Source organism: Schistocerca cancellata, chromosome 4, assembly GCF_023864275.1.
Source record: "Schistocerca cancellata isolate TAMUIC-IGC-003103 chromosome 4, iqSchCanc2.1, whole genome shotgun sequence".
In the NCBI taxonomy this organism is placed as follows: domain Eukaryota; kingdom Metazoa; phylum Arthropoda; class Insecta; order Orthoptera; family Acrididae; genus Schistocerca; species Schistocerca cancellata.
In genome coordinates this window covers 701,592,240-702,745,672 of record NC_064629.1, presented here as the reverse complement: position 1 = coordinate 702,745,672, position 1,153,433 = coordinate 701,592,240, and the positions used below count along the sequence as shown (strand labels likewise).

Genomic DNA, 1,153,433 nt, shown 5'->3' with positions numbered 1-1,153,433 from the left:
TTTCTAATTAACTACTCACCCGAAATCGATGAAACTGGCGTTACTTCTCGACGTAATCGCCCTGCAGACGTACACATTTTTCACAACGCTGACGCCATGATTCCATGGCAGCGGCGAAGGCTTCTTTAGGAGTCAGTTTTGAGCACTGGAAAATCGCTGAGGCAATAGCAGCACGGCTGGTGAATGTGCGGCCACGGAGAGTGTCTTTCATTGTTGGAAAAAGCCAAAAGTCACTAGGAGCCAGATCAGGTGAGTAGGCAGCATGAGGAATCACTTCAAAGTTGTTATCACGAAGAAACTGTTACATAACATTAGCTCGATGTGCGGGTGCGTTGTCTTGGTGAAACAGCACACGCGCAGCCCTTCCCGGACGTTTTTGTTGCAGTGCAGGAAGGAATTTGTTCTTCAAAACATTTTCGTGGGATGCACCTGTTACCGTAGTGCCCTTTGGAACGCAGTGGGTAAGGATTACGCCCTCGCTGTCCCAGAACATGGACACCATCATTTTTTCAGTACTGGCGGTTACCCGAAATTTTTTTGGTGGAGGTGAATCTGTGTGCTTCCATTGAGCTGACTGGCTCTTTGTTTCTGGATTGAAAAATGGCATCCACATCTCATCCATCGTCACAACCGACGAAAAGAAAGTCCCATTCATGCTGTCGCTGCGCGTCAACATTGCTTGGCAACATGCCACACGGGCAGCCATGTGGTCGTCCGTCAGCATTCGTGGCACCACCTGGATGACACTTTTCGCATTTTCAGGTCGTCTTGCAGGATTGTGTGCACAGAACCCACAGAAATTCCAACTCTGGAGGCGATCTGTTCAACAGTCAGGCGATCCCCCAAAACAATTCTCTCCACTTTCTCGATCATGTCGTCAGACCGGCTTGTGCTAGCCCGAGGTTGTTTCGGTTTGTAGTCACACGATGTTCTGCCTTCATTAAACTGTCGCACCCACGAACGCACTTTCGACACATCCATAACTCCATCACCACATGTCTCCTTCAACTGTCGAGGAATTTCAATTGGTTTCACACCACGCAAATTCAGAAAACGAATGATTGCACGCTGTTCAAGTAAGGAAAACGTCGCCATTTTAAGTATTTAAAACAGTTCTCATTCTCGCTGCTGGCGGTAAAATTCCATCTGCCGTACGGTGCTGCCATCTCTGGGACGTATTGACAATGAACGCGGCCTCATTTTAAAACAATGCGCATGTTTCTATCTCTTTCCAGTCTGGAGAAAAAAAATCGGAGGCCTTAGAACTTGAATACACCTCGTACCATCATAGTGCAGCCATTCTCACATCAGAAACATTTTGATATGAGCCACCTGAGTACAAACGACTACCCCACCAATGTACTGCCCTTTTATGCCTTGTTTACGCTATACTACAGCCATCTGTAGTTGCTATCACATGAATTTTGTGATTTCTGTGTAAATAGCAATATCATATCAGATGGTTCAAACGGCTCTGAGCACTATCGGACTTAACTTCTGAGGTCATCAGTCCCCTAGAACTTAGAACTACTTAAACCTAACTAACCTAAGGACATCACACACATCCATGCCCGAGGCAGGATTAGAACCTGCGACCGTAGTGGTCGCGCGTTTCCAGACTGTAGCGCCTAGATCCGCACGGCCAGTCCGGCGGGCATATCATATGGTTTCAATCCAGTAAGCTCCTGACGTGGAAACGCCTAGATGTGATCCGAGGAGGCTCTTCCGTATCACGCATGAGATTTCATTGTAGTGTGTGAATACCGGTTTTACAGTTTGAACGGTTACCTGTAACATATCATATAAATTTCCTGTCGACGAGGACAAGCCCCACCATAGACGTTGGCGTATATGGCGAAGGAGATGGTGATTTCGACGCCCCTGATCGTTAACATCGACAACATCCAGCATTCAGCTGCTACATCGAGATACAGTTCCTCTTCAAGCTTCTCCACAAACTACGTTGGACAACACAATGGATGCTATCAGACACTCGTTAGTGGTTCTTAGGGTAAATATAGAATACACCCTGAAGAGTAGAAGATGAAGATGTCAGAACAGGAGCCCTTCAGTTTCTCCAGCGCGAGAAATAAGAGGCAAAACGAGGTTAGTCTGGACTTAAGGAATTCAGAAACAAGTAAACCAAGTATGTTTCAAATGTAATTTAACATCTTGTGAATGCATCTCCTCCTTCTGATCCGTAACAACAATATTTATAAACATTCCTCCCGTGAAAACTGTAGCTACTTAACGGTCTATTTACTTCCTCAAATGTACAGATAGTGGTCTTTACAAAATTGATACGAAAATTTTGATTATAAACACAGGCCGTCTGTGCCCTATAACTTTATGGAAAATCCTGCATCTTTCCTTACTAGAACTCAAGAATGCTGTAATTAATACACTTTCCGTGGGGAAAAGCAAAGTTTGAATGAAAAACTCCAGAAGAGGTCAATTCTCTAGCAAAGAGCGACGCATTAAAATCTGAAATCTATAATTATAGAAGCTTACATTTCTTCTTTCGTTGTTCACAAACTGAATGTAACATGAAAAATTGATAAAGAACTAAAAAAGCGGATATTTTGGAAGTTGGTCAATTTTTATTCCCTGTTACAGGTGTTAGAAGGTTTACCAAGCAATTTTTAAGGGAGAGTAAAAAACAAATTGTCAGACTGCAGTCTTACTTGTTAGCCTTCGACTCACGAGTTTTACCGGGCCCTGTATCTATTCATGGAGCTACATGTCCTGTGGACCCTTATGTGCCAACTGTCAGACACTGTTTTAACTGCCTCTGATACGGGCACATCGCAAACAATGTAGGTCCCAGATGAGATGCATAAACTGTAGTAGGCCTCATTTTGTCGAATTGTGCGCCTCAGCTATTTCTATTTTGGCTCACACCTATCCACGGAATATTCCTGCCCAAAATATCATAGACAGCGAAGAGCTAAAGAACTAGCTATGTTTAACAAGTGACTTCAGGGATTCCCTGAAAATTACTCGTATGCCAATCCGTTCTTTAATTACTGGGGGTAACAAATGATCAATCCGATCATTTCCTCTCACACACATTACAGCGCTCCAGATTTCAAAAACACACAAATCTTCCCGCCGCTGTACGCCACAAGCATACAAGGTCAACAGTGGGGGCGTAGGGACGGAACTCAATATGCGGATGTGCCTCTACAGACAAACATCGCTCACCGACCTTACCGGCGGCCGCCGCAAGTAAGCAAACACCGTAACGTACATGAGTGGTCTCCATACCGAAAACTACTATACACTTTGCAACATGAAACTACGCCCACATGTTAGATTCCACGTCGCCCTGGTGCGCACAGGTTAGAAACTTCGGAAGTATCACAATAATGACAGCCGCTAAGTCGCGCTGAACTGATCCATAAAATAATGTCGTTCAGAATACGTAATGAAACAGTCATGAAGAGACTCCTCGAACCACACATGTTTAATTCTCTTCTAGCGTAAGTTATTAAGCGCATAGGAGTATTGGAGTGGAACACAAGCAATATGGAAGATAAATAGAGACACATAATAACCGAGCTTCGGCTTCCCTTCATAATAGGTGGTGACCTGAATTCTCATCATGTAACAAGTGGGAGGAGACTTGACAAACAGGAACGACAGGGCTTTGAGGAATATTATCGTAAGCAATGACCTAGTGATAGTTAACAATGAAGCACCTACTGTGATATATTCACCATTCAGTAGAATTTCTGCAGTACATGTAAACCTTTACCGCCCCCCCCCCCCCTATTTTAATGAACTTCTTAATTGGCCCTTGAAACAGATTATGTGCTTTCGGATCATCTCTTAGTAGAATTCTACATTAATATAAACGTTTATACTAAACAAATGTGTTACGCTAATAGAAAGTAGGAAATTGCGGAAGCCAATTGGAAGAAATACAAGGAAATAGTTCGAAGGAAATTCGAAATAACGGGACATGATTTAACAAGTAAAAGACATATACAAAGCTTTAATGAACACTATGGAAGTCGCAGTGAATGTCAACATCCGGAATGCTCTGGAGAAATTGTAAAACGTAAACTTGCTTTGAAAGCTTATACCCTGAAGTATAACTTGGACAGCTTCTTTGAAGTGAGTAACGTAAATATGCATTTAACAAATTCCAGAAAAAGAATCAAGAAAGGAAAACTGAACTAAATTTTGTTTTTCACTCGATAAAGCAACCAGTATGGTAAACATCTGGTGCAAAATAAACGCTTTTAGAAACAACCGACTGCATTCCACTCTACTTACTACAACTGCCCAGATAGAGGAATTTATCTAAACGCTCACTCCTCCCACGGTCCCACTTCAAAAACATCCATCTCCTGTTGAAGATGGCTATCATCTCACCCTACTTCGTCCCTTCTCTAAAGAAGAACTAAATTATATTAAATCATTGAGTGACAGTTGTCCTGGTACTCATTTCAATCGTTATTCTATGCTTGATAATCTGTCCAATGAAATGAAAGATTTGAGCTTGTTCATTTTAATCAGTGTTGATGAAACGGGACCTAATGATAACATGAAAAACACAACTTATATTCCAGTTCTGAAAAATAGGACTTAGCATGGATACGGAAAAAGCAAAAGGACTAAGTCTGTATTCGCTTGCCATGGAAATCACCTCAGCCATTCAACTGAACGAAAATCGGTCTTCGCTGCTTTTCTTGACGTTAAGGAGACTCATGATCAGGTTTGGATACCGATGCCTTTGTGCAGACTGATGGAGATTGTAATTATATGTGGTATCTGTCCGCTGGTCCCTCAAAGAGGTCTATGTCGAATTCAAAGAAAACATGCAACGTTTCCGGGCGGGAAGGAGCGCCTGGTCCCCGGCACGAATCCGCCCGACGGATTTTTGTCGAGGTCCGGTGAACCGGCCAGTCTGTGGATGGTTTTTAGGCGGTTTTCCATCTGCCTCGGTGAATGCAGGCTGGTTCCCTTTATTCTGCCTCAATTACACTATGTCGGCGATTGCTGCGCAAACAAGTTCAAGTACGCGTACACCACCCTTACTCTACCACACAAATATACGGGTTACACTCGTCTGGTGTGAGAAGTTCCCTGGGGGGTCTACCGGGGGCCGAACCGCACAATAACCCTGGGTTCGGTGTGGGGAGGCTAAGGGGTGAAGTGGACTGCGGTAGTCGTCGTGTGGTTGTGGACCACTGCGGCTGCGGCGGGGCCGGAGCCTCGCCGTCCTTTCTAGGTCCCCGGTTAACATACAATACGAACATGCAACGTGCTCGGACTTTTTCTTGTCTCCCAAGGTATGCCGCAGGATGCAGTTTTCAGCCCCTTTGTGTATATTCTGTATACTCATGATTCAGAACGAATAATCCACTCTCTCCGCTAAAACACGCCAGTGTGCAACGATGTACGTTTTTAATCAACTGCAAACTCGTATCTTCATGCCCAAATGCTGTTACTCATTACCACAGAACACGTCGACGAATGTCTGTCAACCAGTGGCCTGGAGATTTAGAATGAAATGTCGGTAATAGTACCATTTACAAGTCATGTAACAAAGGAAAAGTATAATTTCCAGATAAAATCTCATGTTCGATGTCTCGGAATGATATTTGACTCACAGCTAAGCCGGACGCCTCAGATACAACATACTGTTAACAAGTGCGAAGAGAAGTTATATGTAATTCGCTCACTCATCCGCGTGTAGTGTGGTGTGCATGACATTATTCTTGTCACCATGTACCGAGGGATTATCTCAGACAGACTGAGCTATGGTTGTACATTGTATCACAATGCACCTAAGATTTATTTCTCAAAATTAGATACTCTTCAATAGAAAGCCATTGTTATCCGTCTTGGAGCTGTTCATTCGAGCCGGCCGGTGTGGCCGTGAGGTTCTAGGCGCTTCAGTCTGGAACGGCGTGACCGCTACGGTTGCAGGTTCGAATCCTGCCTCGGGCATGGATGTGTGTGATGTCCTTAGGTTAGTTAGGTTTAATTAGTTCTAAGTTCTAGGCGATTGATGACCTCAGAAGTTAAGTCGCATATTGCTCAGAGCCATTTGAACCATGTGTTCATTCAATTTGTACAAATGCCCTTTTAGCGAAGACGTTAGAGATACCCTAGAGAAATAGATGTCAAATACTGTCAAATAAATGTTTCATTCAAACCATGGCATTCATAGATGGTCCTGTCCATAAAAGTATATACTATATTTACCAATAATAGATTGCCTCCAAAAAAAAAGAAAATTCTGGATGTTTCTACAAGCTATGAAATGTGGTCTCCTATCTCACATTTTATGAGAAATTCTTCTCATCTGCCTTTATTTAAATATGATCTTGATACACTCGCCGGCCGGAGTGGCCGTGCGGTTCTAGGCGCTACAGTCTGGAGCCGAGCGACCGCTACGGTCGCAGGTTTGAATCCTGCCTCGGGCATGGATGTGTGTGATGTCCTTACGTTAGTTAGGTTTAATTAGTTCTAAGTTCTAGGCGACTGATGACCTCAGAAGTTAAGTCGCATAGTGCTCAGAGCCATTTTTTTTGATACACTCAGCTGCCAGACTCCAGTCCGTTTTTTTAATAAGAAGAGGTTGGAGAGTATACGTTAAAACTGCAGTTTTAATAGTCCCAGTGCTGCCTACTGGCCGGGCTATATCCATATACGTAGCTGTGCATCCAAAATTCCTCAAGGGTATACTGGATGCGCTTTTTTATGCTCTCACATGCAGATCAGCAATGTCTTCATACTACCTAAGAGCGTTTCGATTTTTATGGTAAAGACAATGGCATTTTTGGAAGCGTTTCAGTTTGTATCATCTATTCCATTCTTTAAGCTTCATTAAAAATATTTAACATTTGAGATAGAATAAAACAACCAATCGTTATGATTATGCTGGTAGTGGTACTAGAATATGTACACAGTAAAAAGAGGAGGAAGGCACTCCATCTGTAGTGGCTGTTATAATGAGGAAGTTGATTTATTAATAAAGCAATATCGAAATTATAGCAACTGTCTTCAACTGGAAATAGCCATATAAAAACTACTCATGTGAGGACAAGAGGCATAAATATCAATGGCAAGAGGGCAACAGGTGTGAAACGTGTTCCAACAAATGAAAGGTGAATATTATGCGGCGGTACAACCTCAAATTCTTACAAGGCCACGATTTACAAAGCCATATTTGGACTGATCAACTATTTCCACCATTATTCGACTCCAACTACATCTCTTTTCCACATCTGCATCTGCATAGAATCAATATTTTGAACATGGTTCTGAGTTAGAAAATAATGTAAACCACATTTTGTGTTTGTGTCCCAGAATTGACAGTGAAAGATCGAAATTTTTGAAGACATTGTTGAGTATGAGATATCACCTTCAAACATTTTCTATTTTGTTTACTACAAAGCCTCTACAACATGACTGTTAATTTCCTCAAGAGTGTAAGGAAAAATCTATGGGTTTTAATAGTATTTATATTTTCATTTTTATGTATTGCTTGCGATTAAATTTATGAAACTGTGTAATTTGATAAGAAAAAATGTCTTATGTATTTCTAATGCTACACTCCTGGAAATGGAAAAAAGAACACATTGACACCGGTGTGTCAGACCCACCATACTTGCTCCGGACACTGCGAGAGGGCTGTACGAGCAATGATCACACGCACGGCACAGCGGACACACCAGGAACCGCGGTGTTGGCCGTCGAATGGCGCTAGCTGCGCAGCATTTGTGCACCGCCGCCGTCAGTGTCAGCCAGTTTGCCGTGGCATACGGAGCTCCATCGCAGTCTTTAACACTGGTAGCATGCCGCGACAGCGTGGACGTGAACCGTATGTGCAGTTGACGGACTTTGAGCGAGGGCGTATAGTGGGCATGCGGGAGGCCGGGTGGACGTACCGCCGAATTGCTCAACACGTGGGGCGTGAGGTCTCCACAGTACATCGATGTTGTCGCCAGTGGTCGGCGGAAGGTGCACGTGCTCGTCGACCTGAGACCGGACCGCAGCGACGCACGGATGCACGCCAAGACCGTAGGATCCTACGCAGTGCCGTAGGGGACCGCACCGCCACTTCCCAGCAAATTAGGGACACTGTTGCTCCTGGGGTATCGGCGAGGACCATTCGCAACCGTCTCCATGAAGCTGGGCTACGGTCCCGCACACCGTTAGGCCGTCTTCCGCTCACGCCTCAACATCGTGCAGCCCGCCTCCAGTGGTGGCGCGACAGGCGTGAATGGAGGGACGAATGGAGACGTGTCGTCTTCAGCGATGAGAGTCGCGTCTGCCTTGGTGCCAATGATGGTCGTATGCGTGTTTGGCGCCGTGCAGGTGAGCGCCACAATCAGGACTGCATACGACCGAGGCACACAGGGCCGACATCCGGCATCATGGTGTGGGGAGCGATCTCCTACACTGGCCGTACACCACTGGTGATCGTCGAGGGGACACTGAATAGTGCACGGTACATCCAAACCGTCATCGAACCCATCGTTCTACCATTCCTAGACCGGCAAGGGAACTTGCTGTTCCAACAGGACAATGCACGTCCGCATGTATCCCGTGCCACCCAATGTGCTCTAGAAGGTGTAAGTCAACTACCCTGGCCAGCAAGATCTCCGGATCTGTCCCCCATTGAGCATGTTTGGGACTGGATGAAGCGTCGTCTCACGCGGTCTGCACGTCCAGCACGAACGCTGGTCCAACTGAGGCGCCAGGTGGAAATGGCATGGCAATCCGTTCCACAGGACTACATCCAGCATCTCTACGATCGTCTCCATGGGAGAATAGCAGCCTGCATTGCTGCGAAAGGTGGATATACACTGTACTAGTGCCGACATTTTGCATGCTCTGTTGCCTGTGTCTATGTGCCTGTGGTTCTGTCAGTGTGATCATGTGATGTATCTGACCCCAGGAATGTGTCAATAAAGTTTCCCCTTCCTGGAACAATGAATTCACGGTGTTCTTATTTCAATTTCCAGGAGTGTATTTGTAACACCTTTATTATGTAAAAAATTGTGATAGCTTGAGCTTTTAAGTCAGCCAGTGTGCATTTGTGTATTTTGTCTGTACAATTAAGTACACAATATAAATGTGTTCCAGGTGGCTTCACAGAGTACAGACTCTGGGTGTAAAATGAAAAAAAAAAAGATAAAATCATGTTAATGCAGCTCTGTCATCAGAATGGTCTGTCGTTTCTCGGGAAATCTATTCAGTTATAATCAATAGGAATGCCATGCCTATGTTGATCAAAAGTGACATTCAACAATCTATAATCGTCATAGCTCCACTGCTCCTTATTAGTAAGGTCTTCCGTGACGCCATCAGCCAACCTACAACAACAGGAAACAAGAAATCCTCTCCCTTCCCCTTCCTCTCCACCCCTCACATTTCCCATCTTTCCTCACATCTGTATTTCCAACCGGTCATAACAGAGTATTAAAACTACAAGGTGGCGAAAATAATCCTATTGTACTAGTAAGAAATTAGAAACTCTTCCCCCTCCTCTTTATCTTCCACCAATAATAATAAAGCATAAAAAATCTAAGATTAGGGAAATAGACCAGGTGTGCTTTATATCCCATCTCCACTCCTCCAACCCAATAGAAAACGTTTGTGGCCGAGGAGTTGTGGACATCAAGTTGTGCCCCAGCTCCCAGCTCCCCCCTCCTTATCTGCGGCCAATTATAGCGCAGTATTAAAAATGTAAGTATGGAAACACACCAATAGCGCCTTATACCCATTCCCTCTCATCTTTTCAACCAGTAATCAACGTGTAGTATCCAAATTAGACACCAGAAACACAGAACAAAAAATTCCACATCATCAACTTGAAAGTCAAAGATAAGCACTATTTCTGTGAAATATATACGTTATTTCCAAGGGATCTTTCCATAACTCTGACATAATACTATCACTATTATTATTATTATTATTATTATTATTATTATTATTCTCATGCATTGAATGGGGCTGTGTTGTTGTTGTGGTTTCAGTCCAAAGACTGGTTTGATACAGCTCTCCATGCTATTCTATACTGTGCAAGCCTGCCGGCCGGTGTGGCCGCGCGGTTCTAGGCGCTTCAGTCTGGAACCGCGTGACCGCTACGGTCGTAGGTTCGAATCCTCGCTCCGGCTTGGATGTGTGTGACGTCCTTAGGTTAGTTAGGTTTAAGTAGTTCTAAGTTCTAGGGGACTAATGACCACAGATGTTAAGTCCCATAGTGCTCAGAGCCATTTGAACCATTTTTGAACCTGTGCAAGCCTCTTCATCTCCGAGTAATTACTGCAGCCTACTTTCTTCTGAATCTGCTAACTGTATTCATCTCATGGTCTCCCTCTACGATTCCTCCCCCCTCCCCCCTCCCCCCCCCCGTACAGCCTCTCTGAAGCACTAAATTGGCAATCATGTAATGCCTCAATGTGTCCTATCACCCAATCCCTTCTTCAAGCCAGGTTTTGCCACAAATTTCTCTTCTCCGCAACTCTGTTTAGTGCCTCCTCATTAGTTACGTTATCTACCCATCTAATCTTCGGCAATATTCTTTAGCACCACATTTCAAAAGCTTCTCTTCTCTTCTTGTCTACACTTTTTATCTTCCATTTTTCACTTCCATACATGGCTACAGTCCATACAGATACTTTCAGAAAGGACTTTCTGACACTTAAATCTATACTCGATGTTAAATTTCTGTTCATCAGAAATGCTTTTCTTGCAATTGCCAGTCCTCATTTTATATCCTCCCTACTTCATCCGTCATCAGCTGTTTTACTCCCCAAATAGCAACACTCATCGACTACTTTAAGAGTCTCATTTCCTAATCTAATTCCCTCAACATCACCTCATTTAATTCGACTACATTCCATTATCCTCGTTTTTCTTTTGTTGATGTTCATCCTCCTTTCAAGACACTTGTGGATTAACGAGCATTGCGCTTTCATTTAAATATATGGGAGAAACAGGGAACCTACAGGAATTGTGGAACGAACGCTATTGTCCAGGACAGCGTGCCACAAAGGGCGCAGGTTCACCACGAGATGGGGAAATTCACAGATGTCTTTTGTCTATTGAGGCCTAAGCACTGTAGTGTGTGAATGAGACAGACGAGAACCTACGTCATAGGGAAATCCAGAACAAGCCGTTTGTGACCGAGGAGACGTAGCAGTGTTAAATATGGCGGACCTAAGATCGGCTATAAAGGGAAATATTTATCGAAACTATTTAATTCTGCAGTAATTCAGGCAATTAAGCCACTGTTATTTTAATCTACCATTCTTCATAAATTTTCATTGTGATTCCAATAAAACTTGAATATTGATCATATCTATAATGGTTTAGGATTTACTGTTAAAGTGAAATTAACAAGTTTTGTAACAAAGATCTGAATGCTAAAATCTGAACGCTTTGGTCGATCTTAACGATAGACATTTCATATATAAGCGCATCATTAAAATGACAAACGTTGTAAACATCAACTCTGTAACTCTATTTGTTTAAAAGATATAGTAAATTTAAATTATCAGTATTTACAGTTAAGCATCAGATCATCAATTCCTCAACATAAAACACACTGAACGATGATAGCATGACACCTCATTGAATCGTTAGGTAATAGAATATTTGTTATAAAGTTTAGTGCATAATAATTACTTTTGTTCTTTATTTGTTTATCAGAAACCACATTGGTGCAAGGCTACTGGTTTTATGTAAAAGTATTTAACGTTTATTATGTAATGGATATTATTATTACTTTATTTAGTACGTGAAAGTGGTCAAGCTTTGATTATTCAAATATGTTAAAATGTAAAATGATGTAGAATAAGCTGTTGCCAATCAGATGGACGGCTTCAGGAAAGGGAACTGCCGTAGTCCGTTGAGAGAGGATATTCGGCGAGCGGGAAACGCGGCCGGGGACGGACAGAGAACAGTGCTGGTGCAGACGCGAAAGCTGATAGTTCGGCAGCAGACACCAAAGGGTACAGTTCGAATTGAGACGCGAAAGCAGACAGTCGGTCTTTAGGCAACTAGGAAGTGAAACGGCTTAGAAAATTTCGCGTTGTGTGGTATCGCGGGACTTAGTCTCTGAGCGGTGAGCAGCCGCGCGCCTGTGGTTAACTCTAACTTTTCCCATAGATAACTTGTATTTTGCGATGGGATTGTGAATGATAGAACTTTGTCCAATGGATATGCGCTCGAGTGTAACAGTAGCTCTAAATACGACCACTTTCGCTTTTAGTTTGCTTTCTGTGTAAACATTACTCTAACCAAATCGCAACTGGGTGGCCTACATCATTTATGGGTCCTTAATTTAGTTCCCGATATTATTATTACTGTTATTATATGCCATAAGATGAGCCAGAACATCTTTGGGATGTTAGCTCGCTTACTATCCATTCCTTTCAACTGTTCTCCCATGTCCCTCGGTGTCTCTGGCAGCATTACAATGTCATTAGCAAATCTCAAAGTCTTTATTTCTTCTACCAGGACTTTAATTGCTATTACATATTTTTCTTTTGTTTCCATCACTGCTTGTTCAATACATGGATTGAATAACTTGGGGGACAGGCTACAACCCTGTCTCACTCCCTTCTCAATCACTGTATCCTTTTGTGCCCCTCTACTCTTATAACTGCCGTCCGGTTTCTGTACTCATTGTAAATAGCCTTTCGCTCACTGTATTTTGCCCCTGCCATCTTTAGAATTTGAAAGAGAGTATCCCAGTCAACATTGTTAAAAGCTTTCTCCAAGTCTAAAAAAGCTATAAAAGTATGTTTGCCTTTCCTTAACCTATCTTCTAAGAGATGTCGTAGGGTCAGTATTGCCTCGCGTGTTCCTACTTTTCTCCGGAATCCAAACTCATCTTCCCCGAGGTCGGCTTCTACCAGTTTTTCCATTCTTCTGTAAACGATTAGTGTTAGTATTTTGCAACTGTGACATATTAAACTGATAGATCGGTAATTTTCACTCCTTCAGCACCTGCTTTCTTTGCATTGGAATTATTATACTCTTCTTGAAGTCTGAGGGTATTTCGCCGTTCTCATACATCTTGCTCACCATATGGAAGAGTTTTGTCATGGCTGGCTCTCCCAAGGCTATCAATCCGGATTGTTGTCTACTCCCGGAGCCTTGTTTCGAATTAAGTCTTTCAGTACCTTGTCAAATTCTTCACGCGGTGTCATATCTCCCTTCTCATCTTCCTCTACGTCGTCTTCCACAATATTGCCCTCAAGTACATCTCCGTTACATAGACCCTCTACATACTCCCTCCATCTTTCTGATATCCTTTCTTTCGTTAGGACTGGTATTCCATCTGAGCTCTTGATATTCATACTGATGGTTCTCTTTTCTCCAAACGTCTCTTTCATGTTCCTGTACGCAGTACCTGTCTTACCCTAGTGATATATAATTCTACATCCTCACATTTGTCCTTTAGCCATTCCTGCTTAGCAATTTTGCACTTTCTGTCTCTCTAATTTTTTAGACGTTTGTATTTCCGGTCGCCTTTTTCAGTTATTGCATTTTTATATTTAAATTCAATATCTCTTATCCTACCCAAAGATTTCTGCTAGCCCTTGCCTGTTACCCAGTTGGTATTCTGCTGCCTTCACTATTACATCCCTCAAAGCTACCCATTCCCCTTCTACTGTATTCCATTCGCCTGTTCTTGTCCGTCGTTCCCGAACGCTCCCGCTGAAACTCTCTACATCCTCTGGTTCCTTCAGTTTATCCTTAAATTCCTGCCTTTTTACAGTTTCTTCAGTTTTAATCTGCAGTCATAACCAATAAATTACGGTCAGCGTCCACGTCCGCCCCCGGAAATGTCTTACAGTTTAAAACCTGTTCCTCGAAATCTCTGTCTTACCATTAAATAATCAATCTGAAACTTTCTGGTGTCTCCAGTTCTCCTCAAATTATACAATCTTCTTCCATGATTCTCAACCGAGTGTTAACTATGATGAAATTATGCTCTGTGCAAAATTCTACAAGGCGGCTTCTTCCTCCATTCCTTTCCCAGAGTCCATATTCACCTACTACTTTTCCTTTTCTTCCGTTTCCTACTATCGATTCCAGTCGCCCATCACTGTTAAATTTTCGTCTCCCTTAATTATCTGAATAATTTCTTTTATCTGGTGATACATTTTCTCAATGTCCTCCTCATCGCCGGAGCTAGTTGGCATATCAACTTGTACTACTGTGATGGATTTGGGCTTAGTGTCCACCTTGGCTACAATAATTCGTTCACTACGCTGCTCATATTGGCTTACCCGCATTCCTATTTTTTATTTATTATTAAATCTACTCCTGCATTACCTATATTTGAATTTGTTTTTACAAACCTGTGTTCACCTGACCAGCAGTCTTGCTCCTCAATAATTTCGACTAAACTTTAACCTATCCATTTCCCTTTTCAAATTTTCAGACCTACTTGCTCGGTAAAGGGATCTCACATTCCACGCTCCGATCCGTAGAACGCCAGTTCTGTTTGTTCCGATAACGGTGATCCGAATGGGGGACTATTTTACCCCCGGAATATTTTACCCAAGAGGATGCCATCACAACTTAACCATATAGCAGAGGTGCATGCCCTCACGAGAAATTACGGCTGTAGTTTCCCCTTGATTCCAGCCGTTCGCAGCCCCATCACAGCTAGGCCCTTTGGTTGGCGTTACGATGCGAGATCAATCAGTCATCCAGACTCTTCCGCTTCAAGCACTGAAAAGGCTGCTGTCACTCTTCGGGAACAACACGTTTGTCTGGCCTCTCAACAGATACCCCTCCGTTGTATCACCGAAGCACGCTAGCCTCCCCACCAAGAGCAAGGTCCATGGCCCATGGATTAAGTTGCATTACATGGTGTTAAGTTACATTATTTCTCTGAAAGTAAAGATGACTGTGTACATGAAGATACACCTGGCATAACATTAAAATAATTTCAAATAAATTCATGTAAAACCGCGCGAGTGCCCGAAAAAAATCACACATACACACGGTGCGATTTCTCATACAGAATAAAACAAAACACACATGTTATTCCATCTCTCAAAATTATAAAAACTACCTCAAATTTTCATACAGTAATGTCCCTTGGCAAATGCATGTAGTTCATTGGGGACTAGATGACATTTGTAATCTTGTGCTGATAAAGAGCTTACATTGTTACATGGTTGAAACAACATCCTCCTTCGAATAACTGAGAAATTGCTCAGTGAATTTTACTTCAGAATCGCGGACATGCCGCTTTCAATCATTAATGGTTATGTCTTAGATATCCTCATAAGACGCAGCCCAGCCGAGAGACACCTGCTAACATTGTGTGTGTGTGTGTGTGTGTGTGTGTGTGTGTGTGTGTGTTGCGAGATGCAAACAAACTATCGAGGGAATAGGAAGGATAACAAAAACCGTCAAACGCAAAGTACGAAAGATATAATACTTACTACAATTTTTTCCATAAATGCCTTTTTTCGCTGTGTGAGCAACTACGATGGATGACTATTTCCAACAAAAAAGTATAAAATTTACATGCAGTCGCAACCAATGAGGTCATGTCAATTTAGCGTCCTCTGGTTGCGCGTACGTGTCGCCTCCCCCATAGGTGACCGCTATGGATGGATGAGGGCGGTCGCCGGCCGCGGTGGCCGCGCGGTTCTAGGCGCTCCAGTCCGGAGCCGCGCTGCTGCTACGGTCGCAGGTTCGAATCCTGCCTCGGGCATGGGTGTGTGTGATGTCCTTAGGTTAGTTAGGTTTAAGTAGTTCTAAGTTACAGGGGACTGATGACCACAGCAGTTGAGTCCCACAGTGCTCAGAGCCATTTGAGCCATTTGAGGGTGGTCGCCCGGCAGCACGTTGGCGGGTGGTTCAAAAACGACGTCTCCCGTGTAGCTGTGAGCCGCTTGCGCCGTGCCGGATGCAGTTGACGAAGATACCGTCGATACCGCACATTGTACCGCGTTGAGATATTTTGAAGTTAGTACGCCCATCCACATTATGCCTCCATACACCGCAACACCATGTTCGACAATGTTTCTGGATGGATTACGTGATCCCATCTCCCATCATACTGTATGATGCTACGTCTAGAATCACTATTCAGACAATCTATTCTCATCCGAGAAGAGCATGCGAACCCACTTCTTGTTAGTCAATGGCTCTGAGCACTATGCGACTTAACTTCTGAGGTCATCAGTCGCCTAGAACTTAGAACTAATTAAACCTAACTAACCTAAGGACATCTCACACATCCATGCCCGAGGCAGGATTCGAACCTGCGACCGTAGCGGTCACGCGGTTCCAGACTGAAGCGCCTTTAACCGCACGGCCACACCGGCCGGCTCTTGTTAGTCCAGTCCCTATGTTCTTGACACCATCGCAAGTGGTGCTGACGATATGCGTGTGTCGGCGGAGCACAACTTACTGATAGTCGGACAAAGAGAAGACCCCCGAGCAGTCGACGTCCCACTGGGGAGCGTGAGATTGCATGCCTTGCAGCCGCGTTACAATCTGTTCATCATAAGAATGAACCTGATGTAAACAAACACAAACGCGATGACTCGTCAGAAGTTGCAGCACACGCACACAGGTGTTGGTACGCTCTTGGAAGTAGGTCCTGCTCATGTATTAGATATTTTATTACTACGTTAAATGAAACCTTAAGATATTCCAATGTATTAACAGCCATCAACGTTTTCCTTAATCACGTTTTAGCCATGTAGTTTTCATTTCAAAAATCGCGTACAGTCACAGTCTATGTACTGCTGTGCTCTGATTATCACGCTGTTAATATGCAACATGAAAGTGGCTGAGGCTGTTGCTCCATAGTGAAAGACGTGTGTGAAAGACGGTTAAAAAGTGCAGAGAAATAGGTTGTTCATGTTTTTCATAAATTTAAAGAAGAAAACCGGCTTTGAAGTTTTCCGAGACACTATATTTGATGCAGGTGAGATACAGATACACACTAGACGTATAGCGGAATCGGTAGCGTAGTACTGTGATATAATCTAGTCATAGATTCACGTCTCGCCTTGGTCATCCTTTTTTTCCATTCCATTTGTAATACCTACATCTCGTAATTCTAAAATTCATTATCATTTTTATGAATAATGCACGCTTTCAGGTTTCTAATTACATATTGTATGCGGAATCCCTATTTGCATATCAAATATAAATTCCTAATTATCGATATTTTATGAAAGACTTAATAAAGGTTGCTTAAATTAAGAAAAGACAGCAATTTAATTTTTTAGAGCAAAAATGAAAAAACAAACACACTATTTGGACTGTGTCCATTGTTATACCTCAGATGTAGTCTCGCACGAATCAGAGTAATAAGTGTAGTAGAAACATGAAAAACAATCTTTTTCGCCGCATCGAGCACACCATACAAATGCTGCATTTTCACATTTGTCACTATGCAATTACAATATGAATCAATAAAACTAATCTTGAGCCAAGTTAAGGGCTTTGTCGCGAGAAATAACAAGACTGTTAAGCTGCCAGACGTACTGGAAGTAACGTACGCAACTTTGTCACATGTCACTGCCGAACGCTGGCGGGATATAGAACGGCGCGTCATAAAAGAGGAAAAAATGCGGCCCCTGTGTGGCTTCGTGGATTCTACTGTTGGTCGAATCGTTATCAGTGTAGGAGATGACAGTTCCAGAACTGAAATGCATTTCTTGGATTCGGATAATGAAGGAGCTAAGAGATTACGAGACGACTGACTGTGATTAATACCTTCAGTTGCTTCAATGTTCAACAATTCGGTGAAATCACTGCAGTATGTTTTTGCATCACACACAGCTCGCTCTGAAAAATTACCCTGCGTTTAAGTTAGGAATTTTCATCAATCTTGTTTGTAATTAGAAAACTATGCTAGGTGTGAACGAGAGCACATTATGCTTTCCGTCAGGTTGCCTAAGATGCGTGCGGTAGTACTGGAGTTTTGCCGAATATTATGTCATTGTTTCTCTGCTCGTCGATTCTTCCGTCTGAAGAGCAACTGCTCACATCACAACTTTTACTAGAGTATTATGATAGACAGCCAGAGAAACAAGCGCTATCATGGCGGAATTTTCTCTGCATGAAGCTAAAATTGTTCAACATGTTCAAATGTGTGTGAAATCTTATGGGACTTAACTGCTAAGGTCATCAGTCCCTAAGCTTACACATTACTTAACCTAAATTATCCTAAGGACAAACACACACACACACACACCCATGCCCGAGGGAGGACTCGAAACTCCACCGGGACCCGCCGCACACTCCATGACTGCAGAGCCTACGACCGCTCAGCTAATACCGCGCGGCTCAACTTAACTATCCACGCTGATTCAATAAGTAAACGAATTTCCCGCGAAAAACAAGGTGCCAGGTACAGATCCCGCCTGACATCACTTTATTCTGCTAGGAAGTTACAAAACAACACCCACTCTGCTGAAGAGGGAAGATTCTTTGACTTCATTCTTTGTTCAGTTACGTATATGGCGCTAAAATATGATCCTCCGCGTGCTATTCACAGCTAGTAGCCGCGCGGGATTAGCCGAGCGGTCTACGGCGCTGCAGTCATGGACTGTGCGGCTGATCCCGGCGGAGGTTCGAGTCCTCCTTCGGGCATGGGTATGTGTGTTTGTCCTTAGGATAATTTAGGTTAAGTAGTGTGTAAGCTTAGGGACTGATGACCTTAGCAGTTAAGTCCCATAAGATTTCACACACACACACACACACACACACACACACAGACAGCTAGTAATGATGTAATAACTTTCTTTCTGGCTGCTCGTCGTCTTTTATATTAAGCTGTAGTTTTAAGCTTCGGCTTCGTTAATGTTGTAGCTTACAGAAATTAGCCTCCTAGATACACAATGAGAACAGCGCTTACCTTCGTGTAGCCAGAAGAGGTAGACTGCAGCGCACCTGTGACTCGCTACCAACAGTCCGTATGCCAGCGTGCCAGCGAAATTGTGCGTATACCTCTGTGTGACTTTAGCATTTACAATATGTGTCCTTCACTTCGTATAACGAGTGATGTTCTACAAGCAGTTCCAGAGATTCTGCAATGTCGTTTTAGAATTCGTTATTTGCCGCTATTGGTGTTCATGATACTTTACATCTAAATCATGACACGGAAACTTGTTATCTGCTCAGCGTCTGAGGTAGCGCTGACGATAGAAAGATATTCAGAAGTTTTAATAGTGTGATATGTGACGTACATTTAATTTCCTGTTTTTCTTTTGTACTAACTAAATTTACACCTTTTTCTTAGCTTGTCTGCATTTTTCAGATGTTATGGCACACGTTCGTGAAATTGTTTATTTATTCCCGGTTCTAATTTTTGCTTTCTTAATGTCTATGCAAGAATTTCCTTTGAAGAAAATTGTTATGAACCATTTTTATTAATTCTTTTATGAAGCATTCAGAGGATTTTTATGAAACGTTCATCTGCAATGTAGCTTTCTGTTCGTCTTATTTGAACTTTTCTCTTGCACTCAGTAATTTACATTCGTACGTGACTTGAGCAACTGAATTATAAAAAGCTGCCGGGTTGGAGAAAGAGCTCTCCTCTTGCCATGCCGAATATTGTAGAACGCTCGGAATGTCGCCAGGTGCGCGCGTGTTAATATATTGCGTTAATTACCTCAATACATCCGACTGGCGTAAAGTGTTATAGGCATGTACGAGAGTCGACGTGTGTAGCATTTGCCTTACTTTCGATGAAGTCACAGCTGGAGGATTTCTATTTCGGAATATAAATTAGCCGTGGTTTTGATCAAAGAACGTTGTTGCCAGTTTCAAAATAACATTTTGTGGAGCTTTTACTCTAACGAACATACGTACATACATGAATGGCGCTGAAGTTCAACCTGTGTGAAGTACTGGCAGATAAACGAGAATCAGTGTGCATACACGCTGAAGAACTTTGGGACCACGAACGACAATGATTAAAACGAAAGATCTGAATCTCTGTGCTTGTGTAAGTGGGGCTGGAGTGTCGTAGTGTCGGACTGAACTTCCAAATTGGCAGTAGGCACGGAATATGATCAGAATAAATAAAAGGCAATCCAAAGATATCATTCTTTAAATTCGTACCTTAATTTCTTAAGTTTTACCATTTTTCTCTCATCTAACAACACTTATTTATACTTTCCTCTACAACTACGTTGTGTCTTAAATGTTTTGTTATCAATTTACGAATCTCTCAAAATTTCAGTGGTTCACACCAAACATGTATTGACTGTACTATCGATAAGTTTGCGCTACGTTGAAATAAATTAAGTTCTTTGAAAAACTTTTGTGAATGCTTAAAGACCGCCGGCCGGAGTGGCCATGCGGTTCTAGGCGCTACAGTCTGGAAGCGGGCGACCGCTACGGTCGCAGGTTCGAATCCTGCCTCGGGCATGGATTTGTGTGATGTCCTTAGGTTAGTTAGGTTTAATTAATTGTAAGTTCTAGGCGACTGATGACCTCAGAAGTTAAGTCGCATTGTGCTCAGAGCCATTTGCTTAAAGACCATCACATTTATCTAATCAGAATGTAGTATGAAGTGGCAATTTCAGAGTCGTTCTAGACTAAGGGGTCTCATTTCTGATTGCCATTTTACGTACTAACATAACCATTCCACGCCAAGTTCTCTGCAGCCTACTAAAATATTTTACCACCAGTCTGATCGAAATTTAGATTGTAGGAAGCTAGCTCGGCTATGTAAGCGCTCATGCTTAAAATCTACCAAATAACGCAGATTATGTTTTCTTGGACTGTTACTCAACAACTACATAGAATCATGGCCACACAAATGTATTAGTCACTAAACTCCAGAAAGTTTACCTTAATTTCCACGCAGGTTTATCACTTTCATGTCAGCCGAATAATTTTCGTTATTAAGCTTTCTTGGAGGCTCTACTTAATTAAAGATTAATATTCGGTATTCAGCCTTTACCTTTATTGCAACTACTGCTGTGTCGTAATGTCCATGAAAAATTTGTAAGATCTTGATACTTACACAGATCATACCCATTACAGCTATCTTTAAACTATATCAGGTTTTTTAACGCAGATATCATTCAGAAATTATTGGTGACAACTACAAATAATCTGTTGTACTGAAGAAAATAACGCGGTCAATCTTCCCAGCAGAAGCACCAGATATGCTCTGTTAGCGAGACAGATCATTTCGTAATGAATTAAAGAAGGCTTGTCTTTTTGCAAGTACACAATTATTGTCCTGCTTTAATACCCAAACATGTTTCACCACAACTGTGGCATCCTCAGTGTTTTTTTTTCCTTTAATTTTTCCTGAAATACTCAGATTTTATTTAAACTAGGAAATATGTTGTATCAGACTTATTTTACATACGTACTTTATCTTTGATTACGAAGTTACTGTCTTGTGGGTGTCAAGCAAAAATTAACCACAGACCTAAATTAATACATCATCTAGTCTGCAAGATATGGATATTATAGCATCGTCTGAATTGAAATTTCGTTTATAATACAACACCCAAATTGGTATATTCCGTTAAAATCATATCGTATACAGCCTTTTTTAAGCTTACCATTGCTGTAATTGGTTTTCCTGAATTGTGACTGCTTTTTATTTGCCTGAAAACCTGTTTTTTTTCTTTTTTTTTGTGCATTTGGAATCACCTGCGGACATCAGTAAAAATTTGTGATGCTTTGGTATGGTTTGGTATTTATGGATTACTTTTCGTATTTTAACAGCATTTACTTAGGTTTTCTCTCGTTCACTGGCGAATTCTGTCTTTTTATATTGCTTTCGCGTGAGCACACGTCAAACTGCACAATTTACGTTTTTGATGCGTTTTTAGCAGTCGCTTGTTTCACTGTTTTGTTTCGTTGTCGATCTTCTTCTGAAATTTCTACATGGCTGTCCGAAATATACTGAATGACAGTCTTTGCAGGCTAGCTCGTATACATACTATGTGATCAAAAGTATCCATACACCCTCAAAAATATATGTTTTTCGTATTAGGTGCATTGTACTGCCACCTACTGCCAGGTACTCCATCAGACACTGTGAGAGAGCAGAATGGGGCGCTCCACGGAAATCACGGACTTCGAACGTGGTCAGGTGGTTGGGTGTTACTTGTGTCATACGTCTGTACGCGAGATTTCCACACTCCTAAACATTCCTATGCCCACTGTTTCCGATGTGATAGTGAAGTGGAAACGTGAAGGGACACGTACAGCAAAAAGGCGTACAGGCCGATCTCGTCTGTTGACTGACAGACCGCCGACACTTGAAGAGGGTCGTAATGTGTAAAAGCAGACATCTATCCAGACCACGAGAACGGAGTTCCAAACTGCATCGGGATCCACTGCAAGTACTGTGACAGTTAGGCAGGTGGTTACAAAACGTGGATTTCATGGTCGAGCGGCTGCTCATAAGCCACAAATCACGCCGATAGAAGCCAAACGACGCCTCGCTTGGTGTAAGAAGCGTAAACATTGGACGATTGAAAGCGGAAAAACGTTGTGTGGAGTGACGAATCACGGTACATAATGTGACGATCTGATGGTAGGGTGTGGATATGGCGAATGCCCGGTGAACGTCGTCTGCCAGCATGTTTAGTACCAACAGCAAAATTTGGAGCCGGTGTCGTCATGGTGTGGTCGTGTTTTTACGGAGGGGGGAGCTTGCATCCCTTGTTGTTTTGCGTGACAATATCACAGCACAGGCATACATTGATGTTTTAAGCACATTCTTGCTTCCCACTGTTGAAGAGCAATTCGGGGATGGCGATTGCATCTTTCAACACAATCGAGCACCTGTTCATAATGCACCGCCTGTGACGGAGTGGTTACACGACAATAACATCTCTGTAATGGACTCGCCTGCACAGAGTCCTGTCCTGAATCCTATAGAACACCTCTGGGACGCCGAGTTCGTGCCAGGCCTCACCAACCGACATCGATACCTCTCCTCAGTGCAGCACTCCGTGAAGAATGGACTGCCATTCCCCAAGAAATCTTCGAGCACCTGTTTGAACGTATGCCTGCGAGAGTAGGAGCTATCATCACGGCTACGGGTGGGACAACACCATACTGAATCCCAGCATTACCGATGGAGGGCGCGACGAACTTGTAAATCATTTCAGCCACGTGTCCGGGTACTTCTGATGACATAGTGTACCTGCTTTGTTGAATTTACTTATGGCGATGTTGGGTATTTTTAAACTTTTCTGCAGTGTATTGTTTGTTGCATCAGTATTCCTTGTTTTCTCAAAATGTATCCTATGGTATAGTATATTAATTTAAACCCTTGGAGTATTTTGGTTGACAGCTACAAGAGACACACACAGTGTAAACAAAAAGTAAAGTACATATCTAATTTAAACAACAAAATAATCCAATTAAACGTAGTTCCTAATACAAATAAAATATGTATATACGTATTTCAAAAAATGAAAAGAAAAAACCCACTGAGGATGTTTAAAGTATGATGAAACATTTTTGTGTGTTAATAACTGAATAATAATGGGGAAAGAGATCAAAATTCCGATAAGATAGATTGTTTCGTTCATTCAACCTACTGAAAGTTGCTTGCTATAGTGAAAATTTCCGTTAATTAAGTTTCACTTGTCTGTTACTCGCGATCAGTCCTCTGCTGCAGTATCTGCACCAGTTATTGATCATCTGTGTAGTCACTTCATCTCTGCTACACAGGTTTACCTTAACTAGATCTTCGAGAATAAAGATTTTCAACCAATGGAATTACAAAGTGATGGTACAGGCAGCGTGGCCTTCAAGTTTGAAGACACACAATGCTTTCGGTTTTCCTTCTGGGTGGTTCCGTTCTGTGACGTCATAAGAAAGTAGACTAACATGAAAGATATTGACAAGGAAATGGGATTATGTATAGCTGCAGTCAGGGTTTGTATCAGTGATATTAAGGGAACTGCGAACCTCATTTTTCTCTGCAGACGAGCAGCGTAAACCAGGCAAACCGCAACAACTTGCGAGCTTGTCGAGCCATGTTTGAAACGTATTCATCTTCTTCTAATGTAGTCATGACGACTTTTAACGTGGGACTTGCAATTTTCAATTCACCTAGCTCAGTCTCGTGTTTTCTATACGGTGCATTGGTTCGCAACCCAAATAACTAGAGATGTTCTCATTCAACAAACATTTTCCGGTATAATAACCGTAAACGAAGTCTTCTCTGATAGTAGTGTAAGCACCACGTGGTTCTTGTAACACTAATTCTGATATTTTATGTAAACTAACTGCATTCCTTGGACTTTAAAAACCGGAGCTCAATATAAAATCTTCAGTCTCTATTAATTCGTTTCCTCATCTAGTTAAATGAAATTACACATGTATTGTTGCCTCGTATAACAATGATTTAGGCTCATAGCCTTGTGTCTTAAGCATGAGAGGTACTTTGACGGAAGCCATCCATTGTGTTGTACAAACAGGACATTATCAATTGCATTATTCAGATTTATGGTTTTCAGGTTCCAAAAGGTATGTTTTCTTGAGTACTTCGGACCAGCAGTAGTTGTACCAAATCTTTTTACAAGGTTTTACGGAATTACCGTATTATCAGTTCCTTATAGTAAGGTGTTCAGAATTATAGTCGACAGCCCAGTCGTAGCACGTTTTCCCTACAAGGCATCATTAACAAAATTTTTTATGGAATCAAATGTTAGATTCAGTGATGAGGAGTTTGCTCATTAAACAATGTTAAATCACTTCAGATGCCTAAAAATATCCATTGCGCTTGGTACATGTGTTTGTATTAAATTATTCCTGAAGAGCAGACAGATCGCGTCACGATTTTTTTTGTCACTTTCACATAGTAGAGTGGGCATCTTTCAAAAGGGAAATCTTATGTGAAACTTGTGGTGTTACTGCCAGACACCACACTTGCTAGGTGGTAGCCTTTAAATCGGCCGCGGTCCGTTAGTATACGTCGGACCCGCGTGTCGCCACTATCAGTGATTGCAGACAGAGCGCCGCCACACGGCAGGTCTAGAGAGACTTCCTAGCACTCGCCCCAGTTGTACAGCCGACTTTGCTAGAGATGGTTCACTGACAAATTACGCTCTCATTTGCCGAGACGATAGTTAGCATAGCCTTCAGCTACGTCATTTGCTACGACCTAGCAAGGCGCCATTACCAGTTACTACTGATGCTGTAAAACATGTACCGTCAAGAGCGATGTTCACCAATTATGGATTAAAGTTAAGTATTCCAGCAGCTACGTACGTTTTTTGCTAGTCTCATTTCCTTGTCCTGTTCCAGACCTCACGCCAGCCTGCGTGAGCTTAAACGCGTGCCTTTCGGCTTCCTCATAGTGGGTTGGCTGTCTTGCCAATGCACAACAAAACTTATTTCCACTAGTTTAACAGTTTTTACATACAGATATTATGCAATGTGTTTTTACTAAAAATAAAAATCATAGATAGGAACTGCAGTTCGTGAGAGGTACCAGTCGATGTTACACTGCAGCTCCTTGGAGCGACTACTCACACCATCTGAAGCCTTTCGTCTGAAGGTGGTCGTCTAGACTGGAAAAGGTTACAGGAATTCAAAATAAACTATTTATTGCGATCTGGACTGGTTTTTATCAAAATATGAAGTACGATCGCTGTGGTTCCTCAATAACGCCAAAATTAGAAAAATCAAAATTCCAGGGATAGATGGCACAGCGCCGAGTTCGTGACAGTCGGAGAGCAAATACATATGTATCTGTCACACGAGACAGAATGAAAGTGCGCACTATATGGTAACGAGATTACTTGAACCCAACGCCTTTACAGAGGCCTGTCGTTCGAAAGCTCACATGTGCCATGAACCTTGCCAATGTCGGGTGGCTTGCATCCCCAACGTTGCAGTTAGCCGTACGCTAGGTGCAACCACGACGGAGGGACATCTGTGAAGAGAACAGACTGACCTATGAGTCCTGAACAGTGGCACCAGAAATTTCAGTAGTTGTAGGGACAACGGTCTGAATGATTGACTGAACTGGTATTATAACGTTAGCCAACATACCATTGTTGTGCTGGTATTGTAAACGGCTTAAATCAAGGGGAAACTATCGCTGTTTCTCCTAGGGCATGCAGCTCTACTGTATGGTTAAATGATGACAGCATCCTCCTGAGTAAAATATTCCGTAATTCGGATCTCCAGGTGAGGACTAAACAGGGGGATATCTTCATCAGGAAAAACAAAACTGTCATTCTTCAGGTGGGAACATGAGATCTTGGATCCCCTAACGAGGCAAGTTGATTAGAGAATTCAAAGAGGAGATGGAGAGTTTGAAGTTATACGTAGTGGGATTTAGTAAAGTGCTGTAACAAGAAGAATGATACTTCTCGTCAGGTAAGTACAAGTTCATAAATACATTATTAAATAAGGGTAATGCAGGAGGAAGTTTAACAATGAATACAGAAAATAGGAATGCGGATTAGCTACTGTGAACAGCATAGTGAACGAATTGTTATAGTCAAAACGGATATGAAGCCAATACCTACCACAGCAGCACAAGTTTGTGTCATCTACCGCCTAAGATGGAGAAATTGAAAGAATGTATGACGAGATACAAGAAATTATTGAGACAGTTCAGGGAGGCTAAAATGTAATTGTGATTGGGTACTGGAATTCGATAATAGGGAAAGGAGGAGAATGGAAAGTAACAGGACGAATGCGCTAAGGAAAAGGAATGAAAGAGGAACCCGCCTATTAGACTTTTTCACAGAGAATAGTTTTATCATCGCTAACACTTGGTTTAAGAATCGTGAAAGAAGGTATACATGTGAGCTTTGCAGACAGTGGAAGGTTTCACGTTGATTGTACAACAGTAGGTAAGACAGAGTTTTCGAAAACATATTTTAAACTGTAAGACACTTTCATTAGAATTTGTTAAAATGACGATAGTTTATTGGTTGTGAACTGCAGATTAAAACTGAAGAAACTGCCAAGAGGTAGGAAATTTAGGAGATGAGACTTGGATAGATTGAGGGAACCAGAGGTTATTGAGAGTTTCAGATAGAGCATTAGGCAACCTTGGACATAAACAGGGGAAGGGAATACAGCAGAAGACGAATGGGTAGCTTCGAGCGATGAAATGGAGAATGCAGCACAGGTTCATAAAAGTACGAGGGGTGACTGCAAAGTAATGTCTCCACCTTCGTAACTCAACAGTTGGCAGCATTGGTATGCGGCAGGTACTGGCTTGTTCCGTAGCTTCTTCTCTACAGCTCCAGTTGGCGAGAAGCCTTAGCATTGAACGGTTGTGTTTTTACAGTGTAAGGTATGGAACCCTGCGCAGACCGTCGGTCAATGCGATTTAAGCAACGTGCAGTCATTGAATTCTTGACAGCAGAAGTTGTCACCCCAAAGGAAATCCACCAGAGAATGAAAGCAGTTTATGGTGATGGTGTTGATGTGAGTACCGTGCGTCTTTGGGCGAGTAAGTTTAAAGATGTTGACGGGGGAACATCTGACCTGCGTGACAAACAAAAAGTTGGTCGTCCTGTGACAGCACCCACAGAGTTTAACAAGCGAAATATTGACAGATTGATTCAGGACGTCGGCATTTCACAAGAACGTGTGGGTCACATTATTGCTTTCCTTGGCTAGCGGTAGATCTGTGCACGATGGGTACCCCAGATGCTGACTCCTGAAATGAAAGCGCACAGACGTGAAATTTGCCAGGAACTCCTCTCGCGTTACGAGAGGTGACGCCTTTCTCCATTCAGTTGTGACAGGAGACGAAGCTTGGGTACACCATTACGACCCAGAGACGAAACTTCAGTCTGTGGAATATCGACACAAAGTCTAGCCCCAGGAAAAGAAATTAAAGACGCAGTCCTCAGCTAGAAAAATCGTTTCCACAGTGTTCTGGGACGCAGATGGTGTTATCCATGTTGACTTCCTTGATCGTGGAGCAACAATAAATTCAGAGCGTTTCATCACAACTCTGCGAACTCCGAAACGGCGGCTATTAAGGGTCCGAAAGGAAAAGGGAAATGTTTCCTTGCACGATTACGATGCCAAACCACACACTTCACGTGCCACCACAGCAGAACTTCAGAGACTGAATCTCACCACCGTACGGCATCCTCCATGGCGTCCAGATTTAGCACCATCTGACTTCCATCTGTTCCCAATAATTAAGGACAATCTGCGGGGACATCATTATGCTTCTGATGAAAACGTCAAGAGAACTGTGAGACTGAGGTTGCGGAAACAGAGTATCGACTTCATCAGTGACGGCTTCAGAAAACTTGTTCATCGTTGGCAGAAATGTATCCAATTAGCTGGTGATTATGTGGAAAAGTGAATATTGGTAATTAAAGATCACATTCTAAGGATTATTTCTGCGTTTTATTTATTAAAATATTCCCATCCAAACCCAATTAACGAAAGTGGAGGCATTACATTTCATTCAACGCTCGTAAAAGGCAGGGCCTAGTAGAAACTCACAGATATGGCAGGAAGATTTGGATTTAATTGGCGACAGGAAAAAATACAAACATGCAGCAAAAGACGTAGGCGAAATGGAATACAGCCGTCTAAAAGTGAGATTGACAGAAAGTGAAAAATTGCTGAGCAGAAATGTCTGGAGGCTAAATGCAAGACTGAAGAAGCTGCACAACTAGGGAAAGACAGGTGCCGCCCATTCGGTAATCAAAATGACAAGTAACTGTGTGAATAGCAAGCCAGAAGTAAGTAATGAAGGAAAAGCTGAAAGGTAGATGCCCTGCATAAGGAGGACAATAACATAGAAAGTGAAGATGAAGTAGGTGAAGGTGAGATGGGAGATATACGGCCAGAAGAATTTGACAGAGCACTGAAAGACCTATGTCGAAACAAGTCCTTTGGAGTAAATGACATACCATTAGAATTATTGACATCCTTGGGAGAACCAGTAATGACATAAGCGTTTAACTAGATGTGAAGTGTGTAAGGTACGAGAATTGCGGAATAACCTCATACTCCGAGAAGAATGTAATAATTCCAATTCTAAGAAAGACCGATGCTCGCATGTATGAAAACTACCGAACCACCAAACTAATAAGTCATGACTGCGAAGTACTGACACGAATTATTTACAAATTTACAATGGAACATCAGTTTAGGTCCAGGAGAAATACAGCAACACACAAGGTAGTACCGTCCTTCTGCCTTACCTAAGAAGATAGGTTAATGAAAGGCAGTCTTACATATATAGCGTCTGTAGGTTTAGAGAAACTTGTTGACAATACTGACTAGAATCTCCTTGAAATTAGCAAGGTAGCAGGGATAAAACACACGAATTGAAAGTTTGTTTGCAACTTGGACAGAAAAAAGAGTGCTGCTTTAAGAACAGAAGTGCGTGGATGGAAGCAGAAATTGAGAAGAGTGTAAGACAAGATTGTAGCCTAATCCCGTTGTCATTCAGTCTGTAGATTGAGGAAGCAGTGAAAGTCTGAAAGGAGATAACAGTTCAGAGTGACACGCAATTCTGTCAGAGACTGCAAACGACTTGAAAGAGCAGTTGAACGGAATGGATAGCGTGTCGGAAAGAACTTATAAGACAAACAACAAAATCAAAACATGGGTAATGGAATGTAGCCGAATAATATCAGATGATGCTGAGGGAATCATTCTAGCAAATGGGACACTAAAAATTGTAGATTAGCTTTGCTTTTTAAGCTTTAATAACAAGTTCACTGTAGAACGAAAGCACGACACCTCTTATTTCACTGTTAAGTATGGAATTGTTCTACCAAGAAGTAAGAGTTGCTATTTGGGAAGCAAAAAAAACTGATAATGGCCGGAGTTGAGAGAATGTAAAATGGAGACTGGTTATAACAAGAAAAGCATTTCTGCAAAAGAGTACTGTTAATATCCGACATGAATTTAAATGTTAAGAGGTGTTTTCTTAAGGTATTTGAAGTGTAGCCTTAAACGGAAGTGAATCATGGACGATAAGCAGTCAGACAAGAAGAGTGCAGAAGCTTTTTAAATATAATCTTACAGCAGAACCCCGTTGATTAATAGGTAACTAATTAATAGGTACATAACACAATTCGGGAACAAGGAAATTAATGCACAACTTGACTAATGGAGGGGATCGGTTCATAGACCATATCCTAATGCATCAAGGACTGGTCAAGCTGTTAATGAAGGGAAGTGTAGAACATAAAATTTGTATAGACGGAGACCAAAGGATGAATACAGTAAGCAAGTTCAAATGGATCTAGCCTACAGTAGCTATTTAGAGACTAAGAGGCTTCCACAAGATGGACTACCGTGGAGAGCAGCAACAGACCTGTCCTCAGATTGAAGACCAAAACAATAAGAACATACTGTGAATAGTGGCTCTGCATAACATCCATTTAAGTTTGCCGTAAGAGAATTAGTGTTTTCTGTGATAATGCTGACAAACACTTTAAGAAGATATTTAATAATGGTGTCTTGTATTCGCTGCGCCACCATATTGGGGCGTCTGGCGGCTGCTACGCTAATAGATAAATAGGCTGATATTTCAAAACTGTGAGCTTGTTAACTGACTGCGGTTAGTGTGAAGAAGTAGAATGTAGTCAAGGGTTTTTAGTAAACTAAACCACGTGTATGTGTGTCTCTTTCTTTAAGCAGTTCTATTTTCCCACTCTAGAAGATAATATTCCTCATTCCATTTAATAGCCTAATTCGGTTGGGTCACAAAAAATTATATTTATGCTAAATCACAGATAGTGGTAGCCACTGATTAATACTAAAATATTGTTAAATACACTTATGTTTCATTTCTCAAAGTAATACTTATGAGTAATAGACAGTGAAATGCAACGCAGAAATCAGTAAGTACTATCTAAATTTCCGCCAACAGTTCGTTAGTGCACAGTAGCTGCCAGTTTTTTTTTGTCAGAGATTCACTGTTGGCCAACTTGAATCTAACTTATTTACTTATTTTGTGTCCGCAGCTCGTGGTCGTGCGGTAGCGTTCTCGCTTCCCACGCCCGTGTTCCCGGGTTCGATTCCCGACGGGGTCAGGGATTTTCTCTGCCTCGTGATGACTGGGTGTTGTGTGCTGTCCTTAGGTTAGTTAGGTTTAAGTAGTTCTAAGTTCTAGGGGACTGATGACCATAGATGTTAAGTCCCATAGTGCTCAGAGCCATTTGAGCCATTTGAACTTATTTTGTAACAGTTTCTAAAAATCGTGTAAAGCTACAAATACAACTTCAATATATAAAAGGGCTCTACACTGGTGGCTAGTAAACCCAGCTGACTCGCAGCCGCATGTTTTATATCACGAGTCTCCGAGCTCCACAGTAACCTACAACACTCACCTGCTTACCTTCCACTACACGAATTTCTCCGACTTTGCTCTCCTTCTGGTGACACATTCGTAAGCTTTCAATTAAATAATAAGCTATGGATGAGGTTGAAACTTCCTGGCAGATTAAAACTGTGTGCCCGACCAAGACTCGAACCCGGGACCTTTGCCTTTCGCGGGCAAGTGCTCTACCTGCCAGGAAGTTTCATATCAGCGCACACTCCGCTGCAGAGTTAAAATCTCATTCTGGAAACATCCCCCAGGCTGTGGCTAAGCCATGTCTCCGCAGTATCCTTTCTTTCAGGAGTGCTAGTTCTGCAAGGTTCGCAGGAGGGCTTCTGTAAAGTTTGGAAGGTAGGAGACGAGATACTGGCAGAAGTGAAGCTGTGGGGACCGGGCGTGAGTCGTGCTTCGGTAGCTCAGATGGTAGAGCACTTGCCCGCGAAAGGCAAAGTTCCCGAGTTCGAGTCCCGGTCGGGCACACAGTTTTAATCTGCCAGGAAGTTTCATATCAGCGCACACTCCGCTGCAGAGTGAAAATCTCATTCTGGTATGGATGAGGTTGTTTGTTGTCAAACTCGTCTGGCAAAAACAGACTGTGTTACTGTGCCTCGGTATCCTCCAACTGAGATGGTATTCATCACCATGATCTTTCGATTAAAGCGATATCTATGTAAAAACAAAATTCAGGGAGACTTCATGGGAGCCACTAGCTCAGAGTGGTCGTTTTCCCAATGGATACTCTACGTAGTAGCGAAACCCATGGGAAATTAAACACACAAGCGACTATTAATCACGCACATTTAACGAAACTAATTAAAATACCCTGCCACGCGGGATTTACTCATTAAATGCTAGGATAGTGAAATACTGTCTGGTACAGTTCAACTCAATATGCTCTACTCTCCTCACGTTTACACAGTCGCCGCTATAAGACCGTCAACGATTATTATCTAAACAACAATGATAACATCGACAGCAAGCTAGCTAGTATAACAACCAGATTGGTGAAAAACGACCCAGTACTGCGGCGTAAGTTTGTTCACCATTGTCTAACCATGCCTAAGCTTGAAAGGACTGTCGCCATAAAAATCAAGCATTTGTTCTCCACTCGGAAGTCACTTCCTATGTGATTTTACATATTTCGCTTGGCACTATCAATTACTGTATCATTTCAGCTTATTACGCCACCAGCAACGTCGTCCGGGCCCTCGGTCAACCATCGTTACGAACCCTCGAAAATAAACTTTTCCCCATCTCTAGCGTCAGATATGTCCATTTTCTTAGATAACATAACCAGAATGCTCTGTTTATTACAGACTGTCATGATACTCGGGAGGAGGAGGAGGAGGATATTAGTGTTTAACGTCCCGTCGACAACGAGGTCATTAGAGACGGAGCGCAAGCTCGGGTGAGGGAAGGATGGGGAAGGAAATCGGCCGTGCCCTTTCAAAGGAACCATCCCGGCATTTGCCTGAAGCGATTTAGGGAAATCACGCAAAACCTAAATCAGGATGGCCGGAGACGGGATTGAACCGTCGTCCTCCCGAATGCGAGTCCAGTGTGCTAATGATACTCGGATCAGCCACTACGACAGTTTTAATATTTATATTTAATTGGCTAAATGGTTCAAATGGCTCTGAGCACTATGCGACTTAACTTCTGAGGTCATCAGTCGCCTAGAACGTAGAACTAATTAAACCTAACTAACCTAAGGACATCACACACATCCATGCCCGAGGCAGGATTCGAACCTGCGACCGTAGCAGTCTCGTGGTTCCGGACTGAGCGCCGTTCGGCTAGACCACCGCGGCCGGCTTATATTTAATTTCAGATAGTACGATTACTGACACACAATGATGTGTGTCACTCTAGTAACATGGACGTGTCCATTCCTCCAGACATCCTCCAGACACAATTAGTATTCCTTCAACACCAGCGTCGCCGCTGGTCATCTGGTCATTTTCCCTTGCGCGCTCCGGAAAAAAAGCAAACATGTCTCCTTCGTTTCTCTGAATTCTCCTGTTTCGCTGTCTCAAAACTGCTAAAAAGTCAAACCTTGGAATCGATTTCCGTGTGGACTGCATGAATGGACTGGTAATTTTCCATTGGATGTTTTCAAACTTAGTAAACAATACTTATTTCTCTAATTAAACTTACACTATTACGTAATGTTGCAGTCGGTAGGGTATTGAAATATCACTGCCACGTTCGATAACGAGTGTAGTCAGAGCTGTATCTATGCTTTCAAGATCGTATAGATATCAAGTTCCATCTACACAAAACTACTGCGTCATTTCATTATTTTACACCGTGTCTAATATAGGACACAAATGCGTTAAATATATTATCTACGTTTCAGAAAGGACTGAAAGGAAAATTCATATTGATGAACATACTCTTCTAGATTCGAGTATTCAGTGAGCAGTATTTAATAATGTTTCCATATTATCATGTGAGACGTGGTGATGTCATGTCAAGTGTTTCCGTCTTTGATTTTTCGAGTTACTTTCCCGACTTGGGTTGACATAATCCTACGCCTTCATGGCGTGAACACTAGAAATGAACACTTGTGCTTAAAGTTTGATAGACATTAAACTAAAATTTCGCCGTAGGAACTGTTATAAATTAACGATTTTGGAAGATTTTTCAAATGGCAAATGATGAATTATACGTAAATTGAAGGGTATCACATGTGTCAGTTGCAGCGTCACATTACGTGGAATCAGCAGCGACGAGCGGAAATGTTTACCAGACCGGGATTAGAACCCTGGATCTCCTGCTTACTAGGTAGGTGCGTTAACCACTGTGCCATTTTTTATTATTAACAGAGTGACTTGGTACTATCATGAAATTTCAGTATACCATAGTCAGATCATCATCATTATCTTGGACAGTTATCAGCCCCTGGGCGTGTTTGTATGGAACATAGGCCTCTCCATCGTCTTCTGTCTTGCCACCATCTTTCCGTCTTCACCTTGGTCCAGTCTTCTTCTTTCTTCTGGACGCATTCCTCTGCTCCTTTCGGCCATCTGTCTCTCGGTCTTTCTCTTGGCCATCATGTAATATTAGGTGCAAATGGGAGAAAAATTAATTATGACAACAGAATATTAAACAAAAAGAGTAAGAAAAAACCGGGAACATACGCGACAACCTCTACCAAGATCTAATAATATGCCTCACCAACTTTGTATTAATTTATATTTTATTATTTTATTAAAATTTCTTATTTTGTGTTTTTATATTTATTTTTTTAGTTTATATATAGAATCTAAAAGCATACGGACAACGAAATCAGATTATATTCTAAGTAGCAAACTAAGCCTTCCGTCTAGCGATATTGATTGCAAGGATTGTATACGCTCAAGTTTATACATACAGCTACACATTTTACAACAGAACTGAAGCAATACTCAGACAAAATGAAAAATAAAATAAGCAGGGTAACCGGGAGAGAACACCTTGCCGACGGATAATAAGATTCAACATGTTGGCGAAAAGGTCTCGATATCGAGGTAATCGCAAGCATGTCCAGTAAGTCGTGATCATGTACTGCCTGGAGGCCATGTAACCGTCCCCCTCACCTTCTACAACACAATGAACGAAGTGCCCAGCAACCACATTATGGTATGGGTTTTCGACCGTGGAAAGAAGGAAGAATCTGGGCGCAATATGATTTTTTTTGTGGGGTTTTAGGGCGCTCAACTACTGAGGTCATTAGCGCCCAGTCACAAATGTAAGTGGACATATAATCTGGTAAAACTCAACGGGGGGGGGGGGGTTCTTACAAAGACGCAGATAAAATAATTAAAAGAGTTAGATGTCTTTGGACAAGTCCGTCAAAGTAATAAAATGAAGAACAAGAGCAGCTGCTCGAGCGTCATCAGCTAAAATTTCCTGTAAGGTAGATGGCAGAGACAGGACAACACGGGATTGATTAAAACGGGGACACGACAATAAAACATGGGGCACTGTCAATGCGTGACCACAAGGGCACTGCGGGGCGGGGTCACTGGATAGCAGATAGCGGTGGCTAAACCAGCAATGCCCAATCCGCAACCTGGTCAAAATGACCACCTCTCGCCGAGATGGTCGGAAGGAGGTTGTCCAAGCTGTTGGGAACGGTTTTATGGCCCGGAGCTTATTTTCCTGAAATGACGACCAAGTATCCCACCATAATGACACAAACCCCTTACAAACAACCCCACTAATGTCAGACGATGGGACACAAAGGGAGGCTGGCCGAGGCAGGAGGACTGCAGCCTTGGCCGCAGCATCAGCAGCCTCATTCCCAGGCACTCCTACATGGCCTGGAACCCACATAAAGCTAACAGGAGAGCCATCATCAGCAAAAGAATGGAGGGATCGCTGGATCCGTTGCACCAAGGGACGGACTGGATATGGAGGTCCAAGGCTCTGAAGAGCAATTAGTGAATCAGAGTAGAATACATACGGAGAATGGCGGTGGCGGCGGACATATTGAACGGCCTGAGAGAGAGTAAAAAGCTCGGCCGTAAAGCTGGAACACTGGTCGAGGACAAAGGCACAGCCGACACCATCGTCAGTTTTGGAGCCATCGGTGTAAATAAAGTTGTTATTAGCGAGTCGCGCACGAAGTTCGACAAACCGTGAGCAATACACTGCATCCAGAGTACCCTCCTTCGGGAGCGAGCTGAGGGCAAGATGAATGTGAACTGGAGCCTGGAGCCAAGGTGGTGTCGGGCTCTCACCCTCTCTGAAGGTGGTAGGGAGGGCAAAATCCAATTGTCGAAGCAGGCGACGAAAGCGGACTCCAGGGGGCAGCAGGGCAGACACATAAAACCCACACTGACAGTCGACAGAATCGTCGAAGAACTATTGATAAGAGGGGTGATCGGGCATTGACAACAGCCGGTAGGCTTACCAACAAAGCAGTACGTCGCGCCGGTAGGTCAATGGTAGTTCGGCAGCTTCAGCATAAAGACTCTCAATGGGACACTCCTGGAAATTGAAATAAGAACACCGTGAATTCATTATCCCAGGAAGGGGAAACTTTATTGACACATTCCTGGGGTCAGATACATCACATGATCACACTGACAGAACCACAGGCACATAGACACAGGCAACAGAGCATGCACAATGTCGGCACTAGTACAGTGTATATCCACCTTTCGCAGCAATGCAGGCTGCTATTCTCCCATGGAGACGATCGTAGAGATGCTGGATGTAGTCCTGTGGAACGGCTTGCCATGCCATTTCCACCTGGCGCCTCAGTTGGACCAGCGTTCGTGCTGGACGTGCAGACCGCGTGAGACGACGCTTCATCCAGTCCCAAACATGCTCAATGGGGGACAGATCCGGAGATCTTGCTGGCCAGGGTAGTTGACTTACACCTTCTAGAGCACGTTGGGTGGCACGGGATACATACGGACGTGCATTGTCCTGTTGGAACAGGAAGTTCCCTTGCCGGTCTAGGAATGGTAGAACGATGGGTTCGATGACGGTTTGGATGTACCGTGCACTATTCAGTGTCCCCTCGACGATCACCAGTGGTGTACGGCCAGTGTAGGAGATCGCTCCCCACACCATGATGCCGGGTGTTAGCCCTGTGTGCCTCGGTCGTATGCAGTCCTGATTGTGGCTCTCACCTGCACGGCGCAAAACACGCATACGACCATCATTGGCACCAAGGCAGAAGCGACTCTCATCGCTGAAGACGACACGTCTCCATTCGTCCCTCCATTCACGCGTGTCGCGACACCACTGGAGGCGGGCTGCACGATGTTGGGGCGTGAGCGGAAGACGGCCTAACGGTGTGCGGGACCGTAGCCCAGCTTCATGGAGACGGTTGCGAATGGTCCTCGCCGATACCCCAGGAGCAACAGTGTCCCTAATTTGCTGGGAAGTGGCGGTGCGGTCCCCTACGGCACTGCGTAGGATCCTACGGTCTTGGCGTGCATCCGTGCGTCGCTGCGGTCCGGTCCCAGGTCGACGGGCACGTGCACCTTCCGCCGACCACTGGCGACAACATCGATGTACTGTGGAGACCTCACGCCCCACGTGTTGAGCAATTCGGCGGTACGTCCACCCGGCCTCCCGCATGCCCACTATACGCCCTCGCTCAAAGTCCGTCAACTGCACATACGGTTCACGTCCACGCTGTCGCGGAATGCTACCAGTGTTAAAGACTGCGATGGAGCTCCGTATGCCACTGCAAACTGGCTGACACTGACGGCGGCGGTGCACAAATGCTGCGCAGCTAGCGCCATTCGACGGCCAACACCGCGGTTCCTGGTGTGTCCGCTGTGCCGTGCGTGTGATCATTGCTTGTACAGCCCTCTCGCAGTGTCCGGAGCAAGTTTGGTGGGTCTGACACACCGGTGTCAACGTGTTCTTTTTTCCATTTCCAGGAGTGTAGAATGCTCCGGTCGCAAGATGTAACCCCCGATGATGGATGGAGTTGAGACGGCGTAAGAGGGATGGACGTGCAGACAAGTAGACGCGGCTCCCGTAATCCAACTTTGATCGGATCATGGACCGATATAAGTGAAGCAGGACAGTGCGATCCGCTCCACAAGGTGAACCACTAAGAACACGGAGGACATTAAGGGAATGTGTACAACGAGCAGCCAAATAAGAGACATGCGGAGACCAACAAAGTTTCCTGTCCAGTGTGAGCCCTAAAAACTTCGTTGTCTCCACGAATGGGAGAACAACGGGACCGAGATGTAAGGATGGTGGAAGGAATGCTTTATATCGCCAAAATTTGATGCAAACCGTCATCTCTTCAGAGAACTGGAAGCCATTAGCCACACTCCATGAGTATAGGCTGTCAAGACAACGCTGAAGGCAGCGCTCCCGGAGGCATGTTCTCTGGGCACTGCAGTACATCGTGAAGTCATCGACGAAAAGAGAGCCGGAGACGTTAGGTGGAATGCAATCCATAATGCGATTGATCGCTATGGCAAAAAGGGCTACGCTCAAAACAGAGCCCTGAGGCACTCCACTCTCCTGGAGGAAGACGTCGGACAATACGGAACCAACACATACCCTAAACATTCGATCTGTTAAAAATGAATTAATAAAAAGGGGCAGGCGACCACGTAGGCCCCACCTGTGCGTAGTGCAGAGGATACCTGCTCTCCAACAGGTATCGTAAGCCTTCTCCAAATCGAAGAACACAGCTACCATTTGGCGCTTTCACAGAAAGTTGTTCATGATGAACTTCGACAAGGTCACAAGGTGGTCAACAGTGGAGCGGCGTCGACGAAAGCCGCATTGAACATTGGTAAGTAGCCGTCGAGATTCAAGAATCCAAACCAACTGACCGTTAACCATGCGCTCCATCACCTTACAGACACAGCTTGTAAGAGAAATGGGGCGGTAACTAGAAGGAAGGTGTCTATCCTTCCCGGGTTTGGGTATGGGAACAACGACGGCTTCTCACCAATGTGTGGGGACCTGACCTTCGGTCCGGACGCAATTATAGGTACGAAGAGGAAAGCATCTGCCTACCAGAGAAAGGTGTGTCAGCATCTGAACGTGAATGGCATCTAGCCCCAGAGCAGAGGACCGGGACAGTGCAAGTGCACGTTCGAGTTCCCACATGATAAAGGGGTATTATAATCTTCTAGATTCAGCGAGTGTAAGGAAGGTAGCCGAACCTCTTCTGCCTCTTTTCTGGGAAGGAAGGCAGGGTGGTAATGGGCGGAGCTTAAACCTCCGCGAAAAAGCGGCCGAAGGCGTTGGAGACATCCACAGGGTCCACAAGTACCTCATTACCTGAAGTCAGGCCAGGTGTCGAGGAGTGGGCCTTAATGCCTGACCGCCGGCTCAGGCCACCCCAGACGACAGAAGAGGGAGTAAAACTGTTAAAGGAGCTTGTGAAAGAGGCCCAACAAGCTTTTTTGCTGTCTTTGATGACTCGACGACATTGCGCTCGGAGCCGTTTGTAATTAATACAATTCGCCAGCGTAGGATTGCGGCGGAAGGTGCGAAAAGCACGTCGACGAACATGGATAGCGTCTCTGCAAGCCTCATTCCACCAGGGGACTGAAACGCGACGTGAAGAAGAGGTAGTACGAGGAATGGAATGTTCGTCAGCATTGATGATAACAGCTGTGAGGTATTCGTCCTGACTGTCACAGCTGAGAAAATCTTGATCCGGAAAGGTCGCCAGGGAGGAGTAAAGTCCCCAGTCAGCTTTTGGTATGTTCCAGCTCGAGGGACATGGGCATGGGGTGTGGTGCAGGAGACGAACGACACAGGGGAAATGGTCGCTCAAATAGGTGTCAGAAAGGACATACCACTCGAACCGAAGGGCAAGAGTGGTAGAACAGATCGAGAGGTCCAAGTGGGAGTAGCTATAGGTAGAGTCCGAGAGGAAAGTCAGTGCGCCAGTATTGAGGCAAACAAGATTGAGATGATTGAAAACATCCACCAAGAGGGAGCCTCTCTGACAGGATGCAGCAGAACCCCAAAAGGCATGATGGGCATTGAAGTCGCCAAACAATAAAAACGGCGGAGGAAGTTGAGCAATCAGGCGCATCATGTCAGCCCAACTAACTGTGGATGACGATGGAGTGTAGACAGTACAAACAGAAAAAGTAAAGGCAGAAAGAGTAATATGGACAGCTATTGCTGGGAGTGGCATGGTCGATGGGATGGTAATAGACATCGTCCCGAACGAGCAACATGACCCCACCATGAGCTGGAATACCGTCCACAGGGGTTAGGTCAGATCGCTCAGAGGTGTAGTGGGTAAAAGCAATACGGTCAGTTGGGCATAACTTCGTTTCCTGGAGACCAATGACAAGCGGACAGTGCAGGTGGAGGACCAGTTGTAATTCCTCCCGATTAGATCGAATACCTCTTATGTTCCAATGTAACAGAACCATCGTGAATCAGAGAAAGGGGGAATGAAATGGGGGAAGAGCTGGTCATCTCGACGGCCATGGAGGGCCAGGTTTCGAGGGAACATCGTTACAACTGTCGGGAGGCGGATCCTGTTCCATCGAGTCATCACCAGCTGCGGCCACATTCCTGGGTTGTGCAGGAGGGGCAGCATCGTCCGCCGACGACAGGCCTGCTGAGCGCCTGGCAGCAGAGCGTCCTTGCGAAACTGAGAACGGCCGTGAGCAGCGACTGTCGGATGGAGCATCAGACGAAACACGCTGGGGGGGGGGGGGGGGGAGAGGGAGATAAAGACTTCTTCTTTGAGGCCTTCTTGGAAGACCGATGAGTCACAGGGATGGTGGGCTGTGGGGGCTGGACCCAAAGAAAGTCCTCACGCTCAGGGTCCTATTTTTGAATGCCGGACCTTAGAAGCCGGGGTCCATAACGTTTTCCCGACGGGCGCCTGAGAAGAGGATCGCTTCTCAGGCAGCGGCAGCGGCAGCGGCAGCGGAGGAGGAGGAGGAGGAGGAGGAGGAGGAGGAGGACGAGGAGGAAGGGTGGCCTCTGGGGCAGAGGGGGCAGGGGCCACGAGGGAGGAAGATTTGGAAGGGAGGATTTGGGCGGTTGAGGTATAGACCCTGGATGGGGTGAGGAGGTCGAGGGGGGACAGGATAGGGGTGAGGATACTGCGGAAGGAGTGGACACGACCGAAGCAAACAACGTTGTCAACATCACGGCATGGATGCAGTCATATTTCTTCATGGCCTCAGAATAAGACAGACGGTCCAAGGTTTTCAATTCTTGTATCTTCTTCTCCTTCTGATAGGCGGGGCAGTCGAAAGATCGAGGTTAGTGGAGGCCAGGACAATTGATGCACTGAGGTGGTGGGGTGGATGTATGTCACTCACGAAGAGGACGTCCACAATCGCCACAAAGGGGCTCAGCTTCACACCGTGACGACATGTGCCTGAAGTGCAAACATCGAAAGCATCGCATAGGAGGCGGGACCTAAGGTTGCACGTCGCACCGGTAGCACATCACCCTTACCTTCTCTGGGAGAACATCCCCCTCGAAGGGGAGGATAAAGGCCCCAGTGTCGACGTGACGATCTTTGGGGCCGCGCTGGACTCGCCGGACGAAATGCACGCCACAGCGCTCCAGGTTGGCCCTGAGCTCCTCATCAGATTGCAGCAGGAGGTCCTGATGGAAAATAATCTCCTGCGTCCTACTGAGCGCCAGACGTGGGACAATGGACACTGGGATGTCCCCTAGTCGGTCGCATGCCTGGAGCGCCGCCGACTGTATAGCGGAGGTGGTCTTTATGAGAATGGACCCCGAACGCATTTTTCTAAGAGCCTCCATTCGCTGTACAAAGAACATGGGCTTGGAGGTGGCGACCGTCTCCCCATCGGTCCGAGAACAGACAAAATAGCAGGGGAAGTATTTCGCCCCAAGCCGGCGGGCCTCTTCTTCCTCCCAGGGAGTGGCCAAGGGGCGAAAGGCAGAAGGACCAGGACCAGAACCAGAACCAGAGACAGAGACAGAACCTTTCCTCTTAGAAGACGCGGCCGCAGAGCGACCTGATGCATGTTGACGTTTCATCTGCGAAACGTCCACCCCGATACCACCCACTCCGACCAGGGGCTCTCCCCAAGGGCGCCACCCAGCCTCAGCAAGGGCCACCTGGCAGGATGACCGTTGCCGGGAGTCCTGATGCCCCAGGTAGACGGGCATCTACTCCTTGGCTTACGTGGGTAGGGTGCAGCTCAGGTATCGGCAGTACGAGCCCTGTGTTGTCAGGGGGTTACAACCAAGGGGGTACATGACGACCCCACCACAACGGGCTGGCTACCGTGCTGGATATCGGGTGCCATGGAAAGTCCATCATGATCGAAGGTGCAAATGGGGACGCACTACGGGCATAACCTGTGCAACACATCGGGTGTTTAGGCCCAAATTGACGAACAGTGGTTGCAGTTACGACGCCGTTACGATGATGAGTGCCAAGGTCTTAGTGCACTGAGGAACGCTGATGCACCACGTAATGTCTCCTCCCCAAAAGGCTCGTACTTTTGTAGAATTTTTAAAAATGGAGGTCAAACCCCAATGGGGACCACCACATTGAAGGCCAAAACGGTTGGAACTCCTTTTAGTCGCCTCTTACGACAGGCAGGATCACCACGGGCCTATTCTTACCCCGGACCAGCAGGGGGGGGGGGAGGAGAGGGCGAGGGGGAAGGAGCAAGGAGAGGAAAGGAGGAGAAGGGGAAGGAAATGCAGCCCTGGAAAGAAGGAAGGCTGCAATAGCTCGGGGCCCCGTGCTCGCCACGCACGTATCCACAAAAGAGTTGTGGACCTCCTGGGGGAGCGCAATATGATGTCTGTAGTGTACACAGTCTCAGAAAATTAAGTAAGGAAGGCCAATTGCGTCCTAATCCAAGACCAGATTGCCATATGACCTCCACAATTAAAGCAATGACGTATGTATCTGTAGACGTACAACGACTACATAAATCCGTGCCAGTAAGCCCAATACGAAAAAGTCGTTTGTTCGTTAGAATAAGGTTATTTACTACCTTATCCCACGAGGATTTTACGCGCATCGGCAAAACGGAAGACTGATATTGAACCGAACTGTCGTTCAGATTGTTTGCGGCAATTCTCTTTCAACGAGATTCGGCCAAGAAACTGCTTCTCAACTAGTCTTTAGGAACTTCATGCTGAGGACGGGTCTCCATCAAATGTTAACCCCTAAATAACTCACCTTACGATAAAGGTCACGAATATGTTGTAACTTATAATTTATGCGACCAACATCGATAGGGCGTTCAAGTCTAGGGGGACGGACACACAGAAATGAACGAGACGTGAATGTGTCAGTTTCTTGAGTCATCGTCAGAACGGTACGTCGCAGATATAGCATCTGCGTCTTCCTTCGTGTATCAGTTAGGCCCAAACCCCCAAGGAAAGAGGTTTCGTCACCATCTCATACCGTAAGCGAAAGATGTCTTTTCCATAAAAAACGACCAGACAGCTGTTTTAGTTTCTTCGCCAGCATCGAGGGAAGCGGATAAACTTGCGCCACGTAATAAGCTTTGCGTGAGACGTATGTAACCAGCATTCGGACTTTCTGGAGCAGAGGAGGAGAACGCCTTTCATATTCTAGTATCGCTCCCTGAACTTTGTTCGTAACAGATTTCCGGTTGAGCGTTGCCATTTTGAGTGGACAACGATCAGTGATGATACAGAGAGACGTATGCCGATCCACAGCAGAAGCCCATGGAACAACCGCGTCATCAAAACCTCGCAAAGTAAGAAGCCTGCATTTTCTTGCATTAAGTAGTGCACCTGAACACCAACAATAATCATCGATTATACTCTCCAGTCGAGGTATCTTCGCAGGATTAGAGAGTAGAACCATCACGTCATCCGCTTAAGCACAAACAGGTATAGTTCCTCCGGAAAGCGTCCGACCTTTCAGCTGGGATGCTAGCATCCCAAGTGGGGCTCCAGAGACAATACAAACAACGTCATTGACAGCGGGCTTCCTTGAGGCACTCCCAGACGGGTATTTATCGGGGACGTCAGTTGGCTATTAACAAACACCGAACTTGAAATACACGTAAACAGATTTGAGAGCACTCACCGTGTGTCTACTACAGTAAAGCCAACTGCCTGCAGAGGCGAAGAGTCATAATTAACACGATCAAATGTTTATCAAAGTCTAGAAAGGCAAGGGCACAAGGGAGGAACGTTACAGCAGCGACCGAAACTACGTTACGACACTAGACTGTTGATGTTGTCTTCAGTCCTGAGACTGGTTTGATGCAGCTCTCCATTCTACTCTATCCTGTGCAAGCTTCTTCATCTCCAAGTACTTTACTATAAGGGTAAAAATGGTACGACCAGGTACGCAGCTTTGATGTTTTGCAACAATTGTCTTCATCACAGGCGACATCCTACTATTAACTGCCCTCGCCATAGTCTTACAACCAAAGCTTATAAAAGTAATTGGGCGAAAGCTATCAGGAGCAGCCGTTCCAGGGCGTTTCGGGATTAAAACAATTTTTCCCACTTTGTACGAGGTCGGCACTACCCTACTCTGTAACACTTCATTCAAAAGAGACGTAAAGGTAGCACCAAACAGCAGCCAAAAGCGCACGTAAAATTCTTTGGGAAGTCCATCCAGACCTGGAGACTTTTCAGAAGGCGATCCCACAATAATTTTGTAAACTTCCCCAGGCTGAAAGGCAGCTAAGAGCGTTTCATTATGTTCAGGTGAATTGTCGTATCCAAGGTGCTGACTGGTAAGTTTTAAAAGGTTTCACTGGACTCATCGATGTTGTAGACGTCTACAAAGTATTGGTGTAAGATGTGCACTATATCAACCTGCGCCGTTACGATATGTCGTCCATCATTGGTCGTGATACAATAAATAGAAGCGCGTCGACGACGGGTCTGATGCCGAAGCAAATAAAGAAGTCAGTTCTTCAGTCAGCAATTGATGTGGCTTGGATCGCATTTTCAGACCTCCCATTTGCATTCTCTTCAAGATCAGTTTTGCCTTTACGCGCCTAACATTCGCAATTCGCAGAGGGGCGTTGTCCTCAGCATCAATGTTCACGCAGGCAGGAATAGTAATATTCGTTAAGTTCTCCGAAAGTCTCCCGCCTTGACAGCACAGAAAAGTATCAATGCTTGCCTGCGCCTCAGGTTTGCCAGTTGTGTCCACCAGTCAAGGATGGAAGACTGCTTCCTAGTGGACCATGGAGTACGCTCTCACACAGCTCGTATCACTTCATCGAGAGAGGGGTCATCTAGGTGAGCGACATTTAACATCCATAGACGGCAAACAAATTTGACCGGTTGCCGTTCAAGATTGAGAGCTGTAGTCACGGCGCAGTTATCTGTAAAGGCAGCTGGGATGGCTTCAACATTAAGAATACCACCGCGATGGCACTCTGATACGTAAAACCTATCTAATCTGCTACTAGAAGTTGTAGTAAAGTGGGTAAATTTCACTAACGTCGGGTATTTACATATCCAGACGTCTTTCAGGCGTAAGGAGCGGACCAATTCATGTAATTCACGAGAGAAATTAAAATCTGGAGACTGATCTGCAGCAGCAACACACAGTTAAAATTACCACTCAACAGAATACCCAGAGGACTCTTACATAACAGATAAACAATTTCCTGTTTATAAAAACGCAAACGAGCCATTGTGCGACCAGTACCAGACGGGACATATGAAAGAACGCAGAGAAGATTAAAAAGTTCACAACCTATGACCCTGCCAGAATCCAACATTTCCACCTCAGCAATAGGAATGCCTTCGCGAAAGAATAATGTGGTAATCGTAGAACATTTGGGTGCTAGATTGAAGATTATACGAAAACCAGGTATGTAGAGATGGAGATGCCTAAATAACACCTGCTTTAAGAACACTGTATCTGCACGTGAACTGATGCAGCGAAGCCAATCGTAATTCTGATTACATAAGATTAACATTTAAGGAAAGGAACGTGTAGTCTTGGGTCACTGACCACAGCTATACAGGAATGTACGGGACGTACGGAGCTGATTTAGGTAGACAGTTGAACGTCAAGGTCTACTGCGGAATCCACAGATTAATCAGACATCGGGGGACCAGAACCTCCGTCATCGCAACCTTTTATCCCAGATTTCTTACGTGCCACCGCACGGTTAGTTTGTAAACGCTGTTTCTGTCGGCTACGTGGCATGGCGGCCTCTGCAGACGGAGGTGTGGGAGGGGTCATAGTCGCAGTCTCCTGCCCTTCAGAACAAGGATCATACACTGCTGGCCATTAAAATTGCTACACCAAGAAGAAATGCAGATGATAAACGGATATTCATTGGACAAATATATTACACAACAATTGACATGTCATTACATTTTCACGCAATTTTGGTGCATAGATCCTGACAAATCAGTACCCAGAACAACCGCCTCTGGCCTTAATAACGGCCTTGATACGCCTCGGCATTGAGTCAAACAGAGCTCGGATGGCGTGTACAGGTACAGCTGCCCATGTAGCTTCAACACGATACCACAGTTCATCAAGAGTGGTGACTGGCGTATTGTGACGAGCCACTTGCTCGGCCACCATTGACCAGACGTTTTCAGTTGGTGAGACATATGGAGAATGTGCTGGCCAGGGCAGCAGTTGAACATTTTCTGTATCCAGAAAGGCCCGTACAGGACCTGCAACATGCGGTCGTGCATTATCCTGCTGAAATGTAGGGTTTTGCAGGGAGCGAATGAAGGCTAGAGCCACGGGTCGTAACACATCTGAAATGTAATGTCCACTATTCAAAGTGCCGTCAGTGCGAACAAGAGGTGACCGAGACGTGTAACCGATGGCACCCCATTCCATCACGCCGGGTGATAAGCCAGTATGGCGTCGACGAATACACGCTTCCAATGTGCGTTCACCGCGATGTCACCAAACACGGATGCGACCATCATGATGCTGTAAACAGAACATGGATTCATCCGAAAAAATGACATTTCGCCATTCGTGCACCCAGGTTCGTCGTCGAGTACACCATCGCAGGCGCCCCTGTCTGTGATGCAGCGTCAAGGGTAACCGAGGCCACGGTCTCCGAGCTGATAGTCTACGCTGCTGCAAACGTCGTCGAACTGTTCGTGCAGATGGTTGTTGTCTTGCAAACGTCCCCATCTGTTGACTCAGCGATCCAGTCGTGGCTGCACGATCCGTTACAGCCGTGCGGATAAGATGCCTGTCATCTCGACTGCTAGTGATACGAGGCCGTTGGGATCCAGCACGGCGTTCCGTATTACCCTCCTGAACCCACCGATTCCATATTCTGCTAACAGTCATTGGATCTCGACCAACGCGAGCAGCAATGTCGCGATACGATAAACCGCAATCGCGATAGGCTACAATCCGACCTTTATCAAAGTCGGAAACGTGATGGTACGCATTTCTCCTCCTTACACGAGGCATTACAAAAACGTTTCACCAGGCAACGCCGGTGAACTGCAGCTTGTGTATGAGAAATCGGCTGGAAACTTTTTTCATGTCAGCACGTTGTAGGTTTCGCCACCGGCGCCAACCTTGTGTGAATGCTCTGAAAAGCTAATCATTTGCATATCACAGCATCTTCTTCCTGTCGGTTAAATTTCGCGTCTGTAGCAGGTCATCTTCGCGGTGTAGCAGTTGTAATGGCCAGTAGTGTATAATGCAGGTCCAGTCACTAAGGTGGAGGCAGTCTGTGGAACCACCACTGCAACAGGTGATACTTCGTCGCTAATATTATTCTCTCTGGAGTTGCTGTTGCCGGAAAATTCAGAAAACCGTCAGGAGCTGAAGACAAAGGATCAGGAGTACATTGCCACATCTCAGACAGTAACGGGGGACACAGACGAAAGGGGAAGGGGGGCGGAGAACTCGTCGCTCCCCCTGCACACACAGGCAGATCAGAAGAAGCCACTTCGCGAGCAGGAGGGATGCCAGAGATAACTTTTCCACCACCCACCGTACCACAGACGGGAGGTTTCGTAACATCGACAGCAGCAGTGGACAAAATCGATGCGGAGGAGGTTGGGGCAGAAGAAGGCACAGACAAATCCTTAGCCTCACCATCACGAATGTGACGCCGCTTGTTTGTCGCTGTTGCAGCTTCTATCCTAGGGGCAATAGTATTGTGATCCTGTCGTGGAGGTAAGGGCGGAAATTCACTATTATTAGAACTGCCTTTTCGTTCATTACGATTCAGAGCAAGAGTAGGTCCGACTTCGGGAATGGATGGAACAATATTAGCAACAGTTAATCTGTGACGCTGCACAAAGGACGGTTCTAATACAAACACTCTCCACGGTCAATTAGACCTAACGTGTCCACTTTCACTACATAGGATGCAGATTCCCTTTTGTCCAGTACACACGGCACGAACGCGGTAACCACACACTTATAAATGTAATGGAATATTGCGTTTGACATGCATTTGCACGGAACGAATTCCGCTATAACAGGGTAATTTGTGTTGAGCAGACCAGCGTTCACGATGGACGTTTTCGCGTTATCTTAAGGAATGAATAAGTCCTTTAGAAAGTTGTCACTACCTTCGGCGGGAGGTTGAACACTCGAACATTTGTATAGCCAATTTCAGCATTTTCGAGTGACACCGTACTAACGGAATTATCGCGATGCCTTAGCGGGGTTTGAGAACCAAGTAGTAACAGTAATCTTTCAACGTTACGTAATCCATAAATTTCACGTAAAACACGTACTCGTCTGCCTCAAAATAAGCGGTGTGGACTTGATCAGAGTTCACACGAATTGTATCCACGAGTCAGTCGCGGATTTCTAGAGACCCGGGCTGCACGTGTCGCGTTGTTGTAAAGCTCACAGTACCTTTTCGTGGAACACACGTAGAAACCGTGGTAGACATAGTGGAGCTGCCGACGCCACTACCAGTAGACGAACAAAACAGACAGTAAGGCGAAGCGGAAGTGCTACGATTCACTCGGCAGACTGAACAACACTAACGAGGAAAACTAGAGTGTCTAAGGATAACTTCACACCAGCGACGCTGCGGCGAGTGAGATAAATAGGAACCTTGCGGCCCGGCGCTCGAAGCGGAACTGCGCCATTCGGGGCACAGCATCATCGCACCTTCGCTTACTGTCTCGGCGCGCCTCACGGCCAATCCGCGTTCCCACCTATCCGCATTCCCCGTCTATTTTGCTCACTGTTCGTTACTCTGAGATTCCCACAGGAGGTCGGGCGTATTTGTGCATCCGCACTGAAGAAATTGGATACACTGCCCAGCTGGGCATATATCTCGGTACACATTTCGCCCGTCGCTGCTGATTGCGTGTAATGTCCCGCTGCAGCTGACAGCAGTGATCCCCTTCAATTTACATAAAATGTTTCACAGCTGCTGATTCTGCATGGTGTCTGTCCTTTCGGACAACTGGCAGTCTCTCGCGTTGGCTGTAGGCCGCAAATCGGGGGCGGAATACGACGCCCCCGTTAATTATGCACTCAGTTCAACAACTATTTATTCACAAAAGATTTAATTCTGACCGTGACCAAAGAACAGTCACCACGCATTCATATATAACTGATATGCCTAGCTGGGCAATGGACCCAATTTATTCAGTGCGGATGCACAAATACGTCCGATCTCCTGTGGGAATTTCAGAGTAACGAATAATGAGAAAAATGGGCAGGAACTGCAGATACGTGGCGCTCGGTGGAAACGCCCAGTTCCGATAATGCTGTGTCCCGGATGACGCAATGGTTAACGCACCTGCGTAGGAAGCTGGAGTCCCAGGTTCGAATCCCGGTCTGGTGCACATTTTCGCTCGTTACCGCTGATTCCAAATAATGTCCCACTGCAGCTGACAGCAGTGGTCCTCTTCAATTCGTATATAACATTTCACAGCTGCGGATCTTGCATGGTGTCTGTTCTTTCGGACATGTCTGAAAGAACAGAAACCACGCATTCATATATAAATATGATGAACTTCGTAGGCCTCACACAGCAAGATTTGAGCCTACTAATGCTTGCAGGATACAGAAATTTGCTCAAGTCCGGTGAGATGCAGGGAGTGTGAGATAGTAATCGCGGCCAGAGAGTTTCACGCTCGATATAGAGATGTACAATACGTAGCGTTGAACGTCATTTTGCAGATAGGTAGTCATATACAATGTCCTCGTGGTATTTAGCAGTCTCTCACGTGGGTCGCAAATCGGTGGCGGATTATGACACCTCTGTTAATTAAACATTCAATTCAGCAACTCCAATTTATTCATAAAACATTTAGCTCTGACCGTGACCAACTAGATACGGAACCTCGTATCGAAATGCAAATGCACAGCAGAATGGAACTGTTTATATCAGTTTTCGGACGAATCCTCGTAGCTTATAGCATATTACCAAGGAAGTCGCAATGCAACAAGTGTGTCACTTACGTCTAGTCTGTACTGGTCAGCCATTTCCGAGCACGATTATTACTTTCTACTAGCTTCTGACAGTTTCCAAACTGTATCGTCCATTACTTCTATTCTGTGATTTCACATTTAGTAAGAAAGCACAATTAGCTTAAAGTTGACAATGCAGTCGCCGGGCAGATTGAAGGCCGCGGCGACATCGAGCCACAGTCCATTTCAACACTGCAGGCTTCATCAGAGAATTACAGAACACTCTCTCATCATACATTGCAATTTTGGTCAAATACATCTGTGAAAGAACCTCTAATCTATAATAACGGCGAATTTGTTATCTTTTAATTTCCTCCTGAGAGTATTTCAGATGCTTATGTTCAGACTGTCTTCTGGACAACTCAAATTGTCGGGCTCCCGTTTTACGCGGTACCTTCCGTTTCTTTAACGCATGTAAACAGAAAGAGGGGACCAAGCGTTGCCCAAATAGCATCACGAATGATGCGAAAACATTCGGATCGTTTTCGTTTGTGGACCTTTGAACATGTTGAGAATAATTAAATGGCTGTCGTGATTGCTATTGCATGCAAAAACTGTAATATAAAATAGAAAGAAGTACTCTTGAAATAGAGTCGGATGATAAATGCCTCATACAGAAGGACCTTCAGACCTGAGCCAGGAAATGTGTCGTTAACTCTGTATGCCTTGTGTACTGTAAGACTACAAGTAAACTTCAAACCATTTCCTATGAAATTAGCACATCTTCTACGTGGATTCTGTGATGAAATACTGCTTTATGAGAGAGATATGGAATCGAAGGACAAATGAAAATGTGTTTACAACTTTTGCTTCACAGGAAACCGTCAACGTCGTAAAACTGCAGGCAAATACAGCAACTGGTTAATGTGCTCAGTATGGGGTGTGACCTCCTCTGGCACCAATACAGGCCTGACTACGACGGGAAAAGCTGCGAATGATATCATCAATCTCGTGTTGAGGCAGTAACGCCCATTCTTCCTGCAGAGCTACTCACAAGTCTTGGAGAGTGGTTGATGGATGCTGACGTGAATCAATCCGTCTCCCTAGTGCGTCGCAGACATGCTTTATGGGTTCAGATTGGTAGAGCGAGCAGGCTGCCAAGCGTGCAATATATTCAGTTCCCCCCAAAAAAACAAAAAAACCACTCGTTCCCTATGACGTCGAGCATTATCGTCCATCAATACGAAGTCCTGGCCCACAGCACCTCGCAATAACCACGCATGAGATGCCAAGATCTCCTCACGGTACCTCACAGTAGTTAAATCTTGCTGATTCACCAGTACAGTTTTATGAAGATGTATTTGAGTGGTCAACACAATCCCTGCCCACACTATTAGGGATCCGCCTCGATATCAGTCTCTTCCTACAATTTCTGGGTCCCAAAATCGTATTCCACTTGCTCTCCAGACGTAAATCCGCCGCGAATCTCTCTCGAGACCAAATCGGGACTCATCTGTGACATCCTACCATTCGACCGTCCAGGTCGCGTGTTGGCGGCTCCAATCTAGACGTTCCCTTCTGTGAAGACACGCCATGGGTAAACAGACAGCCCGATCTCCAACAAAAAAGGCCACTTTGCTGAAGCCTTCTGTACACCGTCTGCCTCGATACAACACGTCCAGGGGATGCTGCGAGGTTAGATGCCAGTTGCAGTGCAGTACTAAGGCGGTACCGTCGTGCCCTTACAGCCAAATAACTGTCCACTCTTTCTGATGTCACACGTGGTCGGCCCTGTCCTGGTCTCCGGGATACAGTTTCGGTCTCTATAAACTGTCGCCTCATCCGAGAAACAACAGACAACAGAAAGATTCAAGTTGAGCCTTCGGGCCACATCAGTTTGCGAATCTCCTGCTTCCATTCTTCCTGTGGCCCTCCACAGCAGAGAGTCTCTAAGTGTATTCCCTGTGACATACAGCACCGTCTGTGACTGTGTACACAGCGATTCTGGATGTGGAGCTACCCTGCTAACACTACCCCCTTGATAGGTGCTCTGAGGTCATTGCTGGCGTTGTTGTCAGTTGATCGCAATGCCATCTCCTGTCCAGAACACGATCGTAACGATATCTGTCGACAGTTTGTACGATTATATCGTGAATTAGGCACAGGTCGAGGATATAACCGTTTGTTGCTTTAATTTTGGACACCAGTGTACATGCAAAACTTGAAACAGTGTAAACAATTAAACCATCGAGAAAAATATGCAATTTACCCCTATCGTCGTTTAAATAAGATTAAAAGTAGTGCCGACTGACTTGGAGTTGTATGTGTCCCTCTACTAGTGACCTGTTAGTGACACAGCCCAATAAGAATAAATCAAGCAGGGAAACATCAGTGAAGGCGCCTTAAATATAATATGGCCTATTCTTCCCATTAACTATTAAGAGTAAGTTTTGAAAGTTTCTGTGATTTATGCAGCTAATAAATATCAGGTGACAATTTAGCAATTTTACAATTTAGTTTTTTCGTGATTTTCTATATGTGGGCATCATTTTCACGACTTTTACTTCGTATGTTTTGTATAAGTGTGTACAAATTCAGAAACACTTTTTTAACAGTTTTTATTCGTTTTATCACGACGTATTTTGTTCCATTCATTATTCGTGTTACAATATTTTTCTAAGGAGTTCAAAAAATTTCGATTATACCGCCTTAGTTTATCATTATTTTTCGATCAATACTATTCATATAAGCACGTGTGTAATATGAAACTGATTACTTAATAGTTTCAAGTGCTATTGTTCAATGGCGTGTGTGGTAGTTTTGTCGCTGCAAATCCATATAAGGGAAACTTAACTGAAGAAAGTAAAACTGGAAAATATGATGACAGGCTACCCATCAAGAACGGATGAATGACATACAACAAAGTTAATCAATTTAGCAGCGAGACAAATAAAGGTACAGATATACTGAAACATGTCTGAATTAAAGATTCGGGAATAATTTATATTTTTCATATGAGATGTGTCATACTCCTGTAAGTATTTTTGCAAAGATGGCTACTTTAGTTCATAAAATACAGTGGATGTTCAGTTCACCTTTTATTTTGCTACAAGTTGAATGTCGTACTGGAGAAATTTATTCGAATCTCAAAGCAAGCAACTTGAAAATAAAGCGTCCATAAGGAAAGCTATTAATGGCACGTCTTTCACAGCAGTATTGTCTACGTATAACCTGTCCTCCGAAACGGATACCTGAATCGAGAGTACTGAGCACATTATAGCGGGAGATAACTTTCGACATGTATTGAAGGAGCACAAGAAAGAAATAATGACTCGAAAATGGACTTTTGTTAATTCTCTTACGAGTTTGAAAACTAGAGAACAGGAATGCGAAAATGGGAAAAATGTTGACACAACAGGCTCTCAGGAACACGAATGGAAAAAATTAGAATTTTTAAGTGATGACTACAGAGTATTTTGCCTTACATGAAATGTATTCGCACCTGCGAATACGAACAACCATCAGCTGTATAAAATAATGAGGACAATGAAAATTTGTGCCGATCAGGGACTCGAAACCGAACTCCACGCTTTACACGAGCGGTCGCCTAACCGGTTTGGCTATCCGTTTACTGCCCAGGGCCAAAGCCAAATTCCACATGTCGTCTTTCAGCATCAAAACAGATCAATCCAGACCTGATTACAATACAGCTACTTTCATATAAAGGACCCTGACGTCTTAACTATTCTCACCAAAATTGTAATCGCAGGTACTTGCAAATAGCGATAAAGCCGAAACAGTTTGTCGTAAATTGCATTTTATAAACAACTATTTCGTGAATCTACTCTAATAATCATGTCGTTACCAAACATATATTATACTACTGGCCCTAAAGAAGAAAAATTATAAATGATTAGAATTATAAAATGTAATGTGACATTGAGAATACAGTATGGCGAAATATTCTCATTTGTCGCAGTAACAGAATAAAATAGGGGCTGGATATAGTCTTTGGGAATCTCTATGCACGCATTTTGTATGAGGGTCCCCAGTGAATCGACTTGACAAAGGTTGCTGGAGAACGGCATCGAAAAGTTGCACCAATTATATCGGAGGCACGTTGATAGGGAACACGAAAGGCGAATGTGCAAACAGTGAAACGATGACACGGGCCAGTTTTTTCGAAAAGGCTTTTACACAGTCTTCATCACATACGAACAGTCATTTTCCTAGTGAAATACGGCCTGTGAGGTTGTCTGGAGTAGGGGCGATAATAATGATGATGATGAGGTCCCATACTCCGAGGATCGTAGTGACCATGCGGGAGACCCGCACCGCCGTACTAGGCAAGGTCCTAGCATATTTATTTATTTATTTATTGCCAAATTATAGACCTGTTACCTGATGTTTAAAACAGGTCGTACATCTTACAATTTTCGATTTTCATCTTTTTACAGTTTTCTTTCCTTTTGTTTTATCTACAACATTTACAAAGAATGATTCAAAATAACAATAATTTGAGATTGAAATATAAATAAATTTTGTTGTTTTTAAGAAGAATATAAAAAGAAAATAGGATAGATGAGAGATTTGTTAGTACCATCACCGAGTGTGACAGACGGTGAATACCTCGGAATGATTTCATCGAGCCGTTGACCGCCAGTCACACAGACACACACAAATGGTTATTAGTAGAGAAATAATTTTTCTTATCCTATTTGTTACTAATCCTATGTATTAACTACATTAGGTGCGCATCCATATACAGCATTTGGTGTTTTCTTGGCTAGATTGCCAGCAATTTTCTTATTTACATTCACATCTCAGCTTCCTCCTCTTGTTCCTCCTCATTGTCACTATTTTCGCTGTCGCTGTGGGTATCGCTGTCCATCCTCTGGAGATTTCTGTTACGCTGCACATAGGCATGTCTGTGATGTCGTGTCCGCATATACTCTTCATGTGTTGTTTTTGAAATACTGTGTGTCAGTGCGTTTAATTGTGCCCATTGTTCTTCGTCTCTTATTGCTGTGTATATATCTATGTCTGTATCTGTGTAATCTAAGTGTAGTGTATGTCTATTGTTCGCGTATTGCCCGCAGAAAAAGACAGTGTGTTCTGGGGAACCTTCTTCCCCGCATGTGCATGTAGGTGTCTGCCTCAGACTCACGCGGTTTAAGTGCGTGGGATAAGGTCCTAGCATAGGCGGTTTGCCATTGCCTTCCTCCGACCGTAATGAGGATGAATGATGATGATGAAGACGACACAATAAAACCCAGTCATCTCGAGGCAGGGAAAATGCCTGACCCCGCCGGGAATCCAACCCGGGACCCCGTGCGTGGGAAGCGAGAACGCTACCGAAGGGACAACGAGCTGCGGACAGGGTCGATACCCTGAACATATAAGCATCTTTTGATGTAGTTGTTGCTGTTCAGACTTCAATCAATACATAGGAGCCCCTAACCGTCACACTTCGCGTTTGACGCTATTCCATTCACCAAGGTAGGATGCCACATTGTAATGGTCAAGACAGCGTCAAACAATTATGCGACTATTGCTGTTGCATTCATGAAACGTGGCTCGAGTAATAATAGTACATTTAGTCACTCAGCACGCCAGCGACGGCGTTCACGTGCCCTCTCCAAACTGAGGCATTTGTGGTTTCTGGAAAGTGGAACCCGACGCAGTGGCAAGCCTCCTATGAGTCCAGCTTACAAGAAACAACGTCGAATCATCGACAAAAGACAGCCTCACGCCCGTTACGATACTCCATCATCAATTCAGCACTAAGAATGAAGATATACGGTCTGTTACTGCAATCCAGAAAAAAATTAAATATCGCGGTATCAAAAATGCATTTTTCTGAGTTCGATTTTCCTAACCGTCCTTAATCATCTTCATAGTGAAATTAGACCGTGTGACGTTGACAGAACGTTCTGACACTTTCTTCCTCGTTTCCGCTTGGTCCGACGGCTGTCGTAGACCTTACTTCGTCTAACACTAACCTATCCAGTTAACAATAGAGGAGATGCTTCTGGTCCCGCGTGTGTGCCAACTGTGCTGCTCTTCTGTTCTAGAAGTCTTCTGAGTTTGTATAAAATTCAAATGCTCAAATGTGTGCGAATTCTTAAGGCACCAAACTGCTGAGGTCATCGGTCCCTAAGCCTACACACTACTTAACCTAACTTAAAATAACTTACGCTAAGGACAACACACACACCCATGCCCGAGGGAGGACTCGAACCTCCGATGGGGAGAGCCGCCCAGACCGTGGCAAGACGCCTCAAATGGTGCAAATGGCTCTGAGCACTATGGGACTCAACATCTTAGGTCATAAGTCCCCTAGAATTTAGAACTACTTGAACCTAACTAACATAAGGACATCACACACACCCATGCCTGAGGCAGGATTCGAACCTGCTACCGTAGCAGTCCCGCGGTTCCGGACTGCAGCGCCAGAACCGCTCGGCCACCGCGGCCGGCAAGACGCCTCAGACCAGGCGGCTAAGTTTGGATACTTTTGGACAGTTTTTTCTGAGTGTTGCAACACTCGTTCAAATGGTTCAAATGGCTCTGAGCACTATGGGACTTAACATCTATGGTCATCAGTCCCCTAGACCTTAGAACTACTTAAACCTAACTAACCTAAGGACAGCACACAACACCCAGCCATCACGAGGCAGAGAAAATCCCTGACCCCGCCGGGAATCGAACCCGGGAACCCGGGCGTGGGAAGCGAGAACGCTACCGCACGACCACAAGATGCGGGCACAACACTCGTAAGCCTTAGTGTACACTGATCAGCCAGAACATAGTGCGACCGACCTAATATCGACATAAAGCCGCCCAGTTGATAGCAGCGTCACCTGGAAAGGAATGATTGCTAGTCAGGACACACACGATACATGTAGTATCAGTGGGCGTGCTGTCAATGTGTTGAATGGGGAACACGCGCCATGTATCTGAGTTTGACTGAGGGAAGATTGTGATGGCCCTGAGACTCGGCGTGAGCATTTCGGAAACTGCACGACTTGTCAGGTGTCGGAGGAGTACAGTGGTGAGTGCCTTCAGCACGTGGCAAAATCAAGGTGAAACCACCTCCGGACGTCGTGGGGTGAACGGCCACCTCTCATTATAGATGTCGGACGTCGTAGACTGGGCAGACTGGTAAACCAGGACAGGCGGCGATCTGTTTCGGAACTAAGATCAGACTTTAATGCTGGGCAGAGTACAAGTGTGTCTGAACACACAGTGCACCGAACACTCCTAACGATGGGTCTCCGCAACCGACGACCCATGCATGTGCCAATGTTAATATCATGACATTGCCAACGACGACTGAAATTAGCACGTGACTATCGGCACTGGACGTTGGTGCAGTGGCAGGGCGTTGCATGATCTGATGAATCACGATACTTTCTTTACTATGCCGATGGGAGGGTGTGAATCAGTCGTCTTCCAGGGGAATGGCTCCTTGACACCTGTACTGTGGGGCGGAGACAAGCTGGCGGCGGCTCCATTATGCTCTGGAGAGCGTTCTCGTCGGCAACCATGGATCCAGTGGAGCTCGTGCAAGGCACCATGACGGCCAAGGAGTCTCGAAAACTGGTTGCAGACCATGTACACTGTTGAGTGGTACTTAAGTAAATAAATTAGTGAAATCAAGGTGAAGTAGAAATTAGAATATAAATGAAAAACTTGGTTTAGTTTAGAGAGTTACATACTGGCAAACAGCGGACAGAACAGAAGAGACAATGACCATGAAGTCAGCAAGTTCCACATAAGCGGGCGCTGTCGATTCAGCCGTCAGGGCATCGCCCGACCGGCTCACGTGTTTCTCAGTTGTCGCATGTGAGCAAAGGCCCTCGCCTACATCCCAAGAGCCAATGACCGACGTTAAGACGATTCTTCGAGAAGCTTTTCAACGTGACAGAAGAGGCAATGACCGGCTCACGTGTTTCTCAGTTGTCATATGTGAGCAAAGGCCCTCGCCTACATCCCAAAAGCCAATGACCGACGTTAAGAAGATTCTTCGAGAAGCTTTTCAACGTGACAGAAGAGGCAATGACCGGCTCACGTGTTTCTCAGTTGTCACATGTGAGCAAAGGCCCTCGCCTACATCCCAAGAGCCAATGACCGACGTTAAGAAGATTCTTCGAGAAGCTTTTCAACGTGACAGAAGAGGCAATGGCCGTGAAGTCGTTCACCTCCAGTGAACTGAAGTGAATAAATACGCGAGACGCGGTGGGCCCGGGTACGGAGAGACGGAGACGAAGACGAGAGACGAAGAAGACGAAGAAGTGAAGAAGCGTAGTAGTAGTTTTCAGTCAGTTTCGGTGCTGAAGACCGTCATGCAAGAAGAGACTAAATCATGCACAGACGCACCAAGTCCGCCGCTGTAATGGAATAGCAAGCAGCAGCCTCGGCGCCAGAAGACAGAAGTTAAAAGGTATTTGAAGTCTGATTTTTACGTACCCGGGTGACTCGTGAGGACGGGAAGGAGACGGCCTCACATCAGCAGTCACCTGTGAGCTGGGATGAGGACCTGACAGCCGAAGACTGGCAAGCGGGAGTCCGTGGTTCGAGTCCGCGACACTGGCCTTCCCCCGCCGCGCCGCTCCGCTGGCCGACGCACAACACACGCGGCCGCTTAGAGAAGAGAAACACTGGGACGCCACATCCAAGGTATCACCATCCGATGCACGACTTCGCTCGCAATAATTAAACGGGCCACCTCGCGCTGCGCGTCTCCAGTCAGCTGGGCGAGACGGCGACACGAGATACACACCGCTACGCGTAATCAGACGATGCCGCCGCCGCCGCCGCCGCTGCCGCAGCAGAAGGCTACGCAAACGACACAGCTGCCGTTCTCCGAACCAGAACGTCCAGTAAGATACAGTTGTACGAAACTTTCAATAAAAGTTATCTTATGTAAAAATTCTGTTTCATTCTACCTCATATCCGAGCCAAGGAAGAACCCACCCTGCCCACATGTTGTTAAGAGAGAAAAGTTAATTTATTTAATATTTTCACCCTGACAGAATGCTTTAGAATGCTCATCCTGACAATTGACAGCATCAAAAGAGAAAACCCAGTTACATTTAGTGACAGAAGTGTTACATTTAGTATCAGAACTTGTAACGCCGGAAACGCATATCCTCCTATTTCCATCTATTGTACTATAAATTTGTTTTCCTTATTTTTGTTACCTGAATATATGACATTTCTGTGTCTTTACATATTGTAATTGTTTTACTATTTGTATATATATATTTATGCATTTATGTCGATGTATAATTGGTTTGTTTCGTAAATATTATTTGTATTTTTACGCTGGGTCTTGCCTAGGGAAAACTGCTATCGAACGATTACATCGATAGGTCGTGTGAAGAATCAAAGTGTGTAGGATCTTTGGTAGGGTTAACTCTGCCGCGTGGAGCGCGGGCAGAGAGAGTCTGGCTGGAGTAGCGAGTGGAGCAGGTGTGTTGTGTGAAGCTCCCGCGAGTTGCCGCGCTTTCGGGGTTTGGCAGCATGTAATTGCGCTCGACTTGCGATGATAGTTTCTGACATGGTGTCGCGGACGGGAAGCATTAGCTGGCGCACATCAAGAGCCCGTTTCGTCTGGTGACCGTGTCGAGAAGAAGGCGCGCCAACATCCAGCTTCTGCAACAGCGACGGCCGACAATGAGTGACTGTCGCCACCTCCTCGATCGACGGCTTCAAACCTTCAATCAACCAACAAGGAAGACTGGAAGCACGTAAAGTTTTAGAACTGTATGGCAGACCTCAGCTTTTCAAACTTTTAAAATTGTTGCATCACAAAATTACAGCTACTTAGCATGAACCTTTGTTGCTCATTGTCCCAATTTCATTACCAAGCAGGGTCCCTTCCTTTTCTGGAATGAACCCGAGTGTCGTTCAAATTCAGACGCCAGCATTAAAGTACAATCATTCCATTTCACTACTTTAATTTCAAAGTTCAGTTAAAGTATTCATAGCTGGCTACAATATTCAGCTTACACAAGCACAAATTAAGAGTGCGAGTTTTGTTACCGTATTTTAGCTTACCTGTGACTGCAGCTCAGCTTGGTACGTACTAAATTTTACTATTGTTAATTGTTCAGAATCATTTAATTCAAGTTCAAAGTTAAATCTCTTATGTCTAAATTGCGTAGATTCAAGTAGCTTTTGAAATGATTGTTGAGGTAGTCCAAGACTAACCGTATTTTACTGAATTTCGATGTGCTTCAGAAAGAAAGCTCACTATTAACTTCAGTCACTAAATTAACTTTCGATTTTCCGGTTTTATTAATTCTTTTGCTAAATTAAGTCAGAGTGTAGCGAAATTTATTACTTCTGACAAACTTTCAGTTTTCACACAACACGTATCAACCTTCAGTTGCCACACTTCTAGTGCTAATTATATGTGTAATAACCTTTCTTTTTCAGTTACTATAGTAATTGTCCTTAGGACTGGCGACCGTAATTTCCCCCAAATCTCAAATATCTAATTACCGCTAGTTAATTGTTAACGTAACGGCCGCACATTTACTTTCTTTATTAACTTTACCCCTTTTTAAAATTAATTTCCACCTGTTTCATTAGCATTTTCCTTTCATTCAGATGTAACCCTTTTCTCCCTCTTTACCGACAGATTAACTTCGGTGACGATTGCTTTTCCCAAATTTCCATTAGGTACACGCGGTTTAATTTTTCACTGTCATTAAGGTCGATAAGTGAGGGGGAGGTTACAAACTGTTACAACACCCCCTGATGACAATAATGTTTCCCGACGGCAGTGACAACTTTTAGAAAGATAATGCACTATGTCACAAGGTCAGAAGTGTGATGGAGTGGTTCGGTGAACACAGTGGTGAGTTCCAATTGATGTATTGGTCCCCCAACTCCCCAGATCTGAACCCCATCGAACACATCTGCGATGTGATTGAACGTGGTCAGAGCTCATCGATCCTTCTCCGGAATTTAAGGGAATTACATGACTTGTGTTCGTGCAGGTGTCGTGCCAACTCCATCAAGCGATCTATCAAGCCCTCATTGCTTCTATGCCATGACGCGTCGCCGCTGTTCTCGGTGCCAAAGATACCGGCTATTAAGGTAGGTGGTCCTAATGTTCTGGCTGATCAGCGTGTAATAATTTAGTAGAAGATTGATGAAAGACTGTAGAGCAGAGACTTCTCTGATATGCAACAAGGCTTGCAGAAGCAATGACTGCAGTCTTGTCTAGCTTCCTGACGAAGACGGAGTGATTAAATAAAATTTAGTTTATAATTACGATCGCAGCTTCGGAGTGCCCGCTAAATTACGAACCTAATGACACAAGTCTCGGGTTCCCCAGATTATCAATTCAAAAGTCGATGATATTAATTGCTGAATAATTGTTATTAAACTAATTTACCAGCAGTCGGAGACCATTGTGGGTTTGCATAAACAGAGAACTATGGTCTCGTGGGGGCAGAGTAATTTTCCGGACCATCGATCAATCATTTCTTATAATGTGGAAGTTGGCGGAATGTTACAGAAGCTTCCGAGCCATTACTCTGAATTTCAAGCCTTCGCCACTTCGAGGCTCAAGAATCCCAGAAATTGCCTCCTTCGGAGAGCTGGTGCAACTTCAGTCTCTCCAACCCCTGAGCGTGGAGGCCAGGCTATCGCTAGTCGCCTCAGATTCTGATCGCCCTCTTGCTAGGTTGGCAATGGTTTCCACTTTCTGCAAACGGATGCATACTGTGTTGTGGACTCCCAATGGATAAAAGGGACGAGAGACGCTCCCGCCAGCTCAGTCGGTCACAGTTCTCAGATGGAATCTGCAGTAGCACGGCCGTTGTCTCCATTTTATGTCTGCGCACAAGCGACCTATACTTGGCTGCCGACATGGACCACGCAGCATATTTCAGTACTACCTTTGCTCGGTATTACGGTTCGTGATTAATAGGTCGTGATTTCCTAGTAATACTTTCGATAGCATCTCAATCGATGCACGTGATGAAGATATCCAAAAATATCCGTGCGGTCGCGATAAGCAAATTCTGTTCAGCCCTTGTGTGCTAACACCGATTTCTTGGTTATTACATATGTCCAACAAAGTTCTCAATTCAATCGCTCTCTCCGTCTAAATGGTGGCTGGATGAGTTATTCATACCCTCCAGCATGTGTATAGCTATTGTTATTATCTTGGCCTGCAGCAAGGCGTTGTTCGTGTCAGGTTGCTGCTCTATACCGTGTGTGGAGTAACCGCTATTATGATGTAACAGGCTACCTCGCATTTCTTGTGTTTACGATCAATATATTCAAATTTTTACCAGATCTTTCCGTCTTATGGTATATGATGTTTCATGCTTCCTCATATAAAAAGTTCTGTTTAGCTGTCAAAAACCGATGTGGGGCGAAACGGAGTCCTGTGCCACAATAGTGGAGACAACAGCAGATCAGTTGGTGATACTAAGTGTTACAGCAAATTGTGGAACAGGTGCAAAGAGTTTGAGCAATCTCACAGCCATTCATTTTACCATTTCATAACCACCCGGCCACGTCATAGTAAGTAGCATCTGCAAGAAGACGGGAAATAACGTTTAGGGAAAAATAAACTTTTCGTGAAGTAATGCAGAAGGAATTATTAAACAAGTGTAAACGCAACAAAAGAGAAAGGTGCACGAAGGAAAGTTCTTTGGAATCAAATACCAGAAGAACCACATCATTATAAAGGAAACGTAAGCAATATGCTTGATAATGAGAACTGGATTGACATAAACAAAGCGTATGTCCTTGTGACACGAGAAATAAATAATGACTAAGGAAAGTAGGCATCAAATTAATCTTAACGCTTTAATTATTAAGAAAGTATGGTACTTAAAGAGTGATTAACTTAAATAAACTTCATACAGAATACAGCAGAAAAAAAACAATTCGCGTTAAAGGGGCAAACACAATGAAGAATTCACGGGTTACTGCAAAAATATTGAAAAAATAGAGGCGAGAATAAAATAAATAAAATGTAAACATGGAGAGGTGGCGGAAGCGGTGTAGAACTTTCGAAATCCAACTTAGAACAGAAACAGATTAAATGAATGAAACAAGGAAATATTTGGAGCTTGTTCAACTAAAGCATTCAGTTTATTTCGAACTCTTTACTGAAACTTAGTTTATTATGTGTTCAAATACATGACGTGTCTCACGGCTGACTGTGTGTTGGCTGGGCCCGCGATAAGCCTGCTACTACTTTCAAGTGCTTTCTGCTCTTTATCTGTCGCATATCTAACACCCATCCGCTGTTATTTGCACGAAACGCCGTTTCGCCAGCGATCTATTTCACACACATTCTCGATAATTTGTCCGGAATCGATTCCAGAATGCTGTTCGTCTGGACTTCCTCTTCAGCTCGTAATGTCGGCAGTTCATCCATTGCAGATTAAGGTCTTCACTGAATATGTAACGGTGATTAAAATACATTGCCTGCCACTTCACAGATTATCTTTAAGTCGGTAAAATAGATTTTAATCACTCCGTTTACAGAGGCCTTTCACATACCGCTTCAAAAATCTTTTAACTAAAAGTAGTAATTTTTAAGAACGACAAACATACTGGCATTTATAACGCCTAACCCTTTTTTTGCAGAGAGATACTTGGAACTGTCTATAATTTGTATGAAGCTTTATTAACTTCCAAATATTGTTTCTCTTTGAAATTAAAGGTAGGATGCTTAGACTCGTCTTTCCGTCAAAGACGAGGTCACAGACACGAATGAGTTGGTACAGACGTTTATGTCGTATCAGATTTTGAAAGAGAGACTGTATGCTGTCTCCTTTCCTTAAAACAGTAAAACTATTAGAATAAGGGCAGCTGTGTTACCATTTTTGCACAAAATTTGACTTGCGTTCCCCTGTGTACGCCAGTACGTCTTATATCAGCACCACAACACTATAAAAGCCTCGAAGTGGAGTGCATAGGTGCTCTTGAAAAAAGAAAATTCCAATCACGTCATGTGCGACATAAATATTATCCAGTATAACTGTTGTCAATAACCGTAACTGCACCAGTTGTGAGGCCATCTCTCCTGAAGACAATTTTGTTTTAATGTTTACTACGACAGGTCAACGAAACTTCTTAATGCGGTGCAGTAAAATTCACCACGAACTTCCAAAGCAAGTTTTCCGTTGCTGTGTGTTTTATCTCCTCGTGTACATATTTTCATAATGCTCTGAAAGCATTTCGATGAGCTTTCGCGGCTTTGTGATGAACACGACAAATGTGTTGAATGTAGTCAGCTAATAATTTACGTAAAGCTAACTGGAAGCGGTTAAAATTTGAATTCAAGCTGTAATCCCTGTAGGGTACAGGATTTAATTTTGACGCTAAATCACATGAACTGGTACGTACAGTGCAGAATAATGTGACACCAGCTTTCCTTCAAAATACAAGAGAAACAAAGACACCCAGTGGTCGACAAAACGTAAAACGAGACTTGCCACCACAAAACACAATAACATGGAGAGAATGGAAAGAATGAGAAAGCTACATGTATGCGACACAACCAAACAGGGTCTACGATGTAAAACAAAGCTATAAACTTGCCAAACATACGTCCAAGTATGTATGTCAGCGAATGCAGAGAGCCTGTCCTATAAATCTATTACGCCTAAAACTCGATTCTTCGCAGTACAGTATGCTTTTAAAGAGGTTCGAAGCTACAGTGAGACAAATTACATGTCAACTCTGCACTAACTGGAGACGTCCCTTCCATAGGTGACATGGGTAAACCAGACGAATCTAGTTCCAAGAGATATAATGCCATTTGTTACACATCGATAGCGTATGTGACGAATGTTGACATGAGCCATAGGGACTCAAATTATTTTTATTAATTTTATTGCTGTTGAAAATGCTAAGTTCTCAGCACATTTAATCACTTGAATATGACATAAGGTCGAAATTTCAATAGTGGAAATTACAATAAATAGAACAGTCGATGGCGAATATGATGTCATTGAAAAGAAAAACAATCTTTTTAAATAATTGTGCACGGTGCAAGCAGTATAGTTGTAGTTCCACTTATTAGAAGACATGTTTGACTGACAGTAACGAAATTAACGTGAAGAAAACATTTGAATAGCCGGAATCATAGCGGTGGGGTTTTAGAGATTAGAGATGAGATACTTTCACATTTTTCAACGTCTGAGAATCAATGATTATTGCAGAAAAGTGTGGCCTAAGATTTCGGAGATTGTGGAAGTCGTAAAACTAAAAGAAGAGAGATAATCAAAAGCTACAGAGCCTCAAATCTGCTTCTAAATGCTTCAGTTCTATAGGTTTTAACGAAACGATACCGACAATGACGAAATTATAGGAGCTTGTGATATTACGAGCATTGCGCTCTCATTTAAATATATGGCCGAAAGAGACAGCCTACAGGAATTGTGAAACGAACCCTGTCGTCCAGGACCGCATGCCACAAAGGGCGCAGATTCATCACGGAATGGGGAAATTCACAGGCGTCTATTGTCTACTGAGGCCTAAGAACAGTAGTGTGCGAGTGAGACAGACTAGAACCCACGTCACAGGGAAACCCAGTATAAGCCGTTTGCGGCAGAGGAGACGTAGCAGTGTTAAATCGACTATAAAGGGAAACCATTTAATTCTGTAGTAATGCAGGGAATTAAGCCGCAGTTACTTTAATCTACCATCCCTCATACATTTTCATGGTGATCCCAATAAAACTTGCATATTGATCATATCTATAACACATGAAGGTATTTTTGATCCGTCATTGCAACTACGAAAATGCGTGATTTTTTCACCATGTTTTGCTTTTTAGATCGAAAAACAGTTCATTAAGAATAGTTTGATTTATACTTACAGTGATTTGTCGCCTTCTTTCTCGCTTATATTGGGAAATACCGTCTGCTAGCACATCGTTGTTTTTCTATGTTAGACACTGATAATTTTCGTCTACTTTTTAGATGTTCTACAGCGCTTCACATTCCTCAGAACACGTTTTTATGCAAACCACTGTATTCTGTTTGTTTTCGTACTTCAAGTATGTACTGACGTTTGCGTTTTGTAGTGTTGCCAACATAACTTTTCCACTATTTTGTCTTTGACCTACAAATATTCTTTTTTAAATTACATTATTTCATGTGTGTAATTCTGCCTAAATATCTAAATAATCTAATTTAAAAAAGAATATTTGTGGGTCAAAGACAAAGTAGTGGAAAGGTAATGTTGGCAATACTACAAAACACAAACATCAACACATACTTGACGTATGAAAACAAACCGAACACAGCGCTGTGCCTAAAAGTGCACTGAGAAATGCACATTGCTGCAGAACATCTAAAAAGTAGACAAAAATTATTAGTGTCTAACACAGAAAAACAACGATGTGCTAGCAGACGGCATTTCCTGATACAAGCGATAAAAGCAGCCGAAAAATCGCCGTAAGTGCAAACTAACCTATTCTTAACGAACTGTTTTTCGATATAAAAAGCAAATCAAAATGTAAATAAACTTAATTACAGACCACAGATGATGATTTACCGCAATAAAGTGAAACGCATCTGGTGCAAAAATCATGCATTTTTGAAGTAGCAACGACGGATCAAAAGCCACAGCTATTTTCTCCACTGAAGGTTGCAGCAGTAAGACGCATTCAGCGAATAACAATACATGTTTCAAGAATTCAACTTCTTTATTAAATCTGTCACAAGGGGGATGCAAAGGCAAACAGGAAAATGCGGAACATATTACTATTCACTGTGACGGAGAATGCAAAACAAGTTTCAGAGAGTGAATTTACTCTCTATTCTAGTTTTACAAAATAATAATAATAATAATAATAATAATAATAATAATAATAATAATTACAAAGTGTGTTCATAGTGCTAGCCCCTTAGTATTTGACATGACTGAAGTTGAGGGGTGCACTCACTGAAAAATACTGGCCATAGTGCGAATATCTTCGTACATTCCATATACCCCTGCAACTCAGTCCTAGTCTGAGATTTCAGACAACACTCTTGAAATGGCTTTCGATGAACTGGAAGCAGCACTTCTTCCAATAATTCTGGCCTCACTTCCGAATAAACGTTGTATAGCTATAGCTTGTGCGTCGATGAGGAACAATGAAAGAGCCAATTAAGTAATCATGTGTCATACCAGGAATCAATTTATTGTAAATTCCTTGACGACCTTGTTTGTAGATACTTTATGTCTTTCTTGCACCAAAGTCTGACATTTTTCAACGTCGAACACATCAGGACGCCTCGCCCACGAGCAAAACATACTCTGCGCAAAGAGGCTGCGTCAACGCAACCCTGCAAAAAGAAACTTCCAGAACACACGCGATGCAAAATCAAGGGAAAATGGCCTGCACTTTCTGAAAACGAAATTGGTGTCTTTCTTCTTAGCACACCCCAGTCCAGAGCATCATACAGTTGCTACGCGCAGCGTGAATGCTTGTGGGTTGTTCTGCGTCAAATGCCTCCAAAACATAACTTTCAAATCTTAGTACGCGTGTGCTTTGCATGTGACTTCCACTGTTTTGACGTCCTCTGTATCACCTAGACAGTGCTGAATAGTGGAAAACAAAGTATCCAGCGACATAAACGAAAGTAAATAGGCGTCTTTCTACATCTGGAAGACTTTTTTTTTTTTTTTTCAAATTTTGCACCATTCGCTTAAGGGGCTCCGGAACGCCCTATACTTGCAATGTTAAAATAACGCTTATAAATTACATCTTTCCTTACAAAGTATTTGAGGTAGGAAGTTGAACTTTTCACAGATTATTTATTGGAATATGGGCTACAACTTAACACAGGGATTTTACAAAATTTTAGTTCAGTTATTAAAGATGATTTTTTTTCAATTGTAATGAAAATTCACAACATTTTTTTGCAATTTTTTATTTATGTATTCAAAAATATACAGTTTTTTGGAAAAAGGCTGTGTTAAATTATGCAGAAGGTACTGTGTAACATTTACTGAAAGTTTGAAACAAATATGTTTGGAAGATCCTTAGAAAACATGTAATTAGTATGAGAAAATAAAAGTTTTGGGAATCGAGCGACAAAGATTGGATTAACTTTTTAGTGCATTCCAGGTCCATAGGGATGGATTATCTTCATCCTCTGCAAACTCCTCCTCCAGCTTCCTCTTGTTCCTCCTCCTGTTTACTCTTGGTTGTATTTCTAGACTCTTTACACCCTGTCTGCAGCCCGAAGGCGTTCCTTGTCTAAAGCAAGCATCGCTCGTACCATGTTAGAACCTATCTTCATTCCCATATTTCTAAATACCTTGAACCTTACAATGTTGCCATCATTGAAAGTCGCAACAGCCACTTTACTTTTACTCATTATTATACTTCAACAAAACAGAGACTCAAGAAACAGAATTAATTACGAATATTTTCGAGATAACGACAGAGTAAATAAACGTGAAACAATCGACAATCACACCAGCGATATATATTGAACCATCACAGGTTAGCCACAACACATACTTTATCTCACATCACTAAAATGTACCTGATGAACATGGACGTTAATAATAACACCATTTGACAGCAGTTTAACAGCGCCACAGTGGGTCACGCCCATGTAGAACACATTTCAAAAAAAATTTAAAAATAGTTGTAGTCTTCGGAATTGAATAAATTATATATCTATTAAAAGGTAATAGTCTGCAGATTCAGAAAACGCAAAAAAGTAAAAATTGAACTTTTCATGATTTTGAGCCTTTCCGGAGCCCCTTAAGAGTGACGCTAGTAGCGCCGCTATGAGGACGAAAATCAGGTTCGTTTAAATAAAGGTTGTAACAGTCGTGTGGGTTCGGTACCTTTCAGGTTGCACGTGGTGATTTGATGTCAGTCTAAAATGCTTTCAAGGCCACAAAGACGCCATTATTAACACCTCGCTGAGTTTGAACGAGGTCGTGTAATGGGCCTTCGAGAAGCTGGATGTCCCTTCTGCAATACTGTAGAAAGACTTGGCATGAATGTTGTCACTGTATATGTTGCTAGCAGCGGTGGTCACGAGAATTTACGCTTGCAAGAAGACTGGGCTCCAGACTGCCACGTGGCACTACCGAGTGCGAAGACCATCGTGTTCAGTGTATGGCTCTGGTGCATCGTAGAGCATCTATCTGCAGCAGCAATCTGAGCAGCACGTGGCACCACAGTGACACAAAAAACAGATAGGTTACTTCAAGGCCAGCTCCGAACCAGACGCCCTGTAGCTTGCATCGCATTGACCCCAAATCACCACCATTTGGGACTTCAGTGGTGCCATCGAGAGCTTATTGGTGGGCAGGGTGGAGGTCTGTTGTGTTTTCTGATGAAACCTGGTTCTGCCTCTGTGCCAGTGATTGCCGTACGTTGATTACGAGAAGGCCAGTTGAGGACCTGCAACCAACCTGTCTGCGTGCTAGACACACTGAACCTCCACCTGGAGTTATGGTCGGGGGCGTGCGATTTTGTATGACTGTAGGAACACTCTTGTGGCTATTCCACACACCCTGACTGCAAAACTGTGACGTCAAAACGGTGATTCGACCTGTTGTGGTGCCATTCGTGAACAGTATTCCAGGGGGTGTCTTCCAACAGGATAACGCTCGTGTACATGACGCTGTTGTACCCCAACATGCTTTACAGTGTGCCGGCATGTTGCCTTGCGCGACAATATCACCAGAGCTCTCTCCAATCGAGTAAATATGGGAAATTATCGGACGATAACTCCAGCGTCATCCACAAACAGCATGAACCGTCTCTGTAATGACAGATCAAGCGCAACAGGCATGAAACTGCACCCAAGAAACTAACATCCGGCACCTGTACAACACAATGCATGCTCGTTTGCATTCTTGCATTCACCATTCTAGAGGTTACAACGGTTATTAATGTACCAGATTTTCATATTTGCAATGGCTTATCTCGCTCTTACATTAACCTGTGATCTTTTAATGTTAATCACTTAAATATGTAACCTAGACAAATGTATTTCCGTATTTTCATTACTCTACATTAATATTTTTTGGTGTTGCAATCTTTTTTCCGTCAGTGTATGCCAGAAAAGGCCGCGCGTAGAATCACCCTTTGGAGGGTCTTTGTGCTCGGTTTCTATATACGTTAGGAACACGGGTTGAAAACTTTTCGGTTTATCCCGGAGCAGTGGTCAATAGCCATTCTAAGATCTCTCTTGTTGTAGCTACGTTACCGTATACTAAGCAAAGTTTGAACGACGAACCAAAACTGGCGCTCAGGCAAATTGTGCGAATCGATGAATTCCTTTTGCAAAAGATTCTAATTTGCCTGAAATTAATGTTCAGCTAATGGCACAATTTGTATGTGCATCGTTCGGATTTTACAAGCAGAAACAGTTAACCTCGTTCCGATTTCACATGCAAAAACCTTAATTAATTCCGGACTGGAACGAGACTGACAGTTCAAATTTGATTCACCAGTGTTTCGGAAACTGGTCTAAGAAAGGTTTTAACTATTTGAAAAAATCTTATTTCGTTTGGATTTTACATGCAAAAAACACGCTTTTCTGGGAGATTTCTGAAGCGCTCTACTTCTATACTTGAAATCTGCACAAATCGGTTCAAACTTTGCACGAAGGTAGATAAATGCATCAAGTCAAAAAGAAATTCTTGCCATCCTATACCCTTTATCCATTCACGGGATACGTTGGTTTAACTTTATTCTGGGAAATTTTCGAAGCCCGCCACTTCTGCACTTTAAACTCGTACGAGTAGGTTCAAACGTAGCACGAATGTAAATAAATGGACAAAGGAAAAAAGTAATTTGTTGCCCAGTAATCTTTATGCGTTGTCGAGATACGATAGTTGAAAGTCGAGCTAATTGTAGCACGTATAATTCGTTCTTACATGAACTGAATACACGGAAACGACAGAAAATGAATCAAATGAATACAAAATGCATTCTTACGATAAAATTGAAAACCCAGAAATTTGAAGAAAATATACAAATAGAGTTACTGAAATTTCATTCGATGCATCCGTGAGTATAGAGTTCATGGCCTTATGCATACTATCCAGTTAAACAGTTTACTGGAGGCATCTAGAAATAGCCTCCTGTATTCACGCAGTAGCCAGAAGGGGCAGACAGTCAGTACAGGTGATTTGAAGACTACATTATGGCTTTTCAGAGGGAACAGTTGTGTATTTCACGAATTAGGTGAAAAACGATTTTCAAGCTAGACTTACGAAACAAAGTGCGCTTATAAACAAGCGATTCACACTAGACTTTGACATTAAAGTAGTTGCCTGAAGCTTTCCCCCCAGATTCTATATGAGAGGCAGATGAGATGCTACTGAAAGGGGTGGGAAGAATTAATCATTTTACAAATGGGGCAATTTAGAGCAAAAGAACTGCCGCTACATGGAGGGAACCCTCATTGGGGATGATAATTTTTTCTAAAAAGAGCACAGCATACGAAAGTTCCCTACTTTAGTTCAACAATTTACGTTATTGATTTCAATCCTCTTTATTTTAATTTGCAGATCTGCATTTATTAGGCTACTGAGTAGGCTGACAGATGTCATTGTTCGGAAAAAGAAACCGATCAGATTCGCGCAGTTTTGATTCTAAAATATTGAGTACAGCCGAGAAATGATCGGAATAAATATCTCAGGTATGTTAGGACACTAATTATACCCGATTGTTCGTGTCCGAACGATCCACAGCCAACCTCGGCTATTTTTGTTTGTAACATGTGGAGAAACCAGCATAAATGATTAAATTACGTGGTAATGCCCTGAATTAATAACGGAGCCGACGCAACAGATAGATTTAAATATCCTTTAACGAACAAGTATGGTTACATCTACGACACTTACGTGCGCTCAGCTCACCTTCCAAACGTCAAAAGCGAATAGTTCAAGAAGAAGGAAAAAACAGCTCTCTTTCATTTATTCTTAGTTGCTTTGCGTTCACCACTTCTACAATTTCTGGAATTTTCGGTATGTTAAGTGCAATCTTTCAACATGTATAAAGATCATAGCTTCCTTCACGGATAAATATGGTTTTCCTTTTTTTACACATTATTACATTTCAAACTATGAGAATAAAAATTAGGGCAAAAAATAATGAAACGTTTTATCGTCCCTTTGATTGCTTGTAGTTATCGTAATAACAGTATACAGTATAAACATTTAACAGTAGTAGGAGGGATCAAAATGTTTCAAATGGCTCTGACCACTATGGGACTTAATTTAGAACTACTTAAACCTAACTAACCTAAGGACATCACACACATCCATGCCCGAGGCAGGATTCTAACCTGCGACCGTAGCAGTCGCGCGGTAGTAGTAGGAGGGTAGAAGTTATCTTTCAACATATTATTTTCATGTTATGTTTTAGTAAAGAAAAGAGTGTAAGATAAGAAGTAGAAAATGAAATATTCGATGAATGATTTGCTAAGGAAACGTTACAAAAATAATAACTTCTTTAAAAAAGTTAGAATAATTGCTTCTTTGATAAGAATGTAAATAAAAACAGAATTAATTTTTATATTTCAGTACTTGATGAGAATTCAACAGTTATTCTAATGTTCTTGTTTCATTTATCGTTTTCAGTTCGCTGACCCTCCTCAACTGGGATCAGCTCGTGGGAAAAAAGAGCCAAGGAGGTAAAAAAATGCAGCAAGCGACTCATCATGCGGTCTGTACATTTAGTGCTTTTATTCAAATTTTATACTTAGTAAAGTGTTCATGAGTCACAGTCATGCTTACTGTACGTACAGAATCTCAGATTTTACACACCTATCGTTATTTACACGCTTTGTTCTCAGGGTGTTAAAAATTTTGTTCTTTTCACACACACAAATTGATTAATAAAGTGATGAAATTTCTCTGTTTGTTTTACATTGATATTTTTCTGCAAATGTTTAGTTCTCAAGAAACATTTTGTACAGGTTGGTGGAAATAAAAGTGGGCCAGAGAACAGAGGCCGGCCGAGGTGGCCGTGCGGTTCTAGGCGCTGCAGTCTGGAACCGCGAGACCGTTACAGTCGCAGGTTCGAATCCTGCCTCGGGCATGGATGTGTGTGCTGTCCTTAGGTTAGTTAGGTTTAACTAGTTCTAAGTTCTAGGGGACTAATGACCTCAGCAGTTGAGTCCCATAGTGCTCAGAGCCATTTGAACCATTTTGAACAGAGTTCCAGGGGAAAAAAAAAACAGCTGAAGACTTACAGCAGTTGTTGAAAGTGTCCACTGTTCATCTCTTTTCACTTTTGGGCCCTGGTCACCAACTTCCTGAAGGTGGATCGAAGATGGGCTGCTGGAATTGCTGCAGTCTCATTCGCAATGTTCTGCAGCAGTCCTTGAAGACTATGAGTGTTGTCGCAATACATCTTCGACTTGACAACTCCCCACATAAAGTAATCGCACACTGGTAGATCAGATGACCTGGCTGGCCAGCTAGGGCCGCGGCGAGACTGACCTCTGCTAACAACTACGTCAGGCGTGAAAATTATGTAAAAGTGCCCGAAGGTTCGTTCGGCTGTATGGATAGTGACAGTGACTGTATGTCTTTTCCTCCTGTCTTGTAGAGTGCGTTAAAAAAAAAGTGTTCACTATTTTGAGTGGTGGTAGTACTCATCGAAACAAGAAAAATAAGTCCTATAACTATGGGTCTGGAGACGCATAGTTTCCGAGATATACACTTGTCTATACGAAGTGTTGCGCGACACTTGATTGCGGATATTAGCATTGGCGCTCCGTCAAAACTGTCGACGGAGTAGTAGATGTCTTTCTCACAGTGCTGTATCTGCCATTAGGTGGTCTGCAGTCAGATGTGTGGTTCGAGTTGTGTTGTAGGTTACAGGTTACGTTAGTTTTCGTCGTGTTTGTGTGCCTTGTTGTACCGTATTGTCAACCCAGGGTACGTGTCATGTGTTACCTTCTTCCAAACGCGGATTCAGTTACGCTTTTACTGTTATTGCGCTGCTTGTACGTACAAATGGTGTAGTACATTTACATTTTCTCTCTTCCACCACATGGTAGGAATGGAAGCCTACTACTCGACAAGCGAAATGACGGTTATGATATTCTGCTATGGTTTAGCAAATGGATGTAGCCTGCGAGGCCGTGCCATCTACTCTGGAAAATATCGACAGTGCAGAGTGCCCTCTGATAAGCTGTTCGGCAGACTTTTCCATCCTGTTAGGGACACAGGTACCCTTCAACTTCGGAAGACTGACAGTGGAAGGTCCAGGACAGTCCATACGCCTGACACGGAGGAGCGTGCTTTACGTTTGGTGGAAGAAACCCCTGGGACCATTGTGAGACAGTTAGCAACAACAGAAGGCGTGGCCCAGTCTTTTATCTATGGGGCTCTTCGTGAGCAGTTGTTGTATCCACATCATCTACAGTGCGTTCAGGCCCTAAGGCCACAGGATCATCATGGCAGACGGCAGTTCTGGCAATGGCTGTTGCAGAAGTGTGCCGCAGATCCACCGTTTTCATCCAAGATTTTATTTACAGATGAGGCAGGGTTCACAAGAGATGGTGTTACGAATTTACATAACCAGCATGTATAGACAAATATAAATCCCTAAGCAATTAAGGAAAGAGGGCATTAACACCGATACTCAATTAACGTACGGGCTGGAGTATTTGGCCATAGGTGAATGTGAATGTCGTGTGACTAGGGCCTCCCGTCGAGTAGACCGCCGGGTGCAAGTCTTTCGATTTGACGCCACTTCGGTGACTTGCGCGTCGATGGGGATCAAATGATGATGATTAGGACAACACAACACCCAGTCCCTGAGCGGAGAAAATCTCCGACCCAGCCGGGAATCGAACCGGGGCCCTTAGGATTGACATTCTGTAGCGCTGACCACTCAGCTACCGGGGGCGGACGGCCATAGGTTAACAGGGAAATACATGCTACCAAAAAGGTTAACTGGGGCGCATCATCTGGACTTTCTCATTAATGTATTGCCAAACTTCCAGGAGGCTGTGCCATTGCAGCAACGAATACAAATGTGGTTCATGCATGATGGTGCACCAGCACACTTTCGTCACAATGTGCGAGAACATATGATGCACACATTTCAGGGCCGTTGGGTTGGCCGGAAGGGCCCCACAAAAATGGCTCTGAGCACTATGGGACATAAGTTCTTAGGTCATCAGTGCCCTAGAACTTAGAACTACTTAAACCTAACTAACCTAAGGACATCATCACACACATCCATGACCGAGGCTGGATTCGAACCTGCGACCGTAGCGGTCGCGCGGTTCCAGACTGTAGCGCCTAGAACCGCTCGGCCTGCTCGTTCCCCATACCTCAATCACCTAGACTTTTGGTTATGAGGATACTTGAAGGAATTGGTCTACGCCACGCCAATCAACGATGTGTGGACACTATAGGATCGCATTTTCAGTGGATGCCAGCAGGAACAACATCCGGGTATACTTCAAAGGGTGCGTCATTTCTTATGCCTGAGGGCACAGGGCTGTATTGCCATGAACGGACGTAGCGTTGAACACATCTCCTGTAAACATGTGTTTATCGCACAAAATATGAATTTCCGTATCCATGTTTATTGGGCTTATTGTTCTTGTTTCGATGAGTACAACACCTCTCAAAGTTTTCAATACTTTTTTCGAACTCCCTGTATATGAGGTTTCCAGAATGAGACGGGCTGGCAGAAGTAAAGCTGTGAGGACTGGGCGTGAGTCGTGCTTCGGTAGCTGAGATGGTAGAGCACTTGGCCGCGAAACGCAAAGGTCTCGAGTTCGAGTCTCGGTCGGGCATACAGTTTTAATCTGTCAGGAAGTTCCCTGTATATGCATATATGCATACATTCACGTCCAAACGTATATTCTCGTCGGGCTCACGTTTGTTTGTCCAAAACCGTGCATATCAATAAAATAACGTCGTCGGAGATTGAACTAAGTTTGGTTGTCGGCGTCGAGTGACCGAAGCGGGCGTCGAGTGTTTCCAGGTAACAACAGGTCGGCGCCATCGTGTCAGTTGGGTTGCGGGGGCGTCAACAGGCACAGCCGTCGGGGAAGACAGCTACCGGTCGTTGAGCAGGTCGGCTGGCGTCTTATTCTTCAAACCACTCTCCAAGGCATACGTGAATCATCCGTAGGGGCAGTATAAGTTTTTCATTAAGATTGCCCTACGATAAAGTTGATTAGTACATTTACGTTACAAACAAACTATAATCTGGACACACAATATACAGGATGTAGAAAAATTCGCGTACTCGGACTTCATAGCGCGATTTCTCACACACTAGCAATACAAGAAGTCTGTCACAAATTTCGTCCTTCGTATATTTCTGGGAGTAAACAGACGTTAAAGATTGGCAAACTGGCGACACTGTAATCATATGTGCAGTAACCATCTCTGTCAGCTTTTAGCAGTAGTGTTATGCACATGGTGTAGTGGGCAACGTCATTAGTTAGCATACATGAGGTTGAAGGTGCGATCCTGAGTCGAGGCTTATTTGTTTTTATTTGCTGAAAGTAGTCTGCGCGCTACAGTACCTGGCTTCTTAACCGTCATACAGCGATTGGGTCTTCTACAAAACATTTTCAGTTACATACTACGAAGACAGAAATGGAAATGTAACCGCGCTCATTGGTCAACTTTTAAAGAAACCTTTTGCGCGTCGTGGACGCGAATTGTTTTGCACCATTGCATCTTCTAATTCCAAACTTGTTTTGTGTGTACCCTCGCCAATTGTCCCATCGACTGATACCAACCATTACTCTTGCCGCATTCGGTTCCATTACGTTTCGTTAGGATCTCATGTTACTAGTAGGGCTAGCTACATGCTTTGCAAATAATTTCGATGGGACCATGGGGGAGAGGGGGGGGGGAGGGTACACAGAAAAAAGTTTAGAATGTAGTAGATGTAGTGGCGCGAAACAACTCGCGTCCACGATGTGCAAAAGGCTTCTTTAAAAGCTGATCAATGAAAACGATTGTACTTACATTTCTGTGTTCATAGCGGCTTTGGGCGCACCACTTTCGGCGCACCTCTTTCTGCTTCCACGTCAAGGAAGCCACAACAATGCTCACCGTGCTGATAGTCCATGGTCCTCTAGCCGTCGTCGTACGACGTGGCTGTACGATCCCGCAAGGCCTAACATAAAATAGGTATGTCTGCTCTCTGGCGCTAGTCGCATGGGACCGCTGGGATGGTGTTACACGTTGGTTATTTTCCTCCTGAGTCCATATTCGCATGAAAGTTGTATGATGCCGACCAAGGCTTTCAGCAGCATCACAGAACAATAAACCACAGTCTCAATAGGACATGATGCTACCGATACATGATTTTTTATTTAAAAAACACAGTTGCGTTAATATCTTAGTATTAACGATCAGGCAACATACTCACACCTTCACGTTCTATCGCTTGTCAAACCCTTGTTTAGATATTTTGAACCGTTTATGAAATTCTGAAGGTCCCCCACATAACTTAGGACAGCTTGACGATAAACAAATGGTTCAAATGGCTCTGAGCACTATGGGACTCAACTGCTGAGGTCATAAGTCCCCTATAACTTAGAACTACTTAAACCTAACTAATCTAAGGACAACACACACATCCATGCCCGAGGCAGGATTCGAACCTGCGACCGTAGCGGTTCCAGACTGTAGCGCCTAGAAACGCTCGGCCACCAGCGGCCGGCGGACTATAAACAAAATTACCATATACTACGAGAAGAACTCTTGAGACTGGTTGCTGACTGTACTACTGCGGAAGTTAACTATTTTTGTTTAATAGCTACGTGAATATTCAGATTCAACCCGAAAAAAGTGAAACCAACTCACAAAACCGTTTGTTGTAAGGACAAATGCAACATTCGATATTTTGGGAACACACTTGATAAGTGTAGCGTATCTACACTGGAGACCGCCTGAAAGACTACTGGGACTTTAAAATAATAGCTACATCGTTGGGACCCTTAACATGTTGGATTACACACAAACGGGGAAAAAATCGAAGCACAAAAAAATAATTAATGTAGAGTAATGACACTTCGGGAATACATTTTTCTAGGTAACATATTAAAGTGATTATCATTCAAGATCACAGGTTAATGTAACCGCGAGATAATCCATCGCAAATGTGAAATGCTGGTTCATTAATAACTAGTGTAACCGCCAGAATGCTGAATATAAGAATGCAAACGTGCATGTATTGTGCTGCACAGGTGCCGGATGTCAGTTCATGGGATGGTGTTCCATGCCTGTTGCACTTGGTCGATCAATACAAGGACGGTTAATGCTGGTTGTGGATGACGCTGAAGTTGTCATCCGATGATGTTACATATGTGCTCGATTGGAGACAGATCAGTTGACCGAGCAGGCCAGGGCGACATGCCGACACTCTGTAGAGCATGTTGGCTTACATCAGTGGCATGTGAGCGAGCATTATCCTGTAGGAAACCATCCACTGGAATGCTTTTTATGAATGGCAGCGCAACATATCGAATAACCAAACTAACGTATAAATTTGCAATCAGGGTGCATGGGATAACCACGAGAGCGTTCGTGCTGTCGTACGCACTCCAGGCCATAGCTCCAGGTATAAATTTCTAGCACGCAGATTGGTTACTTACAGGCCCTCAACTGGTCTCCTCCCAACCAACATACAGCCATCACTGGCACCGAGGCGGAACCAGCTTTCAACAGAAAACACAACTGACATCTGCTTCGACCTCCAATGAGTTCTCGCTTTACACCACAGTCACAAAAGGTGGTGGTTTGCAGTCAGTGGAATGCATGCTACAGAGCGTTTGGGTCGGAGCTGTCCTTGAAGTAACCGATTAGTAACAGTTCGTTATGTCACTGTGATGCAAACTACCAGAGCGATACGCCGAAGACGTTGGTCTACCTCTCCGTAATGCCACGTGGCCTTTCGGATCCCGGTCTTCTTGCGACTGTACATTCTCGTGACCACCGTTCCAGAAGTCAAATGTAGTGGCTACATTCCTGCTAATTTTTCGTGCAGTATCGCAGAAGAAACATTCAGCTTCTAGTAGCCCTTTTACACAAATTCATTCAAACTCAGTGAGGTGTTGATTACGACGTCCTTGGCGCCTTAATGGCATGCTTGACTAACATCAACTCACCACGATCTTTCTCAAAGATAACTAACGCTCACAACCGTTACATAGTGTATTTAAAGCTACTCCTGTGCAACTGGCGTGAAAACACGCCTAATAACTTTGTTTAGGTCTCACAGCTCCTCCTTGGTGATTTCATTTATTTATTTATTTTTAATTTGTGGTAAGGCCTTATGTGACCAAACTGCTAAGTTCATCGGTCCCTAAGCTTACACACTACTTAATGCAGGGCTTAACAACTGGCCGGTTTTGAGCGCGAGTACTCGCGTCTGCTCAGGCACGTGCTCGCGAGCAGCTGCAAGGTCGCGGAGTAGGGAGGGAGGGAGGGGAGGGAGGAGGAGACTCTGAGCACTATGGGACTTAACATCTATGGTCATCAGTCCCCTAGAACTTAGAACTACTTAAACCTAACTAACCTAAGGACAGCACACAACACCCAGCCATCACGAGGCAGAGAAAATCCCTGACCCCGCCGGGAATCGAACCCGGGAACCCGTGCGTGGGAAGCGGGAACGCTACCGCACGACCACGAGATGCGGGCTTGGAGGGGAGGGAGGGGAAATGCGCGCGCACGTTTGAATGTGATCTCGCGTTCTTAGCAGATTTAACTAGCCATCTGAATGCTTTGAACATTTCACTACAAGGTAAAGATCTGCTAATTACTCATTTCATACATCGAATACGAGCTTTTAAAATGAAATTGACACTTTGGGTGAGTCAGCTGGAAACAGGAAACCTAGCTCATTTTCGTAAATTATCATCCATGCAAGATGTTCACAAAGACTGTGAACGTTATTCACGTAGTTTAGTTGATCAGCGCTTTCAAGATCTGACAGCACTAGACAGTGATTTTGATCTGTTCTCTCCATATTCAGCGAATATTTAAGAGATTCGTCCTGAGCTGCAGCAAGAAATTATTGACCTGCAGTGTGACAGAGAATACAGAGACAAATTTCAGAACAAGAAAAACATTTTGGAATTCTACAGACACTTCCCTCGGGATAGATTTCCTCGTTTGCACAAACTGGCGGCTACAATAATATCAATGTTCGGTTCCACGTATGTTTGTGAACAACTGTTCTCTGCAATGAAATGTAACAAGACGCGCCTGAGAAACGCATTGTCTGATCGAAATTTAAACTGCACGCTGCACCTAAAATGCACAAGAACAATTACTCCGAACATAGACGCAATTGTAAAGGGCAAAAAGTACAAGATAACCGAGAATCCCACACTTCAGTGACACCTTTTATTGTGTAACAGTTCACAAATTAATGCGAATGTAGAGGCATACACTAAGCTAATAAAATTATGTGGCATGTGTACATGCTCCTTTATTTGTTTCATTTGTCGCAGTAATAATTCGTGAGTGATATCCCTGCAGGTGGCCGCGGATTTACGAGTACATTGACTGGTGGCAGCTGTTGTGTGCCCCACGTGAATTTCCCCACTCCCCGCTCTGGTCCGGTAGTGGGGGTAGCGTGCTCGTGCTGCTCCGTGCTCACGCCTTGCTGCTCACAGCTTGCTCCGCGAGCACGTATGTTGTGAAGCCCTGACTTAATGTAACTTAAATTAACTTACGATAAGGGCGACACACACACCCGTGCCCGAGGGACGACTCGACCCTCCGATGGTAGCAGCCGCGCGGACCGTGACAAGGCGCCTTAAACCACGCGGCAACCACGCGCGGCCTTCATTTTTTTTTTTCTTCAGTATATGAGTAGATCAGAGGAACTCAGAGGCATGCTACTGCTGTTGCAGTCGGCCTTTCTACCTATGTCACAATATTACGACAGAGATAAGACTCTGGTTGATGTCTCAGAACACTGGAAACGGGCATCTCGGGAAACGTTTTTGAATAACGAAAATCAATATGAAGTTACTAACAAACTGTTGTACTGTTTTACTGATTCTGTTGTATACTTCACGTAAGGATCAGTAGGATGAGACTAAAGAGATAAAAGAGCGTATAGAAACATACGAATAGTAATTTGTGTTTTGAGATTACGTGTGTTTCCTGAGTGGTTGTGGCAGGTATTCTCCTCCACGGTGTGAGTTCTTTTATTACCTTAGCACTTCTGATTCATTCTGACGTCGTCCCAAAGCTTATACATATTCATGTTTAGCTAAAGCCCTCTCGCACGGCAACTGATAATTCTGGGCTATGAAAAAATATGTAAAGTATTGACTAACATGATCGCCACCAGGCTTTGATACCTAAAACGAAGGAAGTAAGTCCTGCTGCTCTGCATGCCTACGACAGAGCAGCGCCTTATTTTCCTAATCACACAGAGTGTCCCGGGAGGAATGGTCAATATTCAGGGATGTGACAGCAACGATCATCGAGAGCAAAATAGTCTAGTAAACCTGGGCTCTGAAGCACATGAACACTTCTTCATATTCTATAAAAATATTCTAAACAAGTCTGTTAAAAAGTAAGCTCTTTGCTTTTCATAGTTTGGGAGATGATAGTATGGACCAGAACGAGAAGAAAATATCCAGTAAGCACGGGCCCTAAAGTGCATACCTTAAGACCTATGAGCACTTGTGCATCTTCGCTGCTGTGAAACGTATCTTCTACTGATCAAGCACTCATAGCTCTTGAGGTACGCATTTTAGAGTCCATGTTTTCTAGACAACTGTTTGCGCCCCTTATATACCTTACAAGACTTAGTACCCACCTTAAATGCCAACAACTCTAATGCACTATGGAGGCCGTTCTACCTGTCAGATATTTGCAACTATAGTCGTTTACATATCCGACAATGGTTTGTACGTGTATGAAGTTGTGTTTACATCCGACGATGCCTTCTGGGTTCGTTACTTCTTTGCCAGGCTGCATATGTTGACCATGAACGATGAGGTGTAGTGTTTATTCGACGTTCCTCCTAGATTCTTTTTCGCGATATCACGGTGTTTGAGCATGAGACTTCAGAGTGCTTCGTCTGGATCACTTAATCGCTGTTTCCAATTTGAATCAGAACGTTAGCACAGACTATACAGGGTGGTCCATTGATCGTGACCGGGCCAAATATCTCACGAAATAAGCGTCAAACGAAAAAACTACAAAGAACGAAACTTGTCTAGCTTGAAGGGGGAAACCAGGTGGCGCTATGATTGGCCCGCTAGATGGCGCTGCCATAGGTCAAACGGATATCAACTGCGTTTTTATAAATAGGAACCACCATTTTTATTACATATTCGTGTAGTACGCAAAGAAATATGAATGTTTCGTTCGACCACTTTTTTCGCTTTGTGATAGATGGCGCTGTAATAGTCACAAACATATGGCTCACAATTTTAGACGAACAGTTGGTAACAGGTAGGTTTTTTAAATTAAAATACAGAACGTAGATACGATTGAACATTCTATTTCGGTTGTTCCAATGTGATACATGTACCTTTGTGAACTTATCATTTCTGAGAACGCATGCTGTTACAGCGTGATTACCTGTAAATACCACATTAATGCAATAAATGCTCAAAATGATATCCGTCAACCTCAATGCATTTGGCAATTCGTGTAGCGATATTCCTCTCAACAGCGTGTAGTTCACCTTCCGTAATATTCGCACATGCAGTGACAATGCGCTGACGCATGTTGTCAGGCGTTGTCGGTGGATCACGATAGCAAATATCCTTCAGCTTTCCCCACAGAAAGAAACCCGGGAATGTCAGATCCGGTGAACGTACGACCAATACAACTGTCATGAAATATGCTATCCAATACCGCTTCAACCGCAAGCGAGCTATGTGCCGGACATCCATCATGTTGGAAGCACATCGCCATTCTGTCATGCAGTAAAACATCTTATAGTAACATCGGTAGAACATTACGTAGGAAATCAGCATACATTGCACCATTTAGATTGCCATCGATAGAATGGGGGCCAATTATCCTTCCTTCCATAATGCCGCACCATACATTAACCCGCCAAGGTAGCTGATGTTCCACTACTAAAACACCTACTTGGGCATCATCATTTGTTTGCGGTCGTGGTTGACGTTTCACATGTAGCTGCACGCTTCCTGTTTCCTTAAATAACGTAACTATTCCGCGAACGGTCCGGACACTTGGATGATGTCCAGGATACCGAGTAGCATACATAACACACTCCCGTTTGGCATTTGGATCACAATAGCTATACATCAACACGATATCGACCTTTTCCGCAATTGGTATACGGTCCATTTTAACACGTATAATGTATCACGAAGCAAATACCGTTTGCGTTGGCGGAATGTTACGTGATACCACGTACTTATACGTTAGTGCCTATTACAGCGCCATCTATCACAAAGCGAAAAAAGTGGTCCAACTAAAACATTCACATTTCTTTACATACTACACGTATATGTAATAAAAATGGCGGTTCCTATTTAAAAGAAACGCAGTTAATATCCGTTTGACCTATGGCAGCGCCATCTAGTGGGCCAACAATAGTGCCATCTGGTTTCTCCCTTCAAGCTAGACAAGTTTCGTTCCTTGTAATTTTTTTGAGTCGAGTTCGCGATGCCGACGAGCAAGGACGATGCGCGCGCGGCCGGGGCAGCCGCCTCGGACGCGCCGGAGTCGGCCGCTGGTCGGTCGGTTGGACCTGGCCCGCCGGACGCCCCAGCGGCCGCTCCACACAGGACGGATCCCAGGTTGACGACCCAGGCTACGGCACCGGTTCATGACAGGATAGAACGACGATCGACAGGCGCTATTCGACCGCAGAAGACTACACACCACACGACGAAACCGTATTCGGACGCCGGCCATACATCACATCACGACGGACGCAGCAATGAAGACGACCGCCAGGACTACGCCAGAAGACTCGATATATGTCGGGAGGAGGACAAAGAAACGCTGAAGGACATACGACGCCTTATCCGCTATTCACGGGAAACGCAAGAGCAGGATAACGACACCTGTCTGGCATCTCCATCTGTGGACTCAGATGTCGAAACACAGCACTCCCACCAAACGGTCGACGACGCGGAGATGGCAGCGGCCTTTCCAGCAGAAAACGACAACGACTCCCCACACGCAGAGGGGGACTTTATGCTCGTACTCAACAAACGGAGCAGAAGCAACGCATTAGCCAAGGACTTAGCCAACCCGGCTAAGAGACGAACGGAGACCATCCCCACAACGAACCGATTCGTCCCACTGACACCACAAGCTGCGCCTCCATCAACCACCAACAAGCCGCAGGCACAAACTTCTAATGCCGCAGAAACCGTAGACAGAGACAAGGATGTGCTTCGCAAAGTGCCCCCAGTCACAATTTATTACACAAAGGATTACGTTCACCTCAATGAAACGCTCAACGGACTTCTAGAGGGCACCCTTAAAGCTATATACCAAAAGGACCGCATCAAATACCACTTTGAGTCCTTCGAAGACCAAAGGCGTGCAATAAAATACTTCACGAACCACAGCTTCTCCTATTTTACGCATCAAGCACCAGACGACAGGGAACTGAAAGTAGTTGTCAAACGCCTTCCGGCGGTAGTTACCGAAGAACAACTTTACTATGCCCTCAAGGAAAAAGGCTTCAACGTGCTACAAGTCTACCAATTTAAGGAACGCGACGAGAAGACGAAGCAATTGATACCGCAACCTGTGTACCGAGTCACCCTCCCATCCGGAAAAGACAGTGACAAGATATATGATGTCAAATACCTGCTCTACACACGAGTGATAATAGAAACCTATAATAGTAAAGAAGGACCAGTCCAGTGCCGACATTGCCAACGTTTCGAGCATACAGCGAACTACTGCAGCATGCCAGCACGCTGCGTCCGCTGCGGTGGATCCCATAAATCATCGAATTGTACCCATCCTAGGACGGCGCCCCCAAAGTGCGCCAATTGTGAACAAGAACATCCAGCGACCTTCCGTGGCTGCCCAACATTTCAAGAACTCCTACGGAAATATACTAGAAGGACACCAAAGAAGTCGACCCCACAACGGCCTATAATTGCTAAGAACTCGGCCATGACAGCGATTCCGGCCACCCAACAACAAGCGGCACCTCTCCCTGTGGAAACAATCGCCTCTCGACCACAACCGGCACCCAGAGTGACTCTCCGACAGACAAGACAACAGCGCTCGTACTCCGAAGCAATACGTGCCCATCCACCGACGCCAACACCAGCGGAGACACCATCTGCCTGGTCGACCACTTTTACACCAGCGTTAACAGATATTCTTCAACTACTCACCGCCCTCCAGCAGAAGCTGACGTCTATCCTCTCGCTTGTCGAAAGCGTACTGACAGCTTTTCAAACACCCTAAATGGATAGACGGCATCACACGAGGCATCTTAACTTCTGCATTTGGAATGCCAACGGCCTGAAACTGAAGAAAATAGAATTCACGGACTTCTTACATCGCCACAAGATAGACATAGCATTTGTCTCCGAAACACATCTCCGCGAGTCAACCGACCTCCGCTTGAGGAACATGCACATCTACCGGACGGACAGACGGGACCAACGGGGTGGAGGGACCGCAGTTCTGATCGAAAAATGTATTCGTCACCACCAAGAACGTTTACCCCAACTCCAGACTTTAGAAGCCACGGCAGTAACAATCCACACGACGCTCGGAAACATTACCTGTATTGCGGCTTACCTTAGCCCAAAGAAGCCTCTCCACCCAGAAGATCTTTACTCCGTTACAGAGGGTTACGACAAGATCCTCCTTTTAGGGGATCTTAATAGTAAACACGTTGCCTGGAATTCCCGTAAGACTAACACAAAAGGACATATGTTGTTTGCACTGGCTGAGAATTTACATGTTTCCGTCCATGGACCACGGGAACCGACGAGGATACCTTACATCCAGACACAAGACCCTGATGTTCTAGACATCGCCATAATCAAGAACATCAACCCGAATCTCCATCTGCGGACGCTGGATGATCTTTCGTCGGACCACAGACCGGTGTTAGGACTCATAGAGAGGGCTACTTTGCAACTCCCACTGCCGACGACAAGAACTTACGCCTGGCAGCAGTTCCAAGCGTACCTCAACAACAATGTGCGACCAACCCAGGTTGTTACTACCAGAGAAGCGATTGATGTGGCAGTCGCAGTACTCACGAAGAAGATTAACAATGCGAAACAACGAACACTCACGGAGCACCTGCAACCAGAAGTCAATTATGACGAGTTTCCACCACCACTGCAGGAACTTAAGACAAGGCGCAATCGATTTCGGAAACGATGGGTCCGTTTCCGCCATCCGGACGACAGACGGGAGACTCACAGACTAACCCGAGAACTCCGGCGGAAGGTTCAGGACTGGAAGAAACACACGTGGGAACTCAAAATGGACAACTTTCTATTACGCACCAAAGATGAATGGCGAATAATTAAAAGTCTCAGACAGCAACAGCCCCCCAAAAGGGCAATTCGAGGACCCCATGGCCTCTTGTACGACTCACTGGCGCAGGCGGAGCTGTATGCGGATACATACCAACAACAGATGACTACGCCCCCCACTGAGGATGGAGATGATGCACTCCACCGAGCGGAGGAGGACACAGCGGCGGAATGGGAAGCTATTCGGGACGCCCCGACTAACACTATGCCCCGGCTGACAACGCCGGAGGAAATTCGGAGGATTATCAAGTATAGCAAACACACCTCACCTGGAGCAGATAGAATCAGCAATACGGAATTGAAACACCTCCCGAGAAAGCCTGTTGTGCTTCTCACCCGGATAGTGAACAGCTGCCTCAGGACTGGATACTTCCCAGAGGCATGGAAGATTGACAGAATAGTGCCAATACCAAAACCGGGCAAGGATCTCTCACACCCTGACAGCTACAGACCCATAAGTTTACTGCCGACGCTGGGAAAGGTACTGGAACGTGTCCTACTGAAACGCATGCTGGACATCCTTGTGGCACACAACATCATCCGACCGGAGCAGTTTGGCTTCCAGGCGAAGCTATCGGCTGAGTTACAACTACTGCGCATCACGGAATCTATCCAAGACAATTTCAACAAGAAACGACATACTATTGGAGTCTTTCTCGATATAGAGAAGGCTTACGATAAAGTATGGCGACGCAACTTGATCGTCAAGCTCCGACGTACCACTCCCCTACCAGACTGCTATTTAAAACTTCTCGACAATTTTCTTCAGGATCGCAGATTATATGTTCGCATTGATGACAAGAATTGAACAACACGGCCTGTCCTTGAAGGACTTCCACAAGGATCGGTCATATCTCCACTGCTGTTTAATTTATATATTAACGACCTCCCGACAGTGCCACATGTTACTGCCAGTTTCTATGCCGACGACACAGCGCTCCTGACTGCAGGCACCACAATGGACCACCTCGTCACACGGATGCAGTGCCAGCTAGATTTAGTGGACCACTGGACCCACATGAACAAAATAGCGGTCAATGCAGAGAAAACCAAAGTTATTGTCTTCACACGTCGGAGACCCGACGTCAATGAACGCCTACGGATATCAGACCAGCCACTCCCCTGGGCAACAACTGTAAAATACAGGGGAGTGCATCTGGACGCCAAACTGTTGTATAGTCATCACATTATGGAGAAGAAGACGTCTGGCCTCAAAATGCAGGGAGCTCTCCTCCCATTTCTGAAGAGCCCATACCTCAGCCAACGCACGAAACTCCAGTTGTACCATGCCACAGTCGAACCATCTATTTTGTATGGATCGACCTCTTGGGGTACTACGTGTGCCACTAACTACAAGAAGTTACAGGTTGTACAAAGCAGATGCCTACGATGGATCACAGGAGCCCAATGGTGGTTTCCGAAATCATGACATTCATCGAGCCTTAAGCGAATCTTACTTCTCAGACAAGGTCAAGGAGAAGGCACGAACCTTATTTCGGAAGTTGGACATGATACGTGACGGTACACCACAACTCACCACAGTAGGTGCGGTAGAACCCTTACGCAACCACAAATATAAAGTACCGAAGGCGATAGTATTTGAGCCTCAGTAAATGATATCCCTACGTAATTCTCCATAATTTAAGGACATATCGTCCTTTAGCACTTCTACACACATGTTTTCAAACACACACCAAAAGCAGCGAGTTAAAGGACCCTTCTGCGTGCCCAAACTAAAGCTGAAAGAAGAATAAATAAATAAAGAGAAAATTTTTACCCCTTCCATTCCCTACAGAAGTAAAAATCAACGAAGGTGATCAGACTTCAGCACCACCACAAAAAAAAAAATGTAATTTTTTCGTTTGACGCTTATTTCGTGAGATATTCGACCCGGTCACGATCAATGGTCCACCCTGTATATGTAGACGCGCGTACATAGATTTGCGTACATTTTATAATTTAACTGGCGAGTAATCTCACCGATTTATTCTCAGATTAATAGAAATTAGTATCAAACTGACATATTACGGTGATCCATCTCATTAATCGTGGGGCAGAGCGACACTTGCCATCAGTCGATGGAGTTTCCACTGGCAGTACAGCGTCAAGAGGCGCATGCAATTTTAAACCAGTTAGTGGGTCGGCAATACGCTATCGATTGGGACCGAGTTTGTCTCTAGGGCGCAACTGAGAACCACCTGAGTCCGTCTTGTTTCCAAGATGGCGGGGGGGGGGGGGGGCGGCGAAAAGTGTACCTGCACATTTTCGTAAGATGCATATGCTGCTTGCTGCTACGATGCTAGGTTGCGCTGTAGTTAGCACTCTGGATTCGCATTCTGGAGGACGAAGGTTCAAATCCGCGTCCGGCCATCACGATTTAGGTTTTTCGGGATTTACCTAAATCGCTTAAGACAAATTCCGGGTTAGTTCATTTGAATGAGTACCTCCACTTTCCCCATCCTTCCTTAATCCGAGCTTGGGCTCCGTCTCTGACCTCGTTGTCGGCGAGACATTTACTTCCTTTTCTTGCACTGTTACTAAGTGTGGTGATAATCTTAGCCGATGCCTTGATTTATTCAAAAGAAGGACCTCCATCTCTGTACTTTTATGTGTAGAGCAGCTCAACCGACCATTTTATTGTGTAACTTCGGATACTGCTAACCTAGAACGGTATCTTTGAACAGTTCCAGTCTATGGAATGTCCACTCGAAATACGGATGGAGTGTTCTGGAGTGATAGATCAGAACAGCTTCAGAAGGTATACATAACCTTGATCTGTTAGGCAATCATATTACTTCCCAGGAAGGTTTACAAAAGCCAACAGCCTTTGCGCAGTGGTAACACCGGTTCCCGTCAGTTAACCGAAGTTAAGCCATGTCGGGCTGGGCTAGCACTTGGATGGGTGACCATCCGGTCTGACGAGCGCTGTTGGCAAGCGGGGTGCACTCAGCCCTTGTGAGGCAAATCGAGGAGCTACTTGATTCAAAAGTAGCGGCTCCGATCTTGGAAACTGACACATACGGCCGGGAGCGCGGTGTGCTGACCACATACCCCTCCGTATCCGCATCCAGTGACGCCTATGAGCTGAGGATGACACGGCGGCCGGTCCGTACCGTTGGGCCTTGATGGCCTGTTCGGGAGGAGTTATAGTTTAGTTTAGTTCAGAAAGTTTACAAAATCTCGAATGATTGTATACGTCTGCTTGTCGTACATCCATACCAAAGGAGATCACGAGGTTTGTTTAGCAGCCAATGTTGTTGCTTGCTTAGTACCACCCAGGGTTCACGTGTAGCGTATTTTAAGTTTATGTCAACGGACGTCAAACGACAGCGAGATAGTTTCAAAGATTCCTGTTGAACAGGCCATATTCTAACTAAACTGTAGCTGTGTGGATCAACTTCATTGACAACTTAAATAGAAGTTGGCATCCAGAAACAACTTAAGACTTCTGCTGTATTTATTGATCTGTCTGCGGCTTATGATATCGTGTGGAGGTAGGGTGTTTATCAGCTGCTCTTTGTAATATCCTACGAAGAGTAGTGCAAGTTCTTAACAATATGCTGGCTGACAGACCATTTCAGGTAATTACAGTCAACACAACTAGAGACGGAGAGACCCTCAACAGTGGCCTTCCTCAAGGCTCAGTCCTAGCTCCGCTACTATTTAGTTTGTATACTGGTGATATGCCAGCCACTCAGTCCAGGAAGTTTGATTATGCTGATGACAAATCGAGGTCATTGAAGATGTATTGGCAAAAAGAACTAAATAAAATGAGACAGTACTCTCGTAAATGGGGACTTCAATTGAAACCTAACAAAATAAATCCACTTCCTTTCATCTGAGTAATATTTCAGACAACCGACAAACTGAATATATTTTTCGAGGGTAAACGCCTGGACAATAACAAATATCCACGGTATCTTGCAGTTATCCTTGACAGAATGCTGTCATTTAAACAGCTTCTAACAAATACTGCAGCCAAACTGAGATCAAGAGATAATCTTCTGCAAAAGGTGTGTAGTACAACATGAGGCTCAGCAGTTTGGACCTTACGATCGTTCGCCCTCGACGTTGTCTACTCAGCAGCAGAGTAATGCAACCCTCCCTGCCGACCGTTACGGTCACAGGTTCTAATTCTGCCTCGGGCATGGGTGTGTGTGATGTCCTTAGGTTAGTTAGGTTTAAGTAGTTCTAAGTTCTAGGGTACTGATGACCTCAGCAGTTAAGTCCCATAGTGCTCAGAGCCATTTGAACCGTTTTGAACCAACCCTCCCTGGATAAACAGCAGCCGCACGAGTCTGGTAGATACACAACTAAATCAAACAAAGCGGATTGTTATGGCATAACCAAGTGAATTCCAGTATTCTGCCCATCTGCCCCGAGCTGCATTCCATCATCTAATATGAGAAGAAAGAATAATGTGCTCAGGAAATGTAGGAAAATCTGCAACAACCAACAGCTGCCAATTCAACAGATTTCGCTTCAGAGATCCCCCGCTCAGAACGGCTAGCAACCTGGCGGACCATAACTTCAATCTCCACGATGCCTGGAGGCAAGAGTGTTATAATACTACTCTACCAGAGCTCCAAAGCTTTCTCCATGACAATAACAAACCATGGGAACTTGATCTGCCCCGGAAGACGTGAAGTACAGTTAACAGAATCCGGACGAGCCATGGAGATGCAGTGACCTACTATAAAGATGGAAAAAGACTGCCACTGCAGAGTGCACTAGTGGCTTTCCAAGACAGACTCTGACAAATTATGGAAGAGTGCCCTGAAAATTCGCACTCTGGCAACCGCTCGGACTTTTTGGACACTACAACAGATGTAATAAACTACATAGATAAAGTCTGAAAATTTGTAACTTCTGTATATTCTGTACTGTATTTGTATTTCTAAAGTGATGTGTAACTACCATACGATTAATTATAATCACATTTCGCCACTGAAGAAAATGTAACAGAGTTCACCAGAAAACCAGCATATCAGCATATCCTCCTGCAATCGTTTATCATCAAGACGGCAGCAATAACATGAGGGAGAATGGCTCATGCGCAGAAGCTTACAGGCTGTAGCCATTTCTGGGCAGCATTCGTGAATCCAGGATTCCATAAGGATTCCATAAGCTTATCGGTACATCGTTAGTGCAGTCCCATCGCATGTAAGCTGTGGACATATCTCCGTAAAATAACCGTTTTTTAAATATAAAATTTCGAAATTTTGCGCTAGGACACCTTCATTCTTAGTTATTTTTCAAGTGGCTTGTCGCTGTGTTTATGTTGTTCTGTATTGTAAGTTCTTTAACATAGCTCTTTAAATATTTTGTTAAACGCTCGTTTTCCCGAGCCACGCCGACAGCCGTTAAATAGCCAAATTAGGGTGCAAAATGACTGGCTTTAAACGCCTCTATCTGTGTTTTCCATTTTTGTCGAGTGGATGAACTGATATCTGTTTAGAACTATTACACTATGTTATTACACTGCTGATGTTAAATTTCAGTTAATTCGCGTTTATTGTCACAGAACACTGTTACGATGATCACCTAGCTAGAAGTAAGATCTATTATTTTTAAAACATAAGGTTGCCAATCTACAAAGACTTCAAGGTGTCTAACCTAATTCACGAGTGGCATCTTACAACTAGACATGTGATGAAATCCACGGAAATTTTGGTACTCACTGAATACTCAACCTAGATCTACTGTACGATACTACTGACTGAAAAGTAAAAGGAGGCAAACTATAGTATTGCCGAGCAGTTCAAAGGTTCAAATGTGTGTGGAATCTTAAGGGACTTAACTGCTAAGGTCATCAGTCCCTAAGCTTACACATTACTTAACCTAAATTATCCTAAAGACAAACACACACACCCATGCCCGAGGGAGGACTCGAACCTCCACCGGGACCAGCCGCAAAGTCCATGACTGCAGCGCCTTAGACCGCTCGGCTAATCCCTCGCGGCTGCCGAGCGGTCTAGGGCGCTGCAGTCATGGTCCCGGCGGAGGTTCAAGTCCTCCCGCGGGCATGGGTGTGTGTGTTTGTCCTTAGGATAATTTAGGTTAAGTAGTGTGTAAGCTTAGGGACTGATGACTTTATCAGTTAAGTCCCATAAGATTTCACACATATTTGAACATTTTTTGAAACTATGGTATTGTCCACCGTGCCTATTTAATTACTAGCGTAGGAATGTTGTTAGGCAAAACTGAAATACAGTTCAGTTACAAATTCAATAAAAAATGGAAGACATGGAGCTAAAGCAATGATTTACTTGTATAGCCATTGTGCTATTCACTCGATACCTATAATGGCTGTGACCTACAGCGACCTAGGATTCTAAATCTTTAACGGTCCGTCATTCCCTGACGGAATGCCATTTTTTTACCCCTTATGTTCTCGTATGTGTTTGCCGTTTGAGTTAGCGACTGTTCTAGTGGACGACGCGCGGACTGTCGACCGTTTTGTTTATTATCTGCCGTAGCAATATGACGAAGGCCATTTAATTTTTACTTCAGGACCTCCGCTTCTCTATGGCGTATTTTAAAGACCTTTCTCCACGACACTGTTTTCAGCTGTCTTCTCTTCCGTCGTCTGGGATTAACAGGTATTCGTTTTTAACTCCTCTCTTTGTCTTTGTGTTCCATAGTTCTGACATGGGCGCGTATGACCCTAGTTGTTTCTTCGCCCTAGAACAAAATAAAACAAACAAACCTAGGGTTGATCTCCGTACCTCAAGCGGCTGCTTTAGCGACGTTCTTTGTCGGAGACCTCGGTATAAAGCCTGCTGTACTCGCACAGGCATTCAGTACGCTGTATATGAAGCTAATCATTACGCGCCACATGACTCCTGGTTTTTGTGGTTGTTTACTATTGTAATTCTTCTTCTGGCACTCGACGACTTAGCGTTCTTCTGTATGGTGCTCTGGTCACTGACGCAGTATGCCTGTGAGGTCGGTGTTTACACTTTAGTGTTCGCAGCTCCTTTGCTCACGCTTGTCAGTCCAAACTTTTAAGTGTGCGTTCTATTGCGACACCAGATAGGCGACGAGGTCCTTCCTCACACGTCTGATTGTTGGATAAACAGCATATGGAGTTAAGGAAGAAGCGGCTACCCTTACAACAACAACAACAACAGAAGCACAGCCAAGTGCTACAGATTGTTATCAAACAGGGCCAATGCCGCCAGAGTGCCACCTTCCACAGCGTTTATCTGTTTTGAGGATGCAAATGAACCCTGGGACATTTATCTGCGTCGCTTCTTTCTCCATTGCTAGGAAAGTCACATTTCTGATCCCGGATGTCGAAGTACCTTCAAGCAGTTATTTATACCATGTAGTCGCCACGGTAGAGTTTTTATTTATCGGTATGGGACGTCCTGGAAGTGTAGCACAACAAACTGGAAAAAAGGACGTGTCTTGGATAGGTATTTAACGCACTGTATCATTGAAACTGCATATTTTTGGAACGAGCAAGTTAACATATGAAATACACCATCGACACGATAGCTTCGAAAACTCTGAAATCGAAATTTCGCTGTGCGACAGCTTTGGCTAGACAATCTGAGCACAGGACACGTGATGTCCTCAGACAATCACTGCATAGAATCAGAGCTCATTACACGTTACGTGCTTGGCCATTGACATCATCACATTTCCAGTTCCCGAACATACAAATGACGGAAAACTTTTAAGCATGAAACTTGAATTAAGTAATTGCTACGAAGTAACATACAAAGTGTACAAGCAAACCATGTATTACGTAACATTACTTTAAAGATGACGAAAGTGAAGGCGCCGGTTTTCCGAAAGGCACGGAACTGTAGTTGCTACTCGAGTTTGCAGACTTCTCCGAAAGAATTATTGCATCACAGTTCCGCCGACGGGTTAAAGTTTAGCCGCTTCAACAAAAAAGTGGCGTAACATTTCTTTCGGCCGATGTGCTCGATGGAAAATATACTCTTATAGGAACCCCCCCAAAATTGTGTCTTTCTGCCATATCGCGTGATAGCACCTCTGACATCCAGCCATATTCTCTTCACGTTATGTTTTGATCTAAAAAGGTCAGACTAAAGATAACGCTAAGGTGCTGAAAACCTTCAGTAACTAGAATGTTGTATGAACTGAAGTAGTCGCTAACGATTGTCGTCCCACGAAGGCTCTTTTCTTTGAATATTCTTAGCAACACTTCCTTGGTCCGAAATTCAACGAGATCAAGGAAGAATTTTTTTCGACACTCGCTGAATTCCACCGAACACCCAATTTCCTACGATTTCGCTGTCATTGTTGATTTCTTTTCCCGAATTTCGCCTCGCCTATTTCAACTACGATTACTGGTTCCCTTAACTGTTCTTAACTGTTTACTGTCCACTCGATACAGACTTCACGCCAGAACGAAGACAAGTCAGTAAACGTACGCATAGATATGCCGAAATTTGTCTCAAAGTCTTCGCATAACACATGGAGACCCACATGGCGCAGAAGTCTGACATTTTTCGCACTGTCAGTCGCGAATCCCCTAACCAAGTATCCAGGCGCTGTGCCTGAATATGCAGTGCACACTGATCATGCGACTACCCTTCCGCACCTTCTGACGCACCAGCAACGGAAAGAATGCTTACTGGGTAAAAAATCAGACGACACATGGCATCTGAGGCATTCTATTCCTCGTGGTAATACACTGTGCTCCACCAACCATGACGGTAAGACGGGACAGCCGCTGTGGTCGGGCGGTTCTAGGCGCTTCAGTTCCGAACCACGCCGCTGCTACGGTCGGAGGTTCGAATCCTGCCTCGGGCATGGATGTGTGTGATGTCCTTAGGTTAGTTAGGTTTAAGTAGTTCTAAGTCTAGGAGACTGATGACCTCAAATGTTAGGTCTCATAGTGCTGAGAGCCATTTGAACCATTTGAACCATAAGTCGGCTTTCGTTAATCTATAGAAAGCTACTTCATCTAGAAGGCACCAGCGGGACTCAATGCTGAAGACTGAACTATGAGTAGGGAAAGGATATTCGCCTTCGATGGGCACAGATTTCGTAATACGTCACCGCACTCGATAACGTCACATTTGACTCTTCAGAGCTACGGCTAGAAATGTGCTGCGAAGTAATCACAACAAGTTATAACTACAAAACAGGCAATTTCGTAAAACAGAAAATTTATAATCTAAGTTTTAATACATAGTTGGTTCCACCAGTTGAAACTGTGCTCTTAGTTTCCTGTCTGTCTATACACATCCTGGGAAATCGCAACATATTCGGGAAAAACCTAGACCTCAAGCAGCTATGCTAAAGGTCAGTCTATTACCGAAGAGCAATTTCCATCAAAAGAGAGTAAATGGGAAGCGATGTCGCCCTTACACTTCAAATACAACGGTCTTATGCTTAAGGGAAACACTTGGGGAAAAATGTGCCAGCCGGAGTGGTCGAGCGGTTCTAGGCGCTACAGTCTGGAACCGCCCGACCGCTACGGTCGCAGGTTCGAATCCTGCCTCGGGCATGGATGTGTGTGATGTCCTTAGGTTAGTTAGGTTTAAGTAGTTCTAAGTTCTAGGGGAGTGATGACCTCAGAAGTTAAGTGGCTCTGAGCACTATGCGACTTAACTTCTGAGGTCATAAGTCGCTTAGAACTTAGAACTAATTAAACCTAACTAACCTAAGGACATCACACACATCCATGCCCGAGGCAGGATTCGAGCCTGCGACCGTAGCGGTCACGCGGTTCCAGACTGAAGCGCCTAGAACCGCACAGCCACACTGGCCGGCTCAGAAGTTATGTCCCATAGTGCTCAGAGCCATTTGTGGGGGGGCGGGGGGAAGTGCGAGTCAGGGGGAAGCCTGTAAATAGTCATTGTCAAATATGAGGATAAAGTTTGGCTGGTACAGTCATTAATGTTTGAAAAACTGAGGCAGAAATTAGTTGCATGGCAAGAAATGAAAAACTAGTTTTGGCCAAAGGAAATCGATATTATGTACAACGAATCTGATGTAATTTGTAAAATGTAATTCCCAGTGAAGGTGCAGAATAAAACAAAATTATATTCTGTAAAAGAACTCGAATGCGTATGGGCCAAATTAACAATTATATCACTTGTTTTCTTATGTATTGGTATTTAAATTTCATAAATTGCAAAATAAATGTGTTAAATAAGGCTTTTTTCATATCCTGCTCACATAAATAGACGTTAAAAACGCAACTACAAACCACTATGATATGCGTGAGATAGATCACTGAACACTTGAAAAAAAAAAGTAATTTGAATTCTTATAAACATCCTCTCCAGACGAAATGAGGGAAAAACAACGGAAGTTGGACCATAGGTATGGGAAATTACGGTAACCTAGTTTTACGCTTCAAGAATATTCAGCACTGAACGCAAAACAGCGTCAGGCATGCTCTAACAGCTTAACGCACAAGTGCCCTAACTTGGGAGACAAATCTCCGCCTTGGAATAGCGACCATTTCTCTACTGCACCGACCAGGCTAAGTGTCGTTATTAGGAGATTTTCTGCGCACATTAAGGCAAATGTTTGGCTTTTCCCCTATCTCTGCCTAAGATTATACGATATTATGCGCAAACAGTTAAAATTCGCTAATACACTGAAGGAAGTGAACACGATTCATTAACAAATGACGCACAAGACTTCCTGCGTTACGTTAACTGATGACTGTGATGACAAGAAAGGTATGCTGCCACAAAATTAAAATTAAAATAAATTTACGAAAGCATAAAACTGCAGACCCGTACGACGTGATAAACGCTAGATACGCGAGAACGCAGAACAGCGTCACCTCCCCACTTGTTGTACATTACTGCGAACACGTCGAGATTTGTAAGAATATGTCGCTACTGTCTTCCTTAAAAGATTTCAGAAATTCAAGTTCTAGACACACATCAGCTTACAAAGATGACACTGTTCTTACAGAGCCTGCGGATGATTAGCCGCGTAACACTTTTAGGACTAAACCACTGCACGACTCGTTACCCGCAACATCGCCTCAACGACATTTCTCGACAAATTGGTGTTTTATTCGCTTTTGTCACGAACCTTGGGAGACTCCGCCTCCATCTATCTTTCTTCGGCTGACTGCAAATTTCTTTTTCTGTGGCTCGTAAAGTCTCGCCAGATTGGACAGTCGTACATCCTTCATTCTGTCTAGGTCTTGTTACCATTTTTCTCCACAGGCCTAAAGGTTTTCTTTAATGGTCTAGATAGGTAATCTTGACAAATGTGGCCTTCCCTTCTATTTTTGAATGTGCTAAGTTTTCTAAGGGATCTTAACGATTTCTTTTACAGTATCCGTATTCGCCCTTTGTTTTTTTTTTATATAAATTCTATAGATCTGTCCAGGACAGGCACATCATTCCCATTAATACTTGCCTTAATTGTTATGCTTCACTCTTCATTTTTAAAGAGACAACACGGAAACCAACAATTGCGTTTATTGGGTTAAATAATTGAAGCCTATTCCAAATAGGTAATCATGCTTCCGCTATGCCGTCATTGCTACGAATACCTTAACGAGAGTACGGCAAGTATGCGCTGGATTTGTCTTCAGGTGAAGACATTAGCATAAAACTTCAAAGAGTGTTCGTGCTAGAATCCTGCATAAGGTGTCAAGTATTTTTGAAAAGTCTACACTAAACTTCAGTAATTACATTCTTGTAACACTGGCTTCCATAGTCCCTGATATATGAAACCTAATGTTTATTGTTAGGTTTTCCCATCATACTGATTCGAGAAATGTTGCCAATTTTACTGGGTTGCATTCTGCAAAAATTAAGTCTGCGATACGTGTTAAGAAGTAACTAACTAGTTTGCAAGGACGTTTCTAGTGTATAGCTGTCACTAAAAAGACAATTTTTGGTTTACACCGTTCTATCTGTTAGTTTACACTGGTCTATATACTTAGCTGATTTTAATTTCTTTTTCTATTGCAATTGCTCTAAATCTTTCAACACCCTGCAGGATCACGTAAAGCATTCTGCCTCATTCGAGCAGCCTTTCTGATCTTTCATGTTTCTCTCATTTTTTCGCCATGGAGTCTCTTTCTACTTTCAGTTCCTGGTTCTGTTCCACTTGAATATGTTGTCTCAGCTAAGGGTTTTGTCTTGAACTTCTACTGGATTGATTTATGCTTTTTCTAGGTCAATTTTGACTTGTGCGATATACGGTGTTGTTGACTTGACCTTTCGTATTTAAGTCAGAATTATGTTAGTGAGTCTTGTTGGTCGCAGCCTGCTGATTTTCCCGAAGAGCTTTAAGCTTCTTTTTGCCGACGGCTGCTGGGTTTGACATCTTGAGGACTTTTCTCAAAATTTAGCGTACTTCCTTCAGTCGGCTTTCCATGTCGCCATGTCCCTGTCTCGCTTGTTTACAGTATTTCAGGCTTGATTAGTCTGTTCTGTCTGATCTTTGTGTGAACAGACATGCATTTCTTGTTATGTATGTCATGTATCTTGCAGTATACTCTCTTCATCACTTTTTGCAGCCGACTTCAATAAAATACACAATTCTAATGCATTACGCTACATTAATTAATTACATTATTCCATGTCCAAACAGAGACGGGCATTATAAACCTTTTAGCGATTACTTAGTATTCGTATTGCACAGCATGTCTTGGAAAGCAAGTCAGAGCCGGCCGGAGTGGCCGAGCGGTTCTAGGCGCTACAGTCTGGAACCGCGCGATCGCTACGGTCGCAGGTTCGAATCCTGCCTCGGGCATGGATGTGTGTGATGCCCTTAGGTCAGTTAGGTTTAAGCAGTTCTAAGTTATAGGGGACTGATGACCTAAGCAGTTAAGTCCCATAGTGCTCAGAGCCATTTGAACCATTCTGAAAGCAAGTCAGATACGGGTTGTTGTCTCATGTACGTCACACACTTTTTTTACTTATCCCGGATTGTTTTTAGCTCCATCACGATTCGTATGCAATGTGCACGTCTGTGGGTTGGCTATACTGCGTTGCGCAGCACTGATGTGCTCTTTGCCGATTAAGAGCAGAACACTGGCCAAAGATAAACTGGTTGGATAGTAACCTCACTTAATTGTGAAGTTACCGAATTTGATTAAGACTTCGTTAAACAAAATTCTAACGTACGGTTCTTCCAAATTTGCAATTTCCTCGTCTACGGGCAGACATTAAAACGTCATGTTTCGTCGTTTTACTGTCTGAAATATATTGCGTTTTTTGAAACGCACCTTCACGAGCATGACATCGTGACAGATAGCGCGAGCCACATGTTACAACCAAGACTGTGATAACAGCATGATGCCCAATGTTTCCTTTAACTAGGAAGTTCTCAAGGAGCGTGTACTCCTACGTATGAGCACGGGTGATACTGTTTAATACGCACTGTTAAACGGGTGACAGACATTTGTTGTTAAATACTTAAAACTCTAGAACAAGTTAAACGTTGAGGTTCGTTACATGTAGAAATTGGACTAATGAAATGATGGGTCACTTATCTTTACAGATATAAAGACAGCTAAGAACTGACTATGATGACTTTCAAATCATTTTCGAACGGATATTTTGTGTCTAAGCACTCCTTCAACCATTGCGCAGGTTCTACAAAGCGTAGTTCTCGCTGCTGTATCTAAGTTAGACAACACTCCAGCGAATGAATGAGTGACGTTTGTAGGTATTTAAAAAAATAACATGACTTTTATCTAAAGCAGTTCAACAAGTCAATGTCAGTTGAGTTGCCAGGCTAAATAATCAATAAAGAAAAATATATAAAATAAAGCAGGCTACATGGTACAAAAACTCTCAAAGGAATATACTGAATTAATCGCGTTCTGTATCAAAAGTTAGAATCTTTTTGCAATGAAAATGTATTCGGCGCGTACAGGAACGTAGACAATATATTAATGTCCTTATTCTCGGAGAAAACCATGCATTACAACATTTATATGGGAAGATTGTGAGACCCAATGTAATATTTTTTCATGGAGGCTGGAGTGGGTAGGACCTCAATACGGTCTATTTTCAGCTGCTGTTTAATTTGTTTCAGTAACATTGCCAGTTTTTCCATAAATATGTCACTCGTAATTTCTTTTGAGGTTCAGTTCACATACATTGAAATCTGTATAGCCTCATTATCAGATACCATATTTTTCTCAAACGTCGAGTCCCACAATTACCAGTAGCGTTCGTTAGGGAGAAGAGGACGCCATCGGGAAATCAGTCGAAGTGTCGAATTCAACATGCCGTAACTCCACTCAACTCTATCTTTTAACACCAGCAACAAGGAAAAGGATTTTGGCTTCCTGCAGTTGTGGGCAGATGTGCAACGACGGAAAAAAATCGCAACACCAAACTAATTACTGAAGGGTAATGAAATTTCGGAAATACATTTCTCTAGGTAACATATTTACGTGATTAACATTGCAGAATTGCGGATTAATGTAAGTGCTTGTTGTGTCTAGACAAGACAGCCTAGACACAATGAGAGGAAGCCGAAAGGCACGCGCTTAAACTCACGCAGGCTGGCGTGAGGTCTGAAACAGGATACGTAATGAATGCTATAAAGAAAAGTACGTAGCTTCTGGAATACTTAACTTTAATCCATATTTGTAGAACATCGCTCTTGATGATACATTAATAGAATCTCAATATTAATTGAATACGGCGCCTTGCTAGGTCGTAGCAAATGTAGCTGAAGGCTATGCTAACTATCGTCTCGGCAAATGAGAGCGTAGTTGTCAGTGAACCATTCCTTGCAAAGTCGGCTGTACAACTGGGACGAGTGCTAGTACGTCTCTCTAGACCTGCCGTGTGGTGGCGCTCGGTCTGCAATTACTGACAGTGGCGACACGCGGGTCCGTCGTATACTAGCGGACCGCGGCCGATTTAAAAGCTACCACCTAGCAAGTGTGGTGTCTGGCGGTGACACCACAGTGCTAGTTAAGTCATTGCAAATGTGAAATACTGATATATTAACAAACGGTGTAACAGCCAGAATGTTTAATGCTAGAATGCAAACGTTCATGCATTGTGCTGTACAGGCTGTGGATGTCGGTTTGTGGGAGCGGAGATCTATGCCTGTTACGCTTGGTCGGTCAATACAGGGACGGTTAATGCTATTTGTGGATGACGCTGGAGCTGTCACCCGATAGTATCCCTTATGTCAGGGCCGGCCAAACGCTGCACAGTGTGCAGACGTGCGTAAGTGCTGCACACGTGCGCACGTGTGCGACAGCGACATCTGTTATTAGACGTGTCCTAAATGAACGGAGGCGGCTCCACTTCCCTGTTTATCCGGTACAAGCAAGAGCGCAACATACCCAGTCTCGTTTACCCCTGGTGACCGTAACTTAAACAGAGAAGTACTGAGAAATGGATGGTACTGTGAAAAAGCAAAGGACGGATGATCTATGTTCTCAATCGTTTCGATCAAGCATCAGTGATGAAAATCTCCCGCAACTGCTTGCGTTTGTCAACGAGCCGTGCTTTTGTGCCCGATATTAACGATATCATTTCTCACGACCAGTGATAAACGTGTTTGGATTTATTCCTTTCATAATTAAAAATTATTGTTTACTAACTGTGCATTATTGCCTCATTTTGCTCCATGTTACATTATTATCAGGAAAATTGGTCATTAAACCGATTGTTGTATACTTACATTAAGGGTTTTTTTTAATGTGTGAAGGGCTACGCTCAGCTTAAGTCGATAAAACATATCATTCATCTAATTGTCGGTTATTATACATATTTCAGACGGAACTGATGAAAGATACAGCAATAATGGTACAGGTCATCATCGAGAGGTCTGCGGTTGTCATTCTGTTCAGAGGTCAGTAAGACAGAAATTATGTGGGTGTAACTGAGGGCACCGAGAATTAGTTATAGGAAACCTTGCATTGGTTTAATGTTATTTGAAATCATGACTAAGGTTCGTTGGAAGTCGCTAAGTGCTCTCTTTCTTAAATACTAGATCAAAAACATTACGCGTATTTGCGTGCCGTCAGTCAGGCTGCCTTAATAAAACCCACGGTTGTTAACTGTATTACTTGTCTTACTGGGTTTAACTGTTAACATAAAAGTAGACGTCTCAATGAGTAGACTGTGACAGTATTTTAAATCTTAAATACGCGAAATACCTTCCCATGGTTGGCTTGCAAGCTGTGGAAAGAGCACTAGAATGCGCCGGTACAGAGTATCTCAGCAAGTGGATAAAGCGACATCTGTGCGTAGAAACATGCACTACATGAACGCTGACGGCTGCGGCGTGCACGCTGTGACACGGAAGTTGCACATGTGCAGGAGCACCGCACGCCTGCAGAATTTCTGGCCGGCCCTGCCTTATGTGCTCGACTGAAGACAGACCTTGTGATCGAGCAGGCCAAGTTAACATGTCGACACTCTGTAGAGCATGTTGGATTACAACAGCGGTTTGTGGGCGAGCGCTATCCCGTTGGAAAACACCCCCTTGAATGCTGTTGATAATTGGCAGCGCAACGGGTCGAATCACCAGACTGACGAACAAATATGCAGTCAGGGTGCGTGGGATAACGACGTGAGTTCTCCTGCTGTCATACGAAATCGCACTCCAGACCATAACTCCAGGTATAGGCCCAGTGTGTCTAGCATGCAGACAGGCTGATTGCAAGCCTTCAACTGGTCTCCTAGTAAACCAACACACGGCAATCCCTAGCACCCAGACAGAGCCAGCTTTCAACAGAAAACACCCCGCAATCCAACGAGCTCTCTCTTGACATCACAGAGTAGCAAATGGCGGTGGTGGTCAGTTGAATGCAAGCCATAAGGCGTTTGGCTCGGAGTTGTCCTTAAAGTAACCGATGTGTAACAGTTCGTTGTGCCGCTGTGGTGCCAACTGCTGCTCAAATTGCTGCTGCAGATGCAGTACTATGCGCCAGGACCATGCACCGAACACGATGGTCTTCCCTCTCGATAGGGCCACATAGCCGTTCGGAACTCAGTATTCTTCCGACTGTACCTTCTGGTGCCCACCACTGCCAGTACTCAAGTGCAGTGGCTACATTCCGCCAAGTGTTTCTGCAGTGTCGCAGAAGGAACATCCAGCATCTCGTAGCCCTATTACACAAACTCATTCACACTCAGTGAGGTGTTGATAACGGCGTCTTTGTGGCCTTAACAGCATTCTCGACTAAAATTAAATCACCACGCCCAATATAAAAACTAACGAACGCCCAAGACCGTTACAGCGTGTATTTAAAGCAAATCTGATTTGCGTCCTCACTAGCGCCATTCTTATGCGACTGGGACGAAATTTGAGTAGACATCATCTTTCAGATGGAGAAACGAGCCTATCCACTTTCGTTTATGTCACACAACTCCTTCTTGGTGTTGCGACCTTTTTTTCAGTCGCTGTATATAAAATGAATTAAATATGTCTTCATTATTTCATCCCCATTCTTCCACTCATTTCATTTCAGCTGTTATACTTCATTCCAAATATGTTTCTTGCGTTAGTACGCCACGGTCCTCCACTGACTTAGTTCCCCAAGTGGTGCTTCTCCCACATTCCGTAGAAAATCCCGTAGTAGTATTGTTCATAAATCATGGGTGGAAAAACCTATGCTAGCTCCTGTTGGTAAAACCACTTACAGAAGTTTTCGGATTAAAGAGCGGTATGCAAGTGCTGTCCATACGGCAGTCTCGAAGTAGAAGCACCTAGATCGGTAGAAAGAGAGTCAACAAAATCCCAGTGGACTGTTCCTACCGATGTTAAAAACTCTTATAATTCACCAAAAATGCTGCTCTGAAAATCTGTACAAAAACAAATGTTGTAAAACAAATGCTTAAGTAAGCCTGCGCTTCCGCTGTCGGCAGTTGATGTAACGGTCGATGGAAAAGTCTCGAAGCTCTCTTACATTCATTCGAGTCAGTTATTTAGGCTTACAGGGAAAAAGTCGTTTGTGAAGTTGTGGAAGTCAATGCTCTCGATGAAGAAGCAAAACAGGAGCTGGAAGATTCACTGAAGGCTCATACAAATCTTGGGCAGACATTGATGCTAAACACTAAGGTAGAGTGTGTACGCGAAAGAACTTGCCCCCTTCTAACAGCCGTGTACCGCAAGTCTCTAGAGGAACAGAAGGTTCCAAATGATTGGAAAAGAGCACAGGTAGTCCCAGTCTTCAAGAAGGGTTGTCGAGCAGATGCGCAAAACTATAGACCTATATCTCTGACGTCGATCTGTTGTAGAATTTTAGAACATGTCTTTTGCTCGAGTATCATGTCGTTTTTGGAAACTCAGAATTTACTATGTAGGAATCAACATGGATTCCGGAAACAGCGATCGTGTGAAACCCAACTCGCTTTATTTGTTCATGAGACCCAGAAAATATTAGATACAGGCTCCCAGGTAGATGCTATTTTTCTTGACTTCCGGAAGGCGTTCGATACAGTTCCACACTGTCGCCTGATAAACAAAGTAAGAGCCTACGGAATATCAGACCAGCTGTGTGGCTGGATTGAAGAGTTTTTAGCAAACAGAACACAGCATGTTGTTATCAACGGAGAGACGTCTACAGACATTAAAGTAACCTCTGGCGTGCCACAGGGGAGTGTTATGGGACCATTGCTTTTCACAATATATGTAAATGACCTAGTAGATAGTGTCGGAAGTTCCATGCGGCTTTTCGCGGATGATGCTGTAGTATACAGAGAAGTTGCAGCATTAGAAAATTGTAGCGAAATGCAGGAAGATCTGCAGCGGATAGGCACTTGGTGCAGGGAGTGGCAACTGACCCTTAATATAGACAAATGTAATGTATTGCGAATACATAGAAAGAAGGATCCTTTATTGTATGATTATATGATAGCGGAACAAACAATGGTAGCAGTTACTTCTGTAAAATATCTGGGAGTATGCGTGCGGAACGATTTGAAGTGGAATGATCATATAAAATTAATTGTTGGTAAGGCGGGTACCAGGTTGAGATTCATTGGGAGAGTCCTTAGAAAATGTAGTCCATCAATAAAGGAGGTGGCTTACAAAACACTCGTTCGACCTATACTTGAGTATTGCTCATCAGTGTGGGATCCGTACCAGATCGGGTTGACGGAGGAGATAGAGAAGATCCAAAGAAGAGCGGCGCGTTTCGTCACAGGGTTATTTGGTAACCGTGATAGCGTTACGGAGATGTTTAACAAACTCAAGTGGCAGACTCTGCAAGAGAGGCGCTCTGCATCGCGGTGTAGCTTGCTCGCCAGGTTTCGAGAGGGTGCGTTTCTGGATGAGGTATCGAGTATATTGCTTCCCCCTACTTATACCTCCCGAGGAGATCACGAATGTAAAATTAGGGAGATTAGAGCGCGCACAGAGGCTTTCAGACAGTCGTTCTTCCCGCGAACCATACGCGAGTGGAACAGGAAAGGGAGATAATGACAGTGGCACGTAAAGTGCCCTCCGCCACACACCGTTGGGTGGCTTGCGGAGTATAAATGTAGATGTAAATGTAGATGAAATACGCGATCTGGTTTTTTTTCCGGTGTGTTTCTGACACGTAGAATTCTCGGATGTTCGTCCGGGTCACGTCGTAAGATCCACATGATATCTGGCAAACAGACCTTTTGTCATCTTCAAGTAGTTTTTGACGACTGCTGCTCTGATCGGAGCGGCGCCCTATATACGTTGGCCGTTGCCCGCTCCATCACTCGGCTCCTGTCGCTGTCGGTGACGGATGGCGGTGGTGGGCTGTGAGCTGCGGCCCCCAGTCGCCGCTAACGACGCCGGGTGCGAACCTCACTGTACTGGTTTCGAAATACAAGATTATTTTTTCCACCGTGTACAAATTCTATGGATTTGTCAATGAGAGGGTACGGAACAAAAAAGACCTTATTAACTTATGTCCGGAAATGAATCGTTTCCATGCTAGAGACTATTTATTCAGTCATACATTGTTACAGAGGCTGCTGTATAACATGCACTGTACCGTGCTGCCACAGTTACAGAATGTGTTCAAAATGGTTTCCATGTGCCTCAGCGCATGCGTGTGCGGGCAGTAGCTTGTTCTGCCTCACATTATCACATCGGTCAGGCTGCATCTCAACAGTGTCAAAGGCCGCATGAATACCCCGCTCCAGTGTTTCCACATCTGGAATGGGTACGCATACGCGATACTTTTGAGATGGCCCCATAACCAGAAATCGCACCGGTTGAGAACCGATGAACGAGCAGCCCGTGCAACTGGACATTCTCGTCCGATCCATCGACGAAGGAAGACACGATTGAGGCGCGTCCGGACGTTAACGGCGAAGTTGGCTGGAGCATCATCATATAGCAGCCGCATAACCTTTCGAATCATCAATGGCTCTTCTTCCAGCAGGGGATGCAAAGTCATCCACAAGAAAGGCCGATAGTTCCGGCGTGTTAAACAACGTGTAAGGAAGATGCCCCAAATAGGTCGCCAATTATTCCGGCTCACATATTCTGGCTGCACCGATGCTGATAATACGCTATCACCATACCACGGGGGTTCAGCATAATATTTAACAGAGGACTGTTATGACAGTTGAAGATACCAAGTCGCGTTAAGTTGGCCTCATTTGTGAATAGGATGGATGACACAAATCCCGGAGTCATGGTAGTCAGGTGAAGAAATCGGTGACAAAACTTCCCCCTATGTGCAAAGCCTGTTGCTAGTAGGCCCTGCACAGACCGTAAGTGATAAGGGTAATATCAATTGTCATGGAGAATGTTCCACGGTCGTCTGGCTTACCCTATACTGGCGGGCCAACTGCCTCTTACTGACATGGTGGTCACCTTCCACAGTGTTAATCACATTTTCCTCCAAGTCTGGTGTCGGAATATTTCTGGTACGTCCTTCATGATTTCTTGCTTCCTGAAACGACCCTGTCTCATAGAACGGCCAAACACTGTTGCAAACATTGAATGCTGTGGTTGTTATCGGCAGAGATATGTCTCGTGGTGTAACTTTGCTGCCCGCCGCCCGTTGCGATTTGTCTTTCCATAAGTAAACACCATGTCGGCAAGCTCTCGATTCGAATACGGAACCATTGTGTATGACGCTCTATGACATCCACTACAAGGTGAGACGGCAAGAGAAGTGAATCAGACACAACATTACCAAATACTATGGGAGGAGGGCGCGGCGTATGAGGAGCAGTATCACACTCTTGGAGGGAACAGTGCATACTGTAACTGTGGCTGCGTGGTACAGCGCGTATTAGACCGCAGTCTCTGTAACAAAGTTGTTGTTGTGGTCTTCAGTGCTGAGACTGGTTTGATGCAGCTCTCCATGCTACTCTATTCTGTGCAAGCTTCTTCATCTCCCAGTACCTACTGCTACCTACTTCCCTCTGAATCTGCTTAGTGTATTCATCTCTTGGTCTCCCTCTACTATTTTTACCCTCCAAGCTGCCCTCCAATACTAAATTGGTCATCCCTTGATGCCGTAGGTCCAACCACAACGGAGGGGTATCTGTTGAGAGGCCAGACAAACGTGTGGTTCCTGAAGAGGGGCAGCAGCTTTTTCAGTAGTTGCACGGGCAACAGTCTGGATGATTGATTGATCTGGCCTTGTAACACTAACCAAAACGGCCTTTCTGTGCTGGTCCTGCGAACGGCTGAAAGCAAGGGGAAACTACAGCCGTAATTTTTCCCGAGGGCATGCAGCTTTACTGTAACAAAGTATGATTGAATAAATGGTCACCAGCATGAAATCATGCATTTCCGGACATATGTTCATAAGACCTCTTTTGTTCCGTATCCTCTCATCAATCAATCTCTAGAGTTTGTACACGCTGGAAAAAATGACCCTGTGGATTACCGTCTCGCAACTATACATTGGCATTAGCTGTTTGCACAAATAAAAATTTATACAGCACCGGTGTTCGAACACGGATTTCCCGCTTATCGCTAGCGGTCGCCTAACCACTTCGAACACCCAAACACGCCTTCAGCACCGATCTAAAAATCCACATGTCTCGTAGTCACAACTCTCGCACAATTCGTGATTCCCGCACAAGGAGGCAAATGTTTAATCGCTATTTTAGCCCGTCGAGGCATGGATACGTCATTGATGGTTACAATGTCTGTGATTAAAGAGTGCATCTTCACAATACAATTCATGCCTCCATGCATATCTGAAGGACATTATATTGTGAAGATAAAGACACTGTGTAAACACAGACATCGTAACCATCAATGATGCATCCAGGCCTCGACGGGCTAAGATGACGGTATCATATATATATGAATGCATGGTGTCTGTTCTTTCAGAAACCACGCATTCATATAATTGATTTGCCTATATGGGCAATAGATCCACCTTCTTCAGTGCGGATTCAAAAGTACACCCGACCTCCAGCGGGAATCTCTGACAAGTGAGGCAAGTGAGTTGTAAATATTTGTCATGTATTGTTGTTTTTCTGACATGTTCCATGATCAATTGGAATGAAAGTAAATCTAATCTAATCTAAAAAGCATGAAGGAAATGGACAGGGACTTCGGACAGGTGGCACTCGGTGGCAATGTGGGTCGGCCGTCAGACGTGTCGAGATATTCAGCGCAGTTGCGGCAACACTGTGTCTCGGATGGCGCAGCGGTTAACGCACCTGCCAAGTAAGTAGGAGATCCCGGGGTCCGAATCCCGGACCGACACACATTTTCGCTCGTCGCCGCTGATTCCGCGTAATGCCCTGATCGAGCTGACAGCAGTGATCCCTCCCTTTCCTTTCCTTTCTCTCCCACCCCTCTCCCCTCCACCTTCCATTTTCATATAAGATATATTTGTCTCCCTGTGCAGGAATCATGAATTGGGCGAACATTAGGTTTGTGGCTACGTGAAATATGGAAGTCTGGATCGGTCCTAGAGGCGTGTTCGGATATCCGCTCGCGATAATCCGGAAATCCAGGTTCGAGTCCCGGTGAGCACAAATTGTCATATGTCGCAAACAGGTGATATCATAGTCGCGAGATGCGAATCTATTTTATAATGTTTGCCGCAGCTGTAATCGTCAGTGACAGTATCTGTTCCTTCTGACATGCATCTACGTGTGAAGGACATTGTATTGTGAAGATACAGATACTGCATAAACACAGACGCTGTAACTATCATGAACTGTTCTGGAACGCTTTGTTTTATTTCTCGGCGCAGTCTTTCTCCCTTATTTCAATAGCCTTTTTAATAATGCAATCCCCGAACGAGGAAGACTGCCTAAGTATCTTTGTTTTGTTGTAACCTTTAGTATGGATTGTTTTTATACTACTGTATACTCGTATGTTCGACCACGGCTGGTTTGCTAGTCTGGCGCGATTCAGTATGGCGTCTATGTCCACAGCACCTCTCTACTATAGTTTCCAAATGTGTTCCTTTCCTCATTGGCTTGGCATCTACATCTACATTATCTACATCTATACTCCGCGAGCCACCTTACGGTGTGTGGCGGAAGGTACTTATTGTACCACTATCTGATCCCCCCTTCCCTGTTCCATTCACGAATTGTGCGTGGGAAGAACGACTGCATGTAAGTCTCCGTATTAGCTCTAATTTCTCGGATCTTTCGTTGTGATCATTACGCGAGATATATGTGGGCGGTAGTAATATGTTGCCCATCTCTTCCCGGAATGTGCTCTCTCGTAATTTCGATAATAAACCTCTCCGTATTGCGTAACGCCTTTCTTGAAGTGTCCGCCACTGGAGCTTGTTCAGCATCTCCGTAACGCTCTCGCGCTGACTAAATGTCCCCGTGACGAATCGCGCTGCTTTTCGCTGGATCATGTCTATCTCTTCTATTAATCCAACCTGGTAAGGGTCCCATACTGATGAGCAATACTCAAGAATCGGACGAACAAGCGTTTTGTAAGCTACTTCTTTCGTCGATGAGTCACATTTTCTTAGAATTCTTCCTGTGAATCTCAACCTGGCGCCTGCTTTTCCCACTATTTGTTTTATGTGATCATTCCACTTCAGATCGCTCCGGATAGTAACTCCTAAGTATTTTACGGTCGTTACCGCTTCCAATGATTTACCACCTATGGCATAATCGTACTGGAATGGATTTCTGCCCCTATGTATGCGCATTATATTACATTTATCTACGTTTAGGGAAAGCTGCCAGCTGTCGCACCATGCATTAATCCTCTGCAGGTCTTCCTGGAGTACGTACGAGTCTTCTGATGTTGCTACTTTCTTGTAGACAACCGTGTCATCTGCAAATAGCCTCACGGAGCTACCGATGTTGTCAACTAAGTCATTTATGTATATTGTAAACAATAAAGGTCCTATCACGCTTCCTTGCGGTACTCCCGAAATTACCTCTACATCTGCAGATTTTGAACCGTTAAGAATGACATGTTGTGTTCTTTCTCCTAGGAAATCCTGAATCCAATCACAAACCTGGTCCGATATTCCGTAAGCTCGTATTTTTTTCACTAAACGTAAGTGCGGAACCGTATCAAATGCCTTCCTGAAGTCCAGGAATACGGCATCAATCTGCTCGCCAGTGTCTACGGCACTGTGAATTTCTTGGGCAAATAGGGCGAGCTGAGTTTCACATGATCTCTGTTTGCGGAATCCATGTTGGTTATGATGAAGGAGATTTGTATTATCTAAGAACGTCATAATACGAGAACACAAAACATGTTCCATTATTCTACAACAGATTGACGTAAGCGAAATAGGCCTATAATTATTCGCATCTGATTTATGACCCTTCTTGAAAATGGGAACGACCTGCGCTTTCTTCCAGTCGCTAGGTACTTTACGTTCTTCCAGCGATCTACGATAAATTGCTGATAGAAAGGGGGCAAGTTCTTTAGCATAATCACTGTAGAATCTTAAGGGTATCTCGTCTGGTCCGGATGCTTTTCCGCTACTAAGTGATAGCAGTTGTTTTTCAATTCCGATATCGTTTATTTCAATATTTTCCATTTTGGCGTCCGTGCGACGGCTGAAGTCAGGGACCGTGTTACGATTTTCCGCAGTGAAACAGTTTCGGAACACTGAATTCAGTATTTCTGCCTTTCTTCGGTCGTCCTCTGTTTCGGTGCCATCGTGGTCAACGAGTGACTGAATAGGGGATTTAGATCCGCTTACCGATTTTACATATGACCAAAACTTTTTAGGGTTCTTGTTTAGATTGTTTGCCAATGTTTTATGTTCGAATTCGTTGAATGCTTCTCTCATTGCTCTCTTTACGCTCTTTTTCGCTTCGTTCAGCTTTTCCTTATCAGCTATGATTCGACTACTCTTAAACCTATGATGAAGCTTTCTTTGTTTCCGTAGTACCTTTCGTACATGATTGTTTGTTAGACCCCTGATTTGTGAAAATCTACGCCATCCTTTAATGAACCTGGTAGTGTGAAGGTTTTATGGGGTGGGTGAAATACGCATTTGGAATCGTATCGTTCCAAAATTCTGCTGTCTTTTATGGAGGTATTGCCGACAAATGAGGTGCAGGCTAGTGATTTGTGCTCCTCTCTTCTTACTGCTAATCATTGTGTGTAGGTTGTCTGCACACTTGTCCGTTTCACCGAAACATCAACAAACCGGAGGACGCCCTACCGTTGCTCCTTCATGGTCAATTGTATGTTGGAGTAAAGCGAGTTGATATGATTAAGAAATTCACCTAAGCTGCCCCGTCCACGTGGCTAAACATCAGATGTGTTATCCACGTAACGGTAGCAACAGGTTAGGTTTATCTGGGCTTGCTCTAGGGTCTTCTCTTCGAAATCTCCGTGAACAAATTCGCTGCAACTGGTCATTTAAGGACACCTCATGTTAGCACCGTCTGTCTGTTTATAATAATTTCCATTGAAAAGGAAGTAAGTTGAAGAACACAAACTCGGAAAGTCTGGTCAGGTTGGTATCGAAATCCTTGCTCTATTTTATGAATTCCTTTAGTAGGACCCTGGTGAAGAGACACGCTACATTAAAACTCGCCAGTAGGTCACTACCGTTGCGGCAGAGGTCCTGTAGACGTTGTACAAAGTGAATGGAATTTCGGATGTGATGTTGGCATTTCCCCACAGATAGATGAGGGGAACTGTCAGCTGTTTGGCCAAGCCATATGTTGCTGCTCAAATATTACTCAAGATAGCATGCAGTGGAAAGCTCTCTTTGTGGACCTTTGGTAGCTCAGACAGTCGTCACGGGGCAGTATCTCGTGGTCGAAATTTCTTGACCGTCCTCGCATCGAAAGATCGAAAGTAGTGAAGTTGGGTGCTTTTTTCTGGAGGCGGCTTGTCGGATGTCCTATTGTCCTGTACGTCGCGTCATCGAGAAATCCATAAATTGTGGGTATCAGCAGGTAGCTACAAAATAGCAGGTCAGCAACTGGAAGCAGTTAATACCATAAATTATCTGGGAGTACGCATTAGGAGTGATTTAAAATGGAATGATCATATAATGTTGATTGTCGGTAAAGCAGATGCCAGACTGAGATTCATTGGAAGAATCCTAAGGAAATGCAATCCGAAAACAAAGGAAGTAGGTTACAGTACGCTTGTTCGCCCACTGCTTGAATACTGCTCAGCAGTGTGGGATCCGTACCAGATAGGGTTGATACAAGACATAGAGAAGATCCAACGGAGAGCAGCGCGCTTCGTTACAGGATCATTTAGTAATCGCGAAAGCGTTACGGAGATGATAGATAAACTCCAGTGGAAGACTCTGCAGGAGAGACGCTCAGTAGCTCGGTACGGGCTTTTGTCAAAGTTTCGAGAACATACCTTCACCGAAGAGTCAAGCAGTATATTGCTCCCTCCTACGTATATCTCGCGAAGAGACCATGAGGATAAAATCAGAGAGATTAGAGCCCACACAGAGGCATACCGACAATCCTTCTTTCCACGAACAATACGAGACTGGAATAGAAGGGAGAACCGATAGAGGTACTGAAGGTACCCTCCGCCACACACCGTCAGGTGGCTTGCGGAGTATGGATGTAGATGTAGATGGATGTAGATGTAGATGTAGATTCCCAGGAGATAGCAGCGTGGACAGATGCGTCAGAGCAATCTTTGGACTGAAGACCAGTTATTCAAACTGATTTGTGTACAGCTGGATTGAATACAGAATATGAATTACTGAAAAAAACAACGTTCTATTTAATATACATATATATCGTTTCTGTGACACTCTGGAAGATAAACTACGAGAGCTGCATTTTTATCAACCACCGATCAGTTATGAAATGGAAACCACAGTGAAAATAAAAAATATTTTATTTGCACCTTCAGCTACACCTTGTAGATACTTCTCTACATAGACGCCGCTCCATCTTAGACATTTGTCGTAGCGTGATTCTGTCTTTCCAATACCATCGCCATCGAAAACAGCCGCTCTCATTTCCGCCAATCCTCTACAATGGCCTGCAGCTCACTGACTGTGCCAAAATGGTGTCCTCATAGCCAGTGGTTCCTGTAAGTGAAGTGACGAAAATCAGAGGCGGCCAAGTCCGGGCTGTATGGTGAATGATCAAACGCTTCCCATCAAAAACGCTGCAGGAGCGTCTTCGTCGTACCTGCAGTATATGGCCGACAAGTGTCATGAAGAAGGAAACGCATGGCAGTTACGTTATGTCAGCTGCATGAAATCGGGTGAAACCTCTCAGTACGACTTCACACTTGGCTGGAGATACTATTTTCTACACTTCTTACTGTGCGCTGAGAACTCAAAAGCGCGACGCAATGCGATAGACCGGGCATACTACAGGCATCGCGAAAACACATCTGCGCAAAACTTCACTATATTTTCACTATGGCTTTAACTTCGTGACAGATTGGCGGTTGAAAAAGAAATAGTCTTCGTATGTTCATAACCCCACCTACAGAGCGAGGTGGCGCTGTGGTTAGCACACTGGACTCGCATTCGGGAGGACGACGGTTCAATGCCGCGTCCGGCTATCCTGATTTAGGTTTTCCGTGATTTCCCTAAGTCACTTCAGGCAAATGCCGGGATGGTTCCTTCGAAAGGGCACGGCCGAATTCCTTCCCCATCCTTCCCTAATCCGATCTCGCAGTTTGGTCTCTTTCCCCCAAATAACCCAAACCCAACCCAACCCCACCGAAAGAGTAACGTTGCTTACGCTTCCATGTAATAAAATTCCTATTACATGCTATTTCACATGTTAAAGAGAAAGGCATGTAATCCAAAACACCCTGTATATACTGCCGCAGCTCTCCTGACCGATTCGGTTCCCGCAGTTTAGCTGTTCTCACACGCCCCGTGGGAGAACTGCTCTAGTAGTCTTCAGAGACCACAGGTGGAAACATTAGTGACAGTAAGCCCTGGATGCTCAGAGAGACTAATGGTGCCAAAAATAGGAAAATCAAGATTCCAGTCAGAGTCCGGCGCAAATTTTCAGTTATTACTACACATTAATTAGATGAATATTCTTTTTTAATTTCTTAATGAGCTTTGATGAATTCGTTCTTGGGTTATAAACATTACTTTATATGCGCGTCGTCCCTTTGTAAAATTGTGTTTTTTTGTTTGTGCATAACTTACGTAAAAGTCAGCCGTTGTGGCCGAGCGGTTCTAGGCGCTTCAGTCCGGAACCACGCTGTTGTTATGGTCGCAGGTTCGAATCCTGCATCGGGCATGGATGTGTGTGATGTCCTTAGGTTAGATAGGTTAAAGTAGTTCTAAGTCTAGGGTACTGATGACTTCAGATGTTAAGTCCCATAGTGGTTAGAGCCATTTTTGTGATACCTATCTTTAGTTACTGCATACCGTGTATACCGGAGTCACTTCTGTAATTAGCGCTAACAGACAATGAGACAAAGCTGCTGCAGGATAATCTTTGCTTCTATTTAATGTATTTTACGATGGTGACATTTAAACTTCGTTGAATATAACTGCCTAGACAATGAGAGAATTAGCCCCGTTATAAACGTATTCCATGAGATGAAACTTGTACCTGGGATAGCTTCAAGTATTAGTTCTCATCATTATTACAGGGAGAGAAGGTGTTCCGCTCACATAAACAAGTCTACCAGATAGTGATTAATAATTTGACGGCGTTGTTCCAACATTGGAACTCCAAGACTTGTTAGTATTCACTGATGGTGTTCACTTTGATGTGACTAAAAGGGGCCCACTGTATTTGCCACGCGATGTACTAGAATCTCTGTCATGGCGAACCAGTGATAAAACGGAAACGTTTTAGTAATGACATCACTATCAAATTTCGTGTTATCGTCCCAAAGTACAATTTAAAGTCTATAGACATCACTAAGGCAACGAAAGCTATTCACAGGTCGTCTACAAGCGACTAAAACCGCATATGACCATTACACCTGCTCATCCTCCGTTGTAAAATGTGTCAGATTGCTCTTCACCTCCATCGAGCCACTTTAACAGCAACAGGGTGTAAAATATCATCAATCTACGCTTTCTGCATTCACAGTGAATGTGGCCCACATGGGTCTAGTTCATGAAACGCATCCCATTAACAAACACGACACGATACTGCAGGAGACATTCGGCAGAGGTAAATCACATATGGTGTGTCATTGAATGAAACAGTCTTCTGTTCTACGATGCGTCGTATCTCACTTTGTCCCTGTAAAAATTATCTAGCATGTGAACAGCTAATTATTTAATGAATTTGATTATTCTATGAACTGACGTTTGGTGTTCTAGCACTGTCAACTGGCCCAGTAAGATATTACTTCTGCTGGATCTCTGTTTTGGTAAGCTTCTCATTTGTAAGCTGTGCCACAAAACAGTTCAACAGTAACACGCCTGAAATTGATTCGCGTGTGAGAGAATTTTATTTCGTTGCTGTCTACTCTATTTCACACCAAATTCCCATGAAGGTAATAAGACGAAGAAGGGCTTTTACGGTTTCAGTATTCCATGAGAGGGCGGACATGTCTATCAAAGACTCTGCCTAATTATATGGAATTACTGGAACAAAATGATATTTGTTCGAAGGTAAGTGGCTGTTGCTGTTCTGGCTTCCGGATTGTGATTTCAGTTTTTATATGCTTACATTACATTACTCTAGTCATATTATGCAGACCCCGTGAGTGATGTCTCTCGGTTATGGAAAGCAGTCAAAGGGCTATGCAATGAAATGACTTATCATTATGAAAGTTCATTTTATTATAGTGATAATACTGATTATAAAATAACCCAAAACATCTGTGTACTATAGTTCTCGATGATCTGTTCTTTATGTATGTGTTGTAACAGTGAAATGTTTCTTTTCGGTTAGACACTATTCCGATGTGTCTTGGGTTGTATACCAATGAGCTTTCGATTTTGCAAACGAGATAGTGGCATGGTAATGAGAATTGATTAAGTGCTGAATCACGGGAAGAGACATTAAAACGATCGGTACATTTCGCCGTACTATTGTCCACTCTGATTCTATCTCTCTGTAATAAAATGACAGTCCGCATATCAGCGATATGTGTGTACGAGAAAAGCAATTATTTTGTTTTATACGCGTTAAATACAATGGAGAGAGGAATGATTCTCTCCAGCACTTGCTAAGTGATTGTTTTCAGGGAATATTGCTAGTCGAAAAATATGAACGACTTCCTTTAGAAGAATATCTTGCTACAATTTCTGACTTATTTCTCGCCATTCGTCAGTTACAACTGCCTCGTAAATTAAACGTCTACATTCTCAGGCTGAAATTGACGTTCCTTGTTCTCGCTTATTTACGTAACTGCAATGCTTGTCCGATGTTTTTTGTGCTGATTCGAAAGTATTAAACGAGCAGAGCCTCATTTTCTGTTAAATGCGAAGTCGTTAGCCGAAAGAATGGAGTAAATTGAGAGCTGCTGCTTTTCAAGAAAAGAAGAGGAACCGGTCTCGGAGAAGAAGTAGTTTCACGTTACGCTCGTTTTTCACAAATTAGAACGTGCCTTCATCTAACTCCTCTTAGGTGCTGTAGTAAAAGAGACCCACTAAACTGTGAGTGCAGGTACGGAAAGGAATTACCGAGCTCTGCAGAAGCCTGTAATGATGTCAGACAACCTACGTGTTTGCTCTTTCTGTAAGGTATCGAGAGAAAGTTATTTCGCGACATTCATAGTGCTACTGCTGCAAGGACAATCTCCGATGAAATTATAGCTTCTTATTTCATTTTCAATCACAGTCGATGTATCATTGCACGTTAGTATAATTTTGTAGCGCTTGCGTCGGATTATAAATAAAAAAAGTGTTTGGCATGTTAAACAGCCCAGTCCATATGTTAGTTAATTAGTTATGTGTTCCATTGGTTAATCTTATGGTAACCGTTACGATGTGGAACGTGTCAAGTGCATAAGAAATGCACACATGAATTTAAAAAAAAAAAACTTAAAATTTTTATTACATACCCCATTCCCTTAAATGACACAAAATGCATGTATTATACCTATACATTTGTTTATTCCTATCCAAGAATTCATCTATGGTATAGAAGGAATTGTCAAGGAGATGTGATTTCAGTTTGTTTTTTGAACTATTACTGCTGTCTGTCAGACATTTCTTTCATCTGGTAATTTGTCGAAAAGTTTAACAGCTGCGTATTTTAACCCTTTTTGTGCTAAAGTTGGGTTAAGTAGAGGATAGTATAAGTCCTGCTTTCTTCTGGTATTACGAGGGCAGTTCAATATGTAATGCAACACATTTTTTTCTCGGCCAATTTTGGTTGAAAAAACCGGAAATTTCTTATGGAATATTTTTAAACATTCCCGCTTCGTCTCGTATAGTTTCATTGACTTCCGACAGGTGGCAGCGCTGTACGGAGCTGTTAAAATGGCGTCTGTAACGGATGTGCGTTGCAAACAACGGGCAGTGATCGAGTTTCTTTTGGCGGAAAACCAGGGCATCTCAGATATTCATAGGCGCTTGCAGAATGTCTACGGTGATCTGGCAGTGGACAAAAGCACGGTGAGTCTTTGGGCAAAGCGTGTGTCGTCATCGCCGCAAGGTCAAGCAAGACTGTCTGATCTCCCGCGTGCGGGCCGGCCGTGCACAGCTGTGACTCCTGCAATGGCGGAGCGTGCGAACACACTCGTGCTTCTCTTCAGAAATTGAAGAAACGACTTCAGCGTATTCGTAGGCACAAAAATCTGAACGAACTTCTCCTTCTTCATGACAACGCAAGACCTCACACAAGTCTTCGCACCCGAGAGGAGCTCACAAAACTTCAGTGGACTATTCTTCCTCATGCACCCTACAGCCCCGATCTCGCACCGTCGGATTTCCATATGTTTGGCCCAATGAAGGACGCAATCCGTGGGAGGCACTACGCGGATGATGTAGAAGTTATTGATGCAGTACGACGTTGGCTCCGACATCGACCAGTGGAATGGTACCGTGCAGGCATACAGGCCCTCATTTCAAGGTGGCGTAAGGCCGTAGCATTGAATGGAGATTACGTTGAAAAATAGTGTTGTGTAGCTAAAAGATTTGGGAATAACCTGGTGTATTTCAATGCTGAATAAAACAACCCCTGTTTCAGAAAAAAAAATGTGTTGCATTACTTATTGAACTGCCCTCGTACAATCATGAATCTCACTGTTGTTTTTACACTGGTCCATGTCGTTGAGAACAAATTTCACTACTGAGTAAATGTACGATGACTCTGCCTACAAGATGTGCGACTGTGAGCCTCACACATTATTCTGACCACTTCCTTTTGAGCAGTGACTACTTTTTGACTAAGTGTTCAGTTACCCCAAAATATTATTCTGTATGACATGGTATAGTGAAAGTATGCAAAATATGTTAGCTTACTAATTTCTGTATCCTCAAAATTGTCGATTATTCTGATTGCAAAAGTTGCTGAACGTAGTCACTTTAGGAGATTCAAAATATGAATTTTCCAGTTAAAATTCTCAACTATATGTAAACCTAAAAACTTAGTATGCTCTACCCTGGCTACTTACTTCTGTTGATGTGTTGTATTTATTAAAGTAACTGTACGCCTTGCAGCAGAAAATTTGATGTACTGTGTTTTTTCAAAGTTCAGAACAAGCCCATTCGCAGAAAACCAATTAATAACTATTCCAAAGACTTTATTTGTATCACTTTCTATCGGAGTTCCTTTTACTGGATTAATAATGATGCTTCTATCATTATCAAATAGTGTTAGTTTAGTTTCTTGATTCAGATAAGAAGGGGGTCATTAAAATATATCAAGAACAGAAGAGGACCCATGATCGAACCCTCTGGAACACATTATTTAATTTCATCCCAGGTCGATGATGTGGCAAACTTCCTTATATCACTGAACCCATATAAAGAAACTTTTTGCTTCCTGTTCTGCAGATATGACTTAAACAACTCATGTGCTGTTCCATCTATACCATAGAATTGTAATTTCTGAAACTTAATGTCATGTTTCAGGCAATCAAATGCTTTAGATAAGTCACAGAAAGTTCCCATTGGTGATATTTTACTATTTAAATACTCTATTGTGCAGGCAGTGAAATTGTATATTGCTGTCTCAGGGGAACATAATTTTTTAAATCCGATCTGTGATTTACTAAGTATGTTGAGATGGCTAACCACTCTTCAGTACATTACTTTCTCGACGATTTGTGAAAATTCTGTAAGCAAGGATACTGACTGATAATTACTGACATCTGTGATATCCCCTTTTTAGTGGAGAGGATTGGCAATGGTATATTTTAACCTGTATGGGAAAATTGTTTGAGTTAGCGATGCATTACATATGTGACTCAGAAAATCAGCTGTACTCCACATTGTTTTAATATCTAGTTAGAGATGTCATCTACTCCAACAGGAGATTTATTTTTCAAAGATTTAATGATTTTCTGTATTTCACAAGAGGTTGTTAGGTGAAAATTAATCTGACTAAGATTTCTCAAAATTAACTCTTCCATGTACTGCTTGGCTTTTTCTTTTGAACTATTCACACCAATGTTTTCACCTACAATTAAGAAATTGTCGTTAAATTCGTTAGCTACTTGTGTACTGTTGGTTAAGATGGTATCATTCTCTTTAATAGTAATACTACCTACCCCAGTAGTTACTTTTCCTGTCTCCCTTCTAACAACATTAAATACTGATTTGAGTTTATTGCCGAGTTGTTAATTTCATCTCTAACATATATATTTCTTGATTTTCTGAAAACATTTCTCAGTATGTTACAATAATTTTATTGTGTAAAATTACTTCTGGGTCCTTACTAATTCTTGCTGTCTCGTACAGTTTTCTTTTTCTCTCTGCAAACATTTTAATGCCTTAGTAATCCAAAGTTTCTATGAAAACTGATTGGGGTTAAAATTAGTAATTATTTTGGGCAACCATGTTCAAAGAGGGATATAAATTTAGCAAGAATAAATGTATCAAGAATTAGCATTTGGCTTATTATACACATCTCCCCAATTAACATTTCTTACAATTTCTCAGAAGTGCTCTATAGATACCTGGTTGAGCAACCTTACACTTTTACTTCATGGTTTCTCAACTTTGCACCCTGCTAGGTTTTGTACGTGAATCCATTGTGCATCATGGCCTGATAATCCACTTATCACAGGGAAATTATGTGTTAGTTTTACATCCTCTTGCTGTTCAAATGTATTCTCTATTAGAGTGCTACTGTCTTGAGCTATATTTGTAAGGAAACTGATAACTGATTCTAAGTTATATGTCATTAATAACGCTTCTAGTTCGCTTTTCCTATCAGAATTGCTTAGAAAGTTTACATTGAAATCATCACAGATTAATAACTTCTTTCTGTCTGACGGACAGTATAATAGGGATTCAAACTTTTTATGAATAGCTCTCAATCTCCTAATGGGAACATGAACACTGTTGCTAATATCAACACTAAATTATCCAACTGTACTTCAGTTGCACAAACTTCGAAGTCCTGACCGACACCAAATAAGCTTACTTCTAAAGTTTTGCATTTATACACTTTTTACGTGTAAATGGCAACTCCTCCTTTATGCATACTAGATCTGCAAGTGTAAGATGCTAAATTATACCCATTTATACCGACACTTTCTGTCCTCACAGTTACATGAAGTTCAGACAAAGTATATCAACCTCATTGTTATTTTTGAGATCATCTAAACACACTAACAGCTCAGTTGTGTTATTTATTATTCTCCTGATATTTTATGAAGTAAATTAATACTACCTTTAGCTTTATCCCTACTTACTGTACATGAAGCTTGTCTTATACTATTTTTCTTGATTTTTGTTACTCTGGACTTTTGCTTTAGCCTAATAAACCTGCCTGGTCGCATTAACCACAGGGATCATCCCTTGTGTGACTGTGCCCCCCCCCCTTACAGTATCTGCTAACAAAGAAACTAACTTAGCTTTCCCCTTCCCATTTAGGTCTAGGCAACGTGTAGCGTATCCCCACCTATTGCACCTACTAATAGCATCAACTGGAATAACGCTTATGTGAGATTTTGCCGGTGTCTGCAGCATTATTCTCAGTTCAGTGTTTACATGCCTTACAGCAGTGTTTGCCCAGGGCCGATCATGGCGCTGAGGGACCTTCACAAACCCCACATTTGTGTGCCAAGTTTCTGCTCCTATGTTATCCAGGTCACTCCTGCCCCCCCCCCCTTACAGTATCTGCTAACAAAGAAGCTAACTTAGCTTTCCCCTTCCCATTTAGGTCTAGGCAACGTGTAGCGTATCCCCACCTATTGCACCTACTAATAGCATCAACTGGAATAACGCTTATGTGATATTTTGCCGGTGTCTGCAGCATTATTCTCAGCTCAGTGTTTACATGCCTTACAGCAGAGTTTGCCCAGGGCCGATCATGGCGCTGAGGGACCTTCACAAACCCCACATTTGTGTGCCAAGTTTCTGCTCCTATGTTATCCAGGTCACTCCTGCCCCCCCCCCCCCCTTACAGTATCTGCTAACAAAGAAGCTAACTTAGCTTTCCCCTTCCCATTTAGGTCTAGGCAACGTGTAGCGTATCCCCACCTATTGCACCTACTAATAGCATCAACTGGAATAACGCTTATGTGATATTTTGCCGGTGTCTGCAGCATTATTCTCAGCTCAGTGTTTACATGCCTTACAGCAGAGTTTGCCCAGGGCCGATCATGGCGCTGAGGGACCTTCACAAACCCCACATTTGTGTGCCAAGTTTCTGCTCCTATGTTATCCAGGTCACTCCTGCCCCCCCCCCCCCTTACAGTATCTGCTAACAAAGAAGCTAACTTAGCTTTCCCCTTCCCATTTAGGTCTAGGCAACGTGTAGCGTATCCCCACCTATTGCACCTACTAATAGCATCAACTGGAATAACGCTTATGTGATATTTTGCCGGTGTCTGCAGCATTATTCTCAGCTCAGTGTTTACATGCCTTACAGCAGAGTTTGCCCAGGGCCGATCATGGCGCTGAGGGACCTTCACAAACCCCACATTTGTGTGCCAAGTTTCTGCTCCTATGTTATCCAGGTCACTCCTGCCCCCCCCCCCCCCCCTTACAGTATCTGCTAACAAAGAAGCTAACTTAGCTTTCCCCTTCCCATTTAGGTCTAGGCAACGTGTAGCGTATCCCCACCTATTGCACCTACTAATAGCATCAACTGGAATAACGCTTATGTGATATTTTGCCGGTGTCTGCAGCATTATTCTCAGCTCAGTGTTTACATGCCTTACAGCAGAGTTTGCCCAGGGCCGATCATGGCGCTGAGGGACCTTCACAAACCCCACATTTGTGTGCCAAGTTTCTGCTCCTATGTTATCCAGGTCACTCCTGCCCCCCCCCCCCCCCTTACAGTATCTGCTAACAAAGAAGCTAACTTAGCTTTCCCCTTCCCATTTAGGTCTAGGCAACGTGTAGCGTATCCCCACCTATTGCACCTACTAATAGCATCAACTGGAATAACGCTTATGTGATATTTTGCCGGTGTCTGCAGCATTATTCTCAGCTCAGTGTTTACATGCCTTACAGCAGAGTTTGCCCAGGGCCGATCATGGCGCTGAGGGACCTTCACAAACCCCACATTTGTGTGCCAAGTTTCTGCTCCTATGTTATCCAGGTCACTCCTGCCCCCCCCCCCCCTTACAGTATCTGCTAACAAAGAAGCTAACTTAGCTTTCCCCTTCCCATTTAGGTCTAGGCAACGTGTAGCGTATCCCCACCTATTGCACCTACTAATAGCATCAACTGGAATAACGCTTATGTGATATTTTGCCGGTGTCTGCAGCATTATTCTCAGCTCAGTGTTTACATGCCTTACAGCAGAGTTTGCCCAGGGCCGATCATGGCGCTGAGGGACCTTCACAAACCCCACATTTGTGTGCCAAGTTTCTGCTCCTATGTTATCCAGGTCACTCCTGCCCCCCCCCCCTTACAGTATCTGCTAACAAAGAAGCTAACTTAGCTTTCCCCTTCCCATTTAGGTCTAGGCAACGTGTAGCGTATCCCCACCTATTGCACCTACTAATAGCATCAACTGGAATAACGCTTATGTGATATTTTGCCGGTGTCTGCAGCATTATTCTCAGTTCAGTGTTTACATGCCTTACAGCAGTGTTTGCCCAGGGCCGATCATGGCGCTGAGGGACCTTCACAAACCCCACATTTGTGTGCCAAGTTTCTGCTCCTATGTTATCCAGGTCACTCCTGCCCCCCCCCCCTTACAGTATCTGCTAACAAAGAAGCTAACTTAGCTTTCCCCTTCCCATTTAGGTCTAGGCAACGTGTAGCGTATCCCCACCTATTGCACCTACTAATAGCATCAACTGGAATAACGCTTATGTGATATTTTGCCGGTGTCTGCAGCATTATTCTCAGCTCAGTGTTTACATGCCTTACAGCAGAGTTTGCCCAGGGCCGATCATGGCGCTGAGGGACCTTCACAAACCCCACATTTGTGTGCCAAGTTTCTGCTCCTATGTTATCCAGGTCACTCCTGCCCCCCCCCCCCTTACAGTATCTGCTAACAAAGAAGCTAACTTAGCTTTCCCCTTCCCATTTAGGTCTAGGCAACGTGTAGCGTATCCCCACCTATTGCACCTACTAATAGCATCAACTGGAATAACGCTTATGTGATATTTTGCCGGTGTCTGCAGCATTATTCTCAGCTCAGTGTTTACATGCCTTACAGCAGAGTTTGCCCAGGGCCGATCATGGCGCTGAGGGACCTTCACAAACCCCACATTTGTGTGCCAAGTTTCTGCTCCTATGTTATCCAGGTCACTCCTGCCCCCCCCCCCCCCTTACAGTATCTGCTAACAAAGAAGCTAACTTAGCTTTCCCCTTCCCATTTAGGTCTAGGCAACGTGTAGCGTATCCCCACCTATTGCACCTACTAATAGCATCAACTGGAATAACGCTTATGTGATATTTTGCCGGTGTCTGCAGCATTATTCTCAGCTCAGTGTTTACATGCCTTACAGCAGAGTTTGCCCAGGGCCGATCATGGCGCTGAGGGACCTTCACAAACCCCACATTTGTGTGCCAAGTTTCTGCTCCTATGTTATCCAGGTCACTCCTGCCCCCCCCCCCCTTACAGTATCTGCTAACAAAGAAGCTAACTTAGCTTTCCCCTTCCCATTTAGGTCTAGGCAACGTGTAGCGTATCCCCACCTATTGCACCTACTAATAGCATCAACTGGAATAACGCTTATGTGATATTTTGCCGGTGTCTGCAGCATTATTCTCAGCTCAGTGTTTACATGCCTTACAGCAGAGTTTGCCCAGGGCCGATCATGGCGCTGAGGGACCTTCACAAACCCCACATTTGTGTGCCAAGTTTCTGCTCCTATGTTATCCAGGTCACTCCTGCCCCCCCCCCCCCTTACAGTATCTGCTAACAAAGAAGCTAACTTAGCTTTCCCCTTCCCATTTAGGTCTAGGCAACGTGTAGCGTATCCCCACCTATTGCACCTACTAATAGCATCAACTGGAATAACGCTTATGTGATATTTTGCCGGTGTCTGCAGCATTATTCTCAGTTCAGTGTTTACATGCCTTACAGCAGTGTTTGCCCAGGGCCGATCATGGCGCTGAGGGACCTTCACAAACCCCACATTTGTGTGCCAAGTTTCTGCTCCTATGTTATCCAGGTCACTCCTGCCCCCCCCCCCCTTACAGTATCTGCTAACAAAGAAGCTAACTTAGCTTTCCCCTTCCCATTTAGGTCTAGGCAACGTGTAGCGTATCCCCACCTATTGCACCTACTAATAGCATCAACTGGAATAACGCTTATGTGATATTTTGCCGGTGTCTGCAGCATTATTCTCAGCTCAGTGTTTACATGCCTTACAGCAGAGTTTGCCCAGGGCCGATCATGGCGCTGAGGGACCTTCACAAACCCCACATTTGTGTGCCAAGTTTCTGCTCCTATGTTATCCAGGTCACTCCTGCCCCCCCCCCCCTTACAGTATCTGCTAACAAAGAAGCTAACTTAGCTTTCCCCTTCCCATTTAGGTCTAGGCAACGTGTAGCGTATCCCCACCTATTGCACCTACTAATAGCATCAACTGGAATAACGCTTATGTGATATTTTGCCGGTGTCTGCAGCATTATTCTCAGCTCAGTGTTTACATGCCTTACAGCAGAGTTTGCCCAGGGCCGATCATGGCGCTGAGGGACCTTCACAAACCCCACATTTGTGTGCCAAGTTTCTGCTCCTATGTTATCCAGGTCACTCCTGCCCCCCCCCCCCCCCCCTTACAGTATCTGCTAACAAAGAAGCTAACTTAGCTTTCCCCTTCCCATTTAGGTCTAGGCAACGTGTAGCGTATCCCCACCTATTGCACCTACTAATAGCATCAACTGGAATAACGCTTATGTGATATTTTGCCGGTGTCTGCAGCATTATTCTCAGCTCAGTGTTTACATGCCTTACAGCAGAGTTTGCCCAGGGCCGATCATGGCGCTGAGGGACCTTCACAAACCCCACATTTGTGTGCCAAGTTTCTGCTCCTATGTTATCCAGGTCACTCCTGCCCCCCCCCCCCCCCTTACAGTATCTGCTAACAAAGAAGCTAACTTAGCTTTCCCCTTCCCATTTAGGTCTAGGCAACGTGTAGCGTATCCCCACCTATTGCACCTACTAATAGCATCAACTGGAATAACGCTTATGTGATATTTTGCCGGTGTCTGCAGCATTATTCTCAGCTCAGTGTTTACATGCCTTACAGCAGAGTTTGCCCAGGGCCGATCATGGCGCTGAGGGACCTTCACAAACCCCACATTTGTGTGCCAAGTTTCTGCTCCTATGTTATCCAGGTCACTCCTGCCCCCCCCCCCCTTACAGTATCTGCTAACAAAGAAGCTAACTTAGCTTTCCCCTTCCCATTTAGGTCTAGGCAACGTGTAGCGTATCCCCACCTATTGCACCTACTAATAGCATCAACTGGAATAACGCTTATGTGATATTTTGCCGGTGTCTGCAGCATTATTCTCAGCTCAGTGTTTACATGCCTTACAGCAGAGTTTGCCCAGGGCCGATCATGGCGCTGAGGGACCTTCACAAACCCCACATTTGTGTGCCAAGTTTCTGCTCCTATGTTATCCAGGTCACTCCTGCCCCCCCCCCCCTTACAGTATCTGCTAACAAAGAAGCTAACTTAGCTTTCCCCTTCCCATTTAGGTCTAGGCAACGTGTAGCGTATCCCCACCTATTGCACCTACTAATAGCATCAACTGGAATAACGCTTATGTGATATTTTGCCGGTGTCTGCAGCATTATTCTCAGTTCAGTGTTTACATGCCTTACAGCAGTGTTTGCCCAGGGCCGATCATGGCGCTGAGGGACCTTCACAAACCCCACATTTGTGTGCCAAGTTTCTGCTCCTATGTTATCCAGGTCACTCCTGCCCCCCCCCTTACAGTATCTGCTAACAAAGAAGCTAACTTAGCTTTCCCCTTCCCATTTAGGTCTAGGCAACGTGTAGCGTATCCCCACCTATTGCACCTACTAATAGCATCAACTGGAATAACGCTTATGTGATATTTTGCCGGTGTCTGCAGCATTATTCTCAGTTCAGTGTTTACATGCCTTACAGCAGTGTTTGCCCAGGGCCGATCATGGCGCTGAGGGACCTTCACAAACCCCACATTTGTGTGCCAAGTTTCTGCTCCTATGTTATCCAGGTCACTCCTGCCCCCCCCCCCCCTTACAGTATCTGCTAACAAAGAAGCTAACTTAGCTTTCCCCTTCCCATTTAGGTCTAGGCAACGTGTAGCGTATCCCCACCTATTGCACCTACTAATAGCATCAACTGGAATAACGCTTATGTGATATTTTGCCGGTGTCTGCAGCATTATTCTCAGCTCAGTGTTTACATGCCTTACAGCAGAGTTTGCCCAGGGCCGATCATGGCGCTGAGGGACCTTCACAAACCCCACATTTGTGTGCCAAGTTTCTGCTCCTATGTTATCCAGGTCACTCCTAGTAATATATCTTTGATTCATAGGCAGGTTGTTTCCAGCTCCCTAACTACACACATCAAAAATGTTTTGCTTCACCCCAGTTCCCAGAACTCCTGAAGATGGACGTTGACTATGGATATTGTATCATAGACACAGTCCCTTTGACTGTTCAGAGATATCACTGAACCTGACCAAAGATGTAAACAACGATACATGAGCAGCTCCTATTAGACGGAGGGGGTCCGACAGCCGATCAGTTAAAGTAATTCCACCAGGAAGGAGGTACATGGCTCGTGTTGTCTGTAGTTCAACCATGCCTAGACGTCAGTACCGCAGTTCGAACGCGTCTGCACTGTTACTTTGTGTCAGGAAGGGCTCTCAACAAGGGAAATGTCCAGGCGTCTTGGAGTGAACCAAACCGATGTTTCTCGAACATGCAGAAGATACAGAGAGACATGAACTGTCGATGACACGCCTCGCTCAGGCCGCCCAAGGCCTATTACTGCAGCGAATGGCCGCTACCTACGGATTATGGCTCGGAGGAACCTGACAGCAACGAAACCATGTTGAATAATGCCTTTCGTGCAGCCACAGCACGTCGTGTTACGACTCAAACTGTGCGCAATAGGCTGCATGATGCGCAACTTCAGATCCGACGTCCATGGCGAGGTTTACCTTTGCAGCCACGACACCATGTAGCGCGGTACAGATGGGTCCAACAACACGCCGAATGGACCGTTCAGGACTGGCATCAGGTTCTCTTCACCAATGAGTGTCGCATATGCCTTCACCCAAACAATAGTCGGAGACGTGTTTGGAGGCAACCCGGTCAGGCTGAACGCCTTAGGCCGGCCGGAGTGGCCGAGCGGTTCTAGGCGCTACAGTCTGGAACCGCGGGACCGCTATAGTCACAGGTTCGAATCCTGCCTCGGGCATGGATGTGTGTGATGTCCTTAGGTTAGTTAGGTTTATGTAGTTCTAAGTTCTAGGAGACTGATGACCTCATAAGTTAAGTCCCACAGTGCTCAGAGCCATTTGAACCATTTGAACGCCTTAGACACACTGTCCAGAGAGTGCAGCAAGGTGGAGGTTCCCTGCTGTTTTGGAATGGCATTATGTAGGGCCAACGTACGCCGCTGGTGGTCATGGAAGGTGCCTTAATGGCTGTAAGATACATGAATGCTATCCTCCGACCGATAGTGCAACTATATCGGCCGCATATTGGCGAGGCATTCGTCTTCATGGACGACATTTCACACCCCCATCGTGCACATCTCTCCATCTTCTCCTTCAGGAGAACGAAATCGCTCGACTAGAGTGGCCAGCAAGTTCTCCAGACAGGAACCCCATCCAACATGCCTGGTATAGACTGAAAAGGGCTGTTTATGGACGACGTGACCCACCAACCGCTATGAGGGATCTACGCCGAATCGCCGTTGAGGAATGGGACAACCTGGACCAACAGTGTCTTAATGAACTTGTGGATAGTACGGCACGACGAATACAGGCATGCATCAATGCAAGGGTACTTGCTACTGAGTATCAGAGGTACCGGTGTGTACAGCAATCTGGACGATCAGCTCTGATAGTCTCGCTGTATGGTGGTACAACATGCAATGTGTGGTTTTCATGAGCAATAAAATGAGCGGAAATGATGTTTATGTTCATCTCTATTCCAATTTTCTTTAGAGTTTCCGGAAGTCTCGGAACCGAGGTAATGCAAAACTTTTGTTGATGTGTGTATAATTACCTGATTTTCCTTCTCAAAATCCCTGCGTAGCTGACCTAAGTTTTATCACACCTGGCAAAGGCTAGCACTTGGTTTCACAAAACTTGTGACCTGGTAACTGCACCTAATTTCTCATGAAGCTGCTGGCCTACTCTCCTCCAAGGACTGCAACCTACAGGCAAAATTCTTCTTTTCCTTTTCTGATTTGATCCCGACATATCTTTTTTCTTTTGGCTAATATTCTGCTCTAAACTACATTCAACTACATCTGGATAAGGCCCTTCCTCCACTACTTCAGATAAGAAACCAAATTGATTTAGTAACTGAATTTCGAAAGTTTCTTCAACAGTTTCGCTTTTTTGCCGTTCGCTTGCTACCGTTTCCAAGCACCCCGTCTATTTTTTCCTCCCTTAGCCTACATAATTCCAAATTCGCGTTTTCTAATTCAGCCTTGAGGGCACAAATTTTTGCCTCCTGTTCCGTGATTTTTATGTCCTTTCTTCGTAACGTGCATTTCCATGGAAGAGCCTCATTATCTACCACCGTTTTTCATCGCCGCTACATTCGCCCCAACGAAACCATAACCTGCAGTCTTCAGGAAACACACCCTACGCCCTTCAGATTTCTACGGCAACCACCACATTTGTCACACATCATTTGATAGAAAAATTTACACAAAAGCAGAGTAACGTGGAACAAGACCACTGAAGTTTCGTAACCTGTACTAATACGTAACTAAACGCGAATGTAAACAAACGTTTAAATTTACATTCAAAGGTTTTACTTAACTAACTAAACTCTACATGACAGACGCGAATTAATTATATAAGTCTAGTCAAAAAATATAGATCTAAACTCGCACGAAATTTAAGCCTAAAATGTAAACAAAGCTAACGACTACCGCTCTTTACAAAATACTTTCTTTTCGATCTACACTACTAGCCATTAAAATTGCTACACCAAGAAGAAATGCAGATGATAAACGGGTATTCGTTGGACAAATATATTATACTCTAACTGACATGTGATTACATTTTCACGCAATTTGGGTGCATAGATCAGTACCCAGAACAACGCCCGCCCGGTTGGCCGTGCGGTCTAACGCACGGCTTTCCGGGCGGGAAGGAGCGCCTGGTCATCGGCACGAATCCGCCCGGCGGATTTGTGTACAGGTCCGGTGAACCGGCCAGTCTGTGGAAGGTTTTTCGGCGGTTTTCCATCTGCCTCGGTGAATGCGGGCTGGTTCCCCTTACTCTGCCTCAGTTACACTATGTCGGCCACTGCTGCGCAAAAAGTTCTCCACATACGCGTGCACCACCATTACTCTACCACGAAAACATAGGGGTTACACTCGTCTGGTGTGAGACGTCCCCTGGGGGGTCCACCGGGGGCCGAACCGCACAATAACCCTGGGTTCGGTGTGGGACGGCAGAGGGGTGAAGTGGACCTCGGTAGCCCGGGTTCCCGGGTTCGATTCCCGGCGGGGTCAGGGATTTTCTCTGCCTCGTGATGACTGGGTGTTGTGTGATGTCCTTAGGTTAGTTAGGTTTAAGTAGTTCTAAGTTCTAGGGGACTGATGACCATAGATGCTAAGTCCCATAGTGCTCAGAGCCTGGACTGCGGTAGTCGTCGTAGGGTTGTGGACCACTGCGGCTGCGGCGGGGACGGAGCCTCTCCGTCGTTTCTAGGTCCCCGGTTAACATGCAGTACAATACAATACCCAGAACAACCACCTCTGGCCTTAATAACGGCCTTGATACGCCTGGGCATTGAGTCAAAGAGCTTGGATGGCGTGTACAGGTACAGCTGCCCATGCAGCTTCAACACGATACCACAGTTCATCAAGAATAGTGACTGGCAATTGTGACGAGCCAGTTGCTCGGCCACCATTGACCAGACAGTTTCAGTTGCTGAGAGATCTGGAGAATGTGCTGGCCGGGGCAGCACTCGAACATTTTCTGTATCCAGAAAGGCCCGAACAGGACCTACAACATGCGGTCGTGCGTTATCCTGCTGAAATGTAGTGTTTCACAGGGATCGAATGAAGGGTAGAGCCATGGGTCGTAACACATCTGAAATGTAACGTCCACTGTTCAAAGTGCCGTCAATACGAACAAACGGTGACCGAGACGTTTAACCAATGGCACCCCATACCATCATGCCAGGTGATACGCCCGTATGGCGAGGACAAATACACGCTTCCAATGTGCGTTCACCGCGATGTCGCCAAACACGGATGCAACCATCATGATGCTGTAAACAGAACATGGATTCATCCGAAAAAATTGACATTTTACTATTCGTGCACCCAGGTTCGTCGTTGAGTACACCATCGCAGGCGCTCCTGCTTTGATGCAGCGTCAAGGGTAACCGCAGCCATGGTCTCCGAGCTGATAGTCCATGGTACTGTAAACGTCGTCGAACTGTTCGTGCAGATGGTTGTTGTCTTGCAAACGTCCCCATCTGTTCACTCAGGGATCGAGACGTGGCTGCACGATCCGTTACAGCCATGCGGATCAGCGCCTGTCATCTCTACTGCTAGTGGTACGAGGCCGTTGGGATCCAGCACGGCGTTCCGTATTACCCTCCTGAACCCAACGATTCAATATTCTGCTAACAGTCACTGGATCTCGACCAACGCGAGCAGCAATGTCACGATACGATAAACCGCAATCGCTATAGGCTACAATCCGACCTTTATCAAAGTCGGAAACGTGATGGTACGCATTTCTCCTACTTAAACGAGGCATCACCACAACGCCGATCAACTGCTTTTTGTGTACGAGAAAAATTTCCTCATGTCAGCACGTTGTAGGTGTCGCCACCGGCGCCAACCTTGTGTGAATGCACTGAAAAGCTAATCATTTGCACATCATAGCATCTTCTTCCCGTCGGTTAAATTTCGCGTCTTGCAGACAACATTGCAGCTGACACTGAATACTGAATGGTCTTGCGACACGAAGAGCGAAAAGTACTGTCTGATGTGGATTGTCGGTTAAGTCGCTTATTTGTCGAGAGGATAGTGAGGAATAAAAGGAGTGAAGATTTGGTGTAACGAGACTTCGTCAGTGATTTCATTAGAGCCGCAGCACAAGCTATTTTTGCGGAAGGATGGGGAAAAAATCCGACAACGACCCTTTCAGAGGGGCCATCCGAACATTGTTTTAAGCGATTTAGGGAACAACTAGAAACTTTTATCTGAACTGCCGGGGGGGGGGGGGGGGGGGGAATTTGAATCAGCGTCCTCCCGAAAGCACGTCCAGTAAATCGCTGTCCACCTAGCTCTACATCTACATCTACATTTATACTCCGCAAGCCACCCAACGGTGTGTGGCGGAGGGGCACTTTACGTGCCACTGTCATTACCTCTCTTTCCTGTTCCAGTCGCGTATGGTTCGCGGGAAAAACGACTGCCTGAAAGCCTCCGTGCGCGCTCTATTCTCTCTAATTTTAGATTCGTGATCTCCTCTGGAGGTATAAGTAGGGGGAAGCAATATATTCGATACCTCATTCAGAAACGCACCCTCTCGAAACCTGGCGAGCAAGCTACACCGCGATGCAGAGCGCCTATCTTGCAGAGTCTGCCTCTTGAGTTCGTTAAACATCTCCGTAACGCTATCACGGTTACCAAATAACCCTGTGACGAAACGCGCCGCTCTTCTTTGGATATTCTCTATCTCCTCCGTCAACCCGATCTGGTACGGATCCCACACTGATGAGCAATACTCAAGTATAGGTCGAACGAGTGTTTTGTAGCCACCTCCTTTGTTGATGGACTACATTTTCTAAGGACTCTCCCAATGAATCTCAACTGGTACCCGCCTTACCAACAATTAATTTTATATGATCATTCCACTTCAAATCGTTCCGCACGCATACTCCCAGATATTTTACAGAAGTAACTGCTACCAGTGTTTGTTCCGCTATCATATAATCATACAATAAAGGATCCTTCTTTCTATGTATTCTCAATACATTACATTTGTCTCTGTTAAGGGTCAGTTGCCACTCCCTGCGCAAGTGCCTATCCGCTGCAGATCTTCCAACATTTCGCTACAATTTTCTAATGCTGCAACTTCTCTGTATACTACAGCATCATCCCGCGAAAAAGCCCGCATGGAACTTCCGACACTATCTACTAGATCATTTATATATATTGTAAAAAGCAATGGTCCCATAACACTCCCCCCTGAGGCACGCCAGAGGTTACTTTAACGTCTGTAGACGTCTCTCCATTGATAACACATGCTGTGTTCTGTTTGCTAAAACTCTTCAATCCAGCCACACAGCTGTCTGATATTCCGTAGGCTCTTACTTTGTTTATCAGGCGACAGTGCGGAACTGTATCGAACGCCTTCCGGAAGTCAAGAAAAATAGCATCTACCTGGGAGCCTGTATCTAATATTTTCTGGGTCTCATGAACAAATAAAGCGAGTTGGGTCTCACACGATCGCTGTTTCCGGAATCCATGTTGATTCCTACATAAAAACGACATGATACGCGAGCAAAAAACATGTTCTAAAATTCTACAACAGATCGATGTCAGAGATATAGGTCTATAGCTCTGTGTTGTTGTCTGACGAGGTGTTGAACATTGTGACAGAAAATACTTCATGGGGAACCAAAGCGTCATGCTTGTATGAGTTATGCGAAGGGGTGCAGACAGACACTTACAGAGACAGATTGTGATCAAGAGTATCAAATCATCTGCTATGAAAGTGACTGCTCAGCAATATAAGTGATTAAACTTCGCATCAGTGAGTACAGTGAGAAGGGTATATCAAAAGATTTTCTGTTTCTCAGGAAAAGTCATCATTCTTGCAAGATCGTGAAGGAGTCGCATGGGCCCTCCAACATCAAAATTTGCGGAAGACGAAACGCGTAAGCCTCTAAGAAGCCGAATGAGATTGAAAGTGCTTTCAATTTTAAATGGCTTCGGATGCTGTAAAAGTGCTGAAATCATTATACTGGACTGTGTAAAGGGAATTCAAATACGTAAAAATATTAACATGACTACAGTTTTTGTGATTTCTGTAACGATATGAGCGAGCCTGCGGGTTAATATTCCAAGGTTATGAAAGGGGCAATAGAAAAAAAATCTACACAGAGAAGGTTAAGAGTACAAGCAGAGCCTAGGCTCGAGAGTAGAGTTTCGGCGAAGTCGAAGTAGGGAACTGAAGCCTAGTCGCCGGTAGCGCCTGCTTCGGAAAAGGAACGTATGGCATTGTGAAGCGTAAGCAATTATATCCATGCAGAACGAGTCTCATGAAACAGGAACTGTTTAAATGCGGAAGATAAATAATCTTTTAAGAGAATAGGATGCTGAGTTTTTGTTGTAAATTGTCGCCAAAGAATAGCCGTACTACGATGAAACTGAAAACTACTTCAGTAAAGCGCTCTTTCAGATGACAAAAGAGAGAGAGAGAGACAGCCAGAGAGAGAGAGAGAGAGAGAGAGAGAGAGAGAGAGAGAAACGCGCTCTGGCTGCACTTAAGTAGGGTTACCGTAAAGCTATTTGTGAAGTTTACGATGTAAATAGGTTTCTGCATTCTGCCCTGTTAACAATTTTTCGTCTGTCCGCAGTAGATCAGCTTATGAACTGAGAGTAACTAGTTGAATATTAAAGTACTTACTGGTACGCGAATGTGATCACACGTGAGTTCAGTAACCAGGTACGCAACTCGAATTATACTGAAAAATCGATAGAAAGCAACGCTGTCAGAACCTAAATCGGAGTAAATAGAGCATCGCTGTTTCCTACATTATTTGCCTGGGCCCAGGTGCCTATTTTAGACGTGGTAAAGTGAGTGCCCTTTGCAATAAAAACATTGCACTAATGCTCATTTAATGTGTGTGTTGTTTAGCTATTCTGTTCACCACAGAGCTTTCACTACGAAAACATTTGGAAAGTTTTTTCAATGGTTAATCAGATATGCAAGCAAAAGTAATTTGATGGTTCGACTCACACATCACTCATCAGGGCGTGTCTTTTAACAGCAGAAAATCAAAAATGGATTTGACATTTGTGTTGGCAACAGCGAGACTGTGTAAATATTCGGTGATTATGTAGTTAAACGAATTACATAGCTTTTGGTCATATTAGTGGCTCAGAAAATATTTTGTGCAGTCGATGATTCATAATTCGTGAATATTTTGAGAAACTTGTATTTAACGACCACCAGGACCTGCCGAACGATAATATACAGGCTGTTGTAAATAATTTCATGTTACTTGATAATGCTCGGTTTATCGAAACTGATAGTAGATAACAATGAGGAAAGAAAGTGGCAGTGGCTTTGTTGAAAAAACCATCTCAGAATTCTCCTGAAGAAGTTTTGGAAACATAAAAGATAATGTATTATGTCAGAAAAGGCTAGGGTGGCAACAAATAGTGCTTTAAGACACGTGAGTGCAGTCAATGAAATTAAGTAAGTGGAATGAGCACTACCAACCAGAATAAATGTTTCCAAGGCTAATGAAGACCAAGAACCATCTACAGGGGAAGTTTTCCTCCCCTTCATAAGCAAGTCTGGCTGAGTACCCGACGTTGCCCAGGTATACATTTGTGCCAGTCTTCTATTAGTCCATCTCCACCTACTCTTCTCTCTGTCCATTTCATTCTTCAACACATCTGCCCAAATCCTCCACCCCTCTCTCTGTCACCTCCTCCACTTCCTTCACTCTGTCTTTCTCTTTCACGCCTCTACTTGTGCCCATCTCCTCCTCCCCCCCCCCCCCCCACACCGCTGACTGTACATGTCTTCCTCTCCCTCTTCTCTCCACGTTATCACGCTCACCCCAGTAGGAGGCTGGTGGTCCTTACCCCCACAATATTTCTTTCCATATTGTAACTAATGCGTGCACCAAATTAGGCTGAAATCGTTCCAGGAGATTAGGATGAGTGGCCTTGCTCGCGTACGCACAGTTCGAATACACTTCACATATATTTAACATATTTCACACGTATTTATACACACATCTGAACCGTACCTCTAGCGAATTCCCCCCTGCAGTCTCGTTTTCACGCAGTTCAATTTTTGTGACGTCATATCGCCTGAACTATGTCCTGTGCAATAAGATAATTTGTAGATAAATTCAGTGCTATATTTTGATACTGTATCGGAAATGTGTGGCGAGTAGAGTCAGTAGTAAAGACGTAATAAATCAAAAGGTCGTGCATGGTGCTGTAGTTTTTCACGCACGTAATGAACTAAGGTCATGCATGATGTCGCAGTTTTTCATGCACTTCAGTGTTTATTGATGGCTATTGATCTTCCACCATAATCGAGTCCATCAACAAGAAGTGCCAAAAACGAGGTAGCCAAGTAGGTGGAAACGTGGGTTGTACTATGCCAAGACTGCTTGGTAGCTACAATAGGAAAACACAATTAATTAGCAGTACTACAAAATAATAAAGTATTTATTACTTAACTTTGCTGTAGTCCATGATCAGTTGGTTGGCCATTATAGAAAACGCGACTACACTAAGCGTCTGTAGAATGACATAATTTACAAGTCACAAATCTTGCAGTGACGAATTAATTCCTCGTAATCTTGAATGTCGAATCCGGTGTATTTGAAGACTAACTTGGAACGGAGCTACAAAGACTTGATGGCAGCAATGACTGAGCTGCAGACGATGCATCGGCACTGGCTGACCACTGAGTCCGGCTACGAGCTGAGATGATGATGATGATGTTTGGTTTGTGGGGCGCTCAACTGCGTGGTTATCAGCGCCCGTACAATTTCCCAATCTTTGCTCAGTCCAATTTCGCCACTTTCCTGGATGATGATGAAATGATGAGGACAACACAAACACCCAGTCATCTCGAGGCAGGTCAAAATCCCTGACCCCGCTGGGAATCGAACCCGGGACCCCGTGCTCGGGAAGCGAGAACGCTACCGCGAGACCACGAGCGGCGGACTCGGCGGCTACGAGCTGTAGACTGGCACAACTGCACTACTCTCCTGCTGCACATGAAGTGGCCTAGCGGTGCCTCGCTGCGAGCATAAGTACTGCGACTGGCTGTGTACTCTTTGGCTAACACAGCCGTTCTTCTGTTCCGGTTATCGAGAGAATCGAATCCGGCGGATCGATCTCTCAGGCGGCGGTGTGGTCGTATGAGTGACGACATCACATTTATGACATATCTCCTGAACTATGTATCGTAGAATGATATAATTTTTGTGGTACGTCCAGTGGTATATGTGAATACTGTCTACAAACTATGATGCGAATACAGTTCCTAGTAAAGGAGTGATAAATTAGAACATCACCCTTCATGCGACATTTTCACTGCATAAACAGTGGAAATGTAGTAAACGATGAAATTTCTTCCTTGCATCATTTTGTGGGGGTCGTCAGCAAGAAAACGTTTCTTAAAGGTTTCAAATTATGTGTAAGGTTTGTTGCAAGTTTCTAAGTGATCTCATTCTCAATTATTGGATGATTAAATCATGGGTATTCGCGCGTCGTAGACTGCACTGCATTTTCACCCATACGTCCACCCCTTTGATAGGTAGATGATTCTTACCTCACAGCGATGATTGCCAGACAGTAAGTGATATGTATACCAAAGTTGGTTGAAATCGGTCCAACAGTTTAGGAGGAGATCTGAAACATACATATATGCATACATACATACATATATACCTACATTTATTTTTATAATGCGTTGGGGTTAATAATCGCATTGGTAAAATTTTGGCAAAACGTGGGATTAAAACCATTTTAAACCCTCTAGCAAAATGTGTGTGTGTGAATTCCTAAGAGACCAAACTGCTGAGGTCATCGGTCCCTAGACTTACACACTGCTTAAGCTAACTTAACCTAACTTATGCTAAGAACAACACACACACCCATGCCCGAGGGCGGACTCGAACCTCCGGTGGGAGGGGCCACGCAATCCGTGACATGACGCCTCAAAACTAGGAAAGTAGATTAATTCTTTATGCCTACAAAAAATTCACGTCATTCTTTGGTGACTGATGGTGCGTGTAATATTTCCTTTCAGAAAGGTTAAAGCGTTCATTCCGTCCGTTCCGGAGCTTCCGTGACGTAGCGCAAAGGCTGTGTCGTGGCAAGAGTCGTAATACAGGCATAGTTGGCAATGTGCGACGCCTGAAACAAATTACACTGTTTACTGGTGCGCGGATGTAACTGGAAACGTTTGTTGTCAGAGCTGCATTAACTGTGTATACTGCTACATTACCAAATCAACATCAATAAGAGTTGCCAGCCTCGCTTTGAGCCACGAGACACAGTTAAATTACTCACAACTCTATAGGAAATAATTAAAGGCCCTGTCTCTATCAAACTACTTTCAACAAAGATTATAATATCCAATCACTGGATTGAAATAGTGTTCACCGCTAACAGCCTGCACACAGCCTCCAACCGACTCCAAACAACTTCGTCGATAATTCCCACACAACATATCAGCAGTACAGTTAAGGCAATAGGGAAATATGCACGTAAAACCACACTCAAGCTTGCACGTTAACAAATGAAGGTTATTTGTATCAATCGTGCCTAGCCTAGACCATCAACCTTCAGTTAGCTAATGCCTACACGCATTGCTCTGATGTCTCTTTTTATCGAACTAGTCCACGCTCACCAGTCCGCAACATTCGGTGGGAAAAACAGGACAGCTCCGAAGCAGAATCCGATGCCAGCGCACGGGACCGCACTTTAGAATGGTTTGTATTCTTTTCGTACCAGAAAAGTAATCTTGTTGGTCGCAAAGGAACACTCCATAATTTCTACATGATACCGATTTTAAAAGACAAATTCCACCCCAGATGGCGCACGACATGCCACTTCAACTGCAGGGACCGTCGGCCGACTCCTTGATTTTGCGAGCTCCACACCGCTCCACGAAATATTTACCATGAGGCTTAGCCGGCCGAAGTGGCCGTGCGGTTCAAGGCGATGCAGTCTGGAACCGCAAGACCGCTACGGTCGCAGGTTCGACTCCTGCCTCGGGCATGGATGTTTGTGATGTCCTTAGGTTAGTTAGGTTTAACTAGTTCTAAGTTCTAGGGGACTAATGACCTCAGCAGTTGAGTCCCATAGTGCTCAGAGCCATTTGAACCATTTTTTAACCATGAGGCTTTTCGGCCAGTGAGGCTCATTATCAGTATGCAAGCAAGTTCATTGGCCATTTATCCTTCACATTTGTAAATCATTGCTTACTGCGAAGACTTCTACAAGTTTTTCTGCAATGGGTGTTGGAAACACCCCCCCCCCCCTTAATAGGGAAATTACTTTCCCTGTAAGCCCGTTATGTAGGCTCCGGCCGACACCCATTTAGCAGATTTAGATAAAGTCCAGCCTATCATTTTCAGACAGAACATAAAATCCCCCTCCTCCAGCAGCCATAACCACCCTATGCTAAAGTGCTAGCATACATGAGTGAGCATAAAATTGTGTATTACAAGGTCACGGACCGTAGTAATTGAGCGTAAGACACGTCCCAAAGTTCTATAGGCCCGCTGCTGTTCCTTTCCCGTACATATCGATTTTCTATATACATAAACGATCTGGCGGACAATGTGGGCAGCAGTCTGTGGCTGTTTTCTGATGATACGGTGGTGAAAGGGTAAGTGTCGAAGTTGAGTGACTGAAGCAGGATACAAGATGACTTAGACAAAATTTATTGTTGGCGTAATGAATGGCAGCTAACTCTAAATGTAGAAAAATGTAAGTTAATTCGGATGAGGAGGAAAAACAAACCCGTAGTGTTCGGATACAGCATTATTAGTGTCCTTCTTGGCACAGTTAGAATATCAAGGATCTGATACTCGAGTTAGGGTGCGAATCATTCTTCTTATTGAGTGTCTCGTTTCGACGAGATATTCTCAAGAAAATTTCAATCACCAACTGTCTCCTTCGAATAAGGAGAAATGACCATCATAATAAAAACAGAGAAATCAGAGCTCGCGCAGAAAGATTGAAGCGTTCATTTTCTCACGTGCTATTCGATAGTGGAACGGTCGAGAAATAACCTGAAAGTGGTTCTCTGCCACTCACTTCATTGTCAATATCAGAGCTGCAACACAAATGTAGAAAACTTCGCTGCAATTGTTGCCAGTCTTTAGAATCACGGAAAGGAGTGTTAACACTTGTTCAGCTGAATAAAAGAGTAACCGCTAGATGGTTTGTAACAATAATGTGCCTACAATAATTTTTTTTCTTTATGAATTTAGATAAATTTTTCTTTCTGAATTTATGTAAAATAATGTAAATAATGTTGTGGATTTTTTTTCCTTTTCGTGTCATGTTAAAGCAACTGTACACAACTTTTGAAATGAATGTCATTACTTATGTTAGATTTCAAGCAATTTGAGAACCAAAAGGAAATGTATTTAATGTTAAAACTATTGTATGATGTGAAAATTGTAATTTAAACACTTGGTCCATACGTAGGTAATGCATTAGAATATGTGTAATAGAAAACCTGTGGTGAATACCCTACCTGTAGGGGCGCGGGAAAAGGTGGATGCAGGCGAGCGCGGGAAAACGCACACTGGCGCGGTTCGGCACAACGGGCTCAGTAAAACAGTCGGAGTTGGGCATCGGTCAGAGGAACATGTACTGTACCGAGGAGGCTATCTAGGAAAAGTGGATTCCATTGAGCCTCGGATGGGCCGATTCCGACGACTACTTGGCATGGCTATTTCCTCAGGCACAAAATTGGAAAGATTACGACGCTAAGAAGAAGGAAAGTGCCGATACTGTGAGAGCCTTAGCCGTGCTAGTATGCGTGCCGTGCTGCCCGCTATCTCGCTGCCGCCACCCACCGCACCGACTTGCACAGGTCAAACATTTATTTCATCTTTAGAAGTGTATCTGTGTGGACCAGTGTTGAAACTGTTTTGACTGTTCAATAATAACGTGACTTTTACCAGAATTGCCTTAGCCATTACTTATCCTTATCATTGACCTAGACAGGGTCCTTACCACATATTGTGCAACCCGAGTATCCCGAACTGAAAGTTTACAGTTAGTACTAAATTATCTGCAGACCAATTTATGCTATAAAGACGTTCAAGGTTAGTAGTGCAAATATAAATGTTAGTAAAGAACAACAGTGTGGTTAAATTGAAAGATAAATTTTGAATGGAGCTAGCAATGTTATTTAATTGATTTGTGACTGAAATAATGATAACTAAGTAATTCAAAATAAGACAAAAGAATAATTCTTTACAGATAGATAACTTTGAGTGTTAATTTACCTACAGGACTTACTAGTTTCAGTATAACAACCATAACAGTTTCAGGCCCCCCCCCATCCTCTTGCCTATTCTTGCACATTTCGAGGTGTACTGATCAGAATTGAACAGTAAAATTAATTTCTATATTAAACCTAAGTGTATTAGTGTTTTTTCCAATTTTAATAGTGACATTGTATGTGTGTTTTCAAAATTGCTGATCCTAGGGTAATCTATGCCCGATTTCGGTCTGATCAATATACAAAGTGCAGCTCGTAGTAATCATTGCTGTGTGGTGTTGTGTAAGTTTAGCTCATCCAAATTAGTACAAAAGAAGAAAACCTTAGTTCAGTAGATTCTTTCTGGTTCTAAATTTTGCCATATAACGCAACAGTATTACGTGTTGTTATGCTTGTACATGCACACACTTGTACAAGGAAAAACTCACTCAATGCCTAATTAGGCTGGCGACCGTATTATTTATCATTGGTAGTATCTACTGTGTGTACTTCTTGTCCATGCGAACGCGTAATTATACTTTACATTTGCTTGACGCATCACTGTAGTTACTAACTGAGTGTAGGTTCGATCTTGCTTCCATTAGGTACACGCGGTCAACTTATGTACTAAATCCTTGTTTACAAGGTGAAGCCCGTGAACTTATTACAGTACAGGCTTTATTGAGTTAACGCACGTCCGACAGGGCGGTAGTGTTACAGGTTACTTATTTAAGGCACAGTTTTGATTTATCATAAGCTGTTATCGGTTTTTGCCGTTATTTCAAAACAGCCAATAACGGATGTAGTCGTTAATTGTCTATATTAAATCGCAACTATTGCTTACATTCTGTAACTTCCCAAAGGGTTGCGGCGTCTATCCAGACATTATATCTACCCTTAAAAGTGGGACTGTCACTTTGGACAAACAAATAAATCGGCCGTAGAGGAACATGCCGTATAATGTGCAGGCCATGAAACAAAATTTCATGAGAGTAGCGTATAATGCAAGACAGTGCTATATCACATTCGACTATACACTGTGGGGCAAACAAAAGTGATCCGGAGAACAGAGTTCCAAGGTACAAGTATACTCAGCAAAGGAAAGGAAATACAGTACTTACCTGACTATAGCAGATGTTGAAAGTGACCAACATTCTTCTCTTGACACTTTTGGGCCCTGGTCAGCATGGTGCTGAAGGCGGATTGAAGCTGGACTGATAGGATTGCTGCAATCTCATCCCAAATATTCTGCTTCTGTTCTTGAAGACTATGAGGGTTCTTGCGATACTCCTTAGACTTGAGGGCTCCCCACACAATCGTACACTGACAAATCAGGTAACCTGGATGACCACCGAGGGCCGCGACCAGCCAGTAGGGTCAGGTGGAGTACTCGTCCACATGGTCGACCTGATATGCCAGTCTCTTGCGAGAGGCGTCGGGTTGATTTGGTAGGACTCTGGAGCATTTTCTGGTGAATTGCAGCTACATTTTCTGGTGTGTGGGCATGTTTGGTAATGTTTTTGACTTTTACAAAACAGATCCTGTCTGACGCCATTTTCGGACTAAACGCAGCATGGTACTCTTTGTTGGCACTTGTACGCCATTAAACTTCTCAGTAAACAACTGACCCTACGTTTTCCACGACTTTGTTGTCACATAACTTTCCACAACCAACACCTGCTGCCGCACTCACACTGACACAGCCGGCACTACGCTCTGAACAGGTGTGGATCGCGTGCCGGGCGTACACGTGGTGTGCGCGTACTGTGTGTGGTTATATGCATACATTCTCGTCCAATCGTATCCATTCGTCCAGGCCACTTTTATTTGCCCCAGCCTGTATAAAGTGACAACAGTTTTAAAACAAAGAAGTAGTTAGGTGAAATCTATATACCTTTAATAATAATAACTAATAATAATAACAATAATAATAATAGAATACCGATCGGAATTTAAATGTATTATACTGAAAATAGATCAAAAGTCTTGTGAAATTATTTGTCTAAAATTAAGAAATAAAATAGATTAGAAAACATCTGACGTGTCTTTGAATGATGGGCAACACATGATATACCAAGCGAGAGTTTAAATTTCAGTGTCTAACTCAGATATTTAGAATTCCAAGGAATGCGAGAGGATACTTGTCAGGTGGAATTTCACTCAGTCGTCTTCTTGCGTCACTAACGTACTAGCATGTCGAATACTGCTCATGATTCCGAGCATCATTTAAAGGCTTGTCAAATTTTTCTCTAATCTATTTTACTCCTTGTTTTCAGACAAATTATTTCATAAAACGTTTGACCATCTTTTAGACTTTTTTATACTTCCCTATTGAAGGGTCTTCCCATTTCTGTCTCACCTTAGGACCTTATCGTACTGCAAAATAGCACTGCAAAATATCTTTTATAAAAAGACATTTTACAAATACTTCAGTTGTGTACATCTTGCTCATCTTGTACAAAAACTACAGCATGTGGTCTTAGTTTTTCTAAAAGTTTGTCAAAGAAACTTTGACAGTGTAGATGAGCATTTTCCAACTTCCTATGGTTTGCTGATTTTTGCCAGTAGGCTACGAAACAATTTCGCATTTGTTTTTAACAGAAGGTATGGCCAGTGTGTGAATGGGTGCCTTTTCTTGGTTGGAATGTTCTCTGCAGGCGGTCAGACCGCAAGCCCATCCAAGTGGGCTATGCTTCAGGCAAGCAATTGAAAATTATCCTGTGTTAAAAATTACTTGTAATTTCTACATTTCTAGCCATTTTTGGGATTCTTAGTTTCATGCCACTCTATTCTCTGAAAGTTAACTGATAAATCTGGTTTTAGTGAAACAGTTTTTCTTTGAGAGGGAGAGGAGGTCAGGACCCCAACGACCGTCCTTCCCTTGGATCTACGGCTAGGGAAAAGGGATGTTAATCTCTAACACGAAACTAGTGTCTGTACGACGCGTAGTTGTAAAGTTTTAATTATCACCTCAAAAATTAAAATTACGTAACTAATCTTAGTTTGTTTTCAGGTACATGTCTACAGTCCTGGTACACACAGAAATCGCCGCGCCACAGGCACGCATCGTGCCGCTACAGGAGCCAAAACAAATGGACACAGTGCTTTGATAAAGGTTAGTATCTTACGATGATTCTTTTTCTGTAGTAACACAAACGTAGCAGCTGTGTCAAGCTGTAATAAAACTGGGTCTGACGGTATCTTCTTCCAAACTAGTGAAGTATGCGATACCACGTAAATTCTGGTCAGGTTTGATCTTATTCCCGTTTATAAACTCTATAATCCATTGCTGTCGACGTTCACAGATGTTTCTAACTTCGAGCATAAATTTTGCAGTAAATATATTTTCTGTTTATGTATCGATATGTTCACTTTATGCAAAGATGCACTTTGAAGATTAGTTTACAAATATTCAATAGCAAATCCTATTTAAAAAACTAAGTTATTTATTAATAATTTTCACAGACTACTTCAACTGGGGATAAAACTTGTCTCACCATTTTTTTTTCTATTTCTTATATTGATATATACTCGATGTCATAACACAACGGAAAGTTTCGAGTTCTGTTATTTGCAACTGTTTTAACCTCTGTTATCAGCTGTTATTGTTAAAAATCTTCGCATAAATGTTCAGTAAACTACAGTTGATGAATAATTTAGAAACAGAAGTCACTCTAACACACTGCTGACACATCGAAAGTTCTAGAAGCTTCGACAGGAAGTAGCTTGTCATACATTATTGTTCCCAGACGCTAACAGCGTAAGACTGTTTCTCAAGTAGAGTTAAAATCCGTAGCGCTGTTTGCAATATGTGCGGCAAATAGACACTGAAGAGGGTTTTATATTGTTATAAGTTTAGATTTTCATGCGTAAATTTGAAACTACGTGTGGGATTTCATATGAAATGATAAATAAACAACAGTTTCTGACATACCATGTCATTTAACACCGTAGACCTCAAATGTGATATTACGCAACATTGCAACGCCTTTACATACTGACGTCATCTTAAAAAGCCAAGTAAACATTTTAGAACTGTTTGATGTCACCTTTCCTTGCTCTTGAATGTACATTGCTAAACAGAGAGTGTTATTACGCAATGTCAACGTGGACTATAAAAACAAATTTCTTGTTGCTAAAGCCAGGCAGGGGAGTCATAAGGCCAATCCAGATGTCTAAAGGTATCATCTTTGTTGGCTTGACGTAGCTACAATATTCCTAGCTGCCGAAAACGAATTACCGCACGATACTACGCTTTATAAATGTGGCGCGATATTTTCCCCCCCCCCCCCCCCCCCCCTCTAGCAGCGTGGTACGGTATCGTGCTGAGGCGATTTCACCGTGTATCATGACTGCAGTCATGTACCTGAGTTCAAAGAAAGCTTCATTTTTTGAGGTAATAATTAAAACTTTACGATTTCTCCTCGTATTACTCCCAAATTTTTCTACATTTTCACAAATTTAACAATACAGAATTCTTACTTTTTGTTGCTAGAGACTCAAAAGAAACTCCTCTTGTCATAAACAGTGATGTGAAGCGAATGAACCTGTGTGCGTGGCATACGCTGTGGTGTGAGTTGTTTAGTGAGTGAGATGGTAGGGCCAGGGAGACGTGGCACGATCTCAGGTGGCAGCCCCTCGCCAGTTCATTACGGCCAGAGCCTTCATTTGCAGAGCCGGCGCGCGCAGCCAGACGCTCACACTGCGCCTCATAAAAACTGCTTTTATTACGCTCCGCTCTTCGGAAAGAAGTTTAGAGCTGTGCTATGTCCAGACTATCCTTTCTTATACGATTCGTATCGGATTCGCTTCTTGGCCGCAGCCTCGAAACGTCGTCTGACGGTATTGACCGAACTTAATATAAATCTTCGTAATGGTGGTTTGTAATTGAGATTCCCTCATTTCGACTTATTTTTCGTCATTCTTCCTGTCCTTCCCTTCGTTGGTCAGTATCTTTTTCCGTAAGCCACACGTCTCGTATTTTCTCACATCCTTCGATGTTTTAGTCGCTTTTAAGAATACTGTCAGAATGTTTGCCTAGTCTAAAGGGTGCTTCTGGCATCACTTTAAACTGGAAATTTGTCTTACAAGGGGACTGTAAGAACTTCCCATCGCCGATTTGACTCACATTGTCAGGGTGTGTAGGTTACGACTAGGACTTTAACGCATGTAAACAGGAAGCCGCAACTCTCAACCGTTTTTGAGAAAATCGAGTTTGAATATCTTGGCGTGCTTCCATACCTTGTGTGGTCACTTACTTTCTAGGAGTCCGGAGCCTAGCGAGTAAGCGTTTACTTTCATAAGCGCGAGGTCCCTCATTCGAATCAAGCTAGGTGCTTTTTTTTTCTTTCATTCTCACGCAATTCTAACAAAAGACTTGCTATGACTGTGTCAATTATTTATATTTAATGATTCATTTATAATTTTCATAATCTTTCTCCCGAAAAAAGGAGAAACATTTTTTTCGCAATGGGATTGGAAATAAAAAACGATACACGAGAACTTAGTCATTTTACATATATTATTGTATGTACATTTGTGACAAGTATAATGTGTAACCTACTGATCACTGCATGATTCGGGATGATACTGATCGTAGAAACACGGAAAAAATAATTATTAATCAGTTTTTGATGTTGCTGAGCAACAGTAATGCAACAATTTTTAAATTAATACACAGCCGCTTGACTGTATTGTTGTGTATTTAATTACGACCCAGATTTCATCCTTTTATGCCATTTACAAGTAATTAAGTTTATGTCAGTAACGTATATTGCAGGACAACAGGCTCAAAATTGGCCATAAATTAAAATATATATATATATTAGCTCCCCACGAAATGTCAGATGTAAAACCACCATCTTGTAAAAAGATCTCTTTACAAGATGGTGATTTTACATCTGACATTCCATGGGGAACCAATACTTATTTGTTTTCATTTACGGCTAATTTTGAGAGTGATACCCTGCAATATATGTTAACGTCATAAACTTGCAAACTTGAAAATGGAAAAAACTGCCGAAACGCAGGTCGTAATTAAATAAACAGCTATATAGTCAAATGGCGGTGTGTTCATTTGAAAACAGTAATTATTGCACATAGAGCATATGTAATTAATTTAATGTTTATTCGATGTTTTCTAGAAGCTAACTTTCAAAACTGTTTGATGGTGTATGTGCGACTTCGTAATCGTTTTATAAGGTTCTTCGTCGGCCCGTAAAACTAAACGTCGCAAGGTTGCGCCAGTGGAGAACATTTTGGATGAATTATTTTAATACTGCACCTTGGCAGACCCTATCCATCCTGAAAGATTTCGCCGTGCAAACCTGGGTTCTTTCTTTACGTATAAATATCGCGATAACGGACTCCTTTTCAGTTGAAACGTGACTGCAAAAAAAAAAAAAAAAAAATGGTTCAAATGGCTCTAAGCACTATAGGACTTAACATCTGAGGTCATCAGTCCCCTAGACTTAGAACTATGTAAACCTACCTAACCTAATGACATCACACACATCCATGCCCGAGACAGGATTCGAACCTGCGACCGTAGCAGCAGCGCGATTCCGGACTGAAGCGCCTAGAACCGCTCGGACACAGAGGTCGGCGACGTGCCTGCAGGAATACGGTTACAATGGGAAATAACTTACAATATTTTGGAGAATAATCAGATTTTTCAGGATAAAGATTATAAAAGTAACAACGGGCTCATTAAATATTCATAATTTGCATATTTCTAATCTGTTGCTAAAATTACGTGGGAACTAATAAAAAAAAGGTACCCACAGCGAGATCCGATCCAGATACCGCACTCTTATGAAACTAAGTGCTTGCTCGCCCGTCTGCGGTCTCACTGAGTACTAGTAACCATGGAAAGTATGTAAGCACGCCTACAATTTTCAAACTCGATTTTCTCGCAAACGCTTGAGAGTTGCGACTTCCTCTTTACATATACTGAAGTCCTAGTCGTGTTCTACATACCTGGTCAATATGAATCTTATGGGTGACAGAAAGTTCGTACGTTCCCCTTTTCAGTTTAGATTCTGACTAAAAATTAATGCTTAAATATAAACTTACATATCTGTCTACAGAACAATATACTTGTTAACGAAGGGTGTAACGAGTAAAGTTGAATCAGTAGAGTTGAGCGGTTGCAGACGCACACTCCGCAACATGTTCGTTGGTTTCGGTATTAGTGGTCAATTATACTGTTTACGATAAAGCACTGCGAGTAACTATCCGGAGCGACCTAAAATGTAATGACCAAGAAAACTTCTTGTAGGAGCAACAAATGCAGGGCTGTCGGCCATTTGAAGAATCATATGTGAATCTTACGGATTCACTGAAGAAGTGCTTTTCAAAGGGGTGGCCACAGGCCACCATCTTCCACTAACATTGCCAAATCCAGATTAAAATGCCCACGCCGTGCTGATGCGGGATAAGGTCAGGAAAAAGAAGACGTCACATGAACTGGGTAACTCTGAGAAATGCTGTAATACCCAAATCCGGTTCTTGTATTTGTTATCATGTTGTGTCTGGATGGTACTTGTAGTCCCGCTAATAATTCTCTGTCCGCAGCTTCTGAAACAGTTCTTACAGGGCATATACAAGTACACCTTAACATTAATTTAAATACACAGTCATTAATATGGATTGAATCGGAAATATCCCAGATGTGCAGCAACGGCGATTTATCTTTCATTATTATGTTACCTGTAGAATTTTTATCCCATGCTACCTCTATGTATTCTGGATAACATTTTCGTCTTGTGTACTCGTTTCAGTATACTGTCGATGGAAAATTAGTTTTATGTCGGAATCTGTCTTTTGTGAAGCTTGTATAACTTCGTACTTGAATACGATTCCAACTTATGTGTACTATATAAACTGTCAAAACCAACTGTCGCGTATCATTTCCAGTACTTAGATGGCAGAATGGGCACGTTCCGATGGCCAATAAAATTAAAAAATAAAAAAAATAAAATCTGGGAAATGAATATTAAATTCTGTACTCCTGAAAGCGAAAATGAAAACAAAAAGCGAAAATGAAAACAAGTGTAGACCATATATTAAAAAATTGAAAAAAATAAAGAATAAGTGCATCTTAATGTTGATTGCTTACAAATCAAAAATCATATGACTGAGAGACGTAGGAAGAGAAATCGAAAATGTGGGAATCCACTAGGACATAATAAGAAACAGGACAATTTTTAAAGAAGTAATAGAAGACATAGGAATTCAGAACAGGATAAATCGAGAACTTGAAGAAAGTGAGCAGAACAAGAGAAGAAACAACATTCACGAATGAAAGAAATGTGGATCTTAAAGGAAACTGCAGCTGAATACTAATAAGCAGAAATAATGTTGATTTGTCGTACCCCCTAAAAGAGTTATTCGAAGTAAAAAATAGAAGTTCTAACTTTTTTAACATACATTATGTTATAAGCACAAAAATATTTCAGTCACGTTCTTTTGTATAAATGTGGACAGAAGTAAAATACATGAATAAATTATAATAATGCGGTTTAGGTGTGGGTTGGTTTCTCCCAAAACAGGCCTGGGCAGATTTCCTTCCCATATTTGAAGAATATAACCCCTAATCTGCTTTACCTTCTTTATCTTCTTTCACTTCATCGACATCATGAAGCATGCTAGTGCTTCAGAAACACTACTAATGTCCAGAAGACTAACAAGAATTTCTATTCATGGCTACAGTACCAGCGTTCAAGTAAGAGATTAGTCTCTAATTCAAAGAGCCTGTGGTTGTGAGGTCTTACAGAGGTACTACTCTGCCACTTAGCCCTGGAGGAGTCTGCGGTATACAAGGCCATTACCTAGATTATACCACGGTGTGATCGATGTAGTTGTATCTCTGTAAACAGCAGATTTCCCGCTTAATGCAATTAAATAAATGAGTCTTATCCTGTGTGGACTGTATTACATTTAATTTCCGTAATACCACTCCAATCATTACTTAAAAGGACTTGCTGCATTTCAATTTTTTTTTTCACAGGGAGACCGTTTTGCATAACAATACCCGTATTATATCTGTGATGAAGCAACAGTTAACTATCATTGACTGATTCTAAACCGCTCTACAATTTAAAAATTTGTAATTTCTTACTCTCAATAAGAACCATTGTGTTATGGGTAAGCAATTCACTCTTCCGTATCTTACTTCCTAGTGTAGTGAAGGCACTTATAAAAGGTTACATCCTACTGTGAATCACTTCGCACTACATTACGCAGTATTTAATTAATTATATGGAAAATATTATACTCTGTTACTAAGCCAAATTTGATATTAATACATAGATCTGTCTCACAGAAACAGATATACAAAGACGACTTTAACTGGCACAATTTCACACAGTAAAAAGGACAGTGCTGTTACAGGTGCAAAGCTACTTCGCACAGGAACATCAATGATCCAGCATACCTTCAGGTCAGCACGCTGTTAACTCACACACCACCCACACACGCATACACACACACAAATATTTTAATATGATGAAGCATCATAGTGCCGAAACAGTTTTACACATCTACTTGACTTCAATGGGCTGTTGATATGAGGGTTGTCCAGAAAGTAAGTTCCGATCGGTCGCGAAATGGAAGCCACTGGGAAAATCCGGTAAAGCTTTCCACACATGTGTTGGGCAACGTCTCTAGTATGCCCGTCTATCGTGTCGCGCCACTCTTTTCAGTTTTGAGTGAACAGTGAGCACGTAAAGATGCGTGGGGAATAGCGTCTCCTGCCAAGTATGAGAGCCTGGTTAGAGATTTCGCCTGTGTCATGTAGCCCACATAACACAACTGTCGGGCAGTTCCTTCTTCTTGACAATTCTCGGCCGCACACTGCAGGGGCAATGAAGACGCTCCTGCAGCGCTTCCGGTGAGGAGTGTTTGATCACCCACAATACAGTCCGTAATTGGTTTCCCTTGAGTCTCATCTCTGCTCACAAGAACCACTGGCTATGGAGATAAAATTTTTCCACAGACAACGAGCTGCAGACCAGTGCAGATATCTGGCCGAAAGCACAGGCGGCTGCTTTCTATGACGAGGATATTGGAAAGTGGATACAACACCACGCAACACTCGAAGTGGGAGCGGCGACTATGTAGAGAAGTAGGTGTAAGGTGTTCCTAACTGTTGCAAAAAAAAAAAAAAAAAAAAAAAAAGTTTTTGGTTTTCACTATGGTTTCCATTTCGCGACCGATCGGAACTTATTTTCTGGACAACCTTCGTATAAGTAATCGAATTTACTTAAAGATTATACACTTAAGAGACAAATTATTATGACCACCGGCTTCACAGCTTGTTTTCCTTCTGTGGAACGAAATCCATCGCTGATTCTGCGTATCAGAGGTTCGATAGTTCGTTGGTAGGTTCGTGGAGGTATGTGGCGTTACACGTCTACGCACGTAAATAACGGGACGCTGATTTGCGTACGCAATGATGGCGCCCGATAGGGACCCAGATGGGTTCCATGGGGTTTGCATCAAGTGAATTCGGTCACGGAGACATCAACGTGAGTTCACTATAATGCTCCTCAAACCACCGTAGCACAGTTTTGGTTCAGAGATACAGACAATTATACTGCTGTAGACTGACATCCCGTTGGACAGACATCAAGTATGAAGGGATGCAGATGATTCGCAGCTGTCAACGTGTTTTCGATTACCACCATAGGTCCGATGTACGCGCAGGAGACCATCTCCCAGTGCATAATGCTGCTCCCACCAGCGTGGGCCCTTGGCGCGCTGCACGTTTTGAGCGTGCCGCTGTGGCCGAGCGGTTCTAGGCTTTTCCGTCCGGAACAGCACTGCTGCTACGGTCGCAGGTTCGAATCCTGCCTCGGGCATGGGTGTATGTGATGTCCTTAGGTTAGTTAGGTTTAAGTAGTTCTAAGTCTAGGGGACTGATGACCTCAGATGTTACGTCCCATAGTGCTTAGAGCCATTTGAACCATTTGCACGTTTTGAGCCGCCCTTCACCCCGATGACAGCGACTGTGGAGACGACCATCCACCTAGTGTAGCAAAACTGTGATTCACCGGAAGAGCAAACACGTTCCCATTGATCGGTGGTCGAATCCCAATGGACCCGTGCCCACTGCAATCGTAACTGACGATGTCATTGAGTCAACATGCGAACACGTAGGGGCAGTCTGCTGCGGAGCTCCATGTTCAACAATGTTCGACGAACGGTGTGCTCCGAAACAGTTGTGCGTTCACCAGCATCGTGCTCTCTCGGTTGAGATGTCACAGATCAACATTTATCCCACTTTACAGAGCAGACAAGTCTCCGAACCCCACGTTCTGTGAGGAGTCATTGACGTCCAACCATCCAGAGCCTAGTGGTATTTTCACTGTCCTTCCACTTATTTCCGTAAATGCTGACGACAGTAGCATGTGAACATTGGACCAGCTTCAACGTTCAAAATCTGGGGGTGATAATAATCTGCCCTTTGAAAAGCCTGCCTCTATCTCACTAGATTTCCTCATTTGCACCCCATATCTTTGCTAGGTCGATCCCCTATCTGTGTCTGCTCCGCTTACATACTATTGTTACCGCGTCACATGCCCGCAAGGCCACCAGGCGGCATCCAACGACGTGGTGGACAGTGTTCGTAATGTTTTGTATTATCAGTGTAAGTGATGTGCTTCACACATGTTACCAAAAAGTGTTACTTCTGATTACAATAATGCTTGAGATTTTAGTGGCAGATGTGCAGGATTAGAGATTATTTAAGTCAAATTCAACATACAAATTAGAAAACACATACAGTCTATATAATGAAGCTACGTGTGACAATTTTGTAGATTCCGTCTTAGGAGGTATAGATGGTGGTGTTTTTAACAGTATTTTGTGAATCATATCTTCTATACATGTTATAAAACGGTATGTATGTAATGTGTGTATGTTCCATATCTCCTCCTAAACCACTGGATCTATTTCAGCAAAACTTGATACACGTATCATTTACTATTTGAAAGAAGCACTCTATGAGTAAGAACTATCGATTTCCATAGGGTAGGGTAGCGATAAGGGTGACATAGAACTGCAACTCATGAATGTCTGGAGCAATTTCAAGCAAATTTTGTATTACATATCTCATTCAATGTGTTATTTGTATAAAATACAGTGTCGGTAAGATACCCCTACCTAGCACACCGGTGGGTGTGCATGGAAATGAGAAGCCATGACACATAAAAATATTCAATAATGGCCAACATTAATATCGAATTAATAGTGCTTTGTGTCGTTAGCCTGTCAGTGCTGGTGACGTTTCGTTCATAGATGTTCGTACATGTACATATAAGGGTGGTCCATTGATCGTGAGCGTGCCAAATATCTCACAAAATAAGCGTCAATCGAAAAAACTGCAAAGAACGAAACTTGTCTAGCTTGAAAGGGGAAACCAGATGGCGCTATGGTTGGTCCGCTAGATAGCGCTGCCATAGGTCAAACGGATGTCATCTGCTTTGTTTTTTTTTTTTTTTTAATAGGAACTCCCATTTTTATTACATATTCGTATAGTACGTAAAGAAATATGAATGTTTTAGTTGGACCACTTTCTTCGCTTTGTGATAGATGGTACTGTAATAGTCACAAACGTATAAGTACGTGGTATCACGAAACATTCCGCCAGTGTGGACGGTATTTGCTTCGTGATACACTACCCGTGTTAAAATGGACCGTTTACCAATTGCAGAAAAGGTCGATAGCGTGTTGATGTATGGCTGTTGTGATCAAACTGCCCAACGGGCGTGTGCTATGTATGCTACTCGGTATCCTGGTCGACATTATCCAAGGGTCCGGACCGTTCGCCGGATAGTTACGTTATTTAAGGAAACAGGAAGTGTTCAGGCACATGTGAAACGTCAACCACGACCTGCAACAAATGATGATGCCCAAGTAGCAGACAAATCGCGCGAGAATCCTGAATCTCAAAAACGTCGGTGTTGAGAATACTACATCAACATCGATTGCACCCGTACCATGTTTCCATGCATGGCGACAACTTTGAACGTCGTGTACAGTCCTGTCACTGGGCACAAGAGAAATTACGGGACGATGACAGATATTTTGCACTCGTTCTATTTATCGACGAAGCGTCATTCACCAACACCGATAACGTAAACCAGCATAATATGCACTATTGGGCAAGGAAAAATCCACGATGGCTGCGACAAGTGGAACATCAGCGACCTTGGCGGGTTAATGTATAGTGCGGCATTATGGGAGGAAGGATAATTGGCCCCCATTTTATCGATTGCAATCTAAATGGTGCAATGTATGCTGATTTCCCATGTAATGTTCTACAGATGTTACTACAAGATGTTTCACTGCATGATAGAATGGCGATGTACTTCCAACATGATGGATGTCCGGCACATAGCTCGCGTGCGGCTGAAGCGGTATTGAATAGCATATTTCATGACAGGTGGATTGGTCGTCGAAGCACCATACCATGGCCCGCACGTTCACCGGATCTGACGTCCCCGGATTTCTTTCTGTGGGGAAAGTTGAAGGATATTTGCTATCGTGATCCACCGACAACGCCTGACAACATGCGTCAGAGCATTGTCAATGCATGTGCAAACATTACGGAAGGCGAACTACTCGCTGTTGAGAGGAATGTCGTTACACGTATTGCCAAATGCATTGAGGATGACGGTCATCATTTTGAGCATTTATTGCATTAATGTGGAATCTACAGGTAATCACGCTGTAACAGCATGCGTTCTCAGAAATGATGAGTTCACAAAAGTACATGTATCACATTGGAACAACCGAAGTAATATGTTCAAACGTACCTACGTTCTGTATTTTAATTTAAAAAACCTACCTGTTACCAACTGTTCGTCTAAAACTGTGAGCCATATGTTTGTGACTATTACAGTGCCATCTATCACAAAGCGAAAAAGTGGTCCAACTAAAACATTCATATTTCTTTACGTACTAAACGAATATGTAACAAAAAATGGGGGTTCCTATTTTAAAAAACGCAGTTGATATCCGTTTGACCTATGGCAGCGCCATCTAGCGGGCCAACCACAGCGCCATCTGGTTTCCCTCTTCAAGCTAGACAAGTTTCGTTCTTTGTAGTTTTTTCGTTTGACGCCTATTTCGTGAGATATTTGGCACGGTCACGATCAATGAACCATTCTATATGTATATACAGGGTGTCCCAGCTATCTTGTCCACCCAAAATATCTCTGGAACAATAACAGCTATTGGAAAACGACTTTCACCGGTATCAATATAGGGCTGGGGCCCATGAATGTAATATTTGGAAACATTCTAAAACGAAAGCATATGTGTTTTTTAACACAAACTTATGTTTTTGTAAATGGACCTCCTATATTTTTTCTTCAGCAATCCATAGCATGACAAAGCACATACACAATGGCGTTGATTGCATCGCAATATTCCCATTATATCCCGAGATATTGAAACGCGAAGTTGACGCTTGAAACACCCGACATGCGCTGCTAGCGCACGTCCTGAGGCTCAGGCGTGAACCCCATGCTGCCCGCAATCGCGATGTGATTGACATGTGTAATCACACCTCCATACTTATCAAGAGGTCCGAAACGAATAATACGGTCTGCTGCCATCAGCTCTCATAAACACATAATGGCTTCCCTCTTGCACGTTTTACGTATCTACGTACACAATATGAACCAGTACCGATCGGTGACACCCGTCAGGTTGTCTTATTTATCCTGCACACCCAAAATGAGGTTTATCTAATGCGTTACATGACCCATTGTGCCTGTCGCACAGGGCCTGGCTCTACCTAGTCAAGTGTCCAACGTAGTTCCCACTACTGCCACAGTTACCACTTCGCCTTGTTTATGATTTGCGACCCATGCAAACTCCTGTACTCCACCACCCTCCGAGCATCCCATTTGTTGTTGCTTTGGCGTGCAGTACACCGCTTGCCAGTGTAGTCGTGTATCAGAGTAATCTAGTGACGGCACGGAGGTAGTACACATTGTGAATAAACGTTGTGTTGTGGAACTTATACTGTACAGTATAATGTACACACATGAAGATATGGTAGAAATGCTGCTGATCTATGGAGAATGTACGTTGACGGGAAATACGTTATGAGATTGCTTGTTTGTTGATAGTACTGTTAGCGAACATTATGATTATTAAGTTAATATGTCTGTTTTCTACCCTACTCTACATACCTGTACTGTACCCTGTTGTTGGTAGACGAAATGCTGTTCAGGCAGAACGACTGTACATAAGACGATTCCCTGACAAGCCATCGCCTTCGCGCCGGAATTTTGGTCGTCTCACATCTCGTCTACGTGAAACGGGAAGCTTAAATCCAAGACCTCGACATCGCCCTAGAACACGCACAGATGAACGTGCTGAAGTTGCCGTGCTCGCTACCATAGCTGTGAATCCTCAAATCAGCACACGTCAAATTGAACGTGAAGTTGGTGTGTCGAAATCAAGTGCACAGCGTATTCTTAAACGTCATAAATTGCATCCTTACCATGTTCATTTACACCAGGATCTTCATGGAAATGACTTCCGCAATAGGGTAACATTTTGTCGGTGGGCTCAGCAAAAGCTTCTGACTAATCCAAATTTTTTTGCAGATGTTCTCTTTACCGACGAGGCATCATTCTCCAGCAAAGGAATTGTCAATATGAGGAAGATGCATTATTGGTCCGCAGACAATCCAAAATGGCTCCGTCAGGTAGAGCATCAACGTCCGTGGAAAGTTAATGTTTGGAGTGGGATTATTGGAGATACCATTATCGGACCTTTCTTTATAAATGGCATCCAAAATGGCAGACAATACTCCAGATTTATACTACACAATCTTCCTGTTCTCTTGGACACCGTACCTCTGAACCGGAGAATGGTAATGTGGTATCAGCATGACGGATGCCCTACACATAACGCCTTACGAGCACGACGACTTCTGAACCGTAAGTTCCCTGGTAGGTGGATTGGAAGAGGTGGCCCAGTTAGGTGCCCTGCCCGATCTCCGGACCTTACACCGCTGGATTATTTTCTTTGGGGAGCAGTAAAGGATGCTGTTTACCAACATGAACCAACAACACCACAGGACATGAAGCAACGCATTATTGATGCTTGTACAGCCATCAAAGAGGAAACAGTAGCCCAAAGTAGGGCATCCTTCATCCGCAGAGTGACCCTATGTATGCAAGCCAATGGGCATCACTTTGAGCATGAGATGTGAACGCTATATTTAGTATGTAGTGCTGGTATCACAGTGGAAGTTTCTACAAAGGGCCATTTTACCCAGTGATGTTAAGAAACATTTGTTTGCAACAATTTGTCATTTAACGCATTAGATAAATATAACATTGATAATTATATGATAATAAAACTAATTGGTTAAACATGTTTACATTCATCTTCTATGTCCTACCTGAACTTCCCAAATCAAAACATTTTTACGTAAACAACGGTAAAACTTTTAGTCCACTTGCTCGTTTCACTAAAACCATCAACATGAATTTTACTATTACGAGTGAATGATTAACTGTCACTTGCGCTAGATGTACAGTAAAGTAAAGTTGTAACGTTGAACGGCATTGCCTTTTTAGTAACGGATTAACGATAAGCGAAGTTAACTTTGTGACTAACGTTGCGGTACACAGATATGTTACAGGACCGCATCACCCCTGGCCTATGGGATAAATACCTGCTGGAATGTACGACGTTAATGCAGGATGGCAGAGACCGTATTATTCGTTTCGGACCTCTTGATAAGTATGGAAGTGTGATTACGCACGTCAATCACATCGCGATTACGGGCAACATGGGGTTCACGCCTGAGCCTCAGGACGTGCGCTAGCAGCGCATGTCGGATGTTTCAAGCGTCAACTTCGCTTCTCAATATCTCGGGATGTAATGGGAATATTGCGATGCAATTAACGCCATTGTGTATGTGCTTTGTCATGCTATGGATTGCTGAAGAAAAAATATAGGAGGTCCATTTACAAAAACATAAGTTTGTGTTAAAAACACATATGCTTTCGTTTTAGAATGTTTCCAAATATGTACATTCATGGGCCCCTGCCCTACATTGATACCGGTGAGAGTCGTTTTCCAATAGCTGTTATTGTTCCAGAGATATTTTGGGTGGACAAGATAGCTGGGACACCCTGTATGTATTGTGTGTGTCGAGGGGAGTGAAGAGCAAAGACAGTGACACGTCAGTCCATCTCTGTTAAGCCTTCAGCAATGTTTAGCAGACTGGGCTCATGTATCACTTGTAACCTGTGATGGAGGTACTGTGACAGTAAGACCGCTCCCCCCCCCCCCTTTCAGCATCCCTACAGCCATACTTTTTGTACAAAAGTACTGTGGGAGTAAGATACCCCTAGTGCCTCTAGGTTTGAGGACGTGAATGGGGATAAGAATGGGGTGCTATGTAAAAATGTTCTAAAACGACCTGTTGGAATTTCTTTCCTGTATTTAGATGATGTGGAATATTTTAAAAGAATGAAGCGCAATTTTTCTCTTACTTGTGCTGTTCAACCATGTCGGGAGAATGAGCACTGTAGTGAGGTAATAATGCTGGTAAAGTGTTTTGGGACATAAGATCATGCCACGTGGCTGAATACAACAGATATATTTTAACATCGTCTCTGGAGTTGTATGGTATAAAATAGCAGAGAATCAGGCATACATGTGTGGAGCATATGTCAGACACCCATACGCAGGCAAAGCCATGGGTAAGAAACTGATTCTGGATAAGTTTCCAGGTGACTGTTTGTTATTTAAGATATTTATATTATATTACCGATTTCGAAATTATAAAATCTTATCTTCAGATGTCGATACAGTTATTCTAATTAACAGTAATCGATGTATGTTATACACACCGAAATGGCAATCTCAGATTTCAGAAATGGCGTAATCTCTGAGGATATTGTATGCAATTACAGTAAGCGCACGACGTAGCAGCTACCATTCGCGGAAGATTCCGTTCTTTCAGGCAGTAGTCTCCAGTATATGTGATGGCAACTGTCTTGAACAGTCTGGTGCACCACTCCTGAGTGGTGGCTTTCCCATCTGCGCACCATCTAGAACTGAAACTTGCTGGCAGATTAAATCTGTGTGCCGGACCGAGACTCGAAATCGGGACCTTTGCCTTTCGCGGGCAAGTGCTCTACCATCTGAGCTTTACTTCTGGCAGTACCTCGTCTCCTACCTTCCCAACTTTACAGAAGCTCTCCTGCGAACCTTGCAGAACTAGCACACCTGAAAGAAAGGATATTGCGGAGACATTGCTTAGCCACAGCCTGGGGGATGTTTCCAGAATGAGATTTTCACTCTGCAGTGGAGTGTGCGGTGATATAAAACTCATTCTGGGAAGTGACGGGCACTCACGTCGCCGCCGACTTCTTATGGTGGAACGCCCTGATGGTACGCCTTGCGTCCAGTCGTGTCGTTACAGCGACGTCAAAATCAGAGGTGACGCGCAGACAGCAATACGAGAGCTTGTTGTGAGTGTTTGCTGCAATTTTGTATGGGATAGCCTCCAAGAAGCACCACGGAAGGACAGCAGACTGCCGGCCGTTCGATGGATGGCTCATTGGGACCAATGAGTACTGGACAACGGCCGCTCCCCTTAATAGTTGGCGAGTGCTATGCTTCGTATTGAAATCACCCCATTACCATGGAGCAATAGTACTAGTTTGACGTCAGCGGCAGCAGTTGAGCTCGAGGTGGAGACAGGCGATCGTAATAGTGATAAGTCCTTGATATGTACAGTGCCTTGTACTGGAGGTAGTCCTATCTAGTAGGAGGATACCGAGGTCCACACGTTCACTGCTCTTTCCCCACTGGGCATGGGCTGTCTGCAAACGATAACAACCATAAATTGCGACGCGCACCAGTACACCAGGCGCCATTATGTCTCCGACACCTGAGAGACCAAATTCATGAGGTAAATACTGCCTGACTTCCTGGTCTGTGTGTGGAGGCCAATGACAATCTACACATACAAGCAGACTTTAGACCATGGTTCAAAATGGTTCAAATGGCTCTGAGCACTATGGGACTTAACAGCTGAGGTCATCCGTCCTCTAGAACTTGGAACTACTTAAACCTAACCTAAGGACATCACATTCATCCATGCCCGAGACAGGATTCTAACCTGTGACCGTAGCGGAAGCGCGGTTCCAGACTGAAGCGCCTAGAACCACTCGTCCACTGCGGCCGGCCTGTGATAACAGCTTGCCGCAGGATGTCTTGAATGAGCACCTCGACTATAGTATTGACGTCATTCACCAAACCAGTGACACTTGAATATCCCCATGGGTCGGTGCTGAAGCGGCACTCACTTTCTGGTACAGATTTCGTTATTCTGAACATCGGCATCGCGGGCATCGTCATCTCGAGGTCGAATGCCAATTCTGTTAGCACAGTTTCGTCGCTTTTTCTCGCCCTCGATGTCACTTGTCTGACTGTTGATCGAACGAACATCTGATCGCTATTTATCAGTTCACTGCTGGTAGCGGAATGCGTGGCATAGACGCTGCGCCGGTAACGAGGTATCAAATTCACTCTACATCTTTCTTGGAGGTTCCCAATAATGAAACTCCAACAGGTCGGAAAACAACCTCAGAAGCAGGCAGAGACGATTACGAGAAATCCATATCACAGAACCGATACATCCGCAACCAGGTTACTAGAGATGGACACTCTGCTCCTGAATTGATTCAAAGAGCCAGAGCTTTCTAAAGAGTGGATAATGGATGATTCGTAAAATCTGATTTCAAAATGCATTTCTGGTGGCCGTAAGGATCGGGAAGAAAATTCTTCGCTAGGCTGCTGCAATGGCGCCCTACGTCACATCCCTAAAAAAATGTTACGTTGCTCAAGCTACAAAAAATGTGTTATAGACCATGAGCACATGCGGATTTTCAAACCTTATTAGTACATGAAGCTTTTCTCATCCATGAGAACAGAAAATAAAGAAAGCTCCTTTTTTTCAGTTTATTGGGTGTCAGGCAGTATCCATTTAACCTTGTCAATAGTAATGCTAATTATGACAATATGAAAGTAAGCACAATACAGTTTCCAGTCTGTGAGTGAAAAAAAATTTTCGACTTGTGTGGGAATTAAATCAGGGCCCCGTAACTTCGCCATCCGTCTCGCTGATCACGCAGCTACCGAGGCAAACGAATGTCGAGCTCTTCAGAATATTACATTAACTTAGAAAACACTTTCAGCATCATCAATAAACACTTCCGGGCTAAGTTGCCGTGGTCGATCTGTAGAACTTCTTCTCCCTGACGTTTCGTTCTCAACTACGGAGAACATCTTCCGAGGTGAGTCAACGACTGGCTGCTAGGAGCTGGGGCCGCCGCTTGTATGGATATCATAGAGGGCGCCACCGCACGTCACGCAGCGTCGATGTGCAGCTATCTCTGGCTATCGTCTGTTCTCTCGATTGCAGGCAATCGATTGTCACGTGATTGATGCAACGTCGACCGCCATATCTTATCCAATTTTAATCCTTCCTCTTTACGATTAAAATTGTATTGATGTTTGTGGATTTCAATTGCCTCTCTATACATACGTCTATAATAATTCGACGTCCTCGCTAGCACGCTTGTTTCACCAAATTTCATTTCGTGACCCCCATCCTTAAAAACATGTTCCGCTACTGCCGATTTGTCGATATGTCCCAAGCGATAGTTTCTTTTGTGCTCCGTCAACCGTGTATTGATGCTTCTTTTTGTAGTTCCTATGTAAACCCTGCCACAACTGCACGGAATTTTATATACCCCTGGGGTGGCTAGGGGGTGACGAGCATCTTTTGTTGATCTTAGGCATTCACTAATTTTCTTAGTAGGTCTGAAAATGGTCTCTACCTGAAACTTGGCTGGTACTTTCCCAATGCGATCCGTGATATTATGGATGAACGGAAGAAATACTTTTCCAGCTGATGGTTGTTGCTGTCTCCTATTTTTAGGCATTTTTCTATTTGGGTGAAGTGCTCGGTTAATCTCGTTTTTCGTATAACCATTTTTCGCAAAGGCCATTCGTAAATGATTTAGTTCTTCTTGTAAGTAGCCTGGTTCACAAATATTATTAGCCCTATCCACTAGTGTTTTTATGACCCCCCTCTTTTGCCTAGGGTGGTGGTTTGAGTTCTTAAGGAGGTAGCGATCAGTATGTGTACCTTTCCTGTAGACCTTATGGCCTAAGGTCCCATCCGTCCGTTTGATAACTGATACATCCAAGAAGTTAAGTTGTCCATGCTTTTCCTTCTCCATAGTAAATTCAATCTTTGGGTTGATGCTATTTAAGTGTACCAGGATATCATTCAAGTCTTCTTCCTCATGATTCCATATTACAAAAGTATCATCCACATACCGATACCACTTCGAGGGGCTTTTTTTGGCCGACTGCAGTGCTTGAGAGATAGCTGCACATCGACGCCACGTGACGTGCGGTGGCGCCCTCTACGATATCCATACAAGCGGCGGCCCCAGCTCCTAGCAGCCAGTCGTTGACTCACCTCGGAAGATGTTCTCCGTAGTTGAGAACTAAACGTCAGGGAGAAGAAGTTCTACAGATCGACCACGGCAACTTAGCCCAGTTTTGTCAGTGCAACAAAGTGGACAGTTTAACATTTAGATCTATGGAGATTAGTGCAGAAGTGTCTTCCAATAGGCAGAAGGAGAAGTTTGATCGTTTACAAGAGGGTCGACAGGAAACACCGATTCCAAACAATTCCCAAACGGTTATTAATTTATCGGAAAAAGAATTGTCTAAGGAAGAACTTTCTGTTCTGTCTAAAGGAGGGAACTTTGCAATAACTCCATCCAAGATTCCTATGGAGGACATTATTGCTAATATAGAGGCAGGAATTCGTCAGTTACCATCATATTCTGCTGATGAAATTAGAATGGAAACCTCCAGGATATTACGCAAAGCTCAACCACCCAGCAGCAATCTCTCTCAAGGGGAATGGAAGGCATTGCGGGAGATCAATGCAGACAAGAATGTTATTATAGTCGCCGCTGACAAGGGAAATGTTACTGTTTTAATGAATACTGAGGATTATCACAAGAAGATCAGTGATCTCCTGGAACCCAGCACATACAAGAATTTGAAAAAGGATCCCACAACGAATGTGCTGAATGCCACCAATCGTCTGATAAAACAGTCTTCCATTCCTACAGAAGTTAAAAAGTATCTTTGTAAAACGGAGGCTTATCCTCCGAGATTATATGGATTACCAAAGATACATAAGCCTGATGTTCCTTTGAGATCAATAGTCAGCGCAATTGGAGCTCCTACCCAAGAACTAGCCAGACACCTTGCCTCTTTGTTACAACCTTATATAGACAAAACTGAGAGTCATATTAAAAACTCTCTACACTTCATTGAGAAATTAAGGGAAATTACTGTCGGTCCAAATGACATCCTTGTCAGTTTTGATATAGTGTCTTTGTTGACGATGGTTCCAGTTGATGAAGCTCTCTCCCATATAGCCGATATGTTCCCTACTAATATAGTAGCCTTGTTCCAACACTGTCTATCCTTGACCTATTTTCAGTACAATGGTGAATTTTATGAACAGATCGATGGGGTAGCCATGGGAAGCCCCTAAGTCCCGCAACTGCGAATTTATTCATGGAATATTTTGAACATCAAGCACTGCAGTCGGCCAAAAAAAGCCCCTCGAAGTGGTATCGGTATGTGGATGATACTTTTGTAATATGGAATCATGAGGAAGAAGACTTGAATGATCTCCTGGTACACTTAAATAGCATCAACCCAAAGATAAAATTTACTATGGAGAAGGAGAAGCATGGACAACTTAACTTCTTGGATGTATCAGTTATCAAACGGACGGATGGGACCTTAGGCCATAAGGTCTACAGGAAAGGTACACATACTGATCGCTACCTCCATAAGAACTCAAACCACCACCCTAGGCAAAAGAGGGGGGTCATAAAAACACTAGTGGATAGGGCCAATAATATTTGTGAACCAGGCTACTTACAAGAAGAACTAAATCATTTACGAATGTCCTTTGCGAAAAATGGTTATACGAAAAACGAGATTAACCGAGCACTTCACCCAAAGAAAAATGCCTAAAAATAGGAGACAGCAACAACCATCAGCTGGAAAAGTATTTCTTCCGTTCATCCATAATATCACGGATCGCATTGGGAAAGTACCAGCCAAGTTTCAGGTAGAGACCATTTTCAGACCTAAGATCAACAAAAGATGCTCGTCACCCCCTAGCCACCCCAGGGGTATATAAAATTCCGTGCAGTTGTGGCAGGGTTTACATAGGAACTACAAAAAGAAGCATCAATACACGGTTGACGGAGCACAAAAGAAACTATCGCTTGGGACATATCGACAAATCGGCAGTAGCGGAACATGTTTTTAAGGATGGGGGTCACGAAATGAAATTTGGTGAAACAAGCGTGCTAGCGAGGACGTCGAATTATTATAGACGTATGTATAGAGAGGCAATTGAAATCCACAAACATCAATACAATTTTAATCGTAAAGAGGAAGGATTAAAATTGGATAAGATATGGCGGTCGACGTTGCATCAATCACGTGACAATCGATTGCCTGCAATCGAGAGAACAGACGATAGCCAGAGATAGCTGCACATCGACGCCACGTGACGTGCGGTGGCGCCCCCTACGATATCCATATCAGCGGCAGCCCCAGCTCCTAGCAGCCAGTCGTTGACTCACCTCGGAAGATGTTTCCGTAGTTGAGAACGAAACGTCAGGGAGAAGAAGTTCTACAGATCGACCACGGCAACTTTGCCCGGAAGTGTTTATTGATGAAGGCGCCGGCCGTGAAAGCCTACATGGAATGACACTTTCAGCATGTTTCCGTTTTTGATTTCAAAAGAATATCTCAAAGTGTCCCATTAGCAATAGGATTGTCAGTATCTCCTCTCCTTTATGCTGACGACTTTTGTATTTCCTTCTGCTCCTCTTCTATTGTTGTGGCTGAACGCCGGCTGCAGGGAGCTACACGAAAGATGCAGCTGCAGGCCGTCGCTCACGGCTTTCAGTTTTCGGCCGCTAAAACTTGCGTTATGCACTTCTATCGTTGTCGTACTGTCCATCCCCATCCAGAACTTTAACTAGATGACCAACTACTAGATGTAGTGGAAACTTACCGCTTTCTGGGACTGGTATTCGACGCCCTCTTAACTTGGCTTCTCCATCTTCGTCAGCTTAAGGACAAGTGCTGGCAGCACCTTAATATTATTCGATGCTTGAGCCACACCGAATGGTGTTCTGATCGTCCTACACTACTGCAGCTGTAAAAAGCCTTCTTACAGTCCCGTATTGACTATGGGAGACTGGAGTATTGTTCAGCATCGCCCTCCACACTGCATCTGCTGGACCCCATCGGGTCGCGACGGCAGCCTTCCGAACTAGCCCCGTGAACAGCCTCTTTGTGGAAGCTGGCGTTCCTTCATTGCGGCTCCGACGGAACTATCGCTTGCAATTTATATCGCCTACATTGTTAGTTCGCCCCGAAATGCAAATTACGGTCTCCTTTTCCATAACACGGCGATGCATCTCCCGCAACGGCTGCCCACAACTGGGAATCCCCTCGCCTTCCGTGTCCGGTCGCTTCTTAGTCAACTCGACGCTTTCCCCGTGCCATCTTTCCTGTGGGTCCACCTTCGTCCATCTCCATGATCAATACCTCGGTCACGGCTTCGGCTGGACCTATCGCAAGGCCCAAAAAGCTACATTCCACCTACGGTCCTCCACCGGCAATTTTTCTCGCTTCTTGGCGAGTTATAGGGCTCACAAACAGTCTACACCAATGTATCAATGGTTGACAGTCTTGTTGGCTTCGCTTACGCTCTCGTTGGACAAACTGAACAGCGCTCCGTGCCGGGTGGCTGCAGTGTTTTCACTGCAGAGTTGGTAGCCATTTATTGAGCACATCTGCTCCTTCGCTGGTGAGTCCTTCATCGTCTGTAGTGACTCCTTAAGGAGCCTACAAGCTCTCGACCAGTGCCTCTCTTGACATCCTTTGGTATTGACCATCCACGTGTCTCTTTATGCCCTCAAGAATAGTGGACGTTCAGTGACCTTCATTTGAACCCCAGGACATGTCAGGTTGCCGGCCAATTAACTTGCTGACACCCTGGCCAAAGAGTCTAGCGGTAAACCAACTCTGGAAATCGGCCTGCCGGAGAGTAATCTCCGATCGATCTTCTGCCACAAAGTTTTCGCGATCTAGGATACCAACTGGCGCATCTTCAGTACCCCAAACAAATAAAGGAGATCACGAATGTGTGGCGGTCATCCATGCGAGCCACTCGCAGGGCCTCTGTTGTCCTTGGCTGGCTCTGCATTGGTCATACTTGGCTCCGCATTGGTCACATTTGGCTAACATATGGTAACCTCCTCCGTCACGAGGAACCATCTCAGTGTCGCTGTGGCTCCTCTAAAACTGTGTAAGTAGGCTCTTTAGGTTTTTTATTGGTAACGCCACGTAGCGCTCTGTATGAAAATCACTGGCTGTGCTGTGTGCAGTCTGTGGCTGGTTTGCATTTTTGTTGGCTATTGTAGTGTTGGGCAGTTGGCTGTTAACAGCGCGTAGCGTTGCGCAGTTGGAGGTGAGCCGCCAGGAGTGCTGGATGTGGGGAGAGAGATGGCGGAATTTTGAGAACGGACGATCTGGGCGTGTGTCCATCAGTAAGAGTAAACTTGTAATATTGGATATCATGGACTGATGTATATATTATGACTTTTGAACACTATTAAGGTAAATACATTGCTTGTTCTCTATCAAAATCTTTCATTTGCTAACTATGCCTATCAGTAGTTAGTGCCTTCAGTAGTTTGAATCTTTTATTTAGCTGGCAGTAGTGGCGCTCGCTGTATTGCAGTAGTTCGAGTAACGAAGATTTTTGTGAGGTAAGTGATTTGTGAAACATATAGGTTAATGTTATTCAGGTCCATTCTTTTGTAAGGATTATTGAAAGTCAGATTGCGTTGTGCTAAAAATATTGTGCGTCAGTTTAGTGTTGATCAGAATAGGTAAAGAGCGAAATGTCTGAGTACGTTCAGTTCTGCTCAGCTGTTTGAAAACCAAATAATGTAAGAGGTTTATCAGCACATTAATTCATTAATTTTTCTAAAGGGACGTTTCAACTGTCGTCCTCCTCTTGTTGGACTGTCCAATTTTAGCCGCTCTGCGGCTGACTTTTAACCTCCTCACCACTCTACCTACGGTGTTGGGCGACAATGCCTCAACGGCCGATTTAGTTTTACCTTTTAATCGTGAAGGGGTTTTTTTATCATATCATCTAAGATTGGGTGCCTGGCCTTCTCTCTAGGCCTTCACCCTTCCTCCCTTTTCCGTCTTCATCGCTCTTACTTTGCATTTTGTTTGCCTTGTTGTTTGACTTTTCCCTATGTGTGTTCTTCTTGACTTGTCTTTTAAGCTGGCGATTTTAGTATGTTGCAGAGCGTCTGCCTCATCCTTTTTTATCTTTGTGATCAGCCAGCCCAAGCCATCTGTTATATGATTTTAATACCTTCCTGTACCTTTCCTTTTAGTGTACGTTTCCCCCTTTGGATCACTTCTTTCGTTTTCTCTTTCGCTGTGGTTCCCCATTAGTTTTACACCCTTTTACTTCCTCCAATTCCTTTGTTTTTAATTGTTTTACCTTGAGACTCGTTTACTTGAGGAAAAAGGGACTGATGACCTTGTATTTTGGTCTCTTTATAACCCAAATCAACCAACCAACCAACCAGTATCTCAAATTTCGGAAGCTCCAAGTTAAGCTCTTAATTCTTTTTATCCTGATGTGATCTGTTCTAATCGTCATCTTCTTGTGTTGTTGCTCTTCTGTTTTCTTGTTGTGTGAGTGTTCGTTAGATGTACAATTACGTCTTCTTCTATGTGTGCTGCATTTCCAGTTCCTTTTGTTGGTGTGTTGGTAGCCTTTATGCACCTTTTAACTACTTTGGGTGGATAGGATACTGAATGAAACGGTTATTTTAACATACCTAATAGTCCATGTACATAGGCTGTCTCAGGAAGAATGCTCAGTATTCAGAGATATGACCCGAACGATGTTTTGAAGCAGAAAACTAAATGTGGATATATGCCCTATTCCAAATGGTTTTTTCGACGAAACATATTTAAAGTTACTTTTGTATGTTTTTCTTGAATAACACGAAATCCGTGGCCTCTAGCGAAAACTTGTCTCAGTACAAAATTAAACTACATTAAATTTCGTTTAAAAGGGTCCTATTCATTTTTTCTCAAGGACTTTTAGGTTGCGTGGAGAGAGCGAGGGAGTATGAAAATTCTTGCTCATCGTGCATGCATTGAGGTGTAGGTAAGCCAGTTTGAGGTAGTTTCTCGACTTGATAGACCACGTGTCCCATATCAAATTATTCGTCTCGAATTCGTCTACACTACTGTGGTACATTGTAAACAATGGCACTGTACTGAATAATAAAGAAAATAAGTAGCAATGTACATTAAATGTGATCTGTCTCGGTAACTAGAGTGCGTGTGTCCACATGAAGTTTTATGGTTCAAATCATCGTTCCTGTCATATCCCTGAATATTGGCCATTCATCCTGGTACAACCCGTATCTTATATTTAATTTCTTATTCATTCATTTAACCTGAACAGATTAATGGCCTCAGGTGTCCTTTTACATCAGATCAGAGTTTTATGTGTAATTACAAAACTTATTAAAATCGCAGTTACTTAAAAAATGATAACATTTTTAATTTGATATTTCTTCTTCATCTCTCTGCATGTAGGACAGATTTGACTGTTGCGCCCTCTTGGCTGAAATTGTTGATTTTCCTCGAGCTTCCTAAATATCTTCTGTCCACAGAGTATTAATTGTTACCAATTTTGGTAATCCGTCGTCTTCCTTTCTTTTGACATAATTCTTCGAGTTGTTTCTGTATTCATTAATTTGCTCATTTAATGTTTTCACTCTACAGTTCTTTTGTGATGTCTACATTCACTCTCCCTCAAACATAATGTACCCAGCTGCTCCTCTAACAATCGGATCTCTAGTGCTTGTATTCTGATGGGAACGAGTGTTTCTGCTGTGTTGTCTAGGTAAGAGCATCAAGGTCTATGGAGCAGTGGTTATTATGAGCAGTAGTGGATCAACAAAAAGCTTGAGTATTTGGACTGCGACGCCGTCCAGTGCAGTGAATGCTGAGCTGAAGGATTTCTCTACAGTGTTGTCAGCTCAAGAAAGAATTTTTCACGACTACCGTCATTTAACTCGGCAGAATAATCAGTAAGTCTCTATTATGTTTACGGTTCAATGAAGGTTATAACTAAATTCAAGTACCAGTTTAATTCCTCGATCGGATCAATGGGATCAGCTGCAGCTTCTACTTTGCCTACTCTTCCCTAGATCACACAGGCTTTCCCATAGAGCATCTGGTCTTTATGTTTTAGATTAATGTATTGGTACGTCGTAGTTATCGTTTCTATCAGTTTGATTTATTCTGTTTGCTTTCTGCATGTAATCAATTTTATTTTCAAGGGTAGGACGTCGTTTGTGAATCCGATGTGAGGTGTCTCCTACATTCATCGACTGTTTTACCTCTTCCGTTAGCCAAGGCGCAGGTTTTCCCTTCAGGTTTCCAGTCTTCGGGGGAGCATATTTATTATGTAAGAGAGTTGTATTGTATTATATGGAATTGGGGACCTAGAAACGACGGAGAGGCTTCGTCCCAGCCGTAGCCCTCAGTGAGTCACAACCCTGCAACAGGCTACAGCAATTCACTCACCCCACTGCCGCCCCACACCAAACCCAGGGTTATATGTAAGAGAGTTAGTTTGATAATGAAGTTGAGAGCTGATACTCCAGGTAAGAATTTCTTCGCTTGTGGATTTCGTGACAAATATATGTATGGTGGCCTAACTATAGACTGCATTATGGGTAGGTGCAAGCTGATATACTGTTGCATCTGCAAAAGAAACTACACACTTGAATTTCATAGTGAAGGGGCAGAATATCTATGTTAGTGCTCCTACCAATATTTGTATGCTCCTAAGCAGAATCGAATTTTGAAAGGTCAATTTTGAAACAGGCTATCCCACCAATTTTCGGAGGTCTGTAGAGGACGCACATTAGGAAATTTTTTTAAAGGGATTTGATATTTACGAACATGTATTTGTCTCGTTTGGCTTCATTGGTATTGGATGTGAGTAGCATGATCGGTAATAAGTCAAAGCGCTTGTATGCCACTGCCCCACCTCCTCATCTGTTACTTCTGTGATGTCCTAGGACAGTGGAGTCTATATTTAGGGAACTGGAGAGCACGCTTGGCTTGAGCCAGATGTCCAAGTTCGTTAGAAGAAAGACATGGATGTCGATAGTCTGAATATAAGGCAGAGTTCGTCGAAATGAGTTGAAAGTGATGGCCAACTATGTTCTGTAGTAACAATACAAACAGCTGCTAGAAATAATGGCTGCATGAGTAGACAAGTTCGTAGCTCTTAGAGCACAGACTTTAGAGTTCATTTACACAGCCTTTTTCCAGCCTTTATCCGCACCATTATCCTGTCATCTCTTGTTCACACGCTGCGTAGCCCAAATTCGGATATCACATTACTCAGTCTTCGTGAATTTCTCGATCACTATGACTGTTTCAGACCTTTTCGTATATGCTACAAACTTCACGATTGTGGCTCTAGTTTTCGCAGATCACAACTTTCTACATCCTACTGTATAACTTCTTATTGTAGAATGTACTGCATGTATATTTGTTCTGACATTAAGCTTTCACAATGTAAAATGGTTATATTAACAGCAAATGTTTTAATTTACCAGTGTACTTTCAGTGCTGCACAACAATATGTTATCCACATTGCCTTCGCCTTGTTAGTTAGCTAGCTAGTTAGTTATGTCATATTCCGTAGATCATTTTTCACTATTATTTTACCTATATGATGTGGAACAAGTCAGATTACAAGATATATATACACACATGAATAGTTCTAATATTAATATTACTGAAATTTTTAGTTCTACACATGCAACTACATTTAGAGCTACAAATTTTTTTTTCTTTTTTGAAGAATTAGGAGCGATGTTCGGTACCATTTTACCAAAATGGAAGAAAAGTGAAAATGCCACTACTGTCGGCAGATAATTGTTATGGCTTCTGGCTCATTATCAGACCTGAAGAGACATCTAAAACCGAAGCATCCTACAGTATCTCTGGAACAATGAGGGTCAGGAAGCCGATCAAGATCGCCATCAATTCCTGCAGAAATTTGAGAAATCATTTCCCGCGAACTGTCCTCACCGACGTCTGCTTCCACCTCGGGTGGAGGTATTCCCCCAAAAAGGCAAATTGAGTGTCAAGCACTATCCAACCCATCAGTGTCGTCAAGTTCTGGACCAAGTCCTGATTTATCTCCTTTGTGGTGCCCTCACACTCAACTGCATTTCATTTACAACAACCAATAAGTAACTTTTTTAATATTATAAAGCCGTTCACATTAAGTAAATGTATGCCATTAGACGTACAGCTTTTAAAATTGCTTTGCAATAAAAATTTAAAAAATTTCGGCCACCGAATAGGCTGTCTGCCGTACGTCTGATGCGTGGACGAGTGTAAGTAACATTAGTTTGAGAAGAGTGAACTAAAATAATACGTTTTAGAGTCCTCACAATTCGAAGACAGACAGACTGCAGAAAACGTCTCAAACTGGATAAAGTCTGTTATCCCAGATACAACACCAATTTTAAAATCACTTCCATAACAACGGAAAATGATTCAAATACGAAATTAACTGCCTTGCTTTTAAAGCTTCCACATATCCCATACTTTCCACATTCTTTAAACCCCACTGCGCAACACGTAGTTCAGAAGTCCATACAGAAAACCGTCAATGAGTTCAAATGAGTTGTTGTGTTTCTTAAGAAGAAACCTTTCGCTTTAAGCAAACTTGCTGAAATGCGAGAAAATTTTAAAAAAGACAGACGGAAATTGAAACAAGATTTCCCAACCAGATGGAACTACTTAAGAAATGTTGAAAACATTTAATTTAAATGAAGATCCCATAAAGTCTTACCTCTCTGATTTAGGTCGGAAATCGATAACTTTAAACTTAAAAGATACAGAATGGAAGATAATGCAACAGGCTTTACAGATTTTGAAAGTTTTTGCTGAGGTAACCGAAGAGGTGCCCTCACAGAAAACAGTCTCAGTTTCAATAATGAAAATCTTTCCAAAATTAATTAAATGGCAAGTAAAACCTTTTAAAGACAAAAATAAAGAATATCCTCAAGAAACAAAGCCATTGGTTGATAATTTGCGTAAAGAGTTATCAGGGTAGTTTGGTGTTATCTCCAGCAAAGAAATGACTAATCAGACAACATTACGGGATCCCCAATTCAAAGGCAAGTATTTTCAGATGACAAAACATTTCAGAACTGCTACATGAAGGCTGTTGTAGAAATGAAAACGTTGGTTGTTCAACAAGAAAAAACAGAAATTCTGCCTCAACCAGTTACCACCTGTTAAACATGAGACTTCTTCAATCTGGTAGGACTTCAGTGAAACTATTAATCAACTTCTAGCAAGTCACAAACCGTAAAATGCAGCAGTTTTTGAAATGGACGAACATTTAGTGGAGGGATATTTGCCTAGAAACAGCGATCTCTTAAACTGGTTGGAAACAAGAAAAAAGAATACTTTGGCCAGCGCTGTATCAATTGGTTATGAAAGTATTATGAATCACAGCAATATAAGTGGCCTGTGAACGAATATTTTCAAAAGCAGGACAAATACGCACTGAGATGAGAAATAGACTCAGATCGACTAACATGAGTCAAATTTATTCATAAATGATAATAATGTTCAATTTTTCTTTCATTGAAACATATTTGGTAATACTGACCGTAAATGATGACTGCAAATACACTTCAAATACAGTTGTTATAATTCTTATATTATGTTTTCTACAAGAAAATTATGAAAATATAATCAGAATCACTCTTCTTTCTTAAAATTTTTCCACAATACTTGGGATTTTGTTGTAATATTTATAACGTTTGCAAGAGAGGAAATTTAAAACTTTTGTATCTGAAATTTACTATGGACATAACACAAAGTTATTGGTCCTCTTTATATGTTCTTTCAAAATAGGACCAAATTAAATAAAAATACAGGTTTAGTGACCTGAATTAAAAAGGTAATGTACCTTCCTTTTACTTATTTTTGTGAGTGAATGGTGAGTGATGAGTCAAGAAAAAGAATTAGTTCATTCCACTGCGTGACCAGTTCTGACCCAGTCTCTGAAAAGAACACTTTTGCCCATCTCTACAGGTTACCAAGGGGCAAGCACAGTAACATCAACAGGTGGCCACACCTGCAAGTAACCTGCGATTGTTCTTTCAGTATACTAGTACAACCTGTGTTTCAGACTAACAATATAGGAGACCACTAGAAGAAATTTTGATTGAATCGAATCAAAAAGAACTTCTGAAGGGAAATCCCCAGGGGACCAAGCCTTCGCAAAGAACTGAAACCAGAGATTCCCGCCAAGATCTCTACACTACGCTGGTGTTCCATTCTCCAACCACGCCCACTCGTGCCTGCTGCCATGTTGTGTTGTTCAGTTAGCTGGCTACTCCACACGATTCCGGTCGTGATGCTGGCTGTACTGTGGTATTGGTTGTGGGGCCTAATAGGTTGACAACGCACGCAAGTCTCACATCACGGCTGTTTTGCGCCCCACGTAATAACAGCGCCTGGTCGCTGACCTCGGTTTCTTGTTGCACCACGCTTGAAGCGTTCGCAGCAGCAATACCAAGCAACGTCGTCCTGGCCGCAGCTTGTATATTCGCACAGCACATTACCCTTTTTCCTTGAGGGAGCGGCCCCATCTGAATATCTGCGTTAATACACCCTTTGAGTAGTCTAACTATGAGTATTACGGTGCACTTTTGGTGCGAATACACGAGCCGTACACATACTGTATCCACAACTTCACTTTCTATGAAATCATCATAAACCTCCCATTCTCCTAAACCACTTCTCTTTCTTGAAAATAGACGAATCCGTGAGCTATTAAGAAAACACATATTTAGATCTCCCAATCGCATCCCAGTATTTTAGCAGCCAATCACATTTTTTCAGCTCCATATTAAGCCAGAGAAATTCCAATCCAACACATGCATATTTAGACATCACAATCAAAACCCAGTATTTTACTGTCTTTCAGCTACATTTTAAGCCACACCGCTTAGACAATCAGAGAGCTCGCATCATACTTTGCTATCCAAATAACAACCCATCATTTTGCCAGCACTAAAATCTAACAGCCAACAACATCACAGTACTTTACCGACCATTAAAACGAAAAATCTATTCCCCATTTTTATTCTCTGTACCTCCAACTTTACAACAAGCAAGCTTCGATATTTCTACCACACTTGAGCAAGTCACAATTAAATATTTCCCCATCTAAACTGTCTGTGTTATTTATCAAAATACGTAAATAATTCAATCTGTAACAGGTATCTAGCTTACAGGGTAAGCTGCACTGGTCAATGAGCAAAGTTTGATCTTCGTACCACATTTGTTCCCAGGCACAACGGAACCTCAAATTAAGTGTCATATTTTTACTTTCCTGTCTAAATTGTTCTATAATAGCATAAAATTCATGTTAATCACTTATTGGAACTACTGATTAACGCTTGCTATCACAATTTCATTTTCATTTCTAAACTCACTGTCAAAGATAATTAAGGATATTGACAATATTGAAGTACTATTTATCAGTAATCCATGGGACGATGATAAAGTTTCCATTTGAAGACCAAAATACCCTTAATCGTCGATGATTATAGACCTACATCTGAGTCATGCTGAGCTGCGTGTATGCTGCAGCAATGCCTGCAAATGGAAACTTCTTCGTCGACCCTATAACCAAGCTTCATCAGCAACACACACAGTACAAAACAGCTGTGGCACCACTGTTGAAACTTAATTGTTCTATAATAGTAAACTACTGCTGATCTAGTTTACAAATTAATGTGCACTTGACAATGAGCAAAATTCCAATATTGTACCACACTTTAAAAACCAAAAATTGTTTATGTTATTTATCATAAATATATGTTCTATAACATTACAAAACATACATGGCACTACTGATCTAAGTTACAGGTTAAGGCAAACTTGCCAAGTACTGACTTAACATTAACAAACAGTGGAAAATACATGACACTTCGATGAAATAGCATACTGAACATCAGTTTAAACATCTGAATTTAATACACATTTTAAAGATAGGAAATGACAGTTGCTATGCTTTCAACTACCCACTTTCAATGATTTTACAAAAGAAAGTCAGTCAAAAACTGTAATGACTCCATGCAAGGAAAAAAAAATTTACCCTGCAGCATGAAACATATTAATCTTCCAGTTCTAATGCTTACTTATACTGTTACAGATAAACATCAAACGAAATTTTAATGAAATGGTCAATACTCGAATCATTCTTTTCTGCGTATTCAGACACAATTTTTCTTATCTTTGTTCCTGTGATACAACAGAAAATTTTTAAATATTGACATAAGGTTCAGTTATTTACAATTGTACATGGTATTTATCTGTATCTGGATATGTATAATTCAAAGTTTTACAATTTTGTTTCAAGCTTTTCTGTAAGTGGTGAGGGCCGGCCGCGGTGGTCTAGCGGTTCTGGCGCTGCAGTCCGGAACCGCGGGACTGCTACGGTCGCAGGTTCGAATCCTGCCTCGGGCATGGGTGTGTGTGATGTCCTTAGGTTAGTTAGGTTTAAGTAGTTCTAAGTTCTAGGGGGCTTATGACCTAAGATGTTGAGTCCCATAGTGCTCAGAGCCATTTGAACCATTTTTTTGTAAGTGGTGACATATGGAACAATGTGTTACAATTTAGTTTGATGTATATTTGCAACACTATAAGTTAAATATAACAGAAGATGATATCCGTTTTGTATTGCAGTTTATACTCTAGCATGGAGTTGCTATAATTTTGACTGGCTTTTAAAAATAACTGAAAGTGGGTAGTTAAAAGCATAGAAATTCTCAAATCTTACCTATATAAGTGTGTATCAAACTCTGATGTTAAAACTACTGTTCAGTACGCTGTTTCATCGAAGTATCATGTAGTTTCTACTGTGTGACAGCTTATTTCAGTCCTCACACAAAGTATGCCTCAACCTGCAAGTTAGATCAGTAGTGCCCCAGGTGATTTTTAATTTTATAAAACAAATATTTATGTGCGTTGATAAATAATATGGGCAAGTTTATTTAGATGGAAAGATAGAATTTTTCAGAGATCGAACCTTCCTCTCTGGGCATAGTTGTGCATTGTTGTCTTTGGCCATGTATTGTTTACAAACACGTATTGTTTGCATTTCTAAATTACGCGGCCATATTACGAAAATGTGCAGTTTAAGTGATACAGTATCCTAAAGATCTTTTCAAAACACATCATTTCATTATTTTTAGAATGCTTCGTTGTGCTGAAATGTTAGAAAATGTGACAGCAAGTGATAAAGACGCTAGTGAAACGTATTGATAAGTAGGTCGAAGATCAAAAGTAATATAGAAAGCTGTAGCAACCAGTAGGAAATGTTAATCATATTTTTAATGATACATTATCTTCTTCACCCCTAAAATAAATCTCGATCAGTTTATTTTAGGCTTAAGAGGAATGTCAACTATTAGTGCACTGCCTGCGTACCAAGTTGGTTTTAGCCATACATGTTTTGTACTGTTATAGAACAATAATACAGAAAATTTAGACTTGTAACTAGAATTATGACACTTAATTTTACAGTCCACAGTAATGTTTCATTTGTAAAGTGTAACTGTAAACTACACAATAATTGCACAATAAAAAGTTTACGTATTTTTTACAAAGAGACATTTTAGATGAGGAAGTGCTAAAAGACACACTAGCATAGTCAATTTTTTACTTGTTTTTGACACACACTTTACATGTGTAAATAACATTTTAGCACCAAGTGTGCATCAGTAGTGCTAATAAGTGAGTTATATGTATTTTGCACTATTATAGAAAAAATTAGACGTGACAATAACATTGAGACACTTAATCTGAGGGTCCATTGTGCCTTCTACCAAGAGTGATATAACGATTGAACTTTGCTCGTGCAGCTTAATATGTAAGTTAGATCGCTAGTGCCAAAATGCAAGCCATGTATATTTTGTTCTGATATGGAAGTAACTGTTTACATGTAGAAATACTTAATTATGCTTTTATTTAGTGCGCTGGAAGTGTTGAACTTTGCTCATTGCATTGTAGGAAGAAATAATATCGAAGTGGGAACATACTGTTTCTTTTTAATGGCTGGTAAAATACTACGCTGTGACTAGGAGTACTAAATATGTATATGGGGGCTCTCTGATTGGCTATTTAACATGACTAAGTATATAGTAAGATACTGGCTTTTGACTGAGATATCTACATATGCATGTGTTCCCTTAGAAGATCCCTGATTGGTGAGGTGGTGTGACTTAAGATCAAGTTGAAAAAATGTGACTGGTCGCTAAAATACTGAGTTGTGACGAGGAGATCTAAATACGTGTCTCCTTAAAAGCTCTCTGACTGTTTTATTTCCAAGAAAGGGGAGTGGCTTCGTAGCGGGAGGCATGATGACGTCACAGGAAGGATGCATGGCTTAGGTCATCATAGCTGTAGTACATATTGTATACTTTATATATACAAGGTACAAAAAAAGCGTCGATTGTTTTGAGAGGTGGTAGTACCCACGAAAACAAGGAAAAAATATTGGTCGAGAAACACATACATTCTGTGATTTGTACACCTTTTCATGCGAGGGGTTCAATCGAATATCCATTCAAGAAACCTGTTGTAGGAGATGCCCAACGAAGCGTCCATCCAAGACAATGCATCCCTCTATCCTTTTGTGTAATAAATCATCCACGCTTCGAAATACCTGCAGTTGTTGTAAGTGTTGTCATGCATTGACAGTGTCCAGACATCACTGACTAGCGTGACGTTGACTAATGACTTCAGATATCCCCATAACGAAAAGTCTGTGGGGACTGAAGTCTGAGGAATTTGGTGGCCATGGTGTGAGGCCTCCACGACGAATCTACAGTGGTAGTCCTGAAATGTCAGTGTCAGTGTTCACACACGCTGCAGAAGGAATGTGCTGGTGCACCATCGTGCCTAAACCACATTTTTAGTCTTCGTTGGCATGGCACATCCTCCAACACGAAATTGGGGATAAAGATGTCCATTTAATCTTTGTGGTAAGATGTATGCCCCTAATAATTTATTACCAAGAAAGCCTCCCCATATCTTAATGGAGAATCGACGTTGCTGCCCTCTCTCTGCAGTTGTTTAGGGATTTTCATCAGCCCCCACATCCTGGTTATGAAAGTTCACAGCGCCATCTCACGTGAACCTGCCTCATTGATAAATAAAGGCTTCAGTGAAAATAGTGGATCTGCAGCACACTTCAGCAAGATCCATTGACAGAACAGCAATCTGCTACCTTAGTGCTTGGATGTGCTGAGGATGGTAAGGATACAGCCATTGTTCTTGTAGTACTGCCAAACAAGAGGATGACTCACGCCTTCTGCTACTGCCAATCACTGCACTCTGGTTCCAGGTCTTTATTCAGATAAAAGTATCACTGTTCTTCCATCTTCGATATGTTTACTGACCAAGGCCATCCAGAGTTCACCTCGTGTGGTGCAAGGGAACCTGTGTCCTTAAGACACTGAAAAAGTCTGCCAAATAGCTTATGGGGTTGTACAGTGTAAATGTGCATTTTTCCACGTTAGAGGACATCAGCTCACAGGCTACTTCCATTTGCTAACACATAGCACAAAATCATATCTGTTTGTTTGGTTTGTGGGGCGCTCAACTGCGCAGTCATCAGCTCCCGTACACAGTCCAAGTTTTTTCACAATCCAATCTAGCCACTGTCACAAATGATGATGATGAAATGATGAGGACAACACAAACACCTAGTCCCCGGGAAATCATATCTGTCATACCACTCGTGGACTAGTATTCTTCCAATGCTAACGCGAGGAAGAGAAAAGAAAATGTACTGAACCATTCGTGCACAGGAAAATACAAACAATAAAATAAAAGTTAACGTAACAATTAAGCCATTTTTGTAACTGGATATGCCCAGTGTTGTGAGTGATTTACTGCACAATAACACACACGAAGACTGAAACTACAATACCTACAACTCAATTCAAACAACTCAACTGCCTGTAGACCTCTCTATGCTCGGACTGACGTATATACTAAAAGTACATTGATACAGAGCGTTATGCACAGTGGTGAACCTTGGTGACAGGTGACCAAGGCACCGACTGTGCTCATACAGCCTTTGCTTCCTCGATGTTTACCTTGTCCGTCATAGAGTCGGACATACTGCTATCTTGTCCATACATTGTCTTGGACATTTTCAGAACCAAACACCTTCAAATGGCTCTGAGCGCTATGGGACTTAACATCTGAGGTCATCAGTCCCCTAGAACTACCTGCCCGAGGCAGGATTCGAACCTGCGACCGTAGAAGTCACGTGGTTCCGGACTGAAGCGCCTAGAACCGCGCACCATACACCTTCATCCGCTATGAGCAGGTGTACAGATCTCAGAAATTACGCATATCCAGACCCATGTTTACTGGCCTTTTTTTTCTTTTTTTGATGGTTATTACCACCTTTCAACATATTGGACACTTTTTAACACCCTGTATGTTCACCAAACAATGTACCAGAATGTTTATAGCTATGCTACTCCTTTGGCAGCACATGTCTTATCTAGGTACCGAGATCCATAGATGGTACACCGGCATCACATATGGTTCTCAGTCAATGTACCTGCGTCCCCAGTATCGAATGTCGCTATCTTGTCTGGTGACAGATCCGAATCGATACGTTTCTTGTATACTTCATGTTCCACAGGGTATTTAATGATAAGTCGTCAAATTCCTACAAGAAGAAGTTCACTCCTAGAATTACTTCAGACCATCCCAGCAGAAAAATATTATGGTTATGCTTTCACGTCTCATCGACGACAAATAAGGTCAGTAGAAACGGAGCACAGGCTGAGACCGTTGATGCCTCTGGAAGGAAATCGGCCGTCACCTGTTAAGAGGTATCACCTCGACATTTTGCTTAAGCGAGTAACGGAAACGACGGGAAACCCAATTCTTGACGGCTGCGCGAGGATTCGAAATGTCTTGAATGCAAGTCCAGTAGTCCAGTGTCTCACCATCAAATTTCCTCACTCGCTCATGAGCCCACTAGAGCACCACCTATTTGCTCATGGTAGATTCCCTCAGCGTTACGTAACGGCGCAATAAATTAATGACAAGAGGGAAGAGAGAGAAAAGACGCTTCTCTTCCTAACGGACGTTGTCGCAACCTTCACAAGATTTAGACGAACTCTGTCTGCTCTTTCCACAGAAAAAGAGTACGACACAATATGAAACTATTTCTCCTACGCTTTAAGCTACATCCAAGGTCAACAGCGATCCAGACGTTGGAGCAATGATCTCTGTACTACTTGAAGAGAGAACTCGTCTAGCAACACAAAACCCCTCCTGTGTGCGTCGTCTGACATATTATAGCTAGTCAAAAAATTTAGATTTTCTTGTACGTTGTGAAGGGTTCAGTTGTTATTTCTGGTTATAAACCTTATTTCGCTAACAGCACCAAAATTTGTATTTGGGAAATATGAGATCAGCACAAGATTACGATACTCTGTTTGATAACTCATACCCAAAATATAACTGGCGATGAAAAAGTTTCCATTTGAGGGCTTTACTGCAACGTATGTGCAACACACTGCGAGTCCAACGCAATGTAGGCAAGGGGTTAGTGAGGCCTTCGCACGGTAACTTTTTGATCGCGCCGGCCGGGGTGGCCGAGCGGTTCTGGGCGCTACAGTCTGGAACCGCGCGACCGCTACAGTCGCAGGTTAGAATCCTGCCTCGGGCATGGATGTGTGTAATGTCCTTAGGTTAGTTAGGTGTAAGTAGTTCTAAGTTCTAAGAGACTGATGACCTTTGAAGTTAAGTCCCATAGTGCTCAGAGCCATTTGAACCTTTTCTTTTATTATCGCCCCTTATAATTACTTCTTCAAACGGTAACAGAAAATTTTGACTTACTTATTAGATGAAGTCCACCTCTATATCCGAGAGGTCAGCGTGACTGACTACTATGTGGAGGAACCGGGTTCGATTTCCGGTATTAACGGGGATTTTTCCTTGGCAGGAGGACAGTAAAGCGGTGCGCTCACTCTTATGGCGGCAATTAAGTACCTACTTGACCGAGAAGTAGTGGCTCCAGGTCACTAAAACAGACAATGGCCAGGAGAACAATGTACTGAGCTTCCACACCTCCACACCACCTCCATTGTCGAAATCAGCGCGGGATGACATGGCGGTCAGTCGGTGCCGATGGGCTCGCCAGGGCCTGTGAACTGGGAGCTTTATTAGATTAAAATTGTGAAGGCGCTTTTACTTTTTACATCAAGTAGAAATCTGACAATCTGCAATAGTATTCCCGAAATCAATTATTCTCACCTTGCACACATACTCCGTTGTCAAAATAGATCACATGCAGTACCAAGAAGGGCAAATTCTCACCCTCGAAACCCCCCCTTTAATTTCCTTTTGTGAAAAATAAAAGGTGTACAACTTTGCTTCCGCCGTTTGCCGACAGGTGGCGACAACGGTAAACCGCGGTCGAAAGAAACAGATCGCAGACGTCAGGCAGTTAGCTTGGACCTCGGTCAACATAACCTCATTCAAACATTAGTCGATTTGTGTCTGCATCATAAAGTTGTTCTTGATTGAAAATGTCAGTATACGAGCCTAATTCTTGTCATTTGCGGGAGGTGTTACTGTTTTGTTTCAATATGAAGAAAACAGCAACTGAGTCTCATCGAATGCTGTCAAGTACGTATGGTAAGGACGCTGTTAGTGAAAGAACGTGTCATGAGTGGTTTCAGCGCTTCAAGAACGGTGATTTTAACGTCGTAGACCGGCATAGTGGTGAAAGAGAGAATCTTTTCGATGATGCAGACTTGGAGACATTGCTGAGTGAAGACTCGCGTCAAATTCGAGAAGAATTGACACGATTAGTGTGAGTGACACAGCAAGCCATTTCAAAACGTCTCAAGGCTAAGGGCATGATTCAGAAACAAGGAACTTGGGTCCCGTGTGAGCTGAAACCAAGAGACGTTGAACGGCGTTTGTGTGTTTGTGAACAGTGGCTTCGGAGGCAATAACGGAAGGGATTTCTGCATCGTATTGTGACCGGGGACGAAAAAGGGGCTCATTACGATAACCCTAAATGCAAAAAATCATGGGAATATCCCGGCCATGCTTCCACGTCGACGGCCAAACCGAATATTCAAGGCTCCAAGATCATGCTCTGCATATGGTGGGACCAGCTCGGTGTCGTGTACTATGAGGTGTTAAAACCAAGTGAACCAATCCAAGGTGCTCGTTATCGAACGCAATTAATGCATTTGAGCAGAGCATTGAAAGACAAACGGCCGAAACACAGCGAGAGGCACTATAAAGTAATTTTGCTGCACGACAGCGCTCGACCCCACGTTGCAAAAGAGGTCAAAACGTACTTGGAAACGTTAAAAATGGAAGTCCTACCCCACCCGCCGAATTCTCCAGACATTGCTCCCTATGACTATCACCTGTTTAGATCAATGGCGCATCGCCTGCCTGACCAACACTCCCTATCTCATGAAAAAGTTACAAAGTGGATCGATTCGTGGATAGCTTCAAAAGATGAGCAATTTTTTCGACGCGGGTTTCATACACTGCCTGAAAGATGGGAGAGAGTAGTGGCCATCGATGAAAAATACTTTGAATGATACATGTGTAACCAATTTGTTTCATTAAAGCCTCAAATTTTGGGGAAAAAACGGTTGAAGCAAAGTTGTACACCTTGTATATTTTCACATTATGACATTAGTTTACACGCCGATGGAATAAATGAGTAGAACATAATAGAAAATACAGCAGAATAAATTTTATGATCTCCGTGTCACACTCGAGTTGGACAAGAAACGAAGTGGTTACTTGTTCATTACATTACTTCAGCTGTCTTGGCGTGGGATGCTCTACTGAAAATTACTAGAGCACACCTGAAGCTTATTACTGATACTGAAGAACTTCAGTTTATTGAAAGAGGCATTAGAGGCAGTATTGTTTATTGTTCGTGCAGACATGCTATTGCGAGCAATAGATCCATGTCTGGTTATGATGATAAAGCGATAATCTTACATTATATGTCTTAACATGAATAACCTTTACAGCTGGGAAATGAAGCAATACAATTTTGTATGATTTTCTTCAGAGGGTGTTGAACGTTTTGATGAGAAATTCTGACATAGCATACATTTTTAGATGTAGATCTAGAATATCCAGAGAGATTCACAATTTTCGTTGAGAGTTTCCGTTACGTGCTGAAAAAAAAGCCACCACCATCTGATAGCAACAAACCATAGAAATTTATATCTACTCTGTGCGATAAGAAGAGCTATTTTATTCACTACAGAAATCTATAACAATGTTTGCATCATAAATTGTTATCAAAAAAGATTCGTAGAATTTTATCGCTTAGACAAGTTCCCAGGGTGAAGCCTTACATATACATAAAGCCCAGAAACACATGTGTGCAAGCAATGATTCTGAGAAGGAATTTTTGCAAGCTGATGAATAATAGCGTGTTTTGTAAAACCATGCAAAACGTACGAAAGGTGAGAAACGTAAATCTAGCAACGTCCTGAGAAAGCAGACTCAGAGCAGCTGCACTGAACGCAAAACTCAATTTACAAATGAGCCTTACATTTTTGGCTTGATAAGCCAATTGCAGCAGGATTGGCTAATTTAAATATTTCAAAGAGTCATTACAGTAACATTCGTTTAGTGAAGTACATAACAATCATTTATGACACTGTGTGCACACATACACGTGTGCATGTGTGCTTGTGTGTTTACGTATTTCTGATAGGTAATTCAGGCCATTCAAGTACTTTTGAACATGGCTCAAATTCGTATCTTTCTGATACTTTCCAACATGACACGATATTGGTTGGCGGTTTTATTTTAATGACCACTAAAGTAGTGTGCTGCAATTGGCTGTTTCATTTTAATGTCTATAAAAAATTTTCAGTTTCCCAGCAGTGCAGTGTTGACATTTTTTTAATTTTCCGCTTTCTTGGACTGTGACTTCATTGTCCTGCCCCTGCATCTAGGCAACCTACATATATTGGCGAAGCTCCCATCAACGGAGCTAGATCCGAACCCAGACCTGAGGGTTGTGTTGAACCGCCAGTGATAGTGTCCCTGGTAGGCTGCACACTGAGTTCACAATGTAATATTTTTGAACACTTGGTTTAAGGTTCGTCAAAGAAGGTTGTACACGTGGAGTGGTCATGAAGATGGCGGGTGGTTTCATATAGCTTATACGTTTGAAAGGAAGGAATGTCGGAACCAGGTTTAAACTGCAAAACATTTCTACATACATATATAGCACCTTTACAAGTGCAGCAGATGAAGCAGGCAAAAGGGAATACAGACATCTAAACAGTCAGAACTACAGGAAACTCAAAATGGCTGAGGAGGAATGGCTACAGGACAAACGCAACACTGTAGTAACTTGCATGGCTATCGAAAAAATAGACGCCACATGTTGGATAATTAATGAAATGTTTTGAGTAAAGCAGCTTCATGAATATAAAGAGCTGTGGCAAACCAGTAGCAAGCAAAGAAGAGGAGACGGACAGGTGGATGGAATATATACTCGATTAATGGTTGGTATAAAGGAAAGAAACTTGAAGGGAATACTATGCAAAGGAAAAAAGAATCGAATGGAGAAGAGATGAGAATTTGATACCGCTACAGGGATTTGAAGAGCACTGATAGACCATAGTCAAAACAAGGCACTTGGAATAGACAACATTATCTTTCAATTACTGAAATGTTTTTGTGAACCAATCATGACAAAACATTTCCACCTAGTCGGCAAGATATATGAGAGAAGCGAAATATTGTCACACTTCAAGAAGTATGTAATAATCCCAACCAAAGAAGACGTTTGCTGAAAGGCACGACCATTATCTAGCCACCAGTTTAGTAAACCAGAGATGCCAAATAATAACACGAGTAATAATGAATACGAGACACATGTGAAAAAAGTAAGTAAACAGTTTATTATTTCAAAATTAATCGCCATAACTGTTAATAATTTTATGCTACTGTGAGACAAGAGGGCCAATGCCTGCATGGGAAAATGTTTGCGGATGCCTACGGAACCATGGTTGTACCCAGGCGTGCACGTCTTCATCCGAAGTAAATTGATGACCACGAATGTCGATTCGTATATTTTCGGAGTCCTGGAGAAGGACGTTTATGGCCGTCGATTTGCTTCGGACGATGAGGTGCACGCCTGGGTACAATTATGGTTCCGTTGGCAATCAAAAATATTTTTCCATGAAAGCATTGACCGTCTTGTCTCACAGTCGGATAAATGTATTAACAGTTATGGTGATTACTTTGAAATAATAAACTGTTTACTTACTTTTCTCCACCTAACACGTTATCATTTGACTGTCCCTTATATTCACAGAAGGACGTGGAGACTGGTAGAAACCGACCTCGAGCTTCAAAAAGCTACAGAGGGTAAAAACTGTTGTGGAAGACAGAGATGGGAATATATCAAACAAATAACATAGGAAGTTGGTTGCAAGTGCTACTCTGAGATAAAGAAGTTGGCCCAGGAGAGGAATTCGTGGCGGGTTCCATCAAACCAGTCAGAAGACTGACTACCCAAGGGAAAAAGTTCAGAAAATCTTTTGTCAATATTAATTGAAATACACTCTTTGAAATTCTAAATGTATTAGGGAGAAAATACAGTGAACGACAGGTTATCTTTAACTTGTATGGCAACCAGGCTGCAGCTATCAGAGTCGAAGATCATGAAAGGGATCGAGTGACTTGTGACGACAAAAGAGCTTTATGGCTTAACTTGACTAAAAGAAGGGATGGGTTGATAGGGCACATCCAGAAACGTCAAGAAATTAACGGAGGTCAACTACTGTAAGATGGTTGCAATGATTAAGGCGAGATTAGGAAACTGCCACAGGGCAGACTAACGTGGAGAGCTGCATCAAACTAGTCCTCGTGCTGTAGGCCACAGCAGCAATTTTGTTCAAGTACTAGGCAAGTACACGATGTTGTCCGAGTGTGTATTTATTTCAATCGTTTATGAGGCCATCTTCTTCTTTCCTCACTCTCTGCCCATCTCCTCCTCTTCCTTCTCTCTTCACATTATCATCCTACGCCAATATGAGGTTGCTGGTTCTTACCTCCATAGTATTTCTTTCCAGATAATAAGAAATGAGTACCAAGTTTGACTGAATTTAAGCCTTGGACTTAGGAGAAGCTTTTTACCCGTGACTTTGCCCGTGTACCAAACGTCACATATATTTAACACATTTCGCTCATACTTGCACACACATTTCACCTATTTCTCTAGCGAATTTCGCACTGCAGTTTCGTTTTCATGCAGTTCAGTGTTTATTATGCATATCTCCTGAACTATACCTCGTAGAAAGATATAATTTTGTAGGTATATTCGGTGGAAGATGTGAAAACTATCTACGAAATGTGATGCGATTAGAACAGGTAGCAAAGAAATAACAAATATAAACGTCGTGCATGATGCTGCAGTTTTTCGCGCATCTCACGGTTTATGATATTATCTCTCATGAATTACGTGTCTTATAATGACATAATTTTGCAGGTACATTCAGTGGTGTACGTAAATACTGTCTGCAAAATATGTCGCGAATACAATTAATATTGAAGAAGTAATGTCGTAGTTGTACTGCATGAATAGCTAAACTGTAGTAAGAGATAAACTTTTTTCTTTCATCATTTTATGAGAAAGAGTTTCGTAAAGGTTTGAAAATATGTGACTGCCATAAGAACGGTGGAAATGGACACCCGCCAAAAGAAATTCTAGTTACAAGAAAGTTCTAATTGTGCATCTTTCACCCACAAGCATGAGGAGCAGAAAGTCCAGCTTAGAAGTTCAGAGTTTAACGTCTCGTCGATCTCGGCGGAAGGAAGCCCAACATTTTAAAACACTCTGCTGTAAGTATAATGAAGTGCCTGATAGCTCAGTAGAAACGACCCTTTGACTCTGTCGAACATGACAAGATTCTGTTTCATAAATGATCTGAGCCATGAGTTCTACTTTGCTAGCAGCTGAAACACTGTATATAAAATCAAAGAGAGATAAAACAGGTGAACAGACTGGCCATTGAAAAGGTCCTATCCAGTGTTGCCTGAATTTGGCAGTTATTTGTGTTGACGCTTCAAAATTAAAATTTGTTGGGGCTCGCAACATGCTATGTTGGTGCACAGGATTTCCGGAAGTATGATTTACGAACATAAACTAATAGAAAAAAAAGCTGCATTATATATATTTTGTGAAGACACCAGTTTACAAGTTCCATATACAATGAGATATGGTTTTATTACCTGCACCTTATGAAAGTACCTTTTCTCCTGCAATTCCGTGCACACGTTTACGTGAGCCGCGCCCTTATCACGTGCTACAGTGCTACGACATCTACATCACGGTATCCTCAAAGCATGGAGTTCTCACATCATACCTTCCCCAACCGACGTGCTGAGAATGAAGGCTTCCTACTTCTGGAAGGCGTCTCTAATGTTCAACAAAGGTACTGCAGTGTGAATATTTCATATTGAGAAACCGATGTTCATAGATAAGATGTAAGCTTCTTCCATGGGCCCTCGCCTCATCGCAACACAAGCACGTCAATTATCTTAAACAATTAACAGCCCACACAGGATTCAGAACCTCTCACACCACACAGGATTCAGAAGGTTACACGTACACAACTGATAAGGCATACTGAGGAGTATAAGCAGAGTAGTAAAACTACCATGGACTACTGTGGACTATCGTAAGTGAGCGGGGACTAAAGTAGTCTTAAAAATGGCTCTGGGCACTATGGGACTTAACCGCTGAGGTCATCAGTCCCCTAGAACTACTTAAACCTAACTAACCTACTTAAACCTAACTAACCTAAGGACATCACACACATCCATGCCCGAGGCAGGATTCGAAGCTGTGACCGTAGCGGTCGCGCGGTTCCAGACTGTAGCGCGTAGAACCGCTCGGCCACACCGGCCGGCAAGGTAGTCTTCCTAGTAACTTTGGTCAGTTAGGATCGCAACCACGTTATCCGTACGTTAGGTGTGTTGCATACGTATTGAGCGGTACTTCATTTCGATCCCTTTGTTTGCATATGCGATCACTCCCTTGCTAGATTTCCCTAGAAACTGGAAGTGGTGAACAGTCTAGAAAACTTAGTTTAAAGAGTCACGGAACCTATATAACATTTCCTTTTCATTAGTTATCCTCTTGTCTGTTGCTTAAAAATAAATAGTTTTTATAGCAAAATGGAAATTGTCAGTGTTTAACTCAGGTGTTATTCTAAAATTGTTCATTTTTAACTTGAAACAGAGGGACGTTGTTGCAAAATACAGATTTATCATATAGCGCTAGAAAACGATATTTCCTGCAAAATACGAAAAATTTAAAAAGAAAACCTGAAACAAAAAAATGGTTCAAATGGCTCTAAGCACTATGGGACTTAACTGCTGTGGTCATCAGTCCCCTAGAACTTAGAACTACTTAAACCTAACTAACCTAAGGACATCACACAACACCCAGTCATCACGAGGCAGAGAAAATCCCTGACCCCGCCGGGAATCGAACCCGGGAACGGGAAGCGAGAACGCTACCGCACGACCACGAGCTGCGGACCAAACTGAAACAAAAACGTATCACTTAATACTTCTTCGAGTTTATGTAAAACATTTCTTGTTATTGCTAAACAAGTTTCGCACTTATCAGTAACGAAAGGAAACTATTATCTTTGATCGTGATGAAGAACATTCTACTGAGCAAAAAATAACAAGAATAATTATGTAGATATTTTTGTGTTCGTGCATGTAAACTGTACGTTAATGAATGCTAATTGCTTTGCGTACATAAACGCGCAGAAGTTATGCAAATAGCTAATTTTGGTTACTTATAAAATTCGATTTATATTTGTGAGGATAGAAAATACACAGTGGGCTAGTACTGGACGATATGCGGTTCTAATTATGTGCAAAACAGACAAACAGAAATCAAAGAGAAAGTCGGCTTCTAATTCCTCTCTCACACATTCATTTCTTTTTATTTCCCTAAAACTACTACTAATTCTACCTGTAACCCTACCATTTACTACGCCATTTTTGTACTGCACCAAAACTACCTAACTGTAGTTCGTTAGAAAGCAACTCTGTGTAAGTTATTAGAATAACAATATGATTAATTGTAGTTTGTTTGTTAACAGGGTAGCTAACATAGCAACAACCAGTCACAGAACGGGCAAAGTCGCACCTTCTGTTCTGTTCACTATTGTCATATTAGTCTGCGGTCTCAGGTATCGGTTATTACAGTAATGTGTAGATGACGCATAAGGTGGTAACGTTTTTGATCTGCGGATGAAAGCAGAGCAACAGCTAGCTCTTGTCGTCGTCGTCATTGTTGTTGTTTTTGTGATCGTCACTCCGAAGACTGATCTGATGCAGTTCTTCTTCCTACATCTACATCTACATTTATACTCCGCAAGCCACCCAACGGTGCGTGGCGGAGGGCACCTTACGTGCCACTGTCATTACGTCCATTTCCTGTTCCAGTCGCATATGGTTCGCGGGAAGAACGACTGCCGGAAAGCCTCTGTGCGCGCTTGAATCTCTCTAATTTTACATTCATGATCTCCTCGGGAGGTATAAGTAGGGGGAAGCAATATATTCGATACCTCATCCAGAAACGCACCCTCTCGAAACCTGGACAGCAAGCTACACCGCGATGCAGAGCGCCTCTCTTGCAGAGTCTGCCACTTGAGTTTGCTAAACATCTCCGTAACGCTATCACGGTTACCAAATAACCCTGTGACGAAACGCGCCGCTCTTCTTTGGATCTTCTCTATGTCCTCCGTCAACCCGATCTGGTACGGATCCCACACTGATGAGCAATACTCAAGTATAGGTCGAACGAGTGTTTTGTAAGCAACCTCCTCTGTTGATGGATTACATCCGCCTTACTAACAATTAATTTTATATGATCATTCCACTTCAGATCGTTCCGTAGGCATACTCCCAGATATTTTACAGAAGTAACTGCTACCAATGTTTGTTCCACTATCATATAATCATACAATAAAGGATCCTTCTTTCTATGTATTCGCAATACATTACATTGGTCTATGTTAAGAGTCAGTTGCCACTCCCTGCACCAAGTGCCTATCCGCTGCAGATCTTCCTGCATTTCGCTGCAATTTTCTAATGCTGCTACTTCTCTGTATACTACAGCATCATCCGCGAAAAGCCGCATGGAACTTCCGACACTATCTACTAGGTCATTTACATACATTGTGAAAAGCATTGGTCCCATAACACTCCCCTGTGGCACGCCTGAGGTCACTTTAACGTCTGTAGACGTCTCTCCATTGAGAACAATATGCTGTGTTCTGTTTGCTAAAAAACTCTTCAATCCAGCCACACAGCTGGTCTGATACTCCGTAGGCTCTCACTTTGTTTATCAGGCGACAGTGTGGGACTGTATCGAACGCCTTCCGGAAGTCAAGGAAAATGGCATTTACCTGGGAGTCTGTATCTAATATTTTCTAGTCTATCTTAAGCAAACGTCTTAATTTCTTAATAACTATTGCAACATATACCCATTTGAATATGCTTATTGCAGTCAAGGCTTGATGTTTCTCTACAGTCTTTCAATGTTTACCCAGAAAACTTGCTCGCTACCCAACTGATGATTCTCGATGCCTCATGATGTGTCCAATCAAGCGATCCCTTCGTTTAGTCAATTTGAGCCATAAATTTCTTTCCTCCCCATTTCGATCCAGTACATCTTCATTAGTTAAACGATGTACCACTCCACATTTCAATAGCTCCTGTTCTGTTCTGTACTTGTTTGAACTACTATTCCTCCATGTTCGACTTCTGTATAAGACAACACTCCAGACGACAACCTTCAGAAAACACAAAAAATGGTTCTGAGCACTATGGGACTTAACTTCTGAGGTCATCAGTCCCCTAGAACTTAGAACTACTTAAACCCAACTAACCTAAGGACATCACACACATCCATGCCCGAGGCAGCATTCGAACCTGCGACCGTAGCGGTCACGCGGTTCCAGACTGTATGACTTCTAGATGTAGCCTATATTCGATGTCAACCAATTTCTCTTTTTAAATAGCAGAACCTAACTACATCTTTAAGTGTCTCATTTCCTAATGTAATTTCATCAACATCGCCTGATTTCATTCGAGTGCATTCCATTACTCTTATTTTACATTTCGTGACACTCATCTTCTAATAGATTTTCAAGACGGTATCCATTCCGTTCAAATAATCTCCCAAGTCTTTTCCATGCATGACAGAATAAAAATATCATCGTAAGATCTAAAAGGTTTTATTTCCTCCACCTAAACTTAAACAGATCTTCACATTCTCCTGTAAATAACCCGTGTTCGTAATTTGCAACAATGAATTATTAAATTGAATGGTCTTATTATTCACGCCTGACAGCACCTACCTCCTTTGGAACTCAAATTCCAATAGTCTTCTTGAAATCTGAGGTTACAACTTGATTATGGTGCCTTACGTACCGTGACCAGTGGGCCTGACACATCTGCATTACTCCTTACTACTAAATTATAAAAACAAGAAAAATTATCGTATGTGTGCTACCTTTCACCCCTCCCGATTTTTATCGACTAGGTACAGAAACACCATGTAACACGCGTAAGTTCATATTCTCACATTTATACACTTAGCCTTAAACGATTCCATGTTGATACTTTTGATTCGATTCTCCGGCAAACATTCATCGAAAAGACCATAACAAATTGCAACAATGCTTCAGCCAACTGATAATTGGTCAGGGATTTTCATTACGTAATGAGACGGTGGTATAAATTTTGCTTGCTTTGGCGTGACCTGGCTGCGGGATGTCCCAGGTACATCACGACTCGCGGTTAGAGCGTAAGGGAGGGCTCGTCCCGCGCGCCCATCTGTTGCGGTTCCCGTGGACCGCCTCTACTGCCTCTGCAGCGACGCTACAGCTCCCCAAGCCCTACATCTCACGGAGGTAGTTGCCTCTCTCTGCTACTGCCAACTTCACTCGAAATGAATTTCACACGCGAGAAATGCGCATATTCAAAATGCGGAGACACCCTACATCCCCACTACACACTTCGAAGACTTGCATTTATAATTTCGTGTAATTATTCATATCCGGACTCGTACCCTTAATGTATTACAGGTGTTTGCTTGATGAAAGAGTGAAAATTATTTACTGTGAGTCCGGCAGTTACTACTTTCGTTATCAGCTATCCAATGTAGCAAAAAGGGCAACTGCTTAGGGACAATAAAAGCGAACAAAACACATGTCTCTTTCCACTCTCTGTGTATTTTCTACCATACTAAGTCCGCGACCTGTGCTTCTACTAAAACAACGGTTAACATTAAACATTATTTCTATGTTAGTTAGTTGTTTACAAATGCAATAATTTTCAGTCAGGGAGACTTATTTCCGCTCTTTCATCGAACGCGAGAGAGATGCATAAATTAAATTACATATTTCATTTTGTAACTATTGATTTCCGACTATGAGTTTCTTTTCAAAATTCTAGGTACTCCGTGCCCAGTACAAGCGTTCAGATAGTGAGAGGAGCAAATGATCATTATTAAGCGATTCTAAGTTGTTCGACTTGAGTACAGAACGATGCGGCCCACTGGTTAGGACACTGGATTCGAACTGAACTGGCGCTCAAACCCAAGCCCAGCCATTCCAATTCAGATTTTATCGTTTGTTAACCTAAACCGCTTAAGGGGAATTCCGATGTGCTTATTTTCATAATAATAGTGCAGATTTTCTTGCACATACTTGACCATTCTGAACTTTTACTCCGTCTCTAATGACTCGTACCGACAGGACTCAACCTCTGTAATTCTCCTTTCAACAGCTTTGAGTGAACTACGCCACTACATAGAAACGGCACTGAATGCAGAAACTCAAGACATCATAAAGGTATTAAACGAGTTTGACTATCGTTTGGACTTTTCTTGAGCGCTTCTGACTGGAATCTTTGTCCGTCAAACCCGAGCTATTTAAATTCAGACGTGTAGTTCTCGGTACTTAACTGATTCAACTGACTTGATTAATCAAGAACGTTGATGAACCACCACGGGCCAAATTTTTAAACTAGTTCGAAATGACGAGGGTAAGAATTTGAAACAGGTAATCATTGTAGTTAATTGCTATACTTATAAATTTGTCATAGCTCTATCATTTTTCCCCTCATATTACGATTTGGACCTGCACTTGTAAGACCCCTAAAAGCTAAGACACTTTGCCACATTAACTGACAACTTGTGAAAGATCCTGTCATATGGTAGCATTAATGAACTTAAGCTTATTTAACGACAGAATCGGTACGTAATTATAAGTTCGCGTGGCTAGCAACGTCTAACACCTCACGTGCTCTTCAGGCGATCAACACACGTAGAGTGAATAAGTCTTGCAATGCCAGCAGAAAATTATTTCCAAATCTTCAAGGATATGAAAACATGGCTCACATTCGGCGCATCAAAATTGCATGATGCGCTAAACAATACATGGAAACGTCAGGATGACCCGCCTAAATTTAGCATTACAAAGAGGTCAGATTTCACCAGACTGTATCTTCTACTAGCATGAAGATAGAAGGTGGTCAGCGAAAACAGCCGCCGGTGTAAGAGTGCAGGAATCCGAGGGACGAAACCAGAAGCAGTAACTGATACGGACGGGAGAACAAGAAGCAAAGCTCTTCCTGTGGGTCTCATCCAGTACAGTTTCAACTCAGGAACTGCTGTCTGTGTCGCCTGGCCGGAGACACTGGAGACAGCTCTTACTTTAAACGATGCGGCTCTGTGGGTCAGGTCGAGGCTTCCTGTGACCCGGTTGTATCTGCCCTGCTGTAAGCACGTGCTTGCTAGCTTCCACTCATGCCAACTCGTAATCCAGCAGCCACCTAGGCGTGGGAACGCTGAGAAAAAGCATTCAAACACGGAGTTCAAATGGTTCAAATGGCTGTGAGCACTATGGGACTTAACTTCTGAGGTCATCAGTCCCCTAGAACTTAGAATTACTTAAACCTAACTAACCTAAGGACATCACACCCATCCATGCCCGAGGCAGGATTTGAACATGCGACCGTAGCGGTCGCGCAGCTCCAGACTGTAGCGCCTAGAACCACTCGGCCACTCAGACCGGTAAACACGGAGTCCCCTCTGCGGCAAAGATGAAGAAATAGCGGTCAGCTCTGTACGAAAGGGCGTAAAGACGGTAACTGTTATATCAGGCGTATCAAAAAGATAAGATACCCTCGCTTATGGCGACGCACGAATAGAGACGTGCACACCACAGATACTTCTGTCCCAAACCCGAAAATCGGCCGCCTATCCCCACCTCAGGAGAAGGTAAAGAGGAAAGATCCTAACTTATAAAACCGCAAGTTCTGTTGAACAGCCAGTTCTCTCTGCGTCAGTCGTAGGTGCGCCCAAACAGCGGCGGTCGGTTTCCGAACAGTGATGTAGCGCTTTGCATTTTCGCATCTCACTTCCCTGCAGCGCTGGTAGCACTGTACTTCCGGCGGAATTTTAATTGTTGTGCCGTTCCTCTACAGTCTACACCACCGATCTACGTCTCCTATATTGGCTTGTAGCCAAAGACAAAAAATACGTAACTACTCAATTTCAGAATTGGTGTCTTAGGTTTCCCTTTTTCCGAAGGTGTCCTCAGTCAGCCAATAAAGGTGTCCCTACCGTTGTACATACAGCCACCTCAATTTTCAACGTCAGCCTTACAGCAGATAGGTGTTGTCCGTTCGCAATGCCTAAAGGTGACCCGCAGACCTACTGGTCACAACAATGGGGTAAGTTTTAATTTATATATAGAACCACAAAGTTTTTATTTTCAAAAGAAATGGTTCAAATGGCTCTGAGCACTATGGGACTTAACATCTGAGTTCATCAGTGCCCTAGAACGTAGAATTACGTAAACCTAACTAACCTAAGGACATCACACACATCCATGCCCGAGGCAGGATTCGAACCTGCGACCGTAGAGGTCGCGCGGTTCCGGACTGAAGCGCCTAGAACCGCTCGGCCACAGCGGCCGGCTTTTCAAAAGAATTATCCAATTTTACATGTTCGTGTCTTCTACATGCATGCACATATAACATCGGTGCACTTCTTAAAATTACGTTTAGGATCACAGATATAATTTACTTTTCACAGCTGTTCAATCTGCCTTCCACTGAACGCTCAAGAAACGTCCAAACGATAGTCAAACTCGTTCCATACCTTTATGACGTCTGGAGTTTCTGCATTCATTGCCGTTTCTATATAGCGCCGTAGTTCACTCATAGGTGGTGAAAGAACTACAGAGGTCGAGTCTTTCACAGACTCCCACAAAAAAATATTACGTGGGATCAGACGGCCTTGGAAGCCAATGCTGCAATTCGCGATCCAAACGCCCCCTACGGCCAATCCATCGTTGAGTCAGATTATTACTAAGAAATGCTGTTACGAGCGGTGTTCAGTAAGTATTGTAACACATTTTTTCAGAAAGTAGGTTGGTTTTATTCGAGATTCTAATGCACCGTATTATTCCCCACTCTTTTTGTTACAAAACCCTATTATTCAGCATAATATCCGTTCAATGCGAGAGCCTTACGCCGCTTAACTGCGAGGACTCGTGTGCCCGTATAGTACTACTCTACAGGACGACGTTGGCACCAATGTCTTGCTGTATCAATAACCTCCCCATCATCCACGTACTGACAAGCCTAAGGACTCGATGTGCTTTTGTTCATTGCCAGGTCTCCACATTCTACAAGCGCCTATGAATATCTGCGATGCTCTTGTTTTCCGCCAAAATAAACTCAATGAAATGACAGCTCTCTGCTTGGAACACACCTCTTGTCGGAACTTTATGAAGCTGTAGGGGATGAAGCGGGACTATACCACAGCAATTTTCGCATTTTTTCAACCGAAACTGGCCGAGAACAAAGTGTTGCATTACTTACTGAAGCCCCTCACACATGCAGATGAAATTGTGATGGTGCTCTGTCCTGTTGAAAAATGAGAACACAAAATATCTTAGCTGTGCTGTTAACATCTCAACTCGACGTAAAATGGGTAGTGAATGAGGAAGCGACCGAGCTTTTCTTTATTATTTATTTATTGGCATTTAAGTATAAGGAGATCATAATGACATACAACAGGTAGAGACAGAAAAGCTAATTGATGAAACAAGCACAAATGATGATGACATGAAACAAAGACAAGAGCTACTTGACACAACGTGACTACACAACGTGAATTACCTTACGTGAGTTAGTTCATATCCCTCTTTTCGCTTCCGTTAGAAAGGAGTGAAGTTCTTTATACACTAAAACGTCTGTGTTTGCCAATAACATGGCATTTTTTTTTCCTTGCTCAAAATACCTTTAGCAATTTGATGTGAGGTCCCACCGATCGATGCACCACAAAAAAAGGGTAGAGAAGGGCTAATTGAATAGAGGGACTATATCTATATGAACATATGTAAGCTTTTATGCAGGCGCCATTTCCTGCAGTTTCTGAGAAATGAGAGACATGTAATAAGTTGAAGCATGATAGTGGGTCCTTTCGACAACATACTGGTTAGTGTATTGGGAACTATGTGACGATAGCGTTTGAAAATAGTTTGGGCTTTGGGGTTATATAAATAACTAAGTACTGGTCTTTAAGAGTAGCTAGTGGAAAACTGATTGAATATGAAGTAAAGTGTATTTACAAAATATTTTCTATTTTGTAATAATATTGTAATTATTACTTCACTTCTGTAGATGGCCGGGACCTGTAAGAGGAAAGGAGGCAGAATTGGATGGGACGAGGTGTCGATGAAGAATGTAGTTGAAGCAGCTATGAAAGAGACATCAATATTAGGCGCCAGAATAACTTTCGGAGTGCTATATACGAGTTTGTACCGACGTTATCAAAGGATAAAAAGAAGATTATGGGAATCAGTATTCCTTTACCAAAAAAATATGCAAGACGTAACCCTGCTGGATATTCAGATATTTTTATAAAGATTTGGAAACTTCTTTTGCCTGTACAATAATGTATTGGTGCCGCACCGGGTAGCCGCGCGGTGTTGGGCGCCTTGCCACGGTTCGCATGGCTCCCCCCATGGTAGGTCCGAGTCCCCACTCGGGCAGGGGTGTGTGTTTTGTCCTTAGCGTAAGTTAGTTTAAGTTAGACTAAGTAGTGTGTAAGCCTAAGGACCGATGACCTCAGCAGTTTGGTCCCTTAGAAACTAACCACAAATTTCCGAAAAATATATTGGGCAAAACGAGGATTTGGCCTAACACAGAGAGATGTGCGTACTGCAGCAATTTCTTGCGGACGCTCAGGTGATTATACAAGACCAGGAATATTTCACGAAGGTTAATTTATATTAACGGGACATTATTACTGTACCCTTACGCCTAATCAATATTAAACAGAGATTAGCATTGTTGTCAGTTAAACATCCATGTAATTTAATTGAATATCGGTCCACAATTAACCTTATTCAAATAATTCCGATTACTAACCGAATAGCCTTACTCAGATGCTTTTGCCCAGTCGAGAGGTTAAATTGAATAACAGTGTAACATAAAAGTTTGGCAATATTGCACAACTACATTTCACATATAGGGTAGGTATACCCATAGACGTATTACTACATGCTTAAAAGGAAAATGTAATTAATAAGTTCCCAGAAAAAATGTGTGTAAGCAGAAATTATTCATGTAGCCCCGCTGTCATGTATGTGATTTGTGTCTTGCACTTCGTCATAGTCACAGTGTGGAGATGGTACTATGCCTATGTAGTGGAGGTGTTCTAGATATAGATAGTGGTTGAACTTCAACTGCGCAATGGCAATTGTAAATTTCGGTGAGCTCGTAAGTCCATAATACCAAGGCCTGGTTTGTAGCACTGGAGTTTTTTTTGCGTGTAATGTATTCCCTTTGTTGTCTGGGAAGCTTTCCATTCTTCCTCCCACGCGGTCCGAATCCTCTTCCTATAAATCGGTAAGAGTTCCCCCGCTAGAATGTATGTATAATCTTCTGTACCTGAGATCTTCGCTTCCTTTGAGAGAGTGTCAGCGATCTCATTGCCCAGGACTTTGTTGTGCACTTTAATCTGATACACGAGGACCCTGCGACCGTTCCCTTCCAGTTGATTTATATATGATATTATCTTGTGGATATCGCATGGTTTTTATACACTCGATGAAGAACGATCGAGCCTGCTGCGTCAGGGAGTCCCAGATCGACAGCCAGATAAACTGATAACTTGCAACCGGCTCCAAGGAAACTTTTTAGTTCAAATGGGTAAAGTGAAATGCATCCAGAGTTGTAATCATTATTAATGTAGAAGATATAGTCTTGTGAAATTTCACGAATGTTTTAAATATCCTATGTTAGATAAGACCATCGTTGGCAGCCTGCATCAACCGAATTTCCACAGCTCTTTATCTGTACAAGTATTTTCTGTCAGCTGTTTTACCTTTATAGCTTCTAAAATTCTCTTTTCTAGTCCTTCCTAGGTCAATCAATTCTCTGCCTTAATGGAGGTCTCCAAGTTCACACTTTCTCGAGGATTTTATTACCACATGTCTCATATACGCATGCTATTCAGTTGCTTTATTTCTGTCCACTGTACAAATATAGCCCCTATTAAAAGCATCTACTTTAGTTATGAAATCAAATAACGGACATGTAAAATGTAAGCCAAAGACAGCAAACTACAGCAATAGTTTTTCAGTTATGTAATTGAAGTTAGTAGTTGTTTGGCAATCCTTAGTCACACGTGCTCAATGGGATTCGAGTCGGGAGCAACGGTCAGGCCAATCCATTCGCCGAATATCTATTCGTTCACAGAGCTCCTCCATCTGCGCTGTTCGATTCGGTCGCGCATTGTCATCCATAACAAAGAAGCCAGGGCTTACTGCACCCCTGAAAGACGCACATGGGGAAGGAGTACACAATAACGCTGGCCGGTACGTCCGTAGAACATAATGACTCCCCACACCATAAAAGCAGGACCACCAAACCGATCATGTTCGACAGTGTTCCTGTGTGCTTCACGTATTCACACCTCTAGCCATATGTGGACATTATCCAACACGGACGTTTTGCCGATCCTGGTGTGAGGAGTCGTAATGTTGGATGGATGTACTGAACTCTAAATCCGTGAACACAGTAGGTTATGTTAGCGACACGTATTGCAGCTCGTCCACATGCATTAACGGCCATCCACCAGTTGTCAACAGTATTGGTCGGGGAATTAAACGCCCTAGCCTCAAGAACTCCTTAACAACCTTGCGGGCAGCATGGGAGGACGTAGCGGAGCGTGTATTGACGTCTGTGGTCATAGCACGCCTTATTAAGAACAATGTCTTGCAGTTTTTAATGTACAGGAGACCATTATGAATCGCGGTAACTTAATTTCTGTCTTTGAATAAAATTATCATTTCCGTTTGTCTCAGTGTGTATTTATTTCAGTTACATCCTGTACTATACTGTAGCAGTTCTTTCTGCATATGATCCAAGTTTCATCGAGCTCTGTCATTCAAACATCATGCAAAAATAACTTTCGTCCTTAAGTTTTACACATCAGTGTAGTATCCGATGCCCAGTACGAAACTAAGGCAAAGCAAAAATGCGACGTCTACCCGACATGGGGATCCCTAGCAGCCATATCAGATATAACAACAATGAAAATTATTCTAATATCGACGTTCTTTGCTTTTGTTCGAGGTGCCTAGTGGCAAGACCTATTCATACACTTTGTTGCTCTCATCAGTATATGTAACTAGTGGTAAGGTAACCTCCACAGTACCTAAATCCATTCCTAGGTTGACATGTGAAAATTTTAAAGTAAACGTTAATTAAATATGAAATTATCATTTGTGACATTCAGCGAACCAATACTAGTGTAGTACCCCACTGTGAGTGACGCATGCTCAAGAAGAGTAAGATGCCCAGGTAGCCAAGAACAATAAAACTTTATTAGAACACAGAAAGTACATGATAACGTCGAGCAACTGAAGCAGCTTCCGAGTGAAAGCAATGTAAAGATCGTCCTGATATTATGAAAGATAGTCCCTAATACGACAAAAGTTCTTGAAGGTGCAGGTCGACCATTCAGTTTGTAACGATACAGAAACACTGCCGTAGGTACGGTCGGTATAGGCTGCGCTGGCGATGACCTAAGTTCCGATAGCATCTGCTGCACTCTGAGCACTACACTTGAGGCGCTTCAGATATAGAGCATTCGTGTCGAGCGTGGAACTCTCACTGACTGGCGAGCTGCTAGGAGGCGTCCTGTAAAGTCCGTCCAGTAGAAGGATACTAGGAAGTTAGGCTGGTATCACGAGGCTCAGCAGCGCTGTATCCGGCAGATTGGCGCTCCGAATACTGCAGTGGCTGTCGCAGGCGGACTGGGATGCTGTTGCGTGCCAAGCGCCTTGACAGGGCGGCAACCCGCAGCACTTTTTTGTTCGGCGTGTGGATAGATCGTAAGGCACCAGCAGTATGCCATTCATCGTGTGCCAAATGTCGCCTCCTCTTCCCTTCGGAGGAGATAGCAGTCATCTCGCTGCGTTGACGGCTACTGCGGAGGAGACGACAGCTGAAGATATGGCATTCCTCTTTCCACAGAGGAGACGACGGAGTCATCTGTGAGAACGAAACCTGAAGAAAAAACGGGTATCAGACAAGGTGGTCGTCGTCGTTGAAGGTGGCTGCAGCGGAGACTGTACCTAAAGATACGGTACTCCTCTTCCCCACGGAGGAGGAAGAAGAGCCATCTAGGAGAATCAAACCTGAAGAAGAAACAGGAATCAAGCAACGTCGAGAAAAGCAGACCGAGCCGCCAAAGGCGAGAGTGATCTAGTGAGGCCAGGCTTGCAGCGAAACTTCCAGTACCAGAGAACGGGAATGCCAGTGATTTCGAAATGAAGAGCCACAGAGGTTACCCTGAATAGAAAAGGTCGACGCTAAACGGAGAGGAGAAGACCTTGGAAAATGACCACGATGAGAGACATGACCAGGGCGGAATAGTGCAGAGAGGGGTCCAGAAAAAAGTGTGTGGTGCGCTATGAAGATAGCTGTTGGAGAAGAAACCCAGTGCATGAGACATGCAAGAGTAACACTTAAAAGAGAAGAAGTCTGGGGAAGGAAGTAATGCCGCCGGACCCTGTGGCCGAGCGGTTCTAGGCGCTTGAGTCCGGAACTGCACGGTTGCTTCGGTCACAGCTTCGAATCCTGCCTCGGTCATGGATGTGTGTGATGTCCTGAGGTTAGTTAGGTTTAAGTAGTTCTAAGTCTAGGGGACTGATGACCTCAGATGTTAAGTCCCATAGTGCTTAGAGCCATTTGAACAATTTTTTTGAAGTAATGACCAGAGGACCTGGGTGGAATGCCAGCAACAGGCAGGAATGATGACAGAACGAAGGTCCACACGTACAGAAGAGACAAGAAACGGATACCAGGGGCGACATAGGATGAAGAGATGCCACAATCGGACTGAGAAGGTGATGACACTCAGAGGCCGGAGCCTGCAGTACAGGAAACCACAAGGAGGAACCCATGGTGGAGGACGGCGAGTGGCCCACTGTTGTGTTGGCCCGCAGCATGTGTGGGTCAGTGGCGAACGGGCCTGCAATGCGTGGGCTGGCGGCATGGAAGGCATCAGCGATGCTGAGACATGAGGAGGTGCCGGGGCTGGAGACAAGAGCACTGGAGGCGCTGAAACAATGTGCATCAGGTACTGCGAAGTTCAATAGTGCTTTACTGGGGATGGGAGTGACAACTGACCCTTAACATAGACAAATGTAATGTATCGCGAATACATAGAAAGAAAGATCCTGTATTGTACAATTATATGACAGCGGAACAAACACTGGTAGCAGTTACTTCTGTAAAATACTGGGAGTATGCGTACGGATCGATTTGAAGCGGAATGATCATATAAAATTAATTGTTGGTAAGGCGGGTGCCAGGTTGAGATTCATTGGGAGAGTCGTTAGAAAACGTAGTCCATCGACAAAGGAGGTGGCTTACGAAACACTCGTTCGACCTATACTTGAGTATTGCTCATCAGTGTGGGATCCGTACCAGGTCGGGTTGAGAGAGGAGATAGAGAAGATCCAAAGAAGAGCGGCGCATTACGTCACAGTGTTATTTGGCGAGCGTGATAGCGTTACGGAGATGTTTGGCAAACTCAAGTGGCAGACTCTGCAAGAGAGGCGCTCTGCATCGCGGTGTAGCTTGCTGTCCAGGCTTCGAGAGGGTCCGTTCCTGAATGAACTATCGAATATATTGCTTCCCCCTGCTTATACCTCCCGAGGAGATCACGAATGTAAAATTAGAGAGATTCGAGCTCGCACGGAGGCTTTCCGGCAGTCGTTCTTCCCGCGAACCATATGCGACTGGAACAGAAAAGAGAGGTAATGACAGTGGCACGTAAAGTGCCCTCAGCCACACACCGTTGGGTGGCTTGCGGAGTATAAATGTAGATGTAGATGTAGAGGGTCCAGTTGGAGTCCACAAAATCTTAAAATCCATACGACATTCGTCTCTGCATCTGCCCAAACAGATAGTCGATTAGCAGGTTAACTCACTTCTACCCTCTTGTGTGAATATGAAATACACATAATTAAAATGTACCGCACTGATACGCTCATGGAAAAAAACTCGTAACTCCAAGAAGAAGTTGTGTGACAGAAATGAAAGCTATTGGACACGTTTCTACATCTGATAGAAATTTCTATTCAAATTTCGGGCCATTCGTATGAAGAGCGGCCCTATTAACTTTAAATAAACACCGTAACGGTCGTGGGCAGTAGTTATCTTTAAGAATGGACGCGGTGTGTTCAACACCTCACTGATTTTGGACGAGGTTGTGTAATATGACTATGAGAAGCTGGACGTTTCTTCTGCGATACTGCAGAAAGACTTGGCTGGAATGTGTCCACTGTACATGACTGCTCGCAGCGGTTGTCACGAGAATATACGCCCGCAAGAAGACCTCGCTCCGAACGACCACGTGGCACTACCAACGGGGATGACGTCGGTTGTCAGCGTATGGTTCTGACGCATCGTACTGCATATGCGCAGCAATTTGAGCAGCAGTTGGCACCACAGTGCCACAGACCGGTTACTTTAAGGACTACTGCGAGCCAGACGCCCTGTAGCGTGCATTCTACCGACCCCAAATCACCGCCGTTTACGACTTCAGTAGTGTTAAGTCAGAGCTCATTAGAGGGCACGTTGGAGGTCTGTTGTGTTTTCTGATGAACCCTTGTTGTGCCTCGGGGCCAGTGATGCCCGTGCGCTGGGAAGACGGTCAGTTGAGGGCCTGCAGTAAACATGTCTGCGTGCTGGACACACTGGACCTACATCTCGACTTTTGGTCTGGTGAGCGATTTCGTATGACAGCAGGAGCACTCTCGTGGATACCCCGGCAACCTGCCTCCAAATTTCTACGCCAGTCTGATGATTCAACCCGTTGTGTTGTCATTCAGGAACAGCATTCCAGGGGGTGTTTTCCAACAAGATGATGTTTGCCCACATGCCGCTTTTGTAACCCAACATGCTCCATAGAGTGTCGACATACTGCCTTGGCATGCTCTATCACCCGATCTGCCTCCAATCGAGCCAGTCGAGCACACACAGAAAATCGTCGGACAACTCCAGTATCATCCACAAACAAATTAACCATTCTTGTATTGACCGACCAAATTCAACAGGCATGGAACTCCATGCCACCAAACTGAAATCCTTCACCTGTACCATACAACGTATGCACGTTTGCATGCATGCATTCAACATACTGGCGATTAAGCGTGTTATTAATGTACCAGAATTTCACATTTGTAATGCTTATCTCACGCTTACATTAACTTGTCACCTTGCAATGTTAATCACTTAAATAAGTTATCCAGATAAAAACAGGGAAGGCTGCAGCCACAGACACCCAGCAATGATTCCACTAGCTGTTATCACTTGCGCCAAGGACCAGATCACATGACCTCCCAGCAGACGCTGAAGTGCTTCACACGGGTGTAGTAGCAAAGTCTATCTCATGAGACCTAGCATCAACGTTCTCCACACTCGAAAGCTCTCTTCCCTAGCGTTCTACAAGATTTTCTATGAGAATGTCCAGAATTCTAACTGACGAGCCTAGATTCTTCATCTTGCCATTCGTACTATTTAGTAACATTGTTCGTTGTAACTGGGTAACACCCTCTTAACGCACACCAAAAAACACACACAAAACCACAAAGAATGTATTTCTCTAAATGCATCCATGCGTTATCTTGAATTAGGTTTCAGTTTCTCCGATAAATGCAGAAATATGTGTTTCTTTATTTCGTTAATTTCGCAGCTTCTTTAGATTGTCTTTTAATGCAAACTACTTCTCTGCAAATGAAAGCACGCGCTGGGACACCATCTGATCTCTTAGGAGCCCTTCTGCGGCCACTTTCTAAGTATCTCTCTCTGTAGATCCACGTGTCTTGAGGTCTCTTTGGCTGACACATTACACGGATATACAAGTTGTTTAAAAATTATCCTTGTGAACAAATTAGTAAGTGACAATTTTCCAATAAACATGTACCACGTCTAACCTAGTAAGAATTCAAAACATTTAAATTAGCTAGTTGTAGTAGTAACAGTATCAATAGTAGTAGCAGAAGTGTTATGTCAGTACTAGTATTATTAATAAATGCATTCAACAAAGTGACACTGAACTACTCTTTTCGTGAGAGAAAGCTCTCGTCTTCAAGTTCAGTGCAACGGAACTGCGCTAACAACCCCCCCCCCCCCCCCACACACACACACACACACGCACACACTGCGGATTAAAATATGTCCCAAATCACGTCTCCGAATCATTAAAGTTTCTTCTATGCACACATATTAAAATTATTCGTGGGACAGTTCACAAAGACATGATGATGGATAAGTTTTATCAGGGAAACTGTTAGTTTAGTTTCGTTCCACTGTGCTATACTTTACTGTGCTGACAGAAGAATTTACACTAAAGTAACAGTGTCCCTGCCAAAATATATCCATCATCATATCTTAGTCAACTGTCTCATGATTAATTTTAATGTGTGAACAAGATATGAGTGGCACGCGCGTGTGAAGTTAACCCGTGTACATACTGAAAGCATATGCATCGAGGCGTGTGACTACTTGTACTGCATGCGGTAGAGGCCGCGAACGCAGAATGTAACTCGCAAAGACACAACGTTGGTGTCCAGTGCTGTACAGAAGGAACAGTTTTGTAGCGAGGTAGAGAGCAGCGTGTCGATGCTCGTTAGTTTTTTCTACTGTTTTAACGTTAATCTCTGCATTATAACTTATTTCATTCTGAATACAGCCACTGATCTTTTGGATCTGCAGCGTGTCTCTACCAGACCTAAGACAAAAGGAAATAAAATGTGTGACAGCTGCCGTCCACCAAAATATCAGAGAAAGAGAATGATAGAATGGATGTGGCAATTACTGCAACCCCTACGTACATGAGAAAAGGATGTGAGACACTAAGTTACCACGATTTAGCTCCGTTGGAATACGGTAATTTTGTACCTCGTGTAAAATGTGATTTACTGACTAGTATGGATTCAAATTCGCAGTCAGAGGAGTAGAACAAAAATTAACATTTCAATTTACGTATATTTCGTGTAAAATCGCCAATTCTTAGTCAAACCCACAGTCGCTTTGACGAACGACCCCCTAATCGATTAATTGAGACATGGAAGACAAAGATAAAATTTGAAGCAAGCAAAGTACCAGCATGAAGAAGGTATTTGTCTATGTTTAATTAGACTGCATAGCTAATTATATACTGTGATGTAAGGGCATATTCCAGCGTGATTCATGACCGTTTGATTTGAGTAAAAATTGTGATTTCTGTCATTTTCACTCAACTCCTTTCCCCTTGGTGACTTTTATCACCAGAAATCTAGAAAAATTTCAACTGATTCCAGAAGTGGCTCAACTGATGACGTCATCTGTAAATGTGGCAACATTGGAGATTTTGACCATACAACACTTCAGTACTACTACTATAAGCAAATGTTGCGATTTTTTTATATAATGTAGAAATTATTAACTTGATGTTCTGTTGCGATAACTATTATCTGCAGAGTAAGTTTAAAAGAATATAAATTTGACTGTGAACCTCACTGAATTTCCATGATTCATCTCAAAGAAGGAAGTTGTGGTGTTTTTTGGTTTTTGCTGTTATAAATTAATATAGCTGTAACAAGTCATCACGTCGCCAACACGCTGATAAGAGTTCTTCTACAGATATGTAGTGTCCTGTCACAGTGGAAAGCTGGACTGTTCACTGAGGTTGCAAATGGTAGCAGCTGGGGAAGAGTGCGGTAAATGGACAGAGAAGGCTGCTGTTGGCAAGCATGTCACAACCTCCCTATATCACCCGTGACGATGGCGGTCTCTTGAGGGGACCGCGGCTCACTCACAGCGCGAATCTGTCACACTGTGTTTACTTTCAAAATGCGACGGTCGATAATCCGATCGCTGCATATGATGCGGCGCATAAAGCTGTGGACACAACAGGCGCGCTTGCAAACAGCGCCCAGGGTATACAGTCAGTGCCCTTGTACTCGCGCAAAAGCGTACAACTTAGTTCATTGTACTGTTCTTCACTGTTTTTTTCAACAATATTAGATATTCATCAGCATTTAATTACTGTCAGACTCGACGAGATGGCAGTTGACAATCACGAAAGTGTCAACTGTGGTTTCGAAACGCAGTTGTGCCTACCTTCGAAAAATAGAGAGAGATTGCTGTATAAACTAGGTAAGATCCAATACTGCTGCAAGTGAAGAGCCGTCGAGCGCTGTAGAGTAATGTTCACCAGACAGTGATGAGAACCTGTGTACTATGAATCTTTTTCCTGATTCACGTGTTATCGAATAATAATTACATATTTCTCTGACGAGCTCTACTGCTTTTCTTCGGGCATCTAATGAACAACGCAAAAAAATCGTCAGCTGCTATTTATGAATGCATGGTTTCGCGGCGATATGAATTAATAAAAGTTTCTCGGGCTTCCACCCGCGTCAGGTGGTTAAAATCCCACGAGCTTTCGACCGAGCTCTCCCCGGTCATTGTCAAGTGACTGCTGTGTCGCCGTGGCCGCGTCGTTATATAGCCGCACTGCTTGCTGTGACGTCACTAGTGCTCTCTACCTCGCCATATATGGTAATGTTTTCATCCCGCATCCGTTGCGCCCGTTTTAACCTCGCGATGGCCGGGTCCCAGGCTGTGATTAGCTGCAAACCGCCGTCCTTATTGATGGTGTTTTCAGTGGTTTTTATTTCAATACCTTCTTTTATGACGCTATCCCAAAATCCCTTCGTCCTCATAACGACGAATTCTATTCGACGAAACATCTGTCGTTATGAGAACGAAGGGATTTTGGGATAGCGTCATAAAAGAAGCTATTGAAATAAAAACCTCTGAAAACACGATCAACAAGGACGGCGGTTCGCAGCTCAGCTCAGCCTGGCCACCGCGACGTTAAAACGGGCGCGACGGACGGCGGATGAAAACATTGCCATATATGGTGAGGAAGAGAGCACTAGTGACGCCACAGCCAGCAGTGCGGCTATATAACGACGCGGCCACGGCGACACAGCAGTCATTCTTACCACTTGACAATGACTGAGGAGAGCTCGGTCGAAAGCTCGTGGGATTTTAACCACCTGACGCGGCTGGAAGCCCTAGAAAATTTTATTAAATCAGCTGCTATTGTTTTTACCTGTAAAATAGAAACGGCAGCCATCTTGCCAGAATGAATTACAATATTCGTAAGGTTCGAAGGAAGCTTTCGGGTTTCATTATTAATAATACAGTAGTCGGGGAATACTTAACAAAACGAAAGTTTTCAAGAAACAATGATTCACAGCACAGTTCACATCTTCTGTCATAGCTAATATCGAGGCGAAAGCTTTATTATCAAATGTTTATTATCATCACAATGTCTCAGCCCTTTTAAAAAGACAAAAATATGGAAATTAAGGGTGAAATTACATCTCGTGCAGCACATACTTCATGGTATTCTCCGTTTCCACAGACAGAATTTTTAGGGGACCAGAGCTGAAAATAATATTTCTGAGAAAATACGGCCTAGCAAACTGCCAGAAGATGGATAGGGGGAGGGCGGCAGGGGGGGAGGGAGAAGATGATATAAAATTTCACAGACTGAGAGGATACGTAATGTTATTTCAGTGACTACAAAATAGTCAAATTTACAAGCAAGTTGACAGAACGGACCTGTTTATCAGTCACACCGCACCTCTCTGGTCTGGACGCATCCACTGATTCGGTTGGGAAGGCCATTGTATCCTCTCCCGAGGCAAGCTGGCGCACAAATTTGGCAGCTGGTCCTTTATATCCGTGACGAAGATGACGTCAGAGCTGGTCCCACACACATTCTATTGAGCACATAACTGGGGATCTTACCGGCTACGGCAGTAGGTTAAGCAAATAGTTCATAGAGACACGTGCCTTGTGTGGACGAGCACTGTCCTGTTGAAAAATGGCACCACGTTACTGTGGCATGAGAGGTAATATATGACGGCACAGGATGTCCGGCATGTACCAGTCTGCCGTTAGACTACCAGCCACGACCTGAAGTCATATGAAGTACCGCCCCACGCCAAGAGTAACACTACTGTGTCTCTCCAAAACATTGGAATAATGTGACCTCTTCCCAGGTTACTGCCATATTCGTCGACGATGGTCATCCACGGTAGTGCAGAACCTCGGTTCGTCGCTGAACACGATGCGACGCCATTCATCAGCAGTCTATGCTTCCCCATCACGGCACCACTCCAGACGCAGTTGTTTGTGTTGTGGTGTCAACAGCGCTCTACGTATGGAACTGGAATTCCCCAGTCCAGATGCTGCTGGTCTTCGATCAATGGTGTGGGATAACACAGAACGTTTCAAGAAGTCCACTACTTGTTCTCTGATGGCTGATCCAGGTGTGGAGCTCATTACGTCGGTCCTCCTCCCTTGTGGTGTTCAGGCGTGGTCGGCCTAAACCTTGAGGACGCGTCTACCTGCTCTCAAGTGCTCATGCAGTGCAACATCGATCCACTGTCACATCCAAGTGCCCCACAAATCTGGTTATCACCCGATATTACCAGCCGGACAAATGGAGACAAGAAACGAGTCCCCTTTCCAAACTATGTTAGGTGCTTATAATGCTGCCTCACGCGACTGCACGACGTCTCAGAGCCATTCTCAGTGATCACTCAGTACCTGACGCTATTCAAGCCCCTTATATAACACGAACAACAGTAATGCACTCTACTGCCATTCTACATGTCACAGAGAATTGCAACTCCAGTCATTTACGCACCCGCCGATAGTGTGTACTTGCACGAAGATACAGTCATCTGACAATGTCTTGGGAATGCTTCACTCTTTTTTACGGGAAGTATATCTCTTTCGCAGGTACATTTATTTCTTTATTCTTTTACTACTAATTTCGATGTTAAAGGCTTTTTAACAAAAAAATGACCATCATCATTCAACAATAAAAATTGTAATAAGGTCATAAAAGATGAAAATGAGAGTTTAGTCTCGAAACTAACAGAGTAAATAAAGAATGCGGTTACAGCTGTGGAAAAAAGTCCTGAAATATTATTTTCAGCTACAGACCCATAGCGATGATTATTATGGAAATAACATTAAGCGTGTTCTTAGGAAGCGTAATTCGGCCTCTGGTGAACTCGATACACACAAACGATATATCAGATAGAGGAGCAAGGTTTTCAGATTGTCCACTGTTGGTGGTGATGTGTAAAGGAACATATCGCCGTCGGATGAGCGTAACCAAGTACAGAAAGTGTCGGATAAGATTTCTACTTGATCTAACGAATGGAAGCTCTCTTTAAGTGTGGATGAACGCAGGATAATGCCCATAAAAAGAGTAAGAACAGGAAATATCGTATTCCAAGAGTAGTCACGAATGTATCATATATTTTGAGCTTTTAAGAGTAATGCAGACAAGCAATATGAAATGCGATGAACACGTAAAATCCGAAATGGGTAAGGCGAATAGAAGAATTAGATTTATTGGAAGCTTTCTGGGAATACGTAGTGCATACAAGATTCTGGTGCGAAAAATGCTAGAGCGTTACTTCAGCTTTTGGAGTCCTTACTAGGTAGGGCTTGTCAGGAGACATCGAACTAATTCATTGACACGCTGCTGGGCTCGTAACGGATCGTAGCAGAGATATTCGAGGAATGTCAACGGTAATCTGTGAAAGTAAGGTGACGTTGTTCTTTCGAAACCCTGCTACCACCATCGTACGTCTCTCGTAGTTACGATCAGAATAGGATCCCTCCAGTGGCTCGCCGCCAGAGCTGCTACATTCCCAAACTGCCAACTGGACCCTCTGTTATGTGTTTGGGAGGTGTGATCTGAGATGTGAACAATCACCCAAGGCAGGTGATCCCCCCTGTTAGGGTGGTAGGCGGGAGGGGGGGCAGTTGGAAGCGGCACGCCATCGGAGACGCTGGCAGTCATTGGGGATTTTCTCGCAACGAGCCAATGATCATCTTTGCAGTCCACGTCTACCAAACGTAAACGGAATGAAGCTCCCGATTCCCAGGAGCACCAGGTTCCTCGTGGTTTCACGTACTAAAGACGGGCAGTCCTTTGCAACAGTAAATCCGTTTCTGATTCAGAAAGGTGTTGATGCAGTTGCCGGCCCTATGAAATCCTGCTCCCGTTTACGCAATGACACTTTGATTTTGGAGACTATTTCTGATTCTCAAGCACAACAGCTGCTTCCCGCTTCGCTTTTCCCCGGCCATCCTGTTCGTGTTGAGGCCCATAGTACTCTGAATTCTTCCCGTGGTGTTGTTTAGATTAGGCTGTTCGATGGTCTGACCAAGGCAGATATCCAAACGTACCACTCTGATCAGGGTGTCATTGCCGTTCATCGGGTGATGAAAAAAGCAGATGCATCCTTAGTGCCCACACGCACCCTTTTCCTAACCTTTGATAGAGTGGTGCTTCCATCCAAGATCAAAGTAGGCTATGAAGTTATCACAGTCCGACCGTACATTCCGGACCCGATGCCCTGCTACCAGTGTCAGAGTTCAACCACACTGGAATGTCTTGTCGACACCAAGCCAAATGTGTAACCTGTGGTAGGGATGGGCACGAGAGCGATTATCCGCCTCCAGCTCCCCGATGTATCAACTGCAATGGCGACCATGCCGCCTCCTCTCGAGATGAGTGAGCTGTCCGGGAGACTCATATCAAGGAAAACGTGCCTTACCCGGTCGCTCGCAAGTTATTGGCTAGTCGTAAACCCTGCGTTCTACCGTCTGGCACTTACAGTACTGTTCTTACGACATCTCGCTCCATGAAGGACATGGACATGCAGACATGCGACCTCAAATTCAGCACTGAGGTTGTGAAATCGCCCAGTGTCATGGTAGCATCGCCGTCTCCTTGTCCAGCTGTGCAACAAGCCACCAAACATTCGTCTCCTGGGGCGAAGTCACCTCCTACACAACCGGCAAGTCAGAAAGGACATAAGGAATACTTCCACGAAGACTTCCTACGTCCCTCCAGCCAACAAATATCTGAGTCTTCCTCTGCCAATCTGAAAGGCTCCAAGAAGTTAAAGGCGAACGGTCTTCTTCGCCGACCCGGAGATTCTCTTCGATGGTGTTGTCCCATCATATCCTCACCTGGCCGACCTCCGTGTCGCCAGTGCGCACCACCAACCGTTTTTCTGCCCTGGACTCCGCAGACCGACCGAAGGAGAATGCCGACGCCACGGTAGGCTTCATGGAGCATGATCCTCCTGCATCTGTGTCCTATAGCAGTGAGTCTTCGAAGGCTGACATTCGGCATCCACTTTTTCCCGCCTCCCCTGTCCTGGTTATGGCTCTCCTTCAATGGTACGTTCGTGACCTTCTATCAAACAAAGAGGATTTATGGCTGCTCTTAGAATCCCAGCGCCCGTTTGTTCTCTGCCCCCAGGAAATAAAATTCCGTCCTCATGACGGCTTTGAGCTCTCGCCTTTCTTCCCAGTCCGTTTTGATCTTCTCCCCCAGGATGCTGCTCATACAGGATGATGTTCATAGTCAAGCCATCTCCTTGGCTACCCATCTTCAAGCTGTTGCAGTTTGCCTTTTCCTTCCCCACCTGACTTTTTCCCTCTGTATCACTTATGTCCCTCTGTCATTCTATGTGACCAGGGCAGACTTCCTTCAGATTAATGAGCAGCTACCTCCCTCATTTCTGCTACTCAGTCACTTTAATGTGCATCATCCCCTTTGGGGTTCTCCCAGAACCTGTCATAGAGGTGCCCTCTTGGCTGATCTTCTTAATCAACTCTACCTCTTCGGTCTTAACACTGGAGCACCCACATTCGTTTCCGACTCCTTGCACACCTATACCCATTTGGACCTATCCTTCTGCACTGCCCAGCCTGCCTATCGTCTCGAGGGGTCCGTTCTGTCTAACACATACTCTAGCGACCATTTCCTGTGGGCTATCCGTTTGCGGACACCCAAATGGCAGCTTACTAAGGCCGACTGGAGGCTTTACTCCTCCCTGGCGACCTTCGAAGAACAGTATTTCCCCAGTTATGCTGACCAGGTGGAACATCTTGTGAACGTCACCCTTACCGCCGCAGAACGTTCCATTCCTCGCACTACCTCTTTACCACGCCATGTCCGATTCCCTTGGTGTACTGCACAGAGATGTGCTCGCCGCGTTTTTAACCATCATAATACGATGGCAGACTGCATTCATTATTAACAGTTGCGATCACAGTATCGTCGCTTTCTTAGGGATAGCGGAAACGCTAGCTGGAATTCATTCACTAGATCTTTTAATAGTTCCACTGCCTCTTCTGTCATGTGGGCCAACCTCCAGCGGCTCTCTAGGACTAAGATCCATTCCCCAATTTAAGGACTAATAGTAGCAGACAGTGTGATAGTGGACCCTATTGCTATCTCCAACACCTTGGGCCGCCATTCTGCGAACATTTCTAGCTCCTCCCACTCTCACCCTGCCTTCCTCCATCGGAAACGATCGGAGGAGGCTCGGGCGATACCCTTCTCTTCTCAGAATCGTGAGTGCTCCAATGCCGCCTTTACTATGACGGAGGTAGATCATGCTCTCATTTTATCCTGATCCTCATCCCCAGGGCCAGACGATGTTGCAGCACCTTCCTCCTGAAGGCAAGTAGTTTCTGCTTCATATGTACAACCGCATCTGGGCAGAGGGCACGTTTCCCAGCCACTGTCATAACCATACCTTAGCCCAGTAAGGACAAACCTCTTCCTTCAATGTCAATGTGTGTGAAATCTCATGGAACTTAACTGCTAAGGTCGTAAGTCCCTAAGCTTACACACTACTCGACCTAAAGTATCCTAAGGACAAACACACACACCCATGCCCGAGGGAGGACTCGAACCTCCACCGGGACCGGCCGCATAGTCCACGACTGCAGCGCCTCAGACCGCTCGGCTAATCCAGCGGGGCCCTCTTCCTTCTAGCTACCGCCGCATTTCTCTCACCAGCTTTGTTTGCAAGGTGATGGAACGTATGATTCATACCCGGCTGGTATGGTGGCTCGAGTCTCAAGTTTACTAACCACTGCACAGTGTGGATTTCGAGCGTTTTGCAGTTGACCATCTCGTCACTTTATCCACCCATATCATGAATGGTTTTCTGCGGAAATCTCAGACTGTGGACATGTTTTTCGATTTGATGAAAGCCTACGACACCAGCTGGAGGGCTGATATCCTCCATACTCTCTACACATGGGGCTTCCGTGAACACCTGCCCCGTTTTCTTCAGGAATTTTTAAAAGACCGAGTTTCCAAGGTACGTGTGGTTTCTGCGTTGACGGGCACCTTTATCCAGGAAAACGGTGTGCCTCAGGGTTCCGTACTGAGCGTCGTCCTCTTTGCTATCGTCATTAACTCTATAATGGCCTGTCTCCCGCCAGGCATCTCCAGCTCCCTTTTCGCTAAGATTTTGCCATCTATGGACTTATCTGATTGAACGGCGTCTTCAGCGATGTCTCGATCGCCTTCACTCATGAAGCATCGACGATAGCTTTCGTTTTTCTACTAAAAAAACCGTTTGTACGAATTTCTGGCGGCGCAATTGGTTTCTTCAACCGTCTTTGCATCTTGGGCCTGTTGCTCTTCCGTTCGTTGAAACTACGAAATCCCTGGATCTCATGTTCGATAGGAGACTTTCTTGGTCCTCCCACGTGTCTTACCTGGTAGCCCACTGTATGCGGTCCCTCAATGTCCTACGTGTCCTCAGTGGTACTTCCTGGGGATCGCATCGTACCACCCTCGTCCGTTTGTACCGGTCCCTTGTCCTTTCGAAACCGGTCTATGGGTGTTTCGTTTCCGCATCTACACGTCCGTCCATCTAACGCCGTCTTAAAACTAGCCACCATGGTGGCATCCGTTTGGCCACTGGCGCCTTTTACACCAGCCTGGTTGAGAGTATGTAAGCAGAAGCTGCCAAATTACCACTGTCCTACCCCCGTGACTTTCCCCTCAGCTGGTATGCATGCCGTTGCTCTGCCATGCATGGCCACCCATTCTATGCCTCTTTCTTCGATAACTCCTTTGATCGCCAGTATGGGGCTCGGCCCTCTTCTCTGTTGCCTCCTGGAGTTCACTTTCGGCACTTGCTCCGGCAGCTTAACTTCACGCTACCTGACACTTTTCCGATGGGTGTGAACCCTCCACCACTTTCGTGCGGTGAACCACGTTTACCTTGGCCTTCATTCGCTTCCTAAGGACACTGCCCCAGCCTCGCTCTATCGCCTTCAATTTCACGACCTTCGCACGGAACTTCACTATCCTTTGTGTACACAGATGACTCTTAGACTGACAGTGGTGTCGGGTGTGCGTTCGCCATTGCCACCGATGTTTTTCGATATCCGCAGTATTGCTCAGTTTTTGCAGCAGAGCTTTTCGCCCTGTATCAGGCCACGCAGTACATCCGGCGACACAGGCTTTTCAATTGCAGCATTTGCTCCGACACTCTCAGTGCTCCACAAAGCCTCTGAGTGCTGTACATCGTGTAACGGGTCCAGGAAAGCCGTCACTTGCTCACTCTTGATGGTGCCACTGTGATGTTTATGTGGGTTCCTGGCCACGTCGGTCTGACAGGAAACGAGGCTGCTTAAGCTGCTGCCAAGGCTGCAGATCTCGTACTTCAGCCCACTAGTTTTTACGTTCGCCCCGATGATCTCTGTGTTTCCGTCTGTCAGCAGGCGGTGTCCCTTTGGCATCACCACTGGTCCTCCCTTCACGGGAACGAGCTCCGGGTTATTAAGCCTCTCCTCTCACCGTGAGGAGATCATTTTAGCTAGGTTGCACATCGGGCACTCTCTTTTTAGCCATCGCCATTTTGTTAGGTGGTGCTCCCCACCACTTTGTACTCACTGCCCTCAAACTTTGACGGTTCGCTTTTTCCTGACGGAATGCCCTTTTTTAACCCTGTTTTTTTTTTTTTTTTTTTTTTTTTGTGGTGGTGCTGAAGTCTGATCAACTTCGTTGATTTTTACTTCTGTAGGGAATGGAAGGGGTAAAAATTTTCTCTTTATTTATTTATTCTTCTTTCAGCTTTAGTTTGGGCACACAGAAGGGTCCTTTAACTCGCTGCTTTTGGTGTGTATTTGAAAACAAGTGTGGAGAAGTGCTAAAGGACGATATGTCCTTAAATTATGGAGAAGTACATAGGGATATCATTTACGGAGGCTCAAATACTATCGCCTTCGGTACTTTATATTTGTGGTTGCGTAAGGGTTCTACCGTACCTACTGTGGTGAGTTGTGGTGTACTGTCACGTATCATGTCCAACTTCCGAAATAAGGCTCGTGCCTTCTCCTTGACCTTGTCTGAGAGGTAAGATTCGCTTAAGGCTCGATGAATGTCATGATTTCGGATCCACCATTGGGCTCCTGTGATCCATCGTAGGCATCTGCTTTGTACAACCTGTAACTTCTTGTAGTTAGTGGCACACGTAGTACCCCAAGAGGTCGATCCATACAAAATAGATGGTTCGACTGTGGCATGGTACAACTGGAGTTTCGTGCGTTGGCTGAGGTATGAGCTCTTCAGAAATGGGAGGAGAGCTCCCAGCATTTTGAGACCAGACGTCTTCTTCTCCATAATGTGATGACTGTACAACAGTTTGGTGTCCAGATGCACTCCCAGGTATTTTACAGTTGTTGCCCAGGGGAGTGGCTGGTCTGATATCCGTAGGCGTTCATTGACGATGGGTCCCCGACGTGTGAAGACAATAACTTTGGTTTTCTCTGCGTTGACCGTTATTTTGTTCATGTGGGTCCAGTGGACCACTAAATCTAGTTGGCGCTGCATCCGTGTGACGAGGTGGTCCATTCTGGTGCCTGCAGTCAGGAGCGCTGTGTCGTCGGCATAGAAACTGGCAGTAACATGTGGCACCGTCGGGAGGTCGTTAATATATAAATTAAACAGCAGTGGAGATATGACCGATCCTTGTGGAAGGCCTTCAAGGACAGGCCGTGTTGATGAATTCTTGTCATCAATGCGAACATATAATCTGCGATCCTGAAGAAAATTGTCGAGAAGTTTTAAATTGTCTTGGATAGATTCCGTGATGCGCAGTAGTTGTAACTCAGCCGATAGCTTCGCCTGGAAGCCAAACTGCTCCGGCCGGATGATGTTGTGTGCCACAAGGATGTCCAGCATGCGTTTCAGTAGGACACGTTCCAGTACCTTTCCCAGTGTCGGCAGTAAACTTATGGGTCTGTAGCTGTCAGGGTGTGAGAGATCCTTGCCCGGTTTTGGTATTGGCACTATTCTGGCAATCTTCCATGCCTCTGGGAAGTATCCAGTCCTGAGGCAGCTGTTCACTATCCGGGTGAGAAGCACAACAGGCTTTCTCGGGAGGTGTTTCAACTCCGTATTGCTGATTCTATCTGCTCCAGGTGAGGTGTGTTTACTATACTTGATAAGCCTCCTAATTTCCTCCGGCGTTGTCAGCCGGGGCATAGCGGTAATCGGGGCGTCCCGAATAGCTTCCCATTCCGCCGCTGTGTCCTTCTCCGCTCGGTGGAGTGCATCATCTCCATCCTCCGTGGGGGGCGTAGTCATCTGTTGTTGGTATGTATACGCATACAGCTCCGCCTGCGCAAGTGAGTCGTACAAGAGGCCATGGGGTCCTCGAATTGCCCTTTTGGGGGGCTGTTATTGTCTGAGACTTTTAACTATTCGCCATTCATCTTTGGTGCGTAATAGAAAGTTGTCCATTTTGAGTTTCCACGTGTGTTGCTTCCAGTCCTGAACCTTCCGCCGGAGTTCGCGGGTTAGTCTGTGAGTCTCCCGTCTATCGTCCGGATGGCGGTAGCGGACCCATCGTTTCCGAAATCGATTGCGCCTTGCCTTAAGTTCCTGCAGTGGTGGTGGAAACTCGTCATAATTGACTTCTGGTTGCAGGTGCTCTGTGAGTGCTCGTTGTTTCGCATTGTTAATCTTCTTTGTGAGTACTGCGACTGCCACATCAATCGCTTCTCTGGTAGTAACAACCTGGGTTGGTCGCACATTGTTGTTGAGGTACGCTTGGAACTGCTGCCAATCGTAAGTTCTTGTCGTCGGCAGTGGGAGTTGCAAAGTAGCCCTCTCTATGAGTCCTAACACCGGTCTGTGGTCCGATGAAAGATCATCCAGCGTCCGCAGATGGAGATTCGGGTTGATGTTCTTGATTATGGCGATGTCTAGAACATCAGGGTCTTGTGTCTGGACGTAAGGTATCCTCGTCGGTTCCCGTGGTCCATGGACGGAGATATGTAAATTCTCAGCCAGTGCAAACAACATATGTCCTTTTGGGTTAGTCTTACGGGAATTCCAGGCAACATGTTTACTATTAAGATCCCCTCCAAGGAGGATCTTGTCGTAACCCTCTGTAACGGAGTAAAGATCTTCTGGGTGGAGAGGCTTCTTTGGACTAAGGTAAGCCGCAATACAGGTAATGTTTCCGAGCGTCGTGTGGATTGTTACTGCCGTGGCCTCTAAAGTCTGGAGTGGGGGTAAACGTTCTTGGTGGTGACGAATACATTTTTTGATCAGAACTGCGGTCCCTCCACCCCGTTGGTCCCGTCTGTCCGTCCGGTAGATGTGCATGTTCCTCAAGCGGAGGTCGGTTGACTCGCGGAGATGTGTTTCGGAGACAAATGCTACGTCTATCTTGTGGCAATGTAAGAAGTCCGTGAATTCTATTTTCTTCAGTTTCAGGCCGTTGGCATTCCAAATGCAGAAGTTAAGATGCCTCGTGTGATGCCGTCTATCCATTTAGGGTGTTTGAAAAGCTGTCAGTACGCTTTCGACAAGCGAGAGGATAGACGTCAGCTTCTGCTGGAGGGCGGTGAGTAGTTGAAGAATATCTGTTAACGCTGGTGTAAAAGTGGTCGACCAGGCAGATGGTGTCTCCGCTGGTGTTGGCGTCGGTGGATGGGCACGTATTGCTTCGGAGTACGAGCGCTGTTGTCTTGTCTGTCGGAGAGTCACTCTGGGTGCCGGTTGTGGTCGAGAGGCGATTGTTTCCACAGGGAGAGGTGCCGCTTGTTGTTGGGTGGCCGGAATCGCTGCCATGGCCGAGTTCTTAGCAATTATAGGCCGTTGTGGGGTCGACTTCTTTGGTGTCCTTCTAGTATATTTCCGTAGGAGTTCTTGAAATTCTGGGCAGCCACGGAAGGTCGCTGGATGTTCTTGTTCACAATTGGCGCACTTTGGGGGCGCCGTCCTAGGATGGGTACAATTCGATGATTTATGGGATCCACCGCAGCGGACGCAGCGTGCTGGCATGCTGCAGTAGTTCGCTGTATGCTCGAAACGTTGGCAATGTCGGCACTGGACTGGTCCTTCTTTACTATTATAGGTTTCTATTATCACTCGTGTGTAGAGCAGGTATTTGACATCATATATCTTGTCACTGTCTTTTCCGGATGGGAGGGTGACTCGGTACACAGGTTTCGGTATCAATTGCTTCGTCTTCTCGTCGCGTTCCTTAAATTGGTAGACTTGTAGCACGTTGAAGCCTTTTTCCTTGAGGGCATAGTAAAGTTGTTCTTCGGTAACTTCCGCCGGAAGGCGTTTGACAACTACTTTCAGTTCCCTGTCGTCTGGTGCTTGATGCGTAAAATAGGAGAAGCTGTGGTTCGTGAAGTATTTTATTGCACGCCTTTGGTCTTCGAAGGACTCAAAGTGGTATTTGATGCGGTCCTTTTGGTATATAGCTTTAAGGGTGCCCTCTAGAAGTCCGTTGAGCGTTTCATTGAGGTGAACGTAATCCTTTGTGTAATAAATTGTGACTGGGGGCACTTTGCGAAGCACATTCTTGTCTCTGTCCACGGCTTCTGCGGCATTAGAAGTTTGTGCCTGCGGCTTGTTGGTGGTTGATGGAGGCGCAGCTTGAGGTGTCAGTGGGGCGAATCGGTTCGTTGTGGGGATGGTCTCCGTTCGCCTCTTAGCTGGGTTGGCTAAGTCCTTGGCTAATGCGTTGCTTCTGCGCCGTTTGTTGTGTACGAGCGTAAAGTCCCCCTCTGCGTGTGGGGAGTCGTTGTCGTTTTCTGCTGGAAAGGCCGCTGCCATCTCCGCGTCGTCGACCGTTTGGTGGGAGTGCTGTGATTCGACATCTGAGTCCACAGATAGAGATGCCAGACAGGTGTCGTTATCCTGCTCTTGCGTTTCCCGTGAATAGCGAATAAGGCGTTGTATGTCCTTCAGCGTTTCTTTGTCCTCTTCCCGACATATTTCGAGTCTTCTGGCGTAGTCCTGGCGGTCGTCTTCATTGCTGCGTCCATCGTGATGTGATGTATGGCCGACGTCCGAATACGGTTTCGTCGTGTGGTGTGTAGTCTTCTGCGGTCGAATAGCGCCTGTCGATCGTCGTTCTTGACGTTCTGTCCTGTCATGAACCGGTGCCGTAGCCTGGGTCGTCAACCTGGGATCCGTCCTGTGTGGAGCGGCCGCTGGGGCGTCCGGCGGGCCAGGCCCAACCGACCGACCAGCGGCCGACTCCGGCGCGTCCGAGGCGGCTGCCCCGGCCGCGCGCGCATCGTCCTCGCTCTTCGGCATCGCGAACTCGACTCCCTGTTGTGTACATAGTTCCGCGTAGTCATCGCGTACACAACTTTCCCACTAGAGCGCGCCCCGCTAAGCACAACAGCGCAGGCGCAGCGCTCGTCGGTCTCCTCACCACGAGATGGCGCTGCCATAGAGGCGGACCAAATTCTGCTTCCGCCGATCCGCGTATTAATATGTAACGCAGCAAATGAGATTGCTGCTAACATAGAACCTTTTCTCCTCGCGGATCACACTCGCGCAGTGATACATGAAGGCGCGAGGTATTATAACGAGTGTACAGACCTCCGATTAGTCAGTCTGCATTTGTCAGCACCAGTCTGTACCAGTCTACATTTGTCTGTACCAGTCTATAGTCAAGTTTCAGTCTGCAGCCTAATAAGATTACCATATTCCTGTACATAGCCATGAAGATAAGTGTATAGACACTTTTGTCAAGTATCAGAGATATGTGAGAATAAGATTAACGTACCAATACCAAAGGAACTTCAGATTGTCAACTGTAAATAGCATACAGAACCAAGTTAAGTAATTTTATGCTTGTTATTATTTTAATAAATGTGTGTGAAAATTAATCAAGTTTTGTTTAAAGTTGCTCACCGTCAATCTGCTACTCTAAGCGTGCAGGTGGCATTTCTATCGTCTGACCTAATGGCAGAAGATAAACACGCCACGATAAGACCATGAGACATATTGTTGACACTCGCCTACTTCGTTAGAACGACAAGTCAAATAATCTGATGGTGTGTGTACTGAAGGTCTTACAGTACGCACACCACAAACCCCTAACATCCTCGCTTGTGTTTGCCGTCCGAGTTACCGGCCCTTTTAGCGAACAACGGGCAGGAAGACGATGGCGTTTCACTTTTTATCCGTCGTAGCAATATGGCATTGGCCATTTAATTTTTAGCTCGGGACCTCCGTTTCTCTGTGGCGTATTTTATAGACCTTTCTCCACGTCACTGTTTTTAGCTGTCTTCTCTTTCGTCGTTTGGGATTAACGTGTAATCTTTTTTAACTCCTATATTTGTTCATATGTTCAAATGTGTGTGAAATCTTAAGGGACTTAACTGCTAAGATCATCAGTCCCTAAGCTTACACACTACTTAACCTAAATTATCCTAAAGACAAACACACACACCCATGCCCGAGGGAGGACTCGAACCTCCGCCGGGACCAGCCGCACAGTCCATGGCTGCAGCGCCTCAGACCGCTCGGCTAATCCCGCACGGCCCTATCTTTGTCTTCGTGCTCTACAGTTCTGCCATGGGCACGTATCACTGTAGCTGTTTTTCGCCCTAAAACGAAAACAAAACAATCAGAATAGGATAAAAGAGATCATGAATAGTTGTAGTGTGACGGCATGGAAACCGTACAAGACTTACTTCCCACAACAACGATTCGTGGGGAGAAGTGTCAAGGTAATGAACGCCAATAAATCACAATTTCATAAATGGTATTATAATAAGGTATAGAAAAATGTTTGTTTGTGTGGTTTTCTCTGTTTCATGTATGACGCGGCAAGTAACGCACAGTGGACGGCAGTCCTCGCCCGTCGCGGCAGTACCGCAAGTGCCTGGCTTCGTGGAAACATTCGCCTACCAGCCGAAGGTCGATGAAACAAGAAATCACCGAAAGTTGTACTTTACTTGCTGAGTCAGTGATTTTTTTAAAAACCAAGAGTAAATGGGAGACTGAAATATGATGTATTGTATTGTATTGTGCTTCGTAAAACAGAAAGTTCAGTTTATTTTGAGATCGGGTTACGTAAAGATCGATATATTGTATTGTCCCAGATAGTGTCGACGAAAGTTTCGTAAGAACAGGTATGTTATCTGTGAATAACAAAAACGTTGAAATGAGTTGCATTTAACTTGTTACTCGCTACTGATGCTAAGCCGTAATAGTCACAAGAGTGAAACATTTTTCCAGCTGTGGGCTTTAACTGATTGGAGTGTGAGTGGGAGATAATGAATCATCAGTTTCGAGATAATTTTAAGAATCGTTGCTTAAACTAAAAGCAATACCTGGTTGTTTCAAACTACGCGTAAAGCAGAGGAACCAATACAAATTACCGCCATGGAATGCATACGCAACGCACATACACTCCTGGAAATTGAATTAAGAACACCGTGAATTCATTGTCCCAGAAAGGGGAAACTTTATTGACACATTCTTGGGGTCAGATACATCACATGATCACACTGACAGAACCACAGGCACATAGACACAGGCAACAGAACATGCACAATGTCGGCACTAGTACAGTGTATATCCACCTTTCGCAGCAATGCAGGCTGCTATTCTCCCATGGAGACGATCGTAGAGATGCTGGATGTAGTCCTGTGGAACGGCTTGCCATGCCATTTCCACCTGGCGCCTCAGTTGGACCAGCGTTCGTGCTGGACGTGCAGACCGCGTGAGACGACGCTTCATCCAGTCCCAAACATGCTCAATGGGGGACAGATCCGGAGATCTTGCTGGCCAGGGTAGTTGACTTACACCTTCTAGAGCACGTTGGGTGGCACGGGATACATGCGGACGTGCATTGTCCTGTTGGAACAGCAAGTTCCCTTGCCGGTCTAGGAATGGTAGAACGATGGGTTCGATGACGGTTTGGATGTACTGTGCACTATTCAGTGTTCCCTCGACGATCACCAGTGGTGTACGGCCAGTGTAGGAGATCGCTCCCCACACCATGATGCCGGGTGTTGGCCCTGTGTGCCTGGTCGTATGCAGTCCTGATTGTGGCGCTCACCTGCACGGCGCCAAACACGCATACGACCATCATTGGCACCAAGGCAGAAGCGACTCTCATCGCTGAAGACGACACGTCTCCATTCGTCCCTCCATTCACGCCTGTCGCGACATCACTGGAGGCGGGCTGCACGATGTTGGGGCGTGAGCGGAAGACGGCCTAACGGTGTGCGGGACCGTAGCCCAGCTTTATGGAGACGGTTGCGAATGGTCCTCGCCGATACCCCAGGAGCAACAGTGTCCCTAATTTGCTGGGAAGTGGCGGTGTGGTCCCCTACGGCACTGCGTAGGATCATACGGTCTTGGCGTGCATCCGTGCGTCGCTGCGGTCCGGTCCCAGGTCGTCGGGCACGTGCACCTTCCGCCGACCACTGGCGACAACATCGATGTACTGTGGAGACCTCACGCCCCACGTGTTGAGCAATTCGGCGGTACATCCACCCGGCCTCCCGCATGCCCACTATACGCCCTCGCTCAAAGTCCGTCAACTGCACATACGGTTCACGTCCACGCTGTCGCGGCATGCTACCAGTGTTAAAGACTGCGATGGAGCTCCGTATGCCACGGCAAACTGGCTGACACTGACGGCGGCGGTGCACAAATGCTGCGCAGCTGGCGCCATTAGACGGCCAACACCGCGTTTCCTGGTGTGTCCGCTGTGCCGTGCGTGTGATCATTGCTTGTACAGCCCTCTCGCAGTGTCCGGAGCAAGTATGGTGGGTCTGACACACCGGTGTCACTGTGTTCTTTTTTCCATTTCCAGGAGTGTAGTTCAAAGTACAGGGTGAGTCTATTCTGTCAAGTATAATTTTGTTTAGAGTTGCTTTTCTTTTGTATTCCAGAGTTGGACAGTTTAACTTGGAAACAAAACTTTTGTACAGAGAAGGTAAAATCAAGTGCTCGGCATTACTCCTTCTTCGAAGTACATGCAAAATATTAGAGAAGTTTTTTGAATACAAATTCTGAACGAATTAGTTAATTACGCATTCAGAGTTACGCAGGGACGAAGATTATTTGTAGTCGGCATAGCAATCAGGATAAACAAGACCACAAAAAGGTGGAGAAAACGTAACAGTAATACATTAAATGTTTAACGTCAAGATAAACGGTACTTCTCCAGTCTTTTCTCAGCCTCGTGATGACTGGGTGTTGTGTGATGTCAAAATGGCTCTGAGCACTATGGGACTTACCATCTGAGGTCATCAGTCCCCTAGAACTTAGAACTACTTAAACCCAACTAACCTAAGGACAACACACACATCCATGCCCGAGGCAGGATTCGAACCTGCGACCGTAGCGGTCGCGCGGTTCCAGACTGTAGCGCCCAGAACCGCTCGGCCACCATCGGCCGGCTTGTGTGATGTCCTTAGGTTAAGTTAGTTAGGTTTAAGTAGTTCTAAGTTCTAGGGGACTGATGACCACAGATGTTAAGTCCCTTAGTGCTCAGAACCATTTCAACCATTTTGAACTTCTCCAGTCATCGTACCGCAACAATAAGCGGCAAAAACCTGTTTGAACTCATTATCTTCGGACTTTGCGATGCTAAGGTTCTTAAGCAATTTCATGGTTGTCCGATCTGGCTGTTAATAAAGTGCCTGTACTCACAGTCAGCGCGTTATGCCGGTTGATGTAGCAAATGTATAGCGCCGTACCACTGCACACATTGTTCACTGATCAGCCAGAACATTGTGAGCACCTACCCAATAGCTTGTACGTCCATCTCTGGCACGGATAACAGCGACGACGTGTCGATGCATCGTGGCAGTGAGACCTTGTTAGGTTTCTGGAGCGAGTTAGAGCAACATCTGCACACGCATGTCACCCAATTACTGTAAATTCCGGGGAGGGGACCATGAGCTCTGACGCTACGCTCAATCACATCCCAGATGTGGTCGATCGGGTTCGAATCTCATGAACTGAGTGGCCAGCACACGAATTGTAACTCGCCATTGTGTTCCTCGAACCACTCCATCACAATCCTCCCCCTGTGCTATGGCGCATTGTCTGGTCGAAAAATGTCACTGCCGTCGGAAAACATGATCGTCATGAAGGGGTGTACGTGGTCTGCAACCAGTGTACGATACCCCTTGGCAATCATGGTGCCTTGCACGAGCTCCACTGGACCCATGGACGTCCACGTGACTGTTTCTCAGAGCAAAATGGAGCCGCCGCCAATTTGTGCCCGTCACGCCGTACAGATGTCAAAGAACTGTTCCCTTCAAAGACGACGGATTCATGCCCTCCCATCGGCGTGATGAAGATGGTATCGGGATTCATCAGACCATGCAGCACTCTGCCATAGTGCCAAAGTCCACTGCCGATGGCCTCGTACACATTTCAGACGTAGTTGCCGACGTCATAGTGTTAACATTGGCACATGCATTGGTCGTCAACTGCGGTGGCCCATCATTAGGAGTGTTCGTTGCACTGTGTGTTCAGACACACTTGTACTCTGCCCAGCATTAACGTCTAATGTTAGTACCCCCACAGTTCGCCGCCTGTCCTGTTTTACAAATCTGCCCAGCCTACGACGTTCGACATCTGTAATGAGGTGTGGCCGCCCAACCCCACGACGTCTGGACATAGTTTCACTTTGATTTCGTCATGTGTTGAAGACACTCACTATAGCACTCCTCGAACACCAGACAAGTCGTACAGTTTCCGAAATGCGCGTACCGAGCCTCCGGGCCACCACACTCCGCCCTCGGTCAGCTTAGATAGACCACGTGCTTTCTCCATTCTACATACGGACAGCACACTCGCTGATAACTACATGCACCGTGCGTGTGTCTAACCAGCAGTCATTCCTCTCCAGGTGAAGCTCCTATCGGCTGGATGGCTTTATATTGATAGTAGGTCGATGTTAATGGAAACGGTTTCTTTCAACAAAATGATGATTAGAGACCCTAGGCGGGTCAGCCAAATGTCGGGGGATTTCAACAAGAATGCTTTCACTTGTTCACTTTGCCTACTGGATCAGGTCGTTGGCTCTGGCTGAAGGCCTGTTATGAGACCCAGCCTGTTAATTAAACTGCCCCTTCATTAATTTTGATTAATATTTAGTAACTAAATAGTGTTCAGGGAACTGATCACTACTAAACAAACAAGGATAGCATTGAACACATTTATTGAACACCAATCTTCCTAACATAAAACTGAACAATGACATACATTTATAAGTGATAAAATTAAGCTAGTAATGACAATGGCCCTTAAATTCCAAAACTAACTCTTAAGGTCGGATAACGCATCTGTGCTTGTTATTTTCTACTCTCTCGGCTTGTCAGACGGCATAAAATACGTCAGACAAACCTACTGCAATTAACAAATTCTCAATAAGAGTGTGGCTGGAAAACTGAGCTCTGGTAATCACAGGCGTGCGTAATATCGGATTAAATGCCGAAACTGAGCATCACGTTACCAAATGCAGCATCGTGGCCAGGTCAGCAAGCTGCCGATGGCATCTGCGTCGTCGAGGAGCCTCAATTGCAACAGAATGAATTTATTTTCGCGAACAGGGTTCCTGTTCGTAAACTTCTATTCGAAAGCTAATTCTGCTTTCTTTGCAGTCGTCTCGCACTCGTTAAGAAGGGGCTCACCAGCCCAAAGGCGGAATCCAGTAACGTCTTTAATAAAGTGTGGCTCAAGGAAATTGCACTGGCCTTGTATGCTTCCTGTGAGACAGTATTCCCAACCGTAATTAGCGGAATCAGCCTGTCTCTAACAGTAAAACACGACAGTACCCCTAGCCGAATACTAGTTTCAGTTGCAACTGGCAGACTTATTCAAAGTCCTGCACAACACACTGAAAAGAATTTACTCTCCTAGAGCAGAGCCGAAAGCACGACTTCCGCTAGCTACAGGAGCTAAGGCCCTTCTCCTGATAACAGCTCCAAAAGCTTCCCTCTGCAAAAATCGGCACCCCCACGCTATTTTTCGAGCTGGCCAATCCCGTGGCTCTAGACCAGCACAGTTCGCTCCCACTATTATTTCCTGGCTTCTTCCAGCCAATTAAAACATTCTGCGCCTTACTGCGCCTAGAATGTTCTGGAACAAACTGAAACTCCGTTCAAATTGAACCCACCAATCGTGTCTCTCTCTTCGCCCTTGCGCGGGAAAGGTCATTGCACTAGCTTAACCGCGTTTCTTAGAAAGCCCCAAAAAACGTTAAGATTCGTGGGAAGGCTCCCTTAGGCGCCAGCTCATCTCGACATAGTGGCGTCGGCGTAACGCCCAGCGCCAACAAGGCGCCGTCCCTCGAAGGCCTGCATCTGTTGTCTGCGCAATGCGTGCCTTCCTGCTCCGGCGGCGCGTCTCCCCCAGTGGGACGCTTTCGCATGCCGACTCGTAATGGTCGATTGTAAACTTCCGCACCCCTCTGCCCTGCCTTTGAGCAGTTCCGCTCGTCCGCTCCAGCCAAACGCCGTGAAAATGTCCCCTGAAACCCGACTTCATGCAACATGCGAATTTCTTAAAGTTAATACGCGTCTTATGTCGTCTGATACTCCCTATATTAGTTTCAATAGTCTGGATGCCTGATAAATAGCATAATAACCGATATCTAACTCGTCTTTGCAACAATTATTAAATTACAGTAAGGTGCAAAATACTGCTACCTTACACTAATAATTGGCAACGCTCTGCTTCAAGATTGCTTGTGTGGCAGTTATAGTCATAGGTTATTCGACACTCTCTTTGAGTTGTCAAGGCTGTACGCCTGGTTGGTTAGGAAGGAGTTGAAGTTTGTGATGTCTGATGATGGGTGTGATCTCGAAACGCGTAACATGAGCTAATAAAAGCGTCAATTGAACTTCTCATGCCTTTATTTCGACTGTACAGCACTGGTTGCCAATTATTAACATAAAAATGATCGCAGGCCTCTGACGGGGTTTTATGTCCTGTATATCAGTAGGTCGATGGTCATAATGTTGTGACTGATCAGTATATACAGATGCCGGTAGTATCGCGTACACAAGATATAAAAGGCTAGTGCTATGGCGGAGCTGCACTCAGGTGATACATGTGATAAGGTTTCCTTCGTGACTATGGCCGCTGGATGGGAATTAACAGACTTTGAAAACGAAATGACTTTTGCAGCTAGACGCATGGAATATTCCATTTCGGAAATCGTTAGGGAATTCAATATTCCGAGACCCACAGTATCAAGAGTGTGCTGAAAATACCAAATTTCGTGCATTGCCTCTCACCGCGGGCAACGCAGTGGCCGATGGCCTTGACGTAATGACCAAGAGCAGCGGCGTTTGCATAGAGTTTTTAGTGCTAACAGACAAGCAACACTGCGCGAAATAACCAAAGAAATCGATGTGGGACGTACGACAAACTTATCCGTTAGGACAGCGTGGCAAAGTTTGGCGTTAATGGGTTACGGCAGCAGACGATCTACGCGAGTGCCGTTGCTAACAGCACGACATCGTCTGCAGCGCCTCTCCTGGACTCGTGACCATATCTGTAGGACCATAGACGACTGTAAAACCGTAGCCTGGTCAGATCAGACCCTACTTCAGTTGCTAAGACCTGATGGTAGGGTTAGAGTGTGGCGTAGACACCACGAATGATTATCTGATAGCGGAACAAACACTGGTAGCAGTTACTTCTGTAAAATATCTGGGAGTATGCGTGCGGAACGATTTGAAGTGGAATGATCACATAAAATTAATTGTCAGTAAGGTGGGTACCAGGTTGAGATTCATTGGGATACTCGTTAGAAAATGTAGTCCATCAACAAAGGAGGTGGCTTACAAAACACTCGTTCTACCTATACTTGAGTATTGCTCATCAGTGTGGGATCCGTACCAGACCGGGTTGACGGAGGAGATAGAGAAGATCCAAAGAAGAGCGGCGCGTTTCGTCACAGGGTTATTTGGTAACCGTGATAGCGTTACGGAGATGTTTAGCAAACTCAAGTGGCATACTCTGCAAGAGAGGAGCTCTGCATCGCGGTGTAGCTTGCTGTCCAGGTTTCGAGAGGGTGCGTTTCTGGATGAGCAATCGAATATATTGCTTCCCTCTACTTATACCTCCCGAGGAGATCACGAATGTAAAATTAGAGAGATTCGAGCGCACACGGAGGCTTTCAGACAGTCGTTCTTCCCGCGAACCATACGCGACTGGAACAGAAAAGGGAGGTAATGACAGTGTCACGTAAAGTGCCCTCCGCCACACACCGTTGGGTGGTTTGCGGAGTATAAATGTAGATGTAGATGTAGATGTAGATGTAGATGTAGAAACCAAGGACACAAGTTGTCAACAAGGCATCGTGCAAGCTGGTAGTGGCTGCATAATGGTGTGGGCTGTGTTTACATGGAATTGACTGGGTCATCTTGTCCAACTGTAGCGATTGCTGACTGGAAATATTTGTGTTCGGCTACTTGGAGACAATTTGCAACCATTCATAGATTCCATGTCCCCATGACAATGCGTCTTATCATTTTTGGGGATGACAGTGCGCCATGTCACCGGCGATGTTTGAAGGACATTGTGGACAGTCCGAGAGAATCATTTGGCCACCCAGGTCGTCCTACATGAATTCCACCCAACATTTATGGGACGTAAGCGAGAAGTTAGTTCGTGCACAAAGTACTACACTGGCAACACTTTCGGAACTAAGAACAGTTGTAGAGGCAGCATGGTTTAATATTTCTGCAGGGGACTTCCAACGACTAGTTGAGCCCATGCCACGGCGAGTTGCTCCACTACGAAGGGCAGAAGGAGATCCGGTACAGTATTATGAGGTATTCCATGGCTTCTGTCACCTCAGTGTAGTGTATACTACGAACTAACCACGCGCTTTGAGCACCACTTCGAGCTTCAACGCAGCTGTACTCCGTCATGTGATCAAGCTTAGTCTACCACCACCGCAGTGGTATTTGACGTTTCAGGTTGTAGCGTACTGCCACAGACATAACATACAAATCTTGTTTCGTTATAAATATCTACGAAATCTGAACAACTTTGTGAGAGTTTTATTTGCATCCGTATCCACTATCAGCAACACACTCAGTGGCGAATGCGTTCGACTAAAAGATTCACTGTAATGAATACCTATTTTTATTCACAGTTTATCTGCAGGTGCTGTTTGCGATTGCATGGATATTTAGTTCTACGGAAAAAATATCTGAAATGTAAAGTCAGTTACAAGAACAGTACATACATTACCTTAACATTTGCAAAATTTTACTCTCTTTCTCCGTCAGTGACATTTTATTTCCAGTGGTAGGTTCACATAATGCTCTACTGCCATTTTGAGGTTCCCGTATGTTATGACATAATTTTGTGTAGTACTCACTCCTTTTAAATGTGATACTTATTATGGGTATGCTAGTTACGTTAGATAGCGAAATGCCGCATCCGGTAAGAAAAATTTAATGCAAATTACTTTTATATTATCCTGTGGTTTATGCTATTTATTTGCAACGAGAGAAACTCGGCTGTTCAGCTTATTACAAGCACGACTGAGCGGTTCCGTTTGGAGCTCTGTGTGTCACACTCAGGATGATCACTAATAAAACTAACAAATTGCAGGGACGGATTCCTGACTGGAAATGAAGGAAAAAAGTCCGAAAATGGACGGTGTGTGTGCATCGACAACAAATAGTCCCAGAACACGGTACAGAACTGCGTCGAATCTACATCACAACATATGGGATTGCACGTGATATGGACAGTAGCGGTTGTCATGCAGGATAAACATAATCGTACTTTAGCTTGTACGACGTTGGCGGGCCACATTCCTGTCGCTTTTACTAGGGTTCATCTCATATCCTGTAGAACCCGATCCTCCAAATCTGGTGTACGCACAGTCCACCGCCTCCCGTCTTGTTTGCCGGCCGCGGTTCTAGGCGCTTCAGTCCGGAGCCGCGACACTGCTACGGTCGCAGGTTCGAATCCTGCCTCGGGCATGAATGTATGTGATGTCGTTAGGTTGGTTAGGTTTAAGTAGTTCTAAGTTATAGGGGACTGATGACGTCAGATGTTAAGTCCTATAGTGCTCAGAGCCATTTTAACCATTTGAACCGTCTTGTTTGTCTGTCAGAAAGGACCCATGATCACACAAACAAACGCAATAAAGTGGTTCTAAATGTTGTGTGATGTGGTTGGTACCTGTGAGGGTACTTGTTTTGGTATGGCATTGCTGCCTCCCAACCGTTTACATCTGCTTGGCCGTACACAAACACCATCTCGGCTTGTTCCCGACATGAGTACCCGACCATTCTGCTCCTTACAGTACGCTGCGTCAATCACACAGCCGGCGGTAGACAAGGAACACATGGCACGTGGTCAGAGGAACAGTCATTCGTCGGCGGTCTATTGACTAAGAGTCAACACGGATTTAGAAAACATCGTTCTAGTGAAACACAACTAGCTCCTTATTCGTACGAAGTGTTGAGTGCTATTGACAAGGGATTTCAAATTGATTCCGTATTTCTGGATTTCTGGAAGGCTTTTGACACTGTACCACACAAGCGGCTTGTAGTGAAGTGACATGCTTATGGAATACCGTCTCAGTTATGTGACTGGATTCGTGATTTGCTTCACAGAGGTCACAGTTCGTAGTAATTGACGGAAAGTCATCGAGTAAAACACAAGTGATTTCTGGCGTTCCCCAAGGTAGTATTATATGCCCTTTGCTGTTCCTTATCTATATAAACGATTTGGGAGACAATCTGAGCAGCCGTCTTAGGTTTTTGCACATGACGCTGTCGTTTATCGACTAGTAAAGTCATCAGAAGATCAAAACAAAATGCGAATGATTTAGAAAAGATATCTGACTTGTGCTAAAATTGATAGTTGACCCTAAATAACGAAAAGTGTGAGGTCATCCACATGAGTGCTAAAAGGGATCCGTTAGAGCCGGCCGGTGTGGCCGAGCGGTTCTAGGCGCTTCAGTCTGGAACCGCGCGACCGGTACGATCGCAGGTTCGAATCCTGCTTCGGGCATGGATGTATGTGATGTCCTTAGGTTAGTTAGGTTTAAGCTCTAGGGGACTGATGACCTCAGATGTTAAGTCCCATAGTGCTCAGAGCCATTTGAACCATTTAATCCGTTAGACTTCGGACACACGATAAATCAGTCAGCTAAATACCTAGGAATTACAATTACGAACAACTTAAATTGGAAGAAACACATAGAAATTGTTGTGGGGAAGGCTAACCAAAGATTGCGTTTGATTAGCAGGACCCTTAGAAGATGTACCAGATCTACTAAGGAGACTGCCTACACTACGCTGGTCCGTCCTATTTTAGAATACTGCTGCGCAGTGTGGGATTCTTACCAGATAGGATTAACGGACTACATCCAAAAAGTTCAGAGAAGGGGAGCACGTTTTGTATTTTCCTGAAACAGGGGGAGAGTGTAACTGAAATGATTCAGGATCTGAGATGGACATCATTAAAACAAAGGCGTTTTTCGTTGCGGAGGAATCTACTCACGCAATTTCAGTCACCAACTTTCTCCTCCGAATGCGAATATATTTTGTTGACGCCGACCTACATGGGGAGAAACGATCGCCATGATGAAATTAGGGAAATCAGAGTTCGTACGGAAAAATATAGGTGTTCGTGCTTTCGCGCGCTATACGAGATTGGAGTAACTGTGAAGATGGTTCGATGAACCCTCTGCTAGGGACTTAAATGTGATTTTCAGAGTATCCATGTAGATGTAGATATAGACCGATCTACCATGGTAACGATGCATTTCCGAACACATGTTCATATGACCTCTTTTCTTCCGTTTCCAGTCATGAATCCGTACCTGCAGTTTGTGGGTGTTATTGATGTTCACCCTGCAGAGGCTGACGCTGAAGTCGTCACCGAAAGTAAATTACAGCCCTCTTACCACTGCGCATTGTTCATGAGAGTAAGAGAACGTAACAGTAACAGTCTCGAAGTTCGAGCTTTGCCCAGTATTCGGAAAAATATATTTTCTCCCAACAAGATTCTTTCTACAGCTTGAGCACCAATAAGATACTCTGTGTGAAGTCTCCACTAAGGAGCAGTTTATGGGTACCAGCGTGATGCCTTCGATGAAGACTTCTTGGTTTAAAGCTGCACGAAAGGCAGGTAAAGAGAATATTTGATACATATGCACTGACACAGAAACAGCATGTACATTTGTGATAAGAGGTGGAGAAAACGAGTCATATGTAACATTTACAAGGATGACCACTCCACTGTTAACTTTGCCTTTTCTGTGGAGGTTATAGCTTCCTAGCGCAGAGGCGTAACCATATTTTAAAATGTATCTTGTAGATGTAAATACAACTGATGTCTTTGAGCTACAAGTTTTAGCGTCTCCACTTGCACCTTGACCCCATTTACAATTCAGTCACCGGCTGGAGTGGCCGTGCGGTTCTAGGCGCTACAGTCTGGACCCGAACGACCGCTACGGTCGCAGGTTCGAATCCTACCTCGGGCATGGATGTGTGTGATGTCCTTAGGTTAGTTACGTTTATTTAGTTCTAAGTTCTAGGCGACTGATGACCTCAGAAGTTAAGTCGCATAGTGCGCACAGCCATTTGAACCCTTTTTTACAATTCAGTCAGATACAAGAGCTGTTCTACAAGCAGGATTTCGCTCCCACGTTTTCTTCCTGTCGAGGTATGCGAAGCTAACACGGCTGTTAATAATAATTTAAATAACTTCTATGGTGCAATACTACTTGAGAACAGTGGAAGTCTCTATAATCATAACCTTTCATTTAATATTCTAGCTGATTGGTTGGTTGGTTGGTTGGTTTGGGGAAGGAGACCAGACAGCGTGGTCATCGGTCTCATCGGATTAGGGAAGGATTGGGAAGAAAGTCGGCCGTGCCCTTTCAGAAGAACCATCCCGTCATTTGCCTGGAGTGACTTAGCGAAATCACGGAAAACCTAATTCAGGATGGCCGGACCCGGGATTGAACCGTCGTCCTCCCGAATGCGAGTCCAGTGTCTAACCACTGCGCCACCCCGCTCGGTAATATTATAGCTGAGTACCTGGCGTTGCCGGGGTATATATTTATTCCAACCTTCTATCAGTCCATCTCTACCGCCCTTCCCTCTTCCTGTCCGTCTCCTCCTCCCTCCTATCTCCGACCATCTCCTCCTCCCCCTCTCTCTGTTCATATCCTCCTCCCCCTCTCTCTGTTCATCTCCTCCGCCCCCTCTCTCTGTTCATCTCCTCCCCCCTCTCTCTGTTCATCTCCTCCTCTCCCTCTCTCTGTTCATTTCTTCCTCCCTCCTACCTCTGTCCACCTCCTCCTCCCCCTCTCTTCATTTATCTCCTCTTCCCTCCTATCTTTGTCGATCTCCTCCTCCCTCCTATCTCTGCCTATCTCCTCCTCCCCCTCTCTCTGTTCATCTCCTCCTCCCCCTCTCTCTGTTCATCTCCTCCTCTCCCTCTCTCTGTTCATTCCTTCCTCCATCCTACCTCTGTCCACCTGTCCTTCCCCTATCTCCATTTATCTCCTCTTCCCTCCTATCTCTGTCGATCTCCTCCTCCCTCCTATCTCCGTCCATCTCCTCCTCCCTCCTATCTCTGTCCATCTCCTGCTCCCTCCTATATCCATCCATCTCCTCCTCTTCCCTTTCATTGTCCAATTCCTCCTCCCCCTCTCTGTCTGTCCATCTCCTGCTTCTCTCTTCACGTTATCAGCCCCACACAAATAGGAGGCTGCTGATTTTTACTCTCGCACTATTTCCTTCAAGACAGTAAGTAATATGTGTACCAAATTTGACTGAACTTAATCTAAGAGTTCAGGGGAAACTACTTACCCGTCTTGCAGTCTTGCAACGTGCTGTTAAGAAGAGACCTCTGCCCCTCGTACTCTTACGGATTTACAGATACACCTGAAGGATTCATGATGTCAGTTCCCACCGGCACAGCACTACTTCAAACATTAGTCGAGTCCATGCCACGTCGTGTTGCGGCACTTCTGCGTGTTTGCTGGGGCCCTACATATTATTAGGCAGTCAGGGTATTTTTGTTGTTATTTCCAGTAAACCTACTTAATTGTTGGCTTAGGCACATTTTACACTGAAGAGCCAAAGAAACTGATACACCTGCCTAAATTCGTGTAGGTCCCCTGCGAGCATGCAGAAGTGCGGCAACATGACGTGGCATGGACTTGACTAATGTCTGAAGTAGAGTTGGAGTGAATGGAAACCACAAATCCTACAGGGCTGTCCATAAATCGGTAAGAGGACGAGGGGGTGGAGATCTCTTGTGAAGAGCACATTGCAAGGCATTCCAGATACAATGTCACAATGTTCATGTCTGGGGAGTTTGGTGGCAGCGGAAGTGTTTAAACTCAGAAGAGTGTTTCTGGAGCCACTCTGTAGCAATTCTGGACGCATGGGGTGTCACAGTGTCTTGCTGGAATTGCCCTAGTCCGTCGGAATGCACAATGGACGTGAATGGATGCAAGTGATCAGACAGGATGCTTACGTACGTGTCACCTGTCAGAGTCGTATCTGTACGTAGCAGGGGCCCCACATCACTGCAACTGCTCACGCGCCACACCATTACAGAGCCTCCACTAGCTTGAACAGTCCCCTGCTGATATGCAGGGTCGATAGATCCATGAGGTTGGCTACTTACACATACACGTCCATTCGCTAGATACAATCTGAAACGAGACTCGTCCGACCGGGCAGCATGTTTTCAGTTATCAACAGTCCAATGTAGGTGCTGATGGGTCCAGACGAGTTTTGTGTTGTCGAGTCATCAAAGGTAAATGAGTGGACCTTCCTTCGGCTCCAAAAGCCCATATCGATGATGTTTCGTTTAATGGTTCGAACTCTGACACTTGTTGATGGTCAAGCACTAATTTGCAGAAGGGTTGCACTTCTCTCACGTTGAGCGATTATCTTCAGTACTCGTTGGTCCCGTTCTTACAGGATCTTTTTCCGGCCGCAGCGATGTCGGAGATTTGACGTTTTACGGGATTCCTGATATTCACGATACACTCATGAAATGGTCGAACGGGAAAAATCCCTACTTCATCGCTACCTCGGAGATGCGGTGTCCCATTGCTCCTGCGCCGGCTATGTTCAAACTCACTCACATCTTGATAACCGGCCATTGTAGCAGCAATAACCGGTCTTAAAACCGCGCCAGACACATGTTGTCTTATATAGGGGTTTGCCGACCGCAGCAACATATTCTGCCTGTTTACATATCTCTGCATTTGCATACGCATGCCTATACCAGTTTCTTTGGCCCTTCAGCGTATACAGGGTGGTACATTGATAGTGACCGGGCCAAATATCTCACGAAATAAGCATCAAACGAAAAAACTACAGTTAATGAAACTTTTCTAGCTTGAAGGGGGAAACCAGATGGCGCTATGGTTGACCCGCCAGATGGCGGCTCTGCCATAGGTCAAACGGATATCAACTGCGTTTTTTTAAATAGGAATCCCCATTTTTATTACATATTCGTGTAGTACGTGAAGAATTATGAATGTTTTAGTTGAACCCCGTTTTACGCTTTGTGATAAATAGCGCTGTAATAGTCACAAATGCATAAGTACGTGGTATCACGTAACACTCCGCCAGTGCGGCTGGTATTTGCTTCGTGATACATTACCCGTGTTAAAATGGACCGTTTACCAATTGTGGAAAAAGTCGATATCGTGTTGATGTATGGCTATTGTGGTCAAAATGCCCAACGGGCGTGTGCTATGTATACTACTTGGACGACATCATCGAAGTGTCCGGACCGTTCGCCGGATAGTTACGTTATTTAAGCGAACAGGAAGTGTTCAGCCGCATGTGAAACGTCAACCACGACGTGCAACAAATGATGATGCCCAAGTAGGTGATTTAGCTGCTGTCGCGACTAATCCGCACATCAGTAGCAGACAAATTGGCCGAGAATCGGGAATCTCAAAAACGTCGGTGTTGAAAATGCTGCATCAACATCGATTGCACACGTACCATATTTCTATGCACCAGGAATTGCATGGCGACGACTTTGAACGTCGTGTACAGTTCTGCCACTGGGCCATCTATCGCAAAGCGAAAAAAGTGGTCCAACTAAAACATTCATCTTTCTTTACGTACTACACCAATATGTAATAAAAATGGGGGTTCCTATTTTAAAAAACGCAGTTGATGTCCGTTTGACCTATGGCAGCGCCATCTAGCGGGCCAACCATAGCGCCATCTGGTTTCCCCCTTTCAAGCTAGACAAGTTTCGTTCTTTGTAGTTTTTTCGTTTGACGCTTGTTTCGTGAGATATTTGGCCCGGTCACGATCAATGGACCACGCTGTATACGTGCACATTCATCTACATCTACATCTACATGCATACTCCGGAAGCCAACTGAGTACCTCTATCGGTTCTCCCTTCTATTCCAGTTTCCTATTGTTCGTGGAAAGAAGGATTGTCGGTATGCTTCTGTGTGGGCTCTAATCTCTCTGATTTTATCCTCATGGTCTCTTCGCGAGATATACGTAGGAGGGAGCAATATACTGCTTGACTCTTCGGTGAAGGTATGTTCTCGAAACTTTAACAAAAGCCCGTACCGAGCTACTGAGCGTCTCTCCTGCAGAGACTTCCACTGGAGTTTATCTATCATCTCTGTAACGCTTTCGCGATTACTAAATGATCCTGTAACGAAGCGCGCTGCTCTCCGTTGGATCTTCTCTATCTCTTCTATCAACCCTATCTGGTACGGATCCCACACCGCTGAGCAGTATTCAAGCAGTGGGCGAACAAGCGTACTGTAACCTACTTCCTTTGTTTTCGGATTTCATTTCCTTAGGATTCTTCCAATGAATCTCAGTCTGGCATCTACTTTACCGACGATCAACTTTATATGATCATTCCATTTTAAATCACTCCTAATGCGTACTCCCAGATAATTTATGGAATTAACTGCTTCCAGTTGCTGACCTGCTATTTTGTAGCTAAATGATAAGGGATCTATCTTTCTATGTATTTGCAGCACATTACACTTGTCTACATTGAGATTCAATTGCCATTCCCTGAACCATGCGTCAACTCGCTGCAGATCCTCCTGCATTTCAGTACAATTTTCCATTATCCCCATTTAGATATACTCTTACAGGTAAACGCAATTCATCAGGCTCCACTTTCCATAACACCTTTCTGTACCATTCTGTAAAACAAAATAAGTACTGTATTTAGTTAATAACTTAGGAAAGATAACACGTTAGAATATTCACACATCACTTCTAAACATTATGTTGCACTAATAATATTGAATGCATGTTTCTAAGCTCACTATATTCAAATTGTACCGATACAAAATCGGAAACTCATGTTGGTACATTGGAGGTGCCCTCGCCGTTTTCTCTTTTTTAGTAGCCTACAAACGAACCACTACGAGTACACGTTCGTGACTGTCTGAAAGGTAAGATTGTTTCATGCATAGTCCCCCAAAAAATGAACCATTATGTTGCCAATTTCCATATAACAGTAATTCTCTTCGCCACGTACACAATAACAGTATTTCTCTTCGCGGTGTACACAAAAAGCTACATGAAAACTACAACAAAATCAACGCTGTTCTCAGACGATCCGTTCCTCAACTCACAAAATTCATAGGTGATACAACGCACATAGCTCACGCTGACCTCACTAAATGCCGGTCTGTACAAGAGGCACGAATCTTATAGCAGTTTTGCAAATTAGGAGACGGTACAATGTATGCAACTCTCGTGTATTTTGTCGGCCCTGTTGCCGCAACAAATGCCTTTAGCGAAATCCCTGCGTTTATTTCAGAGTGATACCTGCCACAGTCCACGTCATTTCAAAAAAATATAATAAGATAAGTGACAGGCACACATGTCAGTAATGAGTTCAAGGAGGTAACCGGACACACGGGAACTCTACTAAGAGCAAGAGGAGGCAGCGATGTTACATCATTACGTTAAAGTGATATTTAAATATGAAGAAATGAAATGGAACCAAGATCTGTTCACATTGTACATCCATAGGACAAGAACTCAGCCGTGGCCTTTTCAGTGTAACGTCCTTGGTATCAGCCTTCGGTGGCTTAGGGAATCGACAGTAAAACTAAAAATGAATAGAATTTGAAGCCATTTTGACTATTTTTCGACCGTGACTGTCTCAAGAAATATGTAGAGGTTTTTTTTAATTACCGCTACCAGTTACAAACTTTGTTGACTATTGTATTACTTATTTATTTAGCGACATGTTTCGAGATAAACCTCATCTTCAGGCTAAATGGTATTACAAAAACGACTTTAAAATAAGGCTACATTGATGTTACATAGCCTTTTCTTAAAAGCTGTGGTCATCCTGTGGAAGAAGAGAAAACTAGTAAGAGCTGCTGTCACTTTGGAAGCTGGACAGATGTTTGCACGAAAATGTTTTGTAACGGTCACTCACTTTTTCTTCTGGCGTGGCAGTCTCGTAGTAATGCGCTGGGGTGCCTCCATTTTCATGCCTCTCCTGATCACTGTTCACAAATTGTCACTAACACAGCACTAACTTGGAAACACTACCACAAACAGTTCTGCAGTGCAATGGACAAGATGGCGCTAAATAAATAAGTAATACAATAGTTGACAAAGTTTGTGGATGGTAGCGGTAATTTAAAAAAAAGCTTTACATAAAAATGGATAGCTAGACGGGGATTTGAATCCTGACCCTGCTGCGTCCGGGTTCCCGGGTTCGATTCCCGGCGGGGTCAGCGATTTTCTCTGCCTCGTGATGACTGGGTGTTGTGTGCTGTCCTTAGGTTAGTTAGGTTTAAGTAGTTCTAAGATCTAGGGGACTGATGACCATAGATGTTAAGTCCCATAGTGCTCAGAGCCACTTGAACCATTTTTTGAACCTGACCCTGCTGAATGCAAGTCCATTGTGGCGTGACAAACGCGGCACATCGAGTGTATTGAGCCACATGTAGGCTCTCAGTGTTATGCGAGGGGTACTCACAAAGTTTTACTCATTACCTCGAGGAAATAAGTTTCTGTTTGCAGGTATATAGATGTGTACCTGGGACAAGTCGAGATACGTACGCCATAGTACCGAAGAACGCCGCTGGAGGATCGAAGGCAAAATGGCATAGCTAGTCGATAAAGTAAAGTATCGTGCAGTAATTCGTTTTCTGCATTTGAAGGGAAACAACGCAGCAACAATCGATGCTGTGTTTGTGGAAGCGTACGGCAACAATCCACTGCCACATGACATTGTCTAGATGGCACAGACGCTTCCAAAGTGGTCTAACAAGTCTGAACGACGAAGAACGACGGCCAGCCGCTGTAGCCGAGCGGTCTTAGGAGCTTCAGTCCGGAACCGTGCGGCTGCTACGGTCGCAGGTTCGAATCCTGCCTCGGGCATGGATGTGTGTGATGCCCTTAGGATAGTTAGGTTTACGTAGTTCTAAGTCTATGGGACTGATGACCTCAGATGTTAAGTTCCATAGTGCTTAGAGCCATTTGAACCATTTGAAGAACGACGTAGCGGACTATCTCTCTTTGAAGGACTGGGACCCTCAAGAGAATAGATGGCTGTGGTGGTTGAACATCGGCTATTACAGTCGAGACGGTAGTACAAGATGGTTAAATTAGTTTAGTGCATAAGTTCGTAGAGTTTTTGTTTTGCATGTTGGTATTCCGGTTGCTATGGGTTTATATATCGATTGTCATTTTTTGTTTGTAGTTCACTGTAGCCATATGAGTTTACATATTATCGTTTCTTCATTTGGAGATAGTGGGTGTAGCTTTAGGAGCTATAAAATGTAGTGCCAAGTAGATAAATTGTAACATTTCCGACCTAGCCTTCTGTGTGAGTTCAATAGAAGGCTGACAGTAGCGAGGGAAGCTAGAAACTTTTTCGCTGTGTATGGGTATAATGCCATTGCACAGAGCACGGCAAGAAAATGAATTTCTCGTTTTAAGGAGGATCGTTTTGACATTAGTGACTCTCCGCGTTCAAGAATACCTTCGGGATTTGATGAAGATCGTTTGAACACATTAATCTACGATGATCAACAATGATCCACACCAGTGTACTCGAGAACTGGTAAATGTGATAAACTGTGATCATACCACTATGATTCGACATTTGCACACAACTGCCGAGGTTCAAAAATCAGGTGCATGGTTACAGCCTACTCTAAGCCAAAATCACAAAAATCAGCAGGTGGCCATGCGTGCATCTCTGGTTGCTCGTCACCAATTGGCTCATGAACAACGCTGACCATTCCTATCCCGTATCGTTACTGCTGACGAGAAATGGAGTCTTTATGCTAACATCAGGAAACTAAAGACATGGTAGAGCCCAAACAATGCAGCAACTTCCTGTCGAAAGACCTGCATGCATCCACAAAAAATAATGTTGCGCATCTGGTGGAACAGCAACGCCGAAGGGGGGAGGGGGTGGGGGAGGAGGGTGTACTACGAATTGCTCCCCCAAAATGTAACCATTACTGCTGACTTTTATGGTCAATAACTGAGATGCCTTGCAGACGCAATCCAAGAACGACGAACAGGAAGACTGCGTGAAGTGATGCTACTCCACGATTCTAATAGACTGACAAAGGCACTATACAGGAATTGGGTTGGGAAGTCATTCCGCACCCCCCAGATTTTCAACTTTTCCGCTCTCTATCGAACATCGTGCAACGAACTTTTTTTTCCTGATGAAAATGTGCTCCGAACATCACTCGACGAGCTTTTCGTCTCTGTTGTAGCGGCCGCTTATCACTTAGGGCGCCTGCACAACAGAAAAGCAAGGTGGGCTGCCTGCCTCCTTTCAAGAACTCGTATCAAAACATCGACAGTGAAAGTAAACATCAACAGACCTTCACATAAGTTATAAGCACCCCAGCAGAGTTAGACCGGCAGTGTGTACCTCCAGCTAGGACAGCTCCAGCCAGTACCTACGCCGGCTCTAGCCCAGTAGACACTCTCCGTAGTCGTCTGTAGAAATTTGTGTCTTATTGGGCGTAACGCTTCTTTGGAATTGTGTAGCGTAGTATTTTGGTTGTTATTATTTCTTTTCATTGTCTTGTAACTTTTCAAATCCTGCCTTGGGCATGGATGTGTGTGATGTTCTTAGGTTAGTTAGGTTTAAGTAGTTCTAAGTTCTAGGGGACTGATGGCCTCAGATGTTAAGTTCCGTAGTGCTCAGAGCCATTTGAACCACTTCTTGTAACTTTTATCTGTCTTCTGCCACCTCAGGAATTACTGTTTCTTGTTGTTCTAGAGCTTGGAAATTAGTGCACGCCAAGTAGTTGTTAAATAAAGCGTGTTCATATTTGATCGTTAGTTCTTTTCTGCCAACTGCAAGACACAACAATCTCAAAACCACTGTGTCGCTACAGTTGCGGAATTTAAAAGTTGCCCGAGCATTAGCAGACGGTTGTAAGCAGTGAAGCAGAATGTATCATTAATTACTTAAGTGCCTGTTATGACTATCTGTTGTTTTTAATAAACGTATGGAAAACCACTACGAACTTACGCAGCAACCTAATAATTAAAGTGGAACTATACTCAAAGATACAGCGTGGGCTGTAGTTATCGAGTGGCAGCGAAACTTGGTAATTATTCTAATGTGGTAATGAGGAGCCGATTTACGCTGGAAAAAATTAGCTGCGATTTTGACCACCAGGTGCATATCGGGTGCTTTGAATGCAAGGAAGACGTATAGAAATGTTTCTGTAGGTAATTGATTAGGATCGAAACGTGTGCATAATGGATTAGGGACGGAACGTGGACAGAATAGGTCAAACAAGTGAGAAAGTCATAATCTTGGTGTTATTATTAACCAAGGGCTACACAGTTTCTTCAATGTGAGCAGCGGAAACGTCGGAGAGATGCTGTACTGTACCAGATTTGTACCTGATGGCCAAAATTGGAACCAGCTGTTTTCCAGCGTAAATCGGTTCCGCATAAACACATTAGAATATCTACCAAGTTTCGCTGCCGTATCCACTTCTGTGACTAGCTGCACTTTATTTATAACCACCCGGTAAGAAATGTTAAAATCACTTATGAATCAGTTTTCAGCATCTTGCACGATATTTTGAACATGACAAAGGAGACAGCCCGCTGGGTTTCGCGACTGTTCACACTTATTCAAATAGCCAGCCAAACTGGGGCATCTGCGGAAATGTTGCAGCTGGGTCAGATCAATTCAGATTACATATAACCACCTAATTACCATGGACGAGTGCTGGTGTATGACTATGAACCCCGACAAAGGAGCAAAGCATGCACTGGAAACATGTAGGTTCACCATCACTATAAAAGTCTAATCTCCAACCATCATCGAGCAAAGGGATGTCGAGTGTCTTTTCAGGTTGCCACTGTGCGGTGCAAATACGTAGATCCACCTTTATAGCAGAATAGAGCTGAAATCGCCTGACGAGGGTACGGGTGGGTGTCTCGACGAAATTTCGTGGCTAGGGAATGTTTCTGTTCCACATAGCGCTCCAGAAAAGTCTTCACAGGACACAATTAAACATGCTACTTCTTTGGACTATCAAAGTTTGCTTCACTCCCCTCATTCCCGAGACACAGCACTCAATTACTTCTTTCTCTTTCCTCTGAAGAATCTGTGCCGGCGTAGCCACAAACGCCGGAACGAAGAGGCGGTACGCAAGAGCAGAGAAGGCTGTAATGAAAGGGCGCCCAACGGTGCGCGGATTCGGACAGCGCCGCACCAGGCGCGCTCCCTGCAGCAAGTAAATATATACGCAGCTCCTGCTAGCCTCGGCAGCTTAGATCGGCCAGAGTCTGCAACGTGTTTCGTGCTTCGCTATCAGACTGCATTGTTTTAATGTCGCCTCTTGCTAGCGACATTTGCTGTAGCCAAGTTGAATGTCGTCGATTAGCTTTCTGGGAATAAAACTACTAATGTTATTTTAAGAAGGCCTATGACTGTATACATCGCAAGAGCCTGCTCAACTGTTTAAGGGAGCTTGGCATCAATCTGATAAAGATCTGTCTGAACGAAACACGTGCAAAGGTGAATATGGGAAATCACGTAACCGAGGAGTTTGAAATTGTGACAGGACCCAGGCAACTTTACTCTCAAGAAGATCGTACGCGAGACCTTCCAAGAGAACGAAGGGATTGAAATCGAAGGAAAGAGACTGGCATACTTAGCCTATGCAGACGACATCTGTTTACTCTCTAGGTCGGAAGAGGAGTTGGAGCAAATGACGAAAGCACTAAAGGAGGTTGCCAGCAAATTTGGGCTAAACATAAACGAAGCCAAGACAGAGTACCTCGTTATGACGCGTGGTCATTGTCAGACTGCTGATCATCTACAACCACTGCAGGTTGGGGCCCAGTCCTACAAGAGAGTGCAAGAATTCAAATACCTAGGGTAACGTTTCACTGACAACTCGTCATGTGAAGCAGAAATCTATGCCAGAATAAAAGCAGGAAACCGATCTCATCCACAGATAGCACAAATGCTTCGGTCCAGATATCTCTCCAGACAGTTCAAGATTCGACTGTACAAAACCCTGATCAAGCCTGTTGTTCTATATGGCTGTGAGACATGGAGTATCCGGAAACAGGACTTCCATAAGCTCCTTATTTTTGAGAGATAAGTGCTTCGGAAGATCTTCGGTCCGGTTCTGGATGCAGATACAGGGGAATGGAGGATCAGATACAACCAAGAGCTTGAGGAACTATACCAGCAGCCCAACATAGCAGGAACTGTCAAAGCCAAACGAATGCAGTGGGCCGGCCATGTGGCCCGGATGGAGGATCACAGATGGCCTCGGAAGCTCCTGGATTTCACACCTACAGGAAAGAGACCGCCAGGGAGACCCAAGAAGCGTTGTGTTGTGGATTGGCAAGAGAGCTAACCCACTATGAGAGGAAGCCGAAAGGCACGCGTTTTAGCTCACGCAGGCTGGCGTGAGATCTGGAACAGTTCAAGGAATTTAGACTAGCAAAAATAGGACGTAGCTGTGGAATACTTAACTTTAATCCATAAATGGAGAACATCGCTCTTGACGGTACATGTATTACAGCATCAATAGTAACTGGTAATGGCGCCTTGCTAGGTCGTAGCAAATGACGTAGCTGAAGGCTATGCTAACTATCGTCTCGGCAAATGAGAGCGTATTTTGTCAGTGAACCATCGCTAGCAAAGACGGCTGTACAACTGGGGCGAGTGCTAGGAAGTCTCTCTAGACCTGCCGTGTGGCGGCGCTCTGTCTGCAATCACTGATAGTGGCGACACGCGGGTCCGACGTATACTAACGGACCGCGGCCGATTTAAAGGCTACCACCTAGCGAGTGTGATGATGATGTTTGGTTTGTGGGGCGCTCAACTGCGTGGTTATCAGCGCCCGTACAATTACCCAATCTTTGCTCAGTCCAATTTCGCCACTTTCCTGGATGATGATGAAATGATGAGGACAACACAAACACCCAGTCATCTCGAGGCAGGTGAAAATCCCTGACCCCGCCGGGAATCGAACCCGGGACCCCGTGCTCGGGAAGCGAGAACGCTACCGCGAGACCACGAGCGGCGGACCTCCCAGCGAGTGTGGTGTCTGGCGGTGACACCACACGTTGGAGGGATGGACTCCATGAAGACGTAAACCAAGTGTCAATAGATGTGGACGGATGGCGGATAGCAGCAATGGACAGAATACAGTGGAGAAGGAAACTTGTAGATGCGTGCGGTCCACTGGGCCTGATCACGTAGTAGTAGTAGTAATGTTGTTTGATCGAATTATTGTATAGCATTCAGAGAACGCTGCATCACGTGAGCACCCTATAGCGACGCGTGGGCAAGACACCACTACTGGCGACGAGTCTTATCACGGAACTACGTGCCTGCCGACCACGGGCTTGTGATTTTTTTTATGTGCAGACGCCTTAATTCTCTCTTGGCAGGGACGCTCGCTTTGCTTTAACAGTTTCTTGTCGTTTTTGCTAATCAGTGTTTTCAGGTGGACGATGCAGAACATTTCTTTGATCTTGTCGTAATTTAGAATTTTTGCCCAGAATGTTTATCTCAAGAAATAATGTCAGACAACGGACCCCAGTTTATGTCACATGAATTTCAATCACTCTGTGAACGCAATGGCACACAGCATCTAACTAGTGCACTGTTCCATCCAGTCAAACGGCGAAGCGGAACGTTTTGTCAGAACATTCAAGCAGCAGGTGGGCAAATTTCTCTTCGCACACACCAGGTATTTGTAGCTGTTTGTCGCCTCGTATCGTTCGCACCCATGAGATGGACCATCGCCGACGGAATTGCTTCACGGCCGCCGCCATCGCACACTGCTCCAACTGCTCCACCCTCCTGCATCCCGCGCCGTTGTCGCACTCCATACACGACGACGGTCCGTCGCTTTGGGGAGGAGGATGTTCCGGCGTAGCCACAAACTCCGTTACGAAGCGGCGGCACGCAAGAGCAGAAAAGGCTGGAAAGAAAGGGCGGCCAATGGTGTGCGGAATCGGACCGCGCCGCATCAGGCTCGCCAACTGCAGCAACTGAATATACGAGGTGTCCCATTTATCTTGACCACCATAAATAACTGTTTGTCCAGATGCAAATTACAAATGTTTCAAGCAAATGTTCTTTAGCAGTCAGGGGGACATCAATCAGCATGATTACCTTCGTTGTAGCTTTGTTTTTTACAAAGATATGAAAAGCGGTATGACTTTTTTAAATGGCACCCTGTATTTTTTATTCGGTAATTCAATTCCTCTCCTAAAGACCTATTCAAAAATGTATAACAGTGTACCATTCACAGAAACACAACGTTTTTAATTACATAACGCCGGCCGAGGTGACCGAGCGATTCTAGGTGCTACAGTCTGGAACCGCGCGACCGCTACGGTCGCAGGTTCGAATCCTGCCTCGGGCATGGATGTGTGTGATGTCTTTAGGTTAGTTACGCTTAAGTAGTTCTAAGTTCTAGGGGACTGATGACCTTAGAAGTTAAGTCCCATAGTGCTCAGAGCCATTTGAACCAATTACATAACACAACATTGACGTTGACGCCCCCATCGCTTAGTGCAGGTACTCGGGGTAATGGAACACATCCACGTGCTGTCGTTGACAGAGGACAAATGTAAACATAAGTAGAATGCACACTCGTCATTGCCTCAACCATCGTCAGCTGAAGAAGTGTGTGAGTAGAACGTACACCAATGAAGAGGAGTAATTGCAATACTGTTTTCTTATGTACGGGTACATTTAGTACAGTAGTTAAGTCCTTTTAAATACTGTTGTGGAGAGTAGGCATCCAATAAAAGCTGTCCTTGCTACAAACTGCATCGACATAACGTTTCTTTTATTGTTGTTATTGTTGAAGGTAGGCGAAATGCTACGCAGGCAGTGGAACTGTACAGAGAGCGATATCCAGACAAGAACCCACCTTCCATACGGATGTTTTCTCATCTTGTTGCGACGCTTCAGGAAACGGCAAGTTTCAACCCACGACAACGCAATCGTCGTAGTACTCGCACAGACGAAGCTGCCGAAGTTACTGCTCTCGCTTCCGTTGTTATGAATCCACATGTGTGGACACGGCAGCTTGAATACGATATTGCCATTCCTAAAATCTGTGTACATCTTATTCTTACACGTCACCGGTTCCATCCTTACCATGTACACCTACATAAAGAATTGCATGGGAATGATTCCCAGAATCGTGTACAATTCTGTTAGTGGGCATAGCAGCAAATCCCCGCCAACCCGAACTTCTCCAATGTTCTATTTACCGATGAATGTTCCTTCTCAAGCAAAGGACAAATAAATACAATGAATATGCATTATTGGTCCAGCGACAACCCACGACGGCTTAGACAGATGGAATGGTTCTAATGGCTCTGAGCACTATGGGACTTATCTTCTGAGGTCATCAGTCCCCTAGAACTTAGAACTACTTAAACCTAACTAACCTAAGGACATCACACACATCCATGCCCGAGTCAGGATTCGAACCTGCGACTGTAGCGGTCGCACGCTTCCAGACTGTAGCGCCTAGAACCGCTCGGCCACTCCGACGGGCTAGACAGGTGGAACATCAGCGTCAATGGAGAGTTAATGTCTGGTGTGGGATGCTTGGTACTATAATTATTGGCCCTTATTTCATCAATGGTTGTCTAAATGGCACACCGTATGCCAACTTCCTCAGACGAATTCTTCCTCCTCTTCTGGATGAAGTGCCGGTAAGAACCAGAATGCTTATGTGGTATCAACACGATGGATGTCCATCACATAAAGCCTTGCGTGCATGTCGCGTTCTGAACCGCAGGTATCCTGCAGATGGATTGGTCCAGGAGGAACAGTTACTTGGCCTGCTAGGTCTCCTGATTTAAATCCTCTGGACTTTTTTCTTTGGGGAGGCATTAAAGACGTAATCTGTCGCGATATTCCAACAACTCCAGAAGACATGCAGGACCGTGTCGTGCTTGCTTGTCATTCTCTTCAGCAGGCAACACTCGAAGCAGTAAATAATTCTTTCATTCAACGAGTGCACCAGTGTATCGGTGTCCAGGGTCACCACTTTGAGCACCTTTGAATGTTCTACTCCCGGGCAATGGTACAGGAGTGTAAAAGTCAATTTTTGTGTTCAGTTTTTATTTGGTTTTCGTTTGTTTTCTGACAACTCCAATAAGTGGACGAGTTTGTTATCTCGGGCTCAAAGTCAATGTTGTGTTATGTAATTAATAAAGTTGTGTTTGAGTGAATGGTACACTGTTACACATTTTGAAATAGGTCTTTAGGATAGGAAATGAATTACCGAATAAAAAATACAGGGTGCCATTTAAAAAAATCTTACCGCTTTTCATATCTTTGTGAAAACAAAGCTACAATGAAGGCAATCATACTGATTGATGTCCCCCTGACGGCTAAAGAACATTTACTTGAAACATTTTGTAATTCGCATCTGGACAAACAGTTATTTAGGGTGGCCGAGATAAATGGACACCCTGTATACGCAGCTCCTACTAGCATCGGCCGCTTAGATCGGCCCGAGTCTGCAACGTATCAGACTGTATATATGTTTTCATGTCGCCTCTCGCTAGCGACATCTGCTATAGTCAAGTTAAGTATTGTCAGTTTGCTTTCGGAAAATAAAACTACTAATATTATTCGATTGAATCGTTTTATAGCATTCCAAGAACGCTGCATCCAGTAGGCAACCTATTAGCGACGTGTTGGCAAGACACCACAGAAACCACTGCGTGGCAGACATTTCTGGAATGGCCATCAGGTGATTTTCCTGATTTCCTGAACATCCAAAATGCAGACATTCAGAACCAAGATCTCCGTCGCACCGTGGATCTTTGGGAAAAGTTTCTCAGATTGAAGGGTGAATAGATAGAGAAGTACTAACATTACCACCAAGATTCATCATCACACGTTCGTTTTCCAGACGATAATTAAAACTTTATGACTACACCTCATACAACATTCAGATTGAAGTGAGATGCTGAGTAGGGACCAGTGAGCTACCAGAAGATTACTCAGTACTTACAGGTAAATAGGTTACCATGTGATGAGCATGGCATTACCCAGGGAGAATGGTAGCCGCGAAGGTGTTGGCAGCGTCTTAAGCTAAACACTGATAATGTTGAAATACCTCGTTTGTAATAGACTCTTTAACAATAGCAGCGAACAATTAGATAATATACAAAAAATAAGATACACTCCTGGAAATTGAAATAAGAACACCGTGAATTCATTGCCCCAGGAAGGGGAAACTTTATTGACACATTCCTGGGGTCAGATACATCACATGATCACACTGACAGAACCACAGGCACATAGACACAGGCAACAGAGCATGCACAATGTCGGCACTAGTACAGTGTATATCCACCTTTCGCAGCAATGCAGGCTGCTATTCTCCCATGGAGACGATCGTAGAGATGCTGGATGTAGTCCTGTGGAACGGCTTGCCATGCCATTTCCACCTGGCGCCTCAGTTGGACCAGCGTTCGTGCTGGACGTGCAGACCGCGTGAGACGACGCTTCATCCAGTCCAAAACATGCTCAATGGGGGACAGATCCGGAGATCTTGCTGGCCAGGGTAGTTGACTTACACCTTCTAGAGCACGTTGGGTGGCACGGGATACATGCGGACGTGCATTGTCCTGTTGGAACAGCAAGTTCCCTTGCCGGTCTAGGAATGGTAGAACGATGGGTTCGATGACGGTTTTTATGCACCGTGCACTATTCAGTGTCCCTCGACGATCACCAATGGTGTACGGCCAGTGTAGGAGATCGCTCCCCACACCATGATGCCGGGTGTTGGCCCTGTGTGCCTCGGTCGTATGCAGTCCTGATTGTGGCGCTCACCTGCACGGCGCCAAACACGCATACGACCATCATTGGCACCAAGGCAGAAGCGACTCTCATCGCTGAAGACGACACGTCTCCATTCGTCCCTCCATTCACGCCTGTCGCGACACCACTGGAGGCGGGCTGCACGATGTTGGGGCGTGAGCGGAAGACGGCCTAACGGTGTGCGGGACCGAAGCCCAGCTTCATGGAGACGGTTGCGAATGGTCCTCGCCGATACCCCAGGAGCAACAGTGTCCCTAATTTGCTGGGAAGTGGCGGTGCGGTCCCCTACGGCACTGCGTAGGATCCTACGGTCTTGGCGTGCATCCGTGCGTCGCTGCGGTCCGGTCCCAGGTCGACGGGCACGTGCACCTTCCGCCGACCACTGGCGACAACATCGATGTACTGTGGAGACCTCACGCCCCACGTGTTGAGCAATTCGGCGGTACGTCCACCCGGCCTCCCGCATGCCCACTATACGCCCTCGCTCAAAGTCCGTCAATTGCACATACGGTTCACGTCCACGCTGTCGCGGCATGCTACCAGTGTTAAAGACTGCGATGGAGCTCCGTATGCCACGGCAAACTGGCTGACACTGACGGCGGCGGTGCACAAATGCTGCGCAGCTAGCGCCATTCGACGGCCAACACCGCGGTTCCTGGTGTGTCCGCTGTGCCGTGCGTGTGATCATTGCTTGTACAGCCCTCTCGCAGTGTCCGGAGCAAGTATGGTGGGTCTGACACACCGGTGTCAATGTGTTCTTTTTTCCATTTCCAGGAGTGTAGTTACTGCGTCACTCACATTTTAACACCACTACATTAAATTTCTTTTAACGTTACACGTATATGCCCGCATCTCGTGGTCGTGCGGTAGCGTTCTCGCTTCGCACGCCCGGGTTCCCGGGTTCGATTCCCGGCGGGGTCAGGGATTTTCTCTGCCTCGTGATGGCTGGGTGTTGTGTGCTGTCCTTTGGTTAGTTAGGTTTAAGTAGTTCTAAGTTCTAGGGGACTTATGACCACAGCAGTTGAGTCCCGTAGTGCTCAGAGCCATTTACACGTATGTGATATTGTAAACAGTATTTATGAATTACACGTATACTTGCAATTTTGACAGGTATAATATTTATACTTAGATTGAAATATGTGCTGAAATATTTTAAATCTGCCATAATCTGCAGGTCGATACAGACGATTTTTATTATAGTTTCATTTAGCTTTAAAATTTAAATAATGAGTTCCATACTACTGTAATATGATGTAGAACTAAGAATTCCACATCATTAATATATCTCAGCATCCTTGAAGTATCTCTTGCCAATATCCGGAAACTTTGTGAGCCTTAACATCTTTGCACTGTAAGACTTGTAACATATTGTGATTTTGAAATGTGTGGTGACCAACACGTGTGGTGCGCTATGACAACGCACAGAAAATTTATTCTTCCATTTGTGAACTAAGTACAGCTTCTACACACACGTAGGAATGTGTAAAACGCCTTTCAGTGCTGCAAGTAACACTGCGAGGCGAGCACCACATAGATGGCATTTAGGCATATCTGTATAACAAGTATCTTAATATACCTGCCGACAACAATGTGATCATTAAATTGGATAGTGGTGTTTAAAATAAATGTAAAGGAAACAGAACTTTTTTTAATTCTTGTGTATATTGAGAATGTTGGAAACAATGATACTCAGAAGTTTTGTAAATGTCCACTACCAGTAACAGATGAATTATGATAAAAGCATGTATTCCATTGAAAGGAAATTTCAACCAATAATTTCTTTATTAGAAAATTAAAATATCAAACAGAAAACCGACATTACGACCATAAAAGTATCACTGGGCAGTGTTTCCTAACTGATATCCAATGGTGTAGACATACCTGAAATAAAATATTCTAGCTGCTATCCAATGGTGTAGACATATCTGCGATAAAATAATTTAATTATGTCGGACTAGTACACCACAAAAAGCCGGGCTAATAGACACATGAAGTCATCAATATAGTCCACTTACGAACTTCGAAAACCGACCAGTGGATGACGTGACTAACAACACGAAACATTACTAAAACACAAGCTCGAAAACTAGTGGAACCTAAGCGGATATATTGGGTTTTGGGTGGTGAAACCATAAAAATTACTTTCAGCAAAATCTAAAAAACAAGTTTCAAAACAACAATTTCAAAAACTTAAATGAAATATCTGAATACGAAATTAAAATAGCGTTTCGCTCCAGTCGATAAATAATTTTATGTGGCTCTCTGTGTCTACTAAACATAGGTCTAGTAAACAAAACGACATAAGCAACCTTTCCCCAAATGTATCACCTTCTCCACCAGATCTATAAACATTAATAAACAAGATCCCAACTACCATCTCTCAACCTATCGCTGCCTCCATCAAACGTCTATTGCTTAGGAAAGTGCTAGCTGCTTTAAACGTGAGTGGAATTAATTTCGTATTAAATATTGGTGCATAGTTTTCAACTGTCCTGTAGTATTAGTGAGGGTATTTATTTGTGGAGAGAATTTCGTGATTTAGTATATTAAAAAAGACTGTGATGCATTTAGTTGAGGGTTGCCCAAATGGCATTGTTTACTGGACCTATTCAGGTCTAGTAGAGATTGCGATATATTTCGGGTATTATCTACTACAACTAAAAAAAAGTCTTCTGCAGAGGGGGTTATTTTAAGGGGAGGTTACTCGGATAATGTTATTTTTCTGTAACTAGGAATAAGACTCGGAAAAAGAGGCGAAAAACAAGGACAAGGAAGAAATTAAAGAAACAGATCTTCAATGAACACTGAAATAATTGCAAAAATATATGCATTAAAACTGTTGATTAAAAATATAAATACACACACACACGTACAAAAAACTACTACTACCTCACTCTGTCCCCAACGTAATTATTGACCAACAATCTCCAATACTTACCAAGAAAATAAGCTGATAATTATAAAAAAAGTTCGTTTTATTGTACAAATGTCATACCAAGTGAGAACTTTTAATTAATTTTAGAGGTTTGTAACAGTGTAGCTATCGGATATGGACTTTGACGTTTTTAATATTCTCGCTCTGAAACTATCATTTTCTATAGTCTTCTGAACTTAGAATACGAATCGAGTAGAGGCTCTTAAAATATTCCGGTAATTCACTTGCCCGTTTACTAGTGCTGAACTTAGTTGAAACACTGCTAATACCGAACGTTAACTTGAAACTTGGGCATTATTACACAGAGTTTAGAAACATTACTGAAGCGCTTCCACGCAGTTATGTGCACACCAACAGTAGTTTGTGAACATGTCCTGATCGAATAAACGGCCATATTGAAGCTTAATTGCCACGTTTCGTCTTGGAACTATGGAATTATTCAGTCTAGTTTGGAAACGTTACTGACACGTTTTCATATAGTCATACTTGTAATTATTATTAGCTGTGCCCACATCCTGCCTCTTGCAACTACTGGCTTCTGAGCTGGTTTTGATGTAATTAACTGTCATATTGAACAATAATTCGTCAAGATTTCGATTTCTATAATTTTAATTACAGATTAGGTGGTTAACAATTTTGGCAACATTTTACAGCGGTATATGATCACCGCTTGATAGTGAGACATAGCTAATGATGGGCACCAAAATTGTTCAACCGATCTATTGGAAAGTCGTCAGATTTTTGAAGGGCCAGGAAGTGCAGTATTTTATCAGAGGTTGGCACGTTATACTGAGTCTTAAGCGCCACCTCGTTTAGTGTTTTGCTTGCATGTAAGAAACACTTGCGATCATCAGGATGTTGTTAAGCTCTTCAGTCCGAGGACTGTTTTTACGCAGGTCTCCAGACAAATCTGTCGTGTGCAAGTGTCTTCCCCTCTGCATAATTATTGCAACTTACATTCTCTTCAGTCGGCTAACTATAGTCAAGTCTCAGTCTCCCTCTACAACTTTCACCTCAAACATTTCTCTCCAGTCCCAAAGTAAGTTTTTCTCCATGATTCAGGATGTGTCCCATAAACCGTCCCTCCTATAAGTCTACTCATGCATAATTTTTTTGCCGGCCGGTGTGGCCGTGCGGTTAAAGGCGCTTCAGTCTGGAACCGCGTGACCACTACGGTCGCAGGTTCGAATCCTGCCTCGGGCATGGATATGTGTGATGTCCTTAGGTTAGTTAGGTTTAATTAGTTCTGAGTTCTAGGCGACTGATGACCTCAGAAGTTAAGTCGCATAGAGCTCGGAGCCATTTGAACCATAATTTTTTTTTTTACCCCGTTGGATTGAGTACCTCTACTATCTACCCGTCTAACGCTTTTTCTGTAGCACCGCGTTTCTAAAGCTTCTGTTCTCTTATTTTCTGTAATGTTTATCGTCCATGTTTCACTTGCGTGGAATGCTAAATTCCAGACAAATAGTCTGCATTTCTTTATCCTCTGTACTTTTTCCTCGTCAATTATTTTACTCTCCTAGTAGCAAACCTCGTCTACTACTTTCAGTGTCTCACTACCAAATTTGAGTCCTTTAAAATCACCCCACTTAATTCGACTAAATTCCACTTACTTTTTTTTGAACACACTCACATTCCAGGTTACCTACTACTTCTGTCAGAATTACAGTGTCATAGGCAAATCTTCAAGTTTTTATTTCTTCTCTCTGACCTTTGCTTCCCTTTATAAATTACTTTTATTTCCTTCAGTGCTTGCTCAACGTACACATTGAATAACATGGGTGATAGGTTGCAAAACCTGTCCAACTACAATTTCAGCTACTGCATTCCTTTCGTTTATGAGTTTTAGATAACCTTTTTCTCCCTGTATTTTATGCACACTACTTTAAGAATTTCAAATACTGTCATACAATTAACATTTTCGAACTTTTTCTCTAAATCTACATAAATCTTCAAAAGTTACACCTATAGGTTTACCTCTGTTCAGAAAATATTCTAAGATACATCATACATTTATCCAGAACCCAACTGATCTTCCCTGAGGTGGGCTTCCACGAATCCTTTCATTCTTCTGCAAATAATTCATGTTAGTATGTTGAAATCATGATTTATTGAACTGATGATCCACTTGTCAGCGCCTACTTTCTTTGTAACTGGAATTATTATACTCTTCTTGAAGTCTGGGAGTATATCCACCATCTAATATATGCTCTATACAAGGTGTAATAGTTTAGCCATTATTGGCTCTCCCGAAGGTCTCAGTAAATGTCGTCTACTACAGGAATCTTCTTCCCACTTAAACTTTTCAGTGCTCTATCTAATTCTTCTATCAGTGTCCTATCGCTTCTCTCCTCTTCCACTATATCCTATTACCTTTCCATAGTATAGCGTTCAAGTTTACTTCCACTTTACAACCTATCTATATCCAAACATCAAAAAAAGTTTTGCATCACCTCAGTTCCGGAACCTGTACAGAAAATTGGAATAGAGATCAAAACAAACATCATTGCAGACATTTTTTTTGCTCATGAAAATCAAGCATTGCATGTTTTATCACCATATAGCGAGACCTTCAGAGGTGGTGTTCCAGATTGCTATACACACCGGTATCTCTAATACCCAGTACCACGTCCTCTTGCATCGATGCATGCCTATATTCGTCGTGGCATACAATTCACAAGTTAATCAAGGCACTGTTGGTCAAGATTGTCCCACTCCTCAACGGCGATTCGGCGTAGATCCCTCAGAGTAGTTGATAGGTCACGTCGTCCATAAACAGCCCTTTTCAATCTATCTCAGGCATGTTCGATAGGGTTCATGTCTGGAGAACGTGCTGGCCACTCTAGTCGAGCTATATCGTTATGCTGAAGGAAGTCATTCACAAGATGTGCACGATGGGAGCGCGAATTGTCATCCATGATGAAGACGAAATCCTCGCCAATATGCTGCAAACATGGTTGCACTATGGGTGGGAGGATGATACTCACGTTTCGAACAGCCGTTGCGGCGCCTTCCATGACCACCAGTGGCGTGCGGCGGCCCCACATAATGCCTCCCCAAAACAGCACGAAACCTCCACCTTGCTGCACTCGCTGGACAGTGTGTCTAAGGCGTTCATCCTGACCGGGTTGCCTCCAAACACGTCTCCGACGATTGTCTGGTTGAAGACATATGCGACACTCATCGGTGAAGAGAACGTGATGACAATCCTGAGCGGTCCATTCAGCATGTTGTTGGACCCATCTGCACCGCGCTGCAAGTGCTGTGATTGTAAAGATGGACCTCGCCATGGACGTCGGGAGTGAAGTTGCACATCATGCAGCCTATTGCGCACAGTTTGAGTTCTAACGTGACGTCCTGTGGCTGCACGAAAAGCATTATTCAACATGGCGGCGTTGCTGTCAGGGCTCCTCCGAGCCACAATCAGTAGGTAAAGGTCATCCACTGCAGTGGTAGCAATTGGGCGCCCTGAGCGAGACATATCATCGACTATTCCTGTCTCTCTGTATCTCTTCCATGTCCGAACAACGTCGCTTTGGTTCACTCCGAGACGCCTGGACACTTCCCTTGTTGACAGCCCTTCCTGGCACAAAGTAACAATGCGGACGCGATCGAACCGCGGTACTGACAGTCTAGGCATGGTTGAACTACTGACAACACGAACCGTGCACTTCCTACCTGGTGGAATGACTGAAAGTGATTAGCTATCGGACCCCCCTCCGTCTAACAGGCGCTGCTAATGCATGGTTGTTTACATCTTTGGGCGGGGTAGTGACATCTGTGAACAGTCAAAGAGATTGTGTCTATGATACAATATCCACAGTCAACGTCTGTCTTCAGGAGTTCTGGGAACCGGGGTGATGCAAAACTTTTTTTGATTTGTGTCTAGTCATCCTTTATTTCAGGCTTCCTTTCTTCGCTTAGTACTGTCGCTGCATCTGAGCTCTTCATAATCATCTCTTCTCTACATGTTTGCTTACAAATAGATATGTTTTTGGGAAGGCTCCTCTTTGAAAGAAACACAATTTTTATTTTTATTTTTATACCCTAGACATGTTTCGCAGAAGTTTCAACCCCATCAGTGGGTCTTTTATGATGTTCCATAAAACAGGAAAAAGATTTTTACAACTTGAACACATATAAATTTGGGTTTTTAAGACAGTATTTACATAACTGAAAAACAGACAAAATTTTGTATGTATACCTTGTTACCACATGTCATGGATATCCTGGATTTTATGTTATTTAATGCAGTTGTTTTGTTTCACAGTTTGTCATCTGCAACCTTATATAACTTAACGTAGAACAGTTATTTACTTCGAAAATTTACGACTAAGCATATTATGGTTATGTCTATCACTAACTAGTGCTATGTGGAATATTGTGTGAGTGTGTTTGCAGAGAACTGTGTATTTATTAATTACTAGTTTTCCTTCAAAAATGGGGCTGTATTATGGGGAAACCAGCAAAAGTAAGTGAAACATATTGCAAGAACACACACACACACACACAATCTTCCACATAATATTAGTTACATCTACAACTACGTGATTACCCTGCTGTCCAAAATAAAGTGCCTGGCAGAGGACTCAACCAACCACCTTCAAGCTGTCTCTCTACCATTCCACTCTCGAGCGGCGCGCGGGAAAAACGAGCACTTAAATTTTTCTGTGCAAGCCCTGATTTCTATTCTTTTATCGTGATGATCATTTCTCCCTATGTAGGTGGGTGCCAACGGAATGTTTTCGCAATCAGAGGAGAAAACTGTTGATAGAAACTTCTACATCTACATCCATACTCCGCAAGCCACCTGACGGTGTGTGGCGGAGGATACCTTGAGTACCTCTATCGGTTCTCCCTTCTATTCCAGTCTCGTATTGTTCGTGGAAAGAAGGATTGTCGGTATGCCTCTGAGTGGGCTCTAATCTCTCTGACTTTATCCTCATGGTCTCTTCGCGAGATATACGTAGGAGGGAGCAATATACTGCTTGACTCTTCGGTGAAGGTATGTTCTCGAAACTTTGACAAAAGCCCGTACCGAGCTACTGAGCGTCTCTCCTGCAGAGTCTTCCACTGGAGTTTATCTATCATCTCCGTAACGCTTTCGCGATTACTAAATGATCCTGTAACGAAGCGCGCTGCTCTCCGTTGGATCTTCTCTATATCTTCTATCAACCCTATCTGGTACGGATCCCACACTGCTGAGCAGTATTCAAGCAGTGGGCGAACAAGCGTACTGTAACCTACTTCCTTTGTTTTCGGATTGCATTTCCTTACGATTCTTCCAATGAATCTCAGTCTGGCATCTGCTTTACCGACGATCAACATTATATGATCATTCCATTTTAAATCACTCCTAATGCGTACTCCCAGATAATTTATGGTATTAACTGCTTCCAGTTGCTGACCTGCTATATTGTAACTAAATGATAAACGATCTATCTTTCTGTGTATTCTCAGCACATTACACTTGTCTACATTGAGATTCAATTGCCATTCCCTGCACCGTGCGTCAATTCGCTGTAGATCCTCCTGCATTTCAGTACAATTTTCCATTGTTACAACCTCTCGATACACCACAGCATCATCTGCAAAAAGCCTCAGTGAACTTCCGATGTCATCCACCAGGTCATTTATGTATATTGTGAATAGCAACGGTCCTATGACACTCCCCTGCGGCACACCTGAAATCACTCTTACTTCGGAAGACTTCTCTCCATTGAGAATGACATGCTGCGTCCTGTTATCTAGGAACTCCTCAATCCAATCACACAATTGGTCTGATAGTCCATATGCTCTTACTTTGTTCATTAAACGACTGTGGGGAACTGTATCGAACGCCTTGCGGAAGTCAAGAAACACGGCATCTACCTGTGAACCCGTGTCTATGGCCCTCTGAGTCTCGTGGACGAATAGCGCGAGCTGGGTTTCACATGACCGTCTTTTTCGAAACCCATGCTGATTCCTACAGAGTAGATTTCTAGTCTCCAGAAAAGCCATTATACTCGAACACAATACGTGTTCCAAAATTCTACAACTGTTCGACGTTAGAGATATAGGTCTATAGTTCTGCACATCTGTTCGACGTCCCTTCTTGAAAACGGGGATGACCTGTGCCCTTTTCCAATCCTTTGGAACGCTACGCTCTTCTAGAGACCTACGGTACACCGCTGCAAGAAGGGGGGCAAGTTCCTTCGCGTACTCTGTGTAAAATTGAACTGGTATCCCATCAGGTCCAGAGGCCTTTCCTCTTTTGAGCGATTTTAATTGTTTCTCTATCCCTCTGTCGTCTATTTCGATATCTACCATTTTGTCATCTGTGCGACAATCTAGAGAAGGAACTACAGTGCAATCTTCCTCTGTGAAACAACTTTGGAAAAAGACATTTAGTATTTCGGCCTTTAGTCTGTCATCCTCTGTTTCAGTGCCATTTTGGTCACAGAGTGTCTGGACATTTTGTTTTGATCCACCTACCGCTTTGACATAAGACCAAAATTTCTTAGGATTTTCTGCCAAGTCAGTACATAGAACTTTACTTTGGAATTCATTGAACGCCTCTCGCATAGCCCTCCTCACACTACATTTCGCTTCGCGTAATTTTTGTTTGTCTGCAAGGATTTGGCTATGTTTATGTTTGCTGTGAAGTTCCCTTTGCTTCCGCAGCAGTTTTCTAACTCGGTTGTTGTACCACGGTGGCTCTTTTCCATCTCTTACGATCTTGCTTGGCACATACTCATCTAACGCATTATGTACGACGGTTTTGAACTTTGTCCACTGATCCTCAACACTATCTGTACTTGAGACAAAACTTTTGTGTTGAGCCAACAGGTACTCTGAAATCTGCTTTTTGCCACTTTTTCTAAACAGAAAAATCTTCCTACCCTTTTTAATATTCCTATTTACGGCTGAAATCATCGATGCCGTAACCGCTTTATGATCGCTGATTCCCTGTTCTGCGTTAACTTTTTCAAATAGTTCGGGTCTGTTTGTCACCAGAAGGTCTAATATGTTATCGCCACGAGTCGGTTCTCTTTCATGAGATGATCCCGTTGCAACTAGAAACGCCTTTGTTTTAATGATTGCCACTTCAATTCACGTAACGACTGTGACACTATCTCCCCTATCTCGTGATAATACAAAACGAGCTGCCCTTCTTTGAAATTTTTCGATGTCATCCGTCATTCCCACTTGATGTGGATCCCACACCGCACAGCAGTACTCCAGAATAGGGCGGACATGCGTGGTATAAGCAGCCTCTTCAGTAGACGCGTTGCGCCTTCTAATTGCTCAGCCAACGAATCACAGTCTTTGGTTTGCTCTTCCCACAACATTATCCATGTGATCGTTCCAGTTTAGGTCATTTGTAATTGTAATCCCTAAGTATTCAGTTGAATTTACAGCCTTCCGATTTGTGTGACTTATTGCGAAATCGAAATTTAGCGAATTTCTTTTAGTGCTCATGTGAATAACTTCACACTTTTCTTTATTCAGGGTCAATTGCCAATTTTCGCACCATACAGATATATCTAAATCGTTTTGCAGTTCGTTTTGGTCCTCTGATGACTTTAGAAGACGGTAAATGACAGCATCATCTGCAAACAATCTAAGACAGCTACTCAGATTGTCTCTTATGTCGTTCATATACGTACATCACGAACAATAGAGGGCCTATAATGACTTTCTGTCTTTTGTTACGAACTGTGACCTTTCTGACAGGAAATCACGAATCCAGTCGCACAACTGAGGCGATATTTCATGGGCACACAGTTTGATTAGAAGACGCTTGTGAGGAACGGTGTCGAAAACCTTCTGGAAATCTAAAACTATGGAATCTATTTGACATCCCCTGTCGATAGCACTCATTACTTCATGAGTATAAAGAGCTAGTTGTGGTTCAAATGAACGATATTTTCTGAAACCATGCTGACTATGTGTCAATAAATCGTTTTCTTCGAGGTACTTCAAAATGTTCGAACACAGTGTATGTTCCAAACCACTACTGGAAATCGAAGTTAGTGATATGGGCCTGTAAATCAGCGGATTACTCCTACTTCACTTTTTGGGTATTGGTGTGACTTGAGCAATTTTCTAGTCTGCAGGTATGGATCTATCTGTGAGTGAGCGGTAATTGCTAAATATGGAGCTATTTTATGTATCAGTATACACTGAAAGTAACCTGACTGGCATACAATCTGGACCGGAGGCCTTGCCTTTATTAAGTAATTTAACATGCTTTTCTACACCGTGGATATCTACTTCTGTGTTTCTCATCTTGGCAGTTGTTCTTGATTGGAATTCAGGAATATTTACTTCGACTTCTTTGATGAAGGAGTTTCGAAAAACCGTGTTCAATAACTCTGCTTTAGTGGCACTGTCATCAGTGACTTCACCTTTGTTATCGCGCAGTGAAGGTATTGATTGCGTCTTGCCGTTGGTGTGCTTCATGTATGAGCAGAATCTCTTCGGATTTTCTGCCAGATTCCGAGACAGAGTTTCGTTGTGTAAATTATTGCCGTGTGGTTCTAGGCGCCACAGTCTTGAGCCGATCGACCGCAACAATCGCAGGTTCGAATCCTGCCACGGGCATGGATGTGTGTGATGTCCTTAGGTTAGGTTAGTTTAATTAGTTCTAAGTTCTAGGCGACTGATGACCTCAGAAGTTAAGTCGCATAGTGCTCAGAGCCATTTGAACCATTTTTTTGTAAATTATTAAAAGCATCTCCCATTGAAGTACCCGCTATATTTCGAGCTGGGGATTTTGTGTTCTTTTAAATTTCGCATGCTTTTTTCGGTAGTTAATCATAGGCATAACCATAAAATGCTCAGTCGTAAATTTTCGAAGTAAATTAATGTTCTATATGGTTGCAGATGACAAACTGTGGAGTAAAACAACGGCAATAAATAACATAAAATCTTGGATATCCACGGCATGTGGTAACAATGTACACACAAAATTTTGTCTGTTTCTCAATTATATAAATTCTGCCTTAAAAACTTAAATTTATATGTGTACAAGAATTAAGAAGCTTATTCCTGTTTTATAGAAGATAGTAAAAGACCCACCGATTATGCTGAAACTTCAGCGCTATATATATATATATATATATATATATATATATATATATATATATATATATATATATATATGGGGAATAGAAAGAAAAAGAAAAATTGTCTTTTACTCAAGGCGGACCCTCTCCAAAAACAAGTCTATGAGCTCCTGATATTCGTACATCAGTTTCTCTTCCCTCCTAAATTCTTTAATTTTCGTATAGGGGCACTTATGTCATTCATAGTAAAGCATGTCTCCACAGATTTGCATTTTCCTGTAGCCTATCCTGCTTTGCCATTTTACACGTCCCACCAAATTTGGTTTTTAAACGTCTTTATTATGTTTTGCCTGCTTAATTTGCTGCATCCATATATTTTCCTAATTCTTCCACTATATTCAATACCTCATGTGTTATCCAAGGATCTCTACTGAACAAAAGTCTATTTCATCTTATGCTGCATGAATTATTTTATCTCAAAGCTAACCACTCGTCTACTACATTCTTTTCCTCAGTTTCCGTCATTGTTACCTAATGTCCACACTGAAACTCTCAACAACCGCTGGTTCTAACAACTCATCCAGGTACCATCTTCTTAATTTTCTAGCTTCTGCGATCTCTTCTGTTTAATTTGCAGTCCGTTACCGCATCTGCTCCTGAAAAAGTTTTTATTTTGCCATTACATAATCTACTTGAAACTTTCTGGTGTCTCCAAGCTCCCGATGAACACAACCTTCTTTCTTGATACATAAACCAAGTTTCTGTAATGCTTAAATTATGCTCTGTACAGAATTCAACCGGATGGCACCCCTTTAATTCCTTTCAAATGGTTCAAATGGCTCTGAGCACTATGAGACTTAACTTCTGAGGTCATCAGTCCCCTAGAACTTAGTACTACTTAAACCTAACTAACCTAAGGACATAACGCACATCCATGCCCGAAGCAATATTCGAACCTGCAACCGTAGCGGTCGCGCGGTTCCAGACTGTAGCGCCTAGAACCGCTCGACCACTCCGGCCGGCTCATTCCTTTCCCCAGTCCATGTTCTCATATTATTTTTCCTTTCTCCCTTTTTGAAACTACCGAATTCCATTCCCCCAGCACAGTTAAATTTTTGTCTCTCTTTATGAACGGACTCATTTATTTTATGTTATAATACTCGTTTCAGTCTCTTAACCATGTGCAGTGGTACCAGGTATTTATGCAGAAACTACTGTTGTATATCTAGGCTTTCTGCTTCCATGGCTATATTAATGCGTTCACTGTGTTGTTCAAGTTAGTTCACTCTGTAATACAACAGTTTGGAAAATTGCTGTTCAAACACATTCTAATGAACTCCTTTCTGAAAATAGCTGAAAAATTTCCACTCAGAGGTCGATAACATTTCAAAGTGATTCAAAGACTGGTAGCTTGCTTTTAATCGTTAGAAATGTAAAAATGTGTACTTCACGAAGCACAGGAAGCATAGCAACTTATGACTTTAGTATCAATGAGTCACAGTTGGAATCAGTCGACTTATACAAACATTCATGTGCAACAATTTGAGGGGGTATGAACTGAAATGATCTCATAGGCTAAATACACTACTGGCCATTAAAATTGTTACGCCACGAAGATGACGTGCTACAGAGGCGAAATTTAACCAAAAGGAAGTAGATGCTCTGATATACAAATGATTAGCTTTTCAGAGCATTCACACGAGATTGGTGCCGGTGGCGACACCTACAACGTGCTGACATGAGAAAAGTTTCCAACCGATTTCTCGTACACAAACTTCAGTTGACCGGCGTTGCCTGGTGAAACGTTGTTTTGATGCCTCGTGTAAGGAGGACAAATGCGTACCATCACGTTTCCGACTTTGATAAAAGTCGGATTGTAGCCTATCGCGATTGCGGTTTATCGTATCGGCACAATGCTGCTCTCGTTGTTCGAGATCCAATGACTCTTACCAGAATATGGAATCGGTGGGTTCAGGAGGGTAATACGGAACGCCGTGCTGGATCTCAACGGACTCGAATCACTAGCATTCGAGATGACAGGTATCTTATCCGCATGGCTGTAACGGATCGTACAGCCACGTCTCGATCCCTGAGTCAACAGATGGGGACCTTTGCAAGACAACAACCATATTAACGAACAGTTCGACGACGTTTGCAGCAGCATGGACTATCAGCTCGGAGACCATGCCTGCGGTTACCCTCGACGCTGCATCACAGACAGGAGCGCCTGCGATGGCGTACTCAACGACGAACCTGGGTGCACGTATGGCAAAACGTCATTTTTTCGGATGAATCCAGGTTCTGTTTACAGCATCATAATGGTCGCATCCGTGTTTGGAGACATCGCGGTGAACGCACATTGGAAGCGTGTATTCGTCATCGCCATACTGGCGTATCACCCGGCGTGATGGTATGGGGTGCCGTTGGTTACACGTCTCGGCCACCTCTTGTTCGCATTGACAGCAATTTGAACATGGACGTTACGTTTCAGATGTGTTATGACCCGTGGCTCTACCCTTCATTCGATCCCTGCGAAACCCTACATTTCAGCAGGATAATGCACGACCGCATGTTGCATGCCCTGTACGGGTCTTTCTGTATACAGAAAATGTTCGACTTCTGCCCTGGCCAGCACATTCTCCAAATCTTTCACCAATTGGAAACGTCTGGTCAATGGTGGCCGAGCAACTGGCTCGTCACAATACGCCAATCACTACTCTTGATGAACTGTGGTACCGTGTTGAAGTTGCATGGGCGCTGTACCTGTACACGCCATCCAAGCTCTGTTTGACTCAATGCCCAGGCGTATCAAGGTCGTTATTACCGCCAGAGGTGGTTGTTATGGGTGCTGTTTTCTCAGGATCTATGCACCCAAATTGAGTGAAAATGTAATCACATGTCAGTTCTAGTATAATATATTTGTCCAATGAATACCCGTTTATCATCTGCATTTCTTCTTGGTGTAGCAATTTTAATGGCCAGTAGTGTAGAAGGTAGGCCTGTAGCAGGTGCATGACTTTGATTTGTTGGTAGTGTCAGGTCGGTGGGGAATGGTAAGCTGGTGGCCCCAGTGGAAACACTGTTGACGTAGTGAGGCAAGCACTCCTCTCTCTGTTGTCCCTGATCGGCACTTATGTATGGTCAGTGGCTTCCATCCTGGCTGCTGAGCCGGTGCTTTGTGTTGGCTGGCATCGTTTAGTGGCCACTGCCACGGACGTCAGCAGTGCGCTATTTTCCTCGGTGTCATTGAGCGGGCATTGCCCCTATGTGGCACCAAGTCCCGTGAAGGATTTAGTGCAGGCGGCTGGCACATCCCATGCTCCAATACATGATTGCTGCTGGTGTTGCACAGTCGTCTCGGTGGCTGGCGTAGCTCTGGTGTCATGGTGGTGCTGCCGGTTTCCGATGATAAGTGATGCCTGCCTCGAAATTCGGACTTACTTATATGCCTCTGACGCGCATTTGTTTCACTAAACCTGCCGCCTAGTAACGTACCACATAATAAGAGACTTGTGTTGATGTGGTGACATCAACCCATTGGCTGCATGATTACCGCTGTGTGTTACAGTTCACTGTTGCACTCAGCTATCCTGACTTTGCAATCCCCTTTCGTGTCTGTTATTTGTGACCCTCATGTTGCCACACTGGTGACTACTGACTTGTGACTGTTAACGCATTGCTTCACAGCGACTTCCACACTACTACCCTTTATTTTTGCTATAGACATAATTTTTATCAGGTTACGTTCCATTAGGAAAGTGGTTGAACTCAGCGACTTTTATGTGATTTATAAATTATACAGCGCAGCAATCAGTCGTCCCATCCATATTTCGGGTTGTCGCTAGCCATTATCAATGCACTATTTTCTAATCACGATGCATGTTAGTTCCCTGTTGTTCGGGCGTCAGTCACAGTTCTTTGAATACTACTGTATCAGGTCTGGATTTGACTAATAAAACCTGCAAAAACGGAAGACTGATTGCTGCGCTCTATAATTGATAAACGACATAATTTTTGCTCAAAGACTGAGTAGTGGCTCGACTGCGGGATACTGGGAAAATACAATCAGTGTGAAAAGTAGATAGGTTACAAAAAAACTCGTGTGACCCATCCCAGAATTTTTCTCAAAGTGTATGATACCCATACCAAATAAGACTGATGGTTGACAGTGAATGTATACGAAGGCCGTTCAATAAGTAATGCCCAAAATTAATATACGTAGACAAACGTCCTTGTTGCTGCTTCACATTTGATGTTTGTCCTGATCGCCGGTGAAGTTTCGAACCGTTCTGGCAGATGGCAGAGCTGTAGTACAGCGTAAATATGACGTCTACATACGACTCACGTTGTGAGCAGAGTGCTGTTACTGTATTCTTGTGTGCAGAAAAAGAAGCCGTGGCGAACATCCATAAACGTTTGTGTACAGTGTATGGCGATGCTGCACTTGATAGGAGTTCAGTTGGGCGATGGGTAAAGAAAGTTACAGCCTCAGGAAATCAGAAACAGAGCCCCATGATCAGCCACGCTCGAGACGTCCTGTCACAGCCACTGCTCCAGACGTGCTGAATCGTGCAGTTGCCATTATTCGTAGCGACCGGCGCATCACAACTCGACAATTGGCTCTATAGTTGTCAATCAGCATTGGAAGTGATCCTGCAATGATCGAGACTCTCGGGTGTTCAAAGAGGAGCTCACGATGGATTCCACGAATGCTTCAAAGAAAGACCATTTCATCTGAATTGCTGCAGGGTTTTGAGTCCGACGGAGAGGCCTTTCTGTCACGGATCGTTACGGGGGACGAAAGCTGGGTGCACCACCTTGCGCCGAAAACAAAAAGGCAGTCCATGGAGTGGCAACAGCCTCATTCGCCACAAAAGAGGAAATTTAAGACAACCCACTCTCCAAGAAAAGTCATGGTGACTGTCTTCTATGATTGTGATGGCGTCATTCTCGTGGATGTGATGCCAAGATGGTCAACCGTCAATTCAGAGGCATACGCGAAGACTTTGAATAAACTCAAGAACCGTTTCCGACGTGTTCGATCTGACAAGAATCCAGCAGAAATCTTTGCTCCAACACGATAATTCACGCCAACACACAAGTCTGAGAACCCGGGAACTCATCGCCAAATAGGGTTCGACATCATTGCCTCATCCACTGTACAGTAAAGACTGGCACCATCAGACTTGCCTCTCTTTGGGCCGCTTAAGGATTCTCTATGGTGAACACGCTTTAAAGATGACGACAGTGCCAGTCATGTAGTGAAAACATGGCTACGCCTACAGGACAAGAGCTTTTACGAGCAGGGAATTCATGCTCTTCCACAACGTTAGCGTTCGGCCATAGAACGTCATGGACACTACGTAGAGAAATAGAGTGTTGATGTACATTGTCACCAAATTTTGACTCTTAAAAATAAATATGTTCGGAGAAAAAATGTAGGGCATTACTTATTGAACGACCCTCGTACAAAGTAGGGCCTGAGATTTGTCTGACACATAGTAGAGCCTCGGGGAGATAATGAATGACTGGACTGGCCGATGTTTGAAAATTCACATTAACAGTCCCGTGGAAACCTACTTTCCAGATTCCAAGAACCAGTATTAAGGATGGAATCTAGGAATATATTACAACCCCTGACGTACTGTTACCGCTTGGACCACACATGCAACATTAGACTAATCACAACGAGCGCAGAGGCATTTAAGCAAACATCCTCCCCGACCTCTACAAGTAACTGGAACAGGAAGAAACCCTAATATGAGGTACAATGGAAAGTACATCAGCCATACACTTCACGGGGGTTTCCAGAGTATGGATGTAGAAGTGTATTTAGAGGACGAACACAGGGCATTTTATGTGTATATGGTATTACGGTAGTCACCTTCTAGTATGACTTCCTTTAATTCGGTTCTCAATTAAATTATTAGAATGACGTGCGTGAATGATTTCTTTTATGGATAATATTTGAGCATATTTTCTTCTAATCCTTAAAATTCATAGCGTTTCCTCACTATTTGAAATAATTACGTGACGAAGTGTCAGAAGCTTAAGAAAGGTCTAGCTTCACTCCTTGCATACCTTCTTTATTTTGTAGGTCTCTAAGTATTTCTAAATTGTGCCATTAGTTCAAAATGCTCTGAGCACTGTGGGACTTATCTTCTGAGGTTATCAGTCCCCTAGAACTTAGAACTACTTAAACCTAACTAACCTAAGGACATCACACTCATCCATGCCCGAAGCAGGTGTGCCATTAGTGCTGTTGTGTCTTCGGAAGATGGCGGTGTTCGCGTAGTGTAGGTGAATACGGTAAAACTTATACGTCTGAGAATGTATAAAACATAAATCCTGTGTTACAAATCACATGTAAAAATGCATTCTTAAAACTATACTCTGAATTTACAAAGAACAGTTCTGCAGCCATACAAAAAAACAACATGAAACAATTGTGAAAATAGTCGGAGACAGTCATGTCATGCATACGAGGTTTTTGTCAAACTCTGTCAAATAGAACGCGAGTGTATCAGCTGTTATTAGGATCAGCAGTATAGATGAACTATGCGCCAATTCCACTAACAATAACTGTTCTTTTCTCACAGCAGTATATCAGCTGGTGTTTACTGCAACTAGACTAGTGTATTTCTCAAATACACTGGTCAGCCAGAACGCTATGACCACCTACCTGCCGGCGCGGTGGCCGAGCGGTTCTAGGCGCTACAGTCCGGAACCGCACGACTGCTACGGTCGCACGTTCGAATCCTGCCTCGGGCATGGATGTGTGTGATGTCCTTAGGTTAGTTAGGTTTAAGTAGTTCTAGGTTCTAGGGGACTGATGACCTCAGATGTTGAGTCCCATAGTGCTCAGAGCCATTTGAACCATTTAAACCACCTACCTAATAGCTGGTACGTCCACCTTTGGCACAGATAACAGTGGCGAAGAGTCTTGCTATGGAAGCAGTGAGGCATTGATACCTCGCTGGAGGAAGTTGGCACCGCATCTGCTCACACAAGTCACCTAATTCCCATAAATTGCGGTGACGGGTGCGATGAGCTCATCAGCCACTTTCAATCACATCCCAGATGTGTTCGATCGGGTTCAGATCTGGGGCGTTGGGGAGCCTACACATCAATTAGAACTCGCCACTGTGTTCCTCGAACCACTCCATCGCACTGCTGGCGAATTTTGATGGCCTCTCTAACAACGCTGTCCCAGTATGACCGCACGAGGATTCTGGTACAGACGTCGAGATACTGGGACAGCGTTGTTAGAGAGGCCATCAAAATTCGCTCCAATGACGACCTCATAAACCGTGACTGTGGCTATAATCTTAGCAAGGCTTGGGAACCAGCGATTGGGTTAATCAAGAGTAAATCGAGCAAACGTATAGTTGTGACGAGCACGGCGGACAGAGCCATCACACCGACGTCATCTCAGACGCCGTCGCAATCTGTTCCACCACGCGACCGTGGCGCGGGGCGCGGACGGCGGAGGGAGCGCGCCGCGGGCAGAGGTTATTTAAATCGGCCGCCGCCGCGACCGAACCCGGTTCCCTCTGAGCAGCCATAGCGTACGGATCTCCGTGCCGGCACGTTCACAGGAGCTCAGTCCGTCAGTTCACCTGATGATGGCGACATGTATGATCGCCGAAATATTGTGCCCGTTGGACACAATAGACCGGCAGCACACCCGTGGATATTTTGATTACATAAACCGTGTGTGTGTGTGTGTGTGTGTGTGACTATAAGTCATCGCCGCCAGGTGACGCAGCTATCGCCTAGACGGATTTATATCGATAATCGCTCGGTGGTCGTAATATTCAGGCTGATCAGTATAATTAGTTATCTTGAGTTGCTGTCGACTGTAAGTGTGATAAGAATCTGCTGTTCAGATTTGCTCCAGTGGACTGGTCTTGCGTGAAAATTGAAACTCGGCGAACTAATTAAAAATTAAAACACTTTAGTTCGAAATTCAAAGACGTGTAAGACTTCGCAGTGTCAACGTTTAGTAAAAATCTAGTTTCACAACATATAGACTACATCTAAACTTATCTGGCAAGAAGAGACTTGCGTAACATATAAACAAAGTTGCTGAGGCAATAATATGAGAAATCAGTTGTAAACGCATACAAGCTAAATACCAACACGCTCAGGGAAACTGGGTAAGGGGCCAATTCCAAACAGGATTTGGCCCAGCCCAGCACTAACAATTCAAAACAAATATTCAATAAAGTGGTGGAACTTCCTTTACCTTGCAATCAAATTACTTTTGACTATGCTTCACTTTATGTACTCATTAGCAGTTTCATTTTGCATTTGATCATTGCTGATCTCTCTGAAGAAATGATAAAAAGCTTACGATACGCAAATTCTGTTAGGAAATATGAAACAGCCAGTAAAGGTAATGTGTCTAAATGAAAATTAGCTTAAAACTGAACGTATTGGTCACCTTAATAAACTTATGGGGTATAAACTGACTGCCAGCTGTTATAGAGCTAAAGGTTGTGGAAGCTCTTACACACTAGTTCATTTATCAGTAAACTGCGAAATCAGACACAATGTCTGTCATGTAAATGTGGTCTTTATACTTGAAGGTTGTTTCATAAAACTTAGAATGTAACATGTTAATAGTCAACATATATTGCATCCCAGGGAAGCATGTTAGCTCCGTATTCTTGAGTAAATCTGAAAGATTGTTACATAACTTAAAAACAGAATAACTGCATAAGAAAGTCGTGATACGTGCTTTGTTCAAAATAAATTTAATAGCTAATTAAAAACTGGAAGCCACAAATGGGGTAAGTCCAAAATGTGAGCTATGTACCCGAGTCACAGCAACGGCGTCAACATGTACACTCCTGGAAATTGAAATAAGAACACCGTGAATTCATTGTCCCAGGAAGGGGAAACTTTATTGACACATTCCTGGGGTCAGATACATCACATGATCACACTGACAGAACCACAGGCACATAGACACAGGCAACAGAGCATGCACAATGTCGGCACTAGTACAGTGTATATCCACCTTTCGCAGCAATGCAGGCTGCTATTCTCCCATGGAGACGATCGTAGAGATGCTGGATGTAGTCCTGTGGAACGGCTTGCCATGCCATTTCCACCTGGCGCCTCAGTTGGACCAGCGTTCGTGCTGGACGTGCAGACCGCGTGAGACGACGCTTCATCCAGTCCCAAACATGCTCAATGGGGGACAGATCCGGAGATCTTGCTGGCCAGGGTAGTTGACTTACACCTTCTAGAGCACGTTGGGTGGCACGGGATACATGCGGACGTGCATTGTCCTGTTGGAACAGCAAGTTCCCTTGCCGGTCTAGGAATGGTAGAACGATGGGTTCGATGACGGTTTGGATGTACCGTGCACTATTCAGTGTCCCCTCGACGATCACCAGTGGTGTACGGCCAGTGTAGGAGATCGCTCCCCACACCATGATGCCGGGTGTTGGCCCTGTGTGCCTCGGTCGTATGCAGTCCTGATTGTGGCGCTCACCTGCACGGCGCCAAACACGCATACGACCATCATTGGCACCAAGGCAGAAGCGACTCTCATCGCTGAAGACGACACGTCCCCATTCGTCCCTCCATTCACGCCCGTCGCGACACCACTGGAGGCGGGCTGCACGATGTTGGGGCGTGAGCGGAAGACGGCCTAACGGTGTGCGGGACCGTAGCCCAGCTTCATGGAGACGGTTGCGAATGGTCCTCGCCGATACCCCAGGAGCAACAGTGTCCCTAATTTGCTGGGAAGTGGCGGTGCGGTCCCCTACGGCACTGCGTAGGATCCTACGGTCTTGGCGTGCATCCGTGCGTCGCTGCGGTCCGGTCCCAGGTCGACGGGCACGTGCACCTTCCGCCGACCACTGGCGACAACATCGATGTACTGTGGAGACCTCACGCCCCACGTGTTGAGCAATTCGGCGGTACGTCCACCCGGCCTCCCGCATGCCCACTATACGCCCTCGCTCAAAGTCCGTCAACTGCACATACGGTTCACGTCCACGCTGTCGCGGCATGCTACCAGTGTTAAAGACTGCGATGGAGCTCCGTATGCCACGGCAAACTGGCTGACACTGACGGCGGCGGTGCACAAATGCTGCGCAGCTAGCGCCATTCGACGGCCAACACCGCGGTTCCTGGTGTGTCCGCTGTGCCGTGCGTGTGATCATTGCTTGTACAGCCCTCTCGCAGTGTCCGGAGCAAGTATGGTGGGTCTGACACACCGGTGTCAATGTGTTCTTTTTTCCATTTCCAGGAGTGTATATGTAATATTGTAATTACTGGTGTAGCGTAACAGAAACATTTGTTCTAAATATAGGTGTACAAACCACGCAGTTTGCATCATTACCAAAATTCAGTTCAGCCTACATAACCAGTACATGTAAGAATGTCAAGACACATAGGAGTATTTATTAAAACACTGTGCCTCACCATGTCGTTACATTTAAGGAATCTGGTAGCCAAAAATGGGGTAAATCCAAAATGTGAGCTATGTAGCCGAGTTACAGCAACGGCTTCAACATGTATATATAATATTGTAATTACAGTTGTAGTGTAACAGAAACATTTGTTCTGGATATAGGAGTACAGACCACGCAATTCTTTTTGCATCATTACCAAAATCCATTTCAGCCTACATAACCAATACATGTAAGAATGTCAAGACACATAGGAGTATTTATTAAAACACTGTGCCTCACCATGTCGTTATAACCCAGACACTTTTAACAGTCGTACGAAGCAAGTGGAGAAGTCTCAGCAGCTATCCAGTCTAGTCCCATTACAAAGAAAGAGAGTTAAACGAAAGTGTAACCACGTTTTCAATCACAGATTCGTATTGTCCACACAGTTACGTATTCAGTGGTATTCGGCATAGGCATGTAAATCGCTTAATCAAAAGGACAATGAATTTAATTTGATTAACTACATATTAAAATCAATTTTAAAACCTTTAAATGAAACCACGGATAGCTTGCTAAGTAGAGGACAATCAAATGGTGAGGACGGAGCAATTTTCATGTGTACCACTGTTTAATTCATGAAATTCACGACGTGGCGAAAATCAGCAGAAGTTCCAGGGGCCGTTAATTTCAAATTTAGCTCATGGCAAAGGTTGCACGTAGACAGAGAACTGGCGCTGCCAGAAGTTCAACAGCCGGTGCTTTGGGAGGTTGAACTGACCCCTCTACCAGAAGCCGTAGCAACCGTCTGCATTGCCACCTCTACGGTATCGATAGCTGCGATGCCACGGCGTAGGTGCAAGTTCATAGGTTGGCACTACAACATCGACACTGACGACAGCGCCCTCTAGCAGGCGCTTTCAGCTCCACGAGCGCCGCTACAGATTCTACCCTTTTATCAAGAGCAGACGGCTGGAACAGTTCGCTTCAGCTTCGCTTCAGGTTGACACTATGTACTACTTACGACGGGTCTAAGGCTTCGCACTTCAGTGCAAAGTTATGTAACGATTAATTAACTCGTTTTTGCCTATAGCAAACATCTATCATTCACACTGCAGTACCGAGAGATTTTCACCTTTTCCTGCTCCTACTCGCGTTCGTCATTCGGCCAACCTTTCTGTTTTCAGGAGCAGACCCACGCGCCGCCTTCCAGGCGGGATACAAAAACCTCCATTCAAGTTGGCTACAGGAACCTTCATCTATCGGAGTGTTTTTTTTTTTTTAAATATATGTGTGTGTAGTGTGGACTGAAGAGATCATCCTTGATTACTTATTCTTCTAGGATGGGATGTAAGGATAAAAGGAAAACACTTTATTTATTACGAATTCAGTTAGGCTTGGGCACGCAATGGGTCCTTTAGCCTGCTGTCTTTGGTGATGTCTATCTCCTGTGGAGGGTGAAATGTGTCAAGGCTGTTATGTGTGACTGCTTCCTCGTGTTATGACAGATCGCCTATGGGGGGTGAAACGTTATTGACTTCGGTACGGGATACTTGTGCCATCTTGCAGGGTTTACCGTTCCTACCGATTGTAATTGTCGAACTTCGTCCCTAAGGGCATCGATCTTGTCAAAAACTCGTAGAGCCTTGTTATGGACCTTCTCTTGTATAGTGGCCTCGTAGAGTGCGGTGCGGATGTCGACGTTTCTTGTCCACCATGGAGCTCCTGTGATCCTTCGATAGCAAATGTTTTGCAGTCCTTGGAGTTTGTGTAGTTGGAGACGCACCTAGTTCCCCACGAGGTGGAGCCATACAACATTGTGGGTTCCACCGTTGCCTTATACAATTGGAGTTTAGTCTGAGGGTTGAGATCCTTACTCCTCAGGAACGGAATCAACGACCTGGCCATCTTCTGGGCTGCCGTCTTCTTGTCGTCAATATGCTGCGTAAAGAGTAATTTTTTGTCAAGGTAGACACCGAGATACTTCACTCCCGGCGACCATGGGATAAATTGGTCAGCTATTTTGAGTCTGTCGTTCAGAACTGGTTTCCTCCGTGTGAACAGAACGGCTGCCGTCTTCGTCGGGTTGATCGTTATCTTATTTTGCAGCGCCCAGCGTTCCATTACAGCAAGTTGCCGTTGCATCCTAGCGGTTAGGTGGTCCAAGTGTCGTCCAGTTGTCAGAAAGGCCGTATCGTCCGCATAAAAACTCGCCGTAACAAGGGGGACTGTTGGGATGTCATTTATATATAAGTTGAAAAGTAGAGGCGAAATGACAGAGCCCTACGGAATTCCTGCGGAGATCAGTTTCATTTCGGAGTTTTTATCGTCGACTCGGACATACAGTTTCCTGTCCTGCAGAAAGCTGTCTATGAGTCTAATGTAACAATCCGCAATAGGGGTAGTGCGATGCAGTTTGACGATAAGGTTGGGCCGCCACACCTTATCGTAAGCTTTTTCGATGTCAAGGAAGACACCAATCGTGAAGTGCTGCTTGTTGTATCCTTCTTGTATCCGTTCGGTGATCCGTAGAAGTTGAAGTTCGGCAGATAACTTGTCCTTGAAACCGATTTGTTCGGGTCGTATAACATCATGCGCTGTAAGCGTGTCATGGAGCCTCTGCAACAGCACTCTCTCGAGCACCTTGCCAAGGGTCGGCAAGAGGCTTATTGGCCGGTAACTGTTGGGTTCTGCTGGGTCTTTACCTGGCTTGGGTATTGGAACTACTCGAGCCGTCTTCCATGTCGTAGGAAAATATCCCTGCAGAAGGCAGCTATTGAGAATTCGGGTAAGGAGCACAGTTGGCTTCCTGGGCAACTGTTTCAAATCGGTGTTGCTGATGGAATCGTTGCCCGGCGCATTCTTCCGAGTCTTGCGGATAATTTTACGGATCTCTGCTGGTGTGGTGAGTTGTGGGCGGCTCTGCACAGGCGCAGCACGAAGAGCAGTCCATTCTGCTGTAACGACGGCTTCCTGTTCTTGCAGGCGGACGTCGTTCACGGGGGTCGCTGGTGTAGACATCTGTTCTTGGTAAGTCGCAGCATACAGCTCTGCCTGGGCGAGTTCGTCATAGAGGAGGCCATCTGGTCCTCTGATGGCTCGTTTAGGTGGCCGCTGGTGTCGTATGTTCTTGACTACCTGCCATTCGTTCTTGGTTCGAAGTAAGAATTTATCCATCTTATCTTCCCAGACCTGCTGTCGCCACTCGGCAACTCTCCTGTGCAGTTCTCGTGTTAAGACGTGTGTTTCTCGTCGATCGATGGGGTTTCTATAGCGGAGCCAACGTCGCCTGCTCCTGTTTCTCTGTGTCTTCAGGTCTTGGAGTAGAGGCGGGAACTCGTCGAAAGCTACTACAGGGTAGACCGTGTGAGTAGTTGCCCTCCGTTTGGCTACCTTTATCTTCTGCGTCAAAGTTTGTACCGCGATGCCGATGGCTTCCGGTGTTGAAACGTCCTGCGTCGGGCAGACATTGTTGTCAAGATATGTCCGAAATTGACCCCAGTTCAGAGTTTGTGAGGTTGGTCAGACGAAAGATCGTCGACGGTGCGGAGCTGGAGGTTCGTCTCAATATTTTTGATGACAGCAATATCTAGGGCGTCTGCTTCTTGTCGATCGACGTAAGGAATCCGTGTGGGCTCTCGTGGGCCATGGACTGTGATGCCCAGTTCTTCTCCCATGGCAATCAAAGTTCGTCCACGAGGGTTCGTACGCCGGGAATTCCACGCGACGTGCTTGCTGTTAAGGTCACCTCCTAGGAAGATTTTGTCAAAATTGGTGAAGATACTCCGTAGGTCGTCTGGCACCAGGTTTTTACCGGGGCTGTTGTACGCCGCAATGAAAGTGATGTTGCCTGCCACCGATCGAACCGTTACTGCTGTTGCCTCCAGATGTTGGAGGTGAGGTAGTGTTTCATGATGGTGCCGCAGTTCCCTTTTAAGCAGAACTGCGGTCCCTCCACCTCGTTGGCCTTGTCTGTCCGTTCTATAGACGTACATGTTACGAAATCTGAGCTCAGTTGTTGGACGAAGGTGCGTCTCCGATACAAGTGCGATGTCGATTTTGTGACGTTGTAAAAATTCAGTGAATTCTGTTTTCTTGTGTTTCATTCCGTTGGCGTTCCATATACAGATTTTCAGGTTTCTCGTGGTCCCAGGGCGATCCATCTTAAGGTGTTCCAAAGGCCTTCAATACACTTTCGATTAAAGAAAGTATCCCCACTAGTTGTTGTTGCACGGCGGTGAGAAGTTTCGCGACATCAGAGACCGCTGGAGCTATAGATTGCATCAAATGAGCTGGTGAGACGTAGGTTTCCGGTTCCGGTCGGCGTGGTGATGCTGCGTGGGCGTATGAATAATGCTGGTGGTGCTGTCGAGGTGGAAGTGCTTCAGGAGGAGGCTTTGTTACTGGCTACCGTGTCGCCGCCGGCTGTTCTTGTGGCGTTTGCTGACGGTGGGGCGGAGGATGTGGCGTCAGGTTGGAGTTCCGTGTTACACGAGTCCTCCGTTGAGAGGGCTGCGGGGAAGACCGTTGTGTGTATTTCCTGAGAAGTTCCTGGTACTTCTGGCAGCCACGCCACGTGGCAGGATGGTCCTTTTCACAGTTAGCACATTTCGGCGGAGCCCCTCGGGGATGAGTACATGCTGAAGATCGGTGTTGCCCTACACATCGAACGCAGCGAGCAGGCAAGCTGCAATAATTAGCTGTATGTTCGAATCGCTGGCAGCGGCGACATCGAACAGGTCCTTCTTGTCTGTTGTAGGTTTCAATAACGACTTTAGTATATAGAAGGTATTTGATGTCGTAAATCTTGTAGTTTTCCTTTTGGGCTGGCAACGTGACACAGTAAGCATCTTGAGGTCGTAATTCCTTCGTCTTGTCGTCTCGATTTTTAAACTGGTGGTCGTTGATGACAGGGAAACCCTTCTCTATCAATGCGTCTTTCAGTTCTTCCTCCGTAACTTCGGCAGGTAGACGTTTGACAACCACTTTGAGGTCCTTGTGCTCCGCGGCCTGATGAGTAAAAAAGTGGATGTCATTCGACACAAAGAAATTGATAGCTCGCCGTTGATCTTCATAGGAGTCAAAGTCATATTTGATCCTGTCTCGTTGGTAGATGGCCTTAAGACTGCCGTCAATATTCGCTTTCAGCGCCTTGTTGAGTTCCATGTAGTTCTTGGTATGGTAAATAGTAACGGGCGGGACTTTGCGTAGTAAGTTCCGGCCAGAGACATCTGTCCCCTCTTTATCTGCTAAGAGATTGACATCACTCGTCTGGTCCATACGTTCTGGAGCATCTGTAGTATCTTCCGTCGCAATAGCCGCATAACGGTTGGAAGTTTTAAGTTCTTCTGGACGTTGTCGCTTCCGAGAGTTGTTCTGCTTAGGAGAAGCGTTGAGTCGTTTTCTTTGGTGAACTAGTGTAAAATCGCCCTCTCCGTCGGTGGGCTGCATGGTCCAAACTTCTTCAGAGGAGACCCCCTCCATTTCGTCGTCGTCGTCGTCTGGTGGAGAAAATTGTTCCACGTCGTCTACTTGTTCTTCATGCTGTGAAGGAGGAACTGTACTAGTGCGGTTGTCGTATACTTGCTGACTTTGCAGGATCATGTGTTGTATTTCACGTCTCAGTTCCCGTTGTTGCCGATCGTTCTGTGTTAGCTGATGTCTCTCGTCAGAGGGGTTTGACGTATGTTGTCCTCCGCTCTGCATTCGCGTAACGCTCGTCGTGGTCCCGTCCTCATTATGTTGCCTGTCAGAATCCGTTGTCCTTGCAGGGGTCGTCGCCACTGTATCCGTCCTGCTGGGAGCGGCCGCCGGGACGGCCGGCGGGGTAGGCCCCACCGACCGGCCAGCGGCCGGCCCCGGCGCGACCGAGCCGGCTGGCTCGGACGCGCGCGTTCCGTTGTCCGCACTCATCGGCATCGCGCGCTCAACTGTCTATCGGAGTAAACACATTGCTGTGCTGCATTCAAGATAGAAACACTACTGAGATAGGCTCTCAGCTCCAGTTCATTGCAGATCTTCACACGCTTCACTTCGTGACTGTCAGTTGTCTACTAGTTAAGAAACTTCCTGGCAGATTAAAACTGTGTGCCCGACCGAGACTCGAACTCGGGACCTTTGCCTTTCACGGGCAAGTGCTCTACCATCTGAGCTACCGAAGCAGGACTCACGCCCGGTACTCACAGCTTTACTTCTGCCTGCTGTGAGTACCGGGCACGAGTCGTGCTTCGGTAGCTCAGATGGTAAAGCACTTGCCCGCGAAAGGCAAAGGTCCCGAGTTCGAGTCTCGGTCGGAATCACAGTTTTAATCTGCCAGGAAGTTTCATATCAGCGCACACTCCGCTGCAGAGTGAAAATTTCATTCTGTCTAGTAGTTGCTGCCATTTTTGTGAGACATATGTTAGCTTTTACTATCGTGGAAACTACCATGTATGGTCACATTTGGCTTTAGTCAAGATATTCATGGCAGAATGCTCCTTGCAGTTTCGACCATTATTAAAATGTAATTATGCAGTTCGCACTGCGAGCAATCAGCATTACGTTCCACTTTGTCATGCTCCCTCTGTCTCTGTGCTCGCACTACGTGATTACTCATGGTTAAATAACTTCATTTTTGACTCTAAACTACCAAGTTTCTTCTCCGCTTTTCTGATCAATACTCCCTCTAGGAACCAGGCCATTTATCGTTGTTTGTCATGTCATTCAATTTCTTATCATATGTATTTGGCTCGCTCCACAGCAAGTTTGGCGATTTCTGTAGAGTCCAAAATTGTGGGCTGGCAAATTCCTACCTTTAGTGACAAGACTATCTCACATTTCTGTGTTTTTATCAGTAGTATTATTGCTTTAATTGCAGGTTTATGTCTGTTACTAGCCCGTAGTTTCCCCTGTTCTCATCATTAATGAAGTGAATTATTTCAGCAAAAGAATTCTCTGCTCTAAGAGAAGTTGTCTGATGGCTCCACGATCCAGCGAGCAGATTATTAGTCTATCAGGTGCGATATTTTAATCTGGTCAGGAAGAACTCCTTGCTTCTCTCATTTCAATTCTAGTAAGTCATTCTAGGCGCTCAGTCCGGAACCGCGCGACTGCTACGGTCGCAGGTTCGAATCCTGCCTCGGGCATGGATGTGTGTGATGTCCTTAGGTTAGTTAGGTTTAAGTAGTTCTAAGTTCTAGGGGACTGATGACCACAGATGTTAAGTCCCATAGTGCTCAGAGCCATTTGAACCATTTTTTTTTCTAATAAGTCAGCAAATATACTTCAACAAATAACAATACAATAACTATTCAACTGAATTCATTACTGCATTCAAAGAATGCTTCCTTTGTGTAATATTATGGACTAAATGTCATAAAGCTAGAACATGCGTAGCAAAAGGAATTAGGATGTCTAGCATTAAGAAGAGGGAACTCCTCACTGAAGCAGAAATTAACGACTTTTTCATAAAATGCTGCAAAAAGGGTAGCTGCTCACAACCAAGCACAAATCCTACTGTGACTGAGAGATATGGCACATGTTTTATGTTTTCCCATGTGCCAAGCTTTTATGTTCCGAAAATCATAAAAGCCCTAGAAAATTTCACTCTGTGGGCTGGAATGAGATTCCCAATCGAATAATGAGAATAACGTGTCATGAGATTGGACTTCCATTCTCCCTCATTATTAAGCAGTCTTTTGATGAGGACTGTTCCAGATCGACTAAAAATTCTGAAGTTCAGCCAGTTCATGAAACTGATAAATAAGATGAAATGGGAACCGTACTCATATTCCATTCTTACGAATTTTCTAAAAAATATTTGACATAGCTCCATGTGATCAAATAGAAAACTTTGTATCTGATAGAAAACTTTCTAATTCATCTAACAGCATTTTTTACGCAGTTAGTATGACTACAGGAAACGCTGCAGCATAACTACGGTATTAAATGAACAGGTCACCAAAGTTAGTAGATTCCTTGATAACAGAATTTGTGTGTTAAGTATCTTTTGTGAACTAACAAAAGCTTTTGATACTGCAAATCACGACATTGTTTCCCAGAAACTGATAAGCTACGGTTTTCATGAAAAATCTCTTAGTTGAATGTCATTCTACTCAGCGAATGGAAAGTGAACAGCAAGAGTGCCCATACGTGGATTGTCTGTTGTGCGCAACTGTTCGATCTCAGGAGGTGTTTCCTGTGTACCTTAAGTTTTTGAGATCTTGTTGGCAACTATATTTTGGTAACGGTTCCGTAAATATGGCAAGGGGGTCCACGCCCCTCCCCGCTCCCCCTCTAGCTCTGAGGGACACGAAAATATACAGTGCAGTCAGATGCTTTTCTTTCGAGAAAATGATTTAAAAGTAGGTATTACGCAGGTTTTTAACAGGGTAGGAACTGGAACTGTTTTTTGGCTACTTACAAGTCGCCATTTCTCTTCCAAAATATTAAAAAATACTCCATATCCCCAAATATAGCCTCCCCCTACAAACTATGGTATGGGCGCCTGTGGATCCGGATGCAACAGTTTCAGAATTAAACGGAAGATAGGCAGTGTTGCTGGTGCAGCGGGGAGGACCGATCTCTCACTATACTTTAAACAACCTGTCCACCTAGCTGGATAGGCTTCAGACTGTCTGCCCCTTCACTCTGCGATGGTAGGCACTGGTTTGGCCGGCAAAAACAGCGTTGATTATAATTCGACTAAATGCCTACCACACAAAGGCCACAGAACTCCAGTCGATGGGTAGTAGCTGAAAGTCAATTAAACTATCGAGCGTTCGGGATTCTTGCACGAGTCATTTGAAAAATTGTCAAAAATTTTCTTTTAGTTTGTTTATTGTCTTTAAAACGAGGAAAATGGCTATGAAGTCTGTATTTAATTTTCCGACACTAATTACGCAATGTTACTATCTCTGTAACAAGTTCACACCCAAAAGGAGCCAGAAGATACTTATTCCGACCAGATATTTTAAACGTAACAACATTAATGCTCGAAATGCAATCACTGCTCAGTCTTCCTAATCTGAAATAGTGTTGATGTACATATCTGCAGAGTGTTAGTTTTAGAGATTCCTTTCTTAAAAGAGGAACCGTTGATACGTGGATTGTGTGTTGTGGGCAATTGTTTGATCTCAGGAGGTGTTTCCTGTGTACCTTAAGTTTTTGAGATCTTGTTGGCAACTATATTTTGGTAACGGTTCCGTAAATATGGCTTGGTCTTAATTGCGAGTTGCGTGTGGCTACTCGAGTTCTATCTGCTCGTGCCGGAGCCCAAGTGTTGTAACTGTATGGTTGTCATGCATGCCGCCTTACGCGGATTTGTAGAAAGTAGTTAACATATGTGACTTCTGAAATTTTCCCGGCGTATTTCTTCTTCCAGTAATTTTCGGATTTGCAGCCGGATCCCATGTTGATGGGATCCGGCTGCAAACCCGAAAATTACTGGGAGATGTTAACAGATGCTTTAAGCCTCTGAGTGAAGTATATTCCTGTGTTGCCTTGTTGGCTGACCAGCGCTTATGTCGCCATTTAAGATCGTAAACTTTGGCAACAGTTAATAACGGTTTCTGGCCTGTAGCGCAATCCTCACCAGTTAAAATAGCGAAAGAATCTGCTCCTTCCCCAGGCTTAAGTTAATTATTAATGCGCTGGTCTCACCTTTGGGCGCATGTGGAACAGATCCGTTAAGCTGGCCTTTGTTTAATGAGTTATTACATTCTGAAATAGTTATTATTCTGTTTTGCCTTTATCATGTGCGATTGTTATGTTAATTCTGTCACTGTGGTGTCCTGCAGTGTTTAGGGTCGAAGCCTTGTCGTTGTAAATATCTTCGGCACAATTAATTAGTCGGAAATCCTTGTTTTGTTCCGGTCTAGAGCTTAAGGAAATTTACCGATCTGTGGCCTTTGATTGTTTGTCACTTAAAGCTAACTGGACCTCGGGACGGGTCCCGCAATGGCTGTAAATGTTCATATATGCGATCTGTTGGAATTGTGTTTTAGAGAAGGGGAGCCTGGGCACTGTTGGCGACTTTTCGTAAAATGTCCCGAAAGTTTGCGCGACGTCGGGGCATGTTATTAACGATTGAGTGGCTTACTAGCAAACAGAGTTTTTTTCTGTTCTTGCTATGTGCTTTGCCAAGTTCGATAACTTGTTTTAATGAGTAACGTTTTCAGTAATCCTCCTTAAACAAATGTCAAGAACACTAAGCAAGTGTTAACGTTTTGATAAATTTTTTTAAATAATTGTTTTACATCAAAGCGTTATTTTGTGATTCGATGTGAAACACACTTTCATTACTCTATATTTGAGATCTGTATTGTGTAGATCCTTATAAACATAGTGGAGGAAACCGCAGTGTTTTAACTGATTTGATTGATGTATGTTCAATAAATGTATTTTAAAACTTTGTAGGTGCCGCAGGTGATGTTCAATACCACTTTCCAGTCCTTCAGATCGCAAGGAAACCAAACGCAACAAGCCGTGTAGCATAACTGACATAAGATGCAAATATGGACAAAGAATCTGGACGCTGCAAACACTGAAAATACGCTGAGGAGTAATCATATGGACAGCATACTGTGTTGACTGAACAGTCTCGTTTGTCATGAAAAACTTAAATAACACCACTGATTTGGCTGCAAAACTACGTATGGTTGTGTATAGTATAATTTACGGGAGCGGGGGCGGGGGAGGGGGAGGCTTTGAGAAAACAGATCTACTCATAGCTTTTAGACAACACGAAAAGACCATTCGGGGCAAGGAGGAAGCTAAAAAGAAACAAAACAGCAAACATTTATTTGAAAAGGTAAATCTAACGACCATTCCAAGCATGTACATACATTATGATAGTCTTATTTTCACAAAGAAAAACACAGGTTTTTGAGAGCAGCTTCTCCTTGTATCAGTACGAGACTAGACACACGTCAGGTTAGTTGGTAGTCACAGATTTAAAGTGTTTGAAATAAACTCAACGTTATATGGGTATAAAAATCAGGAATTATAAATGTGGCCCAAATAAAAAAATATTGAAATAGGCTTGGAAAATACAAAAAAAGTAAAAAAGTATATGCTGTTACAGGGTAAGAGATTTCTCGAGTAATAATGCAAGACTGTTTTCGTAAGTACCTGTATGCATACAGTAATTCAGTTTACATTGTCTACTGACCTTTAATATAAGTTATCTTGGTGTGTAACACTATATACATTGCCTGACAAAAAAACGTGAAATACCCAGAACTGGAGGGGGGAATCTAATGAAACTTCACAGGCGAAGACCATATGTGATGTTGTTTGAGTGACTCCAGAATCGAGTCAAATTTGGAAAGAAATTAGCAGTACGAGCCCACTCATCAATAAGACTTAGGTTCCCCCCTGTCCTGGATGCATGCACTGATTCTGTTGTGAAAGTTGACATAAGGTCGTTATAACATCTCCCGAGGTAAGGTGAGCCATAAGTATTGGACGAGTAAATGGTCCTTTATATCCCTGATTCTGCAACCAGCACAGAGTTGACATCTGAAGTGGTCCCACCACGTTCTGTTGGGGTCAGGTTTAGGGATCTTTCTGGCCACGAGAGTACCCCATCCTCACACAGATAGCTTAGAGACTTGTACCTTGTACCATGTGTGGATGAGCACTGTCCTGTTGAAAACTGGCGCCACAATACTGTCGCATGAGGCGTAACACATGATACGCCGCCACACTCGTCGACGATGGTTGTCTGGGATAGTGCACAACTGCAGTTCACCGCTAAACACTGGACAGGTAATTCCCTTGTGTGGATGCTGCTAATCCCTGACCAGTGGTGTAGGATGACATGGAATGTTACAAGGACTCCATTAGTTGTTCTCGGATGGCAGGTGAGGATGTGAAGGGGTTACGACGTTCTTGGTACACAATACAGTGGTCCTCCTTTGTTGTGGTTGGATGTGGTCGACTGGAAACTTGACAATGAGTATGCCTGCCCTCAAGTTGCCATGTAGTCCATCATCGGCCCACTGTCACATCCAAAAACCTCACAAATCTGGATACTGCATGATTCGACCAGTCGGTCAAATAGAGACCCACAGTGAAACTCCTTTCACACTGTCACACTCTGATAACGCTGTCTCAAACAAGTAAAAGGATTTCTGTGTCCTTCATAGTGACCACTACCAACAACCAACTTCAAAATAAACTGAGACGTACCATTGATAGTAGAGATGATAATTCTTTGAACTTGGAGCTTTGCAAGATTTTTTGTATTGATTGCGATAGTCATTCCTTGTCTCCTCATATCTTTGGCGCACCATATTCCTCGCTATCAAACACTGTGCATCGAGAGGTCTCTGGTTACAGTTTCCAAGACAACAGTTGGTGTTGCCACGTTTATCTTTGTTTCAATATTTGACTTTAAACTTCTACACAACGCCTGTAGATGGGGGCAGCTTTTTGTGACGTGGACGAATACCACCTCCATCGTCGGATTGTTATATGACGACCAGACTTCAGGATGAGGACACTAGCCAGAACTGCAGCCACAACGCCGGTCGGTGTGGCTGAGCGGTTCTAGACGCTTCTGTCTGGAACCGTGCGACCGCTAAGGTCGCAGGTTCGAAACCTGCCTCGGGCATGGATGTGTGTGATGTCCTTAGGTTGGTTACGTTTAAGTAGTTCTAAGTTCTAGGGGACTGATGACCTCAAATGTTAAGTCCCATAGTGCTCAGAGCTATTTGAACCATTTTTTGCAGCCACAACAAATACAGCCGAAATCTACACAAAACCGTCTGCTACGTGGACAACAACATGGGCAACAGCAACCTGTCAATCATATGCAGGACCTTTTAACAACACTCCAGCACCACCAACGGAGCGACCGATCGCCCAGGACGTATCACCATCACTGTCAACTCTCCCAGCACCTGCCACATTATCGCCACCAGCATCATAAGTCATAGCATCGTCAGCAAGAGCAGCAGTCACACCATCGCCAGAGCAGCGCCAGCACCGCCGGCTGCAACATCAGCAACGACACATATACCGATACCAGCAGATAAACATTCCCTACCTCCAGTCATCCCACAAACTCCCTTCCTCAGACAACGAAAAATTAGCACTAAAACTAACAAAAGGCCGAGTATCAGTGGCCGTCAGGTACATTCCCATTTCTGTTTGTTCAGCAGATGTGACCCCAGATTTCTACACCAAAAACACTCTTAACTCACATTCAGCGCTACACGCCAGCAATTCAAATCCAGAAACTCATCCCTGGGAGAGACAGATTATCATCAAAACTAATGAGTCCATTCCCATTCATCACTCCTCCGAATTATTCCTTCTTTTAGAAAAAAAAATGCTACCATTATGGCCCTTACAGACCCTCCGCCTACACAACCCCAGCCTCCACGCCAACCCCCCAATTAACAGCAGTGATCAAATTGGTCAACTTTGTGTACACCGACGAAGAGATCGAAAGTTAACTCAACTTGCAACCGGGAATCAATGTGTGCAAGACTCTCTGCATTCAAAGTGATAATGGACCTCGCATCGTAGTATTCTCAGAATCAACTGACACCACTGACACACTTATCAAACATGAGACCCTGATTTACCACAGGAGGCGTCCTGTAGAACTGATTCACTACTGAAGCGTATAGGTGTCAGTGGTGCCTCCAATAAAACGACCACCTAACAGAACATTGCAGAAACCCACTCACTTGTTTTCACTGCAAGCAAAAGTGCCTTCACAAACAATGCCTGAACCTAAACTCCCCGCTTTTCTGCGACACCTGCGACCAACCCCACCCACTTACTCCAACAAATGCATATCCAAACCCTCTCCTCAAAGGCCTGAACTCATTCCCCTATATGCACAGTTGATCAACCACTCCACAAAAACAGTTCCCTCTGCCCCTAACCCACCATAGAAGATATACTCCGTTTCATAACACTAATCCTGAAAAGCATACATCCTTTTGAAAGACCCCACATTCCACAACGAATAACCATCGCCACCAGCACCATCTTCCACCTCAGTACCTACATTTCATATTCCCAAAATCAAGTCCATTTCATTTTCGATCGTCCCCAAACATTACTTTAACCTTTCCCTCTAATTCCTACTTTTACTGAAAATGACGCAGCAGACATATAACATAATATACCAAAATATCCATTCCTTCCACTCCAACAATCATATTCTTATCCATACCCTCAAACAACATGAAATCCACGCCCGCCTCTACAATGAAACCTCTATCCAGTCCCACCATTCCATACACGTCTACTTGCATCCTGGGATCGCACTGATAATCCCAGTCCTCTAACCTGCAGTGGAGTAGACATTGCCGATCTCCAAAATATCCCCTCTTCTCAGCAAAATCTCTTAAATGATCGAGCTGAGCGCCTCGTTCTCACCATCTTTCTCCAAAAACTCATACTGATCCCTGCAAAAATCTAGATATGCCCCAACCATTTCATCCCTTACAATTTCCTGACACATGTAGACAAAAATCTTTACCACATGCATAATCGGAACCGACCTTGAGTTTCACTCCCGCATACCCACTGAAAAATGGCAATGGCGTTAGTTTATCAAAATTTTCAATGACCACGATATACATATCCCTATTCGCACCCGTCCTGATGCAGATACCACCCCCAATACCATTATTGTCTTCACCAATCACGTGAGACTCACTACCGCGGAAGTCCTAGAGCCAACTGGAAGTGATCGCGTACCTGTCCTTCTCCAGATCTCATACTGTGTACCAATCCTGATCCGCACCACTCCTAATCATCTACCCCAATATACCTTGGATCGTTCCCATGCATACTGGAATGCGTAGCATGTCCAAGTTAATACCATAATTGAAAGCCATGCTTCCAACTCTCAAAATCCTGACAACATTCAAAGTGAGACTGACTACCTACAACACGCTGTCTCAGATGCCATTTCTGACCATATCCCACTCCGAACCTTCTATTATGACTGTCCCACTGACCCAACACAAGATCTTGCCCTGCTCTAAGAAACCCATTGTGCATACAGAGAATTCCTTTGTGCTATTGACTGGGACAGGCTCACACATCTCCAACAGCTCCAGTGACATTTTCACAGTCAGTTACAAGTCAAACGATCTGAAGACTGCCACATGACACGAACTAAATTAAGCAGATCATGTTGTAGGGAAGCAGCCTACTCACGCCATATAAAATTCACATCAGTCTTTCCATTGTGTGCCAGCCTCGTCCACTGTAACTAGCTCTGACGTCATAAATGTTGCGCAATACTTTAAATTCAAGTAAATAACCTGAAACGTTTCTAGCGTGTCAGGAGTAATACTAAATCAATATGTGTTGAATATCAGTTCAATAACTTTAACCATTTTCGAAATTTGGACGTTTTTCTGTAAAAATCATTGGCACAACAGAATAGAGCTAGAAACTTAAACATTTATATTCTGGATCTCACAAATTAAAATTTTTGTTGAAATTCATGATTTTCTGGGTTTTATCTTAGAAATCAAGGAAGCAAGATAGATTAAGTAGGCTAATAAATAAGGCTAGGATGTTTAAATTTAAGTAGAAGGGAGATCCGCTATAATCATAAAGATGTGAGAAGTTTCAATAGAACAACTATAAAACTATAGCTATAGCGTATCTCCAAAGAGCAAGTTCAGAGCTCGTCTACTGCGTGTAGTGTAATTAAATTAATTCTCTCGCCCAAAATATTTGACTTAGCCACGTCAGACTTTTATTATGATTACTTACCTGTGTGCTGAATGCATATTTAAAATGAGAGCTTCATCGGCCATCAGCAAAGGAAGCGATGATTTATTCAATAACTTAAAGTGGTGCATTACTAGCCCAGCGGCTAGTCGGGAGAGCGCAATTGATCAGGCGTTCCCTTAGCCGTCCGCACCGCGGCTTTATATATAAGAACGCTGCGCGAGAGCAGAAGGCCCCAGTTCTCTCCAGACGCTGAATAGCACACCACCTGTGCCGGGAGTCGCGTCGCGTCGGTATCATTGCTATAAACAGCCTCGGATGCCGTAATAAGTTACTCGGGATACGCGTAACCATGAAATCGTTTTCGAGTGAAGTGTTAATTCTGGGATGACTTTAATGATCTATCTTCAGTTGGCGTATGTCGTATTTTCACGTGCCGCCGCGAGACAGACACTCTACCCTTATTTAGCGTGGCGTTTGATGAACATTATCATCAAATTATGGCGAGCATTCACTTAAACATTTAATTTGAACAGTTATAGTTGCATCAGCGCATTAGACTCTGAACTGCTCTGTTAGTTGGATTGTGTGGATGCTTTTTGGTCTGTGACTTTCAGAATATAGTGAACATTTTTAGAGAATCGTTTTTGGTTATGAATCCCAGACAATCTCCTAATTCCTCAGAGCTATTAGCTGTAGCTATAAGTGTATTTCTCAGATGAAGTGGGCACTAGGAATTCTAATTACAGGCTTCACGTTTTGTTAATCACTTTCTGGTTGCCAATATTGTAGTTATAGAGCCAGTGTTGAGAACGGCAAAAGACAGCATAAATAATAGGAACATTTAACAACAATTAATTCCACCCGCCGCCCCACATATGGTTAATCGGCCGGGAAATGCATCTTTTCTACTTTACATTCTACATTTTTTATAAACCAATTAAATTCCACCCGCCGCCCCACATATGGTGCATCGGCCGGGAAATGCATCTTTTCTACATAACATTCATTTATAAACCAACAATTATTCAACCCGCCGCCCTACAATGTGTTAACTCTACAACGTATTGGAAAGCATCCCGTAGATTCTCTAGAGACAGCCCCTCTCCCACCTGTCCCATCCTACATAACAACAGACCACTTCTAGTTAGCCTCACCAAAGCCAACTAGTTCACAGTCTATCTGGAAGACACATTCACCTTCCTCCACAACCTCAAATTGATTACACTATGCACCCTTACGTGTATGAATGTACCAACACAACTATTCCACCTCTTGCACCAAATTTACAGTATTTACACAACACTCCACGCACAGGAATAAACACGCCCACAGCAACTGATGACATTACGCAAACACTCGCTAAAATGCGAAACACTACGCCCAATCACGGTACAATTACCTGTCGCCACCCAAATCGATGTTCCAGAGCCTATCATTAAACCCTTGCCATCTTTTACAATACCATACGCAGTTTAGTTTATTACCGAGAACAGTAGAAAACGCCCAAAGTCTTTCTCTTACTGAAAGCTGATAAACCACCCTCGCAGAACCAATGATATCGATCTATCGGCCTGACGTCAGTTTTTAGCGAAACCATTCTTACTCAACGAATCCATCAGCACCTTGCAAACCACCTACCTATTTCCAATACTGAATGTGGCTTTCGTCCCAACTATTCCATCGACAACCAACTTCTTTACCTTTCCCACCTGATCTCCCATCATTTGAATAAACATATAAAGATGGTATCTGTTCTTTCGGACATGTCCGAAAGAACAGATACCATGCAGCTAGTTAGAATGAAATTACAATGAAATGAATACCCTTAGCTGTATACAAGCGTTGATTTAAGTCAACGGGGACAGTTGAAAATGTGTGCCCCGACCGGGACTCGAACCTGGGCTCTTCTTCTCAAATAGCAGACGCTCTAACCATCCTTTTTTTTTGCATTTTGTTCGTTATTGATCGTTGTGTTTGGTCATTGCGGACGTCGCAAGACATCCTGTTCATGTTCGGTGGTTGATCCTTCCACTTTTTTATTGCAGAGGCCAACCGGCTCTCTGACCGAACACGCTGAGCTACCGTACCGGCGGACCATCTGAGCCACCGAGGACACTTTGAATAGTGCGACTACAGAGGTTTATCTCTGGCACGCCTCCCATGAGACCATATTCCCAACTTATTGTCCCGTACTATTTTCATAGTGCCCCAGCCTATTATATTCAATACTTGCGGCTTTTTGCCGATTCTCGTAAGAGTTCAGGCACTGTTTGTGCATCCGCACAGAAGATGGTCAAATGGTCGGTGAGCCTTATATATATAGGGTGGTCCATTGATAGTGACGGGGCCTAATATCTCACGAAATAAGCGTCAAACGAAAAAACTACAAAGAACGAAACTCGTCTAGGTTGAAGGGGGAAACTAGATGGCGTTATGGTTGGCCCGCTAGACGGCACTGCCATAGGTCAAACGGATATCAACTGCGTTTTTTAAATAGGAAACCCCATTTTTATTACATATTCGTGTAGTACGTAAAGAACTATGAATGTTTTAATTGGACCACTTTTTTCGCTTTGTGATAGATGGCGCTGCAATATTCACAAACGTATAAGTATGTGGTATCACGTAACATTCCGCCAGTGCAGACGGTATTTGCTTCTTGATACATTACCCGTGTTAAAATGGACCGTTTACCAATTGCGGAAAAGGTCGATATCGTGTTGATGTATGCCTATTGTGATCAAAATGCCCAACGGGCGTGTGCTATGTATGCTTCTCGGTATCCTAGACGACATCATCATAGTGTCCGGACCGTTCGCCGGCTAGTTACGTTATTTAAGGAAACAGGAAGTGTTCGGCCACATGTGAAACGTCAACCACGACATGCAACAAATGATGACGCCCAAGAACGTGTTTCAGCTGCTGTCGCGGCTAATTCGCACATCAGTAGCACACAAATTGCGCGAGAATCGGGAATCTCCAAAACGTCGGTGTTGGGAATGCTACATCAACATCGATTGCACCCGTACCTTATTTCTAAGCACCAGGAATTGCGTGGCGACGACTCTGAACGTCGTGTACAGTTCTGCCATGGGGCACAAGAGAAATTACTGGACAGTGATAGATTTTTTGCACGCGTTCTATTTAGCGACGAAGCGTCACTCACTAACAGCGGTAACGTAAACCGGCATAATATGCACTATTGGGCAACGGAAAATCCACGATGGGTGCGACAAGTGGAACATCAGCGACCTTGGCGGGTTAAGAGAAATTACTGGACAATGATAGATTTTTTGCACGCGTTCTATTTAGCGACGAAGCGTCACTCACTAACAGCGGTAACGTAAACCGGCATAATATGCACTATTGGGCAACGGAAAATCCACGATGGGTGCGACAAGTGGAACATCAGCGACCTTGGCGGCATTATGGGAGGAAGGATAATTGGCCCCCATTTTATCGCTGCCAATCTAAATGGTGCAATGTGTGCTGATTTCCTACGTTGTGTTCTACCGATGTTACTACAAGATGTTTCACTGAATGACAGAATGGCGATGTACTTCCAACGTGATGAATGTCCGGCACATAGCTCACGTGCGGTTGAAGCGGTATTGAATAGCGTATTTCATGACAGGTGGATTGGTCGTCGAAGCACCATACCATGGCCCGCACGTTCACCGGATCTGACGTCCCCGAATTGCTTTCTGTGGGGAAAGTTGAAGGATATTTGCTGTCGTGATCCACCGACAACGCCTGACAACATGCGTCAGCGCATCGTCAATGCATGTGCGAACATTACGGAAGGCGAACTCCCGCTGATGAGAGGAATGTCGTCACACGTGTTGCCAAATGCATTGAGGCTGACGGACATCATTTTGAGCATTTATTGCATTAATGTAGCAGGCGTTCTCAGAAATGATAAGTTCACAAAGGTACATGTATCACATTGGAACAACCGAAATAAAATGTTCAAACGTACCTACGTTCTGTATTTTAATTTAAAAAACCTACCTGTTACCAACTGTTCGTCTAAAATTGTGAGCCATATGTTTGTGACTATTACAGCGGCATCTATCACAAAGCGAAAACAGTGGTCCAACTAAACCATTCATATTTCTTTACCTACTACACGAATATGTAATAAAAAATGAGGGTTCTTATTTTAAAAAAACGCAGTTGACATCCGTTTGAGCTATGGCAGCGACGTCTAGCGTTCCAACCATAGCTAGACAAGTTTCGTTCTTTGTAGTTTTTTCGTTTGACGCTTATTTCGTGAGATATTTGGCCCGGTCATGATCAATGGACCACCCATATATATATATATTCCTTCTGACACGTCCGAAAGAACAGATACCTTCGGTGACCATGTAACTCGTTAGAATGTAATTACAATGAAATGAATACCCTCTAGCTGCATACAGGCGATGATATCAGTCAACGGGGACAGTTGAAAATGTGTGCCCCGACCGGGACTCGAACCCGAGATCTCCTGCTTACATGGCAGACACTCTGTCCATCTCAGTCACCGAGGTCATAGAGGATAGTGCGACAGCAGGAGATCCCGGGTTCGAGTCCCAGTCGGGGCACACATTTTCAACAGTCCCCGTTGACTTATATCAACGTCTGTATGCAGCTAGGGGTATTCATTTCATTGTAATTTCAGCTGAATAAACGTAAGTCCGCCATATGTGTCTCCCTTGATATCGAAAAAGCCTTCGTCCGGGTATGGCATTCTGGACTGTTCTTGAAGCTACAAACCTATGCACTTCCAGTCGATCGTGTCCACCTTACAGCATCCTTCCTTCAACTCCATCCTACATATGTCACAATCAACCATGTCTGCTCTCGTATCTTACACCCTGCTGCAGGTGCGTCTCAAAGCTCTGTCCTTTCACTCCTCCTTTGCATCTCGTATACTGCAGATATTCGCAAACCGCGACCCCCAATGTACATCCTGCAATCTGCTGATGACACCGCCTACCTAGCCACTAACCACACCGTTCAACTCTCCCATGCCTCCTTCCAATGCCACCTGAATCTCCTAGTCGAGTGGTGCAATACATGGAAACTTCAAGTAAATCCACAGAAGAGCCAGGCCACCATCTTTGGTCGCACCACACGACATTTCAATCGTCCAGATTTCCATCTCTCTGCCTACAACCAACCCATCACTCTGACTAACACAGTAAAGTATTTAGGACGAATTTTCAACAACAAACTAACAAGGAATGCACATCTCCTTAGCATCCAACAAAAGGCCTGAAGCCGACAAAAAGTACTACCAGGCTGCAACTGGGGTCTACATCCTTCTACCATTATTCTTACTTATAAATCCTTGATCTGCCCCCTCCTAACCTACGCCAGTGTTGACTAGATCTCCATCTTGCTTAAATTTGGTAAGTCCCTCGAAATCCTGGCAAGACATCCACTCCACCTCATCTCCACATCTGCCTGCCTTCCCCAACTCCCGTCCTCTATCAACTCATCCAGAGCACCTACGGATCCGATAGATTACTCGCAAAACCCAGTTCGAGCACCAAATTTCCCACTAACTACATCCATATTCTATCCTCCATGCACCGCCATACTTTATCCATCCTCTCCCACCGTAATTTTAACCAACTCACACTCTCCAACAATGAAATCCGTCCCGAGATATACTCCTCTTTCTAATCCTTATCACAAGGCTCCATCTCACACCATCCTCCCATTTTCTCCTTACCCTTCATTCACATGGCTTCATCCACCGTCGCTACACGACGTCCTTCAGGGCCCCACAGTCGTATTCATCATCTCACTCTCATCATCACAATTTTTTTTGTGTGTCACCTAGCATCACCATTACACCATGGAATCATTCACATTCATAAATGACTATATTTTAACTATAATACAAAATCGTCAAATGAGTTATAAAAGAGATCAATATCTTCCATCAATGCTTATTTTACAAAATCTTCGTTTTTTGTCACACGAAAAATGCTAAAATCGTAAATATCGTCCATCTATGTATTTTTTACAAGATAATCTGTCATTGACACCCTATATTCATTTTAACCAAGTTTAAATACAGTTTATGTAACCTTTGGCTGAAGGGCTGTTTTTGTCCACTGCCAGATAGCTCACCATTGAAACAATAATAAAGAAAACGCTATTGAGCAGTTACCAGTGGTGTCCTCCGACACCTACCAATGCTCCAGCCGTTCACTATCTGATGACATAAATTTTTTTATTAAGTTTGTCTATCCATATTTGTTATGTAAACGAAGTGTCTAACTTTGACACCTGATACTCTTTGAAGAATGTTAATGTTTATTATTTCAGAGACATCGTTCGAAGATGATTTTTGCTAAAAATCGGAACTGGTTACCAAATTTGACGTGTGATTATTAATTTTTAATACAGCCTTGCAATCAAGACTGATTAGTATTTTAATTAATTAGGTATCTTGAAAATACTCTGACAGCATGTTGTGTACAGCTTGTTTTCCAACCGTGGTATTTTGTGCGCCAGCTTTATTACACATGGACGTATGAAAGCTTCTTTAATTTATATTTTAACAAAATTTTTCATTTTTCAAAATTAATTGATGGTGGTGAGGCATATCGCAAAATTTCGAAGTATTACAAAATTCGATTTCAAAAAATTAAGTACATACCAACTTTTACATGAGAAAGATTTTCTATGTATCATTATTTCGAAGATGTTCCCTCCAAATCTAATATGCGAAATTACTTTTTGAGGTGTGTTTCACCCTTTAAAAGTGAAATTGGGCACAAACAAAACAATACACATTGCGTTATTTTGCCACTCTACGCACCCACCTTAAGATTGTTTGTTGACATATGAGAATGTTCTCTTGATAGCAAAACCATAGAAAATGTCTGGCAACTGTGCCAGCGACAGCTGTTTTCCTTGCATAGTGCTGAAAAACCTGACTAAATTAATTTCATATACTCTTGTCATCTCGAAGAAATATTCTGAATAATTCACAGTAAGATGTGACATTGCTGGTATCTTTCAAGTAATTAGCCGTCTGTGCCAACCATCATATAACAAATAAGAGTATTCACTGAAATTATTCTTAAACCTTGCTGTATAATCAATATGTTTTAAGACAGATTTTTTTAAATTTTTTCCTTAATCAGCCTGTAGTAAATGGCCATAAAAAAGTTCAGTAACAAAATCACCGGAAAATGTTTGTGTTCCTACTATTGCTAACGCGTAGACATATAACGGTTGCATGGCGATGTCAGTGCTGTTGTGTCACCTTAAGACATATATAACGATAGTACGTACACTTAGTATTTTTTCTAATCCTGTCTAAAGGCCGCTTATAACACTCACAGTTTCTACTCCTGCAAGTACGTTTAGTACTTCATATGTTATTCTAGCTTCGGTAATGGAAGCATTTAAACACAATTACCTCCTTAACAACCGCTAGTGACCTCAGATGCCGCGTAATGGATAAAGCTCTATCAAATGTGAAGTTATCGTATAGTCTTGGTTGCAGCTTTTCTTTTTCGTCAAACTTCTTCTTGCGAGTAATAATAATACTGAAACACACGGTCGCCAGCCAAAATGACGAATCGATTGATATTATTCAACAAATTCACCAAATTTGGCCTTTACTATACTTTGGTTCTTATTAAAACTTTTTCTCCTTTAATAATTTCTATCACTGAAGGAACAGGCTAATGCACGTAGATAGCGGAATAATGACTGCTTTCAGAATTGGTCACATGCACACCCTTAGAAAGTTTTGGTCCATGAAAACAATGCCAAAACGACAATAATGCCTACTTACGTTTCAGAAGGTAAGATCAGCAACACTGCCTCTGAAAACATGTATCATACACAAGAAATGTTTTTACGATATTTTTGTTAGTATCGGCCGGCCGCGGTGGCCGTGCGGTTCTGGCGCTGCAGTCCGGAACCGCGGGACTGCTACGGTCGCAGGTTCGAATCCTGCCTCGGGTATGGGTGTGTGTGATGTCCTTAGGTTAGTTAGGTTTAAGTAGTTCTAAGTTCTAGGGGACTTATGACCTAAGATGTTGAGTCCCATAGTGCTCAGAGACATTTGAACCATTTGTTAGTATCGAAATGATTGCAAAAGGTTTTATACTTGGTTTTTCTCAGTTTTATTGAAATAGTTACTTTACGTAATTTCTTGGACAGATGGTCCCAATAACCAAGTTCACACACTAGGTAGAATTATTATTTATTTTACGTACTTTTAATGCAATCTACAATTCCCCTCATGTACATTAGTTGCCGCACTTGAGTGATGATTTAAATTTATTTCGAAAGAAAACACTCAGTTGCGCAATAATGTTCCACACCAATGGGTTCTCGGTTTCTTTCTCTTGAGTATAGGAAAGGAATCCTACTTGGAACACTTTAGGTTAAATGGTCATTGAACAAAACACGAAAAAACTGAAAGAAAGGATACTGCGGAGACATGGCTTAGCCACAGCCTGGGGGATGTTTCCAGGAGTGCTAGTTCTGCAAGGTTCGCAGGAGAGCTTCTGTAAAGTTTGGAAGGTAGGAGACGAGGTACTGGCAGAAGTAAAGCTGTGAGTACCGGTCGTGAGTCGTGCTTCGGTAGCTCAGTTGGTAGAGCACTTGCCCGCGAAAGGCAAAGGTCCCGAGTTCGAGTCTCGGTCGGACACACAGTTTTAATCTGCCAGGAAGTTTCATATCAGCGCACACTCCGCTGCAGAGTGAAAATCTCATTCTGGAAACATCCCCCAGGCTGTGGCTAAGCCATGTCTCCGCAGTATCCTTTCTTTCAGGAGTGCTAGTTCTGCAAGGTTCGCAGGAGAGCTTCTGTAAAGTTTGGAAGGTAGGAGACGAGGTACTGGCAGAAGTAAAGCTGTGAGTACCGGTCGTGAGTCGTGCTTCGGTAGCTCAGTTGGTAGAGCACTTGCCCGCGAAAGGCAAAGGTCCCGAGTTCGAGTCTCGGTCGGACACACAGTTTTAATCTGCCAGGAAGTTTCATATCAGCGCACACTCCGCTGCAGAGTGAAAATCTCATTCTGGAAACATCCCCCAGGCTGTGGCTAAACCATGTCTCCGCAGTATCCTTTCTTTCAGGAGTGCTAGTTCTGCAAGGTTCGCAGGAGAGCTTCTGTAAAGTTTGGAAGGTAGGAGACGAGGTACTGGCAGAAGTAAAGCTGTGAGTACCGGTCGTGAGTCGTGCTTCGGTAGCTCAGTTGGTAGAGCACTTGCCCGCGAAAGGCAAAGGTCCCGAGTTCGAGTCTCGGTCGGACACACAGTTTTAATCTGCCAGGAAGTTTCATATCAGCGCACACTCCGCTGCAGAGTGAAAATCTCATTCTGGAAACATCCCCCAGGCTGTGGCTAAGCCATGTCTCCGCAGTATCCTTTCTTTCAGGAGTGCTAGTTCTGCAAGGTTCGCAGGAGAGCTTCTGTAAAGTTTGGAAGGTAGGAGACGAGGTACTGGCAGAAGTAAAGCTGTGAGTACCGGTCGTGAGTCGTGCTTCGGTAGCTCAGTTGGTAGAGCACTTGCCCGCGATAGGCAAAGGTCCCGAGTTCGAGTCTCGGTCGGACACACAGTTTTAATCTGCCAGGAAGTTTCATATCAGCGCACACTCCGCTGCAGAGTGAAAATCTCATTCTGGAAACATCCCCCAGGCTGTGGCTAAGCCATGTCTCCGCAGTATCCTTTCTTTCAGGAGTGCTAGTTCTGCAAGGTTCGCAGGAGAGCTTCTGTAAAGTTTGGAAGGTAGGAGACGAGGTACTGGCAGAAGTAAAGCTGTGAGTACCGGTCGTGAGTCGTGCTTCGGTAGCTCAGTTGGTAGAGCACTTGCCCGCGAAAGGCAAAGGTCCCGAGTTCGAGTCTCGGTCGGACACACAGTTTTAATCTGCCAGGAAGTTTCATATCAGCGCACACTCCGCTGCAGAGTGAAAATCTCATTCTGGAAACATCCCCCAGGCTGTGGCTAAGCCATGTCTCCGCAGTATCCTTTCTTTCAGGAGTGCTAGTTCTGCAAGGTTCGCAGGAGAGCTTCTGTAAAGTTTGGAAGGTAGGAGACGAGGTACTGGCAGAAGTAAAGCTGTGAGTACCGGTCGTGAGTCGTGCTTCGGTAGCTCAGTTGGTAGAGCACTTGCCCGCGAAAGGCAAAGGTCCCGAGTTCGAGTCTCGGTCGGACACACAGTTTTAATCTGCCAGGAAGTTTCATATCAGCGCACACTCCGCTGCAGAGTGAAAATCTCATTCTGGAAACATATTTTGTTTGTTAACCACATCGTTTAAATGAAAATGCGCCTCGTCTGAAAACCAAACGTTGTTGAGAGTTTCTTCCCTATCCTCCACCTACTGAGCAAACAGTAGTCTCAGCTGCTTGTGTTCTTCAGTGACCTTCTGTGCACAGGTCATCTTGTATGGGTACATATGGAGGTCACTTTTAAGAATGCGTTGAACGGAGCGTCTGGATATTCCCAGTTGCACTGCTGCCTTTCTACACGATTTCCCGGGACTTCTCTGTACAGCAACTCGTACCGCTTCAATATTCTCTGGCGAACAAACAGGCTTAGTTCGAGGTCGCTTCACTTCCAATACTGTTCCTTTCTGTACAAATTTATCGCACAACCTGTGGATGGTTCAAATGGCTCTGAGCACTATGGGACTTAACTGCTGTGGTCATCAGTCCCCTAGAACTTAGAACTACTTAAACCTAACTAACCTAAGGACATCACACACATCCATGCCCCAGGCAGGATTCGAACCTGCGACCGTAGCGGTCACGCGGTTCCAGACTGTAGCGCCTAGAACCGCACGGCCACTCCGGCCGGCTGTGGATAGTCTTCTTGCAAGGGACCCATCGTGTGTTAAACTGTTGTCGAAAACGCCTCTGAGTAACAGCAAGGCTTTTCGTTTCATGAAAAAGTAACACAATTGCCGATCGTTGCTGTGTCGTCAGTCTTCAATTGTCAGCCTTTGCTGCTTACTAGTCTCCTAGCGGCAGTATCGTGAATTACACGTCATTTCGTAACTCATTTATTTTTCCAAGCTCTGCTGGTACTGCTGTAGAGATCCCAGCGGGATATCTAATGTGCGTCGTAAATTGTGAAAGAAACAATTGGTAACACATTTCGTGCGCCACCCTGTACTTAAATAAAAGATACTTATTGTTACTTACATAACATTAAAAACATTTGTTAATTACATATAAACATTAAACTACACACAATCAAGGAATATTGTCTTCTGCAGACCCTCTTATACACTGTATACTGTACAAATCTCATTCTTTGCTTCATTAGTGCAAAGTCTCTCTACTCTAAAAAGTTCGATAGTGTCACAGATAGAAATCAACTTTTGATAATCGTCAGCCTGTCGGTAGACTGTGACGAAACTCATTCACTGTTAGCATGTCATTATCATTATTATTTCTTGCAGATGTCACAGTCACCTCACATCTGTAACATAACACTAGATGATGCTGCCCGTAAATATATTGGCTGCTGCCAATTATATCATCCCTGTCGCTAGCCCTCCAAGGCTGTAACCCTGTACATGGACATTTTCTACATTATCCATTCAATAATTAAATTTTAGCCACTGAACCACTCATTATAGCTCTTACATTCTCTAGCTGAGAAAGACTTTGCCCATAGTTTAACTGCCGTTTCTTTTCGATATCATGTTTTATATCTGTCCTCGGCTAAATATCAAGCTGTGCTATTGACAGATTGGTTATATTAGATAACGTAAATTTTTTTTTCTTAAGCAGTTTTTCTGGATGACTCAGCTTATTACTCCCTAAACTTATGTATACATACACATACACTCAAGAGCCAAAGAAATTGGTACACCTGCCTAATATCGTGTAGGGCACCCAGAAATGTCACAACAAGACGTGGCATGGACTCGACTAATGCCTAAAGTAGTGCTGGAGGGAACTGACACCATGAATCATGCAGGGCTATCCATAAATCCGTACGAGCACGAGAGGATGAAACTCTCTTCTGAACAGCTCGTTGCAAGGCATCCCAGATATGCTCAATAGTGTTCGTGTCTGGGGAGTTTGGTCGATAGCGGAAGTGTTTAAAGAGTGTTCCTGAAGCCACTCTGTAGCAATTCTAGACGTGTGGGGTGTCGCATTGTCCTGCAGGAATTGCCCAAGTCCGTCGGAATGCACAATGGACATGAATGGATGCAGGCGATCAGACAGTATGCTTACGTACGTGTCACGTATCAGAGTCGTATCTAGACGTATCAGGGGTCCCATATCACGCCTACTGCACACGCCCCACACCATTATATAGCCTCCACCAGCTTGAACAGTCCCCTGTTGACATGCAGGTTCCATGGATTCATTATATTATCTCCATAGCCGTACACGTCCATCCCCTCAATTCAATTTGAAACGAGACTCGTCCGACCAGGCAACATGTTTACAGTCATCAACAGTCCAGTGTCGGTGTTGACGGGCCCAGGAGAGTCGTACAGCTTCGTGTCGTGCAGCCATCAAGGGTACACGAGTGGGCCTTCGGCACCGAAAGCCCATATCGAAGATATTTCGTTCAGTGGTTCGCACGCTGACACTTGTTGATGGCCCAGCACTGAAAAAGGCAGCAATTTGCGGATGGGTTGCACGTCTGTCACGTTGAACGATTCTCTTCAGTCGCCTTTGGTCCCGTTCTTGCAGAATCCTTTTCCGGCAGCAGCGATGTCGGAGATTTGATGTTTTACTAAATTCCTGATACCGTGAAGGTACACTCGTGAAATGGTCGTACTGGAAAATCCCCACTTCATCGCCACCTCAGAGATGCCGTGTCCCATCGCTCGTGCGCCGAGTACAACACCACGTTCAGACTCACTTAAATCTTGACAACCTGCTATTGTAGCAGCAGTAACCGATCTAACAACTACGCCAAACACTTGTCTTACATACAATGTATACTGTTATATTAACACTTCCGCTGGTGGTCTGAAAGTGATTTAACTTCTGATAATACTTGAAATCACAGTAAAGTATCTGCATCATCTATCTAGCCAGCTCGAAGTTTCCGAGTTTGCAAAAATGTTTGTATCTCAGTTCATTTTAATCCAGGTATCGTGAATGTCCAATCCATCCATTAAATTTTTGAGCTCCTTGCTAAAACTTAAGTTTGGATAGTGATCTTCTTTCCTACAAACGGAATTACAAACTTAACGTGATATTTTTTGTTGGCATTTGCTTCTAACAATTGGTTCTAAGCACTATGGGACTTCACATCTGAGGTCATCTGCCCCTAGACTTAGAAATACTTACACCTAACTAACCTAAGGACATCTAACACATCCATGCCCAAGGCAGGATTCGAACCTGCGACCGTAGCAGCAGCAGCGCCGTTTCGGACTGAAGCGCCTAGAACCGCTCGGCCACAACGGCCGGCGTTTGCTAACAGATATAGTATCTTCATTCCCAAAAAAATTAGTTTCCATGGAATTCGAAAAAAAATGTTCAAATGTGTGTGAAATCTTATGGGACTTAACTGCTAAGGTCATCAGTCCCTAAGCTTACACACTACTTAACCTAAATTATCCTAAGGACAAACACACACACCCATGCCCGAGGGAGGACTCGACTCGAACCTCCCCCGGGACCAGCCGCACAGTCCATGAGTGTAGCGTCTCAGACCGGTCGGCTAATCCAGCGCGGCTATAGAATTCGTTGTTACTCTGAGAAAAACGTTTTCTGTTAGGTTATACATCATGACTGCGACACCTCTTTCATTTACTAGCGCCACAGAATCGCCTGCGTTGCATAATCAATGCATTACCTCCCTTATTTATTTGCTGACCCACATTGATACTCGCTGGAAATGTTGTGAAAATCGAAGAAAAAGCTAAACTTTGTAGGTAGATACACCTTACAATAAAAACACACCTAGCTCTATCACGTTTATACACTTCTAGTTGAAGGTTGTTGCTTATTTATATATTCATCCGTAGACAAACTCAATTGTATGCATACATTCAAAACATACAAGAACTTCATTTCCATTATAAGCACACGGAACAAAAAAATTTGTCATCCTCCAGGAGACATCATGCTAACAGCATGTAACACCGGATCTACATCAACATCTACATACATACTCCGCAATCCCCCATACAGTGCATGGCACAGGGTACATTACTAGTCATTCTCTTTCCTGTTCTACGTGCAAATGTAGTGATGGAAAAACGACTATCTATATGCCTCCCTACGAGCCCTAATTACTCCCATCTCGTCTTCGCGGTCCTTACGCCAAGGCGGCAGTAGAATCTTTATGAGTCAGCTGAAAGTGCCTGTTCCTACATTTCCTCAATGTAGTTTTGCGAAAACAACATCTCCCCTCCAGGAATTCCCATTTAAGTTTACGAAGCATATCTGAAATTCTCGCGTGCTGATCGAAACTACAAGTAACAAACCTAGCACCACACCTCTGTACTGCTTCGATGCCTTCCATTAATACGACCTTGGGGGGGGGGGGGGGGGGGGGAAGGGGGATTCCAGACACTACACTAGAGCAGTGCTCAAGAATGGGTCGCACTAGTGTCACAGACGCGGTCTCCTATATAGTGACTTCCACTTTCCTAAAATCCTCCTAGTAAACCAAAGCTCACCATTCACCTTCCCCAAAACCGACCTTACGTGCTCGTTCAATTTCATAACGCTTTGCAACTTTACTTCGCCTACATATTTAACCGACGTGACTGTATCATGCAGCACACTACTTACTCGAACATTACAGGACTGTTTTTACTGCTCATCTGCATTAACTTAACATTTGCTCTAACCTTTGTAATGGCCTCAGTTCTGTGACAAAGAGAGTCCACAAGTTTCCTCAGGTACACTACGTCCTGCTAAAGCCACTCATTGATGATGAGATCCCCTGAAACTACAGATCTGCGGTGATGTTCGTTACTATACCTGACACACTGTTCCAAATTGTTCTTAACATTTTGTACGATATGAACGTTAGGTGATGTAGCGACTAGCCGAGCATTTGTCAAATAATGAATATATGTCCGCAGCCATGTGATGATGGCTGTAGTCATCTTGAAGACGGGAATGTTCACAGCTTACTCATCGTTAAGCTGTACAATAAATGAACATCCCGGCTGACGTTCATGGAAACAAAAATTACTTATCCCGAGTTATGTTACGAGGCTCAGACCTAAAACATCACAAAACCCCTTCTGGTCCGAATTAATTCCTCCCCGGTCCACTCATTGGGCCGCTAGTGGACTCGAGATCTTTTATAATTTGAAAGGAGGCAAAATCACGAATCGTCAGCTCACAATACACGCCTCCAGTCAACTACTGCCCAGTTATTGCGTTGATTAGCCTCTTGTAGACGTGCTGATTTATGTGCCACTCTGAGCAATATCCTTTTGCAAGGTACTCGATTCTAAATGTCCACTGCAAGCAGTTTACTTTGCAATCTTATCATTGATTATCATTAAAAAGGCATGAGACTCGTCTCCAATCGCTGACGGTAAATATATTTGTACAGGGTGATAGTTATTGAACTATACGGAAAAAAACGTAAATTAGTTAAAATCTACAGCGTGCACACACTTTATTCAACATGCAAACGTCATCACAGATAGATTTAGTTTATGACATTTTCGATATGCTGCCATCACTGGCGATGATGTGGCGCAGACGAATAGCGAAATTCTGCATGACCCGCTGAAGTGTCGGACCATCAATGCTGTCGACGACATCCTGAATGGCTGTTTTCAGCTCGGCAATGGTTTTGTTGTTATTGCTGTATACCTTGTCTTTAATATAGCCCCACAAAAAGGTGTCGCATGTGTTCACATCCGGAGAATATGGCGGCCAATCGAGGTCTATGCCAGTGGCCTCTGGGTACCCCAGAGCGAAAAGCGATTCACAAAGTGCTCCTCCACGACATCAAAAACTCTCCTGCTTCCATGGGGTTGCGCTCCGTCTTGCATGAATCACATCTTGTCGAAATCAGGGTCATTCTGGGTAATGGGGATGAAATCATCTTCCAAAACCTTCATGTATCGTTCGGTAATCAGCGTGCCATCGAGGAATATCGCGCCGATTATTCCGTGACTGGACATTGCACACCACACAGTCACTCGTTGAGGGTGAAGGACTTATCGATCGCGAAATGCGTCTCTAAATCTGTGATCTCCAGCTTTTCTTGGCGTGACTGATTAAAGGCGTCCTTTCTGTAGTTCATCCAATGCCCTTGCCGCAATGGTAACACCGATTCCTGTCATATCACCGAATGTAAGCGCTGTCGGGCTTGGCTAGCACTTGCATAGGTAGCCGCTCGCATCTGCCGCGTGCTGCTGGTAAGTGAGGTGCACTCAGCCCTCGCGAGGCCAGCAGAGGAACTACGTGATTGAGAAGTAGCGTCTCCGGCCATAAAAACTGACAACTGGGAGGAGAGCGGTGTGCTGACCACATGCCCTTCCATATTCGCATCCGGTGGCTCCTTTCGGCTGAGGACGACACGGTGGTCGGTCAGTACGATTGGACCTTCCAAGGCCTGTTCGAACGAAGTTTTTCAGTAGTTCAGCCAAGTTTTTGTTTCCGTATCATGCACAATATTTCAATGACCAGCCCAGCCAACTTCTGAAGGTGTGGCGAGTACACACACCAGCACAACTGTCTTCTGTTTTCAATCACCCTCTATGACTAACTGCATGAAGTCTTCATGGATTCTATCTCTCTCCACCTTTTCTTTGGTCTACTTAGTGGTTTTCCTCCGTGGGGAACTAAAATCCATGGATTTCAAAGGCCATCAGAGTTTATCCATCTGAATGACAATGCACCTGGCCGAAATGCTAAAAGAATTATGCAATTTTTGATGAATGTAGTATTAGCTACCGGCACTGTCGTCATACCCAGGCAAGCATGTTTGCTCATTGCATTGATAACTTCGCCACCTGATCGGATTACTTCGACGACACTGGCTGTTGTGTGGGGCGGCAGGTGGTGAAATTTACTGTTGTATAAATGTTCCTGAATGCAAAAACATTTCCTATTATTTAGAATGTTATTTATGCTGCCTTTCGCCGTTCTCAACACTGGCTCTCTAACTACAATTTTGGTAACCAGAAAGTGATTAGCAAAACGTGAAGCCTGTAATTAGAATTCCTAGTGCCCACTTCATCTGAGAAATACACTTATAGCACAGCTTATAGCTCTGAGGAATTAGGATATTGATTCATAATCAAAAACGATCGTGAAAAAAAATGTTTTCTGTATTCTGAAAGTCACAGATGAAAAGAAAAGAATCCACACAACCTGACTAACAGAGCAGTTCAGAGTCTAATGCGCTGATGCAACTGTAACTGTCCAAATTAAATGTTTAAATGAATGCTCGCCATAATTTGAAGAATATGCTCATCAAACGCCACGCTAAATAATGGTAGAATGTCTGTCCCGCGACGGCACGTGAAAATACGACATACGCAGACTGAAGATAGATTATGTGGTGTCACCGCCAGACACCACACTTGCTAGGTGGTAGCTTTAAATCGGCCGCGGTCCATTAGTACATGTCGGACCCGCGTGTCGCCACTGTCAGTAATTGCAGACCGAGCGTCACCACACGGCAGGTCTAGAGAGACGTACTAGGACTCGCCCCAGTTGTACGACGACTTTGCTAGCGACTACACTGACGAAGCCTTTCTCTCATTTGCCGAGAGATAGTTAGAATAGCCTTCAGCTAAGTCCATGGCTACGACCTAGCAAGGCGCCATTAACCATATCTAGAGAGAGTCTCACTTGTATCATCAAGAACGCTGTATACAAATGATGGATTAAAAGTTAAGTATTTCAGCAGCTACGTACTTTTCTTTATAGCATTCATTACGTATCCTGTTCCAGACCTCACGCCCGTCTGCGTTAGATTATAGCGTGCATTTCGGCCTCCTCTATCTACAAGGTGTTGGCACATTTGCCAACACATCAGATTATTGAAGTCATCCCAGAATTAACACTTCACTCGAAAATGATTTCATGGTTACGCGTATCCCGAGTAACTTATTACGGCATCCGAGGCTGTTTATAGCAATGATACCGACGCGACGCGACTCCCAGCACAGATGGTGTGCTAATCTGCGTCTGGAGAGAACTGGGGCCTTCCTCTCTCGCGCAGCGTTCTTATATATAAAGCCGCGGTGCGGACGGCTAAGGGAACGCCTGAACAAATCGGCTCTCCCAACTAGCCGCTGGACTAGTAATGCACCACATTAAGTTATTGAATAAATCATAGCTTCTTTTGCTGATGGCCGATGAAGCTCTCAATTTAAATGTGCAATCAGCACACACGTAAGTAATCATAATAAAAGTTTGATGTGGCTAAGTTAAATATTTTGGGCGAGAGAATTAATTTAATTATACTACACGCAGTAGACGAGCTCTGAACTTGCCCTTTGGAGATACGCTATCACTATAGTTTTATAGTTATTGAGTTGAAACTTCTCACATCTTTATGATTATAGCGGATCTCCGTTCTACTTAAATATAAACATCCTAGCCTTATTTATTAGCCTACTTAATCTATCTTGCTTCCTTAATTTTTGAGACAAAAATCAGAAAATATTGAATTTCAACTAAAATCTTAATTCGTGAGATCCAGAAGACTGTTTCTATTAAATAATTATGAAAAAGGAATCTAAATATAAATTTTTAAATCTCTAGCTCTTTTCTGTTGCGTCAATGATTTTTACAGAAAAACATTCAAATTTCGACAATGGTTAAAGTTATCGAACTGATATTCAACACATATTAATTTTGTATTACTCCTGACCTGCTAGAAACATTTTAGGTTATTCGCTTGATTTTTAAAGTATTGCGCAACATTTATGATGTCAGAGCTAGTTACAGCGGACTGGCTGGCACACAATGGAAAGAATGATGCGAATTTATTACGGCGTGAGTAGGCTGCTTCCCTACAGTTGGTCGCATGATTTTCTCGCAAATGACACCTACTGCAAACAGAACACGTCCGCCTCCCTCGATTTTATCTTATTGTATAAGCACTCGTCTATGATCGCCTTTGTACTCAGTGAGGGAAATCAAAGTTCAAACGTCATTTCCTAATCACCTGCTCTAAATAAAGCAACGAGTGTACTCAGAGAACTCAGTTGGCAACCGTGCGTTGTAAACAGCTGCCTTGGCGAGCTTTGTCGAAGCCTTCAGCATACTACCACAACTGGGTCGAGACTGTAACCTACAGCAGAGGCCACCAGCCAATGTTTATTTACTCAGTGACTCGGGCCGCGTCGTGCCGCGTCTGAGTGTCAAGCGTCAGCGTACTGGCCAAGCGGAGCGCAGCTTATATTGGCAACAACACCGGCACCAGCTGTCACATCGCCGTGCACCGGGGACATGGCTTCGGTGTGGCGTCGGCGACTGCGGAGACAGAAGAGGCGTCGGCAACAACGGCGTCTGTACGCAAGTACCATAACAGCTACGCGTAGGCATCACTTCCATACGGTATGAAGCATGGATAACACATAAAACCAAACCGAGAGTACAACAAAGCCCTCCACAAAAATTTTGCCGTGCTCAGAAACAAGTAATGTAGACTCAAAGTTGTCTGGGACATGATGCAACTATGCTCTTTAATGTTTCGAGTGGATCATCGTTATGGGGCAAAACTTCCACGCGGGAGCAAAGCGATATTATGAAAGTTTATTTTATTATTGCTTAATTAAACAGAAATTTAGCTAGTATAATGTTAGTGTTTTATTGTTGTTTAATTAAACTAAGATTAAAGTGTAATGTCGTTTTTGGAAACTCAGAATCTACTATGTAGGAATCAACATGGATTCCGGAAACAGCGATCGTGTGAGACCCAACTCGCTTTATTTGTTCATGAGACCCAGAAAATATTAGATACAGGCTCCCAGGTAGATGCTATTTTTCTTGACTTCCGGAAGGCGTTCGATACAGTTCCGCACTGGCGCCTGATAAACAAAGTAAGAGCCTACGGAATATCAGACCAGCTGTGTGGCTAGATTGAAGAGTTTTTAGCAAACAGAACACAGCATGTTGTTATCAACGGAGAGATGTCTACAGACGTTAAAGTAACCTCTGGCGTGCCACAGGGGAGTGTTATGGGACCATTGCTTTTCACAATATATATAAATGACCTAGTAGATAGTGTCGGAAGTTCCATGCGGCTTTTCGCGGATGATGCTGTAGTATACAGAGAAGTTGCAGCATTAGAAAATTGTAGCGAAATGCAGGAAGATCTGCAGCGGATAGGCACTTGGTGCAGGGAGTGGCAACTGACCCTTAACATAGACAAATGTAATGTATTGCGAATACATAGAAAGAAGGATCCTTTATTGTATGATTATATGATAGCGGAACAAACACTGGTAGCAGTTACTTCTGTAAAATATCTGGGAGTATGCGTGCGGAACGATTTGAAGTGGAATGATCATATAAAATTAATTGTTGGTAAGGCGGGTACCAGGTTGAGATTCATTGGGAGATTCCTTAGAAAATGTAGTCCATCAACAAAGGAGGTGGCTTACAAAACACTCGTTCGACCTATACTTGAGTATTGCTCATCAGTGTGGGATCCGTACCAGATCGGGTTGACGGAGGAGATAGAGAAGATCCAAAGAAGAGCGGCGCGTTTCGTCACAGGGTTATTTGGTAACCGTGATAGCGTTACGGAGATGTTTAACAAACTCAAGTGGCAGACTCTGCAAGAGAGGCGCTCTGCATCGCGGTGTAGCTTGCTCGCCAGGTTTCGAGAGGGTGCGTTTCTGGATGAGGTATGGAATATATTCCTTCCCCCCACTTATACCTCCCGAGGAGATCACGAATGTAAAATTAGAGAGATTAGAGAACGCACGGAGGCTTTCAGACAGTCGTTCTTCCCGCGAACCATACGCGACTGGAACAGGAAAGGGAGGTAATGACAGAGGCACGTAAAGTGCCCTCCGCCACACACCGTTGGGTGGCTTGCGGAGTATAAATGTAGATGTAGATAAAGACAGCTATCCTTGACGTGTGTACAAAGTTCGCCACGCGCTTGCTCGTGTTATAAAAAATGTTGTGCCCACTCAAGGGTTACGAACCAGTAGCTGACACCCCCACAGGAAGACAGGTGGTTAGTAGTATCAGAGCAGCGAACTGTCCCCGTCGGAGATCTGCACAAGAGCAATAGTCAGTAAATGTATCTTTACATAACTTGAGTCAGTCCTGAAGTGCCATCCAAAATCAGAGTCCAAGGTTCACAGTAAAATAACTAACACAAAAACACACAGTATGTAAGGCAAAATGCGATGTGGCATGATCTCCAGCCCAGGACCAACTGAACTGAACTGAACCAAACTGAACTTGGTCAACTGCTGTGGTGCTGTCCTATATCCTGTTCACAGAAATCAGTCTTGTTGACAGCTGGTGGAGGCTGGCCTGGCAGGTGTGAATCATTGGCTGCAGCATTGTCTTGTACAACGGTCTAAATGGGACACCCTGCATATATATTTGAGGCGTTTGATCGTAAAACATGGTAACCAACAAAATGAAAATCGGCTGTTAAGTTTTGAGGAAAATATCAAATAGTTTGCTCTAACAAAACTCACATAATTATGTTGCGCAGATATTCTATGTGTACTGAAAAATAAAATTCGTCTTAGCTGCTCCTCATAACATTTTGTTTGCGAATATAAGAACTAAAATCAGAGGTAAGATGCCTGTAGGTACCATATTTTTCATTCACGTATGAGACATAGCTACCTTGTTATCTGCCAGATACCATGTTTCACACCAACTGACGTTAAATGTTGCTTCTGGTACATGGCAGTTACCACATAGACGGAACCTTACCAGGATGTTTACAGTGCAGTGGTGTAACATGATAATCACATTGGAAATAAAATAAAGTAGCCGAAAGTTGCATTACCAATTGTTTTATCAGTAGTTTTTAGGTACAATAATTTTACATTTAATGCTCAGGAACCAAGCTCGTGTAATATCCGTGATATGCCATTGAAATATACTTGAACAGGCTGAGGACATCGCGCAATTTTTCCTTATTGACTGGTATTGGTGTATTATACAGCAGTGGAAGAGGTGCGTTAAATTTCCCCAGAAAATCTTCTGTAAGAGGACGACCTTTCAGCTTCAATATTTCTTCACCAGATCCGAAATATGATTTATAAACTGTCAGAGAATCAGGTTCTTCGCGGACCAACAGAAGTTTGACAGACGCAGCAATTACGTTCTTGGGTGCTCTAAACAATGCCTTCAGTGAAGAAACTTGAAATAAATCTCCCTGCTGCATTTTGTACACATTAAAGGGAGGTGAGCGTTGGGCGTTTTTCAAGATCTGTCCCCATTCCTCAGGGCAGTACACATACTGAATGTGAACCCTCACATACTGCTCTACTCGGCCGAAATCTCTATCTGATGGCAACATAGAATGTCCAACTACTGGAAAAACATCTTCAACATGTTTTACACAGCCACTTGCCAATAATTTAAGCCAGAGAGCGACTATTGTCCAGTTTTTATTTTTACCACAGCAGTTATCTGATATTACTATCAGTTTCTTGCACTGTATGTCATTCACGGTGAAGTGTTTAAATATGCAACTTGCAATTCCATCATTTCCTCTCCTAGCAGTAGCCTCGTCCCAGTAATAAAAGTACCCTACGTTATTGGACCCCCCCATGAACCATGGACCTTGCCGCTGGTGGGGAGGCTTGCGTGCCTCAGCGATACAGATGGCCGTACCGTAGGTGCAACCACAACGGAGGGGTATCTGTTGAGAGGCCAGACAAACATGTGGTTCCTGAAGAGGGGCAGCAGCCTTTTCAGTAGTTGCAGGGGCAACAGTCTGGATGATTGACTGATCTGGCCTTGTAACATTAACCAAAACGGCCTTGCTGTGCTGGTACTGCGAACGGCTGAAAGCAAGGGGAAACTACAGCCGTAATTTTTCCCGAGGACATGCAGCTCTACTGTATGATTAAATGATGATGGCGTCCTCTTGGGTAAAATATTCCGGAGGTAAAATAGTCCCCCATTCGGATCTCCGGGCGGGGACTACTCAGGAGGACGTCGTTATCAGGAGAAAGAAAACTGGCATTCTACGGATCGGAGCGTGGAATGTCAGATCCCTTAATCGGGCAGGTAGGTTAGAAAATTTAAAAAGGGAAATGGATAGGTTAAAGTTAGATATAGTGGGAATTAGTGAAGTTCGGTGGCAGGAGGAACAAGACTTTTGGTCAGGTGACTACAGGGTTATAAATACAAAATCAAATAGGTGTAATGCAGGATTAGGTTTAATAATGAATAAAAAAATAGGAGTGCGGGTTAGCTACTACAAACAGCATAGTGAACGCATTATTGTGGCCAAGATAGACACAAAGCCCATGCCTACTACAGTAGTACAAGTTTATATGCCAACTACCTCTGCAGATGATGAAGAAATAGATGAAATGTATGACGAGATAAAAGAAATTATTCAGGTAGTGAAAGGAGACGAAAATTTAATAGTCATGGGTGACTGGAATTCGTCAGTAGGAAAAGGGAGAGAAGGAAACATAGTAGGTGAATATGGATTGGGGGGAAGGAATGAAAGAGGAAGCCGCCTTGTAGAATTTTGCACAGAGCATAATTTAATCATAGCCAACACTTGGTTCAAGAATCATAAAAGAAGGTTGTATACCTGGAAGAATCCTGGAGATACTAGTAGGTATCAGATAGATTATATAATGGTAAGACAGAGATTTAGGAACCAGGTTTTAAATTGTAAAACATTTCCTGGGGCAGATGTGGATTCTGACCACAATCTATTGGTTATGAACTGCAGATTGAAACTGAAGAAACTGCAAAAAGGTGGGAATTTAAGGAGATGGGACCTGGATAAACTGAAAGAACCAGAGGTTGTAGAGAGTTTCAGGAAGAGCATAAGGGAACAATTGACAGGAATGGGGGAAAGAAATACAGTAGAAGAAGAATGGGTAGCTCTGAGGGATGAAGTAGTGAAGGCAGCAGAGGATCAAGTAGGTAAAAAGACGAGGGCTAATAGAAATCCTTGGGTAACAGAAGAAATATTGAATTTAATTGATGAAAGGAGAAAATACAAAAATGCAGTAAATGAAGCAGGCAAAAAGGAATACAGACGTCTCAAAAATGATATCGACAGGAAGTGCAAAATGGCTAAGCAGGGATGGCTAGAGGACAAATGTAAGGATGTAGAGGCTTGTCTCACTAGGGGTAAGATAGATACTGCCCACAGGAAAATTAAAGAGACCTTTGGAGAGAAGAGAACCACTTGTATGAATATCAAGAGCTCAGATGGCAACCCAGTTCCAAGCAAAGAAGGGAAGGCAGAAAGGTGGAAGGAGTATATAGAGGGTTTATACAAGGGCGATGTACTTGAGGACAATATTATGGAAATGGAAGAGGATGTAGAAGAAGACGAAATGGGAGATAAGATACTGCGTGAAGAGTTTGACAGAGCACTGAAAGACCTGAGTCGAAACAAGGCCCCGGGAGTAGACAACATTCCATTTGAACTACTGATGGCCTCGGGAGAGCCAGTCCTGACAAAACTCTACCATCTGGTGAGCACGATGTATGAGACAGGCGAAATACCCTCAGACTTCAAGAAGAATATAATAATTCCAATCCCAAAGAAAGCAGGTGTTGACAGATTACCGAACTATCAGTTTAATAAGTCACAGCTGCAAAATACTAACGCGAATTCTTTACAGACGAATGGAAAAACTGGTAGAAGCCGACCTCGGGGAAGATCAGTTTGGATTCCGTAGAAATGGAACACGTGAGGCAATACTAACCTTACGACTTATCTTAGAAGAAAGATTAAGAAAAGGCAAACCTACGTTTCTAGCATTTGTAGACTTAGAGAAAGCTTTTGACAATGTTAACTGGAATACTCTCTTTCAAATTCTGAAGGTGGCAGGGGTAAAATACAGGGAGCGAAAGGCTATTTACAGTTTGTACAGAAACCAGATGGCAGTTATAAGAGTCGAGGGGCATCAAAGGGAAGCAGTGGTTGGGAAAGGAGTGAGACAGGGTTGTAGCCTCTCCCCGATGTTATTCAATCTGTATATTGAGCAAGCAGTAAAGGAAACAAAAGAAAAATTCGGAGTAGGTATTAAAATTCATGGAGAAGAAGTAAAAACTTTGAGGTTCGCCGATGACATTGTAATTCTGTCAGAGACAGCAAAGGACTTGGAAGAGCAATTGAACGGAATGGACAGTGTCTTGAAAGGAGGATATAAGATGAACATCAACAAAAGCAAAACGAGGATAATGGAATGTAGTCAAATTAAGTCGGGTGATGTTGAGGGAATTAGATTAGGAAATGAGACACTTAAAGTAGTAAAGGAGTTTTGCTATTTAGGGAGTAAAATAACCGATGATGGTCGAAGTAGAGAGGATATAAAATGTAGACTGGCAATGGCAAGGAAAGCGTTTCTCAAGAAGAGGAATTTGTTAACATCGACTATAGATTTAAGTGTCAGGAAGTCGTTTCTGAAAGTATTTGTATGGAGTGTAGCCATGTATGGAAGTGAAACATGGACGATAACTAGTTTGGACAAGAAGAGAATAGAAGCTTTCGAAATGTGGTGCTACAGAAGAATGCTGAAGATAAGGTGGGTAGATCACGTAACTAATGAGGAGGTATTGAATAGGATTGGGGAGAGGAGAAGTTTGTGGCACAACTTGATTAGAAGAAGGGATCGGTTGGTTGGACATGTTTTGAGGTATCAAGGGATCACAAATTTAGCATTGGAGGGCAGTGTGGAGGGTAAAAATCGTAGAGGGAGACCAAGAGATGAATACACTAAGCAGATTCAGAAGGATGTAGGTTGCAGTAGATACTGGGAGGTGAAGAAGCTTGCACAGGACAGAGTAGCATGGAGAGCTGCATCAAACCTGTCTCAGGACTGAAGACCACAACAACAACAACACGTTATTGGAGCAATCATGAATGCTGCGGTTGTAGCAAAACAATTTTCTTTTGTAAAATGCAGGTCCAGTGGATAATTTTGGAATGGGCAACGCCTGTTGGAGATCAAATGTTAGAACAAGGGCTTCTTTGTCCTCTGGGGCAACTTGCAAAACTTTTTGGCCGGCAGCAGCATGTAGGTGGTGTCTCTCGATTTTGTGTCCAATTTCTTGGACTTCAGCGTCATTTTTATCGTTTTCGGCTTGTTGTAGTTCAATTCTCATTGAGTCGCAGTCCTTACATGTGTCTGTCTTAGGAGACTTGAATCCTATTTTAAATTCTTCCGTAAATATTCTTCTGAAGTTGTCTGAAGATACAGGACTGCTACCATTTTCTGAACAGAACTGAGTATATTCTTCAAAACAACGTTTAACTGTGTATTCCATAGACATAAACATCTTATAAGGATTTTTGCGCCTGGTGTAGTGACTTTCGTATTTGGGAAGTTGTGATATAAAAGTATGCACATTTTTATATCGACTTCTGAATACTTTTTCTTGTGGTGCCCATGTGCACCTCTTTTATCTGATGTTGGAGTATGAGCGCTATTGGTTTTCTTTTAATTTTCGACTCTCCCCCTACTTTTTTGCAGAACGTGGATGTTGAGGAAAGCAGTTTTACATACTTCTACTTTTTGCCCTTCAACCAAGATATTGTAAGTAATGGTAAATTTTCTTTGAGAGGGACTTCCACTCTTTTTCGTACTTCTGGCAGTTTTTTTAACATCTATTAGACCAAATAGATAAGCGTTTTCGATGTTGTAGTTTCCCATTCTTTTGAACAAGGGCTTCTATTGAACTCTTCAAAAACCGAGTGTCGTTCGTCAGCATCAATCTTTGAAAAACATTTTTTCTTACAAAGGCAATCTGGGCCTGCTTCTCGATGTGCTTGTGGATTTCCTTTTCCTCGATAAGACAAATAGCTTTCACCTAAATTTCTTAATTTTTTATTTGTTTCCTGTTGGTTTACCCCACGTTTCCTTTTTCTACCTTTTTGTTTGATTTTTCCTGATCATCTACAGTATCCTTTTGTTCAAGAGGTACCGACGGTCCTGCATAACGGACTCTACTAGGTGGATTAGATTTTCCAGAAGCAGTAGGTGATCTTACATCCGCATTGTTTTCATCATGACTGTTGGTTGTAGACCTACCGGTACATGGTTCCGATTCACAATCCTTGTTGATATTGAGCGCGGTCGATTTCTGAAACAAAACAAGGAATACTTGTATCGAAAAACTCATTACCCTTCTTTCTAAAAAAAAAAAAAGTGCAAGGGATAACAATAAAAATCTCGTGTGCCTCCCGATTCTGTTGCTAGTCTATCAACTTGAAGCCACTTGGGAGGTTCCCTTATCCCCAACCTGCAAGAGAAGGGATCTACAGTTCATCGCGGAGGCTGAACTACGGCTGTATCTGGCGTAATTCGTATCTTATTGAAAACGATCGGTCCGAAGATTAACTGAAAACGCTTCGTGATCCGACCAGGATTCAATCTCGTTACCTTTGGCTTGGTAGTCAAGCGCTTAAGTCGCTACAGGACGTAAGGTAAAAGTGTTGTGTTTACGTTTCAGGTAGACATTTCTTCTGAAGAGCTAAGTTACACCATGATAATAGAAAAAATCCTGTGTGATTTAACCTAGAGGGTGTAAAACATAGTAACTCTAGTAGATACCGTGGTCACCTTCGCACATATTTATAATTTGCGAGTTAAAATGAAACCTATTTCGGTTATTTCCATATAATGCATTGTGTTTATGTTTTACGAAGTTCGGTTACCACGTACTCAGTTCATATTTGATGAAAGGAACGTTCAGAATTTCCGTTTTTGAAAAGTTTCAATACGGAACAGGCAGTAAAACTTGGTAAGTGCAGTACATACCATCTTTTACTTCAAACGGATTAAGAAATAAAGGCATCTGTTCTTACCTTTTTAAGGAGTAATTTGCATCCGATTTGTTTGCTCTCATAAACAGGATAATACTCTGGGGTCAAATGGCTCTGAGCACTATGGGACTCAACTGCTGTGGTCATAAGTCCCCTAGAACTTAGAACTACTTAAACCTAACTAACCTAAGGACATCACACACATCCATGCCCGAGGCAGGATTCGAACCTGCGACCGTAGCGGTCGTGCGGTTCCAGACTGTAGCGCCTTTAACCGCTCGGCCACTCCGGCCGGCCTAATACTCTGGGCTTTCATCTTCGTCATTACAGGAAGAACTGTAGTCAGAATTATTGTTAGCGCTCGAAACTTTCGATTCAAGTTCCTCATCACTACGGAACAGACTGTGTCGGGCCGCCATGTTTGTTACTTACAATGTTTTACCTGCAGTCAGCTGTCACTTACCACAACATAGTACCAACATAATTTCTTACAACGTACACATCTCCCACAGATTCCTTCACCAACCTATGAAATCAGCTGTAAGGAGTCCGACGTTGCCAAAAACGTCAATTGGCAAAAATTGTTAGATACCATGTTTTACGACCGAGTGCCTCATTTATTGATGTGTATGGCTACTGTAAATCTGTATGTTTCTGACTTCAGAATAATAATAAATCGTTAACTTCTATTGTTTATTATAAATTCTCACATAAAACGAGTGCAGCAGTTGCACTGAAGTACAAAACAAACATGTTTAATTACATCCTGTTCACTGATAAACTTTCACAAGAACATAAAACAGTTACAAGTAATTAAGGTTGTCACAGATTCAAGCCAAGGAACTGCTAGGTAGTGTACTACATTATTAGCATACTGATCCATTTCCGTGATCTGAATACAGTGACTGCCAAAATTTGAGTTTGTAAAATTATGCACACCAAAAGGGCGTATTCCTCCTACTCTTTAACACTCTAACGTTTACTGAGTACATTGCGACGAATACACGCCGAAGCCGATTGCAGATCTTACCAGTTTTTAACTGTGTCGCTCTGTTGTCCACCAGTGTGGCTATCGACGGCCACTGTGTTGGATACGATGCCTTTGAATTCCAAAAAGCTGCCTAATGCAAACTTTACATCAGACCCCAGCTCGAGCTGCAAAGTGAAATGACTACTTCCCATACCGAAGCCTGCGAGCAGAATTGGAAGTGTTTTTCTCACTAGCAGCGAATGAAGTTTCTCCTTAGTTCCTCCTGTCTCCCCTTCTTTGAGAGACAATCCGAGCCTATCACGAGGAGTCATCCAAAGACAAATGTCAGTTCTCCTGGAACGTCCTCCCAATTCTCAATAATTCTCCAATGCTACTACTACAGACAGGGCTGACCAATGAAATTCCCACATTTTCGGACCCAAAGGCCTGCAGCTAAGGAATGGAATTTGTTTGGGCTCTGTCCTGTCGGTACCTCAAAGGAGCGCGTTATTCTGTTGCAGTATGTTGTTTCCTATGACCGTCCTTAGATTCCTATCTTCTTTAGTATATGAGGGAACAGCTCCAGGGACAAGACAGTTTTAGTCCCACACATGATGAATCCTCACACCTCGCCTGTCATGTTTTGCTGAGAGCGTAGAGCCATAAATAACTGTAGCTTTCACAGAGCCTGCGGCACATAATACGATACATCAATTAGGAATTCCGTGTAACCCTGAAGGTTACTACCGCAAAAATACTAGAGTTGAAATACAAACTCACACATTGGGCGATATCCCAAGGAAAACTGACTGGGCTTACAGAACAATCAGACAAAGAAAATCCAGGCTTAGGGAGGAAAACAAAAACAAGACAGTCCGTTTGTTCGCTAGTGTAGCAACCACTGCTCCACTAGCTCAGATGGCCACCACAAAGTCAAAGATTCAAACCACACAAGCAAGCCAGGTAGCACAGTATTCATCAAATCCAAGAGCAAAACAGACGCAAAGGAAATATAAACACTTCTCACAGAGATAATTGATCCGAAGAAAGAAAATATAGGAATCAAGAAAATGAAGACAACGAACAATATAGTCGTAACTGAACCAGAAACAGAAGAGGAAATCAGGAAGTTGAAACAAAATTTGGAGCTAAATAAAGAAATGATACACAATCCACTGAGGAAACGGAGGTTGAAAGTGATGGTGTATGGCGTCGCAGTTACGGTGGCAGAAAGTGAATTAGTTGAGTCAGTATGTGAACGGAACTTGGAAAGAACCACAGATAGGAAGCAGTTCTTAGAGGAAACAAAAGTCAGGTGCACAGCAGATCCACCGAAGAAGCTCAGAGTAAATTATGTGCTGGAGGTAAATCCAAAAGACAGGGCACAATTGGTTACACAGAAAAGAATATACATTTGATTTCGATCAACCGCTACGTTACACTCACCAAATGCTATAGCTGCCACAACTATAGTCACATTGCAAAAAACTGTAGGGAAAACAAGCCGATATGTTCCCACTGCGAAGAATGTAACCATCTAAAAAAGGACTGTAAAAACAGCAAGCGAGCTCCAGCGTGCATTCCACATGCAAAAAGGAAAAAATCATGCAGCCAACGAGGTATACACTATGTTACATACCAAGTGTTCTTGGGGTGGGAAATTCAAAGAAGAGAGTATGGATTCTCAGTCATTGTGTAATCTGCTGACGAGCATAATAGGAAACAAAAGAAATGTCAGATCAACAGTCGAAGAAGATGAACTATTGTCAGCAAGAAAACTGTTAAACTCAAGCCCATTGATCAAACGGGTCGTAAAATTACCTGTCATCTTTCTAAGAAATGGAAACCTCCATCGAAAAGAAAGCGAGATGCATGTAGGAAGAGCTAAAATATTCTTGTCGAATGTGAAGGGTAGAACGAGAAGAGACATACTGACACAAACCGAAAATGTGACTAACCACATAGATAAGGTTGACCATGAGATGGACAATAAGGAGTCCAACATGAGAATAAGAGACAGAAGGAGCTGAGTTTATGGAAATGGCTAAGGAGAAACGTAAACAAAGAACAGACAGCATGCATATCTCTAGACAAAGAAAGCATACAGAAAATTCAGGAAAAGTGGAAAGTACAATGACTGGAAGGTGTGACAGCACGCAACACTTTATTGTCCCGTAGTGTGATGGCACCCAGCGGGTAATAGAGGAAGGTTATGAAAATGCGCAGATGGCAACAGGAATTACGAAAAGGACACAAACGGCGACGGACATGATATGAGAGATGGAACGTGTTTATGGCCGGACCCGTGCTCTGTTTATGAAATATTTGAAAATTCATTGAGCCTCGCTAAACTGGAAGATACGCATGTGGTTAACGATAACAGCAAGACACCACATTAGACACATTCATCCAAAAGGCTGTACCATAAAGTTTCCTGTCAAGGAGGAAGTTGATCATACTTAGCTCAATGTCAACAACTTGCTTACAAATACAGAGGAACTGTGGCCCATACTTGATGTCGTCTTTAAGAGGAGGCAGATGACACTTGATATTAAGCGTCTGTACAAGCAGTTATTGATGACACATAACCGAACAGTATAAGATTACAAGTTAGCTAAGTGCTCACTAGGTTCCTATAGCATTTGGATACAATCAGCTCCCACCCCAATGGCAAAAGAACACAGCCAACATTTTTAAAATCGGCCAGATAAATACGATGCACAGAGCCAGTGGTGCAAGCATTCGGGAAAGTGCAAAAGAGTTGGACCTACACATACTGTACATAGAGGAGCCATATTCCATAAATGGAATATTACCCCACATACCAATTACAGCACAGATTATAACGTCATTGCATCATCCAATGGCCGCCATTGTGCGTCAGATAAAGACATAAAAACGAAAAAGGTACATCAAGTGTGTCACGAGCACGCAGTTACAATAAACATAATGATTGTCTTAGGAAAATTTTACATAATTAACCAATATTTTCAATATAGGAAATACAACCATATATAGAAAATTTAAAAACAACATTCTAATTGCAGCTACTTGTCTGTGTAATAATCTCGTAGGCCTTTATAGGGACACTTGGGGCAGTCCATCTATTTCAGTTTTTTGAACAGGAGAGGCGACTAGAAATTATCAAACACCCCAGTTATATCAATCATTATGCCGATAACATACTGGTCGACACGACAGATACGATTTTGTAATGGACGCAAACGCAAAATCAACTTTGTGGCAAAGCAGTTACTGACGAGAGAGGATGCTGCCTTCAAGACGCTGTACAAGAACTTGGCCTTCATGTCACTGATAGATCTCTCAACCCACCTACTTGACAAAACCGGTGAAGTGCGGCAACAACTATACACTTAAACCTCGCAAATACCGAAGTTAGTGACCAGATTGCGAAAAGAAGTCACCATAATCTCATTTACTTCACAATTACTTAAACGCTAACATCCAGTTGAGCGACTACACAATCCACGCAAAGTTAATTGGAACTTTCAAAGGCAGAATTCAAGTTACACAACCAATGATAGGAAGCGGATTTGATGTTAACGCCAAAGCCAACGAATTGATGCGAGTGTTCCAGACAGCGCAAGAGTAGGAGGTGTCAACATTTGTTAGGGATTACTTGGTATCTCGCCCTACAGGCTTTAAGATGCAGAGCGAGGCAGACAAGAAGACAGTACCAGATATCCTTAAAGGAAATTGAATGTGAAAGAAGGCCGAGTTTCTGTCGAACAGTTAATGAGCAATATGAAGAATTACTACACAAAAAAGAGGATAAAAATGGGAGACGTGCGTTAAGGACCAAATGGTTCCAGATGCTTAGGAATTTCCATTCAAACTTGCAACAAACAAGGTTCGATCACTTACTGCATTATCAACCCTGAGAGGCCATACCTACTCAGAACTCTGTTGCTGGACGATACGACGATAGAAGACACAGAGTAACATCGGTAACTTGGCTTTGAATTATTAGAGCAGCATATTAAAAAAATTTTGTAATTCCATTTGCCCAGGAAGAAACGAGGCTAGCAATAACGAAGTTAAGAAGAAATCACCAGTGTTGATTCAGCCAGTGGACCAAATTGTACCATATATAACTGTGTTATTAAATGAAAGTCTTTTGCTGGGACGGGTGTCATGAATCTGTAAATTCCCGAATATCGTTACACTAAAAAGAGGGAAGAGAAAGGCTCAAGAGAACCGAAAGCTCACAGGTCGACTTGTTTGGTAAATGCTTTAACCAAAGTTCAGGAAAAGCTTCTGCGTCGTCGCCTGAGGGACCACGGATAGATAGTAAGCATAAGCCCCGTGCTATATGGTTTCAGAAAAGGACATCTACAGAGAATTCGATAAATCACGCAATGTACATTGTGAACACCTCAGACGTAAAGTATGTTATCGGCATAATGATTGATATAACTGAGGTGTTTGATAATTTATAGTCGCCTCTCCTGTTCAAAAGACTGAAACAGATGGACTGCCCCAGGTGTCTCTATAACAGCCTACGAGATTATTGCACAGACAGGTAGCTGCAATTAGAATGTCCCAGAAAGAATATCGTGAAAAACATCACCCAACGCTGCCCACAGGGCTCTGTTCGTGATCTAGAGTTTTGAGATGTTGGCATAGAGCCTTTGCTAAACCAGATTTAGAGTATAACAAACACTAGAAGCTGCATCACCTATACAGACGATCAGCTAATTACAATAAATGCCAACTAAATTTGAGGAAAATAATACCGTAGTTCTTGAGAGACCAAGTAACTGGTGTGTGGAAAACAAACTACCGGTAGTGGCCCATAAAATCGTTTCTTATGTTACTGAAAGGAACGCTATCAAGAACGGGAAATCCCACAATCAGAATTAGTGACCAAATTGTGAAAAGAATGGAAGTATATAGGTAAGTTGATATACACACTGACGAAAAGGGAACTTTCATGCACATATAGAAGTCATCGGCCACGTAAGAATTAAAATCCTGAAAAAAGGAGTTTTCAGCTGTGGCCAAGTAGAAGAGCATACCACAACAAATTCTTAATTCCTACTGTGGGCTGTGGATCGAGCGTCTGGGCTCATGGAGCCAGAAAAGTAAGGACAGCATGAACTCCAGAGCGAGCACAAGACATGTACTCTTGCGCCTGACAAACGCATATAGAACAACATCGACTGATGTGTTAGTGGTGATACTACGTTTCCTACCTCTAGGCCTAGCAGTAAGAAAGAGAGATGCACACTACTGATTCAAAAAGGTCGAATATGACAACGTAAATGAGATATTGCGCACAAGAGCCACATCGAATAAGTAAACAAAAGCTTGCATTGATAAAGAATAGCAAGAAATATGGGACAGGGAAGAAACATAGAGGAGATCTTACCAGTTTCTTCCTAACATAAAAGGAAGATCAAGAATGTCATTTTTTTCGTCCAATGGAGCTATTCCTACATGTCAGGACATGCTCCACACTCCAGCTACTTACTGCATATACGACAATGCACCACAGACACTTGTGAATGTGGAGTAATCGGCACCCCGAACCACATCGTCTGGGAATGTGCCATTTGACAAGAGATTAAAGACTAGGACAGGAACGTCTTCGGTAACACAAAGGTCTATAACATCGGTTCTCAAACTGTGAGGTGCGACCTCCGGAGTGTGCGCGAATGGAGTGCAAGGGGGGGCACAAAAGAAATTCTTAGTACCAAACAATTACGTTTATCTTTTCCTTTGAACAAAGAATATGCTGTCGCTCTGGATTGAATTTCGCCCGGCGTCCGTGTTATGCAAGACGAGGCCGACAGTGAAACCGCGGTCATATTTTTAGTATTGTTTGAAACGATCGGGCGAGATTGGCGATGTCAGCCGTCGGCGGCATCGCCAATTGTTGGTTGCGCTGGGCCTCTATCTTTAACTATAGGGTGCGACGTAAACTTTGACTCGTGTATCTCGACGCCTCCTTACAGTCTTTCAGACGTCACGAGGGTGACCGGACTGAAGTGGTTCCTGGTTAGTGACAGACATGGAGACACCACTGGCCCATCAACTGGCGGAGGGGAGGAAGATACTCCAAGGGTGAAAACAAGAACGTATGATGAGCGTTAAATTAATTACTAGGCCTCACGAAAACTACACTTAACGGTGAAGAACATCTGCAGTATGTAATTTATTTAACCCCTTTAGCTGCTGGTAGCATGAAGCCTAAATCTATAGAGACATTTTGAAACCGAAAATGCTGAATTAATGGGAAAACCAAAAGAATTTTTTGTCAGGAAACTAAATGTTTTATTGTCTACCCAGAAGAACATTGCTGAAATGACGAATGTAACTTCTAAGGCCCTTTTAGCCTCTCATCAGATTTCACATAGTGTTGCTAAATGCAACAAATCACACACACTTGCAGAAAATTTTGGTTTCACCAGCAGCGATTGACATAGTATCAACAACTCATTTGCTCAGCAGTTAAAAAGATTCCTGCCTTTAATGAAACAGTGCGTAGAGGAAATTTAGACATTTCTAACGATTTATTCGAGCAGTTAATCGATAAATTGCGCAATAGCTGCTATGCGGTTCAAGTGGATGAAGCAAGTGATGTTCATAAAGATGCTCATTTTATTGCTTATGCTCATTTCGTTGATGAGTTTAACATCCGAGATAAATTACTTTCCTGTAAGGTGACATTGAAAAAAGCTACAGCTAAAAGCCTTTTTGACTTAATACTTTTTTAATCAAAACAGAATATCATGGAATAGGTCATTCGAGTGTGCACCGATAGAACTCGCTCACTGTCTGGAATTCATGGTGGATTGTGGCGAAAGTTAAAATTGTAGTCCTGACGCAATATGGACTCACTGCTTGAGACATTGGGAGCCTCTGGCAGCTAAGGTACTTAGCCCACCTCTTCATGCGTTACTGCAAATTGTTATAGAAGCAGTTAATATTATTAAGGGAAAAATCTATAAATTCCAGGCTTTTTCAACTGATGTATGAGGAGATGGGTGCTGAACACATTCAATTGATCTTTTTTAGTAATTCTCAAAGGATTTCAAGGAGTAAAGTACTAAAGAGAATGACTGAACGGAGAAAAGCGGAATTCTCTTAAAAGGAGAAAGGTCACTCTCCTGCGTAGTGTTTCAGCAACGGAGATTTTCTATTGAAAGTGGCTTAGCTCAATGACGTTTTTGAGGAACCAAACATTCTGAAAACTTAACTTCAAGGTAATCAGGCAACTGTACTTTCTCGAATGAAGAAGAGAAGGCGTTCATAAAGAAACCACAGCTGTGTCAAAACCGAATGCAAAGTGATGTACCTTACTCTAGTGTCACTGTTAGAGAATGCGGATAACACAGGTCGACAGATTTTGACTTTTTATCTGTGGTTTACATGAAAATAGATCCTGCTGATCACGAATCTGAAGCCTGTTTTCCTATAGCACGTCTGGTTTTTTGCACTATCATCATCATCATCATTATCATCATCATTATCATTATGCACATTATCACCAACATCAGCATCATTATCATCACCATCAACATCACCATCATCATCACCATCACAGTCGTCGACGTCTAAATCTCTACTCAACGAAATCTAAAAGCAATTACAGGACGTCACAGACGTCGTGAAAGGCGTATAAATTAGAAGAATCAAATGTCATGGTTGACATGATGTTTATTCCCACCGACCTTGATATCGATGTTCCAGAGTTTTAAGTTCCTGATGGAATCATTCGCCATGTTTCTCTGATATGTCAGCCAAATTTTCTTGAAAACAAAATTTAGTTTTATGGGGACCTTGCATCCTGACAGTTTAAATGACTGTAGCATATCTTCTACTATTTCCTTATAATCATGTTGCTTATTCTGGCCAAGGAAACGATACACAACATTTTTTAAAGTTCTCCAATTTGCTGCACTAATTCCTCCATTGTAGTTTCAAAGCGCTCATCAGACATGAACTTACGTATATCTGGTCCAACAACTATCCCTTCTTTCAACCTTGCAACTGACAGATTTGGGGACTGGCTACAGAGGTATTGTAAACAGTTTCCTGTTTTGTCCAGAGATTTCACATACTGCTTAAAAAGTTCTAATTTGATGTGCAGTGGAAGCAGTAAAATATGATCTAGATTAACCTAATGTCCATTCACAATGTTCTTTGATCCCGCTATCTGGTTTTGCCTCTTAGGCCGCTCTCTCCTGCTCCAATGCTCATGATATGCTCTAGTGCCCCATTCACACATACAGCAAGATATCTTGGTGTACCCTGCTTGCTTTCCATATAGAATGCCAATCGCTTTAAACTCACCACACACAAGCTACTGGTGTTCTCCATACTTCACATTTTGAACAAGTTCTTTCGTGGCAGTGTATGTCTATTTTAAGTGTACTGAATACGCAATTGGAATCTAGTTTCCAATATGTAGCAATACTGCTTTCAAATTTCCCTTTGAAGAATATAAAAATTCTCCATTGCCTACTCTCATACTTCTGACCTCCCACTTTCCTTAATAATCCGACGGTATCTTTGTAAAACACCATTAAACTATCTTCAACAAAAATTTCCTTAAGACTTTCTCTCGATTTCTGTACACTGAATATGATGTAGAAGAGGATGGGGAGGAGTGGGACACTTTTCTTCCTAATCTATTTGAGGCAAGCCTTTTAACAGTTTTCAAATCTTTTTATTCGAAATATTGTTCTTTAGTAATTTCTAAACTAAACACATTTATTTTTTATTTTTTACAAAACAACATATTTGTAGCAAGTACAAACATATTTGTGATACCCTGCGTTATGTCCCAAGGCTCCCCTACAGAGGGAGACTCGTGACAGAATCACATACAAACTTATAAAATGAACTGCATTGTACAAATTACAATGGTTATTTTCTTTGTGTGTTTCTGTTATACATTCAGAAATCTACTCAAAATTTTTTCAGGAAAAACAGTTGCAGTTCTCTTCTTACAAGTCCTCCTTTTTGTCAGTGGGTTCTGAGTGACATGAACAATACATCCTTGCTGACATTCGAAAATTCATCTACATCAGGACATATAAATTCACAACTTGTACGTTTTCTTCTCAAAAATTTAATTTCACAGACATCACTGAGAATTTTCATTATGCACCCCACATAATGAATGTGATTTAATTTTGCAGCAAATCAAACAAGCACATACTTCCCCTTAGATATTTCCTCTTCTTGTTCTGAATCTGAGGACATTTCAAAAGGAGTGTCGCTGCTCTGGTCACATAATTCATCCAGGTCTTTACTGCTGCTTCAATAAATCAACTTTCTTCCTTCAACATTTTTCTTTGCCCAGTTGTTCGTTTTCCTCTTCAGAAGCTCTTCTTCTACGCTGATTTTTTTTCTGAGGTGTCTGTCAATATGCGACTTTTCGCTCGTTTCTGACTTCTTCTCACATTTTTTTCTCATTGGAACTTTTGAAAATGGCCGTATCTGCTCAGCTGATACAATTTCAATGCAGTCTGAAGTGTCAGTGTTTCTTGATTCTGCTTGCTGTTCGCTGGTACTTGAGCTGGGAGATAGAGACTCCACAGCGGTTTCAAATGTTAGTATGATACTAAGTTCTTCATTAGGGGAAGGTCCGTCTGTTACACTTGAACCAAGGAAATTTGCTTCAAAAAATATCTCGGAGTCAAAAGGATGATGCCACTCTTCCTAAAACCTGATAATGTGTTTCTTGGTGAAAATGCTAGAATGATTGCACTGGTTGATAATGTAGTTATGTCATATATAGAAACGGTTTTTTTCTGGGCTGGATAGCATCCAAGAGTCACAGGCAGTGTTGTAATATTTCCTCAAGGGCCCAAACACAGATACATCCTAAGGCTGCTGTTTATCACTACAGTGAAGAGGCAGTGTGAGAAGCATAATGTGGTTCTCTTTGAAAAAATTTAAATTCAATTGAAACGTGGCTAGCACGGTGGTCAAATATAAGAAGTGTTGGGTTTTCTGCTGTTGGAGAAGCACATTTCTTGAAATGATGCAAGAAATCTATAAAATTACTGGCATTAATCCATTCTGAAGGGTTTGCAGAACCTTGAGATCCAGGGAGAGGCTTAAAATGTTGCACAAAGAGTAACCTTTTACCTCTTTCTGCTGATGTTGCCTGGTTCACTTGCTTGCTAAAGTCTTTCAGCAATTACATTTTGTGATGCTTGCATAGTAGTTAAGGCTGTCTCATTAAATTATATATGAAGCTTGGCTCAAAATTGTGTCTTTTTGAAACGGATCTCAAGTTATCAAAAAATCCTCTGATGTTCTTTTAATGAAACTTGTCCCACGAGAAAGACTAATAGCTTCTGGTTATCGCAGTGGCTGTCTTCAGTTTCGTTTCATAAAACCTTTCATTCAATCCCCTTCTGCTACTTTATTAGCTGTCCAAGCTTCGTGTATTGAGTGAAGATTTCCAGCATGATCTACTACATACCTCGATTGGGCTGATTTAGGTATTCCATGTGTTTTTCCTGCCGCTTGCAACCTTCTTCCATTTTTCATTGCTTCTATAGCAGATTGTATTGCTTCCTCGGACAGTGTCTGTCTAACTGTCCTTTTCTTGTAGATAAGTGGTATATTGATGATAAACGTCCAAAACAAACTGTAAACAATATAGGAATATCAACTTTTAATAAGGGACTCCCCCTTAGTTATCATTTTGTCTATTTGATACTAAAACACTGGGTTTCGTTTATGTAATGACAAGAACTTTTATTACATTCCAAAAATAAACTAATGAGGGATTTACAATAATACATGCACTTCAGTAAATTTAGTTACTTCACTGTGTATTGCCTTCAAAAGCAGCACAATTTTTAAAAAAAATTTAAGTAGTGAAATTCGTGTTAGCTTACCTGTAGCATCTAAAATCAAGTCAGTTGACGAAATTTCAGTGTGGCAGCTATAAACAGTTAAAGTCAAAGATTACAGAAGTGAACTGAGTCAGGGACACCGACCACAAAGTTTTAAAACGAATGTCCCAAAACTCTCCCTGTCCCAACCCTCCCCATCCTCGCCTGTTGTGTGCAAGTAAATTATTTTCATTGAGACGTGATCCTACAAGTTAAGCTACATCTTTTTCCATCCCAAGTCTTTCACCAAATTTTTAAGTTCTGTCTGAGTAAGAGGGTTTGGTTTGCTATCAGTACCACACTTGGAGTAGTTAGACTCACTGCTTTCTTAACTTACCTGTGGTTCAGAGAATTATAATGTATACTTTGTTGTTGGTGGAGTGGGGATCGGCAGCCCTGGATCGTGAGGAATGGGTCTTATCGCCGATTCTGGGTTCGAATACAAAATTTTGTTCGTCTTTCTTCTGTTGTATGCTGTTACTTTCACCATACAGAAGTAACAATCATCGTTGTGATTTTTCTGTCTGCACTATATCATGGGACTACCGTAGTTCAAGCACTTGATTTTACCTTCACACCATTTCCTTTATGGTTCTATGCATGGGTAACACACAATGTGTGGAGCAGATAACTTATTCTAATCTCCGAGCTTCATGTAGAAACAAGCAAAGTATGATTTTTGCACAAATTATGTTATTTGTTAACATCTTTACTTATCACATAAGTTACACTGATATAACACAATGTATCTGGGCTATTCACACACCGCCTTCCTGATATTTTTAACACGGCTTCAGTAAAATAATACCACTAACAACAATGCACTGAAGCACTTTCTTCTAGCTGTAACACTCAGTCACTGATTTCTGTGGCGATCACGGAAATTCAGCCCGTTACATTATTTCTGAGGCAGACTTCCTCGGTTCAAGTATAACAGATAGACCTCCCCCTAATGAAGAACTTAGCGTCATACCAACATTTCGAACTGCTGTGTAGTTTCCATCTCTCAGCTCAAGTACCAGCAAACAGCAGGCAGAATCAAAAGACTCAGACACTTCAGACTGCTCATTATCCCCCTTTACTTCACCAGCCTACAAACAGTACGATGTTGCCACATTTCTGTGAAGGTGCGAGCAACCCAGGATCTAAGATATTTCTGAACTGGGGCAAAAACTTAATAGTGTCACCCCCCACCCTCAAGCATTTGAGATAGACGTCAATATTTAAAAAAATATATTTTTCAAAAATATATACATTTTGTAGAGCACATCTTTCTGAAGAGCTAGATATATAAAACATATATGTTCGAGAAAATATAAGACATGTTAGTTGGTCCAAAGTCAAGTGCCATGCCTCTTCACACAACATTCTTCTATCACATGTCACTGTATTTTGCTCTGTGGAACTCAAATGTATACATTTTGCAATGGAAGCCATCAAATCTACATTCAGGACAGTGGAAATTAAAATGTCCTGTGGTGCCTCTCCTGCTCCCAGTCAGCCAGCTTGACATCCTATCCCCTTTAAAAAGCTCACAATTGATACTGTGTGGGATTATTTGTGATCAGGAGAATAAGAACTCTTCAGAAAATTTGCGTTCTTTACTGTCTTTTAGCTAATAACTCTCTCTTTTGTGTGACATAAAATTAAATATAGGAAACATAAAACCAGTAAAGGCAAGAGACAAGCAAGACAGTACACATTTCTTCAATCCTTAGGTCCCAGCATTTCTTTCTCTATATCTTACTACAGCTTTACACGGCATACTTTCCTTTCTGCAAAAGAATCTATTACCTCATCAAACTTCGTCAAATGTTTTGCTATATGAAAAATCAAAATGTTGTTGTCTAAAACCGAAAAAGCTTTTAACACGAATAGTACCCAAGACTGGTGTGGTTTCTCGATTTTATTGTCACTATTTTGTCACTGTGCGCTAGATAAAACGAACTTAACCTTTCTAATATTGCAGCAGTTGTAACACATGCCGAATTAGCGAGATTGTTTTGGCACAAATGGTCATTTTTATCTACCTCATCCACATCGTCAGATAAAATTCCCTAAGTACCAATATCATGAGATCGAAAAGTGGTGGTAGTAGTAGTAGCAATACGAAATTTTTATATAAATTTGGAATCACCATATTCTTCTATATAATTTGTGTTATGGTCCCGTTTCTTCTACTCCCTCGGTCTATCAAAAAATCTTGCCATCACTAATTCTGTAACTTTCCTGCCACTGTCAAAACTTATTCTCCAGTTAACTTCACTAACACTGCCAGAATCACCGGTTCAATTATAATGCGTTTATTTTCCGGTTAGGCGTTATTACGTGTTTGTACAACGCGTTTCCGGCGCTACGCCGAGAAGAGAACTTAAAATATTCTGTCAAAATTTCATTTTCCTGAATACCCCGAGGATGTAATATGTAATCTTTCTTACCTGTTGGTCGTATATTTTCACTCTGGTAGTCTGAATCTACGGCTTTCACTAGTGATTTATAATAACACTTATTATTCGCACACCCAGTCAACCACATAATCAAACAGCGATTGACATTCACCCGTTCGGGTTTATTCGGCTCAGCTCGTATTGCCCGTCCCCTTTTATCTGCGGGAAAATGTTTTGTTTCTAAACGCGACGGGGATTCGCTTGGCAGAGACATCACATTACTATGCACGCATTCAAAAATGAACTTATGATTCGCTCAGAAATCAACTTAGGATGTGCTCGAAAATGTTCATAAACCAACAGGGACGCGTTTCAAAATCATATGAATAATCGATAGATCGACGTTTGCGTGATACTAGGCGCTTTGTGAAACAAGGCTTTTTTTTTTCTTCAAGAATATGAATTTGGCGCCCTCTGAAATTGCCGCCTGGAGCAGATACCCCGGTTTTTCTCCCTCCCCGCCTCCCCCGCCCCCCGGCCCGCCCACCGCCCCCTCTCCCGCCGCCACCACCTCCGAGATCCGGGCCTGGGTGCGAGTATTAAGGTTAAGCTAGAAGAAAATTTGTGCGGCTTCATGCAGGAGCAGATCTTTGGCTTAAGGCAAGTAATGGAGAAGCAGTAGCGGCTCATTGTTGAAGGCTCTGAGGCTGATATATCTTTTAATTATGTGATAATAATTTAAATTACTCTGAATAACATAGATTTCACAGCCAGTAGTAGGTTGGGTGGGGAGGAGGGGGGGGGGTAATCTGTGCAGAGGAAACTGAGGGCGATGGAAAAAAAACTGACATAATTTTCGTATTTAGGGGTGGCAAGTTAGTAAAGTACACCACTTACTGTACAAACCCCAGAAACCATGTCGAACAGTGTAATCCAATACTTCCAATGGAGATAAAAGCCTGACTTCTTCATCGCCTTGCAACACTAAAAGTTTTCTTCGATAAGTATTTTAGTGACGATTTTGATAAATTTAGTTGAATTAAAAATCCATTGAAAAATGCTCCTGGACTATCTTATCGGAATCTAAAAGAGCAAGAAGAACTTATTGGTTTCGCTTGTGGTAAGCACTGAAAAACAAATTTAATGAAGTGTCTTTGTGGAAGTTTTGGATACATAATAGCAAGGATTCCCAACACTAAGTCAAAATGCAATTAAGGTCTTGATTTCTTTTCACATACTTATGTGAGACAGGCTTTTCAACTTTGGCAGCCATGAAGTCGAACTACAGTTTAAAGCTAGATGTCAGCAAAGAACTTCGAGCGGCTGTTTCTGCAATCATGCTCACCTGTTTCACTGCTGAAATTGTGCAAAATTTTTGAGAAGATGGTGTACTCTAGAACAGTATCTAATCTTAGCATCAATAGTATCCTTACCAAATCATAGTTTTGGTTTCAGAAGGGTTGCTCTACTGAGAATGCCATTTACATGTTCACTCACCAGATTTCACAAGCGTTAAATAATATAATAGCGCCGGTTGGTATTTTCCACGACCTCCCTTAGGCATTTGACTATATTCTCTTAGATAAATTGGCGTTTTATAGGATTGATGGTAAATTCAACCAATGGATAATGTCATATCTAACGAAAAGAATGCAGAAAGTTATGCTTAGTAATTCAAGTGGTCTAGTCTGGGAACATTATTCTGACTGGGGAGGAATCACATATGAGGTTCTTCTTAGTCTTAGGTCCACCACTGTTCCTCACTTATGTAAACGATATACAACATGCAGAACTAGTTAATTTTGCAGATGATGCTACTACTGTAATCAATCCAAGCATACATACAGAAAAAGGAGAAATGCTAAACAAAGTTCTTAAAAGTATCATTGACTAGTTTTCTGTGAATGGTCTCAACCTCAATTTAAAAAAGACACGGCGTATTCAGTTCTGCACATTGAGAGGTACTACACCAATGATAAGTGTAACTTATGGTGAGGAAATAATAAATAAGGTGGAAACTTCAAAATTATTTGGGGGTCATGTTGTTGTTGTTGTTGTGGTCTTCAGTCCTGAGACTGCTTTGATGCAGCTCTCCATGCTACTCTATCCTGTGCAAGCTTCTTCATCTCCCAGTATCTACTGCAACCTACATCCTTCTGAATCTGCTTAGTGTATTCATCTCTTGGTCTCCCTCTACGATTTTTACCCTCCACACTGCCCTCCAATGCTAAATTTGTGATCCCTTGATGCCTCAAAACATGTCCTACCAACCGATCCCTTCATCTAGTCAAGTTGTGCCACAAACTTCTCTTCTCCCCAATCCTATTCAATACCTCCTCATTAGTTACGTGATCTACCCACCTTATCTTCAGCATTCTTCTGTAGCATCACATTTCGAAAGCTTCTATTCTCTTCTTGTCCAAACTAGTTATCGTCCATGTTTCACTTCCATACATGGCTACACTCCATACAAATACTTTCAGAAACGACTTCCTGACACTTAAATCTATACCCGATGTTAACAAATTCCTCTTCTTGAGAAACGCTTTCCTTGCCATTGCCAGTCTACATTTTATATCCTCTCTACTTCGACCATCATCGGTTATTTTACTCCCTAAATAGCAAAACTCCTTTACTACTTTAAGTGTCTCATTTCCTAATCTAATTCCCTCAGCATCACCCGACTTAATTTGACTACATTCCATTATCCTCGTTTTGCTTTTGTTGATGTTCATCTTATATCCTCCTTTCAAGACACTGTCCATTCCGTTCAACTGCTCTTCCAAGTCCTTTGCTGTCTCTGACAGAATTACAATGTCATCGGCGAACCTCAAAGTTTTTACTTCTTCTCCATGAATTTTAATACCTACTCCGAATTTTTCTTTTGTTTCCTTTACTGCTTGCTCAATATACAGATTGAATAACATCGGGGAGAGGCTACAACCCTGTCTTACACCTTTCCCAACCACTGCTTCCCTTTCATGCCCCTCGACTCTTATAACTGCCATCTGGTTTCTGTACAAACTGTAAATAGCCTTTCGCTCCCTGTATTTTACCCCTGCCACCTTCAGAATTTGAAAGAGAGTATTCCAGTTAACATTGTCAAAAGCTTTCTCTAAGTCTGCAAATGCTAGAAACGTAGGTTTGCCTTTTCTTAATCTTTCTTCTAAGATAAGTCGTAAGGTCAGTATTGCCTCACGTGTTCCAACATTTCTACGGAATCCAAACTGATCTTCCCCGAGGTCAGCTTCTACCAGTTTTTCCATTCGTCTGTAAAGAATTCGCGTTAGTATTTTGCAGCTGTGACTTATTAAACTGATAGTTCGGTAATCTGTCAACACCTGCTTTCTTTGGGATTGGAATTATTATATTCTTTTTGAAGTCTGAGGGTATTTCGCCTGTCTCATACATCGTGCTCACCAGATGGTAGAGTTTTGTCATGACTGGCTCTCCCGAGGCCATCAGTAGTTCAAATGGAATGTTGTCTACCTCCGGGGCCTTGTTTCGACTCAGGTCTTTCAGTGCTCTGTCAAACTCTTCACGCAGTATCTTATCTCCCATTTCGTCTTCATCTACATCCTCTTCCATTTCCATAATATTGTCCTCAAGTACATCGCCCTTGTATAAACCCTCTATATACTCCTTCCACCTTTCTGCCTTCCCTTCTTTGCTTAGAACGGGGTTGCCATCTGAGCTCTTGATATTCATACAAGTGGTTCTCTTCTCTCCAAAGGTCTCTTTAATTTTCCTGTAGGCAGTATCTATCTTACCCCTAGTGAGACAAGCCTCTACATCCTTACATTTGTCCTCTAGCCATCCCTGCTTAGCCATTTTGCACTTCCTGTCGATATCATTTTTGAGACGTTTGTATTCCTTTTTGCCTGCTTCATTTACTGCATTTTTATATTTTCTCCTTTCATCAATTAAATTCAATATTTCTTCTGTTACCCAAGGATTTCTATTAGCCCTCGTCTTTTTACCTACTTGATCCTCTGCTGCCTTCACTACTTCATCCCTCAGAGCTACCCATTCTTCTTCTACTGTATTTCTTTCCCCCATTCCTGTCAATTGTTCCCTTATGCTCTCCCTGAAACTCTCTACAACCTCTGGTTCTTTCAGTTTATCCAGGTCCCATCTCCTTAAATTCCCACCTTTTTGCAGTTTCTTCAGTTTCAATCTGCAGTTCATAACCAATAGATTGTGGTCAGGATCCACATCTGCCCCAGGAAATGTCTTACAATTTAAAACCTGGTTCCTAAATCTCTGTCTTACCATTATATAATCTATCTGATACCTTTTAGTATCTCCAGGAGTCTTCCAGGTATACAACCTTCTTTTATGATTGAGGGTCATACTGATGAGAATTCAAAGTGGAAAAAATGCATTTTGGAACTCCTAAATAACTTTTCAGCCGCATTTCCACTTAAAATCATTGCAAATCTTGTGGAGAGACAAATCAGTAAGTTGAGATATTTTGCATATTTTCATTGGATAATGTCATATGGAACAATGTGCTGGGGTAACTCATCTTTAATGAAAGTCTTCATTGTGCTAAAACATGCTGTAAGGATAATATATGATGCTCACTCGTGACCATCTTGTAGACACCTGTTCAAGGAGTTGGGCATTCTGACTATAGCTTCACAGTATATTTATTCGCTCATGAAGTTGGTTGTAAACAATCCACTACAAAACAAAAGCAACAATGTTGTACATAATTACAATACCACAAAGAAAAATTACATTCATTACTTCATAATAAGGTTTCCTTTAGCACAAAAAGGGTTGCACATGCTGCAACAAAAATTTTTGATCCGTTACCCAGTGATATAAATTATCTGACAGACATGAGACTAAAATCTGATAACAAACTGCGAAAGATTCTCCTTGACAACCCCTTCTACTCTGTAGAAGAATTTCTGTTACTGTAATGTGTAAAAGGTGGTGGGGAGGAATTACTAAGTCACATCTCTATATTTCATTACATCATCTGCATGTATTTCTCTTTTTGTAAAAAAAAACAGTACAAATTAATTTGTGTTGTGAATGTAAAATGACTCACTCCACAGTATCATCATCGATCATGCAAAATGATCCATGGAACAAGTAACTAACTAAGTAACTAACTCTTGAAAAACTTTGTTCTCATCGGCAAGCTCATCCATCACACTCAGCTTTGTAGTTTAAATTTTTAATGCTCTTGTAATCTTTGTTTGTTGAATTGTAAATACTGTTGATTTCATAGTTTTTGAATAAAGTAAAATGCGATGAACAATTTGTTCCATATTTTAGTTACAATAATTCATGGAGTTTTGGTTTCTGTAGTGTAAAACCCTTTCACATTGAATTTGGCAAAAAAGCAAATAAAGTGAAGGAACATAAAAAATGAGGCAAATAAAATATAAAAAAACCATATATGTTAATAAAATAGCCTGGGATTGGGGCTAATGCTGTTTTTCCTTGTGAATGGGGGCCCAGCAGAAAAAGTTTTAGAACCACTGGTCTATAACATAATAAGGAATGAGGAACTGTGGCATAAACTGAAACTCATAGACAGCTTAAATATTATTAGCGTATGAACTGTAAGCCTACATAGCTGGGAGACAAGCAAGAAGAGGCCATCGATCATGACAGTGAGATGTACCATGGCAGAACATCTATCTGCAACAGTCTTCCGGAAGAAGTGAGGAAATGAGCCTGAGGATGACAAGGAAGGATTTCCTTAGCTCCTGACAGCCATTCCCTAATCTCTACACTGTGGGTGGCACTGCAACATAGCCCCTATGAATTCTGAGTTGTACCTCACTGTGCCAAGGGCTAACTATCCAGACAAATGAGAAATCTAGCTTGGTACTGATACCCAGTACAGTAGTGTAGTGTAGTGCTGTGTAGGGTAGTGTTGTGTAGTAGAGTAGTATAGAATTATAAATTACAAAACTTGTGATCCAGCAATGCAGAATAGTTTAGCAGACCAGCAGCAAGTGCCTTATTGATTCCAGATTAACACGTATCTGTTTGCCAGATGGCCAGATGGAGTGTGTAGACTTTATTTTTTATTATATTTGCTTTTTATGTTGACATTTTATGTAGATTCCCCCACATACACCTTAAACACCATAATGCGTAGTTATACTAACATTTGAAAATATTTTAGACCAAATGAAACTGAACTGTGAAATCACCATTAGCAGAAACTTCACTTAGAATTCAGATTGTGAACACAGGTCTGCAGGAAATTGGTATTAACGTACATAAATGAAGGGAATGCTATTTATTTCAGTTGTTTATGCCTATGGTCTGGGAAGTCAGCATTCTCATCATTTTTTCCTTAGTGGAATGTCTTCTTCTTTCTGTCTTGCCTTTCTCAACATTCTGTCTGTGCTGTTGTGGCCTCAATAAATGTGTCTGAAATGTTATTGACAGCAGGTTTTGGCACCTTTACATATCTAGAATAGTCTATCTTTTGCAGGTGGACAGTCTGGGAGCAGACCCATGTGGGCTAGTCCTTAAGTGAGCAACTGTAAAGTATCCTGTAAAGTTTGTAATTCTCTAGAATTTTTTGTCATTTGTAGACTGTTTCAGTGCTACTTTATTTTCTGAAAATTATCTAGAAAACTAATATTAAATGTTCTTTGTGGGGAGGGGCATATCATGGCCTCCCATCTCCTCCCCCCATTGTGTTGTATTTTATGGAACTGGGGACCTAGAAATAACAGAGAGGCTTCATCTCCACCGTAGCCCTCAGTGGTACACAACCCCACAACAGGCCCCACCACCACCTCACACCGAACCCAGGGTTATTGTTCTGTTTGGTGACCAGTAGACCCCCCATCCCCAGGAACATCTCACACCAGATGAGTGTAACTCCAATGTTTGCGTCGTAGAGTAATTATAGTCTACACATACGTCGACAAAGTGTTTACGCAGCAATTGCCGACATAATGTAACTGAGACGGAATAAGGGGAACCAGCCTGCATTTACTGAGGCAGTTGGAAAACCACCTTATAAACCATCCCCAGACTGGCAGGCACACCGGACCTTGACACTAATCTGCCAGGCGGACTCTTGCCGGGGACCAGCACGCTTCCCACCTGGAAAGCAGTATGTTAGACCGCACGGCTAACCCGGCGGGCTCCTCCTCCATAACCCCCTAACATGTTGAATACACTTCTGGTTGTACAGGCTTTAGTTCTGTCTGTGATTTCCACCATCCAAATTTTTCAGTGTTAACTGTACCAGCACTTCTGTAAAACCCCTCCTGTTTGTAAACATGTAAACAGTTCTGAGATGTAAAGAAAATATATTCAGCAGCCTAGATCACATAAAATATTTCTTTATTTAAGACAATCAGTTTCAATGGAATTGCTACAGGTCTTACATTCTTTTGTTGTGAAACTTGTTCATTTTACGTTGAACCTAATGTCAAGTTAAGATCTTTCAGACCTGAAGATGACAACAACGTCTGTCAAAACTAGTTGTTTTAAATAAAGAAATATTTTATGTGATCTAGGCTGTTGAATGTTTTACAGCAAGTATGACAGATTGCTTCCTCAACTCTAAAAATGAGAAAATTCAACTTCTGAGTGGTTTCATCATTTCATTTTACAAAGAGCTCTTTCATGTATCTAATATGTGTTCTTTCATTATCAATAACAAAATTGTTTTGTGTTGGTTTCACAGTTAGATATAAGCCCACCAAATTGACTTTGTTGGTTGGGGATTCATATTCTGTGATGTACCTTTCAAGCTGATGGGAGTGTTGAAATGCTGGTACTTGAAGATGTGGCACTGGCTAACCACTACCTGTAACCCACAGTTTTGTCAAAACAGTACAGAGCTAGACCCTGTTGAGATCCCTGGGGTACTCAGCATTTAGTAGGTTTCAGAGCATATGTGGCCTATGATATGGTACAGTTGCCTGAATTGTGAGATAGTTTTCGTTATTTACTTAAAAACTATCTGGAATGTCACTTTGCAGGGACAGTTTGAGTACATACATGTTTTGATGGACTGAAGTGTAAAGTCTTTTATATGTATAAAGCTCCTTCAACCAAATTTTGTCTTTATGCGTGTGATATCATTGCAGTATTATATACATATTCAGTATTATATACATTTAATGAACCATGGACCCCGCCATTGGTGGGGCGGCTTGAGTGCCGCAGCGATACAGATAGCCGTACCGTAGGTGCAACCGCAATGGAGGGGTATCTGTTGAAAGGTCAGACAAACGTGTGGTTCCTGAAGAGGGGCAGCAACCTTTCCAGTACTTGCAGGGGCAACAGTCTGGATGATTGTCTGGTCTGGCCTTGTAATATCAACTGAAATGGCCTTGCTGTGCTGGTACTGAGAATGGCTGAAAGCAAGGGGTAACTACAGCCGTAATTTCTCCTGAGGGCATGCAGCTTTACTGTATGGTTAAATGATGATGGCATCCTCTTCGGTACAATATTCTGGAGGTAAAGTAGCCCCCATTTGGATCTCCGGACGGGGACTACTCAGGAGGATGTCATTATCATGAGAAACAAAACTGGTGTTTTGCCCTTAATTGGGCAGGTAGGTTAGAAAATTTGAAAAGGGAAATGAATTAGATATAGTGGGAATTAGTGAATTTTGCACAGAGCATAACTCAATCATAGCAAACACGTGGTTTAAGAATCACAAAAGAAGGTTGTATACATGTGAGAGGCAAAAGGTTTCAGATAGATCATGTAATGGTAAGACAGAGATTTAGGAACCAGATTTTAAATTGTGAGATATTTCCAGGGGCAGATGTGGACTCTGACTGCAATTTATTGGTTATGAACTGTAGATTAAAACTGAAGAAATTGCAAAAAGGAGGAAATTTAAGGAGATGAGACCTGGATAAGCTGAAAGAACCAGAGGTTGTAGAGAGTTTCAGAGAGAATGTTAGGGAATGATTGACAAGATCAGGGGAAAGAAATACAGTAGAAGAAGAATGGGTAGCTTTGAGACATGAAATAGTGAAGACAGCAGAGGATCAAGTAGATAAAAAGATGAGGGCTAGAAGGAATCCTTGGGTAATAGAAGAGATATTGAATTTAATTGATGAAAGGAGAAAATATAAAAATACAGTAAATGAAGCAGGCAAAAAGGACTACTAATGTCTCAAAAATGAGATTGACAGGAAGTGCAAAATGGCTAAGCAGGGATGGCTAAAGGACAAATATAAGGATGTAGAGGTATATATATCACTAGGGGTAAGATAGATACTGCCTACAGGAAAATTAAAGTGACCTTTGGAGTGAAAAGAACTACCTGTATAAATATCAAGAGCTCAGACAGAAAACCAATCCTAAGCAAAGAAGGGGAAGCAGAAAAGTGTAAGGAGTATATGGAGGTCCTATACAAGACTGATGTACTTGAGAGCAATATTATGGAAATGGAAGATGACATAGATGAAGATGAAATGGAAGATACAATACTGCATGAAGAATTTGACAGAGCACTGAAAGACCTAAGTCGAAACAATGCCCCGGGAGTAGACAACATTCCATTAGAACTACTAATGGCCTTGGAGGGCCAGCCATGACAAAACTCTTCCATCTGGTGAGCAAGATGTATGAAACAGAAGAAGAATATATTAATTACAGTCCCAAAGAAAGCAGGTGTTGACAGGTGTGAAAATTACCAAACTATAACTTTAATAAATCACAGTTGCTAAATACTAACTCAAATTATTTACAGACAAATGGAAAAACTGGTGGAAGCTGATCTTGGGATAGATTAATTTGGATTCTGTAGAAATGTTGGGCGAGGCAATACTGACCCTATGACCTACCTTAGAAGATAGATTAATGAAAGGCAAACTTATGTTTCTAGCATTCGTAGACTTAGAGAAAGCTTTTTGAGAATTTTGACTGGAATACTCCGTTTCAAATTTTGATGGTAGCAGGGGTAAAATACAGGGAGTGAAAGGCTATTTACAATTTGCACAGAAACCAGATGGCAGTCATAAGAGTCGAGCACCATTAAAGTGAAGCAGTAGTTGAGAAGAGTGTGAAACATGGGGTAGCCTATCCCCAATGTTATTCAATCTGTATATTGAGCAAGCAGTAAAAGAAAAATTTGAAGTAGGAATTAAAATCCATGGTGAAGAAGTAAAAACTTTGAGGTTTGCTGATGACATTGTAATTCTGTCAGAGACAGCAAAGGACTGGAAAGAGCATGCTGAACAGAATCGAAGTGACTTGAAGGGAGGATACAAGATTATCATGAACAAAACCAAAATGAGGATAATGGAATGTAGGCAAATTAAATCAAGTGATGCTGAGGGTATCAGATTAGGAAATGAGTCACTTAAAGTAGTAAATGAGTTTTGCTATTTGTGGAGCAAAATAGCTGATGATGGTCACAGTACAGAGAATATAAAATATAGACTGGAAATGGCAAAAAAAGTGTTTCTGAAGAATATCTAAGTGTCAGGATGTCTTTCCTGAAAGTATTTGTATGGAGTGTAGCTATGTATGGAAGTGAAACACGGACAATAAACAGTTTAGACGAGAAAAGAATAGAAGCATTCGAAATGTAGTGCTACAGAAGAATGCTGGATATCAGATGTGTGGATCACGTAACTAATGAGGAGGTACTGAACAGAACTGGGGATAAGAGGAATTTGTGGCACAACTTGACTAGAAAACGGGATCAGTTGCCAGGACACATTCGGAGGCATCAAGGGATCACCAATTTAGTACTGGAGGGAACCATGGAGGGTAAAAATTGTAGAGGGAGACCAAGAGATGAATACGCTAAGCAGATTCAGAAGGATGTAGGTTGCAGTGGTTATTCAGAGATGAAGAGCCTTGCACAGGATAGAGTAGCATCAAGAGCTGCATCAAACCTGTCTCCGGACTGAAGACCACAACAACAACAACGTACATTTAATGTTTGGCCAATACCAGTGCAGATTACATGTAGACATTTGTGATGTAGCATATACAGAGAAAACAGCACAGTTTATACACTTCCCATGACCAGACAGGAGTACGTGCACTACTGAGCGTACACATGTTATTTATTCATATTTACAATCATGCACCTGGCATACTCTGCTCTGAATAACACTACATAAATCACAATAATATTTTTAAAAGTAATTATTATAATCAGAATGTCAATAAAAGATGATACCATAATATTAATAGGTTTTTGCAGAGTATTTATTCACTTCCTGTGGAACAGTTTGGGAAACCCTGAGTTAGTCTCATGTGGGTTGCATACTTCTTTCTTCATGCCACAACATTTGCAAACAGAATTGTATTTTGCATAGTTATGTCAGCAGTGTAGTACACAAAATCTGTATACACATAAATGATTTACTGGCAGCATGGGCAGTAATCTGTAGCTGTTTGCTGACGAAGCTGTAGTTTACTGGATGGTGTCACCGTAGAGTGAGTGTAGAAGGATGATAATGAATCAGATAAAATTTCTAGTTGGAGTGATGAATGGCAGTTTGCTCTAAATGAAGAAAGATGTAAGTCAGTGCAGATGAGTAGGAAAAACAATCCTGTAATGTTCAGATACAACATTAGTAGTATACGGCTTGATACAGTCACATAGATTTAATATCTAGGTGTAACACTGCAAAGTGATATGAAATGGAACAAGCATGTAAGGATGGTAGTAGAGAGAGTAAATGCTCGACTTCAGTTCATTCAGAGGATTTCAGGAAAGTGTGGTTCATCCGTAAAGGAGACTGTGTATAGAACATTAGTGTGATCCATTTTTTAGTACTGCTTGAGTGTTAGGGTCTCCCCCCCCCCCCCCCCCCCTCGATGTCAGGTTAAAGGAAGAGATTGAAGAAATTCAGAGGCATCATGCTAAATTTGTTTCTGGTACATTCAGTCAACGTATGAGTAGATGCTTTGTGAACTGAAATGGGAATCCCTTGATGGAAGATGGCATTCTTCTCATGAAGCTCTATTGAGATTAAATAGAGAACCAGAATTTTAAGGTGACTGCAAAACCAATTCTACTCCTGCCAAAGCACATTCCACATTAGGTCCTTGCAGATAAGAGAAATCAGGGCTCTCACAGAGGCATATATATAGTCATTTTTCCCTCACTCTAATTGCATGTGGAAGAGGAAAGGAAATGACAAATATTGGTACAAGGTGCCCTCTGTCATACAACACATAGTGGCTAGCAGATTATACGTATATATGAGAGAGAGAGAGAGAGAGAGAGAGAGAGAGAGAGATTGATACTTGCCATTTTGACTGTATTTGTAGTGAAGACATTATGGACTTGTCCTCATTATCTTTTTATGAAAATAGTGGTTTGCGCTATGCTCTGTTATGCTATGTTACGGCATGACACTAGGTACTCATATTATTCATTTATAATTTGTCCTCTTCTCTTGTAGTACACTGAGATGATACTGTTGCTACACTAGCTTGCATTTACTAAATAGGCTGACACTAGCAATGTATATATATAATCCACCCCCACAATTTTATTTTGTAGTATTGATACAGACTGTAAGCTAGAATTTATTCAGCCCAGTCCTATAAGTTCTGTTTTTTCATTGTGTTGCAAGAGTTCTACATAAGACACAAATAAGTAACTGAGGGCTGGGTGGTCCTTGTCTCTCAACTAGAGCTACTGTGTGTGGCTTCATGGGAGAATCAAAGCTATCACAGCTCAGCTGACATGACAGTGACCCATAATGTCAACATTTTGTATTAATAATGAACTATAGCATGTATTACTTAGTCATTGGTATGGAAGTTGACTTGTTTGATATTAGTAAAGTGTTTACATTTATGCTATGATTTTGTGTATTTATGACGTAAAACAGTTTGATACCAAAAATTATCACAACATAGTAGACAACTAAGCATACGTACGGTGATGATCTGTCAGAATTTCAAAACTTGAGTGGATCTTAAACTTGCTAAATTCTGGAAAAGAAGAAAAGCATGTACATCATTCTCAAATGTGAAAATACACTGGCTTGGCTATTATTTGAGACTTCATCAACTACACATATTAATGGAATCCCCATAGCACCTTTTGAGATTTGATACGCTGACCATATATATAGAAGAGAAGTATATAATTAGGTTTAATCATCTTTGGCCATATTTTGATCATGAGAAGCAGTGGTACACTTCAAAGTTACATTATTTTTATTCGTTTGCCTGTCAATGTCTCATTTTAACAATAGCAAGAGATATGCCAAGAAACATATTACAAAAATATAATTGCATATGATTGTAAAGAAAATTATAGTTGTATAAATAAAAATATATGTTCATGTGTGACTAAGCGCACACTATGAGGACGTGGAAATATAATCACTTCAGACAAACAATCCTGGCATTTTCCTCAGTGATTATGAAAAACTACAGAAAAACTCAATCAGGATGGACAAATGAGGATGTAAAACCTACTCATAGAAACCCCGTTTAATTGCCAGCACAATTCCACGAAAACCTGCTGCTCCTACCAGTGTATTTGATGTTGTATCATCAATGATAACAATAGGAATTGGAACTTATCACAGCACTGCTCTGTCATACTCGAACAACTTTCTTCTTCCATTGGCAGAGGCAAGTAAAGGTATCAGTGTCTCAGAGAGAAGAAGCAAACAAAAGACAGCAGCAGCGAGCATTCTTATGTAATTTATTTTTGAAAGTGGGCAGCATTTCGATATTCTTTTGTTGTGTGGAAGCGTATTGTAAAAAAATACTGCCTGCACGTATAGGGTCTTTATCAATTACCTTTAATGCTTACTTTCTATATGTAGTGTCATAATTCTACATCTGGATCTACATAGATACTCCGCAAGCCACCATATGATGTGTGGCGGAGGGTACCCTGTATCACTACTTGTCATTTTCTTTCCTGTTCCACTCACAAATAGAGCAAAGTAAAAACAACTATCTGTATGCCTCTGCATGAGCACTAATTTCTTGTATCTTATCTTTGTGGTCCTTATGCACAATGTATGTTGGTGGCAGTAGAATCGTTTGGCATTCAGCTTCAAATGCCAGTTCTCTAAGTTTTCACAATAGTGTTTCTCAAAAGGAAAATTGCCTTCCCTCCAGGGATTCCCATTTGACTTCCTGAAGCATCTCCATAACACTTAGGTGTTCTTCAAACTTACCAGTACCAGTACCAGTAGCAGACCACCTCTGAATTGCTGTGATGTCTACCTTCAATCTGACCTGGTACGGATCCCAAACACTCAAGCAGTACTCAAGAATAGGTTGCACCAGTGTCCTATATGTGGTCTCCTTTACAGATGAACGACTCCTTCCTAAAATTCTCCTAGTAAACTGAAGTCGACCATTCACCTTTCCTATTACAGTTCTCACATGCTTATTCCACTCTTTGTAACATTATGCCTGTATATTTGAACGACTTGATTGTGTCAAGCAGGACACTACTAATACTTTATCTGAACATTACAGGTTTGACCTTCCTATTCATCCACATTAACTTACATTTTCCCACATTTAGGGCTAGCTGCCATTCACCATATCAGTTACAAATTTTGTTCAAGTTGTCTTCCACTTTGACACCTTGCCATACACTGTGGCATCATCAGCAAACCACCTCAGACTGCTACCCACCCTGTCTCCCAAATCATTTATGTATATGGAGAACAACAGCAGTCTATCACACTTCCCTGGGACACTCCTGATGATGCCCTCGTCTCTGATGAACACTCGCCATCGAGGACAACATACAAGGTTCTATTATTTAAGAGGTCTTCCAGCCACTTCCATATCTGTGAACTTATTCCATATGCTTGTACCTTCATTATCAGCCTGCAGTGGGGCACTGTGTCAAATTCTTTCCAGAAATCTAGAAATATGGAATCTGCCTGTTGCTCTTCATCCATAGATCATATATCATGTGAGAAAAGGGCAAGCTGAGTTTCACTCAAACAATACTTTATAAACTACACTCATTTGTGGACATAAGTTTCTCAGTCTCAAGAAGGTTTATTATATTCAAACTGAGAATATGTTCAAGTAATCTGCACCAAAGAGAAGTTAAGGATATTGGTCTATAATTTTTGGGGTCCGTTTGTTTACCTTTCTTATGTACTGGCATCACCTGTCCTTTTTTCCAGTCACTTGTAACTTTGCACTGGGAGAGATTCATGATGAATACAAGCTAGGTAAGAAGGCAATGCTGGAGAGTACTCTTTGTGAAATCGAACTGAGATTCCATCCAGACATGGTGATTTATTTGCTTTCAAATTCTTCAGTTGTTTCTGTATGCCAGGTATGCTTATTACCATGTCATCCATACAGCAGTCTGCCCAACATTCAAATGGTGGTATGTTTGTACGATTCTCCTGTATCAATGATTCCGTGAAAGTGAAATTTAAAACTTTGGCTTTCATTTTGTTACCTTCAACTGCCACACCAGACTAATCAACAATGGGCTGAATGGAAGCCTTAGACCCACTTGGCAATTTTATGAGGTTCATTCAAATGAAACCTGGTCAGTGTGTCTACCTTTGCCTTACACGTAAGATGGCACCATGTAACTGTGGGTATGGTGGCGCCATCTATCAATAGATAGAGTGGTGTGTGCACACCATTTGTGGTGGCTGTGTGGTTTCATGCCAAAGAGGAGGTGGTCACACAAGTTATTGTCCACTACCGAGCATGCGGGTGAGTAAGCAGGAACAATGAGGAGTGATTTGATTTTTGGCAGTGGAGGGAGTTGGAGGCTGTTAAATGTATCAACGGATGAAGGCTGTGTATGGTGAGTATGGTCTGAGATTTTCAAGTGTTGTGGAATAGCACAAATGATTCCTTGAAGGGCACGAGTCACTGGAAGATGATGCTTATCCAGGACATCACAATGGAAATGGTTGTGGAACTGAATGCTTTAGTCTTGGACAACCACAGAATGATGAGGGATGAGATCCATTGGTTACTGGGTATTAGCATGGGCACCTCCCACACCATAATGCATCAACACTTGAACTTTCGAAAAATCTGTGCACAGTGGATTCCCCACCAACTGACTGCTGAACAGCACAATACTCAAATGGTGCTGTCTTTGAGTCATCTGCAACATTATCATGAGGAGGAATACAGCTTTTTATTGTGTACTGTCACAGGTGACAAAACATGGTGTCACCATTTTGAACCAGAAAGCAAGCAGGAGAAACATGCGAGTTCAGCACCTCCAAAGAAATCAAAGGCTGTGCACACCAGTTCTGGGAAGGTCATAATGTCCTTTTTTGACCAAAAGAGTCCACTGCTTGTTGAGTTCCTGGAATGGGGAACCACCATCAATGCCCAGCGTTATCAAGCACTTTACAGAACGTTAGACAAGCCATCAAGTTGAAACACTGAGGCATGTTGTCCAATGGTGTTATCCTCCTGCATGATAATGCCTGCCCACACACAGCCAATGCAGTGAAGACAACATTGCAGCAATTTTGGTGGTAAATGCTGGAAAATCCACCATACAGTCCCGACCTTTCACCGTGTGACTTTCATGTGTTTGGATCTCTAAAACAAGCTGTTCGCAGACATCGATTCGCAGTCAACAAAAAGTGTGTGACTGGATCCAGGCCTGGATCCGACATCAGGCTACTAGCTTCTTCAAGGATGAAATAGTGCAGTTAGTGTTGCAATGGTATAAATGTGCAAACAGTTTTAGTGACTATTTTTGGGTATGTGTACTGTGTATAACTACATGTTTGAGTTAATAAAATCATTACTGTTGCTTTACACTAGTGACTGGGTTTCATTTGAATGGCCCTTATACATATGGCAAGAATTTTCTTGGGTTCCCTGCCAGATCTTTTGCTAAGGTGTGACAGTGGTAGTTGTTGTATGTTTCGTACATAGATCTTTTCACAGATGCACAAATCTCTAATAAACTTTGCTTGCCATCATTTATGTGTTCCTATTCGAACCGAGAGTGCAACAGCCTCTGATTCCTCAGCATCCACTGAATTTTGTTATTGAACCACATTGAGTCTTTTCCATCCTTTATACTCTTTCTGGGAACATAACTCTCAAGACCATCATTTACAATCTCCCTTAAACTTTGTCTATAATTCCTCTGCACCCATCTTACTGGTACTAAGTGATGGCAATCCACTGTCGAAGTAAGATGTTAGTAACAGCTTATCTGCTCTATATAGCAGAAACACTCTCCTAGCCTTCTTGACTGATTTACTAATTTTCATAATCATAGTTGTTATAATGACATCACAATTACTAATCCCCATTTCTATACTGACATTGTCAATAAGATCTGACCTGTTTGTAGGTATGAGGTCTAAGATATTTCCATTGCATGTGGGCTGCCGAGCTAGCTGCTCAACACTGTTTTCAGAAAACATGTTCAAAAGTATTTCACATGACTGTCTGTCTGTACTCACCACAATGAATCCATAGACATCCCAGTCTATAGTTATCTGGATAAAGTCACTTGCAACCAGTACTACATGATCTCAGTATTTACATGCTATTGACTGTAGACTTTCTTTGAATGACTCTAGAACTTTCACAGCAGAATTGGGTGGCAGGTAAAAACATCCAGCAATTAACTGGGGTTCACCTACACATGTTGCACATGAGCAGATAACTTCTCTGTCACATTCAACTTCGACCTCACTAGAGACAATACTATTGTGAACAGCAATGAGTACTCTCCCTCCATGGCCTCTAATCTGTCTTTCCAATATATTGTGTCTATATCAGTTACAACTAGCTAAACAGGGAAGTTTTAAGAAATGAATGACTTTACAGATGTTCAACACTGTGACAGTTATTGTCTGCTGATCTTTAAGTTTGTCTCAGCAAGAAATTTAGAAGCTGCTTTTGTGATATTTCTAATGTTTTCTTTTGAAGCTTTAAGAACTTCTGTACACACATATTTGCTGCATCACCTCAGACCAGAATGCAGTGAGCCAATTATGGATATATGAGACAACACTGCATATTTGATAGTGTCTTCATTTACAGTTGTAGACATTTTCCTCATAATAAATACATTAGCACTATTTTTTGAGCAAATCTTATCTATGTAATTTTCCTAAAGTCATGTAACTATCCAGCACCACACCCAGGAATTTGTAATTGTTTTCCTCTTGTAGATCCGAGTTTCGAAGGTATCAGTATGACTCATGGTGTAATATCTGCCTGCATGTACACTGTTTTCCTTCCATTTATAAACATATTGCTGCTGTTGAAATATTTGTCTGTTTCTTCAATATTCTGAGAGTTATTTCTGAAGCTCATCAATTGTGTCACACATCTAGGCTGTTGTAAGCATATTTATAAAAAAAATTTAAAAATTGTGTGTTGTACAAAATTCCTTAAATAATTTATAAAATACATAAGTATTGGAAAGCATACTCATCAGCAACAGACTTTAAAAAAACATAATTTTATGACTCAAGAAGATGTATTACAAGTATTGTGATCTATTGAAGGTGGAGCTTTCATAAATACATGTGTAGTATGCTACAGGCACAGATCCAGAAAAACGGCAAGGGACTTCATGGGGGACATGAGACACCCCACCGCCACCCCCCATCCCCTCCTCTAGCAACAACATTTTACTAAAACTATTTACGTTTTTACAAATAATATACATCAATTTCCAAATTTTTCAGTTAACTTTTGTAGAATACAGTATTGTGAAAACAGTGTCTCAAAAATGGAAAATTCTAAAAGATTACAAACATAATTGAACACAGGTTATTTTTAATTTTCAGTCTTAACAGTTAACCCATGTGGATTGTTTTGCAATCTGATACTGCAGAAAACATTCCAGATAGAAAAAGTCATCCATTAAAGGCTTACCATACTAATTGCCCACAACAAATCTTACATAGTCCACGAGTCCACCAGTGGAACCAAGAAGCTACAGGTAGTTGAAGGAAGACAAGACAGATGGAGAAACATGCCCCACTAAGAAAAAATAATAGAAATACTGACTTTCCCAGGGTATTTATAAGCACCTTTTTTACCAGGATATATCCTTGCGCATTTCATGATATCTGTGTGTGCTATACAACTTTCGTTACTTCCACATCTGTTTATGAAAGCAGTAATAAGTTTTGTTAGATGTAACACACCTCCTTCACAGGGACTCTGAAGCAGTGCTTCATAAATTTGAATTTAACATTAAACTGAAACACATGAAAATAAAGATAGCTTAATAATTAAATACAGGATAACATATGAATTAAGCTGAGTTAAAACTGGTTTATTGTATTATGAATTACAATATTAAATAGAGTGTGATGTAACAGGTTATTAATAATGAATACAAACTTTTCAGACTATATATGATATATAACCAACATCTTTGGATGAGAATACCAATTATCAGAGCTGTAATACACCATATAATAAACCATGAGTAACTTCCTCGGGGCCTTTGCCCCACTCCAATGTGGGGTCGGCTTTGTTATTATGGATTTGGCAGTATAATGGCAGAGGGTGGCTGAATGCCCTTCCTGACGCCACCCCAAACCCCCCGGGACAGAAGTAGTGTACCCCAGCTGTCTGCGTCTAGTGTAAGTCATGAAATAGTGCGAAAATTTTTTCAAATGTCTCTGAGTCACGTAACTGAGATGGAACTTGGGGACCAGCCTGGTATTCACCTAGTGGGGTGTCAAAAACCGCCTGAAAACCATATCCAGGCTGGCCAGCATACTGGCCCTTGTCGTTAATCCGCCAGGCAGATTCGATCGGGGGCCGACGCACCTACCTGAGTCCAGGAAGCACTGCGTTAGCGCTCTCGGCTACCCTGGTGGGTTAATAAACCATGAGTAACTAATACAGGCAACATCATTAAGCTAGTGGAGTTGTATTCAAAAAATTCAAGGATACTTGCAAGAGTAACAGCTTCATCCATTATCTACAGACAGAACATATCCCAGTTTCTTATAATAGTATATTAATTTACAAATGAGTAATAACAGGAAATTTTTACTGATGGCTTGTGTCTTCAGATAAAAACAGGTTTCACAAAGAGAAACAAAAGCTCTACTATCACAATATGAATGCTAATAATTTATCAGCACAACAAGATACAATGTATGTTGCCAGAATGTAGGCCACTCACAAAGTGTAATGCTTCCTCACCCTCTTCCCAAATGGCATTATTTGCAAACTCATAAAAGTCCTAGAATTCTCTTCTCTGTTGCTATGACAACCTCCTCCACTAGTTTCTGTGCTGCAGTAATTTTATTTTCATTAGTTAAGAAGAATATTTGTTGAATGACTGGTAACTTAGGCATAATGCTGCCCTCCAGTATTCTCTGAACTCTATGAATATGGTGGATCAGTGTGGACAATTTTTTTTCCTTGCACTGGATTATTGATAGGCTTAGACAAAATTCTAATGAAAAATTATGACGATAGCTGGCCTACAGCTACTATAATATTAATATAGCAGGTTGTAGCATATCAGTAACAGTGTTGTGCAACAGATAACAAATTCAGTTTGACAAGAGTGGGGAACAGTATCAATTTTGGCTTTCTAGAAGGAAATATACCAGCATTCACATGAATAGGTTTACATTAACTGAAGAAAATACAAACCGGGCTAACCAGCTGTATATTTGAACCCCGTCCTTGAATATGAGTCCACTGTCTTTCATTATACCATTTTGTTCATTAAAACAAGAGGAACGCAAGCTTTTAAGCACAGGTCAGGTGCTTCAATGCAAAGAAGCAGGTTGTGATTTGTCAGCCAGTATCCTTTGTATGTAGATCCTAATTACCATAGTAAAATAAGAATATAAGATGTAATTTTTTTGTTTGACCATGAATAAATGGAACATTACACAAAAAACACATCTGAAAATAGAAATCATTTCCTGAAACACATTTTGCAATATATAAATAAAAAGAAAATCTTGATTGGCAGCAGAAAAAGTTATTTTAGAAACAAACCAATAATATATAATAAATTGCATGTCAGATAACTGTGGTAAAGTCACAACGTTAGAACTTACAATTTGTCAAGTTCAAGGTTGATCGCCTATGCAACAAATAAATACTCAATCAAAATGCTTAATTCAGTAAACCAGGAGCAATGAGAAAAGTTTTATAATGCAAATGCTGTGGATTACCAATTAAATCCATTCATAAATTTGTTTTTCCAACACATTAAAAGAAACTTCACACTAAAAAAAGAACATAAAAATCACATAAAACACAAATGTAAGAACAGAATGAATACCATGTGCAATGTGAGTACTGTTTGCATAAAAGTGAGAGCTGTGTCTGTAGTATAGGGCTAGTAAGAAACAAATACTAAAATTAAACTACAAATATTACTCTAAAATATTAAATTGCTCAATTATAAATGGCAAATGTTTACAACATTCATTTAAATTAATAAACCAAACTGTGAAGGGAAAACCATTTGGAATATCAAGGCACAGGAGAAAAATTTGGACACAAAATCAAAATAGCCAAGGATACGTACTGTTTCTTGCAACAAGACTGACTAGAAGAAGTTTGGATCACAAGGGGACCTATTGAAGTGTGTATGAAAACTGTATTTAAGTGACTATTAATGTTGCATGTCTGCAGATTGTAGGAATTTCCCACCAGCAGTTTGATTATAAAATACCTTCAGTTCAAAGTTGATTGAATTACCATATGTTTTTCATTCTGAGAAGATTTCAATAAGATGAGCAAGGAAGTTTACTAACACTTTATTCTACAACAGTTCATGTAATAAATCAGATTATGTTTTTCATTACTGCACTGTGTTATTAACTTAATATAGAGACAAGCTGCCAGTCTAATCAAGAAGTGAACACAGAAATTGGAAATTTAGAAATTTTTGGTAAGTACTATGGGACCAAGCTGAGGTCATCAGTCCCTAAGCTTACACACTACTTAATTTAACTTGAACTAACTTACGCTAAGTACAACACACACACTCATGCCCGAGGGAGGACTCAAACTTCCAACGCAGGGAGCCGCGCAAACCGTGACAAGGAGCCTAAGACCACACGGCTATGCCGCACGGCTGTAGTGAACAAGTCAGTTTCCCAAGTAGAATATAATAGAAGATGTATGTAAAAGTGTGCACTTGGAAACTGAAAGTTTTCTTCACAGTTAAAGGTATCACTGGCATAAAATCATGTAGTCTGGATATAAAATAATCAGTGTAAATGTCAAAAAGAGTTTTAAATAAACTTCTACATCTGGTGGTCTTATCAAGCAGGCTTGACAAAAGAAATTGAAGTAATTCAGAGACAGACTGTTACAATTGTTAGAGGTTAGTGCAGCCCATATGAAAAAGTAACAGATTTTCAGGAAATTTACAGGAATACCTTTGGGAAAAAGGTCACTTTTTTCCCAAGAAATGCTGTTGTGTTAATTTAGAGAACCATTACTTGATGAAGATTGCACAACAACATACTGCCTCCATTTTGTATCTTCCACAGGACTCATGAGTGTAAGATTAAAGATATTAAGTCACCTGCAGGGGCCTACTCACCTGCAGGGGCCTACTGGTAATCATTTCCCCTTCATCTCTTTTGTGAACTGAATAGGACAGAGTGTGACTATTACCCCATGAACAGCATCAGATGTTGAACAGTCACTGTGGAGGACATCGATATGATACTTACTCATTTGAGACATTGCTATCAGCACGTGACAAATTTTGCAAAGAGTCTCATTCTGGGTCTCCAGTTGGCTGCCTGCTATGCCTGACAAAGAAAAAGTGAAGCACCCAAAGGACATTGTCAGATGTCAGTGTAACTATTCACATGTTCACACTAGCTGCAATTCTCTGTGACAGTTCGAATGGTCACCAGAGTGCAGTAGCATTGCTTGCATTTAGTGTTGTTACAAGGCCTGGTAGGTATAAAAGGGACATGAACAACATCAGCTGTTGAGTGGTCATGCAGCTGCCTCATACTTGTTTGAGACAGTGTTATCAGCACCTAGCAAAGTTTGAAATAGGTCTCATTGTGGGTCACCATTTGGCTGACTGGTCAAATCATGACATCCAGATTTGTGGGGCATTCGGTTTTGACAGCGGTCTGATGTTGGACTGTACTTGAACATGAGGGTAGGCACACTCATCGAGTACTTGCAGTAACATTCTGTGTAATACGACAGCATTTTTCAGTTATACCACACACACCTCACTCCTGTTGTTGTAGTTTGTTTGCCAGAATCTCTCTCCTTCCTTACAAACTCTTGCTGTGGAAAAGGGTCTGAGGTCAACTCCTTGTGGTGCATACAGTTTTAATCTCTGAAGTAATTTTTTTAATATTCCTAATATTAATAAGATATTTAAAATGTTAATTTAGGTATTTTTTTATTTTTCAAGATTAGAATGCAAATTCATGACCTGCCTGTAGTAAGTAGCACATTGCTCTGTGGCTCAACCACTGAAACTGCAAAAAGGTTTAGGAACTGTTATTGCGTCAAATGTGGAATCATCAACATTCACAACCTCACGGGTATGATAACTTTCATAATGGAATAATACTAGCAGATGTGAAAGCAAAATAAAAGTGTTACCTGCCAGCAGAATTTGTAATCTTGACACAGTAGAAAACAGTACACCCAAGACAAATTGTATACCAGCTTCAACTTCTTCTAAACTTTGCTATTAGAGTCATACATATTCAATTTAAATATTGTGACACCTGGTTGGCTTCTTCCATATGTAATATCAACTATGGTACACAATGTGCTGTCTTACAATATATTTGTTTGCAGTATATTATAAGACAGCACAGTGTGTACCATGCATTTCTCCAAGTATATCAATGCTGTTGACAGTCACCTGAAAAAATCTTTAATATCAACTACTTACATTAAGAATTTATCTCTGATTCAAAATGAATTAACAAGGGTAAACAATGATAAACTATTTCCTAGTCATTTCCATTATTTCATGGACACTTCATTTGCACATGTTTATTGTAATATAAATGTTATAAGTTTTTCTCTTTTATTTTAGTATTTCAAATTGCAGCTGTTATTTTCAAATTGGAATAGATTGTTTTCATCAGGCATGGATTCAAGTGGGACCTGGAGTGGGGGTGGGGTTCACGGGGTTCAGTGGGGTCAAGACTCCTTACCACCCCATCCAAAAACACATTTCAGCAAGTTTGTTTATATTTTTACTTACACTATTTGATCAATAGTATCTGGACACCTATTGGTGGACATTAATGTGGGATGTGTCCACTGTTCCCCTTTATGACAGCTTGAACTCTTCTGGGGACACTTTTACTGAGGTCTCTGACTGTGTGTAGAGTAGAGACGGCTCATTCCTCCTCAACAGCTGAAACCAGAGAAAGTAGTGATGTTGGATACCACTTGGGTGTGGAGCAAAATTGACATGTTAACTAATGCAAAAATGTCCCATTGTATTTCAGCTGGGACTCTCGGTACACTACCCCATTCCAGGAATGTTATTGCCTTCACAGACATTGCTTTGTGACAGGGCCCATTGTCATTTTAATACAAATAACCATCATCTTCTGAATTTTCCTGTACTGTACACAGTACACAATACTGTAAAATGTATTCACATACTTCAACATTTAGTATTCTCTTAAGAGCAGTAAGAGGACCACACCTTAACCATGAGAAACACTCCCATGTCATAACACCATCTTATCAATACTTTAGTGTTGTTGCTACATATGATGGCAGGTAGTATTCTCCATGCATTCACCAAACGCAAACTCTTTGTTAGGATTACCACAGGGTGCAGCATGATCACAACTCCAAATCACTTATTTCCAGTTATCTACTGTCCAGTGACATTTTACACTACACCAGAAATAGCATAGCACTGACTACAGAAATCTATTACTTATGAAGAGCTGCTTGACCATTGTAAACCATTATTTTTAGTTAATTAAGTGGTTACATGTTCTATAGATTGTCTGAATGATTCTTTTACTGAAATGACATGGAATGAGTCAGTTTACAAGATATGTACACATGATTAGTGATTACATTAATAAACACATTATTCTTTAGTCCTACTTGAACAACGACACTTTTTTACAGGCTACCAATTTTTAAAAAGCAATTCATTCATGGAATAGGAGGAGATGTCCAGGGTAAATGATTTCAGGTGATATTTAAAACTTTATTTGCTACTTGTGTGTCATTCTATGTTATTGGTAAAATGGTCAAACATTTTTGTTGATGCATATTGAATTTCCTTTTGAGCCACTGACAGCTTCTGCTCGTTGACTGCCACAAGCTTAATGATGGATGTTTCACTGTCAGGCCATGCTAATCACATGGTACTAGATGTGAAATTCTGTTGTGGCCAGCTGTGGCCACACAGCAGTCAATGTGTTAACATTGGGTAATGAAAGTCATTATTTATTCCAGTACTGTAGGTATAGGTATCAATGTTCTTCTCAAATTCTGTTGGATTATATATGATTAATTTCATTAGCAAATAAATGTACTGTGGTGGTACAGTTAAAATGATGGACGCCTTGAGAGGTACCTACATGGAGATCATGGTGGAACACAACATATTAACCTTACTGCTCACTTTTGTCCAGTCAGTATTTTCCTTCTAACTTGTGAACTAGCCCAGAAAACGATTCCATAAGACATCATTTAGTGGGAAATATGCAAAATATATCAGGAGGTTACTCATTTTGTTTACATTACTAGCAATTTTACAAAGAGCAAAAGCAGCAGAACTTAATTGTTTGATGACATTAGTAACATATTTCTTCCAGTTCAAGTTTTCATTAGTGTGTAGACCCAAAATTTGGAACATTCTACCCTATTTACTGACTTTTTCATGTGTTACATCTGTTGTTTGTTATGACTATTTATTGAACAGAATTGAATATAAATTTAGAGACAATTCATTTTCAAAAATTGTAGCTCTCTGAAAAGCTTAGTTAACAATCCTTTCTGTTACGTTCCCTCTAACAGGATTTGTTATAATAATGGCATCATGTACATGAAGTACTTATTCCACTTGTTGAATGTTAAGTGGGAGGTCACCCACATACAATTTGCAGAAAAACAATATGACCAAAAGTGTAGGACAGAAATTCAGTAACAAATGAAGGAATTTCAGTGTAGGAACTAGGAGTTGGAGTTATATATTTATGGTATTACATTCATCAACATCAACTCTAGCAGTGTAATGTTATTATTATTATTATTATTATTATTATTATTATTATTATTATTATCATTATTATTTACTCTTCAAGTTCCATAGGACCAAAATCAGGAGCATATCTCCAAGGTCATGGAGCATGTCAGTGCATGAAATTACAACATAAAAGTAATAACAGATAAAAATAAAATATTTATTAACCCAAAAAAGTCAAACCACAAGTTTAAGTAAACGCAATCAACAATACAACAAGAATCAGCTTAATTTTTTAAGGAATTCCTTGACAGAATAGAAGGAGTGACCCATAAGGAAACTCTTCAGTTTCAATTTGAAAGTGCATGGATAATTGCTAAGATTTTTGAATTTTAGTGGTAGCTTCTTGAAAATGGATGCAGCAGTATACTGTACACCTTTCTGCACAAGAGTTAAGGAAGTCCAATCCAAATGCAGGTTTGATTTCTGCCGAGTATTAACTGAGTGAAAGCTGCTTATTCTTGGGAATAAGCTAATATTGTTAACAAGAAATGACAGTAAGTCAGTACAGTGGTCTATATCTCTGAAACTTGTTTGTATTTGACAGGTGTAAACAAAATGCACTCCACTCACTGTCATTAGGTGAGACTGCTGTGCAATGCAGAATGAAGGTTTTCAGTACCCTTTCTTCATATTCAGTACAGTGTGTAAACTTTTAGATGGCAGACCTCTCCCTAGTCCTGAATCGGTAGAAGTCGGTAAACGTTGGGAGGCTTCGGTAGGCATGCAGTTTCGACTGCTGCCAACATTACGTAGCTGACTGTGTTGTACAAGGTAGCCATTGTCGTCTACTTCGATATTGTTTTGTGATGTACTGTTCTGCGTGTTTTTATTGTGGATTTGTGCTAAACATTATCAAAATTAGTGAAGAGGCAGTTGCTGGCCCATCTCAGGAGTCGCCAACAACCCCTATCGGTAGGCCTACGGTTAGAAGGAAACCAGTATTACGTAGCGATGCTTGCAAAATTATATTGCGTGTGATTGAATGCTGCGAAAGGGAAAGGGAGCAGAAAAAATTGCTTCACCCCATTTACAAATCTTCAGTGAGAGCTGCTACATACACAGGACAAAGCATGCGTAGCATTGGAAGATTCAAACAGTTTTCCAAGAATCATCCTGGAGTATCACTGCAAACGCCTGGCAAGAAAAGGTGAGTTTCCATTTCAGATATTTTGCTCGCGATCACTTTGAAGGAGCCCCCTATTTCTTCCTAAATACCTTATATTTCATTTTTTCGTGCTGCCGTATTTGTATGGAAACACCACAGGTTACTGTATTATTTTAAAACACATTCATATTACAGTACATTTCCAAATGGTTTGTGAGCACATAGTAGACAAAAAAACATACATTCATTTATATATATATATATATATATATATATATATATATATATATATATATATATATATATATATATATATATATAGAGAGAGAGAGAGAGAGAGAGAGAGAGAGAGAGAGAGAGAGAGATTTTAATGTACATGACGATTTCAGTTTCGTTTACGAACAACATTTAAAGCGAGTTTTACTAACAAGCCTTTCATCTGCTTTCGTGTAAGCATGACGCGCAATTTGTAGTGCCAGCACTGCAACTGGTAGGCGTGCCTTGTCCCCCCCCAACGACTCCTCTCCCCTCGCCAGCCAATGCTTGCTTCCTCCTCTCCCCGCACTCCCCTCACAACTCTGCCATCTTACAGTTAACACACTGAAGGTGCAGTGTTCCAACTAGGGTACGTGTCAATGAGTGAGTGAGTGTTATGAAACAGAAACATAGCATATGGTTTCACATGGAGATTAGTGACATGTATCTGACCTATGGCAGTGCTCATGGCAATGGCAGGGCAGCTTGTAGGATTTACCAGGAACTTCATCCACATTGCAGACTGCCACAGATAAATAGTTTTGTGTCAGTTGGCAAACACATGAGAGACACAGGACCTTTGTAGGCTAATAAGCATGATACAGGCAGGACATACGTTGTTCATATTGCTGAATTTGATGAAGATGTGTTAGATTACACAAAGCAAAATCCAATGACAAGTACCAGATGAATCACTGAGAAACTTGGCATGGACCAACATTACATCTGGAATGTTGTTTGTGTTACTGGTTGACATCCTTTCAAGTGGAAAAAGGAACAAGCTGTGGGCATGGATAACTTCCCTAGGCACTTGGAATTTGTTTACTGGTTCCAGCAACAAGTAGCGCAACAGCTCCATTTCGCTGTGTTGCTTATGGATGAGGCTTGCTTTACTTGTAAATGTGTTTTCACTTCACACAACAGCCACATTGGGCACTGCAGAATCCTCATACAACATACATCCATGATCATCAAGAGTGATTCATCATAAGCATGTGGACAGGAATTGTCAATGACTCACTTATTTGCCCCAACATGTTACCTCAAAAGTTCAATGCTCACATGTACCTTGTGTTTTTGCAACAAGTATTGCCTGCACTTTTTGAGGATGCAATGCTTGGAGTTAGGCAGAACATTTGCTTCAAACATGATGGTGCAACTCCACATTTTGCATGTGCTGTCAGAGATCACCAAGACAAGACATGTCCTGGCACATGGACTGGACATAGTTGACTTATGTGGTGGCCTTCATGTTTGTCACACTTGTCACTTCTGGATTTTTCTCTCTGAGAGACAATGTATGTGACATCTGTTGAGGATGTACAGGACTTGGTGTCTCACATTACAGCAGCAGCAAAACAGATTCCTGGTGTATTTCAGAGAATACAACAATCCCTGCATCACCACTATGTTCTATGCCAGCATAAAAGTGGTGGTCAGTTTGAACATTTGCTATAACATACTCATGTTAAGTGATGTTAAGTATGTATAAGAGAGCGTTGTCATTTTTCATTTACTTAGTCTTCTTAAGGACATGTTGTACATGAAACATAGAGATGTGATTCTTTCCATTTCTAAAGAGGTGTTGTATGGTATGACAGCTAAGTATGATACACATGTATGTGATGCTTTATGTTTGTCTTGTTCTCATCATGATGATTAGTTAGTCCAAACTTTTTTTTTTAGATGCATGTTATCTGTGAATTACTTTTCATTTGAAGTAAAGACATTCATATGTTAGATTTCAATTAAGTTCATGAAGTGCTGAAAATATGTAACTCTGACCCCTAGTTCCTATACTGTACTCAAATTCATTTATTTGCCCTACACTTTCAGTCAAATTGTTTTTCTGTACCCTGTATACAAAGAATAGGAGTGGACCAAAAATTTAACACTGTCGGATTTCGTTTGTGATTTCTCCTCAGTCACTAAAATTATCAACCCTTCCAACATATCTCTCCTCTTCCCTAACACTCTTGTCGGAACAACATGACAGAAACACACGTTCCCATCATAATAAAATCCTCTCCGTTCCACTGCATCGCTCAGTCACCTTCTCCAAGTCCTTTACAGTAGCGGGAACCCGACTCTGGAATAACCTCCCTCGTTATGTTAGAGAACTTAAAAACGTGACCGGCTTCAAAAAACAGTTAATGACGTATCTACTTAAGCAACAGTAATGCCTTCCTCTGTACATGAGTGCACTTCACCTCATTACTTCCCTCTCTCCCCCTCCTTAAACCTCCCTTACCCAAAACTCGCTATACTAATAAACATCTACTTTACACACCAATATATTAATGTACATCTGCACAAACCTTCATTATTATTGCCACTCTTTCTCATGTTTGTCATTATTATTTGATTTTTTTTACTGTTATTATTATTGCTTTCACCATAATCTGTATGTATAGCACCTGATGTAAAAATACTGCCAGCATTTACTTTATTAGGTCTTAGTCATATTCATCATTATTATTTGATTTTTTGTTTTACTGTTATTATTATTGCTTTTATCATAATCTGTATGTATAGCAACTGTTGTAAAAATACTTCCGCATTTACTTTATTAGGTCTTAGTCACTACTCTTTATTCATATTGTCACTAGAGTAAGCTAATTTTCTCATTTAAACTATGTTCATGATGTAACTCTGATGTGTGAAATGCTGCATGTGTGAAACACTGGTCCGATGTAAGAGAGGGCCTGATGGCCCTAATCTGATCAGGTTAAATAAATAAATAAATAAATAAATAAATAAACATTGTCTGAATTATTTAGCATAACAATTGCATTCTGTTTGTTAAGAATGATTCAGATCAGTTGTGTGGAAAGCCATCAATTCCACAAAACTTGAGTTTTTCTAAGAGTGTAACATGATCTACATAATCAAATCCCTTGGAAAGATCACAAAAAATACCAACTGGTGATATTTTATTTCTTAAGCTAGAAATATTTGGTGAACAAATACATAAATAGCATTTTCAGTCAAACAACCCTCATGGAATCCAAACTGTGATATGCTAAGTAAATTTTTCTACTTAAACGGTTGCCTACCCTTGAGTACATTACTTTTTTCCAATATTTTGGTAAAAGATGTCTATAAAATAACTGGATGATAATTACTTTATTCTTTCTTGTCATCTTTTTTATAAAGAGGCTGAACAGTTGTATATTGTAATCTGTTTGGAGACATATCCTGTGCCAGTGATGCATGTAACACTAAGAACATTGCTTATTAAGTTAGGACAACTTTTCAGAATTCTGTTTAAAATTCCATCAACACAGTGGAGGATATCAATGCTACTTCTAGTTGCTTAATGTCCTGTGGAATGACATTTTTAATATGTTTTCTTGCAACTTCAACTCAACTATTTAATCCTAATTTTGCTGTTACATTTAGAAAGTTATTATTTAAAATACCCACAACTTATGAATTGTCACCCAAAACATTGTGGTTTAATGTAAATTTTATGGTATCTTGTACATTGACTGGCTGTCCTGTCTCCTGTTTGACAATATCCAATATAGTTTTACTCTTGTTATCTGCATTATTTATTTCTGTCAGAATTATGACCACCGTCTACAGTGCTTGATGACCTCTGTCATCAGTACATGAGGTCTGCCTGGTCTTGGTTTACCTGTTGTTGTTCCTTCATGTTTCCACTTAACATTCACATTACTAAAGGTGAACTTGGGCAGCTTCAGAAGGGTTGAAATGTTCGTGATGGATTTGTTACTAATGACTAATCCACATTCGAAGTCACTGAGACCTTTTGAGTAACTCATTTTGCTGTTACTGATTTTCTGCTGACAACACAACACTCCTCAAGTTCTATACTGATGGGTCCATCTCTCACAACACCTATTGGTCAGTTCCACATTAAGCAGGAGTGTCCAGATACTTCCAACCAGATAGTTTATCTCAACTTCCAACTCTCACAGATTACTTTTGGAGAAATGTTTATATGTCAACCTGTCCACATGGATGGGAATACAACCTGAGCAGTAAACTTCTAGCCAGGTAACAGTGCACATTTCCAGGCTGTCCATACCTTCCATCAACAACAACTCAGATAAAGTTCATAAGTACATAGTTTGAACAACAAACCAAAGGCAGCTGAGTGAGGGAAGACAAAGGCTAAGACCCTACACTGAGAAAAAAGGAATAACTGAAATACTGACTTCCTGAACATAGAAAGAAATGACAGAAAGAAACAGCATTCCTGGCCTTATGCGTCACAGTCATGGCCCTTACACCTTTTTCACAGTCAAAGTGCTAACGGAAATACTGATAATGGTGAGTGTACATTTTGTTTTATATTGTGTAAATAATCATGTTATCATAGTTGTGAGAGTTTGTTACTGTGATGGTTCTTAAATTAATTGTATAACACATGTATTCAAATTTTCAGGAAAATGCATTTCAAATGCTTTATTTCTCTGAATTACCATTTCTTGTATATTATGCCAAAGCAATGTGCTAATCCCTGATCTAAACAAATTATTATTATTATTATATTAAAAGATTTTATTGTTACAATTATAGACATCTGTGGCATTTTAAATGTGTAGGTGACTGCAAGTAATATATGAAGAGGTGTGAGGGCTGGGGAAGGGGGTTGGCAGACAGTAATAAATCATGAAATCCCCCACTAGAACCAAACCCTGGGTCTGCACCCATGCTTTATCTCATTCAGTGTCACTATGGAGACCTATGTTGCAAATCTATTTCTGGATACTATATAGTAGTAGCAGTAGTAGTAGTTTATTTATCCAGATACAACGTACATAGCATGGAGTTCATCAAAAAAATACATAGCACTATATAAATTGAAGGAGATACAGTGCCCTATGCAATACAAGGGTGCACAGTACCCTACACAATATCACATTCAAAATTACTCATATAACTTTGATTGATTACATAGATGTGTGAAAATATTTTACTTTTGACACTTACATGCAAAAACATTTTGTTGTACAACATTCATTCAAAATATTCATTCACATCATAGCAAGTACTTGATTAAAAGTTCTATTAACACATAGTACATGAATATAATGCTTTGATACAAGACATTGCAGCTACTCATTTACATTGTAATATCAGTAGGTCATTACAAATTTGAAGACTGCTTCCTTCAATGCAGACTATGTTTATATTTATTTTATCTGCACTGAAAATTTATTATACAATCTAGTACATTGTATGTCTCTTTGTTTTTGTGATGAGGCCTTGTTTACTCTCTTTATTAGTATGTCATTGCACTTTCTTGTATTGTAAGGAGAAAGATCTGAGTCAATTCTGAAATTGTCAGTGCACCTTTCTGTATTAATTGCACTGTTTTGTATATAGAGGCATGGTAAGAGTAGAATATTTAGCTGCTGAAATAATTGATTGGTGCTGGTAGCCTTGAACTGTTGGTAATTATTCCAATAGCTTGTTTTTTAGAGTGAAGATGGTTTTCAGGTTTGTCTTGTTGTGATCCCAGAAGGTGAGGCCATACATGATAGCAGAATTGATGTACACAAAATGGATAATTCTGCTACTCTGTCTACTACACTCAGTACTAATTACATGTAATTCAAACCAAACATTCTTGTCTTGATAGACACCTAAAAGTTTTGTGATAGCTATCCTCTCAAAGTCTTTATTTTTGTATGCTGAAGGCCAGGTCAGCATGTGACATTGTTTTCCTGTAATGGGTATAAAAAGTTTTTGAAATATTTAAAGTTAACTTCTTCATTTCAAACCAATTTTGTGAATATTCCAAAACTAATTTCAAATGATGGCAACACGAGGTTTATATCAGTTACAACAACATTCGTGCCATCTGAAAATAGGGTTATGAGAGTACTGTACCACTGATTGCAATCTTGATATCATTTACATAAATAAGGAATAAGAGAGGTCCTGGAACTCTGTCCCATGGAATCCAAGCTGATGCAGTCTGAATATCAGATATGTAAACAAGGCTTTCATTTTTAATATTTGCTGAGGTAATTTCTACTACTTGTCTCCTGTTATGGAGATATGACTGAAGCCATTTTTTTCACCACAGCTCATACACCAATAGCTTCTGATTTGTCTAACAATATATCATATTACACAGGATCAAATGCCTTCAATAAGATGAACCTTATTCTTATTGTCTAATCCCATTAAGATATTTTCATGAATAGGGTAACAGCTAATTCAATACTCATGGCTTACCAAAATCTTTGTTGGTGTACACTCAAGAGACTGAAGTTCTCAACGTAATTTTAATTGTGTGTTTAATCACTGGCTCTATTACTTTTGAAAATACATACAACAAAGCTACTGGATTTCAGTTTCCCACTTCGTATATATTGTCCCTTTTATACCACTGTTTTATTTTTAAAATGCTTAATCTACACTCCTGGAAATTGAAATAAGAACACCGTGAATTCATTGTCCCAGGAAGGGGAAACTTTATTGACACATTCCTGGGGTCAGATACATCACATGATCACACTGACAGAACCACAGGCACATAGACACAGGCAACAGTGCGTGCACAATGTCGGCACTAGTACAGTGTATATCCACCTTTCGCAGCAATGCAGGCTGCTATTCTCCCATGGAGACGATCGTAGAGATGCTGGATGTAGTTCTGTGGAACGGCTTGCCATGCCATTTCCACCTGGCGCCTCAGTTGGACCAGCGTTCGTGCTAGACGTGCAGACTGCGTGAGACGACGCTTCATCCAGTCCCAAACATGCTCAATGGGGGACAGATCCAGAGATCTTGCTGGCCAGGGTAGTTGACTTACACCTTCTAGAGCACGTTGGGTGGCACGGGATACATGCGGACGTGCATTGTCCTGTTGGAACAGCAAGTTCCCTTGCCGGTCTAGGAATGGTAGAACGATGGGTTCGATGACGGTTTGGATGTACCGTGCACTATTCAGTGTCCCCTCGACGATCACCAGTGGTGTACGGCCAGTGTAGGAGATCGCTCCCCACACCATGATGCCGGGTGTTGGCCCTGTGTGCCTCGGTCGTATGCAGTCCTGATTGTGGCGCTCACCTGCACGGCGCCAAACACGCATACGACCATCATTGGCACCAAGGCAGAAGCGACTCTCATCGCTGAAGACGACACGTCTCCATTCGTCCCTCCATTCACGCCTGTCGCGACACCACTGGAGGCGGGCTGCACGATGTTGGGGCGTGAGCGGAAGACGGCCTAACGGTGTGCGGGACCTTAGCCCAGCTTCATGGAGACGGTTGCGAATGGTCCTCGCCGATACCCCAGGAGCAACAGTGTCCCTAATTTGCTGGGAAGTGGCGGTGCGGTCCCCTACGGCACTGCGTAGGATCCTACGGTCTTGGCGTGCATCCGTGCGTCGCTGCGGTCCGGTCCCAGGTCGACGGGCACGTGCACCATACGGTTCACGTCCACGCTGTCGCGGCATGCTACCAGTGTTAAAGACTGCGATGGAGCTCCGTATGCCACGGCAAACTGGCTGACACTGACGGCGGCGGTGCACAAATGCTGCGCAGCTAGCGCCATTCGACGGCCAACACCGCGGTTCCTGGTGTGTCCGCTGTGCCGTGCGTGTGATCATTGCTTGTACAGCCCTCTCATTGTCCGGAGCAAGTATGGTGGGTCTGACACACTGGTGCCAATGTGTTCTTTTTTCCATTTCCAGGAGTGTATGTGAAATTACACATTTCTGGTTTGCTGTTCACTACGAGGGAATAGTTCTTGGCTCTGGGAAATTATCTACTGTTGCTTCACTCTTCATGAATTTAACATTTCTAATCCAGTCAACTGTACGATATATCAAATCCAGCAAATTCATTCATGTGTCTTCCCCTTGCACATCATTTTCAATTATTTTTATAATAATACGATTTGAGACATTCTGTATCATATTCTTTAATGTCCCCTGTTTTGCTTAAATCATAAATTGAAAGCTTCTGATTTCCTAATCATAATATAATGATACTAAAATGTAGACTTTCACGGCCGGAAATGTCATGTCCATTATAATTATCCGGGCTGTTATGCCGTGGTCGACTGATGAATTCTGTGTCAATTCCCAACATTTCATCTCCGACTGCGGGAGACAACTTCAAGGGGGTCCATAGCTCGATGGAAGGTCCAACACACCCACTGGCTCAGTAGCGAGCCAGTGGGTGTGTTGGACTTTCCCTCGAGCTACGGACCCCCTTGAAGATGTCTCCCACAGTCAGAGACTGATAGTATGTTTTGTGTGTGTTGCAAATCTGTGATGTATACTTTTACAACATTGCAGTAGTCTTATAGCTGCCTCCAACACTTTTGACCTATAAATAGTGTTCTTTTATGGTTTATGCTGTTATATACACTACTGGCCATTAAATTTGCTACACCAAGAATAAACGGGTATTCATTGGACAAATATATTGTACTAGAACTGACATGGAATTACATTTTCCCACAATTTGGGTGCATAGATCCTGAGAAATCAGTACCCAGAACAACCACCTCTGGCCGTGATAACGGCCTTGATACTCCTGGGCATTGAGTCAAACACAGCTTAGATAGCGTGTACAGGTACAGCTGCCCATGCAGCTTCAACACGATACCACAGTTCATCAAGAGTAGTGAATGGCGTATTGTGACGAGCCAGTTGCTTGGCAACCATTGACCAGACGTTTTCAATTGGCGAGAGATCTGGAGAATGTGCTGGCCAAGGCAGCAGTCGAACATTTACTGTATCCAGAAAGGCCCATACTGGACCTGCAGCATGCGGTCGTGCATTAGCCTGGTGCTTTTTTTTTTTTTTCCAGGGATCGAATGAAAGGTAGAGCCATGGGTCGTAACACATCTGAAATGTGACGTCCACTGTTCAAAGTGCCGTCAATGTCAGTGATCGAGACGTGTATGTAATCAATGGCACCCCATACCATCACACCGGGTGATACGCCAGTATGGCGATGACGAATACACGCTTCCAATGTGCGTTCACCGTGCTGTCGCCAAACACGGATGCAACCATCATGATGCTGTAAACAGAACCTTGATTCATTCGAAAAAATGACGTTTTGCCACTCCTGCACCCAGGTTCGTCGTTGAGTACACCATCGCTGGCGCTCCTGTCTGTGATGCAGCGTCAAGGGTAACCACACCCATGGTCTCCAAGCTGATAGTCCATCCTGCTGCAAACGTCGTCCAACTGTTCGTGCAGATGGTTGTTGCCTTGCAAACGTCCCCATCTGTTGACTCAGGGATCGAAACGTGGCTGCACGATCAGTTACAGCCATGCGGATAAGATGCCTGTCATCTCGACTGCTAGTGATACGAGGCCGTTGGGATCCAGCACGGCGTTCCGTATTACCCTCCTGAACCCACCGATTCCATATTCTGCTAACAGTCATTGGATCTCGACCAACTCGAGCAGCAATGTCGCGATACAATAAACCGCAATCGCGATAGGCTACAATCCAACCTTTATCAAAGTTGGAAACGTGATGGTACGCATTTCTCCTCCTTACTCGAGGCATCACAACAACGTTTCACCAGGCAACGCCGGTCAACTGCTGTTTGTGTATGAGAAATCGGTTGGAAACTTTCCTCATGTCAGCACGTTCTAGGTGCCGCCACCGGCGCCAACCTTGGGTGAATGCTCTGAAAAGCTAATCATTTGCATATCACAGCATCTTCTTCCTTTCAGTTAAATTCGAGTCTGTAGCACGTCATCTTCGTGGTGTAGTAATTTTAATGCCCAGTAGTGTATAATGTGTGACATTCTCTATTCCATTGTTTGTTATATCTCATATGAGGTGTGGCTGTTTCTCATATTGTAATATTTTATTATGTGTATGTTTATCTTCCAGTGTTATTTAAGCAATATGGGAAGTGCAGAGATAAAAATTTAACAGAGCAATAATTTGATACTGATCTACTTGGAAATCATACTATTCTGATAAGATACATTGAGTTCTTAGCTGTGAGCATTAGTAATATACATATTTCTTGAATGTGTTTGAATTTATATTGTTAAATTACCAAGAGGTCATGAGAAATGATTCAAAAGATATGTAACGCCAGCTACTAGTGTATAAATATTAGAGATTGCTCACACAATGTCAGGTTTAATGTTTGCCATGTTTGCAGCAACTGATACGTCACATATGACTCCTGGATCATGCCAAATAGTGAGCACCTCAAGGAGTTCAACTTTAAAAAAAATGGTTCAAATGGCTCTGAGCACTATGGGACTTAACATCTGAGGTCATCAGTCCCCTAGAACTTAGAACTACTTAAACCTAACTAACCCAAGGACATCACACACATCCATGCCCGAGGCAGGATTCGAACCTGCGAACGTAGCAGTCGCGCGGTTCCAGAGTGAAGCACCTAGAACCGCTCGGCCTAAACGGCCGGATAGTTTAACTTTCATTGTCTATATATGGGTCAGATGAACCCAGGGTTCCTTAACTGTGTACTGCTAAGTGCTGTTAGTCCTCTCTTCTGACATTAGTAATATTCAGGTATCGTGATCCACCAGGAAAACAGGGAAGTGCACTCAACCCACCAGGCAGATTAATGGTTAGGGTTTGTGTGCTGGCGTGCCTGCATGTAGGCAAGTACTGGGGTTTTACTACCTCCCCGCCCCCCTTCTCCTCCTCCCACAGTTTCCTGTTAAAAGTTCCAAAAAATGTGGAAAATTTTCTCACACTTGTACATGAGTGAACACTAGATGCAGTCAGCTGTGATACACAAATTCTGTCCCAGGGAGAAGTGAACACATAAGTGAACACTAGGTGCAGACAGCTGTGATACACAAATTCTATTTCAGGGAGACGTGAACACTAGGTGCAGACAGCTGTGATACACAAATTCTGTCTCAGGGGAAAGTGAACACATGAGTGAACACTAGGTGCAGACAGGTGTGACACACAAATTCTGTCTCAGGGGGAAGTGAACACTAGGTGCAGACAGCTGTGATACACAAATTCTGTTTCAGGGGGACGTGAACACTAGGTGCAGACAGCTGTGATACACAAATTCTGTCTCAGGGGGAAGTGAACACATGAGTGAACACTAGGTGCAGACAGCTGTGATATAGACACCTTGCTGCTCAACTATTTCATCATATCTCCCCATAAATGAGATGCTTGTCAGGTAATCAGCCATAGAGTCTAATCAGCCACCAAGAACCTGCAAACATCAGTACGAACTTTCATATAAACACAATGCACATAGAGGAAGTGGTACAAATATGGAATACCTTTTTTTTTTTTTTTTTTGCTTATAAATTTCTCAGTTTCTCACATTAAGGAGATATATTTTAATGTTTCCTATGTTTTCGAATACGTACTACATTAGGAACATGTCTAAATTAGGCTTCACACAGTATTTGACATTTTTGACACTTCAGATTATATTGAGACTGAATATTCGTTTCAAGTTTGTTAAAGTTAAATCAAATAATGAAAAATCTAATAATTTATTGCCATAGAAAATACTATAAAACATAATAACACATAGAAAAGCACACCAAATATACCATTTTCAGTTATTAAATTCCTTACACTAACAAGGGAACCTCCCCATCGCACCCCCCTCAGATTTAGTTATAACTTGGCACAGTGGATAGACCTTGAAAAACTGAACACAGATGAATCGAGAAAACAGGAAGAAGTTGTGTGGAACTATGAAAAAATAAGCAAAATATACAAACTGAGTAGTCCATGTGCAACATAGGCAACATCAAGGACAACGGGTGCGAAGCAGCGCCGTGGTCCCGTGGCTAGCGTGAGCATCTGCGGATCGAGAGGTCCTTGGTTCAAATCTTCCCTCAAGCGAAAAGTTTAATTTTTTATTTTCAGTTTATGTGACAAACTCTTATGTTTTCATCACTTTTTTGGGAGTGATTATCACATCCACAAGAAAACCTAAATCGGGCAAGGTAGAAGAATCTTTTTACCCATTCGCCAAGTGTACAAGTTAGGTGGGTCGACAACATATTCTTGTCATGTGACGCACATGCCGTCACCAGTGTCGTATAGAATCTATGAGACGTCTTTTCCTGTGAAGGAATCGGTTGACCTATGACCTTGCGATCAAATGTTTTTGGTTCCCATTGGAGAAGCACATCCTTTCGTCTACTAATCGCACGGTTTTGCGGTGCGGTCCCAAAACACAGACACTAAACTCATTACAGTGAACAGAGACGTCAATGAACGAACGGACAGATCATAACTTTGCGAAAATAAAGGATGTAAACTTTTCACTCGAGGGAAGACTTGAACCTAGGACCTCTTGTTCCGAAACTGCTCACGCTAACCACGGGACCACCGCGCTCCTGCGCGCGAGCTGTCCTTGATTTGGCCTCTTGCGCATGGACTACTCAGTTTCTATATTTTTGCTTATTTTTTCATAGTTCCACACAACTTCTTCCTGTTTTCTCGATTGATCTGGGTTCATTTTTTCAAGGCCTATCCACTGTGCCAACTTATAACTAAATCTGAGGGGGGTGCGATGGGGAGGTTCCCTTGTAAGTAATTTCACTTGCAGAAATCACAGATATATCGTCTTTTACCGTAACCTACACATTTTAGCGTGCGCTCACAATTCTCACATTAGACACATTACCCGTTCTCCCCCTGCCCTCCCCTCCCCCTCCCTCCCCCCACAACCACCCAACCATTCTTCCCCTGCTTCGCCCTGCTAAAATTTGCCTGAGCAAAACAGGCAATCGCCATCTTCATTAGTGGGTACACTGTTGTCCAGAACGCTACTGAGGGTGGACGAATCATCTCTCACACTAAAAACATCATCCTCGGGATCAGATGATTCTTGGTTCCTAGGCTTTGGAGGCATCTGCTTCTTTATTTGTTGTTGTCGTCGATACATCAAGAATTCTCTTGTATGGATACAAGGTTAGGACTGCTGAAATACCTGCTTTTCTTCCCTCGTGCCTGGCCTCTTCTTTATTTGTGCAACGGATGAGATCTGCCAATTTCCGATGTGGCGGCAGATGTGCCTCTCTCGACTTCAACATTAGCCTTTCCACTTTTAGAAGACACAGCTCCTGCAGATAGTTCATTCACTGGAGCATTGGGTAAATCCTCAAATATTCCTTCATTGCTGGCAATGACATCTTCATCTGTGAAAATATAAGGGTTTAATTGGTATAGTCCTGTCACCCTAAATCCATTGATTGCTATGTCCCATGTCTGTCACTCCCACACAGTTCGGCGATGTCCAAGTTCGTTACTGGACGTGCAATTTCCCTCATTCATACGCGTACCTGCTCAGAATAACAAGCTTTCAAAGGACTCATGAAAATTCTATCTAGCAGCTGCATCTTGCGAGAGGCATGAGGAGGCAGAAACAAGATGTTGACATGGTTTTGCGTCCGAGATTTATAACAACCAGAATTCTGAAGTGGCCCATTTTCTTTTTTCTAACGTTTTAATTGCTATTTGCGTAACAGACACATCACACTGCTTTAGAGCTCGTGAAGTCATTTCTGAAGCAATTCCCGTAAGTAAAACAGGAAATACTAGGGTACAAATATCGATACTGATAACCACCAACCAGCAACAATTATTCCTCCTAGTGAATTCATTAAAACAGTTCATTCACTCGCAATGGTTGGCCACTAATATGAATGCATCCCAAAGCAGTCGACAATTGGTGAACGTAATTTTCGAGTAGCTCACGAAAGTACAGCACTTACAAGACGAGAAACAATAGTAGTCCATATTACTACCCCTATTCCACATTTCTCTACCTCTTCCTCTACACAATAATGATACACTTTGTTTATTCACTGACGTGGACACTATAATGAAAACTTACCACTCTTAGCAGTAAGAAGTAATTGTGCTGCTAATTAGATTCTAATGCCAACATGTTGTATAGGAAGTAATCAAAACAACTGCGAACATTGGCCTAAGCGAAGTCCAGCAGCAAACCCTTCAAAGACCCCTAGTGGGGAAACAGTGTCGTTGTGGTATTCAGTCAGAAGAGTAGTGGTTTGATGCAACTCTCCACGCTACTCTATCCTGTGCAAGCCTCTTGATTTCCAAATAACTACTGCAATATACATCTTTTTGAACCTGCTTACTGAATTCATCTCTTGGTTTCCCTGTACGATTTTTACCCCACACACTTCCCTCCAGTAGTAAACTGGTGATACCTTGATGTCTTTGAATGTGTCCTACCAACCGATCGCTACATTTAGTCAAGATGTGCCACCAATTTCTTTTCTCCCCAATTGTTTTCAACACCGCCTGATTACTTGCATGGTCTATCTATCTAATCCTCATCATTCTTATGTAGCCCCACATTTCAGACGCTTCTATTCTTTTCTCACCTGAACTGTTTATCATCCATGTTTCACTTCCACACAAAGCTGCACTCTAGACAAATAAATTCAGAAAGGACTTCTTAACACCTATATTCCATATTAACAAATTTCTCTTCTTCAGAAACACCTTCCTTGCCATTACGAATCTACCTTTTATATTCTGTCTATTTCGGCCACTATCAGTTATTTTGCTGCCCAAATACAAAAATTCATCTACTACTTTTATTGTAGTTTCCTAACCTAATCGCCGGCCAGGGTGGCCGAGTGGCGCTACGGTCGCAGGTTCGAATCCTGCCTCGGGCATGGATGTGTGTGATGTCCTTAGGTTTAAGTAGTTCTAAGTTCTAGGGGACTGATGACCTCAGAAGTTAAGTCCCATAGTGCTCAGACCCAACCTAATCTAGTTCCTCTGTGTAGCCTGATTTAATTCGACTTCATTCAACTATCGATGTTTTACAGAGCTACATATCGGTTAATGAATGGTTAGTCAGCTAGAGGAAGTAATGCACATACCCGCCAGGAACTGCTATCGTAATAGTTAAACTGAAGGTGTTACTGAGGTCACATATAAAACGAGATGAGTAAACGACGAGCTCGAGGAGCGGTAGTCTTTCTTGCACAGATATTACCTGAGTACATTGCAGCAGGTTTCGTCCGATTGAAAACTGTGTCTTATTTATTTAATTCCATGCGACCTCTTAAATGCCAACATTTTGGGGACACCACCAAACGTTCGGTAACGTGTGGTATATTTTGTTTGGCAGTTCATGAAGGAAATACTCTCTCTATGTCACTTTTCATGTCTGCGAATTTCTGGCGAGAATATCGAGTATACAATCTTCATAGAGGACTTCGCAGTGAAGATGAAGCCACAGGAAATTAAAGTCACTCGACTTATCCTACATTTTGAGGTGAAAAAGGCACATAAGGCCATCCAGCAGCATGCTTCTGAAAAGTCATTCGTCTTAGTAGTGGATGATACTGTATCGGAGAGTACTGTTGGCAGCCAGACAATGTCAGTAGTGGCCATCACAAATATTGGCAGCTCGAGGTTACAACTGTTGCCTGCAGTCTTCAGGCGCGACGCACTGTGATGTGTTGCCACATGTACAATGCAAAAAGGCTGAAAGTAAGGGGAAAATACAGCAGTAATTTTTCCTGAGGGCATGCAACACTACTGTATGGTTCAATGATGATGGCATCCACTTGGGTAAAATATTCCGTAGGTAAAATGGTCTACATTCGGATTTTCTGGAGGGGGCTACTCAGGAGGATGTCGCTATCAGGATAAACAAAACTGGCGTTCTCCTGGTCGGAGCGTGGATTGTTAGGTCCCTTAATTGGACAGGTAGGCTAGAAAATTTCAAAAGGGAAATGGATCAGCTGAAGTTAGGTGTAGTGAAAATTTGTGAAGTCCGGTGGGAGGAGGAAAAGGATCTCCGGCTTTCCTGTGACAACCTTTCCATTTTAGAGTAGCATTTGAAACCCACGTCTTCAATTCTTTCCTGGAAGTATTCCAATCTTGTCTTCCTCTACTGTTTTTACCCTCTACAGCTCCCTCTAGTACCACAGAAGTTATTCCCTGATGTTTTAATAGATGTCTTATCATCCCGTCCCTTCTTCTTGTCTGTATTCTCCATATATTGCTTTCCTCGCCGATTCTGCAGAGAACCTCCTCATTGCATACCTTCCCAGTCCACCTGATTTTCACCACTCTTCTGTAGCATCACATTTCAGATGTTTCGATTGTTTTCTGTTCCGATTTCCCTGCAGTCCATGTTTCACTACCATTCAATGATGTGCTCCATACATACATTTTCAGAAATTCCTTCCTCAAATTATAGCCTCTGTTTAGTACTAATAGACTTCCCTTGGCCCTTTTTGCCAGTGTTAGTCTGCTTTTTACGTCTTACTTGCTCCGTGTATCATAGGCTGTTTTACTGCTTGGGTAGCAGAATGTTTTAACTTAATCTACTTCGTTCACACCAATTCTGATGCTAAGTTTCTCGGTATTCTCATTTCTGCTACTTCTCATTACTTTCGTCTTTCTTCGATTTACTCACAATCAATAGTGTGCACTCATTTGACTGTTTATCCCAGTCAACAGAGCCGGCCGGGGTGGCCGAGCGGTTCTAGGCTCTACAGCATAGAACCGCGCGACCGCTACGGTCGCAGGTTCGAATCCTGCCTCGGGCATGGATGTGTGTGATGTCCTTAGGTTAGTTAGGTTTAAGTAGTTCTAAGTTCTAAGGGACCGATGACCTCAGAAGTTAAGTCCCATAGTGCTCAGAGCCATTTCAACCATTTTTTGAACCAGTCAACAGATCCCGCAATTCCTCTTCACTTTCTCTGACGGTAGCAATGTCGTCAGCAAATCTTATCACCGATATCCTTTCACCTTGAATTTTAATCCCATTCTTGAACCTTTCTTTTATTTCTGTCATTGCTTCTACTACGTATAGATTGAACAGTAGGGGCGAAAGACTGCATACCTGTCTTACACCCTTTTTAATCCGAGCACTTAGTTCTTGGTCTCCCACTCTTATTACTGCCTCTTGGTTCTTGTACATATCGGTATACACGAGACAGCATGATTACCAATATGTTCCAAAGCGCCGTACATAAATACGGGGTTTTCCAGTGCTCATACCTCGGGTCCAACTGGCGATAAAAAGGTACGATCATGTGTTTTGGATAGCCCTTGGGCTGAGGACCATTTGTATACTCAACAGAAGGATCGTCTTAGTGTCACAATACTACAGTACAGGGTCAATATATGAATATTACACACTTCCTCCTGCTGAGGTAAATGGAGCAAATCGCTTGGTTCTTTTTGAATTTGATGTGGTCTACGGTGGACTTGATGGGGCTTATGGAGGCACCATTATTTCACGGGAGGTTCCTCGGAAAAGCTCAAAAAAGGATTTTTTACTATATTTTCACCGTCACCAGGGGGTCAGACCTCAGCCGACGACTGAAACACGGATATGCAAAGCAGGTAGCTGAAATTTTTACGATATATTCCTAATATCTCGATCTCGAATAGTAGAGAAAATGTTTTTGATGTCGTTATCTGTTTCCAAGATAGAGAGGTTCAAAGCTACGCTACTTCTAAACGTAAAATCCGATATGAGGCGAAATCTAAATAACAAATAACTGCAGAAAATTTCACAAATGTGAACGGTATATTCTCTAAGCATTCATCTAGTAGAGTCATTTCCCCGTTTTCAAAAGTCTATATCCAGAATCGAGAAACTCCTCAAAAACTTGTGTTTTGATACCAAAACACTTTCGCAGATTCAGAGACGGTTATGCACTGCAACTAGCTGTAATTTTTACAATGTATTCCTATGATCAGGATCTCGAATGACGTTGAAAATTTTCTTCATACCTTTATCCGTTTCTGAAATAAAGACGTTCGGAGTTACCCTACTTGTACACATAAAATACGCATGTAAAATCCGGCGTTAGGCGAAAACGTAATTTGTACAGGAATTTAAAAGGGAGAAATATGCTCTGAAGTGTCTCCGTTATCATCTGGGAGCCACCGTTTGTACTACTAAAACACATGCTAAGTTTTTTCGTACATAAAATGCGGTCTGAGGTGTAAAATTAGTTTTGCGTTATTTCAGTTTCACATAAGTAATATATCATAAATTACATGCCTGCTGCAGTCTTTTTCTACCTTCCTCAACATCTATAAAAATTTTCGCAGAAACTTTGGCATGTGAACATATTCGTGGTTTTTTATGCTGAGAGACAAGAAAACAGTGGTAGTGGCTAATAGACGGAAAGTAATAAATATTGGAAGATAGTAGACAGTGGTTGTGTTATAGAAGGAGCGAAGGACACTATGTCAGTGTGAGAGATAGGGAGGGACAAAAAGAGCGACACAAGCAGTGGACCTTAGTTGACAGTGATAGAACAGTGCTAGGAAAGGAGTGAAGGAGACAATGCCAGGTGGGGGGGAGGGGGGGAGGGGGGGGAATAAAGATAAAGAGAAACTGGATATGGATGAGAGTCAGTGATAATGAGAGACAGAGTGTATGACATTGACAATGAGGAAGAGAGAGATAGTGAAAGTGAGAAGAGATAGCAGCAACAGGAAGGAAGGAATGAGATAATAGTGTAGTAGTAGGATTGTGGCAGTCACACAGGAGACAATCAGACAGAGACACAAAGAGATACTGACAATGAGTTGGGTTGAATGTGTGAGTGAGGAAGGGCAACTGGGAGTGAATGTGTATGAGCGATTTACTACGGTGAACTAGTGGGCGTGAGTGAGTTACAGTTTGCGGAGCTTCTGGGAGTCTGAGATGAGTTGCATGTTAAAAAAAAGCGCTAATTGTTTGCATGCCAAAATTTTTGGGAAAATTTTTGAAGGTGCTGAGGAAGGTAGATTGATGCAGCTGGTATCCCACTTTTCAGAGGAATGTATTCGCATTTTTTTGTGCTTCCATAGAAGCATTTTTCCGCTGGTTATATATTACCTGTCTTTCCCTATAACTTTCTCCCATTTTTCTCAGAATTTCGAAGATCTTGTACCATTTGACATTGTCTAACGCTTTCTCCACGTCGACTAATCCTGTGAACATCTTTTGATTTATATTCAGTCTTGCTTCCTTTATCAACCTCAACGTCAGAGCTGTCTCTGATGCCTTTACCTTTCTTAAGACCAAGCTGATCGTCATCTAACAAATCCTCAGTTTTCTTTTCCATTCTTCAGTATATTAGTCTTGGATGCATGAGCTATTAAGCTGACTGTGTGATAATTCTCGCACTTATGGGCTCTTCAATCTTCAGAACTGTGTGGATGACGTTTTTCCGAAAGTATGATAGTGTATCGCTAGTCTCATACATTCTACACGCCAATGTGAATAGTCGTTTTACAGCCACTTCCCCTAATAACGTCAGAAATTCCGATGGGATGTTATCTATTCCTTATGCCGTACTTGATCTTAAGTTTTCCAGAGCTCTTTTAAATTCTGACTAATACTGGAACCACTATCTCTTCCCTATCGACTCCAGTTTTTTCTTCTATCACGTCATCAAACAAGTACTCCCCGTCGTTGAGGCCGGCCGGAGTGGCCGTGCGGTTCTAGGCGCTACAGTCTGGAACCGAGCAACCGCTACGGTCGCAGGTTCGAATCCTGCCTCGGGCATGGATGTGTGTGATGTCCTTAGGTTAGTTAGGTTTAATTAGTTCTAAGTTCTAGGCGACTGATGACCTCAGAAGTTAAGTCGCATAGTGCTCAGAGCCATTTGAACCAACCGTCGTAGAGGCCTTCAGTGTATTCTTTGCACCTGTCCGCTCTCTCCTCTGTATTTAACAGTGGAATTCCCATTGCACTCTTAAATGTTACCGCCCTTGCTTTTAATTTCACCGAAAGTTGTTTTGACTTTTCTATGTGCTGAGTCAGTCCTTCCAACAATAATTTCTTTTTCGATTTCTTCACATTTTTCATGCACCCATTACGCCTCATTTCCCTGAACTTTCTAGTTTTTCATTCCTAAGTGATTTGTATCTCTGTGTTCTCGAATTTACCTGAACATTTTTGTATTTCCTTTTTTCGTCGATCAGTTGAAGCACTTCTTCTGTTACTCACTGTTTCTTCTCGGCTACCTCCCTCCTACCTATGTTTTTCCTTCCACCGAGCGAGATGACGCAGTGGTTAGCACACTAGACTCACCTTTTGGAGGACGACGGTTCAAATCCGCACCCGGCCATCCAGATCTAGGTTTTCCGTGATTTCCCTAAATCGCTCCAGACGAATGCCGGGACGGTTCCTTTGAATGGGCACGGCCGATTTCCTTATCCATCATTGACAGAATCTGAGCTCGTGCTCCCTCTCTAATGACCTCGAAATCGACAGGACGTTAAACCAAATCTTCCTTCCTTCTTCCTTTTTCTGTCGGACTTTCTAGAGACATTCATTCCTCTTCTACTGAACTATTCATTATCAACGTATTTAGAGCCTCAGAGAAATTCATGCATATCCCTTTATCCCTTAGTATTTTCGTATCCCACTTCTTTGTACATTGATTCTGCATGACTAGCCAGTTAAACTTCAGTCTACTCTTAATCATTACTAAATTGTGATCTGAGTCTATATCCGCTCATGGGTACGGAGTTATTATCCAATATCTGATTTTGCAAGCTCTGCCTGACCATGATGTAATATAATTAAAATCTTTCCGTATCTCCCGGCCTTTTTCAAGTATACCTCCTCCTATTGTGATTCTTGGACAAAGTAATCGCTATTACTAGTGAAATTTATTGCAGAATTCATTTAGTCTTTCTCCTCTCTCATTCCTGCGATCAAGCCCATGTTCTCCCGTAACCCTTTCTTCTACACCTTCCCCTACAACTGCATTCCAATCCCCTACGACTAATAGATTTTCAGGTCGCTTTACGTGCTGAATTACCCGTTCACTATCCTCATATACTTTCTCCATTTCTTCATCTTCTGCTTGCGACGTCGGCATGTATACCTGAATTATCGTTGTCGGTGTTGCTTTGCTGTCAATTCTGATGAGAACAACTTTATCACTGAACTGTTCATGGAACTCCCTCTCTGCCCTATCTTCCTACTCATAACACATACTGTCCCGCTATACGATTCTCTGAAATCCTTGTCTTCTTTCCATTTCACTTCACTGACCCCGACAGTATCTAGAGCTCCATTTACGTTTTCAGAGTTTCTAGGTTCCCTGTCACGTTCAAACTTCTGTCATTCCGCACCCCGACTCATAGAACGTTATCCTTTTTTCATGGTCACCTCCCCCTTGGCAGGCCTCTACGGGAGATCGGAATGAGGGTCTAGCTGGAATCTTTTGTCAATGAAGAGATCATGATAACATTTTTTTCAGTTAAAGGCCACATGTCCTGTCGATACAGGGTCGAATATACAAAATCAAATAAGCGTAATGCAGGAGTGGGTTTAATAATAAATAAAAAATGGGAATGCGGGTAAACTACTATGAACAACATAGTGAACGCGTTATTGTAGCCAAGATAGGCACTAAGCCCAAACCCACTGCAGTGGTACAGGTCTATATACCAACTAGCTCTGCAAATAATGAAGAGATTAGATTGAAGAACTGTATGATGGCAGGAAAGAAATTATTTAGATAGTTAACGGAGACGAAAATTTAATTGTGATGGGGGACTGGGATTCGATTGTAGGATAAGAAAGAGAAGGAAAAACGGTAGGTGATTATGGACTGGGGTAGGGAATAAACAAGGAAGCCGGGCTGGTAGAATTCCGCAGAGAACGTAATTTAATCGTCGCTCACACTTGGTTTAAGAATCATGAAAGAAGGCTGTATATGGGGAAGAGACCTGATCGACAGAGATTTTGCAACCATATTTTAAATAGTAAGACACATTCCAGAGGCACATGTGGACTATGACTACGATTTGTTGGTTATGAACTGTAGATTAAAACTGAAGAAATTACAGAAAGGTAGGAAATTCAGGAGATGAGACTTGGATAAGCTGAAAGAACCAAAGGCTGTTGAAAGCTTCAGACGAAGCATTAGGCAACGATTGGCTAAAGAGGGGAAAGGAATACAGTAGGAGACGAATGGATAGCTTTGAGAGGTAAAGTCGTGAAGGCAGCAGAGAAGCAAATAGGTAAGAATACAAGGTCCAGTAGAAGTCCTTGAAAATCAGGGAAGATACTGAATTTAACGGATGAAACGAGATAATATAAAAATGCAGCAAATCAAATAGGTGAAAGGGCATACAAACGCCTCAAAATAGACTTACAGAAATACAAAATGGCCAAACATGGATAAACAGGAATGGCTAGGGGACAGATGTGTAAGTATTCACAAGCATATTTCACTAGGGGCAAGATAGATACCGCCTACAGAGACTTAAAGAGGCCTTTGAAGAAAAGAGAGGAAACTGTGTGCATATCAAGAGGCCAGATAGAAAACTAGTACTAAGCAAAGAAGGGAAAGTTGAAAGTTTTCCAAAAGTGTGTAGGGGATCTATACACTGGAGATGAACTTGAAGACAAGAGAACGAAGATGAAGATGAGACGGGAGATATGCTACTGCGAGAAGAATTCGACATAGCGCTGAAAGACTTAAGCCGAAACAAGGCCGCTGAAGCAGACAACATTCCGTCAGAACCAATTATAAAGAAAACAGGTGCTATAAGGTGTGAATATGGTTGCAAAATACTAACACAAATTGTTTGCAGAAGATTGGCAAAACTGGTAGAAGCCGACCTCGGGGAATATCAGTTTGATTTCCGGAAAAATGTAGGAACACACGAGTCGATGTTGACCCTACGACTTCACTTAGCAGGTAGGTTAAGGAAATACAAACCAACGTTTATAAAAAAATGGTTCAAATGGCTCTGAGCACTATGGGACTTAACATCAGAGGTCATCAGTCCCCTAGAACTTAGAACCACTTAAACCTAACTAACCTAAGGACATCACACACATCCATGCCCGAGGCAGGATTCGAACCTGCGACCGTAGCAGTCGCGCGGTTCCGGACTGCGCGCCTAGAACCGCGAGACCACCGCGGCCGGCCCAACGTTTATAGCATGTGTATACTTACAGAAAGCTTTTATCACTGTTGGCTAATAACCTATTTGAAATTCCGAAGGTAGCAGGGGTAAAATACAGGGAGTGAAATGCTATTTACAACTGCAACGAAACCAGGCATCACATAACAGTCGAAGAGCATAAAAGGGAAGCACTGGTTGAGAAGGGAGTGAGACACCGTTGTAGCCAATCCCGGATGTTATCCAGTCTCCACACTAAGAAAGCAGTAAAGGAAAACGAAGAAAAATGTCGAGTGGGAATTAACGTTCAGGAAGAAGAATTAAAACTTGGAGGTTTGCCGATGACAGTTTAATTTTGTCAGAGATAGCAAACGACTTGGAAGAACAATTGAACGGAATTGACAGTGTCCTGAAATGAGGACGCAGTATGTCATCAAAGTAAGTAAAACAAGGATAATGGAATGCAGTCGATAGAAATGAGGTGGTGCTGAGGAAATTAGATTGAAAAAAGAGACACTAAAACTAATACATGAGTTTTGGTATTTGGTCAGCAAAATAACTGATGATGACCGAAGTAGAGAGGATATAAAAACGTAGACTGGTGATTGCAAGAAAAGCGTTTCTGAAGAACATAAATTTGTTAACATCGTATGCCCTTTCTGAAAGTATTTGTATCGAGTGTAGCCATATATGAAAGTGAAACATGGACGATAAACTGGTTGACAAGAAGAGAAAATAAGCTTTTGAAACGTGACGCTACAGAAGAATACTGAATATTAGTTGGGCAGATCACGTAAATAATGGAGAGGTACTGAACAGAAGTTGGGAGAAACGAAATTTGTGGTACAACCTGTATTGGAGAAGTGATCGGTTGATAACACACATCCTGAGTCACCAAGGTATCACCAATTTAGTATTGGATGGAAGCATAGGAGGTAAAAATCGTAGGAGGAGACCAAGGGATGAATAAAGTAAGTCCGCAGCTCGTGGTCGTGCGGTAGCGTTCTCGCTTCCCGCGCCCGGGTTCCCGGGTTCGATTCCCGGCGGGGTCAGGGATTTTCTCTGCCTCGTGATGACTGGGTGTTGTGTGATGTCCTTAGGTTAGTTAGGTTTAAATAGTTCTAAGTTCTAGGGGACTGATGACCATAGATGTTAAGTCCCATTGTGCTCAGAGCCATTTGAACCAATAAAGTAAGCAGATTGAGATCGACGTAGGTTACAGTAGTTATTCGGGGATGGAGAGTCTTTTACAGGATAGAGTAGCGTGGAGAGCTGCATCAAACCAGTCTTCCGTGGAAAAGTTAACTGATTTGTGCTATGTAGTCAACAAAATGCAGGAGCAAGGTCCTGCGGGTAATGCTATACCTACTGGTGTGCGTAAAAGGAGACTAGATATTCGAAAAGAAGCTAAAATTGTCCTATCGAACTTACTGAGTTTTTTACTGATCTGGCCAACAATGAAGAAGCCGGGAATAACATAAATTTTCCGGTAATTCTTCAACTGACAGCAAAAGAATATGCTAATTCCGAGTCGACTGTAGGCCGTATTAACAGAGAAACAGTATCGGCAGTGTCTTCAGATGCTAACTCGGGTTTTGATTCCCCAAGACAGTGATATAAACGAGAACGGGAATCTACAGAATTTGACGATTTTTTCGATGAGCTCATGGGAAGAACTGTACTTGGTTACTATGACAGTGAATAGTATGTGACGACTAGAAAAATACAGAGAGGCTTCCGTGAAGAAATTAATACTATGCCTCAGAGACCTCCGTTCGTCTTCTCGCCTCACTTGGTTTTTTCTTCGGAAAGTATTATGAGAGATGAAAGTTTTTAATGGAATTCAGAGTCACAGCAGTGCAAGAGCGATGTTTTTGCGTACAGTGCACTTATTGCGTACTGAGAACAACAGGCCTGTGGTATACTTAGATGAAACTTCGGTTTCGCAAAATCGCACCAATAAGTAGGATGGCACGACTCCAAAGGAAATGGTGACGTGAAAGTGCCTACTGGTAGAGGTGAAGGACTAATCGTCGCCTATGTTAATTCACTGAGCACGGACTTCATATCAGATGCCACACTTGTTTTCTGTGGTGGTAAAGGTTCTTGTCAATTCGATTACCATTCCGAAATGAATGGAGAAGTTTTTAACAATTAGCTTATGCGATTGACGTCTGCGCTGCTCGTGATGGATATTCTATTCGAATGGAAAAGCTGCCACGTTCAAATTGGGCAATGCAGACTTAATGAAGTGATTAAGAAGAAGTATTGTTTCATTTTCAGTCGACGAAACGAAGGCTGAATCTATATCTAAAGAAGAAATCCTAGATGCCAAAAAGACATACGAATTAGATCAGTTGACAGACGAAATGGGCCAACAAGTGGTATGCCTGGCATCGTATCGTTACCAGTATAACATAGTGAGCTGATCAGGGCCGATGTTAGGCGAGAAGGGGCGGAAAAAAAGCCACTGCTTTTACCCTTGCTTACGTCGAGCAGCTAACACGCGGAAAAGTTGCTCAGTATGACTGGGCAAGTTGCTTAAAACACGCGGAATCACTGCAAGTAGTAGATTCTTTTATCCTGGGCCTAAGAAACAGGACAATAGAACATTATAAGGTACACATGGCCGAAACAAGTGACAGCGAACTTGAAGGAACGCAGAAGATGCTCCATCTTAAATTTAGTTGTGGCGGATGCACTGCGAATGAGTTTTTCCTTATATGTATGACAAATCTACATCTACATTTATACTCCGCAAGCCACCCAACGGTGTGTGGCGGAGGGCACCTTACGTGCCACTGTCATTACCTCCCTTTCCTGTTCCAGTCGCGTATGGTTCGCGGGAAGAGCGACTGCCGGAAAGCCACCGTGCGCGCTCGAATCTCTCTAATTTTACTTTCGTGATCTCTTCGGGAGGTATAAGTAGGGGGAAGCAGTATATTCGATACCTCATCCAGAAACGCACCCTCGCGAAACCTGGACAGCAAGCTACGCCGCGATGCAGAGCGCCTCTCTTGCAGAGTCTGCCACTTGAGTTTGCTAAACATCTCCGTAACGCTATCACGCTTACCAAATAACCCTGTGACGAAACGCACCGCTCTTCTTTGGATCTTCTCTATCTCCTCTGTCAAACGGACGTGGTACGGATCCCACAATGATGACCAATACTCAAGAGTAAGTCGAACGAGTGTTTTGTAAGCCACCTCCTTTGCTGATGGACTACATTTTCTAAGGACTTTCCCAATGAATCTCAACCTGGCACCCGCCTTACCAACAATTAATTTTATATGATCACTCCACTTCAAATCGTTCCGTACGCATACTCTCAGATATTTTACAGAAGTAACTACTACCAGAGTATGTTCCGCTATCATATAATCGTACAATAAAGGTTCAAATGGCTCTGAGCACTATGGGACTTAACTTCTGAGGTCATCAGTCACCTAGAACTTAGAACTACGTAAACCTAACTAACCTAAGGACATCACACACATCCATGCCCGAGGCAGGATTCGAACCTGCGACCGTAGCGGTCGCGCGATTCCTGACAGTAGCGCCTAGAACCGCTCGGCCACCTCACCCGGCTAAACAATAAAGGATCCTTCTTTATATGTATTCGCAATACATTACATTTGTCTATGTTAAGGGTCAGTTGCCACTCCCTGTACCAAGTGCTTATCCGCTGCAGATCTTCCTGCATTTCGCTGCAATTTCCTAATGCTGCAACTTCTGTGTATACTACAGCATCATCCGCGAAAAGCCGCATGGAACTTCCGACACTACCTACTAGGTAATTTGTATATATTGTGATAAGCAATGGTCCCATAACACTCCGATGTGGCACGCCAGAGGTTACTTTAACGTCTGTAGACGTCTCCCCATTGAGAACAACATGCTGTGTTCTGTTTGCTACAACTCTTCAATCCAGCCACACAGCTGGTCAGATATTCCGTAGGCTCTTACTTTGTTTATCAGGCGACAGTGCGGAACTGTATCGAACGCCTTCCGGAAGTCAAGAAAATGGTATCTACCTGGGAGCCTGTATCTAATATTTTCTGGGTCTCATGAACAAATAAAGTGAGTTGAGTCTCACACGATCGCTGTTTTCGGAATCTATGTTGATTCCTACGGAGTAGATTCTGGGTTTCCAGAAATGACATGATACGCGAGCAAAAAACGTGTTCTAAAATTCTACAACAGATCGATGTCAGAGATATAGGCCTATGGTTTTGCGCGTCTGCTCGACGACCCTTTTTGAAAACTGGAACTATCTGTGCTCTTTTCCAATCATTTGGAACCTTCCGTTCCTCTAGAGACTTGCGGTACACGGCTGTTCGAAGGGGGTCAAGTTCTTTCGCGTACTCTGTGTAGAATCGAATTGGTATCCCGTCAGGTCCAGTGGACTTTCCTCTGTTGTGTGATTTAAGTTGCTTTTCTATTCCTTGGACACTTATTTCGATGTCAGCCATTGTTTCGTTCGTGCGAGGATTTAGAGAAGGAACTACAGTGCGGTCTTCCTCTGTGAAATAGCTTTGGAAAAAGGTGTTTAGTATTTCAGCTTTACGCGTGTCATCCTCTGTTGCAATGCCATTATCATCCCAGAGTGTCTGGATATGCTGTTTCGATCCACTTACTGATTTAACGTAAGACCAGAACTTCCTAGGATTTTCTGTCAAGTCGGTACATAGAATTTTACTTTCGAATTCACTGAACGCTTCACGCATAGCCCTCCTTACGCTAACTTTGACATCATTTAGTTTATGTTTGTCTGAGAGGTTTTGGCTGCGTTTAAATTTACAGTGAAGCGCTCTTTGCTTTCGCAGTAGTTTCCTAACTTTGCTGTTGAACCACAGTGGGTTTTTCCCGTCCCTCACAGTTTTACTCAGCACATACCTGTCTAAAACGCATTTTACGATTGCCTTGAACTTTTTCTATAAACACTGAACATTGTCAGTGTCGGAACAGAATTTTTCGTTTTGATCTGTTAGGTAGTCCGAAATCTGCCTCCTATTACTCTTGCTAAACAGATAAACCTTCCTCCCTCTTTTTATATTCCTATTTACTTCCATATTCAGGGATGCTGCAACGGCCTTATGATCACTGATTCCCTGTTCTGCGCTTACAGAGTCGAAAAGTTCGTGTCTGTTCGTTATCAGTAGGTCCAAGATGTTATCTCCACGAGTCGGTTCTCTGTTTAATTGCTCGAGGTAATTTTCGTACAGTGCACTCAGTATAATGTCACTCGATGCTGTGTCCTTACCACCCGTCCTAAGCATCTGAGTGTCACAGTCTATATCTGGTAAACTGAAATCTTCACCTAAGACTATAACATGCTGAGGTAATTTATGTGGACTGTATTCCAGATTTTCTCTCAGTTGTTCTGCCACTGATGCTGCTGAGTCGGGAGGTCGGTAAAAGGAGCCAATTATTAACCTAGCTCGGTTGTTGAGTATAACCTCCACCCATAATAATTAGCAGGAACTATCCACTTCTATTTCACTACAGGATAAACTACCACTAACAGCGACAAACACGCCACCGCCGGTTGCATGCAATCTATCCTTTCCAAACACCGTCTGTGCCTTTGTAAAAATTTCGGCAGAATTTATCTCTGGCTTCAGCCAGCTTTCCGTACCTATAACGATTTCAACTTCGGTGCTTTCTATCAGCGCTTGAAGTTCTGGTACTTTACCAACGCAGCTTCGACAGGTTACAATTACAATACCGATTGCTGCTTGGTCCCCGCATGTCCTGACTTTGCCCCGCACCCTTTGAGGCTGTTGCCGTTTCTGTACTTGCCTGAGGCCATCTAACCTAAAAAACCGCCCAGTCCACGCCACACAACCCCTGCTAACCGTGTAGCCTCCTTCTGTGTGTAGTGGACTCTGCCGGCCGAAGTGGCCGTGCGGTTAAAGGCGCTGCAGTCTGGAACCGCAAGACCGCTACGGTCGCAGGTTCGAATCCTGCCTCGGGCATGGATGTTTGTGATGTCCTTAGGTTAGTTAGGTTTAACTAGTTCTAAGTTCTAGGGGACTAATGACCTCAGCAGTTGAGTCCCATAGTGCTCAGAGCCATTTGAACTATTTGTAGTGGACTCTTGACCTATCCAGCGGAACCCGAATCCCCACCACCCTACGGCGCAAGTCGAGGAATCTGCAGCCCACACGATCGCAGAACCGTCTCAGCCTTTGATTCAGACCCTCCACTCGGCTCTGTACCAAAGGTCCGCAGTCAGTCCTGTCAATGATGCTGCAGATGGTGAGCTCTGCTTTCATCCCGCTAGCGAGACTGGCAGTCTTCACCATATCAGACAGCCGCTGGAAGCCAGAGAGGATTTCCTCTGATCCATAGCGACACACATCATTGGTGCCGACATGAGCGACCACCTGCTGATGGGTGCACCCTGTACGCTTCATGGCATCCGGAAGGACCCTTTCCACATCTGGAATGACTCTCCCCGGTATGCACACGGAGTGCACATTGGTTGCTTTCCCCTTCCTTGCAGCCATATCCCTAAGGGGCCCCATTACGCGCCTGACGTTGGAGCTTCCAACTACCAGTAAGCCCACCCTCTGCGACTGCCCGGATCTTGCAGACTGAGGGGCAACCTCTGCAACAGGACAAGCAGCCATATCCGGCCGAAGATCAGTATCAACTGGAGACAGAGCCTGAAACCGGTTCGTCAGACAAACTGGAGAGGCCTTCCGTTCAGCCCTCCAGAATGTCTTTCGCCCCCTGCCACACCTTGAGACGACCTCCCACTCTACCACAGGTGAGGGGTCAGCCTCAATGTGGGCAGTATCCCGGGCAGCCACAGCCGTAGTCCGATCGGGGGATGCGTGGGACGATCTGGCCGTTCCCGGCAAATCCCCGTCTGGACCCCCACAGTGACGCCCATTGGTAACAGCCTCAAGCTGAGTGACCGAAACCGATACTGCCTGAAGCTGGGAGCGAAGGGATGCCAACTGAGCCCGCATCCGAACACAGCAGTCGCAGTCCCTATCCATGCTAAATACTGTTGTGCAAAGAACGTCTGAACTATCTACAGAGAGCACAAACAATTTGACACAAAATTTAAACGGTTATTAAAATACAAGCCTGCCTAGTAAAAGCAGTAATGCTGCTACTTCCGCACTGCTGACACACTGCTCGGCGGCAGAAGGCTAACTGTACTGTCAGTAACGTACAAAGACTATTTGAAAGAAATAAAAAAAAAATACAGACGACTACGCGACTTTACACGTCACAGATATTAAAATGAAAATCTGCCCCTGCTAAATACGAAACTACACAATGATTTGACGGATTTAACTAAAAAAGTGGGCTAAGAACACTCAAACAAATTTTCAACTTGACTACAACACTTATATGAACGCTAAATAAGCCACTTGGTGCTACTTGCGCACTGCTAACACACTGCAATCAGTCACAAGTGGTGCAAAATTAGATAACTGGCCAATAATTACCATTTAAAATAAGATTCTAAGAAAGAAAAGTTCTATTCCTGTTTCTTCATTAGTATCCTCTGTATCCAGAAAATTTCAGTATCCCCCTAAACTGCCTCCACGATGACTTACTCGATCGACTTAAGACGTGTACAACGAAAGGATCAACAACCAAAAAAATGTGTACTGTATATTAGACTAGGACACGTTGAACTCTGGGATGACCAATGAAGGCTATTGCTGGTATCATACCAGTAAAACTGCTACAGAAACCAGAATGAATATGACAGCCAGACATATTAACATAATCTGGGACAATTAACAGATTACAAAAAGAAACTATAGCATGGTTTTTATTAAGAAAACGTGAAGTTCATAAAATCAACACACTATCAGTACACACGACCAAAAAAATTGAAAAAATATGGTTTCATTCTCGGGGAGAAACAAACATCAGCGATATGTAGATTCGATTTCACGTAATTAAACATATGCACATCAAGCAAACACGTTTTCATTGTGATATGTAGATTCGATTTAACGTTATTAAATTTATGTAGATGTTGCAAATACATGTTTTGTATTGGATGAAATGATAACAGTGATTGTTAGGCGCGGTTTCATTTCATTTCCTTTGCTTTACTTTACTACAATCAACCTAGTGCGTGCAATTATAATGATTTCTATGGGAGAACTTTGAATCTGTGATATGCTGCAGTTCTTGGGACAGAACATTCAGAGTGAAACACAGGTGAAACGGAACCCTGCAGATAAGGGACAAGGTATTCTGAGAAATGAAAAGCGGCCGAGTTACATGAAAGCAGCTGGGCTCGTAAGCATTGTCCGCATGAAAGCTTAAGACCAGACATGGGCTCTGCGGCGGCCATATGGCAGCGCCTGTGACTCAGAAGCAATACCAACAGAGGCGACCGACGGTTTAAAAAGGCGAGGTCCAGCTGTGGAACGGTACTTTTTAAGTTTTGCAGCAATGAATTCGGCAAAGTCGGGAGTGGCAGTTGGGTCTCTCTCAAAGAAACATTCTGGGAGACAGGCATCTCTAGGCCATCCCAAAATACACGGAAACAGACCTCTAAAAAACTGTAGCTGAAACATGGCTGGCAGGCTGTCTCCAGGGAGTGAAGTTATTTACTTCTGTTTTCTCTTTTCCCAAGGCTAGAGGTAACTGCGCGAACAGCTAGAAAGGCCATCGATGCGTGGCTGTACTGCGACGTCAGCATAAAGCAGCATTGGAGTTGCTTCTCATAGAATGTTGTTGTTATTAGTGTGGTTTCCAGTCCGAAGACTTGTTTGATAAAGCTTTCCTTACTGCTCTATCCTGTAGAAACCTCGTCATTTCCAAATAACTATTAGAACCTACATCCTTCTCAATCTGCTTGCGGTATTCATCTCTTGGGCTCCCTCTGCGATTTTTACATCCCACGCTTCCCTCCAATACTAAATTGGCGATATCTTGATGTCTCAGAATGTATCCTATTAACTGATCACTTCTCCTAGGCAGGTTTTGGCACACATTTCGTTTCTCCCCAATTCTATTTAGTACCACATCATTAGTTACGTGACCTACCCATCTAATCTTCAGCATTCTTCTGTAGCACCACATTTCAAAAGCTTATTTTCTCTTCTTGTCAAATAGATTATCGTACATGTTTCACTTCCACATATGCCTACACTCGATACAAACACTTTCAGAAAGGACATTCTAATACTTAAATCTATATACGATTTTAACAAATGTATGTTCTTCAGAAACGCTTTTCTTGCTATTGCCTGTCTACATTTGGTATCCTCTCTACTTCGATCATCATCAGTTATTTTTCTGACCAAATACCAAAACTCATCTGCTGGTTGTAGTGTCTCGTTTTGTAATCTAATTCCCTGGGCATCAGCTGATTTCATTCGGCTTCATTCCATTACCCTCGTTTTACTTACATTGATTACATCCTCCTTTCGCGAACTGCCCACTCCGTTCAACTGCTTCTCCAATTCATTTGCTGTCTCTGACAGAATTAAAATATCATCGACAAACCTCAAAGTTTTAATTCTTGTTGCTGAACGTTAATTCCTACTCCACATTTTTCTTTGGTTTCCTTTACTGCTTCCTCAGTGTGCAGACTGGATAACATTGGGGATTGGCTACAACATTGTCACACTCCCTTCTCAACCAGTGCTTCTCTTTTATGCTCTTCGACTGTTATAACTTCCGTCTGGTTTCGTTACAAGTTGTAAATACGCTTTCACTCGCTGTATTTTACTCCTGATAATTCAGAATTTGAAGGAGGGTATTAGTCAACAGTGATGAAAGCTTTCTCTAAGTTTAAAAATGCTATAAACGTAAGTTTGCCCTTCATTAACGTATCAATATTACCTCGCGTGTTCCTACGTTTCTCTGGCATCTAAACTTATCTTTCCCGAGTTGGGCTTCTATCAGTTTTTCCATTCCAATGCTAAGAAATTGTATGAGTTTTTTTTGCAACCATGACCTTTATAGAATAGAGGGGCGGAAAACGAGATAATTGGGTTTGACATTTTGCCCGTTTCTGGTTGAAGTGTTTTAACAACAAAACAATAGCTGGAGTGTTTTAACAACAAATCAAAGGTTGGCGTGTTTTAACAACAAAACATTATACCATTTGCGGAGAAAATGTAACCTTTTAAGGATTTGTAGACGAAATTTTCATGCCGTAAAAAATGGACAGTCTTCGGTTTGATTTCTAAAAACGACACTTCATACGTCTGTTTCTGACGTGGCAAATGGGAGGACTTGGTCTTCGGACGCGAAACAACAAGGGGCGGCAGACTTCAAAGGCAGCTCTCCTCTGCAGCGGAGTCCGATGAAGTCCAATGTTCCGAATTGACAGCAGGGCACTTCAAGATGAGTATTTCATGGTAGGCAGCCAGACCAGCTGCGGTATGCCCACATTACACCGATGAATACGGTGTGAGTAACTTGCAGCACTGGCACCTTAGGATGTACGGAAGTTTAGGTTCAAATGGCTCTGAGCACTATGGGACTTAACATCTGAGGTCATCAGTCCCCTAGAACTCAGAACTACTTAAACCTAACTAACCTAAGGACATCAGACACATCCATGCCCGAGGCAGGATTCGAACCTGCGACCGTAGCAGTCGCGCGGTTCCGGACTGAAGCACCTAGAACCGCTCGGCCACCACGGTCGGCAGGAAGTTTAGGGATTCAATACCATCTTCGGTTTAGCCTTCCAATATTCCACAGTACTGTCACTACTGCATGGATAACTTCAGTTTCTCTTTCGAGCCACACAATCAATGTTATTAATACATAGGCAGGTTGCAGTAAAGTCATTAGGAAACGAAGGTGGTGTTTAGCAAATTTCGGTTCCCAACACTTAACTTTGACAACTGTTATTTGAATTATCTCAGATTCATATTAATCAGTATGTAACTGTGCACAAGGACTTTCACGCCACGCCTTTCTCACTTTTCTGTGCACTTAAACTTGTGTAATAAATTCAGAGTCAAGCAAATCATTCAATTGATTAAAACAGTTGTCAAACGCTCTACCATAATCTATGTTTTAAATAAAAGAATTGTGAGTACCCAAACTTAAGTTTCATTGCTAGGACCGAAAACTGCCAAAGCATTAATTCAGTTCGCTGTCCACGTTTAATCTAGCACTGATTCTTAAGGGTGGATATGTTTCACTGTTAATTCCGACAGAGATTGTTTTTCAAAACACTCCGATTTCACAGCCTGACATGCAGTTCAGCTAAGAGTGTTCCCATTTTAAGGTGATTAAACTCCAGTCTGCTACCTAGACATAGAAAAAACGTGCGTTTGGACCGTGGTGGGTTGAAGTGCTGTGGAAGTAGTGAATGTCACACGCCATGGGAAATCGCTGCAGGGTGGCACCAACGGTGTTAAATCCACACGTGAGAACACTGTATAGCACGCTAAATGTTGTTAGATGCCGCCCAACTAGTTCGGTATTCATAACGGTCTTATGGAATAACAATTATTCTCAGAAGGAGCATTTCTAGTTGGTGAGGATATCGACAGGAAGACCATTGCGATTCATTTTGAGAAACGAAGTACTGCTTAATATCAAGCATTTCAAGTAAAATTTTTGTCAGGAATTAAGGAATTGTTGTATTCAGCAATAACTTATTGTAGTGTCTTGTACCGTAGGGAAGCAAGGGAGAGGATGTTGTAATGGGTGGCCGGTATCCTCTTTCTACAACACAAATGCACATGTGGATTAATACGGTTCTTTATTTACATGACATCTGTAATAGTCCTCTTGCGTACAATATCGGTAATTTTGTTATTACAAACTTTAGTTCAAATGGTTCAGATGGCTCTAAGCACTATGGGACTTAACATCTGAGGTCATCAGTCCCCTAGATTTAGAACTACTTAAACCTAACTAACCTAAGGACATCACACACACCCATGCCCGAGGCAGGACTCGAACCTGCGACCGTAGCAGCCGCGTGGTTCCAGACTGAAGCGCCTAGAATTTCTCGGCCACAGCGGCCGGCTACAAACTTTAGTCTCGTTGCTAGTCTCAATCTGATCGCTATGCACTGTCGTAGCCTGAGTGAGTCAGTGACTGAGCGAGACCCTCCTGTCAGTGGCGGCTACCTAAATACGTCCTATCGAGAGGGCGTTGTCGGCTTGTTGCCTGTCGGTGTGTCTCTGACTTCTCTCGTCATAGGCGCGCTTGATCCAGCTCCTACCATCGATCTTCGTGCTGCGTCTTTGCCGACCAGTGTGCCAGCGATAGCTTATACCAGCACACTAAGGTCCTCAACAGACAGGTAGCAGAAAGCGAACCCCCAACTACAGAATTCCGTGGCTATAGGAGAGTGGTCTACTTGTACACTTGTCACATTAACGTCACAGAGGAGTATAAATGAAACAGATTAAGTAGGGTAACATATAAGGAACAAGAAGGATCATTAATTTTGCTAAAATTATGTACATTGAAAAGTATTCTCAGCTTTCGCTTTGTTAAGATGGTATGGCCCTCAGTTAAAAGTTTAGAACCTAATCTAATCTAACACAGCAGATGATGACTAAATAATGAAATTGAAGTTTAGTTTGGACGCAGATAGAGAATATCTAAGTTCTGTCTCTCATCAGATAAAAACCGTGACTATCTCTTCAACTAATTTTCGACAATCCGCCTTAACATCCAATGATTGGTACTGTTTGGCGACTGTATATAATTTTATGGTGGCCAGTGGACGGTGAAAATTGCATAACTGAAGGCAGCTGCTCGAGTGTCGGCAAGCGGCTGCTTAAATCTTGTACCTAGTGTATTAAAGTTCGACTTGGAATTATTTAGTAGGTTTTTAAAAATGGTTCTAGCTTTTGCTGCTCGCTGTGATAACAGACGTAACTGTTGGTGGATGAATGGAGTACTACTTTAAGGTGTTTTAGGGCAGGCATTAAGTAGTTCCTGGTATGTGTGCCATCTAGGGGGCAACTGACCATACTATACGTGGTGCCACACTGAGACTACTTGGATTGTGGCGCCCTATCGCTGTTTACCGCATCTGGTGGAGAGAGAACAGGAATGGAAATTAAAAAAAAAGAAATACAGGCCTTAAAGGGTTTGAAAAGAAAGCGAACTAAAGTACATATAGATACAAAATAACTAACAGGCTTGATGGCTATGACGTAGCAACTAAGACAGGGGTGCTCACCATGCATTTCAGTAGTGGGGCTCTTCAGACTGACAGTTCAGTCAAAAAGTAGAGAGACCTTAAATGCAAATAAAATACCGCATTATTTCTATTTATTTCTTAGAGCAAATATAAATTCAAAAACAGAAACAAATCGCCTTTTTTCTTTAACTTTTGGGTCTTGTTTTCTTTCTAATTTCCGATTAATGATAAGGTTGGTTCAAATGGCTCTGAGCACTATGGGACTTAACATCTATGGTCATCAGTCCCCTAGAACTTAGAACTACTTAAACCTAACTAACCTAAGGACTTCACACAACACCCAGTCATCACGAGGCAGAGAAAATCCCTGACCCCGCCGGGAATCGAACCCGGGAACCAGGGCGCGGGAAGCGAGAACGCTACAGCACGACCACGAGCTGCGGACTAATGATAAGGAAACTATACTTCACCGCTGAATCAATGTTTGTTTAAACATAGCTTTTTTAACTCGTTTATGTTTGTAGTATGGCAATGTTCTACCTGGTACATTGTTGAAGCGTCTGCTGCTAATCAGCATGCAGTCGCCAAAGAATGCAAGATGAGACTAGTGGGAATTTCAAAAAATATATAAGACGGCGATAGCGGTAAATTTAAAAATTCAATATTGTAGGAAATTAAAAAGTGTAATATGAGAGTAATAGGACATTTTAAAAACCTCATGATAGTGATGGCTGGAAATTACAAAACCCAGACTGGCGAAACTAGATCAGTAAGCTAGCGTCAATGTGGTGGCATGTTCAAAAATATCCAAGCAATCTATGTTATTTATCAAAATATCAAATTCTGTTCCTGTGACCTCATATTTGTGCACTTATCACGAAAAATTACGAAGTTCCACCTGAATTGCTTAAATCGGCGAAACATGTTCAAGAAAATATTGCCAATACTACAGTATTTGTTGAAAACATATGCCAGCGTCACTTTAACTCCATGAAATGGAGCTCTGTTCGAAAAAGATATTTGCCTATACTGTGGTATTTCTAGTAAAAATTATGTAAGCATCACCTGAATTGCATAAAAATGGCGCCATGTCCCAAAATAGATATTGCCAATATTACAGTATTTTCCCTGTCAGAAAATAAATAACCTTCACTTGTATTGGCGCAATGGTAAAAAAAATGGAGCGAGTATCTTCACCTTAAGTGCACAAACTGACGCCATTCGGTACAAACACAGGCAAACACCTCTGTATTTCATACTTCACTTAGAAAAAATGTTCATGTCAAATACTGCACTTCTTACTCGTTTCATGAGAAACGTATTGTTGCCTTCAGAGCTGCTACTGGCTATATGAGAAAGAGAGATGGCGACAGAGAGTGACAGATAGAGGGGCACTGGGCTAGTGCAAAAGATACTTCTCTCGTCAGCGGTGAGATATTTGATACCATGCCCAGCCAGCTGCAGAGGTGATAGATATGAGAATGTGCCTCTCTCTCTAGGCACTGCTGCACTCCAGAGAGAAATGCATTATCCTTATGGTATTGGAAAAAGAGTGGCCAACAGACTTACTGCAGTGGTAACACCGGTCCCCGTAAGATCACCGACGTTAAGCGCTATCGATCTTGGCTGGGTGACCCCTGGGTCTGCTGAGTGCTGTTAGCAAGCGAGGTGCACTCGGCCGTTCTGGAGCCAGTTGAGGAGCTACTTGAGTGAGAGGCGGCGGCTCCGATTGCGAAAACTGACGGCCGGGAGAACACACAGGCCCCTCCATACCCACATCCAGTGGCGCCTATGGGCTGAGGATTGCACGGGGGTCGATCGGTGCAGTTGGGCCTTCTGAGGCCAGTAGGAGTTTATTGAAAAGGAACTTTCTATAATGACCTATATTCTCATTATAAATTCCTGTCTGCATTCTGTGATAACTCATCATTTTCATTATGGATTCGTGTCTGCAATGTAAAAATGCCCCCATAGCTAAACGTTTATGCTTTTGCGAGCAATAGTTTGAAAGCTGTTACCAAATCATCGATACTTAAGATGAAATTGAGACCTGATATACGATTAAAGATGTGAACATCACATTTGCTGTGAAGGTTTAATTATAAATTATATTTGTGGGCTTAGTGTCACAGTGTGAAATTTCTCTCTGTCATCTGCCTCCCTGTAAATTTCATTTGTCTATATTATACGACAGTAAAAAAGTGCTTATGTCAGATTTTCATATCACTCTCTCTCTCTCTCTCTCTCTCTCTCTCTCTAATGAAAAAAAATCCCAAACAAAAGTACTATAGTTTACATTTCCATCTATGAAATGCTTTGTTTGTTGTGGTCTTCAAGTACAGAATGTAAATTTTTACAGAGGCAGAGCCTCACAAATGCTCCTTCCGGTGTTCAATCGCCTTTCTCACAATTTCGTTCATTAAAAACATAATCTTCCTCTATAACATCTTCACCGTCATTTCCTACTCTAAGATCAGTAACTGTAAAAGAAAGAAAAAATTATGAGATAATGCGTTTTCCAATCACGATCATAACAAATTATAACCCTTATAAATTTTAATATAGATGAATTTACTTTAAATATTCGGGACCTTTTTTATATTTTCATGACAGCAATACATATCATCGGATATTTCTCTGGATTATCATCTTCCCACTCCTCTTTCTCCTCCTCTTCCCTATCATCTTCCTCCTCCATCATAATATCAATAGCTGTAGAGAAAGAACATATCATGAGATAATTCATTTTCCCGTCACGATCTTAATTACAACGAAATGTGCACCTTTATAAATTTCAATAAAAATGAACGTTCCTAGAATTTTTGAGATCTCCTTCTCCTTCTTATTCCGATATTAAGAGTTATTATCAACTTCGTCATTCATAGTGAGATCTGTAACTGGCAAAAGAACAAAACAAATCATCAGCTAGTATAAAAAACATGAACTCAACTCGAATGTCATCTGGAGTTTGGCCTTTTACGGAAGTTAAAAGTGGACAATAAGCAATTCAAGGGAAAACGAGAATGCTAAAGATTATATGGGTAGCCCGCTTAAGTAATGAGAGAAGAAATTTCAGCCACAAATTGCCTACCATTAACTAAACTCCGTTCGAAAAGGCCTTGGAAGACCCAACGATACCAACCGGCCGCCGTGTCATCCTCAGACAACAGGCGTTACTGTATGCGGCTGCCCGCATCTCGTGGTCGTGCGGTAGCGTTCTCGCTTCCCACGCCCGGGTTCCCGGGTTCGATTCCCGGCGGGGTCAGGGATTTTCTCTGCCTCGTGATGGCTGGGTGTTGTGTGCTGTCCTTAGGTTAGTTAGGTTTAAGTAGTTCTAAGTTCTAGGGGACTGATGACCTAAGATGTTAAGTCCCATAGTGCTCAGAGCCATTTGAACCATTTTTTTTTGTATGCGGCTATGGAGGGACGTGCGGTCAGCACACCGCTCTCCCGGCCGTATGTCAGTTTACGAGACAGGAGCCGCTACTTCTCAATCAAGTAGCTCCTCAGTTTGCGTCAGAAGGGCTGAGTGCAATCAGCTTGACAACAGCGCTCTGCAGACCGGATGGTCACCCATCCAAGTGCTAGCCCAGGCCGACAGCACTAAAACTTTCGTGATCTGACGGGAACCGGTGTTACCACTGCCGCAAGGCCGTTGGCCGCCTAACGTTAAGGATACATCAGTTTAGTATTGTAGAGGGGAGCCAAGAGATGAATATGGTAAGCATGTTCAAATGGATGTACGTTGCAGTAATTATTCAGAGGTGAAGAGACATGGACAGAATAGAGTAGCGTGGAGAGCTGCATCGAATCAATCTTCGCACTTAAGGCAACAAAAACACAAAACAAGAAGTTTTTATAAATTTCAATAAAGAAGAACTTGCGATCAATGTCCATCATCCGCCACTCTCTTCATTCAACCCACACCACCACTAGCAGTAGCAGAAGTAGTAGCAAACACATGCCATGTTAGTGCATACACACTGACAGTCAGAAGATCCACCCGGAGATTAGCACACTGGACTCGCACTCGGGAGGACGACGGTTCAAATCCGCGTCCGGCCATAGTGATTTAGGTCTTCCGTGATTTCCCTAAATCTCTTCTGGCAAATGCCGGGATGGTCCCTTTGAAAGGATACGGCTGGTTTTCTTCCCCTTCCTTCCCTTATCCGAAGGGACCGATGAGCTCGCTGTGTGATCCCCTCCCCAAATCAACCAGTCAAACAATCCACCCAGAGAGCACCTGTGTACTGCAAAGGGAACTGTGTAACGTAGGTGAGCTGCTTAGTTGACTGAAAAAATCTGTTCGGAAAAAGATATGTTAACGTCCCTCGAGTTGGACGCAGCTGAGAGGCTGGAGACAAAGGGCAGGCCATGGGGCCACTTATGTATTAAATAATTTGGCGATGTAGTAAACAATCTAGAATTGTTTTAATAACTACAACTTGACGAATGACTCGCTCGCCAGCCACTGCTGGTGCTTCTGTTGCCTACGCTGCAGAGAGAGAGAGAGAGAGAGAGAGAGAGAGAGAGAGAGAGAGAGAACAGCCTCATATTATTGAAATAATAGCATTTTATGGTGAACCACCATTCTCATTAAGGATTCGCGTTCGCGATGAAAAAATACTCTTGTAATCAAAATGTTATGCTCTTGCAAGCAATAGTTCGGGAGCTATTAGCAGTTTATCTGTGTTTAATATGAAACTGAGGTCCGATATATGATTAAAGTTACGAGCGTTTAATTGTACATGGTATTCATGGGCTTAGTGCAATGTTGTGAAGTTTTTCAGTTTTTTCTGCTAATAAACCACCCACTTTGAGTTACATCGAGTCGAGCACATTCCGAGGAACACATTGAAAGCCACATCAGGATTAATGTGTCGTGAACACTTGCCTCAGATTATATTTATTTCAAAATAATAGTGACGGCTCATGCCGTTGCTGCGGGAACAACCAATACACGAGATGCATATCGATCAGCTCTTCATTAGTAAATGTATCCATCACTGTTAATGTACAACTAACACTGTCGGAAAAAAACCAAGCACTTCTGAATGCAAACTCAGCAAAAAACACACACACACAAACACGAGCTACCAGATGCAACAGGCCCCACACGAAAACATAGACACTTTTCCACATGAGGGGAAACAAGATGGTTTTCACGTAATCAATTAGACGCTTTATTGTAATACCACTTCATTTTGAATCTAAAAACGAAAAATCGTGTTACATCCTCTGAAGATGCCTTGTTGAAATGTGAAATGCTTGTGGATGCATAAAATATTCGTGTGCAGCACGAAGAATGATGTTTCCTTGTAAACTACTGCAATTTACTTAACCAGTTCCTGTGAAAGCTTCGATTAACTGTGAGAATTGTATGGAACATACACCCTGAGAACTTTTAAAGTAAATATCTCTTTGACGCGCTCGTTTCTCGTAGCGTAAGTCTCTCGAATCTGATTGTGATATGCGTGCGTGACCCTCTCACGCGTACTAAAAGAACTCATTTTCTCTTTTAACCCAACTGCTAAGGGTTCCAGAACGACCAGAAATACTGATGAGCCTGTCGAAGGATTGTCTTTTAAGCCACTTGTTCCGTGATTGAATAACATTAGCTCTTGATTCATCCAATAAATTAAAGACTGACGTTTGCTTCCCCCCGCCCCCCCCCCTTCTCCTCCTCCTCCTACTCATACTACTACTCTTACCATACTGACGGAAAAACCTGCAACAACAGGAAGGAGTTTTGCGACAAAACGAAAGTTTTGGATGCATTTCTACATCTGAAACGTGGTGTCTATTCAAACTTCGCGCCCGTCGCTTAAGAGTGGCAATAGTAGTGCTACTGTGAGGATGCAAACCACGTTTCCTTTAAATATACACTGTATGAAACGTCCCCTTAGAACAAATTATACATGACTGTGCTTAAACTGACACAATATTTTTTAGCGCAACGCAATCTGACTTTCAGAAATCCCTACAAAGGAATGGCCCTGACTAACATTAACCTATACCTTTCACAAATCACTTACCTCACAAAAATCTTCGTTACTGGAACTACTGCAATACAGCGAGCGCCACTACTGCCAGCTAAATAAAAGATTCAAACTACGGAAGGCACTAACTACTGATAGGCATAGTTAGCAAATGAAAGATTTTAATAGAGAACAAACAATGTATTTACCTTAATAGTGTTGAAAAATCATAATATACATAGGAGTTCATGACATCCAGTCTTAAGAATTTCCAAACTCCGCCATCTCACTCCCCACATCCACCACTGCTGGCGGCTCACCTCCAACTGCGCAACGCTACGCGCTGTTCACATCCAGGTGCCGCTGCCCAACACTACAATGGCAGACAACAATGCAAACTAGCCACAGACTGCACACAGCACAGCCAGTGATTTTCATACAGAGCGCTACGTAACGTTGCCAATAAGAAAACATAAACAGCATACTTACAACTGTAACGGTTATGAGTGTTAGTATCTTTGAACTGGACATGGTGACTTATGTGAATCAAGAATGCCTTTAAGGTGACCCCAAACCATTACTATCCACGTGGGGTAGCCGCGCGGTATGAGGCGTCTTGTCACGGTCCGCGCGGCTCCCCCAGTCGGAGGTTCGAGCCCTCCCTCAGGCATGGGCGTGTGTGGGTTGTCTTTAGCGTAAGTTAGTTTAAGTTGGATTAAGTAGTGGGTAAGCTTAAGGACCGATGACCTCAGCAGTTTGGTCCCATAAGACATTACCACAATTTCCAATTTCCATTACTATTTGCGACGTCAGTGGCGTTAAGAGAGAGCTCAGTGGAGAGCGGGGTGGAAATCCGTTGTGTTTTCTGATGAAAGCTGGTTCTGCCTCGGTGCCAGTTATGGCTGTGTTTTGATTAGAAGGAGAGCAGTTGAGGGCCTGCAATCAACCTGTCTGCGTGCTGGACGCACTGGACTTCCGCCTGAAGTTATGGTCTGGGGTGCGATTTCGTATGACAGCAGGAGCAGCCCACTGACTGCAAATTTGTACGTCAATCTAGTGATTTGACCTGTTGTGCTGCCATTCATGAACATCATTCCAGGGGACGTTTCCCAATGGGATAATGTCCTCTCACATATCGCTTTCGAAACCCAACATGCTCTATAGTGTCCACCCGGTTGTCTTGACCTGCACGATCACCAGATCTGTCTCCAATCGGACACATATAGAGATCGTCGGACATCAATTCCAACGTCGTCCATAAACAGCATTAACCGTCCCTATATTGACCGATCAAGAGCCACAGGCATGGAACCCCATCCCACTAACTGACATCCGGCACCTGCAAACATAATGCATGAGCATTTGCATGCTTGCATTCAACGTTCTGGCACTTACACTGGTTAATTAACGTACCAGCTTATCTCACGCTCACATCAACCTGAGATCCTGAAATGTTTGAAATGTTAATCACTGAAATATGTTACCTAGATAAATTTATTCCAGAAATTTCAATACTTTACATCAATTATTTTTTGGAGTTGCGATATTTATTTCCTCTGTGTGTACGGTCTTTCCACTTTATGTCGCCCGAAGCAGTTTCTCCTAAGTTTTTTTAATTTTTTTATTTTTTACAGTGATTTGTTGCCAATAGCGTAGTCTATAACTAGTGTTTTACCTATTTATGCTTAGTGAATAGATGTATGTACATTGTGGTGTATCAACAGACAATCGCTGGCACCACTCAGCGACCCTCTGTGGTTTCATTTTTTCTATACGTAATAGCATCGACTATCATTGCCCCTGCCCCACCCAATCAACACGTCATGATGGTCATCCTGCAAAAGTGAACATTTGTCTATGACATCCAGTGTTTATCAACTTAAAGTCTTCTAAATGTTTTGATCCAGCTCGTACTGACTTCCTCTGTTGTGACATTCTCTTCATGTCGAGCTGCCACTTCTATTACAAAAACAAAGCTTTTATTCTTTTTCAAAACACCTACCTTTAAGAAGTTATACACTTTTGTATGCATTAGTTTTAAAGACACTGCAAATGGCTATAACACTTTTGATTTGAAGTTGCCACCGCTTCTGTAACATAACGTTTTCTGCACTCAGTGCCAGGCCTCCTCTAACAGCAAGCAGCGTTTCAGCAGGTAGCAGGCGGTGAGCTGGTGGCTGGGACAGCAACAGCTGTTATGCGTACGACTCTGTTACCAGAACGAAAAACTCGCTTGTCACAGCGCGCTTGCGACTATAAGACCAGTCAATGTAAATATTTTTGTTTGCTATGTAGGATAGAGGCGAATTTTTGGGATTATCTTTCGTTTGCCTTGTGTATGATGTTACCTGTCCCTTGAAATGTGGAAGTGAAATATGATGCATATGTCAACAAGACAAGGCTTGTCACAACCTGACGACTAAAGACTTTTGCCTACTGGAACAGATGTCTAGTCGGAATTACTCTGAACTTTGCGGAACTTGCTGACGTCTGAAACAATGGGGCTATAAAAGCGCAAGGTATTAATTTCATGCCGTCAAATCTATCATTGTTGTTCAACACTTTTCTTTGGACACGTATGCAACAGAAGAAATATAAGTCTGCCATATAAATTACTATTAACAATCTTACATCATTTACCTACTTTTCTTATTCATTGTTGCAGAATTTGTAGCAGCTGTCATTTAGCATCCACTGAGAGCAGCGGTTGATGGACTGCAGCGGCTGCCATCGAATACCAGATCGGAGCAGTTGTCGAAGACCGATGAAGATGGGCAAGGCTCTCTGTAGGCTGAACATCGTGAACATCGTCGACTTTGGACTAACCAGCAATATTATTGCATAAGCGAAGTGTAATGCTAGCATTAATAGCCAAACCGTCTCCTAAACACATTAAATAAAATCCAGCCAATTTTTTTGAATATGCACAACGTCTGTCTAACTATTTTCCATATGAAAAAAACTTTACTAACGTACCACTTGCTGCAGAGCTAAAACATGTTACTTTTTCGTAAAACGGAAATAATTTATCGTTTACAAATGTTGGATCTGTTATGTGGGAGAAACGTGAAACAAATATCTAGTTATTCAGTCTTCGCAATATGTCACAAAACAATATAAGCTATGAAATAAAGATTACGAAGACAAAAAATGTACTATTATAGCGTGAGTGAGTGCAGCGCGTATAGGGTAATTTTCCATGCTAGCAGACGACGGAAACGTCAAGCTTTTCTTCCAGAGAATTCTTAAGGCTGATGTTCTGTTCCGTTGACGGTCTAGTCAATGCTGCCATTTGATACGCAATGTGGAATGTTTTGACGTTCCGTTCCATGACGCTCATAGTGATTCCATCTTAAGGCTTTCATTAACCAACAGAGAGTGGAAGTTATCGTAAAGTGCGTTTCAGGACATCATAGAGAAACTTTACACTGCCGATAGGTCACACACGGAGAATAATTCTTTGTTAAGGAAAATATCTTTCGTAATGTGTCGTTTATAACCTATTTTCAAGAGCGAGGTATATTAGTCATGGTACGTGACGCACCGTAACAGACTTGTAGTTGTGTTCTGCATGCGCTACAAGCTGTTGTTTTCATGTCAAGCCCGGAACCAGGGTGGATTACGAATGGTTTGAATTCAGTGTCAACATTGTGTGTTGTGATAAAGCGAGAGATCGTGTAAGAGACCATTGTCTTCCTAACAGAGAACATCCAGAGCACAATACCTTTGGTGCAGTTCATCGACGCATTCGAAGAAGAGGGAGTCTTCACTGTGAACATGGGTTCTGTGGAAAGTATGATGCGAGAACGGCAGGTTTTGGGACTGCCATGATAAAGAGCGTTTATAATGCATCATCAACCACATACGATTCAGGGGTACTGCAAGAGTGCAACCTGCACGTGCACCACTCTCAGAAGGTGCAGGCAATAAAATCACACGATTTTACATCTCGTATAGAATTTGTGCAGTGGTTTCCTCTGAGGATTGCCTCAGAACGCAGGCGGCAGGCGTCATTTGTGCCACTATTTGCAGCCGGTTGCACCCAGTGTGCTCGATAGCCGCCAGCAGAGCCTCCTCCACATCACAGATCAGACCCCCTGGCATTCTTTCCCAATCTGCCTAAAGTTGGAGTTTCCAATCACTAGCATACCCGCCCTCTGCACTTATCTGGATGGGGACGGAAAATTGGCCGACGGCCAAACAGGAGAGGCATCACGTACTGGCTCAGAAGTTCAGATGGTTATAATTAAAGTGCAGCTACTCACAAAGGTCCACTGTGGGCCGTAATTATCGTATGACAGCGGAACATGGTAGACACGATAATGCGTTAATGCAGCACCAATTTACGATGGAAAAAAATTAGTTCCAATTTCGACCACCAGGTGCAAATATGGCGCTGCGAATGCAAGAAAGACGTATAGACATGTTTACATGTATAATGGAGTAGGAGCGGGACATAGGTAGAAAAGGTCAAATAAGTAATAAAGGGATAATATCTGTTTTGTTACTAACCTCCGCTTACACAATTTATTCAATATCAGCTCGTGAGACGTCGACTAGGCACTGCATTCGTAAAATGACTTTATCAACAGCTTCTCGGAGCAGTTCCGGTGGAATCCGAGCAACTTACTCTGGTATACTGACCTTCAGGTCAGGCAGAGACCAAAAACGCGTTCTTTTAGATATCCTCAGAGCCAAAAGTCATACGGATTCAGATCAGGCGATTTTGCGGGCCATGCATCTAGGAAACCTCTGGAGATAACACATTCGTGGATGGTTGTAAGCAGATCTTTTACTGGCCGAGCGGCATGAGGTGTTGCCGCAGCTTGCACGAAAACCGCGGTTTCCATACGGTTGCTCTCTTCCAAAGTGGAATCACATGCTGCAAAAGGAGACATGCAGACATTACGATACACGTGACAGGTGGTGGTGGTTAGTGTTTAACGTCCCGCCGACGACGAGGTCATTAGAGACGGAGCGCAAGCTCGGGTTAGGGAAGGATTGGGAAGGAAATCGGCCGTGCCCTTTCAAAGGAACCATCGCGGCATTTACCTGAAACGATTTAGGGAAATCACGGAAAACCTAAATCAGGATTGCTGGAGACGAGATTGAACCGTCGTCCTCTCGAATGCGAGTCCAGTGTGCTAACCACTGCGCCACCTCGCTCGGTACACGTGACAGGCCCTCTGAGTGTGTTCTCTTCAAAGAAGAAAGGACCGAGAAAAAAGGTACTTGTGAATCTACACCACACAGTCACATACGGCGAGTTCTATGACTCTTCATGTACTACAACAAGTGCTTTAACAGTACCTCGAATTCGGCAGTTCTGTGGATCCACTCCACCCTGTAGTGCAACATGTGCCTCGCCACTCCATAAAATATTGCCCGGCCACATGCCATCAACCTCGATCAGGACAGCAAATTCAGAGAGTTGCTGGAGGTGATGAGGTTTCAATAGCTGCATCGTCTGGATCTTGTGCGGGTACCAGTGGAATATAGACCGCAAAACTTTCCATAGTGTTGACCATGGGCTGGACAATTCTCGTTGGAATGCAGGAACACTAGCGCTGTGTTGTAAATTACAGCAACAGAAACCTCATCAATCACATCCTCCTGGATAGGCCGCCTTCCTCTTCCAGGTTCACCCGTGTCTCCAAATTTACTATTTCTTCTTTAAACCATTTAATCAAGTCGGACCTCTCCTCAGACCTTTCATTCGTCGATATTTTCTCAATGTATCACTGTAATTGCTGCCGGTCACACAAAATAATTTCGCTCTCTTATCGATAGTTATACTCTTCACTCAGGTTATGGCTTGTCAAATGACAGAGCGTATGTCATACCGCCCCGCAAACAGTGTACACCAGTGGATGAAACTAGAACTAATTTTTTTTCCAAACTAAATCGTTTATGCATTAATGCATTATCATGTCTACCAAGTCTCGCTGCCATACGATAATTACGGCTCACACTGTACCTCTGTGAGTAGCTGCACTTAAATTATAACATCTCGGGTATTATCAACACTGGTTAGTACCTCAGACCTGTTGCTAAGGCGTAAGGTGTTAGCAGAGCAGCCCTTTCCTTCTTTCGCCTTCAACCCAGTGACACACTGTCTGCCACTCATTCACGAGCGAAGACGAAGTGGCCAGATGCTACATATTAGAAGATGAAGCTATAAACATGTCACTAGGGGATTCCTACGGTACCAATGGTGTCACAGATCTCATCACCGGCACCCTGATGTCGCAGCCACTTTAAGCAGTAGCCAGAAGCCTGTCCACCGTGGACATTTTAACCTCCAGCTCTTTGCAGTCAGCAGCCAATTCTCTTTGTGTTCGCTCACAAAAAGCATAGTCCCTACCCACATCGTACTGTACAAAAAAATGAATAAGACCTCAAAAATACAAACGAAGCAACGATGTGTAACCGAGAAAGTACAAACAGATCCCCGCTAAAACGAAAATTACTTGACTGTGGCGCTACTGAGGCCGGAAAGTATGCAAAATACACAGTTGCCAGAAACAGTCTGAAAATTTGTAACGGCGTTGGAGGGTACGTTGTGCTGAGGAATAATTTTTAAGAAAAAATTTTATACTTCGCGCCTTTTCATACTTAATTAGCATTGAAGTTAGCCAGTCAGGCTGTTGTGCATGAAAACTCAAGCGTCCAGCTGGAGACGGTATCACGAAATATATGCTTTGGCCGAGAGCAATATAAAAATTGGATGAAGGGTGGTAGTAAACATCGTACCAGAGCCAAAGGCTGAGCATTCTCGTGCGCAATCACGTGCACTGTGGGAACAACTGACACTAACTGTATCCGGAGGGCCGCTTGAATTTATGCGCAACGGCCTGATTGGCTAACATAAATGCTAATTAACTCGGAAATGGGGCAACGTATTGAATTCTTTTCTTAACAGTTATTTCTCAACAAAACCAGTCCTGCAGCGCCCTTACAAGCTTTTCAGACTCTTTCTGTCAAGCATATGTAAACCAGGAGAATAAACAAACACTAAAACCAGTGTGCAATGTTCTCATTATAGCCTAAGATCACAAGTTCCGCTAGCTCGTGAAACTGAAACAAATTTCTCTACTAAAAATGGATGTATCAACAGTTACTTTATACTAGAAATTCTGCTTATCCAAAAGCTACTGCAGGAAACAAATGTGGTAACTCTAAAGCACCGATCTAAACTATATGCTGTATACTAACACGATGTTTAAAACATCACGTGACGTGACTCTTCTGGAGACGGTCACCTCACACAGACTTGCACAAAAATTTACGCAAAAAAACTAGATTCACTTAGCAAACACTAGTATACACAGCATAATACGCAGGTACAATTCATTTCACCGCTAATACATGTGAGAAACAGAAACTGAACTAAATTACCGTACATCAGGCAAACTGGTACAGCAACAGGCGTCCTCTCCACTCCACAGCTGTGCCTAAACTGAAGCCAGGACAGACTGTGTGAGCCCAGTTGTACATTTATTTTATCTTATCTTTAATGAAATGTAATTTGTGTTCATCTGTTATTCATTCTCGGTATATTTATTACTCACAAAACAACGCGTTGAAGTAATGAAAATGATCATGTGCTTACGACTTTATCGTTCCTGAATGGTTGCCCTGAATCACTTTACAAGCCAGTGCTGTTGGGAGTATGCACCACAATCAGGTACATAAATTAGGAACATAGTTAATCTTTCAGATTTTTATCTACAGCTGTGATTCAATAACAATGTACGGACTATGAGAGTAGTGAGAAAAGTAAGTTTATATGTAAATGTCGATCTTCAACAAAGACGGAAGAAATAAGGTAAGAAGTCGGCCGTGTCTTTTCCAGAGGAACCTTCCCGGTATGTGTTTTAAGCGATTTAGGAAAACCAAGATGGCTGGGTGCGTTTATCGGAGCGAGGGATTAAGTTTTTTTACATTCCTCTGTGACATACTGTAATGTAAGCATTTAATCGTCGTGTCGAATGTTTCTGCCAATTATTCTGTCAGTTTGGATGGTCGTCCTCTTCGCTCTTCATCATGAACAATCGCACTTTCTGAGCCAAGCATTCGCGTACACTTCCGAGGTATTAATGCACTCGTTGTCTAGTCCCCATTAATCTCACAGATTAAACAGAGAATGTCTTCGTCTGTTATGTATCACTGATTCAAAAACTTAACCACTGCTCGAATTTCATACGCAACAGTCACTTCGCTTTCTATTCGCCTCATCACTTGCTACCACTCGTATGAAGCTCGCAACTAAATGTAAATGGAACCTGTTTATAGCCAAAGTCACCATTCTAGTAGTATAAGCGCATACATCTTCACCTGTGTTGCCGAGATTCGTTGTCCAACTCTTCACCTGTGGTCTGTCGTGCCCAACACAGCTTGGAGCACTCCATATTTAAATTATACTTTCGTGGCTCTAGAACTATTATAATTTTCTTATTAAGTTTTTCATCAATTGCAAACAATATACTTTGAAATAAATAAATTAGTTAGATGGTTTTTCGTTTGATACTGAGACCAGTAGCTTTATAATGCTTTAAAAAATATGTTTTCATTAGCTAGGTTTCGAGCCACTGATGGCTAATCTTCAGATGGTTGGTATTTACAGGCCCTTTACGTCTCATACCAATTGCAACTAGCAGCTGAGATCGTGATGACGTTATGTAATTCCTGAAGTTGTAAGTACAGTACTTTAAAAGATCCATGAGACACCAGTGTGGAAAACGCTTCTCTTAGTTGCACTTAGTAAAACATCTTGTGTACAAACACTCAGAGTATTTTAACTTATTTAACTATTATTATAATGTTAGGTATCCTATCAACAAATGGCAAGTGGCAGTGAGCCTTGAGCAGCCGCTGGTGAAGTATCAGTGCAGCAGTAGTGCAGCAGCAGTGCAGTAGCGAGTCGCATATTTAGCTTTCATATTTGTTTTGTAGTTTGATTCTTAATTTCTTTCCGAGTGTTTGTGTCTCTTGCATATTTAATTACATAAAATCCTTGCGTATTCTCGTATTTGAGAGGAGTAATATTGCTTATTGATAGCTGTAAAATATAAATTCGTGGAGTCGTTAGTCAGTTGTTTGTTTTGGACAGCCAGTGCTTTCTGTTTATTTCATAGAGTCAGTTATCAGCAGACAGAGGCCAGTGCAGTTTCATCTGTGCTTGCAGAGTGACGCGTGCGAGCAGCAGTAGCAGAAACTAGTCGTATGTGTGTGTACTTGCGTGGTGAAATTTTTCGGATCTTTGCGTATTTTCGAATTAGAAAGGGGTAGTATCAAATTTTAATAACGGTAGAGTGTAACATCGCGTAGGCGGTTGTTATTGTACTGAGACAGGGGTAGGATCGCATTGCAATATCTGTATAGTGGCGTAGTCGTGGTCATTTGATTGCTTAGTTCGTAAGTAATCGTTCATATATCGCAGCTCAATCCGGCGCTGGTGACGCAACTGTGCAGTCGCATATTGGTGTTTTATTCGTCGCAACTCTATACGTCCAGATATTAGCAGTAGCATGGTTAGGGTGTGTGCGTGCTGTGTGCGGGCGCTGGAGGAACTGGCCGCGGTTCGCGAGCAGCTGAGCGTTCTGTTGGCCACGGTCAGCCGCCTTCAGGCTGCTGCCTCGAGGTGCAGCGACGACGGAGGGTCTGGCGCGTCGCTTGAGACACCCCAGGTGTCGCTTGCTGCGTCCGCTGCCTCAGCCGCCGAGGCACCTTCTAGTGTACCCGGCGCGTTGGGGCCGCCCTCACCTCAGGGTGAGTGGCGGACTGCAACGCGTTCGCGTCGCTCGAGGCGGAGGGTCAATGTGGAGGCTGGCCGGCTGGCCTCGCCCGTTCATCCTGTCAGTGGGCAGGTGGCCGCTCCTTCAGCAGGGCCCGAGCAGGCACACGGGGGCAAAGGCTTCCTGGTTATTGGGAGCTCCAACGTTAGGCGGGTGATGGAGCCCCTTAGGGAAATAGCGTACAGGGCTGGAAAGAATTCCAACGAACACTCGGTTTGTCTGCCAGGGGGCCTCGTCCAAGATGTGGAGGCGGCCTTGCCTGCGGCTATCGAGCGTACGGGATGCAGTCGTCTGCAAGTAGTTGCTCACGTCGGCTCCAATGATGCCTGTCGCTTGGGTTCTGAGGCGATCCTCAGTTCGTACAGGCGGCTGGCGGATTTGGTGAAGACCGCTGGCCTCGCACACGGGGTGCAAGCAGAGCTCTCTATTTGCAGCATCGTTCCCAGAGTGGATCGGGGTCCTTTGCCTGGGAGCCGAGTGGAGGGTCTCAACCAGAGGCTACGTCTACTCTGTGACGGTCTTGGCTGCAGATTTCTAGACTTGCGCTATTGGGTGGGGAATTGTAGGACGCCCCTAGATAGGTCAGGGGTGCACTACGCAAAGAAGTGGCTACTCGGGTAGCAGAGTACTTGTGGCGTGCACATGGGGTTCTTTTAGGCTAGGCAGTAGTGCGAGGTGTCCTGATGAACACTCACCAGTCGACGTGCAGGCAGGGAAATCAGGACGCGCTCAGTGTAAAGACACTTCAGCTATCAAGATATTAGCAGTAAATTTTCAGAGTGTTCGGAATAAAGTTCCTGAATTTACTGCCTTCCAGGAAGCGTGTGGCGCGCAAATTATTCTCGGGACTGAGACCTGGCTGAACCCTGAGATAGGGAGTTCTGAAATATTTAGTGAGTGTTGGAACGTGTATCGGAAAGGCAGATTAGACACCGTAGGAGGTGGTGTCTTCATTGCAATTGTGTCATATTGTGTCTACTGAGGTCGAAGTAGAGTGTAATTGTGAAGTTATCTGGACACATTTAACAGGGCTAGGAGAAATAAAGTTAATAGTGGGGTGTTATTACCGGCCACCAGGTTCCACCGTGACAGTTCTAGCATCATTCAAAGGGAGTCTACACTCTGTATCGCAGAAGTACCCGGATCATGCTATATTAGTCGGAGGCGACTTCAACCTACCTCGTATAAACTGGGATGTGTATGGATTCATTACAGGTGGTACAGACGAGCCGTCGTGTGAATTACTTTTGAACACATTATCGAAAAACTGTCTTGAGCAGCTAAATCGACAGCCAACGCGTAATGGAAATATTTTAGATCTGCTAGCACGAACAGACCAGACCTCATCGACGGTGTCAGTGTTGAAACAGGGATTAGTGATAATGATGTTGTCATTACGACTATGGTTACGAAAGTTAAAAAGTCGGTCAAGAAGGCTAGGAGAGTATTCTTACTAGAAAGAGCAGATAAGCAGTTGTTAGCATTCCACTTAGTAAATGAATGGACTTCATTTACTTCCGATACGATGGACATGGAAGAATTATGGGCAAATTTTAAACACATTGTAGATCACGCATTGGAGAAGTTTGTGCCGAAAAAGTGGGTTACGGACGGAAAAGACCCACCGTGGTTTAACACCTCAATTCGGAGAATGCTCAGGAAGCAAAGACAGTTGCGCTCGCGGTACAAGAAAGATCGGGAGAATGAGGACAGGCAAAAGTTAGTAGAGATTCGTGCTGCTGTAAAAAGAGCGATGCCCGAAGCATACAACCACTACCACCGTCATACCTTAGCAAAAGATCTTGCTAGAAACCCAAGGAAATTCTGGTCTTACGTAAAATCGGTAAGCGGGTCGAAGGCTTCCATCCAATCTGGCTTGGCAACGGAAGACAGCAAAACGAAAGCTGAAATTTTAAATTTAGCTTTTGAGAAATCTTTCACGCAGGAGGATCGTACAAACATACCGCCGTTTGAGTCTCGTACAGATTCTCGTATGAAGGACGTAGTGATAGACATCCCTGGGATTGTGAAGCAGCTGAATGGGTTGAAAATAAATAAATCGCCAGATCCTGATGGGATTCGAATTCGGTTTTACAGAGAGTAATCTACTGCATTGGCTCCTTACTTATCTTGCATTTATCGCGAATCTCTTCCCCAACGTAAAGTCCCGAGCGACTGGAAAAAAGCGCAGGTGACGCCTGTATATAAGAAGGGTAGAAGGACGGATCCTCAAAATTACAGACCAATATCCTTAACATCGTTTTGTTGCAGGATTCTCGAACATATTCTCAGTTCGAATATAATGAATTTCCTTGAGACAGAGAAGTTGCTGTCCATGCATCAGCACGGCTTTAGAAAGCATCGCTTCTGCGAAACGCAACTCGCCCTTTTTTCACATGATATCTTGCGAACCATGGATGAAGGGTATCAGGCGGATGCCATATTCTTTGACTTCCGGAAAGCGCTTGACTCGGTGCCCCACTGCAGACTCCTAACTAAGGTACGAGCATATGGGATTGGTTCCCAAATATGTGAGTGGCTCGAAGACTTCTTAAGTAATAGAACCCAGTACATTGTCCTCGATGGTGAGTGTTCATCGGAGGTGAGGGTATCATCTGGAGTGGCCCAGGGAAGTGTGGTAGGTCTCTATCTACATAAATGATGTTTCGGATAGGGTGGATAGCAATGTGCGGCTGTTGGCTGATTATGATGTGGTGTACGGGAAGGTGTCGTCGTTGAGTGACTGTAGGAGGATACAAGATGACTTGGACAGGATTTGTGATTGGTGTAAAGAATGGCAGCTAACTCTAAATGTAGATAAATGTAAATTAATGCAGATGAATAGTAATGTTTGAATACTCCATTAGTAGTGTAGCGCTTGACACAGTCACGTCGATTAAATATTTGGGAGTAACACTGCAGAGCGATATGAAGTGGGACAAGCATGTAATGGCAATTTTGGGGAAGGCGGATAGTCGTCTTCGGTTCATTGGTAGAATTTTGGGAAGATGTGGCTCATCTGTAAAAAAGACCGGTTATAAAACACTAATACGACCTATTCTTGAGTACTGCTCGAGCGTTTGGGATCCCTATCATGTCGGATTGAGGGAGGACATAGAAGCAATTCAGAGGCGGGCTGCTAGATTTGTTACTGGTAGGTTTGATCATTACGCGAGTGTTACGGAAATGCTTCAGGAACTCGGGTGGGAGTCTCTGGAGGAAAGGAGGCGTTCTTTTCGTGAATCGCTACTGAAGAAATTTAGAGAACCAGCATTTGAGGCTGACTGCAGTACAATGTTACTGCTGCCAACTTATATTTCACGCGGAAAGACCACAAAGATAAGATAAGAGAGATTAGGACTCGTACAGAGGCATATAGGGAGTCATTTTTCCCTCGTTCTGTTTGGGAGTGGAACAGGGAGAGAAGATGCTAGTTGTGGTACGAGGTACCCTCCGCCACGCATCGTATGGTGGATTGCGGAGTATTTATGTAGATGTAGATGTAGATGTAGAAGTAAATAAGTGCCACGAAAGTAAAATCTGTGTGACTGGAGAAAGAAATTGTGCAGGAGATAAACTGAAAAAGATTTCTGACCCCTCTAAGGAAGAAAATACAACTCTGTACAAAATAAAAAGGAATGAGTGCTACAGATTCATCTGAGAAACAAATGCCTTTTTCAGGACGATAGTTGTGAATAAAGCAGAAGGCTACTCACGAGACATAGGCTCCTGCATAAATGAGAATAGAGGAAAAGTGACAAAATGGACAGAGGACATCTGGTCAGTGAAAGATGGTAAAAGTGATGTAGATACTCTAGAAATAGCAAACACCTTCAAGGTGGAGTGCCATCGTTGTTGGCAGTCAGGTAGATGGTATACCACAGATACGAAATGGTTACATTTTCAGACTGGAAGGACGAACACGTATTGTGTTAAATGTCAACGAAACGTACGTGTTTGTGTGCTGTGGAGCCCCATGGTTTGAATACAAGCGTCAAGACGTGTGGCACGGAGCCGTACAGGTCTAGGATATTACTCCATCCCATGCCACTTGCACCCAAGTGTGGGGATCCTATAGACTGGTGGGTGGAAGCGGAGTCCTGATGACACATTGCATGACATCCCACACATTCTAAATCTGGAGAGACTGGGCGATGCGGCTGGCCAGAGTATCCATTCTGGTAAGTACGCTAAGGAGATGGCAACGGTATGAGGACGAGACTTGTTCTGTTGAAATAGAGCAAAGGCGCTGCCGTTTACAAACAGCAGAGCGACCGCTTGCAGGACCTCATCATGTACCGAGCGGAGTCGTTGAGGCCGTTAGTAACACTAACGATGAATGGGCACCATAGGATAACGCTCACAGGCGAGCCGTGTGATGGGAGACCACAAACCGCTCTTCATGGCGCTCTCTACTGCTGCTCCGGACACAGATCCGGCAGTTGTGGCCGCCTCCAAGAGAGAAGCGGGAATCGTCACTAAAGATGACCAGCTGAAAGTCTGCAGGGCTCCAACTCCGTCGTTGGCGACACCAGGCCAGTAGGGCGCGACGCTGAAGGGGAGTTAGTGAGAGCTGTCATAACGGTTGGCGTGCGGCGAACCTTGTGTCATGAAACCACCTGCCAGTGGTACTAGCACTTACGGAATGTTTCATAGAAAGCAGGACAGCCCTCTGACTGGCCCCTATCTTTGCTGTGAGATCTCCTCTCGCGTGGCGGACAAAACTGGCGCTCCCTCTTTGTGGTGAGTGTCAGATGTCCAGATCCTACATGCCGTGCATGCGTGCTATCCTAAATACATTGCCGACAACAACAGGCAATTGTGATCCCCGTACGATGGGTGTGACGCACAGTACGGCGATAGGACAATCCAGCCTCCCGCAGCCCCACGATGTGGCCCCTTTTCGAACTCGTCCAGCTGGGCAACCTACTGTCAAACGTGTCGCCTGGGCAGAGTGCACGATCAGGCGATGGTCTAGCGACGCTACACGCTTTCGTACGGGCCTGCACGGCCGTTTGGGGCACTCTTCTTTCAATCGATGCGCGCGATAAAACGCCCCCATCCGCGCTCCCCGAGGCGAGGTAGACCGTGCACGCCAACCGTTATGGCATAACTAATATGTGCAATATACCAATCCAGTCTGCAACGGATCGCTTTGGTCCTTCTGGATGCAGCTCTTTTTATGACAATGAATGTATGAATCATAATATTTCATTCGTTTCAGGAAATTAGACAAAGGTTTGAAACATAGTAAAGACAAACATTCATTCGCATTAGATCATGTTACAACATATCTCATAAAGAGCTGCAGGGATAGTCTACTAAAGCGTTCAACACATGTGATGAATGCTGCAATAGAGGAAAGTGCTTTTCCATATTCAATGATCTAGGGCTTTTCTGTGGTCATTTATGGTGCGGTTCTCCTCTTGCTACCAGCAACGGTCGTTCGCTGCAGCACGGGAAACCAGCATCCGTTCACCTTGAGGCTTTCTTCTTTCCTCGTGTTTGTGTATTTCTCTAGCTTCTCTGAGCAAGTGAGTGTGCTTGCTCTTCTCTACAGCCAGAACATCCATGTCGGCAAATTTTTCAATGTGGTCGGACTCACACAGCGCGTGCTCTGCCACGGCCGAATTCTCCACCTGCCCCAACCTGCAATGCCAAAAAAATGTTCAAATGTGTGTGAAATCTTATGGGACATAATTGCAAAGGTCATCAGTCCCTAAGCTTACACACTACTTAACCTAAATTATCCTAAGGACAAACACACACACCCATGCCCGAGGGAGGACTCGAACATCCGCCGGGACCAGCCGCACAGTCCATGCCTGCAGTGCCCGAGACCGCTCGGCTAATCCCGCGCTCCCCTGCAATGCCACTTATGTTCTGTGCTCCTGGTTATGATTGCTCGTTTAGTCATTCCGACATAAACTTTTCCGCATGTGCATGGTATGCAGTATATTCTTGACATTGCAAGTGGGTTCCCTTTCTCCTTTACCGATCTGAGGCATTCTTTGATCTTCTTTGTCTGGTTGTAAATTGTTTTTACGCCGTGTTTGCGTATTATACGGCTGATTCTGTCCTTCACTCTGGGAATGTATGGCAGAAAGGCCGTACCCGATATTTCTTTTTCCTATGTGACATTTTGCAGAGTGTTTGCCTCTGTTACACTTGTAATCCAATTGGTGGAGTACCCATTGCTCCTCGGAACGCTTTCCAGGTGTTGCATTTCGCCCCTGAGGTGCTGCGGCTCACATATTCGTCTTGTTCGCGTTATGAGCGTATTAATAATGCCCCCTTTTCTGGCTCGGATGGTGATTTGATAGTTTGTGCAGGTATCGGCCCGTGTGTGTCGGTTTTCGATACACCTGTGTCCCAGGTTGTCACCATTTCTTGTGACCAGCGCACCTAGAAAGGTAGTTGTTTGTCCTTTTCTACCTCCATCGCAAATTTTATGTTGGGATGGAGGCTGTTCTAGTGTCTTAGGAAGTCACCGAGCTGTTCCTCACTATGGCTCCACACAACTAAGGTATCATCGACGTATGTGTACCGTACCTTAGATTTAAGCCGTCGGCACACGGACCGTGCATCCGAACGTTGAGCGTTGAGCGTGCCGAGTTTCCGACGTCGTAGCGTGGAATAGCACGCTCGGGAGTCTTTCCGAACGTGCAGAGCAATATCTGGCATGTCAGATATTCTGAGCGTGCGTCTGAGCGTTGACCAATGAGACGGCACAACGCCACCTACGTCACAAGCACGCCGTCTCCCTTCTGTACAGAGTTGTGAGGCGCCATATTGGCATTCATTTCAATTGTATATCTATATATGCTGTCTCTGAGCACCAGCAAATTGAGAATCACTGGAAAACCCTTTGATAATTGTGTGATTCGTTCCAATAAAATAATGAGATACGTCATATTCGTGGCAAAAGAAATATTGTAACTTGCGTATTATGACAGTAGGCTATTTGAAGGCAGCGACACACTGAAGAGCCACACAAAACGCATTGTTCTTGGTACAATTTGTTAATTATCAATTTCAATTGGTATCATATCTACGATTAAAGTTTTCAGCAAGCGGTAACATACTATAATTAGATCATGAAACGCAGATGTTGGTTTAGCGTAATGAGTAGCGCCATAGTTCCTACATGTGTCATTTTGTTGGGGCGGTGGTTCGCGTCTTGACACAGCCAAATTTTTTTCCTAACATTCGCGTTTTTATTAGGTTCTGATACTTTATTATTAGTTTAATATAAGTATATACTATAATATTTGATGTTATGTAAATACAAGTTCACCTTTTTTGAGGGGTGACTTTGTTCGATTGGATTAATCTAAAGGACAGCTTGCGCTAGTTCTATTACGTTATTTTGTTCCTTTTTCTTTTACGCTTCGTACTTCACATGTTGCAAAGATTCTGCTACTGGGTAGGAAGAGTGATCAAGTAAGACTGACCTTGGGATTTTACTAAAATGTGGGAATGATGAAATAATGTTTATCTTATGCGGAGAAGTATTCCAGATTCGTTTGTAACGGAACTTTTATAAGCCTGTGTCTCTACTGATTCGACATGGTACTTTCCTTTTCGTGGACGATGGAGGAAAAGTGCGTTGTAATAGAGCTAACGTGGGAATTTCACGCGCGCCCGTTGACTAGAGAGTGTGATTTACGAACTAGAAACATCCCTCAACTGCCGCTGGAGTGCGTTGCGATCGCGTATACCACGTTGGGGCCCACGTACAGTATGCACAAGTGGCATCGTTCCTGAGCGTTCAGCAGCACGTTGAACTTGGCACGCTCAACGTTGACGCTCGGCAGCACGGTCCGTGTGCCGACGGCTTTACAAGGCGCCACGTCCAGTGCCTGCGCTTCGAAATGTTCCATGAATAAGTTGGCCACCACTGGACTAAGAGGACTATCCATGGCGACGCTTTGCAGCTGTTCGTAGAAATAGCTATTCACGTGAAATGGATCGTGGTAGGACATGCATAAAAGAGTTTGGTGATGTCTTGCGGGAAAATGGAACCGATGTGCTCCCGAGTGTCACTGAGTGTCACTTTGTTAAACAAAGGAACAACTTAGAAGCTGACCAAAATATCAGTTGGTGCAAGTTTTAGTTTCTTCAGCTTCTCAATTAAATGTCCTGAGTCCTTTAAGCATGTGTCAGTCTTCCCCACGTGCGGCTGGAGCAGAGAGGCCAAGTGTTTTGCCAATTTATACGTCGATGAGCCAGGAGTGTCAACAATCGGTCTTAGTGGAACGTTATTCTTGTGGATCTTTGGTAATCCATACAACCGAGGTGGTAGGGCTTCTGTGTTGCGCAGGTTCCTCTGTATTTCAGTGCGCAGGTTCCTCTGTATTTCCGCCGAAAGAGAAGACGACTGGATTAACCGACTCGTATTCCGTGCGATACGCTGTGTCGGATGTGCGCTTAGTTTTTCATACGTCATCAGATCTAATAGGTCCCGTATCATCTGCTCATAATCTTCGGTCTTCATTACGACGGTCGCATTTCCCTTATCGACACGCAGTACCAACATACTCTTGTCGGCGTTAAGATCCTTAATATCTTGTATCTCTTCTTTCTTCAGGTTGCAAGCTGGTGCTTTTGCTCGGCGCAGTAACCTGACTGTATCAGTGCGTATTTCCTCAGCTCATTTACAAGGAAGGGTTAGAATGGCTGCTTCGGTATTAACAATGATGTCCTCCATAGTAATAGTTCTGGGGATGGTAGCGAAATTCATGCAACACAGAGATACTTGACAAGAACGGATGAGGAACTTCTGCACATTTTCTATCAACTAAATAGCAGAATGCATCGAGACGAGTAGAACAAGATAGACAGCACCACTCAAAGGAGCATATTCAACGAACTCTAGCGGTGCACTGAGCGACAGAAGAAAAAGTTTGCAAGATACCTGGAGCAGATCGACGAGGTGATTCCCGACATGTCATGCAGTGTTCAACCTCAATGAACGGCAATTAACGAAGGAGGAACAATCTGTCCTTCAAAAAGGTGGGAATTTCGCTATGATCCCGAGATACGGGAAATGCGACCGTCGTAATCAAGATCTAAGATTATGAGCAGAAAATCCGGGATCTATTAGATCCAACGACGTACCGAAAACCAAGCGCAGATCCGACGCGGCATATCACACGGAATACGAATCGGTTAATCAAGGCGTCTTCTCTCTCGACCGACATAAAGAGGAACATACGCAACACAGAAGCCCTACCACCTTGGCTGGAGGGATTACCAAAGATCCGTGTTCCACTAAGACTGACTGTTAGCGCTCTGGCTCACCGACGTACAAACTGGCAAAACACTTGGCCTCTCCGCTCCAACCCCACATGGAAAAGACTCACACATACGTAATAGACTGAAGAAACTAAAACTTGCACCAAACGACATCCTGGTCAACTTTGATGATATTTCGTTTTTTTTTTAAAAAAAAAAGCGTCACTCAGTGACTCTCAAGAGCAATCGGTTCCATTTTCCCGCAAGACATCATCAAGCTCTCTTATGCATGTCTCACCACGATACATTTCACGTGGAATGGCTAGTTCTACGAAAAGGTGGAAGGCGGCGCCGTGGGTAGTTCTCTTAGTCCAGTGGTGACCAACTTGCCCACGGGACATTTCGAAGTGCAGGCTCTGGATTTGGTACCTTGTAAACGTAAGGTGTGGTATAGATACGTCTATGATACCTTCGTTGTGTGGAGCCCTGGTGAGGAATAGCTGGGTGACTCACTGAAGCACCTGAACAGCGTCGATGGCAACATAAAATTTACCACGGAAGTAGAAAAGGTCAAACAACTACCCTTTCTAGATGTGATGGTCAGAAAGGATGGTGAAAACCTGGGACACAGCGTGTATCGAAAAGGGACACACACAGACCGATACCGGCACAAACTGTCAAATCACCGCCGGCCAGTGTGGCCACGCGGTTAAAGGCGCTTCAGTCTGGAACCGCGCGACCGCTACGGTCGCAGGTTCGAATCCTTCCTCGGGCATGGGTGTGTGTTGTCCTTAGGTTAGTTAGGTTTAAGTAGTTCTAAGTTCTAGGGGACTGATGACCTCAGATGTTAAGTCCCATAGTGCTCAGAGCCATTTTTTTGTCAAATCACCACACGGGCAAGAAAACGAGCGTTATTAATACGCTCGTTACGTGAGCAAGACGAAAATGTGAGCTGCAGCGCATCAGACGCGAAATGCAACACCTCGAAAGCGTTTTGAGGAGCAACGGGCACTCCACCGGTTGCATTAGAAGTGTAACAGAGTCAAACACTCGGCAAAGTGACACATAGGAAAAAGAAATACCGGGTACGGCCTTTCTGCCATACATTCCCAGAGTGACGGACAAAATCGGCCGTATACTGCGCAAACATGACGTAAAGAGTATTTATAAACCGACAAAGAAGACCAGAGAGTATCTCAGATTGGCAGAGGAGGAAAGAGACCCACTTGCAATGTCGGGAATATACCGCGTACCATGCACATGCGGAAAAGTTTATGTTGGGATGACTCGACGAACAATCAAAAGCAGGATTGAAGGGGATCACTGCTGTCAGCTGCAGCGGGATATTAAGAGGAATCAGCGGCGACGAACGAAAATGTGTACCGGACCACGATTCGAACCCGGGATCTCCTACTTACTAGGCAGGTGCGGTAACCACTGCGCTCTCCGGGACGGGACCGGACCATCTGGGCACGCCTCACGGCCGTTCACACACACACCGAGCGTCACCTATCCGCAGTCCCTCTCCATTATACTCCCGTTCGCTAATCAGAGCTTTCTACAGGAGGTCGGACGTATTTGTGCATCAGCACTGAAGAAGGTGGATCCACTGCCCAACTAGGCCTATATGAATGCGTGGTGTCTGTTCTTTCGGACATGTCCCAAAAGACAGACACCACGCATTCATACAAAACAAGGATCACAGAACATAAACGGCGTTGCAGGTTGGGGCAGGTGGAGAAATCGGTCGTGGCGGAGCACGCGCTGTGTGAGGCCAACCATATAGTAAAATTCGCCGACGAGGAAGTTCTGGCTACAGAGAAGAGCTATCACACCTGCTTGTTCAGAGGAGCTATAGAAATACACAAACACGAGAATAGCTTCAACAAGGAATCCTCAAAGTGAACGGATCTACATCTACATCTACATCTACATCCATACTCCGCAAGCCACCTGACGGTGTGTGGTGGAGGGTACCTTCAGTACCTCTATCGGTTCTCCCTTCTATTCCAGTCTCGTATTGTTCGTGGAAAGATGGTTTGTCGGTATGCCTCTTTGTGGGCTCTAATCTCTCTGATTTTATCCTCATGGTCTCTTCGCGAGATATACGTAGGAGGGAGCAATATACTGCTTGACTCTTCGGTGAAGGTATGTTCTCGAAACTTCAACAAAAGCCCGTACCGAGCTACTGAGCGTCTCTCCTGCAGAGTCTTCCACTGGAGTTTATCTATCATCTCCGTAACGCTTTCGCGATTAGTAAATGATCCTGTAACGAAGCGCGCTGCTCTCCGTTGGACCTTCTCTATGGACCAGCAGGGGAGGGTGAAGCTTTGACATTTCCAGCCTCTCGTCCTGGCGGAACCTCAGAAAAATTATCAAACAAACGTCGGCCGAAGAACACAAGACAGAAGTCAACAGGCAGCCAGTCAACAAGTGACCACGAAACCCTTGACCTTTTTTAAAGGAAACAGAGTTGATTAGGATATTACAGATCAGTATCATTGGTGCTCACATTTGCAAAAATCTACAAAGTGATAATAAATTGTAATTGCATGCTACACTAGTTACAACATGGCTTTACAGAAGAGAAGCCAACAATAAAGGCATTAAGAAGTTCAGCTGAAGATGATCTGAGATCCTCTGAGAGGCAATAGCTTTTGTGAGATCTTTGCGGACCTGTCTAAGGAGTCTGACTGCGTGAATTATTACAGGCTCCTTACTCACGTCTTCCTCTCATATCCGCGACACAGCCACTGCACAGACAGCATACAAGGATCCCAGACTCGACCTGCTTTCTTGACTTTATAGTACCCGTGCAATGTGTTATCTTCAGGGCATATCATAAGCTCAAACGTTATGACATCCAAGCAGGAATACAAGTTACTCTTAAAGAATAAGCATTCGTGTGAAAAACAGCTGGAGTTATCCGTATGCAACATTTTCAAATCAATAAATATAGTTGGACAGATATATTCCTTCTCGTTAGAACTCCGAAAGGGGTTCGACACTGTACCATATCGCCGTTTACCAACCAAGATAGGAACATACGGAGTGGAGTATCCTCGTAATTATGTGATTGGTTAGATGAATATTTGGCTAATAGAACTCAGAACGTTATGTACAATGGTGAATGTTCTACAAAAACGAAAGTACACTGCTTGACAATTGCACTTGCTTAGGAACTACTGCCAACTGCTGCGGAACAACCGACCATTGCTATAGCACACCCGACCAACAATAGTAAAAGGAAATGTAGAGGGCGAGGCGTAGTAATTGCAGTGAAGGCTGTACACGAATACTCCGTATGCATTCGACAGACGATGCAGTACATTGTCTGACGAAGGTTGTTGTGGAACCGATTAGTACTACACTCCTTGCGACGCGGCAACATGTCTGCAAGACATCATTCGAGTGCTTACGATCGTGGACGATCTGTTGGACGTCTCGAAGTCAATCAAAGTGTCTCTACGGTGGCCATAGTAATGTGCTATAAAAAAGTACTGCTGAATGTGGAAATACTACACGAAAACACACTGTTGGTCGTAGACAGACCAACACACGGCAAGAAAGGGACAGACATCTCTCTCCGTGGAGGTCGCTGAAGACCTTAAAACTGCTACCAGTACAAGTTTCACTGCCGCAACCATTTCGCGATAGTTAAATTGGACTGGTTACTATGCCCGGAGACGTGTTAAAGCCACGGCATCCCCGGGAAAGGGATCAACACAGACAAAGGTATCTTCAGGAGTGTTTGTCGAAGTTAAAGTGTGATTCCTTACTGCACCTAAGAAAACTCTAAATGCGGAAGGATTTGAACACATTTTACAGTGTTGTTTACTGTGTGTAATAGAAGAAAAGTTTGCAGACCATGAATAAGTGTACAGCATGACAGAGAACCCTGTCATAAAGAAGCATCTGTGACGCAGTGGTAACATTCATGAAATGGACTGGCCTACTCTGAGTCCCTACCTGAAACCGCTGAAACACCTTTAGGACGCATTATATCGTCGTCTGTGCCATAGACCCCAACGTCCAACATCAATACCTTCTCTGGCTGCGTCTCTTGACAAAGAAGTGTTGCCTTTTATCCGCAAACATTCAGGAAAGCGCCCCAGCAGATCTCGAGCCGTCATAAAGGCGAATGGTGGACGCATCCAATACTAATAGCTGTCCGGATACTTTTCATCGGGTAGCGTACAAAGTAATTTTTTCCTCTCTCGATACGTGATCGGAATAGGTCAGATAATCGATAGTACTGACAGCCTCCGCTGCGCGCTGCGCAGTGGCTCACAGAGTGCATATGCAGCTGTAAACGTGGAAGGCTTGCCTCCAGCAAGCAGGTTCAAATGGATGTCGAGTGCAATAGTTGTGCGGAGATGACAATCAAATGACAGACTAGCGTGCAGACCTGCATGAAAAAGGTTTTCGGACTGAAGGCCACAACAATAACATATGTAGATCCGCAGCATGAATTCCGGGGATCAAGTGCCTCTTCCGTTTCACGGCTACTGTGGCCAAGAAACCTGGCCGAGGTCGGGGTCCTTGTACGCAGTTTGCGCAGAGTCTGTGGCGCGGCAGGCATGAGTAATGCAGATGGAGCTCCTTGCGCGGTTCCTGCGCCGGCGAGGTCGTCGTTCTTCCGGCGGAGTTCCGCCCGCCGACCACCCCGCCACAATGTAAAGTGCCGGACTACCGGCTCAACGCCTCTACATGCCCTCCACCTGGCGCACAAACCCATTTTCATGCTTCTGATGCTACTTACTTCATTATTTTTCATTTAAGCCCAATCATACCAATCGATTTAAACTTACACTTATTTTTAACTCTCCTCACTTCGTACTTCGTCAGAATTAATTTCGTGCCTCTCAGATGACGAGAGGAAGATAATTTGCATCGATTCAGTCATTCGTTCTTAAAGGAACATGAAATTATCAGTTAAAACTTGCATGACGTCATTTAACATCCATAAAAAAATGCGAAATGGATACAGGTGCTGCCCTGCACCTCACCACAAAATCAAAGGATATTGTAAAGATCATCCTTCAAAACCAGCAGACTTGAATCACAAATTTCTCGCCTGTTCCCAGTACGCCAGTGGTTTGGTCAACTCTGTGAGGCAACAGGTTGGGTTGTTTGGGGGAAGAGACCAAACAGCGAGGTCATCGATCTCATCGGATTAGGGAAGGACGGGGAAGGAAGGTGGCCGTGCCCTTTCAAAGGAACTATCTCGGCATTTGCCTGGAGCGATTTAGGGAAATCACGGAAAACCTAAATCAGGATGGCCGGACGCGGGATTGAACCGTCGTCCTCCCGAATGAGAGTCCAGTGTGCTAACCACTGCGCCACCTCGCTCAGTTTGTGAGGCAACAGTCAGACTTGGAATTCTTCTACACAAAAGTATCATGAAACTTGTCCAATAGACAAAAATCTATGTCCGCGTCGCAAGATATTTTGAAGAGACGGATATTCATCTCTAAATTGCAAGATTTGAAGACACCGAGCCACGATAACTGCATTACTTAATTCACTCCACCAGTCAACTGTTGCCAGTAGAAGAAATCGTCTGCACTAATTTCATTAACTGGTCATTTGTACACAAACGTTAATCACTAGATGTATTAGTTAATTATCTGTAATCATGAATCCTGTGGTGTCACCGCCAGACACCACACTTGCTAGGTGGTACCCTTTAAATCGGCCGCGGTCCGTTAGTATACGTCGGACCCGCGTGTCGCCACTATCAGTGATTGCAGACCGAGCGCCGCCACACGGCAGGGCTAGAGAGTCTTCCTAGCACTCGCCCCAGTTGTACAGCCGACTTTGCTAGCGATGGTTCACTGACAAATTATGCTCTCATTTGCCGAGACGATAGTTAGCATAGCCTTCAGCGACGTCATTTGCTACGACCTACCAAGGCGCCATTACCAGTTACTAATGATGCTGTAAAACATGTACCGTCAAGAGCAATGTTCACCAATCATGGATTAAAGTTAAGTATTCCAGAAGCTACGTACGTTTTTTTTACTAGTCTCATTTCCGTGTCCTGTTCCAGACCTCACGCCAGCCTGCGTGAGCTTAAACGCGTGCCTTTCGGCTTCCTCATAGTGGGTTGGCTGTCTTGCCAATCCACAACAAATCCCATACAACCAACTACGAGTGGAACAGAGGGCGTGGACAAAAATATGGAAATACGATAAACACAACACATTACCATGCCTAATGCGGTGTAGGAAAACCGTTCAGTCTACACAGAATGGATAAATAGATGTCCTGAGTGGTTTTAAAGGCAATCTTATACCATACTTCACGCAAAACAGTCGCAAGTTCAGGTAACAATGGTGGAGTTGGACGATCATTACGCACCATTCTCTCCAAAGTAGACAACAAAAGCTCAATAATAGTGCGATCTAGGGACTGTGGTGTAAAGGAAAGACTCGACAATTCATCCTCATGCCCAAAGAAGCAGTCCTGGACGATAGGAGCTGTGTGAACAGTAGCTCTGACGTCCTGGAACACAACATCACCATTGGGAACAGACACTTTACCATGGGATGGACCTGGTCAGCCAAAATGGTTACACAATCCTTCACAGTAGAGCGATCTTGCAGAATAACCATGGGGCTCATGGAATATCACGATTGGCTGCCCATATCATCACCAAATCCCTACCGTGTTTCACTCTTGGCATGTAAGTGACGCGGCACTGCCGTTTCTGGCCAAAAACGCTGACATATGCACAAGTGCTTTGTTATCTGTGGTATTATGCTACAGCTGACAAAACTATGCTTGTTAAATTTCGCTGAGTTTACCATTAGCACTTCCCTATCTCCAATGACATATTGGGGATCATGGTATCAGCATCGTAGCATCCAGCTATGAGCCTGCACCCACACTTTATAATAGATTGCATGCAATGCAATAGAGAGGCTGTGATCTGGTGACACCATGAGAATAATTTAATATATAACACCAAATACAATGAAGTACCTGAATTGCGGAAACGCCAAAAACTTTTGACAAGTATGCACTACTGACTTCCAAAAATTCGTTTAAGGACTGGCTCACCAATCACAATGGTAAAATTCACTTGAAGCTACATATCATTTTCCGTAGAACATTGCAATGAGTAGATAGCATATTTCTCTCTAATACGTAGTTGCTGAATATGAGTTCTACCTTAAAAACTATCCTGCAAACACTGAAAATGCGAAATAAAATCAAGCTCTGTTTTACATCTCGCTTGCTTACTGTCACTAGCAGATGGCTTAGCTGTAAAAACGAGCCTAGTTCCTTCTTTGTTCCACGAGATGTTCTCACTGTGATCCATAGAAGCTCCACTGTAGAAAATGTGATTTCATTGTTAAAAAAAATTAGTGTTCGTTTTATGTACAACGTTTGCTTTAAGATGTAACAGAGTCGTAAAGTAAATATTTTCCACCTCTGTGACGCTTCTCAACTGTAACAATATTGTTTCCAACCAATTTCCACATCAGTGATGCTTGTCAAGTGTCAGAGTACGCTACAATGTCTGCAAAAATAAGTCTGCAATGTAAAGAAGGTGCAATTTAGTTTCCACACGTGCACATAGCCACCAAACTACCGTCCAGAATTCTGAAGTATATACTCCAATGCTAGTTCTCCATGGATAATAACAGCTGGCTTTTAAGAAAGTAGACCTATGTAACCGATGTCGTAAAAATGACCTGACCAGATTTATGACTGCAGAAAAAATACATATTAGCTAAAATGTTACGCTAAGCAGGTAGACAGGCAAGTAAGTTGACAGTCTGAATGTAATTAATTATGCCTACTCTTGATGTAAGCCACAATACATCCTCAAAATAAATATTTCCGCGTTTATAATATTTTCAAGCACCATTTTAGGAGACACACAGATAATGCATAGTGTTATTCACTACAAAAAGTTTAATCGAAGTTACTGATCGCCATTTATTGACGTTATTACAAATGGCAAAGGCTTACTTTCGACGAAATTTGTGACGAGAACTGTGGTGCCAATGTTATCTAAAAGCTTAATAGACAGTATTATTTTCCACAGCTATGATCTCACAATATTCTAAAATGTCTGGAAAATACGACGCCAACTCAAAAAGTGCGATGCTTACATTGCTTATCTAGCACCTAGTTCATATTAAGAACAAGAAAAAAACGTTGTAAGCTCCGAATCACTTAAATTACGTGATCATTGATGTCATAGTACTCTAAAAATGCATCGAAAAATGCAATGTTTACATTGCATCAGTATCTAAATACATAAAGTTGGTATCATTCTGTGCAGCTGCATTTTGGGAAATCATGGCTCGCAAAAATCATAAAATACACATGTTCAACGCAGTTGTCTTATTAGGGAAGAAAGGAATAAGGTTATTTATTATGATGTATCGCTCAAGATTAGATTAGATTAGATTAATTATTCATTCCATAGACCCATAAAAGAGGGAATCATGCTGGGTGTGCAACGTGTCAGATAAACACATTACAAAAATATAATTAGAAAAACTTGAGTTTCATTAATTTTAATGATCCTCAGTCAATGAACAGTAAAATTATGTACATGAATTAAATTTAAACTTCTAATTTTTTCAGGTTTAATACTTACATCTGCTTTCATTAAATCCATCATTCAGACATTTGCTAGTTTCTTGGCTATTACAGCCAAGTATTGTCAAAAATTAAAGTATAATAAATTTTCATTAAAATGGTCGACTGCACTTGTTGAGAAACTCATGGATGGAATAGAAGGAGTTGGCTACCAAAAATTCTTTTGAATTATGTTTAAATTGTGCCTTGTCTGAAACTAAACTCTTAATGGTTGCTGGTAACTTATTGAAAATGTGCGTTGCTGAATACTGGACTCCTTTCTGGGCAAGAGTAAGTGATTTTAAATCTTTATGTATATTGTTCTTATTCCTAGTATTGATACTGTGTACTAAGCAGTTAGTTGGAAACAGAAATGTCTTATTTACAACAAACTTCATTAAGGAATAACTATACTGCAGGACGAAAGGAAATGTTTGTAAACGCTCACTCATGAGAGAGCCGAATAAAGACAGTAGCATTGAGAGATGTAACATTTTCAGAGATAATGTCAGAGTCAGTACGTCAGAAATAAATAAAATTACTTATCATTTATTCTGAGACACCTGTTGCTGTTGAAGTGGTCTTCAGTCCTGAGACTGGCTTGATGCAGCTCTCCATGTTACTCTCTCCTGTGCAAGCTTCTTCATCTCCCAGTACCTACAGCAACCTACATTCTTCTGAATCTGCTTAGTGTATTCATCTCCTGGTCTCCCACTACGATTTTTACCCTCCACGCTGCCCTCCAATACTAAATTGGTGATGCCTTGATGCCTCAGAACATGTCCTACCAACCGATCCCTTCTTCTAGTCAAGTTGTGCCACAGACTCCTCTTCTCCCCAGTTCTATTCAATACCTCCTCATTAGTTATGTGATCTACCCATCTAATCTTCGCATTCTTCTGTAGCACCACATTTCGAAAGCTTGTATTCTCTTCTTGTCCAAACTATTTATCGTCCATGTTTCATTTCCATACATGGCTAAACTCCATACAAATACTTTCAGAAACGACTTCCTGACTCTTAAATCTATACTCATGTTAACAAATTTCTCTTCTTCAGAAACGCTTTCCTTGCCATTGCCAGTCAACATTTTATATCCTCTCTACTTTGACCATCATCAGTCATTTTGCTCCCCAAATAGCAAAACTCCGTTACTACTATAAGTGTTTCGTCCCAACACTTTGCAAAAACAATGATGCGCCACGTCTAAACTGTCTGTACAACACAACAAAATTTATGCTTACTGTAAGCAAGATATCTACGAAAATTCGAGCATAAATCAAGTTGCAGTATACGTAAGATTTCGCACACCTTGCAAGTACAACGAGGCATCAAATGCACCTAACGCCAAATGCAAGATATTCTCTGTAAGCACATCATTGTAAAACTACCCTTTATTGCTTTAAATGCTAAAAAAACACCTCAACAAATAATTAAAGTGTTGTGATTCTTCATTACATACAAATGTTTCGATGTAGATGCGGAAGTAGTTGTGGCCTAAAATTTAGGGGATCATAACTGGAAATAACGTCAGAGGTTCTACCAACCCTTGATGCTGTTACAGCTGAGATATACGCTTGACATTAAGTCCTTCAACCACATCGTTCATGTTAGGAATTCCAAGAAGTGAAGCGTAAACAAAATGGCTGTAAATATTATGAGGTATACAACGTCAACATTGCAGTGTACCAACATATATAATAAATTACTGTCGTGACTTCACCAGATTTCAGCTTCTCCAGTACAATGCATGGTGGTTGCGGGAGTCAAGGGGTCCCTTCCCCTGCCCTCTTTCCATGCTCTTGGCATGTCCCTGGATACGATGATGCTGAACTCATGCTTCCCATTATGTCCTTGGAGACCAGATTAGATTATATTTACTTTCATTCCAATTGATCCGTAGTGAGGAGGCAGAACATGTTAGAAAAACAATAATACATGACAAATATTTACAACTAAAACAAATAAGCTAATATACCTTCCACAGGTCCAAAGTGGAATGACCGTAATTTTTTTAATGAACACTATATGAAAGGATCATTTTACAACACTCATTTACTAAGATCGTATTAATGCACTGAATTTAAAATTAATTTTTTTTTATTTATGAGATAATAAAAATGCAATAGAACTACTACAATACTTAATTAGAATAAACACATTGCTGCACTGAAATGAATTGAATAATTCATCAATCGAGTAGAAGGAGTTGGCCACTTTAGGCTTCTCTTACACTGAATTTCATTGGTTGTTAAGCTTTTTATGGCTGCTGGCAAGTTATTGAAAATGTTTGTTCCTGAATAATGCACACCTTTTTGTACAAGAGTAAGTGATTTAAAATCCTTGTGAAGATTATTCTCATTTCTAGTATTGATTCCATGAACTGAGATGTTGGTTTAAAAAAGTGATATATTTTTAATGACAATTTTCATTTTGGAATTAATATATTAGGAAGTAGTAGTTAGTATCCCTAGTTCCTTAAACAGGCTTCTGCAGGATGTTCTTGAGTTCACACCACATACAACTGTTATTGCACTTTCTGTGGCCGGAAAACTTTAGCTTGGCTTCATGAATTACCCCTAAAAATGATCCCATATGACGTTATGGAGTTCTTGAGTTCACACCACATACAACTGTTATTGCACTTTCTGTGCCCGGAAAACCTTAGCTTGGCTTGATGAATTACCCCTAAAAATAATCCCATATGACGTTATGGAGTTCTTGAGTTCACACCACATACAACTGTTATTGCACTTTCTGTGCCCGGAAAACTTTAGCTTGGCTTGATGAATTGCAAGCTTTTTCATTTTATATCCCCAACGTCTGACAGAATTCCATTGCAAATAGAGATTTGCTGAGATGCTTCAGCAGTTCTCTGGTGTGCTTCTCCCAGTTGAATTTATTATCAAGCTGTAATCCCAAAAATTTAACACTGTCCACTTCTTCTATCTGCTGTCATCATATGTTAGGCATATACTCGTGAGACACCCCTTACATGTTCTGAACTGCATGTAGTGTGTTTTTTCAAAGTTTAGTGACAAAGAATTACCTAGGAACCAATTATTAATGTCCACAAATATTTCATTAGCCGATCTTTCTAAGACTACACTTGATTTGCTATTTATTGCAATGTTCCTATCATCGGCAAACAAAACGAATTTGGCATCTGGTAATGTTACTGATGAAAGGTCATTGATATACACAAGAAAAAGTAATGGCCCTAAGATCGACCCTTGTGGGACCATACATGTAATTCTTTCCTAGTTGGATGATGCCTGATAACTCAATAAGTTTCTCTTTCCTAGTAACACCCGTTGTTTCCTGCCAGAGATATAAGATTTGAACCACTTTGCAGCATTTCTTGTTACACCATAATATTCTAATTTACTTAAAAGGATATTACACAGTCAAATGCCTTCGACAGATCGCAAAATATACCAGTTGCCTGCTATTTTTTGTCTAGTGAATTAAGTTCATTTTCACTGTAAGTAAGAGATAGGGAAGTGCAGCAAAATATAACGGTCACAGTGTCTCAGCTGTTATATGACACCACAGATAAGAAAGTGCTGATTCTGATGTCAGCCTTTTCGGCCAGAAACGATAGTTTCCCACTACTGATGTTAACTCGCAGACGAGTTAGAAACAGTTCGAAAAAAGACTCATCCGACTAAATTAAATCTTTCATTGCTGCATAGTCCAGGTTTTATGGCTTCAGCACCACATTTTCCTGTTACAGCCGTGTGGATCACTGTTCTGTGGTTTTGAAATTCCAGCTCGCCTAGCTATTCCCTACTTATGGAGCTCCCTTCATGTTGTTTTGGTGGTAACAGGGTTCGCGACTCCGATATTCACTTCTGCAGTGACTTTTGCAGCAGTCGTCCTCTTCTTTTTCGCCACTATTCTTTTCAATGACCTGCCGTGACGATCACTCAACACAAACTTTCGTCCACGTTGTAACTTACCGGATGGTGGTTTTCCGCTTTCCCTGTATACGGTATAAATTTTCGATACACTGCCTCCTAAAACACCAAACCCTCTGCTTCTCGAGTTCAATTTGCTCTGACATAATGCACGTACAGCTACACAGAAGATAGTTCTGAGTACTACTGGCACTTGCAACATATTGAGGACACTGCACAGCTGCCGTTCGTGATCAAATACAACAGCGCCACCTGCTGACTTGTCTGTATAATTGTCACTTATTAACTTCCTCAGCACGGGATTTTTATTAACTAAGGCAACATATAAGAAGGAAATTTATATGTTCGTGCTATCTTGAATGGGAATATGTAATTAAGAATGAGACGTACTGAAACTTCTCTGGAACGAAATCAGATGAACAGATAATTTGTAAACATATTATATAACAATAAGGTTGGTTAAATAACTAGGCAGCTAGAGAATAAATACATACGACAAAAATAAAAAAAATGTAATGATTGTTTGCTTGATTGCGCTCTACGAAATCTACAGTTCGGTAGTTTTGGTACACTACCTAAATGTAGTAGTAAATGGTAGGATAAACGGTAATGTTGGTAGCATTGGTAAGGGAAGAAATACAAGTTAATGTGTAAGAGAGCGACTGGGAGCCAACGATCTTTACTTTTTTCGCTTAATTAGAATCGCATGTCATTCAATGTTAGTCCGTTATGTATCTTATGTCCTTACAGAATATAAATTGCATTAGGTAATAAAAATTAGTTCATCCCATAACTTCTGCGCTTAAATGTAATCAAAGCAATTAATTCTGATGCAAGTACAGTATACATACACAAACATAAAAATCTACATAATTATTGTTGTTATCTCGTACTCAGAAGAAAATTTTTCATCATGATCAAACGCACTGTTATTAATGATGAATGCGAAAGATGTTTATGAATAACGTAATCATGTTTTATGTAAGTTAAACGAAGTAATCAGACGATGTCTGATATATTTTTGTTTTGCGTCTTTCCTTTTTTTTCACCTATTTGTGTTGGAAATTGCGTTTCCTGGCGCTATATGATAAATATGTATTGTGTTCTTTATTTTTACTACGAAATCCCCCTGTTCCAAGTTGTAAATCAACAGTTTTCGAATAAAACCTGCATAAACATTGACAACTTCAATTTTGCTATAACTACTGTTTATTTTCAACTAACAGACATGAGGATAACTATATAGAACTAAAATGTTCCATAGGTTACGCGGCACGTTATATATCCTCAAGCAACAGTTTAGGGGAATATACTAAGACACTGATCGCACATGTAAAGAAAGCGATCATTACTATGTAATGCTCGAAAAGTATGCAACACCCCTAACGTAAAGGTTAACGCAGAAACGGCCTTAACTGACCAACGCTACTAACAATACAAGTTGAATTACGATAGTCTACGGTAGAGTACGGTAATTTTACAACTACACGCGTGACCATTTACTAATGGGCCAAGTTAGATGGCACAGTGGCAAGACACTGGGTTCGGATAACGGTTCAAAGCTCCGCCCAGGATCCAGATTTAGATTTTCCTTGATTTCCCTAATTTGCTTACGGCTATTACCTGGACTATAACAGCACTCTCAAAATGATTCATATGGCTCTAAGCACTATGGGACGTAACATCTGAGGTCATCAGTCTTGTAGACTTAGAACTACTTAAACCTAACTAACCTAAGTACATCACACACATCCATGCCCGAGGCAGGATTCGAACCTGCGATCGTAGCATAACTGTGCTCCATCGAAGTTACAGTTTGGTAGTTAAGGTACAATACATTAATGACTTAGTAAATCGAATAGTTTGTGGAAAGTAAACATACCCAGGCATGTATGTGCCCTGTATCGTCAGTGATTCGTATCGCATGCTTCAGAGAGTCGGTATTACATTGCGAAACCCCCTGTGGTTGCTTCTTGTGATGTAATGGGGTAGACAGAGGGGGAAATCACCTGCTCGCTCTCCAGTTCGCAGACCTGTGAAGGAGTCAACTGCCTGACCACAATCCAGCAACCTGCACCTCCAGTCAATAATTTATCTCTTGACACAACTCTCCCTCAGGTTGACATGCTATACACATTTAATATTTGTTTTGACCCATTGTATTTAGTAATAAACGTTATTTTTATACCTCTGGAAGATTTTTTTCTCACCGATTTTTCCACCCATTGAAATGCACAAACCATTACTCCAAGAGAAAAAACTGAGCAGAACCTTTTATGTAGTAAATTAAATGTAGTTTGATTTTGTACTGTGAATCATTTTCATTATGAGGTGTTGTTACCGATTTATTCAAGAGAAACGTGAAAAGTGACCTTTAAAATCGCCCCCACACTCGCACTCACATCCCACCAGTGGTCATTTTTAGTATAGTCTTCATTACACTCCCTCCTACCATAGAACGAAAGTTTGCGACTACACAAATTTTCTCCCTATTCGACCTTTTTTGGTCTTCGATGACTGGGCTATTACAAGTTAGGCAGCACTTGCACTTGTAGATGACCGAAGTTCGATACTGTGCTACACTTTATAAGTAAAATGGACCCTCAAATTAAGTACACTGTTGTGTAAAATTAAAGCAACAAGTCATATTTTCCCGTCCTGTGTCTAATTCACGATATAATCATACCAACTGTCAACAGACGTCCTTATGATCGTGTTCTGCACGGAAGATGGCATTCCGGCCGATGGACAACCACGCCAATGATGACGTCAGGGCACCTTCCCAACGAGGCTGTGTTTGCCGGGTAGCCCCACATCCACAATCGCTGTGTACACAGTCACAGATGGTGCAGTATGGCACGGAAAATATTCCTACCAGACTCTCTGCGGTGAAGGACCATAGGAAGAATGGAAGCAGGATAGTCGCAAGCTGATGTGGCCTGATGGCTTAATGTGTATCTTTCTGTTATTTCTCGGATGTGGCGGCAGTTTATAGAGAACGAAATTGTATCTCGAAGGCCAGCGCAGGGATTACCATGTGTAACATCAGAGAGAGAGGACCGTCATTTAGCTGTTTGGGCACGATGGTACTGCCTCAGTACTGCACGGCAACAGGCATCTGACATCGCAACATCCACCGAACGAGTTGCAAACTGCATACAGAAGCCTTCGGCAGAGGGGTCATTATTGTCGGAGACCTGCTGTATGTGTACCTCTGATGCGTCTTCACAGAAGGGAACGTCTAGAGTGGAGTCGTCAACATGCCAACTGGACGGTCGAACAGTGGGCCAATGATCTTTTCACAGATGAGTGCCGATTTGGACTGGAGAGTGATTCACGACGGATTCGCATCTGGAGGGAACGTGGAACACGATTTCGGGACCCAAACATCGTGGAGAAACATCGATATCGAAGATGACCCCTAATAGTGTGGACAGGGATTGCGTTAAGTGGGGGTAAATCGGCAACGTTTAACTGGTGTCACGTATCGTGACAAAATCTTGGGACCTTATGTGCGGTTGTTGCGGGACGCCGTGGGTCCAGACTTCGCACTGATAGACGATAATGCTTGACCTGACAGAGCATGGGTTGTTTATGTTTTCTTGTAAACGGGAGGTATTGCACGCATGGCGTGGCGTTCTCGCTCTCCCTATTTGAATCCCATAGAGCATGTGTGGGATGCACTAGGGAGACAGCTTGCATCACGTCAGCATCCACCAAACACTGTCCAAGACTTGCGAGCAGCTCTGCAGGAAGAATGGGCGTTATTGCCTCAACGTGAGACTGACGACATCATTCACAGCATGCCTCGACGTTGTCAGGCCTATATTGCTGCCAGAGCTGGCGACACCCCATACTGAGCACATTAACTAGTTGTCGGAATGTGTGTGCAAATACGTAAAGTTGGAAGAAACAAAGAACATTTTTGTCTACCGTTATGCATGTTGCAGTTGTTTACGTTCTGTATTCTTTACATAGTTTCTACTATATTATCACCTGTTTATACTGTTTTGTGGAAAAATAAAGACAACCTTGCAATACTTCCGTTTGTTGCTTTAATCTTGGACATCAGCGTGTTTCGACATCTAAGTTATCTATTTCACTTATAAAAGTACATGTGACACTTCTGAGAGATAGTATACATTACTTGATGAGCTAAATTCTCTCTTCGTACAACTCAATAAATTTATAAAAGAACATAATTTTTTCTGTAACATTACAAAACATACGTTTTTAATACTGCTAATCTAAGATTCTGTAACATTACAAAACATACGTTTTTAATACTGCTAATCTAAGATACCAAAAGGTATCAGATAGATTATATAATGGTAAGACAGAGATTTAGGAACCAGGTTTTAAATTGTAAGACATTTCCTGGGGCAGATGTGGATTCTGACCACAATCTATTGGTTATGAACTGCAGATTGAAACTGAAGAAACTGCAAAAAGGTGGGAATTTAAGGAGATGGGACCTGGATAAACTGAAAGAACCAGAGGTTGTAGAGAGTTTCAGGGAGAGCATAAGGGAACAATTGACAGGAATGGGGGAAAGAAATACAGTAGAAGAAGAATGGGTAGCTCTGAGGGATGAAGTAGTGAAGGCAGCAGAGGATCAAGTAGGTAAAAAGACGAGGGCTAATAGAAATCCTTGGGTAACAGAAGAAATATTAAATTTAATTGATGAAAGGAGAAAATATAAAAATGCAGTAAATGAAGCAGGCAAAAAGGAATACAAACGTCTCAAAAATGAGATCGACAGGAAGTGCAAAATGGCTAAGCAGGGATGGCTAGAGGACAAATGTAAGGATGTAGAGGCTTGTTTCACTAGGGGTAAGATAGATACTGCCTACAGGAAAATTAAAGAGACCTTTGGAGAGAAGAGAACCACTTGTATGAATATCAAGAGTTCAGATGGAAACCCAGTTCTAAGCAAAGAAAGGAAGGCAGAAAGGTGGAAGGAGTATATAGAGGGTTTATACAAGGGCGATGTACTTGAGGACAATATTATGGAAATGGAAGAGGATGTAGATGAAGTTGAAATGGGAGATAAGATACTGCGTGAAGAGTTTGATAGAGCACTGAAAGACCTGAGTCGAAACAAGGCCCCGGGAGTAGACAACATTCCATTTGAACTACTGATGGCCTCGGGAGAGCCAGTCATGACAAAACTCTACCATCTGGTGAGCACGATGTATGAGACAGGCGAAATACCCTCAGACTTCAAGAAGAATATAATAATTCCAATCCCAAAGAAAGCAGGTGTTGACAGATGTGAAAATTACCGAACTATCAGTTTAATAAGTCACAGCTGCAAAATACTAACGCGAATTCTTTACAGACGAATGGAAAAACTGGTAGAAGCCGACCTCGGGGAAGATCAGTTTGGATTCCGTAGAAATATTGGAACACGTGAGGCAATACTGACCTTACGACTTATCTTAGAAGAAAGATTAAGAAAAGGCAAACCTACGTTTCTAGCATTTGTAGACTTAGAGAAAGCTTTTGACAATGTTAACTGGAATACTCTCTTTCAAATTCTGAAGGTGGCAGGGGTAAAATACAGGGAGCGAAAGGCTATTTACAGTTTGTACAGAAACCAGATGGCAGTTATAAGAGTCGAGGGGCATGAAAGGGAAGCAGTGGTTGGGAAAGGAGTAAGACAGGGTTGTAGCCTCTCCCCGATGTTATTCAATCTGTATATTGAGCAAGCAGTAAAGGAAACAAAAGAAAAATTCGGAGTAGGTATTAAAATTCATGGAGAAGAAGTAAAAACTTTGAGGTTCGCCGATGACATTGTAATTCTGTCAGAGACAGCAAAGGACTTGGAAGAGCAATTGAACGGAATGGACAGTGTTTTGAAAGGAGGATATACGATGAACATCAACAAAAGCAAAACGAGGATAATGGAATGTAGTCAAATTAAGTCGGGTGATGCTGAGGGAATTAGATTAGGAAATGAGACACTTAAAGTAGTAAAGGAGTTTTGCTATTTAGGGAGTAAAATAACCGATGATGGTCGAAGTAGAGAGGATATAAAATGTAGACTGGCAGTGGCAAGGAAAGCGTTTCTCAAGAAGAGAAATTTGTTAACATCGAGTATAGATTTAAGTGTCAGAAAGTCGTTTCTGAAAGTATTTGTATGGAGTGTAGCCATGTATGGAAGTGAAACATGGACGATAACTAGTTGGGACAAGAAGAGAATAGAAGCTTTCGAAATGTGGTGCTACAGAAGAATGCTGAAGATAAGGTGGGGAGAAGAGAAGTTTGTGGCACAACTTGACTAGAAGAAGGGATCGGTTGGTAGGACATGTTTTGAGGCATCAAGGGATCACAAATTTAGCATTGGAGGGCAGTGTGGAGGGTAAAAATCGTAGAGGGAGACCAAGAGATGAATACACTAAGCAGATTCAGAAGGATGTAGGTTGCAGTAGATACTGGGAGATGAAGAAGCTTGCACAGGATAGAGTAGCATGGAGAGCTGCATCAAACCAGTCTCAGGACTGAAGACCACAACAACAACAATCTAAGTTAGAGGTTAAATTGCATGTGTTGAGCAGAATTACCAAAGTAACTATATTATTCCCACAACAATGGCATAGGCAAAATATTATGCTCACAAAAAGCAGTTGCAGCTACTTCACCATTCATCACCTCATGAGCGGTATGCATTTAGGATATCAATGCGATCACAATGCGCAGAAACAGCAGATGCTTCTGTTGATGTGTCAGATGGCTGTTATCAATTCTAACAACAAAACTTTCTGTGAATGTGGTGCTGCTGGCAGCTATGGTTGATAGTACAGCAAAGACAAATTTGACTATATAAAAAAATAAAGAAGGGAAGAAACATTTGAAAATTGAGCGAGGATCGAATTCCATGGAGTACGTTCATCATTTTTCATCTAACTATTTCATTTCTCTAAGTAAGATTTCAATTACAGTGTCAATAGGTGTAGGATGAATCGCCTTATAAAAAACTGTGTTATTTCCATGAAACAGCAAACTGAATTGCAGTAACACACACTCATATACAGGGTGGTCCATTGATAGTGACCGGGCCAAATATCTCACGAAATAAGCATCAAACGAAAAAACTACAAAGAACGAAACTCGTCTAGCTTGAAGGGGGAAACCAGATGGCGCTATGGTTGGCCCGCTAGATGGCGCTGCCATAGGTCAAACGGATATCAACTGCGTTTTTTAAAAACAGGAACCCCCATTTTTATGACATATCCGTGTAGTACGTAAAGAAATATGAATGTTTTAATTGGACCAGTTTTTTCGCTTTTTGATAGATTGCTCTGTATTAGTCACAAACATATGGCTCACAATTTTAGACGAACAGTTGGTAAGAGGTAGGGTTTTTAAATTAAAATACAGAACGTAGGTACGTTTGAATATTTTATTTCGGTTGTTCACATGTGATACATGTATCTTTGTGAACTTATCATTTCTGAGAACACATGCTGTTACAGTGTGATTACCTGTAAATATCATATTAATGCAATAAATGCGAGAAAAGTGGTCCAACTAAAACATTCATATTTCTTTACGTACTACACGAATATGTCATAAAAAATGGGGGTTCCTATTTTTTTAAAAAGGCAGTTTATATCCGTTTGACCTATGGCAGCGCCATCTAGATGGCCAACCATAGCGCCATATGGTTTCCACCCTTCAACTTAGACAGGATTCGTTCTTTGTACTTTTTCCGTTTGACGCTTATTTCGTGAGATATTTGGCCTGGTCACGATCAATGGACCACCCTGTATGTAAGAAGCAAGGATTACTATACTTTCAGCTACTTACGGAAGTCACCCAGATATTGCAATAACACTGTGCTGGATATTGACTTTATCTTGCAATACAAATTGTTTGTCATCTTCTTCTATTACCCAGTGGAGACTGCATGACACTTCACCCCACGCATTACCATGTTACAGCAAATATGTAACAAGCTGACTCATTTTTCAGAAAAACTGTAACATATTGTCCTTCACGTTAATGCAAAAATGTAAGAAATCCTCCGCCCCTTCCTCATGTTACAGCAAAACTGTAACAAACTGCCCCATACATAGCCATGTTAAAGCAAGGGGCAATGATGGTGAATTTACAACGTGACCACTAATATTTCTGGAGCAGTGATGGGCAGTTTAAAATTGCCCCCACAGGTAATGGTGTAACCCATAAATTGATTATCAGTGTCTCCTCAGGCAATGGGAGTCACCTTGTAAATTGCCCATCATTAATCCAGTTGGGTAATGGTCACCTGTAAATTGATCATCATTGCCCCCCCCCCTTCCTCAATGGAGAAATAAGCTCTTTGACTAAACCATAATTTATTTCAGTAGTTCCAGTAAGTGAACCACATTTATTTTGACAAGTATTACAGATAATATACATGTTGAAAATTTAGTTTGAGTGTCCATTACATTCCCAAAGTGTAGTATGTGTATCAAACTGTGATCGTCTACAAGTGATGCTTAACTGGTAAGTTTTATCAGCAGCGTCAATATGCAAGCCATTTGCACTTTCCTTAATTTTGTAGAAGAAATTTTGACATTAGTGGTAGGTGTGTATTGTGTTCGAAACTTTACATAGTACGCAAAATACTTTTATTTTTATGTAAAGATAGAAGTTTCGTTCGCGATCTGTAATTTTACTTGCGTTTTACGATAAGCAGCGTACACGCGCGCGTTCTTGTGTGTGTGTGTGTGTGTGTGTGTGTGTGTACTCTAAATATTTACCTACTTTGATAAACAATTTTATTTTGTTGCAACGATTTTGCATATTCCAGGTATTGGCCCATCACCTCCGTCTTGTTCCACCTTTTTCTTTGGCCATGTTTCATCTCTGCCTTGTTTCAAAGTTATCCTTGATCATGTTGTAAGTAAACGTTTCGAATTCCATACATAATGATGGTCTTCTTGTATATTACGAAAATATACAGTTTCAGAGATAAACCACAACAAAAATTTCATAAAAATATCTTCTCCCCATTCTATGATGGTGCTTTGTCACCTTATTTGTCAGTGACTGAGTTGTGTGTTTTTACATTGAATATTTTGCAGCATTATGAACAGATATTGATATAATTTAGTAACTGATTATAGAAATACAGTGCGTAAGAGATTATTAAAGTCTTAGCACCATAGTTCCAATTTTAAATGTTGCAGCCTTCCTTGAAAGTTTGTTTTTGTAAAAGATCTAAATTCGGAGCAGTTCAAACATAGTAAAAAGCAGTATTAGCCCATCAGCAACATGGGTCGTATTTTTCTAGTCTTGACGAATATTGTGACATGGAGATGCCTTTGACACATACTGTGCTGTGTGTGTGTGTGTGTGTGTGTGTGTGTGTGTGTGTGTTTTACAGGAAATATTTACTTATTTTGATAAACAATTTCAATTTGGTGCAACGATTGTATTTTCGAGATATTGACTCAACCTCTGTCTAGTTCCACCACTGTCTTTGGCCATGTTACAACTCCACCTTGTTTCACCATTATCCTTGGTAATATTGTATGTAAACATTTCGTAATCCATGTATTATTATGGTCTTTTCTAGTATTACGAAAATATACAGTTTAAATAATACATCGCAATAGAGGTCTAGTCAGAATACCCTCATCCCATTCCGTAATGGTGCTTAATCAGCTTGTATGTCTGTGGCTATGTAGTGTGTTTTCACATCCATATTTTGGAACTTTACGATTAGATTTTGGTATTATGTAGTAATTAATTATGGAAATGCAGTAGTTAATCGTTTTATAGAGCCTTAGCACTATAATCAAAATCGGTAAATATTGTAGCCTTCCTTGAAAGTTTGTTTTTGTACATGACCTGAAGCAGGTCTAGTTCAAATGTACTAAAAAGGAATATTAGCCCATCAGAAACATTGATTATATCTTGAAAGTCATGCATTATCTTAACTCCTCTTAAAGTTATCCGTGGTGAGGTGGTGTATAACTGAAGAACTTCTAAAGCGTTAGGAAATGTCAGTTCATTTTGTAAACCACCAATAATATAATCTCCGATTGAAATGCCAACACTCTTTACTTATATTGACAACAATTTTAGACATGGGCATACCATTATAATACTTGACATAACAGTGGTTGTGTGTGTGTGTGTGTGTGTGTTTGTGTGTGCGGGTGCGTCCAAGGGCAGATTCAGGAGGGTGGACATGGAGGCACCTCCCCCCATATAGTCTGAGAGAGAGAGAGAGAGAGAGAGAGAGAGAGAGAGAGAGAGAGGGGGGGGGGGGGAGAATCTAGGCATAATTACAATTTTACTTACAGGCAGCTTGTAATTCTGAGTTTATAAAGTGCAGCAAGCCTAGAATTAACAGAACGTGTTACTTGATGTGATATAAAGTACTTTAATTTCGTTGCTTCTGTTCTTTTTGTCAGAATTTACGATAAAAGTACAATAAAACATTAACCCATTTCTGCCTGAATTATTCTTTTCTTCTGATTTCTACTAATGAGATATTTATGTGTTTATTGTCATCAAAGAAAAGCAATACAACAATAAAAAAATCAATAATTGAAACAAAAAAAGGGCGTAACATATGTGCCACGCTGGGCAGAACATACATTTTAGGCAGAATATGTGACAGCAAGTAAAATAATACACTGTATGTGATTTACATCAAGCTCAGGCGACAGTAATCACTTTCTGTGATATGGCACAAAACATTCTATGCACAAACCAACATCACATTTGCAGCACATTGTTCTTGGGGTTCCTTTGCAGTTTTCCGCCGCACAGCGTCTTCTTTTTTTCTGTGGCGCCATGGCTACCAGATGATTTGTTTCATCATATCTAATATCATGCAGCACTCTGCCTTTGTTTGAATTACCTGCAGGGCGTAAAGGAAGTCAGGTAACATTTCACAATGTAGCACCGGATGTGCAGCTGTGACATATTTGTACCAGTCTCTCTACAAGCCATCTAAAAATTGGCCACCACCATTTCTTTCCTCTGACACTCACTCTATATAACGCTACATTTTCATCCATTCGGTCAGTTCCTCCCATATTTTTGTTGTATTCTCCAATTACATCAGGTCGAGGTACAAGTATTCTTTTCTTCTCTTGTCTAGAGTATCGTGCAACGGTGCTGACTGTACTGATACCATGGCTTGTGAAAACAATTGTTACTGTGGAATTATCTAGCCATCTGGCAACGATTATTCCACTTTCCTTGCTGCTCTTGTAATCAAAATCTCCTCTCTTATTCCTTTTGGACATAGTGTTAGAACGTATGAGATGACACTCTTTAGGCAGACGATTTTCGCGAATAGTTCCAGTTGCACCAAACTCTCTTTGCTTCAGGTAAATCAACAATGTTTGTGATGTAAAAAGGTTGTGAAAATAAAACCTGTAGGGAAGATGTTTGTTCCTTTCAGGAAGAGAATCGATAATTTGAATCAAAGGAGCAGCATATTTTCCAAATTCTTTCTCATATTTTTCATTCCTCTGAGGATCAGCTCCTTGGTATATTTGAAAGTCCACTAGATAACCCATGGTTGTGTTTAGACACCATGCTTTGTACCCAAATCTAATGGGCTTACCTTTCAGAAACTGTTTACATCCATGTCTGCCAAAATACTTTACCATGCTCTCATCCTAAGACAAATCTTGCTTAGGCTGAAAGTGGAGAGCAAACCTTTTTCTTAGCTTATTTATTAATGGACGAAGTTTCCACATTCTATCATTAGCATCTATTTTGTGTTGCCACACGAGTGAATGAATCTCATAATTGCTTCAAACCTGTCCCTTCTCATCGTGCTGTGGACCATTTCATTTCTCGTGTCCAATCCAGGATCCCAGTAATATCTTCTGCTAGGTAAAGGATTATAGCCAGAAAGAATTGGAATTCCTAGAAAACCTTTTATCTCTTCATATGTTATTTTTGGATCTGAGCAGTTCTTGAACAAAGTATACTTCGTCGATACAGTGAGAAGAAATTCAATTACTTCGTCGTTCCAAAATAATTCGAAGCACTGAACTCGAGACAAGTTTTTGTATTTACTATAATCACTTTCAGGAAATACAGAACTAACACTACGCAGATCGTCTTTTTTCCAATCTCTCATTACAGTTTTTAAGATCTGTGACTTTTCCTGTTCATCTGGTTTATCATCAGGAGAGAAATTAATCTCAGGTTCACTACCTAACCTGTTTTTACTTGCTAAAACCACTTCTACACCAGCCTGGAGTTGCCTTGGTCAAGATTATTGACGTTTCCTCCCCATCTTCTTCCTCAGAATCTTCATCCGAATCCACATTAGCTTCAGGAGGTTCAATGTATATATCTGTTGCATCTTCTTCCTCTCCTTCAAGAATGGCCTGGATCTCATGGAGAGAAAGACCTCTAAAAAGAACGAATCGTTATTTTCACTGTTTTTGTTAGCGTGACATATATGCAACATAAAACTAAAACTGTATTTGGAGCCACAAAGTTGGAATTCTATTTTTTAGATGACCATTAACGTAAATTTCAGTACTTTTAACATTATAATCAACCATAATTTAAACAAATTGTATTATAATTTGCGATAAAAAATGATACTTACTTCTTATTCCAAGAAATAATCTCACTCAGAAAAGTCTTCCGTACTTGAAGCACCAGTCACTGACCACTTAAAACTTGCAACTGACTGAAACCTACCTAAACATGAACAACAAAGCCTCCTTATCTGAAAGCCATACAACTATAGCCACTCTAAACGCAGGCACTGCTGCCAACGAGAGAAAACAATGACAGGCTGTTCCGTGACATATATGTTACGCTAGGCAGAAATGGGTTAATTTGTCGTTTTGTGATTGCGTAGCAGATACGTGAGCTATTGTGTAGGTTTTACTCGCTATGCAAGTAAAGTTAAATCTTTCCCTTATCGAAAAATTTGTAAATTTTTAGTGCTGCTTTCAGGTTCACACATTCAGATATTTTTTGTAAATGTTGGCTTCTTTTCTTAGTCAGTAAAAATGGTGCTGCCACCAGCTTCATTTGAAGCTACGCTTTTCGGTTTTCCGTCATCGTCAGGATTGTTACAGTTAGTACCTCTGCTGTTTTATACAGCACACACACCGTGGACACCTCGTAGTTTGTGTTGTCAGCAGCTACGATTACTCTTGTATTAGTGACAATCAAACATAGGCGTGTCGGTTTCTGAACCCATTATTTTGCTGGATAGCATTTACGAACGGTATCGTCCGTTGCTTGACATGGTCTTACAGGTCCACAGGAACATTTTAATCGGTAACGTGATGACAGATCGTGATTTTAACACAGACTGGACATTCGTCATTGATGATGGTTTTACCAATTGAAGGCTGAAAACTTTGATAGCTACGCGAACTATTACTCTCCGATGTTCTGTAAGAGCTATATCATACCATATGATATAGCATTATATACACCAGAAGATGCAACTTGAAAGTTGAGAACCCGGTTGTGTGAGTCTCTAATCGACTTCAATAATGGTACTGCGGACTATTGTACTTTTCATTCAGTTTTATATTAATAGTCTTGACATCTGTATATGTAAACCTGACTTGCTGTATGAACTGGTCAATCAGTTTGTACTGTGGAAATAGAAAGCACTGTTGGTCTGCGGTTTTCACAGAATGGCTCTTATTGTTAGCCAAACAACAGATTGTAATAATGCTTAGTAAGCGTATTTTTTGTATGCGATTGCAGTCTTTCTCGGCGTATTCCACTGATGAATTCTTCTGGCGAAGATGATGGGTACGAAACTCATTGGAACGTTGCAACAAGACGACGCCACCACTCGGCTGATAACCCGAGAAGAATTCATCACTGTATTTTTTGTTCAAACATACACGTTTTTAAATGGAACAATGCATATTGACATAAACAAACTGAAAGTAGTTTAATTTAGAAGAGGGTTCTGGCACGAGTCATTCACGAGATATCATGTTTTAAAAAGTTCCCACACTGGCACTTGTACAATACATGTAGTAGCACACACTAAAGAACAACACATGTGTGTACTCTAGTTATGTGCATTGTGTCCGGAAACGAGACGATTGACCATCACAGGATGTGTTCAAAATGACCACCGGCAGCGACAGTACACGTTTCCAGACTGGCATGGAACGACTGCTGTACACATGCTAGCATTTCAGCTTAGATGTCCAAACGGGCTGCGGTAAGACGTCGTTGCATTTTATAGGGTGTGTTTGGTATGTCCTTGTAGGCAGTGTCTTTCAGCTTTCCCCACAAAAAAAAAAGTCTACAGGCGTCAAATCCGGGGAACGGGTCAGCCAGAGTACAGGTCCTCTGCGTCCAGTCCAACGATCTGGAATCTGGAAACAGTTCGTGAAGACGTGCTATAGTATTATGGACTGGACAGCCATCATATTGGTACACAGCTTCCTCCTCGTCGACAGAGGAACGTCTTCTAGCACCCGTGGAAGATTGTCTGTTAGGAGGCTGTGGTACATGTGCACGTTCAGTGTTCCATCTATGAAAAACGGTCCTATGAGCTGATGGTTCGCTATCCCATACCACACGTTTACACTCCACGGGCGCTACATTACACCTGAAGAAGCCAGTGAGGATTGTCAGCAGACTAATAGTGCAGGTTTCGATGGTTTACCTGTCCATGATTAGTAAATGTAGCTTCTTTACTAAACAAGATACGTGATACATCTGAAGCATCCTATCTTAATGCCCATGTATGCACTGCGGGTTAGCCGCGTGGTCTTGGGCGCCTTGCCACGGTTCGCGCTGCTACCCCCCTCGGAGGTTCGAGTCCTCCCTGGAGCATGGGTGTGTGTGTTGTCCTTAGCGTAAGTTAGTTTAAGTTACATTAAGTAGTGTGTAAGCCTAGGGACCGATGACCTCAGCGGTTTGGTCCCATAGGAACATAGTACCACTACCACTGCCACTACCCATGTACAGAAATTAATACGATCCTCACAATCGTTTCCACGCAGCTCTTGATGGAAAGAGACGCGATTGAGATAGAATCTATGTCGATGGAGAATGTGTAAGATACTTGCCTGACTCATGCCACTTCCTCGTCTGATAGCACAGGAGCTAACGTGCGGATCAACTACAATAGCTGCAACAAGAACGTTAACTTTCCCCTCTTCTGTCGTCACTTGTTGCTACATTACCACTTTCACGTAATTGATAAATAATTGCAGAGATGGTGACGTGTATTGGGATATCTTGCTGCATATACTGTACAAGAACGAAGTGCGTTCTTCCTATGCTCTCCATACACCATGTCGGTTTTTTCTACATTGGTAAATCCCACTGTCCACTCATGACCTAGTGCTTGGACTGTCACACTCTTACTGACAAGCAAGTCGCAAAGCACTCGAGAAAGACACAAGCACATTCTAAGCAAACATAACATCATACCTAGCAACTATGTAGGTTGAATGGTACAAACAAGTTCTGGTGTGAAAATTTTCGAAAATACGAAATCTCCCAAATGACTCGCACTAGAAGCCTCCAACACACACCACTGAAATTCTAATTTACCCAGCTTTTAATCTGTTAATGTCAATAGACATCGCTCCATTGAAAAAAGTGTATTGTCGCGGAACATTAAGGTTTTGAAAATGTGAAAAGACGTTCCAAGGTACAATGTGGTCACCTATCGAAGAATAAAAATACGAGTGAAATTTAAAAGCGTTGCAATAGAAAAACTCTTGCTATTATTGTATTCAATCGTATATCTGGTTCATTATTACTCTACTACACACCAATAGTAAGTAAGTGAAATTAAATGAAGTAGAAGTATTATCAAAAATCAGTTACAAGTTAAATACATTTTAAACAGAAACTGTTGTAACATAGAACCAAATTCCAATTTCCAGACAGATAAAGTTATTAAGACATTAAACAAACTCAGTTTATTTGCAAGTATCACAAGTCCCATGGTAATAGACCTCCTTCTGTTTCAAGGTGCAAGGTGTTGCACGACCGACGAAGCACAGTTTCAGTGTCCGTATGTTATATGAATAGATCTAGAAATATATAGCATTTTACTCATGATAATTTTCTGGACCTGGAGAATTAACGGTATATTCCAAATAGCTTTAATATACCCTGGTGTGCAGAACTTGGGGATGAAAGTAACTTTCCCATGATGTAAAACTGCCAAGTAACATAGATCGTTGAAACTTGGCCCATATATGTGAGGGGTGCCCAGAAAGTAATGCAGAGCATTTTTTAAAATTCTTTATTGAACATAATGAGAACCACACACACGAAAGAATGGTGCTTTATCTACACACTCTATTTTTCCACATAATCTCCATCCCATTCTTTGGCGTTTCTCCAGAGCAAATCAAGGCCGTGTACGCCCTGTCAGTACCAGTCCTTGTCCTGGTGGTGGAGTCAGTGCTTCGCTGTGTGAATCACCTCCTCATCGTTCTCAAAACGTCTTCCACGGACGGCATCCTTTAATAGCCCAAACAAGTGAAAGTCCGAGGGGGCTATGTCAGGTCTGTTAGTGAACCGCCTTCTGTTGATCTCACCCTCAGAACCCAGCGACTAACCGGACTTCTGTCGACAGCAGACGCCCCACAGACTTCGCACAAGCGTGTGTGAACAGTCCCCACAGTTTCTTTCCCTGAAATGAGAAATTCAATGACGGCACGTTGCTTGTAACGTACATCACCTACAGACGCCATTTTGGAACTGTCCTGCAGCCACGCTATCTGTCGGAAGTCGCGGAAACTTGGCTCGCCCACTCAGGAGACTTCGAATAATACATACGTAACGTTTCGCATTCGTAGCATTTTTCTGGGCTGGGAAAAAAATGCGGTGCATTACTTTCTGGGCAACTCTCATAGAAAGAACGGCTACGGTGTAGTACAGAAGGTAACTGAAAGAAACACGCAATGAGACGAAAGGAAATATTACTTAAAAATTCAGATACAATAGTTACACAGAAGTCACCGTGATTCGTGATGGTCTCCTGGACGTTACAAAAGACGGGATATGGGTCTTAATAGTGTGTATGATCACCACTGACGGCAATGAATGCTCTGCATCGCGCTGGTCACAACGTTGGTAAGGAGTTCCTGCGATAGGGCTTTCTATTCCTCCATCAGCACGGCTGACAACTAATGGTTAGTCGTTGGTCACCGACTTGCTACAATACGTTTCCCCAACGCATTCCGCACGTGGTTGAAGGGATTTAAGTCAGGGAATGGGCAGGCCAGTCCATTCGCCGAATATCCTCTCATTCCAAGTGCTCCTCCACCTACGCTACTCGATGCAGTCGCGTATTGTCATCCATAAAAATGAAGTTAGGGCCAAATGCATCCCTGAAAAGACGCATGTGTGGAAGGAGGACAGTGTCACAATAATGTTGACCAGTGAGTGTACCATGTTCAAAGATTTAGAGGTCAGTGCTCCTATGCATTATTATGCCACATCACACCAAAACAAATGGACCACCGATGCGATCATATTCTGGTCTGTTTGTTACCAAGAGGTATAAGGAGTCGTTGATCTCCCCTCTCCCAACTGATTTTAAGAAATTACTGATCATCTGAGTACTTGTTTATCTTTGACAAAAATTTGACTAAAATCCCAGAAGAAGGAAAGATTCTGGGACTAGCTGTTACAAATGTGTAATGGATGATATATGGTTAAGAGTGAATACTTTGGACAACGAACTGAGGGAGTTTATCTTTACGTTGAAACCTGTCTTCCTTTCTATGGTTAATGACTTAGTAAAGAACTCATTGAACATGTATTGCTTGTTCAAAATCATAAACAAAATCAAATGTAAAACGTGCTGGCTTCACTAACGTCGAACCTAACTCAGTTTAGTCCACCTGACATTGCACGCATCAAATGGGTGGGCATGAACTTTTTAGAATATATGAACGAATTACAGAATACAACCAATGAGTATGAATTACTGCTCTGTTTGGGATTCACAGATTTTTGTGGTCAGCTTCTAAAATCCACTGGCAAGTTATTTAGACAAGTGGCAGATTATTATAGCTTACGGTATGGCGCCTGGGAACGAGGATCTCGCAGACGGCGAAGCTGTTCGTCTGGTCACGTGCTACTATCGTGAGAATCTATGGAAAGTGATTGAAGGATGGTGGAAACACGAACTGGCGACAAGATGGTGGACGTCCGTGCCTTCTCAGAATATGGACGTAGGAGGTTTGCCCTCTCTGTAATGCACAATAGGCGGTGATATATGGCATATCTGACTACAGAGTATAATATTGGTGCAGGGACAGGTGTTCTGAAGTACACCATTCAGAGCACATTGAGGAACATGCAATTGACAGCAAATGGTTCAAATGGCTCTGAGCACTATGGGACTTAACATCTATGGTCAACAGTCCCCTATAACTTAGAAGTACTTAAACCTAACTAACCTAAGGACATCACACAACACTCAGTCATCACGAGGTAGAGAAAATCCCTGACCCCGCCGGGAATCGAACCCGGGAACCCGAATTGACAGCACTCACTGAGAAAAGCGGGAAGGTTCCAAAGCAAAACTCAACGCCCACTCACGAGAATTCACTTTCGAATGCTTTGTAGACTTTCCGAACCGGAAAAATAATGTAGTTGATCGCAGCAAATTACTAACTCCAGAACTCCTAGGTAATAACTACGTTTAAATACATCTCCTTCCTGCAGTACCCACGACTTCCTGTTTCAACACCACGATGGCTGCCACCCGACTTCTCGATTTCGCGAGGTCCACACAACTGTACGAAATTATAGAACACATGGGCCTTTCAGCCATCCAGAATCAGGAGCAGAATGTAGGTGTTCTCACTGGCAATTTCCTGCTCCAGCTTACAGTGCTGGTGTAAAATTCTGCCTCCTTTTTCAGCAGTGGACTAGCAACCACTGGTCTTTCCCACCACCACCAGCCTATCACCGTGTGTCAACAATCACTCCCTTCCCCGCACAAACGAAACTGTCCGAGTAAAAAATGGTTCAAATGGCTCTGAGCACTATGGGACTTAACTTCTGCGGTCATCAGCCCCCTAGAACTTAGAACTACTTAAACCTAACTAACCTAAGGACATCACACACATCCATGCCCGAGGCAGGATACGAACCTGCTACTGTAGCGGTCGCGCGGTTCCACACTGTAGCGCCTAGAACCGCTCGGCCACTCCGGCCGGCTGTCCGAGTAAACTACAAAGATAAACAGTGCTAGCACTCATACGAGTAGCCAGAAAATATGTTACAACCTCACCTGGCATTACTTCGGTAATGTTATAATTTTCTTTATTAATTATCTGTGTTTCTGATCATCTCCTCAACTGTAATAAACACTTAAGGAAATCTTCGAATGCTTGTACAGTTTCCTCTGTTGTTAATTACTGTGTCATTTGTCGTCTTAATAGGTGAAATATTATGCCAAACCAAAATACGTTTCTCTTTTGTTTTACTCACATTTTCATTATTTTCAGTTTTTCCTGTTACCGAAGTTTCAATATAGCTTTGTGCAAACTCTTGAACACATTTATGAATAATTCCATAATGTTCCTGCTGCCGGCCGGCGTGGCCCAGCGGTTCTAGGCGCTTCAGTCTGGAACCGCGCGACCGCTACTGTCGCAGGTTCGAACCCTGCCTCGGGCATGGATGTGTGTGATGTCCTTAGGTTAGTTAGATTTAAGTAGTTTTAAGTTCTAGGGGCTGATGACCTAAGCTGTTAAGTCCCATAGTGCTCAGAGCCTAAATGTTCCTGTTATTGTTCGCATGATGCTCTCAGTTTCTCAATAGTAGCTACATTATTCTTTTTGGAATTTCTTTTGGTTTCTTTCCTGAGTACCAACAGTATTTTTTCCTGTTTCTAAAAGTAATTTCGTCAAACCTTTTTACTTTCTTGTCTCTACCTGTAAAGTCGTTATTTGTTGAAATTCTTTAATAATAGGGTATACCTCCCCAGTTTTTAAGTAAATTAAACAACCACATGTCTGACCTCCAGATTGATATCTCTGTTCCCTTCTACCATGTATCTACTTTTACTTTCAGTGGTATGACCACATGCAATTTGAGAGTGATTCGTGTATGCAGCGTGGGAAGAATTCGCTTAAATGCATTCTTGTGCGGCGTAATTAATTTTTTTCATAAATTACAGGATTTATATTTTCAGTTCCTGTTGCCCCTTTCCAAGTCCATTTTTTTTCTTATGGAAGAATGTGGTGTGGTAAGGACAAACATACTGTTCTTCTCGAAAAACTCTGCTGCCGATTTCTGGTGACATACACGGAGTTTCTGGATTTATTGCAGTTTAGACACTCTAATAAGACGTCGCTATAGTCATGTATTTACTTATTTATCGTACGGTTTTTTAAGCACATTATTAAATAAAATGCAAACAAGAATACATGTTATTTGGAAACAGACATTTAGATTTTTAGTATAATCAGTTGCGTCATTCGCTGTCCTCAGGAAATCGCCGAAAGTCCCACGATATTCCCTAGTGTGACATTCTGTAACAAAGTGGGGAACAGTTTGCCCGGGTGTTTTGCAATCGCATTTTGGAATTGGAGGCCTTACCCCATCTATAGAAAGAGTCTGCACTTCTGTCATGATTGGTGCATATTCTTTTAATCTACAGTCATATATAGCCAACAATGGGCTCCGAACTACTTTCACTTTCACATGTCGGGAGAAATGCTTGCTATAGTTTTGTAAAATACAAAGTGACGCATGTACCATCTGACATACAGAAATTATCGAGGAACTGAAAGGGATCCTCTACAGAAAGATGTGTGGAAGATTTCGTTGAAATGTGAAATAATCAGTGTGCGACTGCTACGATTTTTCTGTTTCAGCTTGATTCCTCTTTTTAACAACAATCATAAACAGTTTGGGCACATTGAACAGTAGAGTTTATAAGCACCATTAGTCTACATGTTCCAGTGCCGCACTCGGAAACTTTATTATTGTTCCAGTAAAATCAGTAATTATAGTGATTGGACGCGGAAGGTATGGTGTTTATGTATAGGAAAAATAAGAATTGTCACAGAACTTTTCTGTGCTATCACCTGATCAGATAGTTAATAGGGGGAAATCCGTGTTTCATTCTCTAAGTACACTCTAATAAGCATTGATAGGATGCGTGAATGTAGCGTATCAGGCTATAGGTAGCAGTTGCTGGCAATGAAGTTAGTTAATGCTGCTGGCTTGTAGACTAATGGACTATGCAGCGCTCCGCCAGTGCCATTAAACAAGCCGCTACCCTGGGCGCAGCTTTGTTTGCCAGCAATTGCCGGAACAGTGCAGGAACTAGACTGTTGAGGCATGAGATAAGCTGCAGATTGCACGATGCGGCAAAGCCATTTTGTGTGGGAGACCGAGGTCCTTGGCAGCCATTGTTGCGGGCGCAACGCTCCCTCACACAATGCGAGAGCCTGTTGACCTTGAGCAGGTAGCTGCTTGTGAGCCCCGCCACGGCCAGCGCGACGCGCATTAGTCACGGGAGGTGTATTGCAAGTATAGCGGAAATACCCCACTCTTAAGTGGATCTTATGGACGAAATGTCGGCAAGAAACGAGACATAAGAAACGCTGGTACGAAAGACATGACATTAGGACGGACTAGGTTCCTCAAGACACCTTCGACTTTGTGCCCGCTTCTACAAATAAAGCTACAACGAATATGTATACTTTGCTCATTGAGACTTTCATATAAAGACTACACACTAACCCAGAACTAATTATATCAGATTAAACGCAGTGGATTACTTGTTAAACGACTTTAGCTGTGGTACCCTACCATAGGAGGACATAGGCTTGTTTCGAACACCAGCGTCACATATTCATGTTTCACTAACTTCTTCGTAATTATTTCTTGAATATTACGGTACCAGGTGAAGTCCATTACTTTCCTTTCGTAGTTGAGCTATAAAACTACCCAAAGCTACAATTTATACAGTTAGGAGTAAACGTTGTGGCACAAAAGCAAAATCACAACTTACTGGAGATATTTTAAATTAGTGTGTGTAACTACAAGAGAATGTGTATTTTTGTCACGTAGTACATAAAAATTTAGTGATATAAAAATCATAGGTGATCAGTAATGAAACATGTTTACAGTTTCGCTTGTATTCTAGATCTAAAAACAGTTCGCTACAAGATACGTTGAGTTTACTTCAGAATTTTATGTCGAATTCTCGCGCATATGAGGAAGTGTCTGCTTGGACATTCTGAGGTATTTCCTCGTTTGACACTGCTGTGTTATGCCTAATTCCACTACACATTTCTTGATGCGAAACATGACAGAATGTGTCACCACTAGTGTTTGCATACTTCTGGCTAAACGTGTCTCTGTGTGCTATTACGTGAGTAGTGTTGCCAACTTAACCGCTAGTTTTGGTATTTCTTTTATCTAAAACTGTACCCTTCCTCTGTTGTTCGTCATATGTGTATTATGCCATTTAATTTTGTTACTACGTATTTATTTAATGTGTAAATGAAATGAAGCAATAATGATGGAGGTGAAGCTCTAGATGCTGATTAGGAGCGAGGGAAAAGGGGGGGAGCCAAGGTTGAGAGAACAATGGGTGCAAAGGAGAGGAAGGGAGAGCGAGTTGATAACGATATGGAGAAAAATGGGGAAGAAGTAGACGCGAAATGGTGGGTGTGGGGGGAGGGAGTGGGAGAGAAGGAGTGAAAGAGAGTGAGGGGTGTGAAAAGAACAGTTTTTCTGATTTTTTAACAGCTATTTAATGACCACATAAATACTGGAAACCATACTCCATACAAAATTATTGAAAAAGTCACATTTAAAAAAACAGCAAGACTTGTGCTATGTGTATGAGAAAGAACTATTCCCTGCGTCATTCAAGGATATCGAGAAGCATTCCATGCGACCCATGTTGTCTCAGTTGTGTTTAAACTCTGTTATGAGCAGAAAAAAAACGAGCTTTGGCCACTGTTTATGGGGTAGAACTGTCGGTCTCTTTGAAACAGGTCAAACTCGGTCCGCAGTCACAGTATCGCTGAATGTACCACAAACAGTAATTTCGGGGATTCGCTGACAGTTCCTATGCACAGACAATCTTACATGTAGCCCAACAGGAGGGCGTGTTAGAAAGTAATACTTTCGATTTTTTTTTCACTTATAGCCGATGTTATTAACATTCTACATCTTTATTCTTCATGTGTAAATATTTATTTCTCAACATAGTCACGTTGGCGACGAACTAGAGACCACTTTCTCGATACCGTCACCGTAAATCGTTTGACTTCGTTGCCAGTGACACAGTCTCAGCTCTGCTTGCACCACTTCACCACTAGCAAAGTGAAGTCCTCGAAGGTGTTATTTAAGTACCGGAAACAGATGAAAATGGGACGGGGCCACGTCGGAACTGTATGGAGGATGATCGTTGACAACGAACCCCAAGCGTCGGATTGTTGCAGATGTCGCAGCGCTCGTGTGTGGTCTGGGATTGTCATGCTGAAAGAGGGGGTGCTCAATGTGAGATCAAACTCTTAGAAATTAGACTACAGCAAGCTGTTTCTCACGTACCGACGTGATTTCGTTACATACCACCATGTTACATTCTAGAATTCGGAGCCCTCTAGCGGCGGAGGGCTACAAATATGTAGACACGAAGAATAAAGATGTAGAACGTTAATAACGTTTGTTTTATTTATGATAAAAAGAGTTTTCACATAAGAAAATCGGAAGCATTACTTTTCAGTTCGCTCTCGTACAAACGCAATCAAACGCAAATACTCCATCACAGGGTACGACAAAATCAAACAATGCCTCCAAGACAATAATTAGCCGACAAGCTCACGGGTGTTAAAATGAGTTGGAATTACCCGAAAACAGTGTAGGAACGCTGTATCTATTATTAAATCCATAACGTTACTTTGCACAATGAAGTAATAGATAGATGTACAACTAGAAGGTGTGTTACGTTTCATGTCAAGGAATGACATTTGTCTCAAAGTCGTCTAGAGTCTAGACAGAAAGTAATTGCAGGTACAATTACAGAAACATCGTCGGAAGACACCAGTATGGTAATGGTGGGTGGCCCACGGCGTAATCCTTACTGTTATTGTTATTCGGAAGACCTTCTCGCTACGTTTTGTTAGTTATCTGCATGTCCCGTCGATCATTATTGTGAGTTATCGCTATATTATGGAATGAGTCATTTTTACAATTATAGTACATGTTATGAGCGGAAAAGAAGACAGCATGCTGACCATTTACATGTTTTCTTAAGGTATTTTTTCTTCTATTCAGGGTTTTATGCTACTCTCAGTTCAGTGCTACTCTCTCTCTCTCTCAGTCTCTCTTTCTCTCTACTTTCCTTAAATACGACACAGAAACAAACACACACACGCACCGTAGCACAACACATTCAGAAATTCGTTCAAGCAGATATGATTTCATATTGTGTTCGAAGTTAATTTTGATATTCATTAAATTCTTTGTATCATTTGGTAGGTGGTCAATGATTTCTTTGACTGAATAGCTCACTCCTTTCTGTACAACACTAATGTCGAGTAGTTGATAGTTTAAATCATTTCTCTTTCCGATATCATATGTATTAATGCTACTGTTGTTTTCAAACTGTGATTGATCGTTGACAACAAGCCTTAGAAAGAAGCAGACGTACTGTGAGGCTGTTGTCAGTGGGCCCAACTATTTAAAGAACCATCTACAAAATGTTCTGCAGTTTACGCCACATATTATCATTATTACGTGCTTCTGTGTAACAAACAGTTTTTTCTTCGATGAGGAGTTACACCAGAATGGGATGCCATGACACATTAGTGTATGAAAATAGGAAACGTAACCAACTTTTTTCAACATTTTCGTCACCGAAATCTGATAATATCCTCAACGCAGAAGTTGACTATCTTAGACCATTAAAAAACTCTGAAACATTTGACTTCATTCATCGTTTCTTATCAATATACACACCTAAAAACTTGGAATATTCTGTTTATTTATTGATTTATCCTCAGGCATTACTTCTAATGATGTGTGCCGCGCGGTCTAGAGCGCCTTGCCACAGTTCAGGCGGCTCCCCCTGTCGGAGGTACGAGTCCACCTTCGGGCATGGGTGTGTGTGTGTTGTCCTTACCGTAAGTTAGTTTAAGTTAGATTAAATAGTGTGTAAGCTAAGGAACCGATGACCTCAGCAGTTTAGTCCCATAGGAACTTACCACAAAATTTGAACAAAATTGGAATTCTAATGATGTGGGCCAGTTCTTGTGCAGTAATGAACTGCGTGTATTGTACTTTATCCACTTACAGAGACCAAGTTATTAACTTACAAGGAAATATTATTTACATTATCAGTTGTAGGCTTGATTATATCAACTGCACCGTCGCCGTAGAGAACGATTTCTACTGCTTGGATAAAATCTGCCGGAAAAAATATGGCAACACCCTCAAGGACTGCATTCTGGGTACCAGTTTATAATGTGTGTGTACTGAGGTGTAGTATTATTAGTGATTGATTTGGCATGGTATTCGGCGATCAAATGTCGCTCAGGAGGCTTGTCTATGCGACCTCTGTTTTTTGTCTGCATACAATAACTGTGCTAAGTTTAGAGGTGAACAGTGACTGCAACATTCATTCTATGGTACAAGTAATGTACTTTGTGGATAGCCCTCGTATATCAAAAAAAGTTTTGCATCACCTCGGTTCCAAGAGTTCCGTAACCTGTACAGAAAATTGGAATAGAGATCAACATAAACATCATTTCCGCCCTTTTTGTTCCTCATGAAAACCACACATTGCATCTTGTAACTCCATCGAGATCTTCAGAGGTAGCGGTCCAGATTGCTGTACACACCGGTAGCTCTATTATCCAGTAGCACGTCCTCTTGCATTGAAGCATGCCTGTATTCATCGTGGCATACTCTCCACAAGTTCATCAAGGCACTGTTGGTCCAAATTGTCCCACTCCTCAACGACGATTCGGCGTAGATCCCTCAGAGTGGTTGGTGTGTCACGTCGTCCATAAACAACCCTTTTCAATCTAACCCAGGCATGTTCGATAGGGTTCATGTCTGGAGAACATGCTGGCCACTCTAGTCGAGCGATGTCGTTATCCTGAAGTAAGTCCTTCACAAGATGTGCACGATGGGGGCGCAAACTGTTGTCCATGAAGATGAATGCCTCGCCAAAACACTGCTGATATGGTAGCACTATCGGTCGGAGGCTGGCATTCACGTGTCGTACAGCTGTAACGGCGCCTTCCATGACTACCAGCGGCGTACGTCGGCTCCACATAATGCCACCCCACAACAGCAGGGAACCTCCAGCTCGCTGCACTCGCTGGACAGTGTGTCTAAGCCGTTCAGCTTGACCGGGTTGCTTCCAAACACGTCTTCGACGATTGTGTGGTTGAAGGCATATGCGACACTCATTGGTGAAGAGAACGTGATACCAATCCTGAGCGGTCTATTCGGCATGTTGTTGGGCCCATCTGTACCACGCTGCATGGTGTCATGGTTGCAAAGATGGGTCTCGGCATGGACATCGGGAGTGAAGTTGCGCATCATGCAGCCCTACTGCGCACAGTTTGAGTCGTAACACGACGTACTGTGGTGCATGAAAAGAATTATTCAACATGGTGGCATTGCTGTCAGGATTCCTCCGAGCCATAATCCTTAGTTAGCGGTCATCCACTGCAGTAGTAGCCCTTGGGCGGCCTAAGCGACGCATGTAATCTACAGTTCCTGTCCCTCTGTATCTCCTCCATGTCCGAATAACACCGCTTTGGTTCACACCGAGACACTTCACTTGTTGAGAACCCTTCCTCGCACAAAGGAACAATGCGGACGTGATCGAACCGCGGTATTGACCGTCTAGGCATGGTTGAACTACAGACAACACGAGCCATGTACCTCCTTCTTAATGGAAGGACTGGAACTGATCGGCTAATAGAGGCTGTTCATGCATGGTTGTTTACATCTTTGGGCGAGTTTGGTTCAAATGGCTCTGAGCACTATGGGACTTAACTTCTGATGTCATCAGTCCCCTAGAACTTAGAACTACTTAAACCTAACTAACCTAAGGACATCACACACATCCATGCCCGAGGCAGGATTCGAACCTGCGACCGTAGCGGTCGCGTGGTTCCAGACTGTAGCGCCTAGAACTGCTCGGCCACCCCGGCCGGCTGGGCGGGTTTAGTGACATCTCTGAACAGTCAAAGGGACTGTGTCTGTGATACAAATTCACAGTCAACGTCTATCTTCAGGAGTCCTGGGAACCGGGAGATGCAAATTTTTTGTTTTTTATGTGTGTATGACGAAAGGATTTAAGTACTTCACTTGTGATATTTATCAATCCACGTGAACTTTTGGTATTGATGGAGCTAATTACATTATTAGTGTCTTCGGCAGAGAATGGAAATATGGTGATTTGCATGTAGGTATGTGACATGGCTTTTTGCGTGTATTCTATTGCCTTACCTTTCAACAGTTGCGCTTAATCTTCTGATCTACTTTGTGGTAGATCTTATTAGATACATTCGCTACCTGACCGCTGCAACTATTATTTGGTTGTTTTCTGTAGTAAAAAAATCCTCGCGTCCCTTAACTGATTTACCAAATTCTCTTTTATCTACTGTCCAATAGATTTTTAATTTATATCTAGATCACTAATTTCACACACTATACAGAATTTTTTAATTTTTTAATCACTTTCCTCAAGACAAATCAAATGGTTCAAATGGCTCTGAGCACTATGGGACTTAACATCTATGGTCATCAGTCCCCTAGAACTTAGAACTACTTAAACCTAACTAACCTAAGGACAGCACACAATACCCAGCCATCACGAGGCACAGAAAATCCCTGACCCCGCCGGGAATCGAACCCGGGAACTCGGGCGTGGGAAGCGAGAACGCTACCGCACGACCACGAGATGCGGGCGAAGACAAATCAGTAATTTTCGTAATACGTAATCAGTTCTACTTCTCTGTTTCTCCTAACATTTTCAAACAAAATCCTTTTTCCTTACACGTGGGAAGTGGCCGAGCGGTTCTAGGCGCTACAGTCTGGAACCGCGCGACCTTCTGTATTTTCTTCATCGATCCTACCTGGTACAGATCGCATACTGACAGCAATTTTCGAGTATTGTTCGAATTAAGGTTTTGTAATCTTCCTTCTTTGTTGGTGGACTACATTTCCTGAGGATTCGTTCAGTGAATCTCAATCTGGCATCTGCCTTTCCTGCGATTATTTTTATGTGGTCGTTACATTTTAAATCGCTTCGTACTCATAATCTTAGATATTTTATGGATGTAAGTGTTTCCAGTGAATGTTCTCGAATCGCGCAATCGTACAATAATGGGTTTTCTGTCTATGTATATGCATTACGTTAGAATTGTTTATGATGAGGATCAACTACCACTCCCTGTACCAAGCACCGATCCTCTGTAAATATTCCTCCATTTCGCTACAATTTTCTAGCGTTGCGACTTCTCTGTATACAAGAGCGTCATTCGCCAGTGTCACACAATTCCCCGTCTCTAACGCCCACCCTAATTACTTGAGGCTCCAGTCTATAGTTGAACTCTCAGCCTAATACTACAATATGACCAGGAAATTTATGTGAAATATTCTCCAAATTTCCTCTCAAATGTTCATCCACTACTGCTCCCTATGCTGGGTGTTTATAAAAGCAGCCGACGACCGTGTTTTATCCATCTTTAATACATGTCTTCATCCTAATTATTTCGCATACCGAATCTGTACTAATCTAACTAGATATTATCGTACTTTTATGGATATAAACAAGGCTCCATCACCAACGTTCCATCTACATTTCCAGTATATATTCCAATCGGAATTTAGAATTTCTTTGCTATTGACATCTGGTTTTACTTTCTAGGGCCTTAGTGGAATATTGTCACTGCATTCTGATCTGTGTATGACGCAACTACTGTGTAAGTGTGTCTTACACTTTCATTAATATTTTAACTAGAGACAGCTTTTGTATTGGAGAGAGAGTCCTCCAGTCACCATACGTAATGGAATAACGCGGCGTGTCACGTGACCAGGGCGTCGTCAGATCTTCTCCCGGCTGTCAGTGTGATAGTCCTTTGCAGGATGGACATGATCCACGATATCACTGCAGTCGATCACGGCCAGATCGATTGTGATCGGTGGAAGGGGCTCTCCTTTACTGAGGTCGTACAGGCACAAGGATTGCACGAGCCATCGTGTCTAGGCCGTAATGCGACTGCTCCTTTTCTGGGAATACCGTAGCCGACGTAGTCAATAATCGTTGACAAAGTGTTAATGACAGGAATCACCATCGACAACACGAATTATAACGGCGCTGCTCGCTGCTCGTAACATACCATAGGGAGCAGCATTGGCATAGCAACACTACCATTGGACGCTCGCTTCGACTCAAGAGTCGTGTTACACAATTGTACACGCCGTTGGTATTGTACGAGAGTAGAGAATTGCCAAACTTGGTTTGTGTGCGTCAGTATTGGAGGAGTATTAGAGGTAATAAGAAGGTATACTTAACACACAAGTGTTTTATCGAGATAAGGATACATGGGTACTTCATGTGGGGGGGGGGGGGGGGGGAGCATAACTGGATACTTCAGTATTTTAATTGTTAGGGGTTAGGATCAGTCCACAGGCTTGCTACCGGTAAACCTACCACGATCTGATTGAGAGGGGGGGGGGGGGGGAGCGGATTGGTCACCTGTATAGCGCCGCATCATCACCTCAGACAAAGCAGCGTCACCACTAGCGGTACGGCACGTGGGCTCCTGCTTCCCTACCCTGGCCTGGGTGGATGGATTGGAAGGTATCGAGACTGTTACAGTAGTTATTAATAGTTATACACTGCGCATTCCTCCTGCTTCACAAAGGTCCACGTGACATGGTGGTTTTGCACTGACTGGGTGTTTGCAACTAATGGAGAAAGGATAAAAGAGGGAAAAACTCGTTTGTGTTACATTCGAGTACAATATAGAGTTTGAGAATGCTATTAAAGACAAAAATTACAACAGCATTTATGTAACTGGCCTTCTAATGAGCAGTCCCTGAGGCTTGGCGATTCGACGGAGGAGGTAGCCAGGACAGAGCAGCCGCCAGACAGTTTCTGGCGGATAAGTGAAGATGACCTGAAACTCACATCACTCTTGTGAGCATAGTAACTTGGCAATTACTATATTACCTTCCTATTGCTTAAAAGTTGCACCATATCCTATTCGGTGAGCTTTTAATTGTGTGTTTGATACAGAGAACTTATAGGTTTACAGTAATTACTCTAATTTTTACTTTCTTGCCCTGAGAATGAAATGGTATTACATTAAAACGTTAAGATAACAACAACAAAATCTAAGTTAAGTACTTCATATATCTTATCTGGAATCGTGGAAAAATGAAATAACCTAAATCTTCAAATGTGTGTGAATTTCTAAGGGACAAAACTGCTTAGGTCATCGGTCCCTAGACTTATACACTACTTAATCCAACTTATGCTAAGAACAACACACACACCCATGCCCGAGGGAGGACTCGAACCTCTGGCGAGAGGGGCCGCACAGTCCGTGACAGGACGCCTCAAACCGCGCGGCCACTCCGGGCGGCGAAATAACCTAATTTATCATAATGTAACTTATTAGGTCACCTAAGTAGCTACATATTCCAAGTGTCGTATTGTGTTCAAAACTAATTACTCCAAACCAGATTAGTAAAATAAGTAGCCACTAGACTTATCTTTTTTACATCTCTAAGACTGATGGCAAACTGATTAACGTTATGACTTAACTGATAAAAATGGAGAGGGATTTCCCAGCATATCATCATAATTTCCATAATGTTCTCTTAAGCATCTCTGTAACGCTCTCGCGCCGGTTATCCATCCCGTGACGAAACGTGCCGCTCTTGGTTAGATCTTTTCTCTCTCTCTCTTTTCTATCAGTCCTAACTGATAAGGACCGCAGATTGATAAGCAATACTTAACAGTCGAACAAGCACCTTGTAAGCCACTTCTTTCGTGGATGAGTTACATTTCTTAAAAATTCTTCCTAAGAATAACTGTCTGGCTTTTACATTTCCTAGTATCAGTTTTATGCGGTCGCTCTTGTTAGTTACTCATTGATATTTTACTGTTACGGCCTAAGGTCAGCGCCGGTACGCCAGGCGGGAACGATAGAGAAGAGACAGCCGTGAGAAGGTGGTGAGGTCAGCCAATCGCCTCGCTGACCGACCTCCCTCCAGGATGACAACGTGATAGCAGCGGCCCCTATGTGAAGAGATGTGAAGAGGACGTAAGCGTCACGCCCAAGTGCAGCTTCTACATTAGGTACTTCATTACTACTCTCTACGTAGCACAGACTTTTGTTTGCCTATTCTGAGGAAGACTGATTATTTTGCTTACGACACATTTATCAAAGTTACGTATTTGTAATTTTTTTATTGTAATAAAACTCATTAATACGAGTTGTTTGATTGTTTGTCTAGCGAACCGAGTATGCAGAATCCTAGACACGACATTTTACGGTACATACTGCTTCCAACAGTTTGTCATCAGTAGTGTAGTTGTACACTAGTGGATTTCTTTTCCATTATGCTACATTTATTTACGTTCGGGGTCAACTGCCAGAGCCTGCACCAGTCATCAATCCTCTGTAGGTCATTCTGCAAATTGATACTGTCTTCTGGCATTGATATTTTCTTAGAGACAATCGGATCATCTGCGAACCGTCTTAAAGAGCTTCCGACGCTTTCTACTATATCATTTGTATACACTGTAAACAGAAACGCTCCTGTCACACTTATTTGAAGTGCTCCCGATCTTGCCTTTACATTTGTCGATTTTGTTCCGTTAAGAGCAATGTGTTGAGTTCTTTCTGCAAGGAAGTCCTGAATGCAATCGCAAATCTGGTCCAATACTGGGTAAGCTCATATTTTTTTCACTAAATGGCTGTGCGCGACAGTGTCAAATGCCTTCCTGCAGTCAAGGAACACGGCATCATCCTGAGTGACGTTGTCTACAACGCTATGAATCTCACGGAGCAATAGAACGAGCAGAGTTTTTCAAGATCTCTGTTTGCGTAATCCATGTTTGATTATTATACAGATTTTCGTTCTCCAAAAAGTGTGAAGTCTCGACCATAAAACATATTCAATAATTTCACAACAGATTGACGTCAAAGATACAAGCTTAATATTACATGCATCTGTCCTACTACCGGTCTTGAAAATAGGAATCACCTGCGCTTTTTTCCAGTCGGTAGGTACTCTTCGTTGCTCCAGCGATCTACAATAAACTGCTGCTAGAAGTGGAACAAGTTCTTTTGCATAATCTTTATAGGATCTTACTTGTGTCTAATGTGGTCCTGAAGCCTTTCCACTACTAAGCGATTGTAGTTGTTTTCTGTTCAGCGGTCGGTTATCGCAGTGTCTACCATTTCAACGTTCGTACGACGGTTGAGAGGAGTGACTGTATTACGATCTTATATGATAAAACAGTTTCCAAAGACCGAATTCAGTACTTTGGCTTTCTCTCTGTTATCTTCTGTTACGGTGCCAGTACGATGCTGACTGAGTGACTGAATAGAGGATATCGAACCGCTTACTGATTTTACATAAGACCAACCTCTTAGGGTTTTTAGTCAAATCGGTTAATGCAATTTTACTGTTAAAGTCATTGAACGCTTGCCTGATTGCTCTCCATATACGCATTTTGCCTTCGTTCAGCTAGGTTTTGAATTCTTTTGAATCTTTAATGATGCTCCCTTTGTTAACGCAGCAGTTTCCAAACACGGCTATTAAACCACGGCGGGACTTTCCCATCCCTTCACGCATTGCTCGGAGCATAGTTCACTAAGGCATATCGAACAATGCTTTTGAATTTTTACCATTGTACTCCACACCTTTGTCCCCAGCACTGAATATCTGACGATGCCTACTCATATACTTTGCAATTTGTGTCCTATCACTCTTGTTAAACAAAAATATTTCCCTACCGTTCTTAACATTCCTTATGGTACCCGTAGTCACAGTTGCTATCACAGCTTTGTGATCACTGATTCCTCTACGTTAAATGATTCGGTAATTTCAGATCTGATGTTACAAGGAGATCTAAGAAGTTACCTTTACGAGTTAGTTCTCTGATTATCTGCACGAAGCAATTTTTGGACAAAACATTCAGAATAACGTCACACGAATCTCTGTCTCTGGCCCCAGTTTTGATAGCATGACACTGGAAGTGTGTACCTGGCAAATCGCAGTCACCTCTATTACTATTTTCGGCATGTTCTCTCTGAAGAACTCTACCACTTCAGCTCCTGACCTACGAGGCCTATAAAAGTATTCGATTACCATTTTTGACCGATTTTTGATCTTTAACTTCACCCAGATAACTCACATACGGGATTAGCGAATACCTCACAAGGTATTATCGAATTTTTTACTGCAATAAATACGCCACCATCATTGACAACTAACCTGTCCTTAAGACAAATATTCCAATCTGAACTTAGGATTTCGTTGACATTGACTTCCGATTTCAAACAACTTTCTGTCCCTAATAATACTATCTGGGCATCATGACCTTCAATGAGAGACACTAATTCTAGGGCGTCTCCTTGGATGTGCCTGCAGTTTTCTAATGTCATATTAACCTTTTCTGTGTCCGATCTGCGAGGACGGGCATTCTCTGAGAACACTGTAATTCATGTATTTCGATTTTGTCAGGCAGTTCGTCTCTTGAATTTCTCTAACCTGAAAAACCGCCATGAGCACGCCGCTTGTATTCCGCTACACACTTCTTCAGCAGTCAGCAGAGGTCGAGAAACTCGCATCAGATACCGTCGCACAATCATCTGAGCTTGTGGTTTACACCTTCCATTCTGCTCCTATCCAGAGGACCGCGATCGATCCTGGGTACGATGCTACAGATAGTAATGTTCCCCTGCATCCCGTGTGTGATGCTAGTTGTTTTCACCAAATCAGCTACCCATCGGAAAGAGCTTAGAATGGCCTCAGAACCCAAGCGGCAGGCTTCATTCGTGCAGACATGTGCCACTAATTTCAGCCGGTTGACCCAGTACGCTCGATAGCCGCCAGCAGAGCCTCTCCCCGTCTCGGAAGTGACCCCTGGCAAACATACCGAGTGCACACAGGCATTCTTTCCCACCCTGTCTGCTATTGCCCTGAGGGGCTCCATTACCAGCCTAAAGTTGGCAACAACTACCATAGTCGCCCTCTGCAATTGTCCGGACTGGGCAGGAAAATCGGCCGCTAACCCAACAGCACAGGCATCCCGTGCTGGCTCAGAAGCATTATCAGCACTGGGTAGCACCTCGCATCTGTTGCTAAGGCGTAAGGAGCCAGCCGTACCGCCCGTTACCTCTTTTGCCTCCCGCCCAGTGAAAAGAGAGCCCACCACTGTCCGTCGCTCACTCTCGAGTGAAGAAGGATCAGTCATATATTGAGCATCGGAAGAGGCAGCGATAGCCAGGTAAGCAAGGCATTCCAACCGTACCAAAGGTGTCATAGGTCTTGTCCCTGGCGCCCTTATGTCGCTGCAGCTTTGAGCAGTACGCAGAAGCATCTCGGCCGTGGCCAATGCCTCCTCCAGCTGTTTACAGCAAGCAGCCATCTCTCTTTGTGTCTGCTCGCCACAAGCACTGTCCCTGTCCAAACCGCACTGTGTAAAAACTTAATAAGACTGAAATGGAACCACTTTCCCATTTCTATCCTCCCCATTACTATGTGCAGATCCTTAGTATCTACTTTAGGTTTTATGCAAATTTTATGCTGATCTTAATTACGCATTATAATTTGAATTGTTATTCAGATAACTTTTATATTGTGTGCAGATCTTAATTTTCAATTTTCTGGTGTGACAATTATTTATATTAATTTTAGTTGTTAAATCATTAATCTTCCATTTCCAAAGATGTTAATACTTTGTCAATTGTTTGTTCTTTGGGGGGAGATGTTTTTTGGAGGGCAGTTGGAACGGCAGTTGAATGCACGTGGATGGTAGTGATGGTACAAGTGGGCAGTGGAGATGTTTTGTATTTTTCGTGAATAAACGACGATGACTCAAAAACTCTGCAGATTATTATTGCAACATACACATATAGGAAGACCAGCTGCAGTAAGACCAAGGATTCTCTTTCCTAGTGGAGCAACCCACATCCAAAGGAATTTAGATTAAGTATTCCTTAATCAGCAACAGAGAACTGACTCTATAAATACAAGATTTTTTTCGGATGTTTGTCCAGTGGCGGAGGAGACACAGAAGCACGTGCTTAATTCTGTAAGTGCGTATATTACTATTCGATGCAATCTTTAACGTGTGAAGAGCCCGCTGATCACATCGATAGTAATTGGAATGCTTCCCAAGGTAGCGGGAACATTCCAAGACCGCAAAAAAAAAAAAAAAAAAAAAATAATAATTCCGACTGTGGCGCTACTAAATTTGGAATGTAAGTGAAGTACGAAGGTGAGTCAAACGAAAACCTTAAATTTGTAATAACAAATCCTGTAAGTTGGTAAGCGTGCTACGAACAGCGTGCAGAATGGCCTGTAGGTGGCAGCATAGTACAGATGCACACTTTACCGTTACAGTATCAGTATAAAGATGGCCGCCCCACTTGCGGCTTGCACCAGGGAAGAACAGCGTTCTGTTATTCGGTTTTTGCGTAGTGAAGGTGTGAAACCTATTGAAATTCATCGACGAATGAAGGTTCAGTACGGTGATGCATGATTGTCACAGCAGCAAGTCTACGAATGGAGTAGGAAGTTCGCAAGTGGTGTGACTTCAGTGGAAGGTGCTCCTCGTCCAGGTCAGGCACAACGAGTTGTGACTCCACAGAACATTGCAGCAGTTGAACCCATAGTGAAGGAAAACCGCCGAGTGACACTGAATGACATTGCAGCATGTTTACAGATTACTCATGAGTCAACACACCACATTGTGCATGATGTGCTCCAGTTTCACAAAGTGTCTGCAAGATGGGTGCCATGGCATCTGACTCCTGAAATGAAAGAACGACGTGTTGATGTTTGTGAAAAACTTCTTCGGCGCTTTGAACGAGAAGGTGATGGCTTCCTTGCAAGAATCGTTACTGGGAACGAAACCTGGTTTCACTTCCACCAACAGTTGCAACAATCACAGACTTGCATTTTGAGTGCCTTCCTCATCCACCATACTCACCAGACCTTGCCCCGAGTGATTTCCATATGTTTGGTACGCCACCTGGTGCATGAGTGGTTGCGCAGACTACCAAAATAATTTTTTTTCTAAAGGAATTTATGCACTTTGTAAGCGCTGGAGGACTTGCATTGAGCGTGGGGGAGATTATGTTGAAAAGTGATACAGCTTTGTACCACTTCTGCACAATAAACAATATTTAAAAAAAATATTTAAGGTTTTCATTTGACTCACCCTGGTATAAACAAGGAGAATAAACAAACACTAAAATCTGCTCTACATTGTTCTCACTAGAGCCTAAGATCGCATGGTCTGCTAGCTCTTGAAACAGTAATAAAATTACCTACTGAAAATAGACGTATCAACAGTTACTTATTACTAGAAACTCTGCTTAAACAATAGCTACAGCAGGAAATAAATAAGCAAACTCTAAAGCGCTGATCCAAAGTATACGCTGTGTACTAACACGAGATTTAAACTGAGTCACGTGACTTGGCGCTTTTCACGCGTGGAAGCTGCCCAGAAAATTGTCTTACGTAAAGATATTCACTAAAATTTACGCAAAAACTAAAACTTAGAGTAAATTAGTAAACACTTGTATACGCAGTATACGGCGTAAAAGAATATTACTGCGAGAAAGGCTTTGTATGGCTTTCATATATCTACCTCCTATGTGTTACCATTGACTACGTGTCACTGTTCCCATTTTCACTGACAAACTGTACACGCGAGGTGCCTAGTTAGTTTCACTGCTCTGAGTGGAATGCATGAGGTTTCTGATAAAGTTCACCAACCTGCAGTCTTGTATGTTCCCTGCGCAGAAAACAGCAACAGGTCATAGATCCGTTGTCTTGAGGCTGTAATGAACTGTTAGCGAGGAACTGATACTACTTAAATGACTGATTCATTCACTTTTCTGGATGCCACTAGTATTTATTCTAGCAAAACACGAGAAGCTGCGAATTACAATCTTTATCCACGGTCTATTTAACAATTCACCCGTCACAAGTAATTTCACAAGTTCTCTCTCTAAACACCGGTAACTGATCACACATTTACTTATTCTTTTGACTGTTCTAGACTTAACTTTTCTTTATAGATATAGAATTGAAATACAGCCCACCGCAACAGGAAACGCGTTTGTGCCTCATGACTGCTCGTTCCGAAATGATCAGGCAGCGCAAACCACTTCGCTTGGACGCGCAGTTTAGGCAGGACCCGAAGAGACCCGAAGTGCTTCGTCAGCATTTTCGTTTAACATTTGTTCTTAGCTTTTGAAAAAAAGTGGGATAGCCTCCTCCTTAGAGATACCTATTTTTGAATCTCAAAGAAATTTCATAGCTAGTTTTTGTAATATTAATGATAGAAAAATTAGCGTTTTGGCACGCTGTCTCTGAACACAGCAGTCAATCACAGTGCCGGACTCCAATTCGGGCGGTCTTTCGCTTGAAACGGCTGCCGGTCATGTCACCTGCTACTGGTACCCCACACTACTTATTACATCTGCTTACGTTTGCAATCTCAACTGCTCTGATGAGAGAATCTTGAAGCGAGAATGATGATTGCTAAAACCGGAAATATTTCAAGTAAAATACATAGGTACAATTCACTTCAGTGTGGAAATACGTGAGATATAGGAACCAAACTAAAATATTTTCTTGTAATTGGCTCCACAGCTTCTATAATTTTTAAATGACGTCATCTTGCTTTCAGTTTTTAGTGTTTTATTTTACAACTGCAATTTCGGCATTAAGGCATTTTCAGGTATCTACAAAACACAATACAATGTAATGACTACAGTGTAAAGTGGGATTAACAAATGTACAACCAATTCTGTAGTTTTTTAACATTCATATACTTATAAGATTTTGACATACAGGTTTACGTTAGGCAGAGATAACGACGCTATGTGCACATCAAAGAACAACTGGTCAGCGATACGAGGCAATACATCATTTCATGTACTGCAGTGGATTGTATACAGGGTGAGTCACCTAACATTAACGCTGGATATATTTCGTAAACCACATCAAATACTGACGAATCGATTCCACAGACCGAACGTGAGGAGAGGGGCTAGTGTAATTGGTTAATACAAACCATAAAAAATGCACGGAAGTATGTTTTTTAACACAAACCTACGTTTTTTTTAAATGGAACCCCGTTAGTTTTGTTAGCACATCTGAACACATAAACAAATACGTAATCAGTGCCGTTTGTTGCATTGTAAAATGTTAATTACATCCGGAGATATTGTAACCTAAAGTTGACGCTTGAGTACCACTCCTCCGCTGTTCGATCGTGTGTAGCGGAGAGCACCGAATTACGTAGGGATCCAAAGGGAACGGTGATGGACCTTAGGTACAGAAGAGTCTGGAACAGCACATTACGTCCACATGCTAACACCTTTTTATTGGTCTTTTTCACTGACGCACATGTACATTACCATGAGGGGTGAGGTACACGTACACACGTGGTTTCCGTTTTCAGTTACGGAGTGGAATAGAGTGTGTCCCGACATGTCAGGCCAATAGATGTTCAATGTGGTGGCCATCATTTGCTGCACACAATTGCAATCTCTGGCGTAATGAATGTCGTACACGCCGTAGTACATCTGGTGTAATGTCGCCGCAGGCTGCCACAACACGTTGTTTCATATCCTCTGGGATTGTAGGCACATCACGGTACACAATCTCCTTTAACGTACCCCACAGAAAGAAGTCCAGAGGTGTAAGATCAGGAGAACGGGCTGGCCAAGTTATGCGTCCCCCACGTCCTATGGTAATGTACGTACATGTGTGTCAGTGAAAAATACCAATAAAAAGGTGTTAGCATGTGGACGTAATGTGCTGTTCCAGTCTCTTCTGTACCTAAGGTCCATCAGCGTTCCCTTTGGATCCCTACGTAATTCGGTGCTCTCCGATACACACGATCGAACAGCGGAGGAGTGGCACTCAAGCGTCAACTTTAGGTTACAATATCTCCGGATGTAATTAACATTTTACAATGCAACAAACGGCACTGATTACGTATTTATTTATATGTCCAGATGTGCTAACAAAACTAACGTGGTTCCATTTAAAAAAACGTAGGTTTGTGTTAAAAAAGATACTTCCGTGCATTTTTTATGGTTTGTATTAACCAATTACACTAGCCCCTCTCCTCACGTTCGGTCTGTGGAATCGGTTCGTCAGTATTTGATGTGGTTTACGAAATATATCCAGCGGTAACGTTAGGTGACTCACCCTGTATATCACTGCAGATTCACACTAAAAGCGTGCACTTGTAACACATTAATGTAAATGTCTAAACCAATCGAGAAAATTTTTATTTCTGAGGTCTGTTTGTTCACTGTGTTTGTATTCTGGTTGTTCTTTGAAGGCACTATAAATTTCAGTGCCTTTCTCTACCCTATGCAGTACCTTTAAGGATTCCTCGATGCTGCTGGTGTTATGATTGCAGTTTCGTAGATTTGCCCTAAATGAAGAACTGCAGTTCTCGCTTGTGTTTGTGTGCTCTCTGAATCGGGTGGAGAAACATCCACCTGTCTGCCCAACACAGAAACTGTCACATTCACCGCAGTTGATTTTGTAAATCCCTGATTGTATAAACGGTTTTGTTTTGTGAATGGCATGTCCGACTATTGTCCTTACTTTGTTGTTCGTGCGGAACCCGATTCGTAATTAGTTTTCTGAAAATTATCGTCTTTTCTGTCTGATATGGCACCATTATAGGATGAAACAATGTATTTCGTTTCTTTTTCTGATTCTGCTTCTGTTGTTAGTGTCATTTCTTTATTTATATTTATGATTTTCTTGTGTAATTTTGTAGTATACGTTTTGTTTACCATATCAGCACTGAAGCCGTTATTCGTTGCTATATGTTTTAGCATACACAACTCCTCGGTAATGAGGTTAATGACGGTCAATAATAAGAGGTTAATGATTCTGTTGGTCATGCAGTGAAAAAAGGCTTTCTTACGCATTTCTGGGTGGTCCGATGTGTTGTGGAGTATGCTATCAGTGCAGGTGGTTTCCGAAATATTCCGAAATTGTGGATTTCATTGTCATTCTTTGTCATCTTAGGACAGGAGTAGATGCAGTTGTCGGCCACTACTTCCAAACAACATATTTTTTTTTACGTTTCTCCACAAAACCGGAAATGTATGAAATTTATAGCTTTCCAATTCGCTGCTAGCACAAGATACTTGAATGTGCAGGTGCACCACTAGATGATACCCAGTTTGCGTAAGTTGTACCTCCACCAATTCATATTACTGGAATGCATATTGAGAGGATATGGGGTACAGCCATTGAAAACCGTATGAGGTGATACATCCCGTCAGCCAGCAATGTCCCCTTCAGGCAGGAGGTTTACGTATCGTCGAGTGATGGATGCTGACATGAGATTAACTGGATCCCCTGATTCGTCTACAATCATCTCTCACCGACGAATAACGGAGGAACGTACCGTACGATCACCTGATCCGTTTGTTCGTCTGAAACGTCATGCAGTCGTTTCACATCTTTACCAAGACGGTGTGCCACCCCATCGCTTTCCAACTGAGTCAGAATAGTTCGTGGACCTCTCGATGGACCTATGGGTGATTTGATGACGCTCCTTTGCCTGACCTCTGATCCACCTCTGATCAGTTTTCATGAGTTCTGGACAGCGGTTGTGAGGTTGTGGCTCAGATTGTCCCCCGAGTGCTTTCAGTGGAGCCTATGTCACGGTTCGTTGCCATAGCCCAAAATAACGGTAGCCCGTGCGTTATCGTGCATAGTTTGTGCTGTTCGTTCTGTTGATACCTTACCAACAAATAGATGCTGGTGTTCGCTGAATTTGAGTATCCAATAACCAAGCAAATTCTTACAACAGTTCAATGAATAAAGTGTTGGCCAACTTTTGGCACGTAGGCGGTTGCAGTTCGCCATGATTTGTATAAATTCTTGAAGGGCGAGCAGAGGCATACGTAGGCCCTAAAAAACCCCTCGCCTGTAAGTCCACAGCTCGTGGTCTCGCGGTCTCGTTCTCGCTTTCCGAGCACGGGGTCCCGGGTTCGATTCCCGGCGGGATCAGGGATTTTCACCTGCCTCGAGATGACTGGGTGTTTGTGTTGTCCTCATCATTTCATCGTCATTCATGAAAGTGGCGAGATTGGACTGAGCGAAAGTTGGGAATTTGTACGGGCGCTGATAACCGCGCAGTTGAGCGCCCCACAAACCAAACATCATCATCATCTCGCCTATTACGCGACATATCCGCTACAACTATACACTGAAGAGCCAAAGAAATTGGTACACCTGCCCAATATCGTGTAGAAGCCACCGCGAGCACGCATAAGTGCCGCAGCACGACGTCGCATGGACTCGAGTAATGCATGAAATAGTGTTGGAGGGAACTGACACCATGAACCCTGCAGGGCTGTCCAGAAATCCGTAAGAGCAACACGAGGTGGAGATCTCTTTTTAATAGCACGTTTCCAGGCATCCCAGATATGCTCAATAGTGTTCATGTCTGGGGAGTTTGGTGGCCATCGGAAGTATTTAAACAAAGAAGAGTGTTCCTGGAGCCACTATGTAGCAATTATGGACGTGTGGGATGTCGCATTGTCCTGCTGGAATTCCCCAAGTCGGTCGGAATGCACAATGGACATGAATGGATGCTGGTGATCAGACAGGATGCTTACGTACGTATCACGAGTCAGAATCGTATCTAGACGTATCAGAGGTCCCATGTCACGCGCACTGCACACGCTCCAAACCATTACAGAGCCTCCACTAACTTTAACAGTCCCCTGCTGAAATTCAGGGTCCATGGATTCATGAGGTTGTCTCCATACCCATATACGTCTATCCGCTCGATACAATTTGAAACGAGACTCGTCTGACCAAGCAACCTGTTTCCAGTCGTCAACAGTCCAATGTCGGTGTTGACGGGCCCAGATGAGGCGTAAAGTTTTGTATCGTGCAGTCATCAAGGATACACGAGTGGGCCTTCGGCTCCGAACGCCCATATCGATGATGTTTCGTTGAATGTTTCGTATGCTGACACTTGTTGGTGGTCCAGCATTGAAAAAGACAGCAATTTGCGGAATGGTTACACTTCTGTCACGGTGAACGATTCTCTTCAGTCGTCGTTGGTCCCGTTTTCGCAGGACCATTTGCCGGCAACGGCGATGCCGGTGATTTGATATTTTACCGGATTCCTGATATTCACGGTACATTCGTGAAATGGTGGTACGGGAAAATCCCCACTTCATCGCTACGTCGGAGATTTTGTGTGCCATCGCTCGTGCGCCGCCTATAGCATCTCGTTCAAACTCACTTAAATCTTGATAACCTGCCATTGTAGCAGCAGTAACCGATCTAACAACGGCTCCAGGCACTTGTCTTATATAGGCGTTGCCGACTGCAGTGCGGTATTCTGCCTGTTTACATATCTCTGTATTTGAATACGCATGCCTGTACCAGTTTCTTTGGCGCTTCAGTGTAACTGACAGTGCTTAAGGCAATGGATGGCATATCTACTGCAGAAACCCGTCTGCAACTATGTATGAGCAACAGCCGCATTCGAAAAATTGGTGCCCTCCCTCGCATTGTACTCCGCTATCAACTGCGCCCGTTCTTTCCCAAGTGGACGATGTCAACCACCCTATTTCAGTCGTTAATGTGTTTTATACTGATGTATTCGTAGTAACCCGGCCACTTACGATAAATGTGAACGCCTTCGAAGCCACGATGTTTTCAAGACACTCACTATCAATAGACATGTCATCACTGTCCACTGTATCTGTTACAAGCATTTCGTATCGCATTACAAGTACTCTACATCAGCACGAAAAAGGGTGTTACTATAATACTCTGGCTGAAAAGCCGGTATTGTTCCAATTAGAATGATTTTCTGCAGCAGGAGAGAGTGTCGTACTTTGGAACTCTCCTCAGACGTCCACTCCTATCACGCTCTGTAATACAAGTTTAATACATTTTCTTATTACATATTGAAATGCTAGCATTCACTTTACGTTTGTTACAGTATTCTTCTGAAACGACAAACATCAGCCGCGCGGAGTGGCCGCGCGGTTTGAAGCGCCGTGTCACGGGTTGCGCGGCCCCTCCAGCCGGAGGTTCGAGTCCTTCCTCGGGCATGGGTGTGTGTGTGTTGTTGTTGTTGTTGTTAGCATAAGTTAATTTAAGTTAGGTTTTTCCAAATGTGAAAAACTGTTGTAAGGTACAAAGTGGAAACGTACTCGGGAACAAATTTTCTGTTGATATTTAAAAGTGTTGCAATCCAGAAAATCTTATCAATACTGCGTTTAACAGTCTGTGCATTACCTTATTACTCTACTGCACACTAATAATCCGTAAGCGAAATCAAATTAAGAAGTATCAACAAAACCAAGTTAAAAGTAAAAGATTTTGATATATAAACTACTGGCAATAACACAAATTTCCATTTTCAAGATAGGGAAAATTGTTAAGACATGAAAGACACTTAGCAGGTTTGTAAATATCACGTATACCATGCCAGAAGGCTTTCCATTACAAGGTACACAAGATACTGCACCACTGGCGAAGGATGGTTCAACCATCCATACCTTATATAACTAATTTTATAAATATACAGGGTTGTACTCACTATATAGCTCTGTAACTGAAGAATTAACACTGTCCTCCAAGAGGCTTTAGTATATTATAAAGCACTTCTTTAGGAAGAACTCTTATTATTTATAAATGCTACACAAAACGCAGCCTCATGTCTCACAGTAATAAAAAAGGTATAAAATGCCGGAAGCTGCTTATGACGGACTCTATTGCGCGTTTCTTTATTTGATTCCACAATAGGTCACTAGATTCAAACACCGACCAGGAAATATGATGTATTCCTAGTTTCACTATCCTTCTTGTACAACGATCTTCCCTAGAAGTGAAAAACGTACACTATGAAGTAACGATGCAACACGAATGAAATGAAAGTCATAAATTGCACGGGTTGTACGTGCACGGTCGTAATCGCAGGATCAAATACCTATGAAAAAAATATTTTTGGCAACAGTTTGCTTCCTGCAGTTCAGTCCTGCATTCGTACATAGAGTTCTAGAATGTCATCTTTAAAGTAGCGTTACTTCCACCAGTTGTTTAATTTGGAACCTGATACCACTCAGTAGTTGATTTTCTCCTGGTTGGAGAGCATTTCTGTCACAAACCGAATACGCGGAGATTAAGTGTGGGCAGAAGGCCGGCGGATGGTGTCATCAATCGTTAGCCCAGCTTCCAGCGATAGGTTTCCGATGATCCTAGCTGACGGAGTGAGTGCAAAATGAGTATGTATGTTTCTGTGGTCCAGCAATCAGAAATGACTGCTCGTTTAATGCACTGATCGTGGTATGAACCTACATGTTGCTATGGAGGAGGCTGTGACCTCCTTGGACTCGCATCTGTCACGTCGTGGCAATGTCTACATCTACATATCTATATACACTCCTGGAAATGGAAAAAAGAACACATTGACACCGGTGTGTCAGACCCACCATATTTGCTCCGGGCACTGCGAGAGGGCTGTACAAGCAATGATCACACGCACGGCACAGCGGACACACCAGGAACCGCGGTGTTGGCCGCCGAATGGCGCTAGCTGCGCAGCATTTGTGCACCGCCGCCGTCAGTGTCAGCCAGTTTGCCGTGGCATACGGAGCTCCATCGAAGTCTTTAACACTGGTAGCATGCCGCGACAGCGTGGACGTGAACCGCATGTGCAGTTGACGGACTTTGAGCGAGGGCGTATAGTGGGCATGCGGGAGGCCGGGTGGACGTACCGCCGAACTGCTCAACACGTGGGGCGTGAGGTCTCCACAGTACATCGATGTTGTCGCCAGTGGTCGTCGGAAGGTGCACGTGCCCGTCGACCTGGGACCGGACCGCAGCGACGCACGGATGCACGCCAAGACCGTAGGATCCTACGCAGTGCCGTAGGGGACCGCACCGCCACTTCCCAGCAAATTAGGGACACTGTTGCTCCTGGGGTATCGGCGAGGACCATTCGCAACCGTCTCCATGAAGCTGGGCTACGGTCCCGCACACCGTTAGGCCGTCTTCCGCTCACGCCCCAACATCGTGCAGCCCGCCTCCAGTGGTGTCGCGACAGGCGTGAATGGAGGGACGAATGGAGACGTGTCGTCTTCAGCGATGAGAGTCGCTTCTGCCTTGGTGCCAATGATGGTCGTATGCGTGTTTGGCGCCGTGCAGGTGAGCTCCACAATCAGGACTGCATACGACCGAGGCACACAGGGCCAAAACCCGGCATCATGGTGTGGGGAGCGATCTCCTACACTGGCCGTACACCACTGGTGATCGTCGAGGGGACACTGAATAGTGCACGGTACATCCAAACCGTCATCGAACCCATCGTTCTACCATTCCTACACCGGCAAGGGAACTTGCTGTTCCAACAGGACAATGCACGTCCGCATGTATCCCGTGCCACCCAACGTGCTCTAGAAGGTGTAAGTCAACTACCCTGGCCAGCAAGATCTCCGGATCTGTCCCCCATTGAGCATGTTTGGGACTGGATGAAGCGTCGTCTCACGCGGTCTGCACGTCCAGCACGAACGCTGGTCCAACTGAGGCGCCAGGTGGAAATGGCATGGCAAGCCGTTCCACAGGACTACATCCAGCATCTCTACGATCGTCTCCATGGGAGAATAGCAGCCTGCATTGCTGCGAAAGGTGGATATACACTGTACTAGTGCCGACATTGTGCATGCTCTGTTGCCTGTGTCTATGTGCCTGTGGTTCTGTCAGTGTGATCATGTGATGTATCTGACCCCAGGAATGTGCCAATAAAGTTTCCCCTTCCTGGGACAATGAATTCACGGTGTTCTTATTTCAATTTCCAGGAGTGTATATCCTCCGCTAGCCACCAAGCGGTGTGTGGTGGAGGGCACAATTCGCGCCAAAGTCATATGTCCCCCCTCTATTCCACTCGCGGATCGCACGAGGGAAAAACGACTGACTGAACTCCTCAGTACGAGCTCCAATTTCCCTTTTCTTTGAGTGGTGATCATTGCGCTATTTCAAAGTTGGTGGTAATAATGTATGCTCTACATCCTCGGCGAAGATAAGAATTCGGAATTTAGTGAGCAGCCCCTTCCGTTTAGCGCGTCGTTTATCTACAAGTGTATCCTACTTTAAACTTTCTATGTGATTTGTAACGCTCTCGCGATGGCTAAATGCACCAGTCACGAATCTTGCCGCTCTTCTTAGGACCTTCTCAATCTCTTGAATCAGACCCAGCTGGTAAGGGTCCCATACAGACGAACAACCAGCTACTTGACGGATGTTACCACTTCCAAAGACTGGGTATTTATTTTGTACCCGTACATTAATAGGGATTTTCGCCTTGTTATACGCGGTAGGCTACACTCACTAATATTGAGAGATAACTGCCAGTAATTACACCACGCATTTATTTTCTGCAAATCCTCATTGATTTGTTCACAACTTTCGTGTGCTACTACCTTCCTGTAGACTACAGCATCATCGGCAAACAGTCTAATGCCGCTGTCAATACCATCAACCAGATCGTTTATGTAAATCGTTAAAAGCAGCGCACCTATTACGCTACACTGGGTATTCCTGGAGTAATGCGTGTTTCTGTTGAAGTCACCCCATTCAGGACGACATACGACTCTCTGTCTGTTAGAAAACTTTCTATCCAACCGCATATGTCATCCGATAGACCGTAAGCGCGCACATTTTGGAGCAAGCGACAGTGCGGAACTGAGTCGAACGCCTTTCGAAAGTCACCGAGCGAGGTGGCGCAGTGGTTAGCACACTGGACTCGCATTCGGGAGGACGACGGTTTAATCCCAGGTCCGGCCATCCTGATTCAGGTTTTCCGTGATTTCCCTAAATCGCTCCAGGCAAATGCCGGGATGGTTCCTCTGAAAGGGCACGGCAGACTTCCTTCCCTGATCCGACGAGACCGATGACCTCGCAGTTTGGTCTCTTCCCACAAACAACCCAACCGTTTCGAAAGTCGAGAAATATCGCATCAACCTGAGAGCCGGTATCTAGAGCCTGTTGTAAATCATGCACAAAGAGGGCCAGCTGTGTCTCGCATGACCGCTGCTTCCTAAAACCGTGCTGGTTTCTGCAGATGTGCTTCTCAGAGTCTAGAAAGGTCATTATGTCTGAACACAAAATGTGTTCCATGATTCTACAACAAATCGATATCATGAAATTGGCCGGTAATTATGTGCAACCGATTTTCTACCCTTTTTATAGATTGCTATGACCTGGGCCTTCTTCCAGTCCCGTGGAACTTTCCGCTGTTCTAATGATCTCTGATAGATGATGGATAAGAATGGTGCTATATTTGTAGCATAGTCAACATATAACCTTACGGGGATACCATCTGGGCCAGATGTGTTGAGCAGTCCATCGGAACGAACTTCCAGACACACATTTCACGCTGATGAAATTCGTTTTGTTCCTGGATGTGAATCTCGAAACAACTGACCACTCCTCAAGCAAAAGTAAGTGCAGCAGTTATGGGCTCAACATTTTGATGCTCACTACTTGGTCCTATTCCTTTCGTATCCCAGCTATCTGAATCACTGACTTGACTACCCCCATCAATGCCCCCGTGATGTTGATTCGATCCGGATTCAGAGGTGTGCATTTTTTATTATTCACTTATGTAGTTCCATAGCCCACATCAGCATAAATGCATCATCTTTTTGTTTTACAACGAGTAACTTAGAGTGTAAATTACCTTACTGCATGCTTTACATGGTGTGCACAAAAATATGGAAATACATTACAATGACCAGTACGATGTAAGAAAACCATTGGCATTCAAAATAGCTTCCAGGCGTCTCGGAATGGATAAATACAGGTCCTTTACGGGTTTTCGGGGAATCACGTACTATTCTTCCTGCAAAATAGTGTCAAGTTCGGTAACGATGATGGAGGTGGATAGCGATCACGCATCGTTCTCTTTAAAGCCGACCACAAACGCTGAGGTCTGGTGACTGTGGTGGCCAGGCGAGATGCGGCAATTCACCTTCGTGCTCACAAGACCAGTCCTGGGCGATGCGATCTGGGTGAATACAGGCTCTATCGTCTTGGAACACAGCATAACCGGAGTGGCCGTGCGGTTCTAAGCGCTACAATGTGGAACCGCGCGACCGCTAGGTCGCAGGTTCGAATCCTGTCTCGGGCATGGATGTGTGTGATGTCCTTAGGTTAGTTAAGTTTAAGTAGTTCTAAGTTCTAGGCGACTGATGACCTCAGATGTTAAGTCCCATAGTGCTCAGAGCCATTTGAACCATCGGAACAAACACTATACCTTGGTATGGGCCTGACCAGCCAACCTGACAACATAATCCCTGGCTGTAAAGCAAGCTTGCAGAGTAACCATACGACCCATAGAATTCTAGTATATGGCTGCCCATATCATCACGGAACCCCGCTGTTTTTCACTTTTGGGACGAATCTCTGTCAGAGGTTCGGAACAGTGTGAAACCAAACTCATCCGACCAAATAACTTTCTTCCATTCCTGCACAGTCCAGGTTGTATGGCTTCGGCACCACGTTTTGCTGTTGCGGGGATTTGCATAACTGACGAGGGGCTATTGAACTCCAGCTCGGCCTCCAATTACCTGCTTGTGGAGCTTCCTTCGTGTTGATTTGGTGCTAACAGGGTTCAAGAGCGCGACGATCAGTTCGGGAATTGAGATTACAGCTGTCGTCGTCTTATTTTTCGTCACGATCCCGTTTTACGGCCGTCCTTCACGATCAGTCAACACACACTTTCGTCCGCGTTGTGACTTAGCAGATGGTTGCCGACAATTCTTCCGGGCTGTATGGCCGTGGTCCATGGAACTCTTCTATCCCTGACGTTTCGTCCAAAGCTACGTTGGACATCTTTGGAGGTGCTCGTGGTTGTGCTGAGTCTTGCTGACTGACGAGTCGGACGTCGAAGAACGGCTAAATACGGTGGAAACTGGGCGTGGTCGGAATTTCACGTGATAGTTGAGATAAACCTTGTCAAGGATAAAATATAACTATCGATCATAGTACGTCAAAAATAAAAACTTCTTATCGATTCTGTAGCGCCACTGCCCATATATCGCTGAGTTTCGTTGCTTGTTCTTTTCTGTTAAAATTATCCCCATGTTTATATATTTCGATGGCTTCTCTATATAGCCGTGAATAATAGTTCGTCATAGTACGTAAAACTTCACTTTCCGAAAATTTCACTACTTGGTCACCCGACTGAAGAGCATGTTCCGCCACGGCTGACTTGTCTGCTTTCCCTAGTCGGCAAAGACTTTTATGTTCCTTCAAACGTGTATTTACACTTCTCTTTGTAGTTCCAATGTAGACCCTAACACATGTATACGAAATCAGTATACACCACTTGCAGACAAGGGGGGACGTATATCCTTAACGGAAGGAAGTGCTTGGTCTATTTTCTTAGTTGGTCTGAATATCGGTCGACCGTTAAGTTTCCTTAAAATCTTGCCGATTTGATCCGTTACTTTTTTGATGAAGGGTAGAGGAACCGTGTTCTTCCATCACTTTGTCCTATCGTTGTCCTTATGCCTCCTGTTATTCGGTCGCAAAACTCTATTTATTTCCTTACCCATTCTTCTCAAAAGCCTGCTTTAGATGTTTTAACTCGGCGTCCAGGTACTCCGGCGCACAAATCCTTTTAGCTATGTCCACTAGATTTTTAATTACACCTCTTCCGTGTAAATGTGGTAGGGTCTACATTGGAACTACAAAGAGAAGTGTGAATACACGGTTGAAGGAACATAAAAGTCTTTGCCGACTAGGGAAAACAGACAATCTGTGGCGGAACATGCTCTTCAGTCGGGTGATCACGTAGTGAAATTTTCGAAAACTGAAGTTGTATGTATCATGACAAACTATTATCCAAGGCTATATAGAGAAGCCGTCGAAATATATAAACATGGGGATAATTTTAACAGAAAAGACGATGCCATGAAACTCAGCGATATATGGACAATGGTGCTACGGAACCGATGAGAAGTTTTTAACTTTGCCGGCCGCGGTGGTCTAGCGGTTCTAGGCGCGCAGTCCGGAACCGCGCGACTGCTACGGTCGCAGGTTCGAATCCTGCCTCGGGCATGGATGTGTGTGATGTCCTTAGGTTAGTTAGGTTTAAGTAGTTCTAAGTTCTAGGGGACTGATGACCTCAGATGTTAAGTCCCATAGTGCTCAGAGCCATTTGAACCATTTTTTTTTAACTTTGACGTACTATGATCGATAGTTATATTTTATCCTTGACAAGGTTTATCTTTGCTATCACGTGAAATCCCGAACACGCCCGCTTTCCACGGTATTTAGGCCGTTCTTCGACGTCCGACTTGTCAGTCGGCAAGACTCAGCACAACCACGAGCACCTCCGAAGATGTCGTAGCTTTGGACGAAACGTCAGGGATAGAAGAGTTCCATGGACCACGGCCATACAACCCGGAAGAATTCTCGCAGCCGAAACATCCGGTCGTGAAAGCCTTCATTGTATGATTAGCAGATGGTGTTTCTCCGTTTCCCTATATGCAATATAAACCTTCGATCCAGTGATTCTTGAAAACCTAACACCTTGGCTTCATTGGTTTCGGAAGCACCCAACATTAGAGCACCAACAGAGAACCAGGTGAAGTTCCTTCACAGCATTTTTACGTATAGTATGAGCTAGCCTCAATTATATCAGTTATATCAGTGTGAAGCAGTCACAACAAATCGATTGATTGTGCACTTATTTAACTGATTTGTTAACCACAAGAGTATCAAGTTTCCAAGACTTCTGCAAAACATCTTATTTTCTTCTTATATGATCCGTTAATCTCAGATATCAGTGTCATTTAATAAAGTGGTACCGTCGATGCAGGTAACTGACAGCAAGCTAAAAAACGATTTAATAACGAACGTGTACAGCATTGAACAAAACCTGTAGTGAACCGTCAACGGCAGACCACAATAAACCCACTACTGTTCATTTGCCTATACCTTACTCTCAACAATACGCCTCCTCCGCCATCACAGTTCCAAAACCGCCCCCGCGCCCAGTAAGAAGTGGAATATCCTTCGCTGGAGTGGTCGCTGGCAGCCCCAGCAGCGCGGGACGGTCAGAGGAGCCCCAGAGCTCAGAACACGCTCAGCAAACACCCCCAGCAACAGACACACAACAGACAAGCACAACAACTGACACCACACCCGCACCGGACACACCACACGAAACCAGCAACAACACCACCCTACCCCCTGAGATCGCGAACTGCAGCCCACCACAGGCTACAGAAAACGCACCTACACAGGGACAACCACAGCGCCAGAGGAGGAGGAGGAGAAGGAGAAACAGCCGCAGCACGAGGAACACGACCACACCACAACAAGTACACAGGCAACAGAACACCAACACCCACGAATACATCCCGGACACCAACTCAACAACCCACATAACACACCCACTCACCACAGAGAATACACAGGCGCCCACAACTGCCACACGAACAACCGACTCGCAGGCCAGCCCTCACCAAACGCCAACACTGGAACAAGCGGCCGCTAACACGACCAATAACTCGCAGGCCGACATGACCAACATTACAACAACATTCCAGAGAATAATGGAAACATTATTCCCCGGACGCACGACCACCGAAATAGTCACGAAGATTATGGGGTGTGTCTCACAACTCTTCATGCAGTTCATGTCGGGTACGTTCAACTGGACTAGCTTCCAAGCCACTATCACACCGCTTTTTACACTACTACATGGATAATACACCACACCAGCCCCGAAACGCAGACTTAAACACAATCACACAGATCCTGTTTTGGAATGCCAACGGGATCGCAAGCAAAAAAGCCGAGCGAAAGGGTATCCGAATCGCTCTTGTGAACGAAACACTGCTTACGCCTCGCAAACAACTAAACTTCCCAGGTTATTGCGTCTATCGTACCGATCGAGCGGATGGCAGGAGGGGAGGCGGCACGGCAATCATCATACACAGAGACATAGACCACACGAACATCGAGCTCCCAGCACTTGAAAGACTAGAGGCTACGGCCGTCAGGGTCAAGTTCAACGGAGCCAACACCACACTGGTATCGCTATACAATCCTCCTAAAAACATAGTAACACGCGATATCAGCACAGTACTCAACATAGCACCGCGGGTAATAGCCGCTGGAGACCTCAACGCAAAACACCCTGATTGGAACTCACGAATACGCACCTCCAACGGCAAGAAACTGTACGAATACGCACTAGGCCGAAACTACATTATACTTGGACCGGACGTTCCCACGTTCGTGCCTACACAGGCCCGACATAGGCCAGACGTGTTAGACATAGCCCTCATAAAGGGCATCACATGCACACTCAACCTGACGGTTGAAAACGATCTGGACTCAGACCACATGCCTGTATTACTGCACATGGAAGAGACACTGCAGGACATCGAACCACGCAGGATGCTTAACTACAAGCGTGCGAACTGGACACTGTTCAAGGAAACGCTTGATAGTCGCATTCCTGACACCCACGAAATTAACAACACACAGCAAATCGATGAGGCTGTGGAGGCTCTCACAACTGCCGCCCAAGACGCAATGACTGACGCCATTCCATTTACAACACCAAGACAACACTCGACGGCCCTGCCCCAGGAAATCCTGGGCCTTATCTCAATGAGGAACCGCCTCAGGAGATACTGGCAGCGTACCAGGCGCCCGTTCTATAAACTGCACGTCAACAGACTCCAGGGCATAATACGGAATAAAATTTAAACATTCAGAAACGAACAATGGGGACAGAAACTCGCTCGGCTGGATACCACACGTCCTGGCGTGTGGCAGCTGGCCAGACACTTCACCAGGGAGAAACATTACATTCCCACGTTACAAGGACCAGACGGCCCAGCCTACTCCGCGACGGAGGAGGCAGAGCTTATGGCCACAACACTTGCAGCGTCTTTCATGCCGAATCTGGTTCCTTCAGACACAGCATTCACACTTGAAACGGACCAGGAGGTTACACGACTTGTAGCCCAGCCCTCGCGCGACGAAATAAGACGTACTAGCACAAATGAAGTCACATGGGCTATCAAGCACACCAACGCTAGAAAAGCCCCTGGGCCTGATGGCATTCAAAACCGTGTCCTCCAGGAGTTCACGGATAAAGCCGTAGAATACCTCACACACCTAACGAATGCCATCCTGACACACCAACACTTCCCTGACTTTTAGAAGGCGGCCAAGGTCCTGATGTTCAGGAAGCCAGGGAAAGACCACTCCCTCCCACAAAATTACCGACCCACCAGTCTGCTGTGCTCGCTCAGCAAGATTGTTGAGAAGGTAATACTAAAACATATCACTAGGCATTGCATCGCCAACGACACCCTAAGACCGGAGCAATTCGGCTTTAGGAATCACCACTCGACAACACAACAACTCCTCCGCGTAGTCGAACATATAACACACGGCTACAACATGAACAAAGCCACAGGGGCCGTGTTCCTAGACATCGAAAAGGCTTTCGATCGTCTCTGGCACAACGGACTCATACGCAAACTAAGCGAAGCTGGTTTCCCGGACGGACTCGTACGTCTCATACACTCATATCTCACGAACAGATGTTTCAACACTAACGTGCAGGATAATCAATCAACACAACACGGTATCCAAGCTGGAGTACCCCAAGGAAGCATCCTAGGGCCCATCTTGTTTAACCTGTACATTAATGACTTCCCAGCGACACGAAACACGACGTTAGCCGTCTACGCGGATGACACAGCCATCCTCGCGCAAGACTGGAAACCGTCGAACATCAACTCACGAATACAGACAGCACTCAGAACAGCTGAGCCTTGGCTGGAGCGATGGCGTATTAAAGTAAACGTCGACAAGTGCGAAGCAGTTCTGTTCACACGCAGACCGAAACTACTGCGCAAACACCAACACTGTAAACCGATAACACTACATACACGCCCAATACGTTTCCGAGAGAAAGTCAGATACCTTGGTGTCTGGCTGGACCGGAAACTTACATGGGGGGACCACATCGAATACGTTGCCAACCGAGCGCACGCGAGGCTCAAACAGCTCTACCCAATGCTCAACAGGGGAAGCACACTGAATAGGAGGGTGTCGAGGTCCTTATACATGACACTGATTAGACCTCTGATGACGTACGCAGCTCCCGTCTGGGGATATGCAGCTCCCACACGACTGTGCCCCCTGCAGATCATACAGAACAAAGTGCTACGAATCATTAGCAATGCTCCACGCTACACACGCATCGTGGATCTTCACCATGAATACCGCCTTGATACCCTCAACGAAGTATTCAGGAAACACGCCACACGAATATGCAGGAACTCGAGACACTCGAACAATCCTTTCATCCTCACTCTGGGAAACTACGATCACAACCACAGGTGGAAACACAAGCGACCAAAGACACTGCTAGCTAGGGTATAACCACCTATGGTAAACTAACATACGCAAACAGCGACAAACGTCGGTAAGCCCCTGCATATCAGCAACACTGACTGGCAACTACCAGCTGCTATTAGAGCCGACCAACAGGCCACAGCAGGGACACCGACGAGCTCGCCCACAGACGCACGAACAATCTGCCAACACTCCCTCACACTGAGCCTCCGGTATATGACCTATCGGACACAAGACCGATAACAAACATAACTGTTGCAGGTTGCAGGACGCTGAACGAGGACTCTGTACCAGCACCCAGCGCCAGCCGCCGAGCAGCACAAACGCATAATGTCAAGGTATCGACATGCATGATACCCACTACTAAGAAAGCCTATCCTTGCACAACCTATCGCAGGCAGCAAGACAACCGCTACTGCTCTTGCCGCCCGACCTAACTTTCGCAGAGGTTTTTTTCTCTTGGCTCTTGCTTTGGCACTTTTTTTCCTCTGCCCTTCAAACCGCTACCCTTCGTCAGATTGCGACCAATCTATCTCCAGATGAGCGCATATTAATGGTTAATCCTAACCAGACGTACGTAAACATCGCAGTACCTACATCCTGTGACACCTCACTTTAGTGAATACTAACCCTTATGCAGAGATGGCAGTAGACCTTTTGTGTTGGCCATCATGCCGGTGTGGGAGTGGATGGGCTCCACCTCTATTATAAAATCCTCATTTGCCTACGCCTCTATCCGTGTCAGTCAGTACTCTACATGGCTCTTCAGATCAGCCAAAACCTCATTAACATGGAGGACTTTTTCTAAGACAACATTCGGGAAATACGCAGCAGTTCGACAACAACTTGGTTGTAGAACCTTAAGGAGAAATGTCAGACACCACCAGTGGCAACACTAACCAAGAGTTCTAAAGCTGTGGGCTGGCGGGTGGAATATGTTGAGAAAATAAATATTGTATTTGTTCGCCGTCTTTTACGAGAACCTGAAAACTATTTTTGCAGTCTGCCAGAAAGCGATGGAGAACATACTGACCATAGTTTCCAGTCTGCAAGTCCACATTCTTCTTGTGCTCACTGAAATAAATGTTTCTACTCTCTATTTACTCAGAGGGATCAGCAACAATTATTATAAGTAAGAGTTTTGAGAAAACATAGTAATATTCCTGATAATAATAATAATGATGATGTCTCTATCATAAACAGCACTATGAGCAGTTCGGAGGCGACCATTAAATGGCCTTTCGCCCTGACTTTTAATAATCAAATTGCTAGCCAAAAAAGTAGAAAATAATCTCACCACTTGCCATGCGGTTTAATTAACATTACGGGCGGCACACAAACAGTTACTTCCGTGAAATCTAAACGATCCAGGACTGTGTACAGCCCTCAGGAGTTCACTTCCTATTTGTACCGAATACACGCGTTTAGGTGCAGCGTGGCTGTGACGTTATCCGAGGCGGTGCGTAAGCAGGCGCTTGACTAACGCGGATGGAGTGAGCTCGGTGCGAAGTGAAGTGGCTCTCGGGCCGTATTAATACACTCCTGGAAATGGAAAAAAGAACACATTGACACCGGTGTGTCAGACCCACCATACTTGATCCGGACACTGCGAGAGGGCTGTACAAGCAATGATCACACGCACGGCACAGCGGACACACCAGGAACCGCGGTGTTGGCCGTCGAATGGCGCTAGCTGCGCAGCATTTGTGCACCGCCGCCGTCAGTGTCAGCCAGTTTGCCGTGGCATACGGAGCTCCATCGCAGTCTTTAACACTGGTAGCATGCCGCGACAGCGTGGACGTGAACCGTATGTGCAGATGACGGACTTTGAGCGAGGGCGTATAGTGGGCATGCGGGAGGCCGGGTGGACGTACCGCCGAATTGCTCAACACGTGGGGCGTGAGGTCTCCACAGTACATCGATGTTGTCGCCAGTGGTCGGCGGAAGGTGCACGTGCCCGTTGACCTGGGACCGGACCGCAGCGACGCACGGATGCACGCCAAGACCGTAGGATCCTACGCAGTGCCGTAGGGGACCGCACCACCACTTCCCAGCAAATTAGGGACACTGTTGCTCCCGGGGTATCGGCGAGGACCATTCGCAACCGTCTCCATGAAGCTGGGCTACGGTCCCGCACACCGTTAGGCCGTCTTCCGCTCACGCCCCAACATCGTGCAGCCCGCCTCCAGTGGTGTCGCGACAGGCGTGAATGGAGGGACGAATGGAGACGTGTCGTCTTCAGCGATGAGAGTCGCATCTGCCTTGGTGCCAATGATAGTCGTATGCGTGTTTGGCGCCGTGCAGGTGAGCGCCACAATCAGGACTGCATACGACCGAGGCACACAGGGCCAACACCCGGCATCATGGTGTGGGGAGCGATCTCCTACACCGGCCGTACACCACTGGTGATCGTCGAGGGGACATTGAATAGTGCACGGTACATCCAAACCGTCATCGAACCCATCGTTCTACCATTCCTAGACCGGCAAGGGAACTTGCTGTTCCAACAGGACAATGCACGTCCGCATGTATCCCGTGCCACACTACGTGCTCTAGAAGGTGTAAGTCAACTACCCTGGCCAGCAAGATCTCCGGATCTGTCCCCCATTGAGCAAGTTTGGGACTGGATGAAGCGTCGTCTCACGCGGTCTGCACGTCCAGCACGAACGCTGGTCCAACTGAGGCGCCAGGTGGAAATGGCATCGCAAGCCGTTCCACAGGACTACATCCAGCATCTCTACGATCGTCTCCATGGGAGAATAGCAGCCTGCATTGCTGCGAAAGGTGGATATACACTGTACTAGTGCCGACATTGTGCATGCTCTGTTGCCTGTGTCTATGTGCCTGTGGTTCTGTCAGTGTGATCATGTGATGTATCTGACCCCAGGGATGTGTCAATAAAGTTTCCCCTTCCTGGGACAATGAATTCACGGTGTTCTTATTTCAATTTCCAGGAGTGTTTTCGTAAAAACGCCGATTTTGACCAAAATATTGCTACGATCAAGGTGAGACTTGTAACAGTTAATTTTGACATACATTTGCATATTCTAAACAATTTTTGGCATTCTAGCTTTATTATTTAACTCAACTTATTTTTTCTTTAAATGATGTAGTTAGGGAAACATATTCATCTGATCACTCTGAGATTTAACAATTCAAACATTAATATGCTGAAGCATAAGCCGACAAAGTTTGGAAAAGCTACATTAATTTTTAATTTCCTCCTTAGATTACAGTGCAATACTTACATGCTACGCACAGGCGCGTTATGATGACGTGGCGCTAGTAGCAGCGAATTGGGGTAAGTTCCGGCACACTCGCTCACCTCTGTATCTCTCAGATGATAACAGCGCTTAACTATGCAGACCCCTTGGTCACGAGAGTATTTGGAGCTTACAAGCACGAAAAGACCTTTACCAGCGCTGATCCGCCCGTTGGAAGCTATAGAAATTCTCTGGAGTGCATGTGTTTGCATATTTGTGGGGCAAGAATTTTAAAGACGATCTACAAGAGATAAGTTGGTAGTACGAACGAAAGAAAAGGACTGCAGATGAAGAAGAGGGCAAACAGAGACCTGGAAGAGCAACTAACTCCACCTACCATTGATCAGGGACAATGCAAAAGCAAGTTAACGATATCAGATCATAGATAGAACGTCGCTCCAGTGCCTGTAATGTGGAAGGCCGAAGTATTTAATGACCTGGATTCCTTTTACTAAGCTTAGTCAAAAAATTTTAATTGTTAATCCGAAAAATCAAGCTTTGAGCATGAAACTTAATATAGTATAATTCTTTCTCCACATATTCACCTTTTAGTGTGACGCATTTTTCCTAACGACGGATGACTTAGCTGAGATCTGCATTTTGGCTATTCCGAAAATGTTTCACCTCGAAAATAACCTCGTCGTCATTCTGGAAACGCCCGCCATCCAATGGTTACAGCCCGCAGCTCGTGGTCGTGCGGTAGCGTTCTCGCTTCCCACGCCCGGGTTCCCGGGTTCGACTCCCGGCGGGGTCAGGGATTTTCTCTGCCTCGTGATGGCTGGGTGTTGTGTGATGTCCTTAGGTTAGTTAGGTTTAAGTAGTTCTAAGTTCTAGGGGACTGATTACCATAGATGTTAAGTCCCATAGTGCTCAGGGCCATTTGAACCATTTTTTTCCAATGGTTACTTCATATGAGGAAAGAGGAACTAGTCGCTGGATGGCATGCCAGGACAATATGAGGTGAGAAGGGGTGGATGTGGACGGTTGTTGAGGCAGAATTTGACAGCCCAACCGGGTTAGATTCCCGGCGGGGTCAGGGATTTTCTCTGCCTCGTGATGGCTGGATGTTGTGTGCTGTCCTTAGGTTAGTTAGGTTTAAGTAGTTCTAAGTTCTAGGGGACTGATGACCATAGATGTTAAGTCCCATAGTGTTCAGAGCCATTTGAACCATTTGACAGCCCAAAGAGCAAAAGAAGGAGCATGTGCTGGGATGGGTGCCATTAACCAAAAATTCAACTTTAGACAATTTCTCTGGACGCTGCTTCTTGACATCGTCCCGCAATCTCGTCAGGAGATTTCGATACCATGTTCTTGCGATGGTTTCCCCCTTACTACTACAATCTGTTAGCACCACATCGTGGCAGTTCCTAGAAGCTCAGCATCATCACTCCCAGTTATGAGTGGGTCTTCACATGTTTCTGCTCTGGTGAATTCACATGCTTCCAGTGCTTGTGTTGCTCCTTTGTCTTGGGAGCATAGTGATATCCCCACACTCGCCCATGGTGACTTCTCCTTCTTCTTCATCATCTTGCCCAAACGTTTATGCTTATGTAGATCGTTCACAGAGCCTCTTCGAAGCTTTCCTTTTCTCCCACAGTTTATCATTCAGTATTTCCTCCCACTGCTGTCGTCTTTAGTTCACTTCATCCTTCACCTGGTCTCTCCATCTTGTTTGTGGTCGTCCAATTGGTCTAATTGGTCTTTGTCCATATTCTGTTTATTCTAGGCCTCTACTTGCAAGTCTTCCTTGTCCTATTCTTTTAATATGGCCAGACCATTTAAACCTATTTCTCTCCGTAGTTTCTTTTACGGGACAGATCCGAAGGGTGTTCCGTATTATTTCATTTCCTGTCTTGTCCCTTCTGGTCTTACCCAAAATCCCTTGCAGAAAGCGTGTCTCTGTTGGTTGTACCCTGCTCAGACCTTTCTTTGACTGAGTCCCACATTATGACCCATGGGTCAAAATTGGTAATGACTTCTGTATCATGACTTTTGTTTGGTAGGTATTTTCCAATTTCTAATTACGTACGATGTATCATATACAGCTACATATGTCAACTGGTTTGGAATGACATAACTGCAACATTCCTGTTGCTTCTTTGGTTCGGCGGGATTTTTGAATAAGTATAAGCACTGTTGTAACCCAGAGCGCGGCGACCAGTGTCGTGTTCAAAATATCGCAAAAGACATTAGATGTTTCCAAAATGAAATTCTGTATTCGCATTTGCGAGTGCGGACAACCATCAGCTGTATGATACCATGACAACAATGAAAATTTGCACGTAACCGGGACTGGAACACAGATTTCCCGCTTATTGCGAGCGGTCGCCTTATCTCTTATTTTTTACCTTGCAGGACAAACTTTTATTAAATTAATACGAACGCAAAACGCAAAGGTGGAAAAAAAACTAGCACCTGGTCGAAGAATTCTAACCCACTTCCTTCCGATTATGAACTGCATGACTCCTCACATTACGCTTAACTTTTTTTTTTGTGTGTGTGTAGGTTTGGGGTGGAGTACGGGGAGAACTGACTGTCAGATTCAGTGGCCACGATGATTGTTCCTCCCCCCCCTCCCTTCCCGCTAGACGGCCCCCTCACATGGACCACACCGGAACCAGGAAAAGGAAAACACTAGCGAAGCTATCCAATTCCTTGGCGATTGAAGAAAAGGTTCGACATATTTTCAAATAAATCACGATTATTTGTAAGACTCCGCCACTTCCAATGTGCGTTCACCATATACTGGCGATGAACACGGGGTCAGGATCTTTGTGACACCCGACTACATTGTGGGCGTAGTGCCCGAGGAGCCACACGATCGAATTAGTCTTCGTCCGAGGGAAAACGTAAAAGTCCAGTGACAGAAGAAGTTCAACCGAGAAAATAGCTTCAGCTGATCGGGGAAGGAAAGCCAGTTGTCGGTGAATCAAGTGCAAGTGCTCTCATCCGCAAGAGACAAGCCTGCTTGATAATGTATCAGGTTGATGACAGGTGCGCAAAGACCAGTCGGACTGTGAAGGATCCTATATCGCGATGAGGCGACTTCCATCGGGAGGACAGGAAGACTAACGTGAAACCACAATATTTACCAGGATGCCATTGTCTGTTTCAGTTGGGGAGAGAGATGATTGTACACCTCAGCGAGTAAGTAAAGATCTGGTGGTGAGTCACTGATAAAATGTCCGCTTCCAGAAAATTTATTGTAATATAAAATTCACGTATGCGCCACTATTTAGAGTTAATCCCGCCAATGTCGGCAGGGGGATTCTGATTGGCCCGCCGAAGACACGTAAACAAGCGAGATGTAATAGAATCACCAGTTCGAGCACATGTTATAACGTTACGTCGTGCAAACAATAGCCGGCCGTCGTGGCCAAGCTGTTAAAGGCGCTACAGTCTGGAACCGCGCGGCCGCTAGGTCGCAGGTTCGAATCCTGCCTCGGGCATGGATGTGTGTGATGTCCTTAGGTTAGTTAGGTTTAAGTAGTTCTAAGTTCTAGGGGACTGATGACCTTAGAAGTTAAGTCCCTTAGTGCTCAGAGCCATTTGAACCATTTTTTGCAAACAATATCGAAGCCTTTACTTTGACACAGGGAAATCCCAACTCTCCAATGGAACGGGACCTCGTAACCACTTCATACCGAAGTCGAAAAATACGACTCTTCCGAAGGTTCAAAATGGCTTTGAGCACTATGGGACTTAACTTCTGAGGTCATCAGTGCCCTAGAACTTAGAACTACTTAAACCTAACTAACCTAAGGACATCACACACATCCATGCCCGAGGCAGGATTCGAACCTGCGACCGTAGCGGTCGCGCGGTTCCAGACTGTTGCGCCTAGAACCGCTCGGCCACTTTTCCGAAGGAAACGACCGAATAATTGCATCAATTTGCGCGGCGTTATCGCGGGGAGCGTGAATATTTGTGCAACATAGTACACTTTGCTGAAAATGTAGGTATCTAAAATCAACACTTTGTGAAGAGGACTAAGGGAACGGCGTTCGTGTTCACGAATTGCCCCCTGTGTATGATTTGTCACCTCCCGCCAAATGAGTGCAGCCATTTTCATCGGGCAGCAATCCATTGTTACCCGCAACGATTTGCGGCGAGCAACCACCGAAGCCCACGGAATGACAACGTGATGAAAATCTCAAAGTGGTAACATGATACATTTCCGTTCATTAATACCGGCCCCAGAGAGAGAACAAAAGGAATCTATTATGTCCTAAAGCAAAGATATGTCAGCGATGTGAAGTAGTAATACTACAACATCATCCGCGTACGCTCGTACTGAGGTTTCTCCTAACATTTCCAGCCACATAATTTATCTGCAATATGGCGAAGCAAAGGTTCTAGGAAGAAGACATAAAGAGGGGGATGACCAGGGGAGTAAGTTGTCACTACGACAGATGTTTGAATAACAATAAAAAGATTGCCTAATACCTGACACGCAGCCGGCCGTTGTGGCCAAGCGGTTATAGGCGCTTCAGTCCGGAACCGCGCGACTGCTACGGTCGCAGGTTCGAATCCTGCCTCGGGCATGGATGTGTGTGATGTCCTTAGGTTCGTTAGGTTTAAGTAGTTCTAAGTTCCAGGGGACTCATGACCAAAGAAGTTAAGTCCCATAGTGCTCAGAACCATTTGAACCAATTTTTTGGTATGAAAACTTTGCATACATCTTCAGATGCCAGTACAAGACAGAACTGAAATCACACAATGGTCTCAATTTTGGTAGACTTTCGTACATAGTCCTAGATTTTCCAACGTTCTCCATATGTTCCCAACCCGTGGACATTCCTTAAATGCTTGTGATAGCGATTTAACAAGTCTGGAATTACGAAAAAAGAAACACGACACAGTGCATACTCCCGAACAGTTCTTCGCTGAACTACAGAAAGCAAGGAAACACATGCATTTTGAACTGTACACATAGAGCGCATTTCTTGACTATCAGAAACATCTAGATTCATTTTTTAAGAAGTCTCTAACTGTGAAAGGAGAAAAATGGGCTGTTGCACAACATAAAATATTTGAGCACACTGTCCAGTCAAAATGCATCTCTGTTTCATTCATAACAAGTGGAACGGTGAAATATGAATTTCCTCTGGGATAGCTCCTCATTTTCATAATGTTCTGAGAGCATACATTGACTTCATTACTCTGAAACCTCAGAAATTACAGGACGTTTCACACATAATTGACGCTATACTTTTGCAGTTTTGTGAGTATTTTGCTAATATTCTAAAGAAATGTGCCATTAATAAAGTGACTTGTGGAGAGGAAGACAATGAATATGGAAATGTCGTCTGGAACAGTGACAAAGAGTGACAAGTTTATTAACATTTGTGTCTGTCAAAATAAAGAGGGTTGTTCAGTAAGTAAAAACTGTGGAATTAACTCTCCCACATTAAAAGACAAGGCACTAAAAAGGGTACTGACTTACACTATAGCCGGCCGCGGTGGCCGTGCGGTTCTGGCGCTGCAGTCCGGAACCGCGGGACTGCTACGGTCGCAGGTTCGAGTCCTGCCTCGGGCATGGGTGTGTGTGATGTCCTTAGGTTAGTTAGGTTTAAGTAGTTCTCAGTTCTAGGGGACTTATGACCTACGATGTTGAGTCCCATAGTGCTCAGAGCCATTTGAACCATTTTTTGAACTTACACTATATCGCCTATTTTAACAGGTATTGTTTAAATATGAAAGTTTATACAAATAATAAGCTAGAGGTTGAGAATACCGCTTCACTTGTAAATTTCTTTTACTATCACGACCGGTTTCGGGCTCTCATAAGCCCATCCTCAGGTGTCGCAACTGTGTTGTGGTCCCCGAGCGTCGCGGTGGACGTGTACCGCCGGCACGGTAACTCAACGTGTTCGGTCAGAGGGTTGGCTGCCGTCTGTAACAAAAATTGAGTGAACAGATCAACGAAAAACCTAAATGGGTGTCATCGGACGTCCGCCCCGAACAAATTCAACGAACAAAATGATATATATATATATATATATATATATATATATATATATATATATATATATATATATATATAGGGTGAGTCACTTAACGTTACCGCTGGATATCTTTCGTAAACCACATCAAATACTAACGAACCGATTCCACAGACCGAACGTGAGGAGAGGGGCTAGTGTAATTGTTTAATACAAACCATACAAAAATGCACGGAAGTATGTTTTTTAACACAAACCTACGTTTTTTAAATGGAACCACGTTAGTTTTGTTAGCACATCTGAACATATAAACAAATACGTAATCAGTGTCGTTTGTTGCATTGTAAAATGTTAATTACATCCGGAGATATTGTAACCTAAAGTTGACGCATGATACCTCCGACGTTCAGTTGCGTGTTGTAACAAACACGGGCCACTGTCGGCGAGCAGCATCTGCAGGGACATGTTTACGATGATGACCATGTTTACGAGTGTGGCAGTAGTGCACTGTTGTGGTTTGGTCTAGCTGTCGCAGTGTCCGCATGTAGCGCTTGCTGCTATTGTTATTCTGCATTCGTCTCCGCACGCAGACCAATTGTAGTACACCGTGTTACCAGACGTCTGTGATAGTGTAGTGTTGTAGGAACTGTGACCATGGTGTATTCGAACTCTGAAAAGGCGGAGATGATACTCATCTATGGCGAGTGTCGACGAAATGCAGCTGAAGCCTGCAGGGTGTATGCAGAACGGTACCCGGACAGAGAGCATCCAACGTGCCGCACATTGCAAAACATCTACCGCCAACTGTATGCTACAGGTATGGTCGTAGCACGCAAACGGGTCCGTAACAGGCCCGTCACAGGAGAAGCGGGTGCAGTTGGTGTGTTAGCAGCTGTTGCCATGAACCCACACATGAGTACGCGGGACATTGCGAGAGCCGGTGGACTGAGTCAAAGTAGTGTCATGCGCATACTGCATCGTCACCGCTTTCATCCGTTTCATGTGTCGCTACATCAGCAATTACATGGTGATGACTTTAATCATCGAGTGCAATTCTGTCAATGGGCATTAACAGAGAATGCGTTGCAGTTCCACCTGTTTACCTATGAAGCGGGTTTAACAAACCACGGGGCAGTGAATCTACGGAACATGCATTACTGGTCCGTGGACAATCCTCGCTGGCTCAGGCAGGTAGAGCGACAGCGACCGTGGACTATAAATGTATGGTGCGGAATCATTGGCGACCACCTCATTGGTCCTCACTTCATTGCAGGGGCCCAAACAGCTGCAACATACATCGCGTTTCTACAGAATGATCTGCCAACGTTGTTCGAAAATGTCCCACTGGAAACGCGTCGGCGTATGTGGTATCAGCATGACGGTGCACCTGCACATTCCGCAATTAACACTAGGCTGACCCTTGACAGGATGTTCGACGGGCGTTTCATAGGACGTGGAGGACGCATAAATTGGCCAGCCCTTTCTCCTGATCTTACACATCTGGACTTCTTTCTGTGGGGTACGTTAAAGGAGAATGTGTACCGTGATGTGCCTACAACCCCAGAGGATATGAAACAACGTATTGTGGCAGCCTGCGGCGACATTACACCAGATGTACTGCGGCGTGTACCACATTCATTACGCCAGAGATTGCAATTGTGTGCAGCAAATGATGGCCACCACATTGAACATCTATTGACCTGACATGTAGGGACACACTCTATTCCACTCCGTAATTGAAAACGGAAACCACGTGTGTACGTGTACCTCACCCCTCATGGTAATGTACATGTGCGTCAGTGAAAAAGACCAATAAAAAGGTGTTAGCATGTGGACGTAATGTGCTGTTCCAGTCTCTTCTGTACCTAAGGTCCATCACCGTTCCCTTTGGATCCCTACGTAATTCGGTGCTCTCCGATACACACGGTCGAACAGCGGAGGAGTGGTACTCAAGCGTCAACTTTAGGTTACAATATCTCCGGATGTAATTAACATTTTACAATGCAACAAACGGCACTGATTACGTATTTGTTTATATGTTCAGATATGCTAACAAAACTAACGGGGTTCCATTTAAAAAAACGTAGGTTTGTTTTAAAAAACATACTTCCGTGCATTTTTTTATGGTTTGTATTAACCAATTACACTAGCCCCTCTCCTCACGTTCGGTCTGTGGAATCGATTCGTCAGTATTTGATGTCGTATACGAAATATATCCAGCGGTAATGTTAGGTGACTCACCCTGTATATACACTCCTGGAAATGGAAAAAAGAACACATTGACACCGGCGTGTCAGACCCACTATACTTGCTCCGGACACTGCGGGAGGGCTGTACAAGCAATGATCACACGCACGGCACAGCGGACACACCAGGAACCGCGGTGTTGGCCGTCGAATGGCGCTAGCTGCGCAGCATTTGTGCACCGCCGCCGTCAGTGTCAGCCAGTTTGCCGTGGCATACGGAGCTCCATCGCAGTCTTTAACACTGGTAGCATGCCGCGACAGCGTGGACGTGAACCGTATGTGCAGTTGACGGACTTTGAGCGAGGGCGTATAGTGGGCATGCGGGTGGCCGGGTGGACGTACCGCCGAATTGCTCAACACGTGGGGCGTGACGTCTCCACAGTACATCGATGTTGTCGCCAGTGGTCGGCGGAAGGTGCACGTGCCCGTCGACCTGGGACCGGACCGCAGCGACGCACGGATGCACGCCAAGACCGTAGGATCCTACGCAGTGCCGTAGGGGACCGCACCGCCACTTCCCAGCAAATTAGGGACACTGTTGCTCCTGGGGTATCGGCGAGGACCATTCGCAACCGTCTCCATGAAGCTGGGCTACGGTCCCGCACACCGTTAGGCCGTCTTCCGCTCACGCCCCAACATCGTGCAGCCCGCCTCCAGTGGTGTCGCGACAGGCGTGAATGGAGGGACGAATGGAGACGTGTCGTCTTCAGCGATGAGAGTCGCTTCTGCCTTGGTGCCAATGATGGTCGTATGCGTGTTTGGCGCCGTGCAGGTGAGCGCCACAATCAGGACTGCATACGACCGAGGCACACAGGGCCAACACCCGGCATCATGGTGTGGGGAGCGATCTCCTACACTGGCCGTACACCACTGGTGATCGTCGAGGGGACACTGAATAGTGCACGGTATATCCAAACCGTCATCGAACCCATCGTTCTACCATTCCTAGACCGGCAAGGGAACTTGCTGTTCCAACAGGACAATGCACGTCCGCATGTATCCCGTGCCACCCAACGTGCTCTAGAAGGTGTAAGTCAACTACCCTGGCCAGCAAGATCTCCGGATCTGTCCCCCATTGAGCATGTTTGGGACTGGATGAAGCGTCGTCTCACGCGGTCTGCACGTCCAGCACGAACGCTGGTCCAACTGAGGCGCCAGGTGGAAATGGCATGGCAAGCCGTTCCACAGGACTACATCCAGCATCTCTACGATCGTCTCCATGGGAGAATAGCAGCGTGCATTGCTGCGAAAGGTGGATATACACTGTACTAGTGCCGACATTGTGCATGCTCTGTTGCCTGTGTCTATGTGCCTGTGGTTCTGTCAGTGTGATCATGTGATGTATCTGACCCAAGGAATGTGTCAATAAAGTTTCCCCTTCCTGGGACAATGAATTCACGGTGTTCTTATTTCAATTTCCAGGAGTGTATATAGGATGGGCTTATGAAACCAGACCGAGCGAGGTGGCGCAGTGGTTAGACACTGGACTCGCATTCGGGAGGACGACGTTTCAATCCCGCGTCCGGCCATCCTGATTTAGGTTTTCCGTGATTTCCCTAAATCACTCCAGGCAAATGCTGGGATGGTTCCCGTGAAAGGGCACGGCCGACATCCTTCTCTAATCCGATGAGACCGATGACCACGCTGTCTGGTCTCCTTCCCCAAAACAACCAACAACCAACAAGCTTATGAAACCCCCAAACCGGTCGTGATAATAAAAGAAATTTACAGCTGAAGCGGTATTTTCAACCTCTTGTACAATGCTCAGTTGCGGATGTTCGTCCGACAGGACTGTTTGTACAAATAATAGGAATGTGTGTGAACATGTTGAAATAATTAAAAATAATATTTTACTTGAAAACATACTTTTTTGGTTACATGATACTTGTGATAAAATGAGTGTCATTTAGATCAGTGCGGGGACGTATAATTCATTTTCTATTATCGTTTTCTGTTATTTTCCTCTATTCTATGATAACAATTTTTTGTAAAAGATTGTATTCTTCCTAATGAGCTTGTTGAAGTAACTATAAGGTTTGGAAGTAGTACTATTCAAGATTATATAGTTTTTACAATATATCTCAGAACTACTTTTAAGTGATATGTCCGCCTTTTGATCTCAACACCTCAACTGCGCATCCACCGCTACCATCATTGGCTACTTTTTCTGCTGCTCTGTGTCCCTGTGCTGTTGCAAGCTGTGCGACGGTATAACACTGCAGACTGCTTGGCTGTGATCCTCCGCTCATGCAGGCTCCTTGGCAAAGTTCTGCACTGCTACTCGTGAAGGTCTTCACTGCTGCTGGTTACGTGGAATTCTTCTTCACTCTTTGTGCTTCTTCTGGGTTCTAATTCTCAAATCCGTTAGTGCCTATTGGATTTTGGGCTGAGCTTTCCTTGCTCTTCCTATCTACATCTACATGATTACTCTGCAATTCACATTTAAGTACTTGGCGGAGGGTTCATCGAACCACAATCATACTATCTCCCTACCATTCCACTCCCGAACAGCGCGCGGGAAAAACGAACACCTAAACCTTTCTGTTCGAGCTCTGATTTCTCTTACTTTATTTAGATGATCATTCCTACCTATGTAGGTTGGGCTCAACAAAATATTTTCGCATTCAGAAGAGAAAGTTGGTGACTGAAATTTCGTAAATAGATCTCGCCGCGACGAAAGACGTCTTTGCTTTAATGACTTCCTTCCCAACTCGCGTATCATATCTGCCACACTCTCTCCCCTATTACGCGATAATACAAAACGAGCTGCCCTTTTTTGCACCCTTTCGATGTCCTCGGTCAATCCCACCTGCTAAGGATCCCACACCGCGCAGCAATATTCTAACAGAGGAAGAACGAGTGTAGTGTAAGCTGTCTCTTTAGTGAACTTGTTGCATTACATTAACTCTGAGGCTACAATTGACCATAACTGTAGATAGTAGCCTATTAACAGGGACAGCTCTATGACCGACCTATCTGATCCACTGGTCCACTATAATGCAGATAGCTAATTAATTGCCTCAAATAACTCCACACCTGATACAAAAAATGGAGATCCTATGTCGCATCCTGAAGAGAGAGCTGAAAACAGGATGACTAGCAGTGACTGTGGATCTGCGTGGAGAACTCGTGGATCCATCAGCAGCTGCTGAAAGCCCAAACAAGGAAGACATTAAGCAAACTACCGAGGGGTTTGTAAGTTAAGGAACTCGACAGGTTACATGCGAGAGATGGAAGTAAAATCTGTGGAGGAGGTGAAGTGTTACCGAAAGATCATCTCAGCACTCTACCAAATTGCGACTATCACGTACTCCTATCCCATCGTCTGGAGCGACACAAGAGATAGCTCACCAATACTCTCGCTGTCAAAGACTTCCTGGGTAGCTCCCACGCACAATGTAGGTACGCTCTAGTGACGATCACTTCCTGAGTTGCATCCCAGAGTCCAACCCTGTTTCTCCACAGAAATGTTCTACTGCACACACTGATTATGTGTAAGTTGTTCTTTGACTGTACTTGGACCTCGTCATTTCCGCTATTCCTCGTCTCTGAGTGTTCATTACTCTGTGGATATGGGTGTCCAGTAAGCGTCATGGAGGTGTCATAAGCCTAATATTTGCCAGTTCTCTGGATGCATCCGCCACTGAGTACACAGCCCTGTCCTGTCGTAAGCTACAGCTCTGTTGCTTGGCTTATATTAAAAAAAAATGCCGTTAAGCGTTTTTATCCTTTGTTGTTCCCTATACACGACATGAGTATGTTTGCTTAAGAGGCTTGTTGGCAAAACTGCATATCAAGTTACTGGAGACACAGCAGGTCAGTCCTGCATCTAGGCAACCTTCATGTGGGACAACATGCGTTTGCCCTGGAGCTGTATGACTTTCAGTCGACATTTAAGGTCAAAGTGGGCTGGAGTCGCTATTGCCCTACTGATTATGACGATACTGAATTTGGAGCAGATCAATATTTCATTATTGTGCAAAGATATGCTCTTTCAGACAGATTGCCTTTATTTTGGTTAATGTTAATTTTTTATTTCACAATAAAACTATATTTTTTGGTAAGTAATATCATTTAATTCCCAATTCTCCCTGAATCTAAGCCCACATACGCTCTCAAATTAGAAGGTGGCGCAAAACTATATTTGGACGCTCTACGTAGTCCGTAAACTGACCTTCTCTGTATAATTTTGACAGAAATTGTAGAAACTCACGAACAACAATTTCACTGTACTATGTTGATATTTTAGTGCTTTAGCCACACGTTAATTCCCCGGAAGCTTTTTTTTGTGTAGTCGAACTTGTGACTGGTTTGGTGCAACCAATATTGTTCTCCTGAGCCAACCTCTTCATCTCAGAAAAGCACTTACCCCCAGTATTCTCGATTATTTGATATTTGATGGGTATATTCCAGTCTCGGTCATCCCCTACAGCTTTTATCCTCTGCAGCTTCCTCTACTTTTATGAAAGTCTTTTCCTGACGCCTTGACACGTTTTATGATCTTGCCCTTTTTTCTTTTCAGTGTTTCCCACATCTTCCATTCCTCGGTGATTCTAAAATGGCTCTCAGCACTATGGGACTTAACATCTGAGGTCATCAGTCCCCTAGAACTTACAACTACTTAACCTTCATGCGCTCACGCTAGAAATAGTCTCATGTTCGGACCTATGTGAACTTGTCCTGAGAAGTAGAGACGTGCGACTTGGATGGACTTTGAGCAGCATCTGTCGGAAAAAGGTGCAACTAGAGAATAAATGTCCCTCCCGCCGCCTCGTTACCTTTGTGGAGTAAGTATTGAGCGAAATTGCAAAAAGGCGGCGGTCACTTCACCGCCAGCGCGAGCGCTTGAAGGTTAAACCTAAGTAACCTAAGGACATCACACACGTTCATGCCCAAGCATGAACCTACGTTCGTAGCGGTCACGCGGTCCCAGACTGAAGCGCGTAGAACCACTCGGCCAAAGCGGCCAGCTCGGCGATTCTGCAGGGTGCCTCTTCATACAGTACCTCAAGTCTATCCAGTTTTCAACATTCTTCCATAGCACCATAACTCAAACGCTTCGATTCTCATCTCTTCCAGTTTGTCTATAGTCTTTGATTCACTTTCATTCTGATAAATTTCTTGCTAAAATTAAAGCTAATGTTTGATACTGGTAGGCCTCTTTTGACTAAGAACACCCTCTGTGGCTGTGCTAGTCTGCATTTTATATCCTTACTTCGCCCGTCATATGGTGCTTCCAAGGTAGCAGAACTCATTCACTTCGTCTTCATTGTGGTCCCCAATGTTGATAAGTTTATTGTTAAACTCATTTCTGCTTCTAATCATTAATTTTGTCATTCTTCGGTTTGCTCTCAATCCATAGTGCGTGCTAATTATAGTTCATTCCATTTGACATTCTTCCTCACGTTCACTGAGGTTGGCAGTATCAGAGCGAATCTTATCACTGACATCCTTCCACCCTGAATTTTTATACCACCCCTAAAGTTTTGTTTTTAATTTCCTTCACTGCGTCTTGGATGTATAGATTGAACAATAGGGAGGAAAGACAACATTCCTGTCCTATAACCTTTCTTTTCCGTGCACTTCGTTCTTGGTCTTCCATTTTTATTTTTCCTCCTTCATTCTTGTACGTACCAAACGGAGGGTGTCCCAGGAGGAATGGCCATTATTCAGAGATGTGACAGGACAGGAACGGATATTCGTAGCAGGAAGTCTAGTGAACATGGGCCCTAAAATGTATACCTTAACAGCTATTAGCACTTGTTCATTTTCGCTATTGTGAAACACATCTCTTCTGCTGAGAAAGTGCTCGTAGCTCTTAAGATATGCGAAACTCTTGAACGCTTGGTGCTCCGCATCTTTCAGGTATTTGTTGAAGGACGTCTTCTATACACCGTAAGTTGCACTAGAAATATTTTATTTGCCAAAACCGGTTTTCCGGTTTATTACCCATCGTCAAAAGCATCTGATACAAAGGAGCAAACAACGGTATGCACACAGATTTCTAGAAAATAACTGTACACACGGAAGCATTAATGTGAGTCTACTTACATTACGTACTTCTATAGCAATGACATGTATGTCACTTAATACGATAGGATCTCAAATATGTCCTATAATATAGTACACAGCATCTTGAACATGGCTGCACTTCAGCAACGGTTACAGAACAGCAGCAGAATAAGACTGCCAACTATTTGCAATAAATGGTGGTAGTCAATTAACCTTAACCATGGTTTCAACATATTTAAACCTTTTTTTTCAGAAAGGTAAGAAACAAACTTCATATTAGCAGTCAGTTTGTAAAGAGATCTAACATCTCCACATGAAATGTTTCGGCAACGATCTGTACATCAGTTTGCAAAAGTTAAGGCCCCTAAAATCAAGAGATTTTCACATCAGTAAAATCAGTCACATAAGATCCCAGACCATGTTAAGAGCACGTGCCGATTAAGGGAGAGTGGAGAGCGTTCTACAGTATACTGCAGGAGCTGGTCCTCCAAATCTGGTGTACGCACAGTCCGCCGCCTCCCTGCACTTTCGTCTGTCTGAAAGGACACAAACGTCCAAACAGGGCCTGAAATGTTGTATGGCGTAGTTAGTGTCTGTGAGGACACTTGTTTTGCTGTAGCCGTGCTTCCTCTCGACCGCTTCCATCTCCTTGGCCGTACACAAACACCATCTCGGCTTGTTGCTGACATGAATACCGAACCATTCTGCTGCTTAGAATACGCTGCGTCAATAACACAGTCCACAACAAGCAAGGAACACACGGCACCTCAAAGAAAAGGATTTATTGACACATAGCACGGTTTCAGAGAATATCGTTCTTGTGAAACACAACTAGCTCTTTATACTCATGAAGTAATAAGTGCTATCGACAGGAGATGTCAAATTGATTCCATATTTTTAGATTTCCAGAAGGCTTTCGACACCGTTCCTCACAAGCGTCTTCTAACCAAACTGCGTGCCTACCGAGTATCGCCTTAGTTGTGCGACTAGATTCGTGATTTCCTGTCAGAAAGGTCACAGTTCGTAGTAATAGACGGATAGTCATCGAGTAAAACAGAAGTAATATCCGGCGTTCCCCAAGGAAGTGTCATAGGCGCTCTATTGTTCCTGATCTATATTAAGGACATAGGAGACAATCTCAGCAGCCGCCTTAGATTGTTTGCAGACGATGCTGTCATTTACCGTCTTGTAAAGTCATCAGATGATCAAAACGACTTGCAAAATGATTTAGATAAGATATTTGTATGGTGCGAAAAGTGGCAGTTGACCCTGAATAAGGAAAAGTGTGAAGTTATTCACATGAGTACTAAAAGAAATCCACAAAATTTCGATTACGCGATAAGTCACACAAATCTGAAGGCTGTAAACTCAACTAAATACTTGGGAATTACAATTACATAGACCCTGATTTGGAACAATCACATAGATAATGTTGTGGGTAGAGCAAACCAAAGACTGCGATTCATTGGCAGAGCACTTAGAAGGTTTAACAGGTCTACTAAAGAGACCGCTTACACCACACTTGTCCGCCCTATTCTGGAGTATTGCTGTGCGGTGTGGGATCCGCATCAGGTGGGACTGACGGATGACACGAAAAATTACAAAGAAGGGCAGCTCGTTTTGTATTATCGCGAAATAGGGGAGATAGTGTCACAGACGTGATACGTGAATTGAAGTGGCACTCATTAAAACAAAGGCGTTTTTCGTTGCTACGGGATCTTCTCATGAATTTTCAACCACCAGTTTTCTCCTCCGATTGAAAAAACATTGTGTTGGCACCCACTACATAGGGAGAAACGATCATCACGATAAAATAAGAGAAATCAGGGCTCGCACAGAAAAATTTGTGCTCGTTTTTCCCGCGTGCCGTTCGAGAGTGGAACGGTAGAGAGGCAGCTTGAAGGTGGTTTATTGTGAATAGCACTTTATTGTGAATAGCTGATTATCACGTATAGACGTAGACACGTGTTTAGAGGAACTTTCATTCGTCAGCGCCATCTATCGTGGCAACGATGCATTTCCGGAAAAATGTTCACTGGACCTTTTTTCCTCTAATTCCATTTGGGAATCCGGCTGTGCATTTTTTCGGTTTTATTCATGCTCACCCCATATATAGCATTTTTTCTGTTTTGGCTGTTAGCTCAGTTTGTGTTCTGTTTCTGAGCCTTAAATAGGAAAAGAGCCCGACATTCAGCTAAACAGGAATGAGGAAACCAGGTAAACATCATTTCCAACGAAGCAGGTATATTACACCATCGAACTGTAATCCCACGCAGAGGGGCATTCGGGGCTGGCTCAGCTCACCATTTCGCATGCTAGCTAGCTCTGCACGTTACGGTGTGCGAGCAGATCAGATGGCGTGGACTAATCTGCAATTAAACTAGGGAGGGAGATTGTTTGGGCAGGGGCGGCGCAGTGGCGTGAGAACGGTGCAGGTGTGCGGCGCAGCGCGGCGTGCCTCAGTGAGCCAGCCGCCGCCGCAGCGCGCACTTCGCAGCCGCAGCCGCCGCACGCCACAGCCCGCCATGCCGCTGCTACTGCTACTGCTGCCGCTGCAGCTGCAGCTGGCGCGCGCCGCCACCTTCACCGTCGACGGCAGCCTCGCCGCTGTCGACAGCGGTGAGTCCCCCACCCCTCGCATCAGGGACACGTACACACCACACACGTGCCCGCTCACTGCGCCTGCAACAGCCGCTTAATAACAATCACATCATGCACTTCATAGCGACACAAAACTTAAGGGTTTTATATTTTTCGTTTGTTTTTGTTATTACTTGCACACCTAGGATTAAAACATGTTAATAAACAACTAGCACGCTCGTAATACACGGAGGTCACGCATATCGTTTGTCGAGTCGATTTAATCGACAGATAGCAATGGCTTGTTTCGGAATATCTTCTGTATACTTAATGTAAACAATGCAAATCTATCAGTTACCGGATCATGATGCAATAACATAATCTTGATTGTTATATACCTGATTAACTGCTAAATATTCTTACATAGTAAAGCACAATATTTAGATAAATACTGGTATAAAGCACCTACGCAGCTGTAATTGTTTCGATGGTGAGCGAGAGACATTAATTGTCATGTAAAGACAGTAAATAATTACCGTATAATACTGGCAATAACGAACTGTTATTGACGTTTCTGTGAAGGGATGATGAGAGGGAAAATCACTTCGTCTGCACACTTTTGTTTAAAGGATTGGTTCAGAAAATAAGCACTCATACATGCATTCCATAAACATCCGCACTAATACAGTTTATTTGTAATTCTGTCCTGCTTACATGTTACGTCTCTTGTGCGACGTTTTAACAGTCTTTCTTTATATTTTGTGCATACATATTCCTTAATAAAATTTTTCATTAGAAATATATCTCTTTTTCTCAAACCAGCAGCTCAGTTCATGGTATCAATACTAGAAATAACAATAATCTTTGCAGTCTCTTACTTTAGTCCGAAAAGGTGTCTATTATTCAGAAAACACATTTTTATAACTTACCAGCAGCCATAAAAAGCTTAAATACTAATGAAATTCATGTTAAGGGGAATCTAAAGGATTTGTATATGGCCAGCTCCTTCCACCTCATTGACGAATTTCTTACAATTAGTAGAAGCAACCGATGTGTATATGTGTATATGTTACTAATAACAGAAAATAATGCGAGTATTACGTACGAACTGACTTCTGTACAAATTCAGTGCAGTAATGCGATCATTGTAAATAGGTGTAGTAAAATGATTTTTCTGTTTAGTTACGCATGGCTACAATAGCCTAAAGTTATCATATCACCTTAGTGCGTTGAACATCTGCATGATTGGAGACAAATTTGCTATTACATTGTAAATGAAACTATGTTTTAAGATTTTCTGATTTATTCCACATCAGTGAGGAACATTCCACTTGGGATCTGTGGAAGGAACAATAGGAAGTTTATTTTTCGTTGTAAATATTTATTAGGTACACTTCTCTTCCGATATTTTCAAAGTCCTGGAAGATGTCCTCACTATGGATCTTTTGAAACGAAAAGTATGCATCTAACCAAATCAACGCCATGGACCTCCTGTCAGATAGTGTGTAAGACTGGAGAACAGGGAAACTCATAGTTTTCTTACAGAAACTTCAAGGGCACTCATTTTTAAAACGCTGCAGTCCAGCTGCAATCCACATTTATGTCTGTACTTCCTGAATAACCCAAAACTTTTACGATGGTGTTTCAGATTTTATGAATGTACGTGCGTGCTCAGAAATCCATTTGCACTGATATATCAAATATTTTTGTAATATTTATCATTATTGTACAGGACTATGGAAAGAATTTCCTATTAATAACCAATCCAAAATGTAAAAAAATGACAAAATTACACTTTGCTTGTACAAATGTTCGAATTCAATGAAAAGGGTATTTTGGTTTTGGAAACGAGGATAACGGAGCATATTCGGCATCCTTAATTTTCTGGTTTTCTCACTTTAAGCAACGGAATATTCTACAACGTCATCTCTGCACTCCAGTAGATGTACCAAAACAGATAGCAGCAAAGCTAGTAAACATACATGGGCCTTTCATTAATCCTTACTCCTTTTGTCATTTGTAGCAGTGCTTACGCTTTTCCTGAGATGTTAAGGATGTTTTGGTTAATCTGCTCTTTTCCTTCACCAGAAGTCCTTCTTTTTTTCCTAAGGAATGACGTCGCTTTGCGTGGTTATCTTTCCGTGACATCAGCCCTCCACACATCCTTTCTCCTTCATACAATTTTCCACTGCTTCAGATGAGACCTTGAAAAATGCTGCTCGTGGACTGCCCATCTAGTTCTTTGGAGTAAAAAATTCGCAGTTAGCTTTTATTTCCGTAACTGCTGCACAAGGCACTTTTCACACTTCTAGCTTAAAACTGCGTAACTCCGAACTATCCCTGCGTTCGTACATCTGCTCCCAGGTGAGAAATTTACATTAATGTGACTTCTGCAGCTGATACTTCCGTTATGCAATCATTTAAAAATAGCTAAAATTGTGCACAATTTTAGAACATTAACACTGACATTCATTAACTGCGAATCGCGGATGATTTAACTACCGGTGAAGATGAAAATCAAAATACCGAAATTTCGTCGAATTAGTTGTACGAATGCAGCGGATAATAATGATACGTTATTCAACAAAACTCAATTAGAAAAGAGATGAAGTATTGAACCTATTGCATCTTGTCGCTTCTCAGCACTAACAAAACTGAGATATAATCGAAGTAATGGACTTCGTTATAATACAAACCAATATCATCACGTGGTCAAGACATTTAACTGCTTTAGAAATACGTCCAAGCTCTTCCAGATCAACAGTACTTACAGACAGGTAGTTCTTCTCAAGCAAATATGAGAACATAAAAGAAGCCCGCTTAACGTTTAAAATCCTTTTGACATCTGGTTAGTAGTGACGGAACAGTAGCTCTGTTGGCCAAGAATTGGTAAACCATCCCTACATTCACATTAAAAACCATTCATTCCTACATTCACATTAAGCACTAAGGAACTTGACATCTGAGGTCATCAGTCCCCTAGACTTAGAACTACTTAAACCTAATTAACCTAAGGGCATCACACACATCCATGCCCGATTCAGGATTCGAACCTGCGACCTTAGCAGCAGTGCGGTTCCGGACTGAAGCGCCTAGAACCGCTCGGCCACAGCGGCCGGCATGCATGGCCACACTGCGACTTATAATCTGTCTCCTCCATAATATGGAGCCTCTGTCTAATGTCCTGCGATCCTCGGCGTATGGCGATACGTTAGCGATATTATTTCAAGAATGTGGCCAACCATTTGCGATAATATAGCTTTCACATTACCGTCGTTGAACGTGCATCTAGGTTAAAATAGCGGATGCTTTGTGTTGCATACTATGGAGAACTGCTTACGTAAATAATGTTGTTTCTAAATGTTTTGTGCTTTCATTACTTAATTTTTTAGCCACTATAGGCTCACCCTCAGATAGAGGCACTTTAAATTCTGTAACAGCCGGTGGTATCGTGGCGCTGATGGAAACAGTTGAAAGTTTCCAGAATGAAATTTCACTCTGCGACGGAGTGTGCGCTGAAATGAAACTTCCTGGCAGACTAGAATTGTGTGCCGGACCGAGACTCGGAGTACTCCACCGACCATTTTTTTCACCATCATTGTTCTTGGCATTTGGTTTGAGCGGACGTCAAATGACACCCCTTCAAGTTCATCACTCAACACTTCACGTAGTTTTTATTATTGTTGTTATTATTATTATTTTTATTGTTATTATTACAGACGGCTGCCAGCCGTCTGACCGAACACGGTGGGCTGCCGTGCCGACACCGGCTCAGCTACCTAGGCACGACTCACGACCCGTCCCCGCAGCTTTACCTCCGCTAATACCACGCCTCCTAACCGCCAAACTTCGCAGAATCACTCCTGACACCTTTGCCTCCGCCAGTACCTCGTCTCCTATCTTCCAGACTTCACAGAAGCTCTCCTGACAGCTTTACCTCCGACAGTACCTCGACTCCTATCTTCCAGACTTCACAGAAGCTCTCCTGACAGCTTTACCTCCACCAGTACCTCGTCTCCTATCTTCCAGACTTCACAGAAGCTCTCCTGAGAGCTTTACCTCCGACACTACCTCGTGTCTTACCTTCCAGGCTTCACAGAAGCTCTCCTGACAGCTTTACCTCCACCAGTACCTCGTCTCCTATCTTCCAGACTTCACAGAAGCTCTCCTGACAGCTTTACCTCCGACAGTACCTCGTGTCTTACCTTCCAGGCTTCACAGAAGCTCTCCTGACAGCTGTACCTCCGTCAGTACCTGGTCTCCTACCTTGCAGACTTCGCAGAAGCTCTCCTGACAGTTTTTCCTCCGCCATTATCTCGTTTCCTACCTTCCAAACCTCACAGAAGCTCTTCTCGCAGGAGAGCTTCTGTGTATTTGGGAGGTAAAAGACATGGTACTGGCGCAGGTAAAGCTGTGAGGACAAGTCGTGGGTCGTGCTTGGGTGCCTTAGTCGGCAGAGCACTAGCCCATGAAAGGCAATGGTCCCGAGTTAGTTTCAGTTGAAAGTTTTTAGGTTATTCCTCTTCATGCACATAAGCAAAGCAATGCTATAGTTGATGCATATTTGAATGAAAAACGGTAGAGGAAGACAGAGGCTGGAATACATCCAGCAAGCCGGCCGGGGTGGCCGAGCGATTCTAGGCGCTACAGTCTGGAACCGCGCGACCGCTACGGTCGCAGGTTCGAATCCTGCCTCGGGCATGGATGTGTGTGGTGTCCTTGGGTTAGTTAGGTTTAAGTAGTTCTAAGTTCTAAGGGACTGATAACCTCAGAAGTCTCATCTCAACTCTGAGATGAAGAGGTTGGCACACGGGCCGCATCAAACCAGTCAGAAGACTGATGACTAACGAAAAAAAATGGACGATAATTGTTATGTGTGTCGACAGAAGTGCCGACACAGTGTTATTATGAAGGGGCCGAATAGGGCACGCGTCAACTCACGCCGTCCTGCGTTAAGTCTGAAACAGGATAACTATTGAATGGTAGCAAGAAAAGTACGTAGTTGCTTTATACTTAACTTTTATTCTCTGATGAATACAGCGTTCTTCTTGAGACATTTATACTATAACTCTCAAAGTAGGTAAGGCTAATGGCGCCTTGCTAGGTCGTAGTCATGTGCTTAGCTGAAGGCTATTCTAACTGTCTCTCGGCAAATGAGAGGAAGGCTTCGTACGTCTAGTCGCTAGCAATGTCGTCCGTACAACTGGGGCGAGTGCTAGTCCGTCTTTCTAGACCTGCCATGTGGTGGCGCTAGGTCTGCAAGTACTGGTGGCGGCGACACGCGGGTCCGACATGTACTAATGGACCGCGGCCGATTTAAGCTACCACCTAGCAAGTGTGGTGTCTGGCGGTGACACCACAATAATAATGATTTATTGCATAAGGCGGCGGAATCTATATAGGGTTTTTCACAACTCCTATTACGGTATCGCAAAAAGGATTTAATAGATAGAAATTTGATAAGGAATTCATGTCAGGAAATGTACCGGTCGATTATAAAATAAGTTTGAAGAGTGGATCATTTTCAAATAACTTGCTTCACGGTACGGACACAGCAGAGACAATGAGTGAGCTCTTACGTGTGCGCTCTACAGGAGATCATGGCACGGACAATATATTTCGAGTACTCCTCCTAGGATCTTCTACGTGACGTTCTCTTCAAAGTCGGGAGTTTGAGACGTCTGTGGACCACCGCAGCCAACCCTGAAAGTAGAGAACGTATCAGTTCCTTGCAGCCGTTGTTGTAGTCGGCCGAAAATAGTTTGTGACGTCATAATTACAAGAGGGGTGGGCGACGGCGCCCTGTTCTCAGTTTGCGTGCGTGCCTTGAAGCGGGAGATTTGAAACGGATTCGATGTTCCAACTTACTTTATAGCCATACGGTGTATTTCTGGACACGGGTTCCTTATCACAATTTTATCTACTAAATCTCTGTACAACCCCAAGAAGCCTGTAATAGGATCTGTAAATTACTCTGTATACTACAGCACGTTTTACTTGTATACATGGGCAACACAGCCTGTGTGGGATTCGTGGAGATGTTTTACTGGGTTATTGTAGAGCAGCAGTCGTAAGTTACACTCTCTGGGTTTCGCAGAAGTTTTACTTACTGTTGTTTCGTCCACGCAACCGCTATGGTTATTCAGATTTGTGTTACGCAGATTTTAGTTTACATCACATTGACACATCGTAATCACAATCAAGTCCAAATCCGAAAACAGGGTCGTCAATTAGGTACAATTTTTAGCACTGTAAGCACCTTTATTACGGACACCAACGTGCAGACAGAACAGAACCGCCTCCTGGATGGAGAGTGCTGCAGTTTACACAAACATCAAATATTCCAGAATCTGCAAACATTGTAAACGTAAGAAATTTCTAGAACCTTCCAGGAGATGATCATCTGCAAGCCGTCCTACATTTCGACAACATTTGCTAAATACGTGAATTCCTTGTGTACAGCTGTAATAAACTCAGAAAGGTGCAAGCGGTATCTACTAGGTAATTAAGATATATCGCGAACAGTAACGATCGTATCACATTTCCATGAGGTAAGCCAAACGAGACGTTTCTTTCAGACAGTGTCTCCCCATCATGAATGATGTTGTGTTCCCACTGCTGACATGTTTACAATTTAATCACATACTCGTTCCGATACATCACTTAATTCTTTTTAATAGCTGACAGTGCTGAACTATATAGAAAACTTCCCGTAAGTAGCAGCTTCGCACGAACCTACTATGCTACTTACTCACCTGTCGTGACACTGAAGCTCGCAAATGAAGGAAACGTTCCCTGCACGTCTCTGCACAGGTAATCTGATACCTGCATTTAACACTAAGCAAAGAGCGAAAAGAAATCCTTGAGCAGTCGCGTTTCTTTGCCCAGTGTCAAGGGCAAGTTCGGGTCAAAAACCTCATATGCGCCAAGTGGCCGGCGGATCTCGCACGCTGCCTCAGGCCAACAGTCCTGCAGAACTTGCCGACGTTTCCGCCCGTCGTAAAATATTATCTCATCCAAACGGAAGCATAACTGTACCAGCTGGTTCAGATGCACCATGGGAGTAGTGTTCTAACGGTTGTAAACATGGCAGAGCAATGAAGGAGTAATATAAGGCAAAAGTGACTAATACTGAGAACAATAAACTATATTAAACTCATTTGTTGTTTTGTGGTCTTCAGTCCGAAACCTAGTCTGATACAGCTCTCGATGCTACTCTATCCTTTGCAAGCCTCTTCATCTCCGAATAACTAAATAAATAAATTTCATTTAAATACACTAATTTACTGACGAGAGTCCATTATTCTCTGAAGCTTCGTCGAGCCATAGATAAATCTTTAATAAATGAAAGGACTGTAGAATGTCCCTTAGATTATTTAGCGTCTACTAATAAATCCTGATGAGTTAGAACGAAATTTCGAAGAATATTATTCTCATTTGACTACAAAAACTGTAAATCGGAGATGTATGAGCTCTTTAATCTGTGCTGATTGCCCAGGATAGCTCGGAAAAACTGCAGATGACAGTGTTTCCTGTTAAGCTCGGAATAAATTTCAGTCACTAAAACTAGAGTCATAATATTTTCATAATCTATCCACGTTACAAGTCAGAAGGGAATGTCACATATCAAGAATCTTCGATTGTGTTATAAATTATATCGAGCGCAATTACTATTCGGATTAGAGGATTTGTGACACGATTGGAAGAACTACCAAAGGAAAGACGAGGATGGAGATTACAATGAATTCTACCACTTAATGGCAGTTCCTACAGTATTATGTGGATTAGTTTTTTGGGCCCTTGGATAAAAGATCTTGTGAAAATATTTGTAAGAAATATCAGTTGAGCAGAGGAAATAAGTATGTACGATATTTTCGAATAGCTCTAAAAACAGAAATTTATGCTGTTGCTGATATGAAGGCATCTAAAAAATTTGGTGAATGCACTGGTATCTAATTGGCAACGTATGTTAAAAATGCGTGCATGGAAGAGACTTGTCAGAAACACCACGTAGACTCGAGGTCACAAACCTGCTGCTCATACATCGACGAGACAAAAAATTATTTCCACCAGCTAAATACTGTATTGATCCACATTTGGAGCGCAATACAGTATCGATTCTGTGTGGCATGGATTAGATAACTGTTTGGTAGATTTCCGGAGGTATGTGGCACCAGATGTTCATGAACAGACATGCATCTATTCCCTGAATAACTGGCCAGTGGTTTGGGGGCGTGAAACTAGCACCCGACAGCGTATCAGGTTTGCTTCATCAAATTCAGATCAGACTTACTTAGTGTAAGACATCAACGGGATTGCACTGTCGTGCTCTTCAAACCACTGTAGCACGTGTCTGACCTTGTGATGTGGACAGTTACCCAGCTTTAGAACGCCATACCCGTGGGAAGAACATCAAGCGTGAGGGTGTACAGGTGGTCCGCAATTATGTTCACGTAGTCCACAGCTGCCTTAGTGCATTCGATTACAACCACAGTGCTATTGGACACCCTGGTGAATGTTCCCTATACGATAATACCGCCCCAGCCGGCCTGAGTACGTGACGCGGTGCAGGTTTCGAGCAGCTGTTTCCCTGGATAACGACGTTTCCGTATACCCCATCAACCAGGTGTACCGAAAAACGTGATTTTTCCAATAAGTGACACGTTTTCACTGATCAAATGTCCAATCTCGAAGATCCTGTGCCAATTGCAGTTGCAATTGACGATGTCGTTACGTCAACAAGAAAACACGTAGGTGTAATCTGCCGCGGAGCCCCATGTTAAAGAATGTCCACCGAATGGAGGGTTCGGAAACTCTTGCCTACGCCATCTTGTACGTTGTCGTCACATCAGCCACAGACCACCACCCATCCTCTTTTATAGAGCGGGGAAGCCCCTGAGCTCAACAATCTGTGGTAAAGCGCACTAGTCTTCCATTTTGTCGCCTCTCGTGGTTTCACAGCCCTTCATAACTTTCCGTAGATGCTCATGACGGTAGCAAGCGAACAGCCGATCAGGTACGCCGTTTCCGAGACTCTCGTTCACAAGCGCCGGGCCATAACAATGTGCCGTTTTTCTAAGTCGCTTATGTTAGTGGATTTCTCCCTCTGCTACCCGTATCGTCACTAGAATGAGCTTTTATTTGTCTCTGCTCTGCTTGTATATTTTTCTTACGTCGTAACGTGTCTGCTACGTCACCTTGCGGCTTTCAGTTTCACGGTGGGCAGTCGTCATACTTTTTTGGCTTATCAGTAAGTGTCTGCTGCAGGCAGTCAAACACATTGAGTGTCAAGTCTCAGTACACAGTGGTAGAGGCCAAACATAGATTTCCAGTTTCATTAAAAATGGTCGAAAACTGCGTGGAGGCACACATGATGTTAGTGCGAGTGTACATAATGGAAGCTATTATCAAAAAATCTATTCATGACCAACTGTCAACACGAAAATAACTACTGATAATGCGCCACGTTTTAGGTCGACTATTTAAAATAAATTGATCAAGATTTTCCTTGACATGTATGACAGATCTATGAAGTGAGACCTGGTGCTGACAATACTATTCAGAATACGGTAAGAGAACGTTGTGGTTAAAGTGGCATCACTCTGCATAACATTCCCACAGGTATCAAAAGATGTGTGACATTAATGCTTCAGTCGCTTCCAAATAAAAAAAAAATGGTTCAAATGGCTCTGAGCACTATGGGACTCAACTGCTGAGGTCATTAGTCCCCTAGAACTTAGAACTAGTTAAACCTAACTAACCTAAGGACATCACAAACATCCATGCCCGAGGCACGATTCGAACCTGCGACCGTAGCGGTCTTGCGGTTCCAGACTGCAGCGCCTTTAACCGCACGGCCACTGCGGCCGGCTCCAAATAAAACATTGCTAACACTTTCCATTAGTTTTATGGAAATTACAAGAAATATTGTGACAAATGGATATTGCTCTGAAGGCGAATAAAAACAATTTGATTCCATTTTTTGTGTTAGAAAATTTTGCGACAGTTCTTCTGAACAATGGTTTTTCTGTTTTCTTTGGCAGTGTCCCTGTCTAATGACACTGATTTTATCCAACAGTTTCATCTCACTCTCAACGATTACATATAAGAGGTAAATCCCCACCAGGCGTGTCATACGCACTCACCGCACTGCTGAGAGACTTGGAATTAAAATCTGGATACCAACACACGGGCGAGCAATATGAAGCTCCCTTCTCAGACCAAATTAACTTCATTAACACATCCTCCATCACTAGGATTCGAACTAGCAGTTTCAATATCGGAACACATGACCTCAACAGGAATTGCTATACCCGATCCCAAACGTTGGTACCGTTTCGATGTAACCAATATTTTTCGTAGCCGCGCATTTGAAGCTTTGAGGGGAGAAGGAACCTGAAGTTCATCAAAAAGTATAAATACACTGACGGTAAAAATTCACAACACCAAAAAATAATCTAGAGTAGTGAAATTTCCTGAATACATTTGTCTAGGTAACATATGTAAATGACTAACATTGCAAGGCCACAGATTAATGTAAGCGCTTGATAAGGCATTGCAAATGTGAAATTCTGGTAAATTGTAACCGGTGTAACTGTCACAATGCTGAATGCAGGCATGCAAACGTGCATGCATTGTGTTGTACAGGTGCCGAATGTCAGTTTGTGGGATGGATTTCCATGCCTGTTGCACTTGGTCGGTCAGTACAGGGACGGTTAAGTGCTGTTCGTAGATGACACTAGTGTTGTCGTCCGATGATGCCCTATATGGGTTCTATTGCAGACAGATCTGGTAATCGAACAGGTTAAGGTAACATGCCGACACTCTGTAGGGTATGTTGAGTAACAACAGCGGTATGTAGGCAAGTGTTATCCTGTTGGAAAACACTCCGTGGAATACTGTTCATGGCCCGCATCTCGTGGTCGTGCGGTAGCGTTCTCGCTTCCCACGCCCGGGTTCCCGGGTTCGATTCCCGGCGGGGTCAGGGATTTTCTCTGCCTCGTGATGGCTGGGTGTTGTGAGCTGTCCTTAGGTTAGTTAGGTTTAAGTAGTTCTAAGTTCTAGGGGACTTATGACCATAGCAGTTGAGTCCCATAGTGCTCAGAGCCATTTGAACCATTTTTTGAATACTGTTCATGAATGGCAGCACAACAGGTTGAATCACAACACTGATACCCAAATTTGCAGTCAGGGTACGTGGAATAACCCCGAGAGTCATCTTGCTGTCATACGACATCGCACCCCAAACCATAATATGAGGTGTAGGTTCAGAGTGTCTAGCACACAGACAACTTGGTTGCAGGCCCTCAAATGGCCTCCTTCGAACCAACATACGGCCATCACTAGCACCGAGGCAGAACTAGCTTTCATCAGAAAACATAGCAGATTTCCATCTTGTCCTCCCATGAGCTCTCGTTTTACACCACTGATGTCGCAAACGGTGGTAGTTTGGGATCTGTGGAATGCACGCTACAGGGAGTTTGGCTCAGAGCTGTCCATGAAATAACTGGTTTGTAAGATTTCGTTCTTTCACTGTGGTGACAACTCCTGCTCGCATTCCTGCTACAGATGCAGAACGATGTGCCAGAACCATACGCCGAACACGATGGTCTTCTCTCTAGGTAGTGCCCTGTGGCCATCCGGAGCCCGGTCATCTTGCAACCGCACATTCCCGTTACCACTGCTGCCAGTAATCACGTACAGTGGCTACATTCCTGCCAAGCCTTGCTGCAGTATCGTGAAAGGAACATACAGCTTCTCGTAGCCCTATTGCATGACCTTATTAAAACTCTGTGACGTGTTGATAATGACGTTTTTGTCACCTTAAAGCCGTTCTTGACAAACATCAACTCACCACGTCCGTTCTCGAACGCCCACGAGCGTTAGAGTGCATAATTAAAGCAAACCGATTTGCATCCTCATAGCAGCGCTACTAGCGCCACTCTTACGCGACTGGCGCTAAATTTGAATTCACATCACCTTTCAGATGTAGAAACACGACTACCAAGTTTCGTTTACGTCGCACAACTCCTTCTTGGTTCTGCAATTTTTTTTTCCATCAGTGTATTTAAACCCAACAACTCTCTTAGCCGGACTACTGCTTCAACAGGTCCTATAAAGTCCTTAAGCGACAGTCCTTATCTCAGGCCGTCCACGAAGACAGATCTACATTATGAAATTTGTATCCATTATGGATGATGACCACTGTGAGTGTGATGAATAAAGGTTTCTTAAAATTATTGAAACCAGTCTCCTTTTGTTTTGTTCTTCAATTTTTACTTTCCCATTACCAGTTTCGAACGGCCTAGCGAATCATCATGAGATGGTACGTGTTTATTGATTGATTGCAGCAGTGTGAGAGTCGTGGGCGATTTTGTTGTATTACGTACAGTTATTAGTATCCGTTGATTGGTTATTGCTGCACACAGTATTCTCGAAAATATATTGAAAGTATTCCAGAATTTAATTTTACTGTACTTCAAACACTTAACCATAGGTAACACGTCCCACATGCTTACAAAACGTAAATAAATCAAGGAGTATAGCTAAAGTTATGTCAAAGAGTTTGTATTAGGGCAGAGAGCCTCTTTGTTCAGCTCGTGTAATACACTCTGTTGACAGTAAGTACACTATGTGATCAAAGGTATCCGGATACCCCCGAAGACATATGTTTTTCACATTAGGTGCATTGTGCTACCACCTACTGCCAGGTACTCCATATCGGCGACCTCAGTAGTCATTAGACAAATTGAGACAGCAGAATGGGGCGCTCCGCGGAACTCACGGACTTCGAACGTAGTCAGGTGATTGGGTGTCACTTGTGTCATACGTCTGTACGCGAGATTTCTACACTCCTAAACATCCCTAGGTCCACTGTTTCCGATGTCATAGTGAAGTGGAAACGTGAGGGGACACGTAGCACAAAAGCGTACAGGCCGACCTCGTCTGTTGATTGACAGAGACCGCCGACAGTTGAAGAGGGTCGTAATGTGTAATAGGCAGACATCTATCCAGACCATTACACAGGAATTCCAAACTGCATCAAGGTCCACTGCAAGTACTACGACAGTATGGCGGGAAGTGAGAAAACTTGGATTTCAGGGTCGAGCAGCTGCTCATAAGCCACACATCACGCCGGTAAATGCCAAACGACGCCTCAGGAACGTGGGAATGCATTTACATCGATTGGATGAACGTTATGGAAACAATCACTCGAAACCGACGTTCCACGTAAGACACATGCAACGAAAATCTGCAACGCAACCATCTGTGTGTGGCGTGTTTGTAATTATGTTTTATTTATATTTTAGGGCAATTAATCTATAAAAACACACCAAATGTCAGAAAGAAAGCGTGTAAACCGTCTGATGATGAATCGCAACGATTCGAAACCGGTAACGGTTTCCTTTGAATAAAGGAACTCAAAGTAAATTTGTGGCTGGTTGCTGCCCTAACACCATCAACATTTGTCTTCAAAAACAGCCACGGTCGCCAACATGTCATCATATGACAAAATTGCATATTACTTCTGTATTGCATATTAGATGTTGGCATTTGCAACAAACAGAGGCCTGGCAGGCTATAAGGAGCGCTGTGTAGGCTAGCAGGCTTGCAGGCCGCGAACCGTTACGAAACGGAAGCGGAGCCTTGGCATGGCCTCCGTGCCATTACGTTGGCCACACTTTTTCTTTCCGGGATGAATTCGGCTGTCGCTCTCAGGCCAAGCCGACGTACTCCCCAAGGCCTTCTGGCGACTCATACATTCTTCTGCGTTATGCTCTCGAGGACGAGGCATGTCATGCTCGAAGTAATATTTAACAACTTTGTTATTCGCTTACTTCACGCCCTTCCAGAGTAGCTTAACTACTGTAGACGTCAATGTTAGTCCGCGCAAGGGATGTCGTGAGCTCAGTCCCCTTTCTGTGAGCCGCCTATTAGTGGTCCTCCTGGTAACTGAAGCACCAGTTGCACGTCGGATCGATGATAATAATGAATCTGGAGCTCCGAGTGCCTCTCTGACGATTGCTCAGTCCTCAAGTTCTGTCGTCTCTCTAGGTCGACCGTTTCCTCCTTGACGCTGTGTTCGACCATGGTTTACCCATTCCTGCCAACATCGTCGAATAGTGGCATTGCTCCTGTTCGAATGTCGAGCGATTCGTCAATTACTCCAACCTGCTTCTTTGAGCCCAATTACACGCCCTCTCTCAAATGCTGACATATGCGTACATTGTTCACGCGCCTACCTGGAAGGCATTGTTACCATCCTACCGAGTAGACTTAATGAAACTCCGAAGTAAGAGTGATTTCCGGTGTGCCGCAGGGGAGTGTCGTAGGACCGTTGCTATTCACAATATACATAAATGACGTTGTGGATAACATCGGAAGTTCACTGAGGCTTTTTGCGGATGATGCTGTGGTATACCGAGAGGTTGTAACACTGGAAAATTGTACTGAAATGCAGGAGGATCTGCAGCGAATTGACGCATGGTGCAGGGAATGGCAATTGAATCTCAATGTAGACAAGTGTAATGTGCTGCGAATACACAGAAAGAAAGATCCCTTATCATTTAGCTACCATATAGCAGGTCAGCAACTGGAAGCAGTTAATTCCATAAATTACCTGGGAGTAGGCATTAGGAGTGATTTAAAATGGAATGATCATATAAAGTTGATCGTCGGTAAAGCAGATGCCAGACTGAGATTCATTGGAAGAATCCTAAGGAAATGCAGTCCGAAAACAAGGGAAGTAGGTTACAGTACACTTGTTCGCCCACTGCTTGACTACTGCTCACCAGTGTGGGATCCGTACCAGATAGGGTTGATAGAAGAGATAGAGAAGATCCAACGGAGAGCAGCGCGCTTCGTTACAGGATCATTTAGTAATCACGAAAGCGTTACGGAGATGATGGATAAACTCCAGTGGAAGACTCTGCAGGAGAGACGCTCAGTAGCTCGGTACGGGCTTTTGTTGAAGTTTCGAGAACATACCTTCACCGAAGAGTCAAGCAGTATATTGCTTCCTCCCACGTATATCTCGCGAAGAGACCATGAGGATATAATCAGAGAGATTAGAGCCCACACAGAGGCATACCGACAATCCTTCTTTCCACGAACAATACGAGACTGGAATAGAAGGGAGAACCGATAGAGGTACTCAAGGTACCCTCCGCCACACACCGTCAGGTGGCTTGCGGAGTATGGATGTAGATGTAGATGTAAAGACTTTATGAGCTGGTATCGATATGTCCCCTGATTACTGTCCTTGTCAGTTGCGCCGAGAAATTGCGCTGCAACGTCATACATTCCTCTACCGGCTGCGAAAGTTTACAGTTTTGCATTTTCCGTCAATACCTCGAGGAATATCAATTTTTGAGCAATTAACGAAACTAATTCGTAATGCGTCTCTTTTTTCCCTAGACGGTAGACAGAGTAATGTCTCATGTAATTAACTAACAAACGCAATCCCAGATCGGCTCAAAATTGAAAATATTTGAGCAACTCACAGTTACTTTAAAAACAACAGAAATTAGTAGGTATAGCAATATGAAACTGAACATAAGCACAGATGAAACATAGTTCCTAAAATTCCAACAATAGTGAATGTATCTTAGCAACACAAATTCCAATCGGTCGCAGTGCAAGAGAGATGTAAAACCGGATTTGTGACTTTGTTTATTTATTTATACGTGTCCAGACAAGATCATGATTACAAAGTGTATGTGCATGTTTATATTCCATGTGGTGCCCATAATTCCGTTGCACGGACTGCCTTATCGTCGGCGACAACCAGTTCGTTCATGGAAACAGGGTATGATAGTTTCCTGCAGTTGAGTAGGTGCTGGTGGTCTTGAGAGTCACCGCAATCACACAGTTCGTCCCCTGAGATGTGTCCCCATTTCTCCATGTTCACCTTATACCGAGATACTCCAGTTCTTAGTCTATTGAGGATCTTCCATGCCTCGTATGGGACGCGATTACCTGCAGCAAGTTCTTCTTTGGGGTTGCCCCAATATTTCTCTGATGAGCTATGCAGAGTTGTATCCTACGGTTTGCAGGTGTTGCTTCAATTAGTTGCGTTGTCTGGAGGGAACTTTTTATCGATCTGAGTCTTGGTGGTCGATGTTGTCTTCCAAACAGGGGGTGTATTTGGTTCCGTCTCCTGCTTCTTTCTTTCTATTTCAGCCGCCTTTCTCCCTCGGCTATGTCCATGATGTAGTAGATTTTGTTAACAGGTGTTGCCCGCAAGCAGCCGGTTGCAATTCGTCCTGTTTCATTCAGGGCAATATTTACCTGTTTGGCATGGCTGGAGTTCTGCCATACAGGTGCTGCATATTCAGCAGCGGAGAAGCACAAAGAAAGGGCAGATGTGCGGAGGACATGTGTCTGTTCTCCCCAGTTGTTGCAGGTCAGTTTCCTCATAATATTATTCCTAGCACAGACTTTCAGTTTTGTATCTGTGCAGTGGTCTTTGAAGGTAAGGGAACGGTCCAATTTCACTCCGAGGTATTTTGGAGTGTCACAGTGGGTTAACTGTTGACCGCTCCAGATTATTCTCAGTTTCTTCCGACCCTCTGTGTTCCGTAAGTGGAATGCACACATTTGTGTTTTTGAAAGTAGATGCTATCATAATAATCAGATGGTGCCTGAAGACCTGTTGTGAGCTTTCCTTCCACCTCCTCAAAAGTTCTACCTTGCGCAGCAAGTGCTGTGTCATCTGCGTAAATGAACGATCTTGTGACAGGACTAACTGGATGGTCATTAGCGTGAATATTATACAACAGTGGGGGTAGCACGCTTCCTTGGGGTATACCATTTGTCTGTGTCCTCCATCGGCTCCTCTTGTTTTGCAGAGTAACAATGAAACGTCTGTTCTGCAGCAGACATCCCATGAATTGTGTTAGGTGGAAGTCTTTCTTAGTGGTATAAATCTTTGTTAACAGTTTCTTGTGACTGGTGGTGTCATATGCTTCAGTAAGATCAACAAAAGCGACACCGGTGATCTGTCCACGTTCATATACATCCTCTACGTGTTGTGTCAGGTTCAAGACCTGTCCACAACGACCTCCTGGGGCGGAAACCCGATTGTTCTCTGATCAGTGTTTGGTCAACTTGGTCCGAGATTCGATTGCAGATCATTATCTGTAAAACTTTATATTGATGGCTTAGGAGTGATATCGGTCGGAATTTTTCTGCATCTGTTGGCTGTTTCCCAGGTTTCAGTAGGGCCACAACTTTGATTTTCCTCCAGATCTTTGGTATTTGCAATCTTGAGACACTGGTGTTCGTCATATCTAGGATCCACTTCTTGGTTGCTGGTCCAAACATTTTTATTTGTTCCGTCCTCAAGTCATATAATCGAGCGGCTTTATTGTTCTTCATTGAGCATATTGCGGTTTCTAATTCTTCAAGTGAGGAAGGTGTGCCAATATAGTTATTCTCCTGAGTAGTTCTCTGGATCTTTGGAGTTACAGATTTTTTATTAACTTTGCCATTCAATAGTACAATCTGGTTAGGTGTTATATCAGGGAAGGCCGAGGGAGTAGCTGTTGGCTCGTTTCCAAGATTCTTCAGCAATTGCCATGCCTTGCTACTGTTTTGTTCCATATCAAGCTGCATCATAAGAGCGCACCAGTTTTCTTTCCTTGTAGGTGATACGGCTAGTATCAGGTCTTCACCAGCGTGTATTGTTTCTTCAGAAAATGGGTCATCTTCAAAGAGGTGTGCATATTTATTCATAAGTGTTTTTGTATCTTTGTCTTGTCCCGGGATATAAGTTGTTCTACATCCAAGTGGTATGTACCTACGTGAGGCAGCTTTGACCAGCTTTATAAACCTATCATATTTCTCTGGAGAAGGATCTAGTTCAAGGATTTTGGAGTCAAGTTCCTCAGCAAACTTATCCAGTTGTGCTCGTTTACAGTTAAACCTTATCTTGAAGGTGGTATAGTTGGGTTTGATGACTGCTTCTATAGTACAAATAATTGCTCGATGCTGTGTCCTTAGAACAAGGTCTCCATTTCTTTCTTCACTTGGTGGGCAATATTTTGACTTGCAGAGATATTATCTGGGTTGTATCCACGGCCTCATCTTCCACTCTTGAAGGAGTATGGTAGCTTTGGATCATGTATTAGTTTTAGACCTGTGCGTTCTACCCAGTTTTCAAGGTCTTCTCCACTTTGGTCTGTTTCTCCGTAGCCCCATGATACACAATGGAAATTAAAATCTCGCATGACCAGTTTCACTGGTTGTGAATAGAAATTATCTGGTTCTTTGAAACTAAACACATTATTTGGAGGTTTTTACACGGATGTTACTGTATAGGACTCTGTTGCTACAGTCAGTATTTCTATGTCGTTATCTGCAATTAAATTTCAGCCGAGATATTGAGGCCTGCTTTAGCAAATATTGCACTGCCGTACTGTGCGCTAGGTCTCTCAATGATTAAGGTCTTTCCACTTATCTTCGGCCTTCTGTCATTCGGACCTTTATGGATTTCCTGGATGAGTAGGAGATCGCATTTCTCTGTCTTACACATATTGAATAGTAATACTTCTTTCTCTACTGTTATTCCTTCTATATACATGGAGATTATTGGAACAGCTGGCTTTGAAAAAAGCCTTTTTGATTTATAATCACGTGTAATGTTCTGATGGTGGAAGACTCTGCCGTTGAAACTGCTCCCAACGTTGCCCAGGGTACGCACTATCGCTGGTGATGAAATTCTATGTCGTATCTTCCTCATGTTGCCTTCCATGTATCGCAGTTTGTGGTTATAACAGAAAAATGATAAGTATTAAAAGTATTCGCGTCTATAGTCGCAAGTACAGTGTCTCTGCAAGTTGTACCACCGCCACGCTTACCTTCTTTACTGTGCCCAAGAGCGAGAACAATCTTACCAGAAATGTTGATGGCCGAATAAGATGATCTATGGCGGCGGGGAAATGGGGAAAGGGGGGGGGAGGGTTCCGTGGTGTAGTAAGATATTTCGCACTCGTACGACCATTCAAACCTTGCTGGTTTGTGCATTCTATTTAGAGGGTAGTAACTTTTCCTAGCAGTGGTTACAGTTCCTTGTGATGACGTCTACGTGTATACCCTGCAAGCCATTGTGGGGTGGATGGCGGAGGTAATTTCGTACCAATATTATCGACCTTTGTCCTTTTCTGTTGGACGAAGGAAAAATGTTTGTGTATGCCTCTTTACGTGCCCAAGTCTCTGTTATCGTATTCTCACGAGCCCTCCACGAGATGTGCGATGGAGGCAGCAGAATTGTAGCACAGTCTTCTTAGAACAGACGTTCTCTACATTTGCGACCGAGCGAGGTGGCGCAGTGGTTAGACACTGGACTCGCATTCGGGAGGATGACGGTTCAATCCCGCGTCCGGCCATCCTGATTTAGGTTTTCCGTGATTTCCCTAAATAGCTCCAGGCAAATGCCGGGATGGTTCCTTTGAAAGGGCACGGCCGACTTCCTTCCCCATCCTTCCCTAATCGGATGAGACCGATGACCTCGCTGTCTGGTCTCCTTCCCCAAAAACCAACCATCTACATTTGCCCAACAGGATTTCGCGAGCATTACGCTGTATTTTTTCCAAGGATTTCCGTTTACGAGGGCGCGCTGAAAAGTAATATCTCCGATTTTTTTTGCAAAAACTCCTAAAGCTTTTTAAATAAAACAGACTATATTAACATTCTAGATCTTTATTCTTTGTCTACGTATTTATTTCTCAACATAGCCACCCTGGAGAAGAACACATTTCTCCCAACGAGAGACCAGTTTGTTGATATGCATGCATGTAGAATGTTTGACTTTGTTGACCTAGCCACAATTTCACCTCTGCTGGAACCAATTCACCATTAGCAAAGCGAAATCCTCGAAGGTGTTCTTTAAGTTTTGGAAACGGATGAAAATTTGATGGCGCAAAGGATGGAGGATGATCGATGACAGTGAACCCAAGGCATCGAATTGTTGCAGATTTCGTAGCGTTCGTGTGTGGTCTGGTATTGTCATGTTGAAGTGGAAGGTGCTCCATGTGCGGATGAACAGAACAAAAAATTCGGAGGCATTATTTTTCAGCACGTGTTCGTAAATTCGCCGAGTATTTCTGTTACAACGACGTATTGTGATACTAACAGCGCGTCTCGGAATTCGTGGGCTGTCTAACCTCATTCCTTCTTGATAAAGATTTTACAGATAGAACGTAGTTTTCTAGAATCATTTCAAGAAAAATAAGTCTTCCATTCTGCTTCCCTAATACTGAATTTACGTGATCGTCCGATTTCATGATGCTTTACCTCTAGATACTTAAACGATGGTGCACGCAAGCAGAGCCTTAACGAGGCGATGCTGCATCGTCGACATAAGTGCCAAAGCTGCGTCCTCCCTCTCTATATTACTTAAAAGTACCATATTGATGAAAAACACTACACATAACATACTGAACGTATTATTGTAGTAAATACATTACAGATTGTATAAACTTTCTAGTAAGTTTTAATTAAAACAAAACCTAGGTCTTATTGTTTACGGAGGCTACTGTAGAATGGTTTAAGTATGATGTGTACTATCAGCATTTATTTGCTCCTCGTAAATTATTAATACAGTTAATTAGAAATAACAGGGCTATAATTAATAGTTGAGGAACTACCCCTTTTCAAGGAACTGTGTTTTATTGTAAGCTTACTCCGTATTTCCTTGCCTAGAGGGAAGTAAACTCACTGGTTGTGTCACTGAAGTGAGGTTTAGCAGCCTGAAAAATGCAGCTGACGTCTAATGGCAGGCATACATTTGTTTACACGAGGGTACATTATCAATATCAACACAGTAAAACTAAATACTGGACGTCCCAGAAATATAGAAAGCATCATATGAACTGAGAATTGCATAGTGACGTTACCCTCACGAGTTGGTTCTCTAATTATCTGCTCAAGGTAATTTTCGGACAAGACATCCAGAACAATGCCACACGATTCCCTGTCTCTGGCACCAGTTTTGATCGCATAACACTCCCAATCTCTACCTGGCAAGTTGAAGTCAGCCCCTGTTACAACGGCATGATCAGGAAAATTACTGATGATATTCTGCAGCTTCTGTCTGAAGCCCTCTACAACTACAGATCCTGACCCAGGTGGTCTATAAAAGCATCCGATCACCATTTTTTACCGTTCTTTGATACTTAGTTTTACCCAGATTAATTGACGTTCGGAATCCGTAGTAACCTCGCTAGATTTTATCGAATTTTTACTGCAATGAAGACGCCGCCACCACTGGCGACTAACCTATCCTTACGATAAACTTGCCAACCTGGACTTAGGATTTCATTGTCATTGACGTCCGGTTTCAACCAGCTTTCTGTTCCCAATACTATCTGTACATTATAACCTTCAGTAAGCGATACTAATTCTGCGACCTTTCCTTGGATGCTTCTGAAGTATAGTAAAATCATATTAATCTTTTCTATTTCTGATCTGCGAGGACCAAGATTCTCTGAGGTCGCTGTGGCTGATTTAACAGGAAACTCGTCTTTGATCCCAAGGGAGGGGTTCTGTAAGCTAAAAAAGCCGCATGTGCGCGCCACACGTACTCTGCTACCCTAGTAACCGCTTCCTGCGTTTAGTAAACGCCTGATCTTTTGAGGGGAACCCTTCAATTCTGCACCCGATAGCGGAGGTCGAGAAATTCGCATCCGATACCGTCGCGGAGTCGTCTGAACCTCTGGTTTAGACCTTCCACTCTGCTCCAAACCAGAGGATCGCGATCAACTCTGGGTACGATGCTACAAATAGACAGCTTAGCTTGCACCCCGTGTGCGTTGCTATTTGCTTTCACCAAATTAGCCAGCCGCCGAAAGGAGCCGAGGAGGGCCTCAGAACTCAAGTGACAGGCGTCATTGGTGCCAACATGTGCCACTACATGCAGCCGGTTGCACCCAGTGAGCTCGATAGCCCCTGGCAGGGCCTCCTGCACATCACGGATGAGACCACCCGGCAAACATACCGAATGCACACTAGAATTCTTTCCCGCCTTGCCTGCTATCTCCCTGAGGGGCTCCATCACCCGCCTAACATTGGAGCACCCAATGATAACCATACTCACCCTCTGTACTTGACCCGACTGGGCAGGAAAATCGACCTCTGCCCCAATAGGAGAGGCATCCCGTGCTGGCTCAGAGTTATCATCAACACACCTCGTACCTGTTCCTAAGACGTAGGGAGCCAGCCGCACGGCCTGCTCCCTTTCGCCTTCCGCCCAGTGACATGCGAACCCACCACTGTCTCCCACCCACTCGGGTGTGAGGACGGACCACCCGCAGCGACGTCTGGGTCACCAGGGGATTCCGTTGTTGTTGTTGTTGTCTTCAGTCCTGAGACTGGTTTGATGCAGCTCTCCATGCTACTCTATCCTGTGCAAGCTTCTTCATCTCCCAGTACCTACTGCAACCTACATACTTCTGAATCTGCTTAGTGTATTCATCTCTTGGTCTCCCCCTACGATTTTTACCCTCCACACTGCCCTCCAATACTAAATTGGTGATCCCTTGATGCCTCAGAACATGTCCTACCAACCGATCCCTTCTTCTGGTCAAGTTGTGCCACAAACTTCTCTTCTCCCCAATCCTATTCAATACTTCCTCATTAGTTATGTGATCTACCCATCTAATCTTCAGCATTCTTCTGTAGCACCACATTTCAAAAGCTTCTATTCTCTTCTTGTCCAAACTATTTACCGTCCATGTTTCACTTCCATACATGGCTACACCCCATACAAATACTTTCAGAAATGACTTCCTGACACTTAAATCTATACTCGATGTTAACAAATTTCTCTTCTTCAGAAACGCTTTCCTTGCCATTGCCAGTCTACATTTTATATCCTCTCTACTTCGACCATCATCAGTTATTTTGCTTCCCAAATAGCAAAACTCCCTTACCACTTTAAGTGTCTCATTTCCTAATCTAATACCCTCAGCATCACCCGACTTGATTCGACTACATTCCATTATCCTCGTTTTGCTTTTGTTGATGTTCATCTTATATCCTCCCTTCAAGACACCATCCATTCCGTTCAACTGCTCTTCCAAGTGGCACCAAAAGGGTCGCAGGTCTCGTCACTGGCGCCCCGACGTCACCGCAACTTCGAGCATTAGCAGGAAGCTTGTCGACGGTAGCCACCGCAGGTTCCAGCTGTCTACGGTCAGCAGCCAACTCTCCTTACGCCCGCTCACAAGAAACACTCTCCCTAGCCATATCTACTGTCTTTAAAATAGATATAAGGTCTCAAATGACGGTACTGAGTTTGAAAATATACCAAAGGAGAAGAAAGTAACACTAAAAGTTGCTGTGCAGATTTCTCACTGTAGTCTGAGACCGCAAGCTATTAAACAGAAATAAATTTTTCTACTGAAGTTAATGTAATTACAGATACCTGTTATTCATCTTGTTCATCGAAAAGTTACTGCACGAGAAATATATTCTATCTAGAATGCACTGACCCAAATTATGTGCTGCCTACCAGCATAAAATTAAAACTTAGTGGCGTGACGGAGTTTCTGGTGACGGCAAAATTTACACTAGAAAGCTGTTCTATACAAGGGTATTCACAAGACTAACGCAAAAACAAAAACTACGATTAATTTTCTAACCAATAATCTACACAGTAAAAAACACACGTATTGTTAACTTCTTTGCAGAAGCACTTGAAGAAAACAAAGAGTAAATTAATCTACAGTCTATCGGACAAGTGGTCCTGCCGTTCTGCTGCGCGTCCTCCCGGCTAAAACAAACAGGGTAGCAAGCGAAAACTGATCTATATAGCGTAGGCAAAGCACATGATTAACTCGACATTTCAAACACTCTGTGCATGTTCCCACTGGAAAACATGTCTTTCATACTACGAAGTTTGTTCAAAACCACAAATGTACTAACAATTTATCATTTCTCCACAGTTTTACCAAGTGTAACTGAAAGCGTTAAAACTAAGACTACCTTGAGCAGAAATCGCCCATTTCACTTTCCTTTCAACTCAGCAGTTAAATGCTTTCTAAATTCATAAATATTGTACTTCCATAATAAAATACTTATGACGAGAATTACTCTCTAAAACATATTAGGAAGTTGTCCCCAAAATTTTACATCCAGAGCTATTCAAAATCCTTTCAAAATGACATATATCATAGAAATAATACACTCCTGGAAATTGAAATAAGAACACCGTGAATTCATTGTCCCAGGAAGGGGAAACTTTATTGACACATTCCTGGGGTCAGATACATCACATGATCACACTGACAGAACCACAGGCACATAGACACAGGCAACAGAGCATGCACAATGTCGGCACTAGTACAGTGTATATCCACCTTTCGCAGCAATGCAGGCTGCTATTCTCCCATGGAGACGATCGTAGAGATGCTGGATGTAGTCCTGTGGAACGGCTTGCCATGTCATTTCCACCTGGAGCCTCAGTTGGACCAGCGTTCGTGCTGGACGTGCAGACCGCGTGAGACGACGCTTCATCCAGTCCCAAACATGCTCAATGGGGGACAGATCCGGAGATCTTGCTGGCCAGGGTAGTTGACTTACACCTTGTAGAGCACGTTGGGTGGCACGGGATACATGCGGACGTGCATTGTCCTGTTGGAACAGCAAGTTCCCTTGCCGGTCTAGGAATGGTAGAACGATGGGTTCGATGACGGTTTGGATGTACCGTGCACTATTCAGTGTCCCCTCGACGATCACCAGTGGTGTACGGCCAGTGTAGGAGATCGCTCCCCACACCATGATGCCGGGTGTTGGCCCTGTGTGCCTCGGTCGTATGCAGTCCTGATTGTGGCGCTCACCTGCACGGCGCCAAACACGCATACGACCATCATTGGCACCAAGGCAGAAGCGACTCTCATCGCTGAAGACGACACGTCTCCATTCGTCCCTCCATTCACGCCTGTCGCGACACCACTGGAGGCGGGCTGCACGATGTTGGGGCGTGAGCGGAAGACGGCCTAACGGTGTGCGGGACCGTAGCCCAGCTTCATGGAGACCGTTGCGAATGGTCCTCGCCGATACCCCAGGAGCAACAGTGTCCCTAATTTGCTGGGAAGTGGCGGTGCGGTCCCCTACGGCACTGCGTAGGATCCTACGGTCTTGGCGTGCATCCGTGCGTCGCTGCGGTCCGGTCCCAGGTCGACGGGCACGTGCACCTTCCGCCGACCACTGGCGACAACATCGATGTACTGTGGAGACCTCACGCCCCACGTGTTGAGCAATTCGGCGGTACGTCCACCCGGCCTCCCGCATGCCCACTATACGCCCTCGCTCAAAGTCCGTCAACTGCACATACGGTTCACGTCCACGCTGTCGCGGCATGCTACCAGTGTTAAAGACTGCGATGGAGCTCCGTATGCCACGGCAAACTGGCTGACACTGACGGCGGCGGTGCACAAATGCTGCGCAGCTAGCGCCATTCGACGGCCAACACCGCGGTTCCTGGTGTGTCCGCTGTGCCGTGCGTGTGATCATTGCTTGTACAGCCCTCTCGCAGTGTCCGGAGCAAGTATGGTGGGTCTGACACACCGGTGTCAATGTGTTCTTTTTTCCATTTCCAGGAGTGTAAATATATCATAGAAATAACACTTAGCTCATATGTTACATATAACTACACATTTGATTCCCACAAGCAATTAAAATTTTAATAATGTCTGATGACCTCCACTCATCAAATTTTGTGCAAAGAATAATTATAAATAAAATACACATATTAGTCGAGAAACGTGTCCAAAATACAAGTAACGCATCTAAAGAACCCCTTGAAACTTCCCCTCAAATCTTACGTACAGTATAATATATTCCTCTCTTTCGCAAGTAACGAAATCAATCATGTTCTGCCGACATCGCGCGCCAAGAGTCGTGCGGCCAATATCAACACTCTCCTTGCACTAATTCGTGCCTCCCTGCTCTGTATCATACATCTTGTGTAATACTTTACACAAAACAGAAGTATCCCCCAAAATTCTTAAAAAAACTACACATGAGATACACTTATTTTCACATATTTATACACGTATCGTTCTTCTGCATTCGTTTCCTGTTTAGCATTTTTCTCGACAGTGTGAATACCTTTTAAATCTCACCTTCTTGAGTTTTCTGAACTGCTCAAACACGATGTCTCTTTCCTCGTTCATCAACGGATTCTTGCGTTTGGAGGCAAAACCTGTGACAACCCCTGGAATACCATTTTTAGTTCCGAGAGACGCACGCTTCATTCCTTCATCCAACATCGTTCATTTCACTTACAGGCTGAACATCTTCAATTTCTGCTCTCTCTGAGCAATGCGCCCTCAAATTATCAGTTTCGACGTCCCTTCCTTTTTCTTCCATATTTATGGTACACATTATAATTTCAGAGCAGCCCTCAATCTCATCATCTATTCCTAGAGTCTCCTGATCTACCTCTAACTCATCTGTAGGCTTAAATTGTCCTCAAAACCCGTCGTTTCATCATCCTCGTAAGCATCAAAGGTACTGTTCCCTTCCTCCGAATTAACGACATCAATAGCTGCAACTTTCTCATGTTAAACCACACAACTTAAAACTTCGTCTCTTTTAAACAAATCCTCGCTTATTTCCGCCGAATAACTACGAACTTTATCACAATTAATTCCACTGCCATCCATCGATAACACAGAAGCTCCTTTTCTTAAAACATCCATTTTATCCGTCGATACGTTATAGAAATCACCACCAATGACTCCGCCAACCTCAGCCAATACACTATATAAATTGCTACTACTGCATCGTTCCACATTAGAATTCACAATACACTCTAACTGCCCCAAACTCGATTCTACTTCTATGTCCATTACATACTGTATTTTCTGCTCTCAGATGCCTCCGCCACTTTATGCTTTAACATACTACCTAAAACATGTTCAGCTTCGCCCTTCCATACCTACTCACTATTCGTACTTTCATCAAGAGCTATCGGTTCACTTCCATCAACAGAAATAAATGTGCAAATTCGTTCCTCGAAGATATTTAAATCAGCAACCTCAACTTTGGCAACTTCAGCCTCTAAAACATCACCCCCTTTAAAAATAAACCTCCCATTTCCGCCGATATTGCTACGCCGCCTTCACAAATACCTTCACATACTTCCGTCGATAACCACAAACTTCATCTCCAGTTAACGAGACTACTGGTTCGCCGCCTTCAGATATCCTCATATATTTCCGTTGATACAAAATCTTCTCAGCTACACTCTTATAACGGTTGCTGCTGACTAATGCCTCATTAGAATTCGTCATACATCCCACGTGCACCAAATTCAGAAACACCTGTGTTTCTCTTTTGATCATAGAATCTTTCAGCAAGCATACATTCATGCTATCATTCACTTTCCTTCCACAAAATAAATTTTTCAGGCCCATATCATGATTATCAAGTATCTCTACACATTTTACAACGTTTCTTCCGCCCTCTTTATGATTGCACTGCTTAAAATCATTCACCCCCCCCCCCCCATTTTTTTATTTCTTATAACCTCCATATCAACATGTATGGCTTCTTTTACATATTTTCAACATCCACAGACCTTTTAAAATAATGTGTCCTTTTCAACACTCGTTTATGTCGCTATCTCCAGACCTGAGGTGCGACGATCTCTAGTTTCCTGACCTATTATTCTGGCGCTGCAATTCATGAGGCTCTTGCCCTTCAGATCTTCATTCCCGGTTCTGATTTACATTGTTAAAATTCCCGTTTCCATTTCCCCTTTGAAAAAAATTATTACCATGGCATTGATAATTATTTTGGTGATTATCATAATTCCCGTTCTGGTATCCATTTCCCTGTCTACTGTCCCACTATGTGGCTTGAATTTCAACGCCAGTTCAAGTATCTCAGTAAAATCCAAAAGTTCGTCCATGGAATTAGTCGGGCTGTGAACAAGATACCATTGAAAAATTTCGGTAAGTGCCTCTTGAGCGTCGTAATCTCCATCAGCACTTCCAGCAGACGATTTACACTAAGTGATCAAAAGTATCCGGACACCTGCCTGAAAATGACTTACAAGTTCGTGGCACTCTCCATCGGTAATGGTGAAATTCAATATTGTGTTGGCCCACCCTTAGCCTTGGTGACAGCTTCCACTCTCGCAAGCATACGTTCAGTCAGGTGCTGGAAGGTTTCTTGGGGAATGGCAGCCCATTCTTCACGGCGTGCTGCACTGAGGAGAGGTATCGACGTCGGTCAGTTAGGCATGGCACGAAATCGGCGTTCCAAAACATCCCAAAGGATGTCTATAGGATTCAGGTCAGGACTCTGTGAAGACCAGTCCATTACAGAGATGTTATTGTCGTGTAAACACTCCGCCACAGGCAGTGATTATGAACAGGTGCTCAATCGTGTTGAAAGATGCAATCGCCATCCCCAAATTACCCTTCAACAGTGGGAAGCAAGAAGGTGCTTAAAACATTAATGTAGGCCTTTGCTGTGGTAGCGTCACGCAAAACAACAAGGGGTGCAAGCCCCTTCCATGAAAAACACGATCACACAATAACACCACCGCCTCCGAATATTACTGTTGGCACTAAACACGCTGGTAGATGACGTTCACCGGGCATTCGGCATACCCACACCCTGCCATCGAATCGCCACATTGTGTACCGTGATTCTACACTCCATACAACGTTTTTACACTGTTCAATTGTCCAATGTTTACGCTCCTTACACCAAGCGAGGCGTCGTTTGGCATTTACCGGCGTAATGTATGGCTTGTGAGCAGCCGCTCGACCATGAAATGAAAGTTTTCTCACCTCCCGCCTAACTGTCATAATACTTACAGTGGATCCTGATGCAGTTTGTAGTTGCTACGTGATGGTCTGGATAGAAGTCTGCCTATTACACATTACGACCCTCTTCAGCTGTCGGCGGTCTCTGTCAATCAACAGACGACGTCGGCCTGTACGCTTTTGTGATGTACGCGTCTCTTCTCGTTTCCACTTCACTATCACATCGGAAACAGAGGACCTAGGGATGTTTAGGAGTGTAGAAATCTCGCGTACAGACGTGTGACACAAGTGACACCCAGTCACATGACCGCATTCGAAGTCCGTGAATTCCGCGGAGCGCCCCATTCTGCTGCCTCACGATGCCTAATCACTACTGACGTCGCTGATTTGGAGTACCTGGCAGTAGGTGGCAGCACAATGCACCTAATATGAAAAACGTATGTTTTCGGGGGTGTCCAGATACTTTTGATTACATAGTGTATATGCTTTAACTTAGCCAGTTCACGCACAACAGAAATCCCGTATCAACATACTTCTGTGTCCGGAACTTGGTCTGTTTAGGAACTCATTATGATGTCGCGTTTGCTTCGCTTCAATCAAGAATTTGTTCCGGATCCAGCTCTCAAAGACTTCATAGATAGCACATGAAGCCATCGTTAAATTTTCCCATGATTGTTCATTGCCTTCAATATGTCTTTCTGCGATTTTAATTTTTGCCTCTTCCGAAATTCCTCGCACAACACATCATACAACAAGGAACTCAACTGGATAGTATTTTCCATCAACTGCGAAACACTTTGCTGTTCCTGAATTAACCCACGGAACACCTGCCATAGTAGTCGCTTGGTTCGCTGCTAAAGCATTTAATTCTGAAGTTACATCTTCAGTCTGCTCTTCTCGCTGCCGCTTCCAATTCAATTTGTTTTTCACCCCCCCTTTTTCACACTCTTTCACTCTACCAAACAAATTGTTAATAGACTTAGTGGTCACTTCCTCAAGTGCATTTCCCCTTAGCACACAGTTCTTTAACTTTCCACCGAGTGCGTCCCGTATCTTTTTCAGCTTGTCCCCGAAATATTTTTCCACTTTGTCGACACTGGTGTTAACCAGGCCAACCTCTTCGGAAATTTTGCCTACATCTACTGTGTTAGACCACTGGTCTCGCACTCGGGAGTGCACGCCTGTCCACCCTGATTTAGATTTTCCGTGATTTCTCGCTTAAGACAAATACCGAAATGCTTCCTCCGAGACGGCACTGGCGCTTTCCTTTTGCAGCCTTCCCTAATCCTAGCTTGTGCTCCGTCTCTAATGACCTCACTGTCGACAGCACGTTGAACACTTAATCTCCCAATCACCACCCTACATCTGTCCTTATAGCTTCTCGTTTAGAATCAGTCACCCCTTCTACATCCGATTTAATTTTCTTCACCTCCGATTTTACACTTTATGCTGCACTTACCTCTACTGAACCTGTCTCTGTTTAATCTCTGTATCCAGTACCCCCATTTTAGAGCCGAAATCCGTCAGAACTTCCCTTAAACACGCCATTGAATCATTCACAATTACATCTCCTTTCTCTGATTTCAGACTATGTGCCCCGCTAGTATCGTCCCTATGAACATGGCCACATTCATATTTTGGACTAACTGGACACTAAAATTATCTGAACCATGTACGATGGGTGGTTGCCTAACCGCTGGTAACTCCATCACTGATGATCAACCTGCAGGTTCACACATAAAAATGGCTCTGAGAACTATGGGACTCAACATCTTAGGTCATAAGTCCCCTAGAACTTAGAACTACTTAAACCTAACTAACCTAAGGACATCACACACACCCATGCCCGAGGCAGGATTCGAACCTGCGACCGTAGCAGTCCCGCGGTTCCGGACTGCAACGCCAGAACCGCTAGACCACCGCGGCCGGCGTTCACACATATTAATGCTATCGGCGCAAGCACTTAACTTATCGCTCATGCTGGCTGCTTCTGCTCTGGTGCTGCGGCCCGAAGTCCGGACGCTGTTGAACTCGAAGTCGCTGTTGGACCGAGCTGCCGTTGTTGTTGCTGCTGCTGCTGCAATATCTTAGATATCGCTAGTATCTGAGATATCGCATCTTGAAATCGCATGAAGCGTTTAAAAGTTGGTAATTCAGAAGTTCATAGTGAAAATGTTTATTCACTTTGAAATACTAACGTCTGTAGTACTAAAGATATTAAAATACTGCTGTGTTTGCCGCGCGGGATTAGGCGAGCGGTCTGAGGCGCTGCAGTCATGGACTGTGCGGCTGGTCCTGGCGAAGGCTCGAGTCCTCTCTCGGGCATGGAGGTGTATGTTTGTCCTTAAGATAGTTTAGGTTAAGTAGTTTGTAAGCTTAGGGACTGATGACCTTAGCAGTTAAGTCCCACAAGATTTCACACACATTTGAACATTTTTATTGTTGTGTTTCTGGATGCGCCTCATTTTCCTGACATCGCATATGTATTCAGAGTTGCATTAATACTTGACTGTGAATTATTATAGATTCTCAAAGAGCTGTAAGAAGCCGTCTTTCAGCTTGCCTGTCACTTTGCCATTTCTTTTATCATTGTCTCCTGCACAAAGACCATGCGAGCAACAGCCGTCCACCTTCCCAGCTTTGAGATCTACCCATTTCCGCCAACACTGCTCGTCTATGTACCTGGACTCAGCCATATTGGTCACCTAGCCGGATCTGCTGTGGCGCGGCCTGAGTCCTGGGCCCAACAGCGTTCAGCCATACTATTTCACCTCCACTCATACCATTTCAAGGTGACCAAATCGCTCGCCTACATACGCGTAACGTTACAGGGTATCTCTTGAGAAAGGAGTAACATGGAAAAAGCACATAGAGGAACTTAGGCAAAAAGCCAGTGGCCGGATGAAAGTTCTGTACTCCGTCCTAAATACCTGTATCGACAGCTCTCTATGAGGATCGATAGGAGTGCGCCTTTATTACAGGTTAATTTGCCCGATTTTGGAGTATACCTGCCCAGTATGGGCGTGGGCGTACACCTCTAAATAAACGCTGAAGAGTCTACAAATGGTGCAGAAGAGAGCCCTTTATCGTGCTCTGCGCCTGCCCCAAAGATTTCCGACCACGGACCTGCATACCGCTCCCAAAGTCGTAACGCCTAGCACCAGATTCCGTAATCTGGCATACGTATTCTACGAAACTGATAGGGAGGGAGAAAATGAGCTCATTAAAACCTAGGGCAATATGGAACTGCACAAGGCAAGTACAAAAGACCCAAATCGCCACTAAATTATTACCATGAATATAACACGAAACTACAAAATAAAAGAAACACCTTAAAGCTAAGTATAACATAAATTTCACTCCCCAAGATTGAAAAATGTCAGAAGACAAACATTCCGGAAAACTATCTCACGGAAGAGACAATTAACTGCAGTAGCAGCTGCCAGCCGCTGCGCCAACATTACAAAAATGAGACGCTCCTGCGCACATGCGGATCGGCCCGGATCGTCTACGTGGATTTTTGTCATTGGTACTTGAGTCTCAGCGTGTGTCTCTAGGTTCTTTGTTTTATTGTTGTTTATTTTCTTTTTTCTTTCAAGAACTTCTACCTACGTAAATATGGTGGGGGCGTCCGAGATAGAAGGCAGGAAAGATGGTGGAAAAGACTGCAACTGGTGTTGAAGAAAAACTAGCGAGTAAAGCCTCACTTACGGAATACTGTAGACTTTATTGTTGATGGTTACGAATGGAGGGCAAATAGTTTCTTTTTCTTATAACTATTTAAAGAAAACTGTACATGGATTTGAGCGATAATAAACTGAATTAAATTGCACAACCAAACGGAAACTGTTCCATTTAATTTCTCAGCCCAGTATTCTCTAATAATCCAGCAACTGTTCAGTTCAAAGTGACTGCTCGCTATGGGAAAATTAGCAATTTCTGGAGCTTGTCAGCGCCGTAATTTTTATGAATGGTGGTAAGTTCCTATGGGACCAAAACGCGTTCCTTAGGCTTACACACTACTTAATCTAACTTAACTAACTTACGCGAAGGACAAAAAACACACCCACGACCGAGGGAGGACTCGAACCTCAGATAGGAGGAGCCCCGCGAACCGTGGCAAGGCCCCTAAGATCGAGCGGCTACCCTGCATGGCAACTTTTATGAGTGTCGGCAGATTTCCATACAACGAAACTGTTGTCCCCGCTCTTCAAAGAGATCGCGGTCGTTCGCCTTCAAATGGCTGCTCACGCGCGTGTGTAGTCCACTCCTGTGGCAGGAAGTGTTGAGCCGTGCCACGCGGCGTTTTTGGCAGTGCCTGGTTATTAGCAGGGTAATCTGGCAGTAGTCGAAGCTGTGCAATTCCTGAGCGCTTCATCTAAAGGGAACATCAAGTAGACGTCTAAGATCAAACAATGGTGCATGCGCCTTGCATAGAGTTTCTGTGTTATGCTATTTCGTCTAAAACTGACATAGTGAGACCGTGGTTGTGTACAATTAATGTAGGTTGATTCTTACAAAGAAGAAGACAGCAACCAGCTACTATTGATACTGCTATTTATTTAAGTAAATAGCGCTGTAACCGGTTTAGAAAACAATGGTTCAAATGGCTCTGAGCACTATGGGACTTAACTTCTGAGGTCATCAGTTCCCTAGAACTACTTAAACCTAACTAACCTAAGGACATCACACACATCCATGCCCGAGGGAGGATTCGAACATGCGACCGTATCGGTCGCGCGGTTCCAGACTGTAGCGCCTAGAACCGCTCGGTCACCCCGGTCGGCACCGGTTTAGAACTGGAAAGTTCATCATCAGACGGCTGTTCACATGATTTGCAAGATACTTTTTACATAATGGTCGGTTTTCAATTTTTATTCTTCCACTGTGGTGAAATATTCTTGGTGTGTTGGTGCCATCGAAAATTCTGCGCGATTTTGTTGTGAAGTTGCAGGATTGTATTTTTCAAATATCCAAAATTTGACTCTGACATCGGATGACTGACCGTTAATTTTAACGACATGTTAAAAAATGTTCAAATGTGTGTGAAATCTTATGGGACTTAACTGTTAAGGTCATCAGTCCCTAAGCTTACACACTACTTAACCTAAATTATCCTAAGGGCAAACACACATCCATGCCCGAGGGAGGACTCGAACCTCCGCCGGAACCAGCCGCACAGTCCATGACTGCAGTAACGACATGAAACTGTATTAATATAGTTTGACATAACAGAAATATACATGGACATCGCGGGCACAGGTCGAATCCAGACAGTGACCGGCGGATAGAAGCGCACTGTACGGGCCCACATATGACAATGCTAAGAACAGCCAATGATGTGTTATTGTCAGCTGCGGCCATGTTGTAGCAAACGTACTCGATAATGTGAACACGAGAAAAATATACACAATCTTAATTTTAAAAGTTACACAATAAAGTATGATTACATACACTACTGGCCGTTAAAATTGCTACACAAGAAGAAATGCAGATGATAAACGGGTATTCACTGAACAAATATATTATACTAGAACTGACATGTGATTACATTTTCACGCAATTTGGGTGCATAGATCCTGAGATATCAGTACCCAGAACAACCACCTCTGGCCGTAATAATGGCCTTGATACGCCTGGGTATTGAGTCAAACAGAGCTTGGATGGCGTGTACACGGACAGCTGCCCATGCAGCTTCAACACGATACCACAGTTCATCAAGAGTAGTGACTGGCGTATTGTGACGAGCCAGTTGCTCGGCCATCATTGACCAGACGTTTTCAATTGGTGAGAGATCTGGAGAGTGTGCTGGCCAGGGCAGCAGTCGAACATTTTCTGTATCCAGAAAGGCCCGTACAGGACCTGCAACATGCGGTCGTGCATTATCCTAATTGTTTCATACCATTTCGCAAACTTGCCATTAGCTAGGCAATTTAACCAAAGGGTCACGAAGAGGAACCGCATGTGAGCCCGAACATCTATGTGATGTTATCTCGCACTCTCGAAGCCAGGGATGTCTAGATGTCTATATGTGTGTCCTCCATAAGGGAATATGTTCCACGGTCAAATGATAGTATGACTGTAGTATCATCCGGCACGAATGATTTTTTTAGACGCGAATTTTAAAACTTCAACTTTCCTTTTGAGGCCTGCTGTTGCCACACTAGACTCATCGATACGTTTAATTATTTTACGTAAAACCAGAATTTTCTTGGGTTCGCGGCAAGATCTTTCTCTAACATATGACGATGGATGTTGTTGTATGATTCATGCATCGATATTTTTATAGATGTACAAATTTCTATTAGCTTTTGCTTGTCGACATTTCCGCGTTCTTGTTTTAACCGATGCAAAAGTATCTACTTCTTCAGCATTTTCTGGATTTTATTATAAAGTCAAGGTGGGTCTTTTCCGACCTTAATCCACTTACTAGCCACATATTTCTCCAGAGCGTGATTTGCGATCAGTTTAAACTTTGCAAATAATTTATCTTCTTTCATCATCTGGGAACTTAATGATGTCTATTCATTTTATATGTGATGCTTACATGCTTTTTCCAACATAAAATCTCTCCTAATTTTCTTGATGAATTTATTAACTTTACAAATTATCGTCGCTGTGATGACTTGATGATCACTAATCCTTGTCTCTGTACTGACACTGTCGATAAGGTCAGGCCTCTTTGTAGATGCAAGGTCTAAAATATTTCAGTTTCGTTTGGATTAATGAACTAGTTGCTCAAGACTATTTCTGGAAAATGTGTTCATAACTTCTTCGCATGACTGTCGCTCCATACCTCCTACAATGAATCCCTAGTCGTCCCCAATCTATATTCGGTAAATTAAAGTCGCCTACAACTAACATTGCGTGATCGGGGAACTTGCGCGCTATTGAGAGTAGACTTTGAATGTTTCTAGAGCTGCTACGGCGAAATCAGAGAACGTCGGCAAATGGACTCTACTGATATTTCGGATGCATGCTATCAACCTACAGATGAGGAGAAGGTGTGCCAAATATTAAAGAAATCTGAGAAAATCTGGTAAATAACTGAATAATTAATAACTGACAAGAAAAAGAGGATGTCAGATGAATGGAGACGCATCTGGGACACTACGAGTACAGAAAGTACCATTGTACCAGACTTCAGGAAACATGCGAAAATTCCTTCAAAGGGGATGATGATGTGCTGACGAGTCACGGACAGTATCTTAATTGTCTCTAAACATTTAATATAAGAAACACGACAGATGCATTTGTGGAAAAACTGGAACATTCGAAAGCTTAAGAGGTCATAATTTGTATAGTATACGGCACAGAGAAGCCGGTGCAGCTCTAAACAGACTGTCACACCCATATTCCAGGAGAGAGCTTCAAAGTTATGCCAATCTTTAGAGAGGAAGAGAAATAATTGAAGCTCGACAATGTGTAACAACACTGCATTACGTTAGACGCGGTATCACAGGAGACATTATAAAGAAATGATGTTGACGTCAGCATTTGTCTCCGAGTGCATGGCGTTCCCAACATATACCAGGACGCTCGACTTCTGAGTTCCTGATGCGTGCGCTCTCCAGCAGCGGAAGCAGCATGTAAACTGCGTCCGAAGTGCCGGGAAAGGGGAAGACCAGGTCAGATCCGGTGGATGACACCCTACATACCAGAAACATGTTAACTAGCTAGAACATCTTCCAGAATGAAGGACGTTTTCTAAATCCTACGTCGTATACCGGAGAGAGCTGCAGCTGGGGGACATCCCAACAACCACCACCAGAGCTGCAGCGTTCTGGTTTGGAGTCACGGACAGCGCTTGGTGGACTGTCCATCATGTACGTTTAAAACAGAAACGCTATCATGAACAATTACTACTTTCGCCTAACATTATTTCACAAAGTTTTTCACTTTTCGTATCATTACTGATAATCTCTTTTCATTATATCTATAATTTAATGTACAGGGGGTCAGAAACAATCTGAAATGCTTGTATGGCTATTGCAGGGTACATGGTGCTGAGAAATAACAGTTAAGAAAAAAATTCCGTACCTTGCACCGTTTCCGAGTTAATTAGCACTGATGTTAGCGAATCAGGCCGTTGCGCACGCAAATGCAAGCTTCGTGCCAGAGATGGTGTCACCGAACGTGTTCTTCGTTTGGTTTTCCTAAAACCGAACAAGAGAGCAATACAAAAACTGGACATGGGGCGTTAGTAAGGAACGAACCCGAGCCACAGGTTGAGTAGTGTCGTGCGCTATCATCTACGCTATGAGAACAACTGACACTAATTGTATCTGGCAGGCTGCTTGGATTTGTGAGCGCAGCGATCTGATTGACATACATCAGCGCTAATTAACTCCGGAACGGCGCACCGAATGTTTTTATTAACACTTATTTCCCAGTACAGCCTACCCTGCAACACCCTTACAAGCTTTTCAGCCTTTTTCTGACCACCCTGTATAAGCACAAGTCTTTCTTTAACGTTGTTACCAAATATCTCGAAAAGTACTTGACTGACTTACTTCAAACATTTTCACGGTACTCTAATGAACATTCAGACATTCATAGATTATACGCACATAAAAAACGTTTTGCATCACCCCGGTTCCCAGAACTCCTGAAGATAGACGTTGACTGTGGATATTCTAGCACAGAAACAGTCCCTTTGACTGTTCATAGATGTCACTAAACCCGCCCAAATATGTGAATAACCATGCATGAGCAGCGCCTATTAGACGGAGGGGGTCCGACAGCCGACCAGTTCCAGGCATTCCAGCAGGAAGGAGGTACACGGCTCGTGTTGTCTGTAATTCAACCATGCCTAGACGGTCAATACCGCGGTTCCATCGCGTCCGCATTGTTACTTTGTGCCAGGAAGGGCTCTCAACAAGGGAAGTGTCCAGGCGTCTCGGAGTGAACTAAAGCGATGTTGTTCCGACATGGAGGAGATACAGAGAGACAGGAACTGTCGAAGACATGCCTCACTCAGGCCGCCCTAGGCCTACTACTGCAGTGGATGACCGCTACCTACGGATTATGCCTCGGAGAAACCCTGACAGCAACGCCACCATGTTGAATAATGCTTTTCGTGCAGCCACAGGACGTCGTGTTTCGACTCAAACTGTGCGCAATAGGCTGTATGATGCGCAACTTCACTCCCGACGTCCATGGCGAGGTCCATCTTTGCAACCACTACACCATGCTGCGCGGTACAGATGGGCCCAACAACATGCCGAATGGACCGCTCAGGATTGCCATCACGTTCTCTTCACCGATGAGTGTCGCATATGCCTTCAACGAGACAATCATCAGAGACGGGTTTGGAGGCAACCCAGTCTGGCTGAACGCCTTAGACACTCTGTCCAGCCAGTGCAGCAAGGTGGAGGTTCCCTGCTGTTTTAGGGTGGCATTATATGGGGCCGACGTACGCCGCTGGTGGTCATGGAAGGCACCGTAACGGCTGTACTATACTTGAATACCACCCTCCGACCGATAGTGCAACCATATCGGCAGCATATTGACGAGGCATTCGTATTCATGGATTGCAATTCGCGCCACCATAACTCCTTCAGGATAACGACATCGCTCGACTAGAGTGGCCAAAATGTTCTCCAGACATGAACCGTATCGAACATGCCTGAGATAGATTGAAAAGGGCTGTTTATGGACGATGTGACCCACCAACCACTCTGAGGGATCTACGCCGAATCGCCGTTGAGGAGTGGGGCAGTCTGGACCAACAGTGCCTCGATAAATTTCTGGATAGCATGCCACGACGAATACAGGCATGCATCAATGCAAGAGGACGTGCTACTGGGTATTGGTACCGGTGTGTACAGCAATCTGGACTGCTACCCCTGAAGATCTCGCTGTATGGTGGTACAACATGCAATGTGTGGTTTTCATGAGCAATAAAAAGGGCGGAAACGATGTTTATGTTGATCTCTATTCCAATTTTCTGTACACGTTAGGGAATTCACGGAACCGAGGTAATGCAAAACTTTTTACGTGTGTATATTTTTAATATAGGTAATATACCAAGATATATATGTAATATATAAACATGAAGAATCGCTAAATCAGGAAATGTTCTGGACCAGTTTACTTCAAATTTCTTCCCGATACTCTAAAGAACATTCTCACGGACAGAGGCTATCTTTTCTTTAATGTACCTATGTATGAATACATATTCCTATAGAAAGGGGAAACGTTGATAGCAAAAATATCGAAGAGTTAGTGACCGATTTAATTCAGGTTTTTACACTATACATTAATAAACATTCGGAAGGATAAGCTATACCTTTTTTTGGTCGAGAATGTAGGGTTTTCTGTTAATTTAGTCTGCGAGACAGAAAATGCTGTGCAATACTGTGGACATGCACCGTTTCTTTTTCTTTCTTGCAGTCAGTTTCAACTAGGACAGCAAGGCATGTCAGCTATTAGACACATTGTTTCCCACACATACATACTTTCTCACTACATACACAATTTCAAACAAAAATTACAAACGAAACAACGCGCTGTTTTGTTTTATTCTTTGCCATTGGTTTACAGAAATCAGGAAAAGTGTACTAATGTCTTACCTTCTTATGATCAGAACACTACTACGAAACCTGAATAGTCAGAAACTTTGTAATCCTACCCATTCGCAAATTAAAACTATTCAAAACAATGTCATTATTATCCTCACAGATCGAGCAGCTGTAGAGATCTCATACTTCGCTTCCCAGTGATCGCAACCAATTTACCCATTTATTTTAAGTGACTTCAATTCCCAACGAAGGTTTCGTTTGCAATAATAATAAACAAGGCTCAAGGTCAGAGATAGAGCTAAGAGGACAGAGAGGAGGTTGAGGTACGGGAAGTGGACACAGAGAGAAAGAGGAGGTGATGTACACGCACACACACCCACACCCACCCACACCCACCCACCCACCCACACACACACACACACACACACACACACAGAGAGAGAGAGAGAGAGAGAGAGAGAGAGGAGGCAAAGGAGATGAACAGAGAGAAGAGAGGTGAAGGTGTTTATCCAATTCCCATGCATATTTAGCAATTACGAAGCATTTCCAGGTTCTCTAGTGTAACATATGATTTTAATTAGAGTTTCTTGCCTTTCTCAGTCATATTATTCCTTGTCACTCCCTGTTTCTTGCCTTCTCTAGGCCGCTTTCTTTTCAGTGTGGGTTTTTTAATTACGTAAGTAGTGTAATGTGGTGTTGGGTTTCGAGGCTATGCAGATAACAGTTTATAACATAACGAAACAATTTAATTAACAGCTGTGTTTGTAAATAATAATAATAATAATAGTGGAACACTGCGTTTGGTAGCTTATACGGTGCGCTTTATATGTAAATACGGAAACTAATAAATCGAAATCTCCCGAACAATCTGAATACCTCGATGGACTAGCAGTCCTGGGAAACATGTTTTTGCGTTGAATAGTTTTCTCATAGTCTAGACTCTATAGGTTTTTTCAGTGAAGTCATTAATACTGAAAGAATATTCATTCTGTATGTGGCTAAATATGGTAGGGAAATGTCAGTAATCTCATAGCAATGAATACAGATACACTAATTGGGTTTATCTGCTGCATAGTGATGCCGTAGTTGAGATTTTTTTTCTAAAAATGGTTTAGTACGAGCATATTCGAGTCCTAAAGAAGGAGCAGAATAATCCGAATTGTCGCGTGTTTTGTGTTCAAAACACTCTCTTATATGGGATACAGCATGAAGGAGTGGTGTTTGTAGTTATAAAGCATAATACTCTTTTCTGAATTGTTTCTTGACTGTACCATGCAAGCAAGGACAGAATACTAGGTTTCCGTCCACGTTTGATCACACAGTGTATGCCTTAACACGTAATACGGATATGCGGCTAATAATTAATGATGCTCGTTTTAAACGGTATACGGGTCGTCTTTCAGACACTAAGCACTAGTTCTTCTTTCATGGCAACAACCATTTCCAGATACGCAAGCATAAAAGAGCGTGGTCCACGCTCCAATCTCAACTGCGATACGAAAATTTACCACTTCCTGAAATATGAATCTCGTTATCTAAAGGCCCACTTTAGCTGCCAAGGTGATGGACTGCAAATATATGAATAAAAATAAGGCCTATATGGCCATTAATTACGCCATCATATCTAAGCCATGAAAGGGAAGTGAGGGCTGGCTCGCTTTCGTGTATTCTCTGGAGTTTTCATCTTGATTCCGGCAGACCGGGCAGGTTTCTTTCATACTGCGATGAGGGCGCGTTGCGAAGCGTACGCCACGCAACAGAGCCGCTGAGAGCTCTTTAGTGTGAACGACCAGCTGCGTTCATTTCTGGGTTGCTTCCTCGAAAGCCTTTTTAAATCGGCACAATTCAAGCAGAATTTTGAAGAGAAGAAGAATATTTGTGTTTACATCGACTGAAGGATGAATAGCAGCGTATGTTTGTAAGCTGTATCAGTAGAAAAACATCAGTAAAAAGCAAATGTTGTTTCTGAAGAATTTAACGCGTTTTAACACCTGCTAAACTGAATTACACGTAAAGCTATTTAGGCTACCTTCTTTCTTAATAAACTCTAGATATTCTGCAGAGAATCTGGGAGAAGCAGTAATTGCTTCAACAACGCGATTTCTAAGTAAAAGCATGTCTGTTATAAAGCTGCAATTTTTACTATTTTATACTGCATAAATGCCACAGCGTATCATTTATGGTGATTTTATTTATCTCAAAACAGTAAATGTCTTATTTTAACGGAAAACATTACTCATGCGAGTCGGCCGTAGTGGCCAAGCGGTTCTAGGCGCTTGAGTCTAGAACCGCGTTGCCGCTACGGTTGCAGGTTCGAATCCTGTCTCGGGCATGGATGTGTGTGATGTCCTTAGGTTAGTTAGGTTTAAGTAGTTTTAAGTTCTAGGGGACTGATGACCTCTGATGTTAAGTCCCATAGTGCAAGGAGCCATTTGAACCATTTTTTTACTCATGCGAATAACTTCGAAGCTTATGTTCTAAACAAAAATGAAGTTTGTGAAAATCACAACACGAGGGAGAATCATCCAAATGAATCCAAACTCAAACGGTGGGTGGGTAGTACAGTTTACCAGCAATAATTAATAAAGGTCGCAGAAAGATGACGTATATGTAAGCCAGCAGTGACCTGCGTTGTATGATGGGAAAGGGCAGTGTTGTGGGAGGTTCAGCCGTCAAATTAATTGGACACGTGAAATTCTCCACACAAAGTCACTACATTCTCTTTGTGCTGGCTATGTTGGCATTAGGTTTCAAGAAAGTTGTGACCTGGTATTCTACACCTAGCATTTCCTGTAATATTTGGCCTACAGTCCTCCTGTGACTTAGCTAGCAGCAGACCTGTTTTCTTTCTGCTTGACTTTCCTATCAACGAAGCCTGTAAGTTGTTCCTACGATTCTGGTACTAACTACTACGTTCCAAAAGGATTTTGTCCTATTTCAGGTAACAAACATAATCTGCTAAACGGAATTTGAAATTTGATTTTGTGGTTTTCTCCTTCTGCTATTTAGCTGTTACCCTTTCCCAGTTTCCACTGCCTATTTCCTCCTTTAACGTATCTAATACGAAATACACCGTTTCCAATTCTGTCTGAAGGGCACAAATCTTTCTTCCATCTTCCATGATCCTTTTATCTCGACTGCATTGTATGTAACTCACTGAGAGAGCGTCATCGGGTATTTCACTCGCCTCTCCGCAAAAATCGCCCATTGAAGAACAACACACAAGTCCTGACATGTTTTTTTCCCACGCTGACTTGTCAACGTCGACATACAAATTCATCACGCGACGCTATATTCACAGTAAACGGAAAAACACTAACATACACTGAAACTGCAATAATATAAAGCTAGTTGCTCATTTAACTTCTCGACTGTGGGCTGACGTAAACACGAGAATATAAACGACTCACAGATATATAATTAACGTGAGTTTTATATTGTAGAAAACCGTAAGTCACTACTCTAATCTTGTCGTACGATTTCGTTTACAGACATATCGCACTTTCCAAAAACCGTTCCAATAAATATAGGGTTAAAATCCCTGTCAGGCCATCTGAATAGAATACAGAACTTTCTAAGAACTCCTCCAATAAATATGGGGTTAAAATCCCCGTCAGGCAACGTAAATTTAGTTTCTATAAAGCACTTAAGACAAATTAATGCTGACCGTGGGGCGAGTTTTTCTGAAGGCGGGAGTTTTCGTGCCGTTGAAGAAGAAGTGTTCGATCTTCCCCGTGTGACCAGAAAGCGCGAAAAATTAATATAGGTGTATCGAACTGACTGCCTTCTGCTTCCATAACAGGGTACTGATACACTTGCACACAAAAATCTTCAGAAATATTCATGTTTATGTGCGGTACAGAGCGATTAAAAATACTGGGAAAAAGAATGTTACCTAAAATCTGCAGCAATCTTTCTACAAGTTGATCCAAATTCATAGTGAGTAATTTAGCATAATACTTCTTGATGTTTAGCGGAAAATGAGTACATCTTGTTACTTATATTTCTAAGTATATACGTGAGTGCTAGAGGCGTACGAAAAAGTCATTTGAGTACAACTTAATTTAAAGTAATAGTGGCGTTGAGAGCAGGAAAGAAATGCTCCAGTGAACGGAGTAAGTAATTTATTACTTATATATTAGGTACTGGTTATTTAGCCGAAACAAAAATGGTTCAAATGGCTCTGAGCACTATGCGACTTAACTTCTGAGGTCATCAGTCGCCTAGAACTTAGAACTAATTAAACCTAACTAACCTAAGCACATCACACACATCCATGCCCGAGGCAGGATTCGAACCTGCGACCGCAGCGGTCGCTCGGCTCCAGACTGCAGCGCCTAGAACTGCACGGCCACTCCGGCCGGCTTAGCCGAAACAGATTAGGGCCGTAAGACCATCTCTTACATCTGACCAGGTATAGCAGATGCAAAAAATATTACGTAACAAACACAAATAATAATAATTTGTATTATTAATAAAAAATAACAATAGGCAATAATAATAATAATAAAAGTAACAGTAATAAAAGTAATAAAACAATAGAGGCATTAAGAATGGACGCCGGCCGTTTTGGCCGAGCGGTTCTAGGCCTCTGCCAGGCACTTAAATGTGATTTGCAGAGTATCCATGTAGATGTGTGCACTTCAGTCCGGAACCACGCTGCTGCTACGGTCGCAGGTTCGAATCCTGCCTCGGGCATGGATGTGTGTGATGTCCTTAGGTTTAAGTAGTTCTAAGTTCTAGGGGACTGATGACCTCAGATGTTAAGTCGCATAGTGCTGAGAGCCATTTGAAATTGTAGTGATACAGTCGAAAAAACTTTCGTCAAAAATTAAGAAAAATAAGAACATAATTCTTTTCCGTAACAAAAAGAAATGATTTGGTCTCTGCAGGTATAATAAAATAAGTTTTACTGTAAATTAAGCCGATGAAAAATACCGGATGATCAAAAAGTCAGTATAAATTTGAAAACATAATAAACCACGGAATAATGTAGATAGAGAGGTAAAAATTGACACACATGCTTGGAATGACATGGGGTTTTATTAGAACAAAAAAAAAAGTTCACAAAATGCCCTCAGATGGCGCTGGACAGCAAAACGTCAGTGACTGCGCATGACAATCGTGTATAAAAGGAGCTGTAATGAGAGAGAGAATCAGATGCGCCAGCACTCGCAGCATGTTTACGTTACCTGAAAAGGCGCTTTTAGTGAAGCCGTATTATCAAAAATGGTACAAATGGCTCTGAGCACTATGGGACTTAACATCTATGGTCATCAGTCCCCTAGAACTTAGAACTACTTAAACCTACCTAACCTAAGGACATCACACAATACCCAGTCATCACGAGGCAGAGAAAATAGCTGACCCCGCCGGGAATCGAACCCGGGAACCCGGGCGCGGGAAGCGAGAACGCTACCGCACGACCACGAGCTGCGGACATGTATTGTCAGAATGGGGAATGGGGAATGTTCTAGTTCAGCGTTACGATCCTATCGCCATAGGAAGGGGATTCTAACGGGTAAAGGTCCGCTGACCAACGCAGCTGTAGCGAGAATGATTTCGAAGTTAGAAGCCACGGGTTGTTTAGACGATAGACCCCGTAGTGGCCGACCGAGCACAAGGCGTAATGCTGCTGAGACAGTACAGGAAGAAATGGAGACTGTAGCGGGTTCTTCTGTGAACGGGGAAGTCAGCGCTCGTGCAGTCGCACGTCGCACCGGCATTCCATACACTACTGTTTGGTTGGCACTTAGGCGTACCCTTCGATGCTATCCGTACAAAATCTATCGGCATCATGAACTGTTACCTGGAGATTTAGTGAAGCGGAGGGCATTTGCGGTGTGGGAGTTTCAATAGATGGCGAAAGATGACGATTGGTTGAGTAACGTGTTGTGGACCGACGAAGCTCATTTCACGCTCCGAGGGTCTGTCAAAGCCCAAAACTGGAGAATTTGGGCTACCGAAAATCCTAGAACTGTCGTGGAAACTCCATTGCACGACGAGAAAGTCACGGTATGGGTTGGATTTACCACATCTCCCGTTATCGGGCCTTTCTTCTTAGTGGAAATGCGTGATTCTGGTTTTGTAACTGCTACCGTGACGGGTGAGAGGTACGCCGATATGTTAAAGAATAGCATCATCTCCAGCCTGACTGATAAACACCTGCTGGAACGTACGATGTTTATGCAGGATGGCGCTCCACCCCACATTGCTAGACGCTTGAAAGATCTCTTGCGCTCGTCGTTTGGTGATGATCGTGTGGTCAGCCGCCACTTTCGTCATGCTTGGCGTCCCAGGTCCCCAGACCTCAGTCCGTGCGATTATTGGCTTTGAGGTTACCTGAAGTCGCAAGTGTATCGTGTCTCTAGGGATGCTAAAAGACAACATCCGACGCCAATGCCTCACCATAACTCCGGATATGCTTTACAGTGCTGTTCATAATATTCATCGACCACAGCTATTGTTGAGGAATGATTGTGGACATATTGACCATTTCCTGCAAAGAACATCATCTTTGCTTTGTCTTACTTTGTTATGCTAATTATTGCTATTCTGATCAGATGAAGCGCCATCTGTCGAACATTTTTTGAACTTTTGTATTTTTTTGGTTCTAATAAAACCCCATGCCATTCCAAGCATGTGTGTCAATTTGCACCTCTCTATCTACATTATTCCGTGATTTATTCAGTTTTCAAATTTATACTGGCTTTTTGATCACCCAGTACATTGCCAGACAAGAAGTTAAAGCACTCATAAGCCATGGTTGGAAGTCAATGCAACTTCGTACACGTACATACGATCGGCGGATATGTAAATGATCAGAGTTGCAATTTTCTGTGAGGGGTACAACGACCACCGAAGTGCAGTTTAGTATTGTTAACAGGACTGGTAGGTTAAATAAGCAGCGTGAACAACGGCTGATGTTGAGTCATCGCTGTGAAGGATACGGAGATGCTGCACACCTGCTAAAGCTTGAAAGTGACCTCACTGTCGGTCTCAATTTGACCAGCTGGTCAAATCGTGCAATATCCGGACATGTAAGGCATCGGATGTGACAGTGGCCCGATATTCAACTACATGGGAACATGAGGGCAGCCATACTCGTCAAGGTTCCAGTCGACTACGTCTAACCACCACGAGGGAGGATCACCATATTTTGCACCAAACACGTCGTAACCCCTTCACATCTGTGCCTGCTATCCGAGAACCAGTAATGTACATCCTCCAATTTTCTGTGTCGTCCTGCCAGCATCAGACGGAATAGGGAATTATCGTCCCAGCCTACGCCACGGACAGCCTGCGCTCTCATGTGTTACCTCTCAGTATCGTGGTGCCACTTTCCAACAGAAACATGCTCGTCCACACATGACACGCATCTCCATGAACTGTATGCTTGATGTTGAGGTACTCCTATGACCAGCAAGGTCCACAGATACGTATCCGATAGAACGTGTGGGATGAACTCGACCATCAACTTTTGTCCCAGTGCCAGTACCAACGATATCAAGGACCAGTTACAACATTTGTATATCAGCTTGCCTCAGGAGATGATATAACGGCTTTATGGCAGCCTTCGCAGCTGACTCAGTCCATAGATTCAGACCAGGGAGGGTGCAACTTCATACTGATAAGTCGGCTCATCCAGCCAAATCCTCGTAAATTTGACTCAAATTTGTAATCCCTGAAATAATATTATATACACTCTCAACCCATGACGTTTCATACCGTTTCCTGCTCCCCTCCTGGCTGTTTCGCTTTTCGTCAGGCAGTGTACAATTAATTCTCATTTCTGCTTAGGTAGGTCTCTGTTTATCCTTTTTGAAAAAACTGACAATCATCCGAAATTCATTTTTACATAGTTAAAAGTAATTTATTTCCCCACGGCCAAAGCATAATCTTTTCAGAATAGATTAGGCACATTTGGTATAGTGGAACACACAAGGTGGGTGAAAATCGGTCCGCTCTGTAATGTAAAATGAACGCGTCGTTCGTTTCCTCGTCGATTCGTACAACAGTATCAGAAATACACAACTGGAACGCAGTAGTCGATAACTCGAGAGCTAACTTTATTTCGGTTTAATGCTCCTGTCCTCCGTTCCCTCCACCTGTGACCGACTTGCTCCTCGCCTCACACGAGAGTATTGGAGGAGCGCACTAGAAGCCGGCCAGAGTGGCCGAGCGGTTCTAGGCGCTACAGTCTGGAATCGCGCGACCGCTACGGTCGCAGGTTCTAATCCTGCCTCGGCATGGGTGTGTGTGATGTCCTTATGTTAGTTAGGTTTAAGTAGTTCTAAGTTCTAGGGCACTGATGACCTCAGAAGATAAGTCCCATAGTGCTCAGAGCCATTTGAACCAAGCGCACTAGAAGTAAACTCCGACTTACTCGTCACTCAGTCGCATCCGCTGACCACCTCTATGACAAACTAAATCTTACTTTCTTATTTTCATTAACTGTTTACACAACAAATCTAAGCTTCTTATTTTCATTAACTCTTTACACAACAAATCTAAGCACGTAACAGAACACAGCTAAGAGAACATTTGTCATTAAGAAATACCTTTATCACGGCTGGAGAGAATCGGTAATACGAGGGTTGTCCAGAAAGTAAGTCCGCAGCTCGTGGTCGTGCGGTAGCGTTCTCGCTTCCCGCGTCCGGGTTCCCGGGTTCGATTCCCGACGGGGTCAGGGATTTTCTCTCCCTCGTGATGACTGGGTGTTGTGTGGTGTCCTTAGGTTAGTTAGGTTTAGGTAGTTCTAAGTTCTAGGGGACTGATGACCATAGATGTTAAGTCCCATAGTGCTCAGAGCCGTTTGAACACAGAAAGTAAATTGCGATCAGTCGCGAAATGGAAACTACAGTGAAAACCACAAACGTTTTATTTGCAACAGTTAGGAACACCTTCCACCTACTTCTCTACTTCGAGTTTTGTGGTAGTGTTGTATCAACTTTCCAATATCCTCGTCATAGGAAGCATCCGCCTGTGCTTTCGGCCAGTTATCTGCACTGATCTGCAGCTCGTTGTCTGTGGAAAAAGTTTGTCTTCATAACCAGCGTTCTTGTGAGCAGAGATGAGACTCAGGGGGAGCCAATTACGGACTGTATTGTGGGTGGTTAAACACTTCTCATCGGAAACGCTGCAGGAGCGTCTTCAGTGCCCCTGCAGTCTGCGGCCGAGAATTGGCATGAAGATGGAACTACTCGACAGTTGTGTTAAGTGGGCTGCATGACACAGGCGAACTCTCTAACCAGGTCCTCATAGTTGGCGGGAGACGCTACTCCCTACGCATCATTAGGTGCTCACTGTTCACTCAAAGCTAAAAAGAGCGACACGGCACGGTCGACGGGCATACTACAGACAGTGCCCAACACATCTGTGCAAAGTTTTACCAGATTTTCCTAATGGTTTCCATTTCGCGACGGATCAGAACTTACTTACTGGACAACCCTCGTATTTGCCCCCGAAGAGTTACAGGCGCTTTTGAAAATGGTTATTGGATTATAGATTTCTTGCTGTTTCTCCTTGGTTGCCTAACATTACGCAACATCTCCAGTCTCCATTACTGCCGGAAAGGTGATGATGTGGGATGGTAGTAACAATCAGATATGTCACGTTGTAGCCTAGCCATTTTCTGTAAAAATATGCCTTCAGTAGCTGCGCCTCCTCGCATCTGACTAGAAGTTGGTGGTTGAAAGTAGGCTATTTTCAGTAATGCACACTACAAAAGATTGGCAGTTCAAACACTGTACTTGAACTTAGATACTGAATGAACAACTGTTCATCGCCAGATCGAGTCTCATCTATTAAAATTACAGTACAGGTAACTGGATACCCACATACTACACTCGATTGATGTCGGATAATATGATTGTTAGAGTGCAGTAATCTAACACTGAAATAGCTGTCCACAGAAGTTCATGTGCGGTAAACAGATAATTAACACAGTCTCTGATTAAAGTTCGTAAATACTGTCCTTGAAGTCTAACACTCATATCAATACGGAAACGGTGTACACAGTAAGTAATTATTGGAAACAACACGCTTCACAGTCTGACCACATTGTCAAAGTAGATGATTATCGTTATTAAAGTTTGATACAGTGCATGATACTAATTACAGATTCACAGTTCGATTAATCATTTAAAACAGTCATTGATTTATTTAAAACTTCCCACACGCTAAATTTTGATATATTGAGGTATATTTCCCGACTTATAATTAGTATTAGTTCGTCTGCAGTACATTATCATGTGTTTTCAGACACAGATCTTACTCGTTTCACAACTCACCGCAGGCAGACTTAAATATGACTTCCGACAAGGTTCTTTGATAAGTTTACTCCTGTAAGAACTACAGTGAACTATTTTTGTTTGCTGGATTTTCATAAATTACAATTAATAATTTACGCTTCCAAGTAACTAAATAATAGAAGAAGATTCGTTTGAATGTGAACCGCCGCGCGGAGTGGCCGTGCGGTTTGAGGCGCCATGTCACGGATTGCGCGGCCAATCCCGCCGGAGGTTCGAGTCCTCCCTCGGCCATGGGTGTGTGTGTTGTTCTTAGCATAAGGTAGTTTAAGTAGTGTGCAAGTCTAGGGACCGATGACACAGTAGTTTGGTCCCTTAGGAATTCACACACATTTGAACAGTTTAGAATGTGAACCTTCAGATACAGAAATAATTTCTATTGAATTAAGCTGGCTAGTTTGCTTAAATATCGGTTTCTACTTCAGTAACAATGTTTTAGCTACACGTCTAATTACGTTGAAATTAAATGAGTGCAGATGTTGCTAACATATTTTCGTCATTGGTTTTATGGATATATTAATGATTTATATATCTTTTTCATCTACTTCTGAAATTACTGATATATAGAAAAAGTAAGCAAAAGAAGGTAAGTGATAATAATAATAGTATTTGGGGGGGAAGAAAAACACAACAACTGGAAAGTATCCACCTGCTTTGTTACAACATGGGCATTGCAAGTGGATATTTCACTTCAGGTACATATCGTCCACTAACCTTACCTCGTCCGTAAAGATACTCACCCCTATACCAGAAGACAATGCACGGTCGCAAGTCCATTGATACAACTCACCTTGACTGCAAGGAATATCGCCACAAATGATTAGTAGGCTGACTGGTTATAGGCAATGAGTATTCAGACATTTATAGGGATACCACCACATCTTTTATTTATCACGTCAACTATTCTGGTTGAATGTGTACAACTCATATTCACAGTGATTTCGAATAATAATTACACTCAAGCGAAATGAAATATGATAAAATCACTACTATATAGTGTACCCACTTACACTATGTACGTCTTTCTCCATGCACGCTCACTCTCAAATTGCCTAGACACCCCTTTGCTTCAAACCCTTCTGGAGTCGCTACCCACGAATACTAGCTAATCATAAGCCAGTAAAGGCAACGCTTCCATGACGCAGTAGATGCCGCCCTGTTCAGCTTATCTCACATTACACAACACTATAGTTTCCGTATACTGCATTATTAGGCTGGACTGACTGTCCATCAGTAATACAACACCGTGTTTTGGATTTGGAATTTCTCAGTATAGTACCAATTACCCAACAATATTACAATTATTATTCCGCTTATTCCGTAGCTCGACAGGAAAAGGAAGTGACCTACTCTGCAGTGACATCTTCTCCGTAATAGCACACTTAATTGCTCTCTTGAAGGATAAACTGACCCAAAATTTGGCTGAAAATCATTCCAGTTTATGAGGTATGATGATGTATGAAAGACCCAGTGAGCCGGTAAAATGATTAAGACACTGAAACCTTCTAAATCTTCTCGGAACGACCGTGGTTCAGAGCCTCGTCCGGATATTACGATTCAGATTTAACGTTCTTCTAACTCACTTCCGGCGGTTGATGGAATGGTTCCTTAAGCAAATGTACGTTCGATTTTTTTCCACAGCATCACCCGATTCGATCTTGCGCCCTGTCTATTAACAGGGTGTGAAAGTATAATTTTCTCCCTCTGAAACAGTGTAGTAATGTTTCCTCTTACTCTAACTGCAAATTAAAACTGTGTTCCAGACCGGGACTCAAAACTGGAACCCGCGGGCAAGTGCTCTAATGACCGAGCTAGCCAAGCACGACTCAAGAACTATCCTCGCAGCTTTACTTCCGCCAGTACCTCTTCGTCTGTCGTCCAAACGTTGCAGAAGTTCTCCTTTTTTTAATAAAGGGTGGAGCCCCTCCACGCCCACACAAGCATGATGCCCAACACATATGTCTACTGCCATCTCTGTACAGTGATTAGTTTTCACCAAGTGAGGTCTTCCCAGGATGTGGGTACTGCGATGTTTGCGTACGTCTGGTTATGATTAACCGTTTAGATACGCTAGTCTGGAGATACATTGGGTCGAAAGTTGAAGGAAGGGTAGCTGTTTAAAGGGTATAGGGGAAAAAAGTGCCAAGGCAAGAGCCAAGGGAAGAAAACCTCTGCGATAGTCGTGTTGAGTAGCAAGGATCAGTAGCGGATTGCTTGCTATCTGCGATAAATCATTCGAGGGTTAGGTAAGTTAGTGGTGGGTATCATGCAGGCGGATACCTTTGACGTTGTGAGGCGTTGCTACTCGGCGGCTGCAACTGGGTACCAGCATTGACTTCTCATCCAGTATCAGCATACTTATAATAGTTGGGTTCAATTTGGAAATTTGTAGTAAGGTCTTGTGGGACCAAACTGCTGAGGTCATCGGTACTTAAGCTTACGCACTACTTCATCTAACTTAAACTAACTTACGTTAAGGACAACACCCATGCTCGAGGGATGACTCGAACCTCCGTCGGGGGGAGCCGCGCGGGCCGTGACAAGGCGTGTCAGACCGCACGGCTACTCCGCCCGGCAGTTGGGTTCATCATCGGTCGGTGTCCGGCAGGTCACATGCCGGATTCACAGTGTAGAGTAGTGTTGGCGGTTTGTTTGTGCGTTAGTGTGCTAGTTTACCGGCTTCCCTGCTGTTGCCTGCTGGTCGGGCGTGACAGCAGCTGGCACATCCAGTCAGTATTGCTGATGTGCAGGGGCTCCCCTATGTTGTCTACATCTACATCTACATTTATACTCCGCAAGCCACCCAACGGTGTGTGGCGGAGGGCACTTTACGTGCCACTGTCACTATCTCCCTTTCCTGTTCCAGTCGCGTATGGTTCGCGGGAAGAACGACTGTCTGAAAGCCTCTGTGCGCGCTCTAATCTCTCTAATTTTACATTCGTGATCTCCTCGGGAGGTATAAGTAGGGGGAAGCAATATATTCGATACCTCATCCAGAAACGCACCCTCTCGAAACCTGGCGAGCAAGCTACACCGCGATGCAGAGCGCCTCTCTTGCAGAGTCTGCCACTTGAGTTTGTTAAACATCTCCGTAACGCTATCACGGTTACCAAATAACCCTGTGACGAAACGCGCCGCTCTTCTTTGGATCTTCTCTATCTCCTCTGTCAACCCGATCTGGTACGGATCCCACACTGATGAGCAATACTCAAGTATAGGTCGAACGAGTGTTTTGTAAGCCACTTCCTTTGTTGATGGACTACATTTTCTAAGGACTCTCCCAATGAATCTCAACCTGGTACCCGCCTTACCAACAATTAATTTTATATGATCATTCCACTTCAAATCGTTCCGCACGCATACTCCCAGATATTTTACAGAAGTAACTGCTACCAGTGTTTGTTCCGCTACCATATAATCATACAATACAGGATCCTTCTTTCTATGTATTCGGAATACATTACATTTGTCTATGTTAAGGGTCAGTTGCCACTCCCTGCACCAAGTGCCTATCCGCTGCAGATCTTCCTGCATTTCGCTACAATTTTCTAATGCTGCAACTTCTCTGTATACTACAGCATCATCCGCGAAAAGCCGCATGGAACTTTCGACACTATCTACTAGGTCATTTATATATATTGTGAAAAGCAATGGTCCCATAACACTCCCCTGTGGCACACCAGAGGTTACTTTAACGTCTGTAGACGTCTCTCCGTTGATAACAACATGCTGTGTTCTGTTTGCTAAAAACTCTTCAATCCAGCCACACAGCTGGTCTGATATTCCGTAGGCTCTTACTTTGTTTATCGGGCGACAGTGCGGAACTGTATCGAACGCCTTCCGAAAGTCAAGAAAAATAGCATCTACCTGGGAGCCTGTATCTAATATTTTCTGGGTCTCATGAACAAATAAAGCGAGTTGGGTTTCACACGATCGCTGTTTCCGGAATCCATGTTGATTCCTACATAGTAGATTCTGAGTTTCCAAAAACGACATGATACTCGAGCAAAACACATGTTCTAAAATTCTACAACAGATCGACGTCAGAGATATAGGTCTATAGTTTTGCGCATCTGCTCGACGACCCTTCTTGAAGACTGGGACTACCTGTGTTCTTTTCCAATCATTTGGAACCTTCTGTTCCTCTAGAGACTTGCGGTACACGGCTGTTAGAAGGGGGGCAAGTTCTTTCGCGTACTCTGTGTAGAATCGAATTGGTATCCCGTCAGGTCCAGTGGACTTTCCTCTGTTGAGTGATTCCAGTTGCTTTTCTATTCCTTGGACAGTTATTTCGATGTCAGCCATTTTTTCGTTGGTGCGAGGATTTAGAGAAGAAACTGCAGTGCGGTCTTCCTCTGTGAAACAGCTTTGGAAAAAGGTGTTTAGTATTTCAGCTTTACGCTTGTCATCCTCTGTTTCAATGCCATCATCATCCCGGAGTGTCTGGACATGATGTTTCGAGCCACTTACTGATTTAACGTAAGACCAGAACTTGTAAGTGTTTGTTAGCTCCCCATAGGTGGCTATGCCCCAGTAGCAGTGTCTTTGGTCGCTTATGCTTCCACCTAGGGTTGTGATGGAAATTCTCCTGAAGCTTGGAAGTTAGGAGAAGAGGTACTGGCGGAAGTAAAGCTGTGAGGGCGGGACACGAGTCGTGCTTAGTCAGCTCAGTCGGTATATCACTCGCCGACGAAAGGCAGAGGTCTCAGCTTCGAGAGCTGGGCCCTCACACGGTTTCAATCGGTTAGGAAGTTTCAAATCACCAGATACACATCTGCAGATTAAAAATTTATTCTGGAAAACTCCTTGCTGCCTTCCTTCCTGTGTCTTATGTAGTACATAACCAGAATTTTAATTTCGTTTTCTGAGCGAGGCGTTGCTTTTGCAGACTGCTACGAGCGCACGGCGATCGGGCAGCGGCTGCCGGCCTCCCTGGTGCGCCGCACTGCTCCCATACAGCTGGTGTCAGACTGCGAGGCGCAGTGCGACCGGGACCTCGACAAGTGCAACGCCTTCAGCTTTGGGTACGGCCTGCCGCATCACGTCCTACTTTCAGTCATTAAGCATGTGGCTGCAGTATGTCGCAAGCATTCTTTTTGTTTTTGGAAGATAAAACTGTAATCATCTACAGGATCTTCTACGACGTCGTGCTGAAAAGTAATGCTTCCGAATTTTTTATGTGAAAACCCTTGGACCTTTTTTTTAATAAAGCAGACTTTATTAACATTTTACGTCTTTATTCTTCACATCTACACATTTCCAGCTCTCTCCCGCTAGCGGGATGCGAATTTTATGGAGGTGTGTAACGTAGCTATGTCGGTGCGTGAGAAACAGCGTGCTGTAATCGAGTTTCGAATGCGAAGAGTCCGTCCACACATCTATCACCCTCTACTTCAACAAGACAATGCCAGACCACACACGAGCGCTGCGGCATCTACAACAGTTCGACGACTTCGGTTATCAGTCATCGACCATTCTCCATACAGTCCCGACTTGGCCTCGTCCAATTTTCACCTGTTTCCAAAATTTAAAGAACGCCTTCGAGGACTTCACATTGATAGCAATGAAACAGTGCAAGCAGAGGTGAGGTTTTGACTCCGTAGGGAGAAATATGTTCGTCGCTGGATGACTAGCTTGTGAACTAAATATGTAGGCGTGAATGACAAAGTGACAAAGACACAGAATGTTAATAACGTCCGTTTTGTTTAAAAAGCTTAAAGAGTTTTCACATAAAAAATTCGGAGGCATTACTTTTCAACGCGTCCTCGTAGGTTTAAAACTGTATCAGTTAGTTGTTTTTCTTTTTTTTAGTGTACTTCCTCATTAATTTTCTCTATCGCTGCTTACTATTACTTGGGTGGCAGTACATTTGCAACACACCATATTAAATGTGACTCATGTTCACAAAATTTCAAACCAGCAAGATTTTCATAATTTTGAATCGCTTGTGCCCGCAGAATCGATATCCTACACGTTGTAAATGAGTTTATTACATGTTCATACCAGTAGCTACACCAAATAAATATGTCAACAGTCAAGATATTCACGCTTCTAACGAGTTTGCCTATAAATAATCTTTTGTTTTCTTTGACTAACAAACTCGTTAGAAAAAAAGGTGGCATGAACGTCCATTTACAGAAGGTGTTCGAAGTGATGACCGTTGGTATCAATGCAGTGCTGCAATCTTCTTATCATGGATTGAGTGGTATTCCTTATCACATCGACACTTATCGAAGCATATGGTCTGACAATTCAGGTGTAGTTGGAACGTCTTTATAAACAATGCCTTTTACGAATCCCCACAAGAAAAAATCCAGAGGCGTCAAGTCTGGCGAACGAGCCGGCCACGACACATCTCCTCCGCGTCCAATCCAAAGATTTTGGAACTGTCTCTGCAATTCATTTCTAGCCATCAGCGAAAAATGTGCCGGACACCCATCGTGTTGATACCACATTCTGTTTCTTATTCCTAAAGGTATTTCGTCCAATAACAGACCTAATGTTTCTTGCAGGAATGTGGTGTACTTCCTGCCATTAAGATTTACTTCTATGAAATAGGGACCTAAAATTCTGTCCTCCAGAATCCCACACCATACAATCACCGATCACGGTTTTTGCTGCGCAGCTTGCCGCAGCCAACATGGATTTTCAGTTGCCCAATAACGCATGTTATGCAAATTAACATTTACTTGGCTCGTGAATGTAGCCTTGTCAGTAAATAAAATCAAATTAATAAATGTGTCATCCCTCTGAATCTGAAGTTGGGCCCATCGGCAGAATTCAGTGCGACGCATACAATCCAGACCAATTAATTCTTGGTGGAGACTGATATGGTAAGGATGATATTTACGGCGATGCAGAACACGAACGACACTACTCTGGCTCTTGCCAGATTCCCTTGCGATTTGACGCGAACTAACACAAGGATCTCGAACCACAGTGGCAAGAGTACCAATTTCCGTTTCCTCGTTAGTAACTTTCCTTTTCCTGATATGTTCCCGATGCGTTAAAGATTCAGTTGTTCTCAATTTGTCATACACATATTTAAATGGACAACGTGTAAGGTCATTACGTTCAGGATATCTTTCAGCGTATAAGTCTCTAGCTCTCACTGAATTTCGTTGGCATTCTCCGTAATTGAGAATCATATCGACTTGTTCTTCGAAGGAATGCATCATTCACATTCACTTGATTCGACGATACTAGTCTTACCGTTCCTATCAGTGTTGTATTGCGAAACCATGGAATGGTATTTACATGTCAATGGCACGTTAGATGGATACGCCGTATTCGGCGAATATTTACTATTTGCACGATATACGAGAGAGAATTGTCAGAGCGTGTGCTTCGATAAGTGCCGAAGTGATAAGGAATGCCACTCAATCCATGATAAGAAGATTGCAGCACTGCATTGATACCAACGGTCATCACTTCGAACGCCTGTAAATGGACGTTCATGCCACCTTTTTTACCGTCGTTGACCTTCAAAGACCTTACGTTACACATCACTGGATTCGTCTCGATAGCCGCTATCAGAAAATAAGTACCAAACTATAGCATCTCATTAAAAAATAGTTGACCTTCATATCTGTGATGCGACCCCACCTAGCATCAATAAACCCACGTCATATTATGGTCCCCGTTGTCCCAAGCAACTTTTGTCTCACAAACATTTCAGCTACTATCATACGTTCGGAGTTATTCTAGGTGGCAATAGTTAATGACTCACCCTATATATAAAGAAGTGTACGTTGGTTCTTGTTACATACACGTGACTCTGTTTATTTTATTTACTTTCGCTGTCAGCCTTTCTTAGCGCCCAAGGTACATGCAAATAAATATCTCCTACCTCATGATGTATGAAGCCGGCGAGTGATGCTGCTCTCTGTGTTTCGATGATTTTGCTAATGTTTCAATTTCTTGATTATAAATTAGAAAATATTAGTAATTTAGAAAAGAAAAAAGCAAATAGGAAAGAATAGATAAGATGATTGCCACCAAATGATTGGAAATTTCCGAAAGAAGAGACACCACGCATTCATACAATTGATTCGCCTCGATGGGCAAGGGGGAAGCACAATATCGTTCGACCGCCAGCGGGAATTTAAAATTAGCGAGCGTAGAGGACATGGATGGGGACAGCGGATAGGTGGTGACTGTTGGGAATGTGGGTCGGCGCAGAATGATTATGCGGTGATTGAACGCCTATTTCGCCAATCACCACCGTAGGGTTTTGCGTGATCGGCCGCTCAGCTTGAATGTGCCTGACATGGTTAACGTGACTGCTGCTGCGATGCGCTACTAACAGTTTCGTCACGTTATTTGAAGCCCCCGGGGCGCGAAGCGCCTGATACCGCACTGTCCTTGTTTTCCATTCCCGTCTCTCTTATCTGCCACTTGTGTGACACACCATGAAATTTGATGGTTACAATTAAGTATCTCCTTCTCTGACAGTCACTTCTTGTCATCATCCGGTTGATTGGTGGCGTTGGACCGTCTCATGTTACAAAAACAAATAAATAAGTAAATAGAAAATAAACGAACAAAAAGTGGTCAGAGCGAAAAAAAAACAGTAAGTAGAAGATCCCGGACTTGAGTCCCAGTGCGGCATATATTTTCACTTGTCGCCGCCGATTCCTCATAAAGTCCCAATACAGCTGATATCATCAATTCCTTCCCTTTCCTCTCCTCCCCCCCCCCCCCTCCACCAGCAGTTTGCTTAATAGAAGAGATATGTTTTACAGTAGTGAAGACGGACATGTGTATGTTAAGACTTGGATACCCCAGGGCCAAGGGGTGAGGTGTGAGTTCAGCAACAATAAGCATCATATACATTTTTTGTTTGTATGCTTAGAGTTGCTCTGCACACCAAAAATGTACACTCAGTGGCGTATATTTATTAAAGTATCAGTCCCGATGTCTATAAAAATGGGAGATGACACTCCAAAGCGAGCAGCATAGCCCAACACCGACAGCCGTATGGAAGGACCTGATAGTGTTAGCATAGCGTGGAGGGTCCTGGTAATGCATGGATGGATTTGATATCGATTTAAGTAGAACAGAGACAGGCATTTTCATAAAATAATACACACAATCTAGACTATGATCCTCAATTCTTAATACACTCCTGGAAATGGAAAAAAGAACACATTGACACCGGTGTGTCAGACCCACCATACTTGCTCCGGACACTGCGAGAGGGCTGTACAAGCAATGATCACACGCACGGCACAGCGGACACACCAGGAACCGCGGTGTTGGCCGTCGAATGGCGCTAGCTGCGCAGCATTTGTGCACCGCCGCCGTCAGTGTCAGCCAGTTTGCCGTGGCATACGGTGCTCCATCGCACTCTTTAACACTGGTAGCATACCGCGACAGCGTGGACGTGAACCGTATGTGCAGTTGACGGACTTTGAGCGAGGGCGTATAGTGGGCATGCGGGAGGCCGGGTGGACGTACCGCCGAATTGCTCAACACGTGGGGCGTGAGGTCTCCACAGTACATCGATGTTGTCGCCAGTGGTCGGCGGAAGGTGCACGTGCCCGTCGACCTGGGACCGGACCGCAGCGACGCACGGATGCACGCCAAGACCGTAGGATCCTACGCAGTGCCGTAGGGGACCGCACCGCCACTTCCCAGCAAATTAGGGACACTGTTGCTCCTGGGGTATCGGCGAGGACCATTCGCAACCGTCTCCATGAAGCTGGGCTACGGTCCCGCACACCGTTAGGCCGTCTTCCGCTCACGCCCCAACATCGTGCAGCCCGCCTCCAGTGGTGTCGCGACAGGCGTGAATGGAGGGACGAATGGAGACGTGTCATCTTCAGCGATGAGAGTCGCTTCTGCCTTGGTGCCAATGATGGTCGTATGCGTGTTTGGCGCCGTGCAGGTGAGCGCCACAATCAGGACTGCATACGACCGAGGCACACAGGGCCAACACCCGGCATCATGGTGTGGGGAGCGATCTCCTACACTGGCCGTACACCACTGGTGATCGTCGAGGGGACACTGAATAGTGCACGGTACATCCAAACCGTCATCGAACCCATCGTTCTACCATTCCTAGACCGGCAAGGGAACTTGCTGTTCCAACAGGACAATGCAAGTCCGCATGTATCCCGTGCCACCCAACGTGCTCTAGAAGGTGTAAGTCAACTACCCTGGCCAGCAAGATCTCCGGATCTGTCCCCCATTGAGCATGTTTGGGACTGGATGAAGCGTCGTCTCACGCGGTCTGCACGTCAAGCACGAACACTGGTCCAACTGAGGCGCCAGGTGGAAATGGCATGGCAAGCCGTTCCACAGGACTACATCCAGCATCTCTACGATCGTCTCCATGGGAGAATAGCAGCCTGCATTGCTGCGAAAGGTGGATATACACTGTACTAGTGCCGACATTGTGCATGCTCTGTTGCCTGTGTCTATGTGCCTGTGGTTCTGTCAGTGTGATCATGTGACGTATCTGACCCCAGGAATGTGTCAATAAAGTTTCCCCTTCCTGGGACAATGAATTCACGGTGTTCTTATTTCAATTTCCAGGAGTGTGTATTGTGTAGGCGATGGTCAACAGCAAGTACAAATTTTAAAAAATGCATAACACTAAGCTGTCTTTAATAATGTTATTTTATTTTGTTACCGTTTTCGGTTCTGAACCATCATCAACGACAGGAATATGATCACAGATGTATGACATATCATACATGTTTTAATATAAGTTACCACAGCAGACCATAATTCCAAAGATGAAATAAAATCAAAAATTGGGACAAGATTAAAAATATGATGGCAAATTGACTTAATTCTTACGTACCTCTGCAGCTATGCACCCTCTTCAGTAGCAGTAAACGTCTCAGAACACATTATTTTACATGAGTCCACCAATATAAGGAATTTGTGTAAACTATTTCCACTTTAAATAATTAAAGTTATAGACAGACTGATAATATTTTGCATTTGACCGCCACCTTTCAAACACAATTTAGTCGATAGTTCGTATCGGTAGCAAAAGTCTCTGAGTAAAGACCCAAGATGGCAGCTCTTTCAGTCATACATTCTAAGCGTGAATGTAATTACACTATTTTGGGTGTGTACTGCGACGTATATTGAGCAAGCAGTAAAGGAAACAAAAGAAAAATTCGGAATAGGTATTAAAATCCATGGAGAAGAAATAAAAACGTTGAGGTTCGCCGATGACATTGTAATTCTGTCAGAGACAGCGAAGGACTTGGAAGAGCAGTTGAACGGAATGGATGGTGTCTTGAAGGGAGGATATAAGATGAACATCAACAAAAGCAAAACGAGGATAATGGAATGTAGTCAAATTAAGTCGGGTGATGTTGAGGGTATTAGATTAGGAAATGAGACACTTAAAGTAGTAAAGGACTTTTGCTATTTGGGGAGCAAAATAACTGATGATGGTCGAAGTAGAGAGGATATAAAATGCAGACTGTCAATGGCAAGGAAAGCGTTTCTGAAGAAGAGAAATTTGTTAACATCGAGTATAGATTTAAGTGTCAGGAAGTCATTTCTGAAAGTATTTGTATGGAGTGTAGCCATGTATGGAAGTGAAACATGGACGGTAAATAGTTTGGACAAGAAGAGAATAGAAGCTTTCGAAATGTGGTGCTACAGAAGAATGCTGAAGATTAGATGGGTAGATCACATAACTAATGAGGAAGTATTGAATAGGATTGGGGAGAAGAGAAGTTTGTGGCACAACTTGACCAGAAGAAGGGATCGGTTGGTAGGACATGTTCTGAGGCATCAAGGGATCACCAATTTAGTATTGGAGGGCAGCATGGAGGGTAAAAATCGTAGGGGGAGACCAAGAGATGAATACACTAAGCAGATTCAGAAGTATGTAGGTTGCAGTAGGTACTGGGAGATGAAGAAGCTTGCACAGGATAGAGTAGCATGGAGAGCTGCATCAAACCAGTCTCAGAACTGTAGACCACAACAACAACAACAACTGCGACGTGGAAACCCGAGGGCCAGCGGTAGGATGAATGTGATTTTTTTTTTGTATCCGTAGTGTTGCTCAACACACCAAAATGCATATTAATGAAGGAAAATCAGTTTTAACGCCTCCCATATCCACTTCATGGCTAGAGTGTAATTGCTTTTATTTTAAGCGTTGGTACATGACGGTAAAATATTAAACATTAAAAACCAAAGGACGATGACAGTCATCACTTTGGTAGTCCACCTGTCGCAGATCACGTCATGGGTAAATGCGGATAATTTTGCTCCTCAAGAGATAGTGCATACTGATGACTACAACTCTGCTAAACTACCTCCAGTACACGGCACACTTCTTGCTGAAAATAAACTACCCATCTGACGTGAACGCATATGGTAGGAATGGAAAAAAATATTACTTCATCTGATGAGATTTCGCTTTATCAGTTTTTAATGCAGTGACACCTCTGTCTTCTTCATTCAAGTTATGGCTCATAACACCGAAGGAATATGTATTTGCATTTAATTACATTGTGAAATTTGCATTTCAAAATTGAGAGGACCCAATATAAATGCTAATCCTCTTGTGTTTCGATCATAGCTTTGAACCTAGCCGGAACAACGCTGATACAGTGTAGATGACTTCCGACGCGGCCGAGTAAAAGGAGAAAATTTGTCAGTCGGAAATTTGAAAAACACGGCATGCAAAAGTCCGGGCTAGAACTGTGAATTTTTGTTCAGTGATCAAAACAATAACGATGTCAGACTATCATATCATATTACCTGAGATGCTCTGTAATTCTTGTATATGGCTCAAGAGATGGAAGGACAATTTTTGCTCCTATAGAATAAGTCAGTAACGGGAGATAAAGCCATAATAACTTTCTCCATTGTGAACTGTGAACGGACAGAATTTTTCTGTATTTGTGTAGCATGAAATTAACGACATTATTGATAAGTCCCTCATAAACATTATGTTGCTTCTCGAGAAAAGCAATTTGCAGCTTAAAAGCCTTCGGACATTTGGAAATAGTTACAATGTGTCTTCCTAGAAAATTCTCGGCATGTTTAATAGGACTGAAGCTACGAAGCACACTGACCGTGGTATTTTAGTAATGGCTTCAGCTTGTGTGATCTAGTCTTCCAACTGAACTACGTCTCGGCGAGCATCGCTGTTCATAAAAGGAAAATAAACGATATTGTACAATTATACAACAGTGCTTAGTTTCAGACAACTTTCTTGGTATGTCTTGAGTCGTCAAAGAACCGTTCTGGATAACGAGAGGGTCAGTGCTGATTTTAGTTCTCACAATTATTCGTCACCTCAGCACTGGGATGATTCGCACATACGGTTCCCCAGGTTGCATGGTTAGACTCTAAATCGTGACTCATCAGACAGCAAAACACGACTAGATTAGGTGTGTATCCCCATTGTCGGTGTTTTTCTACCCAGCGCCTTCTGGCCAGACGGTCTCGTTCTGTCAACGAATTGCTCACGACTTGTTTAGAAGCCAGCTTCAGAGAGACGAATGCGTACAGTTTGGGTCGACCTTCCGCTCCTGCTGCTCTTTGCAAATCTCTGTACGGTTATGTTCGAATAGACTATGAGCAAGACGAGACATTAGTGGCTTCCTGTAGTTTCTCTTGGGGATACTTGCAGTGATATTCTTCTAATGGCATTCTTTGTCCAACGCGGATCCACAGACGTCAAACCGGAAAAAATTGTCACCTAGCGTTACTATACACGTGTAGCGCCTCACATTACTATCTAGCAGTAGCAGAATTGTAGACCAATTATTTTACATTAATTCAATCAATATATCGCAATACATCGCTTCTTTCTACGTAAATATTGCGAAAATACTGTGAAGATAAAATTAGAAATATTCTAACTCACACAGTGCTTTCAATCAACCATTGTTCCCGAAGACCATTCACCACTGGAACAAGAACAGTGGGAGTGACAGTGGTATGCGTAGCCTCCGCCACACTCCATAATGTGTCTTCGAAGTATAGATGTAGATTATTGTTAATGTTCAAAACTACAACTAAACTCTCAGATATTAAGTAAAGTTAAGGCCAGGTGATGATGGCCCTGAGAAGTCGATATGCAGAGTATAAACGATAACCGTTAATAAGTTACCACAGTGGTGTAGGTGACGTCGAGACGAACAGATTGAGCCAGGACAGTAATCGTCTATAAAGCCGGAGAACAACCTCAAACTGGCGTACAAAGCTCACCTAAACTGCAGCCCATGCTCGCCACGTAAGAGTTTTGGCTGAAATCGTCCATCATTTTCTAGTGCCTTTATTCTGCATCGGCATAGGATCGGCATGGTTATTAACGGATTTGGCATGGTTAATTTAAGGGGTAGTGAGATCCTCTTCCTGTAGCCACCCCTTGTGGTCTAGTGGATAGCGTTGCTGCCTCTGGACCACGGGGTCCCGGGTTCGGTTTCCGGCCGGTTTGGGAATTTTCCCCGCCCGGGGACTGGGTGTTTGTGTCGTCCTCATCATTTCATTATCGTCATCATCATTCGTGACAATCGCTAGATTGGACTGTGTAGAAAAATTGGACTGTGTAATAATTGGGACTTTATACGGGCGTTGATGACCTCGCAGTTGAGCGCCCCACAAACCATCATCATCATCATTATCATCCTGCCGCTACCCCGTTGCGGAATGTGTGTGCCACCCCCTCCCCCCTCCCCAAATGTCTGCATGTCATTTGAAAGTTAGCGGAAATTTTCTACTTTTCTAAATGTTTGCGAATGATGTAACTGACGCGGAAATTGAATATCAGGCCGGCATTCACCGCATGGGATGCTGAAAACTGCCTGAAAACATGTCCAGGCTGGCCGGCACGCCGACGCTCGTCGTCAGTCCGCAGGTTGGATTCGATAGGGGGCCGGCGCATCTCCCCGTCACGGAGACGGCACTTTAAAACGCACGACTATCAGGCTGGGTTAGAAAACCTCGTCCTCGAGGTATTAGAAACACCTTGTTCTTCGACTTAGAAAAAGTAACATTGAAGTTTGTTTAAATTTAACTTCAAAATATTTTAAACTTTAACAGAATGAAATTAACAATTAAATCGTATTTTTTTTTATCTGTCCTTCTTACTACGAACTATTGTGCTTGTAAGGACTAAGTTAAAATAGAGTTGTTAACGGAGTTAGTTTTTGTATAACGTTTACAAAAGTCTTTTTTTTCTTTCATTACCCTCACTGGAAAGTTTAAATCAGTAACCTTAAGAAACAGGTGACTAAGTCGGTAGTGTAAGAGAGCGAGACTAGATTCAGAATCTGTGCGGTGCGCATGCGCTGTAGCTTAGGTGGCTTTTGGAGGACAATTTGAGGTTATTTTCCGTCTACGTGGACTACAAAAGTCCTCTGTCATATTGTTCATCACGACTTCCCCTACACCAGTGGCTGGCTTGGTTCAAATGGCTCTGAGCTCTACGAGACTTAACTACTGAGGTCATCAGTCCCCTAGAACTTAGAACTACTTAAACCTAACTAACCTAAGGACATCACACACATCCATGCCCGAGGCAGGATTCGAACCTGCGACCGTAGCGTCACGCGGTTCCAAACTGACGCGCTTAGAACCGCACGGCCACACCGGCCGGCCCCTACACCAGTGTTATACGTTGTAAACAGTTATCGTTTACACCCTGTATATCTGCGTGAAGTGCGTAAAGTACAATCTTATTGTTGCAAAATACGACTGACTAACTACACTCCTGACATAAGTTATTGGTAGTAGATAGTACCACGATTCGAAGTATGTTTATCGTTGTTTTTATAGGCGAATAAATGAGCGAAACGATATTTTTCCTCTTTTAGTCATACCTACGTCTTGAATTCCATGGTGTCCTTGACACATTATTCCCTCCATGGCGCATTCGTTGATCGTAGATAACGTAATTTTCGAATTATTTTTGAAAGTTTTGTATTGACCTCCAAAATTTTGAATATGAAGTTTGTGTGACTAGTAACTATTTCCGTGCGGACGCATGGATTTCGGAACCACTAAAACTGCAATACTACCATCCCCACGACTGCTTTTAATGTTTGCTTTTACTAGAATATGATAGTGTTCAAACTATTGTCAACGGAGAATCTGTTAGATATGGAGAGAAACTGTCTTATCGGTATTGCTACTGTCTTGTCGATTATTAAATATATTGCTTCTTACTTTTATTTTAAACAATTTTAACACACTACATATTGTTGAGTTCGATAAATGAATTAATGTAAAAGGTTAAAGCTACTCCCACAGCTGTTAGAGAAAAGTTGTTTGTTAATTCACAGTTCTGAGTCTTCCTATTCTCTGCTCTATTTGTTATAAAAAAAGCAGGAAAAATGAAATGTCCCAAGTTCCATAAGTGTACGTTACTCGTACCCATAAACTGAGACCATCAACATTTGGTGTGCGCTACTGTTCTTCCACAGAATAGAGTGATATCACAATAGATGTTAATAATTTAGGTTTAAATGAGCTGCAGTTCCTCGCATGAAGAATCTACAAACTGTAAAAATATCGATCTATTTATATAATTCCGTTACTAAGAACCACCGTGGCAGCACTCCGCTTTCGCGAATATGTTGTACATTGTAGGTGTCCCAATATGCCCATATACAAGCGAATGACGTACACAGCAGATAATCATTTAGCGCTCGAGTAACTAAATAAAAGTTCGCCGAAGTAATACTATATTTATTTATTTTTCTACTCTCCTGGCTTGCCATAAAGCGGCTGTAGGGGCTTCGCGTCCTTCTGACAGAAGCATAAAATGACAGAGAAGTATAAATTTTATACATCCGTGAAGTAAGACTCCACTTGCGACAAAGAAACGGAGAGCCACACTCTAAACCTAAATTTAGAACCCTAACTTTTGCCTCCCATGTTAGAGCTCCAGGCAATAGTTCAGATGCGTCAAACAAAATGGCGTATAGCATCTCCGCTCAAATATTCCAGATTTTGGGATGATATCAGCGAAATATTGTCAAACACCGCTATATGCCGAATTCATTGCAACGTTGTTGTTGTTGTGGTCTTCCATAGGAAGACTAGTTTGATGCAGCTCTCCATGCTGCTCTGTCCTGTGAAAGCCTCTTCGTCTCCGAATAACTACTGCAACCCACATCCTTCTGAATCTGGTTACTGTATTCGTCTTTTGGTCCCCCTCTACGATTTTTACATCCAAACTCTACCACCGCCACCCCCTCAGATGCCAAACTGATGATCCCTTGATGCCTCAGAATGTGTCCTATCAACCGATCCCTTCTTTTAGTCAAGCTGTGTCACAAATTTCTTGTCTCTCCAATTAAATTCAGTATCTCCTCATTATTTACGCGATCCATTCATCTAATCTTCAGAGGTCTTCCGTAGCACCACATTTCAAAAGCCTGTATTCTTTTCTTCTCTAAACTGTTTATCGTCTGTGTTTCCCTTCGTACATGGCTGCACTCCAGACAAAAATACCTTCAGAAAAGACTTCCTAACACATAAATTTATATTCTATGGCAACAAATTTCTCCTCTTCAGAAATACTTTCCTTGCCATTACCAATCCCAATTTTATACACTCTCTGTCTTGGCTATCATCAGTTATTTTGCCTCCCAATTGGCAAACCTCATGTGCTACTTTTTGTGTCTCGTTTCCCTATCTAATTCCCTCAGCATCGTTTTATTTAATTCGACTACATTCCATTATCCTTGCTTTGTTTTTGTTGATGTTCATCTTACATCCTCTTCTCAAGACGCTGTCAATTCCGTTCAACTTCTCTTCCAAGCCCTTTGCTGTCTGACAGAACACAATGTCATCGGCAAACCTGTAAGTTTTTGTTTCTTCTTCCTGATCTTTAATTCATACTCGAGATTTTTCTTTAGTTACCTTTACAGCTTGCTCAGTGTACAGACTGAATAACTTCGGGGACAGGCTGCAACTCGGCCTCATTCCCGTCACAACCACTGCTTCCCTTTCATGCCGCTCGACACTTTATAACTGCCGTTCTGGTGTCTGTACAAGATTTTCAAAGAGAGTTTTCCAGTCAAAAGCTTTCTCAGCTAAAATATTTCTCTAAGTCTACATTATAGCGGGATATTCCTATACGACAACAAGCAGTAGGTTAGTAACTCACATTCCTTTTGATCTTAGTCGCAAAAGGGAGAAAATGCAATTAGTCAGACTTTTTTGCTACTTTAATCTCGGTTAGGACGTAAAACAGGTAGGAACATTGTCTTATAATGTGGAGATGTCATAATAAATCAGCTAAACGAATAGCAATGGATCAAAAGAATCCAGTCCGGCGAAATGTGGGTTGAAAGCTAGGACGTTACCTACACGCTAGTAGAATTTCACGGCAGGCAGCACCCTTTGGACATGCATTAGCTTAGATACGAGAGGCCAATATTAGTGGCTCGCAGTTACCGCCACCTGTTTACGTTCAAAGCTGACACTCGGCAGATGTCGTTACCTGCGAGGAGTGCCAAATTGCCACGATAAAAAGAACTGGCTCACGGATTCGTCGACGATCAGGTTAATTCTTCTCCAATGCGTGGGTGGTATCTTATATATTCTCCTTGGGCCTCTGTTGCGTTTAAATATCTTTCCAAATCATATTTTCCTATTTTCAACACTGCTTCAGAAATCTGCTCCTAGTCGAGGAGATGTTTTACAGTCCAAGCAATACTTTGTTTTCCGAAACGATTATGCGCCTGTGAAAAGACACAGGTAGTACCAGTTCCGTACATGGGATGGCATTGTCCTCTCCAGCAGGTGTCCTGGCAGAGAGACTATGCAGTGTCTGTCTCTCCACATTGTATCCCTCCGCCTGGGGAATCCATGAAAGGTTCCAAGACACTAAACTTGCCTTCGTACCGTCATCTCTGTACATCGCTCATCTGGAATCTGTGCTATATTGTCTAATAAATGGTGTTTAATTAATACAAACATGACAATTTTCATTTTCCCCACTAATATGATCTCTTTACAAGTATACTTATTTTTTCAACTGCCCTCATATTTCAATAATTTTTTAGAAATGAAACATAATCACAGTTTGATTGAAAATATGGCTTATAGGTTACTGAATAATGTGGCAAACTCATGTAGGTTTGGCACACTGTGCCTTTTCTACGTGTGCTTTTCTTTACACTCTCAGATAGCAAATGTTTCATTTATTATACAGAAAAGTGTCAAATGAATAAAAATAGATACAAAGATTGACGCCGAATGTTGCGATAGCTATAAATGTTATATTAAAATGCTCCTTCAGACGAGAACCCGACTGAACATCCAAGTTCATGTTCTCCGTGGTATTCCTAAATCGCTTCAGTTGAATGCAAATGTGACCCTTTCGAAAAGAAAATGGACAACTTCCCGTCCTCTCCTTGCTCATTCCAAGATGATGCTTCATGTAATTTCCGTTAATTTATCCGTGCTGCTGATGGCTTAGCTCCGTGGCTGTTTATCAGACTACTTGAAGAAATATAGCATCAACAACTTTTTTCACTTTATTTATTTTTTAATTTATTTGACGTTATATACTTATACATTCATCACCATGAAATGCATCTTGGCTGTAATTTTCATGCTGCAGTTGTGTTTGAGTCTATACCTTCTAAGCATTATTTCAGGTTTTTGTACATATCACACGAATTTTCATACACAATTTTAACATGATGCGGCGCTGCAACATTATACAATTTTTTATAATAATGTAAGGATGATAAAAATCAGATCTTCGTCTTTGCATTAATACAGTTATAAAAAAGAGACTAGTAGCTGTATTTTTTCAAGTAACTTAATCTCCCTGACTTAATTCTCATCAGCTGACATGGATAGCAATAATAGAGGAATGTGGCAAAGTGTTTGGTTTATTTATATGCTCGATCAGGGTAGTCTGAAGATCAGCCTTTTAGTTACAGCTATGATCAGGTGATAATTGTTTAAGAAACGAATCAACTGCTGATGTCGTCAAACAAGTGAATGTTGCAGAGATTACTCACGGAAGATTACGAGTATTTGTTCTTTCCACAGTTAACATTAGTAGCAGTGTGTTGAACTATGTAAAATTATGTGGTTTGAGTGACGTCTAGCTGAAATATACGTTTCTCAAGTATTCTGTTCCTAATTTATGCATGATCCTTCTTGCTCGATTTATCCGAAATGGAAATGTACAAAGATCTTTTATTACTAGCACATTTCTTTAAAGGATAATACGAGATAACTACTACTACTCGACTTAGTAACTGTGAAAGTAGCAGGCTGACGAATGTTTTTGTACTTGGCTGTCCCAGGCGCAAAAATGATCGTATGGCACGTCCTAGGAGGCAGGTACATAGGCTGAACTCTGTGAGCAGCAGTGCGTTTTTCAGATATTTTAAAGTGCCAATAGGTGTCTTATGGGTACTTTACAAAGCCCCTATCTCCATCAATATAATCATCTGACTACGTGACCCTGAAGTGTTTCGTGTCTCTGAATAATGATGAATAAGAGTAGTTGACTATTCATCTGATTTTAATTAACCGATGTGATCTTTCGTATATTGAAAGAGTCATTGCATTATTCAGAGAAAGGTGACAAGTAAATTTAGAAATCTAAAAGGAAAGCTAAAAAATTTCAAGACTAGTAAACTCTTGTGCAGATTAAAAGAATAACATAATAGAAAAATAAAAACAATAAAAGGAGGCCTATAAATTTAAATATCAAAATTCTCTTATCACAAATATTCAATACTCATAAGTAGGTAGGCAAAGTGAGTTCAACCACAGAGTGCGCTGTTGCCAGATTTCCCCCTCCCTCTGTGAGATCACGTGCTGTTGCCACATTTCCCCCTCCCCACTGCCCACCCATCTGACATAGGCCAATTGCTCAGTGCATAAAATGGCGGGAAATTCAAAACAATGGTGACAAATTCCAAAAAAAGGTGGGATCTTCAAAATTTGGTGGGAAATTGAGTTTTATCCATTGTTGAGACATAAAAGGGATGTGATCAGCATTGTTTGTCGATTTATCACTGTGAAGGATACGAAGATGCCACACACTCATGTGGGGCAGCGTTATCAGCACCTGAAAGACTTTTGAGGGGCCCTCTCCGTTTGGCCAGTTGCTCAAAGGAGGAAGGAAGATTTGGTTTAACGTCCCGTCGACATCAAAGCCATTAGAGTCAGAGTACAAGCTCGGATTGTTTGAAGGATGTGGAAGGAAATCAGCCATACCCTTTCAAAGGAACCGTTCCTGCATTTGCCTAGTGCGATTTAGGAAAATCACAGAAAAGCTAAATCTGGATGGTCAGACGCGGGTTTGAACCGTCGTCTTCCAGAATGTGAGCCCGGTGTGCTGGACATTGGGCCATCTCACTCAGAGCCAGTTGGTCAAATGGAACAGTATCCAGATTTGTGGGGCGTCTGGATGTGAGAGTAGCCCATTGTTGGACTACATGAGACCATGAGGACAGGGATACTCACTGTCAAGGTTCCGGTTCACGTCTGACTACCGCAATGAAGGATCACTGTATTGTGCACCAAGCACATCATAGGCACTTCTCATTTGTGCCTGCCATCTGAGCACAAGCAGTGGACTCTGTGAAATATTTTGTCATCCAGCACCATTTGTAAGAGACTGGCCGGAACTGAACATTCAATAAACATTTCATGCATAGGCTCCCGTTAACACAACAACACTAACGGCTGCGTTTGATTTGGTGACGTGACCAGAAAGCATGGACTGCTCGTGAATGACGTCGCAATGTATTCACTGTTGAATCACAGTTCTCTGCCAATCCGGATACTTGCACTGTTGAGAGGCATAACAGTGTTACTTTTGACATAATAGTGTGGGGAGCCATCAGATATGACTTCTGGTCATGGCCAGTGGCCATTAAAGGAAGTCTGACGTCACAGCAGTATGTTACAGAAATACTGCATCCCCATATGTTACCTTTCATGTGACAGTTTTGTGGTGGATTTTTCAACAGGACTGTGTTCATCCACACATGACACGTGTCTCTTTAAATTGCCTGCGTGATGTTAAGGTACAACTGTGGCCAGCAAGAGCCACAGATCTGCCTGCGAAAGAACACGTATGAGACTAGGTTGGATGGCTACTCCGGTCCATTGCTAGTATCCAAGATATCAAGTATCATGTGCAACAGTTTTGAGCCACCTTGCCTCAGGAGAGGATTCAACGGCTTAATGACGCCGTTCCCAACAGAATCAGTGCATGCGTTCGGGCCACAGGGTTGCAATTTTATACTGATAAGTGGGTTCATACTGCCAAGTTTTTAGTAACTTTGACTCGATTTTTTAATCACCGAAATAACATGACATACCCTCTTAGCATGTGAAGTTTCATTTACTTTCTGCCTCTCTTTCTGGTCTCTTCACGTGTTTGTCAGCCAGGTGAACCACAGCTCCACCAACAAAATTTCGGAGATTGTTCAAGGCTATTTTCTGAGTATTTTGGTACAAGGGACCCGTGGTCTCTGGTGTCTTGTTACAGAGTAATTGCATTTAGCTCAATTTTTTGTCCTCGTTCATCTATGTATCTGCATTGAGCTGAAAATATCTGCATAACATTGCAAATGTCGACGGTATGAACTGTCTCTCGTTAGGAAATACTGGTTCCATCCACTCGAGGTACTTGTTGCTGACAACAGTAAGGCCCACTTCACATTTCGACCTCAAGATTGTATTCAGCACTGCTCGGTTCTGTCGAGTTTTTCTCTGGCTGAGTTAGCTGTTCCTTAACAGTGATACGCAGCACCTCGTGTATGAATTCACTTAATGTAGTGGAACAGTGGCACTGCGACGGTATGCTATGATGTCTCTACGACGGCAAACCAATTACACTACTCTTGCATCTGTTTGAGGGTTGATGCATCACTCGGTGTTTTACGTTGTCATATTACAGACTTTTACTATTTTGAAGGTATTTTTCAGTGAATAAAGGTAACTGGGGTGAGAAACTGAATAAATCATAATTACACCATTACTCTGTAAAGAGCGATCGGAGACCATGCGTCCTTTGTACGAAAATGCTCAGAAAATGTCGCTGAATAACCTCAGAGGTTTTTTCAATGGAGTTTCAATTCACTGTGTATACAGAATATCTCAAGAAGTATGGTCAATACTCAGGGATACGACAGAAACGATCATTTGAAGCAGAAAACTTCATGTGGATGTATTCCCTACTCAGAATGGTTTGCTAGATGCAAAATATTTAGTGTATATTTTATTAATTTTCTGTACTATTCAATACATTATCAGGTTTGCACATGTACAACAGTTAGAAAACATTACTTCATGCGTTTTACAAGTATCAATTGGAAACACACGTTTTTAACACATTTACCTCTAAGCGTTACTGTACACGTCGCATTGCAGCTCCTATACAGCTCTCAATAAATGTTCGAAAATCCAACAGTCAAAGTTAGTGCATTTCTACACTTTTGCGAGAACATGTGTTGCTTGTCTGAGTGCGTCTCCAGGTTCCAAAGCGAGGGCAGCAGCGTCAATGATGCGACCAAGCATTTCATTTCACGTATTCACCTTTCATTTATATACCAACCCCATAAACAAAAATCTAATGGTGTAAGGTCTGGCGATGTTGTTGGCCAGTTAACTGTACTACCACGACCAATCCAGCGTTAGGGTAAGTGTGGTTGAGATGTTCCCTCACACGTATGGTAAAATGTGGAGGGGCACCTTCAAGCTACAAGTACATTGTAGTTCGCGTGGCTACAGGAAAGTTCTCAAGGTGTTCAAGAAACGAATTTTCCAAAAAATGCAAGTAGTTCTGTACCGTCATTAGGTCTTCTGAAATGGCTAGACCTGTCGACATGTTGCCAATCAAGTGGCACCAACCACTTACGAAAAATGAACTTGTAAGTAGGTTTCTATTGTAAAGTGTGTATTTTCCTGCGGTTATCGATGATCATTACATGTGACGTTGGTTACATTCCGTATTACCGTGGCTCCTTCAGTGAATAGTATTAATGGAAGCCAATGACGACTGCAATTTAACCAGCAACAAGATTCAAGTCGCGTGCCTTGGTCGCCAGTGTGAAGATTGCGAACACGCTGTATGTGAAATGGACGCAAGCTTTCCGTGTGTGGTGTTCGCCATACACGTATCCTTGAAACATGAATACGTGCAGAAAGTCGCCCTGTGCTGGTAGTAGGACTATGCCGCACCATTGCAACAATGTGTTCCTCTTCCTGCACAAGTTACTAAACTACACGTTCAGAAGAAAAATTGGAACTTGGATGAATACCGCTTTCGTACAAGGTGCTGAAAACTCTGGTAAACCCTCTACGATTAAGGATTCGACGTGTCGGGAAGCGCCGATGGTATTCTTCGATAGCAGTAGGAGCACCATCATCGCAGAAGCAGTAAACATACTCCATATCTGAATATTTTTCGTAAGTGTAGATGTTTGGCATTTTAGCCAGCTGGTGTACAAACACAGTTGGTACAAATGGTTCAAATGGCTCTGAGCACTATGGGACTTAACATCTGAGGTCATCAGTCCCCTAGAACTTAGAACTACTTAAACCTAACTATCCTGACATCACACACATCCATGCCCGAGGCAGGATTCGAACCTGCGACCGTAGCGGTCGCGCGGTTCCAGACTGTAGCGCCTAGAACCGCTTGGCCACCTTGGCCGGCCTTGCACCCAGGTTCGTCGTAGAGTACACCATCGCAGGCGCTCTCGTCTGTGATACAGCGTCAAGGGTAACCGCAACCATGGTCTCAGAGCTGATAGTCCATGCTGCTGCAAACGTCGTCTAACTGTTCGTGCAGATGGTTGTTGTCTTGCAAACGTCCCCATCTGTTGACTCATGGATCAAGACGTGGCTGCACGATCCGTTACAGCCATGCGGATAAGACGACTGTCATCTCGACTGCTAGTGATACGAGGCCATTGGGATCCAGCACGGCCTTCCGTATTACCCTCCTGAACCCACCGATTCCATATTCTGTTAACACTCATTGGATCTCGACCAACGCGAGCTGCATTGTCGCGATACGATGAACCGCAATCGCGATAGGCTAAAACCCGACCTTTATCAAAGTCGGAAACGTGATGGTACGCGTTTCTCCTCCTTACACGAGGCATCACAACAACGTTTCACCAGGCAACGCCGGTCAACTGCTGTTTATGTATGAGAAATCGGTTGGAAACTTTCCTCATGTCAGCACGTTGTAGGTGTCGCCACCAGCGCCAACCTTGTGTGAATGCTCTGAAAAGCTAATCATTTGCATATCACAGCATGTTCTTCCTGTCGGCTAATTTTCGCGTCTGTAGCACGTCATCTTAGTGGTGTAGCAATTTTAATGGCCAGTAGTGTAATTAACACACTGCTAAAAATACACGCCTAGATTACGACGAACTCGCCCCTGCATTCACCACATAATACAGATCGAACGCAACAGGTGAGATGTCTTCAGGGAATGCAACTCCTCCAGCGACAGTGGCTGCCACCGAATCCCTGCCCACGACCGAGAGATTTCCAACTCAGCAATCGACCAATTTCCCAGGAATGGTAGAAAAATTTGCAGTATTTCAACAGTACGTATGTGTAATCGTCTCCAACGCAGACGACCTGGTGTTTTCCACAAAAGATACGGTTACGAAACCAAGCATTTTGGGTGGAGGTAAGCTGCCACAACAAACTATTTGTAACTGCAGAGCCTACAGGGCCGCCAGCAGATAAGCGTTGCTAACAGTTTAAAAACCAAGTAAGTCCTTCCCCTCTCCCCTTTTTCACGTTGCACTAATACGAAACAAGTTCTCGCTGACCATCCTCCATTTAATAAAGTGTGACAACACTATATTTAAACAAATAAATTCTTACTACCTCAATCCTATTTCGTTAGTAACGTGTGACGTCTTAACGTGAGTTAAAAAATAAAGAGGAATTACTAGAGTTTAAGGATGGGATAGCTAGAGGTTTTTTGTGTTAACTATAAAGCATGACCTCAACCACATTAGAGACATTTGAACGCTTAATAAATTACATAATTCATTATCTAACAACAAGTACCCACCTGCTAAGTACCTAGTCTAGAGTATCACTGCACTATTAATATGTGATGTCATAGCGTTAAAAAGAATTCAGTGTACAAATACCTTTCGCTGTTTACATTATTTTGACTGACCATCTTCCACTTTCACAAGAAGATGCACATAAGTACTTGGTGTAAGAAATAGCACACACGTCAAAAATAAAAACAAAACTGCAACTTACCGACCGTTGTTGCTGGCCTCAGCAGCCGCTGTATCATGCTCCCTGTCACAGCTGCAACTGTCTGAGAAGTCAGGCGTCTCTCTCTATACTGCGTATATGTCAATCGTCTAGCTAGGGTGAGCAGATACAACATGGCCTCAAGCAAATATGCACTGGCTGTCACTTAAATCCGGGAAACACCAAACTGATAAATGGGGAATCACCGATATGTGTGTCCTTCTAGCTGACGGTCCAGAATTCCTTTCGCCGACGAGAATCACGAACCGGCCTTCGCCAGATAACTCACACCGCCACGTAAGATGATCGCCTAATGGAGAGAGGCCCACGGCCATGTCCTCTTGCGTGTTCTCCGTGTCAGTCACCGAATGCTGTGTGAAGACGACCTCAAAAACGTTTTAAAATTATTTTTATTACATGGTTGATGTATGTCGTTCAACACGTCTGTGAGCTGGTGGATTTGCCCACGAAGTTTTATTAATAAACTGCATTATTTAGTAACATATACGGGGTACCCATAATAGAAGTTCCAGTTATTAAATGCTGTAGAATGAGATCAAATTTGGACAGCATTTTTTGACACAAGGGAAACGTTTTGGAACAAAAAAAAAAAAAGAAATTAGCGAAAATTTAACCAAAAGGTGGTGCTGTAAGCGTCATAATGTAGATGTGTTGGGCCACAAAAGACAGATGAATCGCAATACGACGGTTATGGTTTGAGTTGCACATTATGCCATCCGTTCTGTTTAATGTGCATGACTACACAAATTGGACAGTCAACAATTGTGGCACTTTTTGTTAGGTAAGCCCATCATCCATCACGACAAAGTCGTTCCACATGGGATGGGAAAAATCGGTTTTTAATTGTCCTTAGGCCAAAAACTGCAGAAAAAGCAAAATGACATCGGTTTTTAATTCCCCGGGGGAAAAAATCGCATAAAATCCAAAATTACATCAGCTTTTTAATGTCTTGGGGCCAAAAACCGCATAAAAAGCGAAATGACAACGGTTTCTAAGTGCTGTGCGACTGGCGCAAGACATGTTCAATATGCTGTCCACCATTTTCTGCCACAAGTTGAAGTCGAGAAACAGTATGTTTCACAACAGATAGGAGTGCTTCGGGTGTAATGTTCACAACACGTTGCGCAATGTGTGCTTTCAATTCAGCTACGTTCGTAGCTGTAGCATTGCAGGCAACATTATTCAGATAAACTCACAGCCAGAAGTCACACAGGTTAAGATCAGGTGATCTGGACGGCCAGGCTGTAGGCAAATGGCGGCTGATAAGTATAGCATTTCCGAAATACCGGTACAACAACCGCGTCACTGACAGTGTAATGTGCGGAGGAGGGCCATCTTGTATTGAAATGATCCTAACCACACACCCACGCTGTTGAAGGGCTGAAATGACGGTGGGCAAAAGACTCTCATAACGTTTAACTTTAACTGTACAGTTAACAGGACCCGCAGGACTTGTCTCCTCGATAAAATACGGCCCTACGATGAACCCTGCCGTCAACCTGCACCACACAGTCACCTTTGCTGAATGAAGCAGTACCGGTTGATGTGCATGAGGATTTCCCGTTGGCAATATTCTGAAATTCTGCGTATTGCCATGTCACATGTCCTTGGAGATGGAAATGAGCTACGTCTGTCCACAGAATGTTCCATGGTCATTCATTGTCCACCTCCATAAAAACAAGAAATTCCAGAGCGAACGTTTGTCTTGCTGGTAGATTAGTGGGAAGCAACTCCTGAACATGGATAGTTTTGTATGGATAGCAATGCAGAATGTTTCGTAGGATTTTATACACCGTGCTCGCGGGCATGTCCAACGTTCGAGCAATTCCCCTTGCACTGCCTGTTTGCACACCATCACTCGACCCCTCTTGCAATGCGGTGACCACATCTTCGACAGACGTCGAATCAATCGCTTTTCTCCCTCTACCACATTGCACTTCAAAAGCATCTGTCTTTTCGAATTTCATAATCATTTTCTCCATGCCCTTACCAGACATCGGACCAAAGCATTTTTCCATACCCTTGAGTGTCCGGAACTTCTGCAGGGCTACAGGCGCATCGTTTCCGTTCTTAAAAAAAAATGTGTGTGAAATCTTATGGGACTTAACTGCTAAGGTCATCAGTCCCTAAGCTTACACACCACTGAACCTAAATTATCCTAAGGACAAACACACACACCCATGCCCGCGGGAGGACTCGAACCTCCGCCGGGACACGCCGCACAGTCCATGACTGCAGCGCCTGAGACCGCTCGGCTAATCCCGCGCGGCTTCCGTTCTTAGAAAAAGCTCTTTACCACAGTCATGTTGGACATCTCGGACGCAAACTGAGGAACAGAAATGTATCGCACACCTACAAAGCCATCTATTGGTCAAACTTCGTTTAAGTTCCTTTTTTTCGGTGACGTTTCCCTCTGCGTTAATAGTATGCTATTGAAACCTGACGTCATTCTGAACAGTGGTTCTCTTTATACAGCATTTTGAAACTTGAATTTTAATTATGGACATCCTATACATTCATTAATGTACTCGATACACTAAATTCAGCAGGTGTAAAGTGTTGGACGCTAATATTTTACCACGAATCCTCCTCCCTCCTGGTTCTCATATATCGTTAGATCTCCGACAACGTCCCATCTACGACACTGTCTTTCAAGATGAAGCACAACTCGTCTAATACCGTAGTCACGTTCAGTGCCTGATACTGCCGAAAGGAGAAGTCTGCAGATAGGATATTACTAAATTCTTTCTTCTCGTTCTCTTGTAAGGTAATAAATGCGACAATTTGTTTCGAAAATTTCCATAATCCTCAGATGTTTATATACTATATTGGGTAATGTAACCCGAAATGGGTCTCAGGCTGACAAGAAAATCAAATAACATGACTTTCTTATATGTAACACACATCGAAAAAGCATCGAATCATTTCCCCATACGCGGTACATATGTCTGAATAATCAAAAGTTAGATTGATTATAATGGATGGTCATGGGTATTTTATGAGAGAATATTGATATTAGCACGAGGTTGTGCAAGCTTTATAAAAGACCTAACACGCACACAAATCGAAAACGTCACAAATCAACCAACCACATCACAATATTTTTATATCTGTAGTGTCAATACGTTCTGTAATTTTTTGTTTTTGGGGTCATCACTGGACGAAATGTCATGATCACATGATAATCTTATAATACATAAACGTCGGTTTGTGAGGTTTGATTATAGGGTTCGAGTGCGGCGCAGACCCCACGAATCCAAGGGCCCAAGTTATCAACAAGGCACTGTGCAAGCCGGTGGTGGCTCCATAATGGTATGGGCTGCGTTTGCATTGAGTGGATTGAGTCCTCTGGTTAAAATGAGATGATGATTGACTGGAAATGGTACTGTTTGGCTACTTGTAAACCATTTGCAGCTATTCATGGGCTTCATATTACCAAACAACAATGGAATGTTTATGTAAGACAATATGCCACGTCAGTGGGCCACAATTGTTCGCAATTGGTTTGAAGAACGTTCTGGACACTTTGAGCGAATATTTTGGCTACCCCGAACACCCGATATGAACCCCATCGAACGTTTATGGGACATTTCGAGAGGTCAATTCGTGCACATCATCCTGCACCGGCAACACTTTCGAAATTATGGACGGCTATAGAGGCAGCATAGCTCAGTATTTCTGCAGGGAACTTCCAACGTCTTGTTGAGTCCATGCCCACATCGAGTTTCTGCACTGCTCCGGGCAAAATGAGGTCCGACACGATATTTGTAGGTATCCCGTGACTTTTGTCACATCAGTACATATCCCGTACTGATTTATAAATATGAACAGACAACCACCCAGCAGAGCAACTTTCGGTTCCATATTACTAATGTCAGTGTCCCTGTTTCATAGCTTGTGTAACCCGTTATTGCATCTGCTTGCCTGGAATATATATACATCCAAAATAAGTCAACAATAATTATTATAACTCTCCGGAAGATCGTGGTTTAGATCTGTATTCGTAAATCCGTAGGACAAATACTAGAACTTAATTTAGCAGTGGCACATGATCAGAATGATAACCAACAGCAAATGCTTTTTACTGGCGATGATTATTAATACCATTGGCAAAGAAGACTTTCAGGTAAAGGTCATGACAACACTTCCAGTCACGTGGTCTTCTGGTCATACACTCTGAACGTGATTCTACTTGCAATCCAGTTATACTCTTTTCTGCGTGCTGCGACATGAATATCCCAGGGCCATCGGGTTAGGTGGGTCCGGCAATACCAAGCAACATGCATGTGTCTTGTTTGTACGTCTAAGAATACATCATATTATACAAGCACACCAACAGCAAGAGTTTACTGTCGATTATTTGTATCGGTAGTAAAAAAAAGCTAAGAGTCAAAACCTAAGATGGCAACACTTTTCGGTCATACCCCCTAAGTATGGATGTAATTACACACTATTTCGTGCGTTCGTGCGCGCACATGTGTGTGTGTGTGTGTGTGTGTGTGTGTGTGTGTGTGTGTGTGTGTGTGTCTGTGTGTATTTGTTTGTTTGCTGCCACGTGGACACCCCAGGGCCAAGGTGGATGTGATTGTTTTCTGTATACGTGGTGTTACCCAAAACGAACGCATACTGGTGGAGGAAATTCACTTTAAAGTCAGCCAGGCCCACATATAATTCGAGTGTAATGTGTGACGGTAATACGTTAAACGTTAAAACCATAGGATGGTGAAAAGAGGATGCAGGCTGGCAGATGGAGCCACCAAACGACCTTGACGAATCAGCAGTCCTGGGCATAACCTTCCTCACAGTGATGGTGATATACGGGCTGCTGTGCTGACTGCATCTTCGACTCTCTCTCGCCAGCATTCTCTCCCCTCCAAAACACTCAATTGTACATGTGTCAAAAGCAGTAAATTTCTCTCAGCTGATACTTCCGGAGGGAAAAATCGAAAAAATGGTTAAAGGTATAATAAATACACTCCTGGAAATTGAAATAAGAACACCGTGAATTCATTGTCCCAGGAAGGGGAAACTTTATTGACACATTCCTGGGGTCAGATACATCACATGATCACACTGACAGAACCACAGGCACATAGACACAGGCAACAAAGCATGCACAATGTCGGCACTAGTACAGTGTATATCCACCTTTCGCAGCAATGCAGGCTGCTATTCTCCCATGGAGACGATCGTAGAGATGCTGGATGTAGTCCTGTGGAACGGCTTGCCATGCCATTTCCACCTGGCGCCTCAGTTGGACCAGCGTTCGTGCTGGACGTGCAGACCGCGTGAGACGACACTTCATCCAGTCCCAAACATGCTCAATGGGGGACAGATCCGGAGATCTTGCTGGCCAGGGTAGTTGACTTACACCTTCTAGAGCACGTTGGGTGGCACGGGATACATGCGGACGTGCATTGTCCTGTTGGAACAGCAAGTTCCCTTGCCCATCTAGGAATGGTAGAACGATGGGTTCGATGACGGTTTGGATGTACCGTGCACTATTCAGTGTCCCCTCGACGATCACCAGTGGTGTACGGCCAGTGTAGGAGATCGCTCCCCACACCATGATGCCGGGTGTTGGCCCTGTGTGCCTCGGTCGTATGCAGTCCTGATTGTGGCGCTCACCTGCACGGCGCCAAACACGCATACGACCATCATTGGCACCAAGGCAGAAGCGACTCTCATCGCTGAAGACGACACGTCTCCATTCGTCCCTCCATTCACGCCTGTCGCGACACCACTGGAGGCGGGCTGCACGATGTTGGGGCGTGAGCGGAAGACGGCCTAACGGTGTGCGGGACCGTAGCCCAGCTTCATGGAGACGGTTGCGAATGGTCCTCGCCGATACCCCAGGAGCAACAGTGTCCCTAATTTGCTGGGAAGTGGCGGTGCGGTCCCCTACGGCACTGCGTAGGATCCTACGGTCTTGGCGTGCATCCGTGCGTCGCTGCGGTCCGGTCCCAGGTCGACGGGCACGTGCACCTTCCGCCGACCACTGGCGACAACATCGATGTACTGTGGAGACCTCACGCCCCACGTGTTGAGCAATTCGGCGGTACGTCCACCCGGCCTCCCGCATGCCCACTATACGCCCTCGCTCAAAGTCCGTCAACTGCACATACGGTTCACGTCCACGCTGTCGCGGCATGCTACCAGTGTTAAAGACTGCGATGGAGCTCCGTATGCCACGGCAAACTGGCTGACACTGACGGCGGCGGTGCACAAATGCTGCGCAGCTAGCGCCATTCGACGGCCAACACCGCGGTTCCTGGTGTGTCCGCTGTGCCGTGCGTGTGATCATTGCTTGTACAGCCCTCTCGCAGTGTCCGGAGCAAGTATGGTGGGTCTGACACACCGGTGTCAATGTGTTCTTTTTTCCATTTCCAGGAGTGTAGTTTTAAAAGTTAGACAAACGACGAGCCGTAGTATTGGGTACTAATCTAAGACACATAGATAAAATGTATGGTAGCTGTGATCAGCGAACTTCTCTTGATTTTTTCTGTAGTAACGTCAATATGTTATCCATCTGTACCGATTTTTCATCCTGGAATCGGACCACTTTACAATCCACCCAAATATTTTTCGAATCCAAATACATATGACTCGCAACTTGCATGAACTGGGGGAGGGTACCAAAGCATTCAGAATAAATAACGTTACCGTTTCCTCATGCACACAAAACTAATGGGAGTAAGACAGTTTCGTCTTGTCATCATGTTTCTTTCGATAATACACGGTCTTTCCTCTATTAAAGTATATGTGGTATCACTCCCTCTCTTATATCTAGCTGTTACAGCCCCTCTCTACCGATTACTCCATCTGTATAATGCTTTTTTTTTAAGTGTTTGTGTGACGCTGTGCGTCTCCCTGCCTCCCCTACCTCTGCCCAAATATATTTTCCTAGGGGTCTTTGAACTCTCTCAATCTTTAGCACACAACTCTGTCATTTTGGGAGTAGATGTTGCTGTGATCCTAATAGACCTTTTCCGTGGGACAAACCTGTAGCTTTCTAGAAAGGTATCCAACAGATCACCAGACACTTTTCTCTAGTGCTTATGTCACAAAAAAATTTGAATGCTTCCTATGTATAAATACAGATCTCCTGTATGACCATATCATATCCGGAGTTTACTGTATTTTTGACATAAAAACAGATCTTCCATCTGTACTCTCGCTGTTCCTTCCAAATGCTTCACCTTCTAACGAAATGCAGTCTTAACAACATCCTGTGCCCTTTTATAAACTACACCTCCTATGCAGCAGTCCTCATTGTCCGGAATTTCTATCATCGCCAGCAATGTTCCCTTTATCAACACAAACTCCTTGGCGCCAACATTGTCTTCATTAACGGGTACTCCATCCCTCTTCCGTTCACGTACGATACTTCACTTCACTAAACAACTTGCTGCATCTAATATAGCACTGTATCCCAGTGTTTCCACTACACACAACAGATCTACTACTAAGTCAGGCTCCACGTTCACCATAGTGACGGCCTGGTGACTCTCGACTCACCATGCGGGTTATCTGGTGTGCCTTGTGCCACAGATGCTCCTCGCGACAGACTGACGTTGACGAAAGTTTCCCCTAGCTGGAAAACTTTCGCATTAAGCTGCACTACACGTTGTCGAGGGTCAATTATAGCATGATGCTGATACAGAAAGTCTAACTGTTGGATCATGCGGGAGCGATCGCTTACATAAGACACCACTTCCACACATTACCTGAACTTAGTTGTCTCTAACAAAAAAATCGTCATTATAGACTCCTGTGATCGTATATCACTATCCGCTTCCCCACGCATCTTATAACGTGGTGGGATCCATTTCCTCTTACCCACTATCTCTCTTGAAGCCAACGACACATGTGCCCCTGTGTCCAACAAAACCTTATACTCTCTAGCATCTGCTACACCCATTACGACACAGTACAGCTCTGCAACCGTTTAGACTCCGTTTACTTTTACTGGAAACGCCTTTCAGCGAGTCTTGAATTCCCTCTTAAGTTTAATGAGTTCTTATTACCACCCAAACTATCCCTATCATTACTCCTGTTCAGCTGTTGCAGATCGGTACTACCCCAATTCCCAGAATTAAAATATCTTATATCTGCTGCGAAGACACTTCGAAGATCTCTTGCCCCTGTCGCAACATCAGTCTTCACAAATTCCAACGCCAACGTAACTACTGCGTGGAAATCTGTAAGTGCACCAGTGTACACTCTCCTAGACATCTCTAGTGGCAAATCTCTGAGGAAAGCATCGAGTGCCCTTTCCTGTGGTACCCCCTTATTTACCTCCTCACTATGTATTAACTCATATACATGTACATTAAGGTTGCTAATTTTATCTGCAAAATTCTCCATGGCTTCGTCAGGCCTCTTAGACACACCGAAACATCGCTCAGTTTTTCATAGAGAAAACGCGTGCTGTTTTGCGTCATGTATCTCTGTACAAATTTCTGCCTGAGTTGCTCAAAAGTTTCTGCTTTGTCCATTTTCTTCGTGCAATGCATGAATGACTTTGCTTCCCCCGACAGGTGCAATCTAATTATCTGTAACAACTGTTTGTCCGACCAACCCCCTATGTCAGCCGATGGCATGAGATCCTCTACAAATGATAACACATCCTCAGAAGACCTACCATAAAAGAATGTAACAAGGTTCACCACAGCCGGAGCCATCCATAGACTTCATTATTTCAGCTACCTCAACTCCTTAACCTTCTCCACTAGTTTATTACTCATGGACGTTTTGTCCGCTCTCAACTGCGCCACCTGATTAACCGATGATAGTATAGCTTCCTCGCTAGTAACACCTTGTGTCTCTGACTTCGCCATTGCATCTCTCTTACGCATTTTTACGGCCTCAGCCATAACAACTTAGCAATAGCATGGACAGAACACCCCTTAGCTACACACATTACCACACTTGTTTATTCGGTCTCTTCATGAGTCACCTGGACTCCCTACATTGCCTAGGATTCCGCTACCGTTAGGCCATGTGGCTAGGCAAGTGAAACACATTCAGCACGAGGGGAGAATGCCCAAGTAAACTAAAATGTGTGCGTTGGACAGGCTCTAACTATTCGTCCTTAGAATTACCTTTAAACTGAGAGGTATCCTCTGGTTCTTTTCGCCTCAAAAAGGTAGCTTTATACAGCTATCACGGCTCATAACTCTGACCCCATGATTATCACCACACAAAGAAACAACCATCCCACTCACTCAACAATTAAGATATCATAGGCTGCGGTTCTGACGATGTGCTGCAGGAGGTGGTACACCTTCCATTGTACAATGGGGTGACATCAGCTCTCCTGACATTTGACACCACTGATGAATAGCGGCAGCATGCGGTAGGTCGAGTGATGGGGCCCAGTAGATAACTGATGACCGAGAAACAATACTCTGTTACCTTCAGATACACATCACATCACCAGCAATGTGAGGCAGATACGCACAACTCCAGCAACCCAGGTCGGCGAACGCTTGCAGTTGTCGACTACTGCACTGGCGATATGGAACAGTCAGTGCCCCGCAGTGCTAATATCAGGCAGAGTGATGGCCGATGGCCTGACAGCGGCCCATAACTTGACGTCAGCAATGATCTGAGTCATGTTGTGATAGCATCCTGCAGTGGCAGACACTCGCACTTAGGTGACTCAGGCCCGAAGACGTTCGTTGCATAGGTGATGGGCGATTGGTGTTCATGAGACATGACCCGCTGCCCTCTGGCAGCAGTCAGATGACGGCAGATTTAATGGCAGGACATCAGTCCTATGGTAGTAAATCCCGCAAGGAGGCTCAGTGCTGGTGGCAGCAGGCCTGACATTCTCTCAAACCCATACCTGCAGCTGGCACTGCCTAGTCCTATCGTCGTCTGGTATGGACCTGGCATCGCGTTGGTGTTGCTAGATTCTGAATGCCTCTGCCTCAAAATCCACTGTTATTTACAGTGCAGGGCAAATAAAAATGGCCTGGAGAACAAAGTTCCAAGGTACCATTCGTCTCTTGGCACTTTTGGGCCCTAGTCAGCAAATTGCTGAAGGCGGATCAGATGGAAGCTGGACTGCTGGAATTGCTACAGTTTCATCCGCAATGTTCTGCTGCTGTTCTTGAAGACTATGAGAGTTGTTGCAATATACCTTAGACTTGATGGCTCCCCACACAGAGTAATCACACACTGACAGATCAGGCGACCTGGATGACCAGCTAGGGCTGCGACCAGGTTGTCCTCTGCTAACCACTCTGTCAGGCGTAAAGATTGTGTAAACGTGCTCCAAGGTTCGTCCAGCTGTATGGGCAGTTGCTACATCGTACTGTAAGTGACTGTAGGTCTTTTTCACCTCTGCTAATGCTGCATCAAATGGTGTCCTCTCGTCCAGGCCGCTTTTATTTGTCCCATCTTGTGAATATCTCTGAGACGCATTTGTTACACTAAAGCCCCACAGCCAATCACATAGCTCATAAAGAGTTTTGCCCTAGTGTGGTGACATCGTCCTACCCCACAGTCGCTGTGTGTTGCAGTTCTCCACTGAGTACAGCTAGCCCATCACACAATTCTGTTGTGTACATGTTATTCTGACCCATATGTAGCCACACTGTGCTTGCCGACCAGTGGTAGCTTCACTCAATGATATACCATTGATTCCTTACAGATTATTCAGAGTTCTGCCCACCCGCCGGCCGTTGTGGCCGAGCGATTCTAGACACTGCAGTTTGGAACCGCGCAACTGCTACGGTCGCAGGTTCGAATCCTGCCTCGGGCATGGATGTGAGTGATGTCCTTAGGTTAGTTAGGTTTAAGTAGTTCTAAGTTCTAGGGGACTGACCTCAGATGTTAAGTCCCATAGTGCTCAGAGCCATTTGAACCAATTTTTCTGTCCACCCGGCTAGCCGCTCGGTCTTACGCGCTGCTTCCCGGGTGGTAAGGCGTCCCGGTCCTCGGCGGATTAGTATCGAGGTCCGGTGTGCCGGCCAGTCTGTGGGTGGTTTTTAAGGCGGTTTTACACCTACCTCGGCCAATGCGGGCTGGTTCCCCTTATTCCGCCTCAGTTGCACCGTGTTGGCGATTGCTGTGCAAACACCGTTCCACGTACACGTACATCATAATTATTCTGCCACGAAAACATTTGGGGTTACCCTCGTCTGGTATGAGACAGGCCCGGAGATCAACTGGGGGCCGAACTGCACAATAAACTTGGGTTTGGTGTGGGGTGGCGGTGGGGTGGGTGGACTGCTGTGGCCTATTGTGGGGTTGGTAAGCACTGAGGGCTACGGCGGGACGAAGCATCTACGTCGTCTCTAGGTCCCTGGTTTAATACGCAATACACAATTCTGAGATCTACTAAAACTAGGTAGTGACACTACAGTATTAAGGAATTCTATGAGTATGTTGCCTTGCTGGATGATTGCCTATTTACTGTACGAAAATTACGTTTCTAAGTCAGAAAGGGATGTACATACATTACAAGAATGCAGTTTTAACGAAGCATTTGCTGATGCCGAAAAGGTGTGAGTGACTCTTCGTGTCAACAGATCGTCAACCATATTACTGGAGCCAGATACTTCCTACAGTACCAAAACTGGGAGATGTTTTTATTATTTATAGTTACTATGATTGGCAAAAGCACCAGCTTCCCAGGTATTTCTCTGATGTGCTTTTGTTTATCGAAGCTATGCCTGCATCCTCCGGTGGTTACATCCCGCTGTATGCATGTCTACCATATGTGTGAGCGAACAAGTGCAATAGCGTATTCGACATCTCACTCATGCTCTAGTCGATGCTGCTGGCTTTTGGTTCTTGACTCCGAAGTCAGAGAGGCGTGCTGAGACGACTATAGGTGCATTTATTCTTTTAAATAACTAAGTGCGTGTTTTTCTCTGACAGATTTGGGGGAAATTGATTACTGTGTACTTCTTAGCCACGCAGGGAGAATTTTTACTTGGTTAGTGTTGTCAAAGCGCATTATTTAATCATACAGATCTACTTTTTTGCCTCAATGTGGAACTGGCTATCTTTAAAATTGATCGACCAGCTGAAACAATATTCAGTCACGCCATGATTAATCTAATCTATAACAATTTATCACTTTCTGGATTTTCAGACGTTCCTGCAGTAATAAGAGCACCCCTTCCAAAAGAGAATAATTTATTCGTGCAACCTTAAGATACAAAAGTGGGGCTAAAGCACAGTCAGTGTGAAGACGAACAAGGTTAAGCATCCGTTGCTACAAATTACCTGTCTGATACACATAACAATATGTACAGGGCTATTACAAATGTTTGAAGCGAATTCATAAATTCACTGTAGCTCCATTCATTGACATATGGTCACGACACACTACAGATACGTAGAAAAACTCATAAAGTTTTGTTCGGCTGAAGCCGCACTTCAGGTTTCTGCCGCCAGAGCGCTCGAGAGCGCAGTGAGGCAAAATGGCGACAGGAGCCGAGAAAGCGTATGTCGTGCTTGAAATGCACTCACATCAGTCAGTCATAACAGTGCAACGACACTTCAGGACGAAGTTCAACAAAGATCCACCAACTGCTAACTTCATTCAGCGATGGTATGCGCAGTTTAAAGCTTCTGGGTGCCTCTGTTAGGGGAAATCAACGGGTCGGCCTGCAGTGAGTGAAGAAACGGTTGAACGCGTGCGGGCAAGTTTCACGCGTAGCCCGCGGAAGTCGACGAATAAAGCAAGCAGGGGGCTAAACGTACCACAGCCGACAGTTTGGAAAATCTTACGGAAAAGGCTAAAGCAGAAGCCTTACCGTTTACAATTGCTACAAGCCCTGACACCCGATGACAAAGTCAAACGCTTTGAATTTTCGGCGCGGTTGCAACAGCTCATGGAAGAGGATGCGTTCAGTGCGAAACTTGTTTTCAGTGATGAAGCAACATTTTTTCTTAATGGTGAAGCGAACAGACACAATGTGCGAATCTGGACGGTAGAGAATCCTCACGCATTTGTGCAGCAAATTCGCAATTCACCAAAAGTTAACGTGTTTTGTGCAATCTCACGGTTTAAAGTTTACTGCCCCTTTTTCTTCTGCGAAAAAAACGTTACAGGACACGTGTATCTGGACATGCTGGAAAATTGGCTCTTGCCACAACTGGAGACCGACAGCGCTGACTTCATCTTTCAACAGGATGGTGCTCCACCGCACTTCCATCATGATGTTCGGCATTTCTTAAACAGGAGATTGGAAAACCGATGGATCGGTCGTGTTGGAGATCATGATCAGCAATTCATGTAATGGCCTGCACGCTCTCCCGATTTAACCCCATGCGATTTCTTTCTGTGGGGTTATGTGAAAGATTCAGTGTTTAAACCTCCTCTACCAAGAAACGTGCCAGAACTGCGAGCTCGCACCTCGATGCTTTCGAACTCATTGATGGGGACATGCTGCGCCGAGTGTGGGAGGAACTTGATTATCGGTTTGATGTCTGCCGAATCAGTAAAGGGGCACATATCGAACATTTGTGAATGCCTAATAAATCTTTTTGAGTTTTTGTATGTGTGTGCAAAGCATTGTGAAAATATCTCAAATAATAAAGTTACTGTAGAGCTGTGAAATCGCTTCAATCATTTGTAATAACCCTGTACTTTAAACTGGGAGTGATGCGTCTCCTGATAATTATTTGTCAATTACATACAACGTTTCAGTAAAAAGGAAGTCAGGTTACGTGATTTGCTTGTCAGCCAGAGAGCCAATGGTGGTGGCATTAACGGATATGGTATAGAAGAGAACGAAAAGAAAAGATTTAGTAATATCCTATCTACAAACTTCTCTTTTCGCCAATATCAGCCCCTGAATACTACTCCAATATTAGCCGATTTGTGCTTCATCTTCGACAACAGTGTTGTAGACGGGACGTTGCTCCAGCTCTAACGATGTGTGAGAACCAGAAAGAGGAGGATTCGTGGTAAAATCTTAACGTCCAACACTTAACACCTGATGTTTTTATGGTATAGAGTACGTGTAGGAATGTATATGTTACTAGATAATGCATTTTGTTTCAGACAGGTCTGTATCTCAGAACATGGGCTCATCTATTCGGCGGTCATCATACAAGGAGGTGTGACTTATCTGGCGAAGGCTGGTTCATGATTTGCATCGGTGAAAGAGATTCTGGTCCGTTGACTAGACAAACACATAGATCGATGGTTCCCCCTTTATCAGCTTTGTTTAGGGCGTTTTCCCAGTGCTATTTGTTTCACCAAGTATTTACGTGCGTCTTCTTGTTAAAACGGGAGATGGTCAGTCAAAATAATGCAAATAGCGAAAGGTGTTTGTGAAATGAATCGTTCTTAACACTGTGATAACACACAGTAATAATGCAGTTATAATGCAATATTGGTACTTAACAAGTAGGTACTTGTTGTTGAATAACACATTACGTAATTTTATTAATCATTCAAACTTCTTGAAAGTGGTGTGGTTCGTGCTTCATAGTGCATACAGAAAACGTCGAATAATCCTTAAACTACAGTGTTTCCCGTTTATTTTTTTAACACACGTTACTTCGTCACACATTAATAATAATACAGGAGTGAGGTAGCAAGAGTTTATTTGTTTGATTACCGTGTTGTGGCGAGTTAATTGTAATTATGTCTCTTTTCTTATTCTGCCTAGGAGCGATGGAGGATCCCTGCCGTTAATGATGTTTCATATTGATCCACTCCCTATGGTGAACTGAACAACAAAGATGCTACCTACGCATTTTCTCTAATATGGAAAACAGAATCATTGGGGGAAGCTGGTTTGTCATTGGTCCAAAGAGAAGAGGGAGAGTGGAGGGGAGGGGAGGAGAGAAGTATGCTTTTCTCTCAAGCTGTTAGCAACACTCATCTGCAAAGTCTTGCACATATTTCCACTGGTGACTGTGTAGACATTGGCGAGTTATGACTGGTTTACGGTGGCAGTATGCCCCCTCCCAGAAAGCTTGATTTTGCAGCAGTGTCTTTTGTGCCAGTCACCAGGTCGGCTATGTTGGAGACGATTACACATACACATTATTTAAGTAATGAACATTTTTCTACCGTTGCCGGAGAGATGATCTGGCGCAGTGTTGACTGCTCCTCTCGTTCACGTGCCAGGATCTGGTGGCAGCCATGGCCACTCGAGAAGTTACATTAGCTGCAGGCATCTCACTTGCTACGTCGATCCACATTATCTGGCGAATACAGAGGCGAGTTCCAATCAATAAACCTCAGAATTTTGTTGTGGCATCGCACACTAGTTTCGTACACAATGTTAATACACTCCTGGAAATTGAAATAAGAACACCGTGAATTCATTGTCCCAGGAAGGGGAAACTTTATTGACACATTCCTGGGGTCAGATACATCACATGATCACACTGACAGAACCACAGGCACATAGACACAGGCAACAGAGCATGCACAATGTCGGCACTAGTACAGTGTATATCCACCTTTCGCAGCAATGTAGGCTGCTATTCTCCCATGGAGACGATCGTAGAGATGCTGGATGTAGTCCTGTGGAACGGCTTGCCATGCCATTTCCACCTGGCGCCTCAGTTGGACCAGCGTTCGTGCTGGACGTGCAGACCGCGTGAGACGACGCTTCATCCAGTCCCAATCATGCTCAATGGGGGACAGATCCGGAGATCTTGCTGGCCAGGGTAGTTGACTTACACCTTCTAGAGCACGTTGGGTGGCACGGGATACATGCGGACGTGCATTGTCCTGTTGGAACAGCAAGTTCCCTTGCCCATCTAGGAATGGTAGAACGATGGGTTCGATGACGGTTTGGATGTACCGTGCACTATTCAGTGTCCCCTCGACGATCACCAGTGGTGTACGGCCAGTGTAGGAGATCGCTCCCCACACCATGATGCCGGGTGTTGGCCCTGTGTGCCTCGGTCGTATGCAGTCCTGATTGTGGCGCTCACCTGCACGGCGCCAAACACGCATACGACCATCATTAGCACCAAGGCAGAAGCGACTCTCATCGCTGAAGACGACACGTCTCCATTCGTCCCTCCATTCACGCCTGTCGCGACACCACTGGAGGCGGGCTGCACGATGTTGGGGCGTGAGCGGAAGACGGCCTAACGGTGTGCGGGACCGTAGCCCAGCTTCATGGAGACGGTTGCGAATGGTCCTCGCCGATACCCCAGGAGCAACAGTGTCCCTAATTTGCTGGGAAGTGGCGGTGCGGTCCCCTACGGCACTGCGTAGGATCCTACGGTCTTGGCGTGCATCCGTGGGTCGCTGCGGTCCGGTCCCAGGTCGACGGGCACGTGCACCTTCCGTCGACCACTGGCGACGACATCGATGTACTGTGGAGACCTCACGCCCCACGTGTTGAGCAATTCGGCGGTACGTCCACCCGGCCTCCCGCATGCCCACTATACGCCCTCGCTCAAAGTCCGTCAACTGCACATACGGTTCACGTCCACGCTGTCGCGGCATGCTACCAGTGTTAAAGACTGCGATGGAGCTCGGTATGCCACGGCAAACTGGCTGACACTGACGGCGGCGGTGCACAAATGCTGCGCAGCTAGCGCCATTCGACGGCCAACACCGCGGTTCCTGGTGTGTCCGCTGTGCCGTGCGTGTGATCATTGCTTGTACAGCCCTCTCGCAGTGTCCGGAGCAAGTATGGTGGGTCTGACACACCGGTGTCAATGTGTTCTTTTTTCCATTTCCAGGAGTGTATTTACCAGAACTTATCTCCACATGATTAATTCTACCAATATGAAAAGGAATTCGTTTTAACAGACCCTAGTAATGTAGGGATGGCTTAGCAAGAGATTATATATTGAGATGTGGTATTTCTGGTAGGTTCTCCCATCAGGCTTCCCTCAATGAAGTGATGGACGCACGCAATTCACTTAAATGTATGAGTACACTAACATCTGCGAAACATCTGTTAACTCGCAAGAATCAAGTTTAGAGATAATGTCACGCTCTATAAATGCATAGTTTGTATCAGTGTGCTAATTCTTATACTCACATAACTTATCTTTGGTTAGAAATCGGTAAAACCTTAAAGTTTGCCGGCCGAGGTGGCCAAGCTGTTAAAGGCGCTACAGTCTGGAACCGCGCGACTGCTACGGTCGCAGGTTCGAATCCTGCCTCGGGCATGGATGTGTGTGATGTCCTTATGTTAATTAGGTTTGAGTAGTTCTAAGTTGTAGGGGACTGATGACCATAGATGTTAAGTCCCATAGTGCTCAGAGTCACTGCTTATAGATTTTGCTGCGACATCATTTATTTACTGTAACGTCATTGTTTTTACCAACAGCGAAACGTGTTTGTTTTTAACACACACACACACACACACACACACACACACACACACACACACACATACATACATACATACACACGCGCGCGCGTGCTAATGAAGCCGTGGCTTAGCAGTGATAATTATTTATATGGATACTATTGGGCACATGGTGTTGCACTGCAGTTAACCGATAACATCATGACATCACCCTACATGACATTAGCATGACGTCGCGACACAGTGCAGAGCAACACGTTGCGATGTTGACAGTCATCGAGAGTAGTTGGGACAAAAGTAACGTAATTGGATAAAATAGTGGAAAAATACGAAAAACCGAGGAAAAATACATGAAACTGTGGAAAATATGATAGAATGAGAGTACTTACATATCTGCCTGACTGTGGTCTCTGCTGGTGCCACAAATAAGAAAAATCACAGAATATTAAATTAAATTTGTTATTAACAAATAGACGTTGACTGAGGTGACTTAATGTAATTACAATAACATAAATTTGTTATTAAAAATAGACACACCTAATCCTCGCTCTCCACTTCAGAGTGAGGTCACCCACTCAAATTCCCTAGTTATTGAAAATGAATATGGGGAGGGGATGCTTGATTCTCACTGGCCTAGTGTGTATTACCCCACTGCTCTCACAAGCAGTCATCCAGTGACAAGTGTCAGTTCTCCTGGAGCTTCCTCCCACGTCTCAATAATTTTCGAAAACTTCTACGTCAGACCAGGCTGACCAATGAAATTCCCACATTTTCGTGCCCAGAGGCATACAGCTAAAGAGCGGAATTTGTTTTGGCTCCGTTGATGCCTCAAAGGAGCGTGTTACTGTTACACCTTTTTGTTTCCTACGACCCTCCTAAGATTCATATCGGCTTTATGTATACGAGGGCCAGCTAAAGGTATTTTTGTGATGAGAAAGTTGCAGTCTCACACTTATAGAGTCCTCATCGCCCGCCTGTGCTTCCGAGATCGTAGAGCCAGAATACCTGCAGCATTCACAGAGCCTGCATAGTGTTCACTGGCATATTGCTTTGCTATCGACAGACTGGCGCTGTCTTCTCTGCATTCTATAACCAAGGCTCATTGACTGCCCGTCTTCTGGGACCTTTATTGTACTTTACAACGCCCTCACCGCAGAAAACAGCGGTGGTCATCTCACGCAGAATTCCAACGACTACTCTGCGGCAGGCCTCCCACGGTCGCAGGTTCGAATCCTGCCTCGGGCATGGATGTTTGTGATGTCCTTAGGTTAGTTAGGTTTAACTAGTTCTAAGATATAGAGGACTGATGACCTCAGAAGTTAAGTCCCATAGTGCTCAGAGCTATATGAACCATTGTAAAAACTCTGCGGCAGTCAGGACGTCCACAGCGTAATCTGGTGTCCACATTGTGTCGGCTCGCGACGGGCGTCCCATCATCACGTCCATTACACCTAACAGCCTTCGGCAAACGCTGTCCTACACTCCTGGAAATTGAAATAAGAACACCGTGAATTCATTGTCCCAGGAAGAGGAAATTTTATTGACACATTCCTGGGGTCAGATACATCACATGATCACACTGACGGAACCACAGGCACATAGACACAGGCAACAGAGCATGCACAATGTCGGCACTAGTACAGTGTATATCCACCTTTCGCAGCAATGCAGGCTGCTATTCTCTCATGGAGACGATCGTAGAGATGCTGGATGTAGTCCTGTGGAACGGCTTGCCATGCCATTTCCACCTGGCGCCTCAGTTGGACCAGCGTTCGTGCTGGACGTGCAGACCGCGTGAGACGACGCTTCATCCAGTCCCAAACATGCTCAATGGGGGACAGATCCGGAGATCTTGCTGGCCAGGGTAGTTGACTTACACCTTCTAGAGCACGTTGGGTGGCACGGGATACATGCGGACGTGCATTGTCCTGTTGGAACAGCAAGTTCCCTTGCCGGTCTAGGAATGGTAGAACGATGGGTTCGATGACGGTTTGGATGTACCGTGCACTATTCAGTGTCCCCTCGACGATCACCAGTGGTGTACAGCCAGTGTAGGAGATCGCTCCCCACACCATGATGCCGGGTGTTGGCCCTGTGTGCCTCGGTCGTATGCAGTCCTGATTGTGGCGCTCACCTGCACGGCGCCAAACACGCATACGACCATCATTAGCACCAAGGCAGAAGCGACTCTCATCGCTGAAGACGACACGTCTCCATTCGTCCCTCCATTCACGCCTGTCGCGACACCACTGGAGGCGGGCTGCACGATGTTGGGGCGTGAGCGGAAGACGGCCTAACGGTGTGCGGGACCGTAGCCCAGCTTCATGGAGACGGTTGCGAATGGTCCTCGCCGATACCCCAGGAGCAACAGTGTCCCTAATTTGCTGGGAAGTGGCGGTGCGGTCCCCTACGGCACTGCGTAGGATCCTACGGTCTTGACGTGCATCCGTGGGTCGCTGCGGTCCGGTCCCAGGTCGACGGGCACGTGCACCTTCCGTCGACCACTGGCGACGACATCGATGTACTGTGGAGACCTCACGCCCCACGTGTTGAGCAATTCGGCGGTACGTCCACCCGGCCTCCCGGATGCCCACTATACGCCCTCGCTCAAAGTCCGTCAACTGCACATACGGTTCACGTCCACGCTGTCGCGGCATGCTACCAGTGTTAAAGACTGCGATGGAGCTCCGTATGCCACGGCAAACTGGCTGACACTGACGGCGGCGGTGCACAAATGCTGCGCAGCTAGCGTCATTCGACGGCCAACACCTTAAATAGAGATGGGGCCCCTCCACACCCGCACCAACGTGGTGACCAAACCAAAAGTTCTACTGTCACCTCCGTAAACATGTTAGTTATCTAGTAGGTGGATCACAAGGATGTTGGGCTGTGATGTTGTCCGTGCGCCTGGGTAAGGCTACGCATTAACACGGTCCATCAGGTGTTAGATAGTGGACGAAACGCGAGTGAGGGTAGCGATTTGAAGAGCAGAGGGAAAAAAGTGCCATGGCTCGTGCCGTGGGAAAAAAACCTCTGCGACAGTGGGATGGGTAGTAAGAGCAGTAGTGGCTTACTAGCTGCGATAGTTCATGCAAGGTTGGATTTGTTAGTATAGGTATCATGCATCATTACCGTGACAGGCGATGGCGATGTGTCCCAGTTGCTGCGGCTGCTACTTTCCTTCAACAATCAAGATCGTTATACAGTAGTGGGAGATCGGCCATAGATCATCTCACTGTGTGGGGGATGTGTGGAGCTTGTTTGCATGCAGTGTACGGTACGGCTTCCCTGTATGGTGCCAGTTATTCGGCAGTGTATTTCAGCTGGATATCCAGTAAATGCGTCTGATTAACAGGGGCTCGCCTGTGCCGTTATGTTTGCGTAAGCTTGGCCATAGATGTTATGTCCTTGCAAGTATGTCTTTTGGTCTTTTATGTTTCCATCTATGGTTGTGGTCGTAATTCCCCATATTCAGAATAAACGGGTTCTGCGAATGTCTGGAGTTTCTGTATAGTCTTGTGGTGAGTTTGTGGATTACCTCCGTGAGAGTCTCAAGTCGGTATTCCCGGTGAAGGTCCGCGATGCGTGTGTATCGTGGAGCATTGCTTATGATTTTGAGTACCTTGTTTTGTATGAGCTGCAGACGGCGCAGGCGTGTAGGCGCAGCGTATCCCCAGACGGGAGCTGCGTACGTCATCAGGGGTCGGATAAGTGTCATGTACATGGACCTCGACACCCTTCTGTTCAGTGTGCTACGCCTGTTGAGCATAGGATAGAGCTGTTTGAGCCTCGCGCTAGCTCGGTTGGTCATGCGTTGTATGTGGTCCCCCCAGAGTAATTTCCGGTCCAGCCAGACACCGAGGTATTTGACTTTCTCGCGGAAACGTATTGGACGTGCATGTAGAGTTATTGGTCTGCAGTAGCGGTGTTTGCGCAGTTGCTTCGGTCTTCTCGTGAACAGAACGGCTTCGCACTTGTCGACGTTTACTCTAACACGCCATTTCTCCAACCAAGGCTCGGCCACTCTGAGTGCAGTCTGTAGGCGTGACGTAATGTTTGATGGTTTCCAATCTTGCGCAAGGATGGCTGTGTCATCCGCGTAGATTGCCATCATTGTGTTGTGTGTGGTTGGGAGATCGTTTATGTAGAGGTTAAACAGTAGGGGCCCTAGGATGCTTCCCTGGGGTACTCCCGCGTGTATACCGTGTCGTGTTGACTGTTTTCCCTGCACGTCAGTGTTGAAACTCCTGTCTGTGAGGTATGAGTGTATTAGACGCAGCAGCCCGTCGGGGAATCCCGCGTCGCTGAGTTTGCGGATGAGGCCGTTGTGCCATAGACGGTCGAAAGCCTTTTCGATGTCCAGGAACACTGCCCCTGTAGCTTTGTTTATGTTGAAGCCATGTGTTATGTGTTCAACGACCCGTAGGAGTTGTTGTGTTGTGGAGTGGTGATTTCTGAAGCCGAATTGCTCCGGTCTCAGGATGTCATTTGTTATGCAGTGCCTAGTGATGCGTTTGAGAATCACCTTCTCAACAATCTTACTGAGCGAGCTCAGAAGACTGATGGGTCGGTAATTTTGTGGGAGGCTGTGGTCTTTCCCCGGCTTCCTGAACATCAGGACCTTGGCCGTCTTCCAAAAGGCGGGGAAGTATTGGTGTTTTAGTATGGCATTCGTTACGTGTGTTAGGTACTCAGTTGCTTTATCCGTGAGCTCCTGGAGGACACGGTTTTGAATGCCATCATGACCAGGGGCTTTCCTAGCAGCGGAATGCATTATGGCCCAGGAGACTTCGGCTGTGCTAGCATGTCGAATGTCGTCGCGCGATGGTTGGGCTAGAATGCGTGTAACCTCTTGGTCAGTAGCAAGTGTGAACGCTGGATCTGATGGTACCAGGTTCGGTGTGAATGACGCTGCGAGTGTTCGGGCCATTAGTTCTGCTTTCTCTTCCGCTGAGTATGCAGGTCCGTCGGGCCCTTGAAGTGTTGGCGTGTATATTTTCTCCCTGGTGAAGTGTCGGGCTAGTTGCCACACGCCAGGTCAACACCGCGGTTCCTGGTGTGTCCGCTGTGCCGTGCGTGTGATCATTGCTTGTACAGCCCTCTCGCAGTGTCCGGAGCAAGTATGGTGGATCTGACACACCGGTGTCAATGTGTTCTTTTTTCCATTTCCAGGAGTGTACATGGCGTTGGCGTCACCTTTCACAACCTGCTTTAAGTTCAAAATGGTTCAAATGGCTCTGAGCACTATAGGACTTAACATCAATGGTCATCATTCCCCTAGAACTTAGAACTACTTAAACCTAACTAACCTAAGGATAGCACACAACACCCAGTCATCACGAGGCAGAGAAAATCCCTGACCCCGCCGGGAATCGAACCCGGGAACACGGGCGTGGGAAGCGAGAACGCTACCGCGCGACCACGAGCTGCGGACTGCTTTACGTTAATGGTGCCTTTCTGCCCAGTTTGATCTGCTGTCTTTCTATGCAACTGCCAGCCCACCCAAATACAATCCCGAAGACAGAAAACGCCTACAAGTATTTCATGTATTGGCAATCACTATTAGATAAACTTTAATAAAAATAAAGCAATACACAATTTTCAAACCAAATTAATTCGATCTACATATCACTCAATATAATTTGCGTATCAAATATCGATAATGTGAAAGTCACTAAAACCAGCAGTTTCGCCGTCTTTCAAGGGGGAAATGGAGGGGAAGGAGGAGTTGGGGAGGGGATGGAGTGGGGGTTCCCCTGAATGACCTTGATCAATTGCTGGTGGGGTGTGATCTCACCCAGTTGCCTCAGTATGTAACCTGATACACCACAAGTCTTATCTACAGATAAGTGTCCCCGTAAATCCTATTATCTCTCCATTTAAATCCTGTTATCCGGAGACAAGTTGTGTCTTATCACTGGAAGTCCTGCAAATAGGCAGTATGTCAACAAATGGCCACGAAAGCCTTAGGAATTATAGTTTATTGAGTTATTTTGCACAGAGTTATAGCAACGAGATACAGTTTCTTAAATACAACATTCGTTTCTTTCTGTCAGGTAGCTGATGTACTTAAACCAGTTGTGTACAAATAAGTTAAAATCACTTTCCTATCACGTTTAGTTTGGGAGCCAGAAAACTTCAAACCGTTAGTGGTGGATGCAAAATGCTGTGTTCCGATGGATGTTCTGGTGGCGGAATGGTGATGTAAGTGAGATGTCCACATGTGTGACCATGTTCCTGAACGCACAAGGCAGTGCTCTTTCTTAACGACCTGCGGACGAGATGTAACGTCGCCGGTGTGACGGAGCGACAGGCTTCTCTATGCGACATTTGAAGTCATCTGGGGTTGTGGGTTCACTGACATAAAGACGACGCTTTAGATATCTCCACAACAAGATATCACTGGTGCTGAATCAAGCGAACGTGCAGGCTATTCCTGAGCACCACGGCGTCCCAACCATCTTCCAGGGATTCTGGTATTCAGTTCTTGCACATCACGCTCAGAATGTGCTGGGCGACCATCATGCTGCACGCACATACGGTCTCTAATGTCTAGGCGCACATTTTCAAGGAGATCCCCTAAATTGTGGTGACAAAGACTCGATACAGCCAACCTGTCAGTATATCTGCAAAGTAGTGTGGAGTGATTTCTTCCCCAAGGATTCCACATCACACATTAATGTGTGGTCGTCGAGCAGATGCGCAAAACTATAGACCTATATCTCTGACGTCGATCTGTTGTAGAATTTTAGAACATGTTTTTTGCTCGAGTATCATGTCGTTTTTGGAAACCCAGAATCTACTATGTAGGAATCAACATGGATTCAGGAAACAGCGATCGTATGAGACCCAACTCGCTTTATTTGTTCATGAGACCCAGAAAATATTAGATACAGGCTCCCAGGTAGATGCTACTTTTCTTGACTTCCGGAAGGCGTTCGATACAGTTCCGCACTATCGCCTGATAAACAAAGCAAGAGCCTACGGAATATCAGACCAGCTGTGTGGCTGGATTGAAGAGTTTTTAGCAAACAGAACACAGGATGTTGTTATCAATGGAGAGACGTCTACAGACGTTAAAGTAACCTCTGGCGTGCCACAGGGGAGTGTTATGGGACCATTGCTTTTCACAATATATATAAATGACCTAGTAGATAGTGTCGGAAGTTCCATGCGGCTTTTCGCGGATGATGCTGTAGTATACAGAGAAGTTGCAGCATTAGAAAATTGAAGCGAAATGCAGGAAGATCTGCAGCGGATAGGCACTTGGTGCAGGGAGTGGCAACTGACCCTTAATATAGACAAATGTAATGTATTGCGAATACATAGAAAGAAGCATCCTTTATTGTATGATTATATGATAGCGGAACAAACACTGGTAGCAGTTACTTCTGTAAAATATCTGGGAGTATGCCTGCGGAACGATTTGAAGTGGAATGATCATATAAAATTAATTGTTGGTAAGGCGGGTACCAGGTTGAGATTCATTGGGAGAGTCCTTAGAAAATGTAGTCCATCAACAAAGGAGGTGGCTTACAAAACACTCGTTCGACCTATACTTGAGTATTGCTCATCAGTGTGGGATCCGTACCAGGTCGGGTTGACGGAGGAGATAGAGAAGATCCAAAGAAGAGCGGCGCGTTTCGTCACAGGGTTATTTGGTAACCGTGATAGCGTTACGGAGATGTTTAACAAACTCAAGTGGCAGACTCTGCAAGAGAGGCGCTCTGCATCGCGGTGTAGCTTGCTCGCCAGGTTTCGAGAGGGTGCGTTTCTGGATGAGGTATCGAATATATTGCTTCCCCCTACTTATACCTCCCGAGGAGATCACGAATGTAAAAATAGAGAGATTAGAGCGCGCACGGAGGCTTTCAGACAGTCGTTCTTCCCGCGAACCATACGCGACTGGAACAGGAAAGGGAGGTAATGACAGTGGCACGTAAAGTGCCCTCCGCCACACACCGTTGGGTGGCTTGCGGAGTATAAATGTAGATGTAGATGTAGAATGGACCACCTCCGTTTACGATTTACAGGATGTTCACACGTACAGCTTTCTTAGCCCAGTAATGTATATTATGACGGTTCACTGCACCATAATTTTTGAACTTGGATTCATCGAAGAACACAATACTTTGTAAGGCAACCAGAGTAAAATTACACACGGTCCATTCGCAGAAAAAAACTCTCCAATTGAAATCGTTCCCATGCTGATCCTGTGTCAGTGACAGCTCGTACAGGCGAAACCAGCGACTCTGTACTATATGCCACAGGGATGTAGGGCGGATATTAGTGACAGCAGAGACGCCTCTTAAGCTGACGTGAGAATCGTGATGTGTTGCAGGTAAAACAAACACCTCCATCCCCTCATTTCTTGCTGGTCTTCGTCTATTACTGCCGCGCCTTCTCAAACTAGACACATAAAAAAAAGTTTTGCACCACCCCGGGTCGCAAAACGCATGAAGATAGGCGTTGATTCTGGATATTGTGTCACAGACACAGTCCCTTTGACTGTTCAGAGATGTCACTAAACCCACACAAAGATGTAAACAACCATACATGAGCAGCGCCTATTAGACAGAGGGGGTCCGACGCCGATCAGTTCCAGTCATTCCACCAGAAAGAAGGTACCACAGCTCGTATTGTCTGTAGTTCCACCATGCCTAGACGGTCAATACCGCGGTTCGATCGCGTCTGCATTGCTACTTTGTGCCAGGAAGGGCTCTCAACAAGGGAAGTATCCAGCCGTCTCGGAGTGAACCAAAGCGATGTTGTTCGGACATGGAGGAGATACAGAGAGACAGGAAATGTTGATGACATGCCTCGCTCAGGCCGCCCAAGGGCTACTACTGCAGTGGATGACCGCTACCTACGGACTGTGGCTCGGAGGAACCCTGACATCAACGCCACCATGTTGAATAATGCTTTTCGTGCAGCCACAGGACGCCGTGTTACGACTGAAACTGTGCGCAATAGGCTGCATGATGCGCTACTCCACTCCCGACGTCCATTGCGAGGTCCATCTTTGCAACCACGACACCATGCAGCGAGGTACAGATGGGCCCAACAACATGCCGAATGGACCGCTCAGGATTGGCATCCGGTTTCTTCACCGATGAGTGTCGCATATGCCTTCAACCAGACAATCGTCGGAGACGTTTTAGGAGGCAATCCGGTCAGGCTGAACACATTAGACACACTGTCCATCGAGTGCAGCAAGGTGGAAGTTCCGTGCTGTTTTGGGGTGGCATTATGTGAGGCCGACGTGGTTATGGAAGGCGCCGTAATGGCTGTACGATACGTGAGTGCCATCCTCCCCACAATATGGACGAACAGTGCCTTGATGAACTTGTGGATAGTATGCCACGACGAATATAGGCATGTATTAATACAAGAGGACGTGCTACTGGGTATTGGTACCGGTGTGTACAGCAATCTGGACCACCATCTTTGAAGGTCTCGCTGTATGGTGGTAAAACATGCAATGAGTGGTTTTCATAAGCAATAAAAAGAGCGGAAATGATGTTTATGTTGATCTCCATTCCAATTTTCTGTACAGGTTCCGGAACTCTCGGAACCGAGTTGATGTTTTTTAATGTGTGTACTTGTTTACTTAAGTCGATGTTCCACACGTAAGAAAGGAATGGCTTCTCGAGCTCTTTGACCAGATTATCTCACGGCATACGCCACGACTGCTTCATTGTCATCGTTTGGGCATTCGCCATGAGTACTCGACGTCAGTATCCGAGGCACACTGCACACCGTTTGTGCGGTCCGCTCTGCCGTGTATACGGCGGTGTAAGGCGACAGTCGGTAGTCTAACCAAACATTACATATAACAGCGAATCCATGAAACCTGTCGCTCTGTGACACCGACGACGTTACACCCCGTCCACTGGTCATTTGGAAGGCGCATCGAGTTATACATTCAGGAACATGAGCACACGTGTGACCACCTCACTTCCATCAACATTCCGGCACCAGACCGTCTACTCAAGTATTACGTTCAGTATGTTGCGTCCACCCTAACACTTTGAAGGTTTCTAGTTGCCAAAGTAAACGTGGTAGCAATGTGATTTAGGCTCATTTGAACATAGCTGGTTTAAATACAATAGCTAAATGATATAAAAGCTAATGCCCTCTTTAAAAAAAAACTGTATCTCTTTGCTCTAACTCTGTGGAAAATAACACAATGAACTGTGTTCATAATCCAACAGAAAGTGTCACGTTTCTGACGTGGGCTTAGATGGTTCAGATGGCTCTAAGCACTATGGGACTTAACATCTGAGGTCATCAGTCCCCTAGATTTGGAACTAAGTAAACCTAACTAACCTATCCTGCCCGAGGCAGGATTCGAACCTGCGACCGTAACAGCCGCGTGGTTCCGGACTGAAGCGCCTAGAACCGCTCGGCTCTTATGTGGGCCTGTCTCAATAAACCTTCCTGTTGTCGATTATTTTGTAAGTTACAGAGGCATCGGCTTTGTCTGAAACATCCTTTATATACAGGGTGGTCCATTGATAGTGACCGGGCCAAATATCTCACGAAATAAGCATCAAACGAAAAAATGCAAAAAACGAAACTCGTCTATCTTGAAGGGGGAAACCAGATGGCGCTATGGTTGGCCCGCTAGATGGCGCTGCCATAGGTCAAATGGATATCAACTGCATTTTTTTAAATAGGAACCCCCATTTTTATTACATATTCATGTAGTACGTAAAGAAATATGAATGTTTTAGTCGGACCACTTTTTTCGCTTTGTGATAGATAGCGCTGTAATAGCCACAAACGTATAAGTACGTGGTATCACGTAACATTCCGCCAGTGCGGACGGTATTTGCTTCGTGATACATTACCCGTGTTCAAATGGACCGTTTACCAATTGCGGAAAAGGTCGATATCATGTTGATGTATGGCTATTGTGATCAAAATACCCAACGGGCGTGTGTTACGTATGCTGCTTGGTATCCTGGACGACATCATCCAAGTGTCCGGACCGTTCGCCGGATAGTTGCGTTATTTAAGGAAACAGGAAGTATTTAGCCACATGTGAAACGTCAACCACGACCTGCAACAAAAAAATGATGATGCCCAAGTAGGTGTTTTAGCTAGTGTCGCGGCTAATCCGCACATCAGTAGCAGACAAACTGCGCGAGAATCGGGAATCTCAAAAACGTCGTTGTTGAGAATGCTACATCAACATCGATTGCTCCCGTACCATATTTATAAGCACCAGTAATTGCATGGCGACGATCTTGAACGTCGCGTACAGTTCTGCCACTGGGCACAAGAGATATTACGGGACGATGACAGATTTTCTACACGCGTTCTATTTAGCGACGAAGCGTCATTCACCAACAGCGGTAATGTAAACCGGCATAATAATCACTATTGGCCAACGGAAAATCCACGATGGCTGCGCAAGTGCAAAATCAGCGACCTTGGCGTGTTAATGTATGGTGCGGCATTATGGGAGGAAGGATAATTGGCCCCTTTTTATCGATGGCAATCTAAATGGTGCAATGTATGCTGATTTCCTACGTAATGTTCTACCGATGTTACTACAAGATGTTTCACTGCATAACAGAATGGCGATGTACTTCTAACATGATGGATGTCCGGCACATAGCTCGCGTGCGGTTGAAGCGGTATTGAATAGCATATTTTATGACAGGTGGATTGGTCGTCGAAACACCATACCATGGCCCGCACATTCACCGGATCTGACGTTCCCGGATTTCTTTCTGTGGGGAAAGGTGAAGGATATTTGCTATCGTGATCCACCGAAAACGCCTGACAACATGCGTCAGCACTATGTCAGTGCATGTGCGAACATTACGGAAGGCAAACTACTCGCTGTTGAGAGGAATGTCGTTACATGTATTGCCAAATGCATTGAGGTTGACGGACATCATTTTGAAAATTTATTGATTAATGTGGTATTTAGAGGTAATCACGCTGTAACAGCATGCATTCTCAGAAATGATAAGTTCACAGAGGTACATGTATCACATTGGAACTTTAATTTAAAAAACCTACCTGTTACCAATTGTTCGTCTAAAATTGTGAGCCATATGTTTGTGACTATTACAGCGCCATCTATCACAAAGCGAAAAAAGTGGTCCAACTAAAACATTCATATTTCTTTGTGTACTACACGAATATGCAATAAAAAGTGGGAGTTCCTATTTTTAAAAAAGCAGTTGATATCCGTTTGACCTATGGCAGCGCCATCTAGCGGGCCAACCATAGCGCCGTTTCCCCCTTCAAGTTAGACAAGTTTCGTTCTTTGTAGTTTTTTCGTTGAAGCTTATTTCGTAAGATATTTGGCCCGGTCACGATCAATGGACCACCCTCTATATATGTGTGTGTATAAGTGCGCGCGCGCGTGTGACCCAACCTATCAGCCGAGCAACGTGGCGTGCGAAATAGGTGAACAATGTAACACTCGGCATAGAACGTAGACCAAGGACGTCGGCCTCTCTAAACTGAGAAGTGCAAGATTTGGCATCTGATAACTGACGTAGACGAATGTGGATGCGTCAAGCTAACAGAAAATTTCAACTAGTTGTGTTTTATTTCCGTTTTGGCCGTTATCGGTTATCCTCCAATCCAGTGACACAATTCTCTTGCACTCAGCTCTGCATATCTAAGTACGACCTGTTTGACAATGACGCTCAGTCGGCCGGAGTGGCGCTACAGTCTGGAACCGCGCAACCGCTACTGTCGCAGGTTCGAATCCTGCCTCGGGCATGGATGTGTGTGATGTCCTTAGGTTAGTTGGGTTTAAGTAGTTCTAAGTTCTACGGGACTGATAACCTCAGACGTTAAGTCCCATAGTGCTCAGAGCCATTTTGAACAATGAGGCACACCGGTCAACAATCGCTTAGTATAAAGCTGTACTCTTGTACTGGCACTCTGCTACGAAAAACTTCTCTTCCGCCTCGCACTAAGAGGACCAAGGTCACAAAAATCGGACAAGTAATTTTTTTGGTGGCAGTAAGCTACAAAATTCTTTCAATCGATTGTGCTGGCGTTCTCCTCAACACTGACAAGCCTCGATCTGCTGCTCGTAGTAGCTGATGATGCTTACGAGATAGCATAAGCATTGTTATCGGTAAACTGAGTCTGCTGTGACACTCAATGAGTTTTCCTTCCTATGCTTCTACATGAACATATTTTTCTTTCAGTGTAATTGGTGCGAGATGCTTCATGTTCCATGTTTGTATCCTTACCGATTTAAGGTAAAGGAGATGGAGAAAAAGATTGTGACTTAGACTTGGACCATGCAGAAACCACACTATCACACAAAAACATACCTAGGTTTGAAACAAAATTTCACCCATCAGAGAAGCGTACATTTCCACGAACGAATGTTAAATCTTTTAAATCGGATTGTTTTGTGTCATTTGCGTCGCTACGTTACAAAGAAGGCAGAGGAAAGAAACTGCTATAGTTGCTCTTATAGATGTATACTGTAGAAAATTTCAGAATACTCGAAAATGTGTCATTGAGAGTGTTTAGCAGTTATTCAGAAACGTGAAAATTGCAAGCCTGTAATGGTCCTAGTCACGCGACATCTGCTGGCCGATCAGAAAAAAACCATTTACTAATAAATGTTACTTGACTCAAGTTTCTAGATTGAATACAATACTCACAGAGAGGTCATGAAACTATCAGCGGAAACCTCATGATACCTCTCGATGACTGGAAGAACGGTGTACACTGGTGTGCAAACTTATGGACGGAAGTAACTTTCCTATGATGATGTGTCACTGCTAAGTAATATAGCGCCATGAAACTTGGACCATACGTAGAAAGAACTACTACAGTACAGGACAGCACAGTACGGTACAGTACACTAGGTACCTGAAACAAATACACGATGAGACAAACAGAAATGGCACTTTCATTCAAAGACAATATTTAGACTAAAGTCGCGGCGATTTATGGTGGTCTCCTGTAGATTACAAAAAAGGCGGGGAATGGTTCTTAGTAGAGTGAGTGATCACCACGAACGTTAATGTATGCTCTGCAACGTGCTCCCATGCTGACCACAACGTTGGTAAGGAGTTGTTGTGGTAGGGCGTTCCATTTCTCTGCCCATAGATAACTACTGGATGGTCGTTGGTGCATATGAACCTGCTGCGGGACGTCTCCCCAACGCATCCGATAGTGTTCGGGGGGATTTAAGCCGGGGGGGGGGGGGGGAGGGGGGGGGGGCAGGGCAGGTCAGCTCCACAACCTGCGCGGTTCGATACGGTCGCGAGCTGTCGTCCATAAAGATGAAGTCCGGCCCTAATGCACCCCTGAGAAGATGCACAAGGGAAAGGGACACAGTGTCACAATATCTTTGACTGGTGAGTGGACTGTGTTCAAATCTTTGCTGGTTATTACGCTCATGCAGCATTATGCCTCCCCACACCATAAGACTGGACCACCGGAACAACCATGTTGAACAATGCTGGACATACCTTCAAGTGGAGAGGGGCGGGAACACGTAATGCGCCCACAGACATTATGGAACGTGATCGTTTTGGTTTCAAGGTGTTCTGGTGTTGGGATTAGAGTTGTAAATTAGTCTAGGCTACCGCAGATTACAATAAGTAGGTGTAGACTACGGTAGTTTTCCTACTAGCCTTGATCAGTTAAGATGGTAACCGCATTACCTGTAAGTTAGGTGTGTTGATTACCTATTGGGCGTTACTTAAATTCCTTCGCTTTGTTTGCATATGCTATCAGTGTCTTACTAGAAACCCCAGGAACCGGAAGCGGTGAACCATCTAGAAAATGTGTGAGGTTGCACTGTATATAGGACCACGTAACCTACGGAACGGTTTTGGTCTACATATACGGGTGTCCAGAATTAGAGCAACACACCGCTATTTCCCCGTCCTGTGCCTAATCCACATTGTAACCATACTAACTGTCAACCAGATGTCCGTACTGTCGTATTCTGCACAGAAGATGGTACTCCGGTTAACGGATAACCATGCCAACGATGACGTCAGGGCATCTATGAAACGAGATAGTGTTTGCCGGGTAGCCCCACATCCACAATCGTGTGTACACAGTCACAGACTGTGCAGTGTGGCATGGAGAAGATGTTTACCAGACCCTCTGCGGTGGAGGGACATAGAAAGAAAGAAAGCAGACAGTCACAAACTGATTTGTCCCGATAGATTAAGGTGAATCGTTCTGTTGTTTCTCGGATGCGGCGACAATTTTTAGAGACCGAAACTGTGTCCTGAAGACTATGACAGGGCCGACCATGTGTGACTTCAGAAGAGAGAAGCGTTATTTGGCTGTAAGGGCACGACAGTACCGTCTTAGTACCGCACGGCAACTGACATGTGAGCTCGCAGTATCCACTGGAATGTTGTATTGAGGCAAACGGTATGCAGAAGGCTTCGGCAGAATGGCCTTTACTGTCGGAGACATGCTGTATGTCTACCTCTGACGCGGCGTCACAGAAGGGACCGTCTAGAGTGGAGTCATCAACATGCCACCTGGGCGGTCAAACAGCAGACCAATGTTGTTTACACAGATGAGTCCCGATTTAGTCTTGAGAGTGATTCTCGATGGATTCAAATCTGGAGGGAACGTGGAGCATGATATCGGGACCAAAACATTGTGGAAAGAGACCGAGATCGAGGAGGATCGCTGATGTTGCTGACAGGAATTATGTTTACCACGCGAACCCCTCTTCATGAAGTTGTACAGGTGAATCGGAAAGGTTTAACTGCAGTCATGTTTCGTGACGATATCTTGAGACCTCATTTGCGGTTGTCGCGAGGTGCTGTGGGCCTAGACTTCGTACTGATAGACGATAAGGCTCGACCTCATAGAGCACAGGTGGATGATGCTTTCTTGGAAACTGATGACATGGAACACATGGCGTGGCCTGCTCGCTCTCCCGATTTGAATCCCGTAGAGCATGTCTGGGATTCACCAGGGAGACGGCTTGCATCATCTCAGCATCCATCAACCACTCTCCAAGACTGCGAGCAGCTCTCAGGAAGAATGGGCGTTACTGCCTCAACATGAGACTGATGACATCGTTCACAGCATACCCCGTCGTTTCAGGCCTGTATTGCTGTCAGCATACTGAGCACATTAACCAGTTGTCGGAATGTGTGTGCAAATCCGTTAAGTTGGAAGAAACGAAGAACATTTTTTCCTACCGTTATGCATGTTGCAGTTGTTTGCGTTCTGTATTCGTTAGATGGTTTCTACTCTACTATCACCTATTTGTACTGTTTTGTGGCAAAACAAACGCAATATTGCAAAATTTCCTTTTGTCGCTTTAATTTTGGACACCAGTGTAGTTATCCTCTTGTCTATTACTTAAAAATAAACAATATTTATAGTAAAATTAAAATTGTCGATCTTTAATCCAAGTTTTCTTCGAAAATCGTTGATTTGTAACGTGAAACAGGGGAATGTGTAGTGAAAATATAAAAAAATACGGATTTATCATTTTCCTCACAAAAAGTAAAATTGCTAAAAAAACGCAAAACAAAAACATGTCAAACACCGATTTACTACGTCGTCGTGCTTATATAAAACATGTTTCTGTTACTCATAAACAACTTTCGCATTTATCATTAACAAAAGAAAACTCTTGCCTTTCATCATGATAAAGAACGTTCTGTTGAGTACAAAATAACAACCATAATTATATAGTTTTTGTTATGTTTGTGCAAGTAAACTATACTTGCACCAAAAGTAATTGCTTTGGTCAAATAGCAAAAAAATGGCTCTGAGCACTATGCGACTTAACTTCTGAGGTCATCAGTCGCCTAGAACTTAGAACTAATTAAACCTAACTAACCTAAGGACATCACACACATCCATGCCCGAGGCAGGATTCGAACCTGCGATCGTAGCGGTCACGCGGTTCCAGACGGAAGCGCCTTTAACCGCACGGCCACACCGGCCGGCCTGGTCAAATAACACCACAGAAGATACACAATCAACTAATTTTTATTACTTAATATATTGAAATTTATATTTTGTAAGATATAACAACGATCCTGAAAGAAGTGGAACCAGCAGCCGTGGAGGAGGACGCCAACGACCGGATGAGATGGACTGCCATCTGCAACAGCTCCCTCCCCTCGTGTAATTGACAGACACTGCGTGTGTGTTTTTTTTTTTTTTTTTTGTTTTTTTGTTTCTGTAATGTATCCCTCTTGCCTTTTAAACCTTTGATTGAATGCCCTGTTTATTTTTTCGTTTCTTCTTTAAGCTGTAATGTACATATGTAACTTTTACTACTGTATAGAGTACTTTTGTAAGTCTTTTTGTCTTTACTTTTCCTTTTGTTCTTCTTGCTGTAGGCCTTAAAGGCCCGATAAGGCAATAAATGATGATGATGATGATGATGATGAAGATATAAAATACACAATCGACTAACACTGAACAATGTGCAGTTCTAATTATGTACAAAACAAACAATTAAACAAAAAAAAAGAGAAGTAGAAGTCGTCGACTCGCAGTTTCTCCCTCACACATTCATTTATGTTTCTTTCCCTACCAACGCTCCAGTACTACAGATAATCCTACCATTTGCTACATCGTTTATGTACTGTACCAAAACTATCGAACCGTACCTTTGGTAGAGTGCACCTCTAGTGGAGAGGGATAATATTGCATAGGTGTACTGACCTCCAAATTTTCGAATGCGGTACACTCACCCGCCAACGCTATTGTAAGGCTGTACCTGTTCCCATGTGCTTTTGTCAAGGGTGCATTCGGCCCTGACTTCACTTTTGTGGACGACAGTGCGTGACTGCATCGAACTGCGCAGTTGGAGGAGCTCTTGGAACGAGAGGATATTCGGCGAGTGGACTGACCCGGTTGTTCCCCCGTCTTAACTCCCAACGAGGAATAAGCCATATTTTCTCAGCGCCACGGCAGCTACTCTGACAACGACATCGCTTCACTCAGTTGGATCCTACCGAATGCGTCGTCTCGCCCTGCTATGCTACCGTAGGACTGACTCAGTTAGCACTGCTCGACTACAGGTCTACTACTACGAGGCAACACTTACTCTGGATATGAAGGGCTTATTTCAATAGTGGTACAAGTCCATTTTTGTTCATATTGAGATACAAAGTCCTAAAGTTAAATGAGCGATGAAAAATCTGCAATTGAGATACCAGAAATATTCAAGCGTATGGCTTCTTGTTAGAGATGAATCTTTCTTTCTGTTTGTTTGGATCATTAATTTCAGAAGCATTATAGGCAGAAAAGTGGAGGTAATGGACTTGCACCACTATTGAAATAAGCCCTTCATATGTGCTCTGTCGTGGCCTATGTTGCGTGGAACACTCTGATCTTGCTCACGTTGTTGTCAAGTCTCACTAATTGAATCTTGTGATTCTTGTTGAACTTCTGAAACTTCAAGGATCAATTCTTTGTATTTTAGTTTCTACTGGACTTCGTCCGCAGCTCGTGGTCGTGCGGTAGCTTTCTCGCTTCCCGCACCCGGGTTCCCGGGTTCGATTCCCGGCGGGGTCAGGGATTTTCTCTGCCTCGTAATGACTGGGTGTTGTGTGATGTCCTTAAGTTAGTTAGGTTTAAGTAGTTCTAAGTTCTAGGGGACTGATGACCATAGATGTTAAGTCCCATAGTACTCAGAGTCATTTGAACCATTTTTTACTGGACTTCAGCGTTTCCCGGATACAAGGATTTACCAATTTAAGTTTTCTAAATACACTGTTCAAAAGTATCCAGACATCCATATATAATGAGGGATTGGCCACCAGATACTACGAGAGGTGGATCCGCCAGTATATAAGAAGGTACAGGGACAGCAACAGCAGAATGTGTCGGTTAGGAGAGCTCATTGACTTCGAACGTGCACTAGTCATTGGATGTCACCTGAATAACAAAACCATCAGCGACATTTCATCGCTTCTAAAGCTGCCGAAGTCGACTGTTGGTAATGTGATTGTAAAATGAAAACGCGAAGGAACAACGACAGTTAAACCAAGACCCGGCAGACCTCACGTTATGACGGACAGGGACAGACGAGAATTGAGAGGGTGGTTGTAAAAAGTCGTACGATATCAGCGGAAGAAATCATTCGTGAATTGTGAAGTGCTACCAGCAGTCCAGCTAGATCAGTCCCTGTGCGTCGGGATTTAATAGGAACGGGGTACAATGGTCGGGCAGCTTCTCAGAAGCCATACATTTCTATATTCAGGGCTAAGTCACGCCACTGGACAGTGGATGACTGGAAACGCGTGGTCTGAAGTGATAAATCATGCAATATCTCGTGTCATTCCGATGAAAGGTTATCGATTTGGCACATGCCTGCAGAACGTAACCTGTCATCGCGTCTATTGCTAATATGAAGTATGGTGGCAGTGGTGTTACTGTATGGTTCTTTCCTTTTCTCGTGGTTAGGGTGTGCTCCTCTTATTGGGATTAAGAAACCGCTAAACGTGGAAGGATATGAACGCATTTTACAGAATTGTGTACTGCGTACAGTAAAGGAACAGTCCGGAGATTGTATTACCATGACAATTCAGCCTGTCATAAAGTGGCATCTTTGAGGCAATGGTTTGCGGACAATAACGTTCATTACAAGGACTGGCCTGCCAAGAGTCCCGACATGAACCCATTGGAACATCTGTGGGAAGAGTTAGATCGTCGACTTCGTTCCAGATGTCATCGTCCAACATCACTACTTTCTTTGGTTTCGCCGTTTGAGGAAGACTGGGCTTCCATTCCTCAACAGACATTCAGACACCTCACCGATAGTGTGTCCAACAGAGCCCAAGTCGTCATAAAGGCGAAGGGTGAAAACACCACATATTAATGTCCACTTATAGGTGTCTGGATATTGTTCATCACGTAGTGTATTTGATGACTATTAAATATTGTGACTGTGAAAGTGTTTATTTATTGGTGTAAGTAATAGCACTATGCTACACAAAGATCAAGCAACGACCCCAGAAAGTGGAGTGATAGGTAAGGTAAATAATTACGACAATCTTAGGCTAGGGTTTACAGTCTGGATCAACATTGCAGTAGTTATTCATTGCTGGGGTCAGCGTTCTTAAGTACCTAGGAATCTCAGAGACAATAACTAATGTGTCTAGGGACAGATCTCGTCCGTCAACAATGAGACGCAAAAAACTGACCTATCTTCCTCAGACTTGGAAGGAATCATGCGTAAATTTTTAGGCGTACGTAAGCCTCAACACATCTTCATCAACGTGACGGAAATAAAATCAAAACACGGCTTCTGCAAAAACAAGCGGACAGCAAAATCTAAAATGGGTGTGAAATATGCGGTATTTTTATTTATGACCCTCACACCAATTTTGTGTGTGAGAAATAGAAATTGCTTTCCTATTCGGGAAATATGTTGAATATTTTACCATATTATATGCAATAAATAGTCCGATTCCGTAAGTAAGTGATCAGTGTAGATGACTGCCAGGAGAAGGACACGAGTCCGATTCCCAGTACTGCTAAGGATTTTTCCTTGGTGGGAGCCTCGTGATGCCAACTGAGGAGCTACTTGATCGAGTAGTAGCGGCTTCACTATCTGGAAAGTCTGCAAAATGGCTGGGACAGCGGTGTGCTCAATACTTTCCTCTCCAAACCGTATCCGCACAACGCCACAAGTCAGAGGATGACATGGCGTCCTGCAGACATCCCTTGAATCTTCAAGGCCTGGAAGGAGCTCGTTGTATAAAATAAAATAACTTCTTTGATTCAGGACGAATTTTTCATTCGACATTCTCGACTACCAAATGGATAATGCCAAAAAATTGCTTAGCCACATCCATCAAGGAGTACTACTCCAGCACGGTTTGCATATCAGCTCCTGTGAAGATTGTAAGGTAGAACAGAGATGCTGGCTGAAATAAGGCCATGCGAGTGAATCGTGAGCCGTGTCTTGGGGGCTCAGCTGGAAAGAACATTTCTCGCAAATGGGACAGTTGTTCAGCGAGGTGCGCGACCCGACGTTGTTCCTGTGTCTCTTAAACATTGTGTACACTATATTCAGCAAACCACCTTGCGACGTGTGGAGGCAACACTATCATGTTCCCCCTTCTCTGTTCCATTTGCGAATGGTTGTGTGAGAAGAACGACTGTCTATAAACGTCAATCTTTCTTTCTTTCTTTGTCTGAGTCTTGTCCCGCAGTTACGCAGGGTCGGCCATAGTTAATCGGATGATGCACGGTAAGTTTAAGGGGTGGCTGGATGCCCTTCCTGCCGCCACCCCATACCCCCCGGGAAGGAATTAGTGTACCCCAGCTGTCTGTGTCTAATGTAGTATGTGTTGCAAATGTCTGCGAGTCGTGTAACTGAGGTGGGCCGTGGGGACCAGCCCGGTATTCACCTAGGGGGATGTGGAAAACCGCCTAAAAACCACATCCAGGCTTGCCAGCACACCGCCCCTTCGTCGTTAATCCGCTAGGCGGATTCGATCCGGGGCCGGCGCGCCTACCCGAGTCCAGAAAGCAGCGTGTTAGCGCTCTCGGCTACCCTGGCAGGTCTATCTATAAATGTCCATATGAGCACTAATTTCTCTGATTTTCTGGTGGTTGTCATTTGGCGAGACTAGTATGAGAGAAAATAATACACTGTCGGCTCTTCGTCGAACATACTCTCACGTAATTTCAACAGTAGGCCTCTCCGTGATAGACAACGTCTCTCATGTAGCAACTGCACTGGAGGTCGTTGAGCATCTCTGCAACGCTCATGTGCCGAATAAACGATTCTGTAACGAAATCTGCCGCTCTTCCTTGGATCTCCTCTATCTCTTCTGCTAGTCCTTCCTGATGAAGTCGTAGACTGATGAACAGTATTCAGGAATCGATCAACAAATGTTCTGTGAGCCACTTCTTGCGTGGATGAGTTAAATTTCCTTAAGATTCTTTCAATGAACCTCTACATGACGTCTGATTTTACTACAATTAACGTTGTATGGTCCTTCTGCTTAAGTTCGCTCCGGAAAGTTACTTTAAGGTTGCTACTGTTTCCAATAAGTTTTCACCAATAGCGTAATTGAACAGTAATGCAGCTCTTCACCTATTTACGCGGAGTATGTTACATTTCTTTAACTTTAGGGTCAATTGCCAGTCCTTGCACCAATCGTCAGTCCTCCGCAGGTCTTTCTGCATTTCGTTATAGTTTTGTAGCGTTATAACCTTTCTGTAGACAAGAGCATCGTCTGCAAAAAGCCTCATGGAAGTTATCCTGTAAATCATTTATACAGAGTTATTCATGAGTACCTCTGGGGTTTCAGAAGACGACTGCCTGAAAAACTATGACACATGCTGAAAAATGATACATACTAGTGGACAGAGTATCTATCCAAATTTCGATTCGTAATACAATCCGTAGTGTAATTGCAGAGCGCGCCGATAGGGGACAGGCGTGTCAGAACATGTAGACAAATCATCCGCCCCCTATAGTAGCATCGACTTAGTTAGCGCCTACAGATAGACAACCCATTGAACAGTTGGACAAAGCGGCCTACGTTGCACCTTTCCAAAGCAGCGTGTATTGACGTTTGCTGAGTCACAAAAAATACCCATAATAAGAACCTGTAACGTGGGTTAAAAACATGGAGACATTCTCTACCCACTGATATGTGTCTATCTTCTGTACGTCTTTTAGTTTTCACACAGTGGTCTTCTGAAGTCCTGGAGGTGCTTATGAATAACACTATATATAGTGTAAACAGTTATGGCCCTACAACATTCCCAGAGACCTGAAAGGTGGAAGCAATGTATAAAGGGTCTATATAAGGGTAACAAACTTGAGGAATAGATTACAGAAAGAGAAGAAGAGGTATGTGAAGGTCAGATGGGAGATATAACACTGTGAGAGACATCTGAGAGAGTACTGACAGTCGAAACAAGGCCAGTGGAGTAGATCGCATGCCCTCGGAATTGTTCATATCCTTGACAAAGCCAGCCACAAAAAAATTAGTTCACATGGAGTGCAAGAGCTGTGAAATACCTTCATACTTCAGGAATAATGTAATATTTCCGGTTCCAAAGAATGCAGGCGCTGGCAGATGTGCATACTACCGAATCATCAGTTTAATACATTATGGATACAAAATATTGACACGAATTGTTTACAGGAGAATGGAAAAACTGGTAGATGCCAATCTCAGGGAAGACCAGTTTGTGTTCCGGAGAAACGTAGGAACACGCGGGACAGTACTCACCCAGCGACTTACCCGAAAAATTATGTTGTAGAAAACTTTTGAAGGTATTAAGGTTAGAATACGCGAAACGAAAGTTCATATACAATTTGTACAGAAACGAGGCTGCAGTTACAAGAGTCGAAGACACGAAAATAAGAAGAAAGGGAGATTGGGTTTCACGTCCCGTCAATATCGAGGTCATTAGAGACGGAGCACAAGCTCGGATTGTCCCAAGAATAGGGAAGAAAATCGGCCGTGCCCTATCAAAGGAATCATACCGGCAATTGCCTAGAGGGATCAAGGGAAATCACGGGAAACTTAAATCTGGAGAGCTGGACGCGGGTTTGAAATGTCGTCCTCCCTAATGCGAGTTCAGTGTGCTAACCACTGCGCCACCTCGGTCGGTGACACGAAAGGAAAGCCATAGTTGAGAATGGAGTGGGACAGGGTTGTGGTCTTTCTCCGGTTCAATCTGCACATTGAGAAAGACATGAAAGAAACCAAGAAGAAAATTGAAGAGAGAACTGAAGGTCAGAACTTTGAGGTTTGCTGACGACATTGGAATTCTGTCAGAGAGAGCAGAAGAGCAGTTGAACGGAATAGATGGTGTCTTGAAAAGAAGTTATGAAGTGAACATCACCAATAATAAAATAAAGATAATGGAATGTAGCCGAACTAAATCAGGTAATGCTGAGGGTGATTAGATTAGGAAATGAGACACTAAAAGTAGTATATGAATTTTGTTATTTGACAGCAAAATTACTGATGATAGCCGAAGTATGGAAGATGCATACTAACAGCAGCAAATAAAGCATTTCTTAAAAAGAGCAGTTCTTTAACATGTAATATAAATTTAAGTATTAGGAAGTATTATCCGATGGCATTTGTCTTGAATGTAGCCTTGTAAAGAAGTGAAACGTGGACCACAGACAGTTCATAAATGATGAAGATAGAAGCTTTTGAAACGTAGTGCTCTAGGAGAATGGATAGAGGGGTCGATCGAATAACATACGAAGAGGCTCTGAATCGAACTGGGGAAAAATAATTTAATAGTTCTAATTGACTAAAAGAAGGGATCGTTAGGTAGGACACATCCAGGGGCAGCAATAAAATGTGAATATGGTAATGGAAGGGAGTGAGGGTGTGTAAAAACTGTACAGGAAGACAAATGTTTGAATACGGTACGCAGATTCAGATGGATGTAGGTTGCAGTAGTTATGCAGAAATGAAGAGGTTTGTGCAGGACAGACTGGTATGGAGACCTGCATGAAACCAGTCTTCGGACTGGAGTCAACAACAACACTCTATTTTGTAAAATGCAGAAACCGCACAACAGTTGCTTAATCCACAATATTTTATTGTGTACAAGACCGGTTTCGGAACGCTTAAAGTTCCATCATCTGATGTAAAAAAGAAAATCACTCAACCATCTGGCGTCATCCTCACCCAATGTTTACCAAGCGAGGTGGCGCAGTGGTTAGCGCACTGGACTCGCATTCGAGAAGACGACGGTTCAAACCAGCGACCGGTCATCCAGATTTAGATTTTCCGTGATTTCCCTAAATCGCTCAAGGCAGATGCCGGGATGGTTCCTTTGAAATGGCAGGCCGATTTCCTTCCACATTCTTGACACAATCTGAGCCTGTGCTTCCTCTCTAGTGTCCTGTACGTCGACGGGACGTTAACCCAATCTTCCTTCCTGTCTCCTCCTTCGTCTCAATGTAGTCATGCAACCAAAGGTTATATGTCAAAATGGTAAAAGTGACACATATTCCATAAAAACTGCTACCCCGTGCTGCGCGGCCGGGAACACAAACAGTAAAACTACACTGAACAGTCAAACAAAGTGGTATACCTGCCTAATAGCGTATAGGGGCCTCGCAAGCACGCGGAAGTGCCGCAGCACGACGTGGCATGGACTCGACTAATGTCTGAAGTAGTGCTGAAGAGAATTGATACTATGTATCTTGCAGGCCTGTCCATAAATCCGTAAGAGTACTAGGGGGTGGAGAGCTCTTCTGAAAAGCTCGTTGCAAGACATGTCTGGGACGTTTGGTGGCCAGCGAAAGTGTTTAAACACAGAACAGTGTTCCTGGAGCACCTCTTTATCAATTCTGGACGTGTGGGGTGTCACAGTGTCCTGCTGGCATTGCCAAAGTCCGTCGGAAAGCACAATGGACATGAACGGATACTTGTCAGAGTCGTATGTAGACGTATCAGGGTTCCCATACCACGCCAACTGCGCACGCCCCACACCATTACAGAGCCTCCACCAGCTTAAACTGTCCCCTGCTGACATGCAGTGTCCATGGATTCATGAGGTTGTCTCCATACCTGTACACGTCCATCCGCTCGATGCAATTTGAAACGAGACTCGTCCGACCAGGCAACATGTTTCCAGTCATCAACAGACCAATGTCGGTGTTAACAGGCCCAGGCGAGGCGTAAAGCTTTGTGTCGTGCAGTCATCAAGGGTACACGAGTGGGCCTTAGGCTCCGAACGGCCGTATCGATAATGTTTCGTTGAATGATTCGTTTGCTGACAATTGTTGATGGCCCAGAGTTGATATCTGTAGCAATTTACGGAAGAGTTGCCCTTCTGTCCAGTTGAAGGATTCTCTTCAGTCGTAGTTGGTCCCGCTCTTGCAGGCTGTTTCCGGCCGCAGCGGTGTCAGAGATGTGACGTTTTACCGGATCCCTGATATTCACGATAAACTCGTGAAATGGTCGTACGGAAAAGTTCTCACTTCATCGCTACCTCGGAGATGCTGGGTGCCATCACTCGTGCGCCGACTATAACACCACGCTAAAACTCACCTAAATCTTGGTAACTTGCCATTGTAGCAGCAGTAACCGATTTGACAACTGCGCCAGACGCTTCTTGTCTGCAGGGTGGTCCATTGATAGTGACCGGGACAAATATCTCACGAAATAAGCATCAAACGAAAAAACTAAAAAGAACGAAACTCCTCTAGCTTGAAGGAGGAAACCAGATGGCGCTATGGTTGGCCCGCTAGATGGCGCTGCCATAGGTCAAATGGATATCAACTGCATTTTTTAAAATATGAACCTTCATTTTTATTACATATTCGTGTAGTACGTAAATAAATATGAATGTTTTACTTGGACCGCTGTTTTCGCTTTGTGATAGATGGCGCTGTAATAGTCACAAACGTATAAGTACGTGGTATCACGTAACATTCCTCCAGTGCGGACGGTATTTGCTTCGTGATACATTACCTGTGTTAAAATGGACCGTTTACCAATTCCGGAAAAGGTCGATATCATGTTGATGTATGCCTATTGTGATCAAAATGCCCAACGCGCGTGTGCTATTTATGCTACTCGGCATCCTTGACGACATCATCCAAGTGTCTGGACCGTTCGCCGGATAGTTACGTTCTTTAAGAAAACGAGAAGTGTTCAGCCAAATGTGAAACGTCAACCACGACCTCCAACAAATGATGATGCCCAAGTAGGTGTTTTAGCTGTTGTCGCGGTTAATCCGCACATCAGTAGCAGACAAATTGCGCGAGAATCGGGGATCTCAAAAACGTCGGTGTTGAGAATGTTACATCAACATCGACTGCACCCGTACCATATTTCTACGCTCCAGGAATTGCATGGCGACGACTTTGAACGTCGTGTACAGTTCTGCCACTGGGCACAATAGAAATTAAGGGACGATGACAGATTTTCTGCACGCGTTCTATTTAGCGACGAAGCGTCATTCACCAACAGCGGTAACGTAAACCGGCATAATATGCACTATTGGGCAACGGAAAATCCACGATGGCTGCGACAAGTGGAACATCACCGACCTTTGCGGATTAATGTATGGTGAGGCATTATGGAAGGAAGGATAATTGGCCCCCATTTTATCGATGGCAATTTAAATGGTGCAATGTATGCTGATTTCCTACGTAATGTTCTACCGATGTTACTACAAGATGTTTCACTGCATGACAGAATGGCGATGTACTTCCAACATGATGGATATCCGGCACATAGCTCGCGTTCTCGGAAATGATAAGTTCACAAATGTGCATGTACTACAGTGGAACCACCGAAATAAAATGTTCAAACGTACCTATGTTCTGTATTTTAATTTAAAGAACATACCTGTTACCAACTGTTCGTCTAAAATTGTGAGCCATATGTTTGTGACTGTTACAGCGCCATCTGTCACAAAGCGAAAAAAGTGATCCAACTAAAACATTCATATTTCTTTACGTACTACACGAATATGTAATAAAAAATGGGGGTTCCTATTTAAAAAAAACGCAGTTGATATCGGTTTGACGTATGGCAGCGCCATCTAGCGGGCCAACCATAGCGCCATCTGGTTTCCCCCTTCAAGCTAGACGAATTTCGTACTTTGTAGTTTTTCCGTTTGACGCTTATTTCGTGAGATATTTAGCCCAGTCACGATCAATGGATAACCCTGTATATATAGGCGTTGCCGACCGCAGCGCTGTATTCTACCTGTTTACATATGTCTGTATTTGAATACGCATTCCTATACCAATTTCTTTGGCACTTCAGTGTATGTACTAATAAATACTTGCTATGAGTTTAAGAAGAATCCCCCCCCCCTCCCTCCTGAGACCCTACACCTCATCCTTGCCTCTTTCATTCCCACATCCCTCTCTACCTGGCCCTCTTCGGCGCGCCCCCCGCCCTTCTGCCCCCTTTCCACCCCTTTCCTCCCTTCTCCCTCATCTCCTTGCGCCTGGCAGATCCTCCGTTTTGATCATCGTCAGTGTGCCACGTCAGTGTTGTGTTTAGTGCTGTTACTCCTGTGCGTCAAGAGGTGTGATTTTAATTGTGTACTGGCCTAGTACTTAGTGTTACTGTGTGTGTTTGTTATGTGCTGCGCCATCTGTCGATACTTTTACGCTCCAGTCATACTGCGCCTTGTGTTCTTCTAATTGTCCAGTGTGTGGTTTTTTGTGTGCGCTACTTTTTTACCGTTTTTATCTCCATTTTACAGTCGCCCCATTTTGTCTATTGTCTTCCATGACGTTCCCCCTTTTTTATATCTATGTTCACTATGTTGTCTCTTTTGTTATTTTTAAATGTCTTCTATTGTTTGTTCTATATCTTTCGGCTGAAGAGCAGCGCATATGCTGCTGCCAGCCCGCCCCGATGGGGAATTGAAATACAATAAAGGAAAAAAAGGAAGAACACTACTCGGTTGAGGTACTCCATAAATTATCTGTACCTCTAAATACAAACGTAGTCTTCCGCGGCCATTTTCGCAGTCTATAAACTTTTTCTTGGTTTGTGATATTGTCAATATGTAAAACTACGGACGTTTCAGTCGCTGTTGCAAGTGACCTTCATCAGGGTGTTTTATTGACTATCTGTACCTCTGTCTGTTTGGCCACGTGAAGAATAATACGAGGGTTGTTTTTTAAGTAAGGGCCGTTCGCGGGTATAGTACCGTAGTTCGCGCGGACGCCGCAACAAGCCACCGCGCCACTTGCCGGCATCCTTCCCGTTCACACTGATGCAAGTTGCAGCTCTGTAGCTGACGTGTACGCATCGCTGTGCTACTTTATAATGTTTACGATTATTGAATCGCCCGCCGCGTGTGAGATACGGTCAGTTATACATTTTTTGACCGCGATAAGCCTATCAGCTGCAGAAATTCATCGTCAGTTAACAGAAGTTTATGGCTTGAATGCCATGAGTGAAGTAATGTGCGTCAATGGGTTAGAGAGTTTAAAAATGGCCGTCAAAACGTCCATGACGAAGAACGCTCAGGCCGGCCCTCTGTGATCACTGATGATTTGGTGGCTGCAGTCGAAACAAAGATTCACAATTTCCACTCTTTCTTTGGATTTTCCACAAGTTTCAAGATCGGTTTTGTACAAAATTGTGTCTGAAAACCTAAACTTTAAGAAACTGTGTTCTCGGTGGGTACACAGACTCCTCACAGAGGACCACTAAGGGAAGAGATTTGCCACTTCATAGGACTTTTTGATTCGTTACGAGGAAGAAGGGGATGACATGTTGAGTCAAATTGTCGCTGGAGATGAAACATGGTTATCCCATATCACTCCCGAAAGCAAGCGACAATCGATGGAATGGCGACACACAACCTCACCAGTCAAGGTCAAAGCCAAACAGACACTGTCAAAGCGCAAGATTATGACAACTGTGTTCTGGGACCGGCGCGGTGTTTCGCTAGTGGACTTTATGCCACGAGGAACGACAATCAACTCAGATGCCTACTGTGCAACTCTAAAGAAGCTCCGCAGAGCAATTCAAAACAAAAGGCGCGGCATGCTGACAAAAGGAGTTCTGCTCCTGCACGATAACGCTAGGCCTCACACCTCTCAAAAGACTCGGGATTTGATTGATTCTTTTGGCTGGGAAGTTTTGGACCATGCACCATACAGTCCCGACCTTGCTCCTAGCGATTTTCACCTTTTCCGGTACCTGAAACACCATCTTGGCGGGCAGCGCTTCAATGATGACGATGAAGTGAAAGCGGCCGTGAACTCTTGGCTGTCGGAGCAGGCGGCCAAATTCTTTGTAGAGGGAATTAAAAACTTTGTTGTACGGTATGACAAGTGCTTAAATAAACAAGGCAACTATGTAGAAAAATAGGTAAAAGTGTGTAGAATCAGAAAATAAAAGTTTTTTTACAAAAATATTTGTATCTTTTTTTAAAAATAAAAACGGCCCTTACTTACAGAACAATCCTCGTATATTTAATTCTGTCTTGTAGAAAGTCCTGATGCAACTACAAATCGTATGCAATACTAGGTGAGCTCGTGTTTTGCTCATAAAACGATAGTGCGGAACTGTATTAAATGTTTGCCCGAAGTCAAGGGGCACGGCATCATCTGAGACACTTTAACCTACTCTTATGTCTACCCATATAAAAGAAATATGTAAACATTTTCTAATTTAAAAACTATTTTCAAATTTGGCTGGAGAGTGGTAATTACACCTCTTGCAGCTCACTCTCGCCCTTTAGTGGGATGGGATGAAAATTCAGTAAAGTAAAAGTAGAGATGTGCTTAACTGAACGGTTTACTTAGAAGTGTGCTCGAACGTGTCGTGTGGTGGTGCCGGCAGCGTGAGCAGTGCGGGCAACGGCAGCTGCGAGCTGTCGGAGAGTGTGCCGTCGCGCGGCGCGCTGGAGGAGCACCCCGACTACGACGTGTACGTCCGCAAGGAGGAGTGCCGCGTGCTGCCCCGGCCACCGTCGCCGCCGCCTCCGCCCGCCTACCCCGACTACGACCACGACCACGGCCTCGACGACCGTTTCGACAACGGTGAGCCACACATGCTTAATTAGCACTTTGTACTGCTGTTTTTGGATAACAGAACCTGTAACACTATGGAAGAACTAACACAAATTTTATCAGATAATTAGATATTTTGTCACACGTTCCATAAATCAATTTAACGTTTCCTTATCCAAATGGTATCGAACGAGTCAGTTTACAGAATGTGTATACATGATCAACATTAATGAACACGAAATATATAATCACTTACGGCTCCCAAATTTTCCGGGAAGAAATCAAGGTGAGACTGTAAAAATTGAATTTTAAGCAACATTCTACACCCCATGTTCTTATAGTTGTCTAACAGATCATTCACAATGGTAACATAGTTTTTGTCTTTTCTGTTACCCAAAAAGCCCTTCACAATTGATTTAAAATAAGAACAAGGATCTAATTAAATATCTGTGAGTTTGGTATCAAAGACTGGATCTTTCAGCAATTTTCTTATTTGTGGTTCAACAAATATATCCTCTTTCAGCTTTGCCTCACTTACTCTGGGAAACTTTATGTAATCTTCTTACCATAAAAGTTTTATCCAACCTTTGATACCAAACTCACAGATATTTAATTAGATGCTTGGTCTTATTTTAAAGCCGGCCATTGTGGCCGAGTGGTTCTAGGCGCTTCAGTTGGAACCGCGTGACCGCTACGGTCGCAGGTTCGAATCCTGCCTCGGGCATGGATGTTCAAAATGGTTCAAATGGCTCTGAGCACTGTGGGACTTAACTTCTGAGGTCATCAGTCCCCTAGAACTTAGAACTAGTTAAACCTAACTAACCTAAGGACATCACACACATCCATGCCCGAGGCAGGATTCGAACCTGCGACCGTAGCGGTCGCGCGGTTCCAGACTGTAGCGCCTAGAACCGCTCGGCCACTCCGGCCGGCGGCATGGATGTGTGTGATGTCCTTAGGTTAGTTAGGTTTAAGTAGGTCTAAGTTCTAGGGGACTGATGACCTCAGATGTTACGTCTCATAGTGCTCAGAGCCATTTTTTTCTTATTTTAAAGCAACTGTGAAGGGCTTTTTGGGTAACAGAAAAGACAAAACTATGTTACCATTGTGAATGATCTGTTAGACAACTATAAGAACATGGGGTGTAGGACGTTGCTTAAAATTCACTTTTTACAGTCTCACCTTGATTTCCTCCCGGCAAATTTGGGAGGCTAAGCGGTGAGCATGGTGAACGCTTTCACCAAGACATTCTTACCATGTAACACCGTTACCAAGGCCATTGGAGCCCTTCGATGATGGGTGACTACTGCTGGGGTTTTGTTGGGGAGAATGATGAAACGGCAAACAAAAGAAGAGATCCGTCGTCGCATTTTTCAAAAACCGAAGACGATTAAACGTGAAAATATCTTCTGAACTAATTTGGACCTTTTATTGGAATCATGCCCATATATACCACAAAATAGTATTGATTCCAAACGTTTTAAATGTGTATTTTGTTTGACTTAATTGTGTCAATTTGCGCTATTATCAATTATTTATTCTGCTGTGTATCTAGGAAATGTGACGTCATAGAGAAAAACTGATTATACCAGTGTATTCAGCACCCAAAAATTAGGTAAATCCACCCATTTACAAACCAGATGCAGAAAAAAAGTTTAAATTTGTTTGCTAGTGTAATCGAGCAGGGCAAGGGAACATGTTGGCACCCTGTATAGCATATTTTGTTATAACAGCACTATGCGGGCGAGCGTTGTCCTGTTGGAAAGGACCCCTGGTATGCTGCCCGTGAATGACAGCACAGCAGGTCGTATCACCCGACTGACGTACAAATATGTAGTCATGGTGCGATGGGTAACCATGAGAGTGCTCCCGCTGTCATATGAAATCGCATCCCAGCGCATAACTCAAGGTGTAGGTCCAGTGTGTCTAGCCCGCAGACAGGTTGGTTGCAAGCCCTCAACTGGCTTCTTTCTACCTAATACACGCCCGTCACTGGCAACGAGGGAGAACCATCTTTCATCAGAAAACACAACAGACCTCCACTTTGCCATCCAATGAACTCTCGCTTGACACCTTTGAAGTCGCAAATGGCGTTGGATTGAGGTGTGAGGAATGCACGCTAAAGGGCGTCTGGCTCCCAAATTTCCTTAAAATAATCAGTTTTTAATAGTTCGTTTCGTCACTGTGGTGCCAACTGCCGCTCAAATTGCTGCTGCAGATGCACATACGGTGAGCCAGAGCCATACGCGGAACACGATGGTCTTCCTTCTCGGTAGTGCCACGCGACCGTACATTCTCCTGACCATCGTTACCAGCAGTCATGCAGGGGAAGGGTGGGCAAAGTGGTCATACAAAGGAATATTTTTTTTTTATCTTGAAGAAAATAAGTAAGAAATAAACTACATATTAACATACGATATCCTACATATTTATATATATATTAGGGAAACACATCACGCGTATGAGGAAAGATCTGCGATGAAATGCCGACAGTGTGCTCAGAATGTTGGGAGAGATTTTATTCTCAATTTAATCGAGTCTGAATTTGGTGGGGAGAATTTCGCTTACCCAGAATTGGAATCCCATGAAGTTTTAAGCTATTGCTCTACCTTCAGTTTATCTGTTTCAGTGTTCAAGAGGAAGTTAATAGCGAATGGGGAGACAGCGAAGATGGAGTATTATGAAACTTCCTGGCAGATTAAAACTGTGTGCCCGACCGAGACTCGAACTCGGGACCTTTGCCTTTCGCGGGCAAGTGCTCTACCAACTGAGCTACCGAAGCACGACTCACGCCCGGTACTCACAGCTTTACTTCTGCCAGTACCTCGTCTCCTACCTTCCAAACTTTACAGAAGCTCTCCTGCGAAGGAGAGCTTCTGTAAAGTTTGGAAGGTAGGAGACGAGGTACTGGCAGAAGTAAAGCTGTGAGTACCGGGCGTGAGTCGTGCTTCGGTAGCTCAGTTGGTAGAGCACTTGCCCGCGAAAGGCAAAGGTCCCGAGTTCGAGTCTCGGTCGGGCACACAGTTTTAATCTGCCAGGAAGTTTCATATCAGCGCACACTCCGCTGCAGAGTGAAAATCTCATTCTGGAAACATCCCCCAGGCTGTGGCTAAGCCATGTCTCCGCAATATCCTTTCTTTCAGGAGTGCTAGTTCTGCAAGGTTCGCAGGAGAGCTTCTGTAAAGTTTGGAAGGTAGGAGACGAGGTACTGGCAGAAGTAAAGCTGTGAGTACCGGGCGTGAGTCGTGCTTCGGTAGCACAGTTGGTAGAGCACTTGCCCGCGAAAGGCAAAGGTCCCGAGTTCGAGTCTCGGTCGGGCACACAGTTTTAATCTGCCAGGAAGTTTCATATCAGCGCACATTCCGCTGCAGAGTGAAAATCTCATTATGGAGTATTATGGTTTCTGATTGAACGGTTCCGCCGTCTGAGGCTCAGTCTTGCTGTCATACTGAGGAGCAAACCTCCAGTCATTCATAATTTCGTCTTTTTTTTTTTGTGGAATGGAAGATCTAAATCGCAGTTCACTCATACTCGTGAGACCACTTGAGGAACTACCTGGGTAAATAAGCAGCGAAACTGAAACGCCTGTCTTCAGAGTAGAGTTCAATAGAGCGGCTTTCGCTAGTTTCATAATGATTGTTAGTGTAGGGACTACAAGACACAGAACCAAAATGTTCAAATGCATATGAATTCCTATGGGATCAAACTGCTGATATATATATATATATAAGGCAATTCTTATTTTGACTTTGTCTCACAAAATTTTTTTTTTATATATATATATATATATATATATATATATATATATATATATATATATAGCCCTACCAAATGGCCACTTTGCCCTTCAGGGTGTGGCAAAGTGGCCATGAGGTGGCCACTTTGCCCAATATAAAATACAAAATTTAAACTGAATTTGTGTAGTAACTGAAAGTGTATTTTCAAAATAAAAACAGTATTACCATCGTAGAAAAATAAAGTTTCCCCCTGAGTTTATTTACAAAGGTCACAAATAAAGTCATTGTCTTCTTCTTTACACCCAGCACAAACCTCGTGTGCCCATCGTAAACAGCCAGAACACCTTATCCATCCTTCATTTTCCCTTGACTTGGAATGTAGGTCCCTGTAGAAAAAGCAATCAGTATCACTCAAGTCACTGTCTGAGTCATTAAACAAAGCACGCTTCGCTGATTTTGATTTCGTTTTCTGCTTACCTTTAACTTTTTCTTTGTTTCCTTCATTCCTCTTCTTACTCTGTTTTTCTTTTTTCAGTTCCAGCTTTACTTTCTTAAGTCTTTCCTTTTCTTCTTTTTGTGCTTTTGCGGCTACTAGTTCCATCTTGAAATGGCTTGAGGTCAAAACTGCAGCTGTTCCTTTCTTTCGCCTATTTTCTCGTTTGAAAATATTTGCTTTAGGGATTGGAACAATATCCTGTGGGCTTACAGCAAAAGTATAGGGCCTGTTTGTTTTGGGGATGCTGATTAAATCACATGAAGTGCTGCAATGAGGCAGTGGGCTGGGTTGGCTGTTTGAAACCCTCAATAGTTTTGTAAACAACATACAATACTATTATTTTTCAATGAAAATATATTTTAATTTATGTCAGGCAAAGTGGCCCCGGTCGGGCATAGTGGCCACAGACGTGGCTACTTTGCCCTATTCACCGGCATTACATAAATGCCACACTACCGGCTAAACGAATCGAGCAACGCGTTACACAGACACATCATTTTGTAGCCTAAATACACCAGATGTTACTATCAGTTGCCTACATTATGAATGAAAGTTTGGTTATAATAGTTAGTTAAATACACTTACTTTGCACGAAAATATTCAATAACTTTTAAACAAGTGATAATAACAGTTTCCACCTTCAACACATCTGAGATGGCGTACCAGTGGAATAGTTGACGCGTCCGCCGCAGTGTAGCAGCACCGTACAGTGCAGTAACAGCCAGTGGCCACTATTCCCGCAGTGGCCAATATGCCCACCCTTCCCCTACAGCGGTTAAATTTGTGCCAAGTCTTTCTGCAGTATCACAGAAGGAACACCAGCTTCTCGTAGCCCTATAACACGACCTCGTTCAAAGTCAGTGAGGTGTTGACAATGGCGTCTTTGTCGCCTTAAACGCATTCTTTACTAACATCAACTCAATACATCCTATCTGAAAGGGAACTAACGGTTACGACCGTCACAGTGTGTATTTGAAGGAAACCTGATTTGCATCCTCATAGCGGCGCTACTAGCGCGAAAATTGAACAGACATCATCTTTTAAATGGAGAAACACGCCTACAAACTTTCATTTATGTCGCACAGCTCCTTAGTGTTGCAATTTTTTTTTCTGTCAGTGTATTTCAATACAATCTTCTCTTGGAATTTTCAGTGCGCCAGCAGTATTTCAGTGCTACCTGTAACGACTTACGTAGGAGGTCCTTGAAACTACAAACTATCTGGGTGACATAGTCGCACGCAAAAATTCCATAGAACCAAGCTCTCCATAGTAAAATCACTGGTCGCAATCAAACTCTATCGGGGTCACATTCACATCTTTAGTGGCTTTATGACGATGTGTTGGAAACTGTTTTTAAACAGGGTAAGCATTGGAGGGTTCTGGTATGAACCATACTTCTCCTGGGCAGGACCATGGTAGAAGTCTCCCTACAAGATCAGTCGCAGACCTGCAAGTACAGTAATTAACTTTGCCCTTGCAGGGACACGGGTGCCTCCTCCAGTGATTCCACCTGTCTTCTTGTTCCAGAGATGTAATATGCAGATTCTGAGTTTGTCCATCCACTGTCAGAGCAAAAACAAGTTCCGCACCTGGAGCCCTCCAGTCAGCACAATGCCAGAAGTCAGAACAGGGAGACTGCCGCAGCGGAAGCCCCACCCGTGCTAGACAACAACTCCCGCGCCATCCGCAAAAAACAGCATTAACCGTCTTTGTATTGACCGGCCAACCGACCAAGTACAACACGCGTGGAATTCCATGCCACAAATTGACATCTGGCACCTGTACGACACTATACATTCACGTTTGCATGCTTGCATTCGACATTCTGGCGGTTACGTCGGTTATTAATATACCAACATTTCACATTTGCAATGGCTTACCCACGCTTGCATTAACCTGCGATCTTGCAATGTTAATCACTTAAATTTGTTCCCTAGACAAATGTATTCCAGGAATTTCGTTACCTTACATTAATAATTTTTTGGTGTTGCTATTTCTTTTTCGTCAGTGTAGTCCAAACAGGGTCTTGATCACCACCAGAATGCTTCTGGAATTTGTATGCAAATTTAACTGAAGGTGGTCCTCTCGCAGATCAGCCTTCGTGATAATGGTTCCCCCTGCTAAGTAGACATAATATCTCCCAACTTCGGAATAGGTTATGAGTCGACGACTGCTTGGGCATTCATTGTCGACTTCAAATCCTCACAAATCCATAACGCTCAGGTCAATTTCTTAACCAAAGTAGTGGAGGCCCCTTTGTCCTGTAAGTGCTTGTCTCTTAAAGCAAATGGCACTTTTCTTGCTTTCCAAAATTTAAGAACTACTGATGGTCGCAAGATGATGTACGCCTCAGAAGCGGTAATACTCATTGTCTGGCCATTAAATAAGGAGGCATATTTTGTAAGGAGGGTTTGTGGATGCGTGATAGGTAGGGAAAACCGTATCTGATGAGCACAATGGTGCACTTCCAAACCCAATTGCTAGAAAAGGGCCAATATATTAATAGCGACTACTAGTAGTTTAGCCGTGAATGACCAGCTGTTGTAGCGCTAAATTGTCTAATTTCTACGACGTCTTCGTTTCTGCTATTCCGGTCGCAGGTTCGAATCCTGCCTCGGGCATGGATGTGTGTGATGTCCTTAGGTTAATGTAGTTCTAAGTTCTAGGGGACTGATGACCTCAGCAGTTAAGTCCCATAGTGCTGAGAGCCATTTGAACCCTTTTTTTCCTGCTATTCTTTAGTTGCATGGGAACTGACAAAATGTCGGTGACTCGAGCTTCCAGTGTGTAGGCAAGTTGATGATCGTTGCGCAGGATCCTGTACCTATTTGGCACTTGTTGGAAGTTGTATAAATGAACATGTCCAAATGCAATATACCGGTCTAAGTGGGCTATACATTCTGAACTTGAAGCACATCCATACCTGATCCCAGAACTTCGGTCTCGCTATCAACTCTTTTGTCCCTAAGACGTATGCTGTCTACGTTCATTTTGGTAGCAAATTTGCACACTTCTGCCTTGTGGTCCGACTTTGTACAAAATGTACATCTCACATTCCGAAAATAACATTGCTGCCTTTGATGAGTAATGAAGAAATTAATACACGACCCAACCTCCTTGAAACATGGCCGCCCGAGAGCTCTTGAGAGTAGCTGGTTGTGTCCTGCGGGAACGTGTTTGCAGGGTGTCGTCGGCGGCCTTGTTTGTGCGTGGCTGATGGGTGGAAAGCACCTTTGACGTTTGCTGTATGGCCACCAAGTATCTCATCGTTTGCTTGAATGCCCGAATGTGTAGATAACACGCTGACAAATCTTTCAGTTTGAGTAAATCGTTCCAAAGTCCCTCGTCCAGCGGATGCACAAGGATCAAGTTATGCACCAAATAATATTCATAAGATAGTTTACACTTCGATCTGGCACATTGAAATCGACGTTCCTGAGAAAGGTCTTGTAACTGCTCTTTTCGTTCGCGGTATTAACTGTTGAAGCAGTCTATAAATCTCGGCATCAGAATAGGCTAATAAAAAGACCCGTTCATGGGTATCACCCGTGGTTCTGTGTGCAATGAACTGTTATTCAAGGCATCCAGTATAGTTCGCCCTGGGTTTTACCTTCTTGTCAAATGCAGGGATCCCGGCGGGGTCAGGGATTTTCTCTGCCTCGTGATGACTGGGTGTTGTGTGATGTCCTTAGGTTAGTTAGGTTTAAGTAGTTCTAAGTTATAGGGGACTGATGACCTCAGATGTTAAGTCTCATAGTGCTCAGAGCCATTGATTATTCTTGACGGCGTGTTTCCCTAATTAAAATTTAATTTTGTTATCGAAGCACTTCTGAAGTGTTTAGTAGGCAAGTTATTGGGTCGTTGTACTTAGTAACCAAGTATTCGAAACAAATCCCTGCTCACCTTCATTTCTGTTTTCCACTGAACATGGTGACTGCAGCCACCACTTGAACAGGAACTGTGACTAAATTCACCTTGAGAAATTTTTCTTTAAATTTAAAGCTTCTGTTTGCTATATAAGCTCCTCAGGCTCTGAAGGAACGAGTTTTGAAAGATAAATTTGTTCATTGAAATTGGAACAGTTACTCAGGTTAGCTTTTAATGATGTTAAAACTTTCTTCTGAGAAGCGGAATGAAACTGACAAGATATTTATTTAATTCTTAACAGTACCTCAAGTCTTTTCAAAAAACTGTTTAAAGTTAATGCTTATCATTTGAAGAAAGGTAATATACTCTTAAGAGCTTAAGAAAATTATTTTTACTCAAACGATGTAGCAACGCGACCTATCAAAAATGCATAACACACAACTACTACTGTAGCTATTGTTACGATCATCATCGTAACATTTGAACGTAAGATTTAAGGAAAAGAAATGAATTTTGAAATCAAACAGTAACACTCTATAATTATAAATGAAAATATATTGAAAAAAAACCATTTGATCACAGAACGAGCGAAATTAAGTCTGTCTCTCCTTCACATAAGCTTACCTTGTTATGTGCAGTGCAGTTCAGGATGTGGTGTAAAACACGTCTGCAAATTCTTCATTTCTCTGGTTAAAACGAAAGGATAATGACGTCGCCAGTGTTGCCCATATTCACCGTACTTGAAGCAAAGTTGTGTTACCACTGCAAGTCTATTTGTTGTTGTGTTCTTCAGTCAAAGGACTGGTTTGATGCAGCTCTCCACGCTACTCTATCTTGGGCAAGCCTCTTCATCTCAGAGTAACTACTGCAACCTACACCCTTCTGAATCTGCTTAGTGTATTCATCTATTGGTCTCACTCTACGATTTTTACCCTCCACGATTTCCTCCAGTACTAAATTGTTGATCCCTTGTCGCATCAGACCCTGTCCTACCAATCACTCCATTCTTCTAGTCAAGTTCCGCCATAAATTCCTCTTCTCCCCAGTTCTATTCAGTACCTCCTAATTAGCCGCGTGATCTACCTATCTAATCTTCAGCATTCTTCTGTAGCATCACATTTCAAAAGCTTCTATTCTCTTCTTATCTAAACTGTTTGTCGTCCATGTTCCACGTGCATACATTGCCACACTGCATAAAAATACTTTCAGAGACGACTTCCTGACACTTCAATCTATACTCGATGTTAACAAATTTTTCTTCTTCATAAATGCTTTCCTTGCCATCGCCAGTCTACATTTTATATCCTCTGTACTTCGACCATCGTCAGTTATTCTGCTGCCCAAATAGCAAAACTCATCTACTACCTTAAGTGTCTCATAACTACTTTAAATGTCTCATTTCCTAATCTAATTCCCTCAGCATCAGCTGATTTAATTCGACTACATTCAATTATCGTCGTTTTGCTTTTGTTGATGTTCATCTCATATCCTCCTTTCAAGACACTGTCCATTCCGTTCAACTGTTGTTCCAAGTCCTTTGCTGTCTCTGACAGAATTACAATGTCATCAGCAAACCTCGAGGTTTTTGTTTCTTTTCCCTGAATTTATTTCCTACTCCAAATTCTTTGGTTTCCTTTACTGCGTGTTCAGTGTACAGATGGAACAACATAGAGGATAGGCTACAATCCTATCTCACTCCCGTCGCAACCATTGCTTCCCTTTCGTGCCTCTCGACTCTTGTAACTGCCCTGTGGTTCCTGTACAAATTGTAAATAGCCTTTCGCTCCCTGTATTTTACCACTGCCACTTTCAGAATTTGAAAGAGAGTATTTCAGTAAACATTGTCAAAATCTTTCTATAAGTCTACAAATGCTATAAATGTAGCTTTGTCTTTCCTTAACCTATCTTCTAAGATAATTCGTAGGGTCAATATTGCCTCGCTCGTTCCTTCATTTCTACGGAATACAAACTGATCTTCCCCGAGGTCAGTTTCTGTCAGTTTTTCCATTCGTCTGTAAAGAATTCGTGTTATTATTTTGCAACCGCGACTTATTAAACTGATAGTTCGGTAATTTTCACATCTGTCAGCCCTGCTTTCTTTGGAATTGGAATTGTAATCCATTACTGAGCCCTATAAGTCTTGTACTCATAGCTAATAATTAGAGCCGGCCGCGGTGGTCTAGCGGTTCTGGCGCTGCAGTCCGGAACCGCGGGACTGCTACGGTCGCAGGTTCGAATCCTGCCTCGGGCATGGGTGTGTGTGATGTCCTTCGGTTAGTTAGGTTTAAGTAGTTCTAAGTTCTAGGGGACTTACGACTTAACATGTTGAGTCCCATAGTGCTCAGAGCTAATAATTAGCAGAGACGCAGTTTAATGCAGAAGTAGTAATAAGCGTCTTCCAATAATATTTTGTGCTGGTGTTAGCTCAAAGAGTAAAGGTTTAACGAGCACACGAAGAAAGAAGAACTTTCACTTTCAGTGCTGTCTGGCTATATTTGCCTTTTTCAGACTGCCTGAGGTAAACTTTTTTCCACGTGAAAGATGTTATCAAAACGGAATGCAACACGGTCAACTTTTCCACTATCTCAACATCGTCCCTTCGGTTCTGCCTACTTCGCCTTTTCCCTTGTAGAAAAGAGCGGAAAGGTCAACGGTAAGATCAGGGCGTCCTTCAGCCTAATGACTTCCTTCTTTCTTGTGCATCGTCTTATACTTTTTGCAATAATAATTGATAACAAGTTCTGAATGTACTCAGAAAGAACATAAGCGATTTGTTTTATCTTTTTACTTGAAGCGCCGGCCGCGGTGGCCGTGCGGTTCTGGCGCTGCAGTCCGGAACCGCGAGGCTGCTACGGTCACAGGTTCGAATCCTGCCTCGGGCATGGGTGTGTGTGATGTCCTTAGGTTAGTTCGGTTTAAGTAGTTCTAAGTTCTAGGGGACTTATGACCTAACATGTTGAGTCCCATAGTGCTCAGAGCCATTTTTTTTACTTGAAGCACAATAATTTAATTGTGTGCTCTATTTATCATTGTAATTAAAGCTTTACAAAATGTATTAAGTAGGCACATCAGATTTCGACAACACATTACACATTAACACAGTTCTTTACGCAGCCCAAAAACAGAATAGCCCAATCTTAGATAGCAGTCCTTTAAGACAGTGACAGAAGTCAATAACAACCAGCGGATATCAAGTCCTGATGTCCAGAATTCACCGGAGGCCAATGTCGTGAGGGAGGGGGGGGGGAGGGCTGCAAAGGCGTAATTTCGAGGTTTGTGAGGTGGTTGTAACTACTCGCTCATTGGTTGATGGCTGCCTGTATACAAATCTAAACTAAACTAAACTCCGTCCGAACAGGCCTTGGGAGGCCCAACGGTACCGACCGGCCGCCGTGTCATCCTCATCGGATACGGAGGGGCATGTGGTCAGTACACCGCTCTCCCGGCTGTATGTCAGTTTACGAGACCGGAGCCGCTGCTTCTCAGGCAAGTAGCTCCTCAGTTTGCCTCACAAGGGCTGAGTGCACCCCGCTTGCCAACAGCGCTCGGCAGACCGGATGGTTACCCATCCAAGTGCTAGCCCAGCCCGACAGCGCTTAACTTCGGTGATCTGAAGGAAACCGGTGTTACCACTGCGGTAAGGCCGTTGACTTTATACAACTTCGGTGGATGTATATGATTCGATCTACTTGCTGACACATGATAAGGCAGAAGCATGTGGTGCCAAGTTCACTGAGCCACAAGTGCTTGACTTATACACGAAAACAGTACGGTGCTGATTTTGTCCGCCGGAAATATTTACGTGTTGCTTCACCTAAGAAGCGTAGCCTGCAGGGCGGGTGTTTCTGTAACCTAATCGCCGTGCCCGCGTTGCTGGCGTTTGGAGTGTGCCCATTCAGCATGTTTCAGATTATCATCTGCATTACACATGTTGATGTGTTACAATATAGGGAAAATATTGTTAGCAGACCACCAAAGCTGCTAGTAATTTTTGAGCGCAAAATTACATTTTTGTCTATAGTCCATGTTAAATGAGTGCAGCTACGAGAAAACTGGGCGACGTAGTTTCGTATCAGTCCACGGGAAGGCTTCTATTGTTTGATAACTTCTATAATTTTTAACCGTGCATATCTCTATCTCGATTTCCAAATTTTTACCACGTATGATAAACTGGTGCCTGGTATCTAGCTAATAGTGTGCCAATGTGGAGTCAGTTGTCTGCAGATAACTGCTTTGATTCACCTGTAGTGTAGCACAGAGTAATATCCTGGTTTTTATCTATAATGTCAACTACATGTCTTACAAACATCTTTTACGTGCCATTTATGTTCGTGGATATTTTTTGTCTTCATAATATAATATATTTTTATCAGGTGTCAGTGTTGTTGGAAAGATTTGCAATTTTTCCTAACATTTCAAAAAAAAAATGTTGAAATGTGTGTGAAATCTTATGGGACTTAACTGCTAAAGTCACCAGTCCCTAAGCTTGCACACTACTTAACTAAATTATCCTAAGGACAAACACACACACTGATGCCCGCGGGAGGACTCGAACCTCCGCTGGGACCAGCCGCACAGTCCATGACTGGAGCGCCTTGGACCGGCTAATTCCGCGCGGCTAACATTACAGATGTTTGCTATCTTAATGGACAGTTTCCTAACACATGGTAAAAGTCTGTGGTTTCTGTTAAACGTCTGGGTCAGAACTAATGGATACAATAATGTTTCACAGTTTTATTAACCTCTTTTTCCTCATAGGGTATCACCAATGAATGTCAACCAATAACTGATTCTTAAGACTTATGTAATGGTATTATGTTCTAGTTGCTCGGAATACTTATAAGGGTTGGGACAAAAAACAAGTGGTGAATAATGATATGAAGAGCAGACTCTTTGTATGGGTTAAAACTCAAAGAAGATGGTATGAAGTAGTCAGTAACTCGCGTATTTTGAACCAGTGGATTCATATCTGAGTGTTTATAATTATGTCCTTGAAGTGAATCATTCTAGCTCCTATTCGATATCTGATTGATCGTACATTCTTTATTAAACTCTTCAACGCAAATTCGTTGCTTGGCTGTATGTGTCCGCAGTACATCGTCTGCACAATGTTCAGATGGTTCAAATGTATGAATTTTTTCATAATGAATTCTACTACAAATGAGAACGGTGGAAAACCTTCTTTCCCATCAACTTGTTGATAGTGTGTGTGACATAATTCTCGTTTCACCGAATATATACGGAATCATTCCATAATTCCAGAAGTGTTGGTGGTGCAGGATGTTGTGCACAAACTGACCACTCGATTCTGTCCCATAAATGCTTGATGGGATTCATATCGGGTGATTGGGTGGTCAATTCATTCGCTCGAAATGATCAGAATATTCTTCAAACCAATCCGGAACAATGTTGGCCCGGCTATATGACATCGGTGTTTGGCAACATGAAGTCCATAAATGGTTACAGATGGTCTCCAAGTAGCCAAACATAACCAAAGGTCACTGACCGGTTCAGTTGGAGCAGAAGGTCTAGTTCATTCCATGTAAACACAGCCCTCAACGCTATGAGGCCACCAACAGCTTGCACAGTAACTTGTTGACAACTTGGATCCATAGCTTCGAGAGGTATACGCCACAGTCGAACCTTACCATCAGCTCCTGAAATCGGGACTCCTCTGACCAGGTCACGGTTTTTTAGTCGTCTAGGGTCCAACCGATACGGTCACGAGCCCAGGAGAGGCGCTGCAGGCGATGTCATGCTGTTGGCAAAGGCACTCCCGCACGTAGTTGCTGCCATAGCCCATTAATGCCATATTACGCCGCACTGTCCCAACGAATACGTTCATCGTACGTCCCGCATTGGTTTGGGCGGTTATTTTCACAGTGTTGCTTGTCTGTTAGCACTGACAATTCTACACAAACGCCGCTGCTGTCGGTCGTTAAGTGAAGGCCGTCGGCTACAGTGTTGTCCATGGTGACAGGTAATGCCTGAAATTTGGTAGTCTGGGAACTCTCTTCGCACTGCGGATCTCGGAATATTGAATTACCTAACGATTTCGGAAATGGAATGCCACATGCGTCTAGCTCCAACCATCATTCCCTATTCAAATTCTGTAAATTCCTATCGAGCGGCCATAATCAGATCTGAAATTTTTCACGTGTATCGGTTGAGTATAAATGACAGCTGCACCAATGCACTACTCTTTTATACCTTGCGTACGTGATGCTACCGCCATCTGTATACGACTTTTGTCACATCTGTGTATTACAGAATCATTAATCTTCGCGAGGTGGCGCAGTGGTTAGACACTGGACTCGCATTCGGAAGGACGACGGTTCAATACCGCGTCCGGCCATCCTGATTTAGGTTTTCCGTGATTTCCCTAAATTACTCCAGGCAAATGCCGGGATGGTTCCTCTGAAAGGGCACGGCCGACTTCCTTCCCCATCCTTCCCTAATCCGATGAGATCGATGACCACGCTGTCTGGTCTCCTTCCCCAAACCAACCAACTAACCAACCATTAATCTTCGAAGTTGGCAATTATTCTCACAGCAGAAGTATCTGAAACTAATGGTTTTAGCGTATGTGCCTTAAGGTTTCGTTTCTAATTTAAGCTTTCACCAGTATGTACGCTCAAGAGTTTATTATTCCTTGTTGGCAAAGCATTTAATAGAATTCGATGTACACTACAATTATATGAATAGTGTTGTATCAAAGTTTGGAATTAACCCATTTGCGCAAAATGATTTAATAACTTTCACAGTAACATCATTTATTTTTTATTTTATTTATTTATTTTGTTCTTGGTGCTGCTTTAGGCCTACGTGTCTTGACAAAAAGTTTCGTATTACTCATAAGGAGGACTAGGTCTGCCTCTTGATTTACAAAACAGTAGATCATTAGCATCGAGCAAAAACAGTAACGAAGAAGAAAAGAGGAATTATTGAATAGAGATTTAAGTCTCGATTCTCCCAAATGCGAGTCCAGTCGCTAAGCAACTGTGACGTCTCGCCTGGTGTAAGAAATAGACTGTGGTCGGAATCTGTAGTACCCCACTGAGCCCAGTATCGTAACCTGCGTCACTAGCCCATGCAAAAAATTTACTAGTGCATTTAAAATCTCTTACTTATTCAATATATTGAGGTAATCTTATTCATTGTATGGAGGTAATCTCGTAGGTTCACAACAGGTTTTCTCAAGGCCACGTTAGACTCTCTCCATCATCAGCTAATCGCACTGGATTCGAGAGCTTGTAGGGAAGCAGCCTACTCACGCCGTATAAAATTCACATCAGTCTTTCCATTGTGTACCAGCCAGTCCGCTGTAATTAGCTCTGACGTCATAAATGTTGTGCAATACTTTGAAAATCAAGTAAATAACCTGAAACGTTTCTAGCATGTCAGGAGTAATACTAAATCAATATATGTTGAATGTCAGTTCAATAACTTTAACCATTTTTGAAATTTGGACGTTTTTCTGAAAATATCATTGGCACAACAGAAAAGAGGTAGAAACTTAAAAATTTATATCTGGATTCCTTTTGCATAATAATTTGGTAGAAACAGTATTCTGGATCTCACATATTAAAATTTTAGTTGAAATTCATGATTTTCTGGTTTTTGTCTTAGAAATTAAGGAAGCAAGACAGATTAAGTAGGCGAATAAATAAGGCTAGGATGTTTAAATTTAAGGAGAAGGGAGATCCGCTATAATCATAAAGATGTGAGAAGTTTCAATTGCATAACTATAAAACTATAGCAATAGCGTATCTCCAAAGGGCAAGTTCAGAGCTCGTCTACTGCGTGTAGTGTAATTAAATTAATTCTCTCGCCCAAAATATTTGACTTACCCACGTCAGACTTTCATTATGATTACTTACCTTTGTGCTGAATGCATATTTAAATTGAGAGCTTCATCGGCCATCAGCAAAGGAAGCGATGATTTATTCAATAACTTAAAGTGGTGCATTACTAGCCCAGCGGCTAGTCGGGAGAGCGGAATTGATCAGCCGCACCGCGGCTTTATATATAAGAACGCTGTGCGAGAGGAAGGAGGCCCCAGTTCTCTCCAGACACTGAATAGCACACCACCTGTGCCGGGAGTCGCGTCGCGTCGGTATCATTGCTATAAACAGCCTCGGATGCCGTAATAAGTCACTCGGGATACGAGTAACCATGAAATCGTTTTCGAGTGAAGTGTTAATTCTGGTATGACTTTAATTATCTATCTTCAGTTTGCGTATGTCGTATTTTCACGTGCCGCCGCGGGACAGACATTCTACCATTATTTAGCGTGGCGTTTGATGAACATTATCATCAAATTATGGCGAGCATTCACTTAAACATTTGGTTTGAACAGTTATAGTTGCATCAGCGCATTAGACTCTGAACTGCTCTGGTAGTTGGATTGTGTGGATTCTTTTTGGTCTGTGACTTTCAGAATATAGTGAACATTTTAGAGAGAATCGTTTTTTTTAATTATGAATCCCAGACAATCTCCTAATTCCTCAGAGCTATAAGCTGTAGCTATAAATGTATTTCTCAGATGAAGTGGGCACTAGGAATTCTAATTACAGGCTTCACGTTTTGTTAATCACTTTCTGGTTGCCAATATTGTAGTTAGAGAGCCAGTGTTGAGAACGGCAAAAGACTGCATAAATAATAGGAACATTTAACAACAATTAATTCCACCCGCCGCCCCACATATGGTTAATCGGCCGGGAAATGCATCTTTTCTACATTACACTCTACATTTAAATAACAGGATAAAAACCCAATAATTTCCACCCGCAGCCCCACAAGCTCTGGAGTTTGCCTTGAGCCTAATTTCTGTTGCAATTTTTACAGAGCAAACTACTGTGCCATATTATACTGCTAAAGAGATAAAAGTGGAAGCAGTGGTCACGCGATCATGTAGCGGCCGCCAGGGTCGTCGGGCACGTTACGTATTTACGGGAAGCTGCCATTAGGATTCGTACTTGACCTCATTCATGACAGTGCTGCAGCCTCTGCTACACATTCCATGCGCCTGTGAGCATTGCATTAGCTGTGGTGTGAGACATGAACCAAATGTTTTCTGCACTGCGCATCAAATGCTGCAGTACGAACATTTTGCAGTGGTCGCAGACTAAAAGCTATGACAACTGTCGATTTACGCTTGGTACAGTGAATCTGGTTCGAATATCTGACTATTATTTTTATTTATAGAGAATTATTTGTGAAAATTACAACATAGGCATGTAATGTTGCATTATGAGACATTTTGTGTTGATATAATTATGGATATTGAGTATCGTATCACTAATTTCTGTCACCAGAGTAAAGCTGTCATCGGTCTGACAGTTATTTTCCTAGCGACGGACCTAATGATATTGTATTTTTTTGCCTTCTTCTGCCTTTTGAAACATACAACCAACCCCTATCCCCACCCCCACCCCAGTTATATGGCCACCTAGAGTTTAATATGAAAACTGAGCCATAACGTATTTTGATTTTTTCATAAGCTTAAAATGTTGGTGGAGTGTAAACGCGTTAAGTGTCTGAGAAATTCATTAGACCGAACTTTTGAATCCATAGTCTATATGGGAACAGTAGAACCATAGTGATCTAAGTGACTTTTTTTTATTACAGCTTTTCACATGGATGCATGGGAGCAAGTATAAATTTTCATGCCACACTCATGCAAGTGCAAAAACCATTGTCCTCTGTAAGAACGTCACAATCTGACACTTTCGAATTGATCTTACTTTGGCCACGCGTGATTAGCTGAGCGGTCTCAGGCGCTGCAGTCATGGACTGTGCGGCTGGTCCCGGCGGAGGTTCGAGCCCTCCCTTGGGCATGGGTGTGTGTGTGTTTGTCGTTAGGATAATTTAGGTTAAGTAGTGTGTAAGCTTAGGGACTGATGACCTTAGCAGTCAAGTCCCATAAGATTTCACACACATTTGAACTTTTTTTTTATCTTACTTTGAAAAATACATCGTGCCATACTAATCCAAATGAAAAACCACACTTGGATCGTTATAGTTCCAAGTTATGGTCCTAATGTAGTGCAAAAGTTGAAGTGTTCCAAGGGCAAAATATTATTATGATTGTGGCTTATGGTTTAGAATTCGTGTAACTAGTTATATTAAAGTCAAAATTGATGTTTATGTTTTCTGAAAGTGTTCGTATATATATTTCATAGAATTAACTATAGAGTAATTTTTCGACTGGTAACAAAACAAGTTTTTGCTTATGTCAAAGTCAGTCGTCTCATGTTCGTAAGTTTCTCAGTTTCGACAGTGTATATATTCTCTTTGGTTTCGGCTGTACAGAAAAGTATAAAGCGTTTGACCCCAGACCTAATGAAACAGATTTGTAGGCATTTCTTATAAGCCTCCGAAATTACATACCTGCACAGGCTGGGACAGCAAAGCCGGCCGAAGTGGCCGTGCTGTTAAAGGCGCTGCAGTCTGGAACCGCAAGACCGCTACGGTCGCAGGTTCGAATCCTGCCTCGGGCACGGATGTTTGTGATGTCCTTAGGTTAGTTAGGTTTAACTAGTTCTAAGTTCTAGGGGACTAATGACCTCAGCAGTTGAGTCCCATAGTGCTCAGAGCCATTTGACCCATTTGGGGCAGCAAAGCCAATGGCGTACAAAAAGATGCAAGACATAAAAAAGTCTTAAATTCCTTCCACCACTTCTTCAGCCGTTCTACCGATCAATTCTGCGTGTACCCAGAAGAGGAAGGGGCGATGAAGCCCAGGACGACGAAAACATGCTTCCCTCCGGATTTCGAGACGATCATGTTTGATCACCTCCTTAGATCTTCATTGTTTCTTGTGCGACTATAATTTCATTATTTGTTTGTACTAAAGTGATCCAAGTGATTTGTTTAATGCATAAGCCAAACTTTTTGTACCTTCCAGTAAAAAGATTTCAATAACTTTTTGTAAATTTGTTCCAACATGTAAGTCAACATTTTATTAAAGATTAAGCCATAAAAACTGACCCGTTTCCTCAAAACAAACACAAACGCGTTTTCCTAGTTTTTTCGAAATGGTGAGACTGCCACTGGGGTCAGTACGGTTCCACTGTCGCCGAATCTGACCTGCCGATCCCCAAATCAAAAATCTCTGTAACCAGTAGAAGCGGCACATACCTTGTCGGGTTCGTGGGACTGTGGTTAGTAACACAATATTCATGAACAGGTTCCTCGAAGACAAAAGCTGACTCTCCTGCAGGCAGTTTTGTGTGCATTATTTTACCTATTTAGGCTAGAGCATGATATCTGTGTTAATGAGAATTAAGCAACGCTCGTTTATATTGCTTACTGAGAAGTGATTTGCAGTTGGAGTGTAATTACTCAGCTTCATTTCTTTTCTTATTTTTATCCAACAATCTGAGTAGTATGCACTCGTTGACTGTAATACTTTGTTTCGTTCATTACGCTAAAATGCTCTAATACGACGTGACCAAATTACACCCCAATGACGTTAAATTTTCGTATGTCTATATTTACAGACATATTGCATTTCAAGATTGAATATCAGCTTTTATTTGATGTCGGAACGCGTACTAACAACTACAGACTTGAGTGCATCATCCTGTGCACGTAACCTACAGTATCTGATTTCTGAACGAGTCATCAGGGATTGCACATAGTGAATTTCCAATACGAACTGTTTATAAATGAATGTGTGTACTTTCCAGCCGTCCTATACGTAGATATCTTTTGAAAATGCGTATTTTTTCATCCCATGAGCCTTCATAATAAAGCAGTTAAAGAGTGCTCTTGAGAAACATCTAAAATGCTTTACAGTGAGTATCTCTATGACTCTTAGCAGAGCAACTGTCACTAGAACATACAAGCTACACCTATTACAGCATTTTTAATGTGTTTGATGCTTAATAGTGATTTAATCTACAATCGATTACTGTCTAATATTCTTACATCAAGAACTGAAATTTTGTTTATGGTCCGTATAAGTCGTTGAAAACATCAGCGTTTGTATGATCCAGTAATTCTCATTGCGGCACTTGGAACATATTTTATACGGGAACCTATCAGAAATTACGATTGCATCAACTCAAACTTCCAAAATAGCGTTGTGAGAGAGGGCGAGTTATGTCATCAACGCAACTGCAGCCCCATCACATCGTCATTTAATCATGATGCAATTGGCTATATTTCTAATTTCCTCATCAGGGTAGAGTGTGATGAGTGTAGTCTGGGAGAAATAAATCAATTCCAAATGAGAAGCTGTGACTTTGGAATTTGTAGCCTCATAATTGTACATAATTTGCAATTTTTTTTTCAATTTCTGTTCTGAAAGAGTCAGATTTGGTGGTATGGTAGCTCATAGCTGAGGTGTAGGGGATAGAACGAAGTCTCTCATAGATGTGAGAAAATCATGCTTAGGAGTATAGGAATTGAAAAAAATGGCTCTGAGCACTATGGGACTCAACTTCTGAGGTCATAAGTCCCCTAGAACTTAGAACTACTTAAACCTAACTAACCTAAGGACATCACACACATCCATGCCCGAGGCAGGATTCGAACCTGCGACCGTAGCGGTCACGCGGTTCCAGACTGTAGCGCCTTTAACCGCTTGGCCACGCCGGCTGGCATAGGAATTGAAAAAGTTTATACTTGAGGTCAAAGCTCGAAGACAATAAAAGTCAAAGGTGATACAAAAACACTATTGTTCTGCTACCACGACCAGGTCCTCGCCCCGACTCTAACTTTCCATGCGGAGCCGACCGACCGCCGTGTCATCTTCTGCCAATGGCGTCATTTGGATGCGAAATGGAGAGGTTGTCGTCAGCAGGAAGCTCTGCAGGCTCTGGTCAGCTTCTCAGGCTTTGTAACCGCTAATTCTCACTATAGCAGCAGCTCAGTTGGCCCCAAGAGGCTTAGAGAACCCCTCCCAATAAGTAAATCTGCTGACAGTACAGGATACTGAGCCAAGGTCCTCCCAGAGCAATCAGACACGCTGACCACTCAGCTATGGAGACGGACCCTATTGCTCACCTACCACTACTAATGATACCAACAAATACCCATACAATTTTTAAAATACTTGCTGTATTTCTTCCTTATCCGGTTAGACTTAATAACAGTCTTATACGAACAATATTCAGGAAAGGGTTCAAGAAGTGTTCTCTGAAACTGATAGTTAACCTAAATCAGTAGAAGCCACTTCTCTTTTTGCAAAGCCTTCGGAATCCTGTGACCGATAAAAACATGTTCAGAAGTGAAGGGATCTACCAATCGTTGGTAATTATTCCAATATGCGACAAGTAACGGTACCCTTATGGAATTTGAAGAAGAGTCATGTGAATTCAGTGTGTATGCTCCTGGGAGTTATTCAGCACTTCAAAGAGACCACCCCAGCAGCAACTAAAAGCACAGATATGCTCCCAACAGACAAATAAATTAAGATACTAAAGGTCAAATGCGGTAGCAATATAAACAAGGATTGGAGTTTGAAGTATAGCTGAACACTTGTGGGGGCCCCGTATAACTGAGTATCGACAATTGGCCAACACCAGAAATTGATAGATTTACAGAAAAGATGGTTGGGTGGTGGTGTATCCATAGCGGCGTGTTAGAATCCTAAATCAGTTGAGGTAGAAACGAAGATTCCATGAGAAAAGGTTGGAGAAAAATTTCCATCAAGAATAGGATAACAAAGTTATCTATCTAAAGAAGTATGAAAGAAATTAAGAGAAAACCATAGTTTAGTACCACGTATTTTCCCACTATACTAAGTGGACAACAGATTAGCAAGAAAACAAATTCACTAGTGGCCAACGAGACAAAAGTTCTTGTGAAATTATCGGCCAAGACTGTTCTGAAAATTGCCAGTAACAGATCTCACAGGTGCTTACCTACGATGGAAGAACATTAGACTTGGTGACAAGAAAATGCTACCTCTTGAGAGATGTTCACGTCAAGACTGCGATAAATGATTATGCAATTCTACCAATAATGGTCGCAAAGGTGCAATCAGCTACCTAAGTCTATATGTCCAGCAAAATTGGGAAGGAGGAAAATAAAATAACCAGAAATAATGTAATTCTGGCAGCGAGCATGTAGAGGGATTATAGTCCGCGTTCAAGCGAACACTGCCTCAAGCTCTAGACAAATATGTGTCCCTGAGCATAATTTACGATGGTAGAGACTTCTCTTGGTATACTAACAACACCATGAAGTTTCTTGAGAAACAGCACCTGATTTGCAATAGGGAGAAGATATCTGAAACGCGCTCAGCTACCAGAGGAACAATGTGGGATTCCTTCAGTAACTGTTTTAGTAGCGTTTTATCACAGGATATTTCCCGTAATATGTGAAGGCTCTAAATCGCTTACAAATTCCTGTCCTGATAATTGTTGACGACGCAGTGACGGAAATAGAATTCCGCCTTCATTTTATTGATATCTATCTTCAAATGTTCCTTCGCAAAAGAAAATCGTAGAAAGCTAGCGCTGTGAAATTATCGTACTACTGCAAACATGAATGGCGTAGCAGTAAATACTATTAGTGTTGGAAAGCTTTAAAACTCGGCAAGGCCTCAGAGTCCGACAAGTTCCATTCAGAATTCGCGAGTGGACTACCTCCACCATCGACCATAAGCAAACGAGATTACTTGACCAGAGAAACTTTCCATGAGATTACAATAGAACGCAGATCACACTCATCATAAATCAGCTTAAGTGATCCACAGAACTACCATCCCATATCACCCACATGCATTGGTAGTATAATTTTAGAATGAATCCTGAGCTCAATCATAGGAGCTTACATGGAACACGATCACCTTTATAGAAACCAGGATGGCATCCGAAAACCAACCGCTTGTGCAAAACCCAGCTAGAGTTCGGAACCCAAGATATCTTAAATGCTATGGGTAGAGGTAACCGCGCAAATCAGTGTTCCTAGAACTTGAAAACACTTTCGAATAACAACGAGATCAATGTCTGAGAAAGAAAATACGCTGCCTGTGAATATCCATCCGAGTTTTACGGCTGGCTTGATGATTTCCTTACAGGTAAGTCAAATGCATCTGAGATATCAGATCAGAACAATGCTCTTGTAAGCCTTTCATTATTTTCTCAGCCTCTCCTCTGAGTTCGTATGATTTTCCCAGCACATCACCTTTAGACAGCCAACGAACTTCCGTGTGAAAGAGAAGGGTCTCATGGTCGGAGTTCATTTCAGTGTATAGTTTTTTAAAAAAAATCGAGTATTTAATATGCTGCTTTTGAAAACATTTACCACATTTATGGCCAATTGCACTGTTTTATGAAGACATGTACGAAGGGTCTTGGAAGCTAACACCTGGCGAAATGTAATACACTCCTGGAAATGGAAAAAAGAACACATTGACACCGGTGTGTCAGACCCACCATACTTGCTCCGGACACTGCGAGAGGGCTGTACAAGCAATGATCACACGCACGGCACAGCGGACACACCAGGAACCGCGGTGTTGGCCGTCGAATGGCGCTAGCTGCGCAGCATTTGTGCACCGCCGCCGTCAGTGTCAGCCAGTTTGCCGTGGCATACGGAGCTCCATCGCAGTCTTTAACACTGGTAGCATGCCGCGACAGCGTGGACGTGAACCGTATGTGCAGTTGACGGACTTTGAGCGAGGGCGTATAGTGGGCATGCGGGAGGCCGGGTGGACGTACCGCCAAATTGCTCAACACGTGGGGCGTGAGGTCTCCACAGTACATCGATGTTGTCGCCAGTGGTCGGCGGAAGGTGCACGTGCCCGTCGACCTGGGACCGGACCGAAGCGACGCACGGATGCACGCCAAGACCGTAGGATCCTACGCAGTGCCGTAGGGGACCGCACCGCCACTTCCCAGCAAATTAGGGACACTGTTGCTCCTGGGGTATCGGCGAGGACCATTCGCAACCGTCTCCATGAAGCTGGGCTACGGTCCCGCACACCGTTAGGCCGTCTTCCGCTCACGCCCCAACATCGTGCAGCCCGCCTACAGTGGTGTCGCGACAGGCGTGAATGGAGGGACGAATGGAGACGTGTCGTCTTCAGCGATGAGAGTCGCTTCTGCCTTGGTGCCACTAATGGTCGTATGCGTGTTTGGCGCCGTGCAGGTGAGCGCCACAATCAGGACTGCATACGACCGAGGCACACAGGGCCAACACCCGGCATCATGGTGTGGGGAGCGATCTCCTACACTGGCCGTACACCACTGGTGATCGTCGAGGGGACACTGAATAGTGCACGGTACATCCAAACCGTCATCGAACCCATCGTTCTACCATTCCTAGACCGGCAAGGGAACTTGCTGTTCCAACAGGACAATGCACGTCCGCATGTATCCCGTGCCACCCAACGTGCTCTAGAAAGTGTAAGTCAACTACCCTGGCCAGCAAGATCTCCGGATCTGTCCCCCATTGAGCATGTTTGGGACTGGATGCAGCGTCGTCTCACGCGGTCTGCAGGTCCAGCACGAACGCTGGTCCAACTGAGGCGCCAGGTGGAAATGGCATGGCAAGCCGTTCCACAGGACTACATCCAGCATCTCTACTATCGTCTCCATGGGAGAATAGCAGCCTGCATTGCTGCGAAAGGTGGATATACACTGTACTAGTGCCGACATTGTGCATGCCCTGTTGCCTGTGTCTATGTGCCTGTGGTTCTGTCAGTGTGATCATGTGATGTATCTGACCGCAGGAATGTGTCAATAAAGTTTCCCCTTACTGGGACAATGAATTCACGGTGTCTTATTTCAATTTCCAGGAGTGTACAATGTGTTGTTAATGTCGAAGGATTCTACTGTTTTATGTCGCTAGAACGTGTACCAACTCAAGGGTGATACTCTCTTTCCCAGATTGATTCTACCGTTGCCAGTCTCACTGTTAATGAAACATCAGATACCACATTTGGTCTATACTTAAGCGATTCTCGGTTTTTTAAGGGGAGCTGGATTTTTTATTGTATTTATCCATTATATCAATTTCTTCATCCTGTTGGATAGTTACGAAAACTATCGGTATGCTTTTTATACAAAAATATATGGACTTCAGCAAGCTAGTCATCTAGCTATTTTAACATTCGGCTTAAGCAGTGTCGGATAAAAATAATTATTAATCTTAATACAAATGATATTTTGCAATAATGTACAAAACTCTTCTTTTGTAATGTACAAAATTAATGTCACAGCATAGATCAATACAATTTCGTTGAAAATTATCTATCGTGAATTATAGTTTTTGGTCGTAAGTTGGTGCCCTGTGAAGCAGTCTGTGTTGAAAAGTTGTTGGGGTTGTGCCTTCGCTTGGTCAAGTCTTGTTTTGAACCAGTTCTGTGAAGTTATGGTGTATATCACTGTCTGTTGTGATCAATAAAGATATGAATCTAGTTTGAAGAGCTATGTAAATCAAAGAATTACCCTGTGATAAAAAGTATGACTTGAAATATGTTTGCATTCAAGAAAAATAGCGAAATAAATGAGCAACAGTAAACAACTGGTTTTCCGTCACTTACAACGAAAAAGCCGGACCTCCATATTAAAAAGTTTTGATAAATGAATTTTACCTAATGGACCACTAAAGCCATCAAAAAGATAGGTAGACATCAACGTTTTATATAACTACCACTCAATGGACTATATTTATTGTGCAAGGTAATGATGATTCACTAAAGTTGCATGTTACATATTTTTTGCGATCATTGTCAGTAATACAATTGTGATAATAGTTATAAATGGAGCGTGATCCTAACATAGCTGGAGCGCCATACGTACAGAAGCCGACTAGCCTTTCCCTCATAATATTACGTTGCTGAAAATAATACATTATTATTTTCATGACGTCCATACGTTTTGATGTCGTTTTCAGTTCTCCCGACATCAACAATTCTTCTTTGATTATGTTGTAGTCGTCTAAAAGGCGAACATACATGAGTAATAGACAACAATTAGAAATGTCAGTCGATTCATCACATTGCAAAGCGAATAAGTTGCTCCTCTTCCCGTGATATTCAATAGAGGTATTTCTTGCATTTTTTTTTTTTTTTCCTTCTCCTTCGAGAGCTTTGATCAAACAAGATTTCACGAGTGTTTCTCATGTTGTGCGAGGATTTTTTATTGCGCTATCAGTCTCAATATCTCAAACGACGCTACGATGATGTAAGTCTTGTACTACATCTACAACTACATACATACCCCGCAATCCACCATACGGTGCGTGGCGGAGGGTACCTCGTACCACAACTAGCATCTTCTCTCCCTGTTCTACTCCCAAACAGAACGAGGGAAAAATGACTGCCTATATGCCTCTGTACGAGCCCTAATCTCTCTTATCTTATCTTTGTGGTCTTTCCGCGAAATGTAAGTTGGCGGCAGTAAAATTGTACTGCAGTCAGCCTCAAATGCTGGTTCTCTAAATTTCCTCAGTAGCGATTCACGAAAAGAACGCCTCCTTTCCTTTAGACTCCCACCGTAGTTCCTGAAGCATTTCCGTAACACTCGCGTGATGGTCAAACCCACCAGTAACAAATCTAGCAGCCCGCCGCTGAATTGCTTCTATGTCCTCCATCAATCCGACCTGATAGGGATACCAAACGCTCGAGCAGTACTCAAGAATAGGTCGTATTAGTGTTTTATAAGCGGTCTCCTTTACAGATGAAGCACATCTTCTCAAAATTCTACCAATGAACCGAAGACGACTATCCGCCTTCCCCACAACTGCCATTACATGCTTGTCCCACTTCATATCGCTCTGCAATGTTACGCCCAAATATTTAATCGACGTGGCTGTGTCAAGCGCTAGACTACTAATGGAGTATTCAAACATTACAGGATTCTTTTTCCTATTCATCTGCATTAATTTACATTTATCTATATTTAGAGTTAGCTACCATTCTTTACACCAATCACAAATCCTGTCCAAGTCATCTTGTATTCTCCTACAGTTACTCAACGACGACACCTTCCCGTACACCACAGCATCATCAGAAAAGAGCCGCACATTGCTATCCACCCTATCCAAAAGATCATTTATGTAGATAGAAAACAACAGCGAACCTACCACACTTCCCTGGGGCACTCCAGATGATACCCTCACCTCCGATGAACACTCACCATCGAGAACAACGTACTGGGTTTTATTACTGATAAAGTCTTCGAGCCACTCACATACTTGGGGACCAATCCAATATGCTCGTACCTTAGTTAGGAGTCTGCAGTGGGGCACCGAGTCAAACGCTTTCCGGAAGTCAAGGAATATGGCATCCGCCTGATACCCTTCATCCATGGTTCGCAATATATCACGTGAAAAAGGGCGAGTTGCGTTTCGCAGGAGCGATGCTTTCTAAAGCCGTGCTGATGCATGGACAGTAACTTCTCTGTCTCAAGAAAATTCATTATATTCGAACTGAGAATATGTTCGAGAATCCTACAACAAACCGATGTTAAGGATATTGGTCTGTAATTTTGAGGATCCGTCGCCTGCGCTTTTTTCCAGTCGCTCGGGACCTTACGTTGGGCAAGAGATTCGCGATAAATGCAAGGTAAGTAAGGAGCCAATGCAGTAGAGTACTCTCTGTAAAACCGTATTGGAATCCCATCAGGACCTGGCGATTTATTTATTTTCAACCCATTCAGCTCCTTCACAAACCCAGGGATGTCTATCACTATGTCCTCCATACGGGAATCTGTACGAGACTCAAACGGCGGTATGTTTGTACGATCCTCCTTCGTGAAAGATTTCTCAAATGCTAAATTTAAAATTTCAGCTTTCGTTTTGCTATCTTCCGTTGCCAGGCCAGACTGATCAGTGAGTGACTGGATGGAAGCCTTCGACCCGTTTACCGATTTTACGTAAGACCAGAATTTCCTTGGGTTTTCAGCAAGATCTTTTGCTAAGGTATGACGGTGGTAGTGGTTGACTGCATCGCTCTTTTTACAGCAGCACGAATCTCTACTAATTTTTGCCTGTCCTCATTCTCCCGATCTTTCTTGTACTGCGAGTGCAACTGCCTTTGCTTCCTGAGCATTCTCCGAATTGCGCTGTTAAACCACGGTAGGTCTTTTCCGTCCGTAACCCACTTTTTCGGCACATACTTGTCCAGTGCGTGATTTACAATGTGTCTCAAATTTGCCCATACTTCTTCCACGTCTATCGTACCGGAAGTAAATGAAGTCGATTCATTTACTAAGTGGGATGCTAACAACTGCTTATCTGCTCTTTCTAGTAAGAATACTCTTCTAGCCTTCTTGATCGACTTTTTAACTTTCGTAACCGTAGTCGTAATGACAACATCATTATCACTAATCCCTGTCTCAACACTGACGCCGTCGATAAGGTCTGGTCTGTTCGTGGCTACCACATCTAAAATATTTCCATTACGCGTTGGCTGTCGATTTAGCTCCTCAAGACAGTTTTCGGATAATGTGTTCGAAACTAATTCACACGACTGCTTGTCTGTACCACTTGTAATGAATCCATAGACATCCCAGTCTATACTAGGTAGGTTGAAGTCGCCTCCGACTAATATAGCACGATCCGGGTACTTCTGCGATACAGAATGTAGGCTCCCTTTGAATGATTCTAGGACTGTCACGGTGGAACCTGGTGGCCGGTAATAACAAATGGTTCAAATGGCTCTGAGCACTATGGGACTTAACATCTATGGTCATCAGTCCCCTAGAACTTAGAACTACTTAAACCTAACCAACCCCAAGGACAGCACACAACACCCAGGCTTCACGAGGCAGAGAAAATCCCTGACCCCGCCGGGAATCGAACCCGGGAACCCGGGCGTGGGAAGCGGTAATAACACCCCACAATTAACTTTACTTCTCCTATCCCCGTTAAACGTGTCCGATAACTTCACAATCACACTCTACTTCGACCTACTGGGCCCATGTTCCATTTTTTTCAGTTTCTCTAATTTCCCTTCAAAGAATTCTGATGGTTCGTCCGAGAAATTAGGGTGACCATTGCTAAGTGGTGTTTTAATTTCACTGACTTCAATGAATGACTCGCAAGAACGGTTGCACATATAATGCACTGTGGTTTTGTTTGTCCATTATTTTCTATCGAAATAAAACCGAATTTATTGTGACCACTGTCGTATTTACTCTTAGATGTCATTTTCTAAATACCTTTATTTTTTATTGCATGTCACTATGTAATGTGATATTCTAATTAGACAGTCGATGAAATGTTCCTGGCTGTTGTGAACATTTTGTGGTACACGCATACATAGGTATACTCACGCCTATATCCCCTTTCGGAACTCCTTGTTTTGATTAAAAGATTTTAGCAAAGCAAAATGTGTACTTACCGCTTTTTCACAAGTTATAAATTGACAAAAATTATTGAAGATTAATGGTCAAATGCTTCCAAACAGCTAAACAGCCAAACAGAAACAATTAAATCACTGATCAAGACAAAAGAAAGCATATCGCTTGCCCACGATAAGTTGACGTTCAGTCAGTGATTGTCAGGGACGACAAGAGGTATGCCACGTCCCTGTAGCATTTATTGCCGAGGGGAGTTGATTGGTGAGAGGAAGGCAGAGTTGGCTGCTTCCCAGTGTTGGCACGATTACCTTCAACAATGTGTACAATAACACTTCGGTACAATAATACACTCCTGGAAATTGAAATAAGAACACCGTGAATTCATTGTCCCAGGAAGGGGAAACTTTATTGACACATTCCTGGGGTCAGATACATCACATGATCACACTGACAGAACCACAGGCACATAGACACAGGCAACAGAGCATGCACAATGTCGGCACTAGTACAGTGTACATTCACCTTTTGTAGCAATGCAGGCTGCTATTCTCCCATGGAGACGATCGTAGAGATGCTGGATGTAGTCCTGTGGAACGGCTTGCCATGCCATTTCCACCTGGCGCCTCAGTTGGACCAGCGTTCGTGCTGGACGTGCAGACCGCGTGAGACGACGCTTCATCCAGTCCCAAACATGCTCAATGGGGGACAGATCCGGAGATCTTGCTGGCCAGGGTAGTTGACTTACACCTTCTAGAGCACGTTGGGTGGCACGGGATACATGCGGACGTGCATTGTCCTGTTGGAACAGCAAGTTCCCTTGCCGGTCTAGGAATGGTAGAACGATGGGTTCGATGACGGTTTGGATGTACCGTGCACTATTCAGTGTCCCCTCGACGATCACCAGTGGTGTACGGCCAGTGTAGGAGATCGCTCCCCACACCATGATGCCGGGTGTTGGCCCTGTGTGCCTCGGTCGTATGCAGTCCTGATTGTGGCGCTCACCTGCACGGCGCCAAACACGCATACGACCATCATTGGCACCAAGGCAGAAGCGACTCTCATCGCTGAAGACGACACGTCTCCATTCGTCCCTCCATTCACGCCTGTCGCGACACCACTGGAGGCGGGCTGCACGATGTTGGGGCGTGAGCGGAAGACGGCCTAACGGTGTGCGGGACCGTAGCCCAGCTTCATGGAGACGGTTGCGAATGGTCCTCGCCGATACCCCAGGAGCAACAGTGTCCCTAATTTGCTGGGAAGTGGCGGTGCGGTCCCCTACGGCACTGCGTAGGATCCTACGGTCTTGGCGTGCATCCGCGCGTCGCTGCGGTCCGGTCCCAGGTCGACGGGCACGTGCATCTTCCGCCGACCACTGGCGACAACATCGATGTACTGTGGAGACCTCACGCCCCACGTGTTGAGCAATTCGGCGGTACGTCCACCCGGCCTCCCGCATGCCCACTATACGCCCTCGCTCAAAGTCCGTCAACTGCACATACGGTTCACGTCCACGCTATCGCGGCATGCTACCAGTGTTAAAGACTGCGATGGAGCTCCGTATGCCACGGCAAACTGGCTGACACTGACGGCGGCGGTGCACAAATGCTGCGCAGCTAGCGCCATTCGACGGCCAACACCGCGGTTCCTGGTGTGTCCGCTGTGCCGTGCGTGTGATCATTGCTTGTACAGCCCTCTCGCTGTGTCCGGAGCAAGTATGGTGGGTCTGACACACCGGTGTCAATGTGTTCTTTTTTCCATTTCCAGGAGTGTATTTCGCATCTAAGGACAGCCAAACGATGACAACGTAGCGATACAAACTAATATCTTCCAACTAGTGCCGATTTTCTCCACTTCCGGCAGCACTAGTAGAATTGTCAAGTTGTGGACACACAGTACGATTGACTGACCGGCTTGTGCCATGCTGTGAGACGGATCACTTGCCTTCATCGCAGCCAGCCGCACTCACCAGTGCCCTCCTAGTGCACTGCACTGCACCGTCTGCGTGACGATGGGTTAATAATTTAAGATCAATAAAAGTTTGAAATTTTAAAACTTTTGTGGACCATATCTGAGCTCTTACGGAACCAGTGCTCTACCATTTCATTCCCGAGCACGTGCTGGGAAAAAGAACACTTAAATCTTTTCTTGAGATCTCATATTTCTCTTATTTTACTACAACGATCATTATCCCTCTGTAGGCTAGCGTCAACGAAGTATTTTCGCATTCGGGGGAGAAAGTTAATGATAGAAATTTCGTGAAAAGATCTCACGGCATTGAAACACGCCAAATCGCGTATCACGTTGGTGACACTCTCTCCCGTATTTCACTATATCGCAAAATGAGCTACTCTTCTTTCAACTTTTTCGATGTCCTCCGTCACTCCTGTCTAGTATGGATCCCATACCTCGCAGCAGTACTTCAGAAGAGGACGGACGAGTGTAGTGTATGCAGTCTCTGTAGTAGGCCTGTTGTATCTTCTAAGTGTTCTGTCAATAAAACGCAGTATTTGATTCCTTTCCCAAAAAAATGGTTCAAATGGCTCTGAGCACTATGGGACTTAACTTCTGTGGTCATCAGTCCCCTAGAACTTAGAACTACTTAAACCTAACTAACCTAAGGACATCACACACATCCATGCCCGAGGCAGGATTCGAACCTGCGACCGTAGCGGTCACGCGGTTCCAGACTGTAGCGCCTTTAACCGCTTGGCCACACCGGCCGGCGATTCCTTTCCCACAACATTACCCAGTAGCACAGATCACACCAATATTCAAGAAAGGAAATAGGAGTAACCCATTGAATTATAGACCGATATCACTGACCTCAATTTGCAGTAGGATTCTGGAGCATATACTGTACTCAAACATTATGAATCATCTTGAAGAAAATGACTTATTGATACATAACCAACACGGATTCAGAAAATATCGTTCTTGTGCAACACAGCTAGCTCTTTATCCCATGAAGTAATGAGCGCTGTCGACAAGGGATCTCAGATCGATTCCATATTCCTACATTTCCAGAAGCCTTTTGATACCGTTCCTCAGAAGCGACTATTAATCAAATTGCGTGCATATGGAGTATCGTCTCAGTTGTGTGACTGGATTCGTGATTTCCTCTCAGAGAGGTCACAGTTCGTAGTGATAGACGGTAAATCATCGAGTAGGACAGAAGTGATATCTGGCGTTCCGCAAGGTAGTGTCGTAGACCCTCTGCTGTTCCTGATTTACATAAATGATCTAGATGATAATCTGAGCAGCCCCCTTAGATTGTTTGCATATGACGCTGTAGTTTACCGTCTAGTAAAATCATCAGACGATCAATTCCAATTACAAAATGATCTAGAGAGAATTTCTGTATGGTGCAAAAGTGGCAATTGACACTAAACAAAGAAAAGTGCGAGGTCATCCACATGGGTACTAAAATAAATCCGATAAATTTTGGGTATACGAAAATCGCACAAATCTAAGAGCTGTCAATTCGACTAAATACCTAGGAACTATAATTACAAGCAACTTAAACTGGAAAGACCACATAGATAATATTGTGGGGAAGGCGAAACAAAGACTGCGCTTTGTTGGCAGAACACTTAGCCTTGTCCGTCCTCTGCTGGAATATTGCTGCGCGGTATGGGATCTTTACCAGGTAGGATTGACGGAGGACATCGAAAAAGTGCAAAGAAGGGCAGATCGTTTCGTGTTATCGCGCAATAGAGGTGAGAGTGTCACTGATATGATACGCGAGTTGGGGTGGCAGTCACTGAAGCAAAGGCGGTTTTCTTTGCGGCGAAATCTATTTACGAAATGTCAATCACCAACTTTCTCTTCCGAATGCGAAAATATTTTGTTGACACGCACCTACGTATGGAGAAATGATCATCATAATAAAATAAGAGAAATCAGAGCTCGAACGGAAAGATTTAGGTGTTCCTTTTTCCCACGCGCCATTCGAGAATGGAATGGTAGAGAAGTGGTATGAAGATGGTTCGATAAACGCTCTGCCAGACACATAAGTGTGAATTGCAGAGTAACCATGTAGATGTAGATATAGATATAGATGTGACTGTTTTTTATTTCAGGTGTTCGTACTGGTAATCTCTAGATTTTCCGGTGAATTAAAAACCTTTTAATTTATGTGAGTTATTGTGTAACTGACATTGAATGGATACCTTATCGTACTCATTTAGATTGCCACTTCTATTGTTATTATATTAATTTCAGAAAACGAATAAGGCGTCAATGAAGCACTGAGTCTGGACTTAGTACGAGTGCGTACTGAAAAGTAATGCCTACGAATTTTTTATTTGAAAAACATTTAATCTTTTTAAATAAAGCAAACGTTATTAACATTCTACAGCTTTCTTCTTCATGTCTACATATTAATTTTTCAACGTGGTCACTTTGACGACGAACACATTTTTCCCAACGAGAGGGCCGGCCGTAGTGGCCGAGCGGTTCTAGGCGCTACAGTCTGGAACCGCGCGATCGCTACGGTCGCAGGTTCGAATCCAGCCTCGGGCATGGATGTGTGTGATGTCCATAGGTTAGTTAGGTTTAAGCAGTTCTACGTTCTAGGGGACTGATGACCCGAGAAGTTAAGTCCCATAGTGCTCAGAGCCATTTGAGCCCAACGAGAGACCAGTTTTTCGATACCGTCGCTGTAGAATTTTTGACTTTGTAGACAGAGCAACAACCTCACCTCTACTTGCACCACTTCATCACTATCAGAATGAAGTCCTCGTAGGTGTTCTCTAACGTTAGGAAACAGATGAAAATCGGATGGGTCAAATCGGGACTATATGGAGGATGGTCAATGACTGAAACCAAGGCGTCGGGTTGTTGCAGATGTCGCAGCGCTCGTGTGTGGTCTGGCATTCTCATGCTGAAGGAGAGGCTGCTCCACGTGTGGACGAACACTTCGAATCCGAAACTTGACTACAGCACGCTGTTTCTAACGTGCCGACATAGTTATGTTACACATCGCCATGTTTGATGCTACAATTCTGAGCTCTCTAGCGGCAGAGGACTGCTAATACGCAGACATGAACAATAACGATGTAGGATGTTAATAACGTTTGTTTATTGAAATTGCTTTAAAAGTTTTCAAATAAAAAATTCGTAGGGATTACTTTGCAGCACGTCCCCGTGATTCTTCCCAGACTGCTCGTTTTTCAGGTTTATTCATTATCACTACCACCCCCCCATGAACCATGGACCTTGCCGTTGGTGGGGAGGCTTGCGTGCCTCAGCGATACAGATAGCCGTACCGTAGGCGCAACCACAACAGATGGGTATCTGTTGGTTCCTGAAGAGGGGCAGCAGCCTTTTCAGTAGTTGCAGGGGCAACAATCTGGATGATTGACTGATCTGGCCTTGTAACATCAACCAAAAACGGCCTTGCTGTGCTCGTACTGCGAGCGACTGAAAGCAAAGGGAAACTACAGCCGTAATTTTTCCCGAGGGCATGCAGCTTTACTGTATGGTTAAGTGATGATGGCGTCCTCTTGGGTAAAATATTCTGGAGATAAAATAGTCCCCCATTCGGATCTCCAGGTGAGGACTACTCAGGAGGACGTCGTTATCAGGATAAACAAAACAGACGTTCTACGGATTGGAGCGTGGAATGTCAGATCCCTTAATCGGGCAGGTAGGTTAGAAAATTTAAGAAGGTAAATAGATAGATTAAAGTAAGATATAATGGGTATTAGTGAAGTTCGGTGGCAGGAGGAACAAGCCTCCTAGTCAAGTGAATACAGGGCTATGCGGTAAAAGAGGTTGTTGAGATAGTGAAGGGAGACGAAAATTTAATGGTCATGGGAGACTGGAATTCGATAGTAGGAAAGGAAGAGACGGAAAAGTAGTAGGTGAATATGGACTGGGGATAGGGAATGAAAGAGGAAGTCGCCTGGTAAAATTTTTCACAGAGCATAATTTAATCATAGCTAACACTTGGTTTAGGACTCATGAAAGAAGGTTGTATCCGTGGAAGAGACCTGGAGACACTGGAGGACATTTCCAGGGGCAGATGTGGACTCTGACCACGATTTATTGGTTATGATTTGTAGATTAAAACTGAAGAAACTGCAAAAAGTTGGTAATTAAGGAGATGGGTCTCGGATAAACTGAAAGAACAAGAGGTTTTAGAGAGATTCAGAGAGAGCATTAGGGAGCGGTTGACAATGACAGGGGAAAGACATACAGTGGAAGATGAGTGGGGAGCTTTGAGAAGTGAAATAGTGAAGGCAGCAGGGCATCAAGTTGGTAAAAACACGAGGACTTGTAGAAATCCTTGGGTAACAGAAGAACTATTGAATTCAATTGATGAAAGGAGACAATACAAAAACGCGGTGAATGAAGCAGGCAAAAAGGATGTAGCAACATATATCACTAGGGATATGATAGATACTGCCTACAGGAAATTTAAAGAGACCTTTGGAAAAAAGAGAACAACCCTTATGAATATCAAGAACTCAGATCAAAACCAATACTAAGCAAAGAAGGGAAAGCAGAACGGTGGAAACAGTATAAAGAGTGTCTGTATGTATTTGAGGGCAATAATATGGAAATGGAAGAGGATGTAGATGAAGATGAAATGGGAGATATGATATTGTGTGAAGAATGTGACAGAGCACTAAAAGACCTAAGTCGAAACAAGGTCCCGGGAGTAGACAACACTCCATTAGAGGTACTGATAGACTTGGGAGAGCCAACCATGAGAAAACTCTTCCATCTGGTGAGCAAGATGTATGAGACAGGTGAAATACCTTCGGACTTCAGGAATAATATAATAACTACATGCCGCGCGTTGTAGCCGCGCGGTCTAGGGCGACTTGTCATGATCCACGCGGCTCCCCCCGTCGGAGGTTCGAGTCCTCCCTCGGGCATGGGTGTGTGTGTTGTCCTTAGCATAAGTTAGTTTAAGTCAGATTAATTTACTTGTAAGCTTAAGGACCGATGACATCAGCAGTTTGGTCCCATAAGATCTTACCACAAATTTCCAAAATTTAATAATTCCACTCCTAAAGAAATCAGGTGTTGACAGGTGTGAAAATTACCGAAGTATCAGTTTAATAAGTCATGGTTGCAAAATAATAATGCGAATTCATTACAAACATTACAAACGAATGGAAAAACTGCTAGAAGCCGACCTCGGGACAGATCAATTTGGATTCTGTTGAAATGTTGGCATACGCAAGGCAATACTGACCCTACGTCTAACGTATCTTAGAAGACAGGTTAAGGAAAGGCAAAACTATGTTTCGAGCATTTGTAGACTTAGAGAAAGCTTTTGACAATGCTGACTGGAATACTCTCTTTCAAATTCTGAAGGTGGCAGGTGCAAAATACAGGGAGCGAAAGGCTATTTACAATTTTTTCAGGTACGAGATGCCAGTTACAAGAGTCAAGGGATATGAAAGGGAAGCATTGGTTGGGAAAGGGGTGACACAGGGTTGTAGCCTATCCCAGATGTTATTCAATCTGTATATTGAGCAAGCAGTAACGTAAACAAAAGAAAAAGATGTAGCAGCAATTAAAATCCATGGAGAAGAAATAAAAACTTTGAGGTTTGCCGACGACATTGTAATTCTGTCAGAGACAGCAAAAAGGAACTGGAAGAGAAGCTGAACGGAATGGACACTATCTTGAAAGGAGGATATGAGATGAACATAAACAAACTCAAAACAAGGATACTGGAATATATTCAAATAAATCAGGCGATGCTGAGGGAATTAGATTAGAAAATGAGAAGCTTAAATTAGCAAATGAGTTTTTCCATTTGGGGTGCAAAATAACCGATGAGAGTTGAAGTGGAGAGAATGAACAAAGTAAGAGCATATGGACTATCAGACCAATTGTGTGATTGGATTGAAGAGTTCCTAGATAACAGAACGCAGCATGTCATTCTCAACGGAGAGAAGTCTTCCGAAGTAAGAGTGATTTCAGGTGTGCCGCAGGGGAGTGTCATAGGACCGTTGCTATTCACAATATACATAAATGACCTTGTGGATGACATCGGAAGTTCACTGAGGCTTTTTGCAGATGATGCTGTGGTGCATCGAGAGGTTGTAACAATGGAAAATTGTACTGCAATGCAGGAGGATCTGCAGCGAATTGACGCATGGTGCAGGGAATGCCAATTGAATCTCAATGTAGACAAGTGTAATGTGTTGCGAATACATAGAAAGATAGATCCCTTACATTTAGCTACAAAATAGCAGGTCAGCAACTGGAAGCAGTTAATTCCATAAATTATCTGGGAGTACGCATTAGGAGTGATTTAAAATGGAATGATCATATAAAGTTGATCGTCGGTGAAGCAGATGCCAGACTGAGATTCATTGGAAGAATCCTAAGGAAACGTAATCCGAAAACAAAGGAAGTAGGTTACAGTACGTTTGTTCGCTCACTGCTTAAATACTGCTCAGCAGTGTGGGATCCGTACCAGGTGGGGTCGATGGAAGAGATAGAAAAGATCCAACGGAGAGCAGCGCGCTTCGTTACAGGATCATTTAGTAATCGCGATAGCGTTACGGAGATGATAGATAAACTCCGGTGGAAGACTCTGCAGGAGAGACGCTCAGTAGCTCGGTACGGGCTTTTGTTAAAGTTTCGAGAACAAGCAGTATATTGCTCCCTCCTACGTATATCTCTCGAAGAGACCATGAGGATAAAATCAGAGACATTAGAGCCCACACAGAATCATACCGACAATCCATCTTTCCGCGAACAATACGAGACTGGAATAGAAGGGAGAACCGATAGAGGTACTCAGGGTACCCTCCGCCACACACCGTCAGGTGACTTGCGGCGTATGGATGTAGATGTAGATATAGAATATAAAATGTAGACTGGCTGTGGCAAAGAAAGCGTATCTGGAGATGAGAAACTTGTTAACAACGAGTATAGATTTAAGTGTTAGGAAGTATTTTCTGAAAGTATTTGTATGGAGTGTTGTCAGGTATGGAAATGAAACATAAACAGTGTAGACAAGAAGAGAATAGAAGCTTTCGAAATGTGGTGCTACAGAAGAATGCTGAACATTAGATGGGTAGAGCATGTAACTAATTAGGAGGTGCTGAAAAGAATTGGGAAGAAGAGGAATTTGTGGCACGAATTGACTAGAAGACGGGATCGGTTGGTAGGACACGTTCTGAGGCATCAATGGATCACCAATTTACTATTGGAGGGAAGTGTAGAGGTTAAAAATTGTAGAGAGAGACCAAGAGATGGATGCTCTAAGCAGATTCAGCAGGATGTAGGTTGCAGTAGTTATTCGGAGATGAAGAGGCTTGCTCGGGATAGAGTAGCATGAACAGCTGCATCAAACCAGTCTCTTGACTGATGATAACAACAGCAACATATCCTAAGTTGATGTAACATTATTGGTACCCATAGCTTCACGATGCCTCGTCAGTTCATTTATATTTGTGTACACTAATAATAAATCTGAAAAATCGTCGTGTCTGTCTGTTTGTTTGTTTGTTTGAACAAGGTAATCTCCAAAACTACTAGAGGAATTTTCATGGGGTTTTCGCAGGTAACTAGAGTTTAGCATGTGGCAATATATGGACTTGATTCCATCAGAATCAGAACACGGAAAAGAAACATACCGTAATTTAAAGTTTTATCTAAAATCGTCTGGACAGATTAGTACTTCTGATGTCTAATCATCACTCAAGAACCAATAGATGGCTCTGTTATTGTCGTTGTACACCAAAGAACTAATATATGGCGTTGTCACTTTTTTAAAGAAACTTAGTGTCAGATGTGTTTTCAGAAGTTTACTTCACTGACAGAATTAAGTTCTACAATCTTATCTTTACGTATACAAACTAACATTGAGTTTACTTGGATAGGATATATGGATTTACTTATTTCACTTTGTGTATTAAAAACTTAATGAAATTGCTTTGATTCTTTCAATACGTTTTAATTATTCTTTACAATCAAAAACGAATTTATTAACTTTGCTTTGTGATTTGGGTGTCTACTCATTACAGTTTGATTTCGTTTCGTTTATTCATAAAAACGCTTATATCAAATTAGCTAAAAGTCTGAGGACTATGTGGCCTCAACAATACAATGTCGATCGTAAGTCGAGACTTGGTGCGGCTTGAGAACATCAAGCTTTAACTCACTCTTTGAAAACTAATTCCGAAAGTGAGCCACTATGTAACTCTGAACGAGAGCGTCGTGTATTATCTCTCTCCTAAGTACCTTCACTCACAGAGGCTTAAAGTTACTCCTCTTCAATGCAACATCATAGAAGCGGAAATTTTGACGGGAAGTAAAGCAAGTGAGCGAGTTTTTATACCCCGAAACCCGCTTATTCCTAAAAATGAACCATTTAGCTTTAAACATGTATAATTCCCAGTGAGCTTATTGTTATACCATGCCCATAAACAAAGCACAATGCCAGAAGCTGCGTTTTGTATGTACCTTAGTGTCAGTTGCTTTTTGCACGGCCAGCTTATGTGGCTCTCTCCCAATGTTAGTGAAGCAAACAATCTCTTCGTTCATGTCCCCAAACACACTACTTCAGCTTTTTAAGTCAAAAATAAATTCCACGCATATGAAGTTCCGGGCAACGCCAGGTTTCTCAGCTAGTTTCATAAATAAAAGTGGGCAGTGCAAGCTACTGGGAGGTGGTTGAAGGTTCTCACGTAAGTAAACGGATCCGAGACAACCCTTGTTTACTGTCTAGTTGTGGCAGGAAATCTTTCATCATGACTTTGGTGGCATTCTGAGGAGGTTCCCAGTGCCCTCTCACCTAATTCTGAAGTAGCGGTTTCCAGGCGCTAATTCCTTACATGCAAGAGAGCCTGAGCTATCAAGTGCCCACTTGATATGTGACAAGTATTCATTCAGCATGGATAATCCCGCCTTTTCATTCACCTGAATCCAGTGCTATGTACTGCCTCCTCTACAAACACTGTGATTACTAAGTCAACCAATAGTATAACACCGTTCAGACCTTTGTATATGCATGTTTGTATGCCATGTCAGGGAAACTTTTCCGTCGTTCCCCTCAGTTTCGAGGTTAGAGGAACTTTTCACGTTCGTCACATTGCCTACGAGCTTGCTGTCGTCTCTCCGACAGAGTTTCGACTGAGAACAGAGAATTAGAATTCTTATCATTTTATTACTCTGCTGAATGTTCTGTTTGAAGATGTAAGTGTGGTTTCCTGCTAGCATCATGAGGTGTCAGTTTAATATTTCAGAGCTCGTGGTCTGAGCAGCTCGCATTTAGCTGGTTCTTTGTGCATCTTTGATGCAGAGTTCATTGCTTTTTTTCCGGTTTAATTGAAAATGCGAGTTACGCAGATGAGAAACTCTGATTTTGTTCTTCCTTCAGTCTCCTTAACGATGCCAGCCTGATTCCCACAAAATTAACTTCAATATTCCACGTGAGTTTTCTGCGTTTTTTGTTTTTCAAGAGTAACATTGCAGTAAGATTCCATGTTGGTTTTTATGTTTTAATAAAAGTTTGGTAATTGTGAAATTAGCTTTCAGTTACGAACCCTACTTCCTACAGATTTTCGCATGATTAGGCGAGGCAACAAATTTGTCAGGAGTACACTGAAGTGTTGTTTCACACTAGTGTGCACTGGCCAAATTATGAGTGGAATGTCGCATAATATTCAAAGCTGTTATTTGTAACGAAAGGATGCGCGTGCACATTTCTTTTCACAAACTTCAAACCAGTTCCTAACATAGATTAGTTTCAGTGGTCACACATATGTGGTCACTCCTCCAATCGTTGGTGACCTAATCGATTACTGTAAGTATATGTGCATTACGTTACTGCCGTCAACTTAAGTTATCGTGTAAAAATTCTTACTACGTCATGCGCGGCCAATACCTCTTGAAGGTTTAGAATAACTTTAAATAAAAATAGATCTCGAAACAGTACAGCATAATTAATTTTGGTTAGCTTTATTCGACTTGCCATTTCTAGTTCAGATAATGATCTGCAATATTATTACTCACTTTTTAAATGATCAGAACAAAAAGCATTAGTTAAACTATAACTCAGATCTCTGTAAGATAAATTCTGTCAATAGATAAAGCTACGTCTGAAGGCATATTTTAAAAATCTTACACTACAGCGGTACTACCGCTTTTTGGAACTTGTCGAGTAGGCTAACTATACAGTGAACTTCCCTTACATGCCTGCTAAGAAATGGCGCCAGTATGCAATATGTATTCACTTTTCTCAGGTATATCTTCTTCTCTTCAAATCTAATTTTGTCCAAAGATCTGCACGGCTAAAATGTCCTACTGGGCCTCGTAATTCTCCCAAAGCTCGTGATCATTTCAAATGACTTTCGAGATGATTCCTTCAACAAAGTCTCGACTTATACTTAATCTTTGTCAATTTGAACTAGTTTCCGCAAATAAAACACCTGTAATGCACTCCTGTGATAGGACTGTCCGCTATCCATTCTGGCAATAAAAATGTATTAATGACGCATTAAGCCTCCCATCGTGGCCTTGGGGTAATATCGCTGCTTTTTAAAGCCGAGTTTGCAAATTCTAGTATTGTTTCAGCCAAGAGCATGCGCCTTCACAATGTGCTCCACACACGTCGATGAAATAATAGCAAACGTTAGATTCTACCTTTATGTGACACAGGTTAGAAAAGAATAGAAACTAATGGTCTGGCTATGCTGATAAGTTGCCAAATTTAATTTAAAAAACCAAAACTTTTATTCAAATTCAAGAAAATCGACACTGGAACTCTCGGCTAAACAGTGAGAACAGTATCAGGTAAAAAGATCTGTTCGATGTCTAGTATAATGGTGATCGTGTAATAGTCAAAAATGGTTCAAATGGCTCTGACACTATTGGACTTAACATCTGTGGTCATCAGTGCCCTAGAACTTAGAACTACTTGAACATAACTAACCTAAGGACATCACACACATCCATGCCCGAGGCAGGATTCGAACCTGCGACCGTAGCAGTCGCGCGGTTCCGGACTGAGCGCCTAGAACCGCGAGACCATCGCGGCCGGCGTGTAAGAGTCTACAATTTCTATAACGATTATTAATGTACTTCATATACTATTGCGGTACCTGTTAGGCGATTGACCCAGACGGAATGCTTATTTGGAAATTATATTTCGTAAAAACGTTCGCATAATACAGCAGAACGAGTGTCAAACCAGAACATGTACTGGCATTCCCCATACGACCTATTTCTTCTTCGCCTCTTTTCCCAGTTGGCCACAACGTGACTATGCTCGCAGGGCTTTGGACTGCATTGACGTAACTGCTAGATGTTGCGCAAGCATCCTTTACACCCTCGGCAATTCATTGACAATCGTCACGCTTGGTCTTCGGTGCCGTTTCCTGCCAGCCCTTACTGCACTACATACGGAAGCCGCTTCTGCAGAGTAGGCCAATGTCGAGTACACTCGCAAGGCCGCAGGAAAAAGAAAGCTCCTATGCGGAACTGAACACCTTTTCGGCCCCTCCTAAGTCTTCTCGATAGTGGACCTGCCACCATACGTCCTTCATTTGGAAGGAAGGAAGATTTCTGCTTAACGTCACATCGACGATGAGGTATACGTCTGCAGCCACAATGCGCATACCACTGTGAATCTCATGGCAGAAGGTACATACCATTATACAACCTATTAACGCTTCTTCCCGCTCCCTTTGCGCAGGAACCGCGGGAACAGCTATCACTGAAATGTCTGACTGCGCGCTGTAATTACTCTAATTTTCTCTTCGTATTCGTATGAGATGGGGTCAATACTATATTCCTATATTAACCCCTTCACACTGGTTCTTGAAACTTGATAAGTAGCTTCTACGGGATAGTTTATGTCTGTCTGTCAGGGTTTTCAACATTTCCGTCACGCTCTCCACTGACTCAAACAAACTTGTGACATTCTTGTTGCCGCGCGGGATTAGCCGAGCGGTCTCAGGTGCTGCAGTCATGGACTGTGCGGCTGGTCCCGATGGAGGTTCGAGTCCTCCCTCGGGCATGTGTGTGTGTGTTTGTCCTTAGGTTTGGGTTGTTTGGGGAAGGAGACCAGACAGCGAGGTCATCGGTCTCATCGGGATAGGGAAGGACGGGGAAGGAAGTCGGCCGTGCCCTTTGAAAGGAACCATCCCGGCATTTGCCTGGAGCGATTTAGGGAAATCACAGAAAACCTAAATCAGGATGGCCGGACGCGGTATTGAACCGTCGTCCTCCCGAATGCGAGTCCAGTGTCTAACCACTGCCCCACCTCGCTCGGTTGTCCTTAGGATAATTTAGGTTAAGTAGTGTGTAAGCTTAGGGACTGATGACCTTAGCAGTTAAAGTCCCATAAGATTTAACACACATTTGAAAATTTTAACATTCTTGTTGCCCTTCCTTAAATACTTTCAGTTTCCTTGTTTTTCTTGCTTGGGTTGGGACCCACGCTCGTCATATTATTCCAGGATAGGTTGCACGATGTTTAGAAAGCGCTCTCCTTGGTAGACAGCATTTTCCCTGTATTCTGCCAATGATGCGAAGTATGTCACATATACAGTCTATTTACATTAATGTGGCCACCTGTCAGAAGACTGAATAACTACCTTTTGCAGCGCGGATCGCTGCGACAAATGCAGGGAGAGTCCATGAGATTCTGGAAGGTACCGACAGTGACGTGCAGCCATGCCAACTATATTGCGATGGCCAGCTACGCTAGCTTTATCGGTTGAGGACATACGACGCGAACAGCCTGATCGAGATGGTGACACAAATTCACGACTGGATTTAAATCCAGGGTGTTTGGTGGGCAGACAAGTACAGCAACGTCATCCTGATGCTCTTAAAACCATGCAGGTACACTGCGAGCTGTGTGACACGTCCCATGGTCCTGCTGGTAGATACCATCGTACTGAGGAAAAACAAACTGCATGTAGGGGTAGACAAGGTCTGCAAGGATAGATACATACTTTCTTTGATCCATTGTGCCTTCCAGAATGAGTAGTCAGCTAGGGAATGTCACTAAAAGATTCCATAGGCCATAACGCTCGTTCATCCGTCCTCACCATTCCGACGAATGTTGTCAGGTGTCTGCTTTCATATGTTTCACGCAGTACACGTCAACGGCCATCCGTCATCTGAAAAGGCCACCTCTCACCGCTTAGTGGACATCCACTTGTGGTAGTGGCACGCAAATTCCAGCCGTCGTCACCGATGAACTGCAGTCAGCATGGGTGCACGAATCAGGCGCCTGCTGCAGGGGCCCATACGTGGCAAAATTCGATAAACCATCATTGAGGAGACACTGTTGGTAGCCCGTTGGTTCACCTGGGCGGTCAGGTGCTCAACAGTTACTCATCCATCCGCCTGTACACATCTCTGCAGCCGTCGTTCACCCCTGTCATCTGTGGCCCGTGGTGTTATCACCTTTACCTTAGGGCCAGTTTTGAATAGTGACCTTTTAACTGCAACGGCAAGCGAACAGTTCATAAACTGAGCTGTTTCTGAAATGCTTCCACCCTTGGCCCGAAAACCAATGATCATGCCCATGTGGACGTCAGTTAATCGCTCTGTTTCCACATTAATACAACCACTGCACTGTTTTCCGTGTCCCCTCTGACACGCTTTATGTACCCTCCTCTGTTAGTGCTTCCACCCTCCGTATTTGAGTGGCTATTGCACGTTGACTTTGAACATAGGCAGCGATCACATTACTCTGAATGGACCGTGTACTTTAGCTATGACTGAGTCCAAATGATCATTCCATTTTACATTGACCAGCCAGAACCTTATGACCACCGACCTGCTATCAATATATAGCCGGCCAGAGTGGCCGAGCGGTTCTAGGCGCTACAGTCTGGAACCGCGCGACCGCTACAGTCGCAGGCTCGAATCCTGCCGTAGGCATGGATGTGTGTGATGTCCTTAGGTTAGTTAGGTTTAAGTAGTTATAAATTCTAGGGGACTGATGACCACAGATGTTAAGTCCCATAGTGCTCAGAACCATTTGAACCTTTTTTTTTGCTATCAATATAAACAAGTCCTAGCGATAGCAGCATCACCTGGTGAGGAATGACTGCTAGTCAGACACACGCACGATGTATGTAGTATCAGTGAGTGTGCTGTTCGTGTGTAGAAAGGGGAAGGCGCGAGATCTATCTGTGTTTGAACGAGGGCAGATTGTGATGGTCCGGAGGCTCCGCACGAGCATTTCGGAAACTGCAAGACTTTTTGGGTGTTCGAGGAGTGCTGTGGTGCGTGTCTCCAACGCGTGGCGAAACCAAGGTGAAAGCACATCCAGACGTCATGGGGTTGGGCGGTCACCCCTCATTACAGATGTCCAGCGTCGTAGGCTGGGCAGGCTGGTAAAACAGGACAGGTGTAAACTGCGGAACTAACATCAGACTTCAATGCTGGGAGGAGTACAAGTGTGTCTCAACAAGCAGCGCACTGAACACTCCTAATTATGGGCCTCCGCAGCCGACGAACAATGCATGTTGTACATGCAACTACGACTGAAATGGGCACATGACCACCGGGCACTGGACGTTGGCGCAGTAGCAGAACGTTCCATGGTCTGATTAATCCCAATATCTTCTTCATCGTGTCGATGGTAGTGTGTGAATCCGTCGTCTTCCAGGTCAACAGCTCATTGACACATGTCACCTGTACTTCTGGACGGAGACAAGCTGGTGGCCACTCCATTATGCTCTGGAGGACACGCATGTAGGCATCCATGTGTCTATTGGAGTTCGTGCAAGGCACCATGACGGCCACGGATTATCGTACACTGGTCGCAGACCACGTACCGCCCTTCACGACGATCATGACTCCCTACGAAAGTTGCATTTTTCAACTAGATAATGCGCCGTGTCACAAAGCCAGGAGTGTGATGGAGTGTTCGAGGAACTCAGTGGCGAATTCAAGTTGATGTGTTGGTCTCTCAACTCGCCAGATCTGAATCTGATCAGACTCATCTGGGATGCGACTGAACGTGGCGTCAGATTTCATCGCCTCCCTCTCCAGAATTTACGAGAATTAAGTGACTTGTGTGTGCATATGTGGTTCCAGCTCCCTCCAGCGACCTAGCAAGGCCTCATTGCTTCCATACCACAGCGCGTTGTGCCGCCCGCAGTGGCAAAGCGGTTCTACGCGCTTCAGTCCGGAACCGCGTGACTGCTACGGTCACAGGTTCGAATCCTGCCTCGGGCATGGATGTGTGTGATGTCCTTAGGTTAGTTAGGTTTAAGTAGTTCTAAGTTCTAGGGGACTGATGACCTCCGATGTTAAGTCCCATAGTGCTCAGAGCCATTTGAGCCATTTTTGAACAGCGCGTTACCGCTGTTATCCGTGACAAATGTGGACATACCGGTAGATGGTCATAATGTTCTGACTTATCAGTGTATGTACCCACACACTGCTACACCCAGTTAATTGTAGGGGGTCACTGATCCCAGTTTTGAGTTTATTGACATTTTAGTCATTGGAACCTATGTTTTTTTGCATTTCTTGAAGTGAACAGTAAAACATAGCGTGACATCTAAAGCATGTTACCAATCCTTGTGCCACCTTGAAATCTTATCAAATTTTGACATTGGATGTTTATGCAGCTTTCTTGGAATCAGTAATTTATTTTTTATAATTATATCATATGCAAGAAGTCTGAAGTCACTATAATACTGTCTACCAAGTTATAAACATAAAACATGAACAACAAAGGTCCCAGTTCCCTTCACTGGGCTGCGCCTGAAAATAGTTCTAGGTCTGTCAGTGCCTCCGCATTTAAGGCAAGCATACGGGAGGAAAAAAATCTTACTCCCAGGAGACATCACTCAGATACCGTGTAACTCCACCTCTAACATTTATAATAGTCTCATTTCGAAGAACGAGAGAGCCCACAAGTTCCTCCAACTCTACCACCTCCAGCAGCAGCCACTGACTGACGATTAGATCCTGTAGAGCTTCCAAGTTTCAGGGATATTAATTGAAACGTTTCACCATCCGTTACAAATCTTCCCAGACATTTTCTGTGGGATAAGATCGGGCAATTTCGCGGACCAGTCGAGGTGCGATAGAGTGCCTGTGTGTCCATCAGACAAGGAAAGTATGCCCACAGTCCTGCTAAGACGGACGGCCCGTTCATCTTGGAAGACGGGAATGTCCACAAAACTCTCATCATGAACATGCACAAGTATGGGCATCACTTGGTCACCAAGGATGTTGAAATAAACATCCTAGTTCAAGTTCAAGGCTATTTGACAGTGTGGGCCCAAGTCATGGTATAAAAAAAAGCCCCATAACATTCTCTAAGATCTCCACGCAGACCCATCTTACTGCGCTGAGTCCATACAACTGACTGAAACATGTACACAATTTCACTGTCGTGACTCTCGTCAGTGACTGAGAGTCACTTGACGGTCTGGCACCAGTTCTGCCCCATCTATAGTGTTCCAAAGTGACTACTGTCCCCTTTTAACGGTGTTTCTAACATTCTGTACTTAGAGCTCACATAGCATCCTCCTATCACCTCTGGCCTACCACATGTGATCTTTATGTTGCTGTATAAACTCTACAGGTAGTCCTAATACTTATGTTTCCAATGCAAACACTTACACATTCACGAAACTAAATATCAGAGTGTATGTCATACCAATTATTGTCTCACAGAATGCAGACTGAATAGGCCGTGACTGTTCCCCAACTGCACAAGACAGTATTTAATTCTAATCGTAGTAATAATCATTAGGCTTAGCCGTGTGATAACGGATAACCTGGTTGTTGCTAAGCAATTGCATTCCACTGCTTCCATCTGAGATAAATCACGCTTCTTTGCTATTACTTAAATAAATCTTGCTATCTACAGTACAAGACCGCTAAGCACCAGCAGATTACTAATTAATAATCGGATCTAATAGTTTCACTGAGAGAATCCAATGAGTCTCCTTTATACATGTGCTCAGGAAAAGTGTTTACTGTAGCAAGTATCACAAACAAAACTACCACTTCTCATTATGGAATGACCTTTGAAGCTTAATGATGATGGCATTCTCTTGGATAAAATATTCTGGAGGTAAAATAGTCCCCTTTTCTGATCCCCGGGGCGTAGGAGGGGAGGGGGGAGGGAGTGGACTACTCAGGATAATTTTGTCAGCAGGAGAAATAGCAGCATTCTACCGGTCAGAGCGTGGAAGCTTACATCCCATAATGGAGTAGGTAGCTTATAGAATTTAAAAACTGAGGGACATATGTTTAAGCTCGGTATAGTGGGACTTAGTTAAGTGGGGTGGCGGGATGATGAACACCTCTGCCCAGATGAGTAAAAAGTTATCAACACTAAATCATAGAGAGGCAGTGCAGGAGTGTGTCTAATAACGAATACGAAAACGGGAATGCGGGTAAGCTACGAACAGTATTATAGTATTTATGGCTGCAGGGGAATACTGAAGATTAGATGGGTAGATCGAATAACTAATGTGGAAGTACTGAAACGAGTTTGTCGGAAAAGTAATTTACGGGACAGTTTGACTAAAAGAAGAGATCGGTATATAGGACACATTTTAAGGCATTTAGAAATCATCAGTTTGGTAATGAAAGGAAATGTGGGACGAAAAAACATCTACATCTACAGAGACACTCCGCAAGCCACCTGACGGTGTGCGGAAGGGGTTAGTTCTGGTACCACTAACTGCTCCCCCCTTCCCTGTTCCATTTGTGAATGGCGCGTGGGTAGAATGATTGTCGGTAAGCCTCTCTATTAGCTCTAATTTATCTAATTTTTTCATCGTGGCCATTTCGCAAGAGGTATGTCGGTGGAAGTAATACACTCCTGGAAATGGAAAAAAGAACACATTGACACCGGTGTGTCAGACCCACCATACTTGCTCCGGACACTGCGAGAGGGCTGTACAAGCAATGATCACACGCACGGCACAGCGGACACACCAGGAACCGCGGTGTTGGCCGTCGAATGGCGCTAGCTGCGCAGCATTTGTGCACCGCCGCCGTCAGTGTCAGCCAGTTTGCCGTGGCATACGGAGCTCCATCGCAGTCTTTAACACTGGTAGCATGCCGCGACAGCGTGGACGTGAACCGTATGTGCAGTTGACGGACTTTGAGCGAGGGCGTATAGTGGGCATGCGGGAGGCCGGGTGGACGTACCGCCGAATTGCTCAACACGTGGGGCGTGAGGTCTCCACAGTACATCGATGTTGTCGCCAGTGGTCGGCGGAAAGTGCACGTGCCCGTCAACCTGGGACCGGACCGCAGCGACGCACGGATGCACGCCAAGACCGTAGGATCCTACGCAGTGCCGTAGGGGACCGCACCGCCACTTCCCAGCAAATTAGGGACGCTGTTGCTCCTGGGGTATCGGCGAGGACCAATCGCAACCGTCTCCATGAAGCTGGGCTACGGTCCCGCACACCGTTAGGCCGTCTTCCTCTCACGCCCCAACATCGTGCAGCCCGCCTCCAGTGGTGTCGCGACAGGCGTGAATGGAGGGACGAATGGAGACGTGTCGTCTTCAGCGATGAGAGTCGCTTCTGCCTTGGAGCCAATGATGGTCGTATGCGTGTTTGGCGCCGTGCAGGTGAGCGCCACAATCAGAACTGCATACGACCGAGGCACACAGGGCCAACACCCGGCATCATGGTGTGGGGAGCGATCTCCTACACTGGCCGTCCACCACTGGTGATCGTCAAGGGGACACTGAATAGTGCACGGTACATCCAAACCGTCATCGAACCCATCGTTCTACCATTCCTAGACCGGCAAGGGAACTTGCTGTTCCAACAGGACAATGCACGTCCGCATGTATCCCGTGCCACCCAACGTGCTCTAGAAGATGTAAGTCAACTACCCTGGCCAGCAAGATCTCCGGATCTGTCCCCCATTGAGCATGTTTGGGACTGGATGAAGCGTCGTCTCACGCGGTCTGCACGTCCAGCACGAACGCTGGTCCAACTGAGGCGCCAGGTGGAAATGGCATGGCAAGCCGTTCCACAGGACTACATCCAGCATCTCTACGATCGTCTCCATGGGAGAATAGCAGCCTGCATTGCTGCGAAAGGTGGATATACACTGTGCATTGTGCATGCTCTGTTGCCTGTGTCTATGTGCCTGTGGTTCTGTCAGTGTGATCATGTGATGTATCTGACCCCAGGAATGTGTCAATAAAGTTTCCCCTTCCTGGGACAATGAATTCACGGTGCTCTTATTTCAATTTCCAGGAGTGTATGTTGACCGACTCTTCCCGTAAAGTACTCTCCCTCTCTTGTAACTTCTGCCATTGGAGTTTGTTGAGAATCTCTGTAAGGCTCTCAGGTGTACTCAAGATTCCGAGATGAAACGCAACAGTCTTCGTTTGATCTTCTCTGTCTCGACTATCAGCTGGTAAGGGTCCCACATTTATAAACAATATTCAAGAATCGGTCGAACAAGCGTCTTGTAAGCCGCTTCCGTTTTGGATGAGTTACATTTCCTTATGATTCTTCCCATGAATCTGTCTGGTGGCTGCTGTTTCCTACTATTTGTTTACGTGGTCATTTCACTTAAGATCGCTCTGGATAGTTATTCCCAGATATTTTACTGTATATGCTGTTTCCAGAAATCTTTCATGAGTAGTTTAGTTCAAAAAAATGGTTCAAATGGCTCTGAGCACTATGGGACTAAACATCTGAGGTCATAAAAAAAATGGCTCTGAGCACTATGGGACTTAACATCTATGGTCATCAGTCCCCTAGAACTTAGAACTACTTAAACCTAACTAACCTAAGGACAGCACACAACACCCAGCCATCACGAGGCAGAGAAAATCCCTGACCCCGCCGGGAATTGAACCCGGGAACCCGGGCGTGGGAAGCGAGAACGCTACCGCACGACCACGAGATGCGGGCTCTGAGGTCATCAGTCCCCCAGGGCTTAGAACTAATTAAACCTAACTAACCTGCCGGCCGGAGTGGCCGTGCGATTCTAGGCGCTACAGTCTGGAGCCGAGCGACCGCTACGGTCGCAGGTTCGAATCCTGCCTGGAGCATGGATGTGTGTGATGTCCTTAGGTTAGTTAGGTTTAATTAGTTCTATTCTAAGTTCTAGGCGACTGATGACCTCAGAAGTTAAGTTGCATAGTGCTTAGAGCCATTTGAACCTAACTAACCTAAGGACATCACACACATCCATGCCCGAGGCAGGATTCGAACCTGCGACGGCAGAGTACTTTAGTTGTACAGTAGGGAATTTAATTTCTTGTTTACGCGCAATACGTTACATTTATTTACTTTCAGGTTCAACTGCCAAAGACTGCCCCAATCGTCAGTCTTCTGTAGGTCATTTTGCAAATCGATACTATTTTATGGCATTGCTTGACTATAATAATAAGATTCCAATGGATGTAGGTTGCAGTAGGTATGCATAGATGTGGAGTGTATGAGAGCTGTATCAAACCAGTCTTCGAACTGAAGACCACAACAACAAGAGAAGTGATGCACACGTTTGTGAATGTTCAGAGAAGCTAAGCGATTGTTGACTGAATACGCTCCTATAGAATGTAGGATTCAGACGTAGTAATGCTAGTCTTTATGTATTGAACATTACAGTGACCGTCACAGGACTGACTGTGCGCTGTGGAGGGCGAGGTCATTGGCGTTATTACTCGAGTCTCAATAAGTTTACTACTCCCCGTAAAACAAAACTTCATCCTACAGTAGTAGTAGTAGTAGTAGTAGTAATAGAACAGCTAGTATTAATGTTATTATTTATTAGTCAGTATTATTTATTCACATTTTCTTTATAGATATTCAAGTCATTTTTAATCATATTGGTACCACTTCATTTTTATTTGTCATATTAATATGATTGTGATTTCTTAACGAACTTTGATGTAAAAAAGTACTGTATTTGTGAAAGCCTTGTCCGATATAAGAGAGAGCCTGAAGGTCCTAATCTAATCAGGTTAAATAATTAAATAAAATAAATAAATATGACTGAAAAGAGCAGTGCGAGGAGAAGTCTAGCGAAGGCCTTTATCCAGAGGCGACTTTTAAATAAATAACGACGGTGGTGGTGATGATAAGCTTCTTCGTCTCTTGTGAAATATGGTAGCAATCATTGCTGCTCCCTCCCTCGCTCCCTCCCTCCCTCCCTCCCTCCCTCCCTCCCTCCCTTCTCTTCATCTGTCATCAGCATGTCTTGTCAAAGGTACGATTAAATCCTGTGTATAGATGTGAATTTACGAATGTGAGAATCTGGAAAAGGCACTTAATAATATTATCTGCCAAGCAGGTTTAAGATACAAAGACATGCATGTAATACTCTACTTCTATAAGAACGAAGTGATTGTGATTAAGAATTTTCATATGGCATAAGGAGCAACTATTAGAAAAAGCATGATACAAGGGTCTCATCTCTCTCCTCTTCTATTCAATACTTTCATCCAGGAAGCTATAGACCAAGTTCGTAAAACAGATGATGTAGGGATCAAAATTAATGGGAAGAAGATAGACATGCTGTGATATGCAAATGATATTACTGTGGAAGCAGAGATGAAAGATCTAGAGAAGGTCCTCAACACGATGGAAAGAATTTTCTGTAATCAGTGTGGTATGAGAACAAACAAGAGAAACACTGCAGTAATGGTATATAGTACTAGAGAATATGAACCTCTAAGAATGAGATTTGGAATAGAGGAGTTAGAAGTGATGAGGAATTTACCTTTCGGGAAACAAGATTACAGGAGATGGAAGAAGCTGGAAAGAAGTTGTGAGCAGTGCAGTCTGGGAACGAGGAAACGGATCATGAATGCATTTGTTTGTAGCGCGGCCCTACACGGGTGTAAAACTTGGACAGCAAGAAAACAAGAGAGGAGACGGCTAGAAGCCCTGGAGGTTTAGTGCTGCAGAACGCTGTTGACGATCAGCTAGAGAGATAGAGTTACCAATAAAGAGGAGCTGAGAAGAGTACAGGAAACCAGAGCTCTCTTGATCCACATCCAGGCAAGAAGAAACAAATTCGTAGGACACATTTTAAAGTCACAATAACATCAATGGAACAACAGCAGAAGGGGCGGCGGTCGACAAGGAATGTCATATATTCAGCAGACATACGAGGTGCGACAGTAAAGTAATGAGACTGATGTGAAAAGAAATTGCTTACCGTTTTAGTCAAGTTTAGTGTTGTCTACTTCAAATTAGTTCCCTTCTGATTGCACACCCTTTTTCCAGCGCTTCTGCCATTGATGGTAACATTTCTGGAACTCATCCTATGTAATATCCTCCAAGACCCTCGTCACAGCTTTTTGGACATCTTATGTTGTTTGAAACTTGTGTCCCTTGACCGCCGTTTTGGCTCTTGGAAATAGAAAAAAGTCGCGATATATGGTGAATAACGTGGCTGTGGTAGTACTGAAATTTCTTTGAGGTTAAAAATTGCTGTGCTGATAGAGCAGTATGGGATGGCGCGTTATCGTGATGCAGAATCCAATTATCAGCAATGTTGGCACGGACTCGAAGAAGTCTTTTACTAAATCTTTCTAAAATTTCTTTGTAGTAATATTGGTTAACTGTTTGTCCAGGAGGCACCCACTCTTTATGAACAATTCCCTTGGATTTAAAGAAGCACACAAGCATGCATTTCACTTTTGACTTTGACATGCGAGCTTTTTTTGGTCTTGGTGATCCCTTTGAGCACCATTGAGAACTTCGGCGTTTTGTCTCTGGATCATACTGATAAAAACAACTCTCATCCCCAGTGATAACACAGCTCAACAATTCTGGATTGATTTCTGTTTGCTCTAACGGATCGGCTGCCACATTTTTCCGTGTTTCTCGCTGTTGTGGAGTGAAATTTTTGGGGACCATTTTTGCACAGATCTTCCTCATACCAAGATCTTCACTTATTATTAGACGAACCGTTTCTCAATTGATGTTCAGTTCTTCTGCAATCATTTTCACGGATAATCTTCGATCAGATCGTACGATTTCAGGCACCCTAGCGAAATTGACATCCGTCTGTGAGGTTGATGGTCGTCCACTGCGATCTTCATCTTCAATATTCGTTCTGACTTCACTAAACATTTTATGCCAACGAGAAACTTGAGCTCTTGACATAACCTCCTTTCCACAAGCCTTCTGAAGCGTACCGTAAGTTGTCGCGCGTATTCACCTAATTTAACGCAAAAAGAAATGGCATACCGTTGCGCAATGTTATGCAGTCCCATTTCCGTGACGAGAGACACAAACACGTGTTAACTTATTACAGCACAACTCACGACTGAGCAGTTGCTTCGATATGTCGCTTGGACTAGAAGCAGTTTATAGACCAAGGTCAAAGATATTGTGCCTATGCAAGCCTGCAGGGTTGCCAAATCTTGCAAAGAAAATCAGTCTCATTACTGTATTGTCGGACCTCATATAGGGTGTGCTACGTATACGAAAATGAAAAGGAAGGCAGACAGAGGAGTGGAATGGCATACTACTGCAAATCAACATTAAATAAGTAGAATGTGTGGATAATGCGTACATATTTTCATTCCTAATACAGTCTTCGTATATGTTTCAAGAGTGAGTGCTAACACTTATAACAGAATAGTTTTAAATATAATATTAATATCAGTTTCAAACTATCATAACAGACATCATTTATGTTTTACGTGGTCACATTAATGTGACCACCTGTCAAAAGCCTGAATAATCACCTTTTGTAGCACGGAAACGCACGAGGAGAGTCAGTGAGCTTCTGGAACATACCGACATGGATGTCGAGCCATGCCTACTCCATTGCTGTGGCCAGCTGCGCTGGGTTTCTTACAAGGGAACCTCCCCATCGCACCCCCCCCCCCCCCCCCAGATTTAGTTGTAAGTTGGCACATTGGATAGGCCTTGAAAAACTGAACACAAATCAGTCGAGAAAACAGGAAGAAGTTGTATGGAACTATGAAAAAAATAAGCAAAATATACAAACCGAGTCGTCCATGCTCAAGATAGGCAACATAGAGTTGATTGTGCGTTCAGGAGCGCTGTGGTCCCGTGGTTAGCGTGAGCAGCTGCGGAGCGAAAGGTCCTTGGTTCAAGTCTTCCTTCGAGTGAAAAGTTTAATATACGTCATTTAATTTATGATTATCAAATCCACAAGAAAACCTAAATTGGGCAAGGTAGAACAATATTTTTACCCGTTCGCCAAGTGTACAAGTTAGGTGGGTCGACAACATATTCCTGTCATGTGACGCACATGCCGTCGCCAGTGTCGTATAGAATATATCAGACGTGTTTTCCTGTGGAGGAATCGGTTGACCTATGACCTTGCGATCAAATGATTTCGGTTCCCATTGGAGAGGCACGTCCTTTCGTCTACTAATAGCACAGTTTTGCGGTGCGGTCGCAAAACACAGACACTAAACTTATTACAGTGAACAGAGACGTCAATGAACGAACGGACAGATTATAACTTTGGGAAAATAAGAAAGTAAACTTTTAACTCGAGGGAAAGCTTGAACCAAGGACCTCTCGTTCCGCAGCTGCTCACGCTAACCACGGGACCACGGCGCTCCTGAGCTCATATCATCCTTGAAGTTGCCTATCTTGCGCATGGACTACTCGGTTTTTATATTTTGCTTATTTTTTTCATAGTTCCACACAACTTCTTCCTGTTTTCTCGATTGATCTGTGTTCAGTTTTTCAAGACCTAACCACTGTGCCAACTTATAACTAAATCTGAGGAGGGTGCGATGGGGAGGTTCCCTTGTTAGATGATGATTCATGACGCGAACAACCCGATCGAGCTGGTCCCACAGATTCTCGGCTGGGTATGAATCGTTAGAGTTTGGTGGCCAGGGAGTATGGTAAACGCATTCTGGTGCTCTTCAAACCACGCACGTTCCATTGTCCTGCTGGTAGATGCCATTGTACCGAAGAAAAGGAGTGGACTTGGTCTCCAAGGACGTACGCAGTCTTGTGTTGAACCCTTGTGCCTTCCACAACTACGAAATCACCCAGGGAATGCTACGAAAACCTTCTCCAGATCATAGCGTTCCCTCATCCGGCATGGACCCTACCGACAATTGTTAAAGGACCGTAGACCCCTACGGCCATCTGTCCGATGGAACAAAAACGTGATTCATCTGAAAAGGCCACCTGTCGCCAGTTAGTGGACGTCCAGCTGCGATACTGGCGTCCAAATTCCAGCATTTGTGAGGTCAGCATGGGTGCATGACAAAGGCGCTTCGTAGGCACATACGCAGCAACGTTCAAAGAACGATCGTTGAGGAGATACTGTTGGTAACCCCTTGAATACCCTCGGCGGTCCGTTGCTCAACAATTGCAGGTCTGTTCGCCCGTACACATCTCCGCAGATGTCGTTCAGCCCTGTCATCTGTGGTCCACCGAGTACTAGAGTTGCCTAGTGCCGGTTCTGGAAAGCGTCATTTCGCCATTCACGGTATACTTTAACCAAAGCGGCACGCGAACAAATTTACAAACATAACCGTTTTGGAAATGCTTCCCCCCTTGGCCCGAAGGCCAGTGATCATGCCCTTTTAGACGTCAGATAAATCGCTTCGTTTCCGCATTATTACTATAACTGCACTGTTTTCCGCATTCTCCCGACACGCGTTACATACCTTCCACTGCTAGAGTTGCCACCTGCTGTCTGTGAAGATAGGCAGTGGTCAAATTAATGTCACTGGACCGTGTATGAGACACTGACCGACAAATGGTAGGCAGAGAGAGTGAAATCTGGGGAGATTACGCAAGACGTTGGGCAAGAAGCGCTGTCTTGGTCTGCGGCGACACACGGCAGCACCGTGACGTGACGCCTGGCTTCTGAAATAAGCGCCGTTTCCATTGTTGCGAGTTGCGTAGCTGACACGCGCTCATAACGTCGAAAGCGTCTCCTGCTCTCCCATATCGTACGCTGGCATGCGTAAGTTCTCCAGGCGCCTGCTCCAATGTCTGGCAGATCCCTGCAGCAGAGGAGAATGAACTGACTCAGATTTCTTCATTTATGGCTTGCTTCAGTCATCATTTGCTCACGTTTCGCTACGTAGTCATGTTTCAGTCAGCTTTGGGGGCTATCTGAAAAAAATTTACTCGATTTTCGATAGTTTTTACGTTAGTTATTTTATTAGGCAGTTTTATACCCGCCAGGATAGCACGCCACTTCCGGCATCGGGAAGGTGCACCGGCTCCGGGTCGAATCCGCCCGGCGAATTAACGACAAGGGCCAGTGTGCTGGTCGCTTGAATGTGGTTTTTCGGCGGTTTCCCGCTTCCGAGTAAGTGACTGCCTGGTTGGCCTCAGCTGCATGATTCGCAAACATTGCGAAAACGTTCGCATACTTTCATGCGGAATAACACTACACGCTTGCAAATAGGGTACACAAATTACGTCGTGGCGGAGAAGTTGGGGGGGGGGGGGAGAGGAGTTGGCCCGGGGGGGGGGGGGGGATGGGTGGCAACAGGAAGGGCATCCGGCTGCCCTCTGCCTCGAAATCCATGTTAACTTTCCGATCCTGTGACGACGTGAAATAAGACGAGAAAAAAGAAGAAAGTTAGGTTGTTTTACGGTTCAAGTTTCCAAAATATAACTGCGTTAGAATCAAACCTATAACTATTCATCCAATTACAATAATATCTGTTACTATTGAAAAACGTAACTCTTTCGTGTATAACTGCCATGAATATGTAGTTGTAGAGGTGTCGCTGATGAATCCGAAACGTTATTTTTTGATGTCTTATGTTTCTGTCCATATGCGTGACAATTCAGACGTGCATTTCATGTAAGCTGTTATCCTTTAAACGGACAGCCTTTGCTTGTGTTATTTGTAATTATCAATATTTCTTCTAGGCCGCTTGACAATCATGTGAGGAATAATATAAAATCTGTTCGCTGCGGAACTAGTAACAATTGTGTATATCTAGCACATCTAAATATCAGGGGTACTGACACAGCCTAAAATTCTCTGACATCTCACTGAACGTGGGAGCGCTGGTCTAGACACATTTATCAGAATGTCTCTTTCCCGAATTTTGGCAGTCTTTATGTTCATTTAGCATAATTCTGGATGCATTCCAAAGTTTCTGCTCGAATGCTATGTCCACCAAAAAAACACCACATTCAAGATGACGACGTAATTTGTGGTGACGACGCTGAAATCTCACACATTTTCTTGTCAAAGCTTACGGAAAATTACTTGCCTCTGATTTTCTGCGGACTTACAATTTGAGGTGTCCCTTACTGAAGCATTTTGTGAACAACAATGTAATGTGTATGCGTTCAATTTCGCATTTGAATTTCATACGATTTTTGGAACAGAATGAAGAAACAAATTAGAACAGATATATTTCTTTTGTAAATCAAAAATACTTTCCCCTGCAGAAAGAGAAGGCTTTTTTTTATTTACAAAAGAAATATTTCTATGCTTGCTGTGGAGGATGTCTACGCAAACGAATTAGAACACGTTGTCAGTAAATGAGTTACTCCCATTAAAAACAATGAGCGATCGCAAGGCTCGCTGTTCCTGTGCGAATGATGGCTCATCCTCAAATCCATTTTAGGTTTTCACGCCAAAGATCATTAGAAAGACGTTTGAGATTTAATACTGATCATTAACGAACAGTCCTGCCACAATCTGTACGTAGACACATGTCGTCTCATGTGCTCCAATTATGAATGATGAAAATAACTTCGACGACCGGTTTTAGAAACAGCTATTTTTGACATCGAGCACGTCTGTGTCGTGATATCAGACAGAAAACAATGCTCTCTTGATAGTATAACAGCTTACATGAAATGTACGTCTGAATTGTCATGAATATGGACAGAAACGTAAGAGATGATAAAATAACGTTTGGGATTCTACGGAAGTAAAAACAAAATGTTCAAATGCATGTGAATTCCTAATAAACTAAACTGAGTAAAAAACAACGTGCCAATTACCGTGAAGGATATCTCACAGCTTTTACTCCCTTTATATCTAGCTTCTTCATAATACTATTCTTAATTGCTTTCGTAAACTACTTCAGAACGCCATGGAGAGAGTTTCAACTGATAGAAGATCACCGTTGGTGACACCAAGTGTTGGTAGAAACTTCCTTTAGTCGAAGTTTCGAAAGCCAAGTTAATAACAAGTACGATAACACATTCTTCTTCTTCTTCTTCTTCTTCTTCTTCTGTAGCGCTACAGCCCTTGGTGAGCCTTGGGTTCTTCAACAATCTTCCTCCACACTTCTCGGTTATTTGCTGCTCTTTTCCACCCTCGGACTCCCATACTGGTGATATCCATTATTACCTCGTCGATCCATCTTCTTCTAGGTCTCCCTTTCCGCGTAACTGAAGGGATCACACCTTTCATCATTTTCTTTGGAATTCTATCCTCTGCCATTCTCTCCAAGTGTCCTAGCCATCGTATTAGCTGCGATTTCACAAATTTTACTATGTCCCTGCCTTGTATTAACTCTTGTAGTTCGGCACTGCAGCGTATTCTCCAGCCTTCTTCCTCCCTTATTGGCCCATAGATTTGGCGTAGTATTTTCCGCTCAATGCGTCTTATTGCATTTTTATCATGTTCTCTCAACACCCTTACCTCTGACCCGTATGTGATAAATGGGCGGACTAGGGAATTATATATTAGCAGTTTAGTTTTTCTTGTAAGAAGGCTATTTTTGAAAAGTTGCATGTTTGCAAAGTAAGCTCTGTTTCCTGCTTGTATTCTTTCCCTTATAGCCTTTCCAATACTGTTATCATTTGTTATTAGGACTCCCAAGTAGTTAAAAGAGAACACTCCTTTGAAGCATTTCCCTTTGATGTTTGGGTTTTTAGGGGTTTCGTCTGGCCTCAGATTGAGACATACCATATATTTTGTTTTGTTTTCATTTACTATGAGGCCAATTTTTAAGGCTTCTGTTTCCATTGCCCGGTATGTTTCTAGGAGTGTATTGGTATTTCTTCCTACTATAGCAATGTCATCAGCGATGCACATATCTGACTAGTTTTCATAAAAATGGTGCCTCTTTTGTTGATTTTATTTATTACACTATGCAAGGCTATCACCTTGCTTCACACCTTTATTAAAGTCAAAGCTTTCACTTGTTCTTCTAAGGACCTTTACTTTTGCTCTTGTCTCTGTCATCGTCATTGTGATTAGTCTTATTAGTTTAGCACATATACCAACTTCTTTCCGATTATACATCCTGCACACCAAAAAGTCACATCTACATTTAACTGATGTAAGTCCTCGAAATAGGGATTTATTAATTCCCTCAACAAAATGAAGAATATACAAACTCTGGAACGGAGACTAACAATAGAAAAACTCGCCTGAAGTGTTAAAGAAAAAAAAATAACAATAATGCAGGAAAAACCATTAACCAAGGTTTTAGAGGCACTGTATCATCCATAATACGAGAAAAACGCTGAAATATACGAATAACTGGTAATAGTAGTATAGATTTGATAGGGAAAGGGGCGTAGACTTCAATGAATCGTTCAGAAACTGTCCATTACCGTTTTAGGTCCTCCTGTTTTGGAAAACGATAGAAGAAGCAATCTGAAGAGCCATTCACTTCAAATGGTAGGACGGAGAAGTGAATGGTCATTCTTTGATCTCATTCGTTCCAAACATGAGTCTGGTCCCCTAAACGCACGGGAGCAAATAAGATAAAGCATAAAAGATGTGTGGTCTACATGAACTATGAGTTCTCTAGTGTCTTTCCGATTTAAGGTCACCATCACCAATCAGCCTTTGCGTTCTTCCTGATACCTGTGTTTTCTATTTTCTTTCTGTTAGTTGGAGGTTATACCACTCTTAGAAATTTTTTTCCGTGATGCATAAGTTCCATACAAATTTTAACGTAATGTTTCTAGTCCGTAAGTTAGAATAATTGCTTAATATACATTGTACGACGGTGTCATTGTTTCCTTCTGTATTTATTGAGCCAGTGGAGGAAATGACTTGTCATTGTCTTAATTGTTCCCGTAATACGATCTTGAAACTATTTGCTCTGTACAGGGTGACAATTATTGAACTATATGAAATAAAATCACCATAACTTCTGAACGTTTTGCGTTAGGACATGCAAACTGCACGGTTGTCCGCAAGGCATTATGGGAATTAGTATGGTTTGGTTTAGCGACGAAGCCCACTTTCATTTGGATAGGTTGGTCAATAAGCAAAATTGGGGTACTGAGAATCCGCATTTCGCGATCGAGAAGTCTCTTCATCCGCAATGGGTGACTGTGTGGTGTGCAATGTCCAGTCACGGAATAATCGGTGCGATATTTCTTGATGACACGGTGACTGCCGAACGGTACGTGAAGGTTTTGGAAGATGGTTTCATCCTCATTAACCAAAGTGACCCTGATTTCGACAAGTTGTGGTTCATGCAAGACGGAGCTCGACCCCATCGATGCAGGAAAGTGTTTGATGTCCTGGAGGAGCACTTTGGGGACCGCATTCTGGTTCTGGGGTAGCCAGAGGCCACTGGCATGGACCTCGATTGGCCGCCATATTGTCCGGATCTGAACACATGCGAATCCTTTTTGTGGAGCTATATTAAGACAAGGTATACAGCAACAACCCCAAAACCATCGCTGAGCTGAAAACAGCCATTCAGGAGGTCATTGACGTTACGACTCTTCAGCCGGTCTGCATCTACATCTACATCTACATGAATACTCTGCAAATCACACTTAAGTGCCTGGCAGAGAGTTAATCGAACCACCTTCGAAATTCTCTATTATTCCAATCTCCTATAGCGTGCGGAAAGAACGAACATCTATATCTTTCCTTACGAGCTCTGATTTCCCTTATTGTATCGTGATGATCGTTTCTCCCTATGTAGGTCGGTGTCAACAAAATATTTTCGCATTCCGAGGAGAAAGTTGGTGACCGAAATTTCGTGAGAAGATTCTGTCACAACGAAATACGCCTTTCCTTTAATGATGTCCAGCCCAAATTCTGTATCATTTCAGTGATACCCTCTCCCATATTCCGCGATAATACAAAACGTGATGCCCTTCTTTGAACTTTTTCGGTGTACTCCATCAGTCCTACCTGGTAAGGACCGCGCTGCAATATTCTAAAAGAGGACGGAAAAATGGTTCAAATGGCTCTGAGAACTATGGGGCTTAACGTCTGAGGTCATGAGTCCCCTAGAACTTAGAACTACTTAAACCTAACTAACGTAAGGACATCACACACATCCATGCCCGAGGCAGGATTCGAACCTGCGACCGTAGCGGTCGCGCGGTTCCGGACTGAAGCGCCTAGAACCGCTTTGCCACCGCGACCGGCAAAAGAGGACGGACAAGCGTAGTGTAGGCAGTCTCCTTAGTAGATCTGTTATATTTTCTAAAGGTCTTGCCAATAAAACGCAGTCTTTGGTTAGCCTTCCCTACAAAATTTTCTGTGTTCCTTCCAATTTAAGTTGTTCGTAATTGTAATTGCTAGGTATTCAGTTGAATTTACGGCCTTTATATTTGACTGATTTACCGTGTAGCCGAAGTTTAACGAAGTCCTTTTAGCACTCATGTGGATGACCTCACACTTTTCGTTATTTAGGACCAACTGCCAATTTTCGCACCATTCAGATATCTTTTCTAAATCGTTTTGCTATTTGTTTTGATCTTCTGATGACTGTATTAGTCGATAAACGACAGCGTCATCTGCAAACAACCGAAGACGGCTGCTCAAATTGTCTCCCAGATCGTTTATATGGATAAGAAACAGCAAAGGGCCTATAACACTACCTTCGGGAACGCCAGAAATCACTTCTGTTTTACCCGATGACTTTCCGTCGATTACTACGAACTGTTGCCTCTCTGACACGAAATCACAAATCCAGTCACATAACTGACACGATATTCCATAACCACGCAATTTCACTACAAGCCGCTTGTGTGGTACAGTGTCATGCACAATCTCGCTATTCGTCTGCACCACGTCATCGTCAATGATGGCAGGCATGCCGAACATGTCCTAACCTAAATCAGAATATGTGCAGTGACGTTTGCATGTTGAATAAAGTGTCTGCACGCCGTTGTTTGTAACGAATTTACGCGCCGGCCGGGGTGGCCGAGCGGTTCTAGGCGCTACAGTCTGGAACCGCGCGACCGGTACGATCGAATCCTGCCTCGGGGATGGATGTGTGTGATGTCCTTAGGTTAGTTAGGTTTAAGTAGTTCTAAGTTCTAGGGGACTGATGATCTCAGATGTTAAGTCCCATAGTACTCACAGCCATTTGAACCATCTTTGAACAAATTTACGTATTTCTTCATATTGTTCAATAATTGTCCCCTGTAAGTACCTATTGAACGTAAATACATAATTAAATTGTGATACGTCTTCAAATAGATTATCAGCCGATCTGGCAATTTACTTGTTTCTGTCCTTAATTAACTGTCTGAGTTATTTACGGTGTTACTTCGAATCCAGTTATTTACTGAAATATTCCTCTCCTCTGCGTTGCATCCATTGTGGCGGCACACGTGTTCCAGACGAGATGTGGCTTTCACGAAATCGTAATGTGACATAATTATATTTCCATCGATGAAGGAAACTTTATTTGCTAGATCAGAATCGACTTCCTAAACATATATAATAGGGAAATTGTTTTTGAAAAGTCAAAGATTCGCTCTCACGTACGAGAAAGTGTCAAGCATTTAACAGTCCTACTTCTCTGATATCACTCCTTTAGCATACTTAATCCTGTTCGGAAAACCCAAAATATTCGGCCATGGACAGCAAGATTAAACGAAGTCTCAATTTAACTGCCTAATGCTATCCGTCAAAACGGCATTTAAGTAGAGGGAAGAAAATTTGTGAATAATACACTGACGGAACAAATTCACAACACCAAAAACTAATTACTGTAGAGTAATGAAATTTTTGAAATACATTTCTATAGGTAACATATTTAAGTGATTAACATTGCAAGGCCACAGGCTAATGTAAGTGGAAGATAAATCATTTCATTTGTGATCTGCTGGTACGTTAATAACTGGGGTAATCGCCAGTATGCTGAATGCAAGCATGCAAATATGCATGTATTGTGTTGTACAGGTGCCGGATATTGGTTTGCGTGATGGAGTTTCATGTCTGTTGTACTTGGACGGTCAATGTTGGGACTGTTAATGCTGTTCGTGGATGACGCTGAAGTTATCGTACCATGATGGCCCATATTGGAGACAGATCTGGTAATTGAGTAGGCCTAGGAAACGTGTTGACACCCAGTAGACCATATTGGGTTAAAACAGCAGTATGCGGGAGAGAGTTGTCCTGTTGGAAAACACGCCATGGAATGTGGTTCACAAATGGAATAACCAGACTGAGGAACAATTTTGCAGCCAGGATGCATGGAATAACCACGGGAGTGCTCCTGCTGCCATATGAAATCGCAACTCACATCATAATTTCAGTTATAGATCTAGTGTGTCTAGCACGTAGACAGGTTGGTTGTAAGCCCTCAACTGGCCTCCTTCTACCCAACACTCACCCATCACTGGCAACGAGCCAGAATCAGCTTTTATCATAGAACACAAAAGACATCCACTTTTCCCACCAATGAGCTCTCGCTTCATGCCGCTGAAGTCGCAAATTCCGGTGGTTTGGGGCCACCTATCCGGAGCTCGGTATTCTTGCGACTGTACATTCTCGTGACCATCGCTGCCAGTCATCATGTACAGTGGCTACACTCCTGCCAAATCTTTTTTCCAATATCGCTGAAGGAACATCCGGCTTCTTGTAATCCTATTACACGATCTCGTTCAAGCTCAGTGGCCGGCCTGTGTGGCCGAGCGGTTCTAGGCGCTACACTCTAGAAAAGCGTGACCGCTACGGTCGTAGGTTCGAATCCTGCCTCCGGCATGAATGTGTGTGATGTCCTTAGGTTAGTTAGGTTTAAGTAGTTCTAAGTTCTAGGGGACTGACGACCTCAGAAGTTAAGTCGCATAGTGCTCAGAGCCATTTGAATTAAGCTTAGCGAAGTGTTGATAATGGCGTCTTTGTGGCCTTAAAGCCATCCTTAACTAACATCAATTGACCACGTCCAATCTCAAAGGTAACTCACCCTCACGACCGTTACAGCGTGTATTTAAAACAAACGTGAACTGCATTCTCATAGTGGTGCTACTACCGCCACTCCTATGCAACTGTCAAGAAATTCGAATAGACATTATCTTTCAGATGTAGAAACACGCCTACCACCTTTCGTTTATGTCGCACAATTCCTTCTTTGTGCTACGATTCGTTTACGTCAGTGTACTTAACCTCTATGCCACTCAATCCGTCATATCATGTAAAGCACTTTGGCTACCACAGAAGAAACACAACTTGCTAGCGTTAACCTAACCTCGCCAAGTCCAGTCCTTTTGACAATAGCCTGTCACAGGTAGTTATTAACACCATCCTCTTACGTAGGTCTGCACCTAAAAATTTCGAGCACAGAGTTAATTATTCCGAAAAGATTGTCAGTATACAAAAGGAACAATGTCGAAGTGTCAGTGCGTATTACTCCGCAGTTGTTAGGAAACGATCTTTAGCTGCATTTCTAGTTTCCTATTTATCGCAGAAGTTTCCAAGTATACGAAGAACCTCTTGGAGGTGCCACATCCCACTCCATCACGGCCACCGAACTAACACGGTCGCCGAAGTCGTTCTTCGTATGGAGTGTACAGTCACAAGAGGCTGTGTCAGTGGGCCTCAGTACACCACGAAGTGTAAATGGTTGCGATTACACGCTAGACCTCTTAGCGACCAACAATCCTGAGCAAATCGGGAGCATAATGAAGAATATAAAAATTAGTGATCATTAGGTCGTACTAGCGAGACTGAATATGCAACATCTAAATCTACAAAATATAAACTGAAAGTATATCTATTTAAAACAGTAGATAAAACTTTACTTTACGCCTTCTTGAGCTACAGTCTCTATTCATTCAAAATTAATTATGTAACTGTAGACTAGATGTTGCTTAAAATCAAAGAAATGGTATTAACAGCAGTTGAGAGTTTTACACCAAGTAAATTAATAAGAAACATATCAGATCCCATATGGTACACGAAACAGGTCAGGAAAATGTTGCAGAAGCAACGAAATATGAACGCCAGACTTAAAAAAACGCAAGATCTTCAAAACTGGCGAAGGTTTTCAGATGTCGGAAATTTCGCGCGGACTTCAATGCGAGATGCTTTTAAACATTCCAAAACAATACTCTTTCGTGAAATCTGGCGGAAAATGAAATGATAGTCTGGTCGTATGTAAAGTACCTCAGCGGCAAAACACGATCAACGCTTTCACAGCATGGTATCAATGCCAACGTTACCGACGACACTACCACTACACCGGAGTTAATCAACGTAGTTTTCAGACATTTCTAAACTAAAGAAGATACAGAAAACAGTCCCGAAATTGTAGCCAAGCACAGCTGGCAACATGGGTACTCTGTGTGCCAAAGCAATTTAAGTCCTCCGGTCTAGTTTATATTCCAGTTAGTTTTCTTTCGCAGTATTCTGACGAAATAGCACCACTTTTGGCAGCCATACACAACCGCCTACTACACTAGAGGACGGGAAGTTTTCACAGGTCACACCAATACGCAAGAAAATAAATAGAAGTAATCCTATGACTTACGTGGCATCTACACTCCTGGAAATTGAAATAAGAACACCGTGAATTCATTGTCCCAGGAAGGGGAAACTTTATTGACACATTCCTGGGGTCAGATACATCACATGATCACACTGACAGAACCACAGGCACATAGACACAGGCAACAGAGCATGCACAATGCACAGTGTATATCCACCTTTCGCAGCAATGCAGGCTGCTATTCTCCCATGGAGACGATCGTAGAGATGCTGGATGTAGTCCTGTGGAACGGCTTGCCATGCCATTTCCACCTGGCGCCTCAGTTGGACCAGCGTTCGTGCTGGACGTGCAGACCGCGTGAGACGACGCTTCATCCAGTCCCAAACATGCTCAATGGGGGACAGATCCGGAGATCTTGCTGGCCAGGGTAGTTGACTTACACCTTCTAGAGCACGTTGGGTGGCACGGGATACATGCGGACGTGCATTGTCCTGTTGGAACAGCAAGTTCCCTTGCCGGTCTAGGAATGGTAGAACGATGGGTTCGATGACGGTTTGGATGTACCGTGCACTATTCAGTGTCCCCTCGACGATCACCAGTGGTGTACGGCCAGTGTAGGAGATCGCTCCCCACACAATGATGCCGGGTGTTGGCCCTGTGTGCCTCGGTCGTATGCAGTCCTGATTGTGGCGCTCACCTGCACGGCGCCAAACACGCATACGACCATCATTGGCACCAAGGCAGAAGCGACTCTCATCGCTGAAGACGACACGTCTCCATTCGTCCCTCCATTCACGCCTGTCGCGACACCACTGGAGGCGGGTTGCACGATGTTGGGGCGTGAGCGGAAGACGGCCTAACGGTGTGCGGGACCGTAGCCCAGCTTCATGGAGACGGTTGCGAATGGTCCTCGCCGATACCCCAGGAGCAACAGTGTCCCTAATTTGCTGGGAAGTGGCGGTGCGGTCCCCTACGGCACTGCGTAGGATCCTACGGTCTTGGCGTGCATCCGTGCGTCGCTGCGGTCCGGTCCCAGGTCGACGGGCACGTGCACCTTCCGCCGACCACTGGCGACAACATCGATGTACTGTGGAGACCTCACGCCCCACGTGTTGAGCAATTCGGCGGTACGTCCACCCGGCCTCCCGCATGCCCACTATACGCCCTCGCTCAAAGTCCGTCAACTGCACATACGGTTCACGTCCACGCTGTCGCGGCATGCTACCAGTGTTAAAGACTGCGATGGAGCTCCGTATGCCACGGCAAACTGGCTGACACTGACGGCGGCGGTGCACAAATGCTGCGCAGCTAGCGCCATTCGACGGCCAACACCGCGGTTCCTGGTGTGTCCGCTGTGCCGTGCGTGTGATCATTGCTTGTACAGCCCTCTCGCAGTGTCCGGAGCAAGTATGGTGGGTCTGACACACCGGTGTCAATGTGTTCTTTTTTCCATTTCCAGGAGTGTATTTGTAATAGGGTTCCGGAAAATATACTGTGTTCGACCATTATGAATTACTTCGAACAAAAAGATTTATTGAGGCATTGCTCGGATTCAGGAAATATCGTTCCTTTTAAACATAACTGGCTCTTTATTCACATGACATAGATTTTTAGAAGGATTTTGACACCGTTCGTGACAAGCGGGTCCCAATAAATTTGCGCCTCTATAGAATATCATCTCAGTTCTGCGAGTGGATTCGTAATTTCATGTCAGATATGATGATGATGTTTGGTTTGTGGGGCGCTCAACTGCGCTGTCATCAACCCCCACACAAATTCCAACCTTTTTTTCACAGTCCAATTTTTTTTTTACACAGTCCAATCTAGCCACTGTCACGAATGATGGTGATGATGGTGAAATGACGAGAACAGCTCAAACATCCAATCCGCGGGCGGAGAAAATCCCCAACCCGACCAGGAATCGAACCCGGGACACCTTGATTCAGATGCAGCAACGCTAGCCACTAGACCACGAGCTGCGGACTCGTGTCAGAGAGGTCACAGTGCATGGTAATTGTCAGGAAGTCATCTGATTAAACCGAAGTGATATCTGGGATTCTCCAAGAAAGTGTTACAGGCCCTGTGCTGTTCTTACTCTGTGTAAACAATTTAGCATAGAATATGACCAACTCTTTCGGATTTTTAACAGATGATGTGGTTGTTTACCTACTAGTAAAGTTATCTGAAGATCAAAAGGAACTTAAGAGTGATTTACACAAGATATACGTGTGGTCTGGAAAGTGGCATTTGGCACTGAGCAATAACAATCATGAGGTCCTCCATAAGATCACTAAAAGCTTTCATTAAATTTCGGTTCCACGATAAGTTAAACAAATTTAAAGAATTTCGACTCCACTGAATTCCTAGGGATTACAATTACAGAAAAATTAAATTAGAACCATCATGTGGAAAATGTTGTGTGAAAGGCGAACCATAGACTGTGTTTTATTGGCACAAAACTTATCTTGTCCATCCTCTTCTGGAGTATTACTGCACGGCATCATATCCTTACCAGATAAGATAAGATTGATGAAAGATATCCAAAAAGTTCAAAGAAGGTCGGTTCGTTTCGTATTATTGTGAAATAGGGAAGAGAGCGCCACGGATATGGTCACCAACAATATTTTGTTGACTCGCATGTACATAGGGGGAAAGGAACAGCGCAATAAAGTAAGAGAAGTCAGAGCTCGCAGGGAAAGATTTAGGAGCATATTTTTCCCAAGTGCTATTCGAGAGTGGAACATTCGAGAAATTGTTCTTGCCTGAAAGTCTTTCTGTGATAGCACTGCCAAACACTTAAGTCTGCATTGTAGAGCAATTATGTTCGTGTAGATGTAGGTGTGGAAGATGCCAATAAAAGACTACAACAGCAGTCTGTACATTTAGGTGACAAAAGTCATGGGTTAGCGATATGCACATACACATACGGCGGTAGTATCGCGTACACAAAGTATAAAAGAGCAGTGCATTAGCGGAGCTGTCATTTGTACCCAGGTGATTCTGTGGAAAGGTTTCCGACGTGATTGTGGCCACACGAAGAGAAGTAACAGACTTTGGAAGGGGAATGATAATTGGAGCTAGACGCACAGGACAGTCCATTTCGGAACTCGTTAAGAAATATAGTGTTGCGAGATCCACAGTGTCAAGAGTGTGCCAAGAATACCAAATTTCAGTCATTACCTCTCAAGGCGGAGGACGCAGTGGCTGACGGCCTTCCCTTAACGACCGAGAGCAGCAGCGTTTGCGTGGACTTGTCAGTGCTAACAGACAAGCAACACTGCATGAAATAACCGCCGAAACCAATGCGGGACATACGACGATCGTATTCGTTGGGACAGTGCGGCGAAATATGGCGTTAATGGGGTATGGCAGCAGGCGACCGACGCGAACGCCTTTGCTAACAGCACGACATCGCCTGCAGCGCCTCTCCTGTGCTCGTGACCATGTCAGTTGGACCCTATACGACTTTAAAATCGTAGCCTGGTCACATGAGTCCCGATTTCAGTTGATAAGAGCTGATGGTAGGGTTCGAGCGTGGCGCAGACCTCACGAAGCCATGAACCCTAGTTGTCAACAAGGCACTGTCCAAGCTGGTGGTGGCTTCATAATGATGTGGACTCTGTTAACATGCAATGGACTGGGTCCCTGGGTGTTAGGCTGCTTGGAGACCATTTGCAGCCATTCATGGACGTCATCTCCCCAAACAACGGTGGCATTTGTATTGATGATAATGCGCCATGTCAGCAGGCTCAATTGTTCGTGATTGGTTTGAAGGACGTTCTAGACAATTCGAGCCTATGGTTTGGCGTCCCAGATTGCCCAACATAAATCCCATCGAACATTTATGGAACATAATCGAGAGGCCGGTTCTAGCACAAAATCCTGCACTGGCAACGTTTTTGTAATTGTGGACGGCTATAGAGGCAGCATTGGTCAGTATTTCTGCAGGGGACTTCCAGCGATTTGTTGAGTCCATACGAAGTCGAGTTGCTACGCTACGCCGGGCAAAAAGAAGTCCGTGAAGATATTAGGAGGTATCACATGACTTTTTTCACTTCACTCTACAGTACAGTGCAGTTCATGGTATACTGTGATGAGACATTCTGAGTTTAAACACTTCCGCTGGCCACCAAACTCCCCAGACATGAACATTATGAGCAAATCTGGGATGCCTTACAAAGTGCTGTTCAGAAGAGATCTCCACCCCTTGTACTTTTACTGTTTTATGGACAGCCATGTCATGTTGCGACACTCATTTGTACCCAGGTATGTACCTGGGTACCCTACAAGATAGCCGGCCGGAGTGGCCGTGCAGTTGTAGGCGCTACAGTCTGGAGCCGAGCGACCGCTACGGTCGCAGGTTCGAATCCTGTCTCGGGCATGGATGTGTGTGATGTCCTTAGGTTAGTTAGGTTTAATTAGTTCTAAGTTCTAGGCGACTGATGACCTCAGAAGTTAAGTCGAATAGTGCTCAGAGCCATTTGAACCTACATGATATAAGGCAGGTGTACCAGTTTCTTTGACTCTTTAGCGTAGATTGCACCGATATTCCCGTTTCCCGCGATGATGACGCGCAGACTCAAATAACTATCCTGTCGATTCCTGTGCTGACGGTACATCTTTCTAGTTTGTTATGAAGTGGTGTCCAGGTCCCGCAAGCTCGGACGAGCAGGTCTTCCCGATATTAAAGTGAAGGCGTCCATCTCGTTTATTTTCCTGTCTCCAGCAGGTCAGTCGGACTCCTCCCGTCGATGCGTGACGGTTAACTTTAAATTGCGACCTATCCCCAAATATTTTATAACTGTCAGTTTCTTACGTGCTCATATCCTTTCAGAGACGAACCCCACTACGGGAGTGTTATTATCCCGTTGGGGTGAACCGTCTTGTCCCTCCCCTGTTGAAATTGCTTCCCCGTCAACATTCTGGAAAACTTTCTTGTCTCATCTTAGTCTTCTTGTATTACCGATGGATATCGCTTCGTGACGAATGTCATCACACTGATATATTATTTGAAATGCTGGTCTCTTGTGGACGTGATCATTGGCTATGGATTCGTCAACAACTGGCTGTTCTTTCCCGAGAGTCTGAATCCGATTTTTCCGATGAATTTCTTATTCGTCTGGACGTATTCTCCTTTCCTCAGAGGAAAACGAATTCTTCCTGGGTCACTACGTTCACTATGTTGTTGAATTAGAGACGACCCTGACCCCGTGTCTTCCACCAATATCTGGAGACCGCGGATTGGAAATGGCCGCGATTACTCGAGCGCTTTTTACAAATATGCTTTTTCGTATCTTTAGTCGACCGGATGTTGGTTAAGTTCCTCTGTGGTCTTTGATTGCTCCCTGTTTCTGGTCCTGAATCACGTGAAGCTTTGTTTTGTTCACTTTTCTTCCTTACACACCTGTAAAAAATAAAAAATTAAAAAGACAACAGCTTGTGAGTTTCCTGGATTTCTCAAGGTTTGTTTATAATAATTGTTTCTCAATTTGCAGCTCATATTACATGATTTTGACTATGGTCGTGCGAATGTTCATGTAAGTATCAAGTCAACCTAATAGCAAGAGAAAAGAAAGTGGTCATCACGTCTGTCTCACCTGTGGAGGATCCAGGTTCGAGTCCCGGTACTGCCAGGAATTTTTGCTTTGTGGAAGAACTTGTACAGGGTGGACTCAGTCTATTGAGGCCTATTGAGGACTTACTTGACAGAGTAGTTGCGACTCAGATCACGGAAACCGACAGCGGTTGGCAGAGCGATGTGCTGACATCACGCCTCTCCATACCTCATCCGATGACTGAAGAAGACATGGCGGTCGGTCGGTACTGTTCTGTTCTTTGGGACCCATGGGACGTAGTTTACAGGTACTAGTTTTAGATCGCGAACTGGGGCGTGGAGGTCACGTAATTGGGGGCGCGTCGTATGTTTGTGATTTCATCGTGTTACTAAAATTTTGGTGGTTCTCTGCTCCAAAACAAACACAGGCGAACTACCTGAAAAGAAAACGCCTCTGCTGGAAATAAATGAAGTACCAAAAAAAAAAACTGATGAAGAAATAAATACTGGAAAACCTTTACAAAATGAATGTTAAATACCAAGTAGAGAAATATGAATTCTTGGAGAACATAAAACTCTGCTCCAAAATTTGTTGTTAGTTGAGAAACTCATTTCATTAAGCTATTGAAGCATTCCACGCCTTAGGAACGTACTACACGAAAGAGAAGAGATGTGTACAGGATCTGAGGCACTTAATATTAAATATTATACTTCACTTCTGAGATAGTTAAAATGCTATGATCTTAACCACATAACGAAATATAGTGACTCACAACACCAGATATGTGGCATCTAACTCGAACTGGTCACCAGAATAATGAATGTTACAACAAGTTAAGGGGATACATACCATGTCACTATCGTAAGAGACAGTGCAACAAAGATAGCAAATAATATGCGACATATTTACTGCCTCTGCAACGGAAATTTGTTAGGATTGACTATGGAGGGTAAATACAATTATATCAACAAGGATTAATTATGGAGAGCAAATACAGTTACATCAAAATGGCACACTGTGCAAATATCCAACTAAAACAGAATCAGACTTCACATCACGCTCAACGAAAGCGAAGGGAAAACCTCCAATTTAGAGAACCTAGGAGTTGGCAAAGAGCAATAGCATGACGACAGTCATGGAAATATCGAAAAATGAAATAGATACTGTAAAATATACTTCCTGTTTAAACAGTATTTTCCTTAAAATCAATGAAAATTTCGTAAGTCACTCAGAATACCTCGATAACTCAGTTATCCAAGGTCGTATGCCAATCGAGGCAGCCACAGATATCAGGGCACAAGTATTTTAAAGTGCAATGCTGCAAAGCCAACTGCTCACTGGAGTTTAATAACTGAAAGATGAAATATTGAATAGTGACTATCAAACAGACTCCAGTAGGGGTAAGGCCATCCAGAATGCAAGGGAGAAAATTAATATGAACACACACCCGAAATCACACCTTGCACAATTCGCCACAATAAAACAGGAAACATAGACATAATGTCCTCTAGAATAAAAATTTATGATGAGTGCGAAATAAAGGGTGATTATAAATAAACTGTCGAACCGCCATAAAAATAACATCACTGGTCAGAATGACGTCAAATTCAACGGAATATTATCGGAGAAGGGTGGAAAACGTATGGCATAAGAAAAATAAATAGTTACAAAATGTAGCAATAGATGGCGTTGTAAGCATCGTAATCTCATAGAGGTCGACTATAAATGACAAATGAATCATACAACAATGCCTAAGGTGTACGTCTGACGTTAAACGAACTGTACTACTCAGTGAGCATGGGTGTACAGGTGTGATGCTGTTAGTTACGTAAGCTCATCCATCACCGCAAGGTCATATCACATCGGATGGCGAAAATTGGTTTTTAATTGTCCTGAGGCCAAAAACCGCATAAAAAGCATCACTCACATCGGGTTTTAATGTCCTGAGGCCAAAAACCTCATAAAAAGCATCAATAAAAATCAAATCGGATTATTAATTCCCGTACGACTGGCGCAAAACATGTTCAATATGCTGTTCACCATTTTCTGCAACAAGTTGAAATCGAGAAACAGCATGTTCCACAGCTGATCGAAGTGTTTCCGGGGTCACGTCCGGAATGTGTTGTGCAATGCGTGCCTTCAGTGCAACGAAATTTGCAATTGGAACACTGAACACAACATCTTTCAGATAGCCCCACAACCAGAAGTCACACAGATTAAGATCAGGTGATCAGGACGGCCAGTCTGTAGGACAGGGCTTCACAACATACGTGCTCTTGGAACAAACTGTGAGCAGCAAGGCGCGAGCACGGAGCAGCGTGAGCACGCTACCCCCACTACCGGACCAGAGCGGAGAGTGGGGAAAGTCACGTGGGGCACACAACAGCTGCCGCCAGTCAATGTAAATCCGCGGCCACCTGCAGGGATATCACTCACGAATTATTACTGCGACAAATGAAACAAATAAAGGAGAATGTACACATGCCACATAATTTTATTAGCTTAGTGTACACCTCTACATTCGCATTAATTTGTGAACTGTTACACAATAAAAGGTGTGACTGAAGTGTGGGATTCTCGGTTATCTTGTACTTTTTGCCCTTTACAATTGCGTCTATGTTCGGAGTAATTGTTCTTGTACATTTTAGGCGCAGCGTGCAGTTTAAATTTCGATCAGACAATGCGTTTCTCAGGCGCGTCTTGTTACATTTCATTGCAGAGAACAGTTGTTCACAAACATACGTGAAACCGAACATTGATATTATTGTAGCTGCCAGTTTGTGCAAATGAGGAAATCTATCCTGAGGGAAGCGTCTGTAGAATTCCAAAATGTTTTTCTTGTTCTGAAATTTGTCTCTGTATTCTCTGTCACACTGCAGGTCAATAATTTCTTGCTACAGCTCAGGACGAATCTCTTAAATATTCGCTGAATATGGAGAGAACAGATCAAAATCACTGTCTAGTGCTGTCAGATCTTGAAAGCGCTGATCAACTAAACTATGTGAATAACGTTCACAGTCTTTGTGAACATCTTTCATGGATGATAATTTAGGAAAATTAGCTAGGTTTCCTGTTTCCAGCTGACTCACCCAAAGTGTCAATTTCATTTTAAAAGCTCGTATTCGATCTATGAAATGAGTAATTAGCAGATCTTTACCTTGTAGTAAAATGTTCAAAGCATTAAGATGGCTAGTTAAATCTGCTAAGAACGCGAGATCACATTCAAACGTGCGCGCGCATTTCCCCTCCCTCCCCTCCCTCCCTACTCCACGACCTTGCACCTGCTCGCGAGCACGTGCCTGAGCAGACGCGAGTACTCGCGCTCAAAACCGACCAGTTGTTAAGCCCTGCTGTAGGGAAATGGGGGCTGATAATTCTAGCATTTCCGAAATGGCGTTTCAGCACCTGCTCAACTGCAATTGCAATGTGCGGAGGTGCGCCATCTTGCATAAAAATGATCCCATCCACACATCTACGCTGTTGGAGAGCTGGAATGACGTGGTTGCGTAAAAGACACTCATAGCGCTTGTCAGTGATGGTTCATGTAACAGACCGGAAGCACCTGTCTCTTCGAAAAAATATGGCCCTATGATGATAAATGATGCCGTAAACACTCACCACACAGTGACCTTTTCAGGATGAAGTGGTACTGGTTGATTTTCGTGTGGATTTTCCGTTCCCTGACATATCCTATCAGGCGGAAGTGGTCTTCGTCCACAAAATCTTCCACAGTCAATAATTGTCCACTTCAATGCGAGCAAGAAATTCTAAAACAAAGGCTTCTCTTGCTGGCAGGTCAACAGGAAGCAACTAGTGCCCATATGTAATTTTGAATGGATGGCAAAGAAGGATGTTTAGTAAGATTTTACATACCGTACTCACGGGTATGTCGAATGTTCGGGCAATTCTCCGTGCATTATACGTTTGCACACCACCTTCGCCTGCATTGCTGTGGCCACTGCTTCCACTGACGTCAAATCAATTCATTTCCTCGCTCTGCCAGGTTGCACACCAAAAGAACCCGTCTTTTCTAATTTCCGAAACATTTTCTCCAGACCCACGGCAGTCATCGGATCGACGCTTTTTTTCAAACCCTTCAGTGTCTGGAACTTCTGCAGTGTGCACATTCTTGTAATGCAGCTCTACAAGCAGAGTGCGGTTTTGCATTGAGACTGTCTTGGGGAACGTCACAGACGCGAAACGAGGAAGAGCCGAGTACCCGGCGTGTTTATAGCAACTTCAATGGGTCGTGTGCATGACATGTGTTTTCATTTACGTATTCTGACATATACAACGCCATCTATTCATCAATTTTCACACTATTTTTTTCTTCTGCCATACTTTTTCCCCTTCTCCGATAATATGCTAAGAACAACACACACACCCATGCCCGAGGGAGGACTCGAACCTCCGGCCGGAGGGGCCGTATTTCGTTGCAATTTGATGTTATTGTGACCAGTGGTGTTATTTCTACAGCGTTCTGAAAGTTTAACTTTAATTATAATCACCCTGTATATTACACATGTGAAGTTCTAACAATGAGGAACAACTTACAGTAATAGAGCAAAAGCACTATAATTAAAGAGCAGACTCAACAAAGGGACAATCTACCGATGACCACAGTGGTTGTACACTTCTTCCTCTTCTCCTTCTTCCAGTGGTATAACGCTTCCTTTGAATTTAGGCTTCTTAGTCTTAGATTTGCGTTTATATTGTCTAGCCACCATAATTTAGGTCGTCACGTTTTTTCTGACCATCAGCAGCGAGATGATAGGCTGAACTAATGACTGAAGTAGGTTGTGCCTGTATGATGTGTCCAGACCACCGAAGTCTCGATTTTTCCTCCTTTCGTTCACTGGAGCCACTCCAGTTAGTTGTCGGATCGTTGTATTGTTGATGTGATCGAGCAGATAAATGCTCAATGATCCTACGAGGGTCCACATTCCATGACATGTACTGAGTTCTCATCACTTCTAGGTCTGGAGCAACACTCGGTGCCGTATAATGTAAGTGGCCTCATCATTGTGCGGCATATCTTTGATTTTAGGTGGATACGCATCTTCTTATCGCAGATAATATCAGTGACCTCTCTGAATCGCATCCAGGTCTCTCTGATTCCTCTCGCACATCATCATTCAAGCAGCAATCACTCTGTAGTCGAGAACCTAGGTATCTGATCAAAAGTATCCAGATACTTAATAGTGGACATCAATACTGGGTGTGTCCACCCTTCGCCTTTATGACGTCTCTAACTATGCTGGAAACAATTCCAATGAGGTGTCTGAATGTCTGTGGAACAATGGTAACCCATTCTTCCTCAAGAGTCGAAACCAGAGAAGACTGTGATGTTGGAACTCTGGAGAGAAGACGACGTTTAGACTCATCCCATAAATGGTCCGTTGGCTTCAGACCGAGACTCTGGGCACGTCAGTCTATTTCAGGAATGTTATCGTAGACATACCATTGCCTCACAGATGCTGTTTTATGACAGGGTGCATTGTCATCCTGATACAATCAGTCATCGTCTGTGAACTGTTCCTCTACTGTACACAGTCCAAAATGCTGGAAAATGTGTTTATATTCAACCGCATTTATCGTTTTCTTAAACGTAACAAAAGGTCAACACACCAACTACGAAAAAAAACAAAAAAACCATACCATAACACCACCTCCTCCGTACTTCAGTGCTGGCGCTGCTTATGATGGCATCGGATTGCCGTTGGTTAAAGCGTCATTAATCTTTCCAAAAAAATCACTCCGTCTTCAGGCCACAAGTGGCCTATCGGGACCATCCGACCGCCGTGTCATCCTCAGATGAGGATGTGGCTAGGGGGTCAGCACACCGCTCTCCGGGACGTTATGATGGTTTTCTTTGACCGGAGCCGTTACTGTTCGGTCGAGTAGCTCCTCAATTGGCATCACGAGGCTGAGTGCACGCCGAAATATTGCAGAAGCGCATGGCGGCCCGGATTGTCACCCATCCAAGTGCCGGCCAAGCCCAACAGCGCTTAACTTCGGTGATCTGACGGGAACCGGTGTATCCACTGTGGCAAGGTCGTTGCCCATTCAGCTCTCCAGATAGCTCATTTACAGTCATTCTCTCTCCAGTGGTGTCGCTCTTCACACCACCTCAAACGTCACTTACCGCGGACTACAGAAATGTGTGGCTTAGAGGAGCTGCTCGACCATTCTGCCCTACTCGTTTTAACTCACTATGCACATTTATTGAGCCAGTTGGACTGCTGGTAGCACTTTTCAACTCGCGAGTGATTCTATCCGCTGAACTTATGCGGCTGTTTACAACCACCTCCTAAAATGCTCAACAGCCCGTTCTGTCAGTACGTGAGGTCTGCCTCGTCTTGATTTACCTGTGTTTGTTCTTTTGCGCTTTCACTTCACAGTGTCATCACCAAAAGTCAACTTGGGCAGCTTTAGAAGGATTGAAATGTCTCATACGGCTTTGTTATTCAGGTAACATCCAATGATTCGTCCACGTTCGCAGTGACTGGGCACTCCTGACCGACCCATTCTGCTTTTCTACTAACAAGACAATACTGCCCACCTTGTATACTGGCGAGTCCGCCTCTCATGATATCCAGTGTTCAATTCCACATTGTATAGGGGTTTCCTGATACTTTTGTTCAGATTTTATATACACTGAAGCGACAAAGAAACTCGTATAAACATGCGTATTCAAATACAGAGATATGTAAAAAGCCATAATTCGGCGCTACGGTCGACAACGCCTATATAAGACAACAAGCGTCTGGCGCAGTTGTTAGATCGGTTACTGCTGCTCCAGTGGCAGGTTATCAAGATTTAAGTGAGTTTGAACGTGGCATTATAGTCGACGCATGAACGATGAGACACAGTATATCCGAAGTAACGATAATGGGGATTTTGCCGTACGACTATTTCACGAGTGTACTGTGAATACCACAGATCCGGTAAAACATCAAATCTCCGACATGGCTGCGGCCGGAAAAAGATCCTGCAAGAACGGGACCAACGACGACTGATGAGAATCGTTCAACGTGACAGAAGAGCAATCCTTCCGCAAATTCCTGCAGATTGGAATGCTGGGCCACCAACAAGTGTCAGCGTGCGAACCATTCAACGAAACATCACCGATATGGGGTTTCTGAGCCAAAGGCCCACTCGTGTACCCTTGATGGCTGCACAACACATAGTTTTACGCCTCGCCTGGGCCCGTCAACACCGACATTGAACTGTTGATGACTGGAAACATGTTGCCTGGTTGCACGAGTCTCGCTTCAAATTGTATCGAGCGGAAGGACGTGTATGGGTATGGAGACAACCTCATGAATCCATGGGCGCTGCATGTCATCAGGGGACTGTTCAAGCTGGTGGAGACTCTGTAATGGTGTGGGGCGTGTGCAGTTGGAGTGATATGGGACCCCTGATATGCTTAGATACGACTCCGACAAGTGACACGTAAGTAAGCATTCTGTCTGATCACCTGCATCCATTCATGTCCATTGTGCATTCCGACGGTCTTGGGCAACTCCAGCAGGACACTGTGACAACCCACACGTTCAGAACTGCTACAGATTGGGTCCAGGAACACCCTTCAGAGTTTAAACACATCCGCTGGCCACCAAAATCCCCAGAAATGAACATTATTTCGTATATCTGGGACGTTTTGCAATGTGCTATTCAGAAGAGATCTCTAGCCCCTGTACTCTTAACATTTTATGGATAGCCTTGCAGGATCTATGGTGTCATTTCCCTCAGCACTACTTCAGACATTAGTCGAGTCCATGCCACGTCGTGTTGCGGCACTTCTGCGTGCTGGCGGGGACCCTAAACGATAGAAGACAGGTGTAACAGTTTCTTTGGTTCAAAACTTCAAAAATGTAAAAAACTCTATCTATTGTATAAATAGAGAATGACTAAAGGAAATACTAGAATAAGAAAAGAACAGCACGACGTGTCCGCAATATATGGCACAGTGCTTAAAACACTACTATGTTATTCAGGAGGAGCCACCCAGCTTCTGTTTTACGCTGGTATCTCTACAGCGCTTCAGATGAATACCAGAAATGCGTAGGCGGCGAACGATTACCTTCTTCTTGCGTAAGTGAGCAAGCATTCCATCTATGTTCGCTATATAGATCAAGCGTTGCTAAACTCTAAACTCTAAATTCTGTTTCTTTTTGTTTTCAAAAGCACGTTTCCGAATGCCTTTTACTATAACACTTTTAAAAAATCCCCCCCTTTATTCATTTTTCTCAATGCCTTTTATCAACAGCAACCAGCAAACAGGCCAGAACGTAAGTCCTGGAGCCACATGATGTAACGATTTATAAAACGCAAATTATTATCAAATAATGTAGCAATTATTTTCAAACACAGTGGTTTCAAATTGTCGTTGATGAGAGGTTTTTCTCACGTGTGCGTAATTATACACACTGTGAGATATAAAAAGTAAGCTTCACGCTTAGAAACGATGACATCGTGTTGAGAAACGATGAGTGTCCAGTAGAAGGAGCGCATGACGCGCTGGAAGTGACCTTTGCCTGAGGAAGCACCTAAGAGTCCCTGAAGGCTTTGTCCTCCGAGTTTGCGGAAGCAAATTTCACGGTACGCTTGTAATAATTTTGTTGTATAACAGTAATTAGCCGCGAAGCATGCCTTTGCATGCGCAGAATGCAGTGCTTCTTATGAGACATAGCTTACGAGACTAATTATTTTCCTTTCGCGTTATTAGCTGACTTAGACTACAAGAAATGTCTTCCATCTTCAAGCTACTTCCGGTAAATAACTGCAGCGTTGACGCCCACCGTGTCTAAAAATGGCGAAGTTTTTCTAGAGGGCTTGTACATGAGAGAATTCTTTTCATCGTTGTGGAATAACTGTATAACTTTTTCTGATAAACCCGACCTGCCATACTTGGAGCTATTACTACGCTCAGTACCTTTAAATTTACTAAATATCTGAGATGGTACGTCTTTATTTTCAAATTATATTCTACAATGAACATCCACAAGAAATTAAAACTGACTGCTGGTCCCGGCACACTTGTCTTTCGCTGACTATGATCTTCCAATTGCGCCTTTAGAGCTTACCTCGCTGTTTCCTCTTCATTCGTTCAAATATCCTCAGACGGTCTACTACCATGTTCAAGATCAACATTTATATATTGTAAGTCGCTGATAAGTATATGGTAGGCTGTTTTATATTGTGCTATGAGCAGAAATTTCTCGCTTTTCCATTATTGTATCGTGGAAAATATGACAGTTTATTTGCCACTGTAGAAACTGCTACTTTCTTTATGTTCTTCACAGAACTTGCCAGATGGGTAAGTAAGGGGAGGAAACATTTCATAGACACCGACTGGAAAGCTGGTTCAAAATGGTTCAAATGGCTCTGAGCACTAGGGGACTTAACATCTGAGGTCATCAGTCCCCTAGAACTTAGAACTACTTAAACCTAACTAAACTAAGGACATCACACACATCCATGCCCGAGACAGGATTCGAACCTGTGACCGTAGCAGTCACGCGGTTCCAGACTGAAGCGCCTAGGACCGCTCGGCCGCTCTGGCCGGCTAGAAAGCTGGTTCCTACAACGCTATAGATACGATTTCGCGAGTTAGACATCTCTTTTGAAGGATATGTTTGCTCCAATTTTTGTGATACACTCGTCAAGACAATTATGCCTGCTCTCGCGCCCTTTCGCACCATCGTTCTTTGTATATTATTATTGTGACCTGTCTGCCCAAGCTGGTATGAATCCCACATACCTGAGATGTACTCCAGTATAGATTGTACAAACTTTCTTAAATGGTGATAGCATCTGAAGCACCGTAGGTCGCCAGTTTCATTCCGCTAATGCACTATGCATATAAATTGCATTACTGGCCAGTTTTGGCCTTAGGCCATTATCAGATGCGTGATACTGGTGATATATGTGTCACATGTAAAAATGTTTGTTGCATATTATGTGAGGACAGACACGTTCCCTCACATACACATGTCGAATGTTATTGTCTTGCACATACCCGTGAGCTTACAAGAATAACTTGCCTACAAGACGTGTTGTGAAAGTTGTTGTTGAAAGCTGAAAGACTATATCTGTTACATTCGACATGTGTAGGCGTGGGAACATATCTGTCCCACATAATACGCCCATACATTTAATAATGGCCTAAGGCCGAAACGAAACAGGTCAGTAATGTAATTTACAAGGGCTATTCGGCAAGTAATGTCCGATCGGTCGCGAAATAGAAACTACAGTGAAAATCAAAAATGTTTTATTTGCAACAGTTTGCTACACCTTCCAGCTACTTCTTTACATAGTCGCCTCTCCGACTTAGACATTTCTCGTAGCGTTGTATCAACTTTACAACACCCTCGTCATAGAATCAAACCGCCTGTGCTTCCCGCAACGCCCCTACGCTAGTCTGCAGTTCCTCATCTGTTGCAGAATGTATTCTTCATAGCCAAGGTTTCATGTGATCAGAGATGAACATCAGAGAGAGACAATTCCCATCAAAAACGCTGCAGGGTCAGCCTCAGTGGCCCTGCAGTGTGCGGCCGAGAATTACTATGAAGAAGGAAATACGTGACAAGTACGTTATGTGGCACAGCATGGAATCAGGCAAAACCTCGCAGCGGGCACCCATACTTAGCGGGAGACACTACTGTTCTAGGCATCTTTAGGCGCTCACTGTGTGCTCAGAACTGAAAAGAGCGACGTGATGCGGTCGACAGGCATACTAGAGACACTGTCCAACAATTTGTGCAAAGCTTCATAATATTTTTACTGTCGTCGCCATTTCGCGACCTATCGGATCTTACCGATCAGCCCTCGTATATGCTTGGTGCATGAAAGAAGTAAAAGTGACAGGCTACGGTGTTAAATTGTTCCACCATTTAGATGACACGCTAAGGCTGTGTGCCTATACATGAAGAAAAAAATGTTTTTTTAATTAAACTCCTATGTTGGCAAATAGTAGTTTCGCTATATCGTACCAATGAACTGGGGCTGCAGTTTGCTTTAGTTACAAATCAGGCATCGTGTTCGTTCCTCTTTATATCTCCCACTACTGTTATTCTCAGGCATTGAGAACATGATTGATTTCAGTTATGACCCATTTATTGTATAGTAAGAAGTTACGTATCTGTGTGTTCATCTAGTAAACACCACAGTTAATTTTCGTTGACAAAATTGATGTTTTTGCTAGCTCCGACGTAATTTTAATACAGTTCTAGGCCACTGACACATATTCACATCGAACCACACTACCTACAAAAATTCAGGGACAGCATCTAATACTATCAGCTATATCATTATTATTCACGTATGTGCAATTGACTTAGAGACACGTAGGCCCCTACCTAGTTGAGAGTAGCTTTTCGCCATGGTACTGACGGCGACCCTTCATGGCATAGATTCCACGAGGTGCCCAAAGAGTTGGGGAGTCATCCTGATTCATGACCGCTCAACTACCGACCGTCGCTCACGAAACCACCCACAGCCACTCACGAAGATGATCGACGGCGTCCAGAGATTGTTCAAGAAGATGGACGTCAGATGATCGGGAGTACCACACGAACATCCTGTATGTGTCATCGTTGTCGTCGTTGTTCCTGTTTTAGTCTCTAGTCCAAAGACTGGTATGATGCTTCTCTTCAGGCTTGTCTATCCTCTGCAAGCCTCTTCATCCCTGCAAAACTGCTGCGACGTACATCCATTTGAAACCGCTTTCTGCAGTCAAGCCTTCAGTTCCTCAACAACTTTTCCCCCACTTCCAGTTTAAATATTCCTTGGCGCTTCACCATCAACCGATCTCTTCTTTAGTAAAATTCTTCCATAAATTTATTTTCTCCAATTCCGCTTCAGGGCCTGTTCATTAGTTTTCTACCGATCTAACGTCAACATTCTTATGTAGCATCATGTTTCGAAAGATTCTACACTACTGGCCATTAAAATTACTACACCAAGAAGAAATGCAGACGATAAACGGATATTCATTGGACAAATATATTATACTAGAACTGGCATGTGATTACATTTTCACGCAGTTTGGGTGCATAGATCCTGAGGAATCAGTAGCCAGAACAATCACCTCTGGCCGTAATAACGGCCTTGATACGCCTGGGCATTGAGTCAAACAGAGCTTGGATTGCGTGTACAGGTACAGCTCAACACGATACCACAGTTCATCAAGAGTAGTGACTGGCGTATTGAGACGAGCCAGTTGCTCGGCCACCATTGACCAGACGTTTTCTTAACACATCTGAAATGTAACGTCCACTGTTCAAAGTGCCGTCAATGCGAACAAGAGGTGACCGAGACGTGTAACCAATGGCACGCCATACCACCACGCCGGGTGATACGCCAGTATGGCGATGACGAATACAGGCTTCCAATGTGCGTTCACCGCGATGTCGCCAAACACGGATGCGACAATCGTGATGCTATAAACAGACCTGGATTCGTCCGAAAAAATGACGTTTTGCCATTCGTGCACCCAGGTTCGTCGTTGAGTACACCAGCGCAGGCGCTCCTGTCTGTGATGCAGCGTCAAGGGTAACCGCAGCCATGGTCTTCGAGCTGATAGTCCATGCTGCTGCAAACGTCGTCGAACTGTTCGTGCAGATGGTTGTTGTCTTGCAAACGTCCCCATCTGTTGACTCAGGGATCGAGACGTGGCTGCACGATCCGTAACAGCCATGCGGATAAAACGCCGGTCATCTCGACTGCTAGTGATACGAGACCGTTGGGATCCAGCACGGCGTTCCGTATTACCCTCCTGAACCCAGCGCTTCCATATTCTGCTAACAATCATTGGATCTCGACCAACGCGAGCAGCAATGTCGCGATACGATAAACCGCAATCGCGATAGGTTACAATCCGACCATTATCAAAGTCGGAAACGTGATGGTACGCATTTCTCCTCCTTACACGAGGCATCACAACAACGTTTCACCAGGCAACGCCGGTCAACTGCTGTTTGTGTATGAGAAATCGGTTGGAAACTTTCTTCATGTCAGCACGTTGTAGGTGTCGCCACCGGCGCCAACCTTGTGCGAATGCTCTGCAAAGCTAATCATTTGCATATCACAGCATCTTCTTCCTGTCGGTTAAATTTCGTGTCTGTAGCACGTCATCTTCGTGGTGTAGCAATTTTAATGGCCAGTAGTGTATTTTGTTTTGTCTTTACTGCTTATAGTCCACGGCTCACTTCTGCATAAGGCTACTCTTCAGACTAACACTCTGAGAAAGAAGGGAACTTTTCAGATCTTTGCTGCATACGGGCATTGCACTAAATGCAACGACGACATGTGAAAATCTGTGCTGGACCGGGACTCAAACGTGGATGCCCCGCTTCTCTAGAACGATTACCTTAATGGCCCTGCCCATCCAAACACGCCTCCCGCCCACCCCAAATTCTCACATTCCGCACACTACAAAAAAATGGTTCAAATGGCTCTGAGCACTATGGGACTTAACATCTATGGTCATCAGTCCCCTAGATCTTAGAACTACTTAAACCTAACTAACCTAAGGACAACACACAACACCCAGTCATCACGAGGCAGAGAATATACCTGACAGCAACGGGAATCGAACCCGGGAACCCGACGCACACTACAGACGAAGTGGTTTCCGTCCATTCAGCTGAGTCCCTCAAAGGTTCGGACGAGTGAGTGCATCCGCACAGAAGGCAACATTTCATCGTCAAGGCGCATATACGTACATATCTATGTGTGTGGTGTCTGCCCTTCCGGACATATACGAAAGAACAGACACCACACATGAACAGTGGGTAGGTTCGAGTATCGTCCGTCGACGAGAAATGATTGTAGATCTAAAGGGGGCGCCATTGCATCCCATCTAAACATCTCTCACGTGTGGCTACCACCATTACCTTTTCAGGAACCCTTATATTATCACTTCGTTGTCCGTCCGTCTGTCTGTTTGTATGTCTGTCTATCAGTCTGTCCCATTGTTAAGATCCCCTTTTCTCAGGCACAGGTAAGGCTATCACATACAAATTCGTGTCACATACTAACGTCGATGGTCACTTGGCTGTGTTAAACATTTAAGCTTCCAAGTCACTATAATCAAAAGATGTGGCCATTTGTGTCACATATTTTGATACTCGCAAATTCACTCATCAAATCTATAGGGCACTTCCCGCTCACCCACAATCATAAAATTTGGCAAGAAGCAAGATTTCAATGTAAAAGTAAAGGGAAAAATCAGAAAAATTAATAATTTGTAATTATATAATCCCCCGCCCCCTTCCGTCTGCGAATCGCCTTGTCGCCGTGGTAACACCGGTTCCCGTTAGATAACCGTAGTTAGCCCATTTATAGCCGAAAAGAAAGCCAATGTCGCATCCGATATGCGGAGAAGGCCTTCCCTGCAGCTATCGAACATACAGGGTGCAGTCGTCTGCAAATTGTGGCTCACGTTGGCAGCAGTGGCACGTGTCGCCTGGGTTATGAGGTCAGCCTCAGTTCACACGAGCAGTTGACGGAAGTGGTGAATGCTGCTGGCCTCGCTCGCTGGTTGCAAGCAGAACTTACAATTTGCAGTATTGTTCCCATAGTTGAACGGGGTTCTTTTATTTGGAGCCGAGTGGAGGGTCTCAACCAATGGCTTCGTGAATGCTGTTATCGTCTTGTCTGCAGATTTCTGGATCTGCGTTATCGGGTGGAGAATTGTAGACTCCTCTTGATAGGTCAGCGGTACACTACACAAAGGAAGCAGCTACTCGTGTAGCAGAATACTTGTGATGTGTACGTGGGGTTTTTAGGCTAACAGGTAGTTACAGAAACTCGGACGAACACTCGTCATTCTACACACAGATAGCGTAATCAGTCAGCGTTCGTAGTAAATACCATTCGACTATCAAGTTTTATCGGTGCACGTATGGTATTCCTAACACGAGTTCCCGACGTTACTGCCCTCCAAGAAATTCGTCACGCTCAAGTTATTTCTCGGAACCTAGAACTGGCTGAAACCAAATGTAGAAACCTTGAAAATATTTAGCGATTCATGGAATGTTGTCGGAAAGACAGATCGACTCTATTGTGATCGAATTTGAGTGTGACTGTGAAGTTATGTGGACGCGTGCAACAGGTATAGCTGAAATAAAACTAATTGTTGGGTGTTTTTACAGGGCACCCGACTCCGCCGTGAAAGTTTTAGAGACATTTTAATGAAGCCCATACTCAGAAGCACGAAGTACCCACATCATGCAATATTAGTTGGAGATGACTTTAACCTATCGAGTATAGCCTGAGGCGTCTGTGGATACATTACCGGGCATACGGACAGGTAGTCTCGTAAAGCAATTTTCAACATATTAATCGAAAACTATCTTGTACAATTAGACAACCAACACGCACAAGAAAAATTTTAGAACTTGTTGCAACAAACATACCTGGCTTTATTGACGGTGTCAGTATAGAGATTGCCGGCCGCGGTGGTCTAGCGGTTCTAGGCGCTCAGTCCGGAACCGCGCGACTGCTACGGTCGCAGTTTCGAATCCTGCCTCGGGTATGGATGTGTGTGATGGCCTTAGGTTAGTTAGGTTTAAGTAGTTCTAAGTTCTAGGGGACTAATGACCACAGATGTTAAGTCCCATAGTGCTCAGAGCCATTTGAACCATTTTTCAGTATAGAGATAGGCATTAGTAATCATGATGTCATCATAGCGACGATGATTACTAAAGTTATTATATCAATGAAGAAGGCTAGGAGAGTATTTTTGCTACGGAGAGCAGATAATCAGTTGTTAGAAGTCCACTTAGACAATGAATGGACATCATTTAGCTCTGGTATGGCTGACACAGAGGAACTGTAGGCAAAGTTCAAACGACATCAGGCATCATCATCATCATCATCATCGCAGAAATCACTTTGTTATAAACGATGGTGCACCGTGCAAGAATGACATCAGATGCTGATGACATGCCGCAGGAGTTGAGCGACCTACGCAAGGTCTTCAGGGACAACGGCTATAACGTTCATAAAATAAATGAAGTGATTTCAAACGAATACAACGAAAGGGCCGCCGACGAGGAGCAGGAAAAGATATTTTCTTTCTTGCTGTACTGCGGCTCCGTTTCGAGCAGATAAGCCACCTGCTGAAAACACACAAGAGCAAATTGATCTTCAGGCCTCCGATGCAACAGGTCTCAGAACACAAGATACCCTGCGAGGGTGGCCATTTTTATGTCGGACGAACAGTAGGGACTGTAGAACAACACAGGGAGAATAAGTTTTATTGCCTACGCTACCTCGAGAAATCTGCCGGATCTGAGCATGGTTTAGAAAACGGTCACCGGTTCAAATTTGACCAAACCTCTGTCTTGGCTCGCAGTTACGGCTTCTGGGACCGTGTAATTAACCCTTTCAGAACTGAATTCTTTTGGAGGATGGAAAATTTTTCTTCATGTTGTAATGCTCTTACGTGATTCATTAATGATTTTAGATGCAAGATTTATACAAAAATATGCACCCGTTTTCAAAACGTACTTTGTACATTTGTCTTCATTGTATGTACTAAAATAACTGACTACGAAATATTCTGCATTGTAATAAATAGTAAAATAATCATTCAATAATTGGCACGAAAAACAACAATAGCAATATTCAGTTATACAGAAGAATATAGCGAGCCAATCACATTCACGTATTTTGGTGATTACGGAATATTGCTACATTGACTTCCTGGTATTTTCATAATGATGCCCAATAGTTGGCGTTTTTGGACATGATGAAAATTCTGAAGATTCACATATGTGTACCTCAGGTTTCCACTGCGAAAAATACTTGTGATGCAGCTAGGACACCGTAAAAGTTAATGTACACAATTGTAGCCAGAGGGTCTGAAAGAGTTAATGAAGTCATCCAAATAAAAATTACCGATAGTATCCTTAATAGAGACGGCGGCCTGCAGCTTAGTCCGGTGTGGTATCCAGCGATTGCGCTGTTCATGCGGACACATCAAACGCTGAGTCAACGTATGCTCACATATGGTGATGCCGCGCCCACTAGTGACGTCTCAGCTGGCAGCTAGTGTATTTAAGGGCCTACTTGCAGAACACCGGCTGTCATATCACTTGAAAATGGTCTACATCTACATCTACATCTACATTTATACTCCGCAAGCCACCCAACGGTGTGTGGCGGAGGGCACTTTACGTGCCACTGTCATTATCTCCCTTTCCTGTTCCAGTCGCGTATGGTTCGCGGGAAGAACGACTGTCTGAAAGCCTCTGTGCGCGCTCTAATCTCTCTAATTTTACATTCGTGATCTCCTCGGGAGGTATAAGTAGGGGGAAGCAATATATTCGATACCTCATCCAGAAACGCACCCTCTCGAAACCTGGCGAGCAAGCTACACCGCGATGCAGAGCGCCTCTCTTGCAGGGTCTGCCACTTGAGTTTGTTAAACATCTCCGTAACGCTATCACGGTTACCAAATAACCCTGTGACGAAACGCGCCGCTCTTCTTTGGATCTTCTCTATCTCCTCCGTCAACCCGATCTGGTACGGATCCCACACTGATGAGCAATACTCAAGTATAGGTCGAACGAGTGTTTTGTAAGCCACCTCCTTTGTTGATGGACTACATTTTCTAAGGACTCTCCCAATGAATCTCAACCTGGTACCCGCCTTACCAACAATTAATTTTATATGATCATTCCACTTCAAATCGTTCCGCACGCATACTCCCAGATATTTTACACTGCTACCAGTGTTTGTTCCGCTATCATATAATCATACAATAAAGGATCCTTCTTTCTATGTATTCGCAATACATTACATTTGTCTATGTTAAGGGTCAGTTGCCACTCCCTGCACCAAGTGCCTATCCGCTGCAGATCTTCCTGCATTTCGCTACAATTTTCTAATGCTGCAACTTCTCTGTATACTACAGCATCATCCGCGAAAAGCCGCATGGAACTTCCGACACTATCTACTACGTCATTTATATATATTGTGAAAAGCAATGGTCCCATAACACTCCCCTGTGGCACGCCAGAGGTTACTTTAACGTCTGTAGATGTCTCTCCATTGAGAACAACATGCTGTGTTCTGTTTGCTAAAAACTCTTCAATCCAGCCACACAGCTGGTCTGATATTCCGTAGGCTCTTACTTTGTTTATCAGGCGACAGTGCGGAACTGTATCGAACGCCTTCCGGAAGTCAAGGAAAATGGCATCTACCTGGGAGCCTGTATCTAATATTTTCTGGGTCTCATGAACAAATAAAGCGAGTTGGGTTTCACACGATCGCTGTTTCCGGAATCCATGTTGATTCCTACATAGTAGATTCTGAGTTTCCAAAAACGACATGATACTCGAGCAAAAGACATGTTCTAAAATTCTACAACAGATCGACGTCAGAGAGATAGGTCTATAGTTTTGCGCATCTGCTCGACGACCCTTCTTGAAGACTGGGACTACCTGTGCTCTTTTCCAATCATTTGGAACCTTCCGTTCCTCTAGAGACTTGCGGTACACGGCTGTTAGAAGGGGGGCAAGTTCTAGCAGTGCTTTTCCGAAAGCTCGTGTAATTTTAATCACTTGACGTGGCTGGAAACACGAACAACTTTCCCATCGCTTTAACTCTCTGACAAAGTTTAAACAGATTGCAAATCGCACTCTCGAGAAGTATGTGCCGAGTAAGTGGATTAAGGACGGAGAAGACCCGCCGTGGTTTAATGATAACATTCGGAAAATGCTGAGGCAGCAAAGTGTAAACTCTCGGGTCAAATGAGAATGCGCAAATCACTACAGGCAGAAGTTAATAGAGATTCATGAGACTATAAACAGATTGATGCGCGAAGCGTACAACTACCACCGTCACACCTTAGCGAAAGATCTTACCGAGAACCCGAGAAAACTCTGGTCTTATGTAAAATCAGTGAAATGAAATGAGCGTTTGGCGTCATTGGCCGGGAGGCTCCTTGCGGGGCAGGTCCGGCCGCCTTGGTGCAGGTCTTATTACATTCGACGCCACATTGGGCGACCTGCGCGCCGGATGGGGATGAAATGATGGTGAAGACAACACAACACCCAGCCGGGAATCGAACGCGGGCCCGTAGGACGGAAATCCGTCACACTGACCACTCAGCTATCGGGGCGGACTGTAAAAATCACTAAGCGGGTCGAATGCTTCTACCTGGTCACTCGTTGACCAGTATGGTGTGGCAACAGAAGACAGCAAAAGGAAAGTTCAGATTTTAAATCCCGTGTTTAAGAAATCGTTCAGGCATGAGGATCTTAAAAACATACTGTCGTCTGATCATCGCAGAGACTTCTGTATGGACGACGCAGTAACAGGCGTTCCTGCCGTAGAGAAGCAACTGAAAGAATTGAAAACAAATAAGTAGCCAGGACAGGATGGAATGTCAATTCAGTTTTACAAAGAATGTTCTACGACATTGGCCCCTTACTTGCTTGCATTTATCGCGAATATCCGGCCGGAGTGGCCGTGCGGTTCTAGGCGCTACAGTCTGGAGCCGAGCGACCGCTACGGTCGCAGGTTCGAATCCTGCCTCGGGCATGGATGTGTGTGATGTCCTTAGGTTAGTTAGGTTTAAGTAGTTCTAAGTTCTAGGGGACTCATGACCACAGCAGTTAAGTCCCATAGTGCTCAGAGCCATTTGAGCCATTTTTGAATCTACAAGGTTCGCAGGAGAGCTTCTGTAATGTTTGGAAGGTAGGAGACGAGATACTGGCAGCAGTAAAGCTGTGAGTACCGGGCGTGAGTCGTGCTTCGGTAGCTCAGTTGGTAGAGCACTTGCCCGCGAAAGGCAAAGGTCCCGAGTTCGAGTCTCGGTCGGGCACACAGTTTTAATCTGCCAGGAAGTTTCATACCAGCGCACACTCCGCTGCAGAGTGAAAATCTCATTCTGGAAACATATTACCAGTTCGAATATAATAAATTTTGTTGAGACGGGATTTAGAATCGCTCGTGCGAAAGTCAACTTGCCCTTTTTTCACTTTCTACTGCCAACAATGGATGAAGGGAAAGGCCTAGATTTCTGAAAAGCGTTTGATACGGTGCCCCACGACACACTGTTACGAAAGTACGAGCATACGAAGTAGGTTCTCGGATATTTGAGTAACTCGAAGACTTCTTGAGCAATAAAACTCAGTACACTGTCATCGACAAGGCATCGAAGCAATCCAGAAGCTGGCTGCTAGATATATAACCTGTAGGTTCGATCGACACGCAAGTATTACGGAGATCATCTGGGAACTCAGATGGGAATCCTCTGTTTGCAAGTGGAATAAGAATGGTATTGACTAGTAGTGGTACAAGGTATCTTCCGCTACGCACCATACGGTGGGTTGCGGAATATGTATGTGGCTGTAGCACCGAAGCTGCCTCGGTATGTCTGTCTCTCAGTCGGATCTAGAACGTCACCCGCCTCCGTAATACGAGAAGTCCTTGCCACCATGCTGAATCTTTCCTTTCAAAGACAGGGCGTTGGATATTTCCAGCAGCAGCTGCTGTCCCCATTGTGCTTTTGTTTACTCGTCTCTGTTTTTCCTCTGCATTCCTTCCCTTTGCACTACTGGTATTGTTTTTGGAAAATTAAAAAAAAATTGAAAAATTAGTCGACTTCTCTAACCCTCGCCTGTGCGGTGGCCCTCGATTCGGAGGTAATCTGGTTAGAACCCTAGTGGTGGATGAAACTTTCACTGCCAATATTTGGCCAGAAAGCGTAGGAGAGGTGGTGGGTGACCATCAGTTTTTACGCCAATGTCCTGTATTAAATTCCATACCTCTCCACAGTGCCTGCAAGTGAGCGTATGTGACACTGTTGATGGTGATCCGTTGGTCGGATGGGAACGTGAAGTTCGACGGCCCCTTGGTGCTATTCGGGTGGAGCAGGCCATGTTCAGGCACTGGGTTTCATCTACATCTACGTCTACATACTCCGCAATCTACTGTATGGTGCATGGCGGATGGTACGTCGTACCGCTACTAGTCATTTCCTTTATTGTTCGACTTGCAAATAGAGCGAGGGAAAAGCAGCTATCTGTATGCCTGCGTACGAGCCCTAATTTCTCTCATTTTATCTTCGCGGCCCTTACCCGAAATATACGTTAGCGAGCGTAGATTCGCTGTGCAGTCAGATTGAAATGCCGGCTCTCTAAACTTTCCCAATGGTATGTCGCTAAAAGTGCGTCGTCTTCCCTCCACGAATTTCCATTTGAGTTCACGGTGCATCTCCGTAAAACACGCGTCTTCACCGAACCTAATGGTAACAAATAATCGTCATTGCACAACACAAACGTAACACTACACTATCCACGCGTCCATTATACTCAACTACACTGTGACTGAACGCACCCCATTTGAGTTCCCAGTCAACAGTGCCATATGAAATTTACATTCCTTAGAACATGATTTATGGAGAGCGTATGATAAGTGTAGAATAAGTAGTGTTTTAGGGAACCGTACCAGTTTCCACGTATAAGGTCTTTTTCTTTCGGGTGGGTCTTTATGTTCGAATGCCAGATATAGTCTGAATTCCATAAAAACTTGCAGTTATTAGCTAATGGTGCTAGTTTTGTGGATCAGCTGTGATATATCTCTAAGAGTTAGGTGTGACCTTAGCAATATGCGGTAAATTTTGACGAAGAGTGGAGCGAATACTCTTCCTGAGTCAATACGGGAACTGACAGGGATTCTTTAAGTCCATGAAGCTTTGTCGATTTTTACCGTTTTCAGCCGTTTATCAGCATCAAGATTGCTCGTATGTGCTACAGTGTTAAGACTATAGTCCGACTGCAGTTCTTCATGTTCCTTTGGGAAAAACGTTTGAAATTCAATATTCCGTCTTTTGTTTCCCCGTTGCTATTCTGTTCCTATGTCATCAATCAGCACTAGTGAAAGCAGTTACAAATCGGATTATAAATAATCTTCACTACAGAATAAGCTACAACCGTGGTTATGTGATATGAAGGTAAACTCCACGCAGTATCCTTTCTCGTTATGAACTATAGTCCCATGGCATAGTGAAGGAAACTCATTACCGAATACGTTCTTTTATAATGTATGATGATGAAATAATGCACCAACAATCACAATTTGGAAAACTCCACATACCCATCCAAAACAATACACTCCCAGATCTGGTGTCGACCCAAAAAAATGGGTCTTTTTTTCACGACGTTCCGGGGATTGCACATACTGTCAGTGTCCCTCTCGATTACTGTGTGGCGGTATTCTTTCTGATCACTGAATACACATTCATCTGTGAAGAGCACACTCCTTCATTCATCCATAAGCCTCGATGTTGCCGGGTCCGTATCTAAGCTACCGCAATTGAAACTCCCATTGTGAGATGTCGGGCATACAGGCCAGCTGCACTGAACCTTAGTTCAACTTTTAAGGCAGCTGGAAGCTCTGCATAAAACTGACTAGTCGACATCGTTGGATTTAGTCGTGCAGTTAAAACCAGATGGTGTTTTTACGTCTACATCTACACCTATACTCCACAAGCTACCTGACGGAGTGTGGCAGAGGGTACTTCTCGTACCTGATCCTCCCTTTCCCGTTCCACACGCGCGTGGCGTGTTGGACGAATGAGTGTCGATAAACCTCCGTATAACTCTAATTTTTCAACTTTTCTCGGTGTGGTCATTTCGTAAGACATATGTGGAAAGATGCAATATATTGTCCGACTCTTCCCGGAACGTACTCTTTCGAAATTTAAATATTAAATATTTAAGTGCTTGTCTCGTAGTTTGTGCCACTGGAGTTTGTTGAGCATCTCCGTAACACTCTCGTGCGGACTAAGCGATCCCGTGAAAAAACTCTTCGCTTTTCTTTGGATCATGTCTATTTCTTCAATTGATACAACCTGGTAAGGCTCTGAGACTGATAGGTATGTCGAAACTTTTACTGGGAAGTGGTTGTTTTTGGTTGACTTTGTACTGGCATGCAAAGAACTTTATTGTGTATTAAAACTGTGTGCTGGACCGGGACTCGGATCGAGAACCCTGCCATTAACGAGCAATGCTCCTACGGACCGAGCTATCCACGCACGGCTCACAACCCGTCATCATAGCTTCAATACTGTTGGTACCTACCTCACACGTTCAGTAATTCGTAGAAGCTCTCCTGAATACCTGGCGAGATTACCATAACCGGAAGAAAGGATATCGTGGAGCAGTGGCTTAGCCACCGCCTAAACGGTTGTTTGCAGAATGAATCTGGCATTCTGCGGTAAAATGTGCGATGCTTTGAAACTTCCTGGTAGGAAAACTATGTGCCGAGACGGGATTCTAACGCAGATCCTTGCCTTCGATGGGTAATGCTCTTGCTGAGTGTATTACCCAGACACAATTCACAACCCGCCCTCATAGCCTTACTTCTGCCACTACCTACCTCCTACTTTCCAAACTTAATTGTTGGTAAAAACGAAGGCATAGAGGACAACAAAAAAATGAGATATTAAGAAAGTAAAGGAAATGGATTCAAAGCAAGATAGAGGTAAGGGAAACGCAGAATAACTGTTTAGATGGTGGGAAACGTAAAGAATAGGAAGCTACTGGAAGGACGAGTTCTGGTTGTGTCAGCGATCTATAATCCATGCAGTATTATGCGCCGTAGGATGGAATATTGGGATGTGACTCAGAATCTGAAATCTGTGAAGAATTTCCTCCAAAAAACTGTACATAACCTAGAGTCCCATACTCAGGGAGTAACTGTAGAATAGCAGATACAAGGAGCCTTCATTGCTGCCCTGGGCAAGGTCCTAGACGAGATGGTTTGCCGTTGCCTTCGTGTGACCTGTTATCAACTGTGAAATATGTATCTGTGTCGTGTGGATGACGGCGATGAGTACTTGTATAACGTAGTGTTGGTTTTCTGTTGTTATGAATAAGGGGAAGGGAAAAGGTGAAACCCAGTGACGTCACGTAGCCTAGCCACCAAGGTGGTCGTGGAGCTTAACGTCCCCATCTGGCTGACGGACCACTATCAACAGTGTCATATGCCCTCACTCCATGAAACATTGCGGCGAGGTTCGGAATTTGATCCGGAATATTGGCAAAAAGATTGCTGATCAGAAATTATACACCACCATCTCTCGTCCCCTTGCCGGCCAAATACTGCCAGTAAAAATTTTCCATCACCAGGATTTGAACCAGCTTATCTCCGAATCGATACCATGGCACAGGCGTTCGTTAGCGACTTCGGCTACGGAAGGGGGGTCCAGAATACTATGAACAAAGTTAAATCATAGTGCAAGCAACTGAGCAAGTTTTAAGACGGATCAGCCACAAGAGAAAACAAAATGAGCAGCAATATCTCTAGAATGTTTCCAGGTTTACTAAACATGAAAAATTGTTGCTGCCACAATAAGTTAAATCGTATTGTGAACTTGGTGAATGCTTTTTTTTCCTTTTTCTTCTTATCTTCTCTCATATTGTATTGCATTGTATGTTAACCGGGGACCTAGAAACGACGGAGAAGCTCCGTCCCCCCCGCAGCCGCAGTGGTCCACGACCCCACGACGACTACCACAGTTCACTTCATTCCTCCGTCGCCCCACACCGAACCCAGGCTTATTGTGCAGTTCGCCCCCCCCCCCCCCCCCGGGTGGACCCCCAGGGAACGTCTCACACCAGACGAGTGTAACCCCTATGTTTGCGTGGTAGAGTAATGGTGGTGTACGCGTATGTGGAGAACTTGTTTGCGCAGCAATCGCCGACATAGCGTAGTGTAACTGAGGCGGAATAAGGGGAACCAGCCCGCATTCGCCAAGGCAGATGGAAAACCGCCTAAAACCATCCACAGACTGGCCGGCTCATCGGACCTCGACACAAATCCGCCGTTCGGATTCGTGCTGGGGACCAGACGCTCCTTCCCACCCGGAAAGCTTCTCTCATATAATCTGCTTTTCTGTTATGTCGTTCGGAGAATTAGGAGGGCATGCTGAAAAGTAGTGCCTCCGAATTTTATTATGTAACATTTCTTAAAGCTGTTTAAATAAAGCAAACTTTATTAACATTCTGTATCTTTATTCCCATTGTCTACATACACATTTCTCAACATATTCATCCTGGCGACGAACACACATCTCCCAACGGGGGACCAGTCTGTTGATAACGTCAGTGTAGAAAGTTTTCATTAGCTGACAGAGCCATAACGTTACCTCTGCTTGCAAAAAAATGGTTCAAATGGCTCTGAGCACTATGGGACTCAACTGCTGAGGTCATTAGTCCCCTAGAACTTAGAACTAGTTAAACCTAACTAACGTAAGGACATCACAAACATCCATGCCCGAGGCAGGATTCGAACCTGCGACCGTAGCCGTCTTGCGGTTCCAGACTGCAGCGCCTTTAACCGCACGGCCACTTCGGCAGGCCTCTGCTTGCACCATTTCATAAATATGAAAGTGAAGTCCTCGAAGGTGTTATTTAAGTTTTGCAACCAGATGAAAATCGAATGGGGCCAAGTCGGGACTGTATGGAGGATGATCGATGACGCTGAACCGTAGGCGTCGGATTGTTGCAGATGTCGTAGCGCCTGTGTGTGGTCTTGCATTGCCATACTGAAGGAGAGGATGCTCTATGTGTGGACGAATTCTTCGAATTCGATATTTGATTACAGTTCGCTGTTCCTCACGCTCCGACATAGTTACGTTACGCACTGCCATGTTATACACTACACGTCGGATCCCTCTAGCGGCAGACGGTTGCAACTTCTGACAGCGAAGCGGGAAAGTCGATCGAGTAATATGCATGACATGCAATACTTTAACCGATATTGAGAACAGAGTAAAATGTTCGAAGGCATTACTTTCCAGCACGCTCTCAATCAGTAACTTTTTCTTCCAATTAACTATCCATTTTCTAAAGGAACTTACGAATCAATTAGTATTCCTTAGGCTCGGAGCGTAAGAGGGCATTTTTTCACAGAAAAATACGCTGCGAAATTTGAACGCAGAACTTCTTTGAAAACACAAAATGACGAAGAAGAACTTTGACACCGGTGAACAGTCCCCCTACTGCACGATTTGGTAACCGTTTCTTCACCGAAAACGTGGGAGTTCTGTGAGCCACCATTCTGTCCCCGCAAAAGACACGAGGCAACAATTCCCGGATGTTAAATTAGTTCCACCTCCGCAGCAGCGCCGCCGTCAGACGCGATCCTCGTTTCAGGTTGGCCACGATGCCTGCGTGCAGTTGGTCAATCTCTTCGCACAGCAAAAACTTTCTGGCGGTCTCGTCTTAATCACAGAATGACATCAGAAACGCTTATTTCTGACGTTTCTATATGAATGCACTCTGAACTTCCACCTCTCAACTCCTGTTTCTCTTTTCTCGGTCCAAGCTTAGTTTTCCGAACTTTCCGCATTGCATTCCATAGTGTCACTGGAGTACTGTCAGTTGCTAAAAGCGTCATATAAGAAGAAAAATGCAGGTCTATGGTCTGAGTTTCTTTTATTTCTGTGTTATTCTGGTTTTATGTCCATGTACTGCCCTTATTTGAGGCTCATATTGTAAAACAGATCTGGATCTACCGGACAAGCTGCTGAAAGCTACTTACATTTGCACACCTTAAATCCAAATATCGCCTTTGATGCTAGGGTTGCACGCTTACTGCCCTGAGCACACAAACATACAGTGCAGTCGCCTGTCCTAGTGTGTCAGTTATTCATAAGCTTTGTTCCTCACAGACGGTGTGATGAGGGAGCCGTAACAAAGGGAACCTAAGTCATGATAGCTAGTTTATGAGGCATATAGCCTCAGTCGTAACTAAAGATAGTCTACGCACTGTAAATATGAACGTCATTTGTCTTACTTGATAACACTGGATCCTATGTGGTATTGTGCTGTGTATGGGCGGTTGTTTGACTCTGTAACTCTTCAATAGGAGCAGCGCTTTATTGCTACAATTTCTTCATTGAGTCTGTCTTTGGTTAGAGAAACTCCTGTTATAACCGCTGTGGACTTGACTTCTATATCGAATTTTCCTTACAGTTGTGTATTACAGTCTCGAGACGAAATCATTCTATTTATTTCCTTCGGCCCTAGTGTTAGTCTATCATTATCTGCTGAACATTCAGGCACAGGTAGTTTGTTCTGTTTTATCTGCGTCACATTCTGGTTAAAATCATTGAATTTTTTGTTTTTTTGGTTTTTGTTTTCCTAAATCGATTAAATCTAATGCTGGAATGGTACCTTTGAAATCAACACATCCCATTTCCTGCCCCATTTTTGCCCTGTTAAACCTTCAGTGAAACTGAACAGGCCATCAGAGAGGTTTCATTAGAAGCAACCGAAGAAATCTGTCCAGCGATATGCCACGTTGTGACAGCATTGAAGGATCTCCGTCAGAACAGCGACGTAGTCATTCTTCCTCCTGCCAAGGAAGTCAGCCTCTGCTTCTCCGCAAATACTGACTACGTGGAAAAGAATGTGTGTGTGTGTGTGTGTGTGTGTGTGTGTGTGTGTGTGTGTGTGTGTGTGTGATTTCCTAAGGGACCAAACTGCTAAGGTCATCGGTCCCTAGACTTCCACACTACTTAAACTAACTTATGCTAAGAACAGCACACACACCAAAGCCCGAGGGAGGACTCGAACCTCCGGCTGGAGGGGTCGCACAGTCCGTGACATGGCGCCTCAAACCGCGCGGCCACTCAAGTGGCTCTGAGCACTATGGGACTTAACTTTTGAGGTCATCAGTCCCCTAGAAATTAGAACTAATTAAACCTAACTAACCTACGGACATCACACACATCCATGTCCAAGGCAGGATTCGAAGCTGCGACCATAGCGGTCACGCGGTTCCAGACTGTAGCGCCTAGAGCCGCACGGCCACTTCTGCCGAGCTGGCCTTGGTGGCCGACCGGTTCTAGGCGCTTCAGTCCGGAACCGCGCGACTGCTGCGGTCGCAGGTTCGAATCCTGCCTCGGTCATGGATGTGTGTGATGTCCTTAGGTTAGTTAGGTTTAATTAGTTCTACGTTCTAGGCGACTGATGACCTTAGAAGTTAAGTCGCATAGTGCTCAGAGACATTTGAACCATTTTGAACTTCTGGTCAGTTGAATGCAGGCTTTTAAATACATAATCAAATATGGGTAATGCCGGAGTAGGTTTAATAATAAATAAGTACTATGAACACCATAGTGAACGCGTAATTTTAGCCGAGATGTACTACAGTGGTGGGTGTGGGCTTCGTGCGCCAATTACTTCTGCAGGTGGCGAAGAGATTGAACAAAAGTATGATGAGACAAAAGATATTATTCAGATAGTTAAGGGAGACGAAAATTTAATACTCATGGGGGACTGGAATTCGATAGTAGGAAAAGAACGAGAAGGAAAAATAGTAGGTAAATATGGACTGGGGAAATAAATCAAAGACGAAGCCGCATGGTAGAATTTTGCACAGAGAATAATTTAATCATCGCTAATATTTGGTTTAAGAATCATGAAAGAATGTTGTATACATGGAAGGGACCTGGAGACACCAGAAGGTTTCTAATTGATTATATAATGATAAGAAGGAGATTTCGGAACAAGATTTTAAATTTTGATGCATTGCCAGGGGCAGATGTGGACTCTGATCACGATTTATTGGTTGTGAACTGAAGATTAAAACTGAAGAAGCCGCAAAAAGGTGGGAATTTAAGGAGATGTGACCTGGATGAACTGAAAGAACGAGAGATTGTTGTCAGTTTCAGAGGGAGCGTTAGGGAACGACTGACAAGAACTGGGGAAAGGAATACCGTAGAATAAGAATGGATAGCTTTGAGAGATGGAATAGTGAAGGCAGGAGAGGATCAATTAGGTAAAAAGACGAGGGCTAGTAGAAATCCTTGGGTAATACCACAGATATTGAATTTAACTGATGAAAAGAGAATTATAAAAATGCAGTAAATGAAACAGGCGAAAGGGAATACAAACGTCTAAAACTGAGATTGACAAGGAGTGCAAAATGGCTAAGCATGAATGGCTAGAGGAAAAATTTAAGGATTTAGAAGCATATCTCTCTAGGAGAATGTTAGATAGTGCGTACAGGAAAATTAGAAAGGTCGTCAGAAAAAAAGAAGCAGCTGCATGAATATCAAGAGCTCAGATGGAAATCAGTCTTAAGCAAAGGAGGGAAAGTTGAAAGGTGGAAGGAGTGTATAGAGAGCCTATACAAGGGAGATGTACTAGAGAGCAATATTATAGAGATCGAAGAGGATGTGGATGAAGATGAGATGGGAGCTATAATACTGTGAGAAGAATTTGACAGAGCACGGAAAAACCTAAGTCGAAACAAGGCCCCAGAAGTAGAAAACATTCCTCTGGAACTACTGATAGTCTTGGGAGAGCCAACATGACAAAACTCTCCCATCAGGTGAGCAAGATGTATGGGGACCGGCGAAATACCCTCAGACTTCAAGAGGAATATAATAATTTCAATTCCAAAGAAAGCAGGTATGAATATTATCGAACTATCAGTTTAGTAGGTCATGGTTGCAAAATACCGACACGAACTCTTTACAAAGGAATGGAAAAACTGCTAGAAGCCGATCTCGAGAAAGACCAGTCTGAATTCCGGAGAAATGAAGGAATATGCGAGGCTACACTAACGCTACGATGTCTGTTAGAACATAGGCTCAGGAAAGGCAAACCTACCTTTATTGTATTTGTAGACTTAGAAAAACCTTTTGACGATGTTGACTGGAATACACTCTTTGAAATTCTGAGGACAGCAGGGTTAAAATACAGGGAGCAAAACGCTGTTTGCAACTTGTACAGAAGTTGTAAGAGTCGAGGCTCATGAAACGGAAGTAGTGGTTGGGAAGGGAGCGAGACAGAGTTTTAGCCTATCCCCGATGTTATTCAATCTGTACACTGAGCAAACAATTAAGGAAACAAAAGAGAATCTGGAGTAGGAATTAGAGTCCAGGGCGATGAAATAAAAACTTTGAAGTTTACCGATGACATTTTAATTCTGTCAGGACAGCAAAAGACTTGGAAGAGCAGTTGAATGGAGTGGACAGTGTCTCGAAAGAAGGATATAAGATGAATACCAAAAAAAGCAAAACGGGATTAATAGAATGTAGTCGAATTAAATCAGGTGATGCTGGGGGAATTAGATTAGGGAATAATAATGAGCGTGTGGCATTGGTGGCCAGGAGACCCATCGCGGGGCGGTTCGGCCGCCGCTCCACAAGTTCTTTAACGCCACTACGGCGACTTGCGAGTGAATGAGGATGAAAATTATGATGAAAGACACACAACACCCAGTCATCTCGATGCAGAGAAAATCCCTGACCCCGTCGGGAATCGAACCCGGGACGCCGTGTGCGGGAAGCGAGAACGATACCGCAAGACCACGAGCCGCGGACGATTAGGAAATGAGACATTTAAATACAAAATTTAGCTACAAAATAGCAGGTCAGCAACTGGAAGCAGTTAATACCATAAATTATCTGGGAGTACGCATTAGGAGTGATTTAAAATGGAATGATCATATAATGTTGATCGTCGGTAAAGCAGATGCCAGACTGAGATTCATTGGAAGAATCCTAAGGAAATGCAATCCGAAAACAAAGGAAGTAGGTCACAGTACGCTTGTTCGCCCACTGCTTGAATACTGCTCAGCAGTGTGGGATCCGTACCAGATAGGGTTGATAGAAGATATAGAGAAGATCCAACGGAGAGCAGCGCGCTTCGTTACAGGATCATTTAGTAATCGCGAAAGCGTTACGGAGATGATAGATAAACTCCAGTGGAAGACTGTGCAGGAGAGACGCTCAGTAGCTCGGTACGGGCTTTTGTCAAAGTTTCGAGAACATACCTTCACCGAAGAGTCGAGCAGTATATTGCTCCCTCCTACGTATATCTCGCGAAGAGACCATGAGGATAAAATCAGAGAGATTAGAGCCCACACAGAGGCATACCGACAATCCTTCTTTCCACGAACAATACGAGACTGGAATAGAAGGGAGAACCGATAGAGGTACTCAAGGTACCCTCCGCCACACACCGTCAGGTGTAGATGTAGATGTAGATGTAGAAAGTAGTAGATGTGTTTCGCTATTTGCGCAGCAAAATAGCTGACGACGGCCGAAGAAGAGAGGGTATAAAATGTAGACGGGCAATGGCAAGACAAGCGTTACTGAAGAACAGAAATTTGTTAACGTCGAGTACAGAAAGTATTTTTTGAAAGTATTTGTATGGAGAGTAGACACGTATGGAAGTGAAACGTGAGCGAAAAACATTTTAGACAAGATGAGAATTGAAGCTTTTGAAATGTGGTACTACAGAGGAATGCTGAAGATAAGATGGGTAGATCACGTACTTAATGAGGAGGTTGTTGTTGTTGTTGCTGTCTCCAGTCCTGAGACTGGTTTGATGCAGATCGCCATGCTACTCTATCCTGTGCAAGCTTCTTCATCTCCCAGTACTTACTGCAACCTACATCCTTCTGAATCTGCTTAGTGCATTCATCTCTTGGTCACCCTCTACGATTTTTACCCTCCACACTGCCCTCCAATGCTAAATTTGTGATCCCTTGATGCCTCAGAACATGTCCTACCAACCGGTCCCTTCTTCTTGTCAAGTTGTGCCACGAACTCCTCTTCTCCCCAATTCTTTTCAATACCTTCTCATTAGCTATGTGATCTACCCATCTAATCTTCAGCATTCTTCTGTAGCACCACATTTCGAAAGCTTCAATTCTCTTCTTGTCCAAACTATTTATCGTCCATGTTTCACTTCCATACATGGCTACACTCCATACAAATACTTTCAGAAACGACTTCCTGACACTTAAATCTGTACTCGATGTTAACAAATTTCTCTTCTTCAGAAACGCTTTCCTTACCATTGCCAGTCTACATTTTATATCCTCTCTACTTCGACCATCATCAGTTATTTTGCTCCCCAAATAACAAAACTCCTTTACTACTTTAAGTGTCTCATTTCCTAATCTAATTCCCTCAGCATCATCCGACTTAATTCGACTACATTCCATTATCCTCGTTTTGCTTTTGTTGATGTTCATCTTATATCCTCCTTTCAAGACACTGTCCATTCCGTTCAACTGCTCTTCCAAGTCCTTTGCTGTCTCTGACAGAATTACAATGTCATCGGCGAACCTCAAAGTTTTTATTTCTTCTCCATGGACTTTAATACCTACTCCGAATTTTTCTTTTGTTTCCTTTACTGCTTGCTCAATATACAGATTGAATAACATCGGGGACAGGCTATACAACCCTGTCTCACTCCCTTCCCAACCCTGTTTTCTGTAGTCAAGACTTGATCTCCCTCTATAGTTTCACCACCCATTTCACACATTTTTTGGGGTTGTGACGTGTCCGGCGCAGCAAAAAATGGTTCAAATGGCTCTGAGCACTATGGGACTTAACATCTGTGGTCATCAGTCCCCTAGAACTTAGAACTACTTAAACCTAACTAACCTAAGGACATCACACACATCCATGCCCGAGGCAGGATTCGAACCTGCGACCGTAGCAGTCGCGCAGTTCCGGACTGAGCGCCTAGAACCGCGAGACCACCGCGGCCGGCTCCGGCGCTGCCTTGTGAATTTATAATACATCCTGTAATTAAAATTTAGTTGGCACTTTCTGTTCTACATTGTTGGCCAGATTTAATTCTTTGACTGTAAGTACTACCGAGATAATGTTCCAGTAACAGAGCTTTTAAAATATATGCACATGTATTAGTCAGGCAATAAAGATTTGCAGAACCTTCCAAAAATGATACAGATGGCACTAGAGATGGTGAAGTGCCCATTCTCGAAGACCATAACGACGTTCCTTTGAGGTGGTAAAATAATACGAGGTGCATTCAAGTTCTAAGGCCTCCGATTTTTTTCTAAATAACTACTCACCCTAAATCGATGAAACTGGCGTTACTTCTCGACGTAATCGCCCTGCAGACGTACACATTTTTCACAACGCTGACGCCATGATTCCATGGCAGCGGCGAAGGCTTCTTTAGGAGTCTGTTTTGACCACTGGAAAATCGCTGAGGCAATAGCAGCACGGCTGGTGAATGTGCTGTCACGGAGAGTGTCTTTCATTGTTGGAAAAAGCCAAAAGTCACTAGGAGCCAGGTCAGGTGAGTACGGAGCATGAGGAATCACTTCAAAGTTGTTATCACGAAGAAACTGTTGCGTAACGTTAGCTCGGTGTGCAAGTGCGTTGTCTTGGTGAAACAGCACACGCGCAGCCCTTCCCGGACGTTTTTGTTGCAGTGCAGGAAGGAATTTGTTCTTCAAAACATTTTCGTAGGATGCACCTGTTACCGTAGTGCCCTTTGGAACGCAATGGGTATGGATTACGCCCTCGCTGTCCCAGAACATGGACACCATCAATTTTTCAGCACTGGCGGTTACCCGAAATTTTTTTGGTGGCGGTGAATCTGTGTGCTTCCATTGAGCTGACTGGCGCTTTGTTTCTGGATTGAAAAATGGCATCCACGTCTCATCCATTGTCACAACCAACGAAAAGAAAGTCCCATTCTTGCTGTCGTTGCGCGTCAACATTGCTTGGCAACATGCCACACGGGCAGCCATCTGGTCGTCCGTCAGCATTTGTGGCACCCACCTGGATGACACTTTTCGCATTTTCAGGTCGTCATGCAGGATTGTGTGCACAGAACCCACAGAAATGCCAACTCTGGAGGCGATCTGTTCAACAGTCATTCGGCGATCCCCCAAAACAATTCTCTCCACTTTCTCGATCATGTCGTCAGACCGGCTTGTGCGAGCCCGGGGTTGTTTCGGTTTGTTGTCACACGATGTTCTGCCTTCATTAAACTGTCACACCCATGAACGCACTTTCGACACATCCATAACTCCATCACCACATGTCTCCTTCAACTGTCGATGAATTTCAATTGGTTTCACACCACGCAAATTCAGAAAACGAATGATTGCACGCTGTTCAAGTAAGGAAAACGTCGCGTTTTAAGTATTTAAAACAGTTCTCATTCTCGCCGCTGGCGGTAAAATTCCATCTGCCGTGCAGTGCTGCCATCTCTGGGACGTATTGACAATGAACGCGGCCTCATTTTAAAACAATACGCATGTTTATATCTCTTTCCAGTCCAGAGAAAAAAAATCGGAGGCCTTAGAACTTGAATGCACCTCGTACAATATTCGATCGCGTTTCTTTTCTTCCATCAGTTTTCTAATTTGTCTGATGCGACCCGCCACGAATTCTTCTCCTACGCCAACCTCTTCATCTCACTCTAGCACCTGCATCCAAAGGCCACATTTCTGTTTTGGATATACGAGTATTCCAGTCTCCCCCAAAAGTTTCTACCCGTACAGCTCCCTCAAGTATCGATGAGATTGTTCCTTGATGTCTTAACAGATGGTCTATCATCCTACCCTTTTCCTTGTCAATGTTCCTTTCCTCGCCGATTCTGTGAGAAATCCCCCATTTCTATCGCACCAGTTCACCTGATTTTCGATATCCTTCTATAGCACCATATCTTAAATGCTTAGATTCTCATCTTTTCCAGGTTTCCCACTATCCATGATTCACTCTCATACAATGCATTATTCCAAACGTAAATTTGAGGGATTTTTTCCCCTCAAACTATGCCCGATGTTTAATACTAATACAAATCTGCTGACCAGGAATGCCGTCTTTGCCTGAGCTTTTCCGCTTTTTATGCCTTCCTTGCTTCGCCCGTCATATGCTTTTTTATTCCAACGAAGCATAATTCCTTAACTTCATCTACTTAACTATCCCCAGTTTTGATGTTATCTTCATCACTAACCTAATTTCTGCTACACTTAATTGTTTCGTATTTCTTCAGTTTACTCGCAGTCCATATTCTGTGTTCGTTCGACTGTTCACTCCGTTCAACAGGTCTTTCAGTTTTTCCTCACTTTCCCTGAGGACAGCAATGCTCGTAACCTATTTAAGCGTACCTCCAAGTTCAGCCTTCCCCCGATGCAATGTCGTCCTAAACACAGAGGTAGCGTGGGAAATGCTGTAAACGAGCAAACTGATACACATAAACAGTCCAGTCACATTAATGCGATCACAGCCTATGTTCGACGTCAACGTGCGTGATAAAAGTTATGAGATACCTCCTAATATCGTGTGGGACCTCCTTTTACCAGGAGTAGTGCAGCAACTCGACGTCGTATGGACTCAAGTCGTTGGAAGTTCCTGCAGAAGTAGTGAGCCATGCTGCCTCTTTAGACATCCACAACTGCGAAAGTGTTGCCGGTGCAGGATTTTGTGCACTAACTGACAGCTCGATTTTGTGCCATAAATGTTCGATGGGATTCATGTCGGGAGCTCGAGTTGTCCAGAATGTTCTTCAAACAAAGTGCGGGCAACTGTGGCCCGCTGACATGGAGCATTGTGATCCATAAAAATACCATCGTTGTTTGGGAACATGAAGTCCATAAATGGCTGCGAATGGTCTCCAAGTAGACGAACATTACCATTTCCAGTCAATGATAGGTTCAACTGGATCAAATGACCCAGTCCATTTTATGTAAACACAGACCAGACCATTATCGCGCCACCCCCAGCTTGCACAGTGCCTTGTTGACAACATAGGCTCGTGGCTTCGTGGAGTCCGTGCCATTCTCTAACCTTACCATCAACTCTTACCAACTGAAATCGGGACTCATCTGACCAGGCAATGGTTTTCTACTCGTCTAGACTCCAAGCGATATGATTACGAGCCCAAGAGAGGCACTGCAGGCGGTGTCGTGCTGTTAGCAAAACATACTTGCGTCGGTCGTCTGCTGTCATAGCCCATTAACGCCAAAGTTCGTCGCGCTGTCCTAACGGATACGTCCGTTGTACGTCCCTCACTGATTTCTGCGGTTATTTCACGCGTGTCGCTTGCCTGTTAGGACTGACAACTCTACCGAGCGTCATTGCTCTTGGTCGTTACGTGAAGGCCGCCGGCCACTGCGTTGTCCGTGGTGAGAGGTAATGCCTGGAATTTGGTACTGTAGGCACATTCTTCACACTGTGCGTCTAGGAATATTGATTTCCCAAACGATTTACCAGATGGAATGTCTCATGCGTCTAGCTCCAACTACTATTCCGCGTTCAAAGAGCACGCCGCCATAATAACACCGGGAATATTTTCGTGTGAAGTACCTGAATACAAATGACAGCTCCGCCAATGCACTGCCTTTGTAACTTGTGTACGAGATACTATCGCCATCTGTGTATGTGTAACGCGTGGCCGAGAGACGCTGAAAATTGTGCAATAGTTGTCGTAATGCGGAAACTGAGCAATTTACCTGACTACCAAAAGGGCATAAGCATTGGCTCTCGGGCCAAGGATGGAAACACTTCCAAAACGGCTATGTTTATAAGCTGTATGCGTGATGCTGTGGTTAAAGTATACAGTGGATAGAAAAATGGCGCTATCCGAAACCGGTGCCGAGGTGCACCAAGGGCCATAGGTGATAGGGGTGAACGACGCTTGCAGACATGTGTACGGGCGAATAAACGTGCAACTGACCGCCACTTGAACCAAGGGGCTACTAACAGTGTCTCGTCAACGACAGTAAATATTGCTGCGTATGGGTTACCGCTGTTCGTCGGCGACGAAGGCTGTAATTCGCACGTCAGTACAGAAATTGGACGAGTGCTGAGTGGCAACAGGTGGACTTTTCAAATGAATCACGTTTTATGTTCCATCCGACAGATAGCCGTTGGCGTGCACGGCCCTGCTGCAATTGTCTGAAGGGTCCAGGCCGCAGCAGGGAACGTTTTGGTCCGGGGAAGGTTTACGTGGCATTCACAGGGTGATCTCGTCATTCCGTAATGCACAGTGCATCAACGCAAGTATGCAGGTATCCTTTGGGGGCCATGTCCACCACTACGTGCGGTTTGTTTTTCCTCGTCACGATGACATCTACCAGCAGGACACTGCAAGGTATCACAGCAGTGTACGTGTGTGGTCCGAAGAGCGCTAGAATGAGTTTACTCCTCTCCCCTGGCCACCAAACTCGCCAGATTTAAACCCCGTCGGTTGTGTGTGGGACCACCACGATCGGGCTGTTTGCGCCAAGGCTCGTCAACCGAGACTTAGCACAACTGTCCACGGCGCTGAAGTCGGCATGGCTCCACATTCCTGTCGGTACCTTCTAGAATCTCATTGACCCTTTTCCTGCACATCTCGCATCGGTCCGCTCTGAAAAAGATGGCTATTCAGACTTTCGACAGGTGGTCACATTGATGTGGTAGGTTCCTGCGTGGAAGTATGAGACTATGGGAGACAATATTTCATTCCACGTAACTATCCCACACACGAGGAGCACCACAACAGTGTTACGTTGACAAGCAAGACGCATCGCTTCAGGTGATTTTCACAGTACTGCTACCCTCTCATCGGCGTATAGCAATCTGTACTGCGACTCCTCTGCACAAGCTATCATTTTACATGCTTCGAGCACCCAGTCTTGGTATCCCTGCAACAATTTTAATGTCTGTATGTCTGTGCCCTGTGACATAAGGTGAGCAAAGGTGTATATCCATGTGTAGGGTAGCGGTTTCTGCGTCCCAAAGCAAGAATGTAATTGCAGAGTCTGTGGTTATGCAGCATCGAAATGCCGGATGATTTGCTGTGCTGAGACCAGTCTATCCACTGCTAAATTGCGAGGTATTTGCGGGAATTGTGTTACAGACACATTGTTAGCCATGGTAGTCGACTCTGGTAGGTCTTCATCAAATCAATGTACTCGCGATACACCCTTAAGACGATGGTCACGAAAAGCTCAGTGCCAACGATATCTTGGAAACGGAATGCCCAGGGAGTTAAGTAATTATGATAATGCGGCGCTCAAATTCTCTGATATTTTGTATGTTGCTCACACTGTCCTCACCTGTCATGCCGACTACCAGTGAATGGTTTGATGATATTCCTGTTAGGTGAATCATCAAACTATTTCGTTGCATTGGCACCTGCTTTCAAAATATTTGTTTTTTAAGAAATGTTAGATTGGGACAGGCACAATAAATTTAAAAAAACTAAAAATGCACAAAACATTTATAGAGACTGAAATACCACTACGCAAAATACACAAAAATCTCATATTGTGGAATGAACAGTGTGAAAAAGCGTTACTGCTTAGAAATCAGGCGTAGCAGAAACGCAAGCTGCTCCACCAAAAGAAGTGGAGACTTTATCAAATTAAAATAAAAAATGTGTCAAATATCAGAAATCATAGGGACGGCCAAAAGAAAGTTAGAAGCGATAGGGACAGTTAAAAGGAAGTTCGCAAGGACGCAGCTAATTGAGGAGGACCTCCAAAAAAACAATACCAAGAACTGCTATGAAACTTTTAAACAAAGCCCCCAAACTCACCAGTCACCTAGTTCGTGGTTCAAGAACAAATATGGAAAACTGTCCCTAAACAACCAAGAAAACTATGAAATGTTAGAAAGCTATTTTCAAGACATTGTTAAATTGTGAGGAACCAAGAGCAAAATTTCTAGAACAAAATCCGGGATGCACTTACACAAATTCAGAACCTCCCATCGTGGCTGAAATCTGAAACATCCTATGTCAGAAGATTAAAAAACAGCATAAACTAATCCAGTCCACAATAAATGAGATAAAACTGATCCCAACAACTATAGAGGAATTTCTCTCCTTCCAGTGACTTACAGATTTTTTTCAAAATCGTTACAGAAAAGGCTGCAAAGCCAACTGGATCAGCAGTAAGGACAGTATCAAGGACGGTCTAGAAAAGGGCGATCATGTGTGGAACAAATTATTAGTCCGAAATTTATAATCAGGTATAGAAGAATGAGAGGCAAAACATTTGTAGGCTTCAAGCACGCATGTGATTCGATTGACAGGAGAAACATCATTCAACGACTTAAAAGTGTTGGAAGCTGACAAAAAATCAGTGGCAACCATAAAAAACACACGAACAAATACAAAATGAAAAATTAAATTTTTAGGTGAAACTTCCAAGGCGTTTGAGATCAAAACTAGTGTAAGACAAGGTGATGCATTGTCCCCACGACTGTTCAACTGTGAACTAGAAAAGGTAATCAGAGAATAGCGCTACAACCCTGTCATTAGACCACAACGCTTTTATGCTTTAGAATGCCTTTCGTTGGCTATAGCGAAAAAATTAGATGAAACAGGAAAGAAGGAAAAGGATATAATCACGAAAATCTCGAGATCAAAATATGACAATGGTAAACGGAAATTAAGAAGTAATAAAGTAGTTCATGAAAGAATAGAATGAGTATTAGACGCAATGAGGAAGAGAATTGTTGTATATTATAGACACTCAAAAAGGCTTGATGAAAAAAGAATAATATAAGGAATTTTTAATTTTTTGACAGAAATCCAAAAAAATCAATGATGTGGATCAAAGAAGTTATAGCACATCTGAGGCAGCTGGAAATAACCGAGGAAGAAACAAGGAGAAAGAGAAAAGTTCAGAGCAAAAGTAAAAACTTCCCAGAGAAAACAAAGAAAAAGACAGGCTTAATATGGAAGCAGAAAGAACAATATAAGGAAAGAAAGAGAGAAGAAAATAAAGTAGGCATAACTTTTCCATTTGATCTTCAGTAGGCCAAACCAATAACAAAAATCTGCAGTTGGCATCGTCATACTGTTAAGATATTATATGTGGAGAGAAAAAAAATAGCCGGCCGTGGTGGCCAAGCGGTTAAAGGCGCTACAGTCTGGAACCGCGCGACCGCTACGGTCGCAGGTTCGAATCCTGCCTCGGGCATGGATGTGTGTGATGTCCTTAGGTTAGTTAGGTTTAAGTAGTTCTAAGTTCTAGGGGACTGATGACCTTAGAAGTTAAGTCCCATAGTGCTCAGAGCCAGTTTTGAGAAAAAAAATAGTTAGTCCTAAGAATGCGTGTATCAATAACATCATTAAAGCAGTTAAAGATTGGTAGTTTTGATCACTTCTTTAGATGAGGTTTGTAATGCGAAATTAGATTCTAATATAAGATGAATCTGTAACGTTACTCAATATCATAGACATTATACAGCGCAAAAACCAATGAAATTTAAAGAGATAATTTGCACAAGTCGAAGATGTGAAACAAAATCGTTTATAACTTCAAATTTCTGCCAGAGATGTGTTACTGTGTTCTATCCTAACTGCTAAAAGGCTTGCGAACTAAGTGAAGAATGAACTATGTACTTACTTCGGTAGACACTGTTAAATGAAGAAGGAGGCGTGAGTGTCAACAATAAATATGAGACCTATTGTTTGTTTCCTGTAATAAACGGGACGTGTAACTTGCGTAGATAAGTATGAAACCACATGAAACCGGTAGAGGACAATAAAATACATTTAATAATGTAAGTAGTGATCAAATGCTACAGTTCGTTCCTCAGTTACTATCAACATTGTCTGTGAATGACATAGGCAACTTAGAAACCCACTATTTACGGTAGTATACGTAAAGTACAATACGGAAACTTCCTAGGTCTTCGCTTAACCACAGAAAACAATGCAACCACTTTTAAGATGTCCACAACTGCAATAATTAAGAATGAAGCTTGAAGAGATAGTTTAAGTTATCATTCTGACTGTTTTTGATAAGGAAAAGGAGACCGTCAGCTAAAATTCGTTCAACAAAAAAATGTCAATTGCATTATCGAGAAAATTAAGGTCAAAACCAAATAATTTTCGAAATAATTTAGACAAAGAGAAAACAACATATTCCATATGCTATACTGACAAGTATGCCTAGACGCTTTGGTAGAGCATAAGTGTTTCGTTTCCAGTGCATCAAAAATATACGAACCTCAGACACAATATACTAGTATCTCAGATAAACACACAAAATACACATGAACAATGGGTTTAATGGGCGTAAATGCTGTTATTTTTATTGGTGACTGGAGACGGTGTACTTAACAACATTACATCATTACTTACGTCATTTCTGACTAACGATTATAGCTATTACAAGTCGTGTGTTTTTAGGTTCGGTAATATCTCCAAGTACAAGTGGCAAGAGCAAGCCATTAATGCTTCTTCTCCCATAGGGAACATGTCAGGTGTGGACAAATGGTTCAAATGGCTCTGAGCACTCTGAGCACTAATATCTTAGATCATCAGTCCCCTAGAACTTAAAACTACTTAAACCTAACTAACCTAAGGACATCACACACATCCATGCCCGAGGCAGGATTCGAACCTGCGACCGTAGCAGTCCCGCGGTTCCGGACTGAAGCGCCTAGAACCGCACAGCCACCGAGGTGTGGACACGTGGAAGCAAAATGGTTAGTCTATATTGGCAGGCTTAGTCCATTTAGTGGTGCAGATACAACCGAACAGATAGCATCAGGAGTAGATTATGTGACGTGTTTGCTGGAAGTCTGTTTGATGCAGAGAAAAAGCATCCAACACACTGATGTATTTACATATTAAGGTACCACATATGAAAATATCTGAACTAATACGCACTACGCCCTGTGTATATAGGGTGTTGGTGAAATTTTAATGAAGCACAAATATTTCAGTTGACGACTGAGGACAGTGTACTGAACAATGTTACATCTGTATTTACTTCATTCGCAGACTAATAATTAAGGCTATTACGAATAGCATATTTTTAGGTTGGCTATTACCTCCAAATATGTGTGGCAAAAGTAAGCCATTAATGTCAGGTATTAAAGTGTGGACACGTGGACGCAAAACGGATGGTATACACTGACAAGCACAGTACACACCTTGGCGTAGTTATGACAGTAAATTATGTAATGTTTTTGCAGGAAAACTGTTACATGCAGAGAAAAATGTTTGTAGCTTCCATTCCATGGACCACATCAAGACTAACAATGATTATCTTTTATGTGCTACACATTCAATCACACACACACAACATAAACAGATGAGCTATCTGTTTCTATGAAAAGTGGTCTCAGATTACTCAGTACTCGCAATCAAGTTCTAGAAATAGCTTGTCTATAAAAATCGGACGCCTTTTTGACCCTCCAATACGAAAATTATATTTCGCGGACACCATGCCACAAGTACCTACTACAGCGGCTTTAATCCTAATTTGACCATGCTGACTGGAATACCGTTTATGAAATTCTCTAGGTAACAAGGGGAAGATACAAGGTGTTAAAAGATATCTGCAACCTGTACAGGATCAGAATGCAGTTACCAGAGTCGAGAGACATGAAAGGGAACACGTAGTTAAGAAGAGAGTGAGGCAGGGTTGTAGCCTGTTTCCAATGCTACTCAATATCATCCCTGAGCAAACATCAAAGGAAACGAAGGAGACATTTCGAAAGGAGACTAAACTTCAAGGAGAATAAATAAAAACTCTGAGGTTTGCCGATGACTTGGTAATTCTGTCACACACGGCAAGAAGTTAACTTGAACAGAATGCATAACCTCTTGGGAATATCAACTAAAGTAAAACAAAGGTTATCGAATGTAGTCGAATTAAATCACGCGGTGCTGAGGGAATTAGATTAGGAAACAAGACACTATAAGTAGTAGATGAATTTTGCCATTTGGACAGAAAAATATCTGACGATGGTCGAAATAGAGAGGATATAAAATGTAGACAGACAATAGCAAAAAAGGCGTTTCCGAGAAAGAAATTTGATAACATCAAACATAAATTTAAGTGTTTTTTTCTGAAGGTGTTTTCTGAAGTGTAACTTTGTACCGCAGTGAAAAGTTTGAGACAAACCATTCAGACAAGAAGAGAATAGGAACTTTTGAAATGTAGTACTACTGAAGAATGCTGAAGATTAGATGGGTAGATTCGATAACTAATGAAATGGTACGGAATGGGATTGGGGGAAAAGAAATTAATGGCACAACCTGACTAAAAGGATCTGTTATGGGACACATCTTTAGAAATCAAAGAATGTGACAATCGGGAACATGACTGACGTTCAGCAACTGTATTTTTGTTTTAATGTAGGGTAGGAACAGCCAACCTGTCGCAAAAATGTTATTGCACCGACCTGGTTTCAATACGAACGAAGGGTATCCTCATCAAAATAAGTTACAGTTCCCTATAAGTTTTTTAATCAACATAGGAGAATAACAACCATATGAAAAACGTTAGGTAATTCAAGAAGTATTAAAACAGAAGAAAATATTAGTGACGTAGAATCACATTACATAGAGAGATAATAAAAACATATTCTCTAAAGTGCTTAGTTAGTAAACCTTATCTCGTAAAGCCAACAATAAAAGCAAGCGTATAGCAAGCCACTAGGACTGACATCAGAATGGAATTTTTTGCCAACTGATTTTGCTGTTGCGCGAAAACAACGCAATGAGCGCCACCTATGGGGGCGCGAATGGTATAGAGCGGTATAAATTAAGAAAACAGTTATATTACTAATGAAAACAGATATAACAAGAGACCAAGTTTATTAACAGAAGTATAAATATGCGTAATAACTTAAATATGGAAGAAAATGCTGTAAAATGGAACAGCAGTTGTACGCACTATCTGTCCGGTGCAGATAGCGTTAAATTACTTAAACTGAACAGAATTAACAAAGTAGGAATAACAGCTATGAAATACATTGAAATCAGTTCAAAGAGAAGGAAAATGGTGTTTGAGAATCATATGTAAAGACGTTCAGCCAAAGAATTTCAGTATTTCAAATAGTTGCAAATAACGGTTTGAAGCAGTCAAAAAAAAATTATTTCGGAAGGTGTTCACTGAGAGTGAGACCGTCATTAACAGACACACTCTTAAATACTTCCAATTCTTCAACGATGTCAAGTTTATAACCTTTATTTTCTTTATGGAGGATAGTGACTTCGTCGACTTCGTTCCGTTTGTGGTCTGTAATTAGCAAATGATCAGCAAACGATGAATTACGTACAATGGTGCAGGGTATCCTTTCTTCCTAATAAATTCTCTCTATATCTGATACGATGGTTCTTTCGTTCTGTCCTATATAAAAAAGTGGACAAGTCTCTCGTGATTTCAGTGGTGGCTTTAGGAGATAATTTTCACGTATTTGACTTGAGCTCATTTGTTTTTGTTTCTCTCCGTGGATTGTGACTCTATGTAAGTAATATTTTTGGCTCTGAGCACTATGGGACTTAACATCTATGGTCATCAGTCCCCTAGAACTTAGAACTACTTAAACCTAACTAACCTAAGGACATCACACAACACCCAGTCTACACGAGGCAGAGAAAATCCCTGACCCCGCCGGGAATCGAACCCGGGAACCCGGGCGCGGGAAGCGAGAACGCTACCGCACGACCACGAGCTGCGGACAAGTAATATTTTTCTGTTTTAACACTTCTAGTACTGCTTAAGGTTTTTGAGATGATTATTATTCTCTTACAATGATTAAAAATTTTTTATAGGTAACTGTAGCTTACAATACTGAAAACACCCTTCGTCGGTATCGAAACCAGGTCAATGCAACAAAATTCGTGCAACCGCTTGGTTGTTTTTATCTTTCATTAAAACATCAAAGAATCATTAACTTAGTAATGGAGGGAAGTGTGGAGGGTAAAGATTATAGAGGGAGACCCAGGCTGGAATACAGTAAGCAGGTTGATCTCAATGTAGGTTGTTGCAGTAATGCACACATGAAGAGGCATGCACAGGATTGACTAGCAGGAAGAGCTGCGCTAGCTTATGACCGGACTGAAAACCGCAACAACACAACAGGCCTAATTTAATTTTATACACTTAAAAACTAATTATCAGAAATTTTCATCTCTTAGCAGATAAATTTTGTGGGGTTTGCATTACTGTAACTTACATCTACATCTACATCCATACTCAGAAAGCCACCTGACGGCGTGTGGCGGAGGGTACCTTGAGTACCTCTATCGGTTCTCCCTTCTATTCCAGTCTCGTATAGTTCGTGGAAAGAAAGATTGTCGGTATGCCTCTGTGTGGGCTCTAGTCTCTCTGATTTTATCCTCATGGTCTCTTCGCGAGATATACGTAGGAGGGAGCAATGTTCTGCTTGACTCCTCGGTGGCCGTGCGGTTCTAGGCGCTACAGTCTGGAACCGTGAGACCGCTACGGTCGCAGGTTCGAATCCTGCCTCGGGCATGGATATGTGTGATGTCCTTAGGTTAGTTAGGTTTAAGTAGTTCTAAGTTCTAGGGGACTGATGACCACAGTAGTTAAGTCCCATAGTACTCAGAGCCATTTGAACCATTTGACTCCTCGGTGAAGGTATGTTCTCGAAACTTCAACAAAAGCCCGTACCGAGCTACTGAGCGTCTCTCTTGCAGAGTTTTCGGCTGGAGTTTATCTATCATCTCCGTAACGCTTTCGCGATTACTAAATGATCCTGTAACGAAGCGCGCTGCTCTCCGTGGCATTTTCTCTCTCTCTTCTATCAACCCTATCTGGTACGGATCCCACAATGGTGAGCAATATTCAACAAGTGGGCGAACAAGTGTACTGTAACCTACTTCCTTTGTTTTCGGATTTCATTACTTTAGGGTTCTTTCAATTAATCTCAGTCTGGCATTTGCTTTACCGACGATCAACTTTATATGATTATTCCATTTTAAATCACTACTAATGCCTACTCCCAGATAATTTATGGAATTAACTGCTTCCAGTTGCTGACCTGCTATTTTCTAGCTAAATGATAAAGGATCTTTCTTTCTATGTATTCGCAGTACATTACACTCTATGTTGAGATTCAATGGTTATTCCCTGCACCATGCGTCAATTCGCTGCAGATCCTCCTGCATTTCAGTACAATTTTCCATTGTTACAACCTCTCGATATACCACAGCATCATACGCAAATAGCCTCAGTGAACTTCCGATGTTATCCACAAGGTCATTTATGTATATTGTGAATAGCAACGGTCCTACGACACTCGCCTGCGACACACCTGAAATCACTCTTACTTCGGAAGACTTCTCTCCATTGAGAATGATATGCTGCGTTCTGTGATCTAGGAACTCTTCAATCCAATCACACAATTGGTCTGATAGTCCGTATGCTCTTACTTTGTTCATTAAACGACTGTGGGGAACTGTATCGAACGCCTTGCGGAAGTCAAGAAACACGGCATCTACCTGTGAACCCGTGTCTATGGCCCTCTGAGTCTCGTGGACGAATAGCGCGAGCTGGGTTTCACACGATCGTCTTTTTCGAAACCCATGGTGATTCCTACAGAGTAGATTTCTAGTCTCCAGAAAAGTCATTATACTCGAACATAATACGTGTTCCAAAATTCTTCAACTGATCGACGTTAAATATATAGGCCTATAGTTCTGCACATCTGTTCGACGTCCCTCCTTGAAAACGGGGATGACCTGTGCCCTTTTCCAATCCTTTGGAACGCTACGCTCTTCTAGAGACCTACGGTACACCGCTGAAAGGAGGGCAAGTCCCTTCGCGTGTTCTGTGTAAAATCGAACTGGTATCCCATCAGGTTCAGCGGCCTTTCCTCTTTTGAGCGATTTTAATTGTTCTTCTATCCCTCTGTTATCTGTTTCGATATCTACCATTTTTTCATCTTAGACAATAAACGTGCTCACTCTGTCACCACCGATGTGGGAAACTGAAACCATAAAGCACAATAGAAACATATTTTAAAGCACATTAAATTAAATTGAATTAAACAGCTTACAGAAAATAGAAATGTGTCAGATAATAGAATTTTTTGATATCTAACAATTTTTTTAGGTTTACAACGTGTATTACTCGTTATTTGAACATTGGTTTTTAACTGAACTAGTGGTGGCCTAAGTTATTAATAGTTTGAGATGATTACCTTTCTCGAACTAAGCAGTCTCCTAACAGACATTAATGATGGTTCAACTGCCAAGTTTATGTGCTGTTGAGATCAGATTTTCATACATATTGTTTCAGTCTGTGAACCAGAGGTTACGTTCATAAATCGTGTTGAGTCAAGCATGCAAACACCACATCGTTCACTCACTACATGTTGCATAACGATTATCTCACGCAGGCCTTTAGCAGTGACCTGCTAATAATATTTAGTTACAGCTGGCAAGTATTCACCATTTGACCCTTGTCTGATTCTCAATGCAGGTATGTGGTACAGTGTTTGTCTGGCGTGCATATGTTGCAAGTAACCGTTCAGCGTCATTATATTTGCCCTGTTACTGCCAGCAGCCATCCTAGTTGTCCATCATAGGGGGCATTTAAAAATCTGACGCTTTCCACTTTTTGCAGATTCTATTAAAGCCATACAAACGTGTGCTGGTCGCCCCTGGAGGAACCTACCGTCCTCTGTGGTGTCTCACTCAACGTATACGCGTGGTGGCGCTTTGAATATTTTGACACTATTAAACAACTTGGTCCAATTCTATTTCTTCTTGTTTCATAAGATTTCTACACAGACGATCCACACGACTTCCCACCTTACTAGAGCATAAACTGTTGTCATGGCGTTCTAAAAGGTTTTTGATAAGTAGGAGGGCGCAATTGACTGGATTTAAAAAACCGTACGACTATGCCAAGTGAAGATTTCCGAGCTTTTCCAGGACCACTTCAGGCGGAAGCCAGGATTGTTACTACAACGAGGCCACGTTACTTCCCTTAGTGCTGTCTGGCTGATGGCCTCGTTGTCGTTAAAGCCAAACCTTAGGTTTATAAACGAGTGCTCGTGAGAAACAGCGTCATCGTGTGGAAGACAGAAGGAGAAGAAAATGGAAAACGGTAATCTTACAATTTTTTTCGTTCATCATACTGCCCACTTGTGTTTATCCATTCGATGCTTTTTCTGCAACCCTGATTTACGTGAGTAGGTAATGGAAGAAATAAAACCTTTCGAAGCTTCCATTACCAAGTAACTGTGAATCATTCAAGTCAGTTAGGACCTTAATACGCGTCCTGCGATTTAAGTCATTTTATTACAAACAGAGCTCAAGCACTCAGAGTTGTTCATTGAACTATTGTTCTGATTCCCTGACAGTGCCGTAGTTAGCAATATTTGGTCGTCGAACGAGGCTAAGAAGCTAAATTATGCCAGCGTATAAAAAATGGTTCAAATGGCTCTGAGCACTATGGGACTTAATTACTGAGGGCATCAGTCCCCTAGAACTTAGAACTACTTAAACCTAACTAACCTAAGGACATCACACACATCCATGCCCGAGGCAGGATTGGAACCTGCGACCGCCAGCGTATAAATAGAGCAGCATTGCGGTATATAAAATTATCATTTATAATTTTCATTATATCTTCACTGAGTACCAGTACTAAGCAGCTAAGTAGCGATGACATTGTCACATTCTGCCCGAAGGCAGTTTCATGAAATGGTTGTGTCTTTTGTGCCATTTTTTGATTTGCCAGCTATTGATGATCTTTTAGGAATACCTGACAAATAGTTCTATAATGAAAACACTGCAGGCCGAAGCTCTAGAATAAAATACCAGCTGGTAGCAAGCGAATGTAACTTGTTTGATTATGGTAACGGCATACCTTGCACTGACAAAACTTGGATGTTCCTACGTATCAGTGTTCTGGATTCTATCCTTACCGTCTCCGCTGTGTATCATAGAGTAGGGGCATGGTAATCCACGGTAATTCGTATGTTGACTGAGGAAATTAAGCTCTGCAGTCCCCGATTCAATTCGAGAGGGGTACGCTATACACAGTTTCGTATTCCACCATATCTATATTTTTTTCAACGGTCATCCATGACAATAAGAAAGGAAACATCACTCTCTACGAGTATGCATCGCTTGTCACATCTTACACAGGTCGGAGGAAGGATAATTTTTACCGTCTTCGCGAAGACCTTACCAACGGAACAAAAGATACTGCGTGCCCCCATGGTTCATTAGTAATCATGGGACTTCTACGGAGCACGAAAAAGAATACAAAGAAAGACAGATTACTTTCTTTATCTTTTGGTTCAAAAAATTTTCGCAACTCATTTTTATAAATACGATTTGCATATTCATGTTTGCTTAAGTGTAGCGAGCATGTTCAAGCGCTGCAGCCTGGAAGAATAATTTTCTGTGATGGAGATCCTCAAGACGTTTTTCGGATAACGTCTTAGAGATCGGGCTGTTCCATTTTAAACTTCCGTTAAAACTGATTTAAATTCGCTGCTGTGTAATTTGTTGGTCCTACTACAAAGAAGTTAAGAAAGCTGAATGAGAAATCTGGCTTCTTTTCCATACTGGAGTTACCGACTGTAGTTCGCAGATCATGGAGAACGCATTCACGTTATCTGAAAACAATTTCCATGAGGGAGCATATACATACACTGAGTTCACTAACTTACAACATAAGATCTCCTGTCGTCCCGTTACTGTACGAAAATACCTTGCACGAGCGTATTGAGACATCTGTACACTCTTTATAGTTATCGTGGGTTTTCTTGGTCTTTCTTGTGGTAGCAGCGTGCATGACGGTGCTGAAGGATTGAAAGTGCGAGAAAATAGTTACCTTTTAATAGGAAGCTTTTTTCCAGTTAATTTGCGGAATTCCTTGTAGTGAGCAGAGGAACCGTTTCCTTTGTTAAAGGTGTTTTTGTAGCCAGCAGTGAGGTAAATGGCTTTCCGGCTCTACGCTTGAGTGGGCGGCGGCATTGACCTCACCGACGGCGCGGTGACGTCCGTCTACCGAGGATTCGCTACAGCTCTATTCAGGTCGCGGCCACCGCGTGTCTCTTCTCCCCTCTAGTTATCTCATTTTATGACTAAGAGCGCGTGAGATGCCACGCACACGCCAAGTTTCGTGTAAGGAAGAGGGCATCAGAATGAGCAGGTGCGTGACATCAGCTTGAAGTAGTTCAAAGAACAGCGCCAAACGTGCATTAGTATACACACGCAGGGATTGAACTAGAACTGTACAACAATTAAAATTTCTCAGAATTGAGCCTCCTTATATACATGTTATTTATCCTGCCAAAGTGCAAAAAAATGAACTTTCTTAGCACATTCAATCTTTGTGCCGGACTGGAACTGGATCCAAAAACCTTGCCTTTAGTGCGCTATACTCTTATTGGTTGAGCTATCCAGCCACAACTTACGTCACGCCCTCAAGCCTTCCTTCCACCAGTACCTCTCTCCGCAGAAATATGAATTAGCATTGACTGAAACAGACAGTTACATCCATGAAGTCTCTGCAGCCACCCATTGTGTAATTGTTTTAGATTGAGTCTTTTGTGCACAGATAGATCGATCAGTCATTTACCGAACACATTTCATCAGTTTCATGCGTCGCGATTTAGATGGACGAATCATTCACAGAAACTGTTCAAGTTATATTGGCCGAATGATATGACGCATCTTGGAAAATTCCGACACCATATGAGTACTTGTACACTACTGGCCATTAAAATTGTTACACCACGAAGATGAAGCGCGACAGACGTGAAAATTAACCGACATGAAGAAGATGCTGTGATATGCAAATGATTAGCTTTTCAGAGCATTCACACAAGGTTGGCGCCCGTGGCGACACCTACAACGTGCTAACATGAGGAAAGTTTGCAACCAATTTCTCATACGCAAACAGCAGTTGACCGGCGTTGCCTGGTGAAACGTTGTTGTGATGCCTCGTGTAAGGGGGAGAAATGCGTATAATCACGTTTCCGACAGTGATAAAGGTCTGATTGTAGCCTATCTGAATTGCGGTTTATCGTATCGCGACATTGCTGCTCACGTTGGTCGAAATCTTATGACTGTTAGCAGAATATGGAATCGGTGGGTTCAGGAGGGTAATACGGAACGCCGTGCTGGATCCCAACGGCCTCCTATCACTAGCAGTCGAGATGACAGGCATCTTATCCGCATGGCTGTAACGGATCGTGCAGCCACGTCTCGATCCCTGAGTCAACAGGTGGAGACGTTTACAAGACGACAACCATCTGCACGAACAGTTCGACGATGTTTGCAGCAGCATGGACTATCAGCTCGGAGACCATGGCTGCGGTTATCCTTGACGCCGCATCACATACAGATGCGCCTGCGATGGTATAGTCAACGACGAACCTGGGTGCACGAAAGGCAAAACGTCATTTTTTCGGATGAATCCAGGTTCTATTTACAGTATCATGATGGTCGCATCCGTGTCTGGCTACATCGCAGTGAACGCATATTGGAAGCGTGTATTCGTCATCGCCATACTGGCGTATCATCCGGCGTGATGGTATAGGGTGCCATTGGTTACACGTCTCGGTCACCTCTTGTTCGCATTGACGGCAATTTGAACAGTGGACGTTACATTTCAGACGTGTTACGACCCGTGGCTCTACCCTTCATTCGATCCCTGCGAAACCCTTTATTTCAGCAGGATAATGCACGACCGCATGTTGCAGGTCCTGTACGGGCCTTTCTGGATACAGAAAATGTTCGACTGCTGCCCTGGCCAGCAAATTCTCCAGATGTCTTACCATTTGAAAACGTCTGGTCAATGGTGGCCGAGCAACTGGCTCGTCACAATACGCCAGTCACTACTCTTGATGAAATGTGGTATCGTGTTGAAGCTGCAGGGGCACGCCATCCAAGCTCCCTTTGACTCAATGCCCAGGCGTATCAAGGCCGTTATTACGGCCAGAGGTGGTTGTTCTGGGTACTGATTTCTCAGGATCTATGCACTAAAATTGCGTGAAAATGAAATCACATGTGAGTTCTAGTATAATATATTTGTCCAACGAATACCCGTTTATCATCTGCATTTCTTCTTGGTGTAGCACTTTTAATGGCCAGTAGTGTAGTTTCTTTGCACGTGGTCACACGTCAGCTCAACTTTCGTCGCCTAGTCCGTGGATGGTTCACTTTCTATAGAAGAGTCGTATCAAGCCTTCGAAGTAACTCCTATTTCAGTATAGATCCATCGCAGTGTTGATAAATGATGTCCACGGCTTTATGGAACCTACACCGCACAGGAATCCTGTATACAGCTAGCAATAAAAATACTGCCACGTCGGACCAAACTATTTTTCAAGTCGCCTAGCTTCTTCTCAATTTGTTGCCTAGGTTGTTCAGTAATCAGGTGACAAAGAGCAAATGCCTCTATAGTTCTGAAAATAATAGAGATGGCGCTGCTGCTGCCGGGCTGAAGACATTGCGTTCACTTCAATTACGACTCTACGTTACGTATTAGTAGCAACACAGTCCGAAGTTCTACTGAATTTCCAAAAGAAAAGAGTAATGTAGTTAATTAATACACTATTATCAAAAGTAACCGGCCACATGGCTGAAAATGACTTACGAGTTCGTGGCGCCGTCCATCGGCAATGCTGGAATTCAGCATGGTGTTGGCTCACCCTTATCCTTGGAGACAGCATCCACTCTCGCAGGCATACGTTCAATCAGGTGCTGGCAGGTTTCTTTGGGAGCGACAGCCCATTCTTCATGTAGTGCTGCACTGAGGAGAGGTATCGATGTCTGCCGGTGAGGCCTGGTACGAAGTAGGCGTTCCAAAACATCCCTAAAGTGTTCTATAGGATTCAGGTCAGCACTCTGTGCAGGCCAGTCCATTATAGGGATGTCATTGTCATGAAACCACTCCGCCACAGGCCGTGCATTATGAACAGGTGCTCGATCGTGTTGAAAGACGGAGTCGCCATCTATGAATTGCTCTTCAACAGTGGGAAGCAAGAAGCTGCTTAAAACATCAATGTAGGCCTGTGCTGTGATAGTGCCATGCAAAACAACCACGAGTGCAAGCCACCTCCACGAAAAACACGATCACACCATAACACCACCACCTCCGAATTTTACTATTGGCACTACACACGCTGGCAGATGACGTTCACCGGGCATTCACCATACCCACACCCTGCCGTAGGATCGGCACATTGTGCGCCGTGATTCGTCATTCCACAAAAAGTTTTTACACTGTTCAGTCGTCCAATGTTTACGCTCCTTACACCAAGCGAGGCGTCATTTGGCATTTACCGGCATGATGTGTGGCTTATGAGCATCCGCTCGACCATGAGATCCAAGTTTTCTCACCTCCCGCCTGTCATAGTACTTGCAGTGGATCCCGATGCAGTTTGGTATTCCTGTGTGATGGTCTGGATAGATATCTGCCTATTACACATACTTCAACTGTCGGCAGTCTCTGTCAGTCAACAGACGAGTTTGGCACGTACGCTTTTGTGCTGAATGTGCCCCTTCACGTTTCCACTTCACTATCGCATTGGAAAAAGTGGACCTAGGGATGTTTAGGAGTGTGGAAATCTCTCATACAAACGTATGACACAAGTGACATCCAATCACCTGACCACATTCGAAGTCTGTGAGTTCCGTGGAGAGCGCCATTCTGATCTCTCACGATGTCTAATGACTGCAGAGGTCGCTGATATGGAGCACCTGGCAGTAGGTGGCAGCACAACGCAGCTAATATGAAAAACGTATGTTTTAGGGGGTGTCCGGATACTTTTGATCACACAGTGTATTAACGACTTGTCATTCATCCTAGGCGTCACCGCCATTTGATGGAAGATGATACCCTGAGGTCACGTCTTGTATTATTCGTAACAATGCCCTCGTCGATCGTCTGCTATCATATCCATCACCACCAGTTGTCGTTGTATCGATATTTTTATCAGTCTTTTTCCGTCGAACTTAGATGCTATCTGAAGTAGTGTTGCTTGTCTACTAGCACAGACCAACTGCTCATACGTTGTTGCCCCTTATCAAATAGTGAATAGAGGAATGCTGAATTTCAGATATAGAATTCTCGGAAGTCTCGTTTAAACTGTTACTCCTTGTTTAAACTCCTGTAAATTTTGTCGGTAACCTATTTACGCAAGTTTCTAAGTGGAATAACTAATAATGATCTGCCCGTTGGAAAATTTTCGCGAGATTCCAACATCGCTTCGTTATTGCATATCATTGTCACAAAACTTGTGGCACTGAGTGCCAATAATAGTGAAATCATCGATGTCGGTGAGGGACTGAACAGTCCGCACTAGTAAGACGATGCCTTAGATTCAAAATTCATTTATGGTGGGCTTTCACTTCTGACATCATGTGGTCAGTAGACACCTGGTGCCACTTGCTAAGGACCTGACAAATGCGAATGACAGAATAGTTGCTGTATTGCGTTGCAAAGGTGGAACAACCAGCTGCTAAGTATGTAGTCATAGCGTTTTGGCCCATCAGTGTATGTATACCTAGTATATGAAGGTGTTTACGCATATTTTATTTTGAATTATTTCCCTGAGGTGCCACAACAAACAGTAATTATGTTTTTGACACCAGGTAAGCTTCTTTAAACTTGATGTAGTGTTAATCCGCCGATATCTGTTATATGAAGAGGTTCATTGTACCTACTTTGCCATGTAAACTTACTTATACATAATTATACAAATTTAAGTGATTTTGAAATGGCTGCATCATTGTAACTAATTTTCTGTGAATAAATTACATTACAACTTCATTTGGTGGTTCCATGAAGCTATTATTTAATTACTGCCGGAAGGTAACGTAAGCAGGACGATCATCCGTAAGTTTTGCATCCAGACTGATTGTAAATCGTTGTGGAATATTAACTGCGCACACAACGTTTCTTGGAAAAGTTACATATTCAAGCTTTCCTTCCTCTCCGGATGTCGAACTCCACGTTACTGTGGTTTTCGTTTAGTGGCTAATATGACTGCATCGTGCCAAGTCTATTGTCTTATTACGTCAGACTGCAAAATATTATACAAGTGGCCTGGTAAACGCAGTTATTAGTGTATTTGTTAACTATTTCTTCAACAATAATTATGTCTATTAAATGTTCTTATAGATTTGTATTAATAAATGAGGGAAATTTTCCTGAATATTGTTTCAGGTCACTCTTCACGAATAAAACAATGAAGCTGAGAAGTAAGCGATTTATAGTTTTTTCGGTCTCGTCTCCAATATCTCAAAGAGCATAGTGTATCTGTGCCTTCTTATGGGAGCGTTTTGTTTGCCTCTTGATAATCCTATCCCCTAACACGATTTAATCCATAAGTCTGGAAAGTAAGGCTTCGAAATCGAAAAATCACAGCTTTTTTTTCACTAGTTGTTTCCAAGTGTGACTGCCTTTGGCGGCTTTTTCCTGCCTGTTTGAACTGCGGCGGTATAGGGTAAAGACACTTCGGCTCTCAGTTGGGTCCTTTGTGCTTCTGAGATATTTTTCTTTCCTTTCTGAACTTATTTCCTTGTCTTTTTTTCCAGTTCTTGGGACCTGGCTTGGTTATCGTAATTTTCAGGGTTGTTGTCTAGTTTTGTAGATCCTCTTGTGCTATTTCTGATTTCGGTTCCTTGAAAAGATGCCACGGCCTGGGATCAATTGTTTCTGCATCTTGTAACTGTGGTGCTGCATCCGTTATGAGACGAGTCTACCCGAAAGCTTTTTCTGCGCGATCTTTGATTTTATCTCGCAGCTAATGCAGTCTGAGACGATACACAGACGTAGCCGCCTTCGTTTGTATTGTAAGGCGCGGATGCCATTATACATTCTAGCCTGCCGGTTTAAAGTCGGCACTTACCGATCTCTGGTGGCCCTCGCAGCAGGTTTCCCCCGTCGCCGTGAGTGAGGCGAAGACTCGGTCAAGGGCGCCACACGGTCGTCTTTTGTTTTGGCCCGGGAGATCTGCACCCGATACTGCCCCCCAATTAGCCTTTACGAGGAGTAAGTGCTTCTTGATAAGCGAAGCTGTGCCTTCTCTTAAGCGCCAGCCGATGTGGCCGTGCGGTTAAAGGCGCTTCAGTCTGGAACCGCGTGACCGCTACGGTCGCAGGTTCGAATCCGGCCTCGGGCATGGATGTGTGTGATGTCCTTAGGTTAGTTAGGTTTAATTAGTTCTAAGTTCTAGGCGACTGATGACCTCACAAGTTAAGTTGCATAGTGCTCAGAGCCATTTGAACCCTCACTTAAGTTCTGTACACGCCTTCTTCTCGTGTATCAGTGCTTCCATGTCGACTCTGAAGAATTCACAGTTGCTATGAGGCCTGCCTCTTCCTCAGCAACGGCTTGCCATCACATTAGTCCACGTGATTATAGAACAGTCACACTGATCACAGTCTCTGCCTGGCCCAACAGCCTACCGATTCAGGGGAGGAACTTAGTACATGCCATGTCTATAGTTCTGTATGCTACTCCACTATGCTCACTGGAAAAAAAAAATAGTTACATCCTTCGAACAGCACTCTGGCCTCTTTGGCGCGCTGTAAGTGAAGGAGGAATGGTAGGAGTAAGATATGTGACGGACCACCGGTAACGTGAATCATGGCAGTGAAGAAGTCTTGTAATTTCCAGTCATTTGTACGGAAAAAGCGCAATACGATGGTTGAACGCGGATACATGATACAGTGACAGAAAGAAGATACTAACTGTCTTCTTTGGACGTGCTCATGACCACCCAATGTACAATACTGGCCATTAAAATTGCTACACCAAGAAGAAATGCAGATGATAAACGGGTATTCGTTGGACAAATATATTATACTAGAACTGACATGTGATTTCATTTTCACGCAATTTTAGTGCATAGATCCTGAGAAATCAGTACCCAGAACAACCACCTCTGGCCTTAATAACGGCCTTGATACTCCTGGGCATTGAGTTAAAGGGAGCTTGGATGGCGTGTACAGGTACAGCTGCCCATGCAGCTTCAACACCATACCACAGTTCATCAAGAGTACTGACTGGCGTATTGTGACGAGTCAGTTGCTCGGCCACCATTGACCAGACGTTTTCAGTTGGTGAGAGATCTGGAGAATGTGCTGGCCAGGCCAGCAGTCGAACATTTTCTGCATCCAGAAAGGCCGTATAGGACCTGCAACATGCGGTCGTGCATTATCCTGCTGAAATAAAGGGTTTCGCAGGGATCGAATGAAGGGTAGAGCCACGGGTCGCAACACATCTGAAATGTAACGTCCACTGTTCAAAGTGCCGTCAATGCGAACAAGAGGTGACCGAGACGTGTAACCAATGGCACCCCATACCATTACGCCAGGTGATACGTCAGTATGGCGATGACGAATACACGCTTCCATTGTGCGTTCACCGCGATGTCGGCAAACACGGATGCGACCATCATGATGCTGTAAACAGAACCTGGATTCATCCAAAAAAAATGACGTTTTACCATTCTTGCACCCAGGTTCGTCGTTGAGTACACCATCGCAGGCGCTCCTGTCTGTGATGCAGCGTCAAGGATAACTGCAGCCATGGTCTCCATGCTGAAAGTTCATGCTGCTGCAAACGTCGTCGAACTGTTCGTGCGGATGGTTGTTGTGTTGCAAACGTCCACATCTGTTGACTCAGGGGTCGAGACGTGGCTGCACGATCCGTTACAGCCATGCGGATAAGATGCCTGTCATCTCGACTGCTAGTGATACGAGGCCGTTGGGATCCAGCACGGCGTTCCGTATTACCCTCCTGAACGCAACGATTCCATATTCAGCTAAAAGTCGTTGGATCTCGACCAACGCGAGCAGCAGTATCGCGATACGATAAACCGCAGTCGCGATAGGCTACAATCCGATCTTTATCAAAGTCGGAAACGTGATGGTACGCATTTCGCCTCCTTGCACGAGGCATCACAACAACGTTTCACCAGGCAATGCCGGTCAACTGCTGTTTGTGTATGAGAAATTGGTTGGAAACTTTTCTCATGTCAGCACGTTGTAGGTGTCGCCACCGGCACCAACATTGTGTGAATGCTCTAAAAAGCTAATCATTTGCATATCACAGCATCTTATTCCCGTCGGTTAAATTTCGCGTCTGTAGCGTGTCATCTTCGTGGTGTAGCAATTTTAATGGCCAGTAGTGTATGAAGTTGCCCAATTTGTTTTTTTCCAACGTGTATATAGGGAATGGTGTACCACTCTTAATAACTTAATACGGTGTAACACCAGTGGTAGTAAAAGATCCTAATAGGATATTATCAATAACAAGCAATTTCACTAATTGCTACGGTCGGCGAAGTAAGGTGCGAAGTTTACCGTATTCAGTGAATATCTGGTTCGGGTACCTCGCATAGGTCATTGCCCACAGCAGGCTATAAATATGCACGTCTTGAATTTGTCAAAAACACACAGAAATTGGACAGCAGCTGACTGAAGGGGAGTAATGTGGTCCGACGATTCGCCGGCGGCCCAATGAGGCGTTTAAGCAGCATTGGGTTGATCGCGTACAAGAGGTGGACAAAAATATAGAAACACCGCGAGAAAAACACGCTTTAAGATAAATGCAGATGCTAGCCAAGCCTGCATGTTGCGCTGTTGTATTTGACAACCAACGGCACCTGTGCGATATCTTCAGTACTTTGCTAGATACGTCGGATCTAAATGAATCGGACGAGGGCATATTGTTATTGCTCGTATTGTGGATGATTCCGTAACCACGGTAGCCGAAGTATTTGCTGTTTCAAGAGGCAGCGCATCGATGATTTATAGCGCATACAGGGAAAGAGGGAAAACAACATCCGCTAAGCCATGACGATGAAAATGTGTGCTGAACGACAGACGGTTAGTGAAGAGGATTGTGACGAAAACCGTCAGCAACAAAGCGACACGAAAGGAGCCCCACAAGCAGGGAATTTCAGGGCGAGCTCGAATTCCTAAATCATATATAAATTATACAAATGTCCTTAACAGTAAAACATAATACTGAAGCCATAAAACCTGGCTCATTGAGCAATAGGATAATGTCATTTTGTAGTATGACTACCAACTTCTGGCCGAGCTTTCGTCCCAAGACTGAAACATGGCGGGGAATTTATCTGGGTAGCCATCTCGTGGTATTCCATGGGCCCCATGTTTATTGTGCAAGGTCGTATTACTGCTAAGGATTATATAGCCATTTTGAATGATCAGCTCCATCACACTGTACTATATTTGTTTCCCAGTAGTGATGCTAAGTTCCAAGACGGCAGGGCCCACGAGCACACAACTCAAACTGTCCAAGAGTGAATTGTCGCATCTCTCCTGAACACCACAGTCACCAGATCTCAATATTATTGAGCCTTTGTGATCTACACTGGAAAGAAGGATCCGTGATCGCTGTCCACCTCCATCATAGTTACCTGAATTTGCAGGAATAATGGTATCAGATTCCCTCGAAAACTATACACGACCTGTATTCATCCAGTCCAAGACGTTTGGAAACTGTTTTGAATGCCAACCGTTTTCCTACAGCGTATTAGTCATGGTAACGTGTTGCGTTTATGTTGCTTTCATATTTTTGTCCCTCCTATGTAGATCAAGCAGGAGGTCTTTGTGATCGTTCGGTGACGTTCTGGAGTGTTTCTCAGGCCATGACTTGGATCCATTTATTCAGGTGGACCTTGAACCAGGATATTTGTTGCAACATTATCGATAACCTAGTGCTGCCTTTTCTTCTATGTTTTCTTGTTGATTATTGTTGAAATGGCTCTGAGCACTATGCGACTTAACTTCCGAGTTCATCAGTCGCCTAGAACATAGAACTAATTAAACCTAACTAACCCAAGGACATCACACACATCCATGCCCGAGGCAGGATTCGAACCTGAGACCATAGCACTCGCTCGGCGACAGACTGTAGCGCCTAGAACCGCATGGCCACTCCGGCCGGCTTGATGATTATGCTATGGATATTCTTGCTTCCAGGATGACGGGGGAACGGGGGAAGAATATCCGGCCATCCGGCGACCCGTTAAACTAACATTGTCCCATCCATTAATAATCGTGTATACTCTGCACGACTGTGGCACAAAGGCACAAGAAAAAGAACATCATGTATTCAAGGTCTAGTAATGTGGAGTTTCTGAAAATATACATGGTGCGCCGGCCTCTGTGGCTGAGCGGTTCTAGGCGCTTCAGTCTGGAACCGCGCTGCTGCTACGGTCGCAGGTTCGAGTCCTGCCTCGGGCATGGATGTGTGTGATGCCCTTAGGTTAGTTAAGTTTAAGTAGTTCTAAGTTCTAGGGGACTGATGACCTCAGATGTTAAGTCCCATAGTGCTTAGAGCCATTTGAACCATTTTATACATGGTGCTCTTGAGACGACGGCTCAGACTTAAACACCGATGGTTGAAAGGCAGTAAAAAATTAGCGCAAGAAGATTAGGAACCTCGCTCCGGAAACACTACGAGAAACAAGTTTATCCTCTCAGCCGAGTATGTGCTTACGTTTCCATATCTCTCTTTCGGTTTCTCTCTCTCTTTCTCTCTCTCTCTCTCTCTCTCTCTCTCTCTCTCTCTCTCCCTCTCTCTGTGTTTGTGGCTCTGTCTCTCTTCTATCTCTCTGACACTGTAGTAAATGATTATGTGGTAAAATCAATGTCCTATGAAGTATGAAACGTGTAAAATCCAGGTTTGTAAATGGATCATGCATTGCCGCATGATTATAAAAATCAAATGTGTGTGAAATCTTATGGGACTTAACTGCTAAGGACATCAGTCCCTAAGCTTACACACTACTCAACCTAAATTATCCTAAGGACAAACACACACACCCATGCCCGAGGGAGGACTTGAACCTCCGCCGGGACTAGCCGCTCAGTCCATGACTGCAGCGCCTGAGACCGCTCGGCTAATCCCGCGCGGCCGCAAGATTATAGCTGACGAGGAACAGGAGGAGAAAGAAGAAGAAGCAAAAAGAAGAAAAACATTCTTCGATACTTCAAATCGTTTATCAAATATTAGCTTGTCCATATTACTTCATAGATCCCGTTTCTAACGTAAAGGTAAACGAAAATCGAGAGTCATCTCAGTGTTCTATTACATGAGTCTGGAAAGCTATGTAGAAGTGCTCTCCGCTTAACCAATATATGCTTACCTATGGACAAGAACAGTCACATTGCTTCATCTAAATGTAGGAACAGTGGTCTTATCTACCATGGGTCTAACATACGCCTCCCTAAACAACGAAGGCATATGGCAAGAAATACAGCTCAGACAGGTGCCCTACCGTATGACTGTATGAAGCTAACCGACTGCTCCGTCTTGGTATAGCAAGCAACACAAGCTAAGTCGCATCATATTACTTCTTCTCATTGTTGATAAATGTGGATCAGCTCCCCAATTTTTTACCATGTTTTTTATTAGGTCACTCTGATGGGTACAAATTTTACAGCTGACTTCCCAGTGAGACTTGAAATTTTAAGCATACCTCATAACTGGATGACAATGCATTATTCACTCACTTTCTTGTCCGGTGTTTGGTGGAGGGTACATTGTGTACCAGGATCATTACTCCCATTCCCTGTTCCAGCCGTGAATGGTTCGCAGGAAGAACGATTGCTGGACAGCTCAGACAGGTGCCCTACCGTATGACTGTATGAAGCTCACCGACTGCTCCGTCTTGGTATAGCAAGCAACACAAGCTAAGCTTCCGTATGAACTGGAATCTCTCTGATGTTTACTTTCAAGGTGTTTTCGCGAGCTGTATACGTAGAAGGCAAATATATTGGTTGAGTTAAGTGAAGAGAGACTGAAATTAACCTGAAATTTACCACATGTCTCTGTTGCACTCCCGTCAAAATGTTTGAAATCGATTGAAAAGTTTCACACACACACGACTAAAAAGCAGGGAATAATTATCGAGATAAAAATGAATTTTTAATATACCACATTTCTAAATCGGACTGGAAAGCATAAAGCAATTTCTTCTACCCAAGTACAGATTGCTAATTCCATACAGACAGTCCTGAAATTTTATGATTGTGAATTTTTAATAACTATGACAATACTTGTAAGATTTAAAACGAAAAAGTAAGGCACATGCAATACATAATTGATGTGTGGCGTTAGGAATCTGTGTGCCTCAAGAAGAATTATTTTACATCTTTTAGTCAGTTGTAAAAATGTGGTGTATTAAAAATTCATTTTTATTTGAATAATTATTTTTCTTTTCGCTATGATTGGAGGTGAACAAGGATTCTAATTCAGAGTCACTGATAAGACTGACGAACTCTGGTATGTATTCATAGTTATCAGCAAAACAGAGCACAACGTATTAACACAGTTCCTATAATCATTCATACAATTTGCCACTAATCAAAATTACTGCATTCCACACCGATACGGGAGTTAACTGCAGTTTGGAACTTCCGCTAACAGACTCCATTAAACTGGCTCGATTCGCGCGGATGTATCATTACTTCATTACCTCCGTTTAACAATGTCGAGCCACAATTCATCACTGTTATTCAAAGATTGCTTTCATTCGTAGTTTCATCCATTAGAGGTGGCATTTGCTCAGAACGGTTTGTTACTACTCACTGGATGTGTTAATAATGACAAAATTCACAGTAAAATCTCAAGGTATGAGGATACAAGAACCTCACACTTGGCTCTGTCCGTTGACAGTTACAAGGTCGTCGACGTACCTGTATCAAACATGAAGCTCCACCGTCTCAATGATACAGTGTTCATCCGACAGAAGGTCGTTACTGTTTGCACTTTAGTCCACAGATGCATAGCCAACACATGACGTTGTTATACATTTGGATCAGCTGACTAGTGGCAGCATCCACTTGTAGGCGACTTCTGGAATTCTGTTCAACTTACGTTCATCTTGTGATTCTTGACGTTTTCCCAGCATAAAGATTATTTCATGAAGTGTCAGGTTCCAGCCGGATAACATTAACTTCTTGCCACGATATTTCATCTGAGAAACATTCAGCCATCTTCAGATGATTGATTTGCACTAGACTGCTATTTCTCTTTCTAAAGATATTAAAGTAATCACTGAGTCTCACGCCTTTTCCAGTTAAAAGCAGCCATGACGATTAACAAGATATTTTGCCACATGTATTTCCACAGAGTCCGTAATAACTGAATTCCAGAAGGATCTTGTCATGACCAAGATATCCGTGACAGAATAATCCATGGAATGTCTGTGGAGATGCAATGCTCAGCTATGGTTGACTTACTGGTCTGAGAAAGGCGAGTGCAGCGATCATGTTCAACGCACGTTTCATGTCCTGTGTGTGTGGTATGACCAATTGACGCGTTGCCACACTGGTAAGGTATTCTGTAGATTCCAGTCTGGCGCGACCCTATATCGTCCTTTACCAAATCAAGAAGTGTACAGTTCTTTGTAGGTGGGCGGTCATACCTTTAACATAATGTTTTCTTAGGATTCTGCCTAATTTCGACGAAATACAGCCGACATATTGGAGGAACGCCCTGGACTTGAGCAACTTTTTTCCTCTTGATCTTGTGGGTGGTCACGTTTCTTCATTCTTAAAGATGTGCTGATCTTGTGTGGATAATACCCATTATATTTGAATAGAGACTGTAGTGTTCCAGCTCCTTTGCAAGGCTGTCTCTAGCAGACACCACAAGTGCCCGGTGCACCAAAGTCCTAAGTCTGAAGGACGCCGATAGTTTGTGAAGCGTGGTGAAAGCTAGACGCTCGTAATTACAGGTCTGTATGTGTGGGATTACGGTAAACGGAGTGCCACAATGATCCATTCACCATCCGACTGACCAATCCGTCCAGAAACGGCAGATAGCCCGAGCCCCCTTCTCCACTTCCACCGTAAATTGGATATTCTCGTGAAATGAATTCAGATGATGCAAATCTTATGACACTTCTTCTTCGCCATCGGGCCACGCGACAAAAATACCATCTACATATCGCCAGAAGAGTTTAGCTTTAAGTTCTGCCGAATCAAGTGCCCTCTCCTCAAAGTCTTCGAAAAATGTTGCTAGCACAGAACAGAAAGGACTCCCTATGGCAACACAGTTAATTTGCTCACAGTATTCACTGTTGAATATAAAGTAGGTTGATATTTTGAGCAATTTAACGGTGATGCCATGGGTAGCCCTCTCCCCCTGGTAGCAAATATTTTTGGCGAAGACTTTGAGGGAGGAGCAGAATTTAAACCACAGCTCTTGTGGTAATGGAAATGCCGTGTGGCTAGGGCCTCCCGTCGGGTAGACCGTTCACCTGTTGCAAGGCTTTCGAGTTGACGCCAATTCGGCGACTTTTGTGTCGATGGGGATGACATGATGATAATAAGGACAACACAACACCCAGTCCCTGAGCGTAGAAAATCTCCGATCCAGCCGGGAATCGAACCCGGGCCGTTAGGTAGGACATTTCGTCGTGCTGACCACTCAGCTACCAGGGGCAGACACTCTTCTGGTGATGTGGAGATGACACTTTTATACTATAGCCCTACAATGAAGAAGTACTGCCACAATTTTTGCAGCATCTGAATTCAGTTGCAGTGGTTTACGGTGGAAATCTAAAAGGGCGGCTGTCTGCCGTTTCTGGATGTCTTAGCCAGTCGGAAAGTGGATCATCATTGGGCCACTCCTGTTACCGTAAGCCCATACACACAGATCTGTATCTGCAGGCATCTAGCTGCCACCATCCTTCACAAACTATGGACGTCCTTCGAACCTTGGCGCACCGGACAGTTGTGTCTGCTACAGTCTGTGTTCAGAGATGATGGATATTCTCCACATCAGTTCAGCACAACTTTAAGAAGGAAGAAACGTGATTACCGACAACCTCATGAGGAGACTGAACTGTTCAAGTTGAGGGCATTCCTCCCATATAGCGGCAATATTTCGCCGAAATTATGCAGACCCCTAAGGAAACTTTATGCTAAAAATATGTCCGGCCACGTATAAGGATTTATACACCTCTCGGTTCAGTAAAGAACGATCTAGGATCGCGTCAAGCTGAAATCAACAGCATACCTTGCCGGCGTCAAAACGCCTACGTTGGGCACACCACACGCATTGTACGTGAAAGGTGCGTTGATCATTGCCACACACGTCTTTTGTAGCCCAGTAAGTCAGCCATGGCGGAGCATTGTCTCTCCACAAGACACTTTATGGATAATTCTGCTACATTCTACGGATTATTCTGGCCCCGACGAGATTCTTGTGGTTTTCAGTTGTTGAGGAATCTGTGGAAATACTTTTAACGGAAGACTTTTTAGTCATGATGGCCACTGTAATCTGGATAAGGCGTGGCACCTGGTGATTTCTTTAATATCTTCAGAAAGAAAACATTTTGTGCCTGATGACAAGCCTAACGACAGTTAATTTGACACCTGAATTTTAACTCTAAGAGCCCGCATTCCGACAATCACCGTTACGCATGCGCCTGCGCACTATACGTGGAACAATATTCGAAGCGCGCTGAACACGACAGCGTCTCTCAAGTAACGGCTGCCTTTGCGCGTGCGTCTGCGCGCCAACTTTTGGTGAATAAAGTTAGCGACGTGAAATAGCAGTCCATTACTCCCTCTTACCTTTGTCTTTCCAACCGTTTATATTCCCATGATCCGCTTCTCCTCCTACCTATCATCTGCATAGTTCTTCCCATTTAACAGACCCCTATCTCTTTACTCACACCCCTAAACCTCTATGGAACATAATCTCTCCTCCCACGTTAGTTGTCACCCAGTGCAGGTCCTTTAAATGTTAAGTGGAACTGCAGAGCTCCAGTGCTTTTTTCATAGAAGAATATCACCTCACAGCAATTGTGATTTTTAAATTGGATATATTTTAGTCCTTTTGGCTGTCCCTCATTAATCTTTTTAATTTAAAACATAAACAGTTCTCATATTTTTTCTATCATCTTTCTTATATCTTTATGAATGTTGTTGGTTGAAGAGTGGAATACTGTACCGCTGACAGCCCACCCTCCGCCCAAATGCTCCGTGGGGGATGAAGTAACAACAAAGAAAAAAGAGAAAAATACGCCAATTTCCAATACAGAGTACTCACCTGAAGATGGCTGAATAGTTGTCAGTTGAAATTCCGTGGCAAGAAGCCGACGGCATCCGGTTTCCATCCCGAAACATCATGGAATACGTTTATCTTAATTGTACTTGTTCAGTAAAGGTTTCTTTATTGCAGTGATCAAATTTTGTGCAGCATTTGGTTGCACCAAAAGATATGTGGAAGTAATGTTTCGATTGAGATCAGTCAGTTTATAGGCTGAATCTAAGGAGTGATATCGTTACCAAAAAGATGTGAATAGCCTTCTATTTGAGTGTATTTATTTGTGTCTAAATAAAAACTGAAGACTAAGGCACATTAAAAATCACACCCGAAAAAGTGCGTTGATCCTCAGGTCTCAAACTCCACGACTGAGCCAGCCGGCGTGACCGAGCGGTTCTAGGCGCTTCAGTCCGGAACCGCGCTGCTGCTACGGTCGCAGGTTCGAATCCTGCCTCGGGCACGGATGTGTGTGATGTCCTTATGTTAGTTAGGTTTAAGTAGTTCTAAGTCTAGGGGACTGATGACCTCAGATGTTAAGTCCCATAGTGCTTAGAGCCATTTGAACCATTTTTTCCACGACTGACTGAGATTTTAAGACGATATGATGTTACTGTCTGACTGACTGCAAGAGTTTTCTGTATAATCAACGTTTTCTAATCAATTATACTTCCTGATTATACTTCGGTATCTACATTGGATTAAGCAAAAGTCATAAAACATATACGTTTATTTTGTGTAAAAACAGACGTTACTGTTACAAATGGATGTCACTTCTAACAAAAACATTATAAACTATTCAACACGTGTTATTGAAGAATTGTCAGAAAACTAAATGCTTCCGGCCAAACTGCGATTTTGTCTTCTTCTCTTCCGAAAGTGGTGAACTAAATGATTCGCTGTGCCACATATACCGGAATTCAGTGAATAACTGCATTTCCGTCGCTTGCAAAAATAAAAAATTGTCAGTACAGTGTTCCAAACTTTTTGTTACCTTTTCACTTGACCAAGGATAAAAAAATAACCATCGCTTTAATATTAGGAATTTAGGAAAAACTGTGTTAACTGTACAACTACATTAGTAATGTCAATACATATGTAGTTCAGTTGTCAAAATCAGTGCTTTATTTTTACATCCACTTCTACGTGTACATGACCCTTCAACAATTCACATTTAAGTGTTTGGCAGAGAGTTCATCGAAACACTTCCAGACTACTTCTTTACAATCCCACTCTCGAATAGCATATGGGTCAAACGAAAACATGAATCGTTCTGCGCGAGCTGTGACTTCTCTTATTTTACTAGTATGGTCATTCCTACCTATGTAGGTGGAAGTGGACGAAATATTTCCGCATTCGAAGAATAAGTTGGAGATTGAAATTTCGTTAAAAGACCTCGCTGTGACGAAAAACGCCTTTATTTTAATGAATACCACCTCAGCTCGCCTAGCATATCGGTGACAGTATTTCCCTTTTTCCGCGGTAAAACAAAACGAGATGACGTTCTTTGAATTTTTTTGCTGTCCTCCGTCAATCCTCTCTGGTAAGGATCCTATACATCACAGCAGTACTCCAGAAAAGGTCGGACAAGAGTAGCGTAGGCAGTCTCTTTAGTACATATTGTGCATCTTCATAGTGTTTTGCCCATAACACACAGTTTTTTGTTCGCCTTCTCCACTACATTTTCTACGTGGTAGTTCCAGTTCAAATTGTACGGAATTGCAATCACTGGGTACTGATCTGCCAAGTTTTAAAATTTGTCTGATTTGTCGTGTAAACGAATCTTATCGGATATTTTTATTACTCATGTGAAGAGCTCACACTTCTTATTGTTTGGAGTCTGTTGCCAATTTCGTACCATAAAGATTTCTTGGCTAAATCATTTTGCAACTGTTATTGATCTTATGATGATTTTACTAGACGGCAGCATCAACTGCAAACAATGTAAGATGGCTGTTCAGATTATCTCCCAAATCATTCATGTAGATTAGAAACAGGAGAAGGTCTGTATCATTTCTTTGGGGAACGACACACAGTACTTCCGTTTCATTCGATGACTTTCCATCAATTACTGTGAACTGTGGCATTTCGAACAGGAAATCACAATTACAGTCGCTCAACTGAGACGATATTCCATAAGCACGCAATATGATTAGAAGCCACTTGTGGAGGACGGCGTCAAAACCCTGCGGGAAATTTATAAATATGGAGTCAACTGGAGAGCCCCTGTCCATAGGACTCAGTACTTCGTGTGAATGAAGAGTTAGTTGTATTTCTCTAGAACGATATTTTACAAATACGCGCTGACTTTGTGCCAATGTACTGTTTCCTTCGATGTAATTTATAGTGTTCGTATACAGGCTATGTTCCTAAATCCTACTGCAAATTTATTTCAACGACAACGGTCTGTAATTCAGCGGATTTGAGCTATAGATGAGAGAAACTGTAAATGTTGCGGTTCCACTTCGCGCAGTTCGTATGACAAAAACTCAGCTTTTTGGGCCCCATCACCTGACTTAGATGTTGTTCTCAAAGCTCAACACGACAGACATAGGGGCGTGCGCGGTCTCTATGGCTCTGTGGTCTGAGGTCTACGTGATTTGACCTCCAGAAGTTTGGAATGCGCAACTCTGATGGAAAGTGGTAGCGTTGACGGAAGCAGTGGCGCATCATATCTGCATCTGTACCGCAGCTTCCTGCCCCCCTTCCCCTCCCCTCCCCCCCCACCCTTCAACGCCGCGACTGTATATAAGCGGCGTCGTGACGCGGCGCGCGTGCCAGTGTGGATGGAAGCTCTCACCACCAGCAGGCACGTGCTGAAGCATCGGCAGATGGCGGGGGGAAACTGCGCGCACTAGAAGCTGCCGTCGGCTGCGATGGTGGCGCCGTTGTTGTGCGCCAGCCTCCTGGCAGCGGCCTCGTGTCTCACCGAGGCGCACCGACCCTCCATCATCATCGTCGAGGACGTCCAGGGTAAAGCCCGCCACACTGCACGGAAACCGGCAATACGTTTGCACTTAGTCCTCACAGCTACTTTTGTCCTCCTAGGCATTACAAATGTATTCGACCTCGAACCGCACTCTGGAGAAATAATGAGGATACGATCGTACAGATCATCGCCCTCCGTGTGTGAATCGCTTTGACGGAACAGTAAACCACCGCCCCACGTCTACAAAGACTCGAACTCTCATGTATAAAACATCATATCTCCCGAACTATGTGTCGTGCAATGATATAATTCTGCAGGTACGTTCAGTGAGATATGTGATTACTGTCTGCAAAATGTGTTGGGAATAGAATTAGTAGTAAAGAGATGATACATTGAAACATCGTGCCTGATGCTGCAGTTTTACTGCGAGAACAGCGAAAATGAAGTAAGCGATAAACTTCTTTCCTTCCATCATTTTGCGGGCAGTGTCGCCGAGAAAAAAGTTTCTTAAAGCTTTCAAATTATGTTTTGAAGTCGCTATGTGTTCTTATTATTAAGCGCAAGATGAATACAGTGTGGGTAATTTCCGCACTGTGAGTTATGCTGGCTCACTTCATATACACGGCTTCTGACTGTAATACTTAACTTACTGTTTTAAACGCGAAACATAAGATTATAGCTCTTGATGAGTAGATTATGACAACATTTTAAATTTTTAAATTAGGTCAACAATTGCATGAAATATTGAAAATGAAACTTTTTTTGCCCCTGGAAGCCGTTAGATAGACAACCTGCAACACTAACAATGCTATACTGTATGGTTTGGTCGCCAGAGTTTTCATAGTGCATTGCTTTACGCTCAGCAACCGGATTGCGTAAGCATAGACTCCCACACACATATAAGTGTCGCTGTAATTTCGAAAGGCAGCTCGAAAATATTTCCTTTCCATATTTGCCATGCCGCCTTCGCTAAAATAGCTCGAAATTTCATATTCCGTGGAGGATAAATCGCAGCTACATATTGTAGCTTAGACAAACCACAGACTTTAATGAAATCGGGCATCATAATTTTATCCAGGGCTCTTTTTCTGTTAGGCAACGGCCTTGCCGCAGTGGATACACCGGTTCCCGTCAGATTACCGAAGGTAAGCGCTGTCGGGCGTGGCTGGCACTTGGATGGGTGACCATCTGGGCCGTTATGCGCTGTTGCCATTTTCCGGGTTGCACTCAGCCTCGTGATGCCAATTGAGGAGCTACTCGACCGAATAGTAGCGGCTCCGGTCACAGAAAACCATCATAACGACCGGGGGAGCGATGTGCTGACCACATGCCCCTCCCATCCGCGTCCTCAACTGAGGATGTCACGGCGGTCGGATGATCCCGATGGGCCTCTTGTGGCCTGAAGACGGAGTGCTTATTCTGTTATCTCAATAACGCCTCGAATAAACCTGCTCCCTTTTCCAGTTGTACTTGGACTTGGATTTGTGTTGATTGTGAGTCCTAGTTGAATTCCTTCTGCATTCCGAGCTATCTAATCCGGTTTGGTCTTGCATTGGTTTCTCAACGAATACACTAAGGTGACAAAAGTCATGGGATACCTCCTAATATCGTGTCGGACCTTCTTTTACCCGGCGTAGCCCAGCAACTCGACGTAGCATTGACTCAAAAAGTCGTTGGAAGCCCCCACCAAAATATTGAGTCATATTGCCTCTATAATCTACCATAGTTGCGAAAGTATTGCCGGTGCAGGACATTGTGGACGAACTGAACTTTCGATTATGTCGCATAAATGTTGGATGAGTTTTACGCCGGGCGATCTGGGTGGTCAGAACTTTCGCTCGAATTGTTCAGAATGTTATTCAAAGCAATCGTAAATAATTGTGACCCGCTGACCTGGTGCATTGTCGTCCATAACAATACTATAGTTGTTTGGGAACATGAAGCCCATGAATAACTTTAAATGGTCTCCAAGTAGCCGAACGTAACCATTTCCAGTCAATGGTCGGTTCAGTTCTACCAGAGGACCCAGTCCATTCCATGTAAACACAGGCCACCCCTTTTATGCAGCTACCATGATCTTGCATGCCTCGTTGACAACTTCTGTCCATGGCTTCGTGGTGTCTGCGCCACATTCAAACCGTACCATCAGCTCTTACCAACTGAAATCGGGACTAATCTGAGCAAGCCACGGTTTTACTATCGTCTAGGGTCCAACCGATATGTTCACAAGCCCAGCAGAGGCGCTGCAGGCGATGTCGCGCTGTTAGCAATGGCACTCCTGTCAGCAATGCCCGGCCGGGGCGGCCGAGCGGTTCTAGGCGCTACAATCTGCAACCGCGAGACCGCTACCGTCGCAGGTTCGAATCCTGCCTCGGGCATGGATGCGTGTGATGTCCTTAGGTTAGTTAGGTTTAAGTAGTTCTAAGTTCTAGGGGACTGATGACCTCAGAAGTTCAGTCCCATAGTGCTCAGAGCCTTTTTTTTTTTCAGCAATGCTGTCGTTCGTCTGCTGCCAAAGCCCGTTAACGCCAGGTTACGTCTCACTGTACTAACGGGTACGTTCGTCGTATGTCCGATATCGATTTAGGCGGCTATTTCATGTTGTGTTGCTCGTCTATTAGTCCTGACAACTCCATGCAAACGCCGCTGCTCTCGGGCGCTAAGTGAAGGCCGTCGCCCATTGCGTTGTCCTTGGTGAGAGGCAATGACTGAAATTTGGTGTTCTCGGCACACGCATGACGCTGTGGGTCTCGGAATATTAAATTCTCTGACGTTTTCCGAAACACCTAGTTCCAACTACCATTCCGCGTCTAAAGTCTGTTAATTCCCGTCGAGAGGCTATAATAACATTCGAAACCTCTTCAAATAAATCACCTGAGTACAAATGACAGTTCCGCCAATCCACTGCCGTTTTATACCTTGTGTTCGCGATACTACCGCCATCTCTGTACGTGCATATCTCCATCCCATGACTTTAGCCAGCTTAGTGTATATGATGGCAGATTTAAATTCAGTCTTCTCCCGCTATACAGTTCAGAAGCTCTCGTGACTTCTGTTAAATTTTAATTTCCTGTTGATCGTTTACCAACAATGAAAAGCGAAAACATTATGGTTACTGCCAAGCGCGAGGTTACCTCCCATATGGTGGTTTTGAGGACATGTAACGCGGTAAGGAAAATACATAAGTAGTGCACATACAAAGTCATTTTAGCGACGGTACGGGCTGCAAATAGGGAAATCTATTGACTTACTAGACGCTGAAGAAGGGTAGATTGTTACGTCCCGGCGCCTGGGAACGAGCACCTCAGATCGGTAAAGGTGATCGGCTGTTCGTGTGCTAATGTCGTGGGTATCTGTGGAAGATGGTAGAATGGTGGTAAAATCGCGAGTAGGCGACAAGGTGTTGGACGTCCACGCCGCATCACAGAACGTGTAGCTTGCCAGCTCTGTAAAGCAGTATAGGCGGCGATTGTGGCAATTTGACGACTGAGTACAATGATGAAACAAGTATACTGGACCACACAATTCAGCGAACACTGTTGAACATGAGACTCCATTGTAGGCGTCACCTACATATTTCCATGCAGACCCGACGATTTCGTCAATTACCATTGTAGTGAGCACGGGATCATCGAAATTGGACAAAATATCAGAGCAAACATGTCGCCTAACCAGATGAATCACGTTTCTTGTTACACCAGGTCAATGGTTGCGTCCAGATACTCCGACACCCAGCAACTGCTCGAAACATTCACATCGCCACGGACCTAGACTGATGGGGGCAGTACTATGCTATGGGGAACATTCACTTGGGCTTCTAAGACCTGTGGTAATAGTCAAAGGCACCAAGACAGCTAATGATGATGACGATATTTGGCTTATCGGGCGCTCAACCGCGTGGTTATCAACGTCTGTACACATTCTCAATCTTTTCACTCTCCAGTCTCACCATTTTAACGAATGATGATGAAATGATGAGGACAACACAAATACCCGGCCCCGGGCAGAGAAAACCCCCGCCTCGGCCGGGAATCGAACCCGGAACCCCGTGATACAGAGGCAGCAACTTTAGCCACTAGATCACGAGCTGCTGACACCAATACAGCTGTAGACTGCATGAACATTATTGCGACCTATGTACATCCTCTCATGATTTCGTGCTTTCCCGACAACGATGGCATTTTCCAGCTGGATAACAGTCCTTGTCACAAGACCTAACTTGTTCTACAGTGCTTTGAAAAGCATGATAGTGCACTCATGTTGATATCTTGGTCACCAAATTCGCCTTATCTGAATAATGGAACACGTCTGGTATGCTGTCGGGTGCCAGCTCCGAGTCCTCAAACCACCGGAGCGTAATTAACGGGATTTACGTGGCCGGTTAGTGGACATAGGATGACACATACCTCAGGGAACCTACCAATAACGTGTCAGATCCGTGCCATGCTGGATCTCTCCCTCGATAAGCTCGTCTCTGTCTTGGCAAAAAGCGGCTCCGTGGCGATGGCGTATAGTGTCGCAAACAACGGGATACCATATCTAAAAGCTTTTCATAATTTTATATGCAGTTGTAAAGTGAAGCACTCCGTCTTCAGGACACAAGTGGCCCATCGGTACTATCCGACCGCCGTGTCATCCTCAGATGAGGATGTGGATAGAAGGGGCGCGTAGTCAGCACACCGCTCTCCCGGTCGTTGAGATGGTTTTCTTTGAACTGAGCCGCTACTATTCGCTCGAGTAGCTCCTCAATTGGCATCACGAGGCTGAGTGCACCCTGAAAACTGGCAACAGCGCATGGCGGCCCGGACGGTCACCCATCCCAGTGCTGGCCACGCCTGACAGCGCTTAACTTTGGTGGTCCTTCGGGAACGGGTGTTTCCCCTGCGGCAAGGCCGTTGAGTTTTAAAGTTATGTTAAACTTAATTCTGGAAAGGGTACCACTTATGAAATTTCCAGGTATATGTGCGAAGTCATTATGGAAACCCATTGTAGTCTCACTTGTGTTCAGCCCTGTCGTAGGCATTTTTGCATTCTAATAAATCTAAACTCTCCGCCAAATCTGAGTCCCAGTGTTAATGGACAAGATATCTGTCTGCTTTAGAACTAAAATATAGGCTCAAGCTTCATTTTATTTTTAAAGTTGAGTACGGCCACAACCTCGTATTCCGTCACATATAAATTCAAAGTTCATGTATGCTGCCTTGATGTTTGTCATTGCCCTCTCAGAAATTATGGTTTTCTGATACGGTGCTAAAATGACCAGCGTGATTTCTTTAAATATTTTATTCGAGAATCTTAAAATCTGCGTTTGATGACTGGTTTATATTTGTTTCGCAACAAAATGCTGATGGCCTCCATGTTATTGCCCAGGGGGTTTGTCCTCGCGAATAATTCGTTAAACACTTCGATTTGGCTTCACTTTTGCGATAATACTTGTCAGCTAGCATCACAGATGTGAAATACGTGCCCGGTGTTTTATGCCGTGGACCACCTGTATGACACTTCTCACGCTCTCTCTAGCCAAGGAAAATTTGGAAATTTGTGGCAACGTCTTATGGGACCAAACTGCTGAGGTCAGGCCGTCTGGGGTGGCCGAGCGGTTAGGTGCTTCAGTCTGGAACCGCGCGACCGCTACGGTCGCAGGTTCGAATCCTGCCTCGGGCATGGATATGTGTGATGTCCTTAGGTTAGTTAGGTTTAAGTAGCTCTAAGTTCTAGGGGACTGATGACCTCAGATGTTGAGTCCCATAGTGCTCAGAGCCATTTGAACCATTTTGCTGAGGTCATCGGTCCCTAAGCGTACGCACTACTTAGTCTAACTTAAACTAAGTTACGCTAAGGACAACACACACACCCATGCCCGAGGGAGGACTCGAACCTCCGACGGAGGGAGCCGCGCGGACCGTGACAAGACGCCTTAGACCACGCGGCTACTCTAGTCAAGTGTTCTTTTAGTTCTTAGTTTTGATGTGCTGACATGGTAGCCTGTGCTCTCACTCGCTTCATCCGATTACCTACTTTCTGTCCACCACACTCTGTGGTATTGTATAGGTTTTGAAAATGGTCCACTATATCTTGCGTAATAACTGAACGCGGCGTTTTATGCACTCTCCCTTGGTCGTTGGTGATCCTCAGCTACGGATGCTGGTGTATACCATGTAATTAACGTAGGCCTATAGAGACAGTGTGGGAACAGTGGTGAGAAAAGGGGAAGAAACATTCCCTTAGTATGGAAATTCTGCAGAAAAGATAACCTCCAAGAAGTGTCTTGTGCAGGATTACTCGAATATTTAGGACCTCCGTCAACTTCGCCTGTAGGACTGGATGCAAGGCTTGAGAGTTGTTGATGGCACTGTAACCGAAAAGATTAGTCACTATCGTGCAGATGCTCAGGAAACTTAAATGAGAATCGAGGAAGAAAGACGGCTTCCTTTTCGCGATGAATAAATTAAAAGAGTCAGTATTTGATACATGGTGTAAACTCTTTTGTTGCATACATCAAGTAAGGACAGCCACACACGTCTTCCACATCATCGTGAAAATCATCTATGAGATACACAACTAAGTGGTTCGTTTTTCTGCGACACCAGTCGTAAATGGAACGGGGAAGGAAGCCTTTAGTGACAGTAGTAAGTTTTTCGGTCATGTCCTTTACGGTGATCGTACATTAACACCGATCAGATGGATACTGAAGCCGTTACATGCCCTCAATGTCGTGCGGCTTCAGGATGCGTTCAAATCTGTTTATTGAAAAAGTTCAGTGCTGTCGTCACATTGTAGTCATTGTTTTGAATCAGACTAAGAGCCAATTGATTTGATTAACTAAATGTGCCTCAGACGGACATTTCCATGCAATTTGCCATTATCTGACATCTTTACAGTTCAGTATTTTTCTCATACAGGTAACAAAACTTCGAATCGCATCCCTGATGAAAGGTGGAATGAATTAGATTGGACAGTGGCAAACGAATGGTTTAACTGAAACTACAGTAGCAGGTTGTGTGTAGAAGCGCAACTATCAGAAAATTTTTGACTGTAGTATATTCTAGCACTCCGTCTTCAGGTCACAAGTGGCCCATCGGGACCATCCGACTGCCGTGTCATCTTCAGCTGAGGATGCGGATAGGAGGGGCGTGTGGTCAGCACACCGCTACACCGCTCTCCCGGTCGTTATGATGGTTTTCTTTGACCGAAGCCGCTACTATTCGGTCGAGTAGCTCCTCAATTGGCATCACGAGGCTGAGTGCACCCCTAAAAATGGCAACAGCTCATGGCGGCTAGGATGGTCACCCATCCAAGTGCCGGCCACGCCCGACAGCGCTTAACTGCGGTGATCTGACGGAAACCGGTGTATGCACTGCGGCAAGGCCGTTGCCTGTAGTATTTTCTACTAAGCAATTATTGTATCTAACGTAGATAAAATGTTACAATCTTGTCATGAACAGAGTATTGAAAATAAAGGTGTTACATATCCGTACATGACGAGGTACTGGTCAAAACTACAAGAAAAGATCCTATAATTATGCGTACTAAAACCGATACTTAATTATGGGTCATTTTACTCGTGATGAGTAATGTGTAGTATTCGGCGGTGTAGGCAGGAGATAGCATAATAAATTACCACAATACGCACTTGTCGGCAGATGCAAATTCTCGATTAATCACGGAGGTGAGGCATGAGGACTCACAGACTCATAGGGCCATACACTTTGCCAAACAGATGAACGGATGCTGCGTATCACCTATTACTGCGCGATGAATTATCAGCGCTACTGGAGACTGTTACCCTTGCAGAAAGACAACGACTGTCGTTTACGCACGACGGGGCACCAAACGATTTTCTACGGATCGTGCGATCGTATCTCACCGCAGCGTTCCGAGGGGCGTGGATTGGTAGAAGAGGTCCATTAGCAGTTCACCAGACCCGAATCAGTCGTATTTCTGGCTATGGGGCCATTTAAAGACATTGATTTATGCCCAATCCACCGACTATGTACAGACGTTACAGGAACATGTGAACAATGCATTCAATGAAGTCCGGATGGAGCCAGGTGTATTTAAACAGTGCGTCATTCACTGCGAAGAAAAGATGGGGGATCTATCAGAATACTCGGTAACTGCACGCAGTGCTGCCTGTAGTCTTTACTTTTATGTAAGAGAGAGCTGGGATTGATAGGACAGATTGGCTCACATTTCAGTACGTATTGGTTTCCGGACATACAGTTACAGGAGCTTTTCTTCTAGTTTTGACCAGTACTGCCATCTGTGCGTATATGACACTTTTTTGAAACACCCTGTATATTCATACGTTTTGCTGTACCTTGGTTATAAGGTATTCAGGATAATTCTTCCTACTCTATGTCCTATAGCAGCCAGTTGATAGTCTCAGTTCGTTGTCTGCCTGTATCCTGTGCAACTGCGTTAGTGTTTATATAGCAGCTTGCACTCCTCATCACAGAAGCGTCACAGTAGAGTAATTTTCTCCTTTGCGGGTGTCTGTTGTACTTTTCCAGTTATTTGTCATTGCTTTGTTTCTATTTTTGAGACCTTATTCGGTTTTTTACACAGTACGATATGTATAGGGACTATGGTTTTTGTGAGCGGACACAATTAAGATTGGCTGCTGTCCGTAAACAGCTGGAGGTTGCATTGGCCATGGTCAACAGACTTCTGGCTATTGCTCAAAGCTGCGGCGACATCATGGCGCCCATGACAAGAGCTGCAACACCCGTGGTGCCGTTGAAATCCCCTGGTGACCTGGTTATCGCTGCGTCTTCTGATACACAACATGTGATCGGCTGACAGTCTTGAGTTTGTGTGTCAATGGGCGGAAGGTGAAAGATGGAATCGTCCGCATGACTAGCTCCTTAGGCTTTAGCAACCGGTATGAGGTGCTATCCAGTGTTGATAATACTTCTGAGCCAACTCGGGATGCCTCTCCTAATGGGCCAGGGGCTGATTTTCCGACCCAGTCCGGACAAGTACAGAGGGAAGGTATCCTACACACTGGAAGCTTCAACGTTATACGGGTAATGAAGCCCCTCAGGGTTCAAATGGCTCTGAGCACTATGCGACTTAGCTTCTGAGGTCATCAGTCGCCTAGAACTTAGAACTAATTAAACCTAACTAACCTAAGGACATCACACACATCCATGCCCGAGGCAGGATTCGAACCTGCGACCGTAGCGGTCGCTCGGCTCCAGACTGTAGCGCCTAGAACCGCAGGGCCACTCCGGCCGGCAAGCCGCTCAGCGAAATGAGTGCAAGGTGGGAAATAATGCTAGTATGCACTCGGTATGTTTGCCATAGGGTATCGTCCGTAAGGTGCGGAAGGCTCTGCTAGCAGCTATCTAACGCACTGGGTACAACATGTACAAATAGTGGCACATGTTGTCACTAATGATGTCTGCCGCATAGGTTCTGATGCCATCATCGGTTTCTTCCGGTGGATGACTGATTTGGTGAGGACAACTAGCATCGCACGTGGGGTGAAGGCAAAGCTGACTAATTATAGCATCGTACACAGAATGATCGCCATCCTCTGTCTTGCAACAGAGTGGGAGGTCTAAACCAGAGGCTCAGACCGCTCGGCGACGGTATCGGATGCAAATTCCTCTACCTCCACTATCTGGTGGCGAATTGTAGGGTTCCCCTTAACAGGTTAGGCGTGCACTACGTGCAGGAAGAGGTTATTAGGGTAACGGAGTGCTTATGGAGTGCACATGGCGGGTTTTCAGGTTATGGAACACACCTTCCTTTTGGATCAGAGACTAATCGAAGTTACAGCAGCCACCATGATCTCAGAGAGTGCTCGTCCCTGCAGATCGGATATGGAAAAGCTATGCAACTAGGGTTATTCATTTCATTGTTAATTTCAGTATTAGTAAATTGTAGGAGGATCCAAGGAAAGGTCACAGAATTAGTATCACTAATTGAAGGTTATAGTGCTCAGGTAGTATTAGGAGTAGAAAGTTGGTTGAAACAAGAAGTGAATAGCAACTAAATCCTAAGTTCATATTTGAATATTTATCGTAAGGCCAGATTAGTCGCTATTAGTGGAAGCGTATTTATTGCACCAAAGGAATCAATAATATCTAGTGATGTCATCACAGACTCCGAATGTGAATTAATCTGAGTGAAGTTAAGCATTAAAGCTCGGTCAAAGATTGTAAGAGGGTGCGCTTATAGACCTGTAGTGGTGGCTCAAATGGCTCTAAGCACTACGGGACTTAACATCAGAGGCCATCAGTCCCTTAACTTAGAACTACTTAAACCTAACTAACCTAAGGACATCACACACATTCATGCCCGAGGTAGGATTCGAACCTGCGACCGCAGCAGCAGTGCGGTTCCGGACTGAAGCGCCTAGAACAGCTCGGCCACAGACGGTAGTGGTAGAGCGCTTTAAGGAGAACAAGCAGAATATCGTTAGTGATTTCCCTGATCATGTCGTTGTAATGAGAGGCCACTTCAACTTGCCTTGTATAGGCTGGGAGAGTCGTGCTATCAAAACTGGTGCCAGAAACAGGAATTTGTGTGACATTATTTTGTCTTGTGCAAAAATGACTTCGAACAGATAATTATAGAACAAACTCGTGACGGTAGCGTCATAGATGTCCTAGCAACAAACAGACCCCAACTTATCGAATCAGTTAACGAAGAGGAAAGTGACAGTGATCATAGAGCTGTCATAGCAACTATGACAACGGGTTTTACAAACAATGTTAAGAAATGTTGGAAAATATAAATTGCAGAGTATCTGAGTAGTCAACAACAATATTCAGTGCTAAGGACGAAGATGTGGAGCACACATGGGAAAAATTCAAAAGCACCGTTCAGTATGACTTGATCAAGTTTGTTCCAAGCAAGGTGTTAAGGGATGGGAAAGACACACCTTGGTTTAATAGCTGTGTTGTTGGTCGTGTTCGGATACGCCGGCATCCATGCGAGTGGCTGCTCAAAACATGCACAGCGCCGTGGACCCAGGCCGGTGGCGTGAATACTACGGTATGGGTATCATTCACCTGCACTTCCACAGGGCCTGTGGTAGTAATCAAAAGGGTTGGGTTGTTTGGGGAAGAGACCAAACAGCGAGGTCATCGGTCTCATTGGATTAGGGAAGGATGGGGAAGGAAGTCGGCCGTACCCTTTCAAAGGTACCATCCCGCCATTTGCCTGAAGCGATTTAGAGAAATCACGGAAAACCTAAATCAGGATAGCCTGACGGGGGATTGAACCGTCGTCCTCCCGGATGTGAGTCCAGTGTGCTAACCACTGCGCCACCTCGCTCGGTAGTAATCAAAAGGGACCATGACAGTTGTGGACTATCGTACGTGAACTTTATTGCGGAAAACTGGCATCCCGTCATGCTTGATGTCTTCCCGACGGCGATGGCATGGTCCAGCAGTATAGCTGTCCTTGTCACAGGACCAGGGTCGTACTACAGTGGTTACAGGAGCATGATAGTCAACTCACGTTGATGTCTTGACCAACAAATTCGCCTGATCTGAACCAAACGGAAAACAACTGGGACGCTATCGGACACCAGCTACGCGTCCACGAACAGCGCGACCTCTGGGCAGATATCTAGCGCCACACACCTCCAGAAACCTACGTAGGTCATGTCAAATCCATGTCACGGAGAACCGCTACTGCATAGTTTTTCAAAGATGGGCTAACACCCTATTAATCGGATAGTCATGATGTTTTCGCTCATCAGTGTATGTGGTTATGCCACTGACGTCGCTTTAGTAGGCAACTCCACGGCCACACTATACCGAATAATGGTGCTTCATTTGCCTCAGGTCAGTCTCAGATAAGGAACACTAAGCGTACCACCACCACCAATTACCGAGTCCTTGACTTGAGGTACTATGGTGCAAGGCTGTTAAAATATAAAATGGCTGTACCAGGTCCTTTTTATGTGAACCGAGCAAAGAATTTAGGGTAAATTTATTTAGTGACTGGAAAATCAATTTATACAGGCTTGCTTAACAAAGTTTAAATTTGGGTAGAGATTCCAGCTTCCCTTAAGATATGACGACTCACCTGACTCCCTCTGTTACATGACAAGCAAGCATCAGATCGTAGGGATGCTGAGATTTGTCGAATGATAGTGTGTAAGAAGTTCGTGATAAAGAATCTCAGTTTAATTTTTGTTAAGTTTTATCTCCATTAAAAGTTAAAGTTTATAAATCAATATAATCCACTAACGAGTCTGTATAACGAACTATTTTCCCATTATGCACTGACGAGAAAAAATCGCAGCACCAAGAAGGAGTTGTGTTACATAAAGGAAAGTTGGTAGGCGTGTTTCCACAACTGAAAGATGATGTCTGTTCAGTTTTAGCGCCGGTCGCATAAAAGTGGCGCCAGTAGCGCCATTATGAGGATGCAAATCAGGTTTGCTTGAAATACGCACTGTAATGATCTTGAGCGTTAGTTGCCTCTGAGATTGGATGTTGTGAGTTGATGATAGTCAAGAATGCCTTTAAGGCGACAAAGACGCCATTATCAACACAGCTCTGACAGTGTGTTTACACGAGATGGTGTAATAGGGCTACGAGAAGCTAGATGTTCCCTCTACGATATTGCAGAAAAACTTGGCAGGAATGTAGCCACTGTACATGATTACTGGCAGCAGTGATCACGAGAATGTACGCTTTCAAAAAGTCCGGCCTCCGAACGGCCGCTTGGCACTACCAAGAGGGAAGACCATTGTGATCGGCCTATGGCTCTGGCGCACCGTACTGAATCTACAACAGTACGAGGTGCATTCAAGTTCTAAGGCCTCCGACTTTTTTGTCCGGACTGGAAAGAGGTAGAAACATGCGCATTGTTTTAAAATGAGGCCGCGTTCATTGTCAATACGTCCCAGAGATGGCAGCACTGTACGGCAGATGCAATTTTACCGCCAGCGGCGAGAATGAGAACTGTTTTAAATACTTAAAATTGCGACATTTTCCTTACTTGAACAAGTTGAAGGAGACATGTGGTGATGGAGTTATGGATGTGTCGAAAGTGCGTTCGTGGGTGCCACAGTTTAATGAAGGCAGAACATCGTGTGACAACAAACCGAAACAACCTCAGGCTCGCACAAGCCGGTCTGACGACATGATCGAGAAAGTGGAGAGAATTGTTTTGGGGGATCGCCGAATGACTGTTGAAAAGATCGCCTCCAGAGTTGGCATTTATGTGGGTTCTGTGCACACAATCCTGCATGACGACCTGAAAATGCGAAAAGTGTCATCCTGGTGGGTGCCACGAATGCTGACGGACGACCACACGGCTGCCCGTGTGGCATGTTGCCAAGCAATGTTGACGTGCAACGACAGCATGGTTCAAATGTCTCTGAGCACTATGGGACTCAACTTCTGAGGTCATTAGTCCCCTAGAACTTAGAACTAGTTGAACCTAACTAACCTAAGGACATCACACACATCCATGCCCGAGGCAGGATTCGAACCTGCGACCGTAGCGGACGCTCGGTTCCAGACTGTAGCGCCTAGAACCGCACGGCCACTCCGGCCGGCAACGACAGCATGAATAGGACTTTCTTTTCCTCGGTTGTGACAATGGATGAGACGTGGATGCCATATTTCAATCCAGAAACAAAGCGCCAGTCAGCTCAATGGAAGAACACAGATTCACCGCCACCAAAAAAATTTCGGGTAACCGCCAGTGCTGAAAAAATGATGGTGTCCATGTTCTGGGACAGCGAGGGCATAATCCTTACCTATTGCATTCCAAAGGGCACTACGGTAACAGGTGCATCCTACGAAAATGTTTTGAAGAACAAATTCCTTCCTGCACTGCAACAAAAACGTCCGGGAAGGGCTGCGCGTGTGTTGTTTCACCAAGACAACGCACCCGCACATCGAGCTAACGTTACGCAACAGTTTCTTCGTGATAACAACTTTGAAGTGATTCCTCATGCTCCCTACTCACCTGACCTGGCTTCTAGTGACTTTTGGCTTTTTCCAACAATGAAAGACACTCTCCGTGGCCGCACATTCACCAGCCGTGCTGCTATTGCCTCAGCGATTTTCCAGTGGTCAAAACAGACTCCTGAAGGAGCCTTCGCCGCTGCCATGGAATCATGGCAGCAGCGTTGTGAAAAATGTGTACGTCTGCAGGGCGATTACGTCGAGAAGTAACGCCAGTTTCATCGATTTCGGGTGAGTAGCTAATTAGAAAAAAAGTCGGAGGCCTTAGAACTTGAATGCACCTCGTAGTTTGAACGGCATTTGGCACCTCAGTGACACAACGAACCGTTACATATTGGTTATTCCAAGAACAGCTCCGAGCCAGACGCCCAATAGCGAGCATTCCATTGACCCCAAAACCACGGCCGTTTGCAATGTCATTGGTGTCAAAGGAGAGCTCATCGTCGGCAGGATGGACGTCTGTTGCTTTTTCTGATAAAAGCTGGTTCCGCCTCGGTGCCAGTGATGGCCGGTTATTTGTCAGAATGAGGCCAGTTGAGGGCCTGCAATCAACCTGTCTGCATGCTAGACACACTGGACTCACACGTGGGGTTAAGATCTGGGGTGCTATTTCGTATGACAACAGGAGCACTCTCGTGGTTTAACCCATGCAACCTGATTGGCAATTTGTTCTCCAGTCTGGTGATTAGATCTGTTGTGCTGCAATTCATGAACAGCATTCCAAGGGCTGATTTCCATCAAGATAACGCTCGCCCACATGCGGCTGTTGAACCCAACATGCTGTTAAGAGTGTTAACGTGTTGCCTTGGACTGCTCAACCATCAGATCTGTCTGCAGTCGAGTATATGTGGAACATCATCAGACGACAACTCCAGCCTCATCCACAAACTGCATTTACCGTCCCTGTAATGACCAACCACGTGTAAACAGACATGGAACTCCATACCACAAACTGACATCCGACACCTGTACGACACAATGCATGCACGTTTGCATGCTTGCATTCAACATTCTGGAGATTACATCGTTTATTAATGTACCAGCGTTTCAAATTTGCAATGGCTTATCTCACGCTTACATTAATCTTTGATCTCGCAATTTTAATCACCTATTATGTTGCCTAGACAAATGTATTCCCTAAATTTCATTATTCTACATTCATTATTTTTTGGTGTTGCAATTTCTTTCCGTCTGTGTATTCTGATATTGGCAATGTCTGTTTATGCATCAGCCATGCTCTCGCACGAGAACAGTATTGTTCTCATGATGCGCTTAAGAAAAATCACAGTAAACAGAATGAAAATGACGAAGTAGTGTAAAAAATGAAAGTCAACTGGATTAATGTCCAGAGTCTTAATGACTTTTCATTTGTTGCGTTAAATTAACAGCACCAAAGATTGGTCACTTACAGCTTACCTGATCATCCCTGCCTGAACAGAAGAGGTATTTGTTCCTCAGTACCTCACACAGCTGGTATGTGCCTATCCATTTCTCTCTCAGGCGACAACATTCGATCTATGTGGACGCTGGTAAGCGGTTAGCTCTAGTCGTCTTAAATGTCTACGGGACGTGCATAGATGTAGTTCCGGATAATGAAGACGTCTGTTCTGTCAAAACCGAATACGACGACTCGTTCAGAGCATGTCGACCGACGCAGTGATCCTTTCTGCCGTTGATCTTTATGTTCCACATACTTACCGTCGACGGTACGTGCTTGTCGACAGAACATCCTTTTATGATCAGCCGCGCAGCGTGGTGAGCACACTGTTTACGTGTATACTGTTCGGTCAGAAGTGTTAATAGAACAACTCCATCTTTTCTGATATGTAACGCACCTGCATGCCTGTCGACACCTCCGGCGTCCAATTATTTTTATATATAAGAGTACATGTGCATAAACGTTGTAGAATGTTTTGTTTTAGTCTGCTCTCAACGGTTGCAGGCTGCACCGTGAGGCTGTCATTTGTAATAAATAATGCTCTGATACATTATACTCACTATTGTATGAACACAGTGCAGAGAGGTTCTAGCAAACAGTAAGAGCTTTAAAATTAAGAGAGATTTCACATCCTTCTTGAGCTCTAAAATCTTATAGATTTTAAATATTATATTTAGGTCTAAAATCAAAGAGTAAAAATACACATATATACATATGACGAGGTAGTCCGCAGGCAATATGTAGAATATTGGAATGTGTGCATAATACAGTCACGTGAAGTCAAAAGCATCACTTGAAAAGAACATAAGGACAAGTGAGCAGATTTGAGAGAAGTTACAGACACAGGACTTCTTTGTTTGATGTCGCTAGCATTATGAGTATTCTGTCTCGTAGCCTGAAAACTGTCATAGGGAAAGACTCTCATCCGCCAGAATGAGGGATATTTTATGAACTATAACTGCATTACAACTTGAAGTATTGTATTCGTTTCACTGCAGATACAACACAATATTCCTTAAATCAATGAAATGGATCAAAATTTAACAGGCGGCCACGTGTTACTGTACTGTGTGAGTAAATGTATTGCGTAGCGTCACCTAAGTTCTAGTAAATAAAAATGAAATTTATATGCTGGTAGCATCTCTCACAACGCCAGTATTGTCACTATTTAGTGTTATCCAAGGGGTTTAATGCGCAGAGTATAATGAAATCGTTAAAAAATTAACTGTATCAATAATGGAATGACTGCTGTTAAACTCACAGAAAAGAGATGTTTCCGTTGGAGCCAGACTTCCTGTAGAAAATGTAATTTATAAATAACTTGTCAGAGTCAGACACTTTTCTTAGACAATATTTATTGACACAACGCATATCGGCAACATGGTGCCACCATCTGTTACTTTGAAGTTCAGTTTGATTTAATATTACTGAATGTAATCACACTGTATAACATGTGTCATAACATAAATATGGTTATAGGAAAAAATTTGCATTCTTATTCTATGAGCTGTCATAGCAACTGAAATAAGTTTCATCTTTTCATTTAAGAATGTAAATAACTGCATTTGAAAGTGTGATGTGACTGTTTTGTGTTTGTTCTTGTACTCTGTGTGCCAGATAGGGACATATCAGCAAAAATGTTGGTAACGACGTCACTGACGTTATTTAAACATACAACAAACGTAATGTTGCACACTAAAATAAATAAATCTTTCTGGACAGGGACAAATTTCGGTACATTGCCTCACTGGCACACCAAGTAAAATAGACCTCATCACACTTTAAAAGAATCTGTAACTAAAAAGTGATGTAGATATGACTGTAGGCTACGTGATGATGACGACATACTGCCGGAGCGTGTAGTGTCAATAATACATATTGGACAAAAAAGTGACGGAAGCTGAAAAATTATCTTACAGATTTTTTAATACATTCACAATCCCAAAAATTTATATATAAGATGGATAAATTAAAGTTAAATATAATCTGCATTTTCCTTTCTGTTACTACCCCAGGCAAATGCAGCTAGTGAATCAGCACAACGCTCCAGCGAACGAGTGTAAAACCCGGGTAAGATAAAAAATTCGTCTCTTCATGATTATTCTCGAACTCTGCATCAGAGTGGTTAGCCACAACTGAAAAACATATGCTTTCCTGATAACCGGAGGTCGATTTAACCTAGCTGACACACATAAATTTTGTGCTGAATCGGGGCTCGAGTTCAGTCCACTGCCTTCTGAGGATAATTCTCCTACCGAATGATCTATCCAGGCACGCCTTACAGACAACCTTAAGACTGATAATCAGTTCCTTTCTACAAGAGTATTATCCCCAGATATATCAATCACAAAAACATTAAAGCCAGAATGACAGACCCACTATTGACTGCTAAAAGGACGTTCTACATAAACATTATACTGACTTGCACAGCGAGTAGTATTTCAGATAGCAGAAATAATGGAATTAGTTCAGAGGATTTAAAGTGTCAAAGGTGACATGACATTAAAAATGGAGAACACACGAGGACTGTACCAGGAAGGAGTGGTAAGTCGGACCTGACCTTTCGAAAGGAATGATTGACATGAATCAGGGAAAACCCAAGACTGGATGTCCGTATGAAGATTTGGTTCGTTCAGCGTTCACGCGTCGCGAATACAAGTCAATATCGTCTGCGTTCTATGGGTGCAGGAGTGGATATGGAGCGTAATTGCGGAATCGTACTGAAAATTTTGTGTAGTAGGGAGTCCTGCAATAATAAATCGGACGCCAGGTCAATGATTACTATCGCAAAAAACTAACATTTTCTCTTTGCACTGTAGATTTTCTAGTAGTTTCATTCATTGTGGTTAACTCGATGGGGCAAGGTCTCATCACACCATCTAACATATTCTACGTAGCTTAGAATTTAGTTACGGGTCATTCTTTGCCGGATGCTGGTCCTTACCATCTTGGTGTATGGCCATAATATTGACGCGTCCACATCAGTCTGAGTAGCACTTCACTTCGTTTGGCCTAAAATTCGCGGAAAATTCTTTTGCTTCGTGTATAGTTGACACCGCAGTGTTGTCACCTCCTTCGAAATAGAAGCATTTCACTGTCAACTGTCGCAGTGTTGGATCCTCAATTCGAGATGTGCTACGCTGTTGCTTAGCTTGTGTGCAATGCGTATGTTTGGCCTAGTGCCGAACACACCGCTGACATTTCTCTGCCTCGTGATGACTGAGTGTTGTGTGATGTCCTTAGGTTAGTTAGGTTTAAGTAGTTCTAAGTTCTAGGGGACTGATGACCATAGATGTTAAGTCCCATAGTGCTCAGAGCCATTTTTTGAACACCGCTGACAAAGATCACAAGAACGTGACACGATGACAGTGCACATCTACTGGGTGATGTCATCTTCATCGATGGCGTTCGTAGGCATCTCGTTTTCAGATATATGATGGGATCAGCCGACACCACGATTAGGCATCACGATATCTCACAGTTTGTAGGAGACGTAGGACACAGGTATTAATCACTCTGGGGATTCAGTCTGCGCGTTTGGCATTTAAATCACCATCGACAATAGCGGACAACAATGCCTCGAATTCTTTCAGCTATAGAGGGCACTTAGTAGGAGCAGCACCTTACGAAGGTAATTCTTCCCTCCTCTGTCTTCCGCGTAGCAACAGACATTGACAGCCGGAAAAGTTAGGGAAAAAATGGTTCAAATGGCTCTAAGCACTATGGGACTTAACATCTGAGGTCATCAGTCCCCTAGACTTAGAACTACTTAAACCTAACTAACCTAAGGACATCACACACACCCATGCCCGAGACAGGATTCGTACCTGCAACTGTAGCAGCAGCGCGTTTCCGGACTGAAGCGCCTAGAACCGCTCGGCACAGCGTTCGGCCAGTTAGGGAAAACCATGACCCAATGAATAGTACACTATGTAGTCATTTGAAGGTGAATAACTACTAGTATGTAACCTTCCTACCAAATATAAAACAAACAATGAGTCTAGTGAATCCTTCTGATGCATTAACTTTAATGTATGAGATTTTATTAACAACATTCTATGTGGTAAGTACTGAATACCTTTTCTTAGTATCAGAAGGCTATACCTCAAAGAAAAGTTATAGCAGTGTCAAATTCTGTGGCACTATAATTTACACTAGCGCATTGTACAGAAAATAACAGATATCATTGTTGTGTCAAACGGCTGGGTTGACATCTTCACTAGCAACAGTGTAGTGAATTTCATTTTGCTCAGAAACTGTGAATCACTATTCTGTGAAGAATCAACTGCTTATATCTCTCAGAAAGCTGCGTTAGTGACAAATTACGAGCATTAACTGTACCTCCTACCCTGATAACAGTACTGAGAGCGATTTACTTCGTAGGCTTTCCCGGAGTAATAAGTCTTGAAAGTCTCTTCGGGTTTGCTGCCGGATCCTAAAATCAACTCTATTCAATATCTTCAGGAGAACGCTGCTGACTCAGCAGAAGAAGAAGCGTTCTCCTAAAGATAATCAACAGTTGGATCGCCGAAATATTGAATCGAGTTGATTTTAGGATCCGGCAGCAAACCCGCAGAGAATTTCGAGAGCGATTTAGTTTGTTTTTAATTAATTGTGGACTTTGCCTTCGGTCACGAGCGTTTCGATTGTTGATCGCTATAAAAGACGGTAAGACGAAGAAACAGACCTCCGTATACTGACATGAATGACAATTACAAACAACTGTGAAGAATTCATTTATATGTTTATACACTGATGAAGATACCAGATGTATGTGGTAAGCTACGACCTTAACTAGGAATTACCTAGTCTTACAAGCTAAGAGAAACCCTTACGCGGAATCTATACACATTTATTTTAATTATCGTTCAGTTCCTCAGTTCAAAAACGCGCAAAGTACTAGAGTGTCAAGTCAGTAGGTGTTAATAAAAGTAAAAGTGTTAAACTGCTTTGTGGTAGAGCCTCCCAACCGCAGCAAAAACGCTTCGCGGTAAAAACACGAGATCTGCAAGGAACATCGTGGAGTACCTTAAGCTTTCACTTAAAAAAAACTAAAACTCCTCCCGAACAGGCCATAAAGGTCCAACGGTACTGACCTGCCGTAGAGTCCTCCTCAGCCCATAGGCGACACTGGATGCCCTGAATATCTGAACGAGAATGTCTGTTAAGATTTGTCTGTGTTTGTCCCTTTTTGGCACTGTTAAATATGTTTTGAAGAAGAACGCCAGAAAGCTCTGTTGGTTCAGTGACTTGTTTCATTGACATGTTTGTGCATCTTTCTTCGTGCAGGCCCTAGCTTCGATTCCAACCAACAGGTAGGTTGTGTCTAACATTTAGAGTTCTGGAAGATTTAAATAATTTCACGTTACCAAAATGCTTTGAAAAATCAAGTAAATTCTATGTTTTGTGTGAATAGCGACGCTCTCTGTTCAGGAAGTGGTTCAGCTTCGTTTGTTCCTCTTCTTGGGTTTACATAACAAACCGGCTTTCAGTATCAGATGGAGGCTTTTCACATATTTCGTTCAAGATTCTCGATTTTTCGTAGCAATGCGAACGTAGCTCTTACGGGCTTGTTAAGAGGTCAAATCCTTGATTTAGGCACAGGAAGATGGTCAGTTGCAAATGTAGTTGGTTCTCTGTTTGCACCTATATAAATTACTTGATTCATGGATACATTGAACACAAGGACAGTTGTCATTTTAAAGCTCTTTACAACGTCGGTTTATTAACTGCACAGAACGGAGTCCGAGAAGCTGATAATGATTGAGGTACAATGTGTGACGTCGCGAAAATCAGCTGTTAATGTTGTACATTTTGCACTCAGGCGTTGTAACTTGCGTAATAAAGCCAGATAAGGAATAATTATAATTTTTTGGAAAGGACTTGGTTGCGAAGGTGACTCAGAGATCACTCCCTTAGTTTAAAGAGCTATATTGACTGTTAATATACCGTGACTGTTTAGAAAATATGAAAACGTGTTACAAATACCACTGTCAGTCACAAAATTTGTTGAGTACTTAAATGCCACCTGTTTTTCTGTTGAGTTGTTTGTGATATGCTGTTTCACGTTACCTTTAGAAGTTTGTGAACACTGTCTAACAAGTTCAAAGAAGCCATAGAAATGGAGGTAGGAAGAAAGCCACGTTGCAAAAGCTAAGTAATTATTTACAAAAAATGTGATGCTCACAGCAGACCAACATACAAAGAGACGTCGCTTCTTATTGCGTTATCCTTCTCTTTCTCCACAGTATGACCACAGCATGCATCAGGTCTATATAGGCAAACATTAATACGTATGTGCTCTTCTTTCAAACGTTTTTGTGCTGCCCCCTCTAGCCTGATGATGAAGTCTAACCTCGAAACATGCTGCTAATTAAATAATTTATGTAGTCAACAAGTTTTGTGGCTGGCAGAGGTATTTATAAAGTTTTTTCACTCCTATAGTGAATCAAATCAGACTGACAAAGTGACATGAATGGTTTCTGTTCATGCGACGATACTACGATACTACTCGTATTTTTGTATGACTCATTGCAACTGATTATATGGAATTTGTGTAAAGCCAGTTATAAGATTGAGAATTTAAGGTTCTGATTCAAATACATCTAATGAATTCTTAATGGCATGAAAATTTCGCTTAAATTAAATATTTGTAACGTTTCTACATTTTGGAGTAGTGAAAATGTTAGTTGTGAAAAGTGTCACACCGTAACTGCTATCGTATGGTACACCGTGCGAGAAAGGAATCACAAATATCGTTGTTTGACAACTTGTTCCTCCACATGCTTCTTCCTCGAGAAGCAGTTAAGTACTTAAAGTTACCTTCGACCAGGTAATTTTAGACAAAGTATAGAGATCACGTCGCGATGTCAATCGTTTCTGAGTGAAAGTAATCTGGTGATATCAAACGATAGCTCATTTGCAAATAACGAGTGCGTAAACTGCAAATTACGAAAGAGCATTAACACTATTCCACGTAACAACATACTTTGCAAACGGGGAGTAAGTATTCTGGTCGTAAAGTAATAATTATTGATGGATGATTCATATACGTTAACGTATAGATGAAAATCGTATGATAGAAATGATTTCTATAAACCTGGAAGCCTTGAAGATTTGAAAGAGATGAATAATCGGAGTTAGCAACCGCAATAAAATTGCGGATAATGGTGTATATGCTGTTCATGTTCTTGTTTTTTTTATTATGATTATTCAGACAGAATACTGGTATTAGAGTTGTCAAGAGGAAGCGACGAATGTTGCCTTGCTCCGTGAAAAACTATAGGCAATAGAGTTCCATTGTAGTCCATTCTACGGTCCTCACATCGCAGGAGACATGTCTTCAGAGAAATTGTTCCATCTATATAGAACTACTTAATTTATTCCTTTTACTTCAAAGTAACAAGGAGTTTTCATGACGTCGTATCGGCAGTAAGCGATTCAGACCCGGCCAGTGTGTGGCAATGAAACAGAAGGTGTCTCACTGATTTCTGTTAGATATTAGCAAACTTGCGAATTTATTCAGCAATAGCATAGATATAAGGCTTTGACATTAATGTCATTATTTACGCCACGTTCTTATTGGTGCACGTGGCCAGCAGACTAACCTCTTTCCGGATATTCGAGTCCATCAGACTATGGGTTGACCTTTTACGCTGTGTTTTCTGATGACTGTGAGGTAACACGGGGTAAGTCGCAGGACACTGAGGCACCGGAGCAGGGAGTAGCTACCCTAATCAATATCACCTCCACACACACACACACACTTTATGTATGGACAGCGCAGTCACAGTCCTTCGCACACTCCCTTGCTATGATCACAAAAGACTCTCAGAGGAGAATGGTAAGGTCAGGCACTCTCTACATCTACATTCTATACATTCTGAAAATGACGTTGTCTCTCAAGGCGGAGGACAGTTTTCGTTTGCATCATAGCGTCCTATATCCTTTCCATTTCATGCGTGCGTGGATCTAAGGAAGACTGACACATTATCAGTTTAATTTTCGTGAGTTGTGTGCATAGAACGGCAGGATTCTCCAAGATCCTTCGCCTATTTTGACTCTCCAATGTTAAGTATGAAGGACGAGCGAGAAGGAGCGAGAAGGAAAAAACAATGATTTTAAGAATGAGAATTTCACTCTGCAGCGGAGTGTGCGCTGATATGAAACTTCCTGGCAGATTAAAACTGTGTGCCCGACCGAGAGTCGAACTCGGGACCTTTGCCTTTCGCGGGCAAGTGCTCCACCAACTGAGCTACCGAAGCACGACTCACGCCCGGTACTCACAGCTTTACTTCTGCCAGTACCTCGTCTCCTACCTTCCAAACTTTACAGAAGCTCTCCTGCGAACCTTGCAGAACTAGCACTCCTGAAAGAAAGGATATTGCGGAGACATGGCTTAGCCACAGCCTGGGGGATGTTTCCAGAATGAGAATTCTCATTCTGGAAACATCCCCCAGGCTGTCTCGGTCGGGCACACAGTTTTAATCTGCCAGGAAGTTCAATGATTTTAAGCTTGAAAGAGTAGTCACTGAGATACTGCTGCTGTGTTAGAACGTATATTGTTGTATGTAACAAGGTTTTTCTATACGAACTTTGGCTATCGCAGGTGGAGTCCATTTCAATAAAATTCTTCCATATCTACATCTACATCTATACTCGGCGAGCCACCTTATGGTGTACGGCGGAGTGTACTTTGTGCACCACTGTCACTTCCTTCTTTCCCTGTTCAAGTCGCCAATCGTCCTCGTGAAGAACGATTGTCAGTAAGCCTCTGTGTGAGCTTGAATTTCTCTAATTTTACATTCTTGGTATTTTTGCGAGATATAAGTAGATGGCAGCAATGTATCAGTTGAGTTTTCTAAGAGCATACGCTCTTGTAATTTTAACAGTAATCCACACATCTCTCGTAGCGTCTCCCACTAAGTCGGATGATCGTCTTCGTGACGCTTTCACGCTTACTAAATGAAACTGTGACGAAATGTGCTGCTCTTCTTTGACTTTTCTGTATTTTCTCTAGCAATCCTATCTGGTACGGATTTCAAACTGACGAGCAATGTTCAATTACTGATCACAAGGGGTTTTGTAAACTACTACGTTCGTGGATTGACAACACTTCTTGAGCATTCTTCTAGTGGATTTCAGTCTGTCTATCTCTTCTACCATTAGTATCAGGCGGTCGTTCCACTGTAAATCGTTCTGTACGCATAGTCCAGCACATTTAATAGATGTGACTGCTTCTAATAATTGTTCCGCAGTTGTGTAATTATACAAGAATGGGTTTTCCTGCCTTTTTATGCGCAGTATGTTACGTTTGTTTACCTTGAGGGTCAGCTACTAATCCCTGCACCAAGAGTGGATCATTTGTAGGTCTTCATGCATTTGGCTACGATTTTCTAGTGTTCCGACTTCTCTGTCTATATTAGCATAATCCTCGAAAAGCCTGATGGTTCCTCCGACGTTATCCACAAAGTCGTTCAAATATGAAGTGGAAAGTATATTCTTATAATACTCCTTTAGCATACGCCCCAAGTTACTTTTACGTCTGAAGATTTCTCTCCTTTAAGAATAACATTTTGCAATCTGTTTGCTTGGTGTATCATCGCGTCATAGTTTGATAAGTAGCCAAAACATTGATAGTTCTATTACATAATTACGCGGTTGCGCACCCGATGTAATTGAAAAAAAACACCTTTTTATTCGGTTTTTCTTCGTTTGTTGCAAATGGTATGCTCGTCTCATTCACCGTGCCAGTGGTTTCTAAATTGCTCGAACCCTCTATTCGGCACACCCACAAACTATTGTTTGAGAATTTTAATGAGGGCTCTGAAAACTATCACGCAAAAACGAGCCTTTCCTGCATGGCAAGTCGCCACGGTAGATCCGTAACTCATCTCCATCTTAAACGACACTTGTTAAGTTGTTTCGCGGCGGTTTTCCCTAAGCAGTGCTTCCGCTCTGTAGACTTCACGCTGTGCACGCGCTGAAAGTGGCTGGCCGGAATGCAGTTCACATGCTACGTGTTTCCTCTCTGTTTTAAATCGTTCCACTTGGTGGACACTTCCCAATTTTTTCGCCAAGTTCACATCCTCATTGAACACTGATGTTCTCATAGTTTGGACAAAATAATGTGGACAGCTGTCTACTAGGGTTTACGGCTCTTTCCGTACCAAACCAACCTAAGAACTTTATATAAATCATGAATAGCTATCAATAATCCACCTCCGTAGCTGATGTTAATGCACGTTACTGAGGTATCGCTGAACCAAGAGGTAGCCGTTTCGAATCACGCTGGTTGAACTAGTTTCTCCTGTATTCAGTCTCACATCGCTGTGGAGTGTCTCATAGAATGATAATATGTGAAACTACTGACCATCGTTCGTCCTATTGGGTGGGAAGTTAAGCTCGGCTGCCATTTCGGTACTATTCTGTGAATTAATCTAGGTGCTATGATCACGTTTCACCTTCTCTCTGACTGTAATCAATAAATGACACCACAAGTATTCACATGAGTCATGTATTGTATGCAAAACACGTACTCTTATGACAGAGGACTGACATTTCGCGCCGGCCGCGGTGGACGTGCGGTTCTAGGCGCTCCAGTCCGGAGCCGCGCTGCTGCTACGGTCGCAGGTTCGAATCCTGTCTCGGGCATGGGTGTGTGTGATGTCCTTAGGTTAGTTAGGTTTAAGTAGTTCTAAGTTCTAGGGGACTGATGACCACAGCAGTTGAGTCCCATAGTTCTCAGAGCCATTTGAACCATTTGACATTTCGCGATGGGAAATGTCCAGCGAACATTGATAAACAAAATATCTTTTTGTGATTCTTGAGTTTCTCCCGGCGTATTTGATAATCAAAATATCCACGGGTGTACTGCGGGTCTACAGTGTCCAACGGGCACAATATTTCAGCGATCATACTTGTCGCCACCATCAGGTGAACTGACGGATTGAGCTCCTGTGGGAAAATGGCCCGCATTTTGAAGAAACACCGGGTCGGAACTGTGTTTTGTCCTCCGAATAAAACTCGTGCCCTGGTGGGGAGCGCCAAAGACGACCTCGGTTTGAGGAAGGCCGTCGTGTACCAGATTCCGTGTCAATGAGGCAAGTCGTATATTGGTCAGACGATGCGTACCGTCGAGGATCGATGCCGTGAACACCAGAGGCACACTCGACTGATGTATCCGAGCAAGTCGGCGGTCGCTGAACATTGTTTGTCGGAAAATCACGCCATGGAGTATGAACGCAAGAGGATTCTGGTACAGACGTCGAGATACTGGGACAGCGTTGTTAGAGAGGCCATCGAAATTCGCACCAATGACGACCTCATAAACTGTGACTGTAGCTATAATCTTAGCAAGGCTTGGGGACCAGCGATTGGGTTAATAAAGAGAAAATCGAGTAAACGTATAGTTGTGACGACCACGGCGGACAGAGCCATCACTCCGACGTCATCTCAGACGCCGTCGCAATCTGTTCCACCGCGCGACCGTGGCGCGGGGCGCGGACAGCGGAGGGAGCGCGCCGCGGGCGGAGGGTATTTAAATCGGCCGCCGCCGCGACCGAACCCAGTTCCCTCTGAGCAGCCATAGCGTACGGATCTCCGCGCCGGCACGTTCACAGGAGCTCAGTCCGTCAGTTCTCCTGATGATGGCGACATGTATGATCGCCGAAATATTGTGGCCGTTGGACACTGTAGACCGGCAGTACACCCGTGAATATTTTGAAAATATCTTTTTATTTGTACATGGCAATCGATAGAGGACATCCTAGCCAAAATACCATTCTACATTGAAATTTACATGGTGATAAATGTGATTTTATAGTTGTCACGGGTAGAACCCCTTCAAATTTCTTGTGTATTGCTGGGAAAATTAGTTTTTCCTTTGTAGACCACAATGGTTCTATAATATTTAAATCTGCATTCATTCATACGTACATTAAACCAATTTTAGACTTTTCTAGCGTGTTAATGGGTACATACCCTCTGGCAAGCATCAGTTCCCTTTTAAAAACCATGATACAGTCATAGAATAAACAAGTTGTTTATGCAGTCCCGTAGCAACCCCGTCGGTGATGTCATTCTCTCGAAGCTTAATAAAGTTAGCTTTCGCTTTCGTGACAACGGTCTTCACCTTATCGGTATAAATCATTTTTAATACCCTCCTCTACGTAAGTAAGTTCGGATTTTGTTTCGCTTCTGTGTTTCACACATGAAATTTTCCTAAGTTCTCCAGGCGTTGTTTTGATCGTTGAAAGTCTCCTTAGATCAGAGACTGCTATGATGGATACTTTTGACAAATTTCCTTCGTCTGTACGGTCTGAAATGACAGTAAATAAGCACAACACCACAACGATCACACAAACACTAGCGAGTCACAGCTAGACTTGTGAAACTACGGTAGACTGCCATATATTGTTATAAGCGTACACTACGGTAGTTCTATAATGGCTTTGGTCAGCTGAGGTCGTACCCTTATTACCTGTACTTCAGGTGTGTTGCATACATATCGGGCATTACCTCATAACAATCGGTTTTTTTTACGCATACGATCAGTGCCTCTCTAGATTCCCCTAGAAACCAGAAGTGGTGAACCGTCTAGAAAATGAGTGAGGATATGTAAAGAGAAATTATGTTGTACAGGTATACAACAAAAAGCAATGGCAGCACAGTCATAGACAAAAATTTTATTCATTCTTCATTACTAGATGGCCGTTCTGTTAGTAAAAGGGTCAATGGCCTTTCAGACCATGATGCACAAATTTTAACATTAAAAGGTTTTTGTATTCAAACCAACGTCGTATTTAATTAAAAACTACGTAGGAAAGTTAATCCAATAGCAATAGAGAGTTTTTCAAAACTTTTCAAGGAACAAGAGTGGCAAGATGTTTATAGTGCCGATAATATAGATGATAAATACAATGCTTTCCATAACACATTTCTCATGCTCTTTGAGAGTTGCTTTCCATTATAACATTCTAAACGGGGTGCTAGCAGTAATGGACAGCCCGGTTGGCTGACTAGTGGGATAAGGATATCATGTAGAACAAAGCGGGAATTATATCAAAATGTTAGAAGTAGTCACAATCAAGCTACGGTGGCCCATTACAAACAGTATTGTAAGGTGCTTAAAAATGTTATTAGAAAGGCAAAAAGTATGTGGTATGCAAATAAAATAGCTAATTCACAGGATAAAATTAAAGCCATATGGTCAGTTGTGAAGGAAATGTCTGGTCAGCAGCACAAGGTTGATGATATAAAGTCAGTTCGTAGTAATAATATTTCTGTTACTGATAAATCAGATATATGTACAGTATTTAACAACCTTTTTCTGAGCATTGCTGGTGAATTAAATAAAAATTTATTTTCTACAGGAAATCATATAAATTTCTTAGCAAATGCCTTTCCGAGATTGACGTCTGAAATACTCCTCTGTGATACAGACAAGAGGGAGATTGAGTCAATAATTAAATCACTGAAGACTAAGGACTCTCATGGTTATGATGGAGTGTCTAGTAGAATATTAAAGTACTGTGCTGCACATGTTAGCCCTGTATTTAGCCATATTTGTAATTTTTCCTTTAGGAATGGTCAGTTTCCTAAGCGATTAAAGTACTCAGTAGTAAAGCCGCTTTATAAAAAGGGAGAAAGGGATAATGTAGATAATTTTAGACCTATTTCTATGCCATCAGTGTTTGCAAAAGTTATCGAAAAGGCTGTGTATGTAAGGTTAATTGATCATTTTATATCACACGATTTGCTGTCAAATGTACAGTTCGGCTTTAGAAGTCGTTTGACAACTGAAATTGCTATATTCTCTTTTCTCTGTGGGGTACTGGATGGGCTAAACAAAAAGTTTCGAACGCTTGGCGTATTTTATGATTTAACAAAGGCATTTGACTGTGTTGATCTCACAATATTGCTCCAGAAGTTGGATCATTACGGAATAAGGGGAGTAGCTCACAATTGGTTCACCTCTTACTTTAGCAACAGGCAGCAAAAGGTCATTATTCACAATGTTGATAATGGCTGTGATGTGGGATCTGAGTGGGGTACTGTCAAGTGGGGGGTGCCCCAGGGATCAGTGTTGGGGCCGCTCCTGTTCCTTATTTATATAAATGATATGCCCTCTAGTATTATGGGTAACTCTAAAATATTTCTGTTTGCTGATGACACTAGCTTGGTTGTAAAGGATGTTGCGTGCAACATTGACTCGGTTTCAAGTAGTGCAGTACATGACCTCAGTTCATGGCTTGTAGAAAATAAACTAACATTAAATCACAGTAAGACTCAGTTTTTACAGTTTCTAACACACAATTCAACAAAACCCGACGTTTTAATCTCACAGAACGGGCATATGATTAGTGAAACTGAACAGTTCAAATTCCTAGGTGTTCAGATAGATAGTAAGCTGTCGTGGAAAGCCCACGTTCAGGATCTTGTTCAAAGACTTAATACTGCCATTTTCACTATTCGAACGGTATCGAAAGTGAGTGATACTTCGACACGTAAATTAGTCTACTTTGCATATTTTCATTTACTTATGTCGCATGGTATTATGTTTTGGGGTAACTCTTCCCATTCTAGAAGGATATTTTTGGCTCAGAAACGGACGGTTCGGGCAATGAGTGGTGTGAGTTCACGAACCTCTTGTCGACCTCTGTTCACGAGTCTAGGTATTTTCATATTGGCCACTCAATATGTATATTCCTTATTGTCGTTTCTTGCTACCAATATTAGTTTATTTCCAACAATAAGCAGCTTTCATTCGGCTAATACTCGGCAGAAATCAAACCTCCATTTGGATCGGACTTCCTTAACTCTTGTGCAAAAAGGTGTGCAGTATACTGCTGCATCCATTTTCAATAAGCTGCCACTCGAATTCAAAAATCTTAGCAGTAATCCAGGCGCTTTCAAATTGAAACTGAATAGTTTCCTCATGGGTCACTCCTTCTACTCTGTCGAGGAGTTCCTTGAAAAATTAAGCTGATTCTCAATGTAATGCTGATAGCGTTTGCTTAAACTTATGGACTGATTTTCTTTCAGGTTCATGAACATTTATTTTTATCTGTTATTACTTTTATGTTGTAAGTTCAGGTAATGACACGTTCCATGACCTTGGAGATTTTCTCCTCAATTTGGTCCTACGGAACTTGACATGTAAATAAATAAAAATAAATAAATAAAGCGCATTATAGAGAAAAGAAGCTCCGGAAGTGAAGTGTTGATACTAAGATGTTCGTATTATTTTGTCCAATCCCTTTGCAGTGCTCACTGTAGTGGCTTCCTGAGAGGAAATGTGACTGTAGTGGCTGTCGATAGCTCGGCTACTCTGCAGTATAACGTCTTCGCTTAAAGTACCTTCATCTCGCTCAACAGTAGTCAGAGAACAAAGTACGCAATCTGCGCAGTTAAGCTAAACCTAATTCAATCGGGAGCTCAGTATCGTATTTACTTGCGAAGGGCCGAAGCATTTGAAGAGCATAGCAGTTGTTTATGTCCCTGAAACAAATTAGTCAATTCACTTCATAATACAAAAGGATGATAAGGATTTAACATCCCGACCACGATGAGATTAATCGTGACTGAACACACTCTTGGAATGTGAAAGGATCCTGGGGTCTAGAGATAAATGGGACAGATAGGAGGTTCGAGTACTTCACCCCTAAGCAGCCGTTAGCCTTTAGCGTAGCCAAGTATTTCATGTACCTATATCACTGAAACAGCAGATGAAACCTTTGTGCAAACATTTAAATATTAACGATTGCATTTAATTTCAAGGTAATCTCAATGAATTTTAATTTATAGTTGCAACCATTATTATTATGAACCAATGACTCAGAAAATATTGACAACAGTTTAGCAATGTGACATCTGTTGACTTCTTTGTTGGACGAAGCACCCGCGGTCATTTGTGTTTGGGAAGTATACTGAATTTTGTTAATGGCTGTGTTACTGTTGTTCTGTGAAGTATACGACTGATTTCCAGCGATACTGGAGTATTCCTGTATTTGGCGTATTGCTAATATCCCATAACGAATACAAATGTGGACAGAAAGTCAGCAGAATCGATGCACGGGAAGAGTTTTGATCCTACCAGTAAAAAAAAAAAAAAAAAAAAAAAAAAAAAAAAAAAAAAAAAAAAAAAAAAAAAAACTGTAGAAAGGCTAAGCTTGACGAAAAGTTATCTTCTAAAGAAATACTTCTCTGTAAACAGATGCATTTACTTCCATGTACTAGCTCTCAGCTTCAGCTGTTTCTGGACAACAGCAACTCGCACAAAGCATAAACTCTGTCATAGTGCTAATGGAAAGTCTTATATGAGGATTAATGCAAGACATTTCCGGTACCTGCAAAAAAATTGAAACAAAGAGTTTGTTACTCATTCCTCGACGTTAACTAAAAGAAAAACCATGGTTAAAGCTCCTAATCCAAAAACTTTTTTAAAATTCATCTCGTTTTGTTAAATATAAACCCTAGTTTAAAAAGACTTGAGTGGTATTTTCTTTTTAACTGTATATAGCCGGATGGGGCCTCCCGGCCATCAGTGCCACCCGGTCATTTCATTTTGTAACCGTATTGAAGCGCGCGGGGTAGCCGCGCGGTCAGGCGCCTTGTCGCGGCCGCGCGGCTCCCCCCGTCGGAGATTAGAGTCCTCCCTCGGGAATGGGTGCGTGTGTTGTCCTTAGATGAAGTAGTGCGTAAGCTTAGGGACCGATGACCTCAGCAGTTTGGTCCCATAAAACCTTACCACAAATTTCCAATTTCCAACTGTATTGAGAACTTGTAAACAATACGTGATGTTTAACGCGTTTTTATAAAATGGGTTAGTTAATGTTTTCATCGTTATCCTTCAACAGAACTTAAACATGTCCCTGAAGATGTGAAGCATATTCAACAGAAGCTGCAGTGGTGTTGTGCTACTGTTGTGTTATGGGCTGGGATCAGAAGCTATTCCACAGTTTTCTCCTTACCGTACATCACGCGTTCCTGAGCAGGTCTAATTAATTCTTCTCATAGGTATCATGAACTCTCCATTTTGCTAGATAAGCTCAATTAATTATTTAGGTAAATGTAGCTATGTTGTGTTGTTCAATAAGTAGAAATGTAAAACATGTTTAACTCCGTGAGATATATAGTGTGTCTCAGAAATATTGCGAGAAATTTCAAGGGGTTGTAGAAAGGCGTTTAGGGAAATAAATCTAGGATAGAAACCCGTGTTCGAAAACGTCATCTAACGCTGCTACAGAGCGTTGAAGTTATAGCTGCCGACGCCTATCATTACGCGACCCCTTCGGCAGCAAACTTGACCTTGTATACTGTAGGCGGACCCGCACGAAATGGTGGTTGTTATTCAGTGATTACGAGTACCTGCCACGATCGCCAGTGGAGAAGCTGGAGTTAGCCGCTGGGTAGAAAACTCTTGTCTCCTACGGATTTAATGCTCTGTTGCCTCGGTGGATGACAGTTTCCGACCCAGGTTTCCATCTGCATTTTATTTTTCCCCTGAAACCGTCTTAAGTCTCCATTTTTTTCGGTACACAGGAGGAAAATAGACTGCAGATGGAAACCCGTGTCCGAAACCAAGGCAACAAACTGTCACATTGATAGGAGGCAAGGCCTGCCCACACAACAGCAACAGCTAGCTCCATCTTCTCCACTGGCGATCGTGGCAATCACTCGCGATCACCGAATAACAAACAGCATTGCGAGACGTTACGCCTATGGTCCGTCAGCGTACAATGTCACGATTGTTGCGTAGGGCTAGCCTAGTGCCAAGCACCGGCGCCTGTAACTTCAACGCTCTGTAGCGTGTCTAGATGATGTTTCCGGACACAGATTTCTATCCTCGATTTGTTCCTCAAGACGCCTTCTACAACCCCTCGAAGATTGTCGCGAGATTTCTGGGACACCCCCTTATACCCCCTTATACACCGCCCAGCACAATTAAAGGGTCACTGTTTGGAATCCCCGAAATTATCTCCCATTCCTACGCAAAAGTTTTAAAGGTGCCTACAAGGTGCATTCAAGTTCTAAGGCCTCCGATTTTTTTTCTAATTAACTACTCACCCGAAATCAATGAAACTGGCGTTACTTCTCGACGTAATCGCCCTGCAGACGTACACATTTTTCACAACGCTGACGCCATGATTCCATGGCAGCGGCGAAGGCTTCTTTAGGAGTCTGTTTTGACCACTGGAAAATCGCTGAGGCAATAGCAGCACGGCTGGTGAATGTGCGGCCACGGAGAGTGTCTTTCATTGTTGGAAAAAGGCAAAAGTCACTAGGAGCCAGGTCAGGTGAGTAGGGAGCATGAGGAATCACTTCATAGTTGTTATCACGAAGAAACTGTTGCGTAACGTTAGCTCGATGTGCGGGTGCGTTGTCTTGGTGAAACAGCACACGCGCAGCCCTTCCCGGACGTTTTTGTTGCAGTGCAGGAAGGAATTTGTTCTTCAAAACATTTTCGTAGGATGCACCTGTTACCGTAGTGCCCTTTGGAACGCAATGGGTAAGGATTACGCACTCGCTGTCCCAGAACGTGGACACCATCATTTTTTCAGCACTGGCTGTTACCCGAAATTTTTTTGGTGGCGGTGAATCGTGAATCTGTGTGCTTCCATTGAGCTGACTGGCGCTTTGTTTCTGGATTGAAATATGGCATCCACGTCTCATCCATTGTCACAACAGACGAAAAGAAAGTCCCATTCATGCTGTCGTTGTGCGTCAACATTGCTTGGCAACATGCCACACGGGCAGCCATGTGGTCGTCCGTCAGCATTCGTGGCACCCACCTGGATGACACTTTTCGCATTTTCAGATCGTCATGCAGGATTGTGTGCACAGAACCCACATAAATGCCAACTCTGGAGGCGATCTGTTCAACAGTCATTCGGCGATCCCCCAAAACAATTCTCTCCACTTTCTCGATCATGTCGTCAGACCAGCTTGTGCGAGCCCGAGGTTGTTTCGGTTTGTTGTCACACGATGTTCTGCCTTCATTAAACTGTCGCACCCACGAACGCACTTTCGACACATCCATAACTCCATCACCACATGTCTCCTTCAACTGTCGATGAATTTCAATTGGTTTCACACCACGCAAATTCAGAAAACGAATGATTGCACGCTGTTCAAGTAAGGAAAACGTCGCCATTTTAAGTATTTAAAACAGTTCTCATTCTCGCCGCTGTCGGTAAAATTCCATCTGCGGTGCAGTGCTGCCATCTCTGGGACATATTGACAATGAACACGGCCTCATTTTAAAACAATGCGCATGTTTATATCTCTTTCCAGTCCGGAGAAAAAAAATCGGAGGCCTTAGAACTTGAATGCACCTCGTATAGCCTTCCTCTGTAATGGTGCAAAAGCGTGGCACTCTGCAGTGTCACTCTCGCACTCGGCAACGCTTCAAACAGAGAGGTGTTGACGCATGCGGAAAAGGGCCACAGCTCAGAAATTCATATGAGGTTTAAGGTTGGGTTAATGATGTGACATTGGCAACAAATTTCACTATAATTCTACCCAAAGTCACCACCGACGCGTCACATGACGGGAAAATCGTCACACGCTTCCTTTGACGCCTGTGGAATGAATGTCGGAATCGCAATGCCCAGAGTTGAAAACACGCTCTTTGTTTGTGGGTGACCGAACAAAATATTTCAGACGCATCGTCACGCAGAATCGACACGAAGTGGCCTCAGTAGGTAGTATAAGGACGTCAATGAAACTACCACTTCCCTTGGGGCGTTGATTCCCACACATTTCGCGGTGAAAAACGACATTTTTCAGTGCAGTGAGCTAGATAACGACGTTCTTGCCAACGATCGACACTGCTGACCCAACTCCCCCCCTCCCCACCCTTTCTCCAGACGATTCAACACGTCTGTAAGGAAATAAGAAGACCATGGGGCTGCAAGAACACTGAACATAATCTGATCCCTTTGGAACGTAGCGCGACCGCAGCTTTTTGTTTGCCATATAGTGGTGGAACCACTAAAGTCAGTTCAAAACCATTCGACGAAATTTGAGCGTGATCCGAATCAGAAAAGGGAGTTCATGATTCTCCTGTTTGGCGCCCTACTGTGGCGTGATCATGGGAGTGGAGGGGGGAGAGGGGCGTGCACCACTGACATGTGCGCGAACTCTAGATTACGATTTATTGGTGGAATCCCGAAGCGATGCAGTCCTTCAGTAAAGGAAATTGCTTGCAATACTTTAGTTCATCCAGTCTTAGAGTATTGTTCGTCTATATGGGACCCTTAGAACTTGGGTCTGATTCAAGGAATTGAGAAGGTCCAAAGAGGAGCGGCAAGTTTCGTGACTGGGACTTTTAGCCATCGCGAGAGCGTTACAAATCTCATAAAAGATTGAAGCGGAACACACTTGCAGATAGACGACGCGCTAAACGGAAGGGGCTGCTCACTAAATTCCAAAATCCGATCTTCGACCAGGATGTAGAGCATATATTATTTCACCAACTTAAAATCGCTCAATGATCACCATTCAAAGATCAGGGAAATTAGAGCTCGTACTGAGGCGTTCAGACTGTCGCTTTTCATTCGCGCGATCAGTGAGTGGAACAGAGAGGAAAAATATGTCTTTGGCGTGAATAGTGCCCTCCGCCATACACCGCTTGGTGGTTATCGGAGTATAGATGTACATGTGGATGTAGATGAATGCGCGAATCAAACGGCAAAGAGTCCCTCTAAGGTCTAAGGTGCCTCCCCCCCCCCCCTAGCCCTCCCCCCAGTTCGGAAACACCCTAAGTACCACTGGCATACCTTTGTTGAGCACTTTAAAAATGTACCTGAGGAGAGGCTTCGACACCCACTTAACCCTTTGCCGTCCGCAGGTCTTGTACAGATTTATTCGCTTGGCGCCGGCAGCACTAATTCGGATTACTTGGCTTATCGCCGGCCGCTTGTCACCTTTCCGTTGATGACAAGCTTCAAACACATTGATTTTTGCGCGGTTTAATTTTCCGAAAATCCTCTATTTTGCCGTATCTTTCCACAAACTCGAATTTTCTTTTCAAGTAACTTCTCTGCAAGTTCTATTCTGTTATAATATTTATCCATGCAGAGATGATACCACTTTCCATCAGAAGGTGTCAATAGTTCCATCAGTGTTTTGGCTAAAGGCTGTCCAGATCCGGAATATATCTTGAATGAGGAAATGTATACCGTAATCAAAGCACACAGCATCCGAATGAGTATGCCGTATTTCGTAATTTTCGACGGATTGTAAACTTTAAAATTTAATCGTCCACCTCACGGTATCATTCCTTCATCAACTGAATGTTTTGACTTAGATTAAACGTTTCTTTAAACTTTTTGGAAAAAATAATCAATTACGAATTGCACTTTGACAAGCCGGTCGGCACTATCTGGTTTATTGTTGCTGTCGGAAAAATGTGAAAATGATAATATTTGTCTGAATCGGTTGCGGGACATCGTTTTGCGAAATATCTGTGTGTCTATCAACGGATCGTTGATCAGTAATCATCGATCCTTGCTTTTTCTTACAATTCCCATAAGGATAGTAAGCCCAAACCATTTTCTAAGTTCGGGTCCCGTAACGTTGACAAATTTGGCATTTTTTAAATCCATTTTCCTCCTATTGCCTATTTTACTGTAGTATTTGGTGGTTTCGTTGCTAATATATTCAAATAGATCGTCCCCAATATATAATTCTACGATATCCTCGACGCTCTGTGTATCTTTGGGAAATATGTTTGGACCCGGGGATCCTTCAAATTTATTATTGGTCCTCGGTAAATCAAAGTCTGACCACTGTGCACTGCCTTCTTCGTCTGCTTCAGCCGAATCAGTTTTCAACCGTAGCGTTCGCCGAATTCTTCTTGGACGTTTTTCACTATCTTCCTACGATTCTGCTTCACTTTCATTTTTTTGGTGTCCAATGTCTTCTTCCCGATCGGACAAGTCGTCCAGAAGGTCAGACGAGACGTCCGTGCATTCATCGTAAATAATACTATTGTCTCTTTCGTCCGCCATGATGAAAGGGCACAAGTACTTATAAAAACAAAAAACTTGTTGACGTGTCTAACTTATTGGTACCTAAACAAAACACCAACAGAATGTAAAAGATACTAAAGTGCTGTCGCCGGCCACTGTGCGATACTATGCTCATGACACCACTGTGGTGTCGCCGGCCACTGAGCAATACTATGCAAACGACACCACCGTGGTGTCGCCGGCCGTTGACCGCTGTATCGTGCTCGACACCACTGTGGTGTCGCCGGACGGCATAGTGTTAACTGAGTGGCACTCTGCTGCCGCTATAGCGCCTGAGGGGAGGCAACCCCTTTGACACCACTTGCATTCCGTATGCCCGCAAGGAGGCGGTAGAGCAGTAGCGGAGTGGCACTAGGCTAAATGGGTGTCGAAGTCCCTGCACAGGTGTTCAACGAAGGTACGGGGATGACACCGAGAGTGTTGTCAAACTGTGGGTTTTAGAGGGATTTTATTCACGCACATGTCAATGATGCACCCCTCTATGATTATGCCACACGAAGGCGCAAAACAGGAGGACTAATAAAGCACAGACACCGTTTGCTGCTTGGAATACCAGTCATATTTCACCGCATGCTTTTGGACGGTCTCTAGTGGTTTCACGCTACGTATCAGAGCAAAAATTACGGTTACGCTACACTCCAAAAAGAAACGATCACGTTCGATGTGGCTACAGCGCCACGATGTCTTTAGAGAAGGAAGGGGGGGGAGGGTGTCAGAGGTGCTGAACGTTCTCAAGAACGTCGTCCTGTAGCACTGTGAAATGTCGAAATGTGTGGGAATCGAAGCCCCTAAGAAGGGAGTAGTTTCGTTGACACAATTTATGCACCTCCTGAGGCCTTTCCATGTCGATTCTGAGCGGCGATGTACCTGAAATATTTTCTTTGACCATTCGTAAGAAAACCGCATGATTTTAACGCTCGGATTGCGGTTCTGACATCCACCGCAGAGGCGTCAAAATAAGGGTTGAAACGTGCGAAAGAAAGACTGTGACGACCCTCCTATCCGATGGCACGTCCACGGTGACATTAGACAGAATTTTGGTGAAATTTGGTGTCAATATCCTATCATTAAACTGCCTTACACCTCACTTGAACTCCTGAGCTCTAGCATTTTTTCACATGTGTTACCAATGGAAGTCAATTACGGAATTTCAGAGAAGTGACCGCCGGCCGATGTGGCCGTGTGGTTAAAGGCGCTGCAGCCTGGAACCGCAAGACCGCTACGGTCGCAGGTTCGAATCCTGCCTCGGGCATGGATGTTTGTGATGTCCTTAGGTTAGTTAGGTTTAACTAGTTCTAAGTTCTAGGGGATTAATGACCTCAGCAGTTGAGTCCCATAGTGCTCAGAGCCATTTGAGCCATTTGAAGAGAAGTGACCCTTCAATTGTGTTGCACAGTAAAATAGAGTTTTTCCTTGTCAGACTCAATATGCTTCACAACAAACTGTTCTCTCATACAAAAAACGTCGGTAAATTCATTCACGAAATGACCGTATATAGTACTGGTCAGCACATGAAATATAATGTTTATAGGCGAAAGTAAATGTCCATACTACGTCCAGCCATTTAGATTGTTCGCCTATGTATAAAGCAGAGTTTATTTGATCAAAGAGAGGTTTCCTTTGCCATAAAATGCAATGTGGAATTAATATTCATTGTTGAAAACAGTCCCAAAAGTTAGTAATGGTATAAGATTCCGACACTGATAATTTACAGATTCACGATCCAAAATCGCTTTGACTCCTCCCTACAATACACGATTCTTTGTCTGCTACATCTTTGTGTTTTAATTTACAAAACTTGTTGGAGATGCGAAAAACACGTCTCGCTGTGACCATGTCATAGCTGCAAATCCCTACGCTTTCCATCCGTGTAGTTCTTTTTGGTCCTACAGCGCGCGCGTGGGGTAAGTCTCTGTTCTCATTGATTGGAACAAATCTATGGCCAGTCAGTATACGTCAATGCTCACACAGAATGGAGAACTTCCCCTTCGTCCAAACCGGATCTTTTGATTAAAACCAGCATTTAAGGGAAAATGACCTTTTGGAAAAATGAGTAAATTCAAATAATTAATATCTTTCCATGTCTACAGCTCAGGAGTAAAGGTATTCTTTCCACAACAAAAATTCTTGCTTCTTTACAATATCCTTTCAAGCCACCTAAGGACCTCACTTAACAGCTACATCCGTACTCTGCAAACCATCTTGCAGGATGTCGCAGAGGGCACTTTGTGTCCCATTGTCCCTTCCCCCTACTTCTTGTTCCTGAATAGTTCTCAGGAAGAACGATTGCTGGTAAACTTCCGTGAGAAGCCGAATCTCTCTGACCTTACCTTCATAGTCTTTTAGCAAGATACACGTAGTACGAAATACACTACTGGCCATTAAAATTGCTACACCACGAAGATGACACGCTACAGACGCGAAATTTAACCGAAAGGAAGAAGATGCTGTGATATGCAAATGATTAGCTTTTCAGAGCATTCACGCAAGGTTGACGGGGGTGGCGATACCTACAACGTGCTGACATGAGGAAAGTTTCCAACCGATTTCTCATACACAAACAGCAGTTGACCAGCGTTGCTGGTGAAACGTTGTTGTGATGACTCGTGTAAGGAGGAGAAATGCGTACCATCACGTTTCCGACTTTGATAAAGGTCGGATTGTAGCTTATCGCGATTGCGGTTTATCGTATCGCGACAATGCTGCTCGCGTTGGTCGGGATCCAATGACTGTTAGCAGAATATGGAATCGGTGGGTTCAGGAGGGTAATACGGAACGCCGTGCTGGATCCCAACGGCCTCGTATCACTAGCAGTCGAGATGACAGGCATCTTATCCGCATGGCTGTAACGGATCGTGCAGCCACGTCTCGATCCCTGAGTCAACAGATGGGGACGTTTGCAGGACAACAACCATCTGCACGAACAATTCGACGACGTTTGCAGCAACATGGACTATCAGCTCGGAGATCGTGGCTGCGGTTACCCCTGACACTGCATCACAGACAGGAGCGCCTGCGATGATGAACTCAACGACGAACCTGGGTGCACGAATGGCAAAACGTCATTTTTTCGGATGAATCCAGGTTCTGTTTACAGCATCATGATGGTCGTATCCGTGTTTGGCGTCATCGCTGTGAACGCACATTGGAAGCGTGTATTCGTCATCGCCATACTGGCGTATCACCCGGCGTGATGGTATGGGGTGCCATTGGTTACACTTCTCGGTCACCTCTTATTCGCAATTACGGCACTTTGCAAAGTGGACGTTACATTTTAGATGTGTTACGACCCGTGGCTCTACCCTTCATTCGATCCCTGCGAAACCCTACATTTCAGCAGGATAATGCACGACCGCATGTTGCAGGTCCTGTACGGGCCTTTCTGGATACAGAAAATGCTCGACTGATTGCCTGGCCAGCACATTCTCCAGATCTCTCACCAACTAAAAACGTTTGTTCAATGGCGGCCGAGCAACTGGCTCGTCACAACACGCCAGTCACTACTCTTGATGAACTGTGGTATCGTGCTGAAACTGCATGGGCAACTGTACTTGTACACGCCATCCAAGCTCTGTTTGACTCAATGCCCAGGTGTATCAAGGCCGTTATTACGGCCAGAGGTGGTTGTTCTGGGTACTGATTTCTCAAGATCTATGCACCCAAACTGCGTGAAAATGTAATCACATGTCAGTTCTAGTATAATATATTTGTCCAATGAATACCCGTTTATCATCTGCATTTCTTCTTGGTGTAGCAATTTTAATGGCCAGTAGTGTATATTGGTTCATTCTTCTAGGAATATACACTCTTGGAATTTTAGCAGTAAACCACTCCTCGGTGCAGAACCTCTCTCTCACAGCTTCTGCCATTGAGTCGACTGAGCTTCTCTGTTACGCTTTCACGTTTTCTAAATAAACATGTAACGAAAGGTGCTGCTTTTTTCATCTTCTCTACATCCTCTGTCAGTTCCATCTGCTACGGATTCCAGACTAACGAGCATTATTAAATTTGTCGCCAACGATTCGTGAATACAAGAAAATACATTACCGATCACTTGAATCAAAGTGTTTATTTGTATATTGACATATCTACAGTGCCAAGAGAAAGTATTCAGGACAACGATGTACTATGCCACTGATATTCCACATCCTCTCCATCCTGGTCGACTTCCAGTGGGGTGACCAGCTGGACTGGCCCGGTAATAAGGATGAAACTTCCAGGTAGTCCATCTCAACCTGTTGGTCGTTATTTTACTCTTGCCTCTTCCACATGTTGAGGGAAGGACATCCTCTTGTAGAAGTAAGACATCTCCAGTCCGGACGTGTAGTTGTTCGGCAGTGTTCTTGAGTTGATGGAACGTCCGAAGAATCAATTAGAACTATTTGATTCTCCGCTTCCAAAAGTCCTCGGTTATCTCCAGCTGAAGCTTAAATTGCTTTACCGCGTCTGTTGTTTTTGGTGGCCCAGTGCGTGTGTGTGTGGTGGTAAATCACTCTCCAACAAGAAAGTGAGTTAGATGAGCACTTCGTCCTCACTTTGTGTAATAGGTCTTGAAGTAAGGGTAACTTCTACGTTCACGAGTACTGTTTGTAGGCGTTCCTCATCCATGCTGCAGCGCCCTAACATTTTGCTGAGGCATCGTTTAGTTAAGTCAACCATCTGTTCCCACCGCCCTCCCCACCAAGCCGCTCATGGTGCTATAAATTTCCATGTCATACCCTGTTGTGCGACGGACTGGTGTGTCTCATCAGTAGAGAAAGCGGTCAGCTGCATGGAAAGTTTGGGCATAATTACTGTAAATAGTTTGAGGAATGCCACGCCGACCTATAAATCTTTGAAAGGGTAATAAGAATCGATCCGTTGTTGATATGGTGGTTAGTTTCAAATAGACAGCTCTTTACAACACAGATGATTAATAGAATGTAACACTTATTTATAGCGACTGGTTTTGAGTATAGGTGTCCAGGAAATCAGTTCCACAAACTTCAAAAGGCATGTGAGGTTTCACTCTGCCAGCTGATAGTGACGTTTCCATATGTTGGCCACCAACGGGATGTGCAATTTGACAGGGAAGACAACGACATAGGACCATTTTGATCACACGAAGGACATGCAGTATCCAGAAGGGCTCTCTTGGTTGAAAAAGAGTAGCTCGCAATCCAAGATAGTGTAGATTGATATGCATATTTGTGATCAGAAGTCTGGTGAAGTGATGGTTTCCTTCTGGAATAAGCGTATGTCGCTCTTCGTTATACGCCTGGGCCTGTTGCAGACGACCTCTTAAACGTCATAGACCACTATTTAAATGTGAGTTGAAGTATTTTGTCTTTGATCCACTATAAAGTGGTAGACCTTTCTGAGGTGAAGCATTTTTGCTTCACGGTCCTCTGCTATCTCTTCTGACGTGAATTCTTCGAATGTTTCTGTTTTCTGAAGGAATTTCCTTCTGAAGTGGAGAATGTAAACAGTGGTTTGCAATATTTTCCAGTTAGAGCCGAATCTATTTGCGTCAATGAGTGATTGATGTAGAACCTGAATGAGGAAAGTCTGAGGAGATCTATGTAGCTTCCTAGCTTCCAATAAAGTTTATGGGCAATAGATGGATATTGATTGCTCATAAATTTGGATATTGTGATAGCTGTGGTGGTCCGTTCTATCAGATGTCCAGTAGTCGGAACGTTTTATGTGTGGATCCTCTTGAAACTATATCCTCTGGGTTGTCTTTGCCTGGACAGTGTCTCCACTGAAACAGTGTGGTGAACTTCTGTATTCCTGCCGTAACCCTATTGTAGACAAACGTCTTTCAAGTGACGGGACTATCCTTTATCCAATCCAATGGCTACGAATCCAGAGTGTCGCTTTTCAGAGATTAGGTGTTGTGATCTTGCGGCAATAGTGTAGTAGTCTGGCCCTTGTCAATGCTGCTAACAGTTCAAACCGAGGAAGTGTTATTTTCTTCACGGTCGCTCATCTACTCTTACTACATATTTATTTGGGAAGAAGTGATACATAAGCCAACGCCATATGTTCTCTCACATGTATTACAGAAAACGTGATAGTTGGATATGCCTTGGAACAGTAATATTAGATAGCTCAGGAAGGTTTGATATCCAGATATATAGTCTACAAGATAGCTTGTGAATCAGGGGTTTGTCCCAAATTAGTCCGAGCAACCAAGTGTCCTGAAACAGAATTTTTCTTACGATGGATGCCGGTGTTACTAAAGACCTATTGTTCTCGTAAAATTTTTTCTTTTCCTTTTTTTTTACATATGTCTTTGAAAAACTTTCAGTTACTTGTCACTGGCGTCGGCCGTGATGGCCGCGCGGTTCTAGGCGCTTCAGTCTGGAACCGCGTGACCGCTACGGTCGCAGGTTCGAATCCTACCTCGGGCATGGGTGTGTGTGATGTCCTTAGGTTAGTTAGGTTTAATTAGTTCTAAGTTCTAGGGGACTGATGACCTTAGAAGTTAAGTCCCATAGTGCTCAGAGCCATTTTAACCTTTTTATTTCTTTTTGTCACTGGCTCACTAAGAACTTAGCTGGTGGTTATAACTAAAGTGCACTTACTCACAGAGGTCCAGTGTGAACTGTAATTATCGTATGACAGTGAAACTTGGTATATACGCTAATGCATCAATGCAGAAAAATTAGTTCCAGTTTTGACCATGAGGTGTAAATCTGGCGCTGCGAATGTAAGAAAGAAATATAGAAATATTTCCATGTGTATTGGATTAGGAACAGGACATGGGCAGGGAAGGTCAAACAAGTGAGGAAGGTGTATCGTTGATATTATTATTAAGCAATGCTCACACAATTTGTTCAACATGGGCACTGACGACGTCGACGTGATGCTGCATCCACAAAACAATGTGATCAGCAATTGCCGCAGCTGTTCCGGTGGAAGCTGGGCAACGTGTTCCTTTACACTAACCTTCAGATCAGGTACAGATCGAGTAAGTCCCTGGCAAGCGTGTTCTTCTAGATATCCAAAAGTAACAGGGATTTAAATGAGGTTATCTTGGAGACCACGCGTATGGAAAACCTAAGGAGATAATGCGAACGAGGAAGGTTGCATTAAGCAGCTCTGCCACTGGATGAACAACATGAGGTGTTGCCCCATCTTGCGTAAAAACAATGGTTTCCACACAGTTGCGCTCTTCCAAAGTAAGAATCACATACTGTACAAGGAGGTCTCGATAACATACCTGACAGGCGCTCTCTTTTCAGAGAAGAACGGACTGAGAATAAAGGTGCTTGTAAATCCACACCACACAGTCACATATGGCGAGGACAATGGCACTTCGTACACAACATGCCGGCCTCTGTGACCGAGCGGTTCGAGGCGCTTCAGTCCGGAACCGCGCGACCGCTACAATCGCAGGTTCGAATCCTGCCTCGGGCATGCATATGTGTGATGTCCTTAGATAAGTTAGGTTTAAGCAGTTCTAAGTTATAGGGGACTGATGATCTCAGACGTTGTCCCATTAGTGCTCAGAGCCATTCGAATTCGCACACAACATTCGGTTTAAGAGTACCCCAAAATCTTCATTACTGTGTATTCACTGAAAAATGTGCTTCGTCACGCCATAGAACGTTGCCCGGCCATATGTCATCGACTTCGGGCTGTGCCAGGAACGAAGAGTAAATTCAGAACGTTGCTGCTGATCATGAGGTTCCAATCGCTACACTGTCTGAGTCTTGTGAGGGTACCAGTGTGAAATAGGCCGTAAAACTTTCCGTATTGTTGACCATTGGATAGACAACTCTCGTGACGCTGCACTAGCACTAGCATTACCCGGGAGCACATGCTGCATGGTCAGTCACAGCAACAGAAACTCGTCAACAACGTCCACCGGGATAGGAGGCCATCCTCTTCCAGGTGCCATACCAAGCTCACCCGTGTTTTCGGATGTCATTATCTTCTTCTTTAAACCATTTAATGACATCCGGCCTTTTAGTCGGCGTTACTCTCATAGTTCATCACTGTAGTTGCATTAACAGCGCACGTTTTGTCTTGTCGATAGACATACTGTTCACTCACGTTATGGCTTGTCAGATGACATACAAATATTGTACAGTGACAGATCTGCAGCTGGTGGCCACAACTGGAACAAATTTTCTTTCCAACGTAAATCGGTTCCGCATTAACGCATTAGCACATCTACCAAGTTTCGGTGCCATACGATAGTTACAGCCCACAGTGGATCTCCGTGAGTTGCTGCACTTTAATTATAACCATCCGGTAACTTGTTGCGAGTTCCACTTAATTCCCAGACCCGTGCCTTTTGTTTGAATATCTCTGCCTTCCCATTCTATATTACGGATAATTGTTGCGAATTAGTCGCTCACTGCGACAGTGACAAATTTATTTGCTTTTACCGGATTTCCGAAGTGCCATTAAGAGAGGGTACACCTTGTTCGTGCGAAGATCCATCAAAGACTGTTCACCATTTTGTTCTCACCAGACTGTCTCGCTTGACTGGCTGATGTTCCAAATAAAATGAATTTGCAGATTCTTCTGTAGTAGCTAACTCTACGTTATCGTTTTTAATACACTACTGGCCATTAAAATTGCTACATCACAAAGATGACTTTCTACAGACGCGAAATTTAACAGACAGGAAGAAGATGCTGTGATATGCAAATGATTAGCTTTTCAGAGCATTCACACAAGGTTGGCGCCGGTGGCGACAACTACAACGTGCTGACATGAGAAAAGTTTCCAACCGATTTCTCATACACAAACAGCAGTTGACCAGCGTTGCCTGGTGAAACGTTGTGCTGATGCCACGTGTAAGGAGGAGAAATGCGTACCATCAGGTTTCCGATTTCGAAAAAGGTCGGATTGTAGCCTGTCGCGATTGCGGTTTATCGTATCGCGACATTGCTGCTCTCGATGGTCGGGTTCCAATGACTGTTAGCAGAATATGGAATCGGTGGGTTCAGGAGGGTAATAAAGAACGCCGTACTGGATCCCAACGGCCTCGTATCACTGGCAGTCGAGATGACAGGCATCTTATCCGTATGGCTGTAACGGATCGTGCAGCCACGTCTCGATTCCTGAATCAACAGATGGGGACGTTTGGAAGACAACAACCATCTGCACGAACAGTTCGACGACGTTTGCAGCAACATGGACTATCAGCGCGGAGACCATGGCTGCGGTTACCCCTGACGCTGCATCACAGACAAGACGCCTGCGATGGTGTACTCAACGACGAACCTGGGTGCACGAATGGCAAAACGTCATTTTTTAGGATAAATCCAGGTTCTGTTTACAGCATCATGATGGTCGCATCCGTGTTTGGCGACATCGCGGTGAACGCACATTGGAAGCGTGTATTCGTCATCACCATACTGGCGTATCACCTGGCGTGGTGGTATGGGGTGCCATTGGTTACACTTCTCGGTCACCTCTTGTTCGCATTGACGGCACTTCGAACAGTGGACGTTACATTTCAGATGTGTTACGACCCGTGGCTCTACCCTTCATTCGATCCCTGTGAAACCCTCCATTTCAGCAGGATAATGCTCGACCGCATGTTGCGTGTCCTTTACGGGACTTTCTGGATACAGAAAATGTTCGACTGATGCCTTGTGCCAGCACATTCTCCAGATCTCTCACCAACTGAAAACGTCTAGTCAATGGTAGCCGAGCAACTGGTCCGTTGCAATACGGCAGTCACTTCTGTTGATGAACTGTGGTATCGTGTTGAAGCTGCATGGGCAGCTGTACCTTTACACGCCATCCAAGCTCAGTTTGACTCAATGCCCAGGCGTATCAAAGCCGTTATTACGGCCACAGGTGGTTGTTCTGGGTACTGATTTCTCAGGGTCTATGCACCCAAATTGCGTGAAAATGTTATCACATGTCAGTTCTAGTATAATATATTTGTCGAATGAATACCCGTTTATCATCTGCATTTCTTCTTGGTGTAGCAATTTTAATGGCCAGTAGTGTATGTTCCAACATTAAGTTGCCGTAACCGCCTCTTAGGTCACCATTTCTGCTTAGTCTTTTCTGTAAGGTAGTGAAACACCTCTCTGCATTGTGAAAGTTGTTAAGTAGAGCGACAGCGGATCTTCGAGGGAGACGAACTACTCGCCGATCGTCTGCAAGCATGTACGTTGCGTGAAACACTTTCAATATCACTTACTCTTTCCCTCTGATTACTAGTTCTTGATCGTTGTTGAATCCGATTGGTTCTAAGTCCCATAAGCTACGCATTGTGTCATTATTCGGTTCTTCAACAGTTAGATTTATGATTTTAACAGTTGATGTTTAGCTAAAGCATCTGGGCAACACCCGCCTGAGACTCCACCAGGGATTAGAGGGCAACAATGCTGGAGACGCATTAATGGGCATTGACGCTGCGTCGACCATTATTTTCTAGTAGTGATCTGGTCCAATAAGTAGTTCTATAGGAATATGACGTTCCACTCCAGTGGTGTCCGCCAACTGCAAGTGTTTGATATTTTGATTTATCTTGACATTCTTGGGCACAGTCGGCTGTTTTGTGGAGGTACGTAAACTATGGAAGGGATTGAGAGTAACATGAATGTTCTTGCATCCGCTGCTTCGCTTGAAACGCACAAATCTACGAGCCATGTACGTCAAAGAGGATTCTTATGCGTCTACTGACAAAGGCCGAGTATCGATAATCTTTACGTTTAGATTATCGACCATATTTCGGCAAATGAATGTGGAATGGTTGCCTGCATCCAAAATACAGCGTGTGAGCCGGCTGCCGTCTGTGGACCCTATCACAAACATTTGTGCCGCCTGAAGGTGTCTGAAGCTTGTGTGTCCCTTGTCAAAATTGCCCACTGAAATATTGATGGGGACGCTGAGAGAATAAGATGACTTGCGGGACGGCTTAGATTTATTCGAATTATCACAGACTGTTCGGTGATGACTCCCTTTGCAGTAAGAGCAGGCGGCTCTTCCTTTCTTCGAACCTTCTCTGAGAGTGTAGCCTTGATTAAGACAAAGAAAACACCAATTTATCGATCTTAGGATCTTGAGGTGCTCCGGATTATCCTTTAGTATTTTGCAGTCTTGTTCTCAGTGGTCGCTATGTTCACAAAAAACACAGTAAGGCTTCACGGTATGTGTGATCTTGTGCTTCGAACGACCTTACTTCGAATTAACGTTAAGAGTGGTTACGACAGAACGTAATATTCTCGTCAATGACATGCCATTGGGTATCTTTTGCGCAGTGAGCCCACCATCGACATATTCGCCTAAAAATTCCATTAGACATAGTACGTCACCTTCGAAAAGTTCCTCTCTCTTGACGTAGGTTATCCAGCGTCGACAGATGTATGCGGAGACCGGGCGAGAGGACCTTGCCATAGGCATTTACATCATCACCCAAGGATTTCAGAGTGTGGACACGTCTATTGCATTCTATGAGTGTTCTGTTAGTAATTTCAGGACATTGAATTCGAAAGGGTCGCAGTTCTTCCAACAAGTAAACCTATCCAAAAAATACACTTAGATATTGATCGGCTTTGAATATGTTGTAGTGTAGAGCAAAATAAGAGATACATATTTTTTACACATGCCCATGTAGCCGTTGAGGGGGTGAAACACCTCCTTGAAAAAATCGAGTTTCATATTTTTAAGTGAACAGTGTTGAGAAGGTAACAGATATAAAAAGAAAAAGCTTCAAAATAAGGTTATACGATTTTAATGTACGTTACACAGGTTTGTAGAAAAAACATTTATTTCGAAATCCCCTCCTCACAATGCTTTGTTTTTCATTATGAAATTTTACTAACAGCAAAACATATGGTACCGTTAACACCAAATTCAATCATATATGATGAAGTGGTATTCCATAGAAGAATTTGTCAGAAATAAGTTAGAAATACATTCATGAGCCAAAACGTTATGACCACTGCCCACCGCGAGGTTGAAAGTCTCCTGGTGGTGTTAGGGGCACGTCACGCAGTAAGAAAAAATGGTGAGCGGAAGATAGGCGAATGGACAGTCATTATAGCGAAGATGCTGACCGCAAATGGGGATGTCCTCTGATATAAGCGGTTTTGACAAAGGGCGCATTGTTGTGGTGCTACGAGTGGAAACGAGAATCTCTGAAGCAGCGAAGCTGGTTACCTGTTGGAGTGCTGTATCGCGGGAACCTGCGGAAAGTGGTTGAAGGATGGTGAAATAACGAATAGGCCGTATGGTACTGGGCGACCATATCTCATCACAAAACGTAGAGGTCGGTGGATCCCACACTGTACAATCCAGGGTATGCAGCGATCTGTGGTAGAGCTAACGACAGAGTACAATTTTGATGCAGGCGCAAGTGTTTCGGAGCACACCGTTCAAAGGCCATTGTTGAACATGGAGCTCCACTTCACGTGACCCCTACGTGTTACTGTGCTGACCCAACGACATCGCCAGTTATGACTGCAGCGGGCACAGTATCACTGAATCATTGAGTTTTCACCGTGGATAGATAGGAACGTGTCTCCTTTCGAATTAATCTAATTTCTTGTCACACCAGGTTATTGTTGGATCCAAACACGCTGTCATCTAGAAGAATGGCTGCACGAAACATGCACTGCGCCACAGATGCAGGCCGGTGAGAGCAGAGTTATGCTGTGGGGTACGTCGAGTTGGAATTCCATGAGCTCTGTGGTGGTAATCGAATGCATCATGATACCAGTGAACTACGTGAATATTGTTGCGGACCACCTACACCGCTCCACGCTTGAAGTCTCCCCTACAGCGAGAACATCTTCCAGCAGGATAACTGTCCGCGTCGCAAGGTCATGATCGTGCTACAGTGGTTTAAGGGGCATTATAGTGAACTCACATTAATGTCTTGGCCAGCAAATGTTCCTGATCTGTATGCACTGGAACACACATTGCTCGCCAGCTGCGTGCCCACAAACCACGAGCCCTTAATTTGTGGGACTTGCTGGACCTTCGCGTAAACATGTGGTGCCACATACTTCTGGAATTCTGCCAAGTGCTTGTGGAATTCATGCCAAGCTGAAACTGTGGAATAGCACACTATTAAACAGATGGTCATAATGTTTTGGCTCACCAGTGTATCTATATCTTTGTACGAGCACCCGATACGTGTCCGCTTTATAACACTATTACTGGCGTTCGCGTGCGTGTGCTACACTGTTTCCACATAACGGAACATACAAACTTGTCACAAGGAAACCAAGTATGACACTACCACTGTAATTTGCCTAAATATGCCTTAAACGCACAGTATGTATTACCCTCCGGGAGGATTTTTTAAAAGTTTCACCGTGTGTTACCTAACAGACAGAGGGAACCGAACATGAAGTTCGTAATAGTAGCAGTTGGTAGACAACAGAAAGACTAAAATTTTGTAAGAAATTACAGTAACAGAGTTCCTGTAAATGAAATATAAAACGGTCGCCAGCCTTATTAGGTATAATAATGTGGAAACATTATTTTTAATGAATCTATTTTTACTCTTGCAAAGTAACTTTCATAAATCCTTTCTTAATGAAGTGCAATGAACACATGCAATAACCAGACGAACTATACAGTGGGTAGCAGTAGTTATCAACAGCATAGCAAAAAATCGAAAAGAGACTTTATCCCTGTTAACCACAATCTTCACTTCTACCTTTCACTAATTTGGCATTTGAATTGCTCCCCAGAGCATACACAAGACTAAGTGGCACATGGTAAGAATTTAAGTTTGACTAACACATATATACTCATCAAAAATGCAGTAAGATAACGCTGTATATATACCTTTTAGATAAACTCTTTTAAATAATCACTTCTAGTTTCTTTAGTTAGAAAACAACTATTCAGTTTGGTTTCTTCCTGATATAAAAAATGAAATGGGGTCTCACAAACCATACTTTCTTTATATAAGCAAACTATACACACTTTTCAGAAATATTTTGCATTATGATAAAAGCTGAATTAGTGCCCACTTAAGATCATTTATCTTGCAAAGTTTTGACGTTATTTGCACTTACAATACTCTCTACAACTTCATAAATAACTTCAAGTAAAAGTTCAACTTCAAATAGCATCAAAACTAAATGCTTTATAACACCACTTGTTTTCATTGACTACTTTTATACCACTAAACATTAAAACACTAATATTTGTAAGATAGAAGCAAATCAAAACACACTGGAGATTTGTATAAATTCATCAGTAAGTGTCTCCCCTGATTTCAATGAAACCATTAATCTGACAATCCACATTTATATATTTTCGTATTCAGAAATTAGGCATAAGCAAATAACACAGATTATTATCAGTTTTCACACACAGGGTAGTCGATGTTTAATAATTTTGAGGAGAGGACCCTGTTTGGTACCATGAAAGGAGTAAATTCATCGTTCGAACACAAAGTTCAGCAATATTTGAATTATTATTGCAAATTAAGTCACACAAACACTCTGATTCATACTGTTATACAGTTCTAACCTATCGAATCTGATGAAGTGGTGGCGAGCACGTAGCGGCTACCTGGTCTCTCCTTTTGCAGTAATATGCCCTACTTAGTTCTTGGCGACGTGAATATCATTTTTAGAGCCATTTCCAAAGCCAGAGCACCATTTTACAGCCACAATTGCACCCGAGGCCATTCCTCCTCAAATTAGATACTGAATGGCTCGCTCAGTACCTGCGCTGTTGGCTCGTCGGCTGCTGGCTACCGACTGCCTCCTGTGCTCTCTCGCTTGCCGCCCAGATGAGCACCAATTCCACCTTTTAGCTCGCGCCACACCTCTTCCGTAGCGGAGGAGAATCACTATGTCTTTTACATTATACAATACAAAATCCCTAAGTATGAACCAGTTTTTACATTGCGGTTTTTCATACATAAACAAACATATTTAATAAAATTCCGTTATTTAAGCACACAGTTATAATTCTACAAAACATATTTCGCTAAACTCCTCTTCCTTACAGTAATGCAAAGACATTAAGCAGTAAAGAGTAACACTTTATACTTCACATAATAAATTACACTGTATGAACTACTCACTATCGATTATGATGTTACAGTTTCAATGCCAATTGTCACGTTGGGTTGTTTAATAAGTCTTTTCTAGATAGATATATTCTAAATGTATATTCAGCATTTATTGTTCTGTATATATATTTTCTTTTAATTTTCTGTGTGTGTGTGTCTCCTTTTTACACTTGGTGTATTTTTTTCTCTTCAAGTTGTAACTTTTTCAGATTTAATTATGTTATATTTGAAACTGTTTGTACATTTTCATTGTAACAGTATTGTAAATCAGTACAGTAATGAGGAAGTGCAGAATGGTTCGGATCAAAAGAGGAAGAAGTCAAGGAAGACCGAGGAAGCAGTGGGTACAGTAACAGGCCAAACAAAAAATGGTGTAATGCTTGAAACGAAGATTATGATGATGATGATGATGATGACGACGAAATGCAGCTTACACTTTGATCTTGCGCACCAAGCACATGGAAGAGTTACAATTTCATGACAGGAGCGGTAAGGAAGAGACGATACCTCTCTATTTCCCTCGGCCGACGTTACCCAAGCGCACAGGCAGCGGAGCGGGGATAAGCGGTGTAAGGGAAACGCTGCATGCTGGGGCGCCTAGTATGCATCATTGATATGACATCAACACGCCGAGTCTTGTACACGCCGTCTGGGTTCTCTTGGCTCACGTTGACTTTTCTCATACGTAATTATGTTATATAATTTTGACGCTAACTTGCTCTTTAAGAAATATTATTATAAAACTTAAATACCTCATTCACAATCAGATTTCTTCGCCCAGATTTGTCAACCATTTAAATATGTATGGTACAAGAGTGGCTACATTGAACAGAAACCTCCTAATTTGATTTTTGCTTTAAAATTGCAATCCTGTTTGTGGCTTCTGCCATGAAATTGCAATTTTACGATGTGCTTGGTGCTATGCAATTAAAAGAAATATATAACAATAGATTATTTAGAGTAGACATTTAGAAAATATTTAACTGGGAAAGACTTATTAAGCAACCCAAGACGACAACTGGCACTGAAGCGGACACACAATGGGCGCGCGTACAGTGATATAGAGATATTTCTGACAAAATGGTTCAAATGGCTCTGAGCACTATGTGACTTAATATCTCTGGTCATCAGTCCCCTAGAACTTAGAACTACTTAAACCTAACTAACCTAAGGACATCACACACATCCATGCCCGAGGCAGGATTCGAACATACGACCGTAGCGGACACGCGGTTCCACACTGAAGCGCCTAGAACCGCACGGCCACACCGGCCGGCAATTTCTGACAAATGCGTCTTTGAAATAACACTTCGTCATACGTCATTGAATTTACGAATGCGTATTTGGAATAACACTTCATCGTGTATGAGTGAATTGTATATTAACGATGCTATACGTTTTGCTATTAGTCAAATGTCAAAATGGAGAACAAAATAGAAGGGGAGGGGACTTTGAAAAAAATTACTTTTTCTACAGATGTGGGTGCACCACTGTAACGTACATAAAAAACCATAGAACTTTTATTTGAAGTTTTTTCTTTTTGTATCTGTTACCGTTTCAGCTGTGTTTATTAAGAAACATGAAACTCGATTTTTTCTAAGAGTTCTTTCAGACTGTATGGGCAAGTATATAAAAAAAACATATGTCTCTTATTTTGTTCTACACTACAGCATATTCAAAGCCGATCAAAATCGAAGTAGGTTCACTTGCAAGCAATCTATACGAGCCTACACAAAGCGGTTGCAGTCTCCATACCTTTCCTGAAGAATTCGCTTAGTGTCTTTGTTAGTGATGGGAAAACCGACTGGTTTTACGAACCGACTGGCAAGTCGTTTGTTTTTTCGTTCAGTCAGTTTTTTTTTCAGTCGAATGAAACAATCTAATGCGGTCACGTCAACTACATGAATATTTTTCACTCACTTTCCAGATTTGAGTGTTTTCACTTATTGTAAGACAACCAACCGGTGTAAGTTGCCGCCAGTTACGTCTGCCCTGTGAATCCTTTCACTGTGTTTCTGTCCGGGGGCGGAGCGACGTCGTCGTTACTGGAGGGTTGGTACTGCCGCCGGCAGTCTTCGACAACCAGGAACACATCCGGCGCAGGGGGTGGCGTGCCCGCCTGTGTAGCAGTGCCAGCTGGCCACCTCCACGCCCCGGATGCACACCTGGCAGCAGCGGGGGGCCGCACGCGGCCTGCTCATTCAAATGGTGGACACGTTTTAGTAAAACGGAATGCAAACAGTTGCTAAAATTTTACAACTTCTTACCGCCAACGACACAGCTTCATTAGTTATGGCCCGCATCTCGTGGTCGTGCGGTAGCGTTCTTGCTTCCCACGCCCGGGTTCCCGGGTTCGATTCCCGGCGGGGTCAGGGATTTTCTCTGCCTCGTGATGTATGAGTGTTGTGTGCTGTCCTTAGGTTAGTTAGGTTTAAGTAGTTCTAAGGGACTGATGACCATAGATGTTAAGTCCCATAGTGCTCAGAGCCATTTGAACCATTTTTGAACCATTAGTTATGCATTAATTGCAACTGTAACACCTTAACCCACAGCAATATTTATTTATTTATTTGGATAACCCTTTTGGAGGCTGCGATAAATCAGCTTTGGTTTTGCTTCTTCGCGTTTAATTTTCGTTACTCCCAGACATCCCTCATCCTTCAAAAGTACCGTTCCATTTCTCATGGTTTCACTTTCTTACTGTTATAGACCTCTTTCTTTCCTGAAACCTTGCCTTTTGAGTTGTCTGTCTAAAAAGTATTCTGTTATATATTTTATCCGCTCCGATTCCTACGTTTTTCATATCTTCGTCAGTTTCGGTGAACTATGTGGAACTGGATATGTAGCTGTTTAGGAAGTTGTAGTTCTGCTTGGTTAGTGTGTTATTGTCCATTCGGTATATGTGTCAATGAAACTGTAGTCTTCCTTGCCTCATTACGTAAGTTAGCTTTTTCAGTTTCAAACAGTGCTCTCTTTTTTCTCTTAATTTGTATTAATTATTACTGTTACTTCTAGGACCCAGTATTTTTCTTAGAATTCTTCTCTCAACTTTTTCTAGTTTTTCAAGACCCCACACCTTTTTTACGGTATATTGATAATTTTTACTTTATGGATCGTCTGACAGCAACTGAATAAAACACAATTTCATGTCATACGGGCTTCGCATTTATTTTCTGCAAGGCATCTTCAGTGGCACGTTGCGTGGACGATTTTCTACATATTACGCTCCTGGTGCATTTTTGGTGTTGTTCTTCTTCTTATAAATGCCAATTTGCGGTTTTTCCCGCATTTCACAGCACAATGAACAGAACACTTGTTTTGATGCAAAAACATTGCATCAAAACAAGTGTTCTGTTCATTGTGCTGTGAAACAAACATTGCATCAAAACAAGTGTTCTGTTCATAGTGCTGTGAAATGTGGGGAGAAAAAACCGCAAATTGGCATTTATAAGAAGAAGAACAACACCAAAACTGCAACAGGAGCCTAATACGTAGAAAATCGTCCACGCAACCTGCCACTGAAGATGCCCTGAAGAAAATACAGGCGAAACCCGTATGGCATGAAATTATGTTTCATTCAGTTGCTGTCAGACGATCCATAAAGTAAAAATTATCAGTTGTACCGTAATATTACACGGAACTGAGGAAGACAGGACCACGAAAGTTGAAGGTTTCCACATCTTTTTGTTTAAGTGTTTCTGCAGCATACAGTGTTTCAGGCCTTACCACTGATTGATAGTGTCCTTGTTTTGTAGTCCAGGACAGGTTTTTTATTACATATGTTTTTGTCATTTGGAATGCCCTTTCCATTTTATGCACTTTTTTTTCTATGGCTATCTCTTCTTTTTTATTACTCGTACTCACTCTCCTAGATGTTTAAAACAGTTTGTTTTAAATATTGTGTTGTCATGGATTTTAAGATTTGAAGATGCGTCATTGATGTTTGTCAAATGATATTTTTAGTCCTATTTTGTCTGCTTGATTCTTTAGTTACATGATTTGTTCTTTGGCACTGTCCAGCGAGTCATTAATTAATGCCGTGTCACCTGAGGAAGCTAGAGAATCTATGGTAATTTTGTTTGGGTTTCTTCCTACTTGAACGCCCTTAGCATTGACGGATTTCCTCCATTCTCTCAATGCCTTCTCTAATGGGCAGTTAAAAAGTAGGAGTGATAAATGATCTCTCTGTTTTACCCCTGATTTTATTGCAAAAGGTTTTGACTGTTTTCCCACAAATTTTACTTTTTATGTTGTGTTTCTTCAAGTTTTTTTAATTATTTCTGTTATTTTACTATCGAGTCCGAATTTCTTTATAATGTTGATTAGTGCGTTTCTATCAACTGTGCCATACAGCTTTTTAAAATCTGCAAAAATTACCACGTATTTCAAGTTTCTGATTTTCCTCATTTCTATTATGCTCTTTAGAGTCAGTATTAGCTCTGCACAAGATCTTCCCTTCCTAAATCCTGCATGATAATATCCTAGTTGTGGGTCGAGTATTCCTTCAGCTCTCTCTAAAAGTGCTACAGACAAGATCTTATATGTCACTAGCGAGAGGGAGATCCTTCTATAATTGTTAGGATCAGTTTTCATTCCTTTTTCATGTGTTGGATGTATTAATGCCGAAGTCCATACTGATGGTAGGCTCTTTGTCGTGGAAATTTCGTTAATGATTTTTGTCACACATAGAATAATAATTTCACTAGAGTGATTCAACAACTCAGAAACTATGTTGTCTTCTCCTGATGCTTTGTCGATAAATTGTAAACTTGGTTGTGTATACTCGTACTTCTGTAAACTAGTCTTGAATGTTTGAAGTTCTTGTGTTGTTCTGCTTGTAGTGCGACTAAACTGACGTTAGTTAATATTTTATATGTTGTACTCTGATCTTTTCGAGACCTTTTGATGAATGCTTCCTTGCTTCTATAAAAATTTTCCTGTTCTTATCGTTTTTTATTTGCGTTCAGTATATTCCATGTACGTTGCCTCTTTATAATTAACCCATTACTATCGTCATTACACCAAGGATTTTTTAAGGGGGATAGTTTCTTCTGCAGTGTCAACGTCTTTTTGAAGTTGTTCCCAACATTTATGTATTTTTTTCTCGATTTGCATTTTGTAATCATTGTCACTAGAGACCTTCTCTATGTCAGGCTTTAACCGTTAATATTGGTTCTTTATTCTAATTATTGGTCTAACCTTGAATTTAATGACGTGGTCTGAATCTAAACCGGTGCTCTAGACAACTTTTACATTGAGTACTTCCACAGCAGATCGTCTACTTATTGCAACATGATCGTGTTGTTTTCCACCACAACTTGGATTTCGTGACACCGATGTAGTTAGTTTCCTTGGTAGAGTGTAGATTTTAGTACTACGTTGTTATACGTGAACAGGCTTAAGACTCTTCCTCCGTTTGCATAGGTTATTCTATGTGTACGGAATTTTCCTGCTATTAATCTGTGTTGACGTTCTTTGCCAGTGTGTGCATTAAAGTCTTCAAGCATTAACATTGTGTTTTTCAATGAAATGTGATCTAGCATGCTCGACACATTTTGACAAACATTTTCTGTTAGGTCCTTCTATGTTATGTTTTTCTCATTCGTTGGTTCATTTTCATTTAAAACAGCGTTAACTTTGTTTGATGATTTAAATGCTAGTGTGGGAAGTCTTTCATTAACTAATTTAAATTCTATTATTGAGTTTAATATGTTTTGTTTACAATGAAGTCTGCTCCAAATTTCATAAAACCTGTTCCAAATTGAGCTACACTCTTCATAACTCTTTTTCCCCATTTTCTCTTAAATATCCTGAATCCTTCTGAGTCGGAACGATGTTCATCAGTAAATCTTGTTTCTTGCAGTGCTGTTATCATTTTTCCTCCTTTATAAGAAGTTTGTAAAGCTCAGATTGCATAAATATTCCTTTATTTGTAACAACTGGTTTCGACAGACTTTTCCTTTAGAAAGTTTATTTAAGTTCAGGTTTCCCTGTTTTTGAGAGTGAATTTATATTAAGAGTGTCTACGTAATTCATGTTTCTGTGCTTGATTTTATAGGTTTGTTGTTTAAGGCCGGTTTCAGAAAGCTCAGACTCATTCTTTGCACGATGTTGTAGGCTTCCAGAATCCGAATGCCTCCTTTTCATTTCCTGAGTCAGTTTTAAATGATCAAAAGAAGAATTTCTCTATTTAGTACGTAATTAAATGAAATGCTTATTTTACCTTTCGTGAACCCCTTCGATGTCTTCAAGCAGCGGGGACAGGGTTACCCATTCAGAATAGTAATGAATGGATAGCTCGGCTGACTGAAATAGTAAAGAGTGGTTTCAGTTTAAAGAACAATAAAATGCATAGTTCAACCGACAGAAAAACTACAGGCTGATTTCACTTGAGAAGGAAGGAGGAATAACTCAGTTAATACAACAACAAAAAAACTTATCGACTGTTTTCATTCATTTGCTCGCATAAACTGGTTTCACTCGAAAGAAATGAATGAATAATCCAACCGATATATAAAACTACTGAATCGACTGTTTTCTTCTGATTGCTCATGAATAATTCAATCGATATGTAAAACTACAACCGAATGAGTCTATTGATTTCCAGCAACCGAACAAATCCATTGTTTTCATACGATTGTTCCCATCACTAATCTTCGTAAGTCGAAGGAATTACAGCAGGGCCATCCACCAGCCATTTGGGCTCGTCTTCTAGACATCCTCTTCAGGTCACATGTTCATTAATAATAAACATTGAAGCATTACTATCGATACAGTTTCAAACTCTTTACAAAACTTGTAGCAGCTCTCACTATCTTCAGAGAAGGATTTGACCTTAATAGACGGCAGCTTAACTGTCGTAGGAATGTGAACCACAGACGAGACTGCATCATTCGAACACAATGTCGCAGCAGAGGCAGAATATTTTTTCTCATACCCTATTGGGCCTTGAAAATTGCGTATTTCGCTTGTCAAGATTCTCATCGCAAGAACTAAAACTGTCTGGGAGACGAGTGTGTAAAGTGTCGTCAACCTGTGTGGGAAGTGACAGTTCTTCTTCCAGGCCCTCCTTGCGATATTTAATACCTTGAAGTGGTATGTCATTTGAAGATTCTTCAGTCGCGGGTTCTAAGCACGTGGTAAGTGATCTCTGGCGAGATCTTTTTCTTTTCAGACTGTATAACTCTTCAGGAGGCACTTTTGTTATTAGTTTCCAAATAATACGCTACACACGCTGTAAAATAGTCCACTGCTTCAAATGAACAAAGACTGACTGCGTGAAGCAACAGATGTTAACAAAGAGACTCTCCGATAGCCAGAGATGTTTGTGCCTGCGACAATTGACGAAAAAATTTTTAAATTAAGTGTGCACAACTAAATGATCCTTTTGCTTCAGACCAGGCACTTCTTAGTGTATTTCTGATGGCAACAACAAGCGTAGTGGATCGTAATAATTGTGTTCTCAGCGGTAAGAGTGCTCGGCCATGGTAATAGCCTATCGTATAATACCTACCCTGCAGCATGCAACTGTCCGTCGTACCTTTTGTGGTGTTACAGTAGCTCCGTATACCGTTAATGACAAGAAGGCAGCAGTGTGTCGTCCAATAGTAGCCCACGTACACCCTTTCCCGGGTTTCTGCACCAGAAATTTTTGCCGACGAGTTTTTAATATCAGGGAGTACAAGACCGATCACTTGTACCAAGGTATTTATTAACTTAGCTATATCAACATGACAACAGCGATATTATGTAAATAAAAATGCAAAGAGAAAATACTCAGGACAGTGATGTTCAGTATCGCTTATCTTCACACAGGTATCGGTCGAACGAAAGTTTTGCAAGTTACGTCATATATATGTGGACTGCATTTCCTGAGGATTCTTCCAATGAATGTCAGTTTGGCATCTGCCTTACCTGTGAGTGTTTCCACTTTCAATCACTCCGTACGCATACTCCCTGTTGTTTTATGGATGTGAGTACTTCCAGTGATTGTTCTGCAGTCACGTAATCATATATTAATGAGTCTTTCTGCCTATTTATGCACATTAGGTTATATTTGTTTACGTTCATGGTCAATTTGTCCCTACACCAATCGTCAATCCTATTCAGGTCTTCCTGAAATTAGCTACAATTCTCCAGCTGTGCGACTTGTCTGTATACAACAGCATTGTCCTCTTGGAACTTCCGACATTATCCACTATGTCCTTTGTATACAAGTTGTAACGGGTATTAGTGAGGATATTTTTATATGTGGTGTCATAATATGTACACAAATCACTTTTTCTTCTCTCTGCGTCGAACAGTTTTCTGCAAACACCTTACTTACACTACTGGCCATTAAAATTGCTACACCACGAAGATGACGTGCTACAGAAGCGAAATGTAACCGACAGGAAGAAGATACTGTGATATGCAAATGATTAGCTTTTCAGAGCATTCACACAAGGTTGACGCCGGTAGCGACACCTACAACGTGCTGACATGAGGAACGTTTCCAACCGATTTCTCACACACAAACAGCAGTTGACCGGCGTTGCCCGGTGAAACGTTGTTTTGATGCCTCGTGTAAGGAGGAGAAATGCGTACCATCACGTTTCCGACTTTGATAAAGGTCGGATTGTAGCCTAAAGCGATTGAGGTTTACCGTATCGCGACATTGCTGCTCGCGTTGGTAGAGATCCAATGACTGTTAGCAGAATATGGAATCGGTGGGTTCAGGAGGGTAATACGGAACGCCGTGCTGGATCCCAACGGCCTCGTATCACTAGCAGTCGAGATGACAGGCATCTTATCCGCATGGCTGTAACGGATCGTGCAGCCGCGTCTCGATCCCTGAGTTAACAGATGGAGACGTTTGCAAGACAATAACCATCTGCACGAACAGTTGGACGACGTTTGCAGCATCATGGACTATCAGCTGGGAGACCATGGCTGCGGTTACCCTTGACTCTGCATCACAGACAGGAGCGCCTGCGATGGTGTACTCCACGACGAACCAGGGTGCACGAATGGCAAAACGTCATTTATTCGGATGAATCCAGGTTCTATTTACAGCATCATGATAGTCGCATCCGTGTTTGGCGACATCGTGGTGAACGCACATTGGAAGCATGTATTCGTCATCGCTATATTGGCGTATCACCTGGCGTGATGGTATGGTGTGCCATTAGTTACCCGTCTCGGTCACCTCTTGCTCGCATTGACGGCACTTTGAACAGTGGACGTTACATTTCAGATGTATTACGACCCGTGGCTCTACCCTTCATTCGATCCCTGCGAAACCCTACATTTCAGCAGGATAATGCACGACCGCGTGTTGCAGGTCCTGTACGGGGCTTTCTGGATACAGAAAATGTTCGGCTGCTGCCCTGGCCAGCACATTCCCCAGATCTCTCACCAATTGAAAACGTCTGGTCATGGTGGCCGAGCAACTGGCTCGTCACAATACGCCAGTCACTACTCTTGATGAACTGTGGTATTGTGTTGAAGCTGCATGGGCAGCTGTACCTGTACACGCCATCCAAGCTCTGTTTGACTCAATGCCCAGGCGTATCAAGGCCGTTATTACTGCCAGAGGTAGTTGTTCTGGGCACTGATTTCTCAGGATCTATGCACCCAAATTGCGTGAAAATGTAATCACATGTCAGTTCTAGTATAATATATTTGTCAAATGAATACCCGTTTATCATCTGCATTTCTTCTTGGTGTAGCATTTTCAATGGCCTGTAGTGTAATTTACTACCTGATGTTTTCTGCACTGTCCTAACCTCATCGGTAAGTGGACTGCGCCTGTCAGTATAGCTTAACCGTTCTGCGTCCTACTGCCCAGGGGAAAATAAGCATTAATACACACATCAAAAAAAGTTTTCCATCACCTCGGTTCCAAGAGTTCCGGAACCTGTAGAGAAAATTGGAACAGAGATCAACATAAATATCATTTCCACCCTTTTTATTGCTCGTGAAAACCACACATTGCATGTTGTACTACCATACAGCGAGACATTCAGAGATGGTGGTCCAGATTGCTGTACACAACTATCCACGACTTCATCAAGGCACTGTTGGGCCAGATTGTCCCACTCCTCAACGGCGATTCGGCGTAGGTCCCCCAGAGTGGTTGGTGGGTCACGTCGTGCATAAATAGCCCTTTTAAATCTATCCCAGGCATGTTCGATAGGTTTCATGTCTGGAGAAATTGCTGGACACTCTAGTCGAGCGATGTCGTTATCCCGAAGGAAGTCATTCACAAGATGTGCACGATGGGGGCGCGACTTGTCGTCCATGAAGACAAATGCTTCGCCAATGTGCTGCCGGTATGGTTGCACTATCGGTCGGAGGATGCCATTCACGTATGGTACAGCCGTTGCGGGGCCTTCCATGACCACCGGCGGCGTACGTCGGCCCCACATAATGCCACCCTAAAACATTAGGGAACTTCCACCTTGCAGCACTCGCTCGACAGTCTAGCGTTCAGCCTCCAAACACGTCTCCGACGATTGTCTGGTTTAAGGCATGTGCGACACTCATCGGTAAAGAGAACGTGATGCCAATCCTGAGCGGTCCATTCGGCATGTTGTTGGGTCCATCTGTACCGCGCTGCATGGTGTCGTCATTGCAAAGATGGACCTCGCCATGGACGCCGGGAGTGAAGTTGCGCGTCATGCAGCCTATTGCGCACAGTTTGCGTCGTAACACGACGTCCTGTGGCGGCACGAAAAGCAGTATTCGACATGGTGGCGTAACTGTCAGGGTTCCTCCGAGCCATAATACGTAGGTAGCGATCATCCATTGCAGTAGTAGTCCCCCTTGTGCGGCCTGAGCGAGGCATGTCATCGACGTTTCCTGTCTCGCTGTATCTCCTCCATGTCGGAACAACATCGCTTTGGTTCACTCCGAGACGCCTGGACACATCCCTTGTAGAGAGCCCTTCTTGGCACAATGTAACAGTGCGGACGTGATCGAACCGTGGTATTGACTATCTAGGCATGGTTTAACTACAGACAACACGAGCCGTGTACCTCCTACCTGGTGGAATGACTTGAACTGATCGGCTGTCGGACCCTCGCCGTCTAACAGGTGCTGCTCATGCATGGTTGTTTACATCTTTGGGCGGGTTTAGTGACATCTCTGAACAGTCAAAGGGACTGTGTCTGTGATACAATATCCACAGTCAACGCCTATCTTCAGGAGTTCTGGGAACCGCGGTGATGCAAAACATTTTTTGATGTGTGTGGCTTCCCCTAAACACATGTACTTGGAGGTACAACCCACCCTAAAAACATACGACTTGTAACAGCTACAATTATTAGTCTGCAAATGACGTAACTACTGATGTAATGTTTTTCAGTACACCGCCCTCAGTCCCCAGCAGAAACAGTTGCACTTCCATCCGTTATATTTTGTATATTGCGAAAATTAATCGTCCTTTAACACTCCCTTGCGGAACACCTGAAGTTACTTCTTACGGCCGGCCGGAGTGGCCGAGCGGTTCTAGGCGCTACAGTCTGGAACCGCGCGACCGCTACGGTCGCAGGTTCGAATCCTGCCTCGGGTATGGATGTGTGTGATGTCATTAGGTTAGTTAGGTTTAAGTAGTTCTAAGTTCTAGGGGACTGATGACCTCAGTAGTTAAGTCCCATAGTGCTCAGAGTCATTTGAACCATTTTTTTTACTTCTTACGTCTGAACATTTCTCTCCATTGAGAATGACCGGTTGTGTTCTGTTTGCTAGAAACTCTTCATACCAACGACACAATGAGTCTGATATTCCGTACGCTCGAATTTTGTTCATTAGGTGGCAATGTCAAGGAACACAGCATCAACCTGGGCACCAGTATCTCCTGCTTTCCAGGTGTCGTCCACGAACAGAGCGAGCTTGGTTTCACATGGAAATTCTACATACAAGTCTCACAAAGTACAAAACGATTTGCTCACTTTTGTAGATCTCTAACTCAAGAGGCAATTACAAAATATGTCGATATTATTCACAGCAATTATTCTTTTTCTGTCTCTCCCAGTAAATACGTATATTAAAAGAAGAAAATATTGTTTCTGACATAACTCGCTGATTTCTTATAACTTCATCAGTAAATACGAACAGATATTTATTACATTCTCTAATTGTAACATTTTAAATTACTTTCTTGAAGGGTGCGAGAGTTTATCTTAGTCCCCACACCCAGAAAGTTATCGTATGTGGTCTAAAGGAATTGTAGCCCGTTGATAGTAGGTATACGTTCCCCCGATGATCTGAAATTTGTTACATGGACATTGTCGAGAAATTCATAGCTATCAGTCAGGAGAAAACTCCATGCTGTGTCCACGTACACAGCTCATCTCCTGCATTCATTCAGAAGACGACTACTTTGCATGCCAATGACGTTCTTCGCCTGCACCTGTGGATATAAGTTATTCCACAATCTACTGTACGCTGAATGGAGAGCGTGCTTCAAACCAAGATTAACCACTTTTTTTAGTGTTCCATTAATACATAGAGCGAGGGGGAAAATTACTGTCTATCTGGCTCGCTGCACACTTTAATCTCTCTTATCTCGTTCTCACGATCCCTACTAGTGATATATAGCGGAAGCAGTAAAGTTCCTGCACACTTCTCCTTGAATACAAGTTTTCTAAATTTACTCAACAGCGTTTACAAAAACGATGTCGACTTCTTCCAGAGATCCCTTCTTATTTCCCTGACCATCTCTGTTGCATTTCCGTATGGGCTGCATTAGGATCCTAGAAACGTGGGTGTGAATTCTTTTCATTGCTACTGTCATGCCTACTTGACGAGGGAGCAGTACTTTAGAACTGATCGAACCAACGTCTTGAACGTCATTTCTTTCGTAGATTCACCGCACATTCCAGAATTCTTCCAGCAAATTTAAACCTTGAGTCCGCCTTCTCTACCACTTCTAAACTTCTGTTTTAGAATAATACCCCTGAATATAATAACCCTGAATATTTAAACAAAGTGAGAGGCTCCTTAAATTCAACTCCAATCTTGCAATCGGATATTTTAAGGTTCTTTCTTGTTGTTGTGGGAATTTCCCTGCATTTACCTTCATTTAAGAAAGACCAGTGTTTATAGCAATACAGTTCATTTGTGAGTTTTTGCGGGACTGACACAGTGGTGAAAAATGAAATGATCGTATGGCACTGTTGACCGGGAACCCTCACGTAGGAAAGTTCGTCCGCCGAGCTGAAAGTCTTTTCAGTTGACGCCGCACGGACGACTCGCGTAACGATGATGATGAAATGGTGATGATGATAACACAATACCTAGTCTCCGAGTGGTGAAAATCCCTGAGCCGGCCGGGAATCGAGCCGGGCCCGTTGCATGGCAGGCAGAGGCGCTGACCGCTCACCTAATGAGGCGGGAAAAATTGCGGTACCGTGCGTCTGCGTGCGTTACTTCATTCATTTGTTCGTGTCTTCTTTTCAGTACAGTTCATTCAATTGTTAAATCGTGTGTAGAAGGAAAACAGTTTATAGACAACTACACTAACGAGAAAAATAATTGCAACACCAAAATGTTATCGTACGACATAAACGAAAGTTCGTAGTCGTGTTTCTACATCTTAAAGATGATGTCTATTGATATTTCGTACCAATAGCTTAACACTGGGCTAGTAGCGCCGCTATGAGGATACAAATCAGGTTTGCTTTAAACACACGCCGTAACGGTCGTGAGCGTTAGTTACCTTTGAGATTGGACAAGCTAAGTTGATGTTAGTCAAGCATGCTTTTAACACGACAAAGACGCCATTATCAAAGCCTCACTAACTTTGAACGAGGTCGTATAACACGGTTACGAGAAGCTGGATGTTCGTTCTGTTATATGTAGAAAGACTTGTCAGGAATGCAGCCACTGTACTGACTGCTGGTAGCGGTGATCATGAGAATGTATGGTCGCAATAAGTCTGAACTCCGTACGGTCACGTGGCACTACAGCGGGGAAGGCCATCGTGACCGGCGTATGGCTCTGGCGTATCGTACTGCAACTGCAGCAGCAATCTGAACAGCAGTTGGCGCCACAATGACACAAAGAAGTGCTAGAAGTCGCCTACCTCTCGGATAGCTTCAAGACAGACGCATTGTAGCGTACATTCCATTGACCACAAACCAACGCCGTTTGTGACTTCAGTGGTGTCAAGCAAGAGCTCATTGAAGGGTAGACTGGAGGTCTGTTGTGTTTTGTGATGAAAGATGGTTCTGCCTCGGTGCCAGTGATGGCCGTGTGTTGATTACAAGGATGGCAGGTGAGGGCCTGCAATCAGTCATTCTGCATACTAGAAACACTGGGGTGTGATTTCATACGACAGCAGGAGCACTCTCTGGTTATCCTACGCACTCTGACTTCAAATTTGTACGTCAGTCTGGTGAATCGACCTTTTGAGCTGCCATTCATGAAGATCATTCAAGGGGGTGTTTTCCAATATGATTACGGTCGCCCACATACAGTTGTTGCAGCCCAACACGCCCTAGAGGGTGTCGACATGTCGCCTTGCCCTGCTCAGTCATCAAAACTGTCTCCAATGGAGCACATGTGGGACATCATCGTACGACAACTCTAGCGTCATCCACTAACAGCATTAGCCGTCCTTGTACTGACCGAGTAAATTACACTTACTCGGTCAGTACAAGAGGCATGAAAGTCCATCCCACAAACTAACGTCTGGCAGCTGTACAAAACAAAGCATGCACATCTCCATGCTTGCATTCTTCGTTCTGGCGGTTACACTGGTCACTAATGTATCAGCATTTCACATTTGCAATGGCTTATCTCTGGCTTACATTAACCTGTAGTCTTGCAGTGTTAATCGCTCGAATTTGTTATCTAGGCAAATGTATTCCCGAAATTTCATTACTCTGCCTTAGTTATTTTTGGGTGTTCCGATTTTTTTCCCGTCAGTGTACACTACACTTTTCAGTGGCACACGCTTTAACTCATTAACGGAGCTGTAAAGAGAAGACGACACAAATAGATAAACAAACAAACAAACAAACACGCACACACACACACGCGCGCACACACACACACACACACACACACACACACACAAACACACAAACAGAGAGAGAGAGAGAGAGAGAGAGAGAGACAGACAGACAGACAGACAGACAGAGACAGAGAGAGAGGGAGAGAGAGACCAAAGTTCATATTTGGCGCCAAACCGAGATGGGACCAAGCGCACATCGACAGGGACTGGGCACACTCAGAAGCAACATAAACACTTAGTCCTGTAAAGTGAAAAAGTGTTACTTGCGTGTGAAGTTCCGCAAAACCATGCATTTTGTTTTTGAGTCCATTGCACCAACAGAAGAGAATGCAACTGTAAGCAGATATTTCAAAACTAACTATAATTAATCGCAAAATCAAGTTTTAGATCTTTTCGCACAACAGAATTACACATATAGATAAAGTGATTTTTAACTCGCCAACCAAATTCGCAGTTACATCGTTTAATTCCACCTGGAAAACTTCCAGTATACAGTAATGCACAGAGTATCCTACATATCCCAACAATTTAGAAGAAGTAAGATATTGGCAACAACAGACAAAAGCTATTTTAGGCCATGATTTCGTTAGAATAATCATTACTTAACAAGTGTTTACATTTTACAGAACCGAATAAAGGGTACCCACTGACGATGGCTTAAAGGTGCTGGAACATTTTTAGGTTTATGTAAAGAAAAAAGGTTGTTTCCACTACAGGTGAATCTGAAATCCAGCAGTTTTGTCTCTCATTAACAAATGATGAGTAGTGGGAGTTACATTGTATAAATAAAAATGTAAATGTTCGTTTGTTCAAAATCGTGAATATCCGAAAGTTCTTCACCGCCTGCTTTGCGGTTTTGTCACAACGTTGCATTCGAATACGCGTGCGCTTTTATATGCCTACCAGAGGGCCACATATAGTATATATACAAGCATGTGTTAATCATAAGGGAAATCTTCATAAAAATGTAAATGTTCATTTGTTCAATGTCTTAAATCTCCGAAAATTCTTCATCGATTGCTTCGAAGTTTTGACACAACTTTGCATTCGAATATGTGCGTGTTTTAATACATCTATTTTTAATATATGTAACATATAAATAAGTATGTGATATATAAAGGGGAGACGTTACTACCAAAAATCTCGAAAAGGTCTTGACCGATTTACTTCAAATTTTTATACAATACTCTAATGAACATTTGGACGGACATACGTGATATATTTTTAATACATAAATATATATGTAATATATAAATGGGAAATATTGTTACCGAAAATCTAGAAAATATTCGACCCATTTACTTCAAATTTTACACGTTACTTTAATAAAAGTTTGGGCACATATAGGCTGGATAAAAGTAAAACGTTGTTAGCAACCAGGAAAGTTGTATTTGTGGCTTATCGGCTTATTATAACACTACTGGCGATTAAAATTGCTACACCACAAAGATGACGTGCTACAGACGCGAAATTTAACCGACAGGAAGAAGATGCTGTGATATGCAAATGATTAGCTTTTCAGAGCATTCACACAAGGTTGACGCCGGTGGCGACACCTACAACGTGCTGACATGAGGAACGTTTCCAATCGATTTCTCATATACAAACAGCAGTTGACCGGCGTTGCCTGGTGAAACGTTGTTCTGATGCCTCGTGTACGGAGGAGAAATGCGTACCATCACGTTTCCGATTTCGATAAAGGTCGGATTGTAGCATATCGCGATTGCGGTTTATCGTATCGCGACATTGCTGCTCTCGATGGTCGAGATCCAATGACTGTTAGCTGAATATGGAATCGGTGGGTTCAGGAGGGTAATAAAGAACGCCGTACTGGATCCCAACGGCCTCGTATCACTAGCAGTCGAGATGACAAGCATCTTATGCGCACGGCTGTAACGGATCGTGCAGCCACGTCTCGAACCCTGAGTCAACAGATGGGGACGTTTGCAGGACAACAACCATCTGCACGAACAGATCGACGATATTTGCAGCAGCATGGACTCTCAGCTCGGAGACCATGGCTGCGGTTACCCTTGACGCTGCATCACAGACAGGAGCGCCTGCGATGGTGTACTCAATGACGAACCTGGGTGCACGAATGGCAAAACGTCATTTTTTCGGATGAATCCAGGTTCTGTTTACAGCATCATGATAGTCACATCCGTGCTTGGCGACGTCGCGGTGAACGCACATTGGAAGCGTGTATTCGTCATCGCCATACTGGCGTATCACCTGGCGCGATGGTATGGTGTGCCATTGGTTACACGTCTCGGTCACCTCTTGTTCGCACTGACGGCACTTTGAACAGTGGAAGTTACATTTCAGATGTGTTACGACCCGTGGTTCTACCCTTCATTCGATCCCTGCGGAACCCTACATTTCAACAGGATAATGCACGACTACATGTTGCAAGTCCTGTACGGACCTTTCTGGATACAGAATGTTCGAATGCTGCCCTGGCCAGCACATTCTCCAGATCTCTCACCAGTTGAAAACGTCTGGTCAATGGTGGCCGAGCAACTGGTTCGTCACAATACGCCAGTCACTACTCATGACGAACTGTGGTATCGTGTTGAAGCTGAATGGGCAGCTGTACCTGTACACGCCATTCAACCTCTGTTTGACTCAATGCCCAGGCGTTTCAAGGCCGTTATTACGGCCATAGGTGGTTCTGGGTACTGATATCTCAGGATCTATGAACACAAATTGCGTGAAAATGTAATCACATGTCAGTTCTAGTATAATATATTTGTCAAATGAATACCCGTTTAGCAAATGCATTTCTTCCTGTTGTCGCATTTTTAATGGCCAGTAGTGTAGAATACAGTAGTGCCCCGGTAATTCGAATCACGATATTTCGAGGTACCGTGTAATTCGAGTTGCGCTTAAAGAAAATTAACATATTTCATAAAACTAGAGTAAAAACCCGCTTTCATAGGTTGTCCGTATGTACGTTTAACGCACTGTCGAGTGTTACATCTTTCAGTTTTCCCTGTACACTACTGTCCCATTTAGAATTTTCGTTCATAACTCACCGAAATAACCTTGGCCTCAGACTGTTAATGCATTTCTATTACAGATGAATAATGTATTTCTATTACAGATATCATTAGGCTTCGAGGAGTGTGCTTACTGTTTCTTTGTCGACCGTTCACTTATTGGGACCGCTTGACAATCAGTTGTACATTGTATACCATCATTACTGTTACCCCTATTTATGTGCATACTCAGCAGCTGTGGTCATTAAAATACAGTACACCTAGGTAAAAATACAGTACACATTTTACAACATTGGCTGACCATTATTATATGTACTGAAGTTGGTTGTGTACTAACATCTGTACTGTAGTGAGCCCACCTGTGTCACGTTAATTTTAAAGTGTTGTATGTATGCACAGTGCACTGTTAGTATATAACCGTGTATTTCTTGATGTTTTAATCCATATGTTACAGTGAGTGGTAGGAGTCAGAGAAAGTTTGTGCCGCTGAATGTGAAACTGGAGGTTTTGAAAAGACAAGAAAAAGGAGAGACATTAAAAAAAAACTTGCTGCTGAGTATAAATCGATGAAGTGACGGTTGGAGATTGGCGTAGAAACAGAGACAAAAAACAAGTGTTCTATTTCGTCATTTGAACGGAAGTCAGCGAAGAAGTCTGAGTATAAAAAAAAAAACTAGTGAACCTTTGTTCGTTTGGTTTACTCAACAAAGGCAAAAAAGAAATCCAATTTCAAGGCCTATTGTGCAAGAAAAATCTGCTTTTTTTTTATATGAGTTAAGGGAAGGTGAGAACGATTTTACTGCAGGTTCAAGATACGGCGGGAGGTAGTTTGAAATTTGAGGTGAAAAACTTTCTGCAGATTCTCAGACTGTTACACGACTTTGCGAGAAATTAAAATAAATTATACAAGAAGAAAATCTTATTCCTGATCATCTGTATAACGGTGATGAAACAGGCCTAAATTATAAAATAGTTCCATCTAAAACTCTAGCCTCAAAAGTAAAAACGACTGCCCCGGGCTACAAAAAACGTAAAGAGAGGTTAACAGTTCTTGCTGCATCGAATGCAAATGGAGACCACAAACTGGAGCTGCTGGTAAAAGCAAAGTCTGATAAGCCTAAAGCTTCAAAAAATATCGGTGCTTCTGCACTGCCTGTTACATATGTCCACCAAAAATCTGCTTGGATGGATAAAAATATTCTTAAGAAGTGGTTTTTCGAAATTTTGTTCCAGAGACAAAGAGAAAACGTGCTTGCCTTTCAAAGCAATCTTAACGCCTCACAACGCTGGTTCACACCCTGATGAGGAAAAATTACAATGTGACGGTATTTGCGCATTGTTCTTACCCCCTAACGTGACGAGTTCAGTACAACCTATGGACTAAGGTGTTTTACAGTGCTTGAAAAAGAAAGGTATCTTCATCTTTTGCCCGGTCGCTTCTACAAACAACGGAAGGTGAAGGAATCTTTTAAAAAAATCTGAAAACAAACTACGATAAAAGACCTAGCCGATTCATGTTCTGTAATAAAGGCGGAGACACTATAAAAGTCTTGGAACAAGATTTTACGCAACGAAACGGATAGCTTCAGTACAGACGAAGATGACCTACCGTTGGCAGAACTGACGAAAATGTTTGCTTGATGTGAAAATGCCGGTCGTTGTGGCCGAGCGGTTCTAGGCGCTACAGTCTGGAGCCGCGCGACCGCTACGGTCGCAGGTTCGAATCCTGCCTCGGGCATGGATGTGTGTGACGTCCTTAGGTTAGTTAGGTTTAATTAGTTCTAAGTTCTAGGGGACTGATGACCTTATAAGTTACGTCCCATAGTGCTTTGAGCCATTTGAACCATTTGATGTGAAAATGCGAGTGCGAGTGATGTCTCAGAACGGATGAACAGTGATGAACAGTTTGAAGGGACCAATCTTGCAATTGTTGAATTGGTTAGTGAACCCGCTAAAGACAGTGACGGCGAGGAATTGCCTGAAGAACTTGTACCAGTGATCACTCACACCGAGGGTTTGGCAGCGCTAGATGTAGCATTGCGTTTTATCGAGCACCAAGCAGAGGCCCCTCCAACTAACACCATTCTTCTCATAAGACGGCGTGACATTACTGCTAAAAAGCGATATTCTATTTTAAAACAAAGGGCAATGGAGAATTTCCCTAAAATGTAACTTATATTTTTTGTAACTTGGAAATGTGGGCCCATATATGTACATACCACGCAGGTATGTTTTATATTGTTTTTTATTTACTTTTAATCATTATTGTGCTCATTAAACATTTGTTCATGGTTTACCCATCGATTTAGTGTCATTTCCGTATTATCCGAGCTTTTTTTTATATAATTCGAGGTAGCCCTAGCCCCAATTAGCTCTAATTTCTGGGCTCTACTTAACTACTAAGGAATTTGAATTTGCAATAACAACAAACAATATTCAAGGTCAGGGAGAGGGAGGAAGAGGAGATGGACAGAGAGATGGGAGGAAATGGACAGAGAAAGCGAAATGGAGGTGATGGACAGAAAAAGGGTGCAGGAGGAGATGGAAAGAGTGGGGAGGAGAAGATGGACAAAGAAAGGGTGGAGGAGGTGGTGTACAGGGAAATGTGGAGAGAGGACAGGAGAAGATGGAAAGAAAGGGGAAGGAAAGATGGACAGAGAGAGGGGGAGGAGGTGATGGAGGGAGAAAGGGGGAATGCGGACAGGAGAAGATGGATAGAGAGGGGAAGGAAAGATGAACAGAGAGAGGGGGAGGAGGTGATGGATGGAGAAAGGGGGTGAGAGGACAGGAGAAGATAGAAAGAAAGGGGAAGGAAAGATAAACAGAGAGAGGGGGAGGAGGTGATGGACAGAGAAAGGGGGAGAGAGGACAGGAGAAGATGGAAAGAGAGGGGAAGGAAAGATGGACAGAGAGAGGGGGAGGAGGTGATGGATGGAGAAAGGGTAGAGTGGATAGGAGAAGATGGAAAGAAAGGGGAAGGAAAGATGGACAGAGAGGGGGGGAGGAGGTAATGGACAGAGAGAGGGGGAGAGAGGACAGGAGAAGATGGAAAGAGCGGGTAAGGAAAGATGGACAGAGAGAGGGGGAGGAGGTGATGGACGGAGAAAGGGGGAGAGAGGACATGATAAGATGGAAATAAAGATGAAGGAAAGATGGACACAGAGAGGGGGAGGAGATGATGGACAGAAAGATTAGAAGGAGGAGGAGATGGACAAAGAGAGGGGGAGGCGGAGATGGACAGAGACAGGGGGAAAAGGAGATTAGGACTAATGTCCAATTCCCATACGTATTATAAACGTGTGCTTTCTCTTTTCATCCTTTTGCTTTTAACCAAACTGAACTACAGAAAAGCACCAGTCAAACCCAGAAAAATGTCGTCGGGAACTAGAAACTACGTATACCCCAGTCAGTATATTGTGATGGTAATGTGGTTTGAGTTAGAAGTGAGACTACAGCGTTGCCTTGTTTGCCGGCAGACTGCTACCAGCTGCTGGGCGTCGGCGAGCGCCTGGCGCCGGACCAGGTGCGCAGCTCGCTGCCGCTGCAGTCGCTCGCCGCCTGCCAGCACGCCTGCTCCACCCAGCGCCGCTTCTCCTGCCACGCCCTCGCTTTCCGGTACGTACGGTCCGCCTGCGCTGCGTACTCCACAGTTCACGGTGCCGGCTTGACACGTCTCTACCAGTTTTATGTGGCGTTCATCTGGTACTCTAGACAGACCTCATCGCTTGACAGCTTTTGCAGCGCGCGATAAACGTCGAGGGTTTATTTACTCTCGTATCAGAAACATTTTGAAAGAAAAGCAACTCGTGAACAGATTCACAACATACGACGATAATCGAGAAATCGCGAGAGTTCTTCTGTGTTCCTGTCTTCGTCCGGTTCCTTGACTGTAGGAAAGCCTTTGACTTTGTTGTCTGGCAAAAGTTGTGGCAAGTGCTTGCAGAGTTTGGTGCCCCACCCCACTTGACAACGCTTATCAGAAGTCAATACAATAATCACCTCGCAGCTATGAAGAGAAACACTGGTGCATCTGATTTCTTCAGCGTATCAAAAGGTGTAAGACAGGGTTGTGTTCTATCCCCCTAACCACACATCTATGCAGAACATGTCATTAGGAATGCTCTTGTTAGTTGGACTAATAGCATCTTAATTGGTGGAAAAACTATTAACAGCCTCCGATTTGCTGAAGACACCATTGTTCTAGTCACCGCCGGCTGGAGTGGCCGAGCGGTTCTAGGCGCTACAGTCTGGAACCGCGCGACCGCTACGGTCGCACGTTAGAATCCTGCTTCGGGCATGGATGTGTGTGATGTCCTTAGGTTAGTTAGGTTTAAGTAGTTCTAAGTTCTAGGGGACTGATGACCTCAGCAGTTAAGTCCCATAGTGCTCAGAGCCATTTGAACCATTTTTCTAGTCACCAGCGAAGCTACTAAGAAAAGTAAAGGATATTAATCTATCATATGGATTAGACCTCGACTCATGATAACTGATCGACGAGCAGAAGTTCAGCTCATAAGTCTATTATAGGAACTGCAAGTCGTGCATTCTTTCATCTTTCATCTTTCTATCAGACCAATTGTGTGATTGGATTAAGGAGTTCCTAGATAACAGGACGCAGCATGTTATTCTCAATGGAGAGAAGTCTTCCGAAGTAAGAGTGATTTCAGGTGTGCCGCAGGGGAGTGTCATAGGACCGTTGCTATTCACAATATACATAAATGACCTGGTGGATGAAATCGGAAGTTCACTGAGGCTTTTTGCAGATGATGCTGTAGTGTATCGAGAGGTTGTAACAATGGAAAATTGTACTGAAATGCAGGAGGATCTGCAGCGAATTGACGCATGGTGCAGGGAATGGCAATTGAATCTCAATGTAGACAAGTGTAATGTGCTGCGAATACACAGAAAGATAGATCCTTTATCATTTAGCTACAAAATAGCAGGTCAGCAACTGGAAGCAGTTAATACCATAAATTATCTGGGAGTACGCATTAGGAGTGATTTAAAATGGAATCATCATATAATGTTGATCGTCGGTAAAGCAGATGCCAGACTGAGATTCATTGGAAGAATCCTAAGGAAATGCAATCCGAAAACAAAGGAAGTAGGTTACAGTACGCTTGTTCGCCCACTGCTTGAATACTGCTCAGCAGTGTGGGATCCCTACCAGATAGGGTTGATAGAAGATATAGAGAAGATCCAACGGAGAGCAGCGCGCTTCGTTACTGGATCATTTACTAATCGCGAAAGCGTTACGGAGATGATAGATAAACTCCAGTGGAAGAAGACTCTGCAGGAGAGACGCTCAGTAGCTCGGTACGGGCTTTTGTCAAAGTTTCGAGAACATACCTTCACCGAAGAGTCAAGCAGTATATTTCTCCCTCCTACGTATATCTCGCGAAGAGACCATGAGGATAAAATCAGAGAGATTAGAGCCCACACAGAGGCATACCGACACTCCTTCTTTCCACGAACAATACGAGACTGGAATAGAAGGGAGAACCGATAGAGGTACTGAAGGTACCCTCCGCCACACACCGTCAGGTGGCTTGCGGAGTATGGACGTAGATGTAGAGGTAGATGTACCTGGGGTCAACCATCTGCGACACGGGAAGCTGTAAAGATGAGATAAGAAGACGGATCATACTATGGGAAGTGGGTATGAAGAAGTTAACCAAGATCTGGCAGAACAGAGTAATAACAAATATCATAAAGATACGGTTTGTTGAAACACTTGTGTTCCCGTCTTCTTTTGCGGTTGCGAAACATGGACCTTTAAGGACAGAGACAAGCAGCGTACTGACGAATTTTAGCTTTGGTGCAGGCGCAAGACGCTGCGCATAAAATGTACTGAAAGCAGAACAAATTCTTCAGTTATTCAGCATCTTTAGTTGCTTGGTTTGCGCCTTTCTTATCTTGTTAACCACAAAATTCTCAAGTTCCTTGGTCATAATGGGAGAAGAGATGGAGGAAACCTAGACAAAATGATCATGGAGAAGAAGATTGAGGGCAAGAGACCGAGGAGAAGAGCAACGAGCAGGTTCTGAGAGATAATGTAAATCGTCCGGGACGGAGATGCATGGTTCATGGGGAACGAGGCTCAGCAATAAGCCCAAAGACTTGTGATGATGATCGCAAACATGCGTATTATACACCGCTATGACCATATTACGTTTGCCCAAACCTTGGCCACTTCCAATGCATTTACTGTACCTTGATGAAGTTCATCTTCTGCGCAGGAGACTGGACACAGTCAGCATTGAAGCACATGATGAACAGTCTCCTCCATATTCAAGCTGAATATCATCTTGATCAGTATATCTCCATCTAGCCGTATTAACCTTTGATCTGCCAACTCCACATCTCAGTCTATTCAGGGACTTCTAAGTCGTCCATTTCTCATCACAACCAGAAGGTAGAGTTTTTGAAACTCTTCCTCAGCCAGGGGTAAGGTAGGTCGTAGCTCTCCTCATGCGATTTCCATATTTTTGGAGACCTGAAGAAAGACATTCGTGGCAGTTGATTCGCTTCAGACGAAGAGATGCGCGCCTGGGTGAAATCATGGGTACGTAGATAACCGCAAACATTTATCCATAAAGGAATTGACCGCCTTGTCTCACAATGGGATAAATGTATTAACAGTTATCGTGATTACTTTTGAAATAATAAATTCTTTACTTAAATTTTGGCATCTGTCTCGTTTTCATTTCACTGTCCTTTATAAAATAAAAGGAGTTTGAAATATACAACTGGCAAATAGGAAAACAAATATAGTCATTTTTGAATGTCTGAGTGTTTGAACCCCTTGACAGCTTGTGTAAATGATTGCATTTGTTTGGAATGTGGTGATGGGCCACTCAACAGTCGTGTTTATCACACTCACTTGACCCAAGATACGCATAATCTACATTTCTGTTAATGGACGACAGGTAGTCTTAATAGAGGTCTGCGACCGTGATGAAATTACACTGAAGAACTATAATTAGTTTCTTTATATATTTATAATCTCACGCTCGTCAATCAATCGTTGCTGAAATGAAGCCTTGAAGACAATTATCTAAAGAGAGATCTTCCGAAGCATCGTCAAACTAACGACATCGCTTGTTCTTCCAGCACTCTCTAAGATTACAGAATACATATCACACGACTATATAGAGCCTACTAATTACTTAACCACGTTTAAGTTGCAGATGAGTATCAGACTTTCGAACATATAGCAAGTCAATCATTGATTTGATTTCAGTGACAGACTACCTCAAACTACTCGTTTGTGGACAAGAAATAACTGCTTTTCAAGCTTCAGAAAAAGTTTAAAATCTGTCGACTTTGACGTTGTAATTACAAATCGTAAAAACACTCTTCTTCTCTGTAAATGTTGCATTTATCTTGAACGTATTTGCTGGATTTAAGCAACTTTACCGATTTCCACTCTTGCGGATTATAATCAGAACTACAATTTCCGAAAAGAAAAAGTGCGTAATTACTATTAAGTATTTATTTTACGTGTCCAGGTCTTAGGTAATACAAAATAATAAAAATAATAACAAAATTCTCCCAGCCACTATAGATTTTCTGTTAGATGGACCGTAAGCTCCAGAAATGCGATGTCTGAATGGCCTTGTCACTTCCTGCATATAGATCTTCTGGATCAGGCAGATGTTTGCAGACGAGCAGATGTGGCTCCTGCTGGCCGTCACACTCACAGGTCTCATCTTCAGTGGTGGAGCCCCACTTCCTGAGGTGCGCCTTGCATCGTGACACACTTGTCCTCAGTCGATTAAATGCCTTCCACGTCATGTACCGCAGATGGAACCCCGCAGCAGATTCCTCTTTGATATTCTCCCCAACCCATTCGGTTAATGACTCTCGCCATAGTTGTGTTCGGCGAATTTCAGGTGCTAATGGAATTGCTGATGTACCTTTAAATTTAAAAAGTTACTATAATGTTTAGGATAAAGAGAAAAAAAATACCCCCAGTATCTTGCCACGAATTTATCACGTCCAATAATCATCTAGCGCCCACCTTGATCACTTACAACCAATTGCCGCGCCTCCTCATTCGTTGTTCCCCATCTTTGTCCAATTTAAGGGGAGCCGGAGGTGCCTATGCTTCCCATGTTAAAATCACTAAGTTTGAGGAAAATTTATGAATAAACTACCAAATAGAAAAATTTGAATTTTTTTTTACATATTGAGTGGTTTAGTATTGCAGTTATGACAGAGGGATTTTGGAGTACCTTTTCTAGTTTCCTTCCAATTATTTTTTTTATCAATGACCCAAATTGTTTTACAAATAATTGCTTTATAATTAAACTGAAATGAAACTACTCAACATATTGCCAAATGGCTATGTTACAATGTAAGTTTGACCACTAGGAGTGCTGTATAAAAATTTCATCTCTCTAGCTTGAGTGAATTTTGAGAAAATGTTCCTTATATTCGAAAAATTCTAATTTACGGGAAATGGCTATCAAAGTTTCTCAATACATTCCTGCACTATAGAATGGATTATCAGGGTCTTCTTCTTCATCCTCCAAAAGCTTCCTCTTCTGTCTTCTTTTCTGGCCTGTTGTTCCATCATACTTCATATGCCTTTCTCTTCTTTCTGCTCCTCTTATCCTTTATCTGTCAATATTTCTTAGTGCTCGTACAGTGTTCACCCCAGCTGTAAATCGTAATGCCTTCAGAACTTCACACTTCACACTGTTCCCTTGGTTGTAGGTTGCTATTGCATCATAAATGCCAAAGTGCAGTGTTTTTATGCTTAGAAACACCCTTTTAGGAATAACTTTCCAAATCAAATTGTTTACGCTCTCATTAGGATTCTGCGTCTTTCCGTGTAGACATTTGTGTAACAATTCTGGCTGTGCTAAGTCATGAAAAATTGGTTTTATTGCATTTATCACAGCTGCTGGCAAACCATGTTTGTGATCATAGTCCTTTTTTACATTATATTTGCACCAGGAATCTTTTGGGCGCAGGCTGTGTTGAGGGTATTCATTGGAAGAGGCAGTATGAAGGAACAATGCCCACACTGCTTTTCGCATGTCACTAACATTACTAGTATTTTGCCTTATAGCATACGCATAGTATCTCTGTAGACGTTCAATCACCTCATCAGTAAGCCTGCCTCTCCCTCCTATTGTCTTTCCATCACTGAGCTTACTTGAACCCAAAGTTTGTTTGAGCCTTCGAAGCCGTGCACCCATACGCTTTTGCACATGCCCAATGCATTCCAACTTTTCAACTACAAATTCATTTCCATATGGTTTCAGTTCCTCTATAGTCTTGAAACCTTTGGAGTCACCATCCCCAAGGTAGTATTTGCTAGAAGATGTCACAGGGCTATGGCCGGCCATGTGTTGCTTAGCAGAAGAACGCACTGTTTCAGTAATTGTAGTATCGCAAGTTGGTATTAGTGTTAATTTTCTTTTCCCTACGTTCTTCCTGTTCTTATATACACGGTTACTAAAACGTGGCATCGTAACCAGAACAACGCTTTACACAAGAAGTATAATACTACCAACAACAGGCGCAACACTGAACTAATTCGAAACGGTAAACAGCACAGAGACGATGTTCCGCGCTCTTAGCGCTTCATTTGCCACAGAAAACAATGTAGCCAACCCTTGCACACTCGCTGTATGCGTAACATAAGGCGCTGTATGCGTAACAGGCCGAGAAAATCCCAAGCAGTTCGCCAGGAAGTCACGAGAGGGTGTTAGATGCATTCAGCGGCCACCCATTTCCTCTGCAGGCGTGGGGGAAAATGGTAATAACTCCACTTCTAGGGCGAGTAGAACAATAATTCAAAGTTCCAATTAATTTTCGGTAGCAAAAAAAAAAAATCGTAATTTTTTGGATTTGACCACCTCCAGCCCCAATGACGTGGACGTCGACGGGACATTAAACTTGAATCATCCTCTGTTGCTGGTTCCTCTGAAAATAACACGGTCGATTCCTTTTCCCATTCCCGTTAAATCCGAGCGTATACTTCTCCATAATTACCTCGTGGACTATGGGACGTTAAGCGCTAATGGCTCTTTCTTTTCACTTGTCTTCGAAATTAACAGTTCTCCCTGAATGACATTATGGCAATAGCCCTTCACACCAGAGCAACATTCTGTTTGTGGGACTCTGTAACACAGCTACTATTTCAAATTTTATTACTGTGTTATAAATCCACTTCTGTAGTGATCTACCCCAACTTTCAGATAAATTGCGAATCTTATCGACTTCTGGAGACAATAAAGCAACAGTTGTTAATAGTAATCCTCGACAATGTTTCGGCGTTGCAGAAGGTCGTCGATCAGTTACCAGCACGATATCTGAAGTCAACATCTGTCAGTTATCGTGAGGTCGTGAGATGAGCCGTCAAAGACCGACATACGCTTCTCTCGTCGCAGTATGTAATGACAAGCTATATGCATTTCACGCGTTTATCAAGGTTATAGTAACAAGATTGTCAGCACTACGCCAACGACGGTGAAAGAGCAGAACTCAGCTGCCTGGTGGGTTGCCGCACGCCGTTACCTAAGGCGTATTCTGCCGTCTTCGTTACAGCACTTTGTTTAAATGACGGAATTCAATTTGATAGCAGCTATCATGACAAATGAAGTGTTCTACCGTGCGAATTCCATGGACACTTTCATAATGGAGTGCCAAAACGATGTTGCTGAAGGCAAAATCATTGCTTTCTCATATTCCTTTGAATGCCAAGTGTAAATATAGGACACGGTGTTACCAGAGTTACTCTCTTCCACAATGCGTGTGATATAAGCCATATCAACATGACAAGATAGTTTTCAACTTCAACCTTCCATAATACGTGATAAATCGTCCTTCACTGATCCCACAAGGGCTGAAATCTTAGATTGTGCATGGAAACCACTGTAACTTGAAATCTCCTCAAGACTTGCTATGTTGGGGACTTGCTATTTTGGGCGAAAAGCGACTAGCATACACAGGCAGAGACGTATGTTTTGATTGCGTACTTTCTTCTTTTGACGGCGTACTTTCCTCCTTACCTAATGAGTGATTTTCGGGTTTACTTTAGGATAGCTATTTTAACTAGCGAGTGGCTTTCCACTCCCCCTCAACACAGTTTTGCAGTGAATGACCTCCTTACATAGACTAGCCCAAACGGAAAACGAGTGTGCCCTACACACAAGTGCTATAAGCACACACTAAACCTGTAGATACAAATCAGTGTGAGTGGACTTGCGATAGACTAAATGCTCTAGAGAGCCACCATTCTTCCCTACAAGCAGAGCGTCCAGAAATAATAGCTAACCATATGTTTGTATTTCCAAAATGAACTGGATATTCTTTGAATGGAATTAAGATGATGAAAAACTACCTTAATTTATCTTTCCCATGCAACCGCAGCAATGAAATATTGACAACATATCATCAAAAAACGCATGGTTTAAAGGTTACTCATTTCCTGGCTCTCTCCTGAAAATCCTTCACAAAAATTGGAACATCAAGGGAAGGGGTGGGGGGAATCTTCTTGTATCAACTCCATTAGTCTTTTCGAAAATTCTTTGTTAATCGTAAAGTAAAGCAGTCTGTGAAAAGAGTATGACCAAATAAAATACTGATATACATTTGAAATTTATTTCCGGTCAGTCCAAAGGAGAGCCAGTGTGATTCTGGTTGGAAATGAAACCGTATCAAAACAACGTAAACAGTGAAGAAAGCAAGAAAGCACGTTATCGTCGAAGACGATGAGCGGAAAACCAGAATATGAAAATTTAAAAATGCAATGACTTTTTAACGGAATAAGACTCCGTTATCCCAAAGAGTACCTGTTACTTATTGTACTGAGTACGCTGCCTAATTAGCACCTGTCCTAGCTGTCATTTACCTACAGCTTATAGTGCAGCGAAGAGGTGTCACATTACTGAAAAAGAGTGCAGCCTCCAAAAATTTTTGAAAATCTTGAAATAATGGAGGAGGAAAATTACAGACGAATACTCCTAACTTCCGTCGTAAGACGCTAGAGCTCATTCTGAGTGCGAACGTAATCTCAGTTTCTGCGGAAAAGATGCTTCTCTCAAGCATCAGCATGGGTTCAAAGAACACAATTAATGTAAAACCAAACAACACCTTACAAACAGTAAATGCACATGAATAGGTAGCTCTAGTATTTCCTAGATTTTCGAAATACATTCGGCGCCATACTACACTGTCATCTGACAATAAAGTTGCGATCTCACAAAGTATCTCCATTAACATGTTAGTATCTTGAATTATTTTTCATTGATACAGCAATGCGTTTTGTATTTGGAGGTCGATGATAAGCAGGATCAGAAGTAACTGTGAAATTAGTGAGCGTGACAAAATCTTCACGTTCTTACAAGTAAACCTACCTAAGGAAAAAACTTCGATTTTTCCTGAGTGAAATTTTCACTCTGTAGCGGAGTGTGCGCTGATATGAAACTTCCTAGCAGATTAAAACTGTATGCCGGACTGAGACTCGAATTTGGGACCTTTGCCTTTCGCGGGCAAGTGCTCTACCATCTGAGCTATCGAAGCACGACTCACGACCCGTCCTCACAGCTTCAGTTCTGCCAGTACCTCGTCTCCTACCTTCCAAACTTCACAGAAGCTCTTCTGCGAACCTTGCAGAACCACACAATGTGGCAACTACGACCACTAGCGAAGAAAATGCTTTTACGTCGCAGTTATAAATGCTATTGATAATGATATATTTCTGGAAAGACACGCTATCCTAAGCTTCGATGACGGAAGTGCAATGTCAGATCCTATCCTAACTGAAGAATCTTATGAGGAAGATTATGAAGAAAGATCAAAGATAATAAAAAAAACAAAACGTGACGTAGACCTTGAATAGAAGCAAGAAGCCGTTACATTTGGCACTCTGCTAAGAACGAATTTGAAGCTGTAAAGCATAGATACAGCAAAGAGAGAAGATCTGTATAAGTGGGAAGCACAAATCACTGCATCTGGGACGAGCTATTTCCAAATACATTTTAGATAAATCTCAAATCGCCGTGGAGAAATCAGTACCGATACCTGGTATGGATATTAGGAGGTGAGCTTTACAAGCTAGTCTAGTAATCGGAATCAGATACGACCGGAAGACGCAGGCTGACCGGCCGGGGTCGTCGACGGTTGGTCGCCCAAACCCACAGAAAAACAGCTAAGGATAACAACGAAGGCGACAAAAAAAACAGCCAAGAACGTATACAAGTCCAAAGAATCAACAAGATCGAGAACCTAGACATAGCGAGATCAGGAACCGACGACGATTCGTACATTGAACAACACAAGAGCGCAGTCGGAACACGACTGACCTCTGAGTATTTTTTCTTATTGTACTTAAATTAACAATCCGGGGCGGCCTCGCAGCAGTAAAGACAATGATGATACAACAGAAGACATTTAAAATTGCAGAGGAGAAAATATGACGGACAAAAATATAAAAAAGGGGAATATAATGGAAGAGGACAGACAAAAAAGGGGGCGACTGTAAAATGGAGATAAAAACCTTAAAAAAGTATTGTGCACAAAAAACCTGACACTGGGACAATTAAAAGAACACAAGGCGGAGACCTCTGAGCACCTGCGCTGTCGGTTTTTTGGGGCTCCCGTGAGTGCCGATAGGCTGGCGCGGCACGCCAACCGCGCTGTGGCGGCGACAGCAGAGCTCGCAGGTTATAGGGCGCCGCCTAGAGAATGTCGTCGATGTTCATGCCCCCTGCCACCCGAAATGGGCGCATATGGCCAGATGCACCCTGGCCGATGTTTTGGGAGGTAAACAGGTGGTGGGCTGTCCATGGAAGTGGCCAGCTGGGAGAAGGAACACGGGACATCAAATATTGCGATGGGGAAATGCAAGTTGGGGGAGTAGCTGTGGAGTAGACGGAGGCAGTGGTGATGTCTCGACCTCCATAGCCACGGCTACAGGAACTGCCGACGGTGCCGTCGAGTGTAAATTTTACTCATGAGGTGGAGGGACGTGTGAGGATGGGGACTGTTGTTGGAGGGGTATGCTGGAGGCAGGGACAGAGTTGGTTCATGTGTTGATGCTTCAAAGCTCTCGGGGTATCAACTGTTGTAAGGCACTGCCCATGAGTGCCCACTACCATAGCTGGCATCCATGAGGTTTTACCCTGTCGGAACATGCCCCAACAGTCGATCCAGGAGGGTATTGTCCAGCGTGTCGGGTCGGGGATTCCTTGGGTTGGAGTGCCAAGAAGTGTAGGAGCCTATACGGCGGGCGACCATGAAGGAGTTCTGCTGGGCTGTGGACATAGACGGAGGTGGACATGTAGGTGCTTTGGAACGTTGTGAATGCCACTGTTGTGGTAGAAGGGGCCACGGCCTTTCATATTTGTTGCTTAAATGTGTGCACCATTCGCTCCGCTTCACCATTGGAAGAGGGGTTGAAACGGATGGCTACACAGGTGTTTCACGTCTTAGCGGTGCAGAACGGTTCAAAGGCCGTAGAAATGAATTGGGGCCCATTGTCAGTTACGATGGTGCAGGGAAGGCCTTCAATGACAAGAATCTGCAGAAGGGCATTGAGCTTTGCCGTTATGGTGGTGGACGCCATGCTGACCATGTAGGTGTAGTTTGAATAAGCTTCCACAACAATAAGCCTCATCGAGCCAAGAAAGGGGCCATCAAATTCTAGATGAATGCGATCCCAAGGGCAAAAGGGAGTAGGCTAGGCGGCGAAAGAGTGATGTGGAGCAGCCGGATGTTGAGCACAGGCAGAGCAGTGGTGCACCATAGCCTCCATGTTCTTATTCAGTCCCATCCAATAGACATGTTGCCTGGGAAAGGCTTACATCCACGACATACCCCAGTGCCTGCGGTGGAGGAGTTCCAAGGCATAAGTGTGTGAAGTAGTCAGGATGACAACACTGTGTGTACCCGCCTCCGCATCCTTCAGCAGCACTTTGGAGACGATGGACAAACGACGAGAGGGGTGGGCCCAGGCTTAGAGCTTGGGAGAAGTCAGCTTCTAAAATAAGTGGGCCGCTCATGGAGGACACAGTGTATGACACTCCGCAAGATAGGGTCGCAGCATGTGTCCGCCATATTGAGAGTAGTATTGATGGGAAACCCATCCAAGATGTGTTGTCATTCCACGTCAATGTGATAACATGAGAACTCCAGCTGTCCAAACGTCGGGTCTAGTCCTGAGGGTAAACATGAGAGGGCATCTGTATTTGCATGTTATACAGTAGGCTTGTACTTGATGGCATAATTGTAGAAGCTAAGAAGAGCCCAAAGCTGGAGCCTCTAGGCTGTCCACTCTACAAGCGGAGAGTGTGCCTCAAAGAGTGCTATCAGCGGTTTATGGTCTGTAACGGGGGTAAACCAGGACCCAAACAGATACACATGGAATTTCTTCACGGCAAAGATGATCGCCAACACCTTTTTCTCGATCTGGGAATAATTTCGTTGGGCAAGCGCCAGTATTTTGGATATATAGTCGATGGGCTGCTGCGTACCATCATCATTACGATGTGCCAGCAATGCACCAATGCCATAGGGAGAAGTATCCGCAGCCGGAACAGGGGGGGTGCAATGGGGAAAAGGGAGTAAGGCAGGGTGCGGAATGTAACATGCACTTCAGCTGCGTGAAGGCCTGCTCACAGGCCACGACCACTGAAGTGGAAAGCCTTTCTACCACAACCGGTTGAGTGGATGCATAATGTGTGTTGCCTGAGGAAGGAACTTATAATAATAATTCGCCTTCACCAAAAAAAGCCTGCAACTCCTGGAGGTTTTGGGGACGCGGGAGTCAGTAGCAGAAATATTACGGTCAGTGGACTGAATCCCATCTTTGGTGAGCAAGTGGTCCAAGTAGTCTACTTGTTCCTGGAAAAACTGGCATTTGTGAAGACGGCACTTGAGCCCGGCATCACACAATCTAGTGAAGAGCGTACGTAGGTTGTGCAGGTGGTCTTTATGTGTAGTACCCATAACAATTGAGTCATCAAGCTAATTGGTACAAGCTGGGATGGACATGGTTAACTGTTCCATGTATTTCTGGGAGATCGCTGGAGGAGAAGATATCCCAAAATACAAATGCTTGTATTTGTATAAGCCAAAAGGAGTATTGGTGACAATGCATTACGATTCCTCATCTAGTGGTATCTGTAAGTAAGCGCCAGCAAAGGTCTGATTTAGACAAACAGTCACCTGCAACAAGCTTTGAGAGGAGGTCCTCGTGACATGGTATAGGGAAGGTTTTTGCCAGAGCTTGGGCATTGATCGTCGACTTAAAATCTCCACAAAGCCAGAGAGAACCAATTGGCTTCTGGACTACGACCAGGGGTGTGGCCCAAGTACTAGTTTTGACCGGTTCTATGACCCCAGCGTCATGAAGGCAATGGAGTTGGAGCTTAACAGCCGTCCATCAGTAAGACTGTAAGAGAACGTGCACGACATAAACGGGGCACCGCATCTGGATGTACAGAATTATGTGCCTCAAAATCGGTGGCACAACCCAAGCTGGGCTCGAACAGAGACGTCAAAGAGGCATAAAGGTCACCAAATTCCTGGAAGGAGACCGTGTCTGAGGTGACTTGAACTTCGTCCATGACGGAGAACCCAAACAGCGAGAAAGCATCCAGGCAGAAAATATTTCCAGTGGAATGACTGTTGACAACATACAGCGTTAGAAGGAGTGTAACCATCTTGTATGTGGCTGTAGTGATGAATTGACTTCTGAACTGAACAGAACTGTCACCATGTGCAACCAACTTGCGAGAGGGCGGGGCCAACGCTGGGTAACCCAGACGAGTGTACGTTGGGAGATTGACCAGGGAAACCGTCGCACACGTGTCGACTTGGAAACAAACGTCCTGACGAGCAGTTATGAGATCAATAAACAACTTGGGGGGTGCAAGTTTTGCCCTGGGGAACGATGGCCTGAAGCTCATACACAGTCCCGTGACGCAAGTTAGGAGTAGGGTTAGACTGATCTGATGGCTGATGGCCGACAGTTCGGAGATGTCCATCCTTGCCACAATGGATGCAGTGCGCCCAGCGATCAGCAAAGTCAGTCCGTTGGTGCCTCGCAAAACAGTCAGGACAAGAAGGCAGATCCCGCTGGTTGCGCCGACGCGGCTGGACTGGCTGCTCGGAGGTCATTGACACGTCCGAAAGTGACAATCACGACACCGCGGTCGGAAAGAAGGCATGCGAGATTTCCGTCGCCGCGGCAGTCATTGAACCTCAGCGATCTGAGGGCGGGCCGTAAGACGTTCATTTGCTGCCTGCGCAATACCGAAAGCGTGCGCGATTTTCAGTATGTCGTCCAAGGAGGAATTGTTGAGCCTGAGGGCTGTAGTACCAACTTCAGGATTGGGATCCGACTGGACTACCACGTAACGGATCAGGGAATCGGCATATGAGGCTTTGCGAGATGGGTTGGCACAGATAAAATCACAACGACGTCTCAGACCTTTCAAGTCTGTCACCCACTATCGATAAGACTGGCCCGCTTGCTTATGGTGCAGAGGCGCTAAAGGCGCGATGCGACCTCGTGGAACCGTTGTAAATAATAGGTCGACAGCAACGAACACAATTCCTCAAAAGTGAGTGCAACCGGGTTTGAGAGGTGAGCCAACTTCTCGAGTAAGAAAAATGTCTCCAGGAAAGCTCAGGAACAGAAGAGCGAACGTTGGAGAGCGTCATCAGAAACCGAAAAGCGGCGAAGTGCTGTTTCAGCCGCTGCAAATACATGTCCCAATCCTCCTTGGTACCGTTAAATGGCGGAAATGCTGTTGAGTGGGACTCTGTTGGGGAAGTGACCACAGTGGGGTTGTGAACCTTATACCTATAATCTGTCTGACAGCAGCTGGCCGGCCGGTGTGGCCGTGCGGTTACAGGCGCTTCAGTCTGGAACCGCGTGACCGCTACGGTCGCAGGTTCGAATCCTGCCTCGGGCATGGATGTGTGTGATGTCCTTAGGTTAGTTAGGTTTAATTAGTTCTAAGTTCTAGGCGACTGATGACCTCAGAAGTTAAGTCGCATAGTGCTCAGAGCCATTTGAACCATTTTTTTTGACAGCAGCTGAATTTCCTGACGGAAAACGTCCGTTCGCTTATGGAACTGCTGTCGCAATCGTTGCTGCAGCAGCAGCAGCAGCAGCTGTTGCCGTTGCTGTTCCACCTTTTACCTCGTCGCCAATTCTAGTACCCAGAATCCGAAACGACTGGAAGACGCAGGCCAACCGGTTGAGGGTGGCGACCCACAGAAAAACAGATAGGAACAACAACGAAGACAACAATAACAGCCACGAACGGTTACGGAGGTATATGTGTCTGAAGAGCAAAACAGATCGAGAGCGTAATGTAGCAAGATCAGGAACCAACAACGATGCATACGATGAACAACACAAGAGCACAGGCGGAACACGACTGCCCTCTAAACCTTTTTTGTTGTTGTTGTTGTTGTTGTTGTTGTAATTTCATTCCTCTGCCCCATATGGGCAGGGGAGGGCTGGCAGCGGCACATTCCGCCGCTCTCCATCCAATTGGCTTTACAAAAATACAGAAGGGTGATTACACAAAAAGGGGGTATAAAAATGGAGACACAAAAAACACAGTAAATGGAGATGATGGAGGTAAAATATACACTAAGATGGGGGCATGCACTGGGGGACAGCTAAAAAGTCGACATAAAGTTAAAAGAACACACCTGGCAAATTAAAGTGCATTTACAAACAGTGGAGGCAAACACAAGTTAAAAGACAGCCACAGGATAAAAATCACACAGAGCATGACACTTAAAAAGCCATTGCAAACGAAGGAGCACTCATGAAGAATAAAAAACCGCCGGTAGGGACCTGTCCAGGGACTGAAGGCTGGAGAGGAGGGAAAAAGAGGGGAGGAAGTTGTGTTATTGGGGCTGGGGTGGTGGTAGGAAGAGGAAAAAAAGGGGGCAGGAGGTGCACCAAGGGGCAGGAGATGAGCAGGGTGGGAGATGAAGAGCAAACAGAAGGCAGGAGGGAGTGCAGAGACACTGAAGGGGAGCATGAGAGAGGGTGTAGGAGGGGGAAAGCCGCTCAGGAGAAGGGAGGGGGAGGAGAGGGAGCCAGGAGGATGAGGCAGGAGGAAGGTGGGGTTAGAGTTGATAGGAGGGCTAGACATCAGGGCGAAGTTCAACATCTCGGAGGGGTAGGAGATGGAAGTTACGTTGGGAAAGGAGGTGGAGGGTGTGGAGACGGAGAAAGGGCAGGACACAAGGGTAAAGGCGCGGCAATGGGCTCGAGGTGGAGAGGAAGGGGGACACCAGGGGGTGGTGGGGATCAAGTCGGCAGGCAATATACAGGGTGCGGATGTGTTTAAAGAAAAGGAGAAGGTGAGGGAAGGGGATGAGGTCGTAGAGGATGCACGTGGGGGACGAAGGCGGATACGGAACGCCCCTCTGAGCCTTTGCGCTGCCGGCTTTAAGGGGCCCATGTGAGTGCTGATAGGCTGGCACGGCAGGCGTGCCCAGCGCACAGAGCTGTGGCGGCAACAGCAGGGCTCGCAGGTAATAGGAACACAGCCCAGCAGCTATCATCTATGGAAATGGAAATTTGTGGTAAGATCCTATGGGACCAAACTGCTGAGGTCATCGGTCCTCAGGTTTAAACACTACTTAATCTAACTTAAATTAACTTACACTAAGGACAACACTCACACCCATGCTCGAGGGAGGACTCGAACTTCCGACGCAAGGAGCCGCGCAAACAGTGACAAGGCGCCTCAAACCATGTGGCTACCTCGCACGACTGTCGTCTACATCCATGCCTTTTGGTGGTCTGTCCAGGAAGTAAGACACCCGATTGTTTCAAGGAAAATCAATAAATTCATTACTCATGCGCCAATAGCGAATAAAGAAGAATTGAGGGAAAAAGCTTACTAATTTATGTTGGCTGTGAAATTGAAAATGATACTGATGTGGAGAGGCCAATGTGTATAATTCTGACGCCGCGCGTGGTAGCCCCGCGGTCTGAAGAGCCATGCCTCCCTCAGGCACATGTGTGTGTATTGTCCTTAGCATAAGTTAGTTTAAGTTAGATTAAGTAGTGTGTAAGCCTAGGGACCGATGACCTCAGCAGTTTGGTCCCGTAAGAACTTACCACCCCACCGCATAATAATGATGTTTAGCAAAGACGATGTTGTTCATACCAAATGTCCAAATGTCGGCTATCATTCGTCAGTAATACCTGCAGTCGAGGGACAATGTTGTGAACATTACTGTACAGCGTATCAGTAGGTATGGTCAGATATTGCCGTCGCATCTTGTCTTTTAGCATCGCTAATGAAGTCAGACGATCGCGACAGACTTGCGACTTCAGGTAACTCCAGAACCAATATCACACGAATTGAGGTCTGGGGTCATGGGAGGCCAAGCGTGTGAGAATTCGCGGCTTAGCACGCGATCTTCACCAATGTGCGCAAGAGATCCATAAGGGATGGAGCGCCATCCTGCATAAAATCACATTCACAAGGCGTGGTGATGGCTGTTACTTGGAGTTCAGTTTGTAGTAGGGAGGATAGAGGAAGGAAGATTAGTCCTGTTGACATCGAGGTGATTAGAATTGGATCACAAGCTCAGATTGTTTCAAGGACACAGAAGGAAATCGGCCGTGCCCTTCCAAAGAAATCAAGGAGCGACGTAGGGAAATGACAGAAAAAGTAAATCTGAATGATCGGATAAGTGTTCGACACGCCGTCCTCGAGAATGCGAGTCCAGTGTTATATAGTAGACAAAGTCAACCTTGTATTGCGTGTACTGTGTATTAAACTGGAGCCTACAAACGACGGAGAGGCTTCGCCCGCCGTAGCCCTCAGTGGTCCCACCCCCCTCCCCACCCTGGGAAAGTCTCATACCAGATGAGTGTAACTCCAGTGTATGTGTGGTAGAGTAATTATGGTGTACGCGTACGTGGAGACAGTGTTTGCACAGCAATCTCTGACGTAGTGTAACTGAGGCCGAATAAGGGGAACCAGTCCGCATTCGCCGAGGCAGATGGAAAACTGCCTTAAAAACTATCCACAGGCTGGCCGGCACACCGGACCTCGACACTAATCCACGGGGCGGATTCGTGCCCGGGACCCGTACGCCTTCCCGCTCGGGAAGCAGCGCGTCAGACCGCGCGGCTAGCCGGGCGGGCACATGTCAACCTTGGTGATATTAGTGCACAGCTGTGTGAATCACCCTTCGATAGACGTCAAAAGATATATGACGTCGTTGTATCAAACGAGCCTAAAAGAAATTTCTGCTGGAAATTGCCAGAAGCATTTTTTTGGCCTCAGAGTATGACTCACAGATATCATCATACCTGTAAATTTCAATACACTGCAGAGGAACGAACACAGAATTTCGTACACTGACGTGCTGTTCTGACAAACAGCATATAAAAGCAGATATGCCCTCAAATCTGTTACAATTCTGCCGGCGTCAAACATGTGAATATCGCTCGTAATGAGTCGTGCTGGCCCATTATTGGATTTCTGAAACCTACAACGCGGAATAAACTCCACCACTTAGCTGTAATTGCCCCTCGAGACATCAGACGTGTGGTTGTTGCATGCAGAGAAAGGTCTAAAATATCTATCTACCTCCGATAAACATCAGTTTATATAATCATCATCCTCTTCCTTCAAGACTGACGTCCAGGAAAAGTTTCATAAGGATAGTAGACAACGCTTGTCAACAGAAGTATTCCTCATTTTCTATGTGGAAGACATCTCAACACCTCTGTATGACACCATCAGAATACCTAGTTGCTGATAACACTGAAGAGTAACCCGTGTGGGAAAACTTTAAGCATGCTCAAAAACCTATGGGCCATGTATGTCAATGTAGACTAGGTCTTGGAAGACGTATCTTTACTGATCCGACTTCCGCAAACTCTTAAGCCGTACTGATTGCCAAATATTGGGCTAAAGTTGCTTGGATTGTCATTTTTGTCCTTATTCCTTTTATTTTAACATTCCTTTAATGTATTCTTCAAATTCCAAATTAGCATTAGTTTTTAAGTGACTCTGACTGTGGTATTTAACAAACTACATCAATGTACTCGAACAGTCCACGGGTGTACTGCCGGTCAATAGTGTCCAACGAGCACAATATTTCGGCGTTCAGACATGTCGCCATCGTCAAGTGCGCTGACGAACTGAGCTCCTGAGGGCGGGCGGCCGACCTAAATCCCCTTCCTCCACGAGGCGTTCTCTCCGCGGTCCGCGGCCGCGGCCGCTGAGAGGCTGGCGTCGGCGTCTGTGGTGGGATCAGTGTAACTGCCTCGTCCGTCCTGGTCGCTCGTTCGTTTTCTTTGCTGAGCCTCTTTTTAATTAGACTCAGCGCTGATTCCCATGCCTTGCTGAGGTTATAGCCGCAATCTCTGTTGATGAGTCCGTCCCTGGTACGAATTTCGATAGACTCTCTAACGACCCTGTCTCTGTATTTAGATGTCTGTGCCAAGACCCTGATATGTTCGTAGTCCATTTCGTGATTTTCGGACAAACAGTGCTCTGCGACTGCCGACTTGTTGGGGTACATAAGTCGAGTGTGCCTCTGATGTTCTCGGCAACGATCTTCGATGGTGCGCACTGTCTGTCCATGTGAGTCTTCCTACATTCACAGGGAATATGGTATATGCCGGCCTTCCGCAAACCGATATTGTGTTTGACACTTCCCAATAATGCTCATGCTTTGTTGGGCGGGCGAAAGACAGTTCCTACTCGGTGTTTCCTCAATATTCGTCTTTGGTGTGACGTCATAAGCGAGTGACTGCGTGTGAGATCGCTCTCTAAGTTTTTATATATTTTTAGGTTTCAGATACATATTTTAACGGTTTTCGTGATAATATTTACTATATAAGTGACTTATTAGTAGTTTCTTCATTCACCTCTGCCTTTCTTGTGTTGTGACCTGATATTTGTGAGTGTTTCGCATCGAGCGACGTAACCTCTTACCTGTGTTTACATTCCGCGCTGACCAGTTGCAGCTGTAGCGGCGCATCGAAAGCTAAGTACTAATTAATTGTTTGTGTATAGTGGTTTATTTAGGAACTTTAGTAGTCTTCAACCGGTGTTTTTTGTGTTTTCTGGTGAAATAATTTCAGAAGAACCTTTTGGGAACTGTTTTCAGCTTCGTTACTGTGTCATTAGACGTTTGATTCTCTTTCTGTATTAGTCTTTTGCTATATTTACATTTGTTGTTTATTAATACTCTTAATAATAGTAGTTACTTCCCTTGTAGAGTAAGTTTGTGATTATTGTAGTCAGGTTTTTAACATCTTCTTATTATAGTAGCGGAACTTAGAAAAAGTAAAATTTTACCATGAGTGAGAAGTGTTGGCTTTGCCGTAGGTTCGTGAGTAGTGGATTGCAGTGTGAGACTTGCTCGAAGTATTTTCACTGGGGGGAATTCAGTGGGGAAGCCAGTGGGCATTCTGGTGAGATCCTCTCCTGGAACTGCAGGTTATGTAGCAAGAGTAAGTTGATAGAGGAGCAGGAGCGTAAGATCTGTGACCTTCAGGTGCAGTTGAAAAACGCACAGGAGGAGCTAGATAGGATGAGGAGGGAGAAGGGGGTTGGGGAATGGGAGCTGGCTGTTGGCAAGAGATCTGCTAGGAGAAGAAGATTTTCAGATAGTTTTACTATTGGTGTTTACAATAGATATGACCAACTGTCAGAGTCTAGTGGAGAGGAATCTCTAGTGGCTGTAGATGTTGGAAGTATGCAGCAGACCTCAGTAGTTACGGTGGCTAGAACAGTTGCAAAGTCGAAGAGGAAGAAGAAGGTTCTGCTGTTAGGTAGTTCTCATGGCAGAGGTGTAGGCCAGCAGTTGCAGGAAGTGTTGGGGAGTGAGTACCAGGTCACCAGCATTGTGAAGCCTAATGCAGGATTGGCTCAGGTGACTATTAACATAGGGGGGTTATGTAGGGATTTTACTAAAGAGGATCAGGTAGTGATTGTGGGTGGCGCTGGTAATAGTATTGATAGGGATGGGGAGTATGATATAGATGGTGACCTGGAAAAGATAGCCACTCAGACTGGCACACGAATGTGCATTTCGTGGAACTGTTTCAGCGTCACGATCGGCCTCATCTTAATACAGCCGTCAGGTGTAATAATATGAGACTTGGGGGTGCGCTGATGACAGAAAGCATGGCTCACATTTCAGTGGTGCCGGTGGAGTCTACAGCAGGACGGGGTTCACTAGACATGGCCTGCACCTCAACAGGTATGGGAAGGGGGGAGGTTGGCAAAGCTTATAGGTGACAGCATAGGTGGGGTTGGTGGGATCACTCATGGGAAAATTCCTGCAGTAGTGAGAGTTAGAGCTACACCTTTTTTAGATTGAAGTCAGCTGATAGGGATTCCTGCTTAAGGGAAGTCTCTCTAACAAAGGAACCACTTTTGGCAAAGCTTAGGTATCCGAATAATGAGGGAATTAGTATATTTCACCAAAATATACAAGGTATTAGAGATAAAGTTAGTGAACTGCTTATAGATGTTGACTCTGAAATTATTGGTATATCTGAACACTTTTTAAATAAGGAGATAATTCAGAGGCTTCCTTTACCAGGATACAGGTTGGCTATCAGCTTTTCGAGGAGCTCTTTTCGGTGTGGGGGAGTAGCCATGTATGTGAAAAACGACATCCCATTTGAGTCAACTGATGTTTCAAAGTACTGTACTGAAAAGGTGTTTGAATGTTGTGCAGGTGTGGTTAAATTTAATGGAGCTAAACTTCTAACTGTTGTTATTTATAGATCCCCAGACTCCGATTTCACAACATTTTTGCTATAGCTAGATGCGGTTCTTGGTTCACTTTATAGGAAATCCAAAAGTTAGTTATATGTGGTGACTTCAATATTAATTGTATAAGTGACTGTGTAAGGAAGAGGATGCTGGTAGACCTCCTTAATTCATATAATCTTATAAACCATATTCTTTCCAACGAGAGTGCAAGGGAACAGTAGAACAACCATAGATACCATTTTTGTTCATTCCTCATTACTAGAAGGGCATTCTATTAGCAAAAAGGTAAATGGACTTTCAGATCATGATGCACAAGTTTTAACTGTAAAGGATTTTTCTGCTGCAACACGTGTTAAATATAGTCATCAGCTGTTTAGCAAAGCTGATCCAGTTGCTGTAGAGACCTTTGTAAACCTTATAAAGGAACAAGAGTGGCAAGATGTTTATAGCGCTGATACAGTTGACGATAAATATAATGCTTTTCTCAAGACTTTTCTCGTGCTCTTTGAAAGTTTCATTCCGTTAAAACGTTCAAAACAGGGTACTAGCACAAACAGGCAGCCTGGGTGGCTGACTAGAGGGATAAGAATATCTTGTAGAACAAAGTGGCAATTATATCAAAACGTTAGAAACAGTCAAAATCTAAATGCAGCAGCCCGTTACAAACAGTACTGTAAGGTGCTTAAAAATGTTATTAGGAAGGCAAAAAGTATGTGGTATGCAGATAGAATAGCTAAGTCTCAGGATAAAATTAAAACCATATGGTCAGTCGTAAAGGAAGTGGCTGGTCTGCAGAGACAGGTCGAGGATATAGAATCAGTGCGTAGTGGGAATGTCCGTGTTACTGATAAGTCGCATATATGTACAGTATCTAATAATCACTTTCTGAATATAGCGGGTGAACTAAATAGAAACCTAGTCCCAACAGGGAATCATATAGCGCTCTTAAAAAAAAGTGTTCCGAGACTCTTACCTGAAATGCTCCTCCGTGATACTGACAAGAGCGAGATTGAGTTAATAATTAAATCACTAAAGACCAAGAACTCTCATGGATGTGACGGGGTATCTAGCAGAATACTGAAGTATTGTTCTATGTACGTTAGCCCAGTACATAGCCATATCTGTAACTTTTCCTTTAGGAGTGGTCGGTTTCCTGACCGATTAAAGTACTGGGTAGTGAAGCCACTTTATAAAAAGGGAGACATTGATAATGTTGACAATTTTAGACCTATTTCTATGCCTTCGGTGTTTGCTAAAGTTATCGAGAAGGTTGTATTTACAACAATGTGTATACATTTAAATTCACATAATTTGCTGTCAAATGTTTAGTTTGGTTTTAGAAATGGTTTAACAACTGAAAATGCTATATTCTCTTTTCTCTGTGAGGTTTTGGATGGATTAAATAAAAGGTTGCGAACGCTAGTTGTTTTCTTTGATTTAACGAAGGATTTTGACTGTGTTTACCACAAAATATTAATGCAGAAGCTGGACCATTATGGAGTACGTGGAGTAGCTTACAATTGGTTCTCCTCTTACTTTAAGAACAGAAAGCAGAAGGTAATTCTCCGCAATATTGAGAGTGGTAGTGATGTTCAGTCCCAATGAGGCACTGTTAAGTGGGGTGTTCCCCAAGGGTCGGTGCTGGGGCCACGTTTCTTATTTATATAAATGATGTGCCTTCTAGTATTACAGGTGATTCATAAATATTTCTGTTTGCTGATGTCACCAGCTTGGTAATGAAGGATCTTGTGTGTAATATTGAAACAGTATCAAATAATGTAGTTCATGAAATAAGTTCGTGGCTTGTGGAAAATAATTTGATGCTAAATCACAGTAAGACTCAGTTTTTACAGTTTCTAACTCAGAATTCAACAATAACCGATATTTTGATCAGACAGAATGGGCATATTATAAGCGAGACGGAACAGTTCAAGTTCCTAGGCGTTCGGATAGATAGTAAGCTGTTGTGGAAAGCCCATGTCCAGGATCTTGTTCAGAAACTAAATGCTGCTTTATTTACCATTAGAACAGTATCTGAAATAAGTGACACTTCAACACGAAAAGTAGTCTACTTCGCATATTTTCATACGCTTATGTCGTATGGTATAATTTTTTGGGGTAATTCTTCTGATTCAGAAAAGGTATTTTTGGCTCAAAAACGGGCTGTTCGAGCTATATGTGGTGTAAGTTCGAGAACCTCTTGTCGACCCCTATTCAATAGTCTGGGAATTCTAACATTGCCCTCACAGTATGAATTTTCTTTAATGTCGTTCGTTGTTAGCAATATTAGCCTATTCCCAAGAGTTAGCAGCTTTCACTCAGTTAATACTAGGCAGACATCCAATCTGCATGTGGAATGCACTTCCTTGAGTCTTGTGCAGAAAGGAGTGTACTATTCTGCTGCATCCATTTTCAATAAGCTACCACAAGAACTCAAAAATCTTAGCAGTAGCCCAAACGCTTTTAAGTCTAAACTGAAGAGTTTCCTCATGGCTCACTCCTTCTATTCTGTCTAGGAGCTCCTGGAAGAGCTGAAAAATTAAGCAAATTCCAGTGTTACATTGTTGATTTTCTTTATTTAAACTTACGACTTGTCAGATGAATATGTTTTTTTTTTATATTTCATTTTATCTCTTTCTAATATCGTGTTAAAATTTCATGTATTGACTCGTTCCATGACCATGGAGACTTCTCCTTAATTTGGTCCCACGGAACAATAAATAAATAAATAAATTTTCCACGATACTACGCCAGTATACGGTATATAGGCGGTGGCTATCTCTTCCTCCGTGACTTCGTCCATCTCCACACGCTGTACTGTAGAGGTGGGGCGGAGAGCGCATCTGATCTGCCATTCCGAGTACCCGTTTTTCCGAAATACAGTTTTGAGGTGTTCCAGCTCATGGGGCAGACTCTCTGACTCTCTTCGTCCGAGATGGTGCGCACCCTGTGCACCAGTGTTTTTAGTACCCCATTCCTCTGCGAAGGGTGGTGGCAGCTATTTGCTTGCAAATACAGGTCGGTGTGCATTTTCTTTCTGTATATCCCATAGCCCAGGATGCCATCCGCTCTTCCTTTGACCATGACGTCCAGAAATGGTAAACTTCCTTCTGCTTCGGTCTCCGTAGTGAATTAGATATTCGGATGTATGGAGTTCAGGTGTGTAAGGCAGTCTAGGAACTTGTCCCTTCCATGGGGCCATATCACGATGTGTCATTAACATAATGTGGAAAACAAGTAGGTTTCCATTTGGATGACACCAAAGCTTCCTCCTCAAAGTACTCAGTATAGAAATTCGCGACCACAGGCGAAAGTGGGCTCCCCATTGCGACTCTTTCTGTTTGCTCATAATATTCTCCATTAAACAGAAAATACGTGGAGGTCAGAACGTGCCTGTAAAGGTCGGTCGTCTTCTCGTCAAATGATATGTCTGCGTGAGCAGAAGAAACTAACGATCAAAGCCCGGAAACAGTTTATTGGACTGTTCAATTAACCAAAACAAATTCTCCAAGTATAACACCAACACAAAACACTGATCCGTCTTCGAATCACAACTACATACAAGAATAATATAGAAAACAACTGAAATAATTTCCTACTAGTCTCCGCCAGAGACTTCTCTGATATACCAAGCCTAATCCAGAGATCAGCGAGAAGATCCAAGCTGGGATGCTGGGGCGGCAGCTATCCACGTCTGCTGGCGGTCGATTAACTGCCGATGTGTGGCCGAGCGCCGGCCTTTATAGCGCTTCGGCGGATGAGTACCTCGGAACTGTTTTCCATCACGTGGTTTGACATGTGAAAATAGTTTCAGAATCTGCAGTGACCTCTTCCTTATGTTTATGTGGGCCGGTAGTGGCCTCTGGTGGCCGCTGGTGTCATTGCTGTGTTGTTGTTGTTGTTGTTGTTGTGGCCGTTCATCAATATTGCCTGTCGGTTGTGTAGTGCTTCGGTGTGATTGCGAAGAGGGCAACCCGCGGCTGCAGGCTGTCAGTTTGGTTGCTGATACTCTAGGCGCCGTCATGTCTGGTGGAGAAGGCCACAGCATCAGATTTCTGTGCAATGAGCTCAACTGACTCTTGAAGAGGCACCCTGGTGAATAACGAGACAACGTCAAAACTCACCAGGTTATCTGAGTCTTTCAGCTTGAAGTTCTCGAGACGTTTTACGAAATCCATAGAATTCCGAATGTGATGAGGACATTTACCTACGTTAGAGCTTAGTATTTCTGCCAGTTATTTGGTCAGCAAATATGTAGGTGACCTAATGTTGCTGACAATTGGGCGTAACGACACTCCTTCTTTGTGGACTTTAGGGAGTCCATAAAGTCTTCGCGGTACAGGTCCTTGAGGTGTCAATTTCTTGGCGACACCCACTGGTAAATCTGCGTCCTTGAGAAAAGCCCTAGCCTACATCAATGTAGACTATGTCCTGGAAGATGTACAAATGTCTTCAAATTTTAAATTACCAGTAAGTTTATAAGTGCTGTTGCGTATGTATACCTAAGTATCTTGTATGCTGAAGTTTGATTATTTTCACACGAATAAATAAACAAACAGCACAGCAGTACGGTTACACATGTCGGTAAGCAGCACACGGAATATTTGAAGCTTAAGTATCCTTTGTTTTGTCTCGGATCTCTTAGATGCAGCTGATGTTTAGTGATAGAGACTGATGCGGAGCGGTGACCAAGCATTTGCCTCTGTGATACGTGCTGTGTGTGCCAGGAGGGTTGATGGCGGCGTGTGCGAGCTGTCGTCTGCGAGGCCGCCGGAGCTGCGGCTGCTGCGAGACGTGCGCTTCAGCGCCTACCAGCGCGAGACCGGGGCAGCCTGCACCGACCCGCCGCCCACGCCGCCCGTCGACGTGTACCCCTACCCGCCTCAGTACCCGCCACAGGACCTGCCGCCTCGAGGTCAGTACAGTACTATAGTTGAATTCTTTTATCTTGGCGGATCGCGCATGCCCGCTCAGACGCGGGAGATTGCTGCGTTGCCAGTTTCAAGCGACGCACGCGCCAAGAGAAGCAGCGCCATAGTATAGTATAGTTCTCAAACTTACGTTTAGGGGGGAGCGCAGTTTATGAAGTACGAGGTGCATTCAAGTTCTAAGGCCTCCGATTTTTTTTTCTCCGGACTGGAAAGAGATAGAAACATGCACATTGTTTTAAAATGAGGCCGCGTTCATTGTCAATACGTCCCAGAGATGGCAGCACCATACGGCAGATGGAATTTTACCGCCAGCGGCGAGAATGAGAACTGTTTTAAATACTTAAAATGGCGACGTTTTCCTTACTTGAACAGCATGCAGTCATTCGTTTTCTGAATTTGCGTGGTGTGAAACCAATTGAAATTCGTCGACAGTTGAAGGAGACATGTGGTGATGGAGTTATGGATGTGTCGAAAGTGCGTTCGTGGATGCGACAGTTTAATGAAGGCAGAACATTGTGTGACAACAAACCGAAACAACCTCGGGCTCGCACAAGCCGGTCTGACGACATGATCGAGAAAGTGGAGAGAACTGTTTTGGGGGATCGCCGAATGACTGTTGAACAGATCGCCTCCAGAGTTGGCATTTCTGTGGGTTCTGTGCACACAATCCTGCATGACGACCTGAAAATGCGAAAAGTGTCATCCAGGTGGGTGCCACGAATGCTGACAGACGACCACATGGCTGCCCGTGTGGCATGTTGCTAAGCAATGTTGACGCGCAACGACAGCACGAATGGGACTTTCTTTTCGTCGGTTGTGACAATGGATGAGATGTGGATGCCATTTTTCAATCCAGAAACAAAGCGCCAGTCAGCTCAATGGAAGCACACAGATTCACCGCCACCAAAAAAATTTCGGGTAACCGCCAGTGCTGAAAAAATGATGGTGTCCATGTTCTGGGACAGCGATGGCGTAATCCTTACCCATTGCGTTCCAAAGGGCACTACGGTAACAGGTGCATCCTACGAAAATGTTTTGAAGAACAAATTCCTTCCTGCACTGCAGCAAAAACGTCCAGGAAGGGCTGTGCATGTGCTGTTACACCAAGACAACACACCCACACATCGAGCTAACGTTACGCAACAGTTTATTCGTGATAACAACTTTGAAGTGATTCCTCACGCTCCCTACTCACCTGACCTGGCTCCTAGTGACTTTTGGCTTTTTTCAACAATGAAAGACACTCTTTGTGGCCGCACATTCACCAGCCGTGCTGCTATTGCCTCAGCGATTTTCCAGTGGTCAAAACAGACTCCTAAAGAAGCATTCGCCGCTGCCATGGAATGATGGCGTCAGCGTTGTGAAAAATGTGTACGTTTGCAGAGCGATTACGTCGAGAAGTAACGCCAGTTTCATCGATTTCGGGTGAGTAGTTAATTAGAAAAAAAATCGGAGGCCTTAGAACTTGAATGCACCTCGTAAAGCCACCTCGGCCGCATTAACCCTTTCGCTGCTACAGAGACGTGCTCCCCACATTCCGCGCTGTGCGCGATTTTTTCATCACTGCGCTGCTCGCCTGTGCTGACACGTGGTGTTCCGACTGCTTTGACACGCTTATCATTCGATTTCAAAAAAATTATTTGGCCCAAAAATTTGATTTTTACACATCTTCTTGACTGATACCTTCCCCCCATAAATGACTTAATTTAGTTTCGATGTTCAGCTCAGTTATTGTGCAGCATTAAATGTAGTAAACCATTGCACGAAATTTTGAAGAGTTTGCAGAGGTAAAAGTCCATAGCGTATACTTTCTGTGGTGTGCGTACTGTAAGACCTTCAGTACACACACCATCAGATTATTTGACTTGACGCTCTAACGAAGTAGGCGAGTGTCAGCAATATGTCTAGTGGTCTTATCGTAGCGTGTTTATCTTCTGCTGTTAGGTCAGACGATAGAAATGCCACTTGCACGCTTAGAGTAGCAGATTGACGGTGACTAACTTTAAACAGAACTTGATTAATTTTCACAGCATTTATTAAAATAATAACAAGCGTAAAAATTACTTAACTTGGTTCTGGATGCTATTTACAATTGACAATCTGAAATTCCTTTGGTATTGGTACGTTAATAACTTGGTTCTGGATGCTATTTACAATTGACAATCTGAAACTCCTTTGGTATTGGTACGTTAATCTTATTCTCACATATATCTCTGATACTTGACAAAAGTGTCTATACATGTATCTTCATGGCTATGTACAGGAATATGGTAATCTTATTAGGCCCAGACTGAAACTTGACTGTAGACTGGTACAGACAAATGTAGACTGGTTCAGACTGGTGCAGACAAATGCAGACTGACTAATCGGAGGTCTGTACACTCGTTATAATACCTCGTGCGTTCATGTATCACTGCTCGAGTGTGATCCGCGAGGAGAAAAGGTTCTAGTTTAGCAGCAATCTCATTGGCTGCGTTACATATTAATACACGGATCGGCGGAAGCAGAATTTGGTCCGTCTCGTAGTGCGGAGACAGACGAGCGCTGCGCCTGCGCTGTTGTGCTTAGCGGGGCGCGTTCTAGAGGGAAAGTTGTGTACGTGCTGACTACGCGGAACTACGTACACAACACTTTCCCTATGGTCGATTTTAGTTGCCACAATCTTGATAATGAAATGAGGACAAGATAACCAAATTTCATATAAAATTTACTGTATAACAATATCTCATTTAATTTAAGTACCATATAGGTGTTGTGTGTAATATTGAGAAATATTCCGTCTTTCGCGACTGTAATAAAATTTTTATTTATACCAGAGTCATTTCGCTTTTTTCTAAAAAGTTCTGATTAAAACAAAATTGGCGAAGTACACAAAACTGAATTGTGGACGTAATAAAACATAGAAACTAAAATATATTGTCAGTGAGGCGCAGTGCGCAAACAATTGGTGTTTGTCACAACGGACAGCAAATGCTTGCCAAAACGTAGATCAGTTGACAAATACATTGAATGTGATGATGTTGCCAAAGCATCGAAGCAAAGAATTGCGTCAGACAATCAAGTAGCTCGGCAACGTACGAGCAGAAATTCTGCTCTAAATAATACTTTTAATACTGTCGCAAAGAATATATCTCAATATGAATAGTAGAACAGCGACTGCGGAAGAGAAGATATACAAACAAAACAGATAACATGAATATTGTACGTGTGCCTTTTCATTGTTTTTAATTGCTGTGAAAAGATAAATTGCAGGACAAAATTAGAAAAACCGAAAACTTATTATGATTATAATGAAGAGACAAAGCACTAGAAATTTCAAAAAATTACATTCAAACGAATAAAATTCATGAAGTAAGACACTTCGATATTGTTTTTAAATAAAGAAAGTATTAAGCAGCGAACAACATTTGAACTCAGAACCTTTTGCGTAGCAGCCAAACACCTTAACCATTACGCTAACACAGCTTCTTATTCAAATGAACTACTGGAGGACTTCAAAACATGACGCAAAATACCAACAAACACTGTTAGTATGACTATGAATTATTCACGTTTCGTCGAAGCACAATAGGAAATAAACAATTACTGCTGTTCTTTATTGCGAAAAAGCGGTTCGTGAGAATGATACAAACACCTTCCCTTGATATCGCCTGAATTAGGAGGCTTATCGCTTGTTTGGTTTAATTAATTAATAGAATATGAAGCAATTGGTATAAAAGAAAGTCTGCTATCAAGACATTGCTTTTGGTCAATTACTTTATTTATGACTGAACGTTTCTAAAACTGAAGCCACTCGTCCGTGCTCTGCACTGCAGTCGAGCTCTGGCAACGTCGTTCTCTGTTCATGGGCTGACTGTGTTTTGTGACGTCAGATGCGCAGAACGAACCTAAACTCGGCCGCTGTCGTAAATGACGCGCACTATAGCTGCTACCTACCGTGCGCCTTCCAGCTTCGTCTCCAAACACAGCAGCCACCATTTTAATCTGTAGTGTACACTATATTGCATTATATAATCGTTTGCACTGCTAACTATTAAAACTGCAATACCACGAAGACACCACGCAACCAACGTCAAAATGGGTTCCGAAAACAACGATCGTGAGAATTTCAGCCCGCTCTGTTCATCCACGAGACCCAGGAAACCGTAAATACAGGCGCCCTGTTTGATTGCGTGTTCCTTTAATTCCGAATGGTGTTCGATACAGCTCCCGCTCTGACGCCTAATGAACAACATACAAGCGTACAGAACATCAGACTCCGACTGGACTCAAGAGTTTCTAGCAAACGGAACACAGAATGTCATTCACAACAGAAAGAAGTCTTCAGACGTAAAAGTAATTTCGAATGTACCCTAATGGAGTGCTAGTGCACGATTACTTTGTACGGTATATGTAAGTGACCAAGTGGATAACGTCGGTAGTCCATGAGGCATTACACTGATGATGCTGTTCTACATCTACATTTATACTCCGCAAGCCACCCAACGGTGTGTGGCGGAGGGCACTTTACGTGCCACTGCCATTACCTCCCTTTCCTGTTCCAGTCGCGTATGGTTCGCGGGAAGAACGACTGTCTGAAAGCCTCCGTGCGCGCTCTAATCTCTCTAATTTTACATTCGTCATCTCCTCGGGAGGTATAAGTAGGGGGAAGCAATATATTCGATACCTCATCCAGAAACGCACCCTCTCGAAACCTGGCGAGCAAGCTACACCGCGATGCAGAGCGCCTCTCTTGCATTGTCTGCCACTTGAGCTTGTTAAACATCTCCGTAACGCTATCACGGTTACCAAATAACCCTGTGACGAAACGCGCCGCTCTTCTTTGGATCTTCTCTATCTCCTCCGTCAACCCGATCTGGTACGGATCCCACACTGATGCGCAATACTCAAGTATAAGTCGAACGAGTGTTTTGTAAGCCACCTCCTTTGTTGATAGACTACATTTTCTAAGGACTCTCCCAATGAATCTCAACCTGGTACCCGCCTTACCAACAATTAATTTTATATGATCATTCCACTTCAAATCGTTCCGCACGCATACTCCCAGATATTTTACAGAAGTAACTGCTACCAGTGTTTGTTCTGCTATCATATAATCATACAATAAAGGATCCTTCTTTCTATGTATTCGCAATACATTACATTTGTCTAAGTTAAGGGTCAGTTGCCACTCCCTGCACCAAGTGCCTATCCGCTGCAGATCTTCCTGCATTTCGCTACAATTCTCTAATGCTGCAACTTCTCTGTATATTACAGCATCATCCGCGAAAAGCCGCATGGAACATCCGACACTATCTAATAGGTCATTTATATATATTGTGAAAAGCAATGGTCCCTTAACACTCCCCTGTGGCACGCCAGAGGTTACTTTAACGTCTGTAGACGTCTCTCCATTGATAACAACATGCTGTGTTCTGTTTGCTAAAAACTCTTCAATCCAGCCACACAGCTGGTCTGATATTCCGTACGCTCTTACTTTGTTTATCAGGCGACAGTGCGGAACTGTATCGAACGCCTTCCGGAAGTCAAGGAAAATAGCATCTACCTGGGAGCCTGTATCTAATATTTTCTGGGTCTCATGAACAAATAAAGCGAGTTGGGTCTCACACGATCGCTGTTTCCGGAATCCATGTTGATTCGTACATAGTAGATTCTGGGTTTCCAAAAACGACATGATACTCGAGCAAAATATATACTGATCAGCCAGAACATATGACCACCGACATGCTATCGATATAAACCCATCCAGGGGATAGCAGCGTCACCTGGTGAGGAATGCCTACTAGTCAGACACACGCACGTTGCATGTAATATCAGTGAACATGCTAGCCATGTGTAGAAGGGAAAGGCACACAATCTATCTGCGTTTGACCGAAGGCAGATTGTGACGGCCCAGAGGCTCGACACGAGCATTTCAGAAACTGCACGACTTGTCGGATATTCGAGGAGTGCTGTGATGAATGTCTTCAAGACGTGGCAAAACCAAGGCGAAACCACGTCCAGACGTCGTGCGGTTGGGCGGCCACCCCTCATTACAGATGTCGGACGTCGTAGGCTCGGAAAACTGGTAAAACAGGGCAGACGGCGAACTATGGCAAAACTAACATCTGATTTTAATGCTGGGCAGAGTACAATTGCGTCTGAACACACAGTGCACCGAACACTCCTAACGATGGGCATCTGAAGCCAACGAACCATGCATGTGCCAATGCTAATACCATGACAGCGGCATCTACGATTGAAATGGGCACGTGACCATCGGCACTGGACGTTGACGCAGTAGCAGAGCGTTGCATGATCTGATGAATCCCGATACGTTCTTCATCATGCCAATGTTAAAACAGGGTAATATATCCTTGACACCTATTCTGCGGGACGTAGACAAGGTGGCGGCGGCTCCATTATGCTCTGGGGAACATTCATGTGGGCATCCATGGGTCTAATGGAGCTCGTGAAAGGCACTATGACGGCTTGCGAGTATCGTACATTGGTTGCAGACCACGTACACCGCTTCATGACGATCATGTTTCCTGGCGGCAGTGGCATTTTTCAGCAAAATAATGCGCCATGTCACAAGGACAGGAGTGTGATGGAGTGGTACGAGAAACACAGTGGCGATTTCGAACTGGTGTGCTGGCCCCCCAACTCGCCATATCTGAACCCTGTCGCACACATCTGGGATTTGATTGACTGTGGCGTCAGAGTTCATCGGCCCCCGCCCCAGAATTTACGAGAATTAGGTGACATGTCTATTCAAATGGGGTGCCAATTCCCTCCAGCGAGCTACCAAGGCCTTATTGCTTCCATTTCATGACGCGTCGCCGCTTTATCTGTGGCAAAGGTATAAATACTTGCTATAAGGTAGGTGGTCATAATGTTCTGGTAGATCAGTGTAACGCTAGAAAACTGTTGTGAAATGTAGGGAGACCTGCAGAGAATCGACACTTAGTGCAGGGATTGGCAGCTGACACTCAGCATAAACAAGTGTAGCGCATTACACGTAAACCAGTACAAAGATCCGGTACTGTATGGTTAAAGGATTGCAGAAGGATCACCTGAAGCAGTCACATCCATAAGATATTTAGGAGTATGTGTATGGAGCGATTTAAGGTGGAACTACCACATAAAATTAATAGCAGCTAAGGTAGATGCCGAACTGAGATTCATTAAGAAAGTCTGGTCCATGCTCAAAGGACGTAGCTTACAAAACCATCTTCGACTAACGCTTGAATATTGCTCGTCAGTCTTGGATCCGTACCAGATAGAACTGATAGAAGAAACAGAGAAGAAAAACAGAGTGTTTCGTTACAGGTTATTTAGAAAGTGCGAAGGCGTCACGGAGATGCTCAGCCAATTCCAGCGGCAGACGCTGCAAGAGAGGCGTTCTGCATCGCGGTGTGATTTACTGTCAAATATTGGAGAGCGTATGGTCCTCATATACTGCGAAAGAGTATGGATGTAAAATTAGAGGAATTCGAGTTTACACGAACGCTTAACAGCAATCGTTCTTCCCGTGAACCATTAACAACAGGAACAGGAAAAGAAGGAAGTGACAGTGCTACACAAAGTACCCTCCGCCACACCACAAGGTGACTTATGGAGTACAGATGTAGATTTAGAAGTGCACTACGTGCTTACATACAGGGCTTTTGAGATAGGTATATTTCTCTGTAACTTACAAAATAGTAAGTAAAGGAATATTTAGATAGATAAACGTAAGAAATGTTACTCTTTCTGCGGACTTATGAACATAGTTTATTTACATACACTCCTGGAAATGGAAAAAAGAACACATTGACACCGGTGTGTCAGACCCACCATACTTGCTCCGGACACTGCGAGAGGGCCGTACAAGCAATGATCACACGCACGGCACAGCGGACACACCAGGAACCGCGGTGTTGGCCGTCGAATGGCGCTAGCTGCGCAGCATTTGTGCACCGCCGCCGTCAGTGTTAGCCAGTTTGCCGTGGCATACGGAGCTCCATCGCAGTCTTTAACACTGGTAGCATGCCGCGACAGCGTGGACGTGAACCGTATGTGCAGTTGACGGACTTTGAGCGAGGGCGTATAGTGGGCATGCGGGAGGCCGGGTGGACGTATCCCCGAATTGCTCAACACGTGGGGCGTGAGGGCTCCACAGTACATCGATGTTGTCGCCAGTGGTCGGCGGAAGGTGCACGTGCCCGTCGACATGGTACCGGACCGCAGCGACGCACGGATGCACGCCAAGACCGTAGGATCCTACGCAGTGCCGTAGGGGACCGCACCGCCACTTCCCAGCAAATTAGGGACACTGTTGCTCCTGGGGTATCGGCGAGGACCATTCGCAACCGTCTCCATGAAGCTGGGCTACGGTCCCGCACGCCGTTAGGCCGTCTTCCGCTCACGCCCCAACATCGTGCAGCCCGCCTCCAGTGGTGTCGCGACAGGCGTGAATGGAGGGACGAATGGAGACGTGTCGTCTTCAGCGATGAGAGTCGCTTCTGCCTTGGTGCCAATGATGTTCGTATGCGTGTTTGGCGCCGTGCAGGTGAGCGCCACAATCAGTACTGCATACGACCGAGGCACACAGGGCCAACACCCGGCGTCATGGTGTGGGGAGCGATCTCCTACACTGGCCGTACACCACTGGTGATCGTCGAGGGGACACTGAATAGTGCACGGTACATCCAAACCGTCATCGAACCCATCGTTCTACCATTCCTAGACCGGCAAGGGAACTTGCTGTTCCAACAGGACAATGCACGTCCGCATGTATCCCGTGCCACCCAACGTGCTCTAGAAGGTGTAAGTCAAATACCCTGGCCAGCAAGATCTCCGGATCTGTCCCCCATTGAGCATGTTTGGGACTGGATGAAGCGTCGTCTCACGCGGTCTGCACGTCCAGCACGAACGCTGGTCCAACTGAGGCGCCAGGTGGAAATGGCATGGCAAGCCGTTCCACAGGACTACATCCAGCATCTCTACGATCGTCTCCATGGGAGAATAGCAGCCTGCATTGCTGCGAAAGGTGGATATACACTGTACTAGTGCCGACATTGTGCATGCTCTGTTGCCTGTGTCTATGTGCCTGTGGTTCTGTCATTGTGATCATGTGATGTATCTGACCCCAGGAATGTGTCAATAAAGTTTCCCCTTCCTGGGACAATGAATTCACGGTGTTCTTATTTCAATTTCCATGAGTGTATTTTCCAGAGACTTACAGAAACGATTCATAAGTTTTTAAACGCAACATTATTTTTTCCTGTCATGTTACTAACGTGTTTAAACCGACCGTGTACAAATCAATTCAGCCCGCATCTCGTGGTCGTGCGGTAGCGTTCTCGCTTCCCACGCCCGGGTTCCCGGGTTCGATTCCATGCGGGGCCAGAGATTTTCTCTGCCTCGTGATGGCTGGGTGTTGTGTGCTGTCCTTAGGTTAGTTAGGTTTAAGTAGTTCTAAGTTCTAGGGGACTTATGACCACAGCAGTTGAGTCCCATAGTGCTCAGAGCCATTTGAACCATTTTTGAACCAAATCAATTCAAATCAAATTTCTCTCAGTTTTAGCTAGGAAGATACAATCGTTTAAAGTTTTACAGGTGGATGCAACATGCTGTACGTAATTAACTGAGTTCAGATGGATGCTCTAGTAGCGGAATGTTCATTTAAGCGAAGTGTTCAAACGAGTGCCGATTTTCCTGAACGCTCAACTCAACGTGTCTTCTCAACCACCTGCGGACGAGATGTAAAGCTCGTGGTGTCACGGAGCGAAATAATTCCTCGATGTTCTGTTTAAAGTCATGTTCGGTTAGACTGTAGATGCACCTTTACAAAGCCGATCGGAGTCCACTCGCAACCGACGTTCCATCTGCCACGGATACTGACGAAGAATAAACATAACATGGCATACACATCTGGCGAGTACGTTGACGTGTTGCTGATACTCGGCGAATCCCGACACAATGCAAATAAACCATCTGTGGCTTTCACCATGTGATATCATGGTTACGAGCCCCACCAGCCATTACATTTTCATACTCTGAGCAATGACTTCAAGAAACAAGTAGTTTTAGGGAAGCAGAGCAACTCATAGCTGAAGCTTGTCGTTCCGTGACACCAACAACTTGACATGTCGTCCGCCGGTCGTTTACAAGGCCACTTAGTTATTATTTATTATTATTAATTCCTTTAACTCCTTATGTGGAGCATAGGGCTGCAACAAGGGATCGCCATCTTGTTCTGTCTTCTGCTAGTATCTTCATTTCTTCCCATCCTATTCCTTGTTGATGGCCTTCTGCTTCAACTGACCGTCTCCATGTCATTTTGGGCCTGCCTCGTCTCCGTCGTCCTTGCGGGATCCAGTCAAGTGCTTCTCTCGCAATATGTTCATTTGGTCTTCTAAGAGTATGTCCTAACCATCTCCACTTCTTGCTTCTGATTTGCAGCTCAATTTGCTTCTGGTTTGTTCTTTCCAAAGGAGTTTCGTTAGAGATGACATTTGGCCACCGTATGCCCTGGATGTTCCTCAGGCATCTGTTGTTGAATTTCTGCAGCTTGTGGATTAACTGTTCTGTCACTTTCCATGTTTCACATCCATAAAGGAGCACAGATTTTACATTACTTTCAAATATCCGCAATTTGGTCCTCAGTGATATTTCCTTCGATCTCCTGATAGAGCGCAGAGTTGTAAAAACTCCTCTTACTTTGTTGATGCGGCTGTTAATGTCCTCTGTTGCACCGCCATCTGGTGTAATCGTGCTTCAAAGGTAGCAAAACTTATCCACCTTTTCAATTATCTGGCTCCCAAGCTTAAGCTCTGCAGTGCTGTTATCATTTGCCCGCATGTCTGTAGTTTTTTGGGCGTTAATTTTCAAGCAAGTTCCTTCGCTGCAGATTTCAGATCTTCCAGCTTCTCTTTCATGTCTTTGAGGCTGTGGGATAGAAGGCAAAGGTCTTCTGCAAAATCTAGGTCTTCTAGATGTGTCCCATTGCTTCGTTTTATTCCTCTCACTTAATTACAAGATTAAGTACTATGTTAAAAAAGTATCGGTGAGAGCATGCAGCCCTGCTTAACTCCTGTTTTCACTGCTATTGGATCTGAAAGCAGACCTTAATGTTGAATCTGGCATGTGTAGTTTTCATGCATGCACTTGACGAGAGCTCTTATTTTCTTGGGGTTTCCACTGAGTTAGGCATTCTCGAAAATGGGTACCCGTTTGTACACCTCACTTGAATGAACATTCCCTCGCCCAACATATATCTATACAAAGCCAATGATTATGTAAAGCGTGCGGTATCCATATCTAAAAGTTTGAATGTTTCTAGCTCACTAAGTAAAATCGATAGAAATTTAATTGTAATTGGTTTACACACAGTTGGTTTAAATACACCAGCAACATTACAAACAAAAAGTACTATTTAAAAAATTAAAACTAATTTCTATAGCTCTGGATAATAACTAAATAAACAATATTCATAACTCCGCAGAAAGAGTAAATTTCTTACTTTTCCCTATCTAAATAAGTATTCTTCCACTTATTATTTTGTAAGCTACAGAGTAAAACAGCTTATCTGAAACGTTCTAAATGAAAATGGTTAACATCTTAGCGCAACCCTGTAAAGCAGACAGGAGTAACGCCATCTACAATGGAGTGCGAAATTTAAGAACGAAAGTAGCTTTCGCATGATGTATCACTGCCAAGTAACACAAAAAATGATTCAAATGGCTATAAGCATTAACATCTGAGGTCATCAGTCCCCTAGACTTAGAACTACTTAAACCTAAGTAACCTAAGGACAGCACACACATCCATGCCCGAGGCAGGATTCGAACCTGCGACTGTAGCAACAGCGTGGTTCCGGACTGAAGAAGTAATACAGCTCGATGAAATTTGGACCGTACATATAAAGAACTGCTGCAGTGTAGTACAGAAGGCAACTCAAAGAACTACACAATGAGACGAACAGAAATGACACTTTTATTCAAAGACATTCACTGAAGTCACCGCTATTGACTGGACATTACAAAAGGTGGGACGTGGTTCTTAATTGGGTGTGTGATCACCACGGATGGCAGTGCATGCTCTGCAACATGCTCACATGCTGGATTTATGGTTGGTAAGGAATTCTTGTGATGCGGCCTATTGCTCCACCACTGCTGGATGCTCATTGGTGAGTGTGGACGTGCTGCAATACGTCTCTCCAAAGCATCCCACACGTGCTCGATGGGATTTAAGTCTAGGAAACTGTCATGCGAGTCCAGTCGCCTAAGTATCCTGTAGTTCCAAGAGCTCCTCTACTGTAGCTGCGCAGTTCGATACGGTCGCGCATTGCCATCCATAAAAGCGAAGTAATGACCGAATACACCCCTGAAAAATACACGTGGAGAAGATTTACAGAGTCACAATAACGTTGACCAGCGAATGTACCGTCCTCAAAGATCTGGAGGTCAGTACAGCCATGAAACTATATGCCTCCCCACAGCATAACACCTGAACCACCGAAACGATCGTGTTCAACTATGTACCTGGGTACGTCACGTGTTTTCATCTCTCGACATATAAGGGTACGACCAACATTGTCGAATACGATCGTTTTGGTTGTCCAACTGTTAAGACGTGGGGAGGCATAATGTTGCATGCGTGTACTCATCTCCAAATATTTGAACACTGTACACTCTTCGGTCGACGTTATAGTGAGTACTGTACTCCTTCACCATGTACGTTTCTTCGAGGGTGTATTCGGCTTTGACTTCATTTTTACAGATGACAATAAGTGACCGCATCAAACTGCACAGATGGAGAAGCTTTTGGAACGAGAGGACATTCAGTGATTGGACTGCCCGTTTCCCAGACTTAAATCCAATCGAGCACGCTTGGAATGCATGAGAAGACGTTTTGCAGCATGTACACATGGACGAACAACTGTCCAGCAGTTGTCAATCGCGCTGGTGGAGGAATGGAACGCCCTACCTCTCCGTTTGGTCAGAGTTAACACGTCACAGAAATGGCCGACAAATTGACAGACATCATTAGAAAGTTACGTATTGCCGAGTGCCTTAGTCGTAAAATTTTAAGCACCTACGTTCCAAACTTCATCAAGAAACATGTTAATTCCTTCAATATATATAATGATGAGCGAAAACCTTACAACCACTGTCTATCGCGAGATTGAATGCTTGCTATTGAGGATGCGAACACGTAAGGAAAGTATATACTGTAATCAAAGCAGGAATGACGGAAGAATCATCTGAGTGACGATACCGGCCGCAAATGGCGAAATCCTGCGACATAAGCGACTTGAGCAAAGGGCACATCGTTAGGTCAGGCGCCTGAGAATGAGCGCTCACGAAACGCCGAAGCTTGGCGATCGTTCCCGGGCTACTATAGTGGCCGTCTGCGTAAAGTGCTTTAAGGATGGTGAAAATACGAGTAGGTGACAAAGTGTCGGACGTTCGCGTCACATTACATACGTGGATATCAGAGGCTTGCCCGCTCTGTAAGGCAGGATAAGTGGCGATCTGCGACAGATCTGACGACATTTACAATGTTGGTAGAAGCACAAGTGTTTCGGAGCACACGTTCAGCGTACATTGCTGAACAGAAGGTTCCGCAGGAGACGAGCAAGCGTGTTCTATTTTGACTCAGTAGCATCGTCAATTACGTTCCCAATGGGCACGCGATCATCGAAATTGGACCCTGGATGAATGAAAACGTGTCGCCTGATTGGATGAATGACGTTTCTTGTTACACATCGGATGTAGTCGTGCAGGCCGTTAGGGGAAGTAGCACATACATTTCTTTGGGCTTCCATGTGACGTAATTATCGAAGCCACCATGATAGCTGTGGATTATGTGAACAGTATTTTGAACCAGCGACATCCCTTCACGCTTCATGTCTGCCCTGACAGTCATAGCATCTTCCAGCATAATAACTGCCGTGTCACAGGACCCTAATTATTTTACAATGGTCTGAGGAGGATGACTGTGAACTCATGTCGATGTTTTTGCCATGACATTCACCTGATCTGAACCAGATGGCACACATTTGGCACACTATCGGGCGCCAGTCCTGCGCCCACAAAGCACCGGCCTGTATGAAACTTCCTGGCAGATTAAAACTGTGTGCCCGACCGAGACTCGAACTCGGGAGCTTTGCCTTTCGCGGGCAAGTGCTCTACCATCTGAGCTACCGAAGCACGACTCACGCCCGGTCCTCACAGCTTTACTTCTGCCAGTATCTCGTCTCCTACCTTCCAAACTTTACAGAAGCTCTCCTGCGAAGAGCACTTGCCCGCGAAAGGCAAAGGTCCCGAGTTCGAGTCTCGGTCGGGCACACAGTTTTAATCTGCCAGGAAGTTTCATATCAGCGCACACTCCGCTGCAGAGTGAAAAACTCATTCTGGAAACATCCCCCAGGCTGTGGCTAAGCCATGTCTCCACAGTATCCTTTCTCTCAGGAGTGCTAGTTCTGCAAGGTTCGCAGGAGAGCTTCTGTAAAGTTTGGAAGGTAGGAGACGAGATACTGACAGAAGTAAAGCTGTGAGGACCGGGCGTGAGTCATGCTTCGGTAGCTCAGATGGTAGAGCACTTGTCCGCGAAAGGCAAAGGTCCCGAGTTCGAGTCTCGGTCGGGCACACAGTTTTAATCTGCCAGGAAGTTTCATATCAGCGCACACTCCGCTGCAGAGTGAAAAACTCATTCTGGAAACATCCCCCAGGCTGTGGCTAAGCCATGTCTCCACAGTATCCTTTCTCTCAGGAGTGCTAGTTCTGCAAGGTTCGCAGGAGAGCTTCTGTAAAGTTTGGAAGGTAGGAGACGAGATACTGACAGAAGTAAAGCTGTGAGGACTGGGCGTGAGTCGTGCTCCGGTAGCTGAGATGGTAGAGCACTTGCCCGCGAAAGGCAAAGGTCTCGAGTTCGAGTCTCGGTCGGGCACACAGTTTTAATCTGCCAGGAAGTTTCATATCAGCGCACACTCCGCTGCAGAGTGAAAAACTCATTCTGGCACCGGCCTGTAATTTACGAATCTGCTTGACATCTGGTGCCAGACACCTCTGATACACTACCAAGTATTTGTGAATATATACCATGCAGAATCGCTGTTGTATTGCGTTCCAAAGATTGACCAACATGCTATTAAATAGGTGGTCATAATGAATTGGCTCTTCAGTGATCCCAGCTTAATAGTCACAACGCTATAATTGGATGAATTCGGACTAATACAGCAGGGAACCTACAATCATTTTCCCTTGTAGCAATCGCGAATGGAACATGAAAAGGACAAGAATAATCCAGCCAAAACCAAAGACGGGCCACTCGGCTCGGTCCAACCACTGTGTCATCCTCAACCAATGGCGTCATGCAGATGCATATGGAGGAACGTCAGCACCCCAGTCTCGAACCGTTGTCGCGTTATTACACTTGTTACCGCTACTTCCTCTTTCACGAAGCTCCTCAGTTTGCATCACGAGACTAATCGGATCCTATTTTAGTCCTCCCACCAAGGTAAAATCCATGTTCAAAGAACCTTTTTTCCTCCATTTCCAGTCGGGAATCCGTACTGCAGTTTGTCTGTATTATTAATGTTACATCATATCGGTACATATAGTGCAATGACGTACCATATTTGAGTATTGGTGATTTTATCAGGGTGAACATTAATAAAACCGACAAACTACAGCGACGGATTCTTGACTAGCAATGGAGGGAAAAAAAGTCCGTGTCCAGAAATGGACGGTGTGCGTGCAACAACAACAAATCGTCCCGGAACACAATACCAAGCTGCATCGCATCCACGTCTCAACAGATGTTCAAAGCGGCCTTATGGGATGCTATAGCATGCAGAATACACATAATCGTACTTTTGGCCCATGTTGGCAGGCCACTTGCCTGGAGTTATACTAGGGTTCATCTCAACATCCTGTAGAACCTGGCTTCGAAATCTACACGCAATCCGCCGCTTCCCTGCACGTTCTTCTGTCTGAAAGGGCCCATTCTCACACAAACGCCAAAAAAGGGCTTTAAATGTTGTGTGATGTGGCTGCTGTCTGTGAGGATACTTGGTTTGGTATAGCCGTGCTGCCTCTCGACCGTTTCCATCTCCTTGGCAGTACACAAACACTATGTCGGCTTATTCCCGATATGAATACGGGAACATTCTACTGCTTTCAGTACGCCGCGTCAATCACACAGCCTGCATCCAACAAGAAACAAAGAACACGTGATTTGAGCGCAAACTTTTTTTCTCTATTTCCAGTCACGAATCTGTCCCTGTAGTTTGTCGGTTCTATTAATGCTCACCCTACATATGCTGTAGCACCCTAGGGTGGGTAGTGTACCGAGTTCAGGAGGTCCACAGTTGACCATCCAAGGATGCAGATCATGTCAATTCGGAGATTAGGTGCCTGTCTGATGCCCTTAGTTTAAGTAGTGTGTAAGTGTAGGGACCTATGACCTCTGAGGTTTGGTCACTTAAAAACTCACACCCTTTTTTCCGCTCAGGCGCACAGCTCATTCAGTATGTCGCCAGCCATAACTTCCGTGTTCGCTGCTGCACCATCAACGGTCCTTTCTCTCTGGAATCCTGCCTGGCTATTGACCCGTTTTGCCCTGCTTCTTGCGTCGCCATAAAGGTCTTTGAAATTTTCCTGACTACATCAAGTTAACTATACTGCTGTACTACAATGCACTCATGTACATCCATACAAATTTCTCTTCTCTGCTTCCTCTTGTACACGACGACAGACTCAAACGGGCAGCCTACTTGTGAGTTTAAAGCAAATATATAGAACTCGTTTCTGATCTTTAACATGCAGTGCTCTCAGTAAACGTGTGACGCTCTTCGATGAATTTCCGTTCCCCGCACTCCTTCCACTGTAAGGAAACGCACTACACCCATTTCTCCGTTTTCAGGGCTACTAATTGCAGTGGATGGTCGACGTGTGTACGTGCTCGCTCTGTAATAACGTGGATGTGCGCCCATATCTCTCTTACGGCGAGTTTTGGGTTTCAGCGCTCTCATAGTCATGACATTTCCTTCCGTAGGTAATGGAAATACAATAGCTTCAGTGATTTTCATTTTAAAACCTCGCTCGTTTTTTTTCTTTTCTACACACATACACTGTAACTCACCACACAATGCACGACGGAGGGTATCTTGTACAACTACATTAATTCACTTTCATGTTCCACTCTCAAATGCCGTAGGAGAAAAACGACTGTCTATATGTGCTTCCGCGCAAACCCTATTTTCTCTAATCTCGTCTTCGCAGTCCTTATGTTCAAATGGCTCTGAGCACTATGGGACTTAACATCTGAGGTCATCAGTCCCCTAGAACTTTGAACTACTTAAACCTAACCAACCTAAGGACATCACACACATCCATGCCCGAGGCAGGATTCGAACCTGCGACCGTAGCGGTCGCTCGGTTCCAGACTGGAGCGCCTAGAACCGCACGGCCACCACGGCCGGCGGTCCTTATGTGAAATGTACGGTAGTGCCAGCGGAATCGTTCTGCAGTCACGTGAAAATATCTGTTTTCTAAATTTTGTCAGTAGTGTTTCTCGAAAAGAACGTTGTCTTCCCTCCATGGTTTCCCATTTGAATTCCTTAATACTTGCGAGATGATCGAACCTACCAGTAACAAATCTGGCAGTCTGGCAGCACACCTGTGAATTGCTTCGATGCCCTCCTTTAATCCGACCAGATGAGGTTATCAGACATGCGAGCGACCCTCAAGAATGGGTCGCACTAGTATTCTATGCGCGGTCTGCTTTATAGATGGTTCAAATGGCTCTGAGCACTATGGGACTCAACAGCTATGGTCATCAGTCCCCTAGAACTTAGAACTACTTAAACCTAACTAACCTAAGAACAGCCCACAACACCCAGTCATCACGAGGCAGAGAAAATCCCTGACCCCGCCGGGAATCGAACCCGGGAACCCGGGCGCGGGAAGCGAGAACGCTGCCGCACGACCACGAGCTGCGGACCTTTATAGATGAGTTGCACTTTCTTAGTTCTCCCTTCTTTCGGCCTTAAGCACTCGATCCATTTCACACCGCTTTGGGACGTTACGCTACGAACTTAATCGACGTGACTGTATCAAGCACCACACCACTAACACTACATTTGCATTAACTTACATTTTTCTACATTTATAGTAACCTGCCATTGAGCACATCAACTGGAAATTATAAGTCATCTTGTATTCTACAGTCACTCAACGACGACACTTTCCCGTATCATCAGCAGACAGTCACAAGTTGCTTCTCAGCCAATCCGTCAGATTGTTTACATAAGTAGAGAACACTGGGTTCTATCACTTAAGAAGTCTTTAAGCCACTCACATATTTGAGAAACTTATTATGTATGCTCGGACTTTCGTTAGCAATTTTCAGTGTGGTACGCTTTCCGGAAAGCTAGGAATATAGACTCTGCCTGTTGCCTTTCAGCCACGGTTCACAGCATATCGTGTGAGAAATGGACAAGCTGAGTTTCGCATGAACGATGCTCCCTGAATCAATGCTGATTTATGAAAAGATCTTTTCTTGTCATGCAGACAAGGTAGTGCCCATCCGGTGCTGTGGTCATATTGTGTGGTTGAAGACTCGCTAGTCAATGCATGTGACCCTCGTTTACAAGTATCGACTGATTCTACACAGACATCAGCATTGTTGCGCATTGTTGTGTATGAACCCAAATGATGCAATTGAGAGTGGTAGTGATGTTCAGTCCCAATGGGGCACTGTTAAGTGGGGCGTTCCCCAAGGGTCGGTGCTGGGGCCACTGCTGTTTCTTATTTATATAAATGATATGCCTTTTAGTATTACAGGTGATTCAAAAATATTTCTGTTGGCTGATGACACCAGCTTGGAGTGAAGGATCTTGTGTGTAATATTGAAACATTATCAAATAATGTAGTTCACGAAATAAGTTCGTTTTTACAGTTTCTAACTCACAATTCAACAAGAACCGATATTTTGATCAGACAGAATGGGCATATTATAAGCGAGACGGAACAGTTCAAGTTCCTAGGCGTTCGGATCGATACTAATCTGTTGTGGAAAGCCTATGTCCAGGATCTTGTTCAGAAACTAAATGCTGCTTTATTTACCATTAGAACAGTATCTGAAATAAGTGACACTTCAACACGAAAAGTAATCTACTTCGCATATTTTCATACGCTTATGTCATATGGTATTATTTTTTGGGGAAATTCTTCTGATTCAGAAAGGGTATTTTTGGCTCAAAAACGGGCTGTTCGAGCTATATGTGGTGTAAGTTCGAGAACCTCTTGTCGACCCCTATTCAATAGTCTGGGAATTCTGACATTGCCCTCACAGTATATATTTTCTTTAATGTCGTTTGTTGTTAGCAATCTTAGCTTATTCCCAAGAGTTAGCAGCTTTCACTCAGTTAATACTAGGCAGAAACCAAATCTGCATGTGGAATGCACTTCCTTGACTCTCGTGCAGAAAGGAGTGCACTATTCTGCTGCATCCATTTTCAATAAGCTACCACAAGAACTCAAAAATCTTAGCAGTAGCCCAAACGCTTTTAAGTCTAAACTGAAGAGTTTCCTCATGGCTCACTCCTTCTATTCTGTCGAGGAGCTCCTGGAAGAGCTGAAACATTAAGCAAATTCCAGTGTTACATTGTTGATTTTCTTTATTTAAACTTACGAATTGTCGTCTGAATACGTTTCTTATATTTCGTTTTATCTGTTTCTAATATCGTGTTATAATTTCATGTATTGACTCGTTCCATGACCATGGAGACTTCTCCTTAATTTGGTCCCACGGAACAATAAATAAATAAAAAACTTTTGACTGTGTGTGCAGACTGCTTCGTCCGAGCGCGCGTCGGCTTCCGGCTGGACCGGTCTGTGGTGCTGGCTCAGCTGGAGGGTTCACTGATCGCCTGCGAACACGCCTGCCTCGTCGAGCAACGTTTCCCCTGCCTCTCCTTCAGCTACAGGTCAGCACCGCTGCATGCTAACGGTTGCTACTAATGACACTTGCTTTTGATTCTCTGCTTCAGTTCACCGAGCAGAGTGATATGGCGCAGTGGTAAGACACTGGAGTTACATTCGAGTGAACGCCAGTTCTAATTGCCGTCCAGCCATCCACATTTAGATTTATCTTTTGAAAAAGACGCGGCAAATTTTATCCTCCATCCTTCACCAACCAGAGCGTGTGTACTATCTCCAGAGATCCCGTTGCCGACTGAGTATTAAACCCAATTTCCTTCCTTCATTTTCCAGTTACCAAATGTATTGGCACAGTTTTTAAGAAAGTAGATTCGTACTTCAGATGGAGGATATTCAAACCACCATCTGGACATCCTTAACTGTATTTTTCTTCGCTTAACTGAAGCGAATACCTGGATTTATATCCTTTAGTCAGCTCTGTTCCTGGAATGTTCCTGCAACCAGTCCACGGGTAAACTCCTTCAGCACGCTTGTCGAAGTGAGCATATGCTCTGTGTTGTATTCATTAAATACTCTTAGCGCCCAACAAAAATGTCGCAGGAAGAGAACACCCTATCGCGGAAAGCAATTGCTCTTATGTGGTGCTTACTTGCACGCAGCTACTATAAAGCCTCATCACAGCTCCAAACATGTTTAGGCAAACTATAGGAGAAATTATGGCAACACAGATTAGCAACAATAATTTATTAAAGTAACTTATACCTCACGTTAATTGAATGTGAAGAGAGTGCGTGGCAGTGTAGTTCAGAGTTCTTTGCAGTGATCAGTCTTTGAACACTAATCTAATCTTGAATCCAATAAACGATTATTGATATGACTTGTAGGATTTCCAGTTGGGCTCTTCTGGGTGGCGAGTGTATACAGATCCTAATTCTGTCTTGATACACGGTGTTGATACTGTCGAACTAATTGCTATGGTGATACCAGCGTAGTGGAACAGTCCGTCTGCTTATATCTGTGTTTGACCAATGGACATTCACAACGCGTGACACTACAGGACTAACGATTGCCAGCAGCCGACTCCGGCGGAGAGTGAGTAACTATTGCAGAAGAGTTTAATAATTATTAACTGCACTTTTAAATGCATGCAAGCTCTCGATAGCAGCCGACAAGGTTAAAACCCATATGGGTACCGTTCCATTGACGTACTGATATCGCGTGGACCCTACATGCAGCCGCGCGTTTACGAAGTTTGGCGGGCAAGCTGATTAGTATGACGTCACAGGTTCGTTGAGAGGCCCGTATTTCACGTGTGCCCCGGAACTATATGGGTGACGAAAGGCGAAAGCATAATGTAGTCTGAGTTGTGTGCGCGCTGTATGGCGCGTAACCAGAACTATGTTGCGCCTCTCTGGAGGCTGGTCGTGCTGAGTGGTACCCTCTCTATGTATGGCTGTTTATTGATCAACACAGCACTCTGCCTCGATTACCAAGGGGTGATCATGATGTTTGGTTTGTTGGGCACTCAACTGCGTGGTCATCAGCGCCCGTACGAAGTCCTAATTTTTACACAGTCTAATCTTTACACAATCCAGTCTAGCCACTCTCACGAATGATGATGAAATGATGAGGACGACACAAACACCCAGTCCTCCGGCAGAGAAAATCCCCAACCCGGTTGGGAACCGAACTCGGGACCCCGTGATCCACAGGCAGCAACGCTAGCCCCTAGACCACGAGCTGCGGACATTTCCAAGGGGGATAAAGCAGTGAATGTGGCAATCAACTCGTGTCTTGAAAAATGGGATTAAAGTCCTTGTCACGCAAACCAGACTCAGATTTCCTGTGGTTTTCCGAAATTTCTTTCCTTCCTAGCGTTTCCTCGTTGTGCGTGGTCATGGAAAAATAATTTAACTTTAACTCTGAATCCGGATCCCATTGCTTACGCCACAATCGTCAGTTAACCAAAGGGAGGGAAGTCATACGCGCCGTCTGTCTGTGAATCCTGTAAACTTGTCAGAATGAAACTTTCTCTCTTTAGCGGCGTGTGTGCTGTCTTGCAACTTAGTGGCAAATTAAAACCGTGTAAACTTCGTTTTGTGTGTTATCGTACTTTCATTGTTTCCGTATGGTATATTCTCAAGCAGAGACTGGAAGCTGTCCCAGCATTTGTGCAAATGAGTCTTGAAAACAGCCTAAAAACCACACTCAGGCATATACATGCCTTTTTTTAATTTTCCGATAGGGCCTCCTTAAACCCTTTCCGGCCCACCTTAGGCACATAATAAATAATACCTCAATCGCCTCAGGCTTGTAGCTTGTAATGATATATTCGTCATAAAATTTGTCCTGAAGCGTGTTTCACACTAGTGAAGTAAGTCTTCTGAAAACCAAAACTTCTTCTGAAAAGCATATGTGCTTCTTCCTGAAAAACAAATAAATAACTTCGTCGTGTAAATGAATGAAATAACCCCTTCTTGTAGAGAACAACATAATTACTTTTCTTGAAGTAAAATATAATTAAATTCATTCTTAAAAAAGCATTTGAAATATATTGAACAAAGACACATTCTTCATGAAAACAGTAGATATTTTCTTGAAAAAACAATAGACTCTTCTCGAAACACAATAAAATTTTCTATGTGGGTACCTCAGTCGACAATACTGAGAAAGATTCCCAGAAAATTGTAGAGAAATATCTTTATACTTCTGTTGCAGCTATGTGAGCATATTTTTCAATACAGACCTCAATGCCTCGATAAATATTCGACTCTGGCAACTGGAGAGATCGGGAAAGACGTGCTGTTTCATGCTTGTAATTATAAGACCAATACTAGACATGTGAGTAGCAATAACATTGTCTTTAAAGACGCAGTATCCTGGAATTCAGGTCGCTTGCAAGAAGTTTGGTTCTAACGCCTCAACTACGGAACTTTTATTTTTATAGCCTCCGTAGCACTGTTTTCGTTGATACTTTGCTCTCTAGACGCATATCAAACTCGGAAAAACTTTCGTCACAATGATCTTGTAACTAGAAACAACAGTGTTCCTTACTGGCTCCCGTTTGTATCATTAAGTTCTGTTCTTCACCTACTATTCGTTTATCAGACACAGTTCAACAAGAATGTGTGTACTGTGATGACAGTGCATATAGTAGTTTTCAGTACCTCACCTATATTTCCTCTTGCTGTCAGGGATTCACTGATTAACCGGAAACCACCAGCTTGCCTACATCGAAAGTCTGTGAGGACAGGTATGACATTTGATCAAAACAACGTGATAACGATGATACATATAGTGGAAACTCGAATAACTTCCAGAGATGTTTTGCTACAGGAGACAACACAGTACGTAATTCCATTTCACGCAATTCCATTTCACGCAATTCCAATTCCATTTCACATAAATCACGAAAATAAACTCCTTATAACAGGATGCTCTTGTAAGTTTAAGCCTTTTACATTTTATTTATAATCGTGTTTGTTTTTCTAAAACAAAAAGGTTATAATATTACAGGATGACTTACAATGATGCTGAAGAGGCCATATTTGTCTGGATAAGAAATATTTCTTTTAATCGCTGCATACAATCCTACTGCATTAAGTGTGGAGAGGAGGGAGGGAGAGGGTATACGTACCGAGGGAGGTAGCTACAGTTTGTGTGTACTGCAGTGTTCTATAAGTAACACTGTAATCACTACCTACTACACAATTACAATTTAGCGCAAAATTCCTGGTTCTTTCCTGTGTTCGCCGCGCGGGGTAGCCACGCGGTCTGGGCGTCTTGTCACGGTCCGCGCTGGTCCCCCCGTCCTCCCTCCCTTGGGCATGGGTGTGTGTGCCATCCTTAGCCTAAGTTAGTTTAAGTTAGATTAAGTAGTGTGTAAGCTTAGGGACCGATGACCTCAGCATGTTTGTCCCATAAGACCTTACCACAATTAATTTTTTTTTTCTCTCCAGTGTTCAATCAGGCGAGTTATTTATATGCAGCCACCAACGTGTCGACACCGCAGTCAAGTCCGACCCTCAGTACGAAACGTTGAAAAATCTGTACGCGACTCATCTAACGAAGCTACACTTTCCAATCCACGACGTCCCAATGCTGTAACGTCAAGAGCGTAGGTGAATCGCCGTCTCACATGACATGACATGAACAGAAATTCTGTGGCGGCTGTCTTTTTGCGTATTTCTCTAATATTTATAAACCCCTCCGGTTTCATGTTCATCACTGTGCGACTTGTTTACATAGTTCCGTTAGTCGTCCGATTACCCACTAATGTCTAACTGTGCCATCTTTTTGGTAAACGGTGCGACTGCTACGGTCGCAGGTTCGAATCCTGCCTCGGGCATGGATGTGTGTGATGTCCTTAGGTTAGTTAGGTTTAAGTAGTTCCAAGTTCTAGGGGACTGATGACCACAGATGTTAAGTCCCATGGTGCTCAGAGTCATTTGAACCATTTTTTTGGTAAACGGTGCAGCTTGAATATTTAATTTTCGCTGCATTTGTGTACGAGGGTTGGAACTTTGATAGTGGCAACTATTTATTTAGAAGTTATACGAAATAGAAATATGTTTCAAAGTTTTACTGACCTTCAAAGTCGTCACCAGCATTGTACATAACCTCTTGTCAACGATGTGAAGTCGCAGCATTCCTTAGCAGCGCCAGTTTTCTGTCAATTCGAATAGAGCTATTATTGCCCGACGACTCTCTGTAACAGTTCTGAAGCGAATCCCACGAAGTGCTTCGTTCATCTTAGGAATCAAGTTGAAGTTATAGGGGCTTAAGTTAGGGGAGTGTGGTGGGTAGGACAGCTCTTTCCAGATGCATCGATCAAACAAATCAGTCACAACTCGCACCGACTGCACCCGAAAGTTGTCCTACAAAATAATGGACAAGTTCTGTAGGAAGTGTCCCAACTTCTCTCGCTAAGCTGTTCGTTTTTGGAACACAGCCTGCAACACAATACTCGGGCGCATATGGCGCAAGTTTCGACTGATTTCTTTGATCGATGGGTCTCTACTACACAACACACTCACTGGACTTAACCTGCGTAAATGGTATCATAAAAAGAGAAATGTTACATTTCAGAATAATGCATGAGCGGAAAAATTATAGTTCCTATTCATTCGCAGTTAGGTCCTCATTGTCTTTCTGTCAGTGCCCATTGAGTCTAACTGAACATGTGAGAGAGGTCTCAACATTCACAAGCATACATCATTATACCAGCGGAAAAATCGTCGTATTGGAGCACAAAAAATACGAGTATGTACCTGTTCATTTAAAAGACTATGACTGAAAAGTGGAGTGCCTGCTGCCTGAATGTACCTTCCTCAGCACATTTAAAAATTTTCCCAAAAATTTTGGCGCGAGAACATTTTAGTGCTTTTTTTAACACACAGCTCAGCTCAAACTCCCACACGCTCCCCTGACTGTGACTTATAACACAACCACTGTCTAATGTCTTCCAATATTTATTACTTTTCCGTTTCTATGTCACTGAGGTTGTCTTCCTCTCTCTTTGCAGAAAAAAACGCTAATATATTCGCATGCCAAAATTTTTGGGAAAATTTTGAACAATGCTGCGGAAAGCAAATGTGACAGTTGCTACCCCTTTGTTCAGTCAGAGTCTCTTAAATAAACCGAAAAATATTCTCATTTATTGAGTTCCAATAGGAGCATTTCTCCACTGGTACCCTTCTCGTCGAGCAGATGCGCAAAACTATAGACCTATCTCTCTGACGTCGATCTGTTGTAGAATTTTAGAACATGTCTTTTGCTCGAGTATCATGTCGTTTTTGGAAACTCAGAATCTACTATGTAGGAATCAACATGGATTCCGGAAACAGCGATCGTGTGAAACCCAACTCGCATTATTTGTTCATGAAACCCAGAAAATATTAGATACAGGCTCCCAGGTAGATGCCATTTTCCTTGACTTCCGGAAGGCGTTCGATACAGTTCCGCACTGTCGTCTGATAAACAAAGTAAGAGCCTACGGAATATCAGACCAGCTGTGTGGCTGGATTGAAGAGTTTTTAGCAAACAGAACACAGCATGTTGTTCTCAATGGAGAGACATCTACAGACGTTAAAGTAACCTCTGGCGTGCCACAGGGGAGTGTTATGGGACCATTGCTTTTCACAATATATATAAATGACCTAGTAGATAGTGTCGGAAGTTCCATGCGGCTTTTCGCGGATGATGCTGTAGTATACAGAGAAGTTGCAGCATTAGAAAATTGTAGCGAAATGCAGGAAGATCTGCAGCGGATAGGCACTTGGTGCAGGGAGTGGCAACTGACCCTTAACATAGACAAATGTAATGTATTGCGAATACATAGAAAGAAGGATCCTTTATTGTATGATTATATGATAGCGGAACAAACACTGGTAGCAGTTACTTCTGTAAAATATCTGGGAGTATGCGTGCGGAACGATTTGAAGTGGAATGATCATATAAAATTAATTGTTGGTAAGGCGGGTACCAGGTTGAGATTCATTGGGAGAGTCCTTAGAAAATGTAGTCCATCAACAAAGGAGGTGGCTTACAAAACACTCGTTCGACCTATACTTGAGTATTGCTCATCAGTGTGGGATCCGTACCAGATCGGGTTGACGGAGGAGATAGAGAAGATCCAAAGAAGAGCGGCGCGTTTCGTCACAGGGTTATTTGGTAACCGTGATAGCGTTACGGAGATGCTTAACAAACTCAAGTGGCAGACTCTGCAAGAGAGGCGCTCTGCATCGCGGTGTAGCTTGCTCGCCAGGTTTCGAGACGGTGCGTTTCTGGATGAGGTATCGAATATATTGCTTCCCCCTACTTATACCTCCCGAGGAGATCACGAATGTAAAATTAGAGAGATTAGAGCGCGCACAGAGGCTTTCAGACAGTCGTTCTTCCCGCGAACCATACGCGACTGGAACAGGAAAGGGAGATAATGACAGTGGCACGTAAAGTGCCCTCCGCCACACACCGTTGGGTGGCTTGCGGAGTATAAATGTAGATGTAGATGTAGATGTTCTTTTGCAGCCGGGCATGTAACTCATGAACAGAAATGCATGTCTGTAAAATTTAGGTAGTCTACTTATGTGAAATTGAAGTAAAGCAAAAGTAGTTTTGCGCATCAGACTGGATGATACGGACAAACTAAATTTGGATGTGAATCAGAACTTCAACACGTGGTTCCAGGTGACAACGGAGACACACTACAGCATATTTCTACGTGCTGCGTCACTTTAGAAACTACTTCTTCGCTTCACACCGCATTTTACGTGCGTATTTTACGTGTACTGCCGGTCTTTGTGGCCAAGCGGTTCTAGGCGCTTCAATTCGGAACCGCGCTGCTGCTACGGTCGCAGGTTCGAATCCTGCCTTGGACATGGATGTGTGTGATGTCCTTCGGTTAGTTTGGATTAAGGAGTTCTAAGTCTAGGGGACTGATGACCTCAGATGTTAAGTCGCATAGTGCTCAGAACCATACGAACCATTTTTTACGTGTACAAGTACAGTAACTCCGAACCTCTGTATCTCGGACCCAGATAAAGATACATAGAAAATTTTCAATATTGTTCCAGATCGAGATCATCAAAATTGCAGACATTTGGTTTGCATAGCTGTCTCGGAATCCGCGACTGGGATTTGGTACCAAAAGAAAACAAGTTTTTGAGGTATTTCTCGATAATGGATACAGATTTTTGAAAACGAGGAAATGGCTCTTCTAGATTAACGCCTAGAGAATATACCGATAAAATTTAACCGGTTTGCTGCAGTTATTTATTATTTAGATTTCGCTTCATACCGGATTTTACGTGTAGAAGCTGGGTTACTTTGAACCTCTGTATCTTGGAAACGGGCAAAGATATGAAAAAAGATTCCACGGTTGTTCGAGATTGGGATCTAAGAATACATCTCAAAAATTTCAGCCATTTGGTGTGAACAGCCGTCTTGGAATCCTCCGCTAGTGACGGCGAAAATGTAGTAATAAATCCATTTTTTGCTGTTTTCCGAGGAACGACCCATGAACAAATGGTGCCAACATAAGTCTCATTAAGCCCACAACAGACCACATCAAATGCAAGAAGAACCAACCCATTTGCTTAATTTACCTAACCAGGAGGGAGTGAGTAATATTCGTACGTTATCCCTGTACTGTAGGATAGTGAGATTAAGGCGATCATCTGTTGGGTATACAAATGGTCTCTAGTCCAAGGGCTATCCAAAACACTTGCCCCTACCATTTTGCCACCAACAGAACCGAGGTATGAGCACCGTGAAATGCCATTTTTCTGTGCGGAGTTTTGGAACATATTAGGTACGTATTCACACCGCTGATATCTTGTCCTGTTATTGAGATGGCGCATTGTGTGGTGTTCGATGCAACCCGCCATTTTTAGCGTGACTGATGTAAACTGTCCCGGCTGGCCCACTGTGTGAAGAAGCGTGTGGCTCTCTTATTATTTATTTATTTATTTATTTATTTTACTTTTTCTGACCACAATGCAGTAAACAATCTCTACCACCTAGTGGTCATCATCACACTAAAGTCACATGCCGAAAGTGGTAACATGACGTTGGCGTTGCGTTGTCAACATCTATACATGCTATAAATTAAAGCCTTCGCCACGTGTTTCTATCTGTATTTGAAGACTAATCTCAGGACCTACTGTAGGGATTTTGAAACGGTTTTCACTAATAGACCGATTCACAACTAAACTTTTGTAAATCATTGTATGTAACACTGAAGCGACAAAACTCATGGGATATCTCTTAATATCGTGTCTTTTTGCATGCGTAGCGCAGCGACTCGACGTGGCATGGACTCAAAAAGTCGTTGGAAGGCCCTTGCAGAAATACTGAGGCATGCTGCAGCTATACCTGTCCATAGGTACGAAAGTGTTGCTGGTGCAGGGTTTTGTGCACGAACCGACTTGTCGATAACGTCCCATAAATGCTTGATGGGATTCATGTCGGGCTATGTGGTTGACCATACCAAACGGTCGAACTGTACCGAATGTTCTTCAAACCGATCGCAAACAATTGTGGCCCACAGACGTGGCGTATTGTCATCCATGATGGCAGCAGATGGATTCCAAGTAGCCGAACATGACCATTTCCAGTCAGTGATCGGTTCATTCTATGTGAACACAGTCCATACAATTATGGAGCCACCAGTACCTTGCACAGTGCCTTGTTAACAACTTGGGTCCACGCCTTCGTAGGGTCTGGATCACACTCGAACCCTACCATAACCTCTTACCAACTGACATCGGGACTCATCTGTACAGGCCGTAGTTTTCCTGTCGTCTAAGGTCCAATCGATATGGTCATGAGCCCTGGAGGGGCGCTGCAGGCGATGTCGTACTATTAGCAAAGGCACTCACGTCGATCTTCTGCTGCCATAGCCCATTAACGACAAATATCGCCGCATTGTCCTAACGGATGCGTTCGTCGTATGTCCCACATTGATTTCTGTGGTTATCTCACGCAGTTTTGCTTGTCTGTTAGCACTGAAAACGTCGCTGCTCTCGGTCGTTAAGTGAAGGCCGTCGGCCAGTGCTTCGTCCGTCGTGAGAGATAATGCCTGAAATTTTGTGTTCTCGGCACACTCTTCACTTTGTGGACCTCGGAATATTGAATTCCCTAACCATGCATGTAGCTCCAACTAGCATTCCTCGTTCAAAGTCTGTTAATTTCCTTCGTGCCACCATAATCACGTCGGAAGTCTATTCACATGAATCACCTGAGTATAAATGACAGCTTCCCGAATACTCTGCCTTTTTAAAACTTACGTACGCTGTACTACCGCCATTTGTATATGAACATGTCGCTATCCCATGACTTTAGTCATCTCAGTATATTAACAAGTCACACGGCCGTATACAGGGTGGTCCATTGATCTTGACCGGTCCAAATATCTCACGAAATAAGCGTCAAACGAAAAAACTAGAAAGAACGAAACTTGTCTAGCTTGAAGGGGGAAACCAGATGGCGCTATCGTTGGCCCGCTAGATGGCGCTGCCTTAGGTCAAACGGTTATCAACTGCGTTTTTTAAATAGGAACCCCCATTTTTATTGCATATTCGTGTAGTACTTAAAGAAATATGAATGTTTTAGTTGGACCACATTTTTCGCTTTGTGATAGATGGCGCTGTAATAGTCACAAACGTATGGCTCACAATTTTAGACCAACAGTTGGTAACAGGTAAGTATTTTAAATTAAAATACAGATCGTAGGTACGTTTGAACATTTTTTTCGGTTGTTCCAATGTGATACATGTACCTTTGTGAACTCATCATTTCTGAGAACGCATGCTGTTACAGCGTGATTACCTGTAAATACCAAATTAATGTAATAAATGCTCAAAATGATGTCCGTCAACCTCAATGCATTTGGCAATACGTGTAACGACATTCCTCTCAACAGCGAGTAGTTCGCCTTCCGTAATGTTCGCACATGCATTGACAATGCGCTGATGCACGTTGTCAGGCGTTGTCGGTGGGTCACGATAGCAAATATCCTTCAACTTTCCCCACAGAAAGAAATCCGGGGACGTCAGATCCGGTGAACGTGCGGGCCATTGTATGGTGGTTCGACGACCAATCCACCTGTCATGAAATATGCTATTCAATACCACTTCAACCGCACGTGAGCTATGTGCCGGACAGCCATCATGTTGGAAGTACATTGCCATTCTGTCATGCAGTGAAACATCTTGTAGTAACATCGGCAGATCATTACATAGTAAATCAGCATAGCCGGCCGCGGTGGCCGTGCGGTTCTAGGCGCTTCAGTCCGGAACCGCGAGACTGCTACGGTCGCAGGTTCGAATCCTGCCTCGGGCATGAATGTGTGTGATGTCCTTAGGTTAGTTAGGTTTAAGTAGTTCTAAGTTCTAGGGGACTGATGACCTCAGATGTTAAGTCCCTTAGCGCTCAGAGCCATTTGATTTGGGTGTGCGCACAGGTACAGCGTGGAGGCGCGGGTGCCCCAGAGCCGCTGCATGCTGAGCGACGTGGAGCTGCGCCGCATCGACCCGTACACGGCGCTGGTGCCGGACCGCGACTACGACATTTACTCGCGCGAATGCCCAGTGGACGTCGGCGGCGGCTACGGCCACGACCGCCACGACCACGACTACGGGCGGCCTCCAGTGCCTGCCCCAGCGCCGCCGCCCCCGCCGCCACCGCCATTGCCTCCACTGCCGCCATCGCAACCCGATGCAGGTACCGTCCGCAGCTGAGGAGAATGTGCGCAACAGGAATGCGGTATAGTCAGTAAAGTGCATTGCGTCGTACTCTAAACGGAATAGCACGCGCCGATCTCAAAACTTTTTCTTGAAAACAAGTACCTCACTATTGTAATTGTGACTGGCTTGGAGGGATTCGAACGAGAAAAATATACTATACCAAACCTAACTCCGTCCGTACAGGCCATGAAGGCCCAACGGCACCGACCGACCGCCATGTCATCCTCAGCCCACAGGCATCACTGGATGCGGATATGGAAGTGCATGTGGTCAGCACACCGCCCTCCCGGCCGTTGTCAGTCTTCGTGACCGGAGCCGCTACTTCTCAATCATGTAGCTCCTCAGTTTGCCTCACAAGGGCTGAGTGCACCCCGCTTGCCAACAGCACTGGACAGAGCGGGTGGTCACCCATCCAAGTGCTAGCCCAGCCCGAAAGCGCTCAATTTCGGTGATCTGACGGGAACCGGTCTTACCACTGCGGCAAGACCACTGGCAGATAAATATACTGCCTGAGAAAAAAAACGAAGCACCCAAAAGTGGAGGAGGAAATGAAATGGAACTACACGGGTTGAGAGAGAGGATATGCGGTGTTATTTCAGTGATTACAGCAGCGAGGCAATTTCACAAAGAACTTGGCAGTATGAGACCACTCATCAGTGTGGTGCACCCGCTCTGGTCTGCATGATGCACTAATTCGGTTGCGAAAGGTGACCAAAAGCCGTTATTTTCTCTAGCGACGCAGTCTAGCCCAGAACTGTTGTAACTGGTCCTTTATGTCCTGGACTGACATTGGGTCGGAGTTGACGGCAGAGCTGCTCCCACACACGTTCCATCGACGATAGCTCTGGCTACGGTGGTGCCTCACCTGCATGTAGACAGTTCGTTGACACACGTGCCATGTGTGGATCAGCATTGTTCTGTTGAAAAATGGCACCACGACTCTTTGGCATGAGAGGTAACACATGAGCACATAGGATGTCCGTGACGTACCGTTGTGTCATCAGTGTTCCCTCAATCACTGCCAGCCGCGACCTGAACTCATGCCCGATGGCTCTCCGCACCATGACGCCAGGAGTAACTCTTCTGTGCCTGTCCAAAACATTGGAAGAATGGGACCTGCACCCAGGTCACCGCCGCCATACACGCCGACGATGGTCATCCGTTGTAGTGTTCAGTCGCAATTCGTCGCTGAACCCAATGCGACGCCATTCCTCAGCAGTCCATACTTCCCAACCATTTCTTGGTCACGGCACCTCTGCATAAGCAACCGTCCGTGTTCTGGTGTTAACTGCAGCCAAAGGGACGGTAGCTCCGTGTTCCAGCTGGTGCTAGCCTCTGGCCAATGGGTCTGGGTGACTCAGAATGTTACACGCAGTCCATTACTTGTTTCCAGATGGCAGGCTCATACGAAGGAGTTACAATGTGCTTGGTTTAGAATATGGTGACCGTCCTGTGTTGTGGTCAGATTGGCCGACCGGAGCCTTGACGAGACGAGTATCCCTGCTCCCACGTTCCCAAACAGACCCTTATCATGCCCCACACATTTGTATATTCCACAATTCGACCAGCTGGACAAATGGTGACCCACAATGAGGCCCCTTTCAAACTCTGTCAGGTGATCATAACGCCATCTCATACGAATACGCAGCTTCTCCTTGTTCTCCACAGTAACCCCCAACATCTGACACAGGTCAAGCGCCTTATACGAGGTGCGGCAATAAAGTAATGAGACTGATTTTTTTTGCAAGATGTGGCAACTCTGCATGCTTGTGTAGGCACAATATCTTTGACCTTGGTCTATAAGCTGCTTCTAGTCCACGCGGCACATCGATGCAACTGCTCAGTCGTGAGTTGTACTGTAATAAGTTAACACGCGTTTATGTCTCTCGTCACGGAAATGGAACCGCATAATATTGCGCAACGGTATGCCATTTCTTTTTGCATTACATTGGGTGAAAACGCGACGACAACTTACGGTAAGCTTCAGAAGACTTTTGGAGAGGAGGTTACGTCAAGAGCTCAAGTTCTTCATTGGCATAAAATGTTTAGTGAAGGCAGAACGAATGTTGAAGATGAAGACCACAGTGGACGACCATCAGCCTCACGGACGGATGTCAACTTGGCCAGGGTGCATGAACTCGTACTACCTGATCGAAGATTATCCGTGAAAATGATTGCAGCAGAACTGAACATCAATCGATAAACGGTTCGTCTAATAATAACTGAAGATCTTAGTATGAGAAAGATTGTGCAAAAATGGTCCCCAAAAATCTCACACCACAACAGCGAGAAACACGGAAAAATGCGGCAGCCGATTTGTTAGAGCAAACTGAAATCAATCCAGAACTGTTGAGCCGTGTTATCACTGGTGATGAAAGTTGGTTCTTCAGTACAATCCAGAGACAAAACGCCAAAGTTTGCAATGGTGCTCAAAGGGATCACCAAGACCAAAAAAAGCTCGCACGTCAAAGTCAAAAGTGAAATGCATGCTTGTGTGCTTCTTTGATTCCAAGGGAATTGTTCATAAAGAGTGGGTGCCTCCTGGACAAACAGTTAACCAATATTACTACAAAGAAATTTTAGAAAGACTTCGTAAAAGAGTTCTTCGTGTCCGTGCCAACATTGCTGATAATTGGATTCTGCATCACGATAATGCGCCATCCCATACTGCTCTGTCAGTACAGCAATTTTTAACCTCAAAACAAATTTCGGTACTACCACAGCCACCTTACCCACCAGATATCACTTTGTGCGACTTTTTTCTATTTCCAAGAGTCAAAACGGCGGTCAAGGGACACCATTTTCAAACAACACAAGATGTCCAAAAAGCTGTGATGAGGGTCTTGGAGGATATTACAGAAGGTGAGTCCCAGAAATGTTACCATCAATGGCAGAAGCGCTGGAAAAAGTGTGTGCAATCAGAATGGAACTACTTTGAACGAGACAACACTAAACTTGACTAAAATGGTAAGCAACATTTTTTTCTCGTCGATCTCATTGCTCATTACTTTATCGTCGTACCTCGTATGCCTTACTAGGACTGTTAACAACACCAAACACGAACAATACTACTGCACTCTGATGGCCGTTCTACTAATCACAGAGAACTGCAACTCAATCATTTACATATCCGCCGATGTGTACGTGTACGAAGCTGCATTGACATTCGACCGCGTCTTCTGGGTGGTTCACATTTTTGTCAGATAGTGTATATTAAATCGTCTCACCTCCTGAGTGCACTGATACTTCCAAAAAAAATCAATCAAGTTCTCTTTGTTTGCACATGGTATCAGTAGCTGCTGTATAAATAATTTACTAATAATACTGGCGCTCTCAGTGCAACTACCGAATTTAATTGTTTTCGTCTCGATATACGTTTCCTCTTATTCAGTTAAAACGTGGTCATTTATAGCGTTTTCAGATTCGTTTCTTGCTTATAATGTGAATGTCATCTCTGCATGCAAGTTTCACAAACGTTTTCCCCTTTCTCAGTGGTGTTACGAACAATGAGACACAATAAGGATGATAATGAAGTCTACTGATACGGCAATATCTTCGGATGCCGATAATACAGACCACGCGCAGGGGAAGGGAGCAAAGGGAAGGACCGTTCCCTTCCTGCCGACCTCATGCGTCGTAGGCATTCTGCTCAACTACCGTACCTATTGTACGTCCATCAACAGCCGTCGTTTGCTTGCGCCGATAGCTCTAGCTAGTACAGCACATGCTACTCCAATCCGTACCTGTAGCTGCGATCGTCAAGACACGCTGGTTTGTTGTGAGACTGTTACAGTACATGTAGTGGAAGAGATTTAATTTAAAGGACGACAAGAAGAGGTGAAGTAGTGAGGTGCAGTTACTTATAGCCAGACTGCGTTCCACTGTCATGGGTTAGGTCCTAAATCTCTCCGTGATGTCTGATAAAACTTAGCAATGAAACAGTGTGTCAGATGGTGGCATTCACTTCGGGTGACCTCATTAGTACGCTGGTACTTGCTGGCGCTTTCTCCCATTTATTGCACAGTGATAAATAGTAAAAAAGAAGACCATGTTCTAAGCACGCAATGAAAACCTGAGGATAATCAGTTTTAGGTAGCACGCAGCACTCGTAAGCTCGTCGGACAAAACATTGATCACCCCTTTAAAGAGGGCACTGGTTGCTTTGAGCCACTGTGAATGGTGTAGAACTGGTACCAGCTGGCCACCAGACCCTCCATTGCTGACATAAGTTATGACAGTGACGCAGTGTGTTTGTTCCCGACGGTTACGTGGAATCAGCGCAGTAAGATGGGACGACGTGGAGGCGTGACACAATGACAGAAATGAGCTGTCGCGTTTGGACGTGCCCATCACTACATCGTGACTGACGTTAGCGTGCTTCAACGCGGACTGCCCAGTGTGTCTGTAGGGAATGGTGTGCTACTCGCAGCTGTGTAACCCGGAGTAAGAACCGGTGGTCGCAGAAAGATCTTAACCAATCGGAGATGAGTGTTACGCCTTGACAGTGACGATTGATTTCAAACCCGACGGTAGTTGCTGGTGTCACTAAATGCAGGTCCATGTCAACATGTCTGCGAGGGAACGTTAAGAACGGAATTGAATGCAATGGACATTTCGAGTCGGGTACCTCGCAGAACGTCTTGTTTCCAACTGTACATAAAGTTGCACGTCTTCAGTGGTCCAAAAAACACACAAACTGGAGAGTAACTGAAGGTACACGTGTAGTGTGGTCTAACGAGTCGCAGTTTCGCTACTTTTGAAATGACAGAAGGCGTCAAGTACATCGAAGGCCACTGAGGCCTTTATTGCGCAGTGTGTGGAGGTGTTGTTCAGGTGGGAGATGATTCTGCAATCTTTTGGAGGCTTTTCTCGTACCATGACTTGAACCCATTCATTCAGGTTACCATCAGTATGAACCAAGATGTTTATTTCAGCATTCTGTGAGACGAAATGTCTCCTTCTCTTCTACATGATCGTCGTGAGTTCCCTGTGAACATTCTTGTCTTCCAAGGCATCAACACGGTTTCATTCATTCGCTATAGGTTTGACAAACAGTTAGCCAGCCTATGGCACCTCGAATGGGCCGCCACATTAGCCGATCTTAATTCCATAGATGTCCGTAACCACACTGTGCAACAGAATAAAAGGATCATTTTTTCAAAACCCGGTAATTTTCTCCCATTGCGACGCAAAGTTTGAATTCTGTCTCAAAGGTGCCTACTGTGCTGCTCTGCAATGTTGCAAACGCATGGTGCTCTGCGACGCCACCCTTGCGCTTGGCTGTGCTTCAAAGAACAAGGTGTCAACGTATGCGAAAAAAGGCCACAGCGGCTTTTCGCGGATGATGCTGTAGTATACAGAGAAGTTGCAGCATTAGAAAATTGTAGCGAAATGCAGGAAGATCTGCAGCGTATAGGCACTTGGTGCAGGGAGTGGCAACTGGCCTTTAACATAGATAAATGTAAAGTATTGCGAATACATAGAAAGAAGGATGCTTTATTGTATGATTATATAATAGCGGAACAAACACTGGCAGCAGTTACTTCTGTAAAATACCTGGGAGTATGCGTGCGGAACGATTTGAAGTGGAATGATCACATAAAATTAATTGTTGGGTAAGGCGGGTACCAGGTTGAGATTCATTGGGAGAGTCCTTAGAAAATGTAGTCCATCAACAAAGGAGGTGGCTTACAAAACACTCGTTCGACCTATACTTGAGTATTGCTCATCAGTGTGGGATCCGTACCAGATCGGGTTGACGGACGAGATAGAGAAGATCCAAAGAACAGCGGCGCGTTTCGTCACAGGGTTATTTGGTAACCGTGATAGCGTTACGGAGATGTTTAGCAAACTCAAGTGGCAGACTCTGCAAGAGAGGCGCTCTGCATCGCGGTGTAGCTTGCTCGCCAGGTTTCTGGATGAGGTATCGAATATATTGCTTCCCCCTACTTATACCCCCCGAGGAGATCACGAATGTAAAATGAGAGAGATTCGAGCGCGCACGGAGGCTTTCAGACAGTCGTTCTCCCCGCGAACCATACGCGACTGGAACAGAAAACGGAGGTAATGACAGTGACACGTAAAGTGCCCTCCGCCACACACCGTTGGGTGGCTTGCGGAGTATAAATGTAGATGTAGATGTAGAAGTTCATATGAACTGTAATGTGGGTTAATGATGTCACATTGGCACCAAATTTCAGCATACTTCTTCCCAACACCGCTGTGGACGTGTACACAATGAGAAGGTCATCATTATCCCTCTTACACACATCACCCCTTCTTTTGATGTGTCTGCGATGGAGGTTAGAACCGCGACACCGAGCTTTGAAATCACGGTGTTTTCTTATAGTTCGCCGACGAAAGCACTTCAGACCTACCGCCGCTCAGAATCAACACGAACAGGTCTCAGGGTGTGGTATAAAGGATGTCAATGAAACCACCCCTTTCCCTAGGGCGCAACAGGTCGATGTTCTTGACAGACTCTGACACTTCTGACACCATCAAACGTTTCAGTCCTTCTCTAAAGACATTGCGGGGCTGCATTCCCATTGAACGTGATCACACCGTTTTAGAGTGCAGCGCGACCGCAGTTTTTGCTCTCGCCTGCATGTTGCAACCATTAGCGACCGTTAAAAAACATTCACGAAATTAGAAAGTGATCAGAAGCAGCGAACAGCACTTATGCTATTCCAGCTCCCTGTTTTCAGCCCTCCTGTGGAGTGAGCGCAACATTGACATGTGGGCAAATAAAATGGCAAAGGGTCCCTCTAACACCACCCCCTCACACACAGCCCCCCCCCTCCAGTTCTGCAACATCCTTAGTGTCATCAGCGCACGTTTGTTGCACACGTTATAAACGGACATTCAGAAATTCAACAACGAGGTTGTTCTGGCACCTGTGAGTTAGGCAACCCTTTCGACACTCTCTGGAAAGGGTTTGCCTGCCTTCAGGCGCTACTAGAGCAGTCGTAAGGCTGAGTTAGTATCAAAGTTTCTAACAGGCACAAAGTTGTCTGGGTGGCACTGAGGGCGTTGGAGAATTCGGGGGGGGGGGGGGGGGAGGGGGGGAGGGATTCTTCGCCGATTAGTTCACGACATGTTAATGTTGCACTCCTGCAAGATCACGCCACAGAAGGGCGGTAAACAGCACGGCTAAAAAAAGCATAACTGGGTATGCTCCTTCTGATCACGTCAACTCTCGTCGAATTGTTTTTAACGGTCCCTAGCGGTTCCAGCCCCTACACGTGAGCAAAAATTGCTGTCGCGCCCGTTTTTCCACTCCCTGAGACCTTTCCGTGTCGATTCTGAGCGACGGTGTATCTTAAATGCATTCCTTGGCCACCCACAAGAAAAACGCGTGATTTCGACTCTGTGTGTCTACGGTTCTGACCTCCACCGCAGAGATGTTAAAAGAAGGAGTGAAATGAAGGTAACAGGGACACTCACCAGTCGATTCACAGCAAGGAAAGGCAAACGGCGTTCAAAATAAAGACACTTAGACTGTCACAATTTTGTCTGTAAATTGCCGAAGTATTCGTAATAAGGTTCCTGAATTTACTGCCCTCGAGGAAAGTTCTCGCTCTCAAATTATTCTTGGGACTGAGAGCTGGCTGATAACCGAAGTGGAAAGCTGTGAGATATTTAGCGAGTCGTGGGACGTATATCGGAAAGACAGATTAAAGGCCGTAAGAGGATGAGTTTTCATTGCAGTCGACAAAAACATTATCTCTATTGCTACATAGAGGAGATAAGCAGTTGTTAGTTTCTCACTTAGACAGTGAACTGACATCACTTAGTTCCAGTAAGATGGATGTAGAGGAATTGTGGATAAAGATTAAGGAGATTGTAAATCGTGGTCTGGACAGTTATGTGTTCAATGAGTAGAAAAAGGATGGAAAGATCGACCACGGATTAATTACAAAATTCGGAAGATGCTGAAGAAGTAGAGGCTGTTGCACTCCCGGTTCAAAAGAGAACTCACAGATGACGACGAGCGAAGGTTAGTAGAGATTCGTACGTCTGTAAAAAGATATATACGCGAAGCATACAACTACCACCGTTACACTTTAGCAAAAGATGTGGCAGAGAACATGAGAAAACCCTGGTCCCATGTAAAATCGCTAAGCGGGTCTAAGGCTTCCATTCAGTCCCTTGTTGACCAATCTGATGTGACAGTTGAAGACAGCAAAACGAAACCCGAAGTTTTAAACTCAGCTTGCCCTTTTCTCACGTGATATACTGAGAACAATGGGTGGAGTGCAACAGGCAGATTCCATATTTCTAGATTTCCGGAAACCATTTGACACGGTGTCCGATTGCAGGCTGTTAACGATGACACGAGTATATGGAATAAGGTCACAGATGTGTGAGTGGCTCAAAGGCTTTTTAAGTAATGGTACCCAGTATGTTGTCCTCGACGGCAAGTGTTCATCGGATACAACGGGATCGTCAGGAGTGCCCCAGGGCAGTGTGACAGCACCGCTGTTGTTCTCTATATACATAAATGATTTGGGGGACAGGGTTGGCGACGCGACAGTCTGCGGTTGGTTGTTGATTATGCCGTGATGTACGGTAGGGCGTCGAAGTTGAATGACTGTAGGAAGATACAAGACGACTTAGACAAAATTTCCAGTTAGTATGATGAATGGCACCTAACCCTAAATGTGGAATACTGTAAGTTAATGCGGATGAGTAGGAAAAATAAACCTGTAATGTTCGGATACAGTACTACTGGTGTCCAGCTTGACATAGTCAAGTCGCTTAAATATCTGGGCGCAACGTTGCAAAGCGATATGAGGTGGAACGAGCATGTGAAAACTGTGATAGGGAAGGCAAATGGTCAACTTCAGGATATTGGGATAATTTTAGGAAAGAGTGGTTCACCTGTAAAGGAGACCGCATATACGACGCTGGTGCTAACTATCCTTGAGTACTGCTCGAGTGTTTTGGATCCCTAACATTTGGGACTGAAGGAAGACATTGAAGCAGTTCAGAGGAGGGCTATTCTTTTTTTTTTTTTTTTTTTTTTTCCCGTAGGTTCGAACAAAACTTAAGTGTTACGGAACGGAGATGCTTCGAAAACTCAAATGGAAATCTCTGGAGGGAAGGCGACGTTTTTTTTTCCGGGAAACACTATTGAGAAAATTTAGAGAACCGACATTTGAAGCTTGTAACGTCTACACTCTCGCGTACGTCAACTCTTTGAAGCCTGTACTATGGTAAGTTGACGAGCTTCACCTTATAAGAAAGGATTTTAGTAAATATGTTGACTGCGTGTACCTGAATGGAGGCAAAATCAGACTTACACTCACTCAGTAACAACAATGATACGTCAAGCAAGTCTAAAGTGCAACTACACGTTAGGACGGGCAAGAAACTTACACAGTAGATGCTACCAATTGTTAATAATACGGTCGCCAGCCTAATTAGGCATTAAGTGAGTTTTTTCCTTGTACAAGTGGATGTACATACAAGCATAACAACACGTAGTAATACTGCATTATATGGTAAACTTGACAACCAGAAAAATCTACTGAACTAATATTTTCACTTTCTGTACTAATTTGTACAAGCTATTAATACACAACATTACACTATAATGATTACTACAAACTGCGTTTTGTCTATTGATCCGACTGAAATCGGGCATAGGTTACCCTAGAAATAGCACTTTTGAAACACACATACAATGTCAATTTTAAGAAGGGTAAAACACTGATAAATTTAGGTTTTATATTGACTTTAACTTTGTTAGTCAAATCAGTTCACTACACTTCAGAATTCAAATTAATAGAAAAGAAAAAAGGGGGGGGGACCCTGAAACTGTTATGATCACTGTAGTGAAAGTTTGATCATTGAGAGCCTTAAGCATTCTAGATTTCCAATATATGATTTACCACTTTTTGTCTTATTTCCTGCTCATTTAACTACCGTTATTTTTGTCTCAATTTAAATAAACTTCATTACTAAACCAATTTCAATATTATCTTCCAACTTGCTCAGACCTATATTATTCGTCCGGTATTTCATTAACAACAAAGTTCTTTAAACATCATTCTAACATAGATAGGTCTGCAGGTAATTATTATTAACATAAACTTTAAATCTTCATCTTGGGACACTCGGATTGCACAACATGCGGAAAGGACCCTGTCTAGGTTAGTTGTGAGGATAATTAATTGATAGGACAGTTCAGGTAAAATTTAAGTTATTATTGAACAGTATGTAGCAAAAGTGACACTGGTCCACAACAATACAGTACTGAAAGTTTCAACCTGTTCGTATCGATGAGGCGGTCGGCAGGCGACGAGATGGCGAGGCACAAAGCACACATGCAATTACAGCAATGGCTCTTGAAATATTGGCACCTCACTTCTTCATAGCGTTGCAATACTTTTCCATTTAGTGCCTATGGAATATTGCCATGCTGTATAGACGTCGGAAACAGCGCATCCGAGGCTCAACGAAACCACTTTTTCCAGGAGAGCCTCCTCGATCTAGCACGTGTTTCTCAGATCGATGCCCAACTCTGACTACTACTGCTGAGCCCATTATGCCGTACCGCGCCCGTGTGCATTTTCCCGCACTCGCCTGCCTCCACCTTTTACCGCTCCCCTACATACAGGGTATTCACCAAAGGTTTTACATTCTACATATTGTAATACATTGCCTACGTATGGACCAGGCATACAAATACAACTTTCACATCTTACAATAGTTTAAACATTAGGTACATTTCCCTTCGATTACAACATTACTTGAAATTTGACATAAATATTAAAATTTACATCGAAATTTGTTTATAGCTTTTTCAACATAATGTCATGAAACAAAAAAGAAATGAAACCAGAATATCGATTATACTAATTTGTCGAAATTCAGAAGACAAAAATTTATTACATATACAATAGTATAACGTTAGTGTTGTTACACATGCCCCTGTTTCCATTAAATTTCATTAAGTGCAAATTTGATGGGAACACTGAACTTTATATTTATACAGTGGTTCTGAATCTTTGTGTGATTGTCCCATCAAAAAAAAATTTTTACACCACAAACTTCCTTTCACTCACTTTACATAAGTCTATAATTTTTAACATATCAAGAACATTTACCTATCGTTTGCTTAAGTGCCTTTGGCATAGTCCAACCTCCAATCACAACATTATTTAAGTAGCAAACTGCTCATCATTGTTCAATTTCTCAGACAAATAAAAACCAAATTTGGAACACAAACACTTATTTACAGAAGCAAATACAAATATCTATATACACTATAAAACAATTTGTTGCTGCTTGCATTGAATGGCAGTCCATTTCCTTATTTACTAAAAAAACACACAATAATATTTAGAAAATTACTACACACATTTGCTGCCTATTATTCAGATTTGGGCAGTCCTTTTCACCTCATATTGTCACATCTCCTGTATCACACTTACAATTCTCCTTTGACTATTTATCAGCCCTCTTTGGTGTTTGGCAGTCTTTTATATTATGGCTCATACACTGCCCATTTTCATTTTTGACAGTCCCATCTTTTATCTGGCTGACAGCATTTATCCTTTCTTTTCAGCCCTTTTTCTCCATACCTCTTTACATTTATAGTACAATTGGTAATCTGAAACTCACATAATTACATTAGTACACTGATATTGGTCTATCTATGTTATAAGGGTTTGTTACATTTGGCATAAATTAGCTTCAGCATAATATACAGCATAATTACTGTAAATTGTTTTCTGATTGTACTTAATTCACTCACTTCTAGGAACATACAGTTTCAGGTCCACAACATTTCTTACACCTAAAGGTTTTTTTGGATTTTGGGTAGATCAGGTAGTAAGCATTATCATGTGGAATGTTCTGTATTATATATGGTCCATTATAAATATATTTAAATTTGGAAATTTCATGGTTCAGTTCACTAGATTTTTCGTGGGTTTTTAAAAGAACATAATCTCCAATTTTAAATTTTGAAACTTTCAGATTTTTATCATGCCTTTTAGATCTCGATTCAGCGTTTTGCTTTGCCCTATTTCTGACTAATTCTTTCTTTTGACTCAACCCCAGACTTGTACAAGGCGGAAACTCTAGTTTTTCTTCAATTAAACTTTTACTTCTGCAGCCTAACAAAATTTCTTCCGGTGAGAACCCAGTAGATTCATGATGTAAGGTGTTCATGACAGTCTCAAAGTCCGATATAAACTTGCCCCAAGCCCTATAGTTATAACTGCAGTACGTTCTACACAATCTTTCGATTTCTCGCATGTACCTTTCAACCGGGTTGCTAGCAGGATGATAAGCTGATACATATTTAACCTCCACACCATTTCGCTCCATTCCTTCTTTCCAAATTTTGGATATGAACTGGGGTCCATTGTCAGATAGTACTGCCTTGGGTTTCCCGATGGCTCTGAAGTATTTGATCATTCTACTAAATACAGCTTTTGCTGTTGCTCTTTTCAAGGGGTATAATTTCACAAACTTTGAGTATACTTCCAAAATTACTAAAATATATGCACAATTTCCCGAAGTCTTTGGGAGGGGACCATATAAATCTACTGATAATAATTCTAGGGTGTCTTCAGGTAATGTACTTTGAATTGGACCTCTATTACTTCTGTTCGGTACTTTGGCCCTTTGACAGACATCACACGACTTAATTCGTTCCTTTACCTTCTTACTGACACTACCAGCAATCATTACTACATTATTCAATTTATCCAAACATTTCTTCGGCCCACTATGCCCCAATGCTAAATGAAAATAGTCTACGACCTCGGTATCAAACTGGTGTGGCCAACATACTCTCCATTCCTCAGTGGCTAAATCTTTCATCCTATATAAAATGCCTTTAAAGATTTTGTAATACTTCTTAATTTGAGGATACTGCACACTGTCAAAATTCACCTTCACAGATTTCCATGTCGGATCCTCATTCTGATGGTATCTCATATTTCTACATATTTGTTCAATTTTCCTTTTCCCTGAAACCTCTTTCATATACCTTATCTGAAAAGTACCCTCTTCACCATTTTCATTGGGCACTTCACTCATACCATTAGGCAATCGAGATAAAGCATCTGCCACATAATTCTCAGTACCCGTAACATAGCAAATCTCGTAATCAAATTGCTGCAGGTACAATGCCCAACGAGTTAGCCTGCCATTAAGTAAACGACAATCCTTAAGAAAAGTTAAAGCTTTGTGGTCAGTATGTATGATGAGCTTATGGCCCCACAGATAATTTCTGAATTTCTTTAACCCCCATATAATGGCTAAAGCTTCCTTTTCTGATATAGTGTAGTTTCTCTCGTATTTTGTTAGAATTCTACTTGCAAACGCGATAGTCCTGTGTTCGATTTCTTTGCCATCACAGATTTCCTGGAAAACTTCTATACCAATTCCATAAGCACTGCTGTCAGTACTCATATGGAAAGGTTTTGACAGTATGGGGTGATGCAAAATATTGTCATTCAAAAGTTCACTTCTTAAATTTTCAAAATCTCTCGTGCACCCTTCGGTCAACACAAAAGCACTATTTTTCTTAAGTAGATTATTCAAATGAGAACTATTAAAAACTTGCCCCTTGACGAATTTTCTATAAAACCCACATAAACCCAAAAAGGCTTTCAACTGTTTTCTATTTCTAGGAGCGGGACACCCTGCTATTGCACTTAACTTTTCCGGGTCCTTGCCAATACCGGTTGTAGTAATAATGTGCCCCAGAAACTTGATTTCCGACTTCACAAATTCACATTTCTTCCACTTAAGCGTCATGCCACCTGTTTGTAGAGCAACAAAAACTTTCTGCAATAATTCACAATGCTCTTGCCATTCTTCTGTAGCAATCAGTAAATCATCTACATAAACGGTTAGCCGGGAACTCAATTCTCTCCCTAATACAAAGCCCAGTGCCCTAATAAATACTGCCACCGAAGTGCTAAGCCCAAATGGTACTACTTTATACTGATAGCATTTCCCGGCAAATAGAAAAGCGGTATATTTACGGGATTCTTTACTCAAAGGAATTTGCCAGCATCCGGCGATCATGTCCAGACTGGTTAAATTCTTCACATTATAAAATTTTTCCTGACTAGAAGAAGGGATCGGTTGGTAGGACATGTTTTGAGGCATCAAGGGATCACAAATTTAGCATTGGAGGGCAGTGTGGAGGGTAAAAATCGTAGAGGGAGACCAAGAGATGAATACACTAAGCAGATTCAGAAGGATGTAGGTTGCAGTAGATATTGGGAGATGAAGAAGCTTGCACAGGATAGAGTAGCATGGAGAGCTGCATCAAACCAATCTCAGGACTGAAGACCACAACAACAACATAAAATTTTTGAAGCATTTCGTCCAGATTTTCAGGTCTGTCTATTTCCTTTTTTACAATTTTGTTCGAAGTCCTGGCGTCAATTACTACTCTTACTCCCCCATCCCTTTTGTTCACAATGATAAGGGGACTATTATATTCGCTGCTACTCCGTTCGATTACACCCCATTCTACCATTTTATCTATTTCCACTTGCACAGCCTGCCTCTTTGATATGGGTTCCGAAAACGGTCTTACAAAGAAAGGTTTATGCTCTATTGTCTCAATCTGGTATTCAAAGTTCTTAACTAGGCCAGGTTTGTCCGAAAATACGGTACTATTACTTTCTAAAATATCAAGCAATTCTGTTTTCTGATCATGAGATATCTCCTTCAAATTTTTCACAATTTCTTTAAAATTATGCCCCTGCTTGTCACTCTCATTTATTAACCTCTGGACATGGTACACCTCATACTTGTTTGTCAAACCATCATTCCCTTGGTCGATCTCCAACAATAAAGAATCAACTTCTGAATCGAACATCTTCCCATATTGCTCAAATTTTAATTCCAAATTCCTAGATGCACTATTAATTTTGATCACTTCCTGGCTACAATCAATAATAACCTTTTCTTTATCTAACCAATCTATTCCCAGAATTATTTCAGTACTCAAGTCTGGCACAACCAAAAAATCGTGTTCAAATTTTTGTCCTTTTATACTAAATTCAACCAAAATCTGGTTCTTTACCGGCTTGCTAGTCTTGCCAGTAGCACCAACAATTTTTACACCCGTCACTGACATTATTACTATTCCAGGCTCATCACCAATGTGTTCGAAAAACGACTGGAAGATTGCGCTTATCTGAGATCCAGTATCAAGAAGTACCTGCAATTTCACATTATAAATTTCAACTGGTATTACAGTTTGTTTCACTGTCGAATGTTTTTCATTGTTGTGGTCTTCCCTAAGCTAATCCGGGTCGACTATAACATCATCCCAAGATATGCTTTTAACATTCACCCCACCTATATCTGGCGGTTTCTTTGGTTCCGGGAGTTCATTTAATTACTTCAGCTCTTTGTAAAATAGACCCTGAGTCGTCAGGTGGATCTTTATTTCTTTGTTCAGTCTCAACATCTGGATTTTGTTTTGAAACTTCGTCATCATGAGGTATAATATTGCAATAGCTGTATCCCCATTATTTTCACTAGTACCGAAATATTCGTCATCTGAACTATCGTCAGAATCCGACCATTCTGGATCGCTTTCAGGTTCTAACATAAAAGCTTTTCTGAGACAGGCACTAAGTTCTCCTTCTGCATTTTCGTCAGGTTTAGATTTTAACTCAGTCTCCTCTTTCGGCAAAACGGTCTCATTACCAGCTTTACTCACATCTACTGTTACTTCATATTTAGTGTAATCCTCGTGGACTTCAATTACTTTCAGGTAATTACCTGCCTCTTCCTCACAGAGCCTTTCGGTAGCAGCTCGTACTGTTGGCGGATCGTTAACAGAAGTTACTTCCTCGTCAATGCTTAGGATTTCATCCTCTAATTCCTTCCTATCTTTAATCATTGTCCTATCGGCAGCACGCGTACTCAGCGCGGCGCTGTTTACTCTCTCCTCAACTTTGGGCCACGTCACCTTATCGACGTCCCTATTATCTCCTTTTTCACTAATTAACTTCCTTGCCTCATACTCCTTCTTAAAATCCTCCCACTCACATTGCTTTAGGCCCTTGTACAGATCATCGATCTGCACACACCAATCAGTTACTTCTGCTAGTTCATTCTCGCCATTTACTTTATTGCTAACACTGCTAATCGCACCTCTCTGTGTATCTACTGTTTCATCTACTATTTCCCTCGCCACAGAATTACCACTCGTAATATATTCACCAGTTCTTACGGCAATGTTCGTACCTAATGCTGCTGCATTGCTAGCGGCTTCTATCTGAACAGCTGTTCTGCTAGGCTGGGCCGTTGCCCTCTGATGCTCCACTCGCCTGTTAACATGTAGCGCTCTGTGCGGCGCAGATGACTCACTAGTGCTCGCACCTGACGCTTGGTCCGCAACTACGCGTTTCGTCGTTCCACGCCTGTCTCTAACCTGTCTCATTACTTTACTGTCAGTCCGGTAATATTTCTTAAATCGGGGCCGGTATGTATTGTCCGCTTCCGTTTGGCCCACAACGTTCGCGGAAATCAGTTTCCCGCGTCGTCATTATTTTGCACGGTGTACCCTCTACCGCGAACCATATAACTTCCTCTTCCTCTGCCTCTGCCTCTACCTCTCTGTATCATATTGATGCGAAACCCATCGCCGTCATTTCTCTCATCATTATTACGATTATTTCTATTGCCAAAATTCTGATAATTGGCACGACTTTCGCGCCAGTGGTCTTCGTCTTCGACCCTTTCGAGAAACGCTTGGAAGCTGCGATGATTGCTTCCCACATATCTCTTTGAATCTTCCGGAAGCTTTTTATATATCTCCCATATTATTTCAGAATCGGATCTTCTTCCTCTTAAATGTGTCAACTTTCGGTACCAATATTCGCAGAAATCTTTCAAAGAATTCCTGCCCCTGTTATCATGAAGTTTGGCCATGATAAACTCGCGCTACAAATGATCCTGTTTTTGTCTGGACCAATATTCTTCCGTAAACTTTTGCTTAAATTCTTCGAACGTCATTCGTTCGGTATTCAAATTAATTCCCCAGCGCTTAGCGTCACCTGCTAAGGCGCTAATTACTACGTTTATCTTTTCCTGATCAGACAAGAGTTCAGGAAATATTCTCTCGCAATTTTTGATGAAATCTAACTGATGCCATCCGTTATGTTTCTTGGCGGGATCGAAGCGTTCCTCACCTTCCAACAGCTTCGTTAGTGGTGTGCCATTATATACAACACCAAGTCTATCTTTAATTTTACTCTCAAGATCGAAAATTTTGCCTTGAATTTTGGAAGTATTTTGTTCACAGTTTTGTACACATCCGGTAACTTTTTCGCCTAATTCTCTTTCAGTGTCTGAAACTGCCTTTTTCAACTGTGATATTCCGTGTTGACATTCGTTTACGATCTCAGTTTTAAGACCGAAAACCTTTTCGTCAACTTTTGTTCCAACCAGAGGCTCTACTTTCTCTTGGATGTTGAGAATTTCAACATCAAACCTACTGTTAATGTCGTCAATTTCCCCCTGCATAGTATCCATATTTTTGTTAATTGTGTCAATTTCAAATTTCATAGTATTTACTACAGAGCTTAAACTACCCACTTGTTGTTCTACCTGTTCTATTTGTTTACTAATTTTAATTCCTTGTTCTTCGACCTGTGCTTTAAGCTGACCAACGTGTGTTTTAAGCTGATCATTCTGGGTTTTGAGCTGATTACTTTGAGTTTTAAGCTACTCATCAACGTGTCTTTTAAGCTGATCATTCTGTGTTTTGAGCTGCTCAGCAACGTGTGTTTTGAGATGATTATTCTGTGTTTTGAGCTGCTCGGCAACGTGTGTTTTAAGCTGATCATTCTGTCCTGCAATTTGTTTGGTTAATTGTTCAAATAAATCGTTCATGCTTAAAATTTTCGCACTGTTTTGCTCTACGGAATCGGTGTGTTCCGATCCTACTTCAAAAGTTTCTTTCGGTTCTTTCTTTATTGTGGTGAATCAAACATGTCAGTGGATTCGTTCACGTACCCACTATCATCTACAAAGTCATCCCCTACTTCTTGTTTTATCCCTTGCTGTGTTCGAGGCAATCTCGACATTTCAATCTGTTCGTTAACATGTTCGTGATATTGTATGTACGCCAACTGTCTTCTGCTAACGCCATCTGTTATCTGGGCGCTTAAACTCCTGCTATTGCCATGCGCATCTTCCATTACGCTCGGCACATCTACCCTGTCTACTTTCCTGTCCATACTGAATGCAAATTACACCACCCTACTGTACTTGACATTCACTGCTATTTATTTTACTGAATACTATTGCAATACGTGCCACTGACCATCCACTGTTCGGTATTCACATTAATTTTTGACCGACAACAACTGGATGTCCTGTCACCGGGAAGCCACTTGTAACGCCTACGCTCTCGCGTACGTTAACTCTTTGAAGCCTGTACTATGGTAAGTTGACGGGCTTCACCTTATAAGAAAGGATTTTAGTAAATATGTTGACCACGTGTACCTGAATGGAGGCAAAATCAGACTTACACTCACTCAGTAACAACAATGATACGTCAAGCAAGTCTAAAGTGCAACTACACGTTAGGACGGGCAAGAAACTTACACAGTAGATGCTACCAATTGTTAATAATACAGTCGCCAGCCTAATTAGGCATTAAGTGAGTTTTTTCCTTGTACAAGTGGATGTACGTACAAGCATAACAACACGTAGTAATACTGCATTATATGGTAAACTTGAGAACCAGAAAAATCTACTGAACTAATATTTTCACTTTCTGTACTAATTTGGACAAGCTATAAATACACAACATTACACTATAATTATTACTACAAACTGCGTTTTGTCTATCGATCCGACTGAAATCGGGCATAGGTTACCCTAGAAATAGCACTTTTGAAACACACATACAATGTCAATTTTAAGAAGGGTAAAACACTGATAAATTTAGGTTTTATATTGACTTTAACTTTGTTAGTCAAATCAGTTCAGTACACTTCAGAATTCAAATGAATAGAAAAGAAAAAAAGAGGGGGGGGGGGACCCTGAAACTGTTATGATCACTGTAGTGAAAGTTTGATCATTGAGAGCCTTAAGCATTCTAGATTTCCAATATATGATTTACCACTCTTTTTGTCTTATTTCCTGCTCATTTAACTACCGTTATTTTTGTCTCAATTTAAATAAACTTCATTACTAAACCAATTTCAATATTATCTTCCAACTTGCTCAGACCTATATTATTCGTCCGGTATTTCATTAACAACAAAGTTCTTTAAACATCATTCTAATATAGATAGGTCTGCAGGTAATTATTATTAACATAAACTTTAAATCTTCATCTTGGGACACTCGGATTGCACAACATGCGGAAAGGACCCTGTCTAGGTTAGTTGTGAGGATAATTAATTGATAGGACAGTTCAGGTAAAGTTTAAGTTATTATTGAACAGTATGTAGCAAAAGTGACACTGGTCCACAACAATACAGTACTGAAAGTTTCAACCTGTTCGTATCGATGAGGCGGTCGGCAGGCGACGAGATGGCGAGGCACAAAGCACACATGCAATTACAGCAATGGCTCTTGAAATATTGGCACCTCACTTCTTCATAGCGTCGCAATACTTTTCCATTTAGTGCCTATGGAATATTGCCATGCTGTATAGACGTCGGAAACAGCGCATCCGAGGCTCAACGAAACCACTTTTTCCAGGAGAGCCTCCTCGATCTAGCACGTGTTTCTCAGATCGATGCCCAACTCCGACTACTACTGCTGAGCCCGTTATGCCGTACCGCGCCCGTGTGCATTTTCCCGCGCTCGCCTGCCTCCACCTTTTACCGCTCCCCTACAGACAGGGTATTCACCAAAGGTTTTACATTCTACATATTGTAATACATTGCCTACGTATGGACCAGGCATACAAATACAACTTTCACATCTTACAATAGTTCCAACATTAGGTACATTTCCCTTCGATTACAACATTACTTGAAATTTGACATAAATATTAAAATTTACATCGAAATTTGTTTATAGCTTTTTCAACATAATGTCATGAAACAAAAAAGAAATGAAACCAGAATATCGATTATACTAATTTATCGAAATTCAGAAGACAAAAATTTATTACATATACAATAGTATAACGTTAGTGTTGTTACAAGCTGACTGCCGAACGGTTCTCCTGCCTTCCAGCTACTTCTCTACATAGTTGCCGCTCCAGCTAGGACAACTGTCGCACCGTTATGCCAACTTTCCAATACTCTCGTCATGAAGGCAGCCGCCTGTGCTTCCCGCCGATTCTCTACTCTCATCTATAGCTCGTTGTCTGTGCGGAAATGTTGTCTTCATAGCCAGTAGTTAATGTGAGCAGAGGTGAAACACAGAGGGTGCCAATTACCGTCTGTAGTGCGGGTGATCGAACACTTCCCATCGAAAACTCTGCAGGAGCATTTTCATTGCCCCTGCAGATTGCGACCGAGAATTGTCACGAAGTAGGAACCGTACGACAGTTCTGTAATGTGGGCTGCATAACATCAGACGAAATCTCTCACCAGGTCCTCATACTTGGCGGGAGACACTATTTTCTACTCATCTTTATGTGCTCACCATGCGCTCAGGACTGAAAAGAGCGACGTGATGCAACCGACAGGGCTACTAGAGACACTGTCGAACTCATATGTGCAAAACTTTGTTAGATTTTCACACCGGTTTCCAATTTTTGACAGATCGGAACTTACTTTCCGAATATCCCTCGTACATCGCGCGTAAGGACCACGAAGATAAGATATGAGAAATGAGGGCTCATACTGAGGCGTACAGACAGTCGATTTTCCCTCGCTCTATTTGCGAGTGGAAAGGGAGGGGAAATGACATGTAGTGGTACAGGGTACCCTCCGCCACGCACCTTACGGTGGCTGGTGGAGTATCTATACATATGTAGATGAGTGTGACGAGTCCACGGTGGCGTTGGGCAGAATTGTTGTGAAATTTGGTGCCAGTGTGACATCATTAACCCAACCTACAGCTCACATGAACTTTTGAGCGATGGTTTTTTTTCGCATGTGTTGAGACCTTGTTGTTTGAAGCATCGCCGAGCTCGAGGGTGACGTCACAGGGCGCCACGCTTTTGGAATATTACAGAGGAAGGTTGTAGGCGCCTTTGAGTAAATTTCAGACTCATGCGTAAGAATAGGAGGCAGTTACGGGGTTTCGAAAAAGTGGTCCTTTAATTTTGTTGCCAAGTGTATTTGGAACAGTGTGTGAAAGGTAGCAATCTACGTCGCCACAATTTGTAGATGTGCGGGACCTAATCACCAGTGAGTAGATTCAGCGGGATATAGCATACCTGAAGTTATTTGTGGCCATTATTTCTCGACCATTTGAGGCCATTATCAAGGCAAGATGCTGTGTTATTCAGCACTAGTGTTGTTTCTTCTGGGTGCGCTAATTTTATGTTCAGTATACTTCATCCTCAAAGGAAAAGTACCCGTGCTCATGAAGAAATACAAACGTTACATAAAACGCCTAAACTTAGTTGTCGACGTACTGTAGGCAATACTGCTCATTTTCTTTTATACTTTCTCTTCTAAAGACGCTGTGACACGCCCTAAGGTTAAACTAGTGAAAACGGCACAACATATGCAAGCCAAAAACTGTTCCATACCACCTCTGCTTTTTCTCGTGGTGAAATCTGTTTCTTTCACTGGCATTATAACGGAAATCTGAACAGTGAAGAAAATCGTAATTTTTGGAACTGTGCTAAAGAACATGGAGAAAAAATCATCGACCATGCAGGTAGTAATGACATTATGAAGTGTAAACTTCTCAAAAGGAAGAGAGACCTTATCATCTTATCTTATTCAATAACGTTCTAGTAGTAATGCAGTCAGCGAAAATCAACGAATTACTGCGTGAATTAAATGGGTATTTCTTCTACTTGCTGTTCTCTTTGGTGAAGGATAGTTAAATTCTTCTTTATGGACGTTTCAACATAAACAGTGTGTCACATCCCTCCTCACAATACTTTGTGGGGACTTTTTCACATAATGTGGTGGCCACAATCAGTATGTTGCCAACTTGTCATCCCTTTCTGGCCACACAGAAAGTGTGAAATAATCACGACAGATGTATGAAAGGGATAGTTATTGGATCCGCTCTCGTTCTCGCTATACGGGGTTATTCGTAAGTACCTCCAGTGCTTTAGAAGAACATTACAACACATACAGAAAAATGACACATATCAGTAGATAGAGCATCTCTCGAAGTTTCGATTCATAAAACGCGTCGTGGCTTAGTATTAGAACACACCACTATGGGGCAGAAATGTCAGAACACGTGGACAAATCATCCGCTCCGTATAGTCGCATCGAATTACTTCGCGCCTGTAGATAGGCACCTCAATGAACAGCCTTCCAACGCGGGGTGTTGGCACCGCACCTCCGCAGCCAGCAGCAACTTTATTGAACTGCAGGTACGTGCTCTTCCACCTCTGTTGACGTTTACCGCATCACAAATACTGGCTACTATGTGAGTTAAAAACTTGGAGACATGCTCTATCCACTGATATGTGTCTATTTTCTGTACATCTTGTAGTTCTCGTGCAGTCGTCTTCTGAAACCCTACAGGTACTTCTGAATAAGTATGTATACCATCATGTGTCCAATGCAAGTATTTAAGAAAGAATATTGAAGAAAATTCAACAATAGAATATGTAAATAAAATTTCCTTTCAAATTAATAACTGGCTTCTTGCAAATGGCCTGTCATTGGACTTAGAAAAAAGACAAAAAATGCAATTCTGTACTCCACAAAGCCTGACCACACTATTAGAAATCATGTACGAAAGTTAACCAAAAAATGAAGCATAACATTTTAAATTCTTAGGTGTGTATAATCGTAAGAACGTGAGCTGGAAGTCATGGGTTATAGATGCTCTTAAATGTCCAAGCTCTGCAGATTCTGTCTTAAGTTTAATATTTGATTTTGAAGATCAAAAGGTCAAAAAGTTTACTTACTTTTCCTATTTTCAACCACTACTGTCTTACGGCATCATATTGTAGGGTACCTCGACACTCAGGAAGAAAGTGCGTGTGTGTTGTGCAGAAGCGTTCAGTAAAGATAATGTGAGGTATTCACTTCAGAACCTCTTGTAGAAAGCACCTTAAACAGTCCAGGATTCTGGTAACTGCCTCACAGTACATCTACTCCCTTGCCAAGGTTGTTGTCAACAGTCAACCACAATCTGCAAACAACAGCAACGTTCAAAACAGCAGAATAAATAATGACTTATACTACTCGTTACGTCGTCTCAGCTTAAAATCCCTATCACTGTGCAGAGACTGAGTAAAAAGAAACAAATATATCTTTTACTGACACTTCACATCTCACTTTTAATCGGTGCTGCATCACCTTAATATGACGTGACACGTTTTTGTATCTACAATCTGCAAACAGTAATCCTCCTTTTCAGGAAAGCATCGTCATCACACAACGAACATAACTGTTAGTTAGTGATGCTGTGAACCTTGTACGATCAGCTTTGAACAGACAGCTGGAGTAGTCGAAAGAATATGAACTCATTATCTGTTCATTTAATTGGTCTGTATTATAACCGAAATTGTAGCCTCTTATCTGGTGTTCAAAATTATAATGGGCAGTCAATAGTAATGAGACAGTGGAAAAAATAAGGAAACTGTTTATTATTTCAAAAGTAATCGCTGTAACTGTTAATACAGTTATCCCACTGCGAGACAAGATGGTCAGTGCCTTCATGAAAAAGATTGTAATTGCCTATGGAAACACAATTGTGCCCAGCCTTGCACGTCTTCATCCGAAGCAAATCAACGGCCACGAACGTCTTTCTTCAGGGCTTCAAAAATATGAAAATCACATGAAGAGAAATCAGTACTGTATGAAGAATTGGTAAGGGCTTCCCAGAAAAACTTCTGCGGCGTACTCGAAACAACCATGGCAACATGTGGGCCCATCCACGGTGTACGAAAAGAATGGCATTCTAAACAGCTTCCACTCATCTAAATTGTTTTCAAGGGAATCTTATACTATTCTTCCTGCACGATAGTGGCAAGTTCACCTAATGATGATGGAGGTGGATAGCGATCACGAACCCTTCTTTCCGAAGGAGACCACCAAGTTTCAATAATACTGCGATCTGGTAACTGAAGGCCAGTGGAGATGCGACCATTCATTCCATTGCACACGAAAATACACTACTGGCCATTATAATTGCTACACCACGAAGATGACGTGCTACAGACGCGAAATTTAACCGATAGGAAGAAGATGTTGTGATATGCAAATGATTAGCTTTTCAGAGCATTCACACATGGTTGGCGCCGGTGGCGACACCTACAACGTGCTGGCATGAGGAAAGTTTCCAACCAATTTCTCATACACAAACAGCAGTTGACCAGCGTTGCTTGGTGGAACCTTGTTGTGATGCCTCGTGTAAGGAGGAGAAATGCGTACCATCACCTTTCCGACTTTGATAAAGGTCGGTTTGCAGCCTATCGCGATTGCGGTTTATCGTATCGCGACATTGCTGCTCACGTTGGTCGAGATCCAATGACTGTTAGCAGAATATGGAATCTGTGGGTTCAGGAGGATAAAACGGAACGCCGTGCTGGATCCCAACGGTCTCGTACCACTAGCAGTCGAGATGACAGGCGTCTTATCCGCATGGCTGTAACGGATCGTGCAGCCACGTCTCGATCCCTGAGTCAACAGATGGGGACTTTTGGAAAACAACAACCATCTGAACGAACAGTTCGGCGACGTTTGCAGCAGCGTGGACTATCAGCTCGGAGACCGTGGCTGCGGTTACCCTTGGCGCTGCATCACAGACAGGAACGCCTGCGATGGTGTACTCAACGACGAACTTGGGTACACGAATGGCGAAACGTTCTATTTACAGCATCATGATGGTCGCATCCGTGTTTGGCGACATCGCGGTGAACGCACATTGGAAGCGTGTATTTGTCATCGCCATACTGGCGCATCACCCGGCATGATGGCATGGGGTGCCATTGGTTACGTCTCGGTCACCTCTTGTTCGCTTTGACGGCACTTTGAACAGTGGACGTTACATTCAGATGTGTTACGACCCGTGGCTCTACCCTTCATTCGATCCCTGCGAAACCCTACATTTCAGCAGGATAATGCACGCCCGCATGTTGCAGGTCCTTTACGGACCTTTCTGGATACAGAAAATGTTCGACTGCTACCCTGACCAGAACATTCTCCAGATCTCTCACCAATTGAAAACGTCTGGACAATGGTGGCCGAGGAACTGCCTCGTCACAATACACCAGTCACTACTCTTGATTAACTGTGGTATCGTGCTGAAGCTGTATGGGCAGCTGTACCTGTACACGACATCCAAGCTCTGTTTGACTCAATGCCCAGGAGTATCAAGGCCGTTATACCGGCCAGAGGTGGTTGTTCTGGGCACTGATTTCTCGGGATCTGTGTACCCAAATTGCATGATAATGTAATCACATGTCAGTTCTAGTATAATATATTTGTCCAATGAATACCCGTTTATCATCTGCATTTCTTCTTGGTGTAGCAATTTTAATGGCTAGTAGTGTGGTTCTGGACATTGGGAGTTGTGCGAACAGGGGTTCTGTCGCCTTAGAATGCAGCAGCACCATTGCGAAAGAAACATTGTACCTTAGGATGGGTCTGATGAGCCAAAATGGTCACATAACCCTTGGCAGTAATGCGACCTTGCAGAGTAAGAATGGGGACCATGGAACACCACGATAAGGCTACCCAAATTATCACCGAAGCCCCGCCATGTTTGTCTCTTGGGACGTAACCTCAGCCAGAATCTGGAAACAGTGTGAAACAAAACTCATCTGATTAAATGACATTCTTCCATTGCTCCACAGCCCAGGTTTTATGCCTTTGGTACCGCGTTTTCCTGTTACGGCTATTTGCATCTCTGGTGTATTGTTTCGGAATTCCAGCTCCCCCTGCAATGCCCAGCTTATGGAGCTCTCGTTGTGTAGTGCTGGTGCTGATAGGGTTCGCATTTGCGACGTTCCATTCTGCAGTGACATTTTCAGCTTTCGTCCTCTTATTTTTCGTCACAATCCACTTCGTTGAACATCCGTTACAACCGCGCAACACACACTGTCATCTGCGCTGTGACTTAGCGGACGAAGTTTTTCCGCTTTACGTGTATGTGGTATAAATCTTCGATACGGTGCTTCTTGTAACACCAGACATTTCGTCTACCTTCGTTACGGAAGCAGCTACCATAAAAGCTCCATCAATTTTCGTACGTTCGAATTCACTTTGCTCCGACGTAATGCAATCACAACACACAGAACAACGTTCTGACCGCGACTGACGTTTGCAACGAATGAGGACGTTGTACAGATGACGTTGGTGGTCAAATACAATAGCGCAACCTGCAGGCTTGGCTATCATCTGTTCAAACGTATATTTCTCGCAGTGTTTACATATTTTTGTCCAACTCCTGCAAATTCGGGCGTGTCTCAGGGAAGTATATTGGAAGCGTTGCTGTTCATGTTGTACACTCCTGGAAATTGAAATAAGAACACCGTGAATTCATTGTCCCAGGAAGGGGAAACTTTATTGACACATTCCTGGGGTCAGATACATCACATGATCACACTGACAGAACCACAGGCACATAGACACAGGCAACAGAGCATGCACAATGTCGGCACTAGTACAGTGTATATCCACCTTTCGCAGCAATGCAGGCTGCTATTCTCCCATGGAGACGATCGTAGAGATGCTGGATGTAGTCCTGTGGAACGGCTTGCCATGCCATTTCCACCTGGCGCCTCAGTTGGACCAGCGTTCGTGCTGGACGTGCAGACCGCGTGAGACGACGCTTCATCCAGTCCCAAACATGCTCAATGGGGGACAGATCCGGAGATCTTGCTGGCCAGGGTAGTTGACTTACACCTTCTAGAGCACGTTGGGTGGCACGGGATACATGCGGACGTGCATTGTCCTGTTGGAACAGCAAGTTCCCTTGCCGGTCTAGGAATGGTAGAACGATGGGTTCGATGACGGTTTGGATGTACCGTGCACTATTCAGTGTCCCCTCGACGATCACCAGTGGTGTACGGCCAGTGTAGGAGATCGCTCCCCACACCATGATGCCGGGTGTTGGCCCTGTGTGCCTCGGTCGTATGCAGTCCTGATTGTGGCGCTCACCTGCACGGCGCCAAACACGCATACGACCATCATTGGCACCAAGGCAGAAGCGACTCTCATCGCTGAAGACGACACGACTCCATTCGTCCCTCCATTCACGCCTGTCGCGACACCACTGGAGGCGGGCTGCACGATGTTGGGGCGTGAGCGGAAGACGGCCTAACGGTGTGCGGGACCGTAGCCCAGCTTCATGGAGACAGTTGCGAATGGTCCTCGCCGATACCCCGGGAGCAACAGTGTCCCTAATTTGCTGGGAAGTGGCGGTGCGGTCCCCTACGGCACTGCGTAGGATCCTACGGTCTTGGCGTGCATCCGTGCGTCGCTGCGGTCCGGTCCCAGATCGACGGGCACGTGCACCTTCCGCCGACCACTGGCGACAACATCGATGTACTGTGGAGACCTCACGCCCCACGTGTTGAGCAATTCGGCGGTACGTCCACCCGGCCTCCCGCATGCCCACTATACGCCCTCGCTCAAAGTCCGTCAACTGCACATACGGTTCACGTCCACGCTGTCGCGGCATGCTACCAGTGTTAAAGACTGCGATGGAGCTCCGTATGCCACGGCAAACTGGCTGACACTGACGGCGGCGGTGCACAAATGCTGCGCAGCTAGCGCCATTCGACGGCCAACACCGCGGTTCCTGGTGTGTCCGCTGTGCCGTGCGTGTGATCATTGCTTGTACAGCCCTCTCGCAGTGTCCGGAGCAAGTATGGTGGGTCTGACACACCGGTGTCAATGTGTTCTTTTTTCCATTTCCAGGAGTGTATATCAATGACATGGCACACAATATTAACAGTAGCCTCAGACTTCTGTAAGATGAAGCAGTTACGTGTATTGAAGTATCTATATAATAGAAGCTGCACAAATATCCAGTCAGATCTTGAGACGAGCACTTAAGACGGAGCTTCTTCAAAGAAATAAAACCAAAAACCATGGTGGCGATCTCCATTCCCTTGCCGCCCTTCAATCTGGGCGAGTGACAGGGTGAGGGGCGGGGAGGGGGCTTACTGTTTCCTTCCAAATTTCTCACATTTGCGCATATGAGTCCCGCCCTCCACGTGACGTCACTCAGTCGATAAGACGTCACCCGACCAGTGGTGGTCGTGGTGGTGGTGGTTAGTGTTTAACGTCCCGTCGACAACGAGGTCATTAGAGACGGAGCGCAAGCTCGGGTTAGGGAAGGATTGGGAAGGAAATCGGCCGTGCCCTTTCAAAGGAACCATCCAGGCATTTGCCTGAAACAATTTAGGGAAATCACGGAAAACCTAAATCAGGATGGCTGGAGACGGGATTGAACCGTCGTCCTGAATGCGAGTCCAGTGTGCTAACCACTGCGCCACCTCGTTCGGTACCCGACCAGTAACAAGTTTGAACATCACTATAAAGGTGGCAGACTTTGCTCCAGGCGGACTGCCACAGCCTGACGAAGAAACGTATGGATACAGGGTTATTACAAATGATTGAAGCGATTTCACAGCTCTACAATAACTTTATTATTTCAGATATTTTCAAAATGCTTTGCACACACATACAAAAACTCAAAAAGTTTTTTTAGGCATTCACAAATGTTCTATATGTGCCCCTTTAGTGATTTGGCAGACATCAAGCCGATAATCAAGTCCCTCGCACACTCGGCGCAGCATGTCCCCATCAATGAGTTCGAAAGCATCGTTGATGCGAGCTCGCAGTTCTGGCACGTTTCTTGGTAGAGGAGGTTTAAACACTGAAACCTTCACATAACCCCATGGAAAGAAATCGCATGGGGTTGAGTCAGGAGGGCGTGGACGCCATGACATGAATTGCTGATCGTGATCTCCACCACGACCGATCCATCGGTTTTCCAATCTCCTGTTTAAGAAATGCCGAACATCATGATGGAAGTGCGGTGGAGCACCATCCTGTTGAAAGATGAAGTCGGCGCTGTCGGTCTCCAGTTGTGGCATGAGCCAGTTTTCCGCGGGCTACGCGTGAAACTTCCTCGCACGCGTTCAACCGTTTCTTCGCTCACTGCAGGCCGACCCGTTGATTTCCCCTTACAGAGGCATCCAGAAGCTTTAAACTGCTCATACTATCGCCGAATGGAGTTAGCAGTTGGTGGATCTTTGTTGAACTTCGTCCTGAAGTGTCGTCGCACTGTTATGACTGACTGATGTGAGTGCATTTCAAGCACGACATACGCTTTCTCGGCTCCTGTCGCCATTTTGTCTCACTGCTCTCTCGAGCGCTCTGATGGCAGAAACCTGAAGTGCGGCTTCAGCCGAACAAAACTTTATGAGTTTTTCTACGTATCTGTAGTGTGTCGTGACCATATGTCAATGAATGGATCTACAGTGAATTTATGAAATCGCTTCAATCATTTGTAATAGCCCTGTACTTTCGAAAACTCGAGTTTTAGTTCAGATTTGATGCGGACTGTACACCGAGAGAATCATTTGCGTTTAACCTCACTCTGAATTCACGCTATCAATAATCCTGAAAGTTGCATTTTTTTATTTGAGGGTTTGGACTAAACTGTTTGCAGACTGCTTCTGGAGGGTGCGCAGCGGCCAGAGGCTGCATCCCTCCGTGGTGCGGGACTCGCTGAGCGCCCACTCGCTGGGCCAGTGCGAGCGTGACTGCCTCAACGCGCGCTTCTTCACCTGCCGCACCTTCAGCTTCCGGTGAGTACTCCCTCTGCCATCTCCTCTTAACATTTGAGTCTGTTAGTTTAAACATTCTTTTTTTTTATTTCGTCTCCCAAAGGAATGGATCTGCGCCAAAGAGGCGGTTCGCGTGTTGCTTGTAGGTATTTGTTTTCCCATCGGCGTATGCGGAGCCAAAGACAGGAGTTACTGCGGAGAACATTTCTGTCCCTTAAGACCAGTTAAGCATCTAACTACACCATCCTGATCAGCTTAAAATGTTGTGTTAATTGTTGTTGCTGTTTTGGTGCTGGTAGTCTGCAGTCCGAAAACTGGTTTGATGCAGCTCTCCCCGCTAATGCGTCCTATGTAAACCTCTTCACTCACTCACTCAACTACTGCTTCACTTTCATGTCCATCGATTCTTATTACCGCAGTCTGGAGTAATTGTAGATAATCTTTCCCACCTGTATTTTATGCTTCAACCTTCAGAATTTTAAAGGATGTATTCTAGACAATAAAATCAAAAGTGTACTCTAAATGTGCAAATGCAATAAACTTAGACTAAAGAAAGGCAAACCTATCTTCCAAGAGGAATAGTAGAACCCGTATTGTCTCGCGTGTTCCTTCTTTTCTCTGGAAATCAATCTCATCAACCTTGTGGTCGGGTTCTTCCAGCGGTTCCATTCTCCTGCTAACAATTCGTGTCAGTAGTTTGCAACCATGACTTATTAATCCGATGGTTCGGTAATATTCGCTCTTGTGAACATGTCTTCTCTGGAACTGGAATCATTACATTCTTCTTGAAATCTGACTGTATTCCGCCAGTCTCAATAATCTTCACACTGGACTCGCATTCGGGAGGACGTCGGTTCAATCCCGTCTCCAGCCATCCTGATTTAGGTTTTCCGTGATTTCCCTAAATCGTTTCAGGCAATTGCCGGGGTGGTTCCTTTGAAAGGGCACGGCCGATTTCCTTCCCAATCCTTCCCTAACCCGAGCTTGCGCTCCGTCTCTAATGACCTCGTTGTCGACGGGACGTTAAACACTAACCACCACCACCACCACATCAATAATCTTGTATACCAGGTGCAAGGATTTTGGGGCGAGTTGTCTGGCATAGCGATAACATACCGGGTGATCAAAAAGTCAGCATAAATTTGAAAACTGAATAAATCACGGAATAATGTAGATAGAGCGGTACAAATTGACGCACATGCTTGCAATGACATGGGGTTTTATTAGAACTAAAAAATACAAAAGTTCAAAAATGTCCGACAGATGGCGCTTCATCTAATCAGAATAGCAATAATTAGCGTGACAAAGTAAGACAAAGTCAAGATGATGTTCTTTACAGGAAATGCTCAATATGTCCACCATCATTCCTCAACAACAGCTGTAGTCGAGGAATAATGTTGTGAACAGCACTGTTAAGCATGTCCGGAGTTATGGTGAGGCATTTGCGTCGGATGTTGTCTTTCAGCATCCCTAGAGATGTCGGTCGATCACGATACACTTGCGACTTCAGGTAACCCCAGAGCCAATAATCGCACGGACTGAGGTCTGGGGACCTGCGAGGCCAAGCATGACGAAAGTGGCGGCTGAGCACACGATCATCACCAAACGACTCGCGCAAGAGGTCTTTCACGCGTCTAGCAATATGGGGTGGAACGCCATCCTGCATAAACATCGTACGTTCCAACAGGTTTTTATCAGCCAAGCTGGGGATAATGCGATTCTGTAACGTATCGGCGTACCTCTCACCCGTCACGGTACGAGTTACTGACGTTTTGCTGTCCAGCGCCATCTGTCGGACATTTTTGAACTTTGTTTTCTTTTCGGTTCTAATAAAACCCCATGCCATTCCAAGCATGTGTCAATTTTTACCTCTCTACCTACATTATTCCGTGGTTTATTAAGTTTTCAAATTTATACTGACTTTTTGATCACCCTGTATATACCTTCCTCATGAATCAGTCTATCTACTACTGAAAACCGTATCAAAGACTCTACCATAGATCCTAAGATTAGTTTTCACATCTACACGGAAAAACGCTGCCAGGGCTTTATAATACATGTAGATATTTGCTCTCTGAATGATCAGGTGTCCGCCCCTTCAACAGGGTCCGAACTGCAAAAGGGAGAGGGCGGGGGTGCGGTTATCAGGAGCTTCGATGCTAAGTGCGTTATGGAGCCCCTTAGGGAAACAGCGTCCAAGGCTGGAAAGAATCCCAATGTGCACTCGTGTGTCTGCCGGAGGGTCTCATCCGAGATGTGGACGAGGCCTTGCCTGTGGGTATAGAGGGTCCAGGGTGCAGTAGTCAGCAAGTTGTTGCTCATGTCGGCACCAACGACGCCGGTCGCTTGTGTTCTGAGGCCATCATCAGTTCCGACAGGCGGCTAACATAAATGGTGAAGACTGCTGGCCTCGCTCGAGGGGTGCAAACAGAGCTTAAAATTTGCAGCAACGTACCCAAAATCGACTGGGGTCCTTTGGTTTAGAGTTGAGTGGAGGGCCTCAGTCAGAGTCTCCGTCGATGCTGTGACGGTCATGGCTGCAAATTTCTCGTCCTGAATTATGGGGAGGAGAGTTGTAGGATTTCTCTTGGTAGGTAAGGGGAGCACCACACATAGGAAGCAGTTACTCGGCTAACAGAGTACTTCTGGAATATTTTGAGTAGTTTGAGGTGTTCTCATGAACGCTCGCCAGTCAACACGCAGAGAGTAAGTGCAAATCACGTACAAAGAGGAGACACTTCCTCTGACAAAATTTTAACAAGAAATTGTCGAAATATTCGCAGTAATGATCGTGAACTTACTGCCCTCCAGGAAAATTGTTGGGCTCAAATTATTCTGGGAACCGAGAGCTGGTTGACACCCGAAGCAGAAAACTCCAAAATATTTAGCTAGGCATTGGAAGTACCATATCGAAATGGCAGATTAGGCGCCATAGGAGGGGGAGTGTTCATTGCTGACGACAAAAGTATTGGGTCTATCGAGGTCAAAACTGAATCTCACTGTGAATTATCTGGACCCAAGTAGGCGACCTTGGAGAGCTCAAGTTAATTATTGGATGTTTTTACCGGCTACCTCATTTCATAGTAGCAGTTGTAGAATCATTCAAGTAAAGACAAAGAACTACCCGGATCATTAAGTGTTAGCTGAATGCGACTTTAATCTCCTAAGTATACGTCCTCTGATTCACTGCAGGTGGTGCGAACAGACAATCTTGTGAAGTGCTTTTGAGCACGTTTTCCGAAAACTGCCTTGAACAACAAGTTAGACAACCCACACGTAAAGGAAATATTTTAGACCTTGCAGCCATCAACAAGCCTGATCTCATCGACAGTGCCAATATAGAGACAGGGATTAGTGATCATGATTTCATCATAGCGACGATGGTTGCTGAGGCTAATAAACTCATCAAGAAGGCTCGGAAAGTATTTATGCTAGAAAAGCATAAAAGCAATTGTTAGCATCCTACTTAGATAATGAAAGACGTCATTTAGTTTCAGTATGACGGACGTAGGGAAATTGTGGCCAAAGTTGAAAATGATTGTAAATCGGGCCTTGAAGACGTTTGTCCCAAGCAAGTAGATTAAAGATGGAAAAGACCCTCTGTGGTTTAATAACCAAATTCGTAAAATGCTGAGGAAACAGTTGTTGCACTCTCGGTTCAAAAAAGAGCGCACAAACGTCGACAGTCAAAAGTTAATAAAAACTTTTGCGCCCGTAAGAAAATCAATGCGCGAAGCGTACAACAACTTCCAGCGTCATACCCTAGCGAAAGATCTTGCTGAAAACCAGAGAAAATTCTGGCCATACGTAAAATCACTAAGCGATTCGAAAGCTTCTATCCAGTCACTCGTCGACCAGTCTGGGATGGCAATAGCAAAAAGGAAAGCAGAAATTTTAAATTTCGCGTTTGAGAAATCATTCACACAGGAAAATCGTATAAAATTAACTTCATTTAACTGTCGCACAGACACCCGCATGAAGGACTTAGAAGTATGCATCCCTGGTTTAGGGAAGCAACTGAGAGAGTTGAAAACAAAAAAGTCCCCAGGTGCAGATGATCTCAATTCGGTTTTACACAGAGTACTCTGCGGTATTGGCTCCTTATTAACTTGTATTTATCGCCAATCTCTCATCCGGTGCACAGACCCAAGCGGCTGGAAAAAAGCACAGGTGACTCCTGTAAATAACAAGGGTAAAAGAACGCATAATTACAGACCAATATCCTTAACATCAGTTTGCTGCAGAATTCTTGAACACATTCTGAGTTCGAAAATAATAAATTTCCTTCAGACTGACAAGCTCCTGTCCACAAATCAGCATGGTTTTAGGAAGGATCGCTCTTGTGAATCTCAGCTTGCCCTTTTCTCACAAGATACCATACAAACCATGAACGGAGGACAACAGGCAGATTACATATTCCTAGGTTTCTGGAAAGTGTTTGATAATAGAACCCAGTTCGTTGTCTTCGACGGCGATTATTCATCAGAGACAAGGGTATCGTCAGGAGTGCCCGAGGTATGTGTGATGGGACCGCTCTTACGCTCTGCATACATAAATGATCTGACGGACGGGGGGTAGGGCGACGAACTTTCCGTGAGGCACTGTTGCGAAAATTTAAAGAGCTGGCATTTGAGGCCGTCTGCTGAACGATTCTACTGCAGCCAATGCACATTTCGTATAAGGGCCACGAAGATTAGATAAGAGAAATTACGGGTCGCACGGACGTTTATAGATAATCTTTTTTCCCTCTCTCTGTTTGCGAGCGGAACAGGAAAGGAAATGACTATTAGTGGTACATGGTACCCTCCGCCACGCACCGTACAGCGGCTTGTGGGGTGTGTATATAGATGTAGATATTTCTTCCATGTTTCAGCCTACTGTTCCTTCCTTAGTACTGGCTTGCCATCTGAGCTCTTACTATTCATACAGGTTCTTCTTTCCCCAGACGTCTCTTCAGTTTTCCTATAGGCGCTGTCTATGGTATGTATCTCATACTCATGCATGCTTCTGCAGATTTACATTTTCCATCTAGTCATCCTTGCTTTGCCATTTTGCAGTTTCTGTCAATCTCATTTTTAGACGTTTGTATTCTATTTTGCCTGCTTCATTTGCGACTTTTCTGTAGTTTCTTCTTTCGTCAATTAAATTCAACGTTTCGTGTGTTATACTAGGTTGCCTACTGGATCATGTTTTTCTTTGACAAACTAATGCACTGCTAACTTCACTATTTCATCTCTCAAAGCTACCCATTCGTCTTTCATTGTATTTAGAGATGAACATGAATTGGAACATGTTGACAGAGACGAGGAAGCAAGTCAGGGTCCTGAAGGAAGGGGGAGACCATAGGGTGTTGGGACTGAAGTTTACGAGAGATGTAGGAGAGGCGTAGGTATTCTAGGCGTCTGAAGAGGTGAGGGAATTCTATGAGCCGATAAAGGATACGAGTGGGAGAAAGTAGTAGGATGCGGAATGCGAGATGAAGTGTATGTCGTTCAAGGATTTTCAGGTAATGATAATACTTCGGAGGAGCTCAAGTCCATGCTACACTGGCGTAAGTAAGACTGCAGCAGATAAGGGTTTCATAAGTATGGTACCCTTCGCTGCTCAAATGATCTACGATGAATTACTGCTAGAAGGGAGCAAGTTCTTTCGCATAATCTTTTTCGAATCTTATAGGTATTTCATCTGGTCCTGACGCCTTTCCACTAATAAGCGATTGTAGTTGTTTTTCTGTTCCGCGATCGGTTATCTCAACATCAGCCATTTCGACGTTAGTACGACGATTGAAAGGAGGGACTGTGTTACATTCATCCGCCGTGAAACAATTTCGGAAGACCGAATTCAGCATTTCGGCCTTCTCTCTGTTCTCTACCGTTTCGGTGCCTGTATGATTACTGAGAGTGAATGAATAGTTGATTTTGACCCACTTACTGATTTTACTTACGATCAAAACCTCTTAGGGTTTTTAGTCAGATCTGTTGACAAAGGCCGGCCGGTGTGGCCGTGCGGTTCTAGGCACTTCAGTCTGTATCCGCATGACCGCTACGGTCGCCGGTTCGAATCCTGCCTCGGGCATGGATGTGTGTGATGTCCTTAGGTTAGTTAGCTTTAAGTAGTTCTAAGTTCTAGGGGACTGATGACCACAGATGTTAAGTCCCATAGTGCTCAGAGCCATTTGAACCATTTTTTGTTGACAAAGTTTTACTTTCAAAGTCATTGAACGCTTCTCTTATTGCTTTCCTTGGGCTCACTTTCACTTCGTTCAGCTGTTGTTCGTCAGCTAGGCTTTTACTTCTCTTGAATCTGAGATGAAGTTCTCTTTGTTTACATAGAAAGTTTTCAAACGTGGCTACTAAACCATTTTGGGTCTTTCCCATCCCTTAAGGCCTTACTAGGCACATACTTGTATAGAGCATATCGCACAATTCTTTTGATATTTTTTCCATTTTTTCCCACATCTTCGTCCTCATCACCTATTGTTTGATGCTGACTGCTCAGATACTCTAAAATTCGTATTCTGTTACTCTTGATAAGCAAAACTATCTTCCTACCTTTGTTAACATTCTTTGTCTTACCCGTTCTCATAGATGCTATCACAGCCTTATCATCGCTGATACCTTCCTCTACGTTAACTGCTTCGATTATTTCAGGTCTATTTGTTGCCAGGAGGTCTGAGACGCTACCCTCGCGAGTTGGTTCTCTAACTGTCTGCTCAAAATAATTTTCGGAGAGGACACCCATAAGAATGTAACACGAATATCCGTCTATGGCACCAGTTTTGACGGAATGACACTCCCAATCTATACCTGGAAACTTGAAGTCATCCCCTACTGCAAAAATATGATCAGGAAGGTTATTAAAAGTTACTAACAGTATTCTGCAAGTTATGTCTGAAGCGCTCAACCACTAGGGCTCTGACCCAGGTGGTCTATGAAAACATCCGATTACCAAACTTCCTGGCAGATTAAAACTGTGTGCTGGACCGAGACTCCAACTCTGGACCTTTGGCTTTCGCGGGCAAGTGCTCTACCGCCTGAGCTACCCAAGCACGACTCACGCCCCTCCTCACAGCTTTACTTCTGCGAGTATCTCGTCTCCTACCTTCCAAACTTCTCATTCTGGATCCGATTACCAGTTTTGGCCAATCTTCGATACTTAACTTTACCCAGATTAATTCACAATAGGAATCCGTGATTACGTCGATAGATTTTATCGAATTCTTTACTGCAATAAACACACCGCTGTCGTTGGTGACTAGCCTATCCTTACGACAAATATTCCAATCTGAACTGAGGATTTCGTTGTCATCAATGTCTGATTTCAATAAACTTTCTGTTCCTAATACTATCTAATTATAACTTTCAGTAGGCGATGCTAATTCTAGGACCTTTCCTTAGATGCTCCTGCAGTTTACTACAATCAATTTTACCTTTTCTGTCTCTGAGGACGACGAACGTTCTCTGAGGAGATAATGGCTAGTTCATCAGGCGAATCGTCGTTGATCCCATGGGAGGGTTTCTCCAACCTAAAAAATCCCATGTGCTCGCCACACGTACTCCGCTACCCTAGTAGCCGCTTCCTGCGTGTATTACACGCCTGACCTATTAAGAGAAACCCTAGAGTCCTGTACCCGATAGCAGAGGTCGAGAAATTCGCATCTGATAACGTCGCTGAGTCGTCTACTGGAGGCCGAACCACACAATAACCCCGGGTTCGGTGTGAGGCGGCGGTGGGGCGAACGGACTGTTGTAACCTCTTGTAGGGTTGTATACCACTGAGGGCTACGGCGGCGGCGAAGCCTCTCCGTCGTTTCTAGGTCCCCAGTTCAATACATACATACATACATACATACATGTACGCATCAGTTACGTACTGCACGCGTCCCACCTTTTTCGTTATAAATCTTACTAGTATCGTCATAACTATTAACCATTCACCATCACAAATTTTTTCTAACATATGTATGGGGCTAGGAATCTATCTGGGGCTGGGAGCAATTATTATACATTTTGTACTCTAATTTAAAAACGTGTTAATTTAAAAATTTATTTTTATTTAAATAATTGTTATATTTAGTACTTATGTGATTGCTAATACATGAACATGTGATGGTTCCGTTTTACAGGTAATTGATAATGGTCTAATACCGAAATTATACAGTCGTAAAAGCAATAAGGAAAACATGACAGCAATAACTCATTTAAATTTTATTTCTGACTTCGATTTCCTGTCAGATATATAATTTTAATCTACCAGGAGGGTCGATAAAACCGCACTCCGCTGTAGAGTGCTAGATTCCTTTGAATTCTTAACGACATGCGCTATTTAGACTGACGTTAGTAACTTCGTTTGGTAGTTTTCGACCTCAGAAACAAATACCATCTGAAACTTTTTTACTACAATGTTTCTCTAAATTGTTGTTAACGAGTCAATAAAAGAAAGACTTGTATTTATGAAAAATCACTTTATTAACAAAGAAAACATGATCTTACCAACAATTATGGGTCTTACGTTAACATTGGCCTCTTACATAGTTTTTGGAATTAACTTATAATACAAAGAGAATTTGAGAGTAAGTAATAATAAATTAACTAAACGGTAAAGAAAAATAATTATCGACTATGAGTTAAAAAATGGCAGTAGGTACATGAACGAATCAACTAAGCACTTATTTCGCTCATCACAGTCAAGTCACGCATTTTTGTCATGTGATACACTTCCTACACGTACTTTTGACATTACGAACATATTTTCGTAGTTTTTGTGTCTTTCGGGCGTGACACATTTTAGTTTTTTCGTGACAAAAAATAAAAACACCTACAGCCGTCCTTATGATTTTATTTTATTTTGTCGCTACCAGTTTCAAAGCTTCATTGCGATCTCTTCAGGCCTGTATGCATAAAACATTAAAGATAGCATTATCAACTTATCGGTCAAGTTACATAGAAACAGATTAAAATAGAATGAGAACAAAAGCAGGACTCTACAAATGAATTTAAAAGGAACATTTGACAGAAAGAACAGATACATCCATTGTCACGTATCTAAAATGTACCATCACTAATTTCCACTCAATACATTGTACAATTATACTATCTATTAAAACTTCTTTAAATACTGTTCACGATTCTTATTTGACAGTCGGACATGCATTATCTGCACAACCTTGAAATAACTTACAGGAAGACAAAATAACTGTTACAGGTGATGAATGGAAGGAAACAATACCTCACAAAGAAGTAAAAAGAAGGAACATGACCTATGTGTCGTGTGAAAGTATGAAATGCTTATGTGTACACATATGAGGGGCTTACAGTATGTCATATCTATAAAATGAACGTCAAAGACGTAGTATAAACCGAATTTAGTACCCACATACATAGAACGTATGAAAGACGCCCACAAGAAAACTGTTCACGATGCAAACATACATCTGCAAATACATCATATATCGTGTATTGCCATGAAACAATCACACACAGGGATATTAAGTAGCCCATCGGGACCATCCGACCGCCATGTCATGCTCAGCTGAGGATGCGGATAGGAAGGGCGTGTGGTCAGCACACCGCTCTCACAGTCGATATGATGGTTTTCATTGACCGAAGCCGCTACTATTCGGTCGAGTAGCTCCTGAAATGGCATCACGAAGCTGAGTGCACCCCGAAAAATTGCAGCAGCGCATGGCGGCCTGGATGGTTACCCATCCAAGTGCTGGCCACGCCCGATAGCGCTTAACTTCGGTGGTCTCACGGGAACCGGTGTATCCACTGCGGCAAGGCCGTTGCTCCCGAAAACTACCGTAGTCTATGCTTATATACGATAGTCTACAGTAGCCTATGGTAGTTTTACGACTACAGTCAGCTGCCTTCACTAGCTAACAAAAATTCCAAAATTTGGCATGGTTCAAACATCGCTTCTTTCTACCTAAAGCAGCTTTTTAAAAAAAGTGATGACAAATAAGTAAAGTAAGGTTTATAACTTCGTGGGGTATCTACATCTACATCCATACTCCGCAAGCCACCTGACGGTGTGTGGCGGAGGGTACCTTGAGTACCTCTATCTGTTTTCCCTTCTATTCCAGTCTCGTATGGTTCGTGGAACGACGGATTGTCGGTATGCTTCTGTGTGGGCTCTAATCTCTCTGATTTTATCCTCATGGTCTCGTCGCGAAATATATGGAGGAGGGAGCAATATACTGCTTGACTCTTCGGTGAAGGTATGTTCTCGAAACTTTGACAAAAGCCCGTACCGAGCTACTGAGCGTCTCTCCTGCAGAGTCTTCCACTGGAGTTTATCTATCATCTCCGTAACGCTTTCGCGATTACTAAACGATCCTGTAACGAAGCGCGCTGCTCTCCGTTGGATCTTGTCTATCTCTTCTATCAACCCTATCTGGTACCGATCCCACACTGCCGAGCAGTATTCAAGCAGTGGGCGAACAAGCGTACTGTAACCTACTTTCTTTGTTTTCGGATTGCATTTCCTCAGGATTCTTCCAATGAACCTCAGTTTGGCATCTGCTTTACCAACGATCAACTATATATGATCATTCCATTTTAAATCACTCCTAATGCGTACTCCCAGATAATTTATGGAATTAACTGCTTCCAGTTGCTGACCTGCTATTTTATAGCTAAATGATAAGGGATCTATCTTTCTATGTATTCGCAGCACATTACACTTGTCTACATTGAGATTCAATTGCCATTCCCTGCACCATGCGTCAATTCGCTGCAGATCCTCCTGCATTTCAGTACAATTTTCCATTGTTACAACCTCTCGATACACCACAGCATCATCTGCAAAAAGCCTCAGTGAACTTCCGATGTCATTCACAAGGTCATTTATGTATATTGCGAATAGCAACGGTCCTATGACACTCCCCTGCGGCACACCTGAAATCACTCTTACTTCGGAAGACTTCTCTCAATTGAGAATGACTTTTTCTAATACTATGTTATTTACTTTGTAAAGATGTTTAGACATTATTTATTCTGTTTTGTTGCTCACATGTGAAGGTGATGTTTTAAAAGTTCTTCTGATCTTTAAGTATGTACTCATGTCATAATTCCTGTAACACTGATGTATATGTTATTTCGATTTTTTTGTAAAGCCTGTACTACAAATGTTATCTGTATTGTTATGTTCATTAATGATGTATTTTGTACCTTTGTAATTGTATTCTTATGTTATAAAATTGTAATTGACACCAGTTCATCATACACTCCTGGAAATTGAAATAAGAACACCGTGAATTCATTGTCCCAGGAAGGGGAAACTTTATTGACACATTCCTGGGGTCAGATACATCACATGATCACACTGACAGAACCACAGGCACATAGACACAGGCAACAGAGCATGCACAATGTCGGCACTAGTACAGTGTATATCCACCTTTCGCAGCAATGCAGGCTGCTATTCTCCCATGGAGACGATCGTAGAGATGCTGGATGTAGTCCTGTGGAACGGCTTGCCATGCCATTTCCACCTGGCGCCTCAGTTGGACCAGTGTTCGTGCTGGACGTGCAGACCGCGTGAGACGACGCTTCATCCAGCAGTCCCAAACATGCTCAATGGGGGACAGATCCGGAGATCTTGCTGGCCAGGGTAGTTGACTTACACCTTCTAGAGCACGTTGGGAGGCACGGGATACATGCGGACGTGCATTGTCCTGTTGGAACAGCAAGTTCCCTTGCCGGTCTAGGAATGGTAGAACGATGGGTTCGATGACGGTTTGGATGTACCGTGCACTATTCAGTGTCCCCTCGACGATCACCAGTGGTGTACGGCCAGTGTAGGAGATCGCTCCCCACACCATGATGCCGGCTGTTGGCCCTGTGTGCGTCGGTCGTATGCAGTCCTGATTGTGGCGCTCACCTGCACGGCGCCAAACACGCATACGACCATCATTGGCACCAAGGCAGAAGCGACTCTCATCGCTGAAGACGACACGTCTCCATTCGTCCCTCCATTCACGCCTGTCGCGACACCACTGGAGGCGGGCTGCACGATGTTGGGGCGTGAGCGGAAGACGGCCTAACGGTGTGCGGGACCGTAGCCCAGCTTCATGGAGACGGTTGCGAATGGTCCTCGCCGATACCCCAGGAGCAACAGTGTCCCTAATTTGCTGGGAAGTGGCGGTGCGGTCCCCTACGGCACTGCGTAGGATCCTACGGTCTTGGCGTGCATCCGTGCGTCGCTGCGGTCTGGTCCCTGGTCGACGGGCACGTGCACCTTCCGCCGACCACTGGCGACAACATCGATGTACTGTGGAGACCTCACGCCCCACGTGTTGAGCAATTCGGCGGTACGTCCACCCGGCCTCCCGCATGCCCACTATACGCCCTCGCTCAAAGTCCGTCAACTGCACATACGGTTCACGTCCACGCTGTCGCGGCATGCTACCAGTGTTAAAGACTGCGATGGAGCTCCGTATGCTACGGCAAACTGGCTGACACTGACGGCGGCGGTGCACAAATGCTGCGCAGCTAGCGCCATTCGACGGCCAACACCGCGGTTCCTGGTGTGTCCGCTGTGCCGTGCGTGTGATCATTGCTTGTACAGCCCTCTCGCAGTGTCCGGAGAAAGTATGGTGGGTCTGACACACCGGTGTCAATGTGTTCTTTTTTCCATTTCCAGGAGTGTATTATGAACTTGTAAGTTCCATTTCACTGCACACGTTTCTGTTGGTCATATTATATGGACAATATGTGAGAAGTAGGGACTGTTAGTGTTTGCACGTGTGTTAATATTTCAGCAAGGGACTGGATAACAGAATTGCTGGTTCTAAGGACAATTCCAAAAACTTTGTGCGTGCACAAGTGGTGGCTTATGGACTTGCTATCTTCTCTTCAAGACTCTTCGATGGTGATTGTGCACCTGCACAGTCGCAACAGATGGCTGCTGGCCATATGCTCTTACTTCGTTCATTAAACGACTGTGGGGAACCGTACCGAACGCCTTGCGGAAGTCACGGCATCTACCCGTGAACCCGTGTCTATGGCCCTCTGAGTCTCGTGGATGAATAGTGCGAGCTGGGTTTCACACGGTCGCCTTTTTCGATTCCCGTGCTGTTTGCCACAGAGTAGATTTCTAGTCTCCAGAAAAGTCATTATACTCGAACATAATACGTGTTCCAAAATTCTAAAACTGATCGACGTTAGAGATATAGGTCTATAGTAGATTTGACCCGAACTGGTACCTACCTACGGAAATAATAGCCGCCGATGAGCACGCGCCTTCACAACGCAAAAGTACAACCGGTACTAAGATTATATAGAAGTGGAGTGGTAACGTTGTCATAGGAACGGCATTGCGAACAAAAGAGTGATGTGTGGGATAATAAATTACCCCACGAATGTAGTTAAGGGTTAACGCCAATCTTGCCGTCATGTTTCAGCTACGGCCCGCCGGTGATCGGCGGCCCGTTGGATAACTGCCAGTTGTCAGACTGGCCGGCGGCGGAGCTGCGCCCCCTGCGCCAACTGGTGGACGACCTGGAGTACGAGCTGTACGAGCGTGGCAGCTACGGCCGCGGCTGCGAGCCGCCGTTCCCCATTCCGCCACCACAGCCGCCGGTCCAGCCGGGCGTCGGGGGTCGCGAGCCGCCGCTGCTCCGGGACGAAGGTAGGCCCTCACATAGCTGGCAATGGAATGGGGTAAGGGTCGGGGAGTTTATACCTTATTGCCCAATACCAGGGAACGCTACCAAGATGCTACTCCAGGCGCGTGTAAAATGAATTTCCGCAACGGAAAGTAATAAACGCTAAAATGAAGATTTGACCCTGTCTGGCTACCCCCTGAAGCAGAGCTTAGGATCTCTTAATGGACTTTAACATATAAATTACAACCTAAACATAAATGAATGATTAAGGCAACTAATACTACTAAATGATAAACGCTGTTCGTGCTTACATATTTATTGTAGATTTTTTTTAAAAAACTTTATATTACAAAGTTTACAGTTCCTCAGTAAAATTACTAATCAATTGCCCAACTCTGCCTCTTATTATGACTGCGCGATCTAATATCAATAACGCAAAATGACTGACATCATCTACGTACCAGACACTAGAAGACACTACTTTGAAAGATGATTTACGGTGGTGTGGAACCTCAGTGGAACTAAACTAACTTGATCACAGCTGTTTAGCTTTTATAGCCCTAATAAGCAGAAGGAATTTGCGATATCACCGTATGTACTGCGCCCGGTGCGTCGAAGTGATGGTTCTCGTACTCGTCTGCGACGATGGAAGAACTCCAGGCACAAATAAACTCTTTCAAACACTAGGACGACAGAAGGCGGTCCTCTGACTAATACACTCTAATACTGTTTTCTCCTCTCTGTGTTCTACAGACGAGAAACGCGAACTCGCAGCCACAAGGACGGAGTTCAGATAGCGTCTCAACATAAGTATAGGCAGAGGAAGTGCTCATAATTACTGAACGCTGCGTACTCAACGACAACTACCAAGAAGTCCATAATCGTATAGGTTCGCAACAGTAAAGTGCCTAACTGTTCTAACTATTAACTCTCCTGAGAGCAAGAACAGCAAGTCTGTATCAACAAAGCTGATATCGAACGACCGTCACACACGGGCGCTCACAACGGAAGATCTGTCCTCTCCACCGCTGTCTTTCCAGCAAGATTCGGCTCCCCACCATCGTAATTCCGAAAACGAATCATATTCCCGAACCCACGGAATAGTCTCACTCTCTCAGATTGTTCCGAACGGCGACCATCCATATTTTAGTCTTTTGTCGTCCAGTGCGGAAAGTTTGCGGGGGAAAACCTATACTCGTACAATGGTACGCTTCTGAGTAAAAATCCTTGGAAATAACCCAGCCTGCGTGGTTTCCGAGGTGCCGTTTCTTCGCTCCTCTCACCTGCCTCCAAGATTATTCTTCCGGTCCCTACTACAATAGCAGCCGACCGTCATCCTATTGTGCTCCAGAGCTTAGGTGCCACGACGTCTGTCTAGCTACTTCTTGTGTTTAAGCAGGACCAACACCTGTGCGGGCCTTCACCCAGAGCTTGAGTTCTGCCTGCCGTTTCATCTCCACTGGCGTTCCAACCGCTACTAGTACAGGCGATCATTCATTACGCCATTTTTATAATAAAGACACTCCGTCACCTTTCATGCAATAAGCGTTAACAATTATTTACAAGACGTACGTGACAATATCAGTCTGCTTTAAATATTCATATACACGATGTACAACTTATCAAATGATATCTAATTGTGGTTGTAGTTCACGGCAAAGTGTGTGTATGAGTGCCTGTAAGGTGCTAAATTATAGCCAGCTTACACGCTTAGCAATCAGACATATCGGCCTCAGAAGGAGCACGGTCCACGACCTGACCGGACATGGCCCATACCCTATGCATTTACACCTCATGTAATGGGTGTCATGTACGAGAGACGTTCCGAAAGTAAGTTTTGTCATTGTTTTTTAAACAGAAGTTGGTACATCAGGTGATGCAAAACAACGCCATGTGAATTCACACCCGTTGCATGTTCAGTGACGGAAGGGGCGTCAGCGGAGGAGGAATCACACATGCGCAGAGCACCGAAGAAGAGAAAGTAGTAGCAGACCGTCGTGGCCAAAGCTTATCAAGTACAAATAACGATGGCAGACGGACTTGTATGGATAACGTGGTCGCCAATGGAAGTGCGTGGTGTTATCCAGTATGAATGGGCACTTGCGACTATTGTGTCTGTCGTCCATGAATGCCTACAGACCGTGCATGGTGAAGAAGCCACGTCTCATCAAATGGTTGGTCGTTGGTGTTGCATGCTTAAGGAGCACTTTCACCTGTTCCCTGCATTGAAAGCCGCACTCTCGGGGCGTCACTTCCAAACCATTGCTGAGATGGAGCAGATTGCGCGAAAAGCCCTTGTATCGCAGGGCACCGAGTTTCACCAGAGTGGTTTCATCGAAGTGACTACACGCTACAGTATATTTCTTTATATCAGCGGTGACTATGTCGAAAAATAGTGAGCCGCGCGTAGTGGCCGCGCGGTTTGAGGCGTCCTATCACGGACTGAGCGGCCCCTCCAAAATAGTTCAAATGGCTCTGAGCACTATGGGACTTGACATCTGAGGTCATCAGTCCCCTAGACTTCGAACTACTGGCCACGCGGGATTAGCCGAGCGGACTACGGCGCTGCAGTCATGGGCTGGTCCCGGCGGAGCTTCGAGTCCTCCCTCGGGCATAGGTGTGTGTGTTTGTCCTTAGTATAATTTAGGTTAAGTAGTGTGTAAGCTTAGGGACTGATGACCTCAGCAGTTAAGTTCCATAAAATTTCACACACATTTGAACATTTTTGAACTTAGAACTACTTAAACCTAACTAACCTAAGGACATCACACACATTCATGCCCGAGGCAGGATTTGAACCTGCGACCGTAGCAGCAGCGAAGTTCCGGACTGAAGTGCCTAGGACTGCTCGGCCACACCGGCGGCGCGGCCCCTCCCGCCGGAGGTTCGAGTTCTCCCTCGGGCATGGGCGTCTGTGTTGTTCTTAGCATAAGTTAGTTTAAGTAGTGTGTAAGTCTAGGGACCTATGACCTATGCAGTTTGGTCCCTTACGAATTCACACAAATGGTTCAAATGGCTCTGAGCACCATGCGACTTAACTTCTGAGGTCATCAGTCCCCTAGAACTTAGAACTACTTAAACCTAACTAATCTAAGGACATCACACATATCCATGCCCGAGGCAGCATTCGAACCTGCGACCGTAGCGGTCGCGCTGTTCCAGACTGTAGCGCCTAGAACCGCTCGGCCACTCCGACCGGCGAATTCACACACATTTGAAATTTTTTTTAAAAAAAATAGTGCAAGGTGTGTAGTTCATTACGCCACGGTGTATTTGTTTTTGGTAATGAAGTTTCGGTGTGAAAAACAATGACGAAACTTACCTTTCAAATGTCTCTCCACCTCACGTCGTAATACACTGCACGCTTCTCACACAGGCCAGACGACTAGCCAGACGACTCATATACGAGGACTTATGAAATGAGATTAGAGACGAAACAGCGTGGAAAGAAGTCGGTAGTACGGCAGGCTCAATTTCCAAGGCCCTGCACAGTCATTACCCGAATGAACGACAAAATATACTTGACATGAGACCCAAGCCATTACAGTCAACGTAACAGACACCTGAGAGGAAGATGGATCGATGTCTTTCCGAAGTATCCTAACCCTCCCCCCCCCCCCCTACTTCGCTGAAATGTGGTGGTGGGAATCTACAACTCACCTTTAATCTTTCCCATCGTCATTAAACTTCCTTCAGACTCAATAAATAATTTGAAGGTTTCAAATTTCCGGTAGATACAATTTATATTTCTGTCATGACCCAGCACATCACCAATTACACCCTATCACTCTGTGTGATAATCCTTGCCATAAACTTCTGGGGCCTGATTTCTACCTTTCACTATGAGAGTTAGCGCCCTCCTTGCAACTCATTCCAACATTACACAAGACAAACAGTTTGATCACAGTGGGAAACAAGCTCGACACTGCACTTATTCCTTCCTATTTTCTGAAACACAGAAAATATCGAATATTAATAGAGGACAATCCCAAAAGTAAGGTCTCCTGTTTTTTGTAGGTACATAGACCTGTTTATTTATACAATGGTTTACATCAGTTTACAGCTTGAACATTTAGCTATTTTTCGACATAACCACCATTTCTGTCGATGCATTTTTGTAGACGCTGTGGCAGTTTTTGTATGCCCATGTCATACCAGCTCGCCGCCGTGCTGTTCGGAAGGTTATGAACCTCTCATTTCACCTCGTCGTCGGAGCTGAATCGCTTTTCGGTCAAATGTCCTTTTAACCTATGGAACAGGTGATAGTCACAGGACGACAAGTCAGGACTATAGGGTGGCTGGGTGATTATGTTCCACTGAAACTGTTGCAGAAGAGCACCGGTTTGCCGAGCGATGTGTGGGCGAGTGTTGTCATGGAGAATGTGTACGCCCTTGCTCAACATTCCTCTTCTCCGATTCTGAATTGCCAGTTTGAATTTTTTCAAAGTCTCACAGTACCTGTCAGCGTTAATTGTGGTCCCAGTGGGCATAAAGTCGGCCAACAATACCCCTTTCCTGCGTTTGTTTGAATTTCCGCGGCTTTGGCGAAGAAGGATGCCGCCACTGGCGTGATGGTTGCTTCCTCTCAGGTGTAAAGTGGTATGCCCAGGTTTCGTCACCCGTGACAATTGAATCCACAAAGTTGTCCTGTTCGGCTCCAAAGCCGTGAAGAAATGCGCGGGAAGCATCAACCCGTTGCCGCATGTGGTCCTCAGTTAGCATGCGTGGCACCCATCTTGCGCACAACTTCTGGTAGTTCAATTTTTCCCTTAAAATTCTGTGAGCGGTGCTTCGGGAAACCTCAGGAACCAACGTGCAGACATCATCCAGGGTGATCCGCCGATCTTCACACATGCTTTGCTCAACCTTCAACACTGTCTCCTCAGAAACTGACCGTCTCCCGCTCCTTTGTTCGTCGTGAATTTCGGTCCGACTAGCTGCAAACTCTCTGCACCACTTACGAACATTTTTGACATCCATGCACAACTCACCATACACTTCCGTCAGTTGGCGATGGATTTCAATCGGCGCAGTGCCCTTTGCGTTCAAAAACCGAATAAATGCGCTCAGTTCGCACTTAGCGGTAACATCCAACGGAAGCTCCATTCTCAACGACTGCCAAGACTGAGCGCCTCGGCGCGGCGTGCGCATACACACAGCACGTGAAGCACTCTTCATAACAGTGTGACCAACTGCCGCACAAACAGAGTTCTGTACTTATAAAAAAATAGGAGACCTTACTTTCGCGATTACCCTCGTAATTGTGACTTTACACAATCATTCCCAATAGGAGGCAAGTGTGAGGCAGTGCTTGTTACTCTTCATATTATGACACACAGAAAATACAAAGTATTAGTTGTTGCTACGACTAGACACATACTCTACATAGGCTGTTCTTTTCTAACAGACAGAAAACTCAAGATAACAACTATTACCGGATACTTATCGGAAATTCTGTAGTCCTCCCTCGAATGTGGACATTCTGCTCGTAGTTTAGTGCAGCAGCATCAAAGTGCCACTCTGTAGTGACTCTGAGGCTCGCTTGTAGTACTGCTTCTTCTGCTTCCTGGTAATCATTGTCTTGCCCCTTGCATCGGCTGTTTATATACTGGTTTTAAGCGAATTTTGTGCGAGTTTCTGCAGTAGAGATGTCACCCCAGGCTCTTCCGAAGGTGTTCCATAAGATTATTCCAGAAACTTACAGAAGGTTCTCGAACACTGTGGCTGTATGCCAGCATCTGCTAGTCACCTCTTTACAGGACGTTGTTGTCCTTGCCGAGCCATTATAGTACTGTTGTCAACAAGTCTGACTTCATACTTGCACCAAGGCTTGTGAGTTGTCTCGAATATTACTCTAAAGAAAGTTTTTCTCCTTTTCTCGCTGTCGTGCCTCTTCTTATATTAATAAAATACAATAGCCATGACATTTCATACTTTATTTAAATAGTAAATAAAAAACTACAAATCTCTCTATTAGTTTCTCCTAAATTACTAAGATTTTAAATTAACACGTCCCATTTCCTTTAACTCTTTCAATTTTCTTTGCAGCTCATTGTTATTACTTTGATTTTCTATTTCTGAAAACAATATTTGCTGACATTATGGAACTAATTACGTTATTACACGGAAAAATTGGAAAATGTATGACATATTTTTAAAATATGAAGCAACAGGTCTTTAAGTAAGCAATAAATGAATTGAAAACAAGTTGCCAATGAGAAATGCGTGTTTCAGCGTGCTACGTCAGCTACGGAGCCCCGGCGCAGCTGCTGCCACCGGTCGTCAAGAAAGTCCTCAATGTCCCCACGGAAATGATCTGTAGGTCGGAATGCACACGCGCTAGAGAAAATTTCGAGTTCTACTGTGCATCTCTGAGCTTCGGGTAAGTATATGCCTTAGTGTTTTACAAATGGACCATTAGTATGGAATCTTCAAATTGGATCGCTGAATGATGAGTTATTATTGTGGAAGAACGTCACGTACAACCTCACCGTAGCACTCACCTTTTGCAACCCACCAAGACTGACAATGCTGAATATTGTGCATCCACCAAAAATACAATGAAATACGATAAAATAATAATTTTTCCTACTGCTAATTGATTTTTGGGGTTTCACTATTAAGGAGACCGTAGGGAAGGTATTACAGGACGCTTTTAAACCAGGGCAGCACCTATCTATTGGAAATGCATGAAATCGCATTATTTCCCCGTGTGTCCCCTCAGAACAGATGACAGAGTACACCAGGGATTACAGATACGGTGTTTCTCTACTGCTCAAAAATTGACAAAGCGTCAGTGGGACGTTATATTCACTTAACCAAAAAGAGGCGAGACAAGAGGCAGTGTAATTCTAGTGCCGAAACTGAAACCGTTCTCTTCTTCGCTGTTGATTCGTGAATACTTGCTTCAAATAAAGCTTGTGGTGACAGATCGATCTGTACCAGAGCCTAAGGTCTCGGTTAGGTTGAAGGTGATAATTTGGATGTGAGTTGGCGAACCCAAAGAATGTTTCACGAAAAAAAAAGCAACTTCCTCTCGCAATAAAGGTACAGCAAAGAAGAATTACAATGGAGCACAATCTCTTAATTGGAAACGATAGGCAAGGTAATCGACAGCGCCCTTGTCAAAGATACCGTCCCGGTTGGTTGGTTTGGGGAAGGAGACCAGACAGCGAGGTCATCGGTCTCATCGGATTAGGGAAGGATGGGGAAGGAAGTCGGCCGTGCCCTTTGAAAGGAACCATCCCGGCTTTTTCCTGGAGCGATTTAGGGAAATCACGGAAAACCTAAATCAGGATGGCCGGACGCGGGATTGAACCGTCGTCCTCCCGAATGCGAGTCCAGTGTCTAACCACTGCGCCACCTCGCTCGGTTACCGTCCCGGCATTTGCCTTAAGCGATTAAGGAAAATCACGGAAAACCTAAATCAAGATAGCCGAACAGGGATTTGGACTGTCGTTCTCTCTAACGTTAGTCCATTGTATTAACCACAGCGCCACTTCACTCGATATGAAGGTTCTGGTGACAGATTGATCTGTAGCATAGGCCGAGGTTTAGGGTAGGTTGGAAGATCAAAATTTGCTTCTAAGTTGGTGAAGCCAACGAACATATCACTTAAAAGGAAACAGTGTCTGGCCGAGCGGTTCTAGTCGCTTCAGTCTGGAACTGCGCGACCGCTACGGATGCAGGTTCAAATGCTGCCTCGGGCGTGGATGTGTGTGATGTCCTTAGGTTAGTTAGGTTTAAGTAGTTCAAAGTTCTAGGGGACTGATGACCTCAGAAGTTAAGTCCCATAGTGCTCAGAGCCATTTTTGAAACAGTGTCTCGGAATGTAAGTTTTGGAGACGGACTGATCTGTAGCGTGGTCCGATGTTTAGGCTAGATAAGAAGGTGGTAATTTCGATGTGAGTTGGGGTAGCCAACGAATGTATATGTAAAAATAGGCTTTTTTCGGAATTCATAGAGACTTCGGAGTTACATCGACGTGAGAAGATAACAATATTCTTTCGTCTCTTGGCATGAAAATCTAGTCTGCCCGCTGATATGTCATTTGCTACGTAGAACCAGCAGCTGACACACCCCCTTATGTTCCCATCATGCCCCACGGCCAGCGCTGACAACATTGCCCTACGAAACATATACACTATATGATCAAAAGTGTCCGATCATCTATTAGTCGACATCAATAAGGAATTTGTACATCCCTCACCTTTATGACGGATTTAACTCGACTGGGGAGACTCAATGAGGTGTTTGAATGTATGTGGCACCACATTCTTCCTCAAGAGCCGAAAACCAGAGAGACAGTGATGTTGGACGCTGCTCTCCACATCGAAATCGACGTTCTAACTAATGCTAGAGGTGTTTCATTGGGTTCAGGTCGGGACTCTGGGCAAGCCTGTCCATTTTAGGAATGTCATTGTTCACAAACAATTGCCTAACAGATGCTGGTTTATGACAGGTTGCACTCTCATGCTGATCCAATAGTTGTCTCCCTAACTGTTGATCTACTGAACTCGGTACACAATGTTGTAAAAAATGTTCAAATCCTGCCGAATTTAGCGGTTTCTAAAGGGCAATACGGGGACTATACCCAAATCATGAAAAACACCCCCATACTGTAACACAACTTCCTCTGTACTTCACTGTTGGTACTACGCATGATGGCAGGTAATGTTCAGCCATTCACTATCCAGTGGCGTCACTCTTTACACCACCTCAAGCGTCGCTTAGCACTGAGTGCTGGCTTATGAGGGGCTGCTCGTCCACTGAACCCGATTGTTTTTAACTCCCTACGCACAGTCATTGTACTAACTGGACTGCTAGCAGCATTTTGGAACTCACGAGCGATTCCTCCCGCTGATTTAGTGCGATTTTTTACAAGCAGCCTCCGCAGTGCTCGGCAGTCTCTCTCTGTCAGGAACATTTGATCTACCTGGCCGCGGTTTAGCTGTGGTTGTTCCTTCACTTTTGCACTTCATCAACAGTCGATTGGGGCATCTGTAAAAGGGCTGAGATGTCCTTAATGGAATTTTTACGCGCGTGCCTTTCAATGACTAGTCCGCGTTCGAAGTCACTGAGGTCCCCTGCTTCCCTATTGACATAACAGTTTTACCCACCTCCTTTTATACTGGCAGGTCCGCCTCTCGCGACGTCTGGTGGTCAGTTCTGCATTACATTGGGATGTCTAGTTATTTTTAATCAGAGAGGGTAAGTATTACACTGGTCCCGAGCGAGACTTTCACGCGAGCGGCAATCCACCACACAACTCAGCAGTTTCCCCATTCCCGCATCGATGGCGCTGTGGTCGGTCCAGTTATGACATCGATTATTGCGTGAAAGGCAGACAGTGCGGTAGTAAATTGTGTAACGTGCGAAGCCGATGTTCGTCTTCGATAACTCACGTGATAATGTCTGGCCGGCCGCGGTGGTCTAGCGGTTCTAGGCGCTCAGTCCGGAACCGCGAGACTGCTACGGTCGCAGATTCGAATCCTGCCTCGGGCATGGATGTGTGTGATGTCGTTAGGTTAGTTAGGTTTAAGTAGTTCTAAGTTCTAGGGGACTGATGACCACAGATGTTAAGTCCCATAGTGCTCAGAGCCAATATTTTTGATAATGTCTGGCAGATGCCCTAACGAAACATCGTGCGTGGTAGTAAACGATGACTGGATTCACTTCCGAAAATGAAGGAAGCTAAATGAATTAAAATTCGTGCCACGGCCGGGACTTGAACTCGGGTCTCCTTGCTTACTAGGCAAGTTTTTACATATCTTCAGCTTATTTTCCCCCTAAATCGTCACTATTTCCAAGACTCTCCGGCACTGGAATAACACCCCAGCGTTGGACGTAATGGAGAAATCCTGTACCTCAGGTAATCGTACAAATCTTGTAATTAAATTTTCCTCGAGACATTTAAGTCTCATAGTTATCTGCGATAATGATGTCTCACATATCCTCAGCTCATTTCCCCCCTAAATCGTCTCTATTGCCAGGGCTCTACGACACTGGAATAGCACTCCTTTATTTGAAGTCATGGTCGTTTTATTCAGGTTCAATCATTATCGTAGATAAATATGAGACTTAAATGTCTCGAGGAAAATTTACTTTTAAGACCACTTCCGAAACATCATCGGGTGGACCATTAATAGCTACGACGGTTGAAGGCAACACTCGATGAATGGAAAAGGAAGTAACCAGAAGAGCAAACAGTGGCCTGGAGCTCTTCTGAAAAACTACTGTATTCATAATTAAGTTTAACATATTTTAAACGGAAAGTTCATAACAGAATGCTTGACAGAAAAGAGAAGCACCCAGATGGAAAGGTGGAAACGAAATGAAAGTTAACGAGTTGAGAGGGTATGTGATGTTACGCATTTCAGTGATTACAAAATCAATCAAATTTACAAAGGACTTGGCGGTATCATCCTATTTATCAGTATGATGTTGCACCCTCTCTTACCGGAATATATGCACTGATTCGGTTCGGAAGGGTGCCTCCTAATGCAAGATGGCCCACGACTATTGAAACTGCTCCTTGATATCCTGGGATGGAATTTCGTCCGAGCTGTTGCCACGTGTCTTCCGTCAGGGACAGATCTGAGTATCTTACTGGCCACGGGAGTACCTCAACATCACACATATGTTTGTAGATACACGTGCCGTGTGTGAATGAGTATTGTTCTGTTGAAAAATTGCACCAAAATACTGCTACGTGACAGGTAATGTACGAGGACGCAGGTTTTCCGCGACGTATCGTTGTGCCGCCAGAGACCCCTCAATCACTACGAGTCGCGACTTGAAGTCATACCAGATGGTTCCCCACGACAGGAGTAAAACCGCTGTGACTCTCCAAAGCATTGCAAGAATGTGGCCTCTCCCCAGATTGAGGTCTTATTCGCCGGCGATGGCCATCCAGGGTATTGACAACCGGATTCATCGCTGAACGCAACGCGACTCCATTCATCCGCAGTCCATACTTCCCAATCATGGCAATACTCTAAACGCAGCCGTTTGTGCTATGCGTAGGTTGGTAACTTCCTAATTCAGCTGGTATTAGCCTCACACCAATGGTAAGGGATGTCACAGAATGCTGCAGGCAGTCGATTATTTCTTGTCGGACGGCAGGTGCTGATGTGGAGGAGTTAAGATGTGCTTGGTGCACAATAAGGCGAGCCTCCTTTTAGGTTCAAAATGGTTCAAATGGCTCTGAGCACTATGGGACTTAACAACATCTATGGTCATCAGTCCGCTAGAACTTAGAACGACTTAAACCTAACTAACCTAAGGACAGCACACAAACACCCAGTCATCACGAGGGAGAGAAAATCCCTGACCCCGCCGGGAATCGAACCCGGGAACCCGGGCGTGGGAAGCGAGAACGCTACCGCACGACCACGAGCTGCGGACTCCTTTTCGGTGGTCAGACGTGATCGAACAGAACATTGACTACAAGTATGCCTGCTCACACAATCGTATGGAGTTTTGGATCGAAACACTGTCATACCAAAATGTCCCGCAAGTGTGGATATTGCATCATTCGACTAGCTGGCCAAACGGAGACTCGCAACGAGGCCCCTTTCAAACTCCGTCAGATGCTGATAATGCTATCTCACACGAAACTGTGCCGTCTACGTTTCCTTCACAGTGATCACTCAGCTACTGACGCTGTGTACGCCTCTCACACTAATGAGCCAGAACATTATTACCACCGACCTACTATCGGTATAAATCCGTCGCGGAGATAGCACCGTCACCTGGCGAGGAATGCCTGCTAGTCAGATACACGCACGGTGCATTTAGTATCAGTGGACGTGCTGTCCGTGTGTAGAATGGAGAAGGCGCGCGATCTATCTGAGTTTCACCGAAGACATTGTGACGGCCCGAAGACTCGGTACTAGCATTTCGGAAACTGCTCGACTTGCCAGGTGTTCGAGGAATGCTGTGGCGAAACCAAAGTGAATCTATGTCCAGACGTCGTGGGGTTAGGCGGCCATCCTTCATTACAGATGTCGGACGTCGTTGTGCATACTGGTAAAACAGGACAGGCGGTGAACTAACGTCACTTTAATGCTGGCCAGAACACAAGTATGTCTGAACACACAATGCACCGAACACTCTTAACGATGGGCCTCCGCAGTCGGCGACCCATCCATATGCCCGTCTTAACACCACATCGGCAACTACGACTGAAATGGGCACGTGACTGTCGGCGCTGGACATTGTCTCAGTGCCAGAGCGTTGCATGGTCTGATGAATCGCGATACCTTCTTCATCATGCCAATAGGAGGCCGTGATCGGTCATCTCTCAAGGAAACAGCTGCTTGAAGCCTGTCCTGTGGCCGGCCGGGGTGGCCGAGCGGTTCTAGACGCTACAGTCTGGAACCGCGCGACCGCTACGGTCGCAGGTTCGAATCCTCGGGCATGGATTTGTGCGATGTCCTTAGGTTAGTTAGGTTTAAGTAGTTCCAAGTACTAGGGGACTGATGACCTCAGAAGTTAAGTCCCATAGTGCTCAGAGCCATTTGAACCATTTGAACCTGTCCTGCGGAACGGAAACAAGCTAGTGGCGGCTCCTTTACGCTCTGGGGGACATTCACGTAGGCATCCCTGGGTCCAGTGGAGCTTCTGCAAGGGACCGTGACGGCCAAGGAGGATCGTGTACTGTTTGCAGACAACGTATATCCCTTCACGACGATCATGCTTCCCGACGCCAGTGGCATTTTAAACAAGATAATGCACCATATCACAAGGCCAGGAGTGTGTTAGAGTTGTTCGAGGAACACAGTGGCGAGTTCCAATTGATGTTTTGGCTCCCAAATCGCCAGATCTGTAACCGATCGATCACATCTGGAATGGGATTGACCGTGGCGTCAGAGCTCACCAGAGTTTACGTGAATTGCACTTGTCTGTGCAGATGTGGCACCAGTTCCCTCCAACGACCTTCCAAAGCCTCATTGCTTCCGTATCACGACGCCTCACCGCTGTTATCCGTGCCAAACCTGGGCATACCGGCTGTTCAGTGTACATACAGGACCAGGCCTGCTAACAACACTATATACGAATAACACTAGTACACCCTGGTGGCCGTTACACCTGTCATGGATAATTGCAACTCTAATCATTCACATATCAGGCTGCGTTGTGTATATGTACGAAGATTCATTGACATCCGAATATGTCTTCTTGGAACATCACATTTTTGTCAGGGAGTGTACTTGCATGTTAACAATTTTGACTTAATACAGTGGGATATTCGCGGTTAAAGTGAAAACCATCCAAGATCTTAGTGTTACGCAGTGAACAATGAATGGAGAGAAGCTTGCTGGGGATTAGTGTGAGACATAGAAAAACAAACAAATGGATCCGGAACGCGATTGGAGTGGAGAACGTAATTATGAGAATATTGAAAAATTAGACGGAACGAGTGGATCTTGTAGCCAGGCAAATTGGTGGAACGTGAATAAGGGAATTAATGTATCGTAAGCCAAGACGTTGGAAAAGGCCGAGAAGACGACCTATGGATGGTGGGTTGATGACATTAGAAAACCATGCTGCAGTAACATGGACGCTTTCACTGAATACTGTTATCCAAGGATAAGTTGCGTGTGTGTGGTTTCGTAAGATCGCTTCTCTCTGGTGTGAGAGCGAGAAAACTACCTTGATACTTTTGTAACTCTGTGATATTCTTCCCAGTCAGTTCGGCAATTAATAGTAGAGCATTTTAGACTCCATACCCGTATCATTAGAGAACCACGTTGTTGGCACGTAATAGATACACGGTACTTCAAAGTCTTTGTATAAAATCGTTTATCGATCAAGAATCACTTTTGTTAGAGACAAAATGTTCGCTGACGCTTCCCGACGACACTACAGCTTTCGCCGGCACTGGACAACTAAATTTTGCCAAATCTGCATGGTCCGTTATTCAGGTATGCATACAACCTACTCTAGCAAATTTATAGAGTGCTTTTCACCAATAAAATCTTAATAATGTGTGTCTCTAAGCGGAGAAAGCTTTTTTAGAAGCGAATCGGGGACTTTAACTTGGTCGACCTACCACTTTTCACGTTGACAAGATGACTGATTTATAGACAACATACATTGCATGGCCACGACGTAGAGTGCCTACAGCCTACCGCCTCTCAAGAGCATAATCAATACATTTCACAACAGAGTTATATGATCACTTCTTCGAAACCTCGTAATTATTTCCCCACTGCGACGTGTAAGTTTGAATACCTACAACCTTCGTCTGTAATGATGCAAAAGCATCGCGTCCTGCGACGTCCCCTCGTGACGCTTCAGACAGCGCTGTTTCGACACATACGAAAAGAAAGGCTTGATCTCAGAAGCCCATAAGAGGAGCAATATTGGTTAATGATATCACACTGGCACCAAATTTCACTACAATTCTGCCCAACACCTTCGAGGACGTGTCAGAGGATTACAAGATCGTCACAGTCCCTCTTACCCACATTTCATCCCTTGTTTTGACGCCTCCGCGATCGAGGTTTGAAGAGCGACGCTCAGCGTTGAAATAACGCGTTTATCTTACAAGTGACCGAGGAAAACATTTCAGACACACCGCCGCTAGGAATCTACATGAAAAGGCCTCCGGGGTTGGCATAAAGAGCGCCAGTGCCCCTTCCCTGCCGGCCGGAGTGGCCGAGCGGTTAAAGGCGCTACAGTCTGGAACCGCACGACCGCTACGGTCGCAGGTTCGAATCCTGCCTCGGACATGGATGTGTGTGATGTCCTTAGGTTAGTTAGGTTTAAGTAGTTCTAAGTTCTAGGGGACTTATGACCACAGCAGTTGAGTCCCATAGTGCTCAGAGCCAAGCCCCTTCCCTTGAGACGTTGATTCCACACATTTTGCGATATAAAACGACAGTTAACAGTGCGGCGAGAAGTAGTACGACGTTCCTCATAATCTTTGACATCGCTAACGCCCCACGGACGCTTCAGCCCTTCTCTAAGGAGATCGTCGGCTAGTAACTACACTGAATCTGATAGTACCCATTTCCAGTGCAGTGCGACCGCAATTTCTTCTCTGGTGTACAGTGTGGAACCACAACCGTTCAAAACCATTCGACGAAATTGGAACGCGATCCGAAGTATCAAAGGGTGGTTATGTTTTTTCAACCCTCCTGTGGCGTGATCACGGAGGGGTGCGACATTGACACATGCGTGAATAAAACAGCAAAGCGTTCGTCTCAGGCCCACCAGTTAGGCAGTGCTGTCAGTGACACCCGCCTTCGTTTGTTGATCACTGTAAAAATGTATCTGCACAAAAAGATCCCTGACAGTTCTGGCCACCTGTTATTAGGCATGCCGGAGCGGAGACGTGTCAAGTGGTTGCCTAGCTGCGTCACTCGTTTTCTCTGTACAGGTACATTGTTAAAGTGCTGCACAAACGTGGGTGAGTCACAAAAACAACTGCCGAACTAGGGGGGTGAGAGTCTTCGACGGACCCTTTGCCGTTTTATTCATACTTGTCGCATCCCTCCGTGATGACGCCACAGAAAGACGCGAAACAGGCACCCTTTGATGCTTCGGATCACGCTCAAATTTCGTCGAATGGTTTTGAAGCGTCTCGTGTCGTTCTGCTCCGTACACCAGAGCAAAAATTGCCCTCGCAGTGCGATCACATTCATTGGTGTTGCTGGCCCACAATGTCTTTAGATAAAAGTTGAAGTGTCCTTGGTGTATTAGCAGCGTCAAAGATTGTCAAGAACGTCGCCCTGTTGTTCATCACACGGCGAACTGTCGTCTTCGATCGCATAATGTGTGCAGCGCCTCAAGGGAAGGATGTTTTCGTTGTCTCCCTTTATGGCAGGTCTCATGTCGATTCCCAGCTGCGGCGTGTCTGAAATGTTTTCGCGGGTAAGAAAAATGCTTAATTTCAACGCTCGGTGTCGCGGTTTTAACATCGATTGCGGAGACGTCAAAATAAGGGGAGAACTGTGGGTAAGACGGCCTACACATCCTCTGACACGTCCAGGTGGCACTGTTCAGCATTTTGGTGAAGTTTGGTGCCGATGTGACATCATTAACCGACCTTACACCTCACATGAACTTCTGAGCTCTGGCTACCTCACATGAACTTCTGAGCTCTGGCTACCACTCGAATTCAAAAATCTTAGCAGTAATCCACGCGCTTTCAAATCGAAACTGAAGAGTTTCCTCATGGGTCACTCCTTCTATTCTGTCAAAGAGTTCCTTGAAAAATTAAGCTGATTCTTATTGTATTGTTGATTGCTTTTACTTAAACTTATGGACTGACATTTTTCGGGTTCATAAACATTTATTTTTATCTGTTATTACTTTTATGTTGTAATTTCATGTACTGACACGTTCCATGACCTTGGAGATTTGCTCCTCAACTTGTTCCTACGGAACTTGACGTGTAAATAAAATAAATAAAAAACCTTACATCTCACGTTAACGTCTGAGCGCTGGTCTTCTTTTTCGCGCGTGTCGACACTTTGTTTACTAAAGCGTCGCCGGGCCTGAGGGTGACGTCGCAGGGCATCACTCCTTTTCACAAAATATTTTCTTCGCGCGATCGTGAGATGATCACGTATTGTAGAAAAGTTGCGGATATCTGTACCGATGTTAACAATCATTTTTCGACCCTGCATAAGCAGAGAAGATTTGACGGTCAGGAGATGAAAAGGTAACATGCACCTGTATTCTCACAGACCAAGGAGGGGCTGGTGCAAATCTTCTTTCTCGTACTATCCGTGATTTCCTTGCGTCACTTGACTCGCATGCCGGAATGGTTCTCCAATAAAGGCACATATGATTCCTTCCTACACCTCGTTGTATGGGCCCATTATCTGATATCGGTTATGCGTTAAATCTTAATTCCCTCTTCCAAGGCCTGTACATATTGCTTGAAATATTTGCTGTACTTAGTTATCCGCCTGTAACACAACATTTACGTATGACTTTTTTTATAGGTAGAAAAGCAAAGTTCACAACTTTGAGATGCTTCATGATAATCATTTTATCGGTGTTGCCGTCTTATATTACTACACCTACATTTTTCTAAAAAAATAAAAAAGGTAAAATATAGCTTTTACAACGAAACTGATAAATATGTGATAATACTTACTTATATTTTGAATATACACTCCTGGAAATGGAAAAAAGAACACATTGACACCGGTGTGTCAGACCCACCATACTTGCTCCGGACACTGCGAGAGGGCTGTACAAGCAATGATCACACGCACGGCACAGCGGACACACCAGGAACCGCGGTGTTGGCCGTCGAATGGCGCTAGCTGCGCAGCATTTGTGCACCGCCGCCGTCAGTGTCAGCCAGTTTGCCGTGGCATACGGAGCTCCATCGCAGTCTTTAACACTGGTAGCATGCCGCGACAGCGTGGACGTGAACCGTATGTGCAGTTGACGGACTTTGAGCGAGGGCGTATAGTGGGCATGCGGGAGGCCGGGTGGACGTACCGCCGAATTGCTCAACACGTGGGGCGTGAGGTCTCCACAGTACATCGATGTTGTCGCCAGTGGTCGGCGGAAGGTGCACGTGCCCGTCGACCAGGGACCAGACCGCAGCGACGCACGGATGCACGCCAAGACCGTAGGATCCTACGCAGTGCCGTAGGGGACCGCACCGCCACTTCCCAGCAAATCAGGGACACTGTTGCTCCTGGGGTATCGGCGAGGACCATTCGCAACCGTCTCCATGAAGCTGGGCTACGGTCCCGCACACCGTTAGGCCGTCTTCCGCTCACGCCCCAACATCGTGCAGCCCGCCTCCAGTGGTGTCGCGACAGGCGTGAATGGAGGGACGAATGGAGACGTGTCGTCTTCAGCGATGAGAGTCGCTTCTGCCTTGGTGCCAATGATGGTCGTATGCGTGTCTGGCGCTGTGCAGGTGAGCGCCACAATCAGGACTGCATACGACCGAGGCACACAGGGCCAACACCCGGCATCATGGTGTGGGGAGCGATCTCCTACACTGGCCGTACACCACTGGTGATCGTCGAGGGGACACTGAATAGTGCACGGTACATCCAAACCGTCATCGAACCCATCGTTCTACCATTCCTAGACCGGCAAGGGAACTTGCTGTTCCAACAGGACAATGCACGTCCGCATGTATCCCGTGCCACCCAACGTGCTCTAGAAGGTGTAAGTCAACTACCCTGGCCAGCAAGATCTCCGGATCTGTCCCCAATTGAGCATGTTTGGGACTGGATGAAGCGTCGTCTCACGCGGTCTGCACGTCCAGCACGAACGCTGGTCCAACTGAGGCGCCAGGTGGAAATGGCATGGCAAGCCGTTCCACAGGACTACATCCAGCATCTCTACGATCGTCTCCATGGGAGAATAGCAGCCTGCATTGCTGCGAAAGGTGGATATACACTGTACTAGTGCCAACATTGTGCATACTCTGTTGCCTGTGTCTATGTGCCTGTGGTTCCGTCAGTGTGATCATGTGATGTATCTGACCCCAGGAATGTGTCAATAAAGTTTCCCCTTCCTGGGACAATGAATTCACGGTGTTCTTATTTCTATTTCCAGGAGTGTAGATTTGTTTGACACGCACTGCTGAGGTCGAAAAAGGAGGGAGGGGAGGAGAGGGTGGGAGAGGAAAGTAATCACACAGAAACTACCTGTGAAAATGAGTTTGACTCAAAAGAGTGCCAGTAAAGTTTTTCAAAATGGGTCTCAAAGTGAAAAGGTGTGACTTGCGTCCGTGAATAATTAGATCTGCAGCCAAGAGATGGATCCCACACTATCCGTGTTGTCGTAGATGCGAGCAGGTTTAGAGTATATTTCTTTTCACACAGGTTGTCTGTCTACCGATACTTAAAGAAATGTTTTCAGTGTTTGGAGATGACTGACACATGGCTCTGCCACATTCAGATCTTTCGGAGAGTTTCAGGACATATCAGTCTCGAGGATGTTTCGCGGTCGGCCAATGAAGAAAATTTTATCGTGTTGGAATAGTACGAAAATGGTGTCACACCTCCTAACAGGTGAAACCTCGGGAGCATGTACACCATCAACAGACTTAGAGTTGGGAGAAAACATCTGAAATATCAGATTTGATACGAAATCCTAAAAAAAAAAAAAAAAAAAAAAAAAAAAAAAAAAAAAAAAAAAGAGGCACATCTCGTTACGTGGATAACAATTACTGACAACGAAACGTTGTCCTGTAACTATGGTAAACGAACCAATTCGCACCTATAACAGTCCAGATATCCTCGTCTGTGGGAAATAGAATAGTGGCCGTTTTGTTGGTGCAAAGAACAACGAGTGTTTCAACTTGCAGTGACCCTTAAAACTATACGCTCAAGATATAGACCCGAAAATCACGAATTTAAAGCTCTGCAGCGCATCATTCAAATATTTTCGCTGACTATTGAGCTACAGTGGGTTTCGAAGTTAATGAGAAATTTGTAGTGAATTGCAGAAACCTTCTCGATCGATCACAACTGGTCACCGGGATGCAAACCCAAATCCTTGCTAGTGAATAACAAAATTCTGTGATAGGTAAAAGGTGTGCTTACAGTTACTATCTATGTCAGAGTTCATTTCTGTGTGTTCTCCACTGGAGAGAAAAAATTTCATGGTGCTGGGTCTGGCCGGTAGCCTTCAATGTACATTGTAATGTATTGCGCGCAATAGGCGGAAAGTCTCATAACTGGTGTTAAATCACAGGAATCAGTAACAGCGCATTCGCCAAGAAACAATTTACAGATGTGAAGAGAAGGAAGACAGTTTAACGGTCTTGTTGATATCAAACTCCGTTAGAAAAAGAAGGGAGAGGAATTGCCCATGGTCTACGTAACGAAACTGTCCTAGTATTTACTTGGAGTGATTTAGGTAAAGCGTAAGAAGATAAATCAGAATAACCGGACGGGGATTTTGCAGTCGTTTCTTCCAAGTAGTTTAAGTACCGGATTACTTGGATATGTTTTACTGATGTGATGTAAAATTTTCAAAGTGCAAACTGTCACAATAAATCATTGCGATTGTTGTTTCTCTACTGGCTATATATTTCACTCGGCAACGGCCTTGCCGCAGTGGATACACCGGTTCCCGTGAGATTACCGAAGTTAATCGCTGTCGGGCGTGGCCGGCACTTGGATGGGTGACCATCCAGCCACCATGTGCTGTTGCCGTTTTTCGGGGTGCACTCAGCCTCGTGATGCCAATTGAGGAGCTACTCGACCGAATAGTAGCGGCTCCGGTCAAAGAAAACCATCATAACGACGGGGAGAGCGGTGTGCTGACCACACGCCCCTCCTATCCGCATCCTCATCTGAGGATGACACGGCGGTCGGATGGTCCCGATGGGCCACTTGTTGCCTGAAGACGGAGTGCTTTTATATATTTCACTCAATGCATTCGAAGTATTATTTATGTATGTAAATCATCCATTCGCCCTGCAATGTTTCGCACTGAAATAAAATGTTTTGAACATTCGTGATGGATGAAACCTCTGTCACGGTACTCAAACTTATATCTTTGCTCGCGAACAGCGAACTCTGAGATGGAGAAGAGATGTGCACACAGCTGTCATCTGTAATTGTATTCTTCACTGCAAAGAAAAATCTGCACCCAATAAAATCAAGAACTCTTACTACCCTGATGCAGAAATTCGGTCCTAATACCAGCAAAAGTAGACTGCCAATGCTCACAAGTACGGGAAGTACCTTGGGAAACCTTAGATAAAAGACAAAGAAAGAAATTATGGACCATTTCCCACAATCTATGTTTCTGGGCTATTCATGATATATAATATATTTATACTATGATATAAAAAATTTGATCGGGTGAACATCTTTATTCCACAAAAATTCATGATATGGTCAAAATTTAATCGCTCGTTCAACCACCTAAATAAATTTGCACTGTCGAAGATTTCGACTGAACTGAAATGTTACTTCTTACAGAAACGTGTCAGACGATGAGTGGAGAAATACACAGAGGTGAATTAGGCCGTGAGGCCTGTTCTCATAATCCCGTGGGTATGACCGCGAAAAACATAGGTCAGTGTTTCATTCCGACTTTGGTACTCATTTTTTTCTGACGATTGGGTCAGAGGCCGACACAAGGACAGACTTCATAGATGAATGGTAACATATAGCTGTAGTGCAAAATAAGATAATGTTTCTTACTCTGCAGCCAAGACAAAAAGAACATAACAGAACGCAGAAGGAACATAATGAAAATAAGGCATATATGACTAAAAAGGAATGTGTGTTAACAGAATAGTTTCAAAATCAAGAAAAAATACATAGCATTAATGAAATTTACTCGCTTTATTTACCTTAATTCTGCTGTGTCAGTTTTGACTTTAAGTATTTTTTTAGAATATAATCCTTTCATTGCATTGGTGTGTAATCTAAGTGTTATATACTACAGCACGTATTTTGTATTCATTTAGGATGACGCGTGGTGGACGTCCTGCTAATTGTCTTCTGAGTGACATTGAACAAAGAGACCTTCGTCCAGGGATTGACTTCGTTCACGAAGAAGATAACTGGCTGTTTGCCTGGAACTCCAGAGATCCAGTTTGCCAGCCTCAGTACCCCATAAACAAAGATCCCCCAATTGAACACAACTACATACGTAAGTATACTCACAAAACAGTAATTTTCTTTAGTCAGAATGTTTTCAGAATGCTTTTTTAATATGACATGCCTCTAGAACTCGCTAGAACTCGACTGTATACATTGATATGTGTTCGTATTTGTAAATTACAGTACAACGTCACAGTTACTAGATGCGTGTTGTGTGACAAGGTACCTTTCATAAAGACATGCTTAAATTCAATAACTCTTTCGTGTTTCGTGAAAACTTCATAGGCCTATGTCACTGAATGCAAAGTTACCAGAAGACTAAGAGATGGTAATAAATCCCCCAATACAGTGCCAGTCCAAAACAAAATGAAACGATACGTCTATGACAGCTACTTACCGCTAATATATTTGATTATTTACAACTGTACCATTTTGTATAAGACGTTTGCGGGCCGTTGTGGCCGAGCGGTTCTAGGCGCTTCACTCCGGAACCGTGCTGCTGCTACGGTCTCAGATTCGAATCCTGCCTCGGAAAAGGATGTTCGATGTCCTTAGGTTAGTTAGGTTTAAGTAATTCTAAGTTCTAGGGGACTGATGACCTCCGATGTTAACTGCCATAGCGCTCAGAGCCATTTGAACCATTTTTGTATAAGATGTTTACATGTACATCAGTATTCCTCAAGCCGCCTGCTGTTATTTGTGGGGGTACTTCTGGTACCACTATCTGTCCCCCCCTCCCTACCCTGTTCCATTTGCGAATGGCGCATGGGTAGAATGATTGTCGGGAAACCTCTGTATTACCTCTAACTTCTCGAGTGATCTCATTGTTGTCATTTCCCGAGACCTAAGCCGGAGGAAAAAACATGTTGTCCGACTTTTTCCAGAACATAGTCTCTCGGAATTTCAGTAGTAAACCACACTGTAATGCACAAAGCATCTTTTGTACCATCAGCCACTGGAGTCTGTTGAGCATCTCTGTAACGCTCTTGCGTCGACTAAACGACCCTCTGGCGAAACACATTGCTCTACGTTGTATCTTCCCTATCTCTTGTTGTCTACAACCTTTGGCACTGTGGACACCTCCTGGGCCATTCAGCCCTTCTCAACAAACATTAATGGGCTGTAACCGCACTGAATGTGATCTGAACCCTTTGGAGTGCAATGCGACAGCAAGGAGTCAACCAGTATATTGCTCCCTCTTACGTATATCTCGCGAAGAGACCATGGGGATAAAATCAGTGAGATTAGAGCCCACACAGAGGCATACCGACAATCCTTCTTTCCACGAACAATACGAGACTGGAATAGAAGGGAGAACCGGTAGAGGTACTCAAGGTACCCTCCGCCACACACCGTCAGGTGGCTTGCGGAGTATGGATGTAGATGTAGATGTAGATGTACTAGTACTAGGCCTACATGGTAAGGGCTCCAGTCCGATGAGAATACTCACGAATCGTTCGAACAAGTGTTTCAGAAGCCACTTCTTTCGTGGATCTGTTACGTTTGCTTAACACTCTTCCTAGGAATTTCTATGGTTGGCCGAAGATAACATTTCAGACACACCGCCGCTCAGAATCGAAAGCAAAGTGCTCAGCGTGGTGACATAAAGGGCGGCAATTAAACCACCCGTTTCCTCAGGACGTTGGTTTCCACACATTTCGCGACAGAAAACAATAGTTCGCAGTGCGATGAGCAAAATTACGACGTTGTCTACAACCTTTGGCACTATGGTCACCTCTTGGGCCATTCAGCCCTTCTCAACAAACATTAATAGTCTGTAACGGCACTGAATATGACCTGAACCCTTTGGAGTGCAATGCGACAGCAAGTTTTGCCCTGGTGTACGAGGTGGATCCATTAGGGACCGTTCAAAATCATTAGACGAAATCTTAACGTGATCCGAAGCAGCAAATGCTCCTTATGCTTTTTCGGTGCTCCAGGTTCAAACCCTCCTGTGGCGTGATCGTGGAGGGATGTGACGTTGACACATCCATGAATAAAATGGAAAAGTGTCCCTCTAAGATCCCCAATCCAGCAAAACACTCAGGCACCCGCCTACATTTATTTAGTATATTACAAATGTGCATTTTCAGAAGAAACCTGCGAAATACTACTAGGCGGCCGAGCAATGTGGCCGAGCGGTTCTAGGCGCTACAGTCTGGAACAGCGCGACCGCTACGGTCGCAGGATCGAATCCTGCCTCGGGCATGGATGTGTGTGATGTCCTTAGGTTAGTTAGGTTTAAGTTGTTCTAAGTTCTAGGGGACTGATGACCTCAGACGTTAAGTCCCATAGTGCTCAGAGCCATTTTTGAACTACTAGGCGCCTGCAGGCAGTCAACTGGCCTCAGAGGTGTGTCAAATGATTTCCTACCTGCACGCACCTTGAGCTATTTCGTAGGTTTTCTCTGTAAAGGCACATTTTTAAAATTCTCAATTAGTGTGAGCAGGTGCTCAGAGGGTTTTGCCCAACTGCAGGGTGTTAGAGGGACCCTTTTCCCTTTTCTTCTCGTATGTGTCAACGTCGTACCCCTGTGTGCTCACGCCGCAGGAGGGCGCGAAACAGGAGCATTGAAAAAGCATAAGGACCCTTTCCTGCTTCTGCTTTGGATCACTTTCAACATTTCTTAGAATGGTTTTAAACGTCTCCAGTGGAACTACTCTGTACCCAAACGAAAAACTGCAGTCACACTGCACTCCAAATGGATCACATCTCGTTCAGTGGGGTTACAGGACCGTGATGTTTGTCGAGACTGTTTGAATAGCCCAAGATGTATCCACAGTGACAAAGCCTCCCTATGCGTTTTCAGAGCTCCAGTTTCAAATCCCCCTGTTGTCGTCAAGAACGTCGTCCTTTTGCTCATCGTACTGTGGACTGCCTTTCCTACCGCGAAATGTGTAGAAATCGAACTCCTAAGAAAGGAAGTCGTGTCATTAACGCACTTTATGCCAACCCCGCAACCCTCTTCGTTTCGATTCTGAGAGCCGGTGTGTCTGAAATGTTTTCCTCAGCCAACCAAATGAACACCGCGTGATTTCATCGCCGGTCGTCACTGTTCTGACCTCCATCGCAGAGGCGTCAAAAGAAAGGGTTGAATGTAGGTAAGAGAGGCTCTGACGACTTTCCCATCATATGGCACATCCACGGTGGTGTCGGGCAAATTTTGGTGACATTTGCTGCCAATGTGCATCATTAATCCACTTGACACGTCACAAGAACTTCTGAGCTCTGGTCTTTTTTCGTAAGTGTCGACACTTTGCTGTTTGATGCGTCGTCGAGCCGGAGGGTGACAACATTATGGGGTTTCGAAAAAGTGATCCTTTAATTGTGTTGCGCAGTGTATTTGTTTTATGCGGCCATTCCACTTAAGGTCGCTCCAGATAGTTACTCCTAGTTATTTTACGATGGATACTGTTTCCAGTAATTTTTCATCGATGATGTAGTTGTATAGTAGCGGATTTTTCTCCTGTGTATGCGCTATATGCTACATTTATTTACTTTCAGGGTCGACTACCAGTCCCTGTACCATTCAACAATCTTCTGCAAGTCCTTTTCGAAACGCTACAGTCATATATGGTAAACGGTAACGGTTCTATCATATCACACTTCCTTGGGGTGCTCCAGAAATTACCTTTACATCTGTCAGTTTTGGTCCGTTAAATGCGACGTGTTGAGTTCTCTTTGCCAGTTAGTCTTGAATATAGTGACAAATATGGTTCGATACTCGGTAAGCTGGCATTTTTCACTAAACGGCAGTGCAGGGTGGTGTCAAATGCCTTCCTTATGCCTAGGAACACGGCATAAACCTGAACACTGATGTCCACAGTTCAGTAAATCTCATGGAGAAACACAGAGTTGAGTTTCGCAAGAGCTCTGTTTGCGGAATCCATGTTGAGTCTCCAAAAACGCCATAATACGTGAGCAAAAAAACATGTTCCATAGCTCTACAACAGACTGATGTCAACGATATAGGCCCATAACTGTGTGCATCTGCTCTACGACCGTTCTTGAAAACGAATATCACCTACGTTAGTACCCTCCGTTGCTTCCCAACATGAAACTTCTGAATTTTTATATTGTTCCTTGGCTTGAGATATGAGGAATTCTGTTAATTTATTTGGGGTTTCTCGGCGTGATTGATTAATGGTGTACTTTCAGTTGCTCAGCTGAATTGATGATTCTATTTTTCTGTCACGATATATCGACATCCGACAGAGACGTCTTCTTGAGGTTCAGCTTGCTGTGTCCTTATCCTTCCTCTCTACTTGGATTCCAACCAGACTGAAGTACTGTTGGTATCACGTCGCTATTTATAAAAAATGGTTCAAATGGCTCTGAGCACTATGGCACTCAACTGCTGAGGTCATTAGTCCCCTAGAACTTAGAACTAGTTAAACCTAACTAACCTAAGGACATCACAAACATCCATGCCCGCGGCAGGATTCGAACCTGCGACCGTAGCGGTCTTGCGGTTCCAGACTGCAGCGCCTTTAACCGCACGGCCACTTCGGCCGGCTCGCTATTTATAGCCGAGTTCGTATTCCAGGAGCCGGCATGTCCTTTGATGCCCTTTTGTTATTCATTTGTATTTCGGAGCCAGTGCTATTATTCAGTGAAATGCACATTCTCTCTTATTCTCTCTGCGTTTCCCAGCTCTGATATCCGTAACCGTTTCTTAGGTTTTCCGACATCTTTATTTCGATAGACTCTATAGTTACATTGTTCCATAAACTTGATGCTTGCCCCACGGTATTGGTCTCGTCATATTTCATTTCGTGATTACGCTCGAGGCAGAGGGGCCATCAGCTGGCGCAGTGCGTTCAACTACGTGTACCTAATCAAGTACGGCGAATCGATATAGTGGGAGCTCTGCAGAGACACATTACGCCATAGCCGTAACAAACGAAAAAATCCAGTCAATAGATACCTTCGTGAAGATCAAATACGGCCGATAAACGTTATTCTAATAAAATGCTTCTAGGTATGTGACGGTGGCATCCACACCAATTATAAAAATGGGTGTATTGATGTACAATGATCAGCCAGAACGCTGAGACCACCGACCTACTATCGATATAAACATCTTCAGGCGATAGCACCACCACCTGGCGAGGAATGCCTGCCAGACAGATACACGCACGGTGCAAGCAGTATCAGTGAGCGTGCTGTCCGTGCGTAGAATGGGGAAGGCGCTCGATCTATCTAAGTTTGGCCGAAGGCAGATTGTGATGCCTCGGAAGACCGGCACGAGCAGTTCGGAAACTGCACGTCTTGCGGCGTGTTGGAGGAGTGCCGTGGTGAGTGCCCTTCAGCAAGTCGCAAAACCAAGGTGAAACCACGTACAGACGTCGTAGGGTTGGGCGGCCACTCCACATTCGGGCATACTAGCCTGGGCAGACTGGTAAACTGTGGCGGGACTAACATCAGACTTTAATGCTGGGCAGAGTACAAGTTTGAACACACAGTGCACCGAACACTCCTAATGATGGGCATCTGCGGCCGACGACCTATGCGTGTGCCAATGTCAACACCACGATATCGACAACTACGACTGAAATGGGCACGTGACCATCAGCATTGGATGCTGGCGCAGTGGCAGAGCTTTGCTTGGTCTGATGAATCCAATACCTTTTTCATCATAACGATGGGAGGTCGCGAATCCGTCGTTTTCCAAGGAAACAACACGTTGATACTGTACTGCGGGACGGAGACAAGCTGACGGCGGCTCCATTATGCTCTGGGGAATATTCACGTGGCTATCTATCCAGCCACACAAATACACTGCGCAACACAATTAAAGGATCACTTTTTCGAAACCCCATAATGCTGTTCCATTCCAACGCATAACTTTGAAATTTGGTTCAAAGGTAGCTACAACCTTCCTCTATAATGGTATAAAAGCGTGGTGCCCTGCGCCGTCACCCTCCGGCTCGACGTCGCATCAAACAGCAAACAGTAGAGCTCGTGCAAGGCACCACGACGGCCAAGGAATATCGCACATTGCTGCAGATCTGAAGTGATATCAGGTGTTCCCCAGGGAAGCGTCCTGGGACCTCTGCTGTTCCTGATCTATATAAATGACCTGGGTGACAATCTGAGCAGTTCTCTTAGGCTGTTCGCAGATGATGCTGTAATTTACCGTCTAGTAAGGTCATCCGAAGACCAGTATCAGTTGCAAAGCGATTTAGAAAAGATTGCTGTATGGTGTGGCAGGTGGCAGTTGACGCTAAATAACGAAAAGTGTGAGGTGATCCACATGAGTTCCAAAAGAAATCCGTTGGAATTCGATTACTCGATGAATAGTACAATTCTCAAGGCTGTCAATTCAACTAAGTACCTGGGTGTTAAAATTACGAACAACTTTAGTTGGAAAGACCACATAGATAATATTGTGGGGAAGGCGAGCCAAAGATTGCGTTTCATTGGCAGGACACTTAGAAGATGCAACAAGTCCACTAAAGAGACAGCTTACACTACACTCGTTCGTCCTCTGTTAGAATATTGCTGCGCGGTGTGGGATCCTTACCAGGTGGGATCGACGGAGGACATCAAAGGGTGCAAAAAAGGGCAGCTCGTTTTGTATTATCACGTAGTAGGGGAGAGAGTGTGGCAGATATGATACGCGAATTGGGATGGAAGTCATTACAGCAAAGACGTTTTTCGTCGCGGCGAGATCTATTTACGAAATTTCAGTCACCAACTTTCTCTTCCGAATGCGAAAATATTTTGTTGAGCCCAACCTACATAGGTAGGAATTATCATCAAAATAAAATAAGAGAAATCAGAGCTCGAACAGAAAGGTTTAGGTGTTCGTTTTTCCCGCGCGCTGTTCGGGAGTGGAATGGTAGAGAGATAGTATGATTGTGGTTCGACGAACCCTCTGCCAAGCACTTAAATGTGAATTGCAGAGTAGTCATGTAGATGTAGATGTAGATCTTGTTACCACTAGTTCAAGACGATCATGTTCCCCGACAGCAATGCCATTTTTCAACAAGGTAATGCGCCATGCCACAAGGCCAGGAGTTTGGTGGAGTGGTTCGAGGAACACAGTGGCGAGTTCCAGTTGATGTACTAGTCTTCCAACTCGACATATCTGAACCCTATCGCACACATCTGGGATGTGACTGAACGTGATGTCAGAGCTCATCGCCCCCCTCCCCGGAATTTACGGGAATTAGGTGACCTGTGTGGGCAGATGTGGTACCAAATCCCTCCAGTGATCTACCAAGGCCGCATTGCTTCCATGTCACGACGCGTCGCTTCTGTTATCCGTTTTAAGTATTCTTACCACTAACTCTATTCGCACCACTTTTCGCAGACAGTATTTCCACATTTGCCGCTGAATGTACCTACAGTAATATATCATTGTACGACACATATTTCAAGAGAAATGACGTCAAATACTGAGATGCGTGAAAAAATTGGCGCATCATGCATGACGTTTAATTTATTACTTCTTTGCTACTAACTGCATTCACAACACATTTCGCAGACAGTAAGCACATATACCACTGGATGTACTTCTAAAATTATACCATTGTACGACACGCAGCTCAGGAGATACGACGTAATAAACATTAAGCTGCGTGAAAATGAAGCTGCAGTGCGAAATTCGCGAGACATACAGATGAAATATGTGTACAAATACGCATGAAATATGTTAAATATATGCGAAATCTATTTCACATTTGCTTATGTCACCAAAGCCACGGACATAAAGCCTATCTCAAAGCCCTGGAGCCATTTCAATGGAATCTGTTACGCATAGTAGTTACAATCTGGAAAGGAATACTGTATGGGTAATAATTACCAGCCTCCGATTGGGGTGCGTGTGTTAACATGGAAAGAGAAGGGAAGACAAGGAAATGGACTGACAGCAAGGAGGAAGAAGAAGACAGGCACAGATAAGAGGAGGAGGATGGGAGAGGAGATGGACAGAGACAGAGGGAGGAAGAGACAAACAGAGAGACGGGGGAGGAGGAGATGAACAGACAGACGGAGAAAATGGACAGAGAAAGTAGAGAGGAGGAGAAGGATACAGAAAGGAAAAGGGAGAAGATGTGCAGGGAGAGGGAAGAGAGGGAGAGAACAGGGAGAGGAAGGAGGAGAAGAAGGACAGAGAGAGGGAAGGAGGAGACTGACAAAGAAAGGGGTGGCGGAGGAGGAATTAGAGGGTAGAGGCGATGGTCAGAAGGGGAGGTGCAGATAGACAGAGAGAAGTGCAGGAGGAGATAGACAGAGAGAAGTGCAGGAGGAGACGGGCAGAGAGAAGGGCAGGAGGAGATAGACAGAGAGTGGGGGTAAAGGAAGTTGGCAGAGAGAGGGGTAGGTCGAGAGAGACAGAGTGAGAGAAGAGTGGAGGTGATGTACAGGGACAGAGGGGATGCACAGAGAGAGGAGGGAGGAGAAGGGGATACAGAGAGAGGGGATGTGTAGAGAGAGGAGGGTACGAGGTGGGTAGAGAGGGGGAGGGAGGAGAGAGGGAGCCGGAGGGCATAGACTGAGAGAGTGGGAAGAAGAAGATGGACAGAGAGAGGAAGGAGGAGGATATGAACTAGCAGAAGCTTGAAAATAAATAGGTACCTGGGCAATGCTAAATTTCTCAGCTAGTATGTGATTTAGCTACCAACGTTTCGGTTGTTATTCATGCAGCCTCCATCAGAGGGACTACTTGCTTCTTTTTTAATTGTTATTTTAACCCCCTCACCCCATATGGGCAGAGGGTGGACAGTCAGTGGTACAACTTCCCGATCTTCGGCAAAAAGCGTGGACATACGAACCGAGCAAAATTAAACTATTCACACTCGGTTGCTGTCATATTTTCGCTGATGCACATCTCCCTCATGCTCTGTCCAGAGTACGTCACTGTGTCATTACGTTGAGTGTATGTGAGGAGCAGACGTGTTAGGTATCAGTTGGATGCAACACCAAATGATGCTCACGATGAAACAGCGCGTGTTCATTGTCGAGTGCTATGTGAAGCACAATTCTTGGAAAACGTTTACGCAACTGTTTGTGCAAGAGTTTGAGACTGGAAGTGTTCTGAAAAGTTTGTGAGGGTATTGAAGTGTAGGTTCCCTGAGAAATAACTGTTAAGAAAAAAATTCTATACGTTGCGCCCTTTCCGAGTTCATTAGCATTCAAGTCAACCAACAGGCCGTTGCGCGCTCGAATTCAAGCGGCCCGCCAAAGCCGGTGTCGCCAAACGTGTTTTTCGTTCGGTTTCCTAAAACCTAACAAGAGGGCGATGCAAAATTGGACATGAGACATTGGTAAGGATTGAACCCGAATCAAAGGCTGAACAGTTTCGGTACTATCATCTACGCTATTAGAACAACTGCCGCTTATTGTATCTAACGGGCAGCTTGAATTTGTGCGCAACTGCCCGATTGGCTAAATTCGATGCTAATTAACTCAAAAACAGCGAAACCTATCGAATTTTTTTCTTGACAGTTATTTCTCAACACAACTTTCCCTGCAACATCCTTACAAGCTTTTCACACTGTTTCTGACCATCATGTACATGAAGACTAAAGAAAATGATTAAAAGGTGAAAAACTTTAGAAAGTTTTTAAAATTTATAAAACTGTGGATTACTCATGGTATTTATATAAAATTGCGACCCTCTTCGCTTTTTAATTAAAATCAGAAAACAGAGAGGTAAAGATTACAGCAAAAATATATATTTAAAACACTTTTCATAAACGGTGACGTTCTTTAAAAAGTAGCACTGCACTTTTACTAAAAACTATTAGGAACTGCACAAGGAAAAACTGGTTTTGGGGAGGGGAACGTTTGGTGTTTGTAGAATAGAAGGCTGTCACCCCATGTTCCCCTGGACATTAGTTCCACTTTGGCGTTTGTGTTGGTTGGTTAATAGGTGAGGTTTACTTGTTAACTGCCTGCCGAACGTTAGTCCAAGATATCTTGAAGCTTGTGTGTGCTGTTTTATATTTATTAATTGACACTGGCTGGGCGCTTTTGCATACTATACTTTGATTGGATGACAAAATCAAGGAGGACGGATATCCGATGCTGTTGCTGGGGAATTTTGACGTGAATTTTTTGTTGGTTGTCATCTGCGAATCCGGTGGAAGCTGCAGTCGTGAGGCACTGCTGCTTACGTAGTGGTCGTTGGCTCCTGAGATCTGTCAGTGCTTCTTGTTGCCTGCAGTGTTATGCTTCACTTCGCACGGTGAGGCAACTTCGCTAGCAATTCCTAAGATACAGAAGAGCAGTCTCTCGACTTCATTCTAGTTGGCTTATAAGCAGCTTGAGCGGTGGATATAAACTGACGATGCCATCGTAGGACACCAGAGTAGTGTAGAAGGAAGCAGTTTTACCATTTTAAAGTTTGGCACCATAGTGATTAGGGTAGGAAACTTGTGGGGTGGTTGTATGTTTGATATTGGACAAATATATCCTGCATTTGAGTACTAAGAGCGTTGCATTCTGCATGACTAATACTTTGGAAACCATGTGGCTTTAAGTCTATAGCATATTTAGGTACAGAACCATGTAAGCATAGGCCGGCTTGTGTGGCCGTGCGGTTCTAGGCGCTTCAGTCTGGAACCGCGTGACCACTACGGTCGCAGGTTCGAATCTTGCCTCGGGCATGGATGTGTGTGATGTCCTTAGGTTAGTTAGGTTTAAGTAGTTCTAAGTTCTAGGGGACTGATGACCACAGATGTTAAGTCCCATAGTGCTCAGAGCCATTTGAACCATTTGTAAGCATAGGAATGTGCGTTTATGATCTACGATCATTTCTCTCATGCTGGTACCTTCCTGATACTGACTCCAGACAGTGGAATAATGCTTCAGAATTGAAAGCACGCTTGATGTATGTGGAATGTTTTAAACTCCAACCGTCTGTAGCTCCATCATGTATAAACCATACATTTCATCCTAACTGTCTGTTATATCACTGCAGCACTCTCATGTCTACTATACACAGATAAGAGGCGCTACCCTCCTCGACACGCACGCATCTGGAGGGATCTTGTGCATCTGGATGGGTGCCGTGGGTAAGATTGGTGCTGCAGGAAAGATTGGTCAAGAACAATGTGGGAGGGATCTGTCAATCTCCGACTGTTTCATACGAATGCGAGAATGCTCTGTGACACCCATCGACACAGGGAAAGATGCCCAGTTGTAATCGTAAATTCTGCACTATGATCGATGCACTGGAAACGTGTAGATAATCTAATTGCACCGGTATTGGACGCTATCGGGTATACTTTGGTGTGTTCGGTCGAATGAATGTACTGCACAGTCATCTATCTGCATTTGCAGTCGAATATAGTGTAGCTGAAAAGTAGTGGAGGAGTGATTTAGAGATGATACAGAAACTGGGAATCATTCTACTGTGTCATTGGCTGGCGTTGAAATTACGGAACAACTGGTGTACTTTGCTGTATATGACCGAATGGATGTACTGCACAGTCCTCTATCTGCATTTTCAGTCTAGTATATGATACTTGCAAAGTAGTGAAGGAGTGATTTAGCGATGATGCAGAAACTGGGAAGCATTCCGCTGTGTCATTGGCTTGTGTTGAAATCATGGAACAACTGGTACAATTGCAAAAATTGATCACATTGTCAACTGTGTGTATTACAGTAAATCTTTCCATATCAACAGTGTTTTCCGATCCTGTCCGTCCACTGGTATACTGTTGATTACCACATAATGACTCACTGACACTACTTGGTCGACATGGAGGGAGCCTTGGCAGAACATGGGATATCTGCTACTTGTCACAGTTGGAGCATGGAATTAAATGTACAGATCATCATCTTCAGACAGTTGTTTGGAAGTGTTCCTCAATGCTGCAGACTCGTTCTATTTCCATTTGCACCATGTGGGGTAGCCACGTGGTCTGAGGCGCCTTGTCACGGTCTGTGCCGCTGCCCCCGTCGGAGGTTCGAGTCCTCCCTCTGGCATGGGTGTGTGTTGTCCTTAGCGTAAGTTAGTTTAAGTTAGAATAAGTAATGTGTAAGCTTAGGGACCGATGACCTTAGCAGTTTGGTCCCATAAGACCTTACCACAAATTTCCAATTTTTTTTTTTTCATTTGCTGCGATGCCCTCCACATGTTTTTATTTTTTTTTCACCCATAAGATAACAGTATCTCTTTTTAGTTCTACAGCCTCACATGTGTTGTAAACGTCACCTTCTGGGGATGGTCAACACCGCAACAGTAATCATGTACATGCAAAATGAGGAAAGAATGCTCGTCAAAACACAACACCGAGACATCAGCTACCCTGTCACTGTGGAAGATGAGATTAACTGTATAAGTCATCACCATCGGATAGCTGTTGTAATCGCTCTACAATGCCACAAACTCTTCCCGTTTCCACATGTGGCGACGTCTTTCACATTTTTGTCATTGAGAAACATCGCCTCTGTGTTTTATTTCTGCCGACCTGTGTGTTGTGGGAGATGCATAGTTTACACCATGCGATGTTCAGCTTTCTGTGAGAGCCAAAGGATGGAAACGAGTTAATATCGTTTTAGCACCTGACGCAGACCTCTATGTCATTGTAGAAAGACAAAGTATATGCCGGTGTACAAAACTGTAGTCATAGACTGCTTCGATGTATTACAGCCGAAAAAACAATGTATTAAACTGTTTATGAAGGACCAATAAGGTAACCCTCTCTTGTGATTGATAGTCTGTTGGATATGGTCTTCCTCCAGTACAACTGAGAAAAATGGTTCTAATGGCTCTGAGCACTATGGGACTTAACATCTGAGGTCATCAGTCCCCTAGAACTTAGAACTACTTAAACCTAACTAACCTAAGGACATCACACACATCCATGCCCAAGGCAGGATTCGAACCTGCGACCGTAGCGAACTGACAAAAATTTATGCAGATTTGTCTTTGTGACTTCGAGCACTAGCAATGTGCTCCAATGGGGCAGTACATGTATATGTAATACGTTCGATGTCAACATGCAGACACTATTTGTTTTTCGATATATCAGAAGAGAGAGACGTGATAAAATCTTATAGGAGGTTCTGCTATAAGGAATGGTATAACTGTTTAGTTTTGATGCAGATAATACTCTCAAAACTACACCCATTTTGCTCATAAAACTAATAAAAATTGGCTGCTATCCATTCTCATGGAATCACGGTTGTTTTTATAATTATTGTAACGAGTTCATGTTTAAAAAACAGGTGTTATCGCAAGTCCTGTGTTATTTCATACTTTCTAAACTATAACAGTGAAGTAGACACCACTTGAATTATAGCTCGTTATGGGACCTAGAAATGATAGTGTTTTTTTCCGAGATATGGGTAGATTGCGTGAAACAGGCTGTGATAATCAAATTGCTTACAAAACTAGAACACAAGAATCTGATACATGATTAGATACTTTACAGACATGTCAGTAGAGGGGAGTTATGGAGCAAAAATGTCAAATGTAAGCATGCATTCGATGAAGCAGAAGAAGAGAGACGAAGTAACATCTAGTAGGAGGTACTATTACAAGACAGGCTCTCACGATTTGTTTTGTAAACGCCAGTGTGATATAGCTTCGCATTGGTAAAATGGTACTTGCCATAATGAACAAACCACTTTTTTCATGAAACTAAAACAAAATGAACTGTGCCTACTTCTGTTGAAAGAGGATATTTATTATCGTCGTGATTGTGTTCTCTTTTTTAATAGATCGTCGATTATAAGAGTTGAACTGACGTTAAATACAATTGTTCTCCATCGCAGAACGGCGGTGTGGGTGTGGATCAGCATGTGTGGTCTCTCAACACAGATAAAGGGATGGGGCGGTGCCCGCTAAACTTCCCTTTTGTGTTGGCAAAGGACTGTCGCCTCAAGGCAGACTGGGTATTGCCATTGTCCAGGGAGGGAGGCGGGGATATGGGGATAGGCCAGGTGTGGCCAGCGACCGTGAAAGGATGGCTGTTTGTCGCAGAAAAACCGTGAATCGCTCAGCGATATCAGTCCACAGTTTGAAAAGCCTGTGTGTCCCCGCAGGTGGATGGAGTGAGGGAAAGGATGAGCGGAGGTAAGAGGGCCTCAAATTTCGACAATTTGTGATTGTACAGCGAGGAGAGTGCACGTTTAACTACCGTCTCCTCTACAATCGTTTGGGATGCTAATTTTCCCCAGTACATGTGTTGCATTATGACCCATACATTACGAGTGCTGGTGTTTTCACGACAATTTCGCAGTGTAATTAAACCAGTGATGCATTTTTTCCATCAGTTGTGGTAGCATGTATTGGCTTCAATTACCTGGGCTGCAGGATTATTTTCGAGCAGGTGTCTGTAGCGAACTCTGACATCAAACAGCTCTAGGCACAAATCTCAGCTCTATGCTTATGGGTAATACACTTATTAAACACCTCTATGTCCAACACCAGCATCTCGACAGTTCTACATCTACATCTACATCTACATCCATACTCCGCAAGCCACCTGACGGTGTGTGGCGGAGAGTACCTTGAGTACCTCTGTCGGTTCTCCCTTCTATTCCAGTCTCGTATTGTTCGTGGAAAGAAAGATTGTCGGTATGCCTCTGTTTGGGCTCTAATCTCTCTGATTTTATCCTCATGGTCTGTTCGCGAGATATACGTAGGAGGGAGCAAAATACTGCTTGACGCTTCGGTGAAGGTATGTTCTCGAAACTTTAACAAAAGCCCGTACCGAGCTACTGAGCGTCTCTCCTGCAGAGTCTTCCACTGGAGTTTATCTATCATCTCCGTAACGCTTTCGCGATTAATAAATGATCCTGTAACGAAGCGCGCTGCTCTCCGTTGGATCTTCTCTATCTTTTCTATCAACCCTATCTGGTACGGATCCCACACCGGTGAGCAGTATTCAAGCAGTGGGCGAACAAGTGTACTGTAACCTACTTCCTTTGTTTTCGGATTGCATTTCCTCAGGATTCTTCCAATGAACCTCAGTCTGGCATCTGCTTTACCGACGATCAACATTATATGATCATTCCATTTTAAATCACTCCTAATGCGTACTCCTAGATAATTTATGGAATTAACTGCTTCCAGTTGCTGACCTGCTATATTACAGCTAAATGATGAGGGACCTATCTTTCTATGTATTCGCAGCACATTACACTTGTCTACATTGCGATTCAATTGCCATTCCCCGCACCATGCGTCAATTCGCTGCAGATCCTCCTGCATTTCAGTACAATTTTCCATTATTACAGCCTCTCGATACACCACAGCATCATCAGCAAAAAGCCTCAGTGAACTTCCGATCTCATCCACAAGGTCATTTATGTATATTGTGAATAGCAACGGTCCTATGACACTCCCCTACGGCACACCTGAAATCACTCTTACTTCGGAAGACTTCTCTCCATTGAGAATGACATGCTGCATTCTGTTATATAGGAACTTCTAACATTCTGCGTGGTGTCTGTTTGTTCTATATCGTGTCTCCCTACCACTTTCGCGCAACGACGCTCTGAGCGTGTTTTTTAGGGAATTGCCTAGTTTGAACCTGGGACCTGTTGCTGGTAAGGAGACATCAGACCACACATGACATGTAGAATTCAGAAGAGTTCAGTGATACTAGCGATGATATAACCAAATACTTAATTATTTCAGCGTCAGCTCCACTGCACTCCCTGTAAAAGAATCTTAATACTAACTAAATTTAGTGGAAGGGGTTCAAGGCTTTCCTATTTTTAGTTAGCTGGTAAAATAACGTCGAAAAAGCAGTTAAGTTTACCATTGGAAATTTTATTCTACTCACAAAACATTGTTTATAAATTACACTATTGATAAAATGAAATGTTTTAATACAGGATGGTAAAAACCAACTGCGTTCAACAAAAATGTGAACGAATATTCCCTGAGTGGGTTTCCAAGTTCTACAATGGATCGAAGGATGACCTGTGCCAAATCACATCTATAATCTAGGTTTAAATTAAGGTTCACCAGAGAGAAAACTATCAAAATGGTCTACAGTGACCCTCAATTATCTTTAATTACTTATCTAACATCGCGTGCGTTCATTACCTTGTCGGTGTTCGTCAGGGGGCGGCGGCCGGCGCAGCTCCGCTCACCCCGCCGTCTCGGAAGCAACTCTCTCCTAACTTCTCCTTACTACAATTTACCGAAGTTGGTTTAAAAAAACTATCTGGCTGTGTTTTCATCTGATCAATCAGGGTCTCAATGTTAACCTTAAGCTCCACCTACAAAAATTCTGTCCATCCAATAAGAAACGTTATACTTTTCATGGTGGGGCAATGTTTTTAAAGTTTGCAACGTAACAGAGACGCGAAAAAGTCTCACTCTAAAACTTGCAGCTGGTGTGGTCCTTTTAGCATTATCGTAAGATCTATACTGTTCTTCTGGAGGGCTCTATCTTTTAACATGGGCTGGGGGGTGGTCCTGACGTAACAGAGACGCGAAAAAGTCTCACACTAAAACATGCGGCTGGGGTGGCCCTTTTTGTGTTATCGTAAGATCTATACTGTTCTTCTGGAGGGCTCTAGCTTTTAACATGGGCTGGGGGGTGGTCCTGACGTAACAGAAGCGCGAAAAAGTCTCACGCTAAGGCTCTAGCTTTTAACATTGGCTGGGGGATGGTCCTAACGGTTAGCTGGCGACATAGGTGACCGTCCCTTATCGTAGAGCCTTCTAACTTAACACGGTTCTGCTCTCGGCTTCTGTTCTCGTTTCTCCCCTCGGAACTGCGTCTGCCTCACGGTGGGAAGGTATGACATGCATTTAGGCATTCTTGTGTTAGTCTGTGGTATTACATTTGCTCACTCGTTACTCGTATTACTTTGGTTAATTTAATGTCACGATTTATTCGGAGCTATGTGACATACTACTGGATTTGCTTATCATGTCAGGATTTTCATGGAAGGTGTTGGATGTGCCTGACACCTTACAAACTCTTCAATCTAATCACACAATTGGTCTGATAGTCCATATGCTCTTACTTTGTTCATTAAACGACTGTGGGGAACTGTATCGAACGCCTTGCGGAAGTCAGGAAACACGGCATTTACCTGTGAACCCGTGTCTGTGGCCCTCTGAGTCTCGTGGACGAATAGCGCGAGCTGGGTTTCACACGACCGTCTTTTTCGAAACCCATGCTGATTCCTACAGAGTAGATTTCTAGTCTCCAGAAAAGTCATTATACTTGAACATAAAACGTGTTCCAAAATTCTACAACTGATCGACGTTAGAGATATAGGTCTATAGTTCTGCACATCTGTTTGACGTCCCTTCTTGAAAACGGGGATGACTTGTGCCATTTTCCAATCCTTTGGAACGCTACGCTCTTCTAGAGACCTACGGTACACCGCTACAAGAAGGGGGACAAGTTCCTTCGCGTACTCTGTGTAAAATCGAACTGGTATCCCATCAGGTCCAGCGACCTTTCCTCTTTTGAGCGATTTTAATTGTTTCTCTATCCCTCTGTCGTCTATTGCGATAGCTACCATTTTGTCATCTGTGCGACAATCTAGAGAAGGAACTACAGTGCAGTCTTCCTCTGTGAAAAAGCTTTGGAAAAAGACATTTAGTATTTCGGCCTTTAGTCTTTCATCCTCTGTTTCAGTATCATTTTGGTCATAGAGTGTCTGGACATTTTGTTTTGATCCACCTACTGCTTTGACATAAGACCAAAATTTCTTAGGATTTTCTGCCAAGTCAGTACATAGAACTTTACTTTCGAATTCATTGAACGCCTCTCGCATAGCCTTCCTCACACTACATTTCCCTTCGCGTAACTTTTGTTTGTCTGTAAGGCTTTGGCTATGTTTATGTTTGCTGTGAAGTTCCCTTTGCTTCCGCAGCAGTTTTCTAACTCGGTTGTTGTACCACGGTGGCTCTTTTCCATCTCTTACGATCTTGCTTGGCACATACTCATCTAACGCATATTTTACGATGGTTTTGAACTTTGTCCACTGATCCTCAACACTATCAGTGCTTGAGACAAAACTTTTGTGTTGAGCCGTCGGGTACTATGTAATCTGCTTTTTGTCAATTTTGCTAAACAGAAAAATCTTCCTACCTTTTTTAATATTTCTATTTACGTCTGAAATCATCGATGCAGTAACCGCTTTATGATCGCTGATTCCCTGTTCTGCGTTAACTGTTTCAAATAGTTCGGGTCTGTTTGTCACCAGAAGGTCTAATATGTTATTTCACTGGATTCTTTGTCCCTGCCACCTGTTATGAACGTTTGAGTCTCTCAGTCTATATTCGGCAAATTAAAATCTCCACCCAGAACTATAAAATGGTGGGGAAATCTACTCGAAATATTTTCCAAATTATCCTTCAGGTGCTCAGCCACAACAGCTGCTGAACCAGGGGGCCTATAGAGACATCCAATTACCATGTCTGAGCCTGCTTTAACCGTGACCTTCACCCAAATTATTTCACATTTCGGATCTCAGTCAATTTCCTTCGATACTATTGCACTTCTTATCGCTATAAACACGGCTCCCCCTTCACTGCCCAGCCTGTCTCTGCGGTATACATTCCAATCTGAGTTTAGGATTTCATTACTGTTTACGTCTGGTTTCAGCCAACTTTCTGTCTCTAGTACTATATGGGCATTGTGACCGTTTATTAATGAGAGCAGTTCTGGGCCCTTTCTATAGACGCTCCTGCAGTTTACTATTAGCACATTAATATTGTTTTTCCCTGTTGCATTTTGCCTACTCCTACCTTGCCGCGTCTCAGGAGGCGTCTTGTCGGGCCTAGGCCTAAAAAACCCACATGTGCACTCCACATGTACTCCGCTACCCTTGTAGCCGCTTCCGGCGTGTAGTGCACGCAGTTGAATATATTTATCACCAAAAAAAGAAAAAAGAAAATAAAGATAATACCTTACACCCCAGGCCTTTTCTTGCCAGCTTGTATGTGAAGGGTGGAATTTGAGTGCACCTGCCACTAGTTTCTGTGAAATTTTATCGCATCAGTATAACACCAGTTCTATGGCATTTTCAGTTATTGAGTTGTATTGCGATTTTAGGCAGTCCTTATGCAGCGCTGTGCAGATAGTTGTTTAATTCAGACCGATCTGTATGATGAATTACGTAATTAGGACCAATCTTTTCTTCAGTTTCCCAACCAGAATAAATAAAATACACTAACCTAACATTTCTCAACTGTACCTAGAAGTGCCCATGTGTTGGCTGCATTTAGGCTTTCCATCCAGAATGACCAGGGTTTGAGTCCCAGAAAGGGCACCGACAATTTTAATTTCTCGCAATTCCTGGATATGGGGTGGGGTGGGACGTAATCACAGCCCTAGGACAAAGAAATTCCCATCCAAAATTGGTAATTCCCGTCAGAATTCGAAATTTCCACCAATAGTATAGGTGAGGGAAGGGGAGTGGCGGGGGGTAGAGGGTTGGGTCGCAGGTGCAGGCTAACGAAAATAGGGAGTGGGGGTGGGCGTCTTAGGGGGAGGTAGTTACTTTATCAATTTAATTAATTTGCATATCAATCGACATGAAAGTTTTCTGCGTATGATACCGCGTCATATTGTATAAAAATGCTGCTGGAGAAAACCAACGTTTCGGCCATGGTTGAAGTGGCCTACTTCTGGGTCTACTGATCTCCAGCAGTAGTTTTATACAATATGACGCGATACCATACCCAGAAAACTTTTATATCGACTGACTCTTGCCGCGGAAGCCTACGCAATTAAATTTTCATACCAAAAATGGCTCTGAGCACTATGGGACTTAACATCTATGGTCATCAGTACCCTAGAACTTAGAACTACTTAAACCTAACTAACCTAAGGACATCACGCGACACCCAGTCATCACGAGGCCGAGAAAATCCCTGACCCCGCCGGGAATCGAACCCGGGGACCCGGGCGTGGGAAGTGAGAACGCTACCGCATGACCACGAGCTGCGGACATTTTCATATCAATTTGATATCAAAATTGCACCAATACTTCCATCTCCCTACGACTTTTACGTTCTTATTTATGCATTGTGTATGGTTTTCTCTCGAACACGTAAATACCTTTTTCCTTCCATGTATTTCGTCTGTATTGTAGGAGAATACGAGCAGAAAAGAAACAGGACCTTATAAAACTTTTCAATATGTCACGAAAACAAAGCAAACAACACAGTAAAGATGAAGAAGACACGAAAGCATGAAGTCCATATCTTTAATAGGAGTGAGCTCGGACGTAAAAGGTTAACTTCCGATGTTAGCAGACGCTGCCATAGTCCTTTGTTTCTGCGCCTGCGCAGTGTGCAGCATTCTCTGAAATTTAGAATTCCACGCTGCACACTAACCGTAGCTCACTGACGTCATGGACACACACACATCGCGGTTGGCTGCTGATTTACATGCAGGCACGAAAGGCACACGCACTTCGAGCAGTCGATATCGACATGAAAGTCGCTCGTGTAAAACGGGCTTTAGACGTCCGTGTGATAGCGCACCTGTTGAGTCACTTGGCGTATGCTCGCCCTTATGAAGGCGAGTGAGTAACTGACAGCCGAGTGAAGCTGCGGTGCGAGAAAAGTGAATGGGGAGCGAGTCCGACTCACACGAGTTCGCTACACACATCTAGTACCCTGCTTCATTTGCATGCCATCGTTACTTAACATGACCATGTTACAGAGCAACGTGCCGCACCTTGTTGATTAGTCCGAGAAATCATATTAATACCTCTGGAAGTTCCGTACTGACGGCACTTGCAGACCACTAAAAGTGGTATGCAGGGAAAGTAGAAGTAGATTTGTATGGCATTATTGGCTAACAGTCACTCAAGAGTGATGTTCAGCTTCATGTTTGCAAGTTCTTTTAATTGGTCGCCACTTCGGCGACTTGCAGCTCCTTAAGGGGCTCCGGAACGCCCTATACTTGCAATGTTAAAATAACGCTTATAAATTACATCTTTCCTCACAAAGTATTTGAGGTAGGAAGTTGAACTTTTTACAGATTATTTATTGGAATATGGGCTACAACTTAACACAGGGATTTTACAAAATTTTAGTTCAGTTATTAAAGATGATTTTTTTTCAATTGTAATGAAAATTCACAACATTTTTTTGCAGTTTTTTATTTATATATTCTAAAATATACAGTTTTTTGGAAAAAGGCTGTGTTAAATTATGCAGAAGGTACTGTGTAACATTTACTGAAAGTTTGAAACAAATATGTTTGGAAGATCCTTAGAAAACATGTAATTAGTATGAGAAAATAAAAGTTTTGGGAATCGAGCGACAAAGATTGGATTAACTTTTTAGTGCATTCCAGGTCCATAGGATGGATTATCTTCATCCTCTGCAAACTCCTCCTCCAGCTTCCTCTTGTTCCTCCTCCTGTTTACTCTTGCTTGTATTTCTAGACTCTTTACAGCCCTGTCTGCAGCCCGAAGGCGTTCCTTGTCTAAAGCAAGCATCGCTCGTACCATGTTACAACCTATCTTCATTCCCATATTTCTAAATACCTTGCACCTTACAATGTTGCCATCATTGAAACTCGCAACAGCATCATACACACCAAAGTGAAATGTTTCTATTCCAACAAATACAGTCTTGGGGATTCTCGACCATATAACACTATTTACACTTTCATTGGGGTTTTGAGTTTTTCCATGAATACACTTTTTCAACAATTCAGTTATTATTATTATTATTATTATTATTATAATTAATAATAATTATTAATAATTAGTTAATAATAACACCATTTGACAGTAGTTTAACAGCGCCACAGTGGGTCACGCCCATGTAGAACACATTTCAAAAACAATTTAAAAATAGTTGTATTCTTCTTAATTGAATAAATTATATATCTATTAAAAGGTAATAGTCTGCAGATTCAGAAAACGCAAAAAAGTAAAAATTGAACTTTTCATGATTTTGAGCCTTTCCGGAGCCCCTTAACCTACCCGAGTAATCCTATCAGCGAAAGGGACCTACAGTTTAACGTGGAATCCGAATCACGTGTCGTTCCTGGCATTTTTTCACATCATTGAGAGATGAAGGTGCATATAAAGGAAGACTGAAAAATTCCGGTGTCTGACTGGAGTTCGATCCTGCAACCGTACAGTCTCCAGACTCGTACTTTGCCACTAGAACACAAAAATTTGACATTATGTTGGTATATGAGAGACTACTGCAAAAAATGCAAAACAAAACAGATGGAGACGTTTAATTTATGGGAGTATAGATCACTAAGCACCTGACAACAGCGGTAAATTCCTGAAAAAGTGTTGCGTTTACATAAACATGTGCACTATGCATTTCATGCTGGCATCTGCATCGTCCGTCCATAGAGTTCCGAGACTGATTTTATTCGTGGTGTAAAGACGACGTCAGTGCAGTAACTGCAGTGTTTATCTTGAATTGAGAACTGTAAACAACAAATGTGCGTTCGAGCAGTCAATTGTAGAGCTGTAAAACTACTGTAGGCTACCATAAGTAACCGTAGACCACGGTACTTCTCCTAATGGACTTCAGCAGTTAAGATGCTACCCGCATTACCTGTAGTACATCAGGTGTGTTGCATATCTGTCGGGCCTTACCTCATTTCGACAGCCTTGTTTACGTGTGTGATCATGTCTTACTCTTCCCTTCGAAACCGGAAGCGTTGAACTGTGTAGAAATTGAATGAGGACATATGAAGGACCACGTGACCTACAGAAAATTAGTAAGCGACCAACTTTCTTCAGCATGCGTCATCATTTGGAAGCACACAATACAAGGACCATCGAAAACAAGATAATCCACATGTGAGTACTGTGGAACCATACGTATATCATAAAGCAGTGGCTACTCGTCTACAAGATAACATCCAGAAGTGTAGATTCTGTCCACAGTCTAGTAAACATATAGCTCAGGAACCTTTACTGAGATTGGGAAAAAATTCGAGAACCAGTTGTAAAACAACTATTGAAACGTCGATGTCTATTATGTCTGCGACTTCAGCTCAGGAGAAGTCTAGTCTCTCGAACGCCAGATTATCAACTTCTGACAGACGAAGACAAAGTCGTCGCTAGAGCTGTTCAAAAAATGTTCAAATGTGTGTGAAATCTTATGGGACTTAACTGCTAAGGTCATCAGTCCCTAAGCTTACACACTACTTAACCTAATTGTCCTAATGACAAACACACACACCCATGCTCGAGGGAGGACTCGAACCTCCGCCGGAACCAGCCGCACAGTCCATGACTGCAGCGCACTAGACCGCTCGGCTAATCCCGCGCGGCTAGAGCTGTTAATGCTTCAGGAGCCTCGTTATCGATGTTAGAGACCCAATACTGGAGGAAAGCGTTCCACTCAATTTTCCTGGGTATGAGCAACTTAGCCACCATGCTATGGGTACCACGTTGTATGTATTGTATTGTTCTGTTTGTTAACCAGGGGCCTAGAATCGACGGAGAGGCTCCGTCTCCACCGCAGCCACAGTGGTCCACAACGCCACGACGACTACCGCAGTTCACTTCACCCCACCGCCGCCCCACACCGAACCACTCTTTCAGGGTTATTGTAAGGTTCGGTCCCCCGTGAACCTCCCCAGGGAACGTCTCACACCAGACGAGTGTAAGCCCTATGTTGTGTGGTAGAGTGATGGTGGTGTACGCGTACGTGGAGAACTTATTTGCGCAGCAATCGCCGTCATAGAGTAGCTGAGGCGGAATAAGGGGAACCAGCCCACATTCACCGAGGCAGATGGAAAACCGCCTAAAAACCATCCAAAGAGTGGCCGGCTCAGCGGACCTCGACACAAGTCCGCCGGGCGGATTCGTGCTGGAGACCAGGCGCTCCTTCCCAATCCGGAAAGCCGTGCGTTAGAGCGCACGGCTAACCGGACGGGCATAGGTACCCCGTTACTCAACACCGAATGTAATGAGTTCACGCTGTTGTCACAGGTAAATCTCGCTCATGGTGGGCAAATGTTTCTGAACACCATGTGACTACTTTCATTGTCACGAAACCAAAATTAATTTTCTTCTACAGTATTCCGTCCTGGTGAGTGCCGAGAAACAGCACAATGTTTCTTTCACTACCAATGCTACCAATACTACTGATAATCCTACCATTTACGTCTTCATTTATGTACTGCACAAAACTAGCAAACCGTAGTTTTTTGGCAGAACCAAACTCTAGTCAGATGTAGGCAGACAGTACAGTAGTGGGCGCGCGGGCGTAGAGTAGTTGATTGATTTGGGGGAGAGGACCAAACAGCGAGGTATCGGTCCCATCGGATTAGGGAAGGGTGGAGAAGGAAGTCGGCCGTGCCCTTTCAAAGGAGCCATCCCGGCGTTTGTCTGAAGCGGTTTGGGGAAATCACGGAACACCTAAATCAGGTTGGCCGGACGTGGTTTTGAACCGTCGTCCTTCCGAATGCGAGTCCAGTGTGCTAACCACTGTGCCACCTCGCTTGGTGGCATCGAGTGTCAACGTCGTTGACTCACAAATCGCAATCGAGCAACATCTCTAAATGAAATGTTCAAGACATTTTCCAGAATGTTTAGAAGACGAGAAAAGCGTGTGTAAAGTTTGTAACGCACACCTTGATTGCGGAAGGAAAACAATGACGCGTGGACGCCTGCCGCTGCCATATTGAAATGCAAAAGGCGAACGATTCTCGTCTGGAAAAAATCGTCACAAGTTATAAGACGTGTTTTTATCAATACAAAGCTACCACATATTGTCAAAATGCATAAAATTGACGACGCAACTGACATTCAAGCCAATGTGACACGCGAATTGAACGACATCGTAAAGGACTTTCCTGATAGTTTGACGTGGTTGTATGAATGTTCTGCGCTTTGTATTCAAGTGGGGGGAGACCATGTAAAACACTTGACGCATTAAAACCATCATCTTAACTTTTCTCAGTTTTTTGTTAATTCAGTCTTTAAACGTTTTGGACAGTTGGGGTATGTGATTTTGAGGACAGTAGATCAGATGAGACGTGATCATGGATGAAATTCCTCATCTGTTTCGGTTCTCTGCGCTTTACAGGCTACCCATTGTCCAGAATATGCAGTACGCCCTGTCCCAGTTACATAGACAGTGGATAGAGGTGTCATGCTGTTGGGTACCAGAACAAGTGGGATTTCGTGAGCATGTGATAGCCGATATTACAGGCGCGGAGGCATGTACCCTACCAAATTTGATCCAGCGTACTATCCCTCCGTGTGCCATGTCTTTACTGAGAATGTTCTTAATGCGTCCAATGAGAAGAAGAATGCCTTTTCTCCGAAGACAATATATCAATGTTTGCATAATTTGTGTCATGTCAGGCATTGACAGAAGTTAGGCAAATATCGGGAAATAAAACACTAAAATGTGTTTGTTAGGTAGGGGGCCTATGTTCTTTTTATCTACAGACCTGAGGATGGTTCATAAAGAATCGAAACCGGTCGTTTTAGAAAAAAATTAAAGCAATAAAGGCGGACAGTATAATCTGAGTCACTGCACAAACGACACACACTATACACAAATTATTTCAGAATATAATAATATACATACCATCATCTGACATCAGGACCGTACCTATGGTTTTAGTCTTCATTTTTTGTATCTCAAGATTCCATATGCTTGCCTGAAAAACTGAATTAACGTGCTTCTATAGAGAGTGAAATATTGAGTTCAGAAATAGGTTTCTATTCCTTTCCTGTCTGATCTGTTTATAGTCCACGTTTCAATTCCATACAAGGCTACACTCCAGACAAATACCTTGTGAAAAGAATTCCTAAAACTTAAATCTGTATTGGGTGTTAAGGGGAGACTCCACCTAAAAATTTAATTTTTGTTCTGTTTTCCTATTGTAACCAAATTTTAAAATAATGTCTGTCACATAAAGATGTAGCAACACCCAAACGTTGACGTGCAGATCTTCATCGGTTTTGGAGTTTTGAATTTTTAATATGATTTTAGTAGCACTTTCGAAAACCAGCTTTTGGTACGCAGACCTCAGTTTTCCCATTCCAGATTTTTTAGGTGCATTCACAGGGATGTTCAATAGTTCTGTGCATTAATTTACGAAAAATGTTATTAGTTTATAGCCGGCCGATGTGGCCGTGCGGTTCTAGGCGCTTCAGTTTGGAACCGCGTGACCGCTACGGTCGCAGGTTCGAATCCTGCCTCGGGCATGGATGTGTGTGATGTCCTTAGGTTAGTTAGGTTTTAGTAGTTCTAAGTTATAGGGGACTGATCACCTCAGAAGTTAAGTCCCATAGTGCTCAGAGCCATTTGATTTTTTTATTAGTTTATTCTCAGTATTTGTTTCAAGTTTCAAACTTATATTTTCGTTAATTATCGGTATATAAATGTGATTATAAAATAGAAAAACTACTTTTTCGATCATATTAATGCATAGAAACATGCAAATACCTCAAAACTACCTTCTGCAAAAATTTAGTTGAGATTGCTCAATATTAAGGATAAAATTCACCCGCACTATACGTTTTCCCTTCCTGTTCTTGTAAGGCTTTTCTACGTGTAGTTTCAAGACCAAGATAGCCTTTTTATAGAATTTCTCCTTCTCCAGTCAGCATCTTGTGGTCTGCTTATTCCATCGTTGATGTCTAGATAAGTAGATCTTTTTTCTGGGAGTATGATACAGGAGAGTGGGACTCCTGCTTTCTTCAAACAGCCCATGCTGAACACCTTTTATAAGACCCAGAAGTATCTGTTTTTTTTTCCTTTTATCTTTTTTTCTTTGGTAAACTTGGACCAAATGACACTGCGAGAATTTCCATTTGCATTTTGTGTCAGTCATCGGTGCATCTTGACAGTAACGCATCAGATGCAAGCCTTTGATGGACAGGTACTATGTTGATCACTTCAACAGCTGCCGATGTGCCTCATGTAGTCCATGTTTCGAATGTTTCTAGTACCTACTGGTAATTCGACTATAGCGAAAGGTTTTTTAGTATCTAAGGGTATGTGGTGTCACCGCCAGACACCACACTTGCTAGGTGGTAGCTTTAAATCGGCCGCGGCCCATTAGTACATGTCGGACCCGCGTGTCGCCACTGTCAGTAATTGCAGACCGAGCGCCACCACATGGCAGGTCTAGAGAGACTTACGAGCACTCGCCCCAGTTGTACGACGACTTTGATAGCGACTACACAGACGAAGCCTTTCTCTCATTTGCCGAGAGACAGTTAGAATAGCCTTCAGCTAAGTCCATGGCTACGACCTAGCAAGGCGCCATTAACCATTTCTGGAGAGAGTCTCATTTGTATCATCAAGAGCGATGTACCACAATGATGGATTAAAGTTAAGTATTACAGCAGCTACGTACTTTTCTTTATAGCATTCATTACGTATCCTGTTTCAGACCTCACGCCAGCCGGCGTGTGTAACGCGTGCATTTCGGCTACTTCCGAGTGGCGTGGCTGTCTTGTTACGCCACAACAGGGTAAACACTCCAAAGATGTGAAACAGCTATTAACAGTTTTTTGAAAAAAATTGAAGTTTTAGGGTAGAGTTTCCCCTCAACAAATTTCTCTTTTTCAAAGACGCTTTATTTACCATTGCCAGTCTACATTTTATATCCTCTCCAATTAGGTCATCACCAGTCATTTTACTGCCCAAATAGCAAAACTCATCTATTACTTTTAGTTTCTCATTTGCTAATCTGATTGCCTTTGCATCGCCTGATATAATTTGAAATATTATTAATATAACATTATTATTACTATTACAACTAATTACTACTCTGTGTTATCTAAGTAATCTTTTACTGTGTCGAATATATACTGCTTACGAGGAACTGTTTAACGACCGGCTTAAATATGTTTGTTTTAATAATGTCTTTAATCTCCTTGGAAGATTTATTGTGTAGTTTTCTCCACGGTATAAAACGTTGGTTTGAGTTTTATTTTCATTTTTATCGGTAAATGTAAATGCTGTCTGTATCGTCCTCCCCAGTCATGAACAGAGTTGTTTGTGCAGTAGTTATGAATATTATTTTTAACGTGCATAACTGATTGATAAATGTACTCTCATGGTGCAGTTAAATCCTCAACGTTTTGAACAATACCTTACAGTGAGATCTATTACTATTTTAGGTTGATATTCGTATGGCCTTTTTGTGTAATATGAAAACCGTGTTCCTATTTTGCGCATTTGTGCCCCAGAAAAGAATTCCATCACTCAGGACGGAATGAACGTATGAAAAGTATATACCTAAGACACCGCCTGTCAGACGCTGATAATAGAAGTCTAAGGGCATAACATGGTGATGACATTCTATCTGCAAGTGTCTTGGTGCATTCACACCACTTGAAGTGCGAATCAATATTCATTCTTGTAAATTTTATGTTTGTTACACAAACTACAGAGGTACCTCTATGTTTGATTTAACGGTGTCATATTCTCTCTTTAAGCTCAAATCAATGTCATTTGTTTTCTTTATGTTTAAGGGGTCGTTCACAGCATTATGTTCGCTCTAATGCGAACATCGTTGGTTAGGCTTTACCGTGACTTACTGACAGTTAATAGTAAACTTGTTGTTTCATTTTGCACTATGTTCGAAACCCAAATGCATTATACGTGCTGAAAAGTAAATTGTCCGAATATTTTATTCTGTTCTCAATATAGGTTGAGGTATTACATGTCACGCGTATTACTCGGTCGACTTTCCCGCTTCGCTGACGCAGTTTGTAACCCTCTGCCGCTAGAGGACTCCAAATTGTAGCGAGTAACATGGCAGTGTGTACTTAAGTACATTACGTGATCAAAAGTATCCGTACACCACCAAAAACATAGGTTTTTCATATTAGGTGCTTTGTGCTGGCACCCACTGCCACGTACTTCATATCAGCGACCTCAGTAGTCATTAGACATCGTGAGAGAGCAGAATGGGGCGCTCCGCGGAACTCACGGACTTCGAATGTGGTCAGGTTATTGGGTGTCACTTGTGTCATACGTGTGCACGCGAGATTTCCACTCTCCTAAACATCCATAGGTCCACTGTTTCCTATGTGATAGTGAAGTGGAAACGTGAAAGGACACGTACAGCACAAAGCGTACAGGCCGACCTCGTCTGTTGACAAACAGAGACCGCCGACAGTTGAAGAGTGTCGTAATGTGTAATAGGCAGGCATCTATCCAGACCATTATACAGGAATGCCAAACTGCATCAGGATCCACTGCACGTACTATGACAGTTAGGCGGGAGGAGAGAAAACTTAGATTTCATCGCCGAGCGACTGCTTATACGCCACACATCACGCCGGTAAATGCCTAACGACGCCTTGCTTGGAGTAAGGAGTGTAAACATTGGACGATTGAACAGTGGAAAAACGTTGTGTGTAGTAACGAATCACGGTACACATTGTGGCGATCCTATGGCAGGGCGTGGGTATGGCGAAATTCCGGTGAACGTCATCTGCCAGCGTGTGTAGTGCCAACAGTAAAATTCGGAGGCGGTGGTGTTATGATATGGTCCTGTTTCTCATGGAGAGGGCTTGCACCATTTGTTGTTTTGCGTGGCACTATCATAGCAGAGGCCTACATTGATGTTTTAAGCACCTTCTTGCTTCCAACTGTTTAAGAGCAATTCGGGGATGGCGATTGCACCTTTCTACACGATCGAGCACGTGTTCATAATGCACGGCCTGTGGCGGAGTGATTATACGACTATAACATCCCTGTAATGGACTGGCCTGCACAGGATACTGACCTGAATCCTGTAGAACACCTTTGGGATGTTTTGGAACGCCGACTTCTTGCCAGGGCTCACCGACCGACATAGATACCTCTCCTCAGTGCAGCACTTCGTGAAAAACAGGCTGCCATTCCCCAAGAAACCTTCCAGCTCCTCACTGAACGTATGCTTGCGAGAGTGGAAGCTGTCATCAAAGCTAAGGGTAGGCCAACACCACAATGAATTCAGCATTACCGATGGAGGGCGCCACGTACTTGTAAGTCATTTTCAGCCAGGTGTACGAATACTTTTGATCACATAGTAGTTGTCGGTCCTTGAGGAACATCGTGCTGTAATCTAGTTTTTAACCGCAGAAGAGTTAGTCTGCACATGGAGCAGTCTCTCCTTCAGCGTCGAAGTCCTAGACCACGCACGAGCGCAGCGATATCTTTTTGGAAATGTTTGGTAAGTTCCTATGGGAGCAAACTGCGAAGGTCATCGTTCCCTAGACTTACACACTACTTAATCTAACTTAAACTAACTGACACTAAGGACAACACACAAACCCATGCTCCAAGGACGATTCTAATGGTTCAAATGGCTCTGTGCACTATGGGACTTAACATCTGAGGTCATCAGTCCCCTAGAACTTAGAACTACTTAAACCTAACTAACCTAAGGACATCACACACATACATGCCGGAGGCAGGATTCGAACCTGCGACCGTAGCTGTCGCGCGGTTCCAGAGTGAAGGAAGGATTCGAACCTCTAACGTAGGTAGCCGCGCGAACCGTGGCAAGGCGCCTCAGACCGCAGCGATATCTACATCAATCCGACGCACTGGGTTCACTGTCACCGACCATCATCCATACAGCTCCGACTGGGCCCCTTCCCGTTGTCATCTGTTTCTAAAACTGAAAGATCAGCTTCGAGGACTTCGCTTTGACAGTGCTGAAGTAGTGCAAGCAGAGGTGAGGTTGTGGCTCCGTCAACGAAGACAAACATTCTACAGGGACAGTATCAACAAACTGGTCTCTCGTTGGGAGACGTTTGTTCGTTGCCAGGGTGACTATGTTGAGAAATAAGTATACAAACATAAAGAATAAAGATGTTAATGTCTTTTTTTATTCAAAAAGCTTTAAGAGTTTTCTCATAAATTCGGAGGCATTACTTTACAGAAGCCCTCGTCCACGCAACTGAGGTCAAAGCCTAAGTGCGCACTGATACATTTTCAGCGCACACGGGCGGCTCGGACACGTGGAGTCGGTTCACGGTGTCGGGGCAGCCGTGCCGGCGTGGGACGTTCTGCAGCCTGAACGTGGCGGGCGGCTTCTGGTCCTGCGAACTGGAGGGCGGCGACGCGGGCGCCTGGGACTACTGCTGTCGCCAGGGACACCACTGCGGCTACTCAGACGGCTACCACTACCCCTGGTACGTACACTGCCCTAAAACAGAAAAGCGACGTCCTGTAACACTGTAAGCTGCTGTTCAAAGTACACTGGTAAGTCAAAACATTATGACCACGACGTTGGTGCCGCCCGGTGGCGTTGCAGGCACGTGACACGGTAACAAAGGTACGTAAGAGGAGCAGACACGGACTGCGGATCGTCCTAGCGAAGATATGGTGTGCAAATGGGAGAATTCACTGAGATAAGCGACTTTAACAAAGAGCAAATCACTATTACGCAGAGCCTGTGAACGAGTATGAGAGGTAGAAGGACAGTGAAACTACTTCTAGGCGCTAAATGGTGGGATGTCCACGACTCTTCACAGAACATGAGGTTTGGAGGCTTGTATGCTCTGTAAAGAACACTACTGGCCATTAAAATTGCTACACAAAGAAGAAATGCAGATGATAAACGGGTATTCATTGGACAAATATATTATACTAGAACTGACATGCGATTACGTTTTCACGCAATTTGGGTGCATAGATCCTGAGAAATCAGTACCCAGAACAACCACCTCTGGCCGTAATAACGGCCTTGATACGCCTGGGCATTGAGTCAAACAGAGCCTGGATGGCGTGTACAGGTACAGCTAACCATGCAGTTTCAGTACGATACCACAGTTCATCAAGAGTAGTGACTGGCGTATTGTGACGAGCCAGTTGCTCGGCCACCATTGACCAGACGTTTTCAATTGGTGAGAGATGTGGAGAATGTGCTGGCCAGGACAGCAGTCGAACATTTTCTGTATCCAGATAGGCCCGCACAGGACCTGCAACATGCGGTCGTGCATTATCCTGCTGAAATGTAGGATTTCGCAGGGATCGAATGAAGGGTAGAGTCACAGGTCGTAATACATCTGAAATGTAACGTCCACTGTTCAAAGCGCCGTCAATGCGAACAAGAGGTGACAGAGACGTGTAACCAATGGTACCCCATACCATCACGCCAGGTGATACGCCAGTATGGCGATGACGAATACACGCTTCCAATGTGCGTTCACCGCGATGTCGCCAAACACGGCTGCGACCATCATGATGCAGTAAACAGAACATGGATTCATCCGAAAAAATGACGTTTTGCCATTCGTGCACCCAGGTTCGTCTTTGAGTACACCATAGCAGGCGCATCTGTCTGTGATGCAGCGTCAAGGGTAACCGCAGCCATGGTCTCCGAGCTGATAGTCCATGCTGCTGCAAACGTCGTCGAACTGTTCGTGCAGACGGTTGTTGTCTTGCAAACGTCCCCATCTGTTGACTCAGGGATCGAGACGTGGCTGCACGATCCGTTACAACCATGCAGATAAGATGCCTGTCATGTCGACTGCTAGTGATACGAGGCCGTTGGGATCCAGCACGGCGTTCCGTATTATCTTCCTAAGCCCACCGATTCCATATTCTGCTAACAGTCATTGGATCTCGACCAACGCGAGCAGCAATGTCGCGATACGATAAACCGCAATCGCGATAGGCTACAATGCGACCTTTATCAAAGTCGGAAACGTGATGGTACGCATTTCTCCTCCTTACACGAGGCATCACAACAACGTTTCACCAGGCAACGCCAGTCAACTGCTGTTCCAGTATGAGAAATCGGTTGGATACTTTTCTCATATCAGCACGTTGTAGGTGTCGCCACCGGCGCCAACCTTGCGTGAATGCTCTGAAAAGCTAATCATTTGCATATCACAGCATCTTTTTCCTGTCGGTTAAATTTCGCGTCTGTAGCACGTCATCTTCGTGGTGTTGCAATTTTAATGGTCAGCAGTGTAGGATAGATGGTAATCTGTGGCATCTCTGCCGAAAGAGCACAATGCTGGTTCGTGCACAAGTGTTTCGGAGGGCACCGTTCATTGTACATTGTTTAACATGGAGAGTCGCATCAGACCACTCCTCCGTGTTCACATGTTGTCCCAAACACTTCGTCAATTACGTCTGCAATGGGCGAGGGACCATCGGGATTCGACCGTCGATCAATGGAAACCTATCGGCTTTTCAGGTGCATCACATTTTTGCTACACTAGATCGATGGTCGTCTCCACAAACGCCGTCATCGAGGTGAACGGCGGCTCGAAATATGCAGCACGCCAAAGAAGCAGGCTGGTGAGAGCAGTGCTGTGCTATGGGAGACATTCTTCTGCGCTTGAATGGGATCTGTGACAGTAATCTAAGACACGCTGGCAGCTACAAATCGCTTGCATGCCTTCATGCTTAATGTCTTCCACGACGACGATGTCAGATTTCAGCATTATTGTTGTCTGTGTCTCGGTGCCAGAACCGTGCTACAGTGGTTTGAGGGGCATTGTAGTAAAGTCACGTTGATATCTCGGCGACCAAATTCGCCTGATGGAGCCCATGTGGGTCGCGATCGGCCACTATCACCGAGTACGCCAATCAGCAGCCCTTTATTTACACGAATTGCGTGACCTGTGCGTAGCCATCTAATGGCACATGGCTCCACAAACCTACCAACAAACTGTCGGATCCCTATACGCAGAATCAGAGATTTATTTCGTTCCAAAGACGGGCAGACGAGCTATTCAACAGGCGGTCATAATGTTCTAGGTCATCAGTGCATTGTTCAACGTAAAATTATTGAAGCTTTAATATTCACTTTTGGCATATTGCGCCGGCCGGTGTGGCCGAACGGTTCTAGGCGCTACAGTCTGGAAACGCGCGACCGCTATGGTCGCAGGTTCGAATCCTGCCTCGGGCATGGATGTGTGTGATGTCCTTAGGTTAGTTAGGTTTAAGTAGTTCTACGTTCTAGGGGACTGATGACCTCAGAATTAAGTCCCATAGTGCTCAGAGCCATTTGAACAGTTTTTTGGCGTATTGCCTATTGGCTCTGATGTCGGGATCTTCGGCTGGCATTTGAAGAGTGGAAATGTCAAGCGTTCTAAGTGCCATGGTTTCACAAAATGCGTTTTTAGCAATATTGTGTTCTCGTAGTCCGCTGCATGTCTCTAGATTCGTTTCAAGTGTCAGGTCAAGGATAAAATGTTTCAAACATTCATTACTAGATGACACATTGTCTTTGTACTAATCAGTACTTCTCTCTGGGGTCCCTGCTACCGTACGTTCGAGAACTCCCCTAGTTAGCCTGTGATGGTTTGACGAGGTAACACGGTTTTAACGATGAACTCGCAAACTGTGAATATGGTTCCCCACCATCTGTCGAATATTTCAGAATAAATTAAAATTTGTGAAAGACTACGATCGCTGTTTGCGAGTTCATTCTTAAATGAATGCGGCTGTTGGTCGTCAACATAGTCTTTCACACAGCACTGCAGTACACAAGCTTTTGGCGTGTGGGCACAGCTTTTTGGAGCACACTCTCGGAATGATTCAACGATGGGCAAAGAAATAGGCTGTGCCCTTTCAAAGGAACCATCCCGGCATTTGCCTGCAGCGATTTAGACAAATCATGGAAAACCTAAATCAGGATGGTCGGACGCGGGTAATTTAGAGGACCGAAGAAAGGTAAGCAAGGTCTTTGTTCCGCAAGATTTTCACTAGATTGTTCAGTCAGCTAAAGCTATGAACCCATTCCATGTAATTCTAATGCATTCTTTGATTTTAAAGATGCTGCTGAAACACTGATGTCAAAATGGTTCAAATGGCTCTGAGCACTATGCGACTTAACTGCTGAGGTCATCAGTCGCCTAGAACTTAGAACTAATTAAACCTAACTAACCTAAGGACATCACACACATCCATGCCCGATGCAGGATTCGAACCTGCGACCGTAGCGGTCACGCGGTTCCAGACTGAAGCGCCTAGAACCGCACGGCCACACCGGCCGGCTCACTGATGTCAGTACTGGCGTGTAAGATCTACAAATGCAGTGTGACCAAAGTGTTTCATACTCTTCCATCTCAAATAGCTATTACAAATTCTTACCCAGAAACTGAACAATGCAGACATGTCAATGTATTAAGAAGAGGGAAGGCCATGGCTAATGTATGCTATGCCGTACTTTATCTGAAACATCGCTCATGTTTATCAGTTGAAAAACAGAAAGTCCTATTGACGATGTTGATAGCTGGAAGCGTACGTACGTGTCTACCAAACTACCCGGATATCAATCCAATCGAGAATCTGTGGGACCACCTCTATAGGGCTGTTCGTGCCATGGATGCTCAACCGAGAAACCTAGCGCAGCTGGTCACAGTACTGGAGTCAGCACGGCTCCACATCCCTGTCAATACCTTACAGGAACTCATTGAATCTCTTTCTGCACGTCTCGGTGCTGTCCTCGCTGCAAAACGTGATTATTCAGACATTTGAAAGGTGGTCACATTAATGCAACTGGGAAGTGTATATGCGTCAGTGGAGCTGACCCAGAGTAAAGTAAGTTTCCCGTCAAATGAACATAGATGCAAATGAAAGAGAGTGCCACAGAATTTCAAAGGCCTCCTGAACTAACGGGCGTGGTAGCTCTTCTCCACAATGGGAATCTGCGTGTCGGCGAATATTAATAAGGGTTCAGTCCCACAGAACGCGTGCATCGCCACGGTCGTTTTCTCCACCTGTCATATCTACAATATCGTTTATGTTCGATGGTCGTGGTATTGATAAATCGACCTGTCGTTTCAATATAGACTTTTCTACATCTACTTGTTATGCGGTGTACTCTCGACATTGCGGTTTGTAAATACTTTTTACGCCGTATTTGCGAAGCGTATGGGCGATTTTTTGCATCTCTTCCGAAGTAAGAGTGATTTCAGATGTGCCGCAGGGAGTGTCGTAGGACCGTTGCTATTCACAATATACACTCCTGGAAATGGAAAAAAGAACACATTGACACCGGTGTGTCAGACCCACCATACTTGCTCCGGGCACTGCGAGAGGGCTGTACAAGCAATGATCACACGCACGGCACAGCGGACACACCAGGAACCGCGGTGTTGGCCGTCGAATGGCGCTAGCTGCGCAGCATTTGTGCACCGCCGCCGTCAGTGTCAGCCAGTTTGCCGTGGCATACGGAGCTCCATCGCAGTCTTTAACACTGGTAGCATGCCGCGACAGCGTGGACGTGAACCGTATGTGCAGTTGACGGACTTTGAGCGAGGGCGTATAGTGGGCATGCGGGAGGCCGGGTGGACGTACCGCCGAATTGCTCAACACGTGGGGCGTGAGGTCTCCACAGTACATCGATGTTGTCGCCAGTGGTCGGCGGAAGGTGCACGTGCCCGTCGACCTGGGACCGGACCGCAGCGACGCACGGATGCACGCCAAGACCGTAGGATCCTACGCAGTGCCGTAGGGGACCGCACCGCCACTTCCCAGCAAATTAGGGACACTGTTGCTCCTGGGGTATCGGCGAGGACCATTCGCAACCGTCTCCATGAAGCTGGGCTACGGTCCCGCACACCGTTAGGCCGTCTTCCGCTCACGCCCCAACATCGTGCAGCCCGCCTCCAGTGGTGTCGCTACAGGCGTGAATGGAGGGACGAATGGAGACGTGTCGTCTTCAGCGATGAGAGTCGCTTCTGCCTTGGTGCCAATGATGGTCGTATGCGTGTTTGGCGCCGTGCAGGTGAGCGCCACAATCAGGACTGCATACGACCGAGGCACACAGGGCCAACACCCGGCATCATGGTGTGGGGAGCGATCTCCTACACTGGCCGTACACCACTGGTGATCGTCGAGGGGACACTGAATAGTGCACGGTACATCCAAACCGTCATCGAACCCATCGTTCTACCATTCCTAGACCGGCAAGGGAACTTGCTGTTCCAACAGGACAATGAACGTCCGCATGTATCCCGTGCCACCCAACGTGCTCTAGAAGGTGTAAGTCAACTACCCTGGCCAGCAAGATCTCCGGATCTGTCCCCCATTGAGCATGTTTGGGACTGGATGAAGCGTCGTCTCACGCGGTCTGCACGTCCAGCACGAACGCTGGTCCAACTGAGGCGCCAGGTGGAAATGGCATGGCAAGCCGTTCCACAGGACTACATCCAGCATCTCTACGATCGTCTCCATGGGAGAATAGCAGCCTGCATTGCTGCGAAAGGTGGATATACACTGTACTAGTGCCGACATTGTGCATGCTCTGTTGCCTGTGTCTATGTGCCTGTGGTTCTGTCAGTGTGATCATGTGATGTATCTGACCCCAGGAATGTGTCAATAAAGTTTCCCCTTCCTGGGACAATGAATTCACGGTGTTCTTATTTCAACTTCCAGGAGTGTATATAAATGACCTTGTGGATAACATCGGAAGTTCACTGAGCCTTTTTGCGGATGATGCTGTAGTATATCGAGAGGTTGTAACAATGGAAAATTGTATTAAAATACAGGAGGATCTGCAACGGATTGACGCATGGTGCAGGGAATGGCAATTGAATCTCAATGTAGACAAGTGTAATGTGCTGCGAATACACAGAAGGAAAGATCCTTTATCATTTAGCTACAATATAGCAGGTCAGGAACTGGAAGCAGTTAATTCCATTAATTATCTGGGAATAGGCATTAGGAGTGATTTAAAATGGAATGACCATATAAAATTAATCATAGGTAAAGCAGATGCTAGACTGAGATTCATTGGAAGAATCCTAAGGAAATGCAGTCCGAAAACAAAGGAAGTAGGTTACAGTACACTTGTTCGCCCACTGCTTTAATACTGCTCACCGGTGTGGGATCCGTACCAGGGTTGATAGAAGAGATAGAGGAGATCCAACGGAGAGCAGCGCGCTTCGTTACAGGATCATTTAGTAATCGCGAAAGCCTTACGGAGATGACAGAGAAACTCCAGTGGAAGACTCTGCAAGACAGACGCTCAGTAGCTCGGTACGGGCTTTTGTTGAAGTTTCGAGAACATACCTCCAGCGAGGAGTCAAGCAGTATATTGCTCCCTCCTATGTATATCTCGCGAAGAAACCATGAGGATAAAATCAGAGAGATTAGAGCCCACACAGTGGCATACCGACAATGTTTCTTTCCACGAACAATACGAGACTGGAATAGAAGGGAGAACCGATAGAGGTACCCTCCGCCACACACCGTCAGGTGGTTCGCGGAGTATGGATGTAGATGTATGACAGAAAGGCCGTCCCCACATTTTTTCTTCTGGCGCATCTCTTCGGCGTGTGTTAGGTTTCGTGACACTTCTTATGCAACTGGTGGAGAGTCCATGCTCCTCGGAACGCGTTCCAAGTGTTGCATCTTGCGTTCGGGGTGCAGCGGCTCACATATTCATCTTGCGTGCGCTACGAGCACAATTAATCACATCTCTTTTTGGGGTCCGCCCACGGTTGCTGAGTGGTCAGCGCGACAGACTGTTAAACCTAAGGGCCCAGGTTCGATTCCCGGCTGGGTCGGAGATTTTCTCCGCTCAGGGACTGGGTGCTGTTGGCTCTATCTCATGCCGGCACGATAGCTCAGCGTGTTCGGTCAGAGAGCCGGTTGGCCTCTGTAATAAAAAACTGAGTGGGAGGATCAACCACAGAACTTGAACAGGATGTCTTGCGACGTCCGCAACGACCAAATACGACGATCAGTATACCTAGGAACGGTAGCAGTTGATCCTTCTCTACTTCCAAAGTAAATTTTAATGTTGGATGCCGATTGTTCAGTTGTCTCAGGAAATTGGTTCAAAATGGCTCTGAGCACTATGGGACTTAACATCTGTGGTCATCAGTCCCCTAGAACTTAGAACTACTTAAACCTAACTAACCTAAGGACATCACACACATCCATGCCCGAGGCAGGATTCGAACCTGCGACCGTAGCAGACGCGCGGTTAAATGAAATCTCAGGAAATCATTGAACTGTTTTTTACCATGGCCCCGCATGACGAACGTGCCGTCGACGTAACGGTAGCACACCTTAAGTTTACGAGATGTCAAGTCCAGCATCTGTCTTTCGAAATGCTCTTTATAAGCGAACAGTTTCGATCAAAGACCCTTTTTGCAGCAACTATAATGCAAATGTCATGAATACAGAGTATGCAGGTGAAGAAGTACGGTTCGAAATTGTAGCAAAAACACAAGCACTACTTATAGATTGTATTAAGACCAAGAGTTACAACAAAAAGAATTTTTATGTTGCAGATAAAACCATTAGGACCATTCGGAATAAGATGCAGAGTGACTCACGCAGAACTGCCTTCTAACCTCTAAAAATATTGATACTTCCATCTGCGTGCATATAAAGAACAATAGCTTTATAAATAAAGCAATACATTACTAGAAATAAATTCGGTTCTGCATTCATATTACATAAGAAGTAAAGACCTGCTATGAAGTGTATCATACAGCCGGCGAGTTTTTGAAGGACGCCCTCGATACTCAGGTGTAAAACTGGTAAAATGTCTATCTAAGTCTCTGTCTATGTGTGACAAGACATTCCAGAAACTTGTTATGGATTGTTTAGTGCAAAATGAATTCTGTGGTGCAAAGGAGTGTGTATGTAAATAATGGATTTTCTCTGCCTCGTGATGGCTGGGTGTTGTGTGCTGTCCTTAGGTTAGTTAGGTTTAAGTAGTTCTAAGTTCTAGGGGACTTATGACCACAGCAGTTGAGTCCCATAGTGCTCAGAGCCATTTTTGTAAATAATGAGGAATATTTTCATATCTTTATGTAATGTCACATGTGTGAAAAAGTTTATTGTGTATAATATATATCTTTGCATGTCAAACCACAGATAAAGTTAAATAACCGTAGATATATGTTTTCCCACGTCTCGTGATCTCGCGGTAGCGTTCTCGCTTCCCGAGCTCGGGGTCCCGGGTCAGGGATTTTCACCTGCCGCGAGATGAGTGGGTGTTGTTGCGTCGTCTTCATCATCATCATTAATCCCCATTACGGTCGGAGGAAGGCAACGGCAAACGACCCCCATCAGGACCTTGCCTAGTACGGCGGTGCGGGTCTCCCGCATCGTTCCCCTACGCTCTGTCAATAAGAATGGGACTTCGTTTCATTTCTATGCTGTATAAGTACTTCAATAAATTAGATAACTAAATATAAAGACAGAGGTAAATATATACATAAATACTATCATGTACCCTTGCTATTTTAGGACATCAGATTAAGCAGGAATGTTCCGAATTACAAGTACATAATCTATACATAATGTAGGCAAATGAGACAAAATAAAAGTCAGTCAATTAATGACATCAGAAAAGAACAACAATTTCAAAAAAATCGACGGAAACTAGGAACAAAAATTACCAACCATGAGATTACGTGTGCAAATATGAGATGTGCGATAATTATTAAAGAATACTTTTAACAGTAGCTTTCGGTGTTACATTGTGTCATTTCTAAAGTTTTGTCGGAGCTGTGGAACACAACCAACAGAAATTGTTATACTCAAAACAAGTTTTGCACCACACTCGCGACTAGCGCAGTTCGTGTTTTTTCTTTAGCGGGAACGTCTTTCTCATTCTCGGTAACAAGATTGTCAGGGTTGTTACAAGAGTTGTAAATTGTGTTTGCTGAAAGACAAACGAAACTGGCAGCAGACTAGGATGAGAGAGCTGTAGTGCGTTCTACCGGATGGTGGTAGGGCTGCTGGTGTCGCGGCGGAAGACGCGCTGCAGGTCAACTGGCCATATCTCCTGGTGGAGTCGGCACGTCACAATGTATTTCTTTGACAGCGACCGGAGTTCGATATCTGGCATTGGTGGCGGCGGCAGAAGACACATGATTTCTGTTGTTTTAGTGTCGACTGGCATAACTGAAGCTGAACAAAATGTTTTGAAAGCTATATTTTTTGGGTTGGCGAGGTAAAGTGTTGCCCAGTATCAATATAGGATTAGGCGAATGTGTGAAACCTCCAAAACCCATACTCGAATGGTCATGTAGAATCAACGTTTAGGAGCCTAGAACTGCATCAAATTAATTCTTATCTCTCCAGTTTGACAAATTATTTTCTTTTCCGACAAACAAATGGTAAACTACTCTTGCGATTCCGTCATGCATCTAGGGGACGAGCGTTCGTATGAGAATTGGGGACGGATGATTGTCACATGTGTGTGTGTGTGTGCGCGTGTGTGTGTGTGTGTGTGTGTGTGTGTGTGTGTGTGTGTGTGTGTGTGTGTGTGTGTGTTTAGGATTCAGCGACGGAATCAGTGTGACAGTGTGAAGGCAGTATTTCGGCACAGCTCTGTAAAGGTTTTTACCTATCTTGACTGCAGATCAGCGCCAAAACCATAGCCACACCAAGCAATCGGCATAATATCCCGTGAACACAGTAACACTTAAGAAAACCAAAGATATATAGTTATTGCTAAAGCTGTAGTATTTCTCGTTGCGATTGCTAGAAATTCTAAAAAATTCTGTAATGAACAACAAGTCTGTAACCAAATTCCACGAGTGATAAGTGCCCCCTCTTGTCCCCCTCCCCTCCCCTTGTGGACACCTATGTTAAGAAACTTCCTCTGACCAGAAAGTTCACCCATCGCCAACTCGACAAGTGTCCTCCAGGGCAGTCTCTTTTCATTCTCCCCAGAGCTCTCTCCCTGGGCGTGACCAGTAACCTATTTGGCCGGCTTATGTTCTTTCTCTGGTCAATCAAGTTCTTGTTCAAGGTGCGAAGAATGTGGCAGTCGCTACAGTAACCTTGCGAAATATTTTGTACCGCCCACAATGGAAGAAAAAAATGGTTCAAATGGCTCTGAGCACTATGGGACTTAACATCTGTGGTCACCAGTCCCCTAGAACTTAGAACTACTTAAACGTAACTAAACTAAGGACATCACACACATCCATGTCCGAGGCAGGATTCGAACCTGCGACCGTAGCGGTCACGCGGTTCCAGACTGAAGCGCCTAGAACTGCACGGCCACACCGGCCGGCACAATGGAAGACCACATGCAGAATTTATCGTAGCCAGAATTCCTTCACTGGGCAAGCTGCAAGTCTCCAGTTAATAATGGGGTGTCCCATCGACTCATTTGTTAGTCACCTCCGCCCCCGCACCTGCTAACGTCTCCTATCAGTCCATCTTGACAATGTGTCTCTGCTACCACCACCACCGTGGCCGGCGCATCGCGCAGTGCCTACACAGGGTCAGTGGAGGAGGGTGACGACCGGCATATACATCGCACCCACTGGTCCAGGATGTTAGTCAGCAGGAGTAACCTGATAATGACTGCATGTAACGCCGTCAATTTGTTCTATAACAATCATTCAAACCGGCTGCATCCCCGAGGGACTGCATATTCGCCGGGAAAACCTACGAACACACATTAGTTTCATCTACGGGGAGGAGCTGCGACAGCACGTCAAGAAGTTCGATAAGCTTCGAAGTAAGAAACAACGCCTTCTGAGTGCACTTGCCTTTTTGAAAAGATGCCGTGACATCTGCATTGTGCCTACTTTTGCCAGGATTGTACATCACATCCAGATGTCAGCAGCGAACCGAATTACCAGAAGAACCACCCTGGCCTTAGTGCGCGAACGGATCAGGGACACACGTCGCCAGCTCGACTCTATAGGACGCAAACTCTTCGCCCTACATCTAGAACTCCAAGCATTGCGGGCAGAACGAAATGCATCTACGAGGTGGATTCAAGTTCTAAGGCCTCGGATTTTTTTTCTCCAGACTGGAAAGAGATAGAAACATGTGCATTGTTTTAAAATGAGGCCGCCTTCATTGTCAATACGTCCCAGAGATGGCAGCACCGCACGGCAGATGGAATTTTACCGCCAGCGGCGAAAATGAGAACTGTTTTAAATACTTAAAATGGCGACGTTTTCCTTACTTGAACAGCGTGCAATCATTCGTTTTCTGAATTTGCGTGGTGTGAAACCAATTGAAATTAATCGACAGTTGAAGGAGACATGTGGTGATGGAGTTATGGATGTGTCGAAAGCGCGTTCGTGGGTGCGACAGTTTAATGAAGGCAGAACATCGTGTGACAACAAACCGAAACAACCTCGGGCTCGCACAAGCCGGTCTGACGACATGATCGAGAAAGTGGAGAGAATTGTTTTGGGGGATCGCCGAATGACTGTTGAACAGATCGCCTCCAGAGTTGGCATTTCTGTGGGTGTTGTGCACACAATCCTGCATGACGACCTGAAAATGCGAAAAGTGTCATCCAGCTGGGTGCCACGAATGCTGACGGACGACCACATGGCTGCCCGTGTGGCATGTTGCCAAGCAATGTTGACGCGCAACGACAGCACGAATGGCACTTTCTTTTCGTCAGTTGTGACTATGGATGAGACGTGGATGCCATTTTTCAATCCAGAAACAAAGCGCCAGTCAGCTCAATGTAAGCACACAGATTCACTGCCACCAAAAAATTTCGGGTAACCGCCAGTGCTGAAAAAATGGTGGTGTCCATGTTCTGGGACAGCGAGGGCGTAATCCTTACCCATTGCGTTCCAAAGGGCACTACGGTAACATGTGCATCCTACGAAAATGTTTTGAAGAACAAATTCCTTCCTACACTGCAACAAAAACGTCCGGGAAGGGCTGCGCGTGTGCTGTTTCACCAAGACAACGCACCCGCACATCGAGCTAACGTTACGCAACAGTTTCTTCGTGCTAACAACTTTGAAGTGATTCCTCATGCTCCCTACTCACCTGACCTGGCTCCTAGTGACTTTTGGCTTTTTCCAACAATGAAAGACACTCTCCGTGGCCGCACATTCACCAGCCGTGCTGCTATTGCCTCAGCGATTTTCCAGTGGTCAAAATAGACTCCTAAAGAAGCCTTCGCCGCTGCCATGGAATCATGGCGTCAGCGTTGTGAAAAATGTGTACGTCTGCAGGGCGATTACGTCGAGAAGTAACGCCAGTTTCATCGATTTCGGGTGAGTAGTTAATTAGAAAAAAAAATCGGAGTCCTTACAACTTGAATGCACCTCGTATAAAACAGTCTTCAAAATTCGACCGACCAGCAACAAGACAGCCAAAACAAGAGACTTGACGAACCATCATGGATCTTACAGGGAAAACCACCGATGACGCTGAGTTGTCTCCGGCCGGCTGCCCACGTTCACATATTTTCTTTTTGAGGCACATTACTATGAACAGACTGATTGCGTGCCTATGGGTAGTCCTCTGTCACCTGTGATGGTCAATACGAACATGGAAGACTTTGAGGACAAGGCACTAGATTCAGCAGCATTACAACCGACCGTCTTGTACAGGTATGTTGACGATATGCTCATCATTTTGCTTCACGGGAAAGATGAGCTTCAAGTTTTCTTGCAGCACCTGAACTCTATCTACAAGGAAATTCAGTTCACCTTTGAGGTGGAGCAAAACGGTCAGCTGCCATTCTCGGAGGAAACCGGACGGAACACTGGGACACAGCGTCTGTCGGAAGAAAACTCACACGGACCTCTGCTTTTACGCCTCTAGCGGTCATCATCCGTCACAAAGGGAAGGAGTGCTAAACTCGCTGGTCCACAGAGCTCCTGTGATGTCCGACTACGGAAGCCTAAAACCTGAAGTGGACCACCACAGGGGCGTGTTCCATAAAAATGGCTGTAGCGACTGCCAAATTCTTCACACCTTCAAGCAAAAGACCACATCACAGCCAACACCCAATGAAGACCAGCCGAAAAAGATAACCTACATTCCATGTGCTGGGAACGTTTCTGGAAAAATCGCTAGAATTTTACACCGACAAAACATCAAATGTGTGTACCGCCAGTCGGCAAAGACCAAATATCTTTTAGGGACAGTAGAAGATGATCTGGGTCTCTGGAAATCTGGAGTGTATTACGTACCATGCGATTGTGGGAAAGCATATGTCGGACAAACCATTTGCATGGAACACAAACGGCACACCGACCTCCAGCAGCCCACAAAGTCAGCAATTTGTGAACATTGCTTTGAAACCAACCACAAAATGAAATACGAAGGTACAAGAATTCCGCAAAACACGTCCCACTATTGGGACTGTGCTTATAAGAAGGCTACCGAAATCTGGATACATGAGAACCTCATCAACAAGAACAATGGATTTCAACTTAGTCAAGCGTGGGATCCAGCTCTGAAAATCCTCGAAACGCAACGGAAACGCAACACCGACCACAGCAAGGCGGAGCATAGACTAAACACCGCCACTTGAATCCCGAGCGCGAGCTACCCCCCCCCCCCCCCCACCGCGGCCGACACATTGCGCGGTCCATACATGGGGTAAATGGAGGGGGGGGGGCGGGGCGACCGGGATATATATCGCACCCATTGGTCCAGGATGTCAGTCATCAGGAGTAACCTGATGGTGACTACACGTTACGCTGTCGATAATTGTTTCTGCAACGATCAGTCAATTCGGTTGCATACCCGAGAGCCTTTCAAGCAGCATATTCGTCGGAAAAATCTACAAATACACTTGTTATCTCCAGTTTGACGATGTGATTGAGTCCGCGCCCCTTTCACATTTCTCAATGGCAGCAGACAGCTTGCACAGTGCCAAGAATTTTTATGTCTGACGTACAAGAGCAGCTGGGTGGAAAGCGCCTGCCTTTCACAGGGAGCCGCCAGACCATGGCCCCTTCCTCGCATCCGTTGTACAGAGTGGCTGTAATTAAACTTACTACTTAAGAGGGCCCCCATGAAAAACCAGTGATCTTAGGAAGAAGAAAGTTAGTGGAAACATCTGTAACGACATGTGAAGACAGCGAATAAACCATTGAAAGAAACACATTTTAACATACATATGAGAGGGAAACATTTATTAATTGCGTACCAGGTTTACGTTCCAAGTTACAAGTATTGCCCAGTGTCGCGACCATCTACATCCACTAGACCTGCAACCGCACTAGAGATACCACTTCACGACTGTTTGCAGCACATCTTTAACGGTAGCCCATGAAATATTCAGCTGTCGTGATACAGTTCGTGCACTGCATGAAGATCGCACATTGCGTCCAGCATTCTCAGCGTGGCAATAGTAACTTCTTCAATAATTTGTGACGCAATTGGCGAATCATGTTCTACTCAGCCCCGGTGTGGAAACAGTATCTCTCCATATTCCTTTAACGCGTTGATACTCTCGAAGAACAGCAGCATTATTGATATTGATCTGATAAAACAGCTTTGCGAATGAAGCCCGGCTCACTTTGTCCAGACCTATGTTGACTGTCTGAAACTAAATGGGAAGATTGAGAAACCCTACACGCCTATTTTTTTGACAAAATTGAGCTGACTTTTACTTTAAACACATAGGACGATAGAGAAACCTCATACGCTCTGGGATTTTCTGTATTGTTATGCAGTTATCGTATCACCTAAACCGAAGACAAGTTTTCCACATGTACAGAAAGAGTGGGTTTTCTCAAAATTTTTTGTTCTCAGCACAGTTTTAAACAGACAGACTGTTCGATATGTTCCAATAAATGATAAGAAGGTGCATTACCTAATGCAAATTCTACCATTCCTAATAAAAGAATAAATCATCCAGAACTTCCTCACTGACACATACAATTGGAAAGCGTGTCAAAGAATGAACCATGCGTGGAGAATAATTACAAAGAGAATAGAAAATAGGCATAATTTTTTTGATTTTTGTCCATATTAGCAATTAAGTATGCGTTACGTAATGATTTATGTTTATTTATAACAAAATATTGAGAAAGTTCACACGTTCACTAAATAAATTTTTACCTAACGCCACGAAAACGTATCACAAGTGTCCACAGTACATTGGCGCTCTTTTCTCTACAATCATTTTAACGAAAAATCATAAAAGATTTGACTTTCGGCATTACTTTAAGACCTGGACTGTATCTCCTGAAAGGTCCCAGCGGAGGTTCGAGTACTCCCTCGGGCATGGGTGTGTGTGTTTGTCCTTAGGATAATTTAGGTTAAGTAGTGTGTAATCTTAGGGACTGATGACCTTAGCAGTTAAGTCCCATAAGATTTCACGCACATTTGAACTAACCATGCCCGAGGCAGGATTCGAAACTGCGACCGTAGCGGTCGCGCGGTTCCAGACTGAAGCTCCTAGAACCGCTCGGCCACACCGGCCGGCACAAAATCGTAAAACAAGTGCCACATTAAGCTCATTATCACATAAAATTGAGGGCATGTCTGTCGATAAACCAGCTTGAACCCTCTCGTCATTATATAAAATACAGTCACTTAAAATGTGTCGTACCGTAATAGCACACCACATGCATCACAAACAGGTGGTTCTTCACGCCTGCGGAGGAAGCCATGGGTCAGGGGCTGTGTCCTATTCGAAGTCGCGTTAAACAGACTTCATCAATTGTAACTGAGGTGCACCATGGCCTTACAGTCTCTTTTAGTGATGGCAACTCATTTTCCGTCACACCCAAAGATGCATAATAGACCTTCGCAGCAATGACAGTGCATCGTGCAGAGGGATAGGGTAGTCAGTTACGTTGGGAAGGGTACATACCTCCTTGGCCGTAAACTCATTCCATGGATACCCACGTGCCCTGGTACGCAGCAGAATGAGACCTCCTTTCCTTGTCTTTGCAAGTGCAGGATGGCTTCGTGGATGTTATGGATAGTTCTATCTGCTGGGCACATAAACTGGATTGTCTGCAGCACACAGCCTTAAAAACCACATAGAAAGATAGTAAACGCACTAGGCACATGGAACCTAAAGACAGAGGCAGGAAAAATGACAAAACAGCCGACAGTATCCCCCTCTTTGGACCCATCCGTGTATACCAAGTTAGAGTCCTAGTATCAATCAAAATGGTAATAAATTTATTCTTAAAAACGTAATCTGGAGTGAGCAATTTGTTGCACTCTGTCAAATAAAAAAATTATTCTAGGTTTCAATAACAAACAGGGAGGAGCTTTGCAGCAACCCTCTCTCTGTATGTTGGCAGAAACACTCCCAGATCCAATAAAAGCAGCTTTGCCCGTACATCGAACAGTTTCGTCCCTCGTGGACGATTTCCATATAGTCGTTCTAAGGTATCTCAGAAATTAATATCTGCAGGGAAAGCCAGCAAAGTCGGAGACAATCGGAGCTTGAGCGCCTGTTCAGCCAAGGAACCGCCGCCGAGCAGCTAATGGCGCCTCCCCTACCTCTGCACAGAGCTCGTTATAGGGCTCGTCGTGTAGGCTCCTGTTGCCAATCTGATGTCCTCGTGGTATAAGGAGTCCAGCATCTTTAAATATGTTGGTCACGTGATCGCACGAAACCCTTATAGAAGTGCAGCAAGCAGAATCTATCCGCACACCAGTTCTTCCCATTCAAGTACTTCATGATATCCAGCGCTTTAAGGGCTCCTGTTTTGAGCTCCTTGAGGTGGGGCAGCCAAGCAAGTTTGCTCTCAAATAAGAGACCTAAAAACCACATCGCCTCCTTACAATGTAAATCAGTATCCCACAGTCTTAGTTCCAGAAGTGTAAAAAGAGAACGATCACGATTAAAATCAGTACATACTGTTTTCTCTGGGGAGAAATTGAAACCTGTCCGGGAAGACCACTCTTCCAGTCGCTTGAGTGTCAACTGTAACTGACGAGAGAAAGATATAGGATTAGAAGTGGAACAGAAAATAGAAAAATCACCTACAACAATGAGCACTGGACAGGACTCCTCACTGCAGACAATATGCCATTGATTGCACTGTGAACGAAGTCATGCTTAAAACGCTCCCCTGTGGAATACCATGAACTTGACGAAATCTATTGGAAAGAGTATTCCTGACTCTGTACCGAAAATAATGTTCAGCAAGAAAGGACTGCAAGAAAATGGGGAGGCGGCCACGAAAGCCCCATTCATGTAGCTCACAAAATTTATTGTCTCTCCATGTAGTGACGTATTTTTCAACGTCAAAAAATATGGACATCAAATTCTGTTTATAGTAGGGTGAGGTTATCAAGAGTGGAACGATGTCTTCTAAATCCACACTGGAACCGACTCAGGAGATTTCGAGATTCCAGAGTCCAGACAAGGCGTGATTTGATCATTCATTCTAGCTTCTTTCCTACACAGCTGGCAAGAGCGAGACTCTGATAGCTCCCTAGGAATGTACGGTCCTTGCCTGGTTTAAGAAAGGGGACCATTATGGATTCCCTCTAACGGACAGGATATCCCCCATCTCTCCATATCTTATTAAAGAGAGCAAGTAAGATTTCTTTATATTCAGGGTTAAGGTGCCCTAACATACCATAATTTATAAAGTATGGCCCAGGAGAGGTCTCGCGAGCTGCAGCTAATGCTGTGTCCAATTACCACATGGAGAATGGGAGGTTATAGGCCTCGTCATTGTTGGAGGCGAAGAACGACGTCACCTTTCCCGAACTGCAATAGGCGTGGAAACGTGGAACTGAACTCATGGACAATGCTAATCGTAAAAGTACCGTGACATGGTGTCAATTTCAGGACTCCATTATCCTTCACGGCAGCTAATGGACATGACATCCTTTTCCCAGATATTTTCCTTACGGATTCCGATACTGCACTGGTGGAAATTGACCTATGAATGGAGTTTAGAAACTCGTGCCATGACTGCTTATTGCTCTCCTTCACTGTCTGTCGGGCTTTTGCTCTCGCTAACCGAAAGGCTCGTAGGTTCTCTGCTGTTGGACGACGCGTGAACCTGTGCAGCGCTATCCACCTGTCCCGTATAGCGCAACGAAACTGATCGTTCCACCAAGGAACAGGTTGCCTTCTGTGACGGCCTGACGATTTAGGCACAGATGCATCAGTGGCAGCGTGGATGTGACGTTGTCCCTGTGCTCATGCACAGCCAACTGGCTATAAAACGTCCAATTCACCTTGGATAGCAGCCACTTGGGTGGCTTTCCCCCCAGGATCGATTCGTTGTAAAAGGCAGTCAGTAATAGGAAAGTGGTCACTGGAGTGAAGGTCGTCTGCCACCTCCCATTCGACAGAACCGCACGTCCACTCTGGCCGGCTCCGCCACAACAGGAAGATGATAGTCTACTTCTGGTTCCCCAGTTAAATTGAAATACTGGGGAATAAAATAACCAATCAGCTTTTCAAAGAAGCTATGAGGAAGGATGATCTGGAAATAACGATACCAGGATCTGACATGCGAACAACAGTATATCGTCAACTCTTAGTGCCTGCCCCATATGAAGCGCTGGTTAAACCCCTGACATTCCAACTCAATTTTAATATTACGCTGTGTCTTAATTTCTTCTTAAAATAGTTTTGTGCTTCTCCTATTAGACAGCTTGTGAACTATACTGACATGGTACAGTGAGCAGGAGTGCCTTTTCAGGCTGGGCTGCACCTTCCAGCACATGCCGAGCTGCAGTGGGCCTCAAATTGCTTCCAGCTGATGTCTACCTTACTCTTATTCTTAACATATCTTGCGGCTGTCCTACATCAATTTTTACACCCTTTTTTGTGGTTTAAAAACAAATGGCTGTATCCTATGTTTTGGATACCCCAGTATGGACCAAAGATCATACTAGTTTGTTCCCTTGCAATCACATAATCCATCCATCCACAAAATATAAGAACAAACCATTCAGTATAAAGTGGTGTACAAGTTCAAATCTACAAACACTGGCTGATAAATTGGGTAACATTGAATGTAGATATATGATTATGTTTGGGATAATATTGACCAGATATGGGGGGGGCAAAATGTTTTATGTGGGGTGGGGGTGGGGGGGTGAGCCAAACTGTCTGCAGATTAAACCCAAGGTCTTGAGCAAAGTATGGAGAATCTACATTGTATTCAAATCAGAGTACAATACCAAAGCAAAGTTGACAACGCAATCCAACTATGGTGTGCAATTGAAAGCTTCATAGTTATATGTTACAGTGACAGTTTTCTTTGGAATCTTGCTCATGAGTGCTACTGGCAATCCTTGCTGATACTGTCTATAGCTTCAGTTACTACGTCAGTATCTGTTGAAAACTCAGCTGATCCCATCGCTTCCAAAATTCTCCAGCTGATGAAAAGAGGGAATGAAAATAGAAAGGAGCTACAGCCTAATGTCCCAGTTAGCAGAGATTATGCATTAGCTCAACTGAGCAATGAAGAGAGAAGAAATCAACTGTAAACTTGTAGAATTCATCTCGTCATTTGTCTGAAGTCAGAGGGAAAATAACATTAAATTTAAACGTTTTGCTTGGGTATGTATCTGTACTATCTCCGAAAAACATATCCGTTTCCATGTTGTTGTTGTTGTGGTCTTCAGTCCAAAGATTGGTTTGATGCAGCTCTCCATGCTACTGTATCCTGTCCAAGTCTCTTCATCTCCGAGTAATTACTGCACCTGCATCCTCCTGAATCTGTTTAGTGTATTCATCTTTTGCTTTCCCCTTACGGTTTTTACCCTCCACGCTTCCCTCCAGTACTAAATTGGTGATCTCTTGATACCTTAGAACGTGTCCTGCCAACAGAACCCTTCTTCTAGTCATGCTGTGTCACAAACTCCTCTTCTCCCAAATTATATTCAGTACTTCCTCACTAGTTACATGATCTCCCATCTAATCTTCAGCATTAGAAAAGCTTCTATTCTCTTCTTGTCTGAACTATTTATCGTCTATGTTTCATACCCATTCATGGCTGCATTCCATACAAATACTTTCAGAAAATACTCCCTGACACTTAAATATATACCCGATGTTAACACATTTCTTTTCTTCAGAAACGCTTTCCTTGCCATTGCCCGTCTACGTTTTATATCCTGCCCAGATAGCAAAACTCATCTTCTACTTTAAGAGTCTCATTTCCTAATCTAATTCCATCATCATAGCCTGATTTAATTCGACTACATTCCATTATTCTCGTATTTCATTTGTAGATATTCATCTTAGAGCCTCCTTTCAAGATACTGTCCATTCCGTTCAACTGCTCTTCCAGGACCTTTGCTTTCTCTGACAGGATTACAATGTCATCAGCAAACATCAAGATTTTTTTTTCTTCTCCATGGATTTTAATTCCTATTCCGAATTTTTCTTTAGTTTCCTTTACTGCTTGTTAGATATAAGGACTGAATAACACCGGGGATTGGCTACAACCCTGTCTTAACCCCTCTCAACCATTTCTTACCTTTCGTGCCCCTCGACTACTAAAATTGCCTTCTGGTTTATGTACATATTATGAATAGCCTGCCACCTTCATAATTTGAATGATAGTATTCCAGTCAACATTGTCAAAAGCTTTCTCGAAGTCTAAAACTTAGGTTTGCCTTTCCTTAACCTGTTGTTGTTGTTGTGGTCTTCAGTCCTGAGACTGGTTTGATGCAGCTCTCCATGTTACTCTATCCTGTGCAAGCTTCTTCATCTCCCAGTACCTACTGCAACCTACATCCTTCTGAATCTGCTTTGTGTATTCATCTCTTGGTCTCCCCCTACAATTTTTACCCTCCACGCTGCCCTCCAATACTAAATTGGTGATCCCTTGATGCCTCAGAACATGTCCTATCAACCGATCCCTTCTTCTGGCCAAGTTGTGCCACAAACTTCTCTTCTCCCCAATCCTATTCAATACTACCTCATTAGTTATGTGATCTACCCATCTAATCTTCAGCATTCTTCTGTAGCACCACATTTCGAAAGCTTCTATTCTCTTCTTGTCCAAACTATTTACCGTCCAGGTTTCACTTCCATACATGGCGACACTCCATACAAATACTTTCAGAAATGACTTCCTGACACTTAAATCTATACTCGATGTTAACAAATTTCTCTTCTTCAGAAACGCTTTCCTTGCCATTGCCAGTCTACATTTTATATCCTCTCTACTTCGACCATCATCAGTTATTTTGCTCCCCAAATATCAAAACTCCTTTACTACTTTAAGTGTCTCATTTCCTAATCTAATACCCTCAACATCACCCGACTTAATTTGACTACATTCCATTATCCTCGTTTTGCTTTTGTTGATGTTCATCTTACATCCTCCCTTCAAGACACCATACATTCCGTTCATCTGCTCTTCCAAGTCCTTTTCTGTCTCTGACAGAATTACAATGTCATCAGCGAACCTCAAAGTTTTTATTTCTTCTCCATGGATTTTAATACCTACTCCGAATTTTTCTTTTGTTTCCTTTACTGCTTGCTCAATATACAGATTGAATAACATCGGGGAGAGGCTACAACCCTGTCTTACTCCCTTCCCAACCACTGCTTCCCTTTCATGTCCCTCGACTCTTATAACTGACATCTGGTTTCTGTACAAATTGTAAATAGCCTTTCGCTCCCTGTATTTTACCCCTGCCAGCTTTAGAATTTGAAAGAGAGTATTCCAGTCAACATTGTCAAAAGCTTTCTCTAAGTCTACAAATGCTAGAAACGTAGGTTTGCCTTTCCTTAACCTTTCTTCTAAGATAAGTCGTAAGGTCAGTATTGCCTCACGTGTTCCAGTATTTCTACGGAATTCAAACTGATCTTCCCCGAGGTCGGCTTCTACTAGTTTTTCCATTCGTCTGCAAAGAATTCGTGTTAGTATTTTGCAGCTGTGGCTTATTAAACTGATTGTTCGGTAATTTTCACATCTGTCAACACCTGCTTTCTTTGGGATTGGAATTATTATATTCTTCTTGAAGTCTGAGGGTATTTCGCCTGTTTCATACATCTTGCTCACCAGATGGTAGAGTTTTGTCAGGACTGGCTCTCCCAAGGCCGTCAGTAGTTCCAATGGAATGTTGTCTACTCCGGGGGCCTTGTTTCTACTCAGGTCTTTCAGTGCTCTGTCAAACTCTTCACGCAGTATCGTATCTCCCATTTCATCTTCATCTACATCCTCTTCCATTTCCATAATATTGTCCTCAAGTACATCGCCCTTGTATAGACCCTCTATATACTCCTTCCACCTTTCTGCGTTCCCTTCTTTGCTTAGAACTGGGTTTCCATCTGAGCTCTTGATGTTCATACAAGTGGTTCTCTTATCTCTAAAGGTCTCTTTAATTTTCCTGTAGGCAGTATCTATCTTACCCCTAGTGAGATAAGCCTCTACATCCTTACATTTGTCCTCTACCCATCCCTGCTTAGCCATTTTGCACTTCCTGTCTATCTCATTTTTGAGACGTTTGTATTCCTTTTTGCCTGCTTCATTTACTGCATTTTTATATTTTCTCCTTTCATCAATTAATTTCAATATTTCTTCTGTTACCCAAGGATTTCTACTAGCCCTCGTCTTTTTACCTACTTGATCCTCTGCTGCCTTCACTATTTCATCTGTCAGAGCTGCCAGTTCTTCTTCCACTGCATTCCTTTCCCCTGTTCTTGTCAGTCGTTCCCTAATGCTTCCTCTGAAATTCTCAGCAACCTCTGGTTTTTGGTTTAAATAAAACAAATACGAACTTCAGAATCCCCTGGTAAAGTCAATAGTAAAACTTAAAACACTGCTGAACCAAACCAATCAGTATTTAATACTTCAATATGAAGCAGCCTCCTTCCTAAATCATCTCTAAAAGGTAAATTATAGCAGAAATTAGCTTCTTGTCAATACAACTTGTACAGACGAAAAATATTTTTAGTACGTCATCAATTCAAATGCATTTTTAAAAAGCCTTCAAATGAATTTATCATTATCTTCATATTAATTTTAAAACAAAATATTTGGTTTATAGTTGATATGTACTAACGAAAAATTACTTTCATTATTTTTTGCATTGTGTGTGCAGGTGCTACGTTGGAACCTTCAGTACAAATCAGTGGAGACCATGCAGTGAACGCTATTTACCATATCCCAGCCATGGTTCCAGACATGACTACGGACCACCACAGTACTGGCCAGTTGCATACTTGCATAAAGAATCACCACCAAATGCCACATCAAGTTACACATCATTGCCGTTTGAGTCAGGTTTTCATAACTATGTGGATGACAGACAGTTGCATGCTAAAAATGTAGATAAATTCAGGAATGATAATTACAGTAGAAGGCCTTATAACTCAAAGGATCAAGGACATGTATCTCTCAAAACACAGTCTGATATCACAGCTGCAGTAGCGTCCATAATTAAAAGCAAAGGTAGTTCTTCAAACTCCTCTCTTGGTGATACAAACATTATACCCTCTTTCGATGTAGTTGAAGATACAGAGGCAATGTCAGATGCCGGAACAGTAGTTAAGGATACTGGCAGAAATTCTAATCAGAAAGGAAGAATGAGAGAACCTGGAACTATCATCAAGCTTCAACCACGATATGTTCATGAAACTGATAACAATAATAATGGAAGACTTGCCAGGACCTGGCAGTGGCGAACAGCAGACATTAAAACTGCACCACAGCCGACAAAGATAGAGCTCAGGGAACCACTTATGAATGATACAACTCTCACACATATCCGAGATTACAAACAGTAGTGTCCAAAAATTCTCAACTCCCTACAGGCAATAAAGAACATAATCAAACAAAATTTAATAACTGGTGGTCTTTTTTTGCGCATCCCTGAACGACATCCGTTGTGTTGCTGTAGACACAATTTATTTGACATCAAGTTCAACATTTATCTGTGTTAAAGTAATACCTTGAGGTGTCTGGAAAGTGGACTGTTTCTCTGTGATTCACTAATTAATATTTTTTCATTGATTGTGAATGTTAAACAAGTACAGTCTTTTGTACTGTGTAAACTGGTAGTATGAACTTTTTGTGTTAAACATAAAATGGAAAATTGTGGATACACAAAGTGTGAATTTGTTCCAGCACGTCGTTCTACCTGCAATATAAGATTCTTTGAAGTACTCAAAGTGCAGCATTAGATTACACAGAATTATCAGCTTGTACTATTAATTTGAGAATGCTAAACAGTGTGTTGTTGAATAATATGACATTTTTGTATATGTTCATGCATTTCAACAAACATGAAATGTCTTCAAAATAAAAGAATTTTGTTTTTATTTCACTGTGTATTTATGAATATGTGTACTAAATAAGAGATTTTTAATAAAAAAATAATTTATTAATTTGAAGAAAAATCGAGTTTTGAAATGTGATACAATAATTATTTATTATTTGAACTTGTTACTGCTATGGGTGAGTGAGTGACTGACTGAGTGAGTGAGAGACAGAGGTAGAGAGACAGAGAGAGAGAGAGAGAAAGAAAGAAAGAAAGAGAGAGAGAGAGAGAGATAAAGTCTATGTGTGAGTAGACAGACCTTGAAAAGGTGAAAATTACAATACATTATGATGGATTAAGGCATAGACACTGGGAGGCATAAAATTTCTCTCATGCAGCAATAGACACAGTAACAAACAAGTAAGATACATCAGATTTGACTACTGCCAGTTATTAAACATTTATTAAGAAAGACTGGAATATTTTAGCTCACTCTGGAGACACCAGCAGGGGAAGTCAAACCTATTTCCCTCTTCCATTCTGCATACATCTGCTATAGTTAAAGTAAGATTATAATAACAAATATTTATTTATGTACATGTTCTGTGACATAAATATTTTTCTGGTAGAAGAAATCTCAAAATTCATTTGTGAATACGTTTGCTTTGTTTTAATTTTTATTTAGCACCACCTTAATGCACATCAGCTATTTCTTTGAGGTATGCTATACAAACAATTTTTGTATTAAAATTTCCATAAATTAATCTCCCACAGCAGTTCAATTCAGAAAAGAAACAGTATGATGAAACAGCAGTTTTTATCATTTATTTGTAACTACTGAGACACTTATCATAGCCTCAAGCCATTCTTACTTTCAGCTGTTTTATGAGAATGGAAACAGATTTAGAATAATTCAGTTAAATCAGCCAATAGTTTCTTCCTTTTCTTGTTATGTAGCAATAGGTGACAATGATAAGAATATTAGAGGTACTGTAGTGCATCCAGTATGAAATCTTAAAAATTATTCATTGTCTTAGAACAGCACAGTCACAGAGAACTGAAACTATGTTTAATTGGATGCAGTACCGCCATTGCTGAATATCAGTGTGCTGATCAGCTACAGTTTAAGACCCAGTCAAATATCTCCAACTCATGAAGGTAATTGCACAGCCATGCTGAATTTCATATCAGTTGCTATGTTGAAATTATCAGTTCTGTTGACACAAATGTACAATTAAATTTCTATTTAAGAAATTTTATTTATTTCTTCTGATCACATGAACTTTGTCTGTTTATTTCTACTACTGCTAAAAGGGAAGTTTATCATGATACTGTGCTGCAACTGAGTGTTGTATTAGATGATGAAACAATCTTTGTTGACAGCTCTACTTTAACAACTAATTGGATATAGTATATAATGATTGGGGATCCCTCTCATAATGAAATAACAATGATGACAATGGTGATGATGACATCAACATTACCTGTGAAACTGTTCTGTTTAGCTGGCATCTTAAAGTACTCATATGGATAGACTACTGTTCAAATGGATAATCTGGAATACCATACCATCATAAAATTCTTTTTCCTGTATTCTATACTGCCAATGGAAATTCATTTACAGTTGATGAAGATTTATAAGGAGCTTGAGACTATTTTCAACATTTACAAAATGGGCACATTGATTGTACATACATTCACTGAAGATGATTGGCATAAAGGATTTCCCAGAACTGCAACCACTTATGAAAAATAATTAATTAATCAAATTGTGGTACTGTATAATCTTTTATTTTTAATAGAGACATTGGCAATAACTATGTAATAACTGAAGAACTGGCTCTTCAGAATCTGAAAGATAGAATAGAGGCCTGTCCAACACTGTCAAAGAACATGAACTGAACTGAACAAAATCAAGAGAAATATTTCAGGAACTGTAGATTCATAAGTTTCTAAATGAAATAAGAGGTTTTAATGTATTTCTCCAATCTTCCAAATTCCTTTCATTCTATAATACACTAACAATTACTTTAGAGTAAAAGATTGAAGTGGGATCATGTAACAAGTTTGGCTCTAAACATTGTGTAATTTATAAAATTTTACATAATTTATCATGTAAATATGCACTGGGTTGGGCACAGAAAAGTATTTCAGATAAATAAATTATTGCTCTGATAAGCAGACTCAAGAGTTCCAGTGATCAGGAAATATGAACCTTTCCCTGAATTGCCACATGTCCACTGTGTACTTTGCTCCGTTGAGACTAAGACAAAGCAAATAAATGTATACAAACCCAAACATCTGCATACTCCTTTTATATCTCTACCCTTTCATCATCCAAATAGTTCAAGCAAACACATTCACGTCTGCAATTTAACCCTTATTTATGAACATCTATCTAAATTTTCAGTTTATTATTTAAATGACCCAATTTATATGACCAATCCTAGTAGTAATTCTTCTCCCAAGCACCAAACTTAACTCCAGGTGTCACAGAAACAGTCATATAAATAAAGAAACCCTCCATCTGCAGCTAACCCTCTTGCACATACTGTTATATGCTGTGACTACTTCATTTTCAGTTTTCTGTTGCCATGTAGACAGACTTCTGACACTTTCATACCCATTGTACACCTTGCATCACACAATATACATGCAAGCTTTGTTATACTTACTGACTTCCAAAATTGCTTATTACTGTACAAATACGAAAAAACGTTTACACTTTATACATTATATAACAATTACACTCATGTCTTCATTCCACCTGCAAACATGCAGTCTCCTGTCTACTGCTTATTCTCTTTTAAACCTCATGTTCCTTCTGCCATCTCTATGACCAAATTCAGCAATCCTGTCTTTCACTGTTACGTTACTTCTATATTTGCAGATAAAATCCATCCCTAATTTGATGTTCATGATTAAACCATGAATTACAAAACAACATTCATTGAAACTGTGATAACTGATTTTGAAATCCAACAAAATTATTCTCTTAATTGGCTTGCTACATACTCTAGTTGGTATTATAATTTTTACTTCAGCTACTGGTAATTCCACCAACTCCTTACATCTAATTACTTGCCAGAATGATTCTGATATTGCAGATATATCTTAAGCCAATAATGCTACATCTTCCATTCTTACCTCCTTATCATCAATTATTTACTGAACCTTTTCCTATTTAATTCAGTTTTCCCCTGTAAATCAGAGTCTGACTTCCTCCTACTCTCACACTTCTATTTCTATATCTCCTTCAAATAATTCATTAAGCATATTCACAATATCCTGCTCCCCCATGGCATCTTTGAATTTCAGTTCATCCCATTCCCCTGGTAGCAAATCTTTACGAAACCTAGCATAAGACACTGAGTCATTTACATTACAGTCAGGTTCCCCTTTTTCCAACCAATTACAACTAACATACTCACACAGACTCATGTGTTCATTATTCAGGGAAACATGTTTTGGTTGTGTTATCAGGGCAACACTTAATAGCAACATCAGTCACTTTCATAATTTTCCTCATTATTTAATGATCCACTTACATCTATCGCTTCCTCACAATTACTGCTACTGCTATTTATACTTTCACCCCTTGAATCCATTTCCACTTCTGCTTTTGCCTCTGATGAAACTAATGTGTCTTTTAGATATTTCAAAAATTTGGATTGAACTCAACCCAACATTTTTTTCAATATCTGCTCTCTGAGCTACCTTATATTGATCAAATATTTCCTTAATATGAAAACTCGATTTATCATCATTACACATGCTGTTATTCTGTTTATTATAGTGATTACTCCTTTTCTTATTACGATATTGTATCCTCATCTTGTCACATTCATTTCTTGTCCTACTGTATCCCTGTCTGGTCCTATTCCTTGCATTTTTACTGGCCTCCCTGTGGATCATATCATCACTGAGGCCTCACCTAATATCCCGACTGTCTACCTTGAAAACTGATAGCATGTGGACTTTCTTTTTTACCCCTTTCCATCTCATCGTCTCTTCTCTGATGAAAATGCTCTCTCATTACGCCAAAGTTTCTGTTATCTTCCTGCTGTCCGTTCCTCCAGCTTCTGCCCTCATTACTCTAGCCAAACTGCTCATCCTTCCACCTATTACCACTGTTTCCACTAAAATTATTATAATTTTCTCTACTTGGCTCCTAGCATTTTCTCTCTTCTCGCTGTACATCTGTCTAACACAAAGCCCCATACATAATTTCAATAAAGGTGTGACATTCTTCCACAGTGCCTGTTGGTCTATGAATAAGTACCCATTTTAGGGATTCAGGTAGCCTTCTTTTCAAAGTTGAAATTTCAGTTAGCACACCCAGTGGTCTATTCAGACGAATCAATTTATCCAGCTCCCTAACACAAAATTCCCTCGTATTTTTCTTTGCACTTCTGTAGCTTGACTCACTGAAAAAATTATTTTGCTATCTCGGCTGCTTTTTTCCAATTATTTTATAGTCAACAAATTGTTCAGTATTTTGATTTGCCTGGGTGCGAGCCCTCCTTCTAACAGCTTTTTTACAAATTTAATCTTAGCAACCTCATTCACACCATTTATAAATTAGCTTTACATGCAGCCAAGAAATCCCTTGCACGATATCAGTTTTCTCCAACAAATGGTCTGGAATGAAATCTCTGCCCTAGAGGATATCCTGTCATTGAGTTACCTTGTGCTGCTGCATTATTAAAAGTTTTTCAAATTGTTTATCTCCAATTTTAATTCTGCTATTAACACCTTTCTGACATTCAGAAATTTCTACCTTCACGGATTTTAACTTGGCATCTGTTTGCCTTTCATAAAGTTTCCACTTAGGTTCTCATGCCTGAATATACTCTTGGGAACACTTTGCAGTGTCCTCATGTTAGCAACTAATCCTTTCTCCACCTTTGACCCTCTGCACGACTAACCTAGCAACTTAACAGCTATTTCACATTTACTTTCAGTGTCTCTGAATCTGGCTTCCAATCGATCAAATTTTTCGCCTACTTTACTTATTTTCCCCACAAACTTTTAATTCCTCAATATTTTTTTTCCAAACACTGTTTTAACGCACCCTTTAATTCAGATTCCATACTCCCCATTCCCGTTTCCATCTTTTCAAATTTCTTGATAAACTTCATTTCCATATCCCCTAAGTTTTTACCATAATAAATGTACTCAAGACTGCTATTAAGTGATATTCAAATGTATACTGATCTCTTATAACTATCTCTTCATTTTGCATACCAGTGCTACTTGCATTACTCTCAGTACTCTCTGATCCACAGCCACTTAACGAGCTCTCCATTTCATTGCATATGGCTAGCGATTGGAAATAAACAATAAAATATGCAACTGTTGCTGTTACATATTAAGTTAAATCTCTGACTTGCTGCTGCAGAGCAATGCGCTGCGGAGGTCTATGCTTAGGATCGACGTTTGTGATGTGGAGACGCTGTAGCTCAGACTCGGCAGCACGTGGACAATGCGGCACGAAGACATCGATCGGCACAGAGACACTATGACTCAGAGGTGGTGGCGTTGGCAAGCAACAGATGCAGTGGTCTGGAGGCAGCGGGGCGGAATTGGCAGCGGTGAAACACTGCGTTTTGGGCAGGTGTCAGCATGGGCACATGCGATGGCTGCTATGCGGTCATAATAGCACGATCATGGCAGCCCAGCGACGAAACTGACGCTGGGAGGCAGCAGAGTGGACTCAGCTGCCACAGTGACATCTGTAGTGTGGAGAGGCGGCAGAGGCGTAGCGTAGAGGGGCTAGGAGGGGAGGGGGTCATGGTACCAGATGGCACAGGGGGGGGGGGGACAGGTTTTATTTATTTATGTCGTTGACACAGTGTTATTTACTTTGGCGACTGGACCTGCAAGGATGTAAGGTTAAGTGTTCAAGTTTCTTTTTATTTGTCAATTTTTGTAGGATAATGGTCTCTTAGGTCTGCTTGCCCTTCATTCCTCTTATTTGTTGTGGGACCTCTATTACTGCGTGAGGGACCTTTATTTTATGCCATATTTCTGGTTCTATTGTTCTGATGTCTTTGATATGCCTAGTATCAGGCCTCATTGCCTCAGTTTTGTCTAATCAGTTTTGCGTCTTAATTCTGATTAGTTAGTCTGTCATTTGAATGTTCCATTTGTTGTGCATTCTATGTATTCTTGTTCATCTTTGGGCTTTGAGTGTTTTGCGGAGATTTTTTTTTTATTGGATTAGTTGTAGGCTCTTTAAGTTGGATCTACTGGCTGTGTCCCAGAGGGAACAGCTATACAACATTATCGTCACAGTAGTCGCTTGATAGATATTAAATTTGGCCTTGATAAACATATAAGTGCTACTAAGCATGGGATACAGCCCATAAATTGATTTTGTTAGCTATTCTCGTTTCGCTGTTATACGCTGCATGTATGTCAGCTTTTTGACAAGCACGACACCAAGATACCTAGTTTGATGAGTCCAATCTATTTCTTCTTCACTGATTACCAGTTTTCTGTCTAGTACTAGTCGTCGGCGACTGAAGAGGATAACTTTTATTTTTCAGGAAGTCAATATTGATCTTGTTATAAGCCGCCCATAATTGAAGAACGTCTAGTTGATGATGAAGTCTATGGCAGTGTTGGGTAGTCTGCTGCTAGATATGACCGTTGTGTCATCTGCAACCTGTGCTAATGGTATGTTCTGTAGTTTTGGGAGATTATTCACATATATGGCAAACACAACGGGCCAAAGTACCGAGCCTGGCGGAATTCCTTCGATTTGTGCCTTGCCGTCAAATCTTTTTTCATCGACTTGTATATAAAATCTTCTGTCCATTAAAAAGCTGTCTACGATTTTTATATAGCACTCCTGTAGGTTTGTATTGGCTTTCAGTTTTGTGAGTAATTAGTCTCTGCACATTACGCTTTTTCTGTATCACAGAATACGGCACATGTGTAGTTTGGATATTCATATTGTAAGCTAGGTATTCCGATATACGGTGGAGTTATAGCCCTGCAGAAAGTTTATGATGATATGCGAATTGCGGGGGGGGGGGGGGGGGGGGGTTGGTATGATATTGTTGTTCAATAATGGTGGTCGGTTCTTGCCAATAATATTCTCTCAAGATTTCTCCCAATGTTGATTATACATTTATAGGCCTACAGCTTCTTGGCTCTTTGTGGTCTTTGCCTAGAATTGGTGCTACATTTGCCGTTCTTCATTTGGAGGAGTAATATTCATTAATTAAACAACTGTTGTAAATTATAGTTAGCAATAGTAGCGGATTCCGTGGCAGATATCTGACATAGACGTTAATGATGCCGTCAGGTCTAGGTACTGACTTGGTATTCTTGATGATTCGTTTCAGATCATGTGGTGTGGACAGTTGTAGCTTGTCTCTACTTTTGGCGTTGCGTATTATGTTGGCTGATTCTGCTGTTCCATTGTTCTCAACTTGGTCAATTTGGAAATCTTTTGTATTAATGATGTTTTGTTCTTCGAACTTGTGGTTTATAATTCGGTCTTTTCCCAGGGGTCAAACGTGAGTCTATTGTTGTGCAGTAGAGCTCTTTTTGATTGTCGTGGTTTTCGAATGATGCGGTTAAGTTGCCATTCATCTTGCGGTCGTTGTGTAGGGTTGACATTCGATATTCCCACAGTCCAGAGCGCCATTTCGTGGCTGCTCTAGTCAATTCTCATGACAACTGCTTCATTTACTTTCTGTAAGCTTGGTTAAAGGTTCATTGATTCTGTTTATCTAAATATTTAAGATCCTGGAATGTGGGCGGAAAAGCTTCATAGCATGTATTCTATGAGTTGTTATTAATGAAACTTGCCTGACTGCTCTTTTGATTTTCGATGATAGTGTCTCAATTGTTTGGTCAATAGGTTCCGCTGTGGTGACCTTTTCTGTTAATGTAATATTGTTATTTAGCCAACTTTGGAATTGACCCCTATCCATTGTTTTTGTTAGTCTCATTGGTGGATCTACTGCTCGTGAAATGCGGCGGAAAATCGGTTTGTGATCTGATGTCAAATCACTGGTGTTTGTTAAGCTGAGGTGTGGCTGATGTTGTTGACGATTAGGATTTCTAACACATTTTCTCCACGGTTCTGTGTGATGGATGTACATGTTGGTTATTCTGGTCCAGTAGTTATTGCTTGGAGTCGTTCTTCAAAGTCGTGAAGTTGCCTTCCTCTTACATTCTCTTGACGTGCGTTCCATGCTATGTTCTTCACATTTACATCTCTGCAAAACAAGATTTTGTCGAAATGATACAATAGTGTGATAAAATCATCGTCCTCAAGGTAGATATCTGGCCGCAAGTAGGTGGCTATCAACGAAATTTTCTCATTAGATGTTTCTATAGTTATTGCTGTTGCTTCTAGGGACGTTAGCTGCGGAATAGTTTCATAGTTTTGTGTGAGTGAGGACCGCAAAAATATTGTGATATCTACTGCTCCCCTGTTAGGTCTGTCACTGTGGTAGCCCGTTTTGTTTCCAATTCTGAATCCCTGGGCTGAGTTTAGGTGAGTTTCTGATGCGAACATAACATCGACTTTATGGCATTCAGTCAAATCTGTGACTTCTAGTTTCTTATTCTTGACGCCATTGTATAACCAAATGTGAGGCGTTTTTTTTTTTCAGTTGAGGCGTATGATCCATTACTCGTCGGAGAAGATCGTCATTATACCTTCTATCAAAACTAGACACTTTGAGAAAAGGTCAGTTGAATTGTTGAACTGTCTTGCTAGGTCCGTTTTTGTAGCTATGAAGTTGCGTTTGTTAAAGAGGGACACAACAGATCCCATGTTGAAGAATGCTTTTATAGTTTATGATCCGTTTTTGTAGCTATGAAGTTGCGTCTGTTAAAGAGGAACACAACAGATCCCATGTTGAAGAATGCTTTTATAGTTTCTGATGGTCCCAGGGATTATTCAGAATGTTGGTTATGTCTTTCTTCATCCCTTTTCTTATGACCTCGCTGACTTTTCTTCACTGTTGGGTTATGCCCTGGTTTAAACTGTTGTTGAGGTTTCCAGTGGATGTTCTTAGTGGCGGGAATACTGCTGTGGGCTGAGGTAGTCGCTTCTTTGTTGTTTCAGGTGTTAGCTAGTATGATCTGACTGCTTTCTGATATTGCTAACATCCACTCGAGGAATCTGGATGTCCTTTCTGATAGCAATTTGCACATTTAGGTGGTTCGTTGCGAGGAAGTCTGCAGTTCTTAGAATGGTGATTGTCTCCACATCTGACATATCTAGTCGGCATTGTACATTAAAATACTTTTTGAAACACTTCTGACAGCGCTTGAATTGGGCAGGCTCATCCTTTGATTTGTAAATTTCTGTTTTTGCTCTTTATTAAACATGCTTTTAATATCATGTAGTGCGTAGTCTGATGTCCTTTGGGAAATGAGGCCTAGTACGTAGGTTGTGGAATGAGCTTTTTCGTGTGCCTGTCTCGTCTCTAGAATTGATGCACACGTGTGACACTGAAGTTAAGTCTCTTCAGTTCTTCATGAAGTTCCTCTTCCATAACTTCCTCAGGTATCCACTTGATAACATGTTCCCTATTTGTTGCCAGTTGATAATCATATAATGGCATCTTTATCTCTTGAAAGAATTGGATTGCAGCTCTTTAATCATATAGGGAGTCACAGTGGTATTTAATTTGGTTACTTTTATGTATTTATTTCACAGGTCCAGTTGTTGTCTGTTTGAATGCAGCGTTAAGTTCAGTGTATTTTCCTGAGTAGTTGAGCGTTATCTGTGGAATTTTGGCTTTTGTCAAAAGTGACTGTCAGTGGATGAAGTGGATGGCCCTCGTTGAATTTCTGCTGTGTTCGTATCTGTGGTTTGAAGCTGTTCAAATTTATTTGCTGTTGGTATTCGTTTGGTTTTCTTGCTAGCCGATGGCATTTCCAAGAATTGTTTCCATTTTCTGTCTCTTTTGGTTTGACGAAAAGTCTCAAATGGCTGTTCGGTCCCTGGTTAGTGGTCTTGGACTTCCATGGATTGTGAATGTTCAATGTCTGCGTTGTTCGTTTGGCGTTCGTTTCCGTCTGAAGAGAATTCCGGATCCGATGTTGGGACACTTTCTTGAAGTCTTCTTATTATCGTTGCTTCTTGTGCTTTGATGTCCCTTTCTTGTCTGAGTTGTGATGAACTGCGTAGAACGCAAATCGTGGTAAAAAAAATAGGCATAGTGATCCGTGTAAAACACGTCAAGCACGCTCCTGAATAGTTCACACTGGTCACGCAAGCTACCAGCTCGAAGGCTAATGGCCACGCTGGATAATCTTGTCTGCGTGGTTATTAGATCAGATTACTCTATTGACATCTGGACTATACAGATACCAGAATTTCAAGGCAACTGGACAAGTGAAGTGGTTCAAAATACGTAGAGTTGTTAAGATTTGACCAAAACAAATATACTGCAAATTATGGTTCCTTGAGCCCTAAGGTTCATCTTCTGCCGAAAATGGGGAAAAAAGGTTCAGGCTGTTATCAGAGACAGCAGTTACTGATAAGACTGTTAGGAGTATGATTTTCGGATAGGTAGCAGCTGTGTTTAGTACGGATAGATTTTATAGTTCATACACTGGCCACCAGAGGCTAAAAATTGTTTCGTTTAATCCTCAGTTTTCGTCTATTCACGCACCATCAAAGGATAGCTTGTTGGTAAGTGATTTTTTTCATATTTCACACCTTTTACAGTTTTATCCATAGTCAGTTTAATATTTTTTTAAAAGTAAACCATATACACACGCTGATATGCAAACTTGTCGATACAACATGCAGAAGTGTGCTACTTGAACTCAGTTTTTGTCATGTGATTTGGGTTCAAGGGGCACCAAACCACATTTCTAACCTTCATATACAATATTACTGTGGCCTCAAATCGTCCACAAAATACATTCATTTGCAAAAACTAGATAGCTGATTATAAAGTGTGGAACTCCAAGGTCGCCAAGCATAAATAAAGTGCTGCATACAACCAACCTTTTAGTAAACAGAAGAAGTTGGAAGCAAGTCTTAGACAGACTATTGATAAAAAAGAGCAAGATGTAGTAGTAAAAGAAATTAAAAATGGCATGGAATTCTAACCAGAATGTTTGACATAGTAAGATTCCTGGGAAAACAATGTTTGGCGTAACTCTGCCACAGGGAAGATGACACCAGCGCAAATAGAGATAACTTTTTGGAATTGGTGAAAAAAAAAAAACAGTCGAAGGTATTTAATAATTTCCACAACGAAATGCTGTCTCGAAATCTGGAAGAAAACCCAAAGAGGTTCTGGTCATACATAAAGCACACCAGTGGCAAGACGCAATCAATACCGTCACTGCGCGATAACTACGGTGAAGTCACTGATGAAAGTGACGCTAAAGCAGAGTCAATAATCACGGTTTTCGGAAACTCCTTCACCAAAGAAGACGAAGTAAATATTTCTGAATGCTAATCAAGAATAATTGCCCAGATGAGAAACATAGAAGTAGATACCCTCGGTGTAACAAAGCAGCTTAAATCACTTAATAAAGCCAAGGCCTCCGGTCCAGATTGTATACCAGTCAGGTTCGTCTCAGAATATGTTGGTACAATAGCTCCATATTTAGCAATTATATACAACCGCTCGCTCACAGAAAGATCCGTACCTAAAGACTGCAAAATTGCTCAAGTCACACCAATACCGCCGGCCTGAGTGGCCGAGCGGTTCTAGGCGTTCCGGTCTGGAACCGCGCGACCGCTACGGTCGCAGGTTCGAATCCTGCCGTGGGCATGGATGTGTGTGATGTCCTTAGGTTAGTCAGGTTTAAGTAGTTCAAAGTTCTAGGGGACTGATGACCTCAGATGTTAAGTCCCATAGTGCTCAGAGCCAATTGAACCAACACCAATACCCAGAAATGGAAGTAGGAGTAATCCTGATCTATATTAATGACATAGGAGACAATTTGAATAGCCGTCTCAGATTGTTTGCAGATGATGTTCTCTGTCATTTACTGTCTTGTAAAGTCATCAGATGCCAAAACGAATTGCAAAATGGTTTAGATGAGATATCTGTAGGGTGCGAAAAGTGGCAACTGACCCTGAATAAAGAAAAGCGTGAAGTTATTCACATGAATACTAAAAGAAATCCGCTAAATTTCGATTACGCGATAAGTCACACAAATCCGAAGGCTGCAAATTCAACTAAATATTTAGGGATTACAACTACAAATAACTTAAATTTTAAGTTCTTTGCCTGCATTTTGCAGCTAGTTTAAGGTAAGTTAGTGCGTATGTGAACGTCGAGACATTTTGCTGATCATGAACATGTTTTGAGTGAGTACTGTATTGCAGCTTCATTTGTGAATACTTTCAAGGGTTTACAAAGTGAGGTCTTACATCATCATGACACTTCTCCTTTCTATAACGGAAAACACGAAGACATTTATCGATTTGCCAGGAAATATAGAGGTGTGACTGTAACGTTTCTTTCAGGTAAACATATGTTCAAGTTACCATTATATCTTATTGTTACTCTATAAACACTTCCTTATATAGAAGCCAGATCTCGTGATATTCATGCTTGAGTGAAAATGTTGTATAAACAGGAGGATATTTTCAGGGCGTTTTCACTGAGGTTGTGTAAGTTATGTACTCAGTTTAATTAACAGAGGAGTTGGGGGCTTTCACACTGTAAAATGGATTTGCGGAATGCAGACTGGAAAGATGCATACAACAGACTTGGTGACAATGAAAAATGTAATGTATTCTCTAAGATAGCCTATAGATAACTATGCAAGCGTTCCAAAACAAGTTTGATAAATTTCATTCCGTTTTAAAATCTTGAACATGGCTGTCAACAGCAGTTGTAAAGCGACACTTTGGGAAAGGATGAAAGAATTAGCCAACCAGTTGCGTAACATAATTTATTACAACCCTTGACCTAGGTCTCGATACTTACAAAATTATCTTCTTCAGAAGAAACTGAGACACCTAGAAATTACACATTGATTACAAAGGTTCAAGTAAAACACAAATTTCAAAAGCAGGATAAACTGCTAGAAACCAAGAGTACACATACTCTTGTTACACATTGTTGAAAATGTGCTTTAGAATAAAGCCGTTTGGCTCTTGTCAAGTAAAAGTTCACGTCAGAATAAATGAAATAACAACTCATGGCCATCAAATGAAACCAAAGTGATTTTCACAGATAACTCTTGTGAACTAACTAGCGTACTAGGCTCGTACGTTAAGGGCAACTTCAATTCAGAGGTTACCACGTGTGTGTACCGCACAAGCAGTGTGAAAATCAGCATGCTGAGTGACTTACATAAAATGAACTGACAAAAACTGCGCATAATTGAGCGCGAATAATCGTGCCTAACATTTTACAAAAGTAGTGCGTGACTGACAAACATTGTAAGCCTAGCTAAGCAGTGCAATCTAGTACACAAAATATTATACGTATTAAATGACGCTAATAAAGTTATTTAAAAACCATTGTCATAAACTAAATTATAACAGAAAATTGTATGAAAAACATAGCTTCGTTAGAGCAATTACAGTACAAAATGGATAAATCTTCCTTCTTTAGGAATTAAGACTGTTGCTTCAAGTGGATGAAATGCAGTAGCTAAAAAATTTATTTAGATTGTAAAAAATAAAACTCTGACGATCTAAAATAAAACGTGATATCTTAAAATAGTTATGCATATTGGATGACTTTCATTACAGCATGGCAAGTGGACTGCATTCTAAACATTTAGTTATGGATAAGTGATATAAGGAAGTGTTAATTATATGAAAGATTGGTGTCTGTTCTTTCAGACATGTAAAAAAGAACGGACACCACGCATTCATATAATTGATTGATTCGCCTAGCTGGGCAATTGACCGCCTTCAGCAGCGTGGATGCACAAGTACGTCAGACCTCCTGTGGGAATCTCAGAGTAGCGAAGATGAAAACCATGGACAGGGACTGTGGACAGGCCCTGAGGCGTGCCCAGGTAGTCTGGGAAGCTGTGCAAACGCTGTTGCGGATGGCGCAGTGGTGAACGCACCTGCCCCGTAAGCAGAAGATCCCAGGTTCGAATCCCGGCTGGATACACATTTTCACTCGTCGCCGTTGATTCCGCGTAATGTTCTGATCCAGCTGACAGCAGTGATCCTCTACCTTCAATTTACTTGTAAGAAAATATGTTTGAGAAAATGACTTCTTCGACACGGCACATGTAGTAGGTAAAACAGCCGTTGAGTACCGCGAGCAACGGCTTGAAGCCGTCGACTAAATTCTAATTGCTAAGCTGCAGCCGTTCGTTCATGATAAACTATAGTACTTTCCTCTGTGCTACTAGCATTTTTCTACTTGGTGTCGCTTCCTGGCATAACTACTTGTTACTGTTATTTTCATCCTAACATTGCGAAAAGTATATAAGTCAAAGTAAGCCCTTGTCAGTGGTGGAATTCTCCTGAACTCGACAAATCCTGGTTTGGCTTAATTCGCCCGTCAGATAGTGGTAAGTTGACGAAGTGGAGCGTTCCTGTCCATACAAAGACAAGACGGACCTCGTTTAATGGACAGTGGAAATGGCTTGTGAGGTCATATTGACAAGATTTTATCATAGACTTAATTTACGTAAAAGAACTCCCCAAACTTAAACCACAACAGCATAATTTATTGTTACGAAAGCCCATTCCATGCAGGTTCAGATGTTACAAGTTATTTACTCTTTATGCATGATTGAATTTGTTGAAACTGTCTTAAATATATGATTTTTTCTTTGCTGTTATGAACAAATCTCATAAATAAGTCATATAAATATTCTTCGAAAATGATTTGCTCAGCATAACTGAAATTACAGAAGAAACCAAAAAACTATGCCCCTATCTGCTTCCGATTTAACCAAATAATGGTACGCATTGTCGAAGGTGTCTTATTATTTTTTGCTTAGTTGCGAAAATAGGGGAATAGGCAGATTTATGATTTCTACAGGATGGCAGAAATCTATACTGCGCTACTGAAAGTTGGTAGCATGAGCAAGGAGACCGAGCGAAGGTATTGCGCACTGGCAAGCAGCAGCATGGACTTGGCGGCTCTGTAACAACTACAGCGTAGACAGACGGCAGCACGAACATGGCCGCCCTGTGAAGACTGACATGAACACACAGTCACACGAATCTTGTAACTCTAATATCGTGGCACGAAAATGTAGTGTCATGGAATCGGCGTATACATCCTGCTGTAACACATAGTTTGCAACCTACTCCTACCTCAAATGTGCACGGGCGATGTGTCTCTTCTTTCGGACAGACACCTCGCATTCATATAACATAGAATCTGGACATGCTGTTTAGTATCCGTAGACACGCAGTGACTTTCTGTCACCGCTTCCCCCTGTGAGGAAATCCAAGCTACATCCGCTCACCGGCTGGTCAGATAGCTACCTACCCTTTTCGACTGCTCGCTGCGGCCCCTCCAACTCCGTGACGGCTCTTTACCAGTCTGGCCTGACCACTATGCTGCAGTTTGCCAGCCATATGTTTCTCAGCTAAAACCAGCCATTTATTGACCAAATTTTGTGTCACACACATCTCTTATGACGTCACAACCTGAAGTATTACTCCATCAGATGTAACTTATTCGACTACCAACATTCATTTGATCCAAGGTAAGAATAGGTACCTCAAAGGTTTGAAATAGATCTGCTCCAGTTCTAATTCAGATTTTTACCTTTTATACCTATTACACTCAAGTTGTTGCATCTTTTATTGAAGAGTCGATCAGCAGGGTAAAAGACATTTCCGCATCCTCAAATAATCGTATACTTTGGTAAAAACTGCAGTTAACTGTTCTTTTAGCTCTTCTGTGTTTTGTTTTCCCTCTGTTTTAATTTCTTGATTAGCTATCTTGCCTCCTCCTTGGCTTTAGTGCATGTGGGAGTACCTGTGTGATAGAGTAATTGTGTGGTCATTTCATGTGCATGCGTGTACGACAGTTTTCGTTCTTACCTACATTCGTTTATTTCAGTCATTGTTACGGCGCTGATAACCTCGCCGTTGGGCGCCCATAAGATCCTCAACCCACAAAAGAGAACGAGCTCCTAAATATTGACTTCAACAGTTCACCATGTCTCAGTGAAGTTGTGGCATACAGTTTCTCGCCTTGCCTTCAAATGCAGTAACATTTATAGTTGTCTTCTAGGGCAAATAGTAAATTGCCAGCCTGTTGCAAAAGAAATAGTGGATCAAGAGAGGATTACGACGATTTCCAAAGCATGTCTCACATATCCTTCACGTGAATGACTGTCTAAACTGGTAGAGTTCAAGCATATTTTCGCAACTTTCAACTGAGAAAAGATTTTGAAGTGTAAAATGATGATGGAACTACCGATAGATTCTCAGTTCCAAACAATTAACAACTAATGTCTATTTCTTGTGAGTATGGACAAGGATTTTCATTCAGTTCACACAACAAAACAGAAAGGCAGAACGGTTGGCCGTTAAGAAGAATGCAGTAGTACACCCAAGAAAGCAGTTCTGGACTGCGTCTCTTCATTCGCAACACAGATTAAACATCTTGTGCACAGCTGTCTCGAGGTGATCCTGCGCCCCCGGCAGAACTGCTAAAGCTGGCCCTCCCCCCCCCCCCCCTCACCACAGAGACAAACCTGTCTGCACAGATTTAGGACATTTTGTAATTTGTAAGGTAAGTTCAACAACAATGAAGCATTATTCAATAATATTACTTAAACTAGCTAAATAGATGAAAAATATTGCTCAAACATATTAAAAATTGTATAAACTTTCTAAAAAAAATTGAAAATAAACAAAATCTATGTCTTATTGTTTACGGCAGCTATTGTACATTAATTTTAGTATAATGTATAACAAAGAATAGATTTTGTTTGTTCTTCATAAATTGTTAATATTGCATAAATTATTATTTGGAATTAAAAGAAAAATAGCTACAAATAAGTTTTGAGAAAACATTACTTTCCAAGAATTGTAGTTTCATTACACTTTTATTTTCCATTTCCTTGCTTTGAGCGAAACAAGCTTATTGATTATGTCATAGATGTCAAATTTAGCAGCTGTGTCGTATTCCGTTCAAAATGGGCAAATAAAAGTAGCCCAGAGAACAGAGTTCCAGGGTACAAAGAAACACCGGGGAAAAAAGAAAATACAGTACAACCTGACTATAGCAGATGTTGAAAGTGACCACGATTCATTTCTTAGCACTTTTGGGTCCTAGTCAGCAAGTTTCTGAAGGCGGATCGAAACTGGATTGATGGAATTGCTGCAGTATCATCCGAAATGTTCTGCTGCAGTTCTTTAAGACTATGAGGGTTGTTGAGATACGCCTTATACTTGAGGGCTCCCCACACAAAGTAATCGCACGCTGACAGTTCAGGTGACCTGGATAACCAGCTAGGGCCACGACTAGACTGACTTCTGCTAACAATTCTGTCAGGCGTAAATATTGTGTAAATGTGCTCCAAGGTTCTGCCGGCTGTATGGGCAGTTGTTCCATCCTGTTGGATGTAACTGTAGGTCTTTTCCTCCTCCGTTAACGCTGCAACAAGTGATTTCAAAATGTTGGCAATGTAATGCGCCGAAGTAAGCGTCGAATGAAAGAAGGTGGAACCAATAATGCGGCGTGTACACACTGCACACCGAAGATCAACCTTCTGATCATGCAATGGTGTTTCGTGGAAGTTACGTGGATTCGCCACTGCCCAGAACCTGTGATTCTGTGAATTGATGTAACAACTCAGACGAAACCAGGTTTCATCAGACATCAGACATGTCCAAACCATTCATTATTATCTCAGTGAACAGCCACTCACAAAACTGGAGGCGCCGAGGAGTGTCTGCTGGTTTCAATGCATGATCAACAGACACTCGTTAGAGATGCATGTTCAGGTCCAGGCGGAGTATTCGTCCGCATGATCGATGTGATATGCTGGTCCCTTGCGACAGGCGTCGGCTTGATTTGGTACTACTCTATAGCATTTTCTGGTGAACTTCTGTCACATTTTCTGGTGTTCGGACACGTTTCGGGACGTTTATTTACTTGTTCACACCGTTTCCACGCCTTTGTTGTCACGTAACTTTCCACAACAGGCACCCGCTGCTCCGCTGTGAGTACCGTCTTACCCTTTGCATTGCTCCACTCACTCTGACACAGCCCGCACAATGCTATGAACCGGTGTGGATCACACAGAGGGCGTACACGTCGTGTGGGCGTCACGGGCTGTGATTATATGCATCCATCCACGTCCAATTGCATCGACTCGTCCAATTGCATCCACTCGTCCACGCCACTTTTATTTGCCCCTACCTGTAACTGAATTTGGCAGTCTGCTTCACCTACATTAGACCTTAAGTAGTGTTTTATCATCTTTTATATGCTGAAGCTGCGTTGATAAGATGCTGCCGTCACTGGAATACTTCAAAATATCCAAATGAAAATTTGTTTCAGTGACCTTCACTAGGTCTTTGTGCTGGAATTTGAAATACGCTTTCTTGGTGGCTAGTTCAGCGCTGAATCGATATTTCTGCTAAATTTGACACCAAAATATGTTGTATACCTATGAAAATAGGATTCAGAGCTTTCATTTAAGGCGTTCCTGGCAGAAAATTGAAGTGCGTTGAAATGTGCTATATGTGAGATCTGTTATCCATTTCAGTTGTTATTCTATTAAATACGTACAAGCATTTTAGCTTAAACAGTTTCACTCTAGTCCTCAGTTGGCAGAAATCGGCAAAAATCTGAAGTCTTCGGTCAAATAGCATAATATCTGCATCAGCACCCTCTCGCCAAACGTTGAAGACCTATATCATCTTAGGTTAACAGCAGCAAAGACTCCATTTTTGAACGTGAGATAACTGTGTAAGTGACAGCTGTATGAACCAAGCGCACTGTCGACACGTAACCGACGTGAGATGTGTTCGTAATTTTTTGTTAATTCTTAGTTTAACTTGTCGCGAAACTGAAGTAGATACTTCCTGTGAGTTAGTATGGGCAGAGGTCATTGTTGTCAACCGTGATAAAATAATAATTGGATCCTTTTACCGACCTCCCAAATCAGATGATACAGTTGCTGAAAGGTTCAAAGAAAACTTGAGTTTGATTTCAAACACGTACCCGACCCATACGATAAAAGTTGGTGGTGACTTTAATTTACCCTCGATATTTTGGCAAAAATGCATGTTTAATTCCGGAGGTACGCATAAAATAGCATCCGAAATTGTGCTAAACGCATTCTCTGAAAATTATTTCGAGCAGTTACTTCATGAGCCCACGCGAATAGTAAATGGTTGTGAAAACACACTTGACCTCTTAGCAACAAATAATCCTGAGTTAATAACGAGCATCAAAACCGATTCAGGGTTTAGTGAACACAGTGTTGTCGCAGCGAGACTGAATATTGTAATCCCCAAATCCTCGAAAAATAAGCAAAAAATATACCTATTCAAAAAAGTAGATAAAAATTCACTTGACGCCTTCCTGATAGACAATCTCCACTCATTCCAAATAAATAATATAAGTGTAGACCAGATGTCGCTTAAGTTCAAATAAATAGTATCGGCAGCAATTGAGAGTTTTATACCATATGAAGTAACAAACGACGGAGCTGATCCTCCTTCGTACGCAGAACGGGTTAGAACACTGCTGCAGAAACAACGAAACAAACATGCCAAATTTAAACAGACGCAAAATCCTCAAGATTGGCGGTCTTCTACAGAAGCTCGAAATTTAGATCGAACTTTAATGCGAGATGCCTATAACAGTTTCCACAACGAAACTTTGTCTCGAAACCTTGCAGAAAATCCAAAGAGATTGTGATCGTATGTGAAGTATGTTAGCAGCAAAAAGCAATCAGTGCCTTCTCTGCGCGATAGCAATGGAGATAATATCGAAGACAGCGCTGCGAAAGCAGAGTTACTAAACGCAGCCTTCCGGGATGCCTTCACAAAAGAAGACGAAGTAAATATTCCAGAATTCGAATCGAGAACAATTGCCAACATGAGTAACGTAGAAGTAAATATCCTCGGAGTAGTGAATCAACTTAAATCACTTAATAAAAGCAAGTCTTCTGTTCCAGGCTGTATACCAATTAGGTTCCTTTCGGAGCATGCTGATGCATTAGCTCCGTACTTAACAATCATATACAACCGCTCGCTCGACGAAAAATCCGTACGCAAAGATTGTAAAGTTGCACAGGTCACACCAATATTCAAGAAAGGTAGTAGGAGTAATCCACTACATTACAGGCCCATATCGCTAACGTCGATATGCAGCAGGATTTTAGAACATACACTCCTGGAAATTGAAATAAGAACACCGTGAATTCATTGTCCCAGGAAGGAGAAACTTTATTGACACATTCCTGGGGTCAGATACATCACATGATCACACTGACAGAACCACAGGCACATAGACACAGGCAACAGAGCATGCACAATGTCGGCACTAGTACAGTGTATATCCACCTTTCGCAGCAATGCAGGCTGCTATTCTCCCATGGAGACGATCGTAGAGATGCTGGATGTAGTCCTGTGGAACGGCTTGCCATGCCATTTCCACCTGGCGACTCAGTTGGACCAGCGTTCGTGCTGGACGTGCAGACCGCGTGAGACGACGCTTCATCCAGTCCCAAACATGCTCAATGGGGGACAGATCCGGAGATCTTGCTGGCCAGGGTAGTTGACTTACACCTTCTAGAGCACGTTGGGTGGCACGGGATACATGCGGACGTGCATTGTCCTGTTGGAACAGCAAGTTCCCTTGCCGGTCTAGGAATGGTAGAACGATGGGTTCGATGACGGTTTGGATGTACCGTGCACTATTCAGTGTCCCCTCGACGATCACCAGTGGTGTACGACCAGTATAGGAGATCGCTCCCCACACCATGATGCCGGGTGTTGGCCCTGTGTGCCTCGGTCGTATGCAGTCCTGATTGTGGCGCTCACCTGCACGGCGCCAAACACGCATACGACCATCATTGGCACCAAGGCAGAAGCGACTCTCATCGCTGAAGACGACACGTCTCCATTCGTCCCTCCATTCACGCCTGTCGCGACACCACTGGAGGCGGGCTGCACGATTTTGGGGCGTGAGCGGAAGACGGCCTAACGGTGTGCGGGACCGTAGCCCAGCTTCATGGAGACGATTGCGAATGGTCCTCGCCGATACCCCAGGAGCAACAGTGTCCCTAATTTGCTGGGAAGTGGCGGTGCGGTCCCCTACGGCACTGCGTAGGATCCTACGGTCTTGGCGTGCATCCGTGCGTCGCTGCGGTCCGGTCCCAGGTCGACGGGCACGTGCACCTTCCGCCGACCACTGGCGACAACATCGATGTACTGTGGAGACCTCACGCCCCACGTGTTGAGCAATTCGGCGGTACGTCCACCCGGCCTCCCGCATGCCCACTATACGCCCTCGCTCAAAGTCCGTCAACTGCACATACGGTTCACGTCCACGCTGTCGCGGCATGCTACCAGTGTTAAAGACTTTTTTTTTTTTTTTTTTTTTTTTTTTTTTTTTTTTTTTTGCTGCTCTTTATTTATTGACCCACCTTCTAATTGCTTATGGTGGGTCGTATTAAGCCTCTTAGCCACTGTGACTGGGCTCGGGCCCAGGAGTGGTTATGTGAGTTACCTCCCCTGTTCCCGATCCCACTCACACTGTTGCCCAAGTCTTGCCACGTGGAGGCGGGCTTTTACGTTACTTGTTCGTTGTGCAGCTTTTAGATACGTTACAAATAATATAAATAATACGGAAATGGAAAACAATTTCATTTTGAATTTAAGAAGGAGTAAACAGAAAGATAGGAAAGAAAAGGATAGAGAAATTACCACCACCTATGTGTGGGTTGCGGTCAGGGTCTTGGAATGACCTTCAAGACGCTGGCCGCCACTCACAGTTCACATATGTACTTGTAAACTTAGTTAGCTTTTTACTATTACATAGTGCAAAATTAAATATTAACTAGTCTAGATGTGATGGAGTGATTTTATTGAATTTGTTTAGGTCTGTGTGTGTGTCATTATGTGTGGTTGTGGGTGTGTATGTGTGCTTGTCAGACAAGTTCTCGCTTGATGAATGATTGGCACCTCCCGGCTATATGGCAACTCAGCCTGGACGGTGGTTTTCCCCGATCTACATTGTGTATCCGTCGGGTTGGGCCCAGCAAAGGGGAACCACAATTAAGATCCTTCCATCCAGGCCCAGTGTTGTCTCTCGTCGGGAGGCGTAGGTTCATATGGTAGGTGCCTATCTTGGAGTTAACCCTTGTTTACAGGTGTCATGTCACCTTTTGACTGCATATCCTCTTGTGTGTGTTCTTGTATGTATGTGCTATGTGCGTGTGTGTGTATGTGTGTACATATGCATGTAAGACCAGTTCCCGCCTCCTGGTTACGCGGCAACTCAGCCTGGACGGTGGTTTTCCCCGATCTACGTTAAGTATCCGTCGGGTTGGGCCCAGCTAAGGGGAACCACAATTAAGATCCTTCCATCCAGGCTGGGTGTTGCTTCTCGCCAGGATGCGTAGGTCCCTGTGGTAAGTGCCTGGATTTTGACTATTACTCATTTGTGATTTTGTGTGCATGTGTGTGTTCTTTAGTGTTGGATGTTGTTCAGGTACCTAGACTACTCATACGCAGGTTGCCACAATGGGTCGTCGACATGGCTTATCTCAACATCTGTGTCTTCGCCCGAGGTGTTTGTACTGCTATCCATCTCATGGGCACTCTGTGGTCTGCGTCCCCGGCCTTGCCTTCTGAATGGTCTATTGTTTAGATATTCGGTATACAGGGACCTGGATATTTCGTCAGTTAGTGTATTAAGTTTGTCACATAGGTCTGGGTCTCGTAGAATGGTGTATATTTCATCTTTGGTATTCTGCAGGGTAATGTGTAGTGTGTGTCTAATGTTTGTGCGTTGCCCGCAGAATAGGACAGTGTGTTCTGGGGAGCCTTCTTCCCCACATGTGCATCTGGTAGTCTGCTGCAGACTCATGCGGCTCAGGTGCGTGGGATAAGGGCCGTGGCCTGTCAGAAAATGTACCATACCGCGGCTAGGATCGATATGCTTCAGTCTTAATCGTTCTTTGATGTCAGGGAAAAAGCTATAGACTCGTCGGCCCTTATCGCTGTTAGCCCACTCGCTCTGCCAGGTATCCACTCGCCATGCTTTGAGTTGACGTGATGTAGCATATGGTTCACCAGTGATCTGCCGAACCTGGTCTAGTTTCCCCATCTTTAGCCAGTACTTTGCCGCACGGTATCTTATGGTTACGTCTATTGGGAAGATTCCCATCACGACGCAAAGTGCGTCGACTGAGGTTGTGTTGAAGGCCCCTGTTAGTCGAAGCAGAATGCTTCTTTGCCCCCGCCGTACGGCGGTTCTGTTAGTGGATAGGCTGAGTCTATGGGCCCACGTGCTGGCAGCAAAACATAGTACCGACTCGAAGAGAGCGCAATGATATGTTCGTATGACTGACAGTGGTAGTCTGTATTGTTTCGAGTTTAGCCTTGCCAGTTTGTGCAGTATTTTTTCTGCTTTGTCCGTGGATATTCGTATGTGTTCGTGGAAGTTCAACCGTTCGTCTATGTAGACTCCAAGGTAGCGTGTTACTTTTGATCTTTTAATGTTTGTGTCCCCGATTTTGACTGCTGGGTTCCTATGCAGGATGCCCTTTAGTAGTGTGTAAGTTGTTTTATTTTCTGCTACATCTACATCTACATCTATACTCCGCGAGCCACCTTACGGTGTGTGGCGGAGGGTACTTATTGTACCACTATCTGATCCCCCCTTCCCTGTTCCATTCACGAATTGTGCGTGGGAAGAACGACTGCTTGTAAGTCTCCGTATTTGCTCTAATTTCTCGGATCTTTTCGTTGTGATCATTACGCGAGATATATGTGGGCGGTAGTAATATGTTGCCCATCTCTTCCCGGAATGTGCTCTCTCGTAATTTCGATAATAAACCTCTCCGTATTGCGTAACGCCTTTCTTGAAGTGTCCGCCACTGGAGCTTGTTCAGCATCTCCGTAACGCTCTCGCGCTGACTAAATGTCCCCATGACGAATCGCGCTGCTTTTCGCTGGATCATGTCTATCTCTTCTATTAATCCAACCTGGTAAGGGTCCCATACTGATGAGCAATACTCAAGAATCGGACGAACAAGCGTTTTGTAAGCTACTTCTTTCGTCGATGAGTCACATTTTCTTAGAATTCTTCCTATGAATCTCAACCTGGCGCCTGCTTTTCCCACTATTTGTTTTATGTGATCATTCCACTTCAGATCGCTCCGGATAGTAACTCCTAAGTATTTTACGGTCGTTACCGCTTCCAATGATTTACCACCTACGGCATAATCGTACTGGAATGGATTTCTGCCCCTATGTATGCGCATTATATTACATTTATCTACGTTTAGGGAAAGCTGCCAGCTGTCGCACCATGCATTAATCCTCTGCAGGTCTTCCTGGAGTACGTACGAGTCTTCTGATGTTGCTACTTTCTTGTAGACAACCGTGTCATCTGCAAATAGCCTCACGGAGCTACCGATGTTGTCAACTAAGTCATTTATGTATATTGTAAACAATAAAGGTCCTATCACGCTTCCTTGCGGTACTCCCGAAATTACCTCTACATCTGCAGATTTTGAACCGTTAAGAATGACATGTTGTGTTCTTTCTTCTAGGAAATCCTGAATCCAATCACAAACCTGGTCCGATATTCCGTAAGCTCGTATTTTTTTCATTAAACGTAAGTGCGGAACCGTATCAAATGCCTTCCTGAAGTCCAGGAATACGGCATCAATCTGCTCGCCAGTGTCTACGGCACTGTGAATTTCTTGGGCAAATAGGGCGAGCTGAGTTTCACATGATCTCTGTTTGCGGAATCCATGTTGGTTATGATGAAGGAGATTTGTATTATCTTGTCTTGAGCTTGTTGTCTGTGCACCATTGTGTAATTGTTGTGAGTGTATCATTGGCTCTGTCTTCTAGCTGGGCACGGTTGTTTGCTGACACTACCACAAGCAGGTCGTCAGCGTAAGCGACAACTCCATCTGTCGCATTGTGCTCCTCAAGTAATTCTAGGAGCGGTTCTAACATTATGTCCCAGAAGATGGGGCCGCAGATCGATCCTTGTGGACAACCTTTGGTAATGCGTTTGATTACTTTCTTGTCGTCCATGTGCCAAGCGACTGTTCTGTCCCTGCAGTAGTCTACAAGACTGTTGTACAGGGATTCCGGTACCTGCAGGTGTCTGAGCCTCTTGAAGAGGGCCGGCCACCATAGATTATCAAATGCACCCGAGATGTCAATCATAATGGCTAGTGTGTACTTTGTAGGTGTGTTGTGTACAATTTGAAGTGCTTTGTTGATTGCATCGTCAATAGACTTTCCTTCCCGAAAGCCATATTGGTGTGGTGTCAGTCCCCGAAGTGTGCGATGTGTTTGTAGTCTTTTGCAAAGGAGTTTTTCTTGTGTTTTAGCAAGTGTATTGATGAGGCATATGGGTCTGTATGATTTGGGTTCTGAGGGGTCTTTGTCTGGTGCTTTTTTGATGATGACCGCCCTAGAGGCTTTCCACACTGCAGGCACACGGCCTAGCCTTAATGCGTCGTTCAGCAGAGTTGTGAGGTATGGGGTGATCTGCGGTGCTATCTGTTTTAGTACCTCAGAGTGGATACCATCTGGTCCAGGCGCTTTCTTATTTTTAAGTTCTGAGATCGCTATCGCCACCTCTTCCTGCGCAAACGGACAGGTGACGGTTGGTGTGGTGTAGGCTGTGGTGAGTTCTCGTCTCAATGCTGCTTGTTCAGGTGTGTCTGTGGTGGCGATGTCGTCAGGAAGGAGTTTGCCTAGCAGGTACTCCGCTGTGCCTCTCCATCCTTTAGTCATCACCCCGTCATCCTGTCGTAGCGTTCCCAGAACCAGTGGGCTCTTGATTTTTTCGGTCACGATCTTGTAAGGTTCCCCCCATATGTTAAGTTGTGTTTGTCTTGCTACGTAGTCATTCCATTGGTCTTTTCTAGTCTTATTTAGTTCTTGTTTGTATCTGTCCTTGGCAAGCCGGTATTCATGTAGTCTTACTTGTCTTTCTCTGTCTGAGATTGCCCTTTGGTAGAGTCTGCGTCTACGTCTGGTGTCCTGCTTGAGTTGTGTTATGTGTGCTGTCCAAGGGCTGGTCTGCTGTTTTGTTTTGCGTGATGTGGGGATACAGGTGTTTTGTATGTGTGTAATGATTTCTGTTAACTTGTGTGCTCTGTAGTCAACACTGCCTCTGATGTTCTGCAGTGATTGTTCCTGTATCTTGTGTCTTACTGTGTCCCAGTCTGTCCTATGAAAGAGCAGTCTTCTGGGTTGTGTTGCAGTGTTGTTGTTTGCTGTCTTCTGTAGAGTTAGCGTGATGACATTATGGTCACTCGTGGTAATGTGGTCGTGTACCGTCCAGTCTAGTATGTAGGTAGTCGCGGCGTTATTTGCAAGGGTGATGTCTATGTTGGATGAGGAGCCGTCATGCCCTGTGAATGTAGGATGGTGTCCTTCCTCGTTGATGACGTTCAGTCCATTTTCGTGTATTACGTCATTGATTATTCGTCCTCTGTCATCTGTTCTGTTGGAGTGCCATAGAGTGGATTTTGCATTAATATCTGCACAGATTAATAATTTTTTATTGCCGGCGTATTGTGCAATTTTTCTGATAGCATTTGCATAGGGATTAATGCAATGGCTGTATTGAGCATAAATCGATGCAACGACCCATGTATCGCCCCTGTACGTAATCTCCACTGTAGCAACGTGTTCTGTGCATAATTCCGTTATTTTAACTGGGTGAATGTCTGTGTTGAGGATTATGACTGACGCCTTGCAGTCTGCCTTACCCGATATTGATATCGCGTGGGTGGGGATGTTGGTGATATGGCCTTGTTTCGTATATGGCTCCTGTATGCACAGGATATCGCAGTTTAGCTCATTCAGGACCTGTGGAAGTTCCAGACTGACGTGTGTGCTTCTCATGGCGTTCAGTTGAGCAACCCTCAGATCGGATGCTTCACGTGAACGTAGCATTTACTTCCTGTTTGACTGAAATCAAAGTAGGTCCTTCCATAGGCCCTAACGTGATCTTCGTATAATTTTTCGAGATCAAATTTTTCTTCTCTGCGAGCGCAAACCTGCAGGAGTAGGTCTAGCAGACTATCTGAGTCCGTGGGGATGTTCTCTGTTTTCAGGATTATTCTGTCCGTCTGCTCCGTTGTACGAAAGCAGACTGAGTTGCCATGGGGGTGGTATAGCCTAATGATCATTCTTTGCGCTGTTTCGAAGAGCTCCCTTTTTTCTAATCTACTTAATTTTAAGTTTAAATCTATGTTGTTATAATTAAAATCGCTGGTGGTGGCAGCGGGTGTCGGCGTCTGCGCCGTCTTGGGGTGTCGTGGCTGAGTGGCAGCTACACGCTGCCCCTCTGCGATGGGTGCTTTGTTGATGCTGCTGTTGGTGTGCGCAGGAGGAGCAGCTGGTGGTGCTGGTGTTCCTCTCGCAGACACGGACTTGGGTGATGAGAGGGGGCCGGGGTCGCCTGTAGAAGGAACTTTTGTGGCACTGGGTGGAGGCGCCCGCGGTTGTCGGAAATGATCGTCACACGCAACTACTTTCCCCTCGCGTTTCGGTTGTTTAGACTCCTTGGATGTTTCTGTCACACGTGTGCTGTTGGCTCTTTCGGGTGTCGCTTCAGGTTGCCCAGGGGTGGTCTTGTTGCTTTGATGATTGTGTACGCTGCACTCATTGGCGTAAGGGCAGCAGTATATGTCATCGTCGTCTTCTGTGGGTATGTCAGTGTGCCATATCTTTCGTTTGTTTTGCAGATGATGAGTGGTATTGTCAGTGTGTTGGTCTTTCGTCAGTATGCCAGTCTTGTTGATTTGGATGTCTAGTACGTCTGTTTCTTTGGGGTTTAGGGTCTCACCTTGTACAAATCTGACAGGCTTTATGCGCCCCTCGCATTTTTTGGTGTCGTAGGTACGGGGGCGCACTGGAATAGAAGTGTAGTCTTGGTTCTTCGGCGTCATGTGTTAAAGACTGCGATGGAGCTCCGTATGCCACGGCAAACTGGCTGACACTGACGGCGGCGGTGCACAAATGCTGCGCAGCTAGGGCCATTCGACGGCCAACACCGCGGTTCCTGGTGTGTCCGCTGTGCCGTGCGTGTGATCATTGCTTGTACAGCCCTCTCGCAGTGTCCGGAGCAAGTATGGTGGGTCTGACACACCGGTGTCAATGTGTTCTTTTTTCCATTTCCAGGAGTGTATATTGTGTTCGAACATGATGAATTACCTCGAAGAAAACGGGCTATTGACACACAGTCAACATGGATTTAGAAAACATCGTTCCTGTTAAACACAACTAGCTCTTTGTTCATGTGAAGTGTTGAGAGCTATTGACAAGGGATTTCAGATCGATTCCGTATTTCTAGATTTCTGGAAGGCTTTTGACACTGTACCACACAAGTGGCTCGTAGTGAAATTGCGTGCTTATGAAGTATCGTCTCAGTTATGTTCCTGGATTTGTGATTTCCTGTCAGAGAGGTCACAGTTCGTAGTAATTGACGGAAAGTCATCGAGTAAAACACAAGTGATTTCTGGCGTTCCCCAGGGTAGTGTTGCTGTTCCTTATCTACATAAACGATTTGGGAGACAATCTGAGCAGCTGTCTTCGGTTGTTTGCAGATGACGCTGTCGTTTATCGACTAATAAAGTCATCAGAAGATCAAAACAAACTGCAAAACGATTTAGAAGAAATATCGGAATGGTGCGAAAAGTGGCAGTTGACCCTAAATAACGAAAAGTGTGATGTCATCCACATGAGTGCTAAAAGAAACTCGTTAAACTTCGGTTACACGCTAAATCAGTCTAATCTAAAAGCCGTAAATTGAACTAAATACGAACGATTTAATTGAAAGGAACACATACAAAGTGTTGTATGGAAGGCTAACCAAAGACTGCGTTTTATTGGCAGGACACTTAGAAAATGTAACAGACCTACTAAGGAGACTGCCTACACTACGCTTGTCCGTACTCTTTTAGAATACTGCTGCGCGGTGTGGGATCCGTACCTGATAGGACTGACGGAGTACATGGAAAAAGTTCAAAGAAAAGCAGCACGTTTTGTACTATCACGAAATATGGGAGAGAGTGTCACAAAATTATACAGGATTTGGGCTGGAAATCGTTAAAAGAAAGGCGTTTTTCGTTGCGACGAAATCTTCTCACGAAATTCCAGTTACCAGCTTTCTCCTCCGAATGCGAAAATATTTTGTTGACACCAACTTACGTAGGGAGGAACGATCACCACGATAAAATAAGGGAATTCAGAGCTCGTACGGAAAGATATAGGCGTTCATTCTTTCCGTGCGCTAAACGAGATTGGAATAATAGAGAATTGTGAAGGTACTTCGATGAACTCTCTACCAGGCACTTAAATGTGATTTGCATAGTATTTATGAAGATGTAGATGTAGATGTAATGGTACTTGGCCGAAATGACTCTGACAACAGCGTGCGTTTATAATCTTGGGCCGAGGGAAAAGGCTTTTTCTCAAAGGCAAAAAAAAAAGGAACATGTGATGTATGACTTCTTAAATCGTCTTTCTAGGGTGTTTTTAGGTCAGTTTTAGCGCTCCGCTGTGCCTGCACCCTTGGCGGGGTCCTATCTCGCCACGGTCTCGGTACGGCCCTGATCTTGTTTTCATATTGTTTAAACCAAATACTTTTCTTTGCATAGCATATCTGACGTGAAACATTAGCTTGGTGTAAATGGTATTTATTTTGATCTGATAATTATTTGAATCGGTAAACATACGCAACTAAATTTGATGGTGCATCTCTCTGTGCAACGTTGTGCTAATTTGAAGAGCCTCATTCAGTTTTTTTCCATGTTACTACGTAGCTGTTTCTGCTTGATTAGTTAGGGCAGTATTTGCCTTAAATAGAACGACAACTAAAAATTATACTTGTTTATGATCGGTATGAGAAATAACCCACAAACAACGTCACAGTTACTCTTTACTGGAAAGGATAAATCAAGTTCGCAGCACTGTTGTCTTCCCGATGACGCCACAGCGTGTTCACCAGTGTCGGAGTAATAGCATGGAGTGGGCTATCTGCTGTATTTCAACGTACCTTATGTCATTTACACTCATTTCGTATGGAATTTCTTACTGACTGATAGATGAAGTTGCCTCCCGTAACATTTAAAACTTAAATAATGTTATTGTACCTCGTAATCAATAAGTTTGCCTTACTATATTCAGTTGCAATGGCATCTAATTGGTTCGCTAACCTGGCTTTATTTTCTCACAAAGCTAAAGAAGGAGTACATTATGGCTGTAGCAAGTGGCATTTGGAGATGGCTTATATTTTTTGAGTTATGGATCTCCGAGTTTAGGGACCGAGCCAGTATAGCACATTATTTCCTGTGATATTCAGTTGCCTTTTTCTCCTAATCTGTTCTTTAATCTGGCCTCATTTTTTGTCATAAATCTTTAGAAGATGTCTAGTATGGATGCTGCAACTGCAATATTGCGACGGTTAATACTTATTGAGTTATGAACAAAATTTAGGGACAGAGACCGATAGTGTGTATTTTCTGTAATATTCAATTGCCGATTTCACCTAATCGGCTTGTTAATCTATCGTCTTATGCTGCCTCGAAATTAAAGAATGAGTCTATTGTGGATGCTGCACCTTGCATGTTTGACAGTTGATATTTATTGAGTTACAGGCATCCGAAGTTAGTGGCGGAATCCACGCAGACCGTAATTTCTGCGATATTCAACTTGTGGTTTCCTTAATCTGCCTTCTTTCCTACCACAAAAGAAAAGAAAGCGTCTACTGTTTATGATACAGGTGGCATGTCGTGACGACTGTTATTTATTGAGTTGTAGACCTCTGAAGTTGGGAGCTGAAGCTGTACAGCTCATATTTTCTTCGGTATTCAATTGTAAGTTTGTCCTAATCAGCTCGTTAATCTGGCTTAATTTTTCTTCACAAAACTGAAGAACGAATATACTACTGACGCTGCAAGTGGCATGTTGTGACGGTTGATATTTATTTAGTTATGGACCTCTGAAGTTAGGGGCTGAGGTTGTACAGCATGTGTTTCCCAGTTTCTTCTAACCGTCTCGATAATCTGGTTTTATTTTTTGTCGCAAAACTGGGAAGGAGTCTAGTAAGGATGATACAAGTGGCATGTTGCGTCAGCTGACGTTTATTGAGTTTTGGACATCAGAAGTTCCTGTGGAGGCCACGAAATCTTGATTGGAATGCTTATTGTGGTTATACTTGAGTGATTCATTTCCTAGTGGCGGTAGTATAGCGTTTTAGTTTTATGGCCAAAGTGTTGGTTCGGCATTGGTAAGTCTTATATATGTAGTTTTGGAGATGCATCCTGTATGGAGCAGTTTTGTTTATGCTACACATTCATTGTATATGGTTATCCGCTTGTGGATGTGATATCTTTAGGTCAGATTAGTTCTCACATCTTCAGGTGCCTTTATCGGTAGAGTGGATTTAATTCTGAGTATTTTACTAATTCCCTTACTTTCTGAGTCGCTCTCAAAAACAATCCGCGCAGAGTTTTTTTGTGCGTTAGTGGGCATCCCTGCTACAAGGTACCGTAAACAATTCTGGAAACGAAACTAACTTCAACCTCGCAGTATTTCCTGAGTTTGCTGGGGCTAAGGTGACCAGACTTCCCGTGTTATCCGGGGCAGCCCCTTTTTCTGAGTCTCTGTCCCGTCTTTTTTTCTTAAGGTAGAACGGGACACCAAAATGTCCATTTTTGGTAATGACTTAACGGCATAAACCGCCGTTAACTATAATTCTCAAAAATTGAAAATATCCTGTTTGGCATCAGTCTGATGAAAAATTTAAAGATGCTAACAACTGATAAAGCAGAGCGTTTACATTATGGATCTACTATACAAACACACCTGAAACCATGCGGAGACTTCGCTTGGAAAAGTGCAGTTACGGACGACAATTGAACTGTGCCGGTCTCCGCTGTCAACTAACAAATCGTAATCACTTGTATCTGATGTGAATGACGCAAAAAATCAAGAAAACTGTACACTCATATACCTGAGTGTAAATAAAAAAAATTCATTACAGTTGTGACTTTGGTAGAAGACAGTGTTGTGTTCTGCATTTGTGAAATAATAAAATAGTGAACTTCTGTAAACTGCGAGTGCTAAAACACTTGAAATCAACAATATGCCACCGTCGAAAAGGAATTGTGTTTTCAGTAGTGACCTACAAAAGCAATACTCATGCATTAAAAAGAAAAAAAAAACAGTTTCTAACTCAGATATTCGATGCAGTAAGTGTGCGTCAACTTTCAGTTTAATTCGGGAGGAGGGTCAGATATATCACTACATATAAACAGTGAAAAATAACGTAGTATACGGTTAGCACAGCCTGTTCTGTTAATGGTGCGAATGAAGCGGTCTACTGCCTGACGAACCTCTGGAGCAGTTCTGAAGCGAATGCCACGAAGTGGTTCCTTCATCTTCGGCATCAACTCAAAGTCGCAAGGACTTAAGTCCGAGGAGTATGGTGGATGTTACAGTACTTCCCAGTCCCAGCGAGCGAACAAATGGTTCAAATGGCTCTGAGCACTATGGGACTTAACATCTGAGGTAATCAGTTCCCTAAAACTTAGAACTATTTAAACCTAACTAACGTAACTAACATCACACACATCCATGCCCGAGGCAGGATTCGAACCTGCTACCGTAACGGTCGCGCGGTTCCAGACTGAAGCGCCTAGAACCGTTCGGTCACACCGGCCGGCAGCTAACGACCAGAGTAGCCACGGCTTGCGCTGTATGCGTCCGCGCATTATCGTGCAAAATGATGGGTGGGTAGCGCAGAAAGTGTCACGGTTTCTTTCGCAAAGCTGGTCGCAGTTTATGCTCCAAAAACGACTGTTGGGAACAACTTATTTCACATTGTAATACGAAAAATGTGGCTTATGCCAATTTTCTTAAAATACTAGATTTTCTTCTTTGTTAACCTGCGAAAAACGCCCCCACTGCTCAAGTGTTTTCTCATATGACTGTTGGCTCTGAGCACTATGGGACTCAACTGCGGAGGTCATTACTCCCCTAGAACTTAGAACTAGTTAAACCTAACTAACCTAAGGACATCACAAACATCCATGCCCGAGGCTGGATTCGAACCTGCGACCGTAACGGTCTTGCGGTTCCAGACTGCAGCGGCTTTAACCGCACGGCCACTTCGGCCGGCCTCATATGACTGTTCTGTGGACAAATGACGAGAACGCTGTTTCAGTGCAGACTTTGAAAGCTGTGTACTTCAATCACAGTTGAGTATTACAAAGTTTTGTGTGATAAAGTAAAGTTACTAAAGAAGATCCATTCATCAGCAAAATATCAATGAGGAGTGATCCCTGCGCTAATAATTCTACAGGATTGTTTGCTTGGACTAAATTCAGAGCTACTATATAGGCCTGTATAAATGCATATTATTTATTGATTTATTGTTAGTTTTGAAACCTTCAAAATTGTGATGAAATAATTTTATGTATTGTGTTTTTCCCTTTTTTCATTGACAAAAATTTTAAATGTCCCGTTTTCATGTTTCAAAAACATTATCCCCTCAGTGTAAGCTCATTCTTTTCCATCAGCGCTTTAAAAACGAGCGTTCTGTTCTTTTCTTCTAAGTTATCCTAAACATGTCGTTCTCGCACGATATTTCAACGCTGTTGAAATATCGTACGAGAACGACGCGAATATCCGGCTGGATTCCCGAATATCCAAGATGTCAACAGATCGCCGGGAAAGCATGAAGAATTATATCCTAAACAATGTTCCACAATATTGGGAACCATAGAACAACTACCTTTTAGAGATTTATATCTACGTTGGTACTCCACAAGCCACGCCAGACTTTGTAGCAGAGGGTACATAGTGTACCAAAATCATTTTCCCCTTTCGCCTTGTATCTGTAGATAGCATGTGGGAAGAATAATTGTCAGTAGCTGTCTCAACAGGCCCAAATATCTCCAGTTTTATGAATGTGTGAGGTGCATATGGCAGGAAATAATGTTCGTCTCTTGTGTCAGATTTTAACTTAGGCTCTTCGAATTTTGAAAAGAAGGCTTTTTGCAATGCATTTCCTTCACTGTCTCACGTTAGAGTTTGTTGAATAGTTTGATAATGCTCTCACACTGACTAAACAAACCCATGACAAAGACTACAGCTCTTCAATCAATCCAACTTTGTAACGATCCCAGATCAATGAAAAATTCTCAGAAATGGTCATAACACTGTTTTACATATGACTTCCTTTATGAGTGAATCGCCCTTCCTTAGAAATCTAACAAATCACACTCTACAGTTTGATTTCGTCATATCTATGTTTATGTGAAGTGCTAGCCATTAAAAATACAACACTGGAAATAATACAAAATAAAGAAACTTTCATATTATAGTTACGTAGTATAATAGGGAGAACATATACCTAAATCTGCAGGTTATTTGGAGATATATAGGGCGCAAAATTTGGTGCGTAGATCTGACTCTAACCTGGCTGGGCATCGATTTGATCTGAGCTTCAATGACAGATGCAGGTATATCAATCCATAGTACTTCACCTGTATGGCAGACTTTATCAGTCATCGTGTCTGGTGAGTGGTGGCTTGCCAGTCGCTTGGAAACACATGACCGGGTTTTTCAATTGGTGACTGATCTGGAGAACGTACTGGCCGGGGCAACAGCCAAATACCGTCTGTAACGAGGTAGGTCATAACAGCACAGGCAGTAGGTGGTCTTGCGTTATCTTATTGACAGAAAAATACCTAGAAGATAGAGCACAGCCATTTCCAAGTTGCCACATATGCGAATCAGAGGTGATGATCATGTGCACTTAATGGCACCAAATACCACTACAACAGGCCTTGGGCCCAGAGGCGTTGGTCGCCTGCACCCAGTGACATCACATAGTATCAAACAAGGTGTCTGGCACATTTAACTATGAATGCAATCTGGCAATGTTTGTACTCCTCAGAGCTTCAACACACATACACACTGTATATTGTACATCTTACACACAACTAAGACTCATCTGGAAAGATGAGTTGGTACCACTCCTGTGTACAGTTTGTCAATGGTTACACCATGATCGTCACCAGCATTAGATTGTTGGATTTTTTTGGGTGGGTGGGGGGGGGGGGAGGGGAAGGACTCAGTAGATATTATATAGGTCACAAAAGGATCTAAACGAGAGGAAAAATATGTACAGAAGATAACAGGCTATCTGCTACGTTAGAGCAGTTTAAAAAACAGTTGACAAATTTCTACAAACTTGGTGTTTTGTTACATTGTAGTGGAAAAGTTGAGTAAACTGAGACACCTTTTGTAAAAAATATTTACTTGCCATCCTTCCTTCGTATTAAAAAAAAGACAGTATTGATAAATTGCCTTAAACTCTCTTCATAACAATTCCTCTTGACACATGCACTCTATAACTTTATTGCTATAGCAACACCTGACTGTACGTCATTCTGTCTGTGTTGTTAGCTCTCTACCTCCTGGCTACCACTGCTGAAAACTTAAAGCAAAACCAAGCAGATCTGTGCTCGTCTACCCCACTCTTTCATCACTTGCGCTCGTACCAACACAGTTAATTGTCTTTTTAGTGAATAATATAAGTGGATTTGATTTACTGGAACTTTATTAAATCCTGTAGACCATTAATTCCTACTGCACAAGAGCTTTTAGTATGTGTTATTAGTTAAGCTCTGATATATCCATTCAACGTTGTCATTTTTCGTCAACTAAGACACAAAAAATTGAAACTGCTTTTCAAAAACATTGGGGGTGACGCCCATGGGATATACCACTGTCGGTGCACGTCTCTCTATTATGGCATTGAGAAGTTACAAGAGTGGTCACTATGGTGATAGTCCATGGTGCTCCAGACGACATAGCACTGCCCATTTGGGTACCTATCTCTTTATACACAATTCCATGTTCTCGCTCAAAGTTATGTGATATGGCTGTACAAGTCTCCATGACCGAGTGAACTATACACTGAGGTGACAAAAGCCATGGGATGGTGATGTGCACATAAACACATGGCGATAGTATCACGTACACAAGGTACAAAAGGCCAATTTATTGGAAGAGCTGTCATTTTCACTCAACTGGTTTACGTGAAAAGGTTTCCGACGTGACTATGGCGGCGCGACAGGAATTAACAGACTTTGAACGGGGAATGGTAGTTGGAGCTAGACGCATGGGACAGTCCACTTCGGAAATCGTTGGTGAATTCAGTGTTCCGAGGTCCACATTGTCAATAATGCGCCGAGAACTAGAGATTTCAGGCATTACCTCTCACCACGGACAACGCAGTGCCCGATGGCCTTCACTTAACGACAGAGAGCAGCAGCGTTCTTGTAGAGTTGCTAGTACCAACGGACAAGCAATACTGCGTGAAATAACCGCAGAAATCAATGTGGAACGTACCATTATCGTATCCGTTGCGACAGTGCAGCGAAATTTGGTGTTAAGGGCATCTGCCAGCAGACGAACGAAGCGAGTGCCTTTGCTAACAGTACGACATCACCTGTAGCGCCTCTCCTGGGCTTGATAAAGAGCTTGTGGTACGGTTCGCGTGTGGCGCAGACCCCACGAACCCACGGACCCAATCCGTCAAATGGGCACGGTGCAAGCTGGTGGTGGATCCTTAATGGTGTGGGCTGCGTTTACATGGAATGGAATGAGTCCTCTAGTCCAATTGAACCGATCATTGACTGGAAATTATTATGTTCAGCTACTTGGAGACCATTTGAAGCCATTCATCGACTTCATGTTCCCAGACGATGATGTCTGGACCACAATTGTTCGAGATTGAAATCCCATCGAACATTTATGGGACATAATCGAGAGGTCAGTTCATGCACAAAACCTTGCACCGGCAACACTTTCGCAGTTATGAACAGTTCTAGAGGCAGTATGGCTCAATATTTCTGCAGGTGACTTCAAATGACTTATTGAGTCAGTCGAGTTGCTGCACTACACCGGGAAAGAGGAGCTCCGACACGATGTTAGGAGGTGTCCCATGACTTTAGTAACCTGAGTGTATGTCTGTCCCCTCGGGTGTTAGTTGCGTGGGGCCGTTGACACCCTGCGTGGCCCTGAGTATGGCCATCCTGAAACGAATGATTCAATATTAGTATGACAGTTCATATGATGCTGACCATCATAAACAGCATTATCGCAAAAAAACACAGTCTTGATAAGCTACAATTCCGCTGCTGTAGGATTCCGATATGTGGTAGTAGACGTTTTTCCTTTTTACATGAAGCATAACATAAGCTTCTCTTAAACATACAATACTCAGATGTGATTTCTGAATGAAAAATGTCTTGTATAATCTTTCCTTGTATACAGAATGAGATGGTGTTATTCCACGCTACTTTGTGTTGTTCCGCTGAAATGTAATCATTTGCAGCACACTGCAGTTGCATGCCGCCTCCAAGCGTTGCAATTTTAATGGCCAGCACTATAGTTATTCCACCTTAAATTGTTCTGTACAAGTACTTCTTGATGGTTTGAATTAGTCAAGTGACTGATCATCACGTAGTTTAACAATATTGGGTCTTTTAATCTACTTAAGTGCTAAACACTGTGGATAACGGATATCCTACAAGGTCCTGTCAATTGCCTCTTTCTGTCAAGCAACTTCAGCTATTTTGAAATTCTGCGCACACTTATTTTTGCTTCTGTTTGCTGACAGAAAGTTGGAACTGAACTGCGAGCTCTTTCAGTGTAGCAATTGTAGAATGCAAAATTGAGTCTTCAGTCATCATTTTATCATATTGTGTTCCAGTATCATCCTGATAAATGAACATCTGGAAGGACAAACTACTAATTTGATCTAGAACCGAAACTTCTTGTCTAACTCAGTAGATAATATCCAGCTTTTGAATTAAATGTACACTCTTTGGCATAAAATCTGACCAACGGCTGGGTGCAACAGAATTCAAGTCCGTGCCCATCGTGAAATGGGACAAAGAACATGGCCACCTTGATAATTCTCCAAGCTCGACTATCTGCACAATCTGGTAACACTCTAAGCTGCGGTAGTTCTGGAGGAAGTCTTGTCTTGTATTTGAGCTGTTGACCGAATTCACTGCCCATGGTCAAGCAGTAAACCGCGTTCGACTGAATTCAGCCACTGCCGGTCGAGACCACTCGCTACCTAAGTTTTTATAGCATCTTTCGCCTGAATGCTGAAGTTCTGACTATAATGGTAATGAACCTACAATGTATTTCATTTTCTGACATACTGGTAATGACAGTTCCGTCCAATAATATCTTTGCTGGCAGGCTGTATGCCTTTGAAAACTACATGCGCCAGAGCTCTCTCGGACCCATTTGCTACCACTCGGCAGGAGAGGTGACGCTGCACTCACTCGTCCTTTGTCGAAAGTGCCAGCTACCACTCTGGCTTTATAGTGTATAAAATGGTTTAGAGATGCTGAGTGGTGCTCCATAAAAAGGTCTACGATTTGCATTTCGTGTTCGACAGCAACTGAAACGGACGATCCATTTCAGTATGATGAGTATTGTGTTACGCTACTATGCAAGACAAAAGTATAGCTAAAAATTAATTTTATAGTTTATGATCCACTTACAATACCTCAACTATGTTGTTTAATGCTACTATTAATGCTTTATATATCGTTTCTTTTCCTTTTAGAGGCGAGTCTTCGTGCTATTTTTGGTCAGGAATTCGTATGTTTCTGTCAATTTACAGTAACTATGGTGTAATGTGTTTACTGTCGTATGGTTCCGTATGGTAAATGTATGCGATAAAATGTGTGAATCCCATGCCGTGCATGCTCTGTACATCTACATCTACGCGATTACTCTGCTATTCACAATAAAGTGCCCGGCAGAGGACTCAATGAACCACCTTCAAGCTGTCTCTCTACCGTTCCACTCTCAAACGGCGCGCGGGAAAAATCGATCACTTAAATTGTTCTGTGCGAGCCCTGATTTCTCTTATTTTATCGTGATGATCATTTCTCCCTATGTAGGTGGGTGCCAATACAATGTTTTCGAAATCGAAGGTGATAACTGGTGATTGAAATTTCATGAGAAGATCCCGTCGCAACGAAAAACGCCTTTGTTTTAATGATTGCCACTCCAGTTCACGAATCGTGTCTGTGGCACTATCTCCCCTACTTCGCGATAATATAGAACGAGCTGCCATTCTTTGTACTTTTTCGATGTCATCCGTCAGTCCCGTCTGATGCGGATCCCACACCGCACAGCAATACTCCAGAATAGGGCGGACAAGCGTGGTGTAAGCAGTCTCTTTAGTAGACCTGTTACACCTTTTAAGTGTTCTGCCGATGAATCGCAGTCTTTGGTTTGCTCTACCCACAACATTATCTATGTGATCGTTTCAATTTACGTTATTTGTTATTGTAATCCCTAAGTATTTAGTTGAATTTACAGCTCAGATTTGTGTGACTTACGGCGTAATCGAAATTTAACGGATTTATTTTAGTACTCATGTGAATAACTTCACACTTTTCTTTATTCAGGGCAATTGCCACTTTTCGCACCATACAGATAGCAAATGAGGTACACTGCAGGTTTTGAGTATCACGTATGGAATTACGGAGAATTTAACGTTGATCGAAAGTAAAAGTTAAGGTAGCCAATTACATTTAAACCAACACAGCTGATCAGTTTTGAAGCTACCCGGAATGAGATGGAGTTACTAAAGCCGGTGTCAGCAAATGCCTACACGAAATGCCTAATTCATATTCCAGTGATTTAACAGAGAGGATCTATATTAATTAGTATGTTTAATTCATAACTATCCTCCTTACATGTGGGTCCCACGTGACGAACAAAACTCAAATACATGTCGTTGACAGTCGACTCAAATCTTTTCAGCAAGAATGCTGTAATGTAGCACTTGGTATTAGTAAAGCAGACATCATTGACAATTAATACAGCTTACTGAGTCTATCTTGCTAGAAAATTAAATGTGTAAAGGTTTTCGTCAGACGTCGTAAAAATAATTTCCTCTAGCAATTTACTACTCCGTTAAATAAAAAGGAAAAAGTAATCTTGAATCTACTGGTCTCCACCGTAATTAGAACTGACATCTCGCACCGACCTTGCATCGTAAGACGTGTGGAATCACCGTGCTAACTGGACGCTGCTCACAGCGCCTCTCTCTCCCTCTTTAGTCAGCCACAGTGCCAGTAGTGTCAGTGTCGTCGTAACTGCCGTCTGCTTCACATCTGCTGTGCAGCGAGCTACGTTAATTTAAGTATTAACTGTATTTTTCTTACTTTTCACTTCTTCTTCCTTGTGTTTTTGCTTTTAGGCAGCTTTAAGTTTCGAGTACTAGTAATACTGTTCCATAGATTTCGTGTTTGTTTTGAATACAGTCAGAGAGAGTCACTTTAGTCAGCTGTAGTGCCAGTAGTGCTAGTGTTTGTTTTGAATACAGTCCAGAGACAGGTAGTGCTTATTTTCATTGTTTTCAACAAGAAGTGTCTAGTAACTACAGTTTAGTCAGCTATCTGCCGCCTTTAGTGAATTAGCAGTCTAGTTAAAAGTTGATTAACTCTCTACAGTAAATTGTTGATTTCTCAGGATGGATAGGATGTGTGACTGCTGTGTACGGACGCAGGAGGAGCTGGCCACTGTTCGCGAACAGCTGAACGTGTTGATGGCCGCGGTCAGCCGTCTTCAGGCTGCTGCCTCGGAGTGTAGCGGCAGTGGGGAGTCTGGTATGTCCCATGGTACACCCCAGGTGTTACTTGCTTCACCCACGGTCCCTGCTGTCGAGACATCTTCGCTGGTACCGGGCGCGGTTGGGCCACCCTCTCCCCAAGGGGAGTGGCGGGTTCAGCGGCGTTGTCAGCGCACGAGGCGGAGGGTCAATGTGGAGGCTGGCCGTGTGGCATCGCCCACTCTGCCTGTGAGTGGACATGTGGCCGCTCCTTCAGCAAGGTCCGAGCAGGCACACGGGGGGAGGGGTTTATTAGTTATTGGGAGCTCCAACGTCCTACATCTACATCTACATCTACATTCATACTCCGCAAGCCACCCAACGGTGTGTGGCGGAGGGCACTTTACGTGCCACTGACATTACCTCCCTTTTCTGTTCCAGTCGCGTATGGTTCGCGAGAACGACTGTCTGAAAGCCTCAGTGCGCGCTCGAATCTCTCTAATTTTACATTCGTGATCTCCTCGGGAGGTATAAGTAGGGGGAAGCAATATATTCGATACCTCATCCGGAAACGCACCCTCTCGAAACTTGGCGAGCAAGCTACACCGTGATGCAGAGCGCCTCTCTTGCAGAGTCTGCCACTTGAGTTTGCTAAACATCTCCGTAACGCTATCACGGTTACCAAATAACCCTGTGACGAAACGCGCCGCTCTTCTTTGGATCTTCTCTATCTTCTCCATCAACCCGATCTGGTACGGATCCCACACTGACGAGCAATACTCAAGTATAGGTCGAACGAGTGTTTTGTAAGCCACCTCCTTTGTTGATAGACTACATTTCCTAAGGACTCTCCCAATGAATCTCAACCTGGCACCCGCCTTACCAACAGTTAACTGTATATGATCATTCCACTTGAAATCGTTCCGCACGCATACTCCCAGATATTTTACAGAAGTAACTGCTACCAGTGTTTGTTTCGCTATCATATAATCATACAATAAAGGATCCTTCTTTCTGGTATGTCCCATAGTACACCCCAGGTGTTACATGCTTCACCCACGGTTCCTGCTGTCGAGACATCTTCGCTGGTACCGGGCGCGGTTGGGCCACCCTCTCCCCAACGGGAGTGGCGGGTTCAGCGGCGTTCTCAGCGTTAGGCGGGTGATGGAGCCCCTTAGGGAAATAGCGGAAGGGTCGGGGAAGAAGGCCAGTGTTCACTCGGTCTGCTTGCCGGGGGGTCTCATCCGAGATGTGGAGGAGGCCTGCCGGCGGCGATAGAGAGCACTGGGTGCACCCGACTGCAAATTGTTTTTCATGTCGGCACCAATGACTCCTGCCGTCTGGGTTCAGAGGTCATCCTCAGTTCATACAGACGGTTGGCGGAGTTGGTGAGGCGGAAAGCCTCGCTCGCGGGGTGGAATCTGAGCTAACTATTTGTAGTATCGTTCCCAGAACCGATCGCGGTCCTCTGGTTTGGAGCCGAGTGGAAGGCTTAAACCAGAGATTCAGGCGATTCTGCGATGTCAGGCGTGCTCTACACGCAGGAAGCGGCTACAAGGGTAGCGGAGTACGTGTGGAGTGCACATGTGGGTTTTTTAGGTTAGAGAATTCCCTCCCTAGGCCCGACAAGACACCTCGTGAGACGCGACAAGGTGGTAGTAGGCAAAAATCAACAGGGAATAACAATATTAATGTGGTAATAGTAAACTGTAGGAGCGTCTATAGGAAGGTCCCAGAACTGCTCACATTAACAAACGGTCACAATGCCCACATAGTACTTGGGACAGAAAGTTTGCTGAAACCAGATGTAAACAGTAATGAAATTCTAAACTCAGTTTAGAATGTATACCCCAGAGACAGTCTGGACAGTGAAGGGGGACGCGTGTTTATAGAGATAAAAAGTGCAATAGTATCGAAGAAAATTGTCAGAGATTCGAAATTTGAAATAATTTGGGTGAAGGTCACGGTTAAAGCAGGCTCAAACATGGTAATTGGATGTCTATATAGGCCCCCTGGCTCAGCAGCTGTTGTGGCAGAGCACCTGAGGGAAAATTTGGAAAATATTTCCAGTAGATTTCCCGACCATGTTATAGTTCTGGTGGAGATTTTAATTTGCCGGATATAGGCTGGGAGACTCAAACGTTTATAACAGGTGGCAGGAACAAAGAATCCAGAGAAATTTTTTTAAGTGCATTATCTGAAAACTACCTTGAGCAGTTAAACAGAGAGCCGACTCGTGGCGATAACATATTAGACCTTCTGGTGACAAACAGACCCGAACTATTTGAAACAGCTAACACAGAACAGGGAATCAGCGATCATAAAGCGGTTACTGCATCGATGATTTCAGCCGTAAATAAAATATTAAAAAAGGTAGGAAGATTTTTCTGTTTAGCAAAAGTGACAAAAAGGAGATTACATAGTACCTGACGGCTCAACACAAAAGTTTTGTCTCAAGTACAGATAGTGTTGAGGATCAGTGGACAAAGTTCAAAACCATCGTTCAATATGCATTAGAGGAGTATGAGCCAAGCAAGATCGTAAGAGATGAAAAGAGCCACCGTGGTACAACAACCGAGTTAGAAAACTGCTGCTGAAGCAAAGGGAACTCTACAGCAAACATAAACATAGCCAAAGCCTTGCAGACAAACAAAAATTACACGAAGCGAAATGTAGTGTGAGGAAGGCTATGCGTGAGGCGTTCAATGAATTCGAAAGTAAAGTTCTATGTACTGACTTGGCAGAAAATCCTAACAAATTTTGGTCTTATGTCAAAGCAGTAGGTGGATCAAAACAAAATGTCCAGACACTCTATGACCAAAATGGTGCTGAAACAGGGGATGACAGACTAAAGGCCGTAAAACTAAATGTCTTTTTCCAAAGATGTTTCACAGAGGAAGACTGAACTGTAGATCCTTTTCTAGATGGTCGCACAGATGACAAAATGGTAGATATGTAAATAGATGACAGAGGGATAGAAGAATAATTAAGATCGCTCAAAAGAGGAAAGGCCGCTGGACCTGATGGGATACCAGTTCGACTTTACACAGATTACGCGAAGGAACTTGTCCCCCTCCTTGCAGAGGTGTACCGTAGGTCTCTAGAAGAGCGTAGCGTTCCAAAGGATTGGAAAATGGCACAGGTCATCCCCGTTTTTAAGAAGGGAGGTCAAACAGATGTGCAGAACTATAGACCTATATGTCTAACGTCGATCAGTTGTAGAATTTTGGAACACGTATTATGTTCGAGTATAATGACTTTTCTGGAGACTAGAAATTAGAGTGCTGCAACGCTCCATGTTTGACCGGTCACGGCTCGCCTGTTGAGGGGGGGACCGAGCCGCTCGTGTCCGGCCGCACACGACTCGGCTCGGTCACATACTCGCCCCATGTCTGATGTCCGGATTCCGGACACGCCGATAACCGAGCATGACCGGTCACCGCCGACGTCTCACCTAGCCTCGCCCCGGCTCGCTGCGCTGTACTGTACAATTCCAACGCCTCTCTCTCTCTCTCTCTCTCTCTCTCTCTCTCTTTTAAGACAAAAGTAACGTTTCCAAGAACGGGTACGTGACACAGCTAAATTCATAAAGCATTTGGAAAGTAAAATGATATTTCAATACAATCGCGGATAGAAGACGAGTGTCATTTCCAAACAGAAGATCTATTTTTCCTTTCATTAACAGGAAACATTGAATAAGTGCTGTCCCTGTAATCTAAAACACAACCATCTTCACAAAGAAAGCATACAAAGAACATTCAATATTTACAGACGTAACTTGTCATACTTTTCACTTGTCTGCAACAGAAACAAAATTATAGTTATTGTTGATCAGTAAATCACTAACGCGTCCCGGATTTAACTGGCTGACATCTGCCACGTTAACTTCTCCATAATGCGCACCTAGATGTATTAATTCTTTGCCTAGTTCTCTGAAACCTTCACTGGAATCAGCATTAAAAGGTCTCACATCGTTAGCACAGATTGCAACACACTTTGCTGTAATACTATTTTTTTATTACTGCCGGTATCCCTGAAGGAGCTGTACCTTTGTGAGGTTCCTTGCAACTATGTTTCTTTAAATGAGTGGTTTCCAACTGGAAACACACTAATGTTGAGCAGTTTATGCACGATACGTACCCAGTAGACGCACTGTTTTTGTCTACAACTAACATAAATGTACTCCATACTTGGCTTTTTAGACCTTCTCTTTCTTCAATGTGTAAACATTGGTTTCAATCTTACGTCTTAACTGCACTGGCTTCCTCGCGCTGCATGATTGTAGAGAGAGAGAAAGAGAGAGAGAGAGAGAGAGAGAGAGAGAGAGAGAGAGACCACAAATGAGAAGCCCGTACTGGCTGCAGTCTCACACGGATAATGAAACGTATAAAGTGTTTGAAGTTATGTGCTACGTATTCGGTCACGGCTTCTACGCTGTCACTAGAACTAGTGCGGGCAGCCTATCCAGTTAGGGTGTGCTCGCCCCATCTCGTATTTTGTGCTCGCTTACTCGGTCATGCAGGACTTTACTAGAAATCTACTCTGTAGGAATCAGCATGGGTTTCGAAAAAGACGATCGTGGGAAACCCAGCTCGCGCTATTCGTGGACGAGACTCAGAGGACCATAGACACAGGTTCACAGGTGGATGCCGTGTTTCTTGACTTCCGCGAGGCATTCGATACAGTTCCCCTCAGTCGTTTAATGAACAAAGTAAGAGCATATGGACTATCCTAGATAACAGAACGCAGCATGTCATTCTCAATGGAGAGAAGTCTTCCTAAGTAAGGGTGATTTCAGGTGTGCCGCAGGGGAATGTCGTAGGACCGTTGCTATTCACAATATACACCAATGACCATGTGGCTAACATAGGAAATTCACTGAGGCTTTTTGCGGATGATGCTGCAGTACATCGAGAGGTTGTAACAATGAAAAATTGTAGTGAAATGCAGGAGGATCTGCAATGAATTGACGCATGGTGCAGGGAATGGCAATTGAATCTCAATGTAGACAAGTGTAATGTGCTGTGAATACATAGAAAGAAAGATCCTTTATCATTTAGCTACAAAATAGCAGGTCAGAAACTGAAAGCAGTTAATTCCATGCCCGCATCTCGTGGTCGTGCGGTAGCGTTCTCGCTTCCCACGCCCGGGTTCCCGGGTTCGATTCCCGGCGGGGTCAGGGATTTTCTCTGCCTCGTGATGGCTGGGTGTTGTGTGCTGTCCTTAGGTTAGTTAGGTTTAAGTAGTTCTAAGTTCTAGGAGACTGATGACCATAGATGTTATGTCCCATAGTGCTCAGAGCTATTTGAACCATTTTTGAGTTAATTCCATAAATTATCTGGGAGTACGCATTAGAAGTGATTTAAAATGGAATGATCATATACAGTTGATCGTCGGTAAAGCAGATGCCAGACTGAGATTCATTGGAAGAATCCTAAGGAAATACAATTGGAAAACAAAGGAAGTAGGTTACAGTACACTTGTTCACCCACTGCTTGAATATTGCTCGCCAGTGTGGGATCCGTACTAGATAGGGTTGATAGAAGAGATAGACAAGATCCAACGGAGAGCAGCGCGCTTCGTTGCAGGATCATTTAGTAATCGCGAAAGCGTTACGGAGATGATAGATAAACTCCAGTGGAAAACTCTGCAGGAGAGACGCTCAGTAGCTCGGTACAGGCTTTTGTTGAAATTTCGAGAACATACCTTCACCGAAGAGTCAAGCAGTATATTGCTCCCTCCTACGTATATATCGCGAAGAGACCATGAGGATAAAATCAGAGAGATTAGAGCCCACACAGAGGCATACCGACAATCTTTCTTTCCACGAACAATACGAGCCGGCCGGTGTGGCCGTGCGGTTAAAGGCGCTTCAGTCTGGAACCGCGTGACCGCTACGGTCGCAGGTTCGAATCCTGCCTCGGGCATGGATGTGTGTGATGTCCTTAGGTTAGTTAGGTTTAATTAGTTCTAAGTTCTAGGCGACTGATGACCTCAGAAGTTAAGTCGCATAGTGCTCAGAGCCATTTTTGAACAATACGAGACTGTAATAGAAGGGAGCACCGATAGAGGTACTCAAAGTACCCTAAGCCACACACCATCAAGTGGCTTGCGGAGTATGGATGTAGATGTAGATTGCGATTTTGGTCGCTGAACCTCATAGTGCAACGCTAAATATAACAACAGTTGTTACTTATGTGAAGAACGGCATGCGTGGAGACTAAAAATTAAATCTTCAATATTAGTATCTAATCTTACATGAGGACTATGTAGCATGAGTCGTCGAATAGGAAACGGAATGCCAAGTGAATTTAGCGGAACAATTCAGGATAGCACGCAGAAGTGGATGCGCTGTCACAGGGTTGCCAAAGCCTTTCAGCAATATTGCCAATTCTTAGCTATGCAGAGGCAGATCTGTAGCGAAATACTAGTCATGCTAGTCTTGCCCGCCCCGTTGGCCGTGCGGTCTAACGCAAGGCTTTCCGGGCGGCGGATTTGTGTCGAGGTCTGGTGAGCCGGCCAGTCTGTGGATGGTTTTTAGGCGGTTTTCCATCTGCTTCGGCGAATGCGGGCTGGTTCCCCTTATTCCGTCTCAGTTACACTATGTCGGCGATTGCTGCGCAAACAAGTTCTCCACGTACGTGTGCATCACCATTACTCGACCACGCAAACATAGGGGTTACACTCGTCTGGTGTGAGACGTTCCCTGGGAGGTCCACCGGGGTCGAACCGCACAGTAACCCTGGGTTCGGTGTGGGGCGGCGGAGGGGTGAAGTAAACTGCGGTAGTCGTCGTGGGGTTGTGGACCACTGCGGCTGCGGCGGGTACAGAGCCTCTCCGTCGTTTCTAGGTCCCCGGTTAACATACAATACAATACAATACATGCTAGTCTTTATCGACTTTCAAGGCGGAGGTACGTGTGTGTTTCGTTTTCATGCAATATTACCCCTGATAGTTTCTAATGTTACTTTTTAGCTTATACACATTTAAGAATTCAGTTAGATTTAACCCTGAATTCCCCGCGTTTGAAGCTTTCCCTAGTGGAAGGGGGCTGTTAACGCCATTGCTATATAATTTCAGCGTAGGCATAGCGAAGCTAGTGATATTAGTTTCGCTCATGCAGATTACGGCGTGTGAAATATTGAGTTATATAATTTTCCATCACAATTACAATTTTCCCAAAATACAAGCGAATAAAACACTTACAGTGATAATTTGCAATAAAGTTTATTTCAATGGAATAAAAAGTGATTGCAGATCAATGTAGCCCCACACGTCACAGAAGTGTAAGATACTGTGTACCTAAAACTGCTCCTCGAAATCGACTGAATCTGCATGCAGTTCTGCGCCATATCATGACTACCACGAGAACGGGGAAATACTTTGCTTGTGATGAAAGCAAGAAGAAACGCAGTTAACAGATTATTTTATGTCACGCTGTAATGTTGAAATTTTAAAGTGCGCGGCGTGTATAAGACGTGGATGAGGATAGGTGGTTGAGTTATAACACACACACCGTCACTGTTAGTAAATTATTGCAGATACACACACTTACAACTATAGAATGCCACTACCGTCGTAGTACCGTCTTTACACAGAGTTGTTTTCGCGCGAACTACCAAGCTCCACCAAAGAGCTCATACAGAAGACAGAAACATAAGCTGGAAGTTCCTTGTTTTCCGAATGCTCTGCAGATGGCGCTGTATTCAAATAATGGTCATCGCATTAACTAAACAGAACTGTAACACTTCCCCTCAGTGGACATTATAAGAGAATAACTTAATTCTCTCACACTACTAAACCCTTGTATTAAACAGAACAACACAAATGAGACAAAACGTACCTGACAGGTAGTCCATCAGGAAATAATACTTGTTTTAATCCTAACATTCTATGAATTTTGCAGTTTTAATACCGCTAAGACTTTTAGTTAAAACGTCTGCCGCATTGTCATCAATTGACACATACTTAAATATAAGAAAACTGTCCGAGACAGTCTGCTCTACTTTATGATAGTGGGCCCTGAAATGGCTCTGAGCACTATGGGACTCAACATCTTAGGTCGTAAGTCCCCTAGAACTTAGAACTACTTAAACCTAACTAACCTAAGGACATCACACACACCCATGCCCGAGGCAGGATTCGAACCTGCGACCGTAGCAGTCCCGCGGCTCCGGACTGCAGCGCCAGAACCGCTAGACCACCGCGGCCGGCCTGAAATGTTTGGTCCTTTCTGATACACTCTTTTTCTTTGTAATCTCAGTAACACCTGTGTTGCCAGCATTGACGTGCAGGCACAGTCTAACAAATTCAGAACACTTCATCTCGTTAGGAAGTCTTCAAATCATTTCACCTCCTTACATGTCTCCTACATGAAAATATATTCAGCATCTACTGTGGAGATCATTACAATGGATTGCTTTTTACTCTCCCAGCTGACTACTCCTCCAGCTAACAAAATGGTGTACTCCGTTACGGATTTACAGTCAGCTGTGTCATTTGCCCAGTCAGTATCACTGAGTGCACTAGTATCAGAACAATCGGTTCTGAAACAAAAAGTCAAATCTTTAGTTTGCTGCAGGTAACGAAACACCCTTTTAACTCAGTCCCAATGAGAAACACGATTTTGAATCGAGCTGACTCACCCTTCCCGAAATAAAGGAAGTATCGGATCGAGTACACGTGGAGATATGCAGCAAACACCTTGTAACAACACTAACGTTATCCTACTGTATATGTAATAAAATTTTGTCTTCTGAATTTCGATAAATTAGTATAATCGATATTCTGGTTTCATTTCTTTTTGTTTCATGACATTATGTTGAAAAAGCTATAAACAAATTTCGATGTAAATTTTAATATTTATGTCAAATTTCAAGTAATGTTGTAATCGAAGGGAAGTGTACCTAATGTTGAAACTATTGTAAGATGTGAAAGTTGTATTTGTACGCCTGGTCCATACGTAGACAATGTATTAGACTATGTGGAATGTAAAACCTTTGGTGAGTACCCTGTCTGTAGGGGAGCAGGAAAAGGTGGAGGTAGGCGAGCGTGGGAAAATGCACACGGGCGCGATACGGCACAACGGGCTCAGTAGTAGTAGTCGGAGTTGGGCGTCGATCTGAGAAACACGTGCTGGATCGAGGGGGCTCTCCTGGAAAAAGTGGTTTCGTTGAGCCTCGGATGCGCTGTTTCCGACGTCTATACAGCATGACAATATTCCATAGGCACTAAATGGAAAAGCATTGCGACGCCATGAAGAAGTAAAGTGCCGATATTTCATGAGCCATTGCTGTAATTGCACGTGTGCTTTGTGCCTCGCCATCTCGCCGCCTGCCGACCGCCTCATCGATATGAACAGATTGGAACTTTCAGTACTGTATTCGTGTGGACCAGTGTTACTTTTGCTACATACTGTTCAATAATAACTTAAATTTTACCAGAACTGTCCTATCAATTAATTATCCTCACAACTAACCTAGACAGGGTCCTTTCCACATGTTGTGTAATCCGAGTATCCCAAGATGAAGATTTAAAGTTTATGTTAATAATAATTACCTGCAGATCTATCTATGTTAGAATGATGTTTAAAGAACTTTGTTGTTAATGAAATACTGGACGAATAATATAGGTGTGACCAAGTTGGAAGATAATATTGAAATTGGTTTAGTAATGAAGTTTATTTAAATTGAGACAAAAATAACGGTAGGTAAATGAACAGGAAATAAGACAAAAAGAGTGGTAAATCATATATTGGAAATCTAGAATGCTTAAGGCTCTCAATGATCAAACTTTCACTACAGTGATCATAACAGTTTCAGGGTCCCCCCCCCCCTTTTTTCTTCTTTCTTTCTTTTCTATTCATTTGAATCCTGAAGTGTGCTGAACTGCTTTGACCAGCAAAGTTAAAGTCAATATAAAACCTAAATTTATCAGTGTTTTACCCTTCTTAAAATTGACATTGTATGTGTGTTTCAAAAGTGCTGTTTCTAGGGTAACCTATGCCCGATTTCAGTCAGGTCAATAGACAATACGAAGTTTGTAGTAAACATTGCAGTGTAATGTTGTGTATTTATAGCTTGTCCAAATTAGTACAGAAAGGGAAAAGTTTAGTTCAGTAGATTTTTCTGGTTCTAAAATTTACCATATAATGCAGTATTACTACGTGTTGTTATACTTGTACGTACATCCACTTGTACAAGGAAAAACTCACTTAATGCCTAATTAGGCTGGCGACCGTATTATTAACAATTGGTAGCATCTGCTGTGTATGTTTCTTGTCCATCCTGACGTGTAGTTGCACATTAGACTTGCTTGACGTATCATTGTTGTTACTGAGTGGGTGTCAGTCTGATTTTGCCTCCATTCAGGTACACGCGGTCAACATATTTACTAAAATCTTTTCTTATAAGGTGAAGCCCGTCAACTTACCATAGTACAGGATTTAAAGAGTTAACGTACGCGAGAGCGTAGACGTTACAACCTCACCGCCTTTTCATCTTCATCTACATCTGTACTCTGTCAATCACACTTAAGTGCCTGGCAGAGGGTTCATCGAACCACCTTTACTATAATTCTCTGTTATTCCACTCACGAACAGTGTACGGAAAAAAAATGGTTCAAATGGCTCTGAGCACTATGGGATTTAACTTCTGAGATCATCAGTCCCCTAGAACTTAGAACTACTTAAACCTAACTAACCTAAGGACATCACACACATCCATGCCCGAGGCAGGATTCGAACCTGCGACCGTAGTGGTTGCGCGGCTCCAGACTGTAGCGCCTAGAACCGCTCGGCCACTTCGGTGCACGGAAAAGACGAACACCTATATCTTTACGTGTGAGCTCTGATTTCCCTTATTTTATTATGATGATCGTTTCTCCCTGTGCAGGTTGGCGTCAATAAAATATTTTCACATTCGGAGGAAAAAGCTGGCGATTGAAATTTCGTGAGAAGATTCCGCCATAACGAAAAACGCCTTTGTTTTAATGGCGTACATCCAAAATCCTGTATCATGTCCGTGACACTCTCTGCCCTATTTCGTGATAATACAAAACGTGCTGCTCTTCTTTTAACTTTCTCGATGCACTCCGTTAATTCTATCTGATACATTTTTGGGTCAATTGGCATGTCATTTTCGTCTTCACCAAAACGGGTTGTAAGCGAATGGGGGAGGGTGGTGTTATCGTTTCGTCTGTATCTGGTAGTCCTGCCCACTCACCTCGTAAATCCAATAGTCATTCGTTTCTTCCCTTGCAGTCTAGGAGCAGCAGCTTGAGTATTGCTGTAATAAATGATAACTGACAAGGGTAATAAAGGAGTGCGAATTACCGAAATTTAAGTTTCATTTATGTATTTTTTAACACTTCCACTACACAGGACTGCACTGTTACACGCTTCCCAAAATAACAAATATGTTGATACACTGATACATACAGTAACACTACACCTCAATACGTCATTCCACACTTCAATCCAGATGCGGCGTTCGTGGCAATACAGGTAATCCAAGCTTCATTTACCGGCGCGGATGAGATGCTAGCGGCATCCAATCATGTTCTCGAGATTGTTCTCGTGGTTTTTGACTTCGCGAACCGCGGATTACGTCTCGTGAGGTACACGAATGATTACACAGCATCAAACACCTTTATAGTCACAAAATTTACTTGTTCTCTAAGCCTGATTCCTAAACATCTTCACACCAAGCACACGGTTAAACATCTCCACGTGACTCCCTCGCTCGCTCTGGCGCGAAAAAAAAAGAAGCGACAATAAAACTGTCATCATAATCGATATCAGCACTACTCGATACATGTTTACAGAGTGTCATTGCATTGTGTAGCTACATCCTTGCAGTCGTGCATTTTAAATTGTACTGGCGACATCTACATTTAGCGAGTTTGGTTTAATTTTATCTGCCCTTGTGAGACTGTTCAACCCCAAGTCCTAGAATATACAACATGTCATCTATTTCTTTAATGTCACTGTGATATTTCAAAACATTCTTGCATGGTACAGTCCTCTATTCCTCGCGTATTATAACAATATCGTCAAAATGAACCCCAGAGATCAAATTATTTGTGAAGAATTCGCAAGGATCCTTTTCACATTGTTTCAGACTTAACTTTATCGTCACAGAGTACAAAATTTTTTTCCAATCCTTAGCTGTCTGATGAACTCCATACAAACTCTTAGTAAATAAACACATTTCATTTCTAAGACTAGACAATTTTGCTTGCTGCATGAAAATGGTGTCACTTCTATGCAGATAAGCAGTTTCTACATCAATATGTTTGATTTTGCATCTCCTCAGTACTGCTATTGCTATCAGAATCCTCAAACTACTTCGTTGTATCAGTGGGCTGTAGCTTTTCCAATAATCTGCTCCAGATACCTGGCTATAACCCAGAGTTGCTTACCTTCTTTTAAATTTAGTAATATCACCTGCTCTCTTTCGCTTTGTTATAAATATCCACTTACTTTCTATAACATGACCAGCTATTGATCTGTCGACAAGTTGCCATGTATTGTAGCGTTTTATGCTACTCATTTCCGATTCCATGGCTGCACGCCATACTTCCCGGTGTACTGAGCCTAAAAGCCTCTTCTACTGATATTGGATGAGACGGATTCACTTGACGCACAATAGCTAAAAACACGCAAAGAGATATGAACCACACTTTTTCAGTTATACCAGACGCGAAGACTATCGTAACCCTACTTCGTTATTTACACTGGAAAATTCACTTTCCAACGCTTTATCGCACTCCTCAAACACATTACTACCTTCACTGATGGTAAATACACCAACTTCTGTACCATATCTATTTTCTTCTCCGCTACCGCATTGGCCCCCATCTTCAGAAACAGTTATTGACTCAGCTGCACCATCCGCAACTGGTTCTGCATTCGCCGGTGGTGTGTTGTCGCCATCTGTCGATACATTCGAAAGGCTCAACTGCACCGTATTGGCGTCGTCTGCTGTCGCCTCACCGCAGTGTGGATCAGCTGTTGTAGTCTGCTTCGTGTTTACTTCTCCTAGAAGACACAGTTGTTTGTTTACTATAGACTTCAGAGGGGATACTCTCTCATCAAAGGTGATATCTTTTCTCAAAAGGATTTATTTCTGTCCAAGGCTCCACAGACGATGTCCTTTTGATCCTTCTTCCACTGCAAGATACACACATTCTTCCGCTCGTTCCCCGAGTTTGTCAGATATCAACATGCTTGTCCAAGCTCTGAGACGAAACGCTTTGAGCGTTTTAAAACCTTCTTTAAGAAGTTCTTCCCGCTTCCAAATTTCATATGGGGTTTTTTTTTCCACCAAGGGATCCAGTCGGGCTTCTATTTCGGATGTAGCAGGGCAATATCATAGCGTTCCCCCAAAAGTGTTGGGCAAACTACCTAGGAATAGTAGACACATCATGGTGGATATAAGTGTTTGATTCAGGTGTTCGGCTTTTCCGTTGGATGGAGGAGAGTAAACTGTGATTTTCCGATGTAATATGCCCGCTTCCTTGAACAACTCTGCAGATTTGCTGTTGATGTACTCTGTCCAAACGAATCAAACACGTTACTTTTCTGCCTTAGCACTCTAACTATCGAATATCTTGAGGAATCAACCAGGTAAGTAGCATAATAATGTGCTCCACCCAAGGTGGTCTGTCTAATAGAGCTTACATCCCTATGTACCAGTTACAGAACATTTTCAGTAGTCTGAAAGGTTCTCTTTTCATTTTTCCTTGCACACAAACTTCAGATTTTTCTTTAAACTTATTAGCTCCACACACTTTCGGTAAAGTTTCTCTGTGTCCAAGTGTTTGGTGCTGCAAAACTTCTGCCAGCTGGCTGTTGCTTCATTTCGCCTTGTTGATGTGTTTTGTTGCTGTCACTTTATAATATTCGCAGTGCATTAAATACATATCACTGATTGATGATCTTCCTGCCAACACTTCCTTCTCACCAAGAGACACACTAACGCTATCTTTCTTTAATCTGATATACATTTCTTTCTTGTCCATCTGTTTAATAGACAGCAAGTTTCCATCCAATTCTTTCACCAGAAGCACTTCTGTTAACTGCATTGACTTGCCACCATATGATTTTACTATTTTCATGATAACACCTTCCTTACCAGTCACTTTAGTAACTATCCCAGCAGCTTTCACTTTTCCAATGTTACCCATCTCTAAGTCCTGTATTATCTCTTGATGACTAGTCGTATGACGTGATGCTCCTGAATCCAGAAAAAACTTTCCATCAGCTCATCTCCACCTTTAGTCACTGTCGTAGCCACTATTTCATCATCCTTCGCACTTGCACTTGATGAATATACGCGTTTTGAATCATTTTTAGCACTGTTGAACTTGCACCCGCTCGCTCTTGTATGCTGATTTCTCAGGAAAAATCTGCTTGCTCGGAGCAGCCCCTACTTGTTTTTCATGGAAATGTGGGCCCTGGCTATGTGATCTGCTTCACTGTAGGAGGAACGGAGTTTGCTTCTACTGAATGTGTTGTTTTCACCTTCTTGGATTTGTTTATAACGTTTGTAGTGGCTCAGGACAAATTCGCGCTGTTTCTGACCTCGCCTTGTGTTACATATGCTTTGGCTTCTTCTAGGCTCCTGGTGGACTTGGAATCTGGTTCCAGACCCTTCTCTTCTAATTCTAATCTGTTGATGACGAGTCGCCGTGCGGTTCTAGGCGCTACAGTCTGGAACCGTGCGACCGCTACGGTCGTAGGTTCGAATCCAGCCTCGGGCATGGATGTGTGTGATGTCCTTAGGTTAGTTAGACTTACGTAGGTCTAAGTTCTAGGGGACTGATGACCTCAGACGTTAAGTCCCATAGTGCTCAGAGCCATTTTTTGTCGATGAAGATGTCTGTTGTCAGTCTGGCTTCGTCTCTTTCTAAATTTCTAACGATGTCTTCATACTTCTCCAGAGGCAGCATCTTTTAAAAAAAAAAAAGGGAGCCTGCAACTGTATTGTTGCCAAAGGTGAAGCCCCCTTTGCTTTACTAATCTATTAACAGCCAGTACCTACGTTAAACAAGTTGTCAATAGTCATATCGCCTTCTCTCTTCATATTTACTAAATGTCTCATCGTGGATATAGTGTTGAGTAGGCCGTTGTTGCAGTGTATTTTTTCGATCTTCTCCCACGCTTCCTTTGCTTGTTTAAGATTGTCAATCGTCTCTAGGAGCAGCAGTCTTCCACCAGCATTATAATGATGGACAAGGCCATCTCATTTTTCTTTCTTTTCTCTGCGTTCAGTTGATCATAACGTATTCAAAAACTGGGTTCTGTGGCACCCCATGCCTCACAATGCTGTATCAATAAACGAACACAGATCTCACGCAAAATAGTTATTGCTGCACATGTGATCAATCTTCATAGATGGTTCCATCATTCTGTATTGTTTTCTTCGTCGTCGGCTATCACAGAACGTCAGATACGTCGTCTTTGTCGGTTATAACACTTTGTGTTCTCTTTTCTTTGAACTCAAACGCGCTCAACACACTCATGCACTAGGCTCACAACCTGTTGTAATCAGAAAGTGCGCCACGCGTATTGAGACGTGGATGAGGATACATGATTGAATTATAACACACACATCGTCGCTGTTAATAAACTTATTTCAGATAAGCACACTCTCTCAATGTATTGAATGGCACTACCGTCATATTACCGTCTTTACACAGAGATGTTTTTCCGCAAACTACCAAGCTGCTCCAAAGAGCACATACAGAAAAGAGAAACATAAGCTGGAAATCCCTTGATTTCCGAATGCTCTGGAAACGGCGCTGAATTCAAATGATGGAACCACATCAAGTAAACAGAATTGCAACAAGCAATCATTTCAGTTGCTGATTCAGAAGAGAAGAAACTAAAAATTGTCTTCATTAACGCAGAAACTAAAGAGCAGATGTGGTCAGTGTGCAATTCTTCGCCTTCATACGTTTTTCACCTTGAGATCTACGTATATAGTGACAATAATGTACAGGGCTATTACAAATGATTGAAGCGATTTCATAAATTCACTGTAGCTCCATTCATTGACATATGGTCACGACACACTACAGATACGTAGAAAAACTCATAAAGTTTTGTTCGGCTGAAGCCGCACTTCAGGTTTCAGCCGCCATAGCGCTCGAGAGCGCAGTGAGACAAAATGGCGACAGGAGCCGAGAAAGCGTATGTCGTGCTTGAAATGCACTCACATCAGTCAGTCATAACAGTGCAACGACACTTCAGGACGAAGTTCAACAAAGATCCACCAACTGCTAACTCCATTCAGCGATGGTATGCGCGGTTTAAAGCTTCTGGATGCCTCTGTAAGGAGAAATCAACGGGTCGGCCTGCAGTGAGCGAAGAAATGGTTGAACGCGTGCGGGCAAGCTTCACGCGTAGCCTGCGAAAGTCGATGAATAAAGCAAGCAGGGAGCTAAACGTACCACAGCCGACGGTCAACAGGATGGTGCTCCACCGCACTTACATCATGATGTTCGGCATTTCTTAAACAGGAGGTTGGGAAACCGATGGATCGGTCGTGGTGGAGATCATGATCAGCAATTCATGTCATGGCCTCCACGCTCTCCCGATTTAACCCCATGCGATTTCTTCCTGTGGGGTTATGTGAAAGATTCAGTGTTTAAACCTCCTCTACCAAGAAACGTGCCAGAAATGCGAGCTCGCATCAACGATGCTTTCGAACTCATTGATGGGCACATGCTGCGTCGAGTGTGGGAGAAACTTGATTATCGGCTTGATGTCTGCCGAATCACTAAAGAGGCACATATCGAACATTTGTGAATGCCTAAAAAAACTTTTTGAGTTTTTGTGTGTGTGTGCAAAGCATTGTGAAAATATCTCAAATAATAAAGTTATTGTAGAGCTGTGAAATCGCTTCAATCATTTGTAATAACCCTGTATATTGAATAGCTTGTTCATTGATTTCGTAATGTTGTCCTCTTTTTTTTTTTGGTCCCTAAATCTTGAAAAGAATTCAAGTGCACGTCTCTGATTGTTCCTTCGAATCTTTCTAGCGACGTTTGTTTTTTTTTTTTCTTTGTGTGTGTGTGTGTGTGTGTGTGTGTCTGATGTATGTGTGTGTGAGTCGTTGCCTGGTATTCGCAAAGCAAACCATTCTGCCTTCTCCGACGATAAATTGGATCGAAGTTGCGATAAGGCATACGAATTCTATTCGAAATCGAATGTCGCAGCTAAAACACACACTTGATTACCCAGAATTTCCATACCTGTTTACGTAGCAGCTTAAATGAAAGCGAGAATAATTTATCCACTGACACAACTCATTTTCGGATGATTTATGTCAGAACAAAATTATCAAAATCTTCTTGTTACAGTTGTGACACTACAACCAGCAGCTAAGCCAAGAGTAAACTATAGTCGTGGTCACAAATCTGTAGCTGAAATGAAATTTTCACTCTGCAGCGGAGTGTGCGCTGATAAATTTGTAGTTATCTGTAGCAGTGACAGAGTCCGTACTACATACTCGATTGTTGATTAATACACTGTGACGCGAATTTGCCTATCATCATGGTGTTAAATCAACAGAAATTATGGGAGAGTTCTGCTTGATTCACCGGCCTCCCGTTGTCATCTTTTCTCACTGGATTTTTTTTTTCAATTCCCCTCAACACCAGATGCCGAGATAAATCAGTGTATCCTGCGTGGCGAAACGTCCAGTATCATGTACATCCATTTGTCGTCTGTGTCAGTACCATTTATGTTTGGGAAAGCTGTTGTGAGTGAACGAATACCAATAACAACATTAACGACAAACTAATAATGAATTAAGACTGTTGCATTGCAAAAGAAGGTTGAAGATGATAAATAAAAATAGACGGATCGTTCAGTTGGCGAAATGCAAATGTTTTCTCAGCAGTTCGTTACTGAATTCTGTTCTGGCTCTTATAAGAGAAAACTAAAAATCTACAACGATACGCTTCGCTATTCTAACAATATCTGAACCAGCAACTGTTCTTCCAGTAGAGTACGAGATAAACATGGCGTTGGTTCAGCTCTCATTGCTCTGGCGCTACGATCGCAGTTCCGAGCATGCGCGGCAGTTACTGTGACTCAAGGAGAAGACATGTACGCAATTTTCAGATCGCTGCTGCCGACGTGTGCTTTGTAGTGCTTCTTCATAATGTCAGCCGTAATTGAAAATGCCGCCGCGTGTGAAATCAGATCTGTGATTCGTTTTCTAAATGCAAAGAAAGTTAAACCAAAGGAAATTCATCGGCAAATCTTCGTGGTTTACGGACAGTGCTATTAGTGATTCAATGGTTAGAAGATAGGTCAGACTGTTCAATGAAGGACGGGATCAAGTACACGATGAAGAACGAAGTGGACGCCCGTCTGTGGTTACTGATGAACTGGTTCACACAATTGAAGAGAAGATTAAGCACAACCGTAAGTTTACACTTAGTGCTCTTGCTATGGAAGTTCCGCAAATCTCACGATAACTAATTCATGAAATTGCTATTGTAAAACTGAAATTTCGAAACCTTTGCTCACGTTGGGTACACACCTTCCATGCAGAAGGCATACAACCTTGTGCCACGCTATGACAAGTGCCTACAAAATTTCGGAAGCTATGTAGAAAAGTAGTTTAACGGTTGTAGATTTTTGTACAATAAATATTTTTTCAGTATCTGTACACGTTTGTTTTGATAACCAAACGGGACTTAGTTTGTGAACATACCTCGTATATGACAGGGAAGTTTAAGATTCATCAGTTACTTCTGATCGGTAGCAGCTGAATTAAAACAGTAGCGAAAGGAATTGATGAAACACAGCTTTTGCAGCCAATCTGGAACTGATTTTGGAAGCAACTACTGTTTTAGAAAAAAAATGGTTCAAATGGCTCAGAGCACTATGGGACTTAACTTCTAAGGTCATCAGTCCCCCAGAACTTAGAACTACTTAAACCTAACTAACCGAAGGACGTCACACACATCCATGCCCGAGGCAGGATTCAAACCTGCGACCGTAGCGGTCGCGCGGCTCCAGACTGTAGCGCCTAGAACCGCTCGGCCACCCCGGCCGGCACTGTTTTAGAAAGTGAGCTCTTTATAACTATATAGATTGGGCATTGTTGCATTAAACACTCTCACACTCCCAAAATCGTAGTGGGGTAGATAGCTAGCAACGTGAAAGATGAGACTAGGAGCAGCTTACTCATGAAAGGACCTTCTCGAAAGCAAAAATTTTTACTTTACCAATTCAGTGTAATATCTTAAGTGGGAATTATTCAGAATATTTCGTTGAGATAACAAGAAAAAGTCACTGTGATGACAACAGAGTTGCCTATGACCTTGCAAAGTCTTGCTTACGCTAATGCCAAGGAAAAGCGTTTTCATAGCTGGAATCGTTTGTGATCACATCCGGACATCCAGTCTAATGTATGATATATGTTAAGATATGCAGTGTGGACACCTGTCTGACAAGTGTATAAAATTGAATACTAGCCCATTGAGTGTTGTTACCATTTTCTTTGACTCGGATCATGGGTAAAACTTCTCTAGGGCTAATGTTTGGACAACCTACACCATTAAATAACAGCAGGAAGACTGGGAAATACCTTGAGGAAAAACTTGCTAACACTGAAATTTACTTCAGTGCTAGTATACTTACCTTTTCAGAAAAGCTAATCTTGCTATTGCCAGTCTACATTTTAGATCAATTTTACTTCTGCTGTCATCAGGTATTTTGCTGCCCACATGACAAAACTCGTCTGCTACCGCTAGCGTCTCATTCGTTAACCTAATTTCCTCAGCATCGCATAACATAATTCGACTCCAGCATGTTTCCCATCTACATATGCCTGTACATCAGAAAAACGAAAAGTCGCAAGTGACCGCGTTGACTTGAGATGTGAAAGGGTTACGGCATCGGCCACGGTCACCTTCAGTAAATGCAGCACATCAAGTGACCGAACACTTGTAAAGTCCTCAGAGAATATCCCTCCTTAAAAATAGATCTTTAGCTTCCTTGTATGTTTGTGAGTAGAAAGAGAGAGAAAAAAGAATAATAAAGTAAAGGCTACTTGTCGTTTTGAACAGGCGAGGTAGATTAGCGTTTGCTGTCACAAATAAAAAGTCTAACAGGAATTCAGCGGCCTTCTCTATTCTCAGTAATATACACTAACCCATTTCAACTCCAGCGAAAACAAAGTGTAATATTAGACGACTTTTATCGAACAAAAGACCCCGAACAGGCCAGCCTAACAGCAGACAAACATGGCTATCCCACAACTGCGAAACCTGATGCCATTTTAAATTAATTTCGTCCGCATTCTGAGATCGATCTATCCTGAACGAAAGCCTACTGGAGCGATAAATCTGTCACTTCAAACTAAACCACCACTCATTTTGTATTCTGACCTATGTGCTCCCCTTGTGAGTGATTGTGTGTGCCTCAGGTACTGAAGGGGTCGAACTTGTTCACGGTATATAAATTGAAAATTCTTCATATTAGAAACATCCTAATTCTTCATAGAGCCATTCATAGCAGTGGAACCATCAATAATTGGTTCCAACTTCTTCCTTTTGTCCTGAAGTAACCAGACCTCAACCTCCATAGAAAATATGTGAGTGGAGGGTATGAAGTCGCTAGCATATAGATCAACATATGCAGACGATTTATGATCAAATATAGAGAATGCATGGTGGGTGATAAACGATCACGAAAATCTGTCTCAGCGTTTAGCATTATTAGCGCCCTGGTGCCTTGAAACCATGATACAATACGAGGAAGTATGCGATGGATAGGGTATTAGAAGTACAATGAGGGCTAAACCAGTCGAAGTCGATATAGGCCTAATCCGCCGTGACAGTTATGCCGCTGATCTTCTGACTGCAAGTCAAAGGCTGCTTTACAGCATCTCTCCGACTATAAGTCTGCCATCGTTCAGTCTCGTTGAAAAAGGTTTTCCGTTTCCACGATACTGATGATTGGATTGTGGTATATATTACCCAGAAAACGTAGAGCATCTACTTCAGTTGAAAACGCGGGGATAGACACTGCCGCCTATCCATGTGATATAGCTACTTTCCTGACATTCTTTCCACTTTCCTCTAGGTGTTTTATTTGGTATTTATTATATCTCTTAAAAGAAATAATGTAACTATTTATTTTGAGGAAACACTCTCCTAGTAAATTTGTTGTTTGTCCTTTGATTTATCGTGATCTGTTACTGATTTTTAGTGGAGTTAGTTTTTACTTTTAGCTTTCAAAAAAAATACAAAAGAGATATAATAAGCAAAATAATGAATTTCGTAGGTTGCCAATTACGTATTATATCTAGTTTTATCGAGCGCCAGGCTCCCTACAAATTACTGTAAGTGCAATAGCGTAGTAGTACTCAGCTCTGAAATTATTACTATCACAGAAAATAGACAAGTTTTAATAAAATTATTTCACTGGATTACCTCAATTAATCTCACTGAATATTTTTACTTAATTTCTTCCGCTCCGGCTATCAGACATTGTGCTGTGAAAAAATATTTTTAAATGTACCGCGTAATCGCGGCTAATTGTTAACAGTCAGAGATTACTGTTACTCGCTCCGCAGCAGCTGGAAACATGCTAAATAATTTTCATTAAATATTCTTTTCATAAGATAAATGTGGCGTAGGTTCTTGAAATAACACACGGAGATCACTTTATACAAATATATTCTTACTAGGACACAGTTTACACCATTAAATATTTGCAATTACGTTACGACAGAAACAAAATGCTAGCGCCGCACAATAGCTTGCGTACCTTATTCCAGCTAACACCAGAACGAACAGAACAAAACAGACTGGACCGAAGAATGAACATTGCATTGTGTTTTATACTCTTACAGAGATGATAATACTTCTTTTACTTACTTACACATTATAATCTCATACACTAAAAATAATGTCTTTTCTGCATTTATCGATATATATTGTATATTTTTACAGTTAAATCAATGATAAATCAATGTTTGCAATTCATTTTGAGTCACATACAGTCATTTTTATTTATGTTTCACCACAATAATGGTGAATATTGCAAAAAGGGACACTACATATTCCAATTATCAGGCTTATGGTGAGTATTAGTTTCCATAAGAAATACGTTTCTTGATTTATCAAAGAAAGAGTGAAACGGTCTGTATAGTTTGCAGTTAATGAGTGAAAATACAGGGTGACCAAAGAGTCAGTTAACATTTGAAAATACGCTAATTCACAAAATAATGCAGGTAGAGAGATAAAACTTGACACAAAAGCCTGAAGTGACATTTGGCTTTATTCCAACCAAAAACTAGTGCAAAAACCGGCCAACAGATGGCGCTGCACTGCAACACGTCAGTGGCGCTGCATGAGCATCGTGTATAAAATTGAGTTGTAGTGAGAGAGGAAGTCAGGTGCACCAGCAAATAGCAGAATGTTGACTTTACCAGAAATGGCATTGTTAGTGAAGCTTTACTATCGTAACGGAGGATCCGTTACTGCAGTTTTACGATCCTATCGCCATAAGAAAGGTATTCGAATGCGTAAAGGTCTTGTAATAAGTGTTGCTGTGAAGAAAATGATCTCGAAGTTCGAAGCCAAGAGTTGTTTGGACGATGAGCCCCGTAGTGAGCGACCAGACACCAGTGCTACTGCTGCTCGGACAGTTCAGAAAAGAATGGAAACTTTAACTGGTTCATCTCAGCATGATGAAGTCAACGCTCGTGAAGTCGCACGTCGCACCGGCATTCCATGCACTACTGTTTGGAGAGCACTAAGGCGTATCCTCCAATCCTATCCATACAAAAGCCAGTGCCATCATGAACTATTAGCCACCGATTTTGTGGCACGGAGAGCATTTGCGATGTGGGCACTTTAAAAAATGGGGGAAGATGACGTGTTGTGGACTGGTGAAGCCCACTTCACACTCCGAGGGTCTGTCGCACCCAAAACTGCCGGATGTGAGCTACTGAAAATCCTAAAACTGTCGTAGAAACCCCATTGCACGACCAGAAAGTGACCTTTTGGTCTAGATTTACCACATCAGTCATGATAGAATCCTTTTTCTTCGAGGAAATGTTGGGTGCAACATTTAAAACTGTCAGTGTAACGGGTGCGAGGAACGCCATTATGTTACAGAATCGTATCATCCCTAGCCGGGGTGATAAACACCTGCTGGTAGGTACGACTTCTCTGCAGGATGGCGCTCCACCCCATATACACTCCTGGAAATGGAAAAAAGAACACATTGACACCGGTGTGTCAGACCCACCATACTTGCTCCGGACACTGCGAGAGGGCTGTACAAGCAATGATCACACGCACGGCACAGCGAACACACCAGGAACCGCGGTGTTGGCCGTCGAATGGCGCTAGCTGCGCAGCATTTGTGCACCGCCGCCGTCAGTGTCAGCCAGTTTGCCGTGGCATACGGAGCTCCATCACAGTCTTTAACACTGGTAGCATGCCGCGACAGCGTGGACGTGAACCGTATGTGCAGTTGACGGACTTTGAGCGAGGGCGTATAGTGGGCATGCGGGAGGCCGGGTGGATGTACCGCCGAATTGCTCAACACGTGGGGCGTGAGGTCTCCACAGTACATCGATGTTGTCGCCAGTGGTCGGCGGAAGGTGCACGTGCCCGTCGACCTGGGACCGGACCGCAGCGACGCACGGATGCACGCCAAGACCGTAGGATCCTACGCAGTGCCGTAGGGGACCGCACCGCCACTTCCCAGCAAATTAGGGACACTGTTGCTCCTGGGGTATCGGCGAGGACCATTCGCAACCGTCTCCATGAAGCTGGGCTACGGTCCCGCACACCGTTAGGCCGTCTTCCGCTCACGCCCCAACATCGTGCAGCCCGCCTCCAGTGGTGTCGCGACAGGCGTGAATGGAGGGACGAATGGAGACGTGTCGTCTTCAGCGATGAGTGTCGCTTCTGCCTTGGTGCCAATGATGGTCGTATGCGTGTTTGGCGCCGTGCAGGTGAGCGCCACAATCAGGACTGCGTACGACCGAGGCACACAGGGCCAACACCCGGCGTCATGGTGTGGGGAGCGATCTCCTACACTGGCCGTACACCACTGGTGATCGTCGAGGGGACACTGAATAGTGCACGGTACATCCAAACCGTCATCGAACCCATCGTTCTACCATTCCTAGACCGGCAAGGGAACTTGCTGTTCCAACAGGACAATGCATGTCCGCATGTATCCCGTGCCACCCAACGTGCTCTAGAAGGTGTAAGTCAACTACCCTGGCCAGCAAGATCTCCGGATCTGTCCCCCATTGAGCATGTTTGGGACTGGATGAAGCGTCGTCTCACGCGGTCTGCACGTCCAGCAAGAACGCTGGTCCAACTGAGGCGCCAGGTGGAAATGGCATGGCAAGCCGTTCCACAGGACTACATCCAGCATCTCTACGATCGTCTCCATGGGAGAATAGCAGCCTGCATTGCTGCGAAAGGTGGATATACACTGTACTAGTGCCGACATTGTGCATGCTCTGTTGCCTGTGTCTATGTGCCTGTGGTTCTGTCAGTGTGATCATGTGATGTATCTGACCCCAGGAATGTGTCAATAAAGTTTCCCCTTCCTGGGACAATGAATTCACGGTGTTCTTATTTCAATTTCCAGGAGTGTAGCTACACGTGTGAAAGATCACTTGCGTGCATCGTTTGTAAGAATAACGTGCTGAAGCACCACTTCCATCATGATTAGCCTTCCAGGTCCCAAAATCTCAATCCTTGTGACTAGTGGTTGTGGGGTTACCTGAAGTTGCAAATCTGCAGCTCTCATCCGACCTTATTGGGAATACTAAAAGACAATATCCGACGGCAGTTTCTCACTGTACCTACTGATAAGCTGTACAGTGATGTTCTCTACATTGTCCCTCGACTACAGGTATTGTTGATGGAATGACGGCCGACGTGTTTCGTATTTGTTATAAGGAATATCGTCTTTGCTAAGAATCAGTTACTAAGACAGTTATTATTTTCGTATGGCATGAAGCACCATCTGTTGTTCGTTTTGTGTGTGTGTTTTTCTTTCTTTCTTTTTTTTTCAATAACATCATCCCATGTCGTTTCAAGCATGTATGTCAATTTTTACCTATCTACCTACATTATTCCGATTATCCGCAAAGTACTGAATTTTCAAATGTCAATGGACTTTTAGCTGTATGGTCAAGAAATTCTAATTTGTTTCTTTGCTTTTCAGAGTGTTTTGTGTCTCACTTGTAACTTTAATATAACGTTTAATATATTGTAAAGAGAGCCCTCTTGACACTGCCGTTCTCGACATGTGACGTGATGAGTAGCATGCAAAGCCATCCGATGTTTATACTTGACTTTAAATCCTGAGCTTTCAGGGTTCGCAGCGGAGCCGAGGAGAAATACTTTCTCATGGACCTCGGGTAGCAGCTCTGTACGTCAAACCACCAGTTACCTAGTGTTGCCTCTAGATATCACACTCAGCGACTCATTGTTTTCAAGACTTGTGAAAATGATTGCAATGTATTTGCGTAATTGTCGAATTTGTTTCGCACTCTGTACGCTTTTGCACTCTGCTCAGACAGCTAGCTGTATAGAATTAAGTCTGTAAACGTATACAGGGTGAGTCACTAACTATTGCCACCTAGACTAACTCCGAAAGTATGATAGTAGCTGAAAAGTTTGTGGAACAAATGTTGCATGGAACAACGGGGGCCATAATACACTCCTGGAAATTGAAATAAGAACACCGTGAATTCATTGTCCCAGGAAGGGGAAACTTTATTGACACATTCCTGGGGTCAGATACATCACATGATCACACTGACAGAACCACAGGCACATAGACACAGGCAACAGAGCATGCACAATGTCGGCACTAGTACAGTGTATATCCACCTTTCGCAGCAATGCAGGCTGCTATTCTCCCATGGAGACGATCGTAGAGATGCTGGATGTAGTCCTGTGGAACGGCTTGCCATGCCATTTCCACCTGGCGCCTCAGTTGGACCAGCGTTCGTGCTGGACGTGCAGACCGCGTGAGACGACGCTTCATCCAGTCCCAAACATGCTCAATGGGGGACAGATCCGGAGATCTTGCTGGCCAGGGTAGTTGACTTACACCTTCTAGAGCACATTGGGTGGCACGGGATACATGCGGACGTGCATTGTCCTGTTGGAACAGCAAGTTCCCTTGCCGGTCTAGGAATGGTAGAACGATGGGTTCGATGACGGTTTGGATGTACCGTGCACTATTCAGTGTCCCCTCGACGATCACCAGTGGTGTCCGGCCAGTGTAGGAGACCGCACCTCACACCATGATGCTGGGCGTTGGCCCTGTGTGCCTCGGTCGTATGCAGTCCTGATTGTGGCGCTCACCTGCACAGCGCCAAACACGCATACGACCATCATTGGCACCAAGGCAGAAGCGACTCTCATCGCTGAGGACGACACGTCTCCATTCGTCCCTCCATTCACGCCTGTCGCGACACCACTGGAGGCGGGCTGCACGATGTTGGGGCGTGAGCGGAAGACGGCCTAACGGTGTGCGGGACCGTAGCCCAGCTTCATGGAGACGGTTGCGAATGGTCCTCACCGATACCCCAGGAGCAACAGTGTCCCTAATTTGCTGGGAAGTGGCGGTGCGGTCCCCTACGGCACTGCGTAGGATCCTACGGTCTTGGCGTGCATCCGTGCGTCGCTGCGGTCCGGTCCCAGGTCGACGGGCACGTGCACCTTCCGCCGACCACTGGCGACAACATCGATGTACTGTGGAGACCTCACGCCCCACGTGTTGAGCAATTCGGCGGTACGTCCACCCAGCCTCCCGCATGCCCACTATACGCCCTCGCTCAAAGTCCGTCAACTGCACATACGGTTCACGTCCACGCTGTCGCGGCATGCTACCAGTGTTAAAGACTGCGATGGAGCTCCGTATGCCACGGCAAACTGGCTGACACTGACGGCGGCGGTGCACAAATGCTGCGCAGCTAGCGCCATTCGACGGCCAACACCGCGGTTCCTGGTGTGTCCGCTGTGCCGTGCGTGTGATCATTGCTTGTACAGCCCTCTCGCAGTGTCCGGAGCAAGTATGGTGGGTCTGACACACCGGTGTCAATGTGTTCTTTTTTCCATTTCCAGGAGTGTATGACGTTGGTTTTTTGTTGCTAGGTAGGGGAGCGTCAGAGATATGTTTCTGATAGCGGCTACCGAGACGAATCCAATGCTGTGTCTTTGAAGGTCAACGAAGGTCAAAAAGGTGTCATGAACGTCCATTTACAGAGGATGTTCGAAGTGATGACCGTTGGTATCAATGCTGTCCTGAAATCTTCTTATCATGGATTGAGTTGTATTCCTTATCACTTCAGAACTTATCGAAGCACATTCTCTGCAATTATCTCCTGTATATCGTGCAAATAGTAAATATTTGCCGAATACGGCGTAACCATCTAATGTGCCATTGAAATGTAAACACCATTCGACGGTTTTGCAGTGCAACACAAATAGGAACAGTAAGACTAGTATCGTCGAATAAAGCTAATGTGAATGATGTATACCCTCGAAGAACAAGTCGCTATGTTTCTCATTTATGGAGAATGCCAACGAAATTCAGTGAGAGCTGGAGACGTATACGCTGAAAGATATCCTCAACAATATACAGTGGGAGAACTGTGGCAGAGAATATAGGCAACAAAATAAATGCAGATGGAAGCCACAAAATAATGGCGCATCGTGGGGCGTCAATAGAGAAACTCGACAACGGTCTGACCAAGGATGGGGTGGAATGAATAACAACAGGGATCGGGAACAATCAATTGAAATTAAACCACCTAACCCTGGGAGAGTATCCCAAAATGACATAGACTAAGTAAGAAGAATTAAAGTGAGCTTTTATGGCGAAAATAAAGTATATTGTATATAATTATCAATTAAGTTAAGATATTGCGCTGAAGGGATATGTAGATTTATCATTATTTTCTGTACTATAGTCACCTTAAAAGAGGTACCACAGCACATAAAAGGGCAGGATGTCGAGGGTATTTTTCATTATGTAGGCTATAACTATGTGCAAAGCAAGCTGAGCGTACAATTTAAAAGGTGTTTGGAGTTTAAGATGTGCTATCTGTCCATGAAGGAGTAAAGTAAAAATGAGAAACGTGTGATACTGCAAAAATGTTGTAAAGATGTGTGAATACGTCGGTTTGTTACCCAATTGATGTGGAACGTATTAGCAGAGAACGTCAGCATTTTGAAAAAAAAAATTAGGAATACTTCATGAAATGAGAGTCTATTTTCCATGTTTAGCAATAGGATCACAAATGAGTGACTTGCTAGTAGTTATTTGCGGTGACATGTAGGTGTGTCGTCCAAGTATGATTTGTCTCCATTCAGAGGAATGCTTCAAGTGGCTACACGGCGCACCGTTATTTGTATAGGAAAATGTTGTATTTATGCTTTTCAGATAGACGGAATAATTGTGTATATGGTGGCCAATTCTGCAGAATACCGTATGAGAGCACCGAAATACTGTTTGAGTGTTATAGCAACATCAAATGGAAGTGTAACAAGGGTATATCGACACGTAAAAATTAATAAAGGAAAGTAAGAAATTGTAGGATGTGAGGTCCGCCAATGATGTAAGTAAGAAATGCTATTCGTGCAAAGCACATGACATTGTGGGTAATATATAAGGGCATGGCAGTCGTGTTGATGAGCAGTGATTTTATATAATGTACTAAAATCTTTATATTTCCAGGTACCACTAGTAAAATAAAATGTACCTATAGTAACCTAAACGGAAGAGTTAACGACAGATGAAGGTAATAGCAGCAGCGCCGGAGAAAGGACAGTGACAGAGAAGGTACTACTGAGTGCAGTACTTTGAATACGGTTGTAGTTAAACTGGTATAAACACCCTACTGGCCAGTTGTTTAACCACTAGTATTTGCAATTATTAACATTGGGATCTGGTGATGATTATAATCCTACTGTTGTATGGATAACTAATGAATATGTATTTTTGTAGGTATACAGGTGCCGACAGATATTTAATAATTAAATTACGTAGGTTAAGGAATATGTTATTTTATAATTAACATTAACTTTGTACATGACATTTTGATCAGAATAATAAGAGTAAATAAGTGAGTGTCTTGGCTGATGGTACAACTAGAACAATATAAATGTAATGATAAATGACCTCACTAGTGAATGCATATAAAAATTTATAGTTCATAACAAAAACATGTCAATGATTTTGTGTTATGTACTGTATAGTATTTGTGTAAATTGGAAACTAATTGTATGCATTAGTGGGCACAGATGTCGCAAAAAGAAACTTTTTCAATACACACCGGAAGCAACAACGTGATTTGCAGATGGAACGGGAGACTAACGGCACAGCTGCAGGGAATAGCGGAAGCAAGAGATGCCGTCGCTAAGTCAAAGCCATGTCTTGGACATGGGCAAACAGCAGTCCTTTTCAAATGCGGCTACCTGAAGACCTCAGGCAGCACAGGCGACGACTGAGCGGGTAGTGTAGCAATCTGCAGAAGACCTGCTGGGTTGGGTCAAGATGGGTGTTTAAACGGCCCACTAATGACTGGTCTCCACTATTGTACTACACGAGGAGACGAGATAAACAAATTTCACACATAATACAGTCAGTTAAACCTACAGCGCAACTGCTAATAGCTGTACAGAACTGTGAACTCTATTTGCTTTTGCTTCTGCTGTTCTCTGCAGATGGAACGGGAGACTAACGGCACAGCTGCAGGGAATAGCGGAAGCAAGAGATGCCGTCGCTAAGTCAAAGCCATGTCTTGGACATGGGCAAACAGCAGTCCTTTTCAAATGCGGCTACCTGAAGACCTCGGGCAGCACAGGCGACGACTGAGCGGGTAGTGTAGCAATCCGCAGCAGACCTGCTGGGTTGGGTCAAGATGGGTGTTTAAACGGCCCACTAATGACTGGTCTCCACTATTGTACTACACGAGGAGACGAGATAAACAAATTTCACACATAATACAGTCAGTTAAACCTACAGCGCAACTGCTAATAGCTGTACAGAACTGTGAACTCTATTTGCTTTTGCTTCTGCTGTTCTCTGCCAGACAGAAACTGATAAACATCATAATCTGTAGCAGTCAGGCACCTGGCACTGACTTCTGAGGAATCTGAGTCACACAACGACTCAAGTTCTATGTATAATGCACCAAACAGATAACCTACCTGTCCACAACTACCGATATCCTCATCCAAAACGCAATTTTTATATCAAGAGAAAGAAGCAACATGAAGAACAGAAGAGTAGGAACACAAACATATTAAAATAAGAAACACAAAGAACTGAATGATGATGATGATGATGTTTGGTTTGTGGGGCGCTCAACTGCGTGGTTATCAGCGCCCGTACAATTACCTAATCTTTGCTCAGTCCAATTTCGCCACTTTCCTGGATGATGATGAAATGATGAGGACAACACAAACACCCAGTCATCTCGAGGCAGGTGAAAATCCCTGACCCCGCCGGGAATCGAACCCGGGACACAAAGAACTGAAGATTAGATACAATTACACTTCTCTTAGCCGACACAGGAGAATTCTAGGTGACCTATAAAGATCCTACCTGACTGTACCTTCCCCATACTCTGTGCAAATTCGGCGAAAACTTGGCTTTTTCAAAACATACACTCACTTACCTTGCTGTGTATTCCACGATCCTTCCACATCATGAACTCTGCGAGAGACTTGTAACTTGACAGGATCAACAGTGGGTTGAGGGTCAAAAGACTGACTTGCAAATCCACCATGACCGATCTCAATCAATCTTCGCTCCCTAAACTTCACAAAAACTGTAGCTTCTATCCCCGTACACAAATAAGATGAAGGTGTGTTGTGAAATCCGAATCAGTGTGTGACTCTTGATAAAAAAAAAGTGTATAATTTAGTGAACACTGAACAGCTACACCCACAAACTAACAGTTTCCGATATTTGTCATTTTGTAAACATCTTGTATTTATTTTCAAGGTAGTCTTAAGAAAATATTTGTGTATTTATTCATGTATAATTATTGTATGTCATTCTCTTTGATAATGATGCTATGCTTCAACGTTTTAAATATTTGTATACTTCCAGAATTTTATTTGTTTATTTATTTATGTAAAATCATTGTTTGTCATTTTCTTTTGTAACGATGCTATGGTTTTTAATGCTTTAATCTATTACATTTTATACGCTGTGCACAAGAACATTAGCTGAAGTTGGTAGTCGATCCGAACTCTTATTACAAATATTAGTTTTGACAGTAAATGTAAATGCAGTTTGTCAAATAATGCTTTAGAACATAAGATTTTTGAAATGTTTAAGGAGTATACACGTTAGAGAAACACTAGACTTGGACAATCAGTTTGTGAAACGATGGTTTTTTCAAATGTAAGCCAAGAGCAAAAATATGACCAAGTAAAATTATGCAGGATGTTTCACAGAATTTTATATAATTGTGTACAATGACCAATAGATAGGAACTGCCATTTTTGAATGAGCATAAGAATGACCAAGTAAATTTCCTTTGATAACATGGGTTATTTTGCGTGTTATTGTATATTCCAATTGTCATGTCTCAAAAAAAATGTTCAAAACATAAGAAGCGGACAGATTAAAATAAACATGTAGTAACTAAATTTATGGCAGTTAGCCCACGAATGAATGCAGAATGACTGTAGAAGAATATATCAGGATTCAGTTGTTCCTCTGCCCTCGTATTCTTATTAGTTCACTTGTACAGGCAATTTATGGTTATATTATTTTCTACTGGATGAGATAATACTATAAGAATTACCCCATGCTAGTACAAAACAGTTCATTAGGTGGGGATATTGTAAGGTGGCTATAATTTCGCACCTTACAAGCACTCATCTACATACTTTGCCGTTATTTACAACCGCAATTAGGTATCATTTGAAACGTTGTATATCGTATATACGAATATTTAAAGAAGACTGACATTGCCACGTACACCTTGTAAATAGTTGTTAATGCTTATTGCATGAAGGGTGACGGAGTGTCTTTATTATCAAAACGACGTAATGAATGATTGCATATACTAGTAGAGGTTGGAACGCCAGTGGAAATGAAACGGCAGGCGTAACTCAAGCCCTGGGTGGAAAAGCCCGCACAGGTGTGTTGGTCCTGCTTCACACAGGAAGTGCCAAGACGGCCTGGGTGGCGAGCGGTTCTAGGCGCTACAGTCTGGCACTACGCGACCGCTACTGTCGCAGAGTCGAATCCTACCTCGGGCATGGATGTGTGTGATGTCCTTAGGTTAGTTAGATTTAAGTAGTTCTAAGTTCTAGGGGACTGATGGCCTCAGAAGTTAAGTCCCATAGTGCTCAGAGCCATTTGAACGGATGGTCTGGGCACCTGAGCGCGGAAACACAATACAGCACCGGCCGGCCGGTATTGTAGTAGGGCCGGAAGGATAACTGGATAATACTTTGGAAATTCTGAATATCTTTGACTCAGCAGAGAGGAACGAGGAAGCATCACCTCAGAAATCGCAGGCTGGGTTATTTCTGAGGATTTTTACTCTGAGAAGCGTACCATTGTACGAGTGTAGGTATTTCCTCGCAAACTTTCCGCGCTGACGACAAAAGACTAAAATATGGTTGGTCAGCCTTCGGAAGAATCTGTAGAGAGGGAGAATATTCCGTTATTTCGAGAATAGGATTGGCCTTCTGCAGTTACGAAGGGGAGGAGCCGAGCTATGGTGGGAAGCAAGCGGTGGAGAGAATGAGGTCTTCCGCTTTGAGCCCCATGTTGGATGGTCGCTCAGTATCAGCTTTTGTTGGTACAGACGGACTTGCTATTTTTGATCTCAGGAGATTTTATAGTTAGAACGGTTAGGCACTGTACTGTTGCGAACTTATACGATACCGGACTTCGCCTCTGGTAGGGAGTCGTCATTGAGTATGCAGCGTTCAGTGATTGAGAGCACTTCTTCTGCCTATACTCACATAGAGACGTTATCTGAATTCCGTCCTTGTGGCTGGGAGTTCGCGTTTCTTGTCTGTAGAACACAGAGAGGAGAGGACAGTATTAGATTATAATAGAGAACCGCTTTCTGCTATTCTAGTATTTGAATGACGGTTTTTTTTTATATTTTGTGGCTGGAGTTCTTCCATCGTCACAGACGTGTACGAGAACCATCACTCTGACGCACCGGACACAGTACAGACGGTGAGATTGGTAACTGCTTCGACTTATTAGGGCTATAAAGCTAAACAGTTGTGATCACGTAAATTTTATTTCCACTGAGGTTGCACACCACTGCAGATCATCTTTGAAAGAAGTGTTTCTAGAGTTTGGTACGTAGATGATGTCAGTCGTCTCACGTTATTTGTATTAGACAGCGTAGCCATAAAAGGGGCAGAGCTGGTCAATTGATCAATCGTATTAGTTAGTAAATTCACTTGTATCTCTTTATGTCCATTGGACATTGATATATAAACATTTGTAATTTAAATAGGTTTTAATCTGCAATAAATGTATAACTAGAAACAGCATTTATGATTCGGTAGTTACTAGTTCCCTTAATCATTCAATTATATTTATGTTGTAATTTATATGTTCAAGACCAAGAAGGAGGTAATCACCATTAAGAGATCCTAAGATCTGCTTCAGGGGGTAGTCAAACAGCGCCAAATCTTCATTTTCGCACTTAGTATTTCCGTTCCGGACATTAATTTAGACCCGCCTGGAGTAGCATCTTGGAAAAGAAAGGCAAACCTACGTTTCTAGCATTTGTAGACTTAGAGAACGTTTTTGATACTGGTTACTGGAATACTCCCTTTCAAATTCTGATGGTGGCTGGGTTAAAATACAGAGAGCGTAAGGCTATTTACAATTTGTACAGAAACCAGATGGCAGTTATAATAGTCGAGGGGCACGAAAGAGAGGCAGTGGTTGAGAAGGGAGCAAGGCAGGGCAGTAGCCTATCCACGATGTTATTCAGTCTGTAAAGGAGCAGTAAAGGAAACAAAAGAACTATTTCGAGTACGAATTAAAATCCATAAAGAAGAAATAAAAAATTTGAGGTTTGCCAGCGACATTGTAATTCTGTCAGAGACGGCAAATGACCTGGAAGACCAACTGAATGGAATGGACAGTGTCTCGAAAGGAGGATATAGAATGAACATCAACAATAACAAAACGAGTATAATGGAATGTAGTCGAATTAAATCTTGTGTGTATTCGTGCATGGCGTATCGGATAATGACCATTGTTCCAATGTCGTCAAAGTTTCCATAATTTATTATTCCATCTCGAAGGTGGATATATTCTTCCATGCGTAGTTTCTTCTGATTCAATCTCATGTAAGCCATCCATTCACTTCTAGTTTTGCATAAATTTCTACCAGGAATTGTTGGAATAAACGGTGAGTGTTGAGAATGTGATCGTATGTTTCATTGTCTCTGATCATCAAGCGTAAGCATAGAGCTCCTTGGAAGTAACTTTTTTGTTTGTTTCTACGCCTGTTTCAGGTTGAATTTGTTTCACATTAAAATGACACCCGTTTCTCCGTGCAGAAATATTAATGGATATTGGCTTGCATCATATGAACGGTGTGCCTCTCCAATGCGTTGTAGTCCTTCTCTTCTTCTTTGTACAATTATGTCACGGCCTGCGTTTTCATTGTCCACAATTACGATGGCGATTTCGTCTACCTGAGGTGCATTAAATAGACGTTCGTGTCCTCAATGTGTTCTTTTGACGGCTCGAATTATAACTGTATAGCCATCAGATATCACTCGGTCTAGTGCTGTTTTGAATACGTGAAACAATTGATTATATTCGTGTAAGATCCTGTGTACATCTCGGACTACTTCTCGTCTCAATCCACTGATATTAGTGTTGATCGAAGTGACACCGATGGAAGTCATTTGCAAGTAGGCGTTGTACCTCTTATATTTTGAAGAAAGTGTTTTGATTCTGGAATTTCGTCGCTCATGTAATGTAAAACCCCCTGCGGAGGTGCTTCCAGTGGTTGTAATCGAATTTTTTCCATTCGTGTAACAGAATCCTGGTGTTTCTCTACTGATTTTTTACGCGTTGCAAAATTGGCAGATTTATCGATTTTTCCGATGACGACATGTTTGTGTTTGTTATATTATTTCGTCGGGAATGCTTCATTTGTTAGATTGTACTATTTACTTGTCCTCGTCCACACTTCTCGTAGGGTGATATTTTCATGGCTAGCTTGAGTTCGCAGTCTTTTATTATAAGATTGTGTCACAGTTCTTGATTCTTCAGTCCGTTGATTTCGTTGTTCAAATGGTTCAAATGGCTCTGAGCACTATGGGACTCAACGGCTGTGGTCATAAGTCCCCTAGAACTTAGAACTACTTAAACCTAACTAACCTAAGGACATCACACAACACCCAGCCATCACGATTTCGTTGTTCTTCGGTTTCTCTGCCTCTCACAGTGCTCATTCTCGTTCGTTTGGTCCTTCGCGCTCTTCGTCTGTTTCATTTTTTCGCTGTTATTTTTGTTTTCACCGTTTTGCTTCAGAACTGGCAAGATCTCCTCCTCCTTTACGTTGGACATTGTCTAAAATATAAATCACTTCAACTTTTTATTAACGAATATACTAAGTACACTTTTAGCAATTTATTTCTGATTTATATTGAGTTACTCTATCACTTTCGCTACCCACACTTCACTGTCTGTTTTTATTCACTCACTACACTAATTTTTCGGTTCTTCTCTTCGTCACTGATAAGAAACTAATGTTCGAACCCACGACGAGCCTTGCTTTATATACCCCTACGTATGGGTAGCCCCACCAGTGGCGAATTCCAGAACGTACCAAAAAGGTTTCGAATGGTCCACACTGTCCCAGAGCATTCCGCAACATTCGAGAGTGTTCTGGACTGTTCCACAATGATCTGGGATGTTCCGGAATGTTCCAGAACATTCTGGAATCTTCCCGAAAGTTACAGATTGTTCCCGAACACACTAGAAGGTCTCGGACCATTGTGGAACATTCCGGAACATTCTGGAATGTTGTAGAAGCCTCTCAAATGTTCTGGAATGCTCTAGAAATTTCTATAGAGCGAAATTCCCAGCCTTTATATCTTAAAAAGCACGCCCTTCAGGTAAAAACGGGAACCTTCTTCATGGATGGAAGATAGAGGGCTACCATACCATATAACTCCCTTGGTGGTACTGGGACTTGTTTCTGAGTTTTAGCCGTACGCACATTGTACACTTACTTTTATGATATATATTCATTAATACTGATTCCATTAAGGACCTATCTTCACCATTCAGATGCTTCACTTTTTCTCGCAGCGGAAATATGTTCCCTGTTCACTCTGTTCCGCCTTGTAGGCTAGAATCCTCGATATCTTCCTCTTCGATAACCTCTAACGTGGGTATCAGGAATCCCTTTGGAAGACTAACTTCATTTTTCCCAAAATTATCCAGGCTTATTGGCACCATAACCTGAATCTTTCTATCCCTCGTATGCTCTATATAGCAACGTAGAAAACAGTGTTGCACATCCAAAATGTCATTGCTTGCTAGTAGTTCTACCATACACACTATATCCTATGGAATGTTAACATCTGCTGGTATCCAGATCAGTTTTCCTGTATCTGCTAGTACTTTGTCATACAAAATTTATTCGATGCCGCATTTGCAATTGGTGCACCTTGTCATATAGAAACACTTGAAATTGTTTACCCAACGGAAATAATTTGCCATCGAGTTCAACAATGTAACATCGAGTTCAATCGTCCATTGCCAAAGGTAGATTCTAGCGCTATGCCTAACCAGGAAGACTAATCCAAGTATCGCAGCGAGACCTTGTCCCACAGTTGGTAACTCCTTCATTTCCTCACAAAACCTTGTGTTTCCTATATGAAACCCGGACCATGTTGTCCCGATCGAATCATATGCTTTGCCGCCTATTGCGCGCAATCTATACCTTGGTTCTTGTAGACTGCACTTATCCATGAGCTCCATTTCGACAACCAATATGTGTGCCCCTGTATCTACCAAAAATTCATGTTGTTTCCCTTTCAACCAAGCCACCAACGAACAATCCGTCTCTGCGTGCGCTTTTAATGCACTGCTATTTAATGGGAATGCTCCTCAGCAGAAGGAAGATCCTCGTTGTCGTTTGACTTCTTTTTACCATTGTTGTTGTTGTGGTCTTCAGTCCTGAGACTGGTTTCATGCAGCTCTCCATGCTACTCTATTCTGTGCAAGCTGCTTCAACTCCTAGTACGTACTGCAACCTACATCCTTCTGAATCTGCTTAGTGTATTCGTCTCTTGGTCTCCCTCTACGATTTTTACCCTCCACGTTGCCCTCCAGTTCTAAATTGGTGATCCCTTGATGTCTCAGAACATGTCCTACCAACTGATCCATCCTTCTAGTCAAGTTGTACCACAAATTCCTCTTCTCCACAATTCTATTCAATACCTCCTCATTAGTTATGTGATCTACCCATCTAATCTTCAGCATTCTTCTGTAGCACCACATTTCGAAAGCTTCTATTCTCTTCTTGTCCGAACTATTTATCGTCCATGTTTCACTTCCATACATGACTACACTCCGTACAAATACTCTCAGAAACGACTTCCTGACACTTAAATCTATACTCGGTGTTAACAAATTTCTCTTCTTCAGAAACGCTTTCCTTGCCATTGCCAGTCTACACTTTATATCCTCTCTACTTCGACCATCATCAGTTATTTTGCTCCCCAAATAGCAAAACTCCTTTACTACTTTAAGTGTCTCATTCCCTAATCTAATTCCCTCAGCATCACCCGAGTTAACTCGACTACATTCCATTATCCTCGTTTTGCTTTTGCTGATGTTCATCTTATATCCTCCTTTCAAGACATTGTCGATTCCGTTCAACTGCTCTTCCAAGTCCTTTGCTGTCTCTGACAGAATTACAATGTCATCGGCGAACATTAAAGTTTTTATTTCTTTTCCATGGATTTTAATACCTACTCCGAATTTTTCTTTTGTTTCATTTATTGCTTGCTCTATATACAGATTGAATAACATCGGTGAGAGGCTACAACCCTGCCTCACTCCCTTCCCAACCACTGCTTCCCTTTCATGTCCCTCGACTCTTATAACTGCCATCTGGTTTCTGTACCAATTGTAAATAGCCTTTCGCTCCCTGTATTTTACCCCTGCCACCTTCAGAATTTGAAAGAGAGTATTCCCGTCAACATTGTCAAAAGCTTTCTCTAAGTCTACAAATGCTATAAACTTAGGTTTGCCTTTTCTTAATCTAGCTTCTAAGATAAGTCGTAGGGTCAGTATTGCCTCACGTGTTCCAATATTTCTACGGAATCCAAACTGATCTTCCCCGAGGTCGGCTTCTACCAGTTTTCCATTCGTCTGTAAAGAATTCGCGTTAGTATTTTGCAGCCGTGACTCATTAAACTGATAGTTCGGTAATTTTCATATCTGTCGACACCTGCTTTATTTGGGATTGGAATTATTATACTCTTCTTGAAGTCTGAAAGTATTTCGCCTTTCTCATACATTTTGCTCACCAGATGGTAGAGTTTTGCCAAGACTGGCTCTCCCAAGGCTGTCAGTAGTTCTAAGGGAATGTTGTATACTCCCAGGGCCTTGTTTCGACTTAGCTCTTTCAGTGCTCTGTCAAACTCTTCGCGCAGTATCATATCTCCCATTTCATCTTCACCTACATCCTCTCCCATTTCCATAATATCGTCCTCAAGTACCTCGCCTTTGTATGGACTCTCTATATACTCCTTCCACCTTTCTGCTTTCCCTTCATGGCTTAGAACTAGGTTTCCATCTCAGCTCTTTATATTCATACATGTGTTCTCTTTTCTCCAAAGGTCTCTTTAATTTTCCTGTAGGCATTATCTATCTTATCCCTAGTGAGATAAGCCTCTACATCCTTACATTTGTCCTCTAGCCATGCCTACTTAGCCATTTTGCACTTCCTGTCGATCTCATTTTCGAGGCGTTTGTATTCCTTTTTGCCTGCTTCATTTACTGCATTTTTATATTTTCTCCTTTCATCAATTAAATTCAATATTTCTTCTGTCACCCAAGGATTTCTACTAGCGTCTTTTTACCTACTTGATCCTCTGCTGCCGTCACTACTTCATCCCTCAAAGCTACCCATTCTTCTTCTACTGTATTTCTTTCCCCCATTCTTGTCAATTGTTCCCTTATGCTCTCCCTGAAACTCTTTACAATCTCTGGTTTAGTCAGTTTATCCAGGTCCCATCTCCTTAAATCCCCACCTTTTTGCAGTTTTTCAGTTTTAATCTACAGTTCATTACCAATAGATTGTGGTCAGAGTCTACATCTGCCCCTGGAAATGTCTTACAATTTAAAACCTGGCTCCTAAATCTCGGTCTTACCATTATATAATCTATCTGAAACCTGTCAGTATCTCCAGGCATCTTCCATGTATACAACCTTCTTTTATGATTCTTGAACAAAGTGTTAGCTATGATTTTTGCCGTTATAGTTACCCTATTTCTTTCATCTACACTCCTGCGCCTCCTGACAAACCGGTTGACAATCACAACATTGCGGTTGGTGACACTGTGATTTTAAATGACTCTTTCTTCCGCAGCGGTAACATCCTTTGTTTGACACAAACGTTTTCTGATCATTCCGAGACTTGATAGCACTGTCTACACGCAGCACTGCTGCTACGTCTTGTAAGTTTTCCATTCACGCTTTGCGAGAAAATTTTGGGGAAACGCCCCTTAGGAGCACATCTATCATCATATCCTCAACGTCTCTCAATAAAGCTGCATCAGCGTTCGGTTTGACAGTTAAATGGACGTTCAACTTGTGTATTCTTTCCGATAACGCTTCTACGGTCTCATTTAACAATTGTCTCAAATTATTTAACTTTTCTCGAAAGAAACGAGCACTGTTTTGTTTTCTGTAGCGTTGCTGTAAGCCGTCTGCTGATTCTGTAAATGTGGTTACCGTACTCGCAACGTCATGGGTGTGATGTACATCTTATCCTCACCCGACAAGCGCAATTTGGCCATCTGCTCTGCTATTTGTTCAGACCAGTTGCACAAGCTGGCCGCAGATAACACGTCCCGAATAAAAATAATTACATCCACCGATGTTCTGCCAGAGAAAATAGAAATAAGACTAGCGGCTACCAGATCCACGAGTGGAGAAGGTACTGCCAGTATTGGTGTAACCTCACTAGGACCTAACTGTGAAGGATCTCCCGTTTGACTACGTAACTGCTAGGCCGTTTGCTCGTTCTGTTGCTTTAATAATTTAACCTGCTCCGTCAGAGCTGATACTGTGACCGCTGTAGTAGTTGCTCGCGTTTCTGCCGTATCTGTGCAATTTCCTTTTCTATCGTAGTAAGCATTATACACCACACACAATACACACTATCATGAATACCAAAAATTGCTTATTACTTCGTCTCATCGACACACAACGACACTTAACGAAGTCCTCTTTTGCATGACCATACTTTCCACAAGTGGAACATATTACAGGGGAAAACTTATCACAAGCCAATCCACACTGTAGCCAGACAAATAATAAATTTTACAATCTACTGGTACTAAATACACTTCCCTATAATTACCCTTAAATTCAGATACATATATAGGTTCACTATGCTTTACGAACGTTAAGTCTTAACTCATTGTGTCCTATTCTGGACATGATCACAACCAAAACATATTTATGTTCAAAAATGGTTCAAATGGCTCTGAGCACTATGCGACTTAACTTCTGACGTCATCAGTCGCCTAGAACTTAGAACTAATTAAATCTAACTAACCTAAGGACATCACTCACATCCATGCCCGAGGCACGATTCGAACCTGCGACCGTAACGGTCGCTCGGTTCCAGACTACAGCGCCTAGAACCGCACGGCCACTCCGGCAGGCCCATATTTATGTGAGTAACAAAGCTTTTCAGTGACTCACCCCACAATTGTTGTAACTATTAGTTGGCTCTGGTACGAAACACGTTGTACAGACTTCTGATGCTGATGCTGCAAGCCCCACAAGCACGACCACTTCCTGGCACCAATTGTACAAGTAGAAAACTGTTGGGAAGTCGGAAGTAGAGATTGTTCTGTGTCAGGAGGCATGTTCTCAGCTCGCTACTTGCCACTGTTCCTCGGAGGGATGATGGTGACCCGTTGTCGCTGGTAGGCACAGTGCAACAAAATTTAGAATTATTTATTTCCTTAAGTTAGATTCAGTATCTGGACTCGCTGTCGATATTGGCTGTCGATGCTAATCGAGGAATCGCGTGGTAAGCGACCCTCACTGTGCGCAACGTATCTCACACCGCACGCCCGTTCCTCGCCAGTTGCTGTTATGGCGGTCGCCGTGGTGGTTCCGGCGCTGACCCAGCAGCGAAGGCCGTGGCAGTGAGTGAAGGCGGCAGGCGTGTACACTCCAATTTCGGAACTGCTATGTTCCCTACCGCTCACCGCCATTCTTCTTCATCTGTCGAACGGCGATGACGGTTGTCATGTAGATGTGTAGCATGACGATCCTCGGCTGCAGTTCAGGTAGTCCCTGACCCGTCTACCGAAGTATCAAGAAAGCTAGTGTCCTGAGCAAGGATAATAGGAAATACCTCCGAGGCCACCCCTGCGACTGCCGATTACGGCGAGGTACCCATCTCACCCAGTAGGGGCTGTCGTTGTACAGTAGTGTGCAGGAAATCTACAACAGACTTCACTTTACTGTATTGTATTGTATGGATCTGGGGACCTAGAAACGACGGAGAGGCTTCGTCCCCGCCGTAGCCCTCAGTGGTACACAAACCCACAACAGGCTACAGCAGTCCACTCACCCCACCGCCGGCCCACACCGAACATAGAGTTATTGTGCGGTTCGGCCCACAGTGGACCCCCACCCCCTTCCAGCCAGGAACGTCTCACACCTGACGAGTGTAACCCCATTGTTAGTGTGGTAGAGTAATTATGGTGTCCGCGTATGTGGAGAAAGTGTTTGCGCAGCAATCGCCGACATAGTGTAACTGAGGCATAATAAGGGGAACCAGTCCGCATTCGGCGAGGTAGATGGAAAACCGCCTTAAAAACCATCCACAGACTGGCCGGCACACCAGACCTCGACACTAGAGATGGGAAAACTCGTTCATCCTTGGGAACTAGTTCACTGCTGATCGTTCTTTTTTGGGAACCGTTCATTTTTACTCGTTCACCGTTCATTTGTGCTTGGTATATGGTTCTTATGAAAAACTGAAAACTAGTAGTGTATGTGACTGAAGGATGGAGGGCACCAAGAGGGGGCACTTGCCTCCACCCTCGAGTATAGAGTTTTTATTCATTACAGAATTCTTACACACTTTTAGAAGTAATTTCTGTGATTCTGCAGAACCTCTCGTTTAGCCAACTATAGCGTTGTGTGGCTGATCGCAGGGAAATAGTATAGGGTGGCGCACGGAAAACCGGCCCCGAGTACAGACTGCTCGCCAATTACGGACGATATGTTGCCCGTTACGAGCAGATACAACAAACAGACAAACATAAAAAAAAAAATAACTAGGCAGTGAAGAAATGCAAGCAACAATGGCGAAACAATCGATGACGATGTGTAGAGAGCTGGAGAAAAGAACATGAAAATCTCACGCTACGCGCATGGGCTATAGCACATGTAGTCTTGCAAACCTGTTGGTGGCTGTTTCCCAACTTAATCGACCACAAGTATCTGGTATAAAATTCTTCGTTTCGACTTCCACTACATAGCTATGATACGTTGTAAACAATAATCGTTTACACCCTATATATACTTCACGTTGTCTCTGAGTTCGTAGGCGAAGTAGACTTTATGGAAGCATAAAATAAAATGTGGTTTTCTCATCATACTTGCGTCACACGCTCAGTAAAAATTAGGTTTTTATGCTGCATTATTAAAGTTAATGCAGCAATAATAATAATAATTAAGTTCGCAGTAATAAAGTTTTTGGTTTGAAAGCTCCTTCTGAACAAATGTTTTTGAGATAATAAGTAAATACGATTTTATGGCAATCTATGTCCTTTCAAATGGAGAGGCACCGCTTTTGCTACTGAGCCACAATGACCCATAACCCACTTCTCTTTTTCTGTTTTTTTTTCAAAGAAACCCAACTAGCAGGTAATGCAAATTGGAAACAACCAAACTTAAAAATAATTAGAGTCTTCCTAAATGTAATGTTTTGTATATGAAAGACACACGAAAATAGTTTTATATGAATTTTCTTACACTAAAAATTAAGCAAATTTTTGAAAGTTAGTTGCTAAATCAAGTCGATGAAACCAAAAAATATATGAATAACAAAAAAAAACTTGCCTTGTTATAAGTATGTCTTCTGCTGTTCATCGATGTAATTAAGTGAGCTGATATGCCCTTTTGTTACCTGAAAAGACGTAACTATTACATACAACGTAATTTTTACGTAATTTACGTAACTATAAAATACTTTTTGATTACCGGTCGTGGACGCTGAATAGCCAGACCCAAGTGCAAGAACAGTTTGGAACACTTGTAAAATGGGCGAGCGCAGTGAACGAAACGAACAACTGGATACTGAACTAACTGCAGTCATGGACTATGCGGCTGGTCCCGGAGGAGGTTCGAGTCCTCCCTCGGGCATGGGTGTGTGTGTTTGTCCTTAGGATAATTTAGGCTAAGTAGTGTGTAAACTTACGGACTGCTGACCTTAGTCGGCAGTGGAACTGAGACAGGTGGTCATGCGAAGAACGACGAGTACGGCCGAGGGAGAGCGAGACTGAGACAAGCACCCGACCGAGGCTAGAACGAGAACTGCCGAAGTGACCGCCGCGACCGAAGTGAACTAGTGAACTATGAACCGATCGTCCCTCGTTCCCGGGAACTATAAGTAGACCGCCGCGACCGAAGTGAACTATGAACCGATCGTTCCTCGTTCGCGGGAACTATAAGTAGACCGCCGCGACCGAAGTGAACTATGAACCGATCGTTCCTTGGAATTCGTTCCTCGGTCCTTTAGTTCATCTTGGTGAACCGTTCCTTTGCACCCGTTCGTTCGCGAACTACCTGTGGTGTCACCGCCAGACACCACACTTGCTAGGTGGTGCCTTTAAATCGGCCGCGGTCCGCTAGTATACGACGGACCCGCGTGTCGCCACTGTCAGTGATTGCAGACCGAGCGCCGCCACACGGCAGGTCTAGAGAGACGTCCTAGCACTCGCCCCCAGTTGTACAGCCGACTTAGCGAGCAATGGTTCACTGACAAATACGCTCTCATTTGCCGAGACGATAGTTAGCATAGCTTTCAGCTACGTCATTTGCTACGACCTAGCAAGGCGCCATAGCATTTGATATTTATCTTGTGAAGCCTGTACAGTCAGACCGATGTACACCAATTATGGATAAAAGTTAAGTATTCCAGAAGATCCGTACTTTGTTACTAGACTAAACTCCTATAACTGTTCCAGACCTCACGCCAGCCCGCGTGAGCTTAAACGCGTGCCTTTCGGCTTCCTCCAAACCCCGTGATTTGGCTCCTGCCAATTCACAATACTACCCATCTCTACTCGACACTAATCCGCTGGGCGGATTCCTGCCGAGAACCGACACATCTTTCCGCCCGTCTAACCGGGCAGGCTCACTTTACTGTAATCAGGGAATCTTGGAATCGATAGCGAGCAATATACACACCATCAATCCGTCTGACCGACGGCATTACGAGCTAAAATCCTGGGCTATTTACGGAGCGAAGTAATGGCTAATGTTTACCCGAGGTCACTAGTCATGACCGCATAGGTCTTGCTGTTAGGAAGGTATCAGCGATTCTCACTCTGCCGCACTTAGTTAACGAGTCTGTTGTAGTGTAAGACTGTTTCGTAAATGCTCTTGGCACGTATTGTTGCACTAGCAGTAGCGTTCCATTCATCGCATAACGAAGGTGACGTGACGCTGTCTAACTTCTCCGCCTACTGCATTTACGCTGAGGTCCGTTGTCTGGCTCGCCAAAAGCGCCGTATTGTGTTTTCCCCTGTCCTACTCTCGGCGGTGAAATGTAATTCTTCGCACCCGCCTCTTGTCGACTCCGCTGTAATGCGAAGAAACATGGCCGACCCATTTTAGGCGGTTTCTTTTAATGAACTTTGTGGTTTCAAGATCTTTATACAATCTGTAAAGTTCCAAATTATATCGTTTACGCCATGTTCCATCTTCATTAGTCATCCCATAGATTTTTCGTAACATCTTTCATTCAAAACATCCTATTAGCTCTTCACACTGTTGTGTCGGTGTCCAGGTTTCTGAGCCCTATATTAATACTGGACGTATTAAAGTTTTGTACAATTTACACTTTGTTCTTCTGGACAGAATCTGGAATTAAGTTTTGGGACCAGTCCGTAATAGCATTTATTAGCTAGGTGGATGCGCCGCTTTATTCCCATACTAAAATTATGTAATGTTACCAGCGTTCCTAGATAGACAAATTCACTAACAGATTCTATTTTCACCTGGTAAATTTCTAACATTTTATTCAGTTCTGGTCGTATCATTCGCTTGTATTTGGTTTTATTGATGTTCATGTCCAGTCCCATTTTATTGCTGCTGTCACTAGTGCCCTATATGTTCCTTTAGCAGCTAGTTCTGTTCTTGCAATAATATCCATATTATCTGCATAGGGCAGAAGCTGCATCATCCTATTGTATATTGTGCCTGTTGTGTTGATTTGAGCTGACGTTATTACGTTCTCTAATGCTATGTTAAAAATCACACATGAGAGTGTAATGGCGATGTAGGTTCGTGACACATTGATGCTATAAATATATACATTGTGTTGGGTCTTGAGATGTCTGACACCATCGTGTTACCCCCAGACACGTTGACGATGGATGCACTGTTGCTGCCGAAGATACTGTTGTCCCAAGGAATGAATTGTATTCATTTGTCACTCAGTCCTCGATGTATTTCAGCTTGCTGCAGAGTTGATCCCACTGCATACACTAACTGCACCTTTGTACCCCGCTGGAGAATCTCTGTTTCTATTATAACTTCGATGTCTATGTCAGATACTAAACCAACATTAACACTCTTCGATCTATTGGTGGCCAGTTGATAAGCAGCCTTGAAAAACAGCGCTCTGTAACGACTCAGCTGATCCTCGACGAGTGATGCAGGCGTTGGATATGGTGGGAGCTCAGAGTCTGGAAACAAATCCGTGTCTTGCTCCAATATACGGCGCACTGTATCAGAGAGCTTATTTGCGTGCTAACTTAGTGGTCTCGGTGATGGGTATCGTGGAAACTCAAAGTCTGGAAACAGTTCTCCGTGCTGAGTTGATTTCCACTCCAGTGTGCCATAATCTGCATCAGGGAGCCTGTCTGCCTGTTGAATTGATTTCTACTGATGCTGCTGCTGCTCAAACATATCTTTCACGGTATCGGATATGTCAAAAAGCTGTTGAACTGAGGGAAAAATAACAGAAAACCAAGAAAAATCAACATATAACGAATAACAAACATTGAGAGAGAGAGAAATGGTTTAATACAGGCTGTTCCAACTAGTGCGATCACCCACGTGCTGGGGAGCGCTCACTTACCCCCGGTGCGTCACCAATCAGCTGTGAGCTGTGGTTGTACGAACACACTTTGCAGTGAACAGGTGTAAAAGTGAAGGTGTTGGCCGGGGCGTCATGTCACGAAGAACTGCAACTGCACCCTAAATCTCGCCTTGGTCACTGCAATTTGCGAAATCACTCCATTTCTAATTTCATCTACATGAAATTAGTCAGAATAAAAAAACTGAACGCCATAAAAATGTGACTGCTGGTAATGGATGAACTAACTGTATAGAAACAGAGGGCAGATCAAATTAACAGGTAGCCTTCGCAAAACTAACCAAAGATTTATCGGTTTTTGCGCTTTTTACAGATTTTTTGCGAGGCAAATGCAGTTCATCAGGTGACGTCTTGTTTGCTACAGCGATGCACGGCATACTCTTCATTGTAAAGTCTTGAAGCAATGAGTTTTCTTCGTTTTTTATTCTGCTCATTGCAGAGAACAGCTCCCATGCAGAGGCTTCGATGGGACGCAGTTTGCGTGAGAAATGCCTTCAAAAGTTGCCAATTCCCTTAGAACTATGCATTCTATTACTGTTACCACACGTGATTTAACGAGAGGTCCCAACGAGAATGGCTTGCCAATCAGTGCTATGAAGTGAGCTACTTTTTAACTTGCGGTAATTGGAGCTTCATGTAGATTTTAAGAACGTAGGCTTCCGCGGCCGGTGTCATAGTGATTAAAATTCTTCTGGGTATTACGCCGCGTCATTGCTAAAAACTAACAACTAAAACCGACGTTTCGGCCGAATTGCAACGGCCTTCCTCAGGGCACGACTGGTTTTGCATGGGGATAGTTGCTTCTATTTATTACAGACTGTCGATGTCTGACGTCACTGTTGTAAAACTTTTAATTGGCCCTCTAATATGATTGGCTAGTCATGACGTAAGGGAAGACGGAAGGAAAGAGGCTATTCGTGGATGTTCATGTCGTCAACGATTGGTGACTGTCCGCCAATCAGCGTTCGGCTTTTGGTCGCCAAGTTTTCCTCCTGGTGTGCCCGGAAGTGGACTGACAGTTGCTCTACAGCTGTTTGTGCAGATACGTCTGTCCCCCGCGTAGCTTCTGCCCCGCCACCGCTCGCGGCCCATTGGACTGGGATGGCCAGCTGCCAGGACGCCGGGAGTTTTTAGCCATCTTCTCTGTTGATGTTGTCAGGCTGCTTAATAATTTCGATCGCCTCCCGTATTTTGCGTTTTCGCATCCACGATTCTTTCGCCAGTACTCGGGCTTCCTGGGACCTGATAGGTTGTCCATAGTCACGGTGGTGTTCCGCTATCGCCGATTTATTATGTTCGTGTTTTGTTACCCGTAAGCTGACAGGTCTCATACGGGCCGCGAGCGGTGGCGGGGCAGAAGCTACACGGGACACGGACGTATCTGCACAAATAGCTGTAGAGCAACTGTCAGCCCACTTCCGCGCAAAATCAGGAGGAAAACTTGCCGACCAGAAGCCGAACGCTGATTGGCGGACAGCTACCAATCGTTGACGACATGGACATCCACGAAAAGCCTCTTTCCTTCCAGCTTCCCTTACGTCATGACTAGCCAATCATATTATAGGGCCAATTAAAAGTCTTACAACAGTGACGTCAGACATCGACAGTCTGTAATAAATAGAAGCACCTATCCCCATGCAAAACCAGTCGTGCCCTTGGAAGGCCGTTGCAATTCGGCCGAAACGTCGGTTTTAGTTGTTAGTTTTTAGCAATAACGCGGCATAATACCCAGAAGAATTTTAATCACTCATTTAGATTTTCTTCAGCAGCGTTCAGTTGAAATGAATGAACATATTACATGAGTACAAGAAGTTTTTTTCAGTTCTAAAAAATCCTCAGTCACAATTTTTTTAACTCAGATATTCTTTTATGCTGTTCTTCAAACTAGAAACCAGCTACTTTGAGCATCCTCTTCTATTTTATTGTTATCTGATATGTGAATGCGATTGTAGTAATGCTGTAAATTGTATTGTATTGGGCTTCTGTGACTAGAGATTTTTCTTGCTCTCACAAGTACACATCCATGAGAACTAAACAGGTGGAGGCCCATCTGTTTACTAGTGCCCACAGAGTACTAGTGCCTGAGATGTCAGCTCCCCTCACCACAGCAGCTTGAGCTGGGGCCATGAGCACACGTGAGTGCTCCTGACTGCGGGGCACTTCTTGAAACAGCCTGGTTAATCCTTACAGTCGACTGTACGAGTCATTTTCTTTTGTCTGGAGATGGTGCATCTCTGATGGTGCGTCATGATCATTATCAACCTTTCTCTGTGGAGTACAGAGCACAAGCGGCGGGCGCGCTTGATGGCTAGTAAGCCTGGACGCTGTGGATGAAGGGTGAGGTGAGATGCTGCAACGTCACGGAAAATGGAAGAACTGTTTTGGACTGGTAACGTTGGGCTCTGATCCCCAGATCTACCGATGTGGGCCGCCAGTTTGGATTTAACACCACTGATGATGTCATAGATCGCCATCTTGGCTCGGCATCTTCAATTCTAAACTTAGAACCATGCACACTGCGCCAGGTTCCTCAGGATCACTATCTTGGATTATTCACCAGGCAGACTGCACTGAGGTCAGTCACCCAGTTTACAGTTTTTAGGGGCAATTTGTCACAATTTTTGCTAAAACATATAGATGTATAGGATGAAGTGTTATGTAGTCTTCACTGTGCAATGCACAAATTCCATTATATTCTCACTTCATATGGAATACTCAAACTCCAAACTTCGTCCAAAATATTACAGAACAGCCTTCATAAAATCAAACCCCTTATGACCTTGAATAACTCAAAGTGCAATGATTCTAGAAGTTATTTCACTACAATCGATCATGTTTCAATGTCATACAACCTTGTGGGGTTGTAGAATATGGAATACTCGAAGTCCAAACTTCGTCCAAAACATTACACAGTAGCCTTCATACAATCAAACACCTGATGACCTTCAGTAACTCAAAGTTCAATGGTTGTAGGAACTGTTTCGCTACAGTCGAACATACTTCAATGTCCTACAGCCCAGCAGAGTTGTAGAATTTCCCCAAGACCATACATACGGTAATTTAATAAAACAGCTGACACAGCAGAAATGCACCCTGCACAAGTAACCCCTGTTGGAGGGCTCAAATAGGCATTCATTGGAAAATGATTTAGAAATCTTATGGGGGCATTTACGAGTGCTAATGTAAGTCCCACTACCCCACCAGCGATACAAGCATGCTTCACATATCACTCACATCTTCTAATCCCCGTATCAATCGTCATTTAGAAATGCACTGGAAATGTTAGATATCTTATCTGTAACGTAAAGCAGTTACAATTAGTGTAAGGAACCACTTAAAGTACAGCGTTAGTCTGGACAATAGGTCGAATTTTGTTTATAGCAATGATGGCTGGAGTGTAATGTTTGTCTACATCGATATCAAAATTTCCTTCACAACAAGGCATGCCTACAGCGAAAATCTGTGTTAGTTAAAAAATACTGTCAGCATGAAAAGAGTGTGTGGTACAGCTGTCTAAGAATCCATGGTTATGAATTTACTACTACAGGTAGTTGGAGACCTGTTGCAATCAATAGTATGAATCTGCTACAACTACCTTATTGAATTCGCCATGGGACCTACTGTTTGAATCGACTATTAATACCAGCACCAACTGAGCCACATCGACCCATACGTCTAAATGAAATATTATAGCACATTTTCCAGTACAAGGATCCTTAGAATTCATCAGAAATTATTTAGAAATCTCTTGGAAACTTTTCAGTATATGTCAGTCGTTTATGTATATTAAGTTGTAGGGCATTCGTGGTCCAAACGAAAAGCGCTAATCTGTCATGCCTAGAACTATTTGCAACGCTTGTAAGTGCTACTTTCATGCTACTTCTGCTAAGCTACGAACTGAAACCTTAAAAAAGTGATTATGTGGACTATGGACTGCTTTAGATTAGATACAAACCGCTGGAAAACCAATTTAAAAGTAAAATTCCTTATTTCTGACGCAAACTATAAAAATTAGGTTGCATTCCCTCTACACGTTAGAGAACACCAAACGAAGATGCGTGTGGGATGATGTGAAGTACACCATTTCCCTGTAACAACTAGGATATTAGGTGAGTCGATCAGTTTCGTAGCTGCAGCGGCTCAAGTCAGTGACAGCAAGTGGTGAGGCTCTGTCAGCTCCATACTTACGTTTCTCTACCCATTCGATTGGCAGTTATTGTGTGTGTGTGTGTGTGTGTGAGAGAGAGAAAGAGAGGGGGGGGGAAGAGAGGGAGGTTTCCGTCAAGGAGTTCGCTTTCATGGCATTGGTTTTCTAACTAGTGGAATAACTATATTGACGTTATAACTACACAGAATGAGAATATTATTTGTGAGACTGAACAGTTCAAATTTCTGGTGCTTAGATAATAGTAAACTATCGTCAAAATCCCATGTTCAGAGTCTTCTTCAAAGACTTAATATTGCCATTTTTACTAATTACATTTACAGTATCTGGCGTAAGTGATAGTTCGACGTGAAAAATAGTCTACTTTGCTTATTTTCATTCGCTTATGATATATGGTATTACACTCCTGGAAATGGAAAAAAGAACACATTGACACCGGTGTGTCAGACCCACCATACTTGCTCCGGACACTGCGAGAGGGCTGTACAAGCAATGATCACACGCACGGCACAGCGGACACACCAGGAACCGCGGTGTTGGCCGTCGAATGGCGCTAGCTGCGCAGCATTTGTGCACCGCCGCCGTCAGTGTCAGCCAGTTTGCCGTGGCATACGGAGCTCCATCGCAGTCTTTTACACTTGTAGCATGCCGCGACAGCGTGGACGTGAACCGTATGTGCAGTTGACGGACTTTGAGCGAGGGCGTATAGTGGGCATGCGGGAGGCCGGGTGGACGTACCGCCGAATTGCTCAACACGTGGGGCGTGAGGTCTCCACAGTACATCGATGTTGTCGCCAGTGGTCGGCGGAAGGTGCACGTGCCCGTCGACCTGGGACCGGACCGCAGCGACGCACGGATGCACGCCAAGACCGTAGGATCCTACGCAGAGCCGTAGGGGACCGCACCGCCACTTCCCAGCAAATTAGGGACACTGTTGCTCCTGGGGTATCGGCGAGGACCATTCGCAACCGTCTCCATGAAGCTGGGCTACGGTCCCGCACACCGTTAGGCCGTCTTCTGCTCACGCCCCAACATCGTGCAGCCCGCCTCCAGTGGTGTCGCGACAGGCGTGAATGGAGGGACGAATGGAGACGTGTCGCCTTCAGCGATGAGAGTCGCTTCTGCCTTGGTGCCAATGATGGTCGTATGCGTGTTTGGCGCCGTGCAGGTGAGTGCCACAATCAGGACTGCGTACGACCGAGGCACACAGGGCCAACACCCGGCATCATGGTGTGGGGAGCGATCTCCTACACTGGCCGTACACCACTGGTGATCGTCGAGGGTACACTGAATAGTGCACGGTACATCCAAACCGTCATCGAACCCATCGTTCTACCACTCCTAGACCGGCAAGGGAACTTGCTGTTCCAACAGGACAATGCACGTCCGCATGTATCCCGTGCCACCCAACGTGCTCTAGAAGGTGTAAGTCAACTACCCTGGCCAGCAAGATCTCCGGATCTGTCCCCCATTGAGCATGTTTGGGACTGGATGAAGCGTCGTCTCACGCGGTCTGCACGTCCAGCACGAACGCTGGTCCAACTGAGGCGCCAGGTGGAAATGGCATGGCAAGCCGTTCCACAGGACTACATCCAGCATCTCTACGATCGTCTCCACGGGAGAATAGCAGCCTGCATTGCTGCGAAAGGTGGATATACACTGTACTAGTGCCGACATTGTGCATGCTCTGTTGCCTGTGTCTATGTGCCTGTGGTTCTGTCAGTGTGATCATGTGATGTATCTGACCCCAGGAATGTGTCAATAAAGTTTCCCCTTCCTGGGACAATGAATTCACGGTGTTCTTATTTCAATTTCCAGGAGTGTATTTTTTGGTGTAACTCTTCCCATTCTCAAAAGGTATTTTTTGGCTCAGAACTGGACGATTTGGGTAATAAGTGGTGTAATTTCGCGAACCTCTTGTCGAGCCCTGTTCATTCGTCTGGGTATTCTAACATCGGCAACTCAATATATATATATATATATATATATATATATATATATATATATATATATATATATACTTTAATGTCGTTTCTTTTTAACAGTATCAGCTTATTCTCAAGAATTAGCAGCTTTCACTCAGTTAATGCTAGGCAGGAATCCAGTCAGTATTTGCATCGCACCTCCTTGACTCTTGTGCAGAAAGGTGTGCAGTATTCTGCTTAATCGATTTTCAGTAAGCTACCACAAGAATTCAAAAATCTTAGCAGTAATCCACACGCTTTCAAATCTAAACTCAAGAGCTTCCAGATGGGTCACTCCTTCTATTCTGTCGAGGAGTTCCTTGAAAAATCTAATCTACTTCCTGTGTTACATCATTGACTGCGTTTGCTTATAGCTCGTCAACTTTTTAGGATTCACTAACATTTTAGTTTATCTATTATTATTTTTCTCTTGTAATTTCATGTACTGAGACGTTCCATGACCTTGAAGATTTGCTCCTCTGTTTGGTCTTACACAATTAGACGTGTAAAATAAAAAATAAAATAAAACAATTAGTTTGTTATATAGTGGCTAACAAGATCATTGGATCCATTCTTCCACGTAAATCTTTTTGCACATTATTTATTGATCCTTGGACAACATTTTCTGATTTTTTTTTAAAAAGTCAGTCATCATTTAACTCCTCATCCGAGGAGTTAAATTTGCTCTGTCCAAAATGAGGTGTGTCCATGACGGAACTCTTTCAGTCTGTAAATCTTACCTGAAATCAAAACAACAAACAATTTTCTTAATCTGTAGGATATTACGCTTGGAGAAATAGCACAGTTTTTTATGTCTGTTAAATAATAAAATGGCGGACGTTTGAAGCAAATATTTAGTTTTCTCATAGGTCCCTGTTCACGTTTTTTGCAGTAACTAATGAAAAAATTAAAATAAAAAATTAGCCTGTTACTCCTTGCGGTCATACCCCAGAAGTGAGTAAGCAAAATTTCAGAAAGATATCTTTATTAGTGTGACCACACTCCATTCCGTCAGCTTGATATACAGTGTATCTCCAATTTTTAAAAATCTTAAAAGTGTGAAAGCAGTGGATGGAGGACTTCGATTTGTTGAAATGTTTATTGAAAAATGAGATCTACTCTAAAGGAAAATGCTAGTACAATTAAGGAGTAGATGACAACGGATATCGAACGAGATTAGAGATGTCGTGCTAGGATCATAGCAGTTATGTATAGCCCTGACGAAGGTGTAGTGGTATGACGCGAAGATTACTTCTTGAGGTACAATATTAATCGATTTCATCTCAGAATTGGCAAATCTTGAATTACATTCAGTGATTGTCTGAATGTATGCTAGTTGCCTCCATTTATAAATCCAGTGGAAATGTCTGATGTTAAGTATGCACCATTCAACGCATGGTGAAGCATGAACCCTTAGAAGTGAAATTCTGTTACGTGGACGCTGTCATGTGTTGTTTGCTGAGTTGGCGACTACATTTGAGTCCTCGAAGTATGTGTTCAACAGTAGAGGGATGGATTTGATGTGGAAATTCTCAGATTAATTAATTATTTCGGTAGTATATTAGAGTATTTCAGCACGAAATTTGCTGGAAAATTCGATTATTTGCTATATGTGCGTCAGTTGTCTCCATTTAGAAATCCTACAGAGACATCTGATGTTAAGACACATAGCGAAATGAGAACCCTCAGATGTAAAATTTCTGTGAAATGGTACCATTGAACTGGCAGTAAATTTCTTACGTTTACGGCTTTCGACACTGAAAATAGGTACAACATTCTTCGTTATTCTTGTCAGAACAACATATTTTTTGTAATAATAACTCAGTTTCACTTAATACACCGAAGCCGGATACCAGTGTAGGAAAGAAGGACAATTTATTTATTTAATTGATCACATGTGCACTCCCACAAAATAAATCCCTACATCCAATTTGGTGAGATATGTGAAATGAATGAATGTATGGTCATCTGCTAACCACAGAGAGTGAACGTGAATATATGATCATCTTTGAGACGGTCCTTTGGTCACCTTTGGTGAAACCAAAGAGATGACATTTACCGGAGCTTTGAGCGCCTGAAATGTGGCTGACCAATACGGTAGCAAGGTGCTCCCCCACTTCGCCAGAGGTGCGAGATGACCTGAAGAACGGCCATGTTTTCAGCATTCTGGCGCTGGATCTTGTGTTGGTAAGACCTGTCTTGGGTGTGCTCCGTAAAGACAAAAGATTGCATAGAATGGTATGCATGTGGAATACTTAAGAGTAGTTTGGAATAATAATTTCTCTATTTCAGGAACTTTTGTGGGGAGAATTAAATGTCAGGCAGGTAATATTAAGGGGTTCGTAGTAATCTTTGGAAGTGACCAACGGTCACAATGAAACCACGTGTAGCAATAAGTTGAAATACTTCCGAGTGCTAAAGTTAAGCTGAATTACTGGCGTGTGTACTATAAGTTGGAAATATTTAAGAAATGGCGTGTGCAGGACTTGAAATTAGAGACGAGTACTTCCACGTGGGGAGTACTGTGTGAGTCTCAATCTGTGTGTGAGACAAAGGATAAAGAGAAGTACTCGTCCATGGTATCAGTTGAGTACTCGCGTGTGTGATGAATATGTTTTTAATATTACTTTGCGTGTTATGTTTCCGTGTGACGCTAAATTCAAACTACACTCCTGGAAATGGAAAAAAGAACACATTGACACCGGTGTGTCAGATCCACCATACTTGCTCCGGACACTGCGAGAGGGCTGTACAAGCAATGATCACACGCACGGCACAGCGGACACACCAGGAACCGCGGTGTTGGCCGTCGAATGGCGCTAGCTGCGCAGCATTTGTGCACCGCCGCCGTCAGTGTCAGCCAGTTTGCCGTGGCATACGGAGCTCCATCGCAGTCTTTAACACTGGTAGCATGCCGCGACAGCGTGGACGTGAACCGTATGTGCAGTTGACGGACTTTGAGCGAGGGCGTATAGTGAGCATGCGGGAGGCCGGGTGGACGTACCGCCGAATTGCTCAACACGTGGGGCGTGAGGTCTCCACAGTACATCGATGTTGTCGCCAGTGGTCGGCGGAAGGTGCACGTGCCCGTCGACCTGGGACCGGACCGCAGCGACGCACGGATGCACGCCAAGACCGTAGGATCCTACGCAGTGCCGTAGAGGACCGCACCGCCACTTCCCAGCAAATTAGGGACACTGTTGCTCCTGGGGTATCGGCGAGGACCATTCACAACCGTCTCCATGAAGCTGGGCTACGGTCCCGCACACCGTTAGGCCGTCTTCTGCTCACGCCCCAACATCGTGCAGCCCGCCTCCAGTGGTGTCGCGACAGGCGTGAATGGAGGGACGAATGGAGACGTGTCGTCTTCAGCGATGAGAGTCGCTTCTGCCTTGGTGCCAATGATGGTCGTATGCGTGTTTGGCGCCGTGCAGGTGAGCGCCACAATCAGGACTGCATACGACCGAGGCACACAGGGCCAACACCCGGCATCATGGTGTGGGGAGCGATCTCCTACACTGGCCGTACACCACTGGTGATCGTCGAGGGGACACTGAATAGTGCACGGTACATCCAAACCGTCATCGAACCCATCGTTCTACCATTCCTAGACCGGCAAGGGAACTTGCTGTTCCAACAGGACAATGCACGTCCGCATGTATCCCGTGCCACCCAACGTGCTCTAGAAGGTGTAAGTCAACTACCCTGGCCAGCAAGATCTCCGGATCTGTCCCCCATTGAGCATGTTTGGGACTGGATGAAGCGTCGTCTCACGCGGTCTGCACGTCCAGCACGAACGCTGGTCCAACTGAGGCGCCAGGTGGAAATGGCATGGCAAGCCGTTCCACAGGACTACATCCAGCATCTCTACGATCGTCTCCATGGGAGAATAGCAGCCTGCATTGCTGCGAAAGGTGGATATACACTGTACTAGTGCCGACATTGTGCATGCTCTGTTGCCTGTGTCTATGTGCCTGTGGTTCTGTCAGTGTGATCATGTGATGTATCTGACCCCAGGAATGTGTCAGTAAAGTTTCCCCTTCCTGGGACAATGAATTCACGGTGTTCTTATTTCAATTTCCAGGAGTGTATAATACTCTGAGAGTGAAGCAAGGTGAGTCAGCCGTCTATCCAGCAACGCCACTCGGCTTGCATTGCACAGGCACTAAGTCTGCCTTCTGGGCCTACTGCCACAGCGCAACGGGCTCCCAGACTCATTCCAGCCACATCTCAACACCTGCCCTTGGGGCAGTGGGTCACATTCCATGCACCGCACCCACCTTCAGCCACAGCGGTGGGGGTGCCTATGCACTAGACACCATGGGACATTAGGATGCGGTCGTTCATGAAAAGCTGGCTACTGCAGGCAGACTTCCATCCATTTTCACACAGTGCTGATGGGTGGTGTTTGCAATACGACTCACGCAACGGGGTTGTGTGCCAAGCACCGAGTGCAGGCATCAGAAAAGCAGGACACGTGTGTTGGAGCTAGCTGGTCAGGATGCTGGCTGTCATCTTGCTGGCCACCAGCCCTCTTCTTGTGGAATTGGGGCGTTGTCGCTACCCTGTACCAATGCAGCACTGATATATGCAAGGAAAATAAAGTATTAATTTTGACAGCCGCTTCTCTCTGGCCACTCACTCGACTACTACCCCATCTCTATACTCCTCCACATCCCATACTAACGGGGCAAACTGCAGTTAAGGATGAGCAGATAGCAATGGAGTGCAAGATCAAACCAGCTGCCTCTGGCCTAATCATTTCTTCAAGAATAACATAATAATTTCACCGAGCGAGGTGGCGCAGAGGTTAGCACACTGCACTCGCATTCGGAAGGACGACGGTTCTATCCCGTGACCGGCCATCCTGGTTTGGGTTTTCCGTGATTTCCCTAAATCACTCCAGGCAAATGCCGATGAGACCGATGACCTCGCTGTTTGGTCTCTTCCCCCAAACAATCCAATCCAACATAATAATTTCAGTTACAAAGAAAGTAGTTGCTGACAGGTTTGAAAATTACCAAACTATCAGTTTATTTAGACGTGGTTGCAAAATACTAACACGAATTCCTTGTAGAAGAATGGAGAAACTGGTAGAAGCCAACCTCGGGGAAGATAAGTTTGGCTTTCGGAGAAATGTAGCAACGTGTGAGGCAATACTAATCCTATGACTTATCTTAGAAAATAGGTTAAGGAAAGGCAAACCCACGTTTATAGCTTTTGTAGACTTAGAGAAAGCTTTTGATAATTATGACTGAAATGCTGTCTTTAAAATTCTGAAGGTAGCAAGTATAAAACACAGGGAGCAAAAGGCTGTTTACAACTGATACAGAAACCACACGGCAGTTATAAGAGTCAAGGGGGATGAAAGGGAAGCAGTGGTTGAGAGGGGAGTGAGACTGAGTTGTAGCCTATCCCCAGTGCTATCCAATCTGTGCATTGAGCAAGCAGTAATGGAAACCAAAGAAAAATTTGGAGTAGGAATGAAAGTTTGGGGAGAAGAAATAAAAACCTTGAGGTCTGCTGATGACATTGTAATTCTGTCAGAGAATTGGAAGAGCAGATGGATGGAATGGACAGTGGATTGAAAGGAGGATATAAGATAAACATCAATAAAAGTAAGACAAAGATAATGGAATGAAGTCAAATTAAATCACGTGATGCCAAGGGAAGAAGTAGTGAAGACAGCAGAGTAAATGAGACACTTAAAAGTAATAGATAGGTTTCACTACTTGGGCAGGAAAATAACGAGTGATGGCAAAATTAGAGAGGATATAAAATGAAATCTGGCAATGGCAAGGAAAGCATTTCTCATGAAGAGAAATTTGTTAGCATCGAATATAGATTTTCCTGTTAGGAAGTCTTTTCTGAAGTTATTTGTCTGGCATGTAGCCATGTGTGGAAGTGAAACACCGATGATAAACAGTTTAGACAAGAAGAGAATAGAAGCTTTTGAAATATGGAGATACAGAAGAAGGCTGAAGATTAGATGGGTAGGTCACATAAATAATGAAGAGGTAGTGAACAGAATTGGGGAGACAAGAAATTTGTGGCACAACTTGATTAAAAGAAGGAATAGGTTGATAGGACACATTGTGGAACATCAAGTGATGACCAAGTTAGTATTTGAGGGAAGTGTGAGGGTAAAAATTGTAGAGAGAGATCAAGAGATGAATACAGTAAGCAGATTCAAATGGATGTAAGTGACAATTGTTATTCAGGGATGAAGCAGCTTGCACAGTATAGAACAGCATGAAGAGCTGCATCAAACCAGTCTTTGGACTGAAAACCGCAACAACAAGGTTTGTAAGTTCCATGGATTCTCTGAACCTTGTGGGTTGGGCCACGAGACAGTCTTATAATGGAAACTTGTGCTGTACATGTGATATACTGTTCTAAATCAGTCTTAAGTGAGACCCAAGGGGGCAAGTATTCTCGTTGAGTGGGTAGTGCGGTGCCACTAACATTTCAGGAGCAAATCAGTGACAATTTGTGGAGTTTCGTAGCAACCATTGGTAGCTAGCAGGTGCAGGGCGTCGTCACTTTGGTTATAGCAACAGAGCTGTTGAATTATTGCGAGATGGGCCAGGCTCGCTCAGTGAAACCTGTCAGCACAGTGGTAATGCACAGTTCTGGCAGTGCGGACAAGTGGATTGCTCCATCAGCAGGTTCCATTGGTGTTGCTGAGTGTATGACTAGAAGCAGTGTATTGGCATAACAGATGCACTGCTACTGTGTGTAAGTAGTTGTAATTTTTGTAGCACTTTCATTCGCAGCCCAGCAGTTCTACCAGGACACGGTAGCTATGCCAGGTGAGGGGACAACGTTGAGCAGCCATCAGTAGTCACAAGTTTAAGTCTTCGTCACAGTATCAGCTTCTTGTGCTAATGCACTCTCTGGACTTACTGCCACAGTGCAGCAGGCTTTCCAGGCTTGCTCCAGCCAAAGCCAGATGCCTGCCCAGTGGCCAGCAGGTCACATCCCATGTATGGCAGCTAACTTCCACCTCCACAATAGGTATACCTTCACACTACACTCTAGCAGCAGCCTGGATGTGCTTGCTCATCACAGAATTGACTAACGCAGCAAGACTCCCATTTGTCTTCGATATTGATGCCCGGTGTTTTCAGTGTGACTCATGCAACAGAGTCATGTGTCAAACTTAAGCACAGTGTCAGAAAAGTCGGACACTCATGTGTTGCAGCCAGCTAGTCATGAAATGAAGATACTGATTAATTTAGTTTCTCTCTGCTAAACCTCTCTAATAGCAGTTAAGCACACCTTGTCAGCGTCTGCTGACACCAGCATTACCAGCTTCCATCCATTCTGGGTAGCTTCAAATCTGATCATTTTGTTGCCTTAAATCTGACTGAATACATTAACTATCACCTTTAATCAGAATTAAATTCTCCATGAATCCACTCATGGACCTGAGTTGCTACAGAGCATGCACTGCTAGATATTCATGCAATTTATCAAATACATTTACCATAAGGAATCAAATAATGACAGTAAAAGACACTATACCACAGTTACTGTGTCTTAATAAAAACATACCATACCTTGAAAAAATTGTTTAAAAAACACCTATAAAAGGGAAGGAAATGACATATAAATCATTAATAATAACAACAAAAAATATAGTGGAGTATTTTGATTTGATCACAAACCATAAAATTAATTAATCATAATATTAAAAGAGGTCAGCTGCCTCTGTTGCTGTCGAGCGTGAAATGCAAAATCATAGACACTTATTGTGAAGCAACACTCAGCACCACTAAAGCATTTTATACTCTCCAAAGCAATGAGCAGTAGCTGGCACATTAGTTGTTGAAAAAGAGCGAGGTAGCACAGCACCACCACCACAGCCAGGTGACAGCAGATGGGTCCTGGACAGCCCCTTCACATGTGGTGTCCAGAGGCAAAGACAGCCTGCCAAGAAATCTGCCACGAAAATGATCAAAAAAAAGTTTTCAAATATGTGTGAAATCTTATGGGACTTAACTGCTAAGGTCATCAGTCCCTAAGCTTACACACTACTTAGCCTAAATAATCCTAAGGACAAAAACACACACCCATGCCCGAGGGAGGACTCGAACCACGAAAATGTTACTGGACGGAACAGTTATTACCAGTGTGTCAGAAACTGAAATACATTGTAGCCACACTAACATTACGCTTATTACTTCAGTATTCAGACGAAATACACTACAAAAATTTAGGCAGTGATTGGCCCCGACCACCATACATTGCATTCGGACAACACACGGTTTACCACATGACATGGGTGGTGAAATTGGAGTACAGATTGAACAGAAGATAAAACTTCCTCCAAGAACTACCTCAGCCTACAGTGTTGCCAGATTTCACAGATAACCAGACTTGAGAGAGTTATCAAGCTGACCGTGTTGTTTGTCCAGTGTCGTAATTGGCACGGACTTAGACTATGCAGCGGCCAGCTGCCAGCCATCTTTTATGTCAAAGAGTGTACATATCTTGTATATATGTTATTATTTTTTTTAGACTCAATTTAAATTTTCTGTGTCAGTGAGAATTCAGCTTCATTTCACAACACTACTAAACCCTTTCTTCATAAATATTGCCATCCAAAGTGGTTTTCAGGGTGACAGTTAGTTGAGACTTTCAGTAACCTGCCCACAGCATCTGTTGCCCTTTAGGCTCACCATAAAATCTGTTCCGCGTAATGTCAAGCGCCGGCACATTGGCCAGGAACATTACAGCAGAGAGGGCTGTGAGAAGAAGTCAGCCAATAGTATGCAGACGGACCCCTCTCTAGGATAACACAGAGGCAGGAGCACCCTCTACACGAAGAGAATAAAGTGCCACGCTGCCTAGCAGCAGCCTGAGTTGAAGATGAGCTGTCCTCTGAATGCTACAGCAGTGACTTACGAACTCTATTGTTTTGCTTGCATTGAAATTGAATACACCGAAGGACACTGATTATTTGCATGTCACCATTTGCTTGCAGCACGTCTTTGTGAATACGCAAAGCTAAGTATTGTAATTTATCTTACTATAGTAAAAGTCTGTTAATACTATTTGCCTGAATTCTTGTCTAGCTTCCTAGGTAACCTATATTAGACGAGTGGGCAGAACACAACATTGGCAACAAGGTGCATTGCTTCCCTGTGTTGACTTTTCGTGGGCTATTATTTTGCTGGTGCCTTAGTTCTCTCTTGTCTTTTCTTTGCAGGGGTGTTTACTTGCTTTAACAGTCTCTTATTGTGTTTTTGCTGATCAGTGTTTTCAGGTGGGCGTTGCAGAAATATTCTTTGCTTTTGTATTTATTTTTCATACTTGCTTTATCTGTTTACTGCTTCTGTCTCTTCCAACATGCCCACTACACCTATCCCACCCCCTAATCAGGCGCCACAGCTGCAAGCGTTAGATGCTATGCAGTTAATGCAGATGTTTCAGTTCCAGACCCAGCAAATATCTACACTGCTAACCACTGTGCAGCAGCTACTAGCCGATGTAGTGCGCCCAATAGAACAACAAACTACACCTATAGCGCGTTTTCGCCAGTTTCATGAACAAGAAGAGGAATGGCTCAAGTGGTTGAAGTAGTTTGAAGCCTACACAGGATGGCACGGTAGGAAGTGCAGAGTTCCACCTCATTCAAAAACCCTTTCTTAATGCAACTTCGAGTGAACTTTCATATGATCAGTTTGTGGATTTGCTAACTAATTATTATGACCAACAAGTGAATGTGGAAGCAGCTAGGTACCAATTCTTTAGTTGCAAGAAATGGTCAGAACAAACTTATCACAAGTGGGTAACAGATTTGCAGACTATGACGAGGAAATGTAAATTCAAATGTGCTTGTGGTGATTTATATTCAGATCTTGTTACATGATGCGATCACGTACAATGTAACTGATTTCAAACTCAGAGAACAGATTTTAAAACAGTCTGATCCATCATTTCAGCAAGCAGTGCAAATACTAGATCAGTACGATTCAGGTGCCCTGTTGGCCGACAAATTTGAGCAGTCAGCAATTTGTTGGGTTCAGTCGTACCTTGCTCACGACCGGCCTATTAAGCAACGGCTTGCGCATGCCACGCAGCATAAACAATTTTCCGCACTACATAAGCAGCTCACTAAACAGGCGGCTATTACACCCTCTTCCCTGATGTCCGTGATCGAACTGACACCTCTGCCCCTCCACTCGCTCCTGGTCTCCAGTACTTGGACAACATTCCACACACTGAACTCAACACTCCAATCACCACTCAAGATATCATAGCTATACTACGCACGAAACGCAACACTGCTCCCGGTCACAACCGTGTTACCTACCATCACCTCCATGAAGCTCCCGCCTCCTTCCTCTCCACCCTGGCCAGACTCTATAATGTGATCTTGTACAAATGGTTCAAATGGCTCTGAGCACTATGGGACTTAACATCTGAGGTCATCAGTCCCCTAGAACTTAGAACTACTTAAACCTAACTAACCTAAGGACATCACAGACATACAAGCATGAGGCAGGATTCGAGCCTGCGACTGTGGCAGCAGCACGGTGCCAGACTGAAGCGCCTAGAACTGGTCGACCACAATGGCTGGCAATGTGGTCTTGTCCACTGGCTTCTACCCCGACCTGTGCAAAACCCCCCAGATCCTGATGTTCCTCAAACCTGACAAACCGCCTTCTGCTGTCTCATCCTACCACCTCATCAGCCTTACCTTGGTCTTCAGCAAGGTCCTGGAATCCATCCTCACCTGGAACATCCACCAACACCTCCACCAGCACCTCCTCCTTCCCTCTACCCAATGTGGCTTTCAACCATCCTTCACCTCACTCACCACCTCTCCAGACACCTAAATTCCCGTCGCTCCACCATCTTCCCCTCTCACGACCTTGAGCATGCCTACGACCGTGTATAGCATTCCGGTCTCTTCAAGCTCAAAACCTTCGCCCTTCCTATTAACTATGTCTGTCTGATCATCTCCTTCCTTTCTCACCGTCCTTCCTATGTCACCATCCATAACATGGATTCCTACACTTTCCACCCCTGCACCGGTGTGCCCCAAGGTTCTGTCCTCTCCCCTCTTCTCTACCTTCTATATACGGTGGACATGCTGCCGCCTTCACCCCCCATCCACCGTCTCCAGTGCACCGATGACACTGCCTTCCTTGCCCTCGCCCCCACCTTGCAATGCTCCCAGCACCTTCTCCAATCCCATCTTGACCAGTTCACCACTTGGTGTAACCATTGGCTGCTCAAGGTCAATCCTTCCAAAACCCAGGCAATCATTGTAGGCAAAACCACCCCTTCCTTCTGCCTTCTTGATTTTTATGTCACCATCTATGGCCGTCCTATTCACCTCACCCCCACCCTCAAGTACCTTGGTGTCACCCTTGACCGTCACCTTTCCTGGACCCCCCATCTCCAGATGATCCAAGCCAAGTCACACTCCTGACTCCGCCTCCTCAAACTCCTCTCTGGCCGCACATGGGGTCTGCACCCCTCCACCATCCCCCACACTAATAAATCCCTCATCCTCCCCATCCTCTGCTATTCCATCCAGCCTGGATTTCCGCCCCTCCCACCTACTATAAGTCCCTCCAGATCCTTGAACGCCAGGCGCTCCGCCTCACCTATGGCATCCGTCTCCCATCCCCCACACGGTTCCTATAAGACTTGATTCCCTTCCGACACCTTCTCCTTTTCCTCAAGCGGATAAGGATCCTTTACACCTCCCACAAGCTGATTTCCCACACCCACTTGTCTCTCCCAGCCTCACCCATCCCAGCCCGCTGCTCTCCCCCCTGCTCTCCATCTTCACACCTTCCATACCCTCGCCCAAGGTGGCTTCTGCCAACTCCCCCTCCCTGATTATGTCCTTGTTCCATCCATCTACCCCTACTAGCAGCTCTAACTATCCCCTCCCATCCCCCCTTTTCCCCCAGGGCTCCCTCTCTCTCTCCTCACCTTCCTTTTTCCCCCCTCCTCTCTCCCACATCTCTTGCTTCTACCCCCCTTCTCAGGCTTCCAACCCCTCCCCTCTCCCCTCCACCCACTCTCCCTTCTTTCTCCCACTGGCTCCAATCGCCCCCTTCCCGCCCTCCTACCTCTCCCTTCCACCTGCAGGCACCCCTGACCCCCTCTTCCTCAGTGTGTTTGTGCTTCGCCGATGATTGTCACCAGTGTTTCCGTGCGTCAGAGTTTCTCTGTTGTGTGCTACAGTGTTTTCATCGGTGTTCTCCTACGTTCGCGTCTCCAACTGGATGTCTTCGTCTGTTCAACTGGTGACACCCTTTGTGTACAGTGCCTTCCGTCAAACGACTTCTAATATATTGTGTAATGTTCATCATGTATTACCATGCTTTTTATGTTTCTCTGTCTTCTACGTCTATCTGTTGTGTCTATTGGTCGAAGAGCGGCGTATGTAGGCCGCTGCCGGCCTGCCTCATCTGAGGCATGAAATAACAATAAAGGAGAAAAAAAACTGGTGACTTCACAAGTGAACAAAATTATGTCATGCTCTTCGTGTTATTCACGGCACAAACGCCAAGACTGCCCCTCCCGCCAAGTGCAGCATTACGCATGTGAAAAGAAAGGACATGTACAATCTGTACGATTGCAATGGAACAAACATAAGAATTCGGCCCACTAACAAAAATCTAGTCACAACGCCCATGTAATTAATGCAGTGTATTCAACGCCTGCAACAGGCGTTAGCAAAACAAGCAAGCAAGCAGTTTCTTCAGTTCTATGCCAGTCCACCAAACTTTTTGTACATTTGCTTGATGTGGAAAACGTGAAATTCCAGATGAACATGGGTTCCTCTGTTACATTGCTAAATCAACACACATATGAACTGTTAGGCTCCCCAAGCGTGTCTACAACTAGCACGCACCTGACGGCTTGTAATGGACAAGAGATTCCCGTTCTTGGAAAATGTACTTTGCCTGCCATATACAGCTCACATACGTGAACAGTGACTTTTACAGTGCTACAATCAAGTGATTGTGAGAACATATTTGGTCTTGATTCATTTGTTTGTTTGACTTTTAACATTCAGGACAATGTGTTGTCAGTATCTGCATTCCATGCAAAAGACAGTTCGCGTGCTGAAAGAATTCCCTGAACTCTTTTATGGAGGTTTAGGCAAGGCTAATAATTTTGTTGCACATATTACCGTGAAACACAATGATTGGCCATGCAAAAGACAGTTCGCGTGCTGAAAGAATTTCCTGAACTCTTTTTCTGGAGGTTTAGGCAAGGCTTTTAATTTTGTTGCACATATTACTGTGAAAGACAACGATCGGCCAAAATTTTGCCAGGCCAGAACTGTTCCCATTGCATTACAGGACAAAGTCACTGCTGAACTTAAAGAATTGCAATATAGCGGAGTTATTGCGTCCATACAAATTAGTCAGTGGGCAAGTCCACTGGTTTTGCTCTCCAAACCTTCAGGTCGCATTTGACTCTCCATTGACTTTAAGTTTATGGTCAACCCACAAACTGTGACTGCCACTTGCCCATTACCACGCCCAGAGGATCTCATGGACAGATTAGGCGCTGGTCACTACTTTTCAAAAATTGATTTGCGCGACGCATATCTTCAAATACCACTCAATGAAGAATCTCAAAAAGTGTATGCAGTGAATACTCATTTGGGCTATTTTAAATATTTGTGTTTGACTTTTGGTGGTGCTTCCACACCCACCATTTTCCAATGGTATTAGGAACAGCTGACTGCTCAAGTGCCAAACTGTTCATACTATTTGAACAATATTGTCATAGCAGGTCATACACCTGACGATCACATTGCAAATTCAAATGTTTTGTTTCATATGTTACCTGATGCAGGACTAATGTGTAGACGGAATGAGTGTGATTTTTTTAAAACCTGAGTTGCAGTATCTTGGTCATGTCATAAACAGTCAAAGTGTACATCCTATTCAGTCACATTTGTTGGCCATACGAGATCTGCCAGGTCCTCGCAATTTCACAGAATTGCAGGCAGTTTTAGGGAAAATTAACTATTATATTTGGTTCATACTGAATGCTGCACGAATCGCAGTTCCATTGCTTTGCTTGCATTGCAGGAATGTCCCCTTTGTTTGGACAGTTGAGTGCCATGAGGCTTTTCAAAAATTTAAAGATGAATTTCTCAGTAGTCGCTACTTAGTTCACTCCTATCCTGACAAACCAGTTGTGTTGCAAGCTGATGCTTCCTCTTACGGAATTAGTGCAGTGCTTTTGCACAGAATTGGTGATAATGACAGGACTACCACTATCGCATCAGAAGTGTTGTCCAAGACTCAGTGTAATTATTCACAAATAGAGGAAGAGGCATTGGCTACTGTGTGTAGTGTCACCAAATTCCACCACTATTTGTATGGCAGAAAATTCTTCTTAGCAACGGATCACAAGCCATTGCATTCCTTGTTTCATCCGACAAAGCTGATTCCTGTACAAACCGCCCAAAAATTGCAAAGATGGTCTTTGTTGTTGTCTCAATACCAGTACAAGATTGTGTATCGTCCGACGGCTAAACGTGGTAATGCAGACGCACTTTTACAACTGCCCATTGACCCTGATACAGACTTTGACACTTCTGCTGCATCTTGTTGTCACATCAATGCTCAGAATTCTGAATTGCTTCAATTTTTTCCACTAAGGCATAGGAAAACTGCACGGGCCATGGAAGCTGATTCAGATTTGAACATTTTGCTGAAATACATTCGCACGTCTTGACCTCATTCACTGCATAGCATAAAGAATTCTGTAGTGCGGCGATACTTAGCACGTCGGCATGGCCTCGCATACAGAAAAGTGTGATTCTTGTTCAAAACGACAGTGGATAGTCACATGTGTTGATCCCCAAAACTTTACAAAAGGAAGTGTTGCAGTTACTTCACCAAGGACAGTGGAGGATTGTTCATACAAAACAATCAGTATGTCAACACAAAAATTCTCTGCTTGGCCGAAGTTGCAGTCACTATGGCAACGTGTGCACATAGACCTTGCATGGTCTTTTTGGAACATTCGTTGGTTGATTGTGGTTGACTCATATAGCAAGTTTCCTTTTGCTGTGCCAATGAACTCGACAATGTCATGTAGCACAATTCAGGTGTTGTCCTCTACTTTTTGCCTCGAAGATTTACCTGAAGTCATAGTGTCGGACAATGGCCCTCAGTTCACGTCAGATGAATTTGAAACATTCTGTAAATGCAATGGCATACAGGATCTAACTAGTGCACCGTTCCATCCACAGTCAAACAGTGAAGTAGAACATTTTGTCAGAGCCTTCAAGCAGATGGCCAAACTTCACACCGCAAACACCAGGGATCAAGCTTTGCAACTGTTTCTCGCCTCCTATCATTCGCATCCACGAGATGGCCCATTGCCGGTGGAATTGCTTCAAGGCTGCCGCCATCGAAGTCTACTCCACCTGCTCCACCCTCCTCAGCCTCCGGCACCAAAGGGAAGCCACAAGCATTGCTTCGCGCCACATGATATTGTGTTTTACAGGGTTTTTAGTGACAACAGACGGTGGGCTCGAGGTGAGATCATCCGTCAACTTGGCGACTGCATATATCTCATTTCAAGGTCCAGACGGATTGCAAAGCCGACATCACAGTCGACTTCTCCACTGTCATGTGCACGGTGACCCTTCTGTGTCTCTTCTCCCAGATTCATCGATCCCAAGGACAGCATGGCCTCAGCAGCTGCCAGAAGGTGTCATCACAACACCACAGGACAACCCCATGGAGAGGGAGCCTCCGCCTCCTCTCATCCTACCAGCGGAGCTGCACCCGTCCACGCTGCAACAGCTGACGCCTTCGACATCTGGTTATGAGCCTCAGGTGGTGGATGCATACCCTTCTGGTCATTTTCCGGGGGACATTTCCACCAGAGCGAAGGCCCGATGGTGGGGTACGATTGGAAGTCTGACGTCCCATGCAGCCATGGCTTCTGGTCCAGCACAGCATCCACACTCCTGCCTCCCCTGGCGTTGTCGCGCTCTCTACACAACGATTGTCCGTCGCTTTGGGAGAGAGGAATGTTCCGACGTAACGTCAAGCTCCTGCACGTCAGCCAGGAACATTACAGCAGAGAGGGCTGTGAGACAACGTCAGCCAATAGTACGCTGATGGACCCCTCTCTAGGATGACACCAAGACAGGAGTGGCCTCTACACAAATAGAATATAAGCGCCGCGCCGCGTAGCTGAAGCCCGAGTTGAAGATGAGCTATCCTCTGAACGCTACAGCAGTAACTTATGAACTGTATTGTTTTGCTTGGGTTGGAATTTTACACTCCTGGAAATGGAAAAAAGAACACATTGACACCGGTGTGTCAGACCCACCATACTTGCTCCAGACACTGCGAGAGGGCTGTACAAGCAATGATCACACGCACGGCACAGTGGACACACCAGGAACCGCGGTGTTGGCCGTCGAATGGCGCTAGCTGCGCAGCATTTGTGCACCGCCGCCGTCAGTGTCAGCCAGTTTGCCGTGGCATACGGAGCTCCATCGCAGTCTTTAACACTGGTAGCATGCCGCGACAGCGTGGACGTGAACCGTATGTGCAGTTGACGGACTTTGAGCGAGGGCGTATAGTGGGCATGCGGGAGGCCGGGTGGACGTACCGCCGAATTGCTCAACACGTGGGGCGTGAAGTCTCCACAGTACATCGATGTTGTCGCCAGTGGTCGGCGGAAGGTGCACGTGCCCGTCGACCTGGGACCGGACCGCAGCAACGCACGGATGCACGCCAAGACCGTAGGATCCTACGCAGTGCCGTAGGGGACCGCACCGCCACTTCCCAGCAAATTAGGGACACTGTTGCTCCTGGGGTATCGGCGAGGACCATTCGCAACCGTCTCCATGAAGCTGGGCTACGGTCCCGCACACCGTTAGGCCGTCTTCCGCTCACTCCCCAACATCGTGCAGCCCGCCTCCAGTGGTGTCGTGACAGGCGTGAATGGAGGGACGAATGGAGACGTGTCGTCTTCAGCGATGAGAGTCGCTTCTGCCTTGGTGCCAATGATGGTCGTATGCGTGTTTGGCGCCGTGCAGGTGAGCGCCACAATCAGGACTGCATACGACCGAGGCACACAGGGCCAACACCCGGCATCATGGTGTGGGGAGCGATCTCCTACACTGGCCGTACACCACTGGTGATCGTCGAGGGGACACTGAATAGTGCACGGTACATCCAAACCGTCATCGAACCCATCGTTCTACTATTCCTAGACCGGCAAGGGAACTTGCTGTTCCAACAGGACAATGCACGTCCGCATGTATCCCGTGCCACCCAACGTGCTCTAGAAGGTGTAAGTCAACTACCCTGGCCAGCAAGATCTCCGGATCTGTCCCCCATTGAGCATGTTTGGGACTGGATGAAGCGTCGTCTCACGCGGTCTGCACGTCCAGCACGAACGCTGGTCCAACTGAGGCGCCAGGTGGAAATGGCATGGCAAGCCGTTCCACAGGACTACATCCAGCATCTCTACGATCGTCTCCATGGGAGAATAGCAGCCTGCATTGCTGCGAAAGGTGGATATACACTGTACTAGTGCCGACATTGTGCATGCTCTGTTGCCTGTGTCTATGTGCCTGTGGTTCTGTCAGTGTGATCATGTGATGTATCTGACCCCAGGAATGTGTCAATAAAGTTTCCCCTTCCTGGGACAATGAATTCACGGTGTTCTTATTTCAATTTCCAGGAGTGTATATACCGAAGGACACTGATTATTTGCATGTCACCATTGTTTGCGACACGCCTTTGTGAGTATGCAGAGTTAAGTATTGTCATTTATCTTACTGTAATAAAAATCTGTTCATACTATTTGCTTGAATTGTTGTCTATCAATCCGAGAAAGCAGGCTTCCTAGGCACCCTATATTAGACGAGTGGATGTAACACAACAAAATCAACTGAGCTAAAGGAGAGTGACTATTACAGTGTCTTATCCACTATTTCACCTCACTAAGAGACAATAGTTTGTAAGAGAAATCATTAGAACAACTGATGTCAACTGTCATATGTGCCCCCCCCCCCCCTCCCGCAGTGAAATTGAGATTTCCTTCCTCAATTAATGCATCTTTACATTTTAAACAAATTGTATCCTAATTTAGTCAACACCAGCTTCTTTAAAACATAGTTACACATCACGGGAAGACATTCTACATACTTCAGGAAACTTTAACCCCACGAACCCTCAAACTATCAAATATTAATTTCTTGATGATACATGAGCTTATAGTAAATATTACTTGATATATTGCATTGTTTTTTAACATATAAGCATAAATACGACCACTATCTTCACTTAAGACTACAATCTGATCACTGTTGCGTAAGAATAAGTTATTCATGTAATATAGGGTGAGACTAGATCTTATACAAGAATGAAAATCACACATGATCCAAATTATTAGGGGAAAGCAGCTCAGGGGCACTGAGAGCAATAGTGGACTAACCCCAACCTTTCTCCAACAGAGATAATCAAGGTAGAAAGACACTAGATTTAGCAAACATATTCTCTTCTTTACCCGGTCATTGTATGTTACAACTTTTAGCTTCTAGCAGTTTTGCAGGTCTCGTAAGTGGATTATACAACCAAATTACATCTTGACTTTTAAAATTCCCGATTTTTATGTGGGTTAGTCCACTTTTGCATTACACATAACGTGACTATCAGCAGTTAGTCACTTTTGCATTAGGTGTACAGCCTCTTTCACAAAAGGATTTCCATTTACTTTTCGATTCAAACGTATTACAGATTGACAAACTGCCTATTTGCTTCTGTCTCGGGTTCTTCGGCCGACGTTCGTCTGATGATTTTACTGACGTTTCGCCAGCACGAGTGGCTGGCATTGTCAAAGCATCACCAAAGCATTGCCGGTGGTGAACTGGAACCGAGCTCGCCGCCGCAGATTATATGTATCTGGCGCGCCAACGTCCGAGGGCTTCTCCGAGGTCATTTCCGGTGCGGTTATCCTCTTGCTATCTGCGACGGTCGTTCGCTGCAGTACGGGAAGCCAGGCTTTCCTATTTCTTGTTGAAGCTGTTCCCGTGTTTGTGTGTTTCTACAGCTTCTCTAAACAAGCTTCTCTACAGCCATAACTTCCGTGTCGGCGAAATTTATTACATGGTGGTCTCACTCAGCGCGTGCTCTTCCACGGCCGATTTCTCCACCTGCCCCAACCTGCAATGTCGCTTATGTTCTTTGATCTTGGTGTTGATTAATCGTCCAGTCATTCCGACATAAACTTTCCCGCATGTGCATGGTAAGCGGTATATTCCCGACATTGCAAGTGGGTCCCTTTTATCCTTTGCCGATCTACGACATTCTTTGATCTTCCTTGTCTGTTTGAAAGTTGTCTTTACGCCGTGTTTGTGCAATATACGGCCGATTCTGTCCGTCACTCTGGGAATGTATGGCAGAAAGGCCGTACCCGACATTTCTTTTCCTGATTTCTTACTTCGTCGAGCGTTTGGCTCTGTTACACTTCTAATATAATTCGTGGAGTACCCATTGCCCTCAGAACACTTTCCAGATGTTGCATTTCGCGTTTGAGGTGTTGCGGCTCACATATTCGTTCAAATGGTTCTGAGCACTATGGGACTTAACTTCTGAAGTCATCAGTCCCCTATAACTTAGAACTACTTAAACCTAACTAACCTAAGAACATCGCACACATCCATGCCCGAGGCAGGATTCGAACCTGCGACCTGGGCGGTCACGCGGTTCCAGAATGTAGCATCTAGAACTGCTCGGCCACTCCGGCCGGCACACATATTCGTCCTGCTCGCGTTACGAGCGTATGAATCATGCCTCTTTTCTGGCTCGGGTGGTGGTTTGATAGTTTGTGCAAGTAAAGGTCCGTCTGTGTCGGTTTTCGGTAGCAAGAGGAGAAACGCACAGGAAATGACCTCGGAGAAGCCCTCGGACGTTGGCGCGCCAGGTACATATAGTCTGCGGCCGCGAGCTCGGCTCCAGTTACCACCGGCAATGGAGGATGAAGCTTTGCAATGCCAGCCACTCGTGCTGGCGAAACGTCAGTAAAATCATCAGGCGAACGTAGGCCGAAGAACCCGCGGCAGAAGAAAATAAGCAGTTTGTCAACAAGTGGCCACGAAAGCCTTAACAATATTTTATTACGCCTCTACGGGGAGGAGATTTGCAGATTGTACCGACACCTTGACCAATGATGGAAGAAGAAAGCGCGATTGATTTCCTCTCTCGCCTTCCTTTCGCGGTGCAGAATGAAGATGCTAAACCTAAGTTCTTGAAATGTAAGCGCCTATTCACCACCGCCCAAGCACATCGTATCTACGACAGAATGGAACGAGCTTTTCTTCGTAAGTGACTTCATACAACACGGAGAGACTTGGCAAGAACGGATCAGGAACTTTCGGACATATTCTATGAACTAAGTAGCAGAATGCATCGAGACGATTGGGACAATATCGACATCATCACTCACAGGAGCATGCTGAGCGAACTCGAACGCTGCACTGAGCGACAGAAGAAAAAGTTTGAAAGATACCAGAAGCAAACTGACAAGGCGATTCCTGACATCTCACACACAGTGGTCAACCTCACTGAACGACTATTGACCGAAGAGGAAGTGTCTGTTTTTCAAAAAGGAGGGAATTTCGCTATCATCCCGAGAACTACACCTATGGAGGACATCATTGCTAACACCGAAGCGGCCATTCTAACCCTTCCTTGTGAAAGGACAGAGGAAATACGCACTGAAACAGCTAGGATACTGCGCCGAGCTAACCACCAGCTTGCAATCTGAAGAAAGAAGAGGTACAAGCTATTGAGAATCTTAACGCCGACCAGAGTATATTGGTACTGCCTGCCGATAAGGGGAATGCAACCGTCGTAATGAAGACCGAAGATTATGAGAAAAAGACCCGAAACCTATTAGATCCGGCGACGTACCGAAAACTAAGCGCAGATCCGACGCAGCGTATCACACGGAATACGAATTGGTTAATCAAGGAGTCCTCTCTGCCAGCGGACATACAGAGAAACCTGCGCAACACGGAAGCCCTACCACCTCGACTGTATGGATTGCCATAAGAACAACGCTCCACTAAGACCGATTGTTAGCACCCTGGCTCACAGACGTATAAACTGGCAAAACACTTGGATTCTCTGCTCCAGCCGCACGTGGGGAAGACCGCCACATACATAAAGGGCTCAGGACATTTCACTGAGAAGCTGAAGAAACTAAAACTTGCACCAGACGACATCGTGGTCAACTTGGATATTCTTGCTTTGTTTACGAAAGTGCCACTCAGTGACGCTATGGAGCACATAAGTTTCATTTTCCCGCAAGACATCGCAAAGCTCTTCCATGCATGTCTCACCACAAGCTATTTCACGTGGAATGGCGATTTCCACGAACAGCTGGAAGGCGTTGCCATGGATAGTCCCCTTAGTCCAGTGGTGGCCAACTTCTTCATGGAACATTTCGAAGCACAGGTACTGGACTCGGCGACTTGTAAACTTAAGGTGTGGTACAGACACGTCGATGATAATTTCATTGTGTGAACAGCCTCCACACCAACATAAAATTTACCGTGGAAGTAGAAAAGGACAAAAAACGACCATTTCTAGATGTGCTGGTCACAAGGGACGGCGAAAACCTGGGACATAGCGTGCACCGAAACCGACACACACGGACCGATACTTGCCAAACTATCAAACCACCACCCGAGCCAGAAAAGAGGCATGATTCATAAGCTAGTAACGCGATCAGGATGAATATGTGAGCCGCAGCACCTCAAACGCGAAATGCAACATCTGGAAAGTGTTCCGAGGAGCGATGGGTACTCCACAAATTATATTAGAAGTGTAACAGATTAGATTAGATTAGATTAGATTAGATTAATACTAGCTCCATGGATCATGAGTACGATATTTCGTAATGATGTGGAACGAGTCGAATTTTCTAATACATGACATAATTAGGTTAATTTAACAACATACTTAAGTTAATATAACAACTTTATTTTTTGTGGTTTTTGTTTTTATTTATTTTTTATTTTTATTTTTTTTATTTTTTAAATATTTTTTTCTTTTTTTTCTTAATTTATATCTAAAAATTCCTCTATGGAGTAGAAGGAGTTGTCATTCAAAAATTCTTTTAATTTCTTCTTAAATACTTGTTGGTTATCTGTCAGACTTTTGATACTATTTGGTAAGTGACCAAAGACTTTAGTGCCAGTATAATTCACCCCTTTCTGTGCCAAAGTTAGATTTAATCTTGAATAGTGAAGATCATCCTTTCTCCTAGTATTGTAGTTATGCACACTGCTATTACTTTTGAATTGGGTTTGGTTGTTAATAACAAATTTCATAAGAGAGTATATATACTGAGAAGCTACTGTGAATATCCCTAGATCCTTAAATAAATGTCTGCAGGATGATCTTGGGTGGACTCCAGCTATTATTCTGATTACACGCTTTTGTGCAATAAATACTTTATTCCTCAGTGATGAATTCCTCCAAAATACGATGCCATATGAAAGCAATGAGTGAAAATAGGCGTAGTAAGCTAATTTACTAAGATGTTTATCACCAAATTTTGCAATGACCCTTATTGCATAAGTAGCTGAACTCAAACGTTTCAGCAGATCATCAATGTGTTTCTTCCAATTTAATCTTTCATCAATGGACACACCTAAAAATTTGGAATATTCTACCTTAGCTATATGCTTCTGATTAAGGTCTATATTTATTAATGGCGTCATACCATTCCCTGTACGGAACTGTATGTACTATGTCTTATCAAATTTCAGTGAGAGTCCGTTTACAAGGAACCACTTAGTAATTTTCTGAAAGACAGTATTGACAATTTCATCAGTTAATTCTTGTTTGTCAGGTGTGATTACTATACTTGTATCATCAGCAAAGAGAACTAACTTTGCCTCTTCATGAATATAGAATGGCAAGTCATTAATATATAATAAGAACAACAAAGTACCCAAGACTGACCCTTGTGGGACCCCATTCTTGATAGTTCCCCAGTTTGAAGAATGTACTGATCTTTGCATGTTACGAGAACTACTTATTTCAACTGTCTGCACTCTTCCAGTTAGGTACGAATTAAACCATTTGTGCACTGTCCCACTCATGCCACAATACTTGAGCTTGTCTAGCAGAATTTCATGATTTACACAATCAAAAGCCTTTGAGAGATCACAAAAAATCCCAATGGGTGGTGTTCGGTTATTCAGATCATTCAAAATTTGACTGGTGAAAGCATATATGGCATTTTCTGTTGAAAAACCTTTCTGGAAACCAAACTGACATTTTGTTAGTACTTCATTTTTACAGATATGTGAAGCTACTCTTGAATACATTACTTTCTCAAAAATTTTGTATAAAGCTGTTAGAAGGGAGATTAAACGGTAATTGTTGACATCAGATCTATCCCCCTTTTTATGCAAAGGTATAACAATAGCATATTTCAGTCTATCAGGGAAAATGCCCTGTTCCAGAGAGCTATTACACAGGTGGCTGAGAATCTTACTTATCTGTTGAGAACAAGCTTTTAGTATTTTGCTGGAAATGCCATCAATTCCATGTGAGTTTTTGCTTTTAAGCAAGTTTATTATTTTCCTAATTTCAGAGGGAGAAGTGGGTGAGATTTCAATTGTATCAAATTGCATAGGTATGGCCTCTTCCATTAACAGCCTAGCATCTTCTAATGAACACCTGGATCCTACTATATCCACAACATTTAGAAAATGATTATTAAAAATATTTTCAACTTCTGACTTTTTGTTCGTAAAGTTTTCATTCAATTTGATGGTAATACTGTCTTCCTCTGCTCTTGGTTGACCTGTTTCTCTTTTAATAATATTCCAAATTGTTTTAATTTTATTATCAGAGTTGCTGATTTCAGACATGATACACATACTCCTGGATTTTTTAATAACTTTTCTTAATATAACACAGTAGTTTTTATAATTTTTGATAGTTTCTGGGTCACTACTCTTTCTTGCTGTCAGATACATTTCCCTTTTCCGGTTACAAGATATTTTTATACCCTTAGTAAGCCATGGTTTGTTACAAGGTTTCTTACGAGTATATTTAACTATTTTCTTGGGGAAGCAGTTTTCAAATGCATTTACAAAAATGTCATGAAATAAATTATATTTTAAATTGGCATCAGGTTCACGGTACACCTCATCCCAGTCTAACTGCTGTAGGCCTTCCCTGAAATTTGCAATTGTTAAATCGTTGACTGAACGTACTACTTTGGAGGGCTGTTTAGTATTGCTGAATGGAGCTATGTCATATATTGTAACTAGCTGTGCACCATGATCAGAAAGACCATTCTCAACAGGCTGAGCATTTACCTGGTTAAACTTATCTTGGTCTATAAAGAAGTTATCTATCAGTGAGCTGCTATCCTTTACCACCCGAGTAGGAAAATCAATAACAGGTGTCAAATTGAAAGAACCGAGTAATACTTCAAGGTCATTTTTCCTATTACCCTCTTTCAGAGAATCTACATTGAAGTCCCCACAAATAATAATTTGCTTCCCCCTGTCTGACAGATAGCACAACAAGGAGTCCAAATTTTTCAGAAATAGATGAAAATTTCCTGATGGGGACCTATATACAGTTACAATTATAAATGTGCCTTTATTTAATTTAAGCTCGCAGGCACATGCTTCTATATGTTTCTCTACACAAAACTTTTTTGTTTCTATACTTTTTGCACAATGATAACTTTTGACATATATGGCAACTCCTCCTTTCTCCATATTTTCTCTCATTACATGTGCAGAGAGCTTATATCCACTTACATTTACCTTATCCATATCAGTAACAATGTGATGCTCAGACAGGCATAGTATATCTATTTCATTCTCAGCTTCTAAATCTTCTAAACAAACCAGAAGCTCATCTACTTTATTCTTTAAACTCCCAATATTTTGATGAAATATACTTACATTATTTTTAATTATACTTTTATGAGAACCTTTCCTTATTCTAACATTTGCAGTACTCTCCTGTCTGAGTTTCTCATTGTGCTTAGGCCTAGTTCCTATGCCAGTGGTCACATGATGTTCAGAGAGGCAGATTATGTCAACTGGGTTGGGTGACTTTAATTCATCAATGCAATTACCTAGGACTGAGATACAACTTGGTGGAGATAAAATTTCTGGTGATTGGTGAAAATGTATAATTGATAGCTGTGATTGGTGATCAAATGTGCTAGAATTGTGCTGTTTAATTTCTTTCCTAAACTGAAGATTTGTTTCAATCCTGACCTCTCGTAGAACTTGACATCTTTCTGTCTTACCTATCCTAAAAAAGGTGCTGCTCCGACACCTGTAACCACTGGTATTTTACCATTCATGGCAGTGCCTCCCCCCCTTAAATTTCCTGCTATTACCCCAGCCAGTTTCCCCTTCCCTTTCCTGTTGAGATGTAGGCCGTGCCTGGTATAGTCCCACCTACTGAGATAATCAACAGGAACCACACCAATATGAGCCCCCGCACCCGACCCAAGCAGCTGTTCCAACTCCAAATTAACTCTCCCAACAGAAGAGTTCAAATGAGGCCGGTCATGGCGTCTCAGGACAGATACAAATTCAACATTGGTGTGTCTCGATGCCGACGCAATCTTTACCAGGTCACACTCTATACTGTACCCAGGATCTCTGTCGATGCTGTTCCCTGTCCCTCCCACAATAACCACGGTGTCTTCCCTGGTAAATCCTTTACAGAGTTAACCTAAATCCTCTGACACCTGATCCAGACTAGCACTTGGTTTGAAAAAATTTGTGACCTGGTATTCTGGTCCTAATTCCTCCTGCAGAAGTTGGCCTACACCTCTGGCATGAGAACTGCCTAACAACAAAACTTTCTTCCTTTTCGATGACTTTCCTACATTCTTTTTCAATTTCCTATTGAAAGTTTGTTGTGTCCTGTCTACACCTACCTCTGCTTGAGGCTCATCAGTTTCTAACTGAAGCAACAGGTCAAACTTATTTTTGACATTCACCACAAAACTGTCAGACTTAGTTCTAGGCCTGTTCCTTCTGCTACCTGTTGCCACTTCCCACCTCTCTTTGCCCTTCTCCCTCCTTAACCTGTCCAGATCTTCCCTAGCCTGATCTAGCTCAGCCTGAAGGGCAGCAATTTTCCCCTCCTGTTCCACTATCTTCCTATCTCTGCTGCAAATCCCACATAACCACTGATGAGCCTGATCCACTTTCCCAACACCCACGCCACTGCAGTCCTCCCAGTGAAAGAAACTACTACATCCATCACACCAAACCCCGGAACTAACAATTCTACGGCAAGTCAGGCACTTCTCACTCATGGCAAAAATAATACTTTAGCTAGAATAAATCAATTAAATTACCGAAAATCAAAAAAGACGCAAAAATAATACTTTAGCTAGAATAAATCAATTAAATTACCGAAAATCAAAAAAGACGTTACAAGAATTTAGCCTATTCACAAATGTATATAAGCAAGTTTCTGATTTAAAATTCCGCTGTTTTTCTGAGATCTGTATTAAAACAATGAAGGTATACGATATTTATTATATATTTCACTCGATGGAATGAAAAAAAAGGACAATTAAACGAGATATTTTAACTTTGATTCTCCAAAAACGTTACGAGAATTAAGCCTATAAACAAATGTATATAGACAAGTTTCTGATATAAAATTACGCTGTTTTTCTGAAATCTGTATTACAACAATGAAGTTATACGCTATTTACGGTAGTTTACTTATTTGTTACCGAGAAACTAGTTAAATTACCGTGAAACAAGAAACAAACACGTTTACAAAATTTAAGCCTAAGCGCGACTTCGCGAAGTTACGATCTTTTCGTGTTTTCTGAAAAAATACGCAAAGAAAAGTCAAACCTTTAATGGCAAGACTAAACGATACACTAATGCACGTATTTTATTTGTTGTCGGCGTTAAACTAAATTATATTCCTGTCTAAATCACTTAACTTTCTGGAAATGGTTTCTGGCGTTACTTACTCAGCGGCCATCTTGCATATCAGCCAGACACTCGACGAAGTAAGAAATCAGGAAAAGAAATATCGTGTATGGCCTTTCTGCCATATATTCCCAGAGTGACGGACAGAATCGGCAGTATATTGCACAAACACGGCGTAAAGACAACTTTCAAACAGACAAGGAAGATCAAAGAGTGTCTTAGATCGGCAAAGGATAAAAGGGGCCCACTTGCAATGTCGAGAATATACCGCTTACCATGCACATGGGGGAAAGTTTATGTCGGAATGGTTCAAATGGCTCTGAGCACTATGGGACTTCAGTCCTCTAGAACTTAGAACTACTTAAACCTAACTAACCTAAGGACATCACACACATCCATGCCCGAGGCAGGATTCGAACCTGCGACCGTAGCGGTCGCGCGGTTCCAGACTGTAGCGCCTAGAACCGCTCGGCTACCACGGCCGGCTATGTCGGAATGACTGCACGATCAGTCAACACCAGGATCAAAGAACATAAGCGACATTGCAGGTTGGGGCAGGTGGAGAAATCGGCCGTGGCAGAGCACGCGCTGAGTCAGACCACCATGTAATAAAATTCGCCGACACGGAAGTTCTGGCTGTAGAGAAATACTATCAAATGGTTCAAATGGCTCTAAGCACTATGGGACTTAACTGCTGTGGTCATCAGTTCCCTAGAACTTAGAACTACTTAAACCTAACTAAGCTAAGGACATCACACACATCCATGCCCGAGGCAGGATTCGAACCTGCGACCGTAGCGATCGCGCGGTTCCAGACTGTAGCGCCTAGAACCGCTCGGCCACTCCGGCCGGCCAGAAGCACTATCACACCCGCTTGTTTAGAGAAGCTGTAGAAATACACAAACATGGGAACAGCTTCAACAAAAAAGAGGAAAGTCTTATGGTAAACAGATCCTGGCTTCCCGTACTGCAGCGAACGACCGTCGCAGGTAGCAAGAGGAGAACCGCACCGGAAATGAGCTCGGAGAAGCCCTTTGGACGTTGGCTCGCCAGGTACATATAGTCTGCGGCTGCGAGCTCGGTTCCAGTTCACCACCGGCAATGGAGGGTGAAGCTTTGACAATGCCAGCCACTTGTGCTGGCGAAACGCCGGCCGAAGAACCCGAGACAGAAGCAAATAGGCAGTTTGTCAACAAGTGGCCTCGAAAGCCTTAACAATTTTGTATTTCAGATTGTGTACTTTGCAATCCGAGTATGAAAACATCGACAATGGAAAAGAAAATAAAGTAATATACATGAAAGAAATGCATAAGCAAATACAATGAGGATTGAAATACAACGTACTCATTGAATAGCTACAAAATAGTGAGAATACAAATAGTTATTGCTTTTTATGTACTATTCTAGAAGTACAGGAACTATAATTTGTTTACATCATTGAACAGCTTTAAGATACAATGTCATGAAATAATGCAATTACAACAACCACAAATGTTTCCACAAACTGTTACTGCACATCATAATCTTCACTATGAATATACGGTACGATACCAGCAACATATTAGCAGACTTTGCAACAACTGTCCTCAGGTTCTTAAAAAAATCATGGTGAACTGGTGGAATGAAGTCCAGTAGACTCAGTAAATCTTTCTTCTTCAGTTCACCCATTGCATTACCTTCTGGATACAGCTGTTCTCACTCCTTTATAAGAGCTGATGTCCTCTTTCACACATCAGCTTTATTAAATACGTCACCTGTTTCATTGAAATATTTAAAACGTATATCAAAAGGTAGCTTTTCCACAAATCGTAGCTGCTGGATCCTGAACCACTGTACTTTTTCTTCCTAGCAGCCTCAATAATCTCACTCCAGTGTTATGGAATGCAAACATTTATAAGCTACTTCTTTTGTTTTTCAGTCAAGCCAAAATCTTGATTAAAAGTAAATAAGAATAACCACTGACTAAAAATTTGTGATCAATTTCATTTACGATGTAAATAGGATTGGAAACTATGTACTGGCACATAAGTGAGGGTTTAATATTCCTATTTTGACCTCCACACTGATCCGGGTACATAATTAACAGCTAAGATTTCACAAAATGGTTCATATAGCACAACAAACATGAGCCAATCTCCTGAGGACCTCTAGATGCTTTTGACTTGTTCCAATGAAACATGTGAACATCATCATTCCCTACATTTCGAATACCGCGGCAGTAGGTCCACATTTGCCTTTTGCAATAGCATACCCCTGTTGACAATACAGGTGCAGGCAAGATTTTCATCAGGTCAAATGTTATAACTGTAACATTATCATTTGATTTAGCAAGCAAAGTATTGTTCTGCAAGCCCTTACATGCACACTCAGCTTTCCTCAAATATTCATCTTTCTGCGAGATGAATGAACTGTTGTTTGGCAAGGCCATTATTTTGATCTGGAAAGAATCACATTTCTTACATGAATCCAAAATAGGTGGATGGAAAGATAAATTAAACTGTTCATTGAAGGTTTTGCGAAATATATGATCAGATACTGGGTTCACTGTTTCTTTGCAATATAATGAATACATAACACTGATATTTAAATCAGATGCCAAATACTTTCTACCCGATTTGTGTGTGCCATAGTGACTTTCATACGCTGGAAATTTGTCAACAAAACCTTCACTTCAATTATTTTATCTAACAGTGTTTTATTGGCAGATTCACGTCGTCCTCGTCGGTCAAGTGCAGCAGTTGTGCTAACACCTTTTTGCTTCAACATTCTGTCTATTCATCCTGCAGATATTGCCAATGTGTTCTGAAAAAATGGTTTGCACACTTGCACATCATTATCGTGAATATCAAGCAAAAAGTATTGCCTGGTATTTTCCCGTCGAGAAAGGAACGTGGTATATGTTCGTGATGTTTTACAAACACGGATACTGTTAAATAGAAAGGCCGATTACAAATCAAAGTTTGCCAATCCATAATAATCATTTTACACTGCCTGTCTGCATTTACCTTTCGGTGGCATTGCTTCATACAAGGACATGGTCCCATTCGTCATTCGTTTGGAGGTGTAACCTTACCCTTACCATTTACATGTTCTTTCCCCTTGGGTCATCCCTGTTTTCTTACATTCCGTTTCCAATCTTTCTCATTCCTCAAACACTTTTTGCCTTTCATACTGTTCACATTATCAGGTGATGATGAGGATGCAGATGGTCCTGGTATTGAGGACATTTCCAATCTGTCATTAAAATCAAGCCACTCTGTATCACGTTCTTGATCATCACCTTCCTCCTCCAGTTGAAACATATCTGTGAAGTTCAGTGTCAAACATAGAGGAATCAATATTTTCATATTACCACTGCACAATATGATAGCACACTTAAACAGTAGTAACATACCCTGTAATTGTTGCACTATCGTTTTAGGTTGTGTGTTTTGATCCATCACTGTAACTTTAACAACTTTCATGCAGGTAACTTAACACGGCAACAAATGTGGGTTAGTCCACTCTTGCTCTCAGTGTTTCTAATGTCACAACCACAATGTGGTCATTAGGGACAAGCTCTAGCTTGACTGAACAAGGCTGAAGTGATACAGGTAAACCCCAGAAAATCTAAATCTGGATAATCACCTAACTCTTCCCATGAGTCCAGTGCCTTAGCCAGTACACCACTTCCCCTCTTTTGGAAAATCAAGGATGGAAAATATTTGTGTAAGAGGATAGATCCTAGTCTCCATACAGAGGAAATGCTGAGCAACAGACAGACACTAAAAGAGGGCAAAAAAAAAATGCTTAGCTTTGGATGAAGCCCTATGCCAGAGCTAATAAACATATGCATACAGTTACTGTTGTCTCCCAATGTTAAAATAGAGGAGGTGCTAAGCTGAGCATCAGACACATGTATTTTTACCAAATGGAAGCAGAGCTGTAAGCCTACAATGAATGATCTTTATTTATTCATTCATTCAGGAATAATCGGACAATGATAGATGTAAGTTGAATGTGTGTCTTTGTTAGCTATAATGAAGGACTTTGCCCAAAACCTAATCATTTTCTGCCTTTTTTTTACATGACTCTGCTCTCCAGCATCTACTATTTGTGATCAGCAAATGACCCATCCTCATATATTAACTTTGTAATGTTTTTGCATCTTCTCAACTCTTCTACAAATATTCCATTTCTGAGATATACATGGTATAATGGATTTAAGTTCAGATATTTTTACACGTGGTGCCCTAATATGTACACAGATCACATAATTTACTACCTGATGTTTTCTGACCGGTCTTAACTGTACTACTTAGTGGGCTACACCTGGCAGTATAGACCAACCATTCTGCATCCATATGTGTCCTCACTTCAACAGCTGACCTGCTGCCCAGGTTAAAATAAGCATTAATGGCTTCTCTTGCCACATGTACTTGGGGATACTAACTAACGTAAAACGTACTACTCCTAAGAGCAACAGTTATTAGTCTGAAAATAAAGTAAATACCGTTTTAATATTTTGCTCAGTCACCAATGAAAATTTCTGCACTTACATCCAGTATTTCACTTGGGCTGCATGCTGTGTAAGTTTAAATGATAAGCTTCGATGACTTCCTTATTAGTCATAGTTAAAACCTGACCACTGTAGCAGATGCTGGAATAGTGTTTTATTTGTGACAGTCAGGCAAACTACATAAACTACGTTGTGGTGACACCCAAGGAATTTCAGCATGCTATCAGAAGTAAGTTAACTCCATATCTGTGATGGAGGGCGGATGCTAGTAGTATCACCAATTTAATTTTAAAGTAAAGAACTCTGTACAGTTCACTGTAGTTGGTCAGCATTGGGCATTCACTGCCAACAGAAGCTGTTATTGCACAGTCTTATTCCATGCATTTCCTTGATGGTGGAATCCTAGTATGTTGACGGATGACACAATACCATTGTCTCATCAAACTTAATTCAGTACCAGTTTCAGAATCTGTGTGTGACAACTGCTGTTTGATCAGGATCTCAACAGTTAATATCTTGTATGTGCTCTGCACAATGTTCTTATGGTGTACACATGAACTGACCAAAATAACAGCTGCAGCAGTCACAAGAAATGTTAAAAATACAAAGAACAATAGGAAGATTATGCTGTGATAGTTGAAAATCTACTTGATAAATAATATGAAAGACCCATTAAATGACAGTCTAGGTCTTAAGGTTCCTGGAATTTGTAACATTAGTAGTGAGTGAGACAGCTATTATTATGTGCAGTGTCAGAATACTGTGTGGAACATCAACGCCATATTAAATATCAATGCATAGATCATAGGGAAGTTTTGGCAATGCACATTTTAGCCACTATTATCAGACAGCAGTTTCCAAGAAAAGGGTTATGTTTGATGAATAAAAATGTCCCAGTGGTGCCATTAGCACCCTTCTATCACAGATATCAACATAATCTCTGGTGGCATGTGATCTTGGTCTTTATATGATGTCATAATGAAACAATGTGGCCTGGTATTACACATAAAATACCACCTCGGGACCAGTAAGACACTCTGCTCCTGATGATAGGGCAGTGGGCGGGCGGCGGGGGCGGGGGGGGGGGGGGGGGGGGAGGGGAGGATGGGGGGGGGGGGTGCACATTATGAGGGTGATGTCTTAGATGTAATGGTTATGAACAGGCATAAACTTTTTGACTCAGTACAGCAAGTAACCAGTGGCCATAAGGTCATAATAGCATCAAAAACTGGTGTAAACAGGGAAGTAAAGAAAGGCAGCAAAATATTTCTACTTGTTAAGTGCAACAAGAAACAGATTTCAGATTAACCAAGGAGTTAATATGAAACATTCACCTCTGAGAATGAGAATGTGGAATAAAAGTGGACAAAGTTCAAGAAGATTTTACAATGTACCTTAGGTAGGTATGTACCAAGAAAAGTTGAGAGGGATGTAAAAGACCCACCATAGTTCAACAACCTGTTAGAAAAATGCTCCAAAGCTAAAGACAACTTCATTGCAGATTTAAATGTATCAAAGACTAGTACACAAACAAAAACTGAACAAAGCGAAAATCATTATAAGGAGACCCATGGAAGAAGCATTCAATGAATCTGAGAGTGAAAGCCTATCTATGGACCTGACAAACATTCTAAGAAGTTTTGGTCTTATGATAAATCAAAGCCTTCTGTCCAGGAACTCAATGAGTATAATGACATCAAAATGGAATATCACTGAAGGAGGTCAAAATATAAAATTCCTATTTCCAAAATTGTTTTCCTGAAGAAGATCATACAGCCATTCTCCATTTCAAATGCTTGGTGAATGCCACAACGGTGGATAGTGAAATAAGTGACAATGTAGAAAATCATATAAAATCAATTAACAGAGGAAAGGAGATTGAACAGGTTGGGATGCCTATACCAACAAACTTGCTTCTCTTCTAGCAGATGTCTACCATAGGTAGCTGGAGGAACAAAGCATTCCAAGTGACTGGAAAAATGTTCAGGTTGTTTCCATTTTCAAGGACAGTCATTGAACAGATACACACAACATAGAGACCTTTATCACTGACATCAGTCAACTATAGCATTTTAGAAATAGGCCTGTATCACTGACATCAGTCAGCTGTAGAACTTTAGAACATGGTGTATGCTTGTATATTACAACTACCGAGCAAGGTGGTGCAATGGTTAGAACACTGGACTTGCATTTGGGAGGATAATGGTTCAAACCTGTGTCCAGTCATCCTTGATTTAGGTTTTCAGTGAGTTCCCTAAATTGTTTCAGGTAAATTCCGGAATGGTTCCTTTGAAAGGGCATGGCTGATTTCCTCCCCTGTACTCACCTAATCCAAGCTTGTACTCCGTCTCTAATGACTGCACTGTTAACGGGATGTTAAACACTAATCTCCTCCCCCAATTTACAGCTTTTCTAGAGAATAGAAATTTCCTCTACAGGAATCAATGTGGACTCTGCAAACAATGACTGTATGCAATGCAATTCACTATGTTTGTCCACATGATGCAGAAGGCGGTAGATAGTGGCGCCTATGTTGATACTGCGTTCTTTGCCTTCCAGACAATGTTTGATACATGTCTGCAATGTCACTTAATGAACAAGATGCAAGCACACCAAGTATTTGACCAGCTTTGTGACTAGATTGCAGAGTTTCTAGTAACTAGAACACAGCATGAAATTCTTAACAGAGATTAATCTTCAGATGTAAAAGTAAATTAAATGTACGCCAAAAGAAACTTCATAGGACTATTACCATTCACAGTATATACAAATGACCTAGTGTACAATGTTGGAAGCTCAATGAGACTTTTTGTCAAGCCACAGCACTACAGAGAAGTCACAGCACTAGAAAATTGTGGCAAAATGAAGGAAGACCTGCGGAGGACTGACACATGCTGTAAGGATTGGTAGTTGACAATCAACATAAAGAAATTTAATATATTGTGCACAAATAGGTAGAAAGACCCACTATAGTATGGTTACATGATTTCCGAACAATCACTGGAAGCGATCGGAATCATTTAATACTGAGAGTAAACACATAGAGTGGTTTAAAGTGGAATCACCACACAAAACTTATTACAACTAAGGCTGATGCCAGACAGATATTCACTGAAAGAGACTTCAGGAAATGTAGTATACCCCTGAAGAAAGTAGCTTATAAAGCCCTCATATAATATACTTGAATATTGCTTGTCTGGGAACCATATCAAATAGGACTGATAGAGGAAATAGAGAAGATCTGAAGGAGAACAGTATGTTTCATCACATTTCATAGGTCTGAAAGCGTCACGGAGATGCTTATCTAAATCTACTGGCAGCTGCTATAAGAGAAGCACTGTGCATCATGGTGTGATTCACTGTCAAAATCTGAGAGCTTATATTCCTAGAAGACTCAATCAACATATTGCTTCTTCCTACATACAGCTTGCAAAAAGGTCAGGGAGGTAAATTAAGACAAATTCTAGCTCACACATATGTTTTCCAACAACTGTTCTTCCAGCATACCATTCACAACTGGAATAGGAAAGGAGGAAAGAGATAGTGATAGAGAGAGAACCCTTTGCCACATATCATGAGTTGGCTTGCGGAATAGATGGAGTAGTGGTAGCAATAAAATAACATAATTTATTTTCAATAATGAATCACCAATATATTGCTCACACATATGTTTTCCAACAACTGTTCTTCCAGCATACCATTCACAACTGGAATAGGAAAGGAGGAAAGAGATAGTGATAGACAGAGAACCCTTTGCCGCATATTATGAGTTGGCTTGCAGAATAGATGGAGTAGTGGTAGCAATAAAATAACATAATTTATTTTCAATAATGAACCACCAATATATTGGCATCAGATTTATTGAAACTCAAAGGCAGTGAGCTGTACAGGTAGAATGCACAGAAACAGTAGCACAGTCATACAAAATATCTACATGAAATATTCTTATATTCTTTATTTCAGGAGCACTTGCAAGGAAAATGATTAATAATGTGTCAGATTTTGATGAAGAAGTGTTACAATTGATAGGGATCAAGGTAGAGTTATTTCTCAAGGATGTAAGGAATATAGCAAATATTAAAAGATGTAGATACAGCTGCAATGTTGATGTTTAAAGGATAGCTTAAAAGGCATCCATGGCAAGAAGTCTGAAACACATGAGTGACAAAAGACAGTATTTTTACCAACTTTTAGTGCTTTATTTATAGGCTCTTATTCATGTTTCCATTAACGTACTGTAGGGAGAAATATAGTACTGATAAGCATCCAATAAAAATAACTAATTGAATTAAGTATCATGTAGGAAGAAACAGGAGCTGTGTTGTTGTATGAATGATACTCACAGAATTTCAGTACTGGCAATATTTGTAAGTACTGAAGAATGTAACCAGACTCACAGAAAACCAATTAAGTCCTCAGAACAATACAAAAGCTATGCAGTCAGTTGTTAAACATG

General features: G+C 43.5%; 1 protein-coding gene and 3 pseudogenes across 2 annotated transcripts; 2 read left to right on the top strand and 2 right to left on the bottom strand.

Moving 5' to 3' along the window:
- Positions 1-507,233: 507,233 nt before the first annotated feature.
- Positions 507,234-1,023,992, top strand: LOC126184867 (uncharacterized). Of its 2 annotated transcripts, XM_049927486.1 has the most exons (13): positions 507,234-507,369; positions 561,836-561,971; positions 630,734-630,933; positions 845,799-845,937; positions 871,805-871,992; positions 891,836-891,971; positions 902,888-903,147; positions 932,916-933,054; positions 946,439-946,665; positions 952,877-953,024; positions 968,067-968,251; positions 999,048-999,243; positions 1,022,774-1,023,992. In XM_049927486.1, exons 1-13 carry the CDS (start codon positions 507,276-507,278, stop codon positions 1,023,456-1,023,458), a joined length of 2,733 nt encoding a protein of 910 aa, XP_049783443.1. In that variant the 5' UTR covers positions 507,234-507,275; the 3' UTR covers positions 1,023,459-1,023,992. The 2 variants fall into 2 exon arrangements, with proteins under 2 accessions (XP_049783443.1, XP_049783444.1); XM_049927487.1 differs by lacking the exons at positions 507,234-507,369; positions 561,836-561,971; positions 630,734-630,933 and adding an exon at positions 771,761-771,941.
- Positions 642,537-642,654, bottom strand: LOC126185604 (5S ribosomal RNA; annotated as a pseudogene).
- Positions 772,992-773,109, top strand: LOC126185809 (5S ribosomal RNA; annotated as a pseudogene).
- Positions 779,156-779,273, bottom strand: LOC126185991 (5S ribosomal RNA; annotated as a pseudogene).
- Positions 1,023,993-1,153,433: the final 129,441 nt, after the last annotated feature.

Coding starts and splice junctions, on each gene's coding strand:
- LOC126184867 (XM_049927486.1), top strand. CDS start 507,276: ATGCCGCTGCTACTGCTACTGCTGCCGCTGCAGCTGCAGCTGGCGCGC. Junction 871,993..891,835: donor ACAGGACCTGCCGCCTCGAG/GTCAGTACAGTA, acceptor CTGTGTGTGCAG/ACTGCTTCGTCCGAGCGCGC. Junction 933,055..946,438: donor TGCCGCACCTTCAGCTTCCG/GTGAGTACTCCC, acceptor GTCATGTTTCAG/CTACGGCCCGCCGGTGATCG.